Here is a 1,041,217-nt window from a genome sequence, read left to right on the forward strand (position 1 = left end):
CAAATGAACTGCAAGATTACACAATGCACTTATGGGCGGTGTGCTTGCTGGAAAAACTGGTCCTTGACTTTAGAAATGCAAGCAATCTTGGATAATGTGTATTCAAATAGAATGGAAACAAACATCTTTTCAAATAATGATGCATTTACTCAAATGTTTGAAACTTTTGTACCAGCATAATTATTTAGATGAATGCTTTCACTGCAAAATAATATTAGCACAACATATCATATATGTTAAATTGCATTAGTACTCTGATAAAGGGTGCTCCCATTCTATCACGGCTATGAGCATTGCAATGCCTAATTGTACGTGTTTAAAGCTGTAGTTATCTCACATAGACTTAGTTTGTTACTTGGGGTGTTTGGTAGGGCCTGGCTTCCCATAGTAAGGTATGGCACTAATTGGAGAAGACCAACCCTCACTGATTATCTTGTGGTAGTATTCCAATTGCTGCATTGAAAGTAATCAAGTAAAAAGCTATGAAGAAGAGTCATTTTAAAGGACTGGGGAATTATGGGTTGAGAATTATGCAGCGATATGCATATCCCTGTGTTCTTCTTGCCTGTGTTTTCCTGCAGTGCTGGTTTTTAAAAATCTGATGTATTAATCTCACCTGACATTGAGTCCAACAATTCATTTCCACCACTATTTATATTACCCTTTTTATGGATTGGGAATAGAATTACTGTTGTCCAGATTCTTTTGATAATTCTGCTCTTTTCCCTTTTCTCAATGAGTCTGGAGCCAAAAGGTGACCTGATCCTTCTGTGAGATTTGTACAAATCAATTGGCATTCCATCACGCCCAGGAGCCTTTAATGATTTTTGCCAATTTATAGCTTTCTCAATTTGTGTGAACTTACATTTGAGAAATGTCAGAGCATCCTCCCATGTAGCCACAGATCTGGGGGTCTTCTGCAATTCCACAGTAACATCTTTGATGCAAAATGATTAAGCCAGACTTCTAGATTGAGTCTCTGCATAGCATTTGAGGGTAACAAGCCCAATGTTATTACTTTTGCACTAAACTTCCAAATTAAATTCTGGTTCTTGGTTTAGACATGGCCTCCCAGTTCAGATTAGTGTACAATGTCTTCTCTGAAGAAATCAGAAGTATAAAATCTACCCTTGCCTGCCTAAAGGTTTCATCGGGGTGATGTAGTCTTTTTTAAATTAGTTTACCCATGGACCTCCTGGTCTCCTTACACTCCTTCTCAAACAAAGGGTTTCTGTTTAGTAAATGTTTTTACCCTAAAGTTAGCGTTTGTAAAAAGTAGGGATGTTATCTTCTTTATGTATTCTTCATATACCCTAACCACTTCCTCTGGATGAATTTGATCAACAAAAATAACAATACCTTCCTGCAGACCAATCCCCAATATAGTAGGCATCATTACGATTAGCTTGGGCAATGGTCCGTTGCCTTTTATTATTGGCCAATATTACATTACAGCCCTTCTCTGACTAAACGGCCTGTACCACCAGGATATCCAGGATCATGCACAAAGGGTTATGATCACTCTCAACCAGTGTCATGACTTTCATATCCGCAATAGATGCCCAATTCATCATATCAATCCCTGCATAGTCAATTAGTCTTCCAGGTTTTTGGCACTGAAAGCTATTATTTACCGAAATGTCCGATTGTGTTCGTCATTTAAGTGGCAAAGCCTGTGCACCTTAACCAAGCGGTTTCAATTCTTTTCACACTTACTTAACTATCATTTTCTAGAGAACGCTTTGTGAGGGGAACCTCCATAACCTATATTCAAACCTTGTTTCATTTGAGATCTCATTAACTACAGAAGTTGACACATTTAGATCACCAACCAAGAGTCTAATCATCCTGACGTGTGAGCCTGATCTCTTGACTCAGATTGCGAAATAACGTTTAGCATACACAGAGTACCAGATTCGCCTATTAGCTCCCTCTCTTAATTGTACAAATTTAAGAGATGTAAATCGTAGTTATCCGCTGTGCTGAGGGTGAACTGTTCGATATGGAACTGCTATCATTAACAGCTATTTCCCCAGGAATGTTAGAATTTCCTCGGGAACTGTAGTAATCCAATCTTATTTTTGATTTATATCAGGTATATAGAAGTAAGTATAGCCCTCCTTCTCACTTCTATATTGCCAATCAGTTACCTCTAATTTCCCTCTCTTCCCTGCTACATTCCATGACAGGATCTTAAGCTGGTCATTAATATGCAAAGACTCTTATGCACCTAAGGGTTGCACCAGTCAACCAACATTACTTGGATGTCCTGCAGTTTCCTCTGTTGATAATACAGGGAATAAGATCCCATTTTGTCTGGTTTCCATAGTTAGAGGAAAACCAGCTAAGCATCTATTATGCAATAGAACCTGCGTTAGTATCAATGTTCTTGACCCAAGTACACTGCCATTCATCACAGTTGCAGGTAGCTCTTCACCAAAAACTATCACAGTGTAACAGGTAAATGAAATATCTTTCCTATATCAGTGATTAAATTACTGTAGGCCTCATTACGAGTTTGGTGGTATTCTGGCAGTAAATGGCTAGAATACCACCAAACATAATTACTGTTACTGCCACTTCATCCTGTGGGTTTACCACAGGATTACAAATGGTAGTAGGTGGTGTATGTAAATCCCCATTATTTGGCATCCATAGGACTCCATTAGGGATTTTAGCACCAGCAGAATTTCCAATTGATAATTCTGCCAAATTCTGTAGGAAAAGTGGAGCATTTACCTCCAGCAGGTTGCAGGTAAATGCTCCACTTTTCCCAAAAAAATCAGCCAAATTACCCCTCAGTAATTCCGCGTGTGGTAATTCCACCAAATGTATAATTTGGCGGTGCAGGAAAATTGCGATAACGGAATTACTGTCACTTTTCTCCTGCACCACCAACCTCTTGTGAGGCCCAATATATTTTGAATCAGCTATTAGCTTCTCTTTTTGAGTGTGAAGGACACAAATTATCTTAGATGTTTATCTTCTGTTCTTGGTAATATTTTTGGAATAACCAGACTCAGAAGATTCTGAGCGTCCAGTAAACTTGCATCAACATTACTACCGCTATTCCTTTGGACAGGCTTTGATATTTTATGCGGTTGAGCTTTTTCTTTCACAAGGTTTGTACGTTTTGCTACTGTGTTGTTTGAAGATAACCTCTTCTCACATCCCTCCTCACCTCTGCCCTCCCCCTCACCTCACCACACTTTTATAGCCCAGTCCTCACACGTCCAACACTCTTCCCAGCCCCTTTTGGTTCCCTTAATCACATGCTCTCAGTGGTCAATTTCTGGAGATTCTTGCCCAACATGCTGAGTTACATAGGTGCAAAGCATAAAAAAGTCTTAGACTCACCCCCTTTGAATCTCCATTTACATGGTAGCAGCCAGGTGCTAAGGCCGCTTGTTTTCCTTGTGGTTTTCCTCAGGTGCTGATGAGCTTTGCTTTCAATTCGGTTTCAAGAGGATTTTTGTCTCTCTCCTGCTTCCTTGCAGTCCCTTCTCACTCAGTTCCTTTTGTGTTACTGTGCTATTCCCTTGGGGTCTGTCTGCGGTTTGTAGGTTGGGTTTTGGGTGTCTTATCTCTGTTTGGCAAGAAAGATCCCAGCAGATTATATTTTGTTCTCGATTCCATTGCTCTGATTCCAGTCTGGGTTTTCTTGTTTGTGCCTAGGTGCATTCTGAGAGTTGCTTTTCTAAAAAAAGACAAAAGAGAACTTTGTGTGACAGAAGGTGGTACCCACATTAGCATTCAGGGCACATGAGTGGGTTTCAGAGACTAGGGCCCCAACAACTCACCCTACCTCTGGGACAGAGCTGGTTTTGGCTTTCGCCTGGGTAAAACCCAGGTCGAGAGGCATCCCTTTTGCCCCTTGTCAAGCCCAGCCTGGACCCTTCACATTACCCAGAATTTACTTGGAATGTTTACTGTGGCTTGGCTATGTCAAGACTCCATGGGGCAGTGTTCCTTCGCAATGGGGTCTGCACATTCCCATACCTTACCTGTTACTAGCTGTATTCTTCTAGCTCTAGCAGTGGCGCAGGCCAACATAACTCATGGTACTTTCTAGGTGGAGTCCCCAATGCTGCCATTTTCCCATGGCTTTTTACTGCAAGAGGGATGCCACAGAAAGAGCCAAACTGCTGATTTAGGCTGACTACAGGTGTAAATCCCTTAGTGCCCAGGGTGCTGGTACCGGCACAATTACTGGATCGGCCAATTCTGAGCCATTACACTGGAAGCACGGGCACCAGTAACACCAGACTCTGTGCTACCGGTGCCAGAAACACAGACATCAATCGTAGCAGCAATCCCAAGACATTTGCTGGTAACACCAGCAGCAAGGGGCCACAGGCACATTACGAGCATGGACATTTCATGACTACCCGAAACACCGGCACTACAGCCCAGGTGGTAAATGGTCCCAGGGGGCGCTAAATAGGCCACAGCAGCACCAATGCCCCCCAGATGCACCCAACACAACCAGGAACATTAGAAAAGGTCTGAACCCAGAAAACTCCACCAACATGACATGCTGCCTCTCTCAGTAGTAGCAATGGACATGGAGGCGCTGCACGCTGCAGTGCAGCAGAATGAGCTGGAGCAGCACCAATTGCGACAGGAGGCCAGAAGAGAAGTAGGAGGAGGATTGGGATGTAAATGACGAGGCAGAAGCAAGCAGCCATACCCCGCACAAGGGCCACACTGTGGGCCCTGACAGATAGGTAGATAGATACCCTGTAATGTATAAACAGGGAGATAATACATGAATTACTGAACCTAATGAATGGCAACATAAGGAGCAGGATCGGCATCCGGGACAGATATACCACCGCTGTTGAAGCTGATGTCGGTCCTGAACTTCCTCGCCACAGGTACGTTGCAGCACTCCGTGGGCCACCTGCATGGCATATCGCAGCCTGCCTTCTCCAGAGGGTTGGTGCAGGTACTGGAGGCCCTCCAGCACCCTGTGGGTCAGCACATCGCCCTCCCAACCACCCTGGCACAGGTAAATGCTTTTACGCACTTGCAGGCATGCCAAACATGCTTGGTGCATTGGACTGCACACATGTTGATCTGGTGCCCTCCTGAGCCACAGAGGAGGTGTACAAGAAAGCAGTAACATTCCCTTCAACGTACAGATGACATGTGACGCCAACCTCACCATCACGCTCTGCTTCACCCGGGTCCCAGGGTCAACCCACGACTCTATGGCACTGTGGAACAGCACCCTACCAGCATACAAAGGACCTGGATGTTGGGTGAATACATTTAAAAGTACACAAACATTGCTGCATTGGTCTCAGGCCAAGGGGGCGGGGGTAACACAAATGCATGTCCCACAACCACCATGCATCAGCGGTAACAGCCAGCAGATATGCCCAACAGTCAGTCCACAAAACACCAGTGTTTCTCTAGACTGTTGTTGTGTCAGTCAGTGGCAATTACATCTATGAACCCTGAGGATGAAAACATACAACACACTACAGGTACCAGAATTCGACACTGCCACTCCACCAAATTAAGTCCTGCAGTGCACTGTACCACAGAGGACAATGAGGGCATGTTCTTGCGAGGTGCATGCATGCACTGACTGTGTAGCACCCTCAGTCACAGGCAACACCACTGCCGTGCAACACCTGCCATGCATGTACACAGTCAATGTGAGCGTCAAAGTGCCCCATGCAGTGCACCATTGCCACTTGTGTGAATGCAGGCATAAGTGTGACTTTCATCTGACAAGCACAGGGGCGTACGTCAGTGGGATTGAATGGGAGATGGACAAAACGTCCATGGAGTGCCATTGCCAGCTACTGTGATACCAAACATGTCATGTGTATTCCGGGCCTACTGTGCATGTAAGCCCTCATGCTGCAGTGATGCATGTCAGTGTATATCCAGACTGCAGTGCAGGTTACCTGTAGTGTGTGCAGACACTGTTGGTGTGGTGGCATGGCGATTACAACACCACACCAAAGAGGATATGCATGTAGGTCCTGTTGGTGGTTAGTGTAGACCCTTAGCAATCCACCCCAGGGAGTACAGCACGGTACGGATGACACATATTGCCCATCACAGGGTGCAGCACAGTGCATAATGCACATAATTACCATGGTCCGAGATGCATGATGTATCAAGGAAAACAATGTGCTATGAGAACGTCAATCCTGCCACATGCATGCCATGGCTCACCTTGTGTCCCCCCCTCCCCCTTGCAGGTGATTCCAGATATCCACTACTGCCCTGGCTAATGACCCTGCTGAGGTAACCACCGTTGCAGGAGGCCATGCACGAACCAGGGTAACCATTGAGCAGACGTTTGGACTGTTGAAGGAACGTTTCAGATGCCTACACTGATCAGGGGTGCACTTATGTACAGGCCAGAGAAGGTGGGGCAGATGGACCTGGACTCTGCAAAGTCGCATAATATCTGTATCAGACGAAACATACCCCTACCCCCAGACCTGAACATGTCACCATCAGAGAGCAGAGATGATGATGGCGAGGCAGCACCAGCCAGGCACAGGCACAGGCACATGGATGCCAGGGATGGCGTATAGTCTGACAAGAACTCATAGACAACTTCATCTGCAGCCCCCACACTGTGCACTACCCATGCTGCATTACTGCATTCGATGTGCTCACTCAATGAAATGTATACACATGAATAAGGACTGTCCACTCATTGTTTCAAGTGATGAAATATATTGAAATGTACTAAAGTCTAAAGATTAACCCCCATATCCACCACCCCTTCCCACACACCCACCACCCCCTCCCCATACACCCGCCACTCACTCCCCACACACCAACCACCACCTCCCCACACACCGCAAAAACAAAGTCTCATGTGACAGTCCGTTAGTCATTGTGATCAGCGCCTCAGACTACTCAGCACTGAGCTCACATGGTTGTTGGTACTGAAAGGGGGTCTGATTTCTAAACCCCCATGCACTCCTTGCTAGCCTGCAGAAAAAGTGCCACAGACTCAGCAAGAGCTGGCACCCCCTCATTGCCTTCACTGACCCTATGTGCCAGTAGGACAAGGGCTGAGGTAGTGCAGCCCAGAGCATGGGCACAGCACCAGCTGGTTGCCTGTACACACTCCCGCATCAGCCGGGATTCGGGCAGGTGCTGTCATAGTATTTCCACCATTTCATTGTGATGGGCCTCCATTGAGCGGATTTGTTGGTCCATATCACGGATGTTGGACATTGGTGGTCATGGAGAGCTGGTGAGGGTTGAGGGACTGAAGGTGGGGGAGGGATAGGTGGACCACTCTGGTAAGGCATCAGTGTCTTGCTCTTGATCTGCTGTTTCAGCCTCATCAGAGGTGGCTCTGTGATAGATGGGGGCTGATAGCTGATGGGCGCTTTCTATGTGTGCCTAGGGTGTGCCTCTGCCTGGGCCTTTGGTGAAGGCTGTTGGTCCTGGCCTATTACTTGGGACTGTGTTGGGTGGTGGCTGTTGGTCCTGGTCTTCTGCCTGGGTCAGTTGTGCAGGTGTTGTCACGGATGTGGTGGCGGTGGAGCAGTGGGCGGCCCAACCGTTTCTCGCACGGCCTAAGGATGGTTCAGCACTGTTGCTGTCAGTGGATGTGCCTGTTAGGGTGAGATGACAAAGCAGTTAGATGCCTGTGTGTTACATTGATGCTCTTATATTGCACAAATTCAACATTGCCTGTTCCTGGCCTGAACAAGATGTCTGCGGGTGAATTGTGCACTGATGCATGCGTGCATGCATGCAAGTGTGGTGTGAGTCCATTTTCGTTGATCCCATGGCACGGTGGCCTGTTGTTGTGTGTGCATTGGGGATGTGCTATTTGTCCGGCCGTTCCATTGTGCACATGGCCAGTGCTCATGTGCATGGATGTTTTTGTATACAATGCTATTGCATGGTTTACATTGACTCCGACACCTGTCATCTATGCGTGCACAATGGATTTTGATGTTGACGTCACACTTAGTACCCCTTTCTTTGGACACATTTGCCTGATCTGTTGTGTGTGCACAATTTGTGTGATGCTGGGCATTCAGGTGTGGCTTGTTGTACTTACCTCTGTATCCTTGGGTCCTTGCTCCGGCCTCGGCACCTCCAACGTCCTCGATCCTCTCAAGATGCATTATTGAACTACATCTGTCTTCCAAAGGCATGAGCTTTATGGCGGAGACCGTCCCGCCACCTGTGGCCATGGACTCAGGACGGTGGGCTGCCAGTATTTTGCACACTTGCAGTCGCAGGTCATCTGACCTCTTGCAACAGTCTTTTGAGGTTCGGGGGACCTGCCCCAACGCTGTTACTTTACTGGCCACCTCCTCCCATATGGCCAACTTGCAGCGTTGGCTGGTGCGGCGGTTGTCCCGGCCAAACAGTCTTTCTGTATTTGCCATGATGTGGTCTGTGAGTGCCGTCAGTTCTGCCTCCGAGAAGCGAGGCTTGCGGAGCCGGACTTCAGTCAGCCTAGTTTTTGACCTCCAGACATCTTGACGGTGTTGCATGAATGGATGGTAACAGGAAATGCCTGATTTTAAATGGATTGAGTTTTCCAGTTCGTGAGATGACAATGCTGCCGGTACCAGTGTTACCGTTGCTGGTGTTTCCAGCACCGGAATCAACATTGCCAGTGTTTCTGTCACATTATGGATGGAACCTCTGTTACTGCCATGTTTTCATGTGGTAGCACCAGTATTTCTCTCTTTTGCCGGTGTTACCGTCATGCTGGTATCAACGTTTTCGAAATTGCGGGGTGCGTGCGCCCGCAGAGTTGGAATATGCTGGTGATTCCATCACTCCAGTAGTTACTAACGGTAATACCGGATTGACGGTATCACCGGCATTGTGCAGAGAAACTTGTAATGAGGGCCTAAGTCTGACTTCTGGGCACCTATTGCTTGGGAATTTCATCTAACCCGCATGCTAAGGCTTAATTACAAAGCTTGATGTTTCTCTCCCAACATTCTGCCTCAATCCTCAGTGTTTCCCAGAGCCAACATTTCACCCTGAAAATTCTCATTGCAGGCTTCTGAGAACCTTCCCAGCTGTTTTCTTTGGTTTCCAAACTAACTGTTTTCAACATATGTATGTATTTTCCCATGTTATAATGATGTTACAGCCCTGGGGGTGAGGGCTGTAAGATATATTATCATCCCTTAACCTACCTGTGCTTCACATTGGGCTCATAACTTGGGTGTGGGCCAATAACGCCTGTTACATCATTTACTCCCTTGGCTGTAATACCTCATTAGTATGTGTTAGGCAGAATCCTGTCCAGTTCCCTTAGGGAGCACTACAGAAGATTAGGACTACAGGTGAGAGCAATAAATCCCCTTTGGTATCAGTCTGTACCACAAAGATTTAGTTGGTAGCTGTGGCTGAGCATTCAGACTTATCTCAAGAGGGAGATGAGCAGTATTCACGGTTTACACAATAGGCCTACAATACTATGACACAAGGAAACACTGACCAAAGCTTTGTATTAAAAAGTAGCTATATATTTATTTTATACACTTCTAGTAAAACAAATGTATCACAGTCATCAAGCAAGTTAAAATAAGTCAAAGAAAAATATACACACTCCCTAGTTAAATTGTAGACCAAGTGAACCAGAGTGAAAACTGAGCAAAACGGCACAGTGAAAACCACACACAAGGGATACTCTAGCAATTTCTTACAAGGGAGGGAAAGCACACGTTATATAGAAATAGCTTCTTACACACCCTAGCAACACTTCCCATAAGTTTGTGAACCAGTTTAAGCAAGACAGTGCATCAGTATAGGTAATACTTAAATGTAAACTGAGCAAAATGGCATTTCACAAGGTTTAGAAAGGGGAAGAAAAGGGTAGTTATAAGAAGTAGGTGCATCAACACAGTTCTAGTTTAGAAGCAATCTAAAGAAGGCCGTTCTAACAAATGTAGCCAGAGTTAGTAGGCCTGTGCCAGAGTCAGTGGTACAGGGCAAGGGCACTGGAGCAAAATATTCTTGTAGCTGCAGTCAAGTCTTTGGTTAACGATTTTGAAAAGGTGGATGCAGAAGGTGAAAGACAATGTTAAGAGAGAGGGGTGGCCAACCCAACAGGTAGGTAAAGGATTTAAAATACCTTTAGTGCTACCGCGAAGAAAGGGCGGCCTGGCGGAACAATGTACCTTTAAAATGAAGAAGTGGCTCCTGCGGTGGCGGTTGTTCCTGGTAGTTCCTGCAGTTCGGGGGATCCAGCAGAGAAAGAGAGGCTCTCGTCGTGGAGGAAGGTTCGTGTTACTGCACTACCCAGGGATGAAACCAGCCGCGGTGCTGCCCGACGAATAAAAGGTACGCTTCTTTAAATCGCAGTCCGGGTGGACTGGTGCCTGGCTATCTGGCCTCCGAGTACAGGGTACTGGTGATTCGACCAATGGCATATCCAGGAAGGCGATTCGCAAACTGGTTGGCCCCACCAGCTCAAGGGAAGAAGGCTCTTGCAGATGAAGATCTTCTCTCATCGTGTGGAGAAAAGTGGTGAGATGCTGCAGCAGGGCTTCACCGGTGGTTCAGTCGTTGCAGATGTCTTTGGCTTCTCTCCTCTTCGGGCTCTTAGTTCCAGTGACAACGTCTTGCTCTTCCAGTCCTCAGGACCCTGCTTTTATGCAAAAAGATCCCCATTCATACAGCCTAGCTGTCACTCACACAGTGGAGTGTTCATCTTGGCGGGAGACCCTGCAGCCTATCAGGATAGAGTGTGACATGAGGCAACCCTGTCCAGGGGTCTTACTCCCCCTCCCACACAATGGACCCACCCCAGACTCAGTGGTGCCGAAAGGAGGGCTTCTTGGCAGAAGTCCACCAAACGGACGAACAAAGGATCCCCGACCTGGTTTAGGAGTTTAGAGAAAGACACGAGAAAGAAGTTACATTAAAGTTCTGGCAAATAAAACCTACCCGAGTAAAGTTAATATTAAAATGCACCGGCGGTATGTTAGAGGCTGTCAGAAAATGGGTAGCCTCAAACAATGGGAAAATCCCATAGGAAAATATTTGCGGTCGAATATTTATGGTAGTAACCACTGCCACCACCCAGAAACTTTTGAGAGAGGGACTGTACGGTACCCTCTCGAAACTGAACATAAGGGAAAAACTATCAACCCTTTCCAGTACCTCCATAGTAAGGTGAGTTGTACTGGTTTAGTTCATAAAAATGGACTAGTAAAGTCAATGGGGACTTTACATGCCCTGGGAGACAGTAGTCAGTCCCAGGGTATGGAGTCTATGTTTGGGGTTGCTACGACACCCCTGTGTCACTGCACGGAGGGTGCTGTGTAACACATGTGAATAAAGATGGTTCCTATGGGGTTGAGAAAATCCCATAGACATTAAACACAAAAATAGCCTAGAACACACATAGCAAAAAATCCCCAAGAGTGGGAAAAAGAGTCTCACTCTTAGCAGGAAAAAAGAAACAAACCCTTCAAATCCAGCAAAGCTGCCGGGGGACTCTATAGGTAAGGGAAATTAGCCATAGAATGAGAATTCTCCCTAACAGTATTCAATGCTAAAGTAACTATTCCAGTTAACGTAAGAACTCTAGCATTAATCAGCATTATCTCTTGAGTGGCTCTATCAGGTGTGGAACAATCTCATATGAATTCTTATTCTCAACAGACCCTTCTTGGCTCCTCTGGTGCACCTCCTGACTCTGTTTAACATAGCTTCTTGCTCTAAATGCTAGCTTAGGATTTTGTATTTGTTGTGCCTCTATAACCTGCAGAATTTGATGGTTCTCCAAGCTCCTAACAGGTTGACTTTCCATTCTTCTGTGGGTGTTGTTCTTTTGACTCCCAAATAGGACCCCCCCCATCCCTCTGATATTTCCACCCGGCTCCAATCAAAATGTTCAGAGCGTCCTTGCAATCACAAAGTTTGGTATTAGGTTAAAATAACCTCAATTATTTTCATTACATTCAGCTCCTTTCTCCTTCTCCCTAGTGCTTTCGATTTTCCCATCATACAATTTCTTGACCCTGGACAACTTTCATCATACTTTCTCTATGTATGGAAGTAGGGAGATTCCTTTTTCCCATGTTACTCTTCAGGATTGTCTTTGTGCTACCCTTTCCTGTCACTACTGAGAAGCCACATCCAGGTATTTTCTCCCTTTTCCTTCATCACAATGTGAACCTTGCGTGATCTCGAACTTGGTGGTTGAAATGTTAATTGATCGGGTTGTAATAATGTTTCAACCTCCTCAATGAGGGAACAAGGTTATTTTATTCAGGGGTGCTGATATAGGGGCGTATTCTTTTGATTTTCTTTTCTTTTTTATCATCAAGGAAAGGAATACCTATGACACAAAAATATGAATAACTTTAGTACAAAATCAGCTCTCACTTCAGTAGCTATCGCAATGCGCGTGATTGGGCTGCTCCAGGTGAACCCATTCCCATGACACACGCCTCAGCGGGAAACAGCGTGTTCAAGCAGCTGTCAAAGACTGTCTCCCTCCCACCGGTTCTATGTTCTTTTGCCACCAGGTTTTTTTCAATTAGTGTTTTAACAAAGAATTTTCATTGAAAACACTCATCAACATTTTCTTATATTTGGGGGGTTCACCCCAAAACCCTCGGTTCCCTATTATTTAATCCCTATTTCTAACCCCCTTCACCTTTCATCTCCTTACCCAACCCCCCTTCATTTTTCAATGAGTTTTCAAAGAATATCTTTCATTAAAATAATCCTTGCAAAAAAACTGGCATCAAAAGAACTGTATACCTCCGACCTGTCCACAGTGGGGTCAAATAAATCCTCATGGTACACAACTCTAGAAGAATCTAGACCCCCCTCCCAAGGTAATTGATCACTTCATGCAGCATTATGCATGTAAAGCCTCTTTGAGCATCCAAAGTTGTGTAACCAGTCAATAATTACAATACTTACATGAAACGGTGAAAAAGAACTTGGGCACGCTAATCAACCAGGCATTGAGAGACCCAAACGCTGATCCAATGTTCAACAGTGACATTTACCAGGAAAGAATCGGATGGTTTGGGAGTGTCGCAGCAGCCAAAGTTTGCCACGGCTATCCTGCTGATAGTATAGCTAAATGCCAATTTTAACAGATCACCCCCCAGGATAGTTTCGATCTGATGCGGTGTATGGGGCAACCAACCCAATACAGCTTAAGCCTGCTTATCAAATATTAATAATATTTGATATTATAATATAATATTGCCTCCATATTAAAATAACCGATAAAGAGATTAATGGCAGATTGTGCAACACAATCATTACTATTGCACTTTAAAGTACAGTGTGCAGTGCGTGGTGTCCAATATATACATGTTAGGTGCAAAAAAGAGTCTCTGATTTGTCCGAGTAACAATGGAAAAGTAATCAAGCAATCAGCCAATTGGGCAAACAATATATAGGTTATACTGTTAGGAGCCAAGGAGGAGTGGTACATTCATAGCTATCTCGGGTGGACTAGTCTATAGGAGATTTTGGAGATTTCCCGGTAGGCCTCTACACTCTGGGCATCTTCTGTGTGATATTTCCAAATGTTTACATAAGAAAAGGTAGGTGATTGCTGAAAATGTATAACATGGAGCCACTTTGAAAATTATTTTCCAGGGCCTCTTTTGGTTTCCAGTCCACCTCTGATAGCTATGACTAAGGCTACTGGACAAGTCAAGCAAAGCTGAGGCAAAATCAACAGGAGAAAACCCTGCAATCTTACCTGGCTTGCTCCAGAGTGGCTTCAGTACAGGGGCTGAGGGGCAGGTATACCCTTGATAGATTGATTTTCCATTGAATGCGTTTACATGCAGCAAACCGATTGCCTTTTACACTTTACCCATACATTTTTGACGACTCAAAATGCAACATCAATAAGCACTTTCACACTGGCAGTATCCACACTTAGCAGTGTCGATCTACAAAACATTCTTGTAAAACTCATGGTAAGCAGGCCCCGCTAGAAGATGTGTGAGGGCCCTTTTCAACATGATGGTTGGGGCCCTCTACTTACAGCGAAAACAATCTGAGGCCCCAGTGGGGTTCATCCATTACAATAGCGACAAAGATAAGGATAATAGCCTCTGATTATCACAAGACAATCAGACAGTAGGGAGCTTACACAACAGCGGCTGATTCATGGAATAGTATGCGCGGTGAATAGGGACTTTGCGAGCCATCCTGCGTGCAAAATCCCCCTTCACTGATTCATGGGTTGACTTTGCTGGCCTTTTCTAGACCTTGCGAGAACTCTGCGCTGGTTTAGCACGACACTGCGTGAAGTCTAGCGCATTGCGCTAGACTCCTCGCAGCTCATGGGTGGGGCCTGGGCAAAAATAAAAATAGGGTGCGGAACATGCATATACCCCATTTTACACGCAGAATGTGGAATAATGTGGAGGTGTTGAGGGACGGGGCACAGTAAGCAATGGCACGCCCAATCCACTGCAAACCCAACCAAATTCTTGGGTTCCACAATGCAACCTCACGTTGGGAAAAGTCACACGCAAACCCTGTGATCCAACTGCCACATGATAGCAGGCGTAAATTTCAATGTGCAAAGGATCAAATGCGTATAAAGCCCACAATGCACACCATACAAACGTTGCACAGCCAGGATGAATGTTGCAATAGTAGGAGCCATCGTACATGGACACAGAAGGAGGAGGAGGATGCACAGACCCCAAATCTTTGCAACACACACCACGCTGTTTGGGATGCCTGATGACCAGGTGTATGCTAAAGACCGGTCACACCCCATGTCATCCTAGACTTTGTCAGGGAGTGGGAGCAAGACCTAGCATCACCCACCATCTGCTCCTAGGCCCTTAACCCCTTGAAAAGGTGCTGACAGCTGTACATTGTATGCCACAGGCTCCTTTCAGTGTACCACTGCCATAGTTGGTGGGATATCTCAGGCCACACAATTCAGCTGTCTCCACCAGTTCTGGAAGAAAGGCAGAGAGTGTGTCAGGATTTCGATGCGGTTGCACACCTTCTACATGTACACACAAATAGGAAGGCACAGCACACAATGGAAAAAGCAACTGACACATCTAAGGACTGCCCTGGCCACCTTATGCATGTCACACAATAATATACAGGTGGCGTGGCCGCCCCATTCCATGACAGGTATCCTCACAATACACATTCACATCATGCGTATTCCCCAACTCCCCAGCACTTAAGGGTCTGTATCTGCAACCCTACAGTCCCTTCTCTCTGCACTTATGAACCACCCGTTAGCTGCACTTGTGAGTTAACTACACTTCCCCCTTCCCCAACCCCTGGCACTTCTCCCCTTCCCTCTTCCCCACACATTTGCGCTTTGAATGACACAAGGCCTAGTAAGATTGTTATTTTGTCCTCCCTTGTTTCCCCCTCCTTGTCTTGTCATGCCTAGAAACACTTGCATACAGGCACGTTATAAATGCCACATAATATCATAGCAGTCGTGCAGACTTTGAGAAATGCAAGAGCACTGTAAGAGTGATGCACATATCACTTCACATCTTTCCACTTCTGAACCTGCACCAGATATACTGTTGAATGCATCAATGCTCCCCTCCATAGGTCTTAAAACTACCGAGCCCTGCTGATGAGTTGTGCGCACGCATCCAACAGCAATGTCCCCTTCGATTGCAGCAAAGAACTTCCCCTGCAGAATGACTCAGTAGAGAAAAATAACACAAGGTCAGGGCAGGTAACCCATCCATGCACCCAATTACACTGCAGCATGTGGCCCAATGAGTGCCATACAACAAAAAACAAGAACTCCCCAGCCATCCATCACCATAAATCCCTGAACCCATGCATCCAGATCTGCCCACCTCAGGAAAATGCCATTGAAACACCCCACACAGTGACACCTTCAACAACCACAACACCTCTGCTGCCTGCCCCACAGAGTGCCATGCAAGGAAGTGCCAGGTACCCCTTACCTCTTGTTCTAGTGAGGGGACATTGTGAACACTCTGATCCAGCTTGAGTCAGAATGACACTGAGAGGACTCTCAAATAGAGATCACTGAGAGGTTGGAAACCCAGGATTCCCTTGCTTGGAAGCACTCCCAGTGACACGAAATGGCATCCCCTGATGAATGTGGAATCAGGAAAGCGCAGTAAACACCTGCAGGGGAGCTGATGATGGAAAGTCCAAGACGACAGAATGCAAACATCTCATCAATTGCAGTGAAAACAGGATGTGGCCATGGTCAGACTGAGGCACAAAATTGTCTTGTGCACCAACTAAAAAAGTGGCCCTCAGTTGCAAATGGGAATTGTCAGGAACCTGAAGGTGTCTCCCTGGCTAGTCCCTGTGGATCTGTCATCCAGGTGGGCAGGACACGGCCATCGCTATTGGATCCAGTTCCTGGGGGTGGGCCAGTGCAGGATGATCACCTCGATGTGAGGGTCCTTGTGGAGTGGGACTGGGACACTGACGGGCGAGACGCAGTATCCCCCTCCTTTCAATACCTTTTCCACATCCGAACACGTACGATATTAAAAAACAGTGCCCCCCTTTCCTGACACAAACACTTTCACACAACACGGAAGACAACGGACTAACACCAGAGCTGTTTACCTGACATGTCCCAATACAAGGGTCAGGCAAAGTCAGGCAATTGACCAGCATTATACATACCTGACGGCCATTTCCCTTCCCCACAGGGATAAAAGGTGCAGCACAAGACCACAAGACGAACAAGGCAGACCACACAACGTGTGAGCTAACTCAGCGCGGCAGTGCAAGAGGAGGGGAAAGACAGCGAATACCGAGAGGGTGAAAAGGAGAGAAGTGACCTCGCCCTTTCCGATCAAGGCCTGTGAAACCTCTGCAGATATGAAACATAAGACTGCGAACAATAGCCAGCGTGTGCTGCAGCAGATGTCTATGTTACATGAGACCCTCCTCTGCTGATAAGCAAGGACTCTGGTCTTGGTGGTACCAACGTTGACTCCAAGGATAAAGAAAGGCATAGCGGTTCATCACAGCAGCTGAGTTGAGGGCAGAATCGAAAAGAAACCGAACTGTGTTGAACAAAAAGTAGCCAACAGCTAATTTGAACTTTGAAATGCTTAAAGATACAATGGAGGAAAGAGGGGGAAAACCAGCAACAGAGGAGGCCTGCACCACGTGGGTGCTCATGCAGGAAACTTTGGGCGATTACCAGATGGTAGAAACTAGAAGAACCAAAAGCCCTTGGAAAGAGGCAAAAAGAGGTCAAAGTGGTCATACAAGGGTCTTGTAAAATCCGCAATACCGTCGAAAGACTTTGACCTACAGATGATTGCGAAGCTAAGGGAAATGAATCCTGCTTTGTGAAATGAGCACATGAACAGTGGGTTGTAAAAGTTGGCGAGAGTGAACCCGGCAGAGGGAAGCCGACAATCAGGGACCAACTCTCTACCAGCACAAACTCAGCCCATTGGCTTGTTCTTCGGTGGATGGCCCCTGGGAGAGTCTAAACCAAGTATTTAGCTCACTGTTCTTTTCACAGAGAAGAAATCTCCCCGCATATCAGTCTTTGTCCTGCCCAGGGGCAGTCCAGCACCGAAATGCTAGGCAATTCTCCTCTGAACAAGAGTACCTCAGCAACTCCATACACGTGTTTCCGCCTAGGTGGGCATCATCAGTGAGGTGAAGCTGCGCCTCTCTAAGAGCAGTGAGCAAGGGGTCCACGTCTGGATTCCTCAGGTAACTTAGGGTGAGACCTAAAAGTTACTTGGTATGCAAAACAGAGGGGTGTCTGGGAAACTCTCTACCAGCATGAACACAGCCCATTGGCTTGTTCTTGGGTGGATGGCCCCCGGGAGAGTCTCAACCAAGGCTTTAGCTCACTGTTCTTTTCACAGAGAAGAAATGTCCCTGCATAGCAGTCTTTGTCCTGCCCAGGGGCAGTCCAGCACCAAAATGCCAGGCAACTCTCCTCTGAACAAGAGTACCACAGCAACCCCATACACGTGTTTCAGCCTAGTTGGGCATCATCAGTGAGGTGAAGCTCTGCCTCTCTAAGAGCAGTGAGCAAGGGGTCCACGTCTGGATTCCCCTGGTAACTTAGGGAGAGACCCAAAAGTTACTTGGTATGCAAAACAGAGGGGTGTCTGGGAAACTCTCTGGCTGATTGTACGTAACGAACCCTGTCTCTTCCTGTCTGACAAACAATAGACAACCACTTTCAGCCAAATAGCAATCAAGTGTAGCCGGGACCTCATGGTCCTAACTATTACAGAAATCGACCAGGCAGTCAAATATACTTTTGACCGCAACTGGGTGTCTGATAATGAGTATGAGTTTTTGACCACCAGTCAGGGCCGCACCCCTACCTTCTATGCGTTACCCAAGATTCATAAAAACTCCACTAGTCCACCTGGCAGACCTATTGTTTCAGGGTGTGATACTATACTAGAACCACTCTGCAAATTCATTGATATTTTCCTCCAGCCCTTCAGTACCCAAACAAGTACTTATTTGAGAGATACTATGAACACAATCCAAGTCTTTGAAAATCTAAGTTTTGATCCAAACAAACAAATATTAGTGTCATGATTCCTGCACCTCATGTCCGCAGCGCTCGAAGATAACAGGCTGGAGCCAGGCCACGATCACCTACATGGCCCTCAAGGGCCTCTCCATCCCTCCAAAGACCCACTTGGAGTCAGACTTGGCGCTTGTGGCACCAGACTCACTCACTCCCATTGGAAAACATTGGGGATTGGACTTGTAGTGCATTGATGGGGACAAGATGGATGCCCCCACATATTCCGGTTCCCAGAACTGCATGTGCAGTCTAGTCTTTTGGGTGTGGTTCAGCCCAGAGATACCTGGGATACCCAGAGACTATTTAAGCCACGCCCAGGCTGAGAAACATGCTTTGCCTTTTCTGCACCTACAGCGTGACACTCACCGTGTTCAGATCGGTCTCCAGTAGGCCTGCATCTTTCTTCTGCACTCAGCTCCTGCAAGAACAAGAACACCGTTAGGAACAGCCTTACTTTGCGGCGCTTCTGCCCATCATTCATCGCTCCTTCTGTTCTGCGGGCATCTTCGGCGGTGTCATTCCCATCCCGGCATGCCGCGTCCTAAGGAAATGGAAAAGAACAGAAAAAAGCATTAGTAAGCATTCAGCAAATCTTCGCTTGTTTTTAAAGACTGTACGAGCTTCAAACGCTTACCTGAATCCCAGCCGCTCTGGGGGAACTCTGTCTCCGGAACTTCTCATCCATCTGCAAGAGGGAAAAGACACTCCAGGTTATCGTGGAAACATCTAGAGGCGCCGCATACCGCGCTTACTCACCGCATTTCTTCTTCATAACCGGCATCCACGCTGAAAACGTTGCGGCACCTAAAAGACACAGAAGAAGAACTCAGTTCAATACAAATATGAAAGGGGTGCATCGCGCATTGCGCTCTCACTCGCCGTCAGCTCTACTCATCTCAGCAGCACGCCGCCATCCCTGGACGCTGGCCATCATCTAAGGAAGGAAAGGAACAAAGTTAGAGAACTGTTCAAAAGACTCATTATACTTACCTGTCGAACTCTTGCCAGTGAAGTAATTAGGCAGCAACGAGTCCGCATCAATCAACGCACCCCTGCGCTGAAAGCAGGACGGAGAGCACACTTTCCAAGAAAACAAGGTGAGCTGCGGATCAAAGGGAAGGGTTGGACCCCGGGGAAGAAGGGGTTCAAGCACACAGAGACAATAGGGAGTTAAACTCTACCAATCCTGTGTTTCAGGCCCAGTCTCCAGTCGAGTAGACTCCAGGGAAGGGTTCGAGGTCGTAAGAGTTCAGAACAGGCTGAGTGACGTCCCCGTGGATATCAGGTCAGCGTTACAATTAGTCACAATGGACATAACATCTCTATATACAAGCATCCCTCAGGCACAAGCCCTTGAATGCATGCGGGAATACTTGACTGAATCTGACTCACAACAGCGGGTACCTACCAACTTCATTATGGAGTTGATGGAATTGGCACTCTGCAAGAACTATTTCGAGTTCAATGGGACCTCCTTTCTCTAGACAAAGGGAACCGCAATGGGAGCTGCTTTTGCGCCCAGCCTGGCCATCCTATTCATGGCCAGATTTGAGACTAAACATATCCTCTGTAAGACCAATCCTTTCTTCAAATCCATTACAAATTGGAAATGTTACATCAATGACATTATTTTCATATGGGAAGGACTGCAAGTTGAGCTACAATCTTTTTTGGTGTGGCTGAATCAGATTGACAGCAATATCCATTTTGCCATGGAATATTCCAACAAATATGTCATCTTCCTGGACCTGGAAATTAAACATGATGAAGGCAAACTTAAATGTTGTCTCCACCGCAAAAAAAGTGCTAGAAACACACTTTTGCATTATACAAGCGACCATCCCCGTCACCTTCGGGACAATCTCCCCTATGCGCAATATCTGCGCATAAGGAGAAACTGCACCGATCTATAGGACTTCCACAGGAAAGCCGATGAGTTGGACATTAGATTGAAGGAAAGAGGATATCCTAAGAAACTGATTAGCCATTCACGCAAGCGTGCTCGCTTCACGGACCGTGATTCTTTGTTCACTACAAGAACTCAGGTCCCTGACAGCAGCAAAATGACCTGCGTTTTGACCCATGGCTTAAAAACTTTCCAGATAAAGAAAATCAGTCTCAAACATTGTAAAATTAGATCTACTTGAAGAACCTCCTCCACAGATTCCCCTTAAAATAGCACCCAACATCCGAGATAAATTAGTACATTCAAGCTTTCAAAAACAGTTACCAAAAACAGGACTTGAGATCAGTGAAGGGACATTATCACTGTGGTACATGTACAGCATGCACCTTTACCAAGAAGATGAAAGAATTCATGATTGGGGACCGAAAATGGGTCCTACCAACTCTCAAGAATTGTTTATTGCATTGAATGTTCCTGCGAACTGAGATACGTGGGACAGACAAGCAGAGCGGTACACATCAGAATATATGAACACCGCTCTCGGATTAGATGCAAAACAACTACGGCACCACTTCTGAATCACTATTTGACATTGAAACATTCTCCTAATGAAATACTCTGGTGGGTATTGGATGTAGTAAAGAACTCTACAAATACGTTCAAAAGCTTACTTGAAAAAGAAGCACGCTGGATTTTCCGGATGGAGACTCATACTAAAGGGCTCAATGAAGAATTTATTCCACCTCTATAGGATACCTTACTAATGTTTAACACACCAGCGGTCAGCCCAGTTCAGATACACATGCTCCAGCAGATATTATACCTGCTGGTATGGGGTTACATTCACTAAACCATGTTAGTGCACCCCAATACATATCCTAAACCTTTTTACACAAGTTTGTGCAACGGTTACAATGCATTTGGCAGACCTGCCCCGTGTTATTAATATCATTCTACAGCAGCATCTCTGCTAGCGTAGTAACTAGTTACCAGCGTACCTAATGGAAGGGCATGCCACATAACGAACCTCGGGAATGGGAGCGAACAAATATGCATAGCCTACAGCATCCATTGGCACTTATGATTAATGACTATGTCCCCCTATACCATTTTGGCATGTTTATAATTTTTAAATTTTTCCTTTTTCTTTTTTAGTTATCTACCTTTATCTGAGAGCCATCCATTGACGTGTACACAGGGCTCACACGGTTTTGGGCAACTACGTAGTTAGCCCAGTTGCCTTGGCAATAGGAGGGCTTGTTACGTCTGCCCAATCACAAGCAGCACGGTGTACGGTGAATGACGACGCGCTTATTTAATATTACAATTTTTCAGCAAGTCTCTGAGAACAACCATACTAGCGTGGCTACTTCAAATTCGACCTCAAATAGTAAAATACTATTTATATAGTTTAGGGCTCACACTTCATGATTAACAAGCTTTAAACAAAATGCAACCCCCGGTCCGCGGGAACAGGGAGGGTGTGTCGCCCTTGCCCAATCAACATTACCTGCAATATCACAAAACAGGAAACGTTGTGCACCGCAACCTAACCGAGTGAGTTTTTCAAAGCAAGCTCCCCTCTGCAACACAGCTTTGTTCCGCAGTTTCTCCTGCAGCGACGCAGGTCAGAATATATTACTCATTACATGCATTCCTTCCTTTAACTGAATTGAATGTTAGCATACTTTCGGACTAAATACAAATCAGCACGCAAGCCGCCATATTCCAAATCTCACTCCTGCATGCGTTTGGTACTTTTTTATGATTGTATACTTTGCATTTCATTTATCTCTTCAGTATGGGAAGTCCTTTTGACTTTAAACAAGGACCACTTCAGACGAGCACTGGATTCGATTTACATAGATCCATTAATTTAGCCACATGAATCCATTTTAAGAATCGTGACTCCAGCTCAATTTTCGATTTTTTTTAAAAACCTTTTTTACTTATTTTTAAAAAAAAATAATTCTCATAGGTTAGCATTTTCCACGCGGTAGATTTCAAGCTCTAATTCATTTCTGAATAAGACAGCGGCTGGCATTGCGAGTGTCAAAAAATAAAAAAATTACATCAATTGGAAAATCTGCGCTTGACTCCCCATGACAAGTAAGAAATTCTAGCACTGCTATTTTACTTCACCTTACCCTGGAACGCCATGCATTACAGGCAAAGCATTGCCCCTTTGTTTAACAGGTAATCAACTCTATTCAACTAGATTGAACACTGGGCTGGAGCACCACCCTCACACCAGGTGCCATGCGGAAACTCCACTGTTTAGGACATTACCCTGGCATAGACGTACAACAGTTTTCCCAACCAGGTATGCATCTGACCATTTTCCTTGTCAAACTTTTTTGACTCTCAAGCACACAACACGATCATTACCGATGGAGTGCTTTATGGATGGACTATTTTGTTAATCTAAAGATGCTGTAGTTGAGCGCTGGTCTCGACTGTTTGGCGTGCTGTCGTGCACTGGCTCGCCACGTCGTAGGCTCTTGCCAAAAAAGGGTGTCTGTGAAATCCCCCCTTCACCATGTTGGGTAAGGCTCTTCAAGACACTTGAAATAAGTAGTCATACCTAATCATTAAAGAATACACATAACTACCCTGCCAACTGAACACAATCAATGTAGAAGTGCATACTAACTTGATTCCCTTGCAGATTTCTCAGTATTCTTATATGTCTGCTTCCCCACAGGGACTACTACCTCTAACCTGCCCTGAGGAAGGCATTTTTTATATTAATGGCCTTACAGGTGGCCCGCCGAAACATAACCAGGTCAATGCTAGATGGAATTCTTTGCTCCTCGAACTAATAGCATTCCTGACCGTGCTTGACATTAGTAATTGTGTCTTTTTACGTAGGCAGACCTGTGAATTCATATTATTGTGTATTTGAAATTGTATTTATCACTTTGTTTGCTTGTTTTCGTTTGTTAAATATGCATGACAAACTTCCTTATTTGTGACGATTCCCTTTTCACTATTTTTGTTTTTGTTCATCCTTTGTTTATGTCTTTAATGAATTTAAGAATGCTACATCTTTTTCTTTATATGACCTATTTTGTTTGAAACTCAATCTGTTAAATTATTATTATGGTGTTTTTTCAAACTCTAGTTTCCCATTAATGAAATACAGAATTTTTTAAAAATATAAGCTTCACTTTTCTTTATTTACTTCTCTTGATTGTACTTCGGTTTCCACGGTTAATTAAGTAAGGATATCTTTTGATACCAAATGAGTATACGAATTGAAATTTAATTTAGGATTCAAGTACTACCACTTCATACAGCTTTTTTGGATTTCTTGTCCTATATCATAGACCCCCGCCATAGCTGTACCACTTTCTGGGGCAACCCTTGTGTATATCCATTTTACTGGCAACCTTGGTGCTTTGGGTGTGGAAAATAATGAAATCGGGGACGGAATTAGTCAATTTAAGTCCATTTTTCATATAACACTTTAAATACCATGACTACATTTTGACATAAACTCTGACTATTGGTGAGCCGGTGTGCGAAGCGGTTGAGAGTTCTTGACCAGTGCTTCGGCCCAACATCCAGTATGGCTGAGAATCAAACATTTAGTTACACAGATGAACAAATCTCAGAAATTATCAGTGGCCCCTCCATCTTTGATCCAGCTGGAACCAATCTCAATATAGCCCATTCAACTGGCAGCGATGAAGTACTAAAACTTAAAAAGAAGAACTTTCGGACTGAATCACATGGCCACTTCTTACGTGAATATTTAAAAGTCAATACCATTCTAGCTGGGCTGATTGTACATAACGAAGCCTGTCTCTTCCTGTCTAACAAACAATACACAACCACTTTCAGCCAAATAGCAATCAAGTGTAGCCGGGACCTCATGGTCCTAACTATTACTACGGCTCAATGAATCAGTTTAGTAATTCAAGAGACACTAGAGTCTGAGGAGGCTAAGTTTCTATCTAATACCCTCATCTCTGATGCTCAAGAACAATTAGAATCTCCTAATAAACTATTTGAGGAATTTAAAGCTACAACTATTGCTAAAAAAACTAAGAAGCTGGCAAAGGACATCCGCGAGTTTAAATTGGATAAAGTCATCCCATATACAACTGAAGCATATGTGGAAACTATAAACAAACAATCGGCATCCAAAAGCGGGCAGGGCAAGAAAAATAGAGGTGTTTCATTCTCTAGCACAAGTAGTAGTGGGTCAGACGATCAAGCCACATTAAACCAACAACAACAATATGGTAATTTCCAACAAAATCCCCCTTTTTTAGGCAGAGGAGGGTTTGGAATGGCACAGTGGGTCTCTCCGTGGTTCCAACCATATGTACCAATGCGGAGACCCTGGGGCAGGAGACGCAGAACTCGTTAAATCAATCAGATCCTCAAATTCCCATTTTTAACTTGGCTAAATTGGACATGAATCAATTTCAATTATCTGTTTTGTCAAAGGGTCTCTCATTTGTTCCAACAATTGGGACTGATTGGTATTCTCTAGAAATGCAAGTTCGGAGATTCCTACGAACTGTGTGACTTAAGGCATTCTTTCAGGACTTTCCTGATAGAACAACAGAACAAGATTCTGGACTTCGTTGTCCATCGACATTCACACCTCAGGACAATCAGATTTCAAAGGAAATTTTAACCTTTGAAAAGTGTGTCCTGAGGGATTTGAATAATTTAAAAATAAAAACAGCAGAAACTCCATCAAACACAACTTGTCCATTGAAGAAAACAGAGCTCTTAAAGAATTGGTACTCAACACGGCCATAGTGATAAAACCAGCGGACAAGGGGGGAGGTATAGTCGTGATGACTAACACCCAATACCTGGAAATGGTGAACAATTTACTAGACGACACTGCCAGTTATAAAAAACTTAAGAAGGACCCCACCAAAGAGATCAAAACAGAAATCGACCAGGCAGTCAAATATGCTTTTGACCGCAACTGGGTGTCTGATAATGAGTATGAGTTTTTGACCACCACTCAGGGCCGCACCCCTACCTTCTATGCGTTACCCAAGATTCATAAAAACTCCACTAGTCTACCTGGCAGACCTATTGTTTCAGGGTGTGGTACTAAACTAGAAACACTCTGCAAATTCATTGATATTTTCCTCAAGACCTTGAGTACCCAAACAAGTACTTATCTGAGAGATACCATGAACACAATCCAAGTCTTTGAAAATCTAAGTTTTGATCCAAATAAACAAATATTAGTCACAATGAACATAACATCTCTATATACGAGCATCCCTCAGGCACAAGCCCTTGAATGCATGCGGGAATACTTGACTGAATCCGACTCACAAGAGCGGGTACCTACCAACTTCATTATGGAGTTAATGGAATTGGCACTCTGCAAGAACTATTTCGAGTTCAATGGGACCTTCTTTCTCCAGACAAAGGGAACCGCGATGGGAGCTGCTTTTGCGCCCAGCCTGGCAATCCCATTTGTGGCCAGATTTGAGACCAAACATATCCTCTGTGAGACCAATCCTTTCTTCAAATCCATTACAAATTGGAAAGGTTACATCAATGACATTATTTTCATATGGGAAGCACTGCATTTTGAGCTACAATCTTTTTTGGTTTGGATGAATCAGACTGACAGCAATATCCAGTTTACCATGGAATATTTCAACAAATATGTCATCTTGCTGGACCTAGAAATTAAACATGACGAAGGCAAACTTAAATGTTGTCTCCACCGCAAAGAAAGTGCTAGAAACACACTTTTGCACTATACAAGCGACCATCCCCGTCACCTTCGGGACAATCTCCCCTATGGGCAATATCTGCGAATAAGGACAAACTGCACCGATCTACAGGACTTCCACAGGAAAGCCGATGAGTTGGACATTAGATTAAAGGAAAGAGGATATCCTAAGAAACTGATTAGCCGTTCACGCAAGCGTGCTCGCTTCACGGACCGTGTTTCTTTGTTGACTACAAGAACTCAGGTCCTTGACAGCAGCCAAATGACCTGCGTTTTGACCCATGCCTTCAAAACTTTCCAGATAAAGAAAATCATTCTCAAACACTGGGGAATTGTTAAATTAGATCTACTTGAAGAACCTCCTCCACGGCTTGCCCTTAAAAGAGCACCCAACATCCGAGATAAATTAGTACATTCAAGCTTTCAAAAACAATTACCAAAAACAGGGCTCTGGGATTTGAGATCAGTGAAGGGACATTATCCCTGTGGTACATGTACAGCATGCACCTTTACCCAGAAGATGAAAGAATTCATGATTGGGGACCGAAAATGGGTCTTACCAATTCTCACGAATTGTAAAACAAAACAAGTTGTTTATTGAATTGAATGTCCCTGCGGACTCAGATAAGTGGGACAAATAAGCAGAGCGGTTCACATCAGAATATCTGAACACCGCTCTCGGATTAGATGCAAAACAACTACGGCACCACTTGTGAATCACTATTTGACATTGAAACATTCTCCTAATGAAATACTCTGTTGGGCATTGGATGTAGTAAAGAACTCTACAAATAAGTCCAAAAGCTTACTTGCAAAAGAAGCACGCTGGATTTTACGGATGGAAACTAAAGGGCTCAATGAAGAACTTATTCCACCTCTATAGGATCCCTTCCTAATGTTTAACACACCAGCGTTCAGCCCTGTTCAGATACACATGCTCCAGCAGCTATTATACCTGCTTGTATGGGGTTACATTCACTAACCCATGCTAGTGCACCCCCAATACATATCATAAACCTTTTTACACAAGTTTGTGCAACGGTTACAATGCATTTGGCAGACTTGCACCCTGTGTTACTAAAATCATTCTACAGCATCATCTCTGCTAGTCTAGTAATTAGTTACCAGCGTACCTAATGGAAGGGCATGCCACATAACGAACCTCGGGAATGGTGGCGATCAAATATGCATAGCCTACAGCATCCATTGGCACTTATGACTCATGACTATATGGGCTATTATATATCCCCCATACCGTTTTGGCATGTTTATAATTTTTGAATTTTTCCTTTTTCTTTTTTAGTCACCTACCTTTATCTGTGAGCCCTCCATTGACTTCTGTACACAGGGCTCACACCGTTTTGGGCAACTATTTAGTTAGCCTGGTTGCCTTGGCAACAGGCGGGCTCGTTACATCTGCCCAATCACAAGCAGCATGGCATACAGTGAATGATGATGCGTTTATTTAATAATACAATTTTTCAGCATGTCTCTGACAATGACCGTACTAGCGGAGCTACTTCAAATTCGAGCTCAAATAGTAACATACTATTCCTATAGTTTAGGACTCACACTTGATGATTAACAAGCTTTAAACAAAATGCGAGCCCCGGTCCGTGGGAACAGAGAGGGTGTGTCGCTCTTGCCCAATCAACATTACCAGCAACGTCACAAAACAGGAAATTTTGTGCACCGCAACCTAACCGAGTGAGTTTATTCAAAGCAAGCTCCCCTCGGCAACACGGCTTCGTTCCGCAGTTTCTCCTGCAGCGACGCAGGTTAGAATATATTACTCATTACATGCATTCCTTCCTTTAACCGAATTGAATGTTAGCATACTTTCGGACTAAATACAAATCAGCACGCAAGCCGCCATATTCCAAATCTCACTCCTGCATGCGTTTGGTACTTTTTATGATTGTATACTTTGCATTTTCTTTATCTCTTCAGTATGGGAAGTCCTTTTGACTTCAAACAAGGCACATACCGTTACCACTTTAGACGAGCACTGGATTTGATTTACATAGATCCATTAATTTAGCCACATTAATCTATTTTAAGAATCATGACTCCAGCTCTATTTTCGATTTTTAAAAAAACCTGTTTTACTTATTTAAAAAAAATAATTCTCATAGGTTAGCGTTTTCCACACGGTAGATATCAGGCTCTAATTCATTTCTGAATAACACAGCGGCTGGCATTGCGAGTGTCGAACAATTGAAAAATTACATCAATTGGAAAATCTGCGCTTGACACCAAATGACAAGTAAGAAATTCTAGAACTGCTATTTTACTTCGCCTTAACCTGGAACACCATGCATTACAGGTGAAACATTCCCCCTTTGTTTAACGGTTAATCCACTCTATTCAACTAGATTGAACACTGGGATGGAGCACCACCCTCATACCAGGTGCCATGTGGACACTCCACTGATTAAGGACATTAGCCTGGCATAGACGTACAACAGTTTTCCCAACCAGGTATGCAACAGACCATTTTCATTGACAAACTTTTTTGACTCTCAGGCACACAACACAATCATTACCGATGAAGTGTTTTATGGGTGGACTATTTTGTTAATCTACAGATGCTGTAGTTGAGCGCTGGTCTCGACTGTTTGCCGTGCTGTCGTGCACTGGATCGCCACGTCATGGGCTCTTGCCAAGAAAGGGTGTCCGTAAAATTCACCCAGCACACGATGGGTAAGGCTCTTTCAGGACACTTGAAATAAGTAGTCATACCTAATCATTGAAGAATACACATAACTACCCTGCCAACTCAACACAATCAATGTAGAAGTGCATACTAACTTAATTCCCTTATAGATTTTTCAGTATTCTTATATGTGTCTGCTTCCCCACAGGGACTACTACCTCTAGCCTGACCTGAGGAAGTCATTTTTGATAATGATGGCCTTACAGGTGACCCACCGAAATGTAACCAGGTTAATGCTAGATGGAATTCTTTGCTCCTCGAACTAATAGCATTCCTGACCGTGCTCGACATTAGTAATTCGGTCTTTTTACGTAGGCAGACCTGTGAATTCATATTATTGTGTAACTGAAATTGTATTTATCACTTTGTTTGCTTGTTTTTGTTTGTTAAAAATGTGTGACAAACCTCCTTATTTGTGACGATTCCCTTTTCACTATTTTTGTTTTTGTTCATTTATTGTTCATCGTTTGTTTATGTGTTTTCTGAATTTAAGAATGCTAGATCTTTTTCTTTATATGACCTATTTTGTGTGAAACTCAATGTATTAAATTATTATTAAGGTGTTTTTTCAAACTCCAGTTTCCCATGAATGAAATACAGAATTCTTTTGAAATATAAGCTTCACTTTTCTTTATTTACTTCTCTTGATTGTACTTCGGTTTCATACTTTAATTAAGTAAGGATATCTTTGATACCAAATGAGTATATGAATTGAAATTTAATTTAGGATTCAAGGACGACCACTTCATACAGCTTTTTTGGATTTCTTGTCCTATATCAGCCTAGTTGGGCATCATCAGTGAGGTGAAGCTGTGCCTCTCTAAGAGCAGTGAGCAAGGGGTCCACGTCTGTATTCCCCTTGTAACTTAGGGTGAGACCCAAAAGTTACTTGGTATGCAAAACAGAGGGGTGTCTGGGAATCTCTCTACCATCACGAACACAGCCCATTGGCTTGTTCTTGGGTGGATGGCCCCTGGGACAGTCTCAACCAAGTATTTAGCTCACTGTTCTTTTCACAGAGAAGAAATCTCCCCGCATATCAGTCTTTGTACTGCACAGGGGCAGTGCAGCACCAAAATGCTAGGCAATTCTCCTCTGAACAGAGTACCATAGCAACCCCATACACGTATTTCAGCCTAGTTGGGCATCATCAGTGAGGTGAAGTTGTGCCTCTCTAAGAGCAGTGAGCAAGGGGTGCACATCTGGATACCTCTTTTAATTTAGGGTGAGACCCAAAAGTTACATGGTATGCAAAACAGAGGGGTGTCTGGGAAACTCTCTACCAGCACGAACACAGCCCATTGGCTTGTTCTTGGGTGGATGGCCCCTGGGAGAGTCTCAACCAAGTCTTTAGCTCACTGTTCTTTTCACAGAGAAGACATCTCCCCACATATCAGTCTTTGTCCTGCCCAGGGGCAGTCCAGAACTGAAATGCTAGACAATTCTCCTCTGAACAAGAGTACCACAGCAACCCCATACACGTGTTTCAGCCTAGTTGGGCATCATCAGTGAGGTGAAGCTGTGCCTCTCTAAGTGCAGTGAGCAAGGGGTCCACGTCTGGATTCCCCTGGTAACTTAGGTTGAGACCCAAAAGTTACTTGGTATGCAAAACAGAGGGGTTTCTGGGAAACTCTCTACCAGCAAAAACACAGCCCATTGGCTTGTTCTTGGGTGGATGGCCCCTGGGAGAGTCTCAACCAAGTCTTTAGCTCACTGCTCTCCTGAACTTACCAACAGTAAAGCATTGTGCACAAGACTGGCTCAAGTCAGAAAACTATCCAGCAAGTACAAGGACTTTAAAAAGGTGCTCTATAGACAAAAGGCTTGAGACTGCTTTGAAGAAAATGATGCATGTGGCAGGGGAAGGGCGTTCTGCCCCACCGCTCCCGACAAATATAACTTCTTCCAATTTGGTCATCTGCCATTTAACTTTGTGTTCAAAGTCTAACAAACAATAAAGCTTAGTTAGTTGCTGCCAGTACTGAGGCAACTGCCCTTCTTTTGTGTCGGCTTTAGGACAGAACGTTTGGCTACGGCACTCTCTTTCACATGGCAGTTTGAGGAGTTACTTCACCATGCGATTAGTAGTTTTGACCAGTGTTGCTGAATAATGTTCTTTAAAATGCACAATTTGCATCACATTTTGTAGAACAACTCCCCCTTGTGTACTATTCAAACCGTGTCACAAAAGTAATGAATAGACCTTTGCAACTGTGGGCCACTTTTTAATTGGTACCCAAGACAATTGTATTGCCGAGTCCGACCCTGTACAAACATACACACAGATTCTCTCTTGCACACACACACACACACACATAGATGTATACACTCATTCTCCCTTCCATACACACATATCACACTCACAACACACATACACCCACGTTTTTCCTGTTTTAATCTTGCCCCATCATGCGCTGATGGTGTATAAAATGCACGCTGGATTTTCTTTTTTCAGTCAGTAAATAGAGGGACATAGGATCAGCTATGAACAATCTTTTATGTGGCATTTTCTGCCTGGAATCCGAACAAAGGAAATTTTCTCAGACAGGATTCCTAAGAGGCAAAGCTGCACCCTTAAGGTGGTGGCCGCAGGGATGGTTGCTGTGGCGAGTATGGACAAAGTGTAGGGAAGTTTAATACACATTTAAACCGTTAATCATGAACATTAGCTTTGAAGTACACACAAAAATGGCTTTAGCTTAGAAATAAAACATGTGACTATCAAATGAAGAAATGTTCTGATTATGCAGTTTTTAATAAAATGATTAATGGCACTTAAGCACCACAGAGTAGAACTACAACCTTTTATTGACTGAAAGGAACGTGTGTTATAAATAGGTAAAATGCAACTGGCAGGCCATACGACGTAAAGAGGTTTGCACTAATACTGTCATTTAGAGCAGGCAACTCATATCTATAGTATAATCTGCTTTGTGATATATGGATTCTCTTTTAATGTACACATGTAACATGAAGGCAGCCTTTTATAAAAGCCAAAGGGCATTCAATGTGCCAATGTATTTTTTTGCATTGTCTACTTTAGCTGCCAGTCCCGATGGCAGGCACATCCGACCCTGTCCATGTTGGTGAAAACGGCTCACATACAAGCTGCAATACAGCAAAGACCCATTCTTGAGGAGGACAATCAACCAGCGACATAACTGCCGAATGTGTAGCTCATTAAAAAAATCAAATACAAATCTATGCTCCTTTACCACCCCTACCAAAGCAGGTCTCAACGTACGGTCATGTAGCTTATAGCCAACTTTGGTCACTAGAGCCACCGTTCTGGCTCTTTGCCTTCCACCAGAGCATGATTCATGCTCGTAGGGATCGAACTCTGCACCGACTGGATCCAGCTTGAGTATACCATGTTTTTTGAAAACTTTCTGCATTTGTACTTCTGTCATAAGAAGCCCTTCATAGAGATTCTTCATATGAGGATTGTCAGCCGTTATCTCCTCCTTTGGAACACTCTCTGTTGCTTTTTCCAGGGATGTCCGCCACTTCAAGAAGGTCCTTGCCGAAACTCTGAATCCCATATGTCTTGGCTTCATCTATTAACTTCTGGCTTCTCTGCCTAAGATTCTCTGTATCTGCCAGTGCTTGCTTATACTTGTCAGTGAGCTTGTTTAGCTTATCTTCCATCTTGGCCTTTTCATCAACCATCACATGTTCTATCAGGGGCAGGTCAGCTTTTTGTTCATTTTTACTTACACTCTGATCTTCATCTGAGCTATGCCCATTGCTCTTCTGTTTGGTTGCTGTACACAGTAACCGTGGGCTGGATAGCAGAAACACCCCCCTCAAGAGAAGCGCCGTTCCACTCTGCCACACCAACATCCACACACACAGTGATCCGCCATGTCTGACCTGTCATGCAGCTCAAACAAGCCGGTCAGACAGCATTGCTGGATTTTCTTTGCTACCTATCCACATCTGCTGCTGGTGGCTGCTTAAATCTCTGATAGGAAATGTTACATTAGCGAGTGCTGCCCAATGCTGGGCGGGTAAGGAGACTTACAAAAAGCCATCAATATGAACGGAATTCCTGACACTGCTTATTGTCTAGCAAAAGTTGTAAAGTGTAGCATGTAATCACCGCCCTCTAAAACCAATCATATGCACAGTTGAAAGAAAAGCTCTTAGGGGTGAGCATGGGGTCCCGCAAAACCTATAAAGTACATTTACAAATGTATGTAACTGTCTGCGGGTGCATTTCCATTGCAGAATCCTTTTTGAGCAAGATAAAGGGGAAGCTGTACTTAAAAATAGCTGAAGTGTAAACAAGCCAAGTGACAGTTACAACCCCACCTGTCAACCCCAGTTGTCATTGCCAGTTATGCAGAAAACCCGTATACGTTGTCAGCCTTGTTTGGGTGTCTTGTAGGGGAGTTGAGCCCTGACAGAGAGAAGACGCATTAACCGGATGCCTAAAGCAGAGGAAAGATTTGCTCAGTCATTGAAGGTATGTGGGGGATGGAGCAGACAGAGGTTTAATGTACAAGGGTAAACATCTCTCTCATACTCACCTGATCATAGATAGGAGACCAAGGTAAGTAACTCCATGGTGCCTCGCTGTTTTTCTAGTCGTAAGCAGTACTGAATAGGCTGGAAAGGAGCACTGTCAGCCTGCAGTCCATGAACTTCCACTGGCTCTAATTTGCTCTTTCTTTACTCTATGCCAGTTCGGCAATTTCCAAAACCGAGTGGCAGAACAATTACAAAACAATAGGGCACCTTACCTGCCTTTGTGTGTCTGAGTCTCTCTCAGGCAAGACCACCACCAACAGTGGTAGGCTGCAGCTAGTGCAGGGCGGGCCACGGACCATCCAGAAGAAGAAGAACATTTGCATGAGCCTCACAAGGGTACGTGCAGTGCGAATGCACCGGTGTGGCCTGAGGCCCTGTGCTCGGCACAGTGCCACACCCACACCGACCCAAACTTCACAGTGCCTGCTGCGCTGCTTGATGCTGCAGACAGTGCTGAGAGTGCTGCCTTCAAGTAGTCAAGACAAATTGAGAGAGAGACTAATAAATATATGTCTACAAAAAAGGTATAAGTGGTTATTGCCTTTGGCAGCATGTTTTGCTCTGGCATTTTCACATAGGGAAGCGCCTAACCTTGCCTAATGGTAGCACCGGCCCGGCCAGCGACAGGACTGAACGGAGACCAATGTGCTGGGAATTGAAGGGGTTGTTGGGATGCACTGAGCAAAGGTCAACAGGTAGCTACATATCTGTCAGTGTACCATGCATGGAACATATCCCCATGGCAAAAAACAACACCAGGCCAATGGTGTTTACCTGGTATCTGTGGTGAACATGACATCCCACGAATGGCCTTCAATGGTGTGCTCTGTGTGGATTTGTCTCGGGACCTCCCCCCCAGAAGGGGCAGAAGTGCCAAGAGTGGACTGCCAGCGTGGTTAGACATGACATGAACAGCTGAGTGAACGGGAGGCCAGGTGGCAGGCAACACACATGCAAAAACTGCAAACAATCACTTGCTGGACTCCCATCACCATGTGTCCAAACACCCATGCAGCCAGACCGACCACACTCGTGACAACTCACCAATAAACACCCAGCAGTGACAGCCTCGCTAACAACAATCCTCCCACAACCAGTGCCCCCCTGATGACCATGCAAAGACAGCAAGCAGAGACTCACCAGCATACGATCACCATGTGTTCCTGCACCCATGAAGACAGAACCGCTCAGTACAAGGAAAATAATTAAACAATCCACGCAATGGCTGACTCCCTGCCACCAACGACACCACCACAAGTGGCACCCTGAGAGCCATTGATTTACCTGCACAAGGTAACCACCTGTCTTGCATCCACAGTGTCCCACCTGAAACAACATTCTGAACTTGCAAAGACATGCATTGCATCAATGTAAACATTGTAAAGAAACTGGACAGTCTTGACCGCTTCTGTATGGAACAAGGATATAGCCATGGACCACCCAGTGTCAATGTCTGGAAGTATAAATAACCAAGCGTGAGCAACTATCAACATCCCAATAGCAAAACTCACCAACAGAAAAATCAATGGCAGCGAAATTACAAGCGCAGCATGACATGCACCCTGGAAACAGGTATCAGTCGGGCCCGGGATGCGGGCATAAGTGGGGACATTGATGGCAAACATACAAGTTCTGCACACCCACTGTCAGGTGTCACATGTGCCTTTGGGTCACCCATGGATGCAGGGGAGGAAAAGGACACCAAGTGAGGAGGTGATGGTCTCGGGACAAGTGTGGTAGCTGATGAGAAGGATGACAGAGGGAAAGAGGGAGACAGGACACAGAGTGAAGAATGCATAGAAGTGGCGTGGATAGAGAGAGAGAGAGGGGGGAGTAGGGGAATCACGGTGCAAGGAGGAGACTGGCTGGTCGGGAGACGAGGAGAGTTATGTTGAACATTACAGTGGGTTAGGGCAGAGAGAAGTTGGGCAAGAGAGGAAGACAGAGACAGAAACACTTGAAAAGCAAGCAGCATGGTCAGAGAGCCTGTAAGGCACATACATGGAATAGTAGCACATACTCAGGTTGAGGAAGGACAAAAGTGGGTGAGGGAGAAGGGCAGACTGAAAAAGAAAGTCCACCTGTAAAAGGTAAATCAGCAGCTTCACATCACAGAAACAACATACTCAACCCGCTGTGGTATGTAAAACAGAAAGAGACTGATGTCCGCAACATCTCTGCAAATAAGTGCTTTCAACCACACCCCCATACCATGCACGAACCACCAATCCCCCTGTTGGACACCATTGTAAATGGACATGAGGACAATATGCAGCTTTTCACTCACCCTTCAACAGACCACATACCATGTAAGAGACAGTCGCAGTAGGTGTGCAGGGATCACAGGGTGCACTGGCAACACCTACAGGGACAACAGATGAACTGAAGCTGGGAGGAGTGGATGATGTACCACATGCATGTGCCCACAATGTGCACACACACCGTGCAGTCACTCACAGTGCTTAATCTGAACAAAAAGTAATTTACATTTACATTTAGTTTATTAGATATACATATAGCAACAAGGCTTTGTATAACACATGACATACAATTCATATACAAAAGTTGTATCAAAATATCCATATACACATATATATATATATAATCAGCAGAGGCCCACAGGACCTATTGAAGACATTCAAACATTTCAACTACATGAATATAAAACCGTACAGTATGATATATTAGGTTGATGTTGTTTCCTTGTATAAAAACAGACCATAAAGAGGGGATTTCATTCATCATAATAGCATTATTATAAGCTTTAAAAAACGTCATTTGCAGTGAGATAAGAGATTCACATTCAATAATCAGATGAAATACAGTCTCATTCACTAAGTTACCACATAATTGACAAGATGTATGACGATAAGACAGTTGGGTACTCCATCTCCTAGGCGATAGAGCCACCGTTACATTGAAATTGATAAGTAAATAAAAACGGAAGATATGCGGGCTTGGATAAGCTGTGATATAAAGTGGTGGGAGATTCTAGATATTCTCTCAATGCAGAAATCTCGAGTAGAGGGCATATTCCCAATGTGAAGCATGTTTTCTATGAATGCAGCCCTACTTAGCTTAGTCTTCAACCATTGCTTAATGTCCCCAGCTGTGGAAATATTACTACCCTCATATAGCCATTGCGTATGAGTCAACTTTAACATGCCAATTGTACCTATTGGAATCTTATCCTCAAGACCTTAATCTGAACAAAAAGTTATGGAAAAAGAAGTTATGCAATACATCCAGGTGGAGAGAACATAATGTAAAGAACAACGAACAACAAGTGATTTCATTGGGTAACACTGGTGTAGTCCATCAGGGGTACACATGTGCATAGCTGTACAACCCTAGATGCAGCAAGTGTGACAAGCCTGTCCTGTGGAGTCAATATAGACAAATGCTCAGATATGTGCCACCAGCGGCAAGGCCATGAAGCAGAGCAGCCTAGGTTGTGTAGACCTGACAATGGAGGTGTGTTAGATGTGCAATTGTAGTAGGGTAGGTCATGTGAGCGGATAAGGGGGTGGAGTGGGCACTGGCACTGGTAAAACGGTAGTGTGGACAGGGGGTACACTTTGCAGGGCCCTGTAGGAAACATGAGGCAGTGGAAGGAGATGGGTGGCAGTAAGAAGACATCATCACGGTCAGTGAGGCAAGTGGTGAACAACCAATATACACAGAGTCCAGATGCAAAGAGAATGCATGATGTTAATGAGCATGTAGATTCAGAATGTGGCAAATGCTGCCATTGGATCAAGTGTGATAAGTGTTGCACCTCCCTTACATTTTGGTAGTCAATTGTGGAAATACAACCTCAGAAACAATGCACTCACATTGAAGTGGAAGGGCACATACACACACATGCATGTGGACAGACACACATCTGCACTTACAATTACTTTGACTCAATGATTACACCCCCAGAAAGCAAATATGTGAGAATGCATGCAAAGTTTGTGGTGACCATTAATTCAGATATAACATGAGAGACAGTGTTCATCCTTACCTGTTGACAGAGCTGCCCTGGTATGATTCCCTCATCACCACCTTGGAAGGGCAGGACCCCATCCTCAACCCCTACTGAGGATCTCCACTTTGACGCGGACGCTGTGACAAGGGTAAGCCTACTCGACCACCTCAAGCAGTGTGTGTCCTCACTTCGCCCTGCAGCACCCATCGGGCCATGAAACCCTGTCACCCCTCTTGTAGGGCCCGACCGCCTACACAACAGATGATCAGTGTATTCAATGCCATTACCCACGAGGAAACCTCCAAAATGGCCGTCAACTGTTTTTGTTTATAGTTTGCTAAGCAACCTGCTTGCGCCCTATTGGCAAGCTCCTTTCTTCATTTGCAGGGCCGCAGCACCGAAAGGCGCGAGCCGGCTCCTCCCTAAGGCACTCCTAAAGCACACAACGCCTGTCTGTGCCTGTCCGTGCAGGTCTGTGCCCTGTCTACGTTACTTACACTGCACTATCTCTACGACCTGCAAACGGACTGTCCCAGCATGCACCACGCTGCCCTAAAGATATGCGGAAGGCTTCTCCACAGGTATGAGTACACCCCTCGCAATCTACTCTATTCATATAGTCTCCCTCGGCCCCCAGACACTGCTCCTTTGATCAAGGTCAATACAAATTGTACTCCACCCCCTGCATCTGGTTTGCGTCCCGCGCAAACCCTCCACCTTTGTCAATATCAACTGACTGTGCCCGTTTTTGCACCGGCACTCAGCTCCCTTGGACCTCGATTCCTTATTGCTTACACTGATTGTTGCTGTGTCTCAGCACTTAGCATACAGCGATGCCTTCGGTTGACATTTGACACGAACTGCATTACTTGCACCAGTATGCTGCGTCGTGCCTAGTTGCCAAATCTTGTCATAGCCCTTTAAAGCTGTAGCCTTAGCTTTAACAACACTAGTACTTGATGTAGCCAACTCTGCGCTGTACTGTGCAAGCATTTATTAGCTAAACTAGACCATCTTGCAATGTATTGTGCCTTATGCCTTAGCAGTTGAACTAGCCCACGTTGCAATGTATTGTAACTGCAAGACTGTAACCTTAAATGTTATTGTGCCATGCTTTTTGATCATATTGTCATGAATGTGCCCCTCACACTATATTTAGCAGCCCCGCTGTAAGATGCTATGCATTCTTTAATTGCCGCTTTAGTGTTGGTCACACACACACGTGTTCCCTCTGCTTGCATTGAACTTATCCATCACACTGAGCCCATACTGATCTTAGCCTACTCTGCCTATGCTGAATCTAGCCCACTGCAGACCACTGTGCCTATGTTAAACTTAGCCTACTGTGCCTATGTTGTTGAATTTAGCATACTGTGCCTATGTTGTTGAATTTAGCCTTTTGTGCCTATGTTGTTGAATTTAGCCTATTGTGTCTATGTTAAACCTAACTTACTGTGTGTAGGTTGCTGAATCTAGCCCACTGTGCCCACATCGAATTCAGCTTACTCTACTCCACCTATACTGAATCTAGCCCACTGTAAACTACCGTGCCCAGGCTGAACTTAGCCAGCTGTGCCTAGGTTGAACACAGACTATCGCAGCCCACCATACCTGCTCTGAATTTAGCCTGACCTAGCCTATGCCAACCAGGTATTAGTTTCAGCCTATCTGATCCAGCCTGGACCAACTGCCTCATCATGTATGTCAGCAAAACACTGCTGTTATCCTTAATACTGCTGCTCATACAAATAATCTTCATAACCATGGATCAAATTAAATATGCACCTTGTCCTACACTGAACAGAAATACGAAGCTTCGAGCTAGACTCTCTTCCCTCTGCGAATCTAAAATGACCAAAAATACCCACTTAAACCGCTGCACTAACTTTAAAGATACCACTATGCATTCAGCGCAAGCCCACATGCAAACTGCCTCAGATGCTAAAACCAAAGAACACATACCAATAACTTTGAAACTCCAGAGATCACCTAATACAACTATGATAGCTGGAGCGCTGATCAATGCCAGATCTGTCATAGCTCACGCCACAGAAATAGCCGATATTCTAACATCCAACAATCTTGACCTCCTAGCGGTCTCAGAAACCTAGCTGCATGAGGCAGCAGGCCCAGCGCTTACATTAGCGATACCAGAGGACTATCCACTCTTAAGAATTGACAGACCCAATACTAGAGGAGGTGACTTAGCTATCATTGCTAAACCTAACCTGGATTTAAGATTATCCACGTTACCCCCACTAAAATCTTGTGAACTAATCTCGGCGAAACTGCCTATATCCCCATGTCGCACTCTAACCATCTACCTTATATATAGACAACCAGGACCTATAGGGTCATTTGAAGAGGACATATCTAGCCTCTTAGCTAACAATATAAATGACTCCTCCCAGATAATTATCTTAGGTGACCTCAATTTAGGATTTAACGATCTGGATGACAAACAAGCACAAGTGATAGCTACCATGCTCGCTGAACACGGCCTCATCCAAAAAGTCCTCTCCACCACCTAGGATAAAGGGAGGACCCTTGACTGGGTAGTCACCTTAAACTGCCCAACAGCTATCACTAAAATTACACTCCAACTTTGGACCAACCACCACCTAATTGACTTTAGCTTAACACTAATCAAACAAATAGATAAAGATAAAATTATGGCACCCCCTCTTCCCACCAGATCAAAGAAAAACATCACACCAGACAACATCCCACCTCTCTCCCTTCCTGTGATCCACGCCTGCCAAGCAACTCCGACCCAGATACTCTGGTGGATTGCTATAATGACACGATGGCCAAGGTCCTAGAGACCATTGCCCTACTTAAGGTACTTAAGAGTAAACAACAGACTCACCTTAATACCTGGTTCACCCCTCACCTCAAAGAACTTAGATTGGAAAAAAGGAAACTAGAAACCATATGGCAACACTTCCCCACGGAAGAAAATGAACTAAAACTAAAACTCTGTGCCAATAATTACAAGAAAATAATTATCCAAACCAAAAAAGAAGTCTTTAATGAAAGAATCTCAAAAGCATGCTCTAACAACAAGGAACTGTTTGTGATCCTTCTGGAATTAGAATCACCCATACCTCCGCCGGATAACGTACCCAAAGACAAACAATGGTGCACTAGCATTCAAAAGACCCTAGCAAATAAAATAAAAACACTGCAAACTAAAATTGCAGCAAAAAAAGCCTCTCTACCCCTTACCGAAATATCAACCAGTACCACACCCAATGACAAGCCTGACTTGGCTCCATTTAAATTCTCCAAAGTTTCCATTCAGGAAACCGAAAAAATCATTGCATCCCTAAAACCGTCGAACTGTAAAGGAGACGACTGTCCAGCCCAAATAATTAAGGATGCGGCCAGAGATTTAGCCCCCTTCATCTCTAAACTCATTAATGCCTCGTTCTCATCCAATACTGTCCCAACTAGTTTAAAAGAATCCTGGGTTCTACCCCTTCTCAAAAAACAAACTTTAGACCCGTCCATCCCAACAAACTACAGACCAATCACACCGGTCCCATTCCTCCTCAAGATAATAGATAGAGTGGCCTATCTTCATATTCAGAATTACCTTGAGACTAACCAACGTTTAGGATCCGCCAATCGGGTTTCAGACCCCAGCACGGCACAGAGATAGCATTAATAGACCTTAAGGCGCAAATTGACAAGCTTAACGACAAAGGAAACACAGCTATGCTGCTTCTCCTTGATCTGTCGGCAGCGTTCAACTTGGTGGACCATGTAGTGTTATGCAAACACCTAGCATCGGCTGCCGACTTTTCAAGCGAAGCCATAGCTTGGGTCTAGTCCTTTCTAGACAACAGAAATACGCAAGTCTATTCCACTTCAGCATCAGCAGACCCAATGCAAACAACATGTTGCATCCCACAGGGCTCCTGTGTCTCACTAACCATGTATAATATCTTTACTAAGCCTTTACTTGACTAATTGGATAGACTGGGTGTCACCTACATAAATTATGCGGATGACACCCAGATCCTCATTCCCCTTTCTGGCAATTTCACCTCAGATACAGCCTTATTAAACAAAATATACATCCTCATTCAGGCATGGATGGCAACCCATGGTCTCTGCCTAAATGACGATAAAACAGAGATCCTGATCCTTGGCTCGGCTAACAACCTAAAAAAACTTGACACTAACTATAGCGCCTTCAACATTGACGGCAATTATAATTACAGTTGCTAAAGAAGTGAAGACACTTGGATTCTATCTGGACTCCACGCTAACCCTAAAAAAACAGGTTTACTCCTTAGCCTTCTCCACTACCTACAGTGGCAAACTCATTAGAGCATGTAGACCCTTTCTTTCACTAGCAAGCTGCATTATCTTAGCTAATGCCCTCATTTTATCAAAACTGGATTACTGTAATGCATTGTACTTAGGAGCTAACAAATATATCATCAACAAATTACAGACACTGCAAAATAATGCGCTCAGAACGGCCCTGAAACCCCCTACAAGAGAGCACATATCCAATGCTAGGAGAAACGATCACTGGATGAAAATTAGTGATAGGATCCTTCTTAAAACCCTTTCATTAACCTTCAAATGTCTGAATAACGCAGCCCCTCCATACCTAAAGGAAAGAATAATTGGAAACACTTCTGTACGTCCTGCAAGGACAACCAATTTCTACTGCCTTCAAATACGCAGATTCAGACTTAAAAAAACAGGAGGCAACAGCTTCCCAGTAAAAGCGGCCCAGCAATGGAATGCACTACCAATTGAGCTGAGAAGGGATCAGTCCTACTACAGTTTCAGACACAACACCCTCACCTGATTACGCCTTAACGACCATTAAGACTAATGATCGCAGCTGTATGTATACGTGTATGCTTCCTACCTGTACCTCTCTACATCTGTAACTAAGCTTTAAGTATTCTTGTTATGCTGTGCGCCCAGCTACCTAAGGGTTTGGTGCGCCCTACAAATCAATAAACAAACAAACAAATAAACAAACCAACAAACCTCCAACAGAAACTGTACCTCCACATTTGTGAAAGGGGGGCTGTTACCTGGCAGAAGACATGGGGACTAGGGGATGAAAGGGAGCAGGGCAGACCTCCCATGGAGTGCAGTCACTGGATGCATCAGAATCACTGCAACAACATGGAATATGGTATGTCACCAGCCATAGTAGCAAATCATGCATACCACACATATGTGGAAAAAGGCCATCAACCCATTGTTACCTGCACATGTCATCCTTTTGTTCTCAAGGCAACCATGGCAGTTGACACCACTGTGCATGGCTGCATCTCCTGTACTGCACTCAACATTCCTTTGAGAGGGCAACAGGACATCTCTTAAGGAAAAAAATAAAAAATAAAAAGAGCCCATCATCGATTGGGGGAAAAACAACACATGCCTCCATCCTAGACAGTGCTATTAAAAATAAGAATAGGTCCATCGCGATCAAGGGGTCAAGAAAAAGAAAAATCAGACAACACTGGTGAGGTAAAATGAAAACAAAATGTCCATCCTGGACTGGGGGAAAAAAGTCCACCCTGGAGGGAGGGAAGAGGAGGGTGCATGTCGATATCCACATGAGTAGACCACAACAACAAAAAATCCCTCCATGGGCTCAGACATCACAGTAACGGTGGTTGAAGAAGTGTGGGCGTGCTGGCCCCCATCCTGCAGTTGATCTGCAGGTGGTTGTGGTGGTAGGTCCAATCCATGCAGTGTCAAAGCCTAGTCTTCATTGGTCTTCATTGGCCAGGGCCAGTCATGACACAGATCCAATGGTGGTGAGGTCACAATGCGCCTCATCACAAATGGCTCGTTACACATTGAGTTTTTGGGACAGTGTCTGCCTCAAGGAATCCATCTCCTCATGGAGCTCTGTCCTTGTGGCTGAGAGGTCATCATGCAATGCAGTTCTCAAGCTCTCTTTCTCACAGCAATTGGATCTACGAGATGCCGATAGCTCACGCCTAAGGGCCTCTCTATGTGCCCTAGCATCTGTATGCAGGGACTCCTGCAGACACCGCACATAAACCCGTCAGCCCTTGATGTTGGCTTTCACACCCAGTCTGTGGCAGCAGCTTGAAACTGCATGATCTGCAGCCGCTGTTCTTCCCGGGCCGCTAGTGGGTTCATGTTCTCGGCCAGTTGATCTATGCCATCTGCAGTTCGATCCAACACATTGCCATGCTGGATGGTGGTATACAACATTTGCGGCTCCCACACTGTCTCTCCAGCCTGCACAGGTCCACCACATGTGCAGGGCCCATGGCTGCATCATGAAAGGGACCAGGCCCTTTGCTACAGTGCCCCTTTCATTGGCTGAAGGTCTGTAACCCTCCATTGGACATCAGCCCTAGAACCTGACACCAACTCATGGGAGAGTGGCCTTGCAGCCGTAACTACTGCAGATGTGGGGCCCACCACTGGCTGGCCTTGTGAAGCCAGCTGCACTACCGCAGACCCAATGGCTCCATATGACCTGCCTGTTGGGCCACTCATCTTATCCTCCAGCGAGCCCTCCACTTCTGGTTCTGCATCTGAATCAGCAGAGTCAAAAGAGTCAGAAGAGGCTGGAGGACAACTGATAATGCCATGTTGCAGCTGCGAATTTTCAAGTTGCAGTACACCATGGCCTCCACCGGTGGACTGACATACCAGCACCTCTTCTTCTGCCTCCTCCTCTGTATCCGCTGCATAATCATCTGCACATGGACAGAGGTTGGCATTTGAGTCATGTGTCTCCTCACAAACATGCACATGTGCATGAAAGGGCAGACAGACACAATATGGCAGTGCACCAGGGTGCCACCAGGGTGGTACTATTTTTAACTGTATGAGCACATTTGTTAATCAACCATGCACCTAGATGACATGCAATTCAGCCAGGCACGCTCATTGGCATTATTCATGTCCCTAATCCTTTGCATGGGCTGTCTACAGACATTTCAATTGGAGAATACCAGACCGCCCACCTTGCCATGATGACCCACCATCAGCTACTATTCACCATGTTTTGTCTAGTGTTGCCCCTTGCATTACACAAGTCAAATTGCATCTTCAGAACGGCTGCTAGTCAGTGGTCTTTGGGCACCGATTCTTCGGCAAGCTGCTCACAACACATAGTGCCATGACAGGAAACTCAGATATGCATACTGACAAGGCATCCTGTAAGAGCAGGTAAGAATACAAACATGAAATTATGCAACTAATGATGTTTGTGGTGGACGTATATTGCATGTACCTGATGTACAATGCAATGAGACAGGACCCAAAAATGTGGAAAAGAATGATACATTTGGATGTGGCAGAGGAGTTTGTGGTGGGTGATGTAGGCCTGTCAGGGGTGTAGGCTTGGGGTGTTGCAATTTGAAGATGTTTCGAATATTGAAACTCGGCAGAGTGTGGTTGTGAGTGTAGTAGTCAGTGCAGTCTACTACAGTCTACTACAGTCTTTTTACCATTTTTACTATTTCCTGGAGGAGGAGTCTCCAGCTACTTATACCAGGCCAGTCCGTGGAGCGGGCCGCAGAGTGCTATGTTATGTTATGTTACTTGGCATTTATATAGCGCTCTACATATCATTGGTATGACTTCAAAGCGCTGGTAGATTGAACACCCTCGGGAACCGTAGTTCTGGTCAGTAGAGAGCAATAGTGTCGTAGGGTGCGTGGGTGCACCAGATATGTGTACAGCTGATATAATTGCCAGATGGTAGCTACATCCTAGCGTTAGGTGTAGTGCTGAAGATATCAGTTGGATGTGTGCAGTCTGGTGGGTGGACACCCAGACTGGGCTCTGGCTGCGTTAGGCCTGAAGGACGCACATGTTAGCAACTAGGCCGGAATGTGCTTGGCTAGCTGTGTTTTATTAGGGTGATGAGGTGTTTATGGGGTCGTGTTTGTATGTGAACAGCTAGGCCGAATTAGTCAGGGGTATAGCTGTGTTCTAGTTGAATGATGGTGTATAGAAGAGAGTAAGCGTAGTGATGTGATATGATGGTTATCATTAATGTGCCCGAGACTAGGCACGTGAACAGGATGGTAGGGAACAGCGTGACACACGGACACAGAGACATGGGGCTGGGCTTACAGCGACAGGAGGGGGGGATACGGATATATAGCAACACTATGGGGAGCAGGAAAGCAGGGTACACAGTGATACACATATGGGACATGTTAACATTTACATTCGCATTTCTATCCAGATGCGATTCAGGCTAATGTTCACAGCTCCACCCAAGTGCAGCATTTGCATTTCTATGTAGAAGTGACTTGGCTAACGTTCACAATCCTGTCAGGGTGTGGGGCAGTCTAATGTTCACAATTCTAACTGAGTGCGGCTTTGCCAATATTTAGAATCCTGTCCCGGGTCGGCGCAGGCTAATGTTCACAATTCTAGCTAAGTGTTCTGCTAGCTTCACAATCTAGTAGGGGTCTAGCAGGCTAATGTTCACAATTCTAACTAAATGCGGAAGTGGCATTGCTAACATTCAGAATCCCGTCTGGGTCTGGCGCAGGCCAATGTTCACAAATCTACTAAGTGCAGCATTGCTAACAATCACAATCCTATCTAGGAAGTGACGCAGGACACTTTTTACAAATATAACTAAGTGCGGCATTGCTAACGTTCACAATATAGTATGGGTCTGGGGCAGGACAATGTTCACGATTGCAAACTTTCACAGACCTGTCTGGGTCTGGCAGGCTAATGTTCACAAGTCTACTAAGTGTGGCATTGCTAACATTCACAATCTTATCTAGAGGTGATGCAGGTTACTATTACAAATCTAACTAGGTGTGGCATTGCTAACATTCATAATCTAGTATGGGTCTGGGAAGGCTAATGTTCACGATTCTAGCTAAGTGTGGTGTTGCTAACATTCACAATCTAATGTGGTCTGGGGCAGGCTAAAGTTCACAGCTCTAACTAAGAGTGGAAATGTGTCATTGTTAACATTCACGATCCTGTCTGGGTCTGGCGCAGGCTAATGTTCACAAATCTAATAGTGCAGCATTGCTGGCATTCGCAATCCTATCAAGAAGCGATGCAGGCTACTGTTTACAAGTCTAACTAGGTGTGGCATTGCTAACATTCACAATCCTATCTAGACGAGACGTAGGCTAATATTTACAGTTCTAACTAAGTGCGCCATTGCTAACATTCACAATCCTGTCTGAGTCTGGCGTAGGTCACGATCCTATCTTTATGTGACGCAGGCTAACAAATGTAACTAAGTGCAGCATTGCTAACATTCACAATCCTATCTAGATACGGCGCAGGCTGTTTTCCGATTCTAAGTAATTCTACCATTCACAATTCTATCTAAGTGTGGCACATGCTATCATTTGCAATTCCATCTAAGTGTGGCACATGCTATCATTTGCCATTCGATCTAAGTGTGGCAGATGCTATCATTTGCCATTCGATCTAAGTGTGGCAGATGCTATCATTTTCCATTCGATCTAAGTGTGGCACATGCTATCATTTGCAATTCCATCTAAAGTGTGGCACATGCTATCATTTGCAATTCCATCTAAGTGTGGCACATGCTATCATTTGCCATTCGATCTAAGTGTGGCAGATGCTATCATTTGCCATTCGATCTAAGTGTGGCAGATGCTATCATTTTCCATTCGATCTAAGTGTGGCACATGCTATCATTTGCAATTCCATCTAAAGTGTGGCACATGCTATCATTTGCCATTCGATCTAAGTGTGGCACATGCTATCATTTGCCATTCGATCTAAGTGTGGCACATGCTATCATTTGCAATTGCATAAACACAGAACACCAATATCATCATTTGTAGAACATAGGAATCCCAGCAGATTCTTATTTCGCTACCTCAGCCTTGTAAACAACTAACCGTAATAAAAGGAACCCCCCTCTTTGGCATTTCCTTCATGATCGCTCTTTCAGCGTCACCGACAGCGTAAGGCACGGCGCTACGTATACACTACAAGCAGGGCGCTCTGGTGGGGACTGCAGGCTCACAGCTTTGCACCCACCCGAGCTGCGGCAGCCGAACAAAGGAACCCGCCCTGCCCTTAAAACAGCGCAGATATCACTGGATGCTACAAATTAGTTACAAACACAAACATCAACAGAGCGGCCCCAGAAAAGAATAAGGAAACAACGCTTTTCTCCAAGCTAAAATACTGTGTCCCTTTTTCGTAGTGCCGCTCATACCTGGGACATCAACTGGTGACTATCCTCTCGCCTAACGGCTAGTGCTATGTGCAGACATCAAGCAGCGCACGCCCGTAGGGACTGCGGGCGTGCAGCCTTTGACAAACGCGCGTAAAACGAAGTCACACGCTTTGTCTACAAAACTGATTTCACGTTAGCAGATGATATAGGACTCATTATGCATGTAACACACCAATGAAACGTTCCAGTCGCAGTTAACAAGAGCAAAATGACAACGCCCCTCATAACAAACTTTTTCATGACCAAAACAGAAGAAATCTGAAAACAAAAAGAATAACGTTATTGGCAGTGCTCTGACCAACTAAACTACAGGCAAGGAAAGCACTGCAACTACACACCCGTATAGCTAATTTCACCCACTATAATTGGAACGTAAAATTCCAGGATGCCTATCACTCTCCTGGGTCATGAGTAACAGGAAAATATGACGAGGACCCGAACAAGTCAGAGAATAAAGATCCAATCTACAGCGGACATTTCTCCATCAAAAAGGCAAAACTGGAAATCACACAAAACAACAAACACCTGAGCTTACGCCCTGACATCCCAGACAGGAAAATTCAAATAATCCCCCAAAAGGCCACTGACTCCCAATCTCCGGTCTCAATTTCATCTGCCGAGGAAGATGTCTCGTGGATGGAAGATGCACGGAATTACACTATACCAAAACCTGAGGCCACAAACACGTCTCAAAATAGAGAGCAGAGGGAAATCTCCCCAATAAAGGGTCACAGGCCTACATCGAAGTCTCATTCGCCCAAAATGCCCGCGAAACAGAATCAAAATAAAGAGAATTTAACTGATTTGAACCCTATAACAGGTCAGAACAACAACGAATTGCTGACGCTCAGCTTTTCAAAACCCCCTGTGGCTGAAAGCCAAAGAGCAGATACTCAACCAATCCAGACTTCGGAAACCTCAATGGTTCGAATTCATACACAAGATTTGGATAATGGTCAGCCTGGTGCCAAAGAAGAGGACATACGCAATGGCCCACAACATGACCAACTAGTCATGCATGAATTACGCATAACAGATATGTCCCAAAAATATAAAGCCAAACTGGCTAAACAACGATGGCAATCATTATACGAGAGGTAGAGACATTCACAATCTCCAGAACAACTCAGTAACAATCCACAAAATTCACAAACGGCATGCCTATCGCTTGATATTGCCGAAATAGAGAACTTAATGCAAAATCATGAAAAAAGAAGAGACGTTTTTGGAAGGGTGCGCGATATAAAGAACTCCCATAAGTGCGATCCGTTCACTTCAACACGCTCTAGCAGTACCGTCCTAAGACGTCTACAGCACCTGCCAAGAGATTATCAGACAAGTACTCCCAACACTGCACAAAATATCCCGGAGAAATGGGATCATGATATCGAAGCACGCGAGCAAGAAGATGAACGTACACTTAACAAATGTAGATGCGAACCGGTACCGCAACAAGCATCTATACCAACCACTATGCTTGATTTACAGAACATGCTTATTGCAATCATCTCACAGTCTATGACTGCATTTATGAAAATTCAAGAAGCATACGTCGAAACAATTGAGGATCAAGTGATATTGCTCGCTCTAATACATTCAAAACAAATCTACTCAGAAGCGTTCATGAATAAAATACAAGAGCGCCTTGATATAGGAGCACAAGCTAGCCAAATGTGGCAAACACAACTCTTTGACATTGCGAGAAGCGACAGAGCGGAAATAAATTAAATGACCAATGCTCTTATAGCAATGATGATGACTGTTAATAACCACAATGCCAGTGTAAGACCGTCAGCTAGTGAATCTAATCATGGAATTCCACAAACACTTCAAGAGGTAATAAATGGAAGATGGTCAACACGAATGATGAATCAGCACAGCTGATTAACAACAGAAAGCTCCTCCCTTCACGCATCGACTTCTGTGGGTAATCTGATTGACTTAAATGTAGAGGAAATTCCATCACAAACGGCTGCCATTACAGCCCCTAAGAACAAAACTGGTCCAACGAATAAGCGTGACAAAAAGAAGGAAAAGACTGTGATCAAAGGCACAGAAAACTATGAAATATTTTCACAAAGTAGTAAGGCTGTTTTACCAAAAGCAAACAAAAATTTAGGGACTAAACCAAAAAAAAGACAAAATGGTTCTCGCGCCTTTCTTCGAAATCTCAACATTCCTCATATTCTGACACAAGAATTAAATCAAAAAAGAGAAAATCTGAACCACAAAAGTACGCAACAGAGTTTACCACCCCTAATCCCCAATACAATGGTCTTACCGGAAGCATCTCCAATAAAAATAAATAACGAACAAGCTGAAATAGAAGAATTTATGAATATGTCAATTTATATGGTCGAAGAGATTGACAATTCAGAAGAAACACAGATACAAATGAGCCAGTGCTCACTTATCATAATAGATCAATACAAAGAAGGCCATTCAAAACATTCATCCAGGGTCAACCACACATGTGAAGACATTCCTGACTCCAATTTTGAGTCCGAAACTACAGAGCAGAATCTGAAATCTCAAGTCGAAATGACATCTCACAGGAGGAACGTAGCAAACGGTATTCAAATGTAAGAAAAGAATCATTCTTGCATCCACCCAAAATAAACACGGAAGCAACACTTAAACTTCCAAACATCATCAATCCTCGGAAAAAAACAAAATGTAAACAGGATTAAGCTGACCAGAATTGGGTCTCAACAAGATGGCCTGATCAGGACAAATGTGTTGCGGCTCCTGCACGCCATACCAAAACTGAAATGAATAACATCTCATGATATACAAATAATCGAATTTATCGATGACTTAAGGTTAGATCAAGTGAGGATTGATCTCATGTCTTCAAATACGGTAAAGCTTATGACTGAAAACAAGACTCAATTTCAGCAGCTGGGATTTGATCTCACGATAGACGGAGAAAAGAATGGACTGTTTGTACATGACCATTTGACCAACAAGGAATATTCATCGCAACAGCCAGCAAAAAGACATGATGAGAGCGAATACATCCAAGCAACTCCCATAGAAGAATCCTGGATCCATGAACAACCTGTGTGTGAGGGCTTTACAACTTTGATGAATCCAGCGATACAGTGGGAAAGTGGTTGGCCTTCTGCAGGTCTCATTACGCCAATCAAAATCGGCATCAACTTGGAATTATTTGAATCAACAAACCTTTATCCATGGGCCCAAATAACTGTAGTCAAACAATTGGGATCTACACAGGCCTACAACCAACACACGACTTGCCCCACAGATAAAGAAACTTGGGGCATAATAAATCTCTACTGGAACCCGGTCACCATGTCTGATGAAGCCTTTGTATACTCAGTCTTCTCAGCAATAGACCAAGCCGTTGAGAAATACACCCTCATAGACTTCATAGTGTGCAGTGATTTAAATCTCCGTCTGTTCGACGCAGACGGACACAAGTTTGAAGAAAACATGCTTTCTCCAAGGGCCAGGCGGTGGAATAAAGAAACAGCGAACAGAAATCTGTTCCGCTCGGATAGTCTAGACATGAGACCAGGCCGGCCAACCCGAGTGTAATAATCGACTACATATACATATTTTTTTATTCAGCTGAATTTAATCAACATTTAAAAACAATTTATCATACAAATAGAAGTTTCAATTTAACAATGATAAAATAACAAACAAAAGAATAACATGTTCAGTATGTTCATAGTAAAATAGATTCAATGCCATCTAATTTAAAATCACATATTTCAAGGCAAGAGCAGAAAAGAAAAAAGAAAGATTAGTATAAAAGAATACAGAAACAATTCATTAAGAGAAATAGATTGGCTATACCTGATTTAAAAGGATAAAGTTTCAATTAAAGTTTCCAATCCAACTATTGATACTCATAGGTAATATATTTCATTTGACCTACGTCTTATCGTGCCACATGATAAAAACAGCAATTTTGTTTAAATTATTCAACAATTTCATCAGATAGTTTATCTAATAGGTTTAACTCCTTCAAAAATCCAATTACATTGATTCTCAAGGAGGTGTTTTTACCCTCAAGTATCATGTGCCACAACAGGATCGGGGATCATTCTATATAATGTATAAGAGATGGCTTCAGATAGTGTATACGCTTATGGATAAGGGAATTACATTCAGTAAGTAAATGTTGTAAGGTTTTTTCCTGATCTTTCCTTTGACAATATCTGCAATAATTATCTACCACCATCAGTAATTTACGCCTAGTCAAGATCTCTCGCATGGGGCAGAGATTAAGGGGGTAATTCATAGAATTCAGCGCAGAAGTAGCGCACGCGGGCAGCACAGAGAGGGAGCGTGTGCCAGACATGTGCACCAAACAGCATTTTAGCGCACCGCGTATTCATGGATTTCCCAAGCCATTTCCAGCCGTGGCGCAGCAAACATCCCGCAGCACCAGTTACGCCCCCAAGAACGCTCCTTGCGAAAGGAAAAGCCATACCCCAATATGGCGCAAAGGGCCGCGCTAACCCTGGACCAGTTTACAGGTCCCCTACACTGTAATCACGTGAAAAGCTACGCGTACCCTGCTCGCGGCAGACAAAATGCGTGAAAATAAACTTGCGCACCCCCTTGAATACGCGTACCCCACTTGGGGCAGCCAAAACACGTGAAAATCTCCCCGCACACCCCCTTCAATATGCGTACCCCACTCGTGGCAGCCAAAACACATGAAAATCAACTTGTGCACCCCCTAGAATACACGTACTCCATGTAAGTTGGGGACTTCCGACTGTCCGCTGTAAGGGAAAGCAATCTTTTAATTACAATGCTTTACTGTTCTTCTCTCCCGATGTTCAATTATGGCCCCCTTCGGCCTTGGCGCACGAAGCCCCCTGCGGCTGCGTGTCCTGTGTGGTGTGCTTTTGAGCCGCCCCACCTTCCTGTGCTGCCGGTAATTGGCATACCTTCAACTTAGCTCCTCCTCCTCCCCCGTCCCCACTGCCTGCACAGTTTTGTACTTCCTTATCCCCTCCCACCCCTCTTGTCGAGTGCGGGCCAGCGTTCTCCGTGCGCGCCCGCCTCTCCCCCTTTGCCCCTCCCTTACCGCGTTGCCTTGTCTCGATCACCCCTGGATGAAAACGAGATGATTGTCATGTCCTATACAAGCCGTATGGGTGACATCACCAACCTCTTCAACGTATAACCGGTACGTACAATTACAAAACCAATGAACGTGCAATATCTTTGACACTTTTATTCCTCGTTAACCCCACAGCTGTCTTCCCATCGCGTCTGGAGTGGAGTATTCAACAATCAATAAAACTTATAATCAGTCTGCGCACATTGCGTCGCCTTGCGTGTGACACACCCCCTCTCTAGGGGAGCTTAACTAGCCAATTATCTTCCACACTTGGGAAACAAGCGAGCTACCTCCTGCGGGAATACGTCATCTACCCGCCGCGCTAAAACACTCAACTAGTAGGAATCCTCATCTATTCATTGATCTACAACGTCAATTCATAGGAAAACCACACCTCCCTTATACAGGTGTCCACAATCTAATCAATCAGCGCGACCCGCCAGTCAAACGTGGGTGCTTGGAGCCCCACCCAATCCGCTCTGTGACGTTGTAGGGGACGGCCCTCGTGCCTGTCCCGCTTCACCTCACGCATCTGTCGCCGCTTATTAATCAAAATCTTTTTCAACACACTGTGACAACCGCCCGCCACCCTCTTTACAATTCCTCCCCCCTCCCACACAACATCACATTGCTGGTTGTGTTTGCCATACTCACATCAAGTCCTCGTTCGCCGGTGCCACTCGACTGCGGGCACCCCTCCCAATCAGCTCGCCGCCTCCCCTAGTCTGGACCACGTCTGGACACTTGCCAACTGCAGACGGGATACTTCTCAAGTCAGCTCCCGACGGTCAATCTCCGGATTGCGCTGTCTGGTCATCTCGCAGTTCCGCGATGGTAATGTAGTCCTCAAAAGGGGGCAACGGCAGAGGGGGCCGCGCTGCCGGGCCACCTTGACGCAAGAAGTCTTGTCGTGGTTGCCCTTAATTTAAGCAAATCTCAAACAGATCTCAGCAGTGCTTCCAACTTGTCGGGGTGATTTCCCGGGGGCCAGCAGGGCCGTCCGCGGACCTCTGGGGCTGGGGAGGCCCCAACTCCTCCCGAGTCCCAACAGGAGTATAAGGCACACACAAGAGCAAGGTAGATACTGCTGTTTATTACAGAAACAGGCAGGGACGAACTCTCAGACCAGATGCATCTGGGAGGCTCTCATCATTAGTGGGCTCGCAGGCCCTTTTTACCGTTGTATGACGCGCTACGTGCGTCACCTAGGAAAACTATCCCCAAAACCTAGTGCCACTTCGGGTTGGCTCCCCGAGTGGTAGAGTCAGTATAGTTGCCTATAGGAAAGGGTGTTATTGGGTGAGGAGGGGTCAGGTGGTACGCTTGGGCCATCCCTAAGAATTGCTACAACAAATTTGTTACAAGGGGACACTTGGTGATTGGCTAGACTATATTGTCGTCATGATGCGCCCTTCATATTCTGATTGGTTCATCAGCGAGCCCCCAAGCCTGGGACCATCGTTGTTCCCAACTCGCGGTGCACCTGGTGCTGGCAACAATGTCTGACTATGTGTCAGTGATGGACAATGGACAGGTCTGACTAGTGGCTGGTGTGCATGTCTTTCCCATCGTGATAGGCGTCCAATTTGTCACTTTATTGTTGCAGACTGTGTCCTAGACGTGAGTCCCCAGCGCTTTTCTGTCCCGTAGGCTTGGCATCATATCAGGTCGGCTTGGTCACATGTGGTGAGACCGTGGCTGGAGCAGAATTATGAGCATTTTATTTGTATTTCGGCTCTGAGGAGCGCTCAGCAGTGGCAGGTGTAACCTTGGCGCAGGGAGCTTGGCATGTAGATTGCAACATCGCGGCCTTGGCTGTGGGCTTTCATTGGGGCTCGTTCTGCGTGGTCAGCGCTTTGCAGTTTTGTCTGAGAAGCTTCTGCCTGGGGACTCTTGCTTTGCGGCCTCCCTGGGCCTAGTTTCTGGGTGGCGGTACATGATCCATAATATGGGGGTCGCGAGGGGCGACAGAGGGTCACCTGCATTAGTAGATATGTAGGGTGGCGTCTTCATGGCGTTAGTGGCGAGAAAGCGTCTGCAAGCATATACACGAGCTCTTCAGGCATCTTGCATTTCTGCGGTGCTGTAGGTGGCCTATGTGGAAAATAACAACGATGCATGTCTGTGGGTGTACACGGTCCTCTATGTCATAGCACTGAGTATGTTCTTCGTGTAGGTTGGTGTGTGTGTGTGACCGATGTGCATGGTGGCACGTGTGTTCTTTTCTGTAAGCTATGTCGTCATGGTATCTCTAACGATGATGGCGTTTGTGGTTACTGTCTAATTGAGTTGGTCCATAAGGTCGATGTCAGTTCCACCTGAGGTTCCTGCACATGGTTTCATTAACAGGCAGGCTCCCTGGCCGCGTGGGGCGTGGCCACAGTGGATCTTGCCGTCTGGTGTGGAAGTGAGCGGGTCAAATTCCTCTTGTGGAGGGTGTTTGGGCCGTGACATCCTGGGCCATGGTTTGGATGAGAATGGGGGGAAGGGACTCTCCCATTTTCCCTCTTCAGGTTCATCGCAGAGGATCAGATCCAAGGCGTGGGAGACCTACCAGACCTTGAGACAATGTCCGGTGAGTGCCCATGTGCGTGTGTCCAAACCATGTGTATTTTGCTTGGGTGATGTGTTGTGATTGAGTGCCAGGTCAGGCTGTGTAGTCATAACTTTTATATGTGTCCCATGTATTGCCTATCAAGCAATCCCCCGCCCTTGGGTTTGGGGTTTACTGTATCCCTACTGACCGCTGCAAACACTTTGCACATGATGACTGCACTTGCCCTTAAAGTGCCATCATGCCACGACATTGTTAATACAGTTTTTTCTCTTTATGTTGCCTGATTGATGGAATCATTTGCATGATAAACGCAGATTTGTGTGCCGTTCTGCCCCAAAATCACCACACTTCAGACAGGGATTTTCCCCCACAAAGCCCCACAGATGTGCACGTTTTACGCAAATGATTTCATCAAGCAGGCTGATTGACTGCTGTGCACCTACACATGCACTGCACCCGATCACTTCTGAGCCCTGTTTGAATGTTCAACATGACAATTGACTTGTGTCATGTCCAAGTGACCTACCATTGATGTATCCATGTGCCTCCCATCACTGTATTTGAACACACTGGCGTTGTGGCAGCGTGTGAGACGTGTGTTTTTTCCCACTCTTTTGCATGTTCTGTTTGATGATATGCGTTTGACTTGGATGGGGGACAGTAGTGATTAACTCCCATCTGGGTGTCCTTGTCAGTTCTGGCATGGCTATGCTACGTGCCATCTGTGTGCTGACATGTGTCATGTTTGTGGATGGTCCATGCCACTCACAGGCTAATGTGTCATGCTATGCACCATGCAGCACATGTGTTGCTTTTCCATTTTGGAGTCATCAGTGTCTAATTTCAAGGTCCCCTTCCACTTCATTGCCACTGCATGCATGGCTGAGCTTGTGTCATGTGTGACATGTCTGATTAATGTATTGGATGTGTACATTGTGATACCTATGTGTGTCGGCTAGGCTGTTCATGCGTGTCTTCATTACTTTTCTTTTCATTTTGTGCAGGTGATGAGGCACTAGACGCTGTGGAGGAGGAGGAGATGGCGCATGGGCAGGAGTACTCAGAGCCCCAACCAAGCACCACTGGAGGACGTGGGGTTGTGGTGCAGGAAAATCCATTGGTCCTACAGACCATCCTGTCCACGGGTGTCTCTGGGTACACCTCCGATGATCTCTATGGCTCAGGTGCTGAATCAGACATTGAGACAAATTTCCCATCGCAGGTGAGTGTTTCTGGCAGGGATGCTGTTCTGTCCAACGCACCTGCACTGGGGGTAGACCCCTCAATGGCCCATTCAGTGTTGGACTGTCTGCCTGTGGCGGTTACGGATGCAGGGTTACACTCCCCAATATTTGCTCCTGTTCTTGGGGCAGCAGATCAATGGAGGAATGCAATCCTGCAGCCTCAGGCAGTGCCAGCACAGCAAGGCACACATCACCTTGGGGCCAATAGGAGTCGTGTCTGGCAACGCGGTGGCCGTGCGCCACCGGGCAATACTGTGTGGGAGAACGCCATTTATACAATTGCAGCACAACAGGGGGCATCATGTGAGATGATGGCTCAGGCCGTGGATAGGGTGGCCACTTCCATTCTTTCCTCCAAAAGGCAGGTGGAGCTCCAGCAGCAGGCAACGGAGTCCACGTGCCGCTCACACAGGGAGGACATGTTGGCCGCCAACAGGGACCGGCGTGAACTGGAGGCTCTGCGCCCAGCCATATCTGCAGAGGCACAGGCCAACAGGGATGCCCTGAGGGAAAAAAACAGCTCCCTCAGAGCTACTCTGGGTTCACTTCAAGTGTCCCAGAGTACAAGGTTAGAACAGCAGCTGGAGCAGCTAACACGCACAATCTCTGCTGAGCTCTAGGCAACCCATGAGGAGATCCGTGCATCACCTGAGGCCTTGCAGGCAGAAGTCTATGCTACCTGTGAGGTGCTGCATGGGGATCTCCGGACCATCATCCTGCCGAACCAAACCTTTCAAACCTGCATGCTTGCTGCCATGGAGGAGCATGCCAGGGCTTTGCGTGGTCTGCCTCTGATACCATGCACACCTTCTAATGTAGCACCAGAGGGTGACAAAAGCGACGGCAGTTCTCCCACTATCGGGTAGCCGTGCAGGCCATGAGCCCATGGAGGGCATTTTCTTTTATTTCTCAACATCCACCCTGCACCTCCTCCCTCCTGGGGGGTTCACCTCCCCTGGTCGACCCATGGCCATTTTTGATTTTAATTTTTTATTTTAAAAATTGTTGTTTTTCCTCTTTTTTGTCTATTGTGCATTCATGTTAAGGTGTGTTGCTTAGTGTGGCACCCGTAGGCATCCACTGTGTGTTCAAGCTGGGCCCATGAAGGCTTGTCTTGTGTTTGTGTTTGAAGCTTGGGGTCCAGACAAATATGCCACTCCTGCTTCCCCTTTCCATGGGCTCGCAAGTGTGGCACCGTGTGACAGTAACTTACACAGAGGCATTGGGCTTCCATCAGTTGTTTGGCCAGTCTGTAGTCCAAACTGTGTATACACCCCTAGTGGGGATTACTGATAATTTCTCCACTGCATGGTTGATTTGTATATTGTATTACATATTTCTCCTTATGCATATTTGCATGTAGCTTCTTCATGTCTTACCTTGCCTGTCTCCATTGCAGATGCAGTTCATGTTGTATGCAGTACCCTGCCACATTTACCTACCAGCAAACACTGGAGATGAAAGGGGTCGATGTGCTACCTTTGTCAGGTTGTCACACTTGCACTATTGTGATTGGTTACTGTCAGACGTTGCCACTGTTGGGTCCTGCATTCATGTTTTGTCATGCTGGTAAGTATATGTTCATGTGTGCTGTTTCTTTTTCATAGGTGAGAGGGAATTGTCTGTGGCCTGTTCCCATTTGAGAAAGTGCACTTTGTGACAGTTGTGTAATGTGTTGTGCATTAATTTGGTTGCTTTCACATTGCATGCCATGCCATGGTTTCTTGGGTGGGTGAGATGGGGTTTGGGAGGGGTTGGTTGACATACCAGTATTTGGGTGCCCTGTTTTTCATGGGGGTAGTCCTTCATGCAGCATGAATATGTGCCTTTTACTGACACAGCATTGGGTCTGTTTAAGTAGCTAAGGATGCATACAATGTCGCATTTCCAGGGAAACAATCTCAGGGTGGTATGGTTGTGACAGTTGACTGTCCCTTTGTCATCATCAATTGTCAGCTGGTATGTGCCAGGCCTGTGTCCACTCCGCAGGGGTGGGATTTTAGGTGAAAAATGTTGCCACAAGCTGGGTACGGACTGCCTCGCCACGTGCCCTTTCCCCTCCCATGTGCAGCGGCCGTGCATGAGGTTGGGGATGTGGGGGTACCACCATGTCCACCAGCACACCCCGCCGGGTTGCAACGTTGTGCAGGACACATGCTGCAACTATAATCCAACACACTACTGGGGGCGCATATAGCAGCTGGCCACCAGAGCGGTCAAGGGAGCGGGAACGTGACTTCAGCACTCCGAATATGCGCTCCACTATGCCCCAGGTTGCAATATGGGCTGCGTTGTACCTTACCTCGGGTGGTGTGGTGGGGTCCTATATTGGCGTCATCATGTAGGAGCGCAGAGGGTAGGCACTGTCCCCTGGGGAGGTGATGATGGTTGTCATTAGTTGGGTTTTGCCATTTCTCTGTGTGTGACATGCATGCATGTGCAGAGGCATTTGTACTCACCAATGAGCCATGTGTCGCCATGCCTCCCAGCTTCCAGGTCCCGGTTTAAGGGGAACATTCTGAATATGAAACTATCATGGCTAGATCCCAGATAGTTGGTATATACAGAGGTGATGATTCCCTTGGCATCAGATACAACCTGCACGTTGATGGAATTCCAGTGCTTGCGGTTGCGATAGATGTGCTCAGTGGCCCTAGGAAGAACGTAGAGCCACATGGGTGCAATCAATGGCACCTAGCACTTTGGGGAAGTGTGCCACCCCATAAAATTCCTGGACCACGGCCTGCCTTTCTGCGGGTGTTCTGGGCATGTATATGTGCCTGCAGACAGAGGGACGTGCAACACCTGGTGTAGGCAGCGTGACTGCGTGGCCTGTAAGATGCCCCCAACTATGGCACTTGTCCGCTGAAATTACCCACTGGCCAAGAAATGCAGTACATTGAGCACCTTTTCCAAGGGGCTCAGTGCTTGGGAGCACAGGGTGGGTGATGTGAGGTCATCCTCCCACTCAGCAACCTGGTCTAGGATGATATGGGGTGGAAACCTGTACCTGCCATAGACCTCGTCATCAGGCATCCCAAAAAGGCTAGTCCTGGGTAAAAAAAATGTGGGGCCTGGCTATCCTCCTCCTCCTGCGGTGTCCCACAACCACTGCTGTGAGGAACGGTATATTCATCGTAGCGTTTGAGCTTGTTTGTTGTTTGCACGCACTTTTATGCTGTGCGGGGCCGCTTCCACGTGCTTCCGCCTGGCGTACGTGTTTCCGGATTAGCACGTCTTTTGTGGTGCGCGGGTTTCCCCTGTTTGATTCCATGAATATGTGTTGGTAGCGCGCGTGTGGGCGTTGCGAGGATTTAGCAGCGGTACTTCCCCCGTAACGCCCACATTTTCACGTGTTGCTCCCCATTCCGCGTGTTCCGCCCCCTTTTTAGGTGTGTGTGCTGCCCTGTGTGTGATTTTACTGGCCGTCTCGCGCACAGCCTTCAGGATGACGCAATGACGTGTGCACCACACACGGATTTATCGCAGATCTCAGTTAAGCCACATGCAGCGCCTTCCATGAATCGACAAGTGGCTGCGTGCGCAGCTTTGGCACGCGTGCACTCCGATTTTGACGCTTGCGCCCTCGTTTTCAGCGCATATTAATTCCATGAATTACCCTGTAAATCTCAGCCTGGAGAATTCCATTCTGTGTGCCATTGAAGGTGATCTGATCAAGTATGCCTCTATAACACCTTGTTTTTTGTGCAATTGAAGATAGCACCTAAAATCCTGTAACTGCAGACAATATGTCCGATTTTTTATCCAACTTGATCTTAACTTTGGTAGGATTGTCGATTAGGGTTTGAAGGGATACATCAGCCTCAGCTAGAGCATTGATGGCAACTTGACACCACTTGGATACATACTGTTCATTGCTTGTAAATAAATGATTTGACAATGTGCCTATCAGCATATGCTTATCAGTGGTCATAACACATTTGCGAAAATAAACTCACAATCAGCCACAAGTGGCGTGTGTATGAAGATATCAAGCCTAGCTTGTGTCTGATCCAGCAAATAGATACGCAGTTTGGTAAACCCAAACAGCGCCTCCAGTAGATACTCTCTAATCTACTCCAAGAAGGCTCCGGCATTAGTCCCTGGGTCTCAGATCCATAGAGTAAAACCGGAGTGACCTTCTGGCAATAATAGGTTAGGGCTGGAACGATAGAAAACTTCCCCAGCCTTGCTTGGATGATCTTGGCCTGGGACATCATTTGTCCCAGTTTCTCAGTTATTGTTAGCCAATGAGACTGTGTTCTAATGGTAGAGATAGTCATGCCCAAATATGTATATTGATCAACTTTCTCAATGGGAGAATTATGAATGTTCCAATGATGCAGCGTCATGTTGTTTTTCCTTCTTGGTAGAAAGGTCATTATTTTAGTTTTCTGCAAATTAATAGTCAACAAATTCTGTTGAGTATATAAAGCAACTGCATTGAGTAAGTTTTGCAGTCCATGGCGAGTTTGAGAGAGTAAAACAAGATCATCTGGGTAAAGCAGGGCTGGGATAGGTTTAGAGAAAAGTTTTGGAGGATCTCCCAGTACTTGTTCAAAAACGGGACCAATGTCAGCTAAGAAGAAATTGAAAACTGACAAAGCTAATACACATCCTTGTTTTAAACCTCTATGAGTTTTAATGGGACAAGTTAGAACACCCTCAGTAGTGAGTCTAATCTGTACACTAGTGTTTATGTGTAAAGCATTAATCAGTGCTATCAAATAAGTAGGACACTCTGCAAATTAGCACCATGGCTACCCCCTTACCGCATTCCAGGTTTGGGTTCTCGGAATAGGGAGTTACTGGGTCATTCCAACCTTGAGGGACCTGGTGGGTCCCATTCTGAGAACCATTCCCCATTCCCATTCGAGCCCCCATAGGGCTCAATGGGAATGGGGATGGAGCTAATAACGGGCCCGCTAATAGCGGGCCCGTTATTAGCTCCCTGGTCCCGTAGCGGCTCCCGCTAAGGGTGCCTGGTAAAACCAGGCGCCCATAGAGGGTCCCGCTAAGGGACCTCGGAATACAGAGGTAAGGGGTTAGCGGCACAGGCATCCTTATCGGTGCCGGTAACCCCTTACCTCCAACCTCGTAATGAGGCCCATTGTCTTATTAGCAAAGACACCAAGAGGGCTTCAGATTGTGCTTTCTAATCTAGAAGAATATATGTCAATAAATCACTCAAAAAACCAAAGTCATGTATGTCCTTGTTGCGATCAACCAAGGGAAAGGTGAATAACCCAACATTTTTCCTTGAAAAACCAAAACTTCGACAAGTGAAAACAATCAAATACCTTGGCATTTGGATAAACCAATCCCCAGTTGAGAAAGATTGGAATCAGCATTTAAAATCAAAGGCACTATCGCTCGCCCTCCAGGGCCGAACACCCCATCACAAATTCTGAAAATTCTCGCTGATACCGCTAACCACTTTCTACGGACAGAAAGTTCCAGCAATTCTCACCTATGTCGGTGAAACAATGATTAACATCGAAAACACGAAATGGCAACAATTGGAGGGAATATTTTGGAGGAAAGTCTTATCTTTACCGACATCCTTTCCGATCCCTCGCATTCAGAGATGCCATTTCACCAAAATGCCAGGGGGTAGCAGAAGTGACATCACACGACCCTTGACCCATGATGACATCACAATGTCATTTGACCCCACCCCAAAGTGATATCGCGGGAAGTGATGAAACACGACCTTTCATCCGTTGACAAAACAGGAAGTGGCATCACATAGAATTGTACACTACGAAAAATATGGTTACAATATCACTGTAATGTGTTGTACATTTCATACAAAAATGGATCGCCATATGTATCATTAAGATCAGTGTGTATAGGCCCATATTACCAAATTACTGTGAATGCAAGCAGAAGTCCATTAGCAAATGATAATGATGATAAGCGCTTTATATAGAAATAATATACACCCAATATCACCCAACCTGTGTTGGTACTCATTTATCGACCTCAGAAGGATGAAAGGCTGAGTTGAGGCGTTTAAGAACAGACTAAATCGGTGACTCATCCCCTGAAGTGTGCCTGAAATAAACCTTTCTGAGTCTAGCAATTATTGTATAGAATTCCAGAAAGACACATTTGGTATTCCTATTCTTTCTTATTTAGGGTCAATGCTGAAAGTGTTAGACTTGTTGCACTCCTGTTCTTATTTTTCTTCTTTTTTTTAAGGGGTCTGAACAAGAAAGCCAGCCACTCCAGGAGTAAAGAGCCACATGGTGCTGGCCACAGCCCAAGAGCTTGCATTACCAAAAAAAACCCTTTTTTGTGTTTTCTTTTTTAGAGGTCGCAAGGAAGACCACAGAGATCACAAGGGAGACCTCAGAGGTCGCAGCTGCGACCTTTGGTGACCCCTAAATGACGTCCCTGCTCGCATTCGATTTGAACTTGCTCTCCAATCTTTAAATTCTCTCATAACTTATATACCAGCGCTTGAGATCCTCCGCTCCAAGAGCAATACTAACAATGAACAAACATTGGTCACATGGAAAAATTATGTTGATGCCAAAAGAATAGCAGCTGACATCTCAATGGATCTGCTTTTACAGCATCCACAAAAAGCGAAAAAGAAAATAGCCTTCAACGACTGGATTGCCTCGATCGTATTGAAATCCCAATACCAACTCAATCTTCCATGCCAACTCGATAGGCAACCACTAAACAAACTTCTGGACTATCTAAAGATATTTCAATCACAGCAAGTACGCAATACCTTTATGAGACTTCGACTGAACATTCTTCCGACACTTGAAATCATGGCAAAAAGGAAATTGATCCCACCCGACCAACGGTACTGCTGTTTTGGTAACCAGAAAAACACAATAGAAAGTCTATATCATATAATTATGATCTGTCCTTCATTGACTGAAAAGAGAAACCCATACAGAGACATGTTCAGTAAATCCCAAATCCAGCTAGCTCCGGCAGAACGATGGGCACAAATTCTACTGGAAAATAACAACAAAATGTTTTTCACAATCGTCCAATTCCGGAACAATATCATGGAAGACTCGGAAAACGGTCGGAGGTGAAATTGAAAACATGCCCTGTCATAATGGAGGAACACAATAACCCTTACAGTTTAGTGTTCCGCCGTAGGAGGGAAACTATTAACGGAAAGAAGAACACGAACTGACACAATTGAATGATAATTATTAATGAATATGTATTAACCATGTATAGATGAGAGTTTTACGAAATAAACCATAACAACTAATACAAAAAATAACAAAAAAACTCTGCATGCAAGTACTTGCACAGCTGTGTAGAACAGTAGACAGTGACGTGAACAGTCACACTAACATGTGCCACACATGTGGACCACACAGGAAATTCAATGAACGCAGGCCATGTGACAGGAGTGTACACCATAGCAAACAGGCATTGCCAAAGGAGTGCTGACAACTGCAGCCAGCTGTACTACTACACAAATATGGGTAGGTCAACCATGATTGCCCACACATACAATAAATGCAAATGCTACTCATCAGATGGGTCACCACACATCTCACCCCTTGCACATGCTCAATGCTTATGAGTTGACTCGTGGCCTCTTCGATTGGAGTCGGCTCCTCCTCGTCTGGTGGCCCTACTCCACTGACCAGTGCAGAGGCCAGGCGACACTGAGCTTATTATTGGTCCTCCGCATGAGATCATTCCACTGCTTCTGCACCTGTTCAGCAGTGCGATTCTCCGCACCTAAGGCGTTGATGAGGTCTGTGACATGCCGCCAATGCGCCATTCGCTGTGCTGATGTAAACGTGCTCCCCGCATACAGGAACATTTTACAATGGTTATCGGTTACATGGCCAACAAGGATCTGGAGATCCTCATTAGTGAAGTGCCTCTTCCTCTGCTGACTCTTCTCCTGTGCCTTTTCTTGGGTTGAAGCCTTTTCCTGCTCTACAGGGCATCCCTTCTAGTGTCCCTAGGTGGTGTTGCTTCACCTGTCTGGCTGTGACCACATCGACGTCCAGGTACTGGGTCACCTGTGGGCTGAGACCCACCACGTCCTCCTGTGACTGGGGAAGATGTGTCCTCGCAATGTCCCAGACCACGTGGTAGACGTTACTCTCTTTCCGTTTTCAGGCCTTTCCACTCATGGTGCAGATGTAATGGATAAATGGAAGGTACACTAAGATTTTGTTCTGGGCAATAAGAGGAAGGGAACAGACTACGTGATGTGCGATATAGATGTGTGGTGCAGCAAGGCTCCTATGTGCCCAAAAGCAAAAATATGCGTATGCGCTATGCACTGGCACCCCGAAACCAAAAATTGTGTACGCGATACCCGCAAATCTTCCGAAAGGTAAAAGAACGGTATGCGATATGCAGAGCCACCCCAAAACCAAAAATTGCCTACGTTATACCCAGAAAGCTTATGAAAGGTGGAAAGTAATACTTTTGAAAGGCGAAAATCACGTTATGCGCTATGCAGAGGCACCCCGAAACCAAAAATTGCATATGCAATACATCATAGGCCTCAACATGAACAAAAAAACATGCGCGTAGATGCAGATTCAACCCTCAAAAAATATGGTGCGTGTTACCTGAAGGAAATGGCTTGTGTAATGTAGAGAAGGCATGGTTTCACAAATATTGACCGTTACACAATGGATACAATTTGTAAAACCTTTATTGAAAATGTTGGGGCTGGAGAAACTCCAATTCTTCCCTATAACTAAAATGGGAGTAGTCTTGACCATCAAACGATAAACAAAACAGTCCTAGAAGAGTCTGTCAAATCAAAATGGCCTATACTAGCAAAAACCTAATCCCTGCCCTATCTCTTGTACAAAAAGTGTAGAAAGGAGAAAATATATGGAAAAAGGAAAAGTCAGTGTTCAAATGATAATGTGGCTAAACCAGCTCTCCTCCCCAGGTTAGGCCTCACAAGGTAAGGCGATCCTTGTAGGCTGGATTACATTCTCTGGCTCAGTATCCAATACAGTACACAGTTCAAAACCCACCTAGCCTTCCACGTTGAAAGTTATTTTTTCTGTCTTTCAAAATAATGTTTCAACCAAAATCTTCACAAAGGTCCTCCTCTGCCGGGCTCAGACCTTTCACCAAAAAGTTCTCGTAGGTCCCCTTCTGCCGAGCTCAGACCTCTGACAATACAGTTCACACAAAGTTGCAAGGGGGCTCCCTTCTCCAAGCTTAATATACTTTGAGTCTCCCTCAGTCGGGCTCAGACCACTTTCAGATGTCGAAGTCTTTCGAATGTGCGTGGCTTTCTTTACAGACCACCGCAGGACCACTTCGACTCAATGTTCACTATTTGCATTCACTCTTTTTGTTTGTTCGCCTTTTAGCTTCATACAATGCACATTTCACTGAGACTTTCTAATGGGCTACTTCCATTCACTGGACCACTCCGTTACTTAGTATCACTGATCTTGCAGTTGTATGTTACTTTAAAGTTCATTCACAGGTCTGCCTTTCTTTGCGTCTCATCCACATGAGTGCAGCCTTCATTTGTGATATGATGTTGCTGCTTCATTCACTTTAACACACCGGTCTCTCAGGTCACGTGCCAACTCACCGGATGTGTGCACTTCTTTCTTGTTTCATGTTTTTTTGATTTTCGAGTCAAGGTTAGTACCACAGGCTTGACCTCGCCTCCCCAACTCTGCCATTCATCTGGGGGCGTCACTGGCATCCTTGAAACACAATGCAATCTTCACTTGTGGGATCTGGCCTTCTCTACACATCTCTTGTGGTCTATCAGAGGCAACAACCTCCAGTAGGGAAGCCTTGGGGTTTTCAGCCCTTGCTCTTGTCCCTTGGTCTGGTGCTCTGCTGCAGTCAGTGTGCCATCAACCCAGAAGTACTGCTCATTCTCATGTTCTGCCTTGCTCAGAGTGTATCTTTAGGTTTTGCCTTTTATTCGTGTGAGGAGAGCTAATTGGTATGAGGTGTATGCACTTAGGGTAAACCCTGACCCGATTAATGGGATATGTCCAGTACAATGTGAGAGAGTTAGTCTGGTTACTCTTAGTCGCCCTCTTCCTTGGCCCAGTGTTTGTATAAAAAGGGGGGGATTTGGGAGTTTGCAAAATCCCAGAAAATAGGATGGGGTAGATGAACAAAGAAATGGTGAATACCACGTCTCACCATCGGCTATCTCACCCCCACTCCCCAAAGACCCCTCACCCAGGTGACGCACTGGTCCACCCCCAGGAACTGGATCCAAAATTGATGGCTGTGTCATGGCCAGCTGGATGACAAGTCCCAGAAGACCAGTGCATGAGATGCCCTTTGGTTTCTAACAGTTACACCACCAAATACGTGTATGTGATACTTGTCCATCTGTCACCACCCACATCCAGAAACCCCCCTGGCAAGCCCATGGGCGAGGAGGGGTCTTGGCTCGGGTCTCTAACAAATTTAGGCATCCTTTGCCTAGGCCCTCTTGGGGCCAGTCCTGGCGCCTTTGGCGCCAGGCTCATACTTAATAAAGACTTGTGTTTAGGGAACTACTTTATTTCAAGTGCCAGCCAACATGGAGGCATCCACATAGCTTGGCTCCTTGGAACCAAGCTATGCAGTATAGTGTTTTCGGTGTGGTAGCCTAGGAACTACTTTAGCTGGACTACTTTCTTGAAGCTATTTAAACCACACCCGACTTGGATAACACGCTTTGCGTTACTTTGCAATCCTGCAACGTGACGCTCATTGTGTTCAGCTGTACCCGCGAACCTCGGAAGAACAGCATCTGTAAATAGACAAAAGGACATCGTTAACAGCAGCAGCTTACCTGTAATTTCATCGTTAGCTGCCCACAGCTCCTGCAAACAGCATCCTAGGATCAGCGCGTCGCCCGGACCGGCGGATCTGCAAAAAAGGAAGAAACAAGACATTAGGCACTTTTACAACATAACGAATTGTGCCAGAAAGCTTACCACGCAAGTCGCCCATTGACCAGCATCGCCTCGGGATTTCATACACAGGGTGAGCACCGCAATCTATGGGAAAGACAAAACAACATGTTAGCAAAGGCAAGGCACCATAGCGCTGCGCATAGCACCTACTTACCGGATCAAGGCGCTCTTAATACACCATCATTTACCGGTGAGACCCAATTCAGCCAATGCATCACATTGGACTTCCGCGCACCTAAGGAAGAGAAAAAGACATTATTTAAACCAAGAAAGGCATGCAAGAATTGCAACAATATACAACAGCAATAAGACCTACCTGAAAGAGTCAAAACGGGCCGGCATCAGTGAAGTAACTAAATCGCATTCGCCCACAAAGGACAACGCGCCCCTGCCAAGAAGGCAGGACGGAGAGCACACCTGAATTAAAAACAAGGTGAGGAGAGGTCCAGAGGGGCTGCGGGCATATGGGGTGGTGGGGGGCTGCTTACCCCAAATGCCCAGTCTTGAACATTGCCCACCTGTATTCCAGGCAGATCTTCCCTGCTGGTCACACCTGGGAACCACAGAGAAGGATACCAGAGACCCTACGGTTGGGTGGCGTCCCCGTGGATACCAGGTGAGCGTAACACCATCTTCATAACTTTGCATACACAACCAGTGTAGTGCATTGCACCCCTTAATGTCACCATCATTGCCATGAGCCGCCTAAGCACGCTACATGCAGCGCGTGTCACGTAACTTACGCGCTAAGTGCCTTTACTCATTTTTCGGCTACCTTTCGATGCTAGACATGGAAGACACCCCTTTTCTGCCTCTGTGCCAATTTTACTGCATCGAGTGAGTGCCTTATGCCCACCTGCCTTGCCATCTGCTGCCGCCTGCCCAGAGTGAGTGCCTGATGCCCATCTGCACTGCATTGGCAGAGCCTGTTGACCTGTCATTGCCTCTGCTCCTGTGTCCGGCCCTGTGCCCACCTCATCTGCCGTGTCGGACTCCCACCTTTCCATTCCACCACCACTGCTCCACAGCCCATCTGCAGGACCAGTTTGCCCACCAACATCTCCCTCTGGGGCTGCCAAGTCTGCACCATCACATCATACTCTTCACCGAGCGGCACCCTCATGGCAGCAAGGCAGAAGGCTGCCAACTTCACCTCCAGAGAAGTTGGCATCATGATCAGGTCCTCGAGAATTATGATGCCCTCTTGAACCCAGCAAAGCAACAGGGGATTGATGGACGTAAGCAGATCTGGGTAAACATCACGGCTGTCATCAAAGCGGAGGGGGTGGCAGTCTGCTGCCCATGAACATGCACAAGCGATGGGAGAACCCCAAGTCCAGAACCCACACCCAGGCATTGCGAGCCTTGAAGGCCGGTGCCACCATGGAGGTGCACTGTGGTGCGGGCAGGTGCACATTTTCCACTACAAACATGTGGGTCCTGGCGAGGTTTTACCTGAAGTTTTATCCCCAGATCTGTGAGTGGAAAATGGCGTCTGGATGCTGCTGGTGAGTAGCCATGTGGTGCACTGCTCAACAATGCCTGTGTGTTGTGCATGGGCCTGCATTTTTGTAGTTACTCCCTTATGTATGCAACATGTGTGTTTCAGTGATCCACAGTGGCATGCATCCCACAGACAATGCTCCACATGTGTGAAGTCTAGCATTTGTTGGTGGTACATGCACTGGCATTTTCAGTGTGTGTAGTTGAACAGTTGCGGCAACCATGCATATGCAATGTCACATGATGGACAGACGTGCTTGGACAGTAAGGGATCCAGATGAGGATGTTGTGCCCATGTGAGGGGCATGCATGATGGACATGATGTAGTGTGGACCATTGTAATGTGTGGTAATCCACCCTCAACGTCTGGAGGTGACCTGTGTGCATGGATGTTTGGCGGTGTCAAGTTGTGGAACTGACATTTCAGAGACATGAATATGATCTGTCATGCTGCTGCATGTGTACTCTGAGTTGATGTGTTAGCATGCCATGTGTATGTGGTTGGGGCTATGGCATACTCACGTGTGCCTCTGCAATTAGTGCATGTATGTGTTGAATGCTCACAGGTCAGGCTGTCAGTGAGCCATGTTGTTAGATGTAATTGTGGGGACAGATGCTCAAGCAGGTGCTGGCGTGGCCATGCTGTGAGAAGTGCAGTCATGAGTGTCTACTGGGAGCCAACATCCCACTGTGTGTCTAGCCACCAATGTGTACCCAGCAGTACCTGGTCCGTCTGTGCTTCCTTGCATTCCATGTTTGGCCAACCTATTTTATTTATTTTTATTTTATTGAGCATTTGTTTTGTTTATTCAACAGAATTGTGTTTCAAAGCACCACAAGGCTAATTGGCATAACAGTAAATATACAGTTGTGGTCTGACTAGGACTTGTGGTATTTGGACGTGCAAGTGCAGTAAGAAGTGCATGAGATAGGGATGGGTGGGGGGGCAAGGAATGGACAAGTACTTGTGGGGGGCCTGGGAGGGAAGTGCCAAGGGGAGCCAAGGAGGAGGCCTCAGACTAAGTGCTAGTGCGATCGACTCCCAAGAGTGGGATGTAGAGGGGCCCACAGGGCAGTGCAGTAGAGGGGAAGTGCTAGTATCGACTGGGTAGAAGGGCCTGGTATCTTGTGAGATTCATGAGGACCAGGCCATCGGTCTCAGTGACAGTGGGTGATTAGCAGGGATGGAAAAGAGGTAGAGAAGAGCAGAGTTTTGGGCAGTTTCAGGAACTGAAGGAGTTCCGGCTCAAGTCTGACAGGGGCATGGAGGCTGTTCCACAGGGAGGTACCAGCGAGGAGAGAGACCTGCCCCCCACTCTCTGCTTGGAGAAGCATTTGACAATCAACCAGTTAGAGTTAGAGGAGCAGAGGGCACTAGCAATGGATTACTTAGGGAGGGAAAGTTTGAGATAGTTCGGTCCAAGGCTCAGAAAGCCATTTGGATGATGCAGAGGGTCTTGAATGTGATCTTTTTAGCCACCGGGAGCCAGTGGAGAGATTTTAGGGCAGGAGAGATACGGTCCCTGGGCTTGATGCCAAGGATAAGTCTTGCAGCCCTATTCTGGATTAGCTGGAGGGGGTGTAAGGAGGAAAGAGGGAGATTGAGAAAGATGATGTTGCAGTAGTCCAGCCTAGAGAGGACCAGAGTTCTGGAGACATTGAGCTTCTGTGGGAAGGTGAGGAAAGGGAGAATGCCTCTGAGGAGGTGGAGCTGGAAGTGGGCACTAATTGGTAAGGTCTATGATGTGAGCTGTGAAGGAGAGAGCGGAGTCGAAGATGACCCCAAGGTTTTTGGCCTCACCAGTTGACTCCCTGCCGGTCCCGGTGCCCCTGTGCAATGTCTCCCGTAAGAACTCAGCAGGTTGCAGTGCCACCTCATTGCCATTGTGCCATGTTATAGTTCTTAGTATGTGTCGTCTTTGTGCTTTGTTAATATGTGAATGTGTCATGACCGTGCTCATCAGTGTCCCTTGATTGGGGTGTCTGTTTTCATGGGAAATGCATGGCCATGTGTGTGAGTGTGGCTGTTGCTGGTTGAGCCATGGCAACTTCATGTTACTGTGAATGTTATGTATGCCACACATGTTTCGACACTGTACACTGATGTCAATGATCTGTGTCTCCTTTCCCACAGTTGCTACAACTGGAGAAGAGGGCAGAAACGGTGCTGTGGAGTGTGGACACAGGGACAAATCCACCATACCAAGGTGCAGACCCCAGCCACTCGCCTGTGACAGCTAATCTTCGGGGAGTGATGTGGCTGAGGAAGTGCCAGGATCATGAGGCGTGGCTGCTGAGGGTAGGTCCCAGGAGGTGAGGGAGTCAGGGGACTCCTCAGCAGTGGTGGGACAGGGTGGTGTCACACAGGGGCCATCCATGGTGAAAGACACCCTGGAATAATCAAGGTTGACGGAGGTGGCGGAGGTGGATGTTGCAGCCCAGCCAATGGGGTCAGGTGGGGGTGTCAAGGAGGTGTTCATGTTGCAACTCCCTCCCACAGGCATGAGCATGGGCAGGCCACCGTGGAGGTGACTGCACAAATTTGTATCCCTGGGCCATCGGATGCAGCAGTGCCCATCTTTTGGATGCTTCCACCCTGACCAGCATCCCCATGACAGCTGATGTGTCCATCAGAGACCATGTGCTGCCCCTGCTGGCTGGTCTCACGAGGTGGATGGCAGTCATCCGTGAGGATGCACAGGATGCTCGTGGTATGCCTGTGCATCATCACAATGAGCTGTGCTGCCTCATGGCCTTGTTGGCAACAGCAATGTTCTCTGGTGGGCTCTGTGGGCTGGTCTCTGTCACAACCCCTTCCTCCATTTCCTCCTCTGTGCGCCAGTCATCCTCCAGGGTGCCTTCCGAGTCACATTCCAGGGTGGCTCTCTGTGCATCAGTCCCACCATTGACGTCCCATCTGGTGGAGCTAACGTCCTTGCCCGAAGTGGGAGTTACATCAACAAAAGGTGAGGTGATCACTGTGCCTACCCAGGCACGGACACCGCCATATACAATGGAGGGTCAGCAGGCACCTCGAAGCAGGTCAGGTGCCCTACTCCTCCAACAACACTCATCACATTTCATGGCGTACCAACACAGCAGGCACTGGGCACGGCAGCAGCAGTTGGCAACTGTGAGAAGGCAGACTCTGATAGGGCAAACCACCCCGACGAGGCAGGTGGCACCTGTGATGCAGGAGGAAGATTGGGGCCTTGCATGCTTTGTCTTCCGTGTTCTGGCAATATCAGAGGCAGCTGGTTGCAGAGAGTGATTGGGCACGGGAGGCACAGGTGAGGGTGGCCAGGGCTGAGGTGGCACTGTGAAGGGCACAAAGGTGGGCTGCCATCCTGGAGGCAACTTGCAGGAAGCAGAGCATCAGATGGCGGCCACCCTGCAACCCCTCCAGGCAACAACGGAGGCCAGCCTGAGGCAGGAGGATGTGGCCTGTGACTCAGCCCTGGTGGACGTGTCAGAAATTGGAGAGGACTAGCCCTCTGCCTTTGTAAACAGTTATTTAGGAATAGGTATAATTTTTTGTTTTTCCCCGGACTTCATAGAGATTTCTTCACTGTGTTATATGTATGTAGTTATGTTCAATATAGGTTTTTCATGCGTTTATTCCACGCTTCATGCAGTTTATTTGTCTGTCTACGCATTTGATTGTTTAAATTTTGTCCAGTGCCACTGGTCATTGCAGGTCATGTGTATTGTGTGACTGTGTATGTCATGTTGATGCTGTGATGTTTGTGGGGAATGGGGGCCTGTAATGTGGGGGTCAGGCCATCAGACGACTTGAGGCTGCACTGGAGCATTTTCATATTCCATTCCATGTGCAGCGTCACTGCGTGTTTGGCAACAGTGTGTCAGTTTGGTTGGCGGGGAGGCTTCTGTTGTGTGTGTGATAATATACATACAGATATGGTTGTGGTGATGTGTGGATGACTTATGATTTTGTTTGTTGACTCTCATTGGAGATGTATTGCCACCTGTTCATGTGTATTTGCATGTGTTTGCATTGTTTTTATTTCAGGTCCACTGTTGTTCATGTGTCCCCATTGCACATGCTTGGGATTGTAAACGTGCCCACACTCTATTCACTGTAGTAGCTATTCATCATTGTAGGTGCTGTGGTGGGAAGTGGGCTCACTGTGGATGGGTGGCCTGGACACATCACTTGTGCATGCTGTGTCACTCCCATGTCATGCTTACACACCCACCAACATCTGCAGTCACACAATGCCTGCTCTCATGTCATGCTCCTCCTCTGCCACTGGAATGCTGGTATGTCCCATGTTTGCTGTTTCTGTGTGGGAGCACACATTTCCTGTCTCACTGAGTCACACACTCTCTGACTGGCTTCTCATCACCCATGCACAGACCTGTTATGTTTTCGGCCCTGAGAGGGACTTTGCCACCCCTACTGCCCGGCCTACTTATGTAGGGGCCGTAATGCGCCCAGTCATTTTTCTTGGATATACTCAATCTATGATTCTGTGTGCTTCTGCCCTCAACACTTGTTGTGCTTTGAGGCCTTTGTAATGACACATGGTCAATATGCACATGCCACTTTGCATTGCATTCACATGTATGTCATATTTAGATGGGGTTGCCACAGTGTTGTTGGTGCAATATTGTGCTGTCCATTTGAGGTGCTGCAGATTCAGGTCTGCCAGGGACTGACAGAAGATGCTCTGGCCCTGGATTCAACAGCAGTACTGCCAGTTGACCGTGTTGGTGGTGGACATGTTAGAGGTCTGCTTCATGGTGGAGGCAGACCACAGAGGTTCAGGTGAGTTGCATCTACACATTGGACTAGTAGGGTGGCAGATTGTCAGGGGGCTGCTTGGGGGTATTGGCGGAGGTGAGGGGGGCTTGTGGGTGGTGTCCAGGCTTGAGGGGGCTTCCTGGAGTAATGTCAGAGGTGAGTAGGGCTGGTGGGTGATATCTGGAATTGAGGGAGCTGCCTGGGACCATTGGCGGAGGTGAGGGGGGCTGGTGGGTGGTGCCTGGGCTTAAGTGGGCTGCCTTGAGTAGTGTCGGAGGTGAGGCGGCTGGACTTCAGCGGGCTTCCTGGGGGTATTGGCAAGGTGAGGGGGCTGGTGGGTGGTATCTGGAATTGAGGGGGCTGCCTGGGGTATTGACAGAGGTGATGGGGGCTGCTGGGTGGTATCTGGGCATGGGGGGCCTCTCTGAGTAGTGTTGGAGGTGAGGGGCGCTGGTGGGTGGTATCTGGGATTGAGGGGAATGCCTGGAGTAGTGTTGGAGGTGAGGGGGGCTGGTGCGTGGTGTTTGGACTTGAGGGGGCTGCCTGGGAGTAGTGTTGGAGGTGAGGGTGCTAGTGGCTGGTGTCTGGGCTTGAGGGGGCTGCTGTGCAGTAGGGGTATAGGCCAGCAGTTTGGGTGCCTTGGGAGAATGGGGGATGGTTTGCAGTTTTGCAGGCTTGCAGCTGTTGCTGAGGGGGTCCTTGCGCAGTTTCACAGGGGTGCAGATGTTACTTACAGGGGACCGCAGGCAGCATCGCGGGGTGCACACATTACTTATGGGGGACATCGCGCAGTTTCGCAGGGGTGCAACCTTGGCTTACTGGGGACCGCGTATAGTGTCTCTGGTATGCTGGATGGTGGGGTCAGTGGTGGACGCGGAGATTTGCGCAAAGGTTGCTCTATGGCTATGGTTTTGGTTTGCGTCGGTGCGTTTTGTAGCTCGGTTTTCTTTGCGGGTCGGGTTGAATTGCGCTTTGGAGTCCATGAATACCTGGAGCGCGCATAGAAAACTTTGCATGTAGGGAAGCGCAAAGTTGTTTTTCGGCGTGGGGACTTTGCGGGTTCAATGTGCACTTTTCCATGGATCAGGCCATAAATGCCCACTGAAGAGTTCTAAACTCTTATTTTTCAGCAATGGGTGATGTGGAGGAACCAATGTTAGACAACACTGAGGTGATATAACACTGCTGCATATTCCATGGGAAGAGAAAACGCAGCATGTAATGCGAGCGCTTGAAAGTGCGCATAAATAGAGAAATGTATATATTGCCGTGTGACAAGACTGCTGACTGTCAACCTGGGGGCAGTTGCTGACCCCCAACCCTTCCAGGCTCGAGGCCACTTTCTTTTGAAAAGGTTGAAAGGCGCAGCGTCGTTCCTGCTGGTCGGAATTAGGCAATGTTCCGAGTTTTTACGTGGCACCGGACCTCTCCCTAGGATTTTAAACTCGGGATCAAGACTGTGTTTGCCTGGGTGTGGTCATGTGACTAACGAGCATACTTCAAGCTGCTGAGCCAGTTGAGCATTGAATCATTGACAGCCTGTGAGAAGAAAGGACTGCAGCGCCGCGCAAGTTAAGGGAAGGCAAACTGGTATCCTGCCAGAAAGCGCGTGCAGTTGCTGTGCCCACACCGCAACGGCGTTTGCGGGAGAAGGCAACATCGAGCTGCGAGCAGAGCAGACAGCTGCAACACTGTGAGAAGAACAAACATGTAAGTAGTCACTCACTTGCAAAAACCACCTGAACGAGAGGCCGCCTTACAATTCGCTTTTGGTGTACGTATTTTCTTGTTGTTTCACATATTATTAATGAACGGCAACCCAGAACCGCAATTTGTTGCATGCTAGGTGTCGGCATCACGTGGTACTTGTGAAGACATGTTTTACTACTGAAGTGGGAGGTGAGCAAACCTTCCCCGGCCGTCTAATCCTGACAGCAAGTTTATTTCCAATTTGGTGAAAATCTGTACTTCATACGAGCCAGAGAAGGGCCTTCAGGGACGGGGGCGCGGTTCCAATGGTTTAGCTGCAAGAACACCAGCCTGCTGCGCGGTTATGAACGAGCTGTAGGCTTGGTGGCTAGGGTGTCCTAACTACAGACCTGACCATTGCCCAAGTGCTGCATTTCGAGGAAAGGCCCAATGCATTTGAATAAATGGAGTTGACATTGCAGACTTTAGCTTCCTCCCTAATTTGTTTGCTGACTTGAGATATTGTCAAAGAAGAAACACATGCACGTCACGTGCACCTCGTACACTCCATCTGCTACGACAATTAGGCGGTCTGCTGCGTCACAGACACCACAGCCACCTGACAAGTGGAGGGGAATGCACTCCACCAACCAAAGCGCACACAGTATATGCTGCTCTGAAAAACGATTGCCATTTTTTAAAAGGCATTACTTGAAAAAGTATACGGAAGGCTACACAGAAAAATATTTCATCGAATTTAAATTGATTTTGTGCTCAAAAACGAGAATGTATTTACGTGCAAGATTTGTTCAAGTATCAATTGAAAGTTGTTGGCTATGTTTTCCTTTCAATTAATTTATTTGGTTCTTTTGAGGTGGCACAGGCTCTTTAAAGATGTGTTAAGTTAGTTGAGATGCCAGCGCCGGTGCAATGCATTCTGCCACCCTACGCAAAAGGTTAGATTGGTGCGTCCCACTACGGGTCCTCCATTGGATGAAGGCTTGAGAGCTTCATTTTAGAGGGATTTATATTTAACCCAAGCGGGGAAAGTGACACGAGCACCGCCCCCCCCCCCACCCACCGTTTGTGTTCAAAGTCTAGCAAATAATAAAGCTTAGTTAGTTGCTGCCAGCACTGAGGCAACTGCCCTTCTTTTGTGTCGGCTTTAGGACAGAACGTTTGGCTACGGCACTCTCATGCGATTAGTAGTTTTGACCAGTGTTGCTGAATAATGTTCTTTAAAATGCACAATTTGCATCACATTTCGTAGAAAAACTCCCTTGGGTACTATTCAGTCTGTCACAAAAGTAATGAATAGACCTTTGCAACTGTGGGTCACTTTTTAATAGGTGCCCGATGCAATTTTATGGCCCAGTCTGACCCTGTACACACGTACACACGGATTCTCTTTTGCGTGCACACACACACATGCATGTATACATTAATTCTCACTTCCATACACACATATCAATCACACTCACACCACACTTTGTTCTTGCTTTTAATCTTGCCCCATCATGCACTGATGGGGCCTCATTATGAGAAGTGCGGAATGCATTTAACGGCGCCGGTAATGGTGCCGGCGCTGTTAAACGCATTCCACACTATTACGAGGTCCCCTCTCTGGACGTCTGGTTTATCCAGACGTCCATAGCGGGTCCCGCAAGGGGACAAGGGAGCTAACAACGTCCCCATTCCCATTGAACCCTATGGGGGCTCGAATGGGAATGGGGAAGGACCGGGCCTGGGTTCTCTGAAGGAGGAAATACCAGGCCCTCCATACTCAGAATGGCCCGGTATTTCCCCATTCAGGGAACCCGGACCCGATTTTGGAGACAGCCATACCTCCAAAGTCGTAATGAGGCAAATGGTGTATAAAATGCACGCTGGATTTTCTTTGCTGCCTATCCACATCTGCTGCTGGAGGCTGCTTACATTTCTGATAGGAAATGTTGCGTTAGGGAGTGCTGCACAATGCTGGGCGAGTAAGGAGACTTACAGCCATCAATATGAAAGGAATTCCTGACACTGCTTATTGTCTAGCAAAAGTTTAAAGCATACCATGTAGTCACCACCCTCTAAAGCCAATCATATGCACAGTTGAAAGAAAAGCTCTTAAGGGGTGAGCGTGGGGTCCCGCAAAACATATCCAAGTGCATTTCCAAATGTATGCGGGTACATTTCCATTGCAGACTCCTTTTTGAGCAAGATACAGGGGAAGCTGCACTCAAAAGTAGCCGAAGTGTAAACCGGCCAAGTGACAGTTACAACCCCAGCTGTCAACCCCAGTTGTCATTGCCAGTTACACAGAAAACCTGTACACGTTGTCAGCCTTGTTTGGGTGTCTTGTAGGGGAGTTGAGCCCTGACAGAGAAGACTCATTAACCGGAGGCCTAAAGCAGAGGAAAGATTTGCTCAGTTATTGAAGGTATGTGGGGGATGGAGCGGACAGCGGTTTAATGTACAAGGGCAAACATCTCTCTCATACTCACCTGATCATAGATAGGAGACCAAGGTAAGTAACTCCATGGTGCCTCGCTGTTTTTGTAGTCGTAAGCAGTACTGAATAGGCTGGAAATGAGCACTGTCAGCCTGCAGTCCACAACCTTCCACTGGCTCTAATTTGCTCTTTCTTTACTGTATCCCAGGTCGGCAATTGCAGAGACCGAAAGGCAGAACAATTACAAAACAGTAGGGGACCTCACCTGCATGTGTGTGTGTCTGAGCCTCTCTCAGACAGGGTCACCACCAACATTGGAGGGCTGCAGCTAGTGCAGGGCGGGCCACAGACAGTCCAGAAGAAGAGGACCATTTGCACAAGCCTCACAAGGGCACGTGGAGTGCTAATGCGCCGTTGTGGCCTGAAGCCCTGGTCACGGCACATAGCCACACCCTTGCCCACACCAGACCTGAACCTCACAGTGCCTGTTGCGCTGCCTGATGCTGCAGACAATGCTGAGAGTGCTGCCTTCAAGTAGTCGAGATGACTCGAGAGAGAGAGAGAGAGACTAATAAATATACTAAGTATACAAAAACGTTATAAGTGGTTATTGACTTTGGTGGCATTTTCCGCGCTAACATGTTCACATTATAGGCAAGCGCCTAACCTTGCCTAGTGGTAGTACTGGCCCTGTATGAGGCAGAGGCAGAGGCAGAAGAGATACATGTGGGCATGGCAGGAATGTCCACTGGCTGCAAGTAGAGTAATATTATGTGTAAAGAAGTCAATAGGGTGTATGGCAGGTGGCTTATTGGACTGCCCCCGAGATTCTTGGGTGTATGAGAGTCTGTGCAGTGGGTGCAAGTAGTATAATGGTATGTGAGATAATAGTATGTGAACTGAAATGGACAGGGTCTCAGCCGGCTGCCTTATGTGTATGAGTTGTGGTCACTTGGCAGATCTTTGGGTGCATGGCCGAATTATGCTGTGTTGGTTGTGGCCAGGCCCTAGACTCTTGGGTGCATGGCTGTTGGCCGTTGGCCGTTGGCCGTTGGCCGTTGGCCGTAGGCCATGCTCCCAAGAGTCTAGGGTCTGGCCACAACCACTGCAGCATAATACAACCATGCACTCAAGAATGTGACACTGGCATATGTATTGCACAAATATGTGTATAGAAATGCTATTTGCTGATTAAAAAGAAGCATGACACCAATAATTGTATACTCACTGTATATATTGTTGAGACACTGTACACCTTTTTTGAACTCCGTGATAGAATACAGTTGAAGTGGAAATTGCAGATTTGAATATTGTGGCACTGTGGGCACATATTGTGTTTATTGCATGTGGAAATGCAGGAGAAATCTTTGTTTCATTGTCATTAAAAAAGATTTAAAAAACATAACATGTTAAGAAATGTACTTCATGATTTCGTATTGCATTCAATTTCAGACATTTATGTACTTTGTGGACCCTCATAATTAGTACATTACACGTACTATGTTTTAAACAAGTGTACCGTGCAATGTACTCCTGTGTTTGTTTGCATAATCATTGGGTCTGTGGGAAAAAAATCCATGCAGGATTAAAAGAAAAAGCTTCTACCTTCATTTGTTGTTATGTGGCACACTCTGTTTCATTGACGTGTGCAGTACTTACCGGAGTGCATATCTATGTGGTCTTGCTGTTATAAGCACTGTTGCAGTAGAAGGAATGGAAATGGTGTATGATTTTCTTTTTGGAAGTGGTGGTACTATGATTGAAGTTAAGTACCAGTTGGCGCATTCTAACTGTTTATCCATTTCCTCTTTTTAGCAGTATCTGTTTATGTGTTTGATTGCTGTTGGTGTTTTCTAAGCACTGTAGTATTGCAAACTATAATTGCAGGATTGTGGGGGCCGTTAGATACCTGTTGGCGTATTCTAACTGTTGGTAGTTTGAAAGTTATTGAGGGTATGTTTGTAGCACTTTGAGTGCTGAAGGTTGATTTTGGCAGTTTGACCGCTAGAAGTAATATTGTAGTACTGCAGGTGTAGTGAGATACCAGTTGGTATATTCTGGTTGCTTATACTTAATAAGTGTTAAAGGGTTTCTTCAGAAGAACTTTCATTTTTGCTGGTGGATTTCAAATTGTGTAGTAATGTGAAGTAATATTGCAGTATTATGGTTGCAGTTAGAACTGTTACAGTTTCACAGTTTTGCAGGGTATGTCTTCAAGCACCTTCATTCTTGTTGGCGGATTTTAATTGTTCACTATTGTGAAGTGCCTTTTAGTTACATGCAGTTGCCTATTTATTGCAGTGGTATGGACATTGTTAGACAGCTGTTGCCTTAGTCTAACAGTTGGTCGTTTCACTGGTCATTGAGGACAGTTTGTAGACCCTCATACTAAGTACTTTTCTTTTTAAGTACTATGGGTGAAACAATATTAGTGTGTCCTTTCCACAGTTGTTGTTTCTGTGACGTTAATCATTGGTCATTGGGGAAAAAACTGTATAGCAGCGCAACTGATGTCCTCATGGGCCAGTTGGTGTATGCTAAGTTTTTCCAATTTCGCCAGGTAGAAGGTTATTTTTTGTTTGCAGTTACATGTCTGTTGCTGGGTATTGGACGGTAGGCTATGCTACATTTGTAGATCAGTAAGTACATTTTGGTTTCAAGAATATTAAGTAGGCATTTGCAAGATTTGCTGGTAATCTCTGCTTCCGAGTAATGGAAGTATCATTGCATTTAAACCACCCACATTTCTTTTTAATTTATGCAGTATAGTGACCTGCAGTGGTTGTGGCACCCATGTGGTAGACTATGCCTACTGTTGTGAAGGTTTTCTTGCCAAGTGATACTTTCCCGTGTGTGAAGTTGGTAAGCTTGCAGTTGTTTTAGGTACCATCTGCATTGCATCGTAAAAGCATTACTATTACGTATTAGCTATGTGACTGTATCTGTGTGGTGGAACGATTGTCTGAATTGCAAGTAGTACATAATATGCCATGATTTGCATTATGTACCAGCTGTTGAAATGGAATGGATTCACAGTTAGGTATATATACATACACAAAGCGCTTGTTAGGGACTTGTTCCTGCACCACATGGCTGCAGAGAGGTCATGTATGTTTCCACATGTATGAAATCTGGATTATTTCATTCATAGGTATGTTTTTGCTTTCCAGTACTTGCAGTAAGTACATTAGAACTTCTTGTGGATCTTCTTGAGTGTTTATAGTGAATCTCACCATTCCCACAAAGTAGTCCAATTCCTGCTTATTCCTGAGACACTTTAGGTGTTGTCAGGATTGTTTTTTGCATTTCTATGAAGGAGAAGCATTTGCAAACACAACTGGTCTGCGCCATTTAAGTAAATGTTTTCAACAATTGGTGGCAATTGGAATAGAACATTGATTTCTACATTTGCATAGCAATTCACACCAGTTGTGTTGGAAAATGTGAATGGACCAGACAGTTCTGTGTTTGAGTCATTTGATGGAAGTCCATGTGCTTTCTTTGAGGAGGTACTTCTCTTTGTGCAGTTGGGTATGCATTTGCCTTTTTAGTACATCCTTCTGTGGTAATTGTTGGAGTAACAGCTGCTTTCAATTTCTTTAGTTGTACTGATGGGAGATCTGTCACGCCGCCTGTCCTGGGGTCTCCTTACCCGCTACTGCGCTCCCCGTCCTGGAGGTTGTATCCCCGCTTTCGGCTTCGGGGTCCGGGGTTGTCTTGGGTCTCGGGCGCTTCCGGGTCTCCTGTGCGCACTGCTTTGCGCATGCGCGGGCGTCCGCTCTCCGCGCATGCACGGTGCGTAGGATGCTCGATGCGGGGAGATCTGCGGCTCAAGCCTCGTTGTGGGTTATCCAATGCCTGGGAGGCGGCACGGCTTGCGTTGCAAGCCTCCCAGGTGCTGGTGGGCCTATTTAAGGAGCCCTGATCCTTTTCAAACCGCGTCTCAACGCGGTTTGTACGGATCGTGTCTTCGCTGCCCTTGTGTTGCCTTTCCGTTTTCCTGTTGTCTTCCTCCTGCCCTTGTTCTGCATGGGGCTCCCCTGTCTCCTAACCTGTTCTGCCTCGCTCCCTCCATCCTGCTTCCTTCCTGATTCTGAGTTCCCGCTGGCCCTCCTTGGTTCTGGTCCCTGTCATTACTTTCCTGCCTGTCCGGCTCAGTCCTTCCTGATTCCATCTGGCTCTGAGTTCCCACTGCTCCTTCTGGTTCCCGTGCTTATCTTGTTTACCAGCCTGCTCCTCTTGCTGCCTAGTCTTCGCTCCTGGAGGTACTGTTCTGCTTCTGGTCTCCTGATCTTCATCAGCTTCCGTCGGGATCACCCTGCCTCCTGTGGACCTTGAACCTTCTACTCAGAGGCTCCCCCTGCCAGTGCTTGCACTGTCCTGACGCCACACAAATCAGGGGTGAGCCGACCCGTGGCATTGGGAGCCGGTTCATCTCCAATCCGGTTCCATTCGGGCTGGTGTTGGGCTGGTTCCCCGCGCCATCAGTCACGTCTCCTCGGATCATCTGACATCCTGGCCTCATCACCAAGGAACCCAACCGGACGAACAGGTATGCAGCTTTCTCGTGACGCTATTTACAACAGATTGAGACGCCTGTCTTCTGACACCTTGGACTCTGCGATGGAAGAGGATCCGGGTCTTCGTAATGAGCTTCAAGCGCTTCGTGCTGAGATGGCGGCACTCCATCAGGAGAATGTAACCTTACGCCAAATGGTGACACAGAACGTTGGTGCCATTCCACAGCCTGAAGGTCCCATGGCTCACACTGCTCCCATCAAGTTCGATGGAGATCCCCGCCGTGTGGGTGAATTCTGTAATCATTGGCGCATACACTTTCTCTTCCGTTCAACTCACTTTACCAATGACAAGGCCAAGATCGGATACATATTGGGCAACTTGTCTGGAAACGCGCTTGCCTGGACAACTCCTTTGGTCGTTACCAATAACCCTATCCTGAATGATTTTGTAGCCTTCGAGAAGGCATTCTTGGATGTGTTTCAATCCCCCAATCTGGCTTCAGCAGCACAGAACCAATTGATGGACCTACAACAAGCCAATACTGACATCATCTCTTACATCAGCCGTTTCCGTCAATTAGCAACTGACTCTTTATGGCCAGAGGTAACACAAAAGACCTTGTTTCGCCAGGGATTAAGAGAGGAATACAAGGATGAATTGTTACACATTCCTGACCCTGACGATCTACAGAAACTTATTGATCAAGTTTTGAGGATAGACCAGAGGTTGGCCGAGAGAAAAGGAGAGAGACGACGGTTTGAGAAGGCAAACCCCAGACCACTGACTCTACCTACTGGGATGTCAGCACCTTCGGATTCTACCCAGGAACCAATGCAACTGGGAGCTGTAAGGGGCCCTTTATCGGAAGAGGAGAAGAAGCGCAGGAGAAGTCAGCGACTGTTTGTACTGCGGAGGTGCTGGCCATTTTCTGGGAACCTGCCCTCTGCGCCCTATCAAGAAAGGGGGAAACTAGAAGACCTGTCGTTTAAGGGAAAGGCTACGACAGGTCCTTTCTTGCTTTCAGACCTTTCCAGCCCTGGGTTACAACTGCCCCCAATGCAGCCTGCCGTCTAAATGATTCTAGAGATCACTTTGAAGTGGCTTGATAAAACAGTTGATGTCCATGGTCTATTAGATTGCGGGGCCTCCGGAAACTATATAGATGAGGCATTCGCCATCAACATTGGTATGCCTTTACTTACCAGAAAAACTGCTATACCGGTAGAGGTCAACGATGGTACACCTTTGGCTTCCGGTCCCATCCGGTTGCATACAGTCGGCATGCTATTACAGATCAAGGGACATGAAGAAAGGATAGCCCTCGACGTCATCAAGTCACCTTCGTATCCAGTGGTTTTGGGACTGCCTTGGCTTTTGCGACACAATCCTACAATCAATTGGGAGTCCCGCACTTTGAAGTTTGTTTCTGCCTTTTGCCTGCGTGAATGTTGCTGCCACAACACATCCTTGAAGTCTACTACCTCGATCCCTCTAGTCACGGGAAGGGACTCGTCTGCTTTATGTTCCCTGTCCCAGATACCGAATGTTTATGCCGACCTTTGTACGGTGTTTTCTGAGCCCGGAGAAATACCTCTTCCTCCTCACAGGACATTTGACTGTCCCATAGACCTGATTCCTGGTGCTGTGATTCCTCATGGGAAGTTATACTCTCTAACGCAGTCTGAGAAACAAGTACTCCGGGATTATCTGGATGATTGTTCTAAGAAGGTTTACATCGTACCTTCCAAATCCTCCGCCGGTTTCCCGCTGTTCTTTGTCAAAAAAAAGGAGGGGAACCTGCGGCCCTGTATCGATTACCGCCAATTGAATGACATAACACTCAAGGACAGGTACCCATTACCTTTGATTCGGAACATCATGGAGTCCTTACGTTCTGCCAATATCTTCACTAAGTTGAATCTCCGGGGAGCCTACCACCTGGTTAGAATCAAAGAGGGCGACGAGTGGAAGACGGCATTTAAGACACCCTTTGGGCACTACGAATACAGGGTAATGCCCTTCGGGTTGTGTAATGCCCCAGCCATCTTCCAACGGTTTATGGACAACGTCTTTGGCGACTTGGTTGGCATCTCGGTCTGGGTTTACCTGGACGACATCCTGATCTTCTCAGACAATCTGAAGGAACATGTCTCGCATGTCCGTGAAGTACTTCTGCGATTGTCACGTAATCACCTGTACGCCGAAGCCGAAAAGTGTTCGTTTCACCAGAATAGCATGGAGTTCCTGGGATACGTAATCAGCAATGCAGGTATACACATGGATTCGGGCAAAGTGAAGGCTATTCAGAACTGGAAACAACCACATGATTTGAAGTCCCTTCAGCGGTTTTTGGGGTTCGCCAACTTTTATCGGCGTTTTATCCCACAATTTCCACAGGTCACGGCCCCATTGACACGTCTGACCAGTGTTAAGATACCTTTCCTTTGGGATCAAGAGGCATGAACAGCTTTTGAGTGCTTAAAGACAGCGTTTAGTACAGCTCCTGTTTTGCGTCATCCTAACGATGAGATGCCATATGTCATCGAAGCAGATGCCTCCAACTTCGCTGTTGGAGCGGTCCTCCTGCAAAAGCATCCTACGTCCGGCGACAAACACCCTGTGGCCTATTACTCACGGAAACTCACCTCCAGTGAGCTGAACTACGCAGTCATTGAAAAAGAACTTTTGGCCATCAAGACGGCGTTCGAAGAGTGGAGGCATCACTTACTTGGTGGTCGTTTCCCTGTAGAAGTTCGTACTGACCATCGCAACTTGCAGTTCCTACGATCATTGCAATGTCGCACTGCTCGGCAAGCCCGATGGGCCTTCTTCTTCTCTCACTATGATTTTAATATCACATACATTCCTAGCTCCCAGAACCAGAAGGCTGATGCCTTATCTCGATCCCTGGAAAAGGAAGAAGTGGGAGTCGGTTTGAACACGCCTATGATATATCCCAAACACTTTCTACTGACCTTATCTCCGCATCTCCAGAAGATCATTCAAGAAACCTTGAGGGATCCGGAACGTGTCAATCTGCTGAAGAAACCCCAGATCTGCGAACGCGACGGTTTTTTGTTCTTTCTGAACCGGTTATACATACCATCGACTGCCCTTCGCTTGGACATTCTACATGGTTTTCACGATTCTCAAGTAGCTGGTCATCGTGGTATCAAGACTACCCAGGAGTTGATCTCCAGATAATTCTGGTGGCCTGGATGGGCCAAAGAAGTAAAATCGTATGTGGAAAGTTGTCCAATCTGTGCTCAGACGAAGACGCCCAGAAGAAAGCCTTTGGGGCTACTTAAGCCTACTGAAACACCACCCTACCCTTGGCATACCATCGCCACTGACTTCATTGTTGAGCTTCCGCCCTCTGAGGGTCACACTTGTGTCATGGTGGTCGTGGATTGTTTCACTAAATACGCACACTTCATTCCTTTCATGAAGATCCCAACTTCCTCCCAGATGGCTTTGGCATTTCTACACAACATTTATCGGTTACATGGACTCCCAGAGAAGATCATCTCTGATTGTGGTTCACAATTTCTTTCTTCTTTCTGGCATCAGTTGTGTAAACATCTAGGTATCCACAGAGCCTTGAGCTCAGGCTATCACCCGCACACCAATGGTCAGACCGAAAGGACGAATCAAACCCTGGAGCAATACTTACGTTGCTATGCCAATGCCACTCAGTCAAACTGGCTAAGGTACCTGGATCTGGCGGAAGTTTCCTATAATAATGCGGCCCATGCTGCCACCGGCATCAGACCTTTTTTTTGTTCAGCCGGACAACATCCCAAGCTGGTTCCCTTCTCACCTGTGGTGCCCAGCACTGTTCCGTCTGCGGATCAATTGGTCTTCAATATTCAGAAACAGCATGACCTGGCCCGGAGTACCCTTACGGAGACACGAGAGCGCATGAAGGAGCAGGCTGATAAGGGCCGAACCACAGAGCCCGATTTCCAGGTGGGTGATCTGGTTTGGTTGTCTTCCAAGAACCTGCCTGTTCGCAATTTACCCACTAAGTTGGCACCCCGGTTCTATGGGCCTTTCAGGATTGCCAAACGTTTGTCTTCAGTGGCTTTTCGGTTAGTGCTGCCCCTCACTTGGAGAATACACCCTGTATTTCATGTCTCCCTTTTGAAGCCCTATGTGAAGGATGTCTTTAGGCGCTCTGGTCCACGACCCTCCTCTGTTCTGGTACAGGGGGTTCCTGAGTTTGAGGTTCAGGAGATCTGTGATTCACGGATTCATCGGGGTGTACTCCAATTCTTAATTGATTGGAAGGGTTATCCTGCTTGTGATCGCACTTGGGAGCCGCGCTGTAATGTGCACGCTCCCCGGCTTATCCGTGAATTCTTTCTCCATTTTCCCTGGAAACCTGGGGCCCCGGGTCTTTCTGGGAGGGGGCATGGTGTCACGCCGCCTGTCCTGGGGTCTCCTTACCTGCTACGGCGCTCCCCGTCCTGGAGGTTGTATCCCCGCTTTCGGCTTCGGGGTCCGGGGCTGTCCTGGGTCTCAGGCGCTTCCGGGTCTCCTGTGCGCACTGTTTGCGCATGCGCGGGCGTCCGCTCTCCGCGCATGCGCGGTGCGCAGGATGCTCGATGCGGGGAGATCTGCGGTTCAAGCCTCGTTGTGGGTTATCCAATGCCTGGGAGGCGGCATGGCTTGCGTTGCAAGCCTCCCAGGTGCTGGTGGGCCTATTTAAGGAGCCCTGATCCTTTTCAAACCGCGTCTCAACGCGGTTTGTACGGATCGTGTTGTCGCTGCCCTTGTGTTGCCTTTTCGTTTTCCTGTTGTCTTCCTCCTGCCCTTGTTCTGCCTGGGGCTCCCCTGTCTCCTAACCTGTTCTGCCTCGCTCCCTCCATCCTGCTTCCTTCCTGATTCTGAGTTCCCGCTGGCCCTCCTTGGTTCTGGTCCCTGTCATTACTTTCCTGCCTGTTCGGCTCAGTCCTTCCTGATTCCATCTGGCTCTGAGTTCCCACTGCTCCTTCTGGTTCCCGTGCTCATCTCGTTTACCAGCCTGCTCCTCTTGCTGCCTAGTCTTCGCTCCTGGAGGTACTGTTCTGCTTCTGGTCTCCTGATCTTCATCAGCTTCCGTCGGGATCACCCTGCCTCCTGTGGACCTTGAACCTTCTACTCAGAGGCTCCCCCTGCCAGTGCTTGCACTGTCCTGACGCCACGCAAATCAGGGGTGAGCCAACCCGTGGCGTTGGGAGCTGGTTCATATCCAATCGGTTTCCATTCGGGCTGGTGTTGGGCTGGTTCCCCGCGCCATCAGTCACGTCTCCTCGGATCATCTGACAGCCTGGCCTCATCACCAAGGAACCCAACCGGACGAACAGGTACGCAGCGTTCTTGTGACGCTATTTACAACAAGATCACGTATAAATTGTGTTTGCACAAGTTTTCTGTTGCAAAGTTTGCCTTTTTGAGGAACAGGGTGCATTTATAGATGGGGTGTGTAGAGTGCACGTAGTCTGTTGTAATCTGCAATGCAAGGAATGTCAACCTTGACGTTTCCTGCATCAAAATTGACGAGAAACAGTCCTTCAATTGTACGGAGGCATGACAGTTCTACGTACCTCATGCCTTCTTTAAAGACTGTGCTGCCAATGTCACTCAATGCTTGATCTAGGGTTAGACCTTGTAATTTATTAATAGTGACTGCGTATGCAAGAGATAGAGAAATCTGTTCTCTGCGTGCGTACATACATGTCTTTGAAAAGAAAGAATCGGGCTGTTGAGCATTCTATCTTTTTAACTTCCAAAAGTTTGTCAAAGTAGGTTGATAAACTGATTGCTGTTGTCATGTGGGTATGTCTGAAAGACAACAACTGTACCAAGTGCTCTATTAACTAAACCTTGCTCCATGTCAAGGTTACACTTTAACATTACTCTACAGTCTAAACACAGTGTTAACATTTTCTCCAAACCAGCTATGTTGGAGATAGAGGTTTCTAAGCTTTTTAGTCGTGCTGTGGCTTGTTGACACATAGGTACTGTCATACCGTGCACGTCCATTTTGTCTGTGGAGTAAATTTGCACTATTGGTTGCATTTACCAGCAGCAGGCGGCAGTCTCAAGCGCACCAACCACGCACCTGGACAAATGGGCAGTCTTTCTGGTTTTGGTTCCGCGAAATTGGTCACATAAGAATTATAAACAATAGACACCCGATACGACGTGCGGCACCACAGGAGCACGCACGCAAGGATCAACTCCATTATACCGGTTTCCGGCCCCTGAAAATCCAGAGGAGAATCGAGGCTCTGTAGCCACACACCCCCAACTTTTTATTTTATGAAGAGGCAACGCGGAATTGGCGATTGCCCTCCGTCTTGAAGAAGGTTGACCACAAATTATCGACAAGGGGATTCCCACCCTTGCTGAGAGAACTCAACTGAAACATGTCGACAACAGTTTTCTAAACCCCTGAATACAGGCAGAAGGTCACATTGTAAAATAATAGAGTGCTAAACTGACATTTGTTTGATTCGCAATTGTGGTATTAATGATATATCACTATTATGTCCCAATGTATATGAGTATGATGAATGCATGTGGAAGTTATGAATGAATAGTGTATGGAGGGATGTGTTTTTTGGTAGATTGAGCTGAATTGTGTTGATGCAACTGCTACATTTTTGCATAATTGTGATTGTATTTGTACAATAAATATAATGCTACTATGATTTAAATGATAGTCAGCCGTTATCTCTGGTCTAGTTGGCCCACTCTGCTATTTAAGATAGACTGTGCCTCCTTAGAAAGCACACCAATACAAATGCTTTTCAAAATGTTAGCATAGGTGAGGTCTGCAAACTGACGCATGTTTTCAGTTAGTTCTCTGTATTGGAAGTGTTGAGAGAGATTTACATTTCCAATGCTCCCAAGTGTGTTACGGCACAGTTTGTGTCCTAAGGTTTTAAAAATCGGTTCACCTTTCACCGGTGTTAATTGAAGAAGATCTCCGAAAACAATAATGTATTTTCCTCCAAAGAGTTCTTTGTAGTCCGTTTCAAGGACCTCTTGCAATCTGAGGTGAATCAAAGCCAACATTAGGTTGGAGACCATACTCACACCATCTATTAGGAGCATTATCATTTGTTTCAAAAAGCAGCTTCTGCTGAATGTTTGTAGTTGTCTAATTTGTTTTGGTGTTCTACTGGAAGGAGTAGCAATCGGTGTAAAGTAACAACATCTATTTTGTAGGTAGCTAAACCTGTGGGGGCAGTAACAACAGTTGAAAGCTTGTTGTTTGTCAATTGTTGGAGGAACTTGCTGATGATTTTTTAAGAATGTTTTGCCTGAACTAGCTTGACCACTTACATACAGGAGTATAGGTTTATAGTTTTGACAGGTACATGTTTTAGTTTTGTGCTGCACACCATGTTCAATTTCTTTAGTTACTCCTAGGAAAATGCTACGCTGTTCAAGATTCAGTTGTGATTTCAGTAGAGCAAAGTTTTCTTCAGATTCCTCATACTGACACAGGGTGTTTTTTACTTCAGTCATGTCTAATTCTGCCTCATTTACAATGTGTGGCTCTCCAAGTGGTTCTTGGATTCCTGTAAGAGAAGGTTGACTGCTCTCAGGAGTGTCTACATTTAGTTGTGCTTGAAGTTCTTTTTCTTGTTGGCGGTCATTGTCCAACATGTTTTTGTACTGTTTAAAGTTTTTATCTGTTATAGTGCTTTCACTTGCATTGAAAGCATCTTCATAGGATTCATGGGTGTCCAATAAACCTCCTTTTCTCCACGGTTTAAAAAGTTGCAGTAGGGACATGTAGTAAAGTTCTCTATGTTGAGGAGTTTTTAATGATAGCTTCATATGATTAATCAGGCTGCATTTCGTAAGTTTAACCAGGCTGCCCTAACAACTTTTGACTGTGTATTTACCTTTTTTCTCATCTGCTTTTATATTTTTTTGTATTAGAGGTTTTGGGCTATGTGGTATAGACACATGGTTTCCAAAGCAGTACTCCTGTTTGGGTAGTATGTGTCCAATACATTGTTTTTCAAAATGTCCTGGCTGTTGGGATCATTTTTGGCTATTGTTTCTATGTCTTGGTATGATTTGAGAACTCTTTTTCTGGATGCAGCAGGACCAAGGCTTAGCCAGACTATGTTTTCCGATTTCCCATACAAGGCTGTGCTGGTTAAACAGTCTGCGGCTTTGTAGCAGCCACATTCTCTATGGGAGAGCATTTTTATGCCAAAGCTGTATAATTTTTGTGACAGTGTTTTGCCAGATGATATGTCAGCCCAGAGGTATTTTAGCTATGTTTTCTCAAATTTGGTTAAGTAGGCTGTGACATATCGTGCTACTGCAGTGGAATTGTCTGCAATGCACTGCACATATATGTTTGAATTCCACAGGAGGGCAATGATTACATTGTAATCATTGATGTACTTTGATGCTTCGGTTCTTTTTATCCAGTAAGTGTTCTTAGGCGATTTGCCTTTCAAACTGTGTCTAACAGAAGACATGAATCTGTTTACTTGTCCTTTTACTGAAACTGGTCTAGGGAAACCAAAGCGGCATTTGGTGTTGTATTTGCCTTTGTTTTTATATCTGTACTGGCAATAATTGCCACATTTGTGTTTTGAAACCACAAAATGTGTGCCTGTAGGTCACTATGTGCCCTTTCTGAAGGGATTTTGCAAGTGATATATTTGTGAATGAACTGCAAAACAGTGGCATCACTGTCCTGACCAAATTTAGGAGCATCTTTAATCCACAAAAGCATGTGGATGTGTGCTATTCCTCTGGATTGATATTCCTTTCTCCAAAAGAAGTGTTTCACTTCTCAGAGGGGAAGAATTGTTTTATTACAGATGAAATGTAGAATGTCAATAAAGCGATGATGGAAGTACCTTGACACATTTACAGGGTCAAGAGAGCAGAGTTCTCCTGGTGTTTTCATGTCTATCCCTGCTTTGTTTTCATTTGCTATATGTAGGAAATCGTGCAAATCTTGCCATGCAAACTCCGAACAATTCAAAGTGATAAACCATGTCGGTGGGCCAAGGTTCCGTAGCATACACTGTATATCTGTGTGACATCAGAACCAGTATTCTTTAGTACCATGCATGAATGCCAAGAGATTTGTAATACTTGACTGTAAAACGTCATCTTTCTCTTTCACATTTTGAAGTAGCTGTGTAGCAGATATGTTTTAATAATTGGAACCTGTTTTCAATGTGTGTGCAACTCCGTAACATAGAGTTGCTAGTTCACTTTCAAAGAGCAGGTGGAATATGTATTCAACGTTTTGTCTGAATCTGGGGTCTTCAGAATACATTCATAAAGAGCAGTATTCTGATGCTGTTATTTGTGTGCATCTTTCATCATACCTTCCACCTTTTCCTGTAGGAAAGAGTAGAGGAAAGGCTTGTGCTTCTATGCTTTTTTCCCATATGCTAATGGAGATCCTTTGGCTTTCCGCATTTGATATATTTCTAGTGCAACGTCTATGGTGTCATTGGAGTGCAGTGGGTGAATTGTATACTTGTCTAAAATATTGGAGGCTGTAGTAGGACCTATAAGTTCAAATTAGCCAGTTGATGAGGAATCCTGAATTATTTTGGTTGTTTCTCTCACATTTTCTTCAATGTTTATTTCTTTGTAAAACTGGTTTGAGGAGCTTTTTGTGACATCACTGTGAAACCCCCACGACCAGTATTTTAATTTAGATTTGTAGGTGTCGCATTGGTGTGTGAAAGACAGAGACAAAGAGATCCCCCACTCCGTTTGTTTGTAAGGATATGTGTATTCGGAAAGGGTCAATAAACAAAACTAATTGGATCACCAACGCATGTGATTGTGGAACTTGTTCACATATAATTGTGGCGCAGCAAGAAGTTGTATGGAAAATATACATTTCTTTATTTCTTTGTAGTATTCATTGTTCTCTAAGATAATGCAAGTCTTCTCCAACTTTGTTTAAGTCTACTAGTGGCTGCCAATTTATTTTGTCTTTTGTAGGTACACCATTCACTAGGATAATCAAAGATTGATCTATTGGATGTTGCACTCCCAGACTGTATATACATTTTCTTTAAGATCGAATGGCAATGAAACTACTTTCCCACAAATTGCCTTTCAGTAATTCAGAAGGAGGAAACTTGGCTGTTTTCGGTTGAAGGCGTATTATCGCTTGAAATGGGTGCACTGTTGGATCACAATGCTCTCATCCAAATTAAGCTGTTGCAGTGGTTTTGGAAGTGGGGATATTTCCAAGTCATTAGTGATAGCCCGTGAAGGCATTTAGTTATTGTCAAGTTTTCCAGTGCAGTATTTGCAAAGTATTGAGGGGTTAGTAATTCCGTATTTGTTTTCTGCTATATGATATCAGAAAATTGAGAACCATTGGGATTCCTCATGTCTTCTATTTTCTACATTATATCTACAGTTTTGGTGCTCTTTGTATGAAAAGCTCTGGGACAACACACACATACTTGGTTTAGTTCTTCAGCAGCTGTCCTTTTAAATTTTGCTGTTTCTTTTTTGTATGTGTGTAATAGAAGGTTGACATCTGCAAGGTTGTTGCTACTCTCTTCTAAAGTTACTGGATTTTGTAAGTGCTCTTCACTTCCAAAATATTAGCTTTGGATGTGGTCTATTTCTTCCAGCAGTTCCTTGGCTGTACCATGTAAGAGAATGTGATTTAAATGCCTCAGTGCTAAAGCAGGACTTTTGGCATACCACACTCTCTGAACGAGATTTCGTATAGTAGAATGGTGTGTTGCTAACATTTTGATGTGGTGGAAGGGGCTTTTGAAAGCAGGCCCGGAAATGCAAGCTAATGAATGTCCTCATAGTCCTGTGTATTTGCACACTGGACAGGAGTCCCTGGTTTGTAATATTTGATTTTTTTTTCCTTTATTGTATATTGGTTTAAAAAAACCTTTACAAATTTTTCAATATCAAAAACACATAAAAATACTTTATCATTTTACATAAAACAATCACAATTAGTATTATATCCATAAATAAAAGATCATTTCAAACATAAAAGAAAAAAACAAGTTTTACATTAAAATATCTCACAGACAATTCTTGAATTCCTCTAATTCAATAAGGATTCTTTATAATCCAATTTCAATTACTGATATGCACTTGCTACAACCCTAAGTTTCCTTCCTAGAAGTAAGTATTTCATATCATAACTATCATAACTCTTTTTAAGTCACTTTACAGACATTTGTCAAAAACGCTATGACCCTTAACTTCAGTTTGATATTATGTCCATGAAGCATTTCACACCATACTTGATCTCTAAGTACATAGGAAGTGTCATGTACAAAATCCGAAAAGTAAGCAAGTCTTTCTTTCATCAACATTGGGCAGCCCAATAACAAATGCGACAGTGTTTCTGGAAAATCCTCGTTCCTACAAAATCTACAGACCTTCATTGTCGTGGGAATCAACTTCCTTATCACTCTAATCTTATTAGTATTCAACACATTAAAGCGGAATCTCATAATACTCTGACGTCGTTTCCGTGAAGGACATTTAACAAGATATAGTTCCGGCACCGGGAACCATTTCCATGCTGAAAAGACTTGAGCATACAATTTTTAATTCATTATTGCCGCATTATTCGCCACCCAATCAAATGCTTTGATCAATGTTTTAGTTTTGGTCAGTCTCTCCAAAAGGCATTTCATAGTGACACCAATATTGCTTAGAGTGTTTTCCACCTCCATTTTCAGGTTCAGCATGTATTTCCCTGTGTCATTACAGCATACCTGATACAGAGAGTTATGCTTAGATAAGACACACTTTCGATATAGTATCGCTTTTTTGCAATCCATACAGCATTTTAAGGAATTCATGCCAAACTCATATCTTATTAATTCAAACGGTACACATTTTGGCAGAAAAAATAATAGCTTTTTCCAGATTTTGGAATCATCAGTTTTTAACTGCAATACTTCTTTCTCAGGATAGAATTCTAGACCATATGTCAATCTTGGAATCACCTTCATCAGGTAGAAGTCCCTGCACGCACTCATTGAAAATTTACCATACTTACTTGCGATTACTCTTATTTGTTTAGCAGCATCAGAGGCTTTGAGTTCAAGACATTTCTTTACAAAACTATAGGACATATTGCTTGCAAAGGAATAGCCTAAATACTTAAATACTTTCTGTAATCGAATTGCTGTGCCTTCTACAAACCATACAGGATTAACACAGTTCTTATTAGTATCACCCAGATTAATCACAACTGTTTTCTGAGGATTCATTTTCAATTTCAAATCACTGATAAAGCTGACAAAAGCGTCTATAAGCCTTTGCAGCCCAATTTTAGTTTTATCAAAGAGCATGACGTCATCCGCATAGGCCAATATTTTAATTTCTAATTTGTCCTCGTCTTTCACAAACTGATTGAGGAACTGGTGCAAAGATTTGAAGGATTATTTTTGTATGTTACACATTGAATTGCACGGCCATTTGTAGACAGGACTGATTGGTTCGGTGGAATGAATAGTTGATTGTATGTTTGTTGAGGATATTCTTGCAATCAGCGTTTCTTCTGCCATAATAGTACGGTCTACCTTTTCATACCCTTGGCCACTGCAATGTATGGCAATTGGGTTTGTTTGCTCTTGTTTGTGTGCCTCTTCATTGAAATATGGCTCTTTGCTGGTTGTGTGAATCCATTCACTGCACATACGTTTTGCAAAGGTATCTATGTTGATATTGTGTATGTTGCTAAGTACTTTTTGTAGTTTACTAATACATTTTGTTAATGGTTTCATTCTGTTTAAAATTAATATAAATAATGTTCTTTTGAGGAGCATTGCACTATGAGAGCTTCCAGGATCAGTTTTCTATGATATGTTTTAAGGGTTGAGCGTGATTTCTCCTGTTTTTCTATAAGGTTCTGAAGGATTCTATGGTGGAACATTTTTTGTAAAATTCATTTTTTGGAATGCCTACTTGTGCCTATTTTAACATTGGTAGATGTAGTGTTAACACTACTGGTAGTTACATTCTTCTTAATATATTTACTTTTAGTTTTACATTTTGGAATATAAGTCAAATTTTATTTTCCTGCTATCTGGTTCTGTTTTGCTCAGTGACTGTATAAGCTGCTTTGTTTGAATTTTTCGTACAAAGTCTGCTAGAGGTGGATGGCGATTTTGCATGGTTTGAGTTTTATCTGCTCTATTTCTGCGTTGTTTTCTACAGAGTTGCTTTTTGGTAGGCATTGTCTTGTGTCTGTTGGAGAAAAAAGGAAAGTCTGGGTTTGGAAGTTGTGCAATGTTTTTGTGTGCATGAGTCTCTGAATATGAGGGTAGGTATACATAGAGGAGTGTGATTGTGCAACAGGTTGTTACTTTTGGTTGGGATGGTTGTACTGATATGTGTGTGCGTTCCTGTGGGAAAGGTTTGCTTCAGTGTGTATGACAGTGTAATCTGCTTGAAGAAGTAAGGACATTACAATGTTTTTATAAAACTAGTAGGTATTAACATACTGGTGTTCTAATGACAATAGAAATAGTGGACCTGGCAAGGTGCAATGGTTAAGGGTGAAGCAAGTGCTGTGGGGTTGGATAAAACCATCTAGGCTACTCTACAACAACACTGCACTGTCTGAGTAACAGGCAGAACACTACAACAGTACTGCACTTACTTTGTTGGATGTGAAGAGTAGGTTTCTTCTGGGTTTTATCTTCAGCAGAGACGTCACTGGCTTTTAGGAGGCAGTTCTTCACTACAATTGCAAAAGAAGGAAGTTAATGGGTATGTGTGTTAATGGTATAGTAATAGCAGTAGGAGAAAACATTATTTTAGATTGTATGAGGATTTATTGGCAGGAAGAGTTAGTGTGTGTGCAATTGTACAGCACTGCATACGAGTGGGGACTTGGGAGTATTAGCATTGTCAGTATGGGGGCCAGTGCTGCAGTGATAACTGTGCCCTATGGGGCTTCACTTTTGAAGTGTGTAATATGTTGTTGCACTACTTGTCTTGGAAATTGCTTAATGCAAGTCATATTAGAGTGAGAAAAGGGGCAGAAAGATGTACAGATTGGAAAGGAAAATGTAACTGTGTGTGGAATTTTGTTAACTTTCTTTCATGACTGTGCCACTGGCGCACCAATTGGCACCCATCATGGACTATTTGGTACTCATTAATTTCCGTAATACTCCTTGGACAACACCTATTCATATTATTGTCTTTACTTCCGTTTGCAAGGCTTTGGAACTTTCTTATTTACTTTTACAAACTACATGTCCCATAATGCACCTTGTTGCAGTTCCCATTCCCTGGCTATTCCTATGCAGTAGATCTAGTACTAGAATCCCCAGAAGCCTTAGAGAACAGTGCATCTTTCGCTTTCCCAGGACTAGAGAGGGAGGAGGCCAATTACATTCAGGTGTGCTGCTCCAGGTGCTGCTAATTAGCCTACTTCAGCACAGGGCAGGTCAGTATGTAAGCAGCTGCCTGCAGGAGTACAGGTCTCTTGCATTGAGTTTTCTACTAGCCCTTTGTTGCCTTGTTCCTTGGAAATGTGCTGTGTCTGTGGTTTCCAGTTCCTGCTCCTGTTCCAGAGCCCTGTGCTTCCTGCCTTGAAGCCCTGCTTCTCAGCCTTCTCTCCCCTGTCTTTTGCTTGCACCTCTGTGCTTCCCATACTGCAGCCCTACTTCCTTGTTTACAGCCCTCTGTTCCCTGGCTACAGCCCCCTTGCTCTTTTCCTTGCTTGGAGCCCTCTGTTCCCTGGCTACACCGACTTTGCTTTCTACCATCAATTATCTTGTTCCTTGCCGTGTACTGCACCCTCTGCCCATGATTCCTGTCCTTAGCTTCCTTGAGTCTTCAGTCCTCCCCTTTTTTCATCCACTTCAGTAGTACTGTTTCCTTGTTTTCTCTCTGCTACCTTACTCTTGTTTTTCCAGCCCTGAGTTACTGTTCTTGATTCCTGTGTGCAGTTTCCGGTCGCCGTTCCCTGCATTTAGATACTAGATTTCTGCCCTGGATATTTCTGTTCTTGTCTTCACTTGTGCTTTATGTAATTCCTATGTTCAGAGATTGGCTGCTGGATTTCCAGCAGGCAATCTCTGCCCCTTCCCTTGTCGCGTTTCAGTGTTGTACTTTGTGTCATTGTTAACAATGTACTGGTTCCTGTTTCAGGAAGCAGTCATTGTTCGGTTCCTGCTGAGCATGTACAGGCTTCCGTCTTGTGAGTACTGTTACCTTGTTTGTGTGTTAGGGTTCAGACACAGACACCCACTGCTGTTGCTCCTTTCCATGAGCATTCAGAGTGGGCCCCTGTAATAGCAATCTTCTCAGTGGGACACTCTTCCCCATTCTGCGCACACCCCAAGAGGGAACCAAATGTGTTTGTTCTCTTTGTATTCCCTGCCCCTTTTTGTTCACAGCCTCTGTTGCCTATCGTTTCTTGTCTGCAGGACTCCTTGTAATCCAGCTTCTTGTGTGCCTTTCTCCCTTTGGCTTAGTGGGGATGCCTCTACCTTCAGGCCCTTCCTGACAGAATGCAAGAGCAATGTTATTCTGCTTTCCCAGTAAGGGTAGGTACATTTAAGTCTAAGGTATCTGAATCCCTGAAAAAGAAACCCATGCCTAAGACTGTAAGTTCATGCACCTTTGCTAAGAGAACTGCTAGTCTTAGGGAGACATGTATTCAAGAAAATTACTTTTTGCGTGATGCTTATTATACACACTGGCTCAGTGGTCCAACAATGTTAGATTACAATGACATATGTGATTATGACCTTGAGCTACTCTCTACAGAGGAATTGCAAGATGAAAACCACTTTTTACAGACATTACTAGCACAGCCCATGGGAAATTCCCATATAGCTTTAGTGCTGCCAATGCACACATCAAGTCAGAACCTTATGCCAATTCTGTACTTACCTCTCAGATCCTGCATTCCACTGAGCCTCTCCTAGAGCACACTACTACCCATTAGAATCTACTTGAATCTCCTTCTCCAGGTGCTTTTCTTACCTCAGAAGGTATACCACAGCAATACATTAATGGGATCCCTGTTGCCAAAGTAATTTGCTCTAGATCAGCATGGCTAGCTGCACAGTCACCCCAGGTTGATAAAAACACTGATTCAACAGGACATGACACTCAGTGTTCTGAGAATAGTGCTGCTGGCCCTGTGTACAAAAGACCAATACAGGTCAAATGATTTCTTAATGCTTCCCCGATAACTACTAACCACAGTAACACAAAGGTTAGTCTTCACATTTCAACACCTTGCTCTTCTGCGACACCAGAGTCTGACATTATAGGTCTGGAAGATGTCACAGGAACATACCAGTTAGAGAAACAGCTTGTGTGCCTTAGAAGACAAACTGAAGACCTCTATGATGAGTTTGTCTACTTGCATAACAGGAATCTAGCAAGGGGCCACAATATACCAGACCACGTGGCACTATGTAAAACACCCGACATTCTGTCTTTGAATATCAACATGGTAAGGCCTGGAATGGTAACATAGAAACTGATACAGACCTATACAGAGCAGATGGAAGACCTGGACTTGGCATATGCATACCAGCTACAGCTTAACACAGCTCATACCCTTACCAGCCCAAGTAACTCAGACTGTTGCAAAGCTAGTGAAGATTTCACTCCTCTAGTTGGCCAAACAGCTCAAGCTGCCATTTCACCACAAGCCAAGTGTAACCTTCTGAGTGAAGATTCCGCTGCGTTGAAAGGCTGGCCAGTTCTTGTCCTTGATGTCAGTCCTTTACTCACACTTACAGCCTCTACTGAAGTGACCAAGTCAGATATGTACTCTGCTTCTATAGACATTCCAGCACCAGACTATGAATCAGACACTGAGACCCATCCTGAACTTAACTCAGCACCTGTATGGAGTCCAGTTCTGTCATCAGTCAATACCCCAGATCCATCAGTCAACCTGAGCACACAAGACTTTGAAGGCAAGCCACCTGAAAGCCTGACATGCCCGATACTACCCTAACCGACAGGGAGGACTTGAACTTGAACAAAGTTGCCAAGACCTATTGATAAGCACAGTCATTGGTGCCATGCTTCTTGAAGGCTTTCCTTCCGTTCACAAAGACTGTATAAACCTCCAAGGGAATCCTGATCTACATTCCACAAATTACCCTGTTGTAGAGACATATACTGTTATATCCACCAAGGTAACTGAGTGGATAGTGGATACTGTTCCTTTCAAGAACCCTTCCATGTACACGGATGCCAGTGAAGATTCATTTACGAACAAAGATGCACCATTGTTTATACATTGCAATGAGTTTCAAGTCTTGGCTGATGTGCCTTCCAATAAGAAAATCACGCTGACTATCAATACATTGGAAGATTTGGAAGAACCCCCTAAAGCAACCAATTCAGCCATACCCCTGGTTCCACCTATCAGTGTTGTACCATTGCCAGCCCTACAGAAAATCTCTTACTTCAGAAAAAAAGAAGCAATGGAGCATGCAGCAGAGCTTCACAGTTCCTCAAGCAATGGACGCATTGCAGTGTTTTGTGCCTCTGAAAACTTGTCTTTCCTGGATTTAAACACCAAGGTTCTAGAGGATGTAAAAGTGTCTTCCTTTAAAGACTCTCACCTTGAAGCCTTAAACAGGGTTTGGTTCATCATGATGTGCTATCACAGTATAATACCATTCTACAGTGAGACAGGCCTTGGACTCAATCTTCTTTTTAGTCTAACTACATGAGGCCTTGGGAGGGGTATACTGTCACTACTGTGCCACTGGCGCACCAATTGGCACCCATCGTGGACTATTTGCGACTCATTAATTTCTATAATACTCCCAGGACAATACCTATTCATATTATTGTCTTTACTTTCTGTTTGCAAGGCTTTGGAACTTTCTTATTTACTTTTACAAACTACATGTCCCATAATGCACCTTGTGGCAGGTCCCATTCCCTGGCTATTCCTATGCAGCAGTTCTAGCACTACAATCCCCAGAAGCCTTAGAGAACAGTGCAGCTTTCACTTTCACAGGACTAGAGAGGGAGGAGGCCAATTACATTCAGGTGTGCTGCTCCAGGTGCTGCTAATTAGCCTACTTCAGCACAGGGCAGGTCTGTATTTAAGCAGCTGCCTGCAGGAGCACAGGTCTCTTGCATTGAGCTTTCTACCAGCCCTTTGTTGCCTTGTTCCTTGGAAATGTGCTGTGTCGTGTGGTTTCCAGTTCATGCTCTTGTTCCAGAGCCCTGTGTTTCCTGCCTTGCAGCCCTGCTTCTCAGCCTTTTCTCCCCTACCTTTTGCCTGCACCTCTGTGCTTCCCATACTGCAGCCCTGCTTCCTTGTTTACAGCCCTCTGTTCCCTGGCTACAGCCCCCTTGCTTACGTCCTTGTTTGAAGCCCTCTGTTCCCTGGCTACAGCCCCCTTGCTCTCTTCCCTGCTTGCAGCCCTCTGTTCCTTGGCTACACCCACTTTGCTTTCTACCATCAATTATCTTGTTCCTTGCCGTGTGCTGTGCCCTCTGCCCATGATTCCTGCCCTTATTTTCCTTGAGTGTTCAGTCCTCTCCTTTTGTCATCCACTTCAGTAGTACTGTTTCCTTGTTTTCTCTGTGCTAGTTTACTCTTGTTTTTCCAGCCCTGAGTTACTGTTCTTGATTCCCGTATACAGTTTTCGGTCGCCATTCCCTGCATTTAGATACTAATGTTCTGCCCTTCTTTTCTTCCGGTTCTCTGTCCTGAACCTTGCTCTCTTTGACTTCCTTTTCCCCAGGACATTTCTGTTCTTGTCTTCACTTGTGCTTTATGTAATTCCTATGTTCAGAGTTTGGCTGCTGGATTTCCAGCAGGCAATCTCTGCCACTTCCCCTGTCGCGTTTCAGTGTTGTACTTCGTGTCATTGTTAACAGTGTACTGGTTCCAGTTTCAGGAAGCAGTCAATGTTCGGTTCCTGCTAGATCTGTACAGGCTTCAGTCTTGTGAGTACTGTTACCTTGTTCGTGCCTTAGGGTTCAGACAAAGAGACCCACTGCTGTTGCTCCTTTCCATGAGCATTCAGAGTGGGCCCCTGTAATAGCAATCTGCTCAGAAGGCTGGAGTTTCCCTGGTTCCGTGGGACACTCTTCCCCCATTCTGCGTACACCCCAAGAGGGAACCAAACATGTTTGTTCTCTTTGTATTCCCTGCCCCTTTTTGTTCACAGCCTCTGTTGCCTATCCTTTCTTGTCTGCAGGACTCCTTGTAATCCCGCTTCTTGTGTTCCTTTCTCCATTTGGCTTAGTGGGCACGCCTCTCCCTTCACGCCCTTCCTGACACTTTCTCACACATAGATGCTTGCTACATGAATGCAGAAATCCTTTTCTGTTTCATTTATTTATCCAAATATACAGATATTATTTGAACACATGCATTTCTTTGCTTTCCTCCCAATGGTGCATTTTGTCAATTGTGCAATGTAGTACTTGCCATGCTTTCCTAGCATAGATGCAGTTTCCCTTTTCTGTGTGCATTCTGGGAATTTCACATAGGATGTAGCACTTAAATGTGCTGTGCAAATGTTCCCAATGTGTTTTTTATAATATAAATCACAGACAGTGATGCTGAAATTGGAATATGTGGTTTGCAGCTGTTATGCTGGTGGGCAGTACAAGAAAACTTTGAAAGCAAACAGCATTGTAAGTAACTGTCAGTTGATGTGAGGAGATGGTACAAATGGGAGTATGATTATTGAGTGGGTTATCCAGGGCAAATGGCAGGCAGCCTGTTCAAATGCATGCAATATATGTGCTTGTTATGGTTTGGTAATAAACATGAAGTTTTCATTTTCAGTGTGCATTACAAATCATATGCATACCTGTAGGTTCTGTTGATGGATGTAGATGTGGATGAATCTGGAAGTAGAATCTTGGAGAGTTTTACACTACGTTTGGATGCAGGTGCTTGGGAATCATAGGAGACCTGTGCCCTGGGTGTTGAACAGTACATATTCATTGTTGTACTGAGTTGATAATAGAGTTTATGTAGAGATCTTTGATGTGATTGGTGGATGGTTGTGGGACTGCTTACCAGTAGCCAACGAGAGAGTGCTGCAAAGTATGAAGTGGAAAGGGAGGAAAGGCTGCCCTGTGTTACGAGATCCGCGAACACTCCAGTAGTTTCTTGATCACACGTGCTACATACGGCGCTTCTCAGCATGCCTGGCATGGGCCTGTGGGCATTAGCCAATCAGGTGCTAAGGGTGTGCTTTACAGGAAGGGAGGGTAATACTTTTTTCATTGCTGTGTTGGTTGTGTGGTGAAGATGGCCGGAGTTATTGTATGGCTAGTGGGAGATTCCTTTGTATGTGATCTGCAGAGGTATGTAAAGGCAAGAGGTGTTTCTGCTGATCTTGGTTTTTCAGGCCTGGAGGCTTTATGGTGCAGGGTGCCTGGCCGCAATTTGCAGGCACTGCTTGCTCTTTGCAGAAACATGGCTAATTTTGGTAGTCCTGATGTTTTGGTGGTGCACTGTGGAGGAGAGCCTTTGGGCTACACCAGTGCTCCAAGTTTGGTTCTTGTTTTGAAGTTGTTGGTGGAAGAACTAATGCTGCTTTTCCCTACTGCAAAGGCGTTTTTTTCTGAAATACTACCAGGAGCACAATGGAATAACTCCAATGTCTTTAATCCCCAGCAAAATGTCGGGAGGTGCCTTGTTAATAGAGGGATGGGTATAGTTTTGCGATGTGCTGAGATGTCTGATTTTTCCAATGACAACATTGACTCCCTTAGTGTACACTATTTTACTGCAGATAGCGTTTCGTTGTCCATTCTTGGAAATGCTTGTTTTTTTGCAATCTAAGGTATGCTTTGCAGAGGTTAATGTAAGGCAGTAAGGAGGAAAAGAAGAGAACGAACCCCCCAAAAAATAGAAAACAAAAAGGTGTTTGTTCAGTAGCACCAAAGAAAAAGTCTTTTCATAGCCACCACAATAGAGGAAATCTCCTACTCTGGGTTAAATTTCTCCACCCAGCCCCTTAAATTGGCCGATTTATCCACGAACTCCACGATAGTTCGCGGATTGCACATGCCACATGCGGGACTTTTAAGAGTGGCAGGCATGGAAATGGGACTGTGGAGTCCAGGGAATTGATCAATAAGGTTCCCTGGGTTTGGTGTGCAAAGAAAGTGTGTGGGAGAGTCTCTGTTTGCTGAGAGGAGTGCAGATGGATGTGGCTATGGCTGTGTGTTTCAGGAGATAGTGTGTTTGGATTTTGGGGGACTCTTAGATACATTGTTTCAGATGTATGCAGAGCACTGTCGAGTGGCTGCACATCTTGCATTCCCTCATGTGCACTGGTATAGAGTGTGTGGTATGAAGTGGCTGGATTTCCTTCCCCTGTGTGCCACTTTGGTGATGCAGCATCATCCAATCATTATTTTTATTCATTGCAGAGGGAACAGTTTAGGACATGTTACTGCAATCTCTCTGCAGTTTGCGATGAAGGAAGCACTTGGGAAAGTCATGGACATGTTTCCAAATTCTCACGTAATTTTTGTTGCGCATTGGCCAGAGACAGACGTGGCTGTGCTCTTCATCATTTGGTCCACAAAGGCTGTTTGCACATTGTTGCGCGATGTTGGTATGTCTACAATGAAAACATAACACTTTGTAGTACTAACATGTTCCGCAGAGATGGCGTCCATCTTACTGATGCTTACAATCATCTTCTTTTTGCACAATATTCAAAATGCTTTGCAGACATTCTTGCAAGCATAGCAAGCATGTGTGCAGTAGGTGTTGGCCACTTCAAAAGTTCAGTGAAGAAAAAAAACTAAAGGCTCTTTTCAGAGCCACCACTTTCTCACGGAAAAGAATGGAATGTTTTTGATGGTGCCACCCCCTACATTTTTTAAAAGTCTGCGGACTGTCCCCAGACTTTGCAGGTTGCGCAGGGGCCTGCACCATTTCATTGGCACTTCTATTTTTAAACTGTGAAAGGTGGCTCTGAAAAGAGCCTTTTTATTTTTGTGTTTTGTGAAATTTTGGGCATTTTTTAAACACAACACACACGGAAGGGAAGGGTAGGGAAGGGGCACCAACCACAGGGATAAGAAAAGGCAGATGGAGAGAGGAAGACGTTGGGTGCGCATCATTGAGGTAGGGGGCACTTTCCTTCATGGTCCCAGACCGCAGCCTTGAAACCACCCCGGAACTGCTCATCCCTGCAAGAGTACTGCGTCGCAGTACACACACAAAACAGTGACCTTTGAAAAGTAAGGATCTACTGCAGTGTGTATGGCATGCAAGGCTGTTTGAGGGATCCACTGCCCCACAGAAGTGTCCCTTGTGGTGACAGGAGCAGATATTGAGGATGCTGCAGTGGAATTGAACCTACTACCCTGTTCGACCTGCTGATTTGTGTTTGGATCTCAAGTGTCAACGCCTGGACGTGGTGCCATAATTGTAAAGCCCAGTACTGCAGCAATCCAGCAATGTGGAATAGAAAGGCAGCAATCCAGCAATCTGACAGAGTGCACTGTTCAGGAAATCCAAAAACAGAATGAGGAGCAGCACTGGGGTGTGTCATTTTATAGGGGTTCTGGGGAGCGCTCCGTGAACAGTTGTGTGCTCCGCTGACAATTCGAACCACAAGCTGGGCTCAAAAAGTTCCATAAATATGATCTGGGGCCTCTGCAAGGATGGAGTCCCACAGTAAAACACCTTGCATTGCTCAAAAAAGCTGTTTTTTTGGTGTTCGGGGGCCCAAACCCTGTTTGCGGATAAGGGCCGACGCTCAGCGTGGGTGCAGTCACATGGTGACATCGAAGATGTTCACGAGTGGGACGGCTGTCCTTAGGACACATATTGCACGGGATTTGTTGCGCGCCTGCGCCTAGGTGTCCTACGGACAGGGTTAGGGTCCCCAAACTAATTAAATGTGTGACACACATGCAGCAGACATTTTCGAAGTAGCGCAGTGTTCGTAGGACCCAAGGGGTGCGATGCACATGTGCCCAGGTGTCCGCCAGACATGGGTGGGCCCCCAAACTTATTTAGAGTACATCACTGCTTTGGGGGCATGCCGGACAGGCCCGTTGTTCGTAGGACCCGGGGGACGAGATGCACATGTGCCAGGTGTCCGCCGGATGTTGGTGGGCTCCCCAAATTAATTAAAAGTATGTAACTGCTTTGCAGACATGTCAGCAGGCCCATTGTTCATAGGACCAAGGGGCAATGAGATGCGCATAGCCCCAAGTGTCCGCCAGACAGGGCTGGGCTCCCCAAACTAATTAAACGTATGCCGCAACTTTGCAGACATGCCGGACAGGTGCGTTGTCCATAGGACACAGGGAATGTGCTGCGCATGCGCCCAGGTGTCCGGAGTACAGTATTGGGGTCCCTGAACTAATTAAAGGTATGTCACAGCATTGCAGACATGCCAAACAGGCGCGGAGTCCTACAGGCACCTCCATTTTTATTGCGGACATCCCGGACAGGCGCAGCATCCGTAGGACACCTCCATGTTGATTACGCACAGGCCGTACAGCTGCACGCTCCGCGGACTCCTAACAGAGCTTTAAAAAAAACACACACACACACACACACACACACACACACACACACACACACACACACACACACACACACACACACACACACACACACACACATAGATATTTATTTACACACACAAATACACACAATTAGGAAAGGGAAGGGGTAGCAGAAATGGAAACATAAACAGGGGAAGGGAAGGGAATTGGGTTTTGTATAGGCTGGTCATCAGGGGAGGAAGGTATTAAGGTCTCATTGTAACATCTTTGCTTACAGAGGATTTGCGGAGATGGTAGGCTGGGGCAGGGAGAAGGGGTACAGGTGCAAGTGTGGCAGTGGTACTTTATATTTCACCTTATATGTCTTTGTACACATTCTTTTAAGTCACCAAAACTGTTCATCAATTCGTCCATTTTTGCCCCCTGGCTCACTAGGTCATTGGCTGCATTTTCAGTTTGGGTTTCTATATGCTCATGCCCTTGTGTAGTAGCTGGTGCGTCTGAGCCATTCCCTTCATTTCCCGTATGTACTGTTAAACAAAAAAACATGTTTCATGTTTCAGTTACATGTGAAGCAATGCGTATTAATTCTCAAATTTTTCAAACTGCACTATGTAACATTGGAGTTACTATCTTCACTCATTTCATCAAAGGGGAAATTCTCCTCAAGCAACTCCAGGGTGCTTGCCATTTCTGTGTTAAAAAAAAAAGATTTACTAGTCATGTACTCAGAACAAACTGCACAGTTATAGGAACAAATATAGTGTACATACCACTTTCTAGTACAGATCTGCTGTCACTACTTTGCATTTCTCCTGCTGACAGTTGCTTCTCAGTTTGTATGTAAAGCGGCACTGAGGTAATACTGTTGGAAGCACAGGTTATTTTTGTCCTTGGTCCATTCCATTATGTTGCACACGCTATGCAATTGCACTGCTGCTTTGATAAGTACAGAGTTTGTAGACCTACTTCATTTTTCCTTATAATTCACTTATGTGTTGTTCTTTAAACATGTTCAATGTCTTTGCGGCACGCTATCCTAATGTTAAACAACCCCAGATGTTTTGGGCAGTGTGGATGCTACCCTAGGTCCGCGAACAGTCGCACAGTCTGCAGATCCTGTGGTTATCAGCAAGGGGAGAGTGGGTTCAGTATGTTGTATGGTAGATCTATACAAATTAAGGGTATCCTGGTAAAAACCTATGAAATTCAGTGGAAAATCTTTGTTAAAGGAACTTTATAGTTACATTGCACTAATAAAAACCTATCCATATTATGATTACAAGTAAAACCAAAAAACCCCACTGAACACTAACATTAACTGACTAAAATCCAATGATAAGAGGAATATCTCCCAAGAACAGCCAGAAACTATGCACCACTTTTAAGTGAAGAATGCCGATCTGTTTGAAATTATCACTTATACTTTAAAACAATATTTGGACAGAGAAATATGAAATAATATGCTGTTCTTTTAACAGCTCCTGCCCAAAACCCATTATAAACAGAGGACAGTACACAGAATATTCTGAAAAAAGAAGAATATGCAATAGTAGGTCTTTCTTAACCCATTGCTACTCAGACCCTTAAAATCAGGAAATGATTCACTGGACAGACACGAACAGCCTCGTAATGCGAATACAAGAATTAATTTGTAGCTGAGCCCAGTGTTAACACTTCCGATACATATTTAGCAACAGAAAAATGTAAAATAATATGCTGCCATTAACCTCACCTGTAGCAGAAACCATGGTAACTAGAAAAAAGTGCACACTACAGTCCAGTTCAGCATGGTAATTTCAAAGCATTCAAATCTAGGTGAAATAAGTACCTATATAGTTTTTTCACGAACAGTCTGGGATGAAACAATTGCAAAGTAATATTCTGTTCTTCGAAGTTTCCAGCTGTTCCAGGCAGCTGAGAGTCCCCTTAGCAGCCCAGAATGGCAATGTTACATAATGTATTCAACTCTAGCTGAGCTATTATTTTATTGAAAAGATTAGTTTAGAATAGGAAAACATGCAATATTATCCATGTCTTAAACTGGAAAAGATGCACAGATCAACATGGAAAAGTATGGTAAAATCATTTCATATATTACATTCTAGCCGAGATAGATATCTACACTTTGAATACATATTTTGCAACAGAAAGACATAAAATAACATGGTGTCATTGCAATGAAAGATGTTAAAGCTAGGTGAAATAAGTATACGTTCTTTAGATGGCTGTTTTGCGATTAAGAAATGTAACAAACTGGTTCCTGTAGAAAACCTATTCTATGCAACTCAGTTATTTATTTATGTATTTATTTATAAAAATCACATGGAAAGTAATGCATTTTTGGCACAAAAATACATACAGAATTTACCATTAACAACAAAGCAGAGGAAATGGGTCCTTTACAATGGAGTGAGAGAATGTGGCTTGAAGACCAGATGTTGCAGGGGAAGGCTATGCTATGTTAAGTTTATTTGTATAGTGCAACGTTTGCCACAAAGGCATCGTGGTGCTGATCAACAGAATGGGGGAGAAGAGCCATTAAAAAAGATGGTTAGACATATCCCGAAATGTGCAGGGCAAAGAATTCCATAGGGATGAGGCCACAACTGAGAAGGCGAAGCCACCACTCTGACAAAGCTTGAACCTGGGGACTGAGCCATAAACCAGGGACGAGGACAGGGGAAATGACATAGGAACAGGATGTTGGAAAATGTGTTGAGTTATGGATGGAGGGGTGAAGGAAAAGTACTGTAGGGGGGTCCATAAAGGGTAGAGAGAGAGGAAAACAGGGCGATGCAGTAGTGTAGAGTGCTAGGAAACAGGTTCTTCAGCAAGAAGGAGTACTTTGAGGTTGGATTTAAATAAATAGTGGTGGAGTTGGAGTAGCACAGAGAGGGAGAGGACAAGCATTCCAGATTTGGTGGGCAAGAAGAGAGAGACCGGAAACGAGAGGGACTACAGGGGGCTCAAGTGGAGGCAGGGAGGTGAGCTGAGGATGATCTTAACAAGCGAGGAGGAGAGTAGGGAGTGAGATCAACAGATAGGTAGGGTGGAACGTGTCCATGGATAGTTTTGAAGATGATGAGAAGAAGTTTATACTTAGCCCTTTGTTTCATAGATAGCCAGTCAATCTGGTAATGGACATAGGAGGTAGAGGTAAAGCAAGGTTGAAATGTGTGAAGGCCGTGAAGCTGATAACTTTGTCCAGAGGTAAAAAAAGCATAGTTGGAAGGCAATAGGGGAGACTGGCACAGTAGTCGGATCTAATAAGGACTGAGGAGGAGATTAGCTGTTTAGCGGTATTGAAAGGAAGAAGATGACAGATATTTCTGAGATTGAGGAGGTTGAGTATAGCTGTTGTAAAGGAGCAGATGGAAACCTTCTCCCTGGTCTCCACCGATTTAGCACCATCCTATTGGAATGACAGATGAAGAGCTTCAATTGGGAACCCATGCATGAATCCTTGCAATATTCCTGTATCACACCGAGCATATGAGAGATGATGTGCACTCAGGCAACCACTTAGAGTGCACTCAAAAGCTGACATAATGGAGGAAGGTTACCAAGATGTACGTTAAAACAAAGTCTGTCAACAGCAAAAGAGTGTCATAAATAAGATATAAGAACCTATGCTGAAACGATATGAAAATACTTAAGGATGACAAGTTGTGGATTCGACTGCATGGTATTTCATTTGACTCAATTATCAGTATTTGGGCATACATTATGTGATGCTTTATTGTCATCCGTCTTATTTATCTACAGCAAGTATTCGCACTGGAATAAGCCGTCTTGGTAAGAGTGACGCATTTGTAATTGGTTACCAGCATGGCTCACTTTCTTACTTTAATACATATAATAATTTTCATTTAATTTTTTATCTTATTACCATGAGGGATTCGTTGCGGGGTAATGAGGCATGGCACATGTGGTGGCAAACCCTTTTGGGCTTATTTTACTAGGTAGAGGGCCTAATTTTACCTGATCCACTCTACAGTGGAATGCCCAATTCTTTAATTTAACTATGTACTTTGTTAAGAACATCCTAAGTCACAGATTGGTCCTTTCAGGGATGGTTAAATTGAGAATCTTAATTTTATTTCTACTTTGGCCTCATTCTATTTCTTTTCCTAATCTTTTTGTATATGATCATCACTCGCTTGAACCCTCCCGTCTGCAACTGGAATGTGGTATGTGTTTCTTTAATGAATACTGATGCTCACCTGTTGTATTATTTTTGTCAATATATGCCATTTAATACCTAATTACATGCAATTATCTCCGGTGCTATATTTTAATTGATCATTTTGCTGTGAAATCTGTATCCTATTTTATTTTGTATCTCAAACTTTGGCACTTTATGATTTGTTATTATGTACGTTATGTGACTCATACAGCCTTGAAAACGACCTGTAGGTCGAAACACGTGTCGGTTGTCCAATCCTTGAATAAATTCTGTTACTTCAAGAACATATGCATTTGTGGAAATTTCCAAATCGAGACAGCATAATATTTGGTATCTGCATAACTAATTGTGCAGACGTGAGCACATGGTCCCTACCCACCATACACAATCCTGTTTACTTAAGGATGACAATGTAACTGAACAATTAAGAGAAACATGTACCCTACGATACAGTAATCATGAACTCGAAAAAGAATGAAGCCACTTACTGGTCAATAACTGTAAATACGCTGAAATGCAAGGTAGAAAGAACATATAGAAGCTTGCTTATGAGAGGTTTAGGACGACCATTAGAAGATCGATGATGGCTTATGAAAAGTAATCCAGCTACCTCAAAGTACGAGCCCAGGATCTTAAAGTGAAACGATGATGAAGAAGTTGGTTTTCCCTTACAAAATGGAGGAGTAGATTGGCGTAGGTCCAAGGATGCTATTTCGAGTGATGAAGGCAAAGTACGAAGGGAGTCCAGCGAGCAAACCATGTGTAAGGGACATATTTCTCAAGATTAGGAGGAACAATAACATTTACGGATGCCAAGTATTGGACAGTTAAAAGTGCACACAGTTTGAATGGGATAGAGTGAGCAAGTCTCCAAAGGCCAGGAGGAGCAACTGCACCCAGTATAATTGAATCAAATAGTGTTGAATACACTGTCGAAATGGACAAATTTGTGGTCTTGTAGCACTCGACGAAGAGCTCCCAAACAAGGACTTTTACTTGAAGCTAAGATAATGGTGTGGCTAGACTCCCTTGAATGTTCAGAGACAGTGCCGACTGGCAAGGTCAGCCTTCAAACAGAGGACACTGACGTGAGGCCTACCGATGAGAGAGGATAGACTCATTGGGAAAACAAGGTTAGATTTGGGTTGCCAACCAATCAGAAATGCCTTCCATGCACGTTTACATAAATGTTGCTAGTATTATTCCTCTGCCATTTTCTCTTCGGTAATCAGTGTTATATGTATTTAGAGGTAGCACGGGTGTGTTCTACAGACCAGGTACCGCCAATGGGAGATTAATATTTATGCATTTGATATGTAGACATGTTCCCCTAATCAAATCCCACACCTCAATAGGTGTTTGTAATATGCCACGTAGGATGACTTGATGTATCTACCATTGTATAAACTAAGTATAATCCAAAAGATGTTGTGATCCTGCATGAATCAACTTTATGAATGTTTATGCACCCTGATTTTCTTTATTGCGATAAAAGCAGTATTTGACCATCTCCTTTGAATCTGTCTGGTTATTTGGTCTGGGACATTTTATTCCATCTAGCACAATGACACTTCAAGGTGCTAGAGCACACTGCAGTGACAGATTTGTATATGAAGAGCGAGTAGTTGTGTGATGGGTTGAAGATGACACCAAGGTTATGGGCATAAGCAGAGTAAAGAAGGTAGTCAGGAGAGAAGAGGAGTAGCGAAAGCGATACCCTGTTTAGCTGAGAAGTAGAGAACTTCAGTCTTAGTGGAGTTGAGCATGAACGAGTGAGACGGCATCCAATATTTGATGGCAGAGAGATAGTTTGAACTTTTTGACAACAGCTCATCGGATAAGGAGTGAAAGGAGAAGAAGATCTGAGTGTTGACAGTGAGAAGTTGATAGGAGAAGCTGTAAGAAGAGATCAGGGTGCCATGGGCTGAAGTATAGAGAGTGAAGAGAAGAGGACCAAGGACAGACCAAATTGACAGGACTGGGATCTAGACTGGGTTTCTTAAGGAGAGGGATAACAGTAGCTGTCTTCTAGTATGAGGGAAAAGTGACATTGTCAAGACAAGAGTTGAAGAGGGAAGTAAGATATGGAGCAACACTGGGAGCTATGAGTTTCACAGTGAGCATGGACAGTTGGTTTGGGGGGGCACAGGAAGGATATCCCTTGAGGCAGTAATCTCACCGGGTCTGGTGAGGGCAAAGGAAGACATAGTATCAGGAGAGTAGTGTAGGATTGGTGTGAGGAGATGGAGGTGGGTTTAGGAGGTGAAAGAAGTGCTCAAAACAGTCTGGGACGGCAAACTAATTGCTATTTAGATTTTGAAATCTATGAGGGATTCACATCTATACTTTGGAAGAATAGTTTGGAACAATATCTCTTTCTTCACAGGTTTCTTCCTAAACCCATTCCAAAAAGGGAAAGGATGCAAAGAACAGCGTGTTACAAAATGACAATCCAATTTCAAGCCTGGGAGATTAGCATCTATACTTTAGAAGAATATTTATGATTCAGACCAAATGCAATACTTTGCCTTTCTTAACCCTTTGCCACCTAAAACCCATCTGAAACAGGAAACAATGCACTAAAGAGCCCGGAAATGCATGCAATTACAACTGAAGCATTCATAGCTAGGTGAAAAAGGGATCTACAATATAGAAGACTATTTGATGACAAGAAAAGTTAAATAATTCTGTTACTAACAGCTTCTGATCTAAAGTCCATCCTATAAAGCTATATGGTCATGGAACCAGCCCTAAGAGGCAAGGTAATTGCAATTAAGATATTTATCAGTAGATGAACAGATGTCTACATAATGGAAGAATCCTTTGTGAAATAGGAAGTTATTAACCAGTTCGTGTCCCAAGCCCACTCTAAAAAGCAAATTGCACCCAGCAATGCCTGGAATAGTAGGCTAATTCCATTCTAAGCATTTAAAATTAGTTAAGGCAGTAATCTACACTTCAGAAGAGTATTCCTGAATTGGAATTGGCTATGATCTTGCTTCTGCTGAGAACCAAACGTACTCTCGCAATCACACAGTCTCCTACTTAGTGAGGCAAGGCAAGGTTACAGAGGCATCTTAGCATTTGGACCATGCCTATAGAACAACTGACCCTTGGAACTTAAAACCACACGACCACCGGGTGTCTCGGAACAGCACTAAAAATGCACCTGATCTTAACCCCACAATGCAGTCCACTAGCCAGGCCCAATCATCCCCCATCAAACTCTCACATTGCACTTCATTGCACAATAAGTCTGCTGAGGCCTGCAATCTAAGCACATACCTGACAGGGCCGACACCTTGCTCCTTAACCCCCATTCGATTCGGATCCCGCGATCATATCTGATGCTACCTCCTGATCTACCTATCTATATTGACTAAAAGGTGTATTGCTGCTGTCCAATACATCAGTTCCATGTAATAATGTTGCCACAAAAATCTCGCCATGCAAAAATATCGCCGAAAAAGAGCAGTTTTTTGTGGTGATATTATTGCATGGAACATGCGGGGGACACCCCCTCAACCCCCAAACTTTTTTTTTGTCTTTTTAAAAAAAAATATATATATTTTTTTCTTTTTGCCCCTGTCCCCATATATATATATATATATGGTCACCCAAATAATATCGCCACGACATTTTCCCGGCGATATTATTTACGGCGACCATATATATGGGGATATTATTACCTGATACCAATACATCATACTATGCTGGTCCGGGGTAGGCCTATAATGGTTTGCCCTGTACAATCCCACACCCTTCCTCCACCTCCTCATTTCCCTATCCACTTACCTGCTGGACCGGAGCTCTGCGCCCGCTCCCCTCCTCAGCCACCACCATGGAAATAGAAAAGGGACTTACAATGCAAGGGATATTTTGCTTTATTATTTTTCATGGGCGATTGGGCTTGCATAATACCCTCCTCCCATGGAAAAACCGAAAAAAATTACCCCGCGCCGGCAGGGTGTGACTAGCAATAACCCCCTTGTCGTGGGTGCATAGATGGCCGGTAACGATTTGTGAGCCATTACCGGTCATGTACGACCACTGACACAGGATGATAGTTATATTAACCACCAGCAATTGCTATAGGCAACCCTCCAGACCATTTTTTTTATTTTTATTTTTTGCCTGCCATGCCAATAGACTATATGAAAATCGGCTCTGCTCCCACCCCAAAAGGAGCTGTCCAACTCGAGCTGCTAGATCACATTCCTTCTCCAGGAGACCACAAGCAACCCCATACATGTTTTGGCCTCGTTGTGCACCATCAGTGAGGTGTCGCTGGAGTCTCTTGTCGCCCACATTTAAACAGGCGTGCACTCTCAAACACTCGCATCCTTTGTGCCAGCACTCACCCTATTCACCCTGCTTCCACTCGGTTGCACCGGAGCAAACATGTGCATCAGTCAGTGTGTGAGTGTGACATTACTTACCATGACAACCTGACCACAGTCACCTCACACAACATAATCTCACAGCTCATTTAGTCATAAACTGCACTCACTCATCCATGAGTCAACGGTTGTCAGAGTGGTATCAACTCCACTCTATTCCTCAGCACTACATGTCAGCTTGAGTGTCAGTGAGGGTGTCTGAATGACGAGATGAGTGAGTCTGTATGAGTGTGATTGTAATCTGTTTAAAATGGCTCTCTGCAGGAATAGGTTCGTGGCAGAGTCTTTGTTCATAATGTAGATCTCAAATTACTTGTTTAAAATCTAACTCCTTTTAATTGTTTAGATTGAAATTAGCATGGACTATTTTAGCAGTTTGGTATTTTTTAGGTTTCAGGTAGGAACAGGTTAAAGCAACTTCCTCTTTCATATTTTGTTGTCCTAAAGTCGTTGGAAACTATCCCTCTACCTCTGGATGCCTAACCTGGAATGAATAAGTAATTTGGGGCTGATCTTTTAGCAATTAGCTAGATTAGAATGTGTTTCCTGCAAAAATATTTTTCTAAAGTGTTGACACCTGTTTAACCTAGACTTAGAATTGGCTGCCCTGTGAATCTTTTACCGTCCAGGGTGCGTTTATATGGTCATGTATACAGCCTGGCTTCCCACTCATCTTTTAAAATGTTGGCTCATTTGGGCGTTTGCCCCCTCCTCCAATTGAGAAAAAGATTATCCTCGCATATCAATCCTCAATCTGTCAGAATTAGTTCATTCAGCTCATGCTTTTAAACATTTTAATGTTAGGGTGACTGCTGTGAAAAATGAAATTAGCAGCAACCCTATTGTGCATTGTATACTTAGTGATTCAAGGAACAGCACATGTATCACAGACTTATATGGTGAAAATAACATTATTTAGTCATTCATGTGTTTAAAACAGGTTTTATGATTCTATGCAAAGCAGCCAGGAACATCTTCTAGTGCTATTGGCCCCTTTCCCTCCTCTTATGGGGATGTTATGAGTGTCATTAGAAATGAATATTGTACAAATCATTTTTAAAAAGGAACAGTTTACAATTAAAGTACAATTATATATTTTCCTTTAATTTAAAAAGCCTATTTTGCTACGATGATAGACCACTTTGTTTTTCAACTTGTCCTTCCTTCTTGGAAAGGGTTGTTCTCAGATTAAACTCCATAATGTGTTTCTTTTGAGAGCGCCATGGCAATGTTTCATTTTGTATGCTGGCCCATGATGGTACAACACTAATAATTAATAACAAAACAATAAAAAATAAACATTTGTTGACCCAGCAGCCTGGTCATCTAGACCTGTGTGGACCCCAACACCCTCTGTATAGCATAGTCATGCTCCCTCTTTGTCCCCATATGGCAATACACTTGCCATGTGATGGCAACATGCACACACAGCACATAGGATGAGACTGTATGTTTCCAAATATGAAGCTGGTCCCTGCCATAAGTATGCCTTGACAATGCTGTTCTCAGTATACTTATATCCACCAAAAAACAGAGCACCTCGACCTCTTCAAGCCCCGTCCTTCAAGAGATCTGTTTCTTCTCTGGTTGCGTTGTTGTCAGCAACGACTGGAGTGGCTCTAGCAAACGCAGCACCTGACAAAATGACTTGCCGACAGAGAGAAAAATGGAGAGAGTGAGAGGGGGAAATACAGAAACACAGTAAGGCAGGGAGAGACAGAGCCAGAGGGGCAGACAGAGAGAAAAGAGAGCATACGATATGAATTTAGCGCTAACTGTTTAGAATGGGTTTTGTGTAGGAAACTGGGGAGAACAGGATATTATTTCCCATGTCTGTTTGCTAAAATGTTCTGATGTAGAACTGCCCTTCTCAGATAAACTGAAATGATTTACTTGGAGTTGACATTCCTGCCCCAGTAGTTCCAGGCACACTGCTTTTTCAAGTGCGTTTTTGGCAGCAGCAAGATAACCACTGCAGACTCAGAATTTCATTTGTCAAACTACTGAATAAATAAAGCGCAGCCATTGGATTGTGTAGGCGGCCCTTTGATGAATGGCACTCTGAGTTAATTAGGTAGCAATTGTAATGCAACCCAGACCCCTTTGGCAAATCTACAGACTACTGAAATGTTGACAAGCGATTCATTTTCTGAATAGTGTTTAAGAAGTGCGACTAGCGTGATCAAACTGGGCTTGATTCCAGTATACTTTCTGCACCAGATCACAATGCTGCACTGCATTGAATCCCTCCACCCTCCAGTGCAAATATCTACCTCCCCGCCTCATTATGGATATAACACAGCACCTGAGAATATGCATGATAAGAAGGCTGCAACCTGTCCTTCAAAATATGTAATGCTTTTTTCTTGCTTAAGCTCCTCCCACCACTTTCCAGTATTAATTAACCTTTCACCCATGTAACACCACTTCAAGACGACTGAAAATACTTTTTTTTCTCAATATCACAAGACCACACTAAAATACATTTATGGATTCATAGTGTAGATGGCTTCCAGATCCATGAAACACAATAACTTGGTATATACTCCTTGCCCAAGATCACAATGCACCACTGCAAAGAATCCCCCACCTCAGTGTCAATTGCTTCCAGTCCACTTCCTCCTTGATATAACACAGGAGCTCAAAAAGTGCATGCTTGCAAGGCTGCGCTGCATTGCGAATAAACCACACATTCCAAACGATCATTGTTTGTCTCCTCATAGAACACAGGGACTGCCAATATACTTTTAGCCCAACAACACAAGGCTTCACTGCAGCACCTCTCATGACTTATCAGCACTGATTAATTGAACACAATTGTTAGTCTACAGAGGGATTTCATTTCACCAAAGTGCCAGGGGTAGCGGAAGTGACATCATACGCCCCTTGACCTCTGATGACATCACAGGAATTGATGTCATTTGACCCAACCCCAAAGTGACATCACAGGAGGTGATGGAACATGACCTTTCACCCCTTGACAAAACAGGAAGGGGCATCACATAGCATTGTCCCTAAGTACACAATGAAAAAGATGGTTATAATATCACTATAATGTGATATACATTTCACACAAGAATGGATCACCATATGTATCGTTAATAAAAGTGTATAGGCCCATATTACCAAATTACTGTGAATGCAAGCAGACGTCCAAGGCCAAATGATAATGATGTGTTATTATAAAGCACTTACACTTAAGCGCTTTATATAGAACAAATATACATACAATATCACCCAACCTGTGTTGGTACTCCTTTATTGACCTCAGAAGGATGAAAGGCTGAGTTGAGGTATTTAAGAACAGATTAAATCAGTGACTCACCCCCTGAAGGGTGCCTGAAATAAACCTTTGATGAGTCTAGCAATTATTGTATAGAATTCCAGAAAGACACATTATTATTTTCTTTTATTTAGGGTCACTGCTCTAAGTGTTGCACTTGTGCATCCCCCCTGTTTTTTTCAGAGGCCTGAACAAGAAAGCCAGCCACTCCAGAAACAAAGAGCCACATAGCGCTGGCCACAGCCAGCCCAGGAGCTTACAATAAAAACAAACAAAAAACATAAAAAAAATTTTTTAGGGGTAGCAAGGGAGACCTCAGGGGTCACAGTTGCGACCCCTGGCAACCCCCAAATGACGTCCTGGAGTCTACACCTTTTGCCTAAACCGTAAGGCTGCCCTGCAATACATTCTTGAACCTCCAATTCCTGATTGATTTTATTCTAATGTAACAAAAGAGCTTAAATGCTGGTTGCCCAAGATCACATTCAACAAACATATTCCCTGGCAATTTCAACTAACCCGGAGCCTTAACCATCCAAAGCACCATGGGTGTTCTCTGTCATTTTACGCAATCCATGAACATAAAACAAAAAGTACGGAGCCCCACCCAAATCAGGGTAAACGTACTTGATCCTGCCTTTTCCACGTCTCCCCTGGTAAAATGCCCCAACTCAATTCCACTGGACTGGACAGACACCACTGTCATCTCTATGCTACTTATGCATACACTCCTGATTGATAAAGAGGCTGAGAAAACCCACTACATCTTCCCACCACTCCTTTAAGAACTTCCCCTTGAAAGCACTAGGCTTGCAAGGTCATACAGCGGAAACAACCACAAAGTCTTATTGTTAATCTTCAAGCAAGCCAAAAATGAACTGATAGAATGACACGCCCGCTGAAGCCTAATCACCGTGTTAATCCCTCCATCCCTTGGATTGACTGACAATAAACGTGCTATCACATCACAAGAAACATGCTGGCACAAAACACATAAGCACGACGACATCCTCGCCTTAAAGCATTATGCAGTAATTCCAGGGCACTCATCACAGAAGCTACAGCTGTTCATTGCTCTCCACCTACCTATCGCAAAAGCTACTAACAGAAGGACAGCCCTGTTCGTGGCAGTCAGGCACTGCTCCAACCCATTGCCCAAACCGGCAATCACTGAGTCCACAGGAAATGTGCAGCAGATAACAACTTTTTTCATCCTCAAGATCGATCAAATCTGACGACATATTTCTGTGCACTAGACTGTTGAAGGAAAGTGATCTGGCATTTTAATGTGTATTGAAGATTCATCTTTGTTCCTCATAACCTTTGTTGTTCAAATCCGCCGACACTACACAAATGCACTCCAAAACAATACAATAAAAGACTGAACAGTCGTTGGTGACTCTGGACCCCCTTATAGATACAACTAACCAGTGTGCACGACGACAACCCCACTCTAACCTCTTATAACCCACACGTCCAACACAAACACTAGCACACAGCCGAGGCACTGAGTCATACCCAGAGGCACTGAGTCATACCCATAGGGTTACAACAAGCGGGTCTCTCGAATCGAACCAACTCCCACACGCAAGGCAACGCACTCAAGCGCCGGTATGTCCTGGTTCTCAATCTATCCTATCATCCTATCCACTCTACCACACGCCACCCTCTTCTCTTGCAGAGCCATGTGTGTGCCTGGAGACTGCCCTCGGGTGGTAGTGGTGCGTGGTATAAATCAAGATAACATATAGAACTGCACAGGGTTCTGGCATCCTTGATTTGGTATTTCCCAGACACTGGTGATGTTTACCAGGCCATTACCTGTATCTTGATCAGCTCAGACAAATTGCCTCCTTTCCTTATAAAAGCTGCCAAACACAAACCAAAAGAGCAGCTGTTTAATGAGAAGGAGACTATGGGCCTCATTACAAGTATGGCGGTTAAGGCAACAAAAGTGCTGGTAGCGCTACCGGTTCCTGTTGCTACCGTACCGCCATACTACGAGTTCTGCTCGTGGGTGCCCTTGCAGCCACCAGGTCTGACCTGGTGGCCGTACCAGCACTCGCGAGCAGAGCAAGACTGTAGCACCGGTACCGTTACTAACGGTACTGGTGTTACAACCTTCCCCCATTCCTATTGAGCTCTATGGGGCTCAAATGTAAATGGGGATGTACCGGGCCCGGCACCCGCGAAAGGGCACTTACCGGATGCAAGTTTGGAGGTAGCCTTGCCGGTTTTACCGGCAAGGCTACCTCCAACCTCGTAATGAGGCCCAATGTCATTTAAATTGTTGCTTCCATTATCACTCATCTCCGTGCTGTTTACCTTGCTTTAATATCCGAACCTTTTAAGTTGTTTTGCTTTGAGTTGAATGATGTTCCTGAATTATGGATTCAATGTAAGACAACAGTATATCTAAAGTATTGGGATTTTATTAATTGTTTTTTTTTTATTGTGAATTCCTGATTTGTGTAAGGATTTACTGTGGAAACCAGATCACAATTTAAAATAAAACATGTTCCTGAATGTGCTGCAGAGAATCAAGTACCCGTGACAGTGCCTGGCTCTCATGATATGCAAACTAAAAGCACTGCAGTATGGGAGCATTGTCTTTGCTCTCCTCTGGGCACATAGCAATGTGTAGTGTCCGTATGGAGGACCTGGGGGATTCAGCGGCCTGATCCAGTCCGTAGGCCATATGTTTGACAGCCCTGGACAAAGCTACTGTGCTGCATGGGAAGGAAAGCAATTGGCAGTGGAAGGTTCAGGAATATGGCAGCATTCTGTCTTGTGATTCTGAGCAAGCAGTGTGGACTGAGCTTCCGTGTCCCGTGTGCAGGAAAGTGATCAGTACTCAAAAGTGGAGGGCAGTGTTGCAGTGAATGGGATCGCATGTGTGCACTTTAAAGAGCTGGAATTATTGTACCACGCTCATAGAACCCAATGCAATGTTTGCTGTTGTGTATGTGAAACTCTTTTCATTCATTACAAATTGTGCCTATTGTGTAGCATGAAATATTGAAGAATACATTTATTTAATGTAACAGGTCCATTGAGGCTCAGGGCAGCATTTATTCCACATCTGCACATATGTTAAAGGTGACACCAGATCTGGACACAAGAGGGAGGGGCAGCTTTATACTCTTTTTTGCTTCATATTTACATGTCCCCGTCAATGAGTATAAGTCCCCCCCAAACACCCAGTAAAAAAAATTAGGGTCTGACACTTGTTTTTTCAGGTCCCTATGGCAGACCATGACCCCTGTTAGAAGGGTGTTCCTCCATCAAGATATATGAGCGGGGCCTGGATAATGGCTCTGCACTCCGGAAGTGAAAGGAAGGGTTCTATTTTCCAGATGGGTGCTAGTTGATACCATGAGGTCTGGGAGCTTATTTGTTGACATGTTGCCGGAAGGATAGGTATGATTCCATTAAGGTGCATGTCATCCAGCCACCGTTGGATGGCCTAGCAGGACAGATACTGTTTTGCTGGGATTGATTTTCAGGCTGGTGCTTGTCATTCAAGCTTATACGGATGTGAGGCATTTCCTAAGGAGTGAAATGCTTTGAGCACAACTCACTTTGAGATACAACTGAGTATTGTCAGTGTTCTGGTGAAGTGAGATATTAGGGTCCATGTGATTGAATATTAATGGGGACAGGATTGATCCCGGTGGCATTTGGAGGTGACTGGGTGAGAGTCAGATATGAAGTTACCCATCTGGACCACTTTTGTATCTCTTCAAGATGTAGGAGGCGGACCTACCCCTTAGTAGGTGCTGAGGACTGTACCTGTGAACCCCATTTTATATGTGAGTAGGCTTGTTAGTGTGACGTGGTCGACCATGTCAAAAGCAGCAGAGAGGTCAAAGAAAAACAATAGACAGCAGTCATGATTTGGAGAGCCTCGACTGTGACCTTGATGGTGGCCGTCTATTTGCTGTATCTGGGTCTAAATCCAGATTGTTAGTAGGCTATGCTAATTAATTTGATTATGGGGTTGGTTGGCAACTGCCCTTTTCAATGATTTCTCCAATGAACTGAAGGCATCTGGTCAGCTGTTATTTAGCAAGGTCTTCTGATTCTAGATTGGGTGTTTTTGAGGATTGGGTGGATTGTAATTGTAGTTGGTTATTTATAACGTGCTTAATAACCAGAGGTTTCTAAGCGCCGCCTGGGGATCGAACCTGTGTTGCTCCGCATTGTCTTGCTTCCAAGGCGAGTGCATTTCCCCCGAGCTATCCTCCCAAGATGATTACTGTTTATTGGGAAGAGTCACTGATTGAGTGTGGCATTGAGTATTTGGAGGAGGGATGTAAGGACGGATTTATGAGGGCAGAGGGAAGGATGTTGTCCTTGTATGAAGCAGGTGTTGGCGACAAGTGACTATCAGCCAGGTCTTTGTGGGTGAGGTGTGGGAAGGTTGTCCAGGATTGTATTGCGAAAGATAGGATCATATGTGGGGAGGCACTTTGCCATCTCACTTTGCACTCTTGCATCAAAAAGTGCTTATTAATGTTACCTTGCATGAAAAGTTCAAATTGTAAAATTACAGCACAAAAATAAGTTGCAGGTGTGGTTTGAAAGGATCTATGTGATCCGACCGCCGCCCATTTAGCCACGGCCATAAAGTTTGCATGAGAAATGTACGAACCTTTTGTTCTCATGCGAACACACGTTCAAAACCCCTACATACCCACACCCACACCCACGACACCCCCCCCACCCACACCCTCAACACACCCCCACCCACACCTCCAACATAAACATACCCTACTTACCTTCTCTTCACGCTGTGTCCCTGCAGCGCCAGTTCCCTTTCACTTCTGTGATCGGGAACCGGCGCCGCAGGGTCCTTTTTTTTTTTTTCAGGAGCTGCAGGGATTTTCCCCGCAACCCCCGCTCACTATACTGTAAAGTATAGTGAGCGGGATGTTGCGGACGACACACCCGCAGCCCCCACAGTCTTTTTATTTTTTTATACTTACCTACAATGCTACCACCAAAGGTTTGAACTTTTGGTGTTGGACCTGGTGGTAGCATTTTTCTGACTTTTTGTACAGTCAGACCTTTTTTTTCAGTCCGATCGTAGAATTCTGTTTGAAATACAGTTCTTCCAACCCTTTTTATATTTCAAGATGGCTGACCGTCTACTGACATCATCTTCAACTGTATTAGGCCCTGATTCAGTGAGGATATGTCACACGTATGTATTAGTCGACTGTGAATTGATTGTTTCCCGGGGTACTCAACTTTCTGGTGGGCACATTCATGATTTGCCGAGGTGAAACGCTCCTGGGTACTACTGGAATTCTGGCATCTGTGTGCCACTATTGAAATGTTTTTGAACCATATGGTGTGTTATCCCATATCTCCTGAGATTTGTAATGCAAAATGCACCATTTCAACCTATGTTTTTAGAAAACTTGTCAGGAGGGGAGCCTACTTGGAAGCCTCCTGTGTGGTTTCAGGCTGTCTTCCTTTGCTTGCTTGCTTGCTTGCTTTCACTACTCACTTGCACCGACCTTGGGGTGTCATACTCAAATTATTAGAGGGCCAGTTTGGATCTAAATGCACCTCTTTTAGGTAGGAGGGCTGGGCTGAATAAAATTAGAAGAATAAAAGTACACAGTGGCGTCTGATGGGTTTTTAGAAGTGTTGCACGTGCATATGCTTTCCCCAGATTAGTGCGACAGCCTGAAACCACCTGGTGCAGCCAACATGGTGCATTTTACAGCACACATTTCAGGGGAAATTGCATTATTAAAGACGGAATGTACAAGTTTGCTCAAGGCAACCAAACTGCACAGCAAGGAATCCCACCACCGCTCAGTTATTTTTAGTTTGCCTCATGTAACACAAGACCACAGAAGGTATATCCTTTTCACAAGATCACAAGACTGCACTGAAATAAATCCCTGCCTCCCTTGTTGTCAATTACTTTGCTATCCATGAAACACATGTGCTTGGTATCTACTGCTTGCTGCGTTTCTAACCCTACTGCCTGAGGATGGGACATGGGAAGCATATGGGGATAAACTTAGGCTGGATTGGGCCAGGGAGTTGAGCTGCGATGTATCTACTGATCAGAGGGAGCTATGGTGCTCATCACTCACCAAAACTGGGGTGGACTTGTGTTACAGGCTCGTCCTGCTCCCCCACGACACCACAGGCACTCGGTCACAAATAATGTACAGGATACCAAATGTTGAGAGAAATGGCCTGCAATGCAAACAGACCAGTGCATGGGAGGGCTGCTTACTGCTCTACGCCGCCCCAGGCCTGACTCATCCTTATATACAAATGGCGTGGCAAAACCCATTCCCCACCCATGAAACAGCATGTATAATAATAAAAAGGTCAATTTCAGAGAAAAGGGGGAAGGAGTATAGCCGCAGTTGTGAAATGCTTCCTCGTGTTGTCAGCTGTATAGTTCTCAACAGGGGCTCATGAGCTGGCCCGGGCAGCCTGAGGCATAACATGCATTCCATAGCTCTACGATCTTGCTTGACATGGCACAGTTGTTCATCTGTAGACCAGTCTCATCGCATCAGATGGTCCTCAGGGAAACCAAAAGAAAATGCAGTATCGGAGTTGCTAACAACTTGAAACTACAATTTACACACCAAAAGAAACGTCATTGCCTTTAATGGACACCAGTGACAATCACTCTTTAGAGTCTGACTCCCTCTGGGGCTGCCTAACAGCGTCAATGTAATGAGGATGCAAGAGGGTTAGGGAATTTTAGGCTTGTGCGCTTCATAGATGGGATTTTGTGAGTGGGTGTGAAATTCAGAGGAGCCCCATTTTCATCTTTCATGAAGCCGTGTGAGCCAAACCCCCTGCCTTGTCTTGTGATGAAGCTTTGGTTATAGAGAGCATCAGTCATGGCTAAGAACGGATTCTGACAGCGTGCAAAAGCAAGAAAAAACCTGCCTTAGAAGATTGGATCTTGATACTAGTGTCAAGCTACGAGTACACATGTTTGATAGGTCTGGAGACGATACTACTTACCTCAATTTATGGTCAAGAAAAGTATGCTTGTATTTTATATTATTGTTTAACGCGCAGACCCAGCTCGAGACCAGCGGGGCGCTGTAGAGAGTGTGGGTAGCCGGCATTTGGGCTGGCAGCTTTTGACAGTAGTGCAGTACTGTGAGGTCTGTGCATCAAGGGTGGGTCAAACCGGTACAATCAACACTCAAGACACATGTTAGCACTTTAGTAAAAGGCCATTTATGTCTAGTTGTACATTGTCCTTGTTTCATGCCATCTTTGTTAAATGTTTCGCGTCATCTGTCTTCTACAGAAGGGCTCAGGCTTTAGGCCTGTTTAGAGGGAACACTCACAGATTAAGAGATGGCAAAAGGACCAAACATTCATGTTTTTTAGCATGTGAAATTTTGAGGTACATTTGGAGAAAGACAGGCTTCTTTGTAGGCTTAAGTTGTAATGACTCCCTGGGGCTAAGCTGACTCCATTCTCTCTGATTGCAGATTCCTGCAGGATTTGTTGATAGTTTGGCCTCACTTGTTTTATCGCATACAATGCATGTGTATGTATGTAAAATGTAAATGATGTTTAAAAAACAATGATATACTGCTTTCACAGAAATGAAAGAATGCCCTGCAATGATTTTGCCCACCCCCCAGTGCTTATTGGAAAGACGTGTGTTTGCTTGGAATACATCGCCAATTAGTATACGACACACCAGTAGAAAATGTACAGCCCCTGATGAATGTCCAGCAGAGTAAAGCCCACACTGGAAAGAAACTTGTACAAGTAGGGCATTGATAAGAGCGGCAGAAAAATTGATCATTGGATCTACGCTGTGATTCCAGGAGTTAAATAGATTTATATAAAATGTATTGAACATCATTGGTTTTATTTAATATATCATGTTTAATATGATTAAATATGTGTCATAAATTAAGTAACAAAATTGAGAATTTTTAATCTAATTTGGGTATAGGTCTATATTTACTTCAAAGGCATACCTTAGGTCTTTTCCAATGTCTGAAAGTGATTCACACAATTACTAGAGCTTTCCCTGTGTTTAGTAATATTGTATACCCCACAGGGTAGGAAGGCGAGTTGTCCCCAGTTGTGGGATCAACTATTTGAGAACATTGTAGTGTTGTAGCCACGTCATTTATTCAGTGTGGCAGAGCTTTAGGTATAGTTATGTGTCATTTGCATATTGATGTACAGAGATGACGTGTTCATTGAGAATACCTAGGGCTCAAAGTGGAGGTTTAAGGGGACTGATAATAGTATGGAGCCTGGGGGGAGCCCACAGGTGACTGGACTGATCTGAGAATTTGTATCTGGACTAGCTGATGCCAGTCCAACATGTAGGAGACACACCAAGCAAGCAGACATTGATGCCCATTCTTGCAACAAAAGGTGTGGGAAAAGTTCTGTATTCAACTGTCCCGAATTCAGCAGAGATATCAATCAAGGCTAAGAGGCAAGGGCTGCTTTTCTCCATGATGTGCAGGGTGTCTAACACAAGCTCCATTGTTGCTGTCCTAATAGTGTGCCTGTGTCTGAACTCAGACTGCTAGTTCTCTAGTAGGCGTGTTAGGTCTGTTTCTTTCATGCAGCTGTAGGGCAACACTTTTGTGTTGTAAAATGCCCCATTTTAACCAATTTTTTAAAAATGCGCTCAGAACATGAACCGCTTAAAAAATAATCAGACACCTGCTGCTTGTGTGCATATACCCACTGCAAGTGCACATGTCTACATGCATTGTTTAACTGGAGGGGTTGCTTCCAATACCTAGAGAAGACCATTCTTTTGTTGCAGGTTTAGCATTTCACAAGCTAATGGAAATTAGGCCAGCAAAAAGTGCTACTGCCTGTGTGTGACACATTTGCCATTTCACAATTTGTCCTGCTTACTTCATGCCACTACTCTTCAACATTTACATGCCCCCACTCGTGAAACTCATCAAAAGACATGGACTCATCTGCTACAACTATGCAGATGGCACTCAAATAATCTAAAAAATTAACACCACCAGAGAGGTAAACCAAATCCTTACCAACTCTTTCACACAAATAAATGGATGGAAGAGCAGCAACAGCCTTAAACTCAACCTGGACAAAACGGAAATCATGATCACGCCCACCAACCCCTCGACTCACCAACACATTCCATGACCTATTGAAACGGGAAACAAACCAAAAGTTTCCAAAATTGTGAAAAAAAGCTGAGGATATTAATAGACAATGACCTAACACTAGAATCCCAAGCATGACAATAAGGCAGACAGGCAGTGTTTTGAAAAAAGAAAATGTTGTCTTTATTGGACTCACAAAATAAAGTCAGGAAAATATTGTCCAAAGTAAATCAAAGTGGTTCAACAGAAGGATTCTTCCTATTATTCTTCTGTTTCATGCCGGTTTTTCTTTTCTTGCTTCTTTACAGGTGACGCAGTAAGGACCTCTGGATAACCTTCTTCTTTTAGTCCTTGTACGCCCATAAGCCTCCCGCAGCTCCTGTCTCCATGTCTGGTTGGCTCTGCAACAAAACCGAGAATGAACCGACATACCTTTCATTGACTCTGCTTTATATACACATAGCTTCATTAGCCAATCAGGTCCTGTTTTGCTTCCCAGGTTATAAATACCCCTCCAAGCCCCGCCCCTTTCCTCCTGGGACGACGCTGAGGAGAATGCCATCCGGTTCCGTTCCCCATCTTCTTCCGCCCCTAACTCCCCGGCTGGGACCCAGAAATGTAGGTAAGTGTGCTTGTTTGTATGTGTCTCCTTGTGGCTGCCGGGCCCGTGTATTTTTGTTGGTGTTTAATTCGCCGTGCTCCCGTTCCCAGGTACGCTGTCACTTTTACAAAGCAGCGGGGCCGCCAACTCGTGCTAACGCGGCGTTTCTGCCCTCCCGTCACCATGTTTCGGTTCGGTCCGCTTGCTGTGACTTGGCCAGCGGCTCTCCATGCGGACTCCTCTGCTCTGGTTGTACTCTGCCTCATTTGCTGATGTTTCCTTAACTTTACCTCCCGTGGAGATTTCCTCGTATGTCAACATATTAATTGAACGAGGCTCTGGTTTCCTTTCCGCATTGCGGCCCCACCACATGCCAAGTTTGTGTGTATCCATTTGCTCTAGTCTATCTGTTTCTGTGGTTATTGTTGGTGGGGTTATTGTTGAGTTTTCTGCCCCTGGGGTTATTGTTGGGTTTTCTCTGGATATCGCGTTTTTTAATGAAATAGGTAATTGGCTCCTGGTGTTTCCTTCCAGACCGCTACACCACATCAATGCAGTAGTGCAGAAATGAATCTTCCATTTACGCACAATCAGACGGATACTATCCTTTCTCACCTTACCACAGAGAACACCTGCCATCATCTCCCTTGTCATGTCAAGAATAGATTACGCAAAAAAATCTACCTTCGAATGCCGGACTACCTTACCAAAAAACTGCAATGGCGATAATGGCAATAGAATGCAGCAGCAAGACTACTCCTCCAGCTCGCCAAGAGAGAGCACATCAGACCAGCACTAACATCCCTAGACTGGCTTTCAATATAAAAAGTGACTTACTTCAAAACACTCTTCACAACCCACAGAGAAATCCATAGGCAAGGAGCAGAATTCATATGAGAAAGAATCTCCATCTACAGACTGAAATTAACCTGAGATCCAGCAATGACATATGCCGTGTACCCAAGATATAATTGAAAATGAAATATGGTGGATCGGTCTTCTCATACATCTCAAATAAACTCTGGAATTCACTCAAGGAAATACGCACAATATTTATTTATTTAATTTAATCATTTATACAAAACCCAGAGGCATCTAGGCGTTTTCAACTTAAGAATTTGGTTACAGAAAAGTGCTTGTGATAACAGCAGGCAGTGGTTACAAATCCGGCATATATCCAAAGTACATACATAGGACATGATAGGTAAGGAATATACAATCTAGGAAAATCTTTCCTCTTGTTGCAGGGAGCTACATCCAGTCAACATACAAGGGACATGATTGGTGAAGAGTATACAATATAGGAAAACACGCCTCTTGCTGCGGGGAGCTACATCTAGAGTGCAAACATGTGTCATGATAGGTAAGGGATATGCAATCTGGAAAAAACTTGCCTCTTGTTGCAGGGAGCTGCGTCCAGTGTACATACATAGGACATGGTAGGTAAGAAATAAGCAATCTAGGAAAATCTTGCCTCTTCTTATGGGGAACTACATCTAGAGGTGAAACATGTGTCATGATAGGTAAGGGATATACAATCTGGGAAAAAACTAGCCTCTTGTTGCGGGGAGCTACATCCAAAGTGCATGCCTAGGACATGATTAGTGCAGAGTATGCAAACTGAGAAAAGCCTGCCACTTATTGAGTGGAGCTGCATCATGAAAGTCTATAAAGGACATGGGTGTTACTGTAAATGCATACTAGGAGAGTCTTGTCTGTTGTTGCAGGGACTATATCAAACATGCGTTAGACAAACGTTTTGTACAAGATGAATACATGCGATGAGAGGCCTCATACTTGAAGCAACGGGTCACATCAGGCATGCTAAAGGCAGGGTAAAGCTAAAGATGAACAGCATGGTGGAGTCACATCTCATAGTAAAGGGGCCATACCAGTCAAGAGGACTGTGTTAATATAATGAGGTATCAAGAATACAAGAAAACACAGCACACCTCATGTTGCTTGGTTTTAAGTTAGTGCAGTAATAGATGAGGGGAGACATGTGCGATTAATTAAAAAAATGCACTTGGGTGCCAAAGGCTACGGCAGGAAGGCTTGCTAAGGCATTGTGAAAAACAGACAAGACCACGAATACCAGTATCAGCAGCGTTAATATTGTTGACACTGTGGCTAGTAGAACAGTGCAATTAAGATGCTTGGAAATGTTGTGCCAGGAAAAAGCTGCAAGGCGGCTAACGGTGGATGGATGATTCGTGTGGCAGTCCGGGATGCACTTGTGAGGTCAGTGCATTAAGTTTGAGGTTGGCGGCAATGTTAGGTGATTCCTGCGTGGCGCATGAGATTCAATGATTACCGTGGGAGGTAGGCATCATTATAGTCTTTAGAAATAACCAGTGATTTAACGGATGATCTTGGTATTGAGGGAGCATTACGATCGGTGGCAAGATAGCGCACAAGGCAGGTATGTAGGAAATAAGGATTGAGGAAGTAAGGAGGGGTTAAGGGTGATGGCTCGAACTTTAGAACATAATACGGGCGCATTTGCAGGGTAAGTGGGTGACCTCCAGGATTGGGTGGAGGGTTTTGCAAAGAGCCCCTCTTACCTGGAGCTAGGGCAGGAGCATTTCCAAGTGCAGGTGGGAGGCTCGTAATGCTGCATTCTCTCGAAGAAAGGTAGTAACATGCCAGGAAGCCATGTACTAGTCAGGGAAAAGACAGGGCCCTTAAAACCCGGGCCTTTAGTCCCAGCATTTTATGTAGCATTGGGCCAATCAGGTATTGGGCCAATAGAACAACATCTGACCACCAGGAAATTACTAAAAACCTGGCTCTTTAATTTGCCAACCTAAAAAACAAAGCATCATCTAAGAGAAACACCCAACCACAATACAAAGAGATTAATCACTAATTATCAGATCAACTTTGGCCTCCTAGATCAACTGAACTAACCTGGCCAGGCCTACGAAAGAAAAACATAATATTGCTAACCAGCACATAAGGAATTTCAGTCTCAACCTAACTGCTACGCTCACCTGGTCTCTGCAGAGGCGTTGGGGCACGGTTGCAGCCCTCCCTGAACTTGAATCTCCCCTTCAGGCCTCTCCCTCGGTAGAAAGCTGTGAGCGGTGGTATGTGGTGATACTACTCCTGCGTGGAGATGAGTGTGTGAGTGCGCCAATTTGTGATTGTTGTACCTCTCAAACCCTTCTCCCCAAAGTACGGTTTCTGTGAGCATACGCCGGCCCATAAAGCTGACCTGTGAATTATGGAAGGTAAGCTCTCTGTCCTGCTACTTCTGAAAGGGGCGCGTTGAATGGGATCTAGTTCCTTCACTGATCCCTGATGAGGATTAGTCCAGTCCAGCTGCGACTATGCTTCTCCTTATGATTGGTAAGTGTCTCTTGAGCTCTTGTGATTCTGTTCGTTCTGTTTAATGTCTTTATATGTTGCTCCTTATGCCTGCAATAATGTCTATCTTCTGTTTTCTTCCCTTAGATGGAAATGTGGCCTCAATGCAGCTGTGAGACCCGAGACGCGGCAAGATGGAAGATTGATGCTACCGCAACGTTCAACAGCAGGTAAGTGATGGTTTAAGGTAAAGCGCGAAGTATGGCGAAGTGCGACCTTAAACAGACTCTTTTTTCGATGTCAAACTTTGTCTTCTGATTTTCCTTGCAGGCGCTGCTGTCGACGATGGAGCGTGTTGTGCTGCGGTGGCAAGATGAAGATTTCGGCGTTCCGGAAAGTGTAAAGATGAATGCTCGGTTCGCCGAAGAGATGTACAGGTAAGAACAGCTCCCCCCATTTGGTAAGTATGCTGGCAGGAAGCAGGATGTCCAGGAAGCAGGGTCTTCAAAGGTAAGCAGGTCTGACCTCAGGCGACGGTGAGCGTTGCGCTGCTGGTAAGTGCAGAATAACACAAAGCGTCTGTCTTGAGGATCAGGGCAGCTTATATAGCTGTGAATCCATTAGCAGCCACACCCAAGAATACACTTGGGGCTGCTTAATGGATGGAATGTTCAAGGTTAATGCATCTGAAGTTCTTAATGGATGGAATGTTCGAGGTTAATGCATCTGAAGTGCTTAATGGATGGAATGTTCAAGGTTAATGCATCTGAACTGCTATGTCCATAATGAAAGCTATTTGGTGTTAAATGGATGTTCTTGTTTACTTTTGTTTATGTGCTTGGCGCCAAAGGCGCCAGGACAATGTCCACCCAGGTCTCCTGTGCATGCGACCCCTGCATGCCTGTACCACTGACTTATTGACCATGTCACTAACATATGAAATATTGGCATAAGTATCTCCATATTCCTACCATTAGCCATGCAAAAACTTTCCCTATTCCTACAAACACACCACACGACAACCACAACACCAGCTCTGAAATTATACAGTAAAATGCACACTTCCCCCAAGAACTCACTCAATCACAACATGCTCACGTTGCAACTATAAACCACAGGCACATAAAACAACATATACAGATGTACACACCAGAACACCCGCCACGCCATATCACCAACAAGGAAACCCAATGCACAGTGTTTTTTCCAAACTGAAACCACCATCATAACAGCAAAAAGGACTCTTGCGCTCTCCCTCTCCTCCCACTAACAAACCCTTCTCTTCACCTCTCTCTTTTCAGATCGACCAGAGTGCCTGGAGACCATGACAATTGAGCAGTGCGAGGTATACATCACATTTACAGAACATAACATGTAATAAAGCAAATTTTAACAGTGATATCATTTAACAGAGGTGAATCCTGTTCCTGATAATTCCTGGCAATAGCTGAACGTTTACTCGGCCATCTAGACTTTTCCAGTGCTACGTCCCTTCATATGAATCCATCCTTCCTTCATCGGTCGCTTGCCACCTATGGCTGTGGTTATAGGGACTTGTGGTTCATCAGTAAAACACGTGTGCTCCATGTACTGTTCATATTTCCAGTTCCTGTACTTTTCAATTCATCATAATTCATTCTGGCCCATTCACAGACAGCCAAGGACAGCCAGGACACCCAGGTCTGAAGAATACCCACATCCCAGGGCCCTCTCCCCTACTTACCTATTCACCTTTCTTCTTCCTTCCGTAGAATACAAGAACAGTTTCACATGCACACTCAAGATCAATGCTTGCTAGCATCCCTCTCTACCTCACTAAGCCCAACTCTGTGGGGCAGAGTTCTGTGCATAACTCTGAAACACTGCCACCCCCGTACACACATACACCCAACATCCTCATGAACATCCATTCTGCTTGCATATCTGTGCTGGTAGCAAATAGAACAGGTTTGCTAACACCCGAGGTTCTCCTATGGATTTACAGACACCAAGTGCCACAGCCAGCAATCCATTTCAAACATGCAGGCACAAAGAAAATGTGGTCTTCCGGCTTGTGACCATCAAAACCTCAGGAATTATAGCTGTCTCTGCCTCTCCTCTCACTAACCTTTTCTTCCTATCCCACTTCTCTTCCAGACCCAGGTGCCCAGAGGCCACCAAAATGGCAGTTGTGCTATGCAAGACCACTTTACATTGCAGTAATTTGCAAAGTGGATCTTCTCGACCTACACGCAGCGGTTAGCTACACTGCGATGTGGTTAGAGAAGCTGGATTGTTTACTGAACTATCCCATCCTTTGAATTAACATTATTGTGGGAAAAGGGCCCCATGGGATAACTAGTTTTTAACAGCGCTTGTTTACACATGTAAAGTTTGGCTGTGTCGCTTTCAACCCTGAAAGCCAGTGGAGTGCCACAGACCTCGAGGAAGGGGGCTGAGAAGGGATCAAACTCCTGCAGCATGTGAAAGAGCCTGGCGGCAAAATCATGCAAAATGTGTTGTGTTTCTTTGAGAGGAAAGCATGTTTGATCTCTGAGTTCTCTGACTTTAACCCCTCAATAGAGGCCAATTGATCTGAGTGATAGTAAAAAGTGAGTCCTCCCTGGTGAGAGAACACTTACACTTTTGATTATAGTGAATATTTTTGTTTTAGCAAGAGATAATGATGCACGTTTTTGATGACTGTCTGACACACAGGTTGTAAACTTATGTTGTGCCCCCAGGAGAAAATGACCTTTTTCCTGAATTGAGTTTGTGCCATTGCTACCTCATCCATAATGTAATGTGTGTGTTCATGTTCTACATCAAATCAGATTAACGTGTGCAGGTAGTGAAGTTGATCAACGTTTAAATAAAATTGCCCATGTCCAAATGCCTGAATAAATGTGTCTCTTACAGGCACAGTGGTAGAAGTCAAACCAATGGGGGCAAAGATCAGTGGGCAGGCTGCTCAAAGACTACAAACACAGAGCGCGACAGACTCTGAACCTGAATATCAATACAAGCATCACCATGGCAGCGTCATGTCAGGGTTGCCATTCTGTAAAATCTTAATTCATCCTTTGACCAGTTTGTCGAATGATTCAGGGAGAGCTGTTTATGTGTAACTGTTTTGCACAGCACTACGCCTCGCTGATGGGTTGGCATTTTTTCAGAAGCAATCGTTTCACGCTTAATCGGGACTGTTCCTGTGAAAAGGGCCATAGTGTTTGGTTGAGTGATTTCCAGTAATACATGCTCCTGAAAATTGGGGGTTGCTTGTGCCCTGATTGTCCCAGGTTTTATTGATAAAGGTTTACGATAAAAATAGAATGAAATATTGGGTTTTATTTCATTTTCGTTCTTATTTATTTAAAGGAGTCAATTCAAACATGCAGTAATGCTATGTGTATTTCTTTTCAGAAGAAATACTTAATTGTTGACATCAATTAGCCTTCAGTTACTCATCAAAACTAAAAACGGACTAAAAATCCTAAGCATTCCTCATCCACTCTTCTGGCACCTCATGCCTTCTGTCCTTAAGCGTGTCATCTCACTCAGATAAGTACTGTCATCCAATAAAACGAAATTAAAAACCTCCCAAATTTGGGCACAACAAACACAAAGGTAAATCACACTCTTGCATCGCTCCCGCATTATCAGACTACCAGACTGCACCTCAAAAGAACCCAAATTCAACACCTTAAAAAAATATCCAAAGGCTGGTACACTGTCAACCTTCAATTGCAATCCTAACACATCACTTGCTTCAACCTTCATACACTTATCACTTACCTGCATGACTGCACTCCCTCCTTCATTCAGACTCCCCCCTTTTAAACTATGAATTAATTAACCTTTTATAACACACTTGATTCCATAGACCAGTCACTAAGCATGGATTCAGGATTCAAACCTGTGTTGCTATGTGTTGTCTTGCTTCCAAGGCATACACTTTGCCCCTGAACTATCCTCCCATCCCATCTATGTACGCACTTAGACTATCTACCCCTCCTCCCACCATGGTTAACACTTTCCCCTTCTCTCCCTAATTTTTTCCCCTTTTACCACAATAGCACTCACTGGATATGCATTTTCAGACCCCTCAGCACTTTTACCTCTTCAGTAAACTGTTCTTACTTTCATTCCAACAGTACCCTCCCTTCTCCGCTCCGCCCGCTGCCCACATACTACCCTCTATGTCTCCTTAGCAATTCTGAAATGTACTCTCCTGTGCCTTGAAAGCGTCTTCTTGCTAACCCTAACTACATGTCAATGGTCTGCACATGCATGTACGTCACGGCTGCATCCAGATGACTCCAGCTCCTCTAAGCACTCGCGCGATCTGGCGCCTGCATATCAGACACAAATAAAGTTAAATAAAAGTTTCCCCACCTGCACCCTGCAATCTGAGCTGTGCTGCGATACATGCGTATGGCAGTTCTCATCTTAGTCTGTTGGACTATTGGTTTCACATAACCGTACTATGTGTGGTCTGCATTACGTTGATGCCATTCCAACTGCAGATGATATAAACATCTGAAAAGTTTGGCGTCTCCTTGCACTTGATAGGGATCTGTTGTCTTTGGGCATGTAATCTACTAACTGTTGATAAACTGCTACAACTACTTTATTAGTAGGTAGATTTTACTATTTAATGTCATGTTTTCCTTGTTCTATCTGATGCACTCAGGTATTTGTTGTTACCTGAAGATAAAGGTATGCAATTAAATTAGTAATTAAGTGTGCACTCTGCACAATATTAAATGTAAACATGAAAAGGAATCGGGGACGTCATTTCACCAACATGCCAGGGGTAGCGGAAGTGACATCACACGAACCTTAACCTCTGATGACCCCACCCCAAAGTGACATCATGGGAAGCGATGGAACACAACCTTTCACCCCTTGAAAAAAACAGGAAGTAGCATCGCATAGAATTGTTCCTAAGTATGGTTACAATATCACTGCAATCTGACATGCATGTCATACAAGAATAAATCAACATATGTATCATTAATATCAGTGTGGCAGGCCCATATTACCAAATTACTTTGAATGCATGCAGACGTCCAAGGCCAAATGATAATGATGTGTTATTATATAGCACTTACGCTTAAGCGCTTTACATAGAACGAATAAACATTCAATATCACCCAACTTGTGTTGGTACTCATTTATAGACCTGAAAGATGAAAAGCTTAGTTGATCTTGTTGGGATTCGAACCTGCAACTTGCAGATCATACACATATCACAGCAGCCAGTGCTCAACCCACTGAGATACCTTACCGGCTATAGTAAAATTAGCAATTGCATGTCTGAATGTCCTCAAAGTGAGAAAGCAAATTACACTCTGTAGTGGATACCAATAAACTGGAAACTGTATAGAATACCAGGAAGACTATTTGTTATTCATATTCTTTCTTATTTAGGGTCACTGCTCAAAGTGTTACACTTGTGGAACCCCCTGTTTTTTTAAAAGGCATGGACAAGAAATCTAGACACTGCAGAACAAAGAGCAACATGACGCTGGCCACAGCCCAGGAGCTTTGATTTAAAAAGAAATGTAAACACCTTTTTTTTTCTTATTTTTTTTAAGAGGTAGCAAGCGAGACCACAGTGTAGCAAGGGAGACCTCAGGGGTCACAGTTGCAACCCCTGGCCACCCATAAATGACACCTGGGAAAGGACTAGTCCGTATACATCTTGCGCAGAACAACCATGACACACCTTTTTTATGCAAGGAATGCTCAAGCACTGCAATACAAACATTTATTCATTCAAATGAATGTACATTATGGGGTGAATAAATATGCAAGTGACCACCTAATGAAGTTAAGAGGACTCTGTGAGGAAGGACCCATACAAGCACATTGACGAGCTACCTGAAGACACACATGCAGATCTCTCAGAGGGGCTCTCCTTTTCTGGACCTCCTCTGCGGTACAGAGGGTCACATTACGGCCACAAACTGCAGGCTAAGCAGACACATATGCCGCTAGCAAGATTCCACTGATGAATGGCAGATCCTTTGTGGTGGTAGCAAGGGAGACATACACTATCAGAGCAGAGTGTGAATAATCAGTGTCTTTGCTGATAGACTGCAGAGTACTGCTGCACTGACAGGGCTCTGCTCCCACAGAAACCCTCACAGAATCAAATGGGCAGAAGGGCTGAGCTATCAGAGTTTAGATAGAGAGAGGAAAGAGAGAGAGAAAGAGGAAAGAGAAAGAGAGGAAAGAGGAAAGAGAGAGAGAGAGGAAAGAGAGACAGGAAAGAGAGGAAAGAGGAAAGAGAGAGAGAGAGGAAAGAGAGGAAAGAGAGACAGGAAAGAGAGACAGGAAAGAGAGACAGGAAAGAGAGGAAAGAGGGAGCGAGAGGAAGGAGAGAGAGGAAAAAGAGAGAGAGAGAAAAGAGAGAGAGAGGAAAGAGAGACAGGAAAGAGAGGAAAGAGGGAGAGAGAGGAAGGAGAGAGAGGAAAGAGAGAGAGAGGAAAGAGAGAGAGGAAAGAGAGACAAGAAAGAGAGGAAAGAGGGAGAGAGGAAGGAGAGAGAGAGAGGAAAGAGAGAGAGAGAGAGGCAAGAGAGAGAGAGGAAAGAGAGAGGTATGATATACGTCCAGGTGGCATACTGTAACATAGCGTAATGTTAAATGCACAGGACCATGTGTGGTGACACCTTGCCGGATGGTGCTCACAAAGCCCTCTTTCTGCAGGTGGGGGACAGGTGAGTCCTAGGGGGCTTTTATTAAGAAAAGAAAAATCTAAGTACTGCAGTACTGTGAGGTCTGTGCATCAAGGGTGGGTCAAACCGGTACAATCAACACTCAAGATACATGTTAGCACTTTAGTAAAAGGCCATTTATGTCTAGTTGTACATTGTCCTTGTTTCATGCCATCTTTGTTAAATGTTTCGCGTCATCTGTCTTCTACAGAAGGGCTCAGGCTTTAGGCCTGTTTAGAGGGAACACTCACAGAGTAAGACTATGGTGTATTAGAACATCACCTAATAGCAGAACACATTAAAGTAAGAAGTCAAAGAAAGGGAGAGAGAGTGAGAGAGATACATTAGAGAAAGAGACACATCTACAGATATATTGCAATATAACATCATTCAAGCAGAATCTATTGCAGTAAGTGACAGATGGTTGAGAGAGACGGGGAGACCTTATTTATTGGACATTTGTATGGTGCTTATACAAAAGTGTTTCCAGGCGCCACAAGACAAGTTGGAGGAGGTTCGAGGGGGGGGGGGGGCATAGGAAAGAAAGTAGAACAACAAAACGGTTATTAGGCCTTGTGACAATCCTACCTTGCAAATCCATACATGGTGGTAAGTGCGGAGGGGGGAGAAGGAGAAGTGCAGGAGTGGATGCCCAAAGGGAGGGGAGTGAGCAAGCGCTGGGGGGACAAGACAGCAGGTTCCATGGGAAGGAGAGGGGGAAGAGAGGATAAGTGCAGCGGGCAGGGTGGATCAGGCTAGGGCTATTCTGTGGAAGGGCGCCTTAGGGCAAGTGCTGGGAAGGATGCTGGGGGACTGGTAGGGCGTTGGTCTGGCAAATGAGAAGATGCGGTGTGGGCACCACATGCATATAATATAGTTGCTATTCTTTCATTTGATAGTACATGAAAACCTAGAGGCGCCCTTCAGAGACTCGATGTACGCTACATTGATACAAGAAAACTAAAGATAAACACAACAAAGGCCCCAGTCGCAGCAGCAAAGGGAACTTTAGCACAGGAGGGGAGAGGGAAGCAAGAGGAGGAAAGGAAAGTCTTGAGAAGTTTCGAGAACTTTAGAAGATCCGGCTCAAGTCTGAGGGGGGGGCAGTGAGACCATTCCAGAGGGAGGAACCAACCAAGCAAAGGGATCTACCTCCCACTTTCTGCTTGGAGAAATGTTTCTCCTTCCGAGGTCCATAAATGAGCACCACACACCGTGGGTAATAATAAGCAGCGCTCAGATACCTGAGGGTTCGTAGCGCTATATAAGTGCCAAATTATTATTATTATTATTATTATTATTATTATTATTATTATTATTATTATTTTATTTATTATGTTTGACCTGCAGAGAGTTGGAGCCAAAGGACCGAAGGACCCTAACAGGGAGGAATTTAGGGAGGGAAAGCTGGATGTAGAGACGCAAAGGGTCTTGAATTTGATCCTTGCAGTCACCAGAAGCCAGTCAAGTGATTTTAGGACTGGAAAGATGCAGTCCCTGGGATTCAGGCCAAGGATAAGTCTTGAAGTCCTTTTCTGGATTAGTTGAAGGAGACGAAGGGAGGAAAGAGACAGATTGAGGAAGAGGCTGTTGCACTAGTCCAGCCTGAAGAGAACCAGGGCTCTGGAGACGTTGAACTTCTGCTGGAGGTGAGGAAGCTAGAATGCCTCTGAGGAGGTGGAACTGAAAGGAGGACTTGTTGGCAAGATCTGTAATGTGTGGATAGAAAGAGAGAGAGGAGTCAAAGATGATCCAAAGGTTTTATGCCTCACAGATGGGTGAGGGCAGAGGGCCCACGAAGGGGGCCCAAAGAGTATTGGGGAAACAAGGAGCAGGCGTCCCAATGAGGATATTCGTCTTACTGCCATCAAGGCAGAGATCATTGGCAGAGTACCATGCCTGAATAGCAGTCAGGCAGTCAGGTATGAGAGAGGAGTGGGAGGGGTAGATGAAGGCAACTTAAAGGAGAGCTGTGTGTCATCTGCATAACACTGGAAATGAGGCAAGAAGGTGGAGATCAAGTAGGCCAGGTAAATGTTGAAGAGCAAATGTGATAGGATAGAGCCCTGAGGGACACCACAGGTAGAGAGTGATGTGGATGAGAGAAAATGACCCATTTGCACTTGGGAGGGTCTATTTGAAAGGAAGGAGGTCCATGGTGTGGAGTGTCAGTTGGAGGTGATCAGCTTCTCCATGAGTTTGCCCAAAAAAGGGGTGATAGAGATAGGGCAAAAGTTAGCCGGGCAAGAAGGGTCAGCAGATGGCTTGTTTAGGAGAGGGTGCACAAAAGAGTGCTTAAGGGGTTGTGGGAAGGAGCCAATGGCAAAGGAATGGTTGCAGAGGTCAGCCAAGGCTGGTACGAGAGGGCGTTGTTGCCCTTGATGGTTATGGAAGAGCAGGGGAGCACCTGTTTAGAAGAGACTTTCATAGAGAGATCAACTCTGGAGATCTCGTCTGGTGCAATGGGAGAAAAGGAGGAGAGTATGGCGGCAGGATGCAAAGGGGGACCAAGGGAGGCAAGAGAAGGGGTGGGTGGTGAGGGGAGCAGATGACAGTGAGGACAAGATGTTCAGAGTTTTGGAGAAGTGGGCAGCAAGTCAGTGCAGAGGGCCTCGGAGGGAGGAGAGGAGAGGAGGAGACTGCAGTAGGATTGGCAAGTTCTTTGCAGATTTAAAAAAGTTCAGCCATGTTATTGGTGGCGCCAGAGATGCAGGCTTGGACATGAGCCCTCTTCGTGGAGCAGATGGCGAGACAATATTTCCTTTGGAGTATGTGGCAGGTCAGTTTGTCAGAAGATGAGCTAAGTGCCTGCCACTTCTGCTCTGCCACTTTGCACTCGCATTTCAAAGCTGCCAAATCAGAGTCATACCAAGAGTTGAATTATGAGGCAGGCTTCATGTGGATCCTCATGGCGGGTGCACTGATGTTCAGGGTGTTGGAGATAGAGAGATGGAGGTTAGCTAGAACAGAGTCAGAAGGAGCGTCAAATGAAGGGGCGGAGGGGGGATGAAGGTAGAAGCAAATGCACAGACTGACACATGTTTCATCAATCAAATGACGGATAAGGAGACTGGCAGCGCGGGCAGAGGCATCATCATGGGACAGGGAAGGTCCAATATATTGCAGTAAATTACAGAAGAAAGAGGGAGAGAGGGTGGGAGAGGGAGAAAGGGAGATAGAGAGAGGGGGGGGTGGTTGTTGTGTAAATCCTAATAACATACTGTCACATAACATAATGGACACATAATGTATGGGAAACACATTGCAGAGAAAGGCAAGTATGGAGAAAGAAAAAGACATAGAGAATAATAGACATAATGGAGAGATATCTGACATAAATCCCAGTAACACACTTCAATGCAGGTGTCTGCCACCCTTGGCTCTCGAGATATTTTGGACTACAACTCACAGCTCCCTCATCATTGAATTTGATGTCTAGGGATGTTGGGTTTTGTAGTCCAAAACATCTGAAGAGCCAAAGGGGGCAGACCCCTGTTATAACGTTACATGGCATAAGGAATGGAGACTGTATACCATGTGCAATGCCTCCTAGGTGGATGGTGCTCGCAAGGTCCTCCTTTACAGAGGGGTGAAAAACAACATTCGGTGAATTCTGTTAAGTAAAATCCTAAATCGAACCATAGCAAAACACACTGCAGTATGGTACAGAACACAGGGAGAAAATGATAGTGAAAAAGAAAGACAGAGAGAAATGCAATCTAAATTTCAGAGACATAATGGAACATACATACCATAACATATGCAGAATGTATGCAGAACACATTAGAGTAAATTAGAGAAAGAAGGGAGATCATGCAGAGGATGGAAAGTACTACCCAGTGCACCACCTGTGCTGGTGCAGGCTTGTTCGGTGAATTCTCAGTGTGCTTTTCCACTTTGGGGTGAGAGTGGCCTTACAAGCTCTAGATGACCATACCAGGAGGGGAGTCTTGTAGAGGTTCTGTGTTAATATGATAGGCTAATAGTACAGTACCAAGAGCAAAGGTGGTGTATCAAGTATATTAGCTGTGCTTTTAAGCACACACAGGCCATTGTCCGGGCTACAGATACATGTCTATGCTGATTATGTTGTCCATTGACCCCTGTAATATGGGTGAGCAGGGTACACAATGAGACCAAACAAAATCCTGGGTAAAAAAGGAGTTTTATTTAGCTCAAAAATTCCACTTCTTGGTCAAGCACAAACATAAAATGTTAGGATAGTCTTTTCTCAACACTTCCACCAGTTCAAGAGTCTTCAAAAGTGCACAATATTTCTTTATATCTTTCACCAAACGCCGCCCTGCATGTCTCGTGTTGATGGGCTAAACAACCACCTCTGGCCCTTTCTGCAGCTCTTGTATGCATTGCTGTGTCTCTGCCATGGATGAATGTATTTACTTTTTCAGCATTCAGAGGATACCCTCTGCCACAAGTGATAGATAGACATGGGGCTTGATTCATGGATTATTTGCGGCGAAAAAAAACGGGATTTGTGCACCATTCTGCCCGCAAATCCCCATTTGTTAAACAGGGATTGGCGGGCAGAATGGCGCACAAATCCCGTTTTTTACGGCGCAAATAATCCATGAATCAGGGCCATGGAGTTTCTCTTCCACTTCCATAAAGAGCCAAAAGGTGGTTTTCTGTCACAGTTTTCACAGAGGAACTTAAGAAGTTCCTATAATTTCCCCTTCTTATGTTTCTGATTTACACCCGCTGCAAAACATCGGCCACCTTCTCTTGTCCTGCTCCTCTTCAATGCCACACCACTTGCTTGATACCCCTTTTCACCATGGAGTTAACCCCTTGTGGTTGGGGTCTCAAAACTGCCCCCTAGCCTGGCCTAAGCATGCTCTCTCATTCCTTTCTGCTCTTGCTAATTACCACCAGCCCCTTGCCTTTCTACGAGTTCCAAACCTCCCCCTGATGTCTTCATCCTGCCACCTCCTGATTTCTTCCCTCTACCCATTCCTTATGTCTTCCTTCTGCTGCCTCCTAATGTGCTTCTCCTTTTTATGGCTTCTTGTTGCCACCTCCTAATGTCTCCCCCTATTACCGCCAAATGCCCCCTGACCCCCTCTTGTCTCTAACCTCCTTGGCTCTCTCTCCATCCTGTCCCTTGCTACAAAATATGGCCACAATCTTCTCCAATCGCCCCCACCACCTTGGTGTGTAATGTGTGCGGAGGCTGTGCTGCAGCTTTAAGAGGTTAGTCTTCCATCTTGGATTTCTTGCCTGTTTGAGTCTGTATGTGAACCTGAACACTATTTTGTAATTGGAGTTGTTGTGCAAACACTTCAATAACAGATTGCAGTAGTGCTGACAATGTAAAGTGAACTGGAAACAGGTTTCCTTAGGGAGATGTGCTATAAACATTCGAAAGAGCAAGCTCGCAGGTACTGGTAAAGTCAAGTGAACCAGAGGAACATTGCTTTTTGGTTGTTGTGTTTCAAACACTCTAAAAGAACTGGAGCAGACAAACTGACAGCCTCCATTGTGCCAGAGAAATATTGCCTTATGGATATTGTGGTCCAAACACTCAAAAGACTGGGGTGCGAAGGTGCTGACAAAGTCAAGCGAACTAGAGTACCGGGAGTTATGATAAAAACATTACAAAGACAATGCAGAGGTGCTAACAAAGACAAGTGAACAAGGAAGAAGAGTGCCTTGAGAGTTCAGCCCCTTGCACTCCAACAACACTCTGTGGGAACACTAGTGGAGATGATTAAGTCAGGGACATACAGAGAATGCGTTGTAAGGTCATTTGCAGAATACACAGAGAGGCTGATACTGACAAAGAAAGAAGAGAAAGATTGAGCAAGAAAAATAATAAAATAATGAAAATGATACTCATCTAACGGAACCTTCAATGTCCTTACTTGAAAGATTACAGAACATTCAAAGAAAAGTTATAATACGCACTGTGGAAGATTCTGGTGGAGCAGAGTCAACCGGGCTTCAAGGCGGCTGCAGTTCTTCGAGCCTTGTGGGGTATTTTCCTGTGATGTTCAGTTGGCACAGCATCACGTGAGGTGATGCCAGGTGACCGTGGATTTGTGTGATGAAAACAGTCCTGCTCCCAATGAGCAACATGGAGTATAGAAAGAGTGCTCCATCAAGCTGCTATAGAAAGCGATTCCCACATGCTCTGTGGATCTTTATAAAAATGGACAAGATGGAGGTAGTGTGCTATCTAGATGTAAAAATAACCAATCTCTGGGAGCTAACCTGGGTTACCAGATCTATCAATCTCCTCTAGGCGTGGGACAAGTACACAGAGTGCAGTGACTGATGGGTCACCATGGTGCTAGTAGCGGCTGATCCAGGGTTCCTGCACTTCCGTTAATGCAGCACTACCGGAAGCCACTGACAGACCAGTGTCTCCAATCCACATGAAGATGGGCGGCATCAATGTAAGCTCTGCAAAATGAAAAGCTGCAAATATGAAGAACATAATGGAATTAGAATCGCTGACCTATATAACCATCACCGGAACATGGTTCGCAAATGACTGCCACCATCATAGGCACGCCGGTGCAGGTAAATGTGAACATTATAACAAAGAACAGACCCAAGAAAAAAGGGCCTTGGTAATGCATGTATCTAACCTCACTCCCTCACTTTCCACCCCAATGTTGCCAGCAGCTTCTACTATTTTGAACATGGCTACAAATTCCTGCCAAACCCCAAAAGTTCACTTTGATTATCAGCACGCACTTACCGGCCACCAGGCAGCATCCCAACATCCTTGAGGGATTGAGAGAAATCATGGTGTCACCAAACAGCTAAGCTTTAATGATGGGTGGCCTCTGCTTGTGGCTCAATATTAAAGAAAATGGCTCCGCTCAAGCATTTCTATACACAATGCATTGCTTAGGTTTCATGCCATTAATTCGAGGACCTATTCACATACAAATGCACACGCTGGATTGTCCATGGCTCATAAAACTGTCAAACACCATGGCCATACCTTAACAACCCATTGCGTCTTAAACAGCCAGACTTAGGCCACACCAAAGACCCTGAAGAGTTGTCATCAAGCCTGACAAGAGTTATCACAAACACACTTGATTCAATAAACTTCACCCATCGTCAAAATAAAGAAGCCTACCAATCGGGCAAACAATAAATGATTAAATAATTCCTTGTCCATCTTGTAAAGAGGACATCAGAAGCTATAATGGACGTGTGAAAAGCCCCAAAGTGCTTTCGGTATGCCAGAAAATACAGATTTGCCATGGACCAGAAAAATGCAATGAATGCATTAACCGGCCTGCCATTAAACCGGAAGGGCTTTTCGCCACTTTGAAGGAACTGGTCTCAAGCTGCCTGATCATTGGAAACAAACGAACATCCACCCCGATTTCCTAAAGAAAGCAGTAATCATTCACCTACTAAACAAAAACTAATGAATAAAGAGATCACACCCAAATGTCCTTGTCAACTACTGCCCCATCTCCAAAAAAGGTAGCAGGTGACCTTCTCGCGAAAGAACACGGCAGGATAACCTGTTCAGTGGTTTGTAACCACTTTGAGATTTTGCACCCATCTGCGTTTTGCTCACTGTACCTTTCACAGATGGGAAATTGCCATTTGCATATCAGTCTTTGTCCCGCCCACAGTCCAGCACCGAAATGCTATGGCAATTACTCTCTGAACAAGAGTACCAACAGCAACCCCATACACGTGTTTCAGCCTGGTTGGGCCTCATCACTGAGGTGAAGCTGTGCCTCTCTGAGCACAGTGAGCAGGGAGTCCACGTCTGGTTGCCCCCAGGTAACCTAGGGTGACCAACCCCAAGTTCCTTCCAAAAATACAAAAAAGGTAGCAGGCACCCCTTTCTCAAAAGAACATGGCATGATAACCTGTTCAGTGGTTTGTAACCCATCGCCACCGTCCCCTGATATGATATGATATGATATGGCATTTGTAACGCGCCTATACACAAAAGTGTTTCAAGGCGCGACGAGGCAGGGAGGGGGGAACAAGGGGAGACAGACAACGATCCTACTAGGCCAGGTGTCATTCAGATCACGCAAGTGCAGGGGAAGGGGGAAGGGACAAAGCGCAAGGGGAGAGGAAGGGGCAAGTGGAGGTCAAACCAACTGGGCAGGCTGTGACACTACAACTGCAGGAATATAGCAAACTCCACTAGCTTGTCCACAAAAAACAGTCAGATTTAAGGTCTCATTGCTGGACAACAGAAAATAAATATTGCTTAACCTGATTGTAATCTACATAGTAACCATTATTTAACTGGATCTAACCACCACCACCAACAACACCTTGGAACATAACACCTGGCTCGTAAGACTAAGCTTAGGGCATGCAATAACCTATTGCCATCTTGCAGTATTTTCAGAGGAAATACCACAAAACTCATCAACAGGCCCCAGATAAATAAATGCAGAGGATTATTTTGGTAAACTTTTCTTGCACCAGATTGAGGTGTGATGGAAGCACAGAGAAGAGGGCTTTTGCTTGAGCAAGGCCCCATATGGCGGGTTTATCCAAAGGGGAAAAGGGCGTATGGCATGGATGGAAGCTTTGCATAAAGAAATAGATTGGATAATAGAACTGTGCCCACAGTTGAGACCAGGCTGGGTATGATCCTTCTGTTTGAGGTCTAAAGGCCACAAGGGTAAAGACAGACACATAAAAGAGTGTGGGCTGACCCTGGCGGTCTCAAGACCACAAATGGGGGCCCTGGTGAGGGTCGGAAAGGGGGATACAGTGGAAGGGATGCAGGAGAGAGGGCCGGGGTAGGCAAGGGGGTGAGCGGAATGGGACTCACCCAAAGGTGCTGTCATAGAGAGTCCATGTGTAGGTGTGGAAGGGGCCCCTAGGGGTCCCTTATGTCTATGGAGACAAGGCCAGTCACCACACATGATAGATACGCCAGACATGAGGTTGTATTCCCAAAGCTAGGGTTTATTGCAAAGCAAAAGTCTCAGTTGGCCAACTGGGTCTCACGCCCCGCGACGTGTATCTCTAGACCTCGAGGGACGCAAGAGAGTGAATTATGTACATCAGTTACATATATACAGAATGCATATCAAACAATCAGCTATGACATGTTTAACACCCCCCCTTTATTGGGTTTCTTTGAACTTGGTGTGATGATGGACATTTTCTACAACTATGACACCTTCAAACATCTATTCTAGTAACAATTTGCAATTTGTGAGTGCGGAGGCATCTTTCGGTTGTTGAACAGAACACAGCGCTTCTGTTGTTGGAAGCGAGCTTCATACAGGGGGAGAGTTGCATTCCAGACCTTGCTATCTATGAGGTGCTATTCGTGTCCTGGGAGCCGACACGCTCTAACGGGGCTCAGCAAAGGGGGGCCATAAGAAGAGTATAATTCAAGCCTTTAGCTGCTTTATTCTAACATATTCTACCATATAACGAGACTGGCTGGCAGCTGCGAAATGATTAAATGCCCTGTAGCTCTGCTTCAAGGCTACATTCGGGAGAGAGCCGGGCATTCTTCCTGGCGCTGCCTACATTGTGTTTCAACAAACTCTTGTTATCCTCGCTGCCCTGCGGCCTTGTCCTTTTGCGTGCAGACAACAATGTTTTACAGTCGAACAGTGTAAGCAGAAAAATGTACTGCGAAGCAACAAGAACAGAAAGCAATGAGCAATGGTTAGAAAACAAAATGGCGATTCTTGTTACATCAAAATGGCCGTTCATTGGCAAACTCGGAAACCTATATTTTGTCACATCGTGCATGAGACGGTTGGCCCACGGCCATCAAAATACATTTGCGGTCACAAAGTAGAGGTATCAATTTTTCTAGACTGACAAACCCTCCTTTGGCCGTATGCCAAACGTCTCATCTATTTATTGAAACCTCCTCTAATGATGATGAGTCTGAAGTACTTATGTCTGAATTTTTCATGCCATCGTAAACATCATCGTCTTCATCAATATCTATAGCCATCAACTCTTTTACTGTTTTCATCTCATTTGTGTCTTGGTCAGCTCGACCATGAGTTTGTTTTTTTCTTGTCATCATATGCATACATCCCTCTGTACATCCCTCAGTTATTTCAGCACAAACTATTGGTAGGCAGTGTATGCAACAACAGCACGTTATGAATATTCCAAACACCACTACTAATATTGAAATCAACTTCCATCCCCAAGAACACTGTATTCCCAAAACCAAGACCCTATTCCCCAGCTTCCTTCTTCAGTAGGGAGTTCGGAGCTTAGGACATGCATTTTCTTTATCACTTCAAATATCGTAGAGGAATAGTCATCTACATATACGCAACACGCTGATCCCACTATTTTGCAAATTCCCCTACGATCAACCAGGATCACATCGAGAGCCATTCTATTTTGCAGCGTCATCAACCAGATTCCTCTTTCTTCCAACATCATGTTAAATAGTATATCTGTCGTTGTGTTTATGGTATTTTTTAGTATTCTGGACGGCTGCCTTATATTATAGGAGTTCACTATCTGCCCTAAGAATGGAATGAATGATTTTGCTACGTCATTCGCTATCAAAACACCCTCGCTAGTCCTTTTGTCTCTAGCTCTGGATAGTCTGGCCATGTCTGCTGTTTCTAAGAGGAATACTCCTGGGAACAGTAGACCTAGGTAACATGTACCTCCCCAGTTTCTGGGCAACCAAGGATATGCTTTCTCTCCACATATAAAATAAACTGGATCTCCCACATATACTGGTTCTATTTCCCATTTTAATACCACTGTATTCATGCATCCAGTATATGTTCCGACTGAAAAAGAGCCTTTCTTTTTTAGACAAAAAGGGACAGTTCTTGGGCTATAATTCACTGTGTAAGATGGGGGGATTGCATCTTTGTCCCCATCTGTTCTTACACGAAACGTCATTACAGATGTTTTTCTGGTGGGGACAATCTATCTTGTCTATTTTGTCGTGTTATCTTTCGCATACTTTTCCTCGTGGGCTCTGGGGCCATTAGTTGTGCTTTATGGAATATGGAACAACCCACAGGCTTCATTATTATTTACTCAAACTCATTCATGTTGGTTGTATCTAATTGACCCGTACTACTCTCATTCCATTTCCCATAGAACATTGCACCTAAAGATGCACTACATGCAGAACGTAATGGTAATGGCTGTACATACCAACCTATTCCTTTCCCAGCATGCTGTGGTAAATGGGCACATACCCAGCAATTTGTTTTCTTCAGAATTGCATGTGTCATGTTCATAATTAATAACAAGGTGTTATTGCCAAAACCTTCCCTGTGTCTTTCTTCCATTGGGGGCAGGGTATAAGAAATCACCTGAACCGGGCTTTCAGTAGTGGATATATTAACTTTTGGTAAAAACATTTCTAATGGGTGTATCGCTTCCACATACCATAATATTAGGGATGTCGTTATTGGTGCTACCACGCTCATAAAGCACATAATTATTGTCAGTGCCAGCATACAATTCTTTTTACCATGCGTTTTTCTTAAGCTTACAGTCTTTATAATTGACTCATTCTCAGCAGTGGTGCAGGAGGAGGCTGGAACCGGTCCCGACATGTTTCTCATCGTCCTTCTTCTTCCTTATTACAGTTCGTCGTGGATATTTCTCTTCGTTGCGCTTGCTCTGATGTCAATAGGTTCAACGGAATTGTCACAATTCAGTTCTGCCAGTCCTTTATAGCCTGGATTTGCTTATTTATTTTTAGGCAAGATCACTTGTACTTTCTCATACTGCTCAGAGGACTTTTGATCAGTTATCTTATTGCCTTAGTACCATGTGCGCCCAGCTTGTCCACTCTGGTTCAGGACACATGTACTTTTTATGATCGCACAGAGGAGCCGCAAGTCTTGAATTGTCCGACTTGCACAATTCTCACGCTTCTCTACTCTACACCTCTAGTTCTTTCTCCGTCCATGACCAGAACCAGAGGTTGACATAAACACCAAAGAACTGTGGATCACTTTGTCTTTTGAGGCTGCAAATTGTATCGGCTCACTCCTGGTATCGTGTGATCCGTGAACAGTGCCGGTGCACTTCCAGATCCAGGCTCAGAGTCAGCCTGTAGCGCTACTGCAGGTGCTGGTGTGTGCCGCGCCAGTGATGCAGATTCGGTCTTTGGCGTGCTGGCAAGTGCTGGTGGGCGCCAAAGGGGTACACGTTTCGTTTCTGCTGGTATTTGCAGGGCAGATTTCGTGTCGGCCAACAGTGATGTTGATTCTGCTGGGCAACGTTGGGGCACTCTTTGCCCTTCCCCTTTTTTGGCAATCGTCTCAGGCTTTGTTTCGAGTTTCACTTCTCGTTTGGGCAGATTTGGTGGCTGCTTACTGGCAACAGTTTCTTCCGCTTCTGGGAACGCTGTCTCTTTCCGGTCCTCTGGGTCAGGCAAGTCTTTCAGTGAAGTTGGAATCTTTTTGGCATGAGTGGCATGGATCCCTGACTTCCGTCCATCCACCCGTATAGCCGTCTGCGTTGCCAAGAGTACTTGATAGGGGCTGCGCCACCTGGGTGCTAACGATAACTTTCTTTCAAAAAGTTTAAGCAGCACCCAGTCTCCTGGCTCCAGCGCGTGCCCAGGACCGGTGTATCTCACTGGTAATGCCTCCTGCACCTGCTGATGAATCAAACACAATTTCTGCATTAAAAGGCCACAATAAGTACTAAGCACAGGATGTTCTACCTCTCTAAGTCGTTTTGGCTGAGGTGCGCACCACACATTTTGCCTGTACAGACATACGCATGCATAGTAGCGCTATTGGTAATGCATCCACCCAACTCAACTTGCTTCCCGCGCATATTTTACTGATCTTCGATTTGAGAATCCCGTTGTGCCTCTCCACAAGACCGGCCGAACTCGGATGCCTTGAACTATGGAATCTCTTATCGATCTGAAGACCCGCACATATCTGTAACACCACTGCACCCACAAAATGTGGGCCATTATCGGACCATAAATCACAGGGCAAGCCAAATCGGGAAAAATATTCCTTAAGCATTACTTTTGCCATGCTCATTGCTGTGCAGTCGTTCAAGGGATATGCCTCCACCCACTTACTGAATGCACAGATCACCACTAAGAGGTATTTTAAGTTTTGGCATCTCTCCATCTCTATGAAATCAAAATGGATCACCTCAACCGGCATAGAGGGCGGGCCAAAACTGCCTATTGGAGTCACTGTTCCCTTGCCTACATTGTGTTGTAAACACGTGATACAGTTCTGCACCAACCTCTCTGCATTCTTCTCTATGTTTACATTCTGCCATACTGTAGATAGGTGCTGTATTATCTTTTTCGCACAGCATTCTTCTTTATGTTTACATTCTGCCATACTGTAGATAGGTGCTGTATTATCTTTTTCGCACAGATGTGGGTAGGGCTGTGGACCATTGTGGCCATTGCAGTCACATAGGAATTTGGCAAAATCCAGTTTCTAGTTCCCTTGTCCACCCAACAACCTTCCAGATCCAACTCAGCAGAGCCCTCTGCCCACCCTTGTATTTCATCGGCCGTAGCTTCGGCCTGCATTTCTTTGACAGTGGCAACTCCATTTTCTATCATACAGGGTACTTCCTCAGTCTGAACCGTCATCATTTTGGTATTTAAATCAGTGGCAGTTTGTTTCGTAATTCTGTCTGCAAACGCGTTTCCCTCTCCTACTTTGCATGTTACCTTTTTGTGTGCCTCGCATTTCACTATTGCCAGGCGTTTTGGAAGCGTGAGTGCAGAAAGCAATCGTACAATCAAAGGGCCATGTTGAATTCTGGCACCATGTGATGTCAAAAACCCCCTCTCAGCCCAGAGTCGACCAAAGTTATGAACCACCCCAAAAGCATACTGACTATCAGTATTTATATTCGAATTCAAATTTTCAGAAATCTTGCAGGCTCTGGTTAATCCTATTATCTCTGCGGCTTGTGCCGAATTGTAGGGGATTCTTTTGCTCTCTACAATGCTCTCTAGGGTAGTGATAGCATATGCGGCAGTTGTCGTGCCATCTGGTAATTTATAACATGAGCTGTCACAAAATAACTCTCCATCTGGATCTTTCTGTGGGGTATCACTTAAATCAACTCTCCCCCTGGTTTCTTCCTCAGTGACCATTAAGCAATCGTGGGGGGTTTGATTCATTCTCCCCAATTTCTTTTATGGGTAGTGGCATTAATTTTGCAGGATTCACAGCGCTCGCTACACCCCATAATTTGGATATGGGGCGCGAACAAGATAATCTCTTATCTTGTCAATCTAGCAGAGGTGAGGTGTTGCGTCTGTGTCTTATTTAATATAACGTTTATGTCATGTGGCACCATCAGAATTAAAGTGTGCCCCATTACCATCCCTTCTGTTTGTTTCACTGACGCAGCTGCCGCAACAGATTGCAAACATCGTAGTAGTGCGCGCGCTACAGGGTCCAGCGCAGAAGAAAAATAGCCGCATGGCCTATTTCTTCCACCTTGTTCCTGTGTCAAAACCGCCAATGCACATCCTTCACTTTCACACACAAAAAGTCTTAAAACCTTCTCATAATTTGGCGTGCCCAAAACTGGAGCCGAGCATAAATAATGCAGTTTTCAATTGATCAAATGCTTTCTGACATTCCTCATCCCACTGTAACGGCATAACCGCATCTTTCTTAGTCAAATTCACCATTGGTTTCACAATTAACGTAAAATTACCAATCCATTGTCGGCAATATGAAGCCATGCCTATTATGGCTCTGACTCCTTTTTGTGTCTTTGGAATAGGCATACAAGAAATACTTTCTATGCGTTCTGGCGTTAGCCTTCTCCCTTCTTTCGAAAGTAGGTAGCCCAAATAGGCCACCTCCTTTTGATTATATTGAAATTTCTTCAAACTAGCTTTATGGCCATGTGCCGCTAGGTGAGACAGTAGTAATACAGTGCTTTCTTTACAAATATCCTCTGTGTCAGCAGCTAACAATAGATTGTCTATGTATTGCAAGAGTACACAACCCACTGGTAATTCTAGCATGTCTAGCTGCTCTTTAATGCTCTACTGTAAATACTCTGACTTTCCGTGTAACCTTGCGGAATCCGCGTGAATGTAAATGATCGTCCTCCTAATGTGAACGCGAACAAATATCTGCTGTCCTTGTCCACTGGAATGCTGAAGAACGCGGTTTTCAGATCAACTACACTAAAATATTCTGCTGAAACAGGTATCATTGTCAATATTGTAGTGACATCTGGCACTAAAGAAAATTGTGGATCTACTACCTTGTTTAATGCGCGCAAATCAATTATAAAACGATATGGTACTTCCATTCCCTCCTTTTTTATAAACTGGAAGAATCGGGCTGTTGCATGTACTGTCTGTAATTTCTTCAATTACCCCTAATTTCACCAAATCTGTAACAATACTCTTCAATCCTTTCTCACCTTCAGCTGAAATTCTGTATTGGGGAATTCGCGCTAGGGTAACACCTTCTTTCAAAATGATCTTTACTGGCTCTATCTTCAAGCATCCTACATCGTTGTCATGCATTGCCCATATACAGGTTGGCACTTTACTTAGTTCTCCTGTTAAAGTCTCAGACATGAATTCTGACACATGGGCATCGTGTGGCCAAATCGTTAGGAACACCCTGTCTGCCGTGCAATGTATAACGGAACCTCATTTTTTCGCGCTCCTGTGTCTACAAGAATCTGTGCTCCTCATTCCCGACTCTCATTTCTACGTAGGGTCCTCTCTGATTCACGGGAATAGACACTGGTTCCGACCCCTGTCCTGGGCTGTCCTATTGGGGAAATAACACATCGTCCGATGTGTAATCATTGCTGTTACTGTAATACGTGTTTGGCTGTGTATCGAAAACGTTCCCACTCTTTCCTCTATTTCCCCCACTCTGGTTTCCATACTGTTGGTTTTGCTGTCCCTGGCTCTGGTTAGGGGCATTTTGGTTTTGGGCTTGGTTTTGATTACCTCCATTATTGTGGTGCTGCTGCATACTATTCCTATTTGGTCCATTAGCTCCTTGGTGTCCTCTATGCTGTCTCCTCTGACCAGACCCATTTCTATTCTGCAGATGCGGACATTGCACTCGCCAGTGTCCTTCCTCCTTACAGTACGCACACTGATTTGGTCCCACTGTTCCCCCATGCATATTCGAATTACTCCTTCCTTGTGCATTCCCTCTCCCTCTATTGTGTCCTACTACTTGCTGTAGTAGCACCCGTGTTTTCAGATTTACCCTATCCTTCTCTTTTTCTTTTTCCACAGTCGCTCTGTGCTCATAATATTGGGCCATGTGTAATACTTCGCCCAACGTTTTTGCTTGCCATGCACTCTCTGATGTCATTATTAGATCCTGGATTGGAAGTTTTAACCCCCTCACATATTTGTCAACAAATAACCTCTTTCCCGCTTCCGAGCCCACATCCTGCCCGCTGAAGTCTGTGAATACTTATTCAAATCTGTTAAAATAATCTGTAGCTAACTCATCCTTGCCTTGTACACATGCAGTCAATTTGTCCCATTGAATTCTTTTCTCTGGGACAATTTCTTTTAATTTCTGCACTATACGTGCTGGTAATGCTACTAGGTTCGGTCCTGGTGTTCCTCCAACCGCTTTATTCCTGTCTTCTATTATCAAGTCCGCCCATGTGGCGCCAAAGGTCGTTGGGTCATCCACCTTTCTTATTTGTTTCCATATATCTGCTGGCAGGATCACTGGGAATATTAGGTCTATGTCACCCATGGTAAGCACGGATGATTGCAGGCAGGACTCTACTTCCTTGTAAAACCCTGCAGGATTCTTTCTTATATCAGGAATCGTCTGCTTTATGTTGTTCAACTCCTGTCTGGAAAAGGGGACATGCACATATTGTCCGGTATAATGGGTTGGTTTTACCTGCGCTGCTACATTGCCCGCTGCGGGAACCTCTGCTTTGGGCACAAAGGTAGGTGGGACCTCTCTCATAGGAAATGCCCCACTTACTGTGCCTCCCCCTACAGCGTGCTAATGCATTCAAATCTAACAATCGCTGCGGTGGTAATTTCCCAATTAACTGTTTCCATTTTTCCACCAAATATTCACCCATGCATTCCAACACTACCTGTCTTTCGTTGCTTCTTCGGAAGTCATATATCGAAGCCAATGTTGTCGTTCCATCATTCCCGCCTATATACATCTCTGCCTGTTGCTGCAATTCCACCTTCCTTTCTTTGCTGATCACGCTGCGAGTTACCCTCGTGCATCCCTGTTGTTCAGTCCCGCCTCTCGCCCCCGTGGTTTCAACTTCAACCCCGGGAGGAACGGATGGTACCGAGTTTGTGTCTGAGGCGGGAGGTGCGGATGGGACAATGGGAACAGGGAGTGTCTGTTGTGGGCCTGGTTGGCTAATAGGAAGTGTTACATGCGTGGTCTGTGGCTGGGGGAGGGCTTGAGCTACCGGAGGGAAAGCTTGGGCTACGAGCGGGGTTTGGGCAATAGTTACTGACGTGTCTGGCCTCACTTCTGATCTTGGGCCTTGTTTTGTATGGGTCAATATGTTTTCTATCAATTCATCTGCTATGTGTAATTCTCGTTGTGGGTATATTTTTTCTATATTCAACTGGTCACGCCTACCTGCCCTTCTTAGACTCTCAGTCCACTCCTCCTCTTCTTTCTCTTCCGCTACTTCACCTTTCGATTTATGCCTGCGCGCATGCTTCGCTCTACTACTAAATCGGAGCATTGCTTCCCTTCTCCAGTCTTTAATAGTCTCAAATGCTGCAGGACGCGCTTTCTTTCTTATCAACATCCTTTCCAAGTTATCTAATCTTGCTATCTCAAAACTACCATTAATCGGCCACTGATGGTCTTGTTGCTTTCCGGTTGCCTATGCCAAGTCTCACAGAATATTATCGCACCCACTCCATACTTCACATACATCTCATATGCCGGCGTTCCCCCAGGTGGTACAATTTGGCCATCTTCCAAAGATTGTCTACCACAGCGGAAAAACCCCGCTAGGGTGGACAATACCCCAGGCATGTTTCAACCTTCCCCCTGGTTAATCAACCTTACCTAGGGTGTTTGATTTTGCAAAGTCAACTCTCAACCAATATCAGGATTACTTTGAATCGGGGAATGACACAACCGATAAATCAAGTCGTCTGTATACTGACGCACCAAATGACGTTGTGACTGCGTTTCTTGGCTTCCGCCTTGTTTTGGGACCCTCACCTCCTTGTTCTCTAGCCAGGCACGTCAATCAGGGATCAGATGTGTGCAGATGTGCAAAGGAGCCTCTCATCACTTCTACAGGGCGCACCAAACACCTCTTGTTCTCCGCCTTACCCAATTACAACGTATGCGATGGAACAAGTGGGGGAGGGTCCCTGTTCGGGCGCCATCTTGAAAGGGGCCCCTAGGGGTCCCTTACGTCTATGGAAACAAGGCGAGTCACCACACACGATAGATACGCCAGACACGAGCTTGTATTGCCAAAGCTAGGGTTTATTGCAAAGCAAAAGTCTCAGTTGGCCAACTCAGTCTCACGCCCCGCGACGTGTATCTCTAGACCTCGAGGGACGCAAGAGAGTGAATTACGTACATCAGTTACATATATACAGAATGCATATGAAACAATCAGCTATGACATGTTTAACACCCCCCTTTATTGGGTTTCTTTGAACTTGGTGTGATGATGGACATTTTCTACAACTATGACACCTTCAAACATCTATTCTAGTAACAATTTGCAATTTGTGAGTGCGGAGGCATCTTTCAGTTGTTGAACAGAACACAGCGCTTCTGTTGTTGGAAGCGAGCTTCATACAGGGGGAGAGTTGCATTCCAGACCTTGCTATCTATGAGGTGCTATTCGTGTCCTGGGAGCCAACACACTTTAACGGGGCTCAGCAAAGGGGGGCCGTAAGAAGAGCATAATTCAAGCCTTTAGCTGCTTTATTCTAACATATTTTACCATATAACGAGACTGGCTGGCAGCTGCGAAATGATTAAAGGCCCTGTAGCTCTGCTTCAAGGATACATTCGGGAGGGAGCTGGGCATTCTTCTTGGTGCTGCCTACGTTGTGTTTCAATGAACTCTTGTTATCCTCGCGGCCCTCGGGCCTTATTCTTTTACGTGCAGACAACAATGTTTTACAGTCGAGCAGTGTAAGCAGAAAAATGTACTGCGAAGCAACAAGAACAGAAAGCAATGAGCAATGGTTAGAAAACAAAATGGCGATTCTTGTTACATCAAAATGGCCGTTCATTGGCAAACTCGGAAACCTATATTTTGTCACATCGTGCATGAGACGGTTGGCCCACGGCCATCAAAATACGTTTGCGGTCACAAAGTAGAGGTATCAATTTTTCTAGACTGACAGGTGCGGCCTTGCCTTACGCAATGTTGCGCTTCTGACAGTGCCATTTAGACATAGAACCAATCCATGCGAGGCTGCAGGAAGTTTAAAAGAAGATCGTAGGAAGCAGAGAGCTCACGTGCATCACAGAAGAGATCGGAGAAGATGCAAGTGGCACATACACAACGTATTAAGCGCCAGTGTTGCCTGCAGCCTCTATAATTGGAGAACAAGATGGAAAGGATAGAAACTGAGAACAGTGATGCTTACAGGACTGCTGAGAAATTGGAGAATTCTGCTGCCCTTAATTTCTCAAGAAGTGGCTCCAGATCCCGACGGGGAACCATTCTTCTTCCTGCGGCCTTCAGGCAGCCATTGAGGAGGCCAGACCAGCCCTCAGACCAGGGCCCGCGGAATTGTGGGTCCCTGTACCCCTGTTCCTTGGCCTGTGCTCTGAGACCCTCGGCAGGAGGAACGAGCTGCAGAGAAACACATGTTTGAAGTGGAGAGCTACAGCAGGGGAACCGTTGGGACGGGGAGTGACCCACAGCGCCACAAGAGAAAGGTGTTTTTCTTTGTTAATGAGAACGCTGTCAAAGACTTTTTAGAGCAAATGTGATTGAGGTAACATCCACTTGAGTATTGAGCTGTCATGAGTAGCAGTTTTTGTGAACAACCTTGTGAACTTTCCTTGCTTGTGCTCTAGGTTACAGTGTTGTTCAACGGTGCCTTGGGCCTTTTTTCCTTGCTTATGCTCCTGTTGATGCATTGTTGCAGAGTTCTAAGGACTTAGAGGCGAGACAGACACCTACCTGCAGGGCTGGCCTGAGAGGCTGTTTGTTTTGTATCAGAGATTTCAGTGTCACCTTTCACGCTGGCCTATTGTAACCACTAAGCGGAGGGATACTGTAGTTTGATTTGCAGTAATTAGGTTGCACCTTTAAGCAATCATGAGCATGGGCAACGATGTTATGTCCTTTCGTGATGTTTGGACCTAATGTCAAGGAAATTGTGATGTGTTACTTACACGTGCCTTTCAATATGAAGTATTTTAAACATGCTGTGGGTATTGATCAGCTACATTTGTTCTATCTGTCATGTGATTATATTTATTTGTTTATTTATTGTTTTGGGGTGGGAGTATTTGACTCCCTATTTTTAAACTTTGAGAGTGAATGGATTTTAAGAGAGTAAAAATGACTTTTCTCCTTTGTAAGAGGATAAAATGTACGCAACACCCTGCCGATGTGTACAAAAACTGTATGGGTATCATTACTATACAGCAGCTTTCCGCATTGTGACAGAATACAACTTTAATTATTTCTCTAAGGTCTGGCCATTTGTTCTCTCTTGTATATATTTAAATGTTGAAAACACAAAAACCTAGCCAATTACCTAGTAAAGTCAGCATGAATTTTATTGTGAGTTTTGAGGTTCGATAGCAAAATTGTCTTTTGATGTTTGATGAAATTCCTCATTTCCTGGAGCTATTACTACCTAATGGTATGCCAATGTTATGATACAACAGTGCAGAGAGGCAAGCACTCCATGCTAAATTCTTTGCCTAATCTCATGGTCAAATATTTATTTATATAGTGCTTTTGGCAAAACGCTGTACATAGAACATATTTATAACAATTATCACACAACCGAAGTCTGTACTCCCTTATCGACCTGGAAAAGGATGAATGGCTGAATTGGCCTTGTCGGGATTCGAACCTACAACATAGAGATCATGCACAGATTGACGCAACAAGTGCTCAACTGGCTCAGCTATCTTATTGGCTAACATCCTTCAGAGGTCGGTAAACTCAGTATCGACTGAGGTAATATAATCACAGTGCCTAGATGTTGGACGAACCATGGATGAAGCACTAGATAAAGTTAAATACCTATCGGAATTATCACAGGGACAGGTTTTGCTGAGTTTCTATTTCAATTACAAATGTAACTTTCATTTGTTTCTTTTTGAACAGCGCTTGAACTTCCTAGAGATTCAGGTTTTGGATGTTTTAATTGTAGTCTTGAAGATTTGAGAGGCTAGAACACCTGTGATTGGTGTAATGATGCTCACCCTTGAACAAAGACTCTGCTTCCACTGGCCATTTACAATGAAGTCATCACTTTACACACTGATTTTATAATTAGAGTGTAAATTTAATTATAAGTGTAAAAATGATCTGCCTCTGGATGATTATGCACACAGCACCGGAATTGTCATACTGGTTTGCTTTCACTACAAAATATAAATGCTCAAATGCATCTTAGTTTTCCATCTTATAAATTATACAATGCTAAAATTCTAGGAAACAAATTTGCACAGTGCTTCCGTTTGCTCCACACACACCACAGTAGAAGCTGAATGGAAAGAACCCATTCCTTTCATCACAGTGTGCAGATTTAGAGAAGGCTTCAGAGAAATAAATTCTGTTTCAGAGACTTTTATCCATGGCTTGAATTACATCCATGTAGATAAAAATCAAAAGAAGCGTTCTGCTTTCTGTCAAGTAACCTGACCTTTGCACTGTTCTCTGATCTAAACTTGTGTGTAAATGTACACAGGAAAATATTAAAGCTGTTGTATTAACAAGATTTTCATGCGTAAAAAGGCCTAGTACCCACCTTATCTGGAGGCCTGTAGGCGCTTATACAATAGGAATATACTGTTTCAAAGCGCCCACAGGGCAGGGAGGCAGGGAGAGTGGGAAATAAATTAAAAACAATATTAAGAGCAGAGGGGGAAGATGAAGAAGGGAACGTGCAAGTGCAGAAAGGAGAGGGAAGAGGGGGTAATGGCTGTGGGGTCCAAGCCCAAACCTGTCTAAAAACCTGAATGAAGCACTTTTGCACCTTTATGCACAGTGTAGAAAGAAAAAAGGTGGAAAGGTGAAAAAGAAGCCTTTTTATTTAAATAATGTTGAATGCACACACTTGATTTTCTAACAACAAACAAGCTACCAGCCATAGGTAATTCACCTAAGGGTAAAGTAAAGGTGCAGTATACAAAATATGCAAGTAAGGTGAACCAAGATGGATGCAAATTAAACAGAGGTAAGATGAGGGGTAGAGAGAGCTCAGGCAGCTGGATGTACAGTTGCCCGTCATGCCTCCAGTGTGGGCAAGGACAGCACAGCCCACGTATATTATGAACATCGTTTGAAAAAAGAGGATCGTCATGACCTACACTCAGGGTAAAATCACTGCTTACCTCAAACCACAGACCCTTACATCTACTGTGGATGGGGCCCCTCTAGTGATGGAGATCACAGGCGTTACTGGCTCAGACAGCTATTTCCATTTCAGAACCAATAGATAATAATGAATTGCTGAATGTTTGTCTTAGTCTCTGAAAAGAAGTGGCAGGAGTACCACAGTTATATGCAGCTCAACATATTGATACAGCTAATGGAAATACTACTGGTTCTGCAGTGAAAGAATTATTCGAATCTGTCTAAATTTCATGATTCAGTACATATTGCGGAGAGCATTTATACATCTTCTCCTGTAAATAATACCTCTTGTATGTCGATAGAGTCATCGGATGAGGAAGACCTTTCAGACCCTGAGTCAATGATCATTTTGAAAGCCCTCTTCTCCTTGTGCAACAATATTTATAAAGAACAGCAAATTGTGAAGAGTGGCTTCACATGCTCGGGTGACATTGTCCTTTCAATTATATGATATGATTGGTTATTTATAACACGCTTAATATCCAGTGGTTTCTAAGTGAGGCTCCGGGGATTGAACTTGTGCTGCTCCGTGTCGTCTTGCTTCTAATGTGAGCACATTGCCCCTGAGCTATCCTCCTGAGACCTGAATATGGATACTGCAGGCCCCAATGTTGACAAGGTTAACAGGGGTTCTGTGTCCGCAGATGTAGTCATACAAGAACCTGTTGTATTTACTGGGGAGTTATTAGCTACAACCTCCTTGCAGTCAATTCTGATTCAGGCTTCCGAGAATTGCCAGTAGTCTTCCATTGTTAAAATCGAGAGAACGACAAATAAAAATAGGTCTTCTCGACTCCCACAGAAAAGAAAGTGTGCTAACGAAAAGAGGCAGACCAAAGCCATTTCATCCATGCCTGAGAGAGCAAAGGGTTCCGCTGGCTAAGACATTTCCTTGAGACTTAGAATGCAGGGAAACTCAGCCCTGTCTTGATCTTGTGCCAATTGCTAACTCGGACTCGTGGCATGTGTGGATGTTAAATAAAACTAAACCTGGCACTCTGGATGCATGGTTATTTAACAAAAATCAAGCACAGCCTATAATTTCATTGAGTGTTGTGCAAATGTCAAGTAGTGAACAAATTACTTCTCTTACTGGATCTGGAGAGAGGAAAACGGAGAGGATTTCCTCTGCAGTTAATAATACTGTGGGGGCCCTCTCACCAAACTCCAGCTAATATTTTACATGAAGTCCTTGAAGATCAATGGGGCGATAAAAATAGTGCTACTAAAAAGATAACGTTTTTGGAGTCAAATGCAACCACCAGTAGTCTCTATCTAAACCAGCACAGGTTTGCCTATTGTTACATTGAGTACCACAGTTGCAAGACATAATGACTCATGATATTTTATTTTAAGTAGAGGTCCTGAATACATAAATTGGAAGCAAGCGGGACTCATGTCCATTTTTTTCCACTGGGGTTGACATGTTAATTAAATCTAGTTATTATGAGATTGTTAGATTGGGTTTGAGCTAGCTAGAAGCCCAGAGGTCGAGCAGATGCACCAATGGAAAGTAAACAAATTGGTAGGGAAGGCTACTAAACTTGCTACCTCTGAAATTGAAACACTTGGCTAGACAATTGTGACTGCCCTAAAATTGCATGCCGGTCCTTCATTGGAAGATTATAATACTGAAGAAAGAAAATTGGATGCTGTGGCATGATGTTACACTTAGTGTTGTAAACCCTTGGTTGTTATGTCTTGGAATAACCAATTTTTTCATTTTTCTACTCAAAAAAGGTTAGGTCAGTCTTTATTGCTCGATGCTGATCTGTTTCTGGTACAGAAGACCTGGCTGATTAGTAATTATTTATTAGATGGATATCAGGTTGTGCAAAGGGCAGCCAGAGATAATAACTGGGGCAGATGCTTTGCAGGACTCATAATCGGAGCAAAGAACTACAATAACGTGTTTGAGTTTACCCATCCATTCAGAATGTTAATATTCTGCAGGTAGTTTTATCTATTAATGTTTACAATCCGCCTGGAAACAAGTATAATAGCTTGAATATTGCCCGTGTTTAACTGAGTGGGCCATGTTACACTTTGGAAATCATTTTTATAAATATTGGTGATCTAAATGTTCAGCGTTTCTCTTTGGACAAAAGCATAGGATTTGCGATCCAGATAATAATTAGATTAAAAATGCGCATGGAGTCATTGTTGTAGACATTGGGTACGAGGAGTTAATGGATTATACTAAGGATATTTCCGTTTTTATTGCAAGTTACTGTTTAATGCAATTAATGAAGAAACATGATGCACTGATCCTCCCTGGTGTACATGGTCCAATGGTCGCAAATATTCTTGGATCGATTTTATTTTGCTGCCGAATGTAGTGTTCAACCATGTTATGGATTTTCAATTGTTACCGACAACTCTGTGTGACCATGTTGTGATTAAGTTCATGCTTTAATATCAAAGTGATAGAACAAAAAAATTAAATATTATGGGGTCATACAGGCTAAATGTGGCCGGTAATGGAGTCAATTGGACTGAACGAAATATAGCTGTATTCAAGTACCTGGCTATACAGCAATTTATCACTGGGGTAAGCCAATTCTCCATGACATGAATGAATATTATAGAAGGTCTGAATTGATGCTAGATATGATAGCGAATATGTAAAAGAAATATAATTGCAAGTCAGATATTGGTGCTAAGGTATGTGATGCTATAATTGTGTCTAAAACGAGACAGCTTAAAATTGACTTAAAATGCATGACAAAAATGCAACTCACTCAAATGGATACACAAAAAAACTATAGCCAGTTTAAAGACCAAATACAAAAATGTTCTCAAAGTACATAAAGGTTCCACTGCCACAGCCCAATGGGAGACCATATTTAATGCTCTCCACAGTAGATACTCTAGGAAAGTTTGGGCGATATTTAACAGGCATACTGCAGTTTCTTCTGGTAAAAGAGAAATTAATCCTATTGCTAAAAACGACTAGATACAGTTAATTACCCAATTATATCATAAAGATCTTCTTATAGGGGCTCCAGTGAATTGAGGTTGGACCTATGTTAATGATCACTTAAATGCTTAAATGTTACGATAGAAGATATTGAGAGTGTAATCTGTAAGGTCAACCATCTACGGCCCCTTGCCCAGATGGGATTTCAAACATACTAATTTAGAAAGATCTCAAAACTTGGGCTTTAATTAATTATAAAAAAATGTCCTGGATCATTAACACTGAGGACATTCCGGATAGTTGAAAAAGGTCAATTCTGATACCCGTTTTTAAAAAGTGAATTACCTTCCAATTATCATCTTCTTGCTATGGCCGATTCAATTTCTAAAATAGTCTCTCACTTTTTGTTAGCAGAGATGAATACATGGATTTTAAACCATAATGGGTTCAGCAATCAACAATCTGGATTCAGAAAAAGATTCAGTACGTTGTCTCATTTATGGACTCTGACATATTTAAACATGGGCTGAAGTAAGGTTGTACTCTTGCCCCAATTTTTTACAATTTATATTTCGCAGATACATGAGGAGCTGCAAACATACCATCATTTTCCTCTGAAGGTAGGGCAACAACATATAGCGTGGTTGTCCTATGCAGATGATACAGTCATGCTTTTTTTAAAAATTCATTTTTGATTATACAATAACAACAACCCACAACCTAGGCGTCCAGAACGAACAGCAATCCACAATAATCATGATACATATTCAACCCCACAGAGCCAATGAATATTCAACCATGATGCAAGCTAGTCCTCAAGCAGTTAGCAGGTATTGTAGATATGGTGCCCATACCTTAGGCGGGCGGGCGAACATGCAAACGGATGCTGCGGATGAATGCCCTTTCCATATCGTGGCAATATGCCACATCTTCCTACCAAGACTACACATTGGGCTGGGGGCCTTTCCACCATGACATAGCCACCCCCTGCCAGTCAGTCTCTGTATGGGCCGGGGTAGGAGTCTTCTGCAACCCATCATAGCCAACATAGGGTACAGATCGAGCTGTTCATCAATGATAAGTGCACTCAAAAGTACATACATTTGTCTAATGAAATAGTCCCACCTCTGTTTTTCAACTGTTGCATCGATATGAATGTGTAATCTTCAAAAACATCACCAAAGGCTAGTATGCTGATTTTCTCCACTAACTGTATGTAGGACCCCTCCCCCGTAATTGCCATTCTACCTATATAACTAGCAGGAAGTGACAGGGAAAAAGGAATATCAATGCCCATCTTGCGAGCCACTTTGCACCAAATTGCACAGGTGACATTCACAATATGCACGGATCCCATCCTCGCCTTCAAGGCACCTATGTTCACTGATCATATAAGATTGGGGGCCGCCGGCGCCATTTCCACCTGGACGTGCGGTCGAATGAAATGTGTGGAATACCAAAACACCAAATAATGCTTTTGCGCCACTCAATGATACAGACCCAAATCCGGCCATGCTAACCCCCCCTTTTTAATAAGGCCGAGTCAATGGTTACCCTGGCTTGTTACCCAGCCCAGATTAAATTTGTAATGATCCCCTGCAGACAGAGAAAGAAGTTGGTAGAAAGAAATAGGGTATTATTGAAAAAGAAATAGTGGAATTTGGGCAAGACAATCAAGCATGTTATAAATAACCAATGACTATTATTATTATTATTATTATTTTAACTATCTAGATGCGGCCCATCAGTGTGCTAGGAAGGGAGTACCACCTCGCCACTAAGTCTTGAACAGAACTGATGGCTCTGCCATAGTTCTCACAGAACAATGTGTACGGAGCTTGGGAGATTTAAACTACTAAATATTGAGTACTAGCAGACTCCCAGGTAAACCCAAAGTCATCTTCAAATGCCACAGTCCCACTTTGAGGTCTGCATAAGAAGCATACTCCAACTCCAGCTCCTTCAGTTTCTTTTTCGTTAACAGCTAATCCTTTCCTAATCAATCGGAGTAACCCGTTTTCCTTAGCCATGCAGATTCCCCTTTTAAACAGTCCCAGAGCACCCCCTGCGAGGTGACTTAACCCATATTATGGTCTAGAAATGTCATGATCTGATCATGCAGGTCTTGATGAAAAACCGTGTCCGCCAGGGCATCACACTTGAAACGTCAGGGCCTCGTTCCCACTGGTTCCCCAACAACACTGCAGTCCAAAACGACCGGGGAATGACAGGACAGGACAGAGCTTTGGGAAGAATCTAACACTCGGCCAGGGAAACCCCCACCCATTGTGGGACATCAATAAATAATCAAGTCTGGAGCTCGACCCCTGTACCTGTGAATGTAAAGTGTAATCACAGACATCCCAGTGTTGCATCTTACACATGTCCACTAATCGTCGATCTCACAGATATCCAAAATCCACCAACCCGCCTTGGACTGAGATCCCTTGTTGCCACCAGATCTATTAGGAGCTGGGTCAAGGACAGCGTTGAAATCCACCACCCCTCACACAACTGTAGGATCACTGCACATGGCCAGATTAACCGATACCCAATAAAAAAAATCAATCCTGTCCATAGGTATCAACCATTGTCGCCTTCACTCACTCCAGAACATCACAGGCCATCAAAGCCCTCCTCTCATCATCCTTTTTCAATTCTAACAATCAGAATTTTATGACTTTGCTTATCAGGATCGCTACTCCCCTCTAATAAATCTAGTAGAAGGGATAATATCTGTGGCAACCCCAGTGAAAGGCCCAGCATGATTCCGTGGAGAGTGCAAGTTGTGTCTCCTGAACGAATGCCACATCCGCCTTGTGCCTTCACAAGTATTGCGGAATTTTCCTAGTTTTAGAGGGTTGATTGCCCCCCTAATTTTCCTTGTAGCTATCTTGAAGGGCATCCTGGGAAACAAAAGAAATCAGAGCATGCGAAAATGACATCTCTGCCACTCGTGTCAGAAAGTCTCTTGAACCAAGCCATGGGTTCACTTCAGTAACAGCTCTTGGATGACAAAAAAAACAAAAAAACCTACCCCAACAAGTTTCCCTACCTCCCCACCCATACGGGGACCTCCAATTTGCCTGAAATACACCCCCGCAGATTCTACCCGGTTACCAACATAGAACAAATGCTGTGCTCAGAGGGCTAGTGCCCAACCCAGTACAGACCAGCCCACACCAACACAGGGTGAACGAGGAACCAAAACATCCACTGAACAGTTCAAGTCAGTAGGATAAAAGTTCTGCCTTCATAGTAGCATCGAATATAGTATCTTCCAAGGCATGACCTAGCCTCCAAATCAACTAGGCATTCAGGGGTCCACCTGGCCCACCAGGCCTTGATTCCTGGTGCTGTGCCTAGGCCTCATGGTCGGTATTCGTACTGTCCTGTCGATCGAGAAAGGAGGTGGCTGACTGCAGAGATGTAAAGAAATGAGTTTTCCCCTCAAACTGGACTCAGGGTTTAGCTGGGAAGAGCATGGAATATCATATATCGTTATCGCAGAGTCTGCGTTTCACCCCACAAATGATCTTCTAGAGGCCTGAATATTTGATGAGAAGTCTGGTAAAATGTAGAATTTGTCTCTGTAATAGTTCAGCTCCCCCTTTTGTCATGCTAAATGGAGAATAGTGTTTTGATCTCTGTAATTGAGGAGACGCGCGATGATGGGATGTGGGGGAGCCCCCGGCAGCAGCCTTGTCGCTGGAATTTAGTCTACCCTCTCAATCACAAACAGGGAGGATAGATTGTCTCCACCAAAGACAGTTTTGCAGAGGGTTTCTACAAATTCTTCCATCCTAAGGGGAACTTGGCGTTCCCTTATCCCTGCAGCATATCCACCTTAGATGAAAGAGAGTTCAACTTGGAGTCCCGCCAGCCTCTACCAGCCTTGAGCTGCAGAAGGATCTCCTTGATGTTGGAGACCCTCTCCAGGGCCACCTCGCCTCCATCAGACCCATCGGGCCTCTGGCCCATCTTTTGTAGCAATGCTTGGGGTGTCCTGGCAGTTGAGCCTCCCTCAAAGGAGAGCTTTTTCTGCAATTTGTCTTTTCCATATTGGATCCAAAGAGCAACAGGAGGACAAGCACAAGGAACCCCAACAGTTAGCAGGGGTAATGGTTGAAAAGGAAGCCGAGCACAGACCTTTCACAGGCGGCCCAATAAAGTACGGACTGCTGGAATTCACTTAGGTAGCCAGGCACAAACTTGCCAACCCAAAGTGGCCCCCACCCCTCTTGTAAGCAGAGTCTTATGCTCTAAAATCCAGTGGCCCATTCCGGTTACCACTGTCAATGAATCCCTGTCTGCGATTCCGTGCGGCCCCTTTTACTGTCAGGGCCAGGCTCTAAATCCTGCAATGGACGGTCCAAGAAGCTGGATGCCGAGGCAAGGGAGACTTGGGAAGGGGGAGTGAGCAACCACCAACATGATGCCACACCGATCCACAAGGGAATCCAAATTGCACGCAAATCACAGGATTCACCACTGTCTAAATCCAGCAGGGAGCCAGGCCTAGCAGTTGCAGGCCTGCCTCTCACCCACGCCTATTTTGCCTTCAAGGGACCCAGCAGACTGCGGAGGGTGTAGGATCTCACCACACCAGCCGTCCCCATTCAGGCTGAGCACGAGGTGGCCGGGCTGCACCACCTAACGGCTCCGGTGCCAGGATCTGGGCCACCAGCCACCTTCACCGGACCAATCCCACTGTGCCGGTGATCCAGCATTGCCTGTCCTCCTGACAGTCTGGATGGCCCATTGGGCATGGCAGTTACAGTCATCAGCCCCTCACACGCACTTCAGCAGCGGGTTTGACAGAGGCACAGTATTCCTACCGATCTGGCTCAAACCTTGCCCAACACTCTCTGCACATTTCTGATTGGCAGAGACACCTTCGGATGGGCTCTAGGGCACCTTCTATTGGGCTGAAGCTGGTTCCAATTCGGTATTTATCAGGATTTATGTAGGCTAACTCTCTGAGCTCACATAGAGTCCACCATACTTGGACGTGCTCTCTTGGGCCCTCCGGATACGGTCATTGTTGACCGTACACCCATAGGGCACCAACACAGTCTCAATGCTCTGCTTAGGTTTTCCATTAAGAATAATCTAATCATCAACCAAAAGAAGACACAAGTCATGATCATTAAGGCTAACAAAAAGAAGATTGTTGAGTTTAATTTGAAAATAGATAATGCATCCATTAAGTTAGTAAATAAATACGTATATTTCTGGGAATTCCTGTTTTTAATACCTGGAATCCTACCCTGGATTTGCATCTGTTAAGAGTTTTGTGGCATATAAAGGAGGCTACTCCATTGAAGGGTTACTCCAGATATATAGAGCTAGCATTGTGATGTGCAATTTATATGCTTTAGAAATCTGTACAAGCAGTAAGGTAATTGGCTAGATGTGTAAGAAGAAAAACTATGGTACACTACCTTGGGTCTGTTGAATTCAACCCCTGTAGAAGCTATTTGCAGTGAACTGGGACTTCTTTCTTTATCTACTAAGAAAACGATTCCTGGTAGCTTCTTTTCTTATTAAAGATGCTCCACAATGATGAAAATAAAGCTTCCATATATTCCAATTTAATAGACATCCTGAAAGGTGTCTGTTGGACAGGGGCTGTTAAGACCTGGCTCAGCAAGATTAGAAATGTCTATGGGGTAATTGGTTTCACTTTTATTCCATCAATGAACTTAGATTGTGCATAAAGGGAAATTAAGGAGATATCTGTGTCCCACACCAAGGCTAACAATAAAAGGAAACTTACTGTGAAAGTATTGTATTCTCTGTACTTGCAGCAAGGGTTTCCTGTCAATACTCCTTTTAGTTATGTTTTAAATGCAAAGGTCAGACGTTTTATCATGCAGCTGTGGTTGGAACAATTACCTACATGTTAACCGATTGGTGCTTGGGCCCATATTCCGTATCAAGAACATCTGCGTAGAATATGAATATTGGAGTTGGACACGTCCCGCCACCTCTTGACTGGCTGCCCTAATTTAGAGAGACTGGGCCTCATTACGAGTCAGCCAGTCCGGAAAGAACGGTGGTGGTAAATCTGCCACCACTGTTCTTTCCGGACCAGCTGATTCTGAGTCCTGCATGCGGGAGGTGTCACTCCCGCCAGGTCTGACCTGGCGGGTTTAACACCACCCGCCTGCAGGCGGACGTGGAAGCACCGGCACCATTACAGAATGGTGCCGCAGTTTCCACTTCCCCATTCCCATGGAGTCCTATTGGACTCCATGGGAATTGTGATTTACCGAATTCCGCCTCCAGAATTACCGGGTCACTGGGGTTGTAATGCCCCAGTGATTCCGAGTAATACGACTCCGGCGGTAACCTGACGGTTTTTCCGGCTCGGTTACCGCCGGACTCGTAATGAGGCCCACTGTATATAAAGGGATTTAGTGATCACTTCCATGATATAAACAACATACAAATGGATCATTGTTGGGCTTCTTTACACACAGGCGAATAACAGGTTCTGAATTTCACTATGTATTATATCTGTCAGGAATTGGTCAAACTAATTAATCTATAACAACGAAATGAGTCATATGTGTGATGAGAGAGATGTTTTAAGAATCTTAATGACTGATTGTTGTAGGAAATTGTTTTTTAGACATTAAGATTGTTAATGAGATTAATTGTTTACTTAAGATTGTTACAACATAGATGAGTTACTGTTTTTAGGGTATACTATTTTTGATATTTGCTTTTGTTCTCTAACATCATGTATTTTATTATGTTTCTTTACTTTACATATTTCAACTATGTAATAATCACATGACGATTATGTTTTATGAATTTGTCATCAGTGTTAAAAGGTTATGATTTAACCAAGAAACACTAACATTTTTTAAAAAGCCTACTCTCAGATTCGAATTGACTGCATGCTTACGTCAGAAAATATTTATTGGAGAATCTCAAATACCGTCTTTTTTTCTCGGTCCAAACCTTTACAAAGTGCCCGGCAACAAGCCGCATAGGGCAAAACCTCCTTTGAATGCACTAGCCAAACTCTTTTTGGTTACTCGGTTGCCTTCTATCTGTAATGACAGCATAGTCTACTCCCAGCCATGAACTCACCTCTCAGCGCATGCATACTTCTCCAACAGGGCTTGTTTCGCTTTCCAGTTCCGGAGTTTCTACTTGGTTCTGTTCATCCACGAGTCGTCATCACGAAGCGTTTTTAAACAACATGCTTTCTTTTAGTTAGTCGTCCCTTCTTATGGAATCCTCATAGGACTTAGGCCACTCGTTCTCGTCTCAGTCTCGCCCCTTTAATGTATTGTGCTCATTTTCACCCTCAAGCTCTAACAATGGACACAGAGCCTATTCCAGTGTCTTTGTTAATTTAAACCGTTCACAGTACTCTGGGTCAGAAAAATGAACTCTTTGTTGTTTTCTGAATAGCTTTCTTTTGTACACATTAGTGTCCAGACTTGCTTTTATTTTATATAGGACAGTCCACTGTAATTCGTCAGCCGGATGGGTGAATTCAATAAAATGTCTAACCAGCAGTGCTGTGATGTCATTCTTCTTCATACAGCTCTTGTGTTCTGTTATTCAAGTTTTGGGGAATTTAACACCAAATTGCGTAAACAATCATTGTGGATTCACAATTGGTAAAATAATTTTGCTTACACATTCTTGCAATACCTAGGTCTACTTCAGCACACTATAGTAGTCTCTCCACAGCAAGTGCATTTGCCGCATGGTGTATCTAAGAACTGGCGCCAGGCCCCATGTCTCTGTAAGCGTTGGTTGTTTTTTCAATTTCAAACGTATGTCATTTTGCATGATTGGGCTTTTAATATTGTTGCTTCATCTGAATGCAGAAAATAGGTCTCTCAACAGGGCACTTTCCACTTTACAAAATATGCCTGTTCTTTTTTATTTTTTTTGTTAATATTGTTAGAAAGATTACTATATGTACTTACAAAAAACACTGAATCTCCCTTTTCTTTTTTCTTTGAGTCTATATTCAAGTAAAGCTTCTCTATTTTGCCCTTTTATGGGCTTCTCTCGTGAGCTTTTGTGGATAAACTTGCTTATACCATTTTGCGTGCAGCTTATCTGCCTCTTCATTCAAATCTTGTTTAAAAGTATTATTTATTTTCAGTCACAGGAACTGGCTCATTGGTAATTTGTCCTTCAGGTGTTTAGGTTAGAAGCTAGAATCTAACAATATAATAAAAGGCCAGATGTATGTTTGTCCCTATATGCTTGTCCGATGCAGTAGCTTCGCCTGTTGTCACTGCTAGGGGCAGCTGTTGCCTTAGTATACATAGACACAATGCCAATTTGCATAGCTTCACCTCTTGTCACCGCTAGAGGGAGCTGTTGGCTTAGGGTATATAGTGGTACTAGCATGTCTATGAAAACCTGCACTTTGGCCCGTGTTCACAGAACTGTACACTAGTAATGCCATAAAGAGTTTTACCAACAAACTGTTAAGACTACCAACTGTGGTAATTGTTTTGTCCAAAAATGCAATCACTGTATGCTTAGAGTTGAGGTGAATCATTAAATATCTATCAACTGTATTCAGCCACTTGATAGATTCAAGAGTGCCAGACCAAATCATAAGTATGTCACAAATACAATGGAACCATGACCAGATGTACTGCTTATATGGGTTCTCCTTTGCATGGATCTTAGTGACTTCAGCAGACTCTACATACAAATTCATCAACCTAGGAGCTAGAGTAGCTCCCAAGGCCATACCATGTATTTGCTAGTAGAATGTTTTATTAAATATAAAATAATTTTCTGTAAGTACTACTACTACGCAACATAGTATAGAAGAGTTTGGAGTCAAACCCTCCCTCTGGTGGAGGTGCAACCTTTCTTCAAGAATCAATATTGTGGCCACTAGAGGTATATTTCTGTCCAATGGCACTATGTCCAGGCCAATTAATATTTCTTCATTATGGTTGAATTCAGGTGCCTCCACCAACTTAATCACCTGAGTTGTGTCTTGTCCAAAATACTTCATTTGTTTCCCTAGTGGTTTTAAATACACATCAGCCAATTTTGACAACGGTTCCATAAATGAGTCTATTCCCGACACGATAGGATGTCCCTGCATGTGTTTCCATAGACTCGTGTATTTTGGGCAGGACATAAAACTGTGGTATCCTAGGTTTTTCAACTATTAGACATTCTGCCTCTTTCTTAGAGATTCTCCCTCTATGGGCCTCATTACACAGAAGGCGGTAAACCATGGTGCTATTAGCACCATGGTTGCTGCTAGTACCATACCGGTAGCCCCATGGAGGAAAGGGGAATTACCACCCCATTCCAGGGTTGGCAGGGCGGTAATTCCCCCTTCCTCCATGGCCCTTCCCCATTCTCATTTTTGCCCCATTTTTCCCCATTTTCTTTTTTGGTCAAAAAATTGTTTCAAGTGTATTTTCCGCATTAGGCCATAGAATTTGTGTCTAAAAAGAAAACTATTATGTATGTTTGTGGTGACAAACCCAAGTAATTTTTCCAACACAGCATGTTCATCTTCACTCAAATTATGTTGGGATCAATTTACCACAAGGCTCTCATACTCCTCATCACTCTGGGTTCATGGTTTTATATTAAGCCTGCAACAACCCAATCTATATTCTTATGCTGTTAGAGCATTCACATCTTTGGTTTGTTGTTTAGTTAATTCTCTTATTTTTTTTATCCTTTTCTGTCTCAATGAACAAAAAGAAACAGCACCTGCAGAGTAACTCTTTCTGAATTTAACAGTACATGTCTTTGTGTTTAGGTATTTATTGATCAGTCAAAATGGGGTCACTGGTTTCATGCATGTGCAGTAAGACTGTCATTAATAGAATAGCTGCATGTTGAAAATAGTTGAGTGTTGGTACATTTGGTTAATCTTTGTTGTATTTTTCAGGAGTAATTCGGCCATCATTCTACTTGGTTGCCTTTTTCTGAAGACATGCGGATCAACAGCTACAACTTCCTCCAAACCAAATATTTTACTGATAATAGCAGATGATCTCGGTATCGGGGACATTGGCTGCTACGGCAATGACACCATCAGGTAAAAACATTTACTAGGAAGAACACATTCATGAATTTCAACTATGCTATAACGATTCCAAAAATAAGAAATTTCAGAATGAAGGAATATCTATGAATAAGAATAATGTGGAAAAGGGATGAAATTTAAAAAAACCTGGATATTGTTTATATTTTCTAATTAAATTATTATGTGTTTGAAACTGGTGGCAGAATGTTTTAAAGGTTGACATTATTTGGCTTCAGGGATCCAAAGATCATGCATTTGGATATGGGTCTTCCAATTGCAGTTCATCATGTGACAGTCTCCACATCCCTAAAAAAACATTTCTTACGATTGCTCATATAGATACAGACTCAAGGTCCAATGTGTGATTAAGTGACTAACATAAAAGTATCATGTTCAGGTTTAGTCATCCAGTTTACAGTTGTTCTGTAGTTTAACAATTCAGGGCATTTAATATGATTACATATATCAGTACATGTTTTTACAAATGCTACCTCTCACATCAATTTACTTGCAGAAAAAGCTAGTGCCATTTACTTTCTGCTTCTTACAGCCCACTGTCAAAACAAAGATGATCTTTTCATAGCTATATTTCATAATAAAAGTAATATGTGGCAATGGGTAAGATACGAGTAACTGTGCGCTATTCTCCAAAATGGAAATTAAACTAGATAACCAGCAGCAAAAATCTCAATGACTGAGAACCACCCACTATGGATCTGAAAATTACAAGTGTCACAGTGATTGTCATGAGACTATATTCACGCTTGGTTCAAACAGATTTTTTTGAAATAGTCTTATACAAATCAAAATGAATCCATTAGTAGTTAAAATGGCTAAGAAGAAATTTAAGAAATAAACAATATAATGGAATGCGAAGAATATTGTCTTTTTATTCCTTATTGTTCAGAAGAACAGCCAGCACGTGTTTCGACCAGCTTGGTCGTTATGAAGGCCTGAATTGGATTACGTTAAGATCAATCTCAGGGACTAGTCCGTCCCACTTCAGTAGTGTTGGGGTGTCGCTAGGCGATCCCTTTTATCAATGCGAGATGCCTCTTCATCACAAAATAATGGCAGGTGAAAAGGTCTTGATAGATGTGCATATGTAAACACTTCAGATAGTTGATTTCTCCGTAATGCATTTGATAGAATCAAGTTATTATGGTTAATCCAAAGTGCTGAGTATATGTGGGGTTGAATCCCCAAGGGCACAATCCGTGTTCCTTTCCGTCCGCGAGGCTAATGTTCCTCGCTTTGCTTCTGACAAAAGCTTTGTAATTCAGGCCTTGATAACAACCAAGCTGGTCAAAACACGTGTTGGCTGTTCTTCTGAACAATAAGGAATAAAAAGACAATATTCTTCGCATTCCATGATATTGTGTATTTCAAAATCCTTAGCCATTTCAACTACTAATGGATTCATTTTGATTTGTATAAGGCTACTTCAACAAAACTTTTTGAACCAAGCACGAATATAGTCTCATGACAATCACTGTGACATGTATATTTCATAATAAGCTTACCTCAGTTAGAACACCCAGTCATGCAGCCTTGTAGCAGATATTATTTAAAATACTGTTAATCACAGTGGTAAAAGCTCATTCCAAGTTATTAGCTAACATTTTAATGGTCACTCAAGTCAATCTAATTAACATATGCTATAGCGACACATTTCCTAATCTGTTTTCTGTTCCCATAACAATTTATATTTTTTACATGTTTAACACATTTAAATTCGACTCTTTTGGAAAACAATGTAAGTCAAATACAAGCCGGGAGATCCAATCCTGTTATGCAGATGACAGGGATCAATATCAGATGAACAAAAGTTATACTGAAGAAAGTTTCTTAAGGTAAATTACAACAGTGGGCTAAAACAAGTACACTCCTTGATGACACTTTCCCTATATGCTTAGGACCTCTTTGTGATTACTTGAAAATTGAGGGACCACCTCTATTGAGAACTAGCACAGTCAAATTACTTGTTCTCTGGGATGGATCCCACTGAGAAGGTCCAAAACCACATTTTACACATAATTCACAGAGGAGAAATACCTATTTGCATATCACTCTATCCCTGCCCACAAGGACAACCCATCACTGAAATGCTAGACAATTCTACACTGAAAAAGAATACCAACAGCAAGCACAGACACATGGTTCTGCCTTGTTGGGGATCAACACTGAGGTAACACTATGTCTTTCTAGGACACAGAGAGCAAGGGGTCCAAAACCTGTGGGTTACCCTTCTACCATACAGTGAAAACCTAAGTGTTCCAAATTTGTAAAACTGTGAAAACCTCTCTACTGATAACTAACACAGTAAAATATCCTGTTCTCTGGGATGGTTCCCATTCAGGACAGTCTACAACCACATTAGCCGGTCAGATAGCACAGTGAGCTAAGTACTCCTTATATTTGTGCGCAGCCTGATGTGTCAGATTCGAATCCTGTCAGGGTACTTCAGCCTTTCATCCTACTGAGGTCGATAGATTGAGTACCACTCTGCGGGATAATAATGTCTTCTGTTATTTAAGTGCTCTGAGACCTATGGATGTGTACCGCTATATAAGAAATACATTGTTATTATTTAAACCTTTTGAATCCACCCCTCGTCCTCACTTCTGATGTTACCTGCAACCTTCTCCTGAATACACTCTTCCTCCTCCTCTAACCTTTTGTCACCACAAGACTTTTTCCTCTCCAATTCTTTACTCCTGCCTCTTTTCTGCACCCTCTTTACTCCCCTCCTGTCTGGTCCTTTTCCAACCAAATTCTCCACTGATGTTATCTACTGACACCTTTGTGATCTTTCACCATTCCTCGCCACCTCTGTCCCCTCCACCCACCTCTCTCCAAGCTCATTCCTCAGCCTCCTTCATCACCTCATTCTCCTCACACACCTGCTCTCCAACCCAGCCTGTCCCTCGTTTTCCAAATCCAAACACCCACCCAAACCGGCTCTTCTCCTTATTTATTGTAGGGGCCAGGCTCTTCCACATGGGCAGGTCTAAAGTGAGTGAGTGCACCTGTGCCCCATGAAGATTTCCATAAACTGATTGTGTCTGCTGTGAAGGAATCATGAAGTAGAAAAAGACAACTGAAAAAAGTTTGGTCTATAAACTTTTATTTAAGAAACAAGAGAGTTGGAAAAAAGGCCTATCTTGCCCTATGCTTAGATGGGGTTTCCCCATCTAACTAAAACTAATGATAGACTGTGTCAGGAAGTCCAAAGCAAATGTCCATCTATGTCCAAAACCTATAATTGCCCTCACACCTAATTGTATATAATATGTAGGGATTTCAGTGTCAAAATGAGAAGTGTTGAAATAAAAGTTCAGAGCTTCTTCAGCTCATGGTTGGAAAAGTGGTTTCCCTTCCCCAGGATTTCAAGTCTCTCAAGGTCCCAAAACAACACAATTCACAAAAAGAGGGTTTCCCTTCCCCAAGCTTTCAAGTCTCTCAAGGTCCCAAAACAACACAATTCACAAAAAGAGGGTTTCCCTTCCCCAAGCTTTCAAGTCTCTCAAGGTCCCAAAACAACACAATTCACAAAAAGAGGGTTTCCCTTCCCCAAGCTTTCAAGTCTCTCAAGGTCCCAAAACAACACAATTCACAAAAAGAGGGTTTCCCTTCCCCAAGCTTTCAAGTCTCTCAAGGTCCCAAAACAACACAATTCACAAAAAGAGGGTTTCCCTTCCCCAAGCTTTCAAGTCTCTCAAGGTCCCAAAACAACACAATTCACAAAAAGAGGGTTTCCCTTCCCCAAGCTTTCAAGTCTCTCAAGGTCCCAAAACAACACAATTCACAAAAAGAGGGTTTCCCTTCCCCAAGCTTTCAAGTCTCTCAAGGTCCCAAAACAACACAATTCACAAAAAGAGGGTTTCCCTTCCCCAAGCTTTCAAGTCTCTCAAGGTCCCAAAACAACACAATTCACAAAAAGAGGGTTTCCCTTCCCCAAGCTTTTAAGTCTCTCAAGGTCCCAAAACAACACAATTCACAAAAAGAGGGTTTCCCTTCCCCAAGCTTTCAAGTCTCTCAAGGTCCCAAAACAACACAATTCACAAAAAGAGGGTTTCCCTTCCCCAAGCTTTCAAGTCTCTCAAGGTCCCAAAACAACACAATTCACAAAAAGAGGGTTTCCCTTCCCCAAGCTTTCAAGTCTCTCAATGTTCCAAAACAACACAATTCACAAAAAGAGGGTTTCCCTTCCCCAAGCTTTCAAGTCTCTCAAGGTCCCAAAACAGCACAATTCACAAAAAGAGGGTTTCCCTTCCCCAAGCTTTCAAGTCTCTCAAGGTCCCAAAACAACACAATTCACAAAAAGAGGGTTTCCCTTCCCCAAGCTTTCAAGTCTCTCAAGGTCCCAAAACAACACAATTCACAAAAAGAGGGTTTCCCTTCCCCAAGCTTTCAAGTCTCTCAAGGTCCCAAAACAACACAATTCACAAAAAGAGGGTTTCCCTTCCCCAAGCTTTCAAGTCTCTCAAGGTCCCAAAACAACACAATTAACAAAAAGAGGGTTTCCCTTCCCCAAGCTTTCAAGTCTCTCAATGTCCCAAAACAACACAATTCACAAAAAGAGGGTTTCCCTTCCCCAAGCTTTCAAGTCTCTCAAGGTCCCAAAACAACACAATTCACAAAAAGAGGGTTTCCCTTCCCCAAGCTTTCAAGTCTCTCAATGTTCCAAAACAACACAATTAACAAAAAGAGGGTTTCCCTTCCCCAAGCTTTCAAGTCTCTCAATGTTCCAAAACAGCACACTTTATTGGGCTATTTCCCAGCTCTTCTGGATTGGTTGCCTTTCACCAATTTCACCAATATCATAGAGTTTGTTCCCTTAATTTCTGATTATGCATGTTTTCCTATATATTCAATCACAAGCTTATGGGTGAGTTATGTGGCTTTTTCTTAGGTGGGGGTACTCGGTCTAGGCTCAGTTGTCTTACCACATGGTCCACCCATGACAGGTCACGCAAATGACACCCCTTAGTCGCTTCTTCTTCATAGGCATACTGTCACTGTTTCAACTTCACTGTGGAACTTATCTTATTCTCATTTCACATCCTTTGGATGCTTTGCTACTTGTTTTGCCACCTTTCACTTGTTGCACTTTCAAACATTTGTCAGGGCTTTTGCCCCTACTTATTCTTTCAAGTTACACGGTACCTTATATCTTTATGGTGCTTGCCAATGCTTGTTCACTCTGGTTATGCAATTCCTTTTCATCAGGGAATTGTGACAAACTGCGTTCCATCCAATTGGTATTGAATCACACTTGCTTTCATTCCGGTAGTTATTAAAAAAGGTTTCATTTCAATCAAATCCGTCACATTGAGTAAACCAACAACAAATTCCCAGTTTGCTCTCTTGCTGGGAACGTGTACCCTGTTCACAGACGTATTCACAAGTTCAAATATTACTGTTTCCCTGGCCCTCTCTTGGCCTTGTCAAGTATTCATCTCTTTTACAGTTTGGTATTCATAAAGCTGTTTCTGATTATCATGCTTATGAAAAGTATTCAGTTCAATCTTGACAAGCATTCATATTGCCCACACGGTCCCTCACTCACTTGCAAGTGACCCCACCTGCAGCAACCATGTGGTCCATATCGCAGCATCCCAGAGTCATTCAGTCTTCTTCAGCTCACCAGGGACGCCGTCTCCAGGTGCTCTTCTCCACGGCAGCAGGCTCGCTGTGGCTGTGGGTGCTCCCGGCTCAGTGTGCCTCTTCTCCAGGATCTTAGCCACCTAAGGTGTACAGAGAGGGAGTCTCTGACTCCAGGAGGTAAGTAGACCGGGTCTGCTAACAGAGACTTTCTGAGTGCTCCTGCCACCATCTGCTTTGGCTGCAACAACTGTGCAGCTCATAGGCACTTGGCTTCAAATCCAGCTCCTCCTGCAAGCATCCCACAGGCGGTCTCCTTAGCCTCACCTGAGCGGGCCATTTATACCACCCCCTGGGCCTCAGGTGCCACCAATCTTCATTCACTACATAATGGTCCTGGTACTCGGCATCCCTCTTCCTCGTCCCAGTACCAGAGTGCTGTCTTTGTCTATTTGAGTCAATAAAGAGGGGATGTATGGCTCTCTTGTGTCTCTTTGATGTCCCAGTACCTAACTTGTGTATTGGGAGATGGATTACTAAAAAAATATGGAAGGAATTGGTAATATCCTACAAAGGACTGGGGGATATCTGACTCTTTAACAAAGGAACATGGGGGGTGCCATGTCTCACCCAAGAATGCCTCATTCCCACTCCCCAAGCCTCCTCCACCAAGGTGATCCTTCCTCGCATATCCACCCCCAGGGCCAGGATACGAGAGTGATAGCCTTTCCCTGACCCCCTGGGAGGAGGATATATTGGGGAAAGAAATGAGGATGCTCACAGGTTCCATACACTGCCTTCATAGATGTCTCTGTCACTTGTTTTGAATACATTATTAAAGTGATTTGTGACTACTGGGACCATGCTCACTTTAGGCTGGTCTGCAGTTTTGGATTTGATATGCATGTCAGGACACAAATAAATGCCCCACCCTTGCAATGAGCCTCAACCACTGTATGCCACAGCAGTCACACATCCCCAATGTCCCATGTCCACTCTCATTTCCTTTCCCTTGCACAGTTTTCTCTAACATATAGCAATTGCATATTGAATTATTGGAGTTTGGGAGAATGGTACAAAAAAAGGATTCTCTGAAAGGTGACACCACTAGATGGACTGGGAACAGATAATGATTCTGTGCCTTAGATCTGGTAAAAGTTGTGTAGGGCAGTGTATCCCCCACTAACCTCCTTCAAGCCCAGAATCACAGCAGGTGGTGGTACCCAGGACCCGTGGCCACCCTGCAGACTGAGTTGCCTGGTTATCAATGCCCTCTTAAACAGATCACTGTCGTCCTGCTCTCAGACTACAACCTGAACATCCTTAACCTGGCTCACTGATTCCCGAAACCTCACCCTCAAAGAGATAGTCCTGCCTAACTTCAATATCATCTAACAAAAAACCTCTTCAGGCAGAGGAGGAATTGCCTTTATGTGTCAAGGGCTCGTAGGGGTATGGGTGACCAGCACCCCCAATGCTGAAGAAAGAACAATATGCAAGAGACAGGAAGGAAAAGAGTCACATAGACATGTAATTCTAGGCCATAAATCTAGCCTAGCAATAATGACAAGGAACAGAAAAGGGCATGGAGTCCAGCTAAGACAAGCATGCTTGGTTCCCACTCAGGGTGTACACAGAATAGTCACAGGGTTTCCCACTTTCAGGAAAAACCCTAGCCTTTTCGGAAGAGCGCTATTTTAGTGCACGACTCTGAACACTCATGTAAGAGAGCAGCAGAAGTGGGCTTCGGTGTCTGGAGCCTTAGACACAAACAAGGAAGCAATACTTATGAGAGTGAAGGTTGTTCGTGCCCCACTGTAATGGAACAGTGATTGCCACCTGAAACAGAAACCAGAAAATTGTTAACAAATATGGCGGAATGCACAATATAGATATGTGATACGTTTAGGGACAGATATTTCCTGCTGAAAATCCCAGGAGCCAAACACTGGGGAAAGGAATTACTCAACTACAAGTGAGGACAAGGAAAGTAACATATACCGTCATAGAAAGATCCAAGGAAAGAACAGGAAGCAGAAAAAAACAAGGTTCAAGACAGAGAAACAGAAGAAAGAGCTTAAGGAAGAGAAATGGAAACTAAGCACACGACTGTAATTACAGAAAAACTATAACCTGGCCTTGAGAAACAGTGGACTGAGCTACAAACTATGAGCAAGAAATCATCCGACCTAATCTTTGCACTAGAATAGCAAGGACTCACCTACAGAATATTTGCAGGGAAACTGAGAACCAGAATGCTGGACTGGAATAACTATGTATCTCTGGCAGTAATCAAGGAATGTAGCCACAGAACATGGAACTGCAGGCAGGGAACAAGAGAACAGGTGTCAAAGGCCAAGTGGCTGCAGACAGAGAACAGAGGGAGTGCAAGCAGAGCAGTGGGGGAACTGTAGGCAGAGATAATAGGGCTGCAGGCAGAGATAGCAAAGGGGGGGGGGGCAGGGCAGAGAGCATGAGGTTGTAGAGTCAATAGTAGCAGAGCAGGACTCTGGAGGAAACCACAGTTCAAAGCAAGGGGACTTTACTCGAACTCAATTCAGGAACAAAGTGCTCATGAAGGTAGCTGATTGAGTACTGACACACCCATGGTTGAAACAGGCTTGTTAGAAGCATCGGAGTACTGCACCTGAGGGTAATCTGCCACCTACCTCTCTGGACATTGAAGTGTGAAAGCAAAGCAGCCTTGTAGGGCGTTGAGGATGTACTTGTCATCCATAGGAATGGCCAGTTATCCATCACTAATAAAAGATGAATTGTGGCATATGTAGTGTGTGCAATGTAATAGGGAAGTTCCAATACCTTCAAAGGGGAATGTTAAGCCAGAAATGTCAAAGGTCATAGTTCAACATTAATTGTGATGATGAAGTGCGAGCCCCAGCTTGTCCACAAATGCGTGTCTGCTGCTGTTTGAGAGGCATGGTTGCGATACACTTCCATAGACATCACTCTCTCAATATTTTGAGAATGTCTCCTGATCAAATGCTCCCCTCCAACAACTTCCACATTCCACATCCTGTTTCTCTATCTACCCCAAGAGCTCAGGAACACACTCACACCATTGCTCACTCCTGGATTCACATTCCACTGTCACCATCGCAGCCAATTTCAACATTTGGGTAGACCAAGTCAGCCTCTTAGGTTCCAGCTTCTTCCTTAAAAACAGAGACCATTGACTTCAAAATACTTGTCTCCAAGCTCACACACATCAGTGCTCATACTCTTGACCTATTACTCACCACCGAATCACGAGCCATCTCATGCTGTGACACCATCCTATTGTATGATCATTTTGGTATCCCGTTCTCCCTTACCTTCTCCTCCCTCGACTTAAAATCGCTCTGCTCCCACCCACTTACCTGCCAGACCCTGGAAAAAAGACTGTGTTCCAGCCCTGTCAATCTTTATATGGGACTCTGACATCTACCCCCATCCCCTGACGCCAAGCCCTTGGCTCTTTGGTACCACCTCAAAAACTGTCTTTCCTCCACCCTGTACAAAATAGCCCCCTGTACAAAATAGACCCTCTTAGAAATAATCTGATTTCCCCCCCCATAATCTCAAATAATAATGATTCACAACACACAGTTTGCATTACAAACACCAGTTTCTTTCCCTTGAACGTAAATGGCGGCAAGCGTATACTTCCACAGACAAAACTGCCTACCTCTCCCATCTCAGGGGCTACAAAAACCTAATCAGGAATGCAAAAGAAGCACACTTTGCCACAAGAAGACACAACACCTGTAACACCTCCAAAGAACCCGTCAATGTTCTTGATGAACTCTCTCATCCCATCAACTCTTCAACTCCCACCCAGTCTCACATGCCAAATGTCAAATGCTCTAAGAATTCTTCATTGACAATTTGGACTCAATTTTCCTCATTATTTCTTCTGAGAAATTGACCCCGCCGCTCCACTGCTGATCACAATTTAGTAAACCCTACAATGTTTAACTTCACTTCCATCCCTCATCTCGTCTCTATATCTCCTTTCTCTAATCTCTAAAATCAGGAACTCAGATTTCCTATTCAAAGAGCTCTACCCGCTTTTCTTCAATCTCTTTCTCCACATGATCAGCTTCTGCCTTGCATTTTAAATGATACCCCCCATTTCAAAAAGCTATATGAACAACCTGTCCCCGAAAAACATTTGTTTTACAGCTCGAAAACTGTAAGAAACATTTTTAGTTTTTGCAACTTTCCTCCATTGACATTTTCTGGTTCCTAGCTAATTATTCTGATGAGTGAGGCACTTTTGCCTCACTCACCTATAGCACTCATTTTGTTTGGTGTCCACTGGTTCGTTCCTATGGCTACAAGCACTGGGAATTAATTTCTCTTTACTTTTTACCTTTATTGTTTACAGTATACCACAAGCAACATTTAATGGAGTGCTGCAGGGGCACTTTGGGTCGATTTCTTACTGAGATGATGCCTTTTCAGCGTCATATATTCAAAATGGCTGCTCCTCATCCTACAAGTGCTGTGCTTTGTGCCATTGTCTTTGCTGGTCATCTTCCTTCCGCTTCAAGTTGGAAATTGCCATAGAAGGGCATGCACTTTCGTGGTTGTCCTGCCCTGGCATCCTGGTCATTGCTTTGTGTATGTGAACTGGCTAAACGTGAGTTTTAGAACTGTTTGGTTCTAATCCACAATTCAGCTGGAGGAGGGGGCGTCCTGTTGCTAGTGTGACAACTTTGCCTGCCTCACCATGAGATACACAGTAGGGGGGAGGGGGTAATGGTGCCGTGTTGCACCGTTTGCTCATGGAAGCTGTGATTGGATGAGTTATACTGGGGATATCCAGACCACCCCAACAGGGTGCCTGCAGTAATGCAGTAGCCTGTCACAGGAATACATTCATCCTTCCCAACCCTACCAACACCTATGACCTCCAAGGGGGCAGTCACAGGAACATTTGCAGCCCATCCTTCCCTAGATATATGCAGGACCACCAGGAGGGCATTCAAACCCTCACTGCTTATATTAATATTCCGGGCAACAAAAGGTGGAGTCATGGGGGCCCTCAGACTCCCACCAACTGTATCACCACCAGTGACCCCCCCACCCCCCCTGGAGAAGGGAATGCTCCTATACCTTTGAAGGACTTCTACCCATAAGGTGCATACTTAGAGTGCCATTCAAGTTCACAAGCCAGACTTAAACTTCTATCGCAGGAACGTAAGTCTTACCCTTTTAAGGGAACAATGTTGCAGCATTTCAAGGTACCTGACAATCAAGGGTATATATTGTTTCCATCAGCACTGATGCCAAAGGAATGATTTGACATTGTGACTCACATTCGCACACCCTTGAGAACCCCAGCAGTTAAAAATGTGTGCTTGAAGAATGAGTAGGTGATTCCTAAGGGCAGCAGACACAAACAACAAAACGAAAAATCTCCCAGTGTTGCAGGGATTACAAACCTTCAAATTCATTGTGATAAAGAAAGTTCAAATGCAGCAGACAGGCTCCAATGCATACCCGAAGATCTTCTAACTACAAAATCACATGCTTGGGGTGCAGCGGGCCCCAACTAAAATAGGCAATGATAGAAGGGGTTTCCAGTGGGAGGGTGACTCCACATCTGTCCGTGGCCTTTTTGGGATCCAAGATGGCAGCAGGCTTGCATGTAACTTCAGACTAACCCCATTAGATTAGGCGGTGTTTACTTAAATGGTCATCCATTATTGTTAGGCAGTGATAGAAAAAACTCAAGTCTCCTTAGTTAATAAGGTTAGTCACTGGCTTCATCATATTAGATATTTTAATTCACTCATTTGTGACGATATATAATCAGCATTCCATTTGCAACAAATCACCTTCTAGACTGCCTTGATGTTGTTAAGGTACCTTTGAATGGCATGCTGGTAGATACTCCTTTTTTGTTGTTAGACTTCTGAATCTCACTGCCCCTTGACTCACTCAACAATCCAGAGGTGCTCTCAGCATTTTATGGATAGGATTAGGGATGCTGACACACCAATTAATTTGAATTCGAGACCTATGGCCTCCAAGTTGTCCTTACAGGACTAGCAATATTTTGTCTAATCATTTCTCTACCCTGAACATAATTGTATCCGGGATAACTGAGGCAAAACCTCCACAGTGTCCCAGACATCATTCTGACCAATGAACAATATTGTGCACTCCGAAAAACTATTTCTTTCTGTAAACTTTCCATTGACACTTGTTCCTTTCCCAACCACCCACAAAGGGGGGTTCCATCATCTCTCAATTGATGAAAATGGCCCATATTTGCAGCATCTAAATTTCAGGGATTGGTTTTGATAAACTAATGTACAGCATAGAGATTTGAAACTTTTCTAATCACCCATTATTTGAATCATTTTTAAATAGTTTTTATCATTGGTTAGTGAATGTTTCCAAAGCGTTTACTATGAGTACTAAGTCATCACAATGTTGGCGCTAACATATTGGGCCTCATTACGACCCAGGCGGTAAGGGGTTTACGGCAGCGTAAACAGCGCCGACCCTTACCGCCTGAGTACGAGGTCCCTTAGCGCCATGGCGGATTTAACACCTGCTTTTAGCAGGTGTTAAAATCCATGGCGCTAAGGGACCATGGAGTTAATTACGCCACCGTAATTTACGGTGGCGTAATTAACGCCTTCCCCACTCCCATTATGCCCTATGGGGCAAAAATGGGAATGGGGAAGGGTAAATGGGGATTGGGGACTTACCGCCCCGCCAAGGTCGGAATGGGGCGGTAAGTCCGCCAACCACCATGGCGTAAACGTAGTTTACGCCATGGTGGTAAAGTCACGGCCCAGGCGGTAACTTACCGCCTGGGTCGTAATGAGGCCAATTGTTTAACAAAAATATCCAAGTATCCTTTTAAAGTCTTAATGTATTTAAATGATTTATTTCTTGATGTTAACTTTATTGCAAATACATTGTAAGCATAACCAACCAATCAATCAATAGAAATGTTTTTATAAAACATCAAACATCACAATAAAATTCATAATGATCCAATTAAAATAACATACAACATCTCAATAGTACCAGGTTTTCCATTATCTTAAGGCAGATAAAATGCACACCATGTAAAAAGCCCTAGTGTTCCACGTAACGTTTGATCTATTGCTGGCAAAATAAAAGCCAGGTCTACCCTGCACTATGCAAAACTTTGCTTTCCAAAGCTTGCACTAAAGAAGTCCCTACTAGAATGGCTATGAAATGGGCAAAAGGGAGCACATGTATTTATGTATTTATTGTTTGCTTGTTAGGCGCTTATACAGCAAGTAAAATACTGTTTCAAAGCGCCCACATGGAGAGGGCAGGGAACAAGGGAATTAAATACATTACAATAACAATATTGAATAAGAGCAGTGGAAGGAAAGGGGATGAAAGGACAAATCTACTATCCCTTGTGAGTCTTTAGAACATGCAAGTGCAGCAAGGAAGAGGGCAGAGTGGTTAAGTGCTGGGGAGTCCGAGCTCATGGGTGAGCCACAGATGAAGTGCTTGAGTTGAAGAGTGCTAAACTCCAGGGCAGAGGGTGTGCCAAGGCAAGTGCTGAGGGTAGACAGTAGCTGAGCCGATTGGGAGTGGGAGGTCAGGGGCCTGAGGATGCATAAGGGCCCCGGACACTAGTCACTGCAACTGTGGGGTTAGCAGAGGAGAGAATAAGGGAAGGAGGAGCGAAAGAAGTAAGTCTTGAGGAACTTCTGGAATTTAAGAAAGTCCTGCTCAAGGCGCAGGGGCAGGGTGAGGCTGTTCCATAGGAGGGAGCCAGCTGAGGAAAGCGATCGACCACCAGCTCACTATTTAGCAAAGCGCTTTACACACAAAGGCCCTCATTACGACCCTGGCGGAGATCCATGGTGCAATTTGCACCATGGACCATGGCGCAAAGCTGCCAACACCGCCATGGGGGTTGGCGGATTTACCGCGACATTCCGACCTTGGCGGGGCGGTAAATCCCCAATCCCCATTTTGCCCTTCCCCATTCCCATTTTTGCCCCATAGGGTATAATGGGAGTGGGGAAGGCGTTAATTACGCCACCGTAAATTACGGTGGCGTAATTAACAACAAGGTCCCGTAGCGCCATGGATTTTTCCGCCCGGAAAAAGCGGGCGAAAAAGGCTCCATGGCGCTACGGAATCTCGTAGTAAGGCGGAAGGGTACGCCATGATTTACGCTGGCGTAAACCCTCTCCGCCAGGGTCGTAATGAGCGCCAAAGAGTTGGTGAAAGAGGAACGTAGTGGTCTAGAAGGAGGGTATTTAGTAAGATAAAGTTGAAGATGATGTGGATCCCTGGCCCTTAAAGCTTTGTGGATGATGCAGAGGGATTTGAATTTAATCCGTGCAGCAACAGGGAGCCAGTGAAGACGTTTAAAGGCACCAGCGTTTCAAGTGTCTGGAGCATAACTGACATCAGGCTGAAATTGAAATAATTACCATCTTCTCATGGAATTATGAAGTGTTTGCTTTAAGTAATTGTCTGTGTGTTGCAATATATGGACCAATTAACATCACCCTTTTGAAAATAATCTGTTGCTTTGAACCTCCTTTTTGTCACTAAAGAGGACATGGACATTTGGTAAAAATGTGCTTTGATTTACTATGATTACTTTTTGAGCCGGCGTATACCATATTGCACCGTGCACACATTGGAAAGTGAACAGTAAGCATTCCCTTTAGGTCCTTGTAATACCACACATAGCCTTCTGAGTTAAATGACGTCAATATATCATTTTCATACAGTGAGGCACAATGTTTTGGTAAAGATTCTTGTGAGGTTTAAAGAGTTCTAAAGTTGCTGTTGTCTAAATAGTCACGGGATGAATGCATAATTTATTGTATCACAACGCACACTTATTTTTGAATTCAGAATTCTAAATGTCACAAATGGATAAGAAAATGCATCACTTTAAACTTAGACCCTGTAAAGAACTTACTGGTGCTCCCACAATTGAGCTTTCCATTGAAAAATTGACACAAGATAAGCATAAGACTCTCTCCCATATTACTCATATCAATTTCTTCCAGGTCACAGGAACAACCTTTCACTCTTGCGGATCTGAACGCATTGGGAGAAAAGTACGACCTTTTTCCCATAGCCATATTGCCCTCACTGAACTATAGATAGACCTACAGAACACCCCTGAATATGTATCAGTATGGAAAGAGTCAAATGCAGAAAAAACATAACAATGCAGGGAGAATTTGTATGCACTAATTTTCATAGTCATTTGCAATGCTACCTCTATTGTAATGGATATCCTGTTTGTGATAGATTTTGGGAATCTACATCTTGTTTTGGCACACTTCTGTTTTTTTGGGTTATTTATTCCTCAAATTCAAGAAAAACATGGTTTTCCCAAAGAGGAAGGGCGAGTTTATGATGGAATCTGCTGTGAATGAGTGACCACAGAAGAATGGCAGTAGGGTTTTAGGACATCATGGCATCACATGGAATGGTGTCGAACTTTGGAACCTGCTTAGAAGGGAAGGGTGTGGGGACCTGCTTGTTGTTATAGGACTCTGGCACTTTTTCTTTGAATGTGGTGTGTTATAAATTGCCATCCAAGGCCTTGTGTGAAATTTGGGGCTGGTAGATGGTTTGTGCATTACTGTAGAAATGGAAACCTATGTTTTATTTTTTCTATGCCATTATTTCTGCAAACTTAATTTATTTTTTATAGTCAATATGTTTTTATTGAATCTGACCTTGTTCCAAAAGAAACAACATCCTCAGAGCTTCTTCAACTATTAAAAGGACTGTGATAGCCCAAGCAAATGCAAACACACCGGCTAGAAAAAGGAAAAGAACCCCAACAGCCCCCAACAACCGCAATAGATCCACATTTTACTCCGCTTCCCATTGGCACGACACAAAGTGGCTACTATTTTCTGTAAATGTCAAAGTTCAATGAAGTCAATAATCCAACAAATTTAAGGCCCTCAATTACGATGGGCATGAGAAGTCTTTATTGGTCTTACTAACATAATCTAAGCATGGCATGGCACATTTGGGAGAGTCCATCCTGCAAAGAGAAAGTCCACTTTTCACAGATGAGCATTAGCAAAAACTTGGTCATCCATTTGTACATGTCTGTAACCTGAGAGGATCTCCAGTGACTGGCAATGGCTAACTAGCAGTACTCATTAGCTCACATACCTGTTTATTGCTGTAAGGTACTCTTTTGAGGTCATCCGGGAAAAGGCCAAGCAGACTTAATTCCTGTGAAAAAGTGCAAACCCTGATATTATTCTACTTACCGGGAAGACAGCCACCCAAAATATGTGTAGCTTTGAGCACATCCCCCAAACAGTCAGAAAGGTGCACAACCCCGCCAACCTAACCCTGAAACGCTTATAAAAAGTGTGGCAAGTGGTTGGGTGTCAAATACCATCGTGATAGGAGCTCATAGGAATGTTTACAGTGCAGAGAACTAATAGAGCATTTATTTGTAATTCTACAAATAAGAATCACCCTTTGTGCAGTTGGCGGTAAATATCAGCTTTTTTGAAGTTTGATAAGGAGCATTTTGCAGTGGACCGCTTTTCCCTATTCAGACTGCAAGATTTGGGAGCCATACCACTCTTCTTAGTGGGAGGCCAGTGACAACAAACCACAAAATATTATGAGCATGCTCACTGGCCGTAGTTGCCTTGATCCTATAGAAAAGAGCACTAATGAGCCTTAAAAATGTACAATTTGAATTCGGTAAAAGGACATGCAGTTACTTTATGTCATGCTTGTCTGAACGGAACAGGGACACGCCTCATTATAATTACAGCACTACATGTAAAGATGCATGTAAAAATGGTGATAATGTGGCAGTAATTCTGTCACTGTCGCACTACCACTGCCTTACCACACTGCCATACTACGAGTATGGCGGTGAAGTGGAGGATTTATGTCCAGCAAAAAGTTGGAAGTCAATCCAGCACCTTACCACCAAAATTAAGCAGAACAACTGCTGGCAGTAATTCTGCTGAAAACCTCATGGATTCCCATTGGCTCCAAAAATGGGGAATTGCTCCACCCCTACCGCCAATTGTAATCCCACAATAAATCCACAGGACGAAGTGGAAGTAACAGTAATTAAGTTTGCCAGTAATTCGGAAAATTTGCCACTGAGTTACCATCAAACTCGTAATGAGACCCAACAACTTCTGAACATGCATTTTGTCTTCAGGAAGAAGAGTGAAGTTAAGACTTTTGCTTTTCCCAAGAATTCCTTTGAAACATGATATTGTACTTAATTCTTTGAGTAGGGACAGCAGGGGAATTAAGGAGAGACAATGATAACCTTACAAGAGCTATATGTTTTCTGCCAAGAATGAGAGTTTATATTCCTTGCCTCCATGCTGTATTGTTTGTATACTTCTCGAGAGTCTAACACTCACTGCCAAGGGTCCAACTGCAGGGACAAACAGTAAAGGCAATAGGGCATCCTTGCCTAATGCCCCTATTAAAAGAGATTTCTGTAGAGTTGTAATAAGTCATTGGTGGAGAGTCATAAAGTGCAAAAGGTCCCTGTATAATGTTTACCCTCAGATCAAATACCTTCATCACAGCTCTGAGGGAAGGTCTTTTCTGCATACAACGCAACAAGGCTGCATTTCTTATGAGCTATAGCAATCAGATTGACTGACCTTCTCATATTGTCAGCGGTTTTTGCCCCTTCACAAAGACTGCCTGGTTTGTGGTGGTCTGGGGAGGTAAAAGCACATCCAGACGTTTAGCTAGAACCTTAACTTAAATGCCTGAGTATGTATATGCTAAGAAAACAATAAACTCTGATGTGCCAGGTCAGGCAATGACCCAGGGCGGAGTTACAGGCCGAGCAAAATGAGGGACTTAACATTTTTTCAGTTGAGAAACGTTGTGGTTGCTGTTTCTCAACTTAACATAAAGCTACAAAACAAGGGAGAAGGGAACTACATGTATTCCCTCCTCCCATTTCATGGTGGCCATTGCCGTGACAGGGATGCACCAGAACACTGAATGTTCCATGTTTCAGTGAGGGATGAGGCAGCTGCAGGTACAGGGTCAGGGATTGTAGGGAACGAGTAGGTGGGGGGATGGAAATTGGGGGTGTGGGGAAGGAGCCACAGAAGTACTTACATGCTACTGAGCAAGGAAGATGGCAGCCTCCGGCTTCTGAGGAGGGTTGCCCTCTGCTGGTGTACAGCTGTTGTAATGTGGTCTTTCACAGACTAGAGAGCACTGAATCAACAGTGTACAGCGTAATGCCCTGACTTATAGCATTATAGCACTTATAACACGAAAAAGTGCAAGACACAACTGTGTACAATTTATCTGTAGCATAAAAAGAGAGCGTTCACAGTCAATGGGTGGCTCATGGAGAATGGGGTTGTCGTGAAAGACAGCAGGAAAGTGTGAATTTCTTACTAGGTCTACCTGGTCCCAATCTGTATCTAGAAACCGCTGATGGGCCGCTTATCAAACAGGGACAGGAGAAGAAGATAAAGAGAAATTATTTTTGAGTAACCAGTTACAATCTTGGCGATTGTTGCAACCACATTAGTCCATCACCACTCATATTCACGTAACTATGTACATAAAAAGGAGCGTTAAAAAAGAACCCCCTATGGCACTTATATCAGCTTTCTATTTGTGGGTACTCAATATTTTAATATCCCATATACTAGCTGAAGTAACCTCGGGAGACTTAGGTTAAAACAAAAACACAGGTCTAGACACCCATCAGGGAAGGAAACGCCAAATGCAGTGGCATTCCCTGTTAGTGAGAGACACACTATGAAGACAAACACGCCCAAAACCTCCGCCTTCGGTAATTTCAGATAAGACAGGGCACGGGGAAATTAACAGGTTGTTATGAGTGACAGTAGGGTGAGTATAACCTCCACTCAATCACAGCCACTGTCTACCGGTTTCAGTGGTTCAATTGTGGATTTGACCACTTTCATCAGGGCAGTCTTCAGCGTTGTCTAGTGCACATAAAGTTCAGTATCCAAGACAAACAATTGTGGTATACTTTGCCCTGCTTCAATTGCCAGGAACTGGAAAGCTCATGCGTGAACCTGGGGACAGAACAAATGGTCCAAGGTCACTACTTTGCTACAGCTTCAAATTAATTGAATCAGAAAGTGCAATATAATTAGTGCCTTTCTTTCAGTTACAGTCCTCCATGAAACACAATTCTAATACGGTTAAAATTTGAACAGTCCCTATTCAGTGCAAAAAGTGAAACACTGATGCCTCACTGGGCTGTTACAAGACTTCTTCATTATTGTAAAATCAAAGGCCACTACCCTTCCACCATTTCAGGTCACGCCCCAAGGTCCCCGTGTTGTGGGGAATAAAGAAGAAAAATGTCTAGTATTTCATTCTTGGTTCAACTTGCAACAACGTATCTGCTGCTGCCAAAATAATCAAAGAACAGCAAATCACTACGTGGGCCCAGGATTGCACATTGTTAAGTGCTGCATCGTGTGTAGCATCATACTATAACCACATCTCTCAATCGCACCATCTAGTATCGTGCCGTATGGTGGAGTAAGAGAAGGCAAAACCTGGTCTCAGGTTTTAAACTTATTGCCATCAAACAGCTTCGATTACTACAAACACTCAGGACGTCAAAGTATGGGGCCAATCTTTTCCACCTGGGCTGGGAACCAAAGACTACATTGCTGCCACGGCGGCAGTCACATATCAAATGATTACCGGTCCTCTGAAATACAGATGGATGATTACCTTTCAGTTGAATTTATGCCTGTGTCCGGAGCCGTGCAGGGCTCGGCCGGTTGTCAGTGTTAGAACAGGAACAGTGCAAGTTTCCTGTTCGTGGCTATGCTGCGTCTAAGAGAAAATCTCGATCATGTGAGACATGTCACGTGATGTGATATCAGTCGCAGTGCATACGGAAGCACCGTAGGATGCTAAGCCGTCTGCTCCGGGATGGTGAATCTAGGTCAGGCTGGATCCTGCCAATGGTTACCTGTACACGGTCCAGCGTGTATGTTATGAAATGTAAAGGATTCATATTGCAATCCTGCTCCCCTGCTTGGTGGGGGTACAATCAACAATTCATAAAATGCAGCATATGCATTCAGGGAAAGCCCATGGGATGGTTCAGCACGGAAGGCCAGGTGTAGGAATAGTACTCAGTTCACCTATCATGGTTGTGCTGGTAAAGCCCAAATAGGGACATATTGAAAGAGTGTGCAATACGGTGTACTCCACCTCAAGCCTTTACATAACAATATGTCTGTGATGGACAACATGAGTGTGCCACCCCCTCGGGGGTAGTGAATAGTGACATACCCGTCTCAGGACAGAAGTGTGGTATACTAAGAGAATTTTAAACAATTATCATCAGTCACAGTCAGGTTCCACATTGGCAATCCAGATCCAAAGGAAACACAAACCTAGTTGGATCCATCAAACTCATTAAACATGTATATATAGGGAGTTGGTGGATTACAGCGGGGGTAGTATCTTCAGTCTAGTACTGCAGGGGTCTGCCAAGGGATGGATTCATTCAGACCCTATCCATCCCTAAGCGAAAAATCCAATTTTGCTCCCTCTTTAATTGCAAACTACCTATATACCCTCCTCTCCTGGGGCATTTAACTATTTCTATGATGTTCCATTGTAGTTCTTGGACACTGTGTCCTTTTTGTGCAAAGTGTGCTACAAGGGGTGCATTTTCAAGTTTGGTCCTAATGCAGGACATATGCTCCTGTATTCGTTTTTTTATTGGTCTACATGTCATACCTATATACATTGAGCTACAGGGACACTTGATTACATAAATGACACACGAGGTGTTACAGTTGATGAGTCCATTCTGTCTCCAGGGGGTGGTTAAACCCAGTTCTAGTGTCTTTGTATGTTTGGTGAGATTGCAGATGTTACAGTGCCCACAAGGTGAGTGGCCCCTAGGGAGTGCGCTGTCCCACAATGTGGTTTGTTGTCCATCAATGTCTGGTTATTGATATGAGTGTACCAACGTGTCACAAAGGTTCTTCCTTTTCTTGATGGCAAACCTCGTGGGTGGCAAGTTGACTGGTCCCATATTAAGGATCGGCCAAAGTTTGAGGATTTCCTTCTTGATGATAATGATCTTACTAGAATACCCAAAGACCGCTGTGATAGTCTGGGGTCCTTCAGGCTGTGTTTTTGTTGTAGCGTGACATCGCGGGGAATATTCCGGGCCCGTTTTCTCGCTTGCCTGATGAGTTGAGTCGGGTAGCCCCTCTCAAGGAGGCGTTCCTTGAGGATCTGAGACTGTGTGTCATATTCTGCGAGAGTGGAACAGTTTCTACACTAGCATAGAAATTGACCAAAAGGTATGTTGTAGCGAAGGGTCCTGGGATGAAAACTGGAATACTCTAAAAGAGAATTGTGGTCAGTGGGTTTTCCGAACACCATTGTGCTTAATTTGCCCACATCTGCCCTTATCTCGACATCAAGAAACTGAATGACTTCTTTGTTGGTGGACTGCGTGAATTTCAAAAAACGATTCTTGTAATTAAGCCAGGTCATGAAATCCCCAAAGGCATTGGCATCGCCAGTAAAGATGATAAAAATGTCATCTATAAAGCGAGTCCAGAGGGTGACCTGTGCCAGAAAGGAATTAGAGGCTGGGTATATATGTCTCTCCTCACATTCAGCAACATAGAGGTTAGCCAAGAATGGGCAAAGGTGGCCCCCATAGCAGTCCCCGAACACTGCTGGAAAAATGTGTCATTGTTAAGGAAAAAATTCCTGGTTGGGGCTATTTCCGTGAGTTGTAAAATGAACTATAAAGGCATGTCCAGGGGAGGATCCAGAGTACCTTCTCTACTATTTGTAGGGTCTCGAACTGAGGAATATTGGTATAGAGCGACACTATATCAAGTGTCACTAGGTATTGGGTTTCGGGAATAGGAAGGGTAGATTGTTCACCAAATTGAGGATGCTGGTAGTGTCCTTCAAATAGGACTGCATCTTGGGGATCTCTGTTCTTAAGAATAAATCTACAAATTCCGAGAGAGGCTCAAGAATGGATTGAATGCCTGCCACAAAAGGTCATCCGGGAGGTGGTAGGATACCCTTATGAACTTTCGGAAGTGCATAAAATACCGGAATTTTGGGAAACTTGGGACAGAGGAATGCTGCTTCTTCAACTATGCCCGTAATGAGTGTGCGTAAAGTACATGTCGGGTCACCAGGAAGGATCTGATAGTGTGTTTTATTGTTGAGCAGAGAGGTCTCCATAACATCATAGTCAATGGTATTCATCACCACAATGGACCCACCTTTGTCCTCCTGTTTAATCATAATCTCCTGGTTGTTACTGAGATTCTGAAGTGCACTCTGTTCTACCTTGGAGATGTTTTGAAATATCGGTTTAGTATTCTTTTCAATACCTTCAAGTTTTTTCATGATAGCCTTTTCGAAAGGGATGGATTCTGCAGAAATGTTTTGAAATAGAAGGTGGAATTTGGATGTAATCCTGTGGTGTCCTGTTGAGTGGTCTCGATTTGTCCAGTACCTTCCTCACCAAAAAACTGGCATGAGCGAATTTTCCTCATCAATTTAGCAAGGTCAATCCTTGTTTGAAAGGCATCATAGTGTGCAGTAGGCACAAAACTCAGTCCTTTTTGTAGGGCCTGTACTTCAGCTTGAGTTAATGGCTGTGTGGACAAATTCATCACTAGTAATTCGGTTGTTGGAATAGCCCTTTCCTGCTGCTCCTCGTGACCCTGGGAGAGTCGGATGCTGCCCTCTCCCTCAGCCTTTTGCTCTGCCGCCTCGATCTAAAAAAGGCCTCCTCATTGCATTTTGTCCTCTTGCGTCAGGTTGATCTTCAAACCCGTCTATCGCTTGATTGGTCCCGATTCCGGGAGTTGTTCCATTCTTGTATCCCCAAGGTACCTGGTCTTATATCCTCCTCAGAACTGCCACTAAAGAAGCTCCATGCTGCAGGCGTATTACGCCTTTGGTTTTGTCTGAACGGATGCCTCTGAATGCACTCTGTATGTGCTTTTGCCCTTTGGCCTCTGTTACCTTGCCTTTTTCTCTGCAATCCAGTCTGGTTACTTATGACCTTCCTCCTAGTTCGTTGACAGTCTCCTTGTGGGCCTGTCTTCTCTTCCACGCTACTCTCTTTGCTCCCTTCCTGCTGGTGTCCTGCCTATTGCTCCTGGTTCCTGCCGTCCTTGCCTGACACCTTCAGCTCTGCCCGTTCCAGAATCTACTTACTGGAACCTAGTTGGACTTTGTGCTGTTCCATCAGTCTTTATCTACTCAGCACTCAGTGGCTTCCTAGGCCAGCGTTTTGGCGCTGTTCTTGCACCACACAAATCTGGGGAAGCTGTACCATGGTGCAGGGAGTTCTCCTTTCTCACCTCATGAGTATTTACGAGCAGTGGGCTGACAGACAGCCTCTCATGCCACACATTCTTCCGTCAACATTCTGGATAAATCACCAAGGGCTGAGGCCGGGGAGACATCATCACAACCTCTTCAGCGACGTGACCAGGTAGTTGACACTTAGCCACAACTTTGGCATTAGCAAAGAACTGAAGTGTGTTGGTAACTTTTTTGATGCCATTTCTCTTGCTCAGAGAGTTCAGTGCCTGTAAATTGAAAGATATTGGTCTAAGTGTCATAAAACAGACAGTATTTGCGGCTTTGCAGTTGGATCCAAAAAGTCAAAAACCTATGAATTTTGCAACATCTATTCACCAGAAGGTAAATTGTTTGTGGGTCTGAACTTGGAAACCCACCCTCCAATCCCAAACTTGTAACAGTAAATGCCCTTCCTATAAACAATACAGAAAATCAAAGATAATTCCAAACCACGGCGCAGAGGGCATACATGATCCCACCGAAATGCACAGGTATGAAACTGTGAGCCCATAAAGTCAATTAGGTCCAGGATTGGCACCCCTGCCCCTGGAGATCTGTGGTAGTGTCTGCAACTTCATGATAGTTTCTTCTTAAATTTGAGGAATGTAGATTACATTAGGAAAGTGGTGGCCACTGTAATCTGGAGCCAGAGTTGGGGAACTAAGCCCTAATGGTAAAAAAATTGCATGATGCTGCACTACATGACAAGGTGAGATCTTGTGGACCATTATTCCTGGGAGAGGAGATCCATTGAAGTTTAGTTTACTGAACACTCCTCCATTCCGATGAGCTGCATGCCAGAGGATTTCAGCCTCTTCTTTGTACTTTTTTTACAGCCCCTCATTGTGAGTTGCAGCACTTGTTCCAGCTGGGGACCTATCTGAAGGGTTGATTAGGGGTTCCCTCAGATTGCCCTTTAAAGCCGTCGTCCCCTATGCAGGCTGCAGCTACTTCAAGGGATGTAACGCACTTCAATTTCCCCTTTCAACATCAATATGATTCTGACAGGATGAGTCCATCTGTAGCAGATCTTTTTGGCTTGCAACTTTTCCATTATTGACCTGAAGCCACGTCTCAGCTGGATAGTGATTGTCATTACATCATGAAACAGCTGGAATGTTAGGCCATAATAGGAAAGAATATCCTTTGTCCACGCTGCACTTAGTATTTCTTTCTTAGTCTTGCGTAATAATAACCATACCATATCCTAGAAAGGTACAACAAGACAGAGATATTCTATGCTGAAGATGGCAAAAGCAGTCTAGCTAACTTTGCAACATCAGCAGGTGGAGGCATTAGACACAAAGCAAATATGCATGCACTCCTCATGAAAAACATGTACACTAGCTCAAATATACATTTATGCATGAAAAATATTGACATGGCAACCACAAGACATGAAAAGCCCTAAGAGAACCAATGTATACGTTTAATGCAACATGAACCACACGCAACAGCTTACTAACATAGAAAGCGGAATGTAACAAAGCAGCCATCTTTGAAATGGATGCAACAGCATGCTTTCAAATAGGCCAACGCTTCAATACTTTGAAATAACTAGAAAGGCTGAATCTGTAGAAATACAGAGCTGCGCAGACCTCGGATGGTAGCTGGCAATTAGAGCCAAGGTCATAGTAAGATAAGGAGCATGGGAATGGCAGAACAAAGACACAATATATCAGTTTCCAAGATGAAAGCAGGATACCCCCAAAATCATTAAAGGTTTAAAAGAACACAACCATGGAGGGGGCGCTGATGCGTGCCTGACCAAAATGGCCACTGCCTGAGAGGCTCCAACAGCGGGTCAGAAATCCTTCTAAAAATCCTTGTTCATGTCCACCGACCAGCTATCACAATAAACGCAATCGTAGTGTGCAGTGATGTACTACACCTATGTGTCACACCGATGTAAACCGCGGCAGGGACATGTAAGAATGCTGTATGCATGGCAAAGCTCCCGAAGGCCGACCAAAGGAGTGGGGGAGGAGCATCCAGTGAACGCAGCTTAAAAGCCGAGAACACAGCAAGTAAAGGCCACAGCCCCCGGTGAATTGCCTTCTTGTGGGCGGGATTGAGGCACCTCTCCCCGCAGTACACCAGAACCTGCTGCAGAAGCAGAGAGAAGACAAGAACTGCCTGGGCGCTACAGTGAACTGCATTAGGCCCGAAGACTGTACCGCCCAGATCAAGACACGGAGCAGCCGGAAGCCCGTTAAGGGGAGCCCACTGTAGCATAGTGCAGACCTGAGGTGAGCCATGCCCCACCGTAATCATACTGAGAGTGGAGCCTGCTCGGGTCGTTAGACTCCCCTGGGACTGCCACTGTATCCCCCACTGGCTCTGATCCAGATCTCACTGCGCAAGACAAAGGCGCACACCATAGGAGGCAGCTACGAGGGGAGAGGGCCTGCAGGGGAGGTACGACAGTGCAGGCACCCTGAACTAAAGTGGATGGCCCCTGCGACGCCCCCATGCTCCAGCTTTAAGAAGCAGATCCACTCCTGATCCAGCCCGCCAACTCACATTACCAACAAATCCCTCATTCGAACCCAAACCTTGCTCCCGCAAGCCTGGTGCTCTGGATGTGCTACCCAGGCTGCGAAAGAAGCACCCTCACATACCCCCCGGCTACGGATGGTCCGGGCGGGGGTGCGGGATCAGCATGGCGCATGTGGTGCACCACTCCTGGGTCAGAGCCCCCCCGTCTGACCCGGGTGGCACCAGGGGGCTTGCAGTGCTGGTGGCGCGCCAGCACTCAGACCCAGGGACTGAGTAAATGGACCTCAGCAAAACCACCAGGACCATACTGCTGAGATCCACACCACCCCTGAAGCAGTATCCTCAGCAATTCCTTTCATTACTCACTGTCTGGGTTCTTGCTGGGGGGGAAAATCAAGCCACACAGATGGACTGGGGGCCCTCATGGGAGGGCAGAGAAATGTGGAGGCCCTCAAAAACAACAGAGCAAGTGGGTGAAATGAACCATAGTGCAACAACCGTGACTGTTGCTCTGCCTGGTGAACCGATCAACCAGTTCTGGATCCTGCCCAAGGGCATGACTGGCAGTGCCACTACACCTCTCAACACTGTAGGGAGGTGGGCTGCAGCCCCGGTGCAAGCCCGTGCCCCGTGGATAACACCTACACATTGTGGGGTAATATACCACATCATTGTCAGAGTTTGCCACAAGAAAGCCCAAGAACAGAACATGAGGGCACTCCCGGGGGGCAGCCTGGGCTGGCCCATCCGACCAGCTAGTCCGGGGGTCACACCGACAAGTGCATCGGGACCACTAATCACACCACCAAGAGCAGAGACCGGCACGGGACCGTCGCCCAGCCCTGTCGCCACAACCTGTCTTCCACGGCTCGCCGGCCGACCCCAGCATGGTTAACACGAAAAGACAGGAGAAAATCGATCAATTTGCTCGCAATGGACAAACGTCACCACCCACCCCCTTCCCCTCGTCACTACCAGCAGCTCACATGGATGTATGGCCCTGAACCAGACATTGCTGACACTAAAAAATAGTACGGACAGCGTGGGGGCAAAGATTGACGCATTCACGTGCAAAGTGGATGTCTCTGTGATACAGATAGATAAATTGTGTGGGCGAATGACGGAAGCTGAGCAAATAATTGGAGAAGGTGAGGATAAAATAGCGACCCTACAAAACGAGATGGCCATCCTACAGCAATTGGTGAAGGAAGTAATTGCCAAGAACAAGGACCTGAAAGGCCGTTCTCGAAAAAACAACATTCACATAATGGGGGTTCCAGAGTCCACATAAATAGGCAACATGGAGAAATTTGTGGAACAACTCATGGTCGATAAATTGGAAAACCGGTCACTATCAAAGATATATATGGTGGAACGGGCCCATCGCTCACTAGCTCCGAAGCCTCCCCCTAGTGCCCCAGAGTGCCCGATAATCGCCAGAATCTTCTGTTACAGGGACAGAGACTCTATACTCAGAGCAGCAAGAGAAAAGAAAGAGCTAAGATGGCGAAGCTCCATAATACAACTTTTCCCAGACTTCAGCCCAGCAGTCCAGGATTAAAGGAAAACCTTCCAGCAGTCAAAAATATGCTCTGGAAAAAGGAAAAAGGACTTAAGATATGAAAACCATCCTCTTCACATAAGGTCCCTCGCAGCACCATGTTTACCAATCAATTGTCTGTAATGTAATGACCAACGATGCATGAGCTGTAATGACTACTATGCTTGTAGCAATCATAATGTGCCAACGACTGCTTCCATTCCTGTACCCCCTGTAATTAAGCTCCTGCAAGTAAAAGCGCCACAATGCCCCTGGGCTGTCTGCACGCTATATAAATATAAATAAATAAATAAGATACTCTATGATGTACCCCGCAAAGCTTTGAATACAACATAACGGATCAACAGTGTTTTTCACTACCCCAGAAGCCGCAGAACGTTTTGCCATAAACTTCCCGAATCCGGGTGGATCACCACCACACTAACCCTGATACTACCACCATATCCTTTACCATGTATGCTACGATGATACTGACATAAGGACTCGAGGGGCTAGGGACGATGGCCATGGAATGATAGTAATAGCCGTTGAGAAGGGAGCGCATGAGCCACCCTCAATGCCCCGATACCCGCATATACTGCGGACTGGTTTAATTACGTTTAAGTTGAGGAGTTACCAAGAGGGGTGGAGGAGGGAGCTGGTAGGTTGTTGTTTCTGGCGTGGGAGGTGGTGGGCGGGGGGGTCACAGGTTAAGGGGCACTTAGAAGATACGACACATAGTGGACCCAATGGACACCACACAGAGGCACTAACACAAATGACCATAAGTGTAGGCACACTGAAAGATGACAGGGTGAACGTGGAGTCCTGCCACTCAGATCAGCAGAAATACTCTGCACCAAAAAACTACAAAGAGTGCACTAGACATGCGATAGACAGGGGACAGCATTGTCGATAATGTTATGGAACGTGAGAGGCCTAACCAACCAGAATAAAATTAGGCTCATCAACAATTATGGCAGGAATCATGCAGTTAATATCCTTTGTATACAGGAAACACATTTGGGTCGAGATGTACCCATTCCACGCATGCCCGGCTGGGGTATCCACAGGTATGGATCGTCCTACAACACCCATTCCAGAGGGGTGGCGACATACATACACTCCCCCCCTGAATTTCGGGCTGCATGAGGAAATAAATGACGATGAGGGGAGATGTGTAGTGCTGGCAGGAGAGATTCATGGGCTGAAACTTCTACTGATAAACGTATATGCACCGAATATAGACTCCCCGGACTTCTTTTACATTTGCGCAAAACACATCTATAAATTCCCAGGATACAGCGTTATGTGGGTGGGAGATTTCAACATGGCCCTCACACTGCAACTTGATAGAGCCTCCACCACACAACTGTCTCCACGCAATCCGCACTGGCATGGCCAGTCATAGCAAACCAACATGATCTACATGACATCTGGGGAGAAGCTCATGCTATTGAAAGGGACTATACATACTTCTCGGGCGTCCACGGCAGCTCGTCTAGAATAGACTACATAATGGCCAGCTCAAGCCTGATGAGAAGTGCAACAGAATCCATTATATTACCTCGCACCCTTTCAGACCATTCCCCGGTCCTACTTCGCCTGACCAGACTGCTGGGCCCCCCAGAAAGCTGAGAAGGCGGTTCAGAGCAACAGCACTGGAAGATGTTGCATCCTGTGAGGAAATTGCCCAGGATATCTGGACATATTTCACCGCAAATGTCACTTCAGGCCCGACCCCAGAGTGATATGGGAGGCTTTTAAAGTCTATATGAGAGGTTGCTGCATCTGCAAGGAAAGGGGAGTACTGAAGGCCCTCAGGGGCACTATGCGCAGACTGGAGAAAAAAGAATCAAGGATCTACAAATACAACAGGGAGTGCAGGACACAGATGAGACATGGAGGGCCCTCCAAGAACTGAGGGTAGAACTAGTACAAATAGCTATCAGTGAGGAAAGATTCAAAATATGCAGCAGCAAAATATGGGGAAGGGGACCGCCCCAGCAGGACACTGTGCAGGGGGATAAAGCAGGAACGGCAGTTAACTGCCATTATGGCCATCAAGAACCAGAATGGTGATCTCGTTAAAGACCTGCCAACTATTAATGCAACCTTTAGGGGGTACTATGAGAAGCTATACTCCTCCATGTCCAATGCAGAACATGATACGATGATGCAATACCTGGATGAGGTCGCCTTGGGCTGGGTAGACCCCGAAGCTGGGGGGGAACTGAATAGTCCCATCACGGTTGAGGAGATCCGAAATGCCATCCTCTCTCTCCCGAATAGTAAATCCCCAGGTAATGACGGCTTAATGGCGGAATTCTACAAAGCTTACAACGTTCTACTAGTAGCAAGATTAAAGAATATGTATGATAACGCCATGGGAACGAGGTACCCTCCCCAAATCCACGAGGACGGCATTGATAACTGTCCTACTCAAACCTGAAAAAATATCCCCAAAAATGTACCTCATACTGTCCCCTTTCCCTGATTAATTTGGATAATGTCCTTGCGAAGATATTGGCAACGAGATTGATCCCACACATTCAAGCCTTGGTCCTTCCAGACCAGGCTGGATTCATACCGGGCCATTCCACACAACATAACCTGAGGAGATTATTCGAACTAATGCACATGTTAACCCCAACCTCCCCATAGCGGTAGCCGCATTAGACGCGGAGAAAGCGTTTGAATCAGTGGAATGGCCTTTTTGATTTGAGGTGCTCAGACGCTCTGGCTAGGACTACAATTCATACAATGGATTAAACAGTTGTACACAGCCCCCAGGGCGGCGATATACACGGATGGGATGACGTCAGAGCTTATATACCCATCAAGGGGCAGGAGACAAGGGTGCCCATTTTCACCAATACTATTTACCCTACTAATGGAACCCCTAGCCTGCCACATTAGAGACCTGCATGCCCACCAGGGGTGCGGTAATGGAACCCCTAGCCTGCCACATTAGAGACCTGCATGCCCACCGGGGGTGCAGCTCCTGGCACAGCTCAATATCATATTGCTATACATGGATGACATCCTCTTATATGTCAAACATCCTTCCTCCCCTGACACAAGAAATTATCAAATTCAGGAACTCTCGGGTCTCAGGATTAACTGGACTAAATCGGAGATACTACCCCCAACCCGAGCACTGCAGCGAGCAGACATAGACCAGGACTATCGTTGGTACCCATCAGGTATCACGTGAACACAAATGCGGGAGATCTCTGTACATACAATTATGTTAAAGCACTAGATGCACTAGAACTGAAAGTAGAATCCTGGATACACAAACCCATATCCCAAGTGGCCTGCATTGGCCTAGCACAATATCCCCATCTGGCACCCAGTACATTTTGGACCTGAGTCAGAAGCTTAATGATAAGACTGGTATGGGTGGGCAAACATGCATGAATACCCTATGACACCCTTACACTGCCATACAAACTGGGTGGGTTGGAATACCCCAACCTATATGTGTACTTCCTAGCGGCCCAGATACAATACGTAGCGGGATGGGAACAAACCACTCCTGATTACCCCCACTCCAGGATAGCCAGAGAAGCTGCGCACCCGGACTGATTATTAGGAATGCTATGGGGTACTCAACCACATATTCCGAGGAGGGAGGTACAGCCCAGAGCCGTGACCTGCAAGGTCTGGGGTCCAGTCCTGCACCTAACTGGCACATCAACAACATACTCCCCCAACCTCCCACTATACAATATTCACAAGATACCATTAACACACTAGAGATCCTTTCTAACACTCTTTCAAAAATTAGGAATCCAAACCATGGGAGATTTGGTGCAGGATGAGAAGTTTATAACCTGAGAAATACTACAGACCTGGATGGACTGGAATGTGGTGACTCTGCTTATGTACTACAGGATCAGAGAAATACTCAGATCAAAATGGCCTGATTTTCCTAGAGCCTCAACTACCCACCTGACCCTACAATATGTGTTGAACCCATTGTCGTCTCAGAAATTAGTGTCCACAATATATAAACTAGTCAGAGGAGGACGGACCAACCTTGAACAGAAATAGTGGACTAAATGGGAAGCAGATCTGGGGGAAACTGTAAGCGAACACCAGTGGATGCTAATAGGACGCCAAACCCACAATCTGCCCATGAACAATCGATTTATTGTATTTGTATTTGTATTTGTATTTATTAAATTTATAGAGTGCTTTACTCCAAAGCGCTTTACATTACAACAACAAGATACATGGAATAATTGGAAGCTTAAATGCAAAACATGAAACAAACCACCAAAACAATATACAGAACAATTAGGCTAGGTCAGTAAAAGAGAAATAGAACAGAGGAAGAGAAGAGAGAGGAGAAGATGTTAACAGGTCGGGGAAAGGAGAAGGTAAGATTTCAAGGAGGGGTAAGAGGAAATGGAGCGGATTGAGAGAGGTAGAGAGTTCCAGTGTAGGGGGGCGAGGAGCTGGAAGGATCAGAAGCGGGAAGGGGCACAAGGGGCTGGGGGAACAGTAGGAAGGAAGAGATCAGCAGATCATAGGGGGCAAAAAGGAGAGTGGAATGAGAGGAGAGAGGAAAGGTAGAGAGGGGCGAGATCATGAATAGATTTAAAGACGAGACAAAGGAAGTTGAATTTAAGTAGAGAGTGGAAAGGAATCCAGCTAAGATGTAAGATCAAAGAAGAAATCGAGTCATGAGGATAGAGCAGGCAAAGGGTACGGATGGCACAGTGATAGAGGGATTTGAGAGGAGCAAGATGGGAGGCAGGGAGGCCAAAGAGGAGAGTGGAGCAGTAGAAGAGACGAGAGAAGATGAGGGAAGAGATTAAGAGTTTGGTGGCATGGAAGGTGAGAGAGGAACATATTTTGAGAATATTGAATAGATGGTAGCGACAGGTGAGGGAGGTAAGAGAAATGTGTTGGGAGAAGGAAAGGGAGGAGTCAAGGTGGAGGCCTAGATTGCGATCGTGGTCAGAGATGGGGAGATTGGAGGGGGTAAGAGAATGAAAGGGGGGGAGAAGGAGGAGGAGGTGAGGTGGAGGGAAACAATAATTAGTTAATTATCAGAGTTGAGGGAGAGGAAGTGGGTTGACATCCGGTTTTTGATGGCAGTGAGACAGGAAGAAAGATTGTGGTGGATATCAGGTGTGAAAGATAAGAAGAATAGAAAGAGCTGGGTGTCATCAGCATAGAAATGCTGAGAGATACCGAAAGAAGAGATGTTATGGGCCTTAAGGGCAGTGTAAAGAGAAAAAAGGAAAGGGCCAAGTACTGAGCCTTGGGGTACACCGAAGTCCAAAGGGGGAGTAGGGGATGTACGGCCACCCTAAGAGACAGTGTAAGAACGGTTGAAGATATAGGAAGAGAACCAGTTAAGAACAGGGCCTTTGAGACCAAAGGAAGAAAGAGTGTTGAGGAGCAAAGGATGATCAACGGTATCAAAGGCAGCAGAGAGGTTGAGGAGAACAAGGACAGAGGATTGCTTAGAGCATGGGTGCACAACATACGGCATTGATGGGGACAAGATGGATGCCCCCACATATTTCGGTTCCCAGAACTGCATGTGCAGTCTAGTCGTTTGGGTGTGGTTCAGCCCAGAGACACATGGGATACCCAGAGACTATTTAAGCCACGCCCAAGCTGAGAAACATGCTTTGCGTTTTCTGCACCTGCAGCGTGACACTCACCGTGTTCGGATCGGTCTCCAGTAGGCCTGCATCATTCTTCTGCGCTCAGCTCCTGCAAGAACAAGAACACCGTTAGGAACAGCCTTACCTTGCGGCGCTTCTGCCCATCATTCATCGCTCCTTCTGTTCTGCGGGCATCTTCGGCGGTGTCATTCCCATCCCGGCACGCCGCTTCCTAATGAAAAGGGAAAAGAACTTAAAAAAAGGCATTAGTAAGCATTCTGCAAATCTTCGCTTATTTTTAAATACTGTACGAGCTTCAAATGCTTACCTGAATCCCAGCCGTTCTGTGGGAACTCTGTCTCCGGAACTTCTCATGCATCTGCAAGAGGGAAAAGACACTCCAGGTTAGCGTGGAAACATCTAGAGGTGCAGCATACCGCGCTTACTCACCGCATTTGTTCTTCATAACCGGCATCCACGCTGAAAACGTCGCGGCACCTAAAAGACACAGAAAAAGAACTCAGTTCAATACAAATACAAAAGGGGGGCATCGCGCATCGCGCTCTCACTCACCTTCAGCGCTACGCCGGCCATCATCTAAGGAAGGAAAGGAACGAAGTTAGAGAACTGTTCAAAAGACTCATTATACTTACCTGTCGGACTCTTGCCAGTGAAGTAACTAGGCAGCAACAAGCCTGCATCAATCAACGCGCCCCTGCGCTGAAAGCAGGATGGAGAGCACACTATCCAAGAAAACAAGGTGAGCTGTGGATCAAAGGGAAGGGATGGACCCCGGGGAAGAAGGGGTTCAAGCACACAGAGACAATAGGGAGTTAAACTCTACCAATCCTGTATTTAAGGCCCAGTCTCCAGTAGAGTAGCCTCCAGGGAAGGATTTGAGGTCATAAGAGGTCAGAACAGGCTGAGTGATGTCCCCGTGGATACCAGGTGAGCGTTACACCAGCAGATTTTAGCGGCCATAGCATCTGTGAAGGAGACCCTGGAGGCTAAAATAGACGCTGTCAGCATTGATGTGTACTTGCTCAGACAGGACGTGAGGGCACTCGCCGAACGTACAGGAACACTGGAAAAGTCAGTAGCAGAGACTACAAGTAGCCTCAAGTACACCACGGAAGAAGTCAGGGTCCTGTGAAAACAGGCGCTTAATCTAAAGGACAGAGCCGAAGGTGTGCAAGGCAGAGCCAGGCATAACAATGTAAGAATTACTGGACTCCCTGAGGAGGAAGAAGGATCAAACCTGACGGAGTATGTGGAGTCTATGCTACAGCAAGTAATTGGTCCGGGCTCTCTCAGCCAAGGCTTCACAGTAGAAAGAGTGTATAGGTCCTTGATGAGGAAGCCACCGCCGGGAGCCCCACTGAGGCCAATAATAGCTTGGATCCTAAACTATCGTGCCAGGGAAAAGATTCTGGAGCACTTTCGGAAAGGGGGAACAATCCAAAGAGCGCCAGCCACGATAACAGCCTTCCCGGACTATATCTTGCAGGTTCAAAAGCAATGCATTAGCTATATAGCGGTTAAGAGGAGACTGCGAGCGACCAACCAGAAATGCATGCTGCTGTATCCAGCTAAGCTGAAAGTGATCTACAAAGGTTGCACAGTTTTCTTTGACAGCCCTGAGGATACACACACATGGCTGGATGCGCAGAACCTGCCAACTGGAGAAGAAGGAGCCCCAAGTAGCCAGGCAGCAAGGGCCTGGAACAAAAGCCTTGGAAAATGACAGTTGTAAAATACAGGAGCCGACAACGTGGTGCTTACTTTAGACTACACCATGCAGGAACGTCCTTTACCCAAGATTGCAGTGTTTTTTCACGGATACTAGCGGTTACGTATCCACCCACTGCGCCTCATGCACCAAGACGAGAACGTGGGATGGAGGCTAGAAGTGGGGAAGCCTGAGCACAAGGAACTGAGCTGGGCTATTGTTGGGGAGGTTGGGGGGTGGGGGAGTTGTAGGAGTTGAAGGGGAGTTAACTTATAGAACCACAGGGTATATTTTGATTTTCCAGTGGTATTGGGAGTAAAGGTCAGCACTTTCCGATGAGATGGGGGAACTTAATATAGTAACCTGGAATGTAAGAGGCCTCAATAGCTATATTAAATGCAATAGGATTATGACATACTTACAGTGCCAGAAAATCGATTTTGCACTCTTGCAGGAAACACACTTCACACAAGATAAGCAGACAGCTCTTGCTCAAAAATGGAGGGCACAATGCTGGGCTTGCCGTATTTGGGTTCTGCTAGGGTTGTGTTGATTTGGATGGCACCATCGGTACCTGTGAGATTGCTGGACTCATTCCAGGATAAAGAGGGCAGAATGATTGTACTAAGGGGCCGAGTCGAGCACAGAGAATTTTGCATTGTAAACACATAAGTGCCAAACCAAGATACTGCAGCTTATTTTCGCACGCTCTACCCGATAATAAGTCTGTATAGGGATGGCAGGTTAATATGACGGAGGGACTTCCACTGTATGCTTAACCCTACACTAGACAGATCCAATGTCAAATTCACGCACCCCCCCCTGCTGCCAAAGCCTTTGGCATGCTAATTTAAGCATTTAAATGTGTTGACATCTGGCAGACTCTGCACCCGCAGGCCCGCAAATACTCACATCATACCGCTGCCCAAGCCCTGTACATGAAATTAGAATATGTATTTCCAGGTGAAGACACCCTAGGAGAATTTTATAGGGCAGAATACAAGGCACGATTATTGTCGGATCATGACCCGCGCTGTTGGTCACATGGTGTGCCTCTGCCCCGAGAGCACGAATCCTGACGTGGAGACTTAGGAGTGAGTCTCTGAGGGATGAAGCATTCCTGGAACATTTAAGGGAAGGAGTGCAGGATTACTTTGAGTTTGATACAGTTAGTGTGGCATCGGCGGGTATGTTGTGGGAAGCCTTTAAGGTAGTGATCAGAGGGACTACAATTGCCAAAGCAAATGGGGTTCAGGCCACGATAAGCAAGGCGGAAGCAAAATTAGAGGCTAAACGCGGTCTGAACGACCCGCCTAACGAGAGGCTCCAAGAGGCCATTGCTCTGCTGCAAGAATGCTTAGTACATTGGGAGAGATTGGGCAAATTGAGCTACAGGAATTATATAGAACGGCAGCACGCTGAGGGAGACAAACCAGGACGCTTGCTGGCTTGGTTATACAAAAGCGAAGTGGAACGGAGCGTGATCCAAGCAATCATAGTCAGGAATGGGGCGACGTGCGAATCACAACGGGATATCAATTACAGTTTCTTTGACTTTTACAAAGAATTGTATGAGAAGACGTCAGAGGTCCCATTGTCAGAGATAGAAGACACATTAGAGTTGATAGATCTTCTCAAGCTAGACACAGAGACAGTCGACATGCTGGAAGCCCACATAACTAAAGAGGAGCTAGAGTGTACTATTAGAGGATTGCCATCAGGGAAGGTGCCGGGGGCGGACGGCCTACCGAGCGAGTTCTACAAAGAGTTCATAGCGGAAATCTCTCCCACATTGCTGGCTATGCTACAAGAAGCAATAAATGGAGGCATTCGGCCTCTGACATTGAGAGAGTCTATCATAGTCCCACTGCTTAAGCCCAATAAACCTGATATAGAGTGTGGCTCTTATAGGCACCTCTCATTACTAAACCAAGACCTGATCCCATCACCAGGGATAGGAGCACATTCAAATTTAATCCACTCACCCTTGATGATATAAAAACACTACTTTCATCTATACGACCCACAACTTGGTCAGAAAATATCTTGCCCCCCAAACTAATCCTAGATAATGTGGACATTTTTGCACCCTTCTTTCTTAGAATGGTCAACACATCTTTCAGAGACAATACGGTCCCAGCAGCTATGAAAGCGATCACTGTCACCACTTTGGTTAAGAAACTTGGACTAGACCAATGAGATCCCTCCAACATTTGTCCAATTACAAATTGCAATTTTTTGTTAAAGATATTAGACAAAGCATCAACTAGGCAGCTCCAACTGTTTTTGGATATAAATTATCTCTCCACACGCAACAATCCGGTTTCAGAGGATCACATAGTACAGAGACTGTGCTACTTGACCTGCAGACCAAAATGCTCAATATTATGGACAGAGGAAAAACAGGAATGCTGATACTTTTGGACTTATCAGCAGCCTTTGATTTGCTAGAAGCTTTGAGAGGCCTTAGAACACTCAGGCAGTTGCTTACAGAACGCCATAAAATGGGTGACCTTGTTTCTCGCAGAGAGGAGCTCCTAAATTTATTGGGGAAACCAGTCATCTCTACCCTCAGCTGTTCCATGTGGTGTACCCCAGGTGGTGAGTCTCTACCCCCTATTGTTCAACCTATTTATTTGGTGTCTCTGCACCCTACTTACTAACCTAGGGGTTTTTTTCACCAATTTCGCTGATGACACGCAATTGGTCATTGAACTGAATGGGTGCCATGAAACAGATAATCTTAGAATTGCTAAAATGTATAACATCATCGAGGCTTGGATGAAGTCAAACTGGCTTTGCTTAAATGGAAGTAAGACCAAGCTTATGATCTTTGGCTCGTCCTAGGCCAGGGCTAAATTCGACCCTTGCTACGCCTCATTCACCATCAGAGATGCTCAGATATTTGTATTCGACAAGGTAAAAACATTGGATGTTTATCTTGAAGCCTCTCTGGGAGCTGAATCACATGTAGCTTACTTGAAAAAAAATTGCCAATGCTACCAGAGGTTGCTCAATTGTAATAGACCAGCTCTGAGCGAAAACAATTGTGCTACAATTGCTAGGGCCACAATTCTTTCGAGACTGGATTTTGGAAATGCCCTGCTAATTGATGTAAACAAAAGCTGCATCATGCAATGCCAAACCATTCAGAACAATGCAGTGAGAATCATCAAAAGAAAAAAAAGAAGAGAGCACATCTCCAAAGACAGGAAGTCTCTTCATTGGTTAGCCCTGGAAGATCCCTTTGCCTTCAAAGCTATGACTATTGTACACCACTGCCTTTATGGCTCAGCCCTAGCCAATCTGAAAGAGCAAATAACTTCTTATAAACCAGGCCGGGCCGGTCCTTGAGATACGAAACCCAGGGCCTGGTCAGACACATATGTGCCAAAAAAGTCAAAGGACTGGGACGCTCCTTTACAGTTAAAGCAGCAGTTAAATTGAATGACATGCCCGGTCATTTAAGATTAGAACCTAACTTTCTGAGCTTCAGAAAGAAATTTAAAACACTTTTATTTAAATAATTGATTCCCCATGGCCTGTATGAACTGATTGTCTTGTCTTCTATTGTTGTCCATGTCTCAGTGTACGTGCCGTGATGCCTGTGGGCTGCAGCGTGATAGAAATAAACAAATAAAATTAAAACAAATTTAAAAAAGAGAAAATACTGACAGCACTAATGGCCAATGGCTAAAACCCATGATTCCTAAATGGATACACCCAGATCAGTCAGGGTATGTCCCAAACAGGAGCATTACTTGTAATCTGAGACGTTTGCACCATGTTAATGACCAGACCCGAGACAGCACCCAACTAATGGCGATAGCCTTGCTGGATGCTGTCAAGGCGTTTGACTCGGTCAGATGGCCATGGCTACTGACGGTGCTGAAAGGTTACGGAATGGGTACCATGTACATTAAATGGGAAAAGTTGCTGTACAGCAACCCAGTCGCGAGAGTCAAAAGTGCTGCTACGATATCAGAGCAATGGACATTAAGCAAGGGAACGAGACGAGGTTGTCCTTGGTCTCCCATGCTATTTATATTAGCCTTGGAGCCGCTGGCAATATACTTACATAAAGAATACCACGATGCACGCATCAGCATACAGGTGGGGTTACACACCTGATCTCCCTATATGCTGATGATGTACTTCTGTATTTACAGCAACCAGAGATAAACCTTGAATACATTCTAGAAATATTTGGGCGCTATGCAGACCTGTCTGGGATCACAATAAATGCACAGAAGTCTTGTTTATTCCCCCTGGTGGGGTATAGCAGTAGGCCCCGTGGAGAGGCACCAGTGTTACCAATCAAATGAGAAATGGACACTTTTCGATATCTGGGGGTAGATATCTTTCACAAACCTAAAGTAGAACATGAACAGAATACGGTGAAGGCGGTAAATAAATGAAAGAATTCGATGAAGTTTTGGGCCAAGTTACCGATTTCATTTAAGGTGCAAGCCGCATTGCTGAAAATGGTGGTGCTTCTGAGGCTGTTGTAGTACTTCACAAACGTCCCATTTGACATACCCATAAACTTCTTTAAGGTGCTGAATGCCACCTGCCAGAGCTTTCTATCTCATTATAAGAGATGCAGACTATCAATGGAGAAATTGCAGAGGCCACATGAGCAGGGAGGGTTAAAGGTGCCGGATTTTGAGAGGTATTTTGTAGCAAGCCAACTGCAGGTTACCACGGATTGGCTGTCTGATGAACAGATGCAGGATGTGAGGTTGCTGCAACCGGCATGCACCCCATTTTTAAAATAGAGATGGTGTGGACTACGATGGCAAAGGACCCCAGACCTCCCTTACTACTGAGGCTGGGTAGGACAATATGGCTCAGCGCCTTCTACTTGCTGGGCAAAGAAAGGCCCTACTCCCCCCAGATTCCGCTGGTGGCCATAAAGAGTGAAGATGCGCAATTAAGGCGCAAAATAAGGAAATACTGGGAGCCCAATCGGGCGGCTACAGTGGGTGACATAGTACCGAGGGATGTCCGATGGCCTGTAACGAAGTTGTTGCAAACTCAGGAATGCGGGAAGGACAATCTATGATTCACTCCTCGCTTCTTCACGGAATACATGCTAAGTGGCCAGGACCAGAGAGAGTTTTGATCGAGGACGTAATGATAGAAACGCTCTTCGATATTTCTGAAGGCGGACATGCAGTGTCACGCTTATATGAGGAAACCCGATTATAATCTTATACAAATTAGACGAAAGTTGGAGGCAGATCTGCAAGAGCAGCTCTCGGATGCTGCTTGGAGCAGAGCCATGGGATATCATAAAAAAGTGCCCAGGAAAGCGAAATTACAGTTGATCCAACTTACTGTCACTCACAGAGCATATTTAACCTCGAAAATTGCAGAATTTAGTAGAGCAAGCGAACAAGCCTGACTGAAATGTAATCTACCTAATGTGGACCTGATGCATATGTTCTGGGCTTGTATGGACATACGCCAATATTGGGAGGGAGTGGCCCAGACCGTAGCTAAGGTGGGAGTGTGGGCGTAAATGATGAATCCCAAAAGCGTGCTTGCTAGGGATTTTTCCGAGACCCAAACATACGAGACATGTAAGCAAATTGAAAGACGTAGCATACATCTTGGCGAAGCGTAGGATTGCAATGGGATGGAAAGCACAGAAGGGTCCAATAGTAGAAGGGTGGTTGAGGGACCTCCAGAAATGGTCATTGGCAGAAACTGCATTGTGGCACGAGACATCACACAGAGGCCAAGAGGAGCAAAACCTTGATCTCATGGCCTGGAGACAAATACTACAAGAATGAATATCCCCTACACAGGAAGAAACCCTGACGCGGACACATGTGTCAGTACAACCGGTAGAATAGTGAGTGGTGGGATCACCAAAAGGCTCACACACTGGAACAGATATAAGAAGTGGAATAGGATGGGGGAGGGGTGGGAGGCGGGGGAGTGAAGGCGAGAACAGACGAGAAACTGGCTGAATAACATGTGACATCTCTGACAAATGTGTATAAGTCTGTATGTTTATTTTACTTGTTTGTTGGAAAAATAAAAATTGTTTAAAAAAATGTGGGTATTGGGAAGAGATAAGAGAAGAATAAAAGGAGAAAGAGTTAACTTCTGAGAAGGGTCAGGAAACATCACATGGTTAGCCTCATTGTGGTGCAGAAATAATAGAGATGTATACCTCGCAGATGGTGGCACGACGGCCGGTTTGTATTTTAGTGTGTAGTGATTGCTGGCGCCAGCCTCATGTTGTGAGATAGATAAGCCTTTGTAGAAGTGGATTTTTCTGTATTTGTGGAAGTTGAAAATTGGTAGTGTTGACCGAAGTGTGTGGTTCGGTGTGGGAGCAGCAAGGTGGGGCTGCTCGTAGCATAAGTAGTGTTTGTGGTACCACTCAGATGGACTGAGGGGCAGCAAGGTGGGGCTGTCAAAGAGTGAGAGCTGTTTTTGTGGTGCCGCTCAAAAGGATCGGTTGACGCCGGAGGCGTGGTCTCAGAGATAGACGCAGAAGTATTCAATTGTGGAAGAGCATTGTGCGGAGGGGGGTTTGAAAGGGAAAAAAGGATGTAAGAAAATAAAGATGACCCCTGCTAGCTGCGCAGGGAGTATTAATTGTATTAAAGACTACGAGGCGAGCATTATGCTTCAACTTCTTTTATTACTACTCCTCAGCAGTTCAACAAACTTATATGTAACAACTCTGAAAAGTGCTCAACAGTAACTTTTCTATCTTAAAACTACAATCCCCATAGTCTCTGTAGGCCATCTCCTTCCAGCCCAGCCATGACACACTTCCTGTCTCTGGGCTGCTCCACTACTTTTGCGTGCTCTGAATTGTCCAATAAAATCCATAACACTGTCCTGCCAACTGTGCGAAGACTCTGAACTTAACAGCCGTTGCTCTCTCGGCTCCTCGAGCTAACGTGCTCCTCTCCTCTGTTCTCAGCTATTCTTCTGCTCTTCCCCTATGGAACATACAATAGAGAAATTCTGGGCGGTGTCACAATCCATAAATTTATATCACTTATTATACAATACATGATTGGGTGGGAATTTTTTGCTTGCCTCCTAGTCTTTAATAGAATTAATACTCCCTGCGCAGCTAGCAGGGGTAATCTTTATTCTATGACAAGACTGAAGGCGAGCATTATGCTTGTTCAAAGCTTCCTCAACACCGTTACTGCCAAGCTTTCAGTTGGTTTAAAGTAAAATTCTTTAAATGTACGATCACTCGTCCAATCTGCTGCTAACATGATCTCCCTTAGAGATACTCCTGTCATAAAGGCTCTGGAGGCCATCGCTCCTCTCATTGAATGCGCTCCAAACATTCCTACATTCACACCTGCTGCTAGCATCACCTCTTTGATCTATCTTGCAATGGTGGCTGTCATAATTGCGTGAAAGGGTTTCCTACGCGATATTAACAACTGAGTTGTGCCAGCAGGCCTGCTCTCTGCTGTTCTCTCCTCATACTACTTTTCACATTCTGCTATGCACCATTTAGCCTTACTCTGAAAATAGGGGTAATGAAATGTCGTCGTCCCGGTCTTAGTCCTCTTAGCTATTGAGAAGGTTACTCCTTCTGGTCCAAAGGATCACCTGTTCATTTCCAGGGCCCTAACGTCTGACACTCTCTTACAAGAAATCAGGCATAAAAGCATTGCCAGTTTGCCAGACAGGTGTTTCAAAGATAGATACCTATTCATTGGCCAATCTCCTAGAAAGCAGAGAACCGTTGTCACATCCCACATTATATTATAGTTAGGCTCTGGGGGTACTTTGTACTTAGCTCCTTTGATGAACCTCACCACTGCTGGGTGTTCCCCTGCTGGGATTCCCTCAATTGGCAGGTGTCCAGCTGAAATCGCTGACCTGTACACTCCTATTTCTCCTATTGTACGAATCACTTTCCCGTTCTGCAGTAATTGCGTTAAGAAATTTAATATCGCTACTACAGGAGCTGAAATGCGACGAAAACGTCTACCTTTGCACCAGCTTGTCCTCTTGGCACAGGCCGCGTCGTAGCTCCTCCTAGTGAATGGAGCCCAGGATTCAGCGATAAGCTCTGTAGCTTGCGCCGAAATTCCTGGCAGCTCCCAGCATCTCCTGATATCCTGCACGCGACGAGCGGGAGCGTCCCTCTCACTCTCAGAGGATGACACAACCCAGCTGGGTCCGTGAGCAGTTGCTCTCCTTCGGGGAGGACTCTTGCGACGTCTGTCGTCAGCTCCATCAACGTCGGGAACCACACCTGTGATTTCCACAATGGTGCTACTAAAATCAATTCCGCTCTCTCCCTCCAACATTTCGCTAGAACTCTGCTCAACATCACAAAGGGGGCGAATGCATAGTGTGGAATGCCCATCCAATCCTGTAGGAAACCATCAGTCTCCTGCGCACCTGTGTCTAACCTTCAACTGAAATATTCCCTTGTCTGCGCATTGAGCTGGGATGCAAAGAGGTCCATGTGCACTGGTCCCCATCTCGTGTTCAGAATCTGAAACACTGCTGGATCTAGCTTCCAGTCACTGGAGTCTGTTAGGTATCAAGAGTTCCAGTCTGCCACCATGTTGAAGGTTCCGGGCAGGTATTCTGCCATCACCGATGTCTCTGGCAGAATTGCCATAAGTCCTTCGCTAGCTCCGCTAGCAACTTGGACTTCGTCCCTCCTAGATGATTTATGTATCCGACTGCAGATATGTTGTCCATTTTCAGCAGTACGCACAACTTCATCTTTCCCCTTGTAAATGCCTTGATCGCAAAGGAGCCTGCTAGGAGCTCCAGACAATTTATGTGGAGACCAAGCTCTTCTTCGCTCCACTTTCCTCTGGTCTCCAGATTCCCACATTTGGCTCCCCAGATTCTCCGGCTGACGTCTGACTCGATTATTAGGTCTGGTCAGTCTCCGAAGATGGTGCGCCCCTTCCCATATTTTCAACCACCATTCCAGCTCTGTAATGGATTCTTGATCCAATGGAACTTGCTGATGATATCTCAAGCCTTGCTGCAAGTGTCTTATCTTCAGCCTCTGCAGTGCTCGATAGTGCAAGGGGCCTGGGAATATGGCCTGAATGGATGCTGCCAATAATCCCTCTATTCTCGCCAGTACTCTGAGCGAGACTTGCTGTTTGCTTAAGCACACCCTGATCTCCCTTTTGATATCTCTTATCTTTCAAGCAGGAAATTCTAATGTAGCTTTCTTGGTGTCTGACACAAATCCCAGGAAATCTAGTCTCTGTGCTGGTGTGGTATCTGACTTCTCTAGATTCACTAGAAACCCCAGCGACTCCAGTAGGCCCTGCACCCATCTTGTCTGGTAGACTAGCGCTTCTCGATCTTCTGCTAGGAGCAGTAGATCGTCTAGGTAAATAATCAGCCTGATACCCTTCTCTCGAACCGCTGCCGCTACAGGCTTCATCAATTTCGTGAACGCCCAGGGCACGGATGCAAGACCGAACGGCATTGTCCTGAATTGCCAGAGCAGTCCATTCCAGCGAAAAGCTAGGAATGTCTTGTACTCCTCTTATATAGGAATGGTTAGGTACGCATCCTTTAGGTCTAATAGTGTCAGCCATTCTCCCTCTTTCAGAGAGTCTCTGAGCTAATGGATGCCCTCCATCTTGAAGTGTCAGTACACAATCCACCCGTTCAGCTCCTTGAGGTTTATAACAGGGCAGACTTTCTCTTTCCTGTGTACCAGAAACATATTGCTCACAAATTTGGGAATCGCTGTGCATCTCTCTATTGCGCCTCTCCGTTCTAACTGCGCTAGCTCGCTGTCTAGACACTTCTGCTCTGCTTGTGCTAAGCTTTGCTGGTGTGGCCAGTACAGCTGGACTGGTGGCTCTATGAAATCCAGCCACAAACCTCTGACGGTTTGTAATATCCAAGCGTCGCTGTGAAGCGTGCGCCAATTCTTCCAAAACATGTGCTTCCTCCCCCCTACCGGCGGGTATACTATAGCTCTCACCTGGGGTGAATCTTTGTCTGCTCTTGCGTTTCCTAAAAGACACACCACTCTTTGTGCCCAGCCAACTAGTGCATCGGGATCTACTTCCTCCCCTGTGTCTTTCACCCTCTCTGCTAGATCCATGATCTTCGCGAGGGGCTCTGCCAAGTCTAGCACTTTCTCCTGGAAGCTCCTCCATGACCTGTCGATACCCTTACGGGGATACTTGCTGGTTTTTGACACGAATGTCAGCATCTTGGGGTCCAGCTCGGGGGTCTCTGCCACTTTCCCTGGGAGGTCCGGGCGAGGACATTCCGCTCGCAGGCGTTGCCTGACCTCTTTATTGAGGGCCTTGCGTAGGCTCACTGTCATGTATTGGGCCACCCTAGGGGATGGTTGCCACTCCGTGGACCTTGGGTTCCGGATACTATCCGGGTCGAACATGTCCTCCTGTACCTCCTGGAGATGCTTCTCCTTACGCGCCCTTTTACCTCCACTGGGTTTAGCCCATTCTTCCTCTGTGACATCCTCTCCTGCTGGCTCCTCTTCCGAGCCTGGGTCATCTCCTGCATTATCTTCCCATGGAGTGGGGGTCATGAGGTCTGGCACTGCCTGACGCTGTAGGTAAGCCTCTCTAAGCTTAGCGCAAGCGTCTGCAACCTCCGGGCCTTTTCTCTTGCCTCGTCCGAAGGGCCCTGGGGGTCATCGGAGGATTTCCTCTTGCAGAACTGTTTACTCCCCTTGGACCCTGTTCCTGAGGGTTCTGTGGGTGTGCGCTCCTTCTCCCTGGTGCCTTCATTGGGCTGCGTGAGCATAGCTTCTAGCGTCTCCAGTCTTTCTTGTAGGTGTCTCACCCCCTGCGCCACAGCATCGACTAGGCATCGACTTCTTTGAAGCTGGCAGCGAGGTCCAGAGGCTGTTCCTCCTTGCTCCACTCAAATTCAGACATTTCTTGATCTTCTCTGTGCCTGAGTACCTGAATCAGGTGTCTTAGCACGCCCACTGCTCCTAATGTGATGCTCAGTATTCTATAATTAATCTAGTGGTTTTTTTTGTGTGGCTGCACCAGCTATCAATCTGTTCTTTTCTGCCTTAATGAGACTGTTCGCAAGGAAACTCGCTTTTCTATGCGTTTGCTGCTGCTTGCTACACTTGGAGCCTTGTTCCTGTGCTAGCTGGCTCGAGGCTCATCTGTTGGTCCTGCGCGAACCGCTTCTTGTGCAGTCTCTGCTACGCCCGCGATTCTTGGGCTCGCCTAATGAAATGTCTTTATGGAATATATTTAAAGACTCCAGGCAATCACCGCCGGGCCCAGCGTTCTTTTTACATCCTCGCTGCATTGTACTGCGGCGCCTGCGCATCCGCGTTAACATGCGAGCGCTTAGGCCCCGCCTCCATGAGGGTGGGGGCTGGAGCACTGCGAGCACTTACGTACTACCTCCCTTCAGGGGGGGTCAGTAGCGCTTAATCTGTGTTCCGAGAGGCCGAGCTGCACCCCTGGGGTGGCGGGAATACGGCACGGGGCCGCTCGCCTCGCAGGGAATAACAACACTGCTTACGTCCGTTCACTGGCGCTGCTGTATTCCTCGTGGTAAGCGCTAACACATGCTTACGCGCATACTACCTTACTATGATAAAATATACATTTTGTACCGTGATAAACCTTATCTCTCCCACTGTACTTGCTACTGTACACTTTATACACAAACACTCTCTCTCCTCAGTCAGTTTTAAATTAAACCAAACATCTGACACACGGAGAGGAATGGAAATAGTACTTATCTGCTTGAAGAGCAGTAAAAGAAGAGGAGGAGCCCAGGGACAGGAAGTGTGTCATGGCTGAGCTGGAAGGAGATAGACTACACAGACTATGGGGATTGTAGTTTGAAGATAGAAAAGTTACTGTTGAGCACTTTTCAGAGTTTTTACATATAAGTTTTTTGAACTGCTGAGGAGTAGTAATAAACGAAGTTCAAGCATAATGCTCGCCTCCAGTCTTGTCATAGAATTAATGTAAAGTTGGCGAGTATTGGTAAATTGTATCATAATATATTGCAATGAGGGACGCCCCGATCATTCATTTATGCAAATCATTGCCCCGGTACTAGGACAAAATCCTTAAGTACCATACAGAATGGGCTAAAGATACGGCGGTCAAGATTTGTTCTGATTAGGCTGCAAGAAGGCACTCATCCCAAGGCAATACTGCAACCCATGTGAACATACTTGCAGAAAGCGTGTAAGGGAAAACATTTAAGAAATATATTAAGGAATACTGGAATTGTGGAAAATATATTCTGAGGAGATAGTAGAACCAGAGATAAAAGACTGGATTGAACTGGATGGTCCCCAGCCGGCCCATTTGACTGGGGATCTCCAAACAGCCCTTTAAGATGAGTAGCAGTACCCTCGAGATAGATAACTATGACAACTCAATAGTTTGGCAAAGGGAGTCCGTTTAATGAACATCAGCAACCGCTCGATCTTCCTTCTCGCTTTAACTCCAATTAATTTCAGAAAAAACACAATATTTATAACAAAAATTCATCATCACTGACGCGCAATCTTAAAAACCTAACATGTAACATGATTGGTTATAGGAAGGTAACTCTGGACATTTGGCAGTACGCGATTGTACGCGAGACCACTGTTGCTAGGGATCTAACCCGATATTTGAAGAGCGGATACTGTCTGTTTAACCCATTAAGGGGCATTGGGTGAAATCAAGCCCTGATTTGAAGAAGGTCTTACATGGGAACAAAACATGTGTCATCAGAAAGGGCAATTACATATTAAACCATGTTTTGATAAACTGTGCGCAGTCTCATCCTGGGTTTCTTTTGGCACTCACCTTTATATGTGGTCTTCTCTTGGCTAAACCACCAACCCAGTGAGACGCGACCTTTGGCAAACCTTTGTGAGCAAACAGGATTTAAACACCACTGCAAGGAATATGTGGCCATGATAGACCAGACCAACATAGCCAAGGGGATTGGACAATCAATGTCAGGGGGGAAACTAAGCCCTTCCTTCAAAATGGCCACTATGTACGTCGCTAAAAATATGACGTCCCATTGGTTCTATTCACTATAGGACCCTAGATTACATGGTGCATTATGATTGGGTTTTCATCAAACCCACTCATACTTTTCCACTTATGTCTAGCAGCATGCAGAACAGCCAGCCACTGCCACTGTCCACACATGCAGATAATGATGAGCAGTGCACATTGCAAGCCAAGCTAACAGAAGCAGAGGAAGAGGTTCGGAGAAAGAGAGAGAGAAAGAGAGGGAGAGAAAGAGAGGAGAGAGAGAGAGAGAGGGGGAGAGAGAGAGAGAGAGAGAGAGAGAGAGAGAGAGAGAGAGAGAGAGAGAGAGAGAGAGAGAGATATAGAGGCAGGCATGATGATAGGGCAGAGACAGCAATAGTACCCAACAAGTAGGTAGGAGGACAGATAAGGGTGAAACTGGATAGAAAGGCCATTGATGAGTCCAAAGAGAAGGCAAAGGAAGTTAGAGAAAGACAAGAGAAAGAAGAAGAGAAAAGAATGGAGGAGCAGAGAGAGTGCAGAACTCTTAACTGTCGCTCAGCTGTCAAACACTCCTCTGACATCTGCCGTCTGCTGGAAGAACTCGACCATGATGTCCTTGGTCTCACCGAGACCTGGTTCACAGCCACCTCTGTCACAAGCTTTAACACTCTCCTCCCTGATGGCTACATGATCCTCTCCGTGCCCAGATCCAACAATTCTGGTGGGGGTGTAGCCTTGATCTTCCTGGAGCAGATTCCTGCATCTGTCATTCCTATGCAGGCCTACTCCTCCTTTAAATGCCTGGTCTGAAGGCTTTCTCTCTCCCCTGGCCACTTTCTCACAGTGGCTACTATTTACCGACTACCTGGTCAGACCTCCTCCTTCCTCTCTGAGTTGGCAGACCTCTCTTCCTCCCTCTTGGCCTCGACCACTCAATTCCTCCTCCTAGGAGACTTCAACATCCCCCTGGAGGCTTCCTGTCCTACCACTGGACTCTTTCACAACCTCTGGGACTCTCTCTCTCTCTCTACATTCTTGCCTCAGGCTCAACTCATTCTGCAGATGGCACTCTAGATGTTCTAATACCCTCAGACCTCCCCCTCTCTAACGCTCTCACCACTCCTCTCTTCTGGAGTGACCACTTTCCTCTCTCATCTCTTCTCTCTCTCTCTCTCTCTCTCTCTCTCTCTCTCTCTCTCTCTCTTCTCTCTCTCTCTTTCTCTCTCTCTTTCTCCCCCTCAAGACAAGCCAAAACCCACACTACCACCCCACCTTCTTAGTCAGTCAGCCCATAAAGCATGTGTCAGTTGAGGCTTTTGCCACATCTTTCTCTCTCCCTCCTGCACCTCTGGCTGACTCACACCCTGACACATCCCTTTCTATTCTCCAACATGCTATCTCCGACATGCTCAATGTATTTGCCCCTGTCATGAGGATTGCATGAAGCCTAAAACCAAGTGCAACTCCTGGTACGACTCAGACCTCATCACCCTTAAATGCAAGTGTAGGATGGCTGTGAGGAAATGATTGGCATCATGTACATCCTCTGGCAAACTGGCCTGCCGCCTACTCCAAAGGCCATACCAACTCTCTGTCCTCACTAAGAAGAGAGCAACACATCCAAGCCCGTGTCTCTGCAGCATCTAACAACTCTGCTGAACTTAACCATTTATGCTCTCTGCTCCAACTTCCAGTGCTATGCAGACGACACTCAGCTGGCTTTCAGGCTCCCCTCTGCCGACTCTTATCCTTCTCTCATCCCCAGATTGTCTGCAATCCCGGAGTGGTGTGCCACAAACGATCTCTGCCTGAATGCCGCAAAGATGGAGATCCTCCTCATCGGCCACACCTGCACCTTTCTTTCCTGCCGGCCTCCCTTGGTTTTATTCCTGCTCCCACCTGTGAGGCTAAGAACCTCAGGGTAATCTTCGACTCCACACTTTCCTTCTTTCCTCATATCTCTGGTGTCTCTAAGAAGTCAAACTACCAACTGCACCTCCTCATAGGTATTCTTCCTTTCTCTCCTCCCCCCAGAGCTCTGGTTCTCTAGGTTTGACTACTGCAACAACCTCTTTTTAAATCTGCCTGTCTCTACTCTCAGTTCTCTGCAACGCATTCAGAACAGGACTACAAGACTTGTCCTTGGCCTCAAGTCCAGGGATTACATCTCTCCAGACCTGAAATCTCTCCATTGGCTCCCATTGGCTGCAAGGATTAAGTTCAAGACCCTCTGCATTGTCCACAAGGCCTTCTGTGGCCTGGGGCCACATTACCTCCAACTCTCTCTTCTGAAGTACCTTCCTACTCGAGCTCTTTGCTCCACTACCTCCAACTCCTTGAGGGTCAGTGGCTTTTGGAAGCAACGAGTCTGGGGCAGATCTCTCTGTTCGGCTGGTGCCTCCCTTTGGAACAGCCTCCCTGCCTCTCTCTGAAACTTGAGCAGAACATCTCTAGTTCCGGAAGCATCTCAAGACTTTCCTTTCTGCCTTATCTCTTCCTCTTCCGTGCTGATCTCCTGTCTGATACTCCACTGGTCTCCTGGCTACCCCCTGAACTATGGGCCCACGTCCTTGCCATCCCAGCTGCACACCTGCACTGCCTCCTGGCAACCCTGCACTTGGGTCTGTATCTGCACCCCTACAGTCCCCCTGCCTGCACTTTTCAAACACTTGTTGTCTGCACCTTACCTTGCACTGCCACCTGCTGGCTCCACTACTTGTTCTTTGATGTTTGATCCCGTGTCTTGCACTTCTCCTCCCCTTCTCCTGTCACTTTTCCCCTTCCTTCTTCCCTGCACATGCGCAATCTCATGTCACTAGGTCTAGTAAGATTGTTGTCTTGTCCTAACGCTGATTTCCCTCCCTTGCCTTGCTGCGCCTTTAAACATGTTTGTATAGGTTTGTTATAAATACCATACCATATCATATCATATCAAGAGAGGGAGAAGGAGAAAGGGATGAAAAAGAGAGAGAGGAAAGGAAATGAGAGGCAAGAAAAGAGACAGAGAAAATCAAGAAGAGAGGGAGAGACAGCAAGACGCAGAAATAAGTAGGGAGACATCAATGTCATTGTTAAGGGGTATATATTTTTGGATAGTGAAAAGGAATGGAGACAAGAGGAAAAAGAGCAAAGGGAAAAGGGGAAGAGAAAGAGAGAGAGATACAGGGAGGTGAAGAAAGAGAATGAGAAAGGAGCTTAGAGAAATGTTGCAAGGAAGTTGATGATCTTATGCGCAGACATATAGGATCAGAGAGAGAGAGGAAGGAGGGGTTATGAGAAGGAGAAGTTAGAGACTAGATCAGAACACATAGGAGGGTATTGTTGCAATAGGAAGTTGGGAGCAGGCCAGCCAGTGTAAAACAGAAACATAATGGAGGAATTGATGAATGGAGCATACAGAACCGATCCCCTTAGCAGACTAGACTTTGAGGACATGGAGGATGATGAGAGTGATGAAACAATGTTTCAAGATGAAGAAGACAAAGGTATCAAGGGGGAGGCAGCACAAGCCCCATCCATGTGTACCCAGGTAAGAAGAGAGGTAGCGTGGGCAGAAATATGTTAGCTGCCATATTGGGTGAACAATCAGAAGACATTTGGAAGTGGGCAGGGTATAATGGAGTGACACACAACATGACGGGGCACATTTTAAAAATTGTGGAGCAGAAGTTTGGAAGGCACTTAGAATACAATATCCAGACACATCAGGTATGGGTGCAATCATGCCATGGAAAATGGGGCCTGAGGAGGACCCTGCCACATACATACAGGACACTCAAGAGAAATTGAGACTAAAGACTAGAACGCCCTCGGACAAAAAAATTACAATTTTTTATCACATTGTACATCAAGAACTCCCTGAGGAGGCACAAGGACAATTAAAGAAAATTGTGGGAATAGAAGCAAAACTGTGACCTGAGATAAAATTAAATACCATTCATCATTGTAGATTAAAACAGAAGAAGGACATAAAGATAGTTGAGGACTGAAAGGTAGGAGAAGCGAAGATAGTGCAAAAGAAATGATCAAAATTGACAATGGAAAGGGCCATGTTAACAAATGCATGAGAAAATAATGCCATGCAGGAGGTACAACAGGCGCAGCCAGTTCCAACTGGAGACTTTGCGGGGAGGCGTAACTAAAGATATTACCTCCGGGGAAAAGGGTTTGCACCTAGAGGCAAAGGGTTTGGATTCCCAACACCGGAAGGAGGAAGGTTTAATGGGGGCAAGCATGATTTGGAAGACCACTGAAACAACAGTGTTGAACATGCGGAAAAATGGGGTACATTTCATGTGTATGCAGAAGTAGGAGAGGGGTACAATGGAGTTGGCAACCAGTAGACACCAAAGGCTGACCAACATATCCCCCACTATATAGAACAGAGCCACACACCTATTAATGCCAAGATCGCACACAGTATCAAGCACAAGCACAGCAAATGCGGCAGACACACCAGGGAATGCCACCCATGCAGACACCACACACAGCAGAACATAGTGACACCATGGATCACAAAATATTGCCCTAGGCACCGACATGAATAAAAGGAGGTGGGACAGCAGTGAGTCGTAATCCCTTTACAAGGAAAGGACTGAATATGTACCGACAATAGGGCAGCCCACATACAGACTTGATGTGTCCCATCCTGTCTATTACACCAGACCCACAAGAGGAGCTACTGGTCGGCGTGACAATACATTTTCCTTTCTAGTAGATACTGGAGCTACATGATCTTGTGTTGGAGAGGGAAAATTACTAAGGTTGGTATATCCATGGATGCACAAGGATTTTCGGGGGATGACAACTAAGTTTCCTTTAACAGACAGCTTACCCATAATGAAAGAACACACCATGGCTATGCCGTTGTAACATTCCCACCAGACACCAATGAACATATTAGGGAGAGACTTTATGAGCATATTAAACATGACAATATCGTTTACTGAACAGGGGACAATATGTTCTTGCCCAGGGATCTATTATGTGAATGCACAGGACTTTATAACAGCCTTTTACAGTCAGAAAGCACAGAGGGGGGTACCACTTCACCTGGAAATGTTCTTAATGGGGTACACATATTGCAAGAATGGCTTCTAAGAATACAGGACAAAGTTTTGAGATTACCAGCAGAGGTTTTGTTTCACCCAGAATTACTCACGGATGTGGAAGAAGGGCAGACAATTGCACTTGAGCTAGACGCAGTCATAGTAAGGGAAGTGACTATAGATGGTATAGAGGATGAAGGGTTTAATTGGCGTACAATAATATCACTCGGCAAGTGGCAGAGACTGATTAATTTGAGAGATGACAAATTATTTACAGATGACGAGTTGATGCTTAGCATTTGTCTCATATATCAGCTATGAATTGAGAACAGGGAAATTCCCCAGACATTGTCATTAGTAACGAGTGTCCGTTTTGCAAGGAGATTCGGATTGGGCACCAAGCTCACTATGGACCAGCAGTCCATATGATGTCAGGCTATGAAAGGGAGCGGCAGTGACAATTAAACTAAAGAAAGTGGCTATTTTACCACAAGCATGAAAGTGAAAGTATCCCATGTCAAAGGAAGCTGACAAGGGTACCTATGAAACCATTACCACCCTGGTGTGACCGGGGATATTAGTTCCTTCAGAATCCACATCCAACATGGCTGTGTACCCAATTAAGAAAGCGACAGGAGGATTGTCGAGATTTATACAGGATCTTCGCCCCCGAACAATATTGTTGAGGCAGAATTCCCATTAGTGCCAAATTCAGTCATGATATTATATAACATCACATCCAAAGCTAAATACTTCACAGGAATCGATTTAAAGATGCTGTTCTTTTCAATTCCCTTACATCCGTAGTCACAACACTTGACCACATTTACTTTCAATGGGATTCAGCAGCAGCACACCCGTTTTCCCCAGGGGTACTCTTAATCACCCTCAGTCTTCAACCGGGTGTTTCAGATGGACTTAGAAAATATACAACTTGACAGTGTGGTCATCCAATACTTGGGTAACACTCAGTGAAACTGATGATAGTATTGGCAGAGAAAGGGTACAAGGTGGACAAAGAGAAAATTCAATATTGCCTAGAAGACGTCTTATAAAAAGGTCATCTGATATCAAAAGAAGGAAGGAAGGAAGGTGACACCTGAAAGAGCAGAAGCAATCATAAAAACCTGCAGGCTGTAGACATTAAAAGAATTGTAGCAATTCATTGGCCTTTGCAAGTACTGTAGGGCATGGGTCTTTTATTACAGCACATATGTCAAACCTCTTTTAATAGGACTGAAGGAAGCACATCAAGGCAAGAATGATATAGTCTGGACAGGTGAGATGATTCATGCTTTTGATGAATTGAAGCTAGCTATAAGCACAGCTCCTGTGTTGGGGATCCCTGATTACAATGAAGAATTTTTCCTGTTTTCCCATTCAAATGGATCAGTGTTGATGGCTGTGCTCACACCGAAAACTACTGTGGCACACAATCCATTAGCATTTTAATGTTACATTTTAGATCCAGCAATGAGAGGCCATTAAACATGTGAGCTAGCATTCGCTGCAGCAGATTTTGCAATCGCGAAGTCAGCCAGCATTACTATGGGCTGTTCCGTAACATTATATGTTGAGCATGCCCTTTATGCCATCTTTGAAAAACCCGAAAGCACATTTACCTCACAGAGAGCGTTGGGTTATAAGGTGATTGTATCGAATCCATCAATAAAAATTGTCAGGTCTAGAGTGGTAAACCCAGCCAGATTCATAGCAGAGCCAATGGAGGAGGGAGATCATGTGCATGATTGCACTAATTATACTCACTATCATGATGAAGTCCCCCATGTTAAGGAGAATGCACTAGAGGGAGGGATCATTCTCTTTATTGATGGTTATCCTCGATTTAGAATGATCAGAGCATGGATGAGAGGCATAGTGAAACAGCAGTGGTGAAAGCCAGGGTGAATGACAACTGTGTGATAGTGGTCAACGTGAGATTGGCAATGCATTTCTCAGTGCAAGCAGAACACTTGATAGCATTGATTTTGGTGCTTGAAGTGCATGAAGATGAGGTGGTGACAGTGTATTTCAACTCCATCTACATGATGTCAACAGTACACATAGGACTGTCATGCTCAAAAAAGGAGGGTCTTCATGCACACAGATGGCACACCAGTACAGCATGCAACATTATTAGACAGGCTCATAGATGCACTTGAACTGCCATTGGCTATCGCTGTGGGGAAGTGCTTAGCGCACACCAGAGATCTGGATTTGATTTCCTGCGGCAATGAGGACATGGATTAAGAAGCAAAAACAACAGCATATTTTCTAGAAATAATTGACATTACAACTGCACTGAACAAAACGGCGTGGGCATGCAACATAGTGATGAAATAGGGATTTAACATGCTTCCCATTGCACACATTGTTGAGTTACAGGGAAGGGCCCTGGTCGAGGAGCAGTGATTATAGAAAAGGAGGGTGTGCTCACTGTCCCCGACAGATGCAATGTGGTGGGAGGACAACACCTGAAAACCTGTTATGCTTCAAGGGATGCTTACAGTAGCATTAGAACAGCTGCACTACCCAAGACACACATCAAGAGAATGTCTTGCAGTACTGATTTCGGAGGATTGGTTTGTCGCTAACCTAATTGAGTATGTCACTAATTTTGTTATTAATGGTTTAATCTGTCAGAAATGTACTGCTGGGAACACCCTGAGAACTGTGAGAGGTGCAATACCCCAACCCACAGGACCATTCCAACATTTGCATATCGATTATGTCAACATGATACAAATTTATAATGGCTAGAGGTATATTTGAGTGGTCCTATGCCCCTTTTCTCAATGGATCGAAGCTGGTCCATGCACACATCCTAATGCTACATGTGCAGCAAAGTTCCTCACTGTAACGCTCACCTGATTCCCGTAGAGGCGCCGGTCTTGACTGGGCGTATACCGTATCTTCAAAGGTGATATGTAACACACGGCTGGCTCTTTGGGCTGGACCTCTGTGCACTGTATGTCTGACTCGAAGGGTAAGATGTCTGCAGATAGAAAATATGGGATTAAGGATGTTTCTTGTTTTGCAGGGTTCCGGCGATGGCGGATGACGGGCTGAAGTGAGTTGAAGATGGAGCCTGTGTGATGAATAGAAGCGCCTGGAAGCACGTAAGTAAGCGCTTGTTGCCTGCTTCACGATGCGCTCTAACTGTCTTTTTATTTTGCAGGTACAAGTTCGGAGCGGCTGCAGGGTGCCGGAATACCCACTGGGTTAGATGTGGAAAGGAGTAATGGCACGTGAGTATTAAAGTTCCCCAATGTCTTTAAACGCACCTTGTTTTGTCTTTCAGATGCGGGATGCAGCGCCGAAGGCCACCGAAGCGTGCGAAGAGTTGGTAAGCTTTTGTCTTTCAGATGCCGGAATGCAGTGTGAAGACCTCCAGAGGGCACGAAGAGTAGGTAAGCCTTTGTCTTTCAGATGCCGGAATGCAGCGCGAGGCGTTGGTGACAGCCGATGGACCAGGTAAGTGAAGAGCTGTCACTGAAGACCGTAATGCTAACCTGTTCTTTCTTGTCTTTATAGGTGTTGCTGAAGACTGGATTCAGGATGGTAAGCCTTTTTCCTTAGGCCCAGGATCAGATGCAGAAGACACGATGAGCGTTCTGCTGCAGAGGATGCAGAATAACGCAAAGCAAGATTCATCCATCGGGTGTGGTTTAAATAGCCTCCTGTAGTGCTTAGGTGTCTCCTTCCACAGCCACACCTAGGTAAGAAAAGAGTTCCTGCTTTCCAGAAGAGTTCCAGTGTTCTGAATCTAGGGAGTGGCTCCTGCCCCACCCAACAGGAAAAGTAGTTCCAAACAGAAGAGGATCAGAGGCTCAACTGGCAGGCAAGTAAGCAGCATGGTCTGCTGCAGGTAAGTCCACCCAAGCATTATGAGCCCGGCGCTTCCAGCGCTGGGACTGGGCATATTTATGAGCCTGGTGCCACTGGCGCCAGGACTGGGTCCAAAAGGTCCCAATTGGGACTGGTTGGCACTCGGAACCTGGGTTATGGATCTGCTTCCAAGGGAGTTGGGAAAACCCTGACCTTTTGGATGCAGAGATCATGACAGTACCCCCCCTCAAGGCCCCTCCCAAACCGGGCTTCTCCGGGGGTTTTGGCTTGTCAGGAAATGTTTGGTGAAATCTTTTGATTAGGCGAGGAGCGTGGACATATTCAGCAGGTTCCCAGGATCTCTCTTGGGGGCCGTAGCCTTTCCAGTCAATTAGGTAAAATAGTTTAGATTTGGAGATCTTGGAGTCCAGAATGCTTTTGACTTCAAACTCGAGTTCTCCATCAACTAGGATAGGTTTTGGAGATTTAGTTAGTCGGGTTTGAGGTTGCACGGGTTTTAATAGAGAGACGTGGAAGACCGGATGTATCTTCATGTGCGGGGGCAAGTCCAACTTGACCGCTACTGGGTTTACTATGGTAGTGATGGAATAGGGACCAAGGTATCTTGGGTTGAATGTGCGTGGCCCTTTTAGAGGTAGATATTTGGTGGATAACCAGACTTGATCCCCTACTTGATATTGAGGGGCTTCCTTCCGATGTTGATCTGCTCCTTTCTTGTATTGTTCTTTAGCCCTTTGAAGGTGAGAAACAGCTTCCTTAAAGGCTTGGGTGATTGTAGAATGCAGGTAGTCTACTGCTGGTGTTTCAAGATCTTGGAGGGGATCCAACTCCGAGGTTCGAGGGTGACTGCCGTACAAAAGAAAAAACAGGGTTTTCCCAGTTCCCTTTTTTTTCAGTTTGTTGCAGCATGCAGCGTAAATACTGTTCCAGAGTTTGATTGGTCCTCTCGGTTTGTCCGTCGGTCTGAGGGTGGTGACTGGTCGATAGTCTCACATCAATTTGAGCCGACCGACAGCAACTTTGCCAAAAATGAGAAATAAATTGACTACCTCGATCCGAAATTAGAACCGAAGGAAAACCGTGCAGTCGGCGATGTTTTCGAGAAATTCTCGGGCCAGAGTTGCTGTTGTTGGCAAGCCTTTGAGCGGAATGAAATGCGCCATCTTGGAGAATAAGTCCACGATTACTAGAATCGTATTGTATCCGGAGCATGGAGGTAGATCGGTGATGAAGTCCATAGAAAGCGTATGCCAAGGGCGAGGTGGGATGTCAATAGGGCGTAATAGGCCTGCTGGTCTTTCCGTTTGACTCTTGTTTTGGGCGCATACTCCACAGGACATTATAAAGTCTCTGATATCTTTTTTCCAAGACGGCCACCAGAAGTAGCGCTTGATCTTTTCTGAGGTCTTGGCCATACCGGGATGTCCTTCCATTAAAGAATCGTGATAACAAGAGATTACTTTTTTCTGTAAATCTGTGCTGGGTAGGTATAATCGTTCTTGGAAATACAATAAGTTGTCCTTTACTGCAAAGTCCTTTCCCTGCAGATGCCAATTCTGTATGTCTGCTGGAGTTACAAGTTGCCTGGCTTTATCCTTAACTTCCTCTATGGATTCTGTGGCGATTACACCCAGAATTCTTTGTTCGGGAAAGATTGGTACAGGTTTAGGGTTGATCAAGTGTTCTTCCACTCCCATCCGAGAAAGGGCATCAGCTTTACCGTTCTTTGTACCAGGTCGATAGGTAATTATGAAGTCAAACTCGGCAAAGAATAATGCCCAACGGAGTTGTCTAGAGGATTGGGCTTTTGCGGTTTTCAAATATTGCAGGTTTTGGTGATCCGTAATCACAGTAACGGTGTGTCGGGCCCCCAGCAGATAATGCCGCCAAGCCTTAAAGGCAGACTTGATAGCCAGAAGTTCCTTGTCAGTAATCGTGTAATTGATTTCAGGAGGCGAGAATTTGCGGGACCAAAATGCCACGGGATGCAACTGATTGGTTACCGGGTCCTTTTGTGATAGAACTGCCCCCATGGCAAGGCTTGAAGCATCAGTTTCCACGATGTAGGGGAGTTCGGGGCGAGGGTGTTTTAAGATTGGTGCAGAGATAAAGTTAGTCTTCAAATCCTGGAAAGCTTGTTCCGCCTCGGTAGACCATTCAAAACGTTTGTTTTTCTTTAACAAGGCAGTGATGGGCTGGACTATTCGAAAGAATTCGGGGATAAACCTGCGGTAAAAGTTAGAGAAGCCTAACATGCTTTGCACACCTTTTACGGAGGATGGTGATGGCCATTTGAGAACTGCATCAACCTTCTTTGAATCCATACGCACTCCGCCAGGTGATAATATGAATCCCAAGAATTCAACGTCAGTCACGTTGAAAACACATTTTTCCAACTTAGCGAAAAGTTTGTGTTGACGCAATCTTTCGAGGACCATTTTCACGTGTTTCCGATGTTCAGATTCCGGTGAAGAATAAACGAGGATGTCGTCAATGTAAACACCAACACACACATCTATGAGCTCTCTGAGGACATCGTTCATAAAATATTGAAAGGCGGCCGGGGCATTGCAAAGTCCGAAGGGCATGACCTGATATTCAAATAGCCCATACTTGGTGCGGAAGGCCGTCTTCCATTCATCGCCCTCTTTTACTCGTACCAAGTGGTAAGCTCCTCTAAGATCCAGCTTTGTATATATGCATGCTTTTCTGACTTGGTCCAGGAGTTCAGGGATCAAAGGTAACGGATATCTATTCTTAACGGTGATCTGGTTCAGGGAGCGATAATCTATACAAGTTCTAAGGTCTCCTTCCTTTTTTGGAACGAAGAACAAAGCTGAAGAAGCAGGGGACTTGGAAGGACGAATAAACCCATTTGCCAGGTATTGATCCAGGTATTGTCAAAGGTGAAGGTTCTCAGGCTCGGTGAGGGCATAAATTCTACTACAAGGAGGAGTAGATCCAGGTATCAGGTCTATCTGGCAGTCATAAGACCTATGAGGAGGTAGAGAGTTAGCCTGATCCTTCCGGAAAACATCTTGGTATTCTAGGTATTCGGGAGGTAACTGGGGAGTCTCTGAAGAAATTGCTGCCAGTGCAACACCAGGTGGAGGGTGACAAGTAGAGACACATTCTGGAAACTGGACCGTTCTTGCTCGCCAATCGATCAGAGGATTGTGTTTCTCTAACCAAGGTATTCCTAGAATAATCTGAAACTGAGGGGCCTTGATCACATCGAACACGATCTTCTCATGGTGTCCATCTTGACTTACTAGCGTCACCTCTTGAGTGGTATGCGTTACTGGCCCGGAGGCTATCTCCGTACCATCCACCGTAGTAATGACGTCCTTTACAGCCTTGGGACAAAGAGTTAGATTCATCCTCAAAACCATTTCATGATCCACATAATTGCAGATGGCACCGCTGTCGACGTAAGCTTCAATTGCATGTAATCGATCCGGATTATCAGGGCTAATGAGGACCATAGGTATCACGAAATGCGAGGTCACGGAACTGGTTTTCACGCTCGGCAAGAGGACCTCTATTCTTGTCGGGGGAGGTCGTTTCCCTGCTCAGAGTTTGTAACTTTGGTAACTGCAGCTCCTACTGCCTTCTTGGCAGGTTTCACCGGACAGTCTCGAAGAAAGTGCCCTGAGTTTCCGCAATAGAGGCATAATTGCAACTGTTTTCTCCTTTCCCGCTCCTTTTGTGTTAGAGGACCTTTCAGACCCCCTATTTGCATGGGTTCCCCAGAGTCTACTCCTTTGGAAGGAGTTGGCGGTTTGGAAAATACTCGAGCATCAAACTTGGAACGATCAGCCTTCCTGTTCTGCAGTCTGTGATCTATTTGAACGACTAAGTCTATATAGTCCGAACAATCTTGTGGGGGATTCACTACTTGGGCTAACACATCTTTGAGCTCTCCACGTAGACCTCTATAAAACAGCGTAATCCTTTTGTCCTCAGGCCATTGAGTTTCCACTATCAGTCTGTTGAAATACGCAATATAAGCCAAAAGGTCTTGATTACCTTGTTGCAATGAAAGAAGCTCATTGTCCAAGGCCTGCCCCTGTGAATGTCTTGCGAACAGTTTTTCCATACTGAGCTGAAAAGCTTGAAAATCATGGAGGACCGGATCATCTTGATTTACTAGAGGGATCGACCAGTCTGCCGCATTGCCACTAAGGTACGAAAGCACGAAAGCTACTTTAGCTTGATCAGTTGGAAAGGCTGCTGGCCGGCATAAGAAATGCAACCGGCATTGATTGATAAATACTGCAAACCTCTTTGGGTCACCAGAAAATCGTTCGGGCGGAGCCAGAGGTACATTCCCAGGTAGGTTGATCTGCACTGGATTCATAGAGGATGTAGAAGGAAGATTTCCCCCAGATGCGGGTAACGGGGTCTGTCCGGCTTGTGACTGTAGCAATTGTCTAGCGAGATCATCTGTTCGCTCCTTGGAAATAATCAGTTCCCTTCTTAGAGCGTTTGTTTCCTGACGGGCTGCATGCACTTCTGCCCTTAGTTCCCCAAGTAACTGGGCTAGCTGGTCGGTATCCGAGGTTTCCATAGCGCCTGGACGGGAGTTTTGTGGTAGGCTTTGCGTTCTGTAACGCTCACCTGATTCCCGTAGAGGCGCCGGTCTTGACTGGGCGTATACCGTATCTTCAAAGGTGATGTGTAACACACGGCTGGCTCTTTGGGCTGGACCTCTGTGCACTGTATGTCTGACTCGAAGGGTAAGATGTCTGCAGATAGAAAATATGGGATTAAGGAACTGGGTTATTGAATGTCTCTCTCTTCTTCCCTTTCTCTTCTCCTGTAGAACCCCAAAGGTTAACGCTCTCACCTTAGGTAAGTGAACGCCGTGCTCTTCATCTGTCTCGGGGCAGGGTGCTGTAACCAGTTTCTTCACTGGATAAGGGGAGCAGGCCTCTTGACTTCAGAGGACTGCTGTCCGTCGTTTACTGCACGAACGGTAAGTTTCGAGTAATTCTAATGTCTTTAAAGTCTTTAGTAATGATGTTTCTTGTTTTGCAGGGTTCCGGCGATGGCGGATGACGGGCTGAAGTGAGTTGAAGATGGAGCCCGTGTGATGAATAGAAGCGCCTGGAAGCACGTAAGTAAGCGCTTGTTGCCTGCTTCACGATGCGCTCTAACTGTCTTTTTATTTTGCAGGTACAAGTTCGGAGCGGCTGCAGGGTGCCGGAATACCCAGTGGGTTAGATGTGGAAAGGAGTAATGGCACGTGAGTATTAAAGTTCCCCAATGTCTTTAAACGCACCTTGTTTTGTCTTTCAGATGCGGGATGCAGCGCCGAAGGCCTCCGGAGCGTGCGAAGAGTTGGTAAGCTTTTGTCTTTCAGATGCCGGAATGCAGTGTGAAGACCTCCGGAGCGCACGAAGAGTAGGTAAGCCTTTGTCTTTCAGATGCCGGAATGCAGCGCGAGGCGTTGGTGACAGCCGATGGACCAGGTAAGTGAAGAGCTGTCACTGAAGACCGTAATGCTAACCTGTTCTTTCTTGTCTTTATAGGTGTTGCTGAAGACTGGATTCAGGATGGTAAGCCTTTTTCCTTAGGCCCAGGATCAGATGCAGAAGACACGATGAGCGTTCTGCTGCAGAGGATGCAGAATAACACAAAGCAAGATTCATCCATCGGGTGTGGTTTAAATAGCCTCCTGTAGTGCTTAGGTGTCTCCTTCCACAGCCACGCCTAGGTAAGAAAAGAGTTCCTGCTTTCCAGAAGAGTTCCAGTGTTCTGAATCTAGGGAGTGGCTCCTGCCCCACCCAACAGGAAAAGTAGTTCCAAACAGAAGAGGATCAGAGGCTCAACTGGCAGGCAAGTAAGCAGCATGTTCTGCTGCAGGTAAGTCCACCCAAGCATTATGAGCCTGGCGCTTCCAGCGCTGGGACAGGGCATATTTATGAGCCTGGTGCCACTGGCGCCAGGACTGGGTCCAAAAGGTCCCAATTGGGACTGGTTGGCACTCGGAACCTGGGTTATGGATCTGCTTCCAAGGGAGTTGGGAAAACCCTGACCTTTTGGAAGCAGAGATCATGACACTCACGTGAGATGTATTTCCAAGATGGGGAGTGTGCGATGTGTTACGTTCTGACAACAGACTGCATTTTGTAAATGAAATCTTCATGCACATTACTATCTTCTTGGAGATAATGCACACATTCTCATCCGCCTATCACCAACAAGCAAATGACATTTGTGAGCACCTCAACAGCCTCCTAAAAGAGTGAATTGCCAAACTAAAACAGATCCTGAAAAACGGTTGGCTACATTGCCTCCCTCCAGCCCCATTCGCCTTACGTAATCAGCCATGCTCTGACCACCACCTGACTCCGCATGAGCTGGTGACGGGACGCAGAATGCCTATGCCCATTGCTCCTCCCACATCTGCCCATACTGACGCAGGAAATGCTGCTATTGTGTTAGGAAAAGAGATGCACAATTATTTGACAGCTAGGACAGAGTCTCTTAAATGTATTTCTCGACAGGTGCAGACATGGCAAGGGATACAAAAAACACAAATGAAAACAACAAACAGGTAACCCAGATCAGTTACTAAGATCCCTCTTGCTCTACCCTGGTGACAGAGTACTAGGTCAGCACTTTATCAGAAAGTGGCACGAGCCACGATTTGTAGGACCTTTTGTTGTAGAAGATGTGACCCCATCTGCAGTCACGGTTGAAGTAAGAAGAGCCTGGATCCATCTCCACAACATCAAATTGTGCTGAGGTGAGACCCCTGTCCGCCAACACTGAGCCCGAAGATGAAAAAGTTTGGCAACCTCAGACCCGACCAATGACGAGAGCCAATCAGAAGCAAGAGCAACAGCAAGAATAAAAGGAAATGAATTAAACTTTGCAGCATGAAAACCTTTCTCAGCTACCGTTTGTTAAATGAGGCACATCCACTATCGTTGTTCTGATCCTCTCATTCCTACTGAAAACATATTCTCTTCTAGGAACTTGTAACATTGAACAAGCTGCTACATTGTTTGAAACTGAAAAGCATTTACAGATTTTATTAGCCATTTCTCTTGCACGATCAACTGAAGTTTTCCTTTGTAAGCAATTCATCTTCTAAAAAATAAGGCAGGCACATTTCCATTGGTAGAATCCTGCGTGCATTAAATACATTTAGATATTCTCTATTAGCACGTAAGGGAAATTATGCCATTAGTTATCTGCAAAAGGAAGTTTCACTAGCTATCATGGTTGTAGGAATGTTCTCTACATTTTGTGGTCTTTATTTTATTATTGTTCTTGCATTGAGACAAGTGATCATTTATAATACAACTAAACCAGTAAACATGAGTACAAGTACACCTCCGGTGGAAAGGACTATCAAAATAACCCCAGAACAATCCCCTTCAGTGAGCACAGAGATTAAAAGATCAAAAAGAAGTTTGCTAGAAGACTCAAGCCAATTGAGCAAGCATATGGATGATTCTGCCCATGTCACCAATAACTTGTGGTATCAGCGTATGAGCAAAGTGAGGAAAGAGAAGTCTGCTGAGAGCTGTTTTGTGTGTTCCCTCATCCCCTATGCCATGAGTACCTCCAGGATGTTCATTACAAAAGAAATAGCCGCACATGCACCACATTGCCTGGCACACCTGGCACTATGTATGACTCAGGCACAATTCCAGCGTCAGACAGCATCCATATTATGGGTACCAAAAGCAGATTCTCCACAAGTGGATGATTTTATAAAAACGAATACTATGATGATAAGTGCAAAAACGCAGCACAAGGTGATGATCTACGCACCACTAGAGACAGGTGGGGGAGGGATTAAAATAGAACATCACAAAAAACTGCAATGTATTGATGCACAAGGAAAATAAATACATGAATGCTGGAATAGAGGACAGTTACAAATAAACGGAAACTTACTACTGACAGGCACTCATTGGGCAGGATAAAGAGGTGCTGCAGAACGCAAATGCCCAGTGCCTTAAACAATGGCCTGTCTATACGAAACAGCTCATTTGGGTGGAAGATGAGAGGGGACCAGTGCTAGTACGACCACTGAAAAATGCAACACTCTGTTTTTGGAGGGGGCAGTGAAGTTGGGAATGAATAAGGTATGAAAACACATTTTACACATACCTGACAAGAAGGTAGGTGTAGCAGTATTAATGGACCACAATTGGCCAGTGGTTCAAAGGCCTACATGCCGCTTCCCCCAAACTGTGAAAGCCTATGCTCACTGTTGGTAATAAGCTCACCAGCTTTAGTAGTGCCCCAGAGTGAGATGCAGTTTGGTGATTTTTCCCGGATGGATGAGCACCTAAGAAATAAAAGGGCCCTACCCCTTAAATGCACCAAAAGAACTAATTACATATCAGCAAAATTGGTTACGGCATATGACGACATAGCAGATGAGCATACATTTTTCAGCAAAACAGAAATGTTTTTCACATCCTACTTTACTCCTGGGTTGCAGGGCCATATGAATGCCAGATGGCTGCAAATAACCCGGTGTAAGCTGTTACAAACAAATACTAGAACTGCAAAGGGTTGTAATGCTGTATTAAGGAGTTGAGAGCAATCAGGCTCATGACCCTTCAGAACAGGTCGGTCCTCAATTTGATCACGGCTATGAAGGATGGCATGTGCGTAGAAATTGGTCAATCTTGCTGTAAGCACATACCCACTAACAATGAGTAAAATGGGACCCTCCCAGAAGCAATAGCTGCAATGACCGAATCGCACAGAAAATTGGTGCAGGAGATCGGAGACATTTCAGATGATGGTTGGTTAGGCTATCTGTTCTTCTGAATACCCTTCTGCTTGGCTAGCACATTCAAAGTACTATTGGCCATACCAGTACTGGTACTTTTGGTTTTCGGAGCCCTGAGAATAGCAATACGCCAATGCAAAAAGGGTGCCAAAAAGGCAGTGGGAATGAAAATAGTGATAAACCTGCATACTCACATCCAGGAGTACACTCAAACAGATGATTACCTCTGTACCCAAGCCATAGACAACCGAATAGCCCCTCCAAGGTCAAAGTTTAAGTATCCCTCCGGATTCCCAGAATTACACAGAGCACTGGGTACATTATGATGTCTCTGGGGTCTGTAACTACATGCCATACAGCATTGACAAACATGTGAGACACGGAGGTAGCTTGAGGTGGTTGAGTAAAGTATGGATACTCAAAGAGCCCTATCTAGGGTAAAACAGAAGGAAAAGTGTGGTTGAGGACTTGACCAGAGGGGGGAATGCTGGGAGGCAGATGTAAATGCCATCCATAGCTTGTGCCCTGCACCTGATCCAATATTGCACAGGTGAGAAGCATTACTCACTAAGACAACCATACCACCCTTTTCCCCAGCAGGCACAACAAGACATAGAGACAATCTAAGCAGAATATGTCAAAAGCAGTCTAGCTAATGTTGCAATATCAGCAGGCACATGTATTAGACATGAAGTAGATATGCCCTCCACATGAAGAACACATACGCTAGGTCAAATGCTATATGCTATATGCATTTATACATGAAGAATATTAACATGGCAACCACAAGACATGAAGAACACTAACAGAACCAATGTATAAGTTAAATGCAACATGAGTGACATGCAAATACAGTTAACTAACAGTGAAACCAGAGTTGAACAGGGCAGCCATTTTTTTTTAAATTGATGCCACAGCACACTTTTAAATAGGCCAAGGCTTCAAGACTTTGAATGGACTTGAAAGGCTGAATCGGCAGTAAAGCAGAGCTGTGCAGAGCTCAGATGGTAGCTGGCAATTAGAGGCAAGGTGAGAGTAAGATAGGAGGGATGGGAACAGCAGAACTAAGGCACCTGATAGCAGTTCCCAAGACGCAAGGTTCATAAGAATACAACCATCCTTTGTTTACCAGGTGAATTATAATAGCAAGCCAACAAACTCCATGAAGAATAACTGAAGTGTGGTCCTGTTGGAAGCAGAACACATGAAACACGTTAAAATTAGCTAAAATTCCAATACGTGGAGCAAATTCCTTTTCCTTAATGGTCTTCTAACACATGACTTATGATCTGTGAATACTGGCTATTTATTAGCCACCAGCACAAAATAGGACACCTGCAATACTCCCTAACAGCACACGCAGACACGAGATTCCTAGCAAGGCCAAGTACAAAGAGATTGCCTGGTCTCATGGTCTGGGGATGAGGGATGGTAACTTCTTTAATTGAACAATGGAAAGTCAATGGGCGTCTCTCCCCCTACAGCCCATTTGGCTCACATCTTGATGGCCTGTCAATTGTCTAAGGTTGGTTAGCAAGGGGCCAAACAATCAAACTCTGTAGTGTCATTCTGCCAATCGAATCATATGCCAACCAATCCTGTAATGTCGGAATTCTATATTTCTTCCTTTATCAAAGTAAGGTTAGTCTCAGGCAGAGCCATCAGATGAATGTAACCCAAACAAGTGTGTAACACCCATACAAGCCATACCCATTAATCGATCCCTGTACGTTTTGTAAATTGTGATGATGTTATGATGCCCTATATGACGTGTTCATGATACTTAAAGGGTTGTTTTGTATTTTCTCGCTGATAGCTTCGAGCTTGTAATGCTTTTATGCTGTCCGTGCTTTATTTGGATGATAATAAAGCTCGGTATTGGCTTGCATTTTGTCTATTTCATCATTGAGTCTGGTTCTGATTGACTTCAATTCCTCTGGCATACATGGGACTTTTGGGCCTACCTCAACACCAGTAGTATACCCAAGTGGACCAGAATGCTCAGGCAGTCCACCCTCAAGAAGAGTGAAGCCAACCGAGGATGCCAGAGATGTAATCGGTACAAAGCGACCAACCATCTGACGGGTGTTTCATTTGAGTCCAGGACCGTGATTACAAAGGACATCCCACTAACAAACACATTTGACATACTGGCATTCCTTGAACCCACCAAACACGAGAAAACAGAAGAGGCGGTGGTCGCATAGTGTGGGGCTGGGGCCATCTTGGTATATCGAAATACTGCCATAGGCCAGCAAACCTGAGTAACCCACAGCAAAGTCATGTTAACCTCTGAGGATGAGCTAGAGAGGTGTTTTGGCCCATAAACCTGCCCGTCACCCCCATATTACAGATGCGGTTACCATAAGAGGAAAGACTCAAATGAGATCCTGTCAGAATTGGGCAAATTGAGAGAATTAATGGAAACAATGCTAGGGAAGATGGTTCCCTGTATCCCTGCAGTTTTGCAGGCAAACCCAAACATCAAAGCCCACCTGTACAGAGTCGTGCAGCTGGAGGGGAAAGACAGATGGCTGCAAAACAAAGCATAAGCACTGAACAGGGAATATTCCAATGTGGGAGAGCCCTGACGACAGGGAAGACCCTACAGTTAATGCAACCGCACCAACAAATAACACAGCATTCAATAACTGGAGTGGGTGCACAACAGCAATAACAGAAACCATCGACAGATATGTACAAGAAAATCCACCTAGGATCCACTGACTAAGCAGCAGACCTGTAAGGGATCCCAGAGTTAATAGATTGCATGAGAGGTCTAAATAGGAACCACATTCAACATAATGGACCAGAGTGCCCAAAGGAGGCACATTGAATATAAATATGTTCATTGAAAAAACTTTGTTAAAGGGTATTATGTAAAGTTGCACTACTAAAAACCTATAAAATTCACTGAAAAAAACTTTAATAAAGGGACGTTTTGGTTAAGTTGTACTAATAAAAACCTATGAAATTCATTGAAAAAAATTTGTTAAAGGGGCGTTATGGTTACAAGTAAAACTGAAAAACCTCTGAAATTCACCAGTTATGGTAAGCTAAGCAACCATAACCAGCACTAACACTGTGCACTGCGAAGACTAACACCCAGGACATCAAAGATCACATCACAACTCAGACATCTGCGAACAGTCCGCATGTTCAGGGCAGTCCTGTGATGTTCGCAGACATCTAAAATGTTTGGGGACATCTATGCCTATTTCTGCATTACAGCGTTAGTAAAGAGCCTTTTTTGAATTGCTTTTTACTTTTATGTCACTCAATGAAACTGCATGAAATCTTGGAATTTCATTCTAGACCTGACTCTGAATGGTGCTGCAAAGTGTGGTGCTGTTTTGTTAAGAGGGGATAAAATTAGAGGGGGTACCAAAATATTTTAATGGCTCTTCAAGGCCATATCCCATCCTCATCACCCCTCATTTCCCCAAAGATTGTTTGCTAAGTTTGACAAGTGGAATGTTGTGTTTTTAATGTTTTTACAACGATGTTCGCGGGCTATGGGCGCTGTCTGCGGATCCAAAATGACAGGCATTTTCAAAAATCTGACGCACCTCACGGTTTTTATTGACCAATCAGCGGGCACGTCGAATGTTCGTGGACCTCACATCAGCCCCTGGGCCAATCGGAGTCCCGTCCATGGACCGAACAGTGGAGTAAGTCTGTGGACTTCAGATATCACCAACCTTTTGGGACCTCCTTTTTGGTTGTTTTAAACTAAACTACTGGATGTATTTACACCAAATTTACAAAAGCACGCTTTCGGGACCAAACCGCCACGCCTACCGCAAATTTGGGGAAAATCCATCCAGCGGTTTGGGCTGCAGGTGTAAGCACATTTTATTTCTCCATTGTGTCTATGGGAAAAACCACACATTTTGGAACCCCCCCCCCCTATAGCTCCACCCTTGACGAAACCTCACCAAACTTTGCAGGATCGATCTGATGGGGCCACATCTCGTGAGGATTCGCCCGAGGGGTAGAGAAGTTATAAGCCACCCAAAAAGTGCTCTTCTTGTGGGTTCAGCAACTTAACCATAACTACAGGGCCTCTACTGCAGGCCCTGTAATGAATAATGCACCTAGGCTGACTCCAGGGACCTTTAAAAGTAAGGAATCACTGAGGGACGTCATTTAGGGGTCACCAGGGGTCTCTCTTGCGACCCCTGAGGTCTCCCTTGCTACCCCTGTGGTCTCACTTGCTACCCCTATAAAAAAAGAAAAATTGAAACTTTTTTTGTAACCAATTGAGGCTCCTGGGCTGTGGCCAATGCCATGTTGCTATTTGAGCTATTTGTATTTCTAGAATTCCATCCAATAATTGCAAACTCATTAAAGGTTTAATTCAGGCACACTTTGGCAGTGAGTCACTGATTTAGTATATACTTATACACCTTAAATTCACAATGGAGACACAATCCTCCAAAAAGCATTTAGAGTAGAATAAGCATCCATTTCAGAATATGTATTTTGCTTTTCGCAAGTTGCAATGATAACATGTTTTTATCTGCCAATACATATGTTGATCCATTCTTGTATGAAATGTATATCACGTTACAGTAATATTGTAACCATATTTTTCATAGTGTACTTGGAAACAATGCTATGTGATGCCACTTTCTGTTTTGTCAATGGGTAAACGGCTGTGTTCCATCGCTTCCCGTGATGTCACTTCGGGGTGTGGTCATCAGAGGTCAATGGTCATGTGATGTCACTTCTGCTACCCCTGGCATTTTGGTGAAATGACGTCCCTGAAATCACTCTTAATAATGCTGTTCATTGGCTGCGCTACGCTATTTATTTTAATTTTTGTTACGTGCCACATGCCCATGGACCTCATGGCGCACATAAAACATAGACAAGACAACAGAAGCAGCAGGAAGATCAGACATGTTGAACAAGTGGGTCTTAGTCATTTAAAAAACATCTTTTTTAGTGTTCCCTATTTTCAGTCCCAGGGGGAGACTATTCCAGACTGCGGGAGCCTGGACATGGAAGCTAGTGCTGCAAATCTGACCAGCTTGGACCTAGGTTGTATCAGCTTGAACTGGTCTTGATACTGTAAATTATAGTTATGTCGGCTAACCTTGAGGAGGTCTGTGAGATATTTGGGTGCCTCATTTTTCCAACATTTGTAAGAAAAGGTTGGGCACTTGTGTGTAATACGGTTCTTATAGCAAGCCAATGAAGGTCCACCCTGGCGTTGATTATATGGCCTTGTCGCGAGGAACTGTGAAATGCACGAACGGCCCAGTTTTGGGAAACTTGGAGTGCTTTGATGTTGGCTTGGGAAATGCCAAGCAGCAGACTGTTGCAGTAGTCCAAACAAGAGTTCACCAAGACCGTGACCAGCAGTGAGCTGCTGCTAAAGGAAATGTAGGGATGAATGTGGTTGAGCAGTTTGTTGATGTACCCACAGGCGGCCCGAATGTGTGTGATCTGCGGTCTCATCGTGAGCTCAGCGTCAAGAAGGATGCCCAGCATCTTCACACTCTTGACCACTGTAATTCTGCTGCCGGCAATGGTGAAACTCTTGTATTCTGAGGCACGTTTTTTCAGTCTTGGCCCTGAGGCGACAATCAGGAGCTCCGTCTTGTCCGCATTGAGGGCAAGCAAGTTAGCTACCATCCACACCTGAATACCCTTGTATGTGGAGGTAATGGCAAGGGAATCCTTTCTGTAAATGCCTGAGAGCTCAAGGTTGACCTGGGTGTCGGCCTGGTTGGTATATTACACACCCAGGTCATCCAGGAGGCTGCAGAGAGGTGTGATGTAAATATTGAATAGGGAGGGAGAGATACATGAGCATTGTGGGACACCACAGGATATGTCAGTTGGAGAAGAGCTGGCATCATCAGTTCCTACTCTAGCATTCTGGGGCCCCAGGAAGGATGAAATCCACTGTGCTGGCGCACTAGAACATGCAGCCTGTCCATTTAATCTGGTCACCCGCAAAGAGTGGTCGACCAGATCAAAGGCCACTGAGAGATCCAGAAGCATGAGACAAGCTGGCTGACTACCATCCACAATGCTGGTATGGTTGGACTTGAGGTCCAACACGGCTGTCTCACTGTCACTGTCTCACAAATCAATACCCGTGCTTAGAAACCTCTGGGTATTAAGCGTGTTATCAATAACCTATCATAACCTATCAAATCACTTCCATGCTTTGCTCTAAAGCCTGACTGCCATGGGCCAAGGATTGTATTGCATTCAATAAATTCCTGGAGCTGGATATATGCCACACGGTCCATAATCTTTAGCAAGAAAGGCACGTTTGTTATTGGTCTGTAGTTTTTGACTATCAACGGGTCTAGGTCGCTCTTTTTCAGTGAGGGTGTAAGCCACGCTTCCTTGATTGATAGTGGGACACTGTCTTCACTAAATGAGAGATTAACCAATTTAATAACCCATGGACCTAATACATCAAAACAGCATTTGAAGATACTAAAAGGGCAACTATTGCCAAGAAAGGAGATAGATTCCATGTCTGAAATTATCTTCTGGATTTTGGCTTCGGTGGACTGTTTGAATTCAGATTTGGCAAAAACCTTCTTGTCTTAAGGGGTTGGGAGGCCGGAAGAGGGATGGTGACAATTCCCTGTATTTATGAGAGCCCCTTTTTGGGCAAGGGTGGCCTGTTGGTGTCCTATGATTTTAGAGGAGAATTTGCCATGAATCTCCTGACACCAACCGTTGTAAAATGGTATCATTAAACCAGGTGTTCCTACTGGTTTTGGGTTTCATCATCTTGGTCCTTACTGGGGCAGCAGCCTCGATAGTACTGCGCAGGGTAGCTGTTAGATGCATCGCAAGGTCGGTGGAATTACCAAAGCAGTCAAGGGGGGATAGCCTGGCAATAAGCGCAGTGGATAATTTCTGCGGTGTGATGTTTTTCACATTTCTAGGGGTTGCATGTCAGTAATTAGGGAGGATATCGTCCAGTAAGTGCACAGCCTTGTGCCATCATGCCATAATGATTTAATTGAGCTCTCTCTGTCCCACCCATCCTTGGTGGAGGGCCTCCTATCCATTGAACTTCAAACGTATCTCCTGAATAACTCTAGGATAACCTTAAGACCACATGATCTCAAATTAGAAGTTCCCGAGACAAAGCAGGGGGTGGACCCTCTGCCAATCTATCAACCAACACATGACAAGGGACTAGAGGGCGTGGATTGATTATCATCGATACAAACAAAGAAGCCTATCCTACCACCATTCATATGTTACACCCTGCCATGGAACATAGAAGACATTGGAAGAGATCTAGAAAACCTGAATCGGAATGATTTAATCCAGGGCTTTGATCTGATTTGCCTGCAAGAAACATGAGTTTCTGAGGTGAAAGCGATCCAGGGCAATAGCACGTGTTCAATACAGGCAAGAAAAGGGCCTCAAAGTGAGATTGAGGGGTGGAACTTTGATATGGGTCGGGGCAGATCTGAATTGGACTGTTGTCATCCACCCTAGTGGTATCCCGGATTCGCAACTCATAGAAGTAACAAGTGAGGAAGAACATCTTATTATTTAACATCTCTAATCGGCCTTGTGGGGAGATATCACTGAAAAGCCTGACTATAATGCAAGATGTATTACAAGCTTGGGAAACAACCGGTACTGACCCACTCCTGGTGTTGGCTATGGGTGACCTGAATGTACAATATGAGCCCTTAAAAAAGGTTCATGACCTTTGAGATTGTTGGGAAGGGGACACAATCTTCCCACACCCCCAAGCATTTTAGAATAAGGCAAAGAATGTGAATGGTAATGTAAGAGACCGGGGGAGGTCGGTGCCCTTAAAGGCCTCTACATCACTATATTATTGCATGCTTCATAGATGTAGTGCACATGAGGGACTAGCAGCCATCTTAGATATTAGCAGCCATATTGTAGCACAAAGAATAAATGAAGCATGGCGGTCAGCATCTCAGGCCTAGGCCGCAAACATGAGCAAACAAATAGGTTGTATTTCGGACACTGTTGAGAAGGGCCAGAGCTACAGAGATCCATAAACCTTTTGTTGTATAAAATGTTGCCAGCCTTCGTGCCCTGTGAAGAATGTGCCCTGCAAAGCCATGAGAGGAGGGCTGAGTATCTTTGTATGATACGATCCCACAAGGAGGTGGGCACGGGCCTCCGGCCCCCATCAGTCCCAATCTGACATTATAGCACCCCAAGGCCCTCGCTTTAGGAACTCTGAATTCCAAAGTTACCAGCCAGCCCCAGATCACCGATCATAAACCTGTTAGGCACCCGATCGATAAAAAAGAACAGAAAGCAGGGCTTTCCTGCCTTCACTCCTAGGTCTTGTGATTGGTGCTGCCAGATGCAGGGTGGAATGACATTATAGCCCACAACGAGGGTGGAAGACCTTGGAGAGGTGCCGGCCTGCCTGGGAGCAAGTGAAGTGTGTCAGCTAGTATGACCTTGGCTTTCCCCCCGGTCCTCAATCTGCTCATACCAGGTGCACTGCTACATAGATAGAGATGTGTTCTTTAGTTTGCAAATGATTACCAATTACACGGCTTGGGACCAATGACAGATGCAACAGCACCCACGTGGGAGAAGATGGACGAATGGGGCTGGGACCATTGGCTTGGCATCCCCTATGGAGCAGGCTGTCCATGTATAGGGTTCCACAGGTTTTTACTGTATGTGATGATGTCACTAATGACGCTTTGTGGCTTCATAATGTGCTGTTCTTGCTTTAGCCGAACGTTCCGTGGCAGCAGAGTTCTTTGTTGGGGCTTCTTATTTTGTGTGGAAATAAACCTTGTTATACCCGCAAGAGGTGTATTGGGCATTTTTTCCCTAGTGGGTTGTTTATTTCTGGTGTGAGCATCTGTGAGATTTCCTACAGGATGAACAGGATTCAGCATGGGGCATCCCACCCCTTGTGGCCGATTACCCGCATAGGACTTATCTGCATGCTATTAATGATGCACGATTGCTATTTGACCTGAACCTGAGACTGCAAAGGCAGATTTAAGTCACATCAACTGGCTAAAAATACCTTCCACGGCCACAATGGCTCGTCAAGGATTGATTACATCCTTAGAAGTGCAGAGGACTGGGACTTAGCAGACAACTTTGATGTTCTCAGAGAACCGAGAGAGATCACAGACCTCTCATGTGCACTATCCGCTTTCGAAGTCAGGACCCTAGCCATGCCCTGCGAGAAGGGAGGGCGGTGCAAATATCAGTAGAAGGTCATGCTAGACTTAGCATAAAGTGGCTCAATATTGAATAAATAACTGCAAAGCGGACATATATGGCATCATTGTGAAAAATATTGAGTTAATATGTGATCCTGCAATGCCTGATTCAAACATATTAGAGCCTACAAAGCTATGATCCAAAGTCTTCATCCCATTTTTACTAAAGCAGCTAGGCAAATCAAGCAGAACGCACTGAAGAAAAATTGATGGTTTGATGACGAATGAAAAATAGCTAGGGACAGGATAGACGTATGCTTGAAGCAGGGGCCACCAACAGATAAAATCCACCTTTGCACTCTAAGACCCTCCTACGAAAACATCATGAAACGGAAAAAAGAAACCTTCAACACTAGCCAACGGGAAGCCCTGATGAATGCATGTAAAAGCGAAGATACTTGTTCTTTCTGGAAAATAGTGGTGAGCAATGACCTAAATGCACCTGATGTACTTCGCTGCAATATAACCCTGACATCTGGCAGAAACACTACAGTACATCGATCTAATGGAACCCAACGCAGATGCCACCCTCATGCGTGAAGGACCACTCTACTCACGGTGATACAGAATTTTTAAATTACTGTAAAGGAGGTGGCCGGGGCAATAAAGGCACTGGGCGGTGACAAGGCCCCGGGCCCGGGCAAAATCCCAGAAGATCTCTATAAGGATGAGATAAGCATCTGGGCCTTGTGCTCTGCCGAGTGTTTAATGCTGCTATCACCCATGGTCCCTGAGTCTGGGTGTGAAGCAGAAATAGGCCCCATATTCAAGAAAGGTGGAAGAGACTTACTGGGGAACTATTGCCCGATTCCTCTGCTGGACTCTGCTGGAAAAATGTTTGCCAAAGTAATCATGGGACGTCTGCAGGCATGGGTAGACATGGGCAGAAGTGATAAGTCAGAATTGCCCCAAGAATATCGAGAAAAAAAAGCTGAATGCGCATTTACTGCGCATTCAGTATTGACCAAAAAACAAATGCCATACTGCTGAACAGGGGGAGTGAGGATTGCAGGGGTGTCCCCCGCTACCCTTGTTTGACTTTATGGGCTTCAGGGGCTGTGGGGCGTCCCCTGGTTTCATGACATTGGAAGTGGGGGACAATAAAGAAAAAAAAGGATAAAAATAGGAAAAAAGCACCTTGCAGCTCCAGAGTTGACCCACATTAGAGAGAGGGAACTGGTGCTGCAGGGGTACAGGAGATTCGGCGGCACACTTTTGTGTGTATGTGCCACCGAAAAAGGTAAGGGAGGGGTGAGGGGGTAGGGGGTTTCTTGATGGCGGACTGGCGGAAGGTGATCTATGTGATCACTGCACAACAGGGTTTTGCCATTAGATCTTTTCGGATTCGCAGTTTCCTGATGCGCCAAAATCACGTAGATCCAAAAAGTCATCTACAAGCCGGGTCAAAGTAAAGGAATCTGCACTATTGATCGAAGTTTCCAGCTTGATCTGATACTGAGAAAATATACCACTCTCTACAGAGCTAAGATCTACGTGGCCTTACATATCTCAGGATCACATTTGACTGTGTACCTAGGTGGTAGTTATGGAGATACTGGCCAAGAAGAATATCCTTGGTGAACTGTTGGCTGCTAGCAGCTGTGATTGGAGCAAGACGTCTGTACGGTGTGGCCAGGGGCATGGGTGGCAGGGGTGGACTGGCCTTGAGGTAACTCTGGAGAATTCCCAGTAGGCCTCTCCACCCTGGGCCTCTTTTGTGTGGCATTTCCAAATTCTCCCATAGGAAAAGGGTTGGGCTTGCTGAAAATGTATAATCTGGGACCACTTTGAAAATTATTTCCAGGGCCTCTTTCGGTTCCCAGTCCACCCCTGGTGGGTAGAGTGAAACAACAGAGCTCATTGAGGTACAAACGGGAGTGCGCTAGGGTGCATTCTGGCTCCACTCCTCGTCTGTATTACACGGCCACAGTAGTGGCCGTGTAGTTATGGTTATGTTGCTGTTTCCATAGGAAGAGCACTTTTTGAGCGGCTTATAACTTTGCGCCCCCTGGATGAATCCTCACCAAACTTTGCAAAATAATGTATATGGCCCACTCTGAATTTTTTTGCAATGTTTGGTGAGGTTTGGTCCAGGGTGGGAAATGTTATAGGGCGGGGTCCCAAACGTCTTTTTTTCCCATGGACTGAATGGGGGGAAAAACTTTGCGCACGGCTACAGGTCTAACCGCTGGACGGATTTTCACCACATTTGCAGCAGGTGCATGTGCTTGGTCTAGAAAGCGTGCTTTTGTAAATTTAGTGACCTTCCGTGCAGTACTTTTCATTAAAATGACCAAAAAGTAGGTCTGAAAAAATGTGTGATATCTATGTCCACTTCACGGTCACACTTCCCTGTTCGGTCCACGGACAAGACATCGATTGGCTAAGGGGCTGGCGTCATGACCGTGGACATGCAACGTCTCTGCCGATTGGCTGCAGCAAGACGTGTTCTGCGTCAGATTGTTTGGATGCGCCCGACATCTTGGATCCGCCGATAGCGGAGCGGCAACCAGCGGAAACATGCTATATTTATAAAACTCTTTTGCTGTGTCATAGAGCGTTGGGAAAGGTTCAGACAGTAAGACTTAAGTGATGAATGCATTTGTTCCAGCGGTCGGTCTTCATGATGTATTTTCTATGGCCACTTTGTACGCACAGAAAATGAGGGGTCTAATAGCGGTAGTATTTCAGTCCATGCAGTGCACAGGGAACTTGTAACTTGTACGGACACGCGTGGTGTTAGCCAACATTGAAATTGACAACATGCCGAAATTGCATTACTTTTTCCTACGGATATTGCATTCATTAGTATGCCATGATGTATTTTCTATGCCCACCTTGTACGCACAGAATATAAGGGGTCTAATAATGGTAGTATTTCAGTCCATGCAGTGCACAGGGAACTTGTAACTGTTGTACGGACATGCATGGTGTTAGCGAACATTGAAATTGACAACATGCCATAATTGCATTACTTTTTCCTATGGATATTGAATTCATTAGTACGCGGCCATGGGTGTGACATGCTACGGTGGTTGTGGCCAGGGCCTAGAGTCTTGGATGCATGGCCGTCCGCCGAAGGCCGAAGGCCTTACTTCCAAGACTGTAGGCCCTGGCCACAACCACTGCAGCATGTCACACCCATGGATACACCCGTAGTATTGTGTATCGATTGGCTGGTTGTGGGGAGTGTGCACCCAAGAACAAAGTTATAAGCACTGGACGTCCAAGCCACTGCACACCCATCACATTTAATATCTATGGACATACAGCTAGGAGTGCAGCCTCTGGCCAGAAGCACTGACGGATACCACACCTAAAGAAAAACCCCAACTACCACACATCACTGAGGTGGTTGTGGGGAGACCCTGCACACTTGATTGCATGGCCGAAGGACAAGCACCCAACATCAAAGTTATAACCTCTTCATGATGTATTTTCTATGGCCAACTTGTACGCACAGAAAATGAGGGGTGTCATAAGGGTAGCATTTCAGTCCGTGCAGTGCACAGGGAACTTGTAACTGTTGTAAGGACAAATTGACAACATGCCATAATTGCATTACTTTTTCCTATGGGCATTGTATTCATTAGTACGCCGCCATGGGTGTGACATGCTACGGTGGTTGTGGCCAGGGCCTAGAGTTTTGGATGCATGGCCGAAGGCCAAAGGCCTTACTTCCAAGACTGTAGGCCCTGGCCACAACCACCGCAGCATGTCACACTCCTGCATACACCCGTAGTAATGCGTATCGATTGCCTGGTTGTGGGGAGTGTGTGCAGTCTTGGGTGCATGGCCAAAGGCCATGCCCCCAAAAGCACATTTGTATGTAGTGTAGTTATATGCCCCAATGGATGTTATATGGTGTGGTAGTAGTGGGGATGATGTAGAGTATTTGAACAAAACAATAAGCACCGCAGTTGTAAGCAACTATGGATTTTATATACTGTATACCCATACATTGATACATCTGTGGCCTCACACTCATGTCTGTAGCCTGTGGCTACAAAATACTGCAGCATAGCACAGCTATAGGTACACTTGTACTATGCAACATCATTAAGATGGTTGTGAGGAGGGCATAGCGTTTGTATGTAGTGAAATTACAAGGCAGAATGATTCCGTTGTGTGGTGTTTCTGCCCAGGACCCAGAGTCTTGCCCAAAAGCCATGCACCCAAGACTGAAGTCATAAGCAGTGGGGTTATAAGTGAATATGGGTGTGGTGTAATGCGGTAGTTGTGTGCACGTCCTAGTGTCTTGGCTGTATGGCTGCAGACGATGGTCCCAAAAGTTAACTTATAAGTAGTTAATTTACAAGGACCATGGTTTTGATATGCAGCAATGGTTGTGGGTAGGAACTATACTCTTTGTACCTTGGTTGTAAGGCATAGGTGGTAGGATACACAACCAAGAAGCAAGGGCCAGCCTACAGCCGCTGCAGCATATTAGTACCATAGATTAGATGTGTAGGTTCACATGTGTACAAAATGACTGCCAAAACACTTACTCCTTACTTTGTTCAGAATCCATATATGTGTTAAATGACTTTAGTACTTTGCGGAAGTATCCTTTTTTTATTTCTGTGATAAAAGAAAAAAGTATGTTAGTCTTTGCATTTTATGAAAACTTACTAAATTGCATAATAGACAGTTTCCTTTTTTTCCCCCTCATATTTAGTTTACAAACCAGTGTACTGTGCATTCTGCTCAGTTTCTGTGTTTGCTTTTCTAATCCTTGGGTCTGGGGAAAAAAATCCATGTCGGATTAAAAAAAACCTTCATTTGCTATAATACTAACTACTTCCTTGTTTCCTTTGAGTGTTTCCTTCACCTTTCTGAATAATGTTATGTTTGTTGCCTTGCTGGCAATTTGTAACAACAGTTAGATACCTGTAGGCGTATTCTAACTGTGCATTTGTTCTTACAGTTCTGTGATATTCATTTATTTGTGTCGTTGATATATCCTCTTGGGCAGTTAGATACCTGTTGGCGTATTCTAACTCTTTGTAGTCTTTTCCATAATTTTTTGGTAGTCTTGAAGTACATATTATTTATTAGATTTTGGCTTTAAGAAGATTAAATACGCATTTGTAAGATTAGCTGGCAATCTCTGCTTTAGAGTAATGGTGCTATCTTTACATTCAAACCATCCACATTTCGTTTTAATGTATGCAGTGTAGTCACCTGCATTGGTGGTAGCTCCTGCATGGTAGATTATACCTACTGTTGTAAAGGTTTTCTTTCCAAGTGACACTTGACCATGTGTGAATCCAGTCAGTTTGCAGTTGTTTTTGGTACCATCTGCATTATAATGTAGAAGCATAAGTATTACGTAGGCACTATGGGATTGTATCAGTAAGGTGGAGCGATTGTCTGAATTGCAAATAGTACATAATCTGCCATGGTTCGCATTCTGTACAAGTTGCTGAAATGGAATGGATTCACAATTAGGTATGGAAACATACACAAATCACTCATTTGGTATTTGTTCCTGTATCACATTGTTACAGAGAGTGCATGTATGTTTCCACATGTACAATATCTGGAAGATTTTATTTACAGGTATGCTTTTGTTTTCCATTACTAGTAGTAAGTACATTAGAAATTCTTGTGAATCTTCTTGTGAGTTCATAGTGAATCTCACCATTCCAGCATAGTAGTCCAATTCTTGCCTTATTTTATGAACACTTATGTGTTGTCAGGATTGTTTGTTGCATTTCTATGCATTTCTATGAAACACTAACATTTGCAAACACAATTGGTCTGTACTGTGTAAGTAAATATTGTTAACAATTGTTGGCAATTGAAATAGAATATTCATTGCTCCATTTGCATAGCAACTTACCGCAGTTTCATTTGCAAATTTGAATGGACCATCTAGCTCTGTATCTGAGTGCATTTTTCTGAGTTTCTGTTCCTTCTTTGAAGACGTACCTGGTTTACATTCCCTAATAGGTTCTTCTTTGTTTGTGGTAATTGATGAAGCTTTAGCTTCTTTTGTTTTCTTTGAGGGGTTTGCTGTTGGATTCTGTTGCATTTCTGTTTGATTTAGTTTTATTTTACCACGTTTCACTTTATCTGCAACAGGATATTGTTTCAGATGGGGGGTGTACAATGACTGCAGTCTATTGTACTCTAGAATGCAAGGAATATCAGCTTTGACTTTACTTGCATCAAAGTTCATTAGCAATAGACCGTCAAGTGTACGTAAGCGTGATAATGCTACGTAGCTCATGCCTTCTTTAAAGACTGTGTTTCCTATATCTATCAATGCTTTGTCTAGGGTAAGACCTTGTGATTTATGAATGGTAACTGCATATGCAAGAGTTAGAGGAAATTGCTCTCTAAGTACATACATGTCTTTGAAGAGAAGGAATCGAGCAATTGAGCGTCCTATCCTTTTCACTTCTGAAAGTTTATCAAAGCTAATATTGACAAAACTGAATGTTGCTGTCATGTGGGTATGATTGAAAGCCAACACCTGTACCCAGTGCTCCATTAACTAGTCCTTGCTCAACGTCAAGGTTACGTTTAAGCATTACTCTACATTTTAAGGATAATTTTATTTTTTTCCAAACCAGCTGTGTTGGAGATTGAATTTTCTAAACTATTTAGTCTTGTTGTGGCTTGCTCACACATTGGTACTGTCATACCATGTACGTCTAGTTTTTCTGTGGCACTAATTTCAATTATTGGTTGCATTTCTTTATTTAACATGGTTTCATTCAATTTGAAGAGTTGGCATTAAGGCCATACAATTGACATTTTTGTGTGCAATTTGTTCCATAACATCAGTTGCACATGCATTATCGCCATAAAGTTCATGAATGTGCCAGTTTTTCAATACTGCTTGTGCTTCTTGCGATAGTACACCACCTCTAATACCTTTTTAAGATGTTGGCATAAGTGAGATCTGCAGATTTCAGCATGTTCTCTGTTAATTCTCTGTATTGGAAATGTTGCCAAAGGTTGACATTTGCTACGCTACCAACAGTTTTATGGCAGAGTTTGTAGCCTAAGGTTTTAAAAATAGGTTCACCTTTCACTGGTGTCAATTGTAGAAGATCTCCGAAAACGATAATGTGTTTCCCTGCAAAGAGTTCTTCGTTGTTACTTTTAAGTACTTCTTGCAATCTGAGGTGAATCAAAGCCAACATTAGGTTGGAGACCATGCTCACTTCATCTATTAGTAGCATTTTCATTTGTTTTAATACTTTGCGTACTTCCATTACAGCTTCTGCAGAAAGTTTGTAACAGTCTGATTTATGTTGATGCTCTACTGGAAGCAGTAGTAATCGGTGTAAAGTGACACTGTCTATGTTGTAGGCAGCTAAACCTGTGGGGGCCATTACAACAGCTGACAGTTTGTTGTTTGTCAATTGTTGAAGGAACTTGCTGATGATTTTGATTAAGAATGTTTTTCCTGATCCAGCTTCACCACTCACGTACAGCAGTATAGGTTTGTAATTTTGGCAGGTACATTCTTTATTTTCGCGTTGTACACCATGTACAATTTCTTTTGTTACGTCTTCAAAAATGGTGCGCTGATCTTTGTTAAGTTTTGCTTGTTGTACAGTTAAGTCTTCTGTATCTTCTTGATACTGATACATAGTGTTTTCTACTTCTGCCATAGCTACTTCTGCCTCATTTGCTATTAGTGGTTGTCCTAGTGGTTCTTGACTTCCTGTTACAGAAGGTTGACTACTGTCGGAAGAATCCTTATCTAGTTGGGCCTGAAGTTCCTCTTCCTGCTGCTGCTCATTGTCTAACATTGGTTTGTACTGCGTAAAGTTCACATCGGTGATAGCGCTTTCATTTGCTTTAAACACATCTTCATAGCAGTCATAGTTATCTAGTATGTCTTCCTCTTTTCTCCATTGTTTAAAAAGTTGTAACAGAGACATGTAATATAGTTCTTTCTGTTGAGGAATTTTTAATGATAATTTTACATGATTAATTAATCTTCGTTTGGAAAGTTTCACTAAGATCCCTTCACAATCGGTCACTCTATATCTACCTTTGCTTTCATCGGGTTTTATATTATTTTTGTATGCAAAGTTTTGAGCTATGTGGTATAGACACATGCTTTCCAAAGTGCTACTCCTGTTCGGATAGTATGTGTCCAGTAAATTGTTTTTTAGAATGTCTTGTCTGTTGGGATCATTTCTGGCAATTGTTTCTATGTCCTCATATGATTTCAGAACTCTTTTTCTAGATTTAGCAAGACCAAGACTTAGCCATACTATGTTGTCTGATTTTCCATACAAAGCAGTAACGGTTAAACGATCTGCTGCTTCATAGGTGCCACATTCTCTATGAGAGAGCATTTTTATGCCTATGCTTTTACAGTTTCTGTGATAGTATTTTGTCTGATGCTAGGTCATCCCAGAGGTCTTGAAGCTCTGTTTTTTCTGCTTTTGTTAAGTAGGCTGTAACATATCGTGCAACAGCAGTAGAATTGTCTGCAATGTACTACACATCTATGTTTGAATTCCATAAGAGGGCAATGATTGCATTGTAATCATTGGTATATTTTGATTCTTATGTTCTTTTTATGTAATACGTGTTCTTAGGTGATTTACCTTTAACACTATTTCGAACTGAAGACATGAAGTTGTTTACTTCACTTGTTTCTGTAACTGGTCTAGGGAAACCAAAGCGGCATTTGGTGTAGTATTTACCTTTGTTTTTGTATTTGCAGCGAGAATATTTGCCACATTTGTGTCTTTGAAATTGTAAATTCAGCCCATGCAGCTCACTATGTGTCTGTTGTGAAGGAATTTCACAAGTAACATACTTTTGGATAAACTGCAAAACAGTGCTATCACTGTCGTGACCAAATTAGGTGCACCTTTGATCCATAACAGCATGTGAATATGTGGTGCTCCTCTCGCTTGATATTCTTTTCTCCAAAAGAAGTGTTGCACTTCTCCAGGGGGTGCAACAGTTTTATTGCAAATAAAGTGTAGCATGGCAATGAAACGATGATGGAAATATCTTGACACATTAACTGGATTTAGAGAGCAAAGTTCTCCAGGTGTTAATATATCTATGTTGCTTTTGTTGCTATTTGCTATGCGTAGGAACCCATGTAAATCTTCCCTTGCATGTTCTGCACAACTTAGTGTAACAAACCAAGTCGGTGGTCCAAGGTTTCTGATCATTCAACGCACGTCTCTGTGCCGTCGGAACCAGTATTCCTTTGTACCACTCATGTTTGCAAACAAATTTGGTATACTTGATTGTAAAACCTCATCTTTTTCCTGTATGTTTTGTATTAACTGTGTAGCTGACATATTTTGAAAGTGGGTTCCAGATTTCAAAATGTGTGCAACTCCGTAACATAGCGTTGCTAATTCTATTTCATAGAGTAGGTGCAATATGTATTCCACATTTTGTCTAAATCTGGGATCTTGTTAATACATTCGTATACATGAGCGGTATTCTGATGCCCCGATCTGAGTGGGTCTATCATCGTACCTTCCACCTTTGCCAGTAGGAAATATCAGTGGAAAAGCATGTGCTTCTAAACTTTTTTTCCCATATACTCATTGGTGAACCTTTGGTTTGCCGCATTTGGTAAGTTTCTAGTGCATCACCTATGCTTTCATTAGAATGCAATGGATGAATTGTGTACTGGTCCAAAAAAAAAAACTGGATACTGTAGCAGGATCCAGAAGTTCGAATTGTCCAGTTTCTGATGGCTCTTGAATTATTTCTGTTGTTTCCCTTAAGCTTTCTTCAATATTTGTTTCCTTGTACTCGTTATTGTCTCTTAGATATTGCAATGCTTGTTTAACTTTATGTAAGTCCACCAGTTGTTGCCTTTTTGTCTTTTGTTGGTACACCATTTACCAAGACTATTAAAGAATGCTCTAGTGAACGTTGCACTCCTAGAGTGTGTACATTTTCAGTTAGATCTAATGGCAAATAAACTACTTTGCCACAAATGCCTTTCACCAATTCAGAGGAAGGTAATTTTGCTGTTTTTGGATGAAGGCGTATAATTGCTTGAAATGGGTGAACTGTTTGAATTATGATGCTCTCATACAAATTGAATTGTTGCAGGATTTTTGGTAGTGGGAACAATTCCAAATTATTGGTAATAGCACATGACGGAGTGTGGTTCAATTAGGCGTTCAATTAGTTCATATTTGTTTTCTGCTAAAAGGTAGATAGCTAATTCAAACCATTTGGAATCTTCATTGGCTTCTATTATGTATGCTATGTCCACATTTTTTGTGTTCCTTTTGCAAAACGTTCTGCGGCAACACACACACACCGACACACATGGTTTGGTACTTCAGCCGATGCCCTTTTAAATTTTAGTATTTCTTTTCTGTATGTTTCTAATAGAAGGTTGCTATATGCAGATGTGTTGCTACTATGCTCTAAAACTATTGCATTTTGTAAGTGGCTTTCACTTCCAAAATACTTTCTCTGAATACGGTCAATTTCTTCTTGTAAGTATTTGGGTTTACCATGCAGAAGATACACTAGATTTCTAACATTTGAATGATGCACTGATATCCTTTTGATATCATGGAAGGTGCTTTTTCAAATAGGCCCAGAAATGCAGGCTAATTTATGTCCTTGTAGTCCTGTGTATTTGTGCACTGGACAAATATCCATATTTTGCAGCACTTTCATTTTACTTTTGTCTTTCCCTTTTACATACAGATTGAGGAACTGACATAAGGATTTGAAAGCTTTATTTGGAATGGCACACATTGATGTGCACGGCCATTTGTATACTGGACGGTGTGGTTCTGTCGAATCGAGATGTAATTCTGAGTTTTCAGGGGATACATTTGTAAGCAGTGTTTCTTGTTCCATGATGGTACTATTGATTTTCTCATACCCTCGTCCACTGCTATGGATGGCATTTGTGTTTGTTTGATTTGTTTGTATGCTTCCTCATTAAAATATGGTTCTGTGGTTGTTGTGTGACTCCATTCACCTCCACAAACATTTAAGAAATTATTTTTGTTCACATTTCGTTTATTTCTTTTGTAGTTTGGTACTTAGTTTTGTTAGTGCTTTCATCCAATTTAACACTAATATAAACAACTTCCTTTTGAGAAGGATTGCACTGTCCACGAGAGCTTGTAGGATTAACGTTCTACAGTAGGTTTTAAGGGGTGAGGATGATTTCAGTCCTCTTCTTAGTAGATTCTGAAGCAGCATGTGATGAAACATTTTTGCTAAAATACTTTTTTTACTATGTGTTCTTGTTACTATATCAGGATTATTAGGAGCATTGTTAGCTGTACTGGTAGCCGATTTTTTGCCACGCTTTTTGTGTTTTGTGACACATTTTGATGGAGGTGGTAAAGTTTTGGTAGTTGAAGCTTCCTTTGTTTTGTTAAACGACTGCATTAGCTGGTTTGTTCTAACATTCTCTACAAGCTCTACTACAGATGGATGCTTAGATTGAACACTTTTATTTTTATTTGCTCTAGTTCTGCGTTCCTTTCTACGAAGTTGCTTTTTGGTAGGCATTCTTTGGTGTCTGTTGAAAAAAAGAAGGCATGCTTTGTTCTGTTGTTCAATGTATGTGTGCTGTGTGCATGCGTGAATGAGTCTCATGGGGAAGCTCTTTGTCATGGTGTGTGAATGTGCATTGGCCTCTTACAATGATTTAGGAAGGCTATTTTACTGTTTGTATACTACTAAAATGTGCTTCAGATGAGAGTACAAAGTGGCCTAGTGGTGACGAGAAGCATTATTAGTAAACGAAATGCCATAAACTTGAAACAGCATCTTCTTTTCTAGAACTAACATTCTAATGATTCTGTATGTTATTTGAGTTCCAAATACACAGGGATTTGTGAGCCAATCTGCCTGTTATTCTTTGTTTAATAAATGGGTATTTGTAGGTAGAATGGTTCAGAAATCAATGTTTGTTTTGGTGTACACATTAAATGAATAACCCACGCAGCCTCTTTGAGGAAAAGTTACAATATAAAGTTAGTACTGTGCTTACTTTTTTTTGCGAAATGACCAGGTTTCTTCGGATATGTCGTTTGCAGTGTAAATGCTGTTGATTCTCAGGAGAGTAGTCTTCACTGCGATTGAAAAAAAAAACATTAATTACTTTGTGTGTTTACAGCAGTGATGATACTGCACACATTTATTGTGCATCTTTCGTCAGAGCATTCTCCTTTCATATTTCAACCCAGTGCACGTGTGCACTTCACTTCACTCTGTGCAGATTTTGTATGTTACTTGCAATATGTTACTTGCAAGTCCTTCTGAATTGAGAACAATTTTAAGGTTATGTAAGGTTATGGTAATGCCTTGTTTTTTAAAAGGTATACTATCTATAGGAGAGAGGTTTGTATGCGATAGGGCATAATAGTAGATGTGAAAACATTTTCTACTTCCAAATTATAAGCACAATGCCGACACATCGGAAGACCCTCAGAGGGAGATGTCACCACAGCAATCGGGAGTGCTTATTTTTAAGCATCACATTGCAAGTACCATTACTGTAGGCCGTACACAGTACACAACTCTGACTTTTTCGAATGCAAAATCCAGTTTCGCCCTAAATAGGCATGTTTGTAACGTATGTATAGGTTATGCAGAAGACAGTAGGAAGTTGTGCGGTTTGTCAATGATAAATCGGACATCTTAAACTTAAAAGGGGGAGCGTTGGTATGTATTGCGTATGCAAATTTAGTGGCATTAATTTATTTAAATTACATCATAAGGGTTGCACATGTTCTCTGATTAAAATCTGCGTACCTGTACTCTATGCTCATGCATGTGGGCATGCATGGAGTTGCAAGTAGAAATCTGCAACATTTTTACATTAGTTTGTGAAGTAGGTGCTTTGCAATGATATGCGACTTCCAGTCAGAGTCATCGACAGTACATTTGAAGTGCGCCATGTTGATGACGGAGTTAGATTTAGCGATGTTGAATGTGATTGGTGGATGGTTGTGTGACTGCTTAGTTGTGTCCAATGAGGGACTTGATTTGCTACCGATGTGGAAAAGGTAGAAGGACTAGGTAAGAGCTACGTGCCGCACGTAGGCAAGGCTTGTCCGCGGGTAGGGCGTGTCACATACGGGTTTCTACAGCAAATCCTGCATGGAAAGGGGACTGTAGGCATCAGCCAATCAGATGTTCACATTACTCTTTTGTGTCGAAGACGGTGCATATACTGAAGATGGCAGAGGTGGAGAGGGTCAGGGTTTTGGTGGTAGGAGACATTTTTGTCCATGGCTTACAACACTATGCCGAGAGTAGGCATGTCGCACACCATTTCGATGTGAGAGGAGTGGAGGTGATGTGGAGCGCTGACACTGATGCCAATGCTGCGGCAATTCTGCAAGTTTGCAGAGACATGCGTACGATGACCACTCCTCCTGTGGTAATTTTGCCCTACGGTGCTTGCCATTTGGGCTACGTGAGTTCACGTACTTTGTTGGCAGATTTGGGACAGTTGGTTGAAGCACTCATGAAAAGCTTCCCAACAATGAAAGTCATTTTTTCTGATTTACTCACTAGAGTAAAATGGGACAACAATTCTGTTTTCTGTCCAGATGAAAGTATTGGGAGGTGTATCATCACTCGCGGCATGCGTGCTTTCATGTTACGATCTGGTATGTTTTTCTGCAGCCACGATAACATTGTTCCAAGTAATGGGGATTATTTTGAGGCAGATGGTGTTGCGCTATCTTCTTTGGGAAATGCCATGTTTTTTTGGAATGTAAGGCTTGCTTTAGAGAAGGTTCTGTAATGGTTGTCGCAGTACAGTAAGCACAAAAAATACAAAAAAATTAACAAAATAACAGATTTCTGTAAGGCATCTGCCCAAAAACAAACAAAGCTAGGGATTGGTCAGTAAAGTTCAGTAGGTGTGTTCTGAACGGCGAGATTCAGTAAGACCATCTTCTCCCTGACAGGAGACCACACAGCCATGGTTCTGAATACTCGAAAACATATTATCTGGATTTTGGGAGACTCATGGATACATTGGTTGAAGGTGCATGAGGAAAGCTGCCGTCTATCTGCAGATCTTGGATTTCCTCATGTGGAAGAGCACTGGCATGGTGTGCGTGGAATGAGGTGGCTGGACTTGGTACCTCTCTGTGTTACTTTACTGACAGAGCGTCCTCCAGATATACTTATCATCCATTGCGGAGACAACAGTTTAGGCCATGTCACTGGAATTTCTTTGCAATTTGCAAATTGTCAAATACTTTTTTCCCGTATTGCACAAAGAGAAATATGGCTGCGTTCTTCTGCATTTGGTCCATAAATGGAGAAAGCGAGACGCAATTTGAATAAGGCTGTTTGTGCCTTTCTAAGAGATGTTGGCATGTCCTCATTCCACAATGAAAACATTTTGTTTCGCAGCTCTTTCGTTTTACGCAGAGATGGAGTCCATCTCACATATGCTGGCAATCAGATTTTTCTTCGCAATGTACAAAATGAATTGCAACCTCTTTTGCAATCACAATAACCTATATGACAATCCATTTTCTCCAATCCACAGTTTTTGACCCACACAACACACCACTGGAAGGCTCTTTTCAGAGCCACCACTTACTCCCAGCGTCCACTTCATTGGGTTTTCTCCGCTTGCACCCTCCTTTTTTGTGTGTCCTATGACTGTCCGCAAACTTTTTCACAAATGCGCGGAGGCCTACATCGGTCACTTGATAGTTCTATTGTTAAACTGAGAAATGCGGCTCTGAAAAGAGCCATTTTTTTATTTTTGTTGTTTTCCACTTTCCTGCTTTTGGCCACACGACACACTAGGAGAGGAGGACAAAGGAGGGTAAGGAAGGGACACCAACCACGGGGTTAAGAAATTGCAAGTGCACAGAGAAAGATATAGGGTGAGCAGATCTTCTGGTGCTCTGTGACCATAGCCTCAAAAGCCCTTAGAAAACTCTCCCCCCTGCAGAGTACTGTCTCACAATACATACACACTATTGTCACCTTTGAAAGGTAAGGGTCAATAGCATTGCGAATGGCTTGTGAGGTAGCTGGAGTTAGCTGCTCCCCACAGGAGTGTCTCTTGTGGTGAGAGGATTGGACACGAAGGATGCTGTGGAGGAACTCAATCGACTATGCTCTTCACATGGCACCACCTTGCGAATGTCCGCACTGTGGAACGAAGTGAGGTGTCGCTTCATGGTTGTCGTACCAAAGCTGTACGCACCAGGTCTCCCGTGAATCAGCACCACCTGGCACTGGTTACAGCTCACCGGGTTCGCACGTGCTTTTGGTACGTTCCCATAAACGGAAAACAACCGCCACACCCACGACTCCCGGCGAGGGCTTGTAGTGCGGAGTTCCTCCACCTAATTCTCTTCCTCCTCTTCTTCCTCAATCTCTACATCCTCACCCGTATATCTCTCTGCAGGCCTTTGGGGAGGTGGTGGTGGTGGCGGGTTTGGGGGTGGTGCAGAGGCTAATGAATCAGCAGCAGCCATGGATGCCATACCGATTACTTTCCTTTTGGTCACTACAGCAGTAAAGGCAGTACACCTCAATCTGCTATAGCTAGAAGGACAATAAAGATGCGCTCGGGGGTGTGGCCACTTATAGGGGTGGAGGGGTGCACCTTGTGACCTTCTTCATCATGGAAAAGCATTCTAAAAATTTTACACAACATGTCCACAGGTAAGCTATTTCTGGGATATGTGAAATGATATTTTTAGACTGTACAATAATTAGTCTTGTGTGCAAAAGTTCCTTTTGTACTGTTGCGGAAGCACACAAACTGCGCAAATTAGTCCTCACGCTCAGCGTGGGTGCGGTCACATGATGACGTCCTGAAGACATCCACATCAGAAATGGGTGTCCGCTGGACAGCAAATGCAGACCAACAAACCTGCGCATGCGCGAAAGTGTCCTAAGGACAGTGTTCGGGTTCTCAAACTAATTCATAGTGCGACACAAGTGAGACGGACAGTTAAGGTCAGGCGCAATGTTCGCTGTACTTATGGTTGCCCTGCGCATGTGCGTACATGATATGCTCACTGTACGGACAGGTCCATTGTCCTTAGGACACCTCCATTTTGTTTGACTACGAACTTGCCGGCCACCGCGCCTGTCCTACGAACACCGCCATCTTGCCTGCAGACCATACGGACAGGTATACTGTCATTAACACACTCCCATTTTGCTCATTCACTTCCATCCCGGTCACCTGGTGTGTTCTACGAACATGTTTTATCTCGTTTGTCAGCGGTACGGTGAGGTATAACGCCCTTAGGACGTCCCTTTCTGTTTATGTGCGCACAACTTGCACAGATGGTGCCGTCAAACATCAACTCCATCGCACTTGACATTAGTAAGGGTAGGTGTACTGCCTTCACAACATCCACATTCCATTCCTTACGGATAGGTCAAACAGGCGCGTTGTTCGTGAACATTTTAAGTCTTTTTTTAAAAAAAATGTATTCCTCACCCTCTTTAACTACAACTACTATACAAAAACATTCCAAACACACACACACCTTTCATTCCAAAGAAATACCGGGGGAAGCAGATACTGACAGATACTGATGTCATCAATGACATATGTGATGTCATCTTTGATGTCCTGGGTGCTAGTGTTAGCAATGCACGTAGGTGGTGTGAGTTATGGTTGCTTAGCTTACCATAATTAGGGAATGTGCACTGTTTTTTGGTTTCACTGTGATGTGTAACATCCCTTTAACAGAGTTTTTTTACTGAACATACATATATGTAAATGGCAGTGAACGTAAACAAAGAGCCTAAACATGTGATGTTGTCAGTGATGTCATCAATGACATTTGAAATGCCATCTTTCATGTTCTCGGTGTAAGTGTTAGCAGTGCATGGTGGTGATGGCAGGTATGATGTCTTACTCTACCATAACCGGCGAATTTCAGGGGTTTTTCGGTTTTACTTTGAAGCATAATGGGGAGGTTGAACATTTTTTTGTAGTGGGGCAACTTAACCATAACGTCCCCTTAACAAAGTTTATTTTGTAGTGAATATATATATAAACGAAATAATTGAGGAAGTGGATATGTGTTGTTTAGACGCAACCAAAATGGACAATACTAGGTTTCCGGCACTTTTCTTCACCGACGATACGGTTCTGCTAGCTACCTTCCCAATAGGCCTTAAGTCTAACCTTCACTAGGAAATGCATAGAGCTACTTTAGCTAAATAAAGAAAAAAACAAGAATTTGGTTTATAGGCATAGACCAGCCAAGTGCACGACAATTAACGTTGATGTTGATGGCAACAGATTAAAGCAGGTATCCACCTACGACTGCCTAGGTACAAGGTTTTCAGAAAATGATCTTTGATTGCACCAAATAACAAAAGCCACTGCGACAATGGAGAAATAGCAGGGATCAGAAGATTCTTTTCAAGTCATGGAAGGTGTGCAAACACCCCAGCACTCCATATCTATAGGCTCCAAGCCCTCTCCTCTTCTATGTGTAGAGCTGAAATCTGGGCATATGCGAGGGCTTAGTCGTTAGCTGCAGTTGAAAACAAATTTGTCAAAACGCTACTCATGTAGCCGATGGGTGCCCCCAAATGCGAGTTTGCACTTGGAATGCAATCTCTGCCCTATAGAGTGTGCCATTAGTTAAAACCGCTACTCCATTGGGTGAGAATTTGGATCTCCCTGAGCCTGTCAAAGTACAGCAAAGTTTTATCTCACGGTCTGTCCCTGGAAGGAGCGAGAACTCTCCCGTGGCTAAAGGATGTGAAGTCCGGGCTGCTGGAAATTAACTTGGCCGGTTTGTGGGAGTCACCAGAAAACATGACAAGGTAATCCAAATACCTGGTTAAAAGAGCTTGCATAGAGGCATCAATACACCTTATGGAAGCAGCATGTGGCCAGTCTTTGGGTATGAAGAGTACCTAGACGTCATCAGGCTGCGTTTTGCTTGTAGTCTCTATATTAATTTTCGGATCAACACCCTCAAGGTGGCAAGTTTCACGAAAACCTGGCAGAATTCGTCTGGTGCAACGCGTCAAACTTGTGGAGACCAAGAGAAGTCTCCCCTTCATTTTATGTTCTTTTTTACAGGCTGTAGGGACCTTATATTACAATATTTACTTCCAATATTCAGACTAGCGGGCATTCGACAGGTTGGTGAGGATCTGGCCTGTTGTAAAAGAACTAGCGACCTGAACATTGTATACCGCGTCACCAAATACATTCATCAGGCATGGCCGCGGAGGACAACATTTCAGAAATTTAACACAGTCCTTTTGTAGCCAGGAAAGGACCACGTGAGAGCTTGAGTGCATTTTAGATTGCAGTTGTGTAATTACAAATTTACTGTATGCGCCCGAGCAACACCACGTTTGGTATTAGCTTTTAAACACGTGACTATTTATTGTTGAAATGCACTCGAGGGAGATGGAAACTTTTAATATTTAATATATTTTGATACATCTGTCCTTCTCTTTGGTCGGAATTACAATATAGTAATGGTTTTAAGATAATTTTCGAAACAAATTATTTTTTGTGTGTTACGTATTTGTGCTGTCGCAACTTTCATTACTCAAAGCCAACTGAAGTGAGTTTTGACTTGACTTGACAGGGTGAGCTCAAAGAGGTCCAAGGGGGATATTTTTAAGTTGGGTATGGGCAGGTAGTGGATTGGGGTGGACAAAGGGATTAGCATTGCCCTGGGCAGTCAATTGGTGGGTAAACAACCAAATAACACACACAAGCTTGTTGGTATGAAAGTCCAGTGTCTCAAACATGAGAGAAAGTACTAACTAAGGAAGTTGCTAGAGTAAGGAGAGTGGGCCCTTTGTAGGGTCAGCAAGTCTGTCTTTGTGCTTGGCTACTCTGCTACGTATTAGCTGTGTCAGGTGCACATGCATGTTTTATAGCAATTCTATGAAGAAATGCACTATGCACCAGACATAGAAGGCAGGTCAGGTGGGATCATGGCACAGTTCTGTGGCAAAGTAGCAGCTGATTAGAACTAATGTGAGAAGTGTGAGAGGCACCCCCGGTAGCTGAAAGGCTTTTATGTAGTGTGACAGACAAGTAGGGGTAGATTGCTTAAAGAATGTATAAGGAAAACTACAGAAATGGGGGTTAATAGTAAGCAGAGGTTTTGCTAACAATAGGTCATGTTAAAGATTGCAGACGACTAGGCCACAGAAAGAATTCAGAGTTTTCTGCAGTGGATTAGTCTTATTTCTTGTTTGTCGTAGCTGGTGTACAGACAGGGCCAGCGTCCTTGGAGGTGGTGTGAAATGCTGCGCTGTATTTGGTTGAGGATGCCGGGCAATGTAGGATCCATAGCTAGCGTTTCAGAAGGCGATGAACACAGGTTGATGTGAACAAAGTGATGTTGAAGTGCAGCCTGGGGAAGCTGGCCAGCGTGTGACTCTATTCCCCACTGACGGAATTGCCACTCAATTGTTACTGCAGAAACAAAGGAAAACAAAACTCATAAATTCAGGAAAATATTCTCATTTTAGTGTTTTCCTAGCAGTCTTTTTTATAAGGTTGTTTGTTCCCATGGTAAGAAGAGTTCAAAATGCTACATGTTTCCAAACAGAAGTTGCAATATAAGATGTCATTTGTACAGATACAAGGATGAGAACCATCAGGGAGTGACAAGGGATCTGGTCTCATGGGAATAGGATGAGGTATTTCATTTTGTTTCCACACTGTCTCCAACTCTCAAGCGGATTGGTGAAATCTGACGGGTGAAGTGCACCATGAGACACGCGAGGATGGGTTGACCAATGGGGGAGAGGTCCGTAAGCAAAAAAGTTAACCTAAGGCCACTGGCCAATGCGGATGAAGAACTCCAGTTGACACGACATTAGGTCACGGTTCTAGGGACAGTACTCGTCTGGTCACAAGGGAAGGTTTTAGCCAATATGGCTAACAAATGTGTGGTTTTCTGTAGGGGATTATGATCAGTAGCCAATAAGCTTGCAGTGTTTTTTTGCTATCCCGTTGCTTTCTCAACAGTAATTACTCCACAGTAATTTACTAAAAAGTATTTACTTTGAAATTACGTTAAGGGGTATAAAGGGGGTGTTGAGGGTTTTGGGTAGAGATAGTAATGAAGAGGCGGGAAAGACATGGGGGGACCCACCAAAATAAAAAATGTAAAACATTCAAAGTATGTCTTGAAACAATGTCAACTCTTTCCTCATGACCCTCTCCTATATATTCCGCCATTTAAAGATGATACATTGAAAGATGCTTTCCTTTTTTCCCCAGCCTAGATTGCATCTAATAAAATATGTTTTTCCTGTAATTTGTGCACTCGTTTTTGCTCCTTGAATTGATTTAGCTTGTTTTCGGGTTTTGGGCCTGCCTTATAAACTGTTTGTCGCTCTCACATGTCATCTCGATCTAACCTGTAACCCATGCAATCGTTTTGGCCTAACAGCTCAAACAATAAAGGTCAATTTCACAAGAGGACTGCTTACACTTACACGTGCATGCAAGCAGGCCTCTCCCTGCACTTTTGATTGTTTGTTTATTGGAATAGGTGTATTTTAAGCAGTACATTCGAACAATACTGGATTTACATGCCTAAAGTAACCATTGTAAATGCTGCTCAGCAGGCATGTCTGTGCATGGTGCTCTGTATTTACATGACTCACTAGGATTCTTATGTGTTCCTTAGCTGGCTTTCTGGAACTTTACTTTGCAAAACTATAGCTCAGACAATGCACAGACAGTAAATTTGTCTTTCTGAACTTTGTGTGCATGTTTTAGAGTTACATGAACATTTGTGATTTGGAAATCCTAATTTTGGGACGAGCTACTCAAATGAAAACCTGATATCCGGTGAAAAAACTCTGGAAAAGGTTGACTCCCAGATAAACAAGCACTTAACATGCTAAACCCTGCAGGGCCTTTGCTTGAAGCTCCGTGGCAGATTTATTATGGCATCCAGGGGCCAGATTACAGAAACGTTGCGGCGTAGCGAGTGCATAGTTGCTCATAGTTCTAAAAACACTGGGACATATTAGAAAACCATTGCTCTAGTGCAAACATGATACATTTATTATGCATTTGTGCAGCAAGGCTAGGTTTGCCCTAATGCTAATACCATTCCGTAGGGAAGCTACGGGTTCACGAATGGAGCGTAAAGGAAGCTAAACGGGATTTGAGACATAAAATTAGACATAAAATTAGGAAGTGCAACATGAGTGATCTTGTGGATACTGGAAGGCACAATCAGATCAGAAGGATAAAAATTGTGTGCAATAATTGTGTGAAAATGCATCGTTTTGCTATTAACAGTGCACAAAGGCAAACCATCTACTACGTCTTATGGACCCTGGGACACTAGAACATTTTGACGATTGCTAAACAAAGCCAGAGGCAGGACAGCATCGCGCACTACTCACCCAATAGGCGCTGCTGAATGGCAGGCATTCTTTGGGAACAAATCTGATGAGTTAGCGGTTGAAATGTTGGAAAGATCGGCCATAAAGTGCTTTGACCTTATTATCTTGAAACACTTGTGTATAGGCGCGTTATAAATGTCATATCATATCATATCTGCAAAGAAAGCATAGAGGAGGCCATATTAGAGTTAAAGGGGCCGGGTGGCATGGCCAACATTACAAAAAAGAAAAATCTTGAATTTTAGGTGATCATGCTAACGCAGCTTTACTCCTCTGTCATGGGTGATAACTCTATGACAGCTTCCTGGGAAAAAAAGCTATTCTTGTTTCGGTTTACAAAGAAGGTCCATGCGGTGACCCTCATCATTATAGATTGTTGACCCTCTCAGATATTCCTGGGAAAAAAAGTGGGACTTTCTTTTGGAAAAACTGAAACCGTGGGTAGCTCACTGTCATACACTGAGCGACTTTCAGACAGGCTTTAGAGCCGGCTCTGAAACAGCTCATAATATGCTGACCCTTAACCTGCTGATTCTCGAGGCTAGGGTAAAAAATATTATTCGTAGATTTCTTGACTGCATTTGATGTTGTGAGCCGAGCAAGTTATGGTCCAAAATGACGAGGATGGCTTATGACCATGATTACTCCATTGCACACAGACACTAGTGTTCAGCTAAGGTTACATGCCATGGGAGCACTCACTGAGGAATATAGACCAGTAGAGGACTAAGACAAGGCTATGTGCTTGCACCCATGTTATTCGATCTGTATATAGCTGACCTTCCCGGAGAGCTAGCGAAGGTCACTAATTTTTCACCTGAGCTCGGAGACAGGCATATGGGGACTCATTATGAGTGAGCCGGTCTGGAAATAAAGGTGCTGGTAAAAAGGTACCAGAACCTTTTCCAGACCGGTTTACTTTGTGTGTGCCGGTAGGGGCTCTGAACAACCAGCAGGTCTGACCTGCTGGGAGTTCAGGCCCCTAACGGCATGTTTTTCACTGAAGCACCCTTACTAATGGTGCTGATGCTTCAGTGTTCCCATGGGGGTCCATGGGACTCCATGGGATCGGGAACTCACTGTACCACCCCCTCTTGTGATATCCCGGTAGTAACAGAATGTCAGGCGGCGGTAATGTTAATACGGACTTGGCAGCAACGCTCCGGTAGCACCGGTGGGTTTCCACCAAACTCATAATGAGGACCATGGTGTGGATTGCAAGTGCAGAGGATGTTATTTTTGATCAAACATATATTGGGATAAAGTACAGTGCCTTGAGGTTATGTGTATATTCAAACGCAAATGACCTGCTAATAAACTTCAGCAAAACTAACTATACGTGTATAGGTGCCAGCAAGGGCTCTACAAATACAATGAATTCTCCGTTGGAATGTATTGAACTTGTGAGTTAATACACTGATTTGGGATTAATGATTTCTGCCAGGAAAGGTTAAAAGCATTTAATAGAGACTTAAGTTAGGAAAGCCAAAACACTGATGCTGGTAATAAATTAGTTTTTTTTTTTTTAATTTGTTTAAAGTGCAATTGGTTACTTAAAACCTTATACACTATATCACAAAATGATCATACGGAAATACAAATACATCACTGATGATGGCAATTAAGAAGTTTGCAAGTCAAACTGCAGGTGTGTAATCTTAAAGGGATATTACTGGCGTATAAGCAGAGCTCGATGTCTACTGATGTACGGCCTGAAGACCAGTCTGGGGAACCATGAGCCTTGGCTGCGGAGATTGAAGGCAACACTATAGAGGAGAGTGATGGGGGTGTTGCAGAGCATTCTGATAGATGCCTTATTGCTTGAGTTGGGTTTGACGTCATTGCCCCCAAATGTGTTGATAAATAGAGGGCTATTTGATATAAAAGCTATGACGAACCCTACATGCCCGCGCCTAGCGTTATTGGAGAAAGTATTTCAACGCGCTGGATGCACATTAGGCATGACATTTCGGAAAAACAACTAATCCTATTTCCAGGAAATGGGATGGGTCCCTAATTGGGACAGAGACTTTTCTACCATGAAAAAGAAATACCTGCTTGCAGCTAACGAATATGATTGGGTTTGCTCTCACCAACACGTAACCAAGTTGGAAGGTATTACCCAAACTGTTCGTTTACAATTGTTCGAATGAACAATTGACCGAATTTAAAGGGTCACAATTGACCTTTTCACAATTGACCGAATATATATATATATATATATATATATATATATATATATGTATATATGTGTGTATATATATATATATATATATATATATATATATATATATATATATATATATATAGGTGTTGGGGGGTTTGGCATTGGGTGGGGGGTTGTGGGGGGTTTCCCCCCACATATATGGTACAATTGACCTTCACAATTCGGTCAATTGTGAAAAGGTCAATTGTCATTCGAACAGTTATAAAACGAACAATTCGTATACAATCAGTTAGAAAGTTATAATATGTCCTCCAGGCTGGAACACAGGTATGTAACTGCAGAGAACTATTTGATTCCATTTCCCTCGTCGCGTACCCATAGACATTTCCTCCCCCTCAGAATGAACAAACTCCCAACGCTTGTAGTATGCAGAGTATGGTATGATTGAGAACAGATACTGCAGATTATGTAAAGACCGGGAGTAGCCAGAAAATAACCACCATGTTCAAACATTTTGTGGCGTGCCCGGGGAATGGTACGAGGTTGCACTGGGAAAATATTTACGCAATGTTGAATCTATATGATTGCCTGATTTTTGGTCCTGGTGCTTAAGGGCACTGGATTCTCATTAATATTGACAATTAATAACCTGTGGTTTAGGATCTAGGAGAAATTGCGGTGCCTTGAAATCCAGGGCACCATGTAGACAGAGATTAAGGAATAAGTCATAGCAGACAAAGTGTATACTCGCATAGAGGGAGAATGATGATTGTGCATACACCAGAGGTTTACTAAATGAAGCGTATGACACATGGGAAAGTAGGAAGAAAAGTATGCAGCAAACTGTTTGGATGATTGCATAGATTTGTGCAGCTGGGCATTGCTTTGTATTTCCACACAATATTGCAAAGTTGCACAGTTATGCATGACTTTGCACAACTGCTATTGTTTGCACTAAACTGCATAATTTGCACTATACCATGTATTTTGCACCGTGTACTTTGCACAATTATACATATAAACAGATTTGGCTGGTGCTGTAGACAAAGCGATCTCGCTGTGGTCATCGCTTCGTCTACAGCACCAGCCAAATCTGAGACCTCAAAAGGGCCATTAATAAGCATTTCTGGTTCCTGTTGCAATCCTTGGATCCAGGAACCCCAGGTAGACTCGCTCCAGTGTATTGAACACACTACAGTCCCCTTCATGATGTCATGAGGGACTTTTAAGCACAGCCACACCGCCGAACCCTCAGTTGACGATAACACTCACGGACAGAACTACACTTCAAGTCTCTCCTGATGAAGGCCATCACACTAACGTGCTCATAAAAAACTGTGTTGGCCGAACACTACAGTGTCGATAATCCGTGACACAACTGTTTGACCCCCGTTGTATGTTTATATATAGTGTTGTGTATACTGTCTGTTAAATACCTTTGGACTAAGAGTGGTCCTGGGCAGCACTCTCTCAAATTCTGATTGATTTACCCAATTGTTGTATCCACATGTGCACCTTTTTGGGAACTTTACCTCCATAATCAAGACATTGGTACCCAGATGTACCCCCCATTGTTAGAATACAAAACCGGTCCGTGTCACTTTCGTGCTAATCGAAAGAAATGTAAATACTTAACATTTTGTGTGATAAAACTGTTTTGAGATTTATCCAAAACATTATAGCTGTTTGGTGATCTCACATCCTGATTCCTTTGATATTAATACTTTTACCATCCTGGGTATATCAGGACTCCACCAGGCGCCCTTTAGATATATTTCTGGAAAGAGGTGCTACCTGACCTCAGAAAGGCTCAAAAGGAGAGGAACAGTCTTCCTTGCCATTTTCTACCTGTGAGCAGGGCTAAGCGGTCTGACTAGACTACACACAATCCTTCCTGGCTGTCCTTGGCTCACAGTGTTGACGTGTATGTTACAAAGAAGACATTGCTTTTGATAATTATGTGAACTACCAGCCATCATACAGAAACCAGGTATGGCTTCTATTTCCATATTATTCTGTTATCCAGTTTATTATGGTTTAGATCAGAGGTGTACATTTAAATGCAGCCTCTATCTGGAGTGACTTTGATGTTGGCTGTAGCTGTCAATCTGGGCAATTGTGACCTCTGATCCTGTTCTGTTCCACTGTAGAGCATGAGCTGCAGATAAGGAAACTGATACCAAAGGGCACAGGTGTACACTATTATTTTAGCATTGAGTTTAATGAAAGGGGGTATGTGTAGAACCCAAAGATTTCTGAGAAGGATTACCAGGATCTTTCTATTATAAAATTTAAAAAACAAGATTTTCACACCCTTTCCAGATCAAAATCCCTCACACACCCCAAGCCAAAAAGTTTGAGATCCACCATTCTAAGGATATGATTCCTCTTCGAGGGGAAGGTATCTACAGAGGTCATTGGCACTGAAATGCTACAAGGCAGGTTTGTGGTGGATGTTCATGTCCAACCATTGTAGGGATATGCCCTAAGCACAAACCACTTGGGTTTCTCTCCCTGCATGGCCACAAGCGACCTAAGGGGCCTATGTACTCTGAAGTCAAACCCACAATTGCAGGGTTTCAGTTTGCTCTTAACACAAGTACATTGAATGATTCCTTGTCAAGGTTGGTGGAGTTGCAATCTCATTTGGTCAATCACCTACTAAGGTACTAAGGTATGTACAAAGTTACTTGGGCCCCACACAGATTAGCTGGGCTAACAATGCACCAATTCTGCAAAAAGTCTGTCTGAATGATAAATTCCTCTCCATAATCATCTGGGATCTTTACAACTGGGACTTTGAACAATCCATCCTCAAAGCTAAGCAGGTGGGATAGATATTCGTCCCAGGTATGGCTGAAGACAGCAGAGAGAACCTGATTCACTATACTCTGAAAGGTGGCTAGACATTTTTTAACCCAAAGGGAATAATAGTGACCTGATAGTGCCATTATGGAGTAGAACATGCTGACCTTTTCTTTGCTTTGTTAGTTAGGCCAACCTACCAGTACCCTGCTGTGAGGGTAAAGGTACTCATGTACTTGGTGATGCCTAATTTGCCAGTAAAGTAATCTGCCATAGCTAAGGAGTGCACATTTGTCTTGAAAACATTGAGCCTTCTGTAGTCCACACCAAAACAGACCACAGTCTTCCCACTACTGGACATTCTAGGTACATGTACCACAGGACTGACCCATAGCCTGTGGGAACGCTCAATCACCCCTAAGTCCATCATCTTGGAGACCACCTTCTTGATTGTGTCCTTTAGTTTGTCAGACATCTGGTGACTTCTGATCTTCATCGACTTGCTGTTCCCAGTATAATATTATGGATTCACCAATCAATTTCCCTCAAGTCAGTAAGAAAAGACTTGCATGCTGACCCAGCAGCTGCCAGAAGTCCCACAATTGCTGTTTGTTTAAGTCTGGGGAGATGTGAGCTCCCTCCAGAGACCCATCTGGAGACTTTTAACAGGATGGATAGCTGGTGCCACCTCAGACTTGTCAATAGGCAAGAGAGCCTACACCAAGTCATCTCTGCTGTAGTGAGTTATCAGTCAATTGAAATGAAAGACCCTGTGCGTCTGAGTTGGGGTCCTTGTATCAATGAGGTCAATAACATCAATGATCCTTTCCAGAACCACATGAGGCTCAGTACAGTTTACTTACCATGAAGGGTGCTTGGCCTGACATATTCTATAATCCAGAACATCTATCCTGGAGTATACTCTGTCACTGTGACCTTCTGCCTTCTGATCATGACAGTGCTTCATGAGCTCCTGGCTGACCTTCAGATTCCGGATACTCCTTTTTCTGTACTTGGTCATCTTGCATCTGTAACAAAGCAAATAATCCATTATGTCATGAGGAGTTGAGTGATTGTCTTCCCATCCTTCCTGCACCAGACGCATGATCGAACATCGGTCATGCATACGTACTAACAAGCTCATGCCCCCCCTAGTCCAACATTTTGCAGCCGAAGGACACACTGCAGACTCTTTCAAATGGACCATAATAGAAAGGGTCACACCACCCGCGAGAGGGGGCAACTTTAACAACATCCTGTTTAGAAGGGAACAGCAGTGGATCTTCAGACTAAACACATGCTCCAAAGGCCTAAACGAAAATATCCAGTGGCATGACTTAGCAGTGCTGCCTTAGGTCTCCCGGCTGCCAGTTATTGCCCTTTGCCTTTTGAGTATTTTTCTTGCCTCTCTTGGGCTCCCACCATTGGGCCCTTGCCCCCCACTGCACCACTCTGCTGTGCCTTCGGGCCTGACATGAACTCTCCCCTCTCTTTCCCCCTCATTGTTTCCCCCCTTTTTTTTCCTCTTCCCCGCCCTCTTCCTTCCCCCCTTCCTCCTACCCCACTCCCCCCGCCCCAATCCCTTCCATGGACCCCATGCTGCCCCACTTGTCTTGTAACATACGAGTCCGGCTAACCTTCGGATACCCACAATCCCCTGATCATCTGTTCACCATGAACATCATAGCTCCCGTGGCAACAGCTGTTTTCACGTGCTTTTTTTCATCCTCTCTAGAGGTGATCGGGCACGCTGCGCATATGCGGGCTCATACCGCTCTGTGCAGATGTTGCTTTGATGCCCGCCTATGTCATCCTGACGGTAGGCGGGCGCATGCTGCTTATTTGTTTTTATAGGCGATCGGCTTTCTGTACGATTGCGCTCATTTAGAGCAGTACACACCAGCAGAGCAGACGTTTTGCTCGTAGATGCAGCAACAACACTTATCAGGTACAGATACTCTTTTTTCACTGCCCCTACATGCAGCACGCCCCAGTTGACATCTATTTTGATACAAATTCTTGTTTGTTCTAGCGTTGCCTGCCATCAATGGGACAGACCTCCCTCAGCACACTTTATGCGTATAGAGGTAACCATGTGTTTGCTTTTTGAAATTGTTTTGAGCCACTCAGCATGCACCTACGAGGGATTGGGGTCCCCACACTCCCCTCCCCCCCTCCACCCACCACTGATGATGAGTCTTGGTCACCAGTGTTCAGGCACCTATACCTCCCTGCAAATCTAGTTAACCACTTGATTTGGTGAAAGTATCTCTCTATTCTCATACTCTTGTAGAAGGGTTAAGAATGTCCTGCCCTCCCCCTTTTTTAAGGCCAGATTTGTTCAGCCCTTGCCCTCATTGTAATTTTCATTGGTTTTTCCCCCCTGTCTTCCCCTCCCCACCTTCTGTATCCCTGCAGGAGGTGCCTGACCCAGTTCAGACATTCTGAACTTTTTTGGATTCATTCTCCACATGGAATCATGGTCCTGAGGAAGATGGCTTTATTTCTGTATGCCATTGAAACCGGTCAACCTTATAGGTCATGAGGGCTCTCATGACCTACATCAAATATCTCTATTAAAAGGAAAAAGATATTGTGATACAACAACTGTTCCTGCACACACCTAGATGGAAAGAGTGTGTATTTTTTAGAAGAGCCCGTCCTTAACCCACGGCCCCACAGCCTTTTTTATTGTGGATTTTCACTTTTGGAACTTCAAGTATCTCCTACTTTCTGTGACCTATGGGAAAGATTAAAGATTGACACATGAAAAGGAATACGAACAGTTGACCTGCCCCCAGGTCATTCCAATTACAACATGACAGCTACAGAATCTAATCCCCAGTTCTGGACAGCACTGTACTAACAAAATTGGATCTGCCACCCTCCTCACCTCCCTCCACCCCTTACACTCGAGTTTGAGTAATTGGATTTCCAGTTTTCTGTTTCATTGATACTTATGAATTACTTTTTTCCTATAAAACCATTGTTTTTGTGTTATCACGCCTGTCCTATTAACGGTTCAAAGGAAATCAACGGCTTGCCCGTGCCCTTTTGCTTACAACAGCTAACCCTGTTTGTTGTTATCCAGACTTACGAGACCATAAAAGGATGGCCTAAGAGGAGCTCAAAGGGACTGAACCCTACACTGCTCAGTGGCACCTATCGGTAAGCAAAAAGAAGGCATGGCAGGAGAATATTCCACTTTCTCCTCAGGTGCTCTTATAGACCACCCTTTCAGGCTCTTGTAGAACTTCTCATCAAGCCCATTTGCTTGTGGGTGAAATCTGTGGAGAACCTGTAAGTTACACCACATTCATCCCACATAGCCTTAAAAAACCTGAATATGAAGTTGGACCCCCTGTCAGAATTTTTTTTTAGGGAACCCCACAAGAGCAAATACCCATATTAACTCCTTTACCACCACAGGCTCTTCGATACTTCTCAAGGGTATAGCCGCTATGTACCACGTGACATGCTCTACCACAACCAAAATGTACTGTTTCCCTGAGGTGGTCTGAGGATACCAAGGACCCACCCACAATGTCCATGCCTATATTTTTCTCCCAAAAGGTTGCCCAACCCTGGTAGTGGAATTAAGGGGGACTTTGTTGCCCCGCTAGACTTACCGGATGCCCAGCACATTTGACAGGTCCTTACAAACTCATTTTTATTTTATTTTATTGTGAGTTAGTCATCATTGTGACTTTTTTACACAGAGGAAAGTAAGAACGAACCTTTTCAAACAGTTAACAACTTAACAAAGAAGTAAACAAACAGTACATTCTTAAAATAAAACGTCTAAAATATATACAAATTCACATCAACCTAGTTAATCAAAAATGCATTGCAGAACGGAAATTTAAAAGACCATATTTATTGTCTAATCCTTAGTACTAACCAGTTGTAATTCTTTCAATATTAAGACTACTTCAGATGTAAGAAATGTCTCGTTACATTGTGCCAATATTTGGCAGAACATTTCCGTATTCAAAATTCTTATATCCTGCACACATCTTTGTAGTCTCTTCACTCTAACAAGCCGTGTGCCTGTGCACTCAGATAAAAGATGGCATGCTGTTTGTTTTACCCCTACTTCACACTTGTCACCATTATCTGATGTAAATCTTTCTGGCTCTCTTATATGTGGAATTTCCATGGTCTGCAACAGGTTCACAGGCCGATTCATGGAATAATTAGTGTGGCGCAAGTGGCCAAAAACGTGCGAATCGCAGTGGAATAGCGAAAATCGCAGTGCAAGTGCGAAAATCGCACGAAAAGCAGCGCACATCGATTCATGGAAGGCCGTGCGCGAGAAAACCATCGGATGTGCGATAAAAAAGTGCGCAGCGCACGTTGGCGCACAGGCCATCTAACTGCGTGCGCCAGGTCACAGCGAAAATCGCACAGGCCACAGCGAAAATCGCACATAGCGCGGCGCACGCAACAAAAGTAGGCGGAACACGGGGCGTAACACTCGGAATGGGGAACAACTTGCCAAAATGTGGGCGTCACGGGGGAAGTACAGGGTACAAGTGCGCGGAACGCCCACACGCTCGCCTACAACACGTATTCATGGAATAGAATAGGGCAAAAAAGCGCACGCTCAAACCAGCGCACAGGCACAAACACGACCGCCACAAGAAAGCAGGCAGTAGCGTCTCTGCGCCTGTAAGAAATGTGCGCAAAAAGGTGCGCCAACAAATAGCACCTATATACAGCCATGATGAATGTCCTATACTGTGGCCCTCCAGGACAAATGACGTGCAAAGGGGTACCCACAAACACGGACACCCGCTGACAAAAAATACGTGTGCGTGTATACCGGGGTGCGCGGGAAGTCTCACACGCGATTTGTCAGGGTACGTGGATTTCAGGGGTGCGCGGGAAGTTCCACACGCGATTTGTCAGGGTACGTGGATTGCAGGGGTGCGGGGGAAGTTCCACACGCGATTTGTCAGGGTACGTGGATTTCAGGGGTGCGCAGGAAGTTCCACACGCGATTTGGCCGGGTACGTGGATTTCAGGGGTGCGCGGGAAGTTCCACACGCGATTTGTCAGGGTACGTGGATTGCAGGGGTGCGGGGGAAGTTCCACACGCGATTTGTCAGGGTACGTGGATTTCAGGGGTGCGCAGGAAGTTCCACACGCGATTTGGCCGGGTACGTGGATTTCAGGGGTGCGCGGGAAGTACCACACGCGATTTGTCAGGGTACGTGGATTGCAGGGGTGCGCGGGAAGTTCCACACGCGATTTGTCAGGGTACGTGGATTTCAGGGGTGCGTGGGAAGTTCCACACGCGATTTGGCCGTGTACGTGGATTTCAGGGGTGCGCGGGAAGTTCCACACGCGATTTGGCCGGGTACATGGATTTCAGGGGTGCGCGGGAAGTTCCACACGCGATTTGTCGGGGTACGTGGATTTCAGGGTGCGCAGGAAGTTCCACACGCGATTTGGGCGTGTACGTGGATTTCAGGGGTGCGCGGGAAGTTCCACACGCGATTTGGCCGGGTACGTGTATTTCTGGGGTGCGCAGGATTTTCCACACGCGATTTGGCCGGGTATGTGGATTTCAGGGGTGCGCGGGAAGTTCCACATGCGATTTGGCCGGGTAAGTGGATTTCAGGGGTGCGCGGGAAGTTCCACACGCAATTTGTCAGGGTACGTGGATTTCAGGGGTGCGCGGGAAGTTCCACACGCGATTTGGCCGTGTACGTGGATTTCAGGGGTGCGCTGGAATTTCCATACGCGATTTGGCCGGGTACTTGGATTTCAGGTGTGCGCGGGAAGTTCCACACGCGATTTGTCAGGGTACGTGGATTTCAGGGGTGCGCGGGAAGTTCCACACGCGATTTGGCCATGTACGTGGATTTCAGGGGTGCGCGGGAAGTTCCACACGTGATTTGGCCGGGTACGTGGATTTCAGGGGTGCACGGGAAGTTCCACACGCGATTTGTCAGGGTACGTGGATTTCAGGGGTGCGCGGGAAGTTCCACACGCGATTTGGCCGTGTACGTGGATTTCAGGGGTGCGCGGGAAGTTCCACACGCGATTTGGCCGGGTACGTGGATTTCAGGGGTGCGCGGGAAGTTCCACACGCAATTTGGCTGGGCACGTGTATGACAGGGGTACGCGGGAAATTCTACACGTGATTTGGCTGTGTGCTCCCAGGTATTCCCTGTACACCCTTCACGGCCCCTGCAGGCAGCACACACCACAGGGGACTACCCTGCACACCTGCTCATGTCACCCAGCACCCCCACCCCCCAGCATCCAGGGGCACCCTCCACCAGGCCCCCACCCATGTCCCCTATCACCCCCACCCCCCAGCAGTGCAGGGGAACCCTCCACCAGGCCCCCACCCATGTCTCCCACCACCCCCACCCCACAGCAGTGCAGGGGCAGCCTCCACCAGGCCCCCACTCATGTCCCCTATCACCCCCACCCCCCAGCAGTGCAGGGGCACCCTCCACCAGGCCCCCACCCATGTCTCCCACCACCAACACCCCCCAGCCACCAGGGGCAGCCTACACCAGGCCCCCACTCATGTCTCCCACCACCCCCACCCCCCAGCAGTGCAGGGGCAGCCTCCACCAGGCCCCCACCCATGTCTCCCACCACCCCCACCCCCAGCCACCAGGGGCAGCCTACACCAGGCCCCCACTCATGTCTCCCACCACCCCCACCCCCCAGCAGTGCAGGGGCAGCCTCCACCAGGCCCCCACTCATGTCTCCCACCACCCCCACCCCCCAGCCACCAGGGGCAGCCCCCACCAGGCCCCCACTCATGTCCCCTATCACCCCCACCCCCCAGCATCCAGGGGCACCCTCCACCAGGCCCCCACCCATGTCTCCCACCACCCCCACCCCCCAGCCACCAGGGGCAGCCTCCACCAGGCCCTCACTCATGTCCCCTATCACCCCCACCCCCCAGCATCCAGGGGCACCCTCCACCAGGCCCCCACTCATGTCTCCCACCACCCCCACCCCCCAGCAGTGCAGGGGCAGCCTCCACCAGGCCCCCACCCATGTCTCCCACCACCCCCACCCCCCAGCCACCAGGGGCAGCCTACACCATGCCCCCACTCATGTCTCCCACCAACCCCATCCCCCAGTAGTGCAGGGGCAGCCTCCACCAGGCCCCCACTCATGTATCCCACCACCCCCACCCCCCAGCCACCAGGGGCAGCCTCCACCAGGCCCCCACCCATGTCTCCCACCACCCCCCAGCAGTGCAGGGGCATCCTCCACCAGGCCCCCACCCATGTCTCCCACCACCCCCACCCCCCAGCAGTTCAGGGGCACCCTCCACCAGGCCCCCACCCATGTCCGCTATCACCCCCACCCCCAGCAGTGCAGGGGCACCCTCCACCAGGCCCCCACTCATGTCTCCCACCACCCCCACCCCCCAGCATCCAGGGGCACCCTCCACCAGGCCCCCACCCATGTCTCCCACCACCCCCACCCCCCAGCCACCAGGGGCAGCCTACACCAGGCCCCCACTCATGTCTCCCACCACCCCCACCCCCCAGCAGTGCAGGGGCACCCTCCACCAGGCCCCCACTCATGTCTCCCACCACCCCCACCTCCCAGCAGTGCAGGGGCAGCCTCCACCAGGCCCCCACTCATGTCCCCTACCACCCCCACCCCCCAGCCACCAGGGGCAGCCTCCACCAGGCCCCCACTCATGTCTCCCACCACCCCCACCCCCCGGCAGTGCAGGGGCAGCCTCCACCAGGCCCCCACTCATGTCCCCTATCACCCCCACCCCCCAGCATCCAGGGGCACCCTCCACCAGGCCCCCACTCATGTCTCCCACTACCCCCACCCCCCAGCAGTGCAGGGGCAGCCTCCACCAGGCCCCCACCCATGTCTCCCACCACCCCCACCCCCCAGCATCCAGGGGCACCCTCCACCAGGCCCCCACCCATGTCTCCCACCACCCCCACCCCCCAGCCACCAGGGGCAGCCTCCACCAGGCCCCCACTCATGTCCCCTATCACCCCCACCCCCCAGCAGTGCAGGGGCACCCTCCACCAGGCCCCCACCCATGTCTCCCACCACCCCCACCCCCAGCCACCAGGGGCAGCCTCCACCAGGCCCCCACCCATGTCCGCTATCACCCCCACCCCCCAGCAGTGCAGGGGCACCCTCCACCAGGCCCCCACTCATGTCTCCCACCACCCCCACCCCCCAGCATCCAGGGGCACCCTCCACCAGGCCCCCACCCATGTCTCCCACCACCCCCACCCCCCAGCCACCAGGGGCAGCCTACACCAGGCCCCCACTCATGTCTCCCACCACCCCCACCCCCCAGCAGTGCAGGGGCACCCTCCACCAGGCCCCCACTCATGTCTCCCACCACCCCCACCTCCCAGCAGTGCAGGGGCAGCCTCCACCAGGCCCCCACTCATGTCCCCTACCACCCCCACCCCCCAGCCACCAGGGGCAGCCTCCACCAGGCCCCCACTCATGTCTCCCACCACCCCCACCCCCCGGCAGTGCAGGGGCAGCCTCCACCAGGCCCCCACTCATGTCCCCTATCACCCCCACCCCCCAGCATCCAGGGGCACCCTCCACCAGGCCCCCACTCATGTCTCCCACTACCCCCACCCCCCAGCAGTGCAGGGGCAGCCTCCACCAGGCCCCCACCCATGTCTCCCACCACCCCCACCCCCCAGCATCCAGGGGCACCCTCCACCAGGCCCCCACCCATGTCTCCCACCACCCCCACCCCCCAGCCACCAGGGGCAGCCTCCACCAGGCCCCCACTCATGTCCCCTATCACCCCCACCCCCCAGCAGTGCAGGGGCACCCTCCACCAGGCCCCCACCCATGTCTCCCACCACCCCCACCCCCAGCCACCAGGGGCAGCCTCCACCAGGCCCCCACTCATGTCCCCTATCACCCCCACCCCCCAGCATCCAGGGGCACCCTCCACCAGGCCCCCACCCATGTCTCCCACCACCCCCACCCCCCAGCCACCAGGGACAACCTCCACCAGGCCCCCACTCATGTCCCCTATCACCCCCACCCCCCAGCAGTGCAGGGGCACCCTCCACCAGGCCCCCACCCATGTCTCCCACCACCCCCATCCCCCAGCCACCAGGGGCAGCCTACACCAGGCCCCCACTCATGTCTCCCACCACCCCCACCCCCCAGCAGTGCAGGGGCAGCCTCCACCAGGCCCCCACCCATGTCTCCCACCACCCCCACCCCCCAGCCACCAGGGGCAGCCTCCACCAGGCCCCCACTCATGTCCCCTATCACCCCCACCCCCCAGCAGTGCAGGGGCACCCTCCACCAGGCCCCCACCCATGTCTCCCACCACCCCCACCCCCCAGCCACCAGGGGCAGCCTACACCACGCCCCCACTCATGTCTCCCACCACCCCCACCCTCCAGCAGTGCAGGGGCAGCCTCCACCAGGCCCCCACTCATGTCTCCCACCACCCCCACCCCCCAGCCACCAGGGGCAGCCTCCACCAAGCCCCCACCCATGTCTCCCACCACCCCCACCCCCCAGCAGTGCAGGGGCACCCTCCACCAGGCCCTCACCCATGTCCCCTATCACCCCCACCCCCCAGCAGTGCAGGGGCACCCTCCACCAGGCCCCCACCCATGTCTCCCACCACCCCCACCCCCCAGCCACCAGGGGCAGCCTACACCAGGCCCCCACTCATGTCTCCCACCACCCCCACCCCCCAGCAGTGCAGGGGCAGCCTCCACCAGGCCCCCACCCATGTCACCCACCACCCCCACCCCCCAGCCACCAGGGGCAGCCTCCACCAGGCCCCCACTCATGTCCCCTATCACCCCCACCCCCAGCAGTGCAGGGGCACCCTCCACCAGGCCGGCCCCCACCCATGTCTCCCACCACCCCCACCCCCCAGCCACCAGGGGCAGCCTACACCACGCCCCCACTCATGTCCCCTATCACCCCCACCCCCAGCAGTGCAGGGGCACCCTCCACCAGGCCGGCCCCCACCCATGTCTCCCACCACCCCCACCCCCCAGCCACCAGGGGCAGCCTACACCACGCCCCCACTCATGTCTCCCACCACCCCCACCCTCCAGCAGTGCAGGGGCAGCCTCCACCAGGCCCCCACTCATGTCTCCCACCACCCCCACCCCCCAGCCACCAGGGGCAGCCTCCACCAAGCCCCCACCCATGTCTCCCACCACCCCCACCCCCCAGCAGTGCAGGGGCACCCTCCACCAGGCCCTCACCCATGTCCCCTATCACCCCCACCCCCCAGCAGTGCAGGGGCACCCTCCACCAGGCCCCCACTGATGTCTCCCACCACCCCCACCCCCCAGCAGTGCAGGGGCAGCCTCCACCAGGCCCCCACCCATGTCCCCTATCGCCCCCACCCCCCAGCAGTGCAGGGGCACCCTCCACCAGGCCCCCACTCATGTCTCCCACCACCCCCACCCCCCAGCAGTGCAGGGGCAGCCTCCACCAGGCCCCCACTCATGTCCCCTATCACCCCCACCCCCCAGCATCCAGGGGCACCCTCCACCAGGCCCCCACTCATGTCTCCCACCACCCCCACCCCCCAGCAGTGCAGGGGCAGCCTCCACCAGGCCCCCACCCATGTCCCCTATCACCCCCACCCCCCAGCAGTGCAGGGGCACCATCCACCAGGCCCCCACTCATGTCTCCCACCACCCCCACCCCCCAGCAGTGCAGGGGCAGCCTCCACTAGGCCCCCACTCATGTCCCCTATCACCCCCACCCCCCAGCATCCAGGGGCACCCTCCACCAGGCCCCCACTCATGTCTCCCACCATCCCACCCCCCAGCAGTGCAGGGGCAGCCTCCACCAGGCCCCCACTCATGTCCCCTATCACCCCCACCCCCCAGCAGTGCAGGGGCACCCTCCACCAGGCCCCCACCCATGTCTCCCACCACCCCCACCCCCCAGCCACCAGGGGCAGCCTACACCAGGCCCCCACTCATGTCTCCCACCACCCCCACCCCCCAGCAGTGCAGGGGCAGCCTCCACCAGGCCCCCACTCATGTCTCCCACCACCCCCACCCCCCAGCTACCAGGGGCACCCTCCACCAGGCCCCCACCCATGTCCCTCTGCACCCAGGTCCTCACAATCACCAACCATGTGCGTAATGGTCAGCCTCCACAGCCAAAAGGCCCTACCAAGTAAGCCATTCACCCACATGGAAATGGAAATTACATGTTACACCCCCAACGTACATAAAGCAAATGAGCCCATGTCTGTCACACACAATGGTTGCAAATGAATTGGAAAACACCAAACATGACATGCATGAAACCAATGAGATGATACCACACAGTGAAGTATGAAAACAAAATTGTATTAAAAAAATATGTATGCAAATGAAATGAAACAAACTACGATGCCAATGAAAAAAAGAAAAGGTGCATGTCCGTCCAAAAAAATTAAAAACACCAAATCCAAAAAAAATGTACTTCAAAGTCACATTAAAAATTAAATCAATCCGACAGAAAAAAAAAAATCCAAACACCATTGCTCCATGGAGAAGAAATAAAAAATTAAAAAATAAAACAATCCAATGAAGAACTATGTACAAAATATCCAAGGGTCCATGAGCCCAACTGAACAAAGGAAACCTACAAAAAACCCTAACAAAAATGCAACTATATACAAAAAGTGGAGCTGTGTCCGTCGACTCCAAATCATAAGAATAAACAAATGAAACATAAAACTAAAGAACTATATACAAAGGCGGCGGGCAAGTCCAGCGGCTCACTCCGTAGTGTTCCGGGCCAGGGCATCATCAAACTCCTCGTCTATGTCCCAGAGGCGGTCCTGTTCCATGGCCCCGAGGGTCCGCAGGGACGACGCCATCTGCTCCTCCAACCCCCTGCGGATTGCCTCGAGGCACTCGGCCCGCCTCAGGGCCCTCCGCATGGATTTCTCTGCCCTGACCATCGTGAGCCGCTCCTCTTCCGCCCGCCGCCGCTCCGCACCTATCTGCTGGCCCAACCGCAGCCACACGGAAGACACTTCCTGTCCTGGGTCCTCCTGCCCTCCGGCCGATGCCTGCCCCTCCGATGTTGATGGCCCCGAGCCATGATGCCTCCCACGTTGACTCTGCTGCTGCCTCCGACGCAACTGCCTCTGCCAGCACGACGGCATCCAGGCTGATGGAATCCACCGACGCCGTCGTGCACGTGCCCTGCCTGATGATGCCGGCACATCCTCCATCTGCTGGGGTACAGTTGCTGTGGTGTCCACCCCTGCTTGACCTCCGACACCCGACTGTGGCAGGGATGGGATCCCCACCGAGCTGGCTGCATAGGTCAGGGCAGGTCCACAGGGGGCCCTGGTGGCATCTGGGCCGGAAGACGGCAAGGAGAACGACCGGCGTATAGCCTCCACAGAGGAGGAGAGGGCCGCCAGATTGGCCGACACATGCAGGAAACCCCCAAACATGGAAGATCCCAATTGGGCCACGTCGGCATGGTGCTCTTCGTGATGATGTGCGTGCTCCTCCCGGGAAGCACGCACGTCATCACGAATTGCACCCGCGCGCATCGCAACCCCAATCAGGACCTTCTCCATACGGACACAGGTCCCCTCGTCCGCAGGTGGAGGGGAGTCAGGTGACATGGACATCCCCTCTACCTGCGGACGGGGCTAGGACGGGGCATCCCTGCTGGTGCATGGTGGTGCACTCACAGGGTCATGGACAGCGACATGCACAGGCCCCTCAACGGTGACCTGTGCTGCCTCCTGCCCCTGGCCCTGGACTGCACCACTCGCACCAGCAGGGATGCCCCCACCAGGCCCCATGTGTGCCCCTGTGGCGGCCTCCTCCTCCTCTGTGGAAACCACCAACCTGGATGGCTCCTCACCATCTTCCACCGTAGCAGGCCCCTGTGGGGGCTCACCCACCCCTTCCGCTGCAGCCGTGGGGGCATCCCCGCCACCTTGCTCCACAGCGCCGTCTCCGCCCTCTTCTTCACTAGCCGCTGCGTAGAGGGAGACAAAGAACACAAGCATCAGGCAGACCGTTGCCTGATGCTTGTCCCCTAGACAGGAAGCAATAGCAGATGAGTACCACTGTCAAAGTACACTTCCATCATGTCCCTCCACAACACATGGGTCAGTCCAGGCAAAACACACACAGTAACAGGCATGGTGCATGCCATGGACATTTCCATACATGTCCAATGGACTCTTGAAACATACAATGATATGGAACTCACATGCATCATGGGTCATGCCTATCACATGCACACACTTCACCTCAGTCACATCCATCTGGCCCCATACACCCCAAACACAGCGGATACAAGGGTAACTAGGCTGCATCAGTAAATCTGTGCATTGTCACACACATGTGTCATGCATCCATGGCATGCACAAGTCACAGACACGCAGGTCAGGCACACAGACATGGCTACCATATATGTACCTGGCATCAGCACCCATCCCTCACCCCCACCCATGTCCAGGAACAGAGACTGGCATGCTCTCATGTTTAAAATCTGCATAGGGCTCCCCATGTGGCATTTAAACACATGCAACAACCATGTAGTTCACACATCACTGGTCGCACATGCATTACCATGATGTCCCTGCACACATACATGCATAAATGGCCTATGTCACACATACAGGCAAGTATCAGAGAACCAGCACACCGCAACATGCCCTGTCTCACACAGCAATGCTTGGACACTTACCGCTCAACTCCAGACGGGTCTCCCTCTCAAGGATCTGGGGTGGAGCGCTGGGCGTACGCGTTCCAGGACCCTCATCTGGATGGAACTCATGCGGCCCCGGCCCCCCTCCACGAGGCGCCGGGCCTTCACGAGGGTCCTGGACCTCAAGTCCTCCCAGCGCTTCTTGATCTTCTGGACGTCGCGGGTTGCCACCCCCTCCGCGTTGATGGCAACCAAACAGTCGGCCCAGAACCTCTCCCGTCCTTCCTTGCTGGCGCGGGACGATCCAAAGAGGGCATCATACTGCCCCAGGACATGCTCCACCAGGACACCAACTTCGGTGGCAGTGAAGCTGGTGCCCCTCTGGCCTGGGGTTGCCACTGGTGCCAGATGTGGAAGTGCCCGACATGGCAACCCCAGAGGCAGGTGTGGGTGGGCAACTGGGTCCTGGGGCTGGGCTGTGGAGCGATGTAATCCCAGTCGGGAGTCTTCAGTTCCAGCAGGGGTGGACACAGCAAATGGACCCCTGCAGATGGCTGATGTGCAGGCACCAAATGACAGGGCACGGTGGCAGCAGGCAGGCAGGCAGGCAGGCAGCAGCAGATGGCACGTGGGAGGCTGCTCGGGGCACTGGGGGGCAGTAATTCGGCCTTCTGGGCAGGAGCGTGGTCTTCCGTGTGTTTTCGCGTGGCCAGCTTGATATGGAGTGATTTGGCACGTGAAAATCCTGCACGTCAGCGTGAAATTCGAGGAAAGGCCCTTAGCGCGTAAGTGCGTCAGCACGCATACGCGATTCCATTGGACCAAAGGCCCTCAGCGCGTAAGCGCGTCTGTGACGTGACCCGCATGGGTGTTTCCCACACAGCACGTGATGACGGAGCACACGTGGAAAGACTGCACGTCAGAGTGTCATTGCGTGTAATTGGACAAAAGTGCGTGTACACGCGATTGGCCTATGTACGTGTATTTCAGGGGTGCGCGGGCACTTACACACGCAAGTACGTCAGCGCACCTGTATCCCGGGGTGCGCGGGAATTTCCACACGCTATTGGACTGGGTACTGGATTTCAGGGGTGCGCGGGTCACACGCTCGCCTACAACACGCGCAACGCATACATTTGTGCGCTAACAAAATAACAAGCTCAGACCCAGGATGAACATACCGTTCCTAGCAGCAGTGGCCGTGGGCTACCAAAGGAGGAGGATAGTCAGGGCCAGAATATTCACACCCAGAACGAGCCTTTTCGGGATGCCTGATGACCAGGTGTATGGGAGGTACAGGTTTCCACCACACATAATACTGGACCTGGTGAGTGAGTGGGAGGATGACCTCACATCACCCACCCTGTGCTCCCAAGCACTCAGCCCCCTGGAGAAGGTCCTCAATGTACTGCACTTCTTAGCCACTGGATCATTTCAGCCGACAAGTGCCATAGTGGGTGGGGTATCACAGGCCACCCAGTCACGCTGCCTACACCAGGTCTTGAACATCATCACTGCACGCCCAGCAGTCCACAGGCACATATACCTGCCCAGAACACCTGCAGAAAGGCATGCTGCCGCCCTGGATTTTTACCGTGTGGCACGATTCCCCAAAGTGCTAGGTGCCATCGACTTCACCCATGTGGCTCTATGTCCCCCCAGGGCATCAGAGCACATCTATAGAAACCGCAAGCACTGGCATTCCATCAACGTGCAGGTAGTATGTAATGCCAAGGGAATCATCACCTCAGTATATGCCAACTATCCCGGGTCCACCCACGACAGCTTCATTTACCGAATGTCCACCCTAAGCCGGGACCTAGAAGCTGGGCGGCATGGCGATACATGGCTGCTTGGTGAGTATGAATGCCACTGCACATGCATGCATGTCAGATACTGAGCAAGGTCACAACCCCACCAATGATACCAATCACCACCTCCACAGGGGACAGTGCCTACCCTCTCAGCCCCCACATGATGACGCCAATTCGGAACCCCACCACGCCACCCGAGGTAAGATATAACACAGCCCACATTACAACCCAGGGCATAGTGGAGCACATATTCGGAGTGCTAAAGTCACGCTTTCGCTCCCTTGACCGTTCTGGCGGGCAGCTGTTATACGCTCCCCCAGTAGTGTGCAGGATCATAGTGGCAGCATGTGTCCTGCACAACGTTGCAACACGCCGGGGCCTGGCCGTGGACATGGTGGTGGCCCCACATCCCCAACCACATGCACAGCCGCTGCGCATGGGAGGGGAAAGGGCACGGGGGAGGCAGCCCATACACAGCTAGTGGCTAATTACTTCACATAGAAATCACACCCCTGTGGAGTGCACACTGCCCTGGCAGATTCCATCTGACAATCAATGATGACTGAACCTGACACTGATCCTGAATGTCTGGAGAATCAACCGTGAAAACCATATCAGCCTGAGATTGTTCACCTGGAAGTGTTACAATGTGTGCATCCCTACCCACACAGACACCACCAATGCAGTTTTGTGAAGAAACACATTCAAGCAGCTAAAATGAATACCCACTTGCAAAATGCAACAAGAGGACAGTGCCATGTCAGCCAACCCATCCCCAGCACCGCCACACGACACACCGTGCCATGTCATGCTATTTGCAGGTAAACAAAGTAATCCCCACAACATGACACAAGTGTCACAATGTACAGTGTCCCTAATTGAAACTTGCAACACCTGAAATGCTCACAGTAATGCAGGACCAACAACAAACTTGAGCAGGTACTACCATTAACATGACATCACACATGTAATAAATTAGTAGTCTCACCACCTGGAAATGCCTGCACTCCCACCACTTCCAACTGTAGAGTGTTGGCGCCATGTAGAGTTGTAGGTGCACTGCTGCCAACATGGACCCCATCTCCAAACTAGAGGGCCTTGTGTAGACATGAGGAAGGGACCTGAAAATTTGGAGGTAGACACAGATGATGAGTTACACATCAATGCAACATGCAGTGTACAACACAACAGCAATATGCACTAGGAATGTATACACAGTATTGACTAGACTACCCACACATGTAGTGGGAGCCCAATGTCACCATGTACGTCAATGTCACTTGGGCACACCCTTTGCAAGCCCATGGAAACGGGAAGCAGGAGGGGTGTGTGTGACTCAAACCCAAGCATCTGAACCAAATACATGACAAGCCTGCATGTGCCCAGCCACAATGCAGCGTATGCCCACAGGAACCACGGAAGGCAACAAATTGTCCCAAAAAAATTGGGAAAAATAAAAATAAAAATAAAAATAAAAAAAAATAAAAAATGGCCATTGATGGGCCCGGGGGGGGTTGGGGAGGCCACCCAGGAGGTCCGAGGACAGGGTGCACACCAAAACCCACCTGTGTGGATCCTGGGAAAAAAAACACCTCCATGGGCTCATGGCCCACACGGCTACCCTATTGTGGGAGTATCACTGCTGTCGCTATTATCACCCTGTGCAGCTGCATCCGGAGGTGGTTGCACTATGGGAGGCAGCCCACACAAGGCCCTAGTCTGCTCCTCCATGGCTGCAAGCATGCGGGTGTGGTAGGTCTCATTCTGGAGGATGAGTGTGCGGAGGTCCCCATGCAACAACTCACGGGATGCCCGGACCTCCGCCCTCGTTGCCTGCATCTCAGCTGAGAGCGTACGGGTGAGACGCTCCAGCTGCTGTTCTGTCCTTTGGTGTGTTGAAGCCTCAAGCTCAACAAGAGTCGTCCTGAGGTGAAGGAGCTCCTGCCTCAGGGCTTCCCTGTGGCCCTGGGACTCTATGGAGATGGCCTCCTGCAGAGTCGCCAGTGCCGCCCGCCTGTCCCTGTTCGACGCCAACATGTCCTCCCTGTGTGACTGGCAGATGGAGTCGGTTGCCTGCTGTAGTCGCTCCATCAGCCTTTCAGGGGGGACAATGGAAGTGGCCACCCTATCCATGGCCTGAGCCATCATCTCGGATGATGCTGCCTGTTGGGTTGACATACCGTAAATGGATTGCTCCCATGCGGTATTGCCAGGTGGTGTACGGCCACCACATCGGCAGGCACCACACCTGCCTGGGGCAAGGCGAACTGCGCCTTGATGTGTCGGCACTGCTTGAGGCTGCAGGACTGCATTCCCCCTCTGATCTGCTGGCCCAGGAACAGGATCAGATGTCGCGGAGTGTGACCCTGCATCCGTAACCACCAAAGGCGTAGCTGCCAACACTGACATCCCCATTGAGGGTTCTGACCCTGGTGCAGGTGGGTGGGACAGAACAGAATCCCTCCCTGGAACACTCACCTGCGACGGCACGTAGGTCTCATCATCCGAATCAACACCTGAGTACAGCTCGGGGGAGGTGCAGCCAGAGACACCCCTTGAGAGCACCACCTGCAGCACTTGTGGGTTCTCACCCACCACCACACCACGTCCCTCACTGGTGGTTGGTCGGCCCTCGGACCCCTCCTGGGTCTGCACCATCTCCACAACCCCAGCAGTATCAGGTGCGTCTTCCCCTGCAAAGACATAAAAACAAAGAAATGGAAACAGGCATTAGCACCAGGGCACACAATGAGGGCTGAGAAGCAACAGAACCAGTACTTGATTGACACATGTCCCACATGACTAAAACCCTCCCATCCATGCACCCTCACTGCATATGAAGGGCAGGCAAATGGCACACACTGATGACACCAAGATGGAAGATGAACACATTTTCAGCATGCTGCCTGGCAGTGGCATCACACATTGGCCTGTGATTGCCAGGTGAAACACACATGCCATCACACAGATGGGATGTACCATTGCTATTGAGTGAAGATGGAGAGGAGGGCAGCACCTATTCATTCAGTCCAGTTCCCGCATGTAATAGCTTTTCTAATTCAAACAGGTCACATTTTTCACCTGGAGCTGCCAGTCCAAAATGGTCCAATTGCACAGGGACATGTGTGAACAAATGATATCCAGGTAACAAAGTCACTCCACTTTACCATATCCATGTCAGACATGTGACTAGAGGACTGAGAAATGCCTAGTAAAATTGGTGGAATGCAAACAATCTGCCTGAATGAACAGGGAAAAATAAGCAACAATGTTGTGGCAAGGTGACACTTCAAGGGCAACTGGCGTGCTGTTGGGCTACATGTCTACTGTTGGCAGAAGGGATACTGCTATGGCCAAATGCAGCTGCGCAGGATGTATTGCATGAAGCACATGGCTGACCCATAAGACTCAGGCGCACACACTCTCACCTGGCACACAAACAGAAGCCCTCACACACACACCATGCACATGGATGACACACACATGCATGTGCACTCACCGGACAATGCCGCGTAATCAGGCAGATCTCCCACGCCTTGGATCTGTTCCTCCGTGACGTAGGTCCCAGCGACTGACTCATGTGGAGTGAGTTCCATGTCCACTACTGGAGACCCACCTCCAGTCACTAGAGTTGCGGCATGACTTGAGGCCATCTTCTTTGCCCTGCGCTTTAGGTCATTCCAGCGCTTATAGCAATCATTGGCTGTGCGCCTCACGATTCCAAGGGCACCTACGATGTCCGCAACGGTCTGCCAGTGTGCCTGGCGTTGTGCAGGTGTGGTCTTGGATCCTGCAACAATGACCATCTCGTTATCATGTCCGGACACATACTCGACAAGTGCATTCAGTTCGTCATCCGTGAAGCTGGGCTTCCTCGACGGGCCGGACTGTGTAGCCGTGTCTGGGGCATCAGCCTGTGCCGGACGAGCACTCTTCCTCTTCCGCTTGGAAGGTGGTGGTGATCCTGAGTGTCCTGCGCCGCGCTGGACACTAGGGGCAGGAGCCCTGGTGGACTCTGTATCAGGAGTGTGGGATTGCACACTCAGCATGGGAGTTGGTGCAGGCATTGGCTCAAGTGTAATGGTGTCAGGGGGAATGTCAGCAGGATGGACTAGGACCGACACTGTCCTGGCTGGGTGTGTGAGAGCTGGGGTGGATGGAGCCGCAGCTGCCCCTGCAGCCTCTCCGCCCTGCCTACTTGGGGCAGCAGATGACCTTGCTGCCCTAGATCCATGTGGCATGATGACATCAACGTGCACCAGCGCATGTGTCATAGGCCTGCTGACCTGGAAGTCAGCCATGGAGTCAGCCAGGTCTGGTGCCACAATGGGCTGGTCCAACAAGGGCTGAGCATGGATGGTGTCAGCCACATCAGCCTCAACGGGGGGGGGGATTATGGGTGCCCTTAACTGGTCCTCCACACATGGGGGGACAGGCTCACCCTGCAAGTAACGACCACGTCCCCTACCGGATCCACCACGGCCACCACATGCGGCTCTTCCACCTTTGCCACCCTTACGGAATCCTCGCCTCTCAGCCATGGCACTGATGTTAATGTGCGAATGGGAGTGGCTGTAAACTATTGTCCTGGGCAATTCGGGGTCAAAGGGGTTGGGTACCAGATGGTAATTGTACCCTAGTGCTCTAGCAAGGCTGAATGTAACCCCTGGGGAAAGATGACGGGACACGCTACGCACAGGAGGCCCAAAAAAGGGAGATGACGTGCACGCAACCCCTCCTAGACCACGTGTGCAGAAAGAAAAACCTGCACTACGCTGTGGCACCCAGTAACACAAGAATGAACGTATGCGTGTCACACGCAGCCTAGAATGACCTCTGAAGGGGTAGGCTACACACGGGGCAAGCACAGATGTTAGATACGTGCGTGACTCACCGTCTGCCAGGTAAAAGAGCGTGAAAAAGGAGCGCGTTTGGTTGGCAACACCCCCGCCAAAAGAAGATTTGTACGCTGTCTGAGGAGACAGGACAACAGTAGAAGGGAACACTGTTTGAGGGAACAGGCCCAGGTAAACCAGTAAAAGAGAAAAAAGAGAAAAAGCTGTCAGAGGTAACAGGAAGTACGAACTTGAAACGCTGTGAAGTAAATCGCGTGTGAAACGACAAGAAGTACATAATTCACCCACTCGCTCTCCACGAAAAGCACGTACAAGGAAATGGTGTTCTACACGTACCTTTTATGCAGGCCCACACGTCCAGCGTCACTTACGCGGAGTGTACGCGCTAGGGCCATTTCCACCAATTACACGCTTTGTCACTTCTGCGTGTAGGGCCATTTCCACCAATTACACGCTTTGTCACTTCTGCGTGTAGGGCCATTTCCACCAATTACATGCTTTGTCACTTCTGCGTGTAGGTCCATTTTCACCAATTACACGCTTTGTCACTGCAGCGTGTACGCGCTATGCCCATTCCCACCAATTACACGCTTTGACACTCGGACGTGTCTTTCATTTTTTTCACACGCAACATTTTTCAACGTGTGCCCAATTCAACGTGCACGTGACTTCATAGACGCGCATATGCTGGCGACGCGTTTACGCGCTAAGGGCCTTTCCTCGAATTACACGCAGACGTGTTGGATTTTCACGTGCCAAATCACTCCGTATCAAGCTGGCCACGCGTTCACACACGGAAGACCACGCTACTGCCCAGAAGGCCAAATTACTGCCCCCCAGAGCCCTGAGCACGCTCCCACCTGCCATCTGCTGCTGCCTGACTGCCTGCTGTCCACGTGCCCTGCCATTTGCTGCCTGAGGGGTGCTGTTGCTGTGACCACCCCTGCTGGAACAGAAGACTCCCGACTGATTTTCCATCGCCCCACAGCCCAGCCCCAGGACCCAGTTGCCCACCCACTCCTGCCTGTGGGGTTGCCATGTCGGGCACTGCAACATCTGGCACCAGTGGCAACCCCCGGCCAAGGAGGCAGAGGAGCACCAGCTTCACTGCCACCGAAGTTGGTGTCCTGGTGGAGCATGTCCTGGGGCAGTATGATGCCCTCTTCGGAAGGTTGCGCGCCGACAAGGAAGGACGGACTCGGATCTGGATGGACAGCGTGACTGCCGTCAACGCGGAGGAGGTGGCAGTCCGCAACTACGAACGTGTCAGGAAGCGCTGGGAGGACTTCAGGTCCAGGACCCTCAACAAGGCCCGGCGCCTCCTGAAGGCAGCGGATGCTAAGGGGCGCCGGGGCCACTTGTCGGAAGATCAGATGAGGGTCCTGGAACGCATATCCCCAGCGCTCCACATCCAGGTCCTTGAGAAGCAGACCTGTCTGGAGTCGAGCGGTAAGTGTACATGCATACTGATTGTAAGCTGTGCGTGTGGTGGTGTGCCAGGAGTGTGCAGGTTGAACATGTATTTTTATGTGGCCAAGCAGGGGGGGTGTACAGGGCCGTGAGGGTGACACATGCGAGGGGTCTCATGTGTGACACATGGATGGTGCTTGTGTGTGTGGGCTTGCATGGCACAGGATGTTGAGGAATGATTGTCAGGTGTGACATGGATGTCGATCAAAACACTGCGACAGTTGGCGGAGGTGTACACATGCATGCAAGTTTGGTGTTGTGTGTGCATGTGTAGTGTACTCCCTATGTTGCATGTGATGTGTGGATGACCTTCGGCTGCACATGCTGTTGTATGTGAATGGATGGTGCTGGCTGTTGCATTATGGCTGTGGTATGGCTCATGTGTGCAAGTTGAAATGACATGTGTGTTGGGGATTGTGATGCCATGTCTGAGGTTTACCAATGCCACTCATGTATAACTGTCATGTGTGTATGAGTCCATTTTACAGTGCCCTGATGCCTGTGTTTTCTTTCTCCCTGTCTGCAGCGTCAACTGATGAAGAGGGCGGAGAAGGTGCTGTGGAGCACAGTGGCAGGGGTCGCACCACCAGCCGGAGATGCAAGGCCCGGATCCCCTCCCAGGTTGTGATCTCGTCGGGGAGTGAGGAGTCCGGTGCCGCGTCCCAGGCCGCAGCTGCCGAGGGGAGGTCCAAGAGGCGGAGGTTGGAGTTGGACTCCTCGGCAGCAGAAGGGGCAGCTGGGACCCCACAGGGCCCAACGGCAGAAGATGGCACGGAGTCATCCAGGTTGGTGGGGGGTTTGGTGGAGGGGGAGGCCGTGCAAGCGACAGTGGCGGGGTCTGGAGGTGGGGATTCCACTGGTGCTAGTGGTGCAGTGCAGGATCAGGGACAGGAGGCAGCACAGGCCGCCGCGGAGGTGCCTGTGTGCAATCCTGTCCCTGCTCCTGTCACTGCATCATCTTGCACCAGCGGGGATGCCTACCTCCAGACCCGTTCTCAGGGAGAGGATTGGCTTACGACACCTGGCCTTCCACTCCCTGCGGATGTGGCTATCCTGCACCAGGTTGTGCCTGTCCAGGGTGGGGTGGGGTTGCGTCAACGGGCCATGCGAGCTGACCTGCAGTCTTTTCATGATGAGTCTGCACGTCTTCTCGCATGGCTCGTTGACCGCGTTGACCCACTGGGACAGCTCACCAGGGCTGGATTCCTCCGTTTCCTGGACCTTGTTCCGACCCCCTTCTCCACAGAACCCCCTATGCCCCAGTCGTCCTCCATGCCATCTTCCCACCCATGTGTCACCTGGGTGCCCTGTGGAGCTGCCTCTGACTGTGCGGCCAGGCTGGTGGACAACAGATCCCTGCCACAGTCGGGAGTCGGACGTCCAGCAGGGGTGGCCACGTCAACGACTGCACCCCAGCTGGAGAAGGATGTGCAGGCACCATCGGACAGGGCACATGGACAGCAGCAGCTACAGCTGCAGCAGCAGGAGGCTGTAGGTGGGAGCCACGATAGCTCGGGGCCTTCAACATCGGAGGGGCAGGCATCGGCCGGAGGGCAGGAGGACCCTGGACGGGAAGTGTCTTCCGGGTGGCAGCGGTTGGGCCACGCCATAGATGTGGAGCGGCGGCAGGCAGAAGAGGCGCAGCTCACGATGGTCAGGGCGGAAAACTCCATGCGGAGGGCCCTGAGGCGGGCAGAGTGCCTCGAGGCAATCCGCAGGGAGTTGGAGGTGAACATGTCGGCGTCCCTGCGGACCCTCGGGGCCATGGAACAGGACCGCCTCCGGGACATAGACGAGGAGTTCGATGATGCCCTGGCCCGGAACACCACTAAGTGAGCCGCTGGACTGGCCCGCCGCCATTATATATAGTTATTTAGTGATAGGTTTCCTTTGCAGTTTATTTTTCTTTGGAGTCGACGGACACTGCTCCACCTTTTGTATATAGTTCCATTTTAGATAGGTTTTTTGGTAGGTTTCATTTCTTCTCTTGGGATGATGGACCCTGAATACTTTGTACATAGTTGGACTTTGGATTTGAATATTTTTTTAACTATGAATATTTTTTGCCATGGAGCAATGGTTTTCTATTTCTTTTTTACCTTCATTTACTTTTCATGGACTTGAACTTTGGAAGATATTTTTTCGTATTGTCATTTATTGATTTCATTTTGAAAAGAGACAGCCTGCTTAATTTTTTGATTATTTTACTTGTGTATTTTGGTTGATTTTGATAGCCATTGCTGTTGTTTTTAATACATTATTTTGATTTTTTCATTCTTCAATCTGTGGTTTCATCTCATTGTTTTCATGCATGTCATGATATGGGTTTTCAGGTTCCCTTGCAACCATTGTGTGTGTGTGAGACACATGTGTTGATTTACATTGTTTCCATTGGGGTAGTATCATGGGCACATGTAATACTTGGTTGTGTCTTTGGGCTGTGGTGGCTGGCCATGAGGCACATGCTTGAGGATTGTCAGGGCCTGTGGGCAGGGGGACATGAGTGGGGGCCTGGTGGAGGGTGCCCCTGGTGGCTGGGGGGTGGGGGTGGTGGGAGACATGAGTGGGGGCCTGGTGGAGGCTGCCCCTGGTGGCTGGGGGGTGGGGGTGGTGGGAGACATGGGTGGGGGCCTGGTAGAGGCTGCCGCTGGTGGCGGGGGGGTGGGGGTGATAGGGGACATGAGTGGGGGCCTGGTGGAGGCTGCCCCTGACTGCTGGGGGGTGGGGGTGGTGGGAGACATGGGTGGGGGCCTGGTGGAGGGTGCCCCTGGTGGCTGGGGGGTGGGGGTGGTGGGATACATGGGTGGGGGCCTGGTGGAGGGTGCCCCTGGTGGCTGCGGGGTGGGGGTGGTGGCCGACATGGGTGGGGGCCTGGTGGAGGCTGCCCCTGGTGGCTGGGGGGTGGGGGTGGTGGGAGACATGAGTGGGGGCCTGGTGGAGGGTGCCCCTGGTGGCTGGGGTGTGGGGGTGGTGGTAGACATGAGTGGGGGCCTGGTGGAGGGTGCCCCTGCACTGCTGGGGGGTGGGGGTGGTGGGAGACATGAGTGGGGGCCTGGTGGAGGGTACCCCTGGATGCTGGGGAGGGGGGGTGGTGGGAGACATGAGTGGGGTCCTGGTGGGGGGTGCCCCTGCACTGCTGGGGGATGGGGGTGGTGGGAGACATGGGTGGGGGCTTGGTGGAGGCTGCCCCTGCACTGCTGGGGGGTGGGGGTGCAGGGGGACATGAGCAGGTGTGCAGGGTAGTCCCCTGTTTTTTGGGCTGCCTGCAGGGGCCGTGGAGGGTGTACAGGGAACACCTGTGAGGACCCACCCAGCCTAATCGCGTGTGTAACTTTCCACGCACCCCTGTAATACACGTACCAAGCCAAATCGCGTGTGAGAATTCCCGCGCACCCCTGTAATACACGTACCCAGCCGAATCGCGTGTAAAACTGGGGGTGGTGGGAGACATGAGTGGGGGCCTGGTGGAGGGTGCCCCTGGTGGCTGGGGGTTGGGGGTGGTGGGAGACATGAGTGGGGGCCTGGTCGAGGCTGCCCCTGGTGGCTGGGGGGTGGGGGTGGTGGGAGACATGGGTGGGGGCCTGGTAGAGGCTGCCCCTGCACTGCTGGGGGGTGGGGGTGGTGGGAGACATGAGTGGGGGCCTGCTGGAGGGTGCCCCTGCACTGCTGGGGGGTGGGGGTGGTGGGAGACATGAGTGGGGGCCTGCTGGAGGGTGCCCATGCACTGCTGGGGGGTGGGGGTGGTGGGAGACATGGGTGGGGGCCTGGTGGAGGCTGCCCCTGCACTGCTGGGGGGTGGGGGTGGTGGGAGACATGGGTGGGGGCCTGGTGGAGGGTGCCCCTGGTGGCTGGGGGGAGGGGGTGGTGGGAGACATGGGTGGGTGCCTGGTGGAGGCTGCCCCTGGTGGGGGGGGGTGGGGGTGATAGGGGACATGAGTGGGGGCCTGGTGGAGGCTGCCCCTGGTGGCTGGGGGGTGGGGGTGGTGGGAGACATGAGTGGGGGCCTGGTGGAGGCTGTCCCTGCACTGCTGGGGGGGCGGGGGTGGTGGGAGACATGAGTGGGGGCCTGGTGGAGGGTGCCCCTGGTGGCTGGGGGGTGGGGGTGGTGGGAGACATGAGTAGGGGCCTGGCGGAGGGTGCCCCTGGTGGCTGGGGGGTGGGGGTGGTGGTAGACATGAGTGGTGGCCCGGTGGAGGCTGCCCCTGCACTGCTGGGGGGTGGGGGGTGGGAGACATGAGTGGGGGCCTGGTGGAGGGTGCCCCTGGTGGCTGGGGGGTGGGGGTGGTGGTAGACATGAGTTGGGGCCTGGTGGAGGGTGCCCCTGCACTGCTGGGGGGTGGGGGTGGTGGGAGACATGGGTGGGGGCCTGGTGGAGGGTGCCCCTGCACTGCTGGGGGGTGGGGGTGGTGGGAGACATGAGTGGGGGCCTGGTGGGGGGTGCCCCTGGTGGCTGGGGGTGGGGGTGGTGGTAGACATGAGTGGGGACCTGGTGGAGGGTGCCCCTGCACTGCTGGTGGGTGGGGGTGGTGGGAGACATGAGTGGGGGCCTGGTGGAGGGTGCCCCTGGGTGCTGGGGGGTGGGGGTGGTGGGAAACATGAGTGGGGGCCTGGTGGAGGGTGCCCCTGCACTGCTGGGGGGTGGGGGTGGTGGGAGACATGGGTGGGGGCCTGGTGGAGGCTGCCCCTGCACTGCTGGGGGGTGGGGGTGCAGGGGGACATGAGCAGGTGTGCAGGGTAGTCCCCTGTTTTGTGGGCTGCCTGCAGGGGCCGTGGAGGGTGTACAGGGAACACCTGTGAGGACCCACCCAGCCTAATCGCGTGTGTAACTTCCCACGCACCCCTGTAATACACGTACCAAGCCAAATCGCGTGTGATAATTCCCGCGCACCCCTGTAATACACGTACCTGGCCAAATCGCATGTGAGAATTCCCGCGCACCCCTGTAATACACGTACCCAGCCGAATCGCGTGTAGAACTTCCCGTGTACCCCTGTAATACACGTACCCAGCCAAACCGCGTGTGATAATTCCCGCGTACCCCTGTGATACACGTGCCCTGGCTAATAGCGTGTAAAACTTCACGCGTACCCCTGTAATACACGTACCCTGGCCAATCCCGTGTTAAACTTCCCGCGTACCCCTGTAATACACGTACCCTGGCTAATCGCGTGTATAACTTCACCCGTACCCCTGATATGCACGTTACCCGCTTTGCGTTCCTTGTTTGGCAGCCCTGTAAACTGGTCCAGGGTTAGCGCAGCCCTTTGCGATGAATTAGCGATTTTGATGGCTTTTCCTTGCGCGAGGGCGTTCTTGGGGGCGTTACTGGCGCTGCTGCAGGGTCGCTGCGATACTCTGCGCCATGGCTGGTTTGGGAGCCTAAAATCCATGAATACGCTGTGCGCGGAAATCGGTTTTAGCGCATGTGCCTGGCGCAGACAATCGCACGCGGACACTCTGCGCCAGCCGCTTGCGAAACTTTTCTGCGAAATTCTATGAATTACCCTGTCAGTCTACATCTTAAGAAATCCATCCTAACTACTGGATTCGTTGATTTCGTTAGATAAGGAAGAAGAAAGGATCTTGGTTTATTCGGTTGAGTCCATGATGCCGATATTTTAGCCGTTCTCATTTTATGCATTGTTCGTATCCAGTCCATATGCTTAACTGACTCTTTTGTTTTCATTGGATTGTGGATTAACACATCTATTGAGCTATCAGACATTTCCAGTATTTCATTACATTTAGATCCTAAAGTACCTAGAAAATAATTATTATTGCTGTTCATTTTCTGTGCTACCTCCTCATATAATGTCGCCTTTGGAGGAACCAAGATTAATCTATATGAGGAAACCCAAACTCATTTATTCTTGCACCCATCTGAGGCCAGTGAACATGAGCAGGCAGCCTATCAACTTCTAAGTGACCTCCCAAAGGAATGCCATGAGCCAAGTCCAGTAGGAACTGCCGGTGGCATTGAAACACCACCAATATCTGATAGGTCTCATAATTGTTGGGCTCACTATGCATCTGACCATTCTCCAAGTACACCCTGGACACCACAAAGGCTTCCCCCTGAGCGTGCTTCTCTGCTACTCGTGCAGATCAACCCACACTCTCTTTGTGCCTTGCAAAAGTCTGCTTGAATTGAACATCCTGCTGATAACAAATCTATCAGTTCTCGCAGGCACTTCAGGTCTGACACTACTTTATCATCCACCTCAGGCTGTGGTTCTATGCCAGTGTACAACCCTGAGATTACTGAATTGGTGTCACCACAGTAGACACCTCAGTGGCCACTAAGCCCTCTCTGGCAGGAGCCAGCACCGATGTGGGCTTTTAATCGGGATGGGTAGTACTGGGAGTCCCAGTATTTCATCATCTCTAGGTGTAAGAGCACCTGGGCCCATGGCCTCAATTGCTGCTTTCCATGCTGTTTCTTTGGCCCTAGATCTAGTGACCGCATCAATGATTTTGATCTTTCCCATCTAACTAAGCTCCATGATAGTCAGCGGGCATCAGGTAAGGCAGTGGTCTTCACACTGTGCAGCTGGCCCCCCTAGTAGTGCCCAAAGGAGGGGGGAATACGTGGCTCTTTCAAAATGGAGTACAGTTGCTGCTTTTAATAAAAAATATAAGCAGTCATGGCATCGAGGGGGAACCAGAAGAAATATGTTTACTCAAGGTGGGGCTTGGCAACAATAGCTTTACTCAAAGGGGGTCTCAGCATAAAAACATTTGAATAGCCCTGGTCAAGGTCATCAAACCCCTTGACTAAATTGTCCAGACCAGGAATTATCTGATCCTCTTGCAACCACTGTTGCTGGACACTGGTGATAATCGCAGCAATATCACACAATGCTGGGCATTTTTTCCCATTTTATGAAGACATGCTCCTAAAAACATTGTGCAATCACCCCACATATAAAGCTGTGGAAATGGGTGACCCAGTGTTACTCCTCCTTCTTTCCCATCACACTTTGGGGGACAATTCTTGGCGGCAGGGTGATAACCCGTGCCTCTACATTGCTTGGATTTACTTTTGTCAGTTGCTTTCACTTCTGGTGTAGATGATTGCCTTAGTCTTTTTCTGGACTTGAGTGCTCACATACATGTCGGCAGGCTTTGCAAGCTCCTTAGGCTCTTGTTGACTAAATGCTGTTGCAAATCCATCTCAAAATGTTTAAGGCTATTCTCAAATGCATGAATAAAGCAATGAAGTACCCGGTCTCCTGTCTTGACTCCCCAGGGCCCATAAACTATCAACCAATAATGTCAAAACTCAGATTTTTTTCTCATTCGCCAATCCTTCTGTAATGAGTAAATTCCAAAATGACCAATGTGACCTGAATACCACAAATACTTGTAACACACCTTTTATTTTAAAAATCTAAAAACCAACAAGATTTATCTAATTCCAAAGGGTAGAACAATATCACATCATTGTGCATACTTTAAAAATTGTGTTGTTTCTCATATCCTTGCCCCAAGCCAAAATGTGGTTAAATCACTTGAACAACAAGTCTGTCAATTTACATACAACATAAATATATAAAATGTTGACATTGTGTTGACATTGTGTCTCAGTCCTCTAGGAGCGTATTGTCATAAAGCTCATGTTTATTGGGACCTTCATCAGGACAAGCTAATTTTCAGTCACAATCAGTGGCTTCCCATGTGTGCATAATGCATCTTTTTTTTCATTGAGCTATTTAGTTGATGTGGTAAATCCATCATTCAAGCTTGTGCTGTTTTTCTGTGTTCACACTTTTATACACCCTCTCTGGCTGCAGCTGGATTGAGTGACCTTCTTTTGGTATCCCAAATGCAATATACCATTACTAATTCACTTTTTGAAGGAGTGACCTACTGGAAACACGGGCCAGAAGTGCCCAGATAACACAGAGGAAGCCGTTTGCTCCTGTAGTGTGTTGAACTTCAATCAGATATTTTAAGTACTGTTGTCCAAACGCCTCAAAGCTTTGACCTCCCTTTCTTGGTGAGCTCTCTAAAGCTTCTGAGCTACTGTTCAGGGGTTTAGAAAAATGTCCCGTGGACGGTGCCTTTAATTTTCTGATAAATGCACCTCTCCCCAAGAGTCGACTGAATAATGACATCAGTACCTGCTATCGGTAAGCAGCTCATAAGGGCTGCTCCCCATAACTCTTCTTCAACCTCCTGGAGGAATAAGGCGAGATCCAGTGTCTAAATCCAATCAATGATGCCTTTCTCCACCTCATACAGATGGACCAAGTCCTTGGGGATGTGGCACTTAGGCTTGAATTGGAAGCCGTCGCTGAAGATACTTCCCTCCCTACTGGGAGTTCTGCAATTGTGCAGATTCGACAGTTCTATTTTGTGTATTAGCAAAGCATCCATCTGCTTTTGCTCTTTTAAAGCAGTAGATTCTTTCTGCTTCAGCTTTTCTGAAGCTGCTGCAGACTTGTGCCTCCCGCCCATCCAGTTGCTTCTGTCCTGCGTGGAACAGCAGCACTCATCTGTCTCTGATCCCAATCATAAAGATGAAACAGGCACAGTCAAGAGATATGCCTCCTTCAACTGTTGTGGTAACGTAAGCCAAGGGCATGCTACACTTTTATGAGCGTCTGAATGTGATGCGAGCAGTAACCCAAACAGCAATAGTACAACAGGAATGCCCAATGAAGGTTAATAAAATATACATACTTTAATTAAACACAGCAAATGCAATAACAGCACTATAAAAACACTAACAAAAATCCCACCGCTATCCAGAACAAAGATGATGCAAGCATTCTTTATAATGTAGCTGGGATGGAAGGCAAGGAAATCACAACAATATTACCAGAAGGATATGTCTTGGTTGATAAAAAGTTGAAATGGGTGGATTAGCATTCTCCAGGGTGCTAAACGTGGACCAAAAGGGTTGGGGCCTTGCAATAGCACCTTTCGCAATTTGGGGCAGCTTGATAGCGTCGAATCAGGTTTCTTATCGTTGTGTGAGCTAGTCAAACCAGGTTCGGAAGCAGCGAGTCATTGTGATCCATATGGGAAGCAGGTCTTGAGTCAGGTTCAATATAAAGCTCATTGAGGTTTGATCCAGGGTCAGTTTAAAATTCAAGCTTGGGTCGATGACGAAGATGCTGGTTGTTCTAGAGGAAGTTTGAGACATGGCGGCTCAAAGACTTATACAGCTGCAAGCTTCTTGTTTGAGCCAGATCAATCAACGTACTCAGCTTGTGCAGTGCAGCGGCAACCTGGTTCAAGGGGAAGCAAAAGTGGTTCAAAGAAATGCTAAAAGCAGCACCCTGGATCCTGTTGGTTTGGAGGCATTCGCATGTAGGGGACCTTCCGCAAACTGCTAAAAACAAAACTATTCTGCTACAACCACATTTATTGATACAATGTCGTAAACTGCATCTTAAGTAACTATACATTTTATGACTTTAATGTATGTGTGTAATCTGCTATAACCATGTCACGCATGTATCATAAGAAAACGCCTTCTGTAACAGCGCCTCGATGCCCCCGGGCTGCCGGTGTGCTTTATAAATCCAAATAAATAAATAAAATAAATAAATAAATTTAAAAAATGGTGGTTTGACTCTATAAAATATAGGAAACCAGCTGCTTTGCTTCTTCTCTAGCTAGCACCTACAAAAGTTCTTCACCTCTCGCAGAGAGAGGTCAGTCTTGCTCCAACAACTGTTCACACCCAATATGCTCAGGGGATGGCTAGATCCCCTGTCATGGAACACCCATGTTCACCTCAGAACTGGCGGACTCTGGGAAGGAATGTTCTCCCGGAAGGGTCCAAACAAATTCTTCTTGAAGTCCTTAAATGTCCAAAATAAATTAAGGAAGGGATGGGAGACCCATTCCTTATAAGAACAAAAGGCCACAGAGGATTGGACAAAAGCAAACCTTGAGGGGTCCAATCCTGTTAAGATAACAAGTGATATTTGCCAATGTCCCCAAAGTGTAGGATCTGTAGGAGGCAGGAAGAAAAGAGAAGCCCACGGAATACTATGGAACAATCCTTCGTCCTGTGTGTCCTGCTCTGCCTTACTGCGTAAAACTGCCCCCCTATTTTAAGACTTCTCTTCGAAGGCCTTGTGCTATGCAACACCCTGGTGTGAGGAGGCCCCCACTTTTGTTTAGGGTGCTCCCTTTTGAAGCCTGTCTCCCAAGGACCCTCTTGCTGAGAGCTGCATTGCTGGAGAGAGGTGTTACCCGACCTCTCAAAGAATCTAAAAAAGAGGAACAGTCTTACTGTCCATTCTTCTGCTTGTGAACAGAGCCAGGTAGTCTGATTAGATTACACACAACCCTTGCCTTGCTAGCCTGGGTTCAAAGAGGTGACCTAAGTATATTACAAATCAATCATGGCTTTTAATAATTATGTGAATCTCCATGCACCATACCACAATTCAGGTATGGGTTATATTTCCTTATTATTCTGGCATCAGTTGATAGTTTATCATAATTATTTTAGTTTCAACTTTGATTTTCCCGGCAGCTGTCAAACAGGACACCTGTACCACTGGAGAGCATGAGCTGCCTTCAGTACTGCCTTGCCAAGCTCCTCCTGTTGGGTTTCCTTTGGGTGCTATCTGTCTATCAGTGCACATCATTTTGGGGTGAAAAAGTAGTCTATCTTCAGAGCCTTGCTTCAGCCAATTTGCTAGTTTCTGCCACTCACAATCCCTCTTTTATTGTTCCATCCACTCCTAGTCCCAGGTGCACTCTCTACACTCTAACACAGTCAAATCACAAGGGACTTGGTGATTTGCTTGAAAATCTGAATCCATGACTTCTTTAGCAGAGCCCAAACACCACGCCGGCCAATGCATCTTAGCCAAACTATCCCTTCTGAATGCCGATTCCATTCATCCCAGCTCCACTGGTCACCACCTCTCCCTCTTTCTAAGCAGCCCCAACAATGGAATCAGTCTCCATGTTTCAGTTGGAAGGCAGAGAGAAACAGTCTTGCAAGTCTATCCATCTCTTGTGGATAGTGGAGAGGGAAAGGAAGACTGTTTTCACCCATTTTGAAACACCAGAAAACTGCATCAAGTCCCTGGGGCAGGCATCTGTCCGAGGGCTCACAGGAGGGGACCTGCAATGAAGTGCTGATGCCAGCACAGGTCCACATAGCTGAAGCCCACTATGCCATTTCCCACACATCAATGTGCTAAGTCTTCCCTGCAGTTCAAACGGTTTGCCTGGCCAAACAGCGCTTCCAGGCAGCCACAGCCACTAACTAAAAGTGGACCATATAGCATTTCATTTATTTGAGTGGATTCTGCATTTTTAACAGACCACAACTGGCCCACCAAACGAAAATAAAACCCAGTCCATACTTCCTCTCTGCTCTTTTAGGCATTGGCTGATTGCCCAACTGACCAATCCAAGCCTGGCATTATGATCATGAGGAGGTAGTCTTGGCGGTATTGTCTGGTTCAAACGTGGGTGTATATAATGACAGTCGTTTATGAAGTATCAGGTATTAGGAATGTGCCTATTGGTAGTTCTGATGGCTGTATTTGGTGTAAAGTGTTAAGTGCTGTGGTAAGATGTGATTTCAGTTCTGGTGGGACGCTAACATGATAGGTAATGTGCATATTAGGTACTGTGAGACAGCATGGTAGTAAGGGATGACACAAACAAAAGATTTCAAGTTTCAAAGAAAACTTTTTATTAAATATCAGTATGGCGTAATGCCTAAATTGCCCTATGACTATGGTGGGATTTTCCCTATCTATGGAAACTAAGGAAAGTCTAAATCCATAAGACCAAATCAAATGTCTGTCTGCCTCAAAACCTATGCTTACCCTAACATCTAGAAATAACCATGGTGTGGGTTTCTTTTTAGCCAACAAAATAGTGTTTAAAAGTAAGGTCTCAGCTGTTCTCAGCTTAAGTTCTTCTTCGGTCTCGATCTTAAGTTCAATACAGTTTCAATAGCTGCTTGTCTTACCACCAGGTCTTGAGATTCCCTTCCCCAAGACAGTGTTTCTCAGTTCTTCTGGTCTTAGGGTTACCTTCCCCAAAGATTTCACGGTAACCCTTATACTGCTTTCACTTGCTCAGTGTTCATTATAAGAAAATAAAAGGTCCACTTGACCCGCCTTCTGGCTTGCTTTGCCATTCCTTTCACAGCTCTCTGTGGTTTATTTACAAGTTATTTAGGTCCTGAGGTTCCATTCCCCAAGACAGTGTTTCTCAATTCTTTCAGCTCTCAGGGTTATCTTCCCCAAGATTTCACTGTAGCACTTATACTGCTTTCACTGGCTCACTGTTCACTATAAGAAAACAATAAGTCTGCTTGACCCACCTTCTATCTTGCTTTATCATTCAAATGCTAGTTCTCTGTGATTTGCTCACAAAGTCTTTTGCTTGTCACCATTTAGGGCTCCCTGGCCTAGACGCAGTTGTCAGACCACACAGTCCACCCATCACAGGTCGTGCAACGAGTAACCCTATGCTTCCCCTTGACTTGATTTGTGATGTTTGTGATCTTCACAGTGGGGAACTCCCATGTCTAGGCGCAGTTGTCAGACCACACAGTCCACCAATTACAGGTCGTGCAACCATAAGTTCCCCTTCACCTTGTTTGACTCCTTCCCACGCTCTTTTGCTTTGGGCTTCTAACTTCTCAAACTTATTATCTCTTTGGTTAGTATAACAATCTTCTGCATCAGTCTTTTGCTTTATCACAGACTTATGGTTCTTTCTCACATTGGTTGTTAGCATACACAAGTGATTGTTCGATTTCAATATGCTTTCGTTCTGCTCACAGTACTGCTTACATACAGTGTAACATTCAATATGTTGGTTTATCTTCAAATGTTCGGCATTCAATATAACGTGGTTTCATTCAAACCGCAATTTCTATTCAGTTTGGTATTCAATATAACTCATATTCATTTAGGTTTGTGGACAATTACTTGCCTGAAGTCCCCTGGGCGTGCTCAGGTCTTCCTGTGTCCTCTGACACTCACCGGCTCTTTGTGCCTCGACCACAGCCGTTTCTGCTGCTCCGGCTCACCTTCTCTGTAGCCAGGAAGCAGACCGCCTGTGTTCCACTTACTCCCCAGGGACTTCTCTGCACACGCTGGCGACCTAAAGAGATGCGGACTGCTTCCCTTCTGCTTCTCAGCTGTTTGGCAGCTACAGCTGCCTGCTGTCTGATTCGAGGGCTCCCGGTCCTGTAACCACTATGTGACTTGCTCGCTGCGGGTCCTGCAGGTCCTCCAGGATTGTTGCTGGCATTCAGACCACCTGGTCTCGTTCCCCCACGGCGGTTCCCCCCCTCGTGCTTACTTGGGTCCCCTCCCTTTATACACCAGAGCCCCATGAAGGGCCTCAGGTGTGAATCGTTAGCTTGTCTTGCCTGACCATGATGAACCCAATGAAAGGGACATGCCTGACGTTCAGTATTGGATGCCTTCATACCCCTCTTCTTCGTCCCAGTACTAGAGTGGTGTTTGTAATAGGAAGTGTGCATCACTCTAGTTGCTTCTTCCTCTTCTCAGTACTTGCTGTGTACTCAAAGGGAAAATTGGGGCAAGAATGGAAGTAGCCTATGAAGGCCAAAGGAAAGGAGGGGAAGTCATTGTTTGGAAAGGGTGGAACAATGTCCCGCCGTCCGGCATGCTCTCCCCAATCACCAAGGACCCTCGGTTCAGGTGATCCTCCCTAACTTGTCCACGTCCAGCATGGGGATAAAAAAGTAATGGCCCTTCCCTGGCCACCTGAGCAGAAGTTCCCTGGGGAGTGAATGTGGGAGTACCTTCAGGTTTTTCACAGTGCCAAACACCAAACAACAGCATACTAATCACGGTGCAGATACTAATTGGAGAAAGGGGGGCTGAGTAACACAGAAGCATCTGACGCAACACAGTCGTGAAGCAAGACATAATTCAAGGGCAAAACAACCTAGGCGGCAATCAAGAAGCAACATATAGCAAGGCATTACATGTGATCACAAGGCATGGTAGGGCATAAAAGACATACAAAATAATTTGAAGCACAGCAAGGAATACAGAAGGCATGAACAGGTGCAACATGTCCTCCTCCCCACACCCGTACCACATAATTGCCAAATAATGACCTCCACCAGAGTGTTGCTGACTCTAAACTGCACTTTATATTATTGTCAGCAAACTCAGCACTCTCCAATGGCCTTGGCCAGAGGGGACAGACCCTGACAAATGTTTTCTCCTACACGGTGTCCAACGAGATTTGCCAACAGCTCACTAGATGAGGTAATAGGCACTGTCAAATGTTTTGCAAGAGTATAGGACCATTTCTCATTGCAAAGGCTCTGTAGTGAAGTCAGTGACTTTGATGAGGCAAACTACAAACTTAGGGCAGCTAGATAATTATTTCCTGATATGGATACTGTACATACTACCAGATTCAGAGACTCTAAACATTGCACACAAGCTCCACACCATAAGACCTGTAGTAGGCCACCAAACCATAAAAGGGTTTCCCTATCTATGGAAACTAAGGAAAGTCTAAATCCGTAAGTCTAAATCAAATGTCTGTCTGCATCAAAACCTTGGTGTGGGTTTCTTTTTAGCCAACAAAATAGTGTTCAAAAGTAAGGTCTCAGCTGTTCTCAGCTTAAGTTCTTCTTGGGTCTCGATCTTAAGTTCAATACAGTTTCAATAGCTGCTTGTCTTACCATTCATCCACCAGGTCTTGAGATTCCCTTCCCCAAGACAGTGTTTCTCAGTTCTTTTGGTCTTAAGGTTCCCTTCCCCAAAGATTTCACGGTAACACTTATACTGCTTGAGGTACCTGCACTAGATTTAGACCGTCTCAGGGGGGACCTGCTTATGGCAAAAGGAGGGGACTGCACCAAATGGGAGCCAATTAAATGATGTTGAACTACTTTGGACACCCCATTGTGAAGGCAGTCCTACCATTCCTGATGACACAAATGCTGCACAAACTAACATTTTGCATTGCCTGGTGTTTTTTTTAATGCAACTGTCCCTACTAGAGTGGTCTCCAGGCACTGTAAATACAAGACTCATCATACTAATGATAACCAGTAGAATAAGAATGATTTTCAAATTGCGTCAGAAAGTTTGATGATCCTCACTTTTTCTTATATAGACAGGGAGAGAGTTCCAGAGTGCTCTTTTACAATGACCGAAAACAGGTTCTGCCACTTGATCTTTACTTCTCGAAACCAACGAATGGGAAGTTGCCTGGTAGTTGCAGAATGAAAGGCATAAGTAGAATTGTGACATTTACATTTCTCAAATGAACATAGGTCCTGTTTCATAATATATGAAGAGTTTTACATTCTATCCAGTATGGCAGTAGCAGGTAACCAATGCAGGGATCTTGGCACTGGTGTGATATCCCCTGCCACATCTAGTTAAAAGGTGAGCTACTGCATTTTGGAATCTCTGCAAACATAGTAGGAGACAAAGATATTAACATGATCAAGAAGGTAATGGGCAGGGCAATTACAGCTTGCACCCTAGTGAAAAGCATTTGCAAGGAGAAGAAGCCCTTTTAGGTGTTCCTTTGAGGCATGTTGTTTCATGGAAAGCTGACTATTCATCATAACGCCCAAAGGTCTACCGCCTTGTGTAGTTAGCATGCAAGTGTTCAATAGCTTTGGCCAGATTTCCATTGGCCAACTGGCACTCATGCTCCCACCATTAGGATTTCCATTTTAGTGATCAATGACTGCAATGAGCCTGATAAATTCTGGAGCTGGATTTAGAGCTGCCAGATGCCCATTAAACTATCTGTGATTATAGTTAGGAATGTATGCATGTGATAGATGGATTTCTTTTATTAAAAAAACAGTCCGATTAGAACTAATTTACCGATCGCATATCATGCAAATTATTTTGCATGATATGGGTGCTTCACCCAAGAGTGGGATGCAGACATTATTTGCAAGTATTATTTTTAGTAATGCATGGATTTGCTTCTTACAAAAGTCTCACTTGGATGTGTTCAGCCAAAGTCAACATCCGAGACCAATCTCATCTTTGACATTTGCGCACCTCTGCTGTTGAGGATCATTTTACGGCAGACATTATCTACATCTGTACATTGGGAGACCAGATTCCTGTTCATTGAGGATCAATTTACGGCAGACATTATCTACATCTGTACATTGGGAGACCAGCTTCCTGTTCATATGTTTACAGAGTTGCACCCCGTTGTTCAGGTTGCTTTCTTTTTTAGAGAAAAAACTATCACTATTGGAAATAATTAACCATTTTCAGTATAAAATGTTTTCGTTCCTAGCTTCCGAGGATCACAAAAGTCTCTTGCAATGGGGCATACAAATAATCTCTAACTTTCATCTTGCCGAAAAAGCTACAGTTTTTGTCAGGATAATATTCCCACTAGAGCAGAAATAGAAAATGTGTTGTTCTGTGAACGGCTCTCACTCTTGGTTAAATGGAGACTGGTGTTCTCTCTTCATCAGAAGGCTCACAGCTCTCATTCTAGCTGGTTCCCCGGCTGCACAGCCAGCAATTTTGACCTGCTTCCCTATAGGATTCCACATTCTATGCATTGGGTGCTTGCCTGGGCTCAGCCCTGCACATATTTTTTAGAACCAGCGCTTATTGTCTCAGACTCAGTTTCGTTGTGAAGTGGTGTTTTGTCAACTTTATTATTTTATCATACAACAAGCAGCAACTGTGTGCACTTGCCACATATGTCGGCAACTTGGCCTTGCTCATTGTAGTTCATGAACCTGATGATACACACAGGCTGTGTCCATTTTGTATTAATAACAATGAGTTGGAAGGTGACAATGCTGGGCACCCATCTTGATCCTGCCCACACACTTCCTAAATCAGTCTGCTTGACATTGATGCAGCGCTGCTATTGCCTAAAACACTACAATGGACTACAAGGAAAGATTGCCATGGTTTGCAGTCTAGGCCAGATGCGAAGAAGATTATTGACCGATGAGCCTGGAGATAAATTTGCCCACGGCGCATCTGTAGACGGCGCATGCAAGGTCATATACCCTCGGCCCATGTACAAATAAAACCTTTGTTTACCATATTCCCAAGGATTCTGTTAAACAAATGAGTTAGAAGCTATAAAAAGTCAATTTCTGGGAGGAGGCAGAACTGTTCACAGATCCTGGAGAAACACTGTCAGCTAGAGGCAAAACGCTGTAGGGAAACTATATCTAGGGGAAACCCGTTTATACCAAAACGGCACCTCGAAAAATGAGATCAAGGTCTGAGGAATTTGGAATGTCTTCTTTCTGAAATGAAATGTTGTCTGAACATTTAACAATCAGGATAGGATAGAAAGCACTAATTTTAGTTGTCATTTTCCTCCTGATGTACCGCCTGACAAAAGATGGGAAACACGTGTAGAGGAACTTATAAAGGAACACTTTTTATGCAGCAAGATCTAATTTAATTACTCTTTGAAAACTGGAACACTTTTCATGCAGCAAGATCACTCTTTGAAAACTGGCTCAAATTATGGACTCCATCTTTTCTTCAATTATGCACAGGGCTGCAGGACCTGCGGCAGGCTGGAAAAACTCTCCCCATTATGGTCTTTGTGGACAGGAAGGACTGATTTTGCTTCTTTTTTCTGCTTGGATTTTGAAGCATTGAAATTGCATTTTTGTGCTACTGAGGCTCAGAAAGCCTTTCTTTTTGCTTTTTGGGAGAACTACTTTTTTTGATTGTGCCACTCAGGAGAGCACTCCTACCTATAGCAGTCAGCTCAATACCCATAGAACTATCTTGTTCGGATTTGGCTTATGTTTGCTTCATGATCAATTCCAATTTACACTAAATCTTTTAAGGCTTTTGCTTCAGCCATTAATGGCCTATGATGGTTTTGATACATGGTTTTTGCCATTGCATTTGATTCGAATTACAGTGAAAGAGATGGTTCATTCTACATTAGGGCTAGCGCTTTTAAAGCAGTATAATAACTGTTCTTTTCCACAACCGGGGGGGCCATCATCTGGGCTCCTCACACCACCCGTATAAAAACTTCACAGGCAGTGAGTGAGCACTTTGTTCCTGAACCCACCAAGTAAGAATATTGGTTTCAAGTTTGTTTCGAAGCCATTTCTAGTGTCTAGTCAATCCACATCATGTTGATACACCACTTTTTTAAAGTATTGAATTTTAGTAGAAGGCCTTCAACAAAGGGCTTTTCAATCCAATACTTAAAAAGTGGTGGCATCAATATGATGTGTATCGATCGCAAGCCACTAGAAATGTCTTCAAATCAAACTTAAAACCAGTATTCTTACCTGCTGGGTTCGGGAAAAAAGGTGCTTTTGAACTAGCATAGTAACTTCTATTTCAGAAATTGACAGCCATCTTCTAGCTTCCCCCAGGGCCAGCCTAAAATTCCCACAAATGTACTGTAATAGTTCTACATTCCCCAGTCAGAAGACATTTTATCTCATTTTTTTCTCAGAGTTTTAGAAACTCTCTGAGAGTGAGGATTTGTTTTACTCGGTTCTATTCTGATTAAATCCCCTAATCACACAATATTAGGTTACTTTCACATTGAATTTAAGATATCAGTATATATTTACATGGAAAAATTCATCATCTTTAGGACTAGACTCCTGGGCTACTGATGTTACTTGCATCTATGCAGGTTTTTAAATAATGATTCTATGAGCAGTAGCTGAAACCAGCTCTTGGGGGCCAGGCATTACCCAAGTAGGCAGAAGCTATCACTGGGGAACCAAGAGCGAGTACAGAGTGCACTGCAAATCAAACTTTATGGGATGCAAACCTTTACTTTTTGCCCATTATGTATGATCCATTTTGTTCAAATGTCTACTAGATGTGTCCTAATTCTTTTTTAATTACTATTCTCACATACTCAAAAGTTATTTGCATATTTGCACAGCACAGGTAAAATAATCCATAACGGGGCAGCTGCACTTGAAAATGCTTGTTTTCGAGTCTTCCTTTTATTATTTTTAGGGATATCTAGAACACATTTTTTTCCAATTCGGAGGGGTCTGGTTCCCAAGCCAAAGGATGTAAGTTGGAGGCAAGATAGGAAGGATAGCCTGATATTAGAGCTTTAGGGTTTAGGCAGCCCCACCTAAAACATATATGTTCCTCAAGTTGGAGCCAATGTAGACTTTTTGGGTTTGGTGACACAGAATCACCTTTTTTTTGGCCCGAATAATAAGTTTCCCTGCAGCATGGAAACTAGATCCTATTCGGAATGCCCATAAGAATAGTATTTCCACCATCAGCATGCGATAATACTAAAGACCGCACCACACCACGGAAGGAATTAGGGGGAATATATTCTCATATCCTATTTAAGAGAGAGAGCTGGTAGTGTGACCACAGACATTTTTAAGAAAGATACCTAAATCTTCACAGACAAACACGTCTTGGTGAGAAAGCCCAAGGATTTGGCTGATTAGGACAGAGTTAATGTCCTCATGGGTAGGATAAGGGTGGATAATCATCAGCTCTAATGGCACCTGAATCCAGTGACATGCTTACTCGGTAAACCTGGCCCTTAGATACTGTATCACCTGCTCACAATCATTTGAAATGGTTGCCTACTCAGTTTAAACACTCTGTACTTTTCATAAAACCATTTATAGTCCCAAACCTGTGTGTCCAGCAAGTAAACTGCTGTTGGCATTTACGTGGCATATGCATCACAATGGACAAGTTATAGAAATTCCCAATGTATTGTTGTGTTCGCAAAGGCTGTAGGAGGTTCTCCTTCCAGACATCTAGACTGTGGGTTTCTCTTTGTCTATTTATGAGAGCAACAACTGACCTACCCACATTGTGTAGTCTCCTCAAACCATGGCCTTTTCATTTGTAGTATAGCCCTTAAATGAGTGGTAGTGAAACATTTTTATGCTGAGCCCCCCCTTGAGTAATATATTGTTACCAAGCCCTCCCATTGAGTAGAAATATTGTTGCTCACCCCCCAGATGCCATATCTGCCTACATTTTCCATTAAAAGCATTTACCATACTCACTTTTGAAGTGACTTACGCCCCGCTCTGGGCATCCTTCAGGCCCCCAAGGGGGCAAGCTCCACAGTTTGAAGACCACTGCTTTAAATGCATTGTTCATATTCTTCTCCTTAAGTTTCAGATCTCACAGCTCCAAGACACTGATAGGTCAATGGTTGCCCTTAAAGAATAGTAATACATAGAAATAAAAAGAAATAGTAAGATCACACAAGTAACAGCCCTCGGGTATATAAAACAGAAACAGATGTATCCATAAGAACAGCATGAATGTTCATGTGGGTTACATTAATACGTGCTGTGATCCAATGCTATCTACCAATAATCCAATCAAAGTAGAGCTGTTGACTGAGGTTCATTTTGGATCCAAATCTACAGGTCAGGCAAAATGTTTTAAATCAATAAACTTATAAAAGGTGGCCATACTAAAGAGCATTGATTAGATTCAGATGTTTCTACCTGCTACCACAGCAAACACATTGTTTGGGTTTCTGTCTGACTTGACCATCTTTCTACTTAATTACATGGTCTACTGTAAAGAGTTTTAACTTAACAATACCTGCTTTATTTGTATTTAAGCTAAGGAGAGTGAATATTAAGCCCAGCACCGACTCATTGTAATGTTGTTGAAATTATTTCCTTGCAACAATGAACAAACAGGTTGCACATGGACTGTAATTCACTAGACGGTCCCCCTTTAATTAGTAAGTTGGGCTTTGGTGATTAGGTTATATGTGCTTGTTCTTTATTTTAAATGAATCACTAATTCAAAAGAAACTTTATACCATGTGTATTTATTATTAGTCACAGTACTTTGTTTCATAAGTACCTTCATAGTGCCTCAAAGTACCTTTTCTGATAAGAACCTTTGGAATGCTTTGTTTCATAATCTATTCTAGTCTATAATATCTGTACAGTAGACTTAAAGCTCATTTGTAAGTTGTTCAGCCTGATTCCATTGTATCTGTTTGGGTTCCTTGTGTAATGCTGTGCTTCTCATATTATGTAATCATTTAATGATTCCTTAGGAGTGATCCTGATTGGAGAAATGTCAAGTCTCATGCAAGGGTGATCTTGTTTCATTAGTTGTTAGATCCTTATTACTATGCAAGTTTGAGCTACGCTTTATTCTGATGATTAATTATCCTACTGAAAATGATTTCAGGATGGCAACATTCCGTGTGTGAAGGTCGCCATCCTGAAAGAAACGGGAAATAAATGGGATCAGACTGACAACTTACAAATGAGCTTTAAGTCTACTATACAGCTATTATAGAATAGGGTGGGTAACAATTTGGGGAGGACAACGAAAACACTGTTTTGTAAGTTGAAATTACTCAGGAATATGTCTTTTCAAAATCAATGCATGAGATGAACAAACAAATAATATCGTTGAAAATAGGTGATAACTGCATATATCTAACAAATGGTGTTGAGTATGGAAAAGGGTTTGAATGTGATCTCACAATTTTGAAAAGGTTTTTGACATTGTTCTTACAATTTTGAATAGGATTTCATTAGGCTCCTATGGTTTTAACTTAGGATTCACAATTTTGAAATATATGTGCACAGGTTGTCAGGCCTTGAAAAAGCCCAGGATTGGATGAAAAAGAAGCCTGTGCTCCAATGGGATAATTTGTGAAGGTACTTATGAAACAAAGCATTGTAAAGGTACTTATCAGACAAGGTACTTTGAGCCACTGTGAAGGGGAATGCTGAAGGGACTTATGAAACAAAGCATTGTAAGGGTACTTATAAGACAAGGTACTTTGAGGCCTAGTGAAGGTACTTATGAAACAAAGTACTGTGAATAATAATAAATAGTCATGGTATAACGTTTCTTTTGAATTAGTGATTCATTTAAAATAAAGAAAAAGTGCATATTACCAAAACACCAAAGCCCAGTTTTATTTTTAGTGGAGGTTTTCTTTTAATGGAATGAAGTTAGACTGTGGCAGCAACAGACCTTATGCATGCCGTTTCTTTTACTTTGTAGGACTCCTAACATTGATGGATTGGCAAAAGAAGGCGTGAGGCTTACTCAGCATATTACTGCTGCTCCAGTGTGCACACCAAGCAGAGCAGCTTTCATGACTGGGCGATACCCGCTGAGATCAGGTACATTATGCACACAAGTTTATTGGAGAGATGCCTAAAAAGAGCCTTGAGCAGAGAGGTGAGCATATTCCAGCACAAAGAAGATATGACGAAGACCCTGTATGAGTTGTGCCACATGCTCATTTATTACCATGATGTTATGTCCACTGGTTAACACGTGTTTCGAGCCTTGGGGACTTTTTCAAAACCGGACATATACTGATTAAACAAAATCATGAAATCATATTTACATATATCAAATATGCAAGATAGAGAAAAAGGATAGGAGTAAGGTAGGATTTGGAGTTAAATAGCACAATCATAAACCAAAAAGACAAAGGCCCTCATTACGACCCTGGCGGAAAGTAACTGACCTGACCGCCATAGCGTAAATAGCGTTTCCGCCATTGCACGACGGAGTAAAGTGCGGCTAATTCTGACCCATCGGGCACGAGCACTACGCCATGGCGGAAGTGCAAAGTCCGCGATGGCGGAAATGTCCCCAAAACGCCCCTCACCGCCGTCGTACGGCGGCCTAGGTGCAATTCCGCCACCCATCATAGCGGTCACCGTAATGAGCGGCAATCGGAAAATACGGTGACCGTAAATATACGGAAACGGAAGCAAAAACATGGGAAACAGCACGGCGTACACCTATGAAATCAGAATTCCCACACAACCATTAAAAATACTACCCTGAGACACATCCCAACCCGTCATCCACCCTAGTGAAAACAATAAAAATGGGAAAAGTAGCGAAAAAAGCGTGCGACCGCAAGCGGCAGGTCCACTTCTCCCGTGAGGAACTCACCGTGCTCACAGAGACCCTCCAGGAGAATGCTGCCGTCGTCTTCTCGACGCAAATGACCAGGACGGCACTTGCGAACAAGAAGGCCATATGGGCCCTGGTGGCACAGCGGGTAAGTGCGGTGGGGACCGCACCCCGCAACCCACAGCAATGCAGAAAGCGATGGGACGACTTGCGGATACGCGTACGGAGCATACTATCCGCCAACCGTAACATTGCCACAGCTACCGGGGGAGGATCGGAATCACCCATCAAGTTGACCCCCTGGGAAGAAATCTGTGCCTCCACCATTGGAATGGAGAGTATAGAGGGAGTCGGAGGGATGGAGAAAGGAGTGCAGACATCCGAAGAATCAGGTAGGTGGGCCAAATAAAACAATGCTAAATCCACAATGTCCAATCATGTGAAGTACCATGTGTCCACATAGTGCAACAGAAACACATGTCCAGGAGAACGTCCACATACATTGGCCTGATAGCGCACTTTAAAAGTCACATTAAATACATAAATAATTAAAAATCCTAAAAACACCCTCTACACGTGCAGCAGGCACACCCTAACTGCAGGCTGCAAAACAACTGCATCCTCAATCCGCACAAAAATGAAACCACCTCCAAGGCCCCGACCCAAATCACCCTCAGGTACCACCCCAATGCATGTGATACATTGCCATTCCAATTTCCACAGACCCATTAATAACGCTCGCCCTCCTTTACTCCACCACAGGGTCCGATTCAAATGACGAGCTCCAGGACACCCCTACCAGCACACCTGCAAAGAGGGCCAAGACCAACGGCCAAAGACCCTCCACCTCAGCTGCACGGATCAAGACACGGCAGCAGCACAAATCAAGTGGCAGCACACAGGAGGGGACTTCAACAGGCACCCCAGCAGCCAGCATGCCCACAACAGCACCACCACAGGTCCTCCCAATGGATGCCACAGAAGGCACTGCTTCTGGTGGCAGCAGCACCATAGGTGACACTGCATTAATGGCAGCATGCTCCGACACAGAAAACGGTGATGTTGATGTAGGATCCATCCATGACCTGTCTCAATCCCCCTGTTTGTTTCATCCCGTACACCATGAGGATACCACGCAGGGGCACCCACAAGACGACGACTGGCCATCCCACACAAGCCCTGTGTCAAGGCAACATGAGGTGATCAGCCCCTCTGTGACACCACCGCAAATGTCCATGGCCCAGCAGAGGCAACAGTCCCTCGACCAGGTGATCGTGCAACAGCAGCAACTGGCCACGCTCCTCAAGGACCATGCTGATGAATGTGGGGGTACTAAGGCAGCCATAGAAACATCTACTGAGACACTTAGGGCAGAAATGGAGAGAAGTACAGAGACACTAAGGGCACAAATGGAGAGAAGCACCGAGAGCCTGAGAGTACAAATGGAGAGAAGCACCGAGAGCCTGAGGGGGGAACTGCATGCGACGTCCAAAGACGTATGTGCTGAACTTGCCGCTGTGCGCCGTGTGCTCACTGAGCTCTCACAAACTCTTAGGGACATGCATGGACGTGAGCAGGCAGAGACATCATCCGTTGCAAGTTCCGTCCAGGGCAACCCCCAACGTAGATCTGGGAGGAACCTGCGCTCCACAGGCAGGGGTGCCCCTGATACCCGGAGAGGGGGCTTGCAATAGCGTCTGCCCACTAACAATGAGCATCTTTGGACACTGGTGTTCGGGGGGGAGGTAGGAGGGTGGAGGGGGTGTGTTGGGCTTACTTGGGTGGCGGGTCGATGGGGTGTGTAACATAATTTCACATATGCTATAAACATTTCACAATCATCCAATGAGATGTGTGGACATTGATCTTTGTGTACGAGGCCATTATAGGCGTACAGTCCATATTGTGCATGTTCCAGACACACACAGTGCCACAAGTCCCATGTCCATGTATCAGCCACCAGGCGTGAGTGCTAGAAGCATGAATCTATGATAATCTGACGAATTGTGCCTCGCGGACTCCTTGAGGTGCTGCCACATCCCCACCCTCATCATGACCATATTCAGGTGCTTGCAGTTCTGCGTCAGGGGGCATGGGCACATTTCTACGTACGCACATGTTGTGTAGCATGACACATGCCATGACCATCTTTGCAACCTTCTCATGGCGGTACAGGAGTGCCCCGCCAGACCTGCTGAGGCAGCGGAAACGACCCTTCAGTAGGCCGAATGCCTGTTCTAAGGCTACACGGGTACGTGAGTGGGCATGGTTGTAGTCCTCCTCATGCTGGTTCTGTGGGTTCCGGAGTGGTGTAAGGAGCCATCTCTTCAGTGGATACCCGGCATCACCTGTATGTGGACAATAAAGGATGTTTGTGGAATGACATTGCTACGTACGCACCCCCCCCCTTCCTGCCAGGTCATTGCCGCATCACATACCCCACATTATCATGCATGAAATGAGACTCACCAAGTAGCCAGGATCTGTTCCCTGCGTGTCGCTCCATGTAGCGTGGTATTGTAGAGTTCCTCAAGATCATAGAATCATGGGTTGATCCAGGAAATCGGGCACAACAATGTGTAATGATCCTGTTGGAGTCACACACCATTTGTACATTAAGAGAATGATATTGTTTTCGGTTGCGGTACTGGGCCTCCATGGCATGTGGGACAACCAATTCTACATGGGTGCAGTCGATGGCACCAATGCAACCCGGTATGCCGGCAAGTGCATGGAATCCCACTTTTGTGTTCGTAATTTCCTGCTCCGAGCGTGGTAGAGAGATGTAGTCGTCTGCGTGCTTCAGGAGGGCATCGAGCACTTGCAATAGTGTCCGTGACAACAGCGGCTGTGAAATGCCATGCAACTGTCCGACTGTGTGCTGGTAGGTGCCTGTGGCCAGGAAGTGGAGTACAGACACCACCTTCAGTAGGGGTGGGATGGCGGTTGGGCTATCTATCATGCTGACAAGGTCAGCGTGTGTCATGTCCACAATGGCGGTTATGGTGTCCCGGTCCAAACGGTAGAGGGTGTGGATCTGCTCATCAGTGAGGTTGAACGGATGTGCTCGGAGGCGTGGGATTGCGGGCTGCCTGCGTGGTGGTAGTGGCTGTGCTGGTGGGCCTTGCTGGCCCTGCCTTGCCCTCCTCCTCCTCCTGCGTCTCCTCTGTGCGGCCGGTTGTTGTAGTAGTTGGTGTTCATCTTCTTCTTGAAGTTGGAGTACTTGCAGTGCTATCAGGTCACCCAGGGCCAACATCGCTAGTCCTGCCGGTAGCATTTTGGAGTGGGTGTGGTTGTGGGAGGGGGTTGGGTGTGCAATTTATGTGTTTTCAGGCTGTATAGCCTCCACCTGTGGTGATTCATTCCACCTGTGCAAGCTGCAATCCCCTTTGGGCGGGCACGTCCCGCGCACAACGCTGCAATTCGACGCATGGTATCTTGCTATTACAATCATGTATTTAATTCCGATGGCAGTGAAATATTGGTTCATATGTTCATTCTGCTATGGTCCCATTGTTTCACATACTATCTGTGCAGTCGCGAACAAACTTGTGAAGGGTCAGTGGAATGTAGTACTCGATTAATGGTGGACCCTCATGCAGCACTGTACCGCGGTTCACCGACGGGCGGGGCGTCCCATTTGTGAGTGAAGCCAGTTGCCATTTTCACACACTGCCGCACTACATGGATGGATTTGTGATTTCAAGCGGTCACAGATGCCTTTTTGACGTGATGTTGCAAATGAGGAATTCGAAGGACAGCGCTTTCGGTTTTCAGCTAGCGGCGAGGAGACGCCCACAGGTCTGACTGCAGATATAAAGTTCTATTGTTTAATGTCCTTGGGACAGGGGCCATGGCGAGAATGCAATGATTGATATGAATAGTATGGGATGCGCAATAGCGTAGTGGACGATAAGGCCGGACGTACCCAAATACATGTTACTTCACAACACTGGAATTCCGGGCTGGAGCACAGTGGATTTTGCAGACTGCATTACGCACAGAATCAATGGAAATTTCACATGTTATGTGAGTAAATAATCAGGCGTTTTCATACCAGGATGAGGGAATGATGTATGGATGCATGGACAGATGATTTAATAGAGAGTTTGCCATGTACATGGCTTTTTGGAATCTATCCACTTCCCCTGCGCTATGTGATGCAGGGCTGCCATAGTGGGACCATCGTCTATCTGCCCTTGTTGAACCCTCCGTGTCTCGACGCGCCTTCAAACACTTGTGTCTATGCACGTTACTAATCCCATCTAATGGATTCTGTTTTAACAGACGCATGCACACAAACACTCGTTTGTAATAGTGTTTTCACCTCGATTTATATAGTTATGATTCGCAAGTGATTTTTGGGTGGGAATAATCCTTTTGTGTGGGCTAGCATGCATATGGCTGTGGATTTAGTGTGATCATTGAAGTGAGTAATTCAAATGAAGTTCTCATGCCCATACTATTCTTTTTCATTTCATTTGGGTGACAGGTATCTCCTCCCCTTTTGCCGCTGCCATCTGTATGCCACTCCTGCAGATGGCTTTTACTCCCGACACCTGCTGCTTCGTGTGAATCAGTGGAGCACCATTACGATCTTATGGGACGATCGCCAATGGGCCACATGCCCTTACGCAGTACTAGTGGCTAGGAGCAACATATCGACGTTCAGCTGGACTAGTGCCTACCTAATGGGACGGCCCTGCGGTTCTAGGCGCTTCCATGTTGCCTTTTTGAACGTGAATGTAGCCCCTGTGTACCATGAAGGAACAGGGTGTCACACAAGAAGAAGCTGGTCATTTATTGCGGATGCAGCCCACAATAATGAAATATATTTTGGAGTTCATGACCTAATAGCTGTATGGGCTTGGTGATTTTGTTGTGCATTAAATTTTGATTATGATATTGACCGTGTAGCGTTATTCTTTGCAAGTAATGTAGCATATTCCTATTTGTGGAGCGATGTATTGTGAGAAGATCTGCATTGGGTTCCGGCTTCTGAGTATAGTTGCGTGGTACTGTACTGGGCGCGTTTGCCTACGAAGCCCAGTGAGGTCAGGGATAGGGGCTGCCATTATGACTGTTTTAATGATGTCATGCTCAGGGGCGGGGGATTAGCTTTTGTGTAACAGATGCCGGTCAGCCAGGTGGATTGGTGGAATGATGTGATTATCAGAATATGGCTGGTCACAGGTGCCTGTGTTTGCGTGCGTTTCTTGGAGGGTGACTGAGGTCATGTCCATTGGAATAGCTTCTGTATTCGTGCCATCTGTGCCCTGCAGCTCCCATTGGCCCCTCTTGAGATGAGCCTGGCTGCTCAGTCACTCTGCCAACTTGTGTGGTACATGCTTATGCTGATGGTTGGTTTGTTTACTGGCAGGAGTACAGGGCTGGTGCAGTCTCACTCAGGATACTGCTTTGAATGTTGCCTTACACTGGTGTCAAGCGATGGGGGGCCTGTTTTTGTTTGTCTCATATTTCAGTTCATGTTGCTGTACTTGAACCTTCACATGCCTGTGCTGCATCAGTACGGCAATGGTGCCATGGCAAATATGGATGGCCACTCACAAGGCACTTGGAGCCCCTACATTCATTTGTTCGTTGGCATGCATGGGTGACTTGTACATTTCACTGGTTGCATTGTGTGACTTCATTGCACCTACGAGGAGTTGTGCAATGAGGCCAGGGAGTGGTGTACAGGCACTCAGTAGGGCCTTTTACGGTTGGTTCGCGATGCCGTACTTCTCACCATGGCGGAATGGTACTTTCCGCCATGCTTGATGGCGTTAGGTAAATGTCCGCTAGGGTCAGAATTCGCGTACCGTTGCGCCATGGTGGTAATTACGGTTTCGCATGGCGCGCGTGCGCGTACTTGGTGCAGTTAGCGTTGGCGTTCACTACGGTGTCGCTAATGGCATCGTACTTTACGGTGACGGGTCATAATCGCACCGAGCGCTATTCAATGGCGGTATTGCATTTCCGCCATCGTTTTTCGATTTCTGCCAGGGTCGTAATGAGGGCCAAAGAAAGTTTTTTTTAAGTAAAACTGCCATTCTCCAGCATGGGGTCTGGCATGGATTCACATGCTCATGAATATTCCCCGTCGTCAGGCTGGGAATCCTCGGTAAAGAAAAAACCAGTATCAGTTTCGTTTCTGATCTGTCTTTCGTAGTAACAACCAATCACTGGTCTCTGCGTCATACTGACCACAGCCAATGACTGCCCTCTACCTAAGCACCGCCTCTGGCAGCCATCTTCAGATTTATACCGTACGTTCATGTGTTGGGATCCTCGTGCTATTGCTCTCGAGCGTTAGTGCTATTTTTTCACATTTTCTCTAAAAAACTTCGTTTTTTCGGTCAAAAAGAGCCTCAAGCTCCACCGACTTTCCATCCGATCAACGGGGACCCGTGTCAGATTCGTCTGTGCCCCTCAAGGGTGAAGATCTCGTCGAGCTATGCTTTTGGAGGATTCCAGAAGTTTCTCAGGCCCGGACATGGCCCAGGAGAAGGGAACCTCGACGCCCGGAAAGCTGTTCAGGATCTGCCCTGGATGCCAGCTTCAGAACGTCTTTGAGGAGGACGAACACTCCTTTTGTCTCTACTGCCTACATGAGGACAGAACGCACGTGGAGAAGGATTGTGCGTTTTGCAGCAATATGTCGGAGCGGACCATGAAGGACCGCCATCAACGTCTCGCCAACTGGCTGGAAGGGAAGAGCCCGTCAGGCGAGAAGAAGAGGAAGAAATCCGAGCGGTCTTCTAAGACCTTTGAGGACGCCCCGGCGACGGGGGTCCAACACAAGGCCAAGCACCGCGAGTCCGCTGGCACCGGGAGCACCGAACGGTCGGGCTCTATGGCCGCTAGGCAGGGCGCACCCTCCCCGGCACCTTCAGCCACGAGCCAACGCTCTGGGTCGGGTAAGAGGAAGGGCGAGCACCCGGCGAAGCTCCTGGAGAGGCCCCGGTCGAGCTCGAAGGCCCCATCGGAGGGGGAGCGAGGCAATGTCCCCCCCTCAAGGATAAGGCGGTGAGCGCACCTAAGGTGGTGAAGGCCTTAGTCCATCCGGCCAAGCCCTCTATCGATACTGTCGCGGCGGCCCTGGCTCAGCCTGTGGAGGCTACACCAGTGGTGGCGACCTCGGGGCTCAGAGTCTCCCTGCCACCTCGGAGGGAGTCCTCTTTTGTGCCCATCGATAGGACCCCCGTGAAACCCCTGGCGGGGAAGACAAAGGGGGGGCAGGGCGTCGTCGTAGACTCGGCCTCAGCTTCAGAGGAAGAGCTGATTGAGGTCTTAAGCCACGGCCTTGGCGTGGAGGAAGACCGGCCCGTCGGGATGGATCCCGACGCAGGTGACGACGACATCGTCGAGGGTGCCGACGGGGCTCCTGATCGCCCGTCGGATTCCCCTCTGCCAGTGCTGCAAGACAACTCAGCGGCCATTTTGTTGGCTATACAGTCCTTATGTTCAGAGATAAGGACGAGACTACCGTTGCCGACGGAGGAACCTCTCCCGTCGGGGGATCCTGAACCGGGACCTTCTGGTGCTCCCCCGCCCAAGAAAAGAAGGATTCACCCTCCACCTCCTTTTCAGCTGTCGCGCCCCGTCCAGCCCTCCTCCCCGTCCTCCCGAGGGGATGATACGGGGACTGACACGGCAGCGACGGGTACGGACGACGAGGTATACGACGAGGATCTACCGTCGTCGCCTCCCACCAGGGTTTCTCCTCCCGACGAGATTGGATCGTTCCACTCCATGATCGCCAGGGCATCCGAGTTTTTCCAACTCTGCCCTGAGGAGAAGAAAAAGGAAGGATTCCTTTATCAACGGCGCGAGGCCAAGAGGAAGACGGTCCTCGCAGTGCCTCTACTGGGCGACATTTGGGATGAGGGCCTCGCCCTCCTCAAGAACCCTTCCACGACGCCGGCTAGAAGAGACCGGTTCGATAAGAAGTACCGGGTCCCAGACGCGGCCCCCCTGTGCCTCTGGGCGCAGCCTACCCCGGACTCCGTCGTCTCCGCGGCGGCCAGGAAGAAAGCGGGGGGGGGGTGCGGCCTCCACATCGACTTCCCCACCGGACGGCGAGGGAAAGAAGTTGGACGCTATGGGACGCAGGGTCATCTCATCTGCAGCGACGACGATTAAAGCGGCCAACGCCTTGGCTATCGTGGCCCGCTACGACAGGGAGCTTTGGTACAAACTGGCCCCCCTGCTGGACTTCCTACCGGACGACAAGAGGGCGGATGCCCTGGAGATCCTCCAGGAAGGCGAGGTGGCGTCGGACCACGCCATCACTATTGCGACGGACATCGCCGACACTGGGTTTCGCCAGTTAGGCCACGGCGTGTGCCTTAGGCGGCGTGGATGGCTCAAGGCTACGGACTTCCGTCAAGACGTACAGACCAGAGTCCTGGACATGCCGTTCGATGGGAACAACCTGTTTGGGAAAACAGTGGACGATTCCCTTCAGGCCATTAAAACGGACACTGAGACGGCCCGGGCCCTTGGGGTTCTGCAGCAACGACGGACGCCCTTTCGGAGCAGCGGAGGCAAGGGCGCCTCCAAAGGTTCCGGCGGCGGTTTCTCCACCTACCGTCAAGCGGCCCGCTCGTCGTCTCAGGAGGCCTACAGAGGACGAGGCAAGTCTGGCGGACCCCGCCGTCGTCGCCAAGGAGGTCAAGGCGGCAAAGCCTCGTCAAAACAGGACTGAACCGACCGTGGGATCGGGCCCCCACCGAAGCACCCCGGTGGGAGGCCGGCTGGCGAGCTTCGTCAGCGTGTGGGAGTCTATCTCCACCGACCGTTGGGTGCTGGATGCCTTAGCCCGGGGCCACGCGCTCGAGTTTCAAAGAAGGTGCCCGCGCGTCCCCCCCGTGGCCAGGAAAGAGCTTCACGTCCCTCAGCTTCTCCTGGAGGTAAAGGCGATGCTCAGGAAGGGCGTCATCGAACTCGTCCCAAAGAGGCTTCGGGGCTCCGGAGTTTACTCAAGATACTTCCTCGTGAAGAAGAAGACGGGAGGATGGCGCCCCATCCTAGACCTGCGACGTCTGAACAAGTTCATCAAGGCGCAGAAGTTTCGGATGGTCACCCTCCAGCACGTCCTGGGGCAGCTGGAGGAAGGAGACTTCCTGTCGTCGTTGGATTTGGAGGATGCCTACTTCCACATTCCCATCCTAATGGGGCACCGAAAATTCCTCAGGTTTGTGGTCCAAGGGCGTCACTACCAGTTCAAAGCCCTCCCCTTCGGACTACGGTCGGCACCCAGGGTATTCACCAAGTGCCTTGCACCGGTGGCGGCGCAGCTGCGCCGCGAGGGGATCCACGTCTACCCCTACCTGGACGACTGGCTCATCCGAGCCAAGACGAGGGAGCTCGCCGTGGAGCACACGGCAAGGACCGTCCAACTACTCACGGACCTGGGATTCTCCGTGAACTACGCCAAGTCCCACCTGGTACCCGCACAAAACGCACTGTTTCTGGGAGCGAAGCTCGACACAGTGTCCCTTCTGGCCACCCCGTCGGAGGAAAGGACCAGGTCCATCCTGGGCAAGGTACAGCGGATGTTGGTTTCCGACGCGGCCAAGGTGAGGTCCATCAAGTCCCTCCTCGGAATGATGTCTTCTTGCATCTACCTCATTCCCATGTGCAGGCTCTGGATGCGCCTGTTGCAGGAGTTCCTGGACGCGCGCTGGATCCAAACGACGGGCGGCTTCGAGGAGAGGATCACACTCGACGAGAATTTCCACCAAGCGGTCCGGTGGTGGGGCACCCGCGCGCATTTGACGGCGGGCATGGACTTCCAGACCCCATACCACCAGGAGACAGTGACCGCGGATGCCTCCCTGGAAGGGTGGGGAGCGCACACCGCAAATCTGCACGCGAGAGGCCTATGGCTCCCGACGGAGAAGTCCCTCCATATCAACATCCTGGAGCTCCGTGCAGTGTTCTGGGCCCTCAGGTCCTTCCTTCCGTCCCTCAAGGGCAAGGTGGTGAGGATCTTCACCGACAACACCACCACCATGTTTTACATCAGGAAACAGGGCGGAACCAGGTCCCCAGCACTGTCCAAGGAGGCGCAGGACCTGTGGCATTGGGCAATCGCCCAAAAGATGTTTCTGGTGCCGTTTCATCTGGCAGGGATAAAAAACACCATCGCCGACTCACTCAGCAGGGAGCTGCGCTCGTGCCACGAGTGGGAACTACGGCAGGATCTAGTGGATCGCCTCTTCCGACGGTGGGGCACACCCCAGATCGACTTGTTCGTGACGGCGATGAACTCCAAGTGCCGGAGGTTCGCCAGCAGGTTTCCCCAGGCGAGGAGCATGGGCGATGCTTTCTCGTTCCCCTGGGAGGGCCTGTTCCTCTACGCGTTCCCTCCTTTGCCACTGCTAATCCGGCTTGTCAACCAGCTCAAGAGGTCACGGTGCAGGATGATCCTCGTCGCACCTGCGTGGCCGAGGCAGATATGGTTCCCGGACCTTCTGGACTTGTCAGCGTCCCCGCCAGTCAAGCTGCCGGTGGACGCGGATCTACTCTCCAGGGAAGGAGGCGCCATCCTCCACCACGACCCGAAATCGCTGAACTTGCAGGCCTGGCTCCTGCAGCACTAGAGTTTGGAGTATACGACTTACCGGCCGACTGCAGAGAGGTTCTTGCAAAGGCCAGGGCGTCCTCGACTCTTAAATGCTACGGACACAAATGGAAGAGGTTCTCTGTCTGGTGCCACGCACAGAAGATTAACCCTCTACGGATTACGGCTCCCCAGGTGCTGCCGTACCTGCTGACGCTGGCCAAAGCTGGACTGGCACACGCGTCCATCAAGATTCATCTTGCTGCGATCTCCCGATACACCAGAACCACGGGCCGGACGTCCCTGTGGTCTCATCGTCTGGTGAAAGAGATCATGAAGGGACTGTTCAGATCGTTCCCGCCGGTGAAGGCGCCGGCCCCGGCATGGGAGCTCAACGTGGTGCTGACCAAGCTCATGGGACCTCCGTTCGAGCCTCTGCACTCGGCCCCGTTGAAGTTTCTGTCGTGGAAAACAGCGTTTCTTGTGGCCATCACCTCCTTGACTTTTCATGACACGAGGGTAGTGCTCAGGACGCACCCCTCCTTCATGCCCAAGGTACCGTCGGACTTCCATCTCAACGAACCCTTGGTGTTGCCTGTGTTCTTCCTGTCGCCTTCGTCGCCGGCTGAGAGGACTTTGCACTCGCTGGATGTGGCTAGAGCGCTGAAGTTCTACGTGGACCGCACGAAGTGTTTTCGGAAGACGTCACAACTCTTTGTGAACTTTGGACCTGTCAATCAGGGGAAGGCTCTCTCGAAGGCTTCCATTTCCAGATGGCTCTCCGGCTGTATCATGTACTGTCATCGGTTGGCAAACCGACTGCTGCCTGGCCGTCCGAGAGCCCATTCCACCAGAGCGATCGCAGCTACCACGGCGTTCCTTTCTGGTGTGCCCCTGCTGGACATATGCAGGGCTGCTACATGGAGGTCAACGCACACCTTCACGAAATTCTACTGCGTCGATCGGGATTCCAGGGAGGAGTCCAGGGTCGGCCAAGCAGTGCTGCGCAACCTGTTCGCCTGAGGTGAGCCTGGTGAGGAGGTAAGATGCTTAATGTTGAGTTTGATGTAATGCTTAATGTTGAGCATTTGCCACCTCCTGTGGTTGTGCATGTGTGTACTGCTCGGTATTCTTTATTCATGAGCATGTGAATCCATGCCAGACCCCATGCTGGAGAAGGAACAAGTTACTTACCTGTAACTGTTGTTCTCCAGCATGGGTCTGGCATGGATTCACATGCGAACCCTCCCGCCTACCCCTCTGCGGCTCTTCACTTGGTCATGCTGCCACTTCACGTGCTTCCAAATCTGAAGATGGCTGCCAGAGGCGGTGCTTAGGTAGAGGGCAGTCATTGGCTGTGGTCAGTATGACGCAGAGACCAGTGATTGGTTGTTACTACGAAAGACAGATCAGAAACGAAACTGATACTGGTTTTTTCTTTACCGAGGATTCCCAGCCTGACGACGGGGAATATTCATGAGCATGTGAATCCATGCCAGACCCATGCTGGAGAACAACAGTTACAGGTAAGTAACTTGTTCCATCTACAATATTGGTACTGTATACATCACAACATAGTCATGCCCAGTATAGTTCTATATTAAATGGGTAAAGCGAATAAAGATCCCCTAATGTGATACAAACATGAAAGCTATCTTAGATAACAGGAAATGATTCAAACATCACATTGGTTATCCTTACTGCCTAGATTCCTTAGTTATTTCTCCCTAATGTTTCAAGTTACTATCACACCATCGTCTAATAGTCAGTGACAATTCACTGTACACGCAAATGATGTGCCAGCCACCCCCCCTCGCATACGTTAATCGTTGGGACCATGATTCCTACACCATCCCATGATTGGGTCATAGGAGCACATTTCAAATTGACGAGCACCTACAGGAAGAGTCATCGTGAAATACTGAAAAAGAAATCTTGCCCATCCCTGTGTGAGGGATAGAAAGTCGAGTGATAGAAGCAGTTTGTATTGCTATTGTTCAAGGTCAGAAATGACCCTCTCTTGATTGCATGGTACAACGTTGTTACATTAGCAGTATATTTTTCGTTGAGTTTGTTGGCGAAAACTTTTCAGCAAAAAAAACATTGAAAAATATAGGGGATTGGGGGGTAAGTGTACATAAGGGGGAACAGGGCAGAGAATAGGGAGTACATAATAGAGGAGGAGGATCTTGGGTGGGACACCCTAAATATTTTAAAAAATGTCCATGAGTTTAAGAAAAGAAAATGTTAGCAAAAAACTCATCGAAAACATAACCGGCGATGTAACAACATAGCACTAATTGCACAACCTCTTACGTCTGCCTGTTCCAAAAAGGAGATAGAAATGCTTTTTTTCTGTGCATTTCAAAGTGTATTCCAAAAGGAATTACATTGGCAAATTAGCTGTTGCCTATTAGGTGTCATTGGAACGCTGCAGCCAGGTCTGTTTTCTGCCCCTCTTTTTTGCGCCCATATTGTGATAATGTCACATGGTGCAACGGCAACGTTCTGCCTTTGCGCGTGTGTTATAATAAAGGGGGTGGTCCCGAGACACGGCAGTGCGTGCCGGGATCCCGATGCGAAGAGTCCTGTGTCCGTGTCTCTTATTTAAGGAACTGGTGGCAAGGCCTCCCCACGGGGGTCTCGGGGGCGAATCCAACCATCACATTGGCGATGAGGATGCAGTTGGGCAGGGGGAAAGTGCTCTGTTGCAAAATATTACTTTGGTAGCTAATTCTGACGCCCTTCAGAGCCATTAACCCTCGCAGGGATTACAACCACTGCCCTTTTAGGTCCCAACGGTAGCAGCTCCACACGTGGAGTGCTTGTGAGCCGTGAGGGCAATTTCTGGAGCCCACAGGGGCTAATACAAAGCACAAGGGCTGCAGGGGCCACAGCAGGGCCAGTGGGGCCCTTTTCAAAAAAACACTCAGCATTTCATGCACCATCCTGAGGTGGCCTGCAAAGGCTGATGTACCGATTGGGAGACACGAAAAGGGGTCCAAAAAGCACGCCTACAGATGCAAATTGCGGCCTTCGACAACTAGGAGGGGGCCTGTGCGGTGTTGCCACAACCGAAGTGCACTTGAGGAAGCGAAATGTTTCCTCCACTCACGCGAAAGGTGCCTATGCAGTCTGAGGCCATGAGTGAAGCAGGAGATCCCTAGGAGGCCAACCAAGATGCAACAGGGTGCCCGCAAGCAAGAAACGCACCACACCAACAAGGTACACTGGCCCCAATGACTCCTACCAGGCTGCCAAAGATAGCCTTAAAGAACACTTTCTGCCACTTGCGAACCAGGACTTCAAGAGGTTTGTCATGTGGAGTGAGAAGAGGAATCCCTCGACCAGTTCTACGGCAGGCTTTGTCACCTGGCAAGAACATGCGATTGGGAAAATGAGGTTGGTATGGTAAGAAACGAGTTAATACAAGGGTGCAGCTCATAAAAACTGCACCGACAGGTTCTATGTGAACCGGGGCTGTCACTGGCTCGAATTCTAGAAATGGGGAGGTCATATGAACTGGCAGACAGCTGTGCCACCAAAATGGACGCCGCGATCAGGTCGCTAAAAGTGGAGGATGCATGTGCGATAGGGTGACCGCAAAATGCTGGCCCATCGAGGCCAAGATGGCCCCCAAGGAAGTCCGAGATGCCGCAGCTGTGCCCCAAGTGTGGCTACGACCTCCCACACGCAGGGCAATGCCTGGCAAAGGGGAGAACGTGTGGACTCTGTGGTGCAGCTGGGCACTTCGCAAGAATGTGCAGAGCCCCCACTCCAATCACCATTCCTAGAGGGCTCAGTAGAATGCCCAGTGACACGCAGCGGTGACAGAAACAAGTGGCAATTGTGGAACAGGAGATGCCAGGTCTGGACCTGGCAGAAGAAGAGGAAAAGGAGGAAGAGATTTGTTTAATCTCGTATTAACTCTCTCAAGAAGAAGAGGAGACAATCTATGTGCACAATCTATGTGCACGGTGCCCGTAAGTGGAACCATGACCCCATCCATGGCATATGAATGCAGCAGGAGAACAATATTTAAGAGGAATCCCGGTAGAAGCCCTCCCACTATAAAGTGGAATTGGTCTCTACTCTGTCTATACCCGGGAGGGAAATAGAATTCAATATATAAATGAGACAGAGCCACAGAACAAAAAGGAGCACAACAAAATAAGGTCAAAGGAAAATCAAAACCTGTGTACTAATTAAAATAAGCAATAAATTGCTAAATCAACAGTATTCATCACAGAAAGGTATATAGGTTAAACACATAAAACAAAGGAAAACGTGAAGTTACAATTACTGATAGATTTACAACAAAATGCAGATACAGTCAACAAAAGTCAGACACTGTATCAGTTTCTTCTTGTCAGATAACACTGATCAAAATTGTTCCCTGTACATATCCAGGGAGATGTCTCGACATATTTCAGTTCTCATAGAATCAATCAGAGAACATTCATCAGGAGATTTGCTAGAATCCATGATAATCCCAAACGTTCATATTCAATGTGAAGGCCAAACAAGAGAATGAATAGTTGCAACCTAAGGATTAAAAGAGGGGGGACAAATGGTCAGCTCTAAAAGTAGTTAATTATATTGTCATATTCACTACTATGTGAACAAGAGGGCCAAGAAAATAATCTAATTTCCTTTAATGGCGCTCGTAGGGGGCTCACAACTTTAAAGAATGAGGTTGTGGTTGGCTGCTAACTGGCTCGTAACCCGTAATGAATACACAAAAAGCTCTACTTAATGCTCTTCAGAGAGCAAAAAAACATTGCGCTCAACAACGCTAAGATCACAATAAACCAGAATTTATCAGAGAGACAGGAGTGTGACAAAGAAAGGAAATGAACTCACCTTCATGTCAAACATATTAGCTCAAAACGGAAGTGAAGAGGACATCCCAAGACCACGTCTATAGTCGGCAAAAGTTATGCCCACAAAATGACTCAATGGCCTCAGGGCAGATGGAAAGGATGTAGGAAATAAATAAATTCCAAACCTGCGAAGATACAGAGGGTAATGTTCAGGACTCTCACTGAGAACCAGTGGTCAGACTCCAATACACAAAGTACTCCAAATACAAATATCAAAGGGAAGAAAAGGGGGAGGGAATCTCAGGATTCTAAAGTAAGATATCCTCAAATGAACGATGTAGATCAAAAAGCTAGTACCTCACCCAGAGCACAACAAGAGCAAACACTAGCACATATTAATTCGTATTCACTTAGTAGGGGTGGCTACAAATGTCCAAATAACGAAATAAATTTAAATATAAAGGTAAGGATGCGACAGGTGTGCAGGTCCCAGGATCCTCAGCCATAGGGTAGAAAAGGGAGAAGCAATAGAGGGCACCTTAACACCAAAATAGTCATGTCCCAAAAGTTCTGTGTACACTGAATACCAATACTCAAGGAATAGAGATCGAGAAATAAAAAACTCACGTCTTTCAAAACGGGTATAAATACTGCATATCAGGAATCGTTAATTGAGGCAATCGTCTCAATGCGGGAAACGGCGTCCCAGTCGGACTTCTAGACTGACGAGGATACAAACATTACCAACACAGTTCTTCACAGGAAAACGGGGACATCAAAGGCGCCCCGCCACCATTCGGAAGAGGATTTACCTATAAATGTGTCTGCTACTATAGACGAAGTGAGGCAGAAACCGAACAAGTGCAGGAACGTAAAATCCGTATCTAGCTACAACAAACCATGTGGCTGAGTGTATCGACGTAGTCAGGGAAACGCAGCGCGCATGCCCGGTAAAAAGGGAGAAGGCTGCAAAAACACACAGTGAACTTTTCGGCCATCTTAGAGTGGAGAGACCGCTCTTAAACTAAATAGACTGATCCTGAAATTACAAGTATAACCAAGATATAGTGCATTCGAACACTATAGGTAGACATAAAGAATTGAAAAAGCAAAATAACAGCACGAGATTAGTAATCAGTAATTAAGAGCTGGATCGGAACATTAGTCCAGTACTAGCAGTTTAAAGTGAACGATCAAGCACAACTTATTAAGCACTAAAAGCCTGATGCAAAAAAGTACGGGCTCCGGCACATGCCAAATACTAATACACATGCCAAATACTAATACAACCATGCAGGACCCAGCATCCTTTTACACTATGGTGGTCCAGACCCATGTGAACCTGTGAGGAATGGTCACCTGGCAAGGGTGTAGAAGCACTGGCTTCTTTGATTTTTATCATTTAACAAAATGATGTGGGTAATTCCATCTCAGAAAGGGTAATCTGCTAATCAGATCTCCCTTTCATAACCTCCATGCCAAAGGCATAGTGCACACCAGTGCCTTGCCGAATCTGTATACTGATCTCCTGCACCTGCTCTCCAAAGGCACTGAGCAGGTTAGCGGTCACAGGTACCCTCTGAACAGCTGCAGGGATGGCCTAGTCACTGCAGTGCAGGGGATGCATTTAAGATGTGCACCTTTGTTCCCAAACAACATAACTATGAGACTTACTATCCTGGTGGCAGTTGTACATTTTAAATATAAGCCGTACCTGAGTTTAAGATACATTTACTAGTACCTATCATATTTATTAAAGCCAAATCCTTTCTTTTTGTTAGCTTTATTCGGCAATAGTACCATCAAAGCAGAACACATTACATACAATACAGTGATTTAAAAGCACAAATATGAAATATTATTGCAGATATCATTATAAAACACTTTAAAAAGATTTCATCAAGCTCAACCTCAATAACCAACCCCTGTGCAAATATTTACCCACAAATGTATGGGAGCGAGGGGTCCTCAGGCCCCCTCACGTCGTACGCTCCTCAGTACAAGGCTTGGACCGCATGCCTCCGGTAGTGGTATTGCCCCGTGCCCTTATGTAAAGTTAACCACAGTTGACTGCTGCATAGATGGGACTACTGAGCAGGACACGGGGCATCCATTTTTTGGCCCCCTTTCGACTCCATTTTGGGTAAACAGGCCTCACTGCGATAGTACAGCAATGCTCAGCTCCCCTTTCCACAGCAGCAGCCCAGGACAGAGACACACACAAGGCGCGCAGGCTGCTGGCTGGCCTCCAACCTTGGACTCTCCCTGAGAAGGAAAAGCTCTGCGCTTCCATTCTCACGCTGAGGCTGGAGAAAGTTGCAACAATCCATATGCTACAGTTTTCTTCCTCTGAGATCACTGTTTGCCTGAAAACCGGTATGTGAACCAGGATTAGCTAAGCACTTTCTGCTCGATTCGTCCTCATAAACGTGCACGCCACCCATCCCCATTAAAACAATTTATTGCCATTCTGACCCTGCACCCCGTGTAAGGTATTTCTTTCAAGTGCCAGACCCTCGCCTGTGCTGCGAAACCCACCCAACACACCCACTACTAACCTTAAGCATTTTCATTATTATATATGCTTTTATTTGCACTAATGAGTTTGAAACCTAGAAAGAGATGCGAAACATAGCCTGATTCTTTTACATGCACAATAAAGGTCAAGGCCTTCAATTAAAGCCACGAAGGACCCAATTGCACTGACAATAATCATTGTATGTAACTTATGTAGAAATGTGACAAGTAGCATAAAATGTTTTAAATAATTTGTCATTTAGTATGAAACAATACTAGCTTAGGTAGTGACCACAGTGACCGGACCCTGAACTGCATGGAATGCAAGATGTTTGACGTCCGTCAGCTACTCAGCCAACCAGGAGGAAGAGATGCTACCCACACCTACAGCACCACACCGTCTGGCCAATCGGGTCCATTTAGTATTTTTTGTTAGAGTTACTTTAACTAATATAAATGTTGGCACTGATGTAAATGGGTTAGAGTTTTTTTGGGTTATTTCCTAGCTGGAGAAATAAACCATCCTTTGAACTCTCAGTGCCTCTTTCCCCGACAAGGGGTTTTGCCTGTTATTTTATTTCTTTTTCTCTCACACGTAGTAAGACGGGGAAAGACACCTACATTTTTGGTGACCCCCGTGACGTGATTTAGAGAGGTGCCTTGAGGCCTGCGCCGCCCGGCAGCGAGATCCAGGGCGCCCCCCAGCAGAACCATTCCCTCAGCGGTTCACCAGACTGTGCACACCAAGAAGAAAGGGTCAAGGGTTCCCGGTTGACGAATACCCGATCGAAAAAGCTGCTCGCCAAGGCAGGCCACGGCTTGGTTGGGGGACGGACCTGAGCGAGGTCCGGCCGCGAGCGGCGACCCTCGGAGTACCTGACTGAACACGTGTTATCCCGGTTGCAAAGACCCCAAAGGAAGGTAAGGAGGAAATACGGGAAGAAGTGAATTAGTAATAAAGGGAAGGTAGCCAAGAATAGGGTCTGTGTGAGTGACGGTGAGGCTTTTCTGATCTATCCTTTATATGGCCATTAGGTGTTGTAAGAAGTGAGAAAAAGAAGAGAAGTGGTATCCTATCCCTTAGGGGGTAGAAGGCGGCGCTGCGTAGCATTTGTCCCGACCAAGTGCAGAATAGAGATAAAGAGAAAAATAGCAGGGGTCTCGTGTAGGCTCGGAGTAGTTTTTAGAATATTCTTTTTCCGTGGAAGTAAGAAATCTTGAGACACAATAAAGGTGAAAGAGGTGGGGAGTGAATGCGAAATAGTAGGTAGTATAGGGAAGAAGAAAAAACAGGGTCAGTAACGGGAATAGGGAAAGAACAAACGCGCGCAGACAGTGCATCTGTATGTTGCATGATTATATGTTTGTTGGTCTGCTTTTATGTATATATCTTGTTGAACACGCTAAAGTATTTTAACACAAGTAATTTGTGATCGATACAAGGTAAAGCAGAAGAAATAAACTGTGAGAGGTGATCAGGTAACACCTCTCAGAAAGCTAAAGTGACATATGGTAATTGTGAGCATTGATAAAGATCGTATTATTTCTACATATTGTAACTGCTATACCAAGTTAGAGGTGGGAAGAGATTCAAAGGTACTAGAATACACCAGAAAGAAAAAGAGACATTGTCATGGGGGGAGTAACACCACTAGCACATATTTGCCAACACCTTCCACTTTATAGCGACAGGATACAGAAGTATCACGATCAGTGGATCACTGAGATAAAGGGAGACAGGGTTACACCAATTTGGTCAGAAGGAGGATCATTTGACAAAAGAGTGTTGGACTTAGTATCAACACATTTGCTAGCGCGATACAAAGGGAAACAGTTACAGAACCGGTGAGAAATGTTAGATTTATGGCGAATGTTTGAGGAAGTTTCCCCCACAGCAGAGGTAGGTACAAACAGAATGACGGAAAAGCAGAAAAACCCTGAAGAAGTGGGTGGGACACCAAAAGGGGAATGCTCAACGACTACAACCGAAAACAAAGTAATAAAAATCTATCCCTTAATGACTAGGCCAGCGGTAGGGTTTAGTGAACCCCTGTATATACCACCCACCGCCACTGCCCAGAGCGGGGAAACAGCCCCCGAACCTCCACCATATGACAAAGGAGGTCTGTATGGCCCCACGAGTGCGCCTTCCGTGGATATAGCATGTTTAACAGGTGATTTGAACCGTCAGCTAGCACACTCACAAATGGAAATAACACGGTTAAGAGCTTTATGTGACAAAGGGCAAATGCTGCCAGGGGGAGGGGAGGTACCCCCGCTGTCATTGGCAGATCTCACACCTCCGATCGGGGAAGCAAGCAATGCAACCCCAGCAACCTCGGTATCAGGGAAATCTATAGTATCGCAAGGGACGTCATCGCAGCAGAGGCAAGAACAAGAGTGGCAGTCAGGACAGTTCCTGTTCCAATTGAATAACAAGCCAGTGAGAATTATACGCCCAGATACACCAGAGAGTCAACAAAGTGGAGACCAGAGTGAAAGACAAGGAAGTGAACCCAAGGAAAACTGGGAGGATAATAACGAGTTAGAGTCAGAAATAGAAGAAATATGGGACGATTTAGATGAATACGAAGAGGCAGCTGCCGCGGAGGGATCCCTGCTGCCAAACCACCGTTACCCAGACACACTATTGCCACCATTATGGCAAGGTAGATTAAGACAACGAACAGGGAGGATAGGAAACATATTGGTAAGTAAAGCGAAAAAAGGGAAGACAAGCAGAACGGGAAAGAAACAAAAACTACAAATGCCACTGATACATAAAGGAGCAGGTAGGCCAAATTACATTCCGTGGGCCAAAATGGACAAAACCAACCTGTTAAAACTCCTCCCCCCGCTGACTGGAGGGGCAGGTAAGTGGATACATGTATTTGAGAAAAACACGGCAGGCGTGCCGTTAGCTATAGGTCATGTAATAAGTCTATTAGTTTCAGTAATCGGGGACAAAGCAGAAACAATCTGGGAAAGGGCAGGGTTCCTGGGAGTAACAAAGAGCTGTGACCGACACGATGGATCACCATTTAACAATGTTCAAGCGCAAGTGTGGGATGCATTGCGGCGTGCATTTCCAGACGTTCCAGATTTACATGCAGTGATGCAGTGTATGATGGAGGAGAACGAGGATCCTGCGCAATTCATTTTGCGAGTGCAAGATTTATGGAGAAGCGAAACTGGTACGGCATGGAATCAATCAACAGTCTATTCTATTTTATCATTAAAAAGGGGTTGCCGAAAGAGGTGCAGAAGGCCTTGGACAAAATAGCTGGGATCGAAGCCAAAGGGTGGCCTGAAATTCAGAGCATCCACTGGAGGAGGATCAAAGAGAAGGAAAAGGAGGTCACGCAAAAGAGGCTGGCTGACGAAGCGAAATGAGTACAGACGAAATTAGTGAAGGTCGCCGCCATTACTGCCAGTGTAACAGCAGACAGAGGAAACGAAGGAGAAGAAAACGCGGGAGGAAGGCCGTCGGGATAGCAGCAGAGTGGGTTGGAGAGGACCAAGAACAGTGGAACGGAGAGGAACAACCATGCCAAGGATCGCAGTGGCAGAACAGGCCGGCCCAAGAAAGAGGTGGGTACCGCAGGCAAAGGGGAGGATACGGAGGAATGGGAAACAGAGGGTATGGTGGGCAAGGACCAAGGGGAGGATAACACGGGTCGTGTTGGAATTGTGGAAGATGGGGACATTATTCACAAGATTGTAGAATGCGACCATCAGGGTATTTTCAACAGCAACAACAACAGCCCATGAACAATGAACAGGGGTGGGGCTGCCCACTCCCAGGTAGCCCTTGTGGAGCTCCAATGGGGCGGGGGGACAACAGGATCAATACTGCTATGACCCCCAAATGCAACAGAGACAGCCAGCCCCACCACAGCAGCAGCAACAGCAGCAGCAGCCACAACAGCAAAACGCACTACAGCCCATGGCGAGACAAAACCCAGTAGGGAACATAAACAATGACCCTTTTGTAGCAGCTGCAAACGGTGCTCCTGCACCATACCGCGGCGTAACGGTCGTGGGTGACGTTTTTTCAATGCCAGGTCAGCAAAGATACCAAGACTAGGACAGCCCACAGGGATCACTTGCGTGTCCAGTCCTATCCACCACACAAAGTGCAAATGAGGAACCACTAGTGGCGGCAGAGATAGGAAACAAGCAGTTTATCTTTATGGTAGACTCTGGAGCAGAAAAATCATGCCTCACAGAAGGGCGGTTTCAGCTCTCGGGAAGAAATTTGGAGACGCAGGGGTTCTCTGGGGCTATTTTAAAAGTTTCTTATAGAAAAGATCTTGATGTAACAGTGGGGGGAAAAACAGTGCGTGCACCCTTATTGTATTACGAAGACGCGCCAATCAATTTGATGGGACGAGACCTACTCAGTAAGTTAAATATGACCATAGCCTTTACTGAAAGAGGAATAGTGTGCTCAACGCCAGGGGTATGTCCCGTACGGGCACTCTTGCTAATAAGTACGATTACAAAGGAAGTTGCAGTAAGAGGGATTCCCATTGACATGGACATGTTCCTCTATGGAAAAAGGTATTAGCCCGAGTAGTGCCTGAAAAAGAGTGGAGAATACCATCCAATTTCATATTCCGCCCAATCACACCAACAAATGTAGTGCCAGGCACAATTATGTCTATAGACATTGAGGCAGTTCAAGTTTCCAACAAACGCATTGTGGTCATAGGCCTGGACACGCAAGGACGCGAGTGGAGAAGTGTGCTATGCATAGAGCCAAACATAATTCTAAAAGATATTACTGATGAAGAATTGTTTACTGACTACGAAGGGGATGGAGAAATAATAATGGAAATAAGCATACCATGTGACATTATGATTCAATACAGAGAAATACACAACCCACTCATGGCTAACATAAAGGCCCCACTGACAATATTTGAAGAAGACATGGCCAGAGTAGCACCTGAAATTTGGACTACGGGACCACACGATGTAGGATTGTTGCATGAGGTAACTCCCATAAAAATAAAACTGAAACCAAGTGCCCTCCCACCCAGAGTGAAACAATACCCAATATCCGAAGAAGCAGAGGAAGGTATTAGAGAAACAGTGAATGCACTCCTAAGCCAAGGGATCTTAGTGCCATCGACTTCCCCATGCAACACAGCGATTTTTCCAATTAAGAATGCAAAAGGAGGGTCCAGGACCTCCGCCCACTCAATGACGTCATCCAAAAAGAGTTCCCTTTAGTGCTTAACCTGTCATCAATATTGTGCAGTATACCAAAAGAGGCAACTTGCTTCACTGTCATTGATCTGAAAAATGCCTTTTTCTCTGTGCCACTCGCACCAGAGTCACATTATCTTACAGCTTTTACATTCGGAAACAACAGATATGAACATCGCAGACTCCCACAGGGGTATTGCGAAAGCCAGAGCATTTTTAACAGAGTACTACGAGAAGACATTGGCAACATAGATGTAGGGAGCACCATAATACAGTACGTAGACGATTTACTCATCTGCAGCAAAACAGAAGAAGAGTGTAGAGAAGACTCGATAACACTGCTTAACGTATTGGCTGCCAAGGGATACAAGGTGGACAAAGGAAAGTTACAATACTGCCTTGCTGACGTTGTGTATCTTGGCCAGCAAATATCTAAAGACAGAAAAAGAAGCCGTTCAACACATTATCATACCAAAAACAGTGAAGGACATGCAGAAATTTCTTGGCATATGTAACTATTGCCGAGCATGGATCCTCGATTACGCAGCATATACACGGCCAATGCTACAAGCACTAAAAGAAGCACAAAAGAACAGAGCACCAATAAAATGGACACAGGAGACAATTGCTCAATTCTCTCGATTAAAAGACCTTATTTCAGATGCCCCAGTCCTTGCAAATCCAGATTATGAAAGGGAATTTTTCCTGTTTTCACACAGTAATGGAACATTAATGAAAGCAGTATTGACACAAAAGACATCACTAGGCCACAAACCATTAGCGTACTACAGTGGAATATTAGATCCAGTAATGCAGGGACATTTCGTTTGCGAACAGGCCCTCGCTGCAGCGGCCTTCGCCATTGAGAAAAGTACCACGATCGTAATGGAATGTTCAGTGACGCTATATGCTATCTTGGAAAGATCAAAATCTACCCTCACAACACAGAGAGCCTCTGCTTATGAAATAATAATATCAAGTCCAAATGTACATGTTGTCAGATGCAAAACAGTGAACCCAGCTACCTTTTTTACAGAGCCATGCACAACTGAGGATTTACAGGAACACGATTGTAGCACATACGAGGGAGAGGGCGTTGACATTGCCAAAGCAAGCGAAAACGCCCTAACAAAGGGTGAAATATATTTCATAGATGGGTCAGCATCCATAAATTCAGAGACGGGAGAGAAACATGTGGGGATGGCGGTAGTGCGCATGGAAGAAGACACATATGAAGTGATTGTGCAAAAACGCCTCCCCTCACATGACTCTGCACAAGCAGCCGAACTGACTGCGCTAATCAGCGCGTTACACACAGCCAAAGATTGTGCCGGGACCATATATTCAGATTCAGCTTATGTTACCACCACAGTTCACTCAGGGCTATCAGTTGGCGAAGGAGAGGGTTCAGAAGAGCAGACGGGTCCCCTGTACAACATGCCACGTTGCTAAATGAACTGATAGAAGCTTTAGCAGAACCATCAGTAGTAGCGGTGGTCAAATGCCAAGCCCATACCCATAACACAGACGCCGTCTCATTGGGGAACGCGGCAGCTGACACAGCAGAGAAAGAAGCCTCGTACTTCAATAAGACACCAACATCTGAGTACATTGTAAAAACAACCACAGCAAACAACCAACAGATGCATACAATAACACGTCCATAGCACAACTGATAGAACCTCAGGGAAGGGCCCCACCGGAAGAGCAGAAGTTGTGGGGCAAACGAGGGTGTAAGCAATCAGCCACAGATCTCATTTCAGAGACAGGAAACGACAGGCAAGGTGGTGATGCCCATAGAATTATTAGAAGTAGCATTCCAACAACTGCATTTTCCCGCTCACGTTGCAAAACAACACATTGCCCCAGATATTCAAGAGGATTGGTTTGTTCCTAATCTACATGAATACTTGACTAAATTTGTGATTGAATGTACTACATGCCAAACTTACAATTCAGGAATGACATTGCGAACTCTGCGTGGCACTTTGCCACGCCCTACAGGTCCATTTAGAGAACTACATATCGATTACGCCGATATGGGAGAAAGATGTAAGGGAGCAAGATACTTGATTGTGGTGGTATGCCCTTTTTCACGGTGGGTGGAAGCGGGCCCCTGTCCCCATCCTGATGCAAAATGTGCTGCCAATTTTCTTGTGCGAGAAGTATTCTCACGGTGGGGAATCTGTGACGTGATCCGTTCAGACAACGGCACGCACTTTGTAAATGACCTCTTCAAAGAAGTGACCTCCCTTCTGGGGGTGAAACACAAATTATGTTCGATTTATCATCCAATGGCCAATGGAGTTGTGGAGAGGATCAACGGGCTGCTTAAAAGCAATTTATCGAAATTATGCAGCACGTTGAAAAAGAAATTGGGTATATTGTCTGCCCCTAGCACTGTTCCAACTCAGAAACCAACCATGCAAGGACCATTATTTAAGCCTGCACAAAATCGTGACGGGAAGGAGAATGCACACACCGCTCTCCCCTGTTAGGAGAGCGTTTTATGCGCACAGGGCTGCCACAGTGCTGGGAGAAGAATTTAAGGAATACCTAACACAGCTAACGCACGCAGTACGCAGCATAGCAAAACAAATTGTTTCACCAATTACTGAAGATGTAGCAACAGACACCTCCATGTCGACAGCAGACAGCCCATAGGGGAACTTTAATGCCAGAGGAGCAAATTCTCGTTAGAAACTTTGTAAGAAGGTGGAATTCACCAAGATTTCATGGTCCATACACAGTGGTGTACAGCACCCCAACTGCAGTCAAGGTCACAGGGTTAAAGTACTGGGTGCACCTCTCAGACGTAAGAAGGGCACACAGTGTTAAACCTCCCAAAAAAGAACCTGACTGTGTGGATGCCACCACTGGCACAGGTTGATATGATGACAATTGCAATTTAAGACAGGGAAAGGATAGGGGAAAAGCAAAGGTTTAATATATTTTTGTCTTTCTCTCTCTCTCTCTCTCTCTCTCTCTCTCTCTCTCTCTCTCTCTCTCTTTTTTCCTTTTCTTTTCATATAAATCGTGTTGTTTTTTTCTATTTTTTCCTAATTTATTCCATGATGAAATGAAAAGGAATTGTCACATGCCTAACTGAGTGAAGAAATGAATAATTGCAATTATTTTTCTTCCATGTGACTTAACGAATTTGTCTCGCCCACATAGGTTCAACATGAGCCAATGCGACGAAATGGCTGAGCAAGCCGAAATGTTAGATAGAAATAGGGATGCCACTAGGGCCAGTTGATTAAATAATTTGGAATGTATTATAAAATATGCTGCCATATTATTTGCAATAATGATGTTTTATCTTATTTGGTATAATGTTGTTTTATATGTGGCAAATGAAATGAACAAAAGGGGGAGCGGAACTGATATGACAAAACCAGGGTCTAAACTAATATGGACTGAAGCAACGGCTATTTTGAAGGACACTTATAACATTGAATTGAATATTGCCCCTTTTACAATTGCACGTAAACGAAACTGCTATTCCATTGTTGAATAATACTTTTCCATTGTTGAATAATACTGGAGCCAAGGAAATAGGGCTTGGATGGAATGTAAATGATGGATTACTATTGGTTAACTGATTCCAGAAATACAGGCATGCATACACACACTGCACCAGAAACCACCACTGAATACACACATGTCACAATAAACAACATAGATGAAGCATGGTCTAGAATATTCCTGCTGCAATATTCACGAGTTGGTACCCAATTAAAAAACAGAAGGAGGAGAAAAAGCGGGGTGGGAAAAAAGAGATACGATATTTATCATAACTTGGGGTTAGATGAAATAGAGGACCTCCGACACCCTGACCAATCAAACAAACAGAAATGAGCGCTGCAGCAAAGCAAGCAAGCAAGCAAGTAACGAAAGTTGTTACGTTTGCTCACTTATTCCCCATGCAACTGGAACCCCAAAAATGTTAATCCCACAGGAAGTACCCTTGTCTGAGGCCCAATGTTTGATTCATCTGATGCTGTGTAGAATAAAAAAGACATCTCAAGCACACACAGTCACTATGGAAAAATTGGAAAACGAACAAACTTGCACCAGCAGACGACAAGGAGTAATCTGCCTCCAGGAGCCATTTTTCGTTATAAAAGGCACAAGATATGCAGATGACAAGTGGCATGATGAAACAATTGAATCCAAAGCTGAAGGGCTTTGAGGGCTGCCAGATGAAACCTACGAATGGGCAAAAGAAACGTGTATCCCCATCTGGACACAGCATATCACCAAGCTGACATGGGTCACACCCCTGGAGAGACCCATAAAGATTCAAAAGGAAATACCGCACGAACTTTGCTTCCATGGAGAAGGGAAGGTGAACACGGGAATGGTGCGGCAGTGCAATAAGACTTTAATAATGCCAGTCATGAAAAAAGGCACTCCTGCATTAATGGACATATACTGGATCTGTGGCAAAAGAGCTTACCTGCATCATCCAGCATCCTGGAGGGGTACTTGTGCCCTAGCCACACTTCACTAAGCACTAATGGTGATACCAGAGAGCCATGTCCAGTTTACAGCAAGGCCTTCGGCTGACACATCGACAGCAGGCCAATCGACTGACACATCGGCAGCAGGGCAATTGGCTGAACCATCGACAGCGCCCAATGAGACAATCACAGAGCCCCCAGCATACAAACTATTGTCAGAAGAAACTTTGAAAACCAAGTTGCCACGCAGCAAAAGATCCAATTATATTTCGTCCAAATCGTCGGAACTCCTTGCTAAAATCCCACAACAGTATAAGCTTTTCTCATCTGCAGAAACATTCTTTGCATCGTTCCTAGCACTAGGCGTTCAAGCAAGGGCAAACACGAAATGGCTGCAGATAACACGCTGGGAGCTCATCCAACTGGCCAACGACACTGAAGAAGGATTCAACATCATAAAAATAGAGCTCCGTGCACTGCGCCTGATGACGATGCAAAACAGATATGTCTTAGATCTTATCACAGCGATGGATGGTGGTGTTTGCAAAAAAATTCGGGGGGCGTGTTGCACGTTCGTACCAACTTCTGATGCTGATAACGGGACACTGTCACATGTGATAACAGCAGTGCATAATTTAGGAGAAAGAATGAGAGCAGAAGGCGGAGTAGACAACAACACGTGGTTCGACGACCTGTTCAGCTGGATACCATCGTGGGTGAACATCGCATCAAAGATACTAATTCCCATCATAATCTTTCTTCTTTTAATATTCTGTGTGTGCCAACTGGGACTAAGATGCTGTGAAAATAATATGCCTAATTCAGCAATGATGATGGTAACAGTGGGCGGACAGACAATGGTGGCTACCATTATAGATGCCCAAGTACAAACCGGAGAATACACCACACCACAGTATAGGATGACTGCCATCTATAGACAGTATGGGGACGTGGTTGATAATCTACATTACACTACCATTAGAGAACCAAAAAACTTGCTGTGGTATAATGAGGTATGGATATATTTGGATGGGGATGGTGATGGGGATGGTGGGATATACTTAATGATCACCCCCGAAGAATATGCAAGAAGGGGTAACAGCTTAAGAAGTGTGTGTAAAGCATGGATGCCAATAAAGGGTACACCTGCTTGGGATGAGGCTGTGGCTGAAGCTGAGCACTACCGAAGGGAGAACGGAAAGAACGAGATAAAGTAGTTTGTTATTTTAGATGTAACGAAAGGGGGGAATGTATGGGAGCGAGGGGTCCTCAGGCCCCCTCGCGTCGTACGCTCCTCAGTACAAGGCTTGGACCGCGTGCCCCCGGTAGTGGTATTGCCCCTTGCCCTTATGTAAAGTTAACCACGGTTGACTGCTGCATAGATGGGACTACTGAGCAGGACACGGGGCATCCATTTTTTGTGCCCCCTTTCGACTCCATTTTGGGTAAACAGACCTCACTGAGATAGTACAGCAATGCTCAGCTCCCCTTTCCACCGCAGCAGCCAAGGACAGAGACACACACACACACACAAGGCACGCAGGCAGCTGGCTGGCCCCCACCCTTGTACTCCCCCTGCAAAGGAAAAGCTCTGCGCTTCCATTCTCACGCTGAGGCTGGAGAAAGTTGCAACAATCCATATGCTACAGTTTTCTTCCTCTGAGATCACTGTTTGCCTGAAAACCGGCATGTGAACCAAGATGAGCTAAGCACTTTCTGCTCGATTCGTCCTCATAAACGTGCAAGCCACCCACCCCCATTAAAACAATTTATTGCCATTCTGACCCTGCACCCCCTGTAAGGTATTTCTTTCAAGTGTCAGACCCTCGCCTGTGCTGCAAAACCCACCCAACACACCCACTACTAACCTTAAGCATTTTCATTATTATATATGCTTTTATTTGCACTAATGAGTTTGAAACCTAGAAAGAGATGTGAAACTGAGCCTGATTCTTTTACATGCACAATAAAGGTCAAGGCCTTCATTTAAAGCCACGAATGACCCAATTGTACTGACAATAATCATTGTGTGTAACTTATGTAGAAATGTGACAAGTAGCATAAAATGTTTTAAATAATTTGTCATTTAGTATGCAACTATACTAGCTTAGGGAGTGACCACATTGACCGGACCCTGACCTGCATGGAGCGCAAGATGTTTGACATCCGTCAGCTACTCAGCCAACCAGGAGGAAGAGACGCTTCCCACACCTACAGCACCACACCGTCTGGCCAATCGGGTCCATTTAGTATTTTTTGTTAGAGTTACTTTAACTAATATAAATTTTGGCACTGATGTAAATGGGTTAGAGTTTATTTGGGTTATTTCCTAGCTGGAGAAATAAACCTTTGAACTCTTGCAGCCGGGTCTCAGTGCCTCTTTCCCCGACAAGGGGTTTTGCCTGTTATTTTATTTCTTTTTCTCTCACACGTACTAAGACGGGGAAAGGCACCTACACAAAAAACCCACAAAAAACACCAGATTGAGATCATTGCTTTTCCTGCATAAGTCCATGGCTTCAACTTGCCTCGGATGCCCTTTGTCTTACAAATTGGCCTTAAGTATTTAGCTCTAAGGGCTTTGTATTTGGGGCAGAGTAGCAGGAAGTGGAGCGCAGACTCATACGGTACCCCACGAGGCAGGCATTCAGTGCTGCTTTGTCCTTTCCATTTTCGTGTAAAAGATGCCAGGTGCAGAGTCCCTGCTATGAGATCACCTTGACATGAATATATTGTTGTCCGTGTTACGCTCACCTGGTATCCACGAGGACGCCACCCAGCCCTGGTTGGATGATTTGCACTCTCGAACCCTCTCCCGGTCCCTTGGTAAGGCCTCTGGTTAAAAATGGGTCTGCAATATAGCAGAGCTGGATTCAATACCAGATTGTCTTTATGTTTTCCCACCTCCCTTGGCCTCAACTCCTTCCTCCCCCTTGGGCCCTCTCCTCACCTTAATATTGTAAAAGGTGGATTCTCCGTCCTGCTCCTCGTGTCAGGGGCACGTAGATGTGGTGGGCGAGCAGCGACCAAGTTACTTCACTGGTGCAAGCCCCCCTGTGGGAATCCAGGCCTGCTGCGACTCCGTAGGTTTGCTGTTTTACAGTCTTTATATGCAGTTATTATGTTCCTCTTAGTTTGAATAATAATGTCTTGCTTCTTTCCTTTTAGGTATGGAAAGGTATTTTGGTGTTGTCATGCAGTTTGAAGATGAGCATGGGCCAGTAGGCGAAAGCGCAGTGTGCGCGATGCTGTTCCGGTGAGTAATGTGCAATGCGTGGCGCTGTTTAGCCTTTTATATTGCTAACCTGTGTCTTTTTTTCTCCTTGCAGGTTGCGATGTTCCTCGCCGAGCGCCGTAATGTTCCAGCAATGATACTGACCAGGAGATGACTACCCAGGTAAGAATTTTGTGGCTTTCTTCATTCGGGAGGAAACGTGAGTAAACGCTTACTAATGCTGTCTTTCTTTCTCCTCTTTCCAGGTTATGGTATTCCAGGATGCATCCGATGCCGGATGATGGAGTTCGTACCTTCAGGTGAGTGGAACTGAAGTCGGCGATGGATTGAAGACAGGATACTGTTCCAGGTAAGTTTCATAGTGTTCTTTATCTCTCTGCAGGTCCTTGGTTTCAGGTAAGCTGGCATCAAAGAACTGGACACAGTGAGCGTTACGTTGCCCACAGCAGAATAACACAAACCATGTTCTGCTGTTTGGGTGTGGTTTAAATCGTCTCAGGTAAAGTAGTCCAGGTAAAGTAGTCCCAGGCCTGCCACACCGCATCGCTCAGTTCCTTGTAACTGAGCTATGTGTGTGCCTCCATGTTGGCTGAACCCCACCAAGTTAAATAGTCCCAAGTAAATAGTCCCATTGTAATGTTGGTCTTCAAGATGGTTTTGAGACTGGCGTCAAAGGCGCCAGGACTGACTCCAAGAGAGTCTTGGATGAGGTTTAAAGGCCTTTGACCTGGCTCTAACTGGAAGGCTGACTTGCCAGTGAGAGCCAGGCGCAAGGGTCTTGACAGCACTCCCCCCCAAGGCCCCCCTCACGGTGGCACTTTTGCCTGGTCCTGGTTTGGCTGGGTAATTCTGATGGAACTTTTTAATTAAGCAAGGTGCATGGATGTATTCACTAGGTTCCCATGATCTGTCTTGAGGAGTGTATCCCTTCCAATCAACTGAGTAGTATAGTTTGGATCTGGTGTTTGTTTGTTTGTTTATTATTTGTAATGCGCCGGAATACCCTAGGGTAACAGGGCGCAGCAGATACAGGAATTTGCGAAACTTAGTTGCAGACAATAAAATATATACAAGGCATAAACACAATAATAATGAAGGTAAGCAGGAGTATATACATATATAAAGTTAACAGTTGTGTGTCCAGTATGTCCAGAGGCGGAACCTGGCTCAGTATGTTTAGACAACGGCTGTCTTCAGCCAGGACATCATCTTGGAGCGGAAGTTTTGGTAGGGTAAGTCCATTCTAAGAGTGGGTGGTAGGGAGTTCCACAGTTTAGCCGCTTTCACTGGGAAGCTATTACCTCCTATGGTAGATTGTTTGTAGTTAGGGACGGAGAGGCAGTCTCTGTATGCTGTCCTTGTCGGTCTCAAGGATGTCAGTCTGTGAAATCTGTTGATCAGGTAGATGGGGGCCGCGTTATTGAGGGACTTGTGGGTGAGTGAGGCCGTTTTTAGGGAGGTTTTCTCTATGATAGGGGTCCAGTTGTTCTGCTGGCTGTGTGCTGTGATGTGGTCTCTTCTTGAGATGCCCAGGGCCGCTCTGAGTGCATTGTTCTGGAGGGTTTGTAACTTGCTAGCAGTGGCTTTGGAGGACCCAAGATAAAGGGCGTTACAGTAGTCTAAGCGGGATAATATGAGGGCTCTGGCCAGGGTCAGGCAGCTGGTGTCGGATAGAAAGGGTTTTGCTGTACGGATCAATTTACACGTATAAGCCGTGGAGGAGGCTAGTGAGTTCACCTGTCTGTTAAAGGTGAAGTTGGAGTCCAAGTAGAAGCCCAATGTTTTGACTTTGTGTCCCACTCTGATAGTGTTGCCATCAATTATGAAGGATGAGTAAGCTGGGCTTAATTTCTTTAGGCTGGCAGTGGTACCCAAGGTGATGAGTTCAGTTTTATCATCATTCAGGCATAGACCGTGAGTGGCCATCCATGCCTGGATGATGATATAAACCCTATTCACCAAGGCCAAATCCTTTCCATAATCTCCAGAAAGCAGAAGGAGGATCTGGGTATCGTCTGCATAGTTAGTGTAGGTGATACCGAGATGATCCAGATCATCGAAAAGGGGCTTGGTAAATATGTTATACAGTATAGGGGAGACACAGGAGCCCTGAGGTACGCCACAGGTGATGGGTATGGGGTCTGCAGCATCTGTAGGCGAAAAAACCCTCATGGTTCTGCCATCAAGGAAAGATCTAATCCATGTAGTGGCCTCGGGGGAGAAGTGGGCGGCCGTGTGCAGGTGAGTGCAAAGGACCGAGTGGTCGACCAGGTCAAATGCTGCAGAGAGGTCGAGGAGGAGGAGTAATGCTTCTTGGCCATTGTCTTTAAGCAGATCGATCTGTGTTTTAAGGTCGATGAGCGCTGTCTCAGTCCCATGTTGGGGTCGGAAGCCTGATTGTCTGGCTCCTAACAGGTGGTGTTCTTCCAGGTGCTTCTGTATTTGAACATAGGCGACCTTGTCCAGGATTTTCAGGAGGAATGGTACCTTTGTTATGGGTCTGTAATTAGTAGGGGTAGCTGGGTCAAGAGTAGGTTTTTTAGTAGAGGTAGTACCCAGGATTGTTTTAGGTTGGTTGGGATGGACCCAGTGGAGAAGGAGGCATTGATTAGCTTTGTGATAAATGGGGAGAGGTCGCGGGCAGCGTCTTTTATGAGCTGTGCTGGACATAGGTCTCCCTGGCAGTTAGTGGGCTTCAATGACAAGATGATTTTTTCAACTTCGAGTATGGTCACTTTGGTAAAATTGAATTGTGTATATTCACAAGGCAGGGTTGTTTAAGGATGCTTTTTTACAAGATATTTTATTTTGTAACATAGCGATTTTGTTGGCTAAGGCATTTTGGATGTCGGTGCACCAATTCTTATCTTTAATGCAGGTGTCTGTTAGTGCTGTGGGGGTTTCTACTTCTTTCAGAATAGAGAATAGTTCCTTCATGTTTGAACTGGCTTGGGAGATACAGGAGTCAAAGGAGGTACGTTTTGATAGGAGGATTTCTTTTTTGTACAGGACCGCTAGTTTGGTGAATTTGATTTTATTGGCTACTGATGGGTCTCTTTTCCAGATGGTTTCTCAATTTCTTTTTTGCTGTCTTAAGTTTTTGAGGAATGGTGTATACCAATTGTTCAGGTGTGTTTTGGGCTTGCTTGGCCTAAGTTTGAGAGGGGCGATTAAGTCCAGAGAAGTGGACATCATTTTATTATATTCCTCAACCAAGGTCTCAGGATCCAAGCTGTCAGGGAGTGAGTTGAGTGTAGGGAGTAGGTTGGGAATGAGTCTCTCCACCGTGATGCTCTTTTTGTTTCTTGTGAGTGTGGGTGGGGCCCTACTGGGCTGCATAGGAGAAGGTCCATTGGTGGACAGCAAGGACGATACCAAGTGGTGGTCAGTCCAGGCTAGTGGTGAGGTCAGTAATGTTAGCTAGGCAGTTGTAGTCAGCCACCCAGTCAAGTATTCTGCCCTTGTCATGGGTGGGTTTTAGGCTTCTTTGAGTAAATCCTAATTCGGTGAGGGTGTTAAGCGTGGTGATGGCAGGTTGGTCTTCAGGGTCATTAAAACCCATGTTGAAGTCTCCAAGGGTGAGCACCTGTGTGTCGTTTTTTAGGATAGTGTTAAGATCCTCATCGAATGTGCCTTATGGGCCTGGAGGTATAGATTACATGGATGTTAAGGGTTTGGGTATTGGTAATGGGAATTTTGGCTGAGAGTAGTTCGCAAGAAGGGACACTGATGGTGGAAGCTGCTCTTATTGGAAGGCTCCATTTATGAATGATGGCAACACCGTCTCCTCTAGAGTTGGGTCGGTCTTGTCTCAAGATGGTGTAATTATCAGGGACTGCTAACATAAGCATGGGGCTTGCTGCCGGATGGAGCCAGGTCTCTGTGATAGCAAGGAGGTCCAGGTCTTCATTGATAATTAGGTCTGCAATTTCAGTTGCGTGAGCTACTAGTGATCTAGCGTTGATTAGAGCTCCCTTGATTTGGGGGCTCACTATGGGTGTAGTGGTAGTAGAGGCAGAAAATTTCTGTGTGGGTTTAGTACTTTCCGGGTTAGTGGGATGAGGTGGATATTTAGTATGGTGGTTCAGAGATAATTTAGGTTTGTAGTTGTTAGGGCTGGTGGGAGTGGAGCTGGGTCTCTTAGTGGTGGGCATGGAACGGGCGAGTGGTTCGTGGATTTTGGCTAATCTGGCTCTGAGTCTTGTATTCCTATCTATATTGGCGCAAGGGATGCTAGTCGGTAGCACTCGAGGTGCCTCAACTATCATTAGCGGTGAGCTGTTGGGTGAATTGGAGTTAGGTAAGGTCGCGCACATGGTCGTTGGATGTTGAGGCGGCATGTTGGACAGAATTATGGTGATTAAGAAGAGCAGGGAGCAGGCAAGGCAATTACTGAGCAGGGGAGGCATGCTAGTTAGTTGCAAAAATGCAAAATGCATATGCAGAAGGGGTGCACCTAGATACAGAATTCACACTAAGGCGACAAATGCATGTGCAGACAGGGTTCACCTAGATACAGAGTACACACTAAGGCGAAAAATGCATGTGCAGACAGGGTTCACCTAGATTCAGAATTCGCACTAGGGCTGAAAATGCATGTGCACACAGGGTTCACCTAGATACAGAGTTCGCACTAGGGCTGAAAATGCATGTGCAGACAGGGTTCACCTAGATACAGAGTTCACACTAAGGCTGAAAATGCATGTGCAGACAGGGTTCACCTAGATACAGAATTCGCACTAGGGCTGAAAATGCATGTGCAGACAGGGTTCACCTAGATACAGAGTTCACACTAGGGCTGAAAATGCATGTGCGGACAGGGTTCACCTAGATACAGAGTTCGCACTAGGGCTGAAAATGCATGTGCGGACAGGGTTCACCCAGATACAGAATTCGCACTAGGGCTGAAAATGCATGTGCAGACAGGGTTCACCTAGATACAGAGTTCACACTAGGGCTGAAAATGCATGTGCAGACACGGTTCACCTAGATACAGAGTTCACACAAAGGCGAAAAATGCATGTGTATTTTGAGTCTAGGATATTCTTTACTTCAAACTCTGTTTCTCCATCAACTAATACTGGTTTTGGTGGTGGTGTAACCCGAGTACCGGGTTGTACCGGTTTCAGGAGTGAAACGTGAAACACAGGATGAATCTGCATAGTGGGTGGTAGGGCTAATTTAACTGCCACTGGATTTATTATGGATTTAATAGAATAAGGCCCCAGATATTGGGGACAAAAGGTCTGAGTCCCTTTTATGGGCACATATTTTGATGCTAACCAGACCTTGGGCCTCATTCCGAGTATGGCGGTAAGGGATAGCGGCCACCGCTAACGAGAGCGGTGGCGGTAATCCCTTACCGCCATACTCCGAGTTCCCTTAGCGCCATGGTGCTTTTAACACCTGCTTTTAGCAGGCGTTAAATACCATGGCGCTAAGGGACCTTGATGTTAATTACGCCACCGTAATTTACGGTGGCGTAATTGACGCCTTCCCCACTCCCATTATGCCCTATGGGGCAAGAATGGGAATGGGGAAGGGTAAATGGGGATTGGGGAATTACCGCCCCGCCAACCTTGGAATGGGGCGGTAATTCCGCCAACCACCAAGGCGCTGCCGGTCCGGGTACGGCGTCAACCAAGGCGTTAATAGCGCCATTGGTTAGCGCCGTACTCGGAATGAGGCCCCTTGTCTCCAATTTGATAGTCGGGGGCTTTACTACGATGTTGGTCAGCAAATTTCTTTTGTCTGTTCTTGGCTTGGAGTAAATGTTCTGCTGCTTCGTTGAAGGCCTGGGAAATACTCGTATATAGGGTTTTAACCATTGGCATTTCTAAAGGGGTTGGGAGATCCAATTCTGAAGTACGTGGATGTCTACCATATATAGTGTAGAAAGGAGTTTGTCCAGTGTTGGTGTGTAATGAATTATTACCGGCATATTCAACTATCCATAACAAGTCCTTCCAATTTCTTTCCACTTGATGTAACATGCAACGTAAGTATTGCTCGAGGGCTTGGTTCTGTTTGGCCATCTGTTTAAGGATGGTGACTTGTGGATAGTCGAATGTCAATTTGGGCCATTGAACAGCATTTCCTCCAAAAGTTGGATACGAACTGACTACCTCGATCTGAGATCAAGACCGATGGAAAGCCATGTAGCCGTATGATTTCCTCCAGGAATACTTTTGCTAAATTGGATGCATTTGGAAGACCCTTAAAAGGAATAAAGTGGGCCATTTTAGAGAACAAGTCTACAACTACTAAGATGGTGTTGAATCCTTGACTGGAAGGTAGATCTGTAATGAAATGAAGGGACAGTATGTGCCATGGTGCGGGAGGAATTTCCAATGGTTGGAGAAGACCAGCTGGTTTCTGCTTTTGGGACTTGTTTTGTGCACACACACCGCAAGATTGGATACATTGTATGATGTCTTTAAGCCATGTGGGCCACCAATAGTTTTGTTTTACTTTAGCTAGAGTTTTGGCAATTCCAGGATGACCTTCAATCAGGGAGTCGTGATAACCCAAAATAACCTACTCTTGTAAATCTTTACTTGGCAAGTATAGACGGTTCCTAAAATATGGTAACTGGTCTTTAATGGTGTAATGTTCTCCTTGAGTGCACCACTCTTGTGAGAAAGTGGGATCCATTAAGAGTTGACTCTTGTTTTGGAGTTCACCCTGTGTCAATGTTGTCGTAAGACCCAGGAGTTTGTCTTCTGGAATGATGGATACTGAATCTGGAGTTATGTATACCTTTTCATCAACACCCATGCGGGACAAGGCATTAGCCTTTCCGTTTCGGACTCCTGGCCGGTAGATGATCACATAGTCCTATTCAGCAAAGAAAAGAGCCCACCTCAGTTGACGGGATGATTGAGCCTTTGCTGTTTTTAGGTATTGCAGGTTTCGATTATCAGTTATGACCGTAACAGTATGTCTACCACCAAAGAGATAGTGTTGCCATGCCTTGAAAGCTGATTTTATAGCCAAGAGTTCTTTGTTTGTGATAGCATAGTTGAGTTCGGGAGGTGAGAATTTTCGTGACCAGAAGGCCACAGGGTGTAACTGGCCAGTTCCTCGGTCCCTTTGTGAGAGAACAGCTCCCATAGCCATGCTAGAGGCATCTGTTTCAACTATATAAGGGAGGTCTGGGCAAGGATGCCGCAGAACTGGAGCAGAAGTGAATTTTTTCTTAAGTTCTTGAAAGGCCTTCTCTGCTTTTTTCTGTCCAATGGAACTTTTTATTGTGTTTTCTCAATAGTGATGTAACTGGATGCACTATTTGGGAAAAATCTGGGATGAATCGGCGGTAAAAGTTTGCAAAGTCCAACATACTCTGGATTCCTTTAAATGAAGTTGGTGACGGCCAGTTAAGAATGGCATCTACCTTGTGCCTATCCATTCTGATGCCTTTTGGTGTGAGGATAAAACCGAGGAACTCCACTTCGGTGACATGAAAAGAGCATTTTTCAAGTTTAGCATACAGTTTATGTTGGCAGAGTTTAGTAAGGACGGAGCGGACATGCCTGACATGGTCTTCTTTTGTAGCAGAATACACTTAGATGTCATCAATGTAAACCAGGGCGCAAACGTTGATTAACTCCCGCAAAACATCATTCATAAAGTACTGGAATGCAGCAGGAGTGTTGCAAAGTCCAAAAGGCATTACCTGGTATTCATACAAGCCGTATTTGGTACAAAAGGCGGTTTTCCATTTGTCTCCTTTCCTCACTCGAACAAGATGGTAGCCCCCCCCCCCCCAAGGTCCAGTTTGGTATAGATTTGGGCGTCTTTGACTTGATCCAATAATTCAGGAATAAGGGGCAGTGGATAACGGTTTTTTACTGTGATCTGGTTTAATGCGCGATAGTCGATGCAAGTCCTCAAATCTCCTTCCTTCTTTGGTACGAAGAATAAGGGACTGGCTGCCGGTGATTTAGATGGGCGGATAAATCCATTTGCCAGGTACTGATCAAGATAAGATTTCAAATGGAGGTTTTCTGGTTCAGTAAGTGCATAGATTCAACCACAAGGAATGTGTGCACCAGGTATGATGTCAATCTGACAATCGTAGGGCCTGTGCAGTGGTAGAGTATTGGCATGTTCTTTCTGGAACACGTCTTGAAAATCTTGGTATTCATTTGGTGGAGAACTAGTCACACCTAGTACAATCGCCGCCGTACTGGGAGTAGCAGATGTACATAAGTCTGTTTTCCCCTTTTCTTGGTAATAACAGGTGCAAGCACAATCATCGGAAAAGGCCAACTTCTTGGCATGCCAATCTATTAGAGGGTTGTGAGCTACCAACCATGGCATCCCTAAGATTAGTGGAAACTGAGGAGCTTTGATGAGATCGAATGCAATAGATTGTCAGTGTCCATCCTGGCACAGTAGGGTTAGTGCTGCTGTGCATTGGGTTACTGATCCGGAAGCTATTTCTGTTCCATCAACAGTAGAAACTTTTTCAGTAGACGACTTAGAGCATAAGGGAAGCCCCATCTCTGCTGCCAGATCTTGGTCTACATAATTCCCAACTGCTCCGCTGTCTATGTATGCTTCGACAGCATGCATCCGAGACGGTTGTTGGTGATTGATCAAAATTACTGGTAATGCAAAGTGTGAGGTCTGTGGCTCATCCTTCTCGCTCGACAAGTGGACCTGTACGCTTGCCGGGCTTGGTAGTTTTCCGACTCCTTGTTATTATCTTCCTTCTCTGTGGCTCCAACAGTTCTCCTTGGTGGTTTCACTGGACATTCTTTGAGGAAGTGGCCTGATTTTCTGCAATATAAGCATAATTGCTGTTGCCTTCTCTTGTCTCTTTCAGTTTTAGTTAAAGTGGCCGTACACCTCCGATTTGCATGGATTCTACCCTGTTTTCCAATGTACGTGGAACATTATCCTTTGACCGGACATACACTGCTCGAGTGTCTAACCTTATCCGGTCCGCTTTTCGGTCTTGTAATCTGTGATCTAATTGCACCACAAGGTCGATGAATTCTCCACAGTCTTTAGGTGGGTTAACCACTTGAGCAAGGACATCCTTTAGTTCCACTCGTAGACCCCGATGAAATAGTGTGGTCCTTTTTCCCTCAGGACACCCAGCTTCTACGACTAGTCTGTTAAATGCTGCTATATGCGTAAGCAAGTCTTGGCTTCCTTGACTGAGTGACAAAAGTTAATTGTCTAATGCTTGGTCTTGGGTATGACGAACAAAGAGTTTTTCCATTTCCATCTGGAAACCCCCAAAGTCATGTAACAACGGGTTATCCTGACTTATCAATGGTACCAACTAATCTGCAGCACTGCCACTCAGATATGACAAGACAAAAGCAACCCGCGCTTTGTCATTAGGAAAAGAGCCAGGTCTGCAAAGGAAATGAAGACGACACTGGTTCATGAACATTGCATACTTCTTGCGGTCCCCTGTAAATCATTCAGGTGGAGCTAAAGGAACTACCCCAGGAAGGGTTATTTGTACTGGATTGGTGGAAGAAGTTGGTACAGGTGCTGGCGGAATGTTACCAGGCAATGGGGTCTGTCCTGCCTGTGATTGGAGCAATTGTCTACTTATTTCGTCGGTATGATCCTTAGTAACAATCAAATCCCTCCTAACAACATTGGTTTCTTGCCTGGCTGAATGTACTTCAGCGTGTAATTGTCCCAACAACTGAACTAATTGATCAGTCTCTGAAGGCTCCATGATGCCCAGGTGGATAATATTATTGAGGCTTTGCATCCTGTTACGCTCACCTGGTATCCACGGGGACGCCACCCAGCCCTGGTTGGATGATTTGCACTCTCGAACCCTCTCCCGGTCCCTTGGTATGGCCTCTGGTTAAAAATGGGTCTGCAATATAGGAGAGCTGGATTCAATACCAGATTGTCTTTATTAAAACGTTTTTTATTATATTTCAACCAACAAAACAATACAGACCAAATATATAATACAAGATGCATAATACAGTTTCGAATGTGTTCATTATACAATTTGATCTCCGTTCCCCAAAACCCACCCCCCCCTACGAGCCCGTCAAGTCTGTTCACTTTGTGTTCACGCTGCACGGTGGGGTCCGTTCTCCATTGGAATCCGCCAGGTCTGGCATCGTTCCAAACAAATCCGCTATCAGTGATTTCCAAGCCAGCAGGGTTCCCACCTCTTCTTCCCCTTCCCTTATACTGGACTCCTGCCATACCATTGTCTCTGCTTCCGCCCACTTCTGCAATTCCTTCCACCATATCTCCACCTGTGGTTTATGACAGGCCTTCCACCCCATGGCAATCCTTCTCTTAGCCAGCACATATGCCAAGTCTTTCAATTTGTTCACATGCTTCAGTTTCTGCGATCTAGGGAACCCCCCCCAATAAGCAGGCCCAAGCTGACTCTACAACCAGTGCCACTCCTTTATCTGCCAGTCTCGCCGCTATCTCGCCCCAGAAGCGCCCAACCACAGGGCAGGACCAAAACATGTGTGTCATGTCAGCCTGTTCTTCGTCACACTTGGGACATGCCTGTCTACCTGCATTTTTAAACCTTGGTATCCTCAGGGGTGTCATGTACGCTCTACGCGTAATATATAATTGTATCTGTTTCAACCTAGCGTTTCTCGACACCTTCTGATGATACCACAAAGCCCGCTCCCACATCCCATCCTCCATTGGGGCTCCCACCTCAGTTTCCCAATCTAATCGGAGTTGCATTGGTTCTTTACCTATCCTAAGCATCAGCATATCATACAACCTTGAGATCTCATGCCCTCCCTCTGTTATGTCATATATAGTGTCTACTATATCGTCCGGCTCTGCTTCGAGGACAGTTTCGGGCCAAGTCTTTTTAATTTCGCGCGCCAGTCTATGATATGTAATATATTGGCCTGCGTGTAAACCTGTTTCCTCGCCCAACTCCTCGAAAGTTATGATGGATCCCTCCCGCCAAACATCACCAATCGTTGCCAAACCCACTGGCTCCCAGCGGCTTCTGATCCTCTTTCGCAGTTGCTCATCTCCAGTAGCCAGTGCCACCAGCGGTATCTGCAGGGAGCGCGGAGCTGAGGTTTCCATCATCCTGCACGCGCGGCGCCAAATCCTCCACCCTAGCATCAACATATTGGGGCGCCCTTGCATATCTGTTTCGGACAACCAGATCACTTCCTTTAAATAAAATGGGGCACAGTCTGCTCTAAACAATCCGGATTCGGGGGTACTTTCATCCGAGAGCCATTTAGCAACATACTGCAGTTGGCCCGCCACGTAGTAGGCCTCATAGTTGGGGAGCCGTATCCCCCCTTTTTCATAAGAGTTTTGCAGTTTCCACAATGCCATCCTGCATCTAGTTCCCTGCCATAAAAAGACCCTGCATATGCTATTCAGTTTGGCAAAAAACTTCCCAGGTATGAGGTATGGAATGTTCCCAAAAAAATGCAAGAGTCTGGGCAGGACCACCATTTTAAGCATTGCACTACGCCCCATCATAGCTAGCGGCAGCTTTCCCCAAAATTGCATACTGTGCTCTATCTTTCCCACAGCTACCTCCGTATTGTGCTTGTGTTCTTGTTCAACCGTATGATACACGGTGTCAACCGCCCAAGGGGCTTGCAATACCGGCAACTGCTCTGCAAGGAGTCCCCTATAGTTACCCAACGGGAAAATTACGGACTTCTGAGGGTTCACAGCTATTCCAGACAGCTCCGCGTACCGATCCATAACCTCTAAAATATACTGGAGGTTCTCCTCGGGATGCTTCAGATACAATAACATATCATCTGCATATAAAGAGATTAAGTGTCGCTCTCCACCCACTTCAATGCCTATGGTGTCATACTGCTGTCTGAGGTATATAGCCAACGGTTCCAATGCCAATATATATAACATAGGGGACCATGGGCATCCCTGTCTAGTACCTCTGATTAACCGCCATCTCTCTGAAATAACTGCACCCGTCTTAACTCTAGCGAGCGGCGCACTGTATAACATCTTTGCCCATCTGACATATCCGGGCCCCATCCCATATTCCTCTAACGTCGACAGCAACCATGGCCACCTAACAGAATCGAAAGCCTTTACCGCATCCAAGGACACTACTGCCATATCACCTTCATTCCGCCCCGCCCATTCAAGGACTCGGTGGAGTCGTCTGTGATTATGAGTTATGTTTCTGTTTGGAACATAGCCCGTCTGGTCCGGGTGTATGGGTTTATCTATGACTCTCCGCAGTCTGCTCGCCAAAACGGCTGTTAATATCTTGCTGTCTTGATTCAGCATTGATAGTGGTCTGTAGGAGCCGCAACTGTGCCCAAGCTTATTTGGTTTAGGGAGCGGAATTATAATTGCTTCCCTTAGCGACTCCGGCAGCTGTCCCGCCTCAAACGCTTCATTTAGCATGTTCAGCATCGGAGGGAGCACCTCTGCCATGTATGCTTTATAAAACTCGCTCGGAAACCCGTCCGCCCCTGGGGTTTTACTAGTAGGCAATTGTCTCACCACCGCCTCTAATTCTTCTAAAGTGATTGGTGCATCCAGCTCCTCTCTCTCTTCAGCACTTATCCTTGGTAGGCCTATATCTTCGAGTGTTTCTTTTATCCTCTCTTGATTATCCTCTTCAACATCCCCATATAGTTCTCTGTAATATTTGGCAAATTCCTGATTAACTCCCTCCTGGGTGTCCACTACACTACCGTCCTCCCTTTTTATCGCCCTGATGGTGGGTCTAGGGGTTTCGCTCTTATATAACCACGCTAAAAGCCGTCCTGTTTTGTCACCACCCGCGTGCTGCCTCTCTATGTATTTCCTATAATTCAGTTTACACAACCTGTCCCAGTGCTCTCCACACGTTTGTTGAAGTTGAAGTATCCGCTCCGCATGCGGACCATTATCGCCCTCCTCTCTTTGTGTTTTTTCCAAATCCCTCTCAGCCTCCCGTAAATCAGCCAGGATACCGCTTTGCAGACTGTGGGACTTCGCTATGGCCACGCCCCTCAACACTACTTTAAAGGCCTTCCACAATGTGCACGCTGAGTCTACACTACCCGTGTTCTCCTCAAAGTAGGTTATGATCTCGTCCCTTAACTCTTCCTTGAACACAGGTTCCTTAAGCGCTTCCGCTCGGAGCCTCCACGTCGGGATCCTCGCTCTTGGAGGGCAGTACTGCCAGGTAACAATCAAGGGCGAGTGGTCCGACAGGACTCTCGCTTTATATTCCGCCCGCACCACTTCCGTTATTAGGCCTGACGTAGCAAAGACATAGTCTAATCTGGTGGACAACTGGTGTGGGGCCGAGTAATGAGAGTACTGTCTTTCTCGGGGGTGCTTCGCTCGCCATACGTCAGTCAGGTCAAAATCACTGAGCAGTGCTTGTAACACCCGTGCCGCCGGGGCGGGTTTTTCCATTTTCTGGTCTGATCTGTCCACCCTTGGGTCTAGTACGCAGTTAAAATCCCCACCCCATAGTACCGCACTTCCCATAAACATACCCAGGGTAGCACTCAGGGTTCTGAAATACCTCGCTGTATTCTGATTGGGAGCATATGTATTGATTACACTTATCTCTCTGTTCTCTACCAGGCCCCTGAGTATTACCATTCTCCCGTCCGCTCCTGCAGTTTCCTGTAACACATGAAAGGGGACATGTGGGGCCACCCAGATAAGGACCCCTCTAGCATAAGCCGAGTATGTTGAGCCCACCACCACTCCTTTCCATTTCTTCTTGATCATTCCCAGTCTCTCACTTGTCAATGGGTCTCTTGTAATAACGCAATGTCTATTTTTTGTCGTCGCAAGTATAGCATTACCTTGTTCCTCTTCAAATAACTGTTTAGACCCCTAACATTCCACGTAATCATTTTAAGGTCCCCCATGGCCTGTTATGTTTTCCGCCCCCACCTCTGCAACGCAATCAACTGTTTGTACCCGTTTTTGTCTGTTTAGGCTCGTATCCCAGTTCAAACTCCCCTTAACTACACACACCCCTGACACTCCTCCCTTCCCCTTCTCCCTCCCAACCACACCCAACTCCCCACACCTCCCACCCCCCATATTCCCTCCCAACCCCCCGCCCCCCTCCCCAACTGTTGCCCAGCTCCATCCCTGGATCTCAGGCTCGCCCGCATCTAGCACTTTTCTGGCTTCCGCCTGTACTCAGTGCTCCGCGGGGTAAGGCCGCCCTACTGGCTAGCCTACTAAGACTAGTATGGGGGGGGTAGGGTGCTCGCGTTCTGCCGCTCCTATTTGCTAAGAATTCAACACACTTAACTGTGCAATTACCACATATGTCTATCCTCTTTGCTATATTCAAGTCCTTGTGTTCGCCCAAGTCCATGGGATCCGCTTCAGGTGCCACCCGTACCCATTAATACCCCTCAGCCATAGTCATCGCTCATAATTCTAATGGATACCCACCGCACATCATGTCCCGCCTCATGTAATGTCCCAGCCACTTATTGTGTTACTCCTGCGCCTGATCCGCCTCCTGTTCCGGGCACCCCTGAAGGTCTAGCCAGGTCGTCGCTTCTTCGGCCATGTGGAAAAGAAACATCTTGCTCTTATGTATCACTTTTAGCTTCGCGGGATACAGCAGCATATATTTGATCCCCACCGCACGTAGCCTTCTTTTGATCGCCACGTAGCTGTATCGCTGCCTTTGGACCAGCATCGTGTAATCTGGATACGCTGTGACGGTGCACGACGCTCTCTCAATGGTTCCACCCTTGCGGAAGTATTCCAAAATCTTCTCGCGATCCTTATAGTTCAGTATTTTCGCTATGATAGGCCGGAGGGGAGCCCCCGGTTGTGGCCTCCTCATGAGGGCCCTATGCGCCCGCTCTACAGTAAAACCTTGCAAGAGTTTTTCGGCCCCGATTTCTTGCAGGAGTAAATTTTCAATGTAGTCTGTGGGGTCTCGGCCTCCCTCTCCCTCTGGGAGTCCGACGACGCGAATGTTGTTTCTCCTCGCTCTACCTTCCGCCTCCTCCGCCCGATTCTCCAGGTTAGCTACCTGCTGTTTTAGCACGTGGACCTCCTTTGCATTGCTGCTACTGGTGTCCGTGTTGGTTTTCACCGCACTTTCCAAGCAGCTCGTTCTCTCCGCCAACGCCCTGACATCTTGCCTCAGCAAGGTGACATCGATGCCCACTGCATCTATCTTGGCCTCCAGGGAAATGCGCAAGTCAGCCATCGCTAGCCCCCATGAATCTTTTAGTTCCGTGATAGCCGCTAAAATCTGGTGGTTTTCGATCGTTATGGCGCTCTCCATCGGTCCTGACGCTCCCTTGAGTGCCGTGGTCGCTGGAGACAACTGCGTCTTGGCAAATGTTTCCATCGTGGACTGTTTATTCTTACTCTTGGTTATGGTCCCTCTTCCCGCCATCTTGCCTGTGGGCGCTTAGTCTCTGACGTGTCTGCTCCGCACTTCTGTTCCGACGCACACCCAGGGCCCAGAAAGTTGACCAGGAGAGCCTCCGTACCGGCTTACATTCGCCAGGCTATTCCTGGGGTGGGTTGTGCTCTCCCACGTATTGGCTCCTTTTGTTGATCGCGGGGGGCAACTCCTTATATCGCTGGCCCCTGACTTTTGGGCTCTTGCGCAATGTGCACCGCTGGGTATATCCGCAGCCGTCTTCCCCGCGCACCACCATATACCGTGGTGCCGGCTGCGTTTACGCACTGTCACATCCCACTTCAGTGTACCACTGGGCAGCACCTACCAGCATAACAGTTCTGTGCACCATGCCCCCCTGGCCTCTCGCATGTATTCTCGCTGGCTCACCTTCTCGGTCTTGTCGTAGGTGGTGTCCTCACCTCAGACCCCTGTGAGCCACTATCCCAAAGTCCATGTGGCATATCCCTGCGCTTTCACCCTTCCGCGCAGACCTGTTAATTATGCCCCATTTAGCGCTCCGTCAGGGGCCAAGAGCTCTAGGTCCATGAGTCCCCCTCGCTGTAGTGCGGCGCACGTTCGTTCTTTGCAATGTTCCAATTATGGCCTGCGGGGAGCCCCACGTTTCCAGAACAAAGGGAAGTGTTTCCCTTCCAGTTGTGTGCCAGTCCTTCACGGGCCTCCTGCTTAAGCTTCCGTTCGATGGTCTCCCCGTGTTATGTCAGCATACACAATGCTGGTTGCAGGGCCTCCAGTCCTCCTCTGAGCTTGCCGCATCCACTTCCAGTTCCGTGTCACAGCGGCCGTTCTATTTGTTCAGCTGGGCAGCGGAGCCTCACCATGCGTTCGGCTTCCCCGCATAACACGCCAGCCAATGGTCTGAGTGTCGCTCCTCACGTCCTCTGCTGCTACATTGTATCTATCTTGTTCATCATTTCTCGCGCCTTTCCATTTGAGGCCCCCGATGCTTTTGTTTCGTTTTCTGCAGGCAGCAGGAGCCGCGCATCGAGTCAGCTGGTGGCCGAGGAAAGCAACCTCGGCTTCGCGTGTAATTCTCCCTCCAGGTCGTTAGCAGGGGATCGGCCCGACTTCTCTGTGGCAGGGCAGCAATGTGCGGTGCGCTTTTATCCGTACTGCAGTTACGGCCGCTCATCCTTTGTTCCCCGCCATTTTGGATACAATGTATCCATGCAGCTAGGCTCCTCGGGTTCCTCGATCTCGCCGATAATTGTCCAGTAAGCTGAAATCTTCTTGGGTCTAGTAGCGCATACGTTCCCACGCACGCACATCCCTTCTGGTGACAATTTTGGCCGGTATTACGTGCATTTCCTCAAGGATCAATGTCGGATCATGGGAGCAGCTCTAGCCCGCACGTCCTACTCCATGGTTGTAAGCCACGCCCCCAATACCAGATTGTCTTTATGTTTTCCCACCTCCCTTGGCCTCAACTCCTTCCTCCCCCTTGTGCCCTCTCCTCACCTTAATATTGTAAAAGGTGGATTCTCCGTCCTGCTCCTCGTGGCAGGGGCGCGTAAATGGGGCCGAGCAGCGACCAAGTTACTTCACTGGCCCCCCTGTGGGGATCCAGGCCTGCTGCGACTCCGTAGGTTTACTGCTTTACAGTCTTTATATGCAGTTCTTATGTTCCTCTTAGTTCAAATAATAATGTCTTGCTTCTTTCCTTTTAGGTATAGAAAGGTATTTTAGGGTTGTCATGCAGTTTGAAGATGAGCATGGGCCGGTAGGCGAAAGCGCAGTGTGCGCAATGCTGTCCGGTGAGTAATGTGCGATGCGCGGCACTGTTCCGCCTTTTATATTGCTAACCTCTGTCTTTTCTCTCCTTGCAGGTTAAGATGTTCCTCGCCGAGCGCCATAATGTTCCAGCAATGATACTAACCAGGAGATGACTACCCAGGTAAGAATTGTGTGGCTTTCTTCATTTGGGAGGAAACATGAGTAAACGCTTACTAATGCTGTCTTTCTTTCTCCTCTTTCCAGGTTATGGTATTCCAGGATGCATGTGGTGCTGGATGATGGAGTTCATACCTTCAGGTGAGTGGAACTGAAGTCGGCGATGGATTGAAGACAGGATACTGTTCCAGGTAAGTTTCGTAGTGTTCTTTCTCTCTCTGCTGGTCCTTGGTTTCAGGTAAGCTGGCATCAAAGAACTGGACACGGTGAGTGTTACGCTGCCCAAAGCACAATAACGCAAAGCATGTTCTGCTGTTTGGGTGCAGTTTAAATAGTCTCAGGTAAAGTAGTCCAGGTAAAATAGTCCCAGGCCTGCCACACCCAAAGTAGTCCAGGTAAAGTAGTCCCAGGCCTGCCACATCCAAAAGACTAGACCGCATAGCTCAGTTCCTTGTAACTGAGCTATGTGTGTGCCTCCATGTTGGCTGAACCCCACCAAGTTAAATAGTCCCAAGTAAATAGTCCCATTCTAATGTTGTTCTTCATGATGGTTATGAGTCTGGGCCAAAGGCGCCAGGACTGACTCCAAGAGAGTCTTGGATGAGGTTTTAAGGCCTTTGACCTGGCCATAACTGGAAGGCTGACTTGACAGTGAGGGCCAGGGGCAAGGGTCATGACAGTCAGCAGGAGAGCCTGGTGCAGGCCACCTCCATTGTTTGCCTGTAGTTCTGTCTGCATGCCAATTTTGCCATGGTCTTAGAGTTGACTTGCATACAGTTGGCTGTCCCAGAGCGATCCAACACCCAATCTCATGCACCAGAATTTGATGTCCTTTAACCACAGCGTTGAACGGCTACCATCCAAAGTCAAATAGTTGATCAGCAACTCTCAAAACATCTGTAATCCCAGTGCTGTCCATACACGGACCCAGAAAACAAATGGTTTAGTGGATATAAGATGTTCAGTCGGCCTTAGATCACACTCCATGTGCAATGTTGCATTGTGGGCGCTTCTAGGTTGCGATAGATGAGCTTTTAGGAAGGCATTTTGGCCACATTTATAGAGTCAATTTCAGTGTGGCCCCAGATTTCTGCACCATATATTGAGTCAGGTATAGCTCGTATTTTATGCAACTCTAAGGCTGGAGTCAAGGCACCCCTCCCATGTAGTTGGAAGAATGTCCTAATGCCCCCCCCCCACTCTACTTCCTCAAGGTAAGCCCAGCTTTTGTAGCCTGCTCGACCCAGGTTCCATTCTCAGTAAAGCATAGGCCCAGATAGTTGTAGGTATTGACCTGCTCCAGCATTGTTCTTTCGATTTCTATATACCCTTAACATGCTTAGCCGTTGTGTTTAAAGACCAAGCTTTTGGTTTTAGATTTGTTTATTTCTAGGCGCAGTTTGCTGCATTTCTTCACAAAGGCAGCCGTGATGTGCTTGATGCCCACAGGGGCAGCAATAATGTGTCGTCTGCGAAGAATAAGGCAAGGAAGTGCAAATTACCCATCTTCGGGGGGCCATAGGATTGATCATCAATTCCTCTTTTAGCCTGTTGATCTAGATACAGAAGAGGAGCTGGGCCAATACATAGCCCTGCCTTACTCCACGCTGCACCTTAAAGCTCTCTGTATTTTCACCACTTAGTACCCATCTGACCACAGCCCTGTTATTATGGTACGAGGCCTGGATTAGCAGTAGCAGTCCACCCAGGATGTTGTATCCTTTTAGCGTCTCCCAAAGCTGAGATCTTGGGACCGAATCAAAGGCCATTTCAAGGTCAGCAAATACAGCATATAGCTTGGTGTTGTTCAGAACAGTGTATTTGCTGACAATAAGATTTAGCCTAAGGCACTGCTAAAGGGCCCCCATTCCCTGTTTAAAGCCTACATGTAGCGGCTGATGATGCCTTTACTCTCCACCCATTCTTGCAGGTGGCCTAGAATTGCCTTAGCATACAATTTTCCTGCCCCATCCAATAAGGAGTTGGGGTGGTAATTCTCTGGGCAGTCCCTATTTCCCTTTTTAAAAATCAGGACAGTTACGGCCTTGCACCACGTCATAGGTACCACCCCTGACTGTGCAAATGCATTGAAAACCCTATCCAATACTGGGCCTCATATAGACACATCGTTTTTATAGAGATCTGTAGGTACCCAATCAGGCCCTGGTGCTTTCCCATTGCCCAAGGCATTAATGGCTTTCTCCACGTGTTCTGTACGAAAAGCACAATCGGTAGCATGTCCTAGCTACTCATAAGTTGAATCTGGCTCTCATGGCAAGTACACCAGAGCCTCGCCATCCTTGTACAGGTTCTGGAAATGATTGAGCCATGCATCGGGACCTATGCTGCTCTGCAGATCATGGGAGACATCTAGTGCCATATCAATGACGAGCTTCCAGAAAGTGCATGTATCATTATTTCTGCATATCACCTTCATAGTCTCCCATTTAGTCTGGTGGTACCATTTTTTCTTTTGCTCGACCTTAGTCTTGTAGGCCAGCCTGAGATTTCATAAGGCTTTAGTGTCCACAGTTGGACCTGATTTTAGATATGTTACAATATTTGTTTTACTTTGTCGACACTCATACCAACCCTGGCTATAAAGACGCCCAGCTTGGCCTTACTCTTTTTCCCTGGCTTAGTAAATAGGGACTGTAAAGTCTCAATCAGTGCAGCAAAGTCACTCATGATATCTGCTAGGCCTGTCATTGGATCGCAGATTTGCAATGTTTTCTTAGCGGTTACGTTGTAGATCTCGGGCAGGCGTTCTTTGCTCAGCACCTCAGCACTTCACCCGCCTTCTTGGTTGGCCCTTGGCGTCAATTAAGGTGCTTGGTTGGGAGTCACTGTCCTTCGTCCTGTTTCCAAGGGCTGGAGAGAAGACGCACATTACTGGCTTATGGTCACTTTCACAGCAGTCCACTACTTTCGAAAAGTGGTGATCAAGTCCCATTCTTTGCCTCCTATCATGACATAGTCTATTTTACTAAATCCATTATGCCCTTGGAATGTATTCTTCGCTGGTTGGTCCTTGGCACAACGCCCATTACATGCCCTGAGATTGCATTCATATAGAAGACGTGCCACCTCTACAGCCATCTGTGTGTTATTTTTGGTTAATCAGCCATTAGGGTCGGTATTCACCAGGCAGCATCTTGCTCTTCCCACATATCGTCGGTTGATCTCAGTGGTTCAAACTGAAGGTTTAGAGTGCTCACCACCAAAGTACTGGTGAGGGTTCCTCTTGGTGACTACAGTCACTGATCATCTCATTCATCCTTCAGAGGGACTGCAATGGGAGAAGAATTGATATTATACATTTGCCAGAACTGTGAGCACAGCTCCCCTGTGGAAGGAATATTTTTTTTGTATTTGTTTATTATTTGTATCGCGCACCTAACCCTGGGGTAACTGGGTGCTTGAAAGACTTAGTGATACAGACATGTGCGGGCATACAGATTAAAAACAACAGTAATAAATATAACAGAGGGACCCTGGTTACATATGGGTCAAATAATGGGATGCAGGACGGCATACAAATTATAGACAGTTGGAATCAAAAGGCCAGAAAAGGACCCTGGTTACAAATGGGTCAAGAGCAGCAGTCAGGAGAGTACAAAAGTATCAGCTATCAGTTATCAGCGAATGTCAGAGTATGATAGACTTGGTGATTACTTTTTACAGTGGCGGTTTGTTGCTCAGCCAGTTTTTTATACTGTCTTTGAAGGCGAGAAAGGAAGGTTCCAGTCTGAGAGAAATGGGGGTGGCATTCCCCCGCTTGGCAGCTTGGACTGGGAAGCTGGCTCCTCCTGCTGTTTTAAGATTGTATCTCGGGATTACTAAATTATGTGAGGAAGAGGATCTGGTGGTGCGTGCAGGCTGTTGTAGGCAGATTTTGTCAACCAGGTATTTAGGGGCTGCGTTGGACAGGCCTTTGTGGGTAATGGCCAGAGTGCGTAGCGTGATTCTATCACAGATAGGAAGCCAGTTGGCGTTCTGTCTGTGTGTGGAAATGTGGCACGATTTAGGGAGACTGAAAGCAGCTCTGAGTGAGTTATTCTGTAACACCTTGAGTTTGTTAAGGTTATGTTGCGAAGAACCCAGGAAGAGAGTGTTACAATAGTCAATTTTTGAGAGAGCTATAGCTCTGGCCAGTATTAAGCAGCTTCTTGGTGATAGGAAGGATTTACAGCTGTAGATTAGTTTGTTAGTATAGGCTGTGGAGGATGCAACACTGTTAACCTGTTTTTTAAGAGAAAGAGTTGAGTCAAGAAAAACCCCTAATGTTTTTATCTCTTTGGATACCTTATTGTGTTGCTGTCAATGAGGAAGGAAGAGTATCTGGTGTCAAGTTTGTTCAGGTGTGCCTGAGTACCCACAATCATTAACTCCGTTTTATCATCATTGAGACACAAGCCGTTTGTGGCCATCCAGGCTTCGATTTCTGAATAGATGTTGTTAAGCAATATGGGGTCATGGTGGTAGCAGCCGGTGAGGGGAATAAGCACTTGAGTGTCGTCTGCATAGTTCATATAGACAACACCGATTTCTCCAAACGGTCGAATAGGAGCTTTGTGAAGATATTGTATATTGTGGGTGACACATAGGAGAAATGATTCAATCCAATCAGAGGCGTCCGTTGAGAAGGCTGCTGCTGTGGTCAGGTGTTTGGTTAGTGTTTGATGGTCAACGAGGTCGAAGGCCGCAGATAAATCAAGTAATAGTAGGATTGCTCATTTACCTTTGTCCTTCACCTTGTCCATTTGTATCTTAAGGTCTAGAAGGGCTGTCTCAGTTCTATGTCTGGGTCTGAAGCCAGATTGTCTGAGTCCTAGGAGGTTGTTCTCCTCTAGGTGTTTCTGGATTTGTAGGTAAGCTACACGATCCAGAATTTTCAGAAGGAATGGGACAGTGGTGATGGGTCTGTAGTTGGTGTGGACATTGGGGTCGAGGTTGTTTTTTTTTTAGTAGTGGCATAACCCGTGCTTCCTTGAGGTTGTTAGGTACCTGGTGTTAGGCAGAAACCTGTGCAGTTCCCTCTGGGACCACTGCAAAAGATTTAAGACTACAGGTGTTTGGCGGTAAAAGCACTTGGTAGCAGTCTGTACCACACAGATTCACTTGGTAGCTGTGGCTGAGCAGTCAGACTTCCCTCAAGAAGAGTTAGGCAGTATACACAGCATTCACAATAGGTCAAAAGAACACAGTAGAACAAGTAAACACTGACCAGAGCTTGGTGTAAAAGATATATAATTATTTATTTAAATCCACATCTAGTAAAACACACAGGCACTAATGTTAAGCAGTTCAAAAACACGGTCACTAAAAGATATACACTCCCTTAAAAGAATATTAGACAATTCTTAAGTAAAGCCCCACTTATTTTCAGACAGCGGTGAGCGCTTAACGTAGATGGCACTCTAATAATTCGTTTTTAAAAAGGGAGAGAAAAACAGAGTATAATTTGAAACAGATCCCAACACTTTCACAAGAACACAACAAGAGAGGAAGGCAAAGTAAAACTGTGAAGTTAGAGTTCAAAGGCCGGATCCACTTTAAGAGGATCGGAACGAAATGTGTCCAAGGTCACACGGATGAAGGGCACAAAAGTCTTGAAAAGGTTCAAAAAGAGTTGGACCAAAGAAAGGGATCAGTTAGATGTCAAGGCAGCCAGCCCAGTCCAGAAGGTTAAGGGATTATTATTACCTTGTAGCAATCTTTAGAAAGGGAGGCCTGGCGGACACGGTACCTTAAAGTGGTGAGAATACTCCAGCGGGGGCAGTTGTTCCTGGCAGCGGATGAAAGTCGGTGCTTCGTCTGGGGGAAGAGAGGCTCTCATCGGGGAGGAAGACAGGAGTCCGTTGCACTGCCAGGGAAGAAACCAGCCGTGGAGTTCTCAGGTAAAAGGAGCGGTCCATTTATTCGCGGTCCAGTGGTAAGTGGCTATCCAGTTGCCGGGGTGCTTGGCACGTGCAATTCGACCACAAGACGTCCTGGGGTGCGAGGAAAAGAAGGTAAACTGGTTGTGCCCACCAGTCAGGGAAAGAAGCCTCTCCAGCCGGGAGATCTTCTCTTTCGTCGGGAAATAGTGAGTCGGTTCCGCAGGGCTCCACTGGTGGTGTCATCGTGGTAGGTCGGCTCAGCTTCTCCCTCGTCGGATTCTCAGGTCCTGTGGCGACTTCTGAAGTTCCAGTCCCCAAAGCCCTGCTTTTATGCAGCACACCCCCATTCACTCAGCCTAGCTGTCAATCAAACATGCTAAGTGGTGAGCCGGCCGGCTCACCACTTGGGCCAATAACACAAGAGTGCGACTTGAGTTACCAAGGTAACTCAGTACAGGGTGCCTAAACCCCCTCCCACACCCCCTGTGGTACCCAGACAGAGTGGCACCACTTTTGGAGGCTTCTGGGGAGAAGCCCTCCAAAAGTGCAACAAAGGGCTCAACTTGGGTTGGAGTCACAGAAGAGAACACAAACGCCATTTCTAATCGAGTGCTGGCAAAAAATACCACCGGGCAAATTAATATTAAATAAATAAACCGGCGGTATGTTCGAGGCTATGAGAATTAAATAATTAAAGTTGGTAGCCTCGAACAATGGGAAAATCCCATAGGGATATATTCGCAGTTGAATATAAAAAGTAGTATCCACTGCCACCAGCCAAAACTCGATCAGGGGGGGCGGAGACGTGCCCCCTCAACTAACAGACCCCGGGGCAATCGAATTGCCCCGACCAGTACGTCCACAATATGATGGTTTGTACTGGTTTCTGTTCATAATTTGGGACTAGTAAATCCAATGGTGACTTTACATGCCCTGGGAGACAGTAGTCAGTCCCAGGGTATGGAGTCTATGGTGGGGTGTCACTATGACACCCCTGTGTCACTGCACACGGAGGGTGCTGTGTAACACACATAGTAAAAACACATGAGACCCTATGGAGTAAAGGACCCCATAGCCCATAAACACATTAGCAGTCAAAGGAACACCATAAATCGTGTCCAAGAGTGGGAGAAAAAGAGTCTCACTCTTGGCAGGAGAAAAAAAAAATCCAGAAATCCAGCAAAGCTGCTGGGTGACTCACTAGGTTAGGAAATTCAGCCTAAAGAGAGAATTCTCCCTAACACCGGGTTGGATGCGAATGACAAATTGATCAGTGTGGTGATAGAAGGGTCTAGTTTTTTGGCTCCATCCTTGATGATGGTAGCTGGACATACATCGCCTTGGCAATGGGATGGTTTTAGGCTTTTTATGATGTCCTCAACTTCCTTGGGAGTTACTTGCGAGAAGGAGAATGGGGTGCAAGGGTGGGAGGTGATGTCTGGGTTGTGGTGAGGGCTCTGAGGCTCATTGCTGAGACTTGCCTTTTTAGCTTTGATTTTGTTATGGAGTAGGGTTATTTTGTCTGCAAGGGCTTGTTCGATTTTAGTACACCATTCTGCTTTTTTGATGCAGTCTTGTGAGGGTGGTGAGGGTGATTTGAGTTCTTTTAGTATGCTAAAATGTTCCTTAGTTCTGGAGTTGGCGTTTTGGATTCTGGAGTTATAGGTGTCTTTTTTGGCAGATAGGATGGCTTTTTTGTAGGTTGTGGAGGCTAATGTGAAGGCAACTTTGTTAGAGATGCATGGAGTTTTGCGCCAGGTGGCTTCGGCTGATCTTTTTATGTTTGTGAGGTTTTTTAATTCGGGGGTGAACCACCTGTTGAGGTGAGACAGGGGTTTGGCTTTCCTGAGTTTAAGAGTGGCTACCGTGTCTAGAGCACTTTTAAGTGTGCTGTTATAGAGGTATACCAGATTAGAGGGGTAGAGATTGATTAAGGCAGTCTCATTGAGGAGGTCACTAATGAAGGGTTGGAGGCTGTCTAAGGTAATGTCCCGACAGTTCCTGGATAATGAGGGTGGTTCTGGGGTGGTTTTGGAGGAGGGGGGTCCAGGGATGGAGAATAGAATTAGATGACGGTCTGACCATGCAACAGGTTCGTTTTGGGTGATGGCGATGGAACAATTGAGGTCAGAGACCCAGTCCAGAGTTCTTCCTTTGGAATGGGTGGGTGAGGTAATTCTATGTGCAAAACCTAGGTTAGAGATGGTGTTGTTCATAGCTAACGCAGCAGTGTCTTTAGGGTCATGGAGTCCCAGGTTAAGGTATCGTAGGAGGATTGTCTTGGATCCTATTTTGGTATGAGTGGAAAGGAGGTCCATGATGTCATCCTCGAAGGTGAGCAATGGGCCAGGGGGTCAGTAGATGAGGTGCATGAGTATTGTGTGTGAATGTGACAAGTTAGTTTTACCGATAAAAGCTCCACAGATGGGAAGCTTGTGTGGTGCATGGCTCTGAGGGATAGATGGTATTTGGCAATAGAGGCCACTCCTCCACCTTTGCCTAAAGATCAATCAGCTCTGAGGATGGAATACCCTTCTAGTAGGGCTAGGGAGAGAGCAGGACCTGCAGCCTGGTGAAGCCAGGTTTCAGTAACGGCCAGGAAGTCCAAGCTATTTAGGGAGATGAGGTCAGAGATTTCAGAGGCGTGGGCCACAAGGGAGCATGCATTGATGAGGGCTCCTTTGATGTTGGTGACTGGTGGCAAGGAGATAGGGTCTTTAGGTATCTTAATGGGGGTGGTTACGCTATGGCACAGCTGTTGTTGCAAGGGGAGTTTTGGGATTTGATGGTGGTTTTATGGTTAAGGAAGTGAGTACCTAATTTTTGGTTCCTTGTATGGAGAGAGAGTGGGATGAGTGGTATAGGATGAGAGGACGAAGCGGTGTATCCATTCCTGGGGGCTAAGTGGGTCAGTGTTGGCTGAGTGTTGAGGTGCTACCCTGGATGGAATGGAATTGAGGGTGAATGTGGACGAAAGTAGAGGTGGGAGGGGGGTGACTGGCTGAACTAGTGGAAGGATGGAGGCTAGGGCTAGCGTGGCTCTATGGAAGGAGGCCATGGTATTATTGTAGAATATGACAGTACCTGTGATCGTTGGTGGGGTGACGCGATGTGCAGTGGGCTGGTTCCGAGGAAGGGTGATGATGCAAATTCTAAGTGTGGTGGGCTGATAACAGTAATGATGAGTGCGGTGCGCAGATATGCAAGTGGCTAGAATAGGTAGATAGGCGAGAAACTAGCGGCAGTGGGCTCGAATATGTGCAAGTATATGGTTGTCTGGATTGGAGGGTTGGCTAGTGGGGCAGAGTCAGTATGCGGAGTGCAGGCACCACGGATTGGTAGCTAGTTCAAATATACAGGCAACAGGTAGCAACCCAATTGCTGACGCAGTGAGAACAGGTGCAGTACAGGTGGATTTGGCACACGCACAATAGCGTGCAGAGGGATTGTGCTGTGGCTCTCAGGCGCACCTGGTGCTCGATAAGGGCTAGGCTAGATACAAGTTTTGTACAGTAGGTAAATCATACAATATGCAGATTAAGCAATGGATATGTAATAGACGGGCAGGTCTAATAACATACAGAGAGGCAGTTTGGATGATGCCGGCTGGGTGCCGTGTGCAATGGCTACTGGAAGGTTACATATGTCATAGAATTGGTATAACATGTCCTGGCTGACAGGACATTATGCACATTATGTGAATAGTTTGTGCGAAGGTCATGTGGATAGTAACAGTACTTTAGTGATGCAGTGCAAATGAGGTAATGTTCCTCAATTTCACTGCGAGGCATAAACAAGAGGGATGCAGTTGCACAAATCCTGATTGGTGTAATCTACTGAGGTTTGTAAGTGTGTAGACACATTGCGTGGGGTATACAATAGGACCATAGTAAGTAAGGCACTGTCTATTAGATAGAGAACAAGGGGGAGTACTCACTGAAAGAATAAGACAATCTATTAACAAAGCATTGAATGGCAAGAACACAATGGGTGAACAGTAGTCAGGCTCTTAACATACGACTGGTCTAAACATGGCATAACATTAACTTTTGCATATGATGAAAAACCAGGGGAAGTCACTTTGTACGGGTATGATAAACATAGGCACGGCATGCATATGAACATCCAAATAACTGAGTTTCCTAGGTTCCTTAATATTCGGACAGGCGTAATGAGTGGGGTACAGAGGACATATCTATACTCCGCTACTATCCTCCTGCCTGCGCCAGTTTATATTAACAACATTTGTGGCTTACTTATTTAGTATGAACAATGCGGCGCATAGGGCGGTATGACAAGATCATTTAGAATACAATGCTTGATGATACTACGTGACCAACTAATCTTGATTGCAAATACATATCTAATCACTATGGCAAGGTTTCACACTCTATGAACATGTTGGGTTAGCCGATGAGCCACAGAGCATGATCACAGGGTACACTCTAGGGAAAAGTGTGATGGCACATACCGTGGTGCATAAAGTCGCTCAATGACGTGCGCTCAGAATAAACTGTTGAGAAGCCTGTATGAGCACCTAGCGGGATCTGTAATGAATTTGGCAGGGGTTCTGGCGAAGGCTTACGGCAATCTGGACAGGCATGGACAGGCTGGTGCTTTGTATTGGGTGCCTTTGATTGGGGCCGGTTTACGTCATCCTGGCGGATGCAGGGCAGTGAAAGGAATAATTTCTCCAATAGCGGGAGGTGTAGGTTGTTAGGCAACCAATCAACAAGCTGCAGTGTCGGCCATTTTGTCAGGCTCCACGTGGTTGTATCACATAAAGATGCTGAAAAATACTAATGAATAGGCTTAGATGGCTATTTCAAACGTGGCAGAAGAGATGTACTGGCAGAAAGGGGCTGTGGATTGCTACTTACCCCGGCTAGGCTCAGACGGATCAGATGTTGCTGCGTCGGTTCGGGCGGCTCATGGTGCTGCACGGCAGAGATGAAGCGCTGTGGAAGGGGCTCCTGCCCGAACACGCTCCAGGAAGAAATGCGCACAGTACGGCATGGACAGGCTAGTGCCTTGTATTGGGTGCCTTCCATTGGGGCAGGCTTACGCCATCCGGTGGATGCAGGGCAGTGAAAGAATAATTCCTCCAATAGACGGAAGTGTAAGTTGCTAGGCAACCAATCAACAAACTGTAGCATCAGGCTCCACATGGTTGTATTTTGTCAGGCTCCACATAATATGTGTATTCTGGTCAGACAGCTGGCCCTGTTAACTTGCAGAGCAGGTGCCTGAATAACGGTGCCTTTCCTTTGACCAATAATGAGGCCTGGTAACACCTTTCTCCAGCAGGACAGGTGTCCAAAAGTAGCTGGCCAGGGAAACGGGCATCAAAGGACACACCCATCCTAAAAGGACTAGTCTCACACCAGGGTGCTGCATACAAAAAGGGCCTTTGATGCTATTGACAAGGGAAGGGAAAAGTGTTAATGTAGATTCAGGAAGATCAGCATAGCTGGAGGGAGAAACCAACAGCTTGTTTCTTTCTATATCGCCCTTTCCTTCCTGTCTCTTCCACTTCCTTTAGTACAAAGCACTTTGGGTACGATGTCAGAAGGCCAAGACCACTTGTCTCAAGAACAGGGGTTGGAGCCCTAAAACAGACTTGCTTTGGTCCAATCACAGGTGGACCTTTGCCTTTAAAAGAAGGGGTCTCCCACTCCTTCTCTTATTCATCTCTGGACTTCAGCACTTGAAGAATTCTTTGGATCCTGTTGGGAGAGCAGACCTTTCCAAAGTTCTCCAGTTGTGAGGTGAAGGCAGGAAGGCCAAGGCAGAGGCAATCCCAGCTCCCCAACCATGCCCTGGGACACTGGGGGGTGACCTGCTGCTGATCAATACCTTTCTCTCGGCAGGCCACACTGTCCCTGGACCATACCGTGCTGAAGGAGCCCTGCAGGCATATGCCAGCCTCCCCCATGTTTGGGAGCCCAAAAACAAGGACTACTCTTTGCCCTGGAACCTGGAGTGAGATGTACAGCACCTGGGAGCCAAGACAACCAGGATTTCTGCACTTTTGCCATCAAAACACTGCAAGCCACAATTTGAGCTGGTTCGACTATGTTTGAACCAGTAGGACCCTCCAGAGTTGCCTTCAGCACTCATTGACCTTTGAACCGCCGTATTGCAAGTTCGAACCAGTTTGCCACTGCACAACACCAACTGAAGCATGTTATTGCCTCGGCTGCAACAAAGAAGCATTGCTGCATCTGCAAAGCTCAATCCGATGTTGAAACCTCCAGCTTATTTTTGCCAATCCAGTTGACAGTCAAACCGACTCTGTTATTCTCTCTTAACTTCGTCCTTCGAGCACCACATCGAACATGCTTACCATGTGCATCCTGTCACCAGCTTGTCTGCTGTGGAAACTCGGCATCAACCCAAACCTTGTGGTCTCCACGATCTGCATCCCTCTCGCTTCACTTGAAACCTCAGCGACCTTCAGTTCAACCTGAAGTCGACATCTGCTTGCATCTGGATTACCATGACTGCTGCGTTCAAGCCAGAATTGAACTGTTAGCATAGCAATAAGAAATGAGAAGCTGAAGAAATGTCCAGAGAGCAAATCGGTGTTGCTTATAAAAGTATCAAAATGTTTTTATTTACCATAATACAAAAAATTTGAAAAAGTCAATTAATGACATATTACTTTGTTAAACATCAATTAATCACATGACACGACAGCATAGGTGAACAAAATACTTGGCTAAAATGCATCCATCTCAACAAACATTCACAGTGCAGCATCCAAACCATACATCATACATAGTGACATTCAACCAACCAACAATGGCTAAAAATTACTGAATTAATTAACATTGCTTGCCAATTGGGGATGGAACAAACATTCATCACATCCCATTTGATTATTTTAATATTTAAAATGTATTAGACAAACAGCAATAGAACTCATTAAAAACAATCTATCACAAGGGTGGATCTGAGAAAAAGAAGGTTATGTAGATCACATCCCTAAGGAGTAAGCTCAACCGTTTTCGACGTAGAGTGTGTAATGGACAACGTCTTCATCAGGAGATACAAAGCGAGAAGCTGCAAGAGAAGAGCATTACTGCATAAATATGCGGCAGTGTACCATCTCATAAACTAAACTCAACAATAGATTGTATATAACCACCATGTGCCACCTATTACAAACCAATGAAACTAAACATTTGTGCTGGAGAAGTGTACCTAAAATAAGAACAACCCCAGAGGCAGGGTTTTGTTTGAAAAAGCCAGAGGCGAGAGACCGGCCCCGAGAGTGTAAAAACAGAAATTAGATGCACCATGTAGACCAGTAGGTCAAGATGGCCCAGTCAGATGACCACCAGAAAAGCCTTCAAGCAGCAGAAAAATGCCATGACTAAATGTATGATAACAGGAGAAATAGACTGTGATATGATGGGTTGAACAGACCTTGTATAAGTAGCCATTAATATGCAGAATGGAAAAGGTCGTATGCTGGAGTCATACCGCCAATGGAACTGTGGCTAGTCAAGAGTGGAAAAATAATTGAAGCACACATAAGCCCAAAAGAATAACTGCATTCGCCGAAAGCACCACATGAAAGCGGCCAATTGTTAACTGTAATTAACATAGCGCTGCTAACGGTGGCCCCCTTCAGAAATTATGATGCAGTGGCCTGCTGGGTAGTAATGCAGCGAAGAAAGTCGTGTCAGCGAAAGTACACCTGATGTGCTGTCGAGCAAAGAATAATGTTAGCCTCACCCACATTCGTCGTTGTTGAGGAATTCCCAATGAAGCCATACACAATTAAAAAAAATAAGGTAAGAGCTGCTAAGCCACTCCTGCCACCTGGGGCAATGGGCCCTGTTGCAGACTAATTAAAACGCCCAAGAACTACGTCCGAAAAAAAAAAAAAGATTTGTACAAAACTATAACGGCAGTTTATAGTGCACACTTACTTACTTAAGACTTGCATCAGGAGCGGCATGGGCGGCTGGAGTTAATGAAAACAGCCCTGCCGTAAATCACAGAGAGCAAGCTGCATAGTCCATATGCCGGCAGCCGACTAAATATGTCTCTGCTATGGACGTAAATCATGTGGATGGTGGCCCGTCACGTGTCCCCAATGAACACGTGATAACGTGTGCGTAAAGATTTCAGGGCAGGCTCATGTTAGAAAAATAAATAAACAAACAGGGTGCCGTATCATGAATGGACAACCGGAGTTAGCATGCAGATGGAGAGAATCCATATGTTTAATGCCGCTCTGGTGCAGCATGAACAAGGATGACCTGATAACAAGGTCAAAACAGTACAAAAGAAATTTAGCAAAAAACCGCCATTTCCCACTGTGGACCATAGGTAGATACTCGCGTAGCTGGTGGAATGTGCAAGGGTAATTTAAAATGACCTCATGTCCCTGAAGACCGTAATGTAAATACAATTCGTTCAAGTACAAGGCTCAAGAATGCAGGGGGGAGACATAATGCCTAATATTGCCCACCACTAGAATTAAATGTAGAACTCCTGGACTGGCGTAAACTGCAGCAGATGGGATAAATTAGCTCTGAACAAAAAGAAACTGTATGACTAATAGAGATGACATGGAACTAAGGTAGAGACAACGTGAAGCATCTGTGCAAGGAAACTATCTATCTGCTATTGAACTCCCATGTTTCCATGGAGTTCAGGCCTTTGTGGAGGGTGCCTAAGTTAAAAATCCACATTTGTTCTTTATAGGCCAATTTGTTGGTGGTTTGCACATGTCCACTTGCTGCGATTTTTTCGATGCAAAACCATCTTAATGAGTCTACATCATGACCCATCTAAAAAAAATGAGAGACCAAGGGGGCAGTGAGACAACGCATCCTAATCTTAGAGCGATGTTCATTGATGCGCACATGTACCTCCCTGGAGGTTTTACCTATGTAAAACAAGTTACACGGGCACTGGATGGCATACACAACATTCTTGCTTTTGCAAGTGGTAAACGTACGCAAATCCCATCTTCTGCCTGCATTCTCAAAATGTGTCATCTTTTTGGAAAATCTACAGGCCATGCAAGTGGTACAAGGGTAATGTCCTACCACCGGTTGGAGGTTAACATCCCTAAAAAACCTGGTTCACCAATGTTCAACTGCCAAGAACATCAAAGGCACTATTGACTGATCCCCTGGTCCATTTCTGGGCCCTAGAAACTGGCTAGGTTACTTTAATCTTTTGCATTCAAGAACATATTTTTTTGAAAGAACATTGTGTTTTTTATTGTCTTTTTGCCCCTGTCTTATTACCCAGAGAGCTGCATCTTGCTATCTCTGTATAGTCTCCGTTCTTTCTATAGGGGTGAGTTTTTATATTGTTTTCTATTCAGCAATTATTGCATATGGTGTATATATATATATCCCTTTTTTATAGAACTTTGACTGGACATTTCTTTATTTTGGACTGTTTTACTTTGCTGTTTGTGTTGCTACTGGTTCACATTCACACCCATTTTTAGAGTGTATCCTTCTCTCGGCTGACATTACCACAAAAGGCAAAGGAGATATATCTCTTAACTGTGCCTGTTTTACCTTTATGATTGGGTTCACTCTTGTTTTGTAGAAGTGTGAGGGCTGAGTAGGAGGTTTAGCCTCTACTCACCTTGTACTGCTGTGCAGAAGAAGTCAATTCACCACAGCGCCACAATCAGATCCTGAAACCTAAAGCAACCAGCATAACACTGGGGCTCATTACGAGTCCGGTGGTAAAACCGGCAGGCTGCCGCCGGACCGGTAGGGATTTACCGGCTCCGAACTTGTCGGACTTACCGGGGCATTACAGCCCCGGTGGTCCAGTAATTCCAGAGCCGGCATTCCGTTACTCCCCATTCCCGTGGAGTCCTATAGGACTGGGGACCGTGGAAACACTGGCACCGTAATCAATGGTGACAGTGTTTCCATTTCTGTCTGCAGGCGGGTGGAGTTACCCCCGCCAGGTCAGACCTGGCGGGAGTAACGCCACCCGCCTGCAGAACTCGTAGTTTGCCGGTCCGGAGACAACAGTGGAGGCGGGTTTACTGAACTAATGGAAAATAAGTAGGAAGTAACCATAAGGAAAAGCACATCTTTTCAAACATATGAAATGTTTGGGGCAAAGTTCTAGAAACATCAGCACTCTCTTCCTATCTTCTAAAAGCCTGTCATAATCCCTTAAAAAAACTATCAGAAGCCAGTATGTCCTTTGGAGGTGCAACAAAATGGAAATGTGCTAACAGCAACAGAGTTCTCCATTCTCTCACAAGTGGTAAGGTTTACGACAGGATGTTTATATAAATCATTGTCTTGGAGCTGCTGCAGCTTTTCGCTCAACCTTAAATATCATTCAAAAAAATACACTTTGTTGAAGTGCCAAGATGACACAAGACTGGACTAGAACTACTGGTGCCTGGTGACAATCGGAAAAAAGAATGATGTGGTAGACCATCACAAAAAAAGGCACTCTAGAAAGAAACATTGCGAGGGATCAAGGTATGCACAAGGCGTGGTGTGAGCACAGCCAGAGAGAAAGAAGAGCTAAAAGGGGATGAACAGATAATCACAGTAGTGAACAGTCATGTAAGCACAGAGGGGGCCTGAAGGTAATGAGTAAAGGCAGGGAAAGGGTTTGGGGAGCCGAGAAAGTGGAAAGGATAATGGTGGGTATTGCCCCCAGATTATGGGCTTCGAGATGGCAGCTGGGAAATGGATGGCACAGACAGCGGCAGGAATCACGGGTTAGGGGTGTCCCTATATTATGCTAACAAAAGGGCAGTAAAGCCAGAAGAACATGGGGAGGAAAGACAGTGTGCAACAGGCAGCGTGTGAATTGCAAAGAGCTGGCAGACAGATGATTCTGCAATGAAACATTGATAAAATGCTCACATATAACTAGAAGTATCAGCCGCCTTAAGTGATTGCAAGGTCTTCTCAACTTGATCATCCCAGTCAAAACCTCCAACCAAACATTACCTTTTTCAACCCTTGACTGCCTATAGGATGTATATACACATCCTAATTTCCATAAGAAAGCACTAAAGTTCTAACAGTGAAAGAGTTACAAGACAAGTAATCACGGAGGGGTACTGTGATTAATTCTGAATGAACTAACAAAATAAGTGTAGCTAGCCTTAAAACCAAACAAATGGAGGCTCTGGCCACTTCAAGGTGGCCAACACCATCTGGGATCCAGAGACTGTTTAACAGAAGAAAATATGATCCCCTGTTTTTTTCCACTCTACTTCTCAAATTCATTCTTTCCAGAGCTTTCTGATAGCTAATACCTTTGCAATTATTAGAGCATTTTAAATATGACTTCAATGCTTCTGCAATCAAGAATATATCAATATATTTGTTGTCTAATTAGCTAATAGAAAATAGGTTCTAGTTTTCTGAAAATATTGAAGCTATACCTTTCTGAAAATTATCATAACCACTAGATAATTAAATGGCATTACATGAGCTTCATCATGTCCAAATAGAAATTCTAAAAGTGGCCCTTCAGAATTTCTGGATTTAATGGGCCAAAATGTGATAAGCCACCACCAAATACAATTGTCACAAATAGGTGTGCCTCGAACGAATCTAGGTGTTCAGTGCACTCGCAAAAGAGCATTGTTGCAGAGGTCCGCTTGCTAGGCCCTGAAGACCCTCGCGTATGATAACAAGGCACAAACACCATACACTAAGTGATACGACAGACACAAGGTTCGATTTCCAAGTACTAAGGTTTATTGCAAAGCAAATACTCTCAGTCGGCCGACTGGGTCTAACGTCTTGCAACGTGTGTCATCCAGACCTCGAGAGACGCAAGAGAGAGCAAACATTCTACAACAGTATCATATATATAAAAAGACAATCCTACAATTTCTTTGTGACACATCAAAACCACCCATAATGTATCTTCTTGCGCTAGGGTTCGGTAATTGACAATTATGACAAATATGACACATTATGACACGCTTTTTACTCAATCTATATTATGAGTTTTAGAAACAGTTGCAATTTTGCAGTAAGCAGACATAGTTCTTTGTTATGAAGAACACAAGGCACTTGTTCAGCGAGGATTACTGTTTTCGTAGGAGAGACACATTCCAAAGCGGGTTATCTACTGGTTTCTATTCGTGAACTATGGGTCAGCCTGATCTAAGGAGAGCCCCGAAGGGGGGCTGCTAGGAAAGTATAATTCATGCTTTAACATCCTGTTTCTACAGCTTCAGCGAGACCGGCCAGTACCTGGGCTGCTGATTAAATGCCTCTCTGCTCGCCTTCAAGGACTTGTGAGGGAGGAAAACAATGTATTTCTGTACTGTTTGGCATTTCTGTCTGGGTCGGTCTCTCAACATGTAAACTGTGGCCTCGCTCCGTGCATGAGCTTTTCGAAATAAAATACATTTTGCAAAGCGTTGAACAGAAAGGCAGAGCTCTTACACAAAATGGACGCTCTATGGTTATGTTGACGATTCTCTATTGGTGATGTAGGGCATATGATGCGATTGGTTTTCGGCCAACATAGTATACCTTCTGTGCTTTGGTAGGGTAGTTTCTAAACTCACAAACCCTCCCTTTGGCCGCAAGCCAAGAGCATCATCCATACATCGCATTTTCATCTGGCCATGTATCTAGTTCTGAGCTATGCATACTACTGTAATCGTCATCATCAATATTAATTGACATGAACTCTTTCATAGTTTCTGTTTTGTGGTTTGTATTCGTATCCACTTTGGAAGTTCTTTTTTCTGTTATCATGTGTACGCATTCATTTGTTATTTCAGAGCAAAAGATTGGCAGGCAGTGTATGCAACAACAACATGTCATGATGATTCCAAGTAATGTTGCTAGAATTGCAATTAGTTTTCATCCCCATGAGCGCAGTAACTCCCAAAACCAGGAACTTATATTCAGCTCCCAACCGCCTGTCGGAGTGTGAATGTCAGAACTCAGAATGTGCAATTTCTTGATTGCCTCAAACATCATAGGGGAGGAGTCACTTACAAATACACAGCACGCTGACCCAACGATTTTGCAAACACCTCCATGGTCGGCCAAAATTATATCAAGAGCCATTCTATTTTGAAGTGTCATTAATCTAACTGCTTTTTCTTCTAGTGTCATATTATATAATATGTTGGTTGTTCCATTAATCATTTTTTCTAATATCCTGGACAGTCTCTGTATATTCCAGGGGTTTATGGCTTGCCCCCAGAATGGGATAAATGATTTTGCTATGTCCTCCGCAATTAACCCTGTGTCATCCCGCCGGGCCTGGATCTAGATAATTTCGATATGTCTGACGTTTTATAAAGGAATACACCAGGGAAAAGGATCCCTAAGTAACAGGTCCCTCCCCAATTTCTAGGGATAAGATTTTTCTGCACATATAAAATAAACAGGATCACCTACATATTTTGGTTGTTCTTTTTTCTCAAGTACTGCAATATTCATGCATCTAGTGAATGTCCCTACTGAATAGGAACCTTTCTTTCGTAAGCAAAATGGGACAGTGCGCGGATTGTAATTAATAGTATAGGAGGGGGCACAACGTCCTTGTTCCCTACTGGATTCATGTGAAATGTGATTACAGATGATTTATAAGGCACATAAAGTCTATCTACTGGTCTTGCCACTGGTTTTATTACTCTTGCTCCGTTAAATATGGAACAACCTACAGGTTCTATTACCACCCTTTCAAACTCATCTATGTTTGTTCCATTTAATTGACCCGTATCACTCTTATTCCACTTCCCATAAAATAGTGCACTTAGTGATGCATAACATGCTGTATTAAGGGGTAATGGCTGTGCATACCAACCCATTCCTTTCCCGCCATGCTGAGGTAAATGGAAGCAGACCCAGCAATTTGTTCTATTCAGGATAGAGTGAGTCATATTCATGATCAAAAGCAACGTGTTATTATCATAGCCTTTTCTGTGTCTTTCTTCTAGTGGAGGGAGAGTATAAGAGAGTACATGGACTGGATTGTCTGTGGCAGGTGCATTGGTAGCATGCAAAAGAGAACTTAATGAATGCACGCTCTCCAGATACCACTATACTGGGATCAGTGTACTCAGAATGCAAAGTAGTGTTATAATCATTAGCATGAATTTCCTACAGCAAATCCTTCTAGACATTTTTATAGTCTCTATATCTATTACGTCATCAGCGTTTGGTGCAGGAGGGAACAGAAGTGAGTATAGGCATTGTGTGCAATCCTTCTCTCCAGCAAAGTTCATCGTGAATAATTTCTTCACAGCAGCGTCCGTTAAAACAGCAAAGCGTTCAAAGAAGGTAGGAAAGCGTCTAGGCCAATTCTCATTAGCCTGAATTGATAAACATGTGGCAAGATTATTGTGACTCTGCACAGTGCTCCAAAGACTTTTGAGCAGGCATCAATTGTGTTTGTACCATATGCGCCCGCTTGTTCGCACGGGGTGATCAACATAGGTCATTCACTTTTTCAAAGATAGCACCGGGAAGCCGCTTTCCAGAGCTTTCAATTAGATGCATATTGATGCAACTCCCACGCTCCACTTCCCTAGGCCTCCGATTCCCAATTCATCCGTGTCGGGAATAGAGGCAAAACAAACATGTAGATCAGATCACGTCCGATTTTAAGAACGTAGGTTGTACCTTATCGCTCCAGGTGCTGGGTGATCCATGAATAATGCAGATTCACTTCCAGATGCAGGCTGAGTGTCAGCCTGTGATGCAATAAGTGATGAAGCAGGCTTAATGTCAGCCCGCAATGATGCAGGTTCAGCTGGGCAAACTTGGGGCACCTTTAGCCCTTTCTCCTACATGGCAATCTTTTCAGGCTCTTTCTCAGGCTTAGGCAGTACTTGTGGCAGAGATGTGGCGATGGTGTCTTTCGAATCAAGGGCAGCTGTTTCTTTCTTGTCGTCTGGATCAGGCAGCTCTTTCAACGGGAATGGAATTCTTTTCGTATTGGGTGGCATGAATCCTTGCCTTTCGACCATCCACTCGGACTGCAGTCTGTGTTGCCAGGAGAATCTGGTAGGGGCCCTTCCAACGAGGTGCAAGCGAAGATTTTCTTTCCAAGTGCTTTACCAGAATCCACTCTCCTGGCTGCAGACAATGCCCTGGGCCTGTGTATCTGCCAGGAAGAACCTCCTGCACCTGCTGATGAATCAAATGCAGTTTCTGAGTTAACACATTACAATAAGTGCTGAGCAAAGGGTATTCAATTTCATTCAAGCGCCTAGGCTGCAGGGCGCTCCAAACATTCGCGGGTCTCCCCATCATGATTTCGTATGGGGAGAGTCCAGTCCTTGCCTGTACAGATGTGCGCATGCACAACAGTGCTAAACAAAGCAGAAGGCCACTTCAACTGACTCACTGAACATATTTTGCTAATCTTATTTTTCAAGATACCATTCTGGAGCTCAACAAGACCGGCACTCATCGGGTGTCTGGACGAATGGAATCGTTTATCAATCTGGAGGCCTGCACAAATTTGTAATATCACGGCGGCAACAAAATTCAGGCCGTTGTCTGACCATGTGACCCGTGGCAGGACATATCTAGAGAAGTACTCTTTCAGCATCACTTTTGCTGTACTCATTGCTGTGCAGTCCTTAAGCGGGTATGCTTCCACCCATTTACTGAATGCACAGACTACCACCAGGACATACTTAAGGTTCTGACATCTTTCCATTTCTATGAAATCAAAATGGATGACTTCAAAGGGCATGGAGGGGGGGCAAAACTACCTACTGTAGTAGTGGTTCCTTTTCCAATGTTATGTTGCAAACAAGTCGTACAGTTCTGCACCAGTCTTTCAGCAGTTTTTCTAATGTGTGGATTCTGCCATACTGTGTCTAAATGCTGAATATTATTTTTTAGCACATATATGTGTGTGACTGTGGGCCATAATGACCATTGAGGTTACATAGGAGTTAGGCAGCATCCATTTTTTACTTTCTTTGTCCACCCAGCAACCCTCTACGTCTAATTCTGCTCAGCCCTCAGCCCAAGCTTTTATTTCATCTGCAGTTGCTTCTGTTTGCATCTCTTTAACTGTGGCAATCCAATTTTCTATAATACAGGGCACTTCTTCTGACTTCTCAATAAACATTTTCGTGTGTAGATTAGTGGCAGTTTGTTTCGCAATTTTGTCTGAAAATGCGTTCCCTTTTCCAACGTTACATGTTACCTTCCTATGCGCTTCACATTTCATTATTGCTAATCGCTTAGGACGCGCCAGTGCAGACAACAATCTTGCTATCAAAGCACCATATTGAATCTTGGTTCCATGTGATGTTAGAAAACCCCTCTCAGCCCAAATGCGTACTGACTGTCAGTATATATGTTTACATTCAAGTTTTCAGAAATTTCACATGCTCTGGTCAATGCTATTATCTCTGCCGCTTGTGCTGAATTATATGGAATCCTTTTGCTCTCTACAATACTCTTTAGTGTCGTGATGGCATATGCAGCAGTAGATGTGCAATCGGGCAATTTAAAACAGGAACCGTCACAAAACAGTTCTCCGTCTGGCTCTTTCTGTGGGGTGTCTGTTAGGTCAATTCTTCCTTTCGTTTCTTGTTCAGTAACCATTATACAATCATGGGGTGGTAGTCCCCTTTTACCCGTTCTTTCATTGGGAGAGGACATTAAATCTGCAAGAATCAAAGCGCAACATCTCAAAATTTGAATATGCGGTGCAAATAGGACAATTTCATATCTCGTCAGTCTAGCTGATGTAACATGTTGCGTCTGCGTTCTATTTAAAAGAACGTCTACTGTGTGAGGCAACATTAAAGTTAAGGCGTGACCCAAAACCATTCCCTCGGTTTGTTTTACTGATGGGGCAGCCGCAGCAACAGCTCGCAAACAGCGCAGCAAAGCGCATGCAACAGGATGCAGCCCGGAAGAAAAATAACCGCATGGTCTATTTCTCCCTCCTTGTTCCTGAGTCAAAACAGCCAACGCACAGCCATTACTCTCATGCACAAATAATTTTCATAATTTGGTGTGCCCAAAACTGGAGCTGAGCACAATGCAACTTTGAGCAAATCAAATGCATCCTGACATTCCACGCTCCATGGCAAAGGCAAAGCAACATCCTACTTTGTCAATGCCACCATCGGTTTCACAATCATGGCGAAGTTAGCAATCCACTGCCTACAATACGAAGCCATGCCTATTATGGCTCTGACTTCCTTCTGTTTCTCTGGAATAGGCATGCCAGAGATGCTTTCTATCCTTTCTGGTGTCAGTCTCCTTCTCTCTTTCGAAAGTAGGCCAACTCCTTTTCGACAATACTGGAATTTTTTTAATGAAGCTTTATGTCTATGTGCTGCCAAATGTGTCAACAATTTAGCGGTACTCTCTTTGCAAATGTCTTCTGTGTCAGCAGCAATCAATAGGTCATCAATGTACTGCAATAGTACACAACCCATTGGTAGCTCTAGCATGTCTAGTTGTTCTTTTAATGCTGTGCTATAAATACTCGGGCTCTCAGTGTAACCTTGTGGAATTTGTTTAATGTGAAAGAAAGTCCTCCTAACATAAAAGCAAATAGATATCTGCTATCTGGATGTACTGGAATGCTAAAAAATGCGTTCTTTAGATCTACAACACTAAAATGCAAAGCAGAAGCTGGAATCACTATTAAAATGGTAGTGACATCTGGGACCAATGGAAATTGGGGATCAACTACTTTATTCAATCCGTGCAAATCAATTATGAAACAATATGGTATTTCATTACCTCCTTTCTTGTAAACTGGAAGAATTGGACTATTGCAAGTGCTACCAGTAATTTCTTCAATTACGTTCCATTTAATCAAATCAGAAACAATGCATTTCAATGCTTTCTCACCTTCCAACGAAATGTTAAATGTTATACTGTGGGATACGTGGCAATGTAACTCCCTCCTTTAAAACAATTTTCACCGGCTCTATTTTCAAACAACCAACATCATTGTCATTCATCGCCCATATACAAGTCGGTACGTTACTTAATTCAGTTGGTAATGGTTTAGACAAAAATTGTGACACTGGCATCTTTTGTGGTGATATTGTCAAATACACTCCATCAGGAGAACAATGAATAATCACACTCAATCTTTTCAACAAATTTAAACCCAATAAATTCTCGCTGCAATTTTGTGTCAAAAGGAATGGGCAAGACTCAGTGAATTGACCTAGTGTTATAGGTACTGACTGTGACACTGGACTGATTACTGGCGTACCTGCGAACCCTCCTGAAACATTCATTTGCCCTGACAGTGGTATTTCTGGAACCAAGTGATGGTCTATTGAGCACTTTTGCACACCTGTGTCCACTAGAAAAGTGTGCTCTCTATTCCCAACTTTCATTTCTAGGTAGGGCCCTTTCTGATCAATGGGAATAGATACTGGTTCCGACCCCTGTCTTGGGCTGTCCTAGTTGAACAATACATCATCCAATGTAAAGTCGCCAGAATAGTATGAATTGGACTGATTATCAAAAACGTTTCCTTCTCCTGCACTATTCTGCTGATGTTGGTTTTGGTTCTGACTCGGGTTATTATTTCCCTGGCTATTCTGATTTTGTGGCATCCTTGAGTTCTATTTTGTCCTTGTCTTCCCGGCCGACTTCTATTCTGCCTTCTCGGGGCATTTCCATTTCTATTCTGCAAATGTGGGCACTGTGCTCGCCAATGACCTTGTTCTCTATAATATGCGCATTGATTCAGTCCAATTGGACCGCCGTGCATGTTGGAAAAATTCCCTCTTGTTTGTGCATTAACTCTGCCCCTGTTATTATTCGCTACCTGCTGCATTAATACTCTCGTTTTTAGATTCACTCTATCCCTTGTTTCTTTCTCTTTCTCTGCATTTACTCTATTCTCATAGTATTGTGCCATATGTAACACTTCACTCTGTGACTTTGCTTGCCACGTACTTTCAGTTGTCATTATTAAATTTTGAATTTTTGGCAGCAAACCTCTCACATATTTGTCAACAAATAGTCTCTTCCCGGGTTCAGTGCTTAAATCTTGGCCACTAAAATCTGCAAATACTTCTTCAAATCTATTAATATAGTCAGCAGCCAATTCATCTTTACCTTGCACACATGCCATTAATTTGTCCCAAACAATTCTTTTTTCAGGTATTAGTATTTTTAATTTCTGTACTATTTGCGCTGGTAAGGCTAATAAAACTGGCAATGGCTTCTCGCCAGCTGTCCTGTCTGTATCCTCTTTAATGAAATGTTCCCATGTCCCACCCAAAATATCAGCATCATCTACATTTCTGATTTGTTTCCATATATCTATTGGGAGAATCACAGGAAATAATAGGTCAATATCACTCATCGTGAAAATAGATGATTTCAAATAGGACTCAATCTCTTTATAAAATCCCGCCAGATTTTTCCTCAAATCAGGGATTGTTTGTTTTATATTATTTACCTCTTGTATAGAAAATGGGACATGCACGAACTGTGCTGTATAATGGGCTTCTATTACCTGTGGTGGATTTCCATCCGCGGCAGCAATCTCTACTTTTGGCATAAAGGTGGGAGGTACTTCTCTCATGGGCAATATCGAACTGGGCGTTTACTCATGGTTCGCTTATTAAGCAATATAGCTAAATCGAGGGAGAGGGCAGACCTTCCAGTTTCAGGTAAAAATGCTCTTTTGTATATTGTCATTAAATCGTGAGGGCAACAATACTTCTTTTTAAAACATTCACCTTGTAAATACTCAACCATCACCTGCAATGCCTTCCTCTGCATCTCTACCGTATACTGATCAAATGTATCATGCACCTCCATTGGAGAAATGTTAGCATCCAAAATGCATCTAAGTGCCTCTCGTGTACATATTTTCATCTCCTCACTAACAGGTTTTGATGGCGGAAATAATCGCCGCTTGACATATGGTACCACCTGTTGTTTCCCTCTTTTCACCTCTGCATGCAATTCATCAAGCTCATTTTTAAACTCAAATAGCCAGTCTGCATGCTCTTTTATCTCTGCCACAATTTCTTCCATCTATCTATAAGATACTCCCCCATGCATTCTAACAATACCTGTTGTTCACCGAGCTTCTTATAGTCATACATTGCACTCAGCGTGGATCCCTCGTCATTGCCTTCAATATACGTTTCTGCCCATTCTTTCAGTTCTTCTCTACTCTCCCTGCTAACCGTATGTAACGCTCACCTGGTTCCCCCGGAGGCGCAGGTCTTGATCTGGCGAGGATACTGTCTTCAGTGTTAGGCGCAGGGTTCGTTTTGCTCCCGGACTGGGCCCCCTTCCCACCGACAGTTTAAGCTGAAGAGTGAGATGTCTGCAAGGGTAAACCAAGGTATTAGTGTTTGGAAGGTTCGGAAAGTTCCTAGCCCCTCTCGCCCTTTCTTTCCCCGTGGAACTGGGTTGATATTGCGCTTACCTTATATAGGTAAATGCCAGGCTCTCCATCCTGCGTCTTATGCAGGGGCGCTGGATCCAGTTGCTTCACTGGATGCGAGCTCTGCCTCTTGATAGCAGAGGATTTGCTGAGAGCGAAGACGCCGTTAATGCACGAGCGTGCCTTGTAAGTATTAAAGTTCCTTTTGCCTTGTTTCTTCTCTTTCAAAAGTCTTAAGTCTGTAAAGTCTATGTCTTTCCCTTTTCAGATGCTGTGACGATGAAGATTATCCTTCTAATGGCACGTAAGTAGAAAGACTGCACTAGCACTGGAGAATGCTCCGTAATGTCTCTTTTGTCTTTGCAGGTGCTGAGGTGCAGCGCGAACAGATTGAAAGCGAGCATAACACAGGTAAGCAGTCCTGTAACTAAGCGTTACTAACCGATGTATCTTGCCTTGCAGGTGCCGGAATGCAGCGCGAACTGAGTTGGAACGGGCGTAACACAGGTAAGCAGAACTTGTAGTTGAATATTACTGACCGATGTTCTCTCTCTTTGCAGATGTCGGATGCCGGAAGAGAAAGGCAGAAAAAGGCGCCTTGGATGCTGCCGTTGGATTAGGTAAGTAGATTCACTGCCTTTACTTTAGCCTAACCTGTGCCTTTGTTTTGCAGGAGCTGCAGAAGACTGAAGAAGACTGAAGATTGGATTCCAGCAGGTTATTTCGTGTTCACAGGATCTGGAGCTGGAGGTTTCCTGGAGCTGACACGGTGAGCGTCCTGCTGCAGAATAACGCGAAGCACGTGAAACCAATCGGGTGTGGTTTAAATAGCCTTCTGTAGTGCTTAGGCATCTCCTTCCACGGCCCCACCCAGGTAAGAAAAGAGTTCCAGATTTCTAAAAGAGTTCCTGTGTTCTGCTTCCAGGGAGTGGCTCCTGCTCCACCCAGACAGAAAAAGTAGTTCCAGGCAGAGAAGGATCAGGAGACCAGTTAGCTGGTAAGTAAGCAGCATGGTCTGCTACAGGTAGGTCCACCAAGCACTCTTATCCAATATGAGCCCGGCGCTTCCTGTGCCGGGACCAGTCACCATCATGAGCCTGGCGCCACTGGCGCCAGGACAAGGTCCAGAGGGTCCCTATAGGGACTGGCTGGTTCCTGGGATCAGAGTCATGGGCCTGCTTCCAAGGCCGTGGGGCAAGTCCTGACCCCTTGGAAGCAGGGATCATGACAGCGTACTATGCGTTTCTCTGGTGCTTCCTCTCTGTGCAGGAACCGCCCCCGTAGAGCTGCAGTCTGCGGCAGCTGCTAATTCATGCTCTGTTGGTGGGGGGGATGGTGTCACGTGCACAGGGGGAGATGGTGCAGTTAGAACAACAGGAATGGGGGGTGGCAACTGAGGTGTATTGGTGCAATTGTGTCAATATTGCTTTGAGGACGTTCTTGTCTTTGTTCAATCAAAATTGTATTTATTAGTTCATCTGATGCATGTAACTCTTGTTGTGGATATATTTTTTGTATGCCTAATTGGATACTCCTATCCCCTCTTCTGATATCCTCAGTCATTCTGAGCTCTTCTAGTTCTAGCGCCTTTTCTGTGTTTGATTTGTGTCTCCGTGCATGTTTCTCCCTACTTTTTAAATGGAGGTTAGCTTCTTTCCTCCAGTCTCTTATAACGTCAAATGTCGCAGGGCATGCTTTCTTGTACAGCAGTACTGATTCTAAGTGTTCTATACGGGCCATTTCAAAAGTACCATCTTTCAGCCACTGCAAATCTACTACATGTGTGGTCTGCCTATGCCAAATTTCATTAAACATTATCGCCCCTATCCCATATTTTACATACATATCAAACGCTAGCGACCCTATGGGTGGTGCAACCTGGCCAGTTTCCAAAGATTGTCTACTGCAGTGGAAAAATCCCAATAGACAGGAAGACAATTTCCCAGGCATATTGATCTTATTCGTACCTTACCCTGGGCGTTTGTTCTTGCAAGAGAAACACTCAACTAATATCAGGGCTGTTAAGAATTGGGGCACGACTCACCTGATCAATCAGTTTGTCTCTCAAGACGCAATTCGTCCGTATACAGATGCAACCAGGAATCGTCGTGACTGCGTGTCTGGCTCAATATGCCTCGTTTCGGGACCCTCGCCTCAATGCTCTGTGGCCGCTGCTCATCGATCAGGGATCAGCTGTGTACAGATCTGCAAAGGAGTCTCACATCACTTTCACAGGGGCGCCCGAACACCTTTCGATCCCGGCTTGACAGCCTCGTCCTCGATTCGTTTTCGCCTTCTTCAAATTCAACGTACACGATGGAGCAAAAGGGAGAGGGTCCCATTTTTTTGCTAGGCCCTGAAGACCCTTGCGTATGGAAAAAAGGCACAATCACCATACACTAAGTGATACGACAGACACGAGGTTCGATTTCCAAGTACTAGGGTTTATTGCAAAGCAAATACTCTCAGTCGGCCGACTGGGTCTAAAGTCTCGCAACATGTGTCACCCAGACCTTGTGAGACGCGAGAGAGCAAACATTCCACAACAGTATCATATATATAACAAGACAATCGTACAATCTCTTTGTGACACATCAAAACCGCCCATAATGTATCTTCTTGAGCTAGGGTTCGGTAATTGACAATTATGACAAATATGACTTTTGCAGTAAGCAGACATAGTTCTTTGTTATGAAGAACACAAGGCACTTGTTCAGCGAGGATACTGTGTTCGTAGGAGAGACACATTCCAAAGAGTGTTATCTACTGGTTTGTATTCGTGAACTATGGCTCAGCCTGATCTAAGGAGAGCCCCAAAGAGGGGCCGCTAGGAAAGTATAATTCATGCTTTAACGGCCTGTTTCTACAGCTTCAGCGAGCCCGGCCGGTGCCTGGGCCGCTGTTTAAATGCCTCTCTTCTCGCCTTCAAGGACTTGTGAGGGAGGAAAACAATGTATTTCTGTACTGTTTGGCATTTCTGTCTGGGCTGGTCTCTCAACATGTAAACTGTGGCCTTGCTCCGTGCATGAGCTTTTCGAAATAAAATACATTTTGCAAAGCGTTGAACAGAAGGCAGAGAAAGCAAATGGCGGATCTTACACAAAATGGATGCTCTATGGTTATGCTGATGATTCTCTATTGGCGATGTGGAGCATATGCCCAATCGCATCATATGCTATGGTAGGGCATATGATGCGATTGGTTTTCGGCCAACATAATATACCGTCTATGCTATGGTAGGATAGTTTCTAAACTCAGACGCTTGCCAAAGGCCTACTACTGAAAGGCTGCTGTCTGCACCTCCCCCTCCTCTGCTCCACCAGGGATGTCATTTAGGGGTCAACAGAGGTCGCAACTGCGACCTCTGAGGTCTCCCTTGCCACCTCTGTGATCTCCCTTGCGACCTCTAATAAAAATCTTTTTTTTCTTTTTTGTAATACAAACTCCTGGGCTGTGGCCAGCACCATGTGGCTCTTTACTTCTGGAGTTGCTTGTTTTTCTTGTTTAGCCCCCTTAAAAAAGAAGCAAAATAAGATGCCACAAGTATAACACTTTCAGCACTGACTCTAAATAAGAAAGAATAGGAATACCAAATAATGTGTCTTTCTGGAATTCTATACAATAATTCCTAGACTCATTAAAGGTTTATTTCAGGCCCACTTCGAGGGGTGAGTCACTGATTTAGAATGTTCTTAAACGCCCCAGCTCAGCCTTTTATCCTTCTGAGGTCGATAAATGAGTACCAACACAGGTTAGGTGATATTGGGTGTATATTTTTTCTGTATAAAGCGCTTAAGCGTAAGTGCTATATAATAACACATCATTATAATTTGGTGATGGACGTCTGCTTGCATTCACAGTAATTTGGTAAAATGGGCCTATATACACTGATCTTAACGATACATATGGCGATCCATTCTTGTATGAGATGTACATCTCATTATAATGATATCATAACCATATTTTTCGTAGTGTGCAATGCTATGTGATGCCACTTCCTGTTTATTCAAGGGGTGAAAGGTTGTGTTCCATCGCTTCCTGTGATATCACTTTGGGATGGGGTCAAATGACAGCACTTTCTGTGATGTCATCGGGGGTCAAGGGTCTTGTGATGTCACTTCCGCTACCTCTGGCATTTTGGTGAAATGACGTCCCTGCGCTCCACCTTTGGTGTGTCTCCTCTCAAGCCCGCCATTCCTGCTCTATGAACCCCCAACACCCACCTCTCACCCTGTCCCCTCCTGCCCTTTCCCCTTCTCATGACACTTTTCTATCACCTGCCATGCCACTGTGCGCCTCCATATTCCACTAGGGGCAAGTACATTGTACTAATATTACTGGTGGCCTATTCCAGCAATTTTGTGTGTGTGTCGCACTTCCCCTAGTGATTTGTAGACCACAATGGGCTGCAAACATCCCAGATCATCGATTAAGGGAAAAGGATAACAATATTTATTGTTATTAAGAATATTGTTATTCACAAAGTGGGGGAATTAAATGTCATTTTCATGGCCAAAAGCAATAAATCCTACATGGGGATTTTGAAGGAACATTAAGTCCAATAACCTACATTGGGCCTCATTATGGGTCCGGGGGTAACCATGCCGGTGCTACCAGCAGATTCCCGCCGGACACGTAATGATTTACCGGCACCTGACTTCCCGGTAACATCAGGGGATTACAACCATGGCGGTCCGGGAAGTCAGGCACCAGCAAATTGTAAATCCCCATTCCCACAGAGTCCTATGGGACTCAATGGGAATGAGGACCACGGAAGCACCAGCACCATTATTAAGAGTGCCAGCCCTTTCGTGACAGCTTGCCTACCGTGGCCACTGTGCATGCAGGGTCAGACCTGTTGGGCACAGTGGCTTCGGCAGGCAAACCCGTAGTGTGCCGGTCCAGAAACAACAGTGCCGGCAAGCTTACCTGCACCGTTGTTTCTGGACCGGCAACACATAATGAGACCCAATGAGGCCCATTGGCCTGTAAATAATACTTTGAGGGTTCTCATTTTTAGACAAAATATACGTTCGACCAAATGGAACCATCAAAACTGGTCTACTGTAAATTGCACCACCATACTCCATATGAAGATTATATTTTATTTAAAATGTTTCTAAAGCGGGAACAGGGCCACCAAGAGCATGAGAGCATTTCACAAGAAACATATGAAATATAAAAAATAAACATAGTCTGACAATTTTCTTAAAAGACAGTTCAAAGGCATGTCATTGAATCCTGTTTCACTAAAATGCCTGTTCCCTGAACAGTGCCTTTAATTTCTTCCTGAATTTAAGATTGTTTTCTGTCTGTTGAATATCTTTTGGGAAAAGACGGCTGCTCCTGAAAAGGCTCTTTTCTGAGTGAACAAGCCTTTGAAGCCTGGAACATTTAGAAGCCCCCTTTGACCTCTAGAGTTTGTTCATTGTTTGTGTTAGATACACAAGAGATTGTGCATAAAATGGAAATTAATGGGAAGCCAGTAAAATTGAATTAAAACCAGGGAAACATGGTAAAAATGTACAGGCTCTGCTATACAACTGGGCCACTGCATTAAACATTGATTTTAGAGGAAGCAAGGCATTTTTGGGAAGTCTAGTTAGCAGAGAGTTGCTGGTATCAATTCTAGAACAACTGGACTAAGGTGGATACTGAAAGACTTCACAGTTCTTACTGTAAACAGCTGAAAGTTCTCTGATAGCATTAATGTGAATATTAAAAGAAAGATGAGTATCCAAATAAAAACCTAAAGGTTTTGCAGATGAGGCTAACTGAAAAAGGGCACTTAAAACATTTGTATCCTGCAACTTTTTTAAAAGAACGGGGACTGGTTTAGTGTGTGAGAATAAAAGAAATTCCGTTTTTAGGGGGCTCAACTGTAATAAATGAGACACCATCCCCCCTTAATATCCAACAGGCATTCAGCCATTTTTGTAAAATGGCCATTAGAAGATAGTTTTAGATAGAGCATCGGCATTTTGATACATCAAAACATTGTTTGGCTACAATGTCCACTAAAGGCTCCATATAAAGGTTACAAAGAGTTGGAGATAAAATCGACCCCTGTGGTACTTCAAAAGGGACAAAATCTGGGGATGAGCATTCCTCACTGATTAAAACTAATTGGCGCCTAGATTTAAAAAAAGACTCAATCCACTTAAGGGCTATACCCTTAATGCCCATTCTTTGGTTCAATATTTCAATAAGAATGTCATAATTGATCGTGTCAAATGCAGCTGTCAAATCTAATAAAACCAAAACACAACATGCCCCCTCATCTAAAATCCTCATAATATCATCTAAAATCTATGATGTTGAGGTTTCTGTGCTCTGTCCTGCTCGAAAGCCTGATTGGGAACTAGTCAGATCAAATCCATTCATTTAGTTGAACAGTTGAACAGGTAATCATTTTTCTAAAAACTTTCCCAAAAAAGGAAGAGAGGTAACATGTCTTTAATTAGCCAGAAGACTGCCATCAAGATTGTTTTTTTAATAAAGGGCGTGAATGCCCAGTTTTTCAAAACATCATGGAAAAAAACCCTGTGTTAAAGACAGATGTAATATCTGCACACAAAAAAGAGCAAAGACAGAGAAACAATCTTTTAGGTTTTTTGCTGGGTATTGATCATCTGCAAAAAACAGAGGTTTGAAATGATTCTTTAAGGCCTCAACCTCCATTATCCCCGTCTGGGCGGGTGAGACATCCAATCAGGTGGCCAGGAACGCAGACTTGAACCGCTTGTGTAATTCTGTGTTCCAAGCCGACTGACGGCAGGCTCCCCCTGCCGCCATCTTCCCCCCACCCTCTGTCCCCGTTTTGTTTTATTTTACTAACCCCTGCCCTCTCACTTACCTTATTTCTTCTGTGGCGGCCCTCGCTGCCGCAGCCGCACCTTCCTCTCAGCTACCCACAGCCCCCATGGAAAGGAAAGAGGGGCTCCATACATAATCCCTCTTCCATTTCCATGGTGGCCATGTTGGTAAAGGATTTTCCTTCCCACACCAGGATGCGCGCGGTGTCCCATTATAGGAATGAAAAATCCTTTTCTTCTAGCACCACGGGTTGCCGCTTTCGTAACCTGGGATGCTAATGGCCTTATATACCCATCCCACAGGCAACACCGGGGGGTAACTGACCTGGGCCCGCGTTAATGGCCCTCGCTACGCTCAGGCCATTAACTGGGGCCGCAGTCCATTACTGCCCGGTGTTGCCCGTGGAATGGGTACATAACGCCACATTGTGTCATGCAAAGAAAAGGAGGCCCATGCCTCCGCGGTTTTGCATGAACGATCCACCTTTACCGTAGAAGGGTGGGAAATCCATTACCTGATCTTAGATATGTTATCAATTATATATTGTGCACAATCTTGACACTATAGATTTATTTAATATATTTTTTCATTTATAAAGCGCACCAAACCCAGGGGCATCAGGGCGCTGTCACATGTTACATGTGGGATAAGGTACAAGAGAGCGTTTACAGTCAGGGTTTCTCAGTAGAGTTTACACAAATAGCCAGGTTTTTAAGGCTTTCCTGAAAACCCACTTGGATTGTTCAGATCGTAGGGCTGGAGGGAGCGAGTTCGAGTGCTTTGCCACCATCGTGTGGAAGCTTGAACCTCCGGCTTATGTCCTTTTGAATTTCAGCTGTATGAGTCTGTGTTAGTAGGCCGATCTAGTCAGCCTGAAGGATTGTCTCTTCTGGATTTTCACTGCAAGATACATTGGAAAAGCATTTGAGAGGCATCTGTGAGTGATTGGCAGGGTGTTGAACAGGATTCGTTCTCGGCTTAGGAGCCATTGAACCTTCCTTCTAACCAACGAGATTTGCTCAGTTTTGGGTATGTTGAGGGTTGCTCGTATAGTGCTGTTTTGAATCACCTGCATCTTCTGAATGTTGTGGGTTGAGGTGCCTGCAAATAGAGCGCTGCAGTAGTCCAGCCTGGCTCCGATGATTGCATGTGCTATGATAAGGTGATTATCTGTTGATAGAAAAGGTCTGGATGCATTAATCAGTTTTGTCTTATGGGCCGCAAAGGAGGCAATGGCATTCACTTGCCTAGTCATGGAGAGTGTCGCGTTCAGGTAAACTCCTAGTGTTTTCACTGACAGGGCGACAGGGATCGTATTGCCGTCAATATTAAATGAAGCATATTGTGCATTGAGATTCTTGATCACTGCCTGAGGGCCTACAATGAGAAGCTTGGTGTTGTTGTCGTTTAGGCCTAGACCATGCATTGCCATCCATGTGTGGATGGTCAGGTAGATAGTGTTTAGAGAGGCTGATCTGCAAGATATTTGCCAGAGAGGGGGAGTAGGATTTGAGTATCATCAGCGTAATTACTATAGGACATGCCAGTGGAATCGAGAAGGTCGAAGACTGGCTTGGTGAAGATTTTATAGAGGGTGGGGGATACACATGAGCCTTGAGGTACACCACATGAGATGGGAGAAGGGGGGCAGATTTGAAGGTTGTACCTCCAAATCCAATCTTGGCTTAGCTATCTCGGGAAAATAATGTTTGTATTTTGTTTATAGCCTGACCAATAACATCAGCATAAGAAACCCATTTAGCTTCCCTAATATTTCTTGCATGAGCTTACTGAGCACTTTTCAACAATAACAGATTCTCGGTTATTGGGTTTACTCTCCATTTCCACTGCAAATGCCTCTGTGAATGTTTCTGGGAATTTAATTCTTCGAAAAACCACAGTGCTGAAGTTTTATTGCGAATTGTTTTAGTCATGATTGGTGCGATTCTATCCATGGAACTCAAGGTTATGTCATAGAATGTTTTCACCCTTTCATTGATAGTAGAACCTGGATCAGTTTCTAGAGAATGAGGAAAATCATCTCTAAGAGGTTCATTATTAACTAGATGTAAGTTTCACTTTAAAAACATATCTCAATTTCTCTGGCCCATCGACCTTAAGCATTCAAATATAAGATCAAAAGTTAAAATCATATGGTCTAACCAGTCAACATCTTGAGCCAAGATGGACAATTTGACACTGTCAAGACTGATAACTCAATCTAAAATAGTCCCTTTGGCATGTGTTCTATTTTCACACTTTTGTCGAAGGTTCACTAGCTCATAACATATTAAAATGATCACTAGCAACATTACCGCAATGTAAGTTAAATTCTCCCTTAAAGAATGCCTGTGGACATAGCATACAAGAGGACACTGAAATCCTTCAAATCATGAGTAAAAACATCAGGGTTACCATGTGGATGAAGAACATGCTCTACTTTCTTCTGCAAAACATCCCAAAACTCATGTTGAGTAAACTACAAAAGTACAAGCATTTGCCAAGTGCCCAACAATATTCAGGTGAGAAGTGTGAAAAACCTGAGGACATCTCCACAGTCTCTTCCCTTGGATCCTCGGCTCAGGTAGCCAGGGCACAGCCATCGCCTTTGGATCCAGACCCTGGGGGTGGACAAGTGCAGGAGGATCACCTGAGTAGCAGATCCTTGGGGAGTGAAAAGAGGATTCACAAGGGTGAGATGAGAATTCTCCCCTTCCAGATATCCATCACCCTGCTCTCCCTCAGTATTTGCAGAACACCATCTTTCCTGAACCAATTCCCCCTCCCCAATTCCAACAGGGGAACAACAATCTATCCTTCTTTTCCCAACATCAATTTAAGAGACTTACCTATAATCTCTATAGGACATTCCCACTCAATCCCTATTTTTCACCTGCTGAGATGAGGGAGAAACAACATAGAGGAGGAAAGATTACCCATAGAAACAACACTGGGACGATGCAAGGAAAGACTGCCTACTCTTCATTGCCATGTCCTATTAATGAGGACAGGCACGGTCAGGCAGACCCAACCCTGAGCAAACACCTGCTGGCAATTAACCTCCCACAAGTGTACCTAAAGAGAGTGCAGAGTAAAAGAAATCAGTTGCTCTTTGAAAGCCAGGAGGGATGCTGCAAGCTGAGTCTGGCAAACGATCCATACTTAAAACCCAAGCACTCATTGAGCAAGGCAGAACATGAGTACGGACAGTTGGTCAGGATGGCGGCAAACCAAGTGGAAGTGAACAACACACCCAGGAGCTGACTCAGGGAGGGACGAGACCATGTGCATTACAGCAAGAAATCCTGGGTTTCCGGAGAATCTTGAGGAGTGTGCCAGAACAGCCCCTGAATGGAATTGATAAATCGTGCTGTAGACATCAAAGACCACAATCACCGTCCCAGGCGAAAGGCAGAGTTGGGGAGGCGAAGCAGCACCTGTTGCCATAACCTTGACTCCATGAACAAAAGCAGCAAAGGAAACGATATCAACACAGCAGGTGAGTAGATGAAAGCTCTGAGTTATGTTGAGAAAGAATCGTAGCGGCAACTGTGTGTCCAGAGAGGGAAGATTAGCGGGCGCCGCTAAGGCATCAAAGAAAGCCTGCATTGTTAAAGTGAGCTGCAAGAGATACAAAGTAATGGAGTGGCATGGCAGAGAAAGATTACCCAGTCGAAAGTCTCAGCAAAGTGTCTTGATCTCATAAATGCGAGTGAAAGAAGTGAGTGAAAGAAACGTGAAGATATGTGAAGTGAACTTTGTAATGCTAAATAGCAGAAGTGATCCGATGGTGGGAAACCAAAAGAATACAAGGTTGATTGGAACCTTTTATGCTCAAAACTACAGGTACCAAGAGTCATTGGGAGAGGAGCTAAAAATAATAAGTGTACGAAAGTAGAAGTGGCCCTGCAGAGGTATTTGACAAAGCCTTGCACATTCGAAAGTTTTTGACAGGAAACAAAGTGTAAATTAACTTTTGTTGATGATAAAAGTGTGGGGAAAGCAACCCCCTAAGCATTGTGGTTGAAGGGCCGAGCCCGACGGAGGGAGACCTACCAAGAATTGTAATGTGAACCTTAATATTGGGAACTTTGTTGAACTGTAGAACAAGGAAACATTAATTTGGAAGGCTAAGTAAGGCTTGGTCCCTGTAGAGAATTGTATCCTTGCAACCAGAGCCAAAGTGTGTCACCCAACCAGTGCCTGCCTCCTTACCCTGTGCGATACAAAGTTGTAGAGGAGAAGTTGTTCAGCTGTTTTCTTTAACACTATTTTTCCTTTTTACATAAATATCCCTTTTCACAGTTAGTCTATAAGTCTAAGGGCAGGCATTAGGTTTTTTGTATAGGCCATTTTTATTTCGACTAAAAGACTGACTATATTAATGGTATAGACTACTCCCATCTTAGTGTTAGGGCAAGTTAGGAGTTTTCCAACCCACCAAATATTAAATAAAGGCTTTGAAAACGTATTTCTTTTGTGTCAGTCTCTGCTTGTGATACCATTCCTCCCCTACAGAAGCCTCCAGCTCACTTTCCAACTTTCAAAAACTGGCCTCACAAAATGAACTGAATGTTTCATTTTTCACAGAATCCCATGCATTTGGAGAAGGGGTCAAATCCAAAGAAAAACCCTTATTGTGAATACACATCCAAACCCCTAACTCCATGTTCTGTGTGTTACCAGGCTCAGAAATAGTAGCAGCTGCTGAATTTTATAAAGTGATGGGGTGTATACATTTTTCATGAATTACTGCATGTGAGCTAGAAAAGCAAGCACACCCAAACTCACATTGGGGAGTCTAAAAGGAAGCTGTTTTCCACTTGAGAATTGTTTTTAACTGCTAGGCTGAAATGGTGAAATTTGTGCGATTTTACATTACACCAGACAGCTGAAATTGTATTAAAAAAACGGGATTTACATGCAGTTCTGCAAGTGATCACATGAAATTGGCATGGAGGGTAGGAGAAAACGTAAAAGATTGCAGTAGATTGAATGTCATTTTCATACTACAACAGTTGATGACACATTGTGAATGGCATACCTGTTTCACTATCATTCCATTGTTGCCCAAGTGAGGCGCAACGTTCTACTAGTTTCTTTGGTTTACTCATACATTGTGATGTCATTCTCAACACTCCCATGACAGTATGGCCCTTGTAAAGTGCATTCTCAAGCTAGTTTCCAAATTGCCCCGAGAAAGTTCTAGCAGTCTCAAGCAAGTCATGCAAGTGTCATTAGCAACAACGGTATGCCAGTGTTACCGTAGTAAAACACTTCCTAATGCTGGGGTCTGTATTACCCCTCTTAAGTTTCACATTGATCTTGGAAATTAGTCCATGCAGTTTCAGAATGCTCTTTAAGCCCACATCACATGTCTGGTAGTGCGTTCCCTCCCAACTCCATTACCCCATGCACACAAGGGCACATACACATGAATGCATACACACACACACACACACACACATACACACAACCTTGCATGTGCAGGTTCAGGGTATATGAGAGTAAGGTACAATTTCCCCCACCATTACATGACAAGTACCATCAGCATGACGTAGTCATAAACATACACACTGTCAAAGTCTCACACCACAGACACGTGAAAACACACACACACACAGTTTTAAAGCAGAATCAAATTGAGCCGTGATGTGAGTGTGCTGTTGAGTGTGTTTTTACGGCTATTGTATTATGGAGCTACTTGTAGAGGTTTACGCAGCTGTTTCCCTGACAAGCTGGCAGTTTCTAAATCTATGTAAATGCATGGATGATAAGAGTTCCATTCTAATATGTTACACTCTTTAGTGTGGGATAGGTTGTAAGAGAAAATGTCATATCTCCTGTAAGAAACCTAAGGGTATTCTCACTCTCACTCCCCTTGGATCCTCTGCCCAGGTGGCCAGGGAAAGACCATCGCTCTTGGATGCTGACCCTGGGGGTGGAGAAGTGAGGGAAGATCACCTGGGTACAGGGTTCTTGGGGTTCAGAATGAGATATGCTCAGGTGAGAGGCGGTATTCCACATTTCTCTTACAGGGAGAACCCTCCATTCCAGGGGCAGTTATGGGATATTGTTATCCATGTCCCATTGACCAAGAAAAGGATAGGAGATACCATCCGTCCAAACATACCAGAAAGAGGGCAAAAAGGGTTACATGTAAAATGGGTAAGACATGGCATTCCCCCTTCCCTACTGACAACCAACCTAAACCCCCCCTACTTTTAAGGGCTATTATAAGCCAACTCCCCTCATTCTCCCACATGCAACACTTGACAGTACTGGGACGATGAAGAGGCAACTAAGAGTAATGAAGACTACACTCTTTCACCACTCTAGTACTGAGACAAGGAATATGCCTGCTAAGAGCTAAGAGGTCAGGCATGTGCCTTTAATTATGGTCAGGCAGGGCTAATCAAACATCCACACCTGCAGCCTGTCAAGGATCTGCAGGTGTATAAAGGGAGACCAACCCAGCAGGGCAGAGAGCGACTGGAATAACGACAGGGAAGGCAACAAGGAGACCGGAAGGTGACCCTTGTGAGGAGGCAGCTGTGGTGGGACGAGAGACAGAGCCAGAATGCCATCAGTTTTCCCCTAGGATGTGTGGGACCCGATGTGAACTGGCTGTGTACTGCCCACACGACTGGGAGCCTCTGTAACTCAGCTCAAGCAGCAGGAGCTGCTCAGGAGCCCAGAGCACAGAGGACAACACCTGTGTCCAGGAAGAAACATTGGAGGTGCCAGAGTGTGGAAGGAAACACACAGAAAGCAAATGGGGCTTGTACCTGAGGATTTCCCTGCTTTGGAAGCCAAAAGGATGTGACAGGAGCCACCGCGAACAGACACAGAAGGCTGTTGAGTGTCGGAAGGGTGCTCCAGCACCAGGGTCTCTCCTATAGGACTGCAAGTGAGTAACAGTGCGTGAAAACAAGCAAACAAGTGCATATTGAATACTGAACATAACTAAGCAACATAAGAGTCCATTGAATAATGAACTGAAAGTAAACAATATTGAATATATGTTGCAGAACGATTTAACTCAAACCTTGAGATCACATACATTAAAGTCTTAAGGGAGCCAAACAGTGAACTTTTATGAATGAATGCAGTGCAGAAAGGCCCAGGTTTGACATGAGGTGTGTGACACATGGTGGCAGAGCCACAAGGCTATCAAGGAGAAGCCAGAGGAGTGTAAGACTACACATTAAGCCAAGAGGCCAATACAAGGAACTAAGGGAAGGTGACTTGGTACACAGGAGCAAGTGCCAAGCCAAGGAACCTGTGTGGGTTGAGGAGTCCAGGGATCCTGGTTGCGCGATCTGTGATGGGTGGACCGTGCGGTCTAACAACTATGCCTAGACCAGAAAGCCCTGAATGGTGAACTATAAGGAAACCATGAAACAGTCCAATGATACCTCTGCAAATGAACTGGTGAGGTAAGCCAGAAAGAGGGTCAGGTTGACCTCGGGTTTTGTTAAGACTTTTGAATAGACTGAAGCAAGTGTAAGTGATGAAACTGAAGTCTTGGGGAAGGGAACCTTAAGACTTAAACGCCCACACTTGTTGTCTTGGGAACAGAGTCTCAAGGCCCTTTTTGGTTTGAACAAAAGAAATGGTTATATTATCCTTGTAACAATCTTACCATACATGACAAGGTGATAAATGCTAGGGGCGTGGGGAGAAGTGGGAGAAGTGCAATAGTGGGGGAGCCCTATAGTTGGGGGCTGGTAAGTGCTATTCAGGCCATGGCGGCATGTACCCAGGGAAAGAGGGGATGGGGAGGAGTAGTGCAGTGGACAACAGGGCTGGTTGGGATAGTCCAGGAAAGGACACCCAACGGCAAGTGCTGGCAATGGAAAATGTGAGGGACTGGTAGGGCGGGTGGGCTTGTCCCAGTATGACTCTGAAGTGACCAGACCCCCATCACAGCGGCAGGTGGAGAGCTTAGCACGGGAAGGAGAGAGAAAGGATGAGGAGAAAATGAAGGTCTTGAGAAGTTTCTGGAACTTAAGAATATCCGGATGAAGTTTGGGGGGTGCTGTTCTAGAGGCTGGTGCCAGCCAAAGAGAGGTATCTGCCTCCCACTCTCTGCTTAGAGAAACACTTGACCTGCAGAGAGTTGGAGCCGGAGGATTGAACGATTCTGGCTGGGTGGTATTTTGGGAGGAAAAGCTTGATGTAGAGAGGTCCCAGGCCCCAGACAGCTTTGTGGATGATGCAAAGGGTTCTGAATGTGATCCTTGTGAACTGGGGTATTCGACCTAGCCTTTTAAGACGAAATAGCAATACTTTGAGATGGATGAGTATGCAGATGATACACAAACATCAATAATAAAACTAACTCGTGAAGTTAGCAAATCACATCTATTTTATTAACAAAAGTCTAAAACAGGGAGTTACAGCGAACATCGACGATTCTCTCGATCTTCTCACTCAGCAAGTTTCATAAAAAAGCAGGTTATATAGTAAAAACTCATCATTATTGACGTTATCCTACGTGGCAAACTTCAAAAACCTATTTGGAAAAGAGATAGGCTTAAAGGGAACATCTAGGTATACACTCCATACTTGTTGGGAAGGCGATTGGGTCTCTAACATCAGGTGGGGCAACTAAGCCCTCCTCTCATACAGGTCACTATGAATGTTATCAAATACACAACATCCCATTGGTTACACAAAGTATAGGGCTCTCTATTACGTGGCCCTCTATAATTGGTTGGCACCATTGTACCCCACTGTACTTTTCCACATATGCCAGCAGCACGCAGACTGACCTCCAGGTGCTGGTGGGCTGGTCTAGACCATAGCTTCCCATCAATTAGCCTGTCATCTATCATCAACCTTGCAATCCACTCGTCAATTAAGGCTTTGAACTTGGCCTTGGAAATGTTCTTTGCTCTGGAGAATACAAGGGAGTATTGCATACTCTGTCTCCTGGAGTTGGCGCAGCACGTCATGATTATCTATTTTCACTGATCCATGTGACTGAAGACCATGTTTTAGAGTTCTGCTGCATTTAAAATACTCTTATTTAATGAACCTCTGATGTTTTCATTGTTCTTGTGCCCGTCTTCTGAACAGGAGTTTGTTCTTTTCACACATTTGTAACTACTGTTTGATCCTTCAGGCCCAAAGCGGCTTTGACTTCTTGGTTTTGGTCCAGCCTCGCCTTTCTTTGATTCACCTCTGTAATTCAATTGCTTTTCAGCTGCAACACACTGGAAAAGCTTTTCCTTTTCTGGAACAGCTCTGCTAAAGTGTGTTTGTGGAACTGTCCGTAGTTCATTCACTCCTATGTAGATATATATATATATATATATATATATATATATATATATATATATATATATATATATATATATATATATGTTTGGCACTTGCCGCACTCTATTTACTACTTAGCAAGCCTTAAGAATACTTTGTCTGCTCGTGTTTCTTGCATCTGTACACGTGTAAAAGGACTTAATATCTTCATCGTTTCTGTAGCATGAACATCTTCATCTTGAACTAGAAATGTTGCTCATCTTCGACACTTTCTTAACGCCTGTAGAATGTTCATGTTCTCCTGCCTCTGTATCTCTTCCGGATGCATCAGCCCTGCTTAGTGTGACGTCACCAATCTTCCCTTTTACTAATTTTTCCTACTTCTTCTGGGATTTCATTCAGATAACCATCATACTGTTGTGTATGCAAGTATGGTTTTCTCAATGGGAACCTTGCTTCCAGGATTCTCCTTGGTATTGGTATTTTCACTGGCCCTGCACGTGTCTCACACTCTGGTTCCCAGCATATAGGTAAATAGGGAGCGGTGCTTGAGGTCGGAGTACTTGGCTCCTTCTCTACACTTACAGTTAATTGGAGCCAGTGGATAGGTTTTAGGGCTGTAGAGATGCGGTCCCTGGGCTTGAAGCCAAGGATAAGTCTCAGAGTCCTATTTTGATTAGTTGGAGGGGGAGAAGGGAGGAAAGAGGAAGGTTTAGGAAGAGACTGTGCCAGTAGTCAAGCCTGGAGAGAACAAGGGCTCTGGAGACATTGAGCTTCTGGGGGAAGGTGATGAAAGGTAGAATGCCACATAGGACATGAAGTTGAAAAGTGAACTTCTTGGCAAGGTCTTTGATGTGTGGAGAGAAGGAGAGAGAGGATTCAAAGATTATGCCAAGGTTTTTGACCTCACATTTGGGTGAGGGGAGGGGACCCAAGGAAACTGGCCAGAGAGTGAGGGGGAAACTAGGAGCAGGCATCCCAATAAGAAAGATCTCTGTCTTGCTGGCATTGAGGCAGAGACCATTGACAGAGCACCATGCATGGATAGCATTCAATCAGTCAGTTATAAGGTAGGAAAAGGGGGAGGAGCAGGTAGGGGATGGCAGGTGGAAAGGGACCTGTGTGTCATCTGTGTAACACTGGAAGTGAGGAGAGTAGATGGGGATCAGGTGAGCCAGAGGGGCCAAGTAGATGTTGAATAACCATGGCAATAGGATAGAGCCCTGAGGGATGCCATAGACAGAGAATGAGATGGGGAGAGAAAAGGACCCATTTGAACTTGTGAGGGTCTGTTAGAGGGGTAAGAGCTAAGCCACGCTCGTGCCCTGTCTGTGATGCCTAGGGTATCACAGAGACAGTTTAAGAGGATGAAGTGGTTGACAGTATCAGAAGCAGAGGAGAGATCAAGGAGGATCAGAACAGAAGGAGAGTTACAGTACAAAGTAGAGAGTAGGTCTTCTCGGGTATTCAGGAGAGCAGTTTCAGTGCTTCTGGACTGGTGGTCATGGAGGCAGCCAGCTGTTTCAGTGTGAAGGATTAGTTGGTGGATGACCAGCTTCTCCATGAGTTTTCCCAAGAAAAGGGTGACAGAGATAGGTTGATAGTTTGCTGGGCACGAGGGGTCAGCAGATGGGCTTTTTAGGAGAGGGCGCACAAGGGAGTACTAGAGGGGTTGAGGGAAAGAGCCCGTGGCAAAATAGTAGTTGAAGAGGTCAGCTAAATCATGTGCAAGAATGTCGATGTTGTCCTTTATTGATCTGGAGGAGCAGGGTAGCACTTGTTTAGAGGAGACCTTCATAGAGCGGACAACTCTAGAGATCTCATCTGATGCAATGGGACAGAGGAAGGCGAGTATGGAAGGGGTCCAGAGAGGGGAAAGAAGGGGGGAGGAGGGGGAAGGGAGTAGATGATAGAAGGACAGGATGTCAAGAGTTTTTGAGGAGAAGTGGGAGGCCAGTGCAGAACATAAAGCCTGGGACGGCAGAGGAGAAGAGGAGACTGTGTTAGGATTGGCAAGCTCTTTTCAGATTTTAAAGAGTTCAGCTGTGTTGTTAGTGACTCCAGAGATGCAAGCTTGGACTTGAGCTCTTTCCTTGGAGCAGATGGAAAGACAGAATTAGTTCCTTTGGAGAAGGTGGCAGGCCAGTTACTAAGGGGATGAGCTAGATGACTGCCACTTCCGTTCTGACGCTTTGCACTTTCGTTTCAAGGTGGCTAAGTCGGAGTCATACCAAGAGTTGCATTTGGTGGCAGGCTTCATGGGGGCCCTCATGATGGGGGCAAGGATGTTCAGGGTGTTAGTGATAGAGAAATGGAAGTTAGATAGGACAGAGTCAGGGGGACAGTCCAGAGCAGTGGACGGGGGATGGATGAAGGAAGAAGCAAAGGCAGTGACTGACACACGCTTCATCGGTCAAATGACGGAGAAGGAGACTGGCACTGCGAGGGGAGGGGAGGACACTATGGGCAGGGGAGGTCAAGGAAGGAAGGAAGAGAGGAGGGAGTGGTCGGTCCACAAAGAGGGTTAGTGAGGGGGGTGGAAAGGGGAATGTCTGACGAGATGAGGGCGTCCAAGGCGTGGCAGAGTGGGTTGGGCCAGAGGGGAGGATAGTGAGAGCGAGAGTGTTGCAGAGATCACGGAAGAGAGTGAAGGTCCCACCATGGGAGTCGAGATGGACCCTATGTAACATTACATAGGGTCATGCTTAATATCATGAATTGGTTTGAAAAGCATTCAACACAGCATTCTGCATACAATATACAACATCATATAGAATCATGTTTTCACCACATGCAAAGTGCCTATTCTGCATTGGGGTTGTGTGGCTTTGGCCTCTTGTCACGTGGAATGTGCGTTGTTGCCCCTTTTTGATGGGGGATTCGTGCTATTTAGGATGCACACTCAAAGTGGCCTTGATTCTGAGGGTACCAGGCTTCAACTGCTTTGCTCAACCCAGTGCTTAATGAAACAATGGAACTTTAAAATGTAAAGACATCCTCATCCTCAAAGAAATCTTGGGGACATCTTTTTTTGTGCTTTACAACTCGTGATCACTCATCCCTGCTGTACACTACAGTTTTCTACTACAACACAACGAGTAAGATCATCAGATCAGGGATACATGCCTAGCTGTTGAAAAAGGAACATTTATTTTGGCGCTGTATTTATGTACAGTATGTATGTACATTATGTTAATTGTGTGTGAGTTTAGGTTGTCTGTGCTCTGACTTATGAGCCATAATTTGAAGCAGGAGGTGCATGAAAAAAATGGGAATGATGCATGTAAGGACTTCATAAGGATCGTGCTTTGGAATACAATACTCCTGCCGATATCCCTACAAAATATCCCCACCAAAAATATTGCCGTACATATCGCCGTTTGTCTCGCCAAAGGCGATATTTTTGGGGGGAATATTTTGTGGCAGCAGGAGTTGCGGGGGTTTCCCCCACAGGGTCCATGGGTCAATATTGCCGAAAAATATGGCAATATTTTTGTATCGCAATATTTTTGCAGGGATATTAACACATGGAACCCTCCTGTCTAGTAAACACCAAACAAAACATCTGGATGAAAGTTAATGTCTGGGGGAATTTTCAAGTATGGCACTGGACCCAATGTCTTCTCTGAAGGCCTCGTGGGAACAGCCTTCTTCAAAAACAAAAGACATTATATATGGAGCACTGGTGACACAGGTGAACATGTGTTTTGTTCTGGACACCCTATAAATCCAAATAATAATGGACATAGAGCCAACACGTGCCTCTGCTGGTGCATTCAAGGATGGAGAGCAAGGGTCTTTCTAGGCCAGGACTCTGCTTGAGCCACCAGGCCTGCATCTAATAGAAATGGTCTGCGCACAGCTGAAGGGATATCTAAAGTGTCTGTACAAACCCTGAAAAAGGCTGAACTGTTGGATGGCATTCAAGTGTTTTGGTCCGAGATAACCTCAATTTGTATTTGATTTGGGCCCATGGGCCTTATAAAAAAAAAAGCAGTTTGCAGCAGCCAATGGGAAATGGCACAGACATTAAACTCTGAGCCTTTATCACCATTACTGCACTGTATTTTCCCACTTCCCTGCCTTTACCCTGGAATGGACAACGTTTAGACTGTAACGTGCTTAAACTGTGAATGCCTCATTTTCATTGGATGTTTTAACAAATAAATAAGAGAGAATAAATGAAATATCATGTCAGGTATTCAGTCAGCAGTAAAACACGGAACAGTACTTCCGGTGCCATTAAACACCCATTCCTTCTGCCACCTCCCACAAAGAACAAGAGGCCACGCTTGAGGCAAAAGGAAGCACCTCTCCTTACCTTACAACTTAAATGCTGCAGGCACAAATATACCAATATGCCCCATTCCATGCTTCAGCAACAAATAATTAAAATTATTCATCATGTGTAAACCCGGGACACCAAGTACCACACTGCAAGGAATAGAAAGTGCAGGCCACCTTAGCTCCTAGCCCTTCACCAGAGCAACGTGGCCGTTAAGGGAGGGGGAGGTCTACTAAAGGGCAAGCCCTTTTACGTCCTTGATTGTGCAATGCAGACCTGCCGCAGACTTTGAGTGGCCAGATCTCTGTGATATTTTGGGTGCCTAAATAGTGAAGATGTGCATCAATGCAAGGGCTGTTTCAGGCTGAAAAGGGGTGGTACAGACAGCTCCTGCAACACTGCATTGCACAGTGGTGCTTCACTTTAACATGCTAATGCCCCCAGCCAAGTTTACTGTAGGTCTTGCAGATGTTTGCACATGTTTTCCCAAGTTAATGAAGATTACAAGTCCTATAATGCATATGTTCTTAAATTGAAAGCTATAACCTTGAAAATTGCTGTCCCAGTGACATGGAGTGATCTAATTCTGAGGAGGTTACAAATGTGAAGTAAATGGTGTGGCGTACAAGAAGGAGGACTCATATAATCGGTTTATCGTGCTTTTATTTAACTTAAAGAAAATGCATTACTGACCCTACTGCTAATAGGAAAATTCCCTACCTACCAAACTAGATTAAGGGTGCGCGTCAATATTAGTCAAAATAATAAAGCTTGGCCTCTGTCAAAATCCTATGTACTAAACTCCTACCACTTAGAAAAAATAACCAAAAAAGGGAAAGTGGGCAACATAGGTTGTCCCAAATTTCTTTACTCCCCTGTCTCCTAGAGGTTTCAGGAATATCTCCTAGTATCACGTTTCTTTATCAGGAGATAGGTTTTCTGTGGTTTATCACTTCATGTACATTTTTTCATAGTTCAACAAATAAATGAAAGGGGTTTTCCTCAGATATAACTATCCTGAATTCTCAAGTTCCAAAGAAAGTCAATTCTCTCAAATTTCCTAGATGAAGGGCTGTTTCCTTAATCTTCCTCCACCAAATAGGTGGGTCTCTCCCGAAGAGATTCCAGTCTTGCTTGATTCTGCTTGTCTCTTGGGCTAATTCTTGCTCTGTTTTATAGGGCCCTCCTGGCTACCTTGGCTCACTCGCTCCCAGATTCTCGTTCAATCCAATAGGGATATATGCATATCTCCTCCCAGGATATCTCTCCCCTGATTTCTGCCTGGAACTTTGAGCTGTTTGGCTGATTCTAAGGCACTGGTTTTCATGGTTCCTGTAACCGCTCTTATTATATGTGTCTGGTTTCCTTTCTGGGTCGAGTTGACCCTTATACAATGTTGTGCTCTCTGTTATTCCACTGCTCGATTGGGATTGGTCTCTGTGCTGATTGGGATTGGTCTCTGTGCCACCCTCAACTGGTAGGAATCCACATACCATCTCTACAGCTGGTCCTGCTATCATGAGGTGGTGCCGGTCCTCTGCCACTGGTGTTCTCCACGTCTCCTTGGCGTCCTCTCCGGTAAGCCAGTGTTTCCTCACTCAGCTCCTTGTAACTCTATCTTTATTTTCTCGTGGTATGAGCTAGAGACTCATTCCACTTCCGCTCAATGAGTTCAACATAGTTTCTTGGGCTCCAATACCACCATGTCCTCTGTGTGGTCACGCCTTCCTTCTCGGCCAGCTCTGTTCAACCTTGCGAACTCCGCAAAGCCCTGTGACTCGTTGGCCAATATTCTCTCCCTGTCGGACATCTCTACAGAGTCTCTGTTGGTCATAATCTAGACCTCCTCCTGGGTCCTCGTCTGCACTACAGCTGGCACTGCAATAACGTTTGTACGTTGGAGGCTCGCCTCTGCATATCGACTCCCCTCCATTCAAGTTAGCCCGTCCTTTTATCCTTTTATTAGAATGTGTATGATCGATTGCACCATATCTATTGATAGACCAACCTATTGTTTGAGGCTTATTACAAGTAGAAACAGTTTAAACTACACATTTTAGGTTAAATGGGGCACAATATATGTCTCATGCTGTGGACTTAAAATGCCCCAAAATCTACATCATGCAGAATCAACCATTGAATTAAGCTCTATTGTGACGCCAGAATGGCTATGCCCCATTAACATGCCACTAGCACCAATAGAACAATAAAGGTTTAGCAGCTATGTGGGTTCATGACAAAGGCCTTTTTTCTAAAGCTACAAGAAATGCAATTAAATGTGAGTAGTTTCTCCTGGAAAGGCCCAAAATTTACATCAGACTGTGAAATTGTTTGATTGTGCCCATACATCAAAACGTAAATTAGGTACATTTCAACATTATGAAAAGGGATCAGTGAGAACAGGGTTTGGCATTCTGGAAGTAGTGGTCCAGGAAGAAGGGGCTACAGACGGAGAGTCAAAAATAAGATTTCAGGTTTTTCTGTTGAATACTACCCACCCTTTGGGAAGAGACTATACCCCAGGAAGGGGAAGGATCAATAACCTGCTGGAGGCTATACCACTGATTTTGACTATGGTCAGGAAGCAAGCATGAGGCAGGGGCCAGGAACCATAAAACAGAGATGTAGCCTGTAGAGTCTCAATCCCAGAAGGGTGACCATTGACTACCGGGTGAAAAGGACTTCAGCCTGTCTAGTGTAATACCCTAGTAGGAAAGGACACAATCCCTGCTGTTAATGTATCCCCTAAGACAATGGGGAGAAGGAGGCTCTTGCTGTGAATGGTTTATTATACTAAGTAGCCTAACAACAGAGAAACCAACAAGTTAGTTGTGAACAATATCCCTGGGTGTGTTTGTAATAAAAGGAGCGTGCCGGGTACTAAATCCCTGTGACATTAAGGTATAGTCTCGGGATTACAAACAAGGATGTCTTTTTAGAAAAAAAACACAGATTTGTTTGGATCTTCATCCTGACACATTGAGACTCGCTAAAACCCTTATTAGATTTAGGGAAAGCTCTGATACCTGGAAGCATTCCTCCCAATTCTACCCAAGTAATTTCAGACTATAATCAATTCGTTGAACTGTCTTATATGTGTCTCATGTGTTCAGTCAATTCTCTTTTGTTGCTATTCATACATTGGAATGCTGGGATACATTGAGCAAAACCAGCATGAAATTGTACTCACACAGTAACATTCCGCAATATGTTGGTGTGCAGAGCCAGCATAAGAGTCTGTTCTTACAATGGTATGCTTGCATATAGTCTGTTGCAAATATTAAATATTGAAATGTATACACAGTAAATTGCCCTGCAGCAATTTTACACTGAGATGTATACACAGTATATTTAACTTCATACATTATATATTGAACTATATAAGCACATGCACTGTAAATTGTGATACACACCTTGTATACTGAGATGAATATACCATATATTGAGATCCATATATTAAATACTGAAATACAGTTGTGGAACACTGAGATCCGTACATTGTATTGGAATAAGTACAATATATATTGAAATATGCACACTGTACACTGTGATACATGCATTGTATAGTGGGATGACTATAACACATAAAAATGCATAGTGTGCATGGAGAAATACATATACTGGATACAGAGCAATGTGTATTATAAAGTATGGTATGCATGGCACATTCAAATACCGGCTGAAATGCATACATAATACAATGAGAAAATGCTTATGCTATGATATATGATACATCAGTTATAACGCGCCTATAGACAAGTGTTTCTATGCGCGACAAGACAAGGGAGGGAAAACAGATGGAGGACAAGACAAATCATCTTAGTAGGCCTTGTGGCATTCAGATTGTGCAAGCGCGAGAAGAGAATTGCAAGAGGCAAGGGGAGAGGGGAACTATGTACTGTTGCACACACATTAGAATATTAAAATGCATCTACTACATGGAAAAAATGCATACTTGCCAACGCTACAGATTTAGGCAGTAGGCTACTGCTTTTTAAGCAGTCCTACTGCCTACAGATTTCAGTGACAGATCCTACTGCTTTTTATGGTGGCAAGTAATTTATATGACTATAAGTCAAGCTCCAGGACAAAGCATGCAATACACTAGTCTGTCTGTACAGTGGACTGGTAGGTAATTACTTTGGGCTCAGACCAATCCACTGACCTGACATCTACGTGACTGTCCTGCACTCTGGCCGGGACAACCCTTAGGTGAACCACCAGCGAAGGCAAGGGGCAGAGTGTAACACCTTCACACATCATCTGGCTATCAGACTAAGGGGGGTATCAGTCACCATGTCATTCAGTGTTCAACTTGCAGCAAATATGTACTGCCTGGGCTGCTGCTACAGAGCAGTTGCAAACGCTGCCCACCAGCTCTGTGTAATTACCTTCTGTGAAGTTAGGTAATTGAATTTGGTGTTAAGTTACCATTCAGAATTATACATTTTTAACATTTGAACATCTTTCCATATTGCGCTGTTTAATGAGTTGTGTATTTTAGAATAATACTTCAATGGTGCCAACAATGTATGTTATGTATTTTCCCGTGATGTCATTGTTATGGGAATTAATTTTGCAACTTCAAAAATCCTACATCTTTTTTGGTCACATAATGTTGGCAAGTATGAAAATGCATAGTGTAAATTGAACACTCATATACACTATAATAGAGACATAATGTGTACATTTAAATGCGCATGCGATACATTAAAATATATATAGTGCACATTGAAATAGAGGCATTTGGGCTGATTCATGGAATTATTTGCGCTGAAAAACAGGGATTTGTGCGCCATTCTGCCCCCAAATCCCTGTTTAACAAATGGGGATTTGCGGGCAGAATGGCGCACAAATCCCCGTTTTTCAGCGCAAATACTGCCATCAATCAGACCCAATGTATATTAAGATCTTTGTATATTGTATGCCAAGAAGCTTGTATGCTGCATGGTGAAATTGCTTACGTATGTACACTGTTTTTTATAAACACAGTACAGAAAATGTAACATTGACTTGCATTCCTGCCCACTGAAGGAAGTGGCGTGTTCCTCTCATATTGGCTTCATTTTGCAAAGGGTTATTGACTTTACACAGAGCAGACCTTGCAAGCCTGCTGGTTTGTTGGAGGTTCGGCGCTTGGCTTTAATGGGCTGGTTTGTAGATCCTTGGGATTATTCGTGTGGATTTTGAGGCATAATACATGTACTGAGGTTTGGCCACAGAGCAGCTTCAGGTGTATTTCTAGGTACAAGAAAAGGTTGTCATTGAGTGATTATTACTGTTGATTTTCAAGAGGCAATGGTTTGTACAGCTGCCTTGGAATTTGTGGACATACTGGCTCCGAATTACTGACAATGTGTGGTATAGCTGTGCAGCAAGGTGAACTCCCCCGCCCCCTCATCAAATGAAGCTAGAATAGTAGTGCCACTGACGCCCAATAAGGACACACAGGACCTTAAGTGCTAGAGAACAGTGTTAAAATGTTGAATCTGGCAAATTAGAATCCTGCATCTACTGACAAACATGGTAATTGATAACCAGTCAGACTTTGTGCCTGGCCAATCTACGTCACACAATTTGAGGAAGCTGTTCAGTATTATGGCCTTCATTGACCCCAAGATCCCAACTGTGGCTGCCTTCCTAGATGCTGAGAAGGTCTTCTAGTCTCTAGAATGGTTGTTTATGTTGGAGGTGATCACTAGAATGGGAGTGGGGTCTTATTTAATATGGTTAGGGGCCTTATTATGCACTAATCCCTCACCACATGAAGAGGTACGTGACCGGGCTGGCCACTTTCCCTGATCTTATTTCGTATTGCTATTAAGCCACTTGCTGCCATTAGTCAGGGAGCACCATGCAGGTAGGGCCCTTAGACTATTTCATCAAACTGTGGTGCTCTCGCTGAACGCGGATGGCCTGGCGGTCTTTGTTAAGCACCTGGAATGCAACCTAATACCGACCATGGATGAGATAGTCGAATTTAGACAGCATTCAGGGTTACAAATTAATTGGAGCAAATCGGAACTGTTTCCCCTGATGGATAAGGTGAAACCAGGAACATTATGTGAGTATTTCATGTGGTCCCCGCAGAATGTCCAATAGTTAGGCGTAAATAGAGCAAGACCTGCAGCTCAATTGTTCTCTTTGAATTACGTCAAGTGCAACTCAAAGCTAAGAGGTGGGCCGCACTTCCTATTTCTTTCATGTCCGGGATATCACTGATTAAAATGGTGTGTCTCCTCAAATGCCTATATATGTTTGCAAACATTCCGATCCAACTCACCATCTCATTTTTTGGAACAACAAGACCAGTCTTGACCGAGCTTATTTGGGGTGGGAAAACTGCATGCATCAAATGGGGAACGCTGGTATTTCTGTATAACCAGGAAGGGCTGAATGTCCCAGATTTTGGGGCGTATGCACTGGTCTGAATGCTATTGCTACCAGTCTCCTTTGACACCTCAATGCATTCAATTAGAAAGAATGCTTGCAGAACCGAATGCTCTGGAGGATATGCCTTCTACCGCTAGCGCATGTCAACGTACCTCAATCGACCCCATAGAAAACACAAGATGGGCATCATTGAAGTTATACCAGAAGTGTACTGTGTCTCCCACTTATGTTCCAATTGCTTTTTTAGATAACCTGGTGCGGATTCCGTTGACTATGGAAGGGGGCCTCACGCGCGCATTACATAGGGGGGAATTCACCAGGTTTGAGGATCTATTCAGTGATGGGAAACTTATTTCCATAGACAGGTTCCACGACCGTATGACTCCCTCTTTGTCTAATAGACTTCTCTATGCTCACATAAAAGGGGAGCTGAAATCTAGGGATCCCTGCATTCCTGATGAGCCTAAAAGCAGCCCTCTGTTGCAGTATTTAATGACCGCTGGCACCACAACCAGGACTATCTCCTTGCTTTACAAGTTAGCAATGTCTAATTCCCTGTTAGTAGAGAGATTGCTAAGTCAAGGTGGGAGCTGTCACTGGTTATCATGGTCCTTTGCCCCAAGTAATATAGACCACATGGGCAAAACAAACCATATGTAACATTTGGACTATCACAAATCGCACAGTTTTATTTTGAGTCATGTGTGGGGATGTCGTATTTGGTCTCCTTTCATTACAGTGTTGCAGGTATTGCAACTTAGACATGGAAAGGTTCCACATCTTTGGCAACTTAATGTCATTTGTTTTGTACACAGATTTTTCTCAGCTCTTACTAGTTGATCACATAAATGTATTCATCATTATATTCATCATAGAATCCGCAATTGGTCGTGAGATAATGCAATTTTAATAATGTATCATCACCAATAGTGTACATACAAGATAATATCAATCCTTTCAAAACATCAATAGATATTAAATTTTTCATTTGGAGACACTCAAGTTAAATTCCTCTTTCATTCCAAGAGGATACATGGAGTCCAAATTATGAATCACTTTCTCTTTAAGAGTTCCACCCGGTCTTGTCTAGAGCATTTAGTAAGGGTTAATGGGAGAGGCATGCAACAGCACACTCCCTTACATTGAATGGCAACCTTCCGATGTGTGCTTGCTCTGGCTCGCGGTCTTGCGTTGGTGGCGGACCACTCACCAGCCGGTGCCTCTCTGCGTCCTCAGGCACATTTCTCTTCTTTCTTTCGCGTCAAATCAGTGATGTGGTGCACTCACGCTGCAGCATAGAAGACTCACGTTTCAGCCAGGGGGATGGCACCAGTACCTTGTATACCCTCTGCGCAGACCTCTTCTTCAGCATGTTCTCCTTTCCATCCGAGCCGTCACAGCTGAAGTATGTCGGCTCTTCCTGTGGCGCCTTCTCATTAAGCTGCCCGCCTCAGCTACAATTGGTTTCTTCCTCATTTTTTAATAACGCTGGCCAATCCCAGCGTTCTTCTGCTGCGCCCCACCATTTTGTCCCACACCTTTTGTCACCATTCGACCCCTTTTTCGCAAGCATTCGCCCTACCCCCACTGTTTCCCTCTGTGTTTTCGGCCCACATTATGCTTGCGACCACATTACGGTCCGCCTTTGTCTCCCTTTCGGCCCCCACCATTACAATGACACACATAACACAAAGAACGGACTGTAGAGATATCGCAAGACCTCCCGGTCTTGTGAGATCTTGCGAAGCGGAAATGCTGCTCCCGCGGGAAGGGCGGGGCAGACGCCTGGAGGAAGGCACGGAGCAGGATCGGCTCCTGACAGCTCCTCCACAGGACTGGCCTGCAGGCCTTACAGCAAAAGCAGAGACTACCTCAGTTAAGCTGCAGTTTGTTAGATGCTGTTGATTGCGAATAAAGCAACATCCCCTTAAACCTCAAGGTCTCCTGCGCATCTTTCCAGTAAATATACTACACAGACTTCAGGTGTGAGCAGTGGTACCACTTCTTAAAGCATTGGCAGTGTGTCATCTTTTTTTTTTCTTTGACCAGGCCGTTTTTCACCCATAGTTGGATCGCGGGAGCCTATAGGGTTGAGTGTGCCTGTGAGGGTTGTTGTGGGCCCGCCTCCGGTCTCCGGGGCGGGCCACAGATGTGGTCGGGATCACCCGACAAGGTAGACACGCTAACGGCTCGAAGGTAGGGGCACACCCTACGGCGCCCGGGTCACCGGGCGCAGTCTTGACAGTGTGGGGTTCACCCCCAGTTACCAGCAGCCGCGGCTCCGAGTGCACTCGGGCTGTGCTGCACACAGGTCCACGACCAGGTGGCAGTCACCACAGACACAAAGGCACAGACACGAGTTGCCGCTTCCTGGGGCTCTGCTGCTCTGCCCTTGCAGCGAAAGAGAGCCCATTTTATTAAGTGAGTGTCATGACACAGTCATGATGCTCACGTCAGAGCAAAACACTAGACCACCACACAACATCCCTCCTTTATTATAAACAAACAAAATCATAAGAACCCACCGTAAACATCAACCACTCTACTGGGTTCCACTTGGTGCCTTCTAGTCCACACACCAACTGCGCCCCTACATCATCACAGCAAACATTGGGCACATTCCAGTCCACGCACCACCTAAGAGCTACTGAAAACTTAACCATTTTAACACTGCAAAACAAACGGGTGTGTTCCAGTCCGCACACCACGGGGCCCGACGATGGGCTCCTCCAACTCAGAAGATCCCGGGATCAAACTGGCCACTGGCGCCGCTGCAGGACACGAAGAATATATTCTCTTCATATTCCTCCTCCCCCATATCATACGGTACTTCTCGGGGCCCTTCCACCACCTGGACCACTGCCACCTTGGGGGTCCTTCTCCCCTTTTCCACGTTCCCCCCCGATGTCCCCACCATGCTGGCTGGGGCTGGGGCGAGGCACACCCGTGCGAAGTGGTCTCCTTTCCCGCACCTTCCACAGATCTGTCCTATCGTCGGGCAGTCCTGCGGGTGTGGAAGATCCCACCCACACTGATGGTATATTGTGGCCTTGGGGTCTCTGCTCGGCCAGTCTCCACTCCTCAAAACTCTTCCTCCTGGCCACCTGCCGACAGCGGCCCCCTCCTCAACCTTCACTCGCTGCATGGGGACCTCCATCTTGAGGTGGTGTCTAGAGGAGTCCGCCAGTTCCTGGGCCCGGCCAAGCTCTAATATTCGATCGAGGGTCAGCACTGGGTCCCTCAGAACCTGCTTGCGCAGTTTGGTGGAGCTGCAGCTGAAGATGATCTGCGCCCGGATCTCGTCCCCAGGGGCAGTGCAATTCCGCGCAGCTTCCTGTGGAATGCATCGAGGCTTTTCCCTTCCTCCTGCCTCGCACACCTCATCCTGAACCGTTCATAGTCCCTGTTGACCATGGGTCTGAAATACTCGTTCAGGGCTGCGATGGCTGCATCGTATGACTGATCTCGGGGCCTTAATGTCTTGAACAGCCTCTGAACGGCCAGTCCGGCAGAGTACAGGAGTGTTGGGCGTTTGGCTGCGTCTTTGATCTCCATCACAGCGAAATACAACTCCAGGTTCTCCACCCAGGCCACCCACCAGGCCCCCAGACTTGCAGGCGCACCCAGGACATTGAAATGGGGTATTGGTGCTAGCTGAACCCTGACATATCCCCTCATCGTCTGACATGCGGAATATTGTTGGGGATGCCAGCTGCAGTCACCGGTGTTGAGGGGTGCCCGCAGTTACTGGGCCTCAGGTAGCTTGACCACCTTGTGGGACGGTCTCTTGGCAGCACCCAAACGCTCCAGGGGTAGTCGTTTCCCTTTCGGGGGGGTGTTGCTGGTGGCAGACCGGGGCGTCCCCGCTGCACTATACACCAATCTGGGCACACAATTTCTTAGCCCTGATGGCGACACCCTTTTTCCGCCCCCTGGTTGATTTCAACGGGGCCGCCCAGTTCCTCCTGCCCAGGGCGCACAAGCACTCCTGGTGGAGCCGCAACCCCTGAGGCCCGGTCAGGTACAACTCTGGGGGTTAGATGACACCCCTCTTTGAGGCAGTTTCTTTTATTTCCAGTCCTTGATTTTCACCCAGATGCAGCCCGGGGCCCGAGGGGTTTCCTCTTCTCACCCGCCCCGAGCAGGACGTTCTCGCTGGCAAACTCAGACAATTGGGTTCCGCCCCTTTCCTTTGTCCTCGGGGTCAGGCCAGCGTTGGGGCCACACCCCTTTCCTTCCACGGGCTGCCCCTGGGCTTGCTGGGGCCACGCCCCTTGTCTTTGCCGGCCGCCGATGGGCCACACCCCTTTTGAGGGAAACCTCTGGTGTCCTCTCCGCCCGGGGATTCTCACTGCCGGTCCCTGCCCAGCCGTTCAGATGTTTTCACCGCCGGGCCCAGGTCTGCGTGGGCCACACCCACCACCCTTTGTTCATGGCCACGACGATGCTCCTCCGCTGTGGGCACCAGCCGACCCGTGCCGTTCACAGCGCTAGGTCCCTGGGCCACGCAGACAACACCCACCACGTGGGCCCGTCGCCACGCCTCCTGCACAGTGGCCGAAACCAACCTCTCGGTCCTGCACACCGACATGTGCAGGGGCGCAAGACCTCCTCATCGCCAATGTTGTGGGCCCGCCTCCGGTCACCGGGGCGGGCCACAGATGCGATCAGGATCACCCGACAAGGTAGACACGCCGGTGTGCAACCAGCGGCTTGAAGGTAGGGGCACACCCTATGGGGCCCGGGTCACCGGGCGCGGTCTTGACAGTGTGGGGGTTCACCCCCGGTTACCAGCAGCCGCGGCTCCGAGGGCACTCGGGCCGCGGTGCACACAGGGCCACGACCACGTGGCAGTCACCTCAGACACAAAGGCACAGACACGAGTTGCCGCTTCCTGGGGCTCTGCTGCTCTGCCCTCACAGCGCCAGCAGAGCCCCTTTTATTAAGTGAGCGTCATGACACAGTCATGACGCTCACGTCAGAGCAAAACACTAGACCACCACACAAAAAGGGTCATGCTGGTAGAAAGGTACAGAGGCAAGGGTTGCACAGCTCTCAGGCTGCTTCAAAGCTAGTCTGCATAAAGACCATGTTCAAAGCAGCCTAGTTGGCTCAGTGCCTCTCTCAGGGTGTTAATAACTATTAAAGCTCTTAATAACATATTTTGATTGGAACAGATAGGCTTTTAGCCAACTTTCAAGCTAAAATAAACCATGTGATTTTAACTTTATCTTTAGGAATGGACCACAATGGCGAGTACCGTGTTCTTATGTGGTTAGCAGCATCTGGAGGGATCCCACCAAATGAAACGACCTTCGCTGAACTTCTGCAACAACAAGGCTATACTACTGGTTATATAGGTACCGTAAATCATAAGTATTAAACTGAAGTTCCTTCCACATTAGCAGACCAATGTGCAGTGTTTTACTTAGAAGGCAACTGTGGTTTAGGAGTTGTAGCTTCTATGGCACACTGACTATGACCTATGACATATGACTATGTGATATACTGGATAATTATTTGTGTAAAACGTTCTTTCCCGGAAAAGAGATTGAAGAGTTTCTTCCTGTAATTAAATGCTTGCCTTTGTGAACATATAAGTAATTAATACCATTATTGAACAAGTGTGACCAAGCCAATAGGTCTAGTTTGTCATAAACGAAAGCATTATTGGCAGATAAGTTTGGATGGATGGATTGATGCATACATTGATGGAGGGTTTAGATATAGTACCAGCGAGTAGGGGCCAAGCACATCATTCTAGAGTTTACTGTGTTACTTCAACTTTAGGCTCAGGGTAGAATTCTCTCTAAGATGGTCCATCAGGGATCCCTTTTTGGTTTGAGGCTTGGCATCAAAAGTGGTTTCTTTCCGACAGCAGGACATGGGCATTCTTAGCCTTCTGTTGGGAGGACTGTGTGGCCATTCAGACATGGACAAGACACATTACACCCCTCCCTTTATGCGAGAATGCCGCACAGGATCCAAAGGAATTACAATACTCTTCCCAAACGAGAGAGCAGGCTGTGGTCAGCCTTCTGGACAATTTCCCATTGCTTCTTAACGGCTTTTTATGTGCCAAGAATATTCAAACTACTGATGTTTGGACCCTAGGAGTAAAGAGCCATATGAAATGCATTTTCTGACATTGGAACTCATTTAGGAGGCATGTATCATTAGTGGGCCAACAAAAATGAGTTAATTGTTCATGACAACCTATTTATTCTAGCTAACAAGAAACCCTGTTATATTCCAAACCTTCAATGTAGCAAAAATAAACATGTTTTGGTTTTCTTGGGCAAGCAAGTCAGTGTTTATTATTCCAACGAAAACTGAGGTAGAGGCATTATTTCACTATACTGTGCACCACACTTGTCTACGAAAACCACTGATTTAGTTAAGCACTGTGCAGCAGAGGACGTGTTTTCTCTTTCCTTTACAGGTGCACAGCATGCACAAGAAGTAAAACATCCTTGCATGGAAATAAAATCCCCTAATTGCACAATACTCTATAAAAGCCAACTAAGAAAGACCCTATTGTATCCAGATTTTCACAAGTGTGAAGTCATGAAGTGCAGATTCACACCCGCGGAAGGGGGCTCAGCCAATCATGTGGCTGGAACAGCAGGGGAGAGCACACTGTGTACCACCCACTGTTTCCAGCCCCCTGAGGATCTTCCCCAGGTGTCGCCATCTTGATTGTGGGCAGGCAACAGGGAGCTCTCCTTGTTGCCTCGCCAGGTTCCCACCCTCCTGCACCCCCAAAAACATCCCACAACCTTTCCCTATCCCTCTACCCACTTACCTGCTTTGTGCTCCGGTCCCAGCGGTCCTTTCGCCTGCAGTCGCAATGGAAATGTAAACGGGACTGAGTCCCTTTGCCTATGGCCGTGGCCATCTTGTTTTCATATTTTTTTACAGAAGATTGGTCTCCCACAATAGACACGCAGCCCATCTCCGGTAACAAAAAATAAAAATGAAAACTATTTGTATCCTGGGAAACTCCAGGGTGCGAATAGCAATCCCCTCCATTGAGGGTGGGTGTACAGGGCCAGTAACAGCCTTGAGCCGTCTCTGAGGCCCTCGCTTCACTCAGGCCTACCTAGGCTCAGGCTGGCGGGCCATTTCCTGCCCTTTACACCTCTTTGAGTGGGGGGTGATTGCTAAAATAATGGCACAACATAAAACTTTAGATAAATGCATAGAATCCCTGTACTCCAAGACTATGCACCACACTACTGCAAACAGCTCAGCTTTTTCAACTCGCATGTAGGGCTAGAAGTCTGCCTCTTTTAAATCCAATAGTACCAAGGAATTGGGACTGCCCTTAAAAGATGAAAGAAGACACCTACTCTTCGGCAAGACTTCCAACAGGCGTGAGAACAATATTAATAAAGACACATCATCTATGAATAGAACACACAATAAAATCACAAGCAGCTTTGTGTTTGTCACCCTGCATGGCAGAGTATAGTAAGTTCTAGACCAGCATACCCACGGTCCAGGTCCTATGATACATTTGAGCCACTAGATCCCCAAGACCTCACCCAAAAGCAATGAAACAGGACTCCCAGCACTCCAGGTGAAACTGGCCTGTGGCCACTGCCTCAGCCTCATCACTACATGTCAGGAGTCCTCCAAAGCAAGTAACGACTGGAGCACCAAAGTAACAAAAACGAAGCGTACACCGAGCAGGAAGTAACGCAATTTGTTGTTGCCCCAAAACGGATGGGAAAGCATGGTTCATAACAGCCCTGTGGAACTGAACTGACTGAAGGGAGCTGTCAACTCCACCCACAGCAGGCACATTTTTTATACATAAATAACATAATTTGCATACACCACATTTGAAACATTTTAGAACACCTTACAAGAGCTGACTGGTGTGACGGCGTCAGTCCCCTATATCCAGACATACATTGAATGATCATAATTGGTTCATGGCTTGCCCCCACTGTACAACACCACCCCTTGTGACATCACATACCTCCCACTTCGCCCTGCAATTATGTTTACAAAGCATTACGTCATTGTGCTGACCACTGGAACTGTATTCTCTGCCATTGGCCAGTTCCCAATCGAACACACAAGACAACCTGAGCTTGGAAAAGGGGATGCATTCACACAAAATCCCACCAATATGGTGCCCCGCGTACATCAGCAAGGACACAAAACACTATTGCACCCTAGGTAGACCGAAACCTCTCCTGTTGATTGGCTCCCTGTCACTCGTTCCTTCGCCCCTCAGCCCTCTTCCCATGCTTCTCTGCTAAGGGCGATTTGAAACTCCGTACCCCACCGTGGTGCAATTTTATTTGACTGTACTTTATTTCTAATTGCCTACAAATTCCCAATGAGTACCCTCGCACCTAGCTCGTTGGCCACAAAAGTATCTACTGTTTTTAGACCCCTACAGCAAATTCTCCTTGGAACCATCAACTTGCAGCATTTCTCCAGCACACTGCCTTAAGCTTAGCGCTCACGAAATCCATGTCCTTCCAATAGATGGGGCCTGGAGCTGCGAGAAAATATTTTACCAACCCGAGGCCTACACTAAAAAATGGCTGTTGTATTTTTCAAATCATGCTACACTACCCTTTCTGCCTGCTACCCCGCCCCCTTACCACTATCCCCCACATGCCCCTCATCCCCATGCTTCCCTCTGAAACCCCAATCCCATTTCCCCCGTGGACTTCACCTGCCTCACCTGTGCATAAATTACATAGCACAGCAGTCAATGAAGTCCTCACCCCCAGGAGTGAACCCTTCTTTTCCCTGTTGTGTCCCCCCGTCACTTGTGTAGTTGATAGGTGCACCCCCATTGGCAGCGCCAAATGTGCACCTTTGCCACATTTCCCCTTCGATCTATCCATCGATCGACACCTTCTTACTTGTCAAGTTTATACTTACCGTCTTGGGGATCCACAACCTTGTTACCCTATTCATACTCCCTCCTTGGTCCTCATACTCCACCAGTGAAGATTCTATTATCACACACTCTTAACCGCCATCCAAGCATGCTACCCAAAAGGCATCACACTCTTCCACGTTTGCAGGTAGCATTGTAACTACCCCTTGTAGATGGTGTTAATTTGCTCCAGAATGTGTTGAGTCCAAACCTTTACTGTGCAGCTTATCACTTGTTCCATCAACATTCAGGACATCATATATCTCCTCCTCCCCCCTTTACACTTGCAGTTTTGTAATATTAGCTGACCTGCACATAAGGTGATGAGGACCATAACGAGCACCGGGACAGTTACTTTGAAAATGTTTGCCAACCACATTGGGTCCCAAGCTAAAAGAATTTTGAACTAGCTGTCTGATGATACTGCATTTTTTCCCTTGTCATAGTCTCATGAGGTGTTCAAATGTCCTCTATCGCCTCTGTCAAAGTTCCATTAGCTGCATCATTGTCTGGAATTATTGTGCAAGAGCTGCTCACTATCTTGTGTCAAACGCCACCATCTATTGTGATGAACATGTCCAACACGTATCTGTTCCGTAGTGCCACCAGCCTTCCCGCCCGAAGCTCTTCTCTCACCACATTTAGTCCTTTTTCTGTCGAGTTTGCCAGTTGCAAAACCTCATAACAGGTCACTGGCAGCCACTTAGCATTAGCTGCTGCTTGGACCTATGGAAGCAGAAGAGATGGAAAAAATATGGACGTCTTCGAGAACAGGCAAAACTGTACTAGGATCACAACCAAACTTTGCTGGACAAATAGATGCTGCTGCGCCTGCTTCTTTTCAGTGTTGGTGCTCAAGCCCTTTGTAATGTTTCTTTCCCTAGAATCTTCCTCTTGAGCACTGCAGGATGGTCACGTAAGGGCATAAATTCTGCTCGAGGTACTGCCAGGGCAGGGCTGTGCTGTGTGACAAGGGAGCATAGCCCCCCTTTGCCCAGCAGTGGTCCATAACTGCTGCTGTCCCACACTTCAGTGCTGAAATGCTCATTACCTTGGTGCAGCCATCATGGATCTGAAACATAAGGAAAATCATTTAAGAGGCTTTATGTGTACTGATTGGTGTCTCTCATCTATCCACGTTAAGTATGTACATATTTATTCCATGTTGCCCTACAGCTGTCATTTATTTTTGCCATGACCCCCTCATCAAACCCCACTAACCCTTTAGCTCTACACTGTACCATTCCCCGTCCCATTGCCCATCATTCATGAAGGTCAGATCCTACAATCCTCATCAATGGCCTTGTGTTCCACCATGGAATATCATTCCCTGTTGCATTTTGGCACTGCAATCTGCTATGCGTTGAAACAACTGCTCTCGCCTGCTTGCAACCTCTGTGACATATTCCAATAGTATGTATTTGGTAGTTGCATGTTTTGCCATTCTCCCGAGCTGCATATAATTGTCTGTGTACACCTCTCTCCCTCATCAACACATTTACTGGTCACCGAAGGACCCTGAAAAAGGCCCCTCATTTTACAGAGTGGCAGGTGCATTAGGCACCACTGTGACCTCTTGGGACAGGAACATCTTTGGCATCCCTGTGAACTGTGGGATGAGAGAGAACACATAACAAGTGTCATTTGCTCTCTCCCGTCCCACATGTTTCATATCATCGTACCACACAATACCATATGCTGTGTCCTGCCAGCCCCCAATGCCATTGTGAAACATATCTGCATTAAATAGGCTTTGTTTGCTTCTGCTTTGTTCATTATTACTCCTACCAGGGCTTTCCAGTCCCCTACAAACTAGAAACCAAAGAAAAAGGAAAACAACACACAAAAAACTACACTACACCAAAATACATTATACTTCTTTTTTCTAACATCATGAATATTACTGTGAGCTGTATAGTCCTCTTCCTCCACAGACCTCCTATATAACCCAATAGCGTAGAAAAAAGTAAATGACAACTGAGCAATAATCCCCATCAAATGGTTCCCTGCTCCTCTCCTTCGAAGGGACCAATGCTGTTGTCTCAGTGAACATCGGAATGATGGATCCATGTGCTGTGATCAGCTACCTTGACAGCCATTGGTGAGGAGTAGACAAGTGTGTGCAGGCTTGTAAAACAAGGTTCCTTCTACTATCTGGTGACATTTCGGACAAACATTCAGCCCCCAGGGTAGAGAGCGGGGCTGCTGGTACAAAAGTCTCTTCTCCTGTACTGTTGTTTGGTACGGTATCGTTGATCAGCCTGCTTGAACGTGGGTGCACCTGACGAGATATGTATTTGAGAGACTTGGTGAGTTCCTTCAAGTATGCAGTGAATTAGTCTCCACGTATCTGAGCAGAGCTGTTAGCAGCCGAAATTGTATGTGCAGGAGTGAGAGGTGCATGTATTCTCCTGTAAGTAACAATTTCTTGCAGAGTCAAGTGGTGATCCGAGCCTGGCGAATTGCATAAGGCAAATGAAGCGATAGGGATAGGCAAGCAACGCAGCCAATTTTCGCCAAGTGTTGCCGACAGCTTGTCCAAGTGCTCTTTTAGCAGGCCATTTAAGCTTTCAACCAATCCGTTGGCTTGAGGGTGGTTCACTGAGTATAGTCAAACCATTCCTCATTAATGTCTACGGCCACATGTTCTTTCGACATGTGCGCCTGATAATGGAGCTGCTATAATGCTACTTTAAGTAATTTTTGGGGCATTACGGGCTTGCCTGTGCTGTTCTGTCTCCACACTAGATCTGTGAGGAAGAGGGAGCACCCTCTTTCTCCTCTTGGGCACCTTACCTTGCAACCCTATAATCTGAAAAATGGGCAGTGTGTTAAAGGGTTCAGCAGTGTTAGTGCTCTCGGGTCACTTAGATCCAAGTGCGATCATGGGTACCTTCTCTTTTTTACCTGGAAGTAACTTGGTAGTGCCTTCAGCCATATAGGCCACTTTCTTAGCTGCTCTATCGGCATATCGTTGCCCTGTGAAATTAAATCCAGGCCGCCCATGTGGGTGGTGCATTCTATTATGGCCACCTCCACTGAGAGGGGTAACACCTCAAGTAGCCAGGCTAGTATTCTGCATGTTGAACCAGGGAACATTAACTCCTCCTGAGCCCCTCCTCTCCCATCAGCCTAGCCCTGAGTACACCGTGGATGTGACATATGCCGAGTCTGAAAAATGTTTGACCACGCACCCTTCAGAAATTTGTAGTGCTGTTATTAAAGCCATCAACTCTGTTACCTGTGCCTGAGTAATTACCCAACAGCTGCATTTGAGACCAAATGTGAAATTCACCCTCATAATGGTACACTACTGTTCTACTTGTGTCATGGCACCCCGTGCTTGAATCTCTAGTGGAAGACCCGTCAACAAAGAGCATGTCTCCCCCTCTATGGGTTCTTCCTGCACCTGGGGACTCCCTTCCATCTTGTCTATGTAGGATGCTCGATCGTGGGTATATTCTCCCAGAGCAGCTGGCTGTGCTATGAATATTGCTGGGTTCACTACACAGCATCTGACAACCTCAATCGCTGGGTTTGTCAGTATTACCTCGTATTCCAAGGCCCTCTGAGTCATTAACGTAGATTTTTCAAGGATAGCAAAGATCAAGTGCTCCACGTACAAAATCACTGGGCACCCATTGTTATTGTGGCTGCCTTTTCTATGATGAGCACTGCAGCCGCAAGCACTTGTTCACATGGAAAAGTATCTTCAAATATTGGGTCAAGTAGACCGCTGTAATATACCAGGGGCTTGGGTCCATGTGGTTTTTCTGAGCAAGGACAGCCGTCATCACCGTGCCATCAGAATGTGAAAACAAATAAAATGTCTCTTTATAGTTTGGAGTTGCCAGTACTGGGGCATGCGCAAGTGCCTCTTTCAGTTCGGCAGCATTTTCTTTGCTTCTGAGCTCTATTTGAAGGGTGCTCTTAACCTTTTGTGCTTCTTTAAGTGCCTGTAGGAGGGGTTTGTGAATGTTGAAAACTTGAACAGCCAAGCCCTACAGTATTTGCACAATCCCAAAGGTACGGGCCAGTGGTGTTCTGTGTATGGCTTTCACTCTTTCTGGTGTTATATTCTGACCCTCTACTGATATTATTTGCCCCAGTATATGACCTCTGTCTGACAGTACTGTAGCTTCTCCTTGTCTACCTTGCACCCTTTGTCTGCTGACAGGGTCAAAAGAATTATTGAATCCTTCCTGCATTGCTCATCCATCATGAAACCTATCGAGTTTATGCTTGTTTTTACTCGAATCCCAGTTGAATTTTCTGAATAGGAATCCAAATCGACACTACTCTTCTGAAGAATGTTCTTTACCCAACATGCTATGAACAGAAAGATGTTGAGCTTTTGATCTCTGTAGTGTAACAGAGCTAAAACTAACAGCACTGGCCAATCTATGGACAATTGTATGTAGAAAGAAGCAGCAGGTAGTCAGAAATAAGGGGGAGAAAACAGAATCAAAATCCGACCTTCCCTCACAAAATAAGAGGCGATTTTAAACCCTTTGCAATAGCATGAACTGACACTCGGAAATGCCAAATAAATAATGAATATGCGGTTAAAACTTTGAAGTAAATATGATTTCTCATGAAGGCAACAATGCGCAAACACTAGCAATCACAAGACAATGAATCAACACGAAGCATACAATTCAAAAATGAGTGGAACATAAAACATGCTGCAGCCAAATGACACATTGGAAAACTTGCAATTCACCTAATTCCTGTTTAAAATCCCAGAAACGGTTTCTATGAAAAACGAGTGAAATACTCTGATTTGCAATGTGCTTTTTGGGCTGGAGGATAGATGTATATCACAGGGACAATATAAAAGTTAAAGTATGGTGGTAGTTGAAGGTTTGGATGAGATTTTCAGGGTGCAATGAGGTTTAGTTTTAGGAAAATAGAGCGGTTAAAAGTGAGAAAATCGGTTTTGAAAGAAAGGCAAATTTGACTTAAACTAAATTATCTAGACTCTATTGTTAAAGAAGAATGCATAAAGCTCCAAGGTTGATTCACGAGGTCAACTTTGGTCACCCATGTGCTCAACCTTAACTGAAAATTAGTTTGATTATTCAAAATATAACTAAGGGCTTATATTTTACACAAGACAAAATTAATAAAAGAGATGGCGCTAACACTTTAGAAAGTCAAGGACAGGTACACAGATAATTCTAACAGTTTCAAGAAATTACCAGGGTATAACTCTGACTGCTTAGAGATAGGGATAAAGACAAAGGCAAGGCAAGATAAGCTAGGTGTTTCTGTGGGGTGGGGACTATACTCACAGTCCACTTTTGAGTTTTGGGGATTTTTGGACAGTCAACAGGGTCTGCCGGATGGCAAGGACAGCTGGGCAATTCTGGTCACTGGATACTAAAGGTCAGCTGGATGGCAGGATGGCAGGATTGCAGCAGGCATGCAGTTAGTGGGCCGCAAGCCAGTCTGATTTCAGGATGCAAAAGGAACCACCACTTTCCCCTTTTTGTTAATGGGATTTTAGTGTTTTTTTCTGGATCAATGGCCTTGCTGGAGTAGGAACCGGCTATGCTTAGGATTTGCAGGGGGCTCTGGAGTAGGGTCAGCAATGCTTTGGCATTGTAGGGAAGATCTGGAATCAGCAAGATGTATGGAGATCAGGAATGCAGCGCAGGAATTCGGGAGTGGGTGTGTCTCTAGAGTTCTGCTAGGGGCTCTTATTTATAATGCATAGTGACATCATAGACTATATGGTAGGGCAGGCTTAGCTAAGCACACCTCTAAACAACTGGATTGGACAATCAATGTTGGTTGCCTCCTCTAGGACGTGACTCAGTTTAGGGGTTGTACTTTACAATGTACAAAGCCTTCCCACAGTCCTTTTTGCCAAAAATCAGTCACAAAGGAATGTACACATTTGTACAGTTGTGGCACTGTAACAAATCAAATGGGCAGATTATATATTTTATGTAGAGCATAGCAGTCCAATCCTCACAGTTGTGGGACCTTGTTTCGCCCTTGTACCAGTTTTTTTCACAGTTTTCAATGATAATTATATTACTTAAAATTCTGTAACTTTATACATGGGTGTGGATTATCATTGGGCATGTAAGTATTAAAATATGCAATGGCATCATGGATACTTTCCTTATAATACCCAATTTTCTGCAATTTCTATTCCCAAGGGGTCAGTGAATGCTACAATGCCTTAAATTATAAACCACCAAATCACATTTAAAAAGTGACATTTTCACATTTTTGCAAAGTCCTGCTGCAGAGATAAAAGTCTACAAAGTTTATTTATAAAATAGTCTCTGGAAACAGATGGCCTGTATTGTTCCCTATATTTGGGCATAGCTTCCCAAGCTACCCCCTCAGTGCAAGGTTGTCATAGAAATGTTCTTTGAAACTTCTGGTGGAAATCGCGAGGAGGTGTGAGTTTTCACTTCACACGTTAGTGACCTAGAATTCTATTGTACGAGGCTGGAGCACAGACAACAGTCTGTACAACCTAGCAATTATCACGTGGGTGTCGTGGAAGTTTATGGTGGTTCCCTTTTGTTTCTGGTATCCTCTCATCAGAAACCTGTGGGCTGACATCCACTGCAGTTTGATTTAATTTTATTTATTTTTGGCTCTGAATTGGAGGAAAACCTGCTGTATAGAACCATCTCATACATGTATCTTCACAGCACAATCCCCTTTCACATTGCTAGGCAACAAGAAGTTTTTGTTCAACTTTGTACTTTTTTTTTCTTTAGTCTGCAAAACCCATCTTGACACATGTGGAGCAAACGTTGATGGAATTTATCTTTCAAATTTGCTTTTTTCCATCTGCCTTGCCAATATTGTTTTGCAGCCATAGTTAGTTTCTGTTAGGCAGCAGTTTTGCTTGAACCACAGATGCACTGAGACTTACATAGCCCAGAGCTGGAGTTTCTTTGAATTACTGATCCTTGACACATTGTAACTCAAAAAGTGAAGCTTTTCCTGTGTGGCGGAAAATGACGTTTCTTTGGGTCTTTGGCTTGACAGAGATGTCATTCAGTGGTCATGCTTGGTTTTGCTGAAGCACAATATGAATATGGATAAGCATGGCAGGGTCTTATTAATAAAATATTGTGATAAGGACTCAGAGAAATCAGAGGAAAAAGAGCATCAGAGCGGCATCATTTTTAAATGTGAATAATTCCCTTTTTCCATCGAACTCTGGGCTGGCAGCAAAGCAGCGCTGCTTTTTCACTCTATTTCTTTTGTATATGTAAGAACACACTGGCAGGCTTCCTCAGTGTGCCCCCTTGTTCCATCCTGCCCAATATGCGCTTGGCAAGATGGTGCAGCCATCTTTTTGTCGCTGCAAAATGCAGTTTTGAGGCCATGGTGCTCACAGGAGCCAGCGCAGCCATTTTGCTGGTGACTGCAGATGCACAGCTTGGTGATATGGGGAAGTACTGCTGAGTGGGTAAATATATCCCACACCCAGCATGGTGACCTCGGAGGCAAGGAGGATGGCCCCAGAAGGAATACGCAGCTCAATCAACCCACAAGCACAGTGGTGAGCTACGAGACATACACTACAGGTTCGGAGCACAAACCAGCGACCGGGGCATGTGCCCGGGGTGTGTCTGTACCACCAGAGGCGAGGGAGCTGGGACGCCATGTGGGAGGTGAGGCGACGACTGGAGGAAGTGCAGGGGCCAGCGGTCTGGCAGCAGGCTGGCGGTCTAAAGACCGGGCACCAGAGAGCATCCAGAAGCAGAGGGGCGACAGAGGCTTCCAGGACAAAGAAGCAGCACCGGAAAGGCTCCTGCGAGATTGACCAAAACTGTAGGGCATGCTGGCAGAGCAGAACCACAGTGAGCTCGGCCTCCCAACAGATCAGTGATCTCAACCGCTGCACAGGGAGAATTTTCCAGGCACCCACATAATGTGCTACGCCCCGAGGACTGGGGCGACCCTACCATACATCCTAGGTGAGACAATCCGAACTCCCCCTTCTCCCATAAATACTAAAGGAGGTGCCGGCTATCGTGAACCATAGAAGGAGACCAGGAGACGACATGCCCGCACGCCGCTGATTCCCGCGGGCAAGAGGGGAGACAACAAGCCAGTCACACACTTTTCAGTGGGGGCTGCCTCCTCAGGTCAGTGGACACTGCCTCTGCTCCTTGGAAGGCCACTGCTGTGGTGTTGGAACGGGGACAAGCACCAGTGCAGAGAGGACTGCCTCATTCCACGCAGACGGACCCCAGAGGGTGAGTCTGTGGACCAAGGAACATCCGTGGACTGCTGATAGTGGCGATACCAAGGAGGGAGGAGGAAGACACCAGAATGGATTGGTATAGATTTGGCTGAGCCAACGAGAGGCTCTGGAGGAGTGGAACAGCAAAGGAATCATCTGCTACAAGTCTGGCCACCGCCTGCAGCGAGCCGCGGGACAGCTGAACACCCACATAAGGTACATGCCTGCCCAGGGGGTCTGTTGTGGCCCCACCACACACGGCCGGACACCTGCTGCTGCAATTTGAGCCAACCCTCCTTCCCCTCTAAGTGGAATAAGGGGTGGCATAGAAGAGACTGCAAGGGGGACCCTGATCTCGGCCAACCCCTCATCCACACTAGGTTATTGACTGTGAAATACGCTCCAGTGAATAGATGACCCTGGCGGACAACCTGGCCCGTGGATGCCTCCTCTACCACGCTCCCCCCAGAGATCACAGAGGTGTAACACATAAGGGGCATACCACCTCATACAACCAGAGGTTGAAATAAAGACCAAGGAGTACCGCTCCAGTTAAGACAGAGACAGGCCACACTGGGGAAGGGGAAGAGGCATCAAGGAGGTCAAAGACTCCGGAACATCATATAAGGTGAACTTTGAGACACTGCTGGGTGGCGACCAATGGATGGGCTAACAGAGACATGCACTGAGGACCTATGGGGGGAGCATCTGGCAGCCGGGCCAATGACAGGAGGCACACAATGGGGAACCAGCAGACTGCACCAAGACACTGTGATCTATCAACAGTCGCCGTACCCATGAACAACGGTGTGCCCTTCTAGTCACTAGATAGGATGTCCAAACCCAGCAAGGGAGGGTAACAACAGTCCAAGCTACAATTTTACATTCCCTCTCACTCCAAGAACCCTAGACCCATGGACAACTTACCAAGCTCAGGTACCCAACCTATGGACCACAATACATCTGTGGGGTCCCGAGATATCAAGGGAATGTTTAACCAACTGCAGAACAGTATACAATCTTTGTACAGAAAAATAGACACTCTAACATGCAATGTGGACCACATGCAGGTCCGTCTCGATAAACATGGGGAGAGATTAGACGAAGTGGAAGCTTGCGTCTCGGCGGTCGAGGGCGAATCCTCTTCCACATCCAGAGAAATGACACAAGTGTGATGAGCACTGAAAGAATTAGCTGACAAACAAGATGACCTTGAATCCAGATCCAGGAGGAACATCCTGAGGATAATAGGAGTGCTAAAATCTGTGGAGCAGAGATTCATGGATCCCCTAGTCGAGGAGAACCTGAAGGAGACATTAGGAACTGAAGAATTCTAAGCAGTATTCATAGTGGAGAGAGCACACAGGATACCAAGGGGAAACAGCCGATACCAGCAACCCCCCATGTCCCATCATAGCTTGTATACTGAACTACCGGGAAAGTGATCTCACCCTCTGCAGAGCAAGGGAAAAAGGACCTTTGTCATACAAAGGTGACACTATCAGACTTTTTCCGGATTTCTCAGACAAGGTACAAGCCTCTCGGAGAACATACCCATATCCATATGTGAAGAAACGTTTACAAGAAAGAGTGATACGGTAGGCCATGATGTTTCCCACTAAACTGCGGATAGAACACGAGGACCGAGTACTCTTCTTTCATACTGCAGACGAGGCCAATGCCTTCCTAGAACAACTACCACAGAATCCCAGACAACATGGAAATAACGGATGACACTGCATATGACTTTATTGGTTCCCTCCTGTCGCCTGAAGGTGGCATGTGGAGAAGAAGAGCATGATGTCGGCCGGGGAGCAAGTGCTGATACTGCAGGGGTGTGATGGATGGCTGGGCACCTAGCAGCCCCTCATGCAGAAGCCCAAGTTTGAAAAGGGGGGAACCTGTTACTGACATGTTGGGGTTGTCAGTGGGGAGCAGGGATGGGAGCTGTTATTACTGGCAGGTTGGGGTTGTCAGTGGGGGAAGGTGGGAGGAGGGGAGGCATGGTTGGGGAAGCACAAAAGTATTGAGAGTTACGTTATCATGCTGCGCTGCACGACGCTAATTGTAGAAATGCTTTGCAAGCTGATAAATCATGGATAGGGATGCTGACACAAAGGAGTAATGACTGGATCACTTAGAAACATTGCACGGAATGTAAGAGTGTTGAACTGCCTGTCCAAGTGTCGTTAAGTCCTGCTATATATGCAAAGGCACCAGGTGGTAATACGGTTCCTAGAGGAAATGCATCTAACATCAGAGGTAGAATCAAAATTTGGGAAAGATTGGGGATGCCACCGCTTCTTCTCCTCTTACTCGTCATACGCTAGATGGGTGTGCATAATTGTTCATAAATCCGCTGGGTTCCAGATTATCTCTACAGTGAAAGATCAGGAGGGCCGATGTCTGATAGTACACAGAACTATACAAGGCAAACTATCTACCTTGGTTAACTACTATGGCCCAAATCAGGACACCACAGAAGCACTGGGGTGGAATGACATCCATCTGAGAAGGTTAACACCTGGGGAATTAATTTGGGCAGGTGACTTAACATGATCATGGACCCAGTCCAGGACTGCAGATGTGGGGCCCACCGGCAGGAACCCAAGCGGATCAGCAAACTCGAGTGCATGTGCCTAATGTGGGAAATTGGTGAGGTATGGAGAATTAGAAACCCAACAGCACATAGGTACACATACCACTCATCAGTTCACAAGTCATGGATTTCTTCCTGATCTCTCATACTCTGATGGGCACAGTAACAGGGGTGAACATCCTAGGGCGCACATTATCAGATCATGCCCCGGTATTACTAATTGAGGAGCTAGCGGGATGAGGAAAGGAAAGGGCTCCCTGGGTCTTTAAGAGTGAAGGGCTAACGGAAGTACTGTTCCGAGAGGGCCTGTCAGGAGCCATTGACACATTGCATTAAATCAATGAGGGTTTGCTGGAATCGGAGGGGTTCTGTGGGAACGCTTTAAGTGCGGGATGAGGGCAGAATACATATTGAGGGAATCCGGGATACTGAAACAGATAAGAGGGGAATTGGACAATTCTGAGGCCCACATAAGGAGACTAGAGTCAAGGGTACCTACACCGACACTAATGGAACAGTCAGAGGTTAAAAATCATCTGCAGGTGTTTAATGACCTGATGTCCAGAGAAGCCACATTTCTATCAAGGAAGGCAGCAGTAGACAGTATGGGAAGGACAGAAATCGGGCAGGCTACTATCAAGGGCCACGAAGCTAAGCAACCTCAAGGACCACGTTCTATCCATAACCGACACCCAAGGGGTGGAAATGTTTGCTGTTATAGAGATAATAAAGGAATTCTGCCAGTTCTATGGACAGCTATACTCCTCCCACATTGAGGCCTCCCAGCAAGAAGTAAACCCCTCTCTGGACCAGGCAGCCTTATATTGGTGCAATCAGGAAGAGAGGGAATGGCTGAGTCGCCCAGTGTCCTTGGAAGAGGTACATGACGCTACAAGGTCTCTTCCGTCCGGGAAATCCCCCAGACCTGCTGGGTTCACAGCAGAGTTCTACAAACACTATGCTGGGAAACCTTCCCCGTATTTGCTACAGATGTTTAATCACAGCCTGCGAGATGGCCGGTTACCGGAGTCTCTTTGAGAGGCAGTGGCTGTGTTGCTCCTCAAACCAGAAAAAGGCCCAAATGACTGTTTATCATATAGGACTGTTTTGCTCATCAACCTAAATAATAAAACCCTGGCTGAGCTATTGGCATCCAGGTTAGCAACCAGGATGCCAAAGATGGTAAAGGCAGATCAAGCAGGCTTTAAGGCAGGGCGCTCCACCTCACTCAGAATACAGAGCATGTTTTGGCTGATAGATGCAGTACAACAAGGAGAACCAATAGTAGCAGCCCTGCTGGATGCCACTTAAGCATTCAACTCGGTGGAATGGCCCTTCCTGTTCACAGGGTTTGGGTCTATTTGACTGAAAAAAAGGTCAAAATAATTTGATCAGATGTTTTAGGTCAAATATTTTTAGGTCAATTATGCTACTACCGTTCGCAGTACTCCTTAGGATGGGGATGAGGGAACCATTTATCTCAATGGTGTCAATGCTGTACTCGCTACCAACAGCAAAGATAATGGTGAATGGTCAACGTACAATGGAGAGAGGCACAAGACAGGGTTGTCCTTTATCGGCATTGCTATTCGCGTTGGCGGTAAAGCCGCTAAGGGAAAAGATAAGGGAGAGTCACCTGCACATAGGAATCCAGTTATATAGGCCTAGAGTGGTAATCCTCCTCTACACTGACAACATGGTATTGTTTTTCACTGACTCTAAGCACAATCTAGATCCAGTGAAGCGTGATGTTCTGTTCGGAGAATTCTCGGGGCTTAGGGTGAACGCAGCCAAGTCAGTCCTGTTCCCACTAATGGAGAAGGTGGACCAATACACAGACATGTGGAAGTTTTAATGGCATATGGACCAGACCCGATACTTTGGTGTCCAAATTGCTCAGGACCCAGCTATCCTATACAAAAATAACTGCCAGAAGGTATTAGAACAAGCTAGATCCACACTGGTCTGATGGGAGAACCTACTTCTTAACCTCTATGGTAGAATCGCTCTGATTAAAATGGTGCTATTACCTCGGTTCTTATACATTTTCCTCAAAGTCCCCTTGACATTACCTGGAGAGTATTTACGGGACCTTCAATCAGCAATACTAAAGTTTATTTGGGCTGGGAAAAAGGCCAGAATATCATGGGACAAACTTACAGCACCAATACATGGGCAGACCCTTCTGCGCATCCTCCCCCTCATCAGGTTTCAGTGTTGGGTACAATCCATAGACCCACCTGCTACCAAACGCACTCGATATTAGTATGCAAATACTTGACCACTCCCCCCTCCGGCTGTGCATTCGCCGCTACTGTGGCAATCAGAATTACTTACACACTGTATCTGGTGTCGACCCTTCCTCCACGGACAACCCAACATAAAACAACAAATGCTACAAAAACAAAACTGACAAAACACTCAACTCAAAATAACAGACTTATCCACTAGCTACTATCCTACTGCTCGCCTTCCTTTAACAATTCATCAACACCTGTTCCCCAAAGAATGATGCAACTAAACAATCGCCTGCAGTACACACAACTCCCATCTAATGACATCTGCCACAATCTACGCAGAGGTGGCTGCCACACACCCTCTCCCTATAGTAGGAGTGGAGCTAACATCAACAACTACTACGGCCCATCGTCCTCCCCATGTAGGATGCATCCTAAACACCATAAAAGATACCTCCCCCTCCGTGGGCATGCAACCACGATATCGCACATTCATACGAGGGTAAACTCACGTGTCCTAGAGATCCTCACATCAGCAGAGGCACAAAACACTGTTGCACCCTACGGACACTAAAACCTCTCCTGTTGATTGGCTCCCTGTCGCTCGTTCCCTCACACCTCAGCCCTCTTCCCATACTTCTCTTCCAAGGGCGGTTTGAAACCCTGTACCACACTATGGTTTAATTTTATTTGACTGTATTTAATTTCTAACTCCCTACAAATTCCCAGCAAGCACCCCAGTACCTAGCTCGTTCCCCTTGAAAGTGGCTACTTGTCTCATTCCTCTGCAGCTATGTTCTCATGGGAACCATCAACTTGCAGCATTTCTCTAGCACACTGCCTTAAGCTGATCGCTCAAGAAATTCATGTACACCCAGTACATGGGGTCTCTAGCTGCGAGAAGAAAAATGTTTTACTTACCTGAGGCCTACACTCATAAATGGCTGTTGTATTGTTCACATTGTTTTACACCATGTTTTCTACCCACTAACTCAGCCCCCTTATCTCTATCCCCTGTGTTCCCCTCATCCCCATGCCTCCCTTCGTACCCCTGATTCCACTTTCCCCCCGTGGACCTCTCCTGCTGCGCCTGAGCATAGACAGTGCAGTGGTCAATGATGTCCTAACCCCCAGGTGTGTCCACTCCTTTTCCCCGTTGCATCCCCTGTCACTTAGGTAATTGATAGGTCCACCCCGCTTGGCAGCGCTGAATTTGCACCTTTACCGCACTTGTGTGCTTATTCCCACCAGTATGCGACCTTAGCACTAAAATGGGGTGTCAGGGATCCAACTTCCTCCCTGGAGGTTTACACAGGCAGTGTGGAAATGCCTTAACTCAGCCAACATGTTTTCAGATGCCTACTTGGAGTACTAGTATTGTAATCCAAGAGCCCCTGCTGAGTTGGCCTGAATACTTTGTTATTTTGTGTTCATAAGCTTTATTTTGGCCTAAGCCATAAAAGCACAATTGTACACAACAAAGTTCAACAGAATATAATCACAAATACGTTACTCACCATCTTCCAACCGAAATTAACAGCTGCTTCTCATATTTCCAAAATACATTATTCAGACACAAATACCCTCTTGTCTTAAAGTCTGTGCAATCAATGGAGATATTGGGCCTCATTATGAGTCTGGCAGTAGCCGTGTCAGTAAAAAAGGCACGGCTGCCGCCGGAGTCATGTTTTTACTGGCACCCGGCAATGGGGACTTACCCGGGCATTACAGCCCCGGCGGTCCCGGTAATTCCTCCTTGCTGGGTGCTGGGAAAAGTTACTCCCCATTCCCATTCCAGTCTCATTGGACTCAACGGGAATGGGGAGGATGGAGGCACCGGCGCCTGGCACCGACACCCGCCCGCAGACCTCGTAGTTTACCGGTCTGGTAGCAACGGTGCCGGTAGCTTACCAGCACCATTGTTATCGGACCGGAGACCTTGTAATGACCCCAATTGTCACTTGTATATATTCTGGCAAATAACACATAGGAGCTCATTACAAGTTTGGCGGTGTAGGAAAAATTGGAGGTAATTTGGATAATTTTTCCAGCACCGCCAAACTATAAATTTGCCGGTATTACCTCTGCTGGTATTACTGAATGGTAATACCAGCCATTTTCTGGAGGTAAAGTGGAGGAGTTTACCATCTGGTTATACCGGCAGAGGTATTACGGGCAAAAATCCCCCTATGTACTCCATGAAATGGGGTTTAAAAACCGGCAAACTGCCACTTGTAATCAGATGGTATTACCACCGGTGGCCGCATCGGTAAATCCAAACTCGTAACGAGCCCGATAGTCAGTAAAATAGTAAAGTGCATTCAGTGCTAAAAGTGCCATGTAAAGTACATTAGTTTTATAGTTATTTGTCAATAGCAATCTGCATAGGTGTATGATCTATTGGTAAATATGCACATTACATTTTCCACTTATTTAGTTTATTCGGATCATACAAAATCCATTAAACATGACAAAATAATACAATATATTACAATTCATTACATAAACAGTAAAAAAGACAGTACAACTTTAAAATATACTCAAAAACAGCATAACTTTAAGACAACCAGTCTAAATGTTGTTTCCTTAATCTCACCCGCCTTACAAGATAGGACAACAGAACCAATGGCACATGGGGTAAATCAACTAGTAAAAGATATAAAAAAGAGCTGGGTGTCACTGTACAAAGTCAAGTTGTCTTAAAACAGGTAGAATTGTTTGTTGCCTAATATGTAAATAGGCTGGCCAAACAAAATAAAATGTAAGATATTCTTCAGTGGCCAATCACAAAGTGGGCGACTAGATTCTTCTGAGAAGCCTCGCTATTTCGCAGTATTCAATTTCAGTGTAAATAGATTAAAACGAGCCCTGGTGATTTCCCACCTGTCAGATTTCTTGTTTCCTTCAGTAAGATACTGCTGCATTGAGTCAGCATGACTTATTATGGTCATAGATCTATTGGTCGTAATTTGTAATCCCCTAGTGTTTCCCTGTTAACTAGTGAAAGCAACAAAGTTCTTCTTATAGTAATTCTTGGATTCAACGCACAGGAGACTACTTGGTGGGAAGAGAGTTAAGGCATTCATTTGAAGCAACAGGGATTTAATTTACTTAAACCATGGGATTTTTGACTATCCCTCACCTGCCAAAACAGCCCCAAGAATATACTTGGTCAGAGCCGACCTTCGTACTTGACCAGATTCTTATCCAAAATAAAACTGTTGCCAAGGACCAATCATCCTCCAAGAGACTCAGGCCCAGTTCTGCACGTACTGCAAAAGTGGGTGCCGAGTTAGGAAGGCCCAAGAGCCTTTTCAGACATTTCTTTTCTATTATCTGTAGCTCAGGAACCCACTCAGTGACCCATAAGAAGGCACCATAGTTAGTGGTAGCCTAGTCTGTCCATGCACACCTTCAATATAATTTTGAAGGGCTGCCTGTGGCATATTGACATGAAACAAGACAAACCGGCAAAAAACGGGCCCATTCTAATTTCCTGCTTACTAATATGTGCTTTACCAGAAACTGCTGGGGAAAAGAGTATACCTAAATAATCAAAATCCTGCACCTGTGGAATTACCACTCCATTACTCACCATAGAGTACATTTTGATATGCTTCTTCATCTGGCCACAGGTCGTAACTGCTGATTTAGAGGTATTCATTTTTTAATCAAGGTGTTCATAAAGTTGGCATACCCAGAAATCAGCTTCTGAAGGGCATTCGCTATCTGGGCAATTAAGACGGTATCATCCGCATAGGCCAGCAAAGGTGAAGCCTGGTTGCCCACAGTCAGATACTCCGCCCCATTGTCCAACAGCGCCTTATAAAGTCCATTAATGTAGAGCGATAAGAGAACAAGAGTCAGTACACAACCCTGACAAATTGACGTTAAAATGGGAAGTGGACTGGCCTTGATCTCAAAACCTCACACACGCCTGATTACCACTATGTACACGTTTAGGCACATCAATAATCTCAGCAGGACAATGTATGGACGTGAGCAACATCCACAACTTGGATCGATTAACCTTATTAAATGCGGTGCTCAGGTCCATGAAGGCTAAACACTCGAACAAACACAGATCTTGCCACAAATAAATAAAGATTCAGTGCCTATTCCAACACACCTACCCTGGGACTAAAACCAAACTGAATATCTGTCAAAACAGACTTTGTCGAAATCCACCTTTCTAAATGCCCCAACAGAACTCAAAAAATTCCTAAAAGATGTATCTAAAAAAAGAGATAGGATGCATAGGCAATGGGGTTGTCACAGTCTCCCTTTCTGAAAATAGGGAACATGTTAGCCCTTTTCCAATAGGGTGGTATCACACCTGTTTCTAAAATGGTATTAAAACTACAAGTAAGCACAGGTGCCCACAATTCTCACATGAATTGAAAGAAATCTACAGGAATGGCATCTGGGACGGGAGCACGATTATGAGCCTGGCTAAAAATGGCGATAGAGACATCACTCAATGAAAAAGGAAGAGGCCCTGCAGAAGGATAATTCATGGCAGGCTCTGACAGGCCAAAGTACAAATTGGAGAAATGCTCCACTCAAACCCTTACCTCAACATGCGTCTGTGTGCCTTTTTTAACACACTTATAGAAGGCCTCTGTGCCACAAACTGCCAGAATTTGTTAGAATCATTTGCCCCCACAGCTGCCTCCAGGGATTCCCAAGCCTCCTCCTCTAGTTCCCATTTCCAAGTTTCTAGGGCTACCCGATAAGCAGCTCTAGCCTGGGTAATTTCACCTTTGGATCTAGAAGGTCGTCTCAAAGCAGAGAGAAGAGCTTGCTTTAATGTTTAACACTGTTCATCTAGCCAATACCTCCCATGTGACTTATTCTTTGTAAAGTCTCTCTGAAAGAAACCTGACAATGTACCTGAAAGTTTCCCAAAAGAGTCAACTGTGGAGGATAGATTCAAAGAAACATCTAAAACTGACAACAGCAACGACACACAGGATGCACCTATATCCTGATACAGATTGACAGGGTCAGTCCTCTCCCACTTAATTCTTATTTTGCACAGTGGATTTATCATTGCACTATCTAGATGACTGATACAGGTTGATGTTGTGGTCCCACACTGCCATGAAAGTCTTAGGAAAATGGGGAAATGATCACTCTGTGGCTCTTTCATCACTTCATATTCCTTTATCAAATGCCAGTGTTTAACATCCCAGTATAAATAATGAATAGTCGAAGTTCACAAATGATTGCTGAATGTAATTTGTCCCGGGAGATCACGGGCCACTTGACCATTAACGGAACGCATTCCCCATTCTAAAGTCCAGGAACATAGTTGCAGGTCTCTAATGCATGAACGTGCATCCTGCATCTTGGGAGTTGGAATTCCCCAAAGCACCTCTTCACTTACATCATAGAGATCTTCTGATAAGCTTGTCCCCTCTTTGATGTTAAAATCTTCCCCACCAAGAGGAGAGCGTTAGACGTAGTTGCAGGAAAAACGTTCTCTTCCGTGTATGCTTTGAAGGCACCCTATTTATACATCTCAGACTTATGAGGACTATTATAAAAAATGATAACAGTCGGGGGTTGCCCTTTACCTGAAGATAGATTAATATGTTGGAGATAGGACAGATTAGGATTAAGCACCTTAGTTGTACCTTCTAATGAGGCCTTAACCCAAATTAACATACCCCCAAAGCAATGCCCTCTCTTATTCTCAGAAGCTAAAAGTGAGAAAGATCCATAGCCATGCAGGAAAATATTATCAATAGCCCATGTCTCTCGGAATAAATCTAATATGTCCTGATCAAAAAATGTTGCATTATAGAAATGTCCATGATAGAAATGAAAAGAGGCCTTTATGCGCCATCGATGACCTTTCCCCATTCTTCCCTGCCTTCATATCAGCTACCTGTGTAAATACTTGGGCCATCCTCCTATAGGAGTAGAATCCAGTCTATCTCTTCAACTGTAGATAAAACATAAACGCAATTCAATTCCATAACAGCCCCTCCTCCCTGCAAGAAGGGTTGGGAAGAAGAAGGGGATTCTACCCTTGAATTGACACTAGACTTGTTTCTTTGCAATGGCTTGATTATGCACAGTCCCCCCTCCCTACCACAGTTACTTTTGTTTACAACCGACTGACATTGGTATGTGAGGTTTAACACATTTTTGCTTTGATGTGGAAAATGTTGGCGATAGAAAAACGCAAGTGAGACAAACCTACTATTAACTTCTTGATAATGGAGGTACCGCTTTCTGGAAAGTCTAGTATCAGTCAGATAGGTCAATAATGAAGGACTTCCCAGGGTCGCAACCGCACAATCTCCTTTAATGGTTTTACGGGACGATCCCACCTAACCCACTCTTCTTGCCATCAATATACAGAATGGATCAATGTTAGGCCTGTGCTGGTTAACATTCACCCAGTGGCTAACTTTATTCATCAGTGATGCTGTTGGTTCCCTTTGTTCATTAGTTAATATAGGGACGCCTATTATGAATCCTACCAGAGGGGCCACTGCGGGTAGCAGATCCAGAATCTCTTCATTTACCATTCCATTAGTCGTTTCATGATTCTGGTTACTACTTGACACACCCAAATACCTTCCCTCAGTATAATTACCAGACTGCAATGAGAGGGAGGTCCTAGCTTTAACAATAGAATGAGTATAAGGGCAGGGTGGCTTAGCCATCCCCTTGGTGGAACAAGAAGCACCAAGCTGAGGGTTCTCAATAGTGGCCATCAAAAATCCTCAGACATAAGACTGCGCCAGTTAGTTGTTCAGATAATTCTTTATTTATGAAAAATAATTAAATTATAAAGTTGCAGCCTTTTTCAAATCAGGGCTTGTTGTCATTGCAAATCCTTGTTTGTTTGAGTCTTGATTGGACCGAGTTAACAACAGACGCGTGTGATTAAGGAGACAGACTAGGCAACAGTATCTAACCCATATATTTTGGAAATACATATGAAGAGCCTAATCAAGACTCAAACAAACAAGGATTTGTAATGACAACAAGCCCTGATTTGAAAAAGGGGGCAAAAGCCGAGACACGTGTCATCACAAAGGGCAACTTTATGATTTGATTCTTTTTCATAAATAAAGAATTATCTGAACAACTAACTGGCGCAGTCTTCTGTCTGAGGATTTTTGATGGACCTATATTTCTATATTTCAGGTCGTTTATTTGGCTTTTTTACCACCACACTCAGCAGGACGCGACAGCAATAATTGAAATTTCAAACTGCTAAGAATTTATGGTTTCAACACACCTATTTCAAGTTCAATAGACAAATGTTGCCTAACCGACCAGCACCTTGAAAGCCAATACCTAAGACTTACCGGGTCCCAATAATGCACTCCACCTTAGTGGCAGATCCTTGGATATCCTCATTTAATTCCAAGAATCCCTGCTTAATAGTCCTCATGGAGTCATCAATAATGGATAAAGAGCCCATAACTAATTGGTTAAAGGAAGGTAAAGAGTCTAAAACAGGAAGCAATTTCTTGATGAACATTTCCTCCAAAAGCTTGACTTCACTGTTTAGAGATATAACACTATCCTGGGTGATAAGTCATGCATTTCATTATCTTCCACTGCTGATGAGCCCAAGAATTCCAAACTGTTCTGTGAGATTACATTCCCCATGAAATCAGAGGCCCTGGGTTCAACTACAGATTCAGCAGCAACTCAAGTAGATGGTAATTCTGCAGAGGCAGGGGTCAAAGTAGAGGACATGGAATGAGGCATCTACCTCTGGAGGATTAGGATGACTACATGCAACCTCTACGTCCTTCCCTGGAGTTGATGCTACAATTGTTCGTTCTGTCCTCAAGATATGTTCCTCAATCTTGCCAGCCATCTCCTTTAAGTAGGAATCGAGTGAAAATTGAAGTCCACCCGTAAATGAAGATTTAAAATCGGTACAAATGCAATTAAAAAATTCAGTTTGTAATGCTGGAAATTCAAAGTGCAAGAAAGTTTACGGTGCAAAGACTGAAGAGTCCTAACAATATCCAAATAGGGCACCCCCTGCAGCTTTGTTGAAAACAAGCAGCAGCAACTGTTAAAGCCTTAAATCTCAATTCTGTGTCTTCACCTCAAAAGAATGGCAAATCCTTCAATTAACATAGTGGACATGATAAAAATACTGCTCTTTGAAAACAACCGCACCACCAGATTCTCGAGTTCACTGTTCAGACCCATAAGTCAATGATCAACTTGTCGAATTACAGTTTCTGAGGACCATATTCCCCCACGCTCTTGCTCTGCCACAAAATTAGATGGCAGATCTATTCTGAATAGAAAGAAGAACAAATGAGAAACAGTCAGGAAGAGAAGAAAAAAGTATATAGAATATCACTCACAGACTGAGAGTTAGAGTGCCCAAACACTGCACAGCTCCGCACATCCCACGGCACCTAACCTGTGGCTCCTAACAGCTGCACACCCTTGTCCCCATGGGCTTCGCCAGCAAGGGCTTCTTGGCTGGCGTTTAAACTCCTAGGGGGTGTGGCCACAGCCAGAGCCGTTATTGCTCTGTTCCTGGCTTCCTCCTCCAATCTCGACACTACTGCGCTGTGGCTCCTAACAGCCGCACATGCTTGTCCACACGAGCTTCACCAGCATGGGCTTCTTGGCCTGGCCAGAACCAGTGTTGCACTGCTCCTGGCTTCCCAACAGCCGCAAATCCTTGGCCGCATTTTTAAATTAGCTCCTCTGCTGGGTTTACACATGGATCTAATCTGCACTAGAGTTGAAAAATTGGCATTCCCATTTGGCCCCCCTTCTCCACCATGCCCTAAGCAAGTAGTTAGCTGTAGTATGAACTGCCAGGCTGTCGTTGGAGGAGCGACATAAAAACAGTGCCTGCATAGTTGTTCTGATTGCTTTCTCGCGGAGAACGGTTTTAGGTACCTTTTGCTAAGGTCCAGATAATGGGGGCAAATAAACCAAAAATGAACAATTCTTTCAGTCACATCTCGGCATGCTGGACATTTATCACTAATGGTACTATTCCACTTGTTGCACAATTGTGCAACCGTTAGGGTGCCAAGGCAGAGCTTCACTTAAAGAGCTCTCATTTGCTTGAGGTGCATCCATCATCTAGATACGACGCATAGCCAAATTCTTGCTTTACAGCCCAGTATGAACTTAACCGGTCAGACTGCCCAATAGCCCTCAGACTGCCCAAATAGTCCTGAACATGTCTATTTTGGCTTTGTTGAGATAACTATTCTTTATGTGAAGCTCCGAAGAGCCTCCATGCTTTCTGGCATTTGCCAGTATTCACCCAGTCCCAGCCTATTGGTTTCCTTTTTTATATGGCTGAACCAGGGAAGTGATTTGCCATGTTCTTGGGCCACAATATCCACCAAAGCATCTCTATATTTTGATAGTTCTATGTTGGTCCATACCCTTGGACAATAGAATAAACGCTTATTATTATTATTTATTTATTATTATTATTTATTAGGATTTATAGAGCGCACAACAGCCCTTGGGCATCGTGGCGCTGTTACAAAAGACTTGCTGGTTACAATGAAAGTGGTGAGCATATTGGTTACAGGCAGTAGCTGGCATAGTAGTTACATGGCAGCTGCTTTGGTTTAGTGGTTACAATAAACATAGTATACAAAGTAGTTGCAGGTTACAGTAAGGATTTGTTACAGTTGAGTTTATATACATGCTTGACTTACATAGGATGCAGTAGATGTTATTTACATTCACGACTTAGAGGTTGTTTGGGAAGCAAAGGGGCATAGTTAAGGATTTTTTAGGCGAGCGTGAGAGGTTAGTTGAACATAATAGTTTTGAGGGCTTTGCGAAAAATGAGGAGGGATGGTTCTGCTCTCAGTTCGCTGGGCATTCCACAATTTGGGAGCAATGTGTGGGAAGCCTAGACCTCCGGCGTTAGCTTTTTTGATGAGTGGGACTTGCAGTTGGTTGGCAAGGTGACTTCTTTTGGGACGGGTCGAACTAACTCTGTTGGATAGGAAGGTGCCAGTGAGCAGCTCTCCTGGGTGGAGTAATATGTGCTCGCTTGGGGATGCTGAGAGCTGAATGTAGTGCATTGTTCTGCACTATTTGGAGTCTGTTAAGGTTTTTGACTGAGGTGCCTGCAAGGATGGCATTGCAGTAATCCAGTTTAGCTCCGATAGTGGCACGGGCGATGGAGAGGCAGTTTTAGGGGGAAAGGAAGGGTTTGATGGCATTAATGAGTTTAGTGGTGTGGGCCGAAGCTGAGGCACTGGTGCTGACTTGTTGAGTCATAGAGAGGGTTGAGTCTAAATAGAAGCCAAGGGTTTTTACGGTAGAGGAGACAGGGATGATGGTGTTGTCAATAGTGAAGTTGTCATATTTTTTGTTGAGTTTGGGCAGGATTTCTTTGGGACCCAGGAGTATAATCTCGGTTTTGTCCCCGTTGAGGCAAAGGCCATTTATTGCCAACCAAGTTTGTATGGTGGTGTAAATTTGAAGGAGGGCCACTGTGCCTTGGTCATAGTCACCAGAAAGGGGGAGCAGTACTTGTGTGTTGTCGGCATAGTTTGTGTATGCTATGCCGAATGAGTCCAGTAGGTCAAACAGTGGCTTGGTAAAAAGGTTGTAGAGGGTGGGGGCAGTTCAAGATCCTTGGGGTACTCCGCAATGTAAGGTGTCAGGGGTTGCCTTGGCCTGGTCGGAGTAGACTTTCATGGCTCTGCCTTCTAGGAATGAGGTTATCCAGGAAGATGCTTCTTTGGAGAAGTAGGCTGCGTTGGCGAGGTGGGAGGTCAGGATGTTGTGATCTACGAGATCAAATGCGGCCGAGAGATCTAGGAGAAGCAGAAGAGCTGGTTTGCCCTTGTCCATGATGTTGGTGATTTGGGATTTAAGATCTAATAGGGTGGTTTCTGTGCCGTGACCTTTCCGGAAGCCTGATTGTCTATTACCCAGGATGTGATTGGTTACTAGATAGTGTTGGATTTGGGAGTGGGTGGCTTTGTCAAGGATTTTTAGGAGGAAGGGGACAGTGGTGATGGGACGGTAGTTGTTGGGACATGTGGGATCAAGTGATGGTTTCTTAAGGAGTGGGCTTACCCAGGCTTCTTTGAGGCTTTGGGGTACAGTTCCAGATGAAGAGGAGGCATTAATGAACGCAGTAATGAAAGGATTAAGAGTGTCGGCGCACTCTTTGATGATAGTAGGTGGGCAAATGTCTCCTTTGCAAGTGGAGGGTTTGATGTGTTGGAGGAGATCAAGGACTTCCCTTTCTGAGACGTCTCCGAAGGAGAAGAGTGGGGTATCGGGATGAGGAGGGGGGGCGGATGAGCGGGGGTGAATTTCCCTGGTTGGGTAGGCTTAGACTTGCATACCAAGTCTATTCTTCACATATTTGTTTCTGGGTACACACGTAGATTGGGTGCACTAGAGGGGAAGCCTAGAATATTCTTTAGTTATGTATTTAATGTGTTACAATGTACTGTTCTCCACTGCTCCGCGCCATACAAAGACTCTTGACTTGCCTGGAGCTTAAATGCTTCTAATCTGACCCTAAGTGCCCACTCCCATATTCTCGGGTGAACTTTGCTAATGCTCTACCATATCCCGATAGGCCTTTCCCTGACCTCACTGTGCATCCATTTGCAGTCCTCAGTGACTCGCAGCCCAAGGTAATCATAACTGTCTACCTGGTCCACTAATTGGTGGTTCAGTACCAAGACATTCAGGCCGATTCATGGAATTAATGTGCGCTGAAATTTTCGGCGCAAGCGTGCGAAAGCGTGCAAATCGCAGTGCCATTGCAAAAATCGCAGCAAAACCCGCACATAGCGATTCATGGAAGTCCGTGCGCATGTAAATCCCAGGATGTGCGCCAAAATTCTGCGTGGCGCACGCTGGCGCACACGTCTCCAAACAGCGTGCGCTACGCGCACAGCGAAATCGCACATAGCGTGGCACACACAACAAAAGTAGGAGGAACAGGGGGCATGACACGCGGAATGGGGAACAACACGTGAAAATGTGGGCGTCACGAGGGAAGTACAGGAGGCAAATGCGCGGAACGCCCACACGCACGTTCAAAACACGTATTCATGGATTCGAACAGGGCTAACGCGTGCGCCAAAAAAGACGCGCTAATCCGGAAACATGTACGCCAGCAGGAAGCAGGCGCAGCATAAAAGTGCGTGCAAACAACAAACAAGCTCAGACGCCAGGATGAATATACCGTTCCTAGCAGCAGTGGTCGTGGGATACCGCAGGAGGAGGAGGAGGATAGTCAGGCCCAGAATTTTCACACCCAGAACCAGCCTTTTTGGTATGCCTGATGACCAGGTGTATGGGAGGTACAGGTTTCCACCTCACATAATACTCGACCTGGTGAGTGAGTGAGTGAGTGGGAGGATGACCTCACATCACCCGCCCTGTGCTCCCAAGCACTCAGCCCCCTGGAGAATGTCTTCAATGTACTGCACTTCTTAGCCACTGGATCATTTCAGCGGACAAGTGCTGTAGTGGGGGGGGGTGTTACAGGCCACGCAGTCACGCTGCCTACACCAGGTCTTGGCCATCATGACTGCACGCCCATCAGTCCGCAGGCACATATACCTGCCCAGAACACCTGCAGAAAGGCAGGCTGCCGTCCAGGATTTCTACGGGGTGGCACAATTCCCCAAAGTCCTAGGTGCCCTTGATTGCACCCATGTGGCTCAACGTCCCCCCAGGGCATCAGAGCACATCTATAGAAACCACAAGCACTGGCATTCCATCAATGTGCAGGTAGTATGTGATGCCAAGGGACTCATCACCTCAGTATATGCCAACTATCCAGGGTCCAGCCACGACAGTTTTATTTACAGAATGTCAACCCTAAACCGGGACCTAGAAGCTGGGCGGCATGGCGATACATGGCTGCTCGGTGAGTATAAATGCCACAGCACATGCATGCATGTTAGATACTGAGTAATGTCACAACCCCACTAATGATACCCATCACCACCTCCCCAGGGGACAGTGGCTACCCTCTGAGCACCCACATGATGACACCAATTCGGAACCCCACCACGCCACCCGAGGTAAGATACAACACAGCCCACATTGCAACCGGGGGCATAGTGGAGCGCACATTCGGAGTGCTCAAGTCACGCTTTCGCTCCCTTGACCATTCTGGCGGGCAGCTGTTATACGCTCCCCCAGTAGTGTGCAGGATCATAGTGGCAGCATGTTTCCTGCACAACGTTGCAACATGCCGGGGCCTGCCCGTGGACATGGTGGTGCCCCCACATTCCCAACCACATGCGCGCCCGCTGCGCATGGGAGGGGAAAGGGCATGGGGTGAGGCAGCCTGTACGCAGCTGGTGGCTAATTACTTCACCTAAAATCACACCCCTGTGGAGTGCACACAGCCCTGGCACATACCAGCTGACAATCAATGATGATGACATAAGGGACAGTCAACTGTCACTACCATACCAGCCTGAGATTGGTCACCTGCAAGTGTTACATTGTGTGCATCCCTACCTACACAAACACCACCAATGCTGTGTCATCAAAAGACACACTTCTATGCTGCTAAATTCATTACCCCCTTGCAAAATACAACATGACAACAGTGCCATGTCACCCAACCCCTCCCCAGCACCGCCACCCAACACACCAGGCATGTCATGCCATGTGAGAGCAAACAAAGCAATCCCCAAAACCTGACACAAGTGTCACAAAGTACAGTGTCCCTAATGGAAACTGGCCACACACAATATGCTCCCAGCAATGTAGAACTAACAACACACATGACCAAATACTTACCAACAATACAATGCAGCTACACAACCTCAAACATAGAAAAAACATGACAGTACTAAGTTAAAGTAGTGGTAGTCTTACAACCTGATTATGCCAGCACATCGACCCCTTCCAACTGTACAGTGTTGCTGCCACGCAAATGTGTAAGTGCACTGCTTACAACATGAACTCCATCTCCAAAGTAGACAGCCTTGTGAAGACATGAAGAATGAACCTGCAAATTAGGAGGAAGACATGGATGCACAAGCACATATCAATACACCATGCAGTGTACAATACAACAACAATATCCACTAGGAATGTACACACAGTATTGACTACAGACTGCCCACACAGCTCATGGGAGTCCAACGTCACTGTGTAATTCACTGTCACTTGGGCACACCCTTTGCAAGCCCATGGAAACGGGAAGCAGGAGGGGTGTGTGTCTCACGAACCCAAGCATCTAACCCAAACTCAGGACAAGCCTGCATGTGCCCAGCCGGAATACAGTGGATGCCCACGGGAGCCACACAAGGCAACACACTGTAAAAAAAAATAAAAAATAAAAAATGGCCATGTGGGGGGTGAGGGGGGGAGGCCACCCAGGAGGTCCGAGGACAGGGTGCACACCAACAGCCACCTGTGTGGATGTTGGAAAAAAAAAACACCTCCATGGGCTCATAGCCTGCACGGCTATGCCAATGTGGGAGAACTGCTGCTGTCGCTCTCATCACCCTCTGCTGCTGCATCAGGAGGTGGTGGTGCTATGGGAGGCAGCCCACGCAAAACCCTGGTATGGTCCTCCATGGCAGCAAGCATGCGGGTGTGGAAGGTCTCGTTCTGGAGGATTATAGTGCGGAGATCCCCATGCAGCACCTGACGTGATGCCCGGATCTCCTCCCGAGTTGCCTGCATCTCAGCTGAGAGTGAACGTGTGAGCCACTCCAGCTGCTGTTCTGTCCTCAAGTTAGTGGAAGCCTCAAGGTCAACAAGAGTCTCCCTGAGGTGATGGAGTTCTACCCTCAGGGCTTCCCTGTGGCCCTGGGACTCTATTGATATCGATTGGCGTAGAGTCTCCAGTGCCGCCCGTCGGTCCCTGTTGGACACCAACATGTCTTCCCTGTGTGATTGGCAAATGGAGTCTGTTGCCTGCTGTAGTTGCTCCATCTGCCGTTCAGGGGGTCAATGGAAGTGGCCACCCGCTGTCATGATGCCTACCCCCGGGGAACCAGACCAGGTCCAGCAACCCCGGAAGCAGGCATCAAGTTACTTTGAGCAAGCTCAAAAACCCCTGCTAGGGGCTGTTTGGGTGCGGTCCTGGCACCTATGGTGCCAGGCTCATATGGAGAGTCAGTCCTGGCGCCATAGGGGCCAGGCTCATAGAGTAGAACTTACCTGATGCAGACATGCTGCAAGCTTACCTGATGCAGACCATGCTGCAGAGGGTCAAGCCAAATGAGGCTTGGAAGGGACTATTTTACCTAGGGACTATTTTTTACTCGGGTGGGGCTGGGGAGGAATACTTACCTGGCACTAATTTGGGGGCTATTTAAACCACGCCCGAAGAGCAGCACACGCTTCACGTTATTCTGCATCCAGCAGCGTAACGCTCACCGTGTCTGCAAGCCTGCATCCAGTCTTCTGCCACGCCCACCTCGAGTCTGCAGCTCCTAGAAAAAGGGAGTAACAGAAGGTGAAGAGGTGAGAATAAGAGCAAAACCTTCGATCCTTACCTGAATTCGGGATCCACCGCGCCTTTGAGCTGGAAGAAAGAAGCATTTTACGCGCGCCGCCTTGCCTGCTGCAGCGCCGCGCTGAACTCACTGGCCTTCGCAGCATCCCACTATCCACCGCATTCTTCTGCACGTTCCCGCCGCACTCTGGCACCTAAGGGGAACACAAGAACAGCAAAGGTGAGCCAAGGGAATAAACAGAGGCAATAGTACCTACCCCATAGACTTACCTGATTACCGCCGGGGGTACTATTCCTCTTCACGGGTCGGCACAGTCTCCATTGCACCCTCGCCGTACCACGGCCCCTAAGGGGAACAAAAGGACAACAAGGTGAGACGAAGGGACAAACAAGGGGAACTCTTCTCACCATAATAGACTTAGCTAATTTTACCGCCGGAGGCATTATTCCCTGAACTTCATATTTTCTCTCCACCCATGAATAAGGGAGCAAGCCACAAGTTACATTCTGGCCTTATTTTATTGAACTGTGTAGGATAAGCCAAATCCTTACCTGAACTTCGTCAGCTACCACGAGGAACTCTTCGCTGGGGTCAAGCTGCAAACTGCAAGGAATCGGACAAGAGTGAAAGTCAGACATGTGAACTCTTATGAACTACATACTTTTCGGAGTCAATATTGTTCTGGAGCTCACCAATTCCTTCGAGCCAGTGAAGCAACTGGTTATCAACGCGCCCCTGCGCTCAATGCAGGATGGAGAGCTCATCTTTTCAAACCATCAGGTGAGACTATAAGAGGGACATCAAAGGAGATCTGTGGGGAGAGCAGCAGGGGTGGGGGATTTACACTCAACCCCACGGGTGGTTAATTACCTTTCTCCATTTACAGAAGAATATTCCTACGGGCCAAGTAAACGAAGCTAGGTGGGCCAGTCCAGTCCATCATCTCGGCCCTACGCGTCACAATGGTGGAGACCGCAGCTGTCCAGTTCAGATCGACACCTCTGTGGGAGCCAGGTGAGCGTAACAGAACGCGAAGCCTACCCACAAATTCCCACCCGGGCGTTATGGATACCTCAGAGACTGACCAATTGGCCCAATTACTAGGGGAACTGAGGGCTGAAGTGCATTCCGCCCATCAAGAAACCAATGCTCTTAGGAGAGAACTGATTTTGTCAAAGGAGTGAACTGATGACCTTGCTAAGCAACTATTGCAAAGCCAGGCTGGACAAGCACCCCTACCTGGTTCCAAGGGAAATCCAGCTCCTGTGTTATCGAGTAACCCTGTGCAAATAAACCTACCAGGAAATATTCCATTAGCTCCACCAAACGCTTTGCCGGAGATCCCAAAAGGTTCGCCGTGTTTATTATGAACCAATGCCGCTTGCACTTTTTATGCAGACCTGGAGCCTTCCCAAACGATCAAGCCAAGGTAGCCTATGTATTGTCATATTTAAGCGGCAGTGCAGCTGATTGGTCAATTCCACTAGTTACTCAGGATGACCCAATTCTTCGGGATTTTCAGGGCTTTCAAACTAGCATGGAAAGACTATTTGCCCGGCACTCCCAAGGACAGGCCCTGGATAACAAACTTTTGTCCCTACGACAGGGTAACCAGGACCTTCTATCCTACATCGCGACCTTTAATAGGTTGATAGTGGAAACTGGATGGCCTGAGGTAAAACGAATCACGTTATTTCATCGAGGGCTTCGAGGAGAACTCAAGGATGTCTTGGCTCAAGTCGTGAACCCACCTCAAGACTGCGCTGAATATATAGACTTAGTGGTCCAGTTAGATCACAGGCTTCAGAACAGAAAGGCTGATCGAGCCAAGTTTGAGAATCCGGTGTTGGTCAAAACCCATGCTAACCCCAAAGGAGCAGATGCTTCAGAACCCATGCAAATCGGAGGGGTTAAAGGACCCTTAACCCAGAAGGAAAGAGAAAGGAGACTGAAAATGCAATTGTGTCTATACTGTGGAACTTCTGGGCATTTTCTACGGGATTGCCCTGTAAAACCACCCAAGAAGGTGGTAGGAGCTGCTGATAAAAGCCATATGGAATAAGACTCGGGAAACAACCACGCCCGACAAGCGTAGAGGTCCACTTGCCGAGCTTGAAGAAGGATACTCAGACCTCGCATTTCATCATACCAATGGTCCTCGTAGATCCAGGGCAGCCATCCCGTATGCACGCAGTAAGAGCATACATTGATAGCAGGGCCATAGGAAACTGTGTGGACTTAGAATTGGCTTCCAGGATGAATCTACCTCTCTGCCGAAAAACCACCTCAGATGTCATCACCACAGTCGATGGAACTGAAATTGCCTCTGGGCCTGTAACTCATTCCACTGCAGAGATGACACTATTGGGTCAGGATGGGCATCGAGAGACTATTGTGTTTGATCGAATCAAAGCCCCACAGTTCCAAATAATACTGGGGATACCTTGGTTGGAAACACATAATCCTTGTATTGATTGGCGAGAAAAGAGAATAACCTTCCCGGATTGTGCACAAACCTGTTACCCAAAGAAAAATCAGAACGCAGGCCTGGCCACAGTAACCACAGCAGTCATGCAACTACCTCCAGAATACCAAGAATTCCAGGATGTCTTCCAGAAGGAACAGGCAAACACCTTACCTCCTCACAGACCGTACGATTGTCAAATCGATCTCATACCCGGTGCACAACCCTCTTGTAGCAGGATCTATGCCCTTACAGAACCTGAGAACCTTCACCTATGACAATACTTAGACCAGTACCTTGCCAATGGCTTTATTCGCCCATCCAAGTCCCCTGCATCTTCTGCTTTGTTCTTCGTGCCCAAAATGGAAGGTGACCTCAGAACGTGCATAGACTACCGCGCATTGAACCAGATAACTGTTAAGAACCGATACCCATTGCCACTGATCCCTGAACTACTAGACCAAGTGAAGGACGCTTGTATATATACTAAATTAGATCTCCGGGGGGCATACCATCTGGTACGTGTAAAAGAGAGCGACGAATGGAAGACTGCTTTCTGCACTAAATATGGGTTATTCGAATACCAGATGATGCCTTTCGGGTTGTGCAATGCACCAGCAGCCTTCCAATACTTCATGAACGATGTCCTTCGTGAACTCATTGACGTTTGTGTTGTCGTGTATATCGATGATATTCTTTTTTTTTTTTAAACGTATTTTATTAGCATTTAAATATAGGTAACGTTTAACAAAAAATAAGGTATCAAACAAACAAAACAGTCTTCATTAGATGTTGTGGTATCTTCAGTGTCTTTACAGGGGCAGATGTAGGTGAATTTGTGAGTTCGGGTGCCGAGGTTGGGTCAAGTCGGGTGTCTTTAGAAGTTTAGGTGAACCTCTTCCTGGCATTATGTTGTTTCTGGGGTTCCCTTCAGGGGCATTTGTGGTCTGCAGTAAAGGGCACCTCTCTTAGGAGGGCCTTCCACGATTCGAGGGTGTTGTTTGCTTCGTCCGTTGCATAGTTGGCCCCTTCCTGCCATGCTCTGGTCTCTGCCTCGGACCACCTTTCTAGTTCCTTAATCCAGCGTTCATACCTCGGGCCCCCTGGGGACTTCCAGGCCATAGCTATGGTTCTTTTCGCAAGGATGCAGGATAGGTCCATCAGTTTGACTACATGTCTGTATTTGCTTATTTTGGGGTGAGCTCCTAATAAGCAGACCTTCGGGTCCCACGCATATCTGTTTATGCCAGCAGTTGTGCAAGTCTGCCTAACTCTGGACCAGAGTGTCGTTGCCTTGTTGCAGGTCCAAAACATGTGGATCATGTTGGCTGTGTCGTTGCCGCACCAGGGGCAATTCGGTGAGACTTTCTTGTTGAATTTAGCCACCCGCTGTGGGGTCATGTACGTCCTGTATAGGGTATTCAGTTGTATCTGCCTGAATCTGGCGTCGCGGGACACCTCTTTTGGGTACAATAGAATTCTTTCCCATTCTTTGTCGGTTAGTGTGATGACCAGGTCCACTTCCCATCTCTCCTTGAGTGCTATGCCTTTGGGGTTAGGTTTGTCCAACAATCGGCTGTAGAGCCGAGTTACCGGTTTCCATCCATCTGCTAGCTCGTACATCTCCTGTAATAACGGATCCGGGGTGGGTTCCTCGGGCTAGCTGTCCCATTTGCTTCTGGCGATCTGTTTGAGTCGGTGTTACCATAGAAATTGGCCGCTGGAGAGTCCTTCAACCTCCTGCATCGATTCAAAGTCTCTGAATTTGTCCTCTTCGAACATGTCCCCCCATACATAGATCCCGGCACTCTCCCAGCTTCTTGCTACATTCAGATCCGTCGTGGTTTTGCATGCATCCGCTAGGATGGGAGAGTTGGGTGAATATGGATGGCTCGATTGTAGGATGGAGCGAGTTCTGGTCCAGATCTGTCTGCCTAATTTCACAATCATGGGGACATTCTGTGTCTGCTTGAGTGGGTTCCAGAGTACTTCCTTGGGGAAGAGATTGGAGGGTATTTGCCTTAGTAGCGCAGATTCATTGTTTTGTTCGTCTTGAAGCCACCTTGTCACATGGCTGAGCTGTGCAGCTAAGTAGTACATCTGAAAGTCGGGAAGTTGTATTCCGCCTTCTTCGTGTCATTGCGTGAGGATTGAGAGGGGTAGTTTGTGTCTGGAAGGGCCCCATAGGAAGTCCCGGATTAATATTTCAAGTGTCTTGAAGAAGGTGGGGCGGATATAGTAACAAATGTTCGTGAAGAAGTATAGGAAGCGGGGGAGAATTATCATTTTTGTAATGGCCGCCCGACCCATCATTGCAAGTGGCAGTTTTGACCAGAATTTCATAGAGTTGCGGAGTCCTTTCAGCGCCATTTCGGTGTTGTGGTCGTGTGTGAGTTCTGGGGTGTGATGGATGTTTATTCCCAGGTATCGGAATGCTTCGGGTTGCCATTTTATCCCCACTACTGGTAAATCAGTTTTTGCTAGGCCTCTGAATCTTGCCAGCGGGAATGCACAGGATTTCGAACTGCTAAACTTGATTCCTGAGTAAAGTGCGTAGATGTCGAGGACGTCTAGTATGACTTGTGCATTTATTTGTGGGTCTTTCACATACAAGAGTACATCGTCAGCATATAGGGATATTATGGAGTGTTGGTTGCCCAGTTTAATGCCTGCGTCGAAGAGTTGTTGTCTTAAATAGATGGCAATTGGTTCCAAGCCTAAGATGTATAGCATCGGTGATAGCGGGCATCCTTGCCTAGTGCCTCTCTGAATCTCCCAGGGCTTCGAGATCATCTCTCCAGTTTTCACTCTTGCCATTGGTGAGTTGTAGAGCACCTTGATCCATCTCACAAAACCCTCTCCAAATCCAAACTCCCTCAGCACCTCGACCAGCCATTCCCAGAATATGGAGTCAAAGGCCTTGACGGCGTCGAGTGAGAGTACCGCAAGATCCTCGTCTCTCGTGGTGGTTTCCGCCATAGTGTGTTGAAGTCTTCTTAGGTTGGCCGTGGTGTTGCATCCCGGGATGAAGCCATTTTGGTCGTTGTAAATCAGGGTTCCCACCACCTTTGCAATTCTGTTGGCTAGGATAGTGGTTAGGATCTTACTGTCGTAGTTTAGCATTGCTAATGGGCGGTATGAATCGCAGTCCGTGGGTGGTTTGTTGGGCTTAAGCATGGGGATTATGATTGTTTCTTTCATAGTGTTAGGGAGTATCCCTACTTCGTATGCCTCCGTGTAGACCTCATGTAGTATCGGAGTGATGATATCTTCGTAAGCTTTGTAAAATTCAGGCAGGAGGCCGTCACTGCCAGGAGTCTTACAGGTGGCCAGCGACCTGATAGCTTCCTTAACATCTTCTGCAGTGATCTCTATTTCCAAAGCTTCTCTCTGTTCCTCGGATAGTCTCGGTAACCCAATCTCTTCCAGGGTGTTCTTGATTTCTTCTCTGGATATTTGCCTGTTGTGGGAGTATAGTTTACAGTAGAACACCGCAAAGGCGTTGTTAATGTCCTGTTGGGTCCTGCATGTTGTCCCGTTCTCGGTTATGATCTATGTAGGAGTGTGTCTTGGTTGTTCGCGTTTGCATAACCAGGCTAGTATCCTGCCTGGTTTATCGGCTTCTTTGTGGGTCTTGGCAGTGTTTGTTGTGAAGTCAAATTTGGCTAGCCTGTCCCAGGTTGTGCGACATTCTTTTCGCGAATTTCTTGTAAGGTCTCTTCCATTTCCGGGGTGGCGACAGTGCATGCCTCGAGGCGTGTTATTTCAGCTTCTCGTTCTTCTAGCGCTGCCGTTAGGTGTTTCCGGATGCCTCCAGCCCCCGCTATCACCTCTCCTCTTATCACTACCTTCATCGCCTCCCAGAGCGTGCTCCAGGTTGATACAGTACCTTTATTATTGTCTATGTAGTCCTCAAGTTTGTTGCCGAGGGCTTCCCTGAATTCTTGATCCGTAAGGGCTGCGATGGGCATTTTCCATGTTGGGATAGGTGGTCTGGGTCCCCTTAATTTCCATTCCATAATTAATGGTGAATGATCAGAGATCGATCTGCCTAGGTATGCTGTTGCGTCTACCATTGAGGTTTGCTCTCTGTTGATAAACAGATAATCGATCCTTCAGTGGGGTGTTGTTCCCTCCAAATGTCAACCAAGTTGAGGTGATCCAGCGCATCGTTGAGGGCTTGAGTGGCAGCGTTTCTCGGTTGCTAGGGGGGTGTGGATCTATCCATGTTTCCGTTTCTGTAGCAGTTGAAGTCGCCAGCCCATATGAAGGTCCCTTCCCTGTGATGCTTCATTTTGGCACAGTGCGTTTTGAGGTGTGAGGGAATTCCGTGTTGTGGAAAGTAGGAGTTCACTATACAGACCGCCGTATGTTCAATGGTTCCCCATATTATTAGATACCTGCCTTCAGGGTCTGCCTCCAAGCCCAGTAGGCAGAATGGCACGTTCGGGTTCACCCATGTGAAAACTCCTCAAGCATAGCTAGAGTAGGGTGCTCCTTTCGCGGTGCCTCCCCACCGCTCTGCTAACTTGGACAAAGACTCCTTCGACTGGTGGGTCTCTTGGAGTAGTGCAATGGATACCTTCTTTCTGCGGAGATAGGATTGGATCAGATTCCTTCTCAAGTATGATCCCATACCACGTACATTCCACGTTATCACTTTCAATTGTGTCGCCATTGGGATGGAGTGTTGGATTCTGTGCGTCTGCCCTTTTGTGTGTTTCTCAGCGGTTGTTGATTATCCTCGGTGGTTCCCAGATCTCGGTTCTGGGATCTGGTTTTGCTTATAATCTGCGGTGGTCTTGCCCTCTGCCTTGTTGTTTACGGTAGTGTGAAGACTGTGTAACTAGAGTAACATTTAACAAAACTGGAACTGGTGCGCCCAGCAACTGCGTTTTTCTCGCGGTGCTCAGGTGCTCTCGCGCCGTCAGGTCCCATCCGGGTATCAGGCTCGAGCGGGGTCGGGCAGGCAACTGGCCTGTCCTGGTCTGTTCGTGGGGGCTAGGTCCTGTGCCTGGTGTGAGGCCAAACGAGGGCTGCATCTGTTTGATAAATAGTGGTGTAGGTTACCTCCTTGATTGTCGTAGGGTTGTGATGCAGTATGCGCTTATGTGTCAAGTGTGTGGATAAGTGGATTTCCTCATTTACCCCTGGGATAGGTGTCCCCGTCTTCTGCTAGGTTGTTGTCTTCCATCCACATATTGGCGGCTGCTGGGGACTCTAGGAAGATCGCACGGCCCTTGTAGATGACCTTTAGTCTCGATGGATAGAGTAACATATATTTTAGGTTCAGTTGCCGGAGTCTGGCCTTGATAGGTACGAATGAGTTACTCTCCCTTTGCACCTTTGGAGTATAGTCTGGGTAGACAGAGATTTTAGCGTTGCCACGTTCTATGGGGCCCTCTTCCCTGGAGTGCCTCAAGATGGTTTCTCGGTCCTGGAAATTAAGTATTTTGGCGATTATCGGGCGAGGGTGGGATCCTGGGGAGGGTTTCTTCTGGAGGGACCTGTGTGCCCTTTCAACTGCAAAGCCTTGTGTAAGTTTTCCTGCGCCTACTTCTTGTTGTAGGAAGGCCTCTACGTATGCCGTTGGGTTCGGGCCTTCGTCGCCTTCTGGCACTCCCAGTATCCTGATGTTGGCACGTCCCTCGGCTTCCTCGGCTCTGTCCTCGAGGATGGCGACCTGCCTTTCGAGGTCTGCGACCTTGGTTTTCAATTCGACTGTTTCTTCTGTCATCTCTTTTATGGCTGTTTCGAAGTTCGTCACCCTTTCTGTTAAGTTTCTAACATCCTGGCGCATCAGTTGGATGTCTGATCTGAATTTGTCTATTCTGGAATCGATAAATGTGCGCAGCGATGCTATGGCTTCTAGTACTTGGGTTTGATTATCGGCGGAATCAGCACCCTTTGTTTGTGCGGGTTCTGGAGTGTGAAGGTGTGGGGTGGCTGAGTTTTTTGACTTGGTGGTGACGTACGTGTCCATTGTGGAGGGTTTCGGTTTGCTCCTGAAGGACATGTTAAAGTCTTGGCGCTTTAGCGCTGGGCCTGTCTAGTGAGATTCGTGCCTCAGTTCTCGCTTATGGCCCTTATGCTGAGTCTCAGGGTCCGGTAGGTGCATGGGGGTTGTGCTGTTGCAGTTGCCTGGAGAGGCGTGTGCTCCACTCAAATTGCGGCACCTGTGGCGCAGTAGCGTGAGAGCTCCAAATGATTTTGGCATCTCTTTGTTGCTAATGAGAGTTTTGGGGAGTACCCAATGTTGGGGGTGTGGGGTCTCGCACAGCAGGTTGGGACTATTGTCCTCTTTTCTCAAGTGGTTCGCCGTGGGCTTGTGATCAGGGTGCCACAGGGCACGAGACAGTGCAGTGGTTCAAATAGCCCCCTTAGTCTGGTAGCATGCCCCTCAGGTCTCCTCACCTCAGTGACTTTGGTTTCACTCTCCACGGGACTCAGCAACGTAGTGGTCTCGTAGATGGCCGGGAGCCAATGCTGTGTCTCCTCGCGGTTTCCCCCTCTCGTGTTTCGGGCTCCCGCGGTCGGACTCGGGGAAAAAGCTGTGTCCAGCCGTCCGATGCCCAGTGCGTTTCGTGTGGAGTCTCACCCCCTTACGGGGACGGGTTGCAGAGGGCGGTAAAGCGCAGCGGTCTTCAGTGCCTCAGCGGGGTTCGTGCGTGCCTCGACCGTGGTCGTGGCGTCTCTCTCCTTCTGCGGGCGCTGCGGCGGGAATAGCTGACTGCCTGGTCTCGAGTTGATGCAGCGTCATGGAACGGCCGCCATCTTAGGTGTCGGCGGGGACGAAGGCGTAGGGTAGAACGGGCGGGATTGTGGACGTTCTGCATCCCGATTTCTTATCGGAGGCACTGTCTCTTGATGAGGTTCGGTTTCCGCACCACCGTAGTCCGATGTGGCCCCGGAGGTATGCCTGCTTACGGCGAAAAAGGATCAAGATGCGGCGTCTAGGCCGGAGCTCGGCGCCTCAGCCTCTGTCCACCATGAGCTCCAGGCCACGCCCCCTATATCGATGATATTCTAGTATACTCCTCTTCAGAATCTGACCATGTGAAGCATTTCCGAGCAGTCCTTGAGAAATTGTGCCAGCACAAACTATATGCAAATCTAGAAAAATGTGTTTTCATGCCACAGAAATTGAATTCATTGGGTTTATCCTGACCCCAAAGGGAGTCCGAATGGAAGAATGAAGAAGCTGAAAAAGCCTTCCAAGAGCTGAAAGCGAAATTCACGTCTGCACCTGTGTTAAAGCACCGCGCCCTGAACTTCCATACATAGTGGAAACTGATGCATCCAGTCTAGCCAGGGGAGCTGTCCTGTCTCAAAAGGACCCTGAAACTGGCCAGCTTCACCCAGTAGCATTTTGGTCCAGAAGATTCTCGGCACCCGAGTTAAACTATGCGGTTACCGACAAGGAGTTATTAGCCATTAAATCCGCCTTCAAGGCTTGGCGGCATTATCTTCTTGGTGCCAGGCATACTATTACTGTGATCACCGATCACCGGAACTTACAGTATTTAAAAACAACCAAGGCCCAATCGTCACGTCAACTCCGATGGGCATTGTTCTTTGCCGAGTTCGATTTCGTGATAACCTATCGACCAGGTTGTAAGAATGGTAAAGCAGACGCCTTATCCCGAATAGGGATGGGAGAGGCAGAAGTGAACCCAGAACCAGAACCTATAATTTCTGAACAAAGGATTCTTGGCATGACTACTCTACAGACACTAGAGGACATTCAGGTAAAGATCCAGCAACTCTTTGATCCTACAGCCCTGCAGGACTGGGTAAAGAAAGGCCCGGACTACTCTGTCACCAATGATCTGCATTATTACCAAGGGTGGCTATTTCTGCCACAGAAAGAACTACAAGAGCTAGTCATTTCCCGTTATCATGATACCCTAATGGAGGGGCACCCAGGTATTGCAAAAACTGAAGCTAAAATTAAAAGACAATTCTGGTGGCTCACCTGGCGAAAGGATATGAAATCATTTGTGATGTCTTGTGGCATTTGCGCCCAAAACAAAAGTCAAAAGAAAAAAACAGCCGGACTCTTACAACCTTTAGACATTCTGCCTACACCATGGCACACCTTATCGTTAGACTTTATTACCGATCTACCTCCTTGTAATGGGTTTAACACCATTCTAGTCATTGTGGATCTTTTTTCCAAGATGGCCCACTTTATTCCTTTAAAAGGACTACCTTCAGCCTCAATCTTGGCCAAAGAATTCCTCGAAAACATTTTTTCGCATACATGGATTTCCGTCCATGTTGCTCTCTGACCAGGGCAGTCAATTCATTGCACATTTTTGGAAGAAATGTTGTCGATTGGCGCAAATCGACGTGAGATTATCGACCAGTCACCACCCCCAGACCGATGGTCAAACGGAGAGGACCAACCAGACTCTTGAACAATACCTGCGTTGTATGTTACATCAGACTGAGAGTAATTAGAAGGACATTCTTTGGATCGCCGAATATGCATACAATAATTCAGTACATTCTGGAACTGGACAAAGCCCCTTTTACACCCTATATGGGCACCGCCTTTGAACCTCAGACCTTGACTCGCCCCAACACTTAGAAATACCCGCAGTGGACCATCTACACGCTACGATTACACAAGCCTTTAAGGAGGCAACTGCACATTTAAAACAGGCGAAGGAGAAATATAAGAAAGATGCTGATCGGCATAGAAGTGATACTCCACAGTACCAGATAGGGGACCAAGTATGGTTGGCCACTAAACACATACCTCTCAAGGGAATGCGGACCTTTAACGCTAGATATTTGGGACCTTACTCTATTAAGGCCATTATCAACCCGGTGGCCGTCAAGTTGGACTTACCTGCTAATATGCGAATTCACCCCGTCTTTCATGTGTCACTTTTGAAGCCAGTGCAACCAGGGGCAAGACTAACCAAGCCACCAGACGCCATCCTTATAGACGGGGAACCCGAATTTGAAGTTAAGAACATCCTGGACTCCAAGATGGTGAAATCAAAACTTTTTTATTTAATCGACTGGAAGGGTTACGGACCACAGGAAAGGTCTTAGGAACCTAGTGACCACGTGCATGCACCTCGATTGGTGAAAAGATTCCACCAAAATTTCCCAGACAAACCAAAACCACGGGGAAGAACGACTTTAGGAGGGGCCTTGGGGGGGAGTGCTGTCATGATGCCTACCCCCGGGGAACCAGACCAGGTCCAGCAACCGCAGAAGCAGGCATCAAGTTACTTTGAGCAAGCCCAAAAACCCCTGCTAGGGGCTGTTTGAGTGCGGTCCTGGCGCCTATGGTGCCAGGCTCATAGAGTAGAACTTACCTGATGCAGACATGCTGCAAGCTTACCTGATGCAGACCATGCTGCAGAGCTCCAAGCCAAATGAGGCTTGGAAGGGACTATTTTACCTAGGGACTATTTTTTACTCGGGTGGGGCTGTGGAGGAAAACTTACCTGGGACTACTTTGGTGGCTATTTAAACCACGCCCGAAAGAGCAGCACACGCTTCGCATTATTCTGCATCCAGCAGCGTAACGCTCACCGTGTCTGCAAGCCTGCATCCAGTCTTCTGCCACGCCCGCCTCGAGTCTGCAGCTCCTAGACAAAGGTAGGAACAGAAGGAGAAGAGGTTAGAATAAGAGCAAAACCTTCGATCCTTACCTGAATTCCGGATCCACTTCGCCTTCGAGCTGGAAGAAAGAAGCATTTTACACGCGCCGTCTCGCCTGCTGCAGCGCCGCGCTGAACTCACCGGCCTTCGCAGCACGCTCACGATCCACTGTATCCTTCTGCACGTTCCCGCCGCACTCTGGCTCCTAAGGGGAACACAAGAACAGCAAAGGTGAGCCACGGGAATAAACAGAGGCAATAGTAACTACCCCCATAGAATTACCTGATTACCGCCGGGGGTACTATTCCTCTTCACGGGTTGGCGCAGTCTCCATTGCATCCTCGCCGTACCCTGGCCCCTAAGGGGAACAAAAGGACAACAAGGTGAGAAGAAGGGACAAACAAGGGGAACTCTTCTCACCATAATAGACTTACCTAATTTTACCGCTGGAGGCATTATTCCCCGAACTTCATATTTTCTCTCCACACCTGAATAAGGGAGCAAGCCACAGGTTACATTCTGGCCTTATTTTATTGAACTGTGTAGGATAAGCCAAATCCTTACCTGAACTTCGTCAGCTACCACGAGGAACTCTTCGCTGGGGTCAAGCTGCAAACTGCAAGGAATCGGACAAGAGTGAAAGTCAGACATGTGAACTCTTACAAACTACATACTTTTCGGAGTCAATATTGTTCTGGAACTCACCAATTCCTTCGAGCCAGTGAAGCAACTGGTTATCAACGCGCCCCTGCGCTCAATGTAGGATGGAGAGCTCATCTTTTCAAACCATCAGGTGAGACTATAAGAGGGACATCAAAGGTGATCTGTGGGGAGAGCAGCGGGGGTGGGGGGATTTACGCTCAACCCCACGGGTGGTTAATTCCCTTTCTCCATTTACAGAAGAATATTCCTACGGGCCAAGCAAACGAAGCTAGGTAGGCCAGTCCAGTCTGTCATCTCGGCCCTACGCGTCATATTGGTGGAGACCGCAGCTGTCCAATTCAGATCGACGCCTCTGTGGGAGCCAGGTGAGCGTAACACCCTCTCCATTGCTTGAGCCATCATCTCAACTGATGCTGCCTGTTGGGTTGCCATACCGTACATGGATTGTTCCCATACGGTATTACCTGGTGGCGTACAGCCACCGCGTCGGCGGGCACCACAACTGTTTGGGGCAAGGCGATCTGCGCCTTGCTGTGCCGGCATTCCCTGAGGCTGCAGGACTGCATTCCCCCTCTGATCTGCTGGCCCAGGAACAGGATCAGATGTTGTGGAGTGTGACCCTGCATCCGTAACCGCCAAATGCGGACTTACCAACACTGACATCCCCATAGAGGGTTCTACCCCTGGTGCAGGTGGGTTGGACAGAACAGAATCCCTGCCAGAAACACCTACCTGCGACGGCACATAGGTCTCATCATCCGAATCAGCACCTGAATAGAGGTCTGGGGAGGTGCACCCAGAGACACCCCAGGACAGAATGGTCTGCAGCAAGATTGGGTTCTCACCCACCACCACACCACGTCCCCCACTGGTGCCCGGTCGTGCCTGAGACTCCTCTTAGGTCTCCACCATCTCCTCAACCTCAACAGCATCAAGTGCGTCATCCCCTGCAAAAACATGAAAGACAAAAAATGGAAACAGGCATTAGCACCATAGCACACAAATAGGCCTGACAAGCTACAGAACCAGTACATGATTTACACATGTCCCACATGACTATAACCCTCCCATGCATGCACTGTCACTGAGTTGGAAGGGGAGGCAAAAGGCAGACACTGATGACACCAAGATGGAAGAGCAACACATTTGCTGCATGCTGGGTAGCACTGCCATCACACATTGGCCTGTGAGTGGCATGTCCAATACACATACATGACACATGCCATCACACAAATGGCATGTACCATAGCCATGGTACATTCCACAAGTACATCGATATGTCAGTCAATGAGTACTGTCAGCCATCCATGTGAGATGGACTTGATGAGATGAAAAATGCTACATAGTGTGACAAAATACGCATGTGCCACACACTGCAACACATCCAGTGTATAAAAATACAGTGATTGCAGGCCGATGTACACATCAATGGTTGTGCACTTCAACATGACAGGAAACAACTATCATGTTCCACATTCAAACAGGCCCCAAAAATTTATGTGATCAAGCCAATACTCAATCAGCTTGAATGGTCAAATCATTCACCTAACAAGGTAACACATGTGGGCCAATGTGGGGGTTCATCAAAGACAGAAGCATGTCACAAATGTGACAATAGGGCTGAGGAATGCGTAGCAAAAGTGGGAGAATTGAAACAATCAGCCTGAACGAACACTGAAAAATACAAACAATGTTGTTGCAAGATGCCACTTCAAGGGCAACTGCCGTAATGTTGCGCTAAATTACTACTGTGGGCAGAAGGGATACTGTCACATCCAAATCCAAGGCCGCTGAATGTTTTCGATGAAGCACATGGGTGACCAATACCACTCAGGCACACACACCCTCACCTGGCACTCAATCAGAACCCGTCACCCAAACAACATACACGTGCATTACACACACATGCATGGGCACTCACCGGACAATGCATCATAATCAGGTAGTTCTCCCACACCTTAGATCTGTTACTCTGTGATGAAGGCCCCTGCAACAGACTCATGTTCAGTGAGTTCGTTGTCCTCTTGTGGAGACCCACCGCCAGTCACCAGAGTAGCGGCATGATTTGAGGCCAGCTTGTTCTTTGCTCTGCATTTCAGGTCATTCCGCCGCTTGTAGCAATCATCATCTGTGCGCCTCACAAATCCAAGGGCACTTATGCGGTCGGCGATGGTCTGCCAGTGTGCCCTACGTTGACCAGGTGTGGTCTTGCACCCTGCAGTCACCAACATTTCGCGGGTATGTGCCGACACATAGGACACAAGTGCATCAAGTTCCGCGTCATTAAAGCAAGGCTTCCTTGACGTGCCGGAGTGTGTAGCCGTGGGGTCTCAGCCTGTCGTGCCAGAGCACCCTTCTTCCTCTTCTTTAAAGGTGGAGCGGAGCCAGAGTGGCTTACGCCGCTCTGGTCAGTAGGGGCAGAATCACCGGTGGACTGGGTAATGGGAGTGTGGGAATGCACAATGACCATAGGTCTTGATGCAGGCATTGGTTGCAGGGTAATGTTGGCAGGGGGAACGTCGGTTTGATGGACCTGGACTGACACTGTCCTGGCTGGGAGAGTCAGAGCTGGGGTGGATGGAGCTGCAGCTGCCCCTGCAGCCTCCCCACCCTGCATACTTGGGGCAGCAGATGACATAGCTGCCCCAGATCCATGTGGCTTGGTGACAACAACTTGCACCGCCACACGTGGCCTAGACTTGCTGACCTGGAAGTCAGCCTGGGAGTCATCCTGTGCCAGGTCAGGTGCCACAATGGGCTGGTCCAACAGGGGCTGAGCTGGGATGGTGTCAGCCACGTTTCCCTCAACCATGGGGGTGGGCATGGGTGTCCCTGATTGTTCCTCCACACATGGGGGTATAGGGGTACCCTGCAAATCCCGGCCACGTCCCCTACTGCGCACACCATGCCCACCTTTTGAAAGTCGTCCACCTTTGCCTCCCTTACCGCTTGGTCGCCTCCCAACCATGGCACTGATGTTGTTGTGCGTATGGGAGTTGCAGTAAACTATTGTCCTGGGCAGTTGGGGTCAAAGGAGTAGGATACTAGATGGAATTTGTACCCTAGTTCTCTAACAAGGCTGTCTGTGACCCCTGGGGAAAGATGACGAGTCACGCAATGCACAGGCAGCCCAAAATCAAAAATTAACGTGCACGCAACCCCTCGTAGACCACGTGCGTGAAAAAATGAACCCGCACTACGCTGTGGCACCCAGAAACACAAAAATAAGCGTACGCATAATACACGCAGCCTACAATGACCTCTGAAGGGGAACGCGACATACGGGGCAAGCACAGTTGCTAAGTACATGCGGAACTCACCGTCTGCCTGGAAAAAGAACGTGAAAAGGGCCACCAGCTTCACTGCCACTGAAGTTGGTGTCCTGGTGGAGCAAGACCTGGGCAGTATGATGCCCTCTTTGGAAGTTTGCGCCCTGACAATGAAGGACGGACCAGGATCTGGATGGACATCGTGACTGCCATCAACACGGAGGGGGTGGAAGTCCGCGACTTACATCATGTCAAGAAGCGCTGGGAGGACTTCAGGTCCAGGACCCTCAACAAGGCCCGGCGCCTCGCTAAGGCAGCGGATGCCAAGGAGCGCCGGGGCCAGCTGTCGAACCATCCAATGAGGGTCCTGGAACGCATATGCCCAGCGCTCTACGTCCAGATCCTTGAGAGGCAGACCCGTCTGGAGTCGAGCAGTAGGTGTACATGCATGTTGATAGTACGCTGTGCGTGTCGTGGTGTGCCAGTAGTGTGCAGGTTGCACATGTGTTTATGTAGGGCCATGTAGGGATGTGTATGAACATGGGGGTGAGGCTGCCACATGTGAGTCCTCTCAGTTGTGAGACACATTGATGGTGTATGTGTTGGTGCGCATGCTGGCCAAATGCAGGTGTGGGAGCACACATGTTTGAATTTCTGTGTATGTACATTGACATGGTTGTGGCATGGATGGTAGTTCATAATGCATGTATCTGCACTGTGTACATGTGTATGTATGTGTATCTGACAAGTGTGCAACTGTGATGCAACATGGATGCACGTGACACTGATATGTAGAAGGATGAATGGCAGATGTGACATGTATGGCGATCTCATCACTGCAACAGTTGGAGGAGATGTAGACATGCATGTAAGTGTGGTGGCATGTCTAGTGCACTCCTTGTGTTTCATGTGATGTCAGGCTCACCTTTGGCTGTTCATGCTGTTGTATGTCTATGGATGGTGCTGCCTGGTGCAATATTGCTGTTGAAATGTTCATGTGTGTGAGTTAAAATGACATGTGTGTCGTGGAGTGTGATGTCGTGTCTGTAGTTAAAGAATGCCACTCATGTGCAACTGTCATGTGTGTATCAGTCCATTGTACAGTGCCCTGATGCCTGTGTTTTATATCTCCCTTTCTGCAGCGTCAACTGAAGAAGAGGGCGGAGAGGGGGCTGTGGAGCACAGCGGCAGGGATCATCCCGCCAGCCGGAGACGCAAGGCCCGGCTCCCCTCCCAGGTTGTCATCTTGTTGGGGAGTGAGGAGTCCGGTGCCGCGTCCCAGGCCGCAGCTGCCGAGGGAAGGTCCAAGAGGCGGAGGTCGGAGTTGGACTCCTCGGCAGCAGAAGGGGCAGCTGAGACCCCACAGGGTCCGACGGAGGAAGATGGCACTTAGTCATCCAGGTTGGTGGGGGGTTTGGTGGAGGCCGTGCAAGGGACAGACACGGGGTCTGGAGGTGGGGATTCCACTGGTGCTAGTGGTGCAGTGCAGGGGCAGGGACAGGAGGCAGCACAGGCCACCGCGGAGGTGCCTGTGTGTAATCCTGTCCCCGATCCTGTGACTGCCTCATCCTGCACCAGCGGGGATGCCTACGTCCAGACCCGCTTTCAGGGAGGGGATCCGCTTACAACAACTGGCCTTCTTCTCCCTGCGGACGTGGCTATCCGGGACCGGGTTGAGCCTGTCCTGGGTGGGGTGGTGTTGCGTCAATGGGCCATGCGAGGTGACCTGCAGTCTTTTCATGAGGAGACTGCACGTCATCTCGAATGGCTCATTGACCGCGTTGACCTACTGGGACAGCTCACCAGGGCCAGATTCCTCCGCTTGCTGGACCTTGTTCCGACCCCCTACTCAACTGAACCCCCTATGTGCCAGTCGTACTCCATGCCATCTGCCCACCCATACATCACCTGGGTACCCTGTGGAGCTGCCTCTGACCCTGCGGCCAGGCTGGTGGAGGACACATCCCTGCCACAGTTGGGAGTCGGAAGTCCAGCAGGGGTGGCCACATCAACAACTGCACCCCAGCCGGAGGAGGATGTGCAGGCTGCAAGAGCCAGGGCACAGGCAGAGGCACAGCAGCAGCAGCAACAAGGTGGGAGCCATGATGGCTCAGGGCCTTCGTCATCGGAGGGGCAGGCATCGGCCAGAGGGCAGGAGGACCCAGGACTGGAAGTGTTTTCCATGTGGCAGCGGTTAGGCCATGCTATAGATGGGGAGTGGCAGCGGGCAGAAGAGGCACGGCTCACAATGGTCAGGGCGGAGAACTCCATGCGGAGGGCCCCGAGGCGGGCCGAGTGCCTCGAGGCAATTCGCAGGGAGTTGGAGGAGAACATGTCGTCGTCCCTGCGAATCCTCGGGGCCATGGAAGAGGACCGCCTCCAGGACATTGAGCAGGAGTTTGATGATGCCCTGGCCCGGGACATCCAAAAGTGAGCAGTCGGACTAGCCCGCTGCCATTGTAAATAGTTTTTAAAGTTAGGTTTCCTTTTCGTTTTCCTTTTATTTGTGGTCAATGGACAATGCCACACAAATTTGTATATAGTTATATTTTTAGGTAGTTTCTTAGGTAGGTTTCATTTGTTTAGTTGGGCTCATGGACCCTTTACATCATTGGACAATGGATTGATTTATTTTTGGGATTTTTGCACATGGATTAATGGATTTTTATTTTGGACAATGGATTGTATATAGTTACATCATGCATTTATTTGGATTTTTTTTCATTATGGACATGGAGTAATGTTTTTTTTTCAGGACAATGTATTGTAAATAGTTGGACTATGGATTGATTTCGCATTTTTATTTATCATTATGAACATGAAACAAGGGATATCTTTTTTTTACCTTTTTTTGGATTTGCGTTGGTGGAGGGAGAGTTTGGACTGTTTTTCTTTCAAATTTTTTTGCATTGCTTATCATTTTCATTCACTCATCTTTTGCACATGCTTTTCATTTCATGTTTGATATTTTGGTGTGCTTTCATTTCATTTATTTATTTATGTACATAATACATTTTCATATTTTAGTTCCATGTGTGGGATTTGCTCATTGGGTTGATGTATGTGAAATTGTGGGTTTACACAAGCAATGCCAACCAGTGTATGTGTGTGATGGGCATGTGTTGATGTACAAAGTTGAGTTTTGGTTTGTGTCTTGAGATAGGCATGTCAGTGTGAGGTGGATTGGGAAATCATTGCGTCTCAAGAATGGGGTGGCGTGATGTGGTATTTTTTGGTGCAGAAGTGGGCCATGACTGTGCATCTTTATTTCGTGTAGGGGGGGACATGAATGAGACATGAGTGGGGCCTGCTGGCAGGTGCCCCTGACTGCTGGGGGCTGGGGGTGCAGGGGGACATGAGTAGGGGCCTGCTGGCAGGTGCCCCTGACTGCTGTGGGGTGGGGGTGCAAAAGGACATGAGTGGGGGCCTGCTGGCAGGTGCCCCTGACTGCTGGGGGGTGGGGGTGCAGGGGGACATGAGTGGGGGCCTGCTGGCAGGTGCCCCTGACTGCTGGGGGGTGGGGGTGCAAAGGGACATGAGTGGGGCCTGCTGGCAGGTGCCCCTGACTGCTGGGGGGTGGGGGTGCAGGGGGATATGAGTGGGGGCCTGCTGGCAGGTGCCCCTGACTGCTGGGCGGTGGGGGTGCAGGGGGACATGAGTGGGGGCCTGCTGGCAGGTGTCCCTGACTGCGGGGGGGTGGGGGTGCAGGGGGACATGAGTGGGGGCTTGCTGGCAGGTGCCCCTGACTGCTGGGGGGTGGGGTGCAAAGGGACATGAGTGGGACATGAGTGGGGGCCTGCTGGCAGTTGCCCTGTACTGCTGGGGGGTGGGGGTGCAGGGGGACATGAGTAGGGGCCTGCTGGCAGGTGCCCCTGACTGCTGGGGGGGTGGGGGTGCAAAGGGACATGTGTGGGGGCCTGCTGGCAGGTGCCCCTGACTGCTGGGGGGTGGGGGTGCAAAGGGCCATGAGTGGGGGCCTGCTGGCAGGTGCCCCTGACTGCTGGGGGGTGCAGGGGGACATGAGTGGGGGCCTGCTGGCAGGTGCCCCTGACTGCTGGGGGTGGGGGTGCAAAGGGACATGAGTGGGGCCTGCTGGCAGGTGCCCCTGACTGCTGGGGGGTGGGGGTGCAGGGGGATATGAGTGGGGGCCTGCTGGCAGGTGCCCCTGACTGCTGGGCGGTGGGGGTGCAGGGGGACATGAGTGGGGGCCTGCTGGCAGATGCCCCTGACTGCTGGGGGGTGGGGGTGCAGGGGGACATGAGTGGGGGCTTGCTGGCAGGTGCCCCTGACTGCTGGGGGGTAGGGTGCAAAGGGACATGAGTGGGACATGAGTGGGGGCCTGCTGGCAGTTGCCCTGTACTGCTGGGGGGTGGGGGTGCAGGGGGACATGAGTAGGGGCCTGCTGGCAGGTGCCCCTGACTGCTGGGGGGGTGGGGGTGCAAAGGGACATGAGTGGGGGACTGCTGGCAGGTGCCCTGCACTGCTGGGGGGTGGGGGTGCAAAGGGACATGAGTGGGGGCCTGCTGGCAGGTGCCCTGCACTGCTGGGGGGTGTGGGTGCAAAGGTACATGAGTGGGGGCCTGCTGGCAGGTGCCCCTAACTGCTTGGGGATGGGGGTGCAAAGGGACATGAATGGGGGCCTGCTGGCAGGTGCCCCTGACTGCTGGGGGGTGGGGGTGCAGGGGGACATGAGTGGGGCCTACTGGCAGGTGTCCCTGACTGCTGGGGGGTGGGGGTGCAAAGGGACATGAGTGGGGGACTGCTGGCAGGTGCCCTGCACTGCTGGGGGGTGGGGGTGCAAAGGGACATGAGTGGGGGCCTGCTGGCAGGTGCCCTGCACTGCTGGGGGGTGTGGGTGCAAAGGTACATGAGTGGGGGCCTGCTGGCAGGTGCCCCTAACTGCTTGGGGATGGGGGTGCAAAGGGACATGAATGGGGGCCTGCTGGCAGGTGCCCCTGACTGCTGGGGGGTGGGGGTGCAGGGGGACATGAGTGGGGCCTACTGGCAGGTGTCCCTGACTGCTGGGGGGTGGGGGTGCAGGGGGACATGAGTGGGGCCCTGCTGGCAGGGTCGGACTGGCCGCATCGGCCGATCGGCCAGTGGCCGATGTACTTTGGGGACCTGGGGGCCGGTTTTTCTTGAAGCCGTCCCTGGGCCGTTTTTTTTTAACTTGACTAAATTATTATACTGACTCACACAGCTCGCCCGGCAGCCAGCCACTGTGTCAGGCAGTGCCGTTGCGTGGCGCTGACTGCATGCGTGAGTCAGTGTGCAGGGCCAGGGTCGTGTGGGAGGCCCAAGCTGGGGCGTGTTTTTTTTTTTAATGGAATGTTTGTCGCATCAGCATCACGCACGAGTAGGGCGGGAGGGCTTGGGCCAGGCTGGCTACTGCTGCCTCGCCTGCTAGCGGAAAGGAAACTGACACCTCAGTCGCACTCAGGGCCCGGGCAGGGGTCAGGAGGGCTGTCAGCCTGTCAGTGCAGCATACATTCATCAAAACAAGGTAACAACACACACGTTGTTACCTTGCTTTGATGATTTGATAGATCATTTGTAAATTTGCATGCATGCATGATGCATGATGCATGATGCATTATGCAGATGCCAGAGCTCAGGCCTCAGGGCCCCCGCAATCGTTCCAGCCAAATGGTATGGTGCTCACTCGCCTTGGGGCCGGGCCGCCCCCAGCTTTCTCTGAAATGCTAATGAAAGACATTAGCAGGCCTGCCTGCCTGGCTGCCCCCTCGGCCTCATGCTGCCAGGTTTGGGCCAGGGGCTGGACCTGGGCCCCGGGGCACAGCACAGAGTCTGGCCTCCCCGGGCGGCACCTTACCATAACAACAACAGTTGCTTTCAACTTTAGGAAGTGCCCTTTGTGCAAAGTTGAAAGCAACTGTTGTGCTTGGGGGGCTGGGCAGGGCCCTGGGAATTGTCTGTGGCTCAGGCCGCGGCCCAGACTCGGTGTTGCCACTCGCCACTGACTGTTCATACCACTTGACTAGAGAGAGGATAAGTTGGGCTTCTCCTCCGTCCCTGGGCATGATGATTTTGGCCAGTGACACTGACACCGGTAGCAGCAGGCAGCGCAGCGCCAAGGAGGAGCCAGCCCATGAGACGACGAGTACACACTCCAGGCAAACAGTCAGCACCTGTCCGTCCCGAGAGGCGAGAGATACTCCAGTCCCTCCCCAGAAGCAGCAGCGGAAGACAGAAATAAGGAGACAGTCAGAGACACAGGGAGAGTTAGAACGAGAGAGAAGAGGGAGACTTTGAATGAAGCGGGGATCGACACCGTGAGAAAGGCAGAGGCGCCCCCGGAGGCCACACCACAGCGGCGCACAGTCAGCATATTGCCCGGCCACCTAGAGGTATATTTTAGTATTCAGACAGAACAGAACAGAACTTCTTTGTAACCATTTAAAGTTCCCTAACAGATGTAGAAACTTTACAAGAGCAGCAACAAGTGATTAATACATGTGTGTGTTCACCTTTCTCTTTTAATCCTTGCTGTGCAAGAAAGGCAAACGCGCCGAGGCACGTGGCAGCATTATCAGCAAGATGCTGTCTAATTAAGAAACGTGCATTTGACCAACGGAAGCACTAATGCTTGTTTTCCCGAATGCCACGATGTTTGGACTTTTGGCAGCGGTATATGGAATATTTTGCACGGTTCAAAGTGACACTGCACTGCTGGAAAGTGACTTTGCACTGCCGGCACAAACCCTGATTCGTGGAACTGTGCAAAGTGTATTTTTGCCGTGCAAAGTCATTTTGTACTGCAAAAATGACTATGCGCGGACTTTGGCAAAAATACACTTCGCACAGTTCCATGAATCAGGGCGTGGGCAGTGGAAAATCACTTTGAACCGGGCAAAATATGCCATGAATCGGGCCCTTGGTCTCCCAATAGCACCTGTTGGCTGTGTACCAAGGAAAGGGGCGGAGTGGGTGAAGAAAGGGGAGAGTTTTAACCGCGCGCGCTATGAGCTGTGCGGTGCCTTTGCTCTGTGTAGCGCTATGAGCTGTGCCTTTGCTCTGTGTAGTGCTATGAGCGGTGTGGTGCCTTTGCTCTGTGTAGCGCTATGAGCAGTGCCTTTGCTCTGTGTAGCACTATGACGTGCCTTTCCTCTGTGTACTCTCACCTCAGTAAACCTCCTGCTTGAACTGTCCCACAACTTTCCTGAAAAAAGTGAACCACGGGGGACAGTGTGGATAATTACATGTGCTGAGAATCAAAGCTAGGGGATGTCATGTGACTGTAGGTCCCAGCGTAGCAAGCAAGCCTGTATCAGTATCTCACCCAGGGCTGGGTGCTCTGCCTGCTCCACATACATCACTGCAGTAGGTGCATTGGCCCACTGCGCTATCGCCCTCCCCCATTCCTCTGCGACCAGGAGGCTGGTTATGATGCCTTCCTTCGGCTCATTAGATCCATCTTTGATTGTTTAAACTTACATGCCCTGATTTATGGAATGTTTAGCGCGGTGCAAAGTGACTTTCCACTGCCAACAAACACCCTGATTCACAGAGCGGTGCAAAGTGTATTTTTGAAGCGCAAAGCCAATTTGCACCAGTACAAAGTGACTTTGCACCGCGCAAAAAATTCCATAAAATCGAGCCCACAGCCTGCTGTCACAGGTGAGACATGTGACAGTCTCTTACTGCAGCGCCTGAGTGCCTCCCCGGCTGAGAGTCACGGCAGAGGGCTGCCTTCCTCAGTTTGGGAGGGTCTTAAGCCCTCACAGTGGCTGACTCGACAAGTAGTGGAAGCAATGCCGCGCCCCCCCCCACACAGGAAATATTCGGTCAAAGCATTTAAAGCCACGCATGGTCAAGGCGACGTTTGGGGGATGGCACTTAAAGCCCGGTGCTCGCCAAATTAAGCAAAACATGATTTTTCAAGTGCACTTTATTTTAAAACTGCAAACTAGATAGCTCAGCAAGTTAAGCCTTCTGTTTTCACTCTGCAGGACAGCTCTCAATGGTAACTCCGCAGTCTCTGCTGACTCAGCCCTCCACCCTTCAGAGGGCGACGAACCGAGTACCATTAAAGTAAGCAAAAGCAACACATTTCTGTTACAGTGCTTTGAAATGGGCAGCATCTGGCATGAAGCGCTATATAAAGCGTCATGTATCAGTTGGTCCTTTTAATGTCAGGGTAACATTGAAGTGCTCCGGAAGCATTCTTCTGTACCTCGCACGCGCACAGCCCATCCCTCGGCCTTTCTTCATGTTATGGCTATTTTCAGCCTTTTTTTAAAAACTCCAGAAGATGGCATGTTCAAAGAGGTGACTTATAAACTCTGCCGAAAACCGTCACTCGCATACCATATTTTCTTTTTTTCTGAAAGCACAGGGCGTTTTTTGTCGCGCTTCGTATGGAAACAATATTCTTCGCTATAGCCGCATGCCATTGCCCCGAGAAGTGCTGATTTTGGGCACACGCATCAAAGCCGTTACAGGTGTTTTTTGGGTGCGTGTACTTCTTATAGCGATTTTACCCCTTTTTTGGCTACAGTGAAGAGTGCCTCTTCAATGGTCTGTGGTGAGAGTGCACTTTGTATTGCCCGAATCAGATGTAAAAAAATAAAATGAACCGCGACCCCAAAACCACCTCGTGTAAATACACCCTGGCAATACCGGGGTCTCTTTGCATCGTCACCGTGCTGTGACTGTTTTACATCCCCGTCATGCTGGGGCCGTGTCACACCCGGATCCTCCGTAGTTCACTTTACAGGAGACATTTGACATCCGGGTTATGCTGGGGCCATGCGATAGCCTGATAAAACTCTGGACATCCCTGCTCACACCGGGGTCATTGTACACTAGATCACTATGAGAAATTGTATACCCGGGTACAATAGGTGCCACTTTATGACGTGGTTATTCCAATGGGCCCATTTCAGATTATGATCACCCGGGCGCACGTGTACATCCTGTCACACTCGGGTCATTTTGTAGCCTGTTCATCCTGGGGGCATTTTATATATCGGTCACACAGGCACCCTGTTGGTCACATTGGGGGCATTTTATAAGCTGGTGGCACGGGAGCCATTGTTTCTCCTGGTCGCACTGGGGCATTTAATAGCCTGGTCACACCTGGGCCATTTTATCTCCAGGGCGCACTGGTCACACCATACTGAGTGACTTCTAATACAGACATAGGCTGAAACGTAGATGCATTGCACATAGGCTCGAAATGCGGCCAAATTTGCACCAGACCTGCAGATGCTCATTTTACTATAGCCGATATGATAGCTCAGTGGGTTGAGCGCTCGCTGCTGCGATGAGTGTGTGATCTACAGGTTGCAGGTTCGAACCATCTCAGCCTTTCATCCTTCCGAGGTCAATAAATGAGTACCAACACAGGTTGGGTGATATTGTATGCATATTTGTTCTATAAAAAAAGAGCTTAAGCGTAAGTACTATACAATAACATATTATCATTTGGCCTTAGATGTCTGCTTGCATTCACAGTAATTTGACAATATGGATCTATACACACAGATATTAATGATACATATGGGGATCCATTCTTGTATGAAATGTATATCACTTTAGTGAAATCATAACCATATTTTTTGTAGTGTACTTAGGAACAATGCTATTTGATGCTCCTTCCTGTTTTGTCAAGGGGTGAAAGGTCGTGTTCATGCCACCCCTGCGCCTCAGAGCTGTGGACCCTGTCACAGAACTGTATGCAAAGTTATGTTATTGTATGAGTTGTGTTGTAATGTAACAGACACGTGAATCCTAAGTAGCATTCTCTGGAAAGTCGTGAATTGACACAATTCACCAATCACGGATGATGGTTTGAGGGCCACTTTTGAGGCGCAGGGTGGGCCACTGTTTTGAGGCATTGGGTGGGCCATTTTTTTTGGGATGTCCGGGCCTATTTTTTGTCCCAGTCCGACCCTGCCTGCTGGCAGGTGCCCCTTACTGCTGGGGGGTGGGGGTGCAAAGGGACATGAGTGGGAGCCTGTTGGCAGGTGCCCCTGACTGCTGGGGGGTGGGGGTGCAGGGGGACATGAGTGGGGGCCTGCTGGCAGGTTCCACTGACTGCTGGGGGGTGTGGGTGCAGGGGGACATGAGTGGGGGCCTGCTGGCAGGTGCCTCTCACTGTTGGGGGGTGGGGGTGCAAAGGGACATGAGTGGGACATGAGTGAGGGCCTGCTGGCAGGTGCCCCTGACTGCTGGGGGTGGGGGTGCAGGGGGACATGAGTGGGGGCCTGTTGGCAGGTGCCCCTGACTGCTGGGCGGTGGGGGTGCAGGGGGACATGAGTGGGGGCCTGCTGGCAGGTGCCCCTGACTGCTGGGGGTGGGGGTGCAAAGGGACATGAGTGGGACATGAGTGGGGGCCTGCTGGCAGGTGCCCCTGACTTCTGGTGGGTGGGGGTGCAGGGGGACATGAGTGGGTGATCAGTAGTGCAAGCTGACATGTGGCTTGGCTGGGGGGCAGGCCCATGGTAGATGGGCTGCCTGCGGGACATGGCCAGGGCTGCAGGGTAGTCCCCTGTGGTGTGGGCTGCCTGCAGGGGCCGTGGAGGGTGTAGAGGGAACACCTGGGAGGACCCACACTGCCACGTGTTGGACTCCCCGTGCACCCCCGAAATTCAGTACACCACTCTGACAGCAAAATCGCGTTTGAAACTTCCCGCGCACCCCAGGAATACACGTACCCTGCTAAAATCGCGTGTGAAACTTCCCGCGCACCCCAGTTATACACGTACCCTGCTCGCACAGGGCCAATCGTGTGTGAAACTTCCCACAAACCCCAGTAATACACGTACCCCACTTGCACAGGCCCTTTCGCGTGTGAAACTTCCCGCGAACCCCAGTAATACACGTACCCCACTCGCACAGGCCCTTTCGCATGTGAAACTTCCCGCGAACCCCAGTAATACACGTACCCCACTCGCACAGGCCCTTTCGTGTGTGAAACTTCACGCGAACCCCAGTAATACACGTACCCCACTCGCACAGGCCCTTTCGTGTGTGAAACTTCCCGCGCACCCCGAAATACACGTACCTGGATCCAATCGCGTGTGAGACTTCCCGCGAACCCCCGTAATACACGTACCCTGCTCCAATCACGTGTGAAACTTACCGTGAACCCCAGTTATACACGTACCCCACTCGCACAGGCCCTTTCGCGTGTGAAATTTCCCGCGAACCCCTGTAATACACGTACACTGCTCCAATCGCGTGTGAAACTTCCCGCGAACCCCAGTTATACACGTAACCCGCTCGCACAGGGCCTATCGCGTGTGAAACTTCACGCGAACCCCAGTAATACACGTTCCACGCTTGCCGTTTGCTGTTTGGCAGCCCTGTAAACTGGTCCAGGGTTAGCGTAGCCCTTTCACTGGATTGGGGATTTTGATGGCTTTTCCTTGCGCAAGGGCGTTCTTGGGGGCGTAACTGGCGCTGCTGCAGGGTCGCTGCGCCACGGCTGGTTTTGGAGGCTAAAATCCATGAATACGCTGTGCGCGGAAATCGATTTTAGCGCACGCGGCTGGGGAAGACATTCGCACGCGTACACTGTGCGCCAGCCGCGTGCGCCACTTGTGCGTGACATTCTATGAATTACCCCCATTTACTTTTTCCTCTGGCCAAATAAATACCAGGACCTTTGTTTTTGTTACATTCACAGAGAGTTCATTGGTCAAGCAAAAATAAAAAATAAACCTTGAACTGCTTCCTGTGGCCCACCTAGGGTAAGGGACAAGAGCACTGCGTCATCTGCAAAAAGCATTATAGGGAACTTATCGCCAGCCAAAGTGGGTGCATCAGTTGAAGTTCCCAGCATATCGTTAATCATACCCTTGAGAACAAGACAAAATAGCTTTGGGGCCAGAATGCAGCCCTGGCGGACTCCCGTTTGTATATGGATTTCACCAGTTGTCCCTGGTTTACTGGCTTTGTAGGACCTATTTAAAGAAATTATGGAGCCGTTTTGGCATCTTCATCCAAAGAATTACTTGCCCAAAGAACGTTTCGAAAATACAATAATATCTTAAATAGCCCCTACATATCCAGGGATTACTTTTGAAAACCATAAAATATCTCTATATAGTGTTTGCACACACTTAGCATAAAAACAGATACACAATTTCGATCAGCTTTTTTGTTTTCCACAAACATTTTCGGGTGAAAGCACCCAGTGTGCTTTGGTTAAGCTCCAAACCAAGGATGTTCTGCTTCAGCAGTCTTATGACTGACAGCTGTAGCCATGTTTTTAAAACATACTGCATAGTACATTCTCAGTCAGTTACTTCTCATATTAGATAGCTTACAAAGTAATACCTAGCCTTTCCATGCTCGAAGTGCTATTATTTTTTATTTTCCTGTGTCTTTTTTGTATATTGGGCACATCATCAGGAGATTTTTTCTTCTAATCCCACCAATCCTCCTGTCTCTATGTTCCTTTGTTGCCTTGATTCTGAATCTCTTGCTGCTTCAAACTTATTCCTATCGCAGGATGATAGCTCAGGGGCAACACGCTCCCCTTGACAACAAGATGACGCTGAGAAACGCAGGTTCGATCCCCGGGACGAGCTTATTATATAATTATAGTTTCTGTCTCTGCACTCTTTATAAACATTATTCGATGCATCTATGTCCCAGAGTTGGCGGTAAAACAGCCACAGAAATGGCTATGGTTTTTCCTGCTTCTTACTTTTTCTTCCAGTTTTTCCACTTTCTCCAACCTAACTGGGTTGCTCTCAGAACTGTTGCTGGGTGCATCCCCTGTATCAATGGTTCTTGCAACCAGTTTTATTGCACGCAAGGCCCATTCTCTTAAGCTGTTCTCTTTTTCCTCAGCATCATTTTTGACTTCTAAACACCTGTTACCTTCAAAGTCAGTTGTTGACTTCTTAACACTTCCTCTTTCAAGTGTTAGGCAAAACTCTTCAACACTACTTTAGAAAGTGATTGTATCCGTTTTTTGACACTTCTTATGTCAAATGTTCTAAACTATTTCACACCTCCTGTGACAAGTTCTCCTTTCCGTTTTTCATCACCTCAGGTGACAAGTGCTCTTTTCTCCAGTACATCTTGCCAGTGCAGCTTTCTGCTTGTGAACACTTTGTGTGGTAGGTATCCCCCTTGCCCCTCATGTGATCTTCTTGCCTGCTCAGCACCTCATGTGGCAAGTGCTCCTCTTGTCTTCTCAGCACCATGTGTGGCAACTACTTCCATTGCCGTTCAATACCTCCTGCGGCAATTTCTTTCCTTGGCTTTTTTTTTAAATAAATGTCTTTTTTCTTTTCATTTTTCCATACAATATAACAGGCATCTTCCTGTGTCTTTTCTTTCCCTGTACCCGCCGTGCATGCATGGAATGCTAGGAGTGACTGACATGGAATGCTGTGTGTGAGAATGTTATGTTCTGAATTGTTCTGTGAAGGAGATGAGAAGATGGGTTGACTGAGAGAGGATGCCGGTGGATGTCTGTCCATGTAACTTACCTGATGTGGCCTAAATGTATTCCTGTACCCAGAGCTGGAACTCAGTAAAGATGTAAACTTTTCCTACACTGGTGTCAGTGTAATCTTTGACCAGGAACCCAGCTTAACATTGGCGACAAGGATGCTGGCTGTGCTGGGAGACAACACCATGAGAGGGACATCCACTGCCCCTCAAACCCAGAGAAGATCCCCTCTCGAGATAGGAGCACTGCTGGGAGCAGTGGGGCCTGTGGGCCCAGCCAGTGGCGTCAGAGTCTGCATCCAGGGCCAGGGGCCAACCGGATCTGCAAGGGGCAGACAGTGACTTTTCTGCAAGGTGCAGACAGAACAGCGAGCAGAAATGTGGCCTGGTGCCAGTCGGGTCTGCAACGGTCAGACATAGCAGTGCTGCAGGGGGTAGCAGTGTGACTGTTGTCCTAGTCATAATGGCCTGGAGCATATCTGTCTGCAAGAGGCAGACACTGATTTTGCTGCGAGGTGCAAGAACCAGTAAGCACAGGCAAAGCAAAGGGGCACTGTGGTGCAAGGGAGAGTGCTCAGGAGCAAGCAGAGAGAACTGCTGTGATGGAACCTGGATTATTGTGCTCAGGAGCCAGCTAATCAGGGCCAGTTGTAGCTAGCTGCAGGAGCAAATATGTTCAGGGGCAACAGATTGACATTGCAATGACTGTGAGACTTACTGTGAGGAGCCGTGATTATAATGCAAGGAAAGTTGGCCAGCAGTAACACAAGTTTTACCGGCAATAGCAGCTCTGTAAGGGGTTTCCCGACGAGTGGTGGACCGTGCCGCACTGGGCCGCCAGAGGCCAGGTTTTATCGTGGTGTGCAGTGAGTGCCATTGCTGCTCTAGCTGTGGGCAGTGATCGGTGGTTGTTGTGAAGTAAGCTGGCGGTGAGCGTGAGCGGCGCCAGCGGTGAGCCACTGGACAGGAGTGAGCAGGGAGTCCGCTGTGTCGTTGGCATCAGTGAGGAGGGGTGCTGTTGGTGGTGGCTGTGTACCACGGCTGCTTGCAGAGCTCCATCCCATTTGGAGGCTGTTTAGAGACTGGTGACGTAGGAGAAAGGTTGCTAGGTGCGTGTTCTTGAACAACGCCTGAGGGTAGTATTCTCTTACGTTGCCGCTTCGCAGCAGGGTTGTTTTCTTGCTGTGCTGGAGTATGTGTGGGGACATCACATGATCGCGGGAGCGTGTTCTCGCGAGATCTCGCGAGACGGGATCTCGCGAGCCCACGCTCCGCGGGTAAACTTTCCCGCTTCAGAGTTGGCGCTCGGCCAGCTGAAGCGGTCACAGAGGAGCGCTGCTCCTGATTACAGGAGAAGAAGCAGTGAGCCACAGGACTCACACTACAGCTTCTAGGGCGTAACACCACAGCCACAGGAGGCTACATGGGGGCCTTAGAAGTTTACAGCGTGCCACTGGTGAGCACAACCTTTCCACAGTGAATCAACTGGGAAAGCACAGGACCTGATTGCAATGAACTGTAAGTAAGCGCCCAGCGCCATCAGGCCACATTAGAGCCTTTCTCCCTCTTGTCAGTCAATAAAGACTGTTAGAAACCCTACAGCGTCCTGTCATCTATTTAGGCCACAACATAACTGGCGACGAGGATACCAGAAGTCCCACGGACCCACCATGCAAGGCGCCACACCACCCCCTGCGTTTCTCCCCTTGCCAGGAACACCGGCAATTCCTTGGATGCAATGGGAACCCCTTTTCTCCACCTACTTGGAAGCAGTGGGCGGCACGCGATATGCCCCCATCAGGAAGAGGGCGATGCTGTTAAATGCGTTATGGGTTGAAGGTCAGCGCATCTTTGCCGGCCTTAAAGAAATACCTGCGGCCGACAATGACGTCAAAGACGACGATGTTTACAAAGAAGCGACTCGTCGCATCATGAAGAGATTCACCAATAAGGAGAACATTGTACTACACAGGCTGAGATTCTACACTCGTAAACAGGAAGGGAGCGAACCCGTGGATGACTACATCACCAGGATGAGGGAACTCGCTTCTCTTTGCGCCTTTGGAGAAAATGCAGAACAGGTCATCTGCGACATGCTCGTTGTCCACACCAACTCTAGGAAAGTACAGGACAAACTCATCCAAGAAAAGGAGGTCACCCTCGATAAAGCCATCCAGATTGCCAGGGCGGAGGAAGAAACCTCCAGCAGACGCAAGGAGGCAGGAAGTCACCTGCCTGTGCCCGAAATGGCGGCGCTACAATGGAGAGGTCGCAGAGACAAGCATTCCCGCGACGGCCCCAAAGACAAAAGTCCCAGGAAAAAGGAGGCACCGAAATGTTACAGATGCGCCAGCTCCAAGCACATGGCGAACGACCGCGACTGCCCCGCCAGGAATAAGGAGTGCTCCAAGTGCGGACGCATTGGCCACGTGGCTCCGGCATGCATGTGGCGGGAGAAAACTGTTTCCCGTGTTGACGGTGACTGCACCTCAACTGATGATGATGAACTACAGGACAGACCCATGGTTGTCATGGTCAATGCCCCCCATGCCAGAAGAGAAAAGCCCCACTGCACCATTAAAGTGGACGGAATGGAAACGCGCGTCATGGCTGATTCGGGATCCGACCTCACCATTCTGCCCATCAACACGTACAAGGAGATGATGGGACAAGAAAAAGTGGAGATTAGATCAACCAGGCAAAAACCGACCGTGTTTGGAGGGGCAACGGTCGACCTTTTGGGCTACATCAAAGCCCGGATCGATTTTAAAGGGAGGTCTACCACCACCAAAGTGTATTTTTCACCCAAAGGTCCAGCCATGCTGGGGTGGGATGACCAACACAAACTCAGCATGAAACTAGATCCCAGCACTCCGGAACAGGTGCTCATGATCTCATCAGGAGCAGCGCAAAACTACAAGGAGATCTTTCCAAACCTGTTTTCCGAGAAACCGGGAAAAGTGAAAAACTTTGTCCACAAGATTTGGCTGAAACCCAACGCCACCCCGGTCAAGCACAAAGTAAGGGCAGTACCTGCCACCGCAAGACCAGCTTTGGACGCCCACCTGCGGAAGATGGTCGAAGAAGGAACCATTGAAACCGTGGAATCCTCAGAGTGGCTGAGTCCGGTAGTATTAGTAAAGAAAAAGTCCAGCAACGACCTCAGGATTTGCATCGACCTGAGAAGCCTGAACTTAGAGGTGATCACGGATAGCTTCCCACTCCCCAGCATCAATGAGATTGTCCTCATGATGAAGGAGGCGGCCATTTTCTCGAAGCTGGACATGCGTGATGCCTATCACCAGATTCCTCTACACAAGTCCTCCCGCCCCCTGACGGGGTTCATCACTCCTTTTGGCACCTTCCAATACACCCGCATGCCTTTCGGGTTATCGTACGCAGCATCCGCATTCCAGAGGATGATGAACTCCCTGCTTAAAGGACTCACCAATGTCTCATTCTTCCAAGATGACATCCTGGTGTACGCCAAAGACAACGAGACCCATGACAAGGCACTCAAGTCAGTCCTGAACAGACTTCAGGAGGAAGGCATTCACCTACGCCATGAAAAGTGTGTCTTCGGGGTGAACAAGGTAGAATATCTTGGGTACTGCATCTCGAGTGATGGGGTAAGCCCCAAGAAGAACCTCATGGAGGCCATTACAGAAGCACCGGCGCCGATGTCCAAAGAGGAACTACGCTCATTCTTGGGCCTAGCCGAGCACTATGCCAAATTCGTCCCCAGGTTCTCCGAGACCACGTCTCCCATGAGGGAGCTCCTGAAGAAGGGGGCAGCTTACTCTTGGGGCCCAGAACAGGATGAGGCTTTCGGCAAAATCAAGAAAATGATTCTACACGCGCCGTGTCTTAAACCATACAACCCTGAATGGGACACCTGCATCACCACTGACGCCAGCGCATACGGCCTGGGGGCCACCTTGACCCAGAAGAAGGGCGACACTGAGAACATTGTGGCGTTTGCATCCAAGGCATTATCCTCATCCGAGAAGAATTACTCTACGGTAGAGAAAGAGATGTTGGCATGCGCCTGGGCCGTCGACTATTTCAGATCATACGTATGGGGGACAAGATTCAAGTGATCACCGATCACAAACCCCTAATTCACATGTTGAGCCCGGGCGGCACCAAGACGGCCACCCCTAGACTGGCCAGGATCGCCGCAAAGCTCCAAGAGTATACCTATGAGATACAACACATTGCGGGCTGGAAAAACGCACAAGCGGACTGCATGTCCAGGCTCCTGAACCAAAGCGCCCCCGGCACCTCATTCCTGGAAGACGAATGTGTCGTTGCTTCCATCGGCGACTTGAGGAACGTCGAGTACATGGAAATGAGCGAGCGCCACTGGCAGGAAGAGTTCGAGCAGGATCACGCCCTAAGGCACGTAAGCACCTGGGTTCGAAATGGATGGCCCAACGAGAGAGCGATCCCCGAAGGCCTTCGTCCCTACTGGAAGGTGAACGAGGAAATCACCGCCATGAACGGTCTCATTCTCAGAGGTGATAAAATCATCCCACCCAGCGGAATCTGCAAAGTCATACTGTGCAGAGCACACTCGGGCCATCTAGGGTGCAACATGACCAGACGAAGGATACGTGACGCATACTGGTGGCCAGGCATGGACCAGGACGTACGGCAGATGGTCGATAGGTGCCATGAAGGCTCAAACAGAGACAAGCACCTAGCCGTGAGGCAAGCCCCCATGCTGCCCACCGAAGTCTCCAAAGGGGTGTGGCGAAAACTGGGTCTGGATTTCATAGGGCCGCTGGACAACATGCCCCCAGAGCACAGGTACGGGATAGTGATGGTCGACTATTTTTCCAAATGGGTGGAAGCTGACTTCACCTCAGACATCACCACAGGAACAGTCATTGAAACACTCACCGCCATATTCCAGCGGGAGGGCCTGCCCGAAGAACTCGTCACGGACAACGGTGTCCAGCTAGTCTCCAGAGAAATGGAAAAATTTCTCAAGCTCAACAACATCCAACAGCGGAAAGCAAGTCTATACCACCCACAGGCAAATGGCTTAGTCCAGCGGGCAAACCTCTTCATCAAGGGGGCGCTACAACTGGCTCACGCCTCGGGCCTAGACCCATACAAGACAGTCAAAGAAGCCGTAGCGGCCCACCGTCTCAGGTGTTTCACCTTTCCATCTGCTGAGGGGGAGAAGGGCAGCATCCTCACTGGTACCACCATGGCTCCAGCAAGTGAGGGCCGACGAAGACGTTGACATGGATGACATAACGTGCCGCATGCAGCGCAACAAAGAAGCAATGAAAGCACAGGGGGATTTGCGCCGAGCCGCTCGACACACACAAGTCAACAAAGGGGATCTGGTGAAGATACGACTTCCCCACAAGGACACCTCCACTGGTTCCAGATACAGCAGTCCCATAGAAGTCATGGAGAGAGGGACAAACCACATCTGCACCAGCGATGGCAGGAGATGGAATCTAGAAAGGGTAGCCATGTACCGCAGGAAAGATGACACTGTACACTCACAAGGAGACACTGGAGAAAATCAAGTCTGTCAAGAGTCATACGAGAACCATCACCTCCCAAGTAGAGATACCATAGAGCCGCACCATCACAACGACTTCGCAAGCCCCATCCCCCCAACAACACCCAGGGAATCACAGCAAAGAGCTGGACAAAGAGAACCTGAATCACCAACACCTTCCCAAAGACACTTCATCGATCCCGCTCCATACCCCGATCCTGGCAGGCCCCAGAGAGAGAGAAGGAAACCCAGGAAATATGCGGACTTCATCATGGAGTGACCACCCATCCTTTTTCCCAGCAAAGGAGGTGTGTGGGGACATCACATGATCGCGGGAGCGTGTTCTCGCGAGATCTCGCGAGACGGGATCTCGCGAGCCCACGCTCCGCGGGAAAACGTTCCCGCTTCAGAGTTGGCGCTCGGCCAGCTGAAGCGGTCACAGAGGAGCGCTGCTCCTGATTACAGGAGAAGAAGCAGTGAGCCACAGGACTCACACCACAGCTTCTAGTGCGTAACACCACAGCCACAGGAGGCTACATGGGGGCCCTAGAAGTTTACAGCGTGCCACTGGTGAGCACAACCTTTCCACAGTGAATCAACTGGGAAAGCACAGGACCTGATTGCAATGAACTGTAAGTAAGCGCCCAGCGCCATCAGGCCACATTAGAGCCTTACTCCCTCTTGTCAGTCAATAAAGACTGTTAGAAACCCTACAGCGTCCTGTCATCTATTTAGGCCACATCAGTATGGACAGAAGCGGAGGAAAGGAAAAGAGAAAAAGTAGAAGCCGTGTGTGCAGACGCTTGCTGATAAGTGCTGACGCGACAATGGAGCAGCTATATAGATGCAGGAAGAGACCAAGGTTATATTCCCCAAGCTGGAGATGGTCGAAGGACAAGGGGGCCAGGTTCCGCAGGTTCCGCAGAGGTACTGTGCTGGTGGGGCAGAGGGAGTGGTCCACGCATGGTATGACTGTTGGGAGAATATTTTGATTACGTTTTAAGATTTCTATATCTGCCAAGAAAGGCAAAACCAGTCTGGTATTGCCGAGTTGTTTCTGTTCAGCGTTGCTGGTTTCAATGGTTTCTAAGTTAGTGTTTAAGTGTCAAAGGGCCTCATTACACGGTAGGCGGTGAGCCATGGCGCTATTAGCGCCATGGCTCATGCCGGTAAAATACCGGCACCGCCTTGGTGGAAAGGGTTTTTTTTTACCACCCCATTCCAAGGTTGGAGGGGCGGTAAATCCCCCTTCCACCATTGCCCTTCCCCATTCCCATTTCTGCCCCATAGGGCTCTATGGGAATGGGGAAGGCGCTAATTACGGCACCGCAATTTTGCGGTGCCGTAATTAGCTCCGAGGTCCCTTTGCGGGTTGGATTTTAACGCCTGCAAAAAGCAGGCGTTAAATCCCCCAACCCGCAAAGGGACCTCGTAGTAAGGCGGTAAGGATTTACTGGTACTGGTAAATCCTTACCGCCATCCGTGTAATGAGGCCCTAAGTGTCATGTGAGGCCTGTTGAATTTTGACAGTTGTTGGTCTGTTTGGAGTTTCTGGTAGTCGTGGCCTCCTTTTAGGGAGTTTTAACGTGTTTTTTGTTATTGTTTTCTTGAGATTTAGGGTGTACAGAATGTAGCTATTTTTTTGTTTTTCAGTTCGGACTTTAGTGTGCACCAATTTAGCATTGTTTTTACATTTTCTCTTACAGATTGGACTTTGTATTTTAAAATAAGTTAGGACATGGACTGCTTAAGATAGCGGTGTGACGCCCAAGTAATGATACACGTTTAATGTTTCCTTTTCAGGTTGCACTATGCACTTTTGGATTAGTTTATAGTTACCGAGGACATGGACTTCCTAAGTGTAGCGCTGTGCAAAATATGATTGATGTTTTGTTAAATCTTTTGGTTAAAGGGTGATGTTTACTGAAGAATATTTAATTAGAAATTGAATTTCAAATGCATGGGTTCAAGCGTTTAGTAAAATAGTAAGAGATAATTATCCTCTTGTATTTAGTGAACTGTAGAAAGTGTTTTGAATAATTTGTTTCTGCATTGTCTAGTATGAGTGTCATGATAAGGTGTGTTCGTGCTTGGCTTTCCAAATTTGAATGGTGGTGTGTGGTCCACTGGCACAGGTGTGTGATGGCCTCTGAGGGATGTTGGATGCACAGAGTGCTTGGAGTACTCTGACTTATAGGATGTTGTATACCCGGAGTGCGTTGAGTGCTCTATCCTGTGGTTATTGTATGCCTGTTATTGTGTGGCCAGTGAGTAGTAGTTGCTCCATTTGGAAAGCATGCATGTGTGTGGAGGTCTGTGTTGGGAGATCATTTCTCCCTGCTCGCTGGGGTAAACCTGACATATTGGTCCAGCATGGATGGGTTGCCTGAGTTATGTGGTTTGTGGCTGGAAGCCTGACATTGTTGGTGAGATTTGATGCAGTACCCTGTTCTTAAGTGGTTTGGTGTCTATCCCTTACCTGGTAGAAAAAGGTAGAGACATTGTTTGGTGCAGATTTGTCCCACTATGTGAGTAAGGGTATGGGGTTTATGTTGGGTGCATTGTTGGAGGGATTTGCTCTGAAGTTGAGGGATGTACGTGTGTTGGGACTGTGTGTGTGTGTATGTATGTATATGTATGTCTCTGCTTCTTGGGTGTGTCTTGTGTTGTTTAAGGGGGAAGGTGTGTTGTGTCTTGTCTTTCCATGCACCCTGCCCTGTATGCATGGAATGCTGTGAGTGACTGACATGGAATGCTGTGTGTGAGAATGTTATGATCTGAATGGTTCTGTGAATGTCAGTTGAGAAGATGGGTTGAATGAGAGAAGATGCTGGTGGATGCTCTGTCCCTGTAACTTACCTGATGTGGCCTAATGTATCCCTGTACCCTGTACCTGGAGCTGGAACATGATGAAGATGTTAACTGTTCCTACACTAGTGTCATTGTCATCTTTAGCCAGGAACCCAACTAACCGCATCTCTCTAGCGACAGAGACATATTCTTAGTTACAGCCACAGCAAAGTATCATATGGAATGTCTACATCCTTAGCTTAATTCATGCTATGTGTACCTATCAATTACTGCAGCTAACAGTTACATTTAACCATAAATCATGAACCGAACAAGAGAACTGAACTAGAAGCTTAATTCATTTACACTCGTTAAAGTTCTAATTTCTCCCTATTAGCAGTGCGTTGGGTGAGAGGTAAGATGGTCGTGAGGTCCATCATGAGTTTACCCAGAGGATGTTTCGGTGTGCCTTGGACATCTCAGCTGTGTGTAGTATGCAGGGTTGTAAGTAGGGTTATCCGTCATGGTGGCTTCTCGTCATTATCTCTCCTCAGCTTTACCAACACCTCCTCCCATCAGAAGAGAGATGGACAAAAATGTGGGAACAGGTCAAAAAGACATCTATGAATGCACAGTTCCAACTCACTCAATTCTACTACCTGCATAGGGTATATTTGACACCAGAGAGGTGGCATGCGATAAACCACTCTGCACCACATACCTGTCCGTGATAGGGAGGAAACCATGCCGGGTTCTGCCATATGATCTGTGGTTGTACAGTGGTAGCTAAATACTGAGGAGAGGTGGTGAACTGGTTGAATGCCTTGACGGGAAGCAGATACAAATGCACCCACGAGGTGTGCCTGTGGGGGCTCTTGCCAGGGTCTAAGAGGTAAAAAAACCAGAATAAAATAATGCGATTCCTGCTGACATTGGCCAAATGACAGATCGCAATTGAGTGGAAGAAACCAGCATGTCCATTGGTGAGACAATGGCTTCATGAGGTGCGCAGGTGGGGTCGGGCCGAGGTAGATTACCTGAACAAACATAGGGACCCGGAAGGGGAAAATACACTTGTAATGAACTGGGACAGCTACTTAATGAGCTGGCATCCACTCAGGATCTAAAACCTCCTTGAACAGGCACACGGCCAAGAGCACAATACAGAGAAGGAAGGGGAAGGATAGACCTAAATCAAGAGGAGGGGTTCCCTGCCTGTGAAGACTGAACAAAGGAAGGGGACTACGGGAAGCAATTAGGAATGGGAGGCACTCAGGGCCGGGAGCGTGTGTCAGCGAGAAGTTGGGGGTAGACATGGGGGAGGTGGGCACATGGGGGTTGGGGTAAATGTTGGGGGAAACGGGTCTTGTTGTAAAATGAGTTATATAAATAAATATAGGAGATATGAGCTGGGGCAAACAACCAATAGAGGGGGAATGCGGAACAATTGGTCAAACCATGGTAAGGGGGAACATACAACAGAAATGCTGTTGCCACAGATAGCTCTGACTGCAACAGAGAGCAACGCGTGCGGCACAAAAGTGGGGGGTGCAGCAAAGAACTGGGGATGGATCCCCCCAATCGGGAGAACGACAACAAATCCCTTGGGAAAAACTTGATGCAAATGCTTGTTAGACGAATCAGAACTCAAGCGGCAATGAATGGACTGAGCTTTAGCGGGAGTAGTATTTGGGTGGCTCCGCTGAATCAAACGCATGGGGAGGCCAGACGACCATGAGAAGGACACATGGGTCAGTGGTGACAATCTCCATTATTGCAATGCATGTACCATTCTATGTTGCAATGTTTACTTGTTTTGTATTATGTACAAAGTTATGCCAAACCAGATAGGCTTTCATCCAACCCCTCCTTGTGTGTAATAAAGGTGGACAAAAAATCTCCCACTGCCCTTCACTCTTCATGGTGTCGTAGGTTGGGCAGAAGATTTAGAAATATTTTCATATCAGTGATGTTTAATATATACTAAATATGTCATTGCTGTAGTCATTTGTGGATATACAGGACTTGTGAGCCATGTTTGTTTGAGCGGTTTGACCATGTTTGTGGTATTTATTTTTACTTTAATAAACAGATTTATACATAATAAACACCCTTGATCTGTGATCACTTGTGTCGATCTTACTTTTATACCATGCCTTCCTTACAAATCCCAGCAGTACCCTTGAAGTTCTTGCAGTACCTAGCCAGGTGCCCCTTTCGTCCACATTCACGAAAAACAATGTGCACTGCAACACAATGTCGGTTGAAGAATTGAAGAATTGAATAAAGCCAAGTTTAAAAAGGTACGGAAAGCGCCTGATTGGGTAAAACCAATTACAGACACTATTAACAGGCATATGTCTACCCATTCCCCAGGGCACATTGGCCAAGGCAGTTATAAACTACCTTCTGAGCCATATAACCACAGGGAATAAACAAGGTGGGGTGGAAAGGGGAGCAAGTGTCTATGGGCCTCATTACACGGTAGGCGGTAAACCATGGCGCTATTAGCGCCATGGTTCATGCCGGTAAAATACCGGCACCGCCTTGGTGGAAAGGGGAATTACCGCCCTATTCCAAGGTTGGCGGGGCGGTAATTCCCCCTTCCACCATTGCCCTTCCCCATTCCCATTTTTTCCCATAGGGCTCTATGGGAATGGGGAAGGCGCTAATTACGGTACCGCAAATTGCGGTACCGTAATTAGCTCCACTGGTCCCTTTGCGGGTTGGTTTTTAACGCCTGCAAAAAGCAGGCGTTAAATTCCCCAACCCGAAAAGGGGCCTCGTAATAAGGCGGTAAGGATTTACCGGTACCGGTAAAATACCAGTACCGGTAAACCCTTACCGCCTACCGTGTAATGAGGCCCAATGTGTGTAATGTACCCGAACTAAACCCTGGATCTTATGAGACCAGAGAGATGCTAACTAATAAGAGCATCCACTGGCTACGTCACATTAGAGGATGATGCATCTCTGTGATAAGAGAGGATATTCTTATATTTGAAAGAGGAACAATGCCTTGTGGCCAAGGTGATTAAATTCAATTGAGATTGAAAGACAGGCAACTGGCTGAGGGGCTACTAGCAATTGCGCAAAGATCGTACCCACCGCCCGGAATAATGATTTCCCTGCGGGCATCCCCCTATAGTGGGAGTGGACATGGAACCAGAGAGCATACAAAGACTGATTCTGGGTCTAACTCCCCCCTAGCCCTTCTATCCCAGTTAGATATATGGGAATAAGGGTATTGTTGTGGCATGCGGCTGGGATAGAAAGGCATTTGATCGATCCGGACTGGATGGTATTAATTTCTACCAGCAAGATCGTATGTATCCATAAAACCTGAGCCCTAACTTCTGTTGAGGTCCTGGGTTTCAAGGCATTTAAAATCATGGTGACAAAGGGTGCTAGGGGAAGACCATTGGTGGGGGACTATTGACGTTAATAGCAGTTCATTCCGGATGGGAAACCAAAATGAGTGTACAGATTAGCCCCGACCTGCAACATGCTGATAAGAACAGGGATGGGCAGGTCATGCTTGTATTCAATCTGTATAATAGGGTATCCACAAAAGTGCAGAATGTTTTTTTTCTCGAATTTATTGGTTTTTATTTTATAGGGTTTAGTTTTGTTTAGTTAGCAAAAAAAGATGTTTTTTTTTTTAAACGGGTTGGAGGGTGTTCCCCCCCAATTTTTTTTTTTTGAAAAAGGCATTACATTTTTTTTTTCCTGCACTTTTGGTTTGACATATTGGTATTTCGAAATAGTGACTGTCGAAAAAGTCACTATAAACCATATAATAGACCATATGGCACTAATACCCTGGAACCTATGATGCTCTTGCAAGAATTAATCACCAGCCAGGATTATGATACTAATGGGATGTCCATGTTATATATGGGGAGACTTCAACCTACAGTTTGAACCTCTGAGGGAGCTGAGGGACTGTGGGATGAGGGCGACCAGACGTGGGACATTTCTACTCTAGAAGCAAGTTACCAGCCAAAGGTACACAAATATGCCCTGGATACAGCTCGAATGTTGTCGGAGCTTAACCTCAGGACCTTCCATGGCAGGTGTAGTTGTGATTGCCCAGGCAGGAGTACGTTTTTTTAGCCTAGCAGTTCCTCATGGATTGATTATATACTTGCATTGGCCAGTGACTGGAATCTTGTTGAAGAATTTACCATTTTTGATCGAAGGGATAGTGATCATAAACCCCTTCTCTTGGATGTGAGTTTGAATGGTGGGTATTGTGACCTGTCAGAACTTAATGTGCCTATTATGGTCTGTAGGAACACCAGGTGCACCATCACATGGGATAAAATAGGGGAGGCTGGGGTCACACATGTTATTTATCAAAGGGCGTTGTCTAGTACTGAGAGTATCTGTGGAGAGGATTTGAGTAGTGGTGAGGTACTGACTAAGTTTGATGGCTGGTCACTGGTATTATCCCCCTTTTCACTAGATCAGGAAAAGAGATAAAAAAGATTGGGTTGGCAAAGAATCTGTGGTTTGATGACTAGTGCCCGATGGCTAAGAGGGCTCTGTTGCACTGCTTTACGGTGGTGGGAAGAGTCAACAAAGACGAGCTACGCCACTGTAGAACAAAATATAAGAATGTTATTTCTAAGAAAAAGGAGGAAAGCCAGAATCATATATGGGATAACCTCCTAGAGGTGGACTCTAAGAATGTTGTTAAGTCATTTTGGGCTTTGGTGGCTGGTAAGAAAATAACTAATCTTAACAGCCTTGTCTGCCTTATCCCCTCCACTTCCCTGAAGTATACGAAGATGCAACAGTGAGAGATTGTGAGCAGATTGGTTGGTTCCCCAATGATCATTACATTGGCAGATGTTAGAAGCACCATCTTTACATCAAAGTGCCAGAATGCTCCAGACGCGGATAGGATACCTGTCGAATTGTTGAGAGATGAGCTAGATGTTTGGTCACCTGTTCTAACTAAACTGTTCCAATCTGTGGTCCATCTTAACAAAGTCCTGGACTCCTGGCGAAGTGCCAAAATACTCCCGTTATATAAAAAAGAGGGAGAAGCTTGGTGACTACAGGCCTATCTCCCTGTGTGATGCCACTGGCAAAATATTTGCTAAAGTTGTGCTGAATCAGATGCAGGAGTGTGTGACTTCAGAAAAGCTCATCTCCCATCTCCAGAAAAAGCTAATCTCCCATATCCAGGCAGGGATCCAACAGGGAACAAGCAGCATTGATCAGTGCTTTTGTTTGTCCCTTAGCTTACATAAACACACAGTACTCAAGAGAATGAGGTGTACACGGTTTTTGTAGATCTCCACACTGCCTTTGACTCAAGATCAATTATGGTGGATAATACTGGAGCGGGGGGGGGGGTCCCTGCTGAATTGGTAGTGATAATGAGAGAACTATATTTCGATAGCTCTGCAGTGGTGAGGTGGGGTTCAGGAGGCAAAACAATCAGACAGTTCAGGGTGGACAAGGGCGTGCGGCAGGGCTGTGTCCTTGACCTGCTTCTGTTTTGCCTTTACGTTAATGAGGGGATTTTAGAACTGATGAAAAGATGCCATGACGATAGGTTTGACCCCGATAAATTAGGCACTGATGCCTTTCCGGCAATATTCTTTGCTGAGAATGCCATACTTTGGCCACATCACCCATGGGAATCAAACATTGCTGAATTGTTTTGTTACCAATTGCTTGGAGCTGGGCTTGGCTCTAAATAAGAGCAAGACCAAAGTTATGATCTTCATGCCCAGGAGATACAGGTACTGCGCGATTTCTATGAAGGTTAATGGGGTACATCTTGAACAAGTCACTCATTACGACTATTTGGGTTTTAGATTTGCTGATACCAGGGTATGGTCCGCTCAGCTAGATAAGGCCCGGGTGATTTTTGAAAAAAATAGAGGCAGACTCAGAAAGTTTTTTTAGACCATGGTGAAGGGCCAGTCTCTTCTGCAATTAATATTTATAAAATACAGGCAGCCTCTGCAGCCCTCTATTGTGTTGAATTATGGGGGCATATCAATTGCCAGAAAATGTGGACTGTGGACAGCAAGTTTTTAATAAGGGTATATAAACTATCTCCCTGCAACACAAATGTCTCCAAAACCCAAAAGAGAAAGTATGCCCATTTGCACCTGTAGAGTACATAAGGTATATCCACACCTTATGTTTTCAACAATTTCTGAAGTAATGTACTCATATGTTTCGGCAGGCACCTCAAGAGAATTTCAAAACTAAATTTGAGTCAAGAAGTCTTTTTTCATTCTTAATTTTTTTATTGAGGTCTCAAAGACTGTGTTCAGTTTCATATGTGTGCCTGTCAGTGTGGACACGTGTTTCGGACAGCAAAGCCCTTCCCAAAACCAGGCTTAGGGCCTGATTCACAGAGCATTTTCCAATGGGATTGCACCATTATAAAATGCTTCTGTGCATAAGGCCCTTAATATTTACAGAATAATACATCTCCTTCCAAATACATCACATTTTGTCTCAGTTACATTCATTGCATATGTAACCCCATTGTGTAACCAGACAGAAAGTTAGCGTTGGTATTGGGTCGGATTGGTAGGGAGTGAGAAAACAGCGCCATACAACCAGGGTCAGATTGGACCTTCGGCCATTCGGCCCGTGGCCGGGCCGAAATCATGGACGAGGCCCTGGGGGCCACTTGCTGAATCCCGTTTCAGTTATTTGGCAAAAAAATTACTAAATAAAATGTTATTGTGTGCGTCCTTTACAGGCGTTATACCGAAGTTTGCGCCCCCATGTGCCTTTCAAAGTGTTTTGCGAAGACAGTCGCTCTTCCCTCCAAACTAGAGGACAAATGAGGTTGAGAACCACAAGACAACAGTTGCCCACCTGCCCAAAGTGTTGCATGCAACAAATATTACAAAAGGTGCCCACTAATTGCAAAGTCATGCTCCGGATACCATTTAGGTGCCTTTCAAACGGATATGTTTCAGCAAAGATGGTGGGGTGGAGGAACCCAGTGTATGTAGTGGCTCATCCTCGGCACTCACAAGACCTGGCGCGAGTGCTAATTAATTGCGGCTACAGGGTACAGTGCCTCAGAATGTATTTGTTTGGGCAGCGGAACCATGCTCTTCTTCTGTCACACACAGCCAGGGACAATAAATATACTCAGGGCAAATGAGGCCTCCTGAGGCCAAACCAGCAATTTCATGAAGAAAGGCCGACATGCCGCATTTCTCAATACTTGATTGACAAATAAAACCAACAAAAAATACGTGTTTGCATATCATTAAAACACAGGAACACGTGCACAATTTGCTAAAGCCTTGCCCTGCACATGATCGTTTGTCTGGGTCTTATGAAATAGGCAATCGGGAAGAAATAGGGCAACAGCGATAAGGCTAAGAACGTGACTTGTGCCCAGGATCACACAATCCAGTTAAGTGGGGAAGCAGGATCTAAAAGCAGCCAGAACGTTTAAACTTTACCATTGCGCCAGAAGGAGAGTAAAGGCGCTTGCATCGTGTCTTACGCGGCACTGGGCTGCCGTTCGTAGGTTCTCGATTTCACATGTCTAACACGCAGTTAACATTTCTGTGGAGGTCAAATCAGGCCATCTGACAGAGCTCTTTGATTACCTCTTCAGTGTTGAGCATACTATTGATGGCCAGAAATGCATCCTCCAAAGCCTTCTGCAGTTTAGCCTCTTTGTAGGCCTTCTGTTCTTTAATGATTTCAGGTACATACTTGGCACAATATAGAGCCACCCGCTTCCCCTCCATAACCATGTGCCTCTCACTTCTGTGCACCTCTAAAATTGCGAGTCTACTGATTCTAGTCGTACGCTCTTGGGGAACGTTGTTGCATTTGGTCATTTCAATAGATGGAAGTTATAGAGGATGTTGAATGATAGCACATCAGAGGAATCAGAGAATGTTATTTTATGAGCTGTTTTGTAATGCAATATTGGAGCATAAATGCAACTGGCAAGGTACTTTCCAGTGTCATCATTTGGCTGTACTGCTTATTACATGCAACTTTATTTTCATTACTGGTGCCAACAGGTAGACATGCCTTGAGTCTGGTTCTGCAAAATAAGTATTTAGATATGTGATGATGCTGTTTTTTTTTTAAAAAAAAAGAACACAAGGAACGTTATCACTTTCTCAAGCGTTTACACAAAACATAATATGCAACAGACACATGACTCCTCCATAAGTAGCATTTTCTGTAAAGTCGTGAATTGACGCGATTCACAAATGATGGTTTGAGGGACACTTTTTTTGATGCGAGGTGTGGGCCACTTTTTTGAGGTGAGGTGAGGCCACTTTTTTTGGGTGTCTGGGCCTATTTCTTGTCCCATTCCGACCCTGCATACAACATTAGTTACGCATTTCATTGCAAAGTCTCTTGTGCATCTTAGTCAATTATTTTGTTTGGAAATATTAAAACCATTGAATTGTTTACATTATGCTGATTGCATGCTTAGACATGAAATTGACAATTAACAAATGTATTTCCTTTGGTGGTTATGTGCGGCTGAGTGCTCCTATGAATTTAGCTTAGCCTTGCATTCATTCAACAGCTGGGGATTTCTTAATGCATTTATATGGTGAGCTATCTTAATGGGTATCAGTGCCTTGTTACTCACCCACAGAGTATACTCTAAGCCTAGCATTTTCCCTTTCTGAGGAATCCTCCAAGACTGAATGTCAATGATTTTGAAGTGTCCTTTACTAGTACTTCTAATCTGAAGGAAATATATTTTTGGGATCTAACTACATGTGTATCGGGCAATAAGCTTCAAACACCCACATACAGAAAAGCAACGGAAGTAAATTCGACTCTTTTTGCCACCAGCTGTCATCCCCACTCTGTAATTCAGAATATACCAACTGGGGAACTCATGAGGGTAAGGCGAAACTGGGAAGAACCAGAGATCTTTGATAAAGAATGCAACCTTCTAACCGACAGATTTCGAGAGAGAGGGTATTCGCTGCAAAGCATAGACAAAGCTCAGAAAAAAAGCACAGGGAATTCAAAGTAGTGAAACACTTAAGCAGGAAACAAGACCAACAGACACAGAGGCATATAGAATCAACTCTGTGACTAAATATTGCAAGATTCATTATAAAATCAAGAACATGTTGAAGAAACACTGGCACTTACTTCACCTGGACAAGGGCCTTACAAAATACTTAGATGACAGACCCACAGTAATTTTCAAAAGGGCAAAAACCTTGAAGAATAAATTGAGGGCATCCTATCTACCAAGCATAAATGTGGAAATTACATTGACATGGTTACAACCGGCAAGAAAAGATTTTCCGAAATGTGGCATGTGTACTATGTGTACGTTTGCCCACACGAATGCCCAGGCATTCAGTGATCCAATAGGAACCAGCATCCAGATACAAGATAATATTGATTGCAAATTCAAATTTGTGATCTATGCCATCATATATGTATGTGAAAAAATCTACATAGGCAGTACAATTCGAGAATTAAGAACCAGAATTAGAGAACATTTTAAGTCAGGATCCCAAATTCCCATTGGCACAGAACTGGCAAACTACACGTCAATTACAAAACAAAAAGCATCTGAGATTTATTGGTTTGCAGAAAATCTCCACGGGGAAAAAGGAGGGAACAAACAACATCTACTGAGATAAATGGCAGCAAGGATGATTTGCAGAATGCGGGCTACGGAATTTGGATTGAACACGGACCATGGGACCATGAGATGAGCTCATTCCTATGATAAATACTGTGTGTACATTTACATATCGTACATGAACGGTGCAGGGCGCAAAAGAATAGATAGATGCTAAAAGAAAAAATTGATGAATATGACCATACATGATTTATAGCGCTTAAGATAAGACAATTGTAAATAATACATTACAACATGTATATGAAAAGCTTGAAATTTTGGTTTTCTGTTTTGGGTGCAACAGACTAAAGATGAACACAACATCGACTAAGTTAGGATTGCAATATGTATAGGTAAAAATATCATGCATATCACACAACCATACAGTACATGACCTGATGAACACCTGTTTTTGTACAATTATATAGCGTAAATTATGGAACATCAACACAGCTGCATAGTTTTTCAAAGTAGCAGTTAACAAAAAACAAAAGTTGAATTATAACTGAATTTGACATAGTAGGGCAAAATGGTTTGCAGTCAGTAGTTAAAAAGTTCACGCATGGTACACAGCCATACAGCACGTGACCTGACGAGCATGTGCAATTATATAGCTTTAATTATGGAACATATATAGTTTTTTTCAAAGTAGCATTTATAATGAGAGCTGATGTAGCAGTTATAACAATCATAGGTTGAAATACAATTTAATTTGATATAATAGGGTAAATTGGTTTGCCACCATTATAAATTGGAGCCTGATATGCAAGTGTGGTGTCAGATCCCAAAATATGGCCTCCGCAACGCGTTGACATCCACGTCCAACGTGCAGCGACATCCAGTGTTTACTAGGATGAAAGAATTTCAAAATGGCATCCGTGGCGAGGACAATTGGCACGCGGTACGTTGTAGGAATCCTTCTGGACAATTAAGAAGGTAAGCGACAATGAGGGCAGGGGCCTAGTCAGGGAAGTTGCTAGGTCTGGAAAAGACCCGGGGCTAAGCTGATGTCGGAACTGTTGGGACTGGGGGCTAGCTAGTCTTTTGGCTGCAGCTCCTGAGATTCTGTCCGGGGCTACAACCAAAAGATCAGGGGCTATAGCCCTTTAGCCCCCCCCCCCTAGCAACGCCCCTGAGCCTAGTAGTAAATACATTTATTTTCAAGGGGGCCTCTTACTATTGAGCCATTTGAAGGGAGTAGGTTTCTTTAATACAAACGTTCAAAGTTATTGTAGTCTGAATATAGTGAACTGACATAAATATGAAGTAAGGGCAAATGGAAACGCTTGAGCCAGCAATAGGTAGATCTATATGAAACTTTATTGCTATTGGAAGGAGGGAACAGGTTGAAACAATATAAACCTTCAAAGTGATTACAGTTTGAATATATTGAACTGACGTATATATGAAACAAGGATACATGAAAAAGTCCCATATGGAATTATTCTTGCAGGACCTAGGGATCTAAAATGTATATACAATTTAGAGGACTCCTCAGAAAGGAAGAAAAGTAAGCTTTGAGTATACTCTGTGGGTGAGTAACAAGACATTGATACCACTAACATAGCTCACCATATAAATTCATGCAAGTCACTAAATGAGGATAAGAAATCACCAGCTGTTGAAGGAATGCAAGGCTAAGCTAAATTCGTAGGAGCACTCACCCGTAAATAACCACAGAGGGAGGCACATTTGTTAATTGGCAATGTCATGTCTAAGCACGCAATCAGCATAATACAAACAATTCAATGATTTATACAACATAATTGACTAAAATGCACAAGAGACTTTGCAATGAAATGCGTAACTAATGTTGTATGGCGCTGTTTTCTCACCCCCTACCAATCCCACCCAATACCAACCCTAACTTTCTGTCTGGTTACACAATGAGGTTACACATGCAAAATGAATGTAATTGATATTGTACAACGTCCTTTCATCGACACCCGTTTTTACGATGGGTGTTTTTTTGCAGACTTTTTGCCGAAAACACATTTTGAATTTTATGGGGGCTGGAGGGTCAGAAAGGGCATGTAAAGGGCTGGGAGGGTTGGGAATAAAAAAATAGGTAGATGATGGGGGGCTTAGGAGGGAACCCACCCAAAAATAATAAAAAGAAATTTGAAACATTTTTTGCAGCAACAATTCTGTGGAAAAACACCTGTCGTAAAAACGGGTGTTGATGAAATGACATAGAACCGCTGATACAGAATGTGAGGTATTTGGAATGAGACATATTGTTCTGTAAGATTAAGCCCGGTTTTGAGAATGCTTTGATGGCCGAAACACGTGTCAACAAAGACGGGCACACATATGAATCTGAACACAGTCCTTCAGACCTTAATAAAAAAAAGAAAGAATTCAAAAAGAAATGTTGACTCAAATTGAGTTTTGAAATTCTGTTGAGGTGCCTGCCACAACATATGAGTGCATTACTTCACACGTTTTTAAGAATGCTTTTGAGGTTACCGCATAGTTTCCCAAATGCTCCCCTGTTAATGGACTGTGGTATAGAACCAATAGTTTTCAAGATAGGGTGGAAACCAGTGTTATAATGGATTTGGCTCTGGGTTAGCCAGAGCTTGAGAAATATTGTGAAGCTTTTGTAAATTTGTTAAACTATCCAGGGGGTTCCTCTTTTCCATGGGTGAATCATGTAAAGTGATACATTGGATTATTCAAGAGATATAGTCTACACATGGCAAGAATACTACCATCAGCAAAATCAAGAATTCCAGAGCTCAAAACAAAGAACGCCACCACAAAAAACACAGAGACGAGGGAGTAAGAGCACAGAACCATCAAGTGACGCATCGAGTGAGGGGAGAGACCCGGCTTCTACGCAACAACCGTCAACATCAGGAACTGTTCCAACAGGATTAATTCCAAGACCTCAGAACGAAGAAACTCAACCAGACACTCCCGATTTTTTAGAAGCCGGAGAGCGCGAAGAGGAAGGAAGAAACCTGAGGAGCAAAAAGAAACCTCAAACCTAATCATTAATATCTCGACCAAAACCTTCAACAAACAACAATTGAACTTACTGAGTTTAGGTCTTTCCTTCGTGCCAACAAATCAAACAAACCTGTTTAATGAGGAAGTGAACCTATTCAAACTAATAAGGAAAATGAAATTGAAATTATTTTTTGATTCCATACCACCGATACAAGAGAGATCCACAACATTTGAATAACTAGAAATGAAGCCAAAAAGCACATTTACCCCCAACGTTAGAAATCCAACGTTGGATCTGTTTGAAATGAAAATGAAGAAAGATCTAAGGTCAATGAAATTTGCAGAAATCAGACAAAATCTCCTGCTAATCTGTATAAAAATGTATGCTTGGCTTTACTCGAAGATAACAACACATACATGACTCTGGAACATGATCCGACAAGAGAGACCCAACGGATGATTGAAGAGGTGGTGAACAAAGCAGCAGAAGAAGATTGGATAACAGAGAAAACTAAGGAATTCCTACTGAATAAAAATCCAATTCTTCCGGTATTCTATGGACTACCAAAAGTCCATAAAAACTTAAGAAATCCACCATTCAGACCGATAGTCGCAGCAACTGAAAGTGTCTTTGATCCGTTGTCTAAATATTTAGACAAACTCCTTCAACCAATTGTTCAATCTACATCAACGTATCTAAGAGACACAACTCACTTACTAAACATCTTGAATATGTTAGAGGAAGTAGAAGAAAATTGGATACTATTCACATTTGACGTTCAATCTTTGTATACTTCAATCCCACATGAAGAAGGACTGGAGGCCCTAGAGAGGCTGTTACTTCAACAAAAATATTTTCCGTCCAATAAAATGTTTGTTATCCAACTTGCAAAGATGATCCTTTACAACAATTATTTTAGATTTCAAGGTCAATACTATTTGCAGATATCAGGAACCTCAATGGGGGCAGCCATGGCCCCGGCATATGCAAATACTTTCATGTTTTATTTTGAAACTCAGTACATTCTACAACACCCAAGATGGTCAGAGAAATTAAAAATGTGGAGACGTTACATTGATGACGTGTTTGGTATATGGTGTGGCACACAAGAAGAATTGGAAAACTTTCACGAGTATTTAAACTCATGTAACGATCGGATTAAATTCACATTGGAAGTTGGAACACCGGCAGTTCATTTTTTAGACACAGAAATCTATCCTGAAAACAGAAGGCTACAAACAATGGTCTACAGGAAGCCCACAGATGTTAATAATAGCTTATTCTTCACAAGTCACCATCCTCAACATTTGAAAAATAACTTGCCCTTGAGCCAATTACAAAGAATTAAACGGATTGTCTGAAAAGAGGATAACTACTTGGAAGCAGAAAAAGACCTGATGTCACGATTTGAGGAGAGAGGATTTCCTCAAAATATACTCACAGAAGCAAAATAAAAATGTCAACTCAAAAAGAGATCGGATTTGCTCATTCAAAAGACCAAAGAAGATAAGGACAATCCTCCATTGATTTACTTGTCACAGTATTCCACCAAAAGACAACAAATCAAAAGGATACTACATAATAATTGGAAGATCACCAGGTTGGATCCCCAACTTAGCAGTTTGTTCCGACAACCGCCATTAATGGCCTACACCAGAGGGAGAAACCTACGAGACTCACTGGTCAAAGCAGAGAGGGTGAATGTAATACAACAACGACTTTTGCTCAAGACAAAGAAAGGAACATTTCCTTGTCTAAATTGCAGCCAATGTAACAATGTCCAAAAAGCGCCAGTAATTAGAAACCCATATACAGGTCAGAAGATCAATTTACAACATTTTGCTACCTGCGACAACAAATGTGTAATCTATGGACTGATATGCCCATGTGGCAAGTATTATGTTGGCCAAACATTGAGACGTGTAAAGGACCGTATTTCCGAACACAAGTCCAACATAAGAACAGGAAATTTAAAGTCACCAGTTACCAGACATTTCAGGGACCATAAACACACAATTTCACAACTAAAATTTGTAGTTCTGGAAACTATCACACGACCAGCTAGAGGAGGCAACCTACAACAAATTTTATCTTGCAGAGAGCTGTTTTGGGTGCACAAATTGGACTCCCTAGAGCCTAGAGGGATGAATGAGGAGTACTCTCTGACTGTTTCTCTGTAAAAAGTACTAAACAGTAGTGATGTGATTATTTTCTGTACAAAGAAATACGAGTATGGAAAATTGACAGTTATTCTCAAATTGTGTTCAAACTCTTTCTGTTTTATAGTTGCCATATGTGTATGACCACATATACATGAAAAACACCCTCAACAGGAACTGCATTGTGCACGTATCAATGTGACTAATTGTGGATAATGATTATCTGTTTCCTACTTACTTTTGTGGAATGATGGCAAGACACTCAGATTAATATTATTCACCTCCCAAAATGTAACTCTTAGTGATCCCATGGCGACACATTTAAGCATCACCAAATGAATAGGATGGGCATAATTTGCATAAATCCCCCTGGCCTAAATAGCCTGTGAATTAAGTGAAACAGTTTGCTTCGTTTGTGAGCTAATTAAAGGCTACACATATAGATCAGAAAATTAGGGACCACAACTCCCAGAAGTCAGTCTGGCTAAAAATAGCAGTTTGTTTTCACTCGTGAGCTGAGTAAATAACAGCACAAAGAAGACTCCAAGAGAGATAAATATGACATCTGTTATGCATTTTATAAACTAGATGGGCATGACAATTCCCAGAAATCAACAGGGCTATAATCAGCATGTAGAATAAATGAAGCGTTCTGCTTCACTTGTGAGCCGTTAAAATGACGACACACAGATAAAAGCACACAACCAATATGGTATAAATGACCTTTGCCGAATAATGATGAATTTACACAGTCGGCGTGATCTCGCATATGAGCTCGCCAACACCACGATTCCCAGAAGTCTAAATAATCACCTGATCTTGACAGACACATGACTGAATGTCACATGACATCAATCCGTGGTAGTGGATCTAAGCAGCGTGCAGTTTACACAGATTTGTGTGCAGAGACTGCAAGTTTCAGGTTTTGGAGTGAATGAATACTACCAGCAAGGTAAGAAAGGCATGGGGGAATCTACATAATGGCCGTGAGTGAACTGAAAACTAGACATACTGACAGAACGTTTTTTCACGTAGGTTTTTCCTGTAACGTTGAGGACAGAACCACGAGGTGCTCACTGCTGCAGTAGCACTAACAACAGGGCACACAGGTAACACATTTACCTTTTGATAAGGAATTACGCTATATTTCTATTAAAATGTGTGATTAGATTTTGACACATATTATTTTAACACAGACAGAATGAAAACTGGGTAGATGCCACGGATGCCAACAATTAATGGTTCACCTTTGAATTGGGAAATACAAAAGACATGATCAGGAAACACAGGTACGAACACTGCTACTTTCCGGGCTGATAATATAACGAACATTTGAGTGCAATTAATAGCTAACACACACATTATTGTTATTAACAGCACATCTTAAAACTACTCCTCCATTAGATGACGTTTTCATCATTCCACAACAAGAAGGGGTGTTTGAAGTGGTAAAGACACAGAGAAAAAAGAAACCAAATTAATATATTGTTGCTTTAACTGTTGACTTTGAATTATGAGTATGACAAAGAAGTATTGTGTTTAAAAAGGAAAAGTTATTGCTCCTGAAGAAGAGAGGCACACTCTCGAAACACGTAGAGCTCTGAATCAAGAATGTTTTTCCATTTTCTTGAATGTTATATATTTCTTTGAGTGAATTGAACTCAAACATTTGTTAACACATGGTATTAAAATACTATTATTTTGGTACAAACATTTCATTGAAACTTTTGTGTACATTGAAATAAGTTGGTTCACTAAATGTTCATACTTAATATTTTCGTACAAGATTGGCAAAGCCAGTAGAGTGAGTAGTTAAATATCAGTAAAAAATTGACATAAAATTATATGTTGTTTGGATATTGTAATCCAATATTTAGAGGTGTGCAGGGGACGGGAGTTCCTATTATCAATAGGAACACCATTTTGTTCCACTGAATCATGTAAAGTCCCAGTTGAAAGCCGTAGGCCTAGGCACAATATGTGTCAAAAACCAGAGAACCTATCGAATAGGAAAAGGTGAAATCTATTGTTAAACATAATGGGCATGAGTTACCTATGAGATCTTATTGAATTTAAAATGTTGAATATTTGACACAAAAAACTGAACCAGTTTCAGAAAAATATCTAGACTTGATCTCCCTGGCGTATGCACATTCTCTTTTTATGGAGTTCAGAACCGGCACTCTTAAGACACCAAAATTCACTAATGGGCGGAAGGATGGTAATTCTGAACTCTGTCAGATGTGTGCAGTATGCTTAGAGACTGTTACACATATCTTGTTATTCTGTGAAGAATATGAGGACCTGAGGAGAACGTACTCATTGCTCTTGTTTAAAAAAGCAAGTGTTAGAAATGTTATGGATGCTCTAGCGATATGCCAATCGACTGCATTAATGTCACAGGTTTCCCCCCTTCTCACCTGTCTGTATTGTTTGTTTGTGATCTTCGAAGATATCTTCTTTGGCACTGTTCGGGTTTTGTTTAACCCTGTGCGTGGATCCTCGGGTTCAAGCGTGCGTTTCGTGACCCGACTCCAGGAAGCATTCAGATGTATGGGAAAAAGTCCAGGAAATGGCGAGGAGCGCACTCGGAGATACAAATGCGCTGGCAATCCAGGCAATGCAAGGTGAGGAAAAAGGAGAAGGATGAAAGAAGAGGAGATTCAGGGGACCGGGAACCAGGAATCAGAAGTAATCGCTGTACGAACTCCGGCCACACACGTCTGACTACTGCAAGCGGTAGCTTTGAGACGCGCAGGGCCGCGGGGGCGTGTCTGCTTTTTAGAACATAGAGCATACAGCGCGGGGACTGGCAAACAGCGTTCCGCGTTCAGCGGCCATGTTGGGAGTACTGCTGAGTTCAGTCCCCTATGGGTCAGGAACCACGAAGTCCAGAAGGGACGCGTACAGTGGTTCATGACAGCATGCCTCCTCCGAAACCCAGTTCCTCTGGGTTTGCCCGGGTGTATAAGGTGGTACCTTCAGAGCAGTCTGAGGGCATTTATGTTTGAGACTGGTTCCCAGGTGCGTTCACTGGGAGGGTACCCTTTCCACTTGACCAGATACTGTAGCTGTCCACGTCTGTACCTGGAGTCACATATTCTGGAAACCTTGTATTCTAACTGATCATTAACAATCACAGGGGTAGATCTTGGAGCAGTTCAGTAGGACTGGACGTATGGTTTCAACAGAGAAGTGTGAAAAACTGGTTGGATCCTCTTCCAAGATTCTGGTAGTCTGAGTCGGAAGGCCACTGGGTTAATGATTTCCTTTATGGAGAAAGGACCATAGTACCGGGGAGCCAATTTATTTGGTCGTAAGTGTCGAGGTAGAAGTTTCGAGGATAGCCAGACCTTATCACCTATTGTGTATGAAGGCCCTGGTCTTCTTTTGGAGTCAGCATAGTGCTTGGTGTTTGTTCCGGCCTTTTTGAGGTGTTCTTTTGCTTCTTTGTGTACGTAGGATGTGGGAGAATGGATGGTAGAACCGAAGGGTGGAATCCTTGGCTACAGAAGAATGGGCTGGTTTTGACAGCCGAGTGATCCGAATTGTTGTAGGCGAATTCAGCCACAGGTATTAAGAGTGACCAATCGTCCTGGACCTTGGTGATGAAACAGCAAAGATATTGTTCCAGAGTTTGGTTCACGCGTTCAGTAGCTCCATTGGTTTGTGGATGATAACCTGAGGATAGGGTACGTGGGATTCCTAGTATGCGACATAATTGTTTCCAGAACTGAGGTATGTACTGGGGTCCTCTGTCAGATATGATCTTGGAAGGTAGTCCGTGAAGTCGGAATATGTGTTCCAGGAAGATTCCGGCAAGTTCAGAGGAGGATGGTAGTTTATATAAAGGTGTAAAATGAGCCATGTGAGTGAATAAATCAATGCTAACCATGATAGTTGTGTATCCCCTGGAAGGTGGTAGTTCCACAATAAAGTCTGTACCGATGAATTCCCAAGGTCTTGTTGGCAGCACTGGTTGGAGCAGGAGACCTGCCGGTTTCTTGTTGTCATGCTTGTTTTGAGTGCAGACTGCACAGGTTTGGATGTAATGCTGGACATCATCCTTCATCTTCGGCCACTAAAACTGTCTTTGTATTAGACGGAGGGTGTTGGTGATGCCATGGTGTCCTGAATGAAGGGTATCATGACATAGGCTTGTGATCTTTTGTCGTAGTCTCTGAGTGGGGATGACCAGGCAATTGTCCTTGAATAAACATCCGCCCTTCGTCTTAAGGTTCCATCGATTCTTTCCATTAAACTCCTTCCAGATTTCAGAGGACTGAGTTTGAATCCGAATGTCTTCTAGGAGACTGATTGCTTGGGCAACAAATATTGTGTGGGGAAACATCTTTGGGTAGGATCAGTCTTCAAGAATTCCGTAGTCAGGACGTTGGGTTAAGCATTGGCTATTATATTGTGTGTTCCAGGAACATGATGGATTTGAAACTGGTACTGGGCAAAGAAGAAGGCTCAACGGGCTTGACGACTGTTCCTACATTCCAGGGATTGCAGGACTTGAAGATTCCGATGATCCGTGCGGACCTGAACAGGATGTTTCGCTCCCAGGAGTAGATGACGCCAGTCTGTGAAGGCTTGATGGATGGCTAGTAGTTCCTTTTCCAAAACAGAATAGTGGGTTTCGCTAGGGGTCAAGTTGCGAGAAAGGTAGGCGATGGGGTGTTCTAGCTTGTCATCAAATTCCTGTTTCAGGACTGCCCCGATGGCGTAGTTAGAGGCATCAGTTTCCACTAGGAAGGGTCGATCAATGTCAGTTTGGCAATGCTCACATCAAACTGGCTAATGTCACCCATTCCAACATGCTCTGTATGCTTCTTATGTACTTCCTGCCCAGCTAAACCCAGACAGTGGAACGGCAATGCATCTTTTCTTTCATTTGAGTAATTTGGCCCATATTCGGCTAATACGTATTTTATAAAGCTTCTTTCCAGTCAGACCATTTGATACTCGATTCTCCAGGCGAAGACAAAAATAATATAGGGGGGTCATTCGAAGTTTGCCAGAATCTTGCTGGTAATTCTGGCTTGATACCTGACCTATTGTAATTGTTTATTTGTAAAGTGCTTATACACAAGTGAAGTGCTTCAAAGCGCTTCAAGGTGGGAGGGGAACAAGGGAATATCATTGTCATTCTTAGGCCTTGAAGATTTTGAATGATCTAACAGTAATAACTAGCATATTAGGCTGAGGCATTTCTACTAGTATAAGTGTATGATAAAGAGTGGGGAGAAGGGGGTGGGCGGGAGAGGAACATACAAGACAAAAAAGGTTTGTCATCAGTCCGCCTACATGCAGGCATAACCAGCTATAGAGGGGAGATAGAGGAGGACAGGACAGGAAAATATGCTAAGCCTAGTACATTGAAGACCATGCAGGTGCGCAAACAGTGCAATAATGCAGGGCAGAGTTCGGAGGGCCGGAGGCAAGTTTAGGACTGGCCGGGGAGCCTGAGACCTTTGAGGCTCTGGAGGTGCACCAGGCGACCCGTCAGCTGACTGAGCAAATTGGGGTAGAGAATGAGGGGGGAGAGCAGGAGAGCAGAGAAGGAGGTTTGCAAGCGAGAGGGAGAGAGAAAGAGGAAGAGAAGAGGAAAGTCTTGAGGAGTGTCTGGAACTTAAGGTGGTCCAGCTCAAGAGAAAGAGAGACAGTAGGATGTTCCAGAGGGAGGCACCTGTAGAGGATAAGGATCTACCCCCAAATCTCTGTTTGGGAAAAACAGCTCTCCCGCAGAAAGTTGCAGGATGCAGAGCAGAAGGCTCTGGAGGGAGAATATTCAGGAAGAGAGCGTAGTAGATATTAGGTCCCACAGCCCCAGAAATCCTTGTGGACTATGAAGAGGGACTTGAACTTGATCCTTAAAGCCACGGGGAGCCAGTGGAGGGATTTCAGCGCTGGAGAGATGCAGTCCTTCAGCTTGACACCAAGGATAAGTCTTGCGGTTCTGTTCTGGATAAGTTGAAGAGGTCAGAGAGTTGAGGTGGGAAGATTGAGAAAGAGACCGTTACAGTAGTCCAGCCTGGAGAGAACCCGGGCTCTGAAGAAAGTGAGCCTCTGGGGGAAGGTGGGAAAAGGTAGAATACCTCTGAGGAGGTGCAGCTGGTAGTGGGACTTTCTGGACATGTCCGAGATGTGAGAAGGAGAGAGTAGAGTCGAAGATGACCCCCGTTTTATTTGCCTCACTAGTGGGTGAGGGTACAGGACCAAGGGTGGTCAGCCAGAGTGAAAGTGGGAAAACGGGAGCAGGGGTCACAATGAGAATTGTAAAGACTGGAGGGGGGTTTATGTACTCCTGCCCTCTATATGACAGAGTAGAAGCACAGAACACCCCAGCCAAGATTCTCTATGTGGTAAAAGAAGGTGGAGCAATCAAGACTTAAGCTCTTAGGAGGTGATGTGGGCTGGTTCTTAAGTACAGCGTAGTCCCCAAGCACCCACAAAGGAATGTCCACACACTGTGTTAGGTGATAAAACAGTTCTTTATATAAATAAGGTTCAGAATATATACACAATCAATAACACACTTTGTACTCTGGCAATTCTAATATGGAAAACATGTACAATGTCTATGTGGTACCACAGTTCACTCTTGACTCCTCCAAAATGCACCAACTTCTGACAGTTTGAATGGCATACAAATCAAATAGTAATGTGTATCAACATCAGGAAGGAAGGAAGACAAGTTAGGTTAAACAATGGCAGAATGCTATGTCCTACTACCGAGATACAGTTCTGTGTGAGGATCCCCCCACCTGGGCAACCTGTAAATAAAGTGTATTAACAAGTCCAGACCATATATGTTTATGATAGTCTTGTTTCCTGCTAAAATGTTCTACTACCCCAATGTACCTGAGTTTAGCAGCATTCTTTCGGTGGTTCGTCGACAGGCCCTTTGTGAGTGGACTCCCTTTAAAGCAGGAGCCACGGATCCTCAAGATTCCTACGAAGAAAGGTGAACACTGTTGTTGAGGGAACAGCTTCCACCTCTGCGGAGCTCGTCGACGATCGGTCATGGATGTCCTGTGAAGATGAGGCGTGCGGTGTACCTCGGGACTCGACCACGGCTGGCTTTCGGATCTTCATCAGCGTCTTTGTGGACTTCGGATGGCGGGAAACCCACTGGCGGATTCTCCTCGGTCCTCAACAACCTTAACTTTCTCCGGCAGGACAAAGCATTCGACGGTGATGACAAGGGAGTCCTTGATTTCAAAGTGTCTTAGGCAAAGGTAGAGCATTGCGACTCCGGTTGTTGAGCAGCGCTGCGTCAAGCTATTCCCCCTTCTGGGCAACACACAACGACGATGGACTTCGATATCCGGGTGCTTCACTTCAGGTTCTATGCAGACCCTGTCTCCTGTCGGCAACCTTTTGAGGACTGACTTCCAGTTCGCCTCGAAGAAGATTAGCTTTTGCATGATGTTCCCTCGTAACTCGGGAAGAGGTCTCCTAGCCAGGTCCTCTCTTGGATCAGTTCTTGGAAACACAACAGCTTTTACATTGGCGAAGGAAAGCAGCAGCAATTCTTCTCTTCCAGCAGGGCTTTAAGGTTAAGCATCAAGTTTCAACTTCAGCTTCTGAACAATTCTGGTAAGTGAGAGGTCCCCAGATATACTGTTCTGTCTCTCATTCACACTGCTGAGCCAAGCTCAGGCATCCAATCATTCAGAAGGGCATTCGTGCAGGCAGGCAGCCAATCAGGCTCACAGTGCATTCAGGCCATTTTCTTCCATCCAGACACCCATAACAAGGAATGTCGATTGGGGCAAGCACCCAGCCTTTCAGCACACAACACTGAATTCATGTCAGTTTTGTGCAGGGCTGTCTCCTTCTTAGTGTCACACACACAGATACCAAACACCCATAACATGAAATGCATATTGGTCACACACTCCATTCACCCAGGTCCCACCCCAAGGGTGTACCCACAACATAATGTGATTGGGAAGGCTGCAGCCAGTCTGGCCTGGACTTCCCCACTATACCATATATGGAACTTGCACCCAATAGCCAGTCAGGGGAAGGGACAGAGTCAGGGCTTCCCAGGACTTTGGGAAAACAAGGTAACAGGCATTAGAAAGCAGGAGGCCGAAGGGGCCATCTTGTCTCCTATCAGGAATCAACTGATTCCAATGGCAGTGCCTGGGTATCCCAAAATGGAGGATATTCAGAGCACCTGTCAAATTGAGCAAGGAGCTGCCACCAGCCCATACCCTGCTCTGTGGGCCACACAAAGCTGCCCAAAAACATACACTAGTGGTAAATGGTTGTACCCCCACCCATGGGTTCCATAAGGGTATCTAAATGGTCTGTTCACCACAACCAAAAAGAGGAAGCGCTGCACTGCCAGGAGTCCCACATGGACTCCTGTGCAGAAAACAACACAGACCCCACATGATAAGGGAGTACAGGACAAGGGCATGGAGGATCTGTCCCTCCACTGAATTTCCAGCATCATAAGGATCATCTCTTTCTTACTGGCATTAAGGCTGAGATCATTAGCTGCACACCAGGACTGAATTGCGGACAGACAGTTGGGATGATTGAGGAGGACGAAGAGGCTAAGTGAAGCTTGAAGGAGTATCATCCGCATAACACTGAAAGTTGGAGGTGAAGGCAGAGATCATGTGGGCCAAAGGGGCCATGTAGACATTGAAAAACCAGGGGGATAGATTAGATCCCTGGGGGATACCAGAAGTAGTGAGAGTGATAGCGGAGAGAAAGGAACCGAGTTCTACTTGGGACGGATGGTCAGATAGAACGGATGCTAGCCACGCCAGGGCCTGATTAGTGATGCCCAGGGTCTCACGAAGACGGGGGATCAGGATGTTGTGGTTTACCGTATCGAAAGCAGAGGAGAGGTTGAGAAGAATGAGGACAGAGGGAGAGTTAGAATCAAGGTTTGAGAGCAATTCTTCATAGGTCTTCAGAAGAGCACTTTTTGTGCCTCTGGATTTTCTAAAGCCAGACTGGTAGTCATGGAGAAAACCAACAGATTCAGTGTGGAGGGTAAACTGAGAGATAGCCTACTTCTCCAGGAGTTTGTCCAGGAAAGGAGTGATGGAGATTGGGTGATAGTTAGCCGGAATAGTAGGGTCGGCAGAGGGTTTTTTGAGCAGTGGGTGCACAAGAGAATGCTTGAGAGAAGTAGGGAAGACTCCAATGGCGAAGTAGAGGTTGCAGCGGTCAGCCATGGATGGAGCTGGTAAGTCAATGTTGTCCTTGATGGTTTTGGAGGGGCAGGGTTCCACCTGTTTAGAAGAAGCTTTCATAGACCAGACTTGTCTAGAGACCTCCTCAGGTGTGACAGGCGAGAGGGAGGAGAGAAGAAGGGGAGTTGTGGGGGCTGCCGAGGGGGGCCCAGCAGAGGATGGTGCACAAGTTGGTGCAGAGGAGAGAGAAGACAGGATGGCATGGGCTTTGGTGATGAAGTGTGCAGCCAGGGCTGAGCAAAGTGCCTGGGTGGGTGCGCTAGAGGAAGAGGCTGCAGTAGAATTGGCCAGTTCCTTACAGACTTGGAACAGTTTGGCTGCGTTGTTGAATGCCGCAGAGATGCAGGCTTGAATAAGGACTCTTTTCTTGGACTGGTGCAGAATCTATATTGCCTTTGCAGAAAACTGTAGGCCAGCTTGTCAGAGGGTGCGCCATTTCCGTTCCAAAGCCCTGGACTTGCGTTTAAGGTCAGCCAGGTCAGAGTTGTACCGAGTTCCACTTTCTGGCAGGCTTCAGTCCCTCATAACAGGGGCAAAGATGTCAAGGGTATTCGAGATGGAAATGTGCAAGTTAGAGAGGGCTGTATCTGGGTGGGAATCAGCCACAAGAAGAGGAGGTGGAGGCAAAGACAGCCACTGACACTTTTTTCATGGGTGGGATGACCTTGAAGGTCAGAGGCAGTGCAGGGTGTGCCAGTGCTAAAGGTGAGGAAAGCTTCAAGTGAGAGGAGAGAGGAGAATGATCGTTCATGAGAGTGGGGTGGCAAGAGGAATAGAGAGAGGAATGTCTGTGTTGATGAGAGCATCCAAGGTGTGGCCGGCAATGTGCATCGGACCAGAAGGTAGAATGGAGAGAGAGCGCGAGTTGCATAGGTTGCGGAAAGCAGCTGAAGAGTCAGGAGAGTTAAGATTGATTTTGAGATCCCCCAACAGGAGGAGTTGGGAGTAGGAGGAAAGGAGAGAAGATGCCCGGTCAGTCCAAAAGGAAGAGGGTGGGCTGGCCTGGTGGCTGATAGAAGGTGGCCAGAGTAAGAGAGGAGACAGGAGAGAGAGAGAGAGAGGCTGAAGACCAGGCATTCAAAAGAGGAATAAGCCTGAGTGTGGATGGTGCAAACAGGGATACACTGTGGAAAGATTAGGGCAACTCCCCCTCCAGGTCTGTTGGGCCTGAGTTCCGAGAGAATCTTGTAGCCTTCAAGGAGAAGAGTGTCAAAACTGATAGAGCTGTCCTTAAACCAGGTCTCAGTGAGAGCAAGAACATCAAGGTCCAGGTGTTCTAACAGGTGGCAGATGTTGGAAGAGTGCTTGACTGCAGAGCAAGAGTTAAGCGGGGCAACGTGGAGCAGATTGCCATTTTTGCAAGACTTACAGGGGGTGCAAGGGACAGAAGTCCCCCCGTAAGCGGCACAGGTGCCTGAGAGATAGAGGCAAGACAATACAGAGGAGCCAAAGGGAGTGCAGGCAAGAGAGCCGGGACAGTGATAGATGGCAACAGAGCCAGTGAGGAGGAAGGTAGAAAGTTGATAAGGCAAGGGAGGTGCCTATCAAAAAGGAGGTTGGGTTGAGGCCCTCACCTTGTTCCAACCTTCCAACGTGTGCCCCCAAATGATGTTTGAGGAACAGTAGGGAGATAGCTGAGTGACCATGTGTAGAGTCCAAAGGTCAGGGGAGGGAATGCCAAAGAGGATGTCTGTGAGAGTCTCTTTGCCAGATGCACTAATGTAGGTGTCAGCGATAGGAAGGCCTGGGCTGGAGCCAAGTGTGTCCTTCTTTGGTTTCTTCCTGCCAGACTTAGTGAGCGGTGTGGGGTAGGAGATAGAGAAGCAGTTGGAGAAGATAGGAGAGATGATAGAAGGCGCCATTGTGAAGGGGAACAAAGTGTGGAGCACTTAACCAGTGTGAGCAACTGGGGCACGTGGGAGTGAGTTTAAAGGCTCACAAATAATAATAATAATAAAGAAACAATAGGAATGTGAAAAAGCAGTGGGAGCTAAAGGGGTGGGTACAAGGGAGCAAGAAGCAGAGAACAATACAAGAACAAGGGAATAGGTTGGGTATCTAACTAGCAGAACATAATAATGCAGGCTGAAAGCACAACTAAATTCGATTTTTAAACAGCAAACACAATCAATGCAGGATGAAAGCGCACCTAAATTCGATTTTTAAACAGCAAACACAATCAATGCAGGATGAAAGCACACCTAAATTCGATTTTTAAACAGCAAACACAATCAATGCAGGATGAAAACACACCTAAATTCGATTTTCTAAACAGCAAACACAATCAATGCAGGATGAAAACGCACCTACATTCGATTTTTAAACAGCAAACACAATCAATGCAGGATGAAAGCACACCTAAATTCGATTTTCTAAACGGCAAATACAATGCAGGATGAAAGCACACCTAAATTCGATTTTGTAAACAGCAAACACAATGCAGGATGAAAGTAGACCTACTTTCGATAATTGAATAGCAAACACAATCAATGCACGATAAAATACACACCTAAATCCGATTTTCTAAACAGCAAACACTATGCAGGATGAAAGCACACCTACATTCGATTTTTAAACTGCAAACACAATCAATGCAGGAGGAAAGCACACCTACATTTGAGTATTAAGACACAGGTATTATGCCAGAGAAGTGCAGAAGGGATGGCAGTTTGGAGGGAACTCAGGATATGGAAAGAGTCAGTCTAGAGGGTAGGTCATGAAATCCAAGGGCACATATGGTAACAGAGATAGACCAATGAGAATGCCAAGAGGGCAGAGGGTGAGAGTCATGGAGAGATGAAGTAGGCAAGAGAACAACAGTCAGCACTCACTTGATGGTTGGGGGGATGCCACAGTCCATGGGTGCTCAGAAAAAGTACCAGGCATGAAACATGTCTTTGCCCGCGGTGACAGAAAGGGCAGGCTGCATGCCCAGTCAGGCCCGGACAGGCACAGATAGGACATTAGATGAGGGCCTTTGTTGCTGGTGCCGGCTCCCGCCTCCCGGTGCACCTGATTGGGAAAAAAGGATTAATCTGGCCAATTGGACAGACCAGATAACCACAAAGGCAAGGTTCCAGTACAGGGTGCAGGAGCAGCCATCTTGGAAAGTGGCACTAACCAATAAAGCAGGCAGAAATTCGCCTAAAACGTTGTTTTAACCATTAACACCGACAGGATGCATAAAGTAGCGATTTTGCAGCTACTTCAATTATGTTGGAGATAGTCAGTATTTAAGCTGTGTTGCGCACATGGTAAAACATGCAAAACAAACACAGCGCGTCGATTTAAATGCTGTAAAAGTTCCAACACGTTTTCTTCGGCCCGATGGCCATACCTTCCTGGTGATTCCAGTCCTGATGAGGGAGGAGGCAGGGGGCCTGGAGGGAGTACTGTTTCTGCCACCCGATATCCTGGTATTAGTCGGATATTACAGGCGGCGGAAAGGGCAGTAAATCCCCATTCCATGGAGTCCTGTAGGACTCCATGGAGGGGATTGCCGGTATTACCAGCACTGGTAATACCGGTGCCGGTAATACCAGCATGTATTTGCCTTTGGGGGCCTGATTTACCTCCAGCTCTTGGCATGAGGTAAATCAGTGACCCCCACCGGAAAACCTGCACTGTTGTGGGGCAGGAAAAGGGCTGGTAACGGAATTACCAGCACTTTTCCTGGCACTGTCCCTGCACCACAAAAGTTGTAATGACTCTCAGTGCCTGTTATGTTTGCCATAGTGTAGTTGAGCTAAAGGACGAAGGAAGAGCAAGACAAATCACTACTTCACTGCTTCAATATCCAATATACCACAATATCCAGGTGCCTGCACTTCCACTTGGATAACTCCACTTGTTGCTAGACTAGTACGCTGCACACTACCACAGCATCACCTGCTACTAGGTGAAAAGCAGCCTTGCCTGAAATTGGCACGCGCTCTCTGTGCTGTCAGGCTTCTGCCTCAATCCTCACAGACGTGCTTGTGGTTGCTGGGCAATGGAATGCAGTGTGGTGGGCGAGGTGCTCTCAAGAATGCCTAGACATCCGGCCCTGCAGTCTGCCATGACTACATTTGGGGTCTTGTAGATGCATCCAGCATTGCCAGGCAATGAAATGGCACAGCATAGCCGATGTGCTTTCTGGGCCTTTAGGCCCTGTGCCTTGCCGCACACGGGGAATCTGCAACCCCACTTTTTGTTACTCCTGTAGCATGAGACACCAGGCTCAATCAGCCAGCTCCAACCTTCTCCGCAAACGCGGGTCCTTAAGAGGGTGTTGTGCCCACTTGCTCATCGTGAGTTGTTATGGCAGTATCAGTAAGGTTCTCTTTATTCATGCCAAGAAAGAGAGATATAAACCTCACTGAACAGCAACCTCCCTTGCCTTCTATATCACACCAACTGACTCTCTTCCTATTCTGTCTCCACATTACCATTCCATGACTTACTCCTAGCATACAAAACATGGCATGGACATTCGTAACAGATGAGATGTGAAAGAACTGCAGGGCAGGCTTAAGGCTTTCCTGTAAGGGGAGCTAACGCTGCGTAACGGGCTGTTTGCTGGGTAGATTGAGGACAGGCTGACGGGTATTCTGCACAAAGGGCTGAAGTGACAGTTCATGTGCTGCTTATGGGAGGGGGTGACAGGGCAGCCTTATGGCTTGCCTGTAAGGGGAGCAAACAATGGGAAATGGGCTGTTTGTGTGGTGAATTGAGGGATGACTGATGGGTAGTCTGGTACAACCGGGCCAGGATTCACTGATATTGCTTCACCATGATAACAAATGTATGCTTCTCCATCCATGATGCTAGTTCTCTTTCTAGTCCTTCATCCCAATCTCTCATCCTAGACCTAATCTCTCTCTTGTGCTTGTCAGTCTCCCCAATCCAAGTCTGTACTCCTAGCCCCACTTTCTGGTGTTAGTTCTAGTCTCTCATTCTTGTCCATGTTCCTCATGCTTTTCCCTCAACCTAGTCCTAGTCCCTCATCATAGCCACTGATCCTTGTCCGATTCCAATGCACCAGTACACTGTGCTAGACTGTAGTCCTCCTACTAGTACATCTATCTCCCTACCTACATCTACAGTACTAGTTCACCATCCTAGTCCTTTATTGTAGCCCACAATATATCATCACTAGTCGCTTGTCCTTAATCTCTCATCCCTAGACAGAGGTAGTCTTCAGCTTGTCATACTGTTCTCACTCCCTGATTGATAGGTGCTTCCATACATGACTTTTATTTTATTTTTAACTTTATTGTGCATTCAGTTTTAAAACGTGTTAAAACCTTACACAAATTAATTGAAAAACACATCATAATTAATTAAACACATCATAATACATTAAAACGTTATATATAGAGCATCGTAAGAACCATACACAATTCAACATTTATCTTATAATTTCAGCACTTAAAATCCATTTTGTTAAAATGTAGACGAGTAGTTGTGCTTGCTCAGGGTGCCAGATCTCGTGTGTATCAACTTTACTCCACTAGCTTGATCATAGTAAGAAATTGGAACAAAGACTTTCCCAATTGATACAGCATCCTTGACCAACACAAACTCCAAACTACCTGCCCCTTATTGCTTCCGTAACGGTCCATGAATTTCCTAAAACATATTAAACGTGTCATTAATGCTTCACAATGTAAAAGAAGGTGTTTTAGCAACCCACAAGGGTCTGAGCGAAATCTGCAGTTTTCGGAATGGCAGTCTCCTTTTTTCCATCTAACACATATCTTCTCGGAAGAATATCAAGTCTGAATCTCATCAAAGAACATACCACTTTGCAGGAAGGGTTTTGCAAAGATATTGCGCACAAATTCCCAACTTTTTGAGACCCCAGGTTGTATTCTGGTATCTCTTATAACCTCCCACCCGGTCACATGTTCTACACCAGTCAGCGCGCCAAAGTCTTTGTTTATAGCTTTCCAGCGGTGCGTTTAGTAGCTCTCCTCCAGTCCCCACTCTTCCAATTTATTAGTAATACTGTTACCAGGCTGTTGGTAAGGGGGCCATCCCCCTCTTAAATGTCTGCGTACAGTGTATCCGGGGGGGGGGGGGGGGCAGATTTGAATTTGAAGCATAATAGAATTCTCTTCCAGAATATCTGGGCTTCTAGTGATAGGAGACCTGATATCATTTGACGCCTTTGTGTAGAAGCCTTCCATTATTGATTTCTTACCAGGAGTGTTAAAAATATCGACACCCAGATACTTCAGGCTGTCAACCTCAGCAACCTGTTCTCCACCCAGCCACAACGTTTTTTTTCTTTACACGTTTTCTTGCTGTTAAAGTAATTAATTGGGTTTTCTTGGTGTTTATAATTAGATCATGTTCTTTACAATACACATTTAGGCCATAATTAGATCATGTTCTTTACAATACACATGTAGGCCATTCATCAATCTTTGTATACCGGTTTTGGTGCAATCCAGCAAAAAGATGTCATCCGCATATGTTATCCAAAAAATCCTTGTGCCCAAAATCTTTGGAACAATAAAATATGCACACTTGAGATGCTTTCCCAAATCAGCCATGTAGGCATTAAATCAAAACAGTGCTAGGGTGTACTCTAGCACTTGGCGAAGGACGTTAGTGGTTATGATCTTACAAGACAATAGACCCTTCTGATTCAGTCTAGTCCTGATTCCTGAATGGTCATGCAAGTGGATTAATGGTGCCAACAGTCCCCTCGGGATACCCCAATCTAGAAGGTTTGTCCATAGTTTATTCCAATTATCCCGGTGAAAGGCTAAGGACAAATCAACCGATACAGCATAAACCTTTTTTAACTCTCCCTCCCATAACAGACGCTGGACAGGGATTAGCACCCAACCTGCCAGGGTGGTGCCAACGTCTGCCCAGAAGCCCAATTGGTTTGGCTTGAGTATGCCATTTTTCCTAGCCCGCTCTTCCAAAGAGGAGAGCAGCACCGTCCCGAAAACATTGGAGTCTGCATCAAGCAGAACAACTGGACTATAATTTTCAGGCACGTCTCTCTCACCTTTCTTAAAAATAGGTACAATATGTGCTTCGTTCCTGGAATCCGGTGTGCACCTTGTTTCAATAATCAACTGAAAAAGACTGCACAGAATTCTCGCCCACAGCTCTGGATTCGCTTTCATAACCTTATTACATAGACCATTCGGGCTTGGTGCCCTAGAATTGCTTCTGTGACGTATAATAGTTTCTATATGTTCAATACTGGGAACCAAACCACAATTCTCAGATTTTAGGCTCTCCCAGTGGTCGATTGTATAATCTGGAGAAATGCAAAATCCAAACTTTCTCGGATAAAGGATTAGATTGGGCTTCAATCTGGAAGGTCTCGTTTTGATTTATTAATTTCCAGAAATTTGCATCCCTCTTCATCAGAAAGCAGGAGCGCATTTCTTCACTCTCCCTCTGGTAAGCTTTCGCCTTTAGTGATTTCAGTCTATGCCTATATCCCTGCTTCAATTTCTTCCGCATTCTTTCAAGTTGGATTGTGCCCGCACCTGCCCGAATGTACGTTCGGAAATGTCTCCTGTACTTCCTTTTAATTTGTTGAATAAGAGGGTTATTGGCCTTGTTTTAGGCACCCAAGGCTTCCTTGGGTTCAGAGAATGTTCTATGAAAGTTGAAAATTGATTCACTGAACATGCATATTTTTTAGCTTCTCCCTGTTCATCAAGCATTCCTTCCTCAAATGTATCATTAAACTCACATATATCACCCTGGGCCCACACCAATCTGTTTTTACCTTTTGAGATGGTAAATTCACACATTTTCCTTGACCCTCCAACTAGCTGAGGCAAGGAGAAGACGGCTGACAGTCTGTCATGGTCATTGGGGAAGCCCTTATTCACTTTGTAGATATTTTCCAACAATCCCAATTCCTCGGACACCAGAATATAATCAATCAAAGGTGATTTTGATCCATTACTCCAGGTATTCCAATTAAACATACCTTTATTTTGCTTGCCACCCAACATGCTCCTATTTCTTCCCTCAAAAAAGTCCCACCATCTCTTTCCCTTGGGATCCTGCACAGTCTTCTCCTTGTGACACAACATAAAATTGTTATATATTTCAAGGGGTCAAGGCAATTTGCATTGACATCCGCGGCTAATATTATTGCCCCCGATCGAACCTCTTTCCACCATGTCAGGATCTCATCAATATGATCAATGTCCTTTGAAGGTGTTCCACATCGTTACAGTAAACATCAATGACAAGCAGGTGGGAAATCCCACCCCTCATGGTTACATAGGCCTTCAAAACCCCACACACAGAGTCATCCACTATTACCAAATTCAGAAAAGAATAATTTCTGACACCAATCAAAAGCCCTCCTTTCAGTCATCCTGCTGCCCCATGAATTGCCAGCAGTTGACAAATTGCATAACCATCCATAATCACTTTTTTAGATAAGGTTTCTTGGAAAATTACAAGATCATGTTTACTCATTGCCCTACTTGATTCCCCTCGGTCGATCAGATGATGGAAACAGCTTGTATTCCAAGAGCATAGGCCAAAACTTAGCACTGGCCCCCTGTTCATCCCAGTATGAACCGCCTGGGGGTGGACCGGCCAGAAACAGTCTCCTTAGTTATCCTTATTTAGCATTCGGTTCTCCTTCCATTCCACCCACATCTTGTTTCTTGGTTTTTCTTCTAAAGAGTGTTGCAGTTCCTGATTCTGTTCCCCCCCCAATCATTCACCTTGTGCCCAGACAAAGAGCGTTATGTGCGTGGATCTAGTATGTTATAAATGTCAAAACCTCTCTGCTCTGATCTCGTCAATTGAAAATAGGATTCTCTCTCTAGTTAGCCGAAAGCTAAACGTTACCTTCACCACCTCCCATCTCTCCCAATCACACAATTCTATTCGATCGATATCTTTGGAACAGATTTTGTTTAAACTTGGAATAGCATTTAAGATAGCCTGGACCATTGGTCTGTTTAAATGTTTATGGTCCGAGTCTAGGAAAACTGCTTCCATAATGAAACTCTCTGAGAGTTCATTCCGGGGCTCCGGCTTCCTCGGTTGTTACCAAGCACCATCTTAAGTGTAATTTTGCTTCGAGGTGCTCTTGGACCCTGATCTCATACCTGGGAATAACTATGCAACCATCGAGCAAATAGAGGGGGAAGGTCATCATCAGCATAGCGAATGAGATGCACATCAGGAAAAACATAAACTGAAGTTTGAAGGCAAGGTTATTGATTGCCATTGATGCAGACAATGCAGTGTGTTTCCTTCGGTCCCCTGTGAAGTCAGTAAGGAACTGACGTTTGGTCTCATGGAAGACAATGGCGTCCCAGAATGCCAATGAAATATACTGCATGGTATATGCCACAGGGTATCTTGTCCAAATATGTAACGTCATACCCCTCTCCATGTATTTGTCTCTGTATATTCTCCTTTTTGTATAGAGCTCTATTGCATGCTTGCTAGGTTTGAGCTGTATACATGCCATACATACATACAAACATAGCTAGACTTCATGCACCCCTCCTTATCTGATGATTTTGGTTTGACATCCTAGTCAACCCTACCTCAGCCTCCTCCACCACCGCACCCACAAACACCCTTTACTTGGCCCTGGCTGCAAACTTCACCTCAAAAACAGTGGATATCATATCCTCTCTCTTCCTCACCACCTCATGCACCAACAACTCTTGTATCGCCCTTGGCTACCCACACCCCTCCCCTTCTACTCTCTTCTCTCGCCCCTTTCAGACCTGATGAGGTCACTAGACAAGTCCGGTCTATGCAAGCCTCCTCCAAAACCATCAAGAGCCACATTGACTCTCTCTCATCAGCCTTGGCCGACCACTGCAACCTCTCATTCGCCACCGGAGTTTTCCCCAAATCTCTTAAGCACTCCCTTGTGCACCCTCTCCTCAAAAAACCTTCTGCTGATCCCTCCATTCCGGCAAACTATCACCTGATCTGTATCACTTCTTTCCTGGGCAAGCTCCTGGAGAAGTTGGCTTTTTCTCAGCTTACCCTCCACACTCTATCTGTTGGTCTCTTCTATGACCACCGGTCTGGTTTTTGAGCATCCAGAGGCACGGAAACTGCTCTTCTGAACACCTGTGAAGATCTGCTCTCAAACCTTGATTCTAACTCTCCCTCTGGGCTCATTCTACTCAACCTCTCCTCTGCCTTCGATACAGTGAACCACATCACCCTGATTGCACGTCTCCGTGATACCCTGAGCATCACTGATTAGGCCCTGGCATGGCTAACCTCCTTTCTCTCCGACCGCCCACCCCAGCTGGAATTGGTGTCCTTCTTCTCCCCTATAACTTGCTCTATGTGCGGTGTCCCCAAGGGACCTAACCTATCCCCCTTGTTTTTCAATGGCTACATGGCCCCCTTGGCCCATATGATAGCCATATTCACCTACAACTTCTGTTTTACGCGGATGACATGCAGCTCTCCTTCAGGCTACCCTCAGCCTATTCCTCTTTCTCACTCATACCTGACTGTCTGTCCGCAATTCAGTCGTGGTGTGCTGCAAACAACCTCTGCCTAAATGACAGTAAGTCAGAATTTGTTCTCATCGGGACCCCTGCTCCTGCCTTACCTCTTTCTCTCTGGCTGACCTCCTTTGGCCCTGCGCCTCCACCTACCAACGAGGCAAAAAATCTGCGGGTCATCTTCGACTCCATTTTAGCCTTCTCATCTCACATCTTGGACATCTATAAAACGTCCCACTACCAACTGCATCTTCTTAGAGGTATTCTACCTTTTTTCACCTTCCCCCAGAGGCACACTGCCTCCAGAGCCCTGGTCCTCTCTAGGCTAGACTACTGCAACAGCCTCTTTCTCAACCTGCCCTCTTCTACCCTCTGTCCTCTTCAACTTGTCCAGAACAGAACCGCAAGACTTATCCTTGGCCTCAAGCCCAGGCAATGTATCTATCTGGCACTGAAATCCCTTCACTGGCTCCCAGTTACTGCAAGGATTAAGTTCAAGACCCTTTGCATTGTCCACAAGGCTTTCTGGGGCCTGGGCCCACTCTATCTGCAATGCTCTCATCTTAAATACTCACCTTTCCGAGCCCTCCGCTCATCTTCCTCAAGCTCTCTGCGGGTGAGACGCTTCTCCGAGCAGAGACTTGGGTGGGAGATCTTTATCCAGTTCAGGTGCCTCTCTCTGGAACATCCTCCTTGACTCACTCTATCTTGAGCCAGATCTCCTTAAGTACTGGAAACTCCTCAAGACTTTCCTCTTCTGCTTCTCCTTCTCTCTCCCCCTCTCCTGCTAACCACCTCTTTCTGCTCTCTCACTCTCTCGCCTCTACTTCTGCTCAGCTTCGCCGACTGGCTTCACAGGTCCCAAGCTTCCTCACCAGTCACCTGCACTTGCCTCCAGAGCAAGTGCAGGAGAAGGTAGGTGGGTAGGGCAGAAACAAGTACGATGGACAGGGTGGACCAGGATGGGCTAGTCGAAGGAAGGGTGCCTGAGGGCAGGTTCTGGCAAGGGATGCTGTGGGAGACTGGTTGGGAGTAGTCTGACCCCTATATGACTCAAAAGGGACCAGGCACCAGTCGTAGCTGTTGAGGGACATTAGCATGAGAGGGGGAGAGGAAAGGAGGAGGAGAAAAGTAAAGTCTTAAGATGTTTCTGGAACTTAAGAAGATCCATATCAAGTCTGAGGGCGCAGGGATATCATTCCAAAGGGAGGATCCTGCCGAGAAAAGGGATCTACCTTCCACTCTCTGCTTGGAGAAATGTCTAACCTGCAGAGAGTCTGCGGTAGAGTACTGTAGGACTCTAGTAGGGAGGTATTTATGGAGAGAAAGCTGGATGTAAAGGGGTCCCAGGCCCAGGCAGCCTTGTGCATGATGCACAGAGTCTTAAATTTGATCTGTGCAGTCACCAGGAGCCAGCAGAGAGATTTTAGGGCTGGAGAGATGCGGACCCTGCGCTTGAGGCCAAGGATAAGTCTTGCAGTCCTATTCTGTATTAGTTGAAGGGGCAAATAGAGGAAAGAGGCAGATTGAGGAAGAGGCTGTTGCAGTAGTCCAGCCTAGAGAGAACCAGAGCTCCTTATAAGTTGAGCTTCTGGGGGAAGGTGAGGAAATGGAGAATGCCTCTGAGGAGGTGGAGCTGAAAGTTGGACTTCTTGTCAAGGTCTGTGATGTGTGGAGAGAAAGATAGAGAGTAGTCACAGATGACCGCAATGTTTTTTGCCTCACAAGAAGGTGAGGGGAGAGGGCCCAAGAAGGGAGGGCAGAAAGTGGGGAGCAGGCCTCCCAATGAGAAGGGTATCTGTCTTACTGGCACTAAGGCAGGGATCATAAGCAGAGCACCACACCTGAATGGCAGTCGGGTATGAGAGAGGAAGGAGAGGAGATAGAGGACTGAAGCTTAAAGGAGAGCTATCTTGTCATCAGCATAACACTGGAAGTGAGGAGAGAAGGTTGAGATCAAGTGGGCCAGAGCAGCTAGATAGATGTTGAAGCGCCATGGTGATAGGATAGGGCCCTGAGGGACACCACAGGTAGAGAATGTGGTGGAGGAGATGAAAGGGCCCAATTTCATTTGGGAAGGTCTGTTTGAGGAGAAGGAGTTCAACCATGCCAGCCAGTGCCTGGTCTGTTTTGCCCAGGGTATCATGGAGATGATTTATGAGGATGGAATGTTTGACCGTGTCAAAGGCAAAATAAAGATCGAGGAAGATTTGGACGTAGGGGGAGTTAGAGTCCAGGTTCGAGAGCAGGTCTTCACAGATGTTCAAGAGAGCAGTTTCCGTGCCTCTGGAATTTCTGGAGCCAGACTGTTGGTCGTGCAGGCAGACGGCTTCTTCATTATGGCGGGTCAGTTGGGGGATGACTAGCTTCTCCATGAGTTTGCCCAAGAAAGGGGTGATCGAGATAGGATGATAGTTAGCCAGGCAAGAAGGGTCAGCAGACTGCTTTTTTAGGAGAGGGTGCACAAGAGAGTGCTTTAGGGGTTGTGGGATGAGGCCAGTGGTAAAGGAATGATTACAGAGGTCAGCAAAGCATGGGGTGAGAGAGAAGATGTTATGTTAATGGTAAAGGATATTTGTACCGTGCACTATCACCACCAGAGGGGTCCCCTGGCACTCTTCCTTGATAGTTCTGGAAGAACAGGGGAGCACCTGTTTAGTGGAGACTTTCCTAGAGCAGACTACGCTGGCAACCTCATCTGATTCAAAGGGTGTGAAGGAGGAGAGTCTGGGGTGTAGGGGGACAAAGGAGGCAAGAGAGGATGGGCATTGGGGAGGGGAGTAGATGACAGTGAGGACAGGATGTTCTGAGTTGTGGAGAAGTGGGAGGTCAGTGCATTGCAGAGGGCCTGGGAGGGAGGAGGAGAGGAGGAGACTGCGGTATGATTTGCAAGTTCCTTGCAGATTTTGAAGCGTTCAGATGTGTTGTTGGTGGCTCCAGTGAAGTGGGCTTGGACATGAGCTCCCTTCTTGTAGCATGGTGAGACAATATTGCCTTTGGAGGAGGCAGCATGCCAGGTTGTCAGAGGGTTGATTTACTCCTCACTAAGATTGATACGATCCGTTTCACTGAATGTTCTGTAGTTCCATCTATTATTGATAGCTCTCCTGCCTCCCCCAATTCTACTCCTAGTTCCTCCCTTTATGGCTTCCTCATCCTTCTCCCTTTTCACACCTATTTCTGAAGGTGACGCTACACCTATGATCCTTCTGACCCATCCTGTGGTTGCTCCTTTAGACACTTTTTCTGGCTCTCTAGTCAAGTCTGTCCATCCTGCTCTAGCCTCATTTTGCTCTGCTTTATTTAATCTCTCATTGCTCTCAGGTTCCTTTCCTCGAATCTATAAACATGCTATTGTTTTACCACTCCTCAAAAATGCTTCTCTTCACTCTTCCGATCCTTCTAATTTCCATCCTATCTCGCTCCTTCAGTAGCTATCTAAACTTTTGGAATGTTTGGTTCCATCCGCGACCCCATTCCGCGTGTTTTCTTTTTGTATTTCTCCCCCCCCGGCCCCGCGTTGACCCGTGGTTCCCTGCCTCTCCCTTCGGGAATCCTTCGCCCGCCCGCCTCCCAGCCCGCCCCCCACCCCTGATTGGTCACCAAGTTTGGCCTTGCTGGGTCTAGCGACCCGTGCCACTGCACCTACTCCTCTTTCCATCTGAGGAGCAGGTGAGTGTGCCCCCATCCGCGATCCCATTCCGCGTGTTTTCTTTTTGTATTTCTCCCCCCCCGGCCCCGCGTTGACCCGTGGTTCCCTGCCTCTCCCTTCGGGAATCCTTCGCCCGCCCGCCTCCCAGCCCGCCCCCCACCCCTGATTGGTCACCAAGTTTGGCCTTGCTGGGTCTAGCGACCCGTGCCACTGCACCTACTCCTCTTTCCATCTGAGGAGCAGGTGAGTGCGCCCCCATCCGCGACCCCATTCCGCGTGTTTTCTTTTTGTATTTCTCCCCCCCCGGCCCCGCGTTGACCCGTGGTTCCCTGCCTCTCCCTTCGGGAATCCTTCGCCCGCCCGCCTCCCAGCCCGCCCCCCACCCCTGATTGGTCACCAAGTTTGGCCTTGCTGGGTCTAGCGACCCGTGCCACTGCACCTACTCCTCTTTCCATCTGAGGAGCAGGTGAGTGCGCCCCCATCCGCGACCCCATTCCGCGTGTTTTCTTTTTGTATTTCTCCCCCCCCCGGCCCCGCGTTGACCCGTGGTTCCCTACCTCTCCCTTCGGGAATCCTTCGCCCGCCCGCCTCCCAGCCCGCCCCCCACCCCTGATTGGTCACCAAGTTTGGCCTTGCTGGGTCTAGCGACCCGTGCCACTGCACCTACTCCTCTTTCCATCTGAGGAGCAGGTGAGTGCGCCCCCATCCGCGACCCCATTCCGCGTGTTTTCTTTTTGTATTTCTCCCCCCCCGGCCCCGCGTTGACCCGTGGTTCCCTGCCTCTCCCTTCGGGAATCCTTCGCCCGCCCGCCTCCCAGCCCGCCCCCCACCCCTGATTGGTCACCAAGTTTGGCCTTGCTGGGTCTAGCGACCCGTGCCACTGCACCTACTCCTCTTTCCATCTGAGGAGCAGGTGAGTGCGCCCCCATCCGCGATCCCATTCCGCGTGTTTTCTTTTTGTATTTCTCCCCCCCCGGCCCCGCGTTGACCCGTGGTTCCCTGCCTCTCCCTTCGGGAATCCTTCGCCCGCCCGCCTCCCAGCCCGCCCCCCACCCCTGATTGGTCACCAAGTTTGGCCTTGCTGGGTCTAGCGACCCGTGCCACTGCACCTACTCCTCTTTCCATCTGAGGAGCAGGTGAGTGCGCCCCCATCCGCGACCCCATTCCGCGTGTTTTCTTTTTGTATTTCTCCCCCCCCGGCCCCGCGTTGACCCGTGGTTCCCTGCCTCTCCCTTCGGGAATCCTTCGCCCGCCCGCCTCCCAGCTCGCCCCCCACCCCTGATTGGTCACCAAGTTTGGCCTTGCTGGGTCTAGCGACCCGTGCCACTGCACCTACTCCTCTTTCCATCTGAGGAGCAGGTGAGTGCGCCCCCATCCGCGACCCCATTCCGCGTGTTTTCTTTTTGTATTTCTCCCCCCCCGGCCCCGCGTTGACCCGTGGTTCCCTGCCTCTCCCTTCGGGAATCCTTCGCCCGCCCGCCTCCCAGCCCGCCCCCCACCCCTGATTGGTCACCAAGTTTGGCCTTGCTGGGTCTAGCGACCCGTGCCACTGCACCTACTCCTCTTTCCATCTGAGGAGCAGGTGAGTGCGCCCCCATCCGCGACCCCATTCCACGTGTTTTCTTTTTGTATTTCTCCCCCCCCCCGGCCCCGCGTTGACCCGTGGTTCCCTACCTCTCCCTTCGGGAATCCTTCGCCCGCCCGCCTCCCAGCCCGCCCCCCACCCCTGATTGGTCACCAAGTTTGGCCTTGCTGGGTCTAGCGACCGTGCCACTGCACCTACTCCTCTTTCCATCTGAGGAGCAGGTGAGTGCGCCCCCATCCGCGACCCCATTCCGCGTGTTTTCTTTTTGTATTTCTCCCCCCCCGGCCCCGCGTTGACCCGTGGTTCCCTGCCTCTCCCTTCGGGAATCCTTCGCCCGCCCGCCTCCCAGCCCGCCCCCCACCCCTGATTGGTCACCAAGTTTGGCCTTGCTGGGTCTAGCGACCCGTGCCACTGCACCTACTCCTCTTTCCATCTGAGGAGCAGGTGAGTGCGCCCCCATCCGCGACCCCATTCCGCGTGTTTTCTTTTTGTATTTCTCCCCCCCCGGCCCCGCGTTGACCCGTGGTTCCCTACCTCTCCCTTCGGGAATCCTTCGCCCGCCCGCCTCCCAGCCCGCCCACCACCCCTGATTGGTCACCAAGTTTGGCCTTGCTGGGTCTAGCGACCGTGCCACTGCACCTACTCCTCTTTCCATCTGAGGAGCAGGTGAGTGCGCCCCCATCCGCGACCCCATTCCGCGTGTTTTCTTTTTGTATTTCTCCCCCCCCGGCCCCGCGTTGACCCGTGGTTCCCTGCCTCTCCCTTCGGGAATCCTTCGCCCGCCCGCCTCCCAGCCCGCCCCCCACCCCTGATTGGTCACCAAGTTTGGCCTTTCTGGGTCTAGCGACCCGTGCCACTGCACCTACTCCTCTTTCCATCTGAGGAGCAGGTGAGTGCGCCCCCATCCGCGACCCCATTCCGCGTGTTTTCTTTTTGTATTTCTCCCCCCCCGGCCCCGCGTTGACCCGTGGTTCCCTGCCTCTCCCTTCCGAAATCCTTCGCCCGCCCGCCTCCCAGCCCGCCCCACCACCCCTCCCTAGTCCAGCTCCCGCCCCCGACCCGCCCATCCCCCCCTTCATCACTGCTCCGTCCAGGGCAGCCCTCTGCCCAGCAGCCCATCGGCTAAGGACCCGAGGCAAAGGACGACTCCATTATTGGCGGCTCCAAGATGTGTCTGCAGGTGTCCGCAGGGGACGCCAAGGAAGCCAGCAGCTAACAGACACCACCAAAACCGTGAGTGTGGGATGGGTGGGGAGTAGAGCAATCACTCCACTCCAGAAAGCCCATGCCACTCTATCTTACCCCCAAATAACATAGACTGCCATAATACTAGCATGTCCGCACCTAGTCAGAAATGTGAAATATTAGCATGTCCACTCTTAGATGGAATTCTGAATGTTAGCATGTCCGCACCTAGACGGAATTGTGAATGTTAGCATGTCCACTCTTAGATGGAATTGTGAATGTTAGCATGTCCGCACCTAGACGGAATTGAGAATGTTAGCATGTCCACTCTTAGATGGAATTGTGAATGTTAGCATGTCCACTCTTAGATGGAATTGTGAATGTTAGCATGTCCGCACCTAGACGGAATTGAGAATGTTAGCATGTCCACTCTTAGATGGAATTGTGAATGTTAGCATGTCCGCACCTAGACGGAATTGAGAATGTTAGCATGTCCACTCTTAGATGGAATTGTGAACGTTAGCATGTCCGCACCTAGACAGAAATATGAAATATTAGCATGTCCACTCTTAGATGGAATTGTGAATGTTAGCATGTCCGCACCTAGACGGAATTGAGAATGTTAGCATGTCCACTCTTAGATGGAATTGTGAATGTTAGCATGTCCGCACCTAGACAGAAATATGAAATATTAGCATGTCCACTCTTAGATGGAATTGTGAATGTTAGCATGTCCGCACCTAGATGGAATTGAGAATGTTAGCATGTCCACTCTTAGATGGAATTGTGAATGTTAGCATGTCCGCACCTAGACGGAAGTGAGAATGTTAGCATGTCCACTCTTAGATGGAATTGTGAATGTTAGCATGTCCACTCATAGATGGAATTGAGAAAGTTAGCATGTCCACTCTTAGATGGAATTGAGAAAGTTAGCATGCCCACTCTTAGATGGAATTGTGAATGTTAGCATGTCCGCACCTAGACGGAATTGAGAATGTTAGCATGTCCACTCTTAGATGGAATTGTGAATGTTAGCATGTCCGCACCTAGACGGAAGTGAGAATGTTAGCATGTCCACTCTTAGATGGAATTGTGAATGTTAGCATGTCCACTCATAGATGGAATTGAGAAAGTTAGCATGTCCACTCTTAGATGGAATTGAGAAAGTTAGCATGCCCACTCTTAGATGGAATTGTGAATGTTAGCATGTCCGCACCTAGACGGAATTGAGAATGTTAGCATGTCCACTCTTAGATGGAATTGTGAACGTTAGCATGTCCGCACCTAGACAGAAATATGAAATATTAGCATGTCCACTCTTAGATGGAATTGTGAATGTTAGCATGTCCGCACCTAGACGGAATTGAGAATGTTAGCATGTCCACTCTTAGATGGAATTGTGAATGTTAGCATGTCCGCACCTAGACAGAAATATGAAATATTAGCATGTCCACTCTTAGATGGAATTGTGAATGTTAGCATGTCCGCACCTAGATGGAATTGAGAATGTTAGCATGTCCACTCTTAGATGGAATTGTGAATGTTAGCATGTCCGCACCTAGACGGAATTGAGAATGTTAGCATGTCCACTCTTAGATGGAATTGTGAATGTTAGCATGTCCGCACCTAGACGGAAGTGAGAATGTTAGCATGTCCACTCTTAGATGGAATTGTGAATGTTAGCATGTCCACTCATAGATGGAATTGAGAAAGTTAGCATGTCCACTCTTAGATGGAATTGAGAAAGTTAGCATGCCCACTCTTAGATGGAATTGTTAGCATGTCCACACCTAGACAGAAATGTGAAATATTAGCATGTCCACTCTTAGATGGAATTGTGAATGTTAGCATGTCCGCTCTTAGATGGAATTGTGAATGTTAGCATGTCCACTCCTAGATGGAATTGTGAATATTGGCCTGCGCCGCATCTAGATGGAATTGTGAATGTTAGCATGTCCACTCTTAGATGGAATTGTGAATGTTAGCATGTCCGCACCTAGACGGAATTGAGAATGTTAGCATGTCCACTCTTAGATGGAATTGTGAATGTTAGCATGTCCGCACCTAGACGGAATTGAGAATGTTAGCATGTCCACTCTTAGATGGAATTGTGAATGTTAGCATGTCCACTGTTAGATGGAATTGTGAATGTTAGCATGTCCGCACCTAGACGGAATTGAGAATGTTAGCATGTCCACTCTTAGATGGAATTGTGAATGTTAGCATGTCCGCACCTAGACGGAATTGAGAATGTTAGCATGTCCACTCTTAGATGGAATTGTGAATGTTAGCATGTCCGCACCTAGACAGAAATATGAAATATTAGCATGTCCACTCTTAGATGGAATTGTGAATGTTAGCATGTCCGCACCTAGACGGAATTGAGAATGTTAGCATGTCCACTCTTAGATGGAATTGTGAATGTTAGCATGTCCGCACCCAGACGGAATTGAGAATGTTAGCATGTCCACTCTTAGATGGAATTGTGAATGTTAGCATGTCCGCACCTAGACGGAAGTGAGAATGTTAGCATGTCCACTCTTAGATGGAATTGTGAATGTTAGCATGTCCACTCATAGATGGAATTGAGAAAGTTAGCATGCCCACTCTTAGATGGAATTGTTAGCATGTCCACACCTAGACAGAAATGTGAAATATTAGCATGTCCACTCTTAGATGGAATTGTGAATGTTAGCATGTCCGCTCTTAGATGGAATTGTGAATGTTAGCATGTCCACTCCTAGATGGAATTGTGAATATTGGCCTGCGCCGCATCTAGATGGAATTGTGAATGTTAGCATGTCCACTCTTAGATGGAATTGTGAATGTTAGCATGTCCGCACCTAGACGGAATTGAGAATGTTAGCATGTCCACTCTTAGATGGAATTGTGAATGTTAGCATGTCCGCACCTAGACGGAATTGAGAATGTTAGCATGTCCACTCTTAGATGGAATTGTGAATGTTAGCATGTCCACTCTTAGATGGAATTGTGAATGTTAGCATGTCCGCACCTAGATGGAATTGAGAATGTTAGCATGTCCACTCTTAGATGGAATTGTGAATGTTAGCATGTCCGCACCTAGACGGAATTGAGAATGTTAGCAGGTCCACTCTTAGATGGAATTGTGAATGTTAGCATGTCCTCACCTAGACAGAAATATGAAATATTAGCATGTCCACTCTTAGATGGAATTGTGAATGTTAGCATGTCCGCACCTAGACGGAATTGAGAATGTTAGCATGTCCACTCTTAGATGGAATTGTGAATGTTAGCATGTCCGCACCTAGACAGAAATATGAAATATTAGCATGTCCACTCTTAGATGGAATTGTGAATGTTAGCATGTCCGCACCTAGACGGAATTGAGAATGTTAGCATGTCTACTCTTAGATGGAATTGTGAATGTTAGCATGTCCGCACCTAGACGGAATTGAGAATGTTAGCATGTCCACTCTTAGATGGAATTGTGAATGTTAGCATGTCCGCACCTAGACGGAAGTGAGAATGTTAGCATGTCCACTCTTAGATGGAATTGTGAATGTTAGCATGTCCACTCATAGATGGAATTGAGAAAGTTAGCATGTCCACTCTTAGATGGAATTGAGAAAGTTAGCATGCCCACTCTTAGATGGAATTGTTAGCATGTCCACACCTAGACAGAAATGTGAAATATTAGCATGTCCACTCTTAGATGGAATTGTGAATGTTAGCATGTCCGCTCTTAGATGGAATTGTGAATGTTAGCATGTCCACTCCTAGATGGAATTGTGAATATTGGCCTGCGCCGCATCTAGATGGAATTGTGAATGTTAGCATGTCCACTCTTAGATGGAATTGTGAATGTTAGCATGTCCGCACCTAGACGGAATTGAGAATGTTAGCATGTCCACTCTTAGATGGAATTGTGAATGTTAGCATGTCCGCACCTAGACGGAATTGAGAATGTTAGCATGTCCACTCTTAGATGGAATTGTGAATGTTAGCATGTCCACTCTTAGATGGAATTGTGAATGTTAGCATGTCCGCACCTAGACGGAATTGAGAATGTTAGCATGTCCACTCTTAGATGGAATTGTGAATGTTAGCATGTCCGCACCTAGACGGAATTGAGAATGTTAGCAGGTCCACTCTTAGATGGAATTGTGAATGTTAGCATGTCCTCACCTAGACAGAAATATGAAATATTAGCATGTCCACTCTTAGATGGAATTGTGAATGTTAGCATGTCCGCTCTTAGATGGAATTGTGAATGTTAGCATGTCCACTCCTAGATGGAATTGTGAATATTGGCCTGCGCCGCATCTAGATGGAATTGTGAATGTTAGCATATGAAAGTTGCATTTAGAAAGTGTGCCCTATAGCCTCTCCTTGAATTTTAGAAATGTGCCCAATAGCCTCTCTGGTAAATAGAATTTAGAAGTGTGCCCAAGATCCTCTGTGAAAGTTGCATTTAGAAGTGTGCCCAATAGACACTCTGGAAAGTTGCATTTAGAAATGTGCCCAATAGACAATCTCGAAAGTTGAATTTTGAAGTGTGCCCAATAAGCTCGCTGTGAATTTAGTAGTGTCCACAATAACCACTCTGTGAAAGTTGCACTTAGAAGGGCGCCCAATACCCCCTCTGTGAAATTTAGAAGTGTACCCAATTACCCAATAACCTCTGTGAGAGTTACATTTAGAAGTGTGCCCAATAGCCCCTCTGGTAAATTGAATCTAGAAATGTTCCCAATAGCCTCGCTGGAAAATTGAATTTAGATATGGGCCCAATATCCTCTGTGAAAGCTGCATTTAGAAAGTATGCCCAATAGCCACGCTTTGAAAGTTGTATTTAGAAGTGCTACCAATAGCATCTGTGAAAGTTGATTATAGAAGTGTATCCAATAGACACTCTGGAAAGTAGCATTTAGAAGTTTGACCAATAGCCTCTCTGAAAACTTGAATTTAGAAGTGTGCCCAGTAGATGCTCTGTGAAAATTGCATTTAGAAGTATACCCAATAGCCTCTGTGAGAGTTACATTTAGAAGTGTGCCAGATAGCCTCTCCGATAAATTGAATTCAGAAGTGTACCTATTTGCCTCTGTGTGGAAAATTGTGCCTAGAAGTTTCGCCCAGTAGCCTCTCTGGGAAAGTTGCATTTAGAAGTTTGCACATTGAAAAAGCATATAACCCATCATATCACACCACCACGCTTACTCTCTCCTTTACATCACCACTCAACTAGAACACAGAGATACTATGACACCATTCGGTATAACTGTTCTCATACGAACATCCGCTGCTTACTACACATCATTCTATGTAAACACTGCTGGTCTCACACCCCCAGCCAGGCGTTTTCCTCAGGCCTAACGCAGCCACATCCGATCCGGATAAATCCTGCCAGAACGAACACATTCCCCTGATCTCTCAACCACCACGCCTACCGATAAGAAGCAGCTATTACACAAGTACCGCACGAGCTGCACACATATCCGGTGCTCACACGCACCTTTTGACTCTCCCTACTCTCTCTACTGATCTGAACTGCGGTTCCCAAGGGCGTTCAACCTACCAGCGCCTTCAGACCATACCAATGGTATATAAGGCGCTATATAAGTGCAAAATAACATAACATAACATAACTTTCCACTTTCTTCCTCCGTCAACTAAAATAACGTACTCCCTTCTCAACAATCAGGCTTCTGATCTGTTTTTTTCATGGAAACTACACTTGGAATGAATTGTGTCCTCCCACGTATTCCTCATCTTTGATATATTCGTATCTTCAGCTTTGCTGCTTTGGAAAAAAATGTACACACGAGAGGGCGCTGTGCTCGATGTCGTGGCTTTGATGTCCCTCAAGGGTTGCCGTCTGGTGTCAACGTCATCAGCAGTAGAAATAGCTCGAGCCGTGCCTGTTGGCTACAGTTCTGTTTTTCCAAAAGCTTTGCTTCGAGTGTTGAACGGCGCGCTTCAGTTTCGTCAAGAAATGTCTTTATCTTCCAACCCTTCGACCCGAAGGTCTGGTTTAAAAAAATGCCATGACTGTGGGCGAAGATGTCTATTACCGATCCCCACCGGGTTTGCCTGTGGTGTCTGGGTTCTGACCAATGAACCGATGAATGCGGGCCCTCTCAGGCCATGACAGGAAAAGCTCTCAGCGAGCGCTGAGGTAAACTGGCGCCAGGAAGTGCGGCTTCGAAGTCATCTTCGAAGAGGGATAAAAAGACCAGGGAGTCTAGAGACTCATCCCGGTACAAAAAGGCGAAGAAATCTCGGTCAAGGAGTCGGTCGAGACAATTTATGTTTTCTTCGTCGAAGAAGGTCTCCCTCTTCTTCTTCGTCTGATTCCTCTACCGAGGTTATCAGGTGCCCAACCACAAATTATCCCCCTAGAAAATGGGATGCTTTCAGAAGTTAAATGTTGCATATATTCGAGAATGCGGCCTCGAAGGAAACACACAAAGGCCATGCCCCAGTTGCTCCTTTGGACGACTTAGGGAAGTCAAAGACTACCATGGCAAAGACAAGTGTCAAACCGGCGAGTCGCTCTTGGTCCAAAGCGAAATCATCGAGGATATCGTCTCGAGAACATAGTCTTTCTCCAATACCTCCAAAAAAGTGCAAATCGTCGACGAAGTCAAGCCTGTCGACACATAAGTCGAAGGTAATGCCGAGTAGGTCGGCACTATTGTCGAAACCTTCGTCGACACTGTTGTCGAAGGTTTCATTTACTCCATTGTCGAAGGCACCATCAACGTCATTGACGAAGTCAGTGTCAACGCCATTAGCATCATCAACGCCACTGTCGATGCCATTAGCGTCATCAGCGCCATTGTCGAAGCCAATGTCAGTCACTTCAACCATTTCAAGGACTCTGCCCAGTCCAGAGAAGGTTTTTAAACCAACGCCGAAAAAATACTTTTTTTCCACGTCTATGGCCTCAATTTATGAGGAAGAGCAATCCTTCTGAAGAGGATTCTCCCCCCTTTAGTTTGCCTTATGGCAAGCAAAATGCTCCTGAGGAGCTTAATAATCAGGATTCCAAGATAGCTGATCTTTAAGATTGTCTCGATTCGGCTAGTGGTGTAGACACTTCGCCAGAGCTGGAATTCGGCAAGCCTGATCCAGCTGAACATGCAGATTCCACATACAGGTCCCTCATGAATAGGGTCATTGAGTAAATGGGCTGGAGCATGAATCCTCCTGCCTATGAGCAAGACGATATGACGGATATCCTGAGTCAAGGCCCTCAGAAGGACCCAGTATTACCTTTTGATGCAGTCCGTCAGAGGAAGGTCATGGCAAACTGGGAAACGCCAGAATCTGGACCTGCTGTAAACAGGAACTTTGCCAGAAAATATGGACCTTCCAGTATTGATCCGGACTATTTGACCAAGCACCCTACACCTGAAAGCTTGATGGTTCAGGCAGCCCCATCAACCAGGCAGTCTTCTTACCCCTCTATTCCCCAGATAGAGATGACAAAGCGGTTGATGCCTGGCCCGTAAGATTTTCACATCGGGCAGTATGGCCTTGAAATCTGCTAATGTTACTTGTACGCTTTCAAGATTTACTTACACCCTGTGGGACTGTGTTAGCATGGCGGGTGAGCACATTCCGGAAGGTGAGGAAAAGGACGGCTTCCTGGCTATTGTGAAAGATGAGGAAAAAAGAAAAGACAGATCAACTACCCCTCTCTAGAGATCCCTTTTGTGAAAACAGGCAGGAGGATTAGTGTCTACTGAGTCATTTGGTAGATTAATCACCCAGTTACATTTTGACACAATTCTATTTCCAAAATACTTTTGTAACAATTCTCTTTATTTTTCTTTTCTTAAAAACATTGTAAAAAACATATACTTGATTTTCAACTCGCACCACATATACTTAATATTCGGCTCGCATCACTTTCATTCAACACTGGGATAAATGAATCTTGGTTTTGCTTTTCTTTTATGGCACAACCGTCATTTGGTTATGTCAGAAGAGATAGGGAAAATAACATTTTTGGATCCCTAACTGGTCGACATGTTTCGGCCCTTCTTGTGTGTACTACACCCTCTTAAGTGCTGTTATTCAATTCAATTATTAGGCCATCTTCAGGATACAGCAGTACAATCAGGAAACTCAATTTCATTCCCCCGTGGTATATCTTCTGATCTAAAAACAATATATAAAAACTTCATTTAGTTATACAATTTTGTATCTTAAGGTGTCAAAGTGGCAGTGTTTTAAAGGTGATGTCTCAATTTTTCACGGAAATCAACCCAATCACTGACCTGTTGTCCACTCTATAATGTATGGGACATCTGAGAATTAATTGTGACTTTTACTGTACTTGGCATCAGGTCTTTGTCATCCCCTGAAAAAAAAACAAGAGGCTGATTTTAATCACCTCTTATTGGGCCTCATTACGACTCAGGCGGTAAGGGGTTTACGGCGGCGTAAACAGCGCCGACCCTTACCGCCTGAGTACGAGGTCCCTTAGCGCCATGGAGGTTTTAACACCTGCTTTTAGCAGGTGTTAAAATCCATGGCGTTAAGGGACCATGGAGTTAATTACGCCACCGTAATTTACGGTGGCGTAATTAACGCCTTCCCCACTCCCATTATGCCCTATGGGGCAAAATGGGAATGGGGAAGGGTAAATGGGAAAATGGGGATTTACCGCCCCGCCAAGGTTGGAATGGGGCGGTAAATCTGCCAACCACCATGGCGTAAACTATGTTTACGCCATGGTGGTAAAGTCACGGCCCAGGCGGTAACTTACCGCCTGGGTCGTAATGAGGCCCATTGTGTGTCTGCTTTGTTCAATTTCTTTTCATATTGGACATTTTTATTTTGCACTTACGTGTTTGCAATGTCGCAGCTGTTTGTTGGCGTACCAAATATTGTGAAATATGGAAAGGAGGCATGGGGGAGTGTCTCCGGTCAGGACTGGACACTGCTGACAGTATCAGCAGGTCCATGGCTTCTAGCACCATAGTACGCAGGTTTGCGTGGTTGAGAAAGTTGGCTTTGCACCGGATGTACCTCAATATGCCCTTTGACGGCTCAAGGTTGTTTGGCAGCAAGGCGGATGAGAGTCTGGAGAAGCTGCAGACCTCCAAGGCAGTGGCTAAATCACTTAGTGCCTCCATATGTCAACCTCAACAACAACCCTATTCAGGCTCATCTTCCTGGAGGGGTCGTCCTTTTCATTTCTATTCCTCATTTGGAAAGGGAAGAGGACAGGCTGGACAAAGGGGACAGAAAAGATTTCCTCGTGGTGGACGAAGAAGGGGTGCTAAATCAGCCACAGCAGCTGCATCTTTATCCTCAGCCGCTGCTGCAGCTGCCTCAAAGCCACTCTGAGGCCTTGACCCACAAGACCCCAGTTGGAGGCAGAATCTCTCAGCATCTGAACGAATGGCGGGGCATTACTTCAGATGCTTGGGCACTGGAAACAGTAGCCCAGGGTTACTGCCTTCCCTTTCAAAAAAGGCTTCAAGATCATCCACCGGGAGCCAACTCTGTCAAAATTCCAGTTCCGCTCCTTGTGCAAGAAATTTTAACCCTGCTAGAGAAAGGTGCAATAGAACATGTACCTGTAGCGGAGAGGAACATGGGTTGGTATTCCCCCTATTGCTCATCCGAAAGAAGGAAGGAGGATTGAGACCCATCTTGGATTTGAGAAATTTGAACAAATTCCTCAAGAATGACAAATTCAATATGGTAATCCTTTCTCATATCCTTCAGGCTCTCCAACTCCAAGACTGGTTGGTATCATTGGACCTTCAGGATGCTTACTTTCATGTGCCAATCCATCTCAAGCACAGAAAGTACCTGAGACTCGCGGTTGACGGTTCTCATTATCAGTTTTGAGTTCTGACATTCGGGCTGACCTCCGCCTGAGGGTTTTCACTAAACTGAAGTCGGTAGTGGCAGTGAGTCTCAGGAGAGGGGGGATTCACATCTACCCCTACCTGGACGATTGGTAGATTAGGGCTTGTTCACCCGAACAGGCCCAGGAACATCTCAGAATCACCTGCCACTCCCTTCACAGACTGGGCTTCCCCCTCAATTACAAGAAGTCCCATATGATACCATTCCAAAGACTCCAATTCATCGGAGCAGTCCTGGACTTCCTCAGGGAAAGCCTCGCCTCCTGAGGTGAGAGCTCAACACATTCTGCAGACAGTAACAAAATTCCAAAATGCTCAGCATCTGCCGGCCCTCGATTTTCTGCAGTTGCTCGGCCTCATGGCATCCTGCATTTTTCTAGTGCCGGAAGCCCGATTTGAAATGAAATCCCTTCAATGGGCGCTCAGGACTCAGTCGTCCCAATTTTCAGGGAATGTGTCAGATCTACTGCAAGTTCCGAGAAGAGTTGCTCAGGACCTTCCATGGTGGGCTTGCAGGGACAATATTCTCAAGGGAGAATCCTTTTGGCAACCATGGCCAGAGATAACGGAAATTACGTATGCCTAACTCACAGGGTGGGGAGCCCACACCAACGAACTGACAATCAGCAGTTGTTGGTTTCCATCGGAGTCCAAACTACACATCAACATTTTGGAGCTGAGGGCAATCAGACTAGCGCTGAAGGCCTTCCTCCCCGCTGTACGGGGAAAGAATGTCCTGATAATGACGGACAACACAGTGGCCATGTACTACCTCAACAGGAGAGGAGGTGTAGGTTCACTACCACTGTGCAGAGAAGCAATGCAGCTCTGATTCTGGGCAATACAAGAAGGAATCTCTCTGTCAGCAGTTCACCTAGCTGGAGAGCAGAACATGGTGGCGGACGCTCTGAGCAGGCAGAGCAGTCTCCCACGAGTGGGCACTAGCTCAGAAAGTGCTTCAAGAGATATTCACCCTTTGGGGAACCCCTCAAGTGGATCTGTTCCCGACTGAGGTCAATCGGATATGCGAACAGTATTGCACAAGGGAATTTCACCCGAGAGGAGCTCTAGGGGACGTGTTCGTAGTGGACTAGGAATTTCCGCTCCTGTACGTGTTTCCTCCAGTCCCTGTCATTCCTCACAAAATCAGGAGGTTGAGAAAGTTTGGGAAATCCATGATCCTAAATGCTCTGGATTGGGCCAAGCGGACGTGGTGCCTGGACCTTCTGGACATGTTCATCTGCCCTCCAATACGTCTTCCACAAAGGGAGGATCTTCTCTGACAAGAAGAAGGTCGGGTTCTCGATCCAGAGGTCAAGACACTCAGCCTTCACGCATGGCTTCTGAGAGGCTGAGAAATAAGGATTGGTACCTCTCGGACGACGTAATGGAGATTTTGCTTTAGGCCAGAAGGCCAGCAACCAAACCCTTGTACCGGTGTCGTTGGAATAAGTTCAGTAATTGGTGGAAGGATAAGAATGTGGATCCTTTCGTATGTGGCACACCTATGGTGCTTTCTTTCCTGTTGCATTTAGCCAATCTGGGGATCCAGATTGGAACGATAAAGAGATACCTGGCTGCACTTTCCATTTTTCCATTTCATTCATGTCCTCTAAGGCTCCTTACATTAAAAACAATCCTACTAGTGGCTCTAACATCAGCCTGCAGGGTGTATGATTTACAGGCTCTCTCTTGTAAGCCTCCTTACACCGTTTTCCATACGGATAGAGTCAAACCATCATTCCTGCCTAAGGTAGTCTCTGACTTCCATTTTTCGCATAGGATAGCGCTTCTGTCTTTTTATCCTCCCCCTCATGCAGGTAAGGAGGAAGAAAGACTCGAAAAAAAATGGAAATCTTGCTGTTTCCTGCTTCTTCTAAGATTCCCCTCCTCCTTATAAATCTATTTTCCTCCACTGCACCTTCCCTTGATCTCTCAAGCAGGGAACCTGGGCTTTATCTTTGACCCTCATCTTCGGTTTTCAAACTCATATTTCATCAGTATCTCGGCCCTGCCACTTTCATCTGTTCAATAGCGGGAAAATTCACCACTTGCTTACTTTCTGTTCTACAAAGACTCAGCTTCAGTCCCTGGCCCTTTGTCGTCTTTGTTATTGCTCCTCACTTAATGTTGGCTTACCTAGCTATGTCTTTTTTCCCCTACATTCTATCCTGCACTCAGCTGTCAGGACTCTGATCTTTTTCCCTCCCTCTGCTCAAATCTCCCCCTACCTTGCCCCCCTTAAATGGCTTCCAGTTTAGCGGCCTTGTGAATTTAGTTTTCCTTGTCTTGTCTTTAAATGTATCCATGCTTTTGCCCCTTCAGACCTCTGTTTTTGTATCCCCCTCTATCAACCAACTTGGAATCTTCGGTCTTCTTCACAATTCTTTCTGTTCCCCACCCGGCATGCGTGGATTCTCGCTTTTCAGCTTCTTGGCCCACAGTACTGAAATTCTCTCCCATTTGAAATTCGATCCAGCCCTTCCATCTCTTTTTAAAAAAACGTCTCAAGTCTCACTTACTCCATGTCTCCTTCTCTTGATTTCCGTTTATTCTCTCGCTCTTTGATCCCTACACTCCATTATGACTGGTCCTTCGTGTTATTGTACTGTTTTACTTTTGTTAAAGCGTTTTGGAAATAAATCGCTATATAAGCACAGCAAATAAGTAAATCTTACTAAATACATTTGTTTTTAAGAAGTTTCCCATCCTCAATTCACTTAAACGTATTACCACAAAAGAACCTCAGTGCTCAACATTGTCCCGGAACCATTGTACCCGAACCTGGGCTCTCTTCCTAATATAAATAAGGAGCATGAATACCCTCAACAAAGATGTAGAAAACGGATACTTAGGAGGTCATTTGCATGGTGCCAAGAGTGGATGGACCATGTGCAATAATAGGTTGTCCCACTCCAGGCCACGAGGCCTGGAATCCTGACAGGTTTCAGGATATCCCTCATTAATATTCATGAGAATAAATGTGCATGCATTTCGAATCATTGTATGCAAATGCATCTCATGAATATTAATGAGGGGTAGCCTGAAAATCCGACATGTTTCCGGCCCTCGAGGCCTTTAGTTGGACTACCCTGGCCCAGGTTTACGTTTGGTTTCTCCCAACTGCACAGTACTCGTCCACACGTACCTTAGGTGCACACCCATTGCAAGGATAATACACGTGGGGCATTGGGCCATGTGCATGCCTCCCAAAGGTACTTAGGAAACATGAATTTGAACGGCTGTAAACGCATGGTATTTCCTGTATTACAGGGCCAATGAAGATTCAATGTATGTACAGGAGCAACATAGATGCACTGTTGCTGTGCACCTCTCCATGTCAGATGTAATGAATTGCGAGGCCCACACATTCAGGTGTTAAATCGACCAATTCCCAAGATTGACAGCACTTCCTTTACAGAGATTGGTAGTCAGACTGGCTAAATCACGGTGATTGCAAAACAGGATAGAGGTTGCAAGCAGCATCATGGGTAATTGATTACGACCACTAGAACTTCCTAAATGCCATCTCTAATGCACGTTGATTATGATGCATGGGCAAAGCCAATAGTTTAGACTTCACTGTAGGCATTTGCAACACACTGCCATAATGGTACAACCTGAAAATAAAATGACAACCACTGAAAATGGTGAACTTACCTGGGCATATGACAGCACTGCCTAGAAAATACTTAACACCCATAAATGAGACAAAACCATTAGTTTTGGCAATGTTTGTTAGTAACAGGGCCTCAGTGCGAAGAACATCTATAAATCAAGGGGTTGAAGGCACGTTTGCTTAAGACATTTGTATTACACTAATGGGGCATTTAATAGCCGCAATTAAAATTAAGAAATTAAGTCTCAGCAGACCTCTTAGAAATAACACTAGCAGAGAAAAGTTTGATATTGCTGCTCGATAGAGCTAGTACAAAGAGATCCCAGAAGGATGTGTTTTTGGTGGGGAGGGTCGAGTAGTGAGTGAGAACAGCCACAGGGATTTGCATGATCATGGTCGTCTAAGGGTGAGTACATTACCAAACAACACCCACGTGTCATCTAACTCCTTGCTATAGTCCAAGCAAATAGTTTCGGCTTCAGCGCCATCTATTAGCCAAAACTAAACAGGTAACTCTTGACAAAAGATGAGGTTCATTGATAATCTTTCACCTAAGCAACTGCTGGTGCTCAATAACCAGCATAAGACTGGAGAATGATAATGCCTTCATTAAATGCCAGAAATAACAGAACACAAGTGCATGGTTTTGTGGGCTAATTTGACGACACAGTCTAATATGAAGTGGTTGATTCCTACTGGTCCAATGTCCGCTAAATTGGTGCTGAGGTACAATTCAGTTTGTCATGAAAAGTCAAAGATTGATGTTTGCAAATGTATTCCTCTGGTTTAAAAATCTCAGTCCAACTCTGTGGCTCCATGCCAATAACAACATTACTACATGCACCTTTGCCAATGCGAGAATAGGCCATGGGATGTTATGTTATGGTCTTGGGGTGTTATGAGTCTCTGGAGAATAGCTCAGGTCAACGTGCTCGCCTTGAAAGCAAGACGACATAAAGCACCACAGGTTCGATCCCTGGTCCGTGCTTAGAAAACTCTGGCTATTAAGCGCGTTATATATAACCTATCATGTCATGTTATACTATTGGGTTTTGTGCAGGGTTTGCAACCACCGACTCTCTAGATGTTTTGGACTACAACTCCCATCAGACTGAGTTAGCATAGCCAATGATGAGGGATCATGGCACTGCCTTTTTATGGCCTCTGCAAGAGCATGTATTGAGTTATCTTAATAGTAGCAGAGGGAGCAGTGCAAGATTGCTATGTTGTTCTGTTGATGCAGGCATTTCGTAAGGAAACGGCTTCCCTTTTTGCGTGAGCTTGTGGTTGTTTTGGCGTGTGCTCCTTTGGGACATGGCCTGGGTGTACAATAAGCTTGATATATGCATGTTGTGCATGTCGTCGATATCTGTTATGGTATCTTTGCGATTATGTTGTGTGCTGGGCCTGTGGGCTGGTGTTTGGTTCGAATGTAGGTTTTTGGCATGACCTGAGTCAGATTATGCAAAGTGGGATCTGTGTGTAGGGGTGGTTCTGGTCATTGGGTTTGGTGTCGAGTGTTACGTGGTGTGAGAAGATGTGATGCTGGTTATGGTGGAAGGCTGAGAAGGTTAGTAAGGTGCCCAATCTGAATACAACAAATAATGATGGTCACTTAAATTGGCACTGAAGATCTATACAACAGTGATGGCATCTCATTAGGGGGACTAAGGGGTATACACGACATCATTGGTGTTGATGAATGACAAAAGATCTGGAAGTGTTGCTGGCTGCAATAAGGCAACTTGGGTGACACTAATGAGATTGATGATATTGGTCATCAAGCTAGAGCTACTGGAGCTTGAAGTGGGAGGATACGCCAAGCCTAGCTAGTGGTGGAGGCAGCAGCATAGACAGGCTAGGGCCTGAGTGGGCAAGGCCTGGCCACAATCTGCAAATACCCACTCAGGAGCTCTAAGTGGCTCACTATCAGCAGCTGAGCAGCAGGGGCAGAGGTGGTGATAGGGAGGCTACCCGGCTATGCTGCGCATGTTTGGAACCAGAAAGCTCTCCTTGTTTATTGGTACCTGTTTGCTTGGAGAGCAGTAGAAGAGCTACATTCTTTAGTTTTTTTGCCGTTAAGTCTGAAGAGAAACAGATAAGTAAGGCATTTTCGTCTCTGTGCAATCATATGTGTGAGGATTGTAGGTATGTACGTATGTATGCATGGCAGTGTCTGTATAAGTGCATACATGTGAATGAATGCAGTGTAAATGGAGTGAATGGGTGCAAGTTCGAATGTGAATGAGAATGCAGTGTGAATGTTCTGGGTGCTCGTTTGATGTATGGGTGCGTGACAGATGGGTGAATGTGTATGAATGTGTGTACATGCAAGGCTGGGACTCCGGTGGGCATTGGTGCCTGGACATCTTCTTATTGGAGGATGGCATGTTTTACTGGCCAAAGAAAAGTCAACTTGATGAGTGTTATTATGTGGGGTAGAGAGTGGGTAGTACAATGCGGCAGACAGCCTGGATTTTTTCATACTTTGGAATTACATTTTTACTGGAATTAAGGGCAAATACAACATGATGATTGTTCTTACATGGGAGGCATGTGTGCTGCCCACAAGGACATTTTTTCCTGTGGTCTGGCATTTTTGGACTGACATTAAGGGCAAAGGCAATAACAAAGTGAGTGTATTCCCTGTGGGAAGGTCTTGACTTCAATTAGCTTTATCTCCCATTAGTTCAACAGTCCTGGCCACGCCTCTGTCAGGGTGGAGGAGTTTACCAACTTCAAGTTTCAAGGTGCTACATGCACAAACAAAAACGTATGCTTGCGGCGTTGTGCTGGTGCTGACAGGTTCAATGCAGCTGCTGCCAGGAGTGACAACGACACTAGTGAGTGTCGTAAGCATTGCTAAGGATGTGGCTGTGGTTGAGATGCTGTTGTGGCTTTCCCTCTCTCTGTTCCCTTAAAACATGCATCCTCTGGCCTGACATTTTTATTTTCTCAGGTTGGCTTTGAAAATCTGCAGCACAAAAGAATGGCCTGGCACAAACATACTTGAAATCCAAGTACTTCTAACAGTCTTTAAATTGAGTAAATATAAACTCGAACTTCTCTTCCCAAAATCACAAAACAAAAATATGTATTCAGCATATGCATTGGAGCTACATTTGAAGATTCTACTGAGCTGGATTTCCACCTATCTTTAGCTCTGACCTCCACCCTCCGACCCCCTAATTGTAAATAGTAGCTCTGTTTCTCTTTGAGAATGTACATTTCCATGCAATTCTGATTAAGTTTCATGTGTGTCTCTTCCCATTTGACATGTATGTAAGGCTATGGGCCACAGTATGGCTTTGGCCGCAATACACATGTTACGTCATGTTATGTTATGTTAAAGGTTCTTATACCACGGATTATTGGCACCTGTGTGGTTTCTTGGCGCTCTGGCTAATCTGTAAAGCAAGGGTGGAGGGGGGTTAGTTAGTAGGAATGAGCGGGAGAAAGAGCAAGAGAGCCGTGAGGTGCTGTTCGCAGCTTCAGTTCGGTGGACATGGTTCGCTGAGCGTAGGTGTGTTTTTCGGTTGGTAGCCGCCATTTGCTGTTGGGCAAGGCTATGTGTGATTTGTTTTGTTGTTATGGTGTAGTGAGGTGCGTGCAGTATGATGTGATGTAGAGGTATGGTTGTGTTTAGTTCAGAGCTTGAGAGGTGTATGTAGAAAGGTATGTTTTTAGTAGGGTTGGTTAGTAGCTGTGCCCTTTCCTAACTCCGCTGTTATGTCTAACTGCAGCCCATATCCCTTACGCTGCCGTACAATGCTAATAGCACCAAATTCAATTCGTATTACCGTTTGCAGTAAGATTACTTTCCGTATTAGTCAAAGTCCTATGTATTCCTCATTTAGAGTTCCATTGCAGACCTGACGTTTGGCCTGGCAGACCTGACGTTTGGCCTGGCAGACCTGACGTTTGACCTGGCATTGGCCAATACTACCATTTAAGTGAAGGTATTACCTTCTCTGAGAACCTGACTATTTTTGAGGTACACGTTGCTATGCAGTTTTTCTTTGGGCTGTAGGGCGAGCAAAGGCGTCCTGAGCCCTGGCCGTAATGGCATTCCTCAGATGCTCATAAGGAAAGATCTGGGAGTCTGGTTGGGTCCTTTAATGGCCCTGTTTAAAAGGATTTACAAAACCCTTCAGGTGCCAGGCACGTGGAAACAGTCAATAATTATCCTGATCTATGAACATGGGGACAAGAGAGATCTGAAAAACTTCCGGCTGATTGCACTGTTGGATGCATTCAGTAAAATATTTGCTTCTCTATTACTTAGAGATCGTTCCCACCAGCTAGCTCCACTCAATCTCCCCTCGCGCTATCAGGTGGGGTTTCGAACAGGTATGGGGACTTCCCTAAACACCACAGTGCTCGCACCCATGTTGGCGGCTGTAAAAAAAGAGTAGTGGGTCCGGTCAACATGGCATCTATAGATATGTCCATTGCGTTAGACACAGTAAACCGCTCCACCCTCTGGAGGAAGCTCAGGAGAATGGTGCAGCTGTTGGCCATGCTCCATAGTGAGTCTGTGCTGCAGGTGTTGTTGAACAGAGAAGACTGTCTTGGCCCGGTTCCAACTTTTGTGGGCCTGAGGCCGGGGTGTGCTCTGGCCCTGACCTTGTTCAACCTGTACATTTCAGACCTGAAAACTGTCTGGAACACAGGAGTTACATTTCCAGTGAAAATGGGTTCATGGTTATGAATTGGCTCGCATTCGCAGATGATATCATTCTATTTGGTAAGACATTGATAGGCTTTCACAGAAAGCTGACGTTTTTCCACCAATACGCCGTAAACAACAACCTGAAGGTGAATGACCTTCTCGGCTAAAAGGCAACCTAAGACCTTCGTCGGGAGGGTGGGTTCCCAACCCCTGGAAAGGGTGCAAACCATGAGGTATCTGCGGTAGAACTTATCTAACACCTATTCTAGGGGGGTCTGTGAAGTTTTTCTGAGGGGAGAACTTACTCCCCTCCTTACCCAGATGAAGACAATTACTTGCCAATCCTACCGATTTAGGCAGTAGGATACCGCTTTTTAAGCAGTCATACCGCCTACCGATTTAGTGGCAACAAATACCAATCTTTTTCAATGTTTTTGAAACTTTAAGATTCCTACAGATTTTTGGTCACAGAATGTTCGCATGTATGCAATTTACTCGCAGTTGTGTCGCTATTCTTGTCTTCCTCTAATCAAGTTTTACCTCCAGAAGGTAGAGCCGACAATCCTGTATGGGCTGGATATTGTGCCATTTGGCATGGGGTTATACCATAACATTTTATAGGGCCAATTGTGTAAGAAAACTGTGGCTAACTATGTGCCAAATGTGGTTATAAAGCACGAGTTGGGCTTAGTATCCCTGGCAGCAAGGGCGGTGCGGAAGAAACTGGCGGAGTATGGAAAATTCCTCAACCCCCCGAGGAACTCACTTTATCTAAATAAGGGTGTTTGGGCCTTCGAGCAGGCGGTGGTCTTAATAAATGACTTCAAGGGGCAACTGAGTGAGACTTTATATCTTATTGGCTCCTCAGTGGAAGAGCTGAGGGTCACAACCAATTTGGTGAAAAAGAAGGTGTTTGTGACAGGTTTGGCTGAAACTGCTGACTTACTGGCTACACTTTCTTTCTATAAAGAATGTGCTTCCTTTTGAAGGAAAAGAGAAGCAACTCCTCAGTACATCTCTTTATTCCCATGCCCAAAAATCCGGGGGTTATATATGCGCTACCGCTTTTACCAACTACCCACTTATGAGCGGAGGAGCAAATTAGACACGTTGGCAAACGACACACATTGTAGGTTTTGCCCTCACCCTGTAGAGGAAAAGCTGAACCATCTAGTTTTGGGTTGTACAACCTTTGTGGAGGAGAGAGTGTGATACCTGGGTGCAACTGTACTGGGTTAGATTCATGTGGGGAACTGGGGTGAAACTTATTGTGGCTTTATATGCCTTCCTGTGTGTTGTACTGACTAAACTGACTGACCCTTAGGAAACCTCATGAAATGTTTTGGATGCATGAACAGGGAGGCATGTTGTGGTTCGAGCTAGGCATTTATTGGATGTTTTATGCTGTGTGGGTGTCACAATTTGTACTGTTTTAAATGATGTAACAGATATTTGTTTCTGTTATTTTACCTATGTTTGTGAAAGGCTTATTTTTATAAGCCAAAACACAATAAAACATTTAAAAAGATATGCGTTGCAAAACCCAACATTCTGTGCTAAAATGATGCCTGTTTTAACATTACTGCATAAACCATAATAAGGTCTTGTTTATTTGTTGTGTAAACAATGCACTAAATATATGTACTGTGTTTTTTTTTTCTGCAGGGAAGTGGCACCTTGGAGTGAGCTGTGAATCCCGGAATGACCACTGCCATCATCCTTTGAACAATGGATTCACCTATTTTTATGGCATGCTCTTTTCCCTCTTTGATGATTGTGATCCAACAGCTGAATCCGGAATAGATATCAGAGGTCACTCCAGACTCTGGCTTTACACTCATGTGGTGGCCCTGGCCAATCTCACACTGTTTATTGGAAAACTCCTTGGCTTGGTGCCAGTGAGCTGGAAAGTGCTCAGTTTACTGGCCTTTTGTGGATTCCTTTTATTATTCTCCTGGTACTTAACTTTCGGAATGGCTAGATATTGGAATTGCATATTGATGAGAAACCATGACATCACTGAACAGCCCATGAAGTTGGAAAGAACTGCCTCTCTCTTGATGAAGGACGCGCGTGCATTCATTGAAAGGTAACTGCTTGTGATTTTATAAATTTAATATATGGTGACATGTGAAAAGAGCTTTTGAAAAATACTTTGCCAAAAACAAGTCTGGCAGTCCGGAAATAAGGGTGCTGGTCACACCGTACCAGCACCCTTTCTAGACCGCCACACTCTAACTCTGCCTCCCGGTGCTGTTGCGCCTAGCAGGTCTGACCTGCTGAGCGCAACAACCATGGTAGGCGGATTTGTCACGGAAGCACCAGCACCATTAGCAATTGTGCTAGTGATTCCATGTCCCCATTCCCATGGAGTCCCATGGGTCTGGGAATGGGGACTTACACTTTCCACTGCTGATTTCCCGAGCTGCCGGGACTTCTAATGTCCCAGTGGCACTGGGATATCAGGTGGTGGAAACGGTGTTACAAGTTCGGTGGCAACCCTCCGCTGCACCGGCTGGTTACCGCCAAACTCGTAATGAGGCCCACTGTCTGAATTTGAATTATTTGGTAAACAAATATATTAAGCAGTGGTGAAAGGATTAAAATGTTTAAAAAGTTGGATTGGCCACCAGGGGATGCAGATATGCAGTAACTTCTCTGCGCTGCTCTTCACCCATGGGGTCTTTTGGCACCAGAGCCCCCAGAGAGTCTCTGTTAACAGTTGGACGTTGTTTTGCTTCTGCTTGGCCATGTTAGGGGAACACTTACACTTAGGTTTCCCTGGCCCCCTGGCAAAACAAGTTATTGGACTCAGAGAGGCAAGAAATCACACATAGACTACTCGTTATCATAAAACAAATGGCTTGTTACAGGCCCTTTATTCAAGCAATATATGTGTATATGAAATTAGCATACATAAACAAACATACACTTAGATATATAAAAATATATATATATAATGGACAGCACCATTAGACAGGAAGCAGTAGACACCTTCATTTTGGCCACTACAACACTGCTTAGTCCCTCAGCAGGTAGGCGAAGAGATCACTCGTGCTAAGGGGGTCTGAGGCGGAGCCTCCTCCCTTTCAGCGGGACTGCATCACCCGGGGGTCCAAATTCTAACTAACTTTGCCATGCAATGCGCTCTCCTTTATGGGGACATTTACCCGCCCTTCTCAGTTGCTTCTGCCCTCGACCGAAGAGCAGATCACAAGTCAAAGGGACAGAGGGTGGAAAAAAACAGTCAGAAGTGGAAAAATCCACCATCCCTCTCCTCACATTCATTCCCAAAACCCCTTATCATGCACTTGCAGGACGCTCCGACTCCCTCCCCATATTCGTCCTTCAGTGGACAATACCATAACTCTTCTCCACAGCAAGTCCGCTCAGCAATAATATTTATATAGCTTTGTGACCTTGCTCTGCTTTCGCTACTGAAATACTTGTTTATTTTCCGAGGCCCGCGGAGACGCAGGCTTTATTACCGTGATGGGAGATGAGTGTCCAAAATAGCTGTGCACCGACACCATGTTGTTGTAGCTCGCATTTCGCACAAACATTACATTCTACCCCTTGTACACTCAACTAACATAACCTGATGGGCGTTCAGGGGACACCCAAAACCTTTGAATCATTCTCCATACATTAGGAATATATGAAGCACAACAACAAAAGCAAATTACTACTATTGCAATACCAAAAAGCCAAACCAATGCAAAACGCAGTGCTTCGGGAATCCATGAAAATATGTTTTCCTACCAATCCGATCTTGTGTTACCTGGGCGACCAAATCTTTTATAGCCTTAATATGTTTTTCTTTAGAGCAGGAATGGTCACCCAGGTCAAAACAACACATGCCTTCCATTGTTTCACAACCTAAATTATGTTTGAAATTCAAATAATCAATAGCTTCACTATTTCGCAAAATAGCCTTCCTAAAGTTTCTATTGTCCAAGAGCAGTTCAGTCAAGGCTTGTGAGGTCTCATTAAGCCCTTTAACCACCAGACAAGCTAATTTAATCATAGTTGTAGAACCCCCAGCAGCTAAGCCCCAAATTCCAATAATGGAAATCGCTAATGCTAACACTTCAGCTTCCGAGAGTAAATGCACTTCAGAATTGCAATCTGGCGCCAAAGCAGTATATGAAGCAGTACACATAGAACGTCTAATAACAGGTTTTAAAGGGTACATCATTAAACCAAGACGTGTTAAAGCACATGGGTCACCCGAAATATTAGCAGGGGTGTAGGAATAAGAGAAGTTTCCACAGGAGAATAACCAACCATGTGGAAGTTTTACGTGGTTCAGTTGGCTATCAGTAAAAATAGTAAAATTACATATATCATTTGAAACATCAGCACACACATTTATAGATCTTGTGCATAATCGTTTTTCGAAATCAGTCCTTTTAACCTTCTTGTTAAGTTTCAGTTGTTGACATTTTCTAACATATGACGCATCAAAAGTCATTTGATAGCATACATCTGCAGGAGCGATGTCATGTGTCATGATACGGGTCATGTTTCTCCATTTGTGAATAGTGTCAGCACAGAACCTAGAGTATTCATACACAGAAAAAGAATTCTGGACATCCGACTGCTCCACTAGGGAATCGTTATGCAAGACTCCGAAAAACTCTTTCAAAACCGAAGAAGGAGTTAGAATCACCACAAGACATGTTAAGATATGATCAGCGGAGCTATGTACATCAGTCGAACAAAAAAGCGAAATGTTGAAAACCCGCTGGGCCAAATAGATCCATACGTTTTCGGGTTGTCTGGCAAGCTCTGAATAACCATGATGTGAAAAGGATGTTGAAATTCCAGAAGGGGGCAAAGGCAAGATCCTATTTCACTGCTCCTGTCGTTTCCTGAACACAATACGATATGCTGCAACAGACACATCCTCAGGCGAAAAAATTCTTGGAGGAGCATCAGTCTATAGCCATATCCCCCGTTCCACTTGGAGAATAGAGAAATCTGCCTCATCCCCTAACACAAACCCGGACCCTCCCGAATGGACTCCAACGTGCCACACACAGGCACTCAGCACACTCAAGATCTAAAGAAAAGGTCAGAATTCAAAAAGAAGATATCAGTGGAGTACATCACTCACGTAAATAACATTTGTCAGCAGGGATATGAGTCCATTTCTTTTTTGCTGGTTCCACTACAAGCACCAATTGATCTTCCCCGGCAGTAATCACATCCGCCAGCACAGGCGGACCAGTAGCTTTCTCGACCCATACCTTAGCACCAGGGACCATTGCATCTGATGAGCCAAAACCCCTGTCCCCACGGATTGTCAATATATCGTGGGTAGCTCACCTTTCTTTACCATGGACAGTTTAACAGGGACTAGTATCAATTAGGCCACTCTATCCTCTTTTTGTATCAGCAGCATATTTTCACCACTGTTCATGAGAATTACCTTAGTTATACCTTGGTAGTTCGCATCCACAATCCCTCCCAACACTTGAATACCCTTCAGGGCTAAGCCTTATCTCGGGGCAATTAATACCATATGTGCAGTTGGAATTTGTACTCCAATTCCTGTATCAATCACAGTAATACCTCTTGCCTCAAGTCAAATTTGTTCCCTTGCATGCGAATCCACTTCAGCATGACTCAGGAGTGGCACGATAAGGGGTCAACGCACCAGGGCACACTTCCCAATACAGTAAAGTTTCAATGGCTCGATTTGGTTTGATTTGCAAGGCTGGCGTTAACATGCACATTAATGGGGTCTCACCGTTTGCAATGGGACAGTTATTCAAAATCTGAACAGCTTCAAATATATGTTCTCGCCAACCTTTCAAAGTGCCATCCCCTATTTTTTGCAATTGTCCTTTCAATAAACCATTCATTCTCTCAATCAATCCAGATGCTTCTGGGTGATAAGGGAGATGAAAAATCCATTCGATTCCCTTTTCTTGGCAATAATCCAGGAACATTTTCCCTTTGAAGTGGGACCAGTATCACTTTGAGTTTGCAAAAGGATACCATAGTATACAGCCACTTGGTCTAACAATTTAATTGTATTCAGTTGGGTAGCTCTCTTTCAAAGCAAAACCATCAGGTAGTCTGAATATGTGTCCACGATAGTGCACGCATATTGACACCCCTTACCCGTGGGCATAAGGCCAATACAATCAATCTGCCAAATCTGTTTGGGTAATTTACCATGTTTCAATGTACCATGAATTATGTGTGGAATAGATCAATGTTTCTGATGTTGGCAGATAGGGCATTGCAAGATTATGGTTTTTGCAATTTCCAACAGGATGCTGATTCCCCTGTCTTTTGCCCACCTGATAGTAGCCTTCTCTCTGAGATGTCCACTTTTCTGGTGGGCACATTTGGCAATCCCCTCCAAATCATCATCCTCAGCCCTCGAGTCCATGATTTCAATCTTTGCATGCTCGTCTGCAACAGAATTGAACCAACTTTCTAATGAGTCTGTTGCACAATGCACATCAACGTGATATACAGTCACAGTAGTATACATTAGCATCTCAGCAATGTCCTGCCATACTTCCTTACCCCACACCTCTTTGGCATGAATTTTCCATACATTCTTTTTCCAAGTCGGCAGCCAGACTACCAAACCATTTGCAACAGATCATGAATCAGTATAAATATGACAACTTCCAGGCGTTTCTTGCTTCAGCGCCTGATATACAGCATACAGTTCTGCAAATTGGCTACTCTTCCCTTTCCATGAGGTGGTGAGCACCTTCTTCAGTTTGGGATTGTACGCCACCGCCTTCCAATATCGCTCAATTCCTACATATTTGGCTGCGCCTTCAGTAAACCATGCATGTTCAACTTGTTCAACTGATAATCCTCCATATGGTATAACCCATTTAACTGGAGATTTCTCAACAATCTCCTCACCCTCAGGAGAGGAGGTGTATCAGTGGAACACCCACCACTTGCTCATGTAATTTTGCCATGCCACGCTTACCCATTGCATAATTGGTATTCCAGGTCAAATTACTATATCATGGCCCACCGTCATTTGCTCAGTGTCTATGAGTGTCCAGTAATATGCTAGTAATTGTTTCTCAAAGGAGGTATATCTGTCACCCGCATCAGGTAACTTCCTTCTCCAGAATCCCAAAGGATTTTTCTGTCCTGTTTCTGCCACAAACTCCAATTTGCATAGGCATCTTGTGTGAACACATTCAACTCCACCTCACCATCCCTTAATGGCCACAACTCAATCCCTTTTTGAATGGTATCTTTCGCTAAATGGAATGCCATTTCCTGTTCTTCACCCCATTCGAAATTAAACTTTTTACGAGTAACTTTGTAAAGGGGTGCCAAAATCGGCCCCAGATGTGGAATGTGCTGCCTCCAAAATCCGAACAGCCCAATAAACTGGTGGGCCTGTTTCTTGGTCCTCGGAGTAGAACATTTGAGGATCTTTTGTTTCGCTTTTGGCACCATCTCACAGTGCCCATTGTGCCACTGTATGCCCAGAAAAATCATGGTCTCTACTGCACCCTGGGTCTTAGCATCATTGATTTCCCATCCCTCCTTGCACAATCCTTCTCTAATAAGATCCAAGTGTAACCGCACACTTTGTTCAATTTTACCTTGAATCAATATGTCATCAATGTAATGCACAATTTGTACATCCGGTTTGCATGGAATTTTGTCTAAGTGTTCCGCCACCAGCCGGTGACATATGATCGGACTATGCATATAGCCCATTGGCAAACAATTGAAAGTATACTGCCTCCCATTCCATGAAAATGCAAACAGCTATTGGCATTCAACCACAATCAGTACGGTGAAGAAGGCATTAGCCAAATCCAACACTGCGTACCAAGTACCCTCAAATTTCTGTACATTTTCAACCAAAGTTACTGCATCTGGTACTGCCGGTACCAGCGGAGGAGTGTATTTATTCAATTTGTGATAATCAATTGTCTGAAGCTACCGTCTGGTTTTTTAACAGGCCAGATGGGATTGTTCCAAGCCGTGGTTACAGAACGCGATACACCTGCTTCAACATACCCTTTGATGGTTTCCGAAATTTCATTCTGCCCCCCGGGAATCCGATATTGTTTCATGGATTCTCTTTTAGTAGCTATCGGTACCTGCAATTGGGGCATTTTCAACTGTTCAACCACCACAGGCGTGCAAGCAAATGCACTTACTAGAAATTGGTAAATTTTACCCCCCAATCTTAGGGTCAATCCTTTGCAAATATCAAATGCAATAATATATTCAGCAAGGGGAACAATTAACACTTGATACGTGTCTCTTTTCAAGTGACCAATTTTCATATCAACTTCTGTTGGAACTGCTGAGGTTTCTTTACCTCCCAATCCTGTAATCATAAAATGTTTTCCTTTAAATATAGAAGGGTTGTATCAAAGAGGCCTCCGCCCCGATATCAATTAAGGCTCGAACCTCCTGTGTATTTCCCGAATGCCAAAACAACTTTACTTTTACATGAGGTCGTCTATCCACCTAAACATGGGCTATCGTTACCGGAGTTTGACCCTCATCCTATTAATTTTTAGAGTGTGCATACTAGGACACTACAACACTACTTAGTCCCTCAGCAGGTAGAAGAAGAGATCACTCGTGCTAATGGGGTCTGAGGCAGAGTGTCGTGGGACTGCATCACCCGGGGGTCCAAATTCTAACTAACTTTGCCACGCAATGCGCTCTCCTTTATTGGGGCATTTCCCCGCCCTTCTCAGTTGTATCTGCCCTCGGCCAAAGAGCAGATCACAAGTCGAAGGGACAGAGGGTGGAAAAAAACAGTCACAAGTGGAAAAAGCCAGCGCCCCGCTCCTCGCATTAATTCCCAGAACCCCTTATCATGCACCTGCAGGATGCTCCGACTCTCTCCCTGTATTCGTCCTTCAGTGGACAATACCATAACTATTCTCCACAGCAAGCCTGCTCAGCAATAATATGTATATAGCTATGTGACCTTGCTCTGCTTTCGCTACTGAAATACTTGTATATTTTCCAAGGCCTGCAGACACGAAGGCTTTATTACTGTGATGGGAGATGAGTGTCCAAAATGGCTGCGCATCGACTCCATGTTATTCTAGCTCGCATTTCACACAAGCATTACAAAAATGCCCGCCCCCTAGGTGGGACACACCACAGTGCCTTAGTGAAGCCTTTTCCCGTGATCCAGAGTCCTAGCTGAACCGAGATACGGCCTGTGTCCGTTGACCCGGGGAGAGCCCTGTTCCTGACCTGGCTGAGGGAACTGCACTAGGAGTAAGAGCGCCATGGCAGAGACCTTGAGGCTTGCGGTACCCCCCTCCCGTGGAGGAGTAAAGTGTCCCCAGATCTCTGGAGTCAAAGATGAGGCTCGAGTGCCAGAAGGTGAGGGCCCGCAGCAGAGGAGGAGCATCTGGCATGGAGACCAATGCAGAAACACGAGGGAAAACTGCAGTGTTCTCTTCAGCCTCTGCTTGCCTTCAACTCGTCAGTAGGAGAGGGGGCCGCTTTATCAGAGGGCCCCCTTGGAGGGTCTTCACGGCCAGAGTCAATGGACCCTGGGTCATAATTCTTGGTCTTCGCTCCCCATCAGGGCACTTCCCATCTTTGCTCTCAAGGGTGGCTAAAAAAAACAAACACTTGCATAACCCATGTCCCGGTGCAGTCCAAGCCCCAGCCTTCTCTTTCCTACATCTGTAGCCCCTACCTACAGCCACCTACCTAATTAAAATCAAATTTCAGGGGACACCCGGATTGGGGAGAGTGCCATTTGAATGTTGCCCCTCTTGGCGCCTCTCCCCATACATAAGAAAAGCGGTTTGGGTCTATTTAACCTAAAACATTTGACTTAATCACATTTGATTACATTTATTTAACCTTTTTTTGGTCTAAAATGCAAGGGGAGACCGCCTCAACCCCTCTCCCCAATTCCCCTCAACCTAATCTATCCCCTTAAACACCCCCATATATATATTTAATTAAATTTGACCGAAGAAAAGGTCAACAAAAATTAGGTCAAATGTTTTTAGGTCAATTATGCTAATACCAGAAAAACATGCCTGATTTCATCGCCTGGAAGGCCTGGCGCCCTTTGCCCCTTAAGAAAGTACATTATCCCTCCACAGTGACATAGTGCCCTCTAAACTAGAGCTTTTTTAACCATCCAAGAAGTGGAGTGCTCAGCAGGCACAAGAGAAGTGTGGAGTCAGGCACAAGACGCTGCCTGGAACTTGTCCTGTTCCCCGCGGGGACCTACACCTATGAGTTGGTCATCCTCGCTTCAAAAATACCAATAAAAAGCAGCACCATGGCAATCCCAGGTGACTACGCCTACTTCAACACCAGTCATGGAGGACACCCATTCTGTGAGTGAGAATATGGCAGCGCTGCTGGAGGAAATAAAGGGCTTCAGATCGAACATTGGCAGAAGGCTTTATGGGCTCAAAAAAAAAAAAAGTTGACAACATGGACGACAGGATCCAGTGTCTTGAGGCAAATCAATCCTCGATCAACACAAGGCTTTTTGGGTTTCCAGAAAGAGACGGAGAAACGCAAGGGGAAGTAATTAGATCCATTAACAACATCATTAATAAGGTCCTCAATGACGATAATACCATTAAGCCTACCATTGATAGATGTCACAGAGCAGGAGGGGGTGCCCATGGACCACAGTCAGTGTTGGTCAAATTCCACTACTACACAGAGAAAACGAAGATCCTGTACATGGTGAGAAAGAAGTGTCCGGTAGACCGAGGAGCCTCCCAAATCACCATATTCCAAGACATGTCGGCCTTCACTTGGACCCCCCTAACTAAATGGCTTAGCTCTAGGGGAGTGCGGTATAGACGGGGCCTCCCCTTCTCACTCACCTTCGAGTTTGAGGGGTAAAAATACAACCATGTTATAGAAGATGACGTTTACAGAGTGACACAGGAAATTCTTGGAGAGGCCGCTCCAGTAACCGCCCTCGCTGGGGATAGATGCCGAGTTAAGGGGCTTCGCAAATTCAAGAAACTGAATCCGACATCCCCCTCAATGTTGAGGGGACGAGGCAAACATCAGCAGCTCTTGGAAGGGAACTGGTTAACATTCCAAACATTAGGATACAAGCAAGTACTCAGCGGTCTTTGAAGTGCCATGAGGCCATTCAAGTCTCACATGATTGAGCTGGTCTTCCACTTGTGAGGTTTCTCCTTTGTGCACAGTGTCCGGGTGCTGTGTTAACTGTGAAGAAAGGGGGCTATCTGAAGTGGGCTCAGAGGTGACAATGTGAAAATAGAAATCCTATGGGTGGGGTAGCATTTGGTGGTCTGGTTCAGGCAATGGCCCGGTGTCGTCAGGAGTCCAGACACCAGGGGATATTCTGGGGGGAGGTTGGGGGTTGGGTTGGTTACAAGGGGGTACTCACATTATATATGTCAATCAATGCCATTCTACAGTGCATTTATGATTCTAAAGGGCAGATATCTTAGGTTTAAGATGTCAGTTCTCATATTAGACAGCACTATTATGAGGATCAATGACTCGATTACAGTCCTGAATGGCTAATGTGGTTTATACAATGGCACTGGGTTCACTGAATGTTAGAGGATTAAACTCCCTGAATAAGAGATCTATAACGATACGTGATTTTAACCAATTGAGTTTAGACATCATGTTTCTACAGGAGACACACTGGCAGAGAGGGAAGGAAACATCCTTGAGAGCTAAGTCTACAGACAGGGTTGTTCATGCTTCCAATCTATCCAAAAAGAGAGGGGTGGCAGTGCTGGTGGCTAGCAAACTAAACTTTGTCCTGAAGGCGGAATCGAGGGACGCTGATGGTCAATTTGTGATGGTTAAGGGGGAAGTTTAAGGCAATGTGGTTACCTTGGTCTCCCTGTATTATCCGAATGATGGGCAAGACTAATTGTGGGGCACAATGAAGGGTAGGATTCAATCATTTGTTGAAGGCTCTTTGATTACAAGAGATGATTTTAATATGGTCCTGGACCCTGATGTAGATAGGAAAAGAGCAGATTCCCATGTAGCATCCCACATGCAGTGAGGGCCCTCCTCTTTCAACAGACCAGTGCAGAGTTGGGAGTGGTGGATTCTCTCATCCAGTACCCCCTGTTCACTACTACTCAAAAGTGCACAACACTTTCTCAAGAATAGACTACCTCCTGATTGCAATCCCATTAAAAAAACAGAGTGCTGGAATCAACCACAGAGTCCATACTGTGGTCAGACCACGACCTGGTGAAAATCAGAATAGGGAAATGGTCATCGGATAAAAACGATCCTAGATGGTCCTGTTATTACCTGTTGTTAAAAGATGAGGAGCTGGCCCAAACACTGCTGAAGTCACTCAGAGAATTCTTCCAGTTCGACGATAATGGCAAAGTGGGGATTCCGGGAATATGGGAGGCATTTAAGGTGATGGTGCGAGGCGTCCTGTTAGGAATGGGTGCCAAAAAAAGAGGGAAAGAGCAGTGCATGAGTTGACGCTAGGACGAAAAATAGAAAAACTGCAACAAGGGGAGAAATTGAAGTCCCAGATGCTGCCAGGTGACCGGCAGAAATTCCAGAAATACAGAGCTGAATTGAAAGCCCTCTTGATTTACCAAACGTAACGCAAGTTGCCGTTGCTCAAACAGAAATACATGGAGAAGAGGGAATAGCCTGATACAACCAGCGAGAGGAGAAAGACTCCTGGATGACGCTCAGCTAGCAGAGGAATTTCATAATATCTACAAAACCCTTCATTTGTCTGAAATCAAAGAGGAGGGATCCCTTATTCACCAGTTCCTGAACGCCTTCCCTGTCCTGTGTCTGCCTCCGGACAAGGTGGCTGCTTTAGAAGCCCCTATTACTGAGGAGGAAGTGCTTGATACCATTAGTAGTATGAAGGGCGGCACAGTGCCAGGGCAAGATGGCTTCACGGTTCGTTTCTTTAAAAGATTTGTGCTCCACTCTAGCCCCATTCACGTCTTAACTGTTTAATAATGTGCTTGAAACTGGTATGCTCCTGAGTCCATGCTATCAGCCCTAATAGTAGTCATCCCAAAGGAAGGAAAAGACCCATCCCAATGCCAAGCCCCATCTCCCTCCTGAATATAGATGTAAAGATCATGGCAAAACTATTGTCCAATAGACTGCATCACTCAATTACCTCTTTGATCCTTGGGGAGCAGGTGGGGTTTATCCTGCGCCGTCAAGGCTTGGATAATATAAGAAAAATGATTAACTTAATGCATGAGGCACAAAATAACGGAATGGGGGCTTACTTGGTCTCAATAGACTACAAGAAAGCCTTTGACTGAGTGGAGTGGTGCTACATGGGAAAGGTCTTGCAAAAGATGGGGTTTGGTAGGAACTTTATGAAATGGATCTTAGCCCTCTATAATGACCCGGTGGCTAGGGTGGCAGTTAAAAGCAGTATTCCAGTGCCTTTCCACCTGTCCAGAGAACTAGGCAAGGCTGCCCCATTTCTCCCTTGATATATGCCCTTACAATGGAACCCCTGGCAATTGCAATTAGGGAAAACCGAAAGATTTCTGGAATTCAGTGTGATATGATATTATAGATTATTTATAACGCGCTTAATACCCAGAGGTTTCTAAGCACGGACCTGGGGATGCTGCTCCGTGTCGTCTTGCTTCCAAGGCGAGCATGTTGCTGATGAGCTTTCCTCCCTTGATTTGGGGCCCATGATTTGAAACATTCTCTGTTCGCAGACGACAACCTATGTTACTTAACAGAATTAGAAAAATCTCTGCCTGAACTTCTCACTCAAATAAAAATGTTCGGTCATTTCTCAGGCTTGAAAATCAACATCCCCAAGTCTAATGTAATGCCCCTTGGAGCCGATGACTAAGCAACCGGAGATAAGAGAACTATTGTGGGCTGAGAAACGTGAACACAGCTACTCCTTAAATGGGTATTAAAATTACCAGGAACCTCTCAACGCTGGTAGAGTGTAATTTTACTCCCATGTTGGAAAGGATAAGAGCAGACCTAACACGCTGGGTCCGCCTAAAACTCTCATGGTTTGGGAGAATGGTGACTGTTAAGATGACTGTCTTCCCCCGGCTGCTGTACTTGTTTACTTCTCTTCTGACTCCTCTCCCGGAATCCTTCTCTGCCAAATGGAAGGTGATGGTAAATAAGTGTATATGGAAAGGGACGAGGGCTAGAATTAAACTGGTTACTTTAACCCTCTCTAGAGATTCTGGTGTCTTTTTCCTCCCCGACTTTTTGCTGTATTACAAAGCGGCCCAACTACGAGTCATGGTGGAGCACCTCAGGGATGAGCTAGGCACATACTGGACTTACATCAAAGACCTATATACCCACCTTCTGGTCAGAGACTTGTTATGGTCCCCAACAAAAGCTATCTCTGACAATACTAGGAAACACCCAACTCTAGCAGTCTTGTGGATTTTATGGAAACAGGGTACATTCAATAACCACCTCTCATCCTGGCCATCTCTGCTAAGTTCGGTGTGGGGGTTGTATGGCAGGACAGGTCAAAGAGACCCCCCTCCCCTGCAGTCCCCCCCTTGTGATGTCTATGGCTCGTCAGGGGACCCCCTGCCACCAGGGCCCAGGTGGTGGGTGGACCCCTGGCCGACACATGGACCAAACGTACTGTATTAGGCTAGATTTAGGAAACCATTTTGAAAACCAGAACACCATTTTAAGACATGATTCCTCGTGCACTGCAGCACGGCCCCCCCCTTCAGAGAGTCCTCGCCAGCCCCTGTTGCCTCCGCTCCCTGGCAGATCCGCTGAAAGCCTGTTCCCACGAACAGTCGGACATGAGCTAGTGTTAGAGCAAACACTGTGGCCCTCATTACGACCCTGGCGGAAATCGAAAAACGATGGCGGAAATGCAATACCGCCATCGAATAGCGCTCGGTGCGATTACGACCCGTCATCGTAAAGTACGATGCCATTAGCGACACCGTAGCGAACGCCAACGCTAACTGCAACAAGTACGCGCACGCGCGCCATGCCAAACCGTAATTACCACCATGGCGCAACGGTACGCGAATTCCGTCCCTAGCGGACATGTACCTAACGCCATCAAGCATGGCGGAAAGTACCATTCCGCCATGGTGAGAAGTACGGCATCGCGAATCAACCGTAAACGGCCCTACTGAGTGCCTGTACACCACTCCCTGGCCACATTGCACAACTCCTCGTAGGTGCAATGAAGTCACACTATGCAACCAGTGAAATGAACAAGTCACCCATGCATGCCAACAAACAAATGAATCCAGGGGCTCCAAGTGCCTTGTGAGTGGGCATCCATATCTGCCATGGCACCATTGCCGCACTGATGCAGCACAGGCATTTGAAGGTCCAAGTACAGCAACATGACCAGAAAAATGAGACAAACAAAAACAGAATAGACATTTAATGCACCACAAAACCACCAAGGGCCATACAGCCATTAGGTCATGAACTCCTAAATACATTCCAGTATTGTGGGCTGCATCCGCAAGAAATGACCAGCTTCTGCTTGTGTGACGCCCTGTTCCATCATGGTACACAGGGGCTACACTCACGTCCAAAAAGGCAACACGGAAGCGCCTAGAACCGCAGGGCCGTCCCATCAGGTAGGCACTAGTCCAGCAGAAAGGACGATATGTTGCTCCTAGCCACTAGCACTGCGTAAGGGCATGTGGCCCATTGGCGATCGTCCCATAAGATCGCAATGGTGCTCCACTGATTGACACGAAGCAGCAGGTGTCGGGAGTAAAAGCCATCTGCAGGAGTGGCGTACAGATGGCAGCGGCAAAAGGGGAGGAGATACCTGTCACCCAAATGAAATGAAAAAGAATAGTATGGGCATCAGAACTACAATTGTATAACTCACTTCAATGATCACACTAAATCTACAGCCATATGCATGCTAGCCCACTCAAAAGGAATATACCCACCCAAAAATCACTTGCGAATCACAACCATAAAAATCGAGGTGAAAACAGCATTACAAACGAGTGTTTGTGTGCATGCGTCTGTGAAGACAGAATCCATCAGATGGGATTAGTAACGTGCATAGACACAAGTGCCTGAAGGCGCGTCGAGACAGGGAGGGTTCAACAAGGGCAGAAAGACGATGGTCCCACTATGGCAGCTCTGCATGACATAGCGCAGGGGAGGTGGATAGATTCCAAAAAGCCCTGTACATGGCAAACTCTCCATCAAATCATCTGTCCATGCATCCATACATCATTCCCTCATCCCGGTATGAAAACGCCTGATTATTTACTCACATCACATTTGAAACTTCCATTGAGTCTGTGCGTAATGCAGTCTGCAAAATCCACTGTTCTCCAGCCCGGAATTCTAGTAATGTGAAGTAACATGTATTTGGGAACGTCCTGCCTTATCGTCCACTACGCTATTGCGCATCCCATACTATTCATATCAATCATAGCATACTCGCCATGGCCCCTGTCCCAAGGACATTAAACAATAGAACGTTATACTTGCAGTCAGACCTGTGGGCGTCTCCTCGCCGCTAGCTGAAAACCGAAAGCGCTGTCCTTCGAATTCCTCATTTGCAACATCACGTCGAAAAGGCACCTGTGACCGCATGAAATCACAAATCCATCCATGTAGTGCTGCAGTGTGTGTAAATGGCAACTGGCTTCACTCACAAATGGGACGCCCGCCCGTCGGTGAACCTCGGTACGGTGCTCGCCCAAAGGGGGTTGCAGCTGGCACAGGTGGAATGAATCACCACAGGTGGAGGCTATACAGCCTGAAAACACATAAATTGCACACCCAACCCCCTCCCACAACCACACCCGCTCCAAAATGCTACCGGCAGGACTAGCGATGTTGGCCCTGGGGGACCTGATAGCACTGCAAGTACTCCAACTTCAAGAAGAAGACGAACACCAACTACTACAACAACCGGCCGCACAGAGGAGACGCAGGAGGAGGAGGAGGGCAAGGCAGGGCCAGCAAGGCCCACCAGCACAGCCACTACCACCACGCAGGCAGCCCGCAATCCCACGCCTCCGAGCTCATCCGTTCAACCTCACTGCTGAGCAGATCCACACCCTCTACCGTTTGGACCGGGACACCATAACCGCCATTGTGGACATGACACAGGCTGACCTTGTCAGCATGATAGATAGCCCAACCGCCATCCCACCCCTACTGAAGGTGGTGTCTGTACTCCACTTCCTGGCCACAGGCACCTACCAGCACACAGTCGGACAGTTGCATGGCATTTCACAGCCACTGTTCTCACGGACACTATTGCAAGTGCTCGATGCCCTCCTGAAGCATGCAGACGACTACATCTCTCTACCACGCTCGGAGCAGGAAATTACGAACACAAAAGTGGGATTCCATGCACTTGGCGGCATACCGGGTTGCATTGGTGCCATCGACTGCACCCATGTGGAATTGGTCGTCCCACATGCCATGGAGGCCCAGTACCGCAACCGAAAACAATTTCATTCTCTTAATGTACAAATGGTGTCTGACTCCAACAGGATCATTACACATTGTTGTGCCCGATTTCCTGGATCAACCCATGATTCTATGGTCTTGAGGAACTCTACAATACCACGCTACATGGAGCGACACGCAGGGAACAGATCCTGGCTACTCGGTGAGTCTCATTTCATGCATGATAATGTGGGGTATGTGATGCGGCAATGACCTGGCAGGAAGGGGGGGGGGTGCGTACGTAGCAATGTCATTCCACAAACGTCCTTTATTGTCCACATACAGGTGATGCCGGGTATCCACTGAAGAGATGGCTCCTTACACCACTCCGGAACCCACAGAACCAGCCTGAGGAGGACTACAACCATGCCCACTCACGTACCCGTGTAGTCATAGAACAGGCATTCGGCCTACTGAAGACTCGTTTCCGCTGCCTCAGCAGGTCTGGCGGGGCACTCCTGTACCGCCATGAGAAGGTTGCAAAGATGGTCATGGCATGTGTCATGCTACACAACATGTGCGTACGTAGAAATGTGCCCATGCCCCCTGACGCAGAACTGCAAGCACCTGAAGATGGTCATGATGAGGGTGGGGATGTGGCAGCACCTCAAGGAGTCCGCGAGGCACAGGAGGGCCGTGAAATTCATCAGAGTATCATAGATTCATGCTTCTAGCACTCACGCCTGGTGGCTGATGCATGGACACGGCACTTGTGGCACTGTGTGTGTCTGGAACATGCACAATATGGACTGTACGCCTATAAAGGCCTCGTACACAAAGATCAATGTCCACACATCTCATTGGATGAATGTGAAATGTTTATAGCATATGTGAAATTATGTTACACACCCCATCGACCCGCCACCCAAGTAAGCCCAACACCCCCCCTCCACCCTCCTACCTCCCCCCCGAACACCAGTGTCCGCAGATGCTCATTGTCAGTGGGCAGACGCTATTGCAAGCCCCCTCTCCGGGTATCAGGGGCACCCCTGCCTGTGGAGCGCAGGTTCCTCCCAGATCTACGTTGGGGGCTGCCCTGGACGGAACTTGCAACGGATGATGTCTCTGCCTGCTCACGTCCATGCATGTCCCTAAGGGTTTGTGAGAGCTCAGTGAGCACACGGCGCACAGCGGCAAGTTCAGCACATACGTCTTTGGACGTCGCATGCAGTTCCCCCCTCAGGCTCTCGGTGCTTCTCTCCATTTGTACTCTTAGGCTCTCGGTGCTTCTCTCCATTTCTGCCCTAAGCGTCTCAGTTGATGTTTCTATGGCTGCCTTAGTACCCCCACATTCATCAGCATGGTCCTTGAGGAGCGTGGCCAGTTGCTGCTGTTGCACGATCACCTGGTCGAGGGACTGTTGCCTCTGCTGTGCCATGGCCATTTGCGGTGGTGTCACAGAGGGGCTGGTCACCTCATGTTGCCTTGCCACAGGGCTTGTGGGGGATGGCCAGTCGTCGTCTTGTGGGTGCCCCTGCGTGGTATCCTCATGGTGTACGGGATGAAACAAACAGGGGGATTGAGACAGGTCATGGATGGATCTTACTTCGACATCCCCGTCTTCTGTGTCGGAGCATGCTGCCATTAATGGGGTGTCACCTATGGTGCTGCTGCCACCAGAGGCAGTGCCTTCTGTGGCATCCATTGGGGGGACCTGTGGTGGTGCTGTTGTGGGCATGCTGGCTGCTGGGGTGCCTGTTGATGTTCCCTCCTGTGTGCTGCCACTTGATTTGTGCTGCTGCCGTGTCTTGATGCGTGCAGCTGAGGTGGAGCGTCTTTGGCCGTTGGTCTTGGCCCTCTTTGCAGGTGTGCTGGTAGGGGTGTCCTGAAGCTTGTCGTTTGAATCGGACCCTGTGGTGGAGTAAAGGAGGGCGAGCGTTATTTATGGGTCTGTGGAAATTGGAATGGCAATGTATCACATGCATTGGGGTGGTACCTGAGGGTGATTTGGGTCGGGGCCTTGGAGGTGGTTTCATTTTTGTGTGGATTGAGGATGCAGTTGTTTTGCAGCCTGCACTTAGGGTGTGCCTGCTGCACGTGTAGAGGGTGTTTTTAGGGTTTTTAATTATTTATGTATTTAATGTGAGTTTTAAAGTGCGCTGTCAGGCCAATGTATGTGGACGTTCTCCTGGACATGTGTTATTGTTGCACTATGTGGACACATGGTACTTCACATGATTGGACATTGTGGATTTGGCATAGTATTAGTTGGCCCACCTACCGGATTCTTCGGATGTCTGCACTCCTTTCTCCATCCCTCCGACTCCCTCTATACTCTCCATTCCAATGGTGGAGGCACAGATTTCTTCCCAGGGGGTCAACTTGATGGGTGATTCCGATCCTCCCCCGGTAGCTGTGGCAATGTTGCGATTGGCGGATAGTATGCTCCGTACGCGTATCCGCAGGTCGTCCCATCGCTTTCTGCATTGCAGTGGGTTGCGGGGTGCGGTCCCCACCGCACTTACCCGCTGTGCCACCAGGGCCCATATGGCCTTCTTGTTCGCAAGTGCCGTCCTGGTCATTTGCGTGGAGAAGACGACGGCAGCATTCTCCTGGAGGGTCTCTGTAAGCACGGTGAGTTCCTCACGGGAGAAGTGGACCTGCCGCTTGCGGTCGCACGCTTTTTTCGCTACTTTTCCCATTTCTATTGCTTTCACTGGGGTGGATGACGGGTTGGGATGTGTCTCAGGGTAGTATTTTTAATGGTTGTGTGGGAATTCTGATTTTCTAGGTGTACGGCGTGCTGTTTCCCGTTCCGGGCCCATGTTTTTACTTCCGTTTCCGTATGTTTACGGTCACCGTACTTTCCGGTTGCCGCTCATTACGGTGACCGCTAAGATGGGTGGCGGAATTGCACCTAGGGCGGCGTACGACGGCGGTGAGGCGCGTTTTGGGGACATTTCCGCCATCGCGGACTTTGCACTTCCGCCATGGCGTAGTGCTCGTGCCCGATGGGTCGGAATTGGCCGCACTTTGCTCCGTCGTGCGATGGCGGAAACGCTATTTACGCTATGGCGGTCAGGTCAGTCACTTTCCGCCAGGGTCGTAATGAGGGCCTGTATCTTTCACCTTCCGTAGTGCATCATTATTCTCAGCGTGACCCAAACTGTTTATATATATATATACATATATATTTATATATATTGCATTACAATAATATTCCTTCTGCACGACCCCCTTGTCAAAAGCTACAAACACTATAAGAATAGAAGAATGTGTTATTGTGTGACAACATGGCCACGATACTTAAACCCCCTCAGTTATGTGCACCCACTCAGTGCCCCTGGCCTCCTACTATGTTCTTCTCTAGGGGTAATGTAAAGAGAGTGATATCAAGTCTTTATGCCATGACTACCCTGATGCTGCTGGAGTGCAAAGGAACACAAGCGCGACAGTATTGTGATCTTATGTAAATTGTTTAATGAGATACATAGAATACCATCAAATGTAAATGTACGAGTTTAATGTGTATTACTGTTGTCAACCGTTTTGGTCTGTTGCTCCTGCGTGCTCCACCAACCCTAATGCTACCTCACGTATCGTGTTTACAATGTGATGCTAGAGCTGCTAATCTTGCAAATACTTACCCTGTAGTGACTAATGGAACTGTTGATATAGTTAAAGTGTTCTGAAATGACTATGTACTGATGCAAAGATTATAGACATGTAACCCTTTAGCAATTTTACATTATACATTATACATCATTACAGTATACGAATCCCTTTGTTTTCAATGCAATTCAATACAATTTGCAGTTTGCGAGAAGACTATCATCGCGGGCATATCCAAGGCCACCTCCCCTCCCTTCCCATTGAAGCCTGCCAGAGAAAGCAAAGGCCCGAGCTACACCGCCTCACCTCCCCCAATTCGGCTGGAGCCGCTTCAAGCATTCATGATTCCCCCGCAGCTCACATGGCCACGAACAGCCACCTGAATTATTTACAGCCCAGCAGCAAAATCCGGCCATAACCAGGGGCCAGAGGTGCCCCCTCAGAACTCCAACGGCCCACCAGTTCACCCCAGATTAATGACGCTTGTAAAAGAAGACACATAATATTGCACCAACATTGTGTAAAAGCATCCGTCATTACTTCTAACGAGACCCAAAGCTCGGACAGCTTACCCCGTGCCCTGAGACCCGACCCTGTGGCCTATGATACCTAGTCAACAGGATAACAGCAACCCTGTATTGATTTATCGCCAAAGTACTCCACCTAATGCACATTCCTCCTGTGTTGTATTAACCTGCAGAATAACCTATTGTAGGATTTACAGGACAACTGATATTGCAGCATTGAATGAATGGGGTGGGCATGGCCCTTAGGGCAGAAAGTCAAGAAAGACGTCCATCAATGACACTGACCACGCCTGACCGGACAGTACATCCCGGATGAGCCCAGCTGACCTGCCCACCCCACGTTGGCACCCGGCGGTGTCCACCAACCACGAAGCAACGCATAACAGCTGCACATATAGTTAGTCGACGCCACCCAATCCCCACGTAAATGTGCCCCCTATAGTGTGTAGGTGCCTATGACACTTTTTGTAAATATAAACGCCTGTCTTTGCGATTGTCAGACAGAGCGCTCTCAGAGTTTGCAGAGTTCTTTGCATGCCCTATTTGACTTAGATAAAACTTCCCTTGAGCTCACCCGCACTTGGTCCTAGCCTTATTCCCATTCGTGGGAGAGTCCATTATTGCCTCTCATTACGGGGAAGGTCGTGCTATCTGGGGACGCTCGCCTTCAGGGTCCACGCTAGATGTTGGTGGGAAGGACGTTTTCCACTCACAGAAATGATGGTCTTACATGGGGCTTGAAAGAGCCGGAGAACTGCTCTTAGAGGACCATTTCATTGAATACAATTGCCCGACTAAGATTCTTAAAGCTGAATCGTTAAGCGTATATGAGTACTTGCGCCTCAAAGGTATTGGGTCTGACCCAAGATGGTTCCCCAAGATTTCTCCACCCCTCACACCGTTTGAGAAAGTCATTAACAAAACCACCTTGCGAAAGGGAATACTTTCTAAACTATACAAAGTGATGGTTACGTTGGAGCTAAAAGGGAGACAGAACTTTAAGCAATTTTGGGCCGAAAAATCAGGGCAGGACATCTCAGACGCTACCTGGGGCAAAGTATATAAATTAATGTTTTCTGGTAATCTATATGCCTCTGCGATGGAGCATAATTTGAAAGTGTTGCCTGTTGGCACTTACCTCCCCTGAGACTTTCTAAGCTATTCTTGGGATCCTCCACTCTGTGCCCCAGACTCTGTGGTCAGGTGGGTTCATGGTACCACATGTGGTGGTCATTTCCAAAGGTAAAAGTTTACTGCTCTCAAGTCCTCAGTTGGATGTAAGACACAGTGGGTATATCCCCAGACCTGGCACCTTTACAGGTTCTATTAGGCATCTGGGATGAGGATAGTAATGATCTAAGATTCCCAAAAATTAGTGAATCGATGCTGAGAGCGGGGTAGGGTGGCCCTAGCCCAGAAATGGAAAGTCAACTCCATACCTTCCAAAAATTACTGGATGAACAAACTCTGGGACAAATTCATGTAGGAAAAACTGTCGGCTGTGGTTAATGATTGTGTGGAATCGTTTCATATTGATTGGGGAATTTTTATTTAAAAATGGGGTAGTAACATATTGAAACACTGACCTCTGACACAATACTCTCTATGAAGTGTAAGACTTGACCCTAGACCATGCCAACCATTTCAGGTTTTTTTTGTTGATTGATTGATATTTTATTTCTATCGCGCTCGTACACAAGTGTTTCAGAGTGCGACAACGCAAGGGAGGGGAACAGGGGAGAACAAAACAGCGATCTTACTAGGCCCAGTGACATTGAGAATGCGCAAGTGCATGGGAGGGTGAGGGGAAAAGTGCATGGAAGGGGGGAGAAGTGGAAAGTGCGAAGCAGAGGAGAAACAGATAAATAACAATAAATAAATAATAAAGGCAACAAACAGTGGTAATGCAGCCAGCAATTTGCAAGTGCTAGGTTTAAGGCAGCAGACAAGGTAGGTCTGATAAGTGCAGGAAGAAAAAGGGGGGGCTGTATGGGTACAGATACAGACCCCAGTGCAAGGGGTGGCCCAGAGGCAGTGCAGGAGGGTGGCAGGATGAGCAGGTATCTGGGCCCGAAGGACAGAGGGTGGCCAGGTGCACTGTGCCAAGAGAGAACAGATCAGCAGGGGAGAGGGGGAGCGAAGGCAGAAGAAAAGAGGAAAGTCTTGAGGTGCTTCCAGAACCGGAGATAGTTCTCCTCAAGTTTTAGAGTGGCAGGGAGGCTGTGCCAGAGGGAGGCCCCAGCCGAAGACAGAGATCTACCCCCAGCTCGTTTCTTAGAAAAACAACTGACCATGAGGGAGTTGGAGGTAGAGGAGCGAAGATCTTGAGAGGGGAGGTATTTGCGGAGGGATAGCTGAAGGTATTTTGGACCCAGGCCCCAAAAAGCCTTGTGGACAATGCAGAGGGATTTTAATTTAATCCTTGCATCCACTGGGAGCCAGTGGAGAGATTTCAGAGCTGGAGAGATACGATCCCAGGGCTTGAGGCCAAGGACAAGTCTCGCAGTCCTGTTCTGGATTAGTTGCAGAGGGTGGAGAGTAGAGGCAGGTAGATTTAGAAAGAGGCTGTTACAATAGTCCAAGCTAGAGGGAACCAGAGCTTGGGATACAATGAGTTTCTGGGGGAAGGAGAGGAATCACAGAGTACCTCTGAGAAGGTGCAGTCGGAAATTTGACTTTTTAGAGACCTCAGAGATGTGGGCGGAGAAGGAAAGTGTGGAGTCAAAGATTACCCTGAGGTTCTTAGCCTCGCAGGTGGGGGTAGGAGGAGGGCCAAGGGAGGCCAGCCAGAGAGTGAGGGGAAAGGATGGTGAAGGTGTGCCAATGAGGAGGATCTCCGTCTTGCTGGCATTCAGACAAAGATCATTGGCGGCACACCAATCTTGAATGGCAGTTAGGCAATCTGAGATGAGAGAGGGAGAGGAGGTGGCAGAGGGCAGCCTGAAAATGAGTTGAGTGTCGTCAGCGTAGCACTGGAAATTTGAGCAGAAAACGGCAATGCAGTGGGTGAGAGTTGCCAGGTATTGGTTGAAAAGCCAGGGCAAAAGGTTAGACCCCTGGGGAACACCACAGGTAGAGAGGAAGATAGATGAAAGGAAGGACCCAAGTTGGAACTGGGAGGGTCGATCTGAGAGGAAAGAGGTCAGCCAGGCCAGAGCCTGATCAGTGGATACGTAGGTTCTCACGGAGACGGTTGAGCAGGATGGTATGGTTGAGCGTGTCGAAGGCAGAAGAGAGATCGCGGAGGATGAGGACAGAGGGAATGGTAGAGTCAAGGTGCTATGGGGTATACAATGAACCGGTGCTGCCAATACTTTTCATTATTCTGTCTTATGTAACTGATCCGTTGTCCTGACTGGTAGAATGGTCACTTTACGTAACTCACGGGTGGGGGAGGGATGTGGAATTTGTTCAAGGGAATTTGACAATTGTTGTGCTTTAATTCAGCCCCCAGAAACCTACCCTCTTACCTTCTAAGAGACATGATATATAAAAAAAGAACATGGCTAAAGACAGTCACAACCGAGCAGTGTCTGTGGGAATTGTGCCAAACACCATTATCATATACAATTGTTAGAATTGTGAGAGCTGATATCATGAGACTAAATGAGGGGTAGAACTGAGTGCTCCCCCATCCTACACTCACTGAGGGCAGGGGGCTGCTTATACCTGGGAGATGCATCCACACAGCTTGAAAATAGAAGCCAGTAGAAGAAAAAGCCAGCACAGGGGATGCATTAGCATGCAATCCCATCCCAACATGGTCTCTGCCGCACATGCTCAGTGTGACAGGGTGAGGCTTAGGGTCAGTCGACGTGGCTGACCCAGGAAACAAATGCATCTGGAAGCATGAACTTGTGTGCTTCCGAGTTTGTTTGTTTCCATCTGTGGCAGAGGAACGGAGGAGTAAATAAGGCTTCTTGTCTGGCTGTGACACCAGGAAACGGGGAGCCTAGGGACTGTGCTTAAAGTGGTGTGGGGGAAGCACAGGGACTGTGCTGGGAGTGGGTGGGGGCCAGGGTCTGTGTTGGGAGTTGGTCAGGGGGGTCCAGAGACTGTTGGGAGAGGGGTGGGTGGAGCTGAGTGACTGCTGGGAGAGATATGTTCAGTGACTGCTGGGAAAGGGATGGGGAAGCCCAGGGACTCTTCTGGGAGAGAGTTGTAGAAGCCCAGGGTCTGTGTTGGGAGAGGAGTGGGAAAGCCCAGGGACTGCTGAGAGAGGGTTGGGAGAGCCAAGGATCTGTGTTGGGAGAGGGGTGGTGGGAGCCCCGGGACAGCTGGGAGAGGTGTAGAGGAGCCCAGAGACTGTTCTTGGAGAGCGGTGGAGGAGCCCAGGGTCTGTGTTGGGAGAGGGTTGGGGGGAGTCCAGGGACTGCTGGGAGAGGGGCAGAGGAGCCCAGCATCTGTGTTGGGAAACGGGTGGGGGAGCCCCGGGTCTGTGTTGAGAGGGAGAGCCCAGTGTCTGTGCTGGCGGAGGGGTGGTGGGAGCCCAGAGACATCTGGGAGGGGTATAGGGGGAGCCCAGGTACAGCTGGGAAAGGTATAGGGGAGCCCAGGGACTGTGCCGGGAGAGGGATGGAGGAGCCCAGGGTCTGTTTTGGGAGGGGGTTGGGGGAGTCCAGAGACAGCTGGCAGAGGTGTGGAGGAGCCCATCATCTTTGTTGGGAGAGGGGTGGTGGGAGCACAGGGTATGTGCTGGGTGAGGTGTGGGGGAAGCTCAGGGACAGCTTGGAGAGGTGTAGGGGAGCCCAGGGACTGTGCAGGGAGAGGGGTCGTGGAGCCCATAGTATGTATTGGGAGAGGGTTGGGGGCCAAATACTGCTGGGAGAGGGGTGGAGGAGCCCAGCGCCTGTGTTGGGAGATGGGTGAGGGAGCACAGGGTCTGTGGTGGGTGGGGAAGCCCAGGGATTGTGGTAGGAATGGGTTGTAGGGAGCCCAGGGACTGCTGGGAGAGGGTTGGGAGAGCCCAGGGACTGTGACAGGAAAGGGGTATGGGAGCTAAGTGTCTGTGTTGGGAATGGGAAATTGTTTTCATGATGTGCCTATCAGAGTTAAAGATTGAAAGATGTGCCCAACTTGCCTGTGTAAAGAGTTTATAAAATGGTAGCAATTTGCATCAGATGAGACTGGCAAAGAAAATTTATGATGCCTAATTTAAGTTGTGTGTACAAACTGTGCTGTGGATGCCTTGCACAACCGATGCAAATTTTGTCTGAAGAGGTATGATTGCGGGGTGTGAAAAAGGGTATTTCTGAGAGCATGCGAATGATACCCAGCTCATTTTCAGGCTACCCTCGGCCTCCTCCTCTCCTTCCTTCTTCTCTGACTGTCTGCTATCCAGGAGTGGTGTGCCACCAACAACCTCTGCCTTAATGCCAGTAAGACCGAGATTCTACTCATCGGCACCACCTCTCCCTCCTTCCCTTCAGCTCTCTGGCCGGCCTCTCTTGGCCCTCTTCCTGCTCCCACCTGCAAGGCAAAAAACCTTGGGGTCATCTTCGACTCCTCACTCTCCTTCTCTCCTCACATCTCCGATGTCTCTAAGAAGTCACACTACCAGCTTCACCTCCTCAGAGGTATTCGCCCTCTCCTCTCCTTCCCCCAGAAGCTCACCGTCTCCAGAGCCCTGGTTCTCTCTAAACTGGACTACTGCAACAGCCTCTATCTAAATCTGCCTGCCTCTACTCTCCGCCCTCTGAAACTTATCCAAACAAGGACTGCGAGACTTGCCCTTGGCCTCAAGCCCAGGGATCTATCTCTCCAGGACTGAAATCCCTGCACTGGCTTCCAGTGGCTGCAAGGATTAAGTTCAAAACCCTGTGCATTATCCACAAGGCCTACTGGGGCCTGGGACCTCACTACCTTCAACTCTCTCTTCCTAAATACCTTCCTTCCCGGGCTCTTCGCTCATCTGCCTCCAACTCCCTCAGGGTTAGCCGCTTCTCCAAGCAATGAGTTGGTGGTCGATCTCTCTCCTCGGCTGGGGCCTCCCTCTGGAACAGCCTTCCTGCCTCCCTGAAACTCGAGGAGAACCATCTCCGGTTCCGGAAACACCTCAAAACCTTCCTCTTTGCTTCCGCTTTCTCTGCCTCTTTCCCCTGCTGAATTTCCCTGCCGATTCTGCACCGGTTACCTGGCCACCCTTTCTGATCCTGGGGCCAGGTCCCGCCTTTTGCTCACCTGCCCTACCTCCCTGGCAACCCCCTGCACTTGGGGACTGGTTCTGAAATCCCCTCAATCCCCTTACCTACACTTAAGTCTGCTCTTACCTTGCACTTGCCACCATCAGGCTGCTTTATCGTATTTATTCTTCTTACATGTACTGCATTGCACTTTTCCCTCTCCCTTCCCCTTGCACTCTTCCCTTTTTCCCTACCCTCGCACTTGCACGATCTGAATGAACGCTGGCCTAGTAGGATCGTTGTCAGTCTTCCACTGTTTTCCCCACCCTTGCCTCGTCGCGCCTTGAAACACTTGTGTATAGGCACGTTATAAATGCCATTTCATATCATATCATATCATCCCTGATTCAGAGGGTGTTGAGTTTCCCGAGTTACGGGTTTCCCCTTTGCATGCTCTAACCAGGAGCAATGGACTGCACACTTCAAACATTCAGAACTGTGCCTGCCTTGCAGAGCTCTCTACACAACTGATCATGCATAGCATGATCATTGCTGTACAGGTTTCCATTTATGCTCCATTTGATGGTTTTTAGATATAAAGTTTATATACATGTTTTATGAAAATGATATTACATTATTTTGATATTGCTTTGATATAAAATGAATATACATTTTATATAAAAATGATGTAAACATTGGAGAAGCGGGTTGTGGTGCTGATTGACCGACTATGGAGGGCAAAGTGAACTCTGTTGACAGGGACTGTGAACTTAGGATTTTGCAGAGTGACATGGTGATGACACGGGAAGAGGGGTTACGCCCAAGGTGATAGGAAGTGAATTTACATTTTACAGATAGTATAGATGATGTTATGATGTTATAATTTAAATGACACAGGCTAGAGAGTTAGCGAGTATAGATTTGATATAAAATGATCAAGCTATAAATAGGTCTGGGCCAGTTCTTGTATTTTAAAGTGAATAGAATCTGAATAAAGATTGCTGTTTTAAATGTTAATAAAATATGTGTGTTTATAATATAAGGCTGTGTCTGTATGTTTAGAGGTTATGGGGCAAACATAGCTGGGCCCAAAGCGTTTGGAAATATAGCATGACAGGGTTGTTGGTAGATACGAAGGGTGTCAAGAGCTTGTAGCATAAACTGTGAAAATAAAAAAGCCAGCATCTGAATCAACAGCAGAGTTCTACTTTGTGTCCCAACCTATACCATGTGCTTTAAAATGTTAACTGTTTCTCTAGCCCATAGTGAGTTGTTGATCCCTTATGAGTAAAGTGTGGTTTATAGTGCTAATATAAAAGACCCACAACTATTGGCTTCGTCAATGATTGTTTTGTTTTTTAAATGAAGAGTCTTGAAGCAAGTTGATACAGCGTCTCCACTACCATTAAACCTTTACCATGCCTTTACAAAAACACCAACTAGTGGCTTTGTCAATGCTTGTTTGATTTTTAAACAATGAAAGCAATTCACTTTATAAGTAAAGTTTCAAATGGATTGTATGCTCCTATGAATTCCTCATCTTTGATATACTTGGACATCCTGCTTGAAGCTCAGAAACTTTTTTCGCAGTAGAGGCTGCTGTGCGTCGTCGATGTCGACCTTGTGTCCTTCAAGTGTATCCGTCTTTCTCGAGTGTGATGTTGTACTCGCGTCCCCTTGCCTCAGTTCATATTTTTCCTCTCACCAGTACAGCAGTCTCGAAGTTGAGAGGTATTTGAGCGGTAATGTAGACGAAAGTGTAAATCATCAAAACTCTTTCTTGGCAGTGGGGATGGATTTGGAGGGCCGATGAGGAATATGTGGTAGGAACATCCAATCGCAAGAACATTACTAGAGGTAAGTAATTTGTTCATCTTCACCAGAGCCTATACAAAAGTATTGCCTTGGTAAAATACAAAATGACAGAGCGCAATACAAAATACCATTGGCTTGGACAATGCTTGCTTCCTTTAAAATACAATACATGTATAGCCTGATACAAAATACTAAATGACAGAGCGGAATGGCTACTTTACAGTAGCAATACAAAAGACCATTGGCTTGTAAAATGCTTGTTTCCTTTAAAACACAATGCATGTGCAGTTAGATACAAAATGTTAATGTCAGAACCGACTCTTGTTAGACAGCAAAAGTGTTTGCCTTTGAAACACTCATGAATGGATGACATTTTTGCATTTTGCAGACCTCAGCAAAAAAGGCATGTGATAAAAAGGGCTATGTATTTCGCTGTGTAAGCATCAGCGCAGAAAGATATACACAGCATTGGTTATCTAGAGGCAACAAGGCAGTGCGAATGGAATAAAAAACCGCTGTAGCATATTGGGACTGACAATATAATGTGAATTTTTCTGTGTCATAGAGACATTGCACAGTACATAGCTGTTGATTTTTGTACATACAATGTGCTTTTGTTAGCTTGTGCTGGCAGGGGAGGCGTGTGGGTTTTTTTGCGATCACTTAAAATGGTCAGTTTTGATAAATGAGGAACAGCTGTTTGTCAATCAGGTGGATTTTTACTTGGAGTTAAATTCTGACGGAATAATCCATCTGGGAGTTTTAGCTGTGAAGGACAGACCCATTGTCAACAACCAACTTTAAGGACAGTGAAAGTCGATTTGTTTTAATAAAAATATCTATATGCTTTGCTGCTATTTTAAGACTTGTGCTCTAATAACATATAGATGCACCGCTTATTCGTGGTTGTAACTTCTCTGACAGCTCACATATTTGACTGCCTGCAGAATGTGTGCTGGGAGAGATAAAGAAGGCTTTTTATCTACACTTATATTTCTTCACTGTGGGTACACGCTGCAGGGCTTATCAACTGCTTTTTCTAGATAAGGTGTTTATGTCACGCTCACCTGATTCCCACTGAGGCGCAGGTCTGGCTTCGAGTGCTGATGCTTCTTCAATGGTGAAGCGCAGGACTCTGAAGATGGACAGGAAGGGCCCCTCTACTCTGGCTTTTCTGGCTCGCAGGAATATTCCCCTCAGCGTGAAAAGGGAGTATTACCTACTGACTGAACAATGCTCAAGCCTCCCACTCCCTTCCAACCCTCCACGATACCCTTCCATGATTCCCCGTGAAGTCTCACCTTAGGGTCTGGAAGGATGAGTTCTCCATCCTGCTTCTGATGCAGGGGCGCGTTGAAACCCAGTTACTTCACTGGATTGAGGTTTGATGGGAGTTCAAAATAAGCTTGACTATTCAGGTGAGCCGCTGTAAGAGTTCTGTTGCAAGTTCAAAAGTTCAAGCTTAATAATAATGTTCATTGTCTTATTGCAGCAAGCGCTAATGCTTATGTCTTTTTCCCCTTAGGCGCCGGGGTTCGGAATGCCGGAGATATGGCGCCGACCCGAAGTGAAACGTGCAGTTCCAGTAAATGACAGGTAAGTTCTGGATGAGCGTTCAGGTATTGTCTTTACTTCCGCTCATTCAATGTCTTTGTCTTTTTTCCCCATAGGGGCCGGGGTCCGGAATGCCAGGAAGCGGCAGGACCCGAAATGAAATGGGAATGACCCAACAGGTAAGTCTTAGAAGGAAACTGAGCTTTTCCTATTTCCCTTCCTTCTCTCACCTTGTTTTCCTGTCTTTCTCTCTAGGCTCTGGGAAGTGGGTGCGGATCCGGATGATCGCTGCTGAAGATGGAGGCGCCCAGGAAAGGTGAGTGAAATGCAGCGCTGCAGCGATCGAAGCGAAATGCTTTTAAATTATGTCTTCCCTTTCCGGATCGTCGGTGTGATGTCTCCGTGATGCAGCTTTAGCAGGTAAGGTCTTCTTTCTCACCAATTCTCTCTTATCTCCCTTTGCAGGCGTCCCAGGATGCTGACAGGCGTGGCTGAAGTCCAGATGCAGGAGCTGACACGGTGAGCGTCCAGCTGCGAGGAGCAGAACAATGCGAAGCGTGAGTTGCTGATCGGGCGTGGTTTAAATAGCTTTGGAAGAAGTTCCAGGTATGTATCCTTCCACCGATCAGGTATGTATCCTTCCCCGACCACACCCAGGTGGAAAGTAGTCCCACAGGTAAAGTAGTTCCATTCAGGCCTCAAGAGGGCCTGGATGTAGCAGCATGGTCTGCATCAGGTAAGTGCACATTAAAACACTTGAACACATGTCTAGCTTTATGAGCCTGGCGCCTAAGGCGCCAGGACATGGGTCCAACATGAGCCTGGCGCCTAAGGCGCCAGGACTGTGTCCAAAGGGCCCCAGCTTGGGCCCGCTGGCACTTCCCTGGGGGGAATGATGCCTGCCTCTGGGGTTGCTGGGTCGGACCTGGCTCCTTGGAGGTAGGCATCATGACAGTTTACCGTGGCTTACTCTGCGTTCATTAGGGATGTGATGGCATTGCCTAGTTGCATTTTCAAGTAATGTTTAAATAATTTGCGTTTCTTGGGGTATATTTTGACGCATGTTAGCAATATGGATCTGAATATATGGTGTGCGGAAATTATTTTTTGCAACATTTATAGTTACAAGGATCTTTTACATTTTAAATGCGTGTTATGTTGTTTTAAGCAATTTTATGATGGGTGTTTCACACCCTAGAGGTTGAGAGCAATTGCAGCATGTTTTGATGTATAAACTAGCACAAAAGTATATTGGGCCTCATTACAACCTTTGCGGAATGGGTTAACGAGCTCCGCTAATGGAGGCAGACCCGTTAAACCCATTCCGCTAGATTACGAGGTCCCCTCGCGGGACCCGGTTTTACCAGGCGTCCTTACCGGGTCCCGCGAGAGGACCAGGGAGCAAACAACGGGCCGGTTGTAATCGGCCCGTTGTTAGCTCCCGCTCCCATTACCATTGAGCCCTATGGGGGCTCAAATGGGAATGGGGAAGGTCCGGGCCCGGTTTCGGAGGCAGCCATGGCACCAATAGTGCCATGGCTACCGCCAAACCCGTAAACCCGTAATGAGGCCCATAGTCTTAAAATAGCAACAAAACATATACATATAGTTTTTTTTTTTTTAAACTCGCCTTTCATTCTCCTTAAAGTTGGTTGTTGACAATGGATCTATCCTTCACAGCTAAAACTCCCAGATGGATTCTTCCGTTAGAATTTAACTCCAAGTAAAAATCCACCCAATTCACAAATAGCTGTTCCTCATTTAACAAAACTGACCCTTTTAATGGATCGCAAATAAAACCACACCCATCCCTTGCCAGCTCCAGCTAACAGAAGCACATGGTCTGTATTAAAATAAATCAACAATCAACAGATATGTACTGTGCAATGTGTTCTCTATGACACAGCAAAAGGCACATTATATCGACAGTCCCAATATGCAACAGCTGTTTTTTATTTCATTCGCACTGCCCTCGTCGCCTCTAGATAACCAATCTTGTGTATATTGTTCTGTGCCAGTGCTTACACAGCAAAATACATAGCCCTTATTATCAGTGGTTTTGTACTGAGGTCTGCAAAATGCAAAAATGTGATCCATTCATGAGTCTTAAAAAGGCAAACATTTTTGATGTCTAACATTGATATTTAGTATCTAACTGCACATGCATTGTGTTGTAAAGGAAACAAGCATTGTTCAAGACAATGGTCTTTTGTATTGTCACTTTAAACCAGCCATTGCGCTCTGTCATTTTGTATTTTGTATCTGGCTGTACATGCTTTGTGTTTTAAAGGAGACAGGAATTTTCCAAGCCAATGGTCTTTTGTATTGCCACTGTAAACCAGCCATTGTGCTCTGTCATTTTGTATCTGACGGCACATGCATTGTGTTTTAAAGAAAAGAAGCATTGTCTAAGCCAATGGTCTTTTGTCTTTCGCTCTGTCATTTTGTATTTTCCCAAGGCAATACTTTGGACTTTTGTATAAGCTCTAGTGAAGATACTTTACTTAGAAAGCTAATTGTTTTTATTGTTTAAAATGTAATCAAGCATTGACAACGCCAATAGTTGGTGTTTTTGTTTAGGCATGGTAAAGTTAACGTTTAATGGTGGTGGTGACACTGTATAAACTTGGTTCAACACTGTTCATTTAAAAAAGAAAACAAGGACTGAAAAGGCCAGTAGTTTTGGGTCTTTTATATAAGCACCATAAACCACACTTTACTTATAAAGGTTCAAGATCAAGAACTGTTAGGCAGAAGAGAAGTGCTACTTTTTATCTCTTTTAAACCCGTTTTAACAACCCTTTTCATTTGCATATTTGAATAATTGTGGTTGTAGGATTGTAAGAATTGAGTAACTCGATTGTGCTTAGAAAACTCGATGTGAAACTGAAATAAGTTTATAATTTGAATTCTGCTCTGCTCCGTGTGCCTTTTCGCTGTGAAAGTGCATTTAGAAGCTGTGTTAAGGGCGTTAGCAGCTTCCACTCGTTTTCCGAGAGGAAACTGCAAGGAACTACAAATCCAATCTCGTTTGTAGTCCTGACGTGTATTTAAACTCACGTCAGGTGCGTAAGCGCCAGCGCGTAGGGGCCGGTTTGCTCCGCTACTTAAACTGTGAATCCAATCACCAGTTCATAGATTGCCTTAATTTTGTTTGTTAGACAGAAAAGAAGTGCTACTTTTTATCTCTTTTAAACCCGTTTTAACAACCCTTTTTATTTGCATATTTGAATAATTGTGATTGTAGGAATTGAGTAACTCGATTGTGCTTAGAAAACTCGATGTGAAACTGAAATAAGTTTATAATTTGAATTCTGCTCTGCTCCGTGTGCCTTTTCGCCGTGAAAGCACATTTAGAAACTGTGTTAAGGGCGTTAGCAGCTTCCACTCATTTTCTGAGAGGAAACTGCAAGGAACTACAAATCCCATCTCGTTTGTAGTCCTGACGTGTATTTAAACTCACGTCAGGCGCGTAAGCGCCGGCGCGTAGGGGCCGGTTTGCTCCGGTTCGCTACAGGTGAGTGCATAGCATAGCAATCTCCCTACTTTGTCTATCCTCTGTATGACATTAGTAATCTGTAATTAGATCAGATATCAGCTATCCCTGCAAAAGACCACACCCAGATAGAACTCGTATCCATGATTCAAAGGAATCGTAGATTACGGTTACAGGCAGAAGCCAACTGTTCTTTCAAAAATGACAGCTCCTCTCATACCACACTTGGTGGAATAAGTGACTACGCTCTCTCTAGTACAACATGTGAGCACCTTACTACTAAATCAGCTGACTGTGATAACACAGACACACCACAAGGGGAACACACACCAAGAGGTGTAAATAAACAACATCCTACATTACATACAAATGGCAACACTCTCAAATGCAGCCTCTTGAACACACGTTCCATGGTACTACACGCAACCGAGATTGCTGACAACATCATACATAATAACTATGATCTCCTTGTCCTAACTGAGACATGGCTTCATGACACAGCTCTGCATGCCATAGCTCTTGCTACTCCAGCAGGATATAAGTGCTTACATGTTGACCGCACACCCGGACGCGGAAGTGGGGTTGCGATTATTTTTAAATCTTCTTTAGATTTTTATATATCATCCCTCCCCAACTTGATTCATTCAAAGCAATTGAACTCAAACTTAATACGGACACAACCCACTCTCTGAGCCTTATAATCATTTATAGACCCCCCAGAGAAACTCCTCTCTTTGAGGAACAACTGTTAGCTCTCATAGGAAGTATATGTAAAATGAATACTGCTGTTGCTATTTTAGGAGACTTCAACCTATGGGCAAACAACCTTCACGATACAGAAGTCCAATCCCTTCTTCAAACACTTTCCTCCATTGGGTTTGTACAGTCAGTGGATAAACCTTCCCATAAAGCTGGAAACACACTTGATTGGATTCTTACTAGGAATATTACACCCAGTGTAACTAACATAGATCCTTGCCCATGGTCCGACCACCTCCTGGTGCACTTCGTACTAGCACTAAAATTTAACCTGACCCCGATAAAAACCAGTAGTATAACTGAATCACGTAATATAAAAAATATTACAGTCGCTACTTTTAAAACTACCATACTACCCCTGCTACCCCCTCTGGGAGGTACCTTATCATTGGAAGACTTTACCATTGCCTTTAGAAACGCAACCAACAAGGCCTTTGATATCCTTGCCCCCCCCGACAGATGAAAAGTAAGAAGAAGCAAGGCTTTAAACTTCAGCTCACGCCCGATATAATCTCTGCCAGAAAAAACAAACACAGATGCGAACGCCAGTGGCGCAACCACCCGTCCCCCTCTCCCCTGTTGACCTATCAAGTCGCAGCCAGAGGATATAAACGTCTTGTGCTGGAGGCCAAACAACTGTCTCTCAATGACAGAATTGAAAAAGCTGCAATAAAATCCAAAGAACTCTATACAGTCCGGAGTGAACTTAAAAACCCCAATACTGAACATAGGTTCACCATAAACAATGAATGGTACCAAAACATACTCGATAGTTTCACTCACAAAACTGAACTCCATCAAGGACGCATTAGGGATAAAATTGAGTCTCAGTGCCTAACTGAATTATCACTACCCTCTCTTCCAGAACCCCCACATCATGGTATGAAATCTTTCTCCTTTACTAGCATGACAGAGTCAGAGGTTCTAGCGATCATTGAAGGCCTTAAACCTACATCATGTAAGGGAGGTATTTTTCCCACCACACTTTTTAAGGAATTTGCTAATACCCTCACCCCATGGGTAACAGAACTCGTCAACTGCTCTTTTCAGGAAGCCGTTGTTCCTATCAGTATAAAAGAGGCATGGATCACCCCTCTACTCAAGAAGGATAATCTTGACCCCCTGCTACCTGAGAACTATCATCCCATCACAAATGTTCCTTTTTTACTTAAAATATTGGACAAAATAGCTTATGTACAGCTGGAGAAATTTGTCGAAAATAATAACATTCTGGCCAGGGAACAGTCCGGTTTTAGAGCCAATAATGGAACGGAGACGGCACTGTTAGATCTTAAGGCCAATATAACAGAAATACTTGAGGAGAGCAATTCTGCTCTGTTGCTCCTGCTGGATCTTTCCTCTGCGTTTGACTTGGTCGACCACGAACTATTAGCTGAAAGACTCCAAAAAACCGGCTTATGCTCTCCTGAAGCAGTACGCTGGCTAAAATCCTTTCTGGGCCCCAGGAATGCGTGTGTCATGAAGGGATCTTTTAAATCTTTAAAAATCCCTGTGACATGTGGTGTCCTTCAGGGATCCTGCTTATCCCCACTACTTTTTAATATTTACATTAAATGCCTATGTGATCTGCTAAAATCAATGGGCATACAATTTGCTAATCACGCAGACGACACAGATAGTGATTAAACTATCTGGTGGTGTCTACAAGGACGACCTAGCTACTGTAAATGAAATCTATGATACCATTCAAAAATGGATGGCCCTTAACTCTCTTGCCCTAAATGACAAAAAAACAGAGTTGCTGGTTATTAGTACACCGTTTAGGCGTAGGAATATGGACCCAGATTACACTGCTTTTGTAATTAGCGGTAACAACATTCACGTATCAGACTCCGTAAAGACACTGTGAGTCTACTTTGATACTTATATGACCTTTCAGAAGCATGTATCTTACCTCAAGTCATCATGCAGCTTCTTCACACATCTCTTATGGCAAATAAGACCATATTTGTCTGAAGCCAACAGAGCATCTATTGCAGCAGCCATAGTCAATACCAAGTTAGACTACTGCAATAGCCTCTTGATAGGCACTTCAAAAAGAAATATTAAGAGTCTCCAAATTATACAGAATGGAGCTGTATGTGGCCTAAGTCGTGAAACTCACATTACAGAGCACCGTAAAAAGTTACACTGGCTCTCTAATGAGCAGCGGCTCAAATTCAAAGGATTAGTAATAGTCTTTAAATGCCTCTCAGGCAAAGCCCCGGAATATCTGAAAACTAGGCTCCAGATAGCGCCTCCTAAGCGTACGCTACACTCAAACAATCTTCTGCTATTAGCACAACCACATACTCAGAAATTGGGTGAAGCTAGTTTGGTGGCCTGGGCCCTAAGAACTGGAACACAATCCCTCTTCATCTTAAAGAGTCCACAACACTGCAACAATTTAGAAAACGTCTTAAGACCTTTCTTTTTAATACGTAAATCTCCACCTGTTGCCGTAAATTCAATGGCTACCCCTCAGGACCTGATAGTCGCCATGACCCATGGCGGCTACTTTCTTCTCTCCTTTCTGGTATTTTAGTGTTATGTGTTGTACTCGTTCATGTAAGCACCCTGAGACCTTTGGGTGAGTGATTGTGCTATATATGAAACCTCTTAGTTAGTTAGTTAGTTAGAACTCGCTTTGGGCTAGAGAAACATTTTCTATATTTTTAATCACACAGTATAAGTTAAGACACAAAGTAGAACTCTGTTGCTGATTCAGATGTTGGCTTTTTTATTTTCGCAGTTTATGCTACAAGGTCTTGACACCCTCCATACCTTCCAACAACCCTTTGTCATACTATATTTCCGACTTCTTCATGCCCGGCCAGGTTTGCCCCCTAACCGCTAAACATACAGACGCAACCAGATATTATAAACAACAATGTTTTATTAAACAGCATTTTTTATTCAGATTTCTTCCTGATTAAAATACTAGAACTGTCCCAGACCTATTTATAGCTCAATCATTATATATCAAATCTATACTTGCTAACTCTCTAGCCTGCATCATTAAAATTATAACATCATGGCGTCATCTATACTATCTATAAAATGTATATCCTCTTCCTATCACCTTAGGCATACCCCCTCTCCCTACTTCATCATTGCATCACTCTGCAAACCCTAAGTTTACAGTCCCTGTCTTCAGAGCTCACTTGGCACTCCATAGTCGGTAAAGCAGCAGCACAACTCGCTGCTGCAATGTTTACATCATTTTTATATAAAACTGATATAATTATACCCACTGTATATACTTATTATTTTGTATCGAAGCAATATCAAAACATTTTGAAATCATTTTTATATAAAATGTATATCAACTTTATATCAAAATCCTATCAAAAGGAAGGCAGGACTAAGGCCGGAAGCAGGGGTCATTCCCATCTGTCAAATGTAACATGATGAAAAAAGGGGGACACATTAACTACTAATTTAAAACAAGCATTTCTGTTGATTTACCTTACAACATGTCACATGAATGAACCATACTCCCATCAAATGATGTAGGCCTGATGACATTAATAAGCCTACCCTTCTGCCTTGTCTGTCATCCTCGCTTCACTTTTTCGATTCACTTATCCAAGTCTCTTGTCCTAGTATCCCATCCAAGCTCTAGTTTCTCATTCTTATGTCTAGCACTAATCTCTTGTCCTAGTCTCTCATCTTCATGCTTTTCCTTTGGCCTGCATTCTTGTCTCGTGTCCTATTCCACCTTTCTTTTCTAGGCCCTCGTACTAGACCTAGTCCCTCATATTTGTCCTAGAGCCTGGTGATAATCCCTTATCCTAGTCCTCATCCCGCATTGTAGACCATCATCCTTGCCCTAGTCCAATATCATAGTCCCTTTTGCTAGTACTTGGTTTTAATTCCAATCTCTCATCTGAGGCAATGACTCCAGTTCTCCTCCTAGTCCATAATCCTATCCCCTAATCGTAGTCCCTCATTCTAGACCCCAGTATGTCATCCTAGTCTCTTGTACCTTTTCTTTTGCCCCAATTTCTCTTCCCCACCCTAACCCCTCACTGTAGTCCGTCACCCTAGTCCATCATACTAGCCCCTCATCTTAGTCCCAGTACCACGTCCTAGTATCTCATCCTTGTCCCTTGTCCTAGTCTCATGTCCTCATTTTAGTCCCTCATTCTTGTCTGTCATCCTACTCGCTCACACATGCCTCATCCATCATCCTGTTTCCACATAAGGGACGATGCATAGGTGTCTGTAGGTGCTGCTTCGTCAGGATTGGCTGCTCCTTTGGCAGGAGGTTGAGCCTCACATGGTTCAGCTGGACTTGTCCGGGTGGGGTGAATGTCGTGTCAAGCTGGAGATGTGGTTGAAACTAGCTAAGCTGGCATGAACACTTATTCTTGGCATATAATAAACAATGAGCATCAATATACCTTTGAGTAAATCTTGGAGGCTTACAAGTTGTACATACATGACTACATCATTTCACATTGGGTCATTCATAAGGTGAAAGGTGCGGGGGTCTTACTTTCTGCAATGACCTGGGGACTGGGCTGGTATGGCACATCTGGGCTAAATGGGGCGGGGAGTGGAGTGACACGTGTTAGTTTAGGACAGGTTATACCGTGACAGAGGTCTTGAGTTTATTGGGGGAACTCTGGGGTGGTCAGCACAGTGGGGGCACACTTCTGTTACATCAAGAGAATATCTTAGGAGGGCACAGGGTTACACAAGCAGTAATTTTCCAACAGCGAGGGTGTGGGGTCAGGGAGCAGGCTTGTGGAGATGGATGAGCTACAAGTCATGGTTCAGGCTGGTTCACACACAGGACAGCGATCTCAGAGGAAGAATGATAAGATACATAATGTTAATTGTTGCAGTTGGCTTCAGTACATTCGTGAGAAAGGGACATGAGCCGCTCAGAAAACGTGGGGGTAGTTGGTGCTCGCTGTGCGCGGCGCAGAAGAGGGGAGCGGCGACTTCGTAGTGCAGAATTGCAGCCTAGTCCAAAGATGGAGTCGAGGGTACACAAAATGGAGTCCAAGTGTGTCTTGCATTACTCCCACCTCTGCTCCAGCTGAGGCCTTATCCCTCATGGCAGCAGAAGGCCGATGGAGACATCCCCCACTAGTGCAAGAGCAAGTGGTTCATCTCGTGTAGAATGTATGGGGGGGCTCAGTCGCTCCTTCCTTCCTTACAGAGTCAATGTCTGTGTCATAATGTGGGTTTCCATGGGGTGTAGCCTTGTCTCAATTGTAAGCAGCTGTTATTGTTTTGTCTGAATAAAAACAATTAATGAAGGAGGTTAACAGTTTTGAACTAGCAAAGAGATCAAGGAGGTTGACAATGGAAGACATGGGAGTGATGAGCAGTAGGGGGAAAGTTAGGCTCAGCTGACACAGGAGTGATCCAGGTAGTGAGGGTGCTGCTAAGCTCCACATGCTCTGGAATGTTATAATGGTGAGGAAACAGATTGGTGGTTAGCAATATTTTTGGGGTTTGCCATGGGTATAAGAGGAGAATGTGGGTGGCCACCTCATAACAGGTTAGGAATATCTCAGAAGACAGAAGAGATTGAAGGAAGGGGAGCGATATATGCATGAAAAATGTATCAATTCTCTAATAGTCTGGGGTGCAATTGGGTCTGTAGGAGCGCAAGAGGGGTTGCCACACTGGTAAATGAGTGACATTTCAGCTAAAGTATGGAGAAACAAAACGAGATGATGGATGGATATGAGAGTCGGGAGCGGTGTTGATGGGTTGGAGGTGGGAAGTATGGCGGTGGCATCGACTTTTGAGATATTGTCAAAAAGTACCAGGCAGAAACATACAATGGGCTGGGTAGCCGGTGACCATGGTCTGCAAGGTCCTGGATAGCTTTTGGGTGACAGAAGAGATGGGCTGGAATGAGCAGGAAAACTTGATTGAATCAAGGACATAAGTGAGTCTATGAAAGTATTCCCAGTAGGAATCAAGGAGGATGGAGGAGTGGGTTTTGTACCTGCAGTGGAATCGGAGGCACATATTTGTCCTCATCTGTTGTATGGGTGGGCCTAAATCATGTTAGGGTGGTTGAAAGCGCCATTGACAATGGCAGGGTTCCAAATGGCAGAGAATTGAGCGGGAGGCCTAAGTCTTAGAAAACCTGTTTGCATGCTCCATCCCTCTAGACATAAATTAAATATGCTGCACTTTGAGGAAGTTTCACTCACGTTTCCACGTGTTTCACCTTGCCTCCTAGCACCTTCACTATCACCATTTTCTGATACTGCACCCGCCTCTCTGGGGCGCTTAACAATTAAAACTCTGCACCCTCTTTCATTGCTTTCGTGTGAGTATAGCGAGGTCTTTTAAATGCAGTAGCAGCTATACTTCAGGGATACAGGTTTTCATTTTGTGACACTTCAATCTTATCTCGGTCACCCTCATTCTGTCTTGGATTGCATTAATTTTTTGACCTTATTCAGAGTAAGTGCTCTAAATCCATAATTCTAGGCTATGTTTCCACCGCCAAAGGCCACAAAATTGTACCAAAGCACTATGAAGTTTGTTCTACAAATGGTGGATGAATGCATGTATTTTTTCTAAGCCATTGTTGGCTTCTAAACGACCACATGTACTGAACAGAAGCAACAGTAAAGAATGGGAGGTGGAGAATGCAGGAGTTGAGGGGTGGCATGGGTGAAAAGATGGGGTTGGAAGATGGAAGGAGATGTGGGATCACAGACATCCATTCACAATTGATTGGAGTAACAGCGTTCCTGAAAATCCAGGAGCATGTTATATGAGACAGGACAGTGTTCCTAGAGTGTGGGTAAAACACCCATCAAACACATACTAGCACACAATTCGATCCCAAGCAATTGAAGAGCAATACACAAGGCATAGCACCATAACGGTAGGGAGTTCAAAATAAAAAGCTACATAAATCATGTATCCTAACAGTATCACAAAGGAATTACGGAAAAGGGTTCAAAGGTTTGCCTCCCCTCCCCATCTGTATGAAGAGCCAGCCCTCAACTACAGATACACCTAGAAAATCATTTTGGCACATACGTTCATCCAAAACTAATGACAAACAATGCAGAAAACATACACAACACTTTTGTAGGAGCACAAGAAAAAGAAAAACCTACAAGGATCAAGCATTCTACCACTACCATAAAGGGTGAAAAGGAAATATTTTCAAATGTTTGGTTCCCCAGTTTTGGAGCCTACCTGACGTCCATCCATCCAGCAGCTTCACACTGAAAGGTTTCCCATATGAAAAAATTATGTTCGAGTGCTAGAAAACAATGTACAAGTCTAGGGTCTTGACATGAAAGGAAGCTCTAATGAAAGGTGTCAATGGATCAGTACTGAATTGCATGCCTACATAAGCACCCCAAGAACTAATGTGAACGGAAAACGTGTGGAAGAGGCAAGGATTGCAGATAGGCGCGGCATGACGTTGAGCAGCCAGCATAGAAGAGGATGTGGAATTGAGCACGAAATAAAAAACACAGGACACCGTGGCTCAAAGCCCCTCTGTCCAGCAAGACGTCTGTGGTGCTCTCCAGAGGGCATCCAAACAGAGACTCATAAGTCCAGTCGCTCAGGGCCATCTTGAGAAATCTTGAGGCCCGGGGCACTGACTCCTTTGGGGCCCCCCTGTGAACCAAAGAAATTACAGGATACAAAATCCCTGGTTGCCACCCATAACATCGCGATCACAACCCACAGTTAGATATTTTGTCCTGCGGCAATGCACATATGCATGGGGCTCTCTACCAGTCATCTTTCGACTCATCAGACTAGCTGGAATGGGAATAATAAATAAGCAGCATTTGAAGCGCAACCTTTCAGTCCAGGACAAGGGTAGTTGCGTTCAAGCATAGTGTGATGAATCTGATGGTGTCATCAATCCTTTCCCAGATGCAGCCTCTCCTCGTGTGGCCAGGGGACAGCGGCCGCTAACTGATTCTGGCCCTCGGAGTGGCAATTTAAGGGAGGATCACATGAGGGGAGTCAACCCTCAGGGGAAGGTCCCGGCATCATCAGATGAGACATGGTAATCCTGTTTCCCTTGTAGGGATACTCTGTCCATTCATCATGCCTTGATGGCATACTGTGATCACCCCCTTCAATGACCCTTAAAGCCTGCTAACAGTATCCCTCAATATTCTGTGACCAACAGAATAATAAAGACTGAGATGAGGGAGAGGAGCCGAGTAATGCTGAATACTCAGCAGAACCAGAAGGTGCAGTCTAGTGCTTGGAGGAAGCCGATTGGCTCCAATCAACTCCCTTCCTTGAAGCAGGAGTTTAAAGATGGAGCAGCTGAATTTAACGGTGAGTTGCAGCCAGCTATTTACTGAAGTGAAAGCCAAGCTGAGAACCCACAGGTGAGCAGGGCGAGGGGGAGAGAGTAAGGACTGCATGAGCTGTTTCGCCATGCTGGGACTGGAGCAGGAAGAGAGGAGGACCCTTCCTGGTGACTGCAGCAACCGAGAAGAAGTACCAACGCCTCCGGAATACCGAGAAGGGCTCACAAGGGAAGGGGAGCTACGCAGGACGTGGAAGCTGCCAGATGAAGCCAGTAAGACTGTGAAGTGCAGACAGAACACTGGGACACCTCTGTATGTTTGCTGTGAGAGGCCTGTGAGCCCTGGGAAGGGAAGCTGGGTTACCGGGGCGCTTCAGCAGCACCACCAAGTACTGATAAGTGCCAGTTACATGAGTCGGGTGACCCAGGCAAGGAGGTTGGGTCATTGGGACATTTAACAAAGAAAGCGAATGAAAGTGGGTTTGAAACCCAAATGCTTTGATAAAAGTAATACAGAATATTGGAACTGTGTGAATACAAGAAATACAAGAATACACAGAGAACCTGGCAGGGCAGTACACCAGCTAGTTTGACATTTGACAAATTAAGTAAATCAAAGTGGGTTTGAAGCCCAGTGTTTTGATGAAAATAATACAGATTATTGGAACTGTGTGAATACAAGAAACACAGGAATAAAAAGAGAACATGGCAGGAGAGTATACCAGGTGTCTTGCGAGTCTGGGACCTGCACCCAATTTGTGTCACCTTTAAAAGAGAATTCTAAGGAACAGTCATACCCTCTTTGGTTTTTGAATTACAGTTTTTGGTGAAAAAACTTGGGGATGGGAGTAATTTCCCCTAGAGTCGATTGTAATCCAAAGAGAATGAAGTCATCCACTTGTGTTTTAAAGAACTTGGTTATTCTTTGGAACTTTTGTTTTGGAGGAGAAAACCCCCTGGGAAGTGAGCCATTCCCAGCAACTGTGAACATTATCCATTTGGAACGTGTTTTGGATTATATATTTTTGTTGAACTCTAACATGTTTGCGCTTTTCAAGCCAGATACAATTCTAGGATTTCAGGATAGGATGTCGGACATATGACATTTTTGCTTTGGTTTCTTAACACAGGACAGACCCTAAGCATTGTCTTGCAGTGGTCAGACTTTGCTGACACAGATCCCAACTGCCAGAGGATCAACACAGGATAACCCTTGTGGTATCCTGGTACAATTTTACAGCACGCCAGATACATACGGCGCTTCTCGGCCTGCTGCATAGAGCTGTTACAACACTAAGGCCCCATGATCCTAACTGTCAGAGGACCGTCACAGGATAATCAGTGTGGTACCCTTTTCCAGTTCCACAGCACGCCTGATACACACAGCGCTGTTCAGCCCACCACATAGAGACGTTACAGCACTAAGAGCCACCATTCAAGCTCCAGCTTGATACGCATTTCGAGACTTTGCAGATTGGACATCTCTTTTTGGACTAATGAAGTTCCTTAGTGGTCACCCGAGAAACAATGGGTACCTCATCTTTTGAAACCGTGCTGAGTCATTACACTAACACGGCAGTATACACATAGAACACTCCAACGCTCCAGTCCACCCGTCCTGATGAAGGCCAGCTCAAGAGAGGCTTATACTTTAGCCTGCTAGGGCCGAAACACTCCTGTGTAGACTCTCCTATCTCTAATCTCAGTGTTCACCACAGACACTGATTATATTTGTGAATTCTCAACATCTTGCTATGTTATTGTAATTTTAGTTTTGACCCCGTCCTGCCTTGGCACAACAGTAGGCAATGTACTGTTTAGAATGTTTGTATTGAAATTCAATCCCCAATTGTCTTGAAGATTTATATGTTACAGTATCACACATCTTTTGCATATTTGTATTTAATGGGATGTTCTGTGTTGTGTGTACAACTAGACCAATGGGTCTCCACTTTTGACTATAAACATTTATTGTAAGAATGAAGGTGTGTTCTCTACATTCTACGAAGTAGATTATTGGGTTCCCTGGATAGGCAGGATTGACTCTGTTCACTTGTGACTTTTTGGGTGTGGAAATACCTCCTAGATTAGGGACAGTGAGGCATTTTCCAACCCCTTTATTGTTTGATAAAAGCCTATAACCATTACCATGAGTCCTCTGTGTCCACATCTCATTCCTAGTTCCACGCAATAGGTACAGGAAAACATTTTAGCAATAGCAGCCACGAGAAAGGTGTAGTTGAAATGTAGGGCACAGATAAGTAGCCGTATGAAAAAGGCACACATACCCTAGATTAGAGAGAAGACTCAGATCAGTATCTTATTAAATGTAAAAGTGCTCAACTAGTATACAGATTGGGTGGGTTGGGGATATAAAATAGATTGTATGGTTTTCAAGTGGTTTTGCTGTTAGTCATACAAGAAACAAATGACTTTGTGGTGAGGAATATATTAATCATCATGATTATTTTATACAATTCAACACTGTAGCCAGTGAGACTTGTCTTGAAGAGCATACCCTTAGAACAAAATGTACTCTTAGAGGCTGAGGGCCTGATTCTCGGCTAGGTGTAAATTGCTGAAAATGACAGATTATGGTTTACTGACACGTTTAGTAAATAACACTTATTCTGATGGTCTCAGATTTCACTGCAGCAGCACCCAATGCACCAGTTCAGGAGCCTGTTGCCAGCATTGGCTGGAAACCAACATGGCAACCACCAGTTCCACAAACAGGTAGTTTGCATGTGGAGTCTGGTGTCACTGCTCCACATTAGTGACTGTGTAAAAATATCAGACACATACACTACTTCCTTTAGCGGTGCTCCACTTACTGCACTTTCGCTATTGTGGAAGAGTGTGACCAGAGAACAGAAGTAAGGTCACCCACCTCCCTTCCTACCTTACACATCTGACTAGACATGTGCCTTTGCACTGAGAGAACACAACAGAGTAAGTGCTTCGAAAACATTTTTTTTTATCTCACAAGTACACCTGATCCTAATTGTTTTGTTTTAAGTAGATATGTTACACATACTTGAACATAACTCTGCAATGTTCCTTTAATGAGCTGATTATTGTCTTGTGGGGTGTTGGGGGGAAGGCTTGGTGAGGATTGTTCCACGGTGCTGCGAAAAGCTTACAAATACATCAAATGCAAAAAGGGGTGTTTTGGGCAGCGCTTTCAAAATTCAAGCAGTTTGTAACACAGCAGTATCATCCCCTGCGCCAATGGCCAAGGCACCCTGAGAATGAGGACGGCACCTGTGCATCAAGAAAAGGAGCAATGAAGCAGGGTGGTTACCAAACTTACTGCACCTTTAACAGATCACCCAATCTGCAATTCATGCCCTTGAACACATTGGGACTCATTACTAGTTTGGTGGTATGGAATACAGGTGCCGGTAGCAACGTATTGGCACCCTTTCCGGCCTGCCAAACTAGGAGTTTGACGGTAGGGGCACGGTATTCAGGCCCCTACTGGCAGTGTTTTCACTGAAGCACTGGCACCATTAACAACGGTGCTGATGCTTCAGTGACCACATTCCCGTGGAGTCCTATAGGATTCCACTGGAATGGGAATTTACCATTCCGCAGCCGCTCATGATATCCCGGTCGCACCGGAATATCGGGTGGTGGAACTGTGTTACGGGGTCGGCGGTATCCCATCACCTACCAGCAGGTTTTCTTGCCAACCTCGTAAAGAGGCGCATTGTTTCCCAGTTCTTTTCATAGAACAAGGTGCAATTATTTGTGAGTGTTTCACTTTCATGTACTAAAATAAAGCCTTATTGTTTTAATAACTGACTTGGAAAGTACACAATTCACATAATAATCCAATATGAAAACATTTAAAACAATGTTTTATAAAAGTATTTTATGAAAAAGGACAATGATTCTAGCTTCATTTTCACTATCATCAAGGCAAGTATACTAGCACCACAATATTAACTGATTTGAGCTTTAAGAGCTTTTCAGTTCCTCGAATTTGACAACCTAATCACTTCTCCCTACTAATACTTTATGCTCCTCATTGGGAAGTGGTTGCCAGTTTTAACAACCCTCATTTGGAGGAACAAAGCTATAGACAGGCCCAGGTGGATGCTATGTCACTTTCTATAGCTAGTGCTAACTGGTGCAATTAGATTGCTGTGTAGCACATGTTAAGTGTTACTATCACAAAACTATATATACATACAAGACTCAGACATAGAAAGGCTGAATCGGCTTTGTTGGAATTTAGGATTGTGATTTGGCATATTAACACACATCTCTGTAACCAGTACGTAACAAACTGAGCTATCTTGTGAGCAATCATTGCACTCACATTTATCAATATGGATTTCAATTTTCGGTATGGCACATGATCTATTTTTAACCCACAGAAGGGAGAGAATACTACAGAAGTTGTGCTCTCATGATTGGACAAACTATATGTACTATAGTGAACACAAAAAGCATTGTAGCATTAATTGATGCAGCAAAATGTACTGGTCAGCAATAGCCTGGCTGCAGGTTTGGCACTTCAGTAGCGCACCCACCATAAAACATGGTATGTGTTATTTTAGTTTTTGTAAAACAAATTGGCACTGACTGATTTCAATCAGGCAGCCATGAGGTGGCAGGGGGCACGTGCCCCTTTTTTCCCTCCCATAAAGTCGTCTCTGCAGACGCTATCAACCTATTCCACAAAGATATTGGGGCCATGAGAGAGCAAAACTACACCCCCAACTGTGAGTCCAACTCGACTCTGCCCTGGGAATAAGAAACAAGGAATGGCCAAGCTCATTATACAAAGGTGTAGTGACAGCTCAAGGCTTCGACAATACATCACTTTGGCAGAAGAGCTGTCTCTCAGAACGTGGCCTTCTGGGCATGTTGGGGCAATTTAGAAAACACTGTAGAAAATATATCCATTTTGAAGATTTTGCATACACACCTGCATAAAATGTTTTTTCAAAAGAAATGTAGCCTTTAAGTATGTGAGAGTTCACACTTTGGAGAACATTTTGGTGACTTTGTACAGTTAAGTGTTTGCCATGTTTAACCAAAACATTTTCTTAAAAGGTTAGGCTGAAAGATCAGCTAATTCAGAGATTCTATTTACCCCAGTTAACCTATAAGTTCAAGACTAACACTTTTTTATTGTTTATTTGTCAGAGCAACTTAAGTTTTACAGATTTCTTTAAAGTTAAATCTTGACTTTGCGGTGCTGTACTAATATGAAGCATGTATTGTACAGTCATGGTCAGTGACCAATAAGGGTGTTCTTCTGATTCTCAGATTACTAATCAGTAATCTTCATTACTCTTTCGGCTACTATTCCTCGTCCCAGTACTTACCTGTGAGGCACCTAACCTCTCCTCAGGAACCCAGTTTCACTTTTTATTGTTCTCCAGCCCAGACCTGCACCCTCTGTACAGGGCATGAAAGCCCTCTTCATCCGACCAACTTCGGTTAGTATGAACTGCCTTGGTAGGCCCATTCACTATATTGTTAGTCAGGAGGGAGAGGCAGGGGGTGAGAAAAAGTAGGATTAGGTGTAATGAAGATTACTGGTAAGTAATCCAAGCATTGCCTGTACATCCCTCTTCCTAATCCTGGTACTTACCTGTGAGGTATACCAACTCTAGGTAACAAATGGGCCTAGAACAGGAATCATCAGACTAGTTGGAGGTATGCCCACCCACAATCACCAGATATATTTCAGAACCAACAGACAACCACGCCATGTCCTATGCGTTACAGCAGTAACACACTCAACACCACAATTCCAAAGGCCCATGTCTCCTGACAGTGTAGGTTAAATCGATAGTGTCTGATGCAAGTGTTCAGGTCTGCCCAGGTCGCTGTTCTGTAAATGTCCTGAATGGAAATGCCACTGGCTTCTGCCCAGGATGCAGACATGCCTATTGTGGAACTCCCCTGTACCTGTGCAGGGGAGTAGATCCCACTGACACATAAGCAAGAGTAATGGTACCTCTTAACCAGCAATGGGTACTGTTCAAAGGTGATAAACAAGTATATCAGTACAGCTCTTCTGACATCAAATTTTGCCCAGAGTTGTTGTTCTTGGGGATGATGGATCGGAAAAAAGGGAAGGCAGAAGAATTTCTTGGGATTTGTAGCATTTTTAAACTACCTTAGAATGAAAAGAGAGGTGGCATCTGAGGACAGGGCTGCAGGAGAGATCCCAGATTTGGGGCCCCACAGGACAGTGCACTGACCTCCTCCAGTCTGCTAGCAGAGGTGATGGCTACTAAAAAGACTATTTTAAGCTTCAGTATGTCAGATGGACAGCCCCCAAAGGCTCAAATTGAGGAAATGTATGAGATTTAAGAACAGAGAGAAGATCCTGTGAAGTAGACCAAATACTGTGATAATCCTGGAAAGGGAAAGTCAGCTTCTAAAGTCTGTTGGAGAGAAACATTCTCCCTCCTTATCCTGAATGAACGGATGGCAGCCCATTGTGACCTCAGGGTGCAGACTGACAGAACAATGTAAAACCCTTCCTGGAGGAACTGAAGTACACTTGCCCCTGGGCCTGTGAAAGATGAGAGACCCTTGACTCTCGACCACAAAACAAAGTTTCTCCAGTGCCTGTCATAGGATTTCAGAATGGAGGGTCTTTTATAATTTTGCATGGAGCAAGAGCTTTCATCGGAAAGACCCTCTAACCATAGGCTTTGCCTCTAATTTTGAGAACCCCCGGCCAATTTCTTCGGAAAGATCAACCCACTGGGGGATTGTAACGCTCACCTGATTCCCGTAGAGGCGCCGGTCTTGACTGGGCGTATACCGTATCTTCAAAGGTGATGTGTAACACACGGCTGGCTCTTTGGGCTGGACCTCTGTGCACTGTATGTCTGACTCGAAGGGTAAGATGTCTGCAGATAGAAAATATGGGATTAAGGAACTGGGTTATTGAATGTCTCTCTCTTCTTCCCTTTCTCTTCTCCTGTAGAACCCCAAAGGTTAACGCTCTCACCTTAGGTAAGTGAACGCCGTGCTCTCCATCTGCCTCGGGGCAGGGTGCTGTAACCAGTTTCTTCACTGGATAAGGGGAGCAGGCCTCTTGACTTCAGAGGACTGCTGTCCGTCGTTTACTGCACGAACGGTAAGTTTCGAGTAATTCTAATGTCTTTAAAGTCTTTAGTAATGATGTTTCTTGTTTTGCAGGGTTCCGGCGATGGCGGATGACGGGCTGAAGTGAGTTGAAGATGGAGCCCGTGTGATGAATAGAAGCGCCTGGAAGCACGTAAGTAAGCGTTTGTTGCCTGCTTCACGATGCGCTCTAACTGTCTTTTTATTTTGCAGGTACAAGTTCGGAGCGGCTGCAGGGTGCCGGAATACCCACTGGGTTAGATGTGGAAAGGAGTAATGGCACGTGAGTATTAAAGTTCCCCAATGTCTTTAAACGCACCTTGTTTTGTCTTTCAGATGCGGGATGCAGCGCCGAAGGCCTCCGGAGCGTGCGAAGAGTTGGTAAGCTTTTGTCTTTCAGATGCCGGAATGCAGTGTGAAGACCTCCGGAGCGCACGAAGAGTAGTGAAGCCTTTGTCTTTCAGATGCCGGAATGCAGCGCGAGGCGTTGGTGACAGCCGATGGACCAGGTAAGTGAAGAGCTGTCACTGAAGACCGTAATGCTAACCTGTTCTTTCTTGTCTTTATAGGTGTTGCTGAAGACTGGATTCAGGATGGTAAGCCTTTTTCCTTAGGCCCAGGATCAGATGCAGAAGACACGATGAGCGTTCTGCTGCAGAGGATGCAGAATAACGCAAAGCAAGATTCATCCATCGGGTGTGGTTTAAATAGCCTCCTGTAGTGCTTGGGTGTCTCCTTCCACAGCCACGCCTAGGTAAGAAAAGAGTTCCTGCATTCCAGAAGAGTTCAGGTGTTCTGAATCTAGGGAGTGGCTCCTGCCCCACCCAACAGGAAAAGTAGTTCCAAACAGAAGAGGATCAGAGGCTCAACTGGCAGGCAAGTAAGCAGCATGGTCTGCTGCAGGTTAGTCCACCCAAGCATTATGAGCCCGGCGCTTCCAGCGCTGGGACTGGGCATATTTATGAGCCTGGTGCCACTGGCGCCAGGACTGTGTCCAAAAGGTCCCAATTGGGACTGGTTGGCACTCGGAACCTGGGTTATGGATCTGCTTCCAAGGGAGTTGGGAAAACCCTGACCTTTTGGAAGCAGAGATCATGACAGTACCCCCCCTCAAGGCCCCTCCCAAACCGGGCTTCTCCGGGGGTTTTGGCTTGTCAGGAAATGTTCGGTGAAATCTTTTGATTAGGCGAGGAGCGTGGACATATTCAGCAGGTTCCCAGGATCTCTCTTGGGGGCCGTAGCCTTTCCAGTCAATTAGGTAAAATAGTTTAGATTTGGAGATCTTGGAGTCCAGAATGCTTTTGACTTCAAACTCGAGTTCTCCATCAACTAGGATAGGTTTTGGAGATTTAGTTAGTCGGGTTTGAGGTTGCACGGGTTTTAATAGAGAGACGTGGAAGACCAGATGTATCTTCATGTGCGGGGGCAAGTCCAACTTGACCGCTACTGGGTTTACTATGGTAGTGATGGAATAGGGGCCAAGGTATCTTGGGTTGAATGTGCGTGGCCCTTTTAGAGGTAGATATTTGGTGGATAACCAGACTTGATCCCCTACTTGATATTGAGGGGCTTCCTTCCGATGTTGATCTGCTCCTTTCTTGTATTGTTCTTTAGGCCTTTGAAGGTGAGAAACAGCTTCCTTAAAGGCTTGGGTGATTGTAGAATGCAGGTAGTCTACTGCTGGTGTTTCAAGATCTCGGAGGGGATCCAACTCCGAGGTTCGAGGGTGACTGCCGTACAAAAGAAAAAACGGGGTTTTCCCAGTTCCCGAATGGACAGAGTTATTGTAGGCATATTCGGCTATCCAAAGGATGTCTTTCCAAGTTTTTTCAGTTTGTTGCAGCATGCAGCGTAAATACTGTTCCAGAGTTTGATTGGTCCTCTCGGTTTGTCCGTCGGTCTGAGGGTGGTGACTGGTCGATAGTCTCACATCAATTTGAGCCGACCGACAGCAACTTCGCCAAAAATGAGAAATAAATTGACTACCTCGATCCGAAATTAGAACCGAAGGAAAACCGTGCAGTCGGACGATGTTTTCGAGAAATTCTCGGGCCAGAGTTGCTGCTGTTGGCAAGCCTTTGAGCGGAATGAAATGCGCCATCTTGGAGAATAAGTCCACGATTACTAGAATCGTATTGTATCCGGAGCATGGAGGTAGATCGGTGATGAAGTCCATAGAAAGCGTATGCCAAGGGCGAGGTGGGATGTCAATAGGGCGTAAGAGGCCTGCTGGTCTTTCCTTTTGACTCTTGTTTTGGGCGCATACTCCACAGGACATTATAAAGTCTCTGATATCTTTTTTCCAAGACGGCCACCAGAAGTAGTGCTTGATCTTTTCTGAGGTCTTGGCCATACCGGGATGTCCTTCCATTAAAGAATCGTGATAACAAGAGATTACTTTTTTCTGTAAATCTGTGCTGGGTAGGTATAATCGTTCTTGGAAATACAATAAGTTGTCCTTTACTGCAAAGTCCTTTCCCTGCAGATGCCAATTCTGTATGTCTGCTGGAGTTACAAGTTGCCTGGCTTTATTCTTAACTTCCTCTATGGATTCTGTGGCGATTACACCCAGAATTCTTTGTTCGGGAATGATTGGTACAGGTTTAGGGTTGATCAAGTGTTCTTCCACTCCCATCCGAGAAAGGGCATCAGCTTTACCGTTCTTTGTACCAGGTCGATAGGTAATTAAGAAGTCAAACTCGGCAAAGAATAATGCCCAACGGAGTTGTCTAGAGGATTGGGCTTTTGCGGTTTTCAAATATTGCAGGTTTCGGTGATCCGTAATCACAGTAACGGTGTGTCGGGCCCCCAGCAGATAATGCCGCCAAGCCTTAAAGGCAGACTTGATAGCCAGAAGTTCCTTGTCAGTAATCGTGTAATTGATTTCAGGAGGCGAGAATTTGCGGGACCAAAATGCCACGGGATGCAACTGATTGGTTACCGGGTCCTTTTGTGATAGAACTGCCCCCAATGCAAGGCTTGAAGCATCAGTTTCCACGATGTAGGGGAGTTCGGGGGGAGGGTGTTTTAAGATTGGTGCAGAGATAAATTTAGTCTTCAAATCCTGGAAAGCTTGTTCCGCCTCGGTAGACCATTCAAAACGTTTGTTTTTCTTTAACAAGGCAGTGATGGGCTGGACTATTCGAGAGAATTCGGGGATAAACCTGCGGTAAAAGTTAGCGAAGCCTAACATGCTTTGCACACCTTTTACGGAGGATGGTGATGGCCATTTGAGAACTGCATCGACCTTCTTTGAATCCATACGCACTCCGCCAGGTGATAATATGAATCCCAAGAATTCAACTTCAGTCACGTTGAAAACACATTTTTCCAATTTAGCGAAAAGTTTGTGTTGACGCAATCTTTCGAGGACCATTTTCAGGTGTTTCCGATGTTCAGATTCCGATGAAGAATAAACGAGGATGTCGTCAATGTAAACAACAACACACACATCTATGAGCTCTCTGAGGACATCGTTCATAAAATATTGAAAGGCGGCCGGGGCATTGCAAAGTCCGAAGGGCATGACCTGATATTCAAATAGCCCATACTTGGTGCGGAAGGCCGTCTTCCATTCATCGCCCTCTTTTACTCGTACCAAGTGGTAAGCTCCTCTAAGATCCAGCTTTGTATATATGCATGCTTTTCTGACTTGGTCCAGGAGTTCAGGGATCAAAGGTAACGGATATCTATTCTTAACGGTGATCTGGTTCAGGGATCGATAATCTATACAAGTTCTAAGGTCTCCTTCCTTTTTTGGAACGAAGAACAAAGCTGAAGAAGCAGGGGACTTGGAAGGACGAATAAACCCATTTGCCAGGTATTGATCCAGGTATTGTCGAAGGTGAAGGTTCTCAGGCTCGGTGAGGGCATAAATTCTACTACAAGGAGGAGTAGATCCAGGTATCAGGTCTATCTGGCAGTCATAAGACCTATGAGGAGGTAGAGAGTTAGCCTGATCCTTCCAGAAAACATCTTGGTATTCTAGGTATTCGGGAGGTAACTGGGGAGTCTCTGAAGAAATTGCTGCCAGTGCAACACCAGGTGGAGGGTGACAAGTAGAGACACATTCTGGAAACTGGACCGTTCTTGCTCGCCAATCGATCAGAGGATTGTGTTTCTCTAACCAAGGTATTCCTAGAATAATCTGAAACTGAGGGGCCTTGATCACATCGAACACGATCTTCTCATGGTGTCCATCTTGACTTACTAGCGTCACCTCTTGAGTGGTATGCGTTACTGGCCCGGAGGCTATCTCCGTACCATCCACAGTAGTAATGACGTCCTTTACAGCCTTGGGACAAAGAGTTAGATTCATCCTCAAAACCATTTCATGATCCAGATAATTGCCGATGGCACCGCTGTCGACGTAAGCTTCAATTGCATGTAATCGATCCGGATTATCAGGGCTAATGAGGACCATAGGTATCACGAAATGCGAGGTCACGGAACTGGTTTTCACGCTCGGCAAGAGGACCTCTATTCTTGTCGGGCGAGGTCGTTTCCCTGCTCAGAGTTTGTAACTTTGGTAACTGCAGCTCCTACTGCCTTCTTGGCAGGTTTCACCGGACAGTCTCGAAGAAAGTGCCCTGAGTTTCCGCAATAGAGGCATAATTGCAACTGTTTTCTCCTTTCCCGCTCCTTTTGTGTTAGAGGACCTTTCAGACCCCCTATTTGCATGGGTTCCCCGGAGTCTACTCCTTTAGAAGGAGTTGGCGGTTTGGAAAATACTCGAGCATCAAACTTGGAACAATCGGCCTTCCTGTTCTGCAGTCTGTGATCTATTTGAACGACTAAGTCTATATAGTCCGAACAATCTTGTGGGGGATTCACTACTTGGGCTAACACATCTTTGAGCTCTCCACGTAGACCTCTATAAAACAGCGTAATCCTTTTGTCCTCAGGCCATAGAGTTTCCACTATCAGTCTGTTGAAAGACGCAATATAAGCCAAAAGGTCTTGATTACCTTGTCGCAACGAAAGAAGCTCATTGTCCAAGGCCTGCCCCTGTGAATGTCTTGCGAACAGTTTTTCCATACTGAGCTGAAAAGCTTGAAAATCATGGAGGACCGGATCATCTTGATTTACTAGAGGGATCGACCAGTCTGCCGCATTGCCACTAAGGTACGAAAGCACGAAAGCTACTTTAGCTTGATCAGTTGGAAAGGCTGCTGGCCGGCATAAGAAATGCAACTGGCACTGATTGATAAATACTGCAAACCTCTTTGGGTCACCAGAAAATCGTTCGGGCGGAGCCAGAGGTACATTCCCAGGTAGGTTGATCTGCACTGGATTCATAGAGGATGTAGAAGGAAGATTTCCCCCAGATGCGGGTAACGGGGTCTGTCCGGCTTGTGACTGTAGCAATTGTCTAGCGAGATCATCTGTTCGCTCCTTGGAAATAATCAGTTCCCTTCTTAGAGCGTTCGTTTCCTGACGGGCTGCATGCACTTCTGCCCTTAGTTCCCCAAGTAACTGGGCTAGCTGGTCGGTATCCGAGGTTTCCATAGCGCCTGGACGGGAGTTTTGTGGTAGGCTTTGCGTTCTGTAACGCTCACCTGATTCCCGTAGAGGCGCCGGTCTTGACTGGGCGTATACCGTATCTTCAAAGGTGATGTGTAACACACGGCTGGCTCTTTGGGCTGGACCTCTGTGCACTGTATGTCTGACTCGAAGGGTAAGATGTCTGCAGATAGAAAATATGGGATTAAGGAACTGGGTTATTGAATGTCTCTCTCTTCTTCCCTTTCTCTTCTCCTGTAGAACCCCAAAGGTTAACGCTCTCACCTTAGGTAAGTGAACGCCGTGCTCTCCATCTGCCTCGGGGCAGGGTGCTGTAACCAGTTTCTTCACTGGATAAGGGGAGCAGGCCTCTTGACTTCAGAGGACTGCTGTCCGTCGTTTACTGCACGAACGGTAAGTTTCGAGTAATTCTAATGTCTTTAAAGTCTTTAGTAATGATGTTTCTTGTTTTGCAGGGTTCCGGCGATGGCGGATGACGGGCTGAAGTGAGTTGAAGATGGAGCCCGTGTGATGAATAGAAGCGCCTGGAAGCACGTAAGTAAGCGTTTGTTGCCTGCTTCACGATGCGCTCTAACTGTCTTTTTATTTTGCAGGTACAAGTTCGGAGCGGCTGCAGGGTGCCGGAATACCCACTGGGTTAGATGTGGAAAGGAGTAATGGCACGTGAGTATTAAAGTTCCCCAATGTCTTTAAACGCACCTTGTTTTGTCTTTCAGATGCGGGATGCAGCGCCGAAGGCCTCCGGAGCGTGCGAAGAGTTGGTAAGCTTTTGTCTTTCAGATGCCGGAATGCAGTGTGAAGACCTCCGGAGCGCACGAAGAGTAGTGAAGCCTTTGTCTTTCAGATGCCGGAATGCAGCGCGAGGCGTTGGTGACAGCCGATGGACCAGGTAAGTGAAGAGCTGTCACTGAAGACCGTAATGCTAACCTGTTCTTTCTTGTCTTTATAGGTGTTGCTGAAGACTGGATTCAGGATGGTAAGCTTTTTTCCTTAGGCCCAGGATCAGATGCAGAAGACACGATGAGCGTTCTGCTGCAGAGGATGCAGAATAACGCAAAGCAAGATTCATCCATCGGGTGTGGTTTAAATAGCCTCCTGTAGTGCTTAGGTGTCTCCTTCCACAGCCACGCCTAGGTAAGAAAAGAGTTCCTGCATTCCAGAAGAGTTCCAGTGTTCTGAATCTAGGGAGTGGCTCCTGCCCCACCCAACAGGAAAAGTAGTTCCAAACAGAAGAGGATCAGAGGCTCAACTGGCAGGCAAGTAAGCAGCATGGTCTGCTGCAGGTAAGTCCACCCAAGCATTATGAGCCCGGCGCTTCCAGCGCTGGGACTGGGCACATTTATGAGCCTGGTGCCACTGGCGCCAGGACTGTGTCCAAAAGGACCCAATTGGGACTGGTTGGCACTCGGAACCTGGGTTATGGATCTGCTTCCAAGGGAGTTGGGAAAACCCTGACCTTTTGGAAGCAGAGATCATGACAGGGATAACAAGGGCTCAGGAACTGAGGGGCGGGAACGCATAGGATCTACACCCAAGTCCACGAGAAGGGGGAACCATCTCCTGTGGGACCAAAAGTGAACCACTAGAATGACTTCTTCCTTTGAGGTATTGATTTTCAACAGCACCTTCAGGATCAGGGGTATAAAAGGGAAGGCAGGCATAGAGGAGCCTGATCATGGACATTATGTCCATACCCCACACCCCTTTTGGAAGGAAACCTGGAGCAGAACCTGGGAACCTTGTCATTTATTGAGGAGGCAAACAGATCTAGGGGTATGACCCCAGGACACTGCAGACATTCCAATCTCAGGGTAAGCTGGCCCAAGGATTTCAAATTGTAACCACCCTGCTTGATTACATAAGCATGGTGCTATTGTTGTCTGACTGGAGGAGAATCAAATTCCCCCTGAGCATTGCTGAGAATGCCTGGAGTGGTCCGAAGTCTGCAGCCAGTTCCCTCAAGTTGGATGAGCAGGATGCCTCTTGTTCTGACCATAGATTCTGGTGGACTTAACCCAGTACTCTTCCCTCCAGCCTGTCTTCCTGATGTCAGTGGTAACAATGGTCAGCAGCGTCTGCTGTAAAGGAAAACAGCTCACTAGATTCAACATCTGAAGCCACCATTGTAGCCATCACTGGAGTGATGGTCCCACAAGGACCAGGGTATTGAAGTCCAGGGAGTCTTTCTTCAAGAACCTGTGGGGGTGTATCAGCCCAGGTCTCAAATGCAACTGGGCCCAAGTGGACAAGAAAGACACAAGAGGCCACGTGACGGTCAACCTGCAGAAATTCCCTTGCAGTGGCCTGAGGATGAGAGAGCAGTTGCCTCAATGTAGACTGCTGATTGCGTACCATGTTGATTGGCAATAGTACTTGCCCTCGGGCAGTCAAGAACCATGCCCCTATAAATAAAAGGTCCTGCGATAATTGTAAATGCAACTTTGTCCAGATGAGGAGAATCCCTATGTTCACTAGAATGTTGCATTTAATCTTCACAATGCCGAATCAGGCGGTCCTAAGAGGATGATTTCAGGAGCCAATCGCGAAGTGTGGGAACCCTTGGTTTTTCTGCAGATGGTGTGCTGCCCTGATGGGTCCCATGACCTTGGTGAAAACCTATGTGTCTGGTTTCATCCCAAAGGGGAGAACCCTCCACTGGAAATGCTTTCTGCCCACAACAAACCTAAAAAATGGCTGGTGTGGTCTCCAGATTGGAACATGGAAATATCCATTCTGAAGGTCCAGAGAAGCTAGAAAGTAATTGTCTTGCACCAATGGGATCATCCTTTGCAGACCTTGCATCTTGAAATGTTGTGTTATTACATTGGAATTCAGGTTTTTCAGGTCTATGATGAGTCAGAACTTCCCTCATTCCTTTGTCACCAGGCATACTATGGAGTATACACCCCTCTGTCTCTCCTTCATGAGGACACTCTTACCTGCTTTTTGGCATGCATCTCCAAGATTGCTTGGTGCATTGCCTTCTTTTTAGCACTGCCTCTGGGGGGTGGTATCTGGATGGTACCTGACAGGAGCAGTGGGGATGAAAATTAGTTCTTAAAACCCCAACGGACTAGCCTGTTGACCCAGGCATCGGCAGAATGCTGGATCCATTGAGTCCAGGAGTGCAGAAAGCGACCTCCTACTGGATTGTCATCAGGTCTTCTGCTGTTTTGAAGGAGATGGGCAAAAGGATTGACAATTCTGCTCCATACTAGGGCACCCACAAGTACTTGCTCTTGCTAGATGGGAACTTGCGGAACTTGCAGGACACTTGGAGTTAAGGAAAGGTATGAGCCTTGGTTCGGATTTCTTCCCGAGCTTCCCCCATGCTTATCAGCTTTGAAGACATGATGGACCTTGTCTTCAAGCTTGTCCCCAAACAGAATCTGCCCTGAAAAGGGACTTCTCATCTCTGTATTCTTTTGATGAGAATCAATCCTCTAATCCTTGATATGCAGTTGCCTTCTTCCAGTGATGATGGAGCTCACGGACATTGCTGCGGCCTTCACCCCATAGGCAAGGTCAGGCAAAAACTCGACCTTGGTCTTGACTATTTGCAAAATTGGAAGAGGTGTTCCATCGTCAACAACCTTTGATACCAACTTCAGTCCTTCCAGGCCCATTTCCACTGTATATGAAGAGTAGGTGGCCTATCTGGGAAGTAAGTGAGGTCATCCAGAGGCCTTCCTAAACGCTTCGTCTACCTTCCTATCTGTGGAGTCCTTGATGGATTCTTCTGGTGCCATTGATGTCCTCTCCATCAGACTAGGTAGGATTGTGTCCACCTAGATAGTCTATGGCATTGTTTTCTCCTCTGCCTTGAGTGGGTAAAGCTTGGCCAAGAATCTGGGGAGCAATGTCTTATCCAGCTCTTTCCACTCCCTGAGGATTTCTTCCTTCATTTCTGTTAGCAAGGGAAGCCTAGCTCACAGGGTGTGTTTAAACTGAGTCATGGAACCTTGTGTTTCCGGATGCAGCTACTAAAGGCTCAGAATCTGGGAAATCCATGTAATGGGCCACCTGGATCAGTACATTGGCTACAGGTTCCTTGTCCAAATATTTGCCCTTTAGATCCTCACTATGTGAGGAAAGGGTGCCCTCTGTAAGTCTGGAAGAGAAGGATTCTGATGACGCAGAGGTGGAAGGGAGATTTGTCTGCTCCTGCTTCTAATGCCTTCCTCCTGCAGGGCTTACTTGAAGATTTACAGCAGTCTCTTTTCAGAATCCCTCTCCTGTCTCCTCTTTTTATGGGATCTTGCTGGAGAACTGGAGGAGGAGGGGGCAGGGGCTATGCTCCACATGGTGTCTTTTCTCAGTATGTTTCCCCATTATCATTTCTTTCTCTCAAACTACTGTACACATGGAAGGAAACCAGCACCGTTGCTGCTCTCCCCATGTCTTAAATAGAGACGACCTGCCTGGGAGCCTATTCTGAAGTTCAAACTGATTGCTTAGCAACAAATGCCTGTGCCAACTCAATATGCCTTCCTTAGTTGCCCAGCAATCATCAGTCCTTTCCCCTTCAACACTTAACTGCGCACAGAGCAGGACCGCACCAGGCTTCCGACTCTCCACCAAAGCTCTGCTGTGCCATTTTAGTGTCACTGCAGTCCTCCCAGTAATAGGAGATCCTGCTCAACTGGTGCCTAGTGCTCGACACGGACACCCGGAGTCTCCAAGCTGTTGGCTTAACTGAAGCGCTCTCGCTCAGCAGGGCTTCCTGGAGCAGTTGCTATGGGCAATGGACATCCCACTCAGCAGGAGAAACTTGGTCCACAGTTGTGAAAAAAGTGGGCCCTCTGGTTCGGCCAGGAAGAAAAGGCAGCGGATAACCAGTGATAGAATCCCTACCGGAGGCAGAACTATTTTTTAGATGGTCGGGTGGAGAGGGTTATTATGCCCTGAAGGGACTAGGTGGGACGGGACTGGAGAAGAATAAAAAACGAAAAGGGGTTCACGAGGAGAGCTAAGGTACCTCACAGGCAAGTACTGTTATGAGGAAGAGGGATAGCATACAATGGTAAAGAGCAAAACCACTATGATAGCCACACACTTGGGAGCTTTCCTGACAGTCTGATCTATTACCACAGATAGCAGATTTGGATTAATACATGTCTGGCTTGGTGCAGAGGAGGGCACAGCAACCCAAGGTCTGGGTGACCACTGCTGTGGTTTCATGCTCCCTGCAGAGACCTGAAATGGCAGGCATCATTGGAAAATTGCACACACTCTTTGGCAATCGTGATCAGCGGCAGGCACATAGCCACTCTGATGCAGGCACCCCAAGCGGACCTCCCACACGGGGTTTCCACACTTGTGTCGGAAATCCTCTTACAACTAAATGTCACAATGGATGGATGTTGCAAACATATGCACACGCATTTTAATTTGATTTGCTATGCATTAGCTTACATTTGCATAAGGGTGCAAGAATGACTGTGATGTTTCTGTTGGGTGTAGTTAATAAACCATTATGTTCTTTAATGCAATATGAACGATTTCACTACCCGTGCATCACTCTGGTATGATATGTTGCATTTTGTTACTCTATAAAAACAAAGCAGGTTGTAAACATAAATGGTCTAGAATGCAGCGTGTGTGCTGAAGTTATAATAACATATTTTGTTTTTCTTTTTTAGAAACCGGAAAGGTCCTTTTCTTTTGGTTTTCTCCTTACTGCATGTCCACGCTCCTCTTATTATCTCTGAAAAGTTTATCGGAAAGAGTAAACATGGGAAATATGGAGACTTTGTAGAGGAGATGGACTGGATTGTTGGTAAGTAAACATTATGAGCAGCACTTCAGTCAAATATCACCAAGGATGCCTGTCTTGAAAGGGAAGATAAGTTAATCCATTTGACATCCATGATTTATTCTTATTGCATAGATCAGCTTTCTTGGAGGATGCCGGCCAATCAGAATGCTCGGAACGCAAGCTGTATTCACAGGTGCCAGGCCGGGTTCTGAGTGAAGCTCAACCTGCACCCAACTATCCACTCTCCTCAACCTCTCATGAGTTGCCTCTCAATACCTTAACACCTGTGAATACCGCACACAGGTGCTAAAGGCTCTTTCAAATAAAATATGAAAATAATAATTTTAAAAAGTTCATCTGTGTTCCCAAATGCCACGCCATACTTCTAAAGTCCCTCTTCCTTGTTAATGACATCATGTGATCAACTAGGAAAACATACTTTAGAGGTATGTTCTCTACTGATTCATTGGCCCTCATTACCAGTGTGCCAGTATTTTGCCAGTGATTTTATGGAGGCAGTGGCACCGTTTCCGGCAACTGCAACCACAGAATCTCTGGCACATCACAACTTTGCAGTAGCATGAAATCCAGAATGCTGGTAACAGTGTGACAGGCATGACAGAAACACCATCATCAACCACTAAAATCAGTGGCACCGTCAGCAAAAATGCTGGTCACACGTTACCGGCGTGTCTCTCATGGAAACAATGGCAACAGAAACACTGTGACCATAAACAACATCATTGCCGGAACTGGAAGCTCACCAGCGGCCATTTTGGAAAACACACTCCACTTAAAATCGCCTATTTCCTGTTGCCATCCGGACATGAAGACACTGGCATTTCGACATCAGGCATGACATCTTGGGTCCCTGAAAGGCGGCAGCGGAAGCTAAGCTTTTCCGAGCAGGAACTCACTATCTCGACAGACAACATTTTGCAACATGCTGGTGAGCTGTTTGCCACAGACGACTGGTGCAGTACACAACTGCGCAAAAATGCCATCTGGGAGGAGCTGTCACAGAAGGTGTCAGCCGTGGGACTCGTACCACGCACAGAACGTGACTGCCGTAAGAGGTGGGATGATCTCCGGCTGAAGGTCCGCAACCTGCTTTCGGCAGGAAGGAAGGAATGCCTGGCCACTGGCTGTGGGACGCAGTCACCAATAAAATTCATGCCGTGGGAGGAGAAATGCAGCAGGTTGCTGGACCTTGAAGGGATCTAGGGAGTGGGAGCGGCAGAGGCCAGTGCAGGGACACCTGGAGAGGGCGGTGAGTACAACATGCCAAAAAAAAAAACACAGTGCGCAGGCAAATGCAGCTCACAGTACACAGAGTCATGTCCGAATGCATGACACCAAACCACATCCAACCCATAGAGTGGGCAACGCACCCTGGGCATTTCCCAGGGGTTTACAAGCATTGCCCCCAAACATCTAAACACACATATGCTCACATGAGTACTGGTCATGTGCACAAAGTGACGACATGAAAACCAACACATATACGAGGCACACACCCTACAAGGTAGCATGCATGCACCACCAGCAATGGCCCCCTGTAACACACTCACATGCATGCACGCATCAAAGCCGCCCTGACTGATCTAGCCCTGCCATGGTTGAACGCCTTCTGTTAAACCGACACCCCCAAGTGCAATTGGGAACTTCCATTACCTCCACCTCACTCTCCACCTGCGGCGTCCCTCAGGGCACCATTCTATCGCTATGGCTCCTCAACACTGACCTTGCCCCTATGGCCCACTTGATCTCCACCTTCTGTCCTCACTTCCACTGTCATGCTGACGACACACAGCTCACTTTTAAGCTGCCATCCCCTACCTCCTCTCCTTCCTGTCTCATAGATGACTGCCAGACTGCTATTCATGCATCGTGCTCTGTTAACAACCTGCGCATTAATGCCAGCAAGACAGAGAAGGCCCTCATTGTGACACCTGTGCCCTGTATCCCACCGACTCTCTGGCCACCTTCCAGGGGTCCCCTCCCCTCACCCCCTGGGAGGCTTAAAACCTAGTTGTCACCTTTGACTCATCCATCTCCTCCCCTCCACACATCACGGACCTTGCCAAGAAGTCCAACTTACAGCTCCACCTCTTCAGAGGCACACTCCCTTTCCTCACCTACCCCCAGAAGCCCAATGTCTCCAGAGCTCTGGTTCCCTCTAGGCTTGACTGCTGCAACAACCGCTTGGAGAGTCCACCTCTGTTCTTCCCCTCAACCTAATGCAGGGCAGCATGATTCATCTTAGGCGTCAAGCCCTGGAACCACATCTCTCCATCCCTGAAATCTCTCCACTGGCTTCCGGTGACTGCAAATTCCTAACCCTTTCCCTCATCCACAAGGCTGACTGGGGCCTGGTCCCTCATTAGTCCTGCTAGTGCCATCCCAGCCTCGACCAGTCTCCCCCAGCATCCCTTACCAGCACTTGCCCTCAGGCACCCTTCCCTGCACTAGCCCGATTCTGGTCCACCCCAAACTTCGCACTGTACGCACGGTAAGAATGTCACAGGGTCCAGTACGACCCTTGATCCTAATTTAGTCACCTATGTCCACCCCCATTCATCTTGTGGTGCCTGGAAACATTTGTGTATAGGCACCATACAAATGTACAATGTATGAACTGGAAACTCCATGCACAGACATCATGTCACACAGTGTATGAACTGCTTGTTGCAAGGCCATAGGATGTCACAGAGGTGAATAACGGCATGCCTATCTCATCCGCAGTCGCCTCATCTGACAGCGATCAAGGTGGTCAAAGCACCTCACAGTCACCCACACAGAGGAGGAGAGCCACACCATGCAAAACCACTGCCAAGGCCACACCAGCACCGGCCTCAATAAGCACGGGCCCAGTGAGCATGCCCTTGCCCCTGCAGCAAAACCTGCTACGCCAACAGAACCACAGCCAGCTGCCCCAGCAGCAACACCACAGGCAGTTGCCCCTGCAGCAACACACAGGCAGCTGCCCCAGCAGCAACACCACATGAAAAACCAGCTCGGCCTACAGAGGCACAGTCGGCTGCCCCTGACAGACAGTAGTGTGGGCCAGCAAGACAACCATCTCCCCTCCAGTCTCCCATGTATGTCCCCACCTCAATGGACAATGATGCCGTGCAAAAGGGTGCGCACACCACCGAGGGGTCACCAGAACACACCCCCTACCACCGTTCATCATTCAGCCCCTCCGACCTCCACAGCCCACCACCACCACTGATCCCCAGCATCCAAGATATGGATGTACGCATATGGCGCATCGAGGCACGGCATGAGGAGAGGTCTGGACTTGTGCGGCAGCAGCTGGAGGAGACCCGGATGATGCAGGAGAGTTTGCAGGCCACCGGCCGTCCCTGTGCACGTGTCCTGGGCTGCTCCTTGTGTGCAATGGTCCTGCTTGTACAGAAGGTCCAGGAGGGGAATGAGGCAATCTCGTCACTGGCTGAGTTGGCCCTAGAGCACAGGGACATGTCAGGCTCCAACCACCCGTCAACCATCACAACACCTGCCAGCTCCCAACAGAGCATCCTAAGGCGCTGATCCCTGCACCTTTCAAGCTCACCACAAAAGTGCAGGTCCGGTGTGAAGAGGCCACAGAAGTGAGCGAGTTCCAGACTTCCTGTGACACTTATGCAACCTAGGGGATGTTTCTGGGAGGGTGTGTTTTGGAGGCCTAGTTGGGAAAGGGGTGGGGGAGGTTTAGTCATTAGGGTGTGTTTCTGAGGCCTTGTTGGGGTGAGGGCAGTGGGGAGGGTTAGTCAGGCAGGATGTTTGGGAGGCTTAGTTGTGGAGGCAGTGGTAGATGGGGAGGCAGTGGTAGAGAGGATTAGTCAGGGAGGGAGTGGTGGGGAGAGTTATTTGGGAAAGGGGTGGTGGGTCGCACATTTGCAATGTTTGTTCAATCGACAATACACATGGTTCTGCAAATGATTTCAAGTCTGGACATTCAATTTGTGAAGTGGTGTGCTTTATTTTTGCACTTTAGCAGATGCAATGTGTGTGCCATGTGTCGTGTGCAGGTGTTGTGTCCTCAAAGGTAGTTCTCAATGAGTTCCTGCCCATTGAAAACATCACTGTGATGGTGTTGTCGCATGTCTGCTGCTGCATCCACGTCGCCATCATCATCATCGTCCACCGGAAGCATGTCCATGTCCTGGGCAGGGGAATGTTCCACCTGATGCACATATTGTGCAACATGGCACATGCCAGGACTATCTTCCCCACTTTCACTGGCCTGTGAATCAGTGCCCAATCATCGGTGAAGGCACCGTAAACATCCCTTCAACAGTTCGAATGTCTGTTCAATTTTCATCCTTGTTCTGATGTGAGCAGGATTGTATGTTATTTCCTGATGGGTCTGTGGATCTCTCTCAGGGGTCATCAGCCATGGTAGTAAAGGATAACCGGAATCATCTGCATGGAATGGGACACAGGGAGGGCTATTTTATTGAGATGACTGGGCAGTGCATACATATTGGGATGTGGCTGAATTACACTTGGATCTGGGTCTGTGCTTGTGCGGGCCCTCATTCACCTTGCTGCACCCTGTGACAGGCAATGCTGGTCAGGTCATGTGTAGGGTCTGACTCCTAAGGATGCCTTGGTGGTGGTGGGTGTGGCAGATTCGAGATATGCTGTGTTTTGTGACATGGCAGTGATGCATTCTGGTACTTTTAGTGCATTGCATGTGCGTGTCCAACCGTGCCCAGAATGTGATGGGGTCTCCATCCATGAACACATGTGGTAGATGCCAGTTGTGGCCACTCACTCTTGCATGCCGAATGTGTCTCTGCATTGGCATGGTGCCTGTGGGCCATGCACTGGTGACAATGAACATCCCCCATGCCCTGGTGCACATGCAATGTGGTGTGTGTGTTGATGCTGTTACTCACACAAAAGCCAGGTCCGTTGTCCACCATAACGCGCCATGTAAGCAGGCAGTGTGCTATTCCGCAGCACCATAGTCTCATGGGTTGATCCTGGAAGAGTTTGCAGCAGTGTGTGATCGTCAGGTCTGCATCGTAGACAACCTGCACATTCAAAGAGTGGTACAGCTTTCTGTTTCGATACACCTCCTATGTGGGTGGGCCACCACTAGCTCCATGTCTGTGCAATCCACTGCTCCCAATAAATTAGGCATGGCCGCAAGGGCATGGAAGCAGACTTTGGTGGCATTGACCTGTGCCTGTCTCGTTGGTAAGGCAATGTGCTGAGACACATGATGCAGGAGGACATCCAGTACCTGCATGAACACAATTGAAAATGCTGGCAGAGAGATACCCGACTGTGTTTTGGAATGTGGCTGTGACAGTGCATCACAGACACCACCTTCAACAAGGGGGGTCTGGCAGTCTGGATGCCAATGATGCTCTGGATGTCGTCCTGGATGAGCTCCACGATTTCCATGATCGTCTCCCTGTTGAAGCGCTATAGTGTGTGGCTCTGCCTGTCAGTCAGAGACCAGGGAGTGGCCCTTGTGCGGGGTATAGGTGCATGCCTCCGGGGCACAACTTGCTGCCCCATTGCTCATCTGCACTCTGCTTCCTGTTCTCGTCCTTCTCCTACAATGCCAGTCGGCCTGTTGCAACCGTAGCGGCTCTTGCCGAAGAGCTGCACTCCTGCATGAAGCACCTTCAGGTCCATGACTACTGCTACAAGAGGCAGCATGGTTTTGTTGGAAGGTATTTGTGGTATGGTCCTTTCTGCAGCCCCTTTGCTCATTGTGTGCAGCTTGGTCAATTTGGTGCGCCTGTGGCCTGTTCCTCCACCCCTGGGCGGGGCCAGTTTTTCCAGTAAGGTTTTCCCAGTGACATCAGCATTTTTGTGCGGCCTTATTTCTGTGGTGCCAGTGTTTCTGGCACTGATTCTAAAGGGTCTCACTGTTTCAGTTCCCTGTGTTACCGGCAATAGTAGCGCAGTATCCGCTGTTACTGATACTGTTACTACCGGCGTCCTCTCTCTTGTAGTGCTGCAGTCCGGAAATAGTGCCGGTAATCAGAACTACTGGCACGTTGTTTACAGACTGCCACAATTGTAATGAGGCCCATTGGCGCTGTTGGTGATTCCTTGCTTCACTAAAATATTCTTCTCTAGGTCCCCTCTTCATCGCCAAGGGTCTTCTCTGACTTGAACAACACCAGAACTTCAGTAACAGCTCCTTAGGACCTTTTTGTCAAATCTGCACAATTAGTCTCTCTTGGTTTGTCAGAAAATCCTTTCAGACTTAGATAGGAAAAGTGTTTTACTTACCTGTGATTGCATTTTCCCTTCAAAGAAAGACTCTTATTGAACTTTGAGGCACTCTTTTTGAAACTGTTTTACTTACCTCCTACAGTATTCCTTTTGTGGTACAAAACATGCTCACCTGTAAGTGTAGTATTTTTATCTCTTCCTTTTTCATATATATTATATTTTGATAAAAAAACAGTATGTTTGTGGGTGTGCACATTCTCTCATTTGATACTCATGAAAAGTGTGTACTACTTCTGTTAACCTCCCCACCCCACTGCTGTGATATTGGCCTGGGCTGATATGACACACTACCACTTAGAGAGCCTGTGAGATTGAGGGAATTACTAGTACCCCTAAGTTAGAAAGAAGTAGTTAAATACCTGACCACCTGGCTTATGGAAAATCCCCATAACAGATACTTTCTGGAGCTGCTTGCTTTTGTCTACCCGAGAGACATCGGACTGCTCCTCTTCCTCCTCCATCTACAATACCTGAGCATAATACCTCGTAAGACTCTGCTCTCTGACACTTCCAACAAAAACCTCGCCAAGCTGCAATTCCTGCAAAACAAAGCCATCAGAGCAGCATGGGGCTAAAACCTTCTGACCAGATCTCTTCGACTAGACGCAATGCCCATTAGCACCCTGGGCAGGGGAGCCAGCCAATCAGGTGGCTCGGAACGTGGGTTTGAACCGCCAGTGCAAGCCTGCATTCCAAGCCGCCTGACGGCTGGCTCCCCCCACCGCCATCTTCCCCCCACCCTCTGTCCCAATTTTTTTAGTTCTTTATTAACTTCTCCCCCCACTTAGCTTATTTCAGCTGCGGCGGACCGCGCCCCCACAGCCGCACCTTCCTCTCAGCTTCCAAGGGCCGCCACGGAAAGGGAATGGGGGCTCCATAAGGAGACCCCATTCCCTTTCCATGACATCCATGTTGGTAAAGGATTTTCCTTCCTACAACAGGACGCATGCAGCATCCCGTTGTAGGAAGGAAAATCCTTTTTTTTTGCACCCCGGTTGCCGCTTTTGTAACCCAGGGTGCTAAAGGCCTTATGTACACGTTCCATGGGCAACACCGGGGGTAACTGCCCTGGGCCCATGTTAATGGCCTTCGCTTAGCTTGGGCCGTTAACTCTAGCAGCATTACCCCACGGTGTTGCCCATGGAATGGGTGCATAATGCCACAGTGGCTTCCTATCAAGGCCTGCATCGAGTTCAAAATCTTGACTATTGCTCACTGCTGTGCTCACAAACTTGCCCCTTTTACCTCATCCTCCGCATTACTACCAAGCCAGTGGTGTGTTTACTACACTCATGCTCCTACCAAACCCTGCTGACGCCTAGATACAAATGCAAACGGGTAGGTGTTAGGAAAGATTTCCATTTATGGGTAATTTTCCCTCCAGTTGTGTACCCCCCAAATGTTTGCTGTTGTCTGACCACCCTAGCCTGACTTTTGCCAGTGGAGCCCAGCCTTCTGCTGTACTCTGCTGAGCTTTTGCTCTTTTTGATATGGGGAAACTAACATGCCCTTAAGATAGTCAATACTGGGAGACTGTGTTTCCTTTAGTCTTTCACTTTGTTGCTATTTCTTAATAACATTTTATCAGTGCAGAAAGTTCCTTACAGTACAGTGTGCTGGGGACCTCTTTTCATTTTTAAGGCCCTAGACACCCTGGAAGGATTTTCTGGTGAATTGACAGTGTGTCTTGGACTGAGCTGTTGGCAGCTGTTATCTTTTTTGTGTTTTCAACTCTTCAATGTTCCAAACTGCATTTGTCCCAGGACAGTGACCAGTGCCTAAAATGGCCATGCCACAAGGTCCTTTGTTCTGTCTTTTGGCCATCTTGTCCCTCTGCCTTCCCCAGGTCTAGTAGACCCCGGAAATTCCTTATTTGTTCATGCGGACCCCTGTGCAAACCAAAGCTTTTGCAGGCTTCTGCATGCCTTGTGCGTGTGCCTCCAGGATGTGGGCTGGAGCTGTCTAGTTCCAATACACATCCTGGGTGCCAGGATGTCTGGTGTGCTGGGATGACTGGGAACACTGTGGTCCATGATTGGTCCACATCTGGGATGGCTGTATGTGAGCAGATCTCTCATTGGTTTCTCTTTGTTTTGGCGTGAAGGAGATTTAGAATAAGAAAAGACATCTTACACCTATTGCAGGTCAATCTTCTGAGTTCACACCAAACTTAATAAAGGAGCCAAGTATCCTGAATTAAGGAAGCATATCAGTGGAACCGCTGGTGACATGCTGGAAGGTTTGGCACCCTGAGCCCACAGTTGTCCCGTTGGACCCCCTGTTTCTTATCGAACTTAGAAGGCCTGCAAGGGCGCTTTGATCAATTGGAATAGTGGGACCAACTATTCTCTGTACCTCCTGCTTAACTTGTAAACGAGCCACAGGACTTTTGCCCTGGGACCGCTGTGTCTCGAGTTTCACCTTGAGCCTTTGGAGACTGTAAGCTCTGGGTATAAGGCACTCTCTCGCTGAGTTCCGTACACCTAGCATTCCTAGGTCTGGAATTAGGACAGTCGGCCTGAACCCGAGCATCCGTGGTCACTGTGTCGCCCAGCTGTGGTAACGAACTTCGTGGGTGCCTTGCTGCTGTGCCCCCCTGTGTCCTCAGACTCACTGCAGTGGAATTGGCCTTCATCAGGAGTGGATAAATGGCCACTATCCCACCATGGAATCATCTCTGGAACGCAGCCCCTGAAAGCAACAAAGCCGCACAAGTGAAGGCCTTGAACCTGCGACCGGAGTGGCCTTGACTGCCGAAGTTTCGTCTGAAGTGCACCGAGGGTCGGTGAATACTTGCAACACTTACCGGTGGCCCCTGACACATCCATCCATTTTTACTCACAAGTGTTCCCTGAGGGCCACTCTTCTTTATCGAGGTAGCCTATGCTACCAAGCTATTCACAATTCTTGGATCCTGTTCTGCCCTCTTGAGGAGACCCTCCTCAAATAGTGGGAACTTATTCTTCACTGCCTCACGCACCTTCCTGAGTCGCTACAGCCCCTTGAAGAGACCCATTTTTGACTTAATCGCACGTTCGCGTGCGCCGGCACCAAAAGTACTTTTGAGCTCAAGGCTCCACTCATCTTCGGGACTGGTCTGCCTCTTAGTTAGGGTTTGAATTGTTAAGGACTGTGTAAATGATATTCACACTGTGTGACCCCTTTCCTTGCAGGTTTTGGATCAATACTGTGTACTATTCCTTTAGGCCATTTGTTACTGTATATATGTTTGCAAGATTAGTGTTGTGCTGGTTTTGTTATTACTGCTGAATAATTACTTTGTGTTTGACTTAAAAGGCCTTTAATGAATGTATATATATTTTTGATATACACCTGACTGAGAATAATTTGTGGTTTCATTTAATGTGTGTGCTCATTGTGGGCTTTTGATCACCCTCACCCCTCCTGAGACCTAGGGCCTCATTACGAGGTGGGCGGAATGGGTTTAACGGTGCTGGTAATGGTGCTGGTGCCGGTAAACCCATTCCACCCTATTACAAGGTTCCCTTGGGGGACCCGCTCTGAACGTCTGGTCAGACCAGACGTCCTTTGCGGGTCCCGCAAGGGGACCAGGGAGCTAATAACGGGCCCTTTAATAACGAGCCTTTTATTAGCTCCCTCCCCATTCCCATTGAGCCCTATGGGGGCTCAAATGGGAATGGGGATGGGTTTTTTGAATGATGAATTACTGGGTCCTCCAAGATTGGAATGACCCGGTAATTCCTCATTCAAGGAACCCGGACCCGGACTGGAGTTTATTAAGGGCATGGCTGCCTCCAAACTCGTAATGAGGCCCCTAGTCTTGACTGCCGCCAATGCTACCATGATTGGTCTGGCTTGTCCAGAAGGTTACCCTGTTCCAAGAAACTAGGCTGGCCATTTGAACCTCTGCCCACCAGGTTAGAGTTCAGAAATCCATCTTAACAGCAGGCTGCACTAGCTTCTGTGTCACAGCGCCCTCATTGTGGAACACTCTCCCCCCACATCCAAAATTAACCCTCACACTTAATCTTCCGAAAATGTCTTACAACCTGGCTGTTTGACAAATATGATTAATGTCTATGGCTATTTGACAAAAATGATTAATGACTATGACCATGGCAGCTTTTTATCACTGTGTTGTGTAACTTATTCTATGATCCCTAATTGAAACCTGCCTCTTCCCCCCTGGACTTTCATCCTTCCCTTGCTCTGTACAAACACTGATTCCCCCGGGTCTGTAATAAATAAATTAAAGTCATATTTCTATCGGTTCCTCTGCCATCGCTAACCCTTCCACTCCTGCCTCATTGCCACCGGACCTTCTTGCTCCCTGACCCAAGGCTCTCAATCACAGGGTTCTCTTTTATAGCAACATACGACTGCAACAATTCATTACTAGCCCTGCCTGTTATTCGCATTTATCTAGTCAACATTCAGAAAATGCATCATTTTTTTTGTAGCCACTGTACAAAAACTTTAATCTCCCCTCTCGTACTCAGCAACCTTGGCTGCTGATTAAGTCTACTCCTAGGCCTTCTTCTTTCCCTCTAGACAAAGTCCTCAACTTTGTTAACCGCTCTCTGTACAACCTACCCAGATCCTCTCCCACTTCTACCTTCTGACAACATGCTTGTTAGCCCTTCTTGCGCAACCACTCCCTTTTCAGGTACCTTATGCTGATCAACTAAGCTATCAATTGTTATGCTTCTCAGTACCTGTCTGATTGTATCTCAGTTTACTCTCTATTTCGCACCATCCGATCATCCTCTGCACTCAACCTCACTGCCCCATACCCTTCCTATGTCTCCTCTTGTCCAGTCCAAATGTAGATTTCTTCAAGCTTGGCTTAAACCTCCCTCTTCCCTCTCACCTATCCTCCCTACCTGATCCCAACAACGCCTGCAGTGACGCTTATTTTAAAAAGTACTCCTCTATAGTTTGCAACACTTGCCCCCATGGCTTAATGTTACCATTGTATTTCAGTTTGTTTAGTTTTGTCCCTGGTACATGTCTCACTTTTTCACTCCCTGATTAACTGGCTCGTGACTTGTTCTCATCTCTGTGCTATTATATAGACACCCATCGTGGGAATGCCTCAAACATCTGCAAATGTGTTATTGTAAGTCATTTATAATAGAAGTTGGCATCCATGTTCTTCAACTAAATATAAATACAAATGCATTTACTACTTTATGCCTTTATCCTCCTCATCAAATTGACATCTAGCAGAAGATGCTGCTGGTGGATGTAAAGTTTACCACAGATATTTAAAGTATCCCCACTACACACAGCAACTTCTGTGGCTGATGTAAAACACTCTGTTGCCTCATGCTCTCTCTGTCCCTGGCACATGTATGTGCCCCAGACATGCTGGCACGCACAATGGGAGGGAGGGCAGGAGCCCTTCTTTGCTACCCACCGCCGGCTTCTGGAGAAGCCCGGTCGACCCGACCTGCATCTACATTTGTGAATCAGGGTAAGACTAAGTGCGCTGGCATTAGCATCGCTACCTTTTGATTATCTGTAACGGAATCCGCACCAGCAACCTGCTATCAGCTGTTTCATTCCATCATAAATCGTTTAAATACATGTGTATCGGCAGTAAAATGGCCACCGATTCTCCTGTTTATCCATTGCCAAGCAACCTATCCTGAGGAGCCGCATACCCCAATTGGACGCAGCAAGATATTTGTAGCGTCTGGAACTACCGAAAGGCGCAAGCCGGCCCTCGTTACAGAAGTCTCGCTACAAAAGACCTTCGCCTGTCTGTGCCTGTACCAGTTCTCGTCGTATCTGCATCCTGGGAGGGAGGGCAGGAGCCCTTCTTTGCTCCCCACCGCCAGCTTCTGGAGAAGCGCGGTCGACCTGACCTGCGTCTACATTTGTGAATCAGGGTAAGGCTAAGTGCGCTGGCATTAGCATTGCTACTTTTTGATTATCTGTAATGGAATCCGTACCAGTGACCTGCTATCAACTGTTCATTCCATCATAAACCCTGTAATTACACGTGTATCAGCAGTAAGATCGCCACCGATTTTCCTGTTCCTCCGTTGCCAAGCAACCTATCCTGAAGAGCTGCATACCCCGATTGGACGCAACAAGATATTTGTAGCGTCCGGAACTACCAGAAGGCGTTAGCCGGCCCCCCTCACAGAAGGCCCTCTACAAAAGGCCTTTGCCTTTCTGTGCCTGTCCCGGCCGTTATGGCCATAGGGCACGTAACGCTGTTGTAACGCTCACCTGGCTCCCACGGAGGCGCTGGTCTAGTCTGGGTTGCTGTGGCCTCTTCAAGCGTGATGCGCAGAACTCGGACCACCGATTGAACAGGACCCCCAAATCTTGCTTGTCTGGCCCGTAGGAATATCCTTCTGCAGATGAGAAAGGGGATTAACTGTCTGCAGAATAGTGTGCTTGCGCCCCCCTTTCCCCGTTCGTTCTTCTCTGACTTCCTCCAAAACCCCCGGTTTAAGCTCACCTTATGGTTTGGAAGGATGAACTCTCCATCCTGCTTCTGGTGCAGGGGTGCGCGTTCGTCCAGTTACTTCACTGGTTTTCAGAATGGCGCTGGCAAAATCCACTTGACTTTTCTGAGCGATACGCCGTAAGTATGAAGATTCAAAAGTTCAAGTGTGAGCCTCTTTTTATGTTGTCTTCCTAACCTGTGATCTGTCCTTTATTTCAGGTGCAGAACGAAGGCGATGCGTTGAGGGGTTAAATTGCCGATGGTAAAATCAGGTGAGTTAGTGATGAGGGCGACCCCTCTAAATGTCTTTATAATTCCCCAGTAATGTCTTTTGTCCTTTCCCCATAGGGGCCGGGGTGCGGTACCTGCCAACGAAGCGGCGCCGACCCGAAATGTGGAATGGTTCACCAAGAAAATCCGGTAAGTATTATGGCTGAAAATTCGGCTTTCCTCCTGTGTTCCCTCTGCTCACCTTTTGTCTCTTCTTCTCTCCCCTAGGTGCAGAGATGTGGCGACCGGTGCTTACAGCTGCGATGGAGCCGGGAGATGTCTCAAGGACAAGTGAGTGAAGCGCGGCGCTGCAGCGAGCAACGCAATGCTTTTAAATGGAAGTCTTTCTTCAAGAATGCTGGCGTGAAGATTCCGGATGCAGGTAAGAAGTTTGAATAAGTTCTTGGTTTTCACCTTTCTCTTCTCTTCTTTCCTTACAGGTGTTCCAGGTTCGAGGCGGGTGTGGCTGGAGTCCAGGTGCAGGAGCAGACACGGTGAGCGTTCAGCTGCTGGGATGCAGAACAACGCGAAGCACGTGTGGCTGTCCGGGCGTGGCTTAAATAGCCTTGGAAGAAGTCCTAGGTAAGTAATCTTCCACAGCCCCACCCAAGTAACAAAATAGTCCCTTCAGTAAAATAGTCCCTCCTAAGCCTCATTTGGCTTGGGTCTTCATGCAGCATGGTCTGCATCAGGTGAGTATGCAGCATGGTCTGCATCAGGTAAGTGCACCAAACACTTTCCTTTATGAGCCTGGCGCCTATAGCGCCAGGACTGATGTCCAACATGAGTCTGGCGCCAAAGGCGCCAGGACAGAGTCCAAAGAGCCCCTATAAGGGGCCGCTGGGCTTTTACCCAGGGGCAAGATGCCTGCTCCCGGGGGTGCTGGGCCTGGCCTGGTGCTCCGGGGGTAGGCATCATGACAGCACTCCCTCCCAAGGTCGTTCCCTCTGGAGGTTTCGGTTTGTTTGGGAAATTCCGATGGAACCTTTTTACTAGCCGAGGTGCATGTACGTGGTCGCTGGGTTCCTAAGACCTTTCCTGAGGCCCGTACCCCTTCCAATAAGTTAGATAGAAAAGTTTTGATTTTGAGATCTTAGAATCCAAAATGTTCTTCACCTCGAATTCAGGCTCCCCATCTATCTGGATTGGTTCTGGTGGCTTTATTAATCTGGTTCCTGGTTGCACTGGTTTCAAAAGTGACACATGAAAAACGGGGTGAATCCGCATGTTAGCTGGTAGATCTAGCTTGACTGCCACTGGGTTAATTATAGCTTTGATCGAGTAAGGGCCTAAATACCTTGGATTAAAAGTCTGAGGTCCCTTGAGCGATAAGTGTTTGGTAGCCAACCATACTTGATCCCCTATTTGGAATGGAGGCGCCTCTCTTCGATGCAGATCCGCATTCTTTTTGTATTTCCCTTTCGCATGTTGTAAGTGCGCAGTTGCATCCTTGAAGGCTTGAGTAATCATAGAATGCAAATGGTCCACTGCGGGCATTTCAAGGCTCAAAGGTGAGTCCAAGTCTGAAGTACGAGGGTGATGTCCATATAGGGTATGAAAGGGGCTCTGACCAGTTCCAGAGTGTATCGAATTATTGTATGCATATTCAGCCACCCATAAAATATCCTTCCAATTACCCTCCGATTGGTGCAACATACATCGTAGATATTGTTCAAGGGTCTGGTTCGTTCTCTCCGTCTGACCATCGGTCTGTGGGTGGTGGCTGGTTGAGGGTCTTACGTCGATTTGTGCCAGTTGACAACACTTTTTCCAAAAATGAGAAATAAACTGGCTTCCCCGATCGGAGACTAGTATGGACGGGAATCCATGCAAACGGATGATATTTTCGAGGAATTCCTTGACAAGAACAAAAGCTGAAGGTAATCTTTCAACGGAATAAAATGGGCCATCTTGGAAAATAAATCCACCACAACCAGAATAGTATTGTATACATTACAAGAGGGCAGGTCTGTGATAAAATCTAGTGACAAGGTGTGCCAAGGTGCTGGTGGAATGTCTAAGGGTTGAAGAAGACCGGCGGGTTTTGTTTTTTGACCTTTGTTTTGGGCGCAAACTCCACAGGACATCACGAAAGATTTAATATCCTTTCACCAGGAAGGCCACCAGAATTGTCGTTTAATTTTTTCCTCTGTTTTGGCAATGCCAGGATGTCCTTCCATCAGAGTATCATGAAGACGGGAAATAACCAGTTCTTGCAATTCCTTTTCTGGCAAAAATAAGCGTCCTTGGAAGTAAGGTAAGCCATCGTTGACTGAAAAGTAAGACCCCCTTTTGATCCAATCCTGCAAGGCAGAAGAGTCCAGGAATTGTTTTACCCATGCTTGAATGTCTTCAAGGGTTTGTAAAGTGGTTATCCCCAAAATTCTTTGTTCGGGAATTATCGGCACAGGTTCTGAGTTTGTGTCCATTTCTCCCATTCCAATTCGAGATAGCGCGTCCGCTTTGCCATTCTTACAGCCGGGACGGTAAGTGATTACAAAATCGAACTCAGCAAAGAACAAAGCCCATCAGAGCTGTCGTGAAGACTGAGCCTTGGCAGTTTTTAAATATTGTAAATTTCGGTGATCAGTGATCACGGTGATGGTATGCCTGGCGCCAAGAAGATAATGCCGCCAAGCCTTAAAGGCAGACTTAATGGCTAATAATTCCTTATCGGTGATTGCATAATTTATCTCCGGCGGCGAGAACTTTCTGGACCAAAATGCTACGGGGTGCAGTTGATTGGTTTCGGGGTCTCTCTGAGACAGGACAGCTCCCATGGCTAAGTTGGACGCGTCGGTTTCAACTATATATGGGAGATCGGGACGCGGGTGTTTCAAAATAGGTGCGGACGTAAATTTAGCTTTCAATTCCTGAAAGGCCTGTTCAGCTTCCTCGGTCCATTCAAAACGTTTATTTTTCCGCAAGAGTGCAGTGATGGGTTGCACCACACGTGAAAATTCCGGGATAAACCTGCGATAAAAAATGGCAAAACCAAGCATGCTTTGGGCACCTTTCACCGAACTAGGCCATTTGAGGATGGCATCCACTTTCCGTGAGTCCATTCGGACCCCTTTAGGTGTCAGGATGAATCCAAGAAACTCAACCTCGGTGGTATGGAAAACGCATTTTTTCAGCTTTGCAAACAGTTTGTGCTGGCGCAATTTCTCTAGGACGGCCCTGACATGTTTTCTGTGATCTGATTCCGAAGAGGAGTACACCAGAATGTCATTGATATACACGACAACACAGACATCGATGAGTTCCCGAAGGACATCGTTCATGAAGAATTGGAAGGCAGCAGGCACGTTGCACAACCCGAAAGGCATCACCTGGTATTCGATTAGTCCATATTTTGTACGGAAGGCCGTTTTCCATTCGTCGCCTTCTTTTACTCGTACCAGATGATAAGCCCCCCGGAGATCTAACTTGGTGTATACGCAAGCGTCCTTCACCTGGTCAAGGAGTTCAGGGATCAAAGGCAGAGGGTAACGATTTTTAACAGTTATCTGGTTCAATGCGCGGTAATCGATACAAGTTCTAAGGTCGCCGTCTTTTTTTGGCACAAAGAACAAAGCCGAGGATGCCGGAGACTTTGACGGGCGAATGAAACCATTGGCTAGGTATTGATCTAAATATTGTCTCAAATGCAGATTCTCCGGTTCAGTAAGGGCATAAATCCTGCTACAAGGGGGTTGTGCACCGGGCACCAGATCGATTTGGCAATCGTACGATCTGTGAGGAGGTAACGTGTTGGCCTGTTCCTTTTGGAAGACGTCCTGAAAGTCTATGTATTCCGGAGGTAGTTGCATGGAGACAGAGGTTACTGATGCTAGACTGATCTTCAGATTTTCTGGGTAGCAGGTTTGTGCACAATCCGGGAAGGTTATTCTCTTCGCTCGCCAATCAATTCGAGGATTATGTGTCTCTAACAAAGGGATTAAGAATAACCTGAAACTGTGGAGCCTTGATTACATCAAACACAACTGCCTCCCGATGGCCGTCCGGACCTATAAGTGTCACCTCAGCTGTGGAATGTGTTACCGGTCCAGAGGCAATTTCTGTTCCATCAACTGTGGTGATGACATCTTTGCTGGTTTTAGGACGCAGAGGGAGGTTAATCCTGGAGACCAATTCACGATCCACATAGTTTCCTATAGCCCCACTATCGATGTATGCCTTTATTGCATGCAACCGCTTAGGCTGTTCCGGATCTACGAGGACCATTGGCACAATGAAATGCGAGGTCTGAAAGTTAGTTTTCAAGCTCGGCAAGCGGACCCCTACGCTTGTCGGGCGTGGTCGTTTCCCGATACAGAGTTTTCATGGATTTTATCAGCGGCTCCTACCACCTTCTTGGGCGGCTTTGCCGGGCAATCTCATACAAAGTGTCCAGAGGACCCACAATAAAGACATAATTGCATCTGCCGTCTTCTTTCACGTTCCTTCTGAGTTAGAGGTCCTTTAACCCCTCCGATTTGCATTGGCTCAGAGGCTTCAGCCCCCTTGAGGTTAGCGTGGGTCTTGACCAACACCCGGGTCTCAAACTTGGACCGATCTGCTTTTCTGTTTTGCAGTCTGTGATCCAATTGGACCACTAAGTCTATATACTCTGTGCATTCTTGGGGCGGATTTACAACTTGGGCCAAGACATCTTTAAGTTCTCCACGTAGACCTCGATAAAATAACGTGATTCTTTTATCCTCTGGCCACCCAGTTTCCACAATTAGTCTATTAAAGGTTGCAATGTAGGATAGGAGGTCTTGATTGCCCTGTCGCAGAGATAGAAGTTCGTCATCCAGAGCCTGCCCCTGGGAGTGACGAGCAAATAACCTTTCCATGCTTGCTTGAAATCCTTGAAAATCACGAAGAATCGGGTCATCTTGAGTTACCAGTGGAACTGACCAATCGGTAGCACTGCCGCTGAGATATGACAATACAAAGGCTACCTTGGTCTGGTCATTAGGGAAGGCCCCAGGTCTGCATAGGAAATGCAAACGACACTGATTCATGAATATGGCGAATCATTTGGGGTCCCCAGCAAAGCGTTCGGGTGGGGCCAGCGGCATGTTTCCAGGTCGATTAATCTGCACCGGGTTACTGGAAAGCACAGGAGCGGGGTTCCCCCCAGAACCGGGTAAAGGAGTTTGTCCAGCTTGACCTTGCAAAAGCTGTCTAGCCAGGTCATCAGTTCTTTCCTTTGTTACAATCACTTCCCTCCTGAGAGCATAAGTCTCTTGACGAGCGGCGTGTACTTCGGCCCGTAATTTCCCCAGTAGTTGGGCCAACTGGTCAGTCTCAGAAGTTTCCATAGCAACTGGGTGGGAATTTGTAGGAAGGCTTCGCATTTTGTAACACTGACCTGGCTCCAACGGAGGCGCTGGTCTAGTCTGGGTTGCTTTGGCCTCTTCAAGCGTGATGTGCAGAACTCGGACCAACAATTGAACAGGACCCCCAAATCTTGCTTGTCTGGCCCATAGGAATATCCTTCTGCAGATGAGAAAGGGGATTAACTGTCTGCAGAATAGTGTGCTTGCTCCCCCCTTTCCCCCTTCGTTCTTCTCTGACTTCCTCCAAAACCCCCGGTTTAAGCTCACCTTATGGTTTGGAAGGATGAACTCTCCATCCTGCTTCTGGTGCAGGGGCGCGCATTCGTCCAGTTACTTCACTGGGTTTCAGAATGGTGCTGGCAAAATCCACTTGACTTTTCTGAGCGATACGCCGTAAGTATGAAGATTCAAAAGTTCAGGTGTGAGCCTCTTTTTATGTTGTCTTCCTAACCTGTGATCTGCCCTTTATTTCAGGTGCAGAACGAAGGCGATGCATTGAGGCGTTAAATTGCCGATGGTAAAATCAGGTGAGTTAGTGATGAGGGCGACCCCTCTAAATGTCTTTATAATTCCCCAGTAATGTCTTTTGTCCTTTCACCATAGGGGCCGGGGTGCGGTACCTGCCAACGAAGCGGCACCGACCCGAAATGTGGAAGGGTTCACCAAGAAAAGCCGGTAAGTATTATGGCTGAAAATTCGGCTTTCCTCCTGTGTTCCCTCTGCTCACCTTTTGTCTCTTCTTCTCTCCCCTAGGTGCAGAGATGTGGCGACCGGTGCTGACAGCCGCGATGGAGCTGGGAGATGTCTCGAGGACAGGTGAGTGAAGTGTGGCGCTGCAGCGAGCAACGCAATGCTTTCAAATGGAAGTCTTTCTTCAAGAATGCTGGCGTGAAGATTCCGGATGCAGGTAAGAAGTTTGAATAAGTTCTTGGTTTTCACCTTTCTCTTCTCTTCTTTCCTTACAGGTGTTCCAGGTTCGAGGCGGGTGTGGCTGGAGTCCAGGTGCAGGAGCAGACACGGTGAGCGTTCAGCTGCTGGGATGCAGAACAACGCGAAGCACGTGTGGCTGTCCGGGCGTGGCTTAAATAGCCTTGGAAGAAGTCCTAGGTAAGTATTCTTCCACAGCCCCACCCAAGTAACAAAATAGTCCCTTCAGTAAAATAGTCCCTCCTAAACCTCATTTGGCTTGGGTCTTCATGCAGCATGGTCTGCATCAGGTGAGTATGCAGCATGGTCTGCATCAGGTAAGTGTACCAAACACTTTCCTTTATGAGCCTGGCGCCTATGGCGCCAGGACTGATGTCCAACATGAGTCTGGCGCCAAAGTCGCCAGGACAGAGTCCAAAGAGCCCCTATAAGGGGCCGCTGGGCTTTTACCCGGGGGCATGATGCCAGCTCCCGGGGGTGCTGGGCCTGGTGCTCCGGGGGTAGGCATCATGACAGCTGTTCAGTCCCTCAACCTACACCTATGCGCCTCCCTCACCCTTTAAATCTATGAGCACTTTATCCACTATAGTCTCTCACGGACACTTCCCATTGTACGACCCACCTGCAAAATTGAAATCCTGGCGAGGACCATTAAAGACAGACAAGCTCCACTCAGACTGTACCAAGTGGTAAGTGCGCCATAGATCAAACGCCACAAACTGAGGTTATCATGTTTAAAATGTACTCCCCCAAATACTACTTTCAATACCATTAACGTGCCACCCTAGCACGATACTCCCCATATATGAGCTGTAGCCACAAATCCATCCCCAATCTGAAGTAAATATTGTTAGCTAGAAGTATTACGATCCCTATAGTGAAACCGCTTTTTGCCGTATCCCGATACATATGATATCTAGTCTGATCTAGGGAAATAGATGCTCATATGATTACTAATCCTAGTTGATTGACTCATCCAGTAGTTAATGTGCCTTCTGTTTATATTTTCTTCAGGATTTGCCCGCTGAATGGTTCCTGTGTCCATGTACCAGCTTAACTACTTGCATGTATAACCGGTCCATGCCCTCTGTACCTCTAGAGCAGTGTTGCATTTATTGTCTGCTCAGATCGCATCCCCTTGTATTTTGGCACCTTTTGGAACATTGTACCCAGTTGTACCATACATTGCCGTATATACTGTTTTAGACATACTGTTGCATTTAATGTCTGCTCATATTGCTGCCCATTGTGTTTAGGCACCATTTGGAACCCAGTTGTACCATACATTTCCATATATTCTGTTTTAGTCATACTGCTGCCCATTGTCTTCTAGCACCACTTGAACTTTTACTTAGCTGTACCCTATTATGCCGTTTATACTGTTTTAGACATATCGCTGCCCATTCCTGTCTAGCACATTTGAATTTGGTACTACTTGCACTCCTACATCATAACATATTTTGTACTTACAGACGCTACCCTAGTCTCACTAGCACTGCTACTCTCCCTAAGAACGACACCAGGTGAATTACTCCTTGCTATTGACCCCTTTGGTGGCTTACATGTCCCACACATCTATTGGCTCAACCCACCAAGCCAACACTGCAATGTTATATTCTCTTATCTTGTTTTGTCTACTCCACCACACATCTCTGCATATTAATGTTCCCATAATCCCCCTCCTGCCGTTCCATACCATAATGACCCCTGCACAAGTTAGTAGTCTGACCTGCACTACAATATGTACCAAAGGCACCTACATCTATCTAGATTCAGGCCTGGCCTGCATCTGCTGCCCAAGACATCGCCCCCTACCTTGACCTATGCCATTTCTACCCAAATAGTATCCTTCCCCCCGGAGTAAACATAGCCATCAGCACAGTTAACAAAACCGCCAACGCATCACCAGCAGCCCGCTTAGGCATGATAGGCACAGACCTTGCCATCCCATCACACCTCCCTATCCTAGTAAGGTCTGCCAAACCTCCTACCACCATCAATCTCACCGTCCCATGCCTAAGATCCATGCGCCAAATGCGCCTAAGAGCAAGATCCCTAGCCCACAACCCGCTTTCCACAAGTCCGATACTAGGAGCCAACAGGAGACTCAGACTCTCCTCACGCTCACACCAGCGCCTTCCCGCTACCGGGAAACAGAGTAGCCACCATATAATCTACCCCGGATCACTAATAACACACTCAGGCTATGCACAACCCCAACCCATAAACTAACCACATTGGCCTTCACAGGTCAACCCAATTCCCAATATTCCCATCCCAAAGTCCAGCCTATTAACACAGTATACGCAGATTCACCCCTCACACCCTGCCTTCACAATTCTGCTCCTAACACACACCTGAAAGGGGCACTACTTAATGTGCGATCCCTAGGTGCACATGCCATTGAAGAGCATGACATCATCTTGGAACACCAACTAGACTTCCTAGCATTGACTGAAACCTGAAACCTGGCTCCACCCAGCTTCTGGTCCATTACTGACTCTAGCCATCCCACCGGACAACACCATTCTCAGAACTGACCACCAAGATACCTCGGGAGGAGGAGTAGCCATTATTGCCAAATCCTCTTTACAGCTCAGAGCTTGCAGCATAGACAGAATAGATGGCTACAAGCTCCTAGCCCTTAATCTAACCACTGACCCCAAAACAATCATTAATTTCCTCTTATTCTACAGAGCACCTATCTCTTCTAGTCATCCAGGTATAGACATCCCGTTACTCATTACCCCTCTACTCAAACCCAAAACTAAATTCGTGCTATTAGGCAACATAAACCCGGGTTTCAATGACGCTCATGATCATAAAGCCACAGCCTTCCACACTGCATAACAAAAATGCAGTGCTCCCAAATTGTTAATGCACCCACCCACACCAAAGGCAGAATCCTAGATTGGATCTTATCCTTGAATACTAAAGTATCCCTTGAAGATATCATAAACATTTCTTTGTCAGACCACTTCTTAGTTCGCTTCAATGTATCAACCACTAAACCCCAAGAATCACCCCCACTACCACCCATTCCAATATTCGTGAGAAATTCACGTAAGCTCACTCCAAAATAATCTGATTCCAATCCTTAATAAACTATTAGAGGCACAACCGAAAATGATCCCTAACCTAGATACCATATCACATTTCTACCATTCCTGGTTGAAACCGCTATCGTTGAAGCAGCCCCACTCAAATCAAAACTAACTAGACTTAAACGTAGTAACTCTTGGTTCAATGTTGAACTTATTGAACTCAGAAGAAATAAAAGAGCATTAGAACATCTCACTAGGAAAAACCCTTCCAATTAGTCCAAAAAGAACTCCAGCTACTATCACATAATTACAAACTCACAGTTATAAGACACAAAGCCAGCACACTGAATGTACATATCACTAATGCTGCCTCCAACAGTAAAGAACTGTTTGCAGTATTTAGATAATTGAAAACACCCATCCCTCCTCTGAGTCTAGCCATTGCTAGTAAAGCATGTTGCACCGCCATACAGAATGCCCTAGTCACCAAAATGAAATCCCTCCAAGACAAAATTATTATAAAAAGAAAACTACTGGTCCAGAGTGCTGACATTGCCCCGATTGTCTTGACTGAGAATTTAGCATCTGCAACTCAGTTTAGCTTCACCCCAGTCACCCAAGACCAAGTATTTTAGACCAACGCCTCTCTCAAACCTTCACACTGTAAAGGGGACAGCTTTCCTACTAAACTGGGTTAAATCCTGCACTCCAACGCTAGCTCCCATCATCACCAATTTCATCAATGCCCCCTTCAGTACTAACTCTGTCCCACCAGACATCAAAGAAGCCTGGGTCACGCCCCTATTGAAAAAACCCACCTTAAACCCCACCATTCCCACTAACTACAGACCCATTACCACAGTCCCCTTCCTCCTTAAAATAATAAACAAAATCGCATACACCCAAGTACAAACACATTTAGAAAACAACCACCTACTAGGCGATAGACAATCTGGCTTTCATCCCAAACACAGCACTGAGACAGCATTGCGTGATCTAAAAAATCAGATGGACGATATCAGAGACTCCGGTAAACTATGCATCTTACTACTACTTGACCTCTCTGCTGTATTTGATTTAGTGCACCATGACAAATTATGCTTAGCATTATCTAACAACTTTAAATTTTCATAAAACGCAACCTCTTGGATCAAATCGTTCTTATCAGAACACACGTCCAGAATAGCCATAGGCGAGGAGTCAACAGACCCTATACCAGTCCCATAGGTGTACCACAAGGATCATGTCTCTCCTCCACACTCTACAATGCATACACAAAACTTATATTCGCAGCTCTAGATGCCATGGGAGCAATCTATACCAACTTTGTGGATGATACACAGATACTTATTCCAATCACTGGTAATCAAGGACAAGCCGCCATTCTCATAAATAAAATCATCTACTCCCTCATCCAGAACTGGATGGCAACAAACAGCCTCTGCCTAAATGGCAAAAAGACTGAGATTCCCATTGTAGGATCCCAAGCCCAACTGAAAAAATTGCATCAGGACTATACCTCTATTGTCATAGATGGCACTCCCATTCCCATCTCCAACCAAGTCAAGACCTTAGGGGTTTACCTAGATTCAAGCCTTACCATGAGCAAACACATCAACTCTCTTGCCTTCTCCACAGCTTACACAGCCAAACTGATTTCCCTCAGTCAACAGTTTCTCTCTACACAGAACTGCATCACACTTGCAAGAGTTCTTATTATGTATAAATTAGACTATTGTAACATACTTTTGCTAGGCACCACCAAGAAAAATCTGGCCAAATTGCAATTATTCCAAAATAAAGCTCACAGAGCAGCTCTAGGTATCAAAAAAAGGGACCATTTATCACAGTCAAGGAGAGAGGTACACTGGCTACCCATACAAGCTAGAATACTGCACAAAACTCTGAACACCACACAACACATGGATTTCCTTCCATCACCAAACTAAGTGTTACACAATAAACGGTTAATGTCAGTTCTTTTATTCAGCCCTATCTGCAATTCATCTAATACTTTTTGGGGCCCTCCATCTGAGCTACTAATGTGCCAAGAACCAGGCCGGTGTACAGAAAATATATTTATATTTATTTGAATCAGATATTAATAAAATCGAACTAAAATGCCAACCACCACTTTATCCGTGGTAAAACACAATAAACTTTGCTCAACATAAATAAATTACACAAGTGAGTTGAAAAGAACACAAATCACAATTCTTGACTTTTTACAAATTTCACTTCAAGAAATAATTAAGCTGATTGATAAACAAAAACAATTACGCACGCAATGCTGTGCAATTTCGATTTTCCTGCGCTCTTAAGAGGCTAGCAGTTTTGTGTACAGTTTTGGACAAATGCATATGGTTATTATGATTTCACCCACACTTTTCTTTAAAATAAACACTGGGGACTTCCAAGATAGCCGCGCTGAGCTAAGCAGCACGTCCCCAAGCTCCTGTTTAGAAGTAGCCATAAGTAGCTCAAAGTCAGCAGAGCAAGCCCTCCCCAGGACCCACTGCCGAGGAGATATTACTTAAAGATAGGAAGAGAACTTGGGCGACAAAAGCTCCGGTCCCGATACCCTGGTAACCGGGACAGGCACCGCACACGGACTTGCATGCAGAGTGGCACGGCCACAAGGCGCCTCTGCTACAACAGCTGGGGAGCCTATCGGTAGGCGGTGAAGGACCCGTGCCCTGCTCGCCAACTGCCCAGAATGATACAGAAGGGCAGGATCCCTTGCGTGGTGCTACACAGGAGCGACTCGGGACAGGGCCAGCTGAGCACCTCTGGCCCCGACATCCTCTACCACAAGTTTCGCCCGCCTGCGAGGGAATCCGAACAACGCGGACCCGCTGCCTGGGAAGCTACTACCGAAATACCCTCCTCCGCTGTAACTGCGGGGCACGACCCGGCTCCTCACCCCGTCGGAACGCCAGTGACAGAGAACACTTGTGAGGACCCCCCCTTCACTAACTACTGCCCCCTCGGTGGCCGACGGGGTTGGAGGAGATCTGTGCCGCCCTACGGCCTGAAGGGAAATCGGAGGCGCTGGCAATCTGCCGAGCCCCGCATCACCAGAGCCCAGGCTCACCAGAAAGCAGCACTTACCCCATGAGAAGTGGCGGGGCACCCTCCGCGGCACCTGCTGTGCGAACCTCCATTGACTCACTGAGAGGCCCCAGAGCCGGCGGGCACCCCGCGGATCCAGACCTCCCCCAAAACACAGCCGCCAGAAGCCAACGCGGGATCCCCCGGAGGAAAACCCTCCGTGAAGTGGGGTATCCTAGGCCTCCCCTAGCCCAACCAGCAACTACTGTACAAGCCAAGCAGGGGAGGGTCCCATCCCCTCAACCTAACAAACTTTGGTCACTCACTCCCGAGAACCCGGGGAAGGAACCCATTACATACACCCAGCCCGTGACATTTACAGAGTGGGTAAGGCGATTCTGAGCAGAGTGGATACCAGCAGTCAAGGTTGATCCGGCTACTCCCTCCCGCCAAGAATTCCAGAGGTCTCCTACAGCAACTGGCAAGCTCCACAAGGACCAACACGACCTTCCCGGGACTCCCGACAATCAAGTAAGTGTAGGGGGGGATCCGGAGGTGAAAAGGGGAAGGTCACTCTCACTCTACCGGAGAAATAACAAACAGATTTGGCCCAGACCAGGCCCTCTAACCTTCCACCTCCGCACAAACTCCAGGGCCCCTTGCAGCATGAAAGTCCTGCCAATACCCCTCAGAGGGGAGCCCCCCCCGCCCCGGAGACCACCCTCTGCACCCGATCTAACCACCCAGGAACGCCCAAGCAAGAACCCCACAAATCCCAGCACCTAGCTACAGGGACGACTCACCTTCCCAATTCATCTGGGAGCACCCCGCGGCGCACGGGGACCCCCCACCTAACAAGCGGCCGACCCACCAGTGCTACGGGAGTTGGAGCACAACTGGGGGAGGACCAACAATCCCATGAGAGCGCTCAAAGGAGGATTCCCACCACCACACTGCAACCTAACAAATGCATGAGCAGAACGCCTGAGGAGAACCCCCGGCGCTTTGTCTGGTCCTGGGCATTCAGCAGACCTATACCTCCCAGACTATTGATGGGGGCCCCCACTGAGAGCATGCCGGCGACCCTACATAGCACCCCAGAGCACCCACAGGGGTCCCCCCACAAAGCAAAGCCCCCGGACTCCACAGGGACCCCCATAACCGCAGTATACAGGACATTGCAACCCGAAAACCAGTAGAATTTGCCGGTTCACCCCAGGACCCACTCCACATAGCTACCACCCGCAGGGATGTCCAGAAACAGAAACAAGGACATGCCAATCCCCTCCAAAATGGCAAAGAAAGCGCAAGAAGGAACACTCGCGCAGATATGGGCCAGGGAAGCGGGCACAATGGGGGGGCACACCACTAAGGACTGGGGGCGGAATCTGGCATGGACGACGGCCAGGAGGAGCGGTAAAGACCCGTGACCCACGCTTCTCTTAAAAGTCTACTGGGGGAACTGGTAGAGAAAATCACTGACGCAGGGAAAAAGCAAATGGACACTCTAAGAGAAGACTTGGCCAAAGGGATACAAGAAATACGAAGAGAGAATAACAAGATTGAAGAGCGGGTAGACACCAACGAAAGGGCCATTTAAGAGCTAACAGAGGATGCACGGAAGGCGGGCACCCTCCTGGAGACCCTGGCAGTAGCAACCCATAACCTAGAAACAAAGGGCAGAGGACCTGGAAAACAGGTCCAGGTGATCCAATATACGGGTCAAGTGCTTGACCAAGACCACCCAAGGCCAAGATCTGGCTCAAATCATTCAATCAATCTTCAGAGACCTCTTGGAAGCAGCGCATATCTCGTATATCCGATTTGACAGGATACACAGAGTAGGCCCAAAAATGACAAGAACCAGGGGCAAGGCCGAGAGATGTCTTGGTGGCATTTTACAATTACACCTTGAAGGAACAAATCCTAGAAAGGGTCAGAAAAGCAAAGCAAATTGCTTAAAACGGTGTGGAAGTCTACCTACACCAGGAACTATCTCAGACCACTCTAAACAGAAGGAGACGCATGGCCCGATACTGGCCCACCTGAGGGAGAACCAAATGCGATACAGGTGGATGCACCCATTCGCTTTGAGCTTCACCTGGCAGGGGAGCCACCACAAAATAACAATTTACAAGCAAGGAGCAGCTATGCTGGGAATTGAGGACGACCTACAACTAACACGCTCCTCACCATCTGGTCGAGCTACCGGCCAAAGATCATGGGAATGAACACCAGTCGAATCCAGAAGAGCAATGAAAGGCGGGAAACAAGCCGCCTCTCGGCCCTTGCCACCCATCACAAACCCAGCCCGACCGGGGCACACAGACAAAGACGGCAAATGAGCCCAAAAAAAGGGGTGCACCCTCTACAGCGACAGCTTCCCTGGGGATGGCACACAGACGAATTAGGAGCTTGAGCTACAAGAAAAGAATGTTACTTAATACTACAACGGGAGGAAGGGGGAGGGGAACAGCCCCTTGGAATGGGATTGGGTGATCCTGCATGGGGTCAAGCTGGGTATTTACCAGGGTCCAGTCCTCGTGACCACGATGTGAGGGGGTCTGAGAGCCGGCTGGGCCCACCCGGCAAGTAGAGGGGGGAGGTGGGGAGGGAAAAGAACAGAAAGGAAGAAACGGTGAACTTAAAGAAGGAGGGAGGGCGGCAGAGCAATAGAGGGGTGTCCGGGCATGTACACCCAGGGGGACCCGAAGCTACCTCCTCAGAGAATAATGACTCAAGAGACCGAACATGGCTTGACCGGGTCAATTAAAGATATGATCGTTGAACATCAACGGGCTGAACCCACCTCTCGAGAGGAAAAAGGTGGAGAGATACATGAGGAGAGAAGGCCCACACATAGTAATGATGCAAGAAACCCACATACGAACGCTAGACACCCACAGGATTAAAGTTTGGGGGTATAAGAGAATCTTTTCAGGCCACACAACCCTGTAAAAAAGGGGGAGTCCTCATAGCGCTAAAAGACGGGCTCGATCTTAGTGTAAAGGGAGTGGATAAGGGGGACCAAGGCAGATATCTGGCACTCGCTCTGGAAGGAAGAGGGAGGGCTATATGGTGGCGACACTCTATGCCCCAAGCTCTGCCCAGGATGCCTACATACACAAAGCGCTTACCCAACTGGAAAAGTTTATGAAATCGCCCATAATTGTCACAGGCGACTTCAACCTGGCCTGCGACCCGGTTAAAGACAGGAGTACGAGCCTCCGGGGCCCGCCGGTGCTACCATCTGGGGAACTAAAGCAGAAAATAATAGACCTAGTGCTAGTATACACCTGTAGGCATATGCGCAGCGACAGGGAAGGGTACACCTTTTACTCCCATTCTCACAGATCGCACTCTAGGATCGAATATATATGGCTATCCAGCACACTGATGGGCAGGGCTCCAGACCTAACCATAGAAGCCACCACCCTTACTGACCATGCCCCAATGACCTTAGAACTGAAAAGGAACAAGGGCCCACCAGGTCTCTGGAAATGGATATATCCGGCTCAGCTGTTCAAAGACATAATACTAGCACAGGAAGTGACCGAGGAGATAGAACCCTTCGCTGTCACCAAAAAAAAATAGAGGATACCACCTGGCACACCTGGTGGGACGCACTTAAAGCAACACTAAAAGGTAAAATCATAGCTATAAAAGCAAGACGCACAAGAAAACTGAGGCTGGAGGAAGCCCGTCTAGAAACAAAATTAAAAGAGATAATGAGCAAAATGGGTCAGAAGCAGACTCCTGCTGCCAAAAGAGAATGAGAGAACGAGGCTTGAATACGTTGCATAGCAACACCTCGTAGCCTTTTACAACCAACATCCGCCGGCAGGCGGAAAGCCGGCGATGAAGGCCAGACAAAGGCCTTCCCTGTTTGCCCTGCATCTTCATTTTCATCCAGGCAGGCTGAGAAAGCAGGAGCCCTGACCCCTCACCTGCAGACACCGAGGACCCACGAGGCAACCACACCAGATCGATGGCCACAGACAGCAGCTACCATAACATAAGGCAGGGTGAGGCCCCTTTGCTCATTGTGCACCAGCTGTCAGAATCGATCCCCTGCTCTTGCTACATCTGCCCCCGTACCTCTGAAGCTTTGCTTGTATTCGGAAAACAGCTGACCTGAGCATTTTCCGTGAAAAAAAAAAGCAACGCCTCGTAGCTTTTTACAACCAACATCCGCCGGCAGGCAGAAAGCCGGCGATGAAGGCCAGACAAAGGCCTTCCCTGTTTGCCCTGTTCGCCATGGGAGTATTGGAGCTTGATATAATCGCTATCACTAATCAGGCTAAAACTTGTATTGCTCGACTTCGGAATCGAGCATTATAGGTCAGTCCATCTTTAACAGAGCAGGAGTTCTGCCTGAAGACCACTTGATGCGGAAGCAGTACTAGCAACTTAAACCCTGCTGAATGGTGAGGTAAGCCCCTGGGCATATCATCCAGGTGCCTCAGGCCCCCCCCCTGACCGTGCGGCATTCCGCCGCTTATTTCACTGTATTATCAGGCACCGCGTCCGGAAATCTTCACGATCATCCGCTTCTGCCTATCTTTGATTTTTTTGTGTACATTCGAGCTGCGGGAGCGGGCCGTGCTGCTGCGTGCTGCTCAAGGTCCCTGAGCTCTACCATCATTCGCTCTGTACTCACACAAAATTGAAACTCTGACCAGCAGACATTGGCCTCGCCAACCCCCACTCAGAGAGATCCTGGATTTACTCCTCTACATTTTGTATACCTTTGCACCCCTTGCTAAGTATACACTGTTAATCAGACCCTTCTGCTCGGTATGCGATTACCCGCCCTCTGTAATTATACCCTGTGCTACTTAGTTGAAACTGCTTTTTAGCCCAACATTGCGGGAATTGTATTAGAATGCCATCTTGTTGAAACTACATTTCAGCTCCTCCCGACTTAGTACTTGCTACTTTGATTTAGCCCAATTGCACACTCACTCGAGCATATAGCCATTACGCACTGGCAAAACCTCTCCTCAGCAACCAATCATTCCATTCTGTCACCCTTCTTTAAGCAACTCACATTAGCAGTGGCATCTTCAACGTTGCACTTTGCATCGACTTGCTTATTGCTACCATTATTGCATCAGGCATGCCTGTTGCCATCTTTGACTCCTAGCCCACGAGCGCCTCCTAACATTGCACCTGCTTTGACTTAACCACTGTCACCATTGCTGCTCTAGCCCATGTGCACTTCCTCAAAGTAGCATGCTGCATTTCCCTGCCTGTTGCTTCCATTGCTGCCATAGCCCATGTGTGACTATATTGACCACTGCGTCTGATATTGTATGCAGTATCCTAACACTGTATTGTAATTGCAAGATTGTCTTACATCTGCATATTGACAACTGTATTGACCACTGTGCCTGTTATTGCATGTAGTATCTTGACACTGTATTACAGTTCCAAAATTGTTTTACACTCTCATATTGACAACTGCATTGACGACCACTGTGCCCAACTTCGCATGGAGTACCGCAACACTGTCGTGTAATACTAAGCCCAGAGCTCCTGCAGCCTTAGTCCCATAGCACTAAGTCTGCCTCTGTGCCATCACTCTGACTCTATGCCCCTAAGGATTCAGCATCCTATTAGCCACAGCATCACCCATGCAACAATAGCTATGCTAACCTGGACTATGGCCATTATGTTTCCCTTCTGCCTAGTACCCATTGACCTACCCTGCACAGGACCACATTTCATCTCCCACCCCAATGGTCTTAGCAGACCAGCATGTCCGAGACACTACCCCATCCCTTGTCCGACTCCATTCTTACCCAACACTACACCATTCCAGCCTGCCCTTATTGAGTCTCACCCCTTGGTAGACATTTGTAGTACCCATAAAACCATGCATGCCACCAGCCCTTGCATTCCCACCCTTAAGAACAACACTATCAGGAACTCCTATCCCAGCATAGGCACAATCAGACTCGACCGCCTCAGATCCAGGACACACACAACCTTGACCACTCCTAACACAAGACTAAGAAAAAGTAAAACCAAACCCATACCAGCCAATCACATCATACGCCCATCAGCATCTCCCGACCAGCCCACTCCCCAATCCAATACTTCCTCACCCTGCACACTCAACAGAAAACCACAACAAGCGACCACCGAAATAATCAAAGGCGCACTCATCAATGCTAGATCTCTAGTCGCACACGCCCTAGACATACCCAAAATCATTTCTCTCAATGACTTAGACCTCATAGCTATTTCCGAGACCTGGCTCCACGCAGCATCAGGCCCCCCCTAGCACTAGCCATCCCCGATGACTACACCATCTACCGCGCAGACAGACAAACTTCCAAAGGCGGCGGTGTAGCCATCAATCACTTCCATCTGCGGAAATACTCACCATCAAACTATCCACATCCAACAAAAGCACAATCACCATCCATCTTATCTACAGACCGCCGGGCCCCACATCCTCATTCAACGAAGACATAGCTCTCCTGCTTTCCAACAACACCAAACCTAAATCACGATTACTTATTCTAGGGGACTTCAACCGCAGACTCAATGACGAGAAGGATAACATAGCAAGCACCATTGTTAATACCATCTCAGAATTAGGTCTCAACCATCACATCTCTCAACCCACACACAACAAAGGCCGCACACTCGATTGGATAGCAGACCTCAATTGCAATACCACTATCCTCTCCAACACACCATGCGCCTGGACTGACCGCCACCTCATCACATTCACCATCGACAAAGACAAACAAAAATCTGCCTCCCTCCCTAACGCTCCACCCACACTCACCAGAAACAGCAAAAATATCACAGTCGACAAACTCGTCCCTCTAATCCAACCCATCATCGACCTCTCAACCACCATCACAAACTCCACTGAATTAGTAGACCTCTATAACACAACCATTCTCAAGGCCATAAATACTGTAGCACCACTCAAACTACGAAAAGCCAAATCACGCACCCATCTCAACTCTTGGTTCACCCCCGAACTAAAAACTCTCTGCAAAATCAAAAGACAAGCGGAAGCAGTGTGGAAACCGTCACCCTCAGTTAACAATAAAACGTCCTATTCCCTAGCCTCCAATACCTAAAAGTCAGCAATTATCCAAACAAAAAAAAACATGTACAATGAGCGAATCTGCAACGCCAAATCCAACACCAAAGAGCTCTTTAATATCCTAAGAGACCTTGAGTACCCATCTCCCATCCCAGAAACATGCATCAAAGATATCTCCTGGTGCACTAACATACAAGAAGCAATCCTTGACAAAATTTCTATGTTACAAGCCAAAATCGAGTCAAAGAAAGAAAGTCTCACCCTCACAGAGAACCCGACCCCTCCCTCCATCCCCTCACGATTGGACATTACCAACCTATTCCAATTCTCCACCATCACCACCAAAGAGGTTGAAGACATAATTAACTCTCTGAAGCCCTCCAAATGCCAAGGTGACATCTGTCCCGTGCCAGTCATCAAAGAAGCGGCCAAACATCTCGCCCCCTTCATCACATCTCTTATAAACTCATCCTTCATTTCCAGTACAGTACCCAACAACCTAAAGGACTCCTGGGTTCTACCTCTTCTCAAGAAACCCACACTTGACCCCAGTGTCCCCACGAACTACAGACCTATTACCACTGTGACTTCCTCCTAAAAATCATGCCTACCTTCAGATCCAGAACCACTTCGAGAAAAACAATTTACTTGGATTAAGACAGTCAGGCTTCCGCCCCAAGCACGGTGTAACGCTCACCTGAATCCCTCGGAGGCGCAGGTCTGGGCTGGGGGTTCTCGGAGTCTTCTAGGGTCACGCGCAGGCCTCGAATGCCACCCTGGAAAGGCCCTCTCCTCCCTGAGATCTTGATCTGAAGGGTGAGTTGTCTGCAATTGGGAGAGCAAGGGGTTAATAGGATGTATATGCCTGACTGGGCAAGCTGACTCCCCTTCCTGGTACTCCCCACGTAGTTCGTAGGCTAAATGTGCTCACCTTATATAGGTGAAAGCGGAGCTCTCCATCCTGCGTCTGTGCAGGGGCGCCGAAGCCAGTTACTTCACTGGTTAATTGTCCAGCCTCTTGGTTGCAGAGGATGAAGATTTGGAGCTAGGCCGTCGTTAGCAGCACGAACGGCGGTTGCTTGAATGGAGAGCGATGGAAAGGCGAAGGTATTGCAGGCAAGTAAGTAGAAAATGTCAATTCGAAGTTTAAAGCACTTCTTAATGTCTCTTTTCCTTTTTCAGGTTGCAGAAGCAGCTGGGTAGAAAAATAGATGTCGAGGAATGCGCCGAGGAGTGAGAAAGATGAGAGCTGCCCAAAACACGTGCGTATGGATGGAGTTTTGTATTTCTTAATGATGTCCTTTTGTTTTGCAGATGCGAGTAGCAGCGTCGGCGGAGGCGAGAAGAATGCAGCGCAGGTAGGGAAAGTTTCACGATGGTTACTAACCAATGTCCTTGCTTCCACAGGGTGCCGAAAAATGGAAAGCTGCAGCCCGTGGCTTGAGATGCACCGATGGATTGGGTAAGTGCTGCGCTGGTTGTTATCTCGTGCAAACCTGGTGTTCTTTTCCCTTCTCAGATGCTGCAGAAGACGAAGATGGTATTTCAGAAGGTAAGATTACGGATTTCTCTTCCCTAGATGCAGAAGTTGAAGATTCTCTGGAGCTGACACGGTGAGCGTCTTGCTGCTATTGCAGAATAACGCGAAGCACGTTGCTCTGACCGGGCGTGGTTTAAATAGTCCTACTGGAGTGCTTAGGTGTCTCCTTCCACAGCAGCCTCGCCCAGGTAAGAAGTCCCAGCTTCCAGAATAGTTCCAGTATCCAGTCCCAAGGAGTGGTGCTGGCCACACCCAGAAGGTAAAGTAGTTCCAGCCATGGATGGATGAGGATTTCATCCTGCAGGGGAGTGAGAAGCATGGTCTGCAGCCGGTAGGTCCACCCAAGCACCATTCCTTACATCATGAGCCCGGCACGTCCTGTGCCGGGACTGGGTCCCCTTATGAGCCTGGCGCCACTGGCGCCAGGACAAGGTCCATAAGGCCCCTATGGGAGCCGATGGGTGCCTGAAAATGAAGTTGTGACCCAGCTTCCGAGGCAGTTGGGCGAAACCTGACTCCTTGGAGGCTGCGGTCATGACAGTACCCCCCCTCAAGGCCCCTCCCAAGCTTGTCTTTTCCGGAGATTTTGGCTTGTTGGGAAAAGCCCGATGAAATTTTCGGACTAAACGAGGTGCATGTACATATTCTGAGGGTTCCCAAGATCTCTCCTGGGGTCCATATCCCTTCCAATCAATCAGGTAGTATAGTTTTGATTTGGAAATTTTGGAGTCCAAGATGTCTCGAATTTCAAATTCGGATTCTCCGTCAACTTGGATTGGCTCAGGAGGTTTAGTCAAACGGGTTCCGGGTTGCACAGGTTTCAGGAGAGAAACATGGAAGACAGGATGTATCTTCATTCGAGTAGGTAATTCTAGTTTGACAGCCACTGGGTTAATCACGGCCGTGATCGAGTAGGGTCCTGAATATCTTGTGTTGAAGGTGCGTGGCCCTTTTAAAGATAAATGTTTAGTGGACAGCCAGACTTGATCTCCTTTTTGATATTGAGGAGCCTCTTTTCGATGTTGGTCCGCTCCTTTTTTGTATGATTCTTTAGCTCGTTGAAGATGAGCTGTGGCTTCTTTAAATGCTTGAGTTATCGCCGAATGCAGATGGTCAACAGCAGGTGTTCCGAGAGCTTGAGGTGGGTCCAGATTTGAGGTTCCAGGATGACTTCCATACAGCAGGAAAAAAGGGGTTTTTCCTGTCCCAGAATGGATTGAATTATTGTAAGCGTATTCAGCAATCCAAAGGACATCCTTCCAAGTACCCTCGGATTGATGCAACATGCAGCGCAGATATTGTTCTAGAGTTTGGTTAGTTCTCTCAGTCTGCCCATCGGTTTGAGGATGATGGCTGGTGGAAAGTCGTACATCAATCTGTGCTAAACGACAACAACTCCGCCAAAAATGGGAAATGAATTGGCTCCCTCGGTCAGAGATTAGTACTGAAGGGAAACCGTGCAACCGGACAATGTTTTCAAGAAATTCTCGGGCTAGAATGGAAGCTGTAGGTAAACCCTTCAGTGGGATAAAATGAGCCATTTTTGAAAAAAGGTCCACGATCACTAGAATTGTGTTGTATCCGGAGCAAAGGGGTAAATCCGTGATAAAATCCATCGAGAGCGTGTGCCAAGGGCCTGGTGGAATGTCTATTGGACGTAATAATCCTGCTGGTTTTTCCTTCTGACTCTTGTTTTGTGCGCAGATACCACAAGAAGCCACAAACTCCTTAACATCTTTCCTCCAAGATGGCCACCAAAAATGCCTTTTAATTTTCTCTGAGGTTTTGGCAACTCCATGATGTCCTTCCATTAGAGAATCATGGTAGCAGGTAATGACCTGTTTTTGTAAGTCAGCGCAGGGTAAGAATAGTCTTCCTTGGAAATACAATAGGTTCTGATCTATTGTAAAATCCTTTCCTTTCAATTGCCAATTCGATGAATCTTCGGGAGTTATGAGTTGATTGACCCTTGCTTTAATCTCTTCGAGGGATGATGTGTTGATTACTCCTAGTATCTTTTGTTCAGGAATTATTGGCACCGGCTCCGGATTAGCTGTAAGTTCGTCTACCCCTATCCGGGAAAGGGCGTCTGCTTTTCCGTTCCTAACGCCTGGTCGAAATGTGATTACAAAATCGAATTCTGCGAAGAATAAAGCCCAGCGTAGTTGCCTCGAAGATTGAGCTTTAGCTGACTTCAGGTACTGGAGGTTACGGTGATCCGTGATTACAGTTACTGTGTGCCGGGCTCCTAAAAGATAATGCCGCCAGGCCTTAAAGGCGGACTTAATTGCCAAGAGTTCTTTGTCCGTAATTGTGTAGTTGATTTCAGGAGCCGAAAATTTGCGAGACCAAAAGGCTACAGGGTGTAACTGGTGCGTGTCGGGGTCTCTTTGTGACAGCACCGTCCCCATTGCAAGACTGGAAGCGTCTGTCTCGACGATGTAGGGAAGTTCTGGACGGGGATGCCTTAAGACTGGAGCAGAGATAAATTTGGTTTTTAATTCTTGGAAGGCTTGTTCGGCTTCTGGAGTCCACTCGAATTTTTTATTCTTTTTCAGAAGAGCCGTGATAGGTTGGACTACCCGAGAGAATTCAGGAATGAACCTTCGGTAAAAATTAGCGAAGCCCAGCATGCTCTGCACACCTTTCACGGAAGTTGGGGAAGGCCATTTGGTGATAGCATCCACTTTTCTTGAGTCCATGTGAACTCCGTTGGGTGATAAGATGAACCCTAAAAATTCCACTTCCTTTGCGTGAAAGGTGCACTTCTCCAGTTTAGCAAACAAGCGGTGTTGGCGAAGTTTCTGTAAAACCGCTGTGACGTGTCTACGATGATCAGATTCTGAGGCTGAGTATACCAGGATGTCGTCAATATAAACGACTACGCACACATCAATAAGTTCTCTGAGGACATCATTCATGAAAAACTGGAAAGCGGCCGGTGCGTTACACAGTCCAAAGGGCATTACTTGATACTCAAATAATCCATATTTAGTGCGAAAGGCCGTCTTCCATTCGTCGCCTTCCTTAATGCGTACCAAATGGTAAGCTCCTCTGAGGTCTAACTTTGTGTATATGCAGGCGCCTTTTACCTGGTCCAATAATTCAGGAATCAAGGGCAACGGGTATCGGTTTTTGACTGTAATCTGGTTCAGGGCGCGATAATCGATACACGTTCTTAGGTCACCTTCCTTTTTCGGGACGAAGAACAAAGCTGAGGAAGCTGGGGATTTCGAGGGGCGGATGAATCCGTTAGCCAAGTACTGGTCCAAGTATTGCCTGAGATGGAGGTTTTCTGGTTCAGTGAGGGCATATATTCTACTGCACGGAGGGGTGGACCCAGGTATCAGGTCTATCTGGCAGTCGTATGACCGATGTGGAGGCAGGGTGTTGGCTTGATCTTTCTGAAAGACGTCGCTGAACTCTTGGTATTCCAGAGGTAATCGGGGGTCCTCGGAAGTGATGGCTGCTAGCTTGATTTCGGGCTGGGGATAACAGGTTGAAGCGCATTCTGGAAACCGAATCACCTTGGCTCGCCAGTTTATCTGAGGATTGTGCTTTTCCAACCAAGGCATTCCCAGAATCACCTGAAACTGCGGGGCCTTGATTATATCAAACACGATCTTCTCCCGATGTCCGCCTTGACATAATAACATTACCTCCACGGTGGTATGAGAAACTGGTCCGGAAGCTATTTCAGTACCATCTACTGTAGTGATTACATCCTTTACCATCTTGGGACGTAGGGGAAGATCCATCCTGGTAGCCAAGTCGTGGTCCACATAATTACCGATTGCTCCGCTATCGATGTATACTTTGATAGCATGCATGCGATCTGGTCTATTGGGACATATGAGGACCATAGGCATTACCAAATGCGAGGTCAAGGAACTGGTTCTAACGCTTGGCAAGCGGACCTCTACGCTTGTCGGGCGAGGTCGTTTCCCGATTCCAGTTTCTCAGCAATTTTATCAGAAACTCCTACGGTCTTCTTGACCGGTTTCACTGAGCAATCACGAAGGAAATGTCCAGAATTCCCACAGTATAGGCACAGCTGTAATTGCCTTCTTCTTTCCCGTTCTTTCTGGGTTAATGGTCCTTTTACTACTCCTATTTGCATTGGTTCCACAGAGTCATTCCCTTTAGCGGAGCTCTGAGGTCTTGAAAGTACCCGGGTCTCAAATCTGGATCGATCGGTCTTCCTGTTCTGTAGCCGATGATCTAATTGGACCACTAGGTCGATATAATCTGAACAGTCGTGCGGCAGATTCACCACCTGAGCTAAAACGTCTTTAAGTTCCCCACGTAGACCTCTGTAGAAGAGCGTGATTCTCTTATCTTCAGGCCACCTGGTCTCAACCACCAGTCTATTAAAGGACGCTATGTAAGCCAGGAGATCCTGATTACCTTGTCTGAGTGACAGGAGTTCATTGTCCAAGGCCTGCCCCTGCGAATGTCTTGCGAACAACTTTTCCATACTGGTCTGAAAGTCTTGAAAGTTATAGAGGAGCGGGTCATCCTGTGTCACGAGAGGAATGGACCAGTCTGCAGCACTACCGCTAAGATAGGAAAGTACAAACGCTACCTTGGCTTGGTCCGTTGGGAATGCGGCGGGTCTACACAGAAAGTGCAAGCGGCATTGATTGATGAATACTGCATATCGCTTTGGATCACCGGAAAAACGTTCGGGCGGGGCCAAAGGCACATTCCCTGGCAGATTAATTTGCACCGGATTACTTGAGGTTGTAGGAGTGCCGCCCCCTCCATAGGGAGGCAGTGGCGCCTGTCCCGCTTGAGCCTGTAGCAACTGTCTGGCCAGATCATCAGTCCGTTCCTTGGCCATGATCAACTCCCTTCGTAAAACGTTTGTTTCTTGGCGAGATGCGTGTACTTCTGCCCTTAGTTCCCCAAGCAATTGAGCCAGTTGATCTGTGTCCGAGGTTTCCATTGCGCCTGGGTGGGAATATTGCGGTAGGCTTCGCGTTCTGTAATGCTCACCTGAATCCCTCGGAGGCGCAGGTCTGGGCTGGGGGTTCTCGGAGTCTTCTAGGGTCACGCGCAGGCCTCGAATGCCACCCTGGAAAGGCCCTCTTCTCCCTGAGATCTTGATCTGAAGGGTGAGGTGTCTGCAATTGGGAGAGCAAGGGGTTAATAGGATGTATATGCCTGACTGGGCAAGCTGACTCCCCTTCCTGGTACTCCCCACGTAGTTCGTAGGCTAAATGTGCTCACCTTATATAGGTGAAAGCGGAGCTCTCCATCCTGCGTCTGTGCAGGGGCGCCGAAGCCAGTTACTTCACTGGTTAATTGTCCAGCCTCTTGGTTGCAGAGGATGAAGATTTGGAGCTAGGCCGTCGTTAGCAGCACGAACGGCGGTTGCTTGAATGGAGAGCGATGGAAAGGCGAAGGTATTGCAGGCAAGTAAGTAGAAAATGTCAATTCGAAGTTTAAAGCACTTCTTAATGTCTCTTTTCCTTTTTCAGGTTGCAGAAGCAGCTGGGTAGAAAAATAGATGTCGAGGAATGCGCCGAGGAGTGAGAAAGATGAGAGCTGCCCAAAACACGTGCGTATGGATGGAGTTTTGTATTTCTTAATGATGTCCTTTTGTTTTGCAGATGCGAGTAGCAGCGTCGGCGGAGGCGAGAAGAATGCAGCGCAGGTAGGGAAAGTTTCACGATGGTTACTAACCAATGTCCTTGCTTCCACAGGGTGCCGAAAAATGGAAAGCTGCAGCCCGTGGCTTGAGATGCACCGATGGATTGGGTAAGTGCTGCGCTGGTTGTTATCTCGTGCAAACCTGGTGTTCTTTTCCCTTCTCAGATGCTGCAGAAGACGAAGATGGTATTTCAGAAGGTAAGATTACGGATTTCTCTTCCCTAGATGCAGAAGTTGAAGATTCTCTGGAGCTGACACGGTGAGCGTCTTGCTGCTATTGCAGAATAACGCGAAGCACGTTGCTCTGACCGGGCGTGGTTTAAATAGTCCTACTGGAGTGCTTAGGTGTCTCCTTCCACAGCAGCCTCGCCCAGGTAAGAAGTCCCAGCTTCCAGAATAGTTCCAGTATCCAGTCCCAAGGAGTGGTGCTGGCCACACCCAGAAGGTAAAGTAGTTCCAGCCATGGATGGATGAGGATTTCATCCTGCAGGGGAGTGAGCAGCATGGTCTGCAGCCGGTAGGTCCACCCAAGCACCATTCCTTACATCATGAGCCCGGCACGTCCTGTGCCGGGACTGGGTCCCCTTATGAGCCTGGCGCCACTGGCGCCAGGACAAGGTCCATAAGGCCCCTATGGGAGCCGATGGGTGCCTGAAAATGAAGTTGTGACCCAGCTTCCGAGGCAGTTGGGCGAAACCTGACTCCTTGGAGGCTGCGGTCATGACAGTACCCCCCCTCAAGGCCCCTCCCAAGCTTGTCTTTTCCGGAGGTTTTGGCTTGTTGGGAAAAGCCCGATGAAATTTTCGGACTAAACGAGGTGCATGTACATATTCTGAGGGTTCCCAAGATCTCTCCTGGGGTCCATATCCCTTCCAATCAATCAGGTAGTATAGTTTTGATTTGGAAATTTTGGAGTCCAAGATGTCTCGAATTTCAAATTCGGATTCTCCGTCAACTTGGATTGGCTCAGGAGGTTTAGTCAAACGGGTTCCGGGTTGCACAGGTTTCAGGAGAGAAACATGGAAGACAGGATGTATCTTCATTCGAGTAGGTAATTCTAGTTTGACAGCCACTGGGTTAATCACGGCCGTGATCGAGTAGGGTCCTGAATATCTTGTGTTGAAGGTGCGTGGCCCTTTTAAAGATAAATGTTTAGTGGACAGCCAGACTTGATCTCCTTTTTGATATTGAGGAGCCTCTTTTCGATGTTGGTCCGCTCCTTTTTTGTATGATTCTTTAGCTCGTTGAAGATGAGCTGTGGCTTCTTTAAATGCTTGAGTTATCGCCGAATGCAGATGGTCAACAGCAGGTGTTCCGAGAGCTTGAGGTGGGTCCAGATTTGAGGTTCCAGGATGACTTCCATACAGCAGGAAAAAAGGGGTTTTTCCTGTCCCAGAATGGATTGAATTATTGTAAGCGTATTCAGCAATCCAAAGGACATCCTTCCAAGTACCCTCGGATTGATGCAACATGCAGCGCAGATATTGTTCTAGAGTTTGGTTAGTTCTCTCAGTCTGCCCATCGGTTTGAGGATGATGGCTGGTGGAAAGTCGTACATCAATCTGTGCTAAACGACAACAACTCCGCCAAAAATGGGAAATGAATTGGCTCCCTCGGTCAGAGATTAGTACTGAAGGGAAACCGTGCAACCGGACAATGTTTTCAAGAAATTCTCGGGCTAGAATGGAAGCTGTAGGTAAACCCTTCAGTGGGATAAAATGAGCCATTTTTGAAAAAAGGTCCACGATCACTAGAATTGTGTTGTATCCGGAGCAAAGGGGTAAATCCGTGATAAAATCCATCGAGAGCGTGTGCCAAGGGCCTGGTGGAATGTCTATTGGACGTAATAATCCTGCTGGTTTTTCCTTCTGACTCTTGTTTTGTGCGCAGATACCACAAGAAGCCACAAACTCCTTAACATCTTTCCTCCAAGATGGCCACCAAAAATGCCTTTTAATTTTCTCTGAGGTTTTGGCAACTCCATGATGTCCTTCCATTAGAGAATCATGGTAGCAGGTAATGACCTGTTTTTGTAAGTCAGCGCAGGGTAAGAATAGTCTTCCTTGGAAATACAATAGGTTCTGATCTATTGTAAAATCCTTTCCTTTCAATTGCCAATTCGATGAATCTTCGGGAGTTATGAGTTGATTGACCCTTGCTTTAATCTCTTCGAGGGATGATGTGTTGATTACTCCTAGTATCTTTTGTTCAGGAATTATTGGCACCGGCTCCGGATTAGCTGTAAGTTCGTCTACCCCTATCCGGGAAAGGGCGTCTGCTTTTCCGTTCCTAACGCCTGGTCGAAATGTGATTACAAAATCGAATTCTGCGAAGAATAAAGCCCAGCGTAGTTGCCTCGAAGATTGAGCTTTAGCTGACTTCAGGTACTGGAGGTTACGGTGATCCGTGATTACAGTTACTGTGTGCCGGGCTCCTAAAAGATAATGCCGCCAGGCCTTAAAGGCGGACTTAATTGCCAAGAGTTCTTTGTCCGTAATTGTGTAGTTGATTTCAGGAGCCGAAAATTTGCGAGACCAAAAGGCTACAGGGTGTAACTGGTGCGTGTCGGGGTCTCTTTGTGACAGCACCGTCCCCATTGCAAGACTGGAAGCGTCTGTCTCGACGATGTAGGGAAGTTCTGGACGGGGATGCCTTAAGACTGGAGCAGAGATAAATTTGGTTTTTAATTCTTGGAAGGCTTGTTCGGCTTCTGGAGTCCACTCGAATTTTTTATTCTTTTTCAGAAGAGCCGTGATAGGTTGGACTACCCGAGAGAATTCAGGAATGAACCTTCGGTAAAAATTAGCGAAGCCCAGCATGCTCTGCACACCTTTCACGGAAGTTGGGGAAGGCCATTTGGTGATAGCATCCACTTTTCTTGAGTCCATGTGAACTCCGTTGGGTGATAAGATGAACCCTAAAAATTCCACTTCCTTTGCGTGAAAGGTGCACTTCTCCAGTTTAGCAAACAAGCGGTGTTGGCGAAGTTTCTGTAAAACCGCTGTGACGTGTCTACGATGATCAGATTCTGAGGCTGAGTATACCAGGATGTCGTCAATATAAACGACTACGCACACATCAATAAGTTCTCTGAGGACATCATTCATGAAAAACTGGAAAGCGGCCGGTGCGTTACACAGTCCAAAGGGCATTACTTGATACTCAAATAATCCATATTTAGTGCGAAAGGCCGTCTTCCATTCGTCGCCTTCCTTAATGCGTACCAAATGGTAAGCTCCTCTGAGGTCTAACTTTGTGTATATGCAGGCGCCTTTTACCTGGTCCAATAATTCAGGAATCAAGGGCAACGGGTATCGGTTTTTGACTGTAATCTGGTTCAGGGCGCGATAATCGATACACGTTCTTAGGTCACCTTCCTTTTTCGGGACGAAGAACAAAGCTGAGGAAGCTGGGGATTTCGAGGGGCGGATGAATCCGTTAGCCAAGTACTGGTCCAAGTATTGCCTGAGATGGAGGTTTTCTGGTTCAGTGAGGGCATATATTCTACTGCACGGAGGGGTGGACCCAGGTATCAGGTCTATCTGGCAGTCGTATGACCGATGTGGAGGCAGGGTGTTGGCTTGATCTTTCTGAAAGACGTCGCTGAACTCTTGGTATTCCAGAGGTAATCGGGGGTCCTCGGAAGTGATGGCTGCTAGCTTGATTTCGGGCTGGGGATAACAGGTTGAAGCGCATTCTGGAAACCGAATCACCTTGGCTCGCCAGTTTATCTGAGGATTGTGCTTTTCCAACCAAGGCATTCCCAGAATCACCTGAAACTGCGGGGCCTTGATTACATCAAACACGATCTTCTCCCGATGTCCGCCTTGACATAATAACATTACCTCCACGGTGGTATGAGAAACTGGTCCGGAAGCTATTTCAGTACCATCCACTGTAGTGATTACGTCCTTTACCATCTTGGGACGTAGGGGAAGATCCATCCTGGTAGCCAAGTCGTGGTCCACATAATTACCGATTGCTCCGCTATCGATGTATACTTTGATAGCATGCATGCGATCTGGTCTATTGGGACATATGAGGACCATAGGCATTACCAAATGCGAGGTCAAGGAACTGGTTCTAACGCTTGGCAAGCGGACCTCTACGCTTGTCGGGCGAGGTCGTTTCCCGATTCCAGTTTCTCAGCAATTTTATCAGAAACTCCTACGGTCTTCTTGACCGGTTTCACTGAGCAATCACGAAGGAAATGTCCAGAATTCCCACAGTATAGGCACAGCTGTAATTGCCTTCTTCTTTCCCGTTCTTTCTGGGTTAATGGTCCTTTTACTACTCCTATTTGCATTGGTTCCACAGAGTCATTCCCTTTAGCGGAGCTCTGAGGTCTTGAAAGTACCCGGGTCTCAAATCTGGATCGATCGGTCTTCCTGTTCTGTAGCCGATGATCTAATTGGACCACTAGGTCGATATAATCTGAACAGTCGTGCGGCAGATTCACCACCTGAGCTAAAACGTCTTTAAGTTCCCCACGTAGACCTCTGTAGAAGAGCGTGATTCTCTTATCTTCAGGCCACCTGGTCTCAACCACCAGTCTATTAAAGGACGCTATGTAAGCCAGGAGATCCTGATTACCTTGTCTGAGTGACAGGAGTTCATTGTCCAAGGCCTGCCCCTGCGAATGTCTTGCGAACAACTTTTCCATACTGGTCTGAAAGTCTTGAAAGTTATAGAGGAGCGGGTCATCCTGTGTCACGAGAGGAATGGACCAGTCTGCAGCACTACCGCTAAGATAGGAAAGTACAAACGCTACCTTGGCTTGGTCCGTTGGGAATGCGGCGGGTCTACACAGAAAGTGCAAGCGGCATTGATTGATGAATACTGCATATCGCTTTGGATCACCGGAAAAACGTTCGGGCGGGGCCAAAGGCACATTCCCTGGCAGATTAATTTGCACCGGATTACTTGAGGTTGTAGGAGTGCCGCCCCCTCCATAGGGAGGCAGTGGCGCCTGTCCCGCTTGAGCCTGTAGCAACTGTCTGGCCAGATCATCAGTCCGTTCCTTGGCCATGATCAACTCCCTTCGTAAAACGTTTGTTTCTTGGCGAGATGCGTGTACTTCTGCCCTTAGTTCCCCAAGCAATTGAGCCAGTTGATCTGTGTCCGAGGTTTCCATTGCGCCTGGGTGGGAATATTGCGGTAGGCTTCGCGTTCTGTAATGCTCACCTGAATCCCTCGGAGGCGCAGGTCTGGGCTGGGGGTTCTCGGAGTCTTCTAGGGTCACGCGCAGGCCTCGAATGCCACCCTGGAAAGGCCCTCTCCTCCCTGAGATCTTGATCTGAAGGGTGAGGTGTCTGCAATTGGGAGAGCAAGGGGTTAATAGGATGTATATGCCTGACTGGGCAAGCTGACTCCCCTTCCTGGTACTCCCCACGTAGTTCGTAGGCTAAATGTGCTCACCTTATATAGGTGAAAGCGGAGCTCTCCATCCTGCGTCTGTGCAGGGGCGCCGAAGCCAGTTACTTCACTGGTTAATTGTCCAGCCTCTTGGTTGCAGAGGATGAAGATTTGGAGCTAGGCCGTCGTTAGCAGCACGAACGGCGGTTGCTTGAATGGAGAGCGATGGAAAGGCGAAGGTATTGCAGGCAAGTAAGTAGAAAATGTCAATTCGAAGTTTAAAGCACTTCTTAATGTCTCTTTTCCTTTTTCAGGTTGCAGAAGCAGCTGGGTAGAAAAATAGATGTCGAGGAATGCGCCGAGGAGTGAGAAAGATGAGAGCTGCCCAAAACACGTGCGTATGGATGGAGTTTTGTATTTCTTAATGATGTCCTTTTGTTTTGCAGATGCGAGTAGCAGCGTCGGCGGAGGCGAGAAGAATGCAGCGCAGGTAGGGAAAGTTTCACGATGGTTACTAACCAATGTCCTTGCTTCCACAGGGTGCCGAAAAATGGAAAGCTGCAGCCCGTGGCTTGAGATGCACCGATGGATTGGGTAAGTGCTGCGCTGGTTGTTATCTCGTGCAAACCTGGTGTTCTTTTCCCTTCTCAGATGCTGCAGAAGACGAAGATGGTATTTCAGAAGGTAAGATTACGGATTTCTCTTCCCTAGATGCAGAAGTTGAAGATTCTCTGGAGCTGACACGGTGAGCGTCTTGCTGCTATTGCAGAATAACGCGAAGCACGTTGCTCTGACCGGGCGTGGTTTAAATAGTCCTACTGGAGTGCTTAGGTGTCTCCTTCCACAGCAGCCTCGCCCAGGTAAGAAGTCCCAGCTTCCAGAATAGTTCCAGTATCCAGTCCCAAGGAGTGGTGCTGGCCACACCCAGAAGGTAAAGTAGTTCCAGCCATGGATGGATGAGGATTTCATCCTGCAGGGGAGTGAGCAGCATGGTCTGCAGCCGGTAGGTCCACCCAAGCACCATTCCTTACATCATGAGCCCGGCACGTCCTGTGCCGGGACTGGGTCCCCTTATGAGCCTGGCGCCACTGGCGCCAGGACAAGGTCCATAAGGCCCCTATGGGAGCCGATGGCTGCCTGAAAATGAAGTTGTGACCCAGCTTCCGAGGCAGTTGGGCGAAACCTGACTCCTTGGAGGCTGCGGTCATGACACACGGCACTGAGACCGCCCTGATTGATCTTAAGACACAAATGGACAATCTCAAAGACAACGTTAAACTAGCCCTTTTGCTCCTCCTCGACCTGTCGACCGTCTTCGACCTGGTAAATCACGACATTCTTTGTAAACACCTAGCCTCAGCAGCTAATTTCTCTGACAAGGCCAATGCCTGGATTCAGTCTTTCCTGAACAACAGATCTATGAGGGTCTTTGCTCCCACAGCCTCTGCCGAACCAGCCCCCGTCACATGCGGCATCCCCCAGGAATCCTGCGTTTCCCCCACATTATACAATGTGTTTACTAAACCTCTCTTTGACATTCTGGACCGCTTGGGTGTCATCTACACAAACAACGCAGATGACACCAAATACTCATCCCACTGACAGGCGATTACGCCACTGACAACACAGTACTCAACAACATCTATTCCATTATCCAAGAATGGATGGCTAAACACAGCCTTTGCCTCAACGATGACAAGACCGAGCTTCTTCTCCTAGGCTCCCAATCTAGACTCAACAAACTCGACCAACTCTACCAGATATTCACCATTGACGATAACAACATCACAGTCTCCAACAATGTCAAAACTCTTGGGATTTACCTTGACTCCTCCCTTACATTGACAAGACAAATCAACGCCATCTCATCCGCACTGCTTACACTTGTAAGCTCATCAACGCCAGTAGACCTTACCTCTCGACTTCCAACTGCACCACACTAGCCAGAGCACTGGTACTCTCCAAAGTAGATTACTGCAATGCCCTCTAACTGGGCACAAGCCAAAAGGACATTAACAAGCTGCAAGTTATTCAAAATAACGCTCTAAGAGCAGCTATGAACATACCCAAACACGAGCATATCTCTGACGCCAGATGTACCTGCCACTGGCCATCCATACCTCAGAGGATCTAATATAAAACACTCTCTCTCACACACAAATGCCTTTCTATCCAAGCACATAGATACCTCTCAGACAACCTCATGCACCATACCACATCTTGCCCAACCAGATCAGCACAAACACACTGCCTAAACATCCCCAGATTTAAGCTCCAAAAAGCAGGAGGCACTAGCTTCCCTGTGCTCGCCGCTAAACTCTGGAACTCACTACCAGTCGATCTCAGATCCGAACCATCCTCAGATCCGAACCATCCTATCACTGATTCAGACACACTGCCAAAATCTGGCTTCTGACAAAAGAAGTCTAAACTCCAACTTACTCGACTATTGAATTTACTGCCTGCATAATCTGTATTATCCCAAGTCTTGTAAATATGTATGATGTGTATATTATCTATAACTGTTTTACAATACCTAACTAAATGTATGATGTAATATGCTGGCTATGTTGTAACTGTACCAAGCGCCTGGATGCTCCTGGGCAGGGCGGCGCTATACAAATAATAAACTATACAAACTAAACTAATGTAGGGCGATAAGGGGACAATTAGATACAATCCAAACCAGAGCGGCAGAGCACAACCTGCTCCGCCTCAAGCAGAAGTTTTACGTTAAAGCTAACAAATCGGACAGCCTCCTAGCCAAAATGCTGAGGAAAGAGTAAAGGGATAGAATAATACTGAAAATTAAGCAACAGGGAGATCGGACGAGCACCAAGACCAATGACATAGAGAGGTAGTTTGTGAAATACTACTCTTCTCTGTATGGCTCTGTTCGTCTGTCCCTAGAAAACCAGGAAGCGTACCTGAACGAGATAGCCTTACACCACCTTTCGAGAGAAGAAAGGGAAATCCTGGAAGGGGACATTGCAAGGGACGAGGTTAGGACTGCAATAAATGCTCTCCCAATCAACAAATCCCCAGGACCCAATGGTTAGGTAGCAGAGTTTTATAAGCTACACAAAATAACACTTATACCACACCACTAACAAAATCAATGGAAGAAGCAAATGTGACACTAATTCCAAAAAAGGGTAAGAAACCGACCGAATGTGGGTCATATCGTCCAATAGCTTTAATAAACATGGACGTGAAAATCCACACTAAAATCCTGGCCACCAAACTCGAGGCACTCCTACCTAAACTCGTCTAAGCGGACCAGTCAGGCTTCATTAAAAGATGGCAGACGGGAGACCACATAAGAAGAATTGTCCATCTGATCAAAAAAGACCAAAGAGAGGAATCCCTGCCCTTCTCCTGACCATAGATGCAGAGAAAGCATTTGATCGGATGGAGTGGGGATTCCTCTTCGCAACCATGGTAAAGATGAGCTTTTGCCCGCGCTTCTTAGGTAGAGTTAGAGCAAGCTACCGGCACCCTCTCCTCCGACTGGCAATAAAAGGTCACATTTCAGACCCGATTCAAGTGGAGCGGGGCACCAAGCAAGGTTGTCCACTCTCCTCCATCTTGTATGCGCTACATTTAGAACCTTTCCTAGCAGTCATAAGGGAGAATGATAACATAGCAGGAATACCCTTTGGGGGTGATCACATAAAATTGCAGCCTTTGCGGATGACCTGATTCTGTCAATAACCCAACCACATGCTTCCCTGGGGGTAGCACAAAGGGAGTTAGACTGCTTCGGAGCTGTCGCAGGACTAAAGGTAAACATGAGTAAGTCCGAATTATTAAACCTTACTCTATCTTTGGAAGAATGAAACCTGAAACACTCCTACAGCTACAGATAGGTGGACAATTCCATAACTTATCTTGGGGTAAAGTTGACCAGATCAGTGAGCGGTCTGTATCAAGCTAACTACCCACCCCTCCTAGAGAAACTAAAAACTAAGCTGATCGACTGGGGACCATTAGCAATTTCTTGGTTGGGCTGCATTAACGTCCTGCAAATGGCAGTTCTCCCGCAAACCCTCTATCACTTTGCGTCCCTCCCGATCCACATAAGTCCCGGCTTCTTTAAAACTCTCCACAAAGAAACAGACAAATTCCTCTGGAACAATAAACCCCCGAGAGTGGTGGCGAAATTAATGAGGACACCCGTGGCTCTGGTAGGTCTGGGTGCCCCGGATTTCAGGGCATGCTACATTGCTGTCCAAATAAGGGTTATTAGAGACTGGCAAGTAGATAACCAAGGGAAAATATGGAGACCCAGGGACAGAGCGGTTGCGGGAGCGGCATTGGAAGAAATCCTATGGAAGCCAAGAGCGGACAGACCAGCACAAATGCATGCCAGTCTGATCCTAGAAATGGTGGGCAAGGCTTGGGACTCCGCAGTGAAAAGAACTTGCATTACCTCCTTCCCCTCGCCATACACTCCATTCTTCGGCAACCCTCAGTTCTCCCCTGGCCACAATACGCCCACGTTCCACACGTGGCAACAAGGGGGATGCTGCAGAGTTAGGGATATGTACACCGACAACCAGATCAAAACCTTCGAACAATGCAAAGCGGACTTCGACCTGGGAGAAACCAGACGTACCCCTGCGTCCAATTAAAACATTGGCTGACACACCCAGATATGAAACGCGCAGGAACCCGGGTCCTCACATCATTTGAGAAATATTTTGACACCAACATGGGGAGAGGAAGCTCATGGCGAACATTTATAAAATAATTAAAGAGGGGGAGCCTCCAACGAACAGACTATACATGGGGAAATGGGAAGAGGACGCAGGGGTCACGATAGACACTGCCGAATGGACAAAGCAGTGGGGACAGATACCAAGGCTGAGGAGATCGATACAAATTAGAGAAGTCTGGATGAAGTTGATGGTGCAATGGCACCTAACACCAGTCCATCTCCACAGGATATACCCAAAGGTGTCACACCTATGCTGGAGGGAGTGCGAGCAGATAGGCACTTGGAACCACATATGGTGGAACTGCCCAAAACGTGCCCACTACTAGAAGACAGACCATGCAGCAATCGAACAGGTGGTGGGAGTAAAGTGTGAGACAAACTGGGGGCTGGCCATTATAGGACTAAACTGGGCCTTGGGGGAACTCCGTACAAAAGCACACCAGAAACTGTACATCATTATGATGATGGCGACAGCGCTGGTCCTGGCCCGCAAGTGGAAATCCGCTCAGGTCCCCTTAGACCATGAATGGATTGCAAAAACATGGTAGCTTCTTGCAATGGAATGGCTAACATATTCACTACAAGGGGATCATGCCAAATTCAACTCAGATTGGTCAACGGTGTTGAGATACACAAGGGCGGTGCACGCCGAGCATGGTGTCCCAGAGCCATGTCCTTCCTAGGAATAATTGCTAGCCCGGAGGACAAAGACCTATAAAAAGAAGCAGCAAAAAGGCTCCCACCGAACAAAGGGGCGGAAAAACAAAGCAACGTATTAGAGAGGGAAGGTGGGGGGAAACACTCTGTTATTGTTGTCAACTTTGAAAATGTTTAATAAAAATGTACTGATAAAATAAACACAGGGTGATTTAGCAGTGGGTTTTTCAGACCTACTTTGGTCTGTGTGTGGGAAGTCAGACAGAAAATTGTGACGATTGAAGAATGTTGGATTTCAGACCTGCATCCACTTATAGGCCTGTGTTGGGAAAGCCGAACAGAACAATTTCCCAGTTAAATTACAGGCTATCTATAGTTTTCAGCACACAATGGGAAGGAGCTTTGTTAAGTTTGAATTGTAACAAAAATCATCTTGTGGTGTTCCGCCAAATGGGGAATTAATTGAATTAATCATTTTAGTTAAATAGGCTAAGGATCTACACCGTATTGCCCTCGTTGCATATAAAGGGATACGGTTTAAGGCCTGGAAATCCCCCACCATTTGGTTGCAAAGGGTTCAATTCTACTTACATAGAAAACCTCTGTTTAAAGTTCAGGAAAACCAGCTTCATGTCAGGAACCTCAGGAAGGACCACTCCATTCTCAAGGATGGTCCCCAGCTCTTCACCATAGAGTCCAGTCAGTGTTTTTAGGCCTCACCAGCAAGAGACAGCAGCAATAGACAGCTCCACAAAGAGCAATCTACTTTGGTGATTCCTTGCAGCTGTCAGATGGTAAGTTTCAACAGCTCTGTCCCTTCCTCATAGTGCATCCACTATATGCAGCAGCGATGATACCATCAAGTTTACAATCTTGGGGAGTACCCTGCAAGAGTTCTCACAAATAGGATTGGACAGTTACATTTCTCTCTCTCCTCCCAAATCCATCCCCTCTCTAAGGATTGGCTTAGGAGTCTGGAGCAGACATATGGCAGCTTCTATTTGCAATCCCCATTTGTTTTCCTATCAAATTCTTGGCAAAATCTAGTTCTGTGTCAAAAACATTGTGATTTACTAGTAACTGCCATAGTATATATATATATTCTGATTCAGCTAATCAGGTTGAATTTAATAAAACAGATGGGTCTGCACCATGTTGCACAGCTGTTTGGCACTTTTCTCTACCGTTTCAACAAAAAGCATAATTGTTAGGAACGTGCACATTATTATCCATAGTCCTAATTTTACCCTTCACCTGTTCGCCAACCCTCAAATTTGTAACATTTTCAGACCAGCCTGAAACCCATTTTAGATGGCCATTACAGTTCCCTGTGTCGCAGGGGGATGAATTGTATATCACAAAAAATGCCTGGAAACTACCTAAAAAATTAAACATACATGTAATCAGTGCAACCTTTGGTTGTTGAGAAAATAGCTGAAGTTATGATAGTCCTTTTCAATGAATATTTAATCTTTAGGTTAATTCGAATTGGAGCTCTGCTTCCTCCAAGCCATTTGTCTCTCTTGGACAGTGTTTTTATTAGTCTCTTTGAAATGTGTTGCTTGAAGTTGGTTGCAGCTCATAAATCCCTGGGATACACCAGCTAGAGCCATTTATCCTGGCTCAAGCTGGGTTTTCAGAGACAGCAAGTCTGGCAGACACTTGGTTTTCGACAACCTTAGCAGGACGCAATTTATTGCAGTTGTAAATAGCTGGGGAGATGTAAAAGCCAGGCTTGCAGTCAGGGGGTTCTTTGTGAAGTTTGTCCACCAACAAGATAAATGGGTCTGCCTTGGGCCTAAATGAAGTCTTCAGTTTTTTTTACATTGTTGTCAATATTTTGCATGTGAAGCATAATATACATTAGATCCTGTTTACATGCACCATGACTTTTCCCTGACATCTTTATGTTGGCAGGGGAACCTTTTTTTTTATTTTTTTTTTTTTTTATTATTTTCAAACAACAAACAACTTCTCACCCACATTAGGGTGGAATTAGCCTAGCCATGTCCCCCTCGACCTCCCCCCTACCTCCACCCCCGCCCCCCAGCCCCTATATTGTGTATACTCCACCAGGTCTATGAGTATACAATCGAGTCAGCGGTTGGTATGAGAAGGGAAACTTCCCTTGTTGTCATTAACGAGAGGATACTGCTTCTACTGAGAAATGGTCGGCGAGGCAGGAGCCCCCGCTGATTCATTCATCAAAAAGGTTACTAAGGGTCCCCAGATGTCGGGTGGGCGTGCATGTTGTGGCAGTAGCTTAATGAAATCTGTTTCGACATCTTGGCAGTAAAGAATATCTCTGCGCCATGCGGTGACTGTTGGGGGAGGACCACGGCTCCATGCCATGGTGACTCTTCTGCGAGCCAGTGTCAGTAGGATGCCTGCTAGCTTTCTCGTAGGGGCCTTCAACAGTCTGGTCATGCCCAACAGCGCTGCCGTGTTGGCTGGGAGAATCGGCTCACCGATTATCTTACTCGTGATTTCCAGCACCTGGGGCCAGAATGAGGTCAGTTTAGGGCAGTCCCATGCTAGATGAAAGAAGTTTGCAGATGTCAATCCACACCTCTCACATCTGAAGGATGAATTTGGATGCTGTATTTTTGCTTTGGCTGGTGTAAAGTACGTTTGGTGCAGGTAGTTGAAGTGGATTAACTTGAGGCGAGTATTGAGGGCAATCTTCTGTGTCTGTCTAAGGATAAAGGACCAATCGGTGTCGGAGAAAGTTATATTTAGGGCCCTTTCCCATCTAATCTTGGCTCGGGACACAGTGGGAGATGTGTCTGTAGTGATGGTTCTGTAGATCTGAGAGAGGGGTCTCCCTTCACCCTGAGACTGAATTACTGAGTGTAAGAGTTGCCATGTTTGGGGTTGTTGTGGAAAGGTAGGAAGGATTGCTCGCAGAGTGTGGCGTACCCTGAAGTAGATAAAAATGTCTAGCGAGGTAGTGCCACCTTTTTCCTTCGCTTGATCGGGGGTCAGGAAACTGTCATCAGTGAATAGGTCCCCGAGGTTCTTAATTTGAAGTTTCTCTAGCCATTGGAGGTACACTTTTTCAGACGTCAGCGAGATCCCTGGTATGAATTTTGCAGGTAGGAGTGGAGAGTATCGAGTGACGATGTTGTGTTTCTGCGCTAAAAGCTTCCATATCTTGTACGTTGTTAAGATTACATTCATCGTGTCGTTGGGGACCGGGATTTTCCCGAAGATGACTGCTCTCAGTAGATTCGGTGAGGCTAGGGCCCTCTCAATTTGGACATGTGGTCTGACAGGGTTTGTGGCGTACCAGTGGCTAAGAAATTGCGCCTGGGCCGCCCAGTAGTACCTCTCCAGATCGGGGAGCGCCAGGCCACCTTTCGTTACTGGGAGAGTTAGCGTGGAGTGAGCCACTCTGGCGGGTTTACCGGCCCACAGTAGTTCCAGGACCAGACTCTTTAGTTTTTTCAGGAAGGGTTGTGGAAGTAGGATGGGAATGTTGGTGAAGAGATAAAGAAGTTTCGGAAGAATCACCATCTTGACAAGAGAGGTTCTTCCCCATAGTGTTAGGGGTAGGGATTTCCATCGGGCTACCTTTTCTGTTAGGGACTTGAAAACCACCTCGTAATTGTCCCGGAATACTTCTTGGTGATTTAGTGACATTTGGATGCCTAGGTATCGCACCTTGGATGATTTCCAGGTGAGATGGAAGTCGTCCTGAAATGGCTGAGTCGCCGGGGTGAGCGGGAAGATAATTGATTTTGTTTGATTGATTTTGAGGCCAGATGCTGCCCCGAATCTGATCACTTCGCGCATGATGGGGTTCAGATTGTCAATTGGGTCTCTTATGTAAAGAACCACGTCATCCGCGTACAGCGAGATGATGAGTTTGTGTGGGCCTATGACCAGACCTCGGTGTTGACTATGCTCGCGAAGATTGGAGGCAAGGGGTTCCATTACTAGGGCGAATAGTAGAGCTGACAGTGGGCAGCCTTGCCTGGTACCCCGTTGTAAGTTGATGATGGACGATCTAGCTGTGCCGACTAATATGTTGGCTGTAGGTTTAGAGTATAGCAGGGAAACTAGTTTAATGAAGCGAGCCCCCAGGCCCATCCTGGCGAGTACCGAGAATAGAAATGGCCACTCCACCGAGTCGAACGCTTTTTCAGCATCAAGAAGAAGAGCAATGGCTTGTTGGGTTGGGTCCAGTGCTTCCATCACTCCAAATAGTCTCCTAATGCCGAATGTGGTATTGCGGCCCGGTATGAACCCCGCCTGGTCTGCAAGAACTAGAGCAGGCATTAGTGGCATCAGTCTGTTCGTTAGGATTTTTGCTAGAATCTTGTTGTCTAGATTTAGGAGGGAAATGGGGCGATAGGAAGCACAATTATCCGGTGGCTTGTCTGTTTTGAGCAGGAGAATCACATTGGCTTCACGCATGGTCTGGGGTAGGGTACCGTTCTCTAAGGCTTCCTCGTATACATCGGCTAGAAGGGGAGCAAGGGTAGGCGCGAAGGCTTTATAGAATTCCCCGGTTAAGCCATCAGGGCCGGGGGCTTTGGTGTTCGGAAGTGATTTAATTGCCTCAGCTATTTCTTCTGGGGAAATCAGTTCATTGAGGGGTTCCCTTAGTTGGGCCTCTGCCCAGTATAATTCAGTCTCCCTCAGGTATCTCAGTGGGGCATCAGAATTTTTGGGGTGTTGGGAACTATAAAGCTCCTGGTAGAAGAGCCTAAATTCCTCTGCCATGTCGACATCTGTGTTCGACGTTCTTCCCTGTTGGCTGCGAATCTCTGTAATAGGCGTCGGTGTGTGGTCAGCCCTCAGCAACCTCGCCAGGAGAGCTCCAGGCTTTTGCCCCTCACCGTATTGCCTGACTACCGTGCCACGGTGGAGAAATTTTAGTTCGCGCTCGGCGAGTGTATTAAACTTCAGCAGTTCTTCTTTCAGGGTAGCTTTCGTCTTTGGTTCGTCTGAATCTCTGGTTTTGCGTTCGAGATCTTTGAGGCGGTCCTCGCAGGTTTTAAGTTCGCGTCTAATGAGTTTGACTATGCCGTTCTCCTTGGCTTGGCATACGCCTCTTACGAAGCATTTCAGAGACTCCCATAGCACTCCGGCCGAGGAGACTGACCCCACGTTGGCTCCGAGAAAGATTTCGATCTCCTCTTTTAGCTCTGCTGCGAAAGCCGTGTCCAGCATGGAACCTGTCTTGAAGCGCCAGTTCTGTAGTCTGGGGACAGGCTGGGAGGGGAGGAGACAAAGGACCATTGGCGAGTGGTCCGATAGAGTCCGTGGAAGGATGTGACAGGGACCGGGCTGTAGGGGGCCTGTTCTGGATGTGAACAAGTAGTCGATGCGAGAGCTGGTATTATGGACCGCTGAGTGAAAAGTGTAGTCCCGCAGATCTCCGTTAACTGTTCTCCAGGCGTCCTTTAAGTCAAAGGCGCGGCAGATTTCTGTTATTTGCAAGCTGGCTTTAGAGGTCTGCTGAGACGAGGAGTGTGATCTGTCTTTGGCCGGGTCTATGACCGTGTTCATGTCGCCACCCCAAACCACCGAGGAATGTTCAAGTGAGGAGAGCTGCGACATCACCCAGCCAAAGTTATCTGGACCATCTACATTGGGGGCGTAGGAGTTAATGAAGGTTATCGCGTTGCCTGCAATTATGCCTCTGACCAGTACGGATCTTCCTATGGAGTCTTTTGCAACGTGTGTGAGACGGAAATTGGTTCTTCTGTGTACTAGAATAGCCACTCCTCTAGAATAGGAGGAGTAAGATGAATAATATCTATGGCATCCCCACGACTTGGCCCATGTGCGTTCTTTCACGGGTGTTAGGTGGGTTTCCTGTATCATTGCCACATCAATCTCATGTCTCCTTAGGTATTGTAGGATTTTGCGGGTTTTGGAAGGGATGTTACCTCCCCTTATATTCCATGTCGCAACCTTGAGTGTTGAAAGGAGAAGAAAGTTTGGAATTGCGTTGGGAGTTCCTTGGTCCAACGGTCGTTATATAGTTTGGGGTGGAATGGTGGGCATGGAGCATATCGTGGTACATTACATGGAGCACGACGACAGGCAGCAGAGAGCGAGGGGCGAAACCGAGGGGAGGCAACTCGGGAGGGTGCTGGTCTCTCCTAATGAGAGATTTGCACTTAACAAGATCTGGCAGTGCCAGAAGGGTGGTTGTTAACCTGACCCTGAACAAAAAACAATAAACAGTCCAACAGCCCTTAGAACTATTCCCATTTCGCGGACAACCCCCAACATGTCCGACGGGATCCCCCTCAACCTGAGTGAGAAAACAGATGCTGTGCTCGGGGCGCTTGGGGTCCTTCCAAGAACTCTGCCCAGATGTTTAATGGTGAGTGAGCGTGTTCCGGCAGTTTGGGTATGTTTCGGAGCCTGGCTTGGGTTTTAAGGAGGATTCCTGGGGACCCTCTCTCTTCGTGCGTGGGGTCGTTGAGGATTGTGAGCTGGGCAACCGTTACGGTCCAGAAATAGATGGACTTCCTCAGGAGAATTAAAGAAGTGGGTCTTTTCGTTGTATTGTACCCTGAGACGAGCAGGGAAAATCATGGAATATGCGAGCTTCCCTTCATGCAGTCGTTGTTTGGCGCTGGTGAAAGCTCTCCTCTGGGTCTGTACTGTTGGTGAAAAATCGGGATAAATATGAATTTTGTCTCCGTCATGGTGTAGCTCTCCCTTCTCCCTTGCCAGTCGCAGGATGGTGTCGCGGTCTCTGTAATTGAGCAGCCTCGCTATGATGACTCTAGGAGGTGCGCCCGGGGCTGGTCTGGAGGACGGGGTCCTGTGGGCCCTCTCAATCATGAACATTTGCGAGAAGGAGTCTCGGCCAAAGAGGGAGAGGCACACGGACTCTACAAAGTCCTCCATCTTCCCTTGGGTAGCGTTTTCCCCGACCCCAACGATTCGGATGTTGTTCCGTCTAGAGCGACCCTCCAGGTCCTCGCACTTGGCCATTGTTGCGGACACTTGGCTTTCAAGTCGCGCGACTTTGTTGGAGAGGGATGTGGCACCGTCATCGAGGCTCGAGATTCTTTGCTCAGCGTCGTTTAGCCGTTCTGTATGTGTGTTTAGGCGATGTTGCATCAGATCGACTTTGGAGGATAGACCATCCATCTTGTTATTTAGACTCCCTATGCCTGCTTTTAGATCTAGAAGGAGTTCTTTTATTTCCATCGGATAGCTTTCGGCTACTGGTTGACTAGAACTGCACGGTGACGGGTCATCCCCTTGTTGTGGGTTTGGGGTTTTGGGTGCAGTGTTGCTGTCAAATGTCAGCTTCTTTTGAAGTTTGTCTACTTTGCCCATCTTGGCGGGTGAATGTATGCAGTCTCGGCGAAAAGGGTCAGCGGTGGCGAGGTGGCTTGTAGTTGCCGCCGAGACTGAGGGAGATCTGGCGTTAGGTCGGTGGAGGCGCGACCCCTGGTAAGGTATCAGGAGTTCTGGGGCAAAGTGGTCCTAGGGGTCGAGACCGGGCCCCAGGTGTCTTATGGGCCTCTTCGTGGACTGGAGGGAGTTCAGCCCCCCGAGTCGCCGCCACCCACGGCCAACCGTGCCTGCGGCCACGTTTGGGGGGCGCAGCAATCTACTCTCGGGGCTCTCCACGAATCCGGGCACGTACCTCAGGTCTTCATCTGTCGGGCGGGCGTCCCAACGTTCCACCGCTCACGTCGCTGCCTCCCGGATCGGTGCGGCCCTGCACGATGGCTCACCACGGGGTCTGTCGGCGAGGCGGTCCCAGGAAGGATGGGGGGCAGCCGGCTGCCTGCCGGGCCCCCGGCGGTCTCACCAGCACCGGCCTGGGCCCTGTGTCCGGAGCGCCGATGCCCCGATCCGGAGGGGGGGGGCTCCGCAGGCACGTGTCGGGACTCACGTCGGCCCCGAACCTGGGGGGGGGGGCGGCACTCCCCGAGGGCCGCCGGTGTCTGTGGGTGATGGATCTCCGGAGCAAGGAACGATCGCTCAACGGCCCCCGCGAAGCCGCGCCCCGCCCCTCGGCGTCCGCCCGGCGCCCGGGGAGGCCCCGGCCTTCGCGCCGATGAAGTGGTGTGGGGACTTGGACTGGCCGATTCTTCCCCAATTTTCGGCAGGGAGTGTGCGGAGCAAACAGAAGCAGGGAGAAGTCCTCTAATTTCCAAAATGTAGCCGGGAACCGCAGGATTCAACAGGATTTATTACGGGCAGAGCGGGAGCTCAGGTAAGAGTGGCCATCTTGGTTGGCCCTCTAGCGCCCCCTGGCAGGGGAACCTTTTTATCTTGTCTTGGTTTAAACTGCAAACACATGCAAAGCCATTTTGGTTTCAGAATTTTCAAAATCATGTTTTTCATGTGAAAGGAACCTTTGAATTTCTCTGCCTTTGTGAATTAAAATGCTGCTTTCCCTTTGGCAATAACAGGTAGGCCTTTTTCACAAGGCCCTTCAGTTCCGTTGGTTTGGAGCCTTTAATTACACCCCTCATGCCCCCCACCCTGTTCTTCCATGATTCCTTGGTGGGGAACAGAAGGGCAGAGTGGGGTTCTGTCCAAAGTGCTCTTTTCTCTTTTTAAATATTTTTGTTTCTGTTGGAGCACGTCTGGCGCAATTTGCTTCATTAGGGAGTGGGCCCTCCAGCCTCCCCTCCGATCTTTGGGCTGGGGGTGTGGTGGTATCCCCTTTCTTCCTTCTTTCCAGGGCACTGAGGGTCCTCACTGGACTCCCCTCTTCTCTGGGCCACTTGTTTTTGTTTACTGACATGAGTAGGCTAGTTTATTTTTATTTTTACTGACAATGAGAATTTCCATAATGTAAAACATGCTATATATCTACACATTAACCTATTTACATGTTCTTAAAGTAATTTCCTTTGGGTTTAATCTGAGCACATAGTGCACATACATGGGGCAATAAGCACATCTCATTGGAATATAATGATTTGTTTACAAGAGAACATTCTTTAATACATTAAGTAGTTCATGATAGTTCTCCCAATCACCCCTAACATCTTGTTTCCAATATTATAAAGTCAACCTCTTGTAGGAACAGTTTATTAAAATTAGTTTCATATGTGATGTCATCAGTGATGTCAATAATGACATTTATGATGTCATCTTTCATGTCCTGGGTGTTAGTCTTAGCAGTGCATGTTGGTGGCGTGAATTATAGTTGCTTAGATTACCATAACTGGTGAATTTCTGGGGTGCTTTGGTTTTACTTGTAACCATAACGTCACTTTAACAATGTTTTTTATGTGAATTTCATAGGTTTTTATTACTGCAACTTAACCATAACGTCCCTTTAACAAAATGCTTTCAGTGAATTTCTTAGGTTTTTACCAATGTATCCTAATTTCCTACAATTTACTAATATTTTACTTACCCCAGTATAGCAACATTTTTGTCCAATTTACAAAGTTTCACCATAAACCTCTGCCATTCCCCACCATATAGCATAATTTTTAACACTTCTATTCACTTTTTGCAACTTTTTCCAGCGTTGTTTTTCGATATCCACGAATGTCTGACGCCATTGCAGGCTATTCGGACAGTATCATGTGACCAGTGCGCAGCATGATGATGTGTTCGCGAACATATCTGCACTTCGCGATCAGGTCTGTGCTTCGCAAACAGTTCGGAACTGCATTTTCTGCTGAGCTAGCAACTTTCAAGTTCGAAATTTACCCTTGCACAACTCCTACACCTATTCTTACTCAATATCCATTAACAATCTAGCACAGAGCACATACTTTGAAGAACATTAGCAAAACTGCTATTTACCTTAAAAATAGCATCAACAATTGCCATCCCTGTTCCCCAAGAGCCACCACCACCAGCTGGAGAACATACACAACAAAAGAAGTGCAGTGCTTCATAGGACAATAAAGAGGACCAAGAAGATGAGGTAGAGGAAGTGCCTACCTCTAGCACCCAGAGAAAATCATGGGTGTGGCAGTTCCTTACCACTGTTGGGAATGTACCAAAGGCTAAACCTACCAAAGTGAAATGCACTGAGTGCACTACCTGGTCAGTACTCCTATGGGACAACCTCCATGCGTTAATACACCAAATCCAACCACTGCCATGCTCTCAGAAAGGTTGTTCCTTTCTTAGCAAGTACTAGGCTGTCTTCCTCCACCTCATCTTCCTCAACCAATATTGAAACCACACAGCCTATTTCTGTGGGACACAAAATCCCACCAGGTACCTTGCAAGCAATAAAAGAAGCTGTTGATCCATATCTTGCTAAGACAACAGTACTCTGTATATACTGCAACCTGCCACTCTGCAGGGTGCAGCAATTTTGAAGTGCTTTTGAAGCGGTAATTGAGGACCATGAGAAACACTGCCCCTACCCTAGATGTAACACACACACAGCATCTTCCCCCGTCAACCTGCCCCTCCATATTATTGCTTGCTGCCTCCCCACCTTACTTTCTGATCTCTCCTGCAAAAAAAGAAGAAAAAAACAACAAAAAAGGTTCCTTTAGGAACCACCTTTCACAGTTGAAAAATAGAACTAAAAAATAATCTTATAGACTCCATCTACTTTACATTTCTCAGTAAAGTAGATAGACTCAATAATATTTTCTAACATTTTCATTAGCATTGTGTGTTATGCTAATGGGAATAATGTAGCATTTATCCCCCATTCCAGGGGCTGGAGTGGAGGATAACGGTCGGCAACCCAAATGATCAGGGCATGCAAAGCGAGGGTGGATAATGAGGGCTCTGGACTGTTATCCCCGGTTCCAGCCCATGCAACAGGAGATGAAGGCCATTAGCACCCCGAGTTGCGAAAGCAGTAACCCGGGGTGCTAAAGAAAAAGGGATTTTCCTTCCTACAGCGGGACGCACACGGCAGCCTGCTGTAGGAAGGAAAATCCTTTTCCAAGATGGCCACCATGGAAAGGGAAGGCGGAGCTCCATACAGAGCCCCTCCCTCTTCCCTTTCCATGGCAGAATGCAGCATGCCCAAAGCCTATGCCCCATGGATTTGGAGACTGGCCATAGTTGCAAACCATGAGCACTGGCCATTGGTTACATTATTAGGGTATAGTGGACATTGAGCTAGGATGCAGGGTAGGTGCAGTGAATAATAGGGTGGTTTAGTTCAGCTGGGTCATGGTGGAGCCTTATGCCGTAGGCAATTGAACAATGATTTCCATCCCCAGCATGCGCTACTGATAATGAGACATGGCAAGTATGTGTTACAATAAATATATTTCTTAAAGGAGGTTTGTAATTCTTTCATATATATGAAAATATGAATTATTAATAACTTATATATGGTGATGTAACACCATTAAACATTTTCATTTCTAAAAACCTATTAAATTGACAGAATAAACATTTTTAAAGGGGTGTTATGGTTAAGATGCATCCCACCCTTTGGACTCCTCTGCTGAAGTAGTTACACATTTGCGTTTGCCGAGGGCTAGGCCCACTACCCAGAAAATATTTGCAAAACCATGCTTTCCAGTTCTTGCTGATCCTCCTCGTGCATATTTGCTTCAGTCCCATCCAGCACTTCAACATGTACCCACAAGCACATTTATTTTCCCCTTCAAACCTATCCCAATTTTAAAATATTTTACCACATGGCCAGTCCCTGGTGGCCATGCCCACTTTAAACCCAAAGCTGGTCCCTTGTTGTAATCTGGACACTACCTATGGCCACAGGATATGGGTATATCACTATACTCAAAGGTATATCACTATTTTTTGTACCTACATTATGACACTTTAAAAAAAAAACATGGGCACATTTGCAAAATCATGCTTTCAGATCTTTGCCAAAGCTCCTTACATGTGTTTGCTGGAAAAACGCCCATGTTGTATTTTTTCAAAAAAGGGACAAAATTTACATACACACAATAGTCATATAACCACTTGACAAAATCCATTCAGACTTTGCACAAACATTCAAAGTTGGGTCTATAAACTTTCTAAAAACCTTTGTCTGCATTTGTGAAATGGCAACAAAGTTATAAGCCATCGAAAAATGTTGAGACCCCCTCTAATTTTGCCCCTCTTGAAAAAATCCCACCAAACTTTGCAAATACATTCATATTTAGATCTAAAAATGTTTGCAAATCTTTGTGCAGATTCATCGAATGGCACCACATTTATAAGCCTTTACAATATTTTGGGACTCCCTCCCCCTCCAGTTTTGTTCCCTCTAAAAAAAACAGCATCACACTTCGCAACACATTCAGAATCAGGTCTAGAATTAAATTCCACACTTTCATGCAGTTTCACTGAGTGCTGCCAAAGTTATAAGTCATCCAAAAACTGCTTTTCTCCAACCCAATAATGCAGAAATCAGCATAGATGCCCCCGAACATTTCAGATGTTCGCGAACACCACGCAACTGCCCCAGACTGTTAGCGGACATCGGAGAGAAAAATGCCAGTTTTTAGGTTATTTATATCCATATCCCATTCCATCTCACCTCCCCAGAGATGGTTTTGTTAGTTTGACAAGTGCAATATTGTGTTTTTTAATATGTTTGGCTGGTCCGTGAAACCAACATGGCAGGTATTTCCCCAGAAATATTACCCACCTCACGCTTTTCACCATCCAATCAGTGGGTGCGTCCGATGTCTGCGGACATCACATTGCCCTCTGGGCCAATCAGAGTCCTGTCCGTTGACCGAATAGGGAAGTGAGTCTGCAAACTGAACCCAGTTATCACAAAAAAAGTTATCTACTTTTGGGTCATTTTAAAAAGAAATACTGGACGGATTTACACCAAATTTACAAAAGCACGCTTTCCAGACCAAGCCGCTGCTCCTGTTGCTAATTTGGGGAAAATCCGTCCAGCGGTTTGGGCTGTAGGTGTGAGCAAAATTCTTTTTCCATTGCATCTATGGCACAAATTTTGGGACCCCCCATAACTTTGCCCCCCTTAACAAAACCTCATCAAACTTCGCAGAATCAATCTGATGGGGCCAAACACTTCTTTGCAAAGTTTAATGAGATTTCGTCCAGGGGGTCGAAGTGATAAGCCGCCCCAATAAGTGCTCTTCCTGTGGGTTGAGCAACTTAACCATAACTACAGGGCCGCTACCGCAGACCCTGTAATATATATATATACATATATTATTTCCATCTGATTTTACATCCTTCCTTTTCATTCCTCAGATGGTTCCTCTGCTCAGCTTTCATTTGGCTCCTCAATCGGTCATAAAGCTGGTCTGGGATGACAGCTTTTCAACTGAATGATGTGGAGCCATTTTTCTTCTGTCTGTTCTCCTTTTGGGATGTGGATCTTGAAGGCAACAGGTGATATTTTATCTACAATTTCAAAGGCATCATGCCAAGATGGAAGACATTTCTTATTTATTTATTTATTAATGTGATTCAGTTTAAATTATAAACTTTACACATAATACATACAATTTTGCATAAAATCAAAATACAGGGATAATATCTCTTTATATTCAAAACAGTACTAATTGCTAAAAAAAAAGGCACACATCAAAAAGAAGCAAAATAACCTGAACAGTTCTAGTGATATGCACTTGTTTACATGTCACATAATTACCACTGGGCTTGAATACAATTCCAAGATAATTTATAGTAGGGAGCATACAACATTTCTGCTTCGCCTATGTTAAATCTAACGCAAGCAGTTTTTTTGCTTGAGTATCTCATAACTTGGGTCTTGTGCAAGTTAATAGTGAGTCCGTTGGTAACAGCATATTCCCAGAAGGCTATGGCAGATCGACGGATACCAGTGATGGTATAGTCAAATATGACCAGGTTGTCTGCATATGCTAGGACTGGACAAGACGCCTTGCCAATTCTAGGTGGACAGTTTTTAGCTGACGCTATTGCCTCCGGTATGTCATATACATATAAGTTGTAAAGCAGGGGGGCAGTAACACAACCCTGCTTTACCCCCCTGTTCTGATATACCTTTTCTGTCATGTGACCTTCCTGATCAGCACCACAATGCCCTAGGGCAGTTGTGCGCTTTAAAAATGCAAATAAATAAATAAATAACTTGAGTGTAACTGAGGTATTTAAATGTAGTAATCTGAGATAGTCAAGCCACCCCCCCGGGAAGCCCATAGCCATTAACTTCAACCATACCTTTCCCCTTGGGATTGAGTCAAACGCAGCTTTGAAGTCCACATATAATGCGTATAGTGGTGGTTGTCCATGCTTCCGAGCTCTGGTACGTATAATATCCATAACCATGAGGTTATGGGTGGTGGAATAGCCTTGCCTAAACCCACTTTGAAATTTGCATAGAATATTGGATTTATCTACCCACGCCTGCAACTCATTATTAGAGAGGCAAATAATTTACCAGTCGTGTCAAGCATCAATAGAAGCCTGTAATTGGTAGGATCCAGTCGATTCCCCTTTTTAAAAATGGGGATTGACATCGATGTCTGCCAAGAAGCGGGTATTTTGCCCTCAGTTAAAAGCTTCTTGAACATAATGGTTAACAGACTGGCCCAAAATTCCGGTTGGCTCTTAATAACTATGTCTGCCAGTCCATTAGGCCCTGGAGCTCTAGAGGACTTTAATTATTTAATCTTGCACAATATTTTTTCATATTATGCCTCAATTGATGGTATTAGTGGGGCAATACTTGAGGGTATATTGCACTCCATATTCAAGGGGGCATTGCGACTTTCAAGGTATTTTTACCCACTCTGGCACACCGATTGGGTTGACTGTCTTTTCGTAGTTCTCCTTGCTTCACTTAGGATGGACCATATACTCTGTGAATTTATTGAGCATATTGTTTGAACTAACTTTTGCCAGCATTGATTTCTCTCGGTTCTTCTTTTCGCCTTTAAAGCTGCTCTATATCTGTTCTTGATTTTCCTGACATTAACATAGTATATCTCAGGAGGACCATTGCTTTTCTTAGCCCAACGGAGCTCCACCATTAGGTTTCTCTTAGCGTCTCTAATTTGTCTGTCATAAGGGAGTTTTTTCCCAGAATCTCTAATCATCAAACCCACTGTAATAGTAGCATGTTCACCAGAGAATGTATAAATCCAATTTTCTGTTAAATTAACGGACATGGTATGGAATTGGGAGAAATTTAAGAATCTATCTTTGGAGAGCGCATCTGCTGCTTCTTTTACATTCTTATCCGACCAACTATTTCTCGTACTTGCTTGATTTACCTTTACATTCCCCACACACTTATAATCAGTATGACAACTTGGTATGGTGAGTGTGCAGAATAAAGCATCATGATCACTCCATTTGTTGTGCATAACTTTCATATCTTCCACAAAAAGCATAATTCTTGGCCAAGCAAATATGTAATCCAGTGTACTACAACATATAGCATTCTTCCATGTGTATTTGCCTGGGTAATCATTGGCCGTTCTGCCATTAATCATCTCCAGCTCCCAATAATCAAAAAATGGTGTCCATCCTAGTCCCTCGTTATCATTCTTGGTGTGCAACATCTTACAATTAGCTTTTAATTTTGGATTGTAAGGACACCCCCCTCACTGTCATGTGGCAGTTGAAATCGCCAACTACTATTACCACTGTATTTTCAGGATTTGTCAGCCATAATGCCAACAAATCGTGCCTGGCCTCTTGGATTTGCTCTTTTAATACAGCTCCAGGGGGATTATAGATACTAACCAGCAGGCATTTTTCAGGGTTTCCCCTATGCACATAGTCGAATTCAACAGCAATCATATTGTTGTCATGCTTAGTAAAGATACGTCTAGAGCCTAATGTATGCACTACCCCAATCAGTAATCCCCCATAGGGTCTACCTCTTACTCCTTTCATAGCATAGGACTGGTATATCACATATCCATCTAAGTTCAACGGCTCCATAGCCCATGTTTCTTGCAAACAGATACAACTATGATTAGCTACATTCAACTGAACCATTAGATGACAACAAATGAGAGAAACCTCTACAGTTCCACAAAAAGATTGTGAGTTCTCATTGCTTAGATAGCACTTCGGGGAGCAAATCCGCCAACAATTTCAAAACATGCTGAACAGCTATCAAATCGACCTTCTTCCCTTTCATGAGTATGGGGAGTGATATCTCATTTGCTGGAATTTCTACATCAGCACACAAGCAGCTAGGGTCTTCTTCATTAAGATCTGCATCAATCTCCACATCAACTGCCTTCATTTCTTCTTCATAAATCCTTAACATATTGGCTGTTGACAAAAACTTACAATGCAATGCAGAGATATTAGGGTTTGGCCCCTCCATTGGCTCTACAAATTGAAAATCCTCAGATTTAAGGACTCTCAATTGGGGTACTGAGTGGCGTCTCACTAAGAATTCAGACCGAGACAGCCATTTCTTAATATTGGTACAAGTTCTTTATAAGGCAGATGGGATTACCAAGGGCTCCATCTACGTCTCCTGCAGGCTTTGGTTTATCTACTAGCTCTTTCGGAACTGGTATAAGATTCTGAGTCTTCGCAAGACTCTGAAGATTTGTATCCTCTTTCGTCTGTGATTCAGTTATAGAGATTTCCAAATCCTCCACCAGCAGTGAGTCATTCTTCTGCTCAGGTATCAACTGGTTAGTCGGCCCTCTCCCATGGCATTCTTTTTCCTTGCCCTGGTCGCTCTTTTTTTGGCTTTCTTAGAGCGTATTTCCACTTGAGCAGCTTCTGTCAATGGTAGGGCCACAACATTGGGTCTTTTACTCATGAGTGCCCTTTTAGCCATTCGACGATGCTTACGTGAAAACGGCGCCTCTGCATTGTTTGCTGGATTCGTGTTGCTATCTGAGTCCTCCCTATCATCCATATCTTTAGCAATGTGAATGGCTTCTGATAAATTGCATTTGGCTTCTTCACGCACTTTAGTTGTGAGATTATTATCAGTAATGAGGATGTTTGTGTTGGCCAGAATGTGCCCTGATATTTGGAGCAGGATCTTAAGAGCAAACTGAAGGGCTGCGACTGAGGACTGTAACTATGCTATTTCATTTGTACCGGGATATGACCCTCCCGCTGTCTCCACCTCAATGTCTGGAGCACTTTCTGCTGTATTAATGAATAGGTTCGGTGAAGCTGATAGTCTACAAGTACTCCCTAAGAGGCTAGGTTGCCTAAGAGGATCAATTTGCTGAGGCTCGTCATGAGAGTCTCTACTATTTCTTGATGACATTTGAATTGCCGTTGTCATACCCCTCTGGATATTTAGACAGAGATCCAAAAAATAATTATTATCAATGTCATCGAAGTTAAACAAATTCTGGACATTAGCTCCGCTATTCCCAGAGGCTATAATTTCCTCTATGGTTGTAGAATTAGTTCCCAGTTGGAGGTTCAATGGAAAAAATCCAGTGATGACTCCTTGATCCTGTTGTAATACAATCTTTGATCTCTTCTTCGGTTTTACTTTAACCACCACCGGCTCCTCCACCGTCATATGCTGCAGTTTAGGTTGGCCCTTTTGCCTTTGCAGGTTGTATTTAGAATGGGTTACCATTTTAGGCGGAGGCATTACAGAGACCAAATACACCTCTCCTTGTCTAATATTGAGTTGCGTTTAAGTTAATCGACTCTTTTACCCAAATATCAAAATTTTCACTTGCACTCACGTAGGTATCTCTACTCTAACAACCAGATGTAAGATTTAATAGTCAAGTTCAGGATCAAAAGAAATTTCGCCCGCAGTCTCTTGAATTGGATAGGTCACTCACTGGCTCAGCTTGAAGACAATCTCCATGCGTATCCTTTGCCTTCTGCTGAGGAGGAGCCGTGGAAGCTGTGTCTGAGGCCCGCACTCCCCAGCACCAAATAGCAAAAAACAGCAGAGGCCCTTAACTCCACCTGGCTCCAATAAAAAACTGTAAATAACAGTATAATTGATGTAAATTGCAATGTCGCTGGCAAAGTGACTGCGCACACAGTACAAATTAAAGAGTGTGACCTGAGCGGCGCTTGATCTTAATGCATTCACTTTCAATAAGTAGTGCATACCCATGCGCAACTTAGCACACATGGGGCCTCATTACGAGGCAGGGCACGGCTGCCGCCGTTAATTATTTTTTTCCAGAGCCCAGAAAAGGGCAATAACCGGGTCATGCCGACCTTGGCGGACCCAGTAATTGCCCTTTTCTGGGCTCCGGAAACAATTATTCCCCATTCCCATTGAGCCCAATAAGGCTCAAAGGGAATGGGGAGGATGGTAGCAGCTGTACCATCCATAAGAGTACCGTTGCTACCATCTAGCACTGCTTGCGGGTGCCGCTCGGCACGCCTGGTCTCACCAGGCGTGCAGAGCGGCACCCGCAGCAGAACTTGGAATGTTGCGGCGAGGTAATAACAGCACCGGTAGCACTACCAGCGCCGTTGTTGCCTTACTGCAACACTCCTAATGAGGCCCATGGACTTGCAACAGCCTGTGGCTTTTATGCGTTTGTCAGCGGGTGCCCCGGTTCCGTAGCCAACAGGTGCCGGCACTATAACTTTATGGAAGGCTGCGTGCCCTGCGAGAACCCTCCGCTTCTCTGCTCTCTGCGGCTGCAACTGTAGCCGCAGTGCTCAACACGCCGTAAGCCCCCGCGGCTCCCAGCAGTTGACTTGCAGCTCTCTCTGAGCTTACGTTGGGAGTCCCACTGGAGCTGCAACTCCAACAGAAGTCTCCAATGCTCTGACTACACTTGAGGAAAGGACCTCAGAATATGTAGTGTGGTGCCAAGCCGCACAGTGATACCGTAGAACTGTAACTCTCTGAGGCTCTCTGAAACAGCTGCTTTCAACACACTGCTCTCATCCATGTCCCTCTATACTCTAGATCTAGAAGACATTTCTGCTCCATGGCCTGATTCCTTTGAACATTGTGCAAGTAAATCTGGTCCTCTACTTTATACTTTTTTTGGTGGTCTTTAGATCATAATAGGTCTTCCTTTTTTCAGCTGGCTTTTATAAGCTGCGCTGAGCATAAGCAAAAGCATGCTGGAGGTGCTTCCTTAAATTTTCAATATACTCAACAGGGTGGATGCAGTTATCAGTGTCTGATCCTAAGTTCTGTAGAGCAGATGCTGAAGTAACACCATTTTGCATCTGGTAATGAGCTCAAATGGAGACATGTTTGTTGCAGAAGATTGTGTAGATCTAATTGCCATCAAGACAAGTGGTAATCGGATGTCCCAAATAGGTCCAGAGTCTGCCATGAACTTCTTTAAGAAACAATTGTCTTGTTGTATCTCTCAAACCCCCCGCCCCCGCTTGTGGACAGGCGGTAGGCAATGTGGAGTTTTCTTTTTACCCCTAGAATCTCCCACATCTTCGCCATCACCTCACTGGTAAAATGTCTTCCTCGATTTGACTCAAACCTTTGCGGGAGGCCAAAACGCTTGATATGTGATGATCGTTAGTGCAGCAGTTGTCTCCACCTTACAATTCGGGCCTGGAAGACATTCTTCCCACTTTGTGAACAAGCATATCACAGTCAACATGTACTTGTTCCTCTAGAGGAGCAAATCATTGGCCTGATGAAATGTACTTGCAAATATAACCATAGCAGTGTCATTCCCCTTTTTCTGTGGGGAGCTCTGTCTGTGGGTGAACTGGGTTGAAATTGAGCACACCCAAGACACCTCGTTGGGTAAGTGTCAAGGTCCTGGCTCATGTGTAGCGAATAGGTGAATTTCTTACCGTCCATCCATGTTTTCTATTGCTTGTTTCGACAAACCAGTAATTAACAGCTTACATTGCACAAATATATAATCCTCTTAACCTATGTCTGGACCCCGAACAGAAAGGGACTTCACACCAAAGAACAACTAGTCATAGAAGAACCAATTCACATTTTGTAAACAAATGAGTAAGTCTCCTTACTTGTATGTGAACTCTGAACCAAAGGAATTGTTTTGTACAGTGTATGGATATGTTGTTATTTCAAGGAACTTTTTTGAATTTTAAATGTACTCATCATATTTTCAAATTTTGTATTCTTATAAACATGAGACTCATTAAGTAAATTTTTTTGACTTCCTTTGCAGACTATATTGAAAAATGTGCCCCTGATGAAGAGTTACACTCGAAACGTGTTGGTTTTTCTGCACAATAAATATCTGTATAAAGTTAATTATTGAATGGTCATTTGTATTATTACCGTTAAAATTACTGTCTGTTTAACCGCAATAAAGTGTCTAGAATTTGCATTTAAATAATAATGTGCCACGTGGTTGCCCTGGTCACAGGTTAGCCTATTGGTACATTGTGTATCTAAAGAATTTGGCTATTACCCTTAGGTCATAGATAGTGTGCGTTGGATGTAAGTTCCCTATTAGGGAACTTTAGTCTTGTAGTAATCATTTAATGCCCACACCGTTGCCAGGAGTGCCTTCTCACAGTCACTGAATTTTTTCTTCCATCCATAGGACAAAGTCTTGCTCACGTACAAGATTACTTTGTTGACCTTGCCGTGCTTTTGATACAGCACTGCTGTTAGGAAAGTATCCGAGAACCCCATCTCCAAGAATAACTTATTTATGGTGTAAGCTAAACAACAAGCCTGGGAAAGGCTTCTTTTCAGTTGTTTAACTGCCTCAGCTTGTTCCGGACCCCACTTGACTCCAGCCTTTAATAAATGCACGAAAGGTTGAGTGACCTCTGTGTAGTCTTCAATGAACTTCTGACTATAATTAGTGAGTCCAAGAAGGCTTCTTAATTCTCACATAGTGGTAGGATCTTTAAATTTCAATAAGGCTTCCACCTACTTCACCTGGGGATTGGGACCCTTATGGGTGATCTCACGCCCTAAGAAGTTCACTCGGGTCTTACACTACTGCCTTCTGAAAGGACAGTTTTGCTCCTGCTTTCTGCAACTGTATTAGAACATAGCGGGTTTCTGCTCTATGTTCCTCCACAGTTGAGCTCTTGATCAGAACATCAGCTATATAGGCCAGGTTTCCCTTTTCGCCCAAGTTGGGCATGGCCTTATGTAGAAAGGTGTTGAACTCATTGCCGGAGTTTATGTATCCAAAGGGGGTTCAGGTCCATGTATATTGCTGCCCCTTGAAAGTAAACGCAAGCTTGTACGGATGTTCCCTACTCACGGGTACTGTCCAGTATCCGTTGGTCAGGTCAATGGCGGTGTACACCTATGAACCTTGGATCTGGGCCAGACCCTGATCAATGCAGGGGAGGGGCCATCTTGACGTGTGGACCTCTTTGTTCAACTCCCTCAGGTTTGCACATAGTCTCCATTGGATGTTTGATTTGAGTATCCCCAGTACCGGATTGTTGAAGGTACTGTGGATCAGATGAATTATCCCACGGGATTCTAAGTTTTTAATAGTCTCTGTGAGTGATTCCATTGATGAGAGAGGTAACCAGTATTGTTTCACAAATACTGGAACCATCTCAGGGTCCATGGGAATGGTGGTTGAATGAATGATTTGCGACCACAGTCATATAAGTCATATAAATCCACTGAAAAGGTATCTTGGAATTACAGGACAACCTGCTTTGGATTCTCTATTTGCTCCTCAGTCTCACAGGCATCAGCAACATTGATCCTTTCCTCGACCATCTGCTTGAAACCTTAAAAGACTTTGGGCTTGGCATTTTCAGTGGTATCCTCCATTTGGGTGGAGAGATCTCTTTTGATGGTGTTGACCTGGCCAGTAGGTTCCAGGGATTCGCGGTAGTGGTCCTTGACTCCGAACACTACCTCCTCCCACCTGATGTCACAGATCACCTCTTCCACCCGGTAGGGGCAAGCAGAGTACACCATGAATTTCCCCCCATGCCTAGTAAACGTATTTTCTGGAGAAATACCGTAGCTGATGTCGAAATAGTCATTTGGGATTGTTCTCATGATTTACTTACCTAAATAAGAATAGAATAATGTTGGGCATCAACCGCCATTGGATAAAGGTGTCTGCGCCCAAAGTGATACTTATAGGGTCGCTGTTATCCACCAATATTAGAATGGTGCCAGCCTTGTTCTAGGTCTACCAACAGTCTCGAATTTAAATACCAACCTTCTTGTTGGAGATGGTAAGTTAAATGTATATAGCCGTCCTGATGTTTGAGGTTCGGTCCTTGCTTAATTCTGAGTGGAATAGTGAATTGATACAACTGTCCTGGAATGGTAACCTCTTCTCGTACTTGAACTTCAACGGCATAAGGCAGCAATTCAGCTGATCGAAAATGTTTTTTTAGAGTTGTCAAAGCCCATGGTTTTACCCCCCAGTCGGGACCAGGCTTTATTATTAATTAGGTCAAACTTGTTTGCAAATCAATGAGAATTTCACTTCAGAGATAAAAGGTGGAGCGGACATCTCTCACGACCCAACAATTATGTTCTATGCTTTGGTTGCCAGTGGAAATGTTAAGCATACACCTGCTAGGCAGGAGATGTTTGTAATTTTGGGTTTCCAGACCTACTTTTCATGTATCAATCAATTTAAATGTGGGAATGGTCTGATCTTTTGGGAGTTTTTTAAATAATTCTTTACTGATGAAGCTTCTTCCATTATTCCAGTATACTCTGGCGAGCGTTTAACTGCATGTGGAAAAACAACTGTTCCCCCTTTTTCTGAATGTCTGTCAGACTTTGAGCGGGTTCTTCCTTGTCAGGTTTCACAGAACTCAAGGTTCCTTCTGATTTTGGACTTGTATAACATTTTAGGGTGGTCCCTTCCATGTGTATTGCCACTTAAAACTGGCAGGAAGGATGACTTTTGTTAGGCAGAATCCTGTGCATTGCACTTAGGGACCACTACACACAATTAAGACTACAGGTGGCAATACAGGTTTTACCTTTGGTACAAGCCCGTACTTCTATGTCAGAGTGGTAGCAGTGGCGGAGCAGCCAGGCTTATCTCAAGAGTATATGAGCAGTAGCAAAGATTACACAAAGGGACCACAATTACTGTGACTCAAGCAAACACTGACTCAAGGTTTCAGGTCGAAAAATATAATTACATTTATTTTTAAACCATTTGTTATAAACACAACACTTCTATTAAACTTAAACACAAACCACACGTCAAATATACTTCAACTAACCAATTCACTTTGTACAGTATGTCTCAAGGTAAGTACACTGTGTTTGGATGAACCGGTGTTACGAACAAAACACGTTACCGAGAATATGATTGCAATCACATTTTGATAGTTCGGTCTACTAAATAAACGCGTATCCGTGACATGAAATGCTACTGGGGCAAAAACACACTTAGCACCTGAGATACCTAGAGGGAGTTGGAGGCAAAAAATCACAGGCAATATTTTGGTTAGGCAGACAGAATCGAGAAACACTCAGAGACAGGGGTTCAAGAGTCAAAGGGCCAGAGCCAGGGTCAAGTGACACCGGGGGCCTGTTGCCGAAGATCACACAGTCAGACAGTTCATGATTCAATATAGCCAAGAGTACTTAGATATTGTCAATGTTCGGAAGCAAATGTTATAAGAAGGAGGGAAGACAAGGGCAAGCCTTGGAGATGAAGAAAAAGGGTTCACCCAGTTTCCTCAAGCAGAACACAGTACCTTATTCCAATGGTGCAGCTGGTGCCCTGGCAGTTGTTCCTGTTGGTTTCCTGCAGGCCCACGATTCCTGGAGCTTCGTTGTGAAGGAGGACATCTGAAGGGGGTCTGCACCACACAGGGATGAAGCTGGCAGCAGTGACAGTGAATAAAAGGTGCGCTCCTTAAAAACAGGAGAGGCTCTTCAAACCGCTATCCAGACCACTACAGCAGTGTGCAGCGATTTCGACCAAGGAAGAGGATCCTCTGGCTGTGGAAGATGAGCTGGTTATCCCCACCAGGCTCAAGGGAAGAAAACTCCGGACTGGATCTTCTCTTAGTCGTTGAAGGGTAGATAGCTCAGGACTGCAGCAGGGCTTCACCGGGACGGGGTAGTTGCAGCAGTAGTCGTTCTCTCCGCTTCTCTTCGGTTCCTTGTAGTTCCAGTGACGAATCTCTGACTTCTAGCCCAAGAGACCTGCCTTTTATGCGCAAAACCCCCATTCACACAGCCTGGCTGTCAATCACCCAGCAGGGGGGTTGTCCAGCCTGGACAACCACCTCAGCCAATCATGGCAAAGTGTGACTTGGGTTTCCTAGGATACCCTGTGCAGGGGGTGACTACACCCCTCCCACACATTCAGCCCACCCAGACATCCAGGCGCCTGGTGGAGGGCTTCTGAGCAGAAGCCTGCCAAAAGACGGTGAACAAAGAAGGCGAACCTAGTTTGCCACGCAAAGTAAAACACAAGAAGGACTTTAACAAAAAGAAATGGCGAATAAACCCAACCAGAGCCAAAAGAAAGACAATTTGGTCAAGAGGGTTTATGTTCGAGGCTAATATAATAGCCAAAAACAATACCACGTTTATCTAATATAATCGCGGTAGAAAAGTTAGGGTAGATACCACTGCCACCAGCCAAGTCTAAATGTTAAAAGAGCGAAACAATGCTCTAGGAGGTACAGATAAAAAGGGATACAAATTAACCCTTTGCAGTACTCCATGGAAGATGGGGTGTACTGGATCTGTGGTAGATTGACTAGGTAAAGTTAATGGCAACTTTACCCTTTTCTGGGGGACTGTAGTCAGCCTCAGAAATGGAGTCAGGGGAAATCTCAAAGACAACCCTGTGCCACGGCACTGAAGGTGCTGTGTGACACACACAAGAAGGGGGCTACTGAAGTGGTGTACTTCAGAATCCACAATCACAAGGACAGAAAAATACACGTGGCAAAACACAGGTAAGAGTGGGGAAGAAATAAAGTGGAAAAAAATAAACTCCAGAAGTCCAGCAAAGCTGCTTGGGGACTCACTAGGTGAGGGAAATTAGCCATAAATGAGAATTCTCCATAACAATTTTCATGAATGGCGAAGGGTTCCCAACACCAATTTGTTCTCCTACAGAGATGACGGTGATGTCAGGGACTTGGTTATTCTTGAAATGGAATTTGACTTTCTCAGAAAGTTGATCAATAAAATGGCAGCTACCATTCCTACTTACATAATTGGTACTCATTTTTAATTTTATAGACCGGTTAGTCTGGGTCCAGAGAACCTTGTTTACACAGTCGATCACAGGTAATAACCTCCTCAGGGGTTAATTCCCCAGTAAACAAGGTGTGCCCTCTGGATTTACAACTATCGCCGGATGTTTAGCTTGGTGTCGCCCAATTTTTATCTCCAGATACGCAGTCCCTTTGATGAAAATGTCATGGTGGCTTGGGATCCTGTATCCGCCAGAAATCATCCCTCTTTCTCCTTCAAAGTGCAAAGAAAGTTTATTTGAAAGCCCGGTGGTCATTTTCTTAATATTGAACTCCTACACGGTGTGATCTTGGGCAATTTTCTGTGTTTGAGATTGGGAATCTGTAAATAAAATGTAGCAACTAACAATGGGTGGATTTGGGGAATCCTCTTTCTCCCCCTGCTTGTTTGCTGTCCTCCTTTACCTGGAGGCAGTTCTCAGAACTTGTTTGGGAAAGGACACCTCTGTTTCTATTCTATCTGGCAGACATTTTGGGGGTTGAATAGTTTCTTCTTCTGGGTTGGTTTCCATACTTACCCTGTCCCACTCAGGGTCTTTTGTGACCTATTTTTCTTTGGGAAGGATGCCTCTGTTTCTGAAAGAAAAGGTATGTTTACCTTATTCCTCCAAGGACGCTTCTCTTTCAAAGGGGATAATCTTACACTCCTCCAAAAAATGGCTTCTTCTTTGGCCACTCCTACTTATCCTTTGCTCTTTGTGTTGTAACATTTCTAGGGTAAAAGAGTCACTTTCAGGCTAAGATGTTTTTAGGGGTTCTGTCTGGGTGAGAAAGGGAGCTTCCTCTAGGACTTAGCATCTCCCCTCCAACTGGGCCCCCTCTTCAAGAACCTGTGGTTTGTCGGACGTTTCCTCCCATCTTTTCCCCCCTGGGGCATCAGACTTGGGTGTTGGGGAATTCTGGGAAGCAGGTTAGGTTGAGAGTTGGACTGAGCCCTCAGCATGTGCCCCAGATCATCGGTCAGTTGTTGGACCTGCCACTCCAGCTGGGCGTGGTAGGCAGGTCTTGTGCCATACATCTGCTGCTCCTGAAAAGGGTAACTGTCCATTCCCCCAGAGTAGCTTGGGTACTGGAATTTCCCCCCATAATTATCTCTCCTGAATCTCCCTTCTACCGGTCTCAAGGATCTATTGTCCTGGGACCGGGGAGAGAGAGGAGGATTATTTTGGAAGTTCTGATTTGGGGGTTATCTGTGGAAGAAGTTCAAATTGGGAGGTGCAGTGATACATCTCTCCTGAGAGAAGTTTGGAGGGAAGTTTCCCGGGGCAGTACTTACCTGATTGTTTACACCCCCCGGGCTGGGGGAATGTACACATACCTCAGGATTGCTTTGGTTCCCTTGTACCTAGCGCTTACATGGGTGGCAGGGTGTGAGGGATCATTGTTCTGGATCCCTGCCTGACTACCATTCGATTGTGTCGGGTTGAGGGGTCCCTTCTGCCTTCCATTTTGCTTGTTGGCAAGAGGGTTACTCTTAGGCACCCTGTCTCCAGATACAATGGAAGGGTAGTTTTCACCTGTGCCACCTTTGTAGCAGCAGGGTTGTTAGTCGGTTGGGGATTTGGAGGGTTTACTCTCAGCAGGCTTCTGTACCTCATAGACCCTGGTGGCGTGTTCAATCATCCAATCCAGGGTCCTCTACTCATGAAATTCCCGCACCAACTGAGTCATTATGTACTTGGGGAGCGCATGGAAATATATAGTTACGAACTCCCTACTGTTTGTGATCACCTGCCAGGAAGTCTGAGCAAATGCTCACTTTAGCTCCTGCACAAACTCCCTAGGCGCCTGATCTTCCCCACATTGCAAATTTTATGGAGCTCACTGGCCTACTGTGGGTTTCTGTGTGTGGAGAAATGTTTTAAAATGGCTGCTTTTTTAGGTCGACCATTTATAATGATCCTGGTCCTCCAGTCCTGCAAAGTGACTGGAGTACTCGGGTGTGAAAGTCCATTTAGCAAATGGTATACAATTCACATCATTTCTGATCTGGAATGATGCCATCATCAACTCATAAAGTTCCTGGTGCTCCCATAGTGGATACCTGGCATTCTCTTGGTATGGTGTCAGGAAGCTCTTTATGGCCTTGATTTGTCTTATTGGGTCTTTCAGAAAACCCTTGCTTGGTTTCCCTGTCTTTTTCTTCTTCTGCACTGGAGTCCATTCACCTTCTGAACTGCTACTGGTACTCCCTTCCCTGCCTTCTAGGTGCTCCCTATTTCTATGAGACTGGGAATAGCTCCCAGAACCACAGGGTCTGGACTCCTCTTTCCTGGGCAAAAGTGAACTCTCAGGGTCATTCTCGCTGTAGTTACTTTTAGGTGCAGGATAAAACCCAGTTTCATCATCCCTCCTTCTAGGGAGTCTGGGGAATTCCCCCCCCCCCCGTCCCCTGAATGTACAGAGGTTTTTAAAATGCCCCTCCTGGGCTGAAGCTTTGAATGTTCTTCTCCAGCGAAGTGAGCTAGGTGGTCTCTCTGCAACTCCCTCATTTTCTCATCAAGGGAGTTTCATGGTCTGAAGTACTCACTGGATAATTGCTTACTTACCAGAACACACTGGTCTGGCCACTTTCCCTTCTGTGTGGTAGAGGTGAGTACACCTCAATCTCAGATAAGGAATGGCCTTTTGGATCCGTTTGGTTAGGCCTGGGTACGTCTAGGTGCCTCATGTTTCTGTGCGCTTGGTAGGTAGAAAGCATGAGATGAGTTGCAGTCGGCTCATAGGAAGTTGTGGTTAACTGGCATGAGGCTCCCGCTCTATCTGCAACTCTTTGTAACCAAAGACTCTGCTTCTAGACACCTGCGTTCCTTTGGCACCAACTCCTTGCATGTGAAGTGGTTTGCCAAACAGACAGCAGGTGGTCAAGCATGCTCCTCAGCTGGCTCCCTTCTTTGGAACAGCCTCCTCCCCTCTTCATCCTGAGCAGGACCTCCTTAAGTTCCAGAAAATCCTCAAGACCTTCCTCTTGACCTCTTCCTTCCCCCCTCTCTCCTGCTAATCACACAGTAGCTTGACTGGTGTGCAGGGCCCTTATGCATCCTCGGGGCCCTGACCTCCCACAACTTATCATCCCAGCTGTTGTCTATCCTCTGCAATTACCTGGGCTCACCCTCCACCACTCGAGGTTGCACTTACCTTTCTTCATAGCACTTCACCTGCTGCTCCCCATGAGCACCTATCCCTTACCCCTGTCCCCTCTGCACTTACCCGTTCGGAACACTCACAAGGTATAGTAGGTTCATCTTCCCCTCCCCATTGTCTCTTCTTTTGTTTTTATTATTTAACATTGTTGTAATTACATTGTCTATCATCCCCTGTCCCCTCCCTGTTGCCCGGCGGTCACTTTGAAACAGTATTTGCTTCCTGTCTTTGCACCTAACAAGTTAACAATGAATACAATAAATAAATCAGAGGGCCCTTTCCCATATCTTGATTGGACAGGGTGCCTCAATGCCTGTTTGTGTTTTTCAATTTCATTTGCCAAACACTCACACCTGCTTCTCTCTGTCCTCATTTCGTGATGGTGTTCAGGGAGCTTGCTCCATCCCCTCTGTAGGGATTGGCTTAGGAGTCTGGAGGAGACATATGGCATCTTCCATTTGCAATCCCCATTTGTTCTCATGTCACATTTTTGGTAAAAACTAGTTATGTGTCAAAACCTTATTAATTTACTAGTAACTATACATTCGGATTCAGCTAATCAGGCTGAATTTAATAAAACAATAGCTGGGTCTGCGCCATGTTGCACAGGCGTTTGGCAATTTTCTGCTGTTTTTACTAAAAGCATAGTCATTAGGAACATGCAATATGTTACCATATTCCTAATTTTACCCTCCACCTGTTCGCCAAATCTCAAATTTGGAACATTTTCAGATCAGCCAGAAACCCATTTTAGATGGCCATTACAGTTCCCTAAGTCGCATGGGGATGAATTTTATATCGCCCAAATCATCCGGAAATTCCCTAAAAAATGAAACATATATGAAATCAGTGTGGCCTGTGGTTGCTGAGAAATAAACTAAAGTTATAATAGTCCTTTTAAATTAATAGTACATCTTTAGGTTAATTCAAAGAGGAGCTCTGCTTCCACCAAGCCATTTGTCTCTCTCAGCCATTGTTTTAATTAGTCTCTTTGAAGTTGGTTGTTTGAAGTTGGTTGCAGCTCGTAAATACCTGGCATGCACCAGCTAGAGCCATTTCTCCTGCCCCGAGCCCGGCTTTCAGAGACAGCAAGTCTGGCGGACACTTGGTTTTCGATACCCTTAGCAGGACACACTTTATTGCAGTTGTAAATAGCTGAGGGAATGTGAAAGCCAAGCTTGCAGTGGGGTAGTTCTTTTTGAAGTTTGCCCACCAACAAGCCAAAAGGGGCTGCCTTGGGCCTAAATGAAATCTTCATGTGACCCATAGAACAAAGTTTTTCTTTTCCCTTGCCAGTATTTTACATGTTAAGCATAATATACATTACATCTTGTTTACACACACCATGTCTTTTCCCTTACATTTTTATGTTGGCAGGGGAACATTTTTCTCTTGTCTTTAAATTGCAAACACACATGCAAAGCCGTTTAGTGTCAGTGTTTAAAAATCCTGTTTTTCATGTGAAAGGGACCATTAAAATGCTGCTTCTCCTTTGGTAATGACAGGTAGGCCTTTTTCACATGACCCTACAGTTCTGTTGGTTTGGGGCCTTTGATTACACCCTGCAGATGAGGAATTCCAACCCGGTGCCCCATTTACAACAGTTTATGTTGAACATGGCTGTACACCTTTGCCCAAGCACCAAAGGGAATTCACCCAGGGTGTAAGGTCACACACATTAAATTCCTAACATAATGCTCTCAATTGTGGATACATTGTTCTAAAATATTTATTACATGAAAATAATGAATACTGAATTATAGTTATATATGATCAGTTAGTAGACCATTATAAATTTGTCTGGCTGTTAATGCCATCTCCGCTGGTGCAATTTCGGCAAGTCCACTCTATTCAGAGTCTACCATGGCTAGAGGTAGTAGAGTTGATATTTCTTGAATACCACTGGTGATATTCTAAAAAAATCACATCTGCCAGATGTAAGCTCTGAAGTTATCTAAAAAAACGCTTTTGTTTCCATATAAATGTGCATTACAATCTTCAGCGTGAACGTAGAGATTAGAAATGCACACAAGTGGTTCATGCCGGTACTGCACATTTCCTGGTGCAAAATATTGTCAGTAATGACCCTTTTATGCATTTCATGGGTAAGGTGATAAGAGGGGTCATCAGATATGCCCACCTTATCTCCCCCTTACCATTACACATTAACAAAAAAAAATCTGAAGAGAAGCTCCTGCACATCTTGTCTGCACCATAAACAATTTCTGAATGTTTTACTGCCAGTTTGGAATTTTCACCTCCACCTCGAAGGAGGAGTTAAAAGTAGGGAGACTGAATGAAAAACGTTGGAGGATATTACCTCCAGAGATAGTCCACTGCAATACAACCAGAGGCAATACCTTGAAACCCTGATTCCGGACGATAATCTGCTGTATTTTGCAATGACTGCTGGAATTACCATTATTGCTGGAGTAGTAAAACATGTGTCATGAATCTAGGGAAACATAATAATAAGCATCTGAATGTTTATATGGCACAGAAGAATCAAAATAAACATTTATGATTAGTTTCTTATTAAGCAGCAGAAATGTTGAAGCACATTAAAAAACAAAATGGTTGATAAAAAAACATAACATTTACATTTTTGGAAAATAAATGACCATTTGTCAACTTTCCATGTGCATTTATCAATACAGAAAATGTACCAGTCTGAAAGAAAAGTAATTGCTATCTTTGACAGTGCACTCTTGAACCTATGGTAATTAATTATAATGACCCCTTCACTTAATGTGTGTTCTGTACGTACCTGATTTGTTTCTAAACATGAAGCTTTTTCCTAATGAAGAGTACATAAGCACTGAATGCTTGGAATGATCACATTGTTACTTAAACATTTTCAACCTTCAACAAGCTTAGCTCAAGTTTTGGTGGCACGTGCTATTCTTGTCAGGTAAAGCTCCTTCATTCTTTTCTGTGTTTTGACCCACCCTCTATGTCTGAGGTGAATCAATCCAGCAGCACACCTCTAAAACCATTCAACTCACACTGCTTTACCTGAAAAGAATAGCAGTTGCACCAAAGCTTGGGTTAAGGTTTATAGGGAAACATTATTATTACTATTGCTATTTCCAATCTTATTCATCACGTTTGCCCTCCACCTTTCCCAGCTTCCCTTTATTGTATGGGGGTGGTTCCCACCATACCACCCCCTTCAATCGCAGGCCCTATTTGTAACTTGTCCTGCAAACCTTCACGTTTGGCCACTTTCCCAATTTTGAATTTAGGCTTAATGCTGTTTCTTAATTAACCAAATTCGATGAAACAAAATATTCCCAAATAATTATTTTAGCCAATTGTACTCTCCTGGGTTGTTTGCAATCTTAACCTTAGATCATCCCTTGTAGAAGAAACTGAACGATGACCTATGACCACGTTTGGAAAATACCTACACCTTTATCCAACTTAGTTCAATATTCGCTAATCAGGTGTGAATATACTTGCATAAATATCTTCAGTCTTGATTTTTCTCAATAGGTTTATCCAATTTTAAAATCTGCAAAATTGCTAAAATGCTTATCATTTCTCAATGTTTACAGATTGTTGACTTGTAGCACAGAACATTCGCTGGGAACAGAAAAGCCATGTTCATGATAGAAGGAAATCAAAATTCAAAGTGAGTTATTCCACAGCGCCCATTTGGCAAGTGAATCCTGAATTTAGGAAGCCTTATGCCCCTTCATGTTGAATAGGTCTGAATCTATTTCGCTGCCACACTGCAGGAAGGCGAACACCTTTAATTTCAGTGGTTTATATGGCAGTACTTAGGATGTTTTTGCCTCCAAAACCAGGAAACCATCTACTGTTTACTACCATCATCTAAATTTGATTATAACAGCGATCACACGTCAACCAGAAAGTCACCATTCTTTGCTGCTATGGGACAACATCCTTGTATGCACCCATGCTCATTGCCTAAATCATGTTCTGTTCCGCAAGCATACACTACCTTACATACTCTGCCTCCGACCCCACAGTCAATACTTTATCATCTGCAAAAAATCATCAGCCGCATACAGGGAACTCGCAGACACACTCTGTCTCCATGTGCCTCCACATGCTGTGGAGAACCCTGAATTGCTATTTACGGCATATCTCTATATGGTAGGTACCAGACAACTGGTGCTATGATATATAGGGCCAGATACAATTGAGCGGGTCATCAAGCCTGTGAATTTTCACTTTCAGTTACCCAAAAGAGGTATATTCAATGTTTTGCACCTCCCTATTGCAGCCTATAATACTAGATACCTAATTTGGTTGTAATCTTTCTGAAAAGAATAAGCCAATTTGTGTTCCATCATGTAACAAGGTAATCACAGGAAAAATGTTGCCCGCAGTGCGCAAACACACCTCATGCCGTAATCACTCAAATATGGATGTAGATCCTGTCCTCATCCAATTAATTGTTGTTGTGAACTATGTGATAGAGTTCCCGCTATGGTAGCCAGTGGCTCTGATGATGGTTATTGGCAAAAGCTTCCCTCTGTTTTCAAAACCCATTTTTCTTCGTTGTCTCGATGACACTAACATCTTGTGTTCATGGAATACGCGTGGTTCATCGCATATTTTTAGTAACTGTGGTCTCCTGTCCTACATGGATCTGTTCTATATTATAGTATTACAGGAGACCTGGCTCACAGAGTTAATCTATTTTGATGGGAGTTCAACTTTACAGAGATGGGCCACTAAAGGCCCAATTGGTCGGCCGAAGGGTGGGCTGTTGATCTCAGTGAGACAGCCGTGTTCCATTACTGAGATACTGGGGTCTACCTCTATGGTTCAGGTAGTAAAACTCCAGCATGGTCAGCAGATCATTATTCGCATTGATATATATGACCATCCAAACCGACTAGCAACAACTAGTAATGTGCTAACTGCGAAACAAATACTCAATGTCTATGCCCATGACCTACCGATATGGATTGCATTGCATTATCCCCCAATAATCACTCCCAGAAACATGGGTCTGGGCCGTTTAGGATGACAGCACTCACCAAGCGTTCAGGAAAAGCTTGGGTGAAGATGTTTGAGGACTATGGTTTTACACGTCTAAATGGTTTATGCGCTGGTGAGGCATAGATGGCCTATACTCGTGTTTGTGGTAAGAGTGCCTCCACTATTGATTATGTCTTCATGAACCAGCTGGGAATGCCTTTGGTGGAGGATATGGCTATCTTGCCACTTGAAGAAAGTGATCATTTACCCTTATGGGTTCTCTTTAAACATCTTAATGCAACTATCGTGACTAGCCCGTACAACCTAAAGTGTGATATATTTGTCAATCCCACAAGCAACCGCATTCGGTGGAATGCACGGAATCTGACCAAAGCAAAAAATGCCTCAGAGAACTTACTTCCTGTTTTTATAGAACAATTTCATGATTCTAGCCTTTCTGCTTCTTCTCCCATTGTCACTGCCTTTTCGGCACTGATTGCCAATATCAAAGAAATTACTAACAAGCGTAGGAACTACAAAAGCTTATTTGAGCGCATAAGGTGTATAATAAGCACAGTAACTTTGAAGTAAAGATTGTGGCAGCTAAGAAGAAACTGCATGCTGACATTTCTGAAGCTCTATATCCATGCCTGTGCATCTATACTTCTTGTGAGATTAACCACCATGGCAAACTGGCCAAACTAAGATATCTAAGATATCAGAGGTGGATAAAAGAGCAGAAACTAAGATGCAAAATAGACAAATGGCAAGAAATAGCCCGTTTGGCAATCTTAAAAAATAACACTGCAATATGGAATGTAATTAGAGGCACTGAAAAACGCAATCTAACTACAAACTGTGTTCCTGAACCAGCATGGGCTGCCCATATCGTGACTACTTGCCTTGGGAGGATAGCTCAGGGGCAACGTGATCGCCTTGGAAGCAAGATGACACGGAGCAATACAGGTTGGACCCCCGGATCCGTGCTTAGAAACCTCTTGGTATTAAGCACGTTATAAAAAACCTATCATATCATACTGTTGAAGCTATCCCATGGTAGCTACAAATATTGAACCCTGTGATGCCACATGGGTATGTAACGCATCGATTCTTGACATCATCACTATAATTGAGCGTTTGAACAACTCCCATGCAGCTGGCCCAGATGGCATATGTAACCGTCTCCTTAAATTGTCCCTGGGGAGGTGGGCTCACGCCTTGCATCTCCTCTTTGCTCATATTGGAACTTTTTGTATCTTACCAGACACATGGCGGGAAAGTCACGTATTACTAGTGTATAAAAAGGGTCCGTGTAATGTGGCTGCCAACTATCGGATGTTGGCAATGTTGGATCAACCGGCTAAGATCTTTGCCAAAGTGTTATTAGTGGAACATAACCAATGGATTATCGAAAATGATGTTTTACCGTGTAACCAGGCGGGCTGAATCAAGAAAGTCTACACTACCCACAATCTTCTAATGCTGATGTGCTCTGTGGAATATGCATGGACGAGGTGGGAGAGCACAGTTTACTGTGCGTTTATCAACTTCAGTGCCACTTTCTACACTGTTATACGGAACAGACTGTGACAAAAATTTGCCTCATGGAAAATTCCTCCTGGTTACTAAAAATGCTTAGGTTGTCACACACCGACACCAGTGTTAGGGTTCGGTTAGATGCTGAGGGTAAACTTTCCGCTTCCATGGCTACGCCCGAGGTGTGAAAGAAGGGTGCATCGTTGCAGCAACGCTTTTCAACCTATATCCTGCGGACCTGCATGAAGCATTCAGGAACTTAAAAAATTGTCCTGTGAAAGTTGGGCCCCAACAGATTAGCTGGCTTGCGTATGCCGATATCTTCTTTTAATGGACCACACGCCTAAGGGGCTACAATGTGTGATTACTGCCTTGGGGGGGGGTTCCATGTGTTAATATCCCCGCAAAAATATCACCATATTAAAATATCGCCATATTTTTGTGGCGATATTAAGCCATGGAAACCTGCGGAGGACACCCCTGCAACCCACATAATTTTTTTCATGGAGTCGGGGACACCTCGCAACCCCCGGTCCCAATAACCCCATAAATGATCCCCACTAATATCGCCTATGACCTTACCCCACGCCCATGTATTCAGCGATATTATTGGTGAGGATAATATTACCTGATACCCTTGGGGGAGTACTCTGATCTTAATGGTCTCACTGTCAACATTGAAAAAAGTAAGATCATGGTATGTTCTTGGAAAAACTCACAGTACAAGAAAATAACATGTAAGTTGAATGGGTCCCTACTAAAAAGTGTAAAGTCCTACAAATATTTAGGGATACATGTTTAGAATAACCTAAAATGGAGCATGCACTGGTCGGAAACAAAAGCTAAATTTATGAAATCCATTAGCGCCATCAGTTCTTTTATCAGGTATCAAGGTTTTTTTTTCTATCTCTACGATCCTGTTTTTGTATACTGCAAAAATTCTACCACTGTTATACTACGGAATCGAGGTATGGGGCCATAACTATGCATCAGAACTAAAATGTTTTGAGGCAAAAATGCTTCAAAAATTACTTAGAAGGCCACAAACATTGTTGGTCTAGTTTCTGTATCTTGAATTTGATCTAAATGGGATATTCTATGACTTTGGGCCTGATCACGACCTCGGCGGTAACGCTAATGCTATTAGCGCGGGGGCTATTAGCGCGACCGCCATAGCCCCCGGTGCTAATAGCGTGGGATCACGAGTTGGGTGGACTTGGAAGTCCCCATTCCCCATTGAGCCCATTCGAGAATGCCCCATTCCCCATTGGGCTCAATGGGGAAAATTTGCGCTCTAAATCCGCCGGCGGTAATTGTGCGAATTTTCGGCGGATTTCCCCCCAGCCAAGAGCTGGGGCAAAATCCGCCGAAGCCCTGATTCGGCGGACCCTTAGATCCGGCGGTAATAGCGCTACCGCCGGATTTAAGGGTTACCGCCGAGGTCATGATGTGGCCCTTTATCTTGAGAGTTGTTATGTGCTACTAACATCTGCGAGCGCTAAAAAATGGCACAATCATGGTTAGGGTTCTTCAAGCATTTTTAAGTCTTGACAGATACTATTCTATAGGAACCGTAGGTGCCATTTTATCATTATATTCCAAGTAGCATGTAGGATGTCTAAGCCAGTCTGTGTTGGGAGAGGTGTTTTAAAACAGAAATTGGTTATGTTCCGCTATCAAAATAACCTAATGAACATATACACTAAAAGCAATAGTGGCCTGTTTTGTCATTATAGAACTGCCCGTGAGTGTAAGCTCACATACATAGCTGCATATCCAGAAAGTGCAATTATTAGACACTATCTGCTGCTTAAATTTAATATAAATGACGCCCTTGCGACAAGAGGAGCGATGTTTGGTTTGTCACGTTATGAACGTGTATGCCGCTTATGTGGTGAAACAGTTTTTGAAACATTGGTACAGTTTATGGCAGAATGTGAGAGCCTGGATCCGATCAGGATAAGCTATGTTAAAGCCTTTGATAATGGCTTTGATTGCTCTGATATGTGTCTACTCTGGCCAACATTTTTAGAAGGCAATGAGCAACATATAATCTTTTATATGGTTACATTTTAATGGAAATGCGTGGACATTTTAAAGTTACTCTGTAATTGCTCTCTAGTATATCAATTTTTAAACAGTTTTTCAATATGCCTAGTAATGATTAGGTCTTGTGATGAGTTAGCCCACCTTCTCCAGCATGGGGTCTGGCATGGATTCACATGCTCATGAATATTCCCCGTCGTCAGGCTGGGAATCCTCGGTAAAGAAAAAACCAGTATCAGTTTTGTTTCTGATCTGTCTTTCGTAGTAATAACCGATCACTGGTCTCTGCGTCATACTGACCACAGCCAATGACTGCCCTCTGCCTAAGCCCCGCCTCTGGCAGCCATCTTCAGATTTTTACCGCACGTTCATGTGTTGGGATCCTCGTGCTATTGCTCTCGAGCGTTAGTGCTAATTTTTCACGTTTTTTCTCAAAACTTCGTTTTTTTCGGTCAAAAGAGCCTCAAGCTCCACCGACTCTACATCCGATCAACGGGGACCCGTGTCGGATTCGTCTGCGCCCCTCAAGGGTGAAGATTTCGTCGAGCTACGCTTTTGGAGGATTCCAGAAGTTTTCTCGGGCCCGGACATGGCCCAGGAAAAGGGAAGCTCGACGCCCGGAAAGCTGTTCAGGGTCTGCCCTGGATGCCAACTGCAGAACGTCTTTAAGGAGGACGAACACTCCTTTTGTCTTTACTGCTTACATGAGGACAAGACTCACGTGGAGAAGGACTGTGCGTTTTGCGGCAACATGTCGGAGCGGACCATGAAGGACCGCCATCAACGTCTCGCCAACTGGCTGGAAGGGAAGAGCCCGTCCGGCGAGAAGAAGAGGAAGAAATCTGAGCGGTCTTCTAAGACCTTTGAGGACGCCCCGGCGACGGGGGTCCAACATAAGGCCAAGCACCGCGAGTCCGCTGGCACCGGGAGCGCCGAACGGTCGGGCTCTACGGGCGCCAGGCAGGGCGCACCCTCCCCGGTACCATCAACCACGAGCCAACGCTCTGGGTCGGGTAAGAGGAAGGCCGAGCACCCGGCGAAGCTCCTGGAGAGGCCCCGGTCGAGCTCGAAGGCCCCATCGGAGGGGGAGCGAGGCAGTGTCCCCCCCCCTCAAGGATAAGGCGGTGAGCGCACCTAAGGTGGTGAAGGCCTTAATCCATCCGGCCAAGGCCTGTATCGAGACTGTCGCGGCGGCCCTGGCTCAGACTGTGGAGTCTACGCCAGTGGTGGCGACCTCGGGGCTCAGAGTCTCCCTGCCACCTCGGAGGGAGTCCTCTTTTATGCCCATCGATAGGACCCCCGTGAAATCTCCGGCGGAGAATAAAAAGGGGGGGCAGGGTGTCGTCGTAGACTCGGCTTCGACCTCGGAGGAAGAGCTGATCGAGGTCTTAAGTCACGGCCGAGGGCGCCGACGGGGCCCCTGATCGCCCTTCGGAGTCCCCTCTGCCAGCACCGCAAGACAACTCGGCGGCCATTTTGTTGGCTATACAGTCCTTATGCACGGAGATAAGGACGAGACTACCGTTGCCAGCGGAGGAACCACTCCCGTCGGGGGACCCAGAACCGGGACCTTCTGGCGTTCCTCCTCCCAAGAAAAGAAGGATTCACCCTCCACCTCCTTTTGAGCCGTCGCGCCCCGTCCAGCCCTCCTCCCCGTCCACGACTCGAGGGGATGATACGGGGACTGACACGGCCGCGACGGGTACGGACGACGAGGTCTACGACGAGGATCTTCCGTCCTCACCTCCCACCAGGGCTTCTCCGCCCCACGAGATTGGATCGTTCCACTCCATGATCGCCAGGGCATCCGATCTTTTCCAACTCTGCCCTGAGGAGAAGAAAAAGGAAGGATTCCTTTATCAACGGCGCGAGGCCAAGAGGAAGACAGTCCTCGCGGTGCCTCTACTGGACGACATTTGGGATGAGGGCCTCGCCCTCCTCAAGAACCCTTCCACGACGCCAGCGAGAAGAGACCGGTACGAAAAGAAGTACCGGGTCCCGGACGCGGCCCCCCTGTGCCTCCGGGCGCAGCCTACCCCCGCGGCGGCCAGGAAGAAAGCGGGGGGGGTGCGGCCTCCACATCGACTTCCCCGCCGGACGGCGAGGGAAAGAAATTGGACTCTATGGGACGCAGGGTCATCTCGTCTGCAGCGACGACGATTAAGGCGGCCAACGCCTTGGCTATCGTGGCCCGCTACGACAGGGAGCTATGGTACAAACTGGCTCCTCTGCTGGACTTCCTACCGGACGACAAGAGGGCGGATGCCCTGGAGATCCTACAGGAAGGTGAGGTGGCGTCGGACCACGCCATCACTATTGCGACGGACATCGCCGATACGGGATTTCGCCAGTTGGGCCACGGCGTGTGCCTTAGGCGGCGTGGATGGCTCAAGGCTAAGGACTTCCGTCAAGACGTACAGACCAGAGCCCTGGACATGCCGTTCGATGGGAACAACCTGTTTGGGAAAACAGTGGACGATTCCCTTCAGGCCATTAAAGCGGACACGGAGACGGCCCGGGCCCTTGGGGTTCTGCAACAACGACAGCCGCGGAGGCAAGGGCGCCTCCAAAGGTTCCGGTGGCGGTTTCTCCACCTATCATCAAGCGGCCCGCTCGTCATCTCAGGAGGCCTATAGGGGACGAGGCAAGTCGGGCGGACCCCGCCGTCGTCGCCAAGGAGGTCAAGGTGGCAAAGCCTCATCGAAACAGGATTGAACCGGCCGTGGGGTCGGGCCCCCACCGAAGCACCCCGGTGGGAGGCCGGCTGGCGAGCTTCGTCAGCGTGTGGGAGTCCATCTCCACCGACCGTTGGGTGTTGGACGCCTTAGCCCGGGGCCACGCGCTCAAGTTTCAAAGAAGGTGCCCGCGTGTCCCCCCCGTGGCCAGGAAAGAGCTTCACGTCCCGCAGCTTCTCCTGGAGGTAAAGGCGATGCTCAGGAAGGGCGCCATCGAACTCGTCCCAAAGAGGCTTCGGGGCTCCGGAGTCTACTCGAGATACTTCCTCGTGAAGAAGAAGACGGGAGGATGGCGCCCCATGCGACGTCTGAACAAGTTCATCAAGGCTCAGAAGTTCCGGATGGTCACCCTCCAGCACGTCCTGGGTCAGCTGGAGGAAGGAGACTTCCTGTCGTCGTTGGATTTGGAGGATGCCTACTTCCATATTCCCATCCTAAGGGGGCACCGAAAATTTCTCAGGTTTGTGGTCCAAGGGCGTCACTACCAGTTCAAAGCCCTCCCCTTCGGACTACGGTCGGCACCCAGGGTTTTCACCAAGTGCCTTGCACCGGTGGCGGCGCAGCTGCGCCGAGAGGGGATCCACGTCTACCCCTACCTGGACGACTGGCTCATCCGAGCCAAGACGAGGGAGCTCGCTGTGGACCACACGGCAAGGACCGTCCAGCTTCTCACGGACCTGGGATTCTCCGTGAACTACGCCAAATCCCACCTGGTACCCGCGCAAGACGCACTGTTTCTGGGAGCGAGGCTCGACACAGTGTCCCTTCTGGCCTCCCCGTCGGAGGAGAGGACCAGGGCCATCCTGGGCAAGGTACAACGGATGTTGGTGGCCGACGCGGCCAAGGTGAGGTCCATCAAGTCCCTCCTCGGAATGATGTCTTCCTGCATCTACCTCATTCCCCTGTGCAGGCTCCGGATGCGCCTGTTGCAAGAGTTCCTGGACGCGCGCTGGATCCAAACGACGGGCAGCTTCGAGGAAAGGATCACACTCGACGAGAGTTTCCGACGAGCGATCCGGTGGTGGGGCACCCGCGCGCATCTGACGGCGGGCATGGACTTCCAGACCCCAGCCCACCAGGAGACAGTGACCACGGATGCCTCCCTGGAAGGGTGGGGAGCGCACACCGAAAATCTGCACGCAAGAGGCCTTTGGCTCCTGACGGAGAAATCACTACATATCAACGTCCTGGAGCTCCGTGCAGTGTTTTGGGCCCTCAGGTCCTTCCTTCTGTCCCTCAAGGGCAAGGTGGTGAGGATCTTCACCGACAACACCACCACCATGTTTTACATCAGGAAACAGGGCGGAACCAGGTCCCCAGCACTGTCCAAGGAGGCGCAGGACCTGTGGCATTGGGCCGTCGCCCAAAGGATATTTCTGGTGCCGTTTCATCTGGCAGGGATAAAAAACACCATCGCCGACTCACTCAGCAGGGAGCTGCGCTCGTGCCACGAGTGGGAACTACGGCAGGATCTGGTGGATCGCCTCTTCCGACGGTGGGGCACACCCCAGATCGACCTGTTCGCGACGGCGACGAACTCCAAGTGCCGGAGGTTCGCCAGCAGGTTTCCCCAGGCGAGGAGCATGGGCGATGCTTTCTCGTTCCCCTGGGAGGGCCTGTTCCTTTACGCGTTCCCTCCATTGCCACTGCTGATCCGGCTCATCAACCAGCTCAAGAGGTCACGGTGCAGGATGATCCTCGTCGCACCTGCGTGGCCGAGGCAGATATGGTTCCCGGACCTTCTGGACTTGTCAGCGTCCCCGTCAATCAAGCTGCCGGTGGACGCGGATCTACTCTCCAGGGAAGGAGGCGCCATCCTCCACCACGACCCGAAATCGCTGAACTTGCAGGCCTGGCTCCTGCAGCGCTAGAGTTTGGAGGATACGACATACCGGCCGACTGCAGAGAGGTTCTTGCAAAGGCCAGGGCGTCCTCGACTCTGAAATGCTACGGACACAAATGGAAGAGGTTCTCTGTCTGGTGCCACGCACAGAAGATTAACCCTCTACGGATTACGGCTCCCCAAGTACTGCAGTACCTGCTGACGCTGGCCAAAGCTGGACTGGCACACGCGTCCATCAAGATTCATCTTGCTGCGATCTCCCGATACACCAGAACCACGGGGCGGACGTCCTTGTGGTCTCATCGTCTGGTGAAAGAGTTCATGAAGGGACTGTTCAGATCGTTCCCGCCGGTGAAGGCTCCGGCCCTGGCGTGGGAGCTCAACGTGGTGCTGACCAAGCTCATGGGACCTCCGTTCGAGCCTCTGCACTCGGCCCCGTTGAAGTTTCTGTCGTGGAAAACAGTGTTTCTTGTGGCCATCACCTCCGCACGACGAGTGGGAGAGATCCAGGCCCTTTCCTGCAAGGCCCCGTACTTGACTTTTCACGACACGAGGGTAGTGCTCAGGACGCACCCCTCCTTCATGCCCAAGGTGCCGTCGGACTTCCACCTCAACGAACCCTTGGTGTTGCCTGTGTTCTTCCCGTCGCCTTCGTCGCCGGCTGAGAGGACTTTGCACTCGCTGGATGTGGCTAGAGCGCTAAAGTTCTACGTGGACTGCACGAAGTGTTTTCGGAAGACGTCACAACTCTTTGTGAATTTTGGACCTGTCAATCAGGGGAAGGCACTCTCAAAGGCTTCCATTTCCAGATGGCTCTCTGGCTGTATCATGTACTGTCATTGGTTGGCAAACCGACCGCTGCCTGGCCGTCTGAGAGCCCATTCCACCAGAGCGATCGCAGCTACCACGGCGTTCCTTTCTGGTGTGCCCCTGCTGGACATATGCAGGGCTGCTACGTGGAGGTCGACGCACACCTTCACGAAATTCTACTGCGTCGACCGGGATTCCAGGGAGGAGTCCAGGGTCGGCCAAGCAGTGCTGCGCAACCTGTTCGCCTGAGGTGAGCCTGGTGAGGAGGTAAGATGCTTAATGTTGAGTTTGATGTAATGCTTAATGTTGAGCCTTTGCCACCTCCCGTGGTTGTGCATGTGTGTACTGCTATGTATTCTTTATTCATGAGCATGTGAATCCATGCCAGACCCCATGCTGGAGAAGGAACAAGTTACTTACCTGTAACTGTTGTTCTCCAGCATGGGTCTGGCATGGATTCACATGCGAACCCTCCCGCCTACCCCTCTGCGGCTCTTCACTTGGTCATACTGCCACTTCACGTGCTTCCAAATCTGAAGATGGCTGCCAGAGGCGGGGCTTAGGTAGAGGGCAGTCATTGGCTGTGGTCAGTATGACGCAGAGACCAGTGATTGGTTATTACTACGAAAGACAGATCAGAAACGAAACTGATACTGGTTTTTTCTTTACCGAGGATTCCCAGCCTGACGACGGGGAATATTCATGAGCATGTGAATCCATGCCAGACCCATGCTGGAGAACAACAGTTACAGGTAAGTAACTTGTTCCTTATGCTGCATTGTGATTTTTATGAATTATCCGTTTTATGCTTATATTTCCTGTGTGCTACTTGATGGAATTGTTTTATGTTTTTCTGTGTATAATATGTATTGTGTTTGTATATACAAAGCCATTCGGCTATGAGTATATTAATAAATAAATAAATACTAGATACCTGTCAGCTACGTAAACCACCCCTATTGAAAATCATGTGTCATGATGAGCATGAAGCTTTCTCCATTTTAGATTCCTGTATTGTCAGGGATATCTTCCAATTCTTAATAAATTGGAAGGGATAAGGGCTTTTAGAATTGCACTTGAAAACGTGCAATGTCCGTTTATGTCCCTCTTTCCGCAGCATATTAATACTGTGCCCATTCTGTTCATCCTCCTGGCGCAGGAGCCAAAGAGGGGGTACTGGCATGACCCAACTGCTTTGCCTCAGACGGTGGCTTACCAAAAAGGGACTTCTTGGCTTGTATGGTCATCAGAGCTTGTGGCCTGGCCTGGGACATCCTTTCCATGGGCGTGACTTCCACGTCTGAACCGAAACCCGCTCAGTGCCCAACAAACATGAAAAGGACTGCACCTGTCATGGACCACACTTCCTATATTACTCAGGTTCTTTACGTGCACACATGCGCTCTGGGTGCCTGGTCTACCCACTTACACCACTCTGCTGCACGTACTCGTTCTGCTGACTTCTTTAATCCAGAGGTAGGAGTGCTCAAACAATCCTCAGTAAACATTTCATTAGTGTGCCACTCTGAATTACATCTGGTTGGCTGATTTTTCTGGTGTCTCTACTTTGGACCACCCTAGGATAGCTTTACTCTTCTGTCCCTTGTTATTCTACTGACCTTAGCTGTTTGCTCCTGACCTGCTGACTGTTTGCTCCTACGCTGTCTTGTTGATTTGGTATACAGATATTCTATTCTTGTGTGGGGGTTTCTACTTGTTGTGGTGCAGTGGGAACTTCTGCCGCTCGTCTATTGATCCCTCTTGATCTCTGTATCTACCCTGCTGGCTCTCAGGGTGCTGAGTAACTAATGGATTTTGACACCTTTGATTTTGGTAACTTGTGTATGGCGTGATCCATAAAGAACTTGGACAACCTTAGCATCTGAGTTCTTTCATGTTCTAGGACGTTGCATTATCATGTCATTGGGCCTGTTCTGTGCTTTTGGATATCTGCTGTCATCCACCCTGAAACCTATTAGGACCAATGTTTGGGGAGGTTTTTGCAGCCCATCTTCTTTGGGTTCTCTGGCAACTCCCGAGTGCACTACAGCTATACATGCGTGTTTTATGTAATCCTTTCCCCTGGCTCCTTGCTCTGCTGTGTATAAATTAAATTATACATTAAATTACATTGAGCTTTTATATCACTCTAAGCACGGGGCTGGATTTCGAAGCCCTAATGCTCTGCATGTTCTTTCTTCCACTACAAACATGTTGCCCCTGAGCTGTACTCCCATCCCAAAGTTTATTTCTCATTTCCTACAGTTTGGAGTTGGAGACAGGCCTTTCCAATTGCATCACCGCTCCCTCAGCTGAGTAGGCCTAATTTTAAGGGTATCCGCATGGCCGTGCATCCCGGATATTCTGACACAGGGTCTCTAAGGACTGGACACACCAGGCCCTAAGAAGTGCACAGGGACATTACAATTGACGGAGTCTGTAAGTGAATTTGTTTGGCCGGTGAAACTAGCTTTCTAGGAGACTTGCATGTTTAGTCTCAGAACATTGGTCCATTTCGAGCTGGTGATACATTCTCTTGTTTGACCCATCCTAATCCTTTGTTTGAGTGTAGAAAGTCTCACTTATGTTGTGTGAGGAAACCCAAAGATCCCGTAGGAGCTTCCTCATCCCATCCCTAAGTGCCATACCGGATGGCTGCAGGCGGTCAGCATACAGAGTTCAGCGTCCTGATTCGCTAGAGTGGGTCTCCCCAGGCCTGAGACCCTGTTCTGTTCACAGCGCTCAATGTACCTTTTCAAGGTGATGAGAAAGACTGTGTGTCCTCAATGTTACCACTGGTATAGCCACCTAGCCTGGGACAGTATCTGCAGGTTGCAATGTTCGTTGGGCAACACATGTAACAATTTAGTCCGCTTCGCTTGTCCGGCTTGGCTGAGTCACGTGGTTGTGGACTGCAAAACTGAGCTGTTCGGTCTGCAATTAGTAAGGGTGTGTTCTGTTATTTTGCAAGTGCTACCTGCCCCGGGAGCCAGGAATATTTCCTCCTGCCCTTGTCCTTCGCTGTGAGCACTGGCTCTGTGCCTCGTGCTGCAGAGTCTGCATCTCTTCTTCCCTCATTCTGAGGCCTGTGGCTTCATGTGCATTCACTACAGTCATTCTATGATTTCCATATATATGGTTAGTCGCAATAAAGCGGTTGCGAGCTTTCTTTGTTTGGCTAGTGAAAAGAAAAAGGCTTCTGACAGTATGTACATGTATCTGTTCTTTATCTACAGAACTGTGTATGCATGTTCTTTGTGCATGCACGTGTGTGTCTGCGTAACTTCGTGCAGGGATGCGAGTTTACTTTGTGACTAACGTTACTATATCGTGGTGTCACTAATGACATCTGCATGACTGAATATTTATCATAAGTCAACCTGGTCCAGTGATGGGGCACCTGTATCCGCAAAGATATCAGCTGGATAAGGTTTGAATGGTTGTCTGAGAGAATATCTGCTCACATATGTGCAATGCACTGGTCCACCTGGGGATCGGCCAAACAGCGACTGGCATCTGTCGTTTCACATTCTTCGGTCAGTCATGTGAATAGGGGACGCGAGTGCCATTCCAGGGACTCTCTCTTCAACACTTTTGTTAGTCATTCTTTTAACCAAGAATGTCACAACCCCTAAAAGGAATCTAATGCTGGCAACTACAGGAGATCTCATTGAAACAAATGCAAATAATCACCATATGATGGCAGCCTACTATCAGAAATCAGTCCCAAAACTGTGTAACAGCTTACCGCAAGACTGCAGATTAATCAGAAACAACTTTGCTTCCCAATCCCTTCCTTGGTTAATGTGAAAGGAACTCTCAATCTGTGGTTAGGCACGAACACAAACTACTCAGAAAATGATAATGACCTGTTTCCTGGTGAGGCATCCTTAAGGAAAAACCTGGCACTTCAAAACAACCCTAAATCTCTCAAATGGCCGTGATGGATAGCCTGTGGTTTTCTAACCCCATAGGATGTCTGGAGCAATGATGAACTCCTATCTTTTGAATTCCTAACATTCAAATATATGCTGGAAGAAACAGAAAGGCCTTATCATAACTTTGACGCACTTGCTTGAGTCCAGGCAGGCCCTTTTCATGACCTTCCAGCACTTGTGGCATTGTCAGAATCACATTGACGTTCTTCCTTCCCTATCTATGAGCTTATTGGCTCTCCAAAAAAGTCTCTGCCATGTTGCTATATAAAGAAAAATTGCCAAGAGAACTTGCTTCAGTGGTGGCAGGATACACCATTGGCATTGTCCTCCTCATTTGTAAAATGCCTGATAATGACAACACTATGGTTTCTTTCACAAAGTCCCCTTCTGCCAAGTTTGTCACAAAAATGACATTGTTGATTTCTCATAGTGGAAAAAGCAGGTCCTTCAACACCGGAAGAGGCTGGCAAAGCCTTAAGTAGATTATAGGGTTCAGGTTTTTGTATCCTTGTGAACAAAGGAAAATGTGCCTTATCATAAATATAATCTTTTGTGTATGGGTCAGCCGGACCCGGTAATTCCTCCTTGAAGGAACCCATCCCCATTCCCATTTGAGCCCCTAGAGGGCTCAAATGGGAATGGGGAGGGAGCTAATAACGGGACCATTTATAATGACCCGTTATTAGCTCCCTGGTCCCCTTGCGGGACCCGCTAAGGACGCCTGGTTTTACCAGGCGTCCTTACCGGGTCCCGCAAAGGGAACCTCGTAATAGGGCATCCCGTAATGAAGGGTGCCGGTCCCGTACCGGCACCCTTCATTACGGGAGCGCTTGCCTCGTAATGAGGCCCAGTGTATGTTAAGTTTCAATACATATATTTGTAAAGCACAGACAATTTCCCTGCAAGGGGCACAACTAAGATAAACAAATCAACTGCATCACAGATTAAAAGGTATAACGGGTGGTCTTGTCTGCGTTATATATCAAACAGGAAAGTCCTAACTTGATACCTAAAGGCAAGGTGATCTTCTATGATAAGAATATTTTTTTTTTATTTAAACTTTGGTTTTATTGGCATTTTAAAGAGTATAACAAGCAGGCAATATTTGTAATCATCAGTTGTTCACGGTGCACTTGCCCAGCAAACTCCCCCCCCACCCACCCAACCGCCCCCCTCTTCGAACCCCCCCTCCCCCCACCCCTCGTTTTACCAACTTGATCCATGACATAGGGAGATTTGGACTTTTCTTTTGCGTCCATTACTTTGGTGGTGAGTGTGAGCGTCGGTGTTCTCTGACGGCCGACGGCCGACCGAATGTCCCCGGGCCGTGGGCGCCCATTCCGCCCATGGGGTCCCTGGTACTTTATGGTCCAGTCTTTCGGCTTAGTCCCCCCGGGCCCCGCTCGGCCCCCCCCCTGGCCTCAGTGCACATCCCATCCCCAGGCCTCCCTTACCCCCTGCCAATTTTCAAGGAATGACCCAGAATCGTTGTTCACCATGGCCGTTAGTTTGTCCATTAGAAACAAGTTTTTCAATTTCTTTAGCCAGTCAGCCTTGGATGGGGTCTCCGGGCTCTTCCATTTCTGTGCCAATGCCACTCTCCCCGCCCGTAGCATCGTTTCCCACATTCTGGGGTACCTGTAGAGGTCCGAGGTCTCTGGCGGGAGGCCCAACAACACTGTCAGGGGGGCCTGGGGAAGCAGTTCCTCCGTGACCTCAGCCATCCAGCCCCTCACCTCTGCCCAGTATGCCTGCACTTTCGGACAGTGCCACCACATGTGGCCTCGTGAGCCCCTCTGGCCGCAGCCCCTCGGGCAGTCGGGGGACACCGCCGTAAACATTTTAGATAGTTTCACAGGGTCCCTGTGCCATCCCTGCAGAATCTTAAAGTTATGTTCCATATCTGCCGTGTACAAATTACCGTGAAAAGCAATTTTGAAGATCCTTGCCCAAGCGTCTTCCGAAATCACCTCCCCTGCGAGATCGTTCCAATATGAGCGAAAGCCCCTCCGTTCTACCAATTTCACAGTATTGAGGATTCTATACATTCCGGAGACGGCTCCCTTTCTAGAGGTCGCCATATCAAGGAACTTCTCAATGGGGGTCAACTGCCTCCTCAAGTTCTCTCCCCATGATTGGTCGCCGAGGATTCCCTTCAAGCGTAGATACTCAAACACGGAAAGAGACCCCCGCCCAATGGCGTCCCTTAGGTCCTCATAGGGCAGGAATTCCCCCTCCCGGAACAGCTGTCCCACCCACTCCAGACCCGCGTCAGACCATGCCTGTGCCTTGGAAAAACCCCTGTTACCTAATCTGAACGGGTGTCCCCAGAGAGAGGACATTGGGGATGGCCACGTCGTTAGGTGCGCCGTCTGGGGGCCTTCCCTCCAGACTGCCCAAAGGACACCCAAGGTGGGATGGGATTTCAATCTGTTCGGGATAAACTTGTGTGGAGCCCAGAGAAGATCGCGTACCTTGAGGGGGTGAGCGTCCATGTCCTCCAGGTAAGACCAGTAGGTGCCCATCCCCTCCCTCATGTGCTCCAGGAGGACTCGCAACTGGGCGGCTCGGAAATAGAGCTGGAAGTCAGGCAAGCCGAACCCTCCCTCCTCCCTCGGCAGGGTCAAGACCGCCCTCGCAGTCCTCGGGGTCCTACCCTGCCAGATAAACTCTCGGACCGCATTCTGTAGTGTCCTCATGAGGTGGTCGGGAATGTTGGATGGGAGAGAGGTAAAGAGATACAACAGGCGCGGCAGCACGTTCATCTTTACTGCCGTCATGCGGCCGTACCAGGACAAGATCATGGAGCTCTACCTCCTGAGGTCCCTGGTAATGCTAGCCAGGGCCGGGTCATAGTTAGCGGGGGATAGTTGGGATAGGTCTCTGGTGAGGAGGACTCCCAGGTAGCGAATAGAAACCCTGCCCACTGTGATGCCGTGAAAGGTTCCCACGGGGTCCAGAGCTGGGTCGTTTACCCGCATGGGGAGAAGGACCGATTTGGAAGCGTTAATCTTCAGCCCCGAGAAGTGCCCAAATGTATTCACCAGGGACAGGAGGGGGGGGAGGGAGGCCCCGGGGTCCACCAGGTACGCCAGGATGTCATCGGCGAACAGGGAAAGCTTAAATTCCACCTCCCCTCTCATTATCCCCCTGATCTCCGGGAGCGACCTCACCGCTATGGCCAAGGGTTCCATCGTTAGGATATACAACAGGGGGGACAGTGGACACCCCTGTCTCGTGCCCCGTGAGAGGAAGAAGGGGCTCGACAGCCTGCCGTTCACTTGTACCCTGGCCTTCGGAGCTCTGTAAAGAGCCATCACCCAACCCCTGATGTGTGCACCGAATCCCATTCTCTGCAGGAGTAGCTCCATATATCGCCATTCGACCCGGTCGAACGCTTTCTCCGAGTCCAGAGAGAGGAGGCTCGCGTCAAGATCGGAGTTCTGGGCGTGGTGGATCAAGTTTATGGTTTTACGGATGTTGTCTGAGCCCTGCCTACCCCTTACAAACCCCACCTGGTCTCCATGGATCAGTGTCGGCAGGATCTTCTCCATCCGTTTCCCAATGATTTTGGCAAGGACCTTGACATCAGTGTTTAGTAGAGATATAGGGCGATATGAGGAACAATCAGTGGGGTCCTTACCTTCCTTGGGAAGGACGACAATTATGGCCTCCATCATGGAGTCCGGGAGGGTCCCCCCCTCTAATACTGCATTGAAAACCTTTGCTAAGTGTGGGGCCAGAGTAGAGCGGTACCGTTTATAGAAGGACACTGTGAAGCCATCTTCCCCGGGGGAGGTCCCCGCCTTCATCCCGCTAATAGCATTGCCCACCTCCTCCTCTGTCACCAGCCCCTCCAGTCCCTCGGCCATCTCCCCGGACAGGGCCGGTATCCGAACCGAGTTGAGAAACCCCTCTATCTCCTCGTCCCGCCCGTCACATTCCGAGGTATAGAGTTTTTCAAAATATCTCCGGAAGGCCTCTCCTATGTGGGGAGTGTCATGGCCCATGGTCCCCTCCTCACTCCTCACTGCCTTTACCATTCTTTCCCTCTGGACCTCCCTCAGTTTCCAGGCTAGGATTCTATCCGCTTTGTCCCCCTTTTCGTAATACTTCTGCTTGACCAGTTGGAGGCTTCGCTCCGTTTTGTGTAAGAGGAGGTCTCGCAGCTGGAGCCGATAGTCGGCTAGTGATTCGAGCCGACCGTGGTCCAAGGGGGCCGTTCGGGGCCCCACCGGTTGCAGTTGGGCAATTTTCCCCCTCAGGGCTTTCTCCTGGGCTTCCCTCACTCTTTTGGCCTGAGCGCTCATTTTGATGAGAAAGCCCCTTATTGTGGCCTTGAAGGCGTCCCTTAGGGTGTGTGGGCCCACCTCGCCATTGTCATTAAATTCAAAGAATTCCGTAATAGCCTCTAGCACCTCTTGGGCACGGACCTCATCTTTCAGCAGGGAATCATTACATCTCCATCTCCCTCTGCGGTCGTTTAGCCAGCCCCTTGCTATGGTGGTTCGAACCAGGTCGTGGTCCGACCAGGGGACGGGGTCAACTTTGTGGCCTGAGACATACGAGTGCAGGGACTCGTCCACCAGGATGTAGTCAATTCTAGAAAAGGACGAGTGGGTGGACGAATAATATGTGTAGGAAGGAGTACCCGTTCCGGGGGAGGGGAGTGTGTCCACCAAGCCCAACTCTGCGTTAACCTTCCGGAAGGACCGGGCCATGTGGACGTCCGTGGGCCTGGGGAGCTGAGGGCCAACACGCCTTCTGTCTAAGTCGGGGTCGATTACCATGTTGAAGTCACCTCCCACTACCAACCCCCCCCGGACAAAGAGCTTGAGTTTCTCCGCCACTCGCTCCCAAAACTGGGCCTGGCCCTCATTGGGACCGTAAATCCCCGCCAGGGTGAGCGGTGAGCCCTGTAGGGATCCTCGCACCAGCAGGTATCGGCCTTCCGGGTCTTTCACTATTTCCTCTTTTACAAAGCCCACGTTTCTCCCCAGAAGGATGGCCACCCCCCTCTTCTTGGACCTGTGGGACGCGCAGAACACCTCTCCTATACCTCCCCCCCTCATCGTGGGTTCCTTTCCTCTTGCCCAGTGAGTCTCTTGCAGGAAGAGGATATCAAGGCCGGCCCTTCTGAATTCTCTAGTGACCAGGGACCTCTTCGTGGGGGTGTTCAGGCCCCGTACATTGAGAGTGCCCACCCCCAGGGCTGGCAGACCCTCAGCCGTCATCTAGCGGTTCCGTTCTCCGTGTCGGCTCACCTACACCACCTTTGTTTGGATACTCCCATGGTTGGATCCTATGCACCCCCCCCTCCCCACCCCTTCCGGAGGGCCTGTAACTATTCCCCAACTGCCCCCCGGACCCCCCCCAAACTGAAACCCCCAAACTCCTGCGTTGACCCCCTCCCCCCTCCCCGGCGTCCAGCCAAGTTGTCCCGCCATATCTGGCTTTTGGCCGAACCACCAGCCCGCTCCCCTGGCCGGGCCGATCGTTTTGGAAGCTGTTCCTCCTGAGCCCCCCGGGCCCCCCAGGGCCCCGCCCCTTCAATACATCCCGTATACTTGCTGTTCGTCGGGGCGTAGGAATCGGTACACCCACTTGCTCCTGACTGAGCTGTCCCAACCTGTGTGCAGCGATCCCTTTCCTAGTCATCCGGGTCTCTCCTCTCCCCGTCTTTAGCTGGTGATGGCGTATTCATTTTCCTGAACTTTCGTGCGCCGGTTCGCCTCCTCCTTTCCCCCGACGGGCCGGGTCCACTAGGTTCTGCCCTCTCCGGCCCCGACGGGCCCCTCCGGTCATTCGTGTCCGTTGCATATTCCAGCAGGGCACCCCGGATGTCCTCTTCAGTAACCAGGGTAGTTCTTTGGCCCATGTATTCGAAAGTCAGGGAGAAGGGGTAGCCCCATCTGTATCGCACTCCCTTCTCCTTGAGTAACTGCGTGAGCGGGCGACACATTCTCCGCTTGGCTAGCGTGTAGGCGGAAAGGTCTTGGAATATTGAGACCTGAGCATTGTTGTAGGTGATATTTCTGGCCTTCCTGGCTTCCTCCAGCACCTTAATTTTCTCCGAGTAGTAGTGGAACCTGACCAGTATCGACCGGGGGCCCCCCGGTCTGCCCCCCGCCCTATGCATCCTGTCGAATATAGGTTCTGTGGTCATCTCCTCGGCGAATAGGAGGGTGATGATGTCCCGCACTGCTCTGATGACGTCCCTCTCTGTCTCTCCTTCCAACTCCGGCACCCCGAAGAATCTGAGGTTATTCCTTCTCTCCCTATTCTCAAAATCGTCCATCTGTCGGGCTCTCTCCTCTTCTCTCTTTTCCAGGGCCTCCAGCCTCACCTTAAATTGTATGTCTTGGGTAACTGATGAGGATTGGTTGGTCTCAACCTGGAGTAATCTGTCTTCGACCTTTTCCACCCTCTGGTCCATTTTCTCGAGTTTTTGGGCTATGTCAGAGCGCATGTCCCTGATTTCTTGTAGGATCGAGGCGAAGCCCCTCTCCATAGCTGACGGGGGGGGGAGCCGCATCCTCCGACTGGGCCATGGTTCTTTTGGGGCCCGAAGTGTTGTTGCCCCTCTTGGCTTCTTGAAAGCGGAACCCCTGCAAAGTCTCTCTCCAGCTCATCCGGTGTATGTCCCGAGGGCGGGGGGTCCGCCTTTTGCGCCCCCCTCGGGGGGGGAGGGGAGGCCTCCCCGGCACGGGCCACAGGCGCTTCCGTGGGAAGGGGAGCAAGCTTCACCTCACTGAGGGCGGGCACACGCCCCACCGTCGTCCGGCGGGGGCCTCACACCCTATCTCGGGGTCACTGTGGCCGGCCGGGGCCCGTCCTTTCTCTTTTTTTTTTTCCCCCCCTTCCTTCCCCTCTGGGACCCTTGGCGGGGGTGGTTGCTGCTCCTGTCCCCCTGTCCCCCTTGCACTTAGGATTGATCCCCACAGTGGGGGGGGATCCTTCCAGGCGGGCACTCGCCCCACCGTCCCTCGGCGGGGGCCACTCACCCGGGTAGCTGCTGGTGGCGGGAGGGGGGGCCGGCGCTCGAGCGCGCCCCCTCACCTCCGATCCCCGGCACGAATCCACTGCCTCCCCATGGGGGCCCGCTCCCGCCGCCCGTGGATCTTCAGCTTCGGCGGGGGAGGAGGGGCCCGTCCTCTGCAGTGGCCGGGCCCGAAGGCGCAGGAGGGGCTCCGGCGAACCCCGACGGGGGTTTGCTCTGGGACCACGTCGTCCCGTCTCCGCTCCCCGCCTCCGGCGCTGGTCTCTGGCTTGCGCTCCGCCCGCCTCTGCTGCGTGTCGTCTGGGGGAAACGCCGGAAAGCTGCACTGCCTTGCTGGTTCTGCGGCGGGGCGGGCCGCGTATCTTGCTTTCCCGCGGCTCCCGCGGGTCTCGATCTCGGGCTTCCCGGGGTCCGCAGACTCCGTTCTTTCGCTGCGGGGGTGCCCGGGGGGGTCAATCGGCCAGAAAATGCGGGTGGGGCCCCGGGGGGGTCTCAGGGGGGGGCTCAATTCCCTCTGGCAGACCGGATCCGGCGGGAGCGATGCGATCAGGCAGCCATTGCCTGTGCGCCCCCTGGTGGCCTCCTTCTGATAAGAATATTTGAGGGAAAATTGTTGCATCATCTTGCAACCTGGACTGAAGAGAAACTCCCTCGAATGCATTCATACCTGTAAACAGGGTTACAAAGGAATAAGACACTCACTCTCTGAGCACAGTGAGCGACCAGGAGGGTATTTCTTATATCTGCTTGAGATAAAAGAGGGCCCCATAGCATAAAAGGCTCTGACTCCTTTGAGTCCATTTGAGCAACAACCGGGCACCGCATTGCGTACTCTTTGCAGTTTGCTGATAGTGTGATAGGGAAAGCCACGATAGAATGAGTTGCCATAATCTAGTGTAGACCTGATATAAGCATTGATAGCATTTATGTGCTGCAGGAAAGGGAAAAAGCTCAATATTTTTAGTTTAATCTGGAGAAAAAAACACATTGAGTAACTTTGCTAATTTGAGTTGCCATCAGTAAATCAATGTCATTTTGGGTGCCTAGCTTTCTGACTGTGGCTATGGGAACTTGTGAAGAACCCAAGCCCATTGGCGATACAGCTGGGTTCCGACTGGGCGACAGTGGACCACAAAGCATGGCTTTTGTCTTGACGAGTTACATTTGAGTCAATAAAGAGTCATCCAACTCTGCACTTGAGTTCTTGAAGCAGGTAAAATTATATTCTTTGCTAACCCAGACATTGTACCTCGTTACAAGTTTGCCTTAACGTTACAGGCGCCCAATATCCCAGTGTTACTGGGATATTATGGGTGCCGGCACCGGTAGTACTTCTGGCTCCATAGTGGTGCCAGAAGGATTAGAGTTGGAGGTAAAGCCATGCTGTCCAGAGGTGAGGTGGGGTCAAATGACACACATTTGTAAGGGTAAATAAGAGGATTCAATTCCAGGTGAACAGCATTAGCATCAGGAGTGACTGAACACATTAGGCTATTAGCAAACAGGGACACGTCCAGTGCCACCATTTTGCAAGATCTACAGATTTGCTGGTTTCCTTCGATACGATTGACCATAGTACTCTGCTTGATCGACTGTTGTGCTTTGGCATCACCAAAGCAGTGCAAAAATAGAGCCAATTTATCCCCATCGTCGTTCTGTCTGTTCAGCTCAGAGTTTTGAATTTCACAACAACAACATCTCTAGTAGTGTGCTCCAAGGGTCTGCACTTTCGCCCAGATGTTTCACCTTCATCTCCAGCCATGCTGTCCAGAGATGAGGTGGGGGTCAAAGGACACACATTCATTAGGGTAAATACGATGATTCAATTCCAGGTTAACAACACTAGCGTCGGGAGTGAGGAACGTTCTTATAAACGCTGAATGTATGTTACCCACTTCCAGTGAAAGAAGTTTGCAATTGTTTCACTTACTTAACTTGAGTTAATTTAAGTTATAGATTCTTGCATCCCTCTTAAAAGGAATCTTGTCAATGCGAGATTTACAGATAAACAATTGTTTTCCAAATTTCTCAGCAAACATGTTTTGCCAGTACATTTGAGGGTATAGTAGGTAGGTAGGTAAATTCTTTATTTCGGATTAACAAAAATCCATAAAAAATACAACACATTCAACATATCGAATGATAAGACTCAAAGTTACAATTAATTCTTAATATATCAGTAATGATACATGTTTGTCGCTTTTTTGTATTTTATATTTACTTGAGTGTAGACTAATTTAACATAAGCAGAAATTAGATTGGTTTTAAGAGAGGTAAGCCTATTTTGCAGACAAATGGAGCTTCCTATTACGCTCTCTGAGAATGGCTCTAAAATCGGTAGCACAGGGTCACAGGAAGCATGTATCCACTCACGATTCAATGTTTTAGGATTAACTCATTTTTTCATACATTAACGTTACCCTGAAAATGTATGTCAAAAAGATCCGACCAGCTAAGAGTCTGAAGATCTTCCACACTAAGATCAAGTGCAAAAATACCATTCCGAATATGTCCTTGAATATGAGCGGACCCTGAGAGTTGTGGATTAAGAATCAATGCTTCTAAACTGCACAATAACTGTTTGATTTTGATAAGAGAGGTATCGGTTGGAGTTCCCAAGCGCACACATAGATGACAGGAAAAGGAAAATATTGAAGCAATATAATCACTAAATCCATCTCTGAATTAAATGGCTCCATACTAGGGGGGGGGTATGCCATGCAATGTGAGTGTTCTTCTCACTGTGCTATAAGAGTGCGCATCCCCCTTTGCCTTGTATGTATGCCCCTCCCCCACTCTGTGATATTGTGTCACGTGTGGTCTCTCTATGTGCCCCAGTGCCCCGCGTGAGTCCCTTTGTTGGCAGTTTTCCCCCATGCCATGATGTGAGTGCCTTTGGCATGCAAGAATTGTTGGCTGTGTCAATGCTTTTTATATATATGGTAGAAGGAGCCGTGTTCATGAAGGTTTACAAACTGTGCCAAAGAATAATATTGCATACAATCGATGCTGCCCTAGGCTTATCATGCATAATTTAATGCACAATTCAGAGGTTCGATTTTTTTAACAGGTCAAGTCCTTGATACTCTCGACAAGGAAGGATTGAAAAACAATACACTGGCATATTTTGCCTCGGATCATGGAGGACATTTGGAGATTAAAAAAGGAAACGTTCAACTTGGTGGATGGAATGGGATATACAAAGGTGAGGACTCCGAGTTGTATTCAGGAGAAATTTTGATGAAGCACTCTACCCAAAAAAGAAAAAGTAGGGGGTAAAATCAATATGGGGCATAATATTTTCTCATGCTTGCATTATGGGCTTCAATAATAGTATGGGGTAATGTTAAACCTTGTGGGGTTTCCAAATACTTCATATTTTACAGTTCAGCCAAATTACAAGTTTGACACCTGAAACTCTTGGAACCCTTCTCCTTTATTAACCACTTAAAGTTAAAGTTAACAATCAATTCAAATTAAAATGTCTTTGTTTTTAATATGTTTTATATGAAATAGTTCACAGGCCTCATTATGGTAATTCTATTATTCGCTTACTGGTACTGCCGCTTAGTCCCATGGATTTACCATGGGATTACTGGAGGTGGAAGGGTAGTGGCGTATATACCCATTTTTGCAGTTCATAGAAATACAATGGGATTTTGGAGGAATTACCGCAGGTTATTCTGCATTGGTAATTCTGCTGATGTTTGGCTTTGAAGTGGAGGATTTAACTCCAGCATGATGGAGGAAAATCACCACCTGAAGGTTAAAATCAGAATTCGACAGTGCAGTAAATAAATGCCAGTAATTTTGTTATCAAATGAAGTAAGAGATTGAGTGGGCACCGCTGACTAGATATTAGTTATCTGTTCTTTGTGTACGTGGGATAGCCCAACTGTTCTAAGTGGTTATTAGGTCCTGTAGCCAGAAAGCAGTGGAGTGCAAGGTATATCTAGGGATTTTGTCTGGGTTGTATGACCCAAACGCCTGGAAGGACCTGTGTGAATATATCACGTAAAGTTTGCATTTATAGATTTCATTTATTCAATTTCTTCAGACTTGCAAAATGAATCTTTCACAAAAGTATGGATATATATAAAAAGAAGAAGTCTTTATTTTACAGAGACGAAGGCTTTTCTAGGGTGTCCAATGCATTTCGGTCCTAATGACAATCTTCAGGGACCAATTTCTAAAAAATAATAATCAAAATACATTCTGTAAATTGTCTATGGCACAGGAGTTCCCTATCATATCAATCCATACTCATCTTGACATATTTTCCTGCCTTTTTTTGTCTTCACTTTTAACTTCTGTGAGTAATTGGTATTTGTCATATGACTGTCATGTCTATCATTTGGTAATCTAGCAAATATATCTCTCCTTAATAATGTTTTGTTGAGAGTTCGTTGTAATAACAACCATTTGGAACCATGTTTCTCATTTTCAACCCTAACCTGCAAAGGTCTTTAAAGCCATTGCCTATTCAAGAGAACCAAGTTGTGACAAAAGATGGAGGATCAAGCTTTCATCAAACGCACAAGTCCTTAAAGTTGATTTCCAAACAGTATTTAATAAAAACATTGCTGATTTTGTAGTGGCTATTTTTGGAAAGATCTACAGACAACTAAAAGCAAAGGTCAGGTTTTGAGGTGGCTATTTTTGAAGAGATCTACAGACAACTCAAAGCAAAGGTCTCAGTTCATTTGCTTTATTAACAACAAGTGAACATTCAAGAGAACATTCAAGAGAATCATTTGGGTTTGCCTAACCCAGTGGGGAGTTTAGGTACATGTACAAATACAGGGACTTCTCTTTAGTGGCATGCCCCTCAGTCCTTTTCTCTCTCCCTTGAATCACAATCCACTTTCTTGGTAGCAAAACTGTCACTCACAGTCTCTGCGATTTTAAGTGCCCCACGCTTCTTCATTGGCACCTTATAGAATCGTACTTGGTTACTGGACTTGTCATGTTGGTCCACCTGGATTTCTGATATACTTAGCAACTCCACCTCAAGTGCCTTAAGTCATCTTAATAGGGCTTGGTATAAGACTCTTTATAAGGTTGTAGGCTGTCGGAACCATAGGTTCACTGCTTTTGGTGGTCTGGGCCATGCTTTGCAGGATTCTCCTCCAGGTCTTCTACTGCCCCCAGACCCATTTCCGCCAATGTAGGAGTATGGTGAGAGGGGAGAGCGGAAAATCCCCCTCTATCTCTTTACTCTCCCTTTCACCCCTTTTCTTCTCTTTTCTTTGTCTGTTACTCTCTTGCTCTCCCTCATATCTGTCTTTCCTTTTTACTCCTTACTTCTGGACTGCTTGCTCCTCTGCCACAATGTTTGTTCCTTTACCTCACTTCTAAACACTGTCTTGCCTTGTCTTTGATGGAAGTGTTTTTTTTTCATTTTTCTCTGTTGAGTATCACATGGTTTTAACACCAACAATTACTTTGAAATAATTTACTTTGAGTAATTATTTTGAATTTACTTCAATGTAAGTAGATAGTTGTGGGTTACAGTGTTAAAGGGGGTGGGGAGGAGTTTGGGGCTAGGGTGGGAGTGAAGGGGAAAGGAGATAATGAGGGGAACCCCCCAAATAAAAAATTAAAATCGAAGTCAAAATTCAAGATAATTTCTTCGTAGTAAATTACTTCAAAATAATTTGCTGTGGCAAAATGACATGGAACCCTCTGTTCTGCTTTCCTCCTCGCCAATGCTTTTTCCTTTTAACCTCCTTCTCTGTATCTGTTGCTCTCACTCTACACTCTAACCGCCTCTTTTTTCTTTGTCACCTAATTCTGAGATGCCTCTCTGCCCTCTAAGTGTTTGCTCCTTTCCTCCCTAGCCCCACTCTGATTTCTCTCTCCTTCATCCCTCTGCTTCTTTATTCTTTCTCTAGTCTTAGCAGTTTTTGTTCTGTGCTGTTTCCTCACATTTCCTCTTTTTTCTCCCCTCCTTTTACTTTTTTCTCCTCCTCTTCACCATCTCTTGGTTATTGCTCTCCCCGATCTTCTTTTCACCTCTGAGCCTCTTTCCCCTATCTTGCTCCTTTTTCTTTGTCCTCCCCTCTTCTCTGCACCTTCCCTCTTTTTGCACACTCTGCCACCATTCTCTGCACCTCAGTTCCTCTGTCACCCTCCTTCTCCAGCATTGGATCTTTCATGGATTCACATGCTTGGAATATTCCCCGTCGTCAGGCTGGGAATCCCCGGTACATTATATAGACCCTTTCCCGTAGGAAAACTTTTTCGACGCTATGCGTCCTATCCACCTCGTTTTGTATCATGCGTGCCGGCGCCGTCAGGACGCCATGATATAAATACAGGACCCGCCCCCGCGCTCCCTCAGATTTCAACCGTCTTTCAAAGTAGTGGGATCCTCGTGGTTACTGCTAGTCATAATTAGGTTGTATTTCGCTTCGGCGATGTTATATTCTGGAAATAATATGTCCGGAAAAGCTTTATTTCGTCCTTGTGCGACATGTGGACTCAAAAAAGTCTATGAAGGTGATGCCCACATGGATTGTATCTACTGTCTCCACCCGCACCACACGGCGGATACATGTGAGATATGCCAGGGTTTCTCCCAAAAAACCCTTAAAGACCGAAAAAGAAGGTTGGTCGACTGGCTTAACGACGGAGCGGGTGCCTATCCGGCATCAGAAGTTGGCTCCACGGCCTCCAGGAGCAAGTCGGAACCTCCCTCGAAGAAGGTACGGCCTGTCGAAAAACGCCCTGCGGACAAGCCTACGGAGAAGCATGCTGGGTCTTCCTCATCGCACAAAAAGGCCTCCTCCTCCTCATCCTCTAAGACGGAGAGGCAAGCAGCATCAAAATCCTCCTCAGGGGACCGTCCTAGGTCTTCCGTGAGTCGAGACTCTTCAGCAGGGAAGTCGACAACGAAATCAGCTGCGAAGTCTAAAGGCTCGGTGCCGGCTACTTGCTCGTCGACCCCGGTGTCGCTGACGATGCCTATTACTATTCAGGCAGCAGCGTTGGGGATTCCTTCGTCGACGGTGAGTCAATCTATGGCCTGGCAGCCAGAGGTCTGTGACCCGGCCCCCCCTGAGGTCCTACTGCAGCCAGACACGGCCCTGTCGGTGTCGTCGGCGGACGGAGAATGTGGCATGGTTATGCAGCCGTCGGACTTGGGCTTACGGCCTTCCAATACGTCGACGATGAGTGCGAGTGGGGGTGTGGCCCCTCTATCCTCGACGTTGCTGACCCCCCAGACGGTGTTGTCTCTGGATGTGCTTAATACACTTCAGAAGCTCCTGCAGCGTCTGGATATGCAGATCCCTCAACCTGGCACTTCATCGTTGATATTTTCTGCACCTTCCGTCGACGAGCAAGCTCAAGCAGCTCGTTCGACGACCAGAAGCCCGTCGGCCTCCCAGGCGGTGAAGGATCGTCCTCGAGCGCAGGAGGAGGGTGAGCTATCGGAGTCCGATTCTATACGAGGTGACTCAGGGTCGGACATTTCCCTGTCGCCGTCGAGAGACCCAACATGGAATTCGGATGTAGAGGTAGAGTCTACGAGGAGCCAGGCACAACCATCTCCTCCGGATGATGTGGGAGCCTTCCATGCAATGATGGGAAAAGCGTGTTCCGAGTTCGGCTTAATTCCTGAGGAGCAAAAGAAAGACTGTTTTCTTTTTGATCACATGGGTCAAAGGAGGAAATCGGTATTTGCCATCCCAATCCTGGACCACGTGTGGCAAGAAGGCCTCAAGACGATGCGTCATCCGTTCTCGGAACCGGCTATTAAGGGGCGTACTGAGAAAAAGTTTAAAGCTCCGGAGTCCACTCCAAAATGTCTAACATCACAGCCTCTGTCAGACTCTGTGGTATCGGCGGCAGCGGCTAGGAAGGCCAGAGTACAGCAAAAATGTTCAACCCCACCAGAAAGCGAGGCCAGGAGGCAGGACGCCTTTGGGAAAAAGGTGCTCTCAGTCGGCGCCACGACGGTAAGAGCAGCCAACTCCTTGGCGATTGTATCACGATACGATAGGGAGATGTGGCATAAAATAGCCCCTATCCTAGAACATTTGCCGGAAGAACATCGAAAAGCAGCCATGTTGCTAGTACGAGATGGTGAGGAGGCCTCGAACCACGCAATTAATATTGCGGTGGACCTAGCAGAGGCTGGTTTCAAACAAATCAATCATGGCGTAGTACTGCGTCGACAAGCGTGGCTCAAATGTACTACTTTCAGACCTGAAGTCCAGTACAAAGTCCTAGACATGCCATGCGAAGGAGAACATCTGTTTGGAGACAAGGTAGATGAAGCCTTGAAGGGGATGAAAGAAGACACGGATACCGCTAGGTCTCTCGGCGCCCTCCAGACAGGTAGAAGTTTTCGCTCTTTTTGCCCCTTCAGGGGTGCTTCCGGAAACTCCCGCTTTGGAGCCTCTAGGGACCGTGGATTTAACAGGCCCTCATACTCCTCACAAGGTTACAGACGTGCATCCCAGTCGGCGCGTAGAGGCAGAGATTATCAAGCCTCCAGAAGACGCGGCTCGGGTCCCTCGTCGACGAAGGACAAGCAAACCAGCAACCAATGACGGCCTTCGGAACGTCCTGGGGGGTCGAGTCTCTCATCATATCGACCAATGGAAATGCATCACCACAGATCGATGGGTTCTGGACACGATTCGCATGGGTCATGCGCTGCAATTCAAAAACAAGCCTCCAAGTCTTCCGCCAGTGTTTTCGGCCCAGCCCCACCTTCGAGTTCTAAGACAAGAGGTGGCGCTTATGCTGCAAAAAGGAGCGGTAGAACGGGTTCCTGTGGCACAGGAAGGACAAGGGGTTTATTCCCGGTTCTTCGTTGTCAAGAAGCCAAATGGAAAATGGAGGCCCATTCTCGACCTGAGGGTACTCAACAAATGGCTAAAGAGCTCAAAATTCAAAATGCTAAAGCTCCAGGAGGTTATCAGGTCAGTGCAAGCAACCCATGGATTATCTGTCGTCGCTAGACCTTCAGGACGCATATTTTCATATCCCAATACGTCCACGACACAGGAGATATTTAAGGTTCGTCGTCGGGCGAAAGCATTTTCAGTTCATGGTCCTCCCGTTCGGCCTCAAGTCCTCCCCCAGGACGTTCACCAAGTGTTTGGCCCCTATAGCGGCCCATTTAAGGAAGGACGGTCACCATGTCTATCCCTATCTAGACGACTGGCTGGTCAGAGGTTCGTCCATGGAACAAACACGAAACAGTCTGGGGGCCACGATGTCCCTCTTACAGGAACTGGGCTTCGCGATAAACTTCAGCAAGTCCTCCGTAGAGCCTTCGAGGACCTTGGTCTTTCTAGGAGCGGAGTTTCATACGCACACAAGCCTTGTAAGACCATCCAGCGAAAGGATACAGAAGCTACAAAGCAAGGCGTCGGAATGGAGATGCGGTACCAGGGTGGCGGTGCGCAAATACATGTCCCTGCTAGGGACCATGTCATCCTGCATTCCGTTGATAAACAACTGCCGTCTGTTTATGAGGCCTTGCCAGGAATTTCTAGCGGACCGTTGGGCGCAGAGCCAAGGTCGCTGGTCCGACAGACTGGTCATCGACGAACAACTGGTACAAGCACTCTGTTGGTGGAGAGCTTCTACTCATCTAACGAAAGGAATGCCTCTGGTGGAACCGGAGTTCCAGAAGACGGTGGTAACGGATGCATCGCTGAGCGGATGGGGAGCTCATCTGGACACGTTACAGGTACAAGGCCGGTGGTCGTTACAAGAGTCCTCCCTGCATATCAACCTGCTAGAACTGAGAGCAGTGCGGTGGGCTCTAAAATCTTTTCTTCCTCAATTGAGAGACTCCGTGGTGCGTGTCATGACGGACAACACGACTACAATGTTTTACCTACGGAAACAAGGAGGAACACGTTCCAGGTCCCTGTCGATGGAGGCACAGAAAATCTGGCATTGGGCCTTGCAACACAACATGCTAATCTTGGCGTTCCACCTGCCAGGCGTGAGAAATGTGGAGGCCGATGCCCTCAGCAGGGAAATGAACGAGGTTCACGAATGGGTGCTGAACGACCAGCAACTACAACATGTATTCAAGAAGTGGGGACATCCTTCCATCGATCTGTTCGCGACGAAGGACAACAGGAAATGCCCGCAGTATGCAAGCAGATGGCCTCAGCAGGGCTCACTGGGGGATGCGTTCTCCTTCCCATGGACGAACAAATTTCTGTACGCATTTCCTCCATTTCCTCTTATCCGGAGGACGTTGCAATGGATCCTCAAGTACCCGTGTCGGGTGATTCTGGTGGCCCCGTATTGGGCCAGACAGGTGTGGTTTTCAGACCTGCTGCACATGGCGGCGGCGGAGCCAATGAGGTTCAGGAAGATCCCCAACCTTCTGTCTCGACAGGAGGGTACTGTTTGGCATCACGACCCGGACAGCCTCAAGTTGACGGCCTGGCTCCTGACTTCGCCGAATTTGGTCAGCTAACGATTCCGGAGGAGTGTCGTCGTATTCTGCAAGCGGCAAGAGCACCTTCCACAAACACTTCATACTCGTACAAATGGAGGAGTTTCTGTCAGTGGTGTGGGGATCACCCAGGTTTGGTTCCGCAGTCGATTATGCCGGAACAGCTCCTTCCATACTTGCTGTTCTTAGCTCAAAAGGGCTTATCGGTGTCGTCGATAAAAGTACACCTGGCCGCCATCTCCAGGTTTACACGTCAACGACATTCCGCGCCATTATTCAGCGACCGCCTGATTAAGCACTTCCTTAAGGGTCTGTTTAGGAGTTTCCCTCCCGAGAAGAGATTTCCTCCGGTGTGGAGCCTCAATCTGGTGTTAGCGTCTCTTATGAAACCTCCTTTGGAACCAATGTCATCATCGTCTCTAAAGTTTTTGTCGTGGAAATTGGCCTTCCTGGTGGCCATCACTTCAGCCCGACGTATTTCGGAAATCCAAGCTCTAATGGTAGACCCACCATACTTAAGATTTTTCAAGAACAAGGTGGTCCTTGCCACTAACCCACAGTTCATACCGAAAGCTCCTTCAGTGTTCCATAAACATTCCTCTATTGTCTTACCTACGTTTTTTCCAGAGCCATGCTCGGGAGCGGAGCACACGTTACACACATTAGACGTGAAAAGGGCTCTCAAGTTTTATCTGCATCGCACGCAACCTTTCAGGAAAACGAGACAATTGTTCGTGGCCTATGGTTTGGGTGCTAAAGGCAAAGCTATTTCAAAGCAAGGACTGTCAAGATGGGTATCGTCTACCATTTCGTACTGCCATTCCAAGGCTGGGAAGCCTCTTCTGCGACGCCCAAGAGCTCATTCAACTAGAGCGGCGGCATCGTCGACGGCGCTGTGGTCTGGAGTCCCTCTGGGGGACATCTGCATGGCGGCTACCTGGGCGGCTACACACACTTTTACCCGCCATTACTGCCTGCCACAACAACATGCCGAAGATACTCGGATGGGACAGGCGGTGCTTCGACACCTATTCCAATAAGGTACTCCCCGGTTGAGGGGTTAGATCTTGTTGCATTTATGATTGAATATTGTTCGTTCTCTATGTTAACTGTTGCTGATGGGTACACGACCATAGGGAACGGGCATTGTGAGGAAAGTATGTGAGTTTGCATGCACGCCTCCTCTTTTCGGGATGGTACTGCTATGTAATCTATTCTAAGCATGTGAATCCATGAAAGATCCAATGCTGGAGAAGGGAATAGTTTCTTACCTGTAACTCCATTTCTCCAGCATTGGTATCTTTCATGGATTCACATGCGCCCGCCTGCCTCCCCTGAGCATGCAAACCGGTTCCCCCACTACTTTGGGGGCCGAAATCTGAGGGAGCGCGGGGGCGGGTCCTGTATTTATATCATGGCATCCTGACGGCGCGGGCACGCATGATACAAAACGAGGTGGATAGGACGCATAGCGTCGAAAAAGTTTTCCTACGGGAAAGGGTCTATATAATGTACCGGGGATTCCCAGCCTGACGACGGGGAATATTCCAAGCATGTGAATCCATGAAAGATACCAATGCTGGAGAAATGGAGTTACAGGTAAGAAACTATTCCCTTCTCTACAAACTTTTTACTTGTTTGCCCTCCTTCACTACTCTCTATACCTCTGTTCCTCTATCTAGAAACATGCGATAACTACTTTCTGCTGTGTGTATGCTGCAGAAATTCTATGTGGTTGTCAAACACTGTTGGATCCACGTGATCAACTTTTAAGATTATTTCTCCAAGTAATTAATGTTTTGGTTGACCCTCAACTAAATTGTTTTACAGTTTTTTACCACCAAAATATAGCTGGTGAGTTGGGGTCGGGTAATATTAGTTGAGATGGAGTTCAGGAGGTAGGGATAGGCTCGGCGGGTGGTGGGACATTCTCCCCCCCACATTCTAATGGTAAACAGTTTTGGTGGTAAATCTTACTTTGAAATGAGGCCTCATGTCTTTGAAATAACCCCCACACTTTACCAGACTTACCAAAGAATTCTTCAAATTGTACTTAACACAAAACCAGATAATAATGTGTGGGTAAAACAAGATAAAGCATGGAAACTGCTCTTCTGAACACCCGTGAAGAACTGCTCGCATCCCTGGATTCAAACACCCTAGCTGTCCTCATTCTACCTGATCTCTCTTCTGCCTTTGACACTGTCAACCATTCCAACCTCATACAAAGGCTCCACAATACCTTTGGTATCTCGGAACGGGCACTGGAATAGCTGACTTCTTTCCTAACTGACCACTCTTCCCATGTCATCATGGGCACCTTGTCCTCTCCTACTTCCTTCTCCACCTGTGATGTCCCCCAGGGATCTATCCCCTCCCCCTGGCTCTTTAACATCTACCTTGCACAGCTGGCATGCCTCATCTCCTCCTTCTCCCTCAAATTCCAGTATTATGCAGACAACACTCAACTCTTTTTCAGACTTCCTGCTGACTCACTTGCATCTTCCTTCATCCCTGACTGCCTGCGTGCCATCCCGACTTGGCGCTGTTCCAATGATCTCTGCCTCAATGCAAGCAAAACTGAGATCCTTCCGATTGGGACCCCTGCTCCCTCCTTCTTCCCTTCTCTCTGGCCTCCCATGTTGGGCTCTCCCCCCTGCTCCTTCTTCTGCAACCAGAAACCTTGGAGTCATCTTTGACTCCTCTTTATGCTTCCTCCCTCACACGCAGGACATTGTCCAGAAGTCCCACTTCCAACTCTTCCTTCTCAAAGGAATTCTCCCATTTCTCACTTTACCACAGAAGCTCAATGTTTTCCGAGCCCTGGTTCTCTCTAGGCTGGACTATTGCCACATCCTCCTCCTCCTCAATCTACCTTCTTCCACTCTGCAACCCCTTCAGCTAATCCAGAATAGAGCAGCAAGACTTATCCTTGGCCTTAAGCCCAGGGATCGCATCTTTCCTGCCCTAAAAACCCTCCACTGGCTCCTGGTTGCTGCACGGATCTAATTAAAATCCCTCTGCATCATCCACAAGGCTGTCTAGGGCCGCGGGACCACACTATCTGCAACTCTCTTACCAAATACTCTCCTTCTAGACCGCCACGTTCCTCTGGCACCAACTCTCTGTGTGTAAAGTGTTTCGCTAAACAGAGAGCAGGAGGCTGCTGGCTTTCCTCAGCTGGTTCCCTCCTCTGGAACCACCTCCCCCTCCCACTGCGTTTTGAGATGGACCTTCTGAAGTTCCAAAAACCCCTCAAGACTCTCCTCTTTTCCTCCGCCTTCCCTTCTTCCTTCCTCTGCTAATCCCACAGTTGCTGTGAATGGTGTCTTGGACCCTTATGCGTCCTCTGGACCTCTGACCATTCACACCCATCTGCCCAGCATCTGTCTTCCTTCAGCATTGCCTCAGCACACCCTCCGTACTGTAGATTCACATTTTTCACCCAAAGTGGCTCCTGGCCGCATAGCACTTACCTTACCTTGCATGTCATCTGTGGCTCACCCTTGGGCATGGATACCACAGCACCTACCCCACTGCCCTCTGTCTTCTTGCACTTGCACGTTCTGAATACTCACAAGGGAGAGAAGGTTTGGCCATCCCTTCCTCCTATGTATATTTGTTTGTATTTAATTGTACTGCTATCCCATGTTACCTCCGAGCTTCCCTGTGGGTGCTTTGAAACAGAATGTATTTCCTGTATAACCGCCTAATAAGCAAACAATAAAATAAAAAAATGAAACTTGATAAAAGGGTAATATTCTTAGGGGAGGAATTAGCAGACCCAAAACTGTCTTTAAATCCATCACACTGTATTGAAGCCCCAGATGGTAGGGTCATCTGCCTGGAAAGACCATACTTCTCACAGAAGTTTGGAAATACAAAATATCACCTCAGGGATTTGGTCCATAAGCAGTAAGCACATCATGTGTCTTTCAGTTGTCAAGACCCTAACGTTTTCATGAATGGCACTAATCTCTTTCTTCTGAGCTTGTTAAATCTTGGGAAAAGCAGGGTCAGGTACTGCAGAGAGTATATGTAGTGAGTCTGAAATAAATGGATTTGGAAACTTCCTGCGCTCTGTTCTTTGCGAAAGAGAGTTCCACTTCCCTGTCTCCCTCCCCACCTTCCCTTGCCCCTGCTCAGCCTCTGGGGAACATTATTGGAACCCCCAACTCCCCCCTCGTCCCTTCTAACCCCATCTTACCCCACCAACTCTCCCAGCTCCCCTCTTCCATTATCCGCAGGACACAATTGGAACCCTCCACTCTCCCCTGCCCCTTTCTCCTATCTTCCCATCCTGGCCTCTTTAAAGCGCATTTTCACCTTTATTACTGCTCCTCCTCTGCTGCCTTCGCTTTCATGATTGTGCAACTGACTTATGTGTATAATGTTAATTGCGCAATCATGAAACGGCACAGCTGAAAAGATTTGTTCTTCTTTGGTTCTCATGAGAAGATGTCGAATGGTGAATGGATCCATCTCTGTTATTTCTGCTACACAGTGAGCCGATTAACACTTGCACACATGAACAGTATTTAGAATTCTTTTAGGATTAGATTACCTAATGGACTTATGGCCTACTTTCTGCGTATAAAATCTCTATCCAAAGTATAGAGGAAAGATCTTTTAGTGTACATTTTTACTCCTCACTTTTCAGGATTGCAACATTGTCTCTTAGTGTCTTCTTTACGGCTCCTCTAGTTGTTTTTATTGATTTATGTCATCCAATACTTATTTTTCGGCCAACCAGCTCAGCTTTCTGTTGCATTGCAGAGTTCAATTTTGAGGAATGTTCTTCTCTCCTGAACTCGCCCCAGCTTTAGTCTACCAAATAGTATTCTAGGCTGGCATTCCTTATTTCGTAACACACAGGGGCACTGTTTGTTTCCAAACAATGATAAGACCACATTCATTTCAAGTGACACTGTTGGGGATGCCTTCAACAGACAGAAACGTTCCTATCATATTTTCCTCTCATACGTAGCTATTTGTTCTGCTCCATTTCCATACCGAAGATTTGCAGATATAGGCCAGCATTTCACAACCTCAGTTTAATCACTTTGTTCTGCAGATTTGTTTAGCAAACCGATATATGGCACTTTTTGCTTGTTAAGCTTTACGAAAGGCAAGGGACATGTGTGCATTCCACTCTGATTTGTTGGAAATTGTTACCCACACATAGAGATAGATATTCACTTGTTCCACAGTTCACTGATTCTTTGTCACTTTGGGGGTTTTGTGAGATAATCTGACAACCATTCTTTTATTTTATTTAAGATTGTTGTCTTTGTTGTATTGTTCAGTCACTTTTAGGAGGGCCTTATTTGTCCTTCCTAATATTACAGAGGCACACACAGGGAGTGTGATTGGGACTTTGACACAACCTGTTCTCATGACGTCTTCGTACACCTCTGTAAGGGTTTCTTTTTTTAAATCTTTCTAAAATTTGTTTACATTTGATTTATTTAATTATTGTGTAAATGCTTTTAAGAACTTAAAAACTTACATAATATAAGTATATCAAAATACAATCTTAATACAAACATATATAAATACAATCAAAATGCATAAAATATACATTTCCTACTAAGAAAATTCTATCAAAAATGTCATGTGATTACAATCTAACTTCATTCTCAATTCATTGTTTCATTCTGCAGTAATTCCAGTTCTTAGTGAATTGTTAGTTTCAGGCATAATAAAAATGGAGACAGGCTCTTGTGCCAATCCTAAATTGTCAAATTCTATATATAACCACATATCTTCTATTGATAAAACTTAACATTTTAACCAAAATGTCTCAAACTGTTTTCCCTTTTTCCTTCCAACATTGGGCATAACAATACCAAGTGTTTTAATGATTCAATTTCCTTTTTTCAGTACCTACAGATATCTTTGGTAGCCAACTCTCTTGTCCATCATAAAGCCTTATCTTTGGTTAATAGGAGATTCATTCGAAAGCATAACAGCAAATCACCAAACCTATTCGATGGAAACTTACATAGATATGGGGCACATAGATTTACTCTTTTGTGAACTTGATTGAACTCCACAATGAGCTGCACCTCTCAAGACAAATCATAGCATACATTAGTAGTTTGTGTGTTAAATGAGAGCCTGTCGAGGTATAGGAGATTGGAAGCAGCTGGTAATTGAGTATCTGTACCTGCAGCGTCCCTCAGGGCTCAATCCTCTCAGCGTGGCTTTTCAATATCTACCTTGCCCACTTCCCCCAACTGATCTCTTCTTTCCCTCCTCACTTCCAGTGTTATGCAGGTGACACACAGCTCTCCTTCAAGCTTCCCTTCCTCCTCTTCTCTCCCTAACTGTCTGAATGCCATTCAGTCTTGGTGTGCTGCCAATGATCTCTGCCTTAATGCCAGTAAAACTGAGATCCCTTGCACTGGGACCCCAGCTCGCACTTTCCCTTCCGCCCTCTGGCCGCTCTCTATGGGCCCCCCTCCCCTTACCGTCCTGAGAGGCAAAAAAACTTGGTGTCATCTTTGATTCCTCTCTCTCCTCCTCTCCTCACATCACAGACCATGCCCAGAAGGCCCACTATCATCTGCACCTCCTCAGAAGTACCCTTCCCTCACCTTCCCCCAGGAACTCAATGTCATCAGAGCTCTGGTCCTCTTTAGGCTTGACTACTGTAACAGCCTCTTCCCAAATCTTATTTCATTTTCCATTGGTCCCCTTCAACTAATCCAGAATAGGACTGCAAGACGTATCCTTGGCCTCGAGCACAGGGACAGCATCTCTCCAGCCCGCATTTCTCTCCACTGTCTTCCAGTTGCTGCTAAGATTAAATTCAAGACCCTCTGCATCATCCACAAGGCTTTCTGGGGCCTGTGATTCCGTCACATGCAACTCTCTCTCCCTAAATACCTCCCTGCTACAGCCCTCCGGTCTGCTGGCTCCAACTCTCTGCAAATCCATTGCTTCTCTAAGCAAAGAGTGGGGAGCAGATATCTCTCCTCCGCAGGAGCCTCCCTCTGGAATGGTCTCCCTGCCCCTCTCAGGCTTGAGCCGGATCTCCTTAAATTCCAGAAGATCCCCAAGACCCTCCTTTTCTCCTCTCCCTTCTCTCTCCCCCTTCCCTCCTAACTCTGTCCTCTGCCTCTATGACTGGCTGCCTAGTTTCCTCTGAATACTACAGGGCTCCAGGCCCACTCCGACCAATCCACCCCATCCCTCCTTCCCTGCATTTACCTGCTTTCCATGGCACTTTCCCTTTGGCCTCCCCTTAAGACTTGCACTTCGCCCCTTCACCCTTCCCTTCCCACCTTAGCACTTTGCGCAGACCTGCACTCCCCCCTTCCTCGCACTTTTTGTTTTGCACTTGAATTATCTGAATGTCACAAGCCCTAGTAGGACCGTAACTGTATCTTTCTCCGTTGCCGTTCCCTCTTTTTTGTCTTGTGGTGCCTTGAAACACCACTTGGTGTATAGGCGCTTTACAAATATCCAATGCATGAATAAATAAATGTATGGAACAGTAATGGCATTGGGCCTTAGTTTTGGTGCACGTGTAATCATGTTCTCAACAACCCTTATTTCACAAATAAGTAAGAGGGACATTTATATTGGCTAGTGGCTTGCAACCTGAAATGTTGCACCCTGATGGACAGTGTGAATGTCGTTTTTCTGAGATATGCACATTGGGTTATCTAGATCTGCCGATACGATTGCGAGGGCTGACTATTTACCAAACAGCCTGGTGCTTCATTTTGATGAGGAAAACCGTCAACGCATGAGCACTGGACAGTTATGTCAAATTATGCGCAAGACATTATTCATTTTAGGCAAAGCTCAGCATTGCCATATCATGATTTCCAGACATTGTGTGCAAATAATGTGTCTAAATAGAACCCTATATAACCATTGAATGGATAGATAGTGTGCTCATATTAGGGGGTACATTGGCAGAATTTGTGGTCAGCATGGTATGTCCATAGTTATAGACACAAACATCGACAGTAGTGTAGAAAAAAGTAAACCCTGAACTCCAATCATGTATGAAGTTAATTTGGTAAATCTTTAATAGCAGCACTAGACTGAACACAGAAATGGACAGTACTTGATCTCCAAATAATCCCAAAATTGAGTTCCCTCACCACAGATACAAGAACTTACATAGGTTTTCAGTATATAGGGTCTACTGCAGCTGAAGAAAGATTGTATAACTTCATTGGGGAGGAATTTACTCCTATAGATGTAAATGACTACCCAATGGGAAAAGGGTTGGGCAAAACCCTTAAAGGAACTCTACTCATGAATATGACACCCTAAGAGAACCTAGCCAGACCCAGACTGGCAGCTTGGAGACTAGCTCCTGCCCTTTAGGGGAAACATACTGCCAGGGTTCAACGGGCCCAACAAGAGAGAGGATACATTCTCTCCTTTGGCGTCAGGGTCAGGGAGAACATCCCATATTGATATGCAGACTCAAACAGATCCTGGAAGTCCCACAGGCACAAAGGTTTGCCCAAAAAATGGAAGAAATACTTTGTGCAAAGCGTGCGACTAAGAAAGTAAAGAGATCCCATTCTCCGACTTTACAACTGTTGCAGGAATCACATGACTAAAACTTCTCAATGACACAAGCAATGGGAAAACAGTCAGTTTTCCTGACTTAACAGAATATTTCTGTACCTTGAGCATATATTCTGAAAGAGTCACGACTCCCAGAATGACACAGGCATGCACATTAAGGATCCAATGCTGGGGTAAGGAGATGACTAAATTCCAAGATGGTGGCAGGGACTTTTGTAATCTTAGGTCAGCCCTGTTAAGGGCGGGGCGCAATTCGTTGCTTACCTTCTTTTTCAAGGTGTTTCTGCAAAGGTAAGGGCAGACCATGCTAGAAGCCACCTTGGTGTTGACAGAAACAATCACAGAGGTGAACTAGGGGACAGTGAGTCCCTAGGGACAAAGCCCAAAGGCAAAACGCCCGCATGGCTATAGGTGTCCACTGGTAGAAAGGATTTGTCGGTGTAGGTATGCAAAGCTAATGGTTCAAGGAGGTTCCAGGTAGACATGGATAAGTGCAGACTTGGCTATGGAAAGGGCAGAAGAAAATAGCAAGAGGTGGTTGGAGGCAGCATGAGGTGACCAGAGGTGGCCAGAGGCGACCAGAGACAGCAGGAGGAACAAAAGGCAACAGGGGGCAGTGACAGCAGCAGGATTTAACTGCTCCAACCTAAGTCCAGGAAAGGTACGAGGATGATAACCAAAAAGGGGGAAAAAGGAGTGTACCGGCTAGTGGTATGTACTGCATTGTTAGATGCAAATTCGGAAGTCAGTATCCACTTTTTCAAGTTGACGTGGGCGGCACACACAAAATAGTATTGTTCCAATACCTGATTTACTTGCTCCGTGGAACTATTGGTTTCAGGGTGGTAACCCGAGGACAGGGCCCGCCTAATTCCCAGACCTTTACAACGAGCTGGCCAGAAACATGAGACATATTGAGTGCCTCGATCGGAGATGATGTTGGCTGGCAAATCATGGAGGTGCCATTTCTGTGGCTGTTGAAAGTCGTGGAAGTGATGAGAAGTGGGCCACCTAGGTATACACATGCACTGGTACCATAATCACAGTATACCCATCAAAATAGGTAAGTCCACAATGAAATCTGCAGCGATTACAGACCAAGGTTGGTTGGCAATAGGTAAAGAACAAAGAAGTCTCATAGGTTTCCGGTGGGTGCTTTTGGCATGACAGCATATGGAACAAGAAGTAACTTGTTCTTTGACATCAGCATCCAGTGTGGGCATCAAAAGTGATGGTTAGGCAATTCATATGTGCCTTTTAAACCTCGATGTCCTGAGTAGGGGATGTCATGATGCAGTTGTAATAACAGAGTTTAGTAGCCGCTTGGACAGGATGTACAGCTGTTTTCCTTTCCATGGTAACCTGTCCTTTAAAATAACCCCAGTGGTGACTAAGAACAAGGGGTGTGTGGATTCCTTCACTGAGACCAAAAAGCTTTGCAGAGTGCGTATGAACCGATCCTTAGGAAACATGAGTTGCACCGGTTCTACAAGATAATAGTTTTTTTCCAATTTCGAAAAAGGACATCCATCAGGATGTTACGACAATCTAGAATAACAGTGCTAAGAAAGGGATATTGAGAGAAGAAATAGGTGCAGCGGGCCTGTCGGCTAATCTTGCATTGAATGGTTTCCAAGGCCAGAAGATTTTGGCGATCAGTGCGCACCTCGAAAGGGTGCCAAGATCCAAGTAATACATGTTGCCAGGTCGTACAAGCCTCCCGTTTGTCCAGAAGTTCTTTTTCTATTACAGAGTAATTGATTTCACTGGTAGTCAAGGTATAGGAGAGGTAATGCACTGGATGTTCTTAAAGATCATCTTGTTTCTGTAATAGAACAGCCTCTGTGGCGTCCCTTTCCACCAGAAAGGACTTAGAGTTATTGGGTTCTCTCACTATGGGAGCCGACGTGAAAGCCTTCTTCAGGGCCTGGAAGGCTGATTGAGATTGGGTGTCCCTTGCAAAGGGTAAGCCTTTCTTGAGCAAGTGTACTCATTGGAGACGCTAGTTCTAGCTTTTCAGCTCACATTCTGTATAACTCGTATTTATTTATTTTATTTATTCACATGTATAAAGCGCACAAAAACGGCCCTTGGGCATCGTGGCGCTGTTACAGTAGGCTTACCTAGTTACGAGAGAAATACAGAAAAATGACAATAAAGACAATAATTTATACAAACTACAATAGAATTACAAGTTAAATGATTGGGTAGGCAACGTGTTCCTTGGTTACAGTGGAACAAGATTGTGGTGTGTTATGCGGGGGAGAAACTGTCATGTTATAGGGGAAAAATTGTACTTGTAATTTTATTTTCCCACTAGGACTGCAAGTACCATAAAGAAATGCTATGGCATCCTAAGATCCAGGCCTGACTGAGCCTATTAAACTTCTCATGGGACCCCTCGGTCTCTTTGATTTTTCTCCTTGGTTATACATGTGTGATAATACTGTGCAAGCAAAAAGTATCATGTGATCGTCTTGACTAGATCATAATAATATGTTATCAACTGGATTAGGCCTGCATGCCTTCAGTGCGCCCCCACTTGCCAGTGCGGTTACCAAAGGCCTCTCAAACTGGAGAGAGCACTTGCCACCAGCACCTATTGGCATCACCCTTGCACACGCAGTGCACCACCCAAGCCACAAGAAGAAACTCTACTATTATTACTGCCTAATCAGAAGAGTAAAACCGTATATTTGAATGTGCAGGAATAGCTTGTTGCATGCACAAAAATAAATGCATAAATACATATTTATGTATTTTGTAGTTATTACAAAACATTTCTGTTTTATAGTTAAAACAGATTTATACTTGCTTATTGAATACTCCCACTGTTATAGTTAAAACAGAATTATACTTGCTTATTGAATACTCCCACTGGGAATGGGAATTACTTTTTGGACTCCCCAAAAATATTTTACTCCCAACTTTAAAAAATGAGAGAGCAACTGCAAAATAATCATTCTCACAAAATTCATTGGGGATATCGAGGGTAAAGGTGGAGACTGGGTACAGTCTCGAGATATTTCCATAGTTAGGCTAAAAAGCTGGATACATGGGCCTGGTGCCACTTCATTAAATCTTTGTAAACAATGAGGGCATCTAAGTCTACTGTGCTGCTTGTACCTTCACTCAATCCATCACTGGAACACCCATACTCCCCCTGAGTATGCAAGCTGGGGGGACTGTCTTGGTGAATTAATAGCCCAGTAGAACACAGGCAAACCTTAGTTGGTCTCTGGTTACAGAAAGGATTCTGCATAATACATTAGAACAGAACTATCAAAACATATTGATTTAAATTATTTTGTTCCACTGGATTGGTCTCTTGCAATACATGGCCAGAAGTGAGGTCTTCAGCGCTCTCTGAAAAGAAGTTGGTATTGCATTGTTGTTCACAGGTACTGTAAAACCTGTTCACGGGCACTGTAAAACCATAGCAGGAAAAAATAATCATTGGCTAAGCCACCAGTTTTGGCTTTTGTGTAGGCATGGGATAGGCAATTGCTAAGTGCTACCATAATGGCACTACCTGGCTAAAGATGACAATAGCTGGAAAATGGTGCAAGTGCACAGGAATTGAAGTGCATTAGAAGCCTTTCTAATATACAAGCCATAGCTGCTAGCCTTGTCAGTGCTTGCTTTTAACAGAGCTTCGGTGCAAGGAACAGATATGAGGGCACACCTATTTCTTGGTTTATTGACACCAGACGCTCATTTACAGCCACTGCTTAGAAATAACAGTGGCAGGTCCTACACAAAGTTTGATATTAATAGATCAATGATAGAGCTAGCTCAAAGATATCCCAGGAGGGTGTGTTTTCGGAGGGGCACGAAGTCAGAGTCAAAAGAGTTAGAGAGGTCGAGCTTGGTCAGTGGGTGAGTAAATAGCCAAATACCACACACCAGCGGTATGTAACTCCTCAGATCGAATTCCATCTCCCCTTATCTTTACACCAACTCATGGTCCACTTTAGGCCCTTTAATTTACACACGTTGGCATTAAGGCATTTCAGCCATGATGAGTATTTGTTTTAGGTTACAATGGACTTCTGTCTCTCTCTTTCTCTATTTCTCTCTCTTTTTCTCTTTTTCTCTTTCTCTCTTTCTGTTTCTCTCTCTCTCTCGCTCTCTCGATTTGGCTCTCACTTGTGGCTGCTACTTTACCTTGTCTGGTACCTGGTTGGGTCCTCCCAGAGATTAGAAGCCAAGAAGGGCTACTGGTGACAAATAGCTCTTTTACGCTCATCACAAAACACATAGAAAATGTTTCACTGACCAATGGTAATATGTTGTTCATGTGTAGTGAGCAGACGTCTAGTACATGGAAACTATTGGGAACTGACTCTCACTACTATTTTCCTTTTAACAGTTACACCACGTTTTGCAAATGTTTTCATCATTCCGAAAGGGTTCTTGGTGAAGTTTAGGCACATCTCTTTGTTTTACCACCCTATAGCAGTTACAGCTAAACTGAAAAATCTTTGACCATCGATCCAAAGTGCTCACATGAATCTGTTGTGCCGTTCAGTAGAGTAGAGAATCAACTTGAAATTCTCTACAACATCTTCAAATGCACCTCTACAGCTTCTCCTACCTTCCTTAGGGATAGCATTGCATCAATATCCCCTCCTTTAGTCTATGGACGATTCCAGGGAATTCATCCCAAGGACTCTTGTCAGACCTGGGATGACAAAAGACGTTCAGTTTGGGGAACTAGGTTTTGGAACAAATTCTATTAATGACAGCACAGGTTTTTCTAGTTTCAGGCCTGAGTGGAAGCACCCTCTATTCAGGTAGGTGTTAGGCATGCCTTACAGTAGGGTCAAGACCAGTTAGTAGAGGCATCGATTTCACAATGACTAAGAGCAAAAAATAAAAATAAAACAATATAGGCGTCCTCTTTCTTTTACCTGTTCTATCCACTTGGCTGTCAACCTGCCCCAGATGCAAACCATTGGCACATATGTTGGCCAATGCTCCCGTCCATTCTGTCCCTCGTCAGGGTCGCAGCTCCACTACTTTCTTTGGTACACATCTAACACCGGGAGTGAGAAAGGGCGATCCTAGAGAAGAATGAAGGTGCTGCCTGTGATGGAAGGGGCGTGAGGCCTGGGGCATGTAACATGATGTTTGTTTCTGTGTGCATCTTATTACCATACTACCGTGAAATGTTTTGCATTGTATACCACCACACCCTCTCCAGCCTTGGCCTCTGCTGTCAATGATGTAGAAGCAAGAGATCTGCAGTCTAGAAGTGCATCAAGGTTATGGAGTTAAAGTAAGGCTGAATTAGTGGAATGGCATCCGGCCAAATGGGAAGCATAATGTTTTTGAGTTTTTGTACAGACCAGGACGGACCCAAATCTCTGTCTTGTATTAGCTGGCCCTCAGCATCTGTTTACACGTTACCTTGAGTATTTTTGTAATTTATTCATGAATGTTTGTACAGTACGCCAGTAGTGTCAGGACAAGGATATATGTATGTTTTTTTGTGATATGAGAGCCTGTGAGTGGTGCTGTTAACTGGGGATGTTGCTGGTAATGAATATCTTGGCACCGTGGCAGTTTATAATAGGCTTTGAGATAGTTTGATTGTCTGCACGTGCACTCTTTCTTTCTGATGAATGAATGTAAAAATGCCTAAGCACAGAAAGATGAAAGCATATGGTGACTCTTATTGTGTCTGGTTTTTATTGTGCAGCCTGCCCAATTCATAATTTCCAGTGTTACAAGAACATGGTGTGTGCCTGGCTAGTACAAAGCCTGCTGGTGTTTAGCCAAATAGCCCATAGTATAACAGAATTGTGCCAAAAAGTGAAGTGTCAGTATTTATCCAACATATTTGGTGTGTTGGCTGGGAAATTTTGGATAGGTACATCGGTCAGATGTGGCACATTGTAATTGTCATTATGTGTCTGTTACTAGTGCAGGATATTCAGCGATTTATACATTGGGCCTCATTACGACCCAGGCGGTAAGGGGTTTACGGCAGCGTAAACAGCGCCGACCCTTACCGCCTGAGTACGAGGTCCCTTAGCGCCATGGAGCTTTTAACACCTGCTTTTAGCAGGTGTTAAAATCCATGGCGCTAAGGGACCATGGAGTTAATTACGCCACCGTAATTTACGGTGGCGTAATTAACGCCTTCCCCACTCCCATTATGCCCTATGGGGCAAAAATGGGAATGGGGAAGGGTAAATGGGGATTGGGGACTTACCGCCCCGCCGACCTCGGAATGGGGCGGTAAGTCCGCCTACCACCATGGCGTAAACGCAGTTTACGCCATGGTGGTAAAGTCACGGCCCAGGCGGTAATTTACCGCCTGGGTCGTAATGAGGCCCATTGTGTTTTCATGGTAGGCAATATGTCACAGGTCAATGTTTCAGATTTGTGGGACTATGCTGAGGCCATATTTATTGCTCTGTGTACCTGGACATCAAAGTCTAGTATTGTCTGGTGAGAACGGTTGTTGTCATAAATTGCCAAGGAGCTGCCTGATTAGCTGTTTGGGAAAGGCACAGCGTTACATTCTTGCTTAACTAAGCTGTTTGATTGTGACGACAGAATGACCCAGCAGGATTGTGCAATCTGGTTAGGTGCAAACAAATGGTTCATTCTCCAAAGGCTGAATAATATGAAAAAGAAAAATTATAAGGTCATTGCACAGTTGCAAAATGAACTGACAGGTTTATGTGTGATTCAGATGGAAGGCACTTCCAGTCAAGAGCTTTCCCAGTTACAAGCTCAGTGCAATGACTTGACAGAGCTTGACTTTAAAACCAAGCAGGTTGATGAGCCCCTAGAAGAGCTCAGTTATCTGAAGGGGAAAATGAACAAAATTCGGCAAGACAGAGATACAGCGATAGCAGAAAATGATTCCTTGCATAAAGGTCAGATGCAGTGACTCTGAACTCTCTTAAGCAATGTTAGAAAGAGACAGAGGTCTGCAGGTAATTGCCAATTAAAAGGTACAGATATCAGGTTAATTGCAAGTCTGAGGCGGCTGACTGCAGAGATCCGACAGAGGTTTTTCCATACAGAGCAAAGCAAATTACAGAATAGTCAAGTGGATGGACGTGTACAAGGTTACAGTCTGGGAACCATGCCAGCTGAAGCACGCTTACGAAATGACTGACTACCAATGTTTGAAAGAACAGTCTGCGAAGTGGTGAACGAGTGGCCTTCCAGGCCAGAGGAGCAATGAAAGACACACATAATTACTGTGCACAACAAAGGGAAGGTAGTGCTGATCCACTTAAAATCATGAAAACACTTCAAGGTTTAGCAAAACCTTTTATAAAGGACTCAAGCGCATATTGAGAAAGTGGTTGAAATCTATCAGACTTTAAAGTTCCTCAAAGAACAGTTTATCTTTTTTTTCCAGTTGACCATTGATCAGACACACATTGGATTCCTGCAAAGTCTCAATAAGCAAAATGTTTTGCGATAGGATGTTTATCAACAGGAGATAAGAACGTATTTCTCCCCATTTGAATCTATCCAGCAAGCCAAAAGGGCAAGTTATGCATTGTCTGCCAAGCCTGATGAATCGCCGAGACAGTTCCTGCAAACATTAAAGCAGAGGTTTCTGTGATTTGACGTAAATTGTGATGTTAGCTCAGTTGAGTTCAAAAGAACATTTTTCCATGGCCTTCATAAGGAAAGTTTCCTAGCTAGCCTGTGAATTTTCAAGTGGTAAAAGCATCACTTGGATTTTAGATCAGTCCTTGAAGATATTGGAGTTGATGTCACACAATGAAAATAAGCGCAAGCATTGGAAGCAAAAGGCAAAATAGACAGTCCCTGCAGTTTTAGAAAACAGTTCAGGAAACAAATGGCATTAGAAACTGCTCAGATAAGGAATGACTCATTGCAGAATCATCTGAAGGGTGTGGCAATGCAAGGAAAGGCAGCATCCCAGACAACAGTATTGCAATCAACAGATCCCAGTCCACAAGACACTTACATCAGTCTCCGGTTGCTTGGCAGTCCACCATGAGTAGAGTTTCTGTATGACATGGCAGGATCCAGTAACACCCAAAGTCAGTCACATAATGGGCCATAACAGGCGTTGGGAGCACAGAGTAGATTTAATCCTGCAACATTGATATATGGGAATGGCAATCAAAGCTATGTAAATAGGTTAGTGGAAAATGGAAATCAACAAAGAGGGCAGTATCGGTCAAATGAGAGACATAGGTGAAATACAACCCTCGCTCCTATGGTCATGAACCTCGCATGGGGAATTATGGACCGAGAACAGCTCCACGCTCCCGACCTCCCCCATCATGGGAGTTTAGGTGAAACACTAGTAGAAGTCAACTTGAAAGAAGCCAAAATCGGACACACCAATATGACTCCAACTAGTACAGATCTAGAGTGCAGAAAGATGATCATAGGGATCAAGAAAGATTTAAGTGCTTCAAGGCGCAAGTGAAAATATTAGCTGATCAGACAGAAAGACTGTGCATGGGCCAAAGGCAACAGCTGAGTGAGAATGAAGAACATATGGGTAAGGTTGCACAAGGCTTCAGTAAAGGACTAATCAGGCAGACATCCCACACTGAAGGCCAGAATTATGTACAATGGTTAAACACACTGAGCTGCATAGTGATTAAGGGTTTGGAAAACAAAGTGATGATAACATAGGGAATAAAAACACACACAGAAAGGAGTGTGGTTTTGCCTAGAGTTAAAGCAAAGTATTGGCTACATTCAGGTGTGTGAAGATAGGGAAAATGAAAGGAATAATTGTTACGCTCACCTGGTCTCTGCAGAGGCGTTGGGGCACGGTTACAGCCCTCCCGGGGGTGAGGTCGCTCGGGTCCGACTTCGCCCTCTGCGCTTATGTGGTGACTGGTGGTAATAGGTGATGCTGCTCGGGACTGCTCCTGCGTGAAGAATAAGGGGCGTGAATTATGCCAGCGTGTGCGCCTGATCCCCTTCCAGACCCTTTCTTCCAAACCTGGTACCCGTGGGATGCACTCTCCCTGGAAAGCTCACCTATTGATTAGTTTTGGCGCGCACTCCGTCCTGCTGCTTCCGGCAGGGGCGCTTGTATGATCTGGACCGAGTTCCTTCACTGGTCCCTTGCACGTGGTAGTCCAGTCCTGCCGCAACTAAGCCATTATACTTCAGGTAAGTGTTCCTGTTTGCCTTTGTCTTTCCTCATCTGTTTTTTGTTGTATTGTAAAGTTCATTGTCTTGTATTGCTGTCCGTTCCACTTTTGATGTTTGCCCTTTTGCTTTCTTCCCTCGCAGGTGATGTTGCTGGCCCGGCAGAAGCTGCGGAGCTCGAGGCGGCAGCCAGAGGGAATGAGGAACGAAGCTGCAGCGATACAGTAGCTGGTAACTTGTTAACTAGGGGACACGCGGGGTTCAAATGCGGCGCGGCCCTAGGACGGATGTTCTAACCTTGTCTTTCTTCTTCTTCACAGGGTCCGAGGTCGTGGATGCGGAGTGCAGTGCTGCGGCATTGGGATCAAGATCACTGGATGTCAGGAGAAGAGTCTGCAGATGAAGCGATGAAGCACCGGTTTCCTGGAGGTGAGTATGCAGGAGAACGCCTGGTTTCAAAGGTAAGTAAACTGATCCAAGCGGCGGTGAGCGTCACGTTGCACACGAGTGCACAGTAAAGCGAAGCACCGGTCTTAAGGATGGAGCAGCTTATATAGCTGAGCTTCTGAAGCCACACCCACCAGGTTCAGCCTGCCTGCCACACCCGATGAGTCAGCACATGAATACCAGGCCTAGGGAGCCACACCCGATGAGTTAGCACATGAGGATGTTCTCTGCAATAAAGGCTTTCAGCTCCTGGAAAGTTCTTGTAAAATAAAAGCACTCCTGCACTGAAATAAAGTAAAAGCACTCCTGCACTGAAATAAAGTGTTCCTGCTCATATCTCTATATGAGCCTGGCGTCCAAGGCACCAGGACGGAGTCCAGCCAGGGCCCTTGTGTTTATGGGTGCCAAAGGGACATAAGTGAGTCAAGTGACCCATTGCCCCCATCACTAGATGGTGTGGTTTTTGTGATCTGGGGCCTGTGGGCCATGACAATAATGCACAGGAGGAACCCAAACAGCAGCATGTTAAAAGACAATCAAAATGAACATGGCACATGGAAAGAATGAGGAGCATAGAAATGAGCAATTGATAGCCAGTAAGAAAATGGACCATTACATGGTTAATGGTGCACTAAATACATCAGAAATCAATGGAACAAAACTAAGTGAAATGACAAGTGAAAACAGAAAAAGTAAAAGAAAATGGGTGATATGCTCTCATTAGCTTATAACTCTAACTATGCACATATCTCCACAGAGATCAAAACTCCCCAAAGTACACTTGCAGGTGAGACCCCAGAGGAATATTTCTCAGATGTTCCAATAGGTGACATTAACAGGTTGAGTATAAGAGCCATGTGAGTTCCAAACACAAAAATGTTGACATACTGCTTCATGATGTTAATGAAAACACAAAGCAGTTGTGCACCAGAGAGGAGGTAAGTGAAGAAAATCAAAATAATGTGGAAAAAGCAGGTAAGGAATGGGGTGAGAACTTAGGAGACCCTGATATGCATGGAGGCCTATCTATATCAAAGCTTAAAATGAATTCTCAGGAAAGAAAAATAAACAGAGAGGTTAAAAAGGAGATGGGAAAAAAGGGGGGGGGTCAAATATAATTCCACATGCCCCTTTGTTTAGCAAGAAGTCAGGCAGGCTTAAAGAAGATCATCCCTGAGATCAGCAACCATTCACATTTCCTATGTATACTTGAAGAATGTGAAGACAGGTATAACGCCTCTATTACAGCGGAAGAACAATGCAATGTATTTGCAATGGTGGATACAGGCTCATAGGCGGCTATGTCAAGGAAGATCCTGGACAGCACAAATGAAGGGTGAAAACGACACAGGACATTTTTAAACTAATTTTTATATTTATATAGTTTATTTATACAGTGCTTATGCACAGGTGAAGTGCTTCAAAGTGCTTCAAGGCGGGAAGGGAACAAGAGAAAATAGTAATCATTCTTAGGCCTTGAAGATTCCGAATGATCTAAACAGAAAAAGAAAACTCGAATATTAGGCCTCACGACATTTCTCCTAGTGTAAGTGCATGAAGTGTTGCCGTTGCGAGCAAGCTCGGGAGGGGAAGACGAGAAACGGTGTGGGGGGCAGGACAGACAATTAACTGGTCCTAGTACATTTAGGTAATGCATACCTACATACAGAGGTGCGGGGACGGAGGGATAGTGGGGGAACAAAATGAGTCTGGTCCAGCAGGGCCCTGAGTTTCTGGAACTTAAGGTGTTCCAGCTAAGACAGATTGAGGGTCCTGTACATAATTTTAATGGGGAAGAGATATCTGTAGAAGGTGCCACTTAAGTTGACATCAAGGTAGGGAAACGTATACTGAGGCAAGAAGTGGTGGTCACGCCAATTGAGGAGACACCATTCCTATTAGGGACAAATTGTCTGAAGAGATTGTCACCTCTAATTGATGGAGCCAATGGGGTTCTGTGGTCTTTGGCCAAAAAGCCCCTGAAGCCTCAAAGGGTGTTGAGCTCGATTAGCAGTGCAAAATAATGCCACACCATTGCTAGGTAAGTGAATGCAGTAGAAGTGTATTTTCAAAATGGCTGTGTACCTAGTGTCACTGTCATGCCCATGTGGCAGGATGAAATGCAAGGGGAAAAAGAAAGGCAGTCATAAGAGATTCACCTAGATCCAAACAAAAACTAGCAGACACAAGTAGATGAAAATACATTACTATTCTATTTAAGTTATGATGATTTTGGACAAAGTGACGCTTTTGTGTCAGATCAGGAAAAATGTATTTCCACCATTGCAGAGATACACATGAATGCAGATCAGGCATGGATACCAATGCAAATGAATGGCCACCCGGAAATGATTGAGGCAGTTCTGGCTCTAGAACAGGAGAGGAGTTCCATTAATGAAAAATTGTTCAAACAAATGCTTGACAGAAAAGAGATACCAAGTTTTAAAATAAAATATCAACAAATATCTGTATTAGACTGCCCTGATTTGGGGAATATATAATTGTGGGGAGATGCATGCTGGAAATAACAATAGGATTCAAAAGCATCCATTACAATATATGGATGGTAAGTGGAACTCAGGCCACATTCTATCTGGGAAATGACATCATGCACAGAACGAGTATGGTTTTAGATTTGTTTTATCAAAATGTTTGGTCCAGACTGGGTGGGCCAGCACCTGCCTTTGAGAATAGAAGGTACGCATACCATTGTAATGTCATATGCAGTTGAGCTTCAAGTAAAGAAAGATGTTACCATTCCTGCATTCATAAGTCAGTTTACAATGGCATTGAAGTACAGAGAGAGGCAGAATATTATGGAGCCTGATGCATTTGTTTGTCTGAATGAATCCACGAGACAGCAGGGGCTAGAATGTGAATACACACCCTTAGGGGAAGTTGGGGATGGTTCCATCAACTACTGTACTAGTGGATAACAAAGGATTTCAGGATATTTATTTGAGGGAAGGTACACCATTAGGGATGGCAATGCAAGAATCATATTACACTGCAGATTTAAATAACCCAGTTATTGGGAATATTCCTGAAAAATAAGTCACTTCACAGGGTGAACAGCCTGATTCTTTACACTCCAAACCAAAGGTAATCGTCAGAATTCATTCAGTGTATCCTATTGAACCAAAAGATGTGATTTGTCACCATCAGGATGATCACATCCTATCCCAGGTGGATGAATAAGAGGCAGAAGAGAAACGACAAATTGAGGTGAAGGCTGAAAAGCCAAGATACAGGAGATTCATGTCTATCCAAAGAGATTCTGCCACACAGTAAGAAGAAAGCACAAAGATCTGATTCCTCGTTTGGAGGATTTTCCAGAATTTTCTAAGTTGACAGAGGAAGAGGTCCAAGCTGTGGAAGCTGCACAAATGAAAGACCAATTGAGAAAATATTTCTTTGAATTCAAGGATGTATTAGCTAGAGATGCCTATGACTGTGGGGGTACTGCTCTCTGTGTTGCTGCACTGCCAGAAGGCTACGATAGGGAACCTGTATTTTTGTGACAGTATAAGCCTGATTATAGTCCAGAGGAATAATTAAACCCGCTAACAGCACTTCAAACACGCCTATATTAGTCGTGTTGGAGCCCAAAAGTCAGTGGCGATTGTGTGCAGACTTGAGAGAACTAAATAAGAGAGTACCTGTGTCACGGTGGCCCCTCCCATTCATTGATATAGGCCATGCACACATCTAAGGGTCAAAGGTTTTTACTACCTTAGATTTAACAGCAGGGTATTAGGTTGTGCCTTTAGCAAAGGATATACAAAATCTATTTGTATTTACCTTCCAAGGGACCCAGTATGCAAAGAAGCAAACTCCATTTGGGTTTATCAATAGTGGAAGTGAGTTTTGAATCTTTCTTAATAACGCACTTCTGGATGCAGCTGAGAGAGGAACTGTGGTTTACGTGGATGATGTCCTGATTAAAAATGAGGATATAAAAAGCAATTTTCTGTGAAATCAAACATGTACTCAGCCAGTTGCAAAAGGCTAGGGCAAAGGTGCCATTGCAGGAGTTGCAGTGGTGGAGAAAAAGGTTACATTTCTTGGAACATGAAGTCATGGAAAAGCTATGCAAAAGTTAAAGGATCCTACAGATCTGAAGGGTTTGGAAAGTTTTTGAGGGATGACAAGTTACAATAGGAAATTCATATAAGACTATGCACAAATCACGCAACCAATGACTAAATTACTGAAACAGGGTGTGCCCTGGAAACGGGAACAGGAGCAACATGAGGCGGTAGCCAAATTAAAAGATTGTTTAATGAGAGCCCCATGTTTGGCATATCCAAAGAAGAATAAGGATTTCTTTCTAGAGATAGGGTTAAGAGACCTATGCATGTCACCGGTTTTGTATCAAAAGCATGACTCAAATCACAAGACCATTGCATATGCTAGCAAAGCTGTGTCACAAGTGGAAACCAAGTTTAATGAATGTGAAAAAGCACTATTCATAACTGTTTGGCCATTGCAACTTTTTTACTCCATTATTCTAGTAGAGCAGGTGATTGTGGATACTACAATTTTCGCAGAGTAAGAGGATCAGATCAGGAAATGTAGCCCTGTCAAGAATTACATCATGGACATTGGAATTAAAGAGGTTCAGTGTGGAAATGAGATATGGACATAAACAGCAGACTTCGAGCTAGATTACCCCGCCTTTACGAGCCTATATGTTACAACAAGGCCCCTAACCCTCAACATAAACCGACCTCACGGTACCCTAAGCTATATCCCAACTTAACCATACCTTGCAACAATACTACTAAACATAAACTCATCCCAATAAAAATCCAGAACACACCTAATATAACTATACTATCTGGAGCTTTGATTAATGCCAGGTCTCTAGTGGGCCACGCTCCTGAAATAGCTGATACCTTATCCTCTGACAACCTTGACCTCCTGGCAGTCACCGAATCATGGCTGCACAAAGCAGCAGGTCCAGCACTCACTCTAGCAATTCCCGAAAACTATCAGCTAATCAGAATGGACAGACCTAATAGTAGAGGAGGTGGTTTGGCCATTATAGCAAAAACCAACCTTGCTCTAAGACTACCAGCTCAACCTCCCCTCAAATCATGCGAACTCCTCACAGCCAAATTGCCTATCTCCAATGATGTACAAGAGGGGGAGTGACCTCTGACTGGCCCATAGAATCAGAGCTCACCCTCGAGTACTTTAAGATGAGATAGCTTCACCTTGAGGTGGATGGGGTGCGGGATTCTCTTACTCCAACACCAATCAATAAGGACAACTCAATGGTTTGGCAAAGGGGAGTCCGTTTAATGACTAGTACAAAAAACAGGGAAACATGGAGATCACCAATGATGCGATGGCCTGTCTCGCTTCAACTCCCAACAATCTTCATTCAAACAGCAATAGTTATAGTCAAAATTCGTCATCATTGACGTGTAACACTTAAAAGTTTGTCATGCAATTCTATTGGTTGGAAAAGATAACTTAAGTATAGGTGCTGTATCTGTATATGGTAACGGAGTGATAAGATTGGATAACTCTTATCGGGTGGCCGTCTACGCCCTTCCCTCTACATTACTCATGCAAACGTCACTAAAGGTACAACGTCTGATTGGTTCTACTATCTATAGGACCTTAGATTATTTGGCCCATTGTGATTGGGCTGGCTACAACCCTAAGCATATATTTCCACTTTAATTAGCAGCATGCAGTATGCCCCAAAATTCACCCTGCCTCCCTTCCATCAATCAGTACTTTAGGGCTATGTGTCAATTAGTTGGCTGAGGTTGGCCTCAAAACTGTAGCTTCTTGTCAGGAAAAGTTATGGTATTTTCTGCTTTGGATGACATCAGACGTTGGTACCTCTTTGCACTTGGCTGGTCAAGTGTTAGCACACTGTGAATCTGCTTCTTTTTCCTTCTATTTGTGCATTTAATTCTCATTCTCGGCCGCCACCTGCCTGGGCCTCCTTATCTCGACCTTCACGGGGCAGGCTGCTCTGCTCTTAAGTTTCGATTCTCCGAAGTTACTATCCGCCTCCCTCTCTTGGTTTGACCTCGATTTCCCAGGCAGGGTCTGCTCCTTGCTGAGTTTCGATTCCGCCGTCTCTCTTCTTGTTTTAGCTGGAATAAGAATCCTGGCCTGTTTGACCCTTAGTAAACTGGGTTAATTCTGCTTTTGTATAAAGTGCACTGCACTTATATAATGCGCGTCCTTGGGGTAGATATATAGTTGGCGCTTGCCGCTCTATTCTTCTACTAAGCATAGCAGGCAGCACTGTTTTTTTATCTTCTTGCGTTTCAAGCATATGTACATGCGTTAGCTAGTTGAATATTTCCATCCTGTGTCACAGTTTAAATCTCTGTCTGGTTTAACATCGCCTCTCCTTCTAAGTTCATTACATCCTTATTCATACCATTTCGTCTTTGTGTGTCATCTTTTGGTTGTCATTTCGTTCATCTGAATGTTTGTCTGGGCCCTTGTGTTGTCACCATTCGTCTTCCATTAAGGCCTTTTGAGTTTCTTCTGGGACAATGTTTAAACAATCTTCATTTCTTGTCATTTGCTGGTATGGTTTTCTCAATGGATACCTTACTGCCCATGGTTGTCTGGTTATTGGCGCTTCAATAGGTATTGCTCTTCTGATTGGCACTGGGCAGGTCCCTAGTGCGGCTCTCTGCTGGTTCATTTGCTCATCGTACGTCACATATCTCGGTGTGTATGTTTCTGGTACTTCAAAATGGGTGACTGGAGTGCAGGCTATATCTGGGACCACCTCTACACTCCCCCCTCTGGTCGGTTTATCGACCACTTCTCCTGCTATGGATTCGTCTTACTTGGTTCTTCTGTATCCATTTCTTTGTCTTCTAGGTTTGTACATGATGGTGTGAAGGAGTGTCTCTTTGGAATCCATATTTTTATCACTCCTTTCAAGTTTCCTGCTGTTTTCACATGTTTGTCTCTATTCCAGGTCATTAGCTGACATTGTCCAATTGGGCTGCAATAGATCCATTTTCTTTCATAATTTCTTCGTTTCCTGGGATACAGAAACTTTGTTCCTTCTGGCGCATATTCGCTGGCCTTCACAAAGTCTCTTATTTCATCGTCAGTTAGGTCTCTTGGCTTGCATCCTGGCTTGACATTGATCATGATCTTCATCCCTATGGCATTCTTCGCAGTTTTCTGGCATTGCGAGATTATTGTCTTGATAACGCAATATCCTAGTAGTATCATCAATAGTAGGGCTCCCAGAAACTTGAATATGTCCGTCATCCATTGTGGGACCCATGAGAAGAGTGATCCAAACCAGATGTCATCATCGACTTCGTCAGTTTCATTGATCATCTGGTTCTGTAGGTTTGTCAGCATACTTATGGCTTCAGTTAAGGTTCCATTTCCCTCATCGTGAGAAGGTATAAATGTGCAACATGATTCTCCGATTTTTGCACAAACACCTCCATCCATCCATCCATTGCTGTGATCATGTCAAGTACATATTTGTTCTGGAGAGTCATTAGTTGGATTGCTCTTAACTCTTCCTTGATTGCATTGAATCCTTTTATTGTCGAGTTGATGGTTTGCAGCAGCTCCCATCTGGTTATTTGCAACAATTTAGTGTTTGCTCCAACCTGGAATCTAGGCATGAAGATTGTTGTGAACACTGATGGGGTGAGGCTGAACAGCCTGTGTTCCTATGGGATTGCATGGAATGGTTCTTCTGATTTGACAGAGAAGTAATTCTCTCTCTTCCTTCGGGATATCAGTTCCACAGATCTCCTTTTCCTCAGGTGAGCATCTGCTTTCGCGAAACTGTCAATATTCAGGTCACTTTTCGGGATCACTAGTGCTGGAACGTGGACGTTCACTATTGTGCATATGCCTCCCCAGGTTTTCGGCAGTCTTATGTATGCTTTGGATCCACACGCCCAATAATGATCCATAATTACTGCAGTTCTGTGACTCATTCCTGGAGCTTCAAAAATTTGTCCACAGTTCTGATTCTCTCCCATTTTTCTTGTGCCATTGTTCCTGAAGCACAATTTCGGGCTTTCCAGTGGCACTATCTACAGGGGCCCTCCTCTGTCTTCAACCCATGTCAGTAATCTTTTGAGTCTCAGCCATAGAGGTTTGCACAACCTGTGTGAGTTTTCTATTGCTTCCTTGCAGGCTCCAAGGACCATCCATGCTCGGCAGATCACCACTCCTTCTTCCCATCCGTTTGGGGAAAGCATTGTTCCCCAAATCTGCATTTGGCCTCTGTTCTTCCAAATTTGAGCCTCTTCTGGAGTTTTCCCTTGGACGTTCAGTCTCGGGTTTATTTCCCATCTTGTTCCTGCTCCTTTAACACAGGCTTTCACACCTGATCACGTGATTCCTAGTATGAGTTCTATTTCTCGTCTTAATGTCCTGAACATAATCATCTTCATCGGGGTAATCTGTTTCAGTTTCCCATATCAATGAGGCATCCCTCCCCATGAACTGGCCTCTGGTGTTGCACATTGCTACATGTGACAGACAATGCACCATCGGGACCTCTATTTCAACAGCCACGAAGATCTTGGATTTCCCCATGCTGTATGGTAGAAGTGCACAAACAAAGCATTCTCCTTCTAAAGTTCGCCTTCCAACTTCTTTCATGTGCTGGTACCAAATGTTGTTCCCTAGATGTGCTGTGCGGTCCAGGTAGTCGTTCAGTTCATTGTTATCTTCATGTAGGCTTCTCTTGATTCTTAGTGTCTTCCTGTAGTTTGCTATAACTACATCCCTAAATGGGTCTGTATGGCTTTTTCTTGCTGGAAGACTCTCTGGTATTCTGGTCCACGGTGCAGGTCTCCTTATCTGCATCGATGGGGTAGATGGAGGTTTTGCAGTTCTCTCCTTCACTTCTTGCATCCTTTTCCTGCCATCTATAAGTGCCTTTATCAACCACCACCCTGTCACCGGCCCAGTGTATGACTGTATCGTGGGCCTGGTACTTATCCCTCGTATTGGACTAGGCGTGGTGGATAGTACAGCCTCTCTAGTTCTGTTCTTCAGTTCCTCTTGTAGTTTTCTTACTCTGCCTATGTTTGGTAGTAGATGATCTACTAACATTTGTGTCCTTGCGGACAGTCCTTCTGCGGCCGCTTCTGTTTTCCGCAGGGTGTCTGACAGCACTGCTTCTGTTGACTCTCCTTTTACTTCGTCTCGTTTTTTCTCACCATCTCCTGTGAAAGTTTTTTCGGTAGGCAGTCTCATCTTCTCTGTTGCTTTCGTTTGAGGTCTTGTGGTTATTGACACCAGGCCTAGTTTGTGTGCATTCAGTGTGTGTACGTGTGGATGTCAGTGCTTTGTCTTCATGCCTTTCGTGCCGACCCTGTCTCTAGCTTTCCTGCTTATTCATTACTTCAAGTGTGTATGTATCACTGCTAATTACATTAATTTTCATTTCATTTACTTTACCATCAGATTTTCTCGGGACTGGAATGATTATATAAGGTCTGGATGTTTTTGTGGGTTTCATGCGTACATCATCAGGTGGGTGCACTGAAATTGGAGCGCTTCGTGCACCAATAAAAAATTCAGTTCTGATCGTTAATGACAGCAAAATAATGATAAACACAATGCATAGGTACATTATAGTTCGATAAGTAAGGCGGCAGCATTTTCTTCCAGAGAAGCGAGGGTGCCCCTCTGCTTGTGGGCGGACCAGGTTACTGTTCTGTTCCCCCATCTCGATCATTCACCAAGTGTCAATGTTATTCGTTTCCCCCACTCAATATCGTTCCTTGAGCAGTTTGTGTCATAAAGTGTCATAAAGTGTCATAAAGTGTCATAAAGTATCAAGTGCATCATAAGTGTCCCCCCTCTTGCGGAAGGTAAAAGGTAATTGTCTCTTGATGCGGGATGCAGTTCCTAAGCTATGCAGCTAAACTATGGGAAAAATAGATTAAAATAATACTTTGATGAGTCACCTTTACTGTGCATGTTCAAAGTACGTGAGTTCCCAGTCCACTCCTCTAATCTGGTTCAGTCCTGAGGACATGTTGGACACTGGTCAGTATGAGGAAATATGAGAAAAATTACACAAATGTAACACATAAGATTCTTGACTCTGCTCCCTCAATCTGTCCCTCGGCGGAAAGTTTCTTCAGAATGTCCCCAGATAGTCTCTTTGATGATTGCAAAGTTCCACTTGGAGGGTTATTGTCACGACCCTCGCCCAAAACCCCCTCTGGCCAGGTGGAGTCAGGATTCGGGCCTCTAGAGCCTAGCATCCTCATCAAAAGCCCTCATGGGGCCAGTCCTGGTGCCTATGGTGCCAGGCTCATACACCATGAACAACAATGTGCTTGGGAACTACTTTATTGTATTGTCAGCCAACATGGAGGCATCCGCATAGCTTGGTTCCCAAGAACCAAGCTATGCGGTCTAGTGTTTTGGGTGTGGCAGGCCTGGAACTACTTTCCCTGGTACTACTTTACCTGGGCTATGTAAACCACACCCTTACTGCAGAACATGCTTCGTGTTACTTTGCAGCTTGCAACGTGACGCTCACCGTGTCCAGCTATTCCCTCGAACCTCAGAGAAGCAGAACCTGCAAGGAGACAAAAGGAACATCATTAGCAGCAGCATCTTACCTGCAGTCTTCATCTTTAAACACTCGCAGCTACTGAGAGCAGCTTCCTCGAATCTGCATGCCTCCCGGACAGAACGACCTGAAAGAGGAAGATAGATGCAAGAGACTTTTACAAATTATGAACTGCTCAAAAGGCTTACCTGGCTGGTCGCCTCTCGGCTGGCACCACTCTGGACATTCCTCTCGTGCTGAATAACACCGCGACCTACAAGGCAGGAAAACACAGGTTAGCAAAGGCAAGACTTTGCAGCGCTGCGCATAGCGCTTACTTACCGCATCATATCGCTCTTAATGCACCATCATTTACCAGCGGGGCTCAACCAAGCCAGTTTGCCGGCTGAAGCTCTGCATACCTAAGGGAGAAAAAAGAGACATTTTAAACAAAGAAAGGCATGCAGGATAGCAACAAAACTAAAGAACAGCAATAAGACCTACCTGAACAATATCAAACGGGCCGGCGTCAGTGAAGTAACTGGACCGCACTCGCCCATGAAAGACAACGCGCCCCTGCAAAGAAGACAGGACGGAGAGCATGCCTAATTCTACCATATGGTGAGGAGAGGGCGCCAGAGGGACTGAAAGCATACGCGGGTGGAGGGAGGATACTTACCCCAGTCGGTCAGTCTTGAACACAGTCCTCCTGTATTTTCAGGCAGAACCTTCCCCGCAGACCACATCAGGGCAAAGCTGAGAAGCATACCAGCGAGTAACCCAGCTGGGTGGCGTCCCTTTGGATACCAGGTGAGCGTAACAGTTATTCCATGCAGAAGCATTCCCAATTGTGCCATATTTGCTGGATCTCGGATGAACGTGGGGGCGTCAATTTCGATAGGCCTCCCCACAAATTTAGGAAAGTCAGCCATTTTGCAGAAAAAGACTCTGTGTACCAGTCTGCTGTCCTCTAGTGAAAGGGACATTTGTCCTGTCTTGCTGGGTTCAGGATTATAAGTTCTTTCCTTGACATGAACAATGTTTGCACTGTCCGGTCGCGTGGAGTGCGACCAATATGCTAATTTTGTTTAACAAATTGCTCAAATGTTCAGTGTTTGCTGGATCTCGAAGAAAGGTCAGCGTGTCGTGGTTCTTCCAACAATAAATGGGCACTCTTCAATTATGCGAAAGAAAAGTGTAGTGATGAGTTCATCTAGTGTCACCTGTGGTGGAAGCATTTGTGTCCTTATCACTGTACTTCGGGAGTACGATGAAGGCTTCCGCAATGACAGTAAGCAGGTGTCTGATTACTTTTTCGTTCTCAGGATCTTGTAGAAATTCTGTGACACTGGTGACCCTCCCTACCAGTGACGGATATAATACTAGTACTAAGTGGAAGTAAGTAAGCACGTCCTTTGTGATGTCTCTACTGGGGGACACCATAAGTGCTGCCAAACAAAGGGGGTCATTCCGAGGTGGGCGGTAGGGGAGACCGGGCACCGGTAAGGAGACCGGTGCCGGTAATCCCCTACCGTCCAATTCCGAGGTCCCTTAGCGGGAACCGTAAGGGACGTGTGGTCGGATCACACGTCCTTTACGGGTCCCGCTAAGGGACAAGGGTGCAAATAATGGGTTTGCCATTTGCGAGCCCGGTATTTGCGCCCTCCCCATTCCCATTGAGCCCAATGGGGTCTCAAATGGGAATGGGGAATGGTTTGTTAAATGGGGATTTACCGGTCCCTCCAGGGTTGGAATGGACCGGTAAGTCCCCATTAAACAACACCGGACTCGGTACCGGTATGGGAGGCCGCCATGGAGCTAATTGCTCCATGGCTACCACCATACTCGGAATGACCCCCAAAGTCTTGGTACTGGATGACTCGGGATACTGTATCTACTTTCAATGTAAATGTCCTTGATCAAAGTTTGTTAGTCTTTTCCTCGACAAGGCTTAAGTGTGACTTGGTTCAAAAGTTCATGTCAACAAAACATGCTGTGGCTTATATGCGCAATTATCTTCTTCACCCTGCAACTAGGATGCACATAGTGTCCTTTTTTTATGTCCTTACCCCTTTTCTCTTTTGCTCAGGGGAATGTCCAAGTTAAGCCACAATTTGCAAAAAAATGGTTCTTTGTCTTGCTTTACTGCTCATGCGTCCTTCTTCCTCGTCATGGATCTCGTCTGCACGTGCTGTGGTTCTTCCCCGTTGTCTGTAGTCTCTTCGCGGTGGGGTGCAGGCAGGGGGCTTTCTCCAATGTAGGGCTTAATATCATTTAGAAAAATCCATGCTCTCCTGCCCTTTAGCTTCACAGCTGACGGAGTGTAGTCCTCCACGATGAAAGGACCATTGAATCTTGGCTCGTCCCCACCTTTTCCTCGTGTGGTTCCTCACCAGCACACTATCTCCAGGGAACACGAATGGAACACGTAGATCTTGAACTGAGTCTGTTGCAGTGTTCCCTTCGGTGTTCTGTGCTGCACTGCACCCTTTTCGTCGTCGTTGCAGCTAGTCTGAAATTACAGTAAGGCTGGATGTCATGCAGTTCAAGTACTTTTGCATTTCGGATCCTAGGACCTCTCGGGTTGACTGGGCATCACATCTAGCTCTGTCTCGAGGGATTAGGGGGGTCCTCATTCTCCTTCCTGTGACTATCTCGTGTGGCGTAAGATGATGGTCGGAGCCTGGTTGATTCCGAAGAGCATACAATGCCAATGGAAGGCAGTGTAACCATCCCCTCTTTAGAGTAAGATTCAACTTGGCTATCCTTTCCTTTAACAAGCCGTTGATCCTCTCACAAATCCCATTACCTTCTGGATGATACGCCGATGAGAACTTGTGCTTTATACCAAGCAACAAGCTGATCTGCTCAAAGACTGCATTTACAAAATGAGCCCCATTATCTGATCTTATTACTTCACACACCTCCCACCTAGGGAACACTTCCCTCACTAGGAATTTGGCCGCACAGGTAGAGTTTGGGTGTGTACATGGACCTGCTTCTATCCATCTAGAGAATGGACACACCACGACAATTAAGTATCTGTACCCTTTGCATACTTGAATCATGTCGACGTAATCGACATGCAGATGCTGAAAAGGCCCATTTGGCCGGAGATGACTCCTCTCATTACTTTTAATGTGTGCCCCACGGTGAATTTTTGGCAGATTATACAATTCACCATAAAGAATGCAACATGCTCAGCTAAATTCGGTATAAATCAGTCTTCCGCGAGCTTTGCTGCTAGATTCTCTTTTGTCAGGTGCATTGGGTAATGCAATTGCTCCAATGCTATCTTTAGTAGGGCTACAGGCATCGCTGGTTTACCAGTGCTGTCTTGCCGCCACAAGCTGTCAGAGGGGTTTAAAGAACACCCTTGACGTTTCCACAGGTTTTTCTCCTCCTGCGGTGCCTCCCCCTGGAGCTCCATTAGTTGCGTTTGCCCAAGATTGCTATAGGCTTCTGGTGTGGTTCGTGCAACCATCATTCTCTCACCTCCACCTCCATAACCATCTCACTTTTGGAGGCCATACGCTTGGCTTCCGTTTCTGCTGCGTGATTCCTGCGCGACACAAAATCTGTCCCTTTCGTATGGGCGGCGCATTTCACAACTGCTATGCCCACTGGGAGCTGTAGTGCCTTACTCAGCCTGTCCAATAAGGCTGCGTGCTGCGCTAGTGTTCCGTCCGCTCGGAGGTAGCTCCTCCTTTTCCAGCGTGCTAAGCCATTGACCTCACATAGGCGGAGTCACTGTACACTGTTACTTCCTGGTCTGCGTGATTCTCAATGGCGATTATCAACGCCAATAATTCTGCAGCCTGTGCTGAATAATGAGATGGTATTCGTGCACTGATGAGTACTCGAAATTCTCTGTTTGCTATGTGTTTCATTACAGCAACGCCTATATATCTTTGTCCATCACTTTGTTCGATTCTCGAAGACCCGTCAATAAAGACGATTTCTCCTCCTGCCAAGGCATTTTCTTTTACCCTGGCGATTTCATCATAGAATTCTTCATAATTCGCACAGTCATGTATCTCAGGCTCTGCTATGAACGTAGCCGGGTTCACTATTTTATGTCGAATTATTTTGATCGATGGATTTGATATGATCACTTCATAAGCAAAAGCTCTCTGAGATGTCAATGTGCCCTTTGGTTTCTCTAAAATGACAAATAATGAGTGCTCGACGTATAACGTCATGGAGCACCCCATTACAATGGCTGTCGCCTTATCTATGGTGAACCCTGCAGCAGCTAACTTGCATGGGAATTGACCTTTCATTACTAGGTCTAAGTTCTCACTGTAATATGCTAAGGGCTTTTACCCCAGCGAGGTGCCGTCATGACGCTGCCATTTGTGTGCGAAAACAGGTAGAATTCCTCTGCATAGTTAGGAATTCTGAGTACTGGAGCCGTACAAATCACTCTCTTGAGTTCAGCAAACCCTTTTTCCATCACCTCAGACCATTCAATCTTTTCCTTTGTCACCTGGGCTTTCTTTAGGGCCTGGAGTAAAGGCTTGGTATACGAGCAGTAATCGAAAACACATGCCCTAACATAGTTGCACAGGCCTAGAAAGCTCTGCAATTGCTTTATCGTGTGTGGTTTAGCTGTTCAATATTGCTTCAGCCCTTTCTGGGGTCACCTTCTTCCCTTCATGTGAGATCAGTTGGCCTATGTACAGCACTTCCAGTTGACAGTATTGTAGCTTTTCCTTGTCAACCTTATATCCTTTCTCAGCCAGTATAGTCAGTAGCTGAACAGAATCGTGCCTACATTGTTCTTCTGTGGTACTGCACATTAGAATGTCATCCACATACTGCAGGATGACACTTTTTTAATGCAATATTGCTTAGGTCCATCTGTAGGACTCTATTGAAAATGGATGGGGACTCACAGTACCCCTGTGGCAACCTTGAGCTTTTCAGACGCATTTGTCTGAACGTGAATGACGTCAGATCTTGTGAGTCACGGTGCAGCAGGATTGAGAAAAAAGCATTTTTTAAGTCAATCACTGTGAAATATTTTGCCTCGACAGGTATATTACATAGCATTGTAGATGGATTAGGGACTAAAGGGAACTTGGCTTCAACAATATCGTTCAATGTTCATAAATCCTGGATTAAACGCCGAGACCCTCCCTTTGTTTTTTTGACAGGATAAACCGCTGCATTACACGGTGACTCTGACGTCACTAAGATGCCCTGGTCCATCATGGTAGAGATCGTCTTAAAAATCCCTTCGTCTGCCTCTCTGGACATGGGATATTGTCGGACTCTCGGCAAAATTGCTCCTGGCTTTAGTTTAATTTTCACTTCTCCCACCCCCTTCAAGAGGCCTACGTCATAGGGTCCTCTAGTCCATACTGAGACAGGTACTTAGCTATATCCTCATCAAAATATTCTGGACGCTTCAGCGCCAACATCATTCTCTGAGGCACTTCTATTCTGATCATTTTTACCCAAAAAAATGACTCACTTCCACCCTTGTTTCTTCTGAGTCTGGTTGTTCTTCAAACAGATCGTCATCGGTGATGTCAGTCACTCGATACCCTTCTTCAATGGCGATAATCGCGCACCATTGTCTGCCTTCATTATCGTATCCGTCGACCAATGCTACTTTCCCTCACAGTGCTGCAGCATGTATCATCAAGGGAAATACTTGTCCCTCCTCTTCGTGCATAGGTATTCTTGGTCTGAATAAAAACTCATCAGGAGTTCTCATAGTTCTATCTGCGAGGCCTGGCAATCCCGCCATAAGCACACACATGCCATATATGAAAATTTCTGTCTCTAATGGTATGGCCCTCATGGCTATGTGTCCTGAGTATGCTCTAATCATTTTGCATACATTTGAGTAATGCATTCCCAGAGTGGAGCATATTATGCCCTCCTCTGTGAATGAAATCGTCATGTTCAATTTTGTCATTAAGTCTCGACCCAAGATGTTTACTGGGGTCTGACGTGAATACAACAAGGGTACACTCATTTTGCACTCTCCTACAGAGACTGGGAGTGTGTCTGTAAAGGGAACTTGACTGTGAGCTCCTGTAAAACTCTGAGTATCTATGGCCTCGCCGGACACGGAAAACTTGCCTTGTCGCACCCGTGTCAACTAGGAAGAAATATTCTTTACCCCCTATAACAACATTCACCCTAGGTTCCCAATGAGGGTCTGGTGTCACTGATAGGATAGAGCACATCAGGGTTCCCAGTGAGCTGTCCTAGTTTATATATAAGTTTGGCCCACTGTGCACTTGCTGATTTTCCCCATTCCCAGTGTTGCTTCCCCTTCCAGGGTTCTGGGTCTGTGGCAGTTGTGGTGGTGCCTGTTTGGTTTTTCCTTGTGGAAAATTCCCTATATTCTGTGGTTGCACCCCTTGCTGCGCTCCTTGCGCTTGCTGCTGCACCGTGTGATTCTGTGCAACGCCCTGTTGTGGGAATGCAGGTGGATTCGCTGTGCCTGCTCCCATTCCTTGGCTATTCTGCCACGTGCCTGGACTTCTGTACGTGCGTGCCAAATGCCCTCTCATTCCACACAGCCAACATACTGGCGGTGGTCAGATTATTTGTCCATCTGACATATCCGAATTACCATTTTGCACATTTTGAAAGCCTCCTTGATTACCTTGGAAACCTCCCTGATTGTTCTGCCATCCTCTTCCTCTAAACCCTCTTCCCCTCTGGTAAAATCCTACGTTACCCTGGTTCTTCTGTTGTGGGTTAGCCACCTGTTGCATGTTTCGTTCAGCTGGGTTGGTTAGCATGGCTCCTTCAAGAGCATACTTCGATAATTTCTTTTGTACCAGCTTCGCTTCCTCACCCTTTCGAGTCGCCTCCTTTTTTCGATTCTTTTCTTGTAACAATCTACAGTAATGTGTGATAGTTAACTGTATTTCAGCCCAAGGTTTAACCTCAACTCCTACCTATTTCTTGAGCTGTTTCTGCACTGGTTCTGGCAACCCTTGGCACAATATATGATAAAATACAGGTATTGATTTCGTCCAAGATTCATGCGTTTCGAGCACCCACGCGTCTTGAAAATTTTGGATATAAAGTAACAGATCTTCCGACTCCTTCATTTTTCGAGTAATTATAGCTCCCATATCAGAAGTGTCTGGGTAAAGCACCCGTAGCGCTTTCCATACTGCTGCTCTGCAATTGTTAATTGGCGCTCCGTCGTGCGCAGTGTTAATTGTGGTTACACCAGGGTAACCTGCCCGTGTCCACACATTGTCTGCTCTCTCACCAGGTATGGTGATCAGGAGACCTTTAATGTCCCCTTTAGCTAGCGTGTTTCCCGCTGTCATTTTTCTAACTCATGTATCCATTTTCCGGCTCCCGATGGCAGCATTGGAAGCTTGTTATTCAAGTTTTCTCGATCCATGTGTGGCCATGGAATATATTGTGGTCTTGCTCCCCCCTTTTCTAGTAGCGGAAATTGGAATGCGCAGCCGTCTTTCTCTTCTCCCATAGCTCTCCTGTTTTTTGCAGGGGTAGTATTCCCGCATTGCCGTCTTCCTGGCAATGTCCTCAATCTGTCTACATAGGGCAGTGACGACACCCCCCCTGACCATGGGGTGTTCCTTCATGACGGTCAGACTGTGCGGCTGACTCTGAGGCCCTTGGTGCGGACTCGCTAGGGCCTGACCATCAAACCCCTTTGTCACTTAGGAGCCGTCTTTCGCGCTGTCTCCCTTCTTCATTTGCCTCGCGCTCCTCCTCTTCGAAGTCGGACATTGGTTGCTCCCAATTCACGCAACTCCTTGTGTCATCATCGTTTCTACTGATTTCTAATCTATCCAGGGACAGTTTCCTACTCCCACTACTTTGGGTGACATACTCCGTGTCATATAGCTGAGTGCTCTCCATGCGCTCATGCTCCCCCTCCCCTTGGGGTAATCGTTCTAGCCCAATTTCGAAGTCATCTTCAATATTTGTCCTAGACGTGCCTGGTACTGAATCGTACGCAGGAAAGAATTCTTCAATGTCTTCCCAGTCTACCACTGGATCGGGTTTTTTAACCTCCCTCTCCAAATATTCGAGATCGCGTGCCCTCTGTCTATGCTTACGTTCAATATCATCATCAAATTCTTTGCACTTCCTCGCCTCTTCTCTGACTCTATCTTCTTCCCTTAACTTTTCATTTCTACATTCATCTGCCTTTCGTATCTCCTCATCTCTTCGTCTCCTTATCCTTTTTTCACGTACCCTTTGCTCTTCTGCCAACCTTTGCTGTTTCTGTCTGTCGTGGTCATAGGCTGCTCTCTGTTTGCGATCGAGCTGTTTTTCTTGCTCTTCGCGATATAGCTGTTCTCGCCTCAGCCTATCTTTCCTCCTTATCCTTTCGTCCCTTAACTCCTTCTCTTTCTCCTTTCTTTGTGCCTCATCTAACCTCTTCTTAGGTCTCACATCATCACTTCCTTTCCCATCGAATTTCAATAAGATTTGTCCTCCCATCCATTCATCTTTTGCGAATGCTATCTCATCAGTTCTGTCTTCACTTCCTTTCCACTTCTTTCCCTCTCTCTCCTTATGGAGAGATGCACTTGTCTGTGCCTGATCCTTTCTTTCATCATCGCGTCTCCCCTTGTCCCTCGGGATTATGGAGGTGAGATTCGAGTCCTTATCCTTCCCTTGATTTTCATCACTACTGTAAGTAGGTGACTCATATGCAGGGTTGCTGTACCCTGTGGCTGCTTTAAGCTCCCTTAAAGGGTAGAGTCCCTCGGGCTTACTCTCTTCGGGTTCTGTTTCAGGCGGGGCTGGTGGCGCGGTAGGCGTCTCACCCCCCTCAGTGCATACATTTAATATCCAGTCTAGAGGTGGATCTTCCTCCTTTGACTGTTCGAACATTTTCCAGAGTTCTAGAACAGCAAGGCGTTTCTCTAGCTTCTTGGCTGAATATGTGGCATGCAAGTATGTCATCATATGCTGCAAAACAGCTTTAGATAAAGACCCATTTTGTGGCCACGGCATAAACATCCTGTAGGCGGTACCCTTAACCCACTCGGTGCTATATTTGTTAAGCTTGGGTGCGTGTTTCGGCAGTTGCTTACATAAGTGTAACTTTAACACTTCCAACAATATGAGCAAGCACCAAACACTGCAAGCTCCAATCCAATTGTTTCCACCAAAATCTTTCATATCACCAATTTACTCAAAAAACATTAATTTGTGTGTGATTCCATCTCAACTATCGAATCACGTAAATCTTAATCAGGTCTCACTCAAAACACACAAAAAGAATTCTTTCACATGTGATGGCACAACAGAACATGTAAGACAGACACTTAACAGACTAGACAGACACCAGCTGGACACAAATATCTCTGCCTCTAATTATTACCCCTATATGGAGTTTAAAACAAACCCTGCTCACGACGTCTTAAAACGTGGTGGTAGCCTAGTCGTCCCCTATTATGTGGGGCCCTGAGTTCATGTTTCTTCTGACCGCTATATTAAAGCGTAGGAATAAGGCGTATCCTCTCTCTTCTCAGGTGTCCGCCCTGGTATCCGTTCTCTTCTCAGGTGTCCGCCCTGGTATTCTTCATTTATTCAATTATTCCGAGTCATTATCCCCTTATATATATACAGTCTTCTCTACTTCTGACTACTTTTTTTTTTTTTTCTTTTCCAACTCCCTTTGTTACCTTTTCCCTAACTTGTTCTAACGCCTATGAAATTTGCCAAATCACTCAATTTTTTATTTCACTCACCGATTGCATCGTTCCTCTCCGGACCCTCGGGATCAACACCTCCGTTACCGCCTCCTGCAGACTTTCACCTGATCCGCTGCCCGTAGGAATGGGAAGGGTTATGGTTTTTTAAAACGAGTCCCTTCAGGCCCCACTGCAGTTTTGGATCAATTACACTACCATTGTCCACGGGAAGCTTCAAAGTCTACTCAGCCGAATGGCGAAGGACTCGTGATATTGCAGAAGACCTAGAGTTACTTTGTGTCGATGGTCAATAGGTGTCTTATCAATAATCAATAATCAATAATCGATGGTTTCCAACCATCCTCTGCTACCAAGTGTACAAGAGGGGGAGTGACCACTGACTGGCCCATAGAATCAGAGCTCACCCTCGAGTACTTTTAAGACGAGATAGCTGCACCTTGAGGTGGATGGGGTGCGGGATTCTCTTACTCCAACACCAATCGATACGGACAACTCAATGGTTTGACAAAGGGGAGTCTGTTTAATGAAAAGTGCAAAAAACGGGGAAACATGGAGATCACCAATGATGCGATGGCCTGTCTCGCTTCAACTCCCAACAATCTTCATTCAAACAGCAATAGTTATAGTCAAAATTCGTCATCATTGACGTGTAACACTCAAAAGTTTGTCATGCATGTCTGTTGGTTGGAAAAGGTAACTTAAGTATTGGTGCTATATCTGTATATGGTAACGGAGTGTTAAGATTGGATAACTCTTATCGGGTGGGCGTCTACGCCCTTTACTCATGCAAACCTCACTAAAGGTACGACGTCTCATTGCTTCTACTATCTATAGGACCTTACATTATTTGGCCCACTGTGATTGGGCTGGCTACAACCCTAAGCATAAATTTCCACTTTAATTAGCAGAATGGTCACCCAGATGCAGTATGCCCCAAGATTCACCCTGCCTCCCTTTCATCAATCAGTACTTTAGGACTATGTGTCAATTAGTTGGCTGATGTTGGCCTCGAAACTGTAGCTTCTTGTCAGGAAAAGTTATGGTATCTTCTGCTTTGGGTGACATCATAATACGTTGGTACCTCTTCGCACTTGGCTGGTCACGTGTTAGCACACTGTGAATCGGCTTCATTTTCCTTCTATTTTTGCATTTAATTCTCATTCTCGGCCGCCATCTGCCTGGGCCTCTTTATCTCGACCTTCACGGGGCAGGCTGCTCTGCTCTTAAGTTTCGATTCTCCGAAGTTACTATCCGCCTCTCTCTTGGTTTGACCTCGATTTCCCAGGCACGGCCTGCTCCTTGCTGAGTTTCGATTCCGACGCCTCTCTTCTTGTTTTAGCTGGAATAAGAATCCTGGCCTGTTTGACCCTTAGTAACCTGGGTTAATTCTGCTTTTGTATAAAGTGGACTGCACTTATATAATGCGCTTCATTGAGGTAGATATATAGTTGGCGCTTGCCGCTCTATTCTTCTACTAAGCATAGCAAACAACACTGTTTTCTTAGCTTCATGCGTTTCAAGCATATGTACAGGCGTTAGCTAGTTGAATATTTTCATCCTGCGTTACAGTTTAAATCTCTGTCTGGTTCAACATCGCCTCTCCTTCTAAGTTCATTACATCCTTATTCATATCATTTCGTCTTTGTGTTTCATCTTTTGGTTGTCGTTTCGTTCATCTGAATGTCTGTCTGGGCCTTTGTGTTGTCACCATTCGTCTTCCATTAAGGCCATTTGAGTTTGTTCTGGGACAGTGTTTAAACAACTTCATTTCTTGCCATTTGCTGGTGCGGTTGTCTCAATGGATACCTTACTGCCCATGGTTGTCTGGTTATTGGCGCTTCAATAGGTATTGCTCTTCTGATTGGCACTGGGCAGGGCCCTAGTGCGGCTCTCTGCTGGTTTATTGGCTCATCGTACGTCACATATCTCGGTGTGTATGTTCCTGGTACTTCAAAATGGGTGACTGGAGTGCAGGCCATTTCTGGGACCTCCTCTACATTGAATCTAGGATTTAATGACCCTGATGACAAATCAGCCCAAGCTATAGCCACCATGCTAGCTGAACACGGCATAACCCAAAAAGTTCTCACCCATACCCACAACAAAGTACAGACTTTGGACTGGGTCGCCACCTTGAATTGTGACCCCACCATCACCAAAACCACTCCTCAACAATGGACAGACCATTACCTTATCGACTTTACATTATCTCTTAATAAACAAATTACCAAAGAGATAATTATGGCACCACCCCTGCCCACTAGAGCAAAACAAAATATAACTCCTGACAATCTCCTGCCACTTCTGATGCCAACCATTAATGCTCTTCCTGATAACCTGCATCCAGAGCGCCTGGTAGAAAGCAACAACAACCCTAAGAAGAAAGCACTAGACATTATTGCCCCTCTAAAACTTCAAAAAAGCAAACAGCAAGCACACCTAAACGCCTGGTTCACCCCCCACTTAAAAGAATAAAGAATGCAAAAAAGGAAACTAGAATCTAAATGGCGCCACACCCCATCTGAAGAGAACAAACTGAAACTTAAACTCTTTGCTAATTATTACAAAAAATAAATCTTACTCACAAAAAAAAAATCTCTTTAATGAAAGAATCTGCAATTCCAGCTCTAACACCAGGGAATGATTTGCTACCCTAATGGAGCTGGAATCCCCCGTAACCCCACCCGACAACATAGCCAAAGATAAACAATGGTGCACTAGCATCCAAAACGCTCTAACAAATACAATTAAAACTCTCCAAACCAAAATCTCCTTAAAAAAAGACTCCCTAACTCCCAACGAGTCACCTCTCAGCACCCACACTATGACAACCAACCCACCGGGCCCGGACGTATTCAAATTTCCCAAAATCTCCACTCTGGAAACAGAAAGGATTACGCATCCCTCAAACCATCCAACTGTGAAGGCGATAGCTGCCCAGTCCAGCTGATTAAGGATGCTGCCAGGGACTTAGCCCCCTTCATAACCAAATTGATTAACACATCCTTCTCCTCCAACACCATTCCAAGCAATCTAAAAGAGTCTTGGGTTCTGCCTCTCCTCAAGAAGCAAACCCTAGACCCCGCTATTCCTACCAACTACAGGCCTTTCACCACGGTACCGTTCCTTCTAAAGATAATAGACAGAGTAGCATACCTACAAATTCAGCAATATCTTGAAACCAACCAACTCTTAAGTACCTGCCAATCAGGATTCAGACCGCAGCGAGGTACAGAGACAGCCTTAATTGATCTCAAAGCACAGATCGACGAGCTCAATGACAAGTGAAACACTGCTATGCTACTCCTCCTAGATCTGTCGGCAGCCTTTGACCTGGTCGATCACACGGTCTTGTGCGAACACCTGGCTTCTTCTGCCCACTTTTCAAATGAGGCCATAGCCTGGATCCAATCATTCCTGGACAACCGCACAATGAGAGTCTTCTCCACATTGGCATCAGCAAGCCCCATTAAAATAACTTGCGGTGTACCCCCAAGGTTCTTGCGTCTCACCAACTCTGTAGAACATCTTTACCAAGCCCCTATTTGACAAATGGGAAAGACTGGCTGTCACATACACTAATTATGCCGAAGACACTCAGATCCTCATACCCCTTTCGGGCAATTTCGATTCTGATACGGCGTTGTTAAACAAAATATACCTCATCATTTAGGCATGGATGGCCATGCATGGCCTATGCCTGAATGATGATAAAACTGAAATCCTGCTCTTCGGTTCCGACGCCAATCTAAAAAAATTCAACTCCAACTACTCTGCATTTAATATTGATGGCAATATTATAACAGTTGCCAAAGCAGTGAAAACACTAGGCTTTCACCTTGATTCGGCCTTGACATTAAAGAAACAAGTGAACTCATTAGCATCCTCTACCGCCTACACGTGCAAGCTTATTAGGGCAAGTAGAGCTTTCCTGACCCAAGCCAGCTGCATCATTATCGCCAACGCCCTAATACTTTCCAAATTTGACTTTTGCAATGCATTGTATTTGGGAGCCAACAAATACATCATTGACAAACTTCAAACATTGCAAAACAATGCCCCTAGAACTGCCTGAACGTACCCTCCAAAGAACACATTTTCAATCAAAGAAGAGAATACAAATGGATCAGACTCTGCGACAGAATCTCAGTTAAAATGGCATCATTCACCTTCAAATGTCTTAACAATGTAGCCCCCCCCTACCTGGCAGCAAGAATAGTGAAGAAAACATCCATCTGCCCCACTAGAACCGTCAATTCCTACTGCCTACAGGTACCCAAATTTAGACTAAAAAAACGGGCGGCAGCAGCTTCCCAGTTAAGGCAGCCCAATACTGGAATGCTCTCCCACTTAACATTAGAACAAACCAATCCTACTATAGCTTCAGGCGGAATACTCTCACATGGCTACGCTCTAACAACCCCCCAAGATTAACCATGCCTCTATTTCCACCAACAGATCCTACTCAATCTGACTGTATATATGTATATTCTTTAACTGATTTGCCGAAATGTATAGTGTGCCTTACCCTGTAACTAAGTTTTTAAGTACTCATGTTTTTCTGCTCTCTGTTGCGCCCAGTTACCTTTCAATAAACAAACAAACCAACAAAATAAGTCCAGTAGCTCAGGAGTTGGCAGAATTGTACAATTATGCATTGGCGGTTATTGTAGATTTAGAAACCAAATTGATTGAATTTGAACAATCAACCCCACAAGGCATTTGATGAACCAGAGTGTAGAAATGTCCCAACCGTTTGTGTGTGAATACCACATTGGTGGTGACCCTGAATAGGAATTGGTGGCACGAATTGGGAATGTGTTGGTCAAATGTGAAGGTATCCCATGAGTGAGCATGAGGATAGGTCCCAGCAGTAGCCAGGTGGCAGAGTTGGCTGCAATTTACAAAACAATATCCACAGCAAAAAAAAAAAAATCGAAAGAAATGTGTGTTGGTTACCGACTCTGACTTTGCCTGGAATAGTTTTGTGGAATACATACCGGGGTAGAAGATGAGAGGGATGGTCACTTGTAATAAAAAAACACTCAAGCATGGAAAGCTGATTCAGACCATCGACAATCTTGTTTCAGAGAATGAGAGGAACATTCACTGGAGAAAGATACAAGGGCATTCCAAAAGACATGGGGAAGATGAAGAACGGAATGACAAGGTTGATCAATTGGCCAAACGGTGGCAGTGATGGGGGAACTGTTTCCCATTATACACTTGCTCGGTGAGATCCAAGTGGACATTGTAACAGGTTCCAAATCTCAAGGAGAAAATGATCAGCCAGTGGTCCAATGGAGCTTTGACACAACTGATCAGGATTTGATGAAAGCATAAAAATAAGACCCAAACATAGGTATGTTGTACAATCATGTGTCAGATGCAGAACAGAATCCTTGAACAGAGGAGGACTGCAAAGGAAGAGAGGAATTGAGGGTGATGTTGAAGAATAAAAATGTCATGGCCCCTGGGCAAGGGCCCAAGTCTTCATCACTTACAGGGTCTAAATGGACCCAGTCCTGGTGCCTCTGGCACCAGGCTCATAGAAAAGTGTGCGTTGCACACTTTGTGCCTAAGGCACATGCATCAGGGCCGGGCGTGGCCATAGAGGATCATTGGGGAGCACGTGCAAGAACCTCTGGGAGTGGCAAGGTGGAGCCACAAGGTGGCCGCGCCATATCTAAGCCTAGCGTTCTACATTAAAAGCCATCTAGTTCAAAGGCTTCATTATCCTCTGGGGAATCACTGGACTCGCTCCAAACACCGCGACTCCAGGCAGCCATCTTCACACCTATAGAGGAGAGAAAAGACATTTGCAAGAATTGCGAACTATAATCACAGCAAAAGACAACAACACCACCACGCCATTCTCATTGCCTCTCATCTTCTCTCAGTGGCAATATCAGCATCCAGAGCAGTTGATTCCCCAGCTGCAGAGAGTCGATCCAGGGGAACCAAGTCGAGGGAGGGCTCCAACCGTGCCCCAACGTCCCCGCAGAGACCAGGTGAGCGTAACAGAACAAGAAGCCTCTCTGAATCTCTGCCTGGGTGCTATGGAAACCTCTGAAACCAACCAGTTGGCCCAATTACTGGGGGATCTGCAGGTGAAGTGCATGCCTCTAGGCAAGAGACCAATGCTTTGAGGAGAGGCCTTATTCTAGCCCGGGAACTGACGGATGATTTGGCAAGGCAAATGCTCCAGACACACCCAGGACAGGTTCCGTTACCTGGGATTGCACCAACTCCTTTGCCACAACCATCACCACCAGTGCAAGTGGAACTTCCAGGGGCAGTCCCACTGGCTTCACCAGAGCGTTTCACCGGTGACCGGAACAAATATGCTGTATTCATGAACCAGTGCCGTCTCCACTTTTTGTGTCGACCTGGGGCCTTTCCTAACGACAGCGCAAGAGTTGCCTTTGTACTTCCATATTTGGGAGGCTGTGCAGCTGACTAGTCCATACCATTAGTAACCCAGGATGACCCAATACTTTGGAATTTTGGAGAATTCCAATGGGAATTGGAAAAATTGTTTGCCAGACACACCCAAGGACAAGCCTTAGATAACGAATTATTGTCTCTCAGACAAGGAAGCCACGACTTGTTGACTTACATTGCCACCTTCAACAGTCTCATAGCACAGACTAATTGGCCTGAGGAGAAAAGGACTACACTATTTACCGAGGGCTAAGTGGTGAGTTAAAAGATGTACTAGCTCAAGTGGTCAACCCGCCCGAGTGTTGTGCAGAATATATTAACCTGGTGCAATTAGACCATTTGTTACTGGACCGAAACATGGACCACACGAGGGCTGAAGGGAGGTCTGTTTACATGAGACCTCAGGACAATCAAACCAGAACTCAGGAACCCACTGAACCCATGCAAATTGGGGGATTACAAGCCCCTATTTCTAAGGCTGAAAGGGAAAAAAGGAGACAACAACAACTATGTTTATATTGCGGTAAAGCTGGACATTTCCTCTGAGATTGCCCTAAAAAAAAAAACAAGAAGATGGTAGGTGCCACGGACAACGGCAACAAAGAAAAGGAAGAGAAGTCGGAAAACTCAGACGGCCGGCAAATGTAGGGCTCCACTTGTCGAGCGGAATACATAAAGTTGTACAGACCTCACACCTGGTTGTGCCGGTGTTATTAACCCATCACCAACTACCATCAAAAGTACATGCTCTAGAAGCCTACATTGATAGTGAAGCGGTGGAAAATTACATCAATCAGAATTTGTCCAGTTGTCTTCCGGTCCAGTAACACAACACACCGATAAGGTGACGCTGATATGTCAGGATGGTCATCGGGAAAGCATTTCTTTCGATCTTATAGGGGCCCCCCAGTTCCAAATGATCCTAGGAATGCTGTGGCTTGAAACCCATAACCCAAGGATTGACTGGTGCACAAGGATGCTGACCTTCTCTCAAGAATGTGCACAGAGTTGCTACCACAGGGATGTGAGGAATCTACAACTCAAGGTGAAACCCATCCTAGGAATTTCTGGTTCATTACCCTCCGAATACCAAGACTTTTTGGATGTGTTCCAAAAGGAACAATCAAACACCCTGCCTCAACACAGAACTTACGACTGCCAAATCGATCTGGTCCAAGGAGAACAAATCCCTTGCAGCAGAATTTACGCTCTGACTGAGCAAGAAAATCAGCATCTGAGAACATACCTAGATCAGTACTTAGCCAATGGGTTCATCCGCCCATCCAAATCCCCAGCCTCCTCAGCTCTCTTCTTCATACCAAAGAAGAAAGGTGACCTCAGAACTTGGATAGATTATAGGGCACTGAACCAGATTACCGTAAAGAACAGATACCCTCTGCCACTCATTCCCGAATTACTTGATCAAGTGAAGAATGCTCAAATCTATACAAAATTGGACCTATTAGGAGCTTACCATTTGGTAAGAGTGAAAAAGGGCGATCAATGGAAGACAGCATTCTGAACCAAATATGGGCTTTTCGAGTATCAGGTTATGTCCTTTGGATTATGCAACGCACCAGCAGCATTCCAGTTCTTTATGAACAATGTACTTCACAAACTGTTGGACGTCTGTGTCCTCGTATACATCGACGACATTCTCATCTACTCACCATCCAAGGAAGATCATGTGGGCCATGTAAGGGCCGTTTTGAAAAAGCTTTGTAAGCATCGGCTGTTCACCAAATTGGAAAAATGTTTTTTCCATGTCACGGAAGTCGCGTTCTTGGGCTTCATGCTTACCCCACGAGGGGTTCACATGGACACTCGCAAGGTGGAAGCTATTCTTCAGTGGCCATCTCCAACATCGACCAAGGGAGTGCAGAGCGTACTCGGATTTGCCAATTTCTTCTGGCGGTTCATCCCGGGATTTTCTCAGATCGTTCATCGTATCACTTCTTTATTAAGAAAGAATACAAAGTTTTCCTGGTCTCCCGAAGCCAAAACGCCTTCCAGGAATTAAAATTGGCTTTCACCTCAGCACCCGTTCTTCGGCATCCTCGACCTGACCTGCCCTATGTAGTTGAAACCGATGCCTCCAGCGTGACCATGGGGGCAGTTTTATCACAAAAAGACCCGGACATGGGGCAATTACACCCCAAAGCATTTTGGTCCCGTAAGTTTACTGCACCGGAGATGAACTATGCCATAACCGACAAAGAGTTACTAGCAATTAAAGGAGCTCTTAAAACCTGGAGATACTACCTTCTAGGAGCTAGACATACTATTACAGTTATCACGGACCACCGTAACCTGCAATATTTAAAAACTGCCAAGGTCCAATCTTAACGTCAGTTTGCTGGGCTCTGTTCTTCGCAGAGTACGATTCTGTGATTACATACAGACCAGGAGTGCATAACGGAAAAGCAGACGCTCTGTCGTGAATGGGAGAGGACAAGGACGCATTCATACCCTCAGAACCAGTACCCATCATTACTGAAGTGCGAATTCAAAACCAGATCGCAGTAACCGCCTGCTGGGAAGACTTGAAGGTCGACCTCCAGTCTCAAATTGACCAAACAACCCAACAAGAATGTTTAAATAAGGGGGACCAGTACTCCATCAAGGATAGTTTACCCTATTTGCAGGGGAGACTATACCTTAAAGACAAAGGAACACAAAACAAAATTATAGAAAATGACCACAAGTCTTTAGAGGAGGGACATCCCGGAATTACTAAAACACGGGCCAAAATCAGGAAGAACTATTGGTGGCCAGTTTAGAGAAAGGACGTGGCCCATATTATTGCAACCTGCGGTGTTTGCGCGCAACACAAATCCCAAAAGTCAAGTCCCGCAGGATTGCATCCATTGGCTATACCACTAGCACCATGGCATACGCTATACATGGACTTCATTACAGATTTACCACCCTATGACGGCTTCAACACAATTTTAGTCGTGGTAGATTTATTCTCCAAGATGGCACACTTTATTCCACTAAAAGGACTTCCTACTACTGGGACTCTGGCTACTGTATTCTTAGAACAAGTAATCAAACTACATGGTTTCCCCTTGGTAGTGATTTCAGATCGAGGAATGCAATTTGTCTCAGCCTTCTGTAGGAGTTGTTGTAAGTTAGCGCAAATCTATCTTCGCCTATCTACCAGTCACCATCCCCAAACCGATGATCAAACTGAGAGGACCAATCAGACACTAGACCAGTACCTGAGATGCATGCTGCAACAGACGGAAGGATCATGGAAAGACATTCTCTGGTTGACTGAATTTGCCTACAATAACTCTATCCACACTAGTAATGGACAAACCCCATTCTATATCATGAATGGTCGACATCCTCGGACGTCCTCCTTTGATCCGCTTGATGAACTACAAATGCCTGCAATCACTTCTCTACTTAAAACCATTACTCAAACTCAAGGAAGCAACCAAGAATCTAACCAAAGCCAAGGAACAACAGACGAAGTTTGCTGACAGGCATGACAGGCATAGAAGGGAAGCTCTGCATTGCCAAATTGGTGATAAAGTATGGTTGGCATCCAGAAATATACCTTTAATAGTACCTTGGGTCTTCCGTCCAAGATATCTCGTACCTTACCCCATCAAGGCCATCATCAATCCTTCTGCTGTAAAATTAGATTTACCCACCAATATGCGAATTCACCCAGTGTTTCACGTTTCCCTCCTGAAGCCTGTGAAACCAGAGACTAGAATCAAAAACCATTGGAGCCTGAAATTATCGAAGGGGAACCTGAGTACGAGGTTAAAGACATTCTGGACTCCAAGATAGTACGATCAAAACTGTACTACTTAATCAACTGGGAGGGTTACGGACCTCAAGATCGCACTTGGGAACCTGTTGAATTTGTCCATGCACCTCGACTAATCAGGCGTTTCCACCGTAATAACCCTGCCAAACCAGGGCCAGAGGGAAGAACGTCCATGAGAGGGGCCTTGAGGGGGAGTGCTGTCATGGCCACTGGGCAAGGGCCCATGTCTTCATCACTTACAGGGTCCAAATTGACCCAGTCTTGGCGCCTCTGGCACAAGCTCATAGAAAACTGTGCTTTGCACACTTTGTGCCTAAGGCACGTGCATCAGGGCCGGGCGTGGCTATAGAGGATCATTGGGGAGCATGTGCAAGAACCTCTGGGAGTAGCAAGGTGGAGCCACTAGGCGGGGCCAAAGGGAGGGGCCGGGGTGAGCCTATTTAAGGCCAACCCGCCCACATACTGGCGCTTTGCGTCAGTCTGCTTTCTGGAGCATAACGCTGACCGCCATCCTTACCTGTTTTTCCCTGCTCTTCTCCTCATCAGGCATTTTACCTGGTTCCAGCTACTCCATCGCTGAGGGTGCATCTTACCTGATTCCAGCTACTCCATCGCTGATGGCGCATTTTACCTGATTCCGGCTACTCCATTGCTGAAGGCGCGTCTTACCTGACTCCAGCTGCACCATCGCGGAAAGTGCACCTTACCTGTCTCCAGCTACACCATCACTGCACACGCATCTCACCTATCTCCTGCACTCCATAGTCTGCAGCGCATCGCATCTTACCTGATTCCCATTGCCATCGGAGTTGGAGCGCTTCTTCACCTGATCCAGACGTCCAGCGACGCGGGAGTTTATCTTCCATTCTTCATCTTTGCAGAACCTCCATACTGCAGCCACGGACCGGCTTCTGAACAGCCAGCCTCCGCTTGACGCCGCCAGACTTGCAAGAGAAAAGAACAGAACAGGTTAGGAGTCATGTAAATTACTAACGCTCAGCCACGCCATATCGAAGCATAGCGTTCTACATTGAAAGCCAGTTCAAAGGCTTCATCATCCTCTGAGGAATCACTGGACTCGCTCCAAACACCGCGACTTCAGGCAGCCATCTTCACACCTACAGAGGAGAGAAGACATTTGCAAGAATTACGAACTATAATCACAGCAAAAGACATTGCAAGAATTACGAACTACAATCACTGCAAAAGACATAATTAACGAACAATAATTATTGCTAAAAGACTCACCTTTTAGGTGGTTGGTCGCAGCCAGTCTGAATCACCACTTACACGGGCCAGTGAAGTACCTAGGTCCACTCCAAGCGTCGCTGCTACAAGAAGCAGGACGGAGAGCTCAGCATTACAAATAAACAGGTGAGCTTGCATGGGTAAACGCTTGTGCACTTCGTCCTGGCACAAAATGGTCGAGGGGACTCACAACACCACCACGCCATTCTCATTGCCTCTCATCTTCCGTCAGGGGCAATATCAGCATCCAGAGCCGTTGATTCCACAGCAGCTTGGGGAGAGTGTCGATCCAGGGGAGCCAAGTCGAGGGAGGGCTCCAACCGTGCCCCAACGTCCCTGCAGAGAACAGGTGAGCGTAACAAAAAAACAGTTTCAACTTCAAGACAGACTGTTGGTCCGAAAATCAATTTCAGGTGAAATTCAATGGGTAGTCCCAGTGTCATTTCGGGGGTTAATGCTGCATAAGACCCATGATGCGATAACAATGGGACATAGAGGAGCACAGAAAACGGTGGAAACATTTTAAGAATATGCTTATTGGCCGCATATGTCCCAGGTTGTGGAATTGTTTACCCAATGATGTTTGGTCTGGGCGCAATTCCAGCCCATCTCTGAAGAGAGGTTTGACGCTTCCCTGGTCAGATTTGCAAATTGATTTCAGTGGCCCAATCCAAAGGTCATCACAGGGAAACAAATACATCATAACACATACCTGCTTGATGTCAAAATGGTTAGAATGTATACCTGCTCTTGACTGTAGTGCACAGATAGCAGCTACGTTTCCCAGTTGCATGATCCCTGCAATGACTTGACAGATAAATGAGTGCAGTCAAAAGCAAATCTAGAAAGTTAGCTGTAGTTTAAAATGAAGAAGGTTGATGAGAAGCTAGACGAGCTCAGTTATCTGAAGGTGAAATGAAAAAAAATGGAGAAGACAGAGATACAGCGATAGTAGAAATTGTTTCCCCACATAAAGGACAGATGAGTGCACTCGGGAGATTCCGTGCTTAGAGAGTGAACTCTCTTGAGAAATGTTAGAAAATGACAGATGTTTGCAATTAATTGTCAATTATAATGCACAGATATAAGAGATGAGCGTGTTAATTGCAAGCAGGAGGCAGCAGAATGCAGAGATAAGAAGGCGATTTCTCCATACACAGCAAAGTGAATTAAAGAATAGTCTAGTGGATGGATGTGTGCATGGTTACAGTCTGGGACACATGTAAGCAGAAGCACACTTGCTAAGAAATGGCCATCATCAAATGTTTGAAGGAAGAGACTGTGAAGTGGTGAATGAGAGGCCTACCAGGCGAGAGGCCTGGAAGGACTCTTATTGTGCTGCAGTCAGAGAGACAATGAAAGGCACACATAACTACTGTGCACAAGAAATGGAGGGTATTGCTAGTGCACTTAAAATAATGAAAAAGCTTAAAGGTTTAGTAAAACCTTTTAAAAATGTATCAACAGAAGAACATATGGAGAAAGTGGTCAAAATCTATCAGAGTTTAAAGATATCCAAGGAACAGTTGATATGTTTTTTCAATGTGACCATTAATCAGGCACATATTGGATTGCTGCAAAGTGTGGTGGCAGCTTTGACACACTCTGCTACATACATTTATGAGGATATAAAAGACAACCTAGATAGAAGCAAGGGACTATAATGCAAACTGATTCCCTAACTCATATAAATACAGTCTAAAAGGCAATACAGTCGTAGTCCCAATGACAAAAATTATTGGATTTCCTATCCAAATTGTACATCCAAACAAGTGGGACTCATTAACATTTATATCTTTACATGCAGCCATATCTATACATGCAGCCATGGCTACCTCGCACGTTGAGATATTAGCATCAGCTCAGCTTTTGTTGTGACAGATCTTGGTGGCCAGATGGTAGCCAGAGCTGAGAAAAGAGGTAGGAAAATATTCACCTTATTGTGTGACATATTTGCAGAAAAAACTGAATCATACATGCAAGCCAAAATAAACTCTTTTACTGAGGGCAACAGTACCATTTGAAAGTGTGTGCACGGATCAAATACATTCCTTAACACATGCAAATCAATCTTACAATCAATGTATTTGTAGTTAAAAAGATTTCTCCCAAAAGCAAACAGTAAAATATAAAGCAAACAATTCTCATATTTTTAAAAATAGAGACAATGGGCCTCATTACAAGTGTGCCGGTCTTTGTAACAACGGTGCCAGTAAGCCTACCGGCACCGTTGTTTCCGGACCGGCACACTACGGGTTTGCCTGACGGAGCCACTGCGCCCAACAGGGTAGACCCTGCCGAACACAGCGGCCATGGTAGGCAAGCATTAACGGTGCCGGTGCTTCAGTGGTCCCCACTCCCATGGGGTTCTATGGGACTTCATGGGAATGAGATTAATGGAATTACCGGCGCCTGACTTCGCGGCTGCCAGGTTTGTAATACCCCGGTGTTACCGGGAAGTCAGGCACTGGTAATTCTTTATGGGTCTGGCCGCAACCCGCCGAATATCACCGCCGGAACCGTAATGAGGCCCAATTTATGTAGCATTAATATATCAAAGTATTCAAACTATTTCAGTATTTTAAAACATGCAATATTATCAGGAGCTGAATATAATTGTCCAAGTACATCATAAATTGTCATTTCTTCACACTTTACAAATATTGGCTTCAGATATTGTTTACGAGTTTTGGGACAGCACAGCCAGCATGAGATCCTGCAATGTCTGACTGCAAAGGAGGCAGATTCAGTTGCAGTACTCAATATTTTTCCAGACCGCTTTGATTTTTAGTTGCCCAAGATTAAACAGTAAGTAAAATCTGTGAGTATCTCCGTCCGATATGTTTCTGAACATTTCGTTGAATGACTGCAGGTTTTGCCATCCCGCAAAAGTCCTCAAAATGTTTACAACTTGAACAAATGTCACCGTCCGATCTGAAGCGAATAGCACCGACTATATTTTTTTGTAGTGTATTCATTTCCTCAAGATCATTGCAGAGTCATTCTGCAAGATTCCTCAAGATGTTTCTAACTTGAAAAAAAAAAATACTAATCAGACCTGATGCTCACAGCACCACTTATATTTTAGGAGCGTTTTGTATCTAGTACACGGAACCAATAGTTTAGTGTGAAAACCGATTCAGGCTAGATTTTACTGTCACTGAGCTGAATGTTTTTGTAGCCTCTAATTGAGCCCCCGCTTGAAAATTCAGATCTAAAAAAATTAATTGTTTAACATACCCGGATTTACAGAGTGAAACTATTGCCACAATCCCATTACTGTCTCAATACCCTTATAGATTACACCATTGAGTCCTAACTCCAGTCTAAATGCTTTATTTGAAGTGGACCCATGTAGTCAAATGATGGATTTCCGTATTTAACTTTGAATGTTATCTAATTTGTCCAATAAATGAGAAGAGCAGCATTCAACAGTCTCAGCACAATCACTCTGAATTTGATTACCCTCTCGATGAGCTACATTTCATTTTTCATAATGTAACAAAAGTAACACAATACAATTAAAAAGTCTTGGTTTCCAATATGATGGGAGCATGCATTGTATGTGCACTTTACAAGTTTGAATCCCGCAGAACTTCCTTCCTAGGTCGATAAATCAAGTATCCTTCATAATTGGGTATTCCAGCACTTACAAGCTGAACAAGTCTAACCTGAAGAGCTATATAGGAACTCAATATTATTAGTCGTGGTGATATATTGTAAGACATCATGCAGGCTTAAATAGCAAGTTTTTAATATGGCTAGTTACACAAATGCAACTTATGCTTTTTTTAAGTTATTTTTTTCTGACTCTTCAAATTCAGACAAGCATTAAACTTCCATTTCATTATTTATTTTTATAAAGCGACTTCCTGCTGAAAATGACTGTCCTGTGCCATCTTTGGGTTTTCTTTTTTGTAACCTTTATTTGTGTTGGTTTTATCCTGCTCGTTCATATGTGGCCATGCCACACTTTTAATATCATCTGTCATGTTTCCCAGTCCATTGTATGTCACTTGCTAGGAAAATGAGTATTTGTGGAACATATTCATGTATCACACCCCAATAACTGTTACTGATTATACCTCCAGGTGGAAAAGCAATGGCAGGTTGGGAAGGTGGGATTCGTGTACCCGGGATATTTCGATGGCCGGGTGTGTTGCCTGCTGGTAGTGTTATCGATGAACCTACAAGCCTAATGGACATCTTTCCTACAACAGTTCATCTGGCAGGTGGCACTCTACCAGAAGACAGGTGCAGTATTTTGCTTCCATGTAAAATAATTTTGCACATGTGCTTGCAATGCAGTGCAGGACAAACATGCGATGATTCAGTTGTTTAGCAGCATTCACCCATAGACGATTTATTTATTTATTTATGTTGCTATTTATATAGCGCACCTAACCCGTAGGCATCTGGGCGATTATATTACATAGTGAGAATAACTGATTTATCAGGATTTTTAAAAGGTTTACATTTGAAAATGTTTACACGCTTTTTGAGAGCTCTGTGAAGGCTAAAAAACTGTAATTGTAGAATGATTTGTTTAATTAGTGCATGACTCATCAAACATGTAAATCCAATGAAAAACAGTTGATAAGGTTATTTGTTCTCTTTTTGAAGGAAATTATATTTATTCATTGCTTCATTATAATAACAGAAGTGCATTGATGGAAGCAGTCATTGCGAATATTGACCTTTGTTTAAAACTCACACCGTACCTTTAAAATAATAGCGGAGAGAAGGATAAGTGGTCAAGCCACAAGTGACGGTAGCACACACTAACTTTCACAACCAAAGCAGTAAATACTTACTTATATGAAGATTTGTTGGGACTTCTCCACCAGTGCCTAATTCTCACAAACAGAACATGAGGGAGTGCGTGTTTAAAAACACTAAAGGCCACTGGCACTGAACAAAAACTAGATGAGATTAACAAAAAATAAAAACAACTTTCACTGGGATTGGAGAAATTATCATAGATATTTTTAGAAAATAATTGTAATGTGCATTTGAAAGCAAATTTGGACAGTAAAATCAGCGACGAGACTCTTGTCGTGGAACAACAATCACAGACTATTCCAGAGGTTTGGTGAACGACTTTTAATGGCAATCACCAAAGCCAGCATTAACAGAACAAACCTCAACCCAACAGCAAACGAGACTCAACGCAGCAGCTCCCTTCTCCTCCACACATGAGAGAGCACATATGCATTTCAATGGAGCAGGGCGTCTCAGGCATGGCATGGTATCTTTCAGCAACAATGTTTCAGGTGAAATAATAGTGCCTCAGCATACAGGTTTTAGGCAGAGGCTGCCTTCTCACGCTCAGGAAATCATTATCTGGATGGAAGGCAAACAATGATACATTTGGGTCTTGCTGAGCAAGCTGCCTCTACGATTCACATGGCTCAGGACATGCACGCCTGCTTACTATAAGACAACCTCTGTCTGCTAAAGCTGTCTTGTCTAGGAAAGCATCAGTCCAAACACTCTTCTATATGCCAAAAGGGAAACACATCAGAGGTGAGAACTGTGGAATTGGGTGCCGCTAGGTACTAGACGGTGAAACCTTCAAAGTAATGACATGCACATTATAACATAGGGCTCACACAGCAATGTCAATTAGGCACCTGTTAAACATGACAGTTAGCATTGGCTGAGCATTGATATAAGGCAGCAAAGTGGTTGAAGAGTTCATTAAAAATGTTCATAACCCAGTTCTCCCGCACACCATGTATATGAAGCATTAACTTACAGCAGATGTCATTTGTGAGGCATTTGAAGTTAGGCTTGACATCAGGGATGACATTTGGGGGTCACCAGGGGTCGCACCTGCAACCCCTGAGTTCTCCCTTGCTACCGCTAAAAAACAAAAATTATATTTTTTATATAAAAATGTAAGCTCCTAGGCTGTGGCCATGACCATGTAGCTCTTTGTTTCTGGAGTGGCTTGCTTCTTGTTCAGGCCTCTTAAATAAAACAGGGGACAAGTGTTACACTTTCAGCACTGACCCTAAATAAGAAAGAATAGGAATAACAAATCGTTTGTCTTTCTGGAATTCTATAGAATAATTGCTAGACTCATTAAAGGTTTATTTCAGGTACATTTCAGGGGGTGAGTCACTGATTTAGTCTGTTCTTAAACATCTCAAATTCACAATGCAGATGCCAACTTCCAAAAAGCATTTCAGTGTAGAATAAGCATCCATTTTGGACTATGCATTTAGCTTTTTGCAAGCTGCAGTTATAGCATGTTCTTTTTCTGCTGTTGTCTCGGTTACGATCATCACAAGACATTCCATCTCGTTGTCCTCGGTCACTTGACAAAATCCTTGTGCCTTAAAGCTTGTGTAAAGTGTAGAAATGTTTGACCATAGCACATAAAGTGGCCCTTGATTTCATTGTGCCACAATGAATGCCTTGTTGTAATGTGCCTTTGTTTCCTATTTCCATGGCGTGCTGTCCAGGATGCTTGTCTGCATGTATGAGGTAACGAGTGCCCAGAGTACGGGATGCCGCGTGAGTGTTCGCTGCTTTCCCTGCGCTACTCTATGTTCTTTAATACACAGCTATGAACCCTCCCAATGGTATGTATTTTGCCATCCTCTGAAGCCTGAAAATTAGATCCACGCAGGCTTGACATGTGGCCAACTTTGCACCAGACCTGCAGATGATCTGCTCTGCTGTTAAATCTCACTTATCAGTTTAATGGTATCCACTAGAGAATGTAATTTGCTTTCTGAATTTGAGAATATTCAGACATGTAATTGCTTCTTTTGCTATAGCCGGTAAGATAGCTCGGTGGGTTGAGCACTCACTGCTGCGATGTGGGTGTGATCTACAGGTTGCAGGCTCGAATCCCGGCAAGGCCAACTCAGCCTATCATCCTTCTGAGTTTGATAAATGAGTACCAACACAGGTTGGGTGATTTTGTATGCATATTTGTTCGATGTAAAGCGCTTAAGCGTAAGTGCTATATAATAGCTTATCATTTGGCCTTGGGCGTGTGCTTGCATTCACAGTAGTTTGGTAATATGGGCCTGTACACACTGATATTAATGCCTCATATGGTGATGCATTCTTGTGTGAAATGTATATCACATAACAGTGATATCGTAACCATACTTTTCATAGTGTACTTAGCAACAATGCTATGTGATGCCACTTCCTGTTTTAGCAAGGAGTGAACTGTTGTGTTCCATCGCTTCCTGTGATGCCACTTCAGGGTGGGGTGAAATTACATCACTTCCGGTGACGTCATCAGTGGTGAAGAGTCGTGTGATGTCCCTTCCATTACCCCAGGCATTTTGGTGAAATGACGTCCCTGCTTGACATGCCGCCCAAGACCCATACCTCACACTTTTCTCATTGACCTTCTTTCCCCTGCACTCTCTGCCTTGCCATGGCTCTGTCCACCTGGCCTTCCCTGGCACTCGTTTTTCTCACGGGCCCTTCTGCCTTGACTGGCAATTACCCCCCTGCCCTCTCCCCTGAACTTTCTGTTACTGCACTTGTATGATCCGAATGTCACACGGCCTAGTAGGATCATTTTTGTTTTGTCCTCCTCCCCCACCCTCTTTCTTTTTGCACCTCGAAACACATTCTGTATAGGTGCATTATAGACACCCAATAAATAAAATATATGATGGCAGCAACTGGACACGTGATGATGCATGCTGTAGGTGGAGACTAGAACATGCATAAGTGGCATTAACTGACACTGGATGGCCTTACTCAGGCATTTGGAGCTTCATATCAGACACAATGGGCCTCATTACGAGTTTGGAGGTAGACATGCTATTTTTAGCGCCATGCTACCTCCAAACTCGGGTCCGGGTCCCACAAAAGGGGATTTACCAGGCCATTCAGACCTTGGAGGGCCCGGTAATTCCCTTTCGCGGGACCCGGACCTGGTACGTCCCCATTCCCATTTGAGCCCCCATAGGGCTCAATGGGAATGGGGAGGATGCTAACAACAGGCCCGTTGATAACGGGCCCGTTGTTAGCATCCTGTACTGCTAGCGGGACCCGCTCTGCACGTCTGGTATGGCCAGGGGTACAGAGCGGGACCCGCTGCAGAACTCATAATGGGGCGGCCCGGTATGAACGGTGCCGGTCCCTTACCGGCACCGTTCATACCGCGGCCACCCTCATTGTAATGAGGGCCAATGGCATCAACTGTACATGTGAGCTTACACCTTACATGTTTTGATTACAGTATGCATTTGAGGCATTTATTTGCATTGAACAGCAATTCGGGGGCAATTAAGGCTGCTGTGCAGACATACAATGGCAGCAACTGAACATCTGAGACTGTATTTTATGTTAGGACAAAAAATTCCGATAGTTTCCACAAACGTGGCCACTTTTCAAGGACAGGGTAGCTCGGTAGAGGCGGAACACGGGCACAGGCACTTTCTCAGCAACTACCGGGGAGGCACAGAGGGACTCATGCATAATTACTCCTCACCTGGGGCTGTGGCTATAAAAACGATCACGGATCGTCTTGGAAATAGCCACCCGCTGTGCGTGTCTTCTGCAAACCACCTCGCCCTCAGTGGAGTGTGCTGTTCTAGAATTGGTTCCTCAGTTCCTTTGTGTGGTGTCTGGAAATACTTTGACCGGGGCATGGAGCCTATCGATCCGTGTATGTTCAGTCAGGAGGGCTAGTCCCACAAGAGGCAAGCAAGAGCAGTCAGACCCAAATCACAGCCACAAAATCACCAGTACTAAAACGAGAGGCATACAAAAATAAAGGAAAGATGAATTCCATATGCACCTGAGAATAAAAGTGACAAACAGCATGTTAATTTAAATAAGGAAAGTGTTACGCTCAACTGGTCTCTGCGGAGGCATTGGGGCATGGTTGCAGCCCTCCCTGAACTTGAATCACCCCCTTCAGGCCTCTCCCTCAGTAGAAAAGCTGTGAGCGGTGGTACGTGGTGATACTGCTCCTGTGAATTATGGAAGATAAGCTCTCTGTCCTGCTACTTCTGGCAGGGGCGCGTCGAATGGGATCTAGTTCCTTCGCTGATCCCTGATAAGGATTAGTCCAGTCCAGCTGTGATTATGCTTCTCCTTATGATTGGTAAGTCTTTCTTGAGCTCTTGTGATGCTGTTCGTTCTCTTTAATGTCTTTATATGTTGCTCCTATTTATGCCCGCAATAATGTCTCTCTTCTGTTTTCTTCCCTTAGATGAAAATGCGGCCTCAATGCAGCTGTGAGATGCGGCCGGATGGAAGATGGATGCTACCGCAATGTTCGACGGCAGGTAAGTGATGGTTTAAGGAAAAGCGCAAAGTATGGTGAAGCGCAACCTTAAAGTGACTGTTTTTTCAATATCTAACCCGATCTTCTGTTTTTCCTTGCAGGTGCGGCTGTCGACGATGGAGCGGGTCGTGTTGCAGTGCCAAGATGAAGAATGCGGCATTCCAGAAAGTGTAAAAATGAATACTTGGTTTGCCGAAGAGATGTACAGGTAAGAACAGCTTCCCCCAGTTGGTAAGTATGCTGGCAGGAAGCAGGATGTCCAGGAAGCAGGATCTTCAAAGGTAAGTCTGACCTCAGGCGACGGTGAGCGTTACGCTGCTTGCAAGTGCAGAATAACGTGAAGCGTCTGTCTTGAAGATCGGGGCAGCTTATATAGCTGAGATTGTGGGCACGCCCATTAGGGCCGGCTTACCAGCCACACCCTGCCACTCCTAGAGAGTGAGCACGTGCGAAGGCAATACATTAGCAGCCACACCCAAGAATACACTTTGGGCTGCTTAATGGATGGAATGTTCAAGGTGAATGCATCCTGCTTAATGGATGGAATGTTCAAGGTTAATGCATCTGAAGTGCTATGTCCATAATAAAAGCTTTTTGGTATTAAATGGATGTACTTGTTTACTTTTGTTCATGAGCCTGGCGCCAAAGGTGCCAGGACAGTGTCCACCCAGGTCTCCTGTGCATGCGACCCATGCATGCCTGTGCCCCTGACTTCATGACCATGACAGCACTCCCCCTCAATGCCCCTCTCAAGGGTGGTTCTCCTCCCGGTCCTGGTTTGGTGGGATTATTGCGATGGAACTGTCTGATTAAATGCAGAGCATGGACGTGTTCACTGGGTTCCCAAGTTCGGTCTTGAGGTCCGTAACCTTTCCAGTCAATTAGGTAATACAATTTTGATCTAACCACCTTGTAGTGCAGGATGGATTTGACTTCATATTCTTGTCCTCTAGCTATTACTTCGGGCTCTAGCGTAGAACTAAGCCGTGTATTAGATTTCATTGGTTTGAGGAGGGAGACATGAAATACGGGGTGAATTTTCATGTGAGATGGTAACTCCAATTTCATGGCGACAGGATTGATTACGGACTTTATAGTATAGGGGCCCAGGTATCTTGGGCGGAAAGCTCTTGGCCCCTTCAGGGGAATATATTTGGATGCTAACCACAACTTTTCTCCAATCTGTTAGGTGGGAGCTACCTTCCGATGTTGATCAGCAAACAATTTTTGTCTTTCCTTAGCCTTGGTCAGATGCTCTGTCGCCTCCTTAAGAACCTGAGTGATGGTTTTATGCAAGTTTTTTATGGCTGGCATTTCCAGGGTATCGGGTGGATCAAATACTGATGGCCTCGGATGTCTTCCATGCACAATGTAGAATGGAGTTTGCCCTGTGCTTGTGTGAACTGAGTTGTTGTATGCATACTCAGCTATCCAGAGTATATTTTTTCCAAGAATCCTCGGACTGTTGCAACATACACCTGAGATATTGCTCTAAAGTTTGGTTGGTTTGTTCAGTTTGCCCATGGGTTTGTGGGTGATGGCTTGTGGACAACAAGAGATCGATTTTGGCAATCGTACAACACTTTCTCCAAAAGGCAGAAACAAATTGAGTTCCGCGATCAGATACTAATATTGATGGAAATCCATGCAATCGAACAATTTGCTCTAGGAACACAGAAGTGAGAGTTGACGTAGGTGGGAGTCCCTTCAGAGGGATCAAATGGGCCATTTTGGAGAATAAATCCACAAGGACTAATATGGTGTTGTATACATTGCAGGGTGGAAGATCCGCGATGAAGTCCATCGACAGGGTATGCCAAGGTGCTGGTGGTACTGTTAGAGGATGTATTAAGCCTGCAGGGTTCTGTTTTTGAGACTTGTGTTGTGTACAGACACCGCATGTTTCAATAAATTGGGCAATGTCTTTTTGCCAGGTTGGCCACTAGTAGTTTTGTTTTACCTTACCCTGAGTTTTGGCTATCCCTGGGTGTCCTTCCACTAATGATTCCTAGTAATTTGTGATGATTTGCTTTTGCAGTTCTTGGACATATAATCGTCCTTGGAAATACGGTAGATTGACTTCGATGGTGTACTGGTCACCTTTTAACAGCCATTCCTGTTGTGTTGATTGATCCATCAAGGATTGCAAACTGGTTCTTTGGTCATCTACACAAGTGGTGGCAGCTATTCTGGTTTGAATCCTTTCCTCAGGAATTATGGCCACAGGGTCGGATGCTGTAAAAGCCTCTTTTTCTTCACTCATGCGTGATAGAGCATCTGCTTTCCCATTGCGTACTCCAGGTCTATAAGTGATAATAAAATCGTATTCCGCGAAAAAGAGAGCCCAACGAAGTTGACGCAAGAATTGTGCTTTGGTGGTTTTCAAGTATTGCTAGTTACGGTGGTCCGTAATGACAGTGACTGTATGTCTCGCCCCAAGAAGGTAATGGGGGTCATTCCGAGGTTGGAGGTAATGGAAAAACGATGCCGATAAAGGATTACCGGCATCGCATACCGCTCCCGGCTATTCCAACCTAAATCCCCGCTATTAGCGGCACCGTAAATAACGGTGCCGCTAATAGCGACATGTGCGCAGGCACGTGGACCATCATACCAGCAATAGCGGCATGCCGTTAAAGGGAGGAAATCACAAGTCCGGAGGACAAGCAAACACCAGCATCATGAAGGTGCCAATAGTGGATACCGTCATCGCAAACCAACCGTAAAATGCTATGTGCAGTGTTCCCAACTGCCACAGGTGCACACAATCAGCACAGGTGGAGGCAATGAAGTCTGGGCCAGTACAAAAGGAGCACACCCACACACCGCACCCCTTCCCACACCAAGATGATTCCAACTGTAGTAGCAATACTGGAGCTGGAGGACATGCTTGCATTGCCACACCAGCAACAACAACAGCAACAGCAGGCACCACAGAGGAGACGCAGGAGGAGAAGGAGGGTGAGACAGGCCCAGCATGCTCCACCAGTGCAGCCAGCATTACCACGCAGGCAGCCCCCAATCCCTCGCATCAGAGCAAGTCCTTTCAACCTAACCCCTGAGCAGATCCACATCCTGTACCGTCTGGACCGGGACACCATCACCACCATCGTGGACATGATACACGATGACATTGTCAGCCTCATTGAAATACGCACCGCCATCCCCCCTCTACTGAAGGTAGTGTCTGTGCTCCACTACCTTGCCACAGGCACCTACCAGCACACAGTAGGGCACATGCATGGCATATCACAACCCTTATTTTCTCGCACACTAAACCAAGTGCTGGATGCCCTCCTCAAGCACACAAGGGACTACATATCCCTACCATGGACTCCCCAGGAGATCTTTGATACAAAGGTTGGCTTCCATGCACTTGCAGGCATGCCAAAATGTATAGGTGCCCTCGACTGCAACCACGTGGAGTTGGTGGTCCCGCATGCCATGGAGGTGGTGTACCACAACCGCAAGCAATACACTCCATCAATGTGCAGATGGTATGCGACGCCAGCAAGATCATCACACATTGTGCCCGATATCCCGGATCAACTCATGACTCTATGGTCCTGGGCAACTCCACGCTACCACGCTTCATGGAGCGACATGCTGGACGATGTGCCTGGCCGCTTGGTAAGTTGCATCACCAGCACATGGCATTGAAATGGGGGGAGAGATGCACACACCACCATGGTGTCAACGTCGATGTGACTGCACAATGTGCACATCACCAAACACTGCACCCCAAAGCATCCCAAACGGAACATGACACCCAAATCCCATTGGAATGAAGTAAGGTCGACCACTATCACAACATGACTAACAGTGAAACACCCCACATCCCACAACACGTGCACCACTCATCAACGGACATCATCCTCCGTAACACCATCCAGCAACATGCAGTTTATATGCACTATGTTGCTGTCTGCAGCAAATCACCACACAGGACAAGCATCCTTGGGAGTGCATAGAATTGAACCACCAAGGGAATCCACTGTCTGTCACAGGGCCGCCACAACCACAGGAATGCTTCATGTCACCATGTGAAAATACAGCATTGAATGCCTAATATTGAAGAGACCACTGCCAACGCTCCCAGTAAGAACATCATACAGAACACAACACATCACAAATTTGCCACGAACACAGCTGTATGCGTACACAATGCATGAGCAACAAGACGTCAGTGCACACCCTGTGTCATCTTGAAGATGCAACCCACACCATTATTCCATGGCACAGGACACATTGAGAGCCTAAAAAAGGCATGCATACAACCAGGGACATGTGCACATGACCAACGGTAATCTGCAGGCATGTGTGACTAGTACAGCTGTCCATCATGAATCGACTGACATATACCTTTCCTTGCCTCCCTTGCAGGTGACAGTGGCTATCCCTTAAAGCCGTGGCTCCTCACCCCTTTCCGAAACCCACAGAAGAGGCACGAGGAGGACTACAATCGATCCCACACCTGTACCCGTGTGGTCATTGAGCAGACCTTTGGCCTGTTGAAGGCACGGTTCCGTTGCCTTAGCTGGTCGGGTGGGGCACTCCTCTACAGGCATGAGAAGGTTGCCAAGATCATCATGGCATGTGTCATGCTGCACAACATGTGTATCTGACGCAACGTGCCCCTGCCCCCTGACATTGAACTGCTACCACCTGGTGATGATGAAGGGGATGAAGAAGATGTGGCTGCACATCATCGCGGTGCCGATGAACAGGAGGGACATGCTGTGCGTCAGTCAGTGATTGCACAATATTTCTGACACACATGGCTGCTGAGGGTGATATGATAGTTGGACAGAGTGCACTGTGTGTGGGGGCATGTACACTATGCAATGAATATGAATAAATGACACATGCGCAATGATGAATGTCCACTCAAGTCATTCTTTTTACACAACGGGTGTATTAAAATTTACAATGAAGACGAAAGTGCAGTAACCCTCCATCACCCTCCCCCCTTCCCCCTCCGCCCACAACTCCCCAACACACCCTCACCCCCTCCCCCTCCCCCCAAAACTCCCCCACACACCCTCCGCTCCCTCCCCCCACAACTCCCCAACACACCCTGCCCCCCTCCCCCACAACTCCCCCACATACCCTCACCCCCCATCCTCCACAACTCCCCCACACATGTCCCAACAAGTGTCTGTTGCCTTCATCAGGCTGGCCAGTCTATTTCTTGCTATTCCCTGGACCTGGTGGCGGCATGTCCGGCCGGCTCAGGGTGCGCGACGACCTGCGGAGTGGGCTGGTCTGTGTTGAGCTGGAGGACGATGGGGTGGCCGACCCGCTCCATTTGAGGGGCCAGACGTTCAGCCGCCATAGCATCAGTGATGTGGCGGAGGACCTGCCGCAGGGCGGATATCTCCTCACACAGGCGACTTGTATTTTCCGCAAAGGTCTTGCCCAGGGAGGCGGTGTTGTCAGCAATTATCTTGCCCATGGAGGCGGTGTTGTCAGCAGTTATCTTGCCCAGAGAAGCTGTGTTTTCACGCCACTCCTGCCGTGATTGGGCATTGTCATTCACAAATTAACGCACAAGGGCAGTCAGCTCCTCATGCCGCTGCGGCCCCGCCGGTACACCTGTGGAGGTGGAGGGTGCTTGGGTGTCAAGTCCGACTTCTGTGGGCTCCACTATGGGACTCATGGCCCCTAGGTTGTACTCCCCCCAGACTGCTCCGGGGTGGTGGCGTGGTCGGATTCTAAAGATGTGTCATGATCTCTGCTTCCAAAAGATCAGGACTTGCCCGACTCCCTTGGAAGCAGACCCATAACCCCGGTTCCGAGTGCCAGCCAGTCCCAATTGGGACTTTTTGGACCCTGTCCTGGCGCCAGTGGCACCAGGCTCATAAAGATGCCCAGTCCCAGCGCTGGAAGCGCCGGGCTCATAATGCTTGGGTGGACTTACCTGCAGCAGACCATGCTGCTTACTTACCTGCCAGTTGAACCCCTGATCCTCTTCTGTTTGGGACTACTTTTCCTGTTGGGTGGGGCAGGAGCCACTCCCTAGGTTCAGAACACTGGAACTCTTCTGGAAAGCAGGAACTCTTTTCTTACCTAGGCGTGGCTGTGGAAGGAGACACCTAAGCACTACAGGAGGCTATTTAAACCACACCCGATGGATGAATCTTGCTTTGCGTTATTCTGCATTCTCTGCAGCAGAACGCTCATCGTGTCTTCTGCTTCTGATCCTGGGCCTAAGGGAACAAAGGCTTACCATCCTGGAATCCAGTCTTCAGCAGCACCTGTAAAGACAAAGAAAGAACAGGTTAGCACTACGGTCTTCAGTGGCAGCGCATCTCTTACCTGGTCCATCGGCTGTCACCAACGCCTCGCGCTGCATTCCGGCATCTGAAAGACAAAGGCTTACCTACTCTTCGCATGCTCCGGAGGTCTTCGCACTGCATTCCAGCATCTGAAAGACAAAAGCTTACCAGCTCTTCGCACGCTCCGGAGGCCTTCAGCGCTGCATCCCGCATCTGAAAGACAAAAGAAGGTGCGTTTAAAGACATTGGGCAACTTTATTACTCACGTGCCATTACTCCTTCCCACGCCGAATCCAGTGGGTATTCCAGCACCCTTCAGCTTCTCTAAAGCTCCGAACTTGTACCTGCAAGATAAAAGGGACAGTTAGTGCGCATCGTGAAGCAGGCTACAAGCGCTTACTTACGTGCTTCCAGGCGCTTCTATTCCTCACGCGGGTTCGATCCTCAACTCTCATCAGCCCGCCATCCACCATCGCCGGAACCCTGCAAAACAAGAGATATCATTACAAAAGACTTTTAAGACATTTGAAGTGCGCAGAACTTACCGTTCGTGCAGTTAATGACGGACAGCAGTCCTCTGAGGTCAAGAGGCCTGCACCCTTATCCAGTGAAGAAACTGGTTACGGCACCCTGCCCCGAGGCAGATGGAGAGCTCGGCGTTCACTTACCTAAGACATCTTACTCTTCGAGTCAGACATACAGTGCACAGAGGTCCAGCCCAAAGAGCCAACCGTGTGTTACACATCACCTTTGAAGATACGGCATTCACTCAGTCAAGACCGGCGCCTCTGCGGGAATCAGGTGAGCGTTACAGAACGCAAAGCCTATCGCAAAACTCCCACCCAGGCGCTATGGAAACCTCGGATACCGACCAGCTAGCCCAGTTACTTGGGGAACTAAGAACAGAAGTGCATGCAGCCCGTCAGGAAACGAATGCTCTAAGAAGGGAACTGATTATTTCCAAGGAGCGAACAGACGATCTCGCTAGACAATTGCTACAGTCACAAGCCGGACAAACTCCGTTACCCGCATCAGGGGCAAATCTTCCTTCAACATCCTCTACGAACCCAGTGCAGATCAACCTACCTGGGAATGTACCTCTGGCTCCGCCCTAACGATTTTCTGTTGACCCAAAGAGGTTTGCAGTATTTATTAATCAGTGCCGGTTGCACTTCTTATGCCGGCCAGCAGCCTTTCCAACTGATCAAGCTAAGGTAGCTTTCGTGCTTTCGTACCTTAGTGGCAATGCGGCAGACTGGTCTATCCCTCTAGTTAATCAAGATGATCCGGTTCTCCATGATTTTCAAGCTTTTCAGCTCAGTATGGAAAAACTGTTTGCAAGACATTCACAGGGGCAGGCCTTGGACAATGAGCTCCTTTCATTGTGACAGGGTAATCAAGACCTTTTGGCTTATATTGCGTCTTTCAACAGACTGATAGTGGAAACTCGATGGCCTGAGGACAAAAGGATTACGCTGTTTTATAGAGGTCTACGTGGAGAGCTCAAAGATGTGTTAGCCCAAGTAGTGAATCCCCCACAAGACTGTTCGGACTATATTGACTTAGTCGTTCAAATTGACCACAGACTGCAGAACAGGAAGGCCGATCGTTCCAAGTTTGATGCTCGAGTATTTTCCAAACCACCAACTCCTACCAAAGGAGTAGACTCCGGGGAAACCCATGCAAATAGGGGGCCTGAAAGGACCACTAACACAAAAGGAGCGGGAAAGGAGAAAACAGCTGCAATTATGCCTCTATTGCGGAAACTCGGGGCACTTTCTTCGAGACTGTCCGGTGAAACCAGCCAAGAAGGCAGTAGGAGCTGCAGTTACCAGGGTCACAAACTCTGAGCAGGGAAACGACCTTGCCCGACAAGAATAGAGGTCCTCTTGCCGAGCGTTAAAACCAGTTCCGTGACCTCGCATTTCGTGATACCTATGGTCCTCATTAGCCCTGAACATCCGGATCGATTACATGCGATTGAAGCTTACGTCGACAGCGGTGCCATCGGCAATTATGTGGATCATGAAATGGTTTTGAGGATGAATCTGACTCTTTGTCCAAAGGCTGTAAAGGACGTCATTACTACGGTGGATGGTACGGAGATAGCCTCCGGACCAGTAACGCATACCACCCAAGAAGTGACGCTAGTAAGTCAAGATGGACACCATGAGAAGATCGTGTTCGATGTGATCAAGGCCCCTCAGTTCCAGATTATTCTAGGAATTCCTTGGTTAGAGAAGCACAATCCTCAGATCGATTGGCGAGCAAGAACGGTTCAGTTTCCAGAATGTGTCTCTACTTGTCACCCTCGACCTGGTGTTGCACTGGCAGCAATTTCCTCGGAGGCTCCTCAGTTACCTGCTGAATACCTAGAATTCCAAGATGTTTTCCGGAAGGATCAGGCTAACTCTCTACCTCCTCATAGGTCTTATGACTGCCAGATAGACCTGATACCTGGATCTACTCCTCCTTGTAGTAGAATTTATGCCCTCACCGAGCCTGAGAATCTTCACCTCCGACAATACCTGGATCAATACCTAGCGAATGGGTTTATTCGTCCTTCCAAGTCCCCTGCTTCCTCAGCTTTGTTCTTCGTTCCAAAAAAAGAAGGGGACCTTAGAACTTGTATATATTATCGCGCTCTGAACCAGATCACCGTTAAGAATAGATATCCGTTACCTTTGATCCCTGAACTCCTGGACCAAGTCAGAAAAGCATGCATATATACAAAGCTGGATCTTAGAGAAGCCTACCACTTGGTACGAGTAAAAGAGGGCGATGAATGGAAGACGGCCTTCCGCACCAAGTATGGGTTATTTGAATATCAGGTCATGCCCTTCGGACTTTGCAATGCCCCGGCCGCCTTTCAATATTTTATGAACTATGTCCTCAGAGAGCTCATAGATGTGTGTGTTGTTGTTTACATTGACGACATCCTCGTTTATTCTTCATCGGAAACTCAACATCGGAAACACGTGAAAATGGTCCTCGAGAGATTGCGTCAACACAAACTTTTCGCTAAATTGGAAAAATGTGTTTTCAACGTGGCTGAAGTTGAATTCTTGGGATTCATATTATCACCTAGCGGAGTGCGTATGGATTCAAAGAAGGTCGATGCAATTCTCAAATGGCCATCGCCATCCTCCGTAAAAGGTGTTCAAAGCATGTTAGGCTTCGCTAACTTTTACCGCAGGTTTATCCCCGAATTCTCTCGAATAGTCCAGCCCATCACCGCCTTGTTAAAGAAAAACAAACGTTTTGAATGGTCTACCGAGGCGGAACAAGCTTTCCAGAATTTGAAGACTAGATTTATCTCTGCACCGATCTTAAAACATCCTCGCCCAGAACTCCCCTACATCGTTGAAACTGATGCTTCGAGCCTTGCCATGGGGGCAGTTCTATCACAAAAGGACCCAGTAACCAATCAGTTGCATCCCGTGGCATTTTGGTCCCTCAAATTCTCGCCTCCTGAAATCAATTACACTATTACTGATAAGGAACTTCTAGCTATCAAGTCCGCCTTTAAGGCTTGGCGGCATTATCTTCTGGGGGCCCGACACACCGTTACTGTGATTACAGATCACCGAAACCTGCAATATTTGAAAACCGCAAAAGCTCAATCCTCTAGGCAACTCCGTTGGGCACTATTCTTTGCCGAGTTTGACTTCATAATTACCTATCGACCTGGTACAAAAAACAGTAAAGCTGATGCCCTTTCTCGGATGGGAGTGGAAGAACATTTGATCAATCCTAAACCTGTACCTATCATTCCCGAACAAAGAATTCTAGGTGTAATCGCCACACAATCCATAGAGGAAGTTAAGGATAAAGCCAGGCTACTGGTAACTCCAGCAGACATACAGAATTGGCATCTGCAGGGAAAGGACTTTACGGTGAAGGACAACCTATTATATTTCCAAGAACGGTTATACCTGCCCAGCACAGATTTACAGAAAAAGGTAATCTCTTGTTATCACGATTCTTTAATGGAAGGACATCCCGGTATGACCAAGACCTCGGAAAAGATCAAGCGCTACTTCTGGTGGCCGTCTTGGAAAAAAGATATCAGAGACTTTATAATGTCCTGTGGAGTATGCGCCCAAAACAAGAGTCAAAAGAAAAAACCAGCCGGCCTCTTGCGCCCTATTGACATCCCGCCTCGCCCTTGGCATACGCTTTCTATGGACTTCATCACCGATCTACCTCCATGCTCCGGATACAATACGATCCTAGTAATCGTGGACCTATTCTCCAAGATGGCGCATTTCATTCCACTCAAAGGTTTACCAACAGCAGCAACTCTGGCCCGAGAATTTCTCGAAAACATCGTCCGACTGCACGGTTTTCCTTCAGTTCTAATTTCGGATCGAGGTAGTCAATTTATTTCTCATTTTTGGCGAAGTTGCTGTCGGTCGGCTCAAATTGATGTGAGACTTTCGACCAGCCACCACCCTCAAACAGACAGACAAACCGAGAGGACCAATCAAACTCTGGAACAGTATTTGCGCTGCATGCTACAACAAACTGAAAAAACTTGGAAAGATATCCTTTGGATAGCCGAATATGCCTACAATAACTCTGTCCACTCGGGAACTGGGAAGACCACGTTTTTTCTTTTATACGGTAGTCACCCTCGAACCTCGGAGTTGGATCCACTCCAAGATCTTGGAACACCAGCAGTAGACCACCTGCATTCTACAATCACCCAAGCCTTTAAGGAAGCCGTTTCTCACCTTCAAAGGGCTAAAGAACAATACAAGAAAGGAGCAGACCAACATCGGAAGGAAGCCCCCCAATATCAAGTAGGAGATCAAGTCTGGTTATCCACCAAATATCTAACTCTAAAAGGACCACGCACATTCAACCCAAGATACCTTGGTCCCTATTCCATCACTACCATAGTAAATCCAGTAGCGGTCAAGTTGGACTTGCCCCCTCACATGAAGATACATCCGGTCTTCCACGTCTCTCTATTAAAACCCGTGCAACCTCAAACCCGACTAACTACATCTCCAAAACCTATTCTAGTTGATGGAGAACTCGAGTTTGAAGTCAAAAGCATCCTGGATTCCAAGATCTCCAAATCTAAACTATTTTACCTGATTGACTGGAAAGGCTACGGTCCCCAAGAAAGATCCTGGGAACCTGCAGAATATGTTCACGCGCCTCGTCTAATCAAAAGATTTCATCGAACATTTCCTAACAAGCCCAAACCCCCGGAGAAGCCCGGTTTGGGAGGGGCCTTGAGGGGGGGGTGCTGTCATGATCTCTGCTTCCAAAAGATCAGGACTTGCCCGACTCCCTTGGAAGCAGACCCATAACCCCGGTTCCGAGTGCCAGCCAGTCCCAATTGGGACTTTTTGGACCCTGTCCTGGCGCCAGTGGCACCAGGCTCATAAAGATGCCCAGTCCCAGCGCTGGAAGCGCCGGGCTCATAATGCTTGGGTGGACTTACCTGCAGCAGACCATGCTGCTTACTTACCTGCCAGTTGAACCCCTGATCCTCTTCTGTTTGGGACTACTTTTCCTGTTGGGTGGGGCAGGAGCCACTCCCTAGGTTCAGAACACTGGAACTCTTCTGGAAAGCAGGAACTCTTTTCTTACCTAGGCGTGGCTGTGGAAGGAGACACCTAAGCACTACAGGAGGCTATTTAAACCACACCCGATGGATGAATCTTGCTTTGCGTTATTCTGCATTCTCTGCAGCAGAACGCTCATCGTGTCTTCTGCTTCTGATCCTGGGCCTAAGGGAACAAAGGCTTACCATCCTGGAATCCAGTCTTCAGCAGCACCTGTAAAGACAAAGAAAGAACAGGTTAGCACTACGGTCTTCAGTGGCAGCGCATCTCTTACCTGGTCCATCGGCTGTCACCAACGCCTCGCGCTGCATTCCGGCATCTGAAAGACAAAGGCTTACCTACTCTTCGCATGCTCCGGAGGTCTTCGCACTGCATTCCGGCATCTGAAAGACAAAAGCTTACCAGCTCTTCGCACGCTCCGGAGGCCTTCGGCGCTGCATCCCGCATCTGAAAGACAAAAGAAGGTGCGTTTAAAGACATTGGGCAACTTTATTACTCACGTGCCCTTACTCCTTCCCACGCCGAATCCAGTGGGTATTCCAGCACCCTTCAGCTTCTCTAAAGCTCCGAACTTGTACCTGCAAGATAAAAGGGACAGTTAGTGCGCATCGTGAAGCAGGCTACAAGCGCTTACTTACGTGCTTCCAGGCGCTTCTATTCCTCACGCGGGTTCGATCCTCAACTCTCATCAGCCCGCCATCCGCCATCGCCTGAACCCTGCAAAACAAGAGACATCATTACAAAAGACTTTTAAGACATTTGAAGTGCCCAGAACTTACCGTTCGTGCAGTTAACGACGGACAGCAGTCCTCTGAGGTCAAGAGGCCTGCACCCTTATCCAGTGAAGAAACTGGTTACGGCACCCTGCCCCGAGGCAGATGGAGAGCTCGCGTTCACTTACCTAAGGTGAGGGCGTTAACCTTTGGGGTTCTACAGGAGAAGAGAAAGGGAAGAGGAGAGAGGCACCCAATAACCCCAGTTCATTAATCCCATATTTTCTATCTGCAGACATCTTACTCTTCGAGTCAGACATACAGTGCACAGAGGTCCAGCCCAAAGAGCCAACCGTGTGTTACACATCACCTTTGAAGATACGGCATTCACCCAGTCAAGACCGGCGCCTCTGCGGGAACCAGGTGAGCGTTACAGAACGCAAAGCCTACCGCAAAACTCCCACCCAGGCGCTATGGAAACCTCGGATACCGACCAGCTAGCCCAGTTACTTGGGGAACTAAGAGCAGAAGTGCATGCAGCCCGTCAGGAAACAAATGCACTAAGAAGGGAACTGATTATTTCCAAGGAGCGAACAGACGATCTCGCTAGACAATTGCTACAGTCACAAGCCGGACAAACTCCGTTACCCGCATCAGGGGCAAATCTTCCTTCAACATCCTCTACGAACCCAGTGCAGATCAACCTACCTGGGAATGTACCTCTGGCTCCGCCCGAACGATTTTCTGGTGACCCAAAGAGGTTTGCAGTATTTATTAATCAGTGCCGGTTGCACTTCTTATGCCGGCCAGCAGCCTTTCCAACTGATCAAGCTAAGGTAGCTTTCGTGCTTTCGTACCTTAGTGGCAATGCGGCAGACTGGTCGATCCCTCTAGTTAATCAAGATGATCCGGTTCTCCATGATTTTCAAGCTTTTCAGCTCAGTATGGAAAAACTGTTTGCAAGACATTCACAGGGGCAGGCCTTGGACAATGAGCTCCTTTCATTGCGACAGGGTAATCAAGACCTTTTGGCTTATATTGCGTCTTTCAACAGACTGATAGTGGAAACTCGATGGCCTGAGGACAAAAGGATTACGCTGTTTTATAGAGGTCTACGTGGAGAGCTCAAAGATGTGTTAGCCCAAGTAGTGAATCCCCCGGAAGACTGTTCAGACTATATTGACTTAGTCGTTCAAATTGACCACAGACTGCAGAACAGGAAGGCCGATCGTTCCAAGTTTGATGCTCGAGTATTTTCCAAACCACCAACTCCTACCAAAGGAGTAGACTCCGGGGAACCCATGCAAATAGGGGGCCTGAAAGGACCACTAACACAAAAGGAGCGGGAAAGGAGAAAACAGCTGCAATTATGCCTCTATTGCGGAAACTCGGGGCACTTTCTTCGAGACTGTCCGGTGAAACCAGCCAAGAAGGCAGTAGGAGCTGCAGTTACCAGGGTCACAAACTCTGAGCAGGGAAACAACCTCGCCCGACAAGAATAGAGGTCCTCTTGCGGAGCGTTAAAACCAGTTCCGTGACCTCGCATTTCGTGATACCTATGGTCCTCATTAGCCCTGAACATCCGGATCGATTACATGCGATTGAAGCTTACGTCGACAGCGGTGCCATCGGCAATTATGTGGATCATGAAATGGTTTTGAGGATGAATCTGACTCTTTGTCCAAAGGCTGTAAAGGACATCATTACTACGGTGGATGGTACGGAGATAGCCTCCGGACCAGTAACGCATACCACCCAAGAAGTGACGCTAGTAAGTCAAGATGGACACCATGAGAAGATCGTGTTCGATGTGATCAAGGCCCCTCAGTTCCAGATTATTCTAGGAATTCCTTAGTTAGAGAAGCACAATCCTCAGATCGATTGGCGAGCAAGAACGGTTCAGTTTCCAGAATGTGTCTCTACTTGTCACCCTCGACCTGGTGTTGCACTGGCAGCAATTTCCTCGGAGGCTCCCCAGTTACCTCCTGAATACCTAGAATTCCAAGATGTTTTCCGGAAGGATCAGGCTAACTCTCTACTTCCTCATAGGTCTTATGACTGCCAGATAGACCTGATACCTGGATCTACTCCTCCTTGTAGTAGAATTTATGCCCTCACCGAGCCTGAGAATCTTCACCTCCGACAATACCTGGATCAATACCTAGCGAATGGGTTTATTCGTCCTTCCAAGTCCCCTGCTTCCTCAGCTTTGTTCTTCGTTCCAAAAAAAGAAGGGGACCTTAGAACTTGTATAGATTATCGCGCCCTGAACCAGATCACTGTTAAGAATAGATATCCGTTACCTTTGATCCCTGAACTCCTGGACCAAGTCAGAAAAGCATGCATATATACAAAGCTGGATCTTAGAGGAGCCTACCACTTGGTACGAGTAAAAGAGGGCGATGAATGGAAGACGGCCTTCCGCACCAAGTATGGGCTATTTGAATATCAGGTCATGCCCTTCGGACTTTGCAATGCCCCGGCCGCCTTTCAATATTTTATGAACGATGTCCTCAGAGAGCTCATAGATGTGTGTGTTGTTGTTTACATTGACGACATCCTCGTTTATTCTTCATCGGAAACTGAACATCGGAAACACGTGAAAATGGTCCTCGAGAGATTGCGTCAACACAAACTTTTCGCTAATTTGGAAAAATGTGTTTTCAACGTGACTGAAGTTGAATTCTTGGGATTCATATTATCACCTAGCAGAGTGCGTATGGATTCAAAGAAGGTCGATGCAATTCTCAAATGGCCATCGCCATCCTCCGTAAAAGGTGTTCAAAGCATGTTAGGCTTCGCTAACTTTTACCGCAGGTTTATCCCCGAATTCTCTCGAATAGTCCAGCCCATCACCGCCTTGTTAAAGAAAAACAAACGTTTTGAATGGTCTACCGAGGCGGAACAAGCTTTCCAGAATTTGAAGACTAGATTTATCTCTGCACCGATCTTAAAACATCCTCGCCCAGAACTCCCCTACATCGTTGAAACTGATGCTTCGAGCCTTGCCATGGGGGCAGTTCTATCACAAAAGGACCCAGTAACCAATCAGTTGCATCCCGTGGCATTTTGGTCCTGCAAATTCTCGCCTCCTGAAATCAATTACACTATTACTGATAAGGAACTTCTAGCTATCAAGTCCGCCTTTAAGGCTTGGCGGCATTATCTTCTGGGGGCCCGACACACCGTTACTGTGATTACAGATCACCGAAACCTGCAATATTTGAAAACCGCAAAAGCTCAATCCTCTAGGCAACTCCGTTGGGCACTATTCTTTGCCGAGTTTGACTTCATAATTACCTATCGACCTGGTACAAAAAACGGTAAAGCTGATGCCCTTTCTCGGATGGGAGTGGAAGAACATTTGATCAATCCTAAACCTGTACCTATCATTCCCGAACAAAGAATTCTAGGTGTAATCGCCACACAATCCATAGAGGAAGTTAAGGATAAAGCCAGGCTACTGGTAACTCCAGCAGACATACAGAATTGGCATCTGCAGGGAAAGGACTTTACGGTGAAGGACAACCTATTATATTTCCAAGAACGGTTATACCTGCCCAGCACAGATTTACAGAAAAAGGTAATCTCTTGTTATCACGATTCTTTAATGGAAGGACATCCCGGTATGACCAAGACCTCGGAAAAGATCAAGCGCTACTTCTGGTGGCCCTCTTGGAAAAAAGATATCAGAGACTTTATAATGTCCTGTGGAGTATGCGCCCAAAACAAGAGTCAAAAGGAAAAACCAGCCGGCCTCTTACGCCCTATTGACATCCTGCCTCGCCCTTGGCATACGCTTTCTATGGACTTCATCACCGATCTACCTCCATTCTCCGGATACAATACGATCCTAGTAATCGTGGACCTATTCTCCAAGACGGCGCATTTCATTCCACTCAAAGGTTTACCAACAGCAGCAACTCTGGCCCGAGAATTTCTCGAAAACATCGTCCGACTGCACGGTTTTCCTTCAGTTCTAATTTCGGATCGAGGTAGTCAATTTATTTCTCATTTTTGGCGAAGTTGCTGTCGGTCGGCTCAAATTGATGTGAGACTTTCGACCAGCCACCACCCTCAAACCGACGGACAAACCGAGAGGACCAATCAAACTCTGGAACAGTATTTGCGCTGCATGCTACAACAAACTGAAAAAACTTGGAAAGATATCCTTTGGATAGCCGAATATGCCTACAATAACTCTGTCCACTCGGGAACTGGGAAGACCCCGTTTTTTCTTTTATACGGTAGTCACCCTCGAACCTCGGAGTTGGATCCACTCCAAGATCTTGGAACACCAGCAGTAGACCACCTGCATTCTACAATCACCCAAGCCTTTAAGGAAGCCGTTTCTCACCTTCAAAGGGCTAAAGAACAATACAAGAAAGGAGCAGACCAACATCGGAAGGAAGCCCCCCAATATCAAGTAGGAGATCAAGTCTGGTTATCCACCAAATATCTAACTCTAAAAGGACCACGCACATTCAACCCAAGATACCTTGGTCCCTATTCCATCACTACCATAGTAAATCCAGTAGCGGTCAAGTTGGACTTGCCCCCTCACATGAAGATACATCCGGTCTTCCACGTCTCTCTATTAAAACCCGTGCAACCTCAAACCCGACTAACTACATCTCCAAAACCTATTCTAGTTGATGGAGAACTCGAGTTTGAAGTCAAAGGCATCCTGGATTCCAAGATCTCCAAATCTAAACTATTTTACCTGCTTAACTGGAAAGGCTACGGTCCCCAAGAAAGATCCTGGGAACCTGCAGAATATGTTCACGCGCCTCGTCTAATCAAAAGATTTCATCGAACATTTCCTAACAAGCCCAAACCCCCGGAGAAGCCCGGTTTGGGAGGGGCCTTGAGGGGGGGTGCTGTCATGATCTCTGCTTCCAAAAGATCAGGACTTGCCCGACTCCCTTGGAAGCAGACCCATAACCCCGGTTCCGAGTGCCAGCCAGTCCCAATTGGGACTTTTTGGACCCTGTCCTGGCGCCAGTGGCACCAGGCTCATAAAGATGCCCAGTCCCAGCGCTGGAAGCGCCGGGCTCATAATGCTTGGGTGGACTTACCTGCAGCAGACCATGCTGCTTACTTACCTGCCAGTTGAACCCCTGATCCTCTTCTGTTTGGGACTACTTTTCCTGTTGGGTGGGGCAGGAGCCACTCCCTAGGTTCAGAACACTGGAACTCTTCTGGAAAGCAGGAACTCTTTTCTTACCTAGGCGTGGCTGTGGAAGGAGACACCTAAGCACTACAGGAGGCTATTTAAACCACACCCGATGGATGAATCTTGCTTTGCGTTATTCTGCATTCTCTGCAGCAGAACGCTCATCGTGTCTTCTGCTTCTGATCCTGGGCCTAAGGGAACAAAGGCTTACCATCCTGGAATCCAGTCTTCAGCAGCACCTGTAAAGACAAAGAAAGAACAGGTTAGCACTACGGTCTTCAGTGGCAGCGCATCTCTTACCTGGTCCATCGGCTGTCACCAACGCCTCGCGCTGCATTCCGGCATCTGAAAGACAAAGGCTTACCTACTCTTCGCATGCTCCGGAGGTCTTCGCACTGCATTCCGGCATCTGAAAGACAAAAGCTTACCAGCTCTTCGCACGCTCCGGAGGCCTTCGGCGCTGCATCCCGCATCTGAAAGACAAAAGAAGGTGCGTTTAAAGACATTGGGCAACTTTATTACTCACGTGCCATTACTCCTTCCCACGCCGAATCCAGTGGGTATTCCAGCACCCTTCAGCTTCTCTAAAGCTCCGAACTTGTACCTGCAAGATAAAAGGGACAGTTAGTGCGCATCGTGAAGCAGGCTAAAAGCGCTTACTTACGTGCTTCCAGGCGCTTCTATTCCTCACGCGGGTTCGATCCTCAATTCTCATCAGCCCGCCATCCGCCATCGCCGGAACCCTGCAAAACAAGAGATATCATTACAAAAGACTTTTAAGACATTTGAAGTGCCCAGAACTTACCGTTCGTGCAGTTAACGACGGACAGCAGTCCTCTGAGGTCAAGAGGCCTGCACCCTTATCCAGTGAAGAAACTGGTTACGGTACCCTGCCCCGAGGCAGATGGAGAGCTCGGCGTTCACTTACCTAAGACATCTTACTCTTCGAGTCAGACATACAGTGCACAGAGGTCCAGCCCAAAGAGCCAACCGTGTGTTACACATCACCTTTGAAGATACGGCATTCACCCAGTCAAGACCGGCGCCTCTGCGGGAATCAGGTGAGCGTTACAAGATGTGATCTGTGGGGATGGTGCTGGACTCGCCGTGCGAGGCAGTTCAGAAGAGTCGTCCTCCATGGGCAACCACACCTCTTCCTGCGCCTCCTCCTCAGCCAGGGGTGCTGTGGCTGCCACCTCCCCGACTGAACTGGACTCTGCTGAGTGTGGAGCTTCAGCTGTGTCCTGTGGCAGTGTGACAGGAGTTGCGGGTTCCATCTCGACGGCCCTTGCCGGCACCAGTGCCGTGGCATGTGGAGTTGGTTTCCTTGGTGGTGCATGGCAGGCCTTGTGTTGGGCCTTTGAGGTTGAAGGCCTGTTGCCCTCATCCCGTGCCCTCTTCCGGGGTGTAGTTGGATGTGGGGTTGAGTCCTGCGTCTCGCTGTCATGGTCTGAGCCTGTGGGGGTGGAAGAGAGGGACGGCATGAGTGATGGTTTGATAAGCATCATGCATACATTTGTATCATTGCTCATCTACATAATAGAGGGTAATAGGCAGTTCAGTTTGGATGATCACGTTGCTTGCTACATGGGTGGGTAATGCAGGCATACGTCGGGGTCACTCATGTTGGGGCAGATGTATGGTATGTGACATGCATATTTCTTGGGGCCTGCATGCAGTGTCACTCATGCCATTGACATCTTAGTGTGGTTTGTGCACGGTATGGCATTGCCTTGCTGCAGACATCTGCATGTGTCTGTGCTGCGTATGACAACTTTGCTGGGAATGTGTGTATTGGGCCATGGCTTGCCTCTTTAGACAGACATATTGGTGGACTATCATCAGACTCTGCATTACAGTGTTTTCTTAGGTCACTCACCTCTGTCCGCCGATGATGTGACACCACACTCCATGTCTCCCACACCTTCTATAGACTCCATGCCAATCAGGCTAGCACATATGTCCTCCCACCGGGACAGCTTTTGGGGGAGCTTGCTCCTCTGCCAGTTGACATGGCCTGGCTCCTATTGGCCGAGAGGATGTTGCGGACCCGCAGCCACAAGTCATCCCACCTCTTCCTGCAGTCCCTGATTGTGCGGGGGTGTTACCGACCGCGCTTACTTTTTGCGCCACTAGTGCCCACATCTCCTTCTTTCTTATTATGGCCTCCCTCTTCATGCTCTGGGCAAACACGACTTCTGCATTTTGTTCCAGGGTCTCCGCGAGCATGGTCAGCTCATCTTCATTAGAGTGCTCTTTGCGCTGGCGGGAGGCGCCCTTCTTCACAGCCTTGGGCATTGTGGTGTTGAAGTGGTTAGGATTTCACACACAGCAGTATCCTACAGGTCCTGGCTGCTGGGGATGGCAATTGATTGTGTTTTTAAAGATGGCCGCCATGCTCTTTCCCGTTCCTGTGCGATGACGCTACTTCTGGTTCTGCTTATTTACGGTGACCATTATTAGCGGTGACCGCTAATAGTGGTCACCTCTAATAGCGGTCACTGCTAATGCCATCTTCATTCATGACGGTAGTGCAATCTGCGCATTGCTTGATGGAGCTAAGGGCCTTTTTCAGGCCTTTAGCGGCATGCCGGTTATGCCATTACCGGCATGATGCAAAGCTCGTGCCTGTGAGGTCGTAATGGCCCTCTCTCTATTAGCCGTCTCTGACCTACACGGACATGGAATTTACTCCATGCCGGTAAAGACAGTTACTTACCTCCAAACTCGGACTGACCCCCAATGTCTCCAGGCCTTGAATGCTGCTTTAATCGCCAGTAATTCCTTATCTGTGATTGCGTAGTTCAACTTGGGGGCTGAAAATTTGCGGGACCAGAATGCGACGGGGAGTAGCTGTCCTGTTTCAGGGTCCCGTTGTGACAATACTGCTCGCATGGCTATTTTTGAAGCATCTGTCTCAACTATGTAAGGTAGGTCTGGTCGTGGGTGTCGAAGGACTGGTGCTGTAGTGAATGCTAGTTTCAACTTCTGGAAGGCTTCTTCAGCTTCTGTCGACCAATAGAACTTTTGATTTTTCTTTAACAAGGAGGTAATTGGATGTACAATTTGTGAAAACCCAGGGATAAACCGACGGTAAAAGTTGGCGAAACCGAGCACGCTTTGCACTCCTTTCGTGGATGTTGGTGAGGGCCATTGGAGGATTGCATCCCCTTTCGTGTATCCATATGTACGCCTTGTGGTGTGAGCATGAAACCGAGAAACTCGATCTCGGTTACATGGAAAAAACATTTTTCCAACTTGGCATACAATTGGTGTTGTCGAAGCTTCTCTAAGACTGCACTGACATGGCCTACATGTTCTTCCATGGAATTTGAGTAGATAAGAATGTCGTCAATGTAAACAAGAGCGCAAACGTCCAGTAGTTCACGGAGTACATCATTCATAAAGAATTGGAACACCGCGGGGGAATTGCATTGCCCAAAGGGCATGACCTGGTATTCAAAGAGGCCGTACTTCGTGCGGAAGGCTGTTTTCCATTTGTCTCCCTCTTTTACTCTCACAAGATGGCATACTCCTCTTAAATCCAGTTTTGTGTAGATTTGAGCATGTTTCACTTGGTCCAGGAGCTCTGGTATAAGTGGTAAAGGATATCAATTTTTTACAGTGATCTGATTGATGGCTCTATAGTCGATGCAAGTTCTTAAATCCCCCTCTTTTTAGGCACGAAGAATAAGGGCGAGGAGGAGGGTGACTTGGACGGGCGAATGAAACCTTTTGCCAGGTACTGATACAGGTAAGTTCTAAGATGCTGATTTTCCTGTTCTGTCAGAGCGTAAATTAGGCTGCAAGGGATCTGGGCTCCGGGTACAAGATCTATTGTCATGATCTCTGCTTCCAAAAGATCAGGACTTGCCCGACTCCCTTGGAAGCAGACCCATAACCCCGGTTCAGAGTGCCAGCCAGTCCCAATTGGGACCTTTTGGACCCTGTCCTGGCGCCAGTGGCACCAGGCTCATAAAGATGCCCAGTCCCAGCGCTGGAAGCGCCGGGCTCATAATGCTTGGGTGGACTTACCTGCAGCAGACCATGCTGCTTACTTACCTGCCAGTTGAGCCCCTGATCCTCTTCTGTTTGGGACTACTTTTCCTGTTGGGTGGGGCAGGAGCCACTCCCTAGGTTCAGAACACTGGAACTCTTCTAGAAAGCAGGAACTCTTTTCTTACCTAGGCGAGTCTGTGGAAGGAGACACCTAAGCACTACAGGAGGCTATTTAAACCACACCCGATGGATGAATCTTGCTTTGCGTTATTCTGCATTCTCTGCAGCAGAACGCTCATCGTGTCTTCTGCTTCTGATCCTGGGCCTAATGGAACAAAGGCTTACCATCCTGGAATCCAGTCTTCAGCAGAACCTGTAAAGACAAAGAAAGAACAGGTTAGCACTACGGTCTTCAGTAGCAGCGCATCTCTTACCTGGTCCATCGGCTGTCACCAACGCCTCGCGCTGCATTCCGGCATCTGAAAAGACAAAGGCTTACCTACTCTTCGCATGCTCCGGAGGTCTTCGCACTGCATTCCGGCATCTGAAAGACAAAAGCTTACCAGCTCTTCGCACGCTCCGGAGGCCTTCGGCGCTGCATCCCGCATCTGAAAGACAAAAGAAGGTGCGTTTAAAGACATTGGGCAACTTTATTACTCACGTGCCCTTACTCCTTCCCACGCCGAATCCAGTGGGTATTCCAGCACCCTTCAGCTTCTCTAAAGCTCCGAACTTGTACCTGCAAGATAAAAGGGACAGTTAGTGCGCATCGTGAAGCTGGCGACAAGCGCTTACTTACGTGCTTCCAGGCGCTTCTATTCCTCACGCGGGTTCGATCCTCAACTCTCATCAGCCCGCCATTCGCCATCGCCGGAACCCTGCAAAACAAGAGACATCATTACAAAAGACTTTTAAGACATTTGAAGTGCCCAGAACTTACCGTTCGTGCAGTTAACGACGGACAGCAGTCCTCTGAGGTCAAGAGGCCTGCACCCTTATCCAGTGAAGAAACTGGTTACGGCACCCTGCCCCGAGGCAGATGGAGAGCTCCGCGTTCACTTACCTAAGGTGAGGGCGTTAACCTTTGGGGTTCTACAGGAGAAGAGAAAGGGAAGAGGAGACAGGCACCCAATAACCCCAGTTCATTAATCCCATATTTTCTATCTGCAGACATCTTACTCTTCGAGTCAGACATACAGTGCACAGAGGTCCAGCCCAAAGAGCCAACCGTGTGTTACACATCACCTTTGAAGATACGGCATTCACCCAGTCAAGACCGGCGCCTCTGCGGGAATCAGGTGAGCGTTACATCTATTTGACAATCGTAGGGTCTGTGCGAGGGCAGAAAGGTGGTTTGCTCTTTTTTGAAGACATCCTGGTAATCTTGGTATTCAAGCGGTAAGGAGCTGGTGAGGCCCAACCCGATTCCTTTCTTCGGTTTCAGATTGGTGTCATCTTTTTTGTAACATGTGTCGGCACAATCATGAGGAAATGGCAGAACTCCTTTTCGCCAGTCGATCCTAGGATTGTGGGTCTCCAGCCGGGGCATTCCCAATATCATCTGGAACTGAGGAGCACCAATGAGATCAAAAGCAATGTCCTCTTGATGCCCGTCCTGACGCAGAAGCTTGACTTTCTCGGTGTATTCTGTCACCGGGCCGGATGATAGCTGAGAACCATCCACAGCAGTGATGTTTTCCCATTTCTGCTTCTGTCGGAGAGCAAGGCCTATTCGGAGAGGCACATCTTGGTCAGTGTAGATACCCACAGCTCCACAATCAATATATGCCTGCAAGGCATGTATTTTTTGATGGTTACTTGTGATTCACCAAAAGCACTGGAAGGACTAGATGTGAGGTCTGTACTGATTCCTTTTTTATGCTCGACACGCGGACCACTACACTTGCCGGGCATTGCCGTTTCCCGAGTTCTGTTCTTCTTCTTCATCAGTTTTGTCTGTTGCCCCAACTGTTTTCTTGGGTGGTTTTACCGGGCAGTCACGGAGGAAGTGACCTGCTTGTCCACAATACAAGCAAAGCTGTTGTTGTCTTCTTTTTTCCCTTTCTGCTTTGGTAAGGGGACTTCGTAATCCACCAATTTGCATTGGCTCAGACTGTTCGTTTGGTTTAGTCCGATTCTCATGAGGTCGTACGTAAACTGACCGTCCCTCTGATCTAGCTCGATCCATTTTCCGATTATGCAACCTATAATCGAGTTGCACAGTCAGGTCTATGTAGTCCGCACACCTCTCAGGGGCATTCACCACTTGCGCCAACACATCCTTAAATTCTCCACGTAACCCTCGGTAAAAGAGTGTAGTCCTCTTCTCTTCTGGCCAGTTGGTCTGGGCTATGAGACGATTGAAGGTTGCAATATAGGTTAATAGATCTTGACTCCCTTGTCTGAGTGACAACAACTCGTTGTCCATAGCTTGTCCTTGGGCATGACGGGCAAACAGTTTCTCCATCTCATGTTGGAAATTCCCAAAGTTCCGGAGTAAAGGGTCGTCTTGATTTACCAAAGGTATAGACCAGTCCGCCACACTACCTCCTAAATACGAGAGTACAAACGCCACTTTGGCTTGGTCATTAGGAAAGGCTCCTGGTCTGCACAAGAAATGAATGCGACATTGGTTCATAAATACAGCAAACGTTTTTGGTTCACCGATGAAGCGTTCGGGAGGGGCTAGAGGCACTGCTCCTGGAAGAACCACCTGAACCGGTGTTGATTGTTGTGGTGTGGAAGAATGAGAAGAATGGGTCACTCCAGGCAGTGGAAGCTGTCCTGCTTGTGCCCTTAGCATTTGTCTTGCCAATGCGTCAGTTCTTTCTCGAATTAAAAAAAGATCCTTCTGTAATGCATTGGTTTCCTGTCTTGAAGCATGTACTTCAGCCGGTAATCCCCCTAGTAAGAGGGCTTCCTGATCTGTTTCTGAAATTTCCATAATGCCCAGGCAGAGAGTATTAGAGGCTTCGCGTTCTGTTACGCTCACCAGGTCTCTGCCGAGGCGTTGGGGCAAGGTTGCAGCCCTCCATGAACTTGAATCACCCCCTTCAGGCCTCTCCCTCAGTAGAAAAGCTGTGAGTGGTGGTACGTGGTGATACTGCTCCTGTGAATTATGGAAGATAAGCTCTCCATCCTGCTACTTCTGGCAGAGGTGCGTCGAATGGGATCTAGTTCCTTCACTGATCCCTGATAAGGATTAGTCCAGTCCAGCTGTGACTGTGCTTCTCCTTATGATTGGTAAGTCCTTCTTGAGCTCTTGTGATGCTGTTCATTCTGTTTAATGTCTTTATATGTTGCTCCTATTTATGCCCACAATAATGTCTCTCTTCTGTTTTCTTCCGTTAGATGGAAATGCGGCCTCAATGCAGCTGTGAGATGCGGCCGGATGGAAGATGGATGCTACCGCAATGTTCGACAGCAGGTAAGTGATGGTTTAAGGAAAAAAAAAAGAAGTATGGCGAAGCGCAACCTTAAAGTGACTGTTTTTTCTATGTCTAACCCTGTCTTCTGTTTTTCCTTGCAGGCGCTGCTGTCGATGATGGAGCGTGTCTGCTGCGGTGCCAAGATGAAGATTTCGGCATCCCGGAAAGTGTAAAGATGAATACTTGGTTCGCCGAAGTGATGCACGGTAAGAACAGCTTCCACCAGTTGGTAAGTATGCTGGCAGGAAGCAGGATGTCCAGGAAGCAGGATCTTCAAAGGTAAGTCTGACCTCAGGCGACGGTGAGCGGTAGGCTGCTTGCAAGTGCAGAATAATGTGAAGCGTCTGTCTTGAGGATCCGGGCAGCTTATATAGCTGAGATTGTGGGCACGCCCATTAGGGCCGGCTTACCAGCCACACCCTGCCACTCCTAGAGAAGAGTGAGCATGTGCAAATGCAATACATTAGCAGCCACACCGAAGAATACACTTTGGGCTGCTTAATGGATGGAAGGTTCAAGGTTAATGCATCTGAAGTGCTATGTCCATAATAAAAGCTTTTCGGTATTACATGGATGTTCTTGTTTACTTTTGTTCATGAGCCTGGTGCCAAAGGCGCCAGAACAGTGTCCACCCAGGACTCCTGTGCATGCAACCCCTGCATGCCTGTGCCCCTGACTTCATGACCATGACAGAAAGCGAAATTGAAGAATTGATTCTCTTCAACTTACCTCTTTCAAAATAAGAGAAGAGGTAGCAATTACAATTGCAAGGAATGAAGCTACATTTGGAACATAGAACAAAGAAATGTCATAGAACTTAAACTGTATCCTAAAAAGAAAGAACGACGATTTGCCCCATTCAGCAAAAAGGGTATAGCGGTTAACAGCAAATGAGAAATCCCCTGAAGAAGTTCCGGTCAACGTTTAATAAAATCTTAAGGGGACAAAACATGTTGGGTTAAGATCTACAACCTTACTCTAAAGGCTCTTTAGTAAGCAGTCTCTGTTGAGGCGCATGTTGTCTCTAAAAGTAATTAGCTAGAAGACAACCTAAATACAGTTCTGAAAGTCCTGCTGTTCACACACCAATGTGTGTGAAATAAAATGTTTGTAAAAATCAATGGAAAATATATATTTGGTATGTAGAGAGAGTAAATTGAATCTTTTTTCTCACTCCTCCATTCATTGCTCCTACCTATACTAATTTCAGTCATTAAATCACAAATAGGTCTGTAAAGTCTTTGATATGTATCGATTTACCAGGATTGGCCTTGTTGTATATCCCTTGTGTCCTCCCCTGTCTGAATAGGATACAATTCCTAACATATTACAGTGAGTTCCCTGTCATTTCTGAGTTTGCCATGAGAGTTTAACAACCTCCTTTTCAGAGTAAGTCCCAATCCATGTTCTCCCTGGTGATGTAACTCTGTATGTATGTCTCTGAGAATCCCTAAGACTCACAGGTCAGTGTGCACCATGTTCTCTGTGGGTGGTCTGTTAATTCTAGCAGGCCATCCTTTGTGACTCTGTATGTACTCAATGGGTGGTTGCAGCTGTATGTAATATTTTAGAAACATGCATACTGATGCAGCCATTTTACTTTCAGAGATCAAAGGCTTGTTCCGTGCAGGCATCCATTAAAATGGTGACTTAGACTAAGATATCGAGTGGGACTTCAAAGCATGTCTCGATTTACATAATAAGCATAGAAACAATTGTGTGTCACATATGATCATGGCCCTCCTGAGACTCCAGTTCGTGGGCTCGGTGCCGCCATGGTCAGACCTACCCTGATTCATGAAAATAATTCCTCGTATTCACTCTGAGTTCACATTGCTGCATCATGGTCAAGTCATTTGCCTGTGAAGAAGCTTTGGAAACAACCACTCCTGATTGGGTTGCTTCCAAATTTTTGAATGGTGCGTTGTGTCATGTTGGTAAATGGCTGTGCATCAGTCACCAAGGTCAATGTAAGCATTGGGTAATCTGTGCCTTTTTCAAATGCTGGGCACCACCGCGAAGCCAATGTATAAAGAACTCTGCCAAAGAATATGAGGAACTCTACAGTGTTTTAGCAAAACACTTTTGGAACCTAATTTCTCCAAACCTAACTCCAGGACCCGAGGGAACCATACCAATGCCCCCTTCTATTAATGAAACGGGCACAGGCAGGTAACTCTTCATAGATTTCTGCATCACATCTGGAATAACATGTTTACCCACTGAAATGGCCTAACTTGGGTCTCGAACAGTAAGGTTAATGCCACACGGTAGGTAGTGTCCAATGCCTATAACGGCTACAACATCTTCTTGTTCATCCCTGAACTGCTGGGTTTCCTCTAACATTGCTGGTTCTACTGAGGCTGCAATAGGAATGATAGAAGCTTCTGCACTGGGCTCCATCATCTGGGTCATATTATTTCAGTTCAGAAACCATGTGTAGGGTCCTTGTTCGTCTTCATTGGCCAGGGTCTCTTGCTTACATACCCTGCACCTCTTCAGGGGAGAGATTAGCAGGTCAAGCAGAAGGCCAACAACAGAAGCAAGGACACAGGATCAGGAAATGGGCAACAAAAGAAGTACATGGTATCATCACCTCTCAGGGCAAAGAAGAAGAGGATTGTTATACGATGAGATCCAAAGTTCCAGTGCTCGCACTTCATAGCGGCTTAAAATCGAGGCTCTGCGAGTAAAAATGCCAGCCACGCGGCAAAGGACTGCGCCTCAGGAAAGTGGGCACCATGACAGACAGAATACATGTCAAAAGAAAAAATGAAACTACAATCAATATCAAATACAATTGTTATATATAAAATTGGCTGGGATGAGATTTTCTTTTTTTTTATTTCAGGATCCGTGGCGCAGCTTAAGGAGGGATCCATTCATTAATTACCGACCGGGCGTTACAGAACTTTGTATGATCGTGATCCCCTTCCGTTTCAGCATTATGATACCCCACTTTACCATTGTCTGCTTTTCCTTCCTCATTTTCCTCACCAGTAGAGTTGGAATGTTGGCAAAATGGCTTTAGCCATGTGGACAGGGATAATTTGTAAAAGAAGTGCATTTTAATTAAGTAAATGTAGCTAATCAACAAGAGTGGTCACATTATTCATCTCTCTATACACCTGCACAGCTTTGCAGCAGCTCTTTTACCCATAGACATGTGTATATCTCTCTTTCCATTATTTTCAAAATATATGACACCCTCTGACACTTAGTCCCAGGCCCAGCATCAAGATTTCCATTCTCATTGTTCAATGGCCAAAGCTCTGATCCCTTTCTATTTATGGAGACGTCTGAGTGTTGCACACAAACAGTTCCTAATTGTTTGTGTGTGTGTATGTGTTTGTGTACGCGCGCATCTACTGCCCTTTTGCTTTATAAGACAGCCTCATTACGACCCAGGCAGTAAGTTACCGCCTGGGCCGTGACTTTACCACCATGGCGTAAACTACGTTTACGCCATGGTGGTTGGCGGACTTACCGCCCCATTCCGACCTTGGCGGGGCGGTAAGTCCCCAATCCCCATTTACCCTTCCCCATTCCCATTTTTGCCCCATAGGGCATAATGGGAGTGGGGAAGGCGTTAATTACGCCACCGTAAATTACGGTGGCGTAATTAACTCCATGGTCCCTTAGCGCCATGGATTTTAACACCTGCAGGTGTTAAAAACTCCATGGCGCTAAGGGACCTCGTAATCAGGCGGTAAGGGTCGGCGCTGTTTACGCTGCCGTAAACCCCTTACCGCCTGGGTCGTAATGAGGCCCAATACAATACCACCCATTTGTTGTTAAATTTGCTTTTGGCTTGGCATGAAATAATAAAACCCGGTTTGATAAATACAGCCCTTTCCTGTTCTGGAGAGTACCTGTTGATTCTCCCTCTGACTACAGCTTTGGGCCCTGTGACAAATTCCCAACACTGGAACTCGATGCAGGAACTGTGGAGACCTAAGGACCAAGGGTTGCCACCTCTCTGTGATGCAGGCCCAGGACAGGATACACAGAGGATCCCCTAGTTATCCTTTTCATTTCAAGGCATCATATATGTTCCAGTGCATGTTATCCCCAATCACCCTTGGCAACATGAAGACAGGTGGCATTCGCAGTGACCTATCGAAACGCAGACAAGTGTCAGAACAATAGACTACAAAAGCAACATGGCAGAGAAGGATTATGCAATTTGAAGAGCTGCCAGCCTGGGTGTCCATGGGTTGTCTGCAAGTAAGGCCTGGTTTGTTTAGCAGGTTGTAAGCATGGCTTAAGACATTGCCCAGTGACCATGCATGTGTTTGCTCACAGAGAGTGTGATCGATCAGAATCAGGATCGGAAAGAGCAGGAGACCCTGAGCCCCAGACACAGCTAGAGAAGTCCCTGCACAGAAAGAAAAACAATGATTGTTGCTGGGCACTGTAATGTGTTGGCCTACGGAGCTGCAGGATGGGCTAATAACTGATTATCTCAGGTGATGATCCTGTATTTACAACAAATATTAGCCTATTGCATAAGTCCCCGGAGCACAGACTCAGCTGGACACCATTATGCACTTGTCCACTTGTCTAACAGACGCCAGGACCTACCATGTTAAAATGGAACTGGCCTGACAGAGGTTGTGGTAGTTAGGTGTGCTGAGAGTTGAGAGGTGTTCAGTGAATGGTGGTGCAGAGAGGATGGATGACAGAGGGAGAGCAAGGTGGAATCAGAGGAGCAAGACAGGAGAGCAGATGAGGGATAAAGAGGAACAGAGGTGAAAACATGAGTGGAGGAAGTAAAAAGAGGAGTGGGAGTGGAACAAAGAGAATCAGAGATGGTACAATCTGTGTAGGAATTAAAGAGAGGCGGAGCGGGGAGGGTGTAGAAAGAAGAAGGTGGGGAAAAGACCGGAGAAGGGAGTGAAACGAACAGAAGGTGAGGAGGAAAAGATAAAAGCAGAGAGGAGACTGGAGCTCAGGGAAAACAGCACAGCATTGGAACAGTTAAGAGCAGAGGCAAAGGAGTGAGAAAGCAGGGGGAGGGAGAGTAAGATGTACAGCAAGCATGAGGCGCATAGAAGGAGAAGGTTGAAGGATGTGCTATAAGCAGCAAAAGAGAGAAAAACAAGGCAGAGGATGTTAAGAATGCTATGAAGAAGGAAAGAGAAAATGAAACGGGATGGAGAGCTATTAAAATGGAGATCAGAGTTAACATGAAAGAATGATCAGTGGAGATGTGACATGAAGTCAAGGGCTGCATTGCAGAGTGACGAGGGGTTCAGAGAGGGGGGTGGTGGAAGCAACGAAAGCAAGTGACAGATGAGCATGAGAAAGAAAGGAACAAAGAGGGGAGTGAGGGTAAGAGTAGAGGAGAGAGAGAGAGAGAGAGAGAGAGGTAGTCCCCAGAATGTTGACCCTAATTTCAATCATACAGTAGTACAGAGGGGTCTGGTAGCTGGGAATAATAAGCACTAATGACACCAGCATACACAGACAGATAGATACCTATTTTCAATGAAGTTAAAAAGGTCTGTTTGGCATCCAGTGACATCCTGTTGCCCCTGAAAGTTCAGGATAATTTTGATGCATCGGGCAAACAGCTGCATTAAGTGTTATGCTGTTGAACTACTTAATGAGGGAGCAGCAGAAGGGGCAACACGATGAGATCCAGCCTGTTAGCAATTACCTTTCCTCGACAGTTATCATGAAGAAGTGGTTAGGTGATGAGCAAAGGGCTGCACATAGCTCAGGTTTTAGAAATAGGAATAACAAGGAATCCTGTGTAGTGTAGGGCAGTATCCTACTATTTATCTCATTGTATTACATACCCAAATAAGCGAAGAGTAAGCACTAGAGGGAATGATTTAAAGAACTAATATTTTAGGACATCTGAGTGCACAGCCTCAGTGCAATCAATGTATAGGGACATATGGCAATCCTCATTCCTGGGCATCACTCTTTCTAATGCCAGTATGAAGTCAATGTTGATGCAAAGCTGCGCAAATAAGTGTATTCCTGTCACTACCTTGAAGTTGTTCACATATATGTTTCATATGTAATTCATGCATCATTTGTAACTGCAAGAGCATATCTAGGCGTAGGATTTCTATTTATTGCATTATAAAAAATCTTTCCATATACAGTGTGGATCTGTGAAACTGTACAGTTAATTCACCACCGTGCTCTAAAACCTTTCGAGTGTTAATGAGCGTAGATATTGATCTTCGCAACCAGGCCTGTCACTGTAAGGGAAATATAATCAAGGCTCTGATTGCTTTTTGAAGCTAAGGGACATTTAAATTAGAATAGTGACCCCTCTTTCTTGTGAATAAAAGGAGAAAAAGTGCCTATGACACTTCTGCGTACCTGCAAAATCTCAATGGCTTACACTGGACATAAATCGTACCATTTCAAAACGATCTTATGGTTTTTCAAATATTTAATTTGTTAGCTTTGCAGCCAGTGTCAGACCCTCTCGCATCCCAGGTGAGGTCACTCAAGGAAACAGAACCATGTTTCGTAGCTGTCATCCCGTCTCAGGAGGATAGCTCAGGGGCAACCTGCTCACCTTGGAAGCATGATGACACGGAGCGACACAGATCCGATCCCCGGGTCCGCGCTTAGAAACCTCTGGGTATTAAGCATGTTATAAATAACCAATCATATCATCTACTAAAGAAATGAATGATCTTGTTATTTTGGCTTCAGTCCCTTCAATCCCTATTTTGTAAAGATATAGGGCCTCATTCTGAGTTTGGAGGTAATGAACTGGAATTCCTGTATGATGCTGGAGGTAAATCCTCCAGGTCAAAAATGGGAATTTGGTAGTGCCGTAAAAACACGACAGTACAGAATTACCACCACGTTTTACTGCGCTGCCAAACTTTTTATGAGGCCCATAATCCTATCAACCAGCAGCCAGCACATAAATGTCAGTCAAAACTGTTACTCCTCACTTTGCAAACCATCCAAGCAGTGAATAGAAAACTAACTTTGCATTAAGCGAGTGTAGAAGCTGCATTTGTTTCTCAAGATCTCGGATGTCCTGTATTCCCTAATGATCTCCATAATTCTCACGCTGTTGGACTCATGGACACCCGCAACATTGATATTGATTCGGAATGACGTTTCATTGAGTTCCTCATGTTTGGCTTTGAAGGACTTTCATGATATGTTTAAATATCTCCTGTATCTTACTTGAGGCCGGTCTAACATTGGACCTGTCCTGCACTGCCAATATTCTTTCCTCCCCCAGATGAAGGTGCTCCACCTGCTTGTTAAGCCTGACCTGGATATGTGTGTGTCAACTTGCATTGAAATTCCATTAATGCAGCTTCAATGCCAACATGGGGTTAATTTTCAAGGTCCACAGAGCCTAAATGTAAGTTTCTGGAGGCCGGTGATTGCTGGGGATTGGCCCTGATACGTGCCCAGAGAAGCACTGGCCTGAGCATGATATGTGCACTGATTTCAACCAGCTCTGTTCAGCGCTAGAAGCTTGCATATATCAGTACCCATAGGCATCTGCTCTTCTTGCAGATAGCTGTGGTGTGCTGGATGGTGAACTGGACCAGGGCCTCTAACAGGGAAGATCTTATCCCCCAGTGACCTGCCAGGCACAGGACCAGTGGCTAGACCCTCTTATATAGTAAGTGCCCATCCAAGCTGACCACCCAGAAATGTGGGCTCAATCTTCTGCTGGTGTCCCTGCTGGGCGGTCATTGTTAAATTACAATGTTCACATCTAGATAGTAAAGGCCTAGAGATCATTTGTGTCCACTAGGTAGTCAGTGAGGGACTGGCTGTCTGCCAAACATTGTGGGAATATAGGCGAGTGCAATGTTATGGGTGCAAGACCTGTGGTTCTTACAGGTATTCATGAACTGCGCAGGAAGTGTCAGCGCTCAAGCAGCGGGGGGTTTCAGTACCTGAATTGAGAGCTCCATTTCAGCATATTTTTAAGAAACAATAGTGTGAATGAGGTAGTCAGGTGAGAAAAGCGGGCAATGTTTGCCTGTATTATTTGGTTTAGAACGTTCATACTCAAAAGTTATTTTGCATGCAGATTACGCTTGTGCAGCAGTAGGAAAACATTTACCTCTGCCAATTAAGTAGGTTTAACCCATGGGGCTAAGTACACATACATGTGAATTGCCAGAGGTCTTTATGCAACCTGAATGCACAGATTGGTAATCTAACACAGCCCTTTCAGCTTTTAATCCATATGCAGTCGATAAAAACCATTGCCATTTAGCTGGTAACAGCAACATTCATAATTTACAATGCTGCTAATATATCCTATTAGCGTCTTGGCGAGAGGTACTGCTCAATCCGTTGGCTGAAACGTGGGCTTTGTTGTGGGGCCTGCTCCGGGTCACCAGGCAGGCCCCATACTCATGTCGGGGTCACCCGACGGGGTTCATTGGTGCGGCGATCACGCCGCGGACTCATGGGTGGGGGTCACCCCACCCGCTCTGGATCACCGGAGCTACACATGTGGCTGAGGGCACAAGGTGCACAGCGGCCCCGGCTCTGGGGGCACCCAGGCTGGGGTCAGTTCATTAGCCATGGTCACATGGTGTTGGGATCACCCATTGACGGCGTTGCCCGGCAGGGGCACCGTCCTCTGGCTGGGCCCCATCCTTGGGCCCAGCGCCTACGGTGCATCAACAGCATGGTGCACAGGAATGACACCGAAGCCTCATGATGGTTAGACTGCCGAGCCGGAAACGGCTCGGAACTTTTAAGTTGGTCACATGGGTAACAATGTGATCACACCAAAACACACTTGGAGATACCATGGCCCCTTACAGGGGTGCCATGCAACAGGCTTCATTAGCAGGTATAAGCCCGCATTCCACTGTTGGCTGCCGACACCTCTCCCCAGACAGCCATTTTATCTCTCCTGTGTCCTAGGTGCTCCATCACCTCCCAGTTTGCGCTCACCCGGCCACTCCACTCCCCCCACCTAGACCCACTCACCTGTCACTCTCTGCTCAGTCCCTCACTGACCACTCTCCCTTCTCCAGCGATTCCCACTGACAACACTTTTTTAAGGGAATTGGGCTTGCACTCTCAGCGTGTACAGGGTGCCGTGGGGTGCTAATAGCATTAAGCACTAAGTTTGGGGTACGAACCTGACCAGTAGGGACCCTGTGACTTCACGGAGCCCCTCACTTGGCTCGGGCTCTCCTTGGCTCAGGCTAGCAGACTGTTACTGCTCAAGCCCGCCCCCAACCCTGTGTTTATCATATAATAAAAACTTGAATTCCGGACATGTCTGCCGGAGCTTCCAAATGAAAGCAGTAAAATAAAATAAATATGTCACTCAGGGTTTATGGGGACCTCTGCATAAAGTATGTGTATATGGTCAGGTGCACCCTATCCAGAAGACTTCTGGCTACACCAATGACTGAAAGTCCTTAGGAGGGTTACCATGACCTGTTAGGACATTTCACGTCCGTCTAGTAGTACTTCCTGTCTCAGTTTGTAATATCAATTCCCCTGGTTTCTGTTCCCCCCCCCTATTTCCTCTTTCCTATGCAGTGGGTTTGACTTTTATATATGCAGTTCTGACATTTTAATGCAGTACTAGAATTTTAATTGATGCACGCAGGGGTGTTGCTAGGTCTAGAAAAGATCTGGGGCTATGCTAATGTCAGGACTGTCAGGACTCAGGGCTAGCTAGCTTTTTGGTTCTAACCCCTGAGCTTCTATCCGGGGCTACAACCAAAAGACCTGGGGCTATAGCCCTCTTAGCCCCCCATAGCAACGCCTCTGGATTCACGTTTATATTTGTATCTGTTCTGTACGTCGTATTTCTGCCTTCTTACCATGACCTTACAGTCGGAAAGGGGATTATAGTAATCGTTGTCGTTTTGAAACTGAAGTATGAAGAGTAAATGAAAACATTATTTTAACCGAATTAATGGATGAATTCTAAAATGCATTACTATTAATGGTGCCACTGAATGCCAATACCACCTGTTTCTATTACACCAGGATCATTGATGGAAGAGATCTGATGCCTTTGCTTCAAGGGAAAGTTCCCCATTCAGAGCACGAGTTCCTGTTTCATTACTGTGGGGCATATCTGCATGCAGCGCGCTGGCATCAAAAGGACAGTGAGTAAACTCAGCATGCCATTCCGTTATACAATTCTTGATAGTTTGTTTGTGCAGTAATCTTTGAGGGGTTTTTTTTAAAAAAAAAGGCTAAAATCCTGTTGGAGATGCGTCTATTGGTAACATACACAGCATCAATTGTTATAATTTGTTGCCGAGTTCTTGTTACATGCTAAAACTTGTTATGTCTTGTTTTCTGATAATTTTCATTCAATAAAAATGTGAATACAAAAAAACAAAAAAGAATGTGTTGGTATGGATTGAAGTTGGAAAGATGTGCCAAGTCAATGAAGTACAGGTAAGCTTATATTATTGGAGTAGATTATAAATTCATAGAAGACGACATCGGAAAACACTAATCCTCCAGGGTCCTCCACCCAGGCGACAACTGATACTGGTGGAACACACTACACACTACAAACCATGAATTCCGCTGGTGACCTCAAACACTCATGACATCCTCACTATGCCAGATGGTTAATCACCACACTTCTCCCTCACATAAGGATGAAAAGGAAAACAGAAGAAACAACCTTGATACACCACACCTGGAAGAACGCAGGAGAAAGAGAGGAAGGAAAAGCAAACTCTGCACTCGGAGACACCACTGCGAGTATGTAAACACATAATATCCGTACAACCTTCCTCGGGCATTCACACCGCACATCCTGCCGTATCCAACCACACAACAGACAAACCTTTCACAGGCTGAACACACACACGCACACCATTCATGCACCCAGATATCGGCAGCTGGGTCAAGGCTGAGATGATGATGCACATGAACTACAGGACTGACAATGAAAGAAAGGAAGTACACTAGTCAGCTGCATCAGTTACGTAACAGACTACAGGGCCCACAGGAAAAGCAGGGCAGAAAAAAGAAATAAAGAGAAAAGAGGAACCCAATAGAAGAACCCAGCAGAAAAAACCCATAAAAGAGGAAGGCTGAATTCAACGGTACTCAGATCATCCTAAAGATTCCCCCAAGGATCAATACCCCTCTGATGGCAACCACCACCACAGACTTGAATAGAAACAATCAGCTTTCATGTCCAAGTCCAGACTCGATGACAGACATTAAACTCTATATATCCTGCCTCTACGGCACAAACACTGTGGGCTCCACTATTTCTAATATGCTAGAGCTGACAGCAAACTTCTCCCAGCCGCAACCCGCAACCACCACAGTGCCACAGCAGATGAATAGCCTATCACTCTTGTACTGCCCACTACCTGCTGCTATCACACCAGCACCACAGGAATTAAATAAACAGAATATCCTATAATGCTAGAACAACTAGTACAAACCTACAACTTCCTATAATCCTGCTAGTGCCACTACAGCACCGCAATAACTACATAATGAAATGTTATCAATTTTGATAACTCACAACATACATTTTATAGTACTTTAGATAACTTAAAACTGCTATTAACTCAACGGGCCACTCAAGAAAGAATGCTTTAAAAACCTCTATTAAACAACTTAATTTACCCTACCATCACCACACCAACATCAATGGGGCTAGTCAATCTATAAGACAAGATCAACTAGTACACTACAGCAAACGTTCAATATTCCTAGTGCTACCGCCTCAGGGCAACGGTACATCCACAATAAAATGTTATCACTCTTTGATAGCTCCATAAAACTCTACCACTCTACCGACAGAACCTATTCTCCCTGCCGTCACCACACCAGCACTGCAGAGAAAGCAAAACACAACTAGATGTTTATAAGTTGACTATTTACCTACTGTGTATGGCCCCTCTAGCCAGAACACACCCACATAATGCAAAACCGCACCCAATCAATGTCAACTCGCAATCAGCACTGCACTAAAATGAACATTTTATTGTTAGTACACTAGATTTCTAGTGCTCACATATACACACACAGCACAGGTTCATTGTAAGAATTCCCAAGCACCCTCGTAGATCCCGATCACCCCAACACTGCGGAAACAATGTCTCACAACGAGTAGCGACTACACAGCCGAAGCCTCATGTAGAGCAGAATAAAGAGTGTACAACAATGTGAGGGAAGCATTAGCACACTTCTGTACTAACAGAAACAGAAAGTGAGCATAAGAAAATTGACATTTATATTCCTAATATAGTACACTAACCTAAAATAGGAGAGTGACATACCTTTACTAACCTACTTCCTTTAAGTCCAAAGGAAAACACTTTGTTACTGAGGTAACGCTAAAATATAAGAAAACACACTTACACGTTTTGAACAGTTCATGCTTCCATTAATTATGAATCCTCACTAGATTGCAATAACTTGATCTCCTTCAACAGATCCAGCAAATCTGGATCAAACTCTTCCAGTGTCTTTAACAAAGGCACTTTGCCAGTGCTGGGTGCCATCCCACAAATGAGGCAAAACCCCAGCACTGTGGCAAGGGTACTCTCTGCAAGTGAGCAGCGCAACTGCTGCAACTACTGCATAAGCCATTCTTTACAAAGTACCTTTGTTCAGAAAACTACCCTACATAAGCAGCCACCTTTGTGTGATTGCAGAGGTACAACCTTCTGCCTATTTTTCTTCACACGACACTGCTGCTCTACTTCACAGGCCATGCCGTGGCAGAGTCCTTTCCTCCACTTCAGGTTCGCGGCCACATATTCTCAACTGCCCTCTGAGAGAAAACTCCTTCTGGAACTTGTGAGTTGTGTAAATTGCCTGCTGCTTAATGCAACGTGTCCTTGTCCTGTGCGCACTCATGGATTAGAGCATACATGCCAACATTCTGTGACCAAAAATCTGTAGGACTCTGAACGTTTCAAAAATAGTAACTAGCATAATGATGACATCACAGGAAATTATGTCACATTAACTTGGCCCAATGAAATGACAGGACATGACATCAAAGGGAATAATATCACAAGAACGTTAACCTTAAGGCATCACAAGAAATTACTTCAGTTAACATATGCCCTTTAAGAGATCACAGGCAAGCACTGCCTGTGCTCGGACCCATGATTAAACTGCTTGCATACAACTTTAAGGTGACAAAACCGAGACCGCCATATAACTACAATATTCAGCCTCCCCAAGTCTGCTTTGAAGGTACAGTTCAGGCCAGGCCTCCAGATAAGGTGCGTACAAGGCATTTTTACGCATGAAAATCTTGTAAATACGTCAGCTTTATTATTTTCCTGTGTACATTTACACACAGGTTTAGAGCAGAGGGCAGTGCAAAGGTCAGGTTACTTGACAGAAACCAGAAGGCTTCTTTTGATTTTTATCTACATGGATCTAATTGCAAGCCACCTCTGAAATAGAATGTATTTCTCTGAAGCCTTTCAAAAAAAGAAACTGCACACTGTGATAAAAGGAATGGTTTCTTTCCATTCAGCTTCTGCTGTGTTGCTTCTTATGGAGCAAACAGAAGAACTGTGCATATTTATTTTCCAAGCATTTAAGGATTTTATAGTTAATAAGATGGAAACTAAGTTACAATTGAGAATTAATCTTGTGTAACAAATTATGCTTTTTTCCAGTGAAAGCAAACCAGTATTGCACAATTGTATTTTTCAGATACAATTGCAGATCCCAGTGCTGTATGCATAATCATGCCGAGGGACAGGAGGCACAACATTTTTACACTTATAATTTAATTTAAACTCTAATTATAAAAGCACTGTAAAATGATGACTATGCACAGTCTAGTTTACATCCAGCCAACCTTGCAGTCAATGTGGTACATTACTATAAATGTTCAGTTGCAGCAGACTCTTTGTTCAAGGGTGAGTGATTGTCGTTACCCCAATCACAGGTGTAATCTCAAATCTTCAAGACTACAATTAAAACATCCAAGACCTGACTCTCCAGGAAGTTCAATCGCTGTTCAAAAACAAACCAATTAAAGTTACATTGGTAATTGAAATAAAAACTCAGCAAAACCAGTCCCTATGATAATCCAGATAGGTATTTGACTTCATGTAGCGCTTCATAAATGGTTCTTCCAACATCTAGGTACTTTGATTATTATACCGCAGTCGATATTGGTTAACCAACCTCTGAAGGATGTTAGCCAATAAGAGAGCTCAGCCGGTTCAGCATTGATTGCTGCAATCTGTGCGTGATCTGTAGGTTGCAGGTTTGAATCCCAGCTAGGCCAACTCAGCCTTTCATACTTTCGAGGTCGATAAAGGAGTACAGACTTTGGTTTGGTAATAATTGTGATAAATATGTTCCAAGTACAGCGCTTTGCCAAAAGCGCTATATAAATAACCATTTGACCTTTAGATTATATATATATATATGGAGTAGAGAACAGCCTACCAGGACCTCTGCAACAACGTGCAGCTCCAATGGGTGTAAATGCCTCCTTGGCTGGTGGGAAATCCACAGCGTGGGACGGTGGGTTGTGTATAATGCTCCCCCACACAGCTGTAGTGACAGAACATACCACAATTCCTCTTTCACATCAGCCTGGATCATGTGCACCACTCGACGCCAATCTGTTATAATGGATTGAAGCTGGAATGATATGTTGAGTTGATGAGGTACAGTGCTGGGAACGATTTCAGTGTTGCACCTTTCCCTCCATAGATATCTATGGAACCCTATACTTTTTGCTTGGTTTAACCCTATCCTGACTTTTTAGAGGTCAGTAAAGCTGTCTGCTTTTCTGCCTAAGCCTCTTTTGCTCATTCTTATGGGCAAGCTGACTAGTCCCTAAGACAGTCAGTACTGAAAGACGACGGCTCTCTTTATGGATTCTTGTATTTTTACAATTGTACACATCACCTTAGAGTGAAGTGCAGTTAAGATACTTTGTATCCTTATAACTTTTTATATAATGGATTTTTGATTACTGTCACAACACTCACCCAAAACCCCCTCTGGCAAACCCATTGGCCAGGTGGAGTCAGGACTCAGGCCTCTAGAGCCTGGCATCCTCTTCAAAAGCCCTCATGGGGCCAGTCCTGGCACCTATGGTGCCAGGCTCATACACCATGAACAACAATGTGCTTGGGAACTACTTTATTGTATTGTCAGCCAACATGGAGGCATCCACATAGCTTGGTTCCTAAGAACCAAGCTATGCGGTCTAGTGTTTTGGGTGTGGCAGGCCTGGAAGTACTTTCCCTGGTACTACTTTACCTGGGCTATATAAACCACACCCTGACTGCAGAACATGCTTTGTGTTACTTTGCAGCTTGCAACGTGACGCTCACCGTGTCCAGCTATTCCCTCGAACCTCGAACCTCGGAGAAGCAGAACCTGCAAGGAGACAAAAGGAACATCATTAGCAGCAGCATCTTACCTGCAGTCCTCATCTTTAAACACTCGCAGCTACTGAGCACAGCTTCCTCGAATCTGCACGCCTCCCTGACAGAATGACCTGAAAGAGGAAGATAGAGGCAACATTAAAGAAAGCAGTAGAGACATTTACAAATTACGAACTGCTCAAAAGGCTTGCCTGGCTGGTCGCCTCTCAGCTGACACCACTCCGGACATTCTACTCGCGCTGAAGAACACCGCAACCTGCAAGGAAGGAAAACACAGGTTAGCAAAGGCAAGACTTTGCAGCGCTGCGCATAGCGCCTACTTACGGCATCATAGCGCTCTTAATGCACCATCATTTACCAGCGGGGCTCAACCAAGCCAGTTCGCCGCGCTGAAGCTCTGCATACCTAAGGGAGAAAAAAAGAGACATTTTAAACAAAGAAAGGCATGCAGGATAGCAGCAATAAGACCTACCTGAACAATATGAAACGGGCCGGCGTCAGTGAAGTAACTGGACCGCACACGCCCATGAAAGACAACGCGCCCCTGCAAAGAAGGCAGGACGGAGAGCACGCCTAATTCTACCACAAGGCAGAACCTTCCCCGCAGACCACATCAGGGCAAAGCTGAGAAGCATACCAGCAAGTAACCCGCCTGGGTGGCGTCCCTGTGGATACCAGGTGAGCGTAACAATTACTTTGACAGTGTACCCACGACAAGCTGATGGCAGCTGTGTGATTTGTACCATTTGTGTGATATTTTTCTTGTGCACTTTTGCATTTATTGCAAATGGATAATTCAGGTGGCTAGCACACTAAAATTAACATGGTGCGAGATTTTTGCTGGTACTTTAGCCATATTGTTCTTTGGTTGTCACCCTGCCTTCTCAGGTCAGGGAATTCCTAATATCGAAACCCCTTTTCCCAGGAAAGCTACTGCTTTCCTGGGAAATTAATTTGGCTTTGGGGGTGTGATCCAGAGGAGGGGCCTGTGACTGTCTGGTGCCAGTCCACATTATCTGGTGCCCAAAAGTCTGTTGCTGGATGGATGTGATGACCAGTGGTTGTGAATGGTTGTACAAGACTGGGCTGTTTGAATGTTGCAGATGCTTACCATTGGTGGGCTTGGGCTAGCTCCCAGACCAAATGTTGGGAAAATGGAGGGCTCTGGTAAACGTTCATCAGATGATCGTTGGAACCAAGACTTCTATGAAGAAGAGATTCCCGCTGAGGACATAAGGATGACCCCAGCAACTCAACAGCATAGACTCCAGTGATTGACCTAGTGAAGCCCTGCTCCTCTGCCTGATTTCAGAAGACCCACGTTGGTGCTTCAACCAGTAGGAACAACGAGTCTTGACCCCTGCTCAACAATCTGTGCCTTCTGAGCCCTCAAAGCATCCTTGGACCACATGGTTGACTGACTGAACAGCTCTCTCCTGGGCTACCTCACTGCAGCCATCATTTTGGGAAGAGCCTTGGAACTTTGCAGATCTCCAGTTTATGCTGCAAGTTGCCTGCGCCTGCATTTCCATCCGTCTCACTTCAAAGGAAGCTGTGCTGGGACTGCTTCTATTTTTGCAGCTGTACTGCCTGTCGCTTCCTGACTGTTGTGATCCACATTGGAGCACTTCTTCTACAATCCTGCGAGGTGTCCTTAGGGGGTCTGCACCTCAGAAGTCTTCATCTGTCTTTGTTTGGAGTCTTCTTCTGGAAGATGACTGGAACAGTTTTCTGTGCAATGTGACTGACTCCCGACACAGAATATGATCTCTGCACCTGCGACCCCTGGGCCTTCCTCACCAAAACCAAGTGTAGAAGATTGTGTCCCCAACAAATTCTGGAAGACCTGCAGTGGTATCTGGAAGAATCTGGGACATAGGGCTAAGATGACATACAGGGGTTTCTATCCATCCCCATGCCCTATAGGGTAACATTGGCGTGCCTCTAACTCACTCTGACTTGACCTTTGGTGGGTGGGACCCTTCTTAAGGATCCTTTCCTAGGTCTACCCTAGTAAACTGATTGAATTGAGTACTCATCAGTACTTTCCTAAATACTTATGTAACTTTGAAAACGTTCTAAATGCACTACCACAGCCCACTGCATCCTTTTGAAGTAAACTCGCCTGAAGAAGCTCCAGTTTGGAACTTGTGACTGTTGGGGACTAGGACCCATATCATCTTACGGTTACACTTATGTTTTATTTTTTTTATTAGTGTTTTATTGGTTTATTATAACCTTTTTTATTGGTTAATTATATCCTTCAACACAATATTCTCCAGGACAGATACAACTTAAAATTGTCAATTTCCTCACATTAAAAATGTATAGAGTAGTATAATTTTGTTTTAGATTCATCACAGAGACCAGGTCTAAGCACACACATATTAATTTTAAAATACAACGCCTCCAATGTATCATAAACAGAGTTTTACATTGAAAGGAACAAAAATAATCAATTTAAAAGCTTCAGACTATCTTGCCACATATAAAAAAGTAAAATTCATAACCAAGTTGCCGCCGCATATAATAAAGGCCAGAATTGATTTTTACAAATAAAATTTATATCCTACACCAGTCTTGTGTAGCCTTTTTCATAAACCAGTATTAGTTTTGTACAATCAGTCAATAAAGCTCTGCTTTTCGACTGCTCAGCATGCATCCTAACTGTGTTTGAACACCACTGCATCCGTGGCTCCATTGTGACTGTCTTTTATTAATATAATGGTTTTGTAGCTCTGGATCAGAGCCGGGTTGTCTCAGGATCAGAGCCATGTAGCCTGCAAAGGTGCTCTTCTAAGGGATCCTGAGCCATGCACCTTTACTAGCCAAAGTTGGAAGCTGATTCAGCCTTTAGTGCATTATAAATCTTCTAACATTGTTATTCTGTAGATTTTTAATATAAGCACAGGCTGAGTTCATTGGACAGGCCTGTAGGAGTATATAGCGTAACTAGTTTTTGCTGACAAGTGTGTAGTGCGCTTATTGCGATCCCAAACCAGGGTCTTTTTTTTATTTCAGAGAATGTAGTAGTTAAGTTCTCCTCTGGTAGACGGGTGCATCCTATTTCATCTACAAATTTGACAATTTCTTTATGCCATTGGTTTAAAGCCAGACAACTATACAGAGTTCCAGTAAGATCCAAGAAATAGGAATACAGAGATTTTGCATTTACCCAGCTCATCATTAGCTTAATGTAGAAGGCCCTTGGCGCAATAATTTTTCAGGTTGAGAGGGAAGTTAACCCCAATTCAAAACAGATAGCTTCCATTGAGACTGCTTGAGATAGACCCAAGACACTCTTCCAGAGTGTCCCTTCTAAAATACCTAGCCAAGCAGTCTCTTTAACCGTAAATACTTATGGGCTGTATAGTGTGCTTGGAACAATACATGAGTTATAGAGCTTTATCATCCTTCCATAGAAAAACCACCAGGGCTCGATACAAAAGATCTAATTGCCTTGAATTTGGCAGTCTTTTTGCAATAGCAAATTTTGAAAAAAAGTCTTTGTCTAGGTTATTAGATACTCGTACACCAAGATATAAGTAAGTGGACACTTGTTCTAGTGGTGTGTTTTGTACTGTCCAGTTGTATATTTTTATGTTTCTGCGATTAGCCTTAATGGTCAAGATTTTTGTTTTGGATAGGTTGAGTTGTGATTTATTGTGCATAGTTTCAAGTCTGCAAGACTGTGTTGAAGGCCTAACGCGGTTTGGTCAAGAAGGAATATATAATTCGCTTATGAAAACCAAGTAATGGGTTCAGCTTGTATTTGCAGGGGATTATTAATACAATTCTTAAAAGCTTTTTTCCAAACCAGCAATATAAATGTTAAAATGCATGGGGGCCAAGGTGCAGCCTTGTTTCAAACCATAATTTACCGACACATGCTCACTCAAAGAACCTCCTTGATCTACTGGAATCTGGATGGTATTTTCCAAGTATAAAGACTTTGCAAAATATAAAATGTGTGGGTGTAATTTATCCTTTTCCATCGTATCCCATAAAATCTACCCGTCGACCATGGGGAAGGCCTTTGTAAAAACAAAAAAACATAAATAAAGTGCTTTAGTCTTTGATAAGATATAAAATCTATTGTGCTGATTGCATTGATCAATGGGGTGGAGGCATTGCACTTATTGTGAAAGCACACGTTCATTGCTTTTCCTCCAACATCCTGCATCTGCATCTGGATGGTTGTGAACTCCTTGTTGTTAAAATAAAAATCGATCCTAATTTATCTCTCACTATAATCACTCTCTATTAACCTCCACAAGCCCCTTTGCTCTCTGAAGAAAAACTATTGGAATTTCTAAACAGTAGTATTAAGGCCCAATCCCCATCTCTCCTGATGGGTGATTTTAATCTGTAGGCTGATGCTCCATTAGACCCCTCCGCTGTATCTTTGCTCTCCTCTTTGCAAGCAATGGGATTTGTACAGCTATTTAGGGACCCAACTCATCACGACGGCCATATACTGGTTTGGATTCTGTCGCATAATATTCAGAATACCCCCAGTACTCCATCATTATGTCCTTGGTCAGATCACTTTTTTGTTAATACCTCTATTATCCTTCCTACTTCCCCTCGACACGAACCCAAGAGTCAAAATAACATGTCGTGACATCAAGAACATCTCAGCCAATGCTTTTCCTTCTATTGTTACAACCAAGCTTGGGCATTTTGACGCTAGTGGAAACTCTTCTGATCTGGTCTCTCATCATCATCAGAATAATTTTGTTCGGATAATAAGAACATCCATCAAACAGACACATGACATAGCATAAAAACAGACAAAATATAGATAATTAATAAATCACTCACCGGAACATGTTCATAAAACTCAAAGGAAAAACATTAAAACCATGCATTAAGTTTGTAAAATACAGCATCTATCTCTGTAAAAACCCCTTTCTTCTATACATAGCAGCCTTCAAGTAGGATAAAAGGGCCCATGCCGTCAGTTCAGTTCATGCCATCAAAAGGAACATCATAGCGGGTTTGTACTGCCCTAAGTCCGCAAATTGTAGGATCTGCAATATTGTCCATTTTCTAATCTCCCAATAACGGGCAAAATAAAATAGTGACTCAGATTCTCATGGGGGGCTCCACACACAGGGCAACTAGGGTCATCGGGATATCCAGGCCATTTCAGTGTTTCCCCTCAACAATAGGCAATCAAATCTTGCCCTAGTAATAAGCCAACTGTGATGCTTTTGCCCAGCCCAGACAAGATACGGTTGTAGATTGGAAATCCCGCATATGAGCCTGTGATAACTATCAGCATGGGTCACTTGTGCAGCCAAGGCACGTTTTGCCTCAATCCCTCGGGTCCCTGCCTCGTTAAATGTTCTTAATTTGAACAGCAATAACACTGCATCAGGAGGAAACTGAGCAGGAACATCACACGTGCGCAAAAGATCCTTAACCGCCCTTAGCCAAGGTATTTTGGCCCACCTGTCCCTGTTCAGCGTATTTCTTAAAATAAAGTGGCATGAGGTTGCAATCTTGTTACCCCAAAGTTTCAACCATATCTTTACTCGGGGCGGCTACCCACGCATCCTCCCAAAAAGCCATCCCCAGCTCCCTATGGACCGAGGCACAAGATGAAAAGCCTGGGAACCACAAAAGATTTTTGAGGAACCGGTTTTCCTTACTCGGTAAACCACCACGCTTGCAATAGCCCCACAGTGCTCCTCCGTATTGAGTTGCTGCCTTCATTTGCAAGGTATAAACCTTGAGAACTGATTACAAGTGCTATCCCTTACATCTTGCTAAAAAGCGAGATAGACACCCCAAATATTGGCTCATTTTCAGGGACTGCTTTTTCACATGAGCACTGCCCGACAGGGTCTCTGAAAACCTTACCCCCAAATAATCATATTCAGCTACCCTAGAAATAACTTCCCCACAACAAACTATGGGGCACATCTTGATGAGCTTCCGTCCCCTATTACAGCCCATCACTGCTGATTTAACAGTGTTAATCTGGGGGCCCTGTCCAGTCATGAAGGAAGCATATGCATTGACCAGGATTTGTAGAGCCCTGGGGGTTCTGGCCATAAGCACTGTATCCTCGGCATATGCTAATACCAGAAAAAGCCTGCCCCCCAGACTCAAAATGTCAGCGCCAGTGTTCATCAGGGCCTGCAATAAACCATTAATATACAGGGTAAAGAGTATGGGGACGAGCACACACCCCTGCCCTATATTAAAATACTCAGTACACCTTCCCCTAGGTCCAAAGCGAACATTGGCTCTATTATCTGTGTGTATCTTACGTAACACCCCCAGGATAGCCTCAGGACAACCCATGGACTCAAGCACAGCCCATCATTTTGAACTATCCACTTTGTCAAAGGCTGTGATTTAGTCCATAAAGGCGAGATAAACCTCCTCACCCCTGCAAAAAACATAATTGGACACCAGGAGGTACAGATTCAATGCTTGATCTGGTCTCTCACCTTTCTTCCACTATCAGGGAGACTATCGACATTCTTGCACCTGAAAAGGTAAAGATACTAAAAACAGAAACCATGAAGAAAACATGGTTCAAAGATGAGATCGTGGAAGCAAGAAGGGAAAAAAGGGTGCTTGAACGCAAGTAAGGAAAAACCCTTGCCACATTACCCTTTAGAGTTATAAGAAAAGTGTTCAACTTTATTATTGAAGCAAAAAAGACAACTTACAACTTATGCATCAATAATTCACAATCAAACTCTAAAGAACTTTTTAAAATTCTGAAGGAATTTGAAAATCACTCACCACCTATTGCACCCATCACTAAAGATTCCTCATTGTGTGAATCCATTCAGGAAGAGTTTTCAAGTAAAATTGTGGGTCATCGTTTGTCCATTTCCAAACAATTGACCAGTTTTGTCTCAAACAATAAGCCAATTATAAGTAAGAATGCATATTTATGCCCATTCAGAACCATTCCTAAGTTTACATTTCATAACTTTACTAAGGATGAAGTCTTGGAAATTGTCAAGAATATGAAGTCTACTCTACTTCTGGGGGACTCTTGCTATGCTGATACTATGAAAGGTCTGATGCTGTGATCCTGTGGATCACAAAAATGATTAACCTATCCTTTGAAGCGGGTACTGTACCCAACATCTTCAAGGATGGCTGGGTTGCTCCCCTGTTGAAAAAGGATACCTTGGATCCTGCAGTTCAGAGGAATCATAGGCCAATCACCAATGTACCCTACTTGTTGAAGATCTTGGACAGAGTTGCATACCTACAGCTCCACAACTTTATAGAGGAAAATAACTTGCTGAACAGCCACCAGTCTGATTTCAGATCCTATCATGGAACTGAAACCACACTTTTATATCTTAAATCTAATATTATGGAAATTATCGAAAAAAGTCACCCATCGCTTCTGTTGTTGCTAGATGTATCATCCGCATTTGACATCATTGACCACAAGCTTTTACATAACTGACTATTAACTGTGGCCAATTGCTCAGAAACAGCCGCTAACTGCTTGGCCTTCTTCCTTGGTCCCAGGACATCTAGAGTGGTTGTGCCTGGAGCTCAGGCTAACCCAATAATTCTGTCCTGTGATGTTCTGCAGGGGTCATGTCTTTCCCCCTTGCTGTTCAATATTTATATAAGACCTTTTATTGATCTTCTGGACAATCTGAGTGTCTAATTTGCAAATTACATAGATGACACCCAGATTCTTTTTCAGCTATCTGGTGATTATTCTAGGGATACTGACAGAGTAAATCTAGTTTGCAAAAAAATAAAGATTTGGGTGGCAGTAAATTCCCTTTCCCTTAATGACTCTAAAACTGAGCTTCTAATCATGGCATCTGGTCCTCCCCTGAGGAAATTCCACATTCAATATTCACACTCTTTGAAATTGAGGGTACTAACATTGCTGTTTGTAGGTCAGTAAAACTCTTGGGGTGTATCTTGATGCTGGGCTGTCTATGAAGAAACGAGTTTCAGAGTTACGCTGATCTTGTGGTCACATAATCAAGTGGTTCAATCGGATTAGGCCTTATCTTTTTGTTGCTAATGGAGTGCTCCTGGCATCATGTCTCGTGAATTCAAGGTTGGACTATTGTAATAGTCTACTGCTAGGCACTTGACAAGGCAATATTCACTGCCTCCAGACTTCTCAAAATGGGGCTGTGAGAGGAGTCTTCGGGCTATCTAACTGTGAGCATGCAACAGCTTTTAGGAGGGAATTGCACTGGCTTCCAGTTAGGCAAAGAAAAAGCATAAGATACTGTCTCTTACCTTTATGTGCCAGAATAAGTGTTCCCCACTTTATCTATCCAGGAGATTATTATCGAAACTCCCGATGTGTGCTACGCTCCTCTGATACTCCTCAGCTGACTCAACCATACTTTCGTTTGAAAAAATCTGGACAAACCACCTTTGATTTCCATGCTCCACGGAAATGGAATGCCCTCCTGCCTATTATTAAAACATCTCACTCTTTAGCAACTTTTAAGAAAGGTACAAAAACTTTTCTTTTTAACCAGGCTGACTAATGTTTCCTCCTGATTGACCGCTTGTTTTTTCGTTGCTTTGCTGTCCTCTCGCTTTCTGCGCTCTGAGGCCTTCAGGCATGTAGCCCCTTACCTAAGAACAAAAATAAATAGATAAATATAATAAGGTAGATCGAATAAGGTGCATTACAGTCCAGATGTTGGATAATGTGTTATATCCCTTGCAAAAACCAATGATTTGATTATGAAGAATGTTATGTTCCATGGTCCAGGAGCTAATATAACTTAGGAGCAGATTGCTAAAAATCTTGGCACTAGAATCAATCATTGCTAAGATTCTGTAATTTTATGGGGAGTCTCCAGCTCCTTTTTGTATAAATCGGAATCAGCGGGGAGTTATTTTAGGACCTGGGTAAGAGTCCTGTAGTAATTAGTTCACAGACGATGAAAAAGAATACTAGCCCACATTTTAGGGTCTGACTTGAAGAGGATGTTTGGGAGGCCGTTGGGCCCTGGAGCTCTGGAGGGTTTCAGGTCATTTATCATTTTTTTCAATGTCATCTTCATTGAAATTGAAAACATTTGGTCACATATATCCAGAGAACGGGGATCACCCTCCATCTTTTCATCCCTGTAATTTAGTGACAGAATATCGTTTTTCCACTCTAAATTGGATATGGGATTAATTATCTAACTTTTGTCTCCCGAGAATTAAGTTTGTTAAAAAATTCCCACATTTCTGCATATCTATGTCCCTAAGTGTGGTATACATGGTTTTCCATCGTGCTGATATGACCATTGCCTTATGCATTCTGTTCCAGTTCTTACAACACATTTTAAGTTTATTTACCTCACATGTTCGTATAGAGGGATCTTGCACATATTTCTTAACCCATCGTATGTTAGCTCTTAGGTCTTTTTTCCTTTTGACGACAACTTGGTCATAAATATTTTTATGAGTATAATCTTTGAACGCGATATTTTTCTGACTAGACCTCGCCTCCTGGAGTGGGGTCTGGATAAGCTGACAGAAATTCTTAATGTTACTAATGTTTGGCAGATAATCTGTGCTCAGAGCATTTAGCAGCTGGTGGTTTATTCCCTGCAGGTTGTGTTCTGACCAACTGATGCAGTTGCCCCGGAGATTTACGTCAAGATTTCCTACCATCAGTTCTTTTTGAGGTTTAGGATTTGTGCTAATGGTGAATTCCAAAACTACATGTTTGCTTATTTTATTTGGTATAAGCATAAAGCTTGCCATTTGTGAGACACCTTTATAGTCTGTTAATACTAGGTCAATCCAGGAAGAGGATCTGCCATTTGACCAAGTTTAGTATAGGTCATTTGCCTTAACATTAACTGCTTGTAACAATTGCTGTGTCTTTATAAAGAGCATCCAAGGATTTGGGTCTAAAACGGACTCCTCATCACCCGGCTCAATGGCCCATGTCTCAAATTCATTTTCCACATAAGATTAGTCTTGTAGAAAGACCCTGTTGTCTGGAAAACAAGGGTGTTGATAGTTAAAATCATCTACAATATAAAAGTGTCCTTCTGGATGGGCAAATTTACAGTTTTCTAATATAGTGTCTATTTGATTCATAATGGCCTCTGTGCCGTCATTTCTTAGAGAGGTATATACATTAAGCAGCAGAATATCAGTAGTCTTTCTTTCCCTTTTAACTTCCAGCCCCACTGCCAAAATGAATTCAGGTTTTAGTGTAGGAAGGAATTCTTTAGCTTTCAAATGTTATGTTATTTGGCATTTATATAGCGCTCTATATATCATTGATATGACCTCAAAGTGCTAGTAGGTTGAACACCCTCGGGAACCGTAGTTCTGGTCAGTAGAGAGAGATAGTGTTGTAGGGTACGTGGGTGCACAGAATAAGTGTGCAGCTGGTGTAATTGCCGGGTGGTAGCTGTGTCCTAGCGTTTAGGTGTGGTGCTGGAGAAGTCCGTTGGATGTGTACAGTCTGGTCGGTTGTAATCCAGGCTGGGCTCTGGCTGCGTTAGGCCTGTAGGACGCGTATGTGAGCAGCTATGCCGGAATGTGCTCAGTTGTGTTTATTAGGGTGATGAGGTGTTAATGAGGTTGTATTTGTATGTGGACAGCTAGGCCGAATTAATCAGAGTTATAGCTGTGTTCTAGTTGAGTGATGGTGTATAGTAGAGAGTAAGAGTGGTGATGTGATAAGGTGGTTATATTTAGAGTGCCCGAGACCAGGCACGTGAGCAGGAAGGAGGGAAAATAGCGACAGACAGACACTTAGAGGCAGGGGCGAGGCGGGTATATGGGGGGGAAACAGATTCAACCACAGTTATTAACCCCCCAAAGGGTCTTCCCTGCTCGTTCTTACGCACATTCCTTTAAAAAGTAACATAGCCGTCTATATACACATTTTCCCTCACCCAGGTCTCTTGCAATAGGAGTATATCTGTGGCACGCAGCATTTGTATACCTATTTGGCTGGACGCAAATGATCGGTAGCCCCTTGTATTCCAAGATCTGATCTTAATCTGAGGTGGCGGGGCAGCCCAGCTGGTATTCTATTCCTTCAAAGTCCTCTAATGAGTAACTATTTTGCCTCTCCAGTAAGGTTCCTCTGGTTTGCAATACAGTGTCGGGGGGAAATTCTGCCGGGGTCGGCCGGGCCGTCCGCAGACCTCCGGGCAGGGAGGCCCCAACTCCTCCCGTATATCCCAGATGAGATAGAGTATGAGACACACACAAGGAGCAAGGCGACTCTGCTGTTTATTATGCAAACGGCAGGGATGGGTCAAGGAGCGCACGCGTTCGTCCTGACACACACAATTGTGGGGCTCACAGGCCCTTTTTACTGCATTATGACGCGCTACTTGCGTCACTTCAGAAAGTTAACAAAAAAACCTATCGCCACTCTTAATTGGTTGCTCGAGTGGTAGGGTTAGTATAGTACACATATAGAGAATGATATTAGTGGTCAAGGTGTAGTCAGGTGGTATATCTGGGTTGTCCCTATAATTAGATACATAAGAATTGTTACATGAAGACCTCTGAGGATTGGCTAATGTTACTGACGTCTGAGATAAGAGCCCCATGTTCTGATTGGTGCATCCGTGAGCTCCCCAGCCTGGGACCACCGTTGTTCCCAGCTCTCGGTGTACCTGTGTTTGCAACAATGTTTCAATATGGGTACGTGCAGACAATGTGAGGATTTATTCATAGGTGGAAGGCTGACCGCTCCCACTGTAGCAGGTGTTCATTGAGCCTTTCACGTGTCTCGGCCTGTGTCTCGTAGTGAGGGACCCAGACGCCTTTTCTCTCCTGGGTTTTGGCATCTCGTCAGGTTCGGCTTGGTCACGTGGGGCGGGACCGTGTTTGAGGCAGAATTCTGCACAATTAATATTGCTTTTCCACTGTGTGTCTGGTTTAATTTGTAGATATGACTTTAACGTTGGTATGCGGAGTGCGAGGTTGCAACATCGTGCCTTTGATGATTTGTTCTTGGATGTGGGTTTGCAACATTGCGACGTTGGCTGATTTCTCCACCAGGCTCATTCTGCAGGATCAGCAACCTGACTTTTGCTTTGTTAATGTCCACGGGAACTCTTGCTTGAGGCCTACTTGGGCCTGGTGTATAGTGATCCATTTCGGACATGGGTGCTTTAGGTTATAGTGGCATATATTTCCATGACCAGTATCGTGTTTCTATTATACCTCTCATGGTGGTAACGGGTTTCAAGAGAAGCGTGAGCAAGCGGCGTTATAGATGAGTTCATGATGCATCTTGCGTTTCTGCATTCTGAAAGCCTATGTAAAAATAATAAAGATGTACGTCCGTGAGTATGTCTGTCGCCTACGTCAGAGCACTGAGTATGTTCTTCGTGTAGATTGGTGTGGAAATGTTAAGTGTGTATATTTGTACAGATGTGCTTCCCGTCGTCTAGGTCGTCATGGCATCTCTAACGACGTGTGGTTTTTAGTCTAGCTGATCCGAGCCGCAGGTGTCGGCATGGCCAGTGCGGGCTGCTGGGCAGGCAGGTGGACACATCCGTATGTTCCTGTACCAGGGTACCTGGTCGTCTGGTAACTGGACAAACTCTTCTCGCGGCGGGTGTCTGGGCCGTGACCCTCTAGGCCAAGCGCGAGAGGTGAAGGACGGGAGCCTGGTCTTCCATTCTCCCACTTCAGTCCCCCCTCTGGTCCACTTGTCGACCACAAACATATCCTTCTCGTTATCTCCTCTTACCCTCCATATCTTAGTTATCCCTCCGAGATGTCCATAATGGTTCACATGATCTTCAAATGACCAATACATGTATTCACATGTTCCTCCAGGAGTACAGTATACCCATCTTCCTATGTAGCTCCTGGGGTTCCTTGGATTCTCGATCTTCACTGATGGTGGGTCTAGATGATTGGTGATAATTTGGGTGCGCAACTTCTCCCTTTCTTGTATTATCACACCTGTATGCTGGCCGTCATCTGCTGGCATTAAGGGGTGCATTCCCACCATTTCCAGCAACTCGTCAGTCGTGCGTGCCTTCCGGGCCTTCCAAAATCTAATTATGATCAGGGCAGCTCCAGCCAAAATAGCACATCCCACTATTATTTTCAGTCCATCTGACAGCCAAGATGGCATCCATGACCATAATAGTGAAAACCAGCTCTTATCCTTGTTTACACCGTTACTTTCGTCCATCATTTTGGAGTGCATCTGGGCCAGTTGTGAAACTGCTTCTGTCAGTGTACCATTGTCAGCATCGTTGGCAGGTATGAACGTGCAGCAAGATTGTCCTATCTTTGCACAAACTCCTCCTTCCATTGCTGTGAGAAGGTCCAATACATATCTGTTCTGGAGTGCTACCATCCTGACAGCTCGCAGCTCCTCTTTAATTGCGTTGAACCCATTTACTGTTGAATTGATGGTCATCATTAGTTCCCACCTGGTTATTTGGAGCCATTTTGCGTTTGCGTATGCCTGCAGTCCCGGATGTATTATTGAGGAGAAGAACATTGCTGCTCTGCTGAATAGTCTGTGTTCTGGCGGTATTGATGTTAGTTCCGTTTCCGACCTTCCCCACAGGTAATTTCCTGTCAATGGCTCTCCTTGTCTTTTTCTCCTATTTAGGACAGTGTCATTGCTGTTGGTCCTGTTTCCTTGCTCCTTCTGAAGTGGTGCAGATCTCTTTCTTCTCTTATCTCCTTCATCCATTTTAGGAAATTTCGCCACATCAACATGCTTCTTAGGTACCACTAGTGATGGTACGTTGACGTGTACCATTGTGCACACACCATTCCACAGGGGAGGCAGTGTATGATATGCCTTTTCTCCCCAGGCCCAATAATGGTCCATTATTACTGCTGTTCCCGCTCCCCCCTCAGGTAACTCCATCAGGCTTGCACAATTGGTGTTATATCCTACGTCCACCTCTCCTTTATGCTGGTAGCATACTTTGGGCGCAGTCAATGGTAGTATAGTTATCGGGTCTTCATCTTCTTCTACCCACGTGAGCATTGGTACATATTTGATCCACGTCGTCCAACATCGATGATTGTGTGTCTCGATAGTTGAGATAGTTTCTTTTGTTACCATGTTGCTGCCAATCACTCCTATCTCCCAGTTGTTGCCCAGGTACACCTTTCCTGTTATCGTCAGTAGCGGCCTTTCCCAGCATCCTTGTTTACCCGGAACTTCAGTGGCGTACCAATCACATGGTAGATACTGCAGTGTTACCTTCTTTGTTTCTCCTTTTGCAGGGCCACTTGTTATGTACCTGAATGCTTCAGCATGTAAACTGGTCTTGTGATAACTCAGATAGGTCTTGAGGAAGTTGTTTTCATATGGGTACGAGTCTCGTGTCTTCCATGTCATGTGCACTACTGTTCCTTGAAACCTTCCTTTCTTTTGGAACAGGGCCAAATATATTATGCACTGTGCTGTTTTTTCATCTATTTCTGTGGCAACAAATGTTCGTGAAGCGCTCATGGCGTATGGTATTAATGAGCAAACGTAACAGCTATCCTCAGTTGTCTGCTTACCAATGCGGGTCATGTGCTGGTACCATATGTTGTTTGTGACGTGTGCTGAGTCTTGTACATAATTATCAATACCTTTATTGTCTGAGTATGTGCTGCGTTTAACTCTATTTTGCTTGGGTGCAATGTTACTATTACCACCTGACGTAACACCTGTTGCAGCAGAGGACGGGGGTATATTAAGTTTGGGTGCAGCAATAAAATCGATAGCATAGCTGTACTGCCAGACAGAGGCAGCCAAGAACCCGGTGATAATAAAAATCCCTATTATTTTTATTACATATGCTAATTTCACCGGCATTTTGCTCTTACCTTGCTGCGGTCCTGGCAGCTTATTCTTGCGACGTTACAGTTGCCCGCCTAAAAATTCTCAAAAGTGCTCGTTATTAAATGTTAGTTTTAAGCTCTCCCTATCAAGTAGTCATTCAGTGCCCAGGCGAAGAGCTGCTCCCACGCTACTCTAAGTGATGGGTCTCTTAAGACCGGCAAGTATGGGCGGAGGTGGGGCATGTGATATTCTATGGCCAGAAGGAAGGCTGTGTAGTAGACACGTACCCTTCTCCTTTTTAAGTATGTTGGCCTCTTTATTTCGTATACAAATTGGTGTGACAATTCCTCTGGGTAGTTATCGTCTGGCAGCACCATCTACACCTGCACACTGAATTTGTTAATTAGCTTTTCTTAACAATACAATATTACGCAGTTCCTGTATGTGCGAGAGAAAAAGAGAACATTCACGTGTTTACATGTGTATTAGTGCAAGCATGTCCTTCAGTTTTAGCTACACCTGTACTTAGCAGTCAATGGGGGGGTTTGTGCTCAAATGGCGGAAGTATTTTTACTCTTTGAGCGAGTGATCATGGGGTGGGCAGCATGGGGATCACCCCCTTCTTCGTAAGTTATTGTTTCCGAGGGAACAATTGGGTCGTTGTCTGTGGTGGAACTTTCTTCCGCTGTCGGGGATGTTGTTGCTGTTCTTTCAATGGACCTGTCGTTGGCGCTGGGGCGGGTCTGCAGTTTGTAAATCTTTACGTCATGTAGGTGGTTCCAGGCACGCTTATCCTTTAGTTTTACTGCTCTTGTTGATACGTCCTCTACCAGGTGGGGGCCAGTGAACCTCTTTTGGTTCCACTTTCTATTGAAATTGCGAAGTAGTACGTGGTCACCTTTGGCAAGTTTGCACGAGTTCTCCTTTCCCAATTCCGTACTTTCGTCTTTTTCTTGATTGCTGGTAGACCCGCCCCGTGTGCGCTCGAGCTGTTGAGACACAAACACGACACTAGTAATCAAAGAAGACACATATTGATACATTTCATCACCTAACACATTCGCTGAACTTTCGTGGTCGGTGAATGCCCTTGATGTTGGTGTTAGGGGAAGGCGCATTTGTCGTCCAGTTACCACTTCGTGAGGGGTGAGGTGGTGGTCGGACCCTGGCCTGTTTCTAAGCTCAAATAATGCTAACGGAAGGCAATACAACCAACTTTTCTTTGTTGTTTGTTGTATTTTAGCAATTGCCTCCTTCAATAAGCCATTCAGGCGTTCACATACACCATTAGCCTGTGGGTGGTATGCACATGCAAATTTGTGTTTAATGTTCAGCAGGGATGTGATATGCTGGAACATTTCGTTTGCGAAATGGGGGCCATTGTCTGATCTTAGCACCTCGCACACTCCCCATCTGGGGAAGACCTCACTTACTATGAATTTGGCTGCTCTAAACGCATCAGGGTGTGAACAGGGCCCTGCTTCAATCCATCTAGAAAATGGGCATACTACTACAATCATATACCTATTGCCTTGACAGATGTTGATCATATCAACATAGTCAATGTGAAGGTGCCGAAAAGGTCCTTCTGGCCGGGGTATGGTACCTCTTATCACTTTTAGAGTATGACCGGCCGTAAACTGTTGACATGTTAGGCAATTGCTGATAAAATTTGACACATGGGAGGTTAACTCGGGACAAAACCAATCTTCTCGAATTCGTGCTGCAATTATTTCCTTGCCTGTATGGGCAGGGTGGTGTAATTGGCTCAAGGCGGTATTTAATAGTGTCAACGGTATTACAACTTTCCCAGTGCCACCCTGGCGCCATAGTGCGTCGGTTGGTGACATTGTGCATCCTCTTTTCACCCATACTTCTTTTTCGGCCATTGGTGCAGCCGCTTGTAGTTCCATAATCTGTGTGGCTGGGAGATGGGTGTACCCTTCTCTTATTAACATCTCCCTAGCTATTCCCCTCCCTCTCCCTCTCTGTGAGTCTGTGGGGTTCCATATCTCACCAAAATATGCAGCATATTTCGCATGTGCGTCTGCTGCTGCATTTCCTTTTGAGACGTAGTCTTCTCCATTGGTGTGTGCGGTGCATTTTACTAGGGCTAATTCTTGGGGGTCGTTTATTACTTCAATTAGTTCAGCCAACAAGAGGGCATGTTGTACTGGAGTGCCATCAGCTCTCCTAAACCCTCTTCTTCTCCATTTTGATAGCCCTGAGTGGACAGTGGATGTAACATATGCACTGTCAGAATATATAGTTACTCTTTTATTAAAACTTTCCTTTAATGCCAATATTAGTGCAACGAGTTCCGCGGCTTGAGCAGAGTAATGCTGTGGTAGTTGTACACACTTCATAGCCACACACACCGGCGCCTCCATCATTTTTACTACTGCTGCCCCAGTCCTTCGTATCCCATCTCCTTGATCAATAGTTGATGACCCATCAATAAACAAAAGCTCACCTCCCTCTAGTGCGTTTTCTTCAACTTTCCTAGCACATGAGTACATTTCAGTTACTTGGGTGCAGTCGTGGGCGTAATCTCCCTCTTCAATTACTTCTGCTAGGAACCTTGCAGGGTTAACCGTGCTACATCTAACAATTGCTAGTTCAGCTTTAGACAAAATAATCTCATAACCTGATGCCCTCTGTGTCGTTAGTGTGGACTTAGGTTTATTCAATATCGCAAATAATGCATGTTCCACAAATAGTGTAGTTGGACACCCCATAGTTATTGCTGATGCTTTTTCTACTGCAAAAGCAGCTGCAGCAAGACCTTGTTCACAAGAGAAGTGACCTAACATTATAGGGTCTAAGTGACCGCTGTAAAATGCTACTGGTTTATAGCCCATGCTAGTTTTTTGGGCCAACACTGCTTTCATCACTGCTGAGTCACAATGTGAAAATATAAAGAAGCGCCGCTCATAGTCTGGGGATGCCAGTACTGGAGCAGTTGATATCGCGTCTTTTAATTCGTCAAATGCCTCCCTCATTTCCATAGTCCATCCCAACTTTTTCTCCCCTTTATTTGCTTCCTTCAAACCCTCAAGCAGGGGTCCTATGTATGAGCTATAATCAAATACCTATGCTCTACAGTAGTTGCACAGCCCCAGAAATTGCTGCAGTTCTCTCACAGTCTGTGGCACGGGAGTGCTTGAGATGGCCTGTGCTCTTTGTGGTGCAATCCTTCTTCCATGTTGGGATATCAGTTGGCCAATGTAAAGTACCTGTTCCTGACAGTATTGTATCTTTTCCATGTCTACCTTGTACCCCTTTTCAGCCAATATTATCAACATTTTTAGGGAGTCCTCTCTACATTTGCTTTCGTTTGCACTGCAAATTATTATGTCATCCACATACTGTAACACTGTGCTTTCCACCTCAACGTTACCCAAATCCATCTGTATTACTCTATTGAAAATTGAGGGTGATTCACAATACCCCTGTGGTAATCTGGTATGTTTCCACTTTGTATTTCGGTAAGTGAAGCTTGTCAAATCTTGTGAGTCTGGGTGTAATGGTATTGAGAAAAAAGCATTTTTAAGGTCAATCACTGTAAATCGTGATGCTTCTGCTGGGATGCCACACAATATTGTGGCCGGGTTTGCTGTTACTGGATACTCTGCTTCTACTATGTTGTTCAAGGGTCTGAGGTCCTGTATAAAGCGCCAAGACCCCCCTTTAGCTTTGCGCACCGGGTACACAGCTGTGTTACATGGTGATTCTGAGGGGACCAATATGCCATTGTTTATAAGGGCCGTTATGGTTTCATATATGCCCTCATCTGCCTCTTTTGACAATGGGTACTGTTTCACTCTTGGCAGTATGGCACCTTTTTTCAATTTTATCCTTACACCCCCTATGCTTTTTATGCATCCCACGTCATAAGGGCTAATAGTCCATAATGATTTGGGCACCTTTGACATATCCTCCTTAAAAAATGGGACTGGGGTGCCTGCGGGTGCCTCAAGTGCCATTGCAATTTTCTGTGCTACTTGTTTGTGAGCCACTCTTAGCCATATTTCTACACTCATCATGAACACCATTTCATTTTCTTCCTTTTCTTCTGAGAACAGCTCTTCATCTGACACCTGGGTCAGCCTACATCCTTCTGCTAGTGCTATCACCGCCCTCCATGCTCTCCCTTCTTTATCTTGGGCGTGCACAGCAACATAATCAGCTGTTGCAATAATGCTCTCAATGTCTACTACAAACACCTTCCCTTCTAGTTCATTACCTGGTGTTTCTGGTCGGAATAGATAGGCTGCTGGTCTCCTCCATATTTTCCCTTCTATCCCTGGCATCCATGCAAATGCCATGTCTGTGCCATATTGGAATATTTCGCCATCTACTGGCTCCGCCCTAATCGCTGTCTGTCCACAGTATGCTTGCAAAATCTGTCGTGCTGCGAGCATGTTAATCCCTGGAGTAGAGCAAATTATGCCATCCTCTGTAAAGGAGATCGTCATGTTCAACCTGTTCATTATGTCCCTCCCCAGTATATTTACTGGTGAGGCACTATAATACAAAAGTGGAACTGAAAGATCATAATCTCCAATAGATAAGGGAATGTTATCAGTAAATGGAACCAACCCTTTAGCCCCAGAAAATCCTTGGGTGTTCATGGCTTCGCCTGACATCTTAAATTTACCTTCCCTTATGCAAGACCGAGTTGCCCCGGTGTCAACAAGAAATGATAATTTTTTGTCACCTATCGTTACCTCTATGCGTGGTTCCTCCGCACTATTAGGTGTTACTGACAGGATGGGACACACCAAGGCCGTCTGTGGGCTGGCCTATTGGGGGTACAATGATTGGCCATTCCCTGTGTAAGGGTTGTGTCCCAACACCGTCACCCCACCCAATTGTGTTCGTTCAGTTTGGGGTGGTGGTTGTATTAACGCCACTTGTTGTTGAGGCAGTGAATAGGTTTGTGGCTGTCGTGTTTGTTGTTGTTGGTCACTCCCTTGTTGTGACATCTGCTGTTGTTGTATGCCCTGCTGTTCTTGTGATGTCCTAGGTTGTGCTTGTTCATTCCATGCTGGTGTTCCTGGCCTGACCCTACATGTACGTGACATGTGTCCTAATAGTCCGCAGCTCCAACACACGGGTGGTTCCCTGTTTTGCCATGGGAAGCTCCCTGTGTTGTCCTGGTATACGGGTTGCCCTGTGGGGTAGTAATTTCTAAGTCCCCCAGCCTGTTGCTGGGTATTATATCCATATCCTCTCCCCCTCATAAACCCTCCTCTCCCTCTGTTATAACTATAATACCCAGTTCCTTGCATTGGGTACCCTCCTCCCATGTTTGGTGCGTGTAATTGCAGAGGCGGCACTTGCTGTATTACACCTTGTGGAGGCGTTATTTGAGCTGGATCTTGTGCAGCCACTACTTGCGTTGGGCTTTGGGCCATTGGTGTGGGCGTAGTTATTAGTGCCCCTTCCATTGTATATTTAGTAAGTTTTTTCTGTACTAATTTGGCCTCTTCTGTTTTCCTGTCCTCCTCCTTTTGTTTCATTTTTCCTTGCCATGTCCTGCAGTGATGTACTATAGTCAGTTGTATTTCTGGCCATGGTTTTGCTTCCATTCCCACTACTTTCTTTAGTTGTTTCTGAACTCCTTCTGGGAGCCCTTGTACTAGTATATGATAAAATATGGCTGGTGTTTTGTCCCATTGTTCTCTAGTTTCCATGCGCCACTTCTCTTGAATATCCTGGATATAATCAACAGGATCCTCATTTTCACCCATCTTACGGGAAGTAATGGCTCCTATGTCTGATGTGTCTGGGTACTGCACTCTCAGTGCCTGCCATAGCGCATGTCTGCAGTTTGCAAATGGTGCCCCATCATGCGATGTGTTTGTTATTGTTACCCCATGGAATCCCGCTCTTTTCCAAATGTCATCCGCTCTATCCCCTAATATTGATATTAACAGGCCCTTCACATCTCCTACTGCCAGTTTCTGTCCTGCGGTGTGTTTTTCCATTTCATATATCCACTTACCCGCACCTCCACTTAGTGATGGGAGCCTACATTTTATATTTTCCTTATCCGTATGTTTCCAAGGTACATACTGCGGTCTAACCCCTCCTCTCTCCAGCAGTGGCATTAAATTCTGTCTTGTGTCACCCTTTACGCTCCATGATATTGAGTCTTCACACCCCTCCTCTTCCCCCATTTCTTTTACTACTTCAAATTCTTCCTTACTACCTCTGCCCCTACCTCCCTCTTCTTCCTTCCCCCTTCTTTCATCATTTCCTGTGTTCAATATGGGTATGTTTATTTGTCTTTCTTGCCTGCGACTAGGGAGGTCCCTAAGCCGACATGCATAGGGTGTAAGTTCGTTCATGAAGGGTGCGAGCTTTATTCTTTGCAGAGAGCGTGCGGTGGTTGAACATGTAGGTAGTGACGTGGGAGGGCGGCGTGATGGGGATGTGGGTGGCGTGGTTTCATTGGTTTGTGTTTCCCCTATTCTTTTCACTTCCTCCTTACTTCTCTCCAGCTCCTCCCATCTTCTACTTATCCAGGGCGAATCTATGTTTGTTCTAGTGAGGTACAGTTTATCTAAGCTTTCCCTTTCACTCTTTCTTCCATCCTTCTCCACTCCTCCTTCCTCCTCACTGCAAAAATCATTCATAAATGGCACCCCCCACTCTGCCTTTTTTCCTTTTATTGTTACCGTTTTCAAATCTATTATGTCTCTTTCTCCCCTTTCGTTGTTAACAACTGTCCCCCCTAGTGCTGATGTCGTTGCTACCTCCCTACTTTTATATACATCTCCCCATCTTTCACTCTCCCTACCCCTCCCTTCTCTTCCTTCTTCACTTCTCTCCTCCATTTCCCTACTATTTTCCTCCCTTTTCCTTTTCAGTTCCTCCATTACTTCGTTGCTCATCTGTTCCAATATCCTTTCATCCTCTCTCTTCCTTTCCCATTTCACCCTTTCTCTTTCTACTATACTCTCTATTACCTTCCCTTCTTCATATTTCTTAGCTGTCTCCGATATTATCCTCCTCCTCCATAATTCCATTTCCTTTTCCTTTTCTTCTTCTTCCTTCTTCTTCTCTCTCAGTACTACTCTTGATACCCTATCTGCTGCTGCTTTTACCCTTTCAGCTTCTCTCTTTTGCTCCTCACTTCGTTCCCTTAATTTTTCCAATTCGTCCTTACCTTCTTTCCTTTTCCTCACTCTCTCTCTTTCCTCCCTCTCAAGTTGTTTGATCAGTTCATTCTGCTCATCCCTTAGTTTTGCTAATCTTTCCTCCAAAATCTCTTCCTTCTGCCGTAGTAGCTCCTCTCCCCTCATTTCACTCTCTCTGGCACTATCCTCATTTGTTCTCTTTACCGCCTCCCTTTCTTCTCCAGTTAGTGAGCCTCGTAATTTCAACAATATCTGTGCAGCTACCCACTCATCGTTTCCTATCTCTACAGTCTGCTCTTCTCTAATCCTCCCTTCCCCCATTGGTATCTTCCCATGAGCCACATATGGTGGAGGGCTGTATGCCGGGTTTGAGTATCCTTCAGCCGCCCTTAACTGTCCTTCTATTTCTCCTAATTCTCTTAAAGGGTACAACCCTCCTCCCTCTGTTTTCACTCCCGGTGTTATGGGTATCTCATTGCTCAGTTCCTTTTTTATGTCGTCTGATTTATCAACCTTTTCTCCTCCCTGTCTTTCGTTCCCCGTATTCTTTGTACTTTCGCACTCCTTTTCCCCACCCGTTCCTTCTTTCTTAATCTCCTTTTCTTCCGGTGTTTCCCCCATAGTGAACATTCCATTTGGTCCTGGTCGAGACCCCTGGAACATCCTCCATAAGTTAAACACCTCCACATGGTTTGCCAACTTCTTCCCCTTGTATGTATTGTGCAGATGGTTTAGTAGTGAATGTTGGGCATATGGATCGAAACTACCATTAGGCGGCCATGGTGTTAACATTTTGTTGTCTGTCCCCTGGGTCCACTCTATGCTGTACTTAATTAACTTCTCCCTGTGTGGTGGCAATGTGGTGCATATGTGCTGTAGTGGGGTAGTGAGGGTGTTCCCCCACCCTCCCGACCCTCTCCCGTATGACATAGTTGCACTCCCCTTGTTACCCTTCCCCTTACTAGCAGTTTATAATGTACAACCTTGTATTGCTTACCTCGCCCCGCAAGTGTGGGGACTTACGACAATCCTTTGACAAATTATGCAATAATAATAAATATGATGTTATATTATATTCCTTCCCCTACAGCCCCCTGCGGCCGAAGCGCACGCAGCCCCCTGCGGCTGCGTACCCCTTACGACGATCTTATACAGTCGTCCTGTTTCTCCGTTCTCCTCCCCCTTTTACACTCGCCGTGGCCGGCGTTCTCCGTGCGCAGCCACGCCCCTTTCCCCTTCTTCTTTCGATCCACTGGTTTATAGTTTATCTCCGTATCAGCTCCTTTATCATGCTTCTCTTCCCCACCATTCTCAAACCCAAAATTCCTTGTGCTCGCGATATCCTATTAAATCCCTGCTGGTGACGTCACCGATTTCTTCGAGCTACTGGTATATTCTTGTTATGTTCTTTAAGTTCAAAATACACTTGCAATCTACCCCGCTAACCCTACAGCTGTCTTCCTGTCTCTCCTGGAACAAGGTAATCTCATCAATAATATAACCGGACTGCGCACGCTGCGTCGCCTCGCGTGTGATACGCCCCTCAACAGGAGGGCTTAACCAGCCAATTATCTTCCGTTTTGGGCAACTATGTAGCTAGCTACCTGCCACAGGGAAACGTCATCTACCTATCGAGTTTCTTGCTCGAACAATAGGGAACCTCATCTACTCATTGATCAATAAATGTCAAGTCGTAGGAAACCACACACACCCACCCTCACACTTAGTCGCACTTTAAGCCATCAGTTTCTTACGAGCGGCTGCACGTGATGTTTTCGTGCCCCGCCCCCTCTTTCGCGTAACGTTAGCTGACTGTTACGAGCGGCTGCACGTGATGTTTTCGTGCCCCGCCCCCTCTCTCGCGTAACGTTAGCCGACTGTTCTCGCACTCGTTTCACTACCATTCATTCCATTAGCAACGCTCAGTTAAACCTTCACCGCACATCTGTACAATACCTCCCCCCTCCCTTATTTACTTCCTCCCCCTCCCTCACAATTTCGCATTGCTTGTTGCGCGTGTCATGCTCACCAAGTTCTCTCGATGCAGGGCCGCTCGACTGCGTGCACCCTCCAAGCGGCTCGCCACCTCCCCTCGTCTGGACCACGTCTGGACACTCGCCGACCGCGGGCGGGATACTTCTCAACCGGCTCCCGAGGGCCAATATCCGGATTGCGCTGTCCGGTCTTCTCGCGGCTCCGCGATGGTCCTGTAGTCCTCAGAAGGGGGCAACGGCAGAGGGGGCCGCGCCGCCGGGCCTCCTTGCAACGGGAGTGCCTGGAAAAACTAAAAAATAAAAGTTGATCTTAAACAGATCTCAGCAGTGCCTCCAACTTGTCGGGGGGAAATTCTGCCGGGGTCGGCCGGGCCGTCCGCAGACCTCCGGGCAGGGAGGCCCCAACTCCTCCCGTATATCCCAGATGAGATAGAGTATGAGACACACACAAGGAGCAAGGCGACTCTGCTGTTTATTATGCAAACGGCAGGGATGGGTCAAGGAGCGCACGCGTTCGTCCTGACACACACAATTGTGGGGCTCACAGGCCCTTTTTACTGCATTATGACGCGCTACTTGCGTCACTTCAGAAAGTTAACAAAAAAACCTATCGCCACTCTTAATTGGTTGCTCGAGTGGTACGGTTAGTATAGTACACATATAGAGAATGATATTAGTGGTCAAGGTGTAGTCAGGTGGTATATCTGGGTTGTCCCTATAATTAGATACATAAGAATTGTTACATGAAGACCTCTGAGGATTGGCTAATGTTACTGACGTCTGAGATAAGAGCCCCATGTTCTGATTGGTGCATCCGTGAGCTCCCCAGCCTGGGACCACCGTTGTTCCCAGCTCTCGGTGTACCTGTGTTTGCAACAATGTTTCAATATGGGTATGTGCAGACAATGTGAGGATTTATTCATAGGTGGAAGGCTGACCGCTCCCACTGTAGCAGGTGTTCATTGAGCCTTTCACGTGTCTCGGCCTGTGTCTCGTAGTGAGGGACCCAGACGCCTTTTCTCTCCTGGGTTTTGGCATCTCGTCAGGTTCGGCTTGGTCACGTGGGGCGGGACCGTGTTTGAGGCAGAATTCTGCACAATTAATATTGCTTTTCCACTGTGTGTCTGGTTTAATTTGTAGATATGACTTTAACGTTGGTATGCGGAGTGCGAGGTTGCAACATCGTGCCTTTGATGATTTGTTCTTGGATGTGGGTTTGCAACATTGCGACCTTGGCTGATTTCTCCACCAGGCTCATTCTGCAGGATCAGCAACCTGACTTTTGCTTTGTTAATGTCCACGGGAACTCTTGCTTGAGGCCTACTTGGGCCTGGTGTATAGTGATCCATTTCGGACATGGGTGCTTTAGGTTATAGTGGCATATATTTCCATGACCAGTATCGTGTTTCTATTATACCTCTCATGGTGGTAACGGGTTTCAAGAGAAGCGTGAGCAAGCGGCGTTATAGATGAGTTCATGATGCATCTTGCGTTTCTGCATTCTGAAAGCCTATGTAAAAATAATAAAGATGTACGTCCGTGAGTATGTCTGTCGCCTACGTCAGAGCACTGAGTATGTTCTTCGTGTAGATTGGTGTGGAAATGTTAAGTGTGTATATTTGTACAGATGTGCTTCCCGTCGTCTAGGTCGTCATGGCATCTCTAACGACGTGTGGTTTTTAGTCTAGCTGATCCGAGCTGCAGGTGTCGGCATGGCCAGTGCGGGCTGCTGGGCAGGCAGGTGGACACATCCGTATGTTCCTGTACCAGGGTACCTGGTCGTCTGGTAACTGGACAAACTCTTCTCGCGGCGGGTGTCTGGGCCGTGACCCTCTAGGCCAAGCGCGAGAGGTGAAGGACGGGAGCCTGGTCTTCCATTCTCCCACTTCAACAGAGACATCCTTTGATACAATATCCTTAATATAGTCCTCCGAGGGCGATTCCACCATACTTCTAAATCCAGTAGGCTTTTTAAAATCGTAAACCAAGTTAAAAAAAACTCAAAGCCAGAGACATAACGAGTTCAGTAATAATGGGCAAGACAAAGTGAAGTACTGCCCAGTTTGGGTCCCAGGCAGTGCCAGGGACTTCTACCCGCTTCAACTCTAGCATTGTAATCTTATTTATATTTGAGAGACGAGGTATGAGTTCGAGCACATTAGATCAATTCAAAAAAGGGCTAGCTGAGGTAGCGTACACGTCTATAATCTTTACCTGGGTAGAGGCGGCATCAGAGAACACTGAGTAAATCAACTTTGGTTTTGTAGGGGGCTTCCCCCCCTTCGGTGGGCTGATTTGTTGTTTTCCCCCCTCTCTTGCCCACTGGGCATCTTTGTTAGGTTCTGGGAGTCCTGTGGGTTCTCATCTCCTCCTTCAACTATAGGTAAAGTTCTAGAGCCGCTTTCTCTACAGCAGACGCCTCTTGTATTTTTTTAAAGAAGTTGGCTCTAGTTTTGTCTGAGACTTCCAATCTCTGAATAGGGCGATCATTATGGGTAGGCAACCTTAAACCGGGTTTATTACCTTATCATTTGTTTACCTGCTTATTTGCCTCCAACGCAATGTTAGTGGTAGACTCTTGAGTCAGACGTTTTGCTGTTTGGCCCAGGTCAGACGTGTGCAGGGCTACCAGAGATTTAGGGCTTGGTTTATTTCCCACAAATATATTTGGATTAGTACGTTTTCCCTTTTGCTTATGTTTATCCACTAACCTTTCCCTTGGGGGAAATGTACTTATTTATTTGTACACCTGTTTAGTAGTGGGTTAAAGTACCGGATAAAAATTCTGGAAAAAATTACAGGCTCAAAGGTCAGAGACCCGCAGTCACCTCCTGCTGTATTAAAAGCCAGGAATTAATCCACCAATTACACAGGATGGAGCACAGCCTTTAAAAAGAGGAAGGAATAAAGGTTGCAATTTTGGACTAAATAGTGACTGAACTCAGCAGGGCTGTTTCGGGAAGGAACAGGGCAGAGATTATACATCATCCCGCCAACATAACCAGCAACCACAACAGCCTCTTATGCTACTTCTTGTCCGGGATCAGTTGCGGAAAGCTACAGCATGCTCAGGAAGCTGCCGGTGCCTGAAAGCGCAGAGCAAAAGGATGGTATTTAGCTTTGTGGTCCCGCAGCTACTAAGTATCAAAGAACACAGTCAATTTCCCAGAGTTGGTTGCACAGGTGCTGGAGTCCAAAAGCATCAATCAAGAGGATACAATTTAACCTCCCAGGCCAGCAAAGATGTAAGCGGTGGGCAAATATAAACAGTTATCACGGCTCCAAAAGCAGATGGGTGCCAATGCACGAGTGAGACAAGTCAGGTGATACGCTTACCGCTTAGGGAAATATATAAGAAATGTTTCTTAAAAGGTAGCACGGGAGCAGTTCCACAGGCCCCACAGACCACAAAAAGACCAGAAAGACCACTTGTCATCCACTTTCTGATCCGCGCCGCACTCCGCGCTGATGTGAAGGCTTTATCCAAGCTGGCTTGTGTACAGCAGAGCAGGCACCTCCCACGGCAGCCACTAAAAAGAGACTGTGGACGAACTGTAGAAAATGAAGACCAGAAAGACCACTTGTCATCCACTTTCTGATCCGTGCCGCACTCCGCGCTGATGTGAAGGCTTTATCCAAGCTGGCTTGTGTACAGCAGAGCAGGCACCTCCCACGGCAGCCACTAAAAAGAGACTGTGAACAAACTGTAGAAAATGAAGACCAGAAAGACCACTTGTCATCCACTTTCCGATTGTACTTATTTAAGATTGACGGAAGAGTTCTTGTGTTGGTTCTACCTTTTTTCCTTGCATCTGACTACTCATTTATATTACACTGGTAATTAATTCATTTTCAATTCTATTCCCCTATGGCAAATGTGTATATATGTTTATAGGTTTTTGTGTGGCAGTACTTACCTGTGATCTTTATATGCTTTGTGTGAAACTTACGGCCTGATAAATAACTGCATTTTATATACCCACTGTCTAACCTACATTATTGGTGTTGCTCTCACACTTTTCCTGGATCTGAGGGCTTCATTAGGAGTTTCCTGCTATCCTGGCAGTAATACCACCAGGATACCAGCAAACGGAATTACTGGCACTAGGTCTGGCAAAATTACTGCCAGATTACAAGTGCTGGTAAGGGCAGTAAATCCTCATTCCATGCCTTCCCATAGGACTGGAGGTAATTCCAGCCACCCCACCAGCAGACTTAGCATTTGACAGTGCGATAATGTTCTGGTTAATGGAATTACCAACACATTATTACTGCACCGGCCAACTCCTAATGAGGCCCTGAGCCTTGACTGCTCAGCTACCTTACCTTGTTTGGGTGTTGGTTAACCACTCTGTGTCTTCCCTGTTTACCATAAAAAGGGTGGTCTCTTAAAATCCTCCCACCAGGGCCACATTTTGGAAATCCATCTCAACAAACAGGTAAGCTTCTTTTATTGGAGTAAGTTACGAGTTCATAGTAGAATACCTATGAAAGCAACAACCCACCGTTGCCCACCACCCAGGCTCCAAAGAACCACCAGTGAAAAAACATGCACTACATTTCGTTCATTCCACTGGTGACCTCACACTCTCATGACATCATCACTACACCATCAAGGGTAATCACCACAAAAGTCGTATCTTTCCTAACCTATCATTCAGATTTTCTGTCACGTATGTATGTGAACCAAAGTCCCCAAGTGCAAATAGTGGTGCAAAAAGATAGGCGTGTCTGTGTTGGAACTGCCTGCCATAAAACACTTTTTGCTCTCTTGGTCATTTTCATGGTTTTTGAAGGCAGAGGAGGAAACACAACTGATGTCCCATTTCCACCGTGTTTCCCCTTCAGAACACACGTGGGTTCAACCAATGAATTCCTGTGGAATCACCTGTTTTTAACACCAACTAAAATCAAGCAGGTTCCATAGGGGTCCATCGTGCGTGCTGTTTGCCATTCATAAATGGCAAGCAGCACTTACGCCTGTTGCATTGCGAGGTGTAAAAACATATGTTACAGTAATTTTGGCTGTTTCAACACATTGATTTGCGTAGTGTAAATGATGAAAATAGCAGGGTGGGGACTGTTTTGCATGAAAGTGCAAACATACACTGTCCCCTCTGTGCAATTTACCCTTTTTGTAAAATGCGGCCCTAAGGGGTTTGCAGAAAACGCACTGACCAAGTAATAATCTGGAATCCTGTTGTGAACAATGTCCCACAAGTGGATATTACTCTCATTGTGAATTGATGCGAGAAGACCCAGATTTGGGTCTAAAACCACTTAACATCCTTCCAATATGAGAAATTGCCCCTCCTTCCTTCCGCATTCCAGTTCTTACTCATTAGTGTAAGGCCCCACTGATATGGTCCCCTATTGTCTAAAAAAGAACACACACTCCTCCATCTTGGAAAGGGGATACACATTCTCATCTATCTAGACTCGGCTGTTTTTTGCCAGTCTCTTGCTTTGCCATCTAGATGATAAATGTCTGCCTAATGCATTTGATTTAATATTCTTGTTTCACTGCATTTCATTCATTATTTGACTCTCACAAGTCATTTGTGTGGCCACACCGGCACCAGAGTCCGACATGCTTCTGGCCCTTGTTGACATGCATGCAGGGTCATGCCCATGGTGGGTGAAGTACTGGCACAGTCTAAATGAAGGAGTTTCTTTCGTCCTCTTAGCTTGAGCATGGTAGCAGAGGCAGCCTTTAGTGTCAGGGGTGGATAATGGAGCACCAGCGGGAGGCTGGGGGAGCAATGGGCAGCAGAGTGGATGCAGGGGTTGGGGGCGACTGCCACCAAGCACTGTCCCTATCTCTGCCACTGTTGAGCATGCAGAGATGGGACTTGATATGATATGATGGGTTATTTATAACACGCTTAATACCCAGAGGTTTCTAAGCGCGGACCCAATCTGTGTTGCTCTGTGTCGTCTTGCTTCTGAGGCAAGCACGTTGCCGCTGAGCTATCCTCTCGAGACCACTGTTCACCAATCACCATAGATGCCACATTGGTCCTGAAGGGGTAGGCAGCTATTTTGAGTGTCAAGGAGGTATTTCTCCCCATAAGCGTGTGGGGGTTCCAGTAATTGGAGGTGGGGCTGCAAGGAATCTTAAGCAGTCAAAAACTGCCACGAGACCAAATGAGCACATGAAGCAGGTCAACAATGTTTAATTATTTATTTTATAGGCAGACGTACAGTGCTCGGTGGGCACAATTCAGGGTGAAAGTTAATGTGTGGATCAAGGCTGCCCTCTACACATGAAAAAGAGAGGTGCAATCAAAGCACTAAAGGAATAAATCAAAGCACCAGTCTCATCAGTCTTTCTCTGGAGACAGTGTCTGAACCCTCCCGCCCTCCTCTCCATTGTCAATACTGCTGGTGGGATAGTGCTGTCCCTGCAGGCTCAAAGGTCACAGATGCCTTTCTGACTGCTGCTCTGATAGCCATTTCACTGCACTTCAGAGGATGCGTGTAGAATCGGCACATGTGTTCCAAATATCTGGTGGCAGTTTATTCTTCACATAATTATTAAAGCCACATCTGATCTGTATCATACACATGTCAACACTGCAAGCCTGAGTACCCATGGACAGGCTGTGTGTATTCTCCCTAGACTGCTTCACAGTGCTGAAATCAGCAAGACATTAGCACATGCGAGCTGCCTCTCTTTGATCCTTTTTGAGGCAAGGTAATACTTCCCTCCCACCGAGGAAGCTCTCAACATGAGCAGCCTTGAAAGCAGGATTCAGGGGGTACACCCTAAACAGAAGGACCCACCTCTCATCAGGGTGTTGCATACCAAGGGGCCGTTGATGCTATAAGCCTGAGAAGGGGTGAGATTGGTGTAGCTCAGCATAGTTGGGGAAAGATTCTACCATCTTGCTTTTCTCTGCACCTTTCTTTCCTTTCTGTCTCCTAGACTTAAGTTAGCATAAAGCACTTTGGGTATGAATAAAGAAGGCAAAGATCAATTGTCACAAGGACAGGATTGGACCCCTTAAAGCAGGCTTGATTAACTCCTATCCCATAGGGGTGTAGTTATAAAAGAGGGGCTCTCCCTCCCCTTCAGGGATTCACTCCTGGAATGCAAGAAGAATTCATGCAGACCTCTTTTCGGAGAGTTGACCTTTCCGAAGCCCTCAGCAAATGAGGTAAAGAAGGAGGGCTCCAATGCAGAGGCAAGCTTGGCTTCCTACCCAATTCACAAGCCATATTGGGTATGAACTGCTGCTGGAGCAAGTCATGCCTCTCTGCCAGTTACAGCAGTACTCTGGCCCTCACTAGAGATGAAAGTCCCTAGCAGATGTTTGCCAGCATCCTCCAGGTTGGAAGAGTGAGAACAAGGACTCCTCTTGTCCAGGAGCCCCTGGATAGGCACTCACAGCATCCAGAACAGCCACAATCCCTGTGTTTTATCGCTTTGAACTGATTAAACTGTATTGAGCCATTTTTGATGCATACAAACCTGCATGTGTTGCTTTTGGCACTCACTCAAACTTCAAACCACTGCGGCTGCATCTTCGAAGCAGTTTGCTGCAGTACCACACCAGCTGACTGCATTGTTGCCACACCTCAGACCAGAAACTCACTGCTGCAAAAGGCTTAAAAAACTTCAAACCCTGCATTCAAGTGCCTCAAGCCACAAGCATCTTTGCTTTCGAAAACAAAATCGAACATCGAACATACCCTGGTGGCCTCATCAACCTGCTTCATTATAATGCTGCTTCGAACTGCAACAAGCCGCTCTTCAAACCAGACTCGATGCCTTATCCCTGTCTAAATGACAAGAAATCGCCTCATCGGACCCCTAATAATAACCACTTGCACAATGATTGGAAGCCTGGTTCGACACCATTCAACAGGCAAGAGCTGAATACGGTACGGTTAGAATTTGTTGGGACCCTGGAGACTGGTTAAGTCCTCCTTTGCATGTTTGTTGCAGGAAACATCCTTTTTTAACACTGTGATGATCTGTTGCCTTTTTTGTTCCTGCTAAGCATCCTCAGTGCTTGCATCATTTCATTCTGAATGTCTGTCTTCCATTACAGGTATGGATTTTTGTTAGTGTTTCCAAGTAAAGGTTTGAATGCATATTGGTGCGTTAAATTAAATTATATTTATATTTGTATAGAACCTTAATTGAACATTGCTTTATTTTCGATTGTTTTAATATTGCTGACTGTTATCACATTCACACCCCTCTTAAGAGAAAAGCCTACCCACATTACGAAAAAAGGTGAAGGAGGTATATCTCTATATGTCACTGTTTCACCTTTATGATTGGTATCACTCTTGTTTTGTAGAAATGGGAGGGGTGAGTAGGCAGCATAGCCAGTACTCATCATTGTACTCCTGCGGGGCAGAAGTCATTTTGTCACACAAATGGTGTCATTAAGCTAACTTGTCCATACTAAGCTAGGGCAACAGGAAGGAACAAACTCGTTTTGACCTAACACTAGTTTACATTTCTTATTGTACAGTGATGCAGATACCCTGTGAATGCAAAAATGATAAAACACCAACCCCGAGCAGGACCCCTATTTTAAAAGCTGTGCATACCGATTCACAACTTTGTGTAATCACAACCAGAGCTTAGAAACAAGAATTCATGTACTGCAATAACTTGTTTTGATCAGTAGTAGATTTTAAATCTCAAGTAGTAGTAGACTTGATACATATCTATGCAGAAATGTTACTGATTAGTGATTACGTTCTGAATGTGCTAAATGGGGAGACACGCAGCACGTCAGACATTTTACCAGGGAGATACTGATTATCAGACTAAACGGCAGGGTGAAACTCTGCCAAATAATGACTTAATAATCAATTGTTCAGCAGATGGTACTAGAGGATGTAGAATAATTAAACCTACAATTGAAATAAGGAAGCTGGACACATGTAACAAGTGGTCCTGGTTGACTCAGACTCTGCAATCTAAGATCTTGCAACCAGCAAATACATAATGTTCTTATTGTGAGGAATTGCCATCTGGCCAGGTTATGAAAGTCTTGGATTTTTTTTCTAAATGTTCCTTGTGCTATTTTAAAATTAATTCATAAAATATTGCAGGTAATTTCACCTCTGAAAGGTAATCTGCTGATCAGATTCCCCTTTAATAAGCTCCATGCCAAAAGCATAGTGTTTATCTGTGCCAGGCTGCACCAGTCTTCTGATCTGTAGCACCTGCTGTCAGTGGCATTTCACAAGTTCATAGGTCACAGTTGCCCATTTGACAGCTGCAGTGACAGCAAAGTCTCTGCGGTGCAGGGGCTGCATTTAAGATATGCACCCATGTACCAAAACTATGATGATCATAAGTAACCCATGATGATGGCAGTTAAGGCATGTTGCAGGGCACTACTCATGATCATTGCAGCCACATCCAAATTAATATCACACATGTGTCAGGTTCTGTGACCCATCTCAGCTGTGGAAGATAATGGGGTCACCCTTACCTCCGTATTCCGAGTTCCCTTTGCGGGTCCTTCCTTACCTCCTGCTTTTAACAGGAGTTAAGGTACCTCGGAAGTAATTACGGTACCCCTATGGGGCAGGAATGGGGAAGGGCAAAAGGTGAATGGGGAATTACCGGTCCATTCCAACCCTGGAATGGACCGGTAATTACTCCATTCACCATGCCGGATTTGGGACGGTTTCGGAGTCAACCATGGAGCTAATTACTCCATGGTTAGCTCCAAACCCGGAATGAGGCCCAATGTGTATTCTGGCCAGACATGTTGGCCCTGTCAACTGACAGGACAGGGATCTGAATGGCCAGGCCTCTTCTTTGATCTCTTTGTGAAAGTAGGGATCGCCCGCCGCCAAACACAATCACTCTACAGGAAGTTGTTCTAGGCCCAGGCATCAAAGAAGCCCACCCATTCAAAGAGAGTAGCGGCCCAACAGGGTGCTGCACTTCTAAAGGCATTTGATCCTAGTGAGAAGGGAAGGGAGCTGAGTTAGTGTGGACAAAGGAACTCTATTCAGCAGAGGAAGACTTCCACCATCTTGTTTATCTCTACCTCTCTCTCTCTCTCGGTCGCTCCCCCTCTCTCTCTTGCTCTCTCTCGCTCTCTCTCTCTCTCTCTCTCTCTTCTCTCTCTTTTTCCTGTCCCCTCCACTTCCTCTAGAGAAAAGCACCTTGAGCGTGATGTCAGAAGGGCAAAGTCCACTGCTTTTAAGCGCAGGAATCGGACCACTGAAGCACACCAGCTTTTGTCCAATCACCTACAGGCTTTTGCCTTTAATAGAATGGGTCTCCCACTTCTTCTTCAAATCGTCTTTTGGACTCCACCCCTGTAAGAAGATTTCATTGGACCCCTTTTGGGAGAGTTGATTTCCAGAGCCCTCCACCAGTGAGGTAAACTGAGCATCCGAGGCAGAGGTGAGCTCTGTTCCCTACCCATTCCCAGGGAACGTTTGGGGTGAAGATGCTACTGGAACAAGACGTGTCTCTCTGCCATCCACACTGCTGCCAAGACCTCAACTTGATGAAGGACCCCTGAAGGTGTGCACAAGCCTCCCTTGCTGGGAGTTAGAAAACAGTGACTGAACTTGTCTCTGAGACCAGAGAGTGGGACTCACATCATCTAGATTTCCAAGAAAGCCCAGACCCTTATGTTTACTCACAACAGTGGATCTGTCGACGGGCCGGGTTCACTGCATTTCGAACCAGCGGGACCGTGTGTAGTTGCCTTTGGCACTCACCAAGCTTTTCAAACTCAAACTGCTCATTCGCTGCCCCACTGTGCTAGTTGAGCATGTCATTGCCTCGGTTCAAACTACATTCTCCTTTGTTGCATCTGCCACCGCCAAACCGATGCTCGTCTTTGCTGCTGATCATCATCAACTGTCGAACCGTCCCTGGTGGATCTTCGAGCCCCGACCATCGGATAATGCATCGAATCACTCAAACCGAACCTGCACATTAGGTCGCCAGCCTATTTGCCATCTACGCGACCATCAAACCGACACTGGTGGCCCTCAAGATCTGCATTGTCTCAAGCACTTCATCAAACCCGTCTGGCTGAGCAACATATACTTTCACCAGCTTCTTCGAACTGACCATTAAACTGAATCTGTTGGCCTTACAATCCACTCATCTCCCTGCATCACGTTTGAACTGCAACGTGCGTCATTCGACCCCTGCTTCACACCACTCCCAGTCTAGGAAACTGCAACCCCTGCACTTGAACAGCCCTGAACCGTACGAACAGCACCAAACAACCTGGCTCGCCATAGTCGGACTTTGGGCCGTAAGGACTGGTTACGCCACCTGTGCAACTCCCCCCCCCCCCAGACAAATCATTTTACAAAGAACATTGTGGTCTCTGAAAATGCCTTCTCACCCCTGCATACTCACCCACATTGTTTTCATTTTCTGTATTCTTGCATTTCCTCTGTTCTACATGTTTTCTAATTAGTTTTCTTGCAGATAGTGTGTTTCATCATTAAAGTATATATTTTGTATAGCACCTTGATTGTACATTCACTTTATTTTGAGCTGTGATACATTGCTGTTTGGGTCACTACTTAATCACATTCACAGCCCTCTTAAGCGTATAGCCTTCCCTTGGCCTACATTACCACAGAAGGAGAAGACGTATCCCTTGAACGCATTACCTTTAAGACCATGTTGACTATTGGTTTGTAGAAGAGTGAGGGCTGAGCCTCTACTCATCCTTGTACCCCTGCAGGACTGATGTCGATTGGTCACACATATGATGTTATATAAGGGGACATGGGCATTTTGATAAGGTATGATGTCCTCTTGTAACAAGAAGTGGGAGTAACTAAAAATCTCCAGATGAATGGTGTGACTACAAACATTCAGCCAGCCAAGAAAGAGACTAAGATTAGACAGAAAACAGCCCTAATTATAAGGGCTAAATCAGAGCAAGGCCAGGAGAAATTAGTAGCAGCATCTCCCATCCCTCAAGACTTAATTGGCAAATCGAATTGATGAAAACAGATAACAACTATCGATTTTTTATTAGATCTCACTTGGTAGTATAGGTGGCGATTTACCACAGTGATCCACCAATGATTGCGGCCGATTTGAACGCAAAGTGCCCTTTTAGAATCCTTCTTAATAATGAGATCAGATGCGAAATGGGAAGCATATCTGTACAATCAGAATTGTTAAAAAAACAGTCAAACAACAAAAACGTCCTCTGCATCAAATGGTTACATGAGAGGCACTTTGGAATGCTGATCGGTTTCACTAAAGATAATGTATCAGGATAATATACTCATGTCACGAAACGTACTGCATTAACTATGAATAACGTTTTTAGATCGAAATATTTACTAGTAACAAGAGAAGAGTGGATCCAAATCGTGTACAGTGGACGTTATACATTTCTGACAATTGCAGTAGTGAATTATGTTATCAATATAAATATGTTTGGACATTTTATTTTATATGTTTTATAGGGCTAGAGTCGAGAAACTAAGTGATTGTCCATTTCACTGTACCTTGATGAATTGTGATATCATGAATTGCACTTTGAGCTCGTATGCATGTTTATTGTTATTGGCTGTGAACTTGTTTCTTCTTTTGCTTTTTTCATATGTAAATACAGCTTGGTAAAAGTTTATAAATTGAACTATGAACCCAAATAAATAAATAACAAATAAATCAATTAAAAAACAACTTTAATTACATGCCATTTAAGGATTGTGTATCTATCCTGATAACACCTAGGGAGGAAACAATAATTTGCCCTTAACTATAACATGGACAAAAACAGAGCAGAGGGTGTTAATGACTTGCTCTGGTAGAGGGGGGTACAGGGGATAGATGTAAATCAATGAATGAATTGCATCGATTGCAGAGAATAAAATGTATGCAGAATAACTATAAAAATTGTGAAGAGATAACTGGATATGGGACTCTCCTATAAATAAAGACAACATTAAGAAAAAACTTTTCACTTCCAAAGCTAATTTACAGTGTGGTAGAAGCCTCAATGAAATGGGTGGCCACAAGAGTGAGGATTCATAATAAGGCCTGCAAAAGGAACCTAAAAGCTTGATCCAAAATCACCAAAAAAGTTACGTAAAATAAGAAACCCAGTTCATGGAAATACATCCATAACCTTACCACAACTCAAAGAAATAAAGCCAACAAAGATTACTAAAACCTACTTAAACACTCATAAACATTCATTCACCTACATTACCACAAAAGGAGAAGGAGGTATAGGTCTTGACTGGGCCTGTACATGATTGGGGTCCCTCTTGTTTTGTATAGTAGTGCGAGGGCTGAGTAGACTGTTTAGCCACTACTCATACTTGTACTCCTGCAAGGCAGTAGTCACTTTGTCACAACCCTCCTTTGGTTTAGTTTAATCGGGTCCTTATCTTCTGGCTTGGGTGTGTTCACCTGAGCTTTCTTTTGAATTTGACTACTTGCATGCCTGTTGGCAGCTTTTGCAAGCTCTCTGGGGCCATTGATATTCTTGTCTACTAGATGCTGGTGTAACTCTGTTTCACAATTTTTAAAGGCATATCCTCATGTGACCAAATGATGCATCCTTTCAAATGTGCCAACTTTGTCACCTGTTGCCCAGATACTTCAAGGACTGATGCGTAAACGCCTTAACGGTTTGAGTCACCTTTTGAACGGATGTATGGAAGAAAGGCCAACAGTAACATTTGCTCAGCATAACTGATGGCAATTCACCAAGAGGCCTTAGACAACAGTCGCAAGCTTGAGATTTCGGAATGGATGGGGTGGGAAATGAAGGTGATGCATGACAAAAGTAAGAATACAATGCCTGTTTTGCAACAAGACCACTCCACTTTAATACAGGGAACTGGTCTACGAAAAGATTGCTGGGATACATTGTCCAGGGCATGTACAAATGTAGTCGCCCCTTGGGAGGGATTGACATGGGGACTAATTGTGTCAGGGTACAGGATGGTTGCTGATGGAACGTTGAGTCTGTAACCTTTTGTAATGATGTTGCTGACCCAGGAGATGGCGTGGGTGGGAGTTCCCAATCTTGCCGTCACCCAGACACTGTTGGATGTGAACATGTCCAGGGGAGCCTCCTTCATCAGCTGAGAATGCTTCAGCAATGCCAGATGGGGCAAGGATTCAGAGGCTCTATGTGAACTTTAAGGACTAGGTCATGCATCCTTCATGTATCCTTTGCTGCAAGGTATTACTTCAGGCACTGTTAATGTGTCCTTTATGTTCTTTTATTTCTCTATTATGGGTGTTGTGGTGACCCATAGAGTGGCACAAGTGCCAGGTGTGCATGAATGTGTTTGTGTGTGGCATATGTCTGTTGACTGAAATAACCTCGCAAGCCTCATTATTACACACTCTTTTTCCATTGTAATCGTAAATGTAACATAGGTGTATATGTATCAATGCCAGGTGTGGTCCTAATAGAATTTTAGTAAATAAACTTTTTGCATTGGTGCTGCAGCCCTAAGCCGCTACAGAGTACCAGAAGCAGTAGCTTTATGGAAGACTGTTTTGAAAAATTGCCTGCATTATGACTGTTCCTTTTAGCCAAACAGATACAACTTGGAATAATGTAATATAATTGTACTGTTTTTCTCCCATTTTCTCAGTTGGTGCAGTATGGAAGGCTCATTACATGACTCCGATATTCAAACCAGAAGGGGCAGGAGGCTGCTATGATACAACAGTGTGCGACTGTACCGGGGAACACGTAGCCACTCACGACCCCCCTCTGCTGTTTGAACTCACCAGAGATCCCTCCGAGGCTGAGCCACTCTCCCAGGACACTGAGCCCCGATTTAAGGAGATAATACAAAGAATTGACCAAGCCGTAGAGGTCCATCGAAAGACAATAACACCAGTGCCACAGCAGCTCTCTGCCATCAACAATGCCTGGAAGCCGTGGCTGCAGCCATGCTGTGGTACATTTCCTATGTGCTGGTGTGATAAAGAACAAAACAAGGCTATTAACTCACGAAGCAAAGGTTAACTTTGAAGATACAGGTGCTAAGCCTGAATTTCAGGACCTATTTTATAACATAATGTTTTTGATGAGTAAAAGATTGCCTGGGCCATCGCATTCTGGTGAATTACATGGTTTATAGTCATAAAATCGATTGCAAAAATTTTGAAAGTCAAAAAATCCAAAAATAATGTCGAAAAAAAAATTCAGATTTCTTTTTTAATACGTTTTTATTCGAAATGGGGGGGTTCTCCCCCAACCCCCCTTTTTTATTTTTTATTTTTTTAACCTTTTTTTGCATGTGGAACCCCAAAAAAATATATAAATAAAAAAATAAAGAATTTGATTTTTTTTCGACATTAAGTTTTCGAATTTATTGTAATTCGACATTTTATTTCGATATTATGATTGACCACCGAATTACATTGTTCAAATTGAGAGAATTCCTATGTTAATGTTAAGGGGTCTTGTCCTGCGCACTCTTGCCACTTGCCTGGTCTCTTGGCACTCTGGCAGATCTTCAATGGAAGGAGGTTTGGGGGTAGGTTAGTGGGATCGACAGTGAGAAGAGCAAGAAAGCTTTGATGCGCTGTTGTCAGCTTCAGTTCAGAGAAACCAGTCACTGAGCGTAGGTGTGTTTTTTGTTGGTAGCCGTCATGTGGTGTTGAAGTATGATTGTGTATGATATGGTATAGTTTCGTGTTAGGTGTTGTGAGGTGCGTGCCGTTTGTGGTGCGGTAGAGGAATGGTTGTGTTTAGTTCAGAGTTTGAGGTCATGCAGGATGGTGGTACATTTCCTATCCCCACAATCTAAGTGCAGTACATTTTCTACCCCCAACAATCCGTCCAAGTGTGGCACATTTCCCACCCCAACAATCCATCCAAATGTGGCACATTTCCCACCCCCCACAATCCATCCAAGTGTGGTACACTTCCCACCCCCAGCAATCCATCTAAGTGCGGTATATTTCCTATACTAAAGTTTCTTAATTTCTCGAAATTGTTCACAGTAAATAAAAATATGCACAGCATAACGTAATATCATATACAATGGAGTCTATAGTAGAGATTATGTGATTGATTAATTTCATTTGTTTTAACTCATTCAATCAGATAGTCATTAATATACATGTGGCATCGAGGTACAGCATGTCATTTCAGTGTTTGTGAATCATTCTAGCTGTAGAACTGTGATGCTTAAGTCTGTACGGAGCCCCTTTTCCCTTTCCATGGCGCCAAGGGGAAGGAGCGTTGAAATAAGGTAAGTGGGGGAAGTGGAAAAAAATCAAAATAAGGTGGCCGTCAGGTGGGATGGAATGCATACTTTCATCGGTGGTTCAAGCCCACGTTTCACAGCCGCCAAGGTGCTAATGAGATAGGGTCCTATGCATTCAGACCTTCAGAAGCAGAGTCCCAGCTACTCTGCTCAAGTTACTCACAGTCATGTGGGGAGCTGCTAATGTGAATTTGAGCTGGACTGTGAAAAGATTAACTTGCCCAGCATCACAGCGTGTCACATCAGTGAAGGAGAAGGCATACCCGTCACCTAGCAACCAGAACAGGAAAGTCCTGTGCCCCAGAGCAGGAATGAAAAGCATGTGTCTCTTAGTTACAGCAATGCATTGCCACATTCCCAGCCACATTCCGAGGTTGATGAGATGCCTTCTTCACAGGCAGGTATGCTGGGTGCACAAAATTAATCTGAGGGCAGTGGAGCAGAAATAAGAGTAATTGAAGAAAGACTGACAACAAAAGACATTCAAAAATCCACTGAGATATTACAGGCAATGTGAGCACTGCCATGCAGAATGTAAGGTAATTGAGTGATAAGCTAATTTGGGACTGGAGCTCCAATCTAGAATTCTACTAAATGTGAACTAGTGACACATATATGTAAAATGGGAATTATCTTAGCTTCCCTGTCCCCGTCAACGAGGGAAGTACATAAATACACCGAAAACACAGGCTTGTGAAATTGTTTATTTTGTAAATATGCAGACAAATCATTGAGTTGTTCAAAATAATCAACCGTTCTTTGGGTCAAATGAGCAGAGCTTAAAACATTCTTGCCAGAGGCCTGAAATGTCTGGTCTGCTCTCTTCCGTCTAGAACTGCTTCCACTCAAATGGTCTACATAAAAAAGAACAGGTAATGGGATAAATGACACCAGCATGTGAAAAGGCAATCCATTTCACAGAAGACAGCACAGTAATATCAGTGATATTAGATGATTTGTCCAGGATCACTGTGTCGTCTGCTGGCAAAGCCAAGATACAAGCATAAATACTTTAGTTTCAGTCTTGAATATGGATACCTAATCACCTCTCGGAGTAACAATTTATGTTCATCATTGGGGTTGGCTGCCTAGGTTTCACAAGACCCCATCTGAACAAACCAATTTCTAGACCGTCACCACATTGATGCTTTGTTTATTTTAATAGCAACCACTACGTGGTGCAGTTACATTCCTTATAAATGCACCCTTTGTGCTATTACAAAACAAAGTGCATATACACAGATATCAGCTTCAGGCATAATAAATGAGAAGTTTACCTTACTGGAATTTGGCATTGTCAACTTACATATGAACACAGATCTCAACTTTGGGTTTTGCACATGATCAGTATAATCAGAACAGACAGGTGAGAATGGTACAGGAATTGTCTCAGTGAACACACAAACTATGAATACCACAGTGAGCACAAAGCATTACAGGATTAATTGAGCAGAATGTACTTGTCAACATCAGACAGTCAAATAGGTATATTAAAGGTGCTAATTCAGCGTAGATAGGGGGACGCACCTACCAAATGTGAGAGTAAAGAAGGACAGTGGGGGGCAGGATAAATGTGAAATGACCCAGGTATTCTAAGTGACAGACGCCCTGCACAAAGGGCATCACCGAGAACGGAATGGGGTAATAATGCATTGGGTGTACACACAGTGCCTATGCATAGCAAAAGAAAGGGAATGGTAAAAATAGCGCCATCATAAACACGCATAATGGAAAATCCCTCGGTCGGCTGGACCCGAGATACCTCGATCACGTGATCAATACGACAGGTTTCTGCAAAGGAGGGTGGGGCTCAAGATGCTCATTACGAGAAAGCCAACAAAACTAGTACTGGGCAACGTAAGTACAGGGCGGTCAGCCAAACTAGCCACCCTACATGGCAACAGGCAGGGTTGCTTTGTGCCACTGTGCTGGTCACATGACCGCCGATGCCCATCAGCAGGCTGCTGTGGGAAGGGAACACTGGACAGAATGGCGTTCCTGGGAGGACCAATCAGACAGTAAGTTCTTGAGCTCTGGGGAGATGGCCAGCCTCTAAAGTATTGATTACAGAGTTTGCGAAGGTTATTTTCCAACAGGTATCATGTGAATGTCCCCTTTGCCACCAGCTGCATGGTGTCTCATGTTCCGTTCTCATTGGTGCTGACCAATGGCAGTGTATTAAAGTTCCGGCGGTCCACACAAATGTTACTTCTTTAATAAGTTGTTCTGGGGTGGGTTGTGAATAAATGTGGTACCACATGGGGAGGAATTGTAATGGGAAACTGTTTGTTTCAACTACGCTTCACTAATCAACGTAAGCTTCGAGTAGTTAATGCCCTACGAACCAATTAAATCTATGGGAAACATAGAAAAAGTGAATTCTCCAACTTGCAAGTGTTTCGATTGATTTCCAACCATTGTATTTCTTCGTACAAAAATACTGTTTGTAATCCATTCAAATATCAGCCTCTCGATCAAAGCTTATACACTGTTCTGTTTGATTTGTGCTCGCCAAGATGTAATAAACAGCGTTGCTTCTGGTCCAGTGTTTGCTCTACTTTTTGAGTGTGTGGTTTTTATTATACTCTAAATTTATTTATCATTATAAGCATTCTTTTGTTTTAGTTGTTTGTTAACTATTGTGATGAATCAGTTAAATGTGTTCAAAGTTTGATTTTAACTAATTCACACAATAAATAAATTATAATTATGCTCTAATTGGTGGACCCCTGACTACATAGGTGTAGAGCCTCTGCGGCACGCCATAAAATATCCTGGCATGTTCTATTTAAGTTAGATAAATAATGGGAATTTACTTCTTTAGATTAGGCAGCCTTGTGGATTACCCTACCAAGGCGGGGCCCAGGTTTCTTTGCCATCTCATTAAGACATCTCTATCCCCAAAGCTGCTTATGGGGCCATCTATGAGTTGGACAGAAAAGTTTCATTACTGATCCATTGTATAGGAGTGGGTGGGCAGGAACAATTTGAAAATCTGCCGGAGTTTGGTAGAGAATATGTTGAAGGGCTCAATGCTAAAATGCATATGGGGCCTCATTACTGGTCCGGCAGTAACCCTGTTGGTGCTACCGGCGGGTTGCCGCCAGACCTGTAAAAACTACTGGCGCCTGATTTCCCAGTACCACGGGGCTATTACAAGTCTGGTGGTAGGGAAATCTTGATAATCCTCATTCCCATAGAGTCATACTGGACTCTATTGGAGTGGGGACACGGGAGCAGGGACAAATCTGTCAGGCACAGCGGCTCCAGCAGGCGGACCTGTAGTTTGCCACTACGGAAACAAGGGTGCCTGTGAGCTTACCATCACCCTTGTTTCCGGACCGACAAACTTATAATGAGGCCCATGGACTCTGCATAAAAAACATGACAAACATGTAGTCATTTGCATGTAAGTCAGGTTTGCATCATTGTTGTGGGTGGAATCTCTGAGCATGGAGATTGTGGAATGTCATAGTGTGATGTGATTGAAGTGTGGAATTTGGAGGTTTGAATAGAATGATCAGTTGTATTGAATGCACGTCTTGTGATATGCATTGGAACCTGTGGAAACAAAGCGTAATCAATTAAACTTACATGAAAGAGAGGCCACCAGGGGGCGCACAGGCAATGACAGCCTGAGTGCAGTGCTCCTCCTAGCCGGGCCATTAAGGGACTGAGCCCCCACCTTACAAATCTCCCCAGAGGTTGGGAACCATAGAAGCCTTGAGCGGAGCACCCCAGGCACCTTCTGGGATCAATCCCGATGCCTGGGGACCATCGGGACCTGAAGAACGAGCCCTCGATAACCTTGGGCCTTGGAGAGCGGCAGCCCGCCCAAAACTCCCAGACGAGGTGCCAGGAGCGCACAGGGACATGGGAGGACAGGCCGCTGCGGGACGGTGGTGGGTCCTCAAGGGGACCTCCAACAGAGTAAGGACACCCTCTCATCCCCCGTTGACTACCCGTGGTGCAGGGCTCGGAGGTCAGAGACGAACTGTGCCACAGGGAACGTGACTGTGGAGCTTTGGGAGGGTGACGTCAGTGCGGCCCAACTCGCACCGTGAGTGGGCGCCACCTGGGCTGAGGTGCCTGCCGACAGAGGCGGAGGAGCCAGGCGAGGGAGCCCACAGAGGATCGCTTACCCCCAACTAGAGACTGGAAAGAAAGGAGGAAGCCAGCAGACAACGAGCCCCAAGGTGGACACCAGCCCCCGGGAGAGTGCCACAGAGACGCGCAATCGGAGGGATGAAGTAGCAGAGATAGGGAACACTGTTGGCCAACACACGTTACGCTTCCTTCCCTCCTGGCATAGTGTGAGTGCCACGGGGGGAGAACGCAAAGCGGCCCAGAGAGCGATCCCAACAGTTAGCCTGGGAATGTGGAATTAGCATCCAACAGGTGCCGGGCCCCTGCGTCCCCCTGCTATTACACCCGGACAGTCAACTCGGGGGCGGGGAACCCGCTCTAGATACCCCTTGATAAGCAGGGGAGCCCTCCACGCACGTCTGGACTGAGGGAGTGGGGGAAGGTGTGAAAGCCCCTGGGACCACGCTCTAATAAGTGAACTGTCCGCACAACATATACAGGGGGATTGATAACCCCCAGCACACACCTTACCTGCCGCAACAGGAGGAAGGGAGAGCAGCCGGGAGGCCCATGACAACGGGGATCCAGGAGGTGTAAAGAGATGAGAAGAGGATGGGGGCAGCCCCCGCTGGAAGTGCCAAGACATTGTGAGTACAACAGCTGGGGCTGTAGACCGGGGTGTGGCCAGAGAGCCCTGCTGACCAGTGGAAGCGATCAGGGGGCGAACCCCCCCAAAACTCAGACCATCTTAGGTGGTGGCCCCTGGGCCGGTGCCCGTGCGTGTGCCCGCCCAGAAAACTCCGAAAGATATGACTCACTGGTCTAAGCAGGAGAGGAGAAACACAAAGGGAGAATAAATGTGCAGTGTGACTCCCCGGAGCCTTCTACACACCTGGGTGGTGGCCCCTGGGCTCCTGCTTGGGGCGTGTGCACACCCAAGCGACCCCTACAATAGCTGCGTTTGATCCTGTGCCAGACACACAAACCCCCAGAGCATTCCTCAGGTGCAGAGAACTCAGTAGGAGGACAGCAGAGGCAAGCCTGCCGGTCTCACAACAACCTACAAACCGGGACCAGGGGACACCTTCCACGTCAACAAGCGCCTGACCTGAACCACCCACGCAGCCCTCCGAGAATATCGATTTCAAGAGGCAAAAAGGAACCGGGTCAGTCCAGATCTGGGAGGCGAGATGGAGCAGCTGAGGGCACAGCGAAGGCCACCTCAGAGATGAAAAAATGCTTTGCCTCGGTATTGCAGGAAATAAGAGATATGCGGTCAGCCATAACCCAAAAACTGGAGAAAATGGACCAAAGGGTGGATAAGGTGGAGGACAGGTTGCTAGAGCTAGAAACTAATCAATTGTCGTCCATCGCCCAGGAAGCACAAGTAGACATGAGACGGAAGGCACTGGAGAAAAAAGATGAGGAGAGGGCCAGGCAAATGGATGATTTTGTGAACAGAGAGAGGAGGAACAACCTCCGATTTTTTGGGGTTCCGGAAGGGGAAACAGAAAGAGACATGCGTAGAGTGGTGAGAGAAGTGATCTGCCTCCTCTTTGAGAATGAATCAACCACAGAACCCACAATAGACAGGGCCCATATGGTTGGGGGTAGGGCCGGAGGCCATTGGTCCATCCTGGTCTGCATTCACTATTACACGGAAAAAATAAAGGTTCTGGAGGAGGCCAGGAAGGCTTGGGATATTATGTATAATAGCGCAAAGATATCAATCTTCCAGGACCTCTCGGCATACACGCTGGCCAAACGGAGACTGTGCCGCCTACTGACCCAGAGTCTGAGGGAATAGGGGGTGCGCTACGGGTGGGGCTATCCCTTTTCCTTGACATTTGAATACATGGGGCAGAGAACAACCCTTGTTACAGAAGAGGACATTAGAGGAGCAATCCAAGACTACGTCGAGAACCCGAACACTCAAAGAAGACCTACAGGGATGGCGGTGGTGGGAGCAAGTGGAGCAGACAGAGACAGGTGGAAGATTGCAGTTCCAGGAAAATGAAAAAGCTGAACACACCTTCCCTGACAAAGGATAGAGGTCGGGGCAGCAATGAAGGATGAGGGGAATTATAGCCTGGCCCGAAGCAGCGTTCAGGATAAGAAAATGACTCCTGGCTACAGTCCAAAAAAACAGCAAGTATGAGGGGTGCATTTATGGGACAGCACATCGGGGGGAGAAGGGGCTCAATGGGATGAGTAAACTCAAGTGCAGCCTGGCATTGGCGGGCACGTTGGTGGTCCGGCCATATACCAGGAATGGTGGAACTAATTGGCTGGGCGCCGGGAACGGGGGAGGGGGGATGAAGGGAGTTAGGGTGGATAGAGTTGGAGGTAAGAAGGGGGCAGTTGAGGTCAAATTTAAGCTCCACCCAAGGAGCTGGGGGGGAGGGAAGGGGGCGGAGGAGGGGGAGTTAGCAGCTTGTTGAAGGTACCGGCAATGAAAGGTTTACTGAAGTGATAAGACGGCGAGGGGAGATTGAACGGAGTGGTGCTCCCAGGAAGCCAAATAATGGAAAGATAGAACACGAAAATGGCTGACAGTCTATCCGTGCTGGAGGTGGGCTCCCTGAACGTCGGGGGCCTGAACACTCCCAATAAAAGGTCCCTACTCAGTAGGGAATTCCAGAGGGTGAAACTGGACCTGCTCTTTCTGCAGGAGACTCACTGGGCAAGGGAGAAGGGATTTGAGAGGTCTTAAGCGCATCACACAGATCCAAAAAGGAGGGAAGTGGCAATCTTATTGGTGAGGGGAGTGGGTTTCGAAACAGAGGCAACATTGAAGGACCAGGATAGTCGATACTTTTTGGTTATGGGTACACTCCAAGGTGCCCCATTAACCTTGGCGGGAGGGTGAGAAACACGCTCCAACTATTCGTACAAGGCACAATGATAGTGGGGGAGATTTTAACATGGTCCTGAACGCCGTAACCGATAGGAAGAGACTGGCACCTCAGGCTGTCAGAGCGACAGACGACCTCATATCACAAAGGTTTCACAGGGTCAACTAGGACCTCAGCCTGGAAGACTCACTCCCAAGTTCAAAGGTGGATGAACCCCCGTACACATATTATTCTAAGATACACAAGTCCTTTTCAAGGATCAATTATATCCTCATTGACAAATCCCTGCTCCCATACGCAACGGGCCATGGGGTGGAGCCGGTGCCCTGGTCTGATCACAATCTGGTTAGGGTTACTTTGATGGGGGGGTGGGGCTGTGGTCGGAAGGGACGTTGGAAGTGTAACGACGCATTGCTAAAGGATGAGGTGGTTGCAAAAACAGTGCTAGACAGCATTGTAGAATTGATTTGAACGATAATGGGGAGGTTAGCCCACACACGCTATGGGACCCATTCAAGGAGACTATACGGGGAGTCCTAATTAAAATAGGAAGCCAAAGAAAAAGAGAGAGGGAAGCCCAGGACAAAGTCCTCAGAGAAAAAATAGCAAAACTCCAACCGGGCGGGTAACCGGGTAGGCCCATTGACTCGGACCGGGTAACATCCTTGGAGGAACATAGGCTCCAGCTGACGGAACTCCTGTTAAACAAAACGGAGAGAAGTCTACAAATGCTTAAACAAAATATTAAGAAAAGGGGGACAGGGCAGATAAAATACTGGCATGAAATCTGAGTAAGGTCCACAAGAACAGGATGGTGAAAGCGATAAAAAGTGAGACGGGAACACTGGGATACAAAACCGAGAGCATAGGGGCGGCTTTTCGCCGGTACTATGAAAAGCTATCCAAATCCGAGTATGAGGGGGACGACGCCCAAATCGATGACTTCCTAAAAGCTATCCCGGTACCTGTGCTGGCGAAGGAAGTGGCTGATGACATGGAGGCCCCTATATCGGCAGAAGAGATAGTGAGAGTAATCACGGGGATGAAGGGCGGTACGTCACCAGGGGAGCACGGGTTTACTGTGAAATGTATAAGATGTTCCGCTCCACTTTAGCCCCTCACCTGGCGAAGGTATTCAATGTGGTTCTCGAGGGGGGAATCCTACCTGAAACAATGATGGGTGCAATTATAGTAGTTTTCCCCAAAGCGGGAAAAGACCTGCCAGAATGCTTCTCCTATAGACCGATATCGTTGCTTAATATGGATGTCAAAATCCTGGCAAAGGTGATTGGTAAGAGGATGGAGGGAATTATGCCAGTGTTGGTTCATGGAGGCCAGGTGGGATTTATAGGGGGACGCCAGGGCTCGGATAACATCCAGAAAACAATAGACCTGATCCATTATGCCCAAGAATAAAACCTTGATGCAAGCTTGCTTTCGGTAGATTCGGAAAAAGCTTTGGATAGGGTCGAATGGAGGTACATGACACCACCTCCAAAGAATGGGGTTCGGGGGAACAAATCAGAAAATGGGTAGCCGCGCTGTATCCCCAACAGCAACGGTCCAGGTGAACGGAGAGCTTTCCGCCACATTCTCCCTCTCACAGGGTACGAGACAGGGGTGTCCTCCCTCCCCCCCTAATATATGCCCTTACAATGGAACCCCTCACCATAGCGGTGAGGACCATGATATCAAGGGAATTATACAGGGTGAAGTGGAATTTAAACTTTCACTCTTTGTAGATGATATTTTGGCATATTTGGTGGAAGCCCGCCATTCGCTCCCCCCCCCCTGTCTTTAATAGGTTCCTTCAGGCAATTCTCGGGGTTGAAAATCAATAAATTGAAATCCATGTTACTCTCTATCCGGGCACAGGACCCACTGCTAGACCCTTCAGACAGGTTCATGGGGATTAGTGTTAAGAAAGACTCAATTCAGTATCTAGGGATCCACGTCACCAGGGACCTTTCGCGACCGACCCCAGCCAACTACGACCCCATAATGACTGAGATCAAGACGGATATGAGGCGGTCGGGTAATAGGATACTGTCATGGTACGGACGTATGACAGCAGTGAAAATGAATGTGTTACCAAGACTACTTTACCATTTCGCCGCCCTGCCTACGTGCGTTGCCGACCAGACCTTTAAAGATCTTCAGAAATCGGTTCAAACATTCATTTGGCAGGGTAAGACTCTGAGGAATGGGAGGACCATTATCACCCTCCCTAGAGAAGAAGGGGGTTTTGAGCTGTCGGACTTCCGCCTTTACTTTTGCGCTGCCCAGTTAAGGGTACTCCTAGAACATATGAAAGAGGGCAAGGGTGCTTATTGGACCTACCTGGAGGACATGGATGCTCATCCACTTAAGGTCCGGGACCTCCTTTGGGCTCTGCGAAGGTCAATTCCAAACAGTTTAAAGAATCACCCAACATTAGGGGTACTCTGGTCGATCTGGAAGGAGGTGGCACAAACCAGCCACCTGACAACATGGTCCTCCCCTTTAACCTTTTTGTGGGGTCCCACACTCCAGTTGGGAAGCAGGGGATTCAAGAATACACAGGCCTGGTCTGACAATGGTGGAAAGTGCGGGTCAATTGCTCGGAGAGGGAGACTTTTTGTCCTATGAGGAAATGGAAGAGGAGCTAGGCCAGGGGACGATCTCTATTTTTGAATATCTCAGGCTGAAGGGCATCCTAGGTGATCAGACTTGGGGGCAGAAACTCAGGAGATCTCTACCTCCCTTGGAGAAAATGTTAGACTCTGACGACTCAAGGAAGGCGATGGTGTATAAAATGTACAAGATATTGAATGCCAACAACCTAACAGGGAGGAGAGGGTTCCGTAGCTACTGGAATGGCCTGGCGGGGGAGGCCCTCTCAGATGAGGCATGGGCCAAGGTCTTCAAAATAGCCTTCCATGGGAATCTATTTACAGCAGACATGGAGTACAATTTAAAAATTCTACAGGGATGGCACAGGGACCCACTAAAACTATCAAAGATGTTCCCGGGGATATCGCCGAAATGTCTGAGATGATGTGGCCAGATGGGAACGAGAGAACACATGTGGTGGCACTGTCTGCAGGCTCAAATGTACTGGGAGGATATGAGGGGGATGAACTCCCACAAGATCCATTGACTATATTACTAGGCCTGCCCCCCAGGGACTCACTCGGACATGTAGAGATACCCCAGAATCTGAGAAATGATGCTGAGGGCAGGGAGGGTGGCCCTGGTGCAGAAATGGAAGAGCCTGGTGGCCCTGTCTAAAGAGGACTGGCAAAAAAAGCTGAAGAGCATGTTCATCATGGACAAATTAACTGTGATGGTCAATGATGACTCTGGCACCTTTAGATCAAACTGGGACGGGGTGAGACAATCTTGGGGATGGGAAGTTCATTGAGACACTGATGCGTTGACGAACCTGGAGCGGGGAAGGGGGACATTGAGAATGGGAAAGGAGAGAAGAGTCAGGTGGAGAGGAATGAGGAGGGCAGAGCCACTATCCAGCACAAAACGGAGAAAATAAAGAACACTACCAGAGTCATATTTGGGCAAGCTCTCGAGCACCGGCGAAGAAGTTTGTCTTGAAAATCTTAGCGCTATAAAAAAAAGCCTACCGTCAAGTACCAACGGTTCAAGTTCCAGGAAATCCCAGTAGGGGGGACCGTGTTAGGGAGGGTAGGGGGAGGGGGCAGGATATGCTCGACAGTTATTTGGAAATGTATGAAGTGTAACGGAGCTGTTCCGGAGATTACTGTTATTGTTTTGCATAAATGCCAATAAAACCAAAGTTAAAAATAAAAAAAAACTTACATGAAAACCTACCTCTAGGTCCAAGAGCTTATTATTTCTTTGTTGACGAGCTGAAGAACTACACATTAGGTGAAGTTGCTGTGTAGGGCAAACAGCCAGCTACAACCATTGCCCCTCAGGAGGACAACTGTCTTTGTCCAAGGGCACTCTGGAGCAGAAAGCGGAGATGCTGGGGAATTGGTGAGCTTACAGAAGTGCACATTTATACACTCTGGAGTGGTGAACAAAGACCCTGGAGAGTGGCTGTGAGGCCAGGGGTATGCATTGATTGCATCTGAGGGCCAATAAGTATACTTTGCAAGACAGAAGCTCTGTACTGAAGAGCTGTAGTCCTGATGAACATCTTAGGAGACTTGTGCAGGCCTTCATGAGCAAACCAGAGGAGGACTAATGGGGAAAAAGGTGGGTGCCATGGTGTGCATTGGTGGAGCCTGGAGTAGCACTGATCTTAGAACTGCAGGGTCGGCGATTCTGGAGTGGAACCTGTCACGCTGCTGGATGATGCTGCAAGCAGTGACTCTGGAGAGGAACCTGCCATGTCGCTGGATGATGCAGCAACCATCCGATGAGAGGGAGAGTGACTACCAGACTAGTAGAGTAGATGGCGGTCCTGTAAAGTGGCATAGAGATCAGGCTGATGGTGAAAGGATGGCCCCCATGGGAGGGGTTGTGGGCTATTGCCCAATGGAAAGTGCAAATGGTACTGGAAGAGTGAGGGGAAGTGAAGACACAGGAGCTTCATGCATGGCCATTATTCCTGTTGATATAATGTCAGCAAAGTCTGATATGCCAGTTGGCTGTGTCGGTGTGTGCACTCACAGATTGAGGCACACAAGAAAGCACAGGAAGGTGCTTTCCTCTGAAGAGAAGCAAATATTAAATTGAGTTATGAAGCTGATCATACTCAACATGGGGTTAAATGGCGAGGCCTATGGAGCAAGCAGCAAGGATAACAAATTGCCAGCTTACTGCAGTGAGTGGGGTGCAGGAAGAGCACAAGCAAAAGTGAATGAATGGTATTATGCCCATAGACCTGTCATTGGAGTTATTAGTGTTGTGTAGGCTCTGGGTAGTCAACCTGCAAGTAAAAGCTATTTTAATCTCTGCAGGGAAGCAACCTGTTATTAGAAGTTATTATAATATTGTAGGCTCTGTGCAATCAACCTGCGAATTGGACGTATTAGTGTTATGTAGGCTCTGGGTAGTCAATCTGCAAGTAGGCGTTGTTATGGGCTCTGCGGGATGCAACCTCTTAGTAAAAGTTATTGTTGTCTTGCAGGCTTTGATAAGTTAACCTACTAATAGAAGCAAGTGTAATACAGGTTATGTGGGAAATAGCCCTACATTTAGGCAATCCTCGGTTATTGATATTGTGTCGTTTGACCAATTATATAACCAAACAAAGAATACTGTGTGGTTACGGGAGATGTGGTAGACTGTGATTAGTAATGGAGATCAATGTGAATCCGGTTAGATAGCACAGCGAGCTGAGCACTCGTTTCTGACCACAACAATGTGTCCATGCAGGAGAGAGACTTGTGTGAAGCCTGCCAATGCAGGTTCGAATCCCAGCAGGCCTAACTCAACCTTTCATCCTTGTGAGGTCGATAAATTGAGTACCACGCTGCGGGATAATAATATCAACTGTTACCTCAGTGCTCGGATGCCTGCGGGCTTGTAGCGCTTGTGGGATATTTTTACCTAGGCCGATGCACCCCACTGCACCCCTTTGCTAAGGGGGAAAGAAACAACCAAAAATGGATGTGCTAACACCGGTGTGTGCAATTATCTGCAAAAATGTGCATGGTTCATAAATCACAAAAAGCTGCACATCCCTGCCACACACAGTCAAAGTTGGTGTAAAAACAGAACTCACTGTAGGAGAATGCCAGTGGGTGCTGTTACATGTAACATGAAGCAAGGCCACAGGAGTGAGCTAAAAACCGAAAATGCCTTTTAAAATGCAGCTTGCCCAACTAATTGCAACCTTCAAAGTGCTGATTTGGCACTAAATTCAGTCATCTTCCAAGTGAACTATTGAAATTTAAAGTGTGCTGAAACCACAGATCATCCAGTACAGTCAGAATCAGAAGAAACCGGGCCTCACTGACTGACAGCAGCTAAGAAATGTATTTCATGCAAAACAAATCCCAGCACTCAAAGACAGAATAATACTGAGTTAAATGTGTGTGTGCTGCATAAGAAAATTAGATGTAAAAAACTCAGTTTAAATGTGTTTTTTTCTCTAAAGAAGTGCAACATTTGCCTGTTTAAAGCATGCCTTTGTGAAGGGCTTAATTCCTTTAATTGTCAAAATCCATTATAAACTCTGTTCATTTTATATCTTTTAAATGAAAGATTGTAGGTGAATCTTAAAGTAACCCAGTTGGAGTTAACTGGTTAATTCTGATTGGACAGTGCCCGGCCTGGGAAAGATGACGCTCCATGTTGACACTAAGCTGCTCCCAGGAAGGCTTAATGGATTCTGGAGGTTCCCGCATATTTAGAAAAAAGACCTCATTAGCCATTCATCTTTGGCTGACTCAAGGACAAAGGAAGGCTTGGACACCCATCCTCCCAAACGAGGGGCAGGATGTGGAGGAGATTTCTCAGTGAACTTCAAAGGACTGGCCATTTGCTCACTTGGGAAGTAAGAAAAAAAACTGCCATGGATTTTGAATGGAAATTACTTATTTTGCCTCAGAACTTTATGACATTTAACATGGCAGCCAAAATAAGCAGACGCGTGGAAAAATACATACTTATAAATCTGAACTGATGCTAGTCATTTCAAGATTTGGTAGTTCGTACTGTGTAAGGAACCAAAGATACACCAGAACACTGGTTGCGCCAAAACTATTGATGCTTCAAATATGATATTATATACCCTTGTTCTAGGGGTCATCGCCCAGATATGTATTGAATTAGAAATTGTTAGGCCAAACAGTTATGATTAAAAAGGACAAAATTCCACAGAACGACAAAGGTTGCTCTCACAGAGATGGAAATTGGACACCAGGATAACCCATAAAATATGTAATACATGTGTCTGATTTTAGTGGAGGAAAATGTATTTATGGGAAAGTTAAATTGTGGTTCAAATCAATGTGGGAGTTCCTAAATCGCATCATAAAATATGACAGCTCTTTCTGACTGCCAACTAGAACAAGGCAATTGCCTTTGACCACTCACAGCCGTGGGGTGTGTTTTGAAATTCTGCCTCTACCATAAACTTTGTGATGTCACTTGGTAGGATAAATATAGGAACTTCACCACACATAGACACACACTGCTTCCTGAACACATCCTGATTTCCGTGCAGCGCTTTGTTCCAGAAGTCTTCATTTTACAGCACATGTGTGGGTCCCGATGAAAGCAGTACCTCAAATGTGTGGGTGCACCTTCCAGGGGCGCAAAAGGAAAAGGGTAACCCACTGGTAACCCCAAGCCTTTCGGCACACCCATTTTGTTCATGTGGGCAACCTACAGATTTGGGCCTAGGGTGTCGAAGCCAGCAAGGAAAACAGGGAACCTCATACATTTCCCGAAAGAGGACACCTATGGGAATCCACAGAGGTCTGACTTACGCAAATTGGCCCAGAATTTATTACCCAGAACCCCCGGCAAAGACCCACATGGGAGAAGGGTGCCCAAGGCCAGGGATATTACCGCCGACTTTGCTGGAGCCCTGGCTGCCCTGCGTTACATCTTCTCCCCACCAAGGAGTCACGGCAGTGTGCCAATACCTCCCCAAAGGGAAAAGCTGTAATGCAGCCCAGCCGCATCTCCAGGACAGTTGGAGGTGATGTCCCTGGCCTTGGACATCCATGTACCATGTGGGTGTACCGTCCCCTAAGCACAGCAGCAGCTCCAGGGAACCCCAGCAGGATCCCCATTCCTCCCAGGAGGTGACATCTGTAACGTAGCACAGCCAGAGGTGGAGCCTGGGCTTGCAGACGGACAACTGACATGGGCGGGATCTGCAGGCCCCATCCTTTGGGGGGCCTGCACACTTATTCCTGGCAGCCCTCCCCTCCACTCCCCAAATGGATGGGGGTCACCTCATGTACTCCTGTCTGGGGGCATAAATCTGCCCCCAGGGAGGGCTATAAGGGGTGGCCCCCCTTTCCACTTGGTGTGGGGTTGGAGGAGGACCACCACCATTTCAGGGGGTGAAAAAATCCTAGGCTCCCCACCCCCATCCCCGTTGCTTTCCGTTTCTTTATTTTTTTTCCCCCTTCCCTGGGGGCAGATGATCAGCCATCTGCCCCCAGGGTTGTACACATATGTGCCCCCATGCTTAGGGGGCCGGTGGAGGTGAGGGCTGCTTACTGTAAGCAGCCCCCACCTCCCCCCGCATTTAAAGACATCCCTGGTGTCTAGTGGCCATTGCTGCCTGCGCATCGAGCGCCCTGCACCCAATCCGTGGCCAGCAATGCTGTCACACAGGGTGTCCTTGGAAAGGGGAGAATCTCCCCTTTCCAAGGACACCATTCCGAAAACATCCCTGGTGGCCAGGGCCCTCAAACCCCCTCCTCCTTCCCATCGTGTTTTTTTTTCAAACTTTTTTATTTTTGTCTGCCCCCAGGGACCTTTATATATGGGCCTCCATGCTTTGGGGGGTGGGGGGGAGAGGGCAACCACCCTCCCCCCACTTCACAAGCGTTTCCCTGGTGGTCCAGTGGGCATTGCTGCCCGCGCATCGAGCGCCCTGCGCCTGATCCGCGGGCAGCAATGCTGTCACACGGGGTGTTGTTGGAAAGGGGAGAATATCCCCTTTCCAATGACACCTCTCTCGATCTCTGGCTTGAAATACAGCCGGTGATCGAGGAGGAGAAAGGTGAAGAGTCACCTTCTATTTTCATTGCAGCAGCCCGAAATGGCTGCTGCAGTGAAAATTACTTTCAGTTTCACGCCGACATGCTTTATGCATGCCAACGTGAAACTGAAGGTAATCCAGCCCCCTGGCAGTGAAGGGGGACCTCCCCCTCACATAGCCCGAGGGTCGGATTACAGTTTTGTGTGATCCCTGCCTTGCAGGGATCACACAAAACAAGGTGCCAAAAAGGACGAGCTATCTCGTCCTTGGCACTCCGTATGCAATGTCAAGGACGAGATACCTCGCCCTTGGCACTTAAGGGGTTAAGGCTTGTCTGCTGAAACTCACAATCACGCTAATCTACTGTGTCCAGTGACCAGAAGGGCTAATCCAAATCCAGTCTGAGGTGCAGTCCAATTGACCCGAACCGCCCCGCTGATCATCCTGCCAGAAGTGCCCTGCTGCCGGTAGACCCGATCCGATGATCTGAACCCTGACGGTCCAATCTTAATTACAGTGGACTGTAAGTATCAACAGGAAGAATAGTAACCCGTAGTATATTGTATTGTCCTATCCCAATCTCAACCCATCCTCTTTTTAACTTAAGGACTTGTAGTAGTGTCACACCAGTCTGAAACCTTGCTTTGATTTCTTGTAATAGTAATAATTTCTTGAAAATCCTTTTGTCTTTTGAAAATCCCAAACCCTTAAAATCATTCCAAGGGTAATCCGACTGAGTACTCCAAGGCGGACAGGGAGGTGCCGGGATTGGTTTCCACGGACTACTCTGGGGCTTAATGTGTTTCAAACTGGTAACCAGCCTGAATACCCTAGTTTAAAGCAAAATTGTCATTGTAAGAACTGATTTCTGTTTTCATTTTCACGCCTATTTTTTCAAAAACGCCTCTCACTAAAACTTCCATAACTTCTTCAATGTTATAGATAGAACCCTACTCAGTTTCTTAGGTCTAAGGGTCTTAGGTTTCTCAGTTAAACCTAAGACCCTTACCTACATCCACAACTAAAAACCGCATCACGGAACAGTGTATTTCACCTGTTTTTATTAAAAAATCACATAGTGAAATTTTGCTACGAATGTACATTTTAGCAAAAGTTTTAGACGTGTCTTTTCCCATTCAAAGTGTTTCTTAACTTCCATTCCGATATAAAGTGTGTACTGTTTATCTTGTAGCTCATGTGTGTTAGGACCTGTTTAGTGTTGCTCTCGTAAGAATTTTTATCAATTTAAGCATGTTTGCACACTTTTCCTTGTTTCACAAAGCCATTCTCAACTGTCACTTTAAAAAGTGTAAATTTTCCAAAAACGCTTTTCTCTCTTGTTTGGGGAAGGAAGATTGCATTCAAACTCTAGACACTGGGCCTGATCACGACTTGGGCGGTACCGCCGGCTGTATTACCGCCAGCAGTAATATCCCTACCGCCGAACTCCCCGGCGCTAATAGCGCCGGATCACGAGTTTGGCGGTAAAGTAATTCCCCATTCCCCATTGAGCCCATTCGGGAATGCCCCATTCCCCATTCGGCTCAATGGGGAATTTTCGCGCTCTTACCACTGGCGGATTTCCCGCCGGCGGTAATAGCACGAACTTTCAGCGGATTTCCCCCCAGCTCAGAGCTGGGGCGTAATCCGCCGAAGCCCTGATTCGGCGGACCCTTAAATCTGGCGGTATTAGTGCTACCGCCGGATTTAAGGGTTACCGCCGAAGTCGTGATAAGGCCCACTGTCTTTCATTCCTGAACACCTGCTGCTTACTTACATCTGTGTACGATTACTCATTTGTGCCTTTAGAAATTTGCAGGGGGAAATATTAACCTAAACGCTATCTTTTCACAAGCCAAAATTGTTCTTTTTCCTGTGTTTTCTATTCTGTATCACTATAAGTGAATTCAATTGCTTTACTTATTTTCTGAATTGTAGTGGCTGTGTAGTTATGGTTAAGTTGCTAATCCCGTAGTAAGAGCACTTTTTGGGCGGCTTATAACTTCGCTCCCCCGGACCAATCCTCACCAAACTTTGCAAAAAAGGTATATTGCCCACTCAGAATTTTTTGCAAAGTTTGGTGAGGTTTGGTCCAGGGGGGGCAAAGTTATAAGGGGGGGTCCCAAAATGTATTTTTTTCCCATAGACTGAATGGGGAAAAAACTTTGCTCACGCCTACAGTCCAAACCACACAGACGGATTTTCACCAAATTTGCTGCAAGAGCGGCGGCTTGGTTCCGAAAGCATGCTTGGTGAAAATTCGTCCAGTAGTTGTTTTTAAAAAAGACCAAAAAGTAGGTACCAAAAATTAGTGATATCTATGTGCGCTCCGCGGACAGGACACTGATTGGCTAATCGGCTTGCGTCATGTTCGCGGACATGCGACGTGTTTGCTGATTGGCTGGAATGAAGCGTGAGGTGCGTCGTATTGTTTTGATGCATCCGCCATCTTGGATCCGCGCACATCCGCTCACAGCGCAGCAATGAAATGGGGAGAAATACACCTTTGGCAAGTGTGTTGGTGTATAGGAGTGCTTGGGGACGGTGGGGGAGTAAGAGATGGGTGAAATGTTGTATTTGTTTAGGTGGCAGGCACCCCTGGTGTGTTCGCCATGTATGCGGACACCGCAGCTGTCCGCGGACATAAAAAAAAATGCTCTTCTGGCTATTTTACTTTAGTATGATATTGGTTTTGGGTTGTTACTACAGTGTTGATTGTAATTAATATCCCGTATAAGTAGCCCATATAGCTCAGTTAAAATGTTTGATTCAAATCAAACACAACACAAACTGTATATTTGCAAATATTTGCAAGATGTTTGATTCTATGGGTGTTATCTATGGGTGTGATATGCTGCGGTGGTTGTGGCCAGGGCCTAGAGTCTCGGGTGCATGGCCTAAAGCTGTAGACTCTAGGCCCTGGCCACATCCACCGCAGCATATCACACCCATAGATAACACCCATAGAATCAAACATCTTGCAAATATTTGCAAATATACAGTTTGTGTTGTGTTTGATTTGTATAGTTTGTATGTGATGCTTTGGGTACGTCATGTCATTAAGATTGTAGAGTTTGGTAACAAGCACTGCAGTATAACATATCCATGGAAGTAAACATTTTGTATTGTGCTGTATGGTTAGATGTTTGCTTCAATGGTTGTGTTGTGGAGCAGTATTTATGAGTTGCAATTATTATAATATACTTACTGTTTGATTTTTTGTGATTGGATATATTTTTTTCATGACGTGGGTAATTGGAGCAGATATTCTTTTTCAATTTCTATGATAAAAGAAAAGATCATGTTATTATAGGTAGTTTATACAGACTTATTACATTGCATAATAGACATTTCTGTTTTATTTCGACCCTCATATTTAGTAGTTTACAAACCAGTGTACTGTGCAATTTGCTCAGTTTCTGTGTTTGTTGCTCTAATCATTGGGTCTGTGGGAAAAAAAATCCATGTTGGATAAAAAAAAACATTTTCTTTTTATGGTATGGTAAATTTTTTTTGTTTGTTTTTAGTCTTTACTTGTTGTTTCTGGCTAATGTTCTATCTATTGGTTGTTGCAGATTGTGAGATACGTGATGTTGAATTGTAACTGATTATAGTTCTTTATTTATATTATTAACTTTGCTAATATACCTGTTGGGTTGTTGCAGATTCTTTGGGCAGTTAGATACCTGTTGACGTATTCTAACTGTTTATTTCTTCTTATAATTTAGTGGTGTTGATTTATCTGTTTGGTTGTTGAAGAATTTTGGGGCAGTTAGATACCTGTTGGCGTATTGTAACTGTTTATAGCTTTTTAATTTGAAGTTTTATTAATGTTTATGCACAGATTAGTTATAAAATTTTGGTTTTAAGAACATTAAATAAGCGTTTATAAGATTTGCTGGTAATCTTTGCTTTAGAGTAATGGTATTATCATTACATTCAAACCATCCACAATTCTTTTTTATATATGCATTGTAGTGACCTGCATTGGTTGTGGCTCCTGCATGGTAGATTATACCTAGTGTTGTGAAGGTTTTCTTACCAAGTGATACTTGACCATGTGTGAATCCAGTCAGCCTGTAGTTGTTTTTGGTACCATCTGCATTGTAACGTAGAAGCATTAGTATCAAGTATTTACTTTGTGTTTGTATTTGTAAGGTGGAGCGATTATCTGAATTGCAGGTAGTACATAATCTGCCATGGTTTGCATTTTGTACAAGTTGCTGAAATGGAACGGATTCACAATGTGGTATGGATACATACACGAAGCGTTCATTAGGGATTTGTTCCTGTGCTACATTGTTGCAGAGAGTGCATGTATGTTTCCACATGTATGAAATGTGGAAGATTTCATTTATAGGTATATTTTTGTTTTCCAGTACATGTAGTAACTACATTAGAAATTCTTGTGGATGATCTTGTGAGTTTATAGTGAATTTCACCATTCCAGCACAGTAGTCCAATTCTTGTCTTATTCCATGAACACTGTAAGTGTTGTCAGGATTGTTGGTTACATTTCTATGAAGGACTAACATTTGCAAACACAATTGGTCAGTATGTGTAAGTAAATGTTAATAATTGGTGGCAATTGAAATAGAATATTTATTGCTACATTTGCGTACATTTGAAAATTTGAATGGACCAGATAGTTCTGTGTCCAAGTCATTTCTTCGGAGTGTGTGTTGCTTCTTTGAAGAAGTATCTGAGTTACTTTGAGCAGTAGATTCTTCTTTGGTTGTAGTAATTGATGAAGTATTAGGTTCTTTTACTCTCTTTGGAGGATTTGCAGCGAGATCCTGTTGCATTTCTGATTGAAGTAGTTTTCTTTTACAACATTTTGCTTTTTGTGGAACAGGATAGGGGTTTAGATGGGGGTGTATAGTGAACGTAGTCTATTGTATTGTAAAATGCAAGGAATATCAGCGTTTACTTTACTTGCATCAAAGTTGATTAGAAATAGACTGTCAAGTGTACATAAGCGTGATAGTGCTATGCAGCTCATGCTTTCTTTAAAGACTGTGTTCCCAATATCGATCAATGCTTTATCTAGGGTAAGACCTTGTGATTTGTGAATGGTGACTGCGTATGCTAGAGTTAGAGAAAATTGCTCTCTGCGTACATACATGTCTTTGAAAAGAAGGAATCGAGCTGTTGAGCATCCTATTCCTTTTACTTCTGATAGTTTGTCAAAGAGAATATTGACAGACTGAATGTTGTTGTCACATGGGTATGTTTGAAAGCCAACAATTGTACGAAATGCTCCATTAACTAGTTCTTGCTCCACGTCAAGGTTACGTTTAAGCATTACTCTGCAGATCATTTTAATATTTTCTCCAAACCAGCTGTGTTGGAGATAGAGTTTTCTAAGGCATTTAATCTTGTTGTGGCTTGTTGACACATGGGTATTGTCATACCATGCATGTCCAAATTGTCTGTGGAGCAAATTTCAATTATTGGTTGCATTTCTTTTTTCAACATTGTTACATTGAACTTGGAACAGCTTGCAAGAGTTGGCATCAAGGACATACAAGTGACATTTTTGTGTGCTAATTGTTCCATGACATCAGTAGCACATGAGTTATGGCCATAAAGTGCATGGATGTGCCAGGTTTTTAATATTGCTTGTGCTTCTTGAGATAGTACACCAACTCCAATACTTTTTAAAATGTTGGCGTAGGTGAGGTCTGTAGACTGGTGCATGTTTTCTGTTAATTCTCTGTATTGAAAATGTTGCCAAAGGTTAACATTTCCTATGCTGCCAATAGGTTTACAGCAGAGTTTGTGTCCTAAGGTTTTAAAAATAGGTTCACCTTTCACTGGTGTCAATTGAAGAAGATCTCTGAAAACAATAATGTGTTTTCCTCCAAAGAGCTCTTTGTAATTTGTTTTGAGTACTTCTTGTAATCTGAGGTGAATCAAAGCCAACATTAGATTGGAGACCATGCTCACCTCATCTATTAGCAGCATTTTCATTTGTGTTAATACTCTGCGTAATTCCATTGCAGCTTCTGTAGAAAGTTTGTAATATTCTGATTTGTTTTGGTGTTCTACTGGAAGGAGTAGTAATCGGTGTAAAGTGACACCACCTATGTTGTACACAGCTAAACCTGTGGGGGAAGTTACAACAGCTGACAGTTTGTTGTTTGTCAGTTGTTGAAGGAACTTGCTGATGATTGTGATTAAGAATGTTTTTCCTGAACCAGCTTCACCACTGACATATAGTAGTATAGGTTTGTAATTTTGGCAGGTACATTCTTTATTTTCATGTTGTACACCATGTGCAATTTCTTTTGTTACTTTTTGAAAATGGTATGCTGCTCTTTGTTTAGTTTTGATTGTAGTACAGTTAAGTCTTCTGTATCTTCTTCATAGTGACACATGGTGTTTTCTACTTCTGTCATAGCTAATTCTGCCTCATTTGCTATTAGTGGCTGTGCCAGTGGTTCTTGGCTTCCTGTTTCAGAAGGTTGACTACTGTCGGGAGTGTCTTTATCTAGTTGAGCCTGGAGTTCTTTGTGTTGCTGTTCATTGTGCAACATTGTTTTGTACTATGTAAAGTTTACATCACTTATAGTGCTTTCATTTGCTTTGAAAATGTCTTCATAAGAGTCATAGATACCTGGTATCTCTTCTTCTTTTCTCCATGGTTTAAAAAGTTGTAGCAGGGACATGTAATATAGTTCTTTATGTTGAGGAGTTTTTAATGACAATTTTATATGATTCATTAAATTTCTTTTGGTAAGTTTCACTAAGTTACCTTCACAATTTGTCACTCTGTATCTACCTTTGTTTTCAATGGGTTTTATATTATTTTTGTATGTGAAGTTTTGGGCTATGTGGTATAGACACATGGTTTCCAAAGTGGTACTTCTGTTTGGTTAGTATGTGTCTAGTAAATAATTTTTCAAAATGTCTTGGCTGTTGGGCTCATTTTTGGCTATTGTTTCTATGTCGTAGTATGATTTGAGAACTCTTTTTCTACATTTAGCAGGACCAAGAATTAGCCATACTATATTTTCAGATTTTCCATACAAAGCAGTACCGGTTAAACGATCTGCAGCTTCATAGCAGCCACATTCTCTATGTGAGAGCATTTTTATGCCTAAGCTGTACAATTTCTGAGACAGTGTTTTGTCCGATGATAGGTCATTCCAGAGGTCTTGCAGCTCTGTTTTTTCTGCTTTGGTTAACTAGGCTGTAACATATTGTGCAACTGCAGTGGAATTGTCTGCAAAGTACTGCACATCTATGTTTGCATTCCGTAAGAGGCAATGATTGCATTGTAATAATTGATATATTTTGCTTCTTCTGTTCTTTTTATGTAATATGTGTTCTTAGGTGATTTATCACCTTTAACACTATGTCCAACTGAAGACATGAAGTTGTTCACTTCACCTGTTTATGTAACTGGTCTAGGGAAACAAAAGCGGCATTTGGTGTAATATTTCCCTTTGTTTTTGTATTTGCGATGACAATATATCCCACATTTGCGTCTTTGAAATTGTACAATTTGTGCATGAAGATCACTATTTGTTGCTTCTGATGGAATTTCACAAGTGACATATTTTTCAATAAACTGTAAAACAGTGGCATCACTGTCTTGACCAAATGTAGGAGCATCTTTAATCCATAAAAGCATATGGATATGTGGTGCTCCTCTGGCTTGATATTCTTTTTTCGAAATGAAGTGTTGCACTTCTCCGAGGGGAGGAACAATTTTATTACAAATTAAGTGTTAATGAAGCGATGATGGAAATATCTTGAAACATTAACAGGATCTAGAGAGCAAAGTTCTCCAGGTGTTAGTATATCTATGTATGCTTTGTTTTTGTTTGCTATGCGTAGGAAATCATGTAAATCTTCACATGCATATTCTGCACAACTTAATGTAACAAACCAAGTGGGCGGGCCAAGGTTTCTTATCATACAACGTACATCTCTGTGATGTCTGAACCAGTACTCTTTAGTGCCACGCATGTTTGCTAACAGATTTGATATGCTTGATTGTAGAACCTCATCTTTTTCTTGTACTTTTTGTAGTAATGGCGTAGCTGACATATTTTGAAATTGGGTACCTGATTTTAATGTGTGTGCAACTCCGTAGCATAGAGTTGCTAGTTCACTTCAAAGAGTAGGTAGAATGTGTATTCCACATTTTGTCTAAATCTGGGATCTTCAGAATACATTCGTAACAAGCAGTATTCTGATGCTGTTATCTGAATGGGTCTATCATCGTACCTTCCTCCTTTTTCAGTAGGAAATAGTAGAGGAAATGCATGTGCTTCTATACTTTTTTCCCATATGCTGATTCGTGATCCTTTGGTTTGTCGCATTTGGTAGATTTCTAGTGCATCATCTATGGTGTCACTAGAGTATAATGGATGAATTGTATAATGATCTAACATATTGGATACTGTAGAAAGATCTAGAAGTTCAAATTGACCACTTTCTGGTGACTCTTGAATTATTTTAGTGGTTTCCTTCGAGTTTTCTTCAATATTCATGTCATGATCTCTGCTTCCAAAAGGTCAGGGTTTTCCCAACTCCCTTGGAAGCAGATCCATAACCCAGGTTCCGAGTGCCAACCAGTCCCAATTGGGACCTTTTGGACCCAGTCCTGGCGCCAGTGGCACCAGGCTCATAAATATGCCCAGTCCCAGCGCTGGAAGCGCCGGGCTCATAATGCTTGGGTGGACTTACCTGCAGCAGACCATGCTGCTTACTTGCCTGCCAGTTGAGCCTCTGATCCTCTTCTGTTTGGAACTACTTTTCCTGTTGGGTGGGGCAGGAGCCACTCCCTAGGTTCAGAACACTGGAACTCTTCTGGAAAGCAGGAACTCTTTTCTTACCTAGGCGTGGCTGTGGAAGGAGACACCTAAGCACTACAGGAGGCTATTTAAACCACACCCGATGGATGAATCTTGCTTTGCGTTATTCTGCATCCTCTGCAGCAGAACGCTCATCGTGTCTTCTGCATCTGATCCTGGGCCTAAGGAAAAAGGCTTACCATCCTGAATCCAGTCTTCAGCAACACCTATAAAGACAAGAAAGAGCAGGTTAGCATTACGGTCTTCAGTGACAGCGCTTCACTTACCTGGTCCATCGGCTGTCACCAACGCCTCGCGCTGCATTCCGGCATCTGAAAGACAAAGGCTTACCTACTCTTCGTGCGCTCCGGAGGTCTTCGCACTGCATTCCGGCATCTGAAAGACAAAAGCTTACCAACTCTTTGCACGCTCCGGAGGCCTTCGGCGCTGCATCCCGCATCTGAAAGACAAAACAAGGTGCGTTTAAAGACATTGGGGAACTTTAATACTCACGTGCCATTACTCCTTTCCACATCTAACCCAGTGGGTATTCCGGCACCCTGCAGCCGCTCCGAACTTGTACCTGCAAAATAAAAAGACAGTTAGAGCGCATCGTGAAGCAGGCAACAAGCGCTTACTTACGTGCTTCCAGGCGCTTCTATTCATCACACGGCCTCCATCTTCAACTCACTTCAGCCCGTCATCCGCCATCGCCGGAACCCTGCAAAACAAGAGACATCATTACTAAAGACTTTTAAAGGCATTAGAATTACTCGAAACTTACCGTTCGTGCAGTAAACGACGGACAGCAGTCCTCTGAAGTCAAGAGGCCTGCTCCCCTTATCCAGTGAAGAAACTGGTTACAGCACCCTGCCCCGAGGCAGATGGAGAGCACAGCGTTCACTTACCTAAGGTGAGAGCGTTAACCTTTGGGGTTCTACAGGAGAAGAGAAAGGGAAGAAGAGAGAGACATTCAATAACCCAGTTCATTAATCCCATATTTTCTATCTGCAGACATCTTACCCTTCGAGTCAGACATACAGTGCACAGAGGTCCAGCCCAAAGAGCCAGCCGTGTGTTACACATCACCTTTGAAGATACGGTATACGCCCAGTCAAGACCGGCGCCTCTACGGGAATCAGGTGAGCGTTACAGAACGCAAAGCCTACCGCAAAACTCCCGTCCAGGCGCTATGGAAACCTCGGATACCGACCAGCTAGCCCAGTTACTTGGGGAACTAAGGGCAGAAGTGCATGCAGCCCGTCAGGAAACGAACGCTCTAAGAAGGGAACTGATTATTTCCAAGGAGCGAACAGATGATCTCGCTAGACAATTGCTACAGTCACAAGCCGGACAGACCCCGTTACCCGCATCTGGGGGAAATCTTCCTTCTACATCCTCAATTAATCCAGTGCAGATCAACCTACCTGGGAATGTACCTCTGGCTCCGCCCGAACGATTTTCTGGTGACCCAAAGAGGTTTGCAGTATTTATCAATCAGTGCCGGTTGCATTTCTTATGCCGGCCAGCAGCCTTTCCAACTGATCAAGCTAAAGTAGCTTTCGTGCTTTCGTACCTTAGTGGCAATGCGGCAGACTGGTCAATCCCTCTAGTAAATCAAGATGATCCAGTCCTCCATGATTTTCAAGCTTTTCAGCTCAGTATGGAAAAACTGTTTGCAAGACATTCACAGGGGCAGGCCTTGGACAATGAGCTTCTTTCGTTGCGACAAGGTAATCAAGACCTTTTGGCTTATATTGTGTCTTTCAACAGACTGATAGTGGAAACTCAATGGCCTGAGGACAAAAGGATTACGCTGTTTTATAGAGGTCTACGTGGAGAGCTCAAAGACGTGTTAGCCCAAGTAGTGAATCCCCCACAAGATTGTTCGAACTATATAGACTTAGTCGTTCAAATAGATCACAGACTGCAGAACAGGAAGGCCGATCGTTCCAAGTTTGATGCTCGAGTATTTTCCAAACCGCCAACTCCTTCCAAAGGAGTAGACTCCGGGGAACCCATGCAAATAGGGGGCCTGAAAGGTCCTCTAACACAAAAGGAGCGGGAAAGGAGAAAACAGTTTCAATTATGCCTCTATTGCGGAAACTCAGGGCACTTTCTTCGAGACTGTCCGGTGAAACCTGAGAAGAAGGCAGTAGGAGCTGCAGTTACCAAAGTTACAAACTCTGAGCAGGGAAACGACCTCGCCCGACAAGAATAGAGGTCCTCTTGCCGAGCGTGAAAACCAGTTCCGTGACCTCGCATTTCGTGATACCTATGGTCCTCATTAGCCCTGATAATCCGGATCGATTACATGCAATTGAAGCTTACGTCGTCAGCGGTGCCATCGGCAATTATGTGGATCATGAAATGGTTTTGAGGATGAATCTAACTCTTTTTCCCAAGGCTGTAAAGGACGTCATTACTACGGTGGATGGTACGGAGATAGCCTCCGGACCAGTAACGCATACCACTCAGGAAGTGACGCTAGTAAGTCAAGATGGACACCATGAGAAGATCGTGTTCGATGTGATCAAGGCCCCTCAGTTTCAGATTATTCTAGGAATACCTTGGTTAGAGAAACACAATCCTCTGATCGATTGGCGAGCAAGAACGGTCCAGTTTCCAGAATGTGTCTCTACTTGTCACCCTCCACCTGGTGTTGCACTGGCAGCAATTTCTTCAGAGACTCCCCAGTTACCTCCCGAATACCTAGAATACCAAGATGTTTTCCGGAAGGATCAGGCTAACTCTCTACCTCCTCATAGGTCTTATGACTGCCAGATAGACCTGATACCTGGATCTACTCCTCCTTGTAGTAGAATTTATGCCCTCACCGAGCCTGAGAACCTTCACCTTCGACAATACCTGGATCAATACCTGGCAAATGGGTTTATTTGTCCTTCCAAGTCCCCTGCTTCTTCAGCTTTGTTCTTCGTTCCGAAAAAGGAAGGAGACCTTAGAACTTGCATAGATTATCGCTCCCTGAACCAGATCACCGTCAAGAATAGATATCCGTTACCTTTGATCCCTGAACTCCTGGACCAAGTCAGAAAAGCATGCATATATACAAAGCTGGATCTTAGAGGAGCCTACCACTTGGTACGAGTAAAAGAGGGCGATGAATGGAAGACGGCCTTCTGCACCAAATATGGGCTATTTGAATATCAGGTCATGCCCTTCGGACTTTGCAATGCCCCGGCCGCCTTTCAATATTTTATGAACGATGTCCTCAGAGAGCTCATAGATGTGTGTGTTGTTGTTTACATTGACGACATCCTCGTTCATTCTTCATCGGAATCTGAACATCGGAAACACGTGAAAATGGTCCTCGAAAGATTGCGTCAACACAAACTTTTCGCTAAGTTGGAAAAATGTGTTTTCAACGTGACTGAAGTTGAATTCTTGGGATTCATATTATCACTTAGCGGAGTGCGTATGGATTCAAAGAAGGTCGATGCAGTTCTCAAATGGCCATCACCATCCTCCGTAAAAGGTGTGCAAAGCATGTTAGGCTTCGCTAACTTTTACCGCAGGTTTATCCCTGAATTTTCTCGAATAGTCCAGCCCATCACTGCCTTGTTAAAGAAAAACAAACGTTTTGAATGGTCTACCGAGGCGGAACAAGCTTTCCAGGATTTGAAGACTAAATTTATCTCTGCGCCAATCTTAAAACACCCTCGCCCCGAACTCCCCTACATCGTGGAAACTGATGCTTCAAGCCTTGCCATGGGGGCAGTTCTATCACAAAAGGACCCGGTAACCAATCAGTTGCATCCCGTGGCATTTTGGTCCCGCAAATTCTCGCCACCTGAAATCAATTACACGATTACTGACAAGGAACTTCTGGCTATCAAGTCTGCCTTTAAGGCTTGGCAGCATTATCTGCTGGGGGCCCGACACACCGTTACTGTGATTACGGATCACCGAAACCTGCAATATTTGAAAACCGCAAAAGCCCAATCCTCTAGACAACTCCGTTGGGCATTATTCTTTGCCGAGTTTGACTTCATAATTACCTATCGACCTGGTACAAAAAACGGTAAAGCTGAAGCCCTTTCTCGGATGGGAGTGGAAGAACACTTGATCAACCCTAAACCTGTACTAATCATTCCCGAACAAAGAATTCTGGGTGTAATCGCCACACAATCCATAGAGGAAGTTAAGGATAAAGCCAGGCAACTTGTAACTCCAGCAGACATACAGAATTGGCATCTGCAGGAAAAGGACTTTGCAGTAAAGGACAACTTATTGTATTTCCAAGAACGATTATACCTGCCCAGCACAGATTTACAGAAAAAAGTAATCTCTTGTTATGACGATTCTTTAATGGAAGGACATCCCGGTATGGCCAAGACCTCAGAAAAGATCAAGCGCTACTTCTGGTGGCCGTCTTGGAAAAAAGATATCAGAGACTTTATAATGTCCTGTGGAGTATGCGCCCAAAACAAGAGTCAAAAGGAAAGACCAGCAGGCCTCTTACGCCCTATTGACATCCCACCTCGCCCTTGGCATACGCTTTCTATGGACTTCATCACCAATCTACCTCCATGCTCCGGATACAATACGATTCTAGTAATCGTGGACTTATTCTCCAAGATGGCGCATTTCATTCCGCTCAAAGGCTTGCCAACAGCAGCAACTCTGGCCCGAGAATTTCTCGAAAACATCGTCCAACTGCACGGTTTTCCTTCGGTTCTAATTTCGGATCGAGGTAGTCAATTTATTTCTCATTTTTGGCGAAGTTGCTGTCGGTCGGCTCAAATTGATGTGAGACTATCGACCAGTCACCACCCTCAGACCGACGGACAAACCGAGAGGACCAATCAAACTCTGGAACAGTATTTACGCTGCATGCTGCAACAAACTGAAAAAACTTGGAAAGACATCCTTTGGATAGCCGAATATGCCTACAATAACTCTGTCCATTCAGGAACTGGGAAAACCCCGTTTTTTCTTTTATACGGCAGTCACCCTCGAACCTCGGAGTTGGATCCCCTTCAAGATCTTGAAACACCAGCAGTAGACTACCTGCATTCTGCAATCACCCAAGCCTTTAAGGAAGCTGTTTCTCACCTTCAAAGGGCTAAAGAACAATACAAGAAAGGAGCAGATCAACATCGGAAGGAAGCCCCTCAATATCAAGTAGGGGATCAAGTCTGGTTATCCACCAAATATCTACCTCTAAAAGGGCCACGCACATTCAACCCAAGATACCTTGGTCCCTATTCCATCACTACCATAGTAAACCCAGTAGCGGTCAAGTTGGACTTGCCCCCGCACATGAAGATACATCCGGTCTTCCACGTCTCTCTATTAAAACCCGTGCAACCTCAAACCCGACTAACTAAATCTCCAAAACCTATCCTAGTTGATGGAGAACTCGAGTTTGAAGTCAAAAGCATTCTGGACTCCAAGAGCTCCAAATCTAAACTATTTTACCTAATTGACTGGAAAGGCTACGGCCCCCAAGAGAGATCCTGGGAACCTGCTGAATATGTCCACGCTCCTCGCCTAATCAAAAGATTTCACCGAACATTTCCTGACAAGCCAAAACCCCCGGAGAAGCCCGGTTTGGGAGGGGCCTTGAGGGGGGGTACTGTCATGATCTCTGCTTCCAAAAGGTCAGGGTTTTCCCAACTCCCTTGGAAGCAGATCCATAACCCAGGTTCCGAGTGCCAACCAGTCCCAATTGGGACCTTTTGGACCCAGTCCTGGCGCCAGTGGCACCAGGCTCATAAATATGCCCAGTCCCAGCGCTGGAAGCGCCGGGCTCATAATTCTTGGGTGGACTTACCTGCAGCAGACCATGCTGCTTACTTGCCTGCCAGTTGAGCCTCTGATCCTCTTCTGTTTGGAACTACTTTTCCTGTTGGGTGGGGCAGGAGCCACTCCCTAGGTTCAGAACACTGGAACTCTTCTGGAAAGCAGGAACTCTTTTCTTACCTAGGCGTGGCTGTGGAAGGAGACACCTAAGCACTACAGGAGGCTATTTAAACCACACCCGATGGATGAATCTTGCTTTGCGTTATTCTGCATCCTCTGCAGCAGAACGCTCATCGTGTCTTCTGCATCTGATCCTGGGCCTAAGGAAAAAGGCTTACCATCCTGAATCCAGTCTTCAGCAACACCTATAAAGACAAGAAAGAACAGGTTAGCATTACGGTCTTCAGTGACAGCGCTTCACTTACCTAGTCCATCGGCTGTCACCAACGCCTCGCGCTGCATTCCGGCATCTGAAAGACAAAGGCTTACCTACTCTTCGTGCGCTCCGGAGGTCTTCGCACTGCATTCCGGCATCTGAAAGACAAAAGCTTACCAACTCTTCGCACGCTCCGGAGGCCTTCGGCGCTGCATCCCGCATCTGAAAGACAAAACAAGGTGCGTTTAAAGACATTGGGGAACTTTAATACTCACGTGCCATTACTCCTTTCCACATCTAACCCAATGGGTATTCCGGCACCCTGCAGCCGCTCCGAACTTGTACCTGCAAAATAAAAAGACAGTTAGAGCACATCGTGAAGCAGGCAACAAGCGCTTACTTACGTGCTTTCAGGCGCTTCTATTCATCACACGGGCTCCATCTTCAACTCACTTCAGCCCGTCATCCGCCATCGCCGGAACCCTGCAAAACAAGAGACATCATTACTAAAGACTTTTAAAGACATTAGAATTACTCGAAACTTACCGTTCGTGCAGTAAACGACGGACAGCAGTCCTCTGAAGTCAAGAGGCCTGCTCCCCTCATCCAGTGAAGAAACTGGTTACAGCACCCTGCCCCGAGGCAGATGGAGAGCACGGCGTTCACTTACCTAAGGTGAGAGCGTTAACCTTTGGGTTTCTACAGGAGAAGAGAAAGGGAAGAAGAGAGAGACATTCAATAACCCAGTTCATTAATCCCATATTTTCTATCTGCAGACATCTTACTCTTCGAGTCAGACATACAGTGCACAGAGGTCCAGCCCAAAGAGCCAGCCGTGTGTTACACATCACCTTTGAAGATACGGTATACGCCCAGTCAAGACCGGCGCCTCTACGGGAATCAGGTGAGCGTTACAATTCATTTCTTTGTAGTATTCATTATTGTCTTTTAGATATTGCAAGGCTTGTCTAAATTTATGTAAGTCTACAAGTTGTTGCCACATTTATTTGTCTTTTGTAGGTACACCATTTACTAAGACAATTAAAGATTGCTCTATTGGATGTTGTAGTCCCAGAGTGTTTACATTTTCTTTCAGATCTAATGGTAAATAAACAACTTTGCCACGAATGCCTTTCACTAATTCAGCGGGAGGTAATTTTTCTGTTTTTGGTTGAAGGCGTATTATTGCTTGAAATGGGTGCACTGTTTCAATTATAATGATCTCATATAAATTGAGTTGTTGCAGGGGTTTTGGTAGTGGGAATAATTCCAAGTTATTTGTGATAGCATGTGAAGGGTTTGGTTGTTGTCAAGTTTTGTAGTGCAGTAAGTGCAAAGTATTAAGGGGTCATTTATCTCATATTTGTTTTCTACTATAAGATACAGAGCTAATTCAAACCATTTGGACTCTTCATTGTCTTCTATTTTATATGTTATGTCTACAGTTTTTGTGTTACTTTTATAAAAAGTTCTGCAGCAACACACACACACATGGTTTGGTATTTCAGCGGATGTACTATTAAATTTTAGTATTTCTTTTTTTGTATGTGTGTAGTAGAAGGTTGCCATCTGTACAATTGTTGCTAGTTTGTTGTAAAGGTATTGCATTTTGTAAGTGCCTTTCACTTCCAAAATATTTTCTCTGGATATGCTCTATTTCTTCAAGTAGATCTTTAGCTGTACCATGTAGAAGATTGTTATTTAAATTGGCTAGTGCTAAAGCAGGACTTTTAGCATAGTACAGTTTATAGACTAGATTTCTTACAGTTGAATGATGTGTTGATATCATTTTGATATGACGGAAGGTGCTTTTGTAAATAGGTCCTGAAATGCAGGCTAATGAATGTCCTTGTAGTCCTGTGTGTTTGCACGCTGGACAGGTATCCATATTTTGTAGTAGTTTCATTTTGATTTTGTCTTTGCCTTTCACATACTGATTGAGGAACTGGCGTAGATATTTGAAAGATTTTTTGGCAATGTTAGACATTGATGTGCACGGCCATTTGTATACTGGATGTCCTGGTTCAGTTGAATGGAGAGGTGATGCTGAATTTTCTGGGGACATTTTTGTAAACATTATTTCTTGTTCCATAATGGTATTATTGAGTTTTTCATAGCCTCTTCGACTGCTATGTATTGCAATTATGTTTGTTTGCTTTTTTTTGTATGCTTCTTCATTGAAATTTGGTTCTGTGCTGGTGGTGTGACTCCATTCACCTCCACAGACATTTAAGAAGTTATTTTTGTTTACATTCCGTTTATTTAGAAGTCTTTTTTGTAATTTAGTAGTTAGTTTTGTTAGTGGTTTCATTCTGTTTAACACTAAAATAAATAACTTCTTTTTTAAAAGGATTGCACTGTGTATCAAAGCTTCTATAATTAATTTTCTACGGTAGGTTTTAAGGGTTGTGCATGATTTCTGTCCTGTTTTTATAAGATTTTGAAGGACTCTGTGGCAGAACATTTTTTCTAATATACTTTTTTTGGTATGGTTACTTGCCACTACATCAAGATTTATTGGAGCTGTGTTAGCAGTAGTGGTAGCTGAATTGTTGTAAATCACTTTTTGTTTTGTTTTACATTTTGAAAGAGGAGGGAAAGTTTTTGTACTGGAAGCTTATTTTGTTTTGCTTAATGACTCTATTAGATCTTTTGTTTTAACATTTTTTGACAAATTCTACTAGAGATGGATGCTTATTTTGGACACTTTTATTTTCATTTGCTCTACTTCTGCGTTGCTTTCTATAGACTTGGTTCTTGGTAGGCATTCTTTGGGGTCTGTTCAAAAATAAAGAAGGTATGGGTTGGGCTGTTGTGCAATGTTTGTGTGCTGTGTGCATGAGTGTGCGAGTATGATGGTAAAGATGTATGTGGTGGTGTGTGATTGTGCATTGGGCAGCTACAACTAGTTGAGAAGTCTATTCTTGTACTTGTGAGTTACTATACTTGGGTTCAGATGACAGTCCAAAGTAAGCTCGTGGTGAGCAGAAGTACTAATACTAAATCTAATGGTATAGAATTAAAACTGTTCTTTGTTCTGTAATACTAACATTCTAGGGGCTGAGTTATGTTGTTTGTGTATCGAAAAACAGGGATTTGTGTGCTATTCTGCCTGTTAATCCCTGTTTAACAAATGGGGATTTGTTGGCATAATGGTGTACAAATATCTGTTTTTTGGCACACAAATTCAATGAATCAACTGCACAGTGAGTTTCAGTATCAGTAAGAATATTATGGTAGTATTGCGCTTACTTTTTTTGTTTGGTATGAGCAGGTTTCTTGTTTGTACTTCAGATGTTGCTGCTTTTCAGGAGAGTGGTCTTCACTGCAATTGTAAAAGAAAGAAGTTAGTAGTTTTGTGTGTTTATAGCATTGACGTTAATTTAGACGTTTATTTGTATGTTTTTGTAGTAGTATTCTTGTTTGATAAGAGAACATAATGTGTGAATGCAGTTTCCTTTGATTATGTGCAGGCTTTATATTTTACTTACAATATGTTACTTCAATATGCTTTGCAAATGAGTAGAATACTAAGTGTATGAAACTCACTTGGTTTTTAAAGGCTGTGTTATTGGATGTTTGGAAATAGAAGAAATAATGATATACTTATTTTGCAATTTTTATAATGTAAATGGTAGCAATTGTATAGAGAAGCATGGAATGTATGCATTTGTGAAGGTATGGGTAATAAAGTAGAAGAATTTGATTTATAGGCAGTGGTCTTTATTTCAGCTGGGAGCTTTTAATGACACTGTCTATCTGTGTGAGTGTATGAAGATACATAATTTTATCCTGACTCTGTGTAATTTTATAATACACTAAGTGTTTTTCTATAATTATACTGTTATTTCTCCCATCTTTTAATATTATAATGTTTTAGATAGCTGTGTGTATAAAAAAAAAGATAGCAGACAGGTTTGGAAGTGAGAGGTGATTATAGCAGATGGGAAAAGTGACAGTACGTTTTTTAATAGGTTATACAGGTTAAGTGGCAGTTACTCTGTTTATATACATTCATAAGAGTTGTTCATGTACTGTGCAGAAAATATGCATACCTGTAGTTTGTATACTTGCATGGGGATATGCCCGTAGCTGCAAGTAGAAATCCTGGAGACTTGTACAGTAGTTTTCTGTAGTAGCTGCTTTCCAATGATATGAGACTTGTACTCAGAGTGATCAACAGTACATTTGAAGTGCTGAACTCTGATGATGGAGTTAGATGTAGAGGTCTTGGATGTGATTGGTGGATGGTTGTGTGACTGCTTAGCTGTATCCACTGAGGGAATGGCACAGAGTGAAGTGGAAAGGGTAGAAGGGCTGTCCAAGGTGTCTGTCAAGCATCAGCAAACCCCCCCCCCCAAAAAACAGCTCTTTTCAGAGCCAACCTCAAAGGGGAAATGGGGCACATAATTTAAATTTTAATGCACCACGCTCAGATTTTTCGATATGTCCCCGGACATGGCGGTAGTCTGTGGACATCGCGTATTACATACAGGGATTTTGGGGTGGAAAGGCATGCAAATGAGAATGAGAAAAGCAAAGGATTGGTCAGTAAAGTTTACTGGGTGTGTTGTGTAAGGAGAGAGTTTGTCAGAAAGTCTTTTTTTCTGAGAGAAGAACAGATAGCCATGGCTGTGTGTTTCAGAAAACAGATTATATGGATTTTGGGAGACTCATGGATACATTGGTTGGAGGTACAGGCGGAACGCTGTGGAGTAGCTTCAGATCTTGGATTCCCTCATGTGGAAGTGCACTGGCATGGAGTGCGTGGAATGAAGTGGCTGGACTTGGTACCTCTCTGTGCTAGTTTGGAGACAGATCATCATCCAGACATAATTATAATTCATTGTGGCGGGAACAGTTTAGGATATGTGTCTGGAATTTCTTTGCAATTTGCAATGAAAGAAGGACTTGGGAAGGTCATGGATATGCTTCCAAATTCCCAAGTAATTTTTTCTCATATTGCGCAGAGACAAATAGGGCTGCGTTCTTTTTCATGTGGTCCACAAATGGAGAAAGCAAGGCGCAATGAAAATAAGGCTGTTTGTGCCTTTCTAATAGATGTTGGCAAGTCCTCTTTTCACAATGAAAATATTATGTTTTGTAGCACATACATTTTTCGCAGAGATGGAGTTCATCTTACTTATGCTGTGCAATATTCATTACAACCTTTTTTGGAATTACAGCCATCCATTTTGCAGTAGGTGTTGACCATTTGAAGTTTTTCAAACACAAACACAAACACCACCAAACGGCTCTTTTCAGAGCCACCACTACTTCCTCCCAGAGAAAAGTGCAATGGTTATGATAGGGCAGCACCCCAAAATTTTAGATGTCCGTGAACTGTCTGCGGACTTCTACAAAATGCACAGGGCCTTGCACTATTTATTTGTCACTATTTTTGGACTGAGAAAGGCGGCTCTGAAAAGAGTTTTTTGGGGGGATTTTTGTTGTTTTATATTTTGTTTGGTTTTTTACACACGACACACTAGGAGAGGAGGGGAAAGGAGGGCAAGGAAGGGACACCAACCACAGGAATAAGAAAGGGCAGGTGGAGAGTATGATGTAGGGTTGGCCTTATTTAGGTAGTAGGCAGACCTTCTCATGCTCCTTGACCATAGTCTCGAAAGCACTCCGAAGACTCTCCCCCTGCAGAGTACTGAATCGCAGTACATACACAGTATTGTGACCCTCGAAAGGTAAGGGTCAACAACATCGTGAATGGCCTGTGAGGCAGCTGGAGGGATGCGCTGTCCCACATGTGTGTCTCTTGTGGTGGACGGAGCGGAAACAGAGGATGTGGTAGAGGAACTCAACCTACTACGTTGATCACAAGGTACAACCTTGCGAACGGCCCCACCGTGGAACAACCTTTGGTGTCGCTTCATAGATGTCGTACCAAAGCTGAACGAACCAGGCCTCCCACGACTCAGCACCATGTGGCACTGATTGCAGGTGACCTTGTTCGCATGCACTTTTGGCACACTACCCTGAATGGTAAACAACCGCCACACCCAAGACTCACGGAGAGTGCTGGTAGTAGGGACTTTCACTACCTCATCCTCTTCATCCTCATCTATATCCTCATGCCTGTTCCCCTCTTCAGGACCTTTGGGAGGTGGTGGTGGTGGTGGAGGGCGTGGGGGTAGCCATGGATGCCATCAGGTTTCAGCAAAGGCAGCACAGCAAAAGCAGGTAATCTTCAATAGTAGGAAGACAGAATAAAGATCAGCTCGGGGGTGTGGCCTTTTATAGGGGTGCTGGTGCGCGTTGAACACCCCAAAAAGGCTTAAAAAGTTCCAAATGTCAGGGTCATTCTCTGGGAGATGTGCAATGGTGAATATTTACTGTAAAATACTTTGGATTGCCCAAAAAAGTACTTTTAAAATGTTCGTGGTTCAGAACAGTGTCCGCAATTCAGGACACACGTTCAGCGTGGGTGCGGTCACATGATGATGTCACGAACACGTCCGCGAAGGGAACCGGTGTCCGCAGAACACCAAATGCACATAAATGGTTGTGTGCATGCGCACGAATGTTCTACGGACAGTGTTCGGGTCCTCAAACTAATTAAAAGTGCGACACAAGTAATACGGACAGTTACGGACAGGCGCGATATTCGTAGGACTTATGGGTGTGGTGCGCATGTGCGGAGATGTTCTACAGACAGTACGGACAGGTATAGTGTCCTTAGGACACCTCCATTTTGGGTTAATTGTGAACATTTCAGACACCCAATGTGTTTTAAGAACAGTTCCATGGTGCTTGCGAACTGTACGGATAGATATAGTGTCCTTAGGACACCTCCATTTTGGTTAATTATGGATACTCCTGACACCAATTGTGGTCTAAGAACAGTTCCATGTTGCTTGCGGACAATACGGACAGGTATAGTGTCCTTAGGATACCTCCATTTTGGTTACTTGCGGACATTCTGGACTCCGAAAGTGTTCTAAGAACAGTTCTATCTTTCTTGCGGACAGTACGGACAGTTACAGTGTCCTTAGGACACCTACATTTTGGTTAATTGCAGACATTCCAGACACCAAAAATGTTCTAAGAACAGTTCTATCTTGCTTCCAGATAGTGCGGACAGGTATATTGTCCTTAGGACACCTGAATTTTGGTTAATTACGGACATTCCGGACACCCGAGCTGTCCGCGGACAACCCAACTGCCTTTTAAAAAAATATAAGACACAAAGGACAAAATTAAAACACACATTTTTTTTAATTATATACAGATATAAAATGTATGAAAGAGACGGGGAAGCAGAAACTGACACAAACACAGGGGAATTTGGGGTTTGAAGAGGATGGATGGGAGGGGATGAAGGGATGGATGTCTCATCAAAATGTTTTTTCTTGGTGTTGAGGGTTTGGGGATAGTTTAGTGGGACTTGGAGAGGGGTAACAGGTGCATGTGGGACAATGATATTTATTTTTTTCTTTTTTGTGGTCCTCCACAAAATGTTTCAAAACATTGAAATTTTCCATAAGCATGTCCATTTTTTGTTCCATGCGCTGCAGAGTATTTTCCAATGTCTCTTTTGGTGTATCATTTTCAATGTTTGTATGGTCTGTTAAAAAAATATATATATATGTTAAGTACACATAAAGTAATGGTTATTAATTTGCTTATATGGAGAAGCGTCTACCATTAGTATCACTGTCTTCAGACATTTCCTCACGTGGGAAATTCCCCTCAAGCATTTCCAAAGTACTGCACATTTCTGTGTAAAAAATATATATATATATATTACTTTTACTGTACCAAATACAGAAAGTTTAGAAATATATAAGAAAAATGAAGTTTACTTACTAGTTTCTGGTAAATTGTGTTCTTACTGTTGTGTAGGTCTGCTGTTGCACTTAGCTGTGCAGTTTCTGTCAGGTAATTATGTTGGAGGCATATCTTTTTTGTTGTGGCATATTCCATTTTAGTACATATGGTATTTAATGGATGGTTGATGTGTTACATATATAGGTTCCATTTTGTATTTATTATTACATATAATGTGTTTATGTGCTGCTGTTTGAACTTTTTTAGTGTTTATATAGCATGATAGAACAATCTGAGATACCCCTTGAGTTTTTGGGTAGTGTTGATGTTGTCCGCGTCCATCCATGGACATTCCCACAGTCCGCGGACATCAAAATCACTAGCAGGGTGTTCAGCATGTTATATTATATGTATATAAAGTAAGGGAATCCTAGTAAACATCTATCAAATTCACACTATGTATATGTGTATTCAGGAAAACAAACTTTGATAAAGGGACGTTATGGTTAAGTTACGTTACTAAAAACCTATGAAATTCAGTAAAAAAACTTTGTTCAAGGGACGTTATGGTTAAGTTGCGCTACTAAAAACCTATGAAATTCAGTAAAAAAAACTTTGTTAAAGGGACGTTATGGTTCCAAGTAAAACCGAAAAACCCCTGAAATTCGCTAGTTATGGTAAGCTATGCAACCATAACTCACGCCACCACTGTGTATTGCTAAGACTAAGACCCAGGACATCAAAGATGACATCACAAATGTCATTGATGACATCACTGATGACATCACATGTCTAACTCGCTGTTTTTGTCTTTTAGTGATATATCTTAGACAGTAATAGTTAGGAACAAATAAATCAAAAAGTACTATATTTGTAGATTTCTATTTCAACTGTGTCCTTACAATAATTCACTTAGGGTCCACTCACAGCATATGAAATATATACATAAGAAAAATACACACTTAAAAGATAGCAATGCTTTCTGTGTATGAAGATAATCAGTAAGGTTATCAACACTTTCTTATTGTTCTGTTTTTTTTATTACTGTACTTTCTATGGATGTGTTCATATTTGTACTACTTTTTTAGGGTGCAGTCACATCATGTGATATTTGTACAATGGGAAGTACTTGGTTTGAAGCAGAGCAATCTTTTCTGTGCAGAAAGATAATCAGTTGGGTTGTGAACACTTTCTGCTTCTACTGCTGCTTTTTTTGTGTACTTCACTTTCTCTATACATATTTATATTTGTATGTGTTGTTGTGTCATTCTGTTTCGGATATAGTAATGAAATTATGTAGTCGGGGGTTTTATTAGCTACTTATTACATGTTGCACAGTACAGGAAACTCTAATAAGAAAGTATTTATTATTTCACTATTCAACACAGGAAAATTATGAATATTGCACTTCCATCATGTATGCTTCACACAATCCTTATATTTATACATGAGTAGCTTAGTATATTCGTAAGAACTTCATTATAGAATGCTATTTATATCAATACATTGTCTAATGCACTACATAGCTCAAGATATCTATTCCAATGATCGTTAACACTTTTTCTGTCAACATTATAATAAAAATCCCCTGTACAGAGTTTTTATAAAAAGTAAATACACATGTGATGTCATCAGTGATGTCATCAATGACATTTGTGATGTCATCTTTGATATCCTGGGTGTTAGTATTAGCAATACACTGTGGTGGCGCGAGTTAGGGTTGCATAGCTTACCATAACTGGTGAATTTCAGGGGTTTTTCGGTTTTACTTGGAACTATAACGTCCCTTTAACAATGTTTTTTTACTGAATTTCATAGGTTTTTAGTAGCGCAACTTAACCATAACGTCCCTTTAACAAAGTTTTTTTACTGAATATATATATATATATATAACTTTTACCAACTAGCCTGATTCCTGGTCCAGTATGACCTCGGGGGTATTTTGAGACGGGTGTGATATGAGTGGTATATCATTCAGAATATTGAACCTGTAGACATAATAAATAAGTATTTAATTTGTGCATTACATGCTAGGCGAGACCTGGGTGTGTCCCTGATTGAAATCCTTAACAGATTTTAGGGGCTCGTGCCGTGATTCTGAGTTTGAGATACCACCCGTGACAGTCTAACACAGCATACTAGCCTGCAGGGTACAGACACCTTGCTGGGTTTGTGCGATCCCAGTAGAAATTAGTATTGCTAGGGAACACCCCCTGCACAAACTGTTTGTCAGGGGTGAGTGGCCAGAACAGAATGAGCAGATCTGGCTACAAGAAATCAAAGAACAGGTCACTGCCATGGACCTAGATATGTGGCAGGACAAGGGCCTAGTGAACTGTACATGGCCCCAAAAGCTAAAGAGGAGCAGACAAAAATTGCCAGGATAGCGGCCTACCTATACCTCCACATAGGAGTAATACAGGAAAAGCATGCAGAAAACATAGTTCTGGCAAAGAAGCAAGTGGAAACACTACAGAAAATCCAAGAAGAGCCAAGAATTACAGACAGAAGCTAGGCAGTATATTACCCAATTAAAAGAAGATCTGGCTCTCTTACAGCAAGAGAAGGCAGAACAAGATACCCAAGTACAGACACTGCAAGAGGAGTGTCAGGAAAGGATAACAGAGTCAACAGAACTGGCAGAACCATTACATTTTAATAGAGCCTGCGCAGAGCAGGTAGTCACTTTACAAAGCCACATAGAAATCTTGAAAGAGGAACACAATAAATGAATTCTTAAAGAGTTAGAATCTCAAACCAAATTTGATGAGGAGCGCCAGAAATCTAGTGCATTTAAAAAACAAAGGGACGACCTGGCTGAACAGAGGGGCACTCTAAGATAGGAGAGGGACGCCTTACGCCAGGAAGTCAGCCAATTAAAAACCAAGTTAGAGGAAAGAAAGCTGGCTCTCCAGGAGTTCAGTGAGGTAAAAACCGAATATGAGAAACTACTAGAGCACACCAGGCGGGTGGAGGATGCTCTGGAAAATAACAACAAGGCCAATGATGCTAAAACTCAGGAGGTGAGTCTTCTGCAGCAGAAATTGGCCCAGTATTTTCAGACCAGGCAGAAAGCACAGAGAGACAATGGGTCTCTCTGTGAAAAGAATGATAGGCTCCACAAACAGATAGCCATGCAAGAGCAAATCATTGAGACCAGTAAGGCCTCAATAGAGGAGCAAAAGAGTCAGATTTTGGCATATCACCAGGGAATAGGGGCTGAAAGAGAAGAGGTAGGGAGGGACAGAAAAACCCTTGAGCATAACGTCAGGACCCCTGCAATCAGGGACTCTAACCCATTCAGTACCAAGGACTCTGCCGGCTTCATGTCCACTGGCTCATATGAACCAAGGGCCATGGGGATGGTAGACTTCAGCAGAATTGGCAAAATGGGACTGACAGATCACTGCCTCCCAGAAATGGATGGACAGTCGTCTCTGTACAGATCCCCAAATATTAGTGTTAGCCTCTCTGATCAGGAGGACTCCTGTGAAGAGAGCCCGGGAATTGAATCCTCATAAATACCGCCTACCAAAGGATCAGTTAGTAAATTTTGGTGGGGAACTCCAGGAAAGCAAGTCCAAAAAGAGTATCTTAAAGACTTCTTCCCAGCTAGTGCAGTGGGGTGGGGGGTACTCTGCCAATCCTGGGAGCAGGGGAGAGTCAGAAGACTCTTCAAGACTCTTCTGAGTGCCACAGGAATCAAGAAACTAGGCCCCCACATTCTGCAAGCCCTTCTCAAACTCGCAGAATCAGGGAGAGCCTGATGGATCAGATAGCCACCTCCTGTAACTTCTTTGCAGGGCTGGAGGATCAGAACCACTCAAGATGGTCCACCTACAGTGCGGCCATCTTAAAACATTTTTCTGACCATAGGAACCCGCAAGAGGCACGAAAAGCAGCCTATAATCTGCAGTGTGGGGAAGACCAGGCCCCACAAGAATTTGTGTAAGAATTGAATCGTGCCTTTGCGCAGACCACCAGGAGGGTGCACACCGACAGTAGGGAGTTCATTAACACCTTCTTCCATGCACTCCCTAAATACATCATGACCCAGTTAGTGAGGGACTTTCACGAGAAGAGATCACTGGACTGGGTCATTAAACAGGCGACTCATATTTATGAAGTGCAGAAACTGGAGAACAAAAATACTAATAAAAACCCCAAACCAGCTAACACCCCTGCTGCTGCTAAGGTGGCGGAGGTGAAGGTTGCCCCCATTTTAGATCTGGAGATGGGGGGCCCTAAAAATATTCCTGTACAGAATCCATCTTCTAACCACAGAATCAGAAGGCCCTCGGGCCAATCCCAAACAGGTAGTCAGGGAGGTAATCCCACAAATGGGACCCCTAACTCCCCTGATTATATTAGCCCCTGTTACAAGGGCAACAAACCCATCCTGGAGTATGTGTGGACTCCCCCAGCCCAAGGGGGGGGATCCAACCAGGTAGCTACCAACCCAGGAAACTTCCCTCCTAACTTTCTCCAGGAGGGCAGTAATTCCCCAAATGCCGGGTTGAGCTTCTTTCCCCGGTACCTGCAAAATTTCAACCCACAAAACAACCCTCCTTTCTTTCCCCACTTTCCTGAGCCCAGACTGCCCAATCCGGAGGAGGGGAGGCCAAGGGTGGAGGGTTATCAGAACTATCCCAACCAAGGGTATTATGGGAAAAGGGACAGTTACCCTTCCCGTGATCCACCTAGGATGGACCAGAGACCCCTGTACCAGCCAGAGCGGGTGTCTCAACTGGAGCACCAGGTCCAGAACTTGTCCCAGGATCTGGGTGGCATATTGAGGCTCAGCAGAACCCTCAGATGAACATGGCGGCCCAGAACTCCACAAACCAAGGGTCTGGTACTCCAGAGCAATGACGAGGAGAGAACCCTGACAATCCACCGGTTCCAAAGGAGGAGGCACAGGGGGAAAGGGGGGTTCAAAGCCTTAGAGGAAGCTTCCTTCCCCACTTGTGAAATGCCCCTCGAATCCCAGGACCCAGAACCAAAATCTCCTGCCCCGAAAGTCTGCAACCTAAGGAGCAGAGGGCGGGTAGGAGAAATAAAGGAACTAAAAAGACCCATTTTGTGGAGGAGGTTAGTGTCCTCCAATTTGAAGGAGAGGGGTCCTCAGAGGACTCTGGGAAAAGGATCTTCTCCTTCAGGGATGGGGGAACTTCTTGCAAAGAAAATTGGGTCCCGAGAGATCCTAATCAAGACTGGGTAAATGTGGGGACTGAGTTAGAACCACCCATCATTGAACCCCAGAATGATAAGCCAGAAAGCCACCTTGCCCAAAAATATTCTGGTGACTGCCTCCAAAAAGGGGGGGCAGCCCAGAATCAGAACCAGGGGGGCCCAGAACTCCCCCAATATCCAACTGCCACTTTTTTTTTACAGATCCCCAAGTTCCCACACAGAATCCTGCCCAAACTACCCTTGTGTCAGAATCAAGAGTCAAGAAATTAACCCACCAATTGGCCCAAAATGCACATTATTTTTTCCCCCTTGAGGAGAAGGAGGGAAGCTTTTATGCCCTGGTCCAAATACAAGGGCAATGTATATTTTTGGCAGTGTTGGACACTGGATCCCAAGCCACCCTTCTGTCAAAGAGAGCCTTTGATCAGCTGAATTCAGGAAGGGGGGAGAGATACCAGATCCCTCTCACCCCTCTTCCTGGACAACTTCAGAACTTCGATGGGAATGAAATTCCTGTCGAGGGGACTGTGGATTTAGAAATTAAAATTGGGCGACACAATGTGAAACACCCGGTCATAGTTATGACTACAGAGGGCACACCATGTTTACTGGGGAATGACATCCTGCGTAGATTGTCTCCCCCAATAGATTTTGTAAACAAGGTCCTCTGGACCCAGACTAACCGACCAATAAAATTAAAACATAACGTCAACCATGTTAGTTTAAATGGCACATGCCACATGGTTGAACAAAAACCTGACCAAATTAAGTTCTGCTTTCAAAACAGCAAAATCCCTGAAGTGACAGTAATTGCAGTAGGACAACAAACTGGTGATGGGAAGTCCACTCTATTTCTGAAAATCAACCTTCCTTCCAGTCTCAAGTGGCCTTCCACACTGGAAGGAAATACTCTGAAATTCTATATCAATTTACAATCAGAAAATCCCACTTCGATAGTCCAAAATGATGAGAAACCAGCTCAAAGCTTAGCTGACATTCAGAAAATTGGAGAACAGTTGTTCATCCCTATTCAGTTAAATGAGGGGAAGGACTATTCTCGCCCGAGTGTGTGTCAACAACGGTAAGAGCTTCATCAGCGAAGCCGTGTTCCGAAATCTCCCAAAAGATCCAGCCATTCCCACCAATAAATTGATAGACAAATGGGAAATGGACCTGGAAACTCCCAATTCCAAACATCCCCTGCCTAGCAGGTGTATGCTCAAAATTTCTATAGGCAACAAAAACATAGTGCATAACTGTTGGGTCTTGCAAGATGTCCCTGCTGCATTTTATTTAGGCAGTGACATTCTCAATCGCTTTGCCATTTGTTTGGACCTGATAAACTTCAAAGCCTAGTCCCGATTATCGGGTAATCCCATGGACTTTGATTATCCAGAGAAATAATTTCAGTCAGCTCAACTGCTGCCAAATGCAGATGAAGTTCAGATTGGAGAGGAAGTCACCATCCCAGAACGGACCCGACTATTCCCACTTAAAGTAAAAATTAAAAGAGGACAGAAACTGCAAAATCCTAACGCATATGTTCAACTCAATGCCCATCTCCAACAGCAAGGGTTGGGGATAAACCCAACACCACTAGTCAATACAGAACACGACACCATTCAAATAGTGGTGGATAACAGCAAGCTTAGGAGTATCACTCTGGGCGCAGGCACCATTATTGGAATGGCAGTTGATGACGAGATGTTTCCATAGATTTAGGTAATGAACTGATTGGACCAATCCCCAATGACTGTTTTGACAGTGATAGCGACAATGACAAAACCAGACAGGATCTTCACCCGGCATGGGGAATTTCCTGGTGTACTCTTCCTGCCCCTATGGTAAGGAAGAGGTGACCTGTGACTTCAGGAGTGATGAGGTTATCTTTCAAGTCCACCAGGACTGCCTTCCCCACCTGAAGCCATCAGTCCAAGTCAGTACTTTAACCAGGGACTTCTCCACCCAGCTGGAGAAGGCCGCTGAGTTAGCCGAACCAGAAGTCTTTCCAGGCTTCAGGCAAATGGTTGAAGAGAGGGTCAACCTAGTTGATGCCTGTGAGACTCTGGAGCAAAAGCTAAAGTTGAAACAAGTTTTCTTAGATTTTCAGGATCTCTTTGCGGTGGACTCATATGACTGGTCGCACCGAAATCCATAAAACAACAATTCCCACGGACCCTGGTATGACTCCAGTGTTTGTGAAGCAATACCACTTGCCTCTCGCATCCATAGAGTCCCTCACAGAAATAATTAAAAACCTTGAGTCCCGTGGGATAATTCGTCCAGTCCACAGCACCTTCAATAATCCGGTGCTGGGGATTTTGAAACCAAACAGCCAGTGGAGACTCTGTGCTGACCTGAGGGAGCTAAACAAATGGGTCCACACTTCCCAATGGCCTCATCCCTACATTGACCAAGGGCTGGCCCAGAACCAGGGGTCAAAATGTATAAACTGCCATTGACCTGACCAATGGGTACTGGACCACACCTGTCAGTAGGGAGGACAATACAAGCTGGCTTTTACCTTCGGGGGGGCAGCAGTACACTTGGACCCGGACTCCCTTCGGATACATCAACTCCGGCAATTAATTTAATATCTTCTTGCATAAGGCCATGCCCGATTTGGGTGAAAGGGGTAACCTGACCTATGAAGATGATGTTCTGATCAAAAGCTCGACTGTGGAGGAACACATAGTGGAGATCCGTTACGTTCTGACACAGTTGAGGGCTGCTGGAGCAAAACTATCTTTCCAAAAGGCACAGTGGTGCAGGACCCGTGTCAATTTTTTGGGGCATGAGATAACTCCTGAGGGTCTCTGTCCCCAGGAAAAGAAAGTAGAAGCACTTGTGAAACTAAAAGACCCCACAACTTTGCGTGAGCTAAGGAGCCTCCTTGTACTGACTAATTACAGTAGAAAGTTCATTGAGGATTACGCAGAGATCACAAGACCCCTGATCCATCTGTTGAAGGGGGGGTCAAGTGGGAGTGGGGTCCAGAACAAGAAGAGGCAGTAAGACAACTCAAAAGAAGCCTCTCACAAGCGCCTTGCCTAGCTTATCCTGTCAAAACAAGGATTTCTTCTTGCAGACAGGGTTCTTAAACACATGCTTGACCGCAGTATTCTACCAAAAGCATGACAAGGTCAATAAAGTAATCTCCTATGCGAGTAAGACTTTATACTCTGTGGAGAAAAAATTCAACAAATGTGAGAAGGCACTCCTGGCAACGGTGTGGGCATTGAAGAATTACCCCCGTTCATCCAGGGGGAACACATCATAGTGGAGACTCGACACCAGCCTCTGCAACATCTTCAAAGTGACTGAATCTGGGCCGGAAATGTAAGTAATTCCCAAATTACTTCCTGGATTCTGTCAATGCAAGCCTTTCCTGTGGAGGGCAGATATGGCCAAAACAAGAAGAGTCTCTTCGCGCAAGGTCTGGCTGACTTGCATGATTGTGCTAGAGGAATCTTGAGGACGAAAGTCTTAAAATCAAGGACAACATGGAGGCGTACCTCAATTCCCCACACAAAGTCTATGAAGAAGACAAGTGTGAGGGAATGCCCACTGTCTATGTTGACAACAGCGGGGAAAAGGAACTAGCGGTCAGCGTGGGGAATGCCTGGGTGAATGATGCCACAGAACCCTCCACTGGGTACAAAATTGGTCCCCGTAGTAGTCAAGTGTCAGAGCTGATGGCTCTGCATTAAGTCATCCTCACCTCTGTCCAACACCAACTCCACGAAAAGGTCATAATCACTGATTCAGATTATGTCCGGAACGGGTTCGTGGAGCACCTGGTTAATTGTAAAACCAGAGGCATGCTATGTGCTAACAATAAACCACTAAAACATGGAAAACTAATACAGAATATTGATGATCTGTCACCTCTAGTGGGATGACCATCTACTGGAAAAAGATCAAGGGTCATTCTAAAGTAGAGGGACCAGACAAAACTGGAAATGACTTAGCTGATCAGCTGGCCAAAACCGTAGCCATCCAAAGGGATCTACTTGAGATCAAGTCCCTGTTGGGGGAAATCCAGTCCACTGCTATCGCTAGGTCCCAGACAAATGCTCACAATGAACTCTCAACTTCCCAGTGGAGTAAGGAGACCCCAGATGCTGATTTGATTACGGCTCAAAAAGGGGATTCAATAATTGGTAAGTTTTATCAACACATTGAGGACCCTGAGAACTTTCCCCTGACGGATACCAATTGCATTGGGAAAGAGGACCTCAGAGTGTTGATGAAATGTCCAAAAATGTTCCGAATCCAAGACGGTTTGTTGGTAAGGACCAATGGGTGGTCCCTACCTCATTCCGAAGCCTGATGCTAAGTCACGCCCATGAAGCGGCCACAGCCGGTCATCGGGGGTTTCATACAACATTAGAAATCTTGCGAGAGGTTGCCTACTGGCCACACATGGGGCAGGACCTTGACTAATACTTTAAGGGGTTTCTAGTCTGTGCACAATTTCAGCCAACATCACTCACACACCGTGCTCCCCTCCAAAAGAGGGGGATGACACTGCCTTGGTCCGATTTGCAAGTCGATTTCATCGGGCCCGTGATTCGCTCCTCTAGGGGGAACAAGTACATGTTGACCGTAACATGCTTGTTTACTAATTGGGTGGAATGTCTCCCAGCCCCAAATTGCAAGGCAGAAACAGCATCTGCCCTGATGACCAATCACATCTTCTCATGGTTTGGACTACCCCAAAGGATTGAGTCAGACCGAGGTAGTCACTTCACCAGCAAAGTGATGACAAAGATGGGGGCGATACCTGTGGTAAAAAGGAAACTACACATTGCATACCGCTGTCCTCTAGTGGTGGAGTTGAGAGGTACAATAAAACCATTGTGAGCATATTAAAAAAGTTTGTGGCAGACTCTGGCCAAGTTAGGATATTTGATTACCCCTTGTCCTAATGGCTTTCAGATCTACCTCTTCTTCTGCAACAAAAATGGCTCTCTTTGAGCTGATGACTGGACGAAGGATGGTGCTTCCCCAGCATCTGCTCTATAGAACCCAAGAGCAGACCTTGATAAATGCCTCCACAACTCATGAGTATGTTGAGAATCTGAGAAAACACCTTCAACATGCGTTTGCATATACTGAGCAGAATCTAGAAAGATCTGCAGACAGTATGAAGAGCCACTATGACCATAAGACAACCAAAAAGGAGTATCAGGTAGGAGACAGGGTCTACTTGTACAATTTCCAAACCAAGCTAAAGAGTGCAAATTCCTGCCAAGCTGGCGGGGTCCTTTCGAAATTGTGAACAAAATCTCACCAGTCCCCTACAGAATCTGCAAACCCAAGGGCAATTTGAAAGAAGGGGAAGACAAGTGGGTCCTCATAAACCAGCTAAAGAGTTGCCATCCCAGGCATACTTTGCGGCAAATAGAAGAGCCTACCGGAAACCCAGAGGGAGATAATCCGGACACCTACGGGAATTATTACATTTTCATTAACTACGTGCAAGGAAATTGTTAAGGTTATCATTAAATACATGCGGGGAATATTGTCAATTGTTATTAAATGTATGCGTCTATCCCACTGCTGAAATCCCCCTGGGAACAGTAGTGGGAAATCTTTCATAACCGTGTTATGTTCTGTTTTCTAGTACTGGAACTAAATACACCTAATCACCAAGGAGGACCTCCTCGGGGACCGGGAGGAAAAACCCAAGAGATCCGGACTGTCACTCCACACAGAACCGGTGAGGAGAGCTTGTCACATTGATCGCTGACGGGAGAAGTAACCGGATTGCTTCACATGGACAGAAAGAAACACGTGCCCGACTACCCCACGACTGGAAGTCATGCCAAAGTCGGGGGGGCTTTGTGGGATATTTTTACCCATGCCAATGCGCCCAACTGCACCCCTTTGCTAAAGGGGAAAGAAACAACCAAAAATGGATGCGCCAACACCGGTGCGCGCAATTATCTGCAAAACTGTGCATGGTGTTACGCTCACCTGGTATCCACGGGGACGCCACTCACTTGTGGGGACTCTGGTACCCTTCTCAGTCACTCCCTGATATTATCAGTAGGGAAGTTGTGCCTGGAAAACAGGTGGGTAATGTTGAAGACTGAGCAACTGGGGTGAGAGCCTCCCAACACCCGGTATACCCGCAGCACCCTTCCCAGACCTTTCCTCACCTTGTTATCTGTTTTGGTGTGCTCTCCGTCCTGCCTTCTTGGCAGGGGCGTGTTGTCTTAGTGGGGGTGAGCGATCTAGTTACTTCACTGATGCTCCCCTCAAAGTCTTTCAGGTAGGTCTTATTACTGGTATACTGTAAGCCTTTCTTGCATTAATGTCTTTTCTTTCTCCTTAGATGCGTGAAAGTTCTCGGTGGGCCGTGGACTGGGTTTGGAATCGCCGGCAGGTGATGATGGTGTTTGCGAGAGCCTTGATGCAGTAAGTAGGCGCTTGTGCGCGGCGCTAAGATGCCTTGCCTTTTCTAATAATGTCTTTTCTCTCTCCTCAGCTGCACGGTAGTTCATGGTGGGACGTTTGTTAAATTCGGAATCACCGACGGGTGATTATGGTGAGAGCGCCATGATGCGGTAGGTAAGCACTATGCGCAGCACTCAAATGCCTTGCCTTTGCTAACCTGTTTGTCCTTTGTCCCCGTAGGTTGCGGCGCTCACCAGAGCATGAAGTTCTAAGGCAGTGCAGGCCGATGGGCAATTCGAGAGGTAAGCCGCTGGTGCAATTATAAAAGTCTAATGTCTTGTTTTTCTCCTTTTGCAGGTCCGACGATTCGGAAGGCTCGCTGTTCCTTGGATGCTGTTTGCAGGAGCAGAGGGCAGCTAGCGGTGGGATCACAGGTAAGCTGCTGTGAATAACGATATTCCTTTGTCTTTCAGGTGCGGTTCTTCCCAGGTTTGCAGATGCTGCTGGACACAATGAGCGTCACGCTGCAGGAATGCAGAGTAACGCGAAGCGTGTTCTCCAAATCGGGCGTGGTTTAAATAGCATCAGGAAAAAATAGTCCAGGTAAAGTAGTCCCTAAGCTACCACACCCAAAACACTATACCGTATAGCTTGGTTCCAAGCAACCAAGCTATGTAGATGCCTCCATGTTGACTGGCATCAAGTAAGGTAGTTCCCAAGCACAGTCTTCATTAAGTATGAGCCTGGCCCCAAAGGCTCCAGGACTGGCCCCAAGAGGGCTGGGGCAAAGGATGCTTCAGCTTGGTGGGGGCCCCGAGTCAGGACACCTCCTGGTCTATGGGCTTGCCTGGGGGGTTTTAAGAGGTGGGTCGTGACAGCACTCCCCCCCAAGGCCCCTCTCAAGGCGTTCCTTCTGTCTGGCCCTGGTTTAGTTGGAAAGTTGCGATGATATGTTCTAATCAGACGTGGTGCATGGATGTTTTCACAGGGCTCCCAGGATCTATCTTGGGGTCCAAACCCTTTCCAATTGACTAGGTAATATAATACTCCCCTCGAATACTTGGAATCCAAGATGCTTCTGACTTCGAATTCTGGTTCTCCGTCAATGAGTATGGGTTTTGGTGGTGTCCCAACCCGTGTACCGGGTTGCATTGGTTTTAGTAGGGACACGTGAAATACTGGATGAATCTGTAGATTAGGTGTTAAGTCCAGTTTGACGGCTGCTGGATTGATGATTGCTTTGACGGTGTAAGGCCCTAAGTACCTGGGTTGGAAAGTCTGGGTTCCCTTGATGGGTACAAACTTGGCAGCCAGCCAAACCTTGTCTCCCACCTGATAGTCTGGGGCCTTTCTCCGGTGTTTGTCGGCGAATTGCTTTTGTTTTTCTTTGGCAAAAAGAAGATGTTCTTTGGCCTTTTTGAAAGCCTGGGTGATGTTGGTGTGAAGAGTTTTAACTGCTGGCATCTCCAATTGGTTGTTATATCTAGTTCTGAGGTACGCGGGTGTCTACCATAGAGGGTGTAAAATGGGGTTTGTCCGGTACTGGAATGCAAGGAGTTGTTATATGCGTATTCGGCTATCCATAACAAATCTTTACAGTCTCTCAGTTCATGGTGTAACATGCACCGTAGGTATTGTTCGAGGGTCTGGTTGGTCCTCTCGGTCTGACCGTCAGTTTGGGGGTGATGGCTCGTGGATAGCCTGATGTCAATTTGCGCCATTGCACAACATTTTTTCCAGAAGTTGGAGATGAACTGACTACCTCGATCGGAGATCAGGACTGATGGGAAGCCATGTAGTTTTACAATACCATCCAGGAACACTTTGGCCAGAGTGGGTGCGCCAGGGAGGCCTTTGAGTGGAAAAAAGTGCGCAATTTTTTTTAGAACAAGTCCACGACTACCAGGATGGTGTTAAATCCATGACTGGGAGGTAGGTCCATGATAAAATCGAGGGAGAGAGTGTGCCAGGGAGTGGGGGGAATGTCTAAAGGTTGCAGAAAACCGGATGGTTTTTGTTTTTACGACTTGTTTTGCGCACAAACTCCGCAGGACTGAACATACTGGATGACATTTTGATGCCAGGCTGGCCACCACAAGTTTTGTTTTACTTTGGCTAAAGTCTTGGTGATTCCAGGGTGCCCCTCGATCAGAGAATCAGGATAACTAGCAACAATTTGTTACTGTAAATCTTTGGTGGGGACATACAATCGATCCTTAAAAAAGGGTAAATGATCTTTAAAAGAATATTTCTCCCCTCGAGTTTGCCATGCGAAGTAGGTATCTGGGTTCATGGTTCGTTGAATCTTATCTCTCAGCTCGACTTGGGTTAAGGCCGTAGTGAGTCCCAAGAGTTTGTCTTCCGGTATGATGGGGACTGGGTCCGGGGGCATATACGCCAAATCATCCGTGCCAGTACGAGAAAGTGCATCAGCTTTTCCATTCCTGACCCCTGGTCGAAAAGTGATGACATAATCGAATTCGGCGAAGAAAAGGGCCCACCGCAATTGGCGTGAAGACTGGGCTTTAGCTGTCTTAAGGTATTGCAGGTTTCGGTGGTCTGTAATAACCGTAATGGTATGCCTGGCCCCCAAGAGGTAGTGCCGCCAGGCCTTAAAGGCGGATTTGATTGCCAAGAGTTCTTTGTCTGTGATGGCATAATTCATTTCCGTGGGAGAGAATTTCTTTGACCAAAAGGGCACTGGATGTAGCTGGCCCGTTACTGGATCTCTTTGCGAGAGGACAGCCCCCATCGCTGTGCTGGAAGCGTCTGTTTCTACGATATAGGGAAGATCGGGGCGAGGATGTCGCAGGATTGGTGCGGAGGTGGACCTTCTCTTGAGTTCCTGAAAAGCCTCCTCTGCTTCTTCGGTCCAGGCAATGTTCTTATTATTTTTTCTTAGCAATACTGTGATCGGGTGTATGACCTGTGAGAAGTCTGGTATGGACCGGAGATAGAAGTTTGCAAAGCCCAGCATGCTCTGTACCCCTTTAACTGACGTTGGTGATGGCCATTTCAAAATGGCGTCCACTTTATGCAGGTCCATTTGGATGCCTCCTGGAGTAAGGATAAAACCCCAAAACTCAACTTCGGTGACGTGAAAAAAGCACTTTTCCATCTTGGCATATAAACAATGTTCTTGGAGCTTGGAAAGGACCGAACGGAAGTGCTTGATGTGCTCTTGCTTTGAAGTTGAGTACACTAAGATGTCATCTATGAACACAAGGGCGCAGCCATCGATCAACTCTCTCAAAACGTCATTCATAAAATACTGAAACGCTGCAGGAGCGTTGCATAACCCAAAAGGCATGACTTGATATTCGAACAAACCATATTTGGTGCGGAAAGCAGTCTTCCATTTGTCTCTGCTTCTGACCCGCACCAAGTGGTACGCTCCTCGAAGGTCTAGTTTGGTGTAAATTTGCGCATCTTTGACCTGGTCCAGCATTTCTGGGATGAGCGGCAAGGGGTAACGGTTCTTTACAGTGATCTGGTTTAGTCAATACAAGTTCTTAGGTCCCCTTCCTTTTTCGGTACGAAGAACAAGGGACTGGCTGCAGGGGACTTGGATGGGCGGATAAACCCATTTGCGAGGTACTGGTCTAAATAAGCCTACAGATGAAGGTTTTTGGGTTCCGTGAGGGCATAGATTCTACCGGAAGGAACTTGAGCACCTGGAACAAGGTCAATCTGGCAATCATAGGGTCTGTGCGGGGGCAGCATGTTGTCGAGTGACTCCAATCAAGCAATCCCACTAAGTCAGTGCCTCGTCTGGGACGCCCAAGGGAAGCCCTTATTTATATATTTTTATAGCAAGTTATACCCTGGATGATAAACCCTTGTCTGACACTCCTCTCTTTGAATCCCCCTGACCTCACTGAGCCAAGAAGTAGGTTTGTTTTGCAATTTAAAAGATTTATTGGAAACATTAAACAATATATATATATATATATATATATATATCACACTTTTATAATAAATTAATATTTGATATCACACTTAGGCATATGAATATAATGTTGATCGACAACAGATAATCTGACACTAGCACACTTCTTTACAAACAATGAGGAGTTAGTATAGGAAGGATAAGGTAGCAGAAAATACTTTTATGGTTTCAAGGAAAGCAATGAGGGAAAATGCAGCACGGAAATAAACTTGATATGATTTCAACAAAAGATAATATGATCACTTTTTCTTTGACAATTCCCTACGCCCCTATGCAAGATAAGGAGATGGAAGGAGAGCGCACAATTCTCAGGAATATAAAAAATGCAATACAAATTTCCATTTCCCCCCAGCAGGCTTAGAGGAAAACAGGTATGATTTTAAAGCAGGCAAGATCCTTTAAATGTGGTGGCAATGAAGTGAAAAATATGCTGAAAATGCTTTTAATTCCTTCTAGAGGTTCAGGGTGAGTGAGAGATACTTTATATCAGTTCAGGTCAGCCCTACCAATGATTCAGGGATGGTCATCAGGTTGAAAACGGGATTCAGTAATGGAAGCAAAAGACAAATATTTTTACACATGGTTGAAATGAAGCAAACTGTCAATTTGCGGCACTTTTTCCGAGTGCGTCGATCGCGATTACGGAGGAACTATACGGAGTAGCAAGTCGAATCTTAGCTTCTAGCACAAACGGTTCAAGAGATACGGACAATTTAGTGGAGGTAGATTTTCAGAAATGAAATTACAGTTTCAGAATGACAGATGCGTTGTGGAAGGTTTTGAATCAACAGGATGGACACACGATTTCTTATGATGCAGTTCTAATAGGTTAAAATAGTTTGAATTAGATTATTTTAAAATAAGAGATTGGTTTTACACAGTTCTGGCTGAGTACTCACACTATGAATTTGAAATAGGCCGTCAGGGTCTGGTCAGCAGGTTTGAACTGGACTCCTGGCGGTTTCCGGTACTGGTTCTCTGTTTCTGTTTCTGGTACTGGTTCTCTGGTTCTGGTCTGGTCGGGTCTGTGGTTCTGCTGTCGGCACTTCACAGTGGTCTGGTCTGTGGTTGTGCTGGTCTGGATCAAGTGGCTTCTGGATACAGCACTGCTTTCTGGGTCTGCTACCGGTTCTGGCAAAAGTTCTTGGCAAAGAATCCAACAGCTCGCCCGGCTGTAGAATAGTTTGGTTGGATTGCTGGATTCTGAATACCTGCTGAGAAGAGTTCTCAGCTTGTGGGTTAGGCCTTTGCTTTAAGTTCTGTAGTCTATTTGGAGTCTTAGTTCTGGATGTTCCTTCTAGATGTCGTGTGGTCCGGCGAAATGCTCTGCAAGAAAATGAAAAGTGAATCCTTGCCTGTCCAAGCAGCCTCTTTTTATGTGTTTTGAAAGTGGGTGGGTCGGCTCATTCTGCATGCCCAATCCTCTCATGATTTGATAGGTCAAGGATTCTCTGTGACCTGATTTGAGAAGGGATAGTGTGTCAGAGTAAGTCAGAGTCTTACAGTCTATTGAAGAAACACCCCTTTGCTTTTACCTAGAAAATGAATTTTTCATAACTAACAGGTTTCCCAGATACACACGTCGTTGAAATTACTTACACATTTCACAGATTAATTTAAGATACACTCTCGCCCAACTCTGAACCCTCTCAGAGCCTGGGTTCACAAATGGCAACATTTTGTGCTTTTTAGTGACTTTCACCATATTGTTTTTTCCTCAAAATTTACACAGACCTGCACCCCTTCTCTGAGCATATTACTGGAAATTACTATGTCTCTATCCTAAACACAGTGTCTGCAATATTAATACATAGCGGGGTTCGGTCCCAGAACACCGTACAAAATGGAATTTGGGCTCAAATCGTGAGGGCATTTTTCATTTTCAGGATCCCCAAATTGTACATTTCTGTGAGCTTAATACAAGATTTTAGAAGCATTTAACTTAAACATATATTTGCTGCAATATGAATCCACAATCCAGTCTGGCCCGCCCCCAGAAGCTCGGTGAGTCAGAGATCACAGGCCTCTCCTTCTTTGCAGGGCAGCTGTTGCCAGCTACACTCTAATCTGCATTTCTATTCAATTGAAAGGGTCTATTGTGTTGGGTCCTGCAGGCTGCAGGAGAAACTCCACCCTCTCAATCAACAGGGCCATGTGATATCCTGGGCTGTTGTGTGTGTCTCTGAGGTGTTAATGGTTCTCAGGAAGGCAAGTCTTTTGAACTTTTAATTACATAAAACCCCCTTCTGTTCACTGCACATTTCCGCAAGACAGCTTTCCTGTCAGGATTTATAGAGCGCCAGCGCCGGTCAGTGTCCAATGCCGGTACTGCACCTATTTTTGACAGCTGCCTTGAATTAATACATTTCAAAAGAAAGGATTTTACTTGATAGTATATGATCCTTGCTTGACATGGCATTGATGTGGATCTATAGTAGAGTAAAGTGAAACACTCAACCATAGTTGGATTTTTGTTTGGTGGTTTCGGGCCCATGATCTTAGCAATTTTTGACATTAATAAAAACAGGTTTTGAACAGAACCATCTTTCTTTGCACTGGTGGGTGGCAGGTCAGGGGACCATTTTGGTGTGCGCAAAACTGCACGGTTCTCCTGGATTCTGGTGCAAATGTGGGCTTTTCCGCAATCTTGGATTTCCTAATCCCACAGCACCAAATGTTGCAGCATAATAGTCCAAACGTGGGTCAGGACACCCAACAAGCCCCCGGCCCGACTGCGCTTTGATTTCGAGTCGAGGGGGAGTCGGGTGCAAAGGATGTTTTGAACCACGCGCTCGGATGTCCGCATCATCTTCTTCCGATTCCGCAGATGACAAAGTTCAGCATCTTTTCCTCCATCAGGGTGGATCGATCGGTTCTCCTCGCCGGTCCTGATGGGAGTTTTGGGCGGTACCCCTGGCCCCTCGGATCTTTGCTCCCGGTCCCCAGGTCGTCTTCCGTGGTCAGTCTCCAGGTTTTCTTTCTCCTAGGATGACAAAGCAAAGCGGCAATACCTATTCCTAGACATTTCTCCCCCACTATTGATATAGTGGGGCGGCATATACATTTTATAAATCAATAGACATTTACATTCTTATTTAAAAAAAAAAAAACAAGATATAATTAGAAGACATTTTCATTCAAGAATCATAATATTTTAGAGACTCTATGTGGGATATTTTAGGGTTGGAACTGAATTACTCTGGAGCGGCCCCCTCTGGTATTGCAGAGGACTCCTCCAGTTGCTGCAGAGGGTGCCTGGGATGGCAACACTTTAACTGATTTATATGGACCCACTTGTCTTCCCCTTCCGCCAAACTACCTTTGGGGAGGAGGATCTTGTAGGCAACTGGGGAGATCTTGTCTATAATTTCAAACGGTCCCTTCCATGTAGGCAAACATTTTCACTGTTTGGCCTGGTTTCTTTGGAAATTGTTTAGATAGACCCGGTCTCCCACATTGTATTCTTTCTGGGTGGTCTTCAAATCGTAATGGGTCTTCATGCTATCAGCTGATCTTTCTAGATTCCGCTGAGCATAGGCAAAAGCATGTTGAAGGTGTTTCCTTAAATTCTCCACATACTCATGAGTTGTGGAGGCATTTATCAATGTCTGCTCTTGGGTCCTGTTGAGCAAATGCTGGGGAAGCACCATCTTGCGTCCAGTCATCAGCTCAAATGGTGACATTTTAGTTGCAGATGAAGGGGTAGATCTGATGGCCATTAGGACCAGAGGTAATCGGATATCCCAACTTGGCCCAGAATCTGCCACAAACTTTTTTAATATGCTCACAATGGTCCAGTTGTAGCGTTCTACTGCCCCAGAAGAAGCTGGCCGGTAAGCAATATGTAGCTTCCTTTTGACCCCCAGTATCTCCCACATCTTTGTCATTACCTCGCTGGTGAAATGGCTACCTCTGTCTGACTCAATCCTTTGAGGTAGACCAAACCGAGAGAAGATGTGGTTTATCATCAGGGCAGCTGCAGTTTCTGCCTTGCAGTTTGGGGCTGGGAGACATTCCACCCATTTGGTAAATAAGCATGTCACAGTCAACATGTACTTATTCCCTCTCAAGGAGCGAATCACGGGGCCTATGAAGTCGATTTGCAAATCTGACCATGGCAGTGTCATCCCCCTCTTTTGGAGAGGCGCCGGGTGTGTGAGGGATGTTGGCTGAAATTGTGCACACACAAGACACCCCTTCAAGTATTGGTCGAGGTCCTGCCCCATGTTTGGCCAGTATGCAACCTCTCTTAAGATCTCAAGTGTTGTATGAAACCCCCTATGACCGGCAGTGGCCGCATCATGGGCATGACTTAACATCAGGCTTCGGAATGAGGTAGGGACCACCCACTGATCATGGCCAGCTTGGGATTTCCTTACCAACAAACCGTCTTGGATTCAGAACATCTTTGGACATTTCATCAACACTCTAAGGTCCTCTTTCCCAATGTAATCGCTATCCGTCAGGGGAAAGTTCTCAGGGTCCTCAAAATGTTGGTAAAACTTACCAATTATTGGATCCCCCTTTTGAGCCGTAATCAAATCAGCATCTGGGGTCTCCTTAATCCATTGTGCAGTTGACAGATCATTGTGAGCATTGTTCTGGGACCTAATTATAGCAGTGACCTGGATTTCCCCCAACAGGGACTCTATTTCTATTAGATCCCCTTGGATGGCCCCGGTTTTGGCAGATAGATCAGCTAAGTCATTTCCAGTTTTGTCTGGTCCCTCTACTTTGGAATGACCCTTGATCTTCTTCCAGTAGATGGTCATCCCATTCGAGGTGACCAGATCATCAATGTTTTGAATTAACTTCCCATGTTTCAGGGGTTTGTTATTAGCACATAACATGCCTCTGGTTTTCCAATTAACCAGGTGCTCCACGAACCCGTTCCGTACATAATCTGAATCTGTGATTATGACAGTTCATGGAGTTGATGTTGGACAGCAGTGAGGATGGCCTGATGCACAGCCATCAACTCTGCCACCTGACTACTTCGGGGACCAATTTTGTACCCAGCAGAGGGTTCTGGGGACTCATTCACCCATGCATTCCCTACGCCGACCACCAGTTCTTTTTCCCCGTTGTTGTCAACATGGTAATAGCATCCATCCACAAAGACAGTGGTTATTCCCTCACACTTGTCTTCTTCAAAGACTTTGTGTGGGGAATTAAGGTATGCCTCCATGTTGTCCTCGATTTTTAGACTTTCGTCCTCGAGACAGTTTTCTCTGGCACAATCATGCAAGTCAGCCAGACCTTGCGCGAGGGGACTCTTCTTGTTTTGGCCATATTTGACCTCCACAAGAAAGCCTTGCATTGACAGGATCCAGGAAGTAATTCGGGAATTACTCACATTTCCGGCTCGAATTCTGTCACTTTGGAGATATTGCAGAGGCTGGTGTGGAGTCTCCACTATGATGTGTTCCCCCTGGATAAACGGGCGGTAATTCTTCAATGCCCACACCGTTGCCAGGAGTGCCTTCTCACAATCGTTGAATTTTTCCTCCACAGAGGATAAAGTTTTGCTCGCATAGGAGATTACTTTATTGACCTTGTCATGCTTTTGGTATAATACTGCCGTCAAGCACTTATTAGAGAACCCTGTCTCCAGGAAAAACTCCTTGTTTCTGACAGGGTAAGCTAGGCAGGGTGCTTGTGAGAGGCTTCTTTTGAGCTGTCTTACTGCCTCAGATTGTTCTGGACCCCATTCCCACTTGACCCCCCCCTTCAAAAGATGAATCAGGTGTCTAGTGATCTCTGTGTAGCCCTCAATGAACTTTCTGCTGTAATTAGTCAGTCCAAGGAGGCTCCTTAGTTCCAGCAGAGTTGTGGGATCCTTCAGTTTCTGAAGTGCTTCCGCTTTCTTTTCCTGTGGACAGAGACCCGGAGGACTAATCTCATGCCCCAAAAAATTAACACGGGTTCTACACCACTGTGCTTTCTGAAAGGAAAGTTTTGCTCCGGCGGCCCTCAACTGTGTCAGAACATAACGGATCTCCACTATGTGTTCTTCCACAGATGAACTTTTGATGAGGACATCATCTACATAAACCAGATTACCCCTCGCACCCAGGTAGGGCATGGCCTTATGTAGGAAAATGTTGAATTCATTGCCGGAGTTGAGGTATCCAAAGGGAGTTCTGGTCCATGTGTACTGCTGGCCCCCAAAGGTAAAAGCCAGTTTGTATTGGTCCTCCCTACTGACAGGCACGGTCCAGTATCCATTGGTCAGGTCTATTGCAGTGAATACCTGTGACCCCTGAATCTGGGGCAGCCCTTGGTCAATGTAGGGAAGAGGCCATCGGGAAGTATGGACCCGTTTGTTGAGCTCCCTAAGGTCGGCACAGAGTCTCCACTGGCCGTTTGGCTTCAATATTCCCAGCACCGGATTATTGAAGGTGCTGTGTACTGGACGGATTATCCCCCGGGACTCAAGGTTCTTAATTATTTCAGTAAGGGACTCCATGGATGCAAGGGGTAGACGATATTGCTTCACAAACACTGGAGTCATGCGAGGGTCTGTGGGAATTGTTGTTGTGTGGATGTCGGTGCGACCACAGTCATATGAGTCTACCGCAAAGAGATCTTGGAAATCCAAGAAAACTTGTTTCAACTTTTGCTTCTGTTCCAGAGTCACGCAGGCATCAGCTAGGTGGACTCTCTCTTCCACCATCTGCCTGAAGCCTGGAAAGACTTCTGGTTTCACTATCTCAGCGGCCTCCTCCAGCTGGGTGTAGAAGTCCCTGGTCAGAGTGCTGATTTGGACTGGAGGCTTCAGATGGGAAAGGCAGCCCTCATGGACATGGAAAATCACCTCATCCATTCTGAAGTCACAAGTCACATCTTCCTTACCATAAGGGCAGGAAGTGTACACCAGGAAGTTCCCCCCATGCCGGGTAAAGATCCTGGGCCTGATCACGACTTGGCCATTACCGCCGGCGGTAATAGCCCTACCGCCGAACTCCACGGCGTTAATAGCGCCAGATCACGAGTTTGGCGGTAAAGTAATTCCCCATTCCCCATTGAGCCCATTCGGGAATGCCCCATTCCCCATTAGGCTCAATGGGGAATTTTCACGCTCTTACAGCCGGCGGATTTCCCGCCGGTGGTAATAGCGTGAATTTTCGGCGGATTTCCCCCCAGCTCAGAGCTGGGGCGAAATCCGCCGAAGCCCTGATTCGGCGGACCCTTAAATCTGGCGGTATTAGCGCTACCGCCGGATTTAAGGGTTACCGCCAAAGTCGTGATCAGGCCCCCTGTCTGGTGTTGTATTGTCATCACTGTCACTGTCAAAACAGTCCTTGGGGATTGGTCCTAACAGTTCATTTCCCAAATCAATGGAGAAATGTCGGTCATCAACCGCCATTCCAATAATGTTGCCCGCGGCTAGAGTAATACTCTTTAAGTCGCTGTTATACAGCTCTATTGGAATGGTGTCATGTTCTATGTTGACTAATGGTGTTGGGTTTACCCCTAACCCTTGCTGTGGAGGGAAGCATTTAGATGAATATAAGCGTCAGGGTTTTTCAATTTTTGTCCTCTTTTAACTTTCACTTCCAGGGAGAATTGTCGGGTCCTTTCTGGGATGGTGACTTCCTCTTTAATCTGAATTTCAACTGCATAAGGTAGCAATTGAGCTAACCTAAATGCTTTTTCTGGATCATCAAAGCCCATGGGATTATCCGCTAATCGGGACCAAACTTTGAAGTTTATTAGGTCCAAACTAATGGCAAAGCGATTGAGAATGTCACTGCCTAAGTAAAAGGCGGCAGTGATGTCTCGCACGACCCAACAATTATGGACTGGGCTCTTGTTGCCAATGGGGATTTTGAGCATACACCTGCTTGGCAGGAGATGTTTGGAATTGGGTGTTTCCAGATCCATTTCCCATTTGTCTATCAGTTTGAATGTGGGAATGGCTGGATCTTTTTGGAGTTGGCGGAACATGGCTTCGCTGATGAAGCTCTTACCGTTGTTCACACATACTCGAGCGAGAATAGAGTCCTTCCCATCATTTAACTGAACAGGGATAAACAACTGCTCTCCAATTTGCTGAACATCAGCCAGGCTCTGAGCTGATTTCACATCTTTCTGGACTATCGGAGTGGGAATGTCTGATTGTGGATTAGTAAAGAACTTCAGAGTGTTTCCTTCCAGTGTGGTTTACCACCTTAAACTGGAAGGAAGGTTAATTTTCAGAAATAGAGAGGACCCCCCATCACCAGTCTGTTGTCCTACTGCTATTACTGTCACGTCTGGAATTTGGTTGTTCTGGAAGTGAAATTCTACTTGGTCAGATTTCTATTCAACCATGTGACAGGTGCCGTTTAAACTAACATGGTTGACGCTCTGTTTTAATTTTATTGGTCGGCTAGTCTGGGTCCAGAGGACCTTGTTTACGCAATCTATTAGGGGTGACAACCTTCTCACTAGTAAACAAGGGGTGCCCTCTGGAGTCACTACTATGACCGGGTGTTTCACCTTGTGTCGCCCAATTTTGATGTCCAAATCTGCAGTTCCCTCGACGGAAATTTCCTTCCCGTCAAAGTTCTGCAGTTGTCCAGGAAGAGAGGTGAGAGGAATACGGTAATTCTCCCCCCTTCCTGCATTTAGTTCATCAAAGGCCCTTTTGGACAGAAGGGTAGCTTGGGATCCAGTGTCCACCAGTGCCAAAATTGTACTCTGCCCCTGTACTTGTACCGTGGCATAGTATCTTCCCTCCTTCTCCTCAAGGGGGCACAGATAATGCACATTTTTGGACAACTGGTGGGCTAATTTTCTGGTTTTGGACATTGAGAGAGAAGAGATTTGGGCAAAATTCTGTGGAGAGTCTCGGGAATGTGAAAGAAAAAGTTGGCAACTTGAAAGAGGATATTCGAGTTCCCCTGGTTCCGGTCCTGGGCCGCCCAACCCCCCTTTTTGGAGGCAGTCACCCGAATGGGTTTGAACCCGGGGATTTTGATGCTGTTGGTTCTGGGATAGGATGATGGGCAGCAACAGCTCAAACCCCACATCTACCCAGTCTGGGTTGGAATCCCTTGGGACCCATTTTTCCTTGGGAGGAGTTCCCCCATCTCTGAAGGAGAAGATCCTTTTCCCAGGATCCTCTGAGGATCCCCCTCCCTCGAATTGGAAGACCTGTACCTACTCCACAAAATGGATCTGTGTAGTTCCATTGTTTTTCCTACCTCCTCACTGCTCCTTGGGTGGCAGACTTTCAGGGGTAGGAGATTTTGTTTCTGGTTCCTGGGTTTCCAGGGGCTGTTTACAAGTGGGGAATGAAGCTTCCTCCAAGGCTTTACACCCCTCTTCCCCTTGTGCCTCCTCCCTGGGAACCGGTGGGTTATCGGGGTGCTGCCCCCGCCATTGTTCTGGAGCACCAGGCCCAGAGTTTGGTGCATTCTGTGCCGGCATGCCCATCTGAGGGTTCTGCTGAGCCCTTAGCACGCGACCCAGCTCCTGTGCCATATTTTGGACCTGGCGCTCAAGTTGGGAAACCCGCTCAGGCTGATACGGGGTTGTATTTTCTCCCCTGGGCTGATCCCGGGAAGGGTAGCTATCCCTTCTCTGGTAGTACCCCGGGTTGGGAAGATTTGGGTACCCCTCCACCCTTGGCCTCCCCTCTCCCGGATTAGGTTGTCTGGGCTCAGGGAATTGGGAAAAGAAGGATGGATGATTTTGGGGCTGGAAATTGGGTGGATACCTGGGAAAAAAGTTCTGCCCAGGGTTTGGTGAAATTCTGCCCTCCTGTGGGAAGTTAGGATGGAGGTTCCCTGGGTTGGGTGCCTGGTTGGATCCCCCCCTTGGGCTGGAGGAGTCCACACATACCCCAGGATGGGTCTGTTTCCCTTGTAGCGGGGACTTACATAGTCAGGGGAGCGAGGGACCCCATTTGTGGGACTACCTCCTTGACTCCCTGTCTGTGACTGGCCCGAGGGCCTTCTGGGCTTAGAATTATTTGGTGCAGGCAGGTTTTTAGGTCCCCCCATCTCCAAATCTAAAACGGGGGCAACCTTTACCTCTGCCACCTTGGCAGCAGCAGGGCTGCTGTTGGTTTTGGGGTTTTTGGGTTGATTCTTATTTTCCACTGGTTTCTGCACCTCATAGATGCGGGTGGCTTGCTTAATGAACCAGTCTAAGGATCTTTTCTCGTGAAAATCTCTCACGAGCTGGGTCATTATGTATTTGGGTAAGGCATGGAAGAACGTATTAACAAATTCTTTACTGTCCATGCGTACCCTTTTTGTAGTCTGCGCAAAAGCACGCTTTAACTCCTGCACAAATTCTTGTGGGGCCTGATCCTCCCCACATTGCAAATTGTAGGCTGCCTTGCGAGCCTCTTGGGGATTTCTGTGAACAGAAAAATGTTTCAAGATGGTCGCCCTGTAGGTGGACCATCTTGAATGATTTTGGTCCTCCAGCCCTGCAAAGAAACTGGAGTATTCTGGGGAGAATATCCATTTGACATACTGAATGCAGCTACTGCTGTCCTTCAAATGGAAAGTCTCCATCATTTGCTCATAAAGCTCCAAGTGTTCCCAAACAGAATACTTGGCGTTCTTGTAGTAAGGCGTGATGACACTCCTTATTGCCTTGATCTGCTTTAAGGGGTCCTTAAGCAAGGCCCTTTTTGCCTTATTGGCCTTTTTGGTTTGGGTAACCCTGGTCCACTCATCCTCTGACTCAGAGGCACTGCTCCCAGAGGTGCCCTTCTGATCTTCCAGGTTTTCCCGGATTCTGCGAGCCTGGGAACAGCTGGCAGAATATGGGGACCTGATCTCCTGTGTCCTGTGAAGTTCAGAGGAGTCTTCAGATTCCTCCTTGCTGCCAGGATTTGATGGGTACCCCCCCACTGACCTAACTGGGCAGAGGTTTTTAGGATGCCCTTAGGGGGCCTACTCTCCTGGGGTTCCCCACTAAATTGCACTGTACTTGGGTGTCCATACCCGGATGCCTGCCCATCCATTCCTGGGAGGTACTGGCCTATTAACCCCATACTTTTGACTGGATAGTAATCTGCCCTCCCTGTGGCCCTGTGCTCATGTGCGCCAGGGGCCATGGGGGTGGCAGAGTCCAGGGACTGGGAGAGATGAAGGCCTCTGGTACTAGGGCTCCTGAGGTTATGCTCAGGTGTTTCTCTTTCCCAGCAAACTTCATCTCTGTCAGCCCCTGCTCCCTGTTGCAATTCAAGAGCCTGCGCTTTCAGTTCCTCGGATAATGCCTTACTAGACTATCAGTCTCTCCTGCATGGCTACCTGTTGCTGGAGCCTATCATTGTGCTGACAAAGAGCCTCATTTTCTCTTTGCGCCTCCTGTTTGGTCCTGGAATACTGGACCAGTCTTTGCTGCAGGAGGGTTACCTCCTGAGTCCCATCCCTACTGGCCTGTTCCTTTCTTGCCAGAGCATCTTCCACCCTCCTGGTGTGCTCTAGCAAGTCCTGATGCTCTTTTTGGAGGTCACCCAGTCCCTGGAGGGCCAAGTGATTTTCTTCAGTTTTTTCTTTTAATTGGCAGACTTCCTGGCCTAAGGTGTCCCTTTCCTGACTAAGAGCCTGCATCTGTGTCGCCAGGTCGTCCCTCTGCCTTTGAAAGGCACCCGCTTTCTGGCGTTCTTGATCAACCTCTGCCTGGGTATCCAGTTCTTTCAAAATCAATATATTGCTTTCCTCTTTCTCTCTGTCTAGTCGGATTTGTAGGGTGGCTACCTGCTCTGTGCATGCCCTGTTAAAGTCTAGTTGTTACTCCAGCTTTTTCTGGCTCTGCAGTAGGGAGTCCAAACCTTCTTGGTACTCCTTCTGCAAGGCCAGAAATCTGATATCTTGGTCAGCCTTTTCCTGTTGCAGGATATCCATATCCTCCTTTATTTTAAAAATATACTGCCTACTATCATTTTCTGACTCCTGGCTCCTCTGCAGCCTCTGCTCAGAAGAGACCAGGTCAGATTGGGCCTTCTCTAATGCCATCAGTTGCCTATTTGCCAGATCTTGGCCTTCAGCACATTTGTCCTGTATGGCTCCCATATATAAATATAAATATGCTGCTACCCTGGCAATCTTGTTGTGCTCATCCTTGGCCTTAGGGGCCATATATAGTTCATTCAGGACCACATGTAATGGACCCTGATCTCTCCATATGTCTGACCCTGTTTCAGTGATCTGGGGTGCGATTGCCTGTAACCAGACCGCCTGGTCCTGATGAGCCCACTCACCTCTCACAAATAGCTTATGTAAGAGGTGTTCTCTGGCTATTTTGATATCTACCAAGGTCGTCATTCTTGAAATTGATTTCCTTCCTGACTTACAGAAGTTTGTATTTTATTTTGCAAAACAGACCGTTTCCTTAGAGCGTTCCTTTGAGGGGTGTTTTTACAGTGTAACACGGCATGGTGATCCAACAGAATTTATATATCCTGTCAGTTAGCACACTGTTAGCACACTGTACTAATATGCACAAGTGATAGTTCTAATCCAGAATCCCCGGCACGAGCCCCCAATCTGTCGAGTGACTCCAATCAAGCAATCCCACTAAGTCGTGCCTCGTCTGGGACGCCCAAGGGAAGCCCTTATTTATATATTTTCATAGCAAGTTATATCCTGGATGATAAACCCTTGTATGACACCCCTCTCTTTGAATCACCCTGACCTCACTGAGCCAAGAAGTAGGTTTGTTTTGCAATTTAAAAGATTTATTGGAAAAATTAAACAATATATATATATCACACTTTTATAATAAATAAATATTTGATATCACACTTAGGCATATGAATATAATGTTGATCGACAATAGATAATTTGACACTAGCACACTTCTTTACAATCAATGAGGAGTTAGTATAGGAAGGATAAGGTAGCAGAAAATACTTTTATGGTTTCAAGGAAAGCAATGAGGGAAAATGCAGCACAGAAATAAACTTGATATGATTTCAACAAAAGATAATATGATCACTTTTTCTTTGACAATTCCCTCCCCCCCTATGCAAGATAAGGAGATGGAAGGAGAGCGCACAATTCTCAGGAATACAAAATGCAATACAAATTTCCAGTTCCCCCCATCAAGCTTAGAGGAAAACAGGTATGATTTTAAAGCAGGCAAGGTCCTTTAAATGTGGTGGCAATGAAGTGAAAAATATGCTGAAAATGCTTTTAATTCCCTCTAGAGGTTCAGGGTGAGTGAGAGATACTTTAAATCAGTTCAGGTCAGCCCTACCAATGATTCAGGGATGGTCATCAGGTTGAAAACGGGATTCAGTAATGGAAGCAAAAGACAAATATTTTTAGACATGGTTGAACTGAAGCAAACTGTCAATTCGTGGCACTTTTTACTGAGTGCGTCGATCGCGATTACGGAGGAACTATAAGTCAAATGTAGGCCTGATGGAAAGGATAGAGGAAAGGATAGAATCTCAGCTTTAAAATAAAAGTTAAAACTTGCTTCTAGAACAAATGGTTCAAGAGATACGGACGATTTAGTGGAGGTAGATTTTCAGAAATGAAATTACAGTTTCAGAATGACAGATGCGCTGTGGAAGGTTTTGAATCAACAGGATGGACACACGATTTCTTATGATGCAGTTCTAATAGGTTAAAATAGTTTGAATTAGATTATTTTAAACTAAGAGATTGGTTTTACACAGTTCTGGCTGAGTACTCACACTATGAATTTGAAATAGGCCGTCAGGGTCTGGTCAGCAGGTTTGAACTGGACTCCAGGCGGTTTCTGGTACTGGTTCTCTGGTTCTGGTCTGGTCGGGTCTGTGGTTCTGCTGTCGGCATTTCACAGCGGTCTGGTCTGTGGTTCTGCTGGTCTGGATCAAGTGGATTCTGGATACAGCACTGCTTTCTGGGTCTGCTACCGGTTCTGGCAAAAGTTCTTGGCAAAGAATCCAACAGCTCGCCTAGGCTGTAGAATAGTTTGGTTGGATTGCTGGATTCTGAAGGCCTGCTGAGAAGAGTTCTCAGCTTGTGGGTTAGGCCTTTGCTTTAAGTTCTGTAGTCTATTTGGAGTCTAAGTTCTGGATGTTCCTTCTAGATGTCGTGTGGTCCGGCAAAATGCTCCACAAGAAAATGAAAAGTGAATCCTTGCCTGTCCAAGCAGTCTCTTTTTATGTGTTTTGAAAGTGGGTGGGTCGGCTCATTCTGCATGCCCAACCCTCTCATGATTTGATAGGTCAAGGATTCTCTGTGACCTGATTTGAGAAGGGATAATGTGTCAGAGTGAGTCAGAGTCTTACAGTCTATTGAAGAAACGCCCCTTTGCTTTTACTTAGAAAATGAATTTTTCATAACTAACAGGTGTCCCAGATACACACGTCGTTGAAATTACATACACATTTCAGAGATTAATTTAAGATACACTCTCACCCAACTCTGATCCCCCTCACAGCCTGGGTTCACAAATGGCAACATTTTTGTGCTTTTTAGTGACTTTCGCCATATTGGTTTTTCCTCAAAATTTACACAGACCTGCACCCCTTCCCTGAGCATATTACTGGAAATTACTATGGCTCTATCCTAAACACAGTGTCTGCAATATTAATACATAGCGGGGTTCGGTCCCAGAACACCGCACAAAATGGAATTTGGGCTCAAATCGTGAGGGCATTTTTCATTTTCAGGATCCCCAAATTGTACATTTCTGTGAGCTTAATGCAAGATTTTAGAAGCATTTAACTTAAACATATATTTGCTGCAATGTGAATCCACAATCCAGTCTGGCCCACCCCCAGAAGCTTGGTGAGTCAGAGATCACAGGCCTCTCCTTCTTGGCAGGGCAGCTGTTCCAGCTACACCCTAATCTGCATTTCTATTCAATTGAAAGGGTCTATTGTGTTGGGTCCTGCAGGCTGCAGGAGAAACTCCTCCCTCTCAATCAACAGGGCCATGTGATATCCTGGGCTGTTTTGTGTGTCTCTGAGGTGTTAATGGTTCTCAGGAAGGCAAGTATTTTGAACTTTTAATTACATAAGACCCCCTTCTGTTCACTGCACATTTCTGCAAGACAGCTCTCCTGTCAGGATTTATAGAGCGCCAGCGCGGTCAGTGTCCAATGCCGGTACTGCACCTATTTTTGACAGCTGTCTTGAATTAATACATTTCAAAAAGAAAGGATTTTACTTGATAGTATATGATCCTTGCTTGACATGGCATTGATGTGGATCTGTAGTAGAGTAAAGTGAAACACTCAACCATAGTTGGATTTTTGTTTGGTGGTTTCGGGCCCATGATCTTAGCAATTTTTGACATTAATAAAAACGGGTTTTGAACAGAACCATCTTTCTGTGCACTGGTGGGTGGCAGGTCAGGGGACCATTTTGGTGTGCGCAAAACTGCACGGTTCTCCCGGATTCTGGCGCAAATGTGGGCTTTTCCGCAATCTTGGATTTCCTAATCCCACAGCACCAAATGTTGCAGCATAATAGTCCAAACGTGGGTCAGGACACCCAACAGTGTTTGCTTGATCCTTCTGGAATACATCCTGAAAGTCTTGGTATTCCTCAGGCTGGGTACTTGTCACTCCCAAAGTTACCACTTCTGGATTCGGAGAGGTACTGAAAGCTAGTTTCTGTTCTTGGTAATAACAGGCTGGGGAGCAGTTGTCGGGAAAGGTTAATTTTCTTGCTCATCAGTCATTGAAAGGGTTGTGAGCTACTAACCATGGCATCCCTAGTATGAGCCGAAATTGAGGAGCCTTGATGAGATCGAACGAAATAAGTTCTCGATGCCCGTCCTGGCACAGCAAGGTTATCTCAGCTGTGCGCCGGGTTACAGGTCCGGAAGCGATTTCAGTCCCATCCACCATGGTTACCTTATCTGTAGTTGGCTTGGAAAACAGGGGAAGCCCCATCTCTGTAGCTAAGTCCTGATCTATATAATTCCCAACTGCTCCACTGTCAATGTATGCTTCAATGGCATGCATTCTTGACGATCGCTGGATATTAATTAGGATCACTGGAATTGCAAAGTGTGAGGTTGGTGGCTCTTTTACCTCACTCGACAAACTGACCTCTACATTTGCCGAGCTGGGCAGTTTCCCGACTGACCCTCCTTCTCTTCATCTTTTTCCGTGGCTCCAACGATCTTCCTAGGAGGTTTCACTTGACAGTCCTTCAGGAAATGCCCTGACTTTTGACAGTACAGACATAGTTGTTGTTGTCTTCTTCTATCTCGCTCTTGTTTTGTTAGCGGGGGCCGTACTCCTCCGATTTGCATGGGCTCCGTAGTGGTTTCTTGCACTTGGGTTACATTGTCTCTAGGCCGAACGTACACTGGCCGAGGCTCCATTTTAAGACGGTCTACTTTTCGGTCTTGCAACCGGTGGTCCAGTTGCACAACCAAGTCTGTGAATTCAGAACAATCTCGGTGAGGATTAACCACTTGAGCTAGAACGTCTTTTAATTCACTGCGTAAACCCCGGTGAAACAGCGTGGTTCTTTTGTTTTCAGGCCACCTGGCTTCAGCAACCAACCGGTTGAAAGTAGCGATGTAGGTTAACAAATCCTGATTCCCCTGTCGGAGGGAAAGGAGTTCATTGTCCACAGCTTGTTCTCGGGTATGACGGGCAAAGAGTTTTTCCATTTCCCTCTGAAAGTCTCCAAAGTTATATAATAAAGGGTCATCATGGGACACCAATGGTACCGACCAATCTGCGGCGCTGCCACTTAGGTATGATAAAACAAAGGCTACCCGGGCTTGGTCATTTGGGAATGCTCCCAGCCTGCAAAGAAAATGAAGGCGACATTGGTTCATGAAAGCTGCGTATTTTCATGGATCACCAGCAAACCTCTCCAGTGGTGCCAAAGGAACTATACCTGGTAGCACAACTTGTACCGGGGTCGAGGCAGTGGAAGGCATGCTAAGGTTTTGCATAGGTGGGTTGTTCCCAGGTAGAGGTGTCTTACCCGCTTGTGATTGCAAGACTTGCCTACTGATATCTTTGGTACGCTCTTTAGTCAACAATAAGTCTCTCCGGAGAGCGTTAGTGTCCTGTCTGGCGGAGTGAACCTCGGCACGAAAGCTCTCCCAACAATTGAGCCAATTGATCTAATTCTGATGATTCCATGGCGCCGAGGTGGATTGGTTTATGAGGCTTCGCGTTCTGTTACGCTCACCTGGTATCCACGGGGACGCCACTCACTTGCGGGCACTCTGGTACCCTTCTCAGCCGCTCCCTGGTATTATCAGTGGGGAAGTTCTGCCTGGAAAACAGGTGGGTAATGTTCAAGACTGGGCAACTGGGGTGAGAGCCTCCCAACACCCGGTTTGCCCGCAGCACACTCCCCGGACCTTTCCTCACCTTGTTATCTGTTTTGGCGGGCTCTCCGTCCTGCCTTCTTGGCAGGGGCGCGTTGTCCTTGTGGGGGTGAGTGATCTAGTTACTTCACTGATGCTCCCCTTAAAGTCTTTCAGGTAGGTCTTATTACTGGTATACTGTAAGCCTTTCTTGCACTAATGTCTTTTCTTTCTCCTTAGATGCACGAAAGTTCTCGGTGGGCCGTGGACTGGGTTTGGAATCACCGGCAGGTGATGATGGTGTTTGCGAGTGCGCGGTGCTAAGATGCCTTTCCTTTTCTAATAATGTCTTTTCTCTCTCCTCAGCTGCACAGTAGTTCGTGGTGGGACGTTTGTTGAATTCGGAATCACCGACGGGTGATTATGATGAGAGCGCCTTGATGCGGTAGGTAAGCGCTATGCACAGCCCTCAAATGCCTTGCCTTTGCTAACCTGTTTGTCCTTTGTCCCCGTAGGTTGCTTCGCTCACCAGAGCAAGAAGTTCTAAGGCGGTGCAGGCCGATGGGCAATTCGAGAGGTAAGCCGCCGGTGCAATTATAAAAGTCTAATGTCTTGTTTTTCTCCTTTTGCAGGTCCGACGATTCGGAAGGCTCGCTGTTCCATGGATGCTGTTTGCAGGAGCAGAGGGCAGCTAGCGGTGGGATCACAGGTAAACTGCTGCGAATAACGATATTCCTTTGTCTTTCAGGTGCAGTTCTTCCCAGGTTTGCAGATGCTGCTGGACACGATGAGCGTCACGCTGCAGGAATGCAGAGTAACGCGAAGCGTGTTCTCCAAATCGGGCATGGTTTAAATAGCATCAGGAAAAAATAGTCCAGGTAAAGTAGTCCCTAGGCTACCACACCCAAAACACTATACCGCATAGCTTGGTTCCAAGGAACCAAGCTATGTGGATGCCTCCATGTTGACTGGTATCAAGTAAAGTAGTTCCCAAGCACAGTCTTCATTAAGGATGAGCCTGGCGCCAAAGGCGCCAGGACTGGCCCCAAGAGGGCCAGGGCAAAGGATGCTTCAGCTTGGTGGGGACCCGAGTCGGGACCCCTCCTGGTCTATGGGCCTGCCTGGGGGGTTTTAAGAGGTGGGTCGTGACACATGGTTCATAAATCACAAAAGGCTGCACATCCCTGCCACACACAGTCAAAGTTGGTGTAAAAACAGAATTCACTGCAGGAGAATGCCAGTGGGTGCTGTTACATGTAACATGAAGCAAGGCCACAGAAGTGGGCTAAAAACTGAAAATGCAGCTTTCCCAACCAATTTCAACCTTGAAAGTGCTGTTTTGGTGCTAAATTCAGTTATATTCCAAGTGAACTATTAAAATTACAAGTGTGCTAAAACCACAGATCATCCAGTACAGTCAGAAGAAACCGGGCCTCACTGACTGACAGTAGTTAAGAAATGTATTTCATGCAAAACAAATTCCAGCACTCAAAGACAAAATAATGCTGAAATAAATGTGTTTGTGCGCTGCATAAGAAAATTAGATGTAAAAAAACTCAGTTTAAATGTGTTTTTTCTCTAAAGAAGTGCAAAATTTGCCTGTTTAAAACATGTTTTTGTGAAGGACTTAATTCCTTTAATTGTCAAAATCCATTATAAACTCTGTTCATTGTATATCTTTTAAATGATAAATTGTAGGTGAATCTTAAAGTAACCCAGTTGGAGTTAACTGGTTAATTCTGATTGGACAGTGCCCAGCCTGGGAAAGATGACACTCCATGTTGACACTAAGCTGCTCCCAAAAAGGCCTAATGGATGCTGGAGGTTCCCACATATTTAGAATAAAGACCTCATTAGCCATTCGTCTTTGGCTGACTCAAGGACAAAGGAAGGGTTGGACACCCATCCTCCCAAAGGAGGGGCAGGATGTGCAGGAGGTTTCTCAGGGAACTTCAAAGGACTGGCCATTTGCTCACTTGGGAAGTAAGAAAAAAACACCTGCCATGGATTTTGAATGAATATCAAAAAAGGGCTCCTGGAGGATTCAGATTCAACCCTATTCTGCCCAGGAGGGCTTTAGTTACTAGAAATAAAACAAATGGGTTGAGAACAAAATTATTGAGGACCCCCCCCCCCCCTGTGGTTCATTCAAAAATTCAGCACAGCGATGTGTAAAAGAATCACACCTTGAGTTACAAAAACGTATGTTTATATATCGTTTTTTGGTATCTCCTTTTTGCATTGTTTAAGAGATATTTCTGAACATCATGGATGACAAACAACACAAGCAATGTTACTATGCACAGTCAGAACAAAACAGAAGCAAAATATTGTTCTTGCATAGTGAGATTTAGCAAATGTTTTACACGTGTCTTTTCCCATTCAAAGTGTTTCTTAACTTCCATTCCGATATAAAGTGTGTACTGTAGTTTATCTTGTAGCTCATGTGTGTTAGGACCTGTTTAGTGTTGCTCTCGTAAGAATTTTTATCAATTTAAGCATGTTTGCACACTTTTCCTTGTTTCACAAAGCCATTCTCAACTGTCGGTTTAAAAAGTGTCAATTTTCCAAAAATAGTTTTCTCTCTTGTTTGGGGAGGGAAGATAGCATTCAAACTCTAGACACTGTCTTTCATTCCTGAATACCTGCTGCTTGTTTACTTACATCTGTGTAGGATTACTCATTTGTGCCTTAAGAACTTTGCAGGGGGAAATATTAACCTAAAAACTATCTTTTCACAAGCAAAAACTGTTATTTTTCCTGTGTTTTCTATTCTGTATTACTATAAGTGAATTCACTTGCTTTACTTATTTTCTGAATTGTATTGTCACCCCTTGGTGATTGCTGCCCTAAACATATATATATATATATATATATATATATACATATATTATATATATATATATATATACACACTCATCAAACACATCTCCTTGTAGGGATTTTTCATCAAAATGTATTTCACATGTGATGTCATCAATGATATTTGTGATGTCATCTTTGATGTCCTGGGTGTTAGTCTTATCAGTGCACGGTGGTGGCGCGAGTTATGGTTGTTAAGCTTACCATACTGGCGAATTTCTGTTTTTTTTTTATTCTACTTGAAACCATAACGTCCCTTTAACAAAGTTTTTTCTTTGAATTTCATAGGTTTTTATTATTCCAACATAACCATAATGTCCCCTTAACAAAGTTTGTTTATTGAATTTCATAGGTTTTTATTAGCGCAACTTAACCATAAGGCCCCGTTAACAAAGTTTTTTCAGTGACTCTCATAGGTTTTTACCAGTTCATGCTATTTTCCTACAACTTACTAATATCATACTTACCCAATATAGCAATGTTTGTGTCCAATTTACAAAGTGTCACCTTAAAAATCTGCCATTTCCCACCTTCTGGAATCATTTTTAACACTTCCATACACTTTTTGCAACTATTTCAACTAGTTTTGCATCCGTAGACGTCTACGAACATCTGACTTCATAGCAGACCTTCCGGACAGTGCCACATGACCATACGCTACGCTGGCGCATGGCATGATGATGTGTCCGAGAACCCGTCCGCACTTCACAATAAGATCTCTGCTTTGCGGACAGTTCAGAACTGCATTTTCTACTGATCTAGGAACTTCAAAATTTCCCTTGCACAGCTCCAACACCTATTTCTATTAATTATCCATTAACAATCTAGTACACAGTACATACTTGTAGCAAAACTGCTATTTATCTTAAAATGGCATCAGATAATGCCATCCCTCCTCCCCAAGAGCCACCACCACTGCTGTAATCAAGGAGCATGAGAAACACTGCCGCCTACCTTCGAAATAACACACGCACAACATTTTCCCTTGTCCACCTACCCCTCCATATTAGTGTTTGGTTCGTCTTCCCTCATTTCCCTCCCCACCTTTCGTTCTCGGCTCTCCTGCCAAAAAAGAAAATACATCCAAAAACAACAAAAGACATATTCATTTAGGAACCACCTTTCACAGTTAAAACATAGAACTAAAGAAACATGTATAGACTCCATCTACTTTATATTTCTCAATAAAGTACATAGGCCCTCATTACGACCAAGGCGGTAAGTTACCGCCTGGGTCGTACCCTTACCACCATGGTGTAAACTATGTTTACACCATGGTGGATGGCGGATTTACCGCCCCATTCCAAGGTGAGTGGGGCGGTAAATCCCCATTTCCCATTTTGCCCTTCCCCATTTTTGCCCCATAGGGCATAATGGGAATGGGGAAAGGCGCTAATTACGCCACCGTAAATTACGGTGGCGTAATTAGCACCAAGGTCCCTTTGCGGCATGGGTTTTAACGCCTGCAAAAAGCAGGCGTTAAAATCACCATCTCGCAAAGGGACCTTGGAATCAGGCGTTAAGGGTCGGCGCCGTTTACGGCGCCGTAAACCCCTTAACGCCTGGGTCCTAATGAGGGCCATAGACTCAATAAGATTTTCATTTGCATTTTGTGTTATTCTAATGGGAATATTGTGGCGTTCATCCTCTGTTCCAGGGACTGGAACGGTGAATACTGGCCCAGCAGCCCAAGTTATCAGCCCAAGCGAAGTGAGGGTGGATCACGAGGTCTCTGGACCATTATCCCCTCATTCCAGCCCCTGAAATGGGGGATCAAGGCCATTAGCACACTAGGTTCCCAAAGCGGGAACCCGGGCTGCTAAAAAAGTGGATTTTTCTTCCCACACCGGGACGCCTACGGCATCCCGATGTAGGAAGGAAATCCTTTTCCAAGATGGCCACCATGGAAAGGGAAGGTGAGGGTTCCATACAGGGCCCCTCTTCGCTTTCCATGGCAGCCTGCAGAAGGCAAAAAGAGAATCCTATGACCATATTACCACGAGGATATTTTTCTTCCCTTTCAGATCTATCCTAATTTCGAATAACTTTACCATAAAGTCAGTCCCAGGTGGACATGGCCACTTTAATCCTATGTTTTGTCTCTTGTGGTCATGGTCAGTAGCCAGATTTTCCAGATCATGACCTTGTTCCATGACCCGGACAATCTGGCTTCTGCCCATGGCCACAGGCTACCCATCAGTCACTAAAGGTATACCGCTATTTTTTGTAGCTACATTATGACACTTGTCAAATAATAAAACACTGGCACATTTGCAAAACCCTGCTTGTAGGTCCTTGCCAATGCTCCTTACGCAAGTTTGCTGGAAATCCACCCATGTTTTATTTTTTTCAAAAGTGTCAAATGTATGCGCCTACAATCGTCATATAACGTAGCCCCCTCTTGACAAAATGCATTCAGACTTTACGAAAACATCTATATCTAGATCTATAATCTTTTTGCAAACCTTTGTGTAGATTTGTCAAATGGCACCACATTTATAAGCCTTTACAATATTTTGGGACCCCCCCCTCCAATTTTTCTACCTCTTGACATAATCCCACCAAACTTCGCAAACACATATATATCTAGATCTATTATCAGTTTGCCAAATGAAGTGTAGATTCATCAAATGGCACCTCATTTATAAGCCTTTACATTATTTTGGGACCCTCCCCTCTAATTTTTCCCCCTCTTCACAAAATCCCACCAAACTTCGCAAAAACATTTATATCTAAATGTATTATCCGTTTCCCAAATTAAGTGTAGATTCGTCAAATGGCACCTCATTTATAAGCCTTTACATTATTTTGGGACCCCTCCTCTAATTATGCCCCCTCACGACAAAATCACACCAATCTTTGCATACTTACTCAGAATCAGGTCAGAAATACAGATGCAAAATGTCATGCAGTTCCATTAAGTGGTGACAAAGTTATAAGCCATCCAAGAACTGCATTTCACCAACCCTGTAATACGGAGGTGTGCGCAAACTTTCCCAGGACTGTTCACGAACATACAAACTGTTCGCAGACTTTTGCAGAAAAAAACACCCTTTTTTTGCTTCTTGCACCCATATCCCCTCCTATCCTCATCACCCCTCACCAGAGATTATTTGATAAGTTTGACAAGTGCAATGTTGTGTTTTTTAATATGTTTTTACCACGATGTCCGCGGAATCCAAGATGGCAGGAGTTTCCAAAAATCACCATCCAATCAGCGAACACGTTGCATGTCCGCGACATGACGCAAGCCGATTAACCAATCGGTGTCCTGTCCGCAGAGCGAACAGGTAAGTGTGTCCACGGACCGGACATAGATATCACTAATTTTCCTGCCGCAAATTTGGTGAAAATACATCCAGCGGTTTGGGCTGTAGGTGTGAGCAAAGTTTTTTCCCCATTCAGTCTATGGCAAAAAAAGAAATGTTGGGACCCCCCCTATAACTTTGCCCCCCCTGGACCAAACCTCACCAAACTTTGCAGATTAGGCCATATACTTTTTTTGCAAAGTTGGGTGTGGATTCGTCCAGGAGGAGCGAAGTTATAAGCCGCCCAAAAAGTGCTCTTCCTATGGGTTTAGCAACTTAACCATAACTACACTACTGTGGCTGTGTAATATATATTAAAATTCATGTGTGATTTAAAAAATAAATAATTACTTTTACCAACTAGCCTGATTCCTGGTCCAGTGTGACCTGGGGGTATTTTGTGATGGGTGTGATATGAGTGGTATATCATTCAGAATATTGAACCTATAGACATAATAAATAAGTATTTAATTTGTGCATTACATGGTAGGCGAGACCTGGGCGTGTGCCTGATTGAAATCCTTAACACGCTATATAAAACTAGATATTATTAATGTCAGACAAATGTCTGTATCGTGGTAATTAGACCTTGGAACCTTGAATTTAGGTCATGGTGTGGTACAGGAATGGAGACCATTATAGTTTCTGTTGCAGTGTGAAGGAAAGGAGACATGTTGTAACTTGCATCTAAGTCAGGTTTATATCATTGTTGTGGGTGGAATCTCTGAGCATGGAGATTGTGGAATGTCATAGTGCGATGTCATTGCAGTGTGAAATGTTGAGGTTTGAATCGAAGGATCAGTTGGCCTTGGCAAGGGTGGCCAGTGGTTGTATTGAGTGCACGTCTTGTGATATGCATTGGAACTAATGGGAACATAAAACATTATCAATTAAACTTACATGAAAACTTATCTCGGGGTCCAGGAGCTTATCATATCAAAACACTACAGCATCAACATAAGCGTTATACTTGAATGCTACCATTTTGGGATGAATGCCCAGGAAATAAGTGAAAAGGAGGAAATGTACATAGCAGAGCTGAGCGTTCTTGATTCTTCATGCAATTGTGGTAATGATTTATATGAAAGACTTTGTGACCTATTTATTCTGAATTTCTGTGAGGGTAGAGTAATGAAAAAACTGTTTCCGAAGGGTGACCCTTGTCTAGATGAACGGCTGTTGCTAACGAAGCCTGTGGAGCATCCCATGCAGTGAATGAAAAAATAAAGAAACCAAGAGGAAAATGGCATCCACCAGTGCAACAAGCTAGTAGAGAATCTCACCAGAATTAATGCTGTTTCAGAGAGAGGAGTAGGGTAACCATATCCTTCTCACATGAGTGATACAGGAAGGCAGGAGACGGTTAACAGACCAGATGTGAAGTCAAGCTACAGTTATTATAGCCTGTTTCATTGAGCCTTCTGGATTGATCCACTTTACGCAAAATGTGCAGGTGCAACGGTCACATAGCAAGGAGCATTAAGACAGGTTTAAGTAACATGATAACATTGTAAGCATTAGATGAAAATGATGTGGTCTAAGCTGTGCTTGATGTCGTTGATAACAGTCTAAAAGCAAAATGATAGCCTGTGGGGCCAAACATGCCCTATTCTAGTAGAAGATGTCAAGGCCAAATTCCATCTGGTGAAACTCCTGCAGGTAGACATTTACCCCATTGCACATGGTGGCAGGACCATCCCCATTGCAGTGTGGTTTTGGGTCTAATTGAAGCTCAGGTAAAGACATGCAAAAGGGAAGGTATATGTGTCAGAGGATGGTTAAACCCCTTTGTTAATCTAGTCCCACAAGAAGAATCCTGAGATTAAATTAGTCCCCTTTGTCCCTGAAATGGTCATGTTATGTCAGGACATGAAACAGGAAGTGCATTTTGAAGTCAGGTCAGGTGCCACAAAGCCTTTAGCCATGAGATGCCACTATCTGAGAATGCCAAGTGAAGTATACATGAAATAGGAACAGCACCCCTTTAAATGAAGCAAGAGGAACAGGAAAAGCAACAAAAGATGGCAAGTGAAGGCATCATCAAGAGGATCAAGGAGACAGAGTGGGTTTCGTTGTTAAGGTGAGAAAGCCCATTGAAAAATATATATGTGTGGACCTGTGCGGTCTACAACAATGCTGTAAGGTAGATGGCCACAAGAGTTCAGAAAACACAAAAGTGTGTCCATGCAGGAGAGAGACTTGTATGTGGGTGGAGGCCAACTGGGAAGGGACGTGTTGCTGAGCCCCTTGTGAGAAACCAGAGGTGTCTTACCCACTAGTTCTCAGGGATATCTCTCTCAGGTGGCCAGTGCAGGAGGATCACCTGAGTGAGGGGTCTCTGGGGAGAGGGGGTGAGGCAACCGATGGTGGGATGCGGTATTCCCCCTATTTTGATTATCTAACCCATCCTATTTTTTAGGATTCTCTAAGGTCCCAACTCCCCCTGCCTTTTTTACACAAACACATGTCAAAGGAAGAGGGTGACTCAAAATAACAACACTAACATTTACACATCATACTGGACATGCCTCTCTAATCGGGTCAGAAAAACTCAGGCACTTGACTCCAAGTGCATCCACCTAATACCAATTAGCTCTCCTCACACGAATAAAAGCCAGAACCTAGATACACACTGTGAGCAAGGCAAAACACGAGTATGCACAGAACTTCCAGGGCGAAGGCAAACCTACTGGAGCAGAGTGACAGACCAAGGGACCAGAGCAGCGGGTCGAAAAACCCAAGAGTTTCCTAATGGAGGTCGTTCCCTTCAACAGGCCACAGAAGACACGTGGAGAATTCCACATCCCGCATCAGAAGGCTACATTTGGTTTCAAGGAGGTCAGCGACCCTCCTGAGTGAACAGCAGATTTGGGGAGGCGAGGTCAAGCCTGCGGCACTAACTGACTTGTGAATTGGAAATTGTAAAACCAAGAAAGAAACGCACACAGACGGTGAGTTGGCAAGCGACCTGAGAGACCGGTGTGAGTTAAAAATTGAAGTACCAACATTATATCACAATTGAAGATTGCACGCGTGTGGATGAGACATAAAGAAAGGCAGACCTGTGAATTAACTTTGAAGTAAGGACAGTTGGGAAATAAGGGATAATAAGTAACGAAGTGGTCCAGCGAAAAGAAGTAGCCCACTCAATAGTCTCTGTGAAAGGTACATTGTATGAAAGAATAAAGCGAATCAATGGCAAAAATGAAATAAACTAATTTTACTCCTAGAGAAGGGGAGAGTGAAAGTTAAACCGTGGATCTTGAGTCGAAGTGGTCCTGCGGTGGTCTGTGAAGAAAGCCACGCACATTCAAAAGTCTTCGACATCCGAAAGTGGCCCAAGCGCAACCTGACAGAGGGAGACCTAAAGTGTAATAAGCTTCGAAGGGAGCCGCCTTGCAAGTTTTTGTTGATATTTGCAGTGAGAGGTCTGAGCCCGACAGAGGAGGACCTATGTGAACTTTTGTTGGAACATTATTTGGAAGTCCGGAAAAGAGACTTTAACATGGAAGGCCAGGTGGGCCCCGATCCACGTTTTGGAAATGTTATTGTGTTGAAAACCAACCCAGAGTGTGTCATCGTGCAACAGGGACAGCCTTACTCCGTGAGGTCTAATGTGGGGAGGAGAGCTGGTTCAATCACATTTATTCTTTTGAACACTGATTTTTCCTTGGCATACATTTCTCCTTTATACTTTTTTTTTTACCAGAGATAGGGCAGGCATTAGGTTTTGTTAGCATAGGCCATTTTGATTTGACAGACTCCACTAGGACTGTTTTGTTTATCATTTGATTGTCGAGACTACTCCGATCTTAGTTATAGGGCAAAGTAGGAGTTTTTCCAGCCCCAACAACTTCAATAAAGGTTTTACAAATTGTACCCATTGTGTCAGTGTCATACTTGTGATAACATGCCTCCCCTATGCCCTGCATTTATATACTCTTGGATGAAGCGTAGAGCCCAGGACTCTCAGGCCCAAAAGACAAGCAATGAGAGAGGTACTTGAAAGATTGTATGTAGCCATTCCCCTCCAATTTGTTTTGGAGCACTATGCACTATGCTTAAATAAAGTTATATGAGCTTACTACTCACTGTGCCGTTGTTATAATACGCCATTCTATAAGAACATCCTAAAGCTGGTCTTTTTGCCATGGTACTAAACCAATACATGAACTACCTTTTTGTGTAGACATCAGCCTTTAGAATAGGAAAAACATCTCTGAAAACATTAAAATGCATTATATAAAGGCAGTCTAACCCATGTTAAGGTGCTAAGGCCAGGGGGTGTTCTGCAATGTACACATGCTGAGCCTGTTTCACAAGGTTTTGGTTCTGTTACCTCATACCAGATTCACAAAGCCTGAACGTAGAGCAAATCCATAGCTCTTTGGAGCATCACTGAGATGCCCTCTAAGCAAATCTTTGTGAATTGCATTTGCACATGAACCCCTACAGATGCTTCAAGCAGCTCCAGATTTGATCCAGTGCAAAACATTCTGAAATGGACTCATTCTGTTAAGCTTTAATCTTTTCAATCATAATTTACACTGAATAAACTAATTTGAGTAAAAGACAATCCATGTTAAAAAAAAACAGAAAACGTATAATACATATTTCTAATAAAAGGTTAGAATAATTATTGTTTATGTTCATGATTACTGATTTATATTGTGCCTTAGGCCCATGGCCAAACGGGCGCAAATATAAACAGTACGAAATGCACAACATAAAAAGGAGTGCATATGTGTATATATACACAGTATATAAGAACAGCAATATTAGCTGAGCAAAATAGGAAGATAAAAAGAAAAAACATTAAAAGAAATAAAAACAAATATACCTAGGAATTAAACCAGAAAGAAACGGGGTATGCCAGGACACATCAATAAAATCCATTCAGGTAAAATAAAGGGATTTATTAAAAGATAGAAGAGAAGAATCCAGTCTTAAATATGGAGGCAATACATTCCAAAAGGATGGGGGGGATGAAATTAAAGGAACATTTACCAGCCCTGACTAACTTTATGCGGGGCGCGGTAAGCAAATCACTCTGGTTAGATCTTAGCGAGAGAGTATTTTGTTTGACATGCAACCTCCATTTAAGCTATGCTCGATTTGTTTCCAAATAGGCATTTGTGGAACATAGTAAGGAACCTCAAATTTAAACGCTCTTTGACCACGCTCACGGCACTATTATGCAAAGCTTGAAGCTTAGACATTTTGCTCCGTGATGTGCCCACCAATAAGCTGCCACAATATTCTATTTTTGTGCCGATTATTGTGTGAGTATGAGTGGAGCAATGTTCATCAGAATTGAAAGGTCGAACTTGCCAAAGCAATTTTAAGTAGTATGCAGATGATGAAATCGCTGCATTGCCCTTTTCCATCATTGAGGGAGGGGAATCAAAGTAAACTTCTAATGTTTTAACTTTTGGGAGGACAGTGACAGTAAGTCCCGCAATAGTAACATTCTTGAACATAGAAGGTAACTTGGAGGGTCTTTGTTGCATACCTTTCACAAGGGGTTCTGTCTTGGCATAATTAGGAGCCATCCAACTTTGAATTAGATCAAAAATATAATTCGCTCTAGCAGAATCTGATTCATGGCCACCTGAGAGCTGAAGCAAAATGCGAATGTCATCTGCATAATTAGTATACAAAATATCCTTGTCATACAGCAGATCAAATAATGTTTTTGTGAAAATATTATAAAGAGTAGGTGACAAGCAGGATCCCTGCAGAACCCTACACAGAAGCTCAGCGGGAAAGGTCATGGAGGACTTGCAGAAGACTCTAGCTGATCTGCCAGATAAACAAGATAAAATCCAATAAGCTGCCATCTTAGAGAAAGTGGTAGTGGACTGGACTCTGTTGAATAGAATATTAAAATCAACCATGATTTCAGACATACATACCTTAAGATCCAGAAGAACAGATTCAGTGCCATGACAGGCTCCAACGCCAGATTGTCTGGATCCCAAAACGTCATGCTGATCAGGTTGAGCCTGAACCTGTAAATAAGCCAAACAATCTAAATTCTTCAAAAGGAAAGGCACGCTCGTGATAGGACGATAGTTTGTAGGAATATTAGGATCAAGTGATGATTTTCTCAACAATTGAGTGATCATTGCCTGTTTGATACATGCAGGGACAGAGGCAGACATAATCGAGGCATTAACAAATGAGTCATCACAGGAACAAGTATCAAAGCACAAGACTTTACAACCTTTGAAGGACAAGGGTCTCCAGGACAATTATTGACCTTTAGGGACTGTATCACTGTCAAAACCTCCAACCTGGAAACCTCACTAAAGGAAATAATTGGTGTTGTGGAGGAAAAAGGTAAATGACTAACCAAAGGAGCAGGCACTAGAGACTGCTAAGAGACAAATCAGCATTACGGAAGGACACCTTTCAATAGAGCCTACTGTAGGTTAGCACACCAAGCTTGGTTCTTAACAGTAGATTCCTCAGGTTTAATATTAGGCTTCTAAAGCTCTCTCAATATTTAGAAAAAAAATGCTTTTGAGATCCAGCAAGACTAATACACAAGTTGAACTGTTCCTTCTTAGCTTAAATAATCGACATCTAAAGCAACTAAAGTTTCATCAAAGTGGGGCAAGAGAAAATACCATTACAATTGCCATGTTGTTAAAGTCAAATTCTCATCGTCCCCACAGAGTCCCAAACATATCAGCTATTGCTACATGTTCAATCACATTCTACATACCCAGGCTTCCAAACATAATTAGAGAACAGCTAAGGCTGAGGGATATCGTTTTCCCACTTTTGTGTACAATGGGCTTTTCAAACCACAGCACTTTTCTGTAGTGGCTTAAGCAATTTCTCTCAGTTTAACATAAATAGGAACAGTCAATGTATTACTGTTTTCTTTGTTAGATTGTCACAAATATGATCACAGTTAGAGGACTTTTCCTACTGTCAAGAATCAGTTACAAAGGATGAAATTTAAAAGGGAAATTCTCTCAGGAATATTATTGACCCAATGGATAGGGCATATATTTTTGAGCAGAGATCGATTGATCAGAGTTTTTTATCCAATGCATCTTACCTTTGCTTTGATTTTCTGACTATTAGAAATGCAAAACTCACGGTTTGGAAACCGATGTCTTGTGATAACCTTATCCTTTGGTCTATCGCCCTAAGTTCAAGTGCCCTTGTGGCAGTAAATCAGATCACCTGCCCCTCAAGCTGACATCACTACATGCTTATGCTCCTTGTCACAATGTCAGTGCATGTCTCATTTGAACGTCCTCTGTGACTTATCTATTGACGTGTCTCCATGGACATTTTAAGACGCCTCTTTCCTCGATAAGTATCAGCAAACCCTTTCTAACCAAACAACATTGGAATTTCTGCTGCCTAAGTGTCTGTCTATTTCATTATCAGCCTACACAACTATTTTTTTGCTCCGTTATCTACCTAACAACTATGGCAAATTAAACTGAAATGGGTACTTACACTAGTTCAAATGAATTTATTCTGTAAGCGCTTTCAATTTCAATAATTATTATATAATTGACAAATCTCTTTACTAAACCATATTTAAATTGTATATTTACATCAGTTCTTTTTTCCTTGTGCCAATGAGAACTTTCTATCTCTGGGCCTATTGTAGTTGTCTTTTCACTGTGGGTTTTTATAACAAGTCTGTTTCTTCTCCTCATGTTCTTTTATATGCCATTTTAAAATCAAACCTCAATTCATTACTTTATCCAAATTACCAATATGTTTCTTTTTCTGCCACAGTTGATTTTCTACTTCTTCAGTCCTCAATAATTGTGGCATCCATTCAGCCCAGCCTTTACACGCCAGAGTATACTGGAGAGGAAATGGTTGAGAGACAAAGTAGCTGAAAAGATGGTGACTCAAGTGAAAGTCGTGCCGATCGCTCCCAGGATCCAGATCCTCTTCGCATGGATGACGTTTCCACTTAGTGTACCTGCAATTGATGTTAGCTAATCCCAACTTTTAGTGTAGAACTGTTGTTGTCAAGAAATCTCTGGCTACTTGGCCTACACAGCCGAAGAAGATCCTCCACCACTATATGTTACCTAGCTGCATGACTTCAGGGCAGCCTGCCTTTCAAGATCCATGTTGAGAATGATATGGTGCAGCTGCACAAAGTTATAGCAACTGTTCGCCCTTGTCCTCCTAGTAATGAGTACGTATTTTGCTTGTACATTTTATTTGTGACAACCTTGCAGTTTAGCTTTTATGTATTCACCTAGTGCATTGTGATAGCATGGGTTCACTCACGATATATATATTTGAAAATGTATTGTTAGTTGTTCATGCCAAACTATTACTTGCATGGTATTTAAAAATAATCTTCCTATTTTTTAATTTTCAAAAGGGCGTACACATTATTATATTACCATTACTTCAAAAGTATTGGACTGTGACTACTTTACTCACAAATTATGTTTTTGAATTCATACAAATGCCTTGTATTGTACAAGATAGGCCAAACAAGACAAATGCAATTATTGGATTCATTCAATTTCTCTATCTTTTACACCGATGGTACAGGCTTGCGGCCTATGGAGCGTTTACATGGTAGATTCATGGAAGACTGGGCTTTCGCGTTTGACCCGTCATACCTGCCTGTGTGGTTCGAGCCATATGTGAACAATTTCCTAGTTCCTCTGGACAATACAAGGGATTTTCTCAGACAGTACCACTATCAGATAATTGCAATTTGTTTTTAGTGTATACCATCAACCTTTTTTTTAAATGTGCATTTTATTAAAATATTCTACTTTCAATAAAAAAACGAATAATTTTGCACTGTTTATTTCATAATGATTTCACTTTCTTGTGTCTCATATAACATTTTTAGTTTTCCTTGCAAATGTCAAGTTTTCTCGTATTTCCAACAACAACATACAATGAGGCACAAACCCTAAAGTCAAAATACAAAATATTGAGTAATTGAATTATACAGCCGATTGCATTTATTATTCTTATTATTTCTTCACATGTTACTTCTTGGCTTCAGGTAATCTGGATTTCATTTGATTCTATTTAGGAATGCACAACTCTTTTGTTAAATTTTAACAATGATCACACTTTGACAGCCAGGGGAAATAAAAGCAGTGAAGGAATATGATGACCAGTGAATGAAAGTGATTGTCCTAGTCACCAAGTATATTAATATATAATAGGTTATTTATAACATGCTTAATACACAGAGGTTTCTAAGCGTGGACCCGGGGATCGAACCTGCGTTGCTCCGTGTCAAATTGCTTCCAAGAGGAGCACGCTGCCCCTGAGCTATCCTCCCGAGACAAATAGAATGTAAAAATAAAAATAGCATGCTATACCATCAATATCAACAAAGATTATTGTTACTGCCATCAATACGCTCAATATCATTCTCACTCAATCATAATCTATCCAAACACTTCTGCCATTTCAACGCAATGTTATCATTTTTTCAATGCCTTTCTGTTTGTTTTTGGGCCAGTACGTTCAACAGAGTAAGTAAAAGTACAACTCAACATGTTCTTTCATCTATCAACAATTATCCACCTAAAACCTGGGCGTCTCCATACTCACCTTTGAAAACCAGTCCCTCAAACAACATTTCAGTGCATCCTTTGACAAGGCACCTGGCCTGTTGCGCTCGCTTCACCCTTATGCATTCCCATCCTGTATCAATGGCAGTTCTTACTTGGGACCAAGCGATCGCAATGGGCTGGGTGGATAGGAAGGCACAATGTGCTGAATAACATGTACAACTCAAAGGGGTCTGGCTTCTAGGGACAGTTGGCAACATGGCCACCCCAGACCCAGTGTTTCCATGCTCAACTTTGAAGACCATTGGCAGTTTTTACTTGTATCAATAAAATATTCAGAAAACAGGGCATCTTGAAGTGGTCCCTCTCTGCTATCTTGTCTGAATTAACTAGAAAACAGTCCTGAAATAACAGACCCCTGTTATCACCAGTTATGGTTTCCTGAAAAAATACCTGAGATGCTTTATTGTACAAATAATATAAAAATATTGTGATTCATTAAAATAAACTGGTACAATCCACACCGTCATTGGATCAATTAATTCACTATACACATACATAATACCAATATTCAAATATGTCATGTAAAACACACTTTTGGAAACAGAACCAATACAACAATTATGTCTGCATAGAATTCTTGGAACTTGAGTGTGGTGTAGTACACATAGAAAGATCAACACTCATGTATTGCCCTACATGTTTCTGTCCCAATAAAGCCATATCATGCTGGACACTCCTTAGGGGCCATAATTATCCACAATGTATAATAAACTTCTTGATTAATGGAATGCTTATATTTCAGCATGTGAACTGAATGAACCCATCTTCGAAAATCCTTCAAGGTTTAGCTGTAAAAGTAGAGAGTGGCATACGAAGTCTGTATTTTAGTCTATTGAATGACTACATTTCCACCCCTCCAAACCAGGCAATACATGTAAAAAGGTGTACCTGGAATTGTCATCCATGGTCACCCTCAACCATTAGTATTGAAACCATACCATCGTATTATAGTAGTTCTGGTCAAACATCTTTCAACTTACTACTCTGTGAAAGGAACCCATAAGAAGCCTAATTTAATTATAGAAATGTGATCGCTTCTTTGTTGGTGTGTGCTTACAAAGAGTTAAAGAAGGTCTTAACTCTATTCACTTTACAATGATTGAACGAGATTGCCAAGCACTCTATGCCCCACTCTTCATCAAAGTATGTTTTCATCATCTGAGGGCCAAAACAGAAAGGGTATACCTCCCTGTTATCATCTCAATGTAGGACAACGTTAAAGGGTTTTTCCACAGAAAGTTTATCCTCTTTATTAATTCTGCCAGGTTCAAAATACTGAGCTATTTCGCCTGTTTCTGATTCCTTTGCATGGTGTTTTGAACGAGCAACCTCAAAAGATGGCTGACGTTTTAGCCCAGCACAACATGAAGTAATGACGCCATCATGAGGCAATGCAGCAACGCACATGTATATTCGGCATCGGATGTGGATGGTGAATATGCTGTGACACTGGTCACCTAATTTTAACAACATCACAGTTTAATTCTGTTCATTTGAAAAATACCCATCACTATGTGCGACTAGACTGAAAGGTGAAAAGTTGAAACAATTTAGATATCTAACAACTATATAATAGGACTGCATCACGCCCCTAAAGCAAAGACCAACAAAATGAAGGGGCAGTCGTTCCACATGACAAATTTACATACACACACACACTCTTTAAAGTGTTTATATATGAATTCAAATCCTGAGCAAGGAAACATCTCGGCAGTCTACAATGGATATCATCAACGCACCACTTGGTACCTTGGTTGCTGAATTGCCTCATAGATTTTCCCTATTACAGATAATTGAACTCTTGGTTATTTTAGTGTTCCCATTTTCAGCTTGTTACGTTTATAGTGTGTTTTACTCAATCCACATTTTCTTCTCATATATCTCAATAACTTATCCATTATCAACCTTTCTATGCATTATTATATCTTGAATTCCTACATCACATGATAGTCTCTTTTTTAAATATCTAATGTTTTTTTTTTATCTAATCATCCCTTTTTTGTTTTTCTCCGGCACAATGGATGATCAAAGTGCCAGTAATATGTTTCTTTATGTGGTATACCATTGATATAAATATTGGTGGTTAGCCTGGCGGGTCAGACTAGCTTACAGGGCAGTTAAACTCCATGGCGCTTTGTCTTTGCAAGGCTTTTATTGGTGAATCAAACACTGCCATACTTTAATAATTGTTCTCTTTCAAGGTTCGGAGCAACTTAACAGGTCTAAGGTGCTGGAAATATGTATGCAAATCCCCTCGTTTAGGTCTCTTCATTCGGGGGACATAGCATGTATTGCACTGTCCATGGGGAAAAATAATCGCATGGTGTCACACTTTTGTTCTCAGATTGTGTCAAACCTGGTTTGCTCACAGAGGGGGAGCTTAAAATCCTTGGGCTATGATTTGTTTGACATCTAAACTTCGGAGGCCGCAAGGGTTTTCTTGGCACCACCACTGGTTTCTGAGCCACTACCCTTAATGATGGATTCTATAGCCACACAAGCTCTGACACCATACAAGCCGCTACCCAGAATGATCCTCAAGACTGGTTGTGGATTGAGGGGGCCATTAAGACCCTTGTGTCTCTAACAGCAGGGCCAAAAAAGTCCTAGTATTGACGACCTTAGGATTCTCTTGTGGAACTTGTGGATTGAATAAAAAATTCGACAACTGGAAGAACTCTGCTGAAATAAGAGAATTAAATATTCTGTTCTTACAAGAAACTATGTGTATGTCACATTTCAAGCTATAGGGGTATTCTTCGGTGTCTACTCTGGCGAGCCGAGGGTCTATGGGAAGGCTGAGCAGAGGTCTGGTTATTGCTATGAACACCAGCCTTTTGATCTGCTCCTCAATATGGGTTGAAGGCCAGGGAATTTTGCCAGTGCATGCCTCCCTTGTGGATGGGATTGGGGATGTACTGCTTGTAAATATTTATTGGAACCTGATGAAACAATCCATTTCTGCATTTCACTCCATGTTATCTCAGACATGTGACTCTTGTTTAAGGGCGGGTTACCAACATGCTATGATTGCGGGGGGCGGGGGGGCTTTCACCCCTTTTGTGCCACTAGGATGAAATCAATGCCTCGTCAGGCAGAAGGGGGGAAACAACTATGCAGTGTGGGGTTCTAGCTGGGACTCATTTATGTCTTCATTGGATCTGCAATTACTAGAGGTAGATCTTCCCAGCATGAAAGATCTTTTCAATAGGCACAGGGATTCCTCTAAATCTTGGTTAGATTATGTTTTTGTCTCTGCTTCACTCGAGGCAACGTCTACCCACTCAAATGTGTTTGGATGCAGGGGTAAGTGATCACCTTATTATCCATTTTAACATCAGTAAGATCACACATAAAACCGATGTATGTGAGGACCTAACATTGATCACACCTCTGAACAACAGGAGGTCATGCTGCTGGGACTTCCAAATGTACTATAAACTTAGGAACTATCTAATTCTGAAAGAACACAATGGGGGTCAAGACATCGGGGGCACTTTACCCTCAAGGCCACTGGATCTGAGTATCAAGGATTGTATAATTAGGATCACCTCGGATAGAGTCAGGCATCCTAAGGGACCCCATCCTCATTTATTTAATGAAAGAATAAGAGACTCAAAGAGGAACAAAAGTCGAGCGAGTAAAGCATTCATGGAGTCAGCAGTCTCTACAGAGGAATTTGTTAGAATGAAGAGGAGGGAGTGCCAACGTCATAGGAACCTGATGAAAGCCCTAAGGTACGAACTCCAGCTCAGACATAACCAGCATATGCAGAAGTTGCTTTTCAAGGCCGACAGCAGTCAATTCTGGAAGATAAGTAACTCTAAGGGGGGTGATGCATCTTTATTGGTGCCTGATGTAATCCTAGAACACACCTGGGTTTCCTTTGTCAAGGGTACATTTAAATCTCCAGCGGGGGTTAAGTGCTCCCTCGCCCAATGTGATAACATCTGACCCATACCCTTGGATGATTGATATTATATGGGCTATTAAGAAATGTAAGCCCTCTAGGACCACGGGTCCAGACGGGCATCCCTGTTCTTGCTGAAAGAAGAGCTGACTGCATGGGCGGTATGGCTCAAACGTTACTTTTTACTCTATCTATGCCACACACAGGGTCCCATCCTCATGGACTCAGTCCATCATTATTCCTATATTTAAAAAGGGTGATCGCCACGAACTGGCCATCTTTCAGCCTGTTGCCCTGATTTACTCTACCTGTAAGGTGTTTTCCTCCTTGCTCCTCAGAGACCTGAACACCTACCTAGTGAAGGCTAACATTCTTTCCCGATTTCAAGTAGGATTCAGGCAGCATGTTTGAACTCCCCTCAATGCTACATTGATTAAACATCTGTTGCTCTCAGCCAAGACCTCTCAGGGGGTACCTTCTATATGGCCTCCCTGGACCTTTCACCAGTCTTTGACTGTGTGGAGCACCAGCGGCTCTGGGATAAACTACTGAAACTCAAAGTGCCCCATAAGCTAGTTTCCTTAATGGCAGCGCTGTATCATAACTCCTCTGTAATGATTCGACTTAACAAAGAGGGGGCTGATACTAAACCCATTCAGGTTTTCCTGGGCCTAAAACAAGGCTGCATTCTGGCAGTGACCCTATTCTTCAGTGACATTGATCATTTGTGGGAGAGACAGGATTTGATTGTGGTAAGGTTGCATCATCTGAGGTTGCATTGGTTGTCCTTCCTGGACAATATCATCATCTTTCATCATATATTGTGGGCCTCCAAAGCAAACTCAACATCTTAGCGTCATATACCTCATTGAATAATCTGGCAATCAATAGTGCCAAGTCTACGGGTGTGATTTTTCTAAATTCAAAAACCCTAAGATGATGCAATGGTGTGTGGGGGCAAAAACTGTTGCGATACTTGGGCTACAACCTATCCAACACAGGTTCCGGTGATATGTGGGCAAGTACTCTAAAGGAGAAGATGGCTCCTCTACTATCTCACATGAAGCGCATTTTTTACAAACTTCACAGGTTTTCTATCTTGCCAGTTCTTAAATTCTATCTAGCCCAGATAGAACCTGTGAATACTGGCCTTCACACAGTCTTTGATTTCTTCATCTGTCAGCTCTTTAGATTTGAGTCCAGATTCGACATTGATCATGATCATCATTCTTGTTGCTTTCTTTGCAGTCTTCTTGCATTTTGTGATTATTATCCTGATCACACAGAATCCAAACATGATCATCACCAACAAGGCACCAAGGAACTTGAAAATATTCGCCATCCATTGTGGAACCCATGAGAAAATTGATGCAAACCAACTGTTTTCTGCAACGTCATTCACTTCATCTTCCATCTTGACATGCAACTCTGTCAACATCCTTATGGCCTCTGTCAAGGTCCCATTCTCGTCATCATGAGAAAGTAGGAATGTGCAACATGATTCTCCAATGTTGGCACAAACACCTCTATCCATAGCTGTGATCATATCCAAGACATACCTTTTCTGAAGAGTCATCAGTCGTATGGCTCTCAGCTCTTCCCGGATAGCATTGAATCCCTTTATGGTAATGTTGATTGTCTGAAAAATCTCCCATCTGGTTATCTGTAACCATTTGGTATTTGCCATCGTCTGTATCCCAGGCATGAAGATAACTGTAAAGACTGAAGCAGTCTTGCTAAACAATCTGTGCTCATATGGAATAGCATCAAAAGCTTCTATTGATTTAGCTGAGAAGTAGTTCTCCCTCTTTATCCGATCAAAAAACACAGCAGATCTCTTCTTTCTCAGGTGAGTATCTGCCTTTGGAAACTCTCCAATGTTCAGGTTGTTCTTCGGAATCACTAATGCTGGAACATGAACAATCACCATAGAACATGGTCCTCCCCAATCTCTGGGCAGCTTCATGTAGGTTCTGGATCAACAGGCCCAGTGGTGGTCCATTATCACTACTGTCCCATCCTTCATTCCTGGTGCATCGAAGATTCGACCGCACTGTTGATTCTCTCCAACCTTTCTTGTGCCGTTGTTTCTAAAGCACAGCTCTGTATTAGCCAGAGGCACTATCTGCAACAGGCCTCCTTTATCTTTGACCCATGTCAGCAATTTTGCAAGCCTCAGCCAGAGAGGTTTGCATCCCTTTTCCATGCGCCCTAGAACTTGTTTGTGATGCCTAGTTACTGCCACAACTCTGTATACGACTATGCCTTCTTCCCAGCCATCTGGAGAGAGTACTGTTCCCCAAATTTTCATCTGGACTCTTTCCTTGCATCTTCATATTTCTTTATCAGTCTTTCCTTGACAATTGAGATTTTTATTTATTTCCCATCCGATTCCTGCTCCCTTCATGCCAGGATGTTGATATCTTATAACATGATTTCTGGTGTGTGGTCTTTCTCTTGTCTTTAAGTCCTGGACATAATCATCTTCTTCTGGAGCTGACCATTCCGTCACCCATACCAAGAATGTTGTTTGACCCTGAAATTGACCTCTTGTATGGCAGAGTGCACGGTGAGTCAGGCAATGAGATGTTTGGACGTCTATCCCTATAGCTATGAAGATCTTAGACTTCCCCATAGCATAAGGTAGGAAACCTCATACATAGCAATCCTCCTGAGAGGTTCTCTTTCCTACCTCTTTCCTGTGTTGATACCACATGTTTCCCAAATGTGCTGTGCTGTCTAAATAATTATTTAAATCAGAATCCTCTTCCCTTGCACTTCTCTTGGATCTCTTTCTTTCCAAAGGAGTATGTGCACAATGCTCATGGAATACATCAGACATCATCCTACCTACAGGAGGAATAATAGGAACACTTGTCAGGAAATAGGTGATTTCATATGTGTCACTGGTGTAGGGACAATTACATATGGCCTTGGTATTCTTGCCATATCTAAATCTGCATAGGTCACTGAAGTAGGAAGGATCAAAGGTGCTCCTTCCTTTATGGGACCACCAAAGTAAATGGTGTGAATCAACAAAATCAAATAAAAGCTGTACATGCATATATTATGCACCAATACATGAGACCCCACCATTGATGTTTCTCCACATGACGTCGAGTCTGCTCACTTTCTAGAATTGCATTATTCCCAAGGGACCACATTGTGCCTGTGTAAATATTTTTAACGAAGGAAAACCCTTTTTAATCAGGCAGCCTCGTTAAATGCTTGGGTAGCTGCCTAAATATGCTCAATTATCGCCAAAAATGCCTGATTAATTGCAGGACGAATTATGGGGTCTCTTTGAAATACATAAGTATTATTGTTACACCAAACGAGAGATGGATGGACTTGAATTCTATAATAAAAGACCTTGATAAGTAGCCGGAGGACATCAGACAGGACCATATGTCTGCCAAAAAGAAACTCAGTGAGAGTTGCTTGTCCATGGAGTGATGGAGGATGCTGCAGTAGTCCTGGTGAACCTGTATGGCCCAAACATTGACGGTACTAACACCTTTGGCTGGGTGATGACACACTTGGTAGGGGTGGACACAGTCACAATCATATGAGGTGGAGACCTGAACATTACACTAGACCATGAATGGGACAAATCACACACTACAACCAACATACCCACCAAGGTGAGCCTCCAGGTTCAAGAAATTTGCAAGGCTTACAATTTGATAGATGTGTGGAGACTCTGCCACAAAGACACTCGTGAATTCACCTTTCACTCCTGGGTTCTTGTTACCACAACTCGACTAGATTATCTACTGGTGTTTCAGGATGGAGGATTCCACTGGGGTGAGTGTTGGATACTTCAGAGAACACTCTCCGACCATTCCCCTGTCACTCTAGAGTGCACCCCCGCAGATGGCAAGAGGAGAAGCCCCAACTGGTTATTTAAACCAGGAGCACTCCAGGATCCAATATTGGGCCAAGAACTCCAAAATTAATCCTTCCTTACCATCAACCAAGAGTCTGTACCATCGAGCGGGACTCTTTGTGAAAAGTTAAAATGCTACACCAGGGGAATATGCATGGCGAAGGAGAATGGGATTTTGAAAATTATTAGAAGGGAGCTAGCAGAAAATGAAACCTGGCTAAAAGAATTAGAACACACATACACCGACCTAAAAGACTGTCAAACCTTAGCTCTCCTCAGAGAGGAACTAGATAAGTTTAGAAGCAATGCCGACCGCGAGGGCTGGTTCTTGGCACAGCGTCACCAAATTCAGCAGTATGGGGATGGCCAAAAGGCAGGAGCACTCCTAGCAAGGCTGTTAGCTGAAGACAGAAAACCCCTCAGTTGGAATGTATCCGCGATCCCGAAGGAAAACTAGTTTACACCAAAGGTGAAATAGTAGAAACATTTTGGGCCTTTTATCATGACCTCTACAGCTCCAGGTCCCCGAACGACCCAGAGGCCCTTCGGAAGTGCTTTGACAAAACAGAACTATACTGGGTGAAGGGGGCAATGAGAGAGCACCTGAACAAACCAATCATGCTTGAGGAAATTCTGGAAGTAAAAGAACTGTGGGGAGCAAAATAACCAGGTCCCGATGGTCTGACGGACAAATTTTACAAGCCATTTGCCCGATCCTTGCACCGATCCTATTGTCAGTATATGAAGAGGCACTAGAGAAAGGATGCCTACCCCCCACAATACGAGAAGCGTACGTTATCCTTCTTCATACACTAGGGAAACCCCCTGAGGAATGAGCCTCGTATAGACAGGTATCACTCATAAATGTCGATGATAAAACCCTTGCTAAGATCCTCACTTCTAGGCTACTCCCTCTGATGCTGGGGCGAGTAATAGCAGACCAGGCGGGATTAATACCAGGGCGGAACACGACATATGTAATCCGGCGGCTCTTCAGTATCATCGAAGCGCTAGACCCCTCGACCCAGGCAGTGCGGGTCGCGTTAGATGCAGAAAAGTCCTTTGAGTCTGTCGAATGGCCATATCTCTTCGCAGTATCAAAAAAACTAGGCCTGGGAAATTATTTCCTAGAACTAATCTCACTCCTGTACAAGCATCCCTTGACCAGCATCATGTTGGGCAAAACAAAATCAACACCCATAGAAATAAAAAGAGAGACCAGACAAGGTTGCCCTCTGTCGGCCGTGCTGTTCGCGCTCACAATGGAGCCACTGGCTGCAGGCCTCAGAAATACACAAATGGAAAAAGGCCTCACCCTAGAACCCCATAAACTGATCCTATCCTTATATGCTGATGATGTAGCCCTTTTTATCAGTGACCCAGTAACAAACCTAAATCCAGTTAAGTGCTCAGGTTTGGAACCTTTTCAGTAATAAAAAAGAAATCACACTAAATCGGTGGTATTCCCCTTAACCCCTGGAACAGTAGAATCTAAAGACGACTTTGAGTTCAGATGGGAGTCTATTGGAGTCAGATATCTAGGAATAATGTTGTCCAGAAATCATGAAGAACCTTTCAGAGACAACTACGGGAGGGCGATAGAGGCACTTCGAGACAAAATATCTAGATGGAGGCACCTACCACTCACATTATGGGACCGGATCTCCATAGTGAAAATGGTCATATTGCCCAAACTGCTATATTTGTTCGCAAACATACCGCTACTGTTATCAGGGAAATTCTTCCAACCCCTGCGTAGCCTAATCCTCAAGCTATTTGGGCAAACCAGCGCGAGTAGCCCATACAATCCTCATTCAACCATTAGCGAAAGGCGGACTACCGATTCTAACTTTTCTTTTTGCCCCCCCTTACACCGCATATATGTGGGGGGTATTGGATATAATAGTAGTGTGGGGCTGCAGGGGGTCTCCCCCACGCCTATGTATGTGGTGTAAAGGGGGTTGGGAATTCTGGGAGTCGTAATCACATTGATCCGTTTTCCATATTAGAACCCTCATTGTCTCTTGTCTATTTAGATGGCGGCTTTGGACACAAATGGTGATGACTGCTAGCCTATCGCGTTAAGGGGTTGTTTTACTTTAGAAGACCACAGCTCTATAAGTGTCACCGACCCAGAAGTTGGTAAGTGACCACGTAGGTGCAACGTGGTAACCTTTTATTGATGCAAGGCACTAGCAGAGGCAGGCTATACAGTAAACTGGCATAACAACATGGAGCTATCTATAACATTAGAGATGATTAAGAGTGTGTGGCAGGGGCGTTGCTAGCCCCTGATCTTTTGGTTGTAGCCCCGGATATAATCTCAGGAGCTTCAGCCAAAAGACTAGCTAGCCCCCAGTCCCAACAGTTCCGACATCAGCTTAGCCCGGGGTCTTTTCCAGACCTAGCAACTCCCCTGGTGTGTGGATTCATAACCTCCATACTTGGTGCTGCACCAATAAGATCAGTGACTAGAGGGAGGCGGACTAGATACTTTTGATTGAGGAACAGTTGCTCACACTGCAAGCATAAGGACGTGTGGAGATCAGTCATTCTAATCTGCGGATGGCGAGACTGCAATATCATTTTTGGCAGCATATAGGGACAATCCCCAAGGGAGCAGGTGGCCGTGCCATCTCTCACATGTGACACAGAGCATGTCTCTGGGAGAGTGTGCACTTACCATTAAGATTGTTACAAATTATAGGTAATGATACAGAATATAGTTACATTTCTGTAGTTCAGTTGTTAATTATCTTTTTGAACATATGGCACATTAAAACCAATGCTCCTATTGTTTCAGGCGTGTACTTGGGGTCCAGTAGAAGCAATCAGAGCTTCTCGCAACATGGTGAAGACATTGGAGTCCATTGTCGACTAAAAAAAGGGGAAAGGAAGTTATATCCACCTCTGTTATTGCCACAGAAAAGACAGTTCACCCCCTGCTGATAAATTTCATAGAATGGCAATTGAATACCAGGCACGGAGGAAAGAAACATGTTGGGTTTAGTTTGTCTAGTTAAATTAGGATGAATGGGTATGAATGCGTTTCAAATGAATGAATGATGTGTGTCAATTTGGACGCAATATTGTACAGCAGGTAGCATTTTATTAACTACAAATGTGTTTATATATTGTGAATGTCTTTCGAAGTGTTTTTATAGTGTTATACTTGAATTGATATAAATAAAATATGCTTTTAAAAAAAAAAGAATTGTGATTGCCATTGCCTGCTGAATTAAGTTTGTATAGAATGGATACAGAATTTAGAAGGACGTAAACCGATTGGGACTGGTGACCCGTACCCTCTTGAAACAATTTAGACACACATGCATTTCTATCTAGTTTATAGGTTTACAACCTTCTCGAGGGGCTGCCTGATGGGTCGAGTCTATTTGCCCTCTTGCCTCCTTTTTTTTAATGTACTGTGGAATTCATTAAATCTGTGGACATTACGGCGCTCCTGTTTCCCATCAGTCCAAATCATGAGGTGTCATCAATGTAGCACGGGTATCTCATTGGTCTGCAGTCACAGGTGCCAAGGAAATCTGTCTCTAGTTGTGCAGTGTTATTTAGTGCGCTTTAATATGTAAGTACTAAGGTTTTATTTGCTGTGTGTTTTCCATTGTTCCTGTTTTCTGCTCCTTTTCCTGTTACAAGTTTCTTTAACTATTTAATTTCTGGAACAAAGTCATACAATGAAGCAGAAGCTGTGCCAGCTTAGGACAATCACACATTCCTGACTTTTTTTCCAGCAATTAAATAGTTAAAGAAACGTGTGATTGTCAGAAGCTGGCACAGCTTCTGCTTCACTGTATGACGGTTTTCCAGAAATGAAATTAAGAAACGTGTCATTGTCAGAAGCTGGCACAGATTCTGCTTCATTGTATGACTTATGTCAAGCAATTAAATAAAGAAACAGCCTTGTGATTGTCGCACCTTCATGTGAAGTAAACAGGAACAATGACAACGAGACACCAACAGCAAGTAGAACCTCAACATGTACAAAAGTGCATAAATAACACTGCCACCTTGAGGCAACAAAGTGAAATGCAGGCAATCACCCCATCATCCCCACTAAGCCTTTTAAAAACACACACACACAAATGTAAGCACACTTCAGCAATCAGATTTCCAAACTAACCTCTTTCAAGAGAGTATTATTCAAAGAAAAAGTGCCTTTGAAATCAGCACACTTTTACACAAACGCAAATGTTTATTCAATGCAATTTTATTCACTATTGTGTTTAAATTCGACATAAATCAAATGAAGATATTGCTTACATATACTCTGAATTTTTTCTGCATTTAAGAATATAAGCATAAACGATTTCATTTGGCATTCATTATTTTAGTGCACAGAATACTTTAAGATTGCAGTTTGTTTGGCTGCAGAAACAGTTTTATGCATAAATGCAGTTGGGATCAAGGTCATTGATCCCCGATTTGGTGAAAAAACGAAATTGTGTCAACAGTATTTTATACTGCTTTTCCCGTTTTTACGAATTAATTTTGGTTTATGTGTATTTGTCCCTATTCATTTTTGAAGGTATGGTGTTTTTACATCATTTATATTGTAAGTGGATAGCACAGATTTGGTCGTTTTAGCTGTTATGTGTATATGACTTCTTTTGAGCCCTTTTTTAAGTTTTGCATAGGATGCATCAAAATAAATGAATTTGTTATTTCAAAGTAAAGAAGTTGTGGTATGACTAATCTTAAATTAAACTAGATTAGCTTGGACATAGTCTTGTGTTCCTCAGGGACTAAAGGAAGGGGTAGTTGACCAATCACTATTGTTTTTTGCAGAAACAGTACTCCAGTTCAAATATGAAATACTCCTTGGGGTTTTTGAAGTTAGGAGTTGGCTTAGCTTCCAGCTTTTACAATTAGTAACAATTATGTGAATTTTGGCTCTTGTAATCAATTTGTTTACAATCTAAAATACTGTATAGATTCTTTTACCTATAGCTCAATGATCAGATTAACAAAGAATCGGGCATCTCAGAACACCCTGTTCATGAAGGTGTACTGTGCATTTCGGAGGAGCAGTGCACCCTCACATATGATGCTGTAGCCTACCCCTTGCTTTAGTTTTGCCGTTCATGAGCCTACAACTAATAGAGTCATAATATATGAGCATCAATTTGTGTGCCTGTAGTGCATTTTACTGTGATGGACTGTAAATGGCCTGTCATGGGGAAAGGTTAAAAACAATATATTTGTATCCCTGTGTAAGGGAAAGAAATGCAAGCAGCACAGCAATGGTTCACATTGCAGCAGTCCAGGTTTCCAAGAAAAAACACAGAAGAGTCACATTGACCCTCATACTAATTGCACAGACACCTGCATTGTCCCAAACAGAAACATGGATATGTGGCTTTGCCTCATATAGCAAAGCACAACATGTTTGTGAATCGAGTTGCTCTTTCATTTGTGGGAGACTCACTATAACTAAAAAAGTATTCAAAAAGGGGATCAAGGATACAGGGTTGCATTGAAATCCCCACATAAATGGTGAGCTGTGACATCTAAGTCCCCCCACACACAGATGGTTTGTAGCAAGGCTGAAGTCTCTACGGAGTCTTGTCAGTGAATATAAATATTTCCACAGCCATATTGCCTGATGATTCTTAAGTCTCATAGGAGATAGCATACATTGATATTAATGGCTCTGCACAGGCTGTGTGTACTGAATTAGCTACAAGCTCAGCGGGGGATTATGTTGAACGAAACCACTAAACAGGCATTGACAATGCCAACAGTTTGGGCTTTTGTGTAGGCATGGAAAAGGCACTTTCCAATCACAGGCGTAGTAGCATTGACTGCCAATTGATATTAGCAGGTGAACAATTGTGCGAATGCCTGGGCATCTAAGAGCTGTGCTTGGCAAAGGCCTACTTCTTATACACCAGCCAAAACGGTTGGCTTTGCCAATGCTTGTTTTTACCAGGACTTCCGTGGAGGACATGCATAGTGCTTATAAATCTAATGGCTGAAGACAGACTTGGCTGGCATTTTTATCAAACCAGTAGTGTGTTTACCGTACCAATGAAGTCATTAACTCTGAGAAGACTGCTTTGAAAAAACACTGGCAAGTTTGATGGCAAGGCTTATTTAAAGCGAGCTCAAAGAGTGACCAGGAGGGTGCATTGTGGGTGGGGAGGGTAAGGAACTAGTTGGGAATGGCCATAGGGATTAGCATGGCCATGGGCAGTCAATGGGTGGGCAAATAACCAAACATCACCTACAGGCTGTGTGTCCCTCCTCATATGCCAATAATCCCTCTCTGTAAACAAATGAAATAGTTTTGGCTTATAGGCATCGCAAGCGACACCTCAAAGCCCAAACTAATGATGTGTAATCCTAAATCCCTGCATTCATTGGTGTGTCATGATAAAGAAGGCCCCATTATAATAGTGCATAAAGTCCTTGCAGTGATGGCACGTGATGATGTTTCATTTAGCAAAGGGAAGGTGTGATCTATCAAGGTCCTCAAAAAATGGTATACGAGGATATTGTAGCATTCTACAGGGATAATATGTGATTATATTGATAGCTTCGTTGATGGTTTATACCGATATTGCAGTCCCTATTGGGATGTTTTGGAGTGATGATGGTATGTCCCCATAAAGATGGACATACCAATAAGGTGGTGTGTGAATATGTGGATAGTATGTGTTGATAATGCTAATGTCCCATAAGTATGATTTATGAATATATTGAAGCCCCCTTGGGGGTGGCTTGCGGTGATGATGTTCATATACCGATAAAGTTGGTGTGTGAGCATATTGAAGTCCCCACATGGATGGCATTTGGAGATAATGCTGATGTCCTTACAAGAATGGTGTGTCCCTATAGACATGGTGTGTGAAGACCATGTCTTCACACACCAGGGTTGAAGGGTTGATGTCCTTGTCCAGTTTGGGAATATGCGTGGAGTTATTCAATTTAAGATAGGAATGATATTGATATTGAATTTTTTATTGATGCTTCCCCAGTAATGGTGTGCAAGTATGTTGACGTTCCCAAAGTAACACTGTATGAAGATATTATGAAGTTCCCACAAGTATGGTCTGTTGTGTTGCAAAAGCCATCATTAGGATGATGCCTGATAATGTTGAAATCATCATAGTGATTGGGTTTAATGATTATAATGTCCTTATGGCACATTGAGCATTGATATTTCAATGGAAAGTTGTGTTATGATATTAGATGTGTCATGAAGAAATCTCCAAGTATAGTCTTTGATAATACTGAAGATGTCACAGGCATGTTGATATTGAAGTCTAGACATGGACTGTATTTAATGATTCTGAATTCCCTTATAAATGATGTGCCAATATATCAAATGACACCGTTGGTGTGTACATATATGAACATCCTATCAGTGCTTATTTGGGATGATACTAAGGTTGAAAGTTGTTAATATTAAAGCTACCATAAAGTGACTGTGGTGATATTGAAATCTCTACAGCAGTTTTGTGGGATGACGGGAATTATACAAAATGGGGGCTTATAATGATAATGAAATCTATGAGAAACCTGAAGGTGTCTCACCCACCAGTTCCTGGGGATCTCTCATCCAGGTATCCAGGACATGGCCATCGCTTTTGGATCCAGTTCCAGTGGGTGGACCAGTGTGGGAGGATCACCTGGATGAGGGGTCCTCGGAGTGGAAGTGGGACAACGGAGGGTGAGATGCGGTATCCCCTTACTTGTAACACCTTTTCCCCATCCTACCAGGTAGGATACCTAGGAACTCAACCGTTTCTCACGGGCAGCTCACTGGGAGAGGAAACAGACTAACACCCAAGCCGTACACCTGACATGTCCCAACACAAGAGTCAGGAAGAGTCAGGCAATTACTAATAATTACACACACGTGACTTCCATCACACTTCCCCACACAGATAAAAGGCGGAGCATGAAAACACATTCTGTGCAAGAACACACAAAGAAGCAGCAGTTCTGAGATGCCAGTTTAATATGAGGAGAAAGATGGCAAGACCAGAAAGGGTTGCAAGGAGGTAATTGCCCTTGGCCTTTTCGGAGGAAAACCGCTACTTTCACGAGCCATCGAGAATAAGAGACATAAGACTGGGAATTAAAGCTGAAGAACGGTGCATTGTGTGTCGAATGTACCCGGGGCTCTCCCACATAGAAAGCCGGGGCAGGGAGGCGCGATTGCCATCGTGGTATTGTCCCATGCTCCAACAACGAAGCAGCGCCAGTAAAGTCAGCACAGCTGGTCAGTCGGGGAGACTGATAGTAGACCGGTCTGTGTTAGGACCAAGGTTGCAAGTGGCAACATTGTATGAAGAAAGCTGCAAAGAACAGAGTGTGAGGCGTATGTGATGAGCAAAGCAAATATAATTGAATATCCAAGGAGTGACTGAACTTTTGAAACCAAGATAGATACCATATACACAGAGGAGTCTGGCAACACATGGGTGCTCATTCGAAGGTCTCTATTGGGTATCCAACTGAGAGTGTAAAATTGTGAACTATGACATCAAAGATGTACTGCAATGGGCCAAGCCGAACCCTATGCACATTCAAAAGTCTTTGATAGCAAATACGGACTGTAATTGGTCCGAACCCGGCTGAGGGACACTAATGGTATAAAAGGGGATCTGAACCCAACTGAGGAGGATCCGGGGTGAACCGTGAGTCACCCGAGAAGGGATTCTGGAAGCAAAGCACATCCATCCAGCGTGCCCCATCCATAGTAGATTCTTTGATTTTTAATCATTACCACCTCCTTGCTGCATCCACGATCGTCGCCTGCAACCCGATCGTGATGTGGAGGTAAGCCAAGATGGCCACCATCATTTGTTGTGTACATGTTGTGTAGCAACACGTTATTTGAAACTGCAGCGATGTGATTGGCCTTGCTGCTTTATTTACTGACCCCGCCGGAACCGGAAGGCGGAAGGCGGAAGGCGGCCTGGTCATCCAAGGCCAGGTCTAGAAGTCCTCCTGCCTGTCTTTAGCCTGTCCGTAGCCGGTACGTGCAGCTCCATGCACCCGTACACCTACACCCCTCCAACCATGCAGCACGATCGAAAAAGCCTACAGCTTCCTGAACACTGCCGACCAGCCTACCATCACGCCGTTCGAGAAAAATCCCAAGGTACATTCTAAACAGTAGCCCTAACAGTTCTATCCCATCCGCTACCTTCTATATCCTTGTCACTGCTTGCGGGGGCTATACCAGTGCGTCAAATCGTCCCAGCGGTGCGCCGCCACATTAGGCCAGGTTAATCCGTACTCCCAATTAATCGACTGTCTATGAACTGTGCTAATGTTATAACCTAAATATGTTCTCCACTTCACCTGTGATGGTCTAGCCTTGCATGTCTAGCACTGTGCTTGCCATTTGCCATTCCAAAAAGGGGGTTCCATGTAAGAGACCAGATGCCACCGCCAAAGATCCTGCACTCTAAAGCGTGGTCATGGAACCACTGCCAACTCCAATTCACATCAACTGACCGAATCCCAGGCTCCGTCTGCCCTCACTGGCCCAAAAAACAAACTCACCCCACTGCGCGCCATAAGCTCTCCACTGGAATAACCATCCCCAAACAGAATCCCATTACCAACCTCCAAGGTGCACTCATTAATGCCCGATCCCTAGGAGCCCACGCCACTGAAATTCACAATCTTATACTAGATTCTCATCTAGATCTCCTTGTCATTATCGAATCTTGGTTGCACCAAGCCTCCTGCCCTCTTCTATCACTCGCAATCCCAGCTGAATACACCATTTTCAGAGCAGATAGCAACTCAAACTCCCTGAGATTGAGTCCTATCATAGCTAAGACTAATCTCCAACTTGAAAGCGTTGCTGGCTAAAAACTCCTAACTAAACTAGCCATCAATGGCAAAACCACCATCAACTTCGCTGTCATCTACAGAGCTCCTAACTCAAACAGCCATCCTAAAATAAACATCCCCTTTTGCTTGCCCCATCCATCCAACCCAATACTAAATGTGTCATCCTCGGAAACATAAACTTAGGATTCAGTGATAGTCTTGACATCAAAGCAGAAGCCCTTCACTCAGCTCTTAAGGACATAAACTTCACACAAATTGTGAACGCCCCACCCATGTCAAGGGCAGAACCCTAGATTGGATCCTTACGCATAACTGCACAATTGCTATTGATTCTATCTCTCCACTCAGCTGGACAGATCACTTTAACATACAGTTCACTATTATTACTGATGAACCCCTCCCCACTGAACAAAAATCAACTCACACTTATGAAGCTAGAAATCTTCGAAAGCTCACACCAGATAACCTTAGTCCCATACTGAGCAAAGCCCTGGATACCCTGTCAATCACTAGCGACAACCCATGTTTCCTAGCTGACAATTACAAAAAACTGTCTTACCTCTACTATTAACCCAGTAGCACCCCTAACCACCAAAACACAAAGCACCGATAATTGGTCATGCTTCCGGTTTAATGAAGAACTGGTTGCTCTTAGAAGAAAGAAACAATCCCTGGAACATGCTTACAGGAAAAACCCCACATCAGAAACGGAAAATGCCTTCCTAATGACAAATAAAAGTTATAAGTCAGCCATAATCTCAAATAAAGCGAATGCCTATTACATGCAGATCAACAATGCCGCCTCTGATTCCAAAGAACTATTCTCTATCTTGAGAGACCTGGAAAACCCAACCCCGATCACTAACCCTACCAAGCCGAGCAAAGAATGGTGCACCACCATACAAGATGCTCTAGCAACTAAAATCAAATTGTTACAAACTAAAATTACAACCAAAAAGAATTTGCTAGCAAGTAAACCCACCAGTGACAAACATCCTCTAAATCCCATTGCTAATACCAGCCCACTATTCGCCTTCACCCCAGTTTCCCAAGAATTTAGTCTGTGACACCATCTCCAAACTTAAAGCATCAAACTGTAAAGGAGACTCTGTCCCAGCACAAATTGTTGAATCGTGCACCCACACACTGACACCTATCATTAGTCCTTCAAAGCCAATCCAGTCCCAGCTAGTATCAAAGAAGCCTGGGTCACCCCACTGCTAAAATAAAAAACCTCTCTAGACCTGACTGTACCCACTAATTACCGCCCAATAACGACAGTTCCCTTACTACTTAAAATCATTGATAAAATAGCTTATAATCAATTCCAATCCCATAACCAACTTCAAGACAATCTGGGTTCAGGCCAAACCACAGCACGGAAACGGCACTAATGGACCTCAAAATCCAGATGTATACCATTAGAGATTCAGGCAAACTATGTATCCTCCTGCTATTAGACCTTTCTGCTGCGTTCGACTTAGTGGATCATGATAAACTCTGCGACACTCTAGCAAAAGACTTTAACTTCTCCATGGATGCCACTATGTGGATTCAATCCTTCCTAGCTGACGGAACATCTAGAGTCACTATAGGCAAGGAAGCAGCTTACCCCATCCCTGTCCCCATTGGAGTGCCCCAAGGCTCCTGCCTCTCACCCACACTCTACAACGCATACACGAAGTTCCTCTTCTCAGCCTTAGACGATATGGGTGTCATCTACACCAACTTCGCGGATGACATCAAGATCCTCATCCCACTCTCAGGAAACTACACCCAAGACACCCTACTCATTAACAAAATGTATGCTATTATCCAAAACTGGATGGCCCTTAATAGCCTTTGTCTCAACGATGAGAAGACTGAAATTCTCATCGTGGGCTTCCAGCCTAAAATTAGTGCCCTCCATCCTGACTATGCTTCTAACAACATCGACGGTATCATGATTCCTGTCCTGAAACAAGTAAAAACCTTAGGAGTTTACCTGGATGCTAATCTCTCCATGACTAAGCACATCAGTAGCCTCTCGTCTACCACATCTTACACAACTAATTGTGCTAAGTAGACAATTCCTTACCCCTGCTAACTGCGTTACTCTGGTCAGAGACTTGATTCTCTCACGACTTGACTTTTGTAATGTATTACTACTACGTACCTCGAAATCCAATTTAAAAAAGCTACAACTCATACAAAATAAAACCCTAAGAGCGGCCCTGGGCATCAGGAAATCATATCACATATCTAAGATCAGAGGAAATCACCACTGGCTATCAGTTGTAGAGAGGATCATCTTTAAAACTCTGTGTATAACCTACAAAGCCAACAGGACACAGCTCCTAAGTATTTAAATAAAGATCCAACAACCACTGACTACTAGAGATACCACGCTACAAAAATACTAAAGCAGGGGGTAGTAGCTTCCAATACTTAGCCCCCAAACATTGGAAATCCCTTCCCAACAGTATTTAAGAAGAGGGCTCCTTGTCAGGATTCAAAAAATCACTCAAAACATGGCTTTTTAACTAAAATGAAGGATAACTGTCTTGAGTGGCTGTACATATGTTCTATTCAATATGTACCTTTCATCCTTGTCTAATAGAATGTAATGTTGTTTCTTGAATGTCTGCCTATAACCAATCCGTTAATCCCACTGTGCAATATGTGAATAATCTTTGTGTAATTGTGAATAATCTTTCTGCAACCTCGCCGTGATACCCATGGGTCTGGGCGTGTAACAAATGTAATAAATAAAATAAATAAAGAAGATCTGATGTCAGCTGAGGGTGATGCTGCATGAAGAGTTAATCGCCAACTTGAATACTTGGAAAGGAACATTTTGTTTGTTTGATACACCAGGCCCTTTGAGTCAAGAGACTTTTGATAACTTGACAGACGTGGGCATAGAAAGTCCTGATGCTTGTAATGGAACTGTGTCCTCGTGCTGAAGAAGCCCAAGAGTGTGCTATGCTCGAGTGAACCGCCTTGTCCTGTGATGAAAACATGGGGAAGGCGGGCCAACGGCCTGAACATACTGTCTTATTGTGTGAACACTTCTTTCTTTTTCATGAACTTTACCCCAAACTATTTGTAACTTGGCAGTAAGGATTGGAAATAGATTCTTTAGTATAGGCCCTTTTATATTGACGAGACTCCACCAGGACTGCGTTATTATTATATGATGGTGGTAGCTTGCCCCCATCTTAGATTTAGGTTTAGATAGGTGTTTATCACACCCCATGATAAAGTTCAGTAAACATCCTTGAACTGTGGTCACTTGCGTCTGTCTTATTTTGATACCATCCCTTCCTTACACCTATTTGTGTAAGTTATCCTTATCTTGCTTTAGCCTATCAATGTTAATCAGTCACATCTTGGAATTAGCATGTTTGTGTAAGTTAGCCGTATCTTGCATTTAGCCCATCTGCGTTAGTCAGCCATAACTTGCAGTTAGACTATCTGTGTACGTCAACCATATCTTGCAGTTATCCTATCTGAGAAAGGTAGCCTTACCTTGCTTAAGCCCATCCGTGTTAGTCGGCCACATCTTGCTTTTCGCTGGTTTTGTGAGAGTTAGCCTTATCTTGCATATAGCCCATCTGCGTTACTCAGCCATATCTCGCAGTTAGCTTTTTCTTGTTTAAGTCAGCCATAGCTTGCATTCAACCTACTTGTTTAAGGTAGTCAGCTATACCTTCCAGTTGGCCTTTTTTGTGTGTTAGCCTTACCCTGCATGTATCCTATTTGGGAAACTTATCCTGATCTTGCATCTAGCCTCTGTGAAAGTTAGCCTCATTTTGCAGTCAGCCTATTCGTGAAAGACAGCCTTATCTTGCATTTAGCCTTTTTGTGAAAGTCATCCTTTCATCTCATTTAGCCCAGCTGTGTTAGTCGGCCAGTTATTGCAGTTAGCATATTTGAGCAAGTTAACCGTTCCTTGCATTTAGCCCATTTGTAGAAGATACACACCTTTGCATTTATCCTATTTGAGTAAGGTAGCCTTATCTTGTCTTAGCCACATCCTCCTTTTAACCTACTTGTGAAAGTTAGCCTCATCTTACATTTAGCCTGCCATATCTTGCAGTTAGCTTTTCTTGTCTAGGTTAGCCATACCTTGCATTCAACCTATTTGTTTAAGGTAGTAAGCCACATCTTGCAGTTAGCATATTTCGCGGAGTGCACGAAGAGTGTTGCAGTAGAGTGTGGAGCCCTTGCAGTCTGTCTACTGTCTCCATTGTGACTCACTGCCAGCTGGGAGAAAACCCTTTCTGCTATGGGTGCAACCTTAACAATTGATTATATTTATTTAAAGAATGTAGACCACGTGAATGTTTATATCTTTGATATCATACCGACAACATTGAGTGATCACGTAAGTTAAGTCTAGAGGGCAAAATAGGCTCTGAGACAATAACAGAAAAAGGGCACATAACCAACCTCTTAGTAATTGAGAAAAACAAAAGGATAAGTCAAACTGGAAACCCACAGAAAGCAAACATCAGATTAAGGGTCTGGTGGGAATCTTTATCTGATGACAACAAAGACAAGGTAACTCGGGCAGATAACTTCCTCTCACTCCTCGCCAAATTGCTAATTCCACCTAAATTGGGCAATAAAGTATACAGGGTTTTGTCCCGGCACATCGAAATATCTTGGATGCCCAAATAAATGCAAGGGAAACGTTACTACGATTCACTATCAAAGCACTGTTCGCCAAGTCTCCACAATGATCTAGAATGGAAATAACAAAGGGGAAACTAAGTGTGAAACAGGGATACCAGAGATAGCTTAAGACATATAGAATACAAACACACATTTTTGTAAATATCAGATACTTTTTCAAGCACATCATTGTGAAGGACTCGATCTGGAGGATCCTGAATGGTGTTGATAGTTATCAGGCAAATCTACAGTCATGCTGTGTTTCAGAAGGGGATTGGATGGAGTACTTCACAAACAAATTTGAGGTGAGAAAAGGGTATTTGAAATCTAAGGGGGAGAGCTCTAATATTAGGGATATATGGAATTTGCATTTCATGAACTAGATATAGCCATGATTATTGAAGCTCTAAACAGTTCTAGAGCATGTAGTCCAGATGAGATAGCCAATCTAATATATAGGGAGAATCCCACACTATGGTCAAAAATATTATTCAAACTTTTCACTCATATTGAAAAAGGGGGACCTTGTCCCACCACAGGGAGAAGTGCTGAGATAGTCCCTATCTTTAAAAGAGATGATCGAGCACAACCCCATAACTATCGACCCATCCTCCTCTTAGATTCATCTGCAAAGATCTTTGCTAAATTGGTCCTAAAGGACCTAACTAACTGGGCAGAGGGGGCCGGGGTATTGAATCCTCTCCAAACAGAATTCTGTAAAGGGGTTGGTACCACATTGAGTGCCCTAGCACTTCAGGCTTGTACCCCCAACACAAGTGGGATGTTTGGGAAAGGAATATATGTTGAGGTAATTGACCTAGAAGCAGCTTTGATAATAAAGATATTGAGTACCTCTGGCACACGTTTAAACTATGGTGCATCGATATGGGGCTTCTTCGCATCATAAAACATCTGTATACAGACAATTCGATAAAAGTTAGAATAAACAAGCAGGGAAATGTATCTAGGTCAATAAAAATTTCAAATGTGTAAGGCAGGTATGTTTCTTGGCCCCTACAGTGTTTAATCTTTACCTCGCAGATCTACGAGAGGAATGGAAATCATGAAAATGCTACACACCCAAATGGAGACCTTAGGGCAAATATGATCGCCTACGCCGATGATTTGGTCTTGGTGGACTCCACAGAGACAAATCCTTAGTAATGACCTTTACGAGCAGACAAATCGAAATCGTACACATGGAAATTACATGACTTGCCAATTAGGAAGGTCTCGAATATCACTTCTCTGGGATATTCGATTTCCTCAAGAGTCAAGTCATTAATCAGAAAAGATGAATGGAGGGCAAAATGTAACAGTGTATCTCTATGATGAAGGTCTTAAAAATTAAAATGTGTGCCTATTCTTTGATTCCCCTTATTGTTTGTTTGTTTATTTTTCTTATATAGTGCACCTGTCCTAGGGTATCCCGGCGCTCTCAAGGCAAGTAATGTTTCAGACATGAGCAAAGTACAATGAATACAGTAGAATACATTAAAATAAGGAGAATGCATACATGGAGGATATGAACAGTTGCACATAGATAGGACAGGCATTTGGAGACATAGGCGATGAAGGGTGATTACAGATCCATGTGTGTAGTAACATGGCTAGTACTACAGTCAGGACAAATGAGGGGGACAGTACTGATAAGCGGACATGTGGGCAGGTCAGGAGTGCAGATACTGGAGGGAGAGAGCAGGTTGGGGCGGTCAGAAGGATAATTATCTAGTTCAGATAGTGGAATGGCTAAAACTAGGTAAATGCTAACTAGTTCTTGCTGAGTAGCCAAGATATAACGCTCCTCCTGAAGTTGTAAAATACTTGCATAGATTTAATGTCGGAGGGGAGGGTGTTCCACAGTTGGGAGGCCATAACTGGGAAACTAGAGCCATTTGATCTTTTTTGGTTAAATCTTGGGTACATCAGGCTAGAGGAGTTAGATGATCTGGTGATACGTGTGGAGGATCTTAAGTTGAATTTTTCAGTGAGATATGGAGGGGCTGAATGGTTTAGCACTTTAAAGGTGAGAGAGTTTTGAGTTCAAGCTTTTCTTTTATTGAGAGCCATTTGCATTGTTTTCTAATAGCTGATATGTGCTCTCTTCTCGGCATATTTAATGCAGCTCTAAGAGCATTATTCTGCATTATTTGTAGTTTGAGTACAGTCTTGTTAGCGCCTCGGTAGAGACCATTACAGTAGTCTCATTTGGATAGTATAAGTGCTCTAGCTAATGTGAGGCAGCTTCCTGACGACAGGAATGGTTTGCTGGCCTTTATCAGCTTACCTGTGTGGGCAGTGGCTAAGGCGATCATATTCACTTGTTTGGAGAGGTTGGAGGAGGCGTCAAGATAAAACCCTAAAGTTTTTACATCTTTAGCAATTGGGATGTTGTTCCCATCAATATTGAGAGTAGTGCATTTGGGGCTTATTTTGTTAATGTTAGCTGGTGAGCCAACCAGGAGGAGTTATGTTTTGTCGTCATTCAGGCAGAGGCCGTGGACGGCCATCGATGCCTGAATGATTGTGTAGATTTTGTTCACGCGTTGTACATCTATGTCGTAGATGCCTGTGAGGGGTAGGAGTATCTGGGTGTCATCTGCATAGTTTGCATACGTAACACCCAGACGGTCCTGTTCATCAAACAAAACAGCTTTGTAAAGATGTTATACAAAGTTGGCAAAACGCATGAGCCTTGGGGCACACCACATGTAATGGGTATCGGGTCGGCTGAGGCGGACGGCGAGAAGACTTGCTTGGTTCTATTGTTAAGGAAGGATTGGATCCACGTGATGGCTGTCTTGGAGAAGTTTTCTGCTGAGGCGAGGTGATCACAAAGTACCTTGTGGTCGACCAGGTCAAATGCTGCAGACATGTCCAAGAGGAGCAGGATTGCAAGTCTTCCTTTATCTTTGAGATCATCAATCTGGCTTTTGAGATCAATAAGGGCGGTTTCTGTCCCATGTTGCGGTCTAAAGCCTGATTGCTGAGTTCCTAGGAGTTTATTAGTCTCTAGGTAGTCTTGGATTTGCAGATATGCAACCTTGTGCAAGATTTTTAACAGGAAAGGGACAGTAGTAATAGGTCTATAATTTGTGGGGATCGTGGGGTCTAGCATTTGTTTTTTAAGTAAAGGGAGTACCCACGATTACTTCAGGTTACTAGGTACAGTGACACTTGAGAAGGATGCATTGATTAATTTGGTAATAAATGGGGCCAGGTCTCTGGCCGCATCTCTAATAATCTATGCAGGGCAGCTGTCACCCTGGCAATTTGAAGGTTTCAGTGATGCTATGATTTTTTTAACCTCAGGTACCGATACATTAGTGAATTTAAAACCTAAGGGCTATTGGGTAGAGGTTACTGGGGTCTGTTTGGGTGAGGCTGGATACGATAGGAGTCGCCGTTTGTTTGCTATTTTAGTCTGAAGGCCGGAGATTTGTTGCTGAGAGCATTTTGAATGTTGGTGCACCAGAGTTTGTCTTTTAGGCAAGAGTCAATGGGTTGGTCGAGAGTCTCCATCTCTCTCAGTAAAATGAAAAGTTCCTTTGTGCTGGATCCAGCGTGGCTAATTCCATTATTGAATGCAGCCCTCTTAGTGCGGATAATCTCCTCTTTATATTTAGCAGTGATAGTGGGCAGGTTAGTTTTGTTCTCCAATGAAGGGGTAGGTTTCCAGAGCGATTCAAGTTTTCTTTTTTCATAGCGAAGCGTCTTTAGTCCAGGGGTAAACCAGGAGTTTATGTGGGCTCTTGGTTTCTCTTTGCGCATTTTAAAAGGTGCAACTAAGTCTACTGCTTTAGCCATTGAAGCATTGTAGGCATCAACCAGTAAGTTAGGGTCATTTGTAGTAGGTAGTGCGCTTAGAATGGGGATTACCAGTGGTATAATTGCTTCCGCAGTAATATTGCGTTTGTTTCTGGTGGGGCATGGTGGTGCTACAGTGCTGATTTTATTTGGTAATTTATTGATGCTAAACTCAAAGGAGAGTAGGTGGTGGTCGGTCCATAGTTGAGGTAGGATCTCATTCACTGATGTTGCAGTTTAGATCTGCTACCCAGTCAAGGATCCTTCCTTTCTCGTGGGTTGGTTGGGTAATTCTTTTAATAAGTCCGTGTTCAATCAATGCATTGGCTAGAGAGATTGCTGGAAGGTCATTAGAGTCATTGTAGCCTATCAGAGGTTTAAGATTTGCGAAATGGTTTTGATATTGTCGGTAAGTAATGTCGTTAAGTCTTTCTTGAAAGAGCCTAAGTGTCCAGAAGGGCTGTAGATGAGGTGTATTGTGGTAGTGCTTTTGTGCGAAGTTTGAACTTTAGCTGAGAGAAGTTCGCATGAGGAGGGGGAAGGTGAGGAGGCTATTCTTAAGTCAAGTGTGGTTCTGAATATGATGGCGATGCCTCCTCCTCTGGAGTTAGGTCTGTCGGGGACTGCTAGTGTAAGCGAGGGGCCCACAGCAGCATGCAACCAGGATTCTGTTACTGCTAGGAATCCAGATTGTTGGACAGAATATCTGCTATCTCAGTGGCATGAGCCACTAGAGATCTGGCATCCATTAAGGCTCCTTTGATGGGCTGTTTAGGAATATTGGGTAGGTTTTTGCTGACTTTGAGTTGTTTCTGGTTCTCATTGGTGGCTATTATCTTGTGTGATTTAGATTGGCAATTGGGGAGAGTATAGCTTGAGTGTGGGTAGTTATAGTGGGCTCGTTCGGTAGAGTGCATAATTTGGTGTGTTCCCAAAGGCGACTTAATCTGCTGGTGCTCTGAATGAGGGCAGACTTAAATTGGGTGGACTTGACAGGGTCTGAGTTGGGGTGTAGCACGGTCCTTGTTTGTGATCTGAGTCTATGGTGTCTGGTGTTCCCTTGTAAAGGGTAGTGAGAAAATTTGACACTGGTCATTTCTGTGTGTGTGTGAGGCACCCGAGATAAAATGGTAGAGGTCTCAAGCTTTGCAGGGGTTTTGGTGGCATTGGGGGTGTTGCCGGGGTGCAGCGGGTGTGGGAATGGTGCTATAGTGGGTAGAAATGGGGCGGGGCAAGGGATAGGATGATGCCGGGGGCAACCTAATCTAATTAGGCCATTTTGAAAGGGGATGAAAGGGCTTCCTGTGCATGGTAGGCAGTTTGGTATCAAACAGAAAGGGAACATGATAAATAATACCCAGTTAGTCATATCTTCTGGTAATTAGGGATAATGAACCTGAAGAGGTAGATTAAACAATGTAGTAGCTAGTGAGTCTCCCAATATGGGTGTTTACAGAGGTATACGTGCTATCAGAATTACATTCTGCTACTAGAGTTTATCGCAATGGCGGGTACAATAGGTAAAAGCATACATGATACAGTGTTGCAGCGGTAGGAAAATGCAAATTTAGATTAACATGCATACAGCGGCAACATGCACAACATTTTAAATTTGTTTGGCGTGCATGAACAAGTGTGAGGGAAGGTAAAATATAGCTGGTAAGCATAGATATAAGATGCGAGTAGCATCAATCACAGATATAATTCCTAGATACACAAGTATACATTAACTAAGTGAATTTGGGTAGATCTGCCATTAATATTTGGGAAAGATGCAGAGCTAGCAAAGCTATGAGCAGCCGGTGGGACATGGAATGCTATAATAAAAAGCAGATAGCCGATAAGTGGTCGGAGGAAGTTGTGTAACAGTTACATGCTTAACATTGTCTTTATCCGGAGACAATGTGGGAATCACTGATTTAGTCGTTGTGGACGAGAGCCTTTGCCGAGTGATAGTTCTGTAGGACTGCACGCTCGATGCAGCGGTTGGGCTTTTGGCACAGTCGGTTGTAGAGCTATGAATCAATCAAGGGGAGAGGGCTTTGAAGTACCATGTGGTGAAGGACGGGTGAACTCTTAAAGATACAGAGCAGGAGATAGTATTCAGAGGGCAACCCAGAGTGAGCGGTTTACCAGCTGATCATGTGTGCAGAAGATGTGCTGGAAGTCCGAATTGTGTAGCAACAGCAAGTGGGTATAGAGCAGCTGTGGGGGCACGAAGGATCAGGGGTTCCGGCCTTGGCCTCAGGCAGAACTCAGGACAGGCTCTGGACAGGCACGAGCCTTACACTCATGTGCCTCCCAAGGAGTGGGCCGGCTCATGCCTCCCGGTGGTTTATTGGAGGGAATAAGCTCTGGAGCAGCCAATCGGCTTAAAGCAACACCGAAAAGTGGAAAGAGGCAGCAGATGCAGGTTCAAAATATCGGCATGGCCATCTTGGAAAATGTCATGTGTCGTGACATGTGATGGCGTTGGGGTGCACACTGGGCGTTTGAGGGCTGGAAATGCACACAATTAGTTTTATTGAACCTTATAAGCTAAAATAACAGCCATACTGCTATATGGATGTGAATGTATAACATTCAAGAATAGAAAATTCCTTGGTGTTTTCAAAGGCAAAATCTGGAAGGCAGTTCGGGGCCTGCCTAAATCAACCCCAATTAGTGCTATTCGGTTGGAATTAAGGATTACATCTTGGTGGGCCCAGTATGCAAAGTGTAGCCTGTTTCTGTTCTATGAACTAAAGTTGGCTGAAAAACCTAGTCTAGGCTACTATCCTCATGAGTGCCTAAGGAAAAAGTCCAATACTAAACCCTTCCTAGAAAACTTCTGCAAGTGTTGTCTGTTTTTGAAGAATCAATAGAGATTACAGATACTGACTCAGATTTTGTGAAGAAAAAGAAGATTATGAGGTGGGACAAGTAAATGGATATGGCAGACTTAGAGAGATTGAAATTGTTTAAAGGAGTAGTGCGCTCAAAAATAGTATTGTCCCAAGCATTCAGGCATGTGTTTTTAAAGCACACGTTGATCGATCGTAAAAACATTTCCTATGCACCTTACTGTGGTTTTCGTGACTTTTACAAATGAGAAATCAGCAAGGCGCAGCCATTTTGTGCTAATCTTATCCGTTGCTGCATCGCCCTAAGCTCAAGTGCTATATCAGCACTAAATCATAGTCCCCGCCCTTGAAGCTGCCATCACTCGACGCGTACGGCCCATTTCACAATGCAAATGCACGTCTCGTGTCAACGTTCGCTGCTAATGGCGTGTCTCCATGGAAATGGCAGGACGCCTCTTTCCTCACGAAGTATAAACAGACCGCTTCTCATCAGACAACATCAGAGTTGCTTTTTCAGTCGTTTCACAGTATTTTTTAGAATAAACGGAGACTCGTTTCTGCTCTGTTCAGCTATCCTCCTTGCTCATTGCCCGTGAAAACGGGATACTAGTGCGAGCATTGCTGTAGATTTTAATTTTGTCGTATGATGGCATCAATAATGCCCTACCAGTACGAGTTGGAGAATTCCGAGGTGGAATTAATGGAAAGAGAAAGAAGCGGAAACAATGGGTCTTCGGATGACAGTTGGGAAGACGAATCACCCGATCAAAAACCTGAGCCTAGTCGCATGGATGACGTCTCCACCTTTTGTACCTGCAATCAGTGTGAGGTCATGCCAACCAAGGTGGAGAACTGCTGCTGCCAGAACTTGATGCTTGGCCTACATATCGGAAGAAGACACCACCGGTATACGTTACCGAGCTGCATGACTTCAGGGCAGCCTGGCTCACAAGGTCTGTGTTCAGGATTATGATGATGCTTCTTCACAAACTTCGAGCAACAGTTCGCCCTCGTAATCCAAGTAACTTAGGACATGGATGTCTCCTACATTGTCGTAACTTTGATCTATCACTGCCGGTTACATTTCCCTGGCACAGACCTGCATTACCTACCTTTTCCGGGAAATACATGCGAGGGGCGGCGTGCTCCAGATCCTCGCTATGGCTCAGGTATCCATGGCGCCTGGCCGTGCAGCGGAGGACGCCAGGTCAGCTGAGTTGTTCCGCGCACGGACAGCGCGTAAGGAGGCCCCGCCCCCCTGCACCATATAAACCGAAGAGCTCAAACAACTAGTTGCTGCTAATTGTGGCGTTACTCTTCTTCGATTCTTTTCCGCTCCTGGGTTAACTCAGCCTTTAATCCATTCCTTGATTCCTGCTGCCGACCTCGGAATGCCTCCGGACTGCTTCTGCCTTCCCCTTCGGTCCATTCCTTGATTCCTGTTGGCAACCTCGGAACGCCTCCGGACTGCTTCTGCCTTCTCCTTCGGTCCATTCCTTGATTCCTGTTGCCGACCTCGGAACACCTCCGGACTGCTTCTGCCTTCTCTCTCCCCAAACAGCACCCTAACAGCACCCTAACAAGGTAAAGACACTTTCTGCTTTCATCCTCATTTGTCTGTTCACCTTACCTCAACCACAACTTCCCCATCGTGGTGTGGATTCCTGGAACTCTGCATTGACTCCTCAACCTACTGAACTTCTCCACTGTGCATTTAATTGACGCTTTCCAGTTCATGCACCATCCCGTGACTAGTGCGACCCTTGTGCCACCCGGGTATTACTCCCTTTACTAACCTTCCTGTTTGTTGTTTTATACCTGCCGTTGTTGTTCCTTCCATTTTTGATATCCCATGGGAATTGCACTTCTCAGGTCTGTGTTGTGAATTACAGTCATAAGTATAATATTTGTTAGTTAGTACAGATTTCTTACATTTGGGTTTTCTTGTAGGTGCAACACATATCTCTACACCATGACAACCAATCTCTAGGTATTCCCAGAGTCATCTGATTGTGTTGATTTGATTCCACATTACCATATCTTTCCTAATCATTCTGTATTTCCTTTGCAGCATTGGTTTGGCGGTGTGTGTTTCTCCCCTGCTCTTTTATGGGATAGACTTCTCTGCTAGTCCTCATCCTATTAGCAGAGGGGTACATCGTGAAAAAGAGCCCCTCTTTTGAGGAAGCCTGAATCTTTGAATTCAGGGGAGCTGGATTCCTGAGGCTGGATTGTACCTGTCACGCGTTCCCTTCCTTGGTGAGGTCTGCTTACTACGCTCCAATCAAATACCGGAGTGGTAAGTAACACTGCCAAATGAATGTAGTCTGGCAATTCAATAGTTCTCTCGAGCTCTGTTCAAAGCATAGTGGTCATCTTAATTGTCTTTCATGTAGAACCAAGAAACAATATTTCTCTATCCCCCAAATGTTATGAATTGCATGGGTGTTCACTTATATGACGTGTCTACACTTTAAAGCCCAAGTTCATTGATCCATGAAGTAACATTTGTACTGGCAACTATGCCATAGAATAGAAGTTTGTATGTTCAACTAAGGTTTGAACACTTATGTTCATTAAAAGTTACAGGTGGTATGTTTCTCTTCCACTGGTGGTATAGGCTGGTGGCCTATCGTTCATTTACATGGTGGCTTCATGGGTGGCTTGGACACCGCGTTCAACAAGTAATCCCGGCCTATGTCGTTAGAGCCATTCGCGCTAAATTCTCCAGCGACAGCGGACAGTACAGGGGATTTTCCCCACACTGTGCAGCAACCCGAAGTGTACAATGTTTAGTACATGTGTGACATCGACAACAGCAATCGAATAAAATACAATTGAACTTTTATGAATAGTTGTTTCAATTTTTCAGTGAATCAAGGTGTCAGGATTCGCCCGTGGAGGTTGTGGAACACATGGCGTCTCTGATCACCCAGTACACCGTCAGGTCTAGTCCTCACTCAACATGGCGGCCCTTCACTATAAGACAGAACCACACCCCCTTTTTTGGTGCGTTGTATCTGTTTGCTTTCAGTCTCATTCAACTCTGCTACGCTGTTTAGCGGAGTTCCCTGCTACGGTTCCTTCCTTCATTCCTGCCTTCCTCCCAAATTCATTGCTGATTCTACTATTGTGCTCTCTCTTGGTTTGTTGTCCCGATCTATCTATCTGTCCTTATTCCGCCTCTGTAGCTTTTCCTTTCGCTTTCCGCCCATGTTCTGTTACGCTTCCTTGCCTTCGCTTTTGTTATTCTGTCTTCCCCTCTTATACTATAGACTGCACTTTCCTTGGTGGTATTACACGGCTTTCTCGCTGTTCTGATTATTCTTTTAGCTCGCGGTTGCAATTCAGCCTTTCCTTTCTTCGCGCTGCAACTCTTTGTATCTGCTCGCGGTCGCATAGCTGTTTTCTCCGTTTACCGCGGCTCGGGTACCCTCACCCCCCGGGTTCTACCAGTACTCTAGGTAAGTGGGACTCTGCTGATAACTTTCTTATTCTTTCATATCTTTCAGAAGTATTTTAGTCCATACTTCTCTTGTGTACTTCCTCTATTTACTTTACCTGTTGCCCTGTTATTTACTCCTCCCCCGGACTCCATTGAAGATCGAGCTTCCGGTCTACTTCAATCTACAGACTATATTACTCTCAAGTGGACAGACCTCTCTCAAGACTTCAAGTCTTCTACCGATTTCTCCAGAACCATTTGAGGATTACCATTGCCTGCATACCAGTGTTTTTTCTGCCTACCAGGCTTTTTCCCTGCGACTCGAGGTCTGGCTCCTCAGGGTTCCCCTTGGACAGGTGCCCCCTCCTGCCAAGGTGGCCTCTGAGGGAGCCAGGCCTTATTTACACGAAAAGAAGAAGCCTTCTCTAAGGCAATTGTCTTCCAAACCCAAGAAGTCCAGGAGAAGACCCATCACAGAAACCAAGGACAGCTCATCAGAAGGCTCAGGTGAGGAGGAGGTTGGGAAGGAAAGGAGCTTATCTGGCATCTTGACACAAGGACACACTAACTTGTCCTGGCAGGGTTGGTGAGGGTACAGAGTCCCCAAAACACAAATATAAGCTTAAGTAAATGGACACATCCAGAAAGGAATGAGACTGGGAGAGTGGTCATTAATCAGAAAAGATGAATGGAGGGCAAAATGTAACAGTGTATCTCTATGATGAAGGTCTTAAAAATTAAAATGTGTGCCTATTCTTTGATTCCCCTTATTGTTTGTTTGTTTATTTTTCTTATATAGTGCACCTGTCCTAGGGTATCCCGGCGCTCTCAAGGCAAGTAATGTTTCAGACATGAGCAAAGTACAATGAATACAGTAGAATACATTAAAATAAGGAGAATGCATACATGGAGGATATGAACAGTTGCACATAGATAGGACAGGCATTTGGAGACATAGGCGATGAAGGGTGATTACAGATCCATGTGTGTAGTAACATGGCTAGTACTACAGTCAGGACAAATGAGGGGGACAGTACTGATAAGCGGACATGTGGGCAGGTCAGGAGTGCAGATACTGGAGGGAGAGAGCAGGTTGGGGCGGTCAGAAGGATAATTATCTAGTTCAGATAGTGGAATGGCTAAAACTAGGTAAATGCTAACTAGTTCTTGCTGAGTAGCCAAGATATAATGCTCCTCCTGAAGTTGTAAAATACTTGCATAGATTTAATGTCGGAGGGGAGGGTGTTCCACAGTTGGGAGGCCATAACTGGGAAACTAGAGCCATTTGATCTTTTTTGGTTAAATCTTGGGTACATCAGGCTAGATGAGTTAGATGATCTGGTGATACGTGTGGAGGATCTTAAGTTGAATTTTTCAGTGAGATATGGAGGGGCTGAATGGTTTAGCACTTTAAAGGTGAGAGAGTTTTGAGTTGAAGCTTTTCTTTTATTGAGAGCCATTTGCATTGTTTTCTAAAAGCTGATATGTGCTCTCTTCTCGGTATATTTAATGCAGCTCTAAGAGCATTATTCTGCATTATTTGTAGTTTGAGTACAGTCTTGTTAGCGCCTCGGTAGAGACCATTACAGTAGTCTCATTTGGATAGTATAAGTGCTCTAGCTAATGTGAGGCAGCTTCCTGACGACAGGAATGGTTTGCTGGCCTTTATCAGCTTACCTGTGTGGGCAGTGGCTAAGGCGATCATATTCACTTGTTTGGAGAGGTTGGAGGAGGCGTCAAGATAAAACCCTAAAGTTTTTACATCTTTAGCAATTGGGATGTTGTTCCCATCAATATTGAGAGTAGTGCATTTGGGGCTTATTTTGTTAATGTTAGCTGGTGAGCCAACCAGGAGGAGTTATGTTTTGTCGTCATTCAGGCAGAGGCCGTGGACGGCCATCGATGCCTGAATGATTGTGTAGATTTTGTTCACGCGTTGTACATCTATGTCGTAGATGCCTGTGAGGGGTAGGAGTATCTGGGTGTCATCTGCATAGTTTGCATACGTAACACCCAGACGGTCCTGTTCATCAAACAAAACAGCTTTGTAAAGATGTTATACAAAGTTGGCAAAACGCATGAGCCTTGGGGCACACCACATGTAATGGGTATCGGGTCGGCTGAGGCGGACGGCGAGAAGACTTGCTTGGTTCTATTGTTAAGGAAGGATTGGATCCACGTGATGGCTGTCTTGGAGAAGTTTTCTGCTGAGGCGAGGTGATCACAAAGTACCTTGTGGTCGACCAGGTCAAATGCTGCAGACATGTCCAAGAGGAGCAGGATTGCAAGCCTTCCTTTATCTTTGAGATCATCAATCTGGCTTTTGAGATCAATAAGGGCGGTTTCTGTCCCATGTTGCGGTCTAAAGCCTGATTGCTGAGTTCCTAGGAGTTTATTAGTCTCTAGGTAGTCTTGGATTTGCAGATATGCAACCTTGTGCAAGATTTTTAACAGGAAAGGGACAGTAGTAATAGGTCTATAATTTGTGGGGATCGTGGGGTCTAGCATTTGTTTTTTGAGTAAAGGGAGTACCCACGATTACTTCAGGTTACTAGGTACAGTGACACTTGAGAAGGATGCATTGATTAATTTGGTAATAAATGGGGCCAGGTCTCTGGCCGCATCTCTAATAATCTATGCAGGGCAGCTGTCACCCTGGCAATTTGAAGGTTTCAGTGATGCTATGATTTTTTTAACCTCAGGTACCGATACATTAGTGAATTTAAAACCTAAGGGCTATTGGGTAGAGGTTACTGGGGTCTGTTTGGGTGAGGCTGGATACGATAGGAGTCGCCGTTTGTTTGCTATTTTAGTCTGAAGGCCGGAGATTTGTTGCTGAGAGCATTTTGAATGTTGGTGCACCAGAGTTTGTCTTTTAGGCAAGAGTCAATGGGTTGGTCGAGAGTCTCCATCTCTCTCAGTAAAATGAAAAGTTCCTTTGTGCTGGATCCAGCGTGGCTAATTCCATTATTGAATGCAGCCCTCTTAGTGCGGATAATCTCCTCTTTATATTTAGCAGTGATAGTGGGCAGGTTAGTTTTGTTCTCCAATGAAGGGGTAGGTTTCCAGAGCGATTCAAGTTTTCTTTTTTCATAGCGAAGCGTCTTTAGTCCAGGGGTAAACCAGGAGTTTATGTGGGCTCTTGGTTTCTCTTTGCGCATTTTAAAAGGTGCAACTAAGTCTACTGCTTTAGCCATTGAAGCATTGTAGGCATCAACCAGTAAGTTAGGGTCATTTGTAGTAGGTAGTGCGCTTAGAATGGGGATTACCAGTGGTATAATTGCTTCCGCAGTAATATTGCGTTTGTTTCTGGTGGGGCATGGTGGTGCTACAGTGCCGATTTTATTTGGTAATTTATTGATGCTAAACTCAAAGGAGAGTAGGTGGTGGTCGGTCCATAGTTGAGGTAGGATCTCATTCACTGATGTTGCAGTTTAGATCTGCTACCCAGTCAAGGATCCTTCCTTTCTCGTGGGTTGGTTGGGTAATTCTTTTAATAAGTCCGTGTTCAATCAATGCATTGGCTAGAGAGATTGCTGGAAGGTCATTAGAGTCATTGTAGCCTATCAGAGGTTTAAGATTTGCGAAATGGTTTTGATATTGTCGGTAAGTAATGTCGTTAAGTCTTTCTTGAAAGAGCCTAAGTGTCCAGAAGGGCTGTAGATGAGGTGTATTGTGGTAGTGCTTTTGTGCGAAGTTTGAACTTTAGCTGAGAGAAGTTCGCATGAGGAGGGGGAAGGTGAGGAGGCTATTCTTAAGTCAAGTGTGGTTCTGAATATGATGGCGATGCCTCCTCCTCTGGAGTTAGGTCTGTCGGGGACTGCTAGTGTAAGCGAGGGGCCCACAGCAGCATGCAACCAGGATTCTGTTACTGCTAGGAATCCAGATTGTTGGACAGAATATCTGCTATCTCAGTGGCATGAGCCACTAGAGATCTGGCATCCATTAAGGCTCCTTTGATGGGCTGTTTAGGAATATTGGGTAGGTTTTTGCTGACTTTGAGTTGTTTCTGGTTCTCATTGGTGGCTATTATCTTGTGTGATTTAGATTGGCAATTGGGGAGAGTATAGCTTGAGTGTGGGTAGTTATAGTGGGCTCGTTCGGTAGAGTGCATAATTTGGTGTGTTCCCAAAGGCGACTTAATCTGCTGGTGCTCTGAATGAGGGCAGACTTAAATTGGGTGGACTTGACAGGGTCTGAGTTGGGGTGTAGCACGGTCCTTGTTTGTGATCTGAGTCTATGGTGTCTGGTGTTCCCTTGTAAAGGGTAGTGAGAAAATTTGACACTGGTCATTTCTGTGTGTGTGTGAGGCACCCGAGATAAAATGGTAGAGGTCTCAAGCTTTGCAGGGGTTTTGGTGGCATTGGGGGTGTTGCCGGGGTGCAGCAGGTGTGGGAATGGTGCTATAGTGGGTAGAAATGGGGCGGGGCAAGGGATAGGATGATGCCGGGGGCAACCTAATCTAATTAGGCCATTTTGAAAGGGGATGAAAGGGCTTCCTGTGCATGGTAGGCAGTTTGGTATCAAACAGAAAGGGAACATGATAAATAATACCCAGTTAGTCATATCTTCTGGTAATTAGGGATAATGAACCTGAAGAGGTAGATTAAACAATGTAGTAGCTAGTGAGTCTCCCAATATGGGTGTTTACAGAGGTATACGTGCTATCAGAATTACATTCTGCTACTAGAGTTTATCGCAATGGCGGGTACAATAGGTAAAAGCATACATGATACAGTGTTGCAGCGGTAGGAAAATGCAAATTTAGATTAACATGCATACAGCGGCAACATGCACAACATTTTAAATTTGTTTGGCGTGCATGAACAAGTGTGAGGGAAGGTAAAATATAGCTGGTAAGCATAGATATAAGATGCGAGTAGCATCAATCACAGATATAATTCCTAGATACACAAGTATACATTAACTAAGTGAATTTGGGTAGATCTGCCATTAATATTTGGGAAAGATGCAGAGCTAGCAAAGCTATGAGCAGCCGGTGGGACATGGAATGCTATAATAAAAAGCAGATAGCCGATAAGTGGTCGGAGGAAGTTGTGTAACAGTTACATGCTTAACATTGTCTTTATCCGGAGACAATGTGGGAATCACTGATTTAGTCGTTGTGGACGAGAGCCTTTGCCGAGTGATAGTTCTGTAGGACTGCACGCTCGATGCAGCGGTTGGGCTTTTGGCACAGTCGGTTGTAGAGCTATGAATCAATCAAGGGGAGAGGGCTTTGAAGTACCATGTGGTGAAGGACGGGTGAACTCTTAAAGATACAGAGCAGGAGATAGTATTCAGAGGGCAACCCAGAGTGAGCGGTTTACCAGCTGATCATGTGTGCAGAAGATGTGCTGGAAGTCCGAATTGTGTAGCAACAGCAAATGGGTTTAGAGCAACTGTGGGGGCACGAAGGATCAGGGGTTCCGGCCTTGGCCTCAGGCAGAACTCAGGACAGGCTCTGGATAGGCACGAGCCTTACACTCATGTGCCTCCCAAGGAGTGGGCCGGCTCATGCCTCCCGGTGGTGGATTGGAGGGAATAAGCTCTGGAGCAGCCAATCGGCTTAAAGCAACACCGAAAAGTGGAAAGAGGCAGCAGATGCAGGTTCAAAATATCGGCATGGCCATCTTGGAAAATGTCATGTGTCGTGACATGTGATGGCGTTGGGGTGCACACTGCGCGTTTGAGGGCTGGAAATGCACAAAATTAGTTTTATTGAACCTTATAAGCTAAAATAACAGCCATACTGCTATATGGATGTGAATGTATAACATTCAAGAATAGAAAATTCCTTGGTGTTTTCAAAGGCAAAATCTGGAAGGCAGTTCGGGGCCTGCCTAAATCAACCCCAATTAGTGCTATTCGGTTGGAATTAAGGATTACATCTTGGTGGGCCCAGTATGCAAAGTGTAGCCTGTTTCTGTTCTATGAACTAAAGTTGGCTGAAAAACCTAGTCTAGGCTACTATCCTCATGAGTGCCTAAGGAAAAAGTCCAATACTAAACCCTTCCTAGAAAACTTCTGCAAGTGTTGTCTGTTTTTGAAGAATCAATAGAGATTACAGATACTGACTCAGATTTTGTGAAGAAAAAGAAGATTATGAGGTGGGACAAGTAAATGGATATGGCAGACTTAGAGAGATTGAAATTGTTTAAAGGAGTAGTGCGCTCAAAAATAGTATTGTCCCAAGCATTCAGGCATGTGTTTTTAAAGCACACGTTGATCGATCGTAAAAACATTTCCTATGCACCTTACTGTGGTTTTCGTGACTTTTACAAATGAGAAATCAGCAAGGCGCAGCCATTTTGTGCTAATCTTATCCCTTGCTGCATCGCCCTAAACTCAAGTGCTATATCAGCACTAAATCATAGTCCCTGCCCTTGAAGCTGCCATCACTCGACGCGTACGGCCCATTTCACAATGCAAATGCACGTCTCGTGTCAACGTTCGCTGCTAATGGCGTGTCTCCATGGAAATGGCAGGACGCCTCTTTCCTCACGAAGTATAAACAGACCGCTTCTCATCAGACAACATCAGAGTTGCTTTTTCAGTCGTTTCACAGAATTTTTAGAATAAACGGAGACTCGTTTCTGCTCTGTTCAGCTATCCTCCTTGCTCATTGCCCGTGAAAACAGATACTAGTGCGAGCATTGCTGTAGATTTTAATTTTGTCGTATGATGGCATCAATAATGCCCTACCAGTACGAGTTGGAGAATTCCGAGGTGGAATTAATGGAAAGAGAAAGAAGCGGAAACAATGGGTCTTCGGATGACAGTTGGGAAGACGAATCACCCGATCAAAAACCTGAGCCTAGTCGCATGGATGACGTCTCCACCTGTTGTACCTGCAATCAGTGTGAGGTCATGCCAACCAAGGTGGAGAACTGCTGCTGCCAGAACTTGATGCTTGGCCTACATATCGGAAGAAGACACCACCGGTATACGTTACCGAGCTGCATGACTTCAGGGCAGCCTGGCTCACAAGGTCTGTGTTCAGGATTATGATGATGCTTCTTCACAAACTTCGAGCAACAGTTCGCCCTCGCAATCCAAATAACGAGTAAGTGTGCTCTAGATTTGATTTAACTTAGGACATGGATGTCTCCTACATTGTCGTAACTTTGATCTATCACTGCCGGTTACATTTCCCTGGCACAGACCTGCATTACCTACCTTTTCCGGGAAATACATGCGAGGGGCGGCGTGCTCCAGATCCTCGCTATGGCTCAGGTATCCATGGCGCCTGGCCGTGCAGCGGAGGACGCCAGGTCAGCTGAGTTGTTCCGCGCACGGACAGCGCTTAAGGAGGCCCCGCCCCCCTGCACCATATAAACCGAAGAGCTCAAACAACTAGTTGCTGCTAATTGTGGCATTACTCTTCTTCGATTCTTTTCCGCTCCTGGGTTAACTCAGCCTTTAATCCATTCCTTGATTCCTGCTGCCGACCTCGGAATGCCTCCGGACTGCTTCTGCCTTCCCCTTCGGTCCATTCCTTGATTCCTGTTGGCAACCTCGGAACGCCTCCGGACTGCTTCTGCCTTCTCCTTCGGTCCATTCCTTGATTCCTGTTGCCGACCTCGGAACACCTCCGGACTGCTTCTGCCTTCTCTCTCCCCAAACAGCACCCTAACAGCACCCTAACAAGGTAAAGACACTTTCTGCTTTCATCCTCAGTTGTCTGTTCACCTTACCTCAACCACAACTTCCCCATCGTGGTGTGGATTCCTGGAACTCTGCATTGACTCCTCAACCTACTGAACTTCTCCACTGTGCATTTAATTGACGCTTTCCAGTTCATGCACCATCCCGTGACTAGTGCGACCCTTGTGCCACCCGGGTATTACTCCCTTTACTAACCTTCCTGTTTGTTGTTTTATACCTGCCGTTGTTGTTCCTTCGATTTTTGATATCCCATGGGAATTGCACTTCTCAGGTCTGTGTTGTGAATTACAGTCATAAGTATAATATTTGTTAGTTAGTACAGATTTCTTACATTTGGGTTTTCTTGTAGGTGCAACACATATCTCTACACCATGACAACCAATCTCTAGGTATTCCCAGAGTCATCTGATTGTGTTGATTTGATTCCACATTACCATATCTTTCCTAATCATTCTGTATTTCCTTTGCAGCATTGGTTTGGCGGTGTGTGTTTCTCCCCTGCTCTTTTATGGGATAGACTTCTCTGCTAGTCCTCATCCTATTAGCAGAGGGGTACATCGTGAAAAAGAGCCCCTCTTTTGAGGAAGCCTGAATCTTTGAATTCAGGGGAGCTGGATTCCTGAGGCTGGATTGTACCTGTCACGCGTTCCCTTCCTTGGTGAGGTCTGCTTACTACGCTCCAATCAAATACCGGAGTGGTAAGTAACACTGCCAAATGAATGTAGTCTGGCAATTCAATAGTTCTCTCGAGCTCTGTTCAAAGCATAGTGGTCATCTTAATTGTCTTTCATGTAGAACCAAGAAACAATATTTCTCTATCCCCCAAATGTTATGAATTGCATGGGTGTTCACTTATATGACGTGTCTACACTTTAAAGCCCAAGTTCATTGATCCATGAAGTAACATTTGTACTGGCAACTATGCCATAGAATAGAAGTTTGTATGTTCAACTAAGGTTTGAACACTTATGTTCATTAAAAGTTACAGGTGGTATGTTTCTCTTCCACTGGTGGTACAGGCTGGTGGCCTATCGTTCATTTACATGGTGGCTTCATGGGTGGCTTGGACACCGCGTTCAACAAGTAATCCCGGCCTATGTCGTTAGAGCCATTCGCGCTAAATTCTCCAGCGACAGCGGACAGTACAGGGGATTTTCTCCACACTGTGCAGCAACCCGAAGTGTACAATGTTTAGTACATGTGTGACATCGACATCAGCAATCGAATAAAATACAATTGAACTTTTATGAATAGTTGTTTCAATTTTTCAGTGAATCAAGGTGTCAGGATTCGCCCGTGGAGGTTGTGGAACACATGGCGTCTCTGATCACCCAGTACACCGTCAGGTCTAGTCCTCACTCAACATGGCGGCCCTTCACTATAAGACAGAACCACACCCCCTTTTTTGGTGCGTTGTATCAGTTTGCTTTCAGTCTCATTCAACTCTGCTACGCTGTTTAGCGGACTTCCCTGCTACGGTTCCTTCCTTCATTCCTGCCTTCCTCCCAAATTCATTGCTGATTCTACTATTGTGCTCTCTCTTGGTTCATTGTCCCGATCTATCTATCTGTCCTTATTCCGCCTCTGTAGCTTTTCCTTTCGCTTTCCGCCCATGTTCTGTTACGCTTCCTTGCCTTCGCTTTTGTTATTCTGTCTTCCCCTCTTATACTATAGACTGCACTTTCCTTGGTGGTATTACACGGCTTTCTCGCTGTTCTGATTATTCTTTTAGCTCGCGGTTGCAATTCAGCCTTTCCTTTCTTCGCGCTGCAACTCTTTGTATCTGCTCGCGGTCGCATAGCTGTTTTCTCCGTTTACCGCGGCTCGGGTACCCTCACCCCCCGGGTTCTACCAGTACTCTAGGTAAGTGGGACTCTGCTGATAACTTTCTTATTCTTTCATATCTTTGGTATTTTAGTCCATACTTCTCTTGTGTATTTCCTCTATTTACTTTACCTGTTGCCCTGTTATTTACTCCTCCCCCGGACTCCATTGAAGATCGAGCTTCCGGTCTACTTCAATCTACAGACTATATTACTCTCAAGTGGACAGACCTCTCTCAAGACTTCAAGTCTTCTACCGCTTTCTCCAGAAACATTTGAGGATTACCATTGCCTGCATACCAGGGTTTTTTCTGCCTGCCAGGCTTTTTCCCTGCGACTCGAGGTCTGGCTCCTCAGGGTTCCCCTTGGACAGGTGCCCCCTCCTGCCAAGGTGGCCTCTGAGGGAGCCAGGCCTTATTTACACGAAAAGAAGAAGCCTTCTCAAAGGCAATTGACTTCCAAACCCAAGAAGTCCAGGAGAAGACCCATCACAGAAACCAAGGACAGCTCATCAGAAGGCTCAGGTGAGGAGGAGGTTGGGAAGGAAAGGAGCTTATCTGGCATCTTGACACAAGGACACACTAACTTGTCCTGGCAGGGTTGGTGAGGGTACAGAGTCCCCAAAACACAAATATAAGCTTAAGTAAATGGACACATCCAGAAAGGAATGAGACTGGGAGAGTGGTTGTGAGAAGTATAAAGGCTTTATGTAAAGTCAGCACACAGAGAACTCTGCTGCATGTGGGTCGGCCGCACTCACCTGGCCGATGTGAAGGTCCGGTCAATTCCGCGGGTGTTGGTACCCTCCTGACTTTCCAAAGTACATAACATTTTCTGACACACAATGAATAATGCAAATCGTGTACAACCCCTAGAATGTGGGGATACCTATGAATTGTAACTACATATAAACACGTTTCATTTTGAGGCGTTAGTGGGCATAAGGGGTGCAATGGTCTTACTCTCCTGGTGCACGATTAAAGGATTACATTTGAGATTTATTTGTCCTGGTGCCATCAGTCAAGAATGAGTGAAGTGACACGTGTTGGTCTTCGCAAAATATATGAGGACTTGTGGAGAGGTTATATTGGGGGCACTCTAGGGCATCAGTGTATAAGGCTCACGCTTGTGCTACATCAAAGTGAGAATGTATGGGCACATGGGGTGAATGTAAGTGTCCCCAGAAATGCACCCCCCTTATTGAGAGGCAATGAAGGACACACCCCAGGAGGGAATGAGACCAAGACCAAGTGCGGGTGAGATCAAAAGGGTTTTTATCCAAATCAATATAGGGCATGCAAAGGACTCTGCAAACTCTGAGAGCGCTCTGTCTGACAATAGCAAAGACAGGCCTACTTATTTACAGAACAATGTCATGGGTGACACAAGCTATAGGGGGCACAATCATGGGGATTGGGTACTGATGTCTAGGGGGTATGCATTGTAGGCAGTTGCTCCTTCAGGATTGGTGGGCATTGGTGCGGCGCCACGTGGGGTTGGAAGGTCAGCTGGGTTCATCGGGGTGGAGTGCAGGGACAGACATGCCTTGTAGCGATGATTGGTAACTAAACTGACATTTGCCCTTTTGGCCAGACATTCACACCTATTTGTCACACTTCATGCTTCCGTTGGCTTGTAACTCTTGTAAGCAATGGCCTTAGATCAATACGCAGACAGGAACATTGATATGCAATCGGAAGTGTCCCAATACATCAGTTGTGAAGATACCTTAGGTTCAAACAATCTGGTCCCATGTGCATAGTCAGGGGTAGGAGAGGGGTTACTCGACCACCCTGTCTTGGTAGATTTGGTGAGGGATGGTATTATGATCCGTTGGTACAAAGGTGGGTGCCCCCCTTTTGAGGACCATTAACTTGGGGTCGGCGGAGATACCACTGGCCCATGGGGGGCATGTGACTGGTGCCTGAGAGACGGTGGGATTTAGGACCAGGTAGCTCGTATGTCATGGAGTCAGGCTGTGCCGGCCTCTGACATGGGGGAGGTGTATGCTTGATATGGGTCCAGCAGGGTCGGGAGGGGAGGCGAGGCTCTGCTGTTTGAACACCAGCTATCTCTGGAGGGCCTAGGCGGGAGGAGGGGGAGATGGCCTTGCAGCTCTGTGCATGGCATCCTGCACAAGGCGGTGTACTGTCCCTTGGGTGAGGGGCGAATAACAACACGTGGGGTCTCTAAGATGACTTGTATGCATTTGTATTAGAAGGGATACTAACTGGGGGCCATACCTTTTAGCACAATAATTCACATCTATAGTTGACATACGAACATGAGGCATTGTTAGGCAGGTGTATGTGTAAAGGGGGCAACACATGTTATTGCAAATTGTCATCAGTTAGCCAGTCTTCGTACATCTTCACATTATAAACAATATCTGTTGCATATTACCCTTTACCCATTCTTCTTCACATTAGCAGCGAACGTTAGTCAACACAACATATATTACATAAATGGTTTCTACACATTACAACAGTTCTCGGGGTAGGCAGGGGTGTAGGGCGCCACACAGTCTAACGCTGGGGGCTTGTACAGGGTCAGGGCATGCAGGTTTTGGGCTGGTTTTAGTTACTTCCTAATGTTCCTGTTCATGGCTGGGGCAATGATGTACTGTGGAAGGTTAACAGCTACAGTGTTTTATTTTGTTGTTTGTTCGTGTCTGGTGGCTTGTGAGAACAAGTCCTCAGCGGATCTGCCATGCGGCGGGGGATGGGGGAAGTGTGGGCCTCTGTGAGCGTGGTCGAGTGGGGGTCAAGCTGAAGCTTTCAGTGTGCACGTTGGCTCTGCCTGGGTTAGATCTAAACGTTTCTAACAAAATGGAGTTGGCTTAGTACAAGATGGTGTCTGTGCTCTGCCACATAACGTGGTGGTGCAGCCTCAGGTGTCGTCTGCAGCCGCCCTGCCGCCTGGGCCCGGTGGGCTGCAGATGAGTCATGAATCTTCACCAGGGTGGGAGATGTAGTGGGAGGGGGGGTCCTATTGACCTATCCTCCCCTACATTTCCCCCCTTTCGTTACTTAAGTAACGAATACCTTAGCTCCCCCAACCGCTCGCGCTCCTTCTCAGCCAACAATGCTTCTTCCCAGGCCAGCGTTCCTTTTATTGGCATCCAAGCTCTGCCAACCCCCCCAGAGGCTTTCCCCCCTTCTAGCACACTCATCTGGTGTGCAGGTCATGTATATATACATCCTCCGTATCCCTCCAGGTCCACCCATACCTCTGTGTACCATTCTAGTTCCAGGGGCTCTTTTATTTTGGTATGATACAAGCTATCCACTATATCCCCATCATAATATATGGGTACCATTCTAAACTTGGGCTCTGAATTCTCACCAGTTTGTACGTGGGCTTCATGTTGCATTCGTGCCCCTCCTCTGGCATTGCCCATTGTCACCATCATCATTGCTCCATTTGGGACTGCGGTTGCGCAGCATCGAAGACCCAGCTGGCACACACAAAATGATCACAAGCAAAAACACGATGAGGGGCATCAGTAGTTTCACTGTGAGCCCCATCCAGGATGGCACCCTTGAAAAAATGTTGTCGAACCATGTGCTTGATTCTGCACCACCTTCTTTCTTCATGCGTTCCCCTAGGTTGTGCACTGTGGCGATGACGTGCGATAGAGTCCCATTATCAGCATCTTCAGAAGGTACAAAAGTGCAACAGGCACTTCTGATTTTTTGGCAAACACCTCCATCCATTGCCGTCAACAGGTCTAGGACATACCTGTTTTGCATTGTCATTAGTCTCAGAGCCCTTAGCTCCACCTTGATCACGTTGAACCCTTCTTCAGTGTCATTAGCCAATTGGATCAGCTCCCACCGTGTTATTTGCAGCCAATTTGCATTTCTCCGTGCCTGAATGCCTGGGATGAGGGAGGTGAAGAAGGTTTTGGCTGAGCTGAATAGGCTGTACCTGTCTGGGATCTGTGCCAAGAGTTCTGAGGAGGCCCTTGAAATGTAATTTGATGACCTCTGTTTTCTGGATATGATTCCTTCGGCGTTGCCTTCTGACGTACAGTAGTGGCTCTTCAGTGGGTGGGGAGTTGGCTACTGTTTGGGTCATCGTTCTGCCCCCTTCTCCGATGTGGCTTTCCGGTATTACCATTAGAGCTGAGTGCAGTGTCGCCAGGGAACACGTGCCCCTCCATTATGGCGGGAGGTGCATGTATGCCCGTTTGCACAGACCCAGTAAGTGTCCATTAATGCTGCTGTTCCTTTCTTCATATCTGGGATCATCCGGCTTTTTCTGCAGTTCGTGTTTCTTCCCATGTCGATTTTTCCTTCTCCCAGGAAGCAGGGTTCATTCGTAATTTCTTTTTGCAGTTTGAATGGCTTCTCTATGGCGCTCACCCAGGTCAATTTGGCTATATGTTCTGACCAGACTGTGGTACATGTTTTCGCAACCCATTGTAGTTTTTCGGTCGGTAGCCCTCGCAGTGCTTCAGCCTTGCATGTTACCACATCGACTTTCCATTTATTTTCCGAAAATAGTGTTCCCTTTATTACGAAGAACGGTTCTTTCAAACACACCACTCCTTGGGCTCTCAAGTAGCATGTTTTCTCATTCTGCAGCATTTCAAAAGATACTGTGTGTGCCTGGAAGGTGTTCTTAATTCTGCACAGGGTGAGATGGAGGAGACACTGGGCATCTGCGAGAGGTAATTCTTGTGGCATTAAAACTTTAGGTGTGCCTGAGGCATGGGGGATTAGTGAGCACACGTAGCAACTTTCATTAGTCGTTTGTTTAGCAGTGGAGCTCATGTCTGCATACCATTTATTCGACTGATGTGGGTGCCTGGGATCTTCTATTGTATCTAGTCCCAGGCCAGAGTATTCGTCATATCTTTTCCTACCCACCTCCCTCCTCCTTCTACTGCTTTTAAGAAATGTTTTTGCGCTCCTGGCTGCATGTAGTAGGGACTTCCCTTCCCCACCTCCCACCCCTTCTCGCACTCCTCGTACAGAGTCATACATTTGTCAGCCTTTCAATATTTTCTTTCATTCTCTCTGTGGTGTAGTCATTTTCTCTAGGAGGATCGGTTGTCGTTGTGGGCAGGGTAGCAGGGGTGTCATATAGCCATGATATAACAGAGGGATGCCGGTCATTTAGTTCATGTACACTGAAATGTATTGCATTGTGTTGGGGCTTTGGAGGGGTGGTTGACTTGTTGTTAGTATCGTTCTGACGTTTTGCCTGGTCTGGGTGGGGGCCGTACGCCATACCAGCTGGAAACCATCCCATATTAAATACTGACCCTCCTCAAATGGTTTGCTTGCATTTTCCATGTTGGTTCCATTACCTCCCCCCTCATTTACCTCAATGCAGATACATGCTATTATCCAATAGAGTACCAGGCCAAACATGAGAGTGAAAAATATAATTGCACAGACAGTCAAACCGCATTCATATGAATATGTACGTAAATCAAAAGTAACATTTCTACTCCTAGCGCCCCTATTTCTAGTTGTTGTAGGCTGCCTGTTCGTTGCCATGGTCTCTCCTATATATTAAAACATAAAAGGCATATTAAGCATATAGTTGCATTCATTTTTGCATTTCCAACTTTGGAATGATGATCGAGAGAGAGAGAGAGAGAGAGAGAGTGAATGAAAAAGTTATAGTGTGCCATTGAGAACGGAGATGGGACGGGAAGGAGTAATTGAAGGAGAGAGAAAGAGAGAGAGAGAGAATGAATGAAAAAGAGAGAGAGACAGAGAGGAACAGATCATTCTCATTCAATACTCTTTTACTTTTTGTTGTAAACATCATTATAGTACATTTTTCATTCAGTGAACCATGCATCGTGAGTAAGTATTTTTTTTTTTTTTTTTGCACAATTACTGTTTTGTTCTTGCATATTTTCCCTATCAGGGCTCTCTGCACTTCCTACTGGTCCCACACTGTCATAGGCTTTTCGGACGTCTGTCAAATGTATCCAATATCTCAAGCCCTTCACTTTCACTGCTGTGGGCGTGCAAAACACTACTTTGTATGGGCCATGAAATCTTGGAGCATTCCACCTACGAACAAAACTCCTAACATAGACCATCTCACCTGGTTCTAGCTGACCCGTTTGGTTTTCTTGTTCTGGAGTAGGTGTTTCACTTTCCCCATCACTTAAGAATGGTGGAGCGAGTTGTTTTGCTATCGTGCGTGCTGCCTTAGTGAGTTTTGTCAGGTATTCGTTGAATTCCTCTCCTAGTACAGTAGCGCTTCTGTGCGCATCTGAATGTCTACGGAGAGGTGAATGTACTGTGTGCATTCGTCTCCCTGTCACAATCTCATGTGGTGACAAATGGTGGTCTTTGCTGGGCTGATTTCTCAGCTCAAACAAGGCCAAGGGGAGACAATGCACCCAGTTTTTCTTAAGGGTGAAACACAATTCGGAGAGTCTTCCTTTAAGTAGTCCATTTATTTTTTCTAGCATGCGATTACTTTGCGGGTGATAAATCAAGCATAATTTGTGTTTGATTCCTAGCATTAACGTTACTTCTTTGAAGAGATCGTTCACGAAATGTGTGCCATTGTCAGAGCGAATTACGTCACGAATTCCCCAGCGGGGGAATACTTCCTGCACTAGAAACTTTGCAGCGCACTTGGCATCTGGGCGGGCACAGGGACCTGCCTCTACCCATCGTGAAAAGGGGCAAACTCTACTATTATATACCTCGCTCTGTTGCACCTTTCACCCATGTCTGCATAATCTATATGCAGCTCTCTGAACGGACCTACCGGCTTGGGTATCGTTCCCCTCAGTGTCCTTAGAGTCATGCCGGAATTGTATATCTGGCACGTTGTACTTTCCATTGTTAACTTGGAGAGTTGTTCCTGTAACCCTGGAATGAACCAGTGTTCTTGTATCTCGGCAGCAATGTGCTGTCTAGCATTGTGCACTGGGAAGTGTAGCTGCTGGAATGCTATTTCTAATAATTTAGTTGGCATAACTACCTTACCTGTGTTATTTTGCCACCATAATAAATCAGTGGCTGACTGGCTGCACCCTCTTTTTGTCCACAATTCCTTTTTGTCCTCCGTTGCCCCTTCCTGTAGCTCCAATATTTGGGACACTGGCATGGCATTGTACCCATCTGGAAAATCGTCCTCTGATTCTTTCCGCACTAAGTATTCACCTGTTCTTTCTTTTGTTAGATATGGCGCTTCTTTAGCGGCTGTGTCCGCTGCCGCATTTCCTAAAGAGAGAAAGTCTGTATTATTGGTGTGGGCCTGGCATTTTACTATTGCTACCATGGTGGGTTCTTTCAACGCTTCTATGAGTTCTTTTAGCAGTTCTGCTTGTTGTACGGGTGAACCATCTGCCCTGTTGAATCCCCTCCTTCCCCACCTGGCGAGCCCTCAGTGTACTGTCGTAGTCATGTATGCTGAATCTGTGTAAATTGTCACTGTGCACCCCTTTGCCGCACGTAGTGCTTCAATTAGTGCTACCAGTTCTGCTGCCTGTGCTGAAAAATGGGCGGGCAGTCGCTGTTGTATTAGAACCTCGTACTCACCTTCTTCCATTTGCACGACCGCCACCCCCTCAAGCTTTTCTCCAGTTTCTGAATTTATGGAAGCTGACCAGTCTATAAAAAATACCTCACGTTCAGCCAGTGTGTTCTTACTTACTACAGTTGTTCCATTTTCCTCACCCTGATATGTTGCAGTCATGTGCTTGTACATCCTCCACAGTGCATGGTTCGGAGATGAATCTTGCAGGGTTGGCTACCTTGCACCTCACTACATGTATACTACATGTATATTGGCGCTTGACAGTATTACCTCATATGCAGTGGCTCTCTTTGTGGCTAACGTGCTTTTTGATCGCTCTAGTATGGCGAACAATGAATGTTCTACATACATTGTCAGTGAGCACCCCATTACTATGGTGGCACTTTTTTCAATGGCAAATGCGGCGGCTGCGAGGGCCTGTTCGCACGCAAAGTGTCCTTGCATTACTGTGTCTAATGTCCCGCTGTAGCATGCCAGAGGCTTGTGACCTAGTGATGTTTTTTGTGTTAGGACTGCTGTCATGAGTGTTCCCTTGCAGTGCGAGAACAGGTAGAACTCGCATTCATAATCTGGGTTCGCGAGCACTGGTGTGCTTGAAATGAGTTCTTTGAGTGAGGTGAATGCATCACACAATACTGAGTCCCACTGTATCTCTGTATTTTCCTTCTGGGCTTCTTTGAGTGCCTGGAGCAATGGGCATGTTTATACAGCATAGTCTAATATCCATGCACGACAATAGTGGCAGATACCTAGGAATTTGTGCATATCCTTCACTGTTTTTGGTCTTCTTACAGCTGAAATGGCTGCCGCCCTGTCTGGTATTATCTTCTTGCCGTCTTTCGAAATCAGTTGCCCCAGGTACAGTACTTCATGTTGACAATATTGCAATTTTTCTCTGTCTACCTTGTACCCCTTTTGAGCCAGCAATGTCAAGAGGGCAATGCAGTCTTTTCTACAGTCGGCTTTGTTTTTACTGCAGATCAGTAGATCATCCACGTACTGAATTATCGTGCTGTCTGCTGTCATGTTTCCGAGGTCTTCATGCAATATTCTGTTGAATATGCTGAGGCTCTCACAGTAACCCTGGAGCCACCTGCAGTGTTCGTACATCCCCCCCCCCTAGGGTGAATGCTGTCAGGTATCTACACTCTTCTGCGAGTGGTATGGAAAAGAATGCATTCTTCAAATCCACCACGGTGAGGTGAGAGGCATCTTTTGGGATACTGCATAAAATAGATGCAGGATTTGGGACCAAAGGGAACTCTTTCTGAATGACGTCATTAAGTGGGCCTAGATCTTGGATCATCCTCCATGCCCCTCCTTTTGCTTTTTTGATTGGGTAAATGCATGTGTTACATGGGGAGTTTGAAGGTACTATTATCCCCTGTGCCAATAGTGCGTTGATCGTTTCTTTTATCCCTTCTTCCGCTTCCCGGGACAGAGGGCATTGCTTTACTCTGGGCAGTATGGCTCCAGGCTTGAGGTTAATTTTCACTGGAGTGACCCCGTGTAGTAGCCCTACGTCATGGGGTCCTGATGTCCATAACTGTCAGGGTACTGATTGCATGTCGTCATTAAAAAATTACGGTGGGGCCCCCACTACCGCCATGAGCTGTGCTGGCACTTGTCTTTGTTGTATCATTATTTCACAAGGGATTGCTATCTCCATTATGATTTCTCCATCACTCTCTGAATCTGAAAAAAGTTCCTCATCTGACAGATCTTGTAGAGCAATGTTGGCGTTTATGCATAACACTGTACGCCACTCACAACCGTGTAAGTCCATTGCAATTACAGCTATTCTTTTGGCTGACATTTGTACTGCATGTATGTCTAGCGACATGACTGTCCCTGGCACTATTTCTGGGCGGGCTATTGGACGAAAAACTAATTCTTCTGGTACCCTCCACTCTAGTTTTTTCAACTCTGGGACCACCCGTGCCAATGTTTTTAATACATGGATGAACATATCTGGGTCCACTGGTATGCCGTGCACCTCTGGGCATGTTGCTCGCGAATATATCACTAGCATCACACGCATAGAGCACATCCCTGGTGTTGAGCAAACAATCCCTCCTCTCTTGGTAAAAGAAATAGTCATGTTGAGCTTGCTGAGGAGATCCCTTCCCAGCAGGTTGACGGGGGATTGCTCATTATACAATAGGGGTGCTCTTACTGTTTTTCCCCCCACTGTCACATCTAAATCTTCTGTGTAAGGAACTTCGACCACCGCCCCAGAGAACCCCAGCATCTCCAATTTACGATTAGATAGCGGAAACCGGCCTTCACGTATACATGATTTTTCGGCTCCCGAATCTACCATAAAGATGAATTGTTTATTTCCTATCTCTGCCCCTATCAATGGTTCCTCGCTTGCATTGAAGATTGTCGATAGGATTGGACACGCGAGTGCTCTCTGTGGGCTGTCCTATGCGGGATGCCTAGTTGCACCCCCTGGCTGAAAACGTTACCTGAAACTTCTGCTACTCCTCCATATGGGGCAGGCGCGCCGTTTGATGTTGTGGTGAAGGGGTTGTTTTGAGTGTAGGGAAGGTGCTCACTGCTTTGTGGGTGTTGAACGTTATGTGGTCGCTCCCTGTATTGCTCTTGCCCCCTTTGGCCTTGCTGTTCTCTTCCCCTGTCCCGGGGCAATCCATATGCGCTCCCGGATGGGGGTGCCTGTATTATTGGTCATCTTGGTAACCTGGGTTAGGTCTGCTTCTGCACTCCCGTGAGAAATGCCCCCACCTCCCGCAATTCCAACAGTTTCCTTGTCCCCCTCTGGGTCCCGGCCCCCCATTTCCGCCATTACCTCCGTATCCCTGTCCACCTCCTCGCACCCTCTGTACCCACCTCTTCTGTTGCTGGGGTGCCACACTTACCACTGCTGCCCTCCATAATCCTCCTGTCCATTCCACTGTCTTTGCCCGTAGTCTGCCCAATTTGCAGCATCCTCCCCTGTATCGCTACCAGTCCCTCCTCCTCCTCCGTGTCTCTATCGTGTGGGAGTGCTGCTACAGCTGCAGCGACCTTCACCAGTTTCGTTTGTACCTCATTGGCCAGCCTTTTTTGTGCCACCTCCTTCTCCCTCTCCCTCTCTTTGATTCTTTTGCAGTGGTGCACTATTATGCTCTGTATGTCTGGCCACCCTTTCGCTTCAATCCCTGCTATTTTGTCAAGCGCTTTTTGGACTTCTTTTGGGAGCCCCCTCTTTATTATGAAGTAAAATAACGATGTTGACTGCTCATATGGTGTACCCATTTCAGCTCTCCACATCTCCCGTACTCGAAAAATGTAATCCATAACCTCTTCCCCATCGTTCATAGTGCATTGCATTACTGACTGTAAATCTGGCGTGTCTGGGCATGTTTCCCTTAACGCGTCCCAAACGCGCGCGTGCACTGTATTGAAGGCAGCGCCATCATGTCTGTCACTATCCAATGTTATTCCCGGGAAACCTGCTTTTGCCCACACCCGGTCTGATTGGTCACCTACTGCTGACACAAGTAAACTTTTAACATCTCCTATGGCCAGGGGCACTCCTGCGGTGTGCTTCTCGAAGGCATATATCCACTTTCTAGCTCGTCCTGATAGCAGGGGCAGTGATTTTAGTAAGTTTGCCTTATCCATCTGTGCCCAGGGTATATAATTTGGTCTTCCCGCCCCCCGATGTATTAGTGGGAGTTGTAATCGTCCCCTACTTCCTTTCCCAATACTCAGCTTTGTTCCTTTCTTTCCCACCATAGCTATCCTCCCCATCCTGTTTCTTAATCTCCCTGTCCACTCCTGTTCCATTGCCCTCCCCAGCAGTGTCTCCCCAAACTCCACTAAACTTCCTCCTGCAGCCATTCCCAATCTCCCAGCTTCCTGCTCGTCTTCTTCTATGTCACACCATAGTTCTTCTCTCCCATCACCTTCCACTTCGCCTCCCTCCACACTTCCTCCAGTATTGTTCGTTCCCAGTTCTACTATCTGGGTGGGCTCCTCTTGTATCCTGAATAGTATCTCCCCTTTTTTCCACCCTTCCTCATTAGACTTATCTAAGGTGTGTCATCGAGACAGTCGCTCTGACCTTGTCGTACCGGGCTCACCTTGTTCACATATGCTTTGTATCCTCGACAACTCTTCTCTGGCTATAGAGAGCCTGGCATCTAAGTCTTCTGTTAACTTGCATATGTTTACTGAAGGGGTACTCACCTGTCCATTTGATCGGGGGCAATCATATGGTGGTGGTGCTGTTGGTCGTGCTGTGGGGCAAGGGGACTAGTGGGCACATATGTGGGATCACTATATCCTTCAGCAGGTGGGGGCTTATTCAGGAGTGGGTACAATTGGGTCACCTCTATCACACCCTCTTTCCCCCCATACCCCTTACCACCTTCTGCTCTTGCTGATGGGGTAGCCGTGAGGGCAGGTTGATCGAGTGTGGTGTCTATTTTCTTTGGTGGAGGTATTTCCTCGAATAATCGCCACAGATCTAGTATCTCTCTCCTGTTATGGAAATGTTTTCCTTTGTATTTTAGGAATATGCAGGTGGCTACCATGTCCAGAACGCTTTTATCAAAGGACCCTCCTTGTGGCCAAACCTGGAGGAGACCCTCCCCCTTCAGTTCCGTGACCCACTGGTCATGGTATTTAGTTATTCTTTCCGCATGTCCCGCTAAACTTTTACAAATGTGTGCTAAGGGTGTCTCCGCCCCCATGCTTAGACCTGTGTTACTCTATTCTCTTGAGTCAATCTCTTCTATCACTATGCGTGTATAACTGTGTGCATGGGGCTCTGATCACTTTCAGGTTCTAATAATCAAGTTATACCTTTACTCAACAAAAAGACATTGCTTTGTCAAATCTTACCAGGCCACACTTACATTGACGACATCCCCCTGGAAAGCACTTAAATCTGTATTATTATATAGAGACAATTGATTGCAAAAAACAAACACACGATGTGCACAACACACAACAGACATTCATCATACCTCAGCATACACATATAGCATTTACCCTCCCTGCCTTGCCCTTCGCCTTCTACGGCAACCCCCTCTAACCCTCACACAACTTCTTTTACTTATATAAATATATATATATATAATTTATACGGACCTTATTTTACCCCAGATAAGAGGAATAAGAGAAGAATAAGAGAAAGAAAAGCTAGTTCTAACGTATTTCCCGTGTCTCTTCACTCAGACACCCTTAATTTATTTTCTCACTGTTGTTACTTATTCCCAGCACTAGTCGAGATAGCACTACGTGGTGCCCTTGCAGAGTTAGGTTCTCCTTCTCTTTTCACTTTTGTATCATAATGGCCATATGCAAAGAAAGGGAAAGTATTAGAAGTTAAAAGTCCCCTCTATGTCCCCACTTATTTCCCCTTGTCCTCTCGATTTTTTCCCCTTTTAGTATCGCTCGCACTTGATACTCACGTGCCCGTGTTGATCCGAGACTCTCTGGACTTGGTCCGTCCAAGCAGCGCGGCCTCGCACTCAATGGCCCCACCCGGCTCCTTCGAGCGGTACTAAGGGTTTTTTCAAACGGGACCCGTACCCTCTCGCCCTAACTGCGTGCGCACGTCTCTGCTTACCAGTTGCCGTAGGTGGGCTGCTCTGTTGAGCGGGCGCGCCGTGCGTCTCCACTGTGACCGGGGCCGCCTCGTGCCAAGGGGACAGTTTAGTTAAGAAATAAATCACGTCTATGGGGTCACCACTGAATGTAAGCGTCCCCAGAAATGCACCCCCCTTATTGAGAGGCAATGAAGGACACACCCCACGAGGGAATGAGACCAAGACCAAGTGCGGGTGAGATCAAAAGGGTTTTTATCCAAATCAATATAGGGCATGCAAAGGACTCTGCAAACTCTGAGAGCGCTCTGTCTGACAATAGCAAAGACAGGCCTACTTATTTACAGAACAACGTCATGGGTGACACAAGCTATAGGGGGCACATAATCATGGGGATTGGGTGCTGATGTCTAGGGGGTATACATTGTAGGCAGTTGCTCCTTCAGGATTGGTGGACGTTGGTGCGGCGCCACATGGAGTTGGAAGGTCAGCTGGGCTCATCGGGGTGGAGTGCCGGGCTGGACATGCCTTGTAGCGATGATTGGTAACTAAACTGACATTTGCCCTGTTGGCCACCGATTCACACCCATTCGTCACACTTCATGCTTCCGTTGGCTTGTAACTCTTGTAAGCACTGACCTTAGATCAAAACGCAGACAGGAACATTGATATGCAATCGGAAGTGTCCCAATACATCAGTTGTGAAGATACCTTAGGTTCAAACAATCTGGTCCCATGTGCAATCTGGTCCCAGGCTGCAATTCTATCCCACATAGACAGTGTCAATTTGTGGGATAGAATTGCAGCCTTCGCAGACCATGTTTATAAGCATGTTTCCTTTTGATTCAAGAAAGTACATTCAACGGACGACTAACACGTTACGATTTGCATCACCTCAATCAATTCTGTATGAAAGTTACCCTATTGCATAAGTCGACTACGCTACACAGGTTTGCTTTTGTGACCAAAACAAACATTGCATACAAACATTATGATATAATTCCATCCCTATCACGCATTCGTGTAAAACATTATTGTAAATATGTGTCAATTTTCTTAACAGATTTGTCAAGAATGCCTGCGTGTATGGTTGCTAGCTGCTGTTCTAAGACCCATTCCAAACCTGAGGGCACAATAATGCATACATTCCCAAGGAATATAGATCGAATAAGCGAATGGGTCAGAAATTGTGGATTTGCGCCGGATGAGCTTCAAATACCACATATGCAGCCTGCACTTTGCCCCGGATATGTACAACCCATCGCAGTACACAAAAAAGCATCGACTCAGAACCTCTTGTAAATTGCTTCCAAACGCAATTCCAACTCTATTAATGCACATGCAGGACCAGGTGAGTTCACAATGATGAATTAGCTGTAGATGATCCATTAGCTGTAGGCCTTGGGATATGGAAGAGATAAATACATGAACGTATTGTGCTTTCGGTGTAATTGTTTCTTACTAAAGTTTGCTTATTTACCAGATTGTATTACTTTAGAACTATACCACATTTTGCTAGACATCTGTTCCTGGTTTTATGAGCATCGGAGATGACTATACAATAGTGCACTTAAAAAAAAAAATCTTATCTTAATCGGTTGCTTCACATTTCAATTCTTTTAGGCGAGCATATTGACTGAAGCACAGACCCTCGATACTGGCTACAACACTGTAAAATCCAGTATACCAATGGTGAGCCATACAGACTTGCAGAAGTTTGTATTATTGACAGTTGGATCGTCCCACATATGTATTGCAAATCTAATTTTCACTTCGTGGCAATTCAGTGAAAATGAAGGAGCTACATTCTGCATCCTTTTCTTTCCCGGAATCCACAACCACTTTGAGCGCCTATCAGGTAGTTTTATGATTACATGAATGTATTATACATGGAATTCTAAATATGAAATAGTTTATGTATCCGGCTTACATAGAGTATCATTTATGCGTCTTTATATATATCTACCAAATAGTCTGTTCAATATTGCTGTTTTCATCCATTCTAAAACAAGTACTGTGTTACAGGGTGATGATGGTACCTCGACTACAGTTACATCATCCTTTGGAGCTGTTCCCAAGTCTGAGGTATAAAGAGTGCAATGCCAAATGCTTCAGTGCAAAATTAGAATAAGTTTGTTTTGCATGGTGATCTCTGATCGAGTGCACTTGCCATCAATCAGGTGAAATTCAAAATGTCTATTTTGACTAAATGACATACCCTGTTTACGACGGTATGTATGTAAGCGACTTGTGCGTTGAAAGAATTTGATTCCAAATACAATGGCCCTCATTACAACCCCGGCGCTAAACCATGGTGCTAGTAGCACCATGGTTGGTGCCGGTGTTGTAACGAGTCCGCCATGGTGGAATGATGAAATACCACCTCATTCCAAGGTTGGCGGGGCAGTATTTCCCCATTTCACCATGGCTCTTCCCCATTCCCATTTTCGCCCCATAGGGCTCAATGGGACTGGGGAAGGCGCTAAGTACGGTACTGCTAATTGCAGTACCGTAATTAGCACCGAGGTCCCTTTGCGCCACCCTACTTTAACGGCTGGTAAAACCAGCCGTTAAGGTCGGGTCCCGCAAAGGGACCTCGTAATCAGGCGTTAAGTGTTTAACGGCGCTGACACCTTTTGCGGCGCCGTTAAACCCTTAACGCCAGGGTCGTAATGACCCCCAATGTTTTCTTTTTTTAAATGAATATTCGATTCAAGGGATGTATACAAGGAGGTGAATTAGAAGAGGTGGCACATGGATCAGAGGTGGTGGACCAGCTTGCTGGTGCGGTCGTCCCACTGAATAAGACGCTTGCACAGACAACGAAGATGATTGCACAGAAATACAAGAAAACAAGGGTAAATTGCACACAAATTTGTTTACGAAAAGTGTTTTATGCTGGTGTTGTCTTCATGACATGTATTTTCTATATAAAGTGCTACATACTGCATGTTGGATTTACATTGAACATATTTTTACAACCCATCTCCTAGAGGCACAGAAGCATAAGAACTATGAGCACACAGACAACATATCAAACCAAGGATGCTGCTCGCCAAACAGATCTCACCATGGAGCAACTATTATTTGAGGCGCAGCGTGTTCCAGTCAATAAGCAGACTCGAGATGTTTATGCCCAATGGCCATAAAATGAATGAAATGTGAACGGCGAAGCAAGCAAATTGTTGTTGGACCATTGCTACAATGCGAGACCTGGACAAGATGAAGATGAAACTGAATATAGGGAAGATCCTGTTGAATTAGTCACTGACCCCATCACACAATCTACACACGCAAAAAAAGGGCCACCCAATAAACCATTGACATTGATGGTTTCTCCAATTCGTGAGCAATTAACAAAAGATGAAATAACAGACTGAAGCCTCAATGGAACTGACCAAGGAACTTGCCAAAGATCTCGACTTCAGTGTGGGCAGTTTGCCGGATATGTCTGCCACAGTTGAGGCAGAAACCACATTCATACAGGACGATAGTCTAGTAAAGGAGCACAAATACGTTGTATTCGACAGCTGCCTAGTACAGACTATACTGATGCTGAAATGTGTCCATCCAGTGAGGGGGGTAGAATGCGGGAAGCCATTGGTGAATGTTATTCGTGTGTCACAATGCACAAACCTGAAAATCAAAGCCACTTGTGCCCTGCTCCATGCACCATTTTCATGGTCTGCTCAACCAATGCTGGGCAAAGTTCCAGCTGGAAATCTACTGTGTGCAGCAGCATTGCTTTTCAGTAGTTCGAGCTTTAGTAAATTGTCCAGTTTCTGTACATTTGTGGGACTTCAGTTCTTCGCCAAAACACAGTATTTCAAATATCAATGTGAATTTTTATTCCCTGCTATCAGTGAAGCCTGGAAAATTGAACAAATGTCAATTGAACGGACATTCTTTAGCAAACGGTTCAGGCTAGCTTGCAATAGACAGTGTGACAGCCCAGGTGTTTCTGCAAAGTACTGCACATACCACTTTCAGGACATGGACACTAAAAATATAGTGAGTTCTGTGGTCGTGCAGGTGTCCGTATGCAATTCCTCAGTGGCCATGGAGAAACATGGATTTATAAAATCCTTGCAAGATCTCCAATCGGGGGGAATGCAAATAGACCTCATAGCCACCGACAGAAATGTTTCAATTGCAAAGGTCATGCGCAAGCAATTTCCAAATATTCGTCATCAATTTGATGTCTGGCACGTATCTAAATCAATCAATAACAAAAAAAAAAAAATCACAGTTGCTGGTAAAAAAGGGTTCTGAAAATATTTTGTAGTGGTCCCAGTCTTTCAGCAACCATCTTTGGAGGAGCTCCCAAACGTGTGATGGGTCTGTGGAAATTCTACTAGAAAAATGGCGGTCACTAATGCAGCACTGTTCCAACGTTCACTCTTGGACAGAAAACCAACATTTCCACCAATGTGCACATGGACCTTTGTCAAAGGAGCAGGAATGCAAGGATAAGTGGTTGGTTCCATCTTCACCTGCACACAAAGCTCTTGAGAAGATTGTGTTTGATAAAAAATTATATTAAGAGATCTGAAGGGACTCACAGAATTCTGTCACAGAGGCGATTTGGAGGTGTTCCACAATATGTGCCTAAAGTACCGGCCCAAGAAATTGCATTTCAGTATACAGGGTATGGAATCTCGCACACTATTTGCGTTATTAGCGCATAACGAAAACATAGGCAGACAACAATCTAGAACTGCTGGAAAATTTGGGATGCTTCATTACGAAATAGCCTTTGGAAAAATAAGCAAAAAGTGGGTTGTCAAGCCAGTATATCAGGAAATGGAATTCGATTTTGTGAACGATCTGACTGACTGTTCGACATGCATACTCATGGAATCATTCGTGGTTTGGTTCCTAAGACACATACATTGCCACAAAACATTGCAAACGTGCCCTGTCCACCGAAAGCAGAACTCGTGGAATAGTTTGCTTCCCGATACAAATAATTAGCAGCTATTTATATGTTCAACAATTTTGATACATTGTACATGACCAATGGAAAACATATGTAACTTGAATTTCAAAGCTATCAAAAGTATAAATTGTCCAAATAAAGTGTACGAAAAATGTCTTTCCAGATGTACCCGGTTTGTCAATTTGTTTTGAAAGAAGTGCCTGTTTGAGCACTCCATATCAGGTATATAGGAGGTGAATTTGAAGTGGGTCTGGGGTAGAGCCTGAAGGCGCAGAGTCCCCAAAATACAAAATATAATAATAATTGTACAGATCCATAAGAGAATGAGACCAGGAGATTGGCATTGAGAAGAATAAAGTCTTTATAGAGATTCAGGATACAGATAACTCTGCCACCCTGTAAAACATTATACCAAACGCATTCCATTTCCAAATGATTGCAGGGGTGGGAGGTAAAGGGGTACTGCTCTTACAAGACTTTATCAGTGGGCAAGATGTACCCCAAGCTTTAAGGTTGAATGAGGGCATAAAGGCAGATATATTGGGGGACTCTAGGGTGGTCAGCAATGAACGGTCACACTCCTCAGAGGAAGGAAGTAAAACCAATACACTGTTTGAATTATAACACTTCGCAGTGGACCAGCTGTGACAAATAGGCTAGTCTGATACAGGCTCCGGAGGAAAAAAGTGGGGGGCAGTCACTGTTCGCTGTGCATGGTATTTGCAAAGGTGGGGGCTGTTGGTGCTCCCTGTGTATGGTGCTTGCTAGCCAAAAACTGGAGACGTGCTCAGCTGACAGGTGGATTATGAATTACGAGTGTTTTGATAAACTGAGTAAATCTCTGGAAATTATGCGCGGCATTGGTGTATGCCGGCAAACAATTTGTTGGTTTTTCATAAATATTCCTAATGCTACAGTGGTGCACGTGGGAATCGATGCCGTGGGACTCAAGGTCAATGACTTGAGCTGTCTACTCCCTTGCGTCCTGATGGTTATATTTGTGACTTTCATTTACCAAAAGCAAGCTAGGCATAAGGCCGTATTGTTTTTCACCCTTGGAAATAAAGGGAGGAAAGGAAAGGATTCGAGGGAGGTTTGTAAAACTGTCAAATATGATAAGGTTCAGCATTCCAAAACTGGACAATGCAACATTTAATTTCATTTTATGAAAATTCGTTGATCTGAATGGACACTCTGCGTTACGCCGAGAGAAGTGAAATGCCGATTATTATGCAAGTTTTACTGTAGACTAATTTGTAGACAAAGGAGTCAAGGTTTCATTTAATGACTGGTATGGCTGGCTGGCTAACATTGCAACGGCTTCTTGTTTTTGGCAATTTGTGAAACAACCGTTGTGTACTTGTATTTGTCCCAGGCACGTGGGCAGTCCAGCACCGAAATGCATGGAGTCCACGTCTATGTTCGCACAGGGTCCACCAACGCCCAATTCTAGGCTAATGTTATGTTAAAATGCTGTCTATGTGTTATTCGAATTCTTACATCAACTTCCGCGTCAGCCTCCCATTGCGGGCTGAACACACTGCATAGCACTAACTTCTCAATCACATCGTAGACTCAACATTACACGTTGTTTTCTCTGTGTTTGCATTGTTTCACGTTTGTGTTCATCATTAGTTTTCACACGGTGCATAAGTACTGGATCGATTAGAATAGAAGAACGGCTACTGAGACATATTTCTGTTATGTTTTATACACAGTTACATCCTGCCCTACTGTGAATGTCATTGTTTCCAGATACCAATTAATGACTTCTTCAGCCGGCAGTTGATGATACACCTCAATGGTTGAATGACCATCACACTGTTTTGGGACGATCTCCCCAGGCCCATATGCCCTTTTGCGGTACCGGCAATAAGGAATACCTTGACATTGTTCATGGTGGTGTAGCAACAAGCTGATGCCAAAGCCTTGCGAATCATGGTGCCTCCATCCAAATGCGCTTATACCCAAAGGATCACTGTGTGACTCACGATAAACAAACAAAAAATGTGGTTGAAGAGGGAAATCAGCGGATGTTCTCGGGGTGTTTATTGTGAAATAAAAGCACATTATAAATTGCAGAATATTGCGGTTTCCTTTAAAGATAGTGTTTTGTATTCAGAATTGGGACGTGCTGTGCTGCAAGAGGAAGTGGGTTGATATTCCGGGTTCTGCTTCAACTGGCATCGGGACGTAGGTGATGATTGGGTGCATTTGGTGATGTCAGCTTCAGGGGCGGGGACTACGATTTAGTGCCGATAGGGTACAGAGCTTAGGGCGATGCAGCAACGGATAAGATTAGCACAAAATGGCTGCGCTCTGCTGCCTGATTTCACATTTGTAAAAGTGACGAAAACCACGGTAAAGTCCATAGGAAATTTTTTATGATCAATCAACGTATGCTTAAAAACACATGTCCGAACGCTTGGGACAATAATATTTTTTGAGCGCACTACTCCTTTAACTGTTCATCTATTCTTATTCTTCTTGATCTCTCTGCTGCCTATGATACCGTCAACCATTCTGACCTTCTCTGAACACTATCTCTCTTAGGCATCAGGGAAAAGGCCCTCACTGGTTTTCTTCATATCTTACTTCCAGGTGTACTGAACAGCCTTACCTCCCCACTCACTCCCCCTACTGTTGGTGTTCGAGAGGGTCAGTCCTGGGTCCACTTCTCTTCACTCTATATACCTCTGTTCTTGGCAGTTTGATCTCCCCCAACGGCTTCTCCTATCAACTCTTTGCTGATGACACTCAGATCTTCTCCTTTCCTGATGTGCTATGGTCAAACATTTCTAGCTATCTCTGCACCATCAACTGCTGGATGGCATCTCACTTTCTCATGCTCAACTCCCCTAAGACTGCAATTCTCGACCTTCCAACAGGTTATCTCTTTGTCTCCTCATCTTCTATTCTTCTCTCCAGGCTATCTTCTTTACTCCATTGCTGCTCACAACCTTGGTGTTGTCTTGACCCATCACACAATGTCTAGCTCTTCATCTCCAAATCTGCCACTGCGGCCAGACTTGATCACCTCAACATCAGATAAATAAGACATCATCTTCCCTTCAACACTTCTAAGTACCTAATCTCCTCATTAGTATTCTCTCAATCCGACTACTGTGCCAGTCCACTCTATGGCCTTCCCAGATATGCTTTTTCACCTCTCGACAAAATGCTGTCCGTACACTCTTCAACCTTCTCTGCATCAACTCCACCTCCTGCCTCTGTCGTCAGTTAGGCCGGTTATCGATGAGGCGGCATGCAAAGTATGAACTCATTCTCATCATCTTCAAAACTATACATGGACTTGCCCCACCCTACCTATCTGACGATCTCACTTCCTAATCTCCCCCTCGCTTCCTATGATCATCCTCGGCTCACCTCGTTGCCACCTCTCATTCCCCTTGTTCTCCCTCCGATTTCACTCTCTGCCTCTCCTTGCTCCCTTACTCTGCAATTCTCTTCATCCCCCTCTCTGCACTCTATCACCATTTAAATCCATCTCCTAGTTCTCCTGCTTTCTGAAGAACCATTTGCATAGCATTCTATGCCACCATATCTCGTTTCTCCTCTCGCCCTACCTCTCTCTGCCAACCCCACTACACTTATCCCTTACTCCATCATCCAGAAATGAAGCACTTCCTCCACTATCTTGTTCCTATGTCATATTCTACTGTTCTTGTCCCTGATTCATGTTTCTGCCTCCCCTGCATCATTTGGTCTTATATCCACATCCTCTCAACCCATTGTTAAGAGCACTGGCCCTCTGATCTGTAAATCAATGTTAAAATGTTTTCTAAGCATTGTTGTTCCAAAAATGCATTGTTTTCCTATAATTTTCATTAAATAAATAAATGTTGTGACTTACAGGGTAGTAGACTTGCAGTTCACCAACCAAGCACAAGTCCACAGAGGCCATACCATTTGAGGTATTGAGAGGAAGGATGTGCCACACCAACTTGGTGAAACCATGAATGGAAATCAGGTGAAGGTTATGTGTATGCGATGAGATGATTCGAGAAGAGGTAGTCTCAACAAACAGAAAATGAAATTGTTGTTTGATAAGAATATATCAGTCAAGGACTTGGAAGTGAGAGTGGGGGGCCAGATTATGGTCAGATTCACCAAGAAAATGGGGAGGGGTTTGGTAGAAATGTGTACCCCAACACAAGTGATTAGGGAGTATAAGAAGACAGTTTTGGTGGCTGACAAGAAAGTATAGAACGTGAACAGAGTTGTGGTTGTGAGATCTTGTCTGCGATGAACATATAGGTAGTTTGTTTTAGGGTGCTCTTAACTATGTGACCAAATGGTGGTTCAGGTGTGGGAACGCCATAGGGAATCCATTGTGACCAATCCCAGTAAATAATTATTTTATGTGTAAAAAATGTTTGGAGTGCAAAGGGAGGTGGTGTTGGTGTTCATGTACATCTTGAACTGGCTTATGACATGGTTTTGGTCGAATGTTATGAGGGCACTATTCCAGCAGGGATCGTCTGAGGCTCTAAGCTTATAGTGCAAGTTGTATGGGATGGAAGCAACCAAGGTTTACTTTGAAGAGTCTACTCATGAATTCTTTTGAATCATCTTTCTAGAGTCATGTGGTTCACTTCACTTCTTGTTTTGTCCTGGTGGGACCAATATGGAAAGTGCAAGGGCGAAATCCTATGTTCCCTTCATCTCTACTCCTCTTTGTTACCAGAGATCACCACCCCTCTCTGACATGATATGTTCACATATCAAGATACATTCCTTGTCTTCTGTTCTTCTAACACCATGCCCCTGCATGGCCTCACCTACACATAACACCCCTCTCCCTACCCATCCTCTGAGGTCTCAATGCTCTGCCATGCATGTCCCCCATCCCTGTGGCTCCTCACTCCTTCTTCTTACCATATTTCAGTCATTCGCCTCTCTCCGTGATAATACATTTGTCTCTAAGGCTACAGCAAACTCATCTATCCCTCTCATCTCCTTTTAAAAAAAATTCCTCCTTTCACTTCTTCCTGCTTCCTCACTTAATTCATTTTGGTACTATGTAATCCTCAATGTTCTTGTCACTTTCTTGATAAATACTGCATCCCACCAACTCCATCTTTCTGTGGTGGCTGTTGCTGAAATATGGATCCCCCATTACACTTACACTTTTACAGCTTTAGTCACAGATGGTGACACCCTTTCTAAGCCCCCTGACCTATATAACACATGTGGTAGTGTTGGCTACATGACTCACAAAGCTTAACCATCGGCCCCACTTTGGATTTCTCCCTTCCTTCAAACAGATTGAAGTTCATCTTCTTGCACCAACCCTTCTTACTTTCATCCTCATCTACAACCTCTTTTCACAAGATATTGTTTTTTTCCTCCAATCTCTATTTACTGAAGTCACAGCTTCACCAACATGTCTAAGGACCACAAACTCCAGCTGAGCCCCACTCTCTCTGAGCAGCCTTTGGCCACCCTCCAACAACAGTCAACTTACAATCATGACATCTTAACTGGCTGATCTCATCTTCCTCTCCATCTCACCCAATTCTTCTGCCCCCTCCCTTGATCAAATGCCCTCCGAGTATTCTCTTCCACATTTTACAATCTCTGTCCTTCCTCCATCTCATCAGCCTCTGAAATCACAAAAAGAAAATTCAACCTGAGTCTTTGGCCCACATCTAGATCAAGTTAGGATGTACCATTGAGCTATTGTTCCACCTCTAGCCGACTAATTTGAATTGGTTTTTCTATAGTTAAATTCAGCACAGTCATCTCCCTTAGAGCACCATTACCTTGTTCACTCATTCACTCACTCGCTTTCACTAACAGCCTCAACCATGGATCAACGCAGTCATCCAAAAGCTGAGGGTAACTATGTGCTTCAACCTGTGCCACTGTGCTCCTGCTGACCACTTTGTACCACCAACAATCAAAGACTTGACACCCCTAACCTTCTCCTACTTCTCGGCTCTTCAGCTTTTCACTTACTTCTGATGTGTTGAAGAAACCCACCCATGCCCTTGCTATCAGACCAACTATCAACCTTACTTCTGTTTCCTCAGTATTACACATTTCTTTAAATTGCAGTCTTCAGCTGCATCCCCTACTAACTGGAGGTCAAAGGATTCAGTAAGCCCCTCCCACATCAGTTCCAGAGCACATCCTCTATGGAGAGAGTACTCATCCATGCCTCTAGCACGTCACTTCTGATCACCATGCCATCTATACTTTTCTGCCTTTATTTCTCTGCTGCCTATTGTGAAAGACGCACAGACCCGTTCCTATCAAAGGGGTAGTGTGGCAGTTCCTGGAAACACCCCCTATGCCATTAATGTCATCAAAGGTACCACTCTATCGCCCAAAGCCTCCAGTACATTTGCTGGGCACGGTTCTCTCTTTTCTGTTGCAGGAGTCCAATCAACTCCCAGAGTGCAACTGGGAGGAGCTAAGATAACCCAGACCAGAGCCTGGAGAACTGAGGCAAGCATAGCCCAGCAATGGACTGTGAATTTCAGTCCCAAACAGAAATGAGACACCCAGCATCCAACCTGCATACCCCAGACAGATCCCAGGAAAATGCTAGGGCAACAGAAAACTAACTGGGAATGAGGAGATACTGCAAGGGGACAGGAGAGACACAGAGACCATCCCCAAATTAAATTGCCAACACAACTCACCAGCATCTGAGGAAAGCCACAAGGAGAATAAATGGCCTGAGCTCCCGGCTGCTACCACAACAGATACTGTTTAAAAACCATGGTGGGAAAGGGGGTGGTGCTTACAGGGTTTTTAAAGCTTCTCACCTGTGTAACCCAGCCCTGGGGGAAAAGACAGGCACAGATTGATTCCTAAAGTACGATTGTTAGGCAGAAACCTGTGCAGAAACCTGTGCAGGTCCCTCTGGGACCACTGCAAAAGATTTAGGACTACAGGTGTTTGGCAGTAAACCCACTTGGTAGCAGTCTGTACCACACAGATTCACTTGGTAGCTGTGGCTGAGTAGTCAGACTTCCCTCAAGAAGAGTTACGCAGTATACAGAGTATTCACAATAGGTCAAGAGAACACAGTAGAACAAGTAAACACTGACCAGGGCTTGGTGTAAAAGAGATATAATTATTTATAACTATAATTATTAAAACCACATCTAGAAAAACACACAGGCACTAATAGTAAGCAATTCAAAAACACGGTCACTAAAAGATATACACTCCCTTAAAAGAATATTAGACAAGTCTTAAGTAAAGCCCCACTTATTTTCAGAAAGCAGTGAGTGCTTAACGTAGATGGCACTCTAATATTTCGTTTTAAAAAGGGAGAGAAGAGCAGCGAACAAGTTGAAACAGATCCCAACACTGTTATCAGAACATAACAAGAGAGGACGGCAAAGTAAAACCGTGAAGTTAGAGTTCAAGAGGCCGGATCCACTTTCAGCGGATCCAAAAGAAATGTGTCCAAGGTCACACGGTTGCAGTGCACGAAAGTCTTGTAAAGGTTCAAAAAGGAGTTGGACCAAAGAAAGGGACCAGTTAGAGGGTCAAGGCGGCCAGCCCAGTCCAGAAGGTTAAGGGGTTATTATTACCTTGTAGCAATCTTTAGAAAGGGAGGCCTGGCAGACACAGTACCTTAAAGTGGTGAGAACACTCCAGCGGGGGCAGTTGTTCCTGGCAGCGGATGCAAGTTGGTGCTTCGTCCGGGGGAAGAGAGGATCTCGTCGTGGAGGAAGACAGGAGTCCGTTGCACTGTCAGGGAAGAAACCAGCCGCAGAGTTTCTCAGGTACAAGGAGCAGTCCGGTGATTCGTGGTTCAGTGGTGAGTGGCTATCCGGCTGCCGCGGTGCTTGGCACGGGCAGTTCGACCACAAACCAGGCTGGGGTGCGAAGAAAGAAAGGTAAACTGGTTGTGCCCACCAGTCAGGGGAAGAAGCCTCTCCAGCCGGGAGATCTTCTCTGTCGTCGAGAAGTGGTGAGTAGGTTCTGCAGGGCTCCACCGGTGGTGTCGTCGTGGTAGGTCGGCTCAGCTTCTCCCTCATCGGATTCTCAGGTCCTGTGGCGACTTCTGAAGTTCCAGTCCCCAAAGCCCTGCTTTTATGCAGAAAACCCCCATTCACTCAGCCTAGCTGTCAAACATGCTAAGTGGTGAGCCGGCCGGCTCACCACTTGGGCCAATCACACAAGAGTGCGACCTGAGTTACCAAGATAACTCAGTCCAGGTTGCCTAAACCCCCTCCCACACCCCCTGTGGTATCCAGACAGAGTGGCACCACTTTTGGAGGCTTCTGTGGAGAAGCCCGCCAAAAAGTGGAACAAAGGGCTCGACTTGGGTTGAAGTCACAGAAGAGAACACAGACGCCATTTTAGAATCGAGTCTTGGCAAAAAATACCAACCGGAGAGTTAATATTAATTAAATAAACTGGCGGTATGTTCGAGGCTATGAGAATTAAATAATTAAAGTTGACAGCCTCGAACAATGGGAAAATCCCATAGGAAAATATTTGCGGTCGAATATAAAAAGTAGTTTCCACTGCCACCAGCCAAAACTCGATTAGGGGGGGCGGAGACGTGCCCACTCGACTAACAGACCCCAGGGCAATCGAATTGCCCTGACCAGTGCATCCACAATATGATGGTTGGTACTGGTTTCTGTTAATAATTTGGGACTAGTAAAGCCAATTGTGACTTTACATGCCCTGGGAGACAGTAGTCAGTCCCGGGGTATGGCGTCTATGGTGGGGTGTCACTATGACACCGCTGTGTTACTGCACGGAGGGTGCTGTGTAACACACATAGAAAAAACACGAGACCCTATGGAGTAAAGGACCCCATAGCCCATAAAACACATTACCAGGTAAAGGAATACCATAAATCATGTCCAAGAGTGGGAGAAAAAGAGTCTCACTCTTGGCAGGAGGAAAAAAAACAAACTCCAGATATCCAGCAAAGCTGCTGGGGGACTCACTAGGTTAGGAAATTCAGCCTAAAGAGAGAATTCTCCCTAACAACGATGAGCGCTGAAGCCAATGGGAGAGGGAGACAGAACCATCAGGAACTCAGTATAAAAGGAGAAAGAAAGAGAGACAGAGTTTAGGTTGCAAGGAAGAAGGCAGGAGATGTGAAGGTGGTGGCCGTTGTCTGAGATCCAGCAACAACATTCCCCTCGAACCAAAACAGTACTCAAAGCTGAAATATGGGGGATCAGCATTCTCCTGCATTTCGGTAAAACTTTGCACTCACTCCCGAAGGAAATACGAACAACAGAAGAACACCTAACATTCAGAAAATAACTAAAAACATGGTTCTTCAACTCTCTGAACTGCACAGGAATCCGAGTGGAAGAGAATTGGCCATCACAACATGAGAGAAAAACCCAAAACAACCGAAACCTTATGAACCAAAACCTGGAAACCCCAATGAAAAAAAACATTGTAACACAGACGACCATAGAAGAACCTGAACCCTGCCAAACCAACATAACCCTCAAAGAAGAGGTGCACAGACCACTTATCACTAACCCTATGAAAAACGTTCCAAATATCTTGCATTCTCACCCTCAAACACCAAAACCAAACAGACATACCTCTACCGCAGCACACACCTGAAACACCACAAACTGCACACACTTTGCAACACACCACTATACCAAATGCACTACAGAAAACCAAGCCACAGACACACAAACCACCCCATACATTCACATACACAAAACGCTGCCTAACCACTGATGGCTAAAATCAAACAGTGACTATTTTTTTCAGGAACTGAAACTGCCAGCAGCATATCAAAGCTCTTTGTGCTTTCCCTCCCGATCCCACCAACTAACCTTCCCGAGTGGTCCTTTTTCAGATCGACCCAAGCACCTGGAGACCATGAAAATGGCAGTGGTGAGATATTTAAAGCACAATACCATAACAAAGCTGAAAGTTGTCAATTCCAGACCTACACACACACACACTTCATTCCCCAGAGTTAGGCGAAGGTTCTCAGTCACTCACAGTCAGGAGTTTTAAAGTGCTTTCCATGCACTTCATTCTTGCTTTTCTGGCTGTAGTGTAATATCAACTGCTTCTCGTTCCAAAGAAGAAGCCTCATTGGGTCTCCAGTCGCTAAACACTCGCATAAACTAGGACTGATACTGTGTCTCTTCTGGTTAAAACAGTAATGGAAGAAAAACTGAGCGGTCAGTGTTTGGCAACTATAATCTCTTCTGTGGCTCAAAAGAGCACTCTTCATCACCGCTCTGCTACAGGGCCCTAGCTCTGGATCATTGTACGCCACCATAGTCTACCACCTCCAAATGTTCATCTCCTTCTAATACACTTCTCCTTTGATTCCTCCTGTACATCCTTGACACCTCTAGACAAGCTTGTACCTCCACTGCTTCTTAAGTCTGTTTTCTCAGGGTTATAATGTGCCTGGCTCCATCGCCTTAAAAATTCCTGCTTCTCCTCGCTCTTCTTCATTTCTACAGATTTCTTTTTTCCAACTTCTTTCTCAATAGTTCTGTACATCTCTCTTCTGCTGTTCACTGCATTAAAATTCTCCATTTCCTTTACCACTTCCTCTCCTGTGATTTCTCCTTTGAACTCTGCCCTCTTATGAGGTTTCACCCAGCCCCCTTTGCAGGGCTTTACTTGTTCATTCTCCTGGTTTCTCATCTAGCCAACCTCTGTCTCCTATGACTTTGAGTAACTTTTCTTCTCTTGATTTTGTCTTACTTCATCTCCTGTCCTTTAACATCACCTTGGTATAACACCTTTGTATGGGTCTTTCCTCCACCCCCTTTTGCCTGTTGTCATCTCTGATCACCTCCTAAGGACACTCCTTTCTCCTGATTAGTACCACCTCCTTAGTATCCTTTTTCATACTAATGATTCCCCTCATCACCTTGTTCCATCCTCCTGATAGCTCTCCCAACCTCCTCCTTATCTCAGTCCACCACCTTGCTCCTCCATTAACCTGCTCCAGGTTGGCCTCCTTCTGCCGCCATCACCAACTCAGTTTATGTCCCTTTAGTGCACTCAGTATGTGTGCAGCCAGTGTGCAATAGGTAGTGTGTAGCTGCATACTAGTGCTAGGTGTGATGCAGTGGCTGTGTAAGATCAGTGGAATGTGTGCAGCAAGACCAATAGACTTCAGTATCTGCATTCTGGCGGCGCTGGTGTTTGAGAGTGTCATTATGTGTGCAGTTAGGCTGATTTTGAGGGTATAGCTGCATTCTAAAGACTATTGAGGGGAATGTGGAGGTATGTATGTGTGCAGCTAGGCCCAATTAGTTGAGGGATGTAGCTGCATTCTATTGTTTGTTGGTGCAGAGGCAGGACTTAGCATAATGGTGTGTTTGAGTGTCTGAGTCTTTTCCAGGGGCACCTTGTTTCTGTTGAGTGTCCAGTGCCTGTCGCGGGGGTCGTATCTCCCAGTTTATTGTTGGATCTGATTGTTTCGGAAAGACTGACAGATGGTGACAGGCTAATCTGACCCAAAACTCATTAATGTTTAGGTGCAAGCGACGTCCTCGGTCAGCAATTCCCAGATAGTTGGGATTAGCAAATAAAGGGTGCTAGAACATTCCTAGCTATATAATTCTCCTCAGGGATTCCAGAAAGGTAGGGCTAGCAAGCAAGGGCATTTCCTGGACTGATAACATAGTGCATAATCGCAGGGCAATGATCAAGTTCATAAGTGCTATTAGTGCTTGGGTTGCCAGTCCTTCTAGACAGATTGCCGGTAGGTAGTTCTGCTATATAGATTCACTGGTAGCTGTGAATAGCAGAATAACTGCTAGACGACCACGGGGATCAAGTTCTGCTCTTAGATTTGCAGGTACGTAGGATCAGCAGGCATGTGCCTTATTGGACTGATTGCGTAGTGTGCAATTGCATAGCCTTGATCAAGCTCATGAGTGTTATTGGATAGGTAGTTCTACTGGGACATTCCCAGATAATTGGGATTAGCAGAGAATAAGTGCTAGAACATCCCTTGATATATAATTATCCACAGGGATGTCCAGATGTGTAGTATTAGCAAGCAAGGGCATTTCCTGGACTGATAGCGTAGTGCATAAATGCATGGCAATGATCAAGTCCATACGTGCTATTAGTGCTTGGGTTGACAGTTCAGTTATATAGGTTGCCGGGAGGTAGTTCTGCTATATCCATTCACTGGAGGGTGTGATTAACAGGATAACTGCCAGACGGCCCCTGGTATCAAGTTCTGTTCTTGGATTTCCAGGTGCGTAGGATTAGCAGGCATGTGCCTTCTTGGGCTGATTGCATAGTGCATAATTGCATAGCCTTGAACAAGCTCATGAGTGTTATTGGTGCTTGGGTTTGTGAGTCTAGCTTAATCAGGCCTGATTAATGGCGACGGACAACTCTAGGCATAGGACCGTATGGAATTCCTGAAGATGAGGTGATTAATAGATTCCGACAATTAAACATTTGTAGGAAGATTTGTGTTTCAAGTGTTGGCAAAGCTGCTGGGTAGTGGCTGATATGTTGTCAGGCCTAAGTGTCTATGACCGGGTCCGTAATCAGCGGGGTGCCATGCCAGGTGTCAGTCGTGGTGGTAGGTTGGGTGATTCACTGCATTCCCTTATGTAATTTTAGGCAAAGAGACAGGTCTTGAATGCCTTCTGGAAAGCCATCTAGTCCTCGCTGTGCCTAATGCGGGGAGGCAGTGAGTTGCACAAAGTTGGTGCCAGGATGGAGTAGGCTGATCCTTTTATCCTTGTTGAATTAGAAGGGCTGACCAGTAGGAGGAGGGCAGTGCTTGACCTAAGGGTGCGAGTCGGGTGGTAAAGCATAATCTTTTCTTGTAGGAATTTGGGGCCTGCTTCGTACACCTCTCTGTGGGTAATACATAGGAATTTGAAAAAAGTGGCCCCTTCGTCTAATAGGGAGCCACTATAAGGTAAAGACTGCTGGTGAGATATGGTCCCTTTATCCCAAAGTGAGAAGCAGTCTGGTAGCCAGGATTTGTACTCTTTTGAGTTTAACTGGTAGGCCGGTGCACCCAGGTAAAGGGAGTTCGCATAGTTAAGTGTGGACAGGACAATGGACATAATTGCAGCCAGTCTGTTCAGGTAGGTATAGTAAGGGAAGATACGCTTCAGGAGTTTAAGATGGAAATGGCAGGCTTTTAATGTGTTGTTGATGTGGTGAGACAGAGTTAGGTCCAAGTCCATTGTGCAGCCAAGTTTTTTGACAGTGGTGGTGGTCGAGAGTGGGAGGCTGTGTGAGGGTGGCCAGGGAGTCAGTTGGGGGAATAGAGCAGATTTTCTGCATACCCCGTTTTACCTGGGTTCAAAGGGAGATGGTTAGTTGTCATCTAGTGGTCAATGTCTGAGAGACATGCTGCTAGGTCAGGGCTGGGGTAGGTGGTCGATTTAGGAATTCTCAGGATGATTTGTGCGTTGTTGCATAGTTATAGCAAGTGAAGTTGTGTGAGCGGATGATCCTAGGCAGGGAAGTCAGGTAAATGAGTCATGCTCCCTGTTCTATGTGCTGCTTTCACCCCAGCTGCAGTCTCGATGCTGCATGTCTGTCTCTTGGGAAGGACAGGATAAAATGAAGTGTCATTTATGGGGCACTGAAACTGCTTGCAGCCCATCCATACCCGTCCAATTAAAGTCCTTAACATGCTCTGAGAAGCATTGCGCTGCAAGTGTGTCTGAGGCTTAGTTCGTAAGTTCAGGTTTTGGGAAACTTTACGCAGCAAGGTTGTGATTGTTGGGCACCAGATATATGTCAAGGGACAGAGTCTGATTTTGGAACACTGCAGGATTGCCCCCACACGTTCCAGACCACGAATCCTACGTTTCCCCATGTTTAACATAATAGGGCCCTTAGGTTTAAGATGCCACTGGGGCAGGCTTGGGCAATGTATGGACATAAAAAGCAGAGTGGGTAACTAGATGTGATTCAGAATGAGGGTGCCGTTTCAGAGCAATGTGGGGCTACCCCTGGGGGGAATAGTAGTGCTTCACTAAAAGTCAACTGCTGCATGGCAAAGGTATGTGGTAAGGAAACGCATTCTCCTGTATGCATTGAGGTTGGGTTCAGCTATGTTATTGGAGTTTCTGTGATAGGCTGCTGCCACTTTCACGGTGGTTTACTAGTGCTGCAGATGTTCTGGGATAGCAAGATAATGCAGACAGAATTGTGCTAATCTATTGGCACCGGTGGGTCCACAGGAAATGACATTGTGCGGTCGAGTTCTCTTTGTAGATTGTGGCATTTTCCAGAAGACTGTGCTTCTGGCTGAGAGGCCTGGTGGCCAGGTATTTAAGTGGTGTAGACAGGTATAAAAGGAACATACTAGGAAGGGGAAATATGGGCATTTGGAGAAAGTTACAGCAGGAGTATGCAGCATGTTGGCGGCTGGAGAAAGAGGCTAAGGAAGACAAGCGAGAGTGGGGGTGGCTGGAGACAAGAGGAGGTAAAGAATGAATACACTGTGGCTGGAGAGAAATGTCAGGATGACAATGGGAGCTAGAAGAGAACCCAAGGGTCTAACAAAGTGGTAGTTAGCAGAGCAAGAAGGAATGAGGGGCGTGTATAGCACAAGACAGGGTGTAGGGGTGGGACACAGTTCCAAAGGAATGAAACCCATAGTAGATGGAGGAATGACCATGTGCCGTAATGTTGAAGAGGGGCAGAACGAGAACAGCAGAAACTGAGTGTTGCTTCAGGGAATAGAGCACACAACCCTAGGCGAGGGAGGTACTATGTGCCTCTCACGATCCTCTCTGAAAATCTGTGTCCACAAACCCTGCTGACTTTGTCTTTCATTTCAAGATAAAATCGAGCTGTACCTGTGGCAGAGACCCAGCAACAACTATAGAACCTGGTGAAAGGACCAGAGGTTCTCATACCCCACCACCACAAGGAGGTAAGCCGTCCAGAGGGCTTTTGGAATGAAAACCACAGAGTATCTAGAGTAACAGGGAGGCAAATCAAAATCTTGAAAGCTGTAGAAGAATCACCTGAATTGATGGACCTGTTCAAAGTGCCTGCCCTGGCACTGAGTTTAAGTTTGATCCAAATGTGGAGACTTTGGTTGTTTTAAAAAACATATATATCTGTTTCATGCCAGAAATCGTGTCTTGAGTCTTTGTTGACCCACTAGGTTTTATGACAATCCCCAACACAATAGAAAATCAAGAAACTTCAAAATACTATTGTTTGCATATTCAAGGAACAATCCTCAAGCACCATTAGATAAATGTTTCCAAAACGTGGAAAAAGTATTTCCGGGCAAGCCATTTGCTGGGACGAAATTCGTGACATTTCTTGGAACATAAGAAAACTTTGAATTTTTCACACAGACTATCGACAGCACACAAGACTCCAGAAGGCTATTTGTTCGATGTAGCATGTCTTATTGTCTGAAAAGGATACTCCTGAAGATATTACAACACTTGGTTAGGATATGGATTGATATTACTAAATCTGTTCAGTTCTGTAGATGAACAAGACTTCCATTTGGAGTCCTCCCTCAGTTCCAGAAGTATTTCACATTAGTTCAGTGCTTCTGGATACCCTAGGGACAGTTTTTGATTTATTTGGATCCATGTTTGATAAATACATACTTGATGCAATGGGCATGGTGGCTATTCCCTACGTCATGTGCAATTCACCTGAAATCCAGTTTCTTACAAAATGCAACCACCGTGTCAACCTAAGTGACAGATCTGCTTCTATGTGAATTGCATTTATTTATTTATAACATTTGTATAATGCCCAAAACCTTTGCTATCACAGCGTTTGGTACGGTAAGGCAGAAGAAAAAGTACATAATTAGTACAGGTACAAGTAATACAAAGCATTATTCATACTTATCGAAGAGCCAGGTTTTTACAAGCTTTTTGAAGACCATGTAAGATTGTTCATTTCTGATGGCGGCAGGGAGTATGTTCCAGAGTGTAGTGACACCAAAGTGGATGCCTCTTGCCCTTTTGCTCTTATAGTGCGGGGTCACCAGAGAGATGCTGGAACTGGATCTCAGCACGTGCAACAGGAGTTTCTGCGAGAGACTGTTAAGGTAAGGGGAGCCTCTTTGTAGATGCACTTGTGGGCGAAAGTCAATCTGTGCTTTGATTGGCAGTCAGTGGACCTCACGTCTGGTTGCCAATTTGTGGTCAGAATGTTTTAGACGGTGGTCAGTCAAAATGTCGAAAATAAAATGTAGAATGACAATAATGTTGAAAAATAAATGTAGAAAAAAAAATGTCGAATTCTCTCTTTTTTAATTATATATTTATTTTGGGGTCTGGGAATAAAAAAAAATGGGTAAAAAAAAAAAAAAAAAAAAAAAGGGGGTTTGGGGTCAGCCACCCCATTTCGAATAAAAAAACGTCACTAAATAAAATTCTACTTTTTTTTTTCTACATTTATTTTTGACATTTTGACTCTACATTTTGACTTTCTACATTATGACTATAAACCATTTTAGACCAAGAGCAGCGCATAGGGCTTTATTCTGCAGTAGCTGAAGTTTAGCTAGATTGTTGGCAGAGGTGCCCATGAGGAGAACGTTACAATAGTCCCATTTGGAGAGGATCTGTGCTCGTGTGAGCGTGAGGCAATTGCTTGGCGACAGGAATTGTCTGCTCAGGGAGATGAGCCTGGACGTGTATGCATTGGCAGAGGATAGCGCATTGATATGCCTGGTCACAGTTAGCTGCGCTTCCAGGTGGACACCCAGAGTTGTGACCTGTTTCAGGACTGGTATGAAGGTACCATTGATGCAGCAAGTGGAGAAGGAGGAATCAAGGTTTTTTTAGCCAGGTAGGGGAGCCCATTATGAGGAGCTCGGTTTTATCATTATTTAGGCAAAGGTTGTGCATGGCATTCCAATTTTGAATACTGCTATACACCTTGTTGATTGTGATTTGTATTTGCATTTATTTGTGAGTTTTATAGCGCTTTATGCCAAAGCGCTGAACTGGGAACACATTTAACAGGACAATAAAATGCAGGGTTAATAACTACACAAAGGTATTCATGGTTGTTGTTCTAATTGAAGAAGATGGGTCTTGAGAGTAATATGAAATAGAGAGTAAGAAGTAATAGAATGAAGATATAGGGGAACAGCATTCCAGAGAGAAGGAGCTAGCAAAGTAAGATAGTGAAATCGTGATTGGGCACAGGGAGGTTGAGGAACTGATAATAGAAATTGAGACTGAGAATGAAGAACACGTGCAGGGGAATAAAAAGAGACGAGAGGAAAGATAAGAGTGCACAAGACTATAGAGAGATTTAAAGACAAGAGAGAAAGTTACATTTGAGATGAGATTGAAAAGAAAGCCACCCCACAGAAGACAATGGTGGAGAAATTGAGTCACAAGGTGAAAGAAGGTATAGGAGATGAATTAGAAGCATTGAATTACTTTAAAGGGGCCAAGCAAGAGACAGGGAGTCCCAATAGTGTGACAGAGCAACAGAATAATCGTGAAAAGATAAGTAAATAAATCAAAAGCTTGGTGGCATCAAACATAAGAAATGGACGAGATTTGCGAATGCTAAACAGATGATGGTGACAAGTATGTGAAGTAATACAGATGTGATGAGAAAAGGATAAATGAGTATCAAGATAAAGACCAAGATTCCGAGCAGAAGATGAAATAGGTAGTTGTGAAGGAGGAAATAAGACAAAAGAGGGAGGAGAAGAAGGAATAGTATTAGCGGTAAAAAAAGAGAACTTCAGTGTTGGTAGCATGTAAGATGAGAAAATTATCCGACATCCAGGATTTAATAGCTAGAAAACAAGAAGGTATGATTATTATCAATAGGAGATGAAAAGTAAGAAAATGACAGAAAAAGCAGGGTATCATCCGCCTAGAAATGACAGGATATTCCAAAAGACGAGATGATAGCAGCAAGAGGAGATGTGTAGAGAGAGAAAAGAAAATGCCCTAAAACAGAAATCTTGAGGAACTCTGTGACGAAGAGGTAGTGTGTCAGACAAGGACCCTGCCCTAGATACCGAATATGTTTGATTAGATATATATGAAAGAAACCAAGATCAAACAGGGCCACAGAACACAAAAGAAGAAATAAAAGTTAGGAGAAGGGTATAATTTACAGTGTCAAAAGCCGCCTATAAATCAAATATAATCAAAAGAGAATGGTGATGGTATCGGTGTCCTGGGGGTCCTGTGATGGGGATGAGTATTTGGGTGTCATCTGCAAAATTAGTGTAGATTATCCCCAGAGCATCTAGGAAATCAAACAGAGGATTAGTGTATGGATTGTACAGAGTGGGAGCGAGGCAGGCGCCTTGTAGTGCACCTAATGGCGCAAGGATGGTTTTGGCTGCAGCTTCACCAATGAATACTCTAGTGGTGCGTTCGCTGAGGAATGAGTGGATCCAGAGGTGGCGTCAGGAGAGAAACGGAAATGAAAGTGCTGGCTGAGGTGTGGACAGAAAATGTTGTGGTCGACTAAGTCAAATGCAGCTGATAGATCTGGAGGATGCCTAAGTTGCCAGAGTCACAGATATTGTCCAATTGGATTTTCAAATCCAGAAAGGCTGTTTTTGTCCTATGTTTAGTGCGGAAGCCAGATTGTCTTGTTCTCAACAAGTGGTTTTGCTGAAGGAAGTGTTGGACTTGTGAATAAGATAATTGGTCAATTATCTTGAGCAGAAAGGGGACAGTGGTAATAGGGATATAGTTTCTAGGAATGGAAGGATCCAGGGAGTATTTTTTAAGGAGTGGGGTGATCCATGCTGATTTGATATTCGAAGGGACATCATTTGTTGTGAAGTATATGTTGACAAAATCATTGATGATGGGTGCCATGTTGGGAGTGCAGAGCTTCACCAAGTTGGACCGGGCGAGCGTCACCTTTGCAGTTCGAAGGTTTTAGAGCAAGATTGATGGCTAGAACCTGCTCTTGTATGACTTGGTTAAACTTGAATGGCGATAAGGAGGAAGAATGGTCCACAACGGGGTGGTTGAGTAGGATTTATGAGGGGGCTTTCACAGCAAGATTGTTTTTTATGCTGATTTTATCACAAAAAGACTAAATTTTGTGTGCAAGGGCATCCTGTATGGTAGTATACCATGCTTTGTCAGCCTGGGCTGTGGGGATAGTAGGAATAGGAGTCTCAAGTTGTCTCAGGATGGAGAATAGCTCTTTGGTATTGGAGCCTGCATTGCATATGCACACATTGTAGGAGCTAGCTTTGAGGGTAACAACTGTGGTTGTGTACACATGGGAGGCCATGGCAAATGATTTGTAATTGCTAGGGGATGGATGCTTTTGCATACATGTTTGAGGGTTCTTTTTCCATCGTAGGCGGACGAGGTCTTCAGTAAACCAAGTGTTCTTGGGTTTGGGAATTTTAGCTGTGTTCGGGGCATGTAAGTCCATGGTGTGGTGGAGACAGACATGGGAAGGGTTGGCTATGTCCTGTGGGTTCTTGTTGGATGATAGGGAACAGGAGTTGAGTGATGCTAGGGGTGTTGGCTTCAATCCCTCATGTGTCAGTTTCTGATTATTTCTGACATATACTGGGCTCAGTGTGGGAGACTGAGCAGTGAGTGCAGTGGCTATAGTGAGGTTGAAATGAATGAGGAAATGGTCAGACCATGTGATGTCAATAGTGGCATTAGCGGTGAGGATCCAGTCCAGGATTTGGCCTTTGATGTGGGTAGGAGAGTCAATCAATTGGGTAAAGTGCTGGTCTTCTATAGCTAGTGCAGGTGTTAGTCTAGAAAATACCCTACCATAGCATAGACGATATATTATGTTGGCCGAAAACCAACCGCATCATGTCTAGCATCATCAGTACAGAATCGTCAGCATAACCATAGAGCGTCCATTTTGTAAGAATAGAAATTGCCATTTTGCTATTTTGCTTCTCTTTGCTTTTCTGTTCAAATGCTTTGCTAAAAGTTAATTCTATTCCATTCTGCTCATGCACAGAACAAGGCCTCAAGTCACATGTTGAGAGACTAGCCCAGACAGTCCAGATGGCAATGCACCGTTCTCCTCCCTCACACGTCCTTGGAAGTAAGCAGAAAGGCATTTAATCAGCAAGCAGGTGCCAGCTAGTCTCCCTGGAGCGGCAGAAACTGTAGAAATAGACAGTTAATGAACTGAATTATACTCTCTTTCATGGCCCCCCCTTTTCCTGGGCCCCTTTAGATCGAGCCGACCTCTAGCTCACAAATAGAAACTGAGAGATAGTAAGGCTTGGAATGTGTCCCTCCTACGAACACAGCTTGTTTGCAGAACAAGAGAACTATGTTCTCCGTAACAAAGAAAAGTGTCTGCACCTTCATAGATTGCAACTGTTGCTAAGTAAATGTCTTTGAGGGTGTCATATTGGTCATAATTTTCAATCACCGAACCCTTGCTAAAGAAGATACAGATGGGCGGTTTTGAATGTGTCACTACTGATAATATGGTGGTCATTTTGTATATATGTAACTGATCTAAAATGTTCTCTCTCTTGCGTCCCACGAGGTCTGGGTAACACACGTTGCGGGACGTGAGATCCAGTTGGCCGACTGAGACTATCTGCTTTGCAATAAACTCTAGATTTTGGGAATAGAACCTCGTGTCCGGTGTATCAGTTTGTGTGTGTGGTGATTGTGCCTTTTTTCCATGCACGAGCGTCCCCCAGGGGCCCGTCAAAGATGGTGCCCGAATAGGGACCCTCCCCCATTTGCTCCATCGTGTACATTGTAATTTGAAGAAGGCGGAAAAAACGAATTGAGGACGAGGCCCTCAAGCCGGTATCGAGAGGTGCTCGGGGCGCCCCTGTGAAAGTGATGAGACTCCTTTGCAGATCTGTAGACAACCGATCCCTGATCGACGTGTCCAGCCAGAAAACAAGAAGGCGAGGGTCCCTAAACGAGGCAGAGTGAACCAGATACGTAGACACAACGATCCTTGGTTGCGTCAGTATACTGACGATTTGCGTCTTCGTCAGAGACGAATTGATTGATCAGGTGAGTCGTGTCCCGATTCTAATATATATTGTCCTGATATTGGTTGAGAGTTGCTGTTGCAAGATCAAACACCCAGGGTAATGTACAAATAAGATTAAACATGCCTGAGAAATTGTCTTCCTGTTTAGTGGGATTTTTCCACTGTGGTAGACAATCTTTGGAAAGTGGCCACGCTGCGCCACCCGTAGGGTCGCCAGAGTATGAGATGTATGTAAAGATGTATGTAAAGTTTTGAATAGGGGCAATAATGTTTTGTGGAATTTGGCATAGGCAAACCAGATACGTAAAAGATTTGCAATGGCCTAAAAATGGGAGTCATGAGATGGCGCGTATAGATTATTTGGAATCAGTATTGCTGCGCAAGAAAGTACACCCTGCGACATTTGACATCATTAGAGACTGGAGGAAGGAAGCTATCCTCCGCTTGAGAAGCAGAGAGAAACATGCACGTAGGCACTAATCTAGAGAAGATAGAGCGCTAGAACAGGAAGAAAAAGAATGGGATGAGCAAATTAGAAAGGCAGATAAAGTCACCAAATGGGAATAGATAAAATATATCCTCAAAAAGAATTGCATGCATCAGATGACTTAATCAATAAGATTTTAAATGAAAAGAAACAAGAACGTCCCAAAAGTAAGACTGACATAATTGCACCAGTGCCCATTGTTCAGCTATTGCCCCAGCCCATCCCCGTTGTTCAGCCTCCATTACAGCCTCAGTTACCACTCCCCCTCCCAGTTGTTGCATCTGCACCAGCCCCTCCTCTACACGTGATCCCACTTCCCCCTCCCCCTACCAAGCTTGAATCCACAGTAATGAGACGGGACAGTATGGGAGGAGCGGGGCCTGCACAAAGTGTGTATGCTAGAATAACCCGTAGTGCGGTCAGCAAGGAGAGGAGGAAGGTGTTGAAAGAACAAGCAGAAATATATATTGAAGTAAATGATGAGGCTTTGATGCTAGAATCGATGTACGATCATAGGAAGCTCAGTGAAAAACAGGTATTGTTGGAAAGCATGGGAGAATATCTGATGGAGAGATGGAAGCAATTAATTGGTATGGTGCCGCCGCAGCAGTTGCGGGACTTGAATGCCTTTGCGCGTATAAGAGAAAGTGATTCAGAAATGAAGGAACATGTGGATAGGCTTTTTGAGTTTCAAAATGAACTTGTATTCTGAAATGTTTTCCATGCCTGGCTTTTGGAATAAAGACGTAAGAAGGAGTATGCAAGAGGCGGTACCATATGTGTAGCAGCGATTTTATCCGCCGTCAAAACATGCTAGTGAAGAAATGAAAACACGAGAGGCGCTTAGATGGATTACAGATGCTAGCATTCCTACAATGGAGGTGCATGAGACATTTGATCAATATACATTAGGAATGCAAAGAAAGGCATTGCAAGTAATGGTTGAATATTTACAGGACAAATATGTAGATAAAAGTTGTCAACCTGAAATAATGGCAGTGTATAAGAGAGCATTTTCACGAGATACTGGAGAGACTGCCTTATCCCTTGATTTAGGAATAGTGCTGCATATGAGAGAGGAAGAAGGAAGAACGAGTGCGATATTTCCCATGAGAGAGGTCCCACCCACTTTTGTACCGAAAGTAGAAATTCCTGCCACAAATGGGCATCCAGTGTAGTTAACAGAAGCACATTATACAGGCCAATATGTGCATGTCCCTTTCTCCAGACAAGAGGTGAATAATATAAAACAAACAATACCTGATTTGAGAAAAAATCCGGCGGGATTCTATAAATAAATTGATTCCTATTTGAGATCGTCCATTTTTACTATGAACGATATTGACCTATTATTCCCAGAAATTCTACCAGCAGCTATATGGAAACAAATAAGGAAAGTAGATGATCAGGAAAGTTTTGGTGATACGTGGGAGCATTTAATAAAAGAGGATGCGGACAGGAAAGCAGGCGAAAAGCCATCATCAAATATGTCGGCATTACCAGCACGAATAATACAGAAATTGAAGGTTATAGTTCCATAAAAGAGAATTGTATGGGACAAACTAACTGCATGCGTGCAAGGCAAAGATGAGTTGGCTACTGACTATTTTAACAGATTTGAAGAAGTGTATACAGATTTTAGTGGACAGGATTTAAGCACTGAGCCCGGGAAAAGACTATTTGTTGACAAATATGTAAGAGGATTGTTACCTCTGATCGAAAATTTGATAATTTTTTTTATTTTTTATTATTTGTATATAATCTGTTTAGATTTTTATAAAAAACGTTTTTCAGTTCTTGAAGTGAAAGAAGGACGTTTCTGCGTAATTGGTAATTTCTCAAGGAGGACCAAGAAAGCGAAGAAAGAGCGAAGAGAAATACTTTTCCGATGGTTTACTTCTGTATCATCTGCAACGTCTTTTCTAATGCAATGATAATGATATCTGAAAGTGCATGGCAAGCAAAATCACAGAGTGTGGTATTACACATGGCCCAATATTATGAAAACAGAGTGAATACAGAGAAAGAAAAAGAAGTTAAAGACACAGTGAATCTAAAAACAAGGGTGTTAGTGAGCCACAATAGAGGAAGAGGAAATGCACAAGGGAGAGGAAACTATTCGAACATGCATGGAGGTCCGCTTGGACTAAACCAATGTGCATACTGTAAGGAAGAGGGTCATTGGCGAGCACAATGTCCACACTTGCAAAATAGGAATGGGAACAGTCAGAGAAGACAGAACAGAGGTCGTCCGGGAGCACAGGGGCAGAATAGAAATAATAGTATCCAGCAAAACCAGAACAATCAAGGAAATAGCAACGAGAATCAGAACCAAAATCAGAATCAGCACAATGGAGGTGGGGACGGGAATGTTTTCGATACGCAACCAAATACATACTATTCTGGTGACTACATTAGATGACGTATTGTTCCCCCGTTAGGACAGCCCAAGACAGGGGTCAGAACCAGTGTATTCCCGTTGGCCAGAAAGGACCCTACGTAGAAATGAAAGTTGGGAATAAGGAGCACAGTTTTCTCGTGGACACAGGCGCACACAGTGCTCAATAGACCACCACTTGATTCCAGGAATACCAATGTCAGGGCAAAAGAATGTTTCAGTAGGGTTTGCAGGCACCCCAGCAATTAGTCCAGTGTCCCAATCAGTACCAATAACACTAGGGCATTCACTGAATATTGCCCGTTCTAGTTGACACAAAATTGTGGCGAGAATCTATTATGTTTAAACTTGTTAAAGAAATTAAGTGCGATTATCCATTGTACTCCTGATGGAGTGTTTTTGACAATGTCATCACAAAATATACCAGTGTCCGAGTTCCTGTCCAAACCTCGGCCAAAAGAGTTAAGTAAGGTACCGACTTCAATATGGGCAATGAATGATAATGATGTTGGGTGTTTGAAAATAGAGCCGGTGAGAATTGTTTTGAAAGAGAGAGTAACATTGCCACGTATTCCCAGTTATAAAATTTCAGTTGAAGGTGAAAAAGCATTGAAATGTATTGTCTCAGATTTGATTAAAAGACACGTGATTGAAGAGATTACTGGTAGCACTTGTAACAGCCCTATTCTTCCAGTTTATAAGAAAGGAGGTAATGAAATACCGTTCCGTTTCATAATTGATTTACGCGCATTGAATAAAGTAGTTGATCCCCAGTTCCCGTTGGTCTCAGACGTCACTACCATTTTGACAATGATACCAGCTTCGGCTTCATATTTTAGTGTAGTTCATCTTAAAAATGCATTTTTTTGCATTCCAGAACCACAAGATAGCAGATACCTATTTGCTTTCACACTAGGAGGGTGTTCATTCACATTTACACGAATTCCACAAGGTTACACTGAAAGCCCAAGTATTTATAACAGAGCATTAAAAGAACAGCTAGACATGCTAGAACTACCAGTGGGTTGCGTACTATTGCAGTACATAGATGACTTGTTAATTGCTGCTGAAACAGAAGAAATGCGTAAAGAGGGAACTGTTTTGTTGTTGTCACATTTAGCAGAACATTTAAAAAAAGTTCCAGTATTGTCGAAAGGAGGTGGCCTATTTGGGCTACCTACTTTCGAAAGAGGGAAGAAGACTGACACCGGAAAGGATAGAGCGTATCTCTGGTATGGCTATTCCAAAAACACAAAGGAGTTAGAGCGAAAATAGGCATGGCTTCCTACTGTCGCCAATGGATAGCATATTTTGCGATGATTGTAAAGCCAATAGTGGCATTGACAAAGAAGGATGTTGTGTTCCCTTTGCCATGGAGTAAGAAATGGCAGAATGCATTTGATCTGCTCAAAATTGCGTTGTGCTCAGCTGCAGTTTTGGGCACACCAAATTATGAAAACGTTTTAAAATTATTTGTGCATGAAAATTAAGGCTGCGTGCTGGCTGTTTTGACACAGCAACGAGGTGGAAGAAATAGACCATGCAGTTATTTTTCTTCCACGCTGGACCCTGTAGCATGCGCTTTGCTGCGTTGTTTGCGAGCTGTTGCTGCAGCTGCTGCGTCGATGAAACAAACTGAAGG

At 45.9% G+C, this 1,041,217-nt stretch overlaps 1 protein-coding gene, 1 long non-coding RNA gene and 1 pseudogene across 4 annotated transcripts; 2 read left to right on the forward strand and 1 right to left on the reverse strand.

Annotated features, from left to right (window-relative positions):
- The first annotated feature begins 28,342 nt into the window (after positions 1 to 28,342).
- LOC138525549 (uncharacterized) lies at positions 28,343 to 29,289 on the forward strand. Its single transcript, XR_011283348.1, has 4 exons — positions 28,343 to 28,423; positions 28,533 to 28,638; positions 28,746 to 28,860; positions 29,022 to 29,289. It is a non-coding gene; the product is annotated as an uncharacterized lncRNA (long non-coding RNA).
- A 2,568-nt stretch (positions 29,290 to 31,857) lies between these two features.
- Positions 31,858 to 32,719, reverse strand: LOC138525987 (grpE protein homolog 1, mitochondrial pseudogene; annotated as a pseudogene).
- Positions 32,720 to 75,236: 42,517 nt separating this feature from the next.
- LOC138526244 (arylsulfatase D-like) lies at positions 75,237 to 871,529 on the forward strand. Of its 3 annotated transcripts, XM_069636737.1 has the most exons (11): positions 75,238 to 75,412; positions 127,160 to 127,473; positions 172,824 to 172,973; positions 317,346 to 317,467; positions 424,566 to 424,688; positions 555,203 to 555,626; positions 615,349 to 615,485; positions 721,857 to 721,991; positions 783,147 to 783,309; positions 823,484 to 823,605; positions 867,360 to 871,529. In XM_069636737.1, exons 4-11 carry the CDS (start codon positions 317,440 to 317,442, stop codon positions 867,737 to 867,739), a joined length of 1,512 nt encoding a protein of 503 aa, XP_069492838.1. In that variant the 5' UTR covers positions 75,238 to 75,412; positions 127,160 to 127,473; positions 172,824 to 172,973; positions 317,346 to 317,439; the 3' UTR covers positions 867,740 to 871,529. The 3 variants fall into 3 exon arrangements, with proteins under 3 accessions (XP_069492836.1, XP_069492837.1, XP_069492838.1); XM_069636735.1 differs by lacking the exon at positions 127,160 to 127,473 and having other exon boundaries at positions 75,237 to 75,412; XM_069636736.1 differs by lacking the exons at positions 127,160 to 127,473; positions 424,566 to 424,688 and having other exon boundaries at positions 75,237 to 75,412.
- Positions 871,530 to 1,041,217: the final 169,688 nt, after the last annotated feature.

This window comes from Ambystoma mexicanum, chromosome 7p (genome assembly GCF_040938575.1).
Source record: "Ambystoma mexicanum isolate Mex_15411 chromosome 7p, UKY_AmexF1_1, whole genome shotgun sequence".
Lineage (NCBI taxonomy): Eukaryota > Metazoa > Chordata > Amphibia > Caudata > Ambystomatidae > Ambystoma > Ambystoma mexicanum.

Coding starts and splice junctions, on each gene's coding strand:
- LOC138526244 (XM_069636735.1), top strand. Junction 555,627..615,348: donor GCGCGTGCATTCATTGAAAG/GTAACTGCTTGT, acceptor TTTCTTTTTTAG/AAACCGGAAAGGTCCTTTTC. Junction 783,310..823,483: donor GGCACTCTACCAGAAGACAG/GTGCAGTATTTT, acceptor CTATTACACCAG/GATCATTGATGGAAGAGATC.